This window comes from Chiloscyllium punctatum, chromosome 9 (genome assembly GCF_047496795.1).
Source record: "Chiloscyllium punctatum isolate Juve2018m chromosome 9, sChiPun1.3, whole genome shotgun sequence".
Classification (NCBI taxonomy): Eukaryota; Metazoa; Chordata; class Chondrichthyes; order Orectolobiformes; family Hemiscylliidae; genus Chiloscyllium; species Chiloscyllium punctatum.
The window spans coordinates 38484990-39630775 of NC_092747.1; the positions used below are offsets into that span (position 1 = coordinate 38484990).

Below are 1145786 nucleotides of genomic sequence, written 5' to 3' on the forward strand. Positions count from 1 at the left end.
ATGAATGAAAAGACTCTCTACTGCCGCAGATGGTAATTCCGAACTTAAAAGATGTGACATCAATTAGTGCATAAAACAGTTCATTTCCTTCAGACGCTACATACTTAAACATTAATGTTTTGATGAATTATAAATGATGATTTTGTGTTTCCTCCTGACTCGTTTCCATTTTATTCATTTGCAAATTGAACTGAGTGGTTATTAGAATAGCCAAGCATTAGTTTTCATTCAGATGATTTCCAAAGTTGTCAGAGGCCCAGATTAATGAATCTGAACTTGAACACTCATTTTTCTGGAATCGTTGTTGGTCTGTTCCCTGGGCTGGTAGGTTTGTTGGAGGATGTATCGTCCCTGTCCAGGTGACATTATCCATGCTGTGTTGCCTCCTGTGAAGCGCTGCTGTACTGTTCCACTTTGAATTGATGTAATTCTGTTTGAGCTGTTTCCGGTTGGTGCCGGTTCTAGTTTCTCCACTGCAGCGGTTTGTATATCGGGTCCAGGTCAATGTATTTGTTAATGGAGTCCGAGGATGAGTACCATGCTTCCAAGAATTGCCTTGGTGGCCTTTGTTAGCCTATCCTAGTATCGTTGTGTTGTCCCAATCAAAATTACGGTTCTTGTTGGCTGCGTGTATGGATACCAGGGAGAGAGTTGATCATGTCTCTTAATTGCTAGTTAGTGTTCATGGACGCAGGTCACTAGCTATCTGCCTCTTTGTCCAAGGACAACACAATGATTCTAGGACAGGCTAAACAAAGAACACCAAGGCAATTCCTGGAAGCATGGTACTCATCCTCAGACGCCATCAACAAACACCTTGACCCGATATACAAACGGGGAGGGGTGGGGTGGGGGGGGGGGGGGGGGGGGGGGTGGTGATACATCCACCAACAAGCCTACCAGCCCAGGGAACAGACCAGCAATGAATCCAACCAGCTCTCAAGCTACAGATATTCACAAAAACATTAAACTAATTTTTCTTTTGTTCATTAAAAACAAACTTTTGGATCGAGATTCAGTGGTGCTATGCCTGACCTCCACAGTTGTTTATCATTCCCAGTGGAAATATAGCTGAATGAAACAAGTGCACAGATACTGGAAAGTAAAAATAAAAGTGAAGAAGCAAAAGAAATGCATGACAATTCCAAAAACATTGCAAAAGGGTATTATAGGTTAAGGTTTCAAGAAAACTAAGTGCTGTACTGATTCTTGCAGTGCTCTCCTAGGTAAAATATGCCAACATTTATCCCCACTCCCTGTTTCCTGTCCATTAACTAGCCTTCAATCCATGTTATTGCCTCCAGTCCCATTAATGCTAACTCTGAGATAAGACTATAAAACAGAAGTAGACCATTCAGCCCATCGAGCCAGCTCCATCATTCAATGAGATCATGGCGGACTTTGTGACCATTAGCTCACTTTCCTGTCTTTTCCTCATAACCCGTTATTCCCTTACTGATTAAAACATCTGTCTAATTCAGCATTAAATATATTAATGAACCAACCTCTACAGTGCTTTGCAATAAAGAATTCCACCATCCTCTGAGAGAAAAAATTCCGCCTCATCTCTACCTTAAACGTGTGACCCCTTATTTTGTGATTCTGCCAGATGGTTCTAAACTACCCCACAAAGGGAAAGAACCTTTCCCCATCGACTATGCCAATTTCCCTAAGAATCATGAACGTTTAAAGAAGCTTGCTTCTCTATCATATAAATTTCAACATTTACAGACCCAAATTACCATCTCTCCTCATAAGATAGCTCCTCCATACCTGCTATCAGCCAAGTGGACCTTCACTGGACTGCCTCCAATGCCAATATGTCTTTCCTTAAATAAGAGGCATAAAGCTATTCACAGTATTCAGCTGTGGTCTGACTAGTGCCTTGTATAGTTTTAGCTAAGCCATCCCACATTTATACTTCAATCCCTTTTAAAGAAAATGCCACCATTCCATTTGTTTTCCCTATTACCTGCTGAAGTTGCATTCTTATTTTCTGTAATTCATGGATGAGGACTCCCCAATCCCTCTTATCCAAAGCTTTCTGCAGTCTTTCCCCATTTAAAAACATTCAGCACCCACATTTTTCTTGTCACATTTCCCCACATTGTATTCTGTCTGCCAAGTTTTTTTTACCCACACACTTAGCCTATCTAGATCCCTCTGCAGACTCTTTGAGTCATCTTCACTACTTGCCTTCTTACCTATTTTTGTGTTATCCACAAACTTGGCAATAGTACATTCAGTTTCATCATTCAAGTCATTAATAAATATTGTAAATAATTGTGATCCCAGCACTGATTCTTGTGGCACTTTACTAATTACAGGTAGCCATCCTGAAAATGCACCCCCACTCCCATCCCAACTCTTTGTTTTCTATCAGTTAGCCAATCGTCTATCCATGCTAATATATTACCTCCAATACCATGGACTCTTATTAAATAGCAAAATAAACTCTTGTGTGACACTTCACAGCAGTTGTTTTTGAAAATCCAAATACACTGCATCCAGCTGGTTCCTGACTATATCTCATCAATTTCACGCTCCTAAAATATGGTATGTTAAACATGGCTGGAGTTTTACTGCCATACTGTAGGTCTCAAAGTCGAGACCAAATGCAGATCTCAAGCTCACATGGATAGACAATAAGAACTCAGCAGCAATTTTACTGGAGACTGCTAATTAAGAAGCCACTGCTGAAACAGCCTTCCAATTGAGGACAGTAGCCTTGACTCTGCAATCCGCCAACACAATCAGAAGGTCAGCAGCTCAGCAACCTTAGAACTGTCATCAACAGAGAGAACCACTGGGGAGGCTGCAAAGACAATAAGATAGCACTCCTATTCTGAGGACTCCTACCAAAGTTGGTAAGAGTTCTATAGGTATACTAGAGCCAGTCTGACAGGCCTCCTGCAATTGGAGAGTCGAACACTTTGCCAGTAGCACTGAAGCAACAGGGATGGCCATTGCTGCCCTCCTCAGACCACGGAAGCCCCAGAGGGCAAAATCCCCAGGAAGCTACATTGATGTAGCTGCCAGACTGACCACATGACAAGGGATGTTTTTGAGCCTTAGAAAGTCTTGACAACTGGTAAAATAGCCATCAATAGGCCAATTAATTGTCTTCACTGGTTACCCACTTCCAGTCAGCATGGCAGTTGAGACATTGCTGTTGCTAGGATATCCCTCAGTGGCAGAACAAATCAGACTGCTTTCCTTGTTGCCTTTCACCATATCTTCCAACACTCAACCAACCTCAGAGATTTCCCTTTCATAACATTATGGTTTTCTAAGTGTCCTGTTATCACATCCCGAAAAAATGGATTCTAGCATTTCATCAGTACTTCTGATGTTAGACAAACTGACTTCCAGAGTTCTCAATTTTCTCTCTTCTTCTTTTCTTAAATAGCATTATGGTTACTACCTCTGACATTTGATGAATAAGCAATTCTGGAAAATCAAAACAAATTAAACCACTACCTTTATGGTAACCTCTTTTAAAACCCCAAGTTGCAAACTGTCAGGTTCAGCAGATTTGCTGCCACTTACATTACTGTCAACACCACCGTTTCTTTACTTATACCTATTTAATTTTTTTCTCTCTAGGTACTTGGTTCTCCATTATTCCTAAGGCTTCTACCATGAAGCAATATGTATAAGTACTTGTTTACTGTCTTAACCATATCTCCTAACATATGCTTCCTTCTTTTTCTTAACCATATTGCTAACCTTGTTTCAGGTTGTTAAAGGGAAATTATCTAAGGTTTGTATCATGTATCTTCTCTCTTTCAGTCCAATGATTTGCTGCATTAAATGACCAAAAGGTAATAGATGAGAAGGTATTTGTTTATAGATTAGATTCCCTACAGTGTGGAAACAGGCCCTTCAGCCCTACTTGTCTGCACCGAGCCTCCAAAGAGTAACCCACCCAGACCCATTCCCCCTAACTATATGGGCAATTTAGCATGACCAATTCACCTAACCTGCACACTCTTGGACTGTGGCAGGAAACTAGAACACCCGGAGGAAACCCATGCAGACATGGGCAGAATGTGCAAACTCCACACAGACAGTTGCCTGAGGCTGGAATCGAACCTGGGTCCCTGGTGCTGTGAGGCATCAGTGCTAACCACTGAGCCACCGTGCCACCATATTCGGTTTCTGCAGTGATAAAACTTTACTTATACCAATTACATTTCTAATAATGAAACATTGGGCATGGTAGAACATAATCTAAACTTCAGAATAGTTCAGATCACAAGTTGCTTCAGTGTCAACATACAGACATCTAGTGCAAACCGCACACACACTTTCCTGTCATTGGTAAAACAGGCCTTTCACACTAGCAATCAGTGTACCACTAACATCAGTAACCACCACCACACATAAGTAGATTTTCCCAGTGACATTAATGCTGAACTTTACTATCCAACTGTGTTTTGAAATGCACATTTCATTTGAAGTAAAGCTGAGAATTCAGGATGAACATCTCAGCTCAGGGATGTGCCTAAGTGATCATGTTGCCACGGTGATAGAAACTCGGAAAGGAACACAGCAAAGTGTCAAGTCACAGTTTTTGGCAAATTTTCACCGTGTGTCACAGAAAAAGGATACCTGTCATTGTGAGATGCAGAAACAGAGGAGTTACAGCAGGGGGAGAACAAAGTGAACTATTTTATGTCAACAAACAAACAGGCTTGTGGGAGAGTTTGGTTTCCGTTCAAAAGAAAGGAAACAGAATGAATGGGATTCTTGAAGATTTAAGGGAAGGGGAGCTGTCAAGCTTTGCCTTTCTGATGTTAATCAGATCTGAAAAATTTGAACAAGCAGTGAAATAGGTATTGAAGGACACTAGAAATTTTGATCTTGCATGGCAGGGAGGAATAAACTGATGCTAGAGTCCTGGGAGCCATTTTGCAATGATGCTACTGATCTGACAGAAACATAATATACTGAATAGACATTTGGATGACATAGCTCAGTTGCCTTATTTAGTTAATGCAAATCTTACTTTTTTGGGAGCCTGTTAATTAATGTAGATACATATTGATTTTCGTTTGTTTGCAAGAGGAGAAGTCTTAGAATCTGAGATCTTGTCTTTCCACACTTCATTGGAAAATTCACTACTTTCAAAATGTTATCCATTCTTAAGGGGATCTCAACAAAGGTTTGATGTAGGAATCTTCAATTTAGTTTGAAACCAAATATTACAATAAATCTAAAATTGACTACAGTAATTGGAAAAGAAACAATATCTGTGTGACCATGGAGATCAGGGTAGACTTAGAGTCATAGAGTCATAGAGATACACAGCACCGAAACAGACCCTTCAGTCCATGCCAACCAGATAACCAAACCCAAATCTAGGCCCGCCTGCCAGCACTCAGCCCATATTCCTCCAAATCCTTCCTATTCATATACCCATCAAGATGCCTTTTAAATGTTGCAATCGTACTAGCCTCCACGACTTCCTCTGGCAGCTTATTCCATACACACACCACCCTCTGCATGAAAAAGTTATCACTTAGGTCTCTTTTATATCTATCCCTTCTCACCCTAAACCTATGCTATCTCATTCTGGACACCCCCACCCCAGGGAAAAGACTTTGTCTATTTAGGCAAAAGTGAGGACCATACACAACCTCAGGGGATCTACCACGCACAGCTTCCAACCTCATAGTTCGGGAACCCCGCACCGCCCCATTCTACCTCCTTCCCAAGATCCACAAGCCTTAACTACCCCAGTTGACCCATTGTCTCAGCCTTCTCCTGCCCCACCGAATGCGTCTCCACCTACCTCGATACTGTCCTATCCCCCCAGTCCAGGAACTCCCCACATACATTCTGGACATCACTCATGCCCTCCACCTCATCCAAGACTTCTGTTTCCCCGGCCCCTAACACCTCATCTTCACCATGGACATCCAGTCCCTCTACAGCTCCATCTGCCATGACCAGGGCCTTCCATTTCTTCCTCTCCCAATGTCCCCAACAGTACTCTTCCACTGACACTCTCATTTGTTTGGCTGAACTGGCCCTCACCCTCAACAATTTCTCTGTTGAACCCTTCCACTTCTTCCAGACGAAAGGGGTAGCCATGGGCACCCACATGGACCCCAGCTATGCCAGTCTCTTTGTCGGCTATGTAGAGCAGTCCATCTTCCTTAGTTACACTGGCACCACTCCCCAACTCTTCCTCCGCAACATTGATGACTGCATCGGCGCCAGCTCATGCTCCCACAAGGAGGTTGAGCAGTTCATCAACTTCACCAACACATTCCACTCTGACCTTCTCCATCTCTATCAATGATGACCGACTCAACACTGACATTTTTTACAAACTCACCGACTCCCACAGCTACCTGGATTACAATTTCTCCCGCCCTACCTCCTGCAAAAATGCTATCTCATATTCCCAATTCCTCCGCCTCCCCCGTATCTGCTCCCAGGAGGACCAGTTCCACCACAGAACACACCAGATGGCCTCCTTTTTTAAAGACCGTAATTTCCTCTCCCACATGGTTGAAGATGCCCTCCAATGCATCTGATCCTTGTCCTGCACCTCTGCCTTCAAACTCCACCCCTCCAAACACAACAAGGAAAGAACCCCTCTGGTCCTCACCTTCCACCCCACCAACCTCCACATAAATCGCATCATCTGCTGACATTTTCACCACCTACAAACAGACCTCACCACCAGGGATAGATTTCCCTCCCCACCCCTTTCCGCTTTCCACAAAGATGGTTCCCTCTGTGACTACCTGGTCAGGTCCACATCCCCAACAACCCACCCTCCTGTCCTGGCACCTTCCCCGGCCACCGCAGGAATTGCAAAACCTGCGCCCACACCTCCTCCCTCACCTCCATCCAAGGCCCCAAAGGAGACTTCCACATCCATCAAAGTTTCACCTGCACTTCCACAAATGTCATTTATTTCATCTGTTGCTCTCGTTGTGATCTCTTTTACATTGGGGAGACTGGACGCCTTCTCACAGAGCGCTTCAAGGAACATCTCCATGACACTCGCGCCAATCAATCCCAATGCTCCATGGCCAAACATTTCAATTCCCCCTCCCACTCTGCTGAGGACATGCAGGTCCTGGGCCTCCTCCACTGCCAATCCCTCACCATCCAATGCCTGGAGGAAGAATGCCTCATCTTCCGCCTCGGAATACTTCAACCCCAGGGCATCATTGTGGACTTCACCAGTTTACTCATTTCCCCTCCCCCCACCTTACCCCAGTTCCAAACTTCCAGCTCAGCAGCATCCTCATGACTTGTCCCACCAGGAATCTTCCTTCCCACCTATCAGCTCCACCCTCCTCTCTGACCTATCACCTTTACTCCTTCCTCCATCCACCCATTGCTCTCCCAGCTACCTTCTCCCTAGCCCCAGCCCCTCCCATTTATCTCTCAACCCCTGAGGCTTCCAGCCTCATTCCTGATGAAGGGCTCCTGCCTGAAGCATCAATTTTCATGTTCTTCGGATGCTGCCTGACCTGCTGTGCATTTGCAGCACCACTTTAATCTTCACTTTGTCTATTTACCCTATCAATGCCCCTCAAGATTTTACTAATCTCGATAAGGTCACCCCTCAGCCTCCAATGTTCCAGAGAAAACAACCCCAGCCTATTCAAGCTCTCCAACCTCTCCTTATAGCTCAAATCCTCCAACCCTGGCAACATCCCTGTAAATCTTTTCTGAACCCTTTCAAGTTTCACAACATCTTTTCGATAGGAAGGAGACCAGAATTGCACACAATATTCCAACAGTGGCCTACCAATGAACTGTACAGCTGCAACATGACCTCACAACTCCTGTACTCAATACTCTGACCGATAAAGGAAAGTATACCAAACGCCTTCTTCACCATCCTATCTACCTGCAACTGCACTTTCAAGGTGCTATGAACCTGCACTCCAAGGTCTCTTTGTTCAGCAACACTCCCTAGGACCTTACCATTAAGTGTATAAGTCCTGTTAAGATTTGCTTTCCCAAAATGCAGCACCTCACATTTATCTAAATCAAATTCCATCTGCCACTTCTCAGTCTATTGGCCCATCTGATCAAGATCCTGTTGTAATCTGAGGTGACCTTCTTCGCTGTCCACTACACCTCCAATTTTGGTGTCATCTGTAAACTTACTAACTATACTTCTTATGCTCACATCCAAATCATTCACAGAAATAATGAAAAGTAGTGCACCCAGCACCAATCCTTGTGGCACTCCACTAATCACAGGCTTTCCATCTGAAAAACAGCCCTGCTATTTTTGTCCTCTATCTTCTACCTGTGAGCCAGTTCCATATCCAAATGGCTAGTTCTCCCTGTGTTCCATGAGATCTAACCTTGCTAACCAGTCCCCCATGGAGAAGCTTGTTGAACACCTTACTCAAGTCCACAGAGATCAAGTCCACTGCTCTGCCCTCATCAAACCTCTTTGTTACTTCTTCAAAAAACTCAATCACATTTGTGAGACATGATTTCTCACACACAAAACCATGTTGACTATCCCTACTCAGTCCTTGCCTTTCCAAATACATGTACATCCTGTCCCTCAGAATTCCCTCCAACAACTTGCCCACCACCGACGTCAGACTCACTGGTCTATAGCTCCTTGGCTTTTACTTACCACCCTTCTTAAATAATGGCACCACGTTAGCCAACCTCCAGTCTTCCAGCACCTCACTGGTGACTATCGATGATCCAAATATCTCAGCAAGAGGCCCAGCAATCTCTTCTCTAACTTTCCACAGAGTTCTAGGGTACACCTGGGGATTTATCCACCTTTATGTGCTTCAAGATATTTAGCACTTCCTCCTCTGTAATCTGGACATTTTGCAAGATGTCACCATCTATTTCCCTACTTCTATGTCTTCCATGTCCTTTTCCACAATAAATACTGACACAAAATACTTGTTTAGTATCTCCCCCATTTTCATCAGCTCCACACAAAGGCCGCCTTGCTGATCTTTGATGGGCCCTATTCTCTCCCTAGTTATCCTTTTGTCCTTAATAAATTTGTAAAAACCCTTTGGATTCTCCTTAATTCTATTTGCCAAAACTATCTCTTTTTGCCCTCCTGATTTCCCTCTTAAGTATACTCCGACTGCCTTCATAATCTTCTAAGGATTCACTTGATCTATTCTGTCTGCACCTAACATATGCTTCCTTCTTTTTCTTAACCAAAACCTCAATTTCCTTAGTCATCCAACATTCCCTATACCTACCAGCCTTTCCTTTCACCCTAACAGGAATATACTTTCTCTGGACTCGTGTTACCTCATTTCTGAAGGCTTCCCATTTTCCAGCTGTCCCTTTACCTGCGAACATCTGTCCCCAATAAGCTTTTGAGAGTTCTTGCCTAATACCATCAAAATTAGCCTTCCTCCAATTTAGAACTTCAACTTTTAGATCTGGTCTATCCTTTTCAATCACTATTTTAAGACTAATAGAATTCTGGTCGCTAGTCCCATTGACACCTCAGTCACCTGCCCTGCCTTATTTCCCAAGAGTAGGTCAGGTTTTGCACCTTCTCTAGTAGGTACATCCACATACTGAATCAGAAAATTTTCTTGTACACACTTAACAAATTCCTCTCCATCTAAACCCTTAACACTATGGCAGTCCCAGTCTATGTTTGGAAAGTTAAAATCCCCAACCGTAACCACCCTTTACAAATATGTTTTGAAATATGTTTTAAAAATCTGTAATTTATTTAAAAACCTGACATATTCTGATGTAACAAAGTATGTGTTTTAACATACGTACAGGACAATCCAACTGTGGGACACACCTTGAATAAGAAACCAGGGACCGAAGTGACATGCACATTAGAGATAAAACTGCAGAAGCCATTTCCATTTTATTACTTCATATTTCTAATTTACAGTTATTTTAAACTTGCTAATGAGTCCTCTGTGTCATTGTTCAAGGTAAGCTGCAGGACATTGTGTTTTATAGGGACAATGCCATTATTATAGAGTCCATAAATATTATTTTGTATCTATGTAGCTTTGTTCTTTTAGGCCACATTACCTAATTCTTACTGCCATAGCCCAAGGTCAGCTAAGAGGAACTGGCAGTAATTTACTTTTAGTTCTCCGCCTCCTCTCTGAACCAATAAGACCAACAACAAATTCCTAATTTATTTTATGTACTATTTTGAAGAGATTTGAGTATTTAATACCTTAAGCATGATGATTGTAAGCTAAATGCTAGACTTTGATATAATATTAAAAATCTTATATCCCTTCTGCCCGTTTTTTTAATTTGACTATAGAATGTGGGCATTGTGAGCAAGATTAGTATTTTTTGCTCATCCCTTGATGTACTTGAGGCAGTTCTGTTGTGTTGTTTAGTTGAATAACTGCAGTCAATATAATTTAAAATCAGGACGGTGGATGGCTTAGAGGGGACCTTCCAGGTGTTGTCTTCCCATACCTCTGCTGTTTTTGTCCAGTCAAGTGATAAAAGTCTCTAATTTGGAAGATGCTGTTCAAGGAATCTACATGAGTTGCAGCAATGTATTTTTGCAGATGTTACAGATCATTGCCAGTGTGCATAAGTGATGCAGGGGAAGTGGTAAATTGGGTTTCACTCAGATAGGCTGCTTGGTCCTTGATGGTACTGAGCTTTTTGAGTGTTGTTGAAGTCATATTCATCCAGGAGGTTAAAGTGTATTCCATCAAATTCCTTCTTAGGACTTTGTAGATGCTGAATGGGCTTTGAAGAATCAGTGGATGAATTGTTCACTGCAGAATTCCCCAGCCTCTGACCTGCTCTTATTGTCACAGCATTTATCTGGCTGCTCCAGTTCAGTTTCTGGTCAATGGTAATCCCTCAGAACATTGACAATGCTGGATTCAGTGATGGTATTTCAATGGGAGATGGTCAGATTCTGTCTCATTGGACATGGTCATTGCCTCACACTATGTGACATGAATGTTATTGGCCAATTATCATGCCTTGATGCATATGGACATGGATGGCTTCAATACTTAAAGAATCTAAGTGGTTCTGAATATTGTGCAATCATCAGCAAGCAACCCCACTTCTGACCTTATGAGGTGGGGAAGGTCAGTGATGAAGCAGTTGAAGATTGTAGGTGGTGCAGGGGTAGTGTTTCTACCTGGATTAGTGGTGCTGGAAGAGCACAGCAGTTCAGGCAGCATCCAACGAGCAGCGAAATCAACGTTTCGGGCAAAAGCCCTTCATCAGGAATAAAGGCAGTGAGCCTGAAGCATGGAGAGACAAGCTAGAGGAGGGTGGGGGTGGGGAGAGAGTAGACAATGGGTGAGTGGGGGAGGAGATGAAGGTGATAGGTCAAGGAGGAGAGGGTGGAGTGGATAGGTGGAAAAGAAGATAGGCAGGTCAGACAAGTCAAGGAGACAGTAACTGAGCTGGAAGTTTGAAACTAGGATGAGGTGGGGGAAGGTCCAGTATTTGGTTTTCAGCATCTGCAGTCATTGTTTTTACCTTAATGTTTCTACCTCTCAGCCAGGAGGCCTGGGTTTAAGTCTCACCTGTCCAGAGGTGTATAATAACATGCCTGAGATGCTTGACCCCCCTCCCCACCTCCACAACCACAATTTTCTTCCTTCGTGTCAGAAATGACTCGAACCAGTGGTGTTTTCCCACTTATTCCCATTGATTCCAGTTTTTCTAAGCCTTGTAAATTCTACAGTGAACAAAATGCTGTCTCAATGACAAGGACAGTCATTCTTACCTCAGTTCTGTTGTCTATGTCTGGACCAAAGCAGTAATGAATGGTCCTTGTGGAACCCAAACTAAGTTTTAGTTAAGGAGGTCTCCAGCAGTTTCATGTTCAATATAACTGATACTAGTTTTAGATTCCCAATTTATTAATTAATTACTTTTAAATTTCCTCAGCTGCTCTAGTTGGATTTGAACTTGTGCCTAGATTCCTTTCATTGCATTTTTATACATCAATACTTTCTAACTGTTAAGTTCCTCTGTCTATATTCATAATAGGTCGTACCTAAAGTAAACCGGCCACAATTTTTGCACAATAATTATCTTCATTCATTTTAGGTTTTTAATGCACTTTTGTGCAGGCTTATCAATCCCATTCAATGTGCACTGCCTCTCAACTCACCTCCCAGATCTTCTGCTTTCTTGCAATTCCATCCAGTGAGCAGATTAGATCCTGTTAGAAGCCCATTTTCAGATGCCCTGAGGAGGAAAATATTGATTTATTTAGTATTTTGAAGGCTGGTAGGCTTTTATTGCTGATGCTGACTCCTTTCATCTGGTGATCTTCAGTTGTCTATTTGTGGTGCCATTTCTTGGCCAGCATGATTGTTCTGGTCCTCATAATTCGACATTTTGTTTAATTGAACTCCCTTTGATTGTTGATCTATAGCTTATGTGATAAATATATCTCTAAAGATAAATTTAGCAGATCATTCTCAGCCTCTGCTGCAAACATCACTCCCTCCCTTATCCCCCCATCCTGCCGCCATGTCAGTCTTCAGCCAGCCATACAATTATAGAGTCATACAGCACGGAAACAGACCCTTCAGTCCAACTAGTCCATGCCCACCATAATCCCAAACTAAACCAGTTTTGCCGCCCGGCTTCTAGCCCATATTCCTCCAAAATTTCTTATTCATGAACTTATCCAAATGTCTTTTCAACATTGTAATTGTACCCGCATCCACCAATTCCTCTCCCTTATATTTTGTGATTTTATGAGTGAAGGACAAGAAGAAAGGAAAATAAATATTTACATTGACATAGCTCTTTTCCTGTTCACAGGCCACCACAATGCCAATAGATACTTTTGAAGGCATTGTTGATATGTGGCAAGTACCGTGGCAGTCAATTTGCAAACAGCAACTTACTGTAAAAGTTAATTAATAATGAGAGAGTTAATTGTGATTTTTGTGAACTTAATTGTGAAATAAATGTTAATTGGGTTATCAGGAATGATTCTCCTGCTCTTCTTCAAAGTGAACCATGGAATCTTTTATGAGAGAATAGATGAAACCTAATCTCTCATCCAAGAAAATTAAGCAGCCTCCAACAGCTCAGTATTGTTAGACTTCTTATCAGGAAAAGTAAAAAAAACTTGGTCTTTTCAGCCTTGATAAGTGGCATATGAGAGGTAGTCTATAGAGTTATATTAATACTATATCTAAGATAAACGTTTAACCCTTTATTTCAATAAAAATGTAACAGCATAAATAAAAACAACAATATATTGATTAAATGTGAATGCAGGACATTATTTCACAAAGCATTTTTTCAGAGAAAAAGTAATCAGTGACTGTGGATTCAGAAGAAACAAAAGGTCTGGAATTAGTCAAAGCAATTGGATGCTGTGATTCGATCGTAACAGGTTTCAAAGGAAGAATAAGCTGAGCAATGTCGAGGGGCTACATTGTTTTGGTCACTTGTAATTAGATTTGTGGAACTTGGTTCATGAAACTGTGAGGTTAAATGCTCAAACGTAAACTAGTTTTTCAGTTCAGAGTTGCAAATTTGGGTATTGGGAGGAAAATTGGACAGTATTGGATCTGTTAGATGAGTGGGAAAAACCCCATAGAAATTCAGCAGAACTTTATTGATTTGGGCAACCAGTTATAAAGAGCATTGCTTTTACTAAAATATTCAAACACAACCTTTTACCTTTTGATAAAAATGCTTCCAAAATTAAACTATAAGAATGCCTTCTCACCTTAATCACAGCTTCCCAGTCATCTGAGAACTCACCTAATCTGTCAGGTGTCTTTTTGAATTAAGAGGGACCACCGGCAATGACAGATTATTTTCAACAATTCTTAGTGCACAATAGTTTTCAAGTCAGCTGCAACAAGGGTATTGTAAAACTTCCTGAGTCCCACTTCTGTAAGTCCTTGACAAAAAGATTTAGACTGCATAAAGGCTTAGTTCTTCTTTCTTGACTAAACTAGTGCAATCACTGTTTGTACAATGTAGGAGATGACAATTAGGAACTTAAACAGTTCGATTCAAAGACTTCAGCACTTCTTTGTTAGAAAATGGTTCTATTGGATATGTGACCTTAAGAAGAGGAAGGAATGAAAACAACAGAAACCCTTGGTGCTGGCAAGTGGGTTGAAGGAGGAAAAATGTGAAAAGTTGCAATATAACAGAATGTCCAAGGTTAAGTTGAGTGAGGAGCAATGTGATCTTCTCTCCTTGTAGGTAAACAATCCCAGCTTTTCCAATTCAGATATTTTCTAATCAAATTGTTCAGATATATTATGACATGCTTCTGGAGCAAATGGAACTTGAACTCAGGCTCTTGGACCAAAAGTAGGGACACTACCACTGCACCACAAGAACCTCCTCAGCTTCTTCATTACATCATCATAACTGAGATTCCTCACATCTGGAAACATTCTCATAAATCCAATACCTTCACATCCTTTCAAAGTGTGGTGCCCAGAATTTGACACAAAACTCCAGCTGAGGCCAAGCCAGTGCTTTATAAAGGGTCTCCATGACCTCTCTGCATTTGTACTCTATCTTGCTATAAAACTGAAGATCTCTTCTACCTTGTTAACCACTTTCTCACCCTGCCTTGCAGCTATCAAATGCTTTGCACGTGTTTTCCCAGTTCCTGCATCCATTCGAGAATAATAGCCTGTATTTTGTTTTGCTTATTTTTGTCTTTGTGACAAAAATGTATTACTTTACACCTTTTATGTATTAGATTTTACCTGCTATGAATCTACACTTTTTGCCAGACTGTCAATCTCCTCTTGAAGTCTCTTGCTATTTTTTTCACAATTATTGGAATTGGACCACATACACCCAAGTCTAGGTCATTATTACAGATCGGTGCTCTTCATACCATTTCTTGGGAAACTTCATAACGTATCTTCCTTTGGTAGGAATATAGAGTACTGGGCTAATGGTAAGATTCGTGGTCATGTAGATGAGCAGAGAGATCTCGGTGTTCATGTACATAAATCCGTGAAAGTTGCCATCCACATTGATAGGGTTGTTAAGAAGGCATACGATATGTTAGCTTTTATTGATAGAGGGATTGAGTTTCGGATCCATGAGGTCATGCTGCAGCTGTGCAAAGTTCTGGTGTGGCCGCACTTGGAGTGGTTACCGCACTATAGGAAGGACGTGGAAGCTTTGGAAAGGGTTCAGAGGAGACTTATTGGCATATTGCCTGATATGGAGGGAAGGTCTTACGAGGAAAGGCTGAGGGACTTGATGCTGTTTTCATTAGAGAGAAAAAGGTTGAGAAGTGACTTAATTGAGTCATACAAGATAATCAGGTGAATGGAAAGGGTTGACAGTGAGAGCCTTTTTCCTCAGATAGTGATGGCTTCCACAAGGGGTGATATATATAAGACAGATATCAGAGATAGTTTCTTTACTCAGAGAGTAGTGGAGCATGGAACACCCTGCCTGCTACAGTAGTAGACTTGCCAACTTTAAGGGCATTTAAATTGTCATTGGATAGACATATGGATGAAAATGGAATAGTGTAGTTTAGATGGGCTTCAGATTGGTTTCACAGGTCAGCGCAACATCGAGGGCTGAAGGGCTGTACTGCGCTGTAATGTTCTCTGTTCTATGTTCAAGTCTCCTCTGCCATTCAACTTCATTTTCTTGTCACTTCCTTATAAGCCTTTATTCCATCATTGATTTAAAAACTCAGTCTTGAATATAATTAACAACCCAGCATCAACAGCCCTAAGTGGTAAATAATTCAAATGAGTTTAGGTACGACCCGACTCAATATTTCTTCACCGCACAATCCCTGTATAACTTCCTCCAGTCTGAAAAACAGCCCTTCAACATTTCTCTGTTTTCACTCAGTCAACTTTGTATCCAGGCGAAAGTGGGTACTGCACATGCTGAAGATTCGAGTCAAGATTATCATAGTGCTGGAAAAGCGCAGCAGGTCAGGCAACATCTGAGGAGCAGGAAAGTCGATATTTCAGGCAAAAGCTTTCATCAGAAATGAGTTAATGAAGGGCTTTTGCCCGAAATGTGGATTTTCCTGCTCCTCAGATGCTGCCTGACCTGCTGTGCTTTTCCAGCACTGCTCTATTCTTGACCCCAACTTTGTATCCAGGCTGCCCACCCATGCCTTTTATTCCAGAGGTTTTAATTTTGCTGGCTAGGCCATTATGTGGCACTTTTCAAAATGATTTTTGAAAGTCCATGTACATCACATCAATTGAATTAATCTCATCCATCTTCTCTGCTGCCTTGTGAAAAAAATTCCTTCCAAACAGCTAACGTGATTGGCCAGTATATAAGGCTTTCTTCATACTTTGGTTGAATCTGACCTATATTTATGGGATATTAAATATTTATTATATGTATTATAACATGTTTTTACCAATTATATCTTGGATTATGTGCAAATAAATAATGGAAGGAAAGAATTCGCAAAACACACATCATCATATCTATGTTTATAAATCAATGCTTAAATCTATAACTGAAGTAAGGAACCTAAGTTTGATTCTGCACAAATTATGCAGCCTTCACTCATATCCAAGACATCTATTGATTTAAGACTTTGACAATGAATCTTGGTTTTAGCTGCTGCCCTATAAACTGATTGAGTTGACGCCTGGGTTACTGATCAACTTGAGCTATTGATAAAATAGTCTTTCAGTCATGATTATGTTCATGCCAGAGGTGCATTTAAATCGTGTTTGACTCAGGAGACCTTGACTCCATTCTTTTGCATGTTTACATACAATTCTGAAATGTAATATAGATTCTATTGTAACAGATGTAGTGAGAGATCTCTACAATTAATTAGCAAGAACTGTAATAGCAAAGAAGGCATCTTGTTTCAATTCTGCATCCCACTGGACTCAGAGTAACCATACAAGCATGCAAAATATACAGCACTGTTTAGTAAGCAGTGTTATGCTTTGCTACAACCTAGTTGGACTGAAGCCTATTGGAATGAAAAGTGACTATTCATAATAAACATAGCTTAGGCTGATAGCAAAAAGAGCACTAGCTCAATAATTCTTAAGATATTTGATTGAAAGAATACCTTCAAATGAATTAGCATTCACAACGTACATATCTAATTTATAATATTAAGTTATACGTACAATGTAAAGAGTGTTTAATAATGCTTATAGGAAAAGCAGAGGCAGGATTTTTAGCCCAGGGTTAGACTCCTGGATAACTCCTATGACCCAGTACTGCACTGCGACAGTGTTAGTGAATTAGTTATTTTTTATGTCAAGGCTCTAATTGGCCCAGAGGAGAGTTTAACATCCACTTGCTGACACAGGGCACAGCCTGCACCAAAACGGTCTCTGGAAGATGATTCCCAGACCAGTCATGACTAGACCTGTTGCTGTCTGAGTGAATACAGCAGGTAGGACCAGCAGCTTCAGCATCCAAACAAAACACTCATTACATACTTAATCCATGCTCAAGTGAAGACAACTTCATGTTACAGTTTGACTTTGTAACTCGGTTTGACTATTATTCTTTTCGTTATTTTAAATCAGCAGTTACAGTAACTGATGGTTGCCAGCTGTGTTCCTGACAGCTGTGTACTAACGTGACCCCAGACTATTTGCTTGTCCCATGATTAACTTTGAAAATGTTATTTTCTCCTCCTCTGACTCATTAGCAAGCTCTTTGTTGAGTTTAACAGCCAGTTAATTGGAAGCATGTATGTTGCTGACTACTTCCGAACTTTGTATCCTCCCTTTGTAACCTGCAGACCATTACAGACATGCTGGAAGATTATACACCATCCATGAGTGTTATTTTCAAAGAATTCCACACTTGGCCATTTGGAAAAGGAAGCCCGAGGTAGTGACAGATATCGTTGAGATGCTTGTGCTTGTTTCTGCCTGAGGTCTGTCCATCATTGGTCTGGTGTGGGCTGCAACTAACTCCTGCCTCAAGCTCAGACCAACCCAGCATCATTATTACTTTACATATCATTTTCATGATATCAGCTGAAAAGTGGTGTGTCATAAAGCTCGTCCTTTTTTTCTAAAAGCTGTTCCTTGGCTCAAGGATACTCATGGACAATTGTGCACATGGGACGTCACAAAAACATGATTGCCAATGCATTATCGAGACTCGAATGAGATACGGAGGCATTCGGTGGTGGATGTACCGCAGCCTGAATTTGCATGTGGTTGTGCACGTTTGCATGTTTATAGTTAGTATACTGCATATGTGTGTTTAGACTACTAACCGAGTTTTTGAAGGGTTAAAAATGAAGTCATCTTTTGGTATTGATAGTTCATGTTTTTTTTCCGGGGGAAGGTGTCATAAAGCTAGTCCCCGTTTTTCCTAAAAGCTGTTCCTTGGCTCAAGGAGACTCTGTCCTTCATTTTTTTTCAGAGGGTAATAAACCAGGCCGGGCTCTGATCAGTCTGGTTTGGTATAGAGATGAAAAGGATTCTGAGAGGCCTTTTGTTTACATGTAGACAGATGAGACTTCAGGCCAAAGTGGTCATGTTTTAGAAATGACCTGTATAAAGAAAGGGGAGAGGTCAGCTCTCTAGCTGAGCTAAGCAATTTTAGTTTAGTCATGAGCTGGTTGGAACTTCAACAGTGAGCTGTGTGGAAACTTTCTCTCTCTCGTTCTGCCCTTCAACTTCAACCTGTACGCATGTGTTCCATTTATACTGGTTTTTAAAGGGAATTTGCTTATCGGGACTGTTGTATGTATTCAGAACAGTATAATTAAGTCTAGCTGGATAGGTTGAGTTTTGTAAGGGTTCTTTATTCCGTTCTTTGTGTTTCATTGTGTTATTTTGTGAATAAAGTTTGTCTGTTTAAAAATCTAGTAGTCAACCTAGCTAACTTAATCTGGATAATTGTCACTGTAAACGTACTGAAACAAATTGCAACGTTATATGGTCTGAGCTGCCTGCTTAAGAATGTTTTGAGTGGTCTGGCTTAGTCCATAATAGGTGTCATCAGGGAACGTCACAATTACTTCAAGTGGCTTGCTGTATTAGTATGCAGTACAGCAGACCTACACTTAGTTAAATACTGGTCCTAATATATCCTATGCTGAACAGCACCAGTTTGGTCGAATTACCCCAATAGATATTTACTGTTTACTCTTACTTTTTGTCTTCCACAAGTTGATCTGGAAATTTTCCAGGACTTCAGTTTACTCAATTTAATATACATGTTCCTTTTAGTTCTCATTTTCATTATTCTCTTCACACCATTGATTTTTATTATATGGTTGAGTTCTCACATTTTCTTCTGTGATTCCCCAAGTTTCAGTAATAGCCTCACATAGTGCCTTCAGAGACAAGCTCTGCGATTATCATACAGCTGTTCAGCAAGGTGCTTAGTCTGTTGTTAAAGGGTGTAAACCTGGGTAGACATACTGGATGAGGACAGGGTACTAAGGAAAAGAAGGAAGAGAAGGCAGACAAATTGAAGCACGAGGAAGTCTGGCATTAAAAAAAGGAGAAAAAAAACTAAATTCTACTGAAAAACGTCCATTGCCCAACTTTCATAAAGCATGTTTTATTTTTGTATAGAAATGAGGTAATACGTGAAGGTTTGAAGTTATGCAGTGTGAATACTAATTTACAGGATGCTAAAACTAGTGGAATTAGAAATGATAGTTTTGAACACTAGTACCTTGTATACATATGGAATAATAATAAGCAGAATAAAAGGGTCCAGGTGAGGGACTGATTTTTTTTTAGGTGCAGGAACAAGTGAGTTTGGGAAAGTGAGATTATAGATTGATAGTATACCAGACATCAAATCCACTCCCACCTTCTGCTTCTAATCATGATGTTCTCGACTGCACGGAAGCAAGCCCCTTAAGAGTATGTTGTTAATATATTCATAGCTCATTAAGAGCAATTTTAAAATGATCTCTCAAGGATTTAACTTTTTGTGCATAGATTTGAAAACAAGAACACAGTGGCAATTGAGGAGCTGAAGATATTAGTCAAAGATCCATGCAAAAACTGAAACCTCACAGTCGATTCATGAATCTCTGAAAGCTTTGTACTTGGTTTGAGTGGTGACTTTCACAACTTTGAGATTTGTATATCTGATCTCCTCCATTCAGCTTTGATCAATCATCCCAGTAGGGTGACTTCACTGCTGTAGTAGCTTGTATCTCAGATAAGGAGAAAGATGACCAAAAGGAAAAAACAGCAAACAGCAGCATCAAAGATAGCAGCCTTCAACCTCTCTTGCCGCTTCAAAGGAGAGAAGGAATGAGCAAAGGGGTATAGCTTGCAGGAAGCAAATCAAAGGAAAAAGGAGCAGGAGTAGGCCATTCAACTCTTCTGGTCTGCTCTGTCATTTAAAATAATCATGGCTGATCATCCAGTTAGTACCTTGCTTTTACTTTCTCCCATACCCCTTGGTCCCCTTATCCCGAAGAACAATATCTATCTCCTTCTTAGAAATATTCAATGTTTTGGCTTCAACTGCTTTTGTGGCAGATAATTCCACAGGGCTCACCACTCTCTCGTGAGGGAATTTCTCGTCATCTCAATCCTAATATCCTAACCTATAGCCTTAGATTGGGACTTGTGGTCTGGACACCCCAGTTCTGTAAGATCATCTCTCATTCTTCTAAACTCCAGTGAATATAGTCTTACCTGATCGAGTCTCTCTTCAGCCATCAGTCCTGCTATCCCAGGACTCAGTCTGGTAAATCTTTGTTGCACACCCTCCACAGTCAGAACATCCTTTCTCAGATGAGGAATCCCCAGAATGGCACACAATGTTAGGTGTCATGTCACCGAGGCCCTGTACAGTTGCAACAAGATATCCCTACTCCTGAACTCAAATCCTTTCGCTGTTAAGACCACTGTAACAGTTGCCTGCTTTCCTACCTATTGCACCTGCATGCTTACCGTCATCAACTGGTACACAGGTCATCTGATATACATGGTTATGAAGAAAATAGAAACTCTGGGCTCTTTGATTGCTCTCATAGTGCTTTGGGACTGGTTACCACAGTTGGATGGATGGCTGGTTTGCAATGTAGAGTGATGCCAACAATGTGTGTTCAATCCTCCACCGTTTGAAGTTACTGTGAAGGACTCTTCTTCTCAACCTCTCCCTTTGCCTGAGGAGTTGAGACCACCAACAGGTCTTTAATGACAGAGCAGCCTGATTGGTCACTAGGACCATGGCTAGTTTAGGGAATCTATTTACTCCCTTTGGTTATCTGTGCAGAAACCAACTGTCTTCACCCACGGAGGGTGTGACATGGCAGACTGTGTGGAGCTCGGTGTAACATGAATGTTATATCCTTCAGAACGATTATCTTCTCCAGCAGTCATCACATTAGTTCAACCTAGTTGGGAAACCTGGAAATCAGGTGCAAATCCAATAGTTTAATAACTTTCTGATGAATATGCTAAACTTATTTTTGGATTTCCTGGATGCTGACAGACACACCCTTTACCTCTCACTTCCAGCATAGCTTCAAGTTAAAATCCCGTAATGCTGGTATTCACCACATTATTTTAGATTAGATTAGATACCTTACAGTGTGGAAACAGGCCCTTTGATCCAACAAGTGCACACCGATCCTCCGAAGAGCAACTCACCCAGACCCAATCCCCCAATCCACATTTACCCCTGACTAATGCACCTGACACCACGGGCAATTTAGCATGGCCAATTCACCTGACCTGTACATCTTTGGATTGTGGGAGGAAACAGGAGCACCCGGAGGAAACCCACACAGATAAGGGGAGAATGTGCAAACACCACACAGATAGTCGCCCGAGGCGGGAATCGAACCCGGTCCCTGGAGCTGTTTCCTTTGCCTTTTTTGAAATCCATATGATTTCACGTAAGATGAAACCAAAAGCATTCAATAATTATTACATATTCAAGGGACAAAAGGATGGGAAATAAATATATTAACAATCAATGGAGAAAAAGTGCTAGGGAAACTAATGGGCTTGAAGACTGATAAATCCCCTGGACCTGATGGGATGCATCCTAGGATATTAAATGAAGTAGCTACAAGGACAGTGGATGTGCTGGAAGTAATTTTCTATGATTGCTTAGACTCTGAAAAAGTCTCAGAGGATTTGATAATTTTCAATATAATACCTCTATTTAAAAAGGGAAGGAGACAAAAAAACAAGTTACTGTAGGCCTATTAGCTAAACGTTTGTTATGAGGAAATGTTGGGATCTATTACAAAGAATGTAATAGCTTAGAAATGCTAAAAATGATCAAGCCGAGTTTGCATGGCTTCACGAAGGGGAAATCATTCTGACAAATTTAACAGAATTCTTTGAGGAAGTAACCAGCAGGATAGAAAAAGGGAAGTAGTGGATGTAACATATTTGAATTTTCAGAAGGCATTTGATAAAGTACCACACATAAGGTTGCTTAATAAGACAAGAGGCCTCCATGTGTTGGAGGTGGTATGCTATCTTGGGTAGAGGATTGGCTAACAAATAGAAGACAGAGAGTGAGACAATGGGAACAATTACTCATGATATATGTTAATGACTTGGACGAGGGAAGGAATATGCTATTGCCAAGTTTGCAGATGACGCAAAAATAGATAGGAAGGCAAGTGGTGAGAATGGCAGAGTCCACAGAGGGCTATAAATAGATTAAATGTGTGGGCAAAAACTTGGCAGATGCAATATAATGTGTGGAAATGCAAAGTTGAGGCACTTTGATAGGAAGAATGGAAAAGCTAAATATTATTTAAATGGAGCAAGGTTACAGAAATCTCGCATCCATGTCCAACAACTCAAAGGGAAGGCAAATGGAATGTTGGCCTTTATTTCAAAGACAGTGGAAATGTTTTCTAACTGCAAACATTTGAGGCCCCTTACCTAAGGAAAATATAATGTTATTGGAGGCAGTCCAAAGCAGGTTCAATAGGCTGTTACCAGATTTGAAGGGACAATCTTATGAGGGGAGGTTGAGTATATTGAGCCTGTACCCATTGGAATGTAGAAAAATGAGGGGTAACCTTATTGAAACTTTGAAGAAGCTTAAAGGACTTCACAGGGTAGACTTGGAATGGTTGTTTCCCCTTGTGGTAGAATCTAGGACTAGACACATAAGGGGTCATACATTTAAGGTGAGGAGGAATTTCTTGACATAGAATCATAGAATCCCTACAGTGTGGAAGTAGGCCATTCAGCCCATCGGGTCCATTCTGACCCTGAAAAGAGCATCCCATCCAGACCGACCGCCCCATCCTGCAACCTTGCATTTCCCAAAGCTAATCCACCCAGCCATCACATCCCTGAACACTATATGCAATTTAGCATGGCCAATCCACCTAACCTGCACATCTTTTGACTGTGGGAGGAAACCAGAGTGGACCCACAAGACATGGGGAGAATGTGCAGACTCTACACAGACAGATACCTAAGGCTGGAATCAACTAGGCAGAAATGGATACTGCAGATGCTGGAGATTAGAGTCAAGGTGCTGGAAAAGCACAGCTGGTCTGGCAGCATCTGAGGAGCAGGAAAATTGACGTTTTGGGCAAAAGCCCTTCATCAGGAATTTTGCCCAAAACATCGATTTTCCTGCTCCTCAGATGCTGTCTGAACTGCTTTGCCAAAACCATTCCACTCTTGACACTAAGTCTGGAATCAAAACTGCATCCCTGCTGCTGTGAGACAGCACTGCTAACCATTGTGCCACCCAATCCTCAAAGGGTTGTAAATCTTTGGAATTCTTTATCACAAAAGGCTTTTGAGACTGAGTCATTAGTATATTCAAAGCTGTGATAGACAGATTTTTAATCAACAAGGTTTGCAGGGAAAAGGTAGGAGAGCAGATTTGAGGATTATCAGATCAGCCATGATTTCATTGAATAGTGGAGCAGACTTGATGGGCTGAATGGCCTACTTCTGCTCCTCTGTCATATGATCTTATGGACTTAGACAATATAAATGTTTTAAACTTTAGAATAGTAAATTCTCATGCAGATGATTTAAAATCGTTCTTATGCATCAAAGGAAGTTTCCAGTTCCAGTTGTAGTAGCTTATAATATCAAAGTCCACACTGAGTTTCACGTTTTCCAAACTAATCACATTTTCCAGACCATTAGAATTTCTGTAGTACGGTATTTCAGACCATAATACAGCTGTCAGAATTGTATGAAATGTTATCCTTTTCAATGATTTAGGGATTACCTCATAGCTATAAAGAAATTTGTAGCCCTTATGAAGAAACAGAGTGCAGAGAAATAGTCCCAAAGGAGTTCCATTAAACAGTTGAAATGTGCTGCTTCCTACGTAGTGCTGATCTTAGTGGCAAAATGATTACCCTGGGAGCTCAGTCCATGAAAAGAACCCAGCCAGGCCATCCTTTGAGACTTCATAGATTGAAAACAGGAAACAACTAAATGGCTAGATATGAAGCAGAAGTCTGAAGAGCAGACTGAGACTGTACTGTTTCCAGGAAATGGTCACTGGATTATTTTTATATTGCTCAGAAAGTCATGAATCTGTTCCCATTTAAGGAATAATATCTCATGTTTGGGGGTTCAGACTATCCTCCCACATTTCCAAGAGCCAGTTTCTATTCTTACATTCTTTTAAATGACAGATTGTTGCAGTAGGAAATATGTGAAAATGTTGAAACTATAGATTGATTTCCATTTCCACAGAAACTAATGCATGGACCCCACTGTTGTTATTGTCAAGCAACATCAATTATTTTATTAATTTCTGTTAATGCAAAGTTAAATCAGTTCGTGGATACTTTGGTCCAGATTACATATTAATGATGTGGAACAGACACACTGTCAAATAAATATTTATAGATTTCTTAGCTTTCTTCCGTAGTCTGATAGTAACCTTTAACCTCACTAAAAAAGCTCAACAAACAGAATCCTTTCTAATCAATCACTTGAACTTCATTCTGTATTGCACTCTTAAATAAATGAAGTGGAGCTATAAATCATGAACGAAATTGGAAATTAACACCACACCAGGTCTAGACCTGAACTGCATTGCACAGACAAAAAATACAACTTCAGCTGTGGGTACCTATACCATTCCTTGTTAATCTCCAGAATTTGTAAGTCAACAATTTGTGGGCGGAAATGAAAATTATTCCTTGTAAATCCAAAACTCAACAACTCAATTGTTTTTGTGAACACTAATAAAATGCTTAAAAAGATCTCATTCAGTTCCTCACAGTAAGTTGGAGGATTCGTTTTTTCTGTTTGACGTACTTTCATTGCTGATCCTCATTCTTTTCCTGGCTCACACTTACTTCTCATCTGGTTCCCTATTTGTTCACTTATTTCTCTACTTTTTATACAGTCATAGAGTCATACACCTTGGAAACAGACCCTTTGGTCCAACTCATCCACACCGCCTAGATATCCTAAATTAGTCGAGTCCCATTTGCCAGCACTTGGGCCATATTCCTCTAAACCCTTCTTATTCATGTACCCATCCAGATGCCTTTTAAATATTATAATTGTACCAGCATCCACCACTTTTTCTGACAGTTTGTTCCATACATGCACCATCCTCTGTGTGAGTTGTTTATCCCTCAGGTCCTTCTTAAAATTTTTCCCCTTTCACCTTAAACCTATGCCCTCTAATTTTGGACTCTACCACCCGAGGGAAGAGATCTTGGCTATTCAACCTCTCCATACACCTCATGATTTTATAGACCTCTATAAGGTCACCAATTCTCCAAATAAAAAACCCCAATCTATTCAGCTTTTCCCTAACCCTCCAATCCCAGAAACATCCTTGTAAATCTTTTCTGCACCCTCTCAAGTTTAACAACATCCTTTCTATAGAAGGCCAACTAGAATTGTACACAGTATTCAAAAACTGATCTCACCAATATTGTGTGCAGCTGTAACATGATATCCTAATTCCTATGCTCAATGCACTGACCAATGAAGACAAATATTCCAAATGTCTTCTTCACCACCATGTCTATCTGTGACTCCATATTCAAGGCACCTTGCACCTGCACCCCTAAGTATCTTTGTTTGGCAACACTCACCAGGAATCCACCATTAACTACAACTCCTGCTCTGGTTTGCCTTACAAAATGCAGTACCTCACATTTATCTAAGATTGACTCTTTGGATTAGTTTTTGATATCTAGTAAAAGTTAATTCATTGTCCAGGGTGAGGCCAGAGCTAACTATATTCTGTAATAAAGATATAATGCAAGACTTTCCAGTTTCCCTTGTTTTTGTTTTTATGTACAAATGTCAGAGCTGTTGAACAGTTAATGAGTATATCAGCTCTTCTTAGTCCTATTGCACAATGCTGAAAGCAGCTGATCCCATGGTGTAGCACTGTCTCTACCCCTGGTCCGGGAGGCCCAAGTTTAAGCCCCATCTGCTCCACAGGTGTGTAATAACATCTGCCACTTCTTGACCCTTTAGCCTATCTGATCAAGGTTCCATTGTACTCTGAGATAATCTTCTTCACTGTCAACTACATCAGATATTTTGGTATCACCTGCAAACTTACTAACCACATCTCCAATATTCACATCCAAGTCATTTATATAAAAAACAAAAGATAGTGAACCCAGCACTGATCCTTGTGGCACACCACTGGTCACATGCCTTCAGTCTGAAAAGCAACCATCTATCACCACCACATTCTGTCTCCTACCTTCAAGCCAATTTTTTATCCAATTGGCTAGCTCTCTCTGGATCCCATGTGATCTAACCTTACTAACCACTCTACCACGTGGAAACTTGTTGAATGCCTTGCTGAAGTCCAAATAGACAATGTCTCCAGCTCTGCGTTCATCAATTTTCTTTGTCACCTCTTCAAAAAACTTAGTCAAGTTAATGAGACACGATTTTCCACACAGAAAGCCATGCTGAATATCTTTAATCAGTCCATGCTTCTCCAAATACATGTAAATCCTGTCCCTCAGAATCCCCTCCAACAACTTGCCCACCACTGAGGTCAGGTTCACTGCTTTATAATTCCCTGGCTTTTCCTTATCATCTTTTAAAAATAATGACACCACGTTAGCCAACCTCAGTCTTCTGGCACTTCTGGTTGTTAAAGATACAAATATCTCAGTAAGGGGCCCAGCAATCTTTTCCTAAGCTTTCCACAAAATTCTGGGAAACACTTGATCAAATCCTAGGAATTTATCTATCTTCATATGTTTGAAGACCTCCAGCACCTCCTTTTCTGTAGTTTGAACTCTTTTCAAGACATCAGTGTTTATTTTCCCAAGTACCTTCACTTCTATGTCCTTTTCTACAGTAAATACTGATGTGAAATATTCATTTAGTATCTCACCCATCTCCTGTGGTTCCACAAATGTATGGCCTTGTTGATCTTTATTTTCTCCTTAGTTACTCTTTTGCCCTTAATATATTTAAAGGAAATCTATTTGCCAAAGCTATCTCATGTTCCCTTTTTGCTCTCCTGATTTCTCCTCTTAAGTATACTCTTGTTTCCTTTTCATCTTTCTTGCTTTCCCTATTCCCTTGTTCCTTTGTTATTTTATTGATGAGAGGCATAGGTACCATCCATGGATTTTCAGTTCCATACAAGAATCTGATCAAGTTCACTGTTTGATCTGTATATCAGGAGTTTGGTGGGGTTGGGAGGGTTGTAGGATTTTACAATGGTAATGGTAAGCAACATAGGGATTTGGTTTTCTTGGGTCAGGTATGCAGTTTGTAAAGTCACTGTATTCTTACTAGACTATAGGGCTGTTCCCTCATTAAAGAGGGTCAACTGGTGGTGCTTTAATTGAGGGTCATCACACCTCAGGCAAGGGGAATGATTGAAAAGAGAGTCCTTCATGTGTGTATTCTGGAACACAAAGCATTGCATTTGAGTGGGAGAAGTGGATGGATGACTGGGCTTTTCCCCATCCATCATTGACTTCAGTTCCCTAAATTCAAATGGAGAAGATGACTTATGCATGTCTTCCGGTGTCAAACCTCAATCTCCAGCTCTCCTTTTCTACCAAAACAAAAATTGCACGTATTATGTTCCATTATGTTCGCAGTTGCAAATTACTCAAGTAGCCCAATATACATTGTGACAAGTAAAATTGTAACTCATTAACAGAAGTGTGCTAACTTTAGTCAGTTTCACTTCTGTCAGTTTTTGCACATAATTAGCATACAGAGTCTATAAATAATGCATATCTCCTTGTTTTATAAATATTTATTGGTGTGACTATTCCTCTGGTGTCTGCTCATATCTAGGGTGATGCTCCTTTTCCAGGGAATGTCATTCAAATGGTGAATGCTGTTGCCATGGTAATTGGTGTTACTGATCCATTTCTGTTGCTAGGGAACAGTGGCACTCTGGGACTGATGGTCTTTTTGTCTACATTACTCTATGCAGGTGGTGAGATCACTTCTTCCTGATCCACTTCTCGCAGTTTCTTTAGTCATGCGTAACCAACTGCAGTTGCAACAGTCTATCTAATGGTTAGCATGCACTATCTACAATCAAGGTGACGACTGTTCAACATAGATTATTCATTCCAGAGCATTGCCATATGGGCTGACTCTTGATGAAAGCATGGGACATTTCTACTCTGATTGGCTCTCCCAATGTTCAGCTCTGGCATGACTTGACAGTCTTATCAAGTAAAAGTCTGTTTTCCATAATTTCACCTTGATTTTTGTCACTTCCTCATTTTGTCATTTTCTCACATCTATTATTACCTCTGGCTCTTCTTATGTTTGCCAAGTAGTTTGTATGTTACATGATATTGGTCTTTGAACTGGACTACTTTCCATGTACTCAGTAAGTGTATTTCTCCAGTCAAGAATTGCTGTTTACAAGCCTGCGGTGGATTTCCACAGACTCTTATGGTTCCTTGGCGATTTTTACTGCCACTTGAGCCTTTCCATCCATTTGACTGGAATTATTGTGAAGATGATGTGTAGTGTTGAACTTCTTAACCCTTTATGAAACAGCTGAATTCTTCACCTTCTGAATTATGGGCCATTGTCACTCATCACAATGTCAGGAATGCTGTAAAGACTGAAGTGTGCTTTCAGGTATTCCCTAATCTCACTTGTAAGCATTGACATCAGCTGATTTAACTCCCAGTAGTCAGACTATTAGTTGACGGTGACAAGATAATCAGTTCTTGCAAGACTGAAGAGCTCTACAGCAAGATTCATCCATGCTGTGTCAGGGATGTCATATGTAATAAGCAGCACTTTAGCTTGCTTTGCTTCGTATTTGTTATGAGCCCTGTGCTGGCTGATATGGCCCTTAATCTCATTGCTCACTTTTAGCTGATAGAGCCCTTCACTTGCCTTCCTCAGACTAGACCCAAGACAAAGATGCATTTCTTTTCTCATCTTGTGTGTGATAATCTCTTGATTTCCTTTGTACATCTCGGACTATCAGGTCAGCTCAGTATGCCTGATCCTCTCTTATAGCATTGCATGTATCCTTGATGCTTCCAGTCACTGCCAGTATTACACGTTTAATTCTAATGAAAGCTGTTTCTTCTTCTGTTCCTCAATGCCATTTCATATCTTTAGGAGTGAACTTGAGTAGACGTTCAAATTAAACATGAACTTTGCTAAATAGTTCACACATCAAACAAGTCGACGTACTGTTTTCACATCTCTAACTTTCTCATGTTCTGGTCAAAGTCCTTTTGCTGTCAGTACAGAAGCTCTGTATTTGATACCAGACATCTTAAATGCAACATTTTCTTCTTCCAATTTAAGTTCATCTGGAAGCTGTCTCTAGCAATTACACACAATTCTAATTGTTATCTGCAATGGCTTCTTCCACTGTGTCTCCATATGCATGAAGGAGCAGATCATCCAAAATCATTTCCAGTCTGGGAAGATTGTTGACAATCTTGTGCTGTCTGTATTGTTACTCTTCTGGGACACGGGGAATGCCAAACAGTGTATGAAACTAAAACAGAAACTGCTGGACTCAGAGCTTCACCAGTTCTGAGGGAAGGGTCACTGGACCTGAAACATTAACTCTGATTTCACTCTACAGAAGCTGCCACACCTGCTGAGCTTTTCCAGCAATTTCTGTCCTTGGTTCTGATTTAGAGCATCTGCAGTTCTTTCAGTTTTTATTTAGCATATGAAACTATATGCATCTCCCGACAGAAATGAGAAAGTAATTAAGAAACTCTTAACTTCATCCAGATTCACTTGCTAGTAACGATCTTTGTACCAAGCAGAGTGAGGAACGTTGCCTTGGAGTATTGCAGAAAAGTTTCTTCCATGTTTGGAAAATGGGATCAGTTCAAAGTTTTATTGAAGTGCTTTGGATCTATGCATTTCTAGGTTCTGTTCAGCACCAATGGATTAATGGTTTGTGAAATGCTGCAGATCTCTGCACATTTAGGATTTCTGGTCCAAACTTTAGACTGCTTTGAATTTGATGTGAAAGTGCCAGTGTTGGACTGGGGTGGACAAAATCAGAAATCACATGACATCAGGTTGTAGTCCAACAGGTTTATTTGAGAGCACAGCTCTTGGTGCTCTACTCCTCTGTACAACTGATGAAGGAGCAGCGTTCTGAAAATTTGTGATTTCAAATAAACCTATTGAACTATAACCTGGTGTCATGTGACTTCTGACTTTGCTTTAAACTTGTGATGAGTGAATTTTGCTTAATGTCTGCTAACTGGCAGGAAGAATCAAATTGAATCATACTATCTAAGTGGTGAGAGATTGTAGAACTTTGAGATGCAGAGACAACTGGGTGTCCTCGTGCATGAATTGGTACAGAAAGTAATTAGGAAAGCTAATATAATTATTTATAGGAAGAAGAATTAAATACAAAAGTATGGAGGTTATGCTGCAGTTATATAGACACTGGTGAGAGTGTATTTGGAGTAAAGGTAAAATTCACCATAGACTTAGCAGACCATGGGGCTGCTTGCTCATTGGGCAGATTTGACTGCTGTCCACTTAACTTGAGGGTCACCATGCCTTAGGCATGATTGAGAAAAGGGGTTCTTCATATTTTTGTAATTTCAGCCTGTGTCAGAATTGAACTCATGCTATTGGCATCGCTTTACATTGTAAACTTGTCATTTGGCCAACTGAGTTAACCAATCAGCTGGAGTATCTGGAATACTGTGTACAGCATTATTCTCCTTACTTAAGGAATGATGTAAATATATTGAAGGCAGTTCAGGGAAAGCTAGTAGATTAATGCCTAGAATGGGCACGTTGCCTTGTGAGGAAGGGTTGGACAGGCTGGGTCTGTATCTACTGGAATATAGAAGGGTAAGAGCTGACTTGATTGAAACATCTGAAACATCTTGATGGGAGTAGATGTGGAGAAGATGTTTCTACTTCTAAGAGAATCTACAACTTTCAGTTACTATTTGAAAATCAGGGGGTTAAGTATTTATTCAGAGATTAAGTGGGTCTTTTTCTCTCAGAGGCTTATGAGTCTTTGGAAGTCTTCCTGAAAAGCTGGAGGAAACAGAGTCGCTGAAGTTGATAGTTTCTTATTAAAACAAGGAATTGAAATGTCATCGGGAGAGGTGGGAATGTGGATTCGAAGTTAAAATTATATCATCAATGAATCCTAATCAATGGTGGAGCAGGGTCGAGAGACTGATAGGGCTACTCCTGCTCCTGATCTGTACATTTGTATATTCTTATGTACTCTCTGGAACTCCAGATCCTGCTCTTTCCATTGCATTGGGCTGTCAGCTTCATTCATTCTCTTGATAACAGGATCACTTCATTGTATTTCCTTAACCTCGTAAGGGCTTTAATTATGGTTATCACCTTGAGCCACGTTGTACAGGTCTGTGAAACTCATTTTGTCCTACAGCACTGAAATAGGCCCTTCGGTCCAACCAACCCATGCCGAACATTATCCCAAACTAAACTAGTCCCACCGGCCTGTTCCTGGTCCATATCCCTCTAAACCTTTCCTCTTCACGTAATTATCCAAATGTCTGTTAAACATTGTAGTTGCGCGCACATCCACCATTTACTCAGGAAATTCATTCCACACATACCACCCTCTGTGTAAAAAAATTGCCCCTCGTGTCTTTTTAAAATCTTTCTCCTCTTAGCTTAAAAATGTGCCCCCATTCTTAAACCCCCCCCATCCTAGGGAAAAGCCAATTACCATTAACTCTATCTAAACCACTTCTATAAGGTTGCCTCTCAACCTCCGATGTTCCAATGAAAAAAGTCCCAACCTATCCAGCCTTTCTTTATAACTCAAACCTTCCATACCAGGCAACATCCTGGTAAATCTCTTCTGACCCCTCTCTACCTTAATAATATCCTTCCTAAAATTGGGCAACCAGAACTGGACACAGTATTCCAGAAGAGACCTCACCAATGTCCTGCACAACCTCAACATGACATCCCAACTCATATACTCAAAGGACTGAGCAATGAAGCGACCATCCTGTCTATATCCGATGCAAATTTCAAAGAATTATGTACCTGAACCCTTAAGCTCCTTTGTTCTACAACACTACCCAAGGCCCTACCATTAATTGTATAAGCCCTGTCCTTTTTTGTTGTACCAATACTTCACAATTATCCAGATTGAACTCCATCTGCCATTTTCAGCCCATTGACCCATTTGATCAAGATCCCTTTGTAAATCTGAGAAAACCTTCTTCACTGTCTACGATGCCATCAATTTTGGTGTTGTCTGCAACCTTACTAGGAGAAAGTGAGGACTGCAGATGCTGGAGATCAGAGCTGAAAATGTGTTGCTGGAAAAGCGCAGCAGGTCAGGCAGCATCCAAGGAGCAGCAGAATCAACATTTCGGGCATGAGCCCTTCTTCAGGAATGAGGAAAGTGTGCCAAGCGGGCTAAGGTAAAAGGTAGGGAGGAGGGACTTGGGGGCAAGTCCCTCCTCCCCAAGTCCCTCCTCCCTACCTTTTATCTTAGCTCGCTTGGCACACTTTACTCATTCCTGAAGAAGGGCTCATGCCCAAAACTTCGATTTTGCTGCTCCTTGGATGCTGCCTGACCTGCTGCGCTTTTCCAGCAACACATTTTCAGCTGCAACCTTACTAACCATGCTTTCTATATTCTCATCCAAATCATTCATACAAATGACAAACAAAAGAGGACCCAGAACCAATGCTGGCTTTTCTTCAAATATTTCTTCTCTTCTTTCAATGTGTTGTCCTTGTTCAGCCTGGAATATCTCTGAGCTTAATGCAAAGCCTGACCTATTCTCCCACCAATCTATTCTAGGTAATGATTGACTTTCACAGAGCTTCTGCACATTTTCATGACTTACTTGAGAGTATGTTTCTCCTCCTTCTTCAGATGTGCTTTCATGGCAGGATCTCTTCAGACTAAAGCAATCCTATCTCTGATGAGTTTTTTTTAGTTGTCCAAGCTGCCAGGATTCAACCAGATCTATCAGTGAATTCACTTACTGATCAAGATGCCCTTTCCACCTGAGCTCTGATGTCGAACACATACCATTCAGAAGTAACAAATAAACACAGAAACTGCTCGAGAACTTCAACAGGTCTGGCAGTATCTATGTAGATAAAACAGAGTTAATGTTTTGAGTCATGTGTCCCTACCGCAGAAGGGTTTCTGGATTTGAAATGTTCACTCTGTTTTCTATCCACAGATGCTGCTAGACCTGCTGATTTTCTCTAGCAATTTCTGGTTTTGGGATATTTCACATTTCCAGCATTCACAGTCCTTTGTTGGATTATACCATTCATAAGTAAAATTAATTATGGGGATAAAGTGTATCTTCAAAGCTATCAAAATCTCTGCAGTCTGTGTTTTTTCTGCTTCTGAGCAAGATCTAGGCTGCAATACAGTGGGTAGCACTTTTTACCTAGTACTGATAACATTGTTGCTATTTTAATTTGCTCAGGTTTTAAAACTAATTTTCTAGCTATTTCATAGTCTAGCCACTGAGCAATAAAATTTCTGATTCAGTCTCATATCTCCTTTTATTTTAACAGAAGCAGGAAATGGAAAATGAAAATACAGGCAGTTTGACTCACTCAATAATCAAAAGTGTCAGTTATGAAGAACAGTCAGATCAGATTCATCATATTAACTCTACTTCTCTCTACCACAGATGCTGCCTGCTGAGTTTCTCGAGCACTTTCTGTTTTTAATTTAAAGTTGGAGGCTGCATTTTGTTTTAAACCTCTTCGTTGATGTCACTTTGTGTGGAGGATTCTCTTGCAGCTCAGAAATCCACACATTTTCAGCTGCGTCACTCTGCTACCATCTTTCAAGTGATGTGTTCAATGGCTCCATAGTCTGCACACAAAGGTGCAGCAGAGATGGAGGTCGCATGACTACAGCAAGCCGGCCAAGACACAGAGTCGTAGAGTCATAGAGATGTACAGCATGGAAACAGACCCTTGGGTCCAACCCGTCCATGCCGACCAGATATCCCAATCCAATCTAGTCCCACCTGCCAGCACCATCCCATATCCCTCCCAACGCTTCCTCTTCATATACCCATCCAAATGCCTCTTAAATGTTGCAATTGTACCAGCCTCACCACATCCTCTGGCAGCTCATTCCATACACGTACCACCCTCTGTGTAAAAACTTGCCCCATAGGTCTCTTTTATATTTTCCCCTCTCACCCTAAACCTATGCCCTCTAGTTCTGGACTTCCCGACCCCAGGGAAAAGACTTTGTCTATTTATCCTATCCATGCCCCTCATAATTTTGTAAACCTCTACAAGGTCACCCCTCAGCCTCTGACGCTCCAGGGAAAACAGCCCCAGCCTGTTCAGCCTCTCCCTATAGCTCAGATCCTCCAACCCTGGAAACATCCTTGTAAATCTTTTCTGAACCCTTTCGAGTTTCACAACATCTTTCTGATAGGAAGGAGACCAGAATTGCATGTAGTATTCCAACAGTGGCCTAACCAATGTCCTGTATAGCTGCAACATGACCTCCCAACTCCTGTACTCAATACTCTGACCAATAAAAGAAAGCATACCAAATGCCGCCTTCACTATCCTATCTACCTGCGACTCCAGTTTCAGGGAGCTATGAACCTGCACTCCAAGGTCTCTTTATTCAGCAACACTCGCTAGGACCTTAGCATTAAGTGTATAAGTCCTGCTAAGATTTGCTTTCCCAAAATGCAGCACCTCGCATTTATCTGAATTAAACTCCATCTGAGACTTCTCAGCCCATTGGCCCATCTGATCAAGATCCTGTTGTAATCAGAGGTAACCCTCTTCGCTGTCCACTACACCTCCAATTTTGGTGTCATCTGCAAACTAACTAAACCTCTTATGCTCACATCCAAATCATTTATGTAAATGACAAAAAGTAGGGGACCCAGCACCGATCCTTGAGGCACTCCACTGGTCACAGGCCTCCAGTCTGAAAAACAACCCTCCACCACCACCCTCTGTCTTCTGCCTTTGAGCCAGTTCTGTATCCAAATGGCTTGTTCTCTCTGTATTCCAACCATACTCACAAATATCCCTGCCAAGTCTCTACCCTGTTCATTTCACCCCATTCCTAATGCCTTATATTTTCATTCATTTTCAACATGCTTATAGTGCTTATCAGAGTTTTCACCAATGGAAAATTAGAAGCAGCCTGTCAACAACTACAATTCATTCATAGGACATGGGCTTCACCAACTGAGCCAGCTTTTATTATCCATTCCCATTGAAAAGGTGGTAGTGAGCTGCCTTCTTGAACAGCTACAGTCCATGTGTGGTAGGAAGTTGGACAATGCTCACAGTCTCTCATCAAAGACCGAGAGAGGCAGCTGACAACGACTGGAGACAGAACTTCAGGGACCAACTGAAGCAGGAGCAGCACGCGGATAGCAAGCCCCAGATCAGTGTGTGGATAAACAGCCCCAGAGCAGTACGGGCAGTGAGTCCCAGATCAGTGTGTGGGGAAACAGCCCCAGAGCAGTATGGGCAGTGAGTCCCAGATCAGTGTGTGGATAAACAGCCCCAGAGCATTATGGGCAGTGAGTCCCATGTCAGTGTGTGGATAAACAGCCCCAGAGCAATACAGGCAGTGAGTCCCAGGTCAATGTGTGGACAAACAGCCCCAGAGCAATATGGGCAGGGAGTCCCAGATCAGTGTGTGGGGAAACAGCCCCGGAACAGTACAGGCATCGAGTCCCAGAACAGAGCGAGGGAAAGCAGACCCAGAGCAGTGCGGGCAGTGAGTCCCTGAGCAGCGCGAGCAGTGAGTCCCTGAACAATGTGGGCAGTGAGTCCCTGAGCAGTGCGAGCAGTGAGTCCCTGAGCAATGCGGGCAGTGAGTCCCTGAGCAGTGCGGGCAGTGAGTCCCTGAGCAATGCGGGCAGTGAGTCCCTGAGCAATGGGGACAGTAAGTCTCTGAGCAATGCAGGCAGTGAGTCCCTGAGCAATGCGGGCAGTGAGTCCCTGAGCAATGCAGGCATTGAGTCACTGAGCAGTGCGGGCAGTGAGTCCCTGAGCAATGCGGGCAGTGAGTCCCTGAGCAATGCGGGCAGTGAGTCCCTGAGCAATGGGGACAGTAAGTCTCTGAGCAATGCGGGCAGTGAGTCCCTGAGCAGTGCGGGCAGTGAGTCCCTGGGCAGTGCGGGCAGTGAGTCCCTGAGCAGTCCGGGCAGTGAGTCCCTGAGCAGAGTGGGCAGTGAATCCCTGAGCAATGCGAGCAGTGAGTCCCTGAGCAGTGCGGGCAGTGAGACCCTGAGCAATGCGAGCAGTGAGTCCCTGAGAAATGCGGGCAGTGAGTCCCTGAGCAGTCCGGGCAGTGAGTCCCTGAGCAATGCGAGCAGTGAGTCCCTGAACAGTCCGGGCAGTGAGTCCCTGAGCAGTGCGAGCAGTGAGTCCCTGAGCAATGCGGGCAGTGAGCCCCTGAACAGTCCGGGCAGTGAGTCCCTGAGCAATGCAAGCAGTGAGTCCCTGAGCAGTGCGGGCAGTGAGTCCCTGAGCAATGCGGGCAGTGAGTCCCTGAGCAATGCGGGCAGTGAGTCCCTGAGCAATGCGGGCAGTGAGTCCCTGAGCAATGCGAGCAGTGAGTCCCTGAGCAATGCGGGCAGTGAGTCCCTGAGCAATGCGGGCAGTGAGTCACTGAGCAATGCGAGCAGTGAGTCCCTGAGCAATGCGGGCAGTGAGCCCCTGAACAGTCCGGGCAGTGAGTCCCTGAGCAATGCGGGCAGTGAGTCCTAGAGCAATGCGAGCAGTGAGTCCCTGAGCAATGTGGGCAGTGAGTCCCTGAGCAATGTGGGCAGTGAGTCCCTGAGCAATGCGGGCAGTGAGTCCCTGAGCAATGCGAGCAGTGAGTCCCTGAGCAATGTGGGCAGTGAGTCCCTGAGCAATGCGGGCAGTGAGTCCCTGCGCAATGTGGGCAGTGAGTCCCTGAGCAATGCGGGCAGTGAGTCCCTGAGCAATGTGGGCATGAGTCCCTGGGCAGTGCGGGCAGTGAGTCCCTGAGCAATGCGGGCATGGGTCCCTGGGCAGTACGGGCAGTGAGTCCCTGAGCAGTACGGGCAGTGAGTCCCTGAGCAATGCGGGCAGTGAGTCCCTGAGCAATGCGGGCAGTGAGTCCCTGAGCAATGTGGGCAGTGAGTCCCTGGGCAATGCGGGCAGTGAGTCCCTGGGCAGTGTGGGCAGCGAGTCCCTGAGCAATGCGGGCAGTGAGTCCCTGAGCAATGTGGGCAGTGAGTCCCTGAGCAATGCGGGCAGTGAGTCCCTGAGCAATGTGGGCAGTGAGTCCCTGAGCAATGCGGGCAGTGAGTCCCTGAGCAATGTGGGCATGAGTCCCTGGGCAGTGTGGGCATGAGTCCCTGGGCAGTGCGGGCAGTGAGTCCCTGAGCAATGCGAGCAGTGAGTCCCTGAGCAATGCGAGCAGTGAGTCCCTGAGCAATGCGGGCAGTGAGTCCCTGAGCAATGCAGGCAGTGAGTCCCTGAGCAATGCGGGCAGTGAGTCCCTGAGCAGTGCGGGCAGTGAGTCCCTGAGCAGTGTGGGCAGTGAGTCCCTGAGCAATGTGGGCAGTGAGTCCCTGGGCAATGCGGGCAGTGAGTCCCTGGGCAGTGTGGGCAGTGAGTCCCTGAGCAATGCGGGCAGTGAGTCCCTGAGCAATGTGGGCAGTGAGTCCCTGAGCAATGCGGGCAGTGAGTCCCTGAGCAATGTGGGCAGTGAGTCCCTGAGCAATGCGGGCAGTGAGTCCCTGAGCAATGTGGGCATGAGTCCCTGGGCAGTGTGGGCATGAGTCCCTGGGCAGTGCGGGCAGTGAGTCCCTGAGCAATGCGAGCAGTGAGTCCCTGAGCAGTGCGGGCAGTGAGTCCCTGAGCAATGTGGGCAGTGAGTCCCTGAGCAATGCGGGCAGTGAGTCCCTGAGCAATGCGGGCAGTGAGTCCCTGAGCAATGCGGGCAGTGAATCCCTGAGCAATGTGGGCAGTGAGTCCCTGAGCAGTGCGGGCAGTGAGTCCCTGAGCAATGAGGGCAGTGAGTCCCTGAGCAGTCCGGGCAGTGAGTCCCTGAGCAATGCGGGCAGTGAGTCCCTGAGCAATGTGGGCAGTGAGTCCCTGAGCAGTGCGGGCAGTGAGTCCCTGAGCAGTGCGGGCAGTGAGTCCCTGAACAGTCCGGGCAGTGAGTCCCTGAGCAGTGCGGGCATGAGTCCCTGGGCAGTGCGGGCAGTGAGTCCCTGAGCAGTGCGGGCATGAGTCCCTGGGCAGTGCGGGCAGTGAGTCCCTGAGCAGTGCGGGCATGAGTCCCTGGGCAGTGCGGGCAGTGAGTCCCTGAGCAGTGCGGGCATGAGTCCCTGGGCAGTGCGGGCAGTGAGTCCCTGAGCAATGCGGGCAGTGAGTCCCTGAGCAATGCGGGCAGTGAGTCCCTGAGCAGTGTGGGCAGTGAGTCCCTGAGCAGTGTGGGCAGTGAGTCCCTGAGCAGTGCGGGCAGTGAACCCCTGAGCAATGCGGGCAGTGAGTCCCTGAGCAATGTGGGCATGAGTCCCTGGGCAATGTGGGCAGTGAGTCCCTGAGCAATGGAACAGTAAATCTCTAAGTAATGCAGGCAGTGAGTCCCTGAGCAATGTGGGCAGTGAGTCCCTAAGCAATGCGGGCAGTGAGTCCCTGAGCAATGTGGACAGTGAGTCCCTAAGCAATGCGGGCAGTGAGTCCCTGAGCAATGTGGGCAGTGAGTCCCTGAGCAATTCATGCAGTGAGTCCCTGGGCAATGTGGGCCTTGAGTCCCTGAGCAGTGCGAGCAGTGTCTCCCTGAGCAATGAGGGCAGTGAGTCCCTGAGTAGTGTGAGGGTAACAAGTCTCAGAGCTTTGTGGGCAGTCCAGGCAGCGAGTCCAAGAGCAGAGCGAGGGGAAGCAGACCCGGAGCAGTGTAGGCAGTGAGTACCTGAGTGGTGTGAGGGGAGGCAATCCTGGAGCAGTGCGGGCAGTGAGTCTCAGAGCAGTGAGGGCAGTGAGTCCCTGAGCACTCCAGGCAGTAAGTCCTGGAGCAGAGTGAGGGGAAGCAGACCCGGAGCAGTGCAGGCAATGAGTGCCAAGTGGAGACCGGTGTGGGGAAGGCAGTCCTGGAACTTGCCTTGGAGCAGCTGAGTGCCGGTGTGGAGCGGACCGGTGTGGAGTGGAGCAGGGGTGGCTGTTGGATTAGGGTCTGGCGTGGGCAGTCAGACCATGTGTGAAGGCCCCGCACTGAACTGATACAATGTAATGTTTATTTGAATTTGTTTAGCTTACTAGAATGTCAATCCTTTAACGATATCTTATTTCTAACTTATTTTTTAAACTCTGTAGAGTAATGCAACTACTTCTTATTCCTCTTTTGCATCCAAGATTTGTACCTAGCTACTTGTACCTAAGATGGCACCATAAGATGCAGTCATTGCAACAGCTTTTCACTGTACTTCTACAATGGGGTACACGTGACAATAAAAGACATTCTATTCTACTCTACTCTATTTTTTTGATGCAAGTCCTCTTGACACCATCCCACACACTACCCTTGCCATCTCAGCACACCTCCAACCTTCCGTGAGATTGATAAAACCATCCAGCAGCTGAAAAACAACAGCACATCCAATTCACATGGAATCCCAACTGAAGTACTAACATTTAGCGGATCGCCATATGTATGATGAACTCATGACCTCATTACCCTCGTCTAGAAGGAAAATTGATTAGTTTTTGCTTAGTCAGAGAATCAAAGGTTACAGGGAGAATGGAGGAGAATGGAGTTGTAAAGCATATGAGGCATGATCGTATGACAGAGCAGACTCAATGGGCTGAATGGTCTAGTTCTGCTCCTATATACATGGTCTTAAGAGAGTAAACCAGGAGATCTCAGAGATGCTATAACTGTAGCCATCTTCAAGAGAGGAAACAGGTCCAGTTGTGAAAATTAGAGAGTTTTCCCTACATGAAAGGTCATCCTGAGAATCCTCCTCAACTACCTACTCGCACTGGCTGTAGAGCTCCTCCCCAAGTCTCACTGCAGTTTCTGCCCACAAAGAGGCATAATTTTAGTCCATGACAAATCTAATAAAAGTGCAGGTAACAGCACCACCCAAGGCCATCATACAAATGCCTTGGTTGTGATAACTGTGAGGGATTGTGGAATATTCCCCTCAAATTGAGCTTCCGACTGATGTTTGTCACCATTCTCCACCTGCTTCATGGTGACATGATCTTTACCAACCGATCCACCACAGACACAATACTAGCACAAACTGGGGTCAAGCAGAGCTGCATCATTGCACCAATGCTCTTCTCCATTTCCCCCAATGCAACACTCCACCCTATCTCCATGAAACTTCCTTCCTGAATGGAAATAACCTAAAGGATCAGTGGGAATCTGTTCAACTGTCGATGCCTCCAGGCCACAACCAAGATAACACCAACGTCTGTCATTGTGCCCTGCAGCACGCAGCTGCCACCTGTGAGTGCACACACTCAGAACGCAAGTTACAAACCACCATTAATGCCTGTAATCCGCTCTTACAGCCGGTTTTATTTGTAGCACATGGTAGTCAGCAGGAGGTTTCCTCGACCAATTCTGAGAAGTGGCATTTGTATGGGACCTTGCAGATTGCATCTTATACACTTGACAGACCTACTAACAGATCCTGTACATCTGCCAAGTCAATAAGTATATTTTTGAGGCAAATTTTCTCTTCAGAAAACATTTTACTTCCTCTTTCTTCTTCTGACAGGTACACATCAGATAATCCTTTGTGCACCAGCTCAAATTTCCATCAATTCGTTTTAATTTAAGAAAAATCATTGGCATCACAGATCCACTTTTCCAATCTGAGCTGAATAAAGTTTTGTCACCCATTTCAAGGAAATGGTTAAAATCACTTGCCTCTTATTGTTCCTCCTGCTCTGGAGCTAAGTGCCTCCTCTCTGTTTGGTGGTGTAGGTTGGCATTGAAACCAAGAGGAGAAGCCATGTGTCAATCGTTCTAATCAACTCTAACCCAAATCAAAAGTGTGCTATGTTGTATCATTATATCAATATGCCATGTCATTATACAGCTTTAAATTTTGGTATTCTGATTTAATTTTATCCCATTACATCATGGACAATTTTGTTCATATATAGAAGAATAATTAGAATTAATGCATCATTTACTTTTATAAAGCCCTATTCATTTGCATTGTATCACTATTTCATTCAAATTTCAAACTACTATCACATTTCACCAATGTAAATGTATCCTTAATCCATCTGATCTGCTATATATTTCATGATTTTAATGGGAAACAGCATTCGATTAATTTTATGGTGGCCTAATGGGGTCAGGTATCCAACACAGAAAACAACTTTTTTTATTCCCAAAACTGCTCTCATTGGCATTTTAAATACATCGAGGAATTACCTCAGAGTTTTATGATGAACTGTATGAAACCATTTCCTCTCCAAATTCCAACTTAATTCTGTCATGCCAATAGAAAAGTAGTAATGGATTAACATTAAGGTATTTATAATTCATGCATAGCCTTGAAACAGCACTTCTATCTGATGAATGGAATAACAAAATTATGTCTAAAGTGCTGTGAGTTTATCATAGTCAATGCTCACCTCAACTGTACAGTTCAGTGCATTATACTATATCAGATCAAATTCTGTAATGTAATTCTTAAAACAATTTAGCTATCTTTGGCCAGCGGCCTCTTTTCCAATAATCTCCTTGTTGGGCGGCGGTGGTGGTGAGGATTTTCTTTTCTTATCTTATTTTTCTGAAATGATCATTCATATGAGAGTACAGGGCCAAAGACATGGCCATTCTTCAATTCCTCATTCAAGCAACTGTTTATTGTGTGCACAAACCTCGACAATGAATACTAGTAAATTGTTTGATCTTGAGCAGCATTGTTTCCCAACAGGGGTCACAGATCAGTTTCAGGCTTTTCTCTCTCTAGTCCAGGAACACAAGCTGATTTTTGCAACCACATAGATGGCGCACTAAGGTCAACATGAGTAAGAATTCTTCAATGTATTTCTCATGTTCCTTTCCCTTTTTAAAAAATCTCTCTTGATTATCCCTGGTCTCCCTCTATTTCTCAGCAACCAGATCCAAATGTAGCTTTCACATGAATGCTAATGGCATCCAACTCTCACTGACCACCACCTCTCTCAACTTCTCAACTAATTACCTACCTATTATCCAGAACTGAATGATTAGAACTTCCTCCCATTAGCCATTGGAAAGACCAAAACCAAAGTCTTCACTTCTCAACATAAAGTGTGGCACAATGCAACTTTATGCAACTTTCTAAGGCTGAAGCAGACAGTTCATAACCTTGATGTTATATTTCACCCAAGATGAGTTTTCAACCATATAGACATCACCACCACCTTAATAACATTACCCACACCACTTGTCCCACAGCTCATTTCCTGCCAAAGCCCTCATTCATACCCGTGTTAGCTCCAACTCTATTGTTCCAATGTATTTCTGGCTGGCTCTTACAGTCCACCTTTCCATAATTTTGAGTTCAACCAAAATCATCACCCTTGTGTATTCAGACATATGCTAGTTCCCATTTAAGCAACATCCTGATTTTAAAAGGTTTATCCCTCTTTCAAATCCATCCATGGCCTCAACCCTCCATTTCTCTGGAATTACTTCAGCCCTACAACCTTTTGAGCATCAGTGATTTTAATCTCTCCTTTATCAGAGGCCAAACCTTACGTTGTCAAGGCTTCAAGTTTTGGAATAACTTCCTTAAACCTCTAAACCTCACTCTCCTCCATTATGACACTTCTTAAAGCTTATCTGTTTGGCCAAGCTTCTGAATGTCTCCCTATAAAACTTGTGTCATAATCTATTTTATAATATCTTTGTTACGCTGTTTATAATGTTTATCTTAATTGTATAAGTAAATGCTGTTGTTTATCCTTCAAAGTTGACTTAAATTCCTTTCCATTCTTCAGCCTTTTGTTTTTTATTATTACTGTTTGTTCATGTCTCACTTTTCTCTTTAATTTTCACACTACCATGCTCAATATTTTTATTCATTCTTGGAATGTGGACATTACTGGTTCTGCCAATGCCATTTTGTATTCATTTTTGTGGGACGTGGGTGTTGCTGGCTGGCCAACATCTATTGCCCATCCTTAGTTGCCCCTGTGAAGGCGGTGGCGAGCTGCTTTCATGAACTGCTGCAGTCCACGTGCTGTAAGTTGACCTACACTGCCCTCAGGGAAGGAATTCCAGGATTTTGACCCAGTGACAGTGAAGGAACAGTGGTATATTTTCAAATCAGGATGGTTAGTGGCTTAGAGGTAAACTTGAAAGTGGTGGTGTTCCCATGTATCTGCTGCCCTTTCCTCTGGACAAAAATGTTCGTGGATTTGGAAGGTGCTGCCTGAGGATCTTTGGTGAATTTTTGCAGTGCATCTTGTGCACTGTATACACTGCTGCTACTGAGCATCGGTGGTGGATGGAATGGATGCTTGTGGATGTGGTGCAAATCGAACAGGCTACTTTGACCTGGATGACGTCAAGCTTCGTGAGTGTTGTTCAAGGTGCACCAGGCAAGTGGCATCACACTCTTGACTTGTGCCTTGTAGATGGTGGACAGGCTTTGGGGATTAGGAAGTGACGTACTCATTGAGGTATTACTCACACCTGATCTGCTCCCATTGCCAGCGTGTTTATGTAGTGAGATCAATTGAGTTCCTGGTCAATGGTCATCCCCAAGGTGTTGATAGTGGGGGAATTCAGTGATAGTAAATCCATTGAATGTCAAGGAATGGTGGTTAGATTTTCTCTTATTGGTGATGGTCAGAGCCTGGCATTTGTTTGGCACAAATGTTATTTGTCACTTGTCAACACATTCTTGAATATTGTCCAGATCTTATTGCATTTGAATATAGACTGCTTCAGTATCTGAGAAGTTGCAAATGGTGCTGACCACTGTGCAATCATTGGCAAACATTCCCACTTCTGATCTTGTGATGGAGGGAAGGTTATTGATGAAGCAGCTGAAGATGGTTTGGCCTAGGACACTACCTGAGGAACTCCTGGAGAGATGTCCTGGAGCTGAGATAACTGACCTCCAACAGCCACAACCATCTTCCTATATGCCAGTTTTGCTAGGGCTCCTTGATGCCATACTCAATTGAATGCAGTCTTTTATCTATTATTAATGGCCCAGAGGGCAGTTGACTGTCAAACACATTGCAAGGCAGGGCTTTAGGAACAAAGAAGGGATTCATTGCCAAAAAGGGTGGGGAAGTCAAGGCTGAGTTGGTGAAAGGAGAAGCATTTGTATAAGTGGAGACAGTGTTGATGACGGGGATGTATGTGGGAAGAGGTAAGTGAAACAGCACCGCATGATGTAGTAGGCTGCAGGAGGGTGGAATATTGGCAGTGACCATCACCTGGCTACCACATGGGAGTGTAGAGAAAGGAGCACAGTGGCCACCATGAAAGAGTAATGTTGGGGCTTGGGGGAAGGGAGGCAGTTGGAGGCAAGGTTCAGCAAGGTGAGTCTTCACATGATAGGTGATGGGTAGAAATGGGCTGTCAGGATAATGTAGAGTAAAGTGGGAAATGGAGGGTTAGGACGGGGGTGGGAGTGTACCCAAATGTCATGCAGAGGTCAGTGGTGATGGTGTCCACTGTGAGCTGGATTCCCTTCCATCATTTGCCATTCTTCAAACACTAACAACTTGATATTGTGGGCAGAGGCAGTGTCACTCTAATATCTTAGAGCCTACCAACCAGACTCCATTTCCTGGGAATGAGGAGGGTGCTGTGTTGACCTGAGTTCTCTACATCCTGGGATCATGAAGCTCCCAGGAGCTGAAACTGTGCTGGATGCTAGAGCGAGACCAGAGGGCTGCTGGAGTAGGAGACCATTCCCTTTGTAATTTTATGGTTCTGCTCCCTTCAGGTATGGCACGTCTCAGTCGTGCATCCTCAAGTCCATCAACACAGTAATTGATGCCATCTGTACAAGATCACATGGAGTTATCATGTTCCCTGATGATGAGGTCAGTGCTGTAGCCTGGGCAGTAGGATTTGGAAACCCAGGTGCAGGGTGCCATCGACAGTATGTGTGTGTGGCACTGAGAGGGCCATCTCACAACACAGTGAAATTCATCAGTAGAAAGTATGGCACGGTGGCACACTGGTTAGCACTACTGCCTCACAGTGTCAGAGACCTGGGTTCAATTCCCAACTCAGGCGACTGACTGTGTGGAGTTTGCACATTCTCCCCGTGTCAGCGTGGGTTTCCTCCGGGTGCTCCGGTTTCCTCCCACAATCCAAAAATGTGCAGGTTAGGTCAATTGGCCATGCTAAATTGCCTGTAGTGTTAGGCGAAGGGGTAAATGTAGTGGAATGGGTATGGGTGTGTTGCTCTTCGGAGGGTCAGTGTGGACTTGTTGGGCCAAAGGGCCTGTTTCCACACTGTAGGTAATCTAATCTAAAGAGTCTCCATTTGATTAATATCCAATGATCTGTGATCACCACTACCACCTCCTGGAGGTGTGTGCCCACTATCCTAGCACCTGCCATAACTCCTGAATCCCAGAGCAATCTTGTGTACTTGGCTGCCTCACAAAGCTGGTTACTGGAGAACAAGGGCTACCCACTGCCATCATGGCTCATGACAGCCACTGATACAATGTTGCCCATGCTTTGACCATGGCTGTGGTGGAGCAGACAATAGAGTTAATGAAGATGTATTCAGCTGTGTTGACTGTTCTTGGTCAGAGGATCCCTCCAGTAAACTCCAGACATAGTGTGCCACATCACCCTCAACGAGGTGCTTTGCTCAATACTGAGGAGCTGAGTGAGGGATACAGTCTTTCAAGGAATGCTGAGGAGGGGGAAGCTCACTTTGGGCAGGACGGAGCTGAACTGCATCAGACAATACAAGCCAGACAGAAGCTGATTGACCTGATTCTAGGAGCTGAGCTTTGGGCACAGCAGACCCATCATGGAATGGAAATTTGCCATCGGTCATGATGCCAGCATTAGGTTTCCATTGTGGGTTGTGAATGGTTGCCTCTGTTTATTTTGTTGGTGCTTTCTTTTACTGGTTTTAGACAAAAGTTTATGTTTGGAATTGCCTGATTGCCTCTCTGTATGTGACCTACTGGTCAAAGACAGGATGTGGGTCTCAAGCGAGTAATCAGAATAGAGTCAAGGTGATCCAGAGAGGGCAGGTAGATGGAATGTAGCCAAAGACGGGTAAATTGTGTGGCCCAGTGCCCAGAGACTATCAACCATGCCAACCCCGTGCCATGAGCAGTGGAGTTTTAGTGCTGCTGTTCTATTATGTTACCAGTGAGATGCAAGATTGCTAATGCTTGTCTGTGTGGCCACAGATGGCACAGATGCAAGGGATACTGGTCTTTGAGCTGATGTCTGGTGAGTAGTTGTTCCAGGAACAGCATGTGGTAAGATGGGGATGGACTCAGATGGGGTGGGTTGGGTAGTTTAATGGGATGAGTTTTATAAGATATGGCAAGAAATTACATTTAGGCATTGTGAAAAAAACGTCCAAAAAATCTCAATGCAATTGGCACTTAGCCGAAAGTTCAGTCCACTTTTAAAAATGCTTCATCTTTGCTCAACTAACATCATTTGCAATGATAACATCCTATTATTTTCTTTTAGTCCATTGTTGATGCCTTTGACTTTTTCTTAATTTATAGTATCCACATTTCAGAGCCATTTCCATTACTGTTACACCATTTAACTGGGATGTTTGTTTACTGGTACTCTCCAATGCTGCACACAATTAAGGAAACAATTATGCACAAACAACAGAAAAAGCCACAAAGACCAGCACAGACAATTTTCGATCTGCAGTGAACAAAAGTGACTCAATCTGTTCCAGCTCAGAATGAACCTATCCTGTTTGGAGACATGAAGGTCACAGCAGACTACCTCAGCAATGGAGTTACTCATGGTCCATTTGGCTCAAGGACAATAAACAGCAAACGTTACCATCACAGACAGTTCATTCAGATATTGCAACATCCAGTGGACATGCAAGAGACCCAACAATTATGTGTTGAGTCAGCTGGCTGGAAGTAAATTGTCTGCAAACACAGTATTTTTAAATCATACTGGACTGACAGAGAACATGAAAGTATGAGTTAGCAACACCTCCTCATCACAAACTTCAGTATTTCTTGATTTCAAAATATCTTACTTAACATATGGAGCATAACAGTATTCAACATTTGTCAACAAGTACTCTATCACAGTTCACAACAATTTTGAAAAACTGGCACATTATAAGACAGTACAGAAACATTCAGACAGAATTAAGAGCAGCTATCCAAACTATAGACAGCTTCATGAACCAGAAGGGCCATAAGTGATGCCTATCATTGACACCGCTGTGATTTACATAGCCACTTCATTTACATGTACTGTAAAAATGCATTAGTAGAAACTCGCACAGAGAAATATCCTGGGGTAAGTTGGAAGTTACCAGACTTTAACAAGTCAAAAATGGCTGAATATTGCAGAATCTGAAGCTTCATGTGTAGCATATCTTCAAGTGTAGAATTTGGCACAGAAATATAATGAAATGAGCAAGGTGTTACAAAGATTGATTATCTGAAAAGGAAGGACACGGAATGCTACTGGGAGTTAGTGGAGGAGTGGAATGAGGTGAATTGTTTGTTCAAATACCCACACAGACATGACTAATTGATTGGGCTGCTGCCCTGCTGTAACCACTTTGTGACTCAGTGAAAGAGGCACAGAAGAGGAGCCAAATTTTTTACACCCGCACCCTTAGATGAAATGCAGCCAAAGAGAAACAGATTGCTGCATACCCATGGGAGGAATGAGTTTGAAGACCACATGGAAGGAGGTGGTAGTAGTGCCATGTACTAACCCAGTCCCAAACTGCAGACCATTCAAAGAGTAATTTCCATTCGATGAAAATGACCTCACTGCACACCACAGCATTTCAGAAGCATTTTGAAATATCGTCACTGTTGTAGGAATTGTAGCAGCCAGTCCTCGCACAGGAAAAAGTGATAATGAATAGATTGTTTGCTTTATAGTGATGTTGATTTTGTGATAGACATTGACCAGGACACTACAAACCTTAAGTAGCACTAGACTATTATTAATGACTGTCTGAAAGAGCAGACTATGTTTTGGTTTAACGTCTTGTCCAAAGGAAGTTCATCTAACAGTGCTGCACCTTCACTGCACTGCACTGAAGTTTCAATTCTGATTTTATATTTAGCTCTGTTTGGTAAAACTAGAATCCATGACTTTCAGACTCAGAAGGAAGAGTGAGACTACTGAGACAGGCTAACACTTTGGCAAATGTTTAAAAACATGTCAAGTGCTCACAATGTGTCACAGTGGTCATTAAAAAACATTAAATGATGGAACTACTCAGCAAGTCTAGCAGCTTTTGTGGAGAGAAACTGAGTTAATGAGCCAGATATTCCAGTGACAGAAGTTATTTATAGGATGATGTCAGGCCCCCTCACAGCAACCACATGGTCAGATGGAATATAAACGAAAAAATAGTGGAGAGTCTTTGTAGTACAGTGATAATCATAGGGGATTTTAATCTGCATATAGATTTGAAAAATTAAACAGGCAAATGTGGCCTGAATGAGGAGTTAATTGAATATTTTCAATTGTAGAGCAATTTTGAATAGCACATTGTACAAGTGACCAGCCAGCAGACAATACCAGATTTGGTGTTATGCAACAAAATCAAATTAATTAATGACCTCTTAATGAATACACTACTAGGCAGCTGTTAACATAATATGATTGAATTTTGTGTTTAGTTTGAAGGAGAGAAAAATGGGTACAAGACCAGCATTTTAGACTTAAATAAGGAAAATAATGAAGGCATGATAGCAGAGCTAGCTAAAGAGAATTTTTTCTTTCATTGTCTCACAGCAAGCTGGCCAGGCCAGCATATATTACCTATCAGTTTACCACCGTCTTTAAGAAGATGGTGGTAAACTGCCTTCTTGAAGAGTTGCAGTCCATTGTTGTAGATACACCCATAGTGTCATTTGAGAGTGAGTTCCAGGATTTTGATTGGTCAACATGGAAGGAACAGAGACATAGTTCCAAGTCAGGATGGAAAGTGGCTTGGAGGCGAACTTGCAGGTGCTAGTGTTCCAATACATCAGCTGCTCGGGTCCTTCTAGATGGAAGTGGTCATGGATTTGAAAGGTGCTGTCTAAGAATTTTTGCAGAATTTCTGCAGTACATCTTGTCGACTGATGGGGTGGTAATTAGCCCGGTTGGATACATTCCTGTTTTTTGCGTCCAGGACATACCTGGTCAATTTCTTGCATTGTCTGGTAGATGCCAGTGTTGTAATTGTACTGAACAAACTTGACCAGGGGAGTAACAGGTCCTCGAAAACATGTCTTCGATACTATTGCCAGTATGTTGTCACAGTCCATAGCCTTTATAGTATCCATTTCCTCAGATTGTTTCTTGATTTCACATGGTGTAAATCGAATTGGCTGAAGACTGGTATCTGTAATGCCAGGGACTAGTGGAGGAGGCCAAGATGGATCATACACTTGGCAGTTCTAGCTGAAGATCACTGCAAATGCTTTAGCCTTATATTCAGCACTGATGGTGTTCTATCACTGAGGATGGGGATATTTATGGAGCATCCTCCTCCTTTTGAGTTGTTTAATTGTCCATCACAATTCATGACTGGATGTGACAGAACTGCAGAACTTAGACTTGATTCATTGCTTGTGGGATTGCTTAGCTCTGTCTATCACTTACTGCTTATGCTGTTGTGCATGTAAGAAGTCCTGTTTGGCAGCTTCACCAAGTTGACGCCTCATTTGTTTAGGTGTGACTGGTGCTGCTAGTTGCATGCCCACCTGCACTCTCCAGTGTTGATGATGATGATGGTTGAATGGGAGATATGTCAAGCCATGAGGTTACGATTGTGCTGGAATAATATTCTGCTGCTTTTATTGGCCCACAGCGCCTCATGGATTTCCAGTCTTGAGTTACCCATGGGAAAGGACAATGATGGAGGAATCTGGGAATTAGCTGATGTATTTAGTTTGTGATTATGTTGCTTGTTTCATGGTTTGTCTATAGCATCAAATCTCATAAGCAGGATTTGCACGGTCATGGGTATGCCTTTGTAATGCCCTAGATGACCATAGAATGAACTTTCCAGTTTCATTTTGGTGACTTTTTCCTCGCAGTTCACAGGATAGTTAAGAGTCAACTGTGTACCAGTGGAACTTGAGCCATATGTAGGCCAGGCCTAGTAAGGAGACATGTTTTCTTCTTTAAAAGGAATGAATGAACCAAGTTGGTTCTTGCAGCAACCCAACAGCTTTATGATCACTTACAGAAGCAGTTTTTATTTCCTGATTTGTTTATTTTTCTAAAACTGAAAGAAAATTCTTGAACTACTTTGGTATGATTTGAACTCCTGCTCTCTGGGGTATAAGTAACACTACATTACTGTAGCCATGATGTTTACAGCACATATCATTTTGAGGTTGGAAGGAAAGGAAAACTGCAAGTAGTGCTTGAGCCAAAATAAAACCAGGAAAGATGTGCTACTAGACCAACAGCATTGAAAAAAATGAACAGAGACACAAATGTTTTGAATATCGTTTCTTTGGGCAAGCTGAGTTTGACAAATTGCTGGCATTCAAAATCAAAATGAATATAAAATTGCTATAGCCCTACCAGAACATAGTCTGCTCTTGGGACTAGATAAGGTTGGGATATCTGGTCGACATAGATGAGTTGAACTGAAGGGTCTGTTTCTGTGCTGTACATCTCTATGACTCTATGACTCTTGTTGGAGGGGTGGCATTTAACCTGAGGATTACCACACCTCAGGTGAGGGGAGAGATTGAATAAGAGGGCCCTCCATGATAACTTGAGTTGGTGTGGGAACCAAATCTGTGCTGTTGGCATCACTCTGCATCACAAACTAAATGTCCAGCCAGCAGAAATAACTGGTCACCATCCCAGCCATCCAAAATACACGAGGCTGAATCTAACCAGAAATCAGCTACATGCAATTTTTGGTGAAATTCATGTAAGGTTTCTCTTGAGTTTTCATCCCAAACTCACATTATTACCTATGCACTGTGCATCTTGGCTCTCTGTTCACAGTATGTCCCTTCTCAGTAGAGGCAGAAATAATACCACTAACCAGACCTCCCTGGATTCATGGCACCAGCGCCACATTTGAAGTCCATCCATTCACTGAGTCAAACATTGGACCTATGCTAAATAGCTTACCTGTTCAAAACACATTACATCTTTCAATCCTGTCAGTGCTAGTCTTTTCCCAGTCCTCAAAGTTGCCCAGCATATGACTATTATTCGATGTGGGGTCATCATATAAGGGGAAGCTTTCAAACAGTTCAAAACATTTCGTTTTAATCAGCAAGAGCAGAAGTCAACAATAAATAGACAAACATAATCAAAAACAGAAATTGCTAGAGAGACTCAGTAGGTCTAGCAGTATCTGCGGACAGAAAGCAAAGTTGACATTTCAAGTCCAATGATCCTTCTTCATAACTCAAGGGTGCGATGCTGCAAAACCTACTGTCCATGCCTCAGTACTGACCTTCTCACAGGGAAATGGGATGAAGTGGTTTGATCTGGTACAAATTGTATGGGTAACAGCCTTGATGCTTTTGTGGTTGAGGATTGAGAGATTCAGCTCCCAGGGTATAAAAGTTCTATTATGGTTTTGCACCTTGACATCCAATGGGATAGGATGGCCATTCACTTCTTCAGATCGTAGTCTCGCTCTGGCAGCTGGCATCGTGTCACAACGGTACCCTGGGTATCCTCTGCACACACCAACACTGTGCCATGTTAATCTAAAGGAAATAGCATTGAGGATGATAGTCTCTAGGACTCCTGTACCTCCTGCAAATCCTGAGGGAACATTCAGCTATGACTATTGGCAGCTGTTAGACATTGTTACTGGTCCCAGGTTTCCTGCCACATCTGTTCCTTCCCCTTTGTTCTGTGCCTTTATCACACCACTGCAACAGCGATGATAATCCCTGCTGTGATTGGATCCATCAATCACATTTGAAATAGAACAGGTCTTTATTAATGTGAACAGTCGGCATTTGCATCACTCACAAAGATGGTTTAGCACAGTCCTCCGTATCCATTCTCTCGAACAAGGAGTGCTTTGGAATACTTCCACATGGAACTTAAGCATCGAACTTTATTCCAATTAAAAGCTTCAGCAGTCACTTCACAAAGAAACAGTAAGAGATTGTAAGTGCTACAGGAGTACTAAGACCCTATTCTGCCAGCTCCATTTCATTTCATTCATCAAAGGCATCTTCGCATATTGGCAAACACTCACTGTTCAAGGTGAGAGGTACTCAGGTCTCTGCCCCTTTTCTACCTTTGAGATTTTCAATTGTCTTTGTGAACTGCAGCCTGCAGGTGAACTTTTAATGTTGCTTCTGGTTACTTCTCCAATGAAGAGATGATTAGCTTCAATGTTCAATGACCTGGTCAAGATTAGTTGTGACCAGGATTTCAACTCCACACATACTCTACTCACATACACAATGCTATCATTTACAGGTGGCTTCAAACTGTGCTGTGAATGTGCCCCAGTAATACAATTGTTCCTTGAAGGGTCTCCCTTCGATCACAAGTAGAATTCCCTTGAAAAGGCAGACAAAAAGACTAACTCTGACCACTCTAGGTGTGGGTTGCAGCCATTCACCACTTATAATGGTGACTGGCTGCTGTATTCAATCTTATTTAAAAAAACACTTTGTCAAAACATAGGAAGAATTCTACCTAATGTCGTTATGCTCTACCATTCGTGGAAGCTTGCTACGCATGGTCTATTCCATTGTGCATTAGGCTAGGATAGCTCAAGTGTATTAAGTTGTAGAACAGGGAGACCTCAGGTTCAGATATAAACTTCTTTGAAGTTTGCATCACATGTAGACAGGGTGAATAAGAAGATGTTCAGCATGCTTGCCTTCATTGCTCAGACCTTTGAGCATAGGAGTTGGGACATCATAATGAAGTCGTACAGGCTTTGTGAGGCCTCTTCTAGAGGACTGTGTCCATTTCTGGTTGCCTTTTATAGGAAGGATATTATTAAGCTGAAGAAGGTTCAAAACAGATTAATCAGGGTGTTGCCAGGAATGGAGGGTGTGAATTATAAGGAGGGGCTGGATAGACTGGGACATTTTTCACTGGAGCATATAAGGTTAAGGGGTGACATTATTGCGGTTTATAAAATCAATAAGGGTTTAGATAAATTGAATGGCAGGTTTCTTTTCCCTAGGGTGTGAGGTGTCTGGATTAGGGGGCAAAATTTTGAGGTGAGTAGAGAAAGATTTAAAAAGGCCATGAGGGGCATTTTTTTTTTACACAGAGTGGTTCTTGTATGGAATGAACTTCCCGAGGAAGTGTGGGCACAGTTACAGTGTTTAAAAAAACATTTGGATAAGTACGAATAAGAAATGTTTGGAGGGAATATCGGCCAAACACAGGCTGGTGGGACTAGTTTAGTTTGGGATTAAGGTTGGCATGGACTGTTTGGACCAAAGGGTCTGTTTCCATGCTGTATGACTCTATAACTCTATTCTGCTGTGTATAGACTAGGATAGCTCAAGTCTATTCTGTTGTGCATTGACTAGCAATGCTCAAATCTATCAATATACCTCAAATCAAGACAAGCCTCTTCCTGGAAATTGCACTGGATACCCTTAGCTTATCCCATCACCTCTAACAGGAGAAAAACATAATGATTGACCCCTATGGCTAGGTTATAACTATCGGTCAAGAGTTGATTACCATTAAAATAACAGAGAAAACACAAGCTAACAACTATATTTCTGAAATTAAGGAATATCAGCCAAATAAGTGTAGCCTTGTTCTGGCAGATTTAAAAAAAACTTTGGTAAACAATTGCTGCTTTGAATAAAACAGTTTGAGTCTTTTGCTGACTTTGGAAATCTTACACTTGCACATGCTGATGGAACCTGGGCATGTTTTGCCAAGACTAAAACTTAGAAATCAGACCTGTAATTTTTATCTATGATTCTTCTTTAATTCTAAATTATTATTATGATACAAACAAGCAACAGTGATATTAACATTTTGTGCACTTAAGTGTCAATGATTTGCAATTTCTGGCTTTGCTCATGTACCAACAGCAGAAAAAATTTGTGTGTCAAACTGTACTCATCAACATTTTAATTAGGCCTTTCCAGTTACCAAAATAACACTGTCTTTGATTGTTTCTGAACACTGTCACATTATTAACACACTCGTCATTTCCTGACTATTTCTATTTTTAAAACTTAACAGAGATAATGTTGCCTTTCTTAATTCAGCTATCTTTAAAAAGTATTATAAAATAAAGACTGGAACTTCCTCAGGGTTTGTCCCAAATGGATACTATAACTTCTGTGGAATGCTAGTGGAATTCCAGATAAATTATAAAGAACAGGTCTCCGTGATGGATAATGAAGAGAATTCCCTTCCAAGGATGTTGCCAGCAGAAAATTCTTGCCTTAATTATAAACAATTCCAAAGCTTTTGAGCTCACAGAAAGATTAAAGCAGAATAGGAGAAAGTGGAATAAGTCTTAAATGCTACAAAATTAGAGGCAGAATTAAAGGATAGAAAAGTGATATTGGTGCACAATTTAATGTCAAGGAACAATTCTGGAGAAGAAGTAGAATTTTATAAGAAAGGTCAGGGACAGTATTTGAGTAAAGGCAGAACATGCTACACATTCTGGATTAGTGGTGCTAGAAGAGCACAGCAGTTCAGGCAGCATCCAAGGAGCAGCGAAATCGATGTTTCGGGCAAAAACCCTTCATCAGGAATAAATAATTCCGATTTCGCTGCTCCTTGGATGCTGCCTGAACTGCTGTGCTCTTCCAGCACCACTAATCCAGAATCTGGTTTCCAGCATCTGCAGTCATTGTTTTTACCATGCTACACATTGACAGCATTGAAGCCAAGAAAGGTCATTCAGTGATTAGGAACTTGATGAATAGGAATCAAGGGAGAAAATCATACAGATGAGACAAGCTGTAAAGGGTAGGTGAATGCTGCAGTGATAAAGGATGAAATTTTATCTAAATGGACCTACACATAGTGAGGGATCTGGCAGTGAGCCATGAACTCACTTGTTTGATCAAGATCTTTACCATGCTTCTTCAACAAAGCAATGACTGAATTGTAAATATTGAATGTTGCTGCATGCATTATTATTTGATTATATATTTAATCAAGGAATTATGAATATCCATGCAGAAGCTATTGAATGCTATGATTCTAAAACAGTTTTAAAGCAATAATAATATAAGTCCTTCAAGCTAGGAATGCCATTGAAACATTATTAATATATAAAGCCTCTGACTAATTTATTGCAATCAGAATGGGAGCCGAGTTCCTTTGTGGCTGAAAATTTCAAAATGTTTTAGTATTAAATGATCTGATAAATAAGTTCATCAAAGAGTAATTCCACTGTATGAAAGAAAAATACTATGTAGGAAAGAGTGGGGCTATTATTTTTTAAAACATCCTAATAGGTAATTTTGAAATCACAAATAAATAATATAAACAGATGGTGATCAAAATTATAACATAAGTTAGACAGCACAGTTTGTTACAGATTTTCCTTGCAGGCTTAACACACTGACAGTGAGCTATTTCATTAAATACAAGAGAAAAAGTAGTTTGCAAAAGAGCTCCTTGCAATAAATGTGTTTGCAGTGGTTTAATTAAATAAATTATAGATTTGTACAAATAAAGCAATAATTAGTGTTGGTGCTGACATTTCCCAGAAGCTTGCCAACATGTGGCATAGATGTGTTCAGCTCCTTTATGCACAAAGTCATTGCAATTCATTTCACTTTCCTTATTCCATCATCATGCTCAACCTTTTGTTCCCAAAAATATCCCTGTCCTTCTAAATCTGCACTTGCCTCATTGTCACTTCCAACTACCCTGAGAAAATGGTCCACTTAGTGGATTGTGAATGAATAGTTTAGTACCATAGTGTAATTGATACAATTCAACAAACTGAAAGAAAAAAAACACAGTAAAATAAAAACAAACCACCGGGGATGATGAGAATCTAAACTAAAAACAGAAAGTGTTGGAGAAACTCGGCAAGTTTGGCAACTTTGATGGAGAGAGATGTCAAGTTAACATTTTGAGTGCAATATGATACTTTCTTCAAATGGAAATAGGCTAGAAAATCATTATTTTCTAATTTATGGCATTCAGCAAATACATGAAATAAGCCACTGAACAAAGACTCAAAAAAAGTAGATCAGTTTGATAGAATCCCCACAGTGTGGAAACAGGCCATTCGGCTCAAAAAGTCCACACCACCCTCCAAAGAGCATCCCACGCAATCCCATCCCCTCTACCCTATCTCTGTAACCTTGCATTCCCATAACCTACATATCCCTTATTACTATGGGTAATTTAGCATGGACAATCTTCTTAACTTGCACATTTTTGGATCTTTTGAAATTTTAAGATACTTCAAGACTCAAAATGGTAAACACAATTATAGTTCGTTTATGGATCAAATAATCAAAACTTTCCTAGCCAATTGAAAAAAAGTTAAATTTCATAAAGATTCCATCATCAACTGGGATGATGTTACAACTGGCGTTTCACATGAAAAGCAACTTCATCCAGATCCTGAGTCGAGGTGGTTATGTAGGGATTTCTGACACAGTAGCTGCTACATCTGCATCCTGAAGTTAGATAATTGAATCATTTATCTAAAAGGAACTTGTCTGAACACACTATAAAATTATACTGGAGTGAAACAATTGTACAACAAGTAACCCCATAAGAACAAATTTAGATCACTGCTTCATGTTTCAATTAGAATTATGTGTTCATTCAAAATGTATGGAATAGTATAAAATGCTGACAGAAGGAAAACTGAAGGACAACTCACCCTGTGTTGACCTTATGAAGTTCTTAGCAGTTTGTTCCAGTGCTATTGGTAAAGGCAAATGAAAATGTTGTCTGCTGGGTTCATGAACAGAGGACTGTGTTGATCTAAAAAACTAAGATCAAAAGACACTTTAAAATTGTACAAAGTAACAGACTTTATATTTAGAACTAAACATGAGTAGTATAAATAGAGTATATGAAGGCAACAAAATTAATTTTCTTAGCAAGTTACAAGCTTTAATCATCTATTTCTCACATTGCTAGAGCCTGTCAAATATTTTATATTAGGGACCCGTGTTTGATTCCCTCCTCCGGCGATTGTCAGTGTGACGTTTTCACATTCTCCCCATGTCTGCATGGGTTTCCTCCGGGTGCTCCGGTTTCCTCCCATGATCCAAAGTTGTGAAGGTCAGGTGAGTTGGCTATGCTAAATTGCCCATAGTGTTAGGTGCATTAGTCAGGGGTAAATATAGGGTAGGGGAATGGGTCTGGGTGGGTTACTCTTCGGAGGGTGGTATGGACTTGTTGGGCCTGTTTCTATACTGTGGGGAATCTAATCTAATCTATCATCCTAACTGAAAAATATCTGTATTTAAATAATATATAATTTGAAAAAACCAATAAGAGAAATAGTAAAAACTAAATATGGTTTAATGTTTTGGCCCTTGATGTGTTGATATGAGATATGAGAGAAAGGTTTAGGCAAATTGAAAACTGATCCATGCAAAATTGAGAAAAAAAATATAATTTATCAAGTCCTAACTAACACAAATCACTATCTGGAATGGTAATGACATATAAACATTATAGGAGACACATTTAAGTGTATTAATAATGGCTTTGGATAATATCTGGTCTAAACAATGCAACATTATATGTATACTTCAACATATTGTGCCATGGACAGCAGGATATGGATTCTACTCAGTATTTCCTTCTTGTTAATTTCTTGTTATGAGAGTGAAACTTTGTAAGATGGTTATTTATGGAACTTTTAAAATTCTAGGTAAAATTAGGCAATGGAGTAAGTCATGTGATCTACTATTACACTGCTCAAACATAGGCCAGATTGTCTGGTTACTGTGAGGACTGTGAGTTTGATTTACTGAAAAAGATGCAAGATAGTCGCACTTGGGAGCAAAGACAGGAGCAGCTGCGTTGGTTGTGGGCAGACTTGCAGAATTTTTGGACAGAAAGAGAGAAAGAAAGAGAGTATCACAGTGAGACAGAGGATGAGTATTCACTATGGTCAGCAGAAGAAAATGCTGTTCTCCCTGTTACAGCCAGTAGAATGGTAAAGAGATAGAGTCATACAGCATAGAAGAAGACCGTTTGGTCCACCGTGTCTATGTGGACAAACATCAAACTATATTAATCTCATTTACCTGCACTTGGTCCACATTCTACTATGCCCTGGCATTTGAAGTGATCGTCCAGATCCTTCTTAAATATTGTAAGAGCACTTGCCTGCACCACCTTCTCAGGCAGCATATTTCTACAATCCTTTGGGTGAAAAAGCTTTTCCTCAGATCTCCTCTAAACCACATACTTCTCACCTCTGGTCTTAGACACATCTGGTATCAGGAAAAGATTCTCACAATCTATTGTGTCTGTGCCTCTTGTAATTTTGAATATCTTAGTCAGATCCCTCTTCAGCATCCTCTGCTCCAAGTAAAGCAAACCCAATGTTTCCAGTCTCTCCTTGTATCTGAGACTTTTCATCCCAGACAATATCCTGGTGAATCTCCTCTCCACTCTCTCCAGTGCAATCATCTCCTTCCAATAGTGTGGCAACCAGAACAACAGACACTGCATTCCATCTGTGGCCTAAGCAGTGTTTCGTTAAGCTGTAACAAGACTTCCCTGATCCTATATTCTATGCCCTGGCTAATGAAGGTAAACATTCTGTATACCTTCTTCACCACCCTGTCTACCTGTGCTGACACCTTCAGGGATCGATGCACCAAGGTCCCTTTGGTCCTCAGTACTCCCTTGGGACCTGCCAATCATTGTGTGAATCCTTCTTTTATTAGATCTCCCAAAATGAATCACCTCACACTTATCAGGATTAAACTTCATCTGCCATTGCTCTGCCCAATTTACCAGTTGCTCAAGATCAGACAGTAGCCTGAAACCTTCCTCTTCACTATCTACAACACCACCAATTTTTGTGTCATCTGCAAACTTATTAATTATACTTTCTACATTCACATTCAAGTCAAATGCTGGGGAAAACTTGTTCATTAATTAAAGAAAAGCAACTTAAGAGGTTCAGAAAAGATTTACCAGGGTATTGACAGGAATGGAGGGTTTGAGATATAAAAATAGACTGAAAAGACTGGGACTTTTTTCACCAGAGTGCAGGAGATTCAGGGGTGATTTTATTGAGGTTTATAAAATCATGAGGGGCATAGATAAGGTGAATGACAAGGGTCTTTTTGCAAGGGTGGGGAAGTTCAAAACTAAGGAACATATTTTTAACGCAAGAGGAGAAAGTTTTAAAAAGGAGATGAGGGGCAACTGTTTTACACAGCATGGTTCGTGTGTGGAATGAACTGCCAGAGAAAGTATGGTTGCAGGTACAGTTGCAACATTTAAAGACATTTGGATAAGTCCATGAATAGGAAACGTTTGGAGGAATGTGGGCCAGGTGTAGGTAGATGGGACTAGTTTAGTTTGGGAATATGGTTGGCATGGATTGGTTGGACCAAGAGGTCTGTTTCCACGCTGTATAACTCTTTGACTCTACAAACTAGAAAATTTACCCTGGAGAAGCTGGAAGAAGAAATGACCCAGGAATTGTATAATCACAAATTAAAGGATCACTCATTTAAGAGAGAGATGAGGAGGAATTTCTTCTCTTAGAGGATAGTGAATCTGTGGAATTCTTTACCATGAAGGGCTTTTGAGAATGGATCAATCAGTATTATTCAAGGCTGATTTTTTTAATCAGTAAGGGGATCAAATATGTGATAAAGGCAAGAAAGTGAAATTTGGGGTTTTCAGATCATTGAATACTGGAGCAGACTCAAGGGACTAAATGGCCTACTTCTGCTCCTATATAATATAATTTCATGGTCTTCACATGACGGAGAAATCCAGCTGCGTTTGATTAGGTTCAATACGGTGGCTCAGTGGTTAACACTGCTAATCACAGCACCAGGGACCTGGGTTCAATTCCACCCTCGTCTGTGCAGAGTTTGCACATTCTCCCCGTATCTGCGTGGTTTTACTCTGGGTGTTCCAGTTTCTCCTACAGTCTAAAGATTTACAGGTGTATTGGCCATGCTAAATTGCCCATAGTGTCCAAGGATGTGCAGACTAGCCATGGGAAATGCAGGGTTACAGGAGTGGGTCTGGGTGGGTTGTTCTTTAGAGAGTTGTCATGGACTTAATGGGCCAAATGGCCTGCTTCCACACTGTTGGCATTCTATAATTGTGTTTTTATCTAATATGGATTGGATTTTTGATTTCATTTGGGCCCAAATTACAAAGATGTGGCTTTATAGGAGAGAATTCACCTCCACCCACACCATTTATAGCTATAGTTGGCCACCCTAGTTTGTTCTCACAAATTCCTTTAAATTTTCCAAGTAAACTTGTTAGAGCTCCTCATTGTTTGGCTGTAAATCTAAAAGACTGGTGTCTAACCTCGTTAATAGTTCAGTGCTGGCTAACTGAATGGTAGGTGGTTCACTTTGAAAATTGTCCAGGCCTCCTTCACTCTTACTATCCTTTTCATCCCACCACCTTCCTTACTATCTGCCTTACCTGTATTTGCTTATCATTTTCCCAGGAGAAAGTGAGGACTGCAGATGCTGGAGATCAGAGCTGAAAATGTGTTGCTGGAAAAGCACAGCAGGTCAGGCAGCATCCAAGGAGCAGGAGAATCAACGCTTTGGGCATGAGCCCTTCTTCAGGAATCGCAGGAGAATCGACGTTTCGGGCATGAGCCCTTCTTCAAGAATTCCTGAAGAAGGGCTCATGCCCGAAACGTCGATTCTCCTGCTCCTTGGATGCTGCCTGACCTATCATTTTCCCAGTCATGGAATTTCTTCAGTATATTGAGGTGGCACAGCCCACTCTTTTTCTGATAATCTGTAAGGTCAATCAAATTATTTACACCAAAAACAGAAATTGCTGGCTAAACTCAGCAACATCTGGGGAAGACTTTCGAATTTTGAAACGTTTTGAGTTGCAGTTCCGCTCCATCAGAACTGTTAGCAACCAGAAAAAAGTGGCATTTTCAGTGAAGACAAGATTGAAAGCATCCCATGTACTGCTTTGTGATAATAGGTCCAACTGTGGGTGAGAATGGTTGACTGTGGTAAAAGTAACTCCTACCATAACAGGACCAGGTGTGTGGTGGGTACAAAACATAGAACATAGAACATAGAACATTACAGCGCAGTACAGGCCCTTCGGCCCTCGATGTTGCGCCGATCAAAGCCCACCTAATCTACACTAACCCACTATCCTCCATATACCTATCCAATGCCCGCTTAAATACCCATAAAGAGGGAGAGTCCACTACTGCTACTAGCAGGGCATTCCATGAACTTACGACTCGCTGAGTGAAGAACCTACCCCTAACATCAGTCCGATATCTACCCCCCCTTAATTTAAAGCTATGCCCCCTTGTAATAGCTGACTCCATACATGGAAAAAGGTTCTCACTGTCAACCCTATCTAACCCCCTAATCATCTTGTACACCTCTATCAAGTCACCCCTAAACCTTCTTTTCTCCAATGAAAACAACCCCAAATGCCTCAGCCTTTCCTCATAGGATCTTCCTACCATACCAGGCAACATCCTGGTAAACTTCCTCTGCACCCGTTCCAGTGCCTCCACATCCTTCCTATAGTATGGCGACCAAAACTGCACACAATATTCCAGATGCGGCCGCACCAGAGTCTTATACAACTGCAGCATGACCTCAGGACTCCGGAACTCAATTCCTCTACCAATAAAAGCCAGTACGCCATATGCCTTCTTCACTGCACTATTTACCTGGGTGGCAACTTTCAGAGATCTGTGTACATGGACACCAAGATCCCTCTGCTCTTCCACACTACCAAGTATCCGACCATTAGCCCAGTACCCCATCTTTTTATTACTCTTACCAAAGTGAATCACCTCACACTTAGCTACATTGAACTCCATTTGCCACCTTTCTGCCCAGCTCTGCAGCTTCTCTATATCCCGCTGTAACCTGCCACATCCTTCCTCACTGTCGACAACTCCTCCGACTTTCGTATCATCCGCAAACTTGCTCACCCAACCTTCTAACCCTTCCTCCAGGTCATTTATAAAAATGACAAACAGCAATGGTCCCAAAACAGATCCTTGCGGAACACCGCTAGTGACGGCACTCCAAGATGAGCCTTTGCCATCAACTACTACCCTCTGTCTTCTTCCAGCCAGCCAATTCCTAATCCAAACCTCCAACTCACCCTCAATGCCATATCTCTGTATTTTCTGCAGTAGCCTACCATGGGGGACCTTATCAAACGCCTTACTAAAATCCATATATACCACATCTACCGCTTTCCCCTCATCTACCTCCTTAGCTAAGGTAAGACTGTTTGTTTGTTTTAAAAGTACTTACCGGAAGCGGGCAGCAGTGTTTTTTTTCACTCTCTCTTCACAGAAAGAGCGGGAGCAGCAGGAGGAAGTGACGACGACCAGAGAGGCAGCCGGGAAGGGAAGCATTGAGTATAAATACTCACCCTTCGACGCTAACGGTCATTTTGAGTGCGAGCAGCAGCTAAGGTAAGACTGTTTGTTTGTTTTAAAAGTACTTACCGGAAGCGGGCAGCGGTGTTTTTTTTCACTCTCTCTTCACAGAAAGAGCGGGAGCAGCAGGGGGAAGTGACGACGACCAGAGAGGCAGCCGAGACCCGGAAGCAGGTAGAGCATAAGCTTACCTGGGTAGGTTTGTTTCCCCTTTAAAAGCGCGCGGCTGAAGAACCCCAGGCACTACGGAGGTAGTGCCTCCCACCCGCCCTCCTCCTCTAACCTAATAATAAGATCCGTTGTGGTAAGTAGGTAAGTGCTGAATTTTGCTTGTTGTATTCTTTAGACCCAGTTTTGTTTTAAAATAAAGTTTAGTTTTAGAGGGATGGCAGTGAAGGCAGTGCAATGTTCCTCCTGCAACATGTATGAGGTGAGGGATGCCATGGACGTCCCTGCTGATTACACTTGCAGGAAGTGCACCCATCTCCAGCTCCTCCAAGACCGTGTTAGGGAACTGGAGCTGGAGTTGGATGAACTTCGGATCATTCGGGAGGCAGAGGGGGTCATAGATCGGAGCTATAGGGAAGTAGTAACTCCAAAGATGGCAGATAGATGGGTGACAGTGAGGGGGACTGGGAGGAAGCAGCCAGTGCAGGGACCCCCTGCGGTCGTTCCCCTCAAGAACAAGTATACCGTTTTGGATACTTGTGGGGGGGGGGACTTACCAGGGGTAAGTGACGGGGCTCAGGCCTCTGGCACGGAGCCTGACCCCGTTACTCAGAAGGGAAGGGTGGAGAAGAGCAGAGCAATAATAATTGGGGACTCAATAGTTCGGGGCACAGATAGGCGGTTTTGTGGGAACGAGAGAGACTCACGTTTGGTATGTTGCCTCCCAGGTGCAAGGGTACGTGATGTCTCTGATCGTGTTTTCCGGGTCCTTAAGGGGGAGGGGGAAGCAGCCTGAAGTCGTGGTCCATATTGGCACCAATGACATAGGTAGGAGGAGTGCTGAGGATGTTAGACAGGCTTTTAGGGAGCTAGGTTGGAAGCTCAGAGTTAGAACGAACAGAGTTGTTGTCTCTGGTTTGTTACCCGTGCCACGTGACAGAGAGTCGAGGAATAGGGAGAGAGAAGAGTTAAATGCGTGGCTACAGGGATGGTGCAGGAGGGAGGGATTTCGGTACTTGGATAACTGGGGTTCTTTCTGGGGAAGGTGGGACCTCTATAAACAGGATGGTCTGCACCTGAACCTGAGGGGCACCAGTATCCTTGGGGGGACGTTTGCTAGTGCTCTTGTGGGGGGTTTAAACTAACTCTGCAGGGGCATGGGAACCCAGACTGTAGCTTTAGGGTGCAGGACCTGGAGTGTAGGGAGGTTAGGAATATGGCATCAATCTTAAAGGCGGATGCCTGTAAACAGAAGAGTGGCTTGAAGTGTGTATACTTTAATGCCAGAAGTATACGAAATAAGGTAGGTGAACTTGCAGCGTGGGTTGGTACCTGGGACTTCGATGTTGTGGCTATTACGGAGACATGGCTAGATCAGGGACAGGATTGGCTGTTGCAGGTTCCAGGGTTTAAATGTTGTAGTAGGGTCAGAGGTGGGGGTAAAAGAGGGGGGGGTGTGGCTTTGCTTGTCAAAGATAGTATTACAGCGGTGGAAAGGAAGATGGACGAAGATTTGCCATCTGAGGTAGTTTGGGTTGAGGTTAGGAATAGGAGAGGTATGAACATGGAAGGATAGAATTAGGCTCTAGTTATTGAACTCAATGTTGAGTGCTCGACACTGCAGGATCCCCAGGCTGATGATGAGATGCTTCTTCAAGCTTGTGCTGAGGCTTGCTGGAACAATAGCAAGCCCGGGACAGAAATGTTGTCACAGGAACATGGTGGTGTGTTGATCTGGCAGGCAACTGGAAGCTCAGGGTCATTTTTGCAGACAGAATGTAGGTTTTCTGCCAAAGTGTTCACCCATTCTACCTTTCATCTCACCAGTGTAGAGGAAACGACATTATGAACAGCAAATGCAGTGGACCAGATTGAATGATAAATCACTTCTTCATGTTGTGGGAACATGTCTAAATAACGACCAAAAACAGTCAGTGGCAAAAATAGCCTCTTTTATTCTGCAATCACAGCACAAGTTTGAGACAGCAATATAATCCCAAAATACAGTTCTTACAAGAGACCCTTTATACACAGTTATAGAATCATAAAGAGTGCTGTATAGAATCATACAGCACGGAAACAGACCCTTCGGTCCAACCCATCCATGCCGACCAGATATCCCAACCCAATCTAGTCCCACCTGCTAGCACCTAGCCCATATCCCTACAAACCCTTCCTATACCCATTCAAATGCCTCTCAAAAGTTGCAATTATACCAGCCTCCACCACATCCTCTGGCAGCTCATTCCATACACGTACCACCCTCTGCGTGAAAAAGTTGCCCCTTAGGTCTCTTTTATATCCTTCCCCTCTCACCCTAAACCTATGCCCTCTAGTTCTGGACTCCTCGACCCCAGGGAAAAGACTTTGTCTATTTATCCTATCCATACCCCTCATAATTTTGTAAACCTCTACAAGGTCACCCCTCAGCCTCTGACGCTCCAGGGAAACTAGCCCCAGCCTGTTCAGCCTCTCCCTGTAGCTCAGATCCTTCAACCCTGGCAACATCTTTGTAAATCTTTTCTGAACCCTTTCAAGTTTCACAACATTTTTCCGATAGGAAGGAGGCCAGAATTGCATGCAATATTCCAACAGTGGCCTGACCAATGTCTTGTACAGCCGCAACATTACCTCCCAGCTCCTGTACACAATACTCTGACCAATAAAGGAAAACATACCAAACACCTTCTTCACTATCCTATTGACCTGCGACTCCACTTTCAAGGAGCTATGAACCTGCACTCCAAGTTATCTTTGTTCAGCAACACTCCCTAGGACCTTACCATTAAGTGTATAAGTCCTGCTAAGATTTGCTTTCCCAAATGCATTTATCTGAATTAAACTCCATCTGCCACTTCTCAGTCCATTGGCCCATCTGGTCCAGATCCTGTTGTAATCTGAGGTAACCCACTTCACTTTCCACTACACCGCCAATTTTGGTGTCATCTTCAATCCTACTAACTGTACCTCTTTTATGCTCGCATCCAAATCATTTATGTAAATGACAAAAAATAGAGGGCCCAGCACCGATCCTTGGAGCACTCCACTGGTCACAGGCCTCCAGTCTGAAAAACAATCCTCCACCACCACCCTCTGTCTTTGACCTTTGAGCCAGTTCTGTATCCAAATGGCTAATTCTCCCTGTATTCCATGAGATCTAACCTTGCTAATCAGTCTCCCATGGGGAACCTTGTCAAATGCTTACTAAAGTCCATATAGATCACAACTACTGCTCTGCTCTAATCAATCTTCTTTGTTACTTCTTTAAAAAACTCAATCAAGTTTGTGAGACATGATTTCCCATGCACAAAGCCATGCTCACTAATCCGAATCAGTCCTTGTCTTTCCAAATACATGTACATCCTGTCCCTCAGGATTCCCTCTAGCAACTTGCCTACCACCAAGGTCAGGCTCACCAGTCTATAGTTCCCTGGCTTGTCTTTACTGCCCTTCTTATACAGTGGCACCACGTTTGCCAACCTCCAGTCTTCCAACATCTCACCTGTGACTATTGATGATAAAAATATCTCAGCAAGAGGCCAGCAATCACTTCTCAAGATTCCCACAGAGTTCTCGGGTACACCTGATCAGGTCCTGGGGATTTATCCACCCTTAACCGTTTAAGACATCCAGCGGTGTTGGATGGGGTGGGTTGAACGGGGGTGGGGTTGGATGGGAATGGGGGTGGGGGTGGGAGGGGAGGGGAGGGGAGGGCTGTTGGTGGGGGGGGGGCAGGTCCTCGCATGCTGTGTGCTGCTGCCTAGTCTCCTGAATGGGGAGCAGACTTTAAAAACTCCAAGCCCCAGAGGAAAGGCATTTAATCGATTAACCGAATAATCGATTATCTGAACAAAATAGTGCCCGCCCACCTCATTCAGATAATCAAGGTTCCTCTGTATTAGTAAAAATACTAGGCCTTTGTGCTCTAAATAAGTTTAAAATTGTACCTATACTTCTTAAAAGAATACAGGATATTAAATGGGTATACTGTACTGAAAGCAACCCAGCTGGGTTGAGAAATTTATTTACCATTTGCTGATGTGAATTTCATATGCAATTTCATGGAAGTGCTGTTTTGTCAGTTAGTTTCTTTAGGGGATAATGGCCCAGTTAAAAGGTATTTAACCGGTACTTACTAATTAGGGAATTGATTCAGGTCCAGGAGATGATTGGTAAGGGCTGATTAAAATTATAATATTTCATGGAGACATGATAGCTAGGATGGTATTGTTCTGTATGCTACACTTATTCAGAGATAAAAACTACTTGTAGCAAGGGCTGATAAAATGTGAAAATGCAGTAATAGGTGTGAACGGATTGTTTTGATTAGAAAGGGTTGTTTTAAATTTGAATAGTAAAAAATGCTACAGAACCACGGTTTTATGAATGAATTAATGAATCCATGTTATAATAAATAACGGTTTGGAATGAACAGGAACCTGGTATTAATGAATACAGTGAGCTGGTAACTAAGTTAATAATCTATAACATAATATGTCATAACACAATATTTCACAACCTGGAAGGTGTGTCTGGGGCTTTGGGTGATGAGGTGGGAGGAGGTAAACATGCAGGTGTTACACCTTCTGCAATTGCATGGGAAGGTGTTTGGAGGTATGAGGAGGTGTTGGGAACAGAGGAGGAGTGGACCAAGGTGTCTCAGAGGGAACAGTCCCTGTGCAATACTGACAAAAGAGGGAAAAGTGACTCAGAATCAAATGATATAGTTTGCCAATCCTTTTGATTATTCTGCATGAGACACTGTGTTTTCAATGGTTCATCTTGTAAAGATAGTAAAACAAACATCTCATACTCTCATTGAATTGTTCAAGGTTTGACATACTTATCAGCTCATTTCTTTATGATTTTAAGCTGTTCTTGAGCTAGGTTGTAGCTGCTCTCAGAACATGAATCCACAGTCTAAGAAAGGAGGCAATGTAGAGCTTCAAAGGAACAAAGAGAAGTTGGTGAAGTGGGTAAATAGCAGCAGATAAAGTTCAACGTGAAGAAATGTAAGGTGATCGTTTTTGTAGGAAGAATATGGATAGACAATATAAAATATGGAGTACAATTGTTAAGGGGGTGCAAGAGCAGAGGGACTTGATTATTAAAGGTGGCAGGACAGGTAGAGAGAGCTGTTATTAAAGTACATATTCAGTATCCTGGACTTTATTAACATGGACAGATTACAAGAGCAAGGAGGTGATGTTAAACTTGTCTAAGACACTTAGACCACAGCTGGACTTTGTGTACAATTGTAGCCACACTATAGCAGAGATATGAACACATTGGAGACAATGCAGAAGACGTGAGCAAGAATGGTCTCAGGGGTGAGAAACTTCAACTTTGAGGATAGATTGGAGTGGTCAGGGCTGTTGTCCTTTGAGGTAAGAATACTAGGAGACCAGCTTGAGGTTTTGCAAATCATGACTGACTGATTAGAGTAGATAAGAAGAAACTGTTCCTATTCATAAATGGAACATTCAGCAAATTTAAGCAAAAGAATTACAAGGTCAACACCGTTCTTGAGTGGAATCCCACCGATCTTCTTCAACATGTACTCATTCTGTTTTCGGTGCATAGTGACCATTATGTGTATCCTCAAAATGCACCCCAGCAAATTTTCAATTCTCTTTTGTCTGACCTTCCAATCCTATGACCTCTATGACCCAAATGTAGCAGATTCATGGAACAAAATCGCTAACAGCAGAGTTGGTGTGCCTACACCAAATGATGGCTGTAGTTCAAGAAAGCAGCTCACCACCACCTTCCCAAGGGCAATGGGAGATTGACAATAAATGCTGGCCTAGACAGTAATGCTCACATTCTGAGGACAAAGTTTTAAAAAAGCACCATCAACACAGGAATGTGGTCCATAGTCTGTGAAGTCAGAAAACTAAAATAAAACTGAACAATTCTGATGAAAATAGTTATGTACAAATGGATTTGAAAGCTAAAATATTATTTGATAAAGCTGAAAAATGAATATTCATCTCAGATAAAGTAATTTGACAAAGGTGCAAATTCGATTCATTTTGAAGTAGAAGCATTCTATTTAGGAAACATTGTACTTTGAAATTGCATTTCTTTGCCTAAATCATAAAATATCACACAGCATCACAAAATTCTTCTGTTTAAGGTTTTTGTGAAGCTCTGTAACTCGGCCTGTGGTTGGAGTTGTTGGTTGCTTCACTGAGCCAGTTGACTTTTTGCAAACGTTTTGTCCTCTAAATGGGTGACATCTTGCCAATCAGCAGATATCTAGGGCGGCACAGTGGTTAGCACTGCTGCCTCACAGCGCCAGAGACCCGGGTTCAATTCCTGCCTCGAGCAACTCTCTGTGCTGAGTTTGCATATTCTCCTTGCAAAATGTCCATATTACAGAGGAGGAAGTGCTGGATGTCTTGAAACAGTTAAAGGTAGATAAAGGTGTTTTTTTTCTCTCTCTTCACAAAAAGAGCGGGAGCAGCAGAGGAAGTGACAGCAATTAGAGGGGCAGCCGGGAAGGAGAACTGTGAGTATAAATACTCACCCTTTAATCACCAACGGTCATTTGAGTGGGAGCAGCGGCCGAGGAAAAGTGAACCCGGGAGACTACAGCTAAGGTAAGACAGTTTGTTTCAAAATTACTTACCTGTAGCGGGCAGCGGAAGTGAGGTTGGAGCGCATAGCTGGGCGGGAAGGTAAGTGATTAGTATTTGAGTGGGTGTGTTCTAGACCCCAGGTCCTACTTTCGTAGGGCCTCCCTCCCACCCTCCTCCTCTAACCTAACTTTAAAGTCCACAGGTAAGTGACTCAGTGTTATTGACTCAGTGTTCTTGTTTTTGGAGAGAAAGTGTACAGTCATGGCAGCGCAGGCGGTGGAATGTTCCTCCTGCAGGATGTTTGAGGTAGGGGTGACCACCGATACTCCTGCCGACTTCGTCTGCAGGAAATGCAGTCAGATCCTGATCCTCACCGAACGAGTTAGGGAACTGGAATTGGAGCTGGATGAACTGAGGATTATTCGAGAGGCTGAGAGGGTGATTGATAGAAGCTACAGGGACATAGTTACGCTGGAGAACAGAGGTAGCTGGGTAACAGCTAGAGGTGGGAAGGGGAAGAAGCAGGCAGTGCAGGGTTCCCCTGTGGTCGTTCCCCTAAAAAATAAGTATACAGCTTTGGAAACTGTTGGGGGGGACAGCCTTGCAGGTGTAAGCTGCAGTGAAGGGGTCTGTGGCTCTGAGACTCAGAAGGGAAAGGGAGAGAGGAGGAGAGCGCTAGTTATAGGGGACTCTCTAGTTAGAGGGACAGACAGGCGGTTCTGTGGACATGGGCGAGACTCTCGGATGGTCTGTTGCCTCCCGGGTGCTAGGGTCCAAGACGTCTCGGACCGTGTCTTCAGAATCCTTAAGGGGGAGGGTGTGCAGCCAGAAGTCATGGTACACATTGGCACCAACGACATAGGTAGGAAGAGGGGTGGGGAGGTCATTCAGGAGCTCAAGGAGTTAGGCTGGAAGCTAAAAGCTAGGACAGACAGAGTAGTCATCTCTGGGTTGTTGCCGGTGCCACGTGACAGTGAGGCAAAGAATAGGGAGAGAGTGCAGTTGAACACGTGGCTGCAAGGATGGTGTAGGAGGGAGGGCTTCAGATATTTGGACAATTGGACTGCATTCTGGGGAAGGTGGGACCTGTATAAGCAGGACGGGTTGCACCTGAACCAGAAGGGCACCAATATCTGGGGGGGTAGGTTTGCTAGCACTCTTCGGGGGGGTTTAAACTAATTTGGCAGGGGGATGGGATCCGGACTTGTAGTCCAGCAAGTAAGCTAGCTGTGTGTCAGGATGCCCAAGACTGTAGGGAGGCTGTGGAGAAGGTAGCACTGACAGGGACTACTTGCAGACACAGAGATGGGCTCAAGTGCGTATACTTCAACGCAAGGAGTATCAGAAATAAGGTGGGTGAACTTAAGGCGTGGATCGGTACCTGGGACTACGATGTTGTGGCCATCACGGAAACATGGATAGATGAGGGACAGGAATGGCTGTTGGAGGTTCCTGTTTACAGATGTTTCAGTAAGATTAGGGAGGGTGGTAAAAAAGGAGGGGGGGTGGCATTGCTAATTAGAAATGGTATAACGGCTGCAGAAAGGAAGTTTGAGGGGGATCTGCCTCTGGAGGTAGTATGGGCTGAAGTCAGAAATAGGAAAGGTGCAGTCACCTTGTTGGGTGTTTATTATAGGCCCCCCAATAGCAGCAGAGATGTGGAGAAACAGATTGGGAAACAGATTTTGGAAAGGTGCAGAAGCCACAGGGTCGTAGTCATGGGCGACTTCAACTTCCCAAATATTGATATGAAGCTCTTTAGATCAAGTAGATTGGATGGGGCGGTGTTTGTGCAGTGTGTCCAGGAAGCTTTTCTAACGCAGTATGTAGAGTGTCCAACCAGAGGGGAGGCCATATTGGATTTGGTACTCGGTAATGAACCGGGACAAGTGGTGGGCTTGTTAGTGGGTGAACATTTTGGTGATGGTGACCACAATTCTGTGACTTTCACCTTGGTTATGGAGAGAGATAGGTGCGCACAACAAGGTAGATTTTACAATTGGGGGAAGGGAAATTTGAGGAGCATAAGTTGGGAGCATAGGCTGTCAGGGAAGGATGTGGTGGAAATGTGGAACTTTTTCAAGGAGCAGATACGACGTGTCCTTGATATGTATGTACCTATCAGGCAGGAAAGAAATGGTCGTGTGAGGGAGCCTTGGTTGACGAGGGAGGTTGAATGTCTAGTTAAGAGGAAGAAGGAGGCTTACATAAGGTTGAGGAAACAGGGTTCAGACAGAGCAGTGGAGGGATACAGGATAGCCAGAAGGGACCTGAAGAAAGGGATTAGGAGAGCTAAGAGAGGGCATGAAAAATCTTTGGCGGATAGGATCAAGGATAACCCCAAGGCATTTTATGCGTATGTGAGAAACCTGAGAATGACGAGAACGAGGGTAGGTCCGATCAAGGACAGTAGTGGGAGACTGTGTATTGAGTCGGAAGAGATAGGAGAGGTCTTGAACAAGTACTTCTCTTCAGTATTTACGAACGAGAGGGACCGTATTGTTGAAGAGGAGAGTGTGAAACGGACTGTTAAGCTAGAAGAGATACCTGTTAGGAAGGAAGATGTGTTGGACATTTTGAACAACTTGAGGATAGACAAGTCCCCCGGGCCTGACGGGATATATCCTCGGATTATGTGGGAAGCAAGAGAGGAAATTGCAGTACCGTTGGCAATGATCTTCTCGTCTTCACTGGCAACGGGGGTGGTACCAGGGGACTGGAGAGTAGCGAATGTTGTGCCCCTGTTCAAAAAAGGGAATAGGGATAACCCCGGGAATTACATGCCAGTTAGTCTTACTTCTGTGGTAGGCAAAGTAATGGAAAGGGTACTGAGGGATAGGATTTACGAGTATCTGGAAAGACACTGCTTGATTAGGGACAGCCAGCACGGATTTGTGAAGGGTAGGTCTTGCCTTACAAGTCTTATTGAATTCTTCGAGGAGGTGACCAAGCATGTGGATGAGGGTAGAGCAGTGGATGTGGTGTACATGGATTTTGGTAAGGCATTTGATAAGGTTCCCCATGGTAGGCTTATGCGGAAAGTCAGGAGGCATGGGATAGAGGGAAATTTGGCCAATTGGATAGAAAACTGGCTAACCGGTCAAAGTCAGAGAGTGGTGGTAGATGGTAAATATTCAGCCTGGAGCCCAGTTACAAGTGGAGTTCCGCAGGGTTCAGTTCTGGGTCCTCTGCTGTTTGTAATTTTTGTTAATGACTTGGATGAGGGAGTCGAAGGGTGGGTCAGTAAATTTGCAGATGATACGAAGATAGGTGGAGTTGTGGACAGTGAGGAGGGCTGTTGTCGGCTGCAGAGGGACTTAGATATGATGCAGAGCTGGGCTGAGGAGTGGCAGATGGAGTTCAACCCTGCCAAGTGTGAGGTTGTCCATTTTGGAAGGACAAATAAGAATGCGGAATACAGGGTTAATGGTAGGGTTCTTGGTCAGGTGGAGGAACAGAGGCATCTTGGGGTCTATGTACATAGATCTTTGAAGGTTGCCACTCAGGTGGATAGAGTTTGTAAGAAGGCCTATGGAGTATTATCGTTCATTAGCAGAGGGATTGAATTCAAGAGTTGTGAAGTGATGTTGCAGCTGTACAGGACTTTGGTTAGGCCACAGTTGGAGTACTGTGTGCAGTTCTGGTCGCCTCACTTTAGGAAAGATATGGAAGCTTTGGAGAGGGTGCAGAGAAGATTTACCAGGATGTTGCCTGGAATGGAGAGTAGGTCGTACGAGGATAGGTTGAGAGTTCTCGGCCTTTTCTCGTTGGAACGGCAAAGGATGAGGGGTGACTTGATAGAGGTTTATAAGATGATCAGAGGAATAGATAGAGTAGACAGTCAGAAACTTTTTCCCCGGGTACAACAGAGTGTTACAAGGGGACATAAATTTAAGGTGAAGGGTGGAAGGTATAGGGGAGATGTCAGGGGTGGGTTCTTTACCCAGAGAGTAGTGGGGTCATGGAATGCGCTGCCCATGGGAGTGGTAGAGTCAGAATCATTGGCGACCTTTAAGTGGCATTTGGATAGGTACATGGATGGGTGCTTAATCTAGGTTAGAAGTTCGGCACAACATCGTGGGCCGAAGGGCCTGTTCTGTGCTGTATTGTTCTATGTTCTATGTTCTATGTTCTAAATCCCCAGGGCCTGATCAGGTGTACCAGAGAACTGTGTGGGAAGCAAGAGAAATGATTGTTGGGCCTCTTACTGAGATATTTGGTATCATCGATAGTCACAAGTGAGGTACTGGAAGACTGGAGGTTGGCTAACGTGGTGCCACTCTTTATGAAGGGTAGTAAGGACAAGCCAGGGAACTATAGACCAGTGAGGCTGACATCGGTGGTGGGCAAGTTATTGGAGGGAATCCTGAGGGACAGGATGTACATGCATTTGGAAAGGCAAGGACTGATTCGGAATAGTTAACATGGCTTTGTGTGTGGGAAATCATGTCTCACAAACTTAATTGAGTTTTTTGAAGAAGTAACAAAGAGCATTGATGAGGGCAGAGCAGTAGATGTCATCTATATGGACCTCAGTAAGGTGTACAACAAGGTTCCCCATTGGGGACTGGTTAGCAAGGTTAGATCTTATGGAATAAAGGGAGATCTAGCCATTTGGATACAGAACTGGCTCAAAGATCGAAGACAGAGGGTGGTGGTGGAGGATTGTTTTTCAGACTGGAGGCCTGTGACCAGTGGAGTGCTCCAAGGATCGGTGCTGGGCCCTCTACATTTTGTCATTTACATAAATGATTTGGATGCGAGCATGAGAGGTACAGTTAGTAAGTTTGCAGATGACACCAAAATTGGCGGTGTAGTGGACAGCGAAGTGGGTTACCTCTGATTACAACAGGATCTGGACCAGATGGGCCAATGGACTGAGAAGTGACAAATGGAGTTTAATTCAGATAAATGCGAGGTGCTGCATTTTGGGAAAGCAAATCTTAGCAGGACTTATACACTTAATGCTAAGGTCCTAGGGAGTGTTGCTGAACGAAGAGACCTTGGAGTGCAGGTTCATAGCTCCTTGAAAGTGGAGTCACAGGTAGATAGGATAGTGAAGAAGGTGTTTAGTATGCTTTCCTTTATTGATCAGAGTATTGAGTACAGGAGTTGGGAGGTCATGTTGCGGCTGTACAGGACATTGGTTAGGCCACTTTTGGAATATTGCGTGCAATTCTGGTCTCCTTCCTATCGGAAAGATGTTGTGAAACTTGAAAAGGTTCAGAAAAGATTTACAAGGATGTTGCTCGGGTTTGAATATTTAACCTATAGGGAGAGGCTGAAAAGGATGTGGTGGAGGCCGGTACAACTGCAATATTTAAGTGGCATTTGGATGGGTATATGAATAGGAAGGGTTTGGATATGGGCCGGGTGCTGGCAGGTGGGACTAGATTGGGTTGGGATATCTGGTCGGCGTGGACGGGTTGGACCGAAGGGTCTGTTTCTGTGCTGTACATCTCTGTGACTCTATGACCTGATGCCTGGAGGAAGACTGCCTCATCTTCCGCCTTCAGACCCTCCAACCACATGGGATCAATGAGGATTTCATCAGTTTCCTAATTTCCTCATCCCCACCTTATCCCAGATCAAACTTTCCAACTCGTTACCGCCCTCATGACGTGTCTTACCTGTCCATTGTCCTTTCCACCTATCTGCTCCACCCTCTTCTCTGACCTATCACCATTAGCCCCACCTTCATCTAATTATCTCACTCTCAGCAACCGTCCTCCCCAGCCCAACCCCCACCCCTCCCATTTATCTCTCTACCCCCTTGGCTCACAAGCCTCATTCCTGATGAAGGGCTTTTGCCTGAAACTTCAATTCCCCTGCTCCTCGGATGCTGCCAGATCTGCTGTGCTTTTACAATCTCCATCCTGGAAAGGTGCCTTTCCCTCTTAGATTCCTTGACACATCAGCTGACTAAGTGGTACAAGAATAGGTTGTTGGTTTTACAATAGCGGATTGGTCTACAGGTGGAGAACTAACTGATTCTGTCCATACTAATCTGAAGTAATATGACATTAATGTCTGAGACATGCTTTGAAACAGACAGCTTTTTGAGGAGGCTTCACCAAGCAGACCTTCAGAAGATGTTGCAACTTGTAGGATAATCTCAAACTAAGGGAACAGTTATACAATGAGAGGACATTCATTTACATTTAAAATGGATATGAATTTCTTCTTTCTGAAGGTGCTGAATATCTTGAATTCTCTATCACACATTTGTGGAGGCTAGATCAGTGAAGGTATTTAATGTGAAGGTAGGTAGATTTTTGAACTATCAGAGTTGAAAGGCATGAGGGGTTTGCATGTAATGGGAATTGAGGCCTAGGATAGATGAGCAATGACCTTAAACAATGGCAGAACAGATTTGAAGAGACAAATGCCATAGAGTGGAATGAATTTGGTAACAGTGTTTACAGTAGGGACAGAAAACAATGGCTTCAGTCTTCCCAGTATTTAATTGGAGGAATTTCCTATTCAGCCAGTGATGGATTTTAAATAAGAACCTGCCAATATAGAAAATGTGGAGGACTCAAGAGTGGGCACTGAAGTAGAGCTGAGTGGAGTAACACAATGTCGTTGAAAAGAGAGATTTGAAAGACTTATACTAGAAGGTAAGGTGCTGGGGAGTGTTGCTGAACAAAGAAGTGCAGATTCATAGTTCCTTGGAAGTAGAGTTGCAGATAGATAGGATATTGAAGAAAAAGTTTGGTGTGCTTTCCTTTATTGGTCAGAGTATTGTGTATAGGAGTTGGGAGGTCATGTTATAGCTGTACAGGATATTGGTTAGGTCACTTTTGGAATATTGTGTGCAATTCTTATCTCCTTTCTATTAGAAGGATGTTGTGAAACTTGAGAGTGTTCAGAAAAGATTTATAAGGATGTTGCCAGGGTTGGAGGATTTAAGCTAAAGGGAGAGGTTGACTAGGCTAGGGTTGTTTTCCCTGGAGCGTTGGAAGCTGAGGGGTGTTTTATAAAATCATGAGGTGCATGGATAGGGTAAATAGACAATGTCTTTTCTCTGAGGTGGGAGAGTCCAGAACTAGAGGGCATAGGTTTAGTGTGAGAGGGGAAAAATTTAAAAGGGATCTAAGGGGCAATTTTTTCACACAAGAGGGTGGTATGTGTATAGAATGAGTTGCCAGAGGATGTAGTGGAGGCTGGTACAACATTTAAAAGGCATCTGGATGGGTATGTGATTGGAAGAATTGAGCTGTATGGGCCAAGTGGTGGCAAATGGGAGTAGATTAGGTTAGGATATCTATGACTCCATGTCACAAAGTAACACATTAAACATTTATCTGGGGATAATTACATGCAATAACCTACAAGACATTATGTTGATTTGGTTGCGATTTGCAAGAATCTTAAAGTCAGTTGTAAAGGCGTCAAACTGAAGTTTAATTGGTACCATTAAAATTTACTCTTGGGATGAAGAAAAATTAATTTGCTGACCTAATTTGGCGGGGGGAGTTAACAGAGAGGGTCTGATGCAGACTTTCAAAATCATGACGGGGCTGGATCGGGAGCAACTGTCCCCGCTGGTAAAAGGACCAAGAACCAAAATGTTCCTTTGAAAACCGGACGGGCCGAACAGCCGACCTCCAAACCGTAACACTTTTTGTGATTGGGAAATCCGAGAGACTGCGTGTTCGTGAAATAAACCAGCGAAAACGAACACTCACAGTAGTTACTGCAGTTGGTACAAAATCGACCTAATTAAATTTAAAACGTTTGAAACGATTCCGGTTGCCGTTTGCTGGTCATTTTGACATTTATAACGTCAGCCAGAGATAGTCCAGCTCAACAGTAACATTTCAGTTTCTGCAGTGCTCGCAGATGCGGGTTAACATAACGCTGTACAATCACACAACTACTGCAGACAGTGATTTTGTTTTACAGGTTAAAAAAAGGAGCCAGCAAGTGCAGGTGTAAAGCTGCAGAATAAGAGCAGCGTTCCTCAGCCGCTGGGTTTGTGCAGCAACTTAGCACGGCCTAGGGAACGGTGCTGCAACCAAGTGACAACCTGATCTCTGTTTCTTAGAACTAACACCATCTTAATGAATATCAACCGGCGCAATTCATCTACACAACGGATAAGTATTAAAGCCACACAAAAAAAAATCAGTTCACTATCCTCAATCTTAACTCCTTACTGCCCTCCACCTTTAAATGTCCACGCACATGCGCGAAACACGGCGACGTGAACCTGCCGTACGGAGAGCATCGCCAATGCGTTCCGTATGCGGCATTGCGTTCGCACTGTCTTCTGGGAGTTATAGTCACATCGTCTGCCAACTGCGCTCAACGCAGACGGAATCCGTCGCCGGTTCCGACTTCAACTCCCGGGATGCCCCGCGTGCCCGTTGGACCGGAAACGACGCAAAGCCCCGTCGCTCAGCAATCAGACTTCTCCCTGTACGCCATATTGAGTTTGAGAGGGGAAGATGATAGGACGAGCGGCTGGGTTGGTGTCGTCTTGCAGAGGAACACAATGAGAACTTAGCAAAGCTGTCTTTCCGGAATATGAAAGGGACAACGTAGAGATTCTGATTTTGTCAGTGCTAAAAGTGTTGACTCGATTGTGAGCCGCCTGCTTGACAGGATATTTCTGTTTGGTGTTCTCCCTCCTCCCCCCTCCCCGCTTCTGCCTCTCTTTAACTTGCGGTGGAAGCAAGTTTGTGCCCGGCTCTGCTCCGTTTACAGTTGGGGCAATTCGCACATTTTTACATTTAATGACGAGCCTTCCCGCGGGCATCTCTCGCTTTTTGCTCAGCCTTCCTCGTACTTTTCCTGTGAATCGGGGAGACAGAGCTGGTGGTTGGTTCTGAGTTTCTGTTTGTTTATTTTTCCTTCCTTTTTGGATTGAATTCCGTCCCTTGCGCCGGGGGAGTTTGGAGACTGAACAGATTGATCTGCGAATATTCCAGGCAGTCGTCGTCTCATAAACGGATACTATTAAAAATGTCAAGCTGTATACCGGCGGACATGGTAAGAAGTATTGCACATTTTATTTATTCTTCCGCTGTCAGTTCCAAGTTCGCAGTTTGTTTATGTTAAAGGGTTGTGTTTGCGAAGGTGAGCACTCCTTTCTGTGACTAATCATGTCGAAGTGAAGACTAATTTAACTGTAACCAGGGAGCCGTGGATTGCGGTTATTTCCTGGATGCAAATTTTATTTGGTGATGTGTTTTGAACGGGTTGGGATAATCAGTGGGGCTTTGAAACAATGCGTCCCCTCAAATTCTTCGTGCGTTAATAAATTTTATGTACATATGTAATCGGGTGGTTCCTGCTTTTGGATGTTGGTTAAGCCGGCGAGGGGATAAAATGCAACAAAACCGGTTTATATATGCTTAGCTTTTGATACGTAATTTGACAGACTAATTTTTCGACCATCGAAAGTGTGTTTCATGCACGATTGCATTCTCTCAGATGCCTATACAATAATAATGTACAAGTTAAAATGTGAGGAATTATATGGAGTTTTTATTTATGGTGAAGCAATATTTGGTCGTTGGTTGGTTCCGATTTTTCGATGTTAGGGAAGAAAAATATGACTGGAGTTTTTGAATAATCTAACTATAGATATGAACCAATCTCATTTGTCTTGATGTTTGATTTCAGGGGATTGTAGAAGGTTGTAGAATTCTAAGCTTCCAACTTTCTAAAACAGCAACCACAAATATTATTAAGAAATAGTAATAAATCACCCATATTTTTCATTCAGTATTTTGTTCTACTAATTTTATTAAATAACTAACTCTTCACGTTTTATTTCCTTTTTTTTGTGACTGGCATTTGTAAGTGAAATTGATTGTAGAGATTAACAATTTTGAAATGAATACATAATATCTCTAACTGGATGTAAGATATAGTGCCTTTGTTAAGTACCAGATGATTTTACAGCCAGTTAAATACTCTTTGAAGTGTAGTCATTTTTGTCATGTCGGAAATGCAGCTCTGAGTTTGCATGCAGAAAGGTCTTGCAAACAGAATGCAGTAATCTGTTTCAGCAATGTTGTATGAGCAATCAGATTGGCCAGCACATCAGCAATGATCACTTTGCTCTGCAAAATGCTACTTTGGGAATTTGAGTTCATCTAAGAGATGTAGGACCTCTTTATGTGAAAGTCAGCACCTCCGGTCAATTTCACTCTCAATAGTGAGCCAGGATTATATGTTCTCCAAACTTTTCCATGCATTCAAAGGTGCCATCTATTATTTCTATAGTACTGTGCTGCTCCCATGGACGTGGAAGCTGGCCGCTTCACATTACAGATTAGTTTCTACAGCAGTCAGATGCACATTAAAATCACTGCAGATTTTGCCGAGTTACTCTTTGTAGCTATTTCCCAAGAGACATGCTACAACAAAAAATCAATCTGTTTCAGTGGTGCGGTAAATAACTTCTTAAATCAAGCAGTGAACTGTAAAGACAGTAAAATCCAATGTTTGCTGAAATACAATTTGTTTAATTTTTGAGATTTGAAAATAATTGTTTGCACCAATCTCATTTAGTGTAAAAATATTATCATTGATTATTTAAAACTTTTTAATTTACTTAGATTATGTAATAGGGCTCTTTTCGCAATGGTTGGGAGAGAGAGACAAGTAGTCAAGGCAATAATGTAAGGGTGCTTGATATGAATTAGAACGTTGTTCTGTTAGAGCTGAAGTTAGGCTAGTTTAAGATTTAGACTTTATTGTCATGTGTATTCAAATATAAAAGTGCAGGAATGCAGTGAAAAGTTTTCATTGTCACCACACATGGCACCATCCTAGGTACAAGTATCTAGGTACAAAAACTTAAGGTGGAAAGAAATAAGGAACAAAGTTAAAAGTTAAACATTACTGACATAGCTTTTTTTCGTACGCTATATAAAGAGTAAGTTAAACATTACAGCTTGCAGTTGATTGCAGCTTTTACACAAGGTATGCATACGTCATTCTGACATCCGTGAAGGTCCGTTCATAATTAAGACTGTGGAATTGGAGTTAAGTTTATGATGATCCTAGCTAATACTAATGTTATGTCTCTACAGTAGTCTAATCCTTGGAGTCCCTCCCTTTTAAAGTACTTAGAATTGGGTGACTTGCTGAGACTATATGCAAGTCAGGTGAATCAATTATTACTTGGAGCTAGGAGAGATATTAATAGTAAATAGAAAATATTAACTTCAGTTTTTGATCTTAAGGCAGGTAAGCTTAAAAAGGCAGGTGTGTCCTTAGGGACCTTGCTGTTTCAGGAAAATAGCTTCATAAAATTTTGCAGATTCTCAGTTTTGGACACTACTTCATTTTGATTTTTTTCAGCTTAAAAGGCAAAAATAGGATTAATGGGAATAGGTGGGATTCTGTTTGTTTAATTTTAAGTTTGTTTTGTGCATTTTGTATGCTATGCAGTTGGTAATTGTCTCCTGATTTTCTGTTGATTTTGAGACTTGAAGTGACAGTTTGTAATAATCTTTAGATTTGTTTGTTTTTGAGCAAGTCTGTAATTTGTGAGATGAACATTCCCAAGCTTTATTCCCTGTGACAACTGACAGCATATTCAGAACATGACTTAAAAGGAGAAAGAATTTTTGCCAGTACTGTACTAAGCATGTGAATTGTGATTGTTTAATTGCATCAGGTGATTTGTATTTATTGGGAACTCCTCTGTGCTCAAATAATATCAAGTCCAGAGGGCTGTTGTGGTCATGACTGGATTTGAGTCATCCTTTTGTAAAGGTGTGTCATAGCATATCTGAAAACCTTGTTAAAAATAAAATCTGGATGCCTCTTGTGGTGGAGTGGTAGTGTCCCTAAATTGTTTGCCATTAAATACAGATTCAAGTCCTATCTGTCCCACAGGTGGACCATAAAATGCCCAAACAGGTTGTTATTACTACTGACAGCATGTGGACTTTAGTCCATTGTGATCACTTCTGAGAAATTTTGGGGGGATTGGTCATTCCTAACCTTTGGGCCAGACAGGAAAGGTCATGTCCTACGTGCACCAAAGGTGTGTCATCAAATGCTTGAATATGTTCATTTAAAAATGATTTTTACAGTATATATTCGAGGGGCCCTGTGGCAGTGGTATTATCCCTCCTCTGGGCCAGATGGTCCTTGTTCAAATTCCATCTGCCCAGAGGTGTGTTATGACCTATCTGAATAGGTTGATTAAACAATACTGCACAATTTGCAAGCAGACATAAAGAGGGGTTTAATAAAAGCACAGTATTGCAGATGCTGGAAACACTGGTTTGTTGGTTGTGAATGCATAATGTAAAATTTGTCTGCCAACAAAAGTTTGTAAGCCTTTAAAGACTAGGCTGTAGTTGCCTATTCTTCCTGCCTGGCTACCCAAGTCATGATGATTTCATACGATGATTAGCTAGTTGCTTCTAATCTTAAAGTAGTGTCACTGATTTGTAAAGATTTAAAATGTTTTTTTTGTCCTATTCAAATTTTTGTTGCAGGGGCTAATTGGATGAGAAATGGGTTAAATTTCAGCTTCTTCTATATAATATGCATTTGACAATTGTTCTAGTGTGTAATAAATCCATAACTTAACTGGGTGACATACTTAAGCAACATATCTGATATTGATTTCCTTTTGGGATTTGTTACGTTGAGTCCCATGATGTAATGTTAAAAGATTAAATGGGAATATCTCTCTGGACGTTAAAGTAATAGTAAAGGGTTAAACTGCACTGACTGTTCTGAAAATGGGTGGGGATGACATTCATGCAGGAATGCAAATGACACCTACTCTATTTAGGCAGTCATACTCCCCCCTCCTATTATCAAATTAAACTATCATTTAATCTCTTCCATACTTTCATAACCATCTCCAGCCAATCCGGTTCGCTTGCATGATCATCCCCGATGCTGAGGCCTATCACACCTACGTTGTCTGAGGAAAAAATTGAGCCAGAACTCATTTGCAGTGTTGTCCCATTCCCCCTTTAGTCAAAGCAAAACGCTTGGAGACAGTAGTTTTACCTTCCGTTATTCCAGGCCCTGGAGGGAGAGAGAGAGAGAAAACGATTGCACATGTGTACAGGACATGAGATTACAGTCTTCTCTCGAACAATAGCTTCTCAATGAATTATATAGCCATTTTACAGACAGGGGCATCCAGATAAGGCAGCATATGTATTAATTTGATACTCGTTACAATCAACAAGTATTGATAGCAGAAGCCAAGCACTTTACTGTCATACAATGTGTGTACTTAGTTTTAATTGGACTCATACAGTGGATACTTTTCCCCTTGTTAGCTGACTTTGCATACTGAATGCTTTCAATATTGTTAAATGGCTTTACATAATGACTGCTTTTCCACCTTGTTAACCCATTACTCTTGTCTCCAGCACCTCATTGTTAACTCTAAGCTTTTATCTGATCTGAGTCATGCTCAGCTGAATCTCTTGATTCACAAATCTCAGAACGTAACTCTTTCCCTGTCTGCTTATACCCTATTGACATTCTCATTCCCTCCTTTTATCATTTCATGATAACCAATGGCATAGGAGCTAATGTCAGTCCTGTTGTCATATAAATCCTCAATAGCTGGGTATCGGGTCACCAAAGCCCATCTTGTCAGAAATATTCCCTGTATGGAGTCTATCATTCAATGTAGGATGCATTTCAGAACAGCTATTCGCAGGATGATTCCTATTATAATTACTCCTGCATAAATAGCCATGTTAACTTGCCAGTCCTTCCACTCTCCGAGTCCCCAGTCTCCCCATCCGGCCCATCCCTTACCGTCCTAATTGTTCATCTGTCTTCTGGATATAGCAAGTGACATTAGCGGTGATGTTGTCCAGACCTGTGATACGTTTGTCCTGGCGGGCAAGGAGGTGATCCAATGCATAGTGAATTTGCATGGAGAAAGGTCTGAGTTGGTTCAGGTTGGGTGATGTCCTTGAGTGCCCCTCGGGTAGCATTGCCCAACATTGTAAGTCCGCATGTGAGAGAGTTATGGTTGTGGGCAGAGACGTTAGCCCCAGAAGTCCCAAGGGAGAAAAGGCATGCTGCATTGTAACCAGCTGCCTGTCCTGCAGTAAAGGTGGGAAGGTCTTTATAGGCAGCGCAAAATTCCTCAGCGGTATCACATTTCTGGCGGCCACTGCTGGTTCCTAATACCCAAGGCAGGGTACAGTCCTGGGGAGTAGAGTGCCAATGGCCACTGAGTGGGAGTAAGGGGACTCTAGGAAGTTTGTGACCATACCGCTGAAGAAGGAAAAGCAGCCTGGTTTTGCAAAAAGCGTTTCTAAACAGCCCTTATCGTGCGAGTAACCATGATTAATCCAGGCAAATGTGATGCCAGTGGGACACGAGGCTTCCTTAACCCCTTCTCTGTTTTGAGGAAGGGCACAGACACGGTCATCCACTGTAAGGTGGGTACGATTGATTTTTTCCACATAGCAGCTGTTCCCATCTTTTGAAGGGAATACAATTGGATCTGTTGCAATGGCAATTTACACCTTGCATGTCCTGAATAGGTCTGCACTTGTGAAGGTGGCAGGAGCGGTAAAGACAAGGGTTTTTTCAATGCAGATGAACATTTCTGAACTTCCCATCCCATCTTTCATATCCCAGGTGGTTACTGGGGAGTTTCCCTCTTTGCCATATATCTCCCTTTAGCCAATCCCTGTCCATGTGGTCAGAAGGTTGGAGAAGATAATGCAGTCTGCCACGGGGGCCTGTGCAGGTTCATACTGAAGAGTTATTCTTTGGGACTGTGGCAAACTGTTACTGGCCAGAGCACACTGATATGTAGGCCGCAGTCCCACTGAGGAAAAATCGAGAAGGGAGAGTTCACTCCAGTGGGCTGGGGAAGCAAGCAATGGTGCCATGGCTGTACAGCCATTAATAGACTTGGTAGAAATAATTGCCGTCTGTGTATTCCTGGATAGTCAGTACAGATTGTTCAATATAGAGGAGGGCTCCGCGGGACAGAGTCATGGACATATCGTGGCGGGGGGAGGGTTTTACAGGGAAGGCTTATTTTCCAGGTCCTCCCCATAGCACTTCCCGTCATACAGTAAGTGATGATCTCTCTCTTCCAGGGGTCTCTTCTGCAGGTAAAGTCAAACTTGCAGCCCCAATGCCAACAAGGGAGTTGCCACAGATTTCTTTGGTCCAGGATCAACTTGTGATCTGTCTAGGCAAGCAGTCCATTACAGTAATTGATTTTAGTTATATTCCATATCCTAAACGGGTTCCCTTGCAAATTGTTACAAGTGAGAACGTCTCCCCTGTGTAAATGATGGTCCTGGTTATGTCTACCCTGCTGCAAATCTTGACCCTCCCTTCGGTATCCTGGTTAGAGAGAAGTAGACATATTCCTGCTAAGCTCACTTGACAACCCCATCCTGTCACCTTGTCAGAGGCAAGTGTAGAAGCATGCAATGTATCAATAGCAGGGTCGACAATACAGCGATACAGATTAAAGTTCTTTTTTTTAATCAGACTTTCTTAATCCTTTTCCTCCTCCTTTTGGTCCGTCGTCCACCGTTTACAGTCGTTCAGGTGAATCCAGCAATCCTTTCCTTTAACCTTCACTGCAGTTGGGATTTGGAGCAACACCTGGAATGGTCCTTTGCAATGGGGTCCCAGCTTCGGCCTTTCCCAGTCTCAGATTAAGACCCACTCACCTGTTTCTTCTCCTTCCCAGTCACTGTCGCAATTGGGTGGGGGGGGGGGAGGTGGAGAATGGTGTGGTTTGGTTTGGTGGTTTCCCTCATCTGTGAATGGAGAGACTTTAGAGACATTGTTAGTTGTTCGAAATAGTGCTGCATTTCATTTCCCATTACATGCAGATCAATCTGGGGTGGTGGGGCCTGGTTGCCGTCCCATGGAGCTCGTCCAGGCTGACCATTTTTTATTTCAGCTGCTGTGAGACCTGGGGAGTAATGCTCATGTAGTCATGGTTCTAGAGTAAGTTTAGTAAGTTTGTCCTTCAGAATTCTATTTGCATGGTCCACTATTCCTGCTGCCTTAGAATGATATGTGCAATGGAACTGTTGGTCAGTGTTGAGGATGGTACACAGTACTTGGCTGAACTTTCCAGTAAAATGTGGTCTATTATCAAATGATAGTCATTGAGGCACATCAAAGTGGGGAATTGTTTCTTTCAGGAGAATTTGGGTCACTGTAGATGCTTTGTTATTGGTTGTTGGGAAAGCCTCTATCCATTTGCTGAATGTATCTGTGATAACAAGGCAATATTTATAGCACTGTACTTGTGATAATTGTATGAAGTCCAGTTGTAAAGTGTCGAAAGGGGCCACTTGGAATTGGAGTTCTTCCTTTGGTACATCGAATTGGTTTTCCTAGGTTAACCCTCTGGCATATAAGACAGTGTCTGGTCCCAGCTGCCTTATTTAGGTCTGGGCTCCACCATGTTCATAATAAGAGCATACACATTCCCTCCTTTCCCAAGTGAGTGTCTGTGTGTAGATTGTCAACGAGTAAAGGTAGAAGGTCTCTGGAATGCATGTTTGTCCAGTCGGGGTTTGCCAGAAACCTGTGACGGGATTGTATGCAACAATGTTTCTGCCACATATCCTTTTCTGCGGCAGAGGCGTCCCCCTGAAGTTGTGAAATAGTGGACATGTCTGGACCTCCTTAGCCCTGGAGAACTGGCATAGCATATGCATCCTTGGCTGCCAAATTAGCCCTTGTGTTCCTGTCGGTAACAGCACTACTGTTATGAAGGTGAGCAACACATTTGATGATGGCTAGCTTTTTGGAGAGACGGATGGCTCGTAAGAGATTTTCAGTATACACAGGTGTTGGAGATGGAAGTACTTGAGGAAGTGTAGAACCCTCTCTGAGCCCACAGGGTCCCAAAGTCATGGGCTACACCGAAGGCATGGCAAGAATCAGTGTGGAGATTGACACTTTTGTCCATAGCCAAAATGCAGGCATGCGTAAGGGCAAAAAGTTCCGCTTTCTGTGCGGAGACAGCTGGGCACAATGCTGCTGAGTCAGAGACAACAGCATAACCGGAGAGGCGTCTGTCATCTGTAGAAACTGAAGTAGAGCTGTCAATGTAAAACATGAGATCAGGGGGTGACCAGGGGCACATCAGTTAAATCTTGACGAGAGCTGGTCAAGAAGTGATTTAGTTCTAGACATGAATGAGGTGGTTCGGCGAATTCTTTGGGAGAATGAGTAACAAATGTAACAAGATTAATGGTTGTGTAGTAGGCAAAGGTCAAGAAACTGTTGTGAAGTAGGGCTATCTCATATTTATTAAGGCGTGCCTGTGTCAGAAGCTGTGTTTCATGAGTTGTCAGAAGGGCTGTGATCATATGGGAAGAGTACACCGTGACAGTCTGCTGGAGGGTCAAGTTCGCTGCAGCAATGGCCATAAGGTAAATGGCAGGCAGAATCCGGGGGGTGGGGGGGGAACCAGAGGGCGACCAGGTTGAGTTGGGCCGAAAAAATAAGCTGTGGGTCGCTTGCTGCCGCCATGGGACTGTGCCAGGATGGCAGCTGCGCAGCCATCTACAATGGACACATAGAAGTAAAAGGGTTGGTCATATAAAGGTTGTCCCAGCACTGGTGGGGAAGAAAGGGCAGCCTTTTAAAGACTCAAATGCATTTAACTGAAATGAAAGTGAAACATGAGGCTACATTGGACGAGGCCAGTGGGCTCAGGATTTTCGTAAGGCGAGTGATATTTGGGATCGATTGCCTGCAGAAATTAATTAATCCAAGAAATTTATGCATCTGTTTGGGCTTTCCCAGGGTAGGGGTTAGGGTGATAGGGCACACTCTGTCCTGGGTGAGAGAGCTGTTCTGAGCGCTCAGTAAAATACCCAAAAGGTTGACTTCTGATTGACCGCATTTAAGCTTAGTGCATTAAAAGGAAGTTGGTGGGCGTTATTGGCTTCAATGGAATTACTTGCAAAAAGTAAGTCATCAATATATTTGACCAGGGCAGAACCTGGAGGGATTTCCAAGTCTCCGAGTTGACCACAGTGTTTGAGAGAAAATGATGGGGGAGTGGATAAAACCTTGTGGTAAACGGGTCCAGGTATACTGTCTGTCTTCAACTGTGAAGGCAAAGAAGTACTGTGACTCTTCATGCGGAGGGATAGAGAAAAAGGCATGCTGTAAATCAATTATGGTGAACTGGCTGGCTGCAGTGAGAGCCTGCCCCATGATGGTGGCAGGGTAAGGGACGGTGGCATGGAGGGGCGCAATAATGTTGTTCACGGACCAAAGGTCCTGAACTAGATACCAGTCTGATCTCTCTGGCTTGGGAATGCCGAGGATTGGGTTATTACAAGGTGAAAGACAAGGGCACCTTGTTGCAAGAGGGACTTTATCGGGGGCAGACTCCGTTTGTTGCTTCCTTTTTCAGGGGATACTGCGAGATGTGTGGGGCGTAATATTTTCCAGTAGGCTTATAATGACAGGATCGTCTGAGATCAACTCAACGTCTGTCTTGGATTTAGCCCAGACCTTGAGTTGTGGGGAAGGAGGTGGGGTCAGTGGAAGGCTGATGGTGATGGAGGGTTCCATGCCATGAACTTAACAAGGCGTAGCAGAGAATAGTATCCCACCTGAACCATTGTGGACTACCGCAGAGTGCAGGGTTGGTATTAGCCAGGGCATTAAAAACCATGGGTACAATTTCACGGGCCACATAGCCGTCCAGCACAAGCATTGTATATGTGGGGGCTGACGCCCGGTGACTGGTGCCAATGGAAACTAGGCACTTTAACAGCAAGCACAGACCCAGCATTGCCGTTGACAAGAGCATAGATCATAATGGGAAAGTTCCATCCCAAGGGGCAAACATGGCCTTTAGTACATCAGAATGTCCAGAAGGATTGTATGCAGCAGTAACGTGAGGTTTGAATGTTTCACTGGGTGGGAATACGTCAGGAGGCAGGGAGAAGTCACATATCCAAGGACCACCATTGGGGTGGTCTGTGTACCCAAAGGGCGTGATGGTCAGTAATACTAGGAATACTAGTCTTCCCCCCCATCCGCATAAGTGACTGGTAGATTCCAATTACAGAGAATGTCTCTACCAACAAGGTTAAAGCCTAGAGAGGGAGTGACTGCAAACTGAATAAGGGAACTCTGTTGCCCATAATGAACTGTGAGTTTAGAGATCAAGGGGAATTCCTGGACCTGGGAGGAAAGGTCCAAGAGGAGCAGTTTTTTTATTAGTTAAGGGGAATTGATACTGTGAGCAGACGTCAGCATTTAGCATAGAGGATATAGACTATTATCTAAGAGGAAGGGTAATCAGGCAGACTTAACCCAAAGGTAAGGGATGGGCTCCTCCTCAGAAGAGGAGGTGAGGACGGGAAAATTTCTGTTTTTCTAGACAGGGGTCTTCTCTGCCAAATGCCAGTCAGTAAGAAAATGGGTTGCGGATGGAGAGAGGGACATGGCGGTTGGGGTTCTGCCTGGGCCTGTCGCTGCAGGGGGGATGGGGTCCAATGGGCCTGACAAAGGGCTGTCCATGTGGACAGTCATGCCTCCAGTGGCCAAAGGAACCACAGGTGAAATAATATGTCTAGGGGACACATAGAGGTCTCCGGCCCGGATCTCAAATCCCGTGTGTCTGGGCCAGGAAGTAAATAGGGGGTTATCACAGGACCATTAGGGGATATGGCATAGCTGTGGCTGTATGGATTAGCTCATCCCGGGACACAGGGCAGTGGTTCCATTTGATAGCCTGCAATGTCATATTGTGGGGCCATATTGCAGACAGGTCTCTGAACCACTCCGGGCTTAACAGACACAGGCGGGCCGGACTTATTCAAACTCAAGAAGTGGGTGACCAGTAATTTCATCTGGGACCTACATTTTTCTGACCAATCTAGGGCATGAGTACAGATGGATTTACCGATTTCGTTAGGGAGACAATGAATTGAGAGTGCATTTAACTGGGCGGAGATGTTACCCGCATTAGAGGAGATATTGCCAGCATAGGTGGCATAAGTGGAACAGAACTGTCTTCAATCTTTGAGGTTTACAGTTTAGAATTTTAGTATGATCAATGGGTTTTTGAAGGGTGCAGTGCAGGGCATTTTGGATTGCATCTGTCTGATCATTTACTCGGGACGGCAGCAGCATAGGCTTCCCAAGTCACATGGTTACCCAAAGACTGTTGCCATTTTTCATGCTCGCCAGAGGTGAGCGTTATGCAACAGAGACTTAAAAAGGTCCAGGATGTGGCTTGGTAGATTCGGATAGTACTCTTGAGATGTTCAATAAAATATTCGGGTTGGGTCTTTTTGTCCGGGCCATCATTCTTAATCATCCACATTTCCTGTGGTTTTCATGGGGTACAGACGGGGATTGTGGGCCTTTGATCTATGGCATTGGGGTCCGGATTGGGTACTTGGTGCAGTGGTTCAGGTTCTGGGTGGCGGAACCTCTATCGGGGCGATTAGTCATAACAACAGTATTCATGGGGAAGCCAGCATCGGAGTCCAATTTGGGCCCACTACTCGGGGAATCAAGATCTGGGCACCCAGTCAAATACATATTTTGTCGACGTTTCTCAGAAACACTCTGGCTGGTGGCTGGGAGGGTATTAGGAATAGGTTTCAATTTTGATTTACTGTGATTAGAACGACTGCGAGTCCAGCAACAGATAGGATCAGTGTATGTGACTGGGATAATAGCATTACTGGGTTGAGCCTTTAAGGCTGGGAGGGGGAGTTTGGGGAATAATTAGAGGAGTTGTGATGGAGCTTTGTGGGGGGGGGGGGAGGAATTCTAGGACTGATTGTAGGGTGGAGGTGATTCAGTTCACCATCGGTACTGTAGGATGGTTACGGGGCAAACAATTTTCATTAGAATCTTCCCCACTATCAAGTAAAGCCTGGCATCTAGTGGTTCCTGAGAGACACTTTTCTTACTTTTTGTCTTTAGCAGATTTAGGTTTAAGACTGTACATTTCACATAATGCCTTCAAAACCTCCCAATGACAGGTTTTCCCTTAATCAGTAGGAGGAATATTTTTACATTTAGCAGTGTGTTCCCAAGAAATTTGGTGGGATTTTTCATTTATTCAGGTGGCCACCGTTCTCTAATTAGTAATTAAACCGTTCCATTCTTGTGAAACATTAGACTTCCACACCTTCACCTCTGCTTTTGAACATTTATCTAGATCCCAAATTCCCCCAATGGCCATTATTCATTTCCCAACAATTTGTTTAGTTGGACGCTCAATCTATGATTTAACTCATCATGACGATTATCACGACAGACTTTTCTAACGGGGATAAAAGACCAGATTTATCAAGTGTCTGTCCCATTTGCCGAAAGGTACTTTAACAGTTTCAGATTTGACAATGATGCTCACTAATTGAATCCCACTTAAACACAGATGTTCCAGGCGGCCGCTGACACCATCCGATGTAGGTATCCATTTGAATCCTGCCATCTACGCCAGTACTGTTGTCCCATTCCCCCTTCAGTTGAAGCAAAATGCTTGGGGTGACAGCAGTTTAACCTTCCTTTATTGCAGGCCCTGGAGAGAGAGAACGGTCACCCATGTGCACAGGGACATGAGTTCACGGTCTTGTCTCGAGCAACAGCTTCTCAATGAATTGTGTAGTTATTTTACAGAGAGGAGCATCCAGATAAGGCAACATACATATTAATTGGGTGACTGTTGCAATCAATGAGTGTTGATAGCAGAGGCCCAGCCCTTTACTATCATATAATGGGTGTTCTTAATTTTGTTAACTGGACTCATACAGTGGATACTTTTTCCCTTGTTAGCTGACCTTACATGCCAAATGCTTTCAATATTGTTAAAAGGCTCTACGTAGTGTCTGTTTTGCCACCTTGTTTACCCATTACCCTTGCCTCCAGCTCCCCATTGTTAACTGTAAGATCTTGCCTGATCTGAGTCCTGCTCAGTTGAATCTCTTGTTTCTCAAAACTCAGAAGTTAACTCTTTCCCTGCCTGTTAATACCATATACACATTCTCACTAGGACACCTACATTGTTTTGGGGAATCACTGAGTCAGGAAATTGTCTGCATAACGATTCCCCAGGATTTGGGCATGAGCATTTGCATTATCTCAAAGGATGAGATCATCCTACCATTGTTCTTGGGGTAATGTGTTTTTGTGGGAGGTGGGGGAGAGGGTGGCCAGATTATCTGTAAGCATTGCGAACTGACCTGTATAAAGGGGATGTCTTTTCTTTGTTCAGGGTCACTCTTCTGACTCAACTTTGCATGCCTGCGAAGAGTATCAGAGGGGTCACCTAGCTTGTACAAGCTTTATTAAACTTTAACTGTTTGCAGAAATTGGTGTATGTGAATTGCATATTGGGTGTGAAACCACACAAAAAGAACCTAACAATGATAGGGTGAATTTGTGATCTAGGTGATGTGTTTAGTGCAGCACTGAGAAAGAGGATTGCCAAACTTAGATTAAACATGAAACCAAATTTGTGTCTCCATGTTCAAGTGGATATTAAAGATTTGTTTTGACAAGCAAATACTTGGCCAACTCCTTCCTTGTTCAAAATTATTAAAACTGGTAATAGGATCATATGTGTACAAAGTGAGTGATTTGTTTTCATACACGCATCACTATTTAACAGTTAACACATGTTTAGATCTTTTAAAATATTTTATGGAGATACAAATGCATGTCCTTGATTATACTTTGAAGGCTCTTATGAAGATATAGCACCTTTCTTTGATTTCTGGCTTTTGTTTATCTTTTCTTTACTGTCAGTCAAGATGTTTTGGTCATAACCTTGATGAACCGGGAAAGGTGGTGCCTGATTCTTTTAACTGGCAAACAGGTGGAAGTTAGTGTATTATTTTGTGCTGTGGTGTGATGTGCCTGTATTTCCATGTTGTATGTAGATGGTCAATTATTGCAGCAAGTGCACTTTATGGTTGAGGCTCTTCATAACTTTTGTAAAATTTTTGTTTTATTGCACTTATCAATGTCAAAGCAAGAAACATATCAGTACTGGATTAAATATGCAATGTGGGAATCAATTTGCATAATTCACATTTTTCATTGTAATTGGTTGACTACTCCTCCACTCTCCATGCTCTTGTTTCCTACAATCTCCTGAAGAAACCCATTTGATAAAACACAAGCCATTTTAAATATTTTACCCTTCTGTACAGTTTTCTTTCTCACTGTTTCCTTTTTTTGACAGTTTTCCTTCAGCCTTTGGCATTATGTTTATTAATTCTTCCAAAAGAACAGTTTTCACTTCCTTGGTTTATTCTGATCTAGCAAAACAACTCTAACACAAAGAAAGTAAGACAGGCTGAGCTTGTTCAGGGATATCTTAAATGAGAGTACTGCAGTAAATTAAGGACTTTGATAGTTGTACAATTTGTGGGGTGCACAGTAGGCTAGTGTTGGAGTGGAGATTATAAAATGGGACTTTGGGTTGGAAAATGTTGCATGAATGGGTGAAACATAGCTATGAAAGAACTGGTTTTGAAATTAGTGTATAGCTTTGGTAGGGTTGATAGTGGTGGAGGCCATTGATAGGCGAATGAAGCTTACCAAGAATAACCAAGACTATCCCTGTGATTATTGCTCATCATAGAAAACACTTGCTGTAATTAAGCACCAGCTTCCAATATTTTGATTAAATCAGGATGTCAATATGATGCTGTCAATGTAAGCCTTACTATATTCCCAGGCATCAGTCAGTTTTGCTTAAAATATTTACTGAAACTGCAGCCCAGTCAATTCTGCTGCTCAGTTTATAGCCTCATAATACAGCATAATAATATATAACCAATAAGAATATAACACGTTATTTTGTTACTCAAACTGCTTTGAATAATTTGGTAAATTTTAAAAAAGCAGGTCTATAGTCTATGAGCATTTTGCCGTGCTCCTTTGTGGTCCTCTCAGCTTTTGCTTTTCTGGATGACCATTTAAGGAGCTGATCCAGCCCATCCAAAGTTGGTTTTCTTTGAAAACGAAATCAAATTTGTAGCATTAGTAAATTCAAGTGGGTGTATGAGAAAAAGCAGTGGAGCATTTCTAATTTCATTTTCTTTCTTCTGTTTACCCTGTGCTCCTTCTTACTGGTGAAGTGGAGTCTCCTAAATTTCTGACTATTCTCCTTCGTATCAGGTCACCGAACTTGTGGTTAAAAACACAACTTTTTCTTACTTTACCAAGGATCCAACTGAAACTGAGGCACTATTGGTCAATTTGTATCTTGTATACAAAATACTCTTGATCCATCAATGAAAGTGAAGAATATTACAAGCTTTTGTCTAAAATTTATGATTTCTGTTTGCAAAACAATTCAATAATTTCACAACTTAGTAAATGAGTAAGAAATTAGATTTGGTAATACACAAAATAAAACTAGAACCACTTTGACTGCAATTTATTGATGTATTACATGACTCCACATCATACTCGTCGATGAGTTGCACACTGATGCTATCCATATAATGGCCTTTATGAACTTATTCCTCCAGCAGTCTATTGTGCTTCATATGAAGCAGGTTTATCAGAAAAAATAATTTTAGATTTGAGTTGGAAAGATTAGTGCGGAATATTTTAGTGAATTTATATTGGTGACTAAATGTTAAAAAAATAATAGCACTATCTATTCTTGTGATAAAAGAGCAGAATTCTCTTATAGCTTTTTGTCCCTGAGCTTTCTCTGTCACATGAAGTTGTCATGGATGTTGGTATTAAGGGTTTTGAAATTTGTGAGTAATTTCTAACTGAAAGATTAAAGAATAGGTTATTACAAAATTTTAAATATGTGCTTGGAGGAGTGTTGTTTTTGAATCCTGACAATTGTGTTGTAGAAAATTTAGGTAATGGCTTCAGTTAAAGATGGCTTTGGAATAGCTTCTCTAAGGATCATGAGAATCTGTTGTGTTCCAGCGAAGTATTTATTGGAATTCTGGTGACTCATATCACTTAGGCCAAAGATGAGGAGACCTACAGATTCACATTGTTTCATAGGTTATGCTTGTTAGGTGAGTGTGCCCACGTTATCATTTTCGTGTTGCTGTCATTGTTTTGTAAATGGGAGTAGAATAACAAAATCATTCTAATTTTTAGCCATGATGGTAATCTTCAGCCTGACAGCTGCAGTTGCTGGAAGGGGAAAATCTTCTAACTACAATAGCATAATTTCAGCAATGATGTCACAAACCCTTCAGCCAGGACACTGGTGTCAGTAGAGCGATATAGATAGTTGTCCTTGAATTTGAGTTGTGCACTTGTTCAATATGCTAAATATTACAATGAGTTCCTTGGCTTAATAATGTTTAACCTGTCACTCTGCAACTATTCTAGTTGCTAATTGGATTTTTCCTGCCTCTAATTTGATACAGTACAGCAATTTGAAATTTGCTAGTTAATTGCAGCTTGCTAAATTCATTATTTTTAGAAAAAGTGGTCTATAATGGAATCAATGTGTGATCTTGAACAAGAAATTGTTAAATAACGTTTTGATTGCTATACCATGGGTATATTGCATCAACTGTTGCAGTCGTTCATTAAGTTAAGTTTTTTGTGCATAACTTTATTGAAACTGTTTACTGTCATCTCATAACAATATGAATTTTTTTTCTGACTTCAGAGATTTAAGATAAACTTATTTTAAATTGAATCTGATATTTAAAGATATTCTTATTTTAAAGTAGCTTACTCTTAGATACAGATCCTTTGTTGCCACTATCCAAGTAACTTCTTACGTGCTTTCTTTTTATGTCCTTTGAATGTTAATAGGTTACTTGAACATGGGAGTCCATTATTAAAGATGAGATTGCGGATTGCTTGGAAAATAGGACTGAGTCAGTATGGCTTCATCAAGGAATGGTCACACCTGACAAATCTGTTAGAATTCTTTGAGGAGGTAACGCGCAGGTTAGGCAAAAGAGTGCCAGTAGAGGGTGATCTATTTGGATTTCCAGAAGGTTTTTGGCAAGGTGGTGCACAGGAGGCTGCTAAATAAGACAAGAGCCTATGGTGTTAGGGATAAGGTACTGGCATGGATAGAGTGGCTTACTGGTAGGCAGCAAATGGGAGTAAAGGGCTCTTTTGCAAGATGGTGGCTGGTGACTAGTGATTCCGCAGTGATGAGTGTTGGGACCACAACTATTCACTTTATTCACTAACTATCCGGGCAAAGGAACTGAGGACACTGTTGCTAAGTTTGTTTATGATCAAAGATAGGTGGAGAGACAGGTAGCATTCAGGAAGCAGTGAGGCTGCAGAAGGACTGAGACAGGCTAGGAGAGTGGGCTAAAAATGGCAGATGGAATACAATGTGGGAAAATGTGAGGTTATGCACTTTGGTAGGATGAATAGAGGTGCAGACTATTTTCTTATGGTGAAAGGCTTCAGAAATCTGAAGCATGATGCTGGCGGTGGCCAGAGGAGGTTGAGAAAAATGATTCCAAGGGTAAAGAGATTTTCAAATGAAGAGCAGATTGAGGACTCTGGGTCTGTACTTGGTAGAGAAGTTTGGGGGGGCGGGGTGGTGGAATCTGATTGAAACTTAGAGAAGCCTGATAGAGTGGACTTGGACACGATGTTGCCACTAGTAGGAGAGTCTCGGACCCAAGGGCACAGCATCTAAGTGAAGCAGCTACCCTTTAGAACTGAGATGAGTAGGAGTTTCTTCAGCTAGAGGGTGGTGACTCTGTGGTTATCTAATTGGTTAGTTAGAGGACTTAAAACCTGCTGACCCCTGCCTGACTGGGAAAAGGAACCCTTTCCACCCTGACCCGACTTAAATTTATACAATGTCTTGCACAGCCTTAGAACTGTGAACTTTGAAAGGACAGCTAACTGCATTAATGACCCATAATTTCTTTCTAGAATTGGGCTAACCTTCCTTTAAACCAGCTACACCCTGTGGAACAGGCTATTTGTAACATTTGCCCTCAATGAAGTACATTTTCAGTGTAATTATTGTAATGTCAGAAATTTAGCAGTCAGTTTGTGTGCTGCAAACTCCTAGAAATAAGAGTTTGGCAACGGCCAGGTAATCTGATTTCAGTGATGTTGGTCGAGGGATAAAGGTTGGCCAGAGCATCAAGGAGAAGGGCCTGGTTCTTCATCTACCCGAATGTGTTCATGAGTATAGCAAGAGAGCTATCCCTTGCGGGAACTTATTTTTCTCAAAACATGGATATTGGCTATTTTGTCTGCCGTGATATCGTGGTGTCACTACCTGCAACCACCTATTGACACAGATTGCCATGGATGGTCTGTGTGTGCATGAAATAATGTAGCTGATTTGCAGGAAGACTAGTATCTTTTTAAAAATTCATTCAAGAAATATGGATGTTGAATTTATAACCTGTTTCAGGGAAATTGGGGACTGGTAATGGTGGGCTGTCTTCCAGAGCCCACTGCAGTCATAAGCATTTAAGGCACCTGCAATGCTTTTAGAAATTAAAGCACATGATAATGTAGCAACACTACCTTCAACCTTTCCCCCAGTCTCTCCGCTTCCTGATTTGATCATACACTGTAATTGCTACTTTGTTGGATCCTGCAGTTCCCATCCTGACAACACTGAGTACCTCTGCCCCACAGACTGAAGTGGTAAAGGAAGGCTGCATATCACTCCTTCTGAATTACTGCTGGGGAGATAATAGTAATTTCCTTATCTGGTGAATGAAGGAATAAAGATAGCTAAAACAATGTTTTGGAAAAAAATCTCTAACATACAATTTTATTTATAAATGTTGCCCATAAATGGTCAGACTGCTAGACTGACGTCCTCTACTAGCTTACGTAAGTATCAAAATAAATATTGCAATGGCACATCACTGTACTTGTTCCACCACAAACCACTCAACCTCATTATCGACTCTGTCCCTCTCCCTGGTTACTGCCTAAGGCCGAAACAGACTGTTTGCAATCTTGACTACGAGATGAGCTTAGGACCGCGTGCTATGAATAAGATCCCATATTTCCACACAATTACTTAAGTCTTCCCTTGATGAGAGGATCCTGAATAGGGTACTTCTAACAGCTTATACTTACCATTTGAGAAAACTGCCCTCACAGAGAGACAGTGCAGTTTCAGAGCAATCGAAGCACAGCTGACATGGTACTTGCAAATAAACAAATGCAAGAGAAGTGTCATGAGCAAAGCAAAACCCTCTGTCATATTTGTAGACCATGCCAAGGCATTCGACATTGTGGGCAGAAATCAACTTGAGAAATTCTTGATGCACTTGGATGCCCACCTGGGTAAAAACAATGACTGCAGATGCTGGAAACCAGATTCTGGATTAGTGGTGCTGGAAGAGCACAGCAGTTCAGACAGCATCCAAGGAGCTTCGAAATCGACGTTTCAGGCAAAAGCCCTTCATCAGGAATAAAGGCAGTGAGCCTGAAGCATGGAGAGATAAGCTAGAGGAGGGTGGGGTGGGGAGAAAGTAGCATAGAGTACAATGGGTGAGTGAGGGAGGAGATGAAGGTGATAGGTCAGGGAGGGGAGGGTGGAGTGGATCGGTGGAAGAGGAGATAGGCAGGTAGGACAAGTCCGGGCAAGTCATGGGGACAGTGCTGAGCTGGAAGATTGGAACTAGGGTGAGGTGGGGGAAGGGGAAATGAGGAAACTGTTGGAGTCCACATTGATGCCTTGGGGTTGAAGTGTTCCGAGGCGGAAGATGAGGCGTTCTTCCTCCAGGCGTCTGGTGGTGAGCGAGCGGCAGTGAAGGAGGCCCAGGACCTCCATGTCCTCGGCAGAGTGGGAAGGGGAGTTGAAATGTTGGGCCACGGGGCGGTGTGGTTGATTGGAGCGGGTGTCCCAGAGATGTTCCCTAAAGCGCTCTGCTAGGAGGCGCCCAGTTTCCCCAATGTAGAAGAGACCGCATCGGGAGCAACGGATACAATAAATGATATTAGTGGATGTGCAAGTAAAACTTTAGATGTGGAAGGCTCCTTTAGGGCCTTGGATAGAGGTGAGGGAGGAGATGTGGGCGCAGGTTTTACAGTTCCTGTGGTGGCAGGGGAAAGTGCCAGGATGGGAGGGTGGGTTGTAGGGGGGCGTGGACCTGACCAGGTAGTCACGGAGGGAACGGTCTTTGCGGAGGTGGAAAGGGGTGTGGAGGGAAATATATCCCTGGTAGTGGGGTCTGTTTGGAGGTGACGGAAATGTCGGCGGATGATTTGGTTTATGCAAAGGATGGTAGGGTGGAAGGTGAGCACCAGGGGCGTTCTGCCTTTGTTACGGTTGGAGGGGTGGGGTCTGAGGGCGGAGGTGCGGGATGTGGACGAGATGCGTTAGAGGGTATCTTTAAGCATGTGGGAAGGGAATTTGTGGTCTCTAAAGAAGGAGGCCATCTGGTGTGTTCTGTGGTGGAACCGGTCCTCCTGGGAGCAGATCCGGCGGAGGAATTGGGAATACGGGATGGCATTTTTGCAAGAGGTAGGGTGGGACAAGGTGTAATCCAGGTAGCTGTGGGAGTCGGTGGGTTTGTAAAAAATGTCAGTGTCAAGTCGGTCGTCATTAATGGAGATGGAGAGGTCCAGGAAGGGGAGGGAGGTGACAGAGATGATTTAAGGTAAATTTAAGGTCAGGGTGGAATGTGTTGGTGAAGCTGATGAATTGCTCAACTTCCTCACAGGAGCACAAGGTGGCGCCAATGCAGTGTTCAGTGTAGCGGTGGAAGAGGTGGGGAGTGGTGCTGGTGTAATTACGGAAGAGACAGGCATAGCTGGGGCCCATAAATGTGTCCATGGCTACCCCTTTGGTCTGGAGGAAGTGGGAGGATTCAAAAGAGAAATTGTAAAGGGTGAGGACCAGTTCGGCCAAACGAATGAGAATGTCGGTGGAAGGGTATTGTTGGGGACGTCTAGAGAGAAAAAAACGGAGGGCTTGGAGGCCCTGGTCATGGCGGATGGAGGTGCAGAGTGATTGGATATCCATGGTGAAGATGAGGCGTTGGGGCCCGGGGAAACAGAAGTCTTGGAGGAGATGCAGGGCGTGGGTGGTGTCTCGAACGTATGTGGGGAGTTCCTGGACTGGGGGGATAGGACAGTGTCGAGGTAGGTAGAGATGAGTTCAGTGGGGCAGGTGCATGCTGAGACAATGGGTCGGCCAGGGTAGTCAGGCTTGTGGATCTTTGGAAGGAGGTAGAACCGGGCAGTGCGGGGTTCCCGGACTATGAGGTTGGAAGCTGTGGGTGGGTGATCTCCTGAGGTGATGAGGTTCTGTATGGTCTGGGAGATGATGGTTTGGTGATGGGGGGTGGGGTCATGGTCGAGGGGGCAGTAGGAAGAGGTGTCCTTGAGTTGACGTTTGGCTTCAGCGGTGTAGAGGTCAGTGCGCCAGACTACCACTGTGCCCCCTTTATCTGCTGGCTTAATGGTGAGGTTGGGATTGGAGCAGAGGGATTGGAGGGCTGCGTGTTGTGAGGGTGAGAAGTTGAAGTGTGGGAGGGGGGTAGACAGGTTGAGGCGGTTAATGTCCCGGCGGCAGTTGGAAATGAAGAGGTTGAGGGCAGGTAATAGGCCAGCATGGGGTGTCCAGGCGGATGCAATGTGTTGGAGGTGGGCGAAGGGGTCCTCGGAAGGTGGGCGGGAGTCCTGATTGTGAAAGTAAGCTCGGAGGCGGAAGCGACGGAAGAATTGTTCAACGTCACGGCGTGTATTAAATTCATTGATGCATGGACGGAGGGGGATGAAGCTGAGTCCTTTGCTGAGGACTGATTGTTCGTCCTCAGTGAGGGGGAGGTCTGGGGGGATGGTGAAAACTCGGCAGAGCTGGGATCTGCGTGGGTGTAGAGCTGGGAGTGGGGGCGGAACCTGTAACTGGAGTGGGTGTGATGGTGGGGGACCTGGGTTCCTAGTCATGGTGTACCAGCTTCGTGCAAATCAATATGGAAGTTAAATATGACAGCAACCTATTGAATCACTTCTGAATCTCCAGTGGTGTGATGCAGGAACGTATGCTGACCCCAATCTAATTCGTCATTTTCCATCGGCGCTATTGCTTCAACATTCTCAAAATTCGCTTGCAGTGCTGTATTGCAAACATTGAACTCCTAGAAGGAGCCAACATCAGAATTGTGACCGGCCCACTGCAGAGTCAATTGTACTGGGAGGGTCACATTACCTGGATGAACAATAGCCACCTATGCAAGATGGTGTGAGAGGTGTCCTTTTGTAAACAGAACAGAGGGCCTACAGGCAAACCTTTCAAGGATCCTCTGATGTCCCTCACTGTGTGGCACATCAGGCATTGCTAATGGGAGGCATAGCTTATAGATCACAATCTCTGGAGATGCTCCATAATAGAGAACAAGAAGTTGATGTTTGACCAAGATTGAATCTCCAAGTAATCAAGTATTTAAACACCATATGTTATAGAAACATTGGGGGAAGTTAAGTAGAGATTTTGAAGAATCTGGAAGTAGATCTGTGTTGTGACTCTCAGTAATGATTGACCTCCACTTGGATTGTGTACAAGACCATTGAATTTCTGGGAAATTGATGGCAGAGTGGACTGATATTCCAGAGGCCCTGGCACAATTTACCATGGGCATGTTTTCAAATCCCATTACAGTAGTTGAATTTAAATTGAATTGAAAGTTAGGCTCCATAATGGTGACTATGAAACTATCTACAATTGCTGTAACAACCCATGTGGATCATTATTGCTGAGTAGGGAATGAAATATGACATCCTTGTATGATCTGGCCTCCTTGTGATTCCAGATCCACAGTTATGTGGTTGACTCTTAACAGCCCTCTTAAATGACCTAGCAAGCCACTCACTTAAGGGCAAGTAGAGATGGGCAACAAATGCTGGCCTGAGATGTCTACATCGTATGAGAAAATATATTTAAAAAGCTCTTGCCACCCAGAAGGCCAGGTGTAGTAGCAATGCTATATTCAACTTCCTCTCCAAGCCATGCAATTTCATGATTTGGTCATACACTGTAATTACTATTTTGCCACTGGAAAACAGAACAAAAGAATGGATCTAATTATCCCTGGAAACGACTAAATCTCTAGAAAGAGAGAGAACCTTTTTGAAACATACAAAATTCTTAGGGGGCTTGACAAGGTAAATGTGGAGGGGTTGTTTCCAATTGTGCGAGAGAATTGGAGCAGTGGACAAAATCTCACGAATAAGAAGTCACCCCTTTAAGACAGATGAGGAATTTCTTCAAGGGTAAGTGAATCTGTGGAATTCTTTGCAAACGAGGTTTATTGGGGCAGAGACAGTAAAACAGATTCCTAATCATGAAGGGAATTAAGAGTTGTGGGGAAAAGGTAGAGGAATGGAGTTGAGGATCTCTGATCAGTCTTGATCTCATTGAATGACAGAGTAATCTTGATGGGATGAATGGCCTACTTCTGCTTCCATGTCTTATTGTAGCAGAAATGCAGCAATGATTCTTTTTGGGATTTCCCGTTAGTATAATATTTCTGTCATTAATCCTTCCATAACAAACTTTGTTTGACTAATTGTACCACGTGACATGTCCCCGTAATGTGTCACAAGCATAACTTAAATAGCAATTGTCTTGTTATTTTTCTTTCAGTTTTTAGACATGCATATAATTAAAAACAAAAAGTTTGCAATTATGTAGATTTAACTCAGAACGGAAATAATGTAAGATTTTAATTCTAATGACTCCACGTACGTAAAATTTTACAAAGAGCCCACTATTGCCAAAATATTTTTTAAAAGGTGCAATTGGTTGGGAGAGGGAGGAGTAGATTAGAGTTGGAAGGAAAGTAGAGGAATGAATTTCTGACTTAAATATTTCAAGCCCCAAAGGGTTCTGACTTTCAGGGTATCCACCTATGTGGTGATGTTCTCCCCTTGAATTATCTTCAGGGTATTGATGCTGTGATATGACTTCATTCCGCTTTTACGAGATTAATTTTGAACAAATTTATTACATGATGCTTTAATGAAATAAAGTAGTTACTAGGTAGGTTTGATGGAAAATTGAATTTACAATAGTTAAGTATGTTTTAAGTTGAACTGATTAACTTGAAGCAGGCATTCTATGATAATCAGGTCTTAAATATTATATTTTAATTAAGGACTATTTAACCATGATTAACAGCAAAATTATTATTGCTGATTTTGCACAGCATAAATTGTATAACAAGTATACAATGGCTGTCACTCCAGAAGGTTAATTAAATGTATCTATAAAGAACATGCAATCTGATATTACTGTTTTAAGATATGTTTTGAAATTTGTTTTTAAGAAAATATATAAAAAAATCTTTAAACTAAAGCAAACATAATATATATCATTGTTCCTTCGTTCAGAATGTCTCTAGGTTCTTGGCAATCAATGAATACTATTGACAGCTAGTCACATAATGTAAGAAGTACAGCAACTAATTTGTATGCAACAAGTTGTCAAAAGTAATAATGAATTTTGCACCAATTGTTTTTTTTTCAGGTGATTATTAAATGATGAATTATTGGCCAGTATATTAAGAAAAATGCTCCACTCTGAAAAGGTGCTTTGGGATTTTTTAATATCCACCCAAAGAGGGTTCTATCGTCAAGTTCCTCAAGCTGAACAATCCCAAACTAAATAGCGTAAGATCATAAGAAATAGACATACAAATAGGTATTTTCCTGCCTGCCCCTTGAACCTGTTCTCCCATTCAGTTAGACCATTACTGATGTGATTTTGACATTTGTGCAATTTTCCCACATGTCCACACTAACGTTTGACTCCTAATAAATCAACTTATTTAACTTGGCCTTGAACATATTTGATGGTGTAGCCTCCGCTGGTCCTTGTGAGCTAAATTGTAAAGACTAATGGTCCTCAGAAGGAAGTCCTTCTTGTACATCTGAAACTGGAGGCTCCATATTTTTAAACTGTTCCATAAAGGGAATATCTTCTCAGTATCACTTGTCAGTTTCCCTTAGAATCTTGTACCTCTCAAATTCTCGTTTTGTTGTTCAAAACCAATGTCGTGTACAAAATCCCATGCAAGGACTGCACAAAACACTACATAGGACAAACAGGAAAACAGCTAACGATCCGCATCCATGAACACTAACTAGCCACGAAACAACATGACCAGCTATCCTTAGTAGCCACACACGCAGATGACAAGCAACATGAATTCGACTGGGACAACACTATTATAGGACAAGCCAAACAGAGAACAGCCAAGGAATTCCTAGAGGCATGGCACTCATTCACAGATTCAATCAATAAGCACATCGACCTGGACCCAATATACCGACCACTGCAGCGGACAGCTGGAACTGACAACCGGAAGTGGCAGATTCAAACCACTATAAATGCCGGAGGAAACATCACAGAAGCGCTTCACAGGAGGCTCCCAAGCACTGAGGATGTCACCTAGACACGGGACGAAACGTCTGCAATCCAAATTCCCAGCTCGGCAAACAGAACCACAACAGATAGATTCTTTATTGCGGAGGGTTTAATGGTTATGGGGAGAAAGTGGAAGAATGGGGTTGAGAAACTTATCAGCGCTGAAAAAAGTGTTGCTGGAAAAGCGCAGCAGGTCAGGCAGCATCAGAGGAGCGGGAGAATCGACGTTTCGGGCACACATTTTTCGGCTCTGATCTCCAGCATCTGCAGTCCTCACTTTCTCCTTGAGAAACTTATCAGCAATGATTGAATAGTAGAGCAGACTTGATGAGCTGAGTGGCCTAATTTCTCCTCCTATGTGGTCTTAAAATTGTATGCAATTCTGCAGGTATCATCTAACCAATGCTTTTTACCCTTTCCATGCCCCTCATGATTTTATAAACCTGTATAAGGTCACCCTTCAGCCTCCAGGGAAAATTGCCCTAGCCTATTCAATCTTTCTCTTTAGCTCAAATTCTCCAACCCTGGCAACATCCTTTTAAATCTTTCCTGAACCCTTTCAAGGTTCACAACATCCTTCCGATAGGAAGGAGACCAGAATTGCATGCAGTATTCCCACAGTGGTCTAACCAATGTCCCATACAACTGCAACATGACCTCCCAACTCCTGTTCTCAATATTCTGACCAATAAAGGAAAACATACCAAATGCCTTCACTCTCCTATCTACTTGTGACTCTACTTTCAAGGAGCTATTTGTTATGGTTTGCCAACCTGAAAATAACTGATTTTATTTTAAAACTGTTTCTTGTATATTAGTCAGTTCTCTATTTAAGCAAATGTTCACCTCAGTACGATGAACTCTTTTATTTTGCACCTTATCTCCTAACATGATTTCCTTTTCAGCAAAAGTATTTTGACTCTTTCTGATTGTATTATGATTTTCTGAATGTCCTACTTCTATCACCTTCTTGAATTCTAATGCTTACTCAGTAACTTTTGTTAAACTGACTGACCAAAACCACCTGTTTTCTGTTCTTCATTCTTTCCTAAATAGAGGAAATTTGTTTGCATTTTTCCAAACTGCTGCAACCTTTAACAAAAGCTGAAGAGTTTTGGAAGATTACAGCTAATGTCTCTACTATTCTTGTAGCCTTTTAAGACACAAAAATGCAGCTCATCTGCTTTAGAGGATTTTTTTATTTGGACTTTAGTACTTCTAATTCGTACTTCTAATAATTATATCACTCCAGTAACATATTGTTCTATTTTATGGCAGAATAAATTTAGCAATCACCTATAAACTCGCTTACTGAATGCTTCCAGACTTCAGCTGTCCAGTTTCACTCTTCAGCTTCTGAACATACAAACAAGGAACAAGAGTAGGCTAGTCAGTCCTTGAAATCTGCTTTTCTGTTCAAAAAGATCTTGGCTGATTTAATCTTAACCCCAACTCTACATTCCTGTATCTCTTATCATCTAGCATCCCCTTGATAATCAAGACTTTATCTACCTCCACATTAAAAATATTGAATTTATTGTCCACTGCTTTGAGAGGAAAGGAATTCCAAAGGCACTCAACCCACTGAGAGAAAAAGATGTTTCTTCATCTCTGTTTAAAATCGGTGTCCCCTTATTTTTAAACTATGATATTTAAGTTCTCCCACAACAGGAAACTCAGCCTTTTCTGAATAACATGTGTCATCCTTGTATGTATATGGTGATCATCAGTACTGTACATACAGTACTTCAGATACGGACCCACCAGTGCCCTGTATACTTGAAACATAACACTAGTCTTGCATTCAGTTTCCCTCACAATAAACCATAACATACTGTTGTTTTCCTGATTATTTAATGTACCTACATACTAACCTTCTGTAAGGATACCCAGATCTCTCTGCATCTTAGATCTCTGCAATCTCTCACCATTTATTTAATGTTTTTTCATTCTTTCTGCAAAAATGAACAGTTTCATACTTTCCCACATTGGTACTCCATTTACCAGCTCTTTGCCCACTCTCGCAAACTATCTATATTCCTTTGTGGACTCCTTTTGTCCTCTGCTGTTTGCTCCCTACATTTGTATCAGCAACAAATCTAGCTACCGTACCTTTAATCCCTTCATCCAAATCATGTATAAAAATTGCAAACAGTTGAGGCCCCAGCACTCCCCCCTGGGCATATCACTCATGGCATCCTGCCAGACTGATAAAGACCTACTTATTCCTACAGTCCGCTTCCTATCAGAAGCCAGGTTTCTATCCGTGACCAATATATTACCCCCTTCGCCATGAAGTATTATTTTCTGTAATAACCTTTTGAGGTACCTTATCAAGTGATCGCTGGAAATCTCACTACAATCCATCCACTGGTTCCCCTTTATCTACAGCAAAGGTTATTTCAACAAAGGACTTGATTAAATTAGTTAAACATGATTTTCCTTTGATAAAACCATATTGCCTCTGCCCAGTTACCTTGAACTTATCCAATTGTCCTGTTATAATGTCTATTATAATAGCTTCTACCATTTTCTCTATGACAGAAGTTAAGCTAGCTGGCTTACAGTTCCCTATTTTGTGCCTCCCAGCTCCCTTTTTAAATAACTGATTGATAAAAGCTATTTTTAAAAGCTTATAGAGTCATAGAAATGTACACATGGAAACAGACCCTTCGGTCCAACCCGTCCATGCCAACCAGATATCCCAACCCAATCTAGTCCCATCTGCCATGAGTTTTCTTTTCAGACCCCAGGATGGAATCCATAAGGACCTGGGGGCTTGTCAACTCGCAATTTCAGCAATCTACTCAGTACTCCATTTTGAATCACTGTCACTGTATTTTCTTTTTGTACCATAGAGTCATAAAGATGTACAACACAGAAACAGACCCTTTGGTCTAACTCGTCCATGCCGACCAGATATCCTAAATTAGTCTAGTCCCATTTGCCAGCGTTTGGCCCGTACCCCTCTAAACCCTTCCTATTCATACACCCACCTGGAAGCCTTTTAAATGTTGCAAATGTACCAATCTCCATCACTTCCTCTGGCAGCTCATTCCTTACACATCATCCTCTGCATGAGAAAGTTGCCCCTTAGGTCCCTTTTTAAATCTTTCCCCACTTAGCTTAAACTGATGCCATCTAGTTTTGGACTCCCCTAGCCTGGGTAAAAGACCTAGCCATTCCCCTCACGATTTTATAAGTTTATATAAGGTCACCCATCAGCCTCCAACGCTCCAGGGAAAATAGCCCCAGCCTATTCAGCCTCTCCCTATACCTAAACCTCCAACCCTAGGATTATTGTTGTAAATCTTTTCTGAACCCTGTCAAGTTTCCTATAGCAGGGACGCCAGAATTGAACGCAGTATTCCAAAAGTGGTCTAACCAATGTTCTGTGTACATATGAGTCTGACTGTTTTTGGATTTTTTTGCATCTTGTTACATATGGCTGTGTAGCTGAAGGGTTTCCACATGAATGAGCATGCATAGTTTTCTTCCATGTCAGACCGAAACAGCCACTGTTCCTTCACTGTACTGAGTTTTCTCACCTAACCAATTTGCCAGAGTTAAGCATTCTGTCCTGCTGCACTCAGTCAAACTGTACCTTTGTGCTACTTAATTTCTGCAGCTGCAAAGCCTGTATTTATACTGTAATATTCCAGAGACCAATTCTAAATTATGTTGCATCATTATGCTTTGCTAGACAAGGAACTGTCAGGCATTTAATGCAACTTCTACAGTGTGTCAGTCTTTATGCAGGCTTAATAGTAGGACTTCTGCTTCAGAGTCAGAAGGCTGTAGCTAGCTACTAGTCTCGAAGCAGAGATTTGAGCATATTATCTGGGTCAAAAACATTGCTGATTAAGAGATTGCAGCCTTGTCAATTGGAATGAGATGTTAAATTGAGACATAGCCTACATTCTCCCATAGAAAGAAAGGTTGGTCTTGTGTAGTGCCTTTCACAACAACAAAATGTCCCAAAGCACCTTTGCAAGCAATAAAGTACTTTGATAGTATAACCACTTATATGCAAATTGGCTACTGCACTTCCTCCATAAGATCCCTCAAGCACTAATATGATGATAGTGAGATAAAAGATAAAATCTAATGTAATTGTTGATTGAAGGATAAATGTTCGCCAGGCTGCAGAGAATGATTCTGCTCTACTTTGAAATAGCACCATGAAATCTTTTCCATTCACCACCCTTTCGTTTTTTTGTACTCAAGCACTGGAGTGGAACTTGAGCCCATAATCTTCTCACGCAGTAAGGGTGCTACCCACTGAGCAATAATATAAAAACTCTAAAGGCACTGTTGAAGAGTAGAAGTGTTTTCCTGCTTTTCTGGCCAATATGTGTTCTTCAAACAAAGGCACCAAAAACAGTTTTTTTTGGTCAGTGATGGGGGCTTGGGAGCTTGCTTTGTGCAAATTGGCTGCTATATTTTGCACTATAACAATGACTCCACTTCAATAGTACTTCTGGCTATGAAATGTTTGGAAAGTCCTGAAGTTGTGAAGGTTGTGAGACCATTGCAGATTCCTTCTTGAAATATTATTGCCTTGCTGTCTTCTGAAAGTCAGCTTTGTGGTTGCTCAAAATTGCATTGCACACTTGAATTATTAGAGGCCTGCATCTAAATTACAATATCTTTGTAATACAAATATATAAAGGCAGAGGTAATTACAACTGTGATGTAGAGTGCAATCTGCAAAATAACCGTAATGTAGAGCCAAAAGTTTTCAACTAAACTTATCATTTTGAGATATAACATCAGAATTGTGAAAATATTAATTGTATGAAGAATCTAGCATTTTTAGTAATTTAAGATTAAAATCAGCAAAAAAAAGTTAAAGGTTCATATCAACGTGTACACTTTAATTATTGTCCTATCCAAATGATCAAAGGGGGAAATTAATTTGCCAAATTCTGTATTGATGTAAAATTCTGTATTATTCAGTCCTGATGAAGGGTCCTGACGGAAATGTTGACTTTCCTGCTCCTGAGCTGTGCTTTTTCCAGAGCCACTCTCTATCTACTCAGACTCTCCAGCATCTGCAGTTCTCTCTATCTCCAAAATTCTGTATGAAAGAGTCTGGAAGATGCAATAGACTACTTTATTCCAGCTATTTGTAATTGATGCAGGATAGTCTGCATTTATTGCTTGTCTGACCAACCATATATGCATTTTATTGTCTGCTTCATGACATCAGCAGCTTTCTTGTTGGAGCAATATTTTCAACCATCGATTCATTCTTTTGAGAGGATTTCTAATTAATCTCATTTTGTGCAAAAGTATACTCATTAGTTGCAGATTACTGCGATATCCCAATCTTCAGGTGAATAGTATGGAGTGGGGATTTTAAAAAATCAGTCATGTGCCTCAGTAATTAAGCACAGAGTTTGATATATATCAGAAATTGAGAGATTCAAGTTTGTAATTAAATTCAGGTGTAGTTTAATAGGACATAGTAAATAAATGTCCTTTGGTTAGATTTAAATACTATTTCCAACTTTACTAGGATTTCCAAAGTGAATTCAATTTTGTTGTATTTTTAACTTTTGAATTTGGATAATACATTTGTGTTTTATGGTTCATAATTCACATCGTTTACAAGGGCTGTGAGGAAATAGAGTAGAGGTGAACAGTTGATTAATGCTGTTGGCTGAAAACGTCAAACAAGCAGTATACATTTCTGCTTGTTTATTTACCTAAATGAATGCAGATAATCTGAAAGGAACACATACATTCCAAGGAGCCTAGTGATTCACACTAATCTACCTCAAATCCTTGTATGGATTTCTTAGCTGACTTCAGTTACCTCATTTGGGGAGACAGTGAATGGACAGGAAATAGCTAGTGTTGCACATCAACTAGTCTTTTTGAACCAGGTGGTTTGCGCACAGACACAAAAAAGATATATTTTAGATTACCAACTAAACAGCTTGTGTTTAATGCAGAAAAATATCCCAAGGTGCTTCACAAAGAGATTAAAAGGCAAAGCCATGTAATATTTTCCAACCCTCATTTACTTGACACCCAAAATAATTATGAGTTAAAGCTTGAGGTGTTTTTCATCTTTTTTTTCTTCAAAAAAATCTACAGGTTAAGATGATATACCTAATTTGTTTATTTTCATCATCTTTATTTATTGCATAGACTTCTCATTCAGGTTTTGGTTTGGTTACCTCATTATTACAGTTCTGTATCATTTATGGGGGTGAAATCGCATTGACAGGAAGCTAAAGATTAAGATAATTTGCCATTAAAAAACTTATTGCACTGTAATGGGATTATTCATTGGTAAATCTAATATTTGTGCACTGATCAGAATAGATTATAGAATAGCAAGAGCTTCCTTTGATATATTTTGAATATTCAACTGTAAACATTAGCAATGAACGTTGATTTATTTATTTTGGATGAGGTTCAAGTTTCAAAGACTTAATCTTAAATGCACGTTCAATCATAGGCAATGTTCGCGTTGCCATTCCAGTTATTGTCACTTGTATTTCATCTTCGTGATGTTCAAGCTGCCAAATTGTGATGAAGTCCATAATTTAGTGCATTTTTTATTATTATAGCGTTTTGGTGCAATTTAAATAAAACTGTGAGTGCTTATAACTTTACTGATTTGAGGAAATTGGATGGCATGAGAGGTTGAGTGCATGGAGAAAGGAATGTGATTAGTATTCATCATCCCAGGATGCTTCACTAAGCATGTCAATTCAATTGTATCACTCCATTGCACGGTCTGGCAAGAATTCTGCAGCAGTTTCTGGAATGACATCAAGTGATTTGTACTGCAACACCTGATCGTTTCAACAGAATTCTCTAGCTCCCTTAATTCCCACTGTGAACCTGATGGCTACCTATTTCATTTATCTAATTTTAATTTTATGGTATTTTTAAATGTATTTTACAGCTTTTAAAGGAGAAGTAATCAGTTTATTTTACCAATAATGTATGGCAATCTGAATAGGCTGTACAATGGTGTTTTGTTATATGCCTTACAATGTCTTAATCAGGTATTGGTGACTCATTTTCCTTTGGATCAAAGTCTGAGATATTTAGATAAGTAACCTAGTGCAACTGTCACAAGATGAACTTTACACTGCTGGTAACATAATTTTGTAATATTTTTGGTTTAATTGTGTTCCTAATGTGAAGTATCAACTTGACACTGAGAGCAAATAATCTTGCACCTTGAGTCGAAAGGTTTCTAGTTCAAGCAATATTCTACCTCTATGGCACAGACATGAGTATTTCTGTATTGAAGCAATATTTGGAATAAATTGTTAAGCCAATGACTTGGTATGGACTTGTGAAATAGCATGGCTTTCTTTAAAGAACAGAGGTGTGGGGTGTTCATCTGGTCAACAATTATCCTCAGCAAATAGTACTGCTACAGGTTAAACCTGTGATTGCAGTTTGTTTATTTTTGAAGTCTTTCATCCCTATTTCCTGAATGAATATCATAAAATATAGCGGACATGCTACAGAGACATGTTTTTCTTCGCTGTCCCTCATGTCTCAGGCCAGAATTAATTTGTCTTTGGATGTTACTATTCAAGTGCATTTCCAACTAAAATTAAGGATTGTTCACTAATGAATGAAATTTCAGGGTATAGCTGAACCATTCTAAAGGTAGTATGTGGTGCTGAGATTGAAAGTCTTTGATACCCTGACAGAGGTTAACCTTTTCTCAGTAGCTAGAGAATGCGAGTTCATGGCAGTTTGAAAATTCAAATTTGTTCTATTTAAAAAGCATCTGGAAGATAAAACTGCATCAGTAAACATAAGACTTAAACTGAATTATTATAGTTTAACAGTTTAATAACCTTCATGGAAAGAAAGCTGCAATCCATAAGTTTACTTGCTAACCTACATGAATGCAGTTGACTTATGACTGCCATCCCAAGTTGCCTAACAAGTTGTAACAAAGAATAAGATGCTTTCACATCCTGTGTACCACTGAAGGCCTGTATACCGGAATTAGCTCTGTCCCTAGCTTAACTGCTACAGTATAGTTGTACCGCTGGCACAATGCCAGGTGAAAAATTGCGGAAAAGTACAAGGATCAATCTGAAAAGATCAATTGCTCTTCTATTGTCCCAACTTCCAGTCATCAGAATTATGTTGAATGAAGTAGTCAACAATAACATCAAGAAGCACTTAGCGTGCATGAATCACTATTAACACTAAGTATGAGTTATAATGGGGCACGTAGCTGCAGACCTTGATCCAATCATGGTTCAGAAGTGATCTAATTATGAGTGTTCTTGACATGGAAACAGAATTGAACTGAACCTGGTACTGAGAATCTCTAATAAAACTAATAAAAGGTTCATTGGCTTAAGGGAACATATCTTTGGGAGCTGAGCTGTATTTGGTGTAATGAATGATGGTCGTGTTTGTTGGAAAGTTGTAGTCTTGCCTTTGGACACCACTGCAGGAGTTCACAAGGCAATGGCCAAAGACCACCTACTTTCAGTTGCTTCATAAACCATCTTTCCTTTCTTGTCTTATTGGAAGTGCAACTTCTTGTTAATTGCACAATATTTCCACATCATACAAAACTCATCATCTTCCATCTCTGACATCCAGTCATAAATCTATAAGTCTCATGTGGCACCTGGGAATGACCTACAGCAAAAAAGAACAGGACCACTCCCCATTTTCATTTTGTCATGTAATTATTGTCAAATTGCTGTCAACTTCCTGACATCAGCAATGATTGAAAACTCAGCAGGTCCAGTCTTCTAACTGATATGGTTATTAAAGCTAGAGGTGAGGCTGTATACACTTTGAAAACTAACTCACCTTGAATCCACATAGCTGCTCCATGGATGCAGCTCCTGCAATTCATACAATTTGACACCCATTAGGATAAGGCATTGCATTTTGCTAGCACTTAACCTAAATTTCCACCCTTTCATTGCAACTGCCCCTTGACTTAAGTGTGTCCTATCTTCGGATGTATTGTTACAAGCAATGAGACCTTCTTCAATAGCACTTAGAGTCATAGAGGTGTACAGCATGGAAAGGACCCTTCAGTCCAACTTGTCCATGCCAACTAGATATCCCAACCCAATCTAGTCCTGCCTGCCAGCACCCGGCCCGCTCATATCCCACCACATCCTTCCTATTCATATCCATCCAGATGCCTTTTAAATGTTGCAATTGTACTAGCCTTCACCACTTCCTCTGGCAGCTCATTCCATACACAAACCACCCTCTGTGTGAAAAAGTTGCCCCTTAGGTCTCTTTTTATATCTTTCCCCTCTCACCCTAAACCTATGCCCTCTAGTTTTGGACTTCCCGACCCCAGGGAAAGGACTTTGTTTATTTATCCTATCCATGCCCCTCATAATTTTGTAAACCTCTATAAGGTCACCCCTCAGCCTCCGACGCTCCAGGGAAAACAGCCCCAGCCTATTCAGCCTCTCCTTACAGGTCAAATCCTCCAACCCTGGCAACATCCTTGTAAATCTTTGCTGAACCCTTTCAGATTTCACAACATCTTTCCGATAGGAAGGAGACCAGAATTGCATGCAGTATTCCAACAGTGGCCTAACCAATGTCCTGTACAGCCGCAACATGACCTCCCAACTCCTATACTCAATACTCTGACCAATAAAGAAAAGATACCAAATGCCGCCTTCACTATCCTATCTACTTGCGACTCTACTTTCCAGGAACTATGAATCTGCACTCCCAGATCTCTTTGTTCAGCAACGCTCCCTAGGACCTTACCATTAAGTGTATAAGCCCTGCTAAAATTTGCTTTCCCAAAATGCAGCACCTCACATTTATCTGAATTAAACTCCATCTGCCCCTTCTCAGCCCATTGGCCTATCTAATCAAGATTCTGTTGTAATCTGAGGTAACCTTCGCTGTTTACTATTCCTCCAATTTTGGTGCCATCTGCAAACTTACTAACTATACCTCTTATGCTCACATCCAAATCATTTATATAAATGATGAAAAGTAGCGGACCCAGCACCGATCCTCATGGCACTCCACTGGTCACAGGAGTCCAGTCTGAGAAATAACCCTCCACCACCACCCTCTGTCTTCTATATCCACATTGCTAGTTCTCCCTATATTCCATGGGATCTAACCTTGCTAATCAGTCTCCCATGGGGAAACTTGTCGAACGCCTTACTGAAGTCCATATAGATCACATCTACTGCTCTGCCCTCATCAATCTTCTTACTTCTTCACAAAACTCAATCAAGTTTGTGAGACATGATTTCCCACGCACAAAGCCATGTTGACTATCCCTAATCAGTCCTTGCCTTTCCAAATACGTGTACATCCTGTCCCTCAGGATTCCCTCCAACAACTTGCCGACCACCAATGTCAGGCTCACTGGTCTATGGTTCCTTGGCTTGTCCTTACCACCTTTCTTAAACAATGGCACCATGTTAGCCAACCTCCAGTCTTCCGGTACCTCACCTGTGACTATTGATGCATACAGATATTTCAGTAAGAGGCCCAGCAATCACTTCCCTAGCTTCCCACAGAGTTCTAGGGTACAGCTGAGCAGATCCTGGGGATTTATCCACCTTTATGCGGTTCAAGACATGCAGCACTTCCTCCTCTGAAATATGGACATTTTCCAAGATGTCACCATCCCTATTTCCCTACATTCTATATCTTCCATGTACTTTTCCACAGTAAGTACTGATGCAAAATACTCGTTTAGTATCTCCCCCATTTTCTGCGGCTCCACACAAAGGCCGCATTGCTGATCTTTGAGGAGTCCTATTCTCTCCCTAGTTACCCTTTTGTCCTTAATGTATTTGTAAAAACCCTTTGGATTCTCCTTAATTCTATTTGGCAAAGCTATCTCATTTCCCCCTTTTGCCTTCCTGATTTCCCTCTGAAGTATACTCCTACTGTCTTTATACTCTTCGAAGGATTTATTCAAACTATCCTGTCTATACATGACATGTGCTTTCTTCTTTTTCTTAATGAAACCCTCAATACCTTTTCTTAAACCTATGACTTCCACTACATAGAATGACCACTGTTGGTGTAATAGTATTGCCCTACCACTGGATCAAGAATCCTGGGTCCAAATCCCACCTGCTCCAGAGGTGTGTAATAACGTATATAAGCAGGTTGATTAGAAAAGATCTGATGCATAGATTTTTTTAATGTTCGTTAAGGGATCAACATTGGCCAGTGAACTAGGGACAACACCTAGCTTTGACATGCAGTGGTAGTGTCTCTCCCTCTGACTGAGGATACCTGGGTTCAAAGCCCAATATGTAATCACATCTCTAAATGGATTGATTGGAAAGTTACATCAGGGATATCTCACCTCATGGTCTTTAAGATGTTGCCATCAAATAGAATACGGATGCGTCCTTCAGTGGTGCATTATTCCTTTGTTACTGTGCTGGAGTGACAGCTTTCATGTTTGTACTTGAGCCATGAGTGGAACCTGCACCACTAAATGTAACCGTAGAAGTAGGCCATTCAGCCCTTTGAGGCACCACCGCCACTCAATTGATCATTGATCTGATCATCATCAATCCTGTCTTTTCCCCACCACTCTCAATTCCCTAATGAATTAAAAATCTGTCCATCTCAGCCTTGAACATATTTATTGATCCAGCCTTGACAGCCTTCTATGGTCAAGAATTCCAGATATTGATTATCTTCAGAGAAGAAATTGCTTGTTGTCAGACTGAATTCCATTTTCCTGTCTGTTCTCCATAACCCTTCAATTGCTTACAAATTAAAAATCTATCTCCTCAAATTTGTTCAATGTCTTGACATCCACCACATTGTAGGGTAATGAATTCCATAGATTCTCAAGCCTTAGAGATGAGAAATTACTTCTCCCAGTTTTAAATGTGCCACTCCTAATCCTAAAACTATGACCTCTCATTCTAGGTTGCCCCACATGAAGAAGCATCCTCTTTATGTCTACTTTGTCAATCACCTTTAGCATCCCATAAACTTCAATTAATCCTCTTATTCTTCTAAACTCCAGAGACCATAAGCCTAAACTGCTCAATCTCTCTTCACAAGACCAACTCTTCATCTTTGGAATCAATCCAGTTAACCTCCTCTGAACTTCCTCTGTACAACAACATCCTTCCTCAAATAGGGCGATCAAAATTGAGCGCATTACCCCAGATGTGGTCTCACCATTTCCTTTAAATTAAAAGCTGACAATCCATTAGCCTCCCCACTATCCATTGGATACGCACATATGCTGCAGCTATCTGTCTTTTAATAGTATTCAACTCCTCTATCCATCCTACTGAAGTGCACGATCTCATGTTTTCCTACATTATTCCATCTCCCAAGTTTTTGCCCGCTCACCTTGTCTGTGCCCTTTTGTGTCTCTTTGGACCATTCTCACAACTTGCCTTTCCACTTATTTTTGTGACATCCACAAACTTGGTAACAGTACACTCAACTTCCCTCATCCTTGTAATTAATATATATTGTAAATAATTGTGGCCCCAGCATTGATTCCCATAGCACTCAATTCATTTCAAGTTATTGTGCTGAAAATATTCCCTTTCTCTCAACTCTCCATTCTATCAGTTAACCAATTCTTTATCTATCTACCACCAATGGCATGCGTTTTTATCTTAAGTAGCCTTATTATTGTCAGCAGCAGCAATCATTTGCCAAATAGTATGATTGTCCACCTAAGAAATTCTGCCTGTCCAGTTATGGATCCTTGTTCGACTGATGAGTCGAACACAGTGGCCAGTGTTTCCAGGAGGTGGAATTGGTCCTTGGTATCAAGCACTGATATTCATTCCTAAGGTTCCTTTTCTGTACTCCCTCTTGTAATACAGCCAGAAACAGGGGAATTTATGATGGGGAACAAAGAAGTGGCTGACTTCCTTGATATGCACTTTGGCCCTGTGTTCACAAAGAAAGACCGCATGAGATATAGGAACAAAAGAAGGCTATTCAGCCCATGGAATGTGCTCTACCATTTGATCTTGTTTCTTAACTCCATTTTCCTGCTTTTTACATGTAAACCTTGATCCCTTAACTAATCAAAAACTTATTTATCTCTGTCTTAAAGGCACTAAATGACTTGGCTTCCACAGCCTTCTGTAGCAATGGCTTGCACGGAATCACCACGCTCTCGCTAAAAAAAATTCTTCCTTGTCTCAGTTCTATAGAGTCATTCCTTCACTCTGAGGCTGTGCTTTCAGATCCTAGTCTTTCCTGCTGTTGGAAACAATATCTCCACATCCACTCTATCCAGACCTCAGTATTTTGTGAGTTTCATTGAGATTCCACTCCTCATCCTTCTAGACTCCGAGTACTCAAGCGCTCATGAGACAATCTCTTCATCCCCAAGATCATTCTGTGAACCCTCTCTGGACTCCCTCCAATGCCAGGGTATCCTTCCTGATACAGAGCCTAAAGCTGACTCAATATTTCAAATGCAACCTGGCCAGAGTCTTAAAGAACATAGAACAGTTCAGCACCGTACTGCCCCTTTGGCCCGCAATGTTGTGCCAATCTTTTATCCAACTCCAAGATCAACCTAACCTACATACCCTCTGTTTTGCTATCATCTGTGTGCCTGTAGAAGAGTCGCCTAATTGTCCCTAATATGTCCGACTATGCTACCACTGCTGGAAGTGTATTCCACGCACCCACCACTCTCTGGTTAAAGAAACTATCTCTGACATCTCCCCTAAACCTTTCTCCAGTCACTGTAAAATTATGCCCCCTCGTGATAGCTTTTCCATCCTGCGAAAAAGTCTCTGGCTATCCACTCTACATATGCCTCTCATCATCTTTTACAGCTTTACCAAGTCACCTCTCATCCTCCTTTGCTACAATGAGAGAAGCCCTCAACCTTTCTTCATAAGACATGCCTTCCAGTCCAGTCAACATCCTGGTAAATCTTCACTGCACCCTCTCCACAGCTTACACATCCTTGTGATATATAGTGAGGCAACCAGAACTGAACACAATATTCCAAGTGTGGTCTAAGCAGGGCTTTATAGAGCTGCAGCATGACATCGTAGCTCTTAAACTCAATCCTTCTGCTAATGAAAGCCAGCACACCATATGCCACCTTAACAATCCTATATATCCCTGCATCTTGAATTCTGGCCCTCTTAAAATTAATGCTAATATTACATTTCCTTCCTACCTGCCAACTGAACCTACATGTTAACTTTAAGAGAATCCTGAACTAAGACTCCCCAAGTCCCATAGACCATAGAGTTATACAGCATGGAAACAGACCAACCAGTCCATGCCAATCATGATCCCAAGCTAAACTAGTCTCACCTGCCTGCGCTTGGCCTGTATCCCTCCAGACACTACTTATTTGTGTACTTATCCAAATGTCTTTTAAATGTTCTAACTATACCCGCACCTACCACTTCCTCTGAAAGTTCATTCCATGCACGAACCAATCTCCATGTAAAAAAAAGCTGCCACTCCTCTTTTTTTTCATCTTTCTCTGCTCACCTTAGAAATATGCCCCTAGTTTTGAAATTTTGCACTCAGAGAAAAGGCACCTGCCATTCATGATTTTATAAACCTTTTCAAGCCACCCCTCAACCTCCTGCACTACAGTGAAAAAAGGTCCCAGCCTATCCAGCCTCTCCTATAACTCAGACCTTCCATTTCCAGCATCATCCTGGTAAATCTTCTTTCAGTCCACTCCAGATTAATAATATCCTCCCTTTAACAGTGCGACCAGAACTGGGCACTGTACTTCAGAAGTGCCTCTCCCATGTGCTGTATAACGTCAACATGACCCCAACTCCTGTACGCAAAGAAAAACCAAAAGAATGCGAATGCTGTAATTCAGAAACAAAAATAAAAATTGCTGGAAAGATTCAGCAGGTCTGACAGCATCTGTGAAGAGAAATCTGGGTCAACGTTTCGGGTCCGGTGACCATTCCTCAGATTCTTCTCCTGACGAAAGGGCAGCTTTCCAAAACCTTGTGATTTCACAAACCTGTTGGGACTATAACCTAGTGTTGTGTGACTTTTGACCTTGTCCACCCACACTGGCCCCTCCACACCAATGAAGACAAACATGCTAAACACTTTCTTAACCGCTCTGTTTTCACGTGATGCAAGCTTCAAAGAATTATGCATCTGAATCCCTAGGTGTCTCTGTTCTACAACACTACCCAAGGCTCTAGTTTTGATTGTATTAGACCTGCCTTAGTTTTGTATTACCAAAATGCAATACCTTGCATTTATCCAAATCCACTCCTCAGTCCATTGACTCAATAGATCAAGGTGTCTTTGTAATCTCAGATAACCACCTTCACTGTCCACTATACCACCAATTTTGGTGTCATCTGCAAACTTACTAACCATGCCTTCTATATTCTTATCTAAATCATTTATATAAATGACCATTAAAAGGGGACCCTGTTGAACACTGGTGGAAACAGACCTCCAGTCTGAAAAACAATACTTTACCATCTCTGTCTATTCTGTTAAGCCAATTTTGTGTTCAACTGGCAAGCTCTGCCTAAATCCCATGTGATCTAACTTTACTAATTAGTCTACTTTGCAAAACCTTGTCAAAGGCTTTACTCATGTACAAGTAAGCAACGAGGTAAAAACAATAACTGCAGATGCTGGAAAGCAAATACTGGATTAGTGGTGCTGGAAGAGCACAGCAGTTCAGGCAGCATCCAAGCATCCTTCATGAAGGGCTTTTGCCCAAAAAGTCGATTTCGCTGCTCGTTGGATGCTGCCTGAACTGCTGTGCTCTTCCAGCACCACTAATCCAGTACAAGTAAACAACGCCTACCACTCTGCGCTCATTAATTTGCTTGGTTGCTTCCTCAAAACTCAATCAAGTTTGTGAGACACTATTTCCCATGCACAAAGCCATGCTGACTATTCCTAATCAGTCCTTGCCTCTCCAAATGCATATTCTTTCAGAATCACCCCCAACAAGTTACCAACCACTGAGGTCATACTCATGGGTCTATAGTTCCTTTGTGTTTCAGGTTTCTGAGGCCTTTACCTCTTTAGAAAATGGCCTTTTCCTCTCTTCCTACTAAAGTACAAAACCTAAAGATTCTATCTGCTACTCATTTGCACACCCTCCTAGCCTGTCCGAGTCCTTCCCATTTCCTCGCATAATCTGTCCCTCCAAGTACCTGCAAACCTAGCAACAATTCCTCAGTTCTTTTGTTTGTATGTTAATACATAACATGAATAGTTGTGGTTTCAACATTGACCCCTGCAGAATTCCACTCGTCAATGGCTGCCATCCGGAAAATTATCCCTTGATCAGGATACGACACTTGGTGAGAGGGAGAACTGAAGGAAATCAGCAGGTCTGGCAGCATCTGTAAGGAGAGAAAAGATTAGACTCGAAACATCAGCTCTTTTTTCTCCTTACAGATGCTGCCAGACCTGCTGAGATTTTCCAGCATTTTCTCTTTTGGTTTCAGATTCCAGCATCCGCAGTAATTTGCTTTTATGAAGGAAATCAGTATCAACAAGAAAATAGTGTTGGGGAAATGGAAGGGATTGAAAGCAGCTAAATCCCCAGGGCCTGATAATCTACATCCCAAAGTAGTTAAGCAAGTGGCCATAGAAATAATAGATGCTTTGTTGGTCATCTTCCAAGATTCTATAGACTCTGGAACAGTTCTTTTCGATTGGAAAGAAACTAATGTAACCATGTATTTCAAAATTAGGAGGCAGCCAGAAACCCAGAGATTATAGACCAGTCAGTCTGACATTGGTAGTGGTGACAATGTTGGAATATGTGATAAAATACTTTATAGCTGAGCACTTGGAAAACCAAGGCAAAATTGGACAGAATCAGCATAGATTTATGAAAGGCATATCTTCTGAATTCTCCAAGGATTTAACTAGTAGAGTTGGAAGAAGAGCCAGTGGATGTGGTTTATTTGAACTTCCCGAAGGCTTTTTAAATGGCAGCAGATTAAATTAGGAGCAATTCACTGAACTGAATAGCAGCTAGTTAGCAAACCGGAAACAGTCGGAGTAAATGAGCTTTTTTCCAACTGGCAGCTGGTGACTAATGGGCTACCACAGGACTCAGTGTTAGAACCACAGCCATTCATAATGTGTTAATGGTTTAGATGAGGGAACTAAATGTACTATCTCCAAATTTATAAATGAAACAAAGCTGTGATGAGGGTACACAGAGCTTCAGTATGGTTTGGACAAGCTGGGTGGGCAAATGCATGGCAGATACAGTATCATGAGGATAAATGTGAGGTTATTCACTTTGGGAGCAAAAACAAAAGATGGATTGTTATCCAGCTCTAAATTGAGAGAATGGAATGTACAATGAGACCTGTTCTCCTTCACGAATCACTAAAAGTAAGCATGCTGTGGCAACAGGCGGTCAAGAAGACAAATCACATGATTGCCTTCATAGCAGGCGGTTCTCAGAACAGGAGCAGAGATGTCTTGCTGCAATTATAACGAACTGAAGTGATAAAATGCAAGGCGTTAGTGAGACCACACCAGGAATACTGGGTTCAATTTTGATCACCTTTTCTGAAGGAGGATGTTATTTTTATTGAGGGAGCGCAGCAAAGGTTTGCTACACTGATTCTTGGAATGCAGGCCTGGCATATTAGAACAGGTTAGGATTAACTTACTCGCCAGAATTTACTCTCCAGATGAATGAGGGGAAGATCTTGTGGAAACCTATAAAATTCTAATGTGAGTTGACATTAGAAATGCAGGAAAGATGTTCCTCAAGGTTGGAAATCCAGAAACACAGGTGGTAATCTAAAGAAAGGGATTAAACTGTCTAGGATTGAGATGAGAAATTTCTTCACCCGGAGCATGGTGAGCCTGGGAAATTCACTACCACAGAAAGTAGTCAAGGTCAAAACATTCTTCAAGAAGGATTGGATATGAGTTTTGTTATAAATTATACAAAGAAAACTTGTGGCTGAAGGGCTCAAACAATATGGGGGGGAAGGCAGCAACAGGTTATTGACTTCAATGATCAGCTGTGATCGTAATGATTAGTGGAGCAGGCTCGAAGAGCTGAATGGCCTACTCCTATTATCGATGTTACATTTATGTTAAGATTGACTGTTATACTTACCTGTTTCTCCATACTCCTTTGTTTTATGGACAGCGCTGTTGAAGCACTTATTATCCATCATTAGTTATCCTTTTGCTGTGTGGCTTGCTGGATTATTTCAATGGGCTATTAAGAATCAGCTGCATTGCTTTGGGTCTGATGTCACATGTAAGCAAATCTAGAGAAATGCAACAGATTTCCTTCCCTAAAGGACATTAGTGAATCAGATGAGTTTTTATGACAACAGGTACTAATTTCATGTCATCTTGAGATAAGCCTTCAATTCCAGACTTACTCATTGAATTTAACCTCCACCAGTTGCTTGAGTGAGGTTTCAACTCTTATATCCAGAGGACTAGCTTGGGCCTAAGGACTGTTAATGCTTCGATGTTATTAGCGTTATCATCTCCCTTTTGTATAAGTCATTGTACCCTAAAATTGCTCATTTTTAAAACAAAATCATTGTGATTTTAACATCATGATAAGACAGTTATTGTCCATCTCAATATAATCTGAGAAGGTGTAGGTGAGCATAGTCCTTGGACTGTCCTTATATATGCACACCCACAGTTATAGAGTCATAGAGTCATAGAGATGTACAGTATGGAAACAGACCTTTCAGTCCAACTCGTCCATGCCGACCAGATATCCCAACCCAGTCTAGTCCTACCTGCCAGCACCTGGCCCATATCCCTCCAAACCCATCCTATTCATATATCCATCCAGACATCTTTTAAATGTTGCAGTTGTACCAGCCTCCACCACTTCCTCTGGCAGCTCATTCTATACACGTACCACCTTCTGTGTGAAAAAGTTGCCCCTTAGGTCTCTTTTATATCTTTCCCCTCTCACCCTAAACCTATGCCCTCTAGTTTAGATTAGATTACATTACTTAAAGTGTGGAAACAGACCCTTCGGCCCAACAAGTCCACATTGACCTGCCGAAGCACAACCCACCCAGACCCATTCCCCAACATTTACCCCTTCACCTAACACTACAGGCAATTTAGCATGGCCAATTCGCCTAACCTGCACATTTTTGGACTGTGGGAGGAAACTGGAGCACCCGGAGGAAACCCACACAGACACAGAGAGAATGTGCAAACTCCACACAGACAGTCGCCTGAGGCAGGAATTGAACCCGGGTCTCTGGCACTGTGAGGCAGCAGTACTAACCACTGTGTCACCGTGCCGCCCATGAATCTAGTTCTGGACTCCCCCACCCCAGGGAAAAATACTTTGTCTATTTATCCTTTCCAAGCCCTTCATGATTTAATAAACCTCTATAAGGTCACCTCTCAGCCTCTGACACTCCAGGGAAAACAGCCCTAGCCTATTCAATCTTTCCCTATAGCTCAAATCCTCCAACCCTGGCAACATCCTTGCAAATCTTTTCTGAACCCTTTCAAGTTTCACAACATCTTTCTCATAGGAAGGAGACCAGGATTGCACAAAATACTCCAACAGTGGTAAAATGTCAGTTCATTGGCTTTTAAAAACAGAAAAACAAATTAATAAATGACATCAATCTAGCACTGTTCTGGTAAGGAAGGAGTTCCAGATTTTAACCTATTGGCATTGAAGGAAAGGCAAGATATTTTTGCAGTAACGATATGTGACTTGGAGTGAACCTGCTGCCCTTGTCCTTTTGGGTGGTCAAGTTTCAGATTTAGAAGGTGCTGTCAGAGTGAAGCATTTTTGAGCCATGTCGTGTGCATGTAATCAGAGGCCTTTACAAATGCTTGCATTTTATCACTTCAGTTCATTCTGTTCTTTGTCACTTACCTGTGGGGAAAATAGGCATTTTGTTAGGTAATTTTGTACTAGAAATTAGTTTCAAGTTGCTCGTTTAGAAAGAAAAGCTAATGATAATTTATGGTGGTAGGCCCTGAGTGATACTGTATTGTTCTTGAGTATGTGCCAGGCAATTTATTCGAAGTAGCAGACAGGTCAAAAGAAACAGTGCAGTCATTGTAGGAAAAGGAAAGTGCTGGTGTATTCTCCTGCAGATGCAACACAAACTGGCTTGTATGGTGATTTTCGTGAAATGAATATGTAATGGTCACAAGGATGAAGAAGTGATCGTGTTTTGATGATGCATTTTTAAAAATGTTGGTACATTGTGTAAGAATGACCCTTTTTAAATGTTGCATATTAATACATGGACTTGGAAGTAACAGTTTTTTAGTTGTATTGATATGTCCTCTGTTTGAGGAAATGATGTATTCGGCTGAATTGTTACAACTCCCTTGTTTCAGTTTACAGAAGCTTATATGCCTGTTAGCTAGTACCTCTTATTTTTCACTTCACGATTGTTGGTCAGTCTAAAATTGATGCAAGCAAAATACTGTTGGTGCTAGAAATCTTAAACAAACAGAATGCTGGGAAAACTCACGACTCGCTGAGTAAAGAATCTACCCCTAACATCTGTCCTATACCTACCACCCCTTAATTTAAAGCTATGCCCCCTCGTAATAGCTGACTCCATACGTGGAAAAAGGTTCTCATGGTCAACCCTATATAAGCCCCTAATCATCTTGTACACCCCTATCAAATCACCCCTAAATCATCTTTTCTCCAATGAAAACACCCCAATTGTCTCAGCCTTTCCTCATACAATCTTCCGACCATACCAGGCAACGTCCTAGTAAACGTCTTCTGCACCCGTTCCCGTGCCTCCACATCCTTCCTATAGTATGGCGACCAAAACTGCACACAATACTCCAGATGCGGCCGCACCAGAGTCTTATACAACTGCAACGTGACCTCAGGACTGAGGAACTCATTCCTCTACCAATAAAAACCAGTACACCATATGCCTTCTTCACAGCACTATTTACCTGGGTGGCAACTTTCAGAGATCTGTGTACATGGACACCAAGATCCCTCTGGTCATCCACACTACCAAGTATCTGACCGTTAGCCCAGTAACCCATCTTTTTGTTACTCATACCAAAGTGAATCACCTCACACTTACCCACATTGAACTCCATTTGCCACCTTTCTGCCCAGCTCTGCAGCTTAACTATATCCCGCTGTAACCTGACACATCGTTCCTCACTGTCAACAACTCCACCGACTTTCGTATCATCCGCAAACTTGCTCACCCAACCTTCTAGCCCCTCCTCCAGGTCATTTATAAAAATGACAAACAGCAATGGTCCCAAAACAGATCCTTGCGGAACACCGCTAGTAACTGCACTCCAAGATGAACCTTTACCATCAACTACTACCCTCTGTCTTCTTCCAGCCAGCCAATTCCTAATCCAAACCTCCAACTCACCCTCAATGCCATACCTCCGTGTTTTTTGCAGTAGCCTACCATGTGGAACCTTATCAAACGCCTTACTAAAATCCATATACACCACATCTACCGCTTTACCCTCGTCCACCTCCTTGGTCACCTTCTCAAAGAATTCAATAAGGTTTGTGAGGCATGATCTGCCCTTCACAAAACCATGCTGACTATCCTTGATCACATTATTCTTATCCAGATGTACATAAATCCTATCCCTTACAATTCTCTCTAAGACTTTGCCCACAACAGAAGTGAGACTCACCGGCCTATAGTTACTAGGGTTATCCCTACTCCCCTTCTTGAACAAGGGAACCACATTTGCTATCCTCCAGTCTTCTGGCACTATTCCTGTAGACAACGAGGACATAAAAATCAAGGCCAATGGCTCTGCAATCTCCTCCCTTGCTTCCCAGAGAATCCTAGGATAAATGCCATCAGGCCCGGGGGACTTATCTATTTTCACCCTTTCCAGAATTTCCAACACCTCTTCCCTACATACCTCAAAGCCGTCCATTCTAATTAATTGTGACTCAGTATTCTCATCGGCAACAATGTCCTATTCCTGAGTGAATACTGACGAAAAGTATTCATTCAGTGTCTCCCCAATCTCTTCAGCCTCCACACGCAACTTCCCACTACTATCCTTGACTGGACCTATTCCTACCCTAGACTGGATTAGTGGTGCTGGAAGAGCACAGCAGTTCAGGCAGCATCCAACGAGCAGCGAAATCAACGTTTCGCTGCTCGTTGGATGCTGCCTGAACTGCTGTGCTCTTCCAGCACCACTAATCCAGTATTTGATTTTCAGCATCTGCAGTCATTGTTTTTACCCTATTCCTACCCTAGTCATTCTTTTATTCCTGACATACCTATAGAAAGCCTTTGGGTTTTCCCTAAACCTACCAACTAAGGACTTTTCATGTCCCTTCCTTGCTGCTCTTAGCTCTCTCTGTAGATCCTTACTGGCTCCATTATAACTCTCAATTGCCCCAATTGAACCTTCACGCCTCATCTTTACATAGGCCGTCATCTTCCCTTTAACAAGGGGTTCCAATTCCTTATTAAACCACGGCTCCCTCACACTACCCTTTCCTCCCTGCCTGACAGTACATACTTATCAAGGACACTCAATCCTTGAACAAACTCCACATATCAATTGCACCCTTGCCTTGAAGCCTACTTTTCCAAGGCACCGCATCATAATTTCCCTGCCCCCAGCTATAACTCTTGCCCTGCAGTGCACCCTTATCCCTCTCCATCGCTAGAGTAAAAGTCACCGAATTGTGGTTACTGTCCCCAAAGTGCTCACCTACCTCCAATTCTAACACCTGGCCTGGTTCGTTACCCAGAACCAAATCCAGTATGGCCTCACCTCTTGTTGGCCTGTCTACATATTGTGTCAGGAAACCCTCCTGCACACATTGGACAAACACCAAACCATCTAACGAACTCGAGCTATAGCTTTCCCAGTCAATATCTGGAAAGTTAAAGTCCCCCATAACAACCACCCTATTACTTTCACTCTTCTCCTGAATCATCCTCGCAATCCTTTCTTCTACGTCTCTAGGACTATTAGGAGGCCTGTAGAAAACTCCTAACAGGGTGACCTCACCTTTCCTATTCCTAAACTCAACCCAAACTACCTCAGATGGCGAGTCTTCATCCATCGTCCTTTCCACTGGTATGACTCTTTCTCAAGAGAAAGTTCCCGATGAAGGGCTTATGCTTGAAACGTCAACTCTCCTGCTCCTCAGATGCTGCCTGACTGGCTGTGCTTTCCAAGCTCCACACTCTTCAACTCATGACTGTTTCTCAGAACTGAAGAATTAGACCAGACTCAAAACATGAACTCTATTTCTCTCCTCAAATGCAGCCAGACCTGTTTAGTTTCTCCTGTATTCTCTGTCAGAATGCAGATTTTTAAGATGTTAAGAAATTCCCTCCCTGTGGCACTATAACAGAGTACTGCTGTCAGCATTTGATAAAACTCTGCACTAAATCTATTTCCAGCCTTGATCACTACTAATTGCATCGGATGTATTTTCTTTGTTTTCCCTATGCACCTTACAAAGATCCAAATGATCAAGTTGCTACTTCTACCATAATAATGTAAAATAAAGCAAAGAACTGCAGATGCTGGAAATCTGAAACAAAGACAGAAATTGCTGGAGAAAATCAGCAGATGTGGCAGCATTTGTGGGAAAGAAAACAGTTAACCTTTCTGCATCAAAACTTTTGCCAGTTACTTTTAAGAATTCCTTTTGAATCCTCTTAGTTACATTAGGAGGTTACTAAGGCAGACCCAGAATTATTATCCTTGTCCCAATATTTTATCTCTATTCAGTGAAGGTCTGTTCTCTCTCAGATGGATGATGTTCATGTCCTTCATTTGACACTGCATCATAATTTTCCAAGATTGAAATCACTACCAGTCAGTATTTACTTGCCATGCAATCAGTCATAGAATCCCTACTGTGTGGAAACGGGCCATTTGGCCCAACAAGTCCACACCATGAAACTTGAAAGGGTTCAGAAAATATTTATAAAGATGTTGCCAGAATTGGAGGATTTGAGCTGAAGGGAGAGGTTGAATAGGTTGGGGCTATCTTCCCTGGAACGTCTGAGGCTGAAGGGTGACCTTAAAGAGGTTTATAAAATCATGAGGGGAATGGATGGGATAAATAGACAAGGTCTTTTCCCTGGGGTAGGGGAGTCCAGAATTAGAGGGCATAGGGTTAGGGTGAGAGGGGAAAGCTATAAAAGAGACCTCGGGGGCAATTTTTTCACTGAGGGTGCTACATGTATGGAATGAGCTGCCAGAGGAAGTGATGGAGGCTAGTGCAATTGCAACATTTAAAAGTCATCTGGGGGGGGATATGAATAGGAAGGGTTTGGAGGAATATGGGCTGGGTACTGGCAAGTGGGACTAGATTAGGTTGGAATATCTGGTTGGCATGGATGAGTTGGACGGAAGGGTCTGTTTCCATGCTGTATATCTCTCTAACTCTATGACCTTCCGAAGAATAATCGACCTAGACTCCATTCCCTGACCCTATAACTCTACATTTTCCCCTGACTAATGCACCTAACCTATGCATCCCTGAACACTATGACCAATTCATTTAACTTGCGCATCTTTGGATTGTGGGAGGAAACACATGCAGACATGGGGAGAATATGTAAACTCCACAAAGACAGTCACCTGAGGGCGGAATCGAACCTGAGTCACTGGCAATGTGAGGTAGCAGTGCTGACCACTGAGCCACCATGCCGTAAAAAAGTTGTTCCCTCTTACATTGGTATACTTGCAAATGTCATGAATGCAAGATGAAAAGCTTTGACAAAATGTGCAATTTTTTTCAACAGTACTCAGAGCTACAGAATTATTAGGGGGAGGCGGCGGCTATTTGGCCCATCGTTTCTGTTACAATTCTATTTTTCAGTGCCAATTTCCTGCCTTTTCCCCAAATCCCTGAACACCAGTATTATCTCAAAACAAATCCAATGCCCTCTTGAAGTCATTGGTTGTGCCTCCACCACATTTCCAGGCAGTGCATCCTATACGCGAACACTTGCTGTGTGAAAAATGTTTTTTTCCTCATATCACCCTTTGTTTGCACACCACGTTAAATTAATGCCTTCTCAATCTTGTTTTGTTTACACCTGGAAACAATTTCACCCTTTCTACTCTATCCAACATGTCATGATTTTGAAAGTCTCAATCAGATCTCCTCTCAGCCTCGTTTCCATGGAGAATAGTTCCAGTTACTTCTATCTGTCTGCACAGCTGAAGTTTCTCATGCCTATAACCGTTCTAGAACATTTCTGCACACTGTCCAATACTTTTTCATCTTTCCTATTAGATGGCATCCACAACTGTACACCATCCTTCAGCTGAGGTCTAACAAGTGTCTTGTACAAGTTCAACATAATCACCACCACCACCTTGTTCTTGGAGTCTGTGCCCCTGTTAATAAAGCCAAGAATATTTTTTGCTTTTTTGTTTACTGCTATGGCCACCCGTCCTGTCACCGTGCACATATACACCATGTTCTCTCTGCTGCTGCACCCTATTGAATTGTGTCCTGTACTTTTTATTGTCTTTTGTAGTCTTCTGACCAAAGTGCATCACCTCCTGTATTCTGGATCAGACCTCATCTGCCCCCTGTCCACTCACTCCACCCTTTGGAGTTTCACACTCCCCTTAGCAAGGTTAGATCTCATGGAATATAGGGAGAACTAGCCATTTGGATACAGAACTGGCTCAAAGGTAGAAGACAGAGGGTGGTGGTGGAGGGTTGTTTTTCAGACTGGAGGCCTGTGACCACTGGAGTGCCACAAGGATTGGTGCTGGACCCTCTATTTTTTGTCATTTATATAAATGATTTGAATGTGAACATAAGAGATACAGTTAGTAATTTTGCAGATGACACCAAAATTGGAGGTGTAGTGGACAGCGAAGAGGGTTACCTCAGATTACAACAGGATCTTGACTAGATGGGCCAATGGGCTGAGAAGTGGCAGATGGAGTTTAATTCAGATAAATGTGAGGTGCTGCATTTTGGGAAAGCAAATCTTAGCAGGACTTATACACTTGATGGTAAGGTCCTAGGGAGTGTTGCTGAACAAAGAGACCTTGAAGTGCAGGTTCATAGCTCCTTGAAAGTGGAGTCGCAGGTAGAAAGAATAGTGGAGAAGGCTTTTGGTATGCTTTCCTTTATTGGTCAGAGTATTGAGTACAGGAGTTGGGAGGTCATGTTGCAGCTATACAGGATATTGGTTAGGCCACTGTTGGAATATTGCGTGCAATTCTGGTCTCCTTCCTATTGGAAAGATGTTGTGAAACTTGAAAGAGTTCAGAAAAGATTTACAAGGATGTTTCCAGGGTTGGAGGATCTGAGCTAGAGGGAGAGGCTGAACAGGCTGGGGCTGTTTTCCCTGGAGCGTCGGAGGCTGAGGGTGACCTTCCAGAGGTTTACAAAATTATAAGGGGCATGGATAGGATAAATAAACAAAGTCTTTTCCCTGGGGTCAGGGAGTCCAGAATTAGAGAGGTATAGTTTTAGGGTGAGAGGGGAAAGATATAAAAGAGACCTAAGGGGCAACGTTTTCACGCAGAGGGTGGTACGTGTATGGAATGAGCTGCCAGAGGATGTGGTGGAGGCTGGTACAATTGTAACATTTAAGAGGCATTTGGATGGGTATATGAATAGGGAAGGTTTGTAGGGATATGGGCCGGGTGCTGGCAGGTGGGACTAGATTGGGTTGGGATATCTGGTCAGCATGGACAGGTTGGACCGAAGGGTCTGTTTCCATGCTGTACATCTCTATGATTCTATGGAACCTTCCTATATTTCACTTCCCTCTCACCATTCTTTCTTCTAATCCCATCTCTCGTGGGGTGTTTACTATCCTACTGTTCTATTGCTGTCTGATGTTGAGTGTTCATATTTGGCAAAGGTCTTAGTTTTATTCCTCTATGCTTCCACAATATTGAATTTTGGAATGATGTGACGTTGACCTGTTCTGTCACCTTCGCCTCTGTGTCCATTTCTTTGGATGAATCCCTCCAACTGGGCCTCCCTCTGACCTTTTACCTGCAATTTACCTCTTCATTGAGAACTGTCGATATAATATTAGTTGACTTAATTTATTTGCTCCCCTCACTCATTTCAGCCTATCTCCCTCTGAATTGACTGCACTCTATGCTCTCTGACCCAACCCTGACTTTGTAAGCCTGCCAACAAGAGTGTTGCTGTTTTTATCTGGCATGCTGACCCCTACATTGCAGAGGTTGAGTGCCTGCCCTCAAACAACTCTTTCTATTTCTCCTGGATCATGAAACCCCATAGAAATGTCAGGCTGTTGTATCCACAACAGTCTCAGTTTATCTCGTGATCCCCATCCCTTGAAAAGCCTCAAATTTCATTGTCCCCAAATCTCATACAGCCTGCTGCAACCTTCTTCCCAAAATCCTCAAAAGGGGCTGCCCAGCCTGACCCATTATTTCTGCCTTGCTTCTGAACTCATCTTTTCATAATTTGACTCAGTTTTCCTTCTCCCCTTGTTCAGTTACTTCTCACTTACGTCCACGATTCTTTACATTATTTTCAAACTTCCAGTTGTTAGCACCAGCTGGCTCGTCTTCGTGTGGAAATGCAATCCCTTTACACATTAACCCCCATCAGGGTGGTCTTGGAGTATCCGTTTCCTGGAAAAAATGCCTGAACTATTCCCTCCTCCACTTGGCTGAACACGTCCTCACTTTGAATAACTTGTTCTTTATCCCCGTTCACATTCTTCAGATCAAAGATGTGGCAGTGCGAGCCCACATGGACTCCAGGTATACCTGTCTCTTCGTGAAGTTCCAATCCTCCTCGTGTCCCTCCTCTCAACTCTTTCTCCAGTACATCAATGACACCATTGGTGCTGCTTCCCTCTCTTGTCTGGATATGGAAAAATTTATTCATTTCACTTCCAAATGCCACTCTTTTCTCACCTTCATTAGGTCCATCTCTGACTCCTCCTTTTTCTTCCTGTGTTTAAATTTCTGGGGGGTCGGCATGCCACTAACATCTACTGCAAACCCACTCACTCCCACAGTTGATTGTACATTCTCCCACTTTGCTTCCTGTAAAAACTCCAATCCATTCTCCAAGTTTCTCTGTTTCTGTTGCATGCGTTGTGATGATGACCCCTTTGGTATCTTAAATGTTCACCTTCTTCCTCAACTGAGGATTCATGACCACCATGTTTAACAGGACCCTCGGCCATGTCTGATCCATTTCTTGCACTTCTGCCCTCACCCTTTTTCTTCCGGCCCACGACATTGATAGACACTCCCAGCCCTTGTTTTCCACCCGCCAGCATCCACATCCAAAGGATCATAAGCTGTCATTTCCACCACCTCCAGAGAAACATCCCACCAGAAATACCTTCCTTTGTTACCTTCCACAGGGACCATTCCCTCTGGGGCACCTTGGTCCACTCCTCCTCTACACCTAAGACCTCCCCACACCCCCATGGTAACTTCCCATGTAATATCCATTTATTTCCTCTGTCCTCACTATCCAAGACCCAGGCACATCTTCCAAGTGAAGGAGTGATTTACCTGCACTTCACTCGATCTAGTCTACTGTATTCACTGCTCACAATGTGGTCTGCTGTACATTGGGGCAACGAAATTCAGACTGGGTGATAGAGGTTTATAAAATCATGACGGGCATAGGTAAGGTGAATAGTAAAGGTCTTTTCGCTAGGGTGGAGGATCAAAACTAGAAGGCATATTTTTAAAGTAAAAGGAAGGCGATTTAAAAGGGACCTGAGCGGTAATTTTTTTAACACTATTTGTATGTGGAATAAACTGCCAGAGGAACTGGCAGATGCAGGTACAACATTTAAAAAAACTTTTAGACAATGGAATAGGAAAGGTTTAGAGGGGTATGTGCCAAACACAGGCGAGTGGGATTAGTTTAGTTTGGGAAACTTGGTCGGCATAGACAAGTTAAACTGAAGGGTCTGTTTCCAAGCTATATGACTTCGTACAGGAACAAATTACTGCAGGTGCCGGAATCTGTACTAAAAGCAACAAATGCTACAGTTTGCAGTGGGTCAGGCAGCAGCCATGGAGAGAGAGCAAGCTCTGATGGAGAGTCATCTAGACTTGAAAGGTTAGCTTGCTCTGTCTCCATGGATGCTGCCTGACCTGCTGTGATTTCCAGCATGTGTTTTCTGTGAGACTCTGACTTTATTGAAGCTTCATTCTGTCCGCAAAAATGACTGCAAACTTTCAGATGCCTGCCACTTCAAAATTCCCATCATACTCCCAGGCTAACGTTTGTCTTGGGTCTGCTGCAGTGCTCCAACAGGCATAGTGTCAGCTCGAAGAAGAGCTTCTCATTTTTCACTGGGCGACCCTGTGACCTTCGGAAGTCACTATCGAGTTTAATAGTGCTAGGGCCTGAACACCATCTTCCATGTCCTTTGCCCAGCTCCACATGTGGTCCTGTCATCTAGTGTACTGCTTTCATCACAGCTAACCCATTTTCACCCATTAATGATGGCTACTATCAGTTTTCTTTTTGGTTCACCATTATCCATCCCTTTGGTAAAAACAATGACTGCAGATGCTGGAACCCAGATTCTGGAGTAGTGGTGCTGGAAGAGCACAGCAGTTTAGGCAGCATCCAAGGAGCTTCGAAATCAACGTTTCGGGCAAAAGCCCTTCATCCATTATCCATCCCTTTGTCTGCCCAATTGTTTTATTTTCTTTTGCGCTCTCTCTCGCTCTCTCTCTCGGTTCCATCTCCACATCTCATTTATTCTTTTATCCGCACTCCCTCCCCCTATATCAACCCCTGTCACGTTTTTCTAGTTATGATCACTGGACCTGAAACGTTAGCTCTGCTTTCCTCCATGGATGCTGCCAGGCATGCTGAATTTCTCTGTTTTGCATGAGAAGTGATCTTTCATCTTTCAATTTAGGCACTTTTCAGTATTCCAGACCCAACATTTACTTCTAACTAACGATCATAAGTTTTTTCTCATACTGGTAGTGGTTTTGCTATCTTTAGATCCAGCTTTTATATCTGTCTTATTAATACTCCATTTTGCCTTCAATCACCATTTTTTGTAATTTAGTTGCTTCCACTGTTCACTCTATCACTGGCTTACTCTTCTGTCTATTCCTCACCAGCCTTCCATCTTTAACCCAGCCTCTTTAACATTACTGTGCTGTTATCACTAATAAACTATTAAATCTCTTACTTTCAGTTCTGATGGGACTTCTTACACCTGAGGACTGGAGTATTTTTGGCTCTCCATAGATGTTGCCTGACCTACTGAGTAGTTCTCTGATTTTCTGCTTTTATTTCAGTATTTAGCTCCTGCATAGCATGAGGTGGCAAAAAATTGAATAAGCTTATAACTTAGTTTGATTTATCATTGTTTTGGAAGTCATGTTTGTGAAAATAATCTCCCTGAAACTAATTGAGAGCACACTGATTCTTTTTCCCTTGTCAGAATTCTCAGCAATTTCAGAGATTAAGTTAGAGTAGGCTGCAAATTCTAGTTTAGTGGTGCTGGAAGAGCACAGCAGTTCAGGCAGTATCCAAGTAGCTTCGAAATCGACGTTTCGGGCAAAAGCCCTTCATCAGGAATAGGGCTTTTGCCCGAAACGTCGATTTTGAAGCTACTTGGATGCTGCCTGAACTGCTGTGCTCTTCCAGCACCACTAATCCAGAATCTGGTTTCCAGCATCTGCAGTCATTCTTTTTACCTTGCAAATTCTAGTTGTAATATTAAACTTCCTTTGATATTTCAAACTGTTTGTATTATATTACTTAATAGATGTGCCATTGAATGAAAGCTCAGTTGTTGACAACATGGTGGCTTTAGATGAATGGTCTATTTATTAGCATTGCATTCTGAATCAGTACATAACAAACGTTTGAAGTAAAAATTCAAGATGCTAGAAGAACAATCAAAATACAATGAAGTAATGGATGAACAGTTTTGTATTTATACAGCACCTTTAATGTATTAAAGGTTATTGGTGTTTCACAGGAGCATAGTAGGGCAAAAATTGACTCCACGCCTCTGAACCAGAGGAAAACAACTGGTGTAGGATGGTTACTTAACTCTGGTGGAAGAAACAATCTGCCAAAGCAAAGATACTTTATAACAAGTTTTCAATTCCTATTCTTCGGAAAAGTTATGAATTAAAGCAATTTATTGCATTTTAGAGCTCCATCTAATTTAAAAGCATACCCCACAACATGAATTATAGTCTCTAGGTTCACAAATTGGATAAGAAATTGAAATTTCTGTAGGATATATTGGTATTGTGAATTATGGAAGTCTAATTATAGCAAAGTGAGCAAGAAGTTACATGATTATATGACTACTATATTCTTATTATAGTCTTCTTGAACTTAATCCAAGTGCTTTAAAGTCTCTTTGAAACCATTTCAACAGAATTGAGTCTTCAGTCATTGTGTAATTTACCTTGCTAATATCACCTATTAAATTTTTTTTTGTTCTTTTTAGAATTAGGATTCTTTAAAAATTTCTGATTGTGAGAACTGCATGTGAGACAAATCTGTTAATTGAATTTGCCTTTTTCCAAGAGTATGTTTATGGGATGTGATTGTACTGGAGCAATTAGTTATGTTATAGTTACTGTATCTATGATGCTGTTTTCTAATAGAGTTGTTATTCCAATTTCTGTCTTCCTTTTGTTGAATTTTAACTATAGTGTTTGAATAAATTGTATTTCGCTCAACGTTGAGTAGTTTGACCAATTGAATTTTATCTGGAACACAGCACCTTGGTGTTTTCCTTTGAAATAAGAAAAAGTTAGGATCTAAGCTACCTTCTTAATATATTTTGAGGGGATCTGGTCTGGTCCATAACAAGATGGACAGGCTAGTGTATTGAGAATTTGACTGAACTAGGTTGACTTCCTGCAACATAAAACATAAAAATCATTTGTTATAGAGTCAACTCGAGTCAAACCCTTGGGTCTAACTTGTCTTTGCCAACCAAGTTTCCCAAACTAAATTAGTCCCACTTGCTTGGGACAACCTTCTAAGCTACCTTCTCAGTAACTGTTATGTTACTGAGAAAAACGCTAGAGAGAATCACAAATATACATTCTTGAAATTAATATCTACTCCTATGCATCTTTGGTGCTTATCCTAGGTGACCTTAATTCAACTGGAAAATTAATTCAGTGACCTTTTCCAAGTATCCCTTGGATTTAGGGCCCTACTTCTGGATCCTGAAATCACCTAATTGTTTTCCAGATCTTGACTCCTTCCCTTTATTATACCATGCATGTCAGATCTGTGTGAGAAACCAGACTTGATGGACCATAAATTTTATTTTTTTGCTTACCATTGAGGTCAGTCACTAAACATATTCACAATAGGAAGTAAATGCATTTTTAACAAAAGAATGTCATAAGTTATTACAAAACAAAATATGAAGCATGTTACATAGGTCAAGAAGTATTTGAAAGTTCTCAAGATGCATCTGAAAGAATGATTCATCCCTTTTACCCCAGTAATCCTCTTATAGTCATTCAAATGGTAGTCTCCACACAGACACTTTGGTCAAGGAATTCCAGATTTTGCAAGGCTGTCCAGGACTTTGCTGAGTCAAATGAGATGTGGACTCAGCAAGGCCCTGTAGAGCCCTGTAAAATCTGAAATTCCTTCACAAAAGTGTCTGTGTGGAGACTAGGAAGGAGAATATTGAAGAAGTTCCATCTCTTTGATCAAACTTTGCATCTCCTTGTGGAATTTGGTGTTAAATTAATTTGATACAGCGTTGTCCAAAGTGGGAGCCGATGGCCTAGTGGTATTTATTGCTAGATTGTTAATCCAGACCCAGGTTCGAATCGTGCCTTGAGAGATGGTGGGTAGTAATTAAAAAAAAATTGGCATTAAGAAGCTAATGAAACCATTATCCATCATTGGAAAAACCCCTCTGGTTCACTAACATTGTTTAGGGAAGGAAACTGCCGAACTCATTTGGTCCCTGTGTGTGAGTTCAGAACTACAGTAAATGCTGGCCTCGCCCGCAACACCCTCATCCTGTGAATTAATTTTTTTAAAATGTAAATGCTGGGCCTTGACTTCCTGTAGCATGCCGTGCTGTGCCAGCATTGAACTGGGAAGTGCAGTCACATCGTGTACAAGAACACTACATTCCATTGGACATGAGTCATTGGCGCATCTTTGCCTCTGCTATGAAGGCTACTTGGCTGTGGAGCCTGATGATTAGGCCTGTGGTCAAATTCTCCATCTGTATTCTTCACTGTCTGGCAATGCAGTCTGCTGTTTGCTCTGGCCCCAGGTTGCTTTTAGACCTGCCTTTTTTCTCTTATCCTCCTCCTGTCACCCCTGTGGCCTCTTGTCCTGGGAGAGAGACTTCAGGATTATAAGTAGGATCTGACTCTGCCCCACTGAACACCAGCTCTCTCACATCTCGCTATATCAGTTGACAGTCCACCATAACGTGCCCCAGCAGAGTGGAGCAGGCAACTTCGATTGGATCCTTCTCAATCATTTCAGACGATTGAATTAAAAGTCTCCTTTAAGGTCTCCGATGGAACCTAGAATAGTCATTGGTTAGGGGAAGGGGGTCCCTGTCCCTCTCAATGTCTTGATGTTTCACATTAAAAAGTGCTCCCTGACATGACCCTTTTCAAGTGTCACCCCTAGGGTTAAAAATTATGAAACCTTGTTCTGTGTGCCTCCACCCCCACCCCAAGTCCACAAAGAGGAAATGGGGTTGATATTAGAAACTGTCATTTCCTTTAATTATGTTGAACAGATTCCTCCTGAATCAACCTTATTCTGAATACATGCTGCTCTGTGCACCCTGACCTCGCTTTACCACAGTTAGCCCTCGAGTCGTGTCGATAACCTTTGCACCCTCTGCGCAGTCCATATTCAACGAAGTACCTCTAGCTGCTGTCCAGGAAGAATTCACTCTGGCTGCTCTCCAGAAAGAACTCTGTTAATATTTGCTATCAACTTGAGTGTGTTTACACCAACAGCAACAAGTTGTCTAAGTGTGTTTTCAAAAGATAAGCTCGGTTGAAGAGGTGGTTTACAAAGCCCATCTGTAAAAGAAGTGTCAAAAAGCAAAGAGCCTTTGGGATGGAATTCCATAGCTTGAGGGTCTTGGCGGCTGAAAATGCAGCCACCAACGGTGGAATGATTCTATTCAGGGATTCTACATGTAGTCAAGATTGAGCAGAAGGGCAGCACAGTAGCTCAGTGGTTATTACTGCTGCCTTGCAGCACCAGGGATCAGGTGAGCAGTTTGCATGTTCTCCCCAATGCCACGTGGGTTTCCTCCGGATGCTCCGGTTTCCTTCCACAATCCAAAGATGTGCAGGTTAGGGTGGATTGGCCATGCTAAATTATCCCATAGTGTCCAGGGATGTGCAGGCTAACCTGACTAGCCATGGGAAATGCAGGGTTACAGGAATAGGGTGGGATACTGTTCAGAGGGTGGCTGTGGACCCAATGAGCCAAATGGCTTGCTTCCACACTGTGATTGTAAGATTGGAGGAGGTTGAGGGGAATGGGAGAGTGCAGCTAAAGGGGCTAGACAAATTTGGAGATGGGGTGTGCTGTCAAGACTGTAGCGGTTTCAGAGATAGGGAAGGCTGTCTAGGCTGGGTAATATGACAGGGATAGAGGTTACACAAGGTCCTTGAGATAAGTTAAAAATCACACAACACCAGGTTATAGTCCAACAGGTTTAATTGGAAGCACACTAACTTTCAGAGCGCCGCTCCTTCATCAGGTGATTGTGAAGGAGCGTCGCTCCAAAAGCTAGCGTGCTTCCAATTAAACCTGTTGGACTATAACCTGGTGTTGTGTGATTTTTAACTTTGTACACCCCAGTCCAACGCCGGCATCTCCAAATCCTTGAGATAAGGATGTAAGTTCATCCAAAGTGCTGTTAGTGGGAAGAGTTCCAAGACTTTAACCCAGCACCTGTGAAATAATGGCTTGATGAGTTAATGCAGTGCGTTTTGTTGAGATATCATTGCTGCACTTGTGTGTTGGCATGGCACCCATCACCAGTGTATTGGGCTCCTTTGTACTTTTGGATTTGGTTTAAGTCGTTGGTTGGTTTGCGATGTGGAGTGACACCGACTGGAACCTGGTGTGCAGTGGTGTATCACAGTGAGCAGTGCCTGGTCTGTTACTGTTTGTGATATTCACAAATGATAGAGATGTAACTCTAGATAGTGATAGATTTAGGACAGATATCAGGGGTAGTTTCTCTACTTAGAGTAGTAGAGGTGTGGAATGGCCTGCCTGCATCAGTATGAATTGCCGGTTCGGGCATGAGCCCTTCTTCAGGAATGAGGAAAGTGTGCCAAGCAGGCTAAGATAAAAGGTAGGGAGGAGGGACTTGGGGGAGGGGCGTTGGAAATGCGATAGGTGGAAGGAGGTTAAGGTGAGGGTGATAGGCCGGAGTGGGGGTGGGGCGGAGAGGTCAGGAAGAAGATTGCAGGTTAGGAAGTCGGTGCTGAGTTCGAGGGATTTGACTGAAACAAGGTGGGGGGAGGGGAAATGAGGAAACTGGAGAAATCTGAGTTCATCCCTTGTAGTTGGAGGGTTCCTAGGCAGAAGATGAGGCGCTCTTCCTCCAACTGTCGTGTTGCTATGGTCTGGCGATGGAGGAGTCCAAGGACCTGCATGTCCTTGGTGGAGTGGGCGGGGGAGTTGAAGTGTGGAGCCACAGGGTGGTTGGGTTGGTTGGTCCGGGTGTCCCAGAGGTGTTCTCTGAAATGTTCCGCAAGTAGGCGGCCTGTCTCCCCAATATAGAGGAGGCCACATCGGGTGCAGCGGATGCAATAAATGATGTGTGTGGAGGTGCAGGTGAATTTGTGGCGGATATGGAAGGATCCCTTGGGGCCTTGGAGGGAAGTAAAAGGGGAGGTGTGGGCGCAAGTTTTGCATTTCTTGCGGTTGCAGGGGAAGGTGCTGGGAGTGGAGGTTGGGTTGGTGGGGGGTGTGGACCTCCTCTCCCGGCCCCAACAACCCAACCTCCACTCCCAGCCTCCACCCCCAGCCCCCACCAACCCGACCTCCACTCCCGGCACTCCCTCTTCAGGTCCACACCCCCCACCAACCCAGCCTCCACTCCCGGCACTCCCTCGTCAGGTCCACACACCCCACCAACCCAATCTCCACTCCTGGCACTCCCTCGTCAGGTCCACCTTGACCTCCTTCCACCTATCACATTCCCAACGCCCCTCCCCCAAGTCCCTCCTACCTACCTTTTATCTTAGCCTGCTGGACACACTTTCCTCATTCCTGAGAAGGGCTCATGCCCGAAACGTTGATTCTCCTCCTTGGATGCTGCCTGACCTGACCAGCAACACATTTTCAGCTCTGATCTCCAGCATCTGCAGTCCTCACTTTCTGCCTGCATCAGTAATAGACTCACAGGCGTTAAGGGCATTTAAATGGGCATTGGACATACATGGGGATATCGATGGAATGGTGTAGGTTAGATGGGCATCAGATTAATTTCACAGGTTAGCACAACATCGAGGACCAGTACTGTGCTGTGAGGTTCTATGTCAGTGAAAAATCTCCTTTGCCTGTTGGACAACGTTTTACTCAGCTGGCATAGCTGTAATCAGTTTCTATGTACTCTGTAGATGCTATTTTCTTCATTTAATGTCTCTGTCCGAGACATGAAAGTACTATGTTGGCTCACTGCTAGTAATGTTTGGGTTCCCTAAATTCATGTGTTGAAGCTTTGTTTGTTCTACTCCATGACAATTCCACAGTCTTGGTGCAGTCGTCTCTACATGTTTTTGGTGCATTTATGCAATTTGAATGACAAGATGTTAATATCTCTTTTTTTTTAATATCGTGAAATTGATAAAAACATAATACAGTAAGATGATTCCACTCTCTCAAGCATATTAACTGAAAGACTTCATCTGACCCAATGCTCATGTGACAAGGTATGTTTGTAAGATAATACATGCACAATAGCTTAAATAATCTGATTATTGAAATAATTTAAAATATTGCATTGAACTCTGAAGCTCCAAAACAAAATTGAAGATAAGTCCATGGGAAAGACAGTTACTGTGGCGCAGATGTACCATAAATTGACTTTGTTTTCCTTTTGAAAGTCTGTTTAAAATTCTACAGTGTTTTAAGGGCCACTAGCAATAGAATAGTGCCAAATTTATACTTGCATTACAACTGGAAGTTTCAACCAAAAGTTAATAGCCAATAACTTATAATAATTATTAAAATAACATTTTGTTAATGTGTGGAGTGTCGGTATTGCTGGCCCGGCCAATATTTATTTCCTTTGCGAAAGTGCTGGTGCACTGTTCTCTTGAGCTGCCGCAGTTCTTGGGATGAGTAGCAAGTACAGTGGTATTGGGAAGTGAGTTCCAGGATTTTGACTCAGTGACAGTGAAGGAAAGAAGTTCATATTCAAGATGGAGTGTGACTTGATTAGAAATTGCAAATGTGAAGTTCTCATTTATCTGCTACCCACTATTTTGAAAAGTGGCAGAAGTTGTGGTTTAGGAACATGCTGTTGCAGGAGCCAAGGTGGATTGCTGCAGTGTATCTTGTCAGTGGTGCACATTGCAACCAGTAGGTGTCAGTGATGGAGCAAATATACGTTGAAGGTGTCGGTTGGAATGCCAAGCAAGTGAGCCACTTAGTCCTGGATGGTTTCAAGCTTTTTGAGTGTTTTTAGGGATGCATCATTTGGGCAATTTTATGATATTTCATCACATTCCAGACTGATGACTTGTAGATTAGATTCCCTACAGCCCAACAAGTCTACACCGACCATCCAAAGAGTAACCCACCCAGACCCATTTCCCTCTGACTAATGCATTTAACACTGAGCAGTTTAGCATGGCCAATTCACCTAACCTGCACATCTTTGGATTGTGGAAGGAAACTGGAACATCCGGAGGAAACTCACAGACACAGGGAGAATGTGCAAACTCCACACAGTCAGTCACCCGAGGCTGTTATTAAAAAAAGGTTCCTGGTGCTGTTAGGCAACAGTGCTAACCACTGAGCCACTGTGCTGCCCCGATGGTGGATGGACTTTGTAGTGACAGTTGGTGAGTTAATCTCCAAAGGATTCGAGTGGTTGGAGGAGAGATGAAATGCCATGGTGCAGATCAAGATTTGTCCACCAATAGTTGTTAATTGGTTTATGAACATATGACCAGATATGGATGCTGAAAGTCACCAGCCAGACAACAGCTCCCTTTCTCCTAGGAAGACTAATAACTTAAGTATTTATGATAGAACTACTTAACCCTTCAGACTGCTGACAAAGCAAGTTCTGTCTCTCTGTAGTGAAAGTAACTGAAGCCTGAAGAAAGTCCGTTATTTTCTTCCATCTGTTACTGTGAGCTATTTAACCAGTAACTCAAAAGACTTTATAATTAATGGACCAATCATGCTGTACCTCTTGATAAGGAGTGAAAGAACCCAGAAAGGAGATCGGAGAACAGAAGATCTTGGGAAGCAAGAATCCTGTGAACTGATGGCATTGAATCCATAATACTATTTTTTTTGTAACTAAAACAGAAATTGCTGGTGAAATTCAGCAAGGCTGGTAGCATCTATGGATAGTAAACAAAGTTTTGAGTCCAGTGACTGTTCAGGAGGGTTCTAAAGAAGGATCACTCTTTTGTCTCCACAGATGCTGCTAAACTCAGATTTTCTTCAGCAACTTCTGTTTTTGTTTGTTTCACCCCACCAGCAATGCAGATCTTTGTTTGTCTGTGTCTGTTTGTGTGTGGTGGTTTTGAAAGGGGGATAGTGTTTCAACCAGCAGAGTTATGTTGATAGTTCATAGCTTTGTATAACAGTGGCTTGAATTGATTTATTTACAATAAATAATTCTGGTTAATTAAACTGGGTCAGACTTTTAACAGGTGGATCAGACAGGATTGGGGACTTTGAGTACTTCAATTAAATCACTATTTTTATGATGACCCCAGGAATAGTGGAGTTTGAGTGGCCACACCCTTTCCCAATGGGGCATGACATTTTAAACATGCTGAAAGTCTGAGCGTCCACATCCACCTGGGGCCGAAAAAAACCTTAAGATTCAGAACCCTTTGAGTGAAAGTAATTCTTCCATCGCCTTCTGTTTTTGGACTCTCCAACCATTGTAGATTTTACCTTTCATTCTTCAAAACTCTCTAGAGAACGCAGGCCCAGTTTGCCCAATCTATCTTCATAGGATAGTCTCACCATCCTAGGAACAAGTCTAATGAACTTTCATTGCACTCTCTGTATGGCAGTGATATCCTTTGAGGTAAGGAGACAAGAACTGCACATAGTATTCCAGATGTGGTCTATCAAAGGTTCTACACAAATGAAGCAAGTCTTTACTACTACTACTACTACTACTACTGTACATGTCTTGCAATAAAAGCTGACATTCACTTAACTTCCCTAATAGCTTTCCATATCTGGCAACCTCTCACCACTTAAGAAATGCTGTGTATATCTATTCTTCCGGCCAAAGTGATAGACTCTCATTTTTCAGCGCTACAATCCATATTCCATGTACTTGTCTAAATTCTCCTGAAGCTACTTTACATCTTTGCATGGCACACATTCTGGCTCAAATTTGCATTATTACTCTTGAACATATAACATTTGGACAAATACAAATATACAAATCCATAATACATATGGTGAACAGCTGGGCCCCAGGTACTGATCTTTAAAGTCCCTCACTAGTCAGTGCAAGGATAACCCATTCATTCCAATGGTCTGTTTTCTGCCTGTTAGCCAATTCTTAATCCATGCCATTACATTACCTCCTATCACATGTGCTTTGATGTTGCTAGCCACTTTCTTGTGCAGGACCTTATCAAAAGTCTTTTGAAAGTCAAAGTATACTACATCCATCAGCTCTCCTTTAACTGTATGTTTCCATTTATTAACTAGTTTAGCAGAGATTTTAACATTTTCCCTCATACTTGAAATAAGACTGACAATCTGAAGTTACTTACTTGCTGTCTCTCACTCCCTTTTTAAATAGTGAGTAAACATTTGCTACCTTCCAATCTGCAGGAATAATTCCAGAATTGATAGAAATTTGGAAGATGATGACTAATGCATTGGCTGTTTCTATAACTACTCCTTCAACATTCTGAGATTGTAAATATACCTCCAGTACAAATTTCTCACTAATACTAATTTCATTCTACTCATTCTCCTGGGAGATTTCTTATATCCTCAGTGAAAACAGACAAAGTAATCATTTAATTCCTCAGCCCCTTATTGCCCATTATAAATTCTCCTAATTATGCCCATTTTGGGGCCATGTTCATCTTAGCCAAACGTTTTTGTGTACCTTCAGAAGAATACAGTCTTTTTCTTGCTAGATTGCATTCATATTCTATTGTTTTTTTAAATCGGTTTCTTGGTACCCCTCTGCTATATTCTAAATACCTCCTAATCCTCAGATTTAATACTATTTCTGGCAATTTTATAGGCCAATTAGTCTTGTACAATCCTGAACTTCCTTTGGCCACAGTTGACAGACCTTTTGTTCTTAGTTACCTTGAAGGAACTTTTAATTGCTGTAAGCTGTAAAGGCTATCCATAGTCTGTGTACAGCCATGTTTTCAAGGTAAAGCTAACATTGCTATGTCCTCCCAGACCAAAAGTGTGCTATTTTATTAGAGACAACTGGTATTGGTTTAACAGAAGGGTTACCCCACCTACAGTGAGGGAAGAGGTTAAGAAGCAGAGTCCTTCATGGTAACCTCAGCCACTGTAGGAATTGAACCCATGCTGTTGGCATCACTGTGTCATAAGCCATTCAGTCAGCTGAGCTAACCATATCTTCTTATGATTTTCAGTGTATTTTCCCAATCATACTCAGCCATTTGTATCGCATTTCTTCATAAGTTCCTTTATTCAAATTTAACATCTTTGCTTTATATTTAACCACCTCACTTTCAAACATGTAAAGTTCTGTAGTATTGTGGTCACTCATTTCTACATGTTCTTTTACAATAAGATCATTGATTAAAACTACAGATGCTGGAACTTTTTTAAACCTTTTCTCATGATCTAAAGCAGTAGCTCTTAAATATAGTGTTCTAGAAAGCAATCTCTACAAACTCCAGGAATTTGTTCTCCGCAGCTTTAATATTAAATTGATTTACCCTGTCTATATGCAAATTTGTCACCCTATCTATGTAGCTATAAGCTGCTTTCAACTATGCCTCGTGTCACCATTAATATTTCATGATCTATAAATGTCACGCGTCATTCTGCTTTTTTTTTACTCCACCGAAACTGATTTCATGTATTGTTCTTCCACTCTGAGATTCTCACTTAGTCATACTGATCATATCCCTTATCATCACAGTATGGCTTTATGCATAAGAAATCATGTCTCACAAATTTGATTGAGTTTTTTGAAGAAGTAACAAAGAGGATTGATGAGGGCAGAGCGGTAAATGTCTATATGGCATTCAGTAAGGTGCTTGACAAGGTTCCCAATGGGAGACTGGTTAGCAAGATTAGATCTCATGGAATACAGGGAGAACTCACCATTTGGATACAGAACTGGCTGAAAGGTAGAAGACAGGGTGGTGGGTTTTTTTAGATTAGATTACTTACAGTGTGGAAACAGGCCCTTCAGCCCAATAAGTCCACACCGACCCGCTGAAGCGCAACCCACCCAGACCCATACCCTACATTTTACCCCTTCACCTAAATCCATGCAGACACGGGGAGATTGTGCAAACTCCACACAGTGAGTTGCCTGAGGCGGGAATTGAACCCAGTTCTCTGGCGCTGTGAGGCAACAGTGCTAACCACTGTGCCTTCATGCCACCCAGGGTGTAGGATTGTTTTTCATACTAGAGGCCTGTGATCAGTGGAGTGCCACAAGGATCGGTGCTAGGTACACTACTTTTCATCATTTATATAAATGATTTGGATGTGAGCATAAGAGGTACAAGTTAGTAAGTTTGCAGATGACACCAAAATTGGAGGTGTAGTGGACATCAAAGAAGGTTACATCAGATTACAACAGGATCTTGACCAGATGGGCCAATGGGCTGAGAAGTGGCAGATGGAGTTTAATTTATATAAATGTGAGGCGCTGCACTTTGGGAAAGCAACTCTTAGCAGGACTTATACACTTAATGGTAAGGTCCTAGAGAGTATTGCTGAACAAAGAGACCTTGGAGTGCAGGTTCATAGCTCCTTGAAAGGTAGATAGGATAGTGAAGAAGGCATCTGGTATGCTTTCCTTTATTGGTCAGAGTATTGAGTACAGGAGTTGGGAGGTCATGTTGCGGCTGTACAAGATATTGGTTAGGCCACTGTTGGAATATTGCGGCCAATTCTGGTCTCCTTCCTATTGGAAAGATGTTGTGAAATTTGAAAGGGTTCAGAAAAGATTTACAAGGATGTTGCCAGGGTTGGAGGATTTGAGCTGTAAGGAAAGGCTGAACAGGCTGGGGCTGTTTTCCCTGGAGCGTCGGAGGCTGAAGGGTGACCTTTATAGAGGTTACAAAATTGAGGGGTATGGATAAGATAAATAGACAAAGTCTTTTCCCTGGGATGGGGGAGTCCAGAACTAGAGGGCATAGTTTTAAGGTGAGAGAGGAAAGATATAAAAGAGACCTAAGGGGCAACTTTTTCACACAGAGGGTGGTGCGTGTGTGGAATGAGCTGCCAGAGGATGTGGTGGAGGCTGGTACAATTGCAACATTTAAAAGACATTCAAATGGGTATATGAATAGGAACAGTTTTTGAGGGATATGGGCCAGGTGCTGGCTGGTGGAACTAAATTGGCTTGGGATATCTGGTCAGCATGGACGAGTTGGACCGAAGGGTCTGTTTCCATGCTGTATATCTCTATGACTCTATGACCCAATGAACTCCAGCTCCTTGCTTGTCTGTACTTCCAAGATACTGAATACCCTTGCATAGTCAGTTCCCAGACCTCAAGGGTGGCACGGTGGCTCAGTGGTTAACACTGCTGCCTCAGCACCAGGGACCAGGGTTCAATTCCCACCTCGGGCAACTATCTGTGTGGAGTTTGCACATTCTCCCCGTGGTCTGTGTGGGTTTCCTCCGGTTCTCCGGTTTCCTCCCACAGTCCAAAGATGTGCAGGTCAAGTGAATTGGCCATGCTAACTTGCCCGTAGTGTTAGGTGCATTAGTCAGGGGTAAATGTAGGGGAATGGGTGTGGGTGGGTTGCTCTTCGGAGGATCGGTGTGGACTTGTTGGGCTGAAGGGCCTGTTTCCACACTGTAGGGAATCTAATCTAATCTAATCTAATCCAATGTAGCCATGTTTCTGTAATAGCTATTAGTTTATACTCTGTATTTGTGTTTTGATGTGAACAGTGCATACATTCAGGTAGAGCATCCTAACTTTTTTCTTTTTGACATCGGTTTTTAATCAAAGGTGGTCAGTTTTATTAATCATGTCTTGTCATCTCCCCAGCAGGTTTTCTGTTTCCTGTTGCCAAATTTGCTTTCTTCCAGTTTGTGTTATCCCTCAGGTTGCTATTCTCTCAAGCTAGTTTAAACCCACCAATAGCATTATCATCTCTCTAAGAAGATGTTGACTCTAGTCCTGAGTGTAATCCAAATATGGTAAATAATGAAATAAAGTTTGTTTAATGAATCTGGAATTTAAAAATAGACTAATGGTACCATAAAACCCCAATTGATGTAAGAGTCCATCTGGTTCACTAATGTCCTTTTAGGGCAGAAAAATCTGCTGTCCTTCCTTGCTTGGACCTATATGTGACTCTAGGCCCACAATAATATTAAACTGACTCTTAAATGCTCTCTAAAATGGCTGACCAAGCCAGTCCGTCATATCAAACTATTATGAAATCTAACAGTTAAGTGTGGCAGATGGAAGAGGAGTGGGGTGGTTGGATGCAGTAGATTGGAGAGAGATTATTAAGTTCATTGGTGTGTTTTCACTTGTTGCTAAGGCTTGGTGTTGTATCTAAGGGGATTAGTGCTTTAAAGATGAATTTAATGTAAGTTATTTGAAAGAATGGAATTCGTATTCTCGATGTTACGTGCAAAAATTGCATTAGCAGTTCTTAGAAATCTGGCTACCCAAACCAATTTAATTTTCAAATTTAAAATCATTCTGTACTTCTAAACACAATCTTATGAAAAATAAATCCCCTGACAGTAATATTTATGTTGTAGCCTTCACAACGCAAAGTCAATCTAACAACATTCCTTCCTCAGCACTGTTTTGAATTGAATTAAATTTTATTGTCGCGAGTACCGAGGCACGATGAAAAGCTTTGTCTTGCGAACAATACAGGCAGATCACATAGTTAAATAGCATAGATAAGTAAATGATAGGTAAACAGTGGCAGAACAAAAAAACAGATACAGGCGAATGCTGAGAGTTTGAGAGTCCATTCAGTATTCTAACAACAGTAGTGTAGAAACTGTTTCTAAATCGGCTGGTGTGTGTGTTCAGGCTTCTGTACTTTCTACCCAATGGTAGAGGTTATAGAAAAGCATTGCCAGGGTGGGATGGATCTTTGAAAATGCTGGCGGCCTTTCCTTGACAGCGGGCCTAGTAGGATGGTTTCTATAGATGGGAGGTTGGCCTTTGTCATTGTCCAGGATGAGTTTACCATTCTCTGTAACCATCTCCGATCTTGAATGGTGCAGTTGCCACACCAGGTATTAATACATCCAGACAGAATGCTCTCGATGGCGCACCTGTAAAAGTTGGCAAGGGTATTCGCCATCATGCCAAATTTCTTAGATGCCTGAGGAAGAAGAGACGTTATTGGGCCTTTGTAACCAGTGCGTCCATATGAAGAGTCCAAGAAAGCCTGTTGCTAACTCCCAAGAGCTTGGCACTCTTCACTTGTTCCACTTCTGTGCTGTTAATGTATAGGGGGCAGGAGTAGCATCCCGCTGAAAGTCAATAATGAGTTCCTTGATTTTGCTGGCATTGAGAGCTAGGTTGCTTATGGTTCAACCAAAGGCATCTACTTAAGTTGTTTGTGTAGGTACAATTATTCAAAGGAAAGGAATTCTCTTCATCTGCTTATCTTCAGTTACAACGCTGAGAGATATTATTGAATTGGTTGATATAGCTTTCCTTTCCAGTTTCCTTTTGAATCAGATGTTTGGAATACACCAGTCAAGGCGTGATATGCTGCAGCAAGTGCTCCTTTAAATTTTAACTCTGATTTCTTTCTTTGAGAAAAGGCATTTATGATTTACCACTTTGACAGTATCATTAAGTCAATAGTTACCTTCTTCAGCTTATCGTCAACTAGATCTTTGCCATTTCCAACTTTTTCTTTGTAATTCAGGTCCAAATTGTATATGTTGATAATACTTTTGATAGTTGGCTGTTACATTCTGACCAGTTGATATCAGAATTTACTTTGAAATGTTATAAAATATGCAGAGCAAACATTGTGACGGACATTGTAGATTTATGTCAGATTATCTTTTTCTTCTAGGCAACAAATCGTGTCACTACTTATTTTTATTCTTCAAGTTCTTTGCACCCCAGTCTAAATCCCTATTCCGCTGCCCATCTACTACTAATAACATCGATTCCTATTTCTCTTTTTTTCTGACTTTTCCACCAAGGGGTACCAGCTGAGGACTGACAGCAACTCCTTCATGTCTCATTCACCCCATTTGTGATTTACCACTTGAATAGTAGCATTTCATCAATAATTGTAACCAGATGAGCTGTTCATTCCTGATAAGAAGGTCATGGATGACAAGGATTTTCTGTTTTAATCAAAATCTTGCACTGACATTTTCTTTGTGCTTTAGCAGATGCACAACCAATTTAGTAGTCAATTTAAAAATTGATTTCTTTGAATGAGTTGCTATATAATTGTCATTGTAAAAGAATGGTTTTTCTTTGGCTTGCTATATTTGTTTTTCAAATTTAATTAATTTCCTATTAAAATAGCAGTCCAAAATAAGATATTAAATTGATTCTGAATTTGAAATATCAATAAGACTGTTTCCGTAGCGGAGGATAGAAGTAAGTTCTTTGGTAACCATTATTTCTTATTTACCTCTGACCCTTTCTTATCTGGAAGTGGGAGCACAATGATCATAATTTGCTGGAAGGAAAGAATGTCATGAGGCAACATTGTTAGTGGACTGAGCATGTAGATGCCAGATGAATACATTTTAGAAAGAATAAGTACAAATATATTACAAAGTAGGCGATAATCTTTAGAAGGAATGCAAAATTGTAGTTTTAAATTGGGAAGATAAGTCAATTTTTTGTTTAAAAAAGCGAAGGACAGAAGCATTAAATTCTAATATAATGCCAAACCACACAATGATGTCTAAATTTGGACTCCTTACTATAAAGATAATATTAAGACCTTGGAGAGAGTGCAGGAAAGATTCACTTTGATGATATAGATGAGAGTCTTTTAGTTATGAGAACGAATGAGAGGAAATGTGATTCTTCCATTTGGAGCCCAGAAAAGGTGATCTAATAGAGGTTTCCAAATTGTGAGGCTTTAATTAAGTGAGAAAAAGTAATTTTTATTTGCAAATGATCGAGTGTGAATGCTTTTACACAGTTATCTCATGGAGTGCACTACTAGGAACAGTGATGGAAGCAGAATCTATAATAACTTTTAAATGGGAAGTGGATAAATAATTGAGTAACTTAAACTGGCACAGGGGAAGGCTATGAGACTTGATAATCAATCTTTGGGGGAGCCATTGCAAGTGCACTCTGGCAGTTGGCCTCCCTATGTTTTTTAAAAATGAACTTGTTTGAAAAGACACTTTGACTTGGAGCTACAGTTAGATGTGACTTTTAGGTTCTACTGATAATGAGAGTATTTTTTGAAGCTTTTATTGAGGATGGTTCTAGCTGCCCGAAACGTCGATTCTCCTTCTCCTTCTCCTTTGATGCTGCCTGACCTGCTGCACTTTTCCAGTAACACATTTTTAAGCTCTGATCCCCAGCATCTGCAGTCCTCACTTTCTTCCAGCAACATGATTCCTACACTCTTGAGTAACCAGCATTATTTAAATGCTAGAATTGAATAATATAATGTTTCATGTGTTGATAAAGCAGAATGAAGAAGTGTGCTGTGGTGGAATTGTCAGACCAGAATTGTAACAGACTGAGATGGATCTAATTATCATAATTTTCCCATGGCTACCGTGATGGTGGGAATCCGATGCTGCACTACGAGTTTGGGTTCAAGACAGTTTGGTCAAGGAGGAGGCAAAATCAGGATTGATTTTGAACACAGATTCCTAACACTATTGGCTTATTGGTGAAAAATGAGGCCGTTTGTCAAAGCCATTTGTCTCCTACTCATCAGGATAAAGTTAAAAATCACACAACACCAGGTTACAGTCCAGCAGGTTTATGGTGACTCATCAGGATGGTTTGCAAGAATACCAAATCAAGAGGGAAGCCTGGGGGATCCAAGATGGCAGCGACCCAGCAAGTCTGAGTCTGCAGTGCTCCTCCCAAGACTTGAGCAAAGTGGGTCACCCACCCTCACCACACTCACTAAATCATTTAAAATAGCTGTTTAATTTAATTAGTTGTTTAGTATTGAATTTAAACAATTTAATCTTCAGTAAAAATGACTAAAGGAAAGGGAGCCTGCAGCTCTCAGCAAGCAGGAACCCCTCCCCCACCCTCTCCAGCTGCAGCAGAGGCGTCCGCAGCCGTCCCAGGGGACTTATCTACGGTGGCGAACCTCGTGGAAATCATCTCCAAACTGGACGCGAAGATCGGCACTTTTATTGAAGAATCCCGAAGTCGATGGGGCTCACTCTCTGCCGCACTGCAAAAGCACGACCGAGACATTAAGGAAATTGAGCGCCGAGTCGGAGGGGCGGAGCTAAAGGCCGTGACCTCTGAAACTTCAGCGCAATCGGCCGTGGATCAGGTCCGGACTCTCAAACAGCGAGTCTGGACCTTAGAGAACCACATTGATGAAAAAATATTTGTTTGCTGGGCCTTTCCGAACGGAAAGAGGAAGGCCAGCTTACAAGGTTCCTTGAACAGTGGCTTCCACAGCTTTTAAATCTGGTAGGCTGGATCAGGCCAGGTAAGGGTAGAATGGGCCCACTGGGTTGCAATGCACGGGCCTGGCTCGAACCAGTGCCCCCGCCCGGTCCAGTTCCGGCTACAGAGCTATAAGGAGAGGCAGATCCTCCTAGAAGCCTTTAGAAATCTTGGAAAAGATCACCAAGCCATGATCTATAAAGGATCCAAGATCATGCTATTCCAGGACTTTTCCCCAGCTCTGGTCTGAAAGAGGAAGGCATTCGATGAGGCGAAGGAGTGTTTAAGGGACTTAAATATTCAGTACTCCTTACGCTACCCAGCGACGCTACGCTTTAACCATGAAGGATCCATGCATAACTTCGGATTGCCGGAAAAGGCCAAGGAATTTTGGACTTTCTTATTTAAATTGTAAAAGATAATTGATGTTGGTTTGCCTCCCCCCCCCACCCCCCCACTCCGGTTTATATCCTTCCCCCCCCCCCCTTTTCTTTACCTTACTGTTTAATATTATCTTGGGGGGTGGGGAGAGGGATTTATTTACTTTGTTCTCTACTTAATGATTTTCTCCCCCCCCCTTGGGTTTTAAAAATTTATTATATATATATATATATAGGCCGGGGGGGTCTAGTTAATGTTGGTGGGGGGAGGTGGTTACCTTATTCTATTTTACCTCTGTCTCTAGGAGCAGGGTTGATTTCCCTTGTTATTTTGTATTATTATATTTAATTATTACTTGTTGAGGTTGTAATTTTATAGTTATATATGTTTCTACAGGGTATTAACATTACCAAATATATCCAGGTGTTGATGTGGGTGGGGACGTGGGGGTAGGGTGCTCACTGTTAACTCTAGCTCTGTAGTATATTTGAATTTTTCTCATCCTATTGAGGAGCGCCTGGGTCAAGGATGGGCACTGGTTGGGAGAGGATACGATGGACCTTTGGAAAGGAAGTGATACCCCCTGGGAACAAGGGGGCAAATCTCCATTTAAATAAGTTTTTTTTTATTATTTAGAAATTTTTTTATTATACTGTTGTGAGTGTATTAGAGAGCCTTTATTTTTGTGAATTTTATATGCCCTATGCTCGGGATGTTCTGGATAGGGTTTCCCCTCCCGAGGGGTCTCTGATTTGCCCGGACGATCAGTCGGTTAAGTGGTGCACCTGGAATGTCAAGGGGAGTAATTTGCCAGTCAAAAAGAAGAAAATATTATCCAATCTCAAGAAAGAAAGGGTTGATATAGCTCTCCTACAGGGGAGATACTTGTTGGATAAAGAACACTTGAAATTACGACAGGGTGGATTTGATCAGGCCTTTTTTTCTTCTTTGAGCTCAAAAAGCAGGAGAGTTGTTATTCTTATTCAAAAGAATTTCTCTTTCAAAATCCTAAATCAGATAAAAGACGAATCTGGACGATATATTCTGATTAAAGCCCGTATAAATGGAGAGGAATATGGGATTTTAAATTTGTATTGTCCCCCGACACATCTTTTTAAATTTATAACGGAAGCCTTCTCAAAATTGATGGCTCTTGGTGCCCGTCATATAATTATAGGGAGAGACTTTAATTGTATTATGGAAACCGGAAATAGATAGGATTCCCAAGAGTACTGCAGGAGGATCTCCCAGATCTAGACAATTGGTGGATTTGAACAAAGAATTAGGATTAGTAGGGCAGAGATTTTTCTTTTTACTCCAATCCACATAAATGTCATACCAGAATTGATATGTTTTTTGCCCCCTCGATTTTTTAAAAATTCCATATCATCCTGTAAAATAGGTAGTATAGCAATTTCCGATCACACTGCTGTATATATGGAAATCAAGGCGAGGAATAATGGGACATCCCCTCGGCATTGGTGTATGAACCCCTTCCTGATGAAAGATTGTAAATTTGTAAAGTACTTCTCTCAAGAATTTAAAACTCTTTTAGAAATTAATTTAGTTACGGCTAGCAACCCATCAATGATGTGGGAGACTATCAAAGCTTACGCGCGAGGTTTGATCATCTCATACTCAGCAACCCAGAAAAAATTAAAAGGAGAACAACAGCGTCTGCTTGAAGCTCGCTTAAAAGCGGCTGAAACAGCATATGCTGATAGACCTTCTATTATCAAATTGCAAAGGATTACGGCCCTTAGGACAGCTCTAAATACCACGCTTACCCAAATGGCTAAGGGAGAAATATTATTTGCAAAACAAAGGTTATATGAATTTGGTGACAAACCGAGTAGATACTTGACATTTCTTGCAAAGAAAAAAAAGGCCTGTCAAACTATCATGTCTATCAAGGAAAGTACGGGTATTATGACTCATGATCATAAAAGGATTAAAGCAATCTTTAGAAAATTTTATTCTGATTTATATAAATTGCAGGATTGTGAAGACAGGACGAGGAGGATGCAATCATTTTTTAAAAATTTGACCTTTCCGGACCTAACGCCGGAACAGGTATCTGTCTTAAATGTCTAACAGTCCAAGAAATACTTGATGCAATCAGGCAACTTCAGAGCGGTAAGGCACCTGGCCCAGATGGCTTTCAAGCTGAATTCTATAAAGAATTTACAGGAATATTGGATGGTCCACTTATGGACATGTATAACTACGCATACAGTCAGGGCTGTCTCCCGCCTTCGCTGAAAGAGGCAAATATCTCTCTTATCCTTAAAAAAAGGAAAGGACCCAGAAGATTGCGCGTCATACAGACCAATATCCTTGCTAAATGTAGATTTTAAAATCTTTTCTAAAACGTTAGCATTTAGACTAGAAAGGGTATTGCCACATATCATAAAGGAGGATCAGATGGGGTTTATTAAGGGCCGTAGATCATCCAGTAATATTAGAAGGGTTTTGAATATGATTCAAGCCTGCCATCAGGGAAAAATACCAGGAGTAGTAGTCTCATTAGACGCGGAAAAGGCATTCGATAGGGTTGAATGGTCATATTTGTTTTACACATTGGAAAGGTTTGGCGTGGGAAAGGTGTTTACCAAATGGGTCTCAACATTGTATAGTGATCCCAAAGCAGTTGTGATTACCAATGGATTAGGCTCGGATAGCTTCAGTGTGGATAGGGGCTACTGTCAGGGATGTCTTCTCTCTCACCATTGTTATTTATGCTAATAATTGAACCACTAGCAGAAGCTATACGGGTTGACCCTAATATAACTGCCCCGAGGATTGGTACAGGTAAACATAAAATTACCCTTTATGCAGATGATGTTCTTCTATTCCTCAGTAATCCTCTGATGTCTGTGCCTCGCTTAATCCAAGTTATTAACACATTTAGTGATTCTCAGGCTATAAAATTAATTTCTCAAGATCGGAGGTTATGCCAATGGGTGGCCTTGCTATGATACCCCACTTAGTGGACAGATCACACTTTCCCTTTCAGTGGTCCCTGGAGGGTTTCTTATATTTTGGCATTTTTATTACCCCAGTATTTGGTCAGTTATACAAGGCTAACTTTGTACATTTACTGGAAAGGATAAGGCAGGACCTCCAGCGATGGGGAGACCTTCCAATTTCCTGGTTGGGTAGAATAGCACTAATTAACATGAATGTCCTGCCCCGTGTCCTATACCTTATGAGAATGCTTCTGGTGATGCTGCCAAGGCTGGCACTACGTAAATTATATAGCTGGTTGGGTTCCTTTATCTGGAATCATAGATGGCCCCTCATTAAGCTGAAGAAGCTATAGCTTCCAGAGGCAAGGGGAGGATTGGACTTCCCAGATTTTAGGAAATATCAGTTAAGTTCCCTATTAAGTTACATAGCTGATTGGGTCTTGTCTGATCCGCAATCAGTCTGGCTGGACATCGAGGCTTCTCAAGTAAAATGCCCACTTATTAACCTTTTATTTTCAGACAAGAGGAAAATCATTACGGATCACTGTAAAAACCCTATAATACTAAACACAATTAAAGCTTGGAATATAATGCGGCAAAATGAGGGCAACTCACATAAAACATCCCCCTTTGCTCCGATAGTGGGAGCATGGGGATTTTAACCGGGGGTTACAGATACCACTTTTAAACTCTGGAGATCCAGGGGTATCTCATGTTTAGGGGATCTATTTAAAGAAGGGGTCCTGATGTCTTTTGAACAGCTGTGTCAGAAATTCGGATTACCGAATGGAGACCTCTTTCGATATTTCCAAATTTGAGATTATATACAGAAGAAGACTACATTATTAGATAGTCTTTTAAAATCAGATAGAGAATGTAGAGTGCTACGGCCAATGGGGGTATCTTCCATCAGTACTATTTATCATTTAATACATGATGAAGTATTGGGAGATATGGACAATATGCTTAAAACATGGGATCAGGATTTGGGACGAGAAAATCTCTATAGAAACATGGAATGGCATTTGGGCAAATGCCAGAAGAATCACCATCTGCAACAGAACTCAGGCTATCCAGCTGAAGATACTTCATGGGGCCCATATAGCACCGGATTGATTGGCAAAATTTAAGGCAGGAGCATCTCCAATGTGTCCCAAATGTAAAATAGAGGTGGGCACTCTTGTACATTGCCTATGGACCTGTCATAAGATCCATAGATACTGGACTAAAGTAGCAAGTACCCTGACAGAAATTTTAGGAATGGAAATTAAAGTGGACCCTGTATCTCTCCTTTTGGGCTTTTCAAACTTACCCTCCCTGAACATACACGGGAAGAGATTATTTTCTATTCTCTCTTTCTGTGCAAGGAAAAATATTTTGGTAAACTGGGTGCCTGAGGGCCCCCCGCCGGACTTTCAAATTGGCACAGATTAATTTATGGAATGTATTCCCCTTGACTTCCTTACAAATATGGTGCTCCGAAAGACCGAATTATTTCATAAAATATGGCAGCCTTTCTTGAATTATATAAATACAGATATTTCAGCTATCCTAACAAGGGCTTTTATTTAATTAAGATTGCAAACCGGCTGGTCCGGGGCCCCTTGGGAGAGGAATCCCGCACAAATACGAGTTTTGTTACATTCCAAGCATGTATCTCACTATCCAATTTCTGTGTTATCAGTTGGGTTTTTTTTTTCTTTCTCTTATTTGAATAATGTAAGAGACTTAATTATACACTCTGGTTAGTTGTAGGTTAGATTAGTAGTTAGTTGAGTTTTGTGTTTTTTTCTCTCTCGGTATTTTTCTTTTGTTAAATTTTGGTTATTATTTATTTAAGATTTAATTGTATATCAATGTTTGTACTTGAGAGTTTTTTTATTTTTGTAAACTTGTAAAAATATTAAATTTCCAATAAAAATATCTATTTAAAAAAAGAGAGAGAAGCCTCTCTGGCTGATCATTTTGTTACATTCATCTGATCACAGCTCTGCTCGTTTTCAAGTATTTCCCCAATTTTCCCTTTTGAAAGTTCTGTTCCAATCTCTCAGGCAGCACGTTTCAGATCACAACAACTTGTTGCATCAAAACATCTGTCCCCTCGACTCCTTTTGCTCAATTCTCTTCACCCTCTGGTGAATGGGCGCCTCGCTGTTGGAAATTGGTTCCTCCCAATCATTTGATTGAAACCCCCTCCCCTTCCTGAGTTTCAACGCCTCATTTAATCTCCCCCTTGTTTACTCAGAGTAGTAGACGCATGGAACGCATTGCCTGCAACAGCTGTAGACTTGCTAACTTTAAGAGCATTTACATGGTCGTTGGATAGGCATGTGGATGAGATATGGAATAGTGTAGGTTAGATGGGCTTCAGATTGGTTTCTCAGGGCGGCGCAACATTCAGGGCCGAAGGGCCTGTACTGCGCTGGAATGATCTATGTTCTAAGTTCGAAAGTCTCTGCATCTTTCAGGTTCCTACCAGTGACTGGTAGATTGTTTTAAATTTATAATAAAGTGATATCTTGTGTGTGTTTGCTAAACTTAGGTGCTGTACTCTCTTATCTTAGTAGATATTTTGTGACATTTTAAATGGTGAATGAGAGTTTACGTTCTTTCCATGGGGGTTCATTGTAGAAATGAAGGACTTCGTAAGAAGTCGCAGTGTTTTCCAATTGGTTCATGGGAATTAGTTCCCTTTATACTATCTTTCCTTTTTTTTAATGAAATACCAGCAATACTTCGTATCAGCAAAACATTCTATTTAAGCATAATTGCTTAAATAAATCTTAATTCAAAGTCCTGTGTGTTAGTCGTCATGGTGTCAGTCATGAACAATTTCCAGAAGTTGAAAAGACATGTATATGCATTTAGGTTGAAGTTATAATTTTATAGCTTTTGAACCCTCAGTTAAGTTGGCTGTTTAAGATTAGTGATAGATCTCTCCTCTGAGTCAGTAATTTATAGGTTGAAGCCCATCTCCAATGTTTTTAGTTCGTGATGAAGGCAACACTTATGTACAATACTAAGGGAGTTCTGCACTGGAAAGTTGACATAATTTAGATGAGATTTTAGATCAAGGTTCTGTCTGTCCTCAGGTGGGCATGCAAAGTTTCATGGAACTTTATACAGAATGGGCATTTCTTGGCATTCTGGCCAATAGTTTTTACTGCCTTAATTTACATAACAAAGAACAAATTACCATATCAGTACTTCATTGGGGTTTGTGGGCACTTGTAGGGCCTTGTTTGGCTGTTGTGTTAATGTTACATGGGTGATGGTGTTGGCATGGTGATAATATCACGGGACTAGAAATCCGTAAACCAAGGCTATGCCTGGGAAGGAGGGTTCTGATCCTATCATGGTAAGTGGTGAAATCTTAATTCAATAATAAAAACTTTGGAGTTTGGATAAAGCTGGTCTGGTAGCAGTCATGTGACCACTGTTGGTTATTGTAAAACCCATTCTGGTTCTTTAATATCCTTTTAGGAAAGGAAAGCTGCCATCCATACCTGATTTGGCCTCCCTGTGACACTAAACCCACAACAATATAATTGGTTCTTAAATGTCTTCTGAGCAATTTGGAGTGAGCAATAAATTCTGACTGAGCACCAATGTATACATCACAAGAACAAGTGAAGAAGGTGACTGGAAAGTATTTGGCAGAACAATTTTGGAAATGTTCTAAAGTTATACTTGCCACACAAATGCCAGGCAATGATCATCTCCAATAAGAGATAATCTAACCACCACCCCTTGATATTCAATGGCATTGGCATCACTGAATCCTCCACTACCAACATCTTTAAGGTTACCATTGACCAGAAATGCAACTCAGCTGAACTGTGGCTACAAGAGCAGGTCAGAGACTGGGAATCCTACAGTGAATAACTCACCTGACCTTCCAAAACCTGTCCATCATCTGCAAAGCACTTTTCAGGGCGATGATGGACTACTCCCCTCTTGCCTGGATGAGTGCAGCTCCAACAACACTCCAGAAGCTTGACACCATCCAAGGCAAAACAGCCTGCTTGATTAGCACCATATCCATAAACATTTACTTCCTCCATCACTGAAGCTCAATGCCAGCAGTCTATGCTTCTGCACGATTCTCTGTATAAATTCACTAAACATCATTAGACAGCACCTTCAAAAGCTATGACCACTTCCATCTAAAAGGAAAAGGGCAACGGATAATGGGAACACCACCACCTGCAAGTCCCCTTCCAAGCCATCTCAGAATTCTGACTTGAAAATATGTCACTGTTCCTTCAGTGTTACTGGTTCAAAATCCTGGGACGCTCTTTTTAATAGCTTTGTGAATCTAACTGCAGTACATGGATTGCTGCCGTTCAAGAAGGCAGCTAACCACCACCACCTCAAGGGCAACATGGATGGGGCAATAAATGCCAGCCAGTGATGCCCTCGTCCCACAAGTGAATTTTAAAAAGGCACATTCAAATAGGAGTTGCTATTCTTCCCCTCCCTGCCGTTTCAAGTGTTCCAGTGGCTGGAGAAGCTGAATAATGTTCTTTCATGTACAAGGAGCAGCTTACTGTATATTAATACGTATATTTTCAATTTAGATTATTCATTACATTCATGTTGGTGTGTGAACTAATGACTTATCTGCTGTTACTGACATTTGATGGTTCAGTAACATTAATTTTGAGCACTAATTATAAATACAGTTGCTTGATGCCATATTGAAGTACTGTCTTTTCCTTTTAAACAGATTAACTTACGACTCATTTTGGTGAGTGGAAAAACAAAAGAATTTCTGTTTTCACCCAATGATTCAGCAGCAGACATTGCCAAACATGTGTATGAAAATTGGCCAATGGGTGAGTAGTTGTTTATGGTAGTTGTTGAATCAATCTGGTTCCATTTTATAACTCTAGCTTCATTCCCCCATAGAATGTCTCAGGCTTTTCTGTAAACACAGTTATTTCCATGTTTCCACTGAATCTGTAGTTAAGAGGGTAATATCCCTGCATCTTCCCATCCACACATTTATGTGGGTGGTGAATTTCTCTTTCAGTGTGTTGGGACATGCTTCTGTATGGGAACTGGCTGCAGATGGCAACAAATGGGATTAAATTTTTTTTGTAGCTGTATTTGCATATACCTTTTAGTGATCAGGAAACAAGGATTATAAACACTTGGGGTGTGAGAAATGGAGATGTATTTTACTTAATTTTCATATGGTGAAAAACACTTTTCATTGATATAACCTTTGTGTTTATCTCTAGCATTCCAGACAAGGTTTTATATATTAGAAAATTAAGATATCAAACCTCTTTTTAAGGCTACAGAGATATTTGTATTACCATGGAAATCACTTTCACTGCTGAATACTTTACATCTGTAGGTAATGATAAGATAAGATAGGTTATTTGGAACCTACACATGTTTTCTTTAAGATAATAGAGGTTCTTAAAAGGCCACTGGGTGTTTCTAAAGGTTCAGATTCCATCTCAAACGTAATAAAACATGAAAGTGCATTATGGAAGGCTTGGGGGAGTATTGACCCTATCATAATGTGATAAAATTATAAAAATGCATCAAAACCTCAGCATCAAGGTTTTTTCCTGCAGATCAGAATTAATCTTCAGCTCTTCAGTATGATTTTTGTTTTATATTTGATGTCAGTCTTGTCGAATTCCTCATGGAATAATTGCTCCTGCAGAGTGCATAGAACGAAATGTATGTTTAAGTTGCTATATCAGTTTTTCAAATAAGATGTCGGAATGTTTTTCTCATTGTGTTCCAATCTAGAAAGGTAATGTGGAAACTAAATTGTGAACAAGTAGATTTGGAATAATTTTGCCTTCACTAAATCTTATTGGTGCAAGACAGAAACCATATCATATAAAGTAAAATTCAAAGGGATTGTGACTGTCTCTTTAATGAAATGGGTGAAATGGGCAATAATGCTTGTGCTGTTAAAGTAATTTTAAGAAAACCACATCCAGTCTTGTTTAAAGAGCTGTAAGAAAACTGGTATTAACTGTGAAACCAGTAAAGAAATTGTGAACTCTGCTCTACTTGTCGGGGGTTTTATGACCCATGTCTCCATATTTGTCAGATAAGTTTTTATCTGCTTTATTTAGAGCTGATATTTTCTAGTAGGTCTTGCAGAACGTTCTTTCTATCCCTCCCCATTTGACAAACCTCATATTCTTATGTTTGTACCAAAGCTTTTATTATATCAGTCTCTTTGAGTGTTGAAGAAATCTGGAATTGAACGATCATTTTAAAGATCCAATAAACAAGCAACTAAAATCAGCTAATTGCACACAATAATTTTCCATTTTCACGGTATATCCTGAATAAAAAATAGATTTTAATGAAGAATAGAAGATGCCATTGATTTGCTTTCAGGCCAGTGATTCTTCATCTGAATTGGAAAATGCTATTGATGTGTAACAGGTTTTAAGCAAGCGTAAAGACAGGAAGCAGAGAGCTTGTGATGGAATTGAAAGCAGAAGTGGTAAAGCAGAGCCCATTACCAATACCTGCTGTCTGAAGTGGGGATGTGAGATTGTTAAATTTTGTTGGTGAGTCCTGTGTAATGTTAAAAGATTAAATTGGACCATCTCTCTAGACAATAATATAACATTAAAGGGTTAAATTGTACTCTCTTCCTCCAGAAGCTGAACATTCTGGAAATTGGGGTTGACATTCATGCAGGAATGTGGATGACTCCCACTTCATTTAGGCAGACATTTAATACTACTACTCCTTAGTGAGTTTTGAGGTGATTTATAGCTCAGGTTGAGGTTCTGGATGTAGGTTTGCTCACTGTGTTGAAAGGTTCATTTCTAGACGTTTTGTCACCCTATTATGTAACATCTTCAGTGGGCCTCCAGACGAAGCACTGTTGATAATTCCTGCTTTCTATTTATATGTTTGAGTTTGTGATGCCATTTCCTGTTCTTTTTCTCAGGGGGTGGTAGATGGGGTCTAACTCAATGTGTTTGTGATAGAGTTCCAGTTGGAATGCCATGCTTCTAGGAATTCTCGTGCGTGTCTCTGGCTTGTCCTAGGATGGATTTGTTGTTCCAATCATATTCAAAAAGAACAGGTACCCAATAAACACAGTCTGCAGATTTCTCAGCAACAAACCCAAACAAGCAAACAAACAGCATCCAGAAACCCTAGTCACTCTCCCCTACATCAAAGACATCTTGAAAATGATTGCTAGACTACTCAGACCCCTTGACATCATGGTTGCCCACAAACCAACCAACACAGTAAAACAGCAGCTAATGAACATGAAAAGCCCTATACAGACAACAAGTAAAACTAATGTAATTTACATATTACCAGGTGCAAGGACTGTAACAAACATTGCATTGGACAAACAGGCAGAAAACTAGCCACCAGGATACATGAACACCAACTAGCCACAAAACGACATGATCCTCTCTCACTAGTATCCTTACATACAGATGAGGAAGGACAACACCATTTTGATTGGGACAACACATCCATCATAGGACAAGCTAAACAGAGACATGTATGAGAATTCCTAGAAGCATGGCATTCCAACCGGAACTCTCTCAACAAGCACATTGAGTTCAACCCCATCTACCACACCCTGAGAAAAATAACAGGAAATGATGTCACCAACCCAAAGAAACACAAACCTATAAATAGAAAGCAGGAATTGTCAACAGTACTTTTCCCGGAGGCCCACTGAAGATGTTAACTAGTAGGCTGACGAAACGTCTGGAAATGAACCTTCCAGCTCTGTAAGCAAACCTATATCCAGAGCTACTCCTACTATTATCAAATTCAACTCTCATTCGGCCCCTTCCATTCAGAAATTCTTTCATAGCCATCCCCGAGCTAATCGGGATCGTTTGTGTGATCATCCCCCAATATTGAAGCAGATCACACCCACATTGTCTGGGGAAGTAGTGGATCCAGAACTCATTTGCATGGCTGGTCCAAAGCTAGGACATATCACACCTACATTGTCTTGGGGAATCACGGAGTCAGGAAATTGTTTGCATAACAATTCCCCAGGATTAGGACGTTTACATTTACATTATCTCTGAGGGTGACCTCATCCTACCGTTGTACCTCGGGTAATGTGGTTATGATGGGGGGCGGGGAGAGAGTGGCTGAAGTCCCTATAAGCATTACCAACTGACCTGTATAAAGGGGATGTGTTTTCTTTGTTAGGGGCCTCTTTGACTCGACTTTGCATGCCTGTGAAGAGGGTCAAAGGGGGCCACCTAGCTTGTACCTTAACTGTTTGCAGAAGTTGGTCTGTGCGAATTGCATCTCTGGTGTGAAACCACGGAAAAAGAACTTGACACTTGAAGGTTGCCAAGTGCAAATTGAAAGATGAACTGTTTTTATTCTTCAAGTCTCCATTGAACTTCATTGGAACAGTAAAGGAGGTTGGAGAGGTCACTGCGGGAAAGAGATGCCAGCAACCAGTAGATTAGGTTTGCAGCCTGACCAGAGATGTTCAGCAAAGTGTGCATCCAGTCTACATTTGTTCGCCCTCCTGCCGTTGCAGAGGAGACTGACTGTAAGATATTGGAACGGAAGCAGACCACTCCGTCAGTAGAGTCTACTAACCAGTTAGCTCATGTCTGATTTGATAATTCTCAACTCCACTTTGGTCTTCTACCTATAACCCTTGATTCCCATGTGGGTTAAAATCTGTCTGTCTCCGTGCCTGGTGTACTTAATATTCCAGCCTTTGCAGACCTCTGCAGTAAAGAATTCCACAAGTTTGCAACGCTCTGAGAGAAGAAATTTCTCGTCATCTCCATATTAAATGGTGACCCCTTATTCTGAGATTACGCCCTCTGGTCCTAATCACCCTCATGAGGAAACAACCTTTCCTTGTCTACTCTGTCAAGATCCCTGCAAATTTTGTAAGTTTTGATAAGGTGATCTCTCATTCTTTTAAACTCCATTGAGTACAGGTGCAACCTACTCAACCTCTTGTAAAATTCCTCCATACTTGGTATCAACCGAAGGAACCCTGTCTGGACTGCCTTTGGTGCCAGTATATTTTTCCTTGATTAAGGGACACAAAGCTATTCACAGTATTCCAACTGTGATCTGGTATTGCCTTGTATAGTTTTCTGTTTTAAGACTCCATTCCTTTTGAAATAGAGGCCAACATTCTATTTGCCTTCCCTGTTATCTTTTGAATCTGTCTACTAGCTTTTTATGATTTATTAGTGAGGGCTCCCAAATGCCTCTGTAGCTTTTTGCATTCTGCATTTAAATAATATTTGGTTCCTCTCTTCTTCCTGCCAAAGTACATTACTTTACATTTTCCCACATTGTGTTCTCCTTGCCAAGCTTTTGCTCATTTGCTAAAACTGCTCATGTCCCTCTTCAGACTGTCATCCTCAGCACTTGCCTTCCCACTTAGTTTTGTGTCATCTGCAAACTTGGCTGTAATGTGTTAACTTTCTTCATCCAAGTCATCAATATATATTGTAAATAATTGTGCCTACAACACTGGTCCTATGGCACTTCACTAATTGCTGGTTTTCATCCTGAAATTCCCAACTTTCTCCTATTAGTCAATCCGCTGCACATCCTAATATACTCCAACACCATGCACTTTTATTAAGTAGCCTAACGCGTGGTATCTTATTAAACACCTTCTGAAAATCCAAATATATTAGTGCTTTCTTTTAATTTATCAAGCTTGTTATCTCTTCAAAATATAATAAATTTGTTCGGAAAAATTTTCCCTTTATGAAGCCATGCTGACCCTGTTTGATTATCTTATATATTTCTAAATGCTCCACTTTTCATCCTTTACAATAGACTCTTAATATTTTCCCACTAACAAATGATAAGCTAACTAGTCTATAGTAGTCTTGTTTTGTCTCCTCGCCTTTAAAAGTAAAGATGTTGCATTGGCACTTTTGCTATCCTCTAGGATACTATGAGCAACAAACATTGCACAAAATTGTAAGATACACACATAGATTAGTACTGCACCTGGAGCTAGCTTTTGGGACCCTGGATGTTATGAAGAAAGGAAGTGAGAGTGCAAATCTAGCATCCAGTGCACTGCACAGAATAATGTCACGGAAAGAGGATCTTAGAATTAATTTCAGTTAATTGTTGTGGTCAGTTGGGAAAAAGGCTCCTTGTCTTTGTGAGCTACTACAGCTGGATGCAGAGGGAGAATAATGTCTTTGTTAGGGGCCTCTTTGACTCGACTTTGCATGCCTGTGAAGAGGGTCAAAGGGGGCCACCTAGCTTGTACCTTAACTGTTTGCAGAAGTTGGTCTGTGCGAATTGCATCTCTGGTGTGAAACCACGGAAAAAGAACTTGACACTTGAAGGTTGCCAAGTGCAAATTGAAGGATGAACTGTTTTTATTCTTCAAGTCTCCATTGAACTTCATTGGAACAGTAAAGGAGGTTGGAGAGGTCACTGCGGGAAAGAGATGCAAGCAACCAGTAGATTAGATTTGCAGCCTGACCAGAGATGTTCAGCAAAGTGTGCATCCAGTCTACATTTGTTTCCCCTCCTGCCGTTGCAGAGGAGACTGACTGTAAGATATTGGAACGGAAGCAGACCACTCCGTCAGTAGAGTCTACTAACCAGTTAGCCCATGGCTGATTTGATAATCCTCAACTCCACTTTGGAGTAGCCATGGGCACCCCAGCTATGCCTGCCTCTTCGTAGGATATGTGGAATAGTCCATCTTCCGCAGCTACACTGGCACCACCCCCCACCTTTTCCTCCACTACATCGATGACTGTATCGGTGCTGCCTCGTGCTCCCACGAGGAGGTTGAACAGTTCATCCACTTTCCCAACACCTTCCACCGCGACCTCAAATTCACCTGGACCGTCTCAGACTCCTCCCTCCCTTTCCTAGACCTTTCCATTTCTATCTCGGGCGACTGAATCAACACGGACATTTACTATAAACCGACCGACTCCCACAGCAACCTAGACTACACCTCCTCCCACCCTGCCCCCTGTAAAAACGCCATCCCATATTCCCAATTCCTTCGTCTCTGCCACATCTACTCCCAGGAGGACCAGTTCCAATACCGTACAACCCAGATGGCCTCCTTCTTCAAAGACCGCAATTTCCCCCCAGACGTGATCGACGATGCCCTCCACCGCATCTCCTCCACTTCCCACTCCTCAGCCCTTGAGTCCTCACCTACTACCCCACCAACCTCCATATACATTGTATCATCCGTCGTCATTTCCGCCACCTCCAAACGGACCCCACCACCAAGGATATATTTCCCTCCCCTCCCCTATCAACGTTCCGAAAAGACCACTCCCTCCGTGACTCCCTCGTCAGGTCCACACCCCCTACCAACCCAATCTCCACTCTCGGCACCTTCCCCTGCAACCACAAGAATTGCAAAACCTGCGCCCACACCTCCCCCCTTACTTCCCTCCAAGGCCCCAAGGGATCCTTCCATATCTGCCACAAATTCACTTGCACCTCCACACACATCATTTATTACATCCGCTGCACCCGATGTGGCCTCCTCTATATTGGGGAGACAGGCCACCTACCTGCGGAACATTCCAGAGAACACCTCTGGGACACCCGGACCAACCACCCCATGGCTCAACACTTCAACTCCCACTCCCACTCCCACTCCCACTCCACCAAGGACATGCAGGTCCTCCATCGCCAGACCATAGCAACACGATGGCTGGAGGAAGAGTGCCTCATCTTCCGCCTAGGAACCCTCTAACCACAAGGGATGAACTCAGATTTCTCCAGTTTCCTCATTCCCCCCCCCACCTTGTCTCAGTCAAATCCCTCGAACTCAGCACCGCCTTCCTAACCTGCAATCTTCTTACTGACCTCTCCGCCCCCACCCCCACTCCGGCTTATCACCTTTACCTTGACCTCCTTCCACCTATCGCATTTCCAACGCCCCTCCTCCCTACCTTTTATCTTAGCCTGCTGGACACACTTTCCTCATTCCTGAAGAAGGGCTCATGCCCGAAACATCGATTCTTCTGTTCTTTGGATGCTGCCTGACCTGCTGTGCTTTTCCAGCAACACATTTTCAGCTCTGATCTCCAGCATCTGCAGTCCTCACTTTCTCCCCGAGAATAATGTCTATTCAAAGTGATGCATCCTGCAGCCTTTGGTGAATCTGAGATTTGTCCAACATAGTCAGGAAGAAGAATATCTTTTGGAAAGGCTTTGCTGATGGTAGTAAATTTAAGAAGTTCCCTGAAAAATACTGGAGGTAGTCACTTAAAATTACTATTCCACTAAAAGGGATAGAAATCTAATGCAAGCTGATAGTGACTGTGGACTGTTTGCTGTGAGAACTGTTATTCTGTGGAGTCTGTGCTTATGACAAGTCTAAAGTAGACCTTCCTTTCTATAGTTTAACTGGTATGTTGCCTACAAAAACGTGTGTAGCCTTGTTTTATTTTAGCCATTTCTTTCAATAAAACATTTAAAACATGAAGTATTTTTGTCATTCTTTCAGCCAACAATTAGAAGTTTGAATTTTTTTGTGTATTCGTTCATAGGATGGGTCAGCATTTAGTGCTCATCCCTATTTGCCCAGAAGGCAGTTGAATCAACCACATTTCTCTGTCTAGAGATATATGTATGCCAAACCAGGTATGGACAACCAATTATCTTCCTTAAAGGACATTAGTGAGCCCTACTTCTAATGTCAGGCTAAGTGGTCTATTGCTCCTTATTTTCACTTTCTCTTCTGTTTTGACAGTGAGATATTTGCTACCTTCCCATCTACAGCATCCATTTGAAAATGTAAGGAATCACAGAAGATCAAAGCAAATGCATTTATCTCAATAGTCACCTCTTTTAAAACCATTGGATGTAGGCTCAGGTATAAAGTGTATTTGTTGGCTTTTTGTTCAGTTCATTTTTTATATTTTATGAAATGTGTTCAATGTCTGATATTTCTCTATTGTAATTTCTCCTGTCTCTAAAATTCACTTTCAGTAATTGCTTCATTTTTGCAATTCTGCAATTAGGTGGTTGCATGTTTGCTATCAAGCTAACTTTTTATTGAATTCAAATTTCACCATTTGCCATTGTGGGATTCAGACCATGACCCAGAACATTACCCTGGGATTCTGGGTTACTGGACCACTACACTACTACTACCCTGTTTTAAAAAGACATTGATATCTGCAGGGATTGTTAGGGGATGGGGCTATGAAATAAAAAAGAGGCAAGAACACTGGTGGCAGCAGTTCATAAGTAATTGCACAGTTTCTAGCTTCAGTATAAAAATCCATAAATTAAAGGAGCATACAATCAGTGTAATGTAATAAACTAGACTGGACAAAATGAATTGACAACAGGTGCTCTTGGGATGGTTCAGGGAATGGTTTCAACAGGCATTCATGTGATAAGGAAACAGTGAGGGACGATGCTATTTAAGACTTAATATTTTGTTTAGATATCTTGCTAAAGGATCCTTTTAACTGAGTATAATATCATCACATTTCATAGTAACTGAGTGTAATATGGTTGAGTGTGAGACTAGTATCCAAAATATAAATATGGACAATTGCAGAATTATGTGGGATTGAAAAATAAAATTAAAAGGTACTTTAATATTTAAATATTAAATAGCAAATATTTAAATAGCAAATTCATAATTTTTAACAAATATGCATTCCCCAAGAAATAAAATCCACTGGAAAAGTGATCCATCCATGACTAATGAAAGAGTTTAAGAATCACAATAGAGGCTACTACTGTTGCCAACAAATAGCGACCCATAGAATTAGGAGGATTTTGAGATTTGAGAATTGATAGCCCAGAAACTGACAAAGAAAATAGAACATGAGAGTAAATTACAAAGACAAAAAGAAATTGCAAGAATTTTTAGAACTGTAAAAAGGAAGTGATTAATGAAAGTGAATATGGGTCCCTTAGAGGCAGCAGGAGAAATTACAGTTGGGAAATATCAGACATTGAGCACACACTTCATAAAGTAGTGGAAAAATGAATTGAACTGAAAGCCAATGAATATACCTTATACCTGAGCCTGCATCCAGTGGTTTTCAAGAGGTGGCTATTGAGATATAGACCAGTTAGCCTGACTCTAGAAGTAGGGTAAACGCTAAACTTATTGTTCAGCAGAGGATGACAGGGTACTTGGAATATCACACTCCAATTAAACAGTGTTGACATGGGTTTTATAATAGGGAAAATATGTTTGACAACGCTGGGTTTTTTTGAGAGTATATTTAGGGAAGGTAAAAGATATGTGGAATATTTGAGTTTTTATAGGTTTTCATAAGGTGCCACACAAGCCATTGTTGTGCAAGGTTAGAGTTCTTGGGATTGGGAGTAATGTATTAGCCTGCACTGAGAATTGTTTAAAGGATAACAACAGTAGGAAGAAACGAGTCATTTTTGACTTTTAACCAATAGAGAGCTATAAGGATCAGAGCTTAGGGTTCCAGTGAAGGATCATATTAGACTTAAATGTTTGACTCTGTTCTCTCTGCATAATGCTATTGTACCTCCTGAGTTTCTTTTTATTTCTAATGTCAAGCATCTGCATATTTTACGTGTAGTTTTCGTGTTTGGGTATCAGCTATTTGTAACCTACCTCTAAGTGACTTAGATGAGGGGCTGGTGTATTACATCAAATGTTTGCTCAGTTGAGAAAGTAAACTGAGAATGACAGACTTGCAAAGACTATTCATGCAAGTGGATGTGAAAGTGTCAGATGATGTAAAATATGGGGAAGTATGATATTTTCATTGTTGCTACTGAAATGGGTAAAGGAGAATGGTTTTAAAACGTGAGACCCTAAATATTGGGGGAGTTGTGTCTCTGATGTCCAAATTTTAAATGAAGGCGGTTGCAGAAATATGTGGGATTGAGACAAATTGAGAAATCAGATCAAAAGATATGACGTTATTTCAGCAACAGCAAATATTTAAATAGCTTCATAATTTTGACCAAATATTCCCTTAAATAAGCTTCACTGGAAAAGTTATTCATCTATGGCTAATGAAAGTTTAAAAATAATATTAGAAGTTAATAATGTTGCCAAAAAAAAAAGAAAATTGATGTGCAGGTACAGCAAGCAATTGGAAGAGAGGGATGTGTGGTCTTTGCCAACAGTGCAGATAGTGGGGAGGGGATTTGCAATACTGGAATAAGGAAGTCTTGATGTACTGTTTTTGACCACACCTGGAAGAGTGAGTTTTTAGTTTAGGTCTCCTATCCACAAAATAATGTACTTGTCTGAGAGGAGATGCAGCCACAACTTACCAAATTGATTCCTGTGATGAGAGGGCTCTGATTTGCCAATAAAGTAAAATGGGCTTTTATTCTGTGGAATTTGGAAGAATATAACAAAGAATGTGATAATGGACACTTCGTCATAATGAAGAAACCAAAGGATCACTGGACCTGAAAATTTAATTCTGCTTTCTCTCCATTTGGGTCGTGATGATCTGCTTAGATGTAGTCAGCATAACTTTGTAAATTGGAGGTTTATTTTTGATGAATGTAAGCATAGGGGGTAAGGTACTGTTATAGTTTGAAGACTGACTAAGTGGGCAGAAAATAGTATGAATCAATGGGTCAACCTCACACTGGCAGGCTATCTGCAATACTTGTGGATATTGCAGGAATCAGTACATGGGGTTTCAAATATATATCAATGATTTGGATGTGGAAACCAAATGTAATATTTCCAAATTTGTGAATGACATACAGCTACATGGGAATATATGCTATGAGGAAGGTACAAAGTGGCTTCAAGAAAATTTGGACAGATTTAATGAGAGGGCCAAAATATATTAGATGGATCATAATATGGGAAGAAGGTGAGATTATCCACTTTGATAAGAAGAACAGGTTTGCAGTGCATTGCTTAAATGGTAAAGAGGTTAGAAAGTGTGGACATAACAAAGGATCTGCGTCTCTTCACTAAGTTGATGCAGGTGCAGCAAGCTAGAAGGAAGGAAATAGTGTGATCGCCTTTATCATGAGAATTTGAGTACAAGAATAGTGAGGACTTGCTTTATTTATGTAGAACCTTGGTCTGAACTGTACATGAAATACTGTGTGTGGTTTTGTTCCCTGTACCTACAGGAAGTATTGTATCAAGGGAATGCAGCAAAAATTCACTAGACTCGTTCCTGGGATGACAGGACTATCCTGTGAAGAGAGCTTAGAAAAATCTAACCTGGATTCTGTAGAACTTGGAGGAATATTTTTGGAATAATTTTAAGGAATATATTAAAGCATTGGCTTTAATTTTCCAAAACTCGTTAGATTCGGAAGGTACCTTTTAGACTAGAAAATAGCTATTCAAAAAGTGAGGGAGGCAGAAAACAGGAAGCTACGTACCCTTTTGCTTTATCTGCCATAGGGACAATGTTAGAAGCTATTATTGAATAGGGCACTTGGATAAATTTGGTGTAATCAGGCAGAGCCAGCATGGTTTTGTCAAGGGAAATTTATTGGAGTTCTTTGAAGAAGCAACCGATAAAAGGAACCAGTGACTGGTCGATGTATTGAGAGTTCCAGAAGACATTTACATTTGACAAAGTGCCTAATCAAAGATTATTGCAAAACATAAAAGCTAACAGTGTATCTGGTAAGATACTGGCATTGGAAGAAGTTTGACTTCCTAACAGGAAGCAGAATAATAGTAATAAATGGCTCTTTTTCAGGCTATTAGGATGTCATGAGTGGAGTGCCATAGGGATCAGTGCTGAGGCCTCAATATTTCGAAAGTTATATAAATGAAGGGACCAAAAGTATGGTAGCTAAATTTGTTAATTACACAAAGATAGATTTAAAAATGCATTGTGAAGAGAACATAAAGAGCTACAAGGGGAAATAGAACAAACTTTTTTATTATCCAGCACACATGGGACTGGGAATGTGCTGATTGATCAAATATTCAGGTTGATCAAGAGGTTCACAGTCATTGTAAAAACACACCCTAAGTAATACAAACATAATGCAGTGGGTATACACTTCACTATTGTACTTTATTTACAGCATAAATGACTTCACTGTTATTTGAAGCAAATTTTCATTAATATTTAATGGCAGAGAGCCTTATCACTTGTACCTTTGGACATTGTGAAAATTGTAATATTACAATAAACTTCGCAGTATTTGAGGTAGATGATTTTTACTGATTTATCAAGAGTACTGATTCATAAGGTGCCAGTTAAAACAAAATTTGCTGTAGTTGTTTAAGTGATTTGGGTGAATATCTAGCAAATGAAGTACAATATGGGAAAGTGTGAAGTTTTTTGATTTTCGCAGAAAGATTTTAAGCAGTAGCATATTATCTAAATGATGAGAGGTTGCACAGTTTGAGATGTGGAGAGATTGGGGTACCCTGCGGGTGCATGAATTGCAGAAGGTTAGAATGTAGATACAGCAGGTAATCAGGAACGTTTTTTTTCATTGCAAGTGAAATTGAATGTGAGCGTAAGGAGATTATGCTTCAGTCATACTTGGAACTGGTAAGGCTGCATCTGGAGCAATGTATACAGTGCTGGTCTCTACTTATGTGAGGATGGTGAGATGTTGGAAGTAATTTAGAGAAGGTTTACTGGATTAATAACTGGAATGAGCAAATTGTGTGACTTTTCCTTGTAAGGCATTCTAGGCCTCTATGTATCCTCTAGATTTAGAAGAGTCAGAGGTAACTCAGTTGAAATATACAAATCCTGAGGGGACTTCACTAAGTTATATGTGTTAAGACTCCCCTCTGATGGGAGAATCTAGAACTAGGGGTTCACTGTTTAAAAATAAGGGGTCGCTTTTTTTTAAAAGCAGAGACTAGGAAACACTTTCCTCTGAGAGTTAGGTATCTTTGGAATTCCCTTCCTCGGAAGGGAGTGGATGCAGAATCTTTAAATACACAAGGGATGAAGGATTATCAGGGATATGCAGAGTTGAGGTTGAACTCAGATAACCTGCAATTCTATTGGATGGCAGAGCAGGCTTGAGTTGCTGAATTGCCGCCTCTTGTTCCTTGTTAGTATATCACCGAAACTTATCAAATACAAAGGGATAGACAGGATAGATGCAGGTAGGTTATTCCTGGCTGGGGAGTCTAGAACCAGAGAGAGGAAGAATCATTTGGAGCTAAGATAAGGTTAGTTCTTTTTTCAGTGAGAGGATGGTGAAACTTTGGAACGTCTACTCCAGAAGTCTGTCAAATCTCAGTCATATAGTATATTTTAGTGGACATTGATGGAGAATGCTATAGCAGTTTCAAGGGACAATATGGTCTACTCCTTATTTCTTAGGCTTACTCACAAATATATTGACTGTATGGTTACAAGTAAATTGCAATATAGGTACTATATGTGTGGTAGTCTGTAATCTCAAGTTTTCTTTCCTCAAGCTTACATCATTTTTACATTTGAAGTTATGAAAGTAGAAGACTGTAAAATATTGGTAAGACAGACAGGATCTGTTTCAGTTTCGGACATGAATGCTAAAGTTGTTTGTCTTAAGTGTCTTTTGATGCAGATGTCCCTTCTTCATGTATCAGTGTTTCCTTTTTGATATGCAACAAATAAACTTACTTTTCAATTCTCAGCCAGATGAGATGTCTAGGACTTACCAAGAAGGCAGTAACATTTTAAAATTCAATTTACTGGGACAGAGAACATCAACTCCAGAGGCCTGGTGTTTGGCATTTTATGTATACTTTACTGGCGAGAGTAGGTTTTCAGAATGTAGAATTAATTGCATAATATATTTTTAAAAGTTGTTCCTGTGATGTGGTTATCGCTGACTCTGCCAGCAATTATTATCCAGTCTTGGAGGGGAATTAGAGTCCCCCATATTGCTGTGGGGCTGGAGTCACGTGCAGGCTAGACCAGGGTAGGGATTGCAGATTTCCTCCCCTAAAGCACATCAGTGAACCAGGTGGATTTTTACAACAATCAAAAATGGTTACATGGTTGCCATTAAAACTTCCTCAGCTCCTCTTTTTTTATTATTGTTCTAAATTTTTTAAAAAGTTACTTTTTATTTGTCTTTCAGATTGGGAAGATGAATTGGTCAGCAGTCCAAGCATCCTTAGGCTTATCTACCAAGGAAGATTTCTACATGGAAATGTGACTCTGGGAGGTAAGAAATCTACTGTGTACAGCATGTTGAAATGTTAGAGGTTGATTAAGGTCACTTGGAATTGATTCAATTATTTCCATGCTATAAATACTGACTGTCAGCATCAAGGTGTCCACTCCAAGTTAATCCAATAAAATACTTATAATTTCATGCTTTAATTAACATTCTTTTTATGATATTCTAATGACTGTGATAGGTTTTCATTCTTTCTCCATATCCTTTTGCGGTTTCAATATTGTTGATTCTTCCTCTTCCATCTGTGACTCAGTTCTGTAGCACTACCATTTAATAGTTTCCAACCTTCTTCTCTGACATTCCATCACAACTCCCTCCTATTTCCTATACAAATGTTACCTCTCAAACACCACCTCTAACAATACAAATCCTGGGCAGGGGAGCTTAATTTTAAAACCCTATTTATAAGGTTCCCCTGGGAGACTGGTTAGCATGGTTAGATCTCATGGAATACAGGGAGAACTGGCCATTTGGATACAGAACTGGCTCAAAGGTAGAAGACAGAGGGTGGTGGTGGAGGGTTTTTCAGACTGGAGGCCTGTGACCAGTGGAGTGCCACAAGAATCAGTGCTGGGTCCTCTACTTTTTGTCATTTACGTAAATGATTTGGATGCGAGCATAAGAGGTACAGTTAGTAAGTTTGTAGATGACACCAAAATTGGAGGTGTAGTGGACAGCGAAGAGGATTACCTCAGATTACAACAGGATCTTGACCAGATAGACCAATGGGCTGAGAAGTGGCAGATGGAGTTTAATTCAGATAAATGCGAGGTGCTGCATTTTGGGAAAGCAAATCTTAGCAGAACTTATACAGGATAGTGAAGGAGGTGTTTGGTATGCTTTTTTTTATTGGTCAGAGTATTGAGTACAGGAGTTGGGAGGTCATGTTGCAGCTGTACTGGACTTTGATTAGGCCACTGTTGGAATATTGCATGCAATTCTGATCTCCTTCCTATCGGAAAGATGTTGTGAAACTTGAAAGAGTTCAGAAAAGATTTACAGGGATGTTGCCAGGGTTGGAGGATTTGAGCTATAGGGAGAGGCTGATCAGGCTGGGACTGTTTTCCCAGTCGGAGGTTGAGGGGTGACCTTATAGAGGTTTACAAAATTATGAGGGGCATGGATAAGGTAAATAGGCAAAGTCTTTTCCTGGGGTTGGGGAGTCCAGAATTAGAGACGTATAGTTTTAGGGTGAGAGGGGAAAGATATAAGAGAGACCTCACAGAGGGTAGTAAGTGTATGGAATGAGCTACCAGAGGAAGTGGTGGAGGCTGGTAAAATTGCAACATTTAAGAGGCATTTGGATGGGTTATGAATAGGAAGGGTGTGGAGGGAAATTGGCTGGCAGGTGAGACTAGATTGCATTGGGAAATCTGGTCGGCATGGACGGGTTGGACCGAAGGGTCTGTTTTCATGATGTACATCTCTGACTGTATACCCTTTTGATGATTTCTGCACTGGAGATTCCTGGACCACAATCTCTGGACAATCTAAGAATTCTCTAATACAGCAGCAGAGAGAAATGGTATGGAAAATGCACAGCTTTTTACAGCAATGAGCACCACATTCTGAAGGTTAAATGCCCAGTAGCCATTTGAAAGCGTTGCTAAAAATGCAGGTCAGTAAGGTGAGTAAGGAGGCAAGTTAAGTAGATGATTCAGGTCAGGAAGATTGGATCATGGGGAACTCTGTGGGGATGTCAGCAAGTTAGAGTTAGGATGTTGGGCTGGGGGTAGAGATGATCAGGCCATGAGTAGGAAAGGACAGGGATTAGGTATGGAGCATAGTCAGTGGTAAGTTGGGGGTTCAGTTTATTGGTTGTCCAGGAATTCTAGTGGGTTTATTTTTTTTACTCCTTCTGGCCAGCTGTTAAACTTAATTAAGTTGGAACCCTATGAATTGTCTGATTTTAAAGGGCTTTATCAGATGGCTCAATGTGAAGAAGAATTGACCATCAGGAATCTCAGGGGTATCGTTCAGGTAGAAAACCTTACTGTCTTTAACAGTACTTGGATCTGCACTTGAAGTGTCATAACATTCAAGGCTATGTCCCTAGTGTGGAAAAATAGGACCAGTAGTACTTTCTTGGCAGCACAGACTCAGTGGGCCAAAGGGCCTCTATGTACTGCCTGATTCTGTTCTGGGTTGGATGCAGACGGCAATGAATAAGCTGATGGGACGGAAATTTATCAGGTTGGATTTGTTCTGGGCACATAGCTTGGTAATTTTCCACATTGTTAGGTAATGCTAGTGTTGTAATTCAACAGCTTGGCTAGGGGTTTGCCAAGTTTTGGATCTTGCTTCAGTACTATTGCTAGGATGTTGACCAAGCCTTTACAGCATTCAGTGCTGCTGGCCATTTTCTCATACAATAGACAATAGATGCAGGAGTAGGCCATTCAGCCCTTCGAGCCTGCACCGCCATTCAATATGATCATGGCTGATCATTCCCAATCAGTATCCTGTTCCAGCCTTATCTCCATAACCCTTGACTCCACTATCTTTAAGAGCTCTATCCAATTCTTTCTTAAATGAATCCAGAGACTGGGCCTCCACTGCCCTCTGGGGCAGAGCATTCCACACAGCCACCACTCTCTGGGTGAAGTAGTTTCTCCTCATCTCTGTCCTAAATGGTCTACCCTGTATTTTTAAGTTGTGTCCTCTGGTTCCGCACTCCCCCATCAGCGGAAATATGTTTCCTCCTGCCAGAGTGTCCAATCCTTTCATAATCCTATACGTTTCAATCAGATCCCCTCTCAGTCTTCTAAACTCAAGGGTATACAAGCCCAGTCGCTTCAGTCTTTCCGTGTAAGGCAATCCTGCCATTCCAGGAATTCACCTTGTGAACCTACGCTGCACTCCCTCAATAGCCAGAATGTCTTTCCTCAAATTTGGAGACCAGAACTGTACACAGTACTCCAGGTGTGGTCTCACCAGGGCCCTGTACAGCTGCAGAAGCACCTCTTTGCTTCTATACTCAATTCCTCTTGTTATGAAGGCCAGCATGCTATTAGCCTTCTTCACGGCCTGCTGTACCTGCATGCTTGCCTTCATTGACTGGTGGACAAGAACACCCAGATCTCTCTGAACAGCCCCTTTACCTAATTTGATACCATTGAGGTAGTAATCTGCCTTCCTGTTCTTGCCACCAAAGTGGATCACCAGACATTTATCCACATTAAACTGCATCTGCCATGCATCTGCCCACTCACCTAACTTGTCCAGGTCACCCTGTAATCTCCTAACATCCTCATCACATTTCACCCTACCACCCAGCTTTGTATCATCAGCAAATTTGCTAATGTTATTGCTGATACCATCTTCTATATCATTAACATATATTGTAAAAAGCTGCTGTCCCAGCACGGATCCCTGCGGTACCCCACTGGTCACTGCCTGCCATTCCGAAATGGAGCCGTTAATCGCTACCCTTTGTTTCCTATTAGCCAACCAATTCTCTATCCAATCTAGTACTTTGCCCCCAATACCGTGCGCCCTAATTTTACTCACTAACCTCTTGTGTGGGACTTTATCAGTAGCTTTCTGAAAGTCCAGGTACACTACATCCACTGGATCTCCCTCGTCCATCTTCCGAGTTACATCCTCAAAAATTTCAAGAAGATTAGTCAAGCATGATTTCCCCTTCATAAATCCATGCTGACTCTGTCCTATCCTGTTACTATTATCCAGATGTGCTGTAATTTCATCCTTTATAATAGACTCCAGCATCTTTCCCACCACTGAGGTCAAACTAACTGGTCTATAATTTCCTGCTTTCTCCCGCCCACCCTTCTTAAAAAGTGGCACAACATTAGCTGCCCTCCAATCCTCAGGAACCGACCCCGATTCTATTGAACTCTGGAAAATAATCACCAGCGCGTCCACGATTTCCCGAGCCACCTCCTTCAGTACCCTGGGATGCAGGCCATCAGGTCCCAGAGACTTATCAACCTTCAGACCTAACAGTCTCTCCAACACCAAATCCTGGCAAATATAAATTCCCTTAAGTTCAGGTCCTTCAGCCACTGTTACCTCAGGGAGATTGCTTGTGTCTTCCCCAGTGAACACAGATCTGAAGTACCCATTTAATTCCTCTGCCATTTCTTTGTTCCCAGTAATATATTCCCCTGTTTCTGTCTTCAAGGGCCCAATTTTTGTCCTAACCATTTTTTTGCCTTGGACATACCTAAAAAAGCTTTTACTATCCTCCTTTATATTCTTGGCCAGTTTACCTTCGTACCTCATTTTTTCTCTGCGTATTTCCTTCTTACTAATCCTCTGTTGTTCTTTAAAAGCCTCCCAGTCCTCAGTTTTCCCACTTATCTTCGCTAAGTTATACTTTTTCTCTTTTAACTTTATATGTTTCTTTACTTCCCTCGTCAGCCACGGCCGCCCATGTCTCCTCCTGGGATCTTTCTTCCTTTTAGGAATGAACTGGATCTGCAACTTCTGCATTATACACAGAAATATCCGCCATTGTTCCTCCACGGTCTTCCCTGTTAAGGTATTGCACCATTGAACTTTGGCCAGTTGCTCCCTCATAGCTCCATATTTCCCTTTATTCAACTGAAATATTGTCACTTCCGATTGTACCCACTCCCTCTCAAATTGCAGATTGAAGCTTATTGTACCATGTGGGGTGACTGAAGATTGTTGCAAAATCTTCAGCCTTCTCTTTTGCTCTGATGTGCTCGGCTCCCCGGGTTCTTCTGTTGAAGATGGGGACATTCGTGGACACTTCAGTGAGTTGTTTAACTGTTCACCACCATTCATGACTGGATGTGTCAGGACTGCAGAGCTTAGATTTGATTAATTGGCTGTGGAATCACTCAGCCTGATCTATTGTTTGCTGCCTATGTTGTTTGGTACACATGTACTCCTGCTTGGTATCTTCACCAGGTTGGCACCTCATTGTTATATATGCCTGGTGCTGCTCCTGGCATGTCCTCATTAAACCTCTTCTTTCAACAACAAGAAGGCACACCAAGTAACCAGTGAAAGTGTACTGTTCAAGATCTGAATTTGTGAATCTTTTCTCACTAATTTTCCTGTAAAAGTTTGAATTCGTTCTCTCTGTCATGTTGACTTTGATAGGGCTGTGTTCCACGGCAAAGATCCTGAAATATTTTCAGATGTGGATTCCTCCACATTCAAAACAGGCACCTCAGCTGTGTCTGTCTATTGTCTGTTCTTGTCTCCAAGTCCTTCTAAGAAGCATGATGGCATCCACCACTAATCCTCCAATTAACCAGCTCCATGTTGCATAGATCATTTACCATTTGCATCACCTCCATTATGATGCAATCATCAACACACCTCCCATCCTGTCCTCTCGGAATCCTGAAGGACTGGCCACACAATCTAAGTTGACACTTAGCTACCACACTGTTGGGTCTAGGTTTCAGATGCAAGATTAAAATGAGACTCTTCTCAGGTGGATGTAAAATAATGTTCTTGCTGGTGTTTACCACTGGAACATTACTTGGCCATCATCTCATTCCTATATGTAGCACTTGCTGAGTGCGAATCAGCTACCAAGCTTCCTAAGTTACAGCAGTCACTCAACTTCTAGAAAATGAAATTCCTTTGTTTCTCTCTGATAGCTTGGTCTACTCCTTTTTCATCCATCCCTACTATTTTTCTATAAAACTAAGTCCACAAAAACTCTGCATGACTGATTTGCATGTGCTTACACTGCATTCACTCCAAAAGAGTTTTTTTCTTCATCTAACATACTGTATTAAGTAATCAAACCAGGGTCTCTTGTCTCTTCTATTTCAGGGAAACCAAATGCAAAGTGATTTGGGTTTCAATTGGTGTTCCTTCTCAGATGTCTCCTCGTCTGGCCATACAACGGTTCATCAAATATTGTCTCCTTAATTATTACAGCCTTGCACATTACAGTGGTTAAATGAGGTCAATCTGGCCCACAAGCAAAAAATTGAAGATTACCATGAAATTAACAGATGAGACCCAACCCTGAAATGATCAATCGTTCATATGAGCTATATCAGCGCACCTGTCCTGCAACCCAATCACTGCTCCTCTTATGACCTGCCTCCTTTTATCTTTACATTCCTGCTTTGTTCATCTTCGCGACTTCTCTCTTGTTTGCCACGTGCTTCTCCAGGGCTCACACTTGCATCTTTTTGAAGAAATTAATTGCAATAAATTGTTAAGTATTTCTAAAGTTAGCCTTGAGGCTTTGTATTCCAACTGGTTTTTACTATTTTTTCTAATGACCGTCACTGTTGTAGTTAATGTTCTAGCGTACTTCTGTTTTTACATCTTATGGTCAAAGATAAAAAAGGTGTATTTAAAACTACTACTACTAGTCCTGTCAGAATTCCTCTGTACCAGACCCCACGCTAGTTATGGAATTTGATGTATATACAAGAACTGTATAGGTTCAGCTTGTACCAATACAAACTAATTAGTAAAATAATTATTTGTCACAGCAACTACCACATATAGTTTATTTTATCTTTGCTGGTATGAATGCTTTTGATCTATCGTCAATGCAGTCATGTATTCCAGTCTGGATGAATTCATGCAATTGAACATGTAATGGAAGTCATTTGAAAATTGGTTTTCTTTTATATAAATCTAATCAGTATGTTTACAAAACACAGCCAAAGATAAAACTCTGATTTATAAGGAAGGTGAAAATAAATATTTGAGCACTTGCAACTGCTTCCAACTTAAGACTGGACAGATTTCTGATCATTCGAATTGAATGTTAAAAGTTTGATCAATCGTAGGATTCCACCGTTGAGTCAACTTTGTTAATGTTTTATTTTATCCACAACCTTAGTTTGTATCTTTTAAACACGTTATTCTTCCCTGAACATTTATTGGTCCTAATAAGAGTTGGAAAAGCAGACACTTTTGACGACATTGTGACTGACGCTCCTTGTATTATTTTCCCAGCCTTTTGCAGAATTACTTCTGTTATATGAAGTAATATCAAAATGTATAGTTGTGCATCACCTGTAGAAACAAAAAAAACCTATAATATGTACTTTCATAAACCATTGGTATCGTGGAAGAAGAAAGAATACACTCAGCCACTGACACAGCAACATGTCAGTCTACAGATTACTATATAATTATATTTGAATTTGAATTCATGAACTCTGAAGTTTTAAGTTCAGTACCATGATTATACTTGGATATGTGCAAGAGGCATTTGTTTGTTTTTATACTGTAACTTGTATTTTAGTAATTTGACAGAAGGAAAATTGAAGTTGGTGGTAATGGCTGAAGATAAGACTTAAGATCTTTTGTTTCCAATAGTGAAGCTGAAAATAGAGCAAAGTACTTTGCCCTTTCTATTGATAGAAAATGTGAAAAAGACCATTTTTCCTTTTCAGCTAAGTGTTTTTTGTGTGTGCCAGGAAAACAAGAACTGAGGAAAATAGCTCAGTAAATTCTTCTCATCAATTACAATCAGGCAGCGATAAATTGTCTCTGTGAATTAGGAGATGGGTTGCCTCTTGGGAACTGGAGGGTAAAGATCAAAGCGATAGTATTCCTTTAAATTAAGTGACTATTGAAGGGGGAGCTACAACGGGGAACTGGGAAGACAGCATTATCATGAGAAGAGACTGGAGCAAGAGCAATGTGGGAAGGGGCAGAGGAGCTTGGTAAATATTGTTGGGTCAAATGGTGGACTCAATGCCAATAAAAGGATGAAGATGGATCAGAATTGTCTTGAATCTAGAAAGGCCAAATGAGTTTCATAACTGTTTTTACTTGCCCTCTTTCTAATTTGTGGTGTCTCATTCCTCCTCACTTCACTCTGTGTGTGTCTCTCTCTCTGTTACTCCTTCCTTTATTGTCTGATGAAGTATTACTGAAAATGTTCTAATTTTGTTTGTGCCACCCTATTTATATGGTGTATTTAAAGGACATGAATAAGTTTCTGTACGTCCTGTCATGGAGCTTTTGATCTCAGTTGTCCTCTTATAGAGGCAATAGGAAATTTCAAGCTGTCCTTTAAAGGAACAAAAGCATCTAATTTATGCTTTCCTTGTCTTTTTGCAATACTTCAGAAGGATATTTTCTGGTAATATTTTGGTAGCAAAAAGTTTCAGAAGACAAATTTAAACTAAAACTCCTTGGGGATGTAGACAGGGTTGAAATTGAAGATTTCAAATGAAGAAGTGGTTAACCTGATTGGTTGCAAGAAGTTTTCATCAGAAAAGATAATAATAGCACATCAAATCATTGAAATTGTGGAGCTGTCATGCTAAAGTTGTAAAGTTTTTAGTCAGGCCTAACTTTTAGAACTCTTCAGTTCTGGATGATGAGGTAAAAAAAATCTAAAGAACCAAGAAAACCCACATGGTTTTCTTGACTTTCATGGTTTTCATGGTTTTATCTGGTGTCAGAGACTGATTTATGAAGAAAAAGTTGGACAAACAGACTGAGAGCTGTTATAGCTGTACCCATCCAGGCAAGTGGTCAATATTCTATTATCTTCCTGGTTCAAGTCTTGCAGCTGGTGAAAAGGCTCTGCAGATTCAGGAGGAGAGATACTTCTCACTGCTATGTCTGGTACACTTCAGCTTCTGGCTGCTAACATGCTGGTGATGGAGAGCTTGGCAATGATAAGGTTGAAATTATCACAGGATTCCTGTGTTTGAAATAGTCATTTGCCTGCATTTATGGCACAATTATTAATCTGCCACTTGTCAACTGAAGTACATGTGTTTTTCTAGTCTTGTTATAACTTGGAATGCAACATTGAAGTTAGCATAAAATTAGAATCACGTATGGGGTGGTGAGGCAAAATGAATAATGTTATCAAGATAAAAGAAGTCAATGTTTTTGTGTAGTAAACCTTTCTGGTACCTGATCTGTATTCCTAGAAAGGTTTGAATCTCCTTTGCTTTTTTTTGAAACACCAGTTGTAGGCTTGAAGGCAATTGTAGTGAGTAACTGATTTCAGACTGATGGATTGTCACATGTAATGTTTTCCTTACAGCATTAAAGCTTCCTCTTGGTAAAACTACTGTGATGCATTTGGTCGCAAGAGAGACATTGCCAGAGCCAAATTCCCAGGGTAAGTGGCTATTAAGTTTTAAAGGATCTGTTCATAATTGATTTGTCCATGTATTTAATACATGTATATGCATTGTATCAGGGGGTAGAGAGGGAGAGGAGATTATAAACTTTCTTGGCCATCTCAATTATACATAATAGATCTTACTTTGAAAGATGAGTAGAGAGTTATACCTGAGTTCTAGTCGATATTTATACCTCAGACAGACATCTGGTTATTTTAATTCATTGTGATGAATGCAACCATTTACCTTGCGAATTGGTTGTCACCTTTCAAGATTGACATGAAAAGTACAGTAGTTTTTGCTAAAAATGCATTGATCTAAAATTTTTAATATAAATTAAGGCTCACCATTATTTTAGTTAATATTTCATAGGTGTAATGATGATGATTGTATGTATATGACATGTACCAGATGTGTACACAATATAGTCCTGCGATCTGCATTGCAGAACAGTAAGGGATTCAGACCAGGGTTATCCATTAGGCTTTATCTTGATTGTGACTTGATGGAGAGCAGCTGAGTGGAACCCAGACACATTAATCAGATGAGGAGTAAAGTTGAATGAGAAATTAGAGTCTGTTACTCAAAAGTGTCCGTCTGGTCCCAAAAATGAAAGGTCTGATCCATGTTGACCTACTCTTATCTAGTGGGGATTATGTAAGCCTTTTTTTTGGAATTCAGGGATGAAGAGGGTATTTTCCATGCATTTGTTTCTCATAAAGCTTTTCCTTTAATGTCTATAGGTCAAAGGAACCGTGAAAAGACTGGAGAGAGCAATTGTTGTGTGATTCTGTAAATACTTTGACTAATTGCTAACCGTGATGTAATATAGTTCTTGTCATTCATGCTGCTGGTATAGAAAAGAAGTAACGTTGCTTCAAAGACCTTTTATAAAAACAAATCTGATTGGTCATGAAAACAATATTAAAAACTGGAGCATTACTGTTTAGCTTATTTTAAATCTGTTTTCTGTGGTGTTCATTTTTTAATTTTGTACGGTAGTAATGCCGTCTGTAGTTTCTGTATTTATTTATATAGGTATATACAGATAAAATTACACAGAAGAATTTCCACACCACTGAATCCATTCTGTTCTCACTGTACTTAATAGAAATGGAAGGTATATATCATGGCTTTTTTAAAAGTTCTTTTTTGAAAGTCCAGGCACTTCCTGGAGAAAGTTTATACTGTTGACTGCAGTGTCAATGTTGCTTTGTTTAACCAGATGATGAAGCCAGATTTACTGAAAGATTAAATTACATGAAAGACTTGGTAGATGATTGTGAAGTGATTTTTGTTCTTCTAATCCTCAGTGATTGCTTGCAAGTTCCATACCCATTAAAGTACAAGTATGTCCGCTGCTCAAAGTAAAGTGGACATACCTGTATTTTGATGAGAGCTTGTAGATTTAATTTCAAAGATTCTTTCTCTTTATATACTGTTTTAATGCGGCAATACCTGCATCAGCTTAATTTGTTGTACCAAGTAAATCTTGCAGCATACACCAGTGCATTGAGTGCATTTGTAGCCTTAATGAGAGAGGGAAAAGCTTTTTTGAAGCATCTTTCTCACTGCTGTGTACAGTTACTGTATTTGTAGTAAAGTCTCATTAATCATCTTGCTTTTTTTAAAATCTTATAACCTTACTGTCGACTACTCGCTTATTTTTAACCCATTACAAATTTGAAACCTAATGGGAGACAGTCACTCATTAAGCATTAGCACATGTTCTTTCTCTGTAATACAATAAACTATTTTAGTACTTTTAATATTTTGTTTTTCTGTATTTAGTGCTTGCAATGATACAAAAGATAGGGAAATTAAATTATCAAAGGACCTAATTTGTGAAAGTTGGTCTTCCCTTCCCTTTTGTATAAATTACAAATGATATGCTAATTAAAACCTAGAGAATTTTGCACAGCACTGGAGCATGAGCTACTTTCATCTGAACCTGTAAAAAAAAAAATAAAGTTTTTATATTTTTCAGTGGGAGGAGTTTCTTCCCAGCTGAATTACAGATATGTAGAATATATTTAATAAGAATCTTATACAGTACATGAGTATAGAACTTATTAACAAGTATAGATTTGCTTGTAGTATAATAGAATATACCATGTAAGTAACATTGGCAACTTTAAAAAGTCACAGGTTGACATTATGTTCTGTATCTAATAAAAGCATCTGCTCAGATTGAACTCAATGGTATATGTCATAGTTAGGTAGACATAATGTTTTTTTCATTTACCTGTGTTAATTGCTTTTAAAATGCTATACATGCTATAGTTCTAGAAAATATTGTTCATATTGATCAGGATCAAATTTGTATAGAGCTGAGTTTTGCAATGATTGTAAATATCACTGAACATTTTCTTTCTGCAACCTGTACTGATAGATACTTCTGTAAACTAAATAAAAGAATATTGCAGTTCATGGTGTAACTGTTACTGGCTATTATTTCCACAGATGCATTCCCGGTTTAGTTTGAATTAACCACTTTCCAAATGTTCTAAGAGTTTAATTTGATTCTTGTCAGCTTATAGGCTAGTTTAAAACGTGACCAGTTGATAAATGAAATAATTTATGTATTTTTGTAACTACATACAGATACAAATTCAAGATCCACTTCCTACCCCAGCCATGCCATGCCACCCCCACTATGCTTTGTTCCATTTCTGAATTCCAATAATGGGGCCTTTTAAATTCTTATTAATCAGCTATGATAGGTTGCACTATTACACTCCATTGCAGTAGTGTCTTGCCTATAAAAATATGTGTTACAGATTTATTTCATATTGTTCCAGATTCATTCATTTATGATCACTCTCCCATTAGACTGGCAACATATATCAAAAGTATTTTGAAAATTTTAAGGACACAACATCTACTGATACTCTTAATTCACCTGCAAAATACAACTTCAAAAAGCTAAAATATAATTTCTCAACACAATTTCCTTTAAAAATGTGTGGACTCCACCTAATCATGTGATTTTCCAAGAACCTTGTGAGCACATCTTTCATAATAGATTCAAGCATTTATCTACCATTAGCTTCAGTTGAATTGACTGTTACTGTTTTGTCTCTCAAACCCCTTGTAGTTTTCTTTTGGCTGTACTCCTTGTTGATATCCATCTGGTTCCACATGTACACTGGTAACGTTGTCTATCCACTATCTCTTTCAACTCTCTACTGTCCCAGAATTATTAAACTGTATGTCAAACATCCATTTCAGGATGGACAGAACTAAATCCTTCATCTAAACATCTATTTTGTAATCACAAAGTCAGTCCCTCTGCCAGGTTATTGTCTGAAAGTGAATCAGACTATTCACTGGCTTGGTGTCAAATTTGTTCCCAATAAACGTTCAACCGCATCTCTGTTCCATCTAACTCTCGTGCATTACTTTTACATCTCTGGATTTAACTATTTCAGTGCTGTGTTGGTGGTCTGCTTTCCATCCTTTATCAACTTGGATCTCACTCAAACTTTAGTTACTTGTATTTTAACTCTCACTGTTCCTTTCACCCACCACCTCTGTTTTCAGTTACATATACTAGTTGCTAGTATGGCAAGGCCTCACTTTGACGATATTGTTTACAAAGCTCCTCAAGGCTTTGCTATTTCCTATCCTTAACCACTAACTCTGCAACCCACTCATATATTTTCCTCCAGTTCAGGCTACTGCACATTGCATTTTTAACTGCCTCCAGTTTTGGAGTTGGGCCTTCAGCTATCTGAGCCCCAGATTATGGAATTCTCTCCTCTAAAGTGCTCCTTTTAAAAACTACTTTGTAACCAAGCCTTTGGTCATCTGCCTTAATTTCTCCTTCTATGGCTCACTAACAAAATATTGTTTGACCCTCCAGTGATGCAGTTTCTAATGTTTTATTATGTTACAGATACTATAAAATGTAAGTTATTTAATAAGAAATTCTGAACGTACACTCCACCCATTTAGAGCAGTAACAATCCTATGGTGGTCTTGGCCAATAATTCAGTGGTGCCCAATTCCTTTAAATCAATATGTAAAAAGTGGTTATGTGGTGACAGCCACTAGCTTCTACATTATATTCATAGCCCCTAATTTTGGATACCTCCATAAGTGGAAGCATTGTCTCTATCTTTCTCCAGAGAAAAGATTCTCAACTTTTTTATTTCCTGATGGTACCTTCTGTGTAAATCTGTTTTGCCCAAACTTAGATGCTTCTGTGTCCTTTTTTTCTATTATGGTGACCAGAATTGTGCACAACTGTAGCATAATTATGGATTGATTAGAACCAAATAATGTCATACATCTACTTTAGCTTTGCAGAGTAAACCATCTCACTGATTACTAGCATTAAAGTATTGTGTTAGTATTTACAAACATTTAATTCCATCTGTTCAGTCAGTACAAATTTGAGCAGTGTTCACCCTGGTCTCAGAACAGGGTTTCTGTTTCCCTTTTGGTGTCTGAAATAATTCTAGATTTGCAATTTAATTTTATCTCCTCGTTTTCCTGTAATCTAATTATCTGCCCATAGGTTACTGCTAAATGGAGTTCCAAAATATAATCTTTGGTTCTACAAACTCAATATATGTTAACCAAAAAGGAATACTTTTCTCTGCTTTACTATCATGCCCAAATCTTGTTGCAAATCACTCACTACTTCTTTAGAATTTTTATTGACTACCATACCACCCGCCCTATTCCCCCCAGTATTGTACCCACAAATTGCTGAAACATTGAGCGACTCCTCTTTAGTGATTTTCACTTCCACCTTGCCTTTCATTTTCAATAAATGTCCTGAATTTCTTAATCCTCTCCTTCTGTTAAACTACTGTTCCGTTCCACTTTGATCTTATCTCCTGTGGCCTCTCCAAACTGTGGTCTTGATCACTGATGTGGGTTCTTCCAACCACTATTTTATTGTCCTTATCACAACCACAACCTACCTATTTCAAGCCCATTTCTTTCTGCATCTACATTGAAAAGGCTCTCCAAATATCCCCATCCCTACCCTTCGTTACTCCCCCAGTGGATGACATTGATGATCAGAGACTAGAGTTTGTGTTGGGAATTGAGAAAGTATGGCTTCCTTCCTCCCAGTCCTTAATTGGAATAGATTCTGGCTCATCTAGAATTGGATGTCAGATAAGAAGACTGAAAACACAAAGGCATTGAATATTGTTATTGTGGGAGGTGGTGAAGTTGAACTGTGTCATCAGCATTTCTGTGGTACTTACGCTGGATGATATCTGTGGTAGTTATATATCGATGGAACAAGTCTCTTCGTGTTTCTTAATCTGTCCTCAGCTTTCAATACAAGTGACAGCACTCTTATTCTCCAACACATCTCTACTTTGTTAATGTTTATTGTTATCTAGCCAATGTTAGGCTGAGTATTTACATGAATGGCTTCGGGTCACTATACTGTTACCCTGGAGTGCTACAACGATTCATTGACAGCCCCCTTAGAATCATATAGTACAAAAAAAGGCCCTTGGGCCAATCAAATCTGCCAATGCACACCAGTTAAGGATAAATTTTAAAGAACAGAAATCTAATACAGTGGAACCTTGATTATCCGGTATTCGAATATTGGATTATCTGGCAAGATCGCAAGGTCCCTATGCTTGGCTAAACTCTTACCTGGCATTTGATTAACCACACAAAATATGCCCCACCTGTGTCCTTTCGATAATTGAGGTTCCTCTGTATACCAATTTGATAACTGATTTGATGAATACCAGGTCTTCAGAAATCCTCAGACAATGAGATTTATTACAGGTAGGATGTATAACTTGAATTCTAAAGTCACCAGTCAATACAAACAGCCTCAGCAGACTTTCAGAATTATTCACCTACTTCTTACAGACTAAGATTCTCTTCTCAGAACTTTCAACAAGTCAATAACTGAAGTGAAACTGAGTGAGCGCGAACCAACCGCTGCTCTACTTGGAAGTTTTAAAAACACAAAGCCTAGTCAGAGCCAGTTAACATTTTTCCAATATTTTGTGATTGGCTAGCCAGTACCGTTTCTCCCTTGATTGACCAATTCAACATCCAACTGCCGTCAGTCACTGAGCATAGCAACATTTCTGTGGTGAATTGTTTACAGTGTCCTTAGTGCAGTAATCAACCTGCATTATCCTTCCAGGCCAGTTCCCCACCATAAACATCTTTGTTCTCTCTTTTTTTAAAAACAAGCTGCCATTTTAAGTTCAAAATCAACTTCAGCTTTCAGTTCCAAACCAAAAAAAAATTATCTCAACGTTCAAGGCTCAGACAAGAAGAAGAAATTGCCTGATTTGGGCACCTAGGATTCTATAAAGAGAATACCTGTTCCAATCGATAAACAATTGTCTGATACAGATAGCCAGGACACTACAAAGGAAGTACTTGTTCTAAAAGCTCAGCCATCTTTCACAGTCATTCATAAACAAAAAGTCCCCCATATGATATCGTGGGACAAGAATTAGCAGGGAAGGTTTCACTTGCAAAAGAAGTTCAGGAATTTGTATCCTCGAGAAAAAATAATGAACACGTCCTTGGGTTTAGCAATAAGAACATCTGAGATACACGTGATGCTCCAATGGAGGAATGGTTCATAGATCAATAACTGTCAGGATCTGAAGCAAGGTCAACATTTCTTAACCTAAAGACCTACCAATCTTCCAAGTTAGAAGGGAATTCATTCTGGAGAAATTGTGCAAACTGCACTCTACCTGTTTATGTGAGGTAAAGAGGCTTGGGGGAGATGGGGTAGTGGTAAATGTAAAAACAGATATTTGAAAGTATCATGTTAACTATGGGGAGACAACCTGGTAGGGAGATGTTGTAAAAGAAACTTTTGCTGGAGTCATATGGGTCATCTCCACCTCCTGACGTGTACTTATATCAGTTAATTTTTTTTTGTCATTGTACAATCGACAACAGGTCAATCTCGATTATCCAAACAAAATGGGCAGGGATTATTTTGTTCGGATTGTTCATAGAGTCATAGAGATGTACAAGGAGAAAGTGAGGACTGCGGATGCTGGAGATCAGAGCTGAAAATGTGTTGCTGGAAAAGCACAGCAGGTCAGGCAGCATCCAAGGAACAGGAGAATCGACATTTCGGGCATGACCCCTTCTTCAGGAATCCTTCCTGAAGAAGGGCTCATACCCGAAATGTCGATTCTCCTGTTCCTTAGATGCTGCCTGACCTGCTGTGCTTTTCCAGCAACACATTTTCAGCTCATAGAGATGTACAGCATGGAAACAGACATCTTCGGTCCAACCAGATATCCCAACCCAATCTAGTCCCACCTGCCAGCACCCGGCCCATATCCCTCCAAACCCTTCCTATTCATATACCTATCCAAATGCCTCTTAAATATTGCAATTGTACCAGCCTCCACCACATCCTCTGGCAGCTCATTCCATACACGTACCACCCTCTGCGTGAAAAAGTTGCCTCTTAGGTCTCTTATATCTTTCCCCTCTCACCATAAACCTATGCCCTCTAGTTCTGGACTCCACGACCCCAGGGAAAAGACTTTGCCTATTTGTCCTATCCATGGCCCTCATAATTTTGTAAACCTCTATAAGGTCACCTCTTGGGCTCCAATGCCCCCGCCTGTTCAGCCTATCCCTATAGCTCAGATCCTCCAACCTTGGCAACATCCTTGTAAGTCTTTTCTGAACCCTTTCAAGTTTCACAACATCTTTCCGATAGGAAGGAGACCAGAATTGCACGCAATATTCCAACAGTGGCCTAACCAATGTCCTGTACATCCGCAACATGACCTCCCAACTCCTGTACTCAATACTCTGACCAATAAAAGAAAGCATACCAAACGCCTTCTTCACTATCCTATCTGCCTGCGACTCCAGTTTCAAGGAGCTATGAACCTGCACTCCAAGGTCTCTTTGTTCAGCAATACTCCCTAGGACCTTACCATTAAGTGTATAAGTCCTGCTAAGATTTGCTTTCCCAAAATGCAGCACCCCGCATTAATCTGAATTAAACTCCATCTGCCACTTCTCAGTCCATTGGCCCATCTGTAATCTGAGGTAACCCTCTTCGCTGTCCACTACACCTTCAATTTTGGTGTCACCTACAAACTTTCTAACTGTACCTCTTATACTCACATCCAAATCATTTATGTAAATGACAAAAAGTAGAGGTCCCAGCACCGATCCTTGTGGCACTCCACTGGTCACAGGCCTCCAGTCTGAAAAACAACCCTCCACCACCACCCTCAGTCTTCTACCTTTGAGCCAGTCTGTATCCAAATGGCTAGTTCTCCCTATATTCCATGAGATCTAACCTTGCTAATCAGTCTCCCATGGGGAACCTTGTCGAACGCCTTACTGAAGTCCATATAGATCACATCTACTGCCCTGCCCCCATCAATCTTCTTTGTTACTTCTTCAAAAATCTCAATCAAGTTTGTGAGACATGATTTCCCATGCACAAAGCCATGTTGACTATCCCTAATCAGTCCTTGCCTTTCCAAATACACGTACCTCAGGATTCCCTCCAACAACTTGCCCACCACCAGGTCAGGCTCACTGGTCTATAGTTCCCTGGCTTGTCCTTACCACTCTTCTTAAACAGTGACACCATGTTTGCCAACCTCCAGTCTTCCGGCATCTCGCCTGTGACTATCGATGATAAAAATATCTCAGCAAGAGGCCCAGCAATTACTTCTCTAGCTTCCCATAGAGTTCTCGGGTACACCTGATCAGGTCCTGAGGATTTATCCACCTTTAACTGTTTCAAGACATCCAGCACTTCCTCCTCTGTAGTCTGGACATTTTGCAAGATGTCACCATCTATTGCCCTGTAGTCTATATCTTCCATATTCTTTTCCACAGTAAATACTGATGCAAAATATTCATTTAGTATTGCTCCCATTTTCTGTGGCTCCACACAAAGGCCGCCTTGCTGATCTTTGAGGGGCCCTATTCTCTCCCTAGTTACCCTTTTGTTGAATGTTTGGATAACACAGTTTACTCAAGCATTGGGACCTTGAGATGGTGTTCGGATAATCGATGTTTGGATAATCAAGGTTCTACTATACACCTTGTTATGTAAGACAATTGCCTTTTGTTAAGACCTTATATTGATTTCTGCAACCACAAGCCACCACTGGTTGGCACCCAGAGCCCAATGTGCCAATGAAACCACACTCTTGCTTGATTCCACACTCTCATTCATTAGTTCAAATCTTGACACTATCCATTTCTTAGTGGATGACCCACAGACAGAATCTGCACATGAAGCATTAATGTACATGAAGCATTAACACACATGAACACTACAGCCAGAAAAGAAAGCTAGGATAGGCCAAGTTTCAGCTTTTAAAAACTCACCATTGGCCTGAGGAGTGACAGATGGAGTTAATTTTGATAAATGCGAGGTATTGCATTTTGTTAAAACAAACAAGGGCAGGACTTATATAGCTAATGGTGGGGCCCTCGATAGTGTTGCAGAACAGAGAGACCTCATGGTTCAGGTACATGGTTCCTTGAAATTTGCATCAGGTGTAGATAGGGTGGTTAAGAAAATGTTTTGTAGGCTTGCCTTCATTGCTCATACCTTTGAGTGTAGATGTTGGGACATCATGTGAAGTTGTACAGGACATTAGTGAGACCCCTTCTGGATTGTGTCCAGTTCTGGTCGCCCTGCTATAGGAAGGTAAATTTTAAATTGGTTAGAGTTTAGAATAGATTACTAGGATGTTGCCAAGAATAGAGGGTATGAGTTAAAAGGAGAGGCTGGATAGGCAAGGATATTTTTCACTGGAGCCTTGAAAGTTGAGAGGAGATCTTTATAGATGTTTATAAAATCATGAGGGGCATAGATAAAGTGAATAGCAAGGGTCCTTTCCCTCGGCAGTTCAAAACAAGGGGACATATTTTTAAGGTGAGAGGGGAAGATTTAAAAAGGACATGAGGGCAACTTTTTTTACAGTGTTTAGTGTGTGGAATGAACTGCCAGAGGACCTGGTAGATGCAGGTACAGTTATATTTAAAAGACATTTGGATAAGTACGTGAACAGGAAAGGTATAGAGGGCCAAACGCAAGTAAGTAGGACTAGTTAGGTTTGGGAACATGGTCAGTGTGGACTAATTGGACTTAAAGGTCTTTTTCTGACTCTGAGTCAGAATGAGCACTCAGTGGGAAGAACTGATGATTGTACACACTGAAACGCTTTGTGAATTGGGAAATAGAATCATAGAGATGTACAGCACAGAAACAGACCCTTCGGTCCAACCCGTCCATGCCGACCAGATGTCCCAACTCAATTTAGTCCCACCTGCCAGCACACAGCCCATATCCCTCCAAACCCTTCCTATTCAAATGCCCATCAAATGCCTTTTAAATGTTGCAATAGTACCAGCCTCCACCACTTCCTCTGGCAGCTCATTCCATACACGTACCACCCTCTGTGTGAAAAGGTTACCTCTTGGGTCTCTTTTATAAATTTCCCCTCTCACCATAAACCTATGCCCTCTAGTTCTGGACTCCCCTACCCCAGGGAAAAAAAATTTTATCTATCCTATCCACACCTCTCATGATTTTATAAGTCTCTATAAAGTCATTCCTCAGCCTCTGATGCTCCAGGGAAAACAGCCCCAGCCTGTTCAGCCTCTCCCTATAGCTCAAATCCTCCAACTCTGGCAACATCCTTGTAAATCTTTTCTGAACCCTTTTACATTTCAGAACATCCTTCCGATAGGAAGGAGACCAGAATTGCATGCAATATTCCAACAGTGGCCTAACCAATGTCCTGTACAGCCGCAACATGACCTCCCAACTCCTGTACTCAATACTCTGACCAATAAAGGAAAACATATCAAACGCCTTCTTCACTATCCTATCTACCTGCAACTCCACTTTCAAGGAGCTATGAACCTGCACTCCAAGGTCTCTTTGTTCAGCAACACTCCCTAGGACCTTACCATTAAGTGTATAAGTCCTGCTAAGATTTTCTTTCCCAAGATGCAGCACCTCACATTTATCTAAATTAAACTCCATCTGCCACTTCTCCGCCCATTGGCCCATCTGATCAAGATCCTGTTGTAATCTGAGGTAACCTTCTTCACTGTCCACTACACCTCCAATTTTAGTGCCATCTGCAAACTTAGTATCTACTCCTCTTATGCTCACATTCAAATCATTTATATAAATGATGAAAAGTGGTGGACCCAGCACCGATCCTTGTGGCACTCCACTGGTCACAGGCCTCCAGTCTGAAAATGTCTACAGTCTGTGCCAAAGAATTTGCCAGAATCTGGCACCAATTTGTCATAAGGACTCTGAGCTTGCAGCCCATCCTTGTCAGCACAGAATAGGCATCCGGGTCTATCATTACAATTGGGAGCCTTTAAGGTCAATTTCTTTCTTTCTAAGGCCTAGTAGTGTCCCCAAGTCATGCAGCAACTTGTTGAACAGAAGTCTTGAAGTTAGTAAAATGGCCTTCAGTTCCTGCCACATCACCCTCTGCAGATTTTTCAAATGTAATACAATGATGGGAAGTATTATAAACATGTGGGTTTGAGGCAACTCTCAGAAGACATAAACCAACAACTAACCTGTAACTAGCCAATGATCCTTTCAAACATTAATAGTGTAGAGCAATGAGTATTCCTTCCTATGTTCAACTGTGCAAGGTTAAGGCAATGTCATTAAAGTGTGGTGCTCCAAAAAGCACAGCATCATCCTACTCTCGGATGCTGCCTGATCTACTGTGCTTTCTCCATCACCACGTTTTATCAACTCTGTCTTCTCCAGCATCTGCAGTCCTCACTATCTCCTAAGGTTAACACAATGTCAACTAAGCTCTAAAATATCAATGCTGGCACCAAATAAATGTCATACACTCATTGACAATGAGTCAATCTCATTGCGTTACAATCTACCTGTTCCACATATTTACAGCAAATGTTAATATGTGTCCTATCTGCTTTATGCAAATAGCCCCTGGCACCTTTCCCATCAAAAATAACTGTGCATCCTGCAGTCCAGTTTGGAACTCAAAGAATCCTTATAGTGCCATGTGATCAAGTTCAACTTTCCCCCATACGTCAATGCATTTCATTTACAGGATAGTACAAATGCTTTAATGTCTATATTAAATAGCACCAGGTTGTATTTTATGTATATGTTAAGAGATGTGCTAACAGCAGCACCATAAAGAGAATTAAATTCATTAATTTCATACCCAGTGCTCCTTTGAAAGCCATTGTTGGAACATGGAGATCATGCAAGAGAGATCATAATTACCTCAGTTTTCTTTTCACCTTATAATTTTGTGTTCAATTCATGACCAAATGGCATTCCATTCCATTTCTTATGAGTCTATATTCTGCATACTTCAGTTGATTTAAAATATGTTCTTTGAATGTTGCCTGACTTTGTATGTTATACTTGGTGCAGGATTTTGTGCAGCTACGTTAATTGATCTACGGGGGTGCGGTTGTACACAAAGGGATTAAAAGATGATAATGTAGGCTTCTGTCTGAGCTGTGCTGTCTATTAACTGAGTGTGGGATCAGTGAAGTTACTCTCTAGCATTTAGCCTGAGTCCCAGACCCATAACCCCAGTTTAATGATGAAACCTCCCAACATTCTAATTTAGAAACATAAATCCATTACAGAAATGCAGTGTAGGATATGGTTTGAATTGCATCACCCATCTGCAGCTACTTAGATGGATAGCACTTCTTCATCCATTTGTTAATTTGTTCCTGCATTTCCCACTGTGATACATTGTCAGCTGAAAATAAAGATTTGAAAAGAATTTGCTGCGTATATCAGCGTGTTCCCAGGATGTTAATATTGACAGTGACTTGTTACAAATTGAGTGATCAGTAGCAAGGTGTCAGAAACATGGAGTTTATAATGCCAAGCTAAAGAAAAAATTGAAAATACAAAGGGAGACAAGCTGGGATTATTAACATTAAGAGGATGAAAAATTGGGAATAGAGGCATCACATACCTAGTGAAAGGAAAAGACTTGAAAAAGAGAAAATCACATTTTTAAACATTTACCCTCAACTTAAAATTGCTTTGAATAGAGTGCTAGAGTCGTGGGAGGCCATTCAGCCCACTGAGTCCATGTCAGCTCTCTGTGGACAGTGCCTTCACTCAATTGCCATAGGCCTGCAAAGTTATTTCTGTCAAGTGCCTATCTGATTTCGTTTGCAATCCTTCATCACACCACCTCCACCACCCAGATGCGCAGCAAGTTTGTAAACATTAACATTCATTGTGAGAAAATGTCATTCCTCGTAATCCCCTGCAATTCTTGGCCAAAACCTTAATCCTAATCCTCTGTTTCAGCTAGTAAAGTCCGTGTTTTGATGTTTACCTTGTCTCAACCTGTCAGAAGGGTGTACACTTCTCTCATAGAGTCATAGAGATGTATAGCAAGGGAACAGTCCTTCAGTACAACTCATCCATGCCGACCAGATATCCCAACTTAATCTAGTCTTACTTGCCAGCATGTGGCCCCTATCTCTCCAAACCCTTCCTATTCATATACCTATCCAAATGCCTTTTAACTGTTGCAATTGTACCAGCCTCCACCACTTCCTCTGGCAGCTCATTCCATACATGTACCACCTTCTGAGTGAAAAAAATGACCCTTAGGTCTCTTTTATATCTTTTCCCTCTCACCCTAAACCTATGCCCTCTAGTTCTGGACTCCCTGACCCCAGGGAAAAGACCTTGTCTATTTACCCTATCCATGCCTCTCATAATTTTGTTAATCTCTGTAAGGTTACCCCTCAGGTCCGACGCTGCAGGGAAAACAGCCCCAGCCTGTTCAGCCTCTCCCTATAGCTCAAATACTCCAACCCTGGCAACATCCTTGTAAATCTTTTCTAAACCCTTGCAAAGTTCACAACATCCTTCCAATAGGAAGGAGACCAGAGTTGCACGCAATCTTCCAAAAGTGGCCTAATCAACGCCCTGTACAGCCGCAACGTGACCTCCCAACTCCTGAACTCAGTGCTTTGACCAATAAATGAAAGCATACCAAACGCCTTCTTCGCTATCCTATCTACCTGAAGCTCTCCTTTCAAGGAGCTATGAACCTGCACTCCAAGGTCTCTTTGTACAGCAACACTCCCTAGGACTTTACCATTAAGTGTATAAATCCTGCTAAGATTTGTTTTCCCAAAATGCCACACCTCACATTTATCTGAATTAAACTCCATCTGCCACTCCTCAGGGACCCATTGGCCCATCTGATCAAGATCCTGTTGTAATCTGAGGTAACCTTCTTCGCTGTCCACTGCACCTCCAATTTTGGTGTCACCTACAAACTTACTAACTATATCTTCTTTGTTTGCATCCAAATCATTTATATAAATGCAACGACATTCTTCCTTTCTTTCCTTGACATGGACTTAAGGATCAGTTCGATATTCCCAGCAGAAATGGCAACTTTCATCAGTGGCACTATGGTGGAAGAGAGCTACAACAGTGGGCGTTGCTTTCATTCCTAAGTAAGCTGTGTGTAAAATGCTTGGAGCTTTGCACACTTATCGAGCTTTTCAGTACAGGAGCCCACTTATCCCCAATTATACATGTGTATCAGCTCTCTAAAAGATTAATCACGTAGCCCTTTGTCCATTACTTTTTACATTTTTCTTTGCAATACTTTCACTTTAAAAAACTAATATGACTCTGTTTTCCACAATTGTTTCAAAGTTGAATGCGGTAACAACTGTGTAAAATAAAGTCTAAACTCTGTTCATTCAGTTCATGGATTTGAATTGATGCCTCTAGTTACTGATTTACCAAACAGTGAAAATAATTATATTTTCAATCTGCAAAAATCTGTGCAGATACCTTAAATTGGAGTTCTTCTTTTAACCTCTTCAACATACCTTTTTATTCCTCTGTCTCTTGTGCTGAGGTTCTCGTTAATACAGCAATGTCATGTGGCTCAACCATGACTAATTAACAATTCCATATTCTAACAACCCCTTGGAAAATAAATTTCTTTCAAGCACCTTATTGGATTGATTACTGACTGTCTTGCATTTATAGTCAAAGGTTCCTCTATTAATAGCTAATTAGATAAAATATAGAAAGCTAAAAACAATTGCAGGATGACAATCCCACAAATGTTGAGGAACCAAATTGTAAACAAACACAGGAATCTCCTTGACAGATAGCTCCCTTGCACCTAAGGCTACACAGCAGGCACATTAGGCAACAGAGGAGAATTTTAACCAGGACCAAAATCATTAAGTAGGCCAGCAGAGGAACCCTTTCAGAAACCTCACAACAAAATAATAAAAAGCATACCACAGGATTTTCTCTATGGTGTGCCACCTTGACATCACACACTTGGCCTGTTGGATCCAACAGCACTTCCACATAGAACATGTCGGTGGCTGAGTGGTTAGCACTGCTGCCTCACAGCACCAGCGTCCCAGATTCAATTCCAGCCTCGGGTGACTGTCAGTGTGGAGTTTGCACATTAGCCCCGTGTCTGCGTGGGTTTCCTCTGGGTGCTCCAGTTTCCTCCCACAGTCCAAAGAGGTGCAGGTTAGGTGAATTGGCCATGCTAAATTGCCCGTAGTGTTAGTCAGAGTGAAATGGGTCTGGGTAGGTTACTCTTCGGATGGTCAGTGTGGACTGGTTGGGCCGAAGGGCCTGTTTCCACATCGTAGGGAATCTAATCTAAAAAGTGTCTAATCTAAAAAGAGTAATGTAACACTCAGTACCTGAAGGGCTTAGATGAGAACTTAGATTGTACCAAGAAGTATAATTCATCTTCTCCAGTCTAACCTGATCTGCTTGGCTGACAAACAATGAGGGTGACATGGTATGCAGGAATTTGTTTTTTATTTAAAGTACCAGAACAAGTAATACCGGATCTGTGCTGCATTTCCATTTTAATGAAGCGTAGCTGATTTTTATGTATATAATGATTTCATCTCAGCTTATCTTTGTGGTCTTTATTTCCAATACAAAAAATACATGATGGGATCAAAAAATGTAATGAATGCTCTAAGGGTTTTAAAGACAATAACTGAAATGCAGCTTGAACAATATTGAATGGAAACTCCACGTCAGAACTCAAATGTGAAGATTAGTTGTTCATTTAATTGACTTCCCCCAATCCTTCCTATACATTTTAAAAATGAAGTAACTTCAGTTTAGAATATTTAAATTAACGTACCCTTAAATGAGTTAATTCCTTAAATCAGTTAGTCCTCTTCCTTTTCAATTTGCCAAGGGGTGTATATACAAGATCCATCACTGGGTGGAAACGCCTCAGTAAGCGTTGTTTGTTTTGTTTGTGTGCGATGCAGTACCAGGGCTTTCTTGTTGGTGCATGTTGCAAACGTTTCACTTCACTGACTGACACGGTGTATGTGCTGTTAAATTCCCATAGGATAGAACTCCATCCTGAACTCAAGATTGATCAGCTATTTCCATGAAAGTACTAACTGACTGGATAACTTGCTTCTGACTTTGAAGATGTAGTTATGAATTTCATAATATTGTAAAATACAAGAAGGAAAATGACAACGAGTTCAATTTTCTGGGGTGGGAGTCGATATACCTGCTCCCAGACATCCCAGGTAATAAATCTCATGCCTTCACCACTTGCATCACCTTCATAAACTCTGAAATTTGTACTGCGGGCAGGTTCTGTGCTTCAAGCTTTTTATTTCCGAGATTTGACTATTATCACATTTTAGGTTCTGAACTTACTATCTTCTGTGTAACATGGGTGTGTACTCAGAGCTATATTCAGAGTGTTTCTCAGCTTTTTCTGGGCAGTCACCTCTTGTTTAGTTTTTAGTAAAACATTTAGACAACAAGCCAGACTGGAACTGGCACCTGTTGGTACAGGCAACAGATGCCATTAAATTTGCCATTTCCTCAACCAACACCAGAGTGAAAGGGTAACATTTCTGAAGCTAATGGTGATCGTCCCATCACAGTTGAGGAATTCCCAGACAAAGACAGGAGCCAAAATTCCCATCGTATCCTCAGGATGAATCCAAATCAGTGTCTCTCTCTCCAGGCTTTTGCAGAAGCTACAAAGGAAATCTAATTTCTTTCAGCACTTCTACACCATCTGTTACAAATCAACATGATCTTTTAAGTATTATTGCATGACGGTAGTACAGATTTCCTGCATATTTAGCGAGTTTATGAAATTTATTTGTGAGATATGAGCATCATTGACAATATCAAGGATTATTTTCCATCCCCAATTGCCCGCAAGAAGCTGGCAACGAGCCAGGGTTGTTGAATAACTACATTCCACGTGCGGTGGGTATACCGTAGGTACTGAGAGAGAGTTTCAGAAATCAGTTAAAAATCACACAACACCAGGTTATAGTCCAACAGGTTTATTTGGGCACTAGCATCTCCAAATCTCCACACCGGCATCTCCAATTCAGAATTCAGTGTCAGTGAAGAAACAGCAATTTATATTCAAGATACTTTGTGATTGAGAGGGGATCCTGCCAGTGGTGATGAGCTCTCTGCTGTTACCATTCCAAGCACCAGAGGTTATGAGCTTGAAAGTTGCTGCTGAAATTTTGCAAGGTATTGCAGTGCACCTTGGAGATGATAGACATTGCAGGGGCAGTCCACCAGGAATGGCGTGGGTTGGGAACTTAACTTTGCAATGTATTGGCTTCCCCCTTTATCTCCCAGAAGTGTCCGTGTTGACAAGGATCCTGAAATTCCTTTTGATGAAAAGGAGTTTGTCTTCAATGGTCTATCAATAAGAAAGTTTAATTCTGCAGATTTTGATCAGTGATACAAGAATCTCACTAAACAATGGCAAGAGAACTATGAGCAGCCAATCGCACTTCTAACATGCCATCAATGTTGAATCTTTCCTGAGCCATATGCAGTTCTCTACTCCCTTGCCCACCAGGCAGAATCTGGTTGGTGACAGTTCCTAATAGAAAAGTCAGAGCAGGAACTTGTTGAGTTCAGTTCACCAGTTGGTCATTCATTTTGGACAGCAGCAATCAACATCACAGGTCATATTCCACTGGGCATTGACCACCTGCATTACCCATCTGTGGAGGTTGGCACTGAACACACACCAGCCTCACTGCAATACACTTCTGCACATCACTGCTTCACTTTGCACCAACAGCCTCAATGCAATGTTGCTGCCAGGACGCTTTGCACACAGGGACATTCTCCCAGTTCATGGATTGGACCAGGCTGTATCTCAGGGCCGCTCTCTTCTTCTCTTAACACTCACTCATTTTGCTTCATCTTTACCTTGCCTTTCTGCATCTTCACCTCAGTCAGAGCTCACAGTATTTCTGTCTTGCTTTGTCTTCTAGCACAGACACAAAGCCAGGCAGCTTGTGACAGTTATCAGCAGTGATCAGTCAAGGGGAGTGGACATGTTGCTGCACAGCACTGCGCTACATCAAACTCCCACTCGAACCATGTGACAATCATGTATATAGCAAACACACTGTGTGTGCTTCAACCAAATAGCAATGTTCCAAGTCTAAGGGGGAGGGGGCAGCCCTCATTCAGGTCAAGGGAGCCTGCTGTCAGTCAGGGAATCCCAGCACAGTTAGTCAACAGCAATCTTCAATATCAGTGCAAGGGCTGCGACATGGTCAATTGGCCAGTTGGGGGAGTCAGGGTCAGGGGGGTCCGCAGGCCTGCTTTGGGGAGTGGGCACTGGTCAGTTTCCCAGGTTGAGAATAACCAGCCTAGGGAGCTGCGGCGAGGGAGATGGGGAGATCATCACTGCTGAGTGCCCACCTGGTTTCAGTGGGACAAAGCAGTACAAGTTGGAGCTCAGGTGTAAGGTGGTTTAATAAACTGGCTGGCTCAGAACAAGGGGAGGATTGAAACTGATAGGGTCAGTGGGGAGAGTCTTCAGGGAGAGAATCTGAAGCTTTGGAGAGCAAACTAGAGTGAGAGATTGAAACTGTGACTCAGTCTGAGAAACCTGATGGCTGTTTCCTTCCATCCTCACCCAATGAGCACGTACCTAGGAATTAAAACACACCCAGAGTGGCCGTGGGATGTGTTTCATTCTGTCACAGCGAGGTGAGATCTGTATGGTGTGAAGCCCTTCAAACAGCTTGGAGCAGACACCCATACAGTGCTGGCGGAAGGTATCTGTTATCATACAAAGGCCTCACATATCAACCTGCAATGTCAATGAAGGATCGTGGCCCTCGGCAATCTGGATTATATCAGACAACATCAGGAAGCAATCCCATTCCTGCTGCAATACACAAGCAATGTCTTGTGTCTTAGAAAGATTTACCTCATTACCAAAGCAACAAGCACCTTTTGGGTTCCCATAGCCTGCACATGATGCAGGAGCTGCTCACGCCTGGGACTACCTCATTATCCCATGCACCATGCTGGGTACTGCCCTGATGTGGGTGACAACTTTGTTGTTGTGATCTCCTCTGGCAGTCCTGAGGAGAGAGGATTGTCCCCCTCCCCCCCACCCACCAGAACCACCAGGTCCCTGTTGGCAAAGCGTCAATCTAAATGGCTGTTGACCAGCAGCTGTGGGCCAATTCTTGTAAACAGAAACAGTGCAGGGTAGTTCTGGACTGACAGTGCTTTGGCCTGTATTGTAAATATGGTGCCCTCACCAGGAATCTCAGGAGGTCCCTGTGGGTGTGACGGCAGATAGCATGAGCCAGGAGCCATAGAGGCAAGAGTCACAGCCAAAGAGGTGAGCTTACTATCATGAGAAAACAGAGAGAAATCCTCCATAAAACTCACCAAAAACTGACACTGATTTCTGGTAAAATTCAGCCCAATGTTTCAAGTCTGTGAACTTGCATCAGCACTCAGACTTGTGATGGAAGCTCACAGATGGGAAATATGAATCCAGTTTCTTTCTCCAATGTCACTTCCAGACCTGCAGATGATTATTAATTTCTCAATTCTCTCTTCCTCTCACCAGCAGCAGTTTCTCCAGCTGCAAAGTCTCCAACTTTGGAACTCCTTCCCTCAAGCGCTTTGAAATCTCCCACCCCCTCTTTCCAGATCCTCCCATGGACCAGCCTCTTTAATCATTCTTGCATCCTGCTTGCCCCCGGTATGGTTGTCCAACACCCTGTAAAGGTGTTTGTGTTTGTCCTTTGGAGGAACACTTTTGTGAATTCGGCATCACTGTGCAACTTAGGAGATAGCATCACCTTGTGGCCAGAAGTGAGATAGCTTTGTACGCGTTCTGTTTAAATAACAAACTGTATTGAGCCTGTAAAACGGGCGGTAATAATATCAAATGCAAATTCTATAAACAATTTCTTCCATTTTCTTCTCCCTGTATATTGCCCATCAGTGTAGGCAGGGCAGGCAAGTGCCATAATCTCCCAGAATCACAATCTGAAAGGAGCACTCAGTGAGCAGCAGTAACCTGGTGAAGCAACAGCATAGAGGCTTGGTAGGGAAAAGGTGGGTATAGTGCATGCAGCTGGACGAATGAGCTTAAACCGAGGCTTGAGTTTTTATTCCCAAGTTGGGAATGCATAGTCAGGAAATTTCCCAACTCCAAAAGCTTGATCCAGGAAACAGTGGCCCAAAAGTTGGGATTTCTGTTCCTGGTCTAAAGGTTCTCTGCGATGTGAGCCAGGTAACCCTGGCAGAATTATGGAGGATGCTGGGTATACAGGTGGCTGGGTGGAAAGCCTGTGCTGTATCAAAACGTCAGCCCAGCCGCTACCTCTCAGAGCGCTTTAACTATCTCACCCCATCTCATGCACACTCTCCGTTCCCTGTCCATGTAACTCCGAACCTTCCATGTTGACCAATCTTCTGCACCCAGCTCCATAATCCCTATGATTAGTGTTTACAGACCATGGCCATCCCAAGTAGTCAACTGGTTGTGCTCAAGACCCTCGGCTGATATTAGATGCTGCCCCTTGAATTACTGTGACACTGATGTCCCAAACCATGCTGTATGTGGAGCAGTAATTTGGCATGAAAGTACATTGAGGCTGCTATATGTCGAATGCTAAGGCCCATGGACTTGGGCGTACAGTGGAGCTTGCCCTGGGATATTGGTATCTGGGGTCTAACATGGTGTCCAGGGGAGCAAGTGGCAAGCTGGCGTTGCCAGGCAACAATTCTGACTTTCATATCTGGAATTGTGATTGTGTTGTTTCTGTCTAGTGGGTGGGAGACTACCTATCAGTGAGGTGAGATTAGGTGCCAGAGAGGATGGTAATGAAGGCAGATAGATCTCTCCCTGCTCACTGGTGCGAATCTCGATTTGCCAATGAAACCATGATCAGAAAATGGGACTATTTGTTTTCAAAGTCAAGAAAGTCTTCACTGGACATCTTACCTGATGAAGCAACTCTCTCACCACATCATTTAGGGGCTAGGAAGATTTCACCCTTTGTTCCTAATTGTCCATGTAAGTCCACCTGCTGTTTTATAATCTTACCTTTCCAAATGTTAACCTCTTAAATTAAAAGAGGCACCAATCTTTTGAATGTAACTTATTCCAAACTTGTTTTAATTGCATTAACCCATGTTCTACAGTTAAAAGACTCAAATTCCAAACCAAAAACTATAATGGAAGTCAGTTATAATTTGTATTTTTTAAAGTGAAAGAGAGAGAGAGAAACAAATAGAATATCAGTTGTATCAGCACAAGCTATAACCTTTAACCTTCTTTGTATTTACAGTTTCAGTACTAGAAATTCCTACTAGCTTGTAGGAACCTAAAATTTAATCAGAAAGAAATGTATTCTGTCTTCTGGATTTGCCAGTCTCCAGCTCTACACTCTCAGAGGATGGCACTACTGATTCTCTGAATTCTTTGATGTCCGGGGCTATTATTCATTTGGTTTTCAATTAGGCTTCCAAATATTTACCATTGAGATCTTGGAGCACTTTATAAATGGTCACTGCTGCTAATCATGATCTGTGTCTTGCCTCTAGCAGAGTATCTTTATCTGATGTGTATATTATTTCTCATAACATACGAAACTAGATGTGAGTAACGTGTTTTGAAATGATCCAACAGATGGCATTGCATGTTTACATGTATGCTACATCTTTTTTACAGCTTCAAGTAGATTGTATTTGCAGCACAGACCTTTGGTTGTGTTCCTATAGACTAATTCATCCTACTGACATTGCACCAAATGTTCAACCCTCTCCAATTCTCTGTCTAGCTAAAGACTTCCCTGGCTTCCTCAAGAATCTTGACTATATTAGTGTCCCAAAGTCCATCCCTCCAACTCTCCCAATTGAATACCTTCCCTTGGTTTTCACTGAGTAGTTCGTATGTCCAGACTACGTCTTTGTTTCATGTTTGGATTCTGGACTGAAAATGAAGAAAATGGACATTGCTTTTAAACGGAGAAAAAATGGCAGGTGTTGTTTCCAACTTGGAAAAACAAGTGAAGTGAACTGATGCACGGAAGACAATGTTACTCTTTGGGGACATTGAGTCCAGACAAATTGACATCGTCTGTTGTGAGTTTTGGAGAGCTCAGTATAGGAACAACCCTCCAGAAGCTGTTATCATTCTCAACATCTCTGTCCCCTGTCTCTGTTAGCTGCTGTCTCCAATTCTGTGATGGAGAACAGGAAAGCTACAGACGCTGAAAGGAAAATAAAAACTTCCAAAACCGAAAGGGAAAAGAAAGAGCCAAGATCCAAACAATCAACTGAAGCTCCGTACATTACTGTAGAGATAACAGTGTGTTCTCGTCAAAGACTCAAAAGGATTGAGACAGCCACCAATTCTTCCTAAAGCAGGGGACACAAACTGTTTGCAGTACTCCAAAAGTGGTCTCCTGTACAACCTCAACATGACATCCCAACTGCTACATCCAGTGGTCTGAGCAATAAAGACAAGTGTGCTAAATGTCTTCTTCACCACCCGTCTTTCATGTGATGCAAATTTCAAAGAATTATGTAGCTGAATCCCTAGGTCTGTCTGTTCAACAACACTAGCCAATACTCTACCATTAACTATAAGTTCTACCCTTGTTCATTTTAACAAAATGCAATACCTCACATTTATCCAAAGTAAACTTGATCTGCCACTCATCAGTCCATTGGCCCAATTGATCAAGATCCCTTTGTAATCGTGGATAACCTTCTTCACTATTCCCTATGCCACCAATTCATCTGCAAGCTCACTAACCATGCCTTCTAAATTCTCATCCAAATCATTTATATAAATGACAAACAACAGTGGACCCAGTGCGAATCCTTGAGGAACATCACTGGTCACAGATCTCCAGTTCGAAAAACAACTCTCCACCACCCACCCTCTGTCTTCTACCAACAGGCCACTTTCATATCCAAACGACTAGCTCTCTCTGAGTCGCACGTGATCTAACTTTACTTATCAATCTATCATGTGGAACCTTGTCAAAGGCTTTATTAAAGCCCACTTAGATAGCACTTACTGCTCTGCCCCCATCAATCTTTTTGGTCATGTCCTCAATCAAGTTTGTGAGACACAATTTCCCATGCCATCCAGACTACCCTTAATCGGTCCTTGCCTCTCCAAATGCATGTAAATCCTATCTCTCAGAATCTCCTCCGACAGTTTATCCACCACTGGTGTCAGACTCACAGAACTATAGTTCCCAAGCTTCCCCTTACAGTCTTTCTTAAATAAAGCTACCCTCCAGTCGCCCGACACCTCACCTGAGGCTGTAGAATCCTTAGGTGAAAGTGAGGACTGCAGATGCTGGAGACTAGAGTCAAGATTAGAGTGGTGCTGGAAAAGTACAGCAGGTCAGGCAGCATCTGAGGAGCAGGAAAATTAATGTTTTGGGCAAAAGCCCTTCATCAGGAATGATTCCTGATGAAGGGCTTTTGCCTGAAACATCTATTTTCCTGAGATGCTGCCTGATAGCTGTGCTTTTCCAGCACCACTCTAATCTTGATGCTGTAGAATTCTTGCCCACTGCACCATCTCCTCAGCCAATCATTTATCTGCCCCATCTTCTTATTCATACTCTCACTTGCATGTGGCACTGGGAGGAATCCAAAGATTACTACCTTTGAGATTCTATTTTTTTTAACCTTCTACCTAACTTTCTATATTCAGTCTACAAAGCCTCAACCCCTTCTCCAACTACTTCGTTCTTACCAATCTGCATGACAACATCCAGCTTCTCACTCTCCCCTTTGACAATATACTGCAACCACTTTGAGATATCCTTCACCCTGGCACCAGGGAAATAACATACTTCCTGAATTGTCACTCATGACCACAGAATCTCCTGTCTGTGCCCCTGACAGGAGAGTACCTTATAACAATTACTCTTTTGAATCTTGCCAAATCTCATTTAACATAAGATTTATTGTTAGTGCCCAAGATCTGGCTGCCTCTGCTGTTTTTCTCAAGAGACTATTCTCCTTCAACAGTACCCAAAAACAGTATATCTGTTTGGGTGAGGTATAGCCACAGGAGACTCCTACACTACCTTCCCACCTCTCCTGAAAGTCACCCATTTATCTGACTGAAGGGTTTAGTGTCTCTGTAAGGGAGTGAGACTGAGTTTCATATCTTCGACATGACGTGATTAACTCCATAAAGATATCTGAGTTGACTTGACATGTCTGTTTGATATCATCTCTTGGAAAAGCTAGAACTTAATACAAATGTAGACAAGTTCAATGCTGTTCATGAGCTTCTGCTTAGGAACTCAGTATCCATGCTCCCAATTCACAACACCATCAGCTGCTCACTCAGGGTGAATCTTTGGTGCAAAGGAAGTAGGAGTATACTTAAGAGGGAAATCAGGAGGGCAAAAAGGAGACATGAGATAGCTTTGGCAAATAGACTAAAGGAGAATCCAAAGGGTTTTTACAAATACATTAAGGACAAAAGGATAACAATGGAGGGAATAGGGCCCCTCGAAGATCAGCAAGGCAACCTTTGTGTGGACCCGCAGAAAATGAGGGAGATACTAAACGAGTATTTTGCATCAGTATTTACTGTGTAAAAGAACATGGAAGATATAGAAAGTAGGGAAATAGATGGTGACACCTTGAAGAATGTCCATATTACAGAGGAGGAAGTGCTGGATGTCTTGAAACGGCTAAAGGTGATAAATCCCCAGAACCTGATCAGGTGTACCCTAGAACTCAGTGGGAAGCTAGATAAGTGATTGCTGGGCCTCTTGCTGAGATATTTATATCATCAATAGTCACAGGTGAGGTGCTGGAAGACTAATGTGGCTAATGTGGTGCCACAGTTTAAGAAGGGTGGTAAGGACAAACCAGGGAATACAGACTAGTGAGCCTGATGTTGGTGGTGGACACGTTGTTGGAGGGAATCCTGAGGGACAGGATGTACATGTATTTGGAAAGGCAAGGGCTGATTAGGGATAGTCAACATGGCTTTGTGCATGGGAAATCATGTCTCACAAACTTGATTGAATTTTTTGGAGAAGTAACAAAGGGATTGATAAGGGCAGAGTAGTAGATGTGATCTATGTGGGCTTCAGTAAGGCGTTCGACAAGGTTCCCCATGGGAGACTGGTTAGCAAGGTTAGATCTCATGGAATACAGGGAGAACTAGCCATTTGGATACAGAACTAGCTCAAAGGTAGAAGACAGAGCGTGGTGGTGGAGGATTGTTTTTCAGACTGGAGGCCTGTGACCAATGGAGTGCCACAAGGATCGGTACTGGGTTCTCTATTTGTTGTCATTTACATAAATGATTTGTACCTGAGCATAAGAGGTACAGTTAGTAAGTTTGCAGATGACACCAAAATTGGAGGTGTAATGGACAGTGAAGAAGGTTACCTCAGATGACAACAGGATCTTGACCAAATGGGCCTATGGGCTGAGAACTGGCAGATGGAGTTTAATTCAGATAAATGTGATGTGCTGCATTTTGGGAAAGCAAATCTTAGCAGGACTTATACACTTAATGGTAAGGTCCTTAGGAATGTTACTGAACAAAGAGGCCTTGGAATGCAGGTTCATAGCTCCTTGAAAGTGGAGTCGCAGGTAAATAGGATAGTGAAGAAGGTATTTGGTATGCTTTCCTTTATTGGTCAGAGTATTAAGTACAGAAGTTGGGAGGTCATGTTGCGGCTGTACAGGACATTGGTTAGGCTACTGTTGGAATATTGCGTGCAATTCTGGTCTCCTTCCTATCGGAAAAATGTTGTGAAACCTAAAAGGGTTCAGAAAAGATTTATAAGGATGTTGCCAGGGTTGGAGGATTTGGGCTACAGGGAGAGGCTGAACAGTCTGGGACTGTTTTCCCTGGAGGGTCGGAGGCTGAGGGGCGACCTTCCAGAGGTTTACAAAATTATGAGGGGCATGGATAGGATAAATAGACAAAGTCTTTTCCCTGGAGTCGGGGAATCCAGAACTAGAGGGTATAGGTTTAGGGTGAGAGGGGAAAGATATAAAAGAGACCTAAGGAGCAATTTTTTCACACAGAGAGTGGTAGGTGTATGGAATGAGCTGCCAGAGGAAGTGGTGGAGGCTGGTACAATTACAACATTTAAAAGGCATTTGGATGGGTATATGAATAGGAACAGTTTGAGGGATATGGGCTGGGTGCTGGCAGGTGGGACTGGATTGGGTTGGGATATCTGGTCGGCCTGGATGGGTTGATTCGAAGGGTCTGCTTCCATGCGGTACATCTCTATGACAAGATCAGATATTACAATTGAAATAACTCCACAGAGACCAGTGTCCCGTCATCCTTTATTTACATATGGAAAGTCCTTAACACTAATCCAGCTCCCTTAGAGCCAGCTCTCAGAGTGATATAAAACCTCTGACATTCCTGTTTAATTTTTTTTTCCCCTTTTATTTATTTTTTTGACAGGCCTGTTTTTTTTCCTTTTCCCCACCCTACCGCCTAACTGTGGTAGTGCTTATTTTTTCCCCAGCATTCATGTGTGAGTGCGCAGGTGTGAGACACAGTGAGAGACACAAAGTGCGCGGGTCTTTACTCAATTTCCACCACCAGGAAAATAGGAAAACACCCAAGTGGCCAGTGGCAAGCACTGCCCTTCTCAAAGGGCAATGCTGTGTGATCAAAACAGTGAAGGGGAGGGTAGGGACTAAATCAAAATAGAGTTGGAGGGGGAAATAATGCACTCCACTCCCTGCGGTGCCCACCTCTCCCTAAACAACTCCAGGATGTTGGTGGACACCGCGTGCTCCTTCTCCAAGGACACCCGGGCTCTAACGTAACCCCGGAAGAGGGGCAGGCAGTCGGCCCTAACGACCCCCTCCACGGCCCGCTGCCTGGACCTGTTGATGGCCAGTTTGGCCAGGCCCAGGAGCAGACCCACGAGGAGGTCTTCCGACCTGCCCTCCCTCCTTCGTACCGGGTGCCCGAAGATCAGGAGCGTGGGACTGAAGTGCAGCCAGAAACAGAGGAGAAGGTTTTTGAGAAAATCAAAAAGGGAGTGCAAACGCCCACACCCAATATATACATGGTCCACAGACTCCACAGCACCACAGAACAAGCAGTTGGGCTGGGAGTCCGTGAACCACCACTATCTGCGGTTGCAGGGGACTGCTGCGTGCAGCACCCTCCACCCCAGATCCCCGAGAGAAAGGGGGAGGACTCCCGCGTAGAGAGCCCTCCACTGGGGATCCCCGCCGCCCGGTGGCAAATGGGCACGCCAAGGCGTGTCCGGACGGTGGATGAGGGAGAAGAGGTGGACGGTGTGCAGCAGCAGTCGATACAGGGCCCTCCTTTTTATGTCCCTAAAAGCAACGAAATTAAAATTCCGGAGGCGGCTCAGGTTGTGGGGCACAGGCTCCCGCGGGAAGTACGGGACCTTGGGGCCAATGTGAAATTCCGTCCGGGCCGGGGGGAGCGCGGACGGGATCCCACCGCACACCTGAGCGTCCTCCAACTGGTGCACTACGTCGGGTCCGAGCACCGCCGTTTTAAGGCGTCGGATGGCGGTGGCCACGTACCGGACGTCTACCGCTGCCCTGCTCGCTATGTCCTGCGGCAGCGTCCAGCCCAGGCCCCCGGCACCCAGCACGTCCCCGACCCTGGTCGCCCTTGCCGCCACGGCCCTCCCCTCCGACAGCCACTCGAACCCGCGAGTACGGAGGTGCGGATTCCTGAGGAACGGCTCCCTGACGACAGCCGCTACTCCAGCCGGAGGGTAGGCGCGACGCGATTCGACCATGTTCCAGACAGTGATCAGGTCCTGGTAAAAGACAGGCAGCACCTTGAGGGCGACCTCCAAACCGTCACGGTCGACGAACAGGAGCTGCGTGTCGTAGTTGAGGTTACGCACCTGGCGGAAAAAATACGTCGCCAGGGCGCACCACCTAGGAGGAGGCTCGACGTAAAGGTATCGCCGCAAGGTCTGAAGGCGGAACGTCGCGACCTGGGTGCGGACGCACACCAGCGACTGACCGCCCTCCTCGATAGGGAGACTCAGAACCTGCGCGGCGACCCAGTGCATCTTTTTGTCCCAGAAGAAGTCGACCAACGTTCTCTGGATGTCAGCGACAAAGCCAGGAGGAGGGACCAAAGTGACCAGCCGGTACCACAGCATGGCGGCCACCAGCTGGTTTATGACCAGCACTCGACTCCTGTAAGATAGCACTCGGAGCAGTCCTGTCCAGCGGCCTAGGCGAGCCGAGACTTTGGCCTCCAGCTCCTGCCAGTTGGCCGGCCAGGATTCCTCAGCCGGGCTGAGGTAGACCCCCAGGTAGAGGAGATGGGTGGTACTCCAGCTGAACCCCCGTAACTCCTCCGGCAGAGAGTCCACCCACCACGGGCCGACCAGTAGTCCGGAACACTTGGCCCAGTTGATCCTGGCGGAAGACGCCGCAGAGTACACGGCCTGGCACTCGCGCATCCTCCCCAGGTCAGCCGGGTCGGTGAAAGTGAGGAGCACGTTGTCGGCGTAGGCCGAGAGGACCACCCCCATGCCCGCGCCGCGCAGAACCAGCCCCGACAACCTCCTCCGCAAGAGGCGCAGGAAAGGCTCCACGCACAGGGAATACAGCTGGCCGGACAGGGGGCAGCCTTGACGCACTCCTCTCCCGAAGCGAAGGGGCGCCGTCAGGGACCCGTTAACTTTAACCAGACACTCTGCGGCGGCGTACAAAAGTCGGATCCGGGCGACGAACCGCGTCCCGAACCCGAACGCCCGCAGAGTCCCGAGCAGGTACTCGTGATCGACCCTGTCGAACGCCTTCTCCTGGTCGAGAGACAGGAAGGCGCTCGGCAGACCAGCCCGTCGACAGAAATGGATCAGGTCCCGGACCAGGTGGACGTTGTCGTGTATCCTCCGGCCCGGGACCGTGTAGGACTGGTCCGGGTGAATCATGTGGGCCAGCACGGAAGCCAGGCGAGAAGACAACACCCTGGCGAAAATTTTGTAATCCGTGCTGAGGAGGGAGACCGGACGCCAGTTCTTCAAAGAACGAAGGTCCCCCTTCTTCGGCAGCAGGACGATGACCGCCCTGCGCCAAGAAAGGGGCAGCTGTCCGGCATTTAGACACTCCCCCAGGACCTGTGCGTAGTCGTTCCCCAGGACGTCCCAGAACGCCCTGAAGAACTCCACAGTCAGCCCGTCCAGCCCCGGGGTTTTGCCCCTCGAGAGCCGGTCGAGGGCGCCGGTCAGCTCCTCTAAAGTGACGGGAGCGTCGAGCCTTCCGGCGTCCTCCGGGCCGAGCTGCGGCAGGTCCTCCCACAGAACTCTGCGAGCGTCCTCGCTGGACGGATCCGGAGAGAACAGAGCCGTGTAATAGTTTCGGACGTGGGCCCTGACGCCCTCCGGATCCGAGACGAGGGACCCGTCGTCGGCCAGCAGCACAAGGAGCTGCTGACGGGTGCCGCGCCTTTTTTCCAGCGAGTAGAAGAAGGGGGAGCCGCGGTCCAGGTCCTGAAGGAGCTGGATCCGCGACCTCACGTACGCGCCCCGAGCCCCGACGAGCTGCAGGTCCCGGAGCGCGGCCTTCTTCTCTTCGTACACCCCGCGCAGGGCCGGGTCCGCGTCGGGCTGACCGAGGCGTGACTCCAGGTCGAGCATCTCCCTCTCCAACTCCGCGATCCTGGATTTCCGCCTCTTGGTCGACCCCCTCGCGTACTCCTGACAGAAGACGCGGACGTGAGCCTTGCCCACGTCCCACCATAGCCTCAGGGAGGGGAAGCTTCCCCGCTTCCTTCTCCAGCCGGCCCAGAAACGACGAAACGAGTCCCGGAACCGCTCGTCCTCCAGCAGCAGGTTGTTAAAGTGCCAGTACGCGGAGCCGAGCCTGGCGCCGAACGGAAGGAGTTCCGCCCACACCAGGTGATGGTCCGTGCACGACACCTGCCGCGTGGAGGCCTTCGGAAAACAGGAGGCGTACGCCCGCGAAACGTACAGGCGGTCGATTCTGGACGCTCCGACCCCAGGCCTCACGAAGGTGAAGGCGATGGAGTCGGGATGGAGAGTCCGCCAGACGTCCACCAGGTCGAAGGACTTGACCAAGTCCCCCAACCTCTTCCCCGACGCGCAGCCAGTGCGGGTACCGCCGTGGTCCCTGCCCTCGAGGACGCAGTTGAAATCTCCCCCGAGGACGACGCACTGGTTCTCGTCGATGGAAGCCAGATGAGCGGACAGTTCTTGAAAGAAGCTCGCTTGCCTCGGCCCGGCCAGGGGAGCGTATACGTTCACCAAGTGAAGCACCGCGCCCCCCAGCCGAACCGTCAGGTGAAGCAAACGGCCTGGCACCGGCTCCCTGACCCCCAAGATCTCGGGCTGAAAATGCGGGGCCAACAGGATAGCCACCCCGCCAGATCTGCGGGTGAGGTGACTCATGTAGACCCCCCCTCGCCACTCCAGGAGCCAGGTGGCTTCGTCTCCCGGGGCAGTGTGGGTTTCCTGCAGGAAGCACACCGCATACCTCCCGTCCCGAAGGACCGAGAGGGTCTGGAATCTGCGCTGTGACTCCCTGCTGCCGTTGATGTTGAGGCTGGCTATAGTAGTCTCCATGTCGGAAGCATTGTGCTACCACCACCAGTACAGTTAAAAAACAAGTACAATTACTGGGAGGACGAGGGAGGGGCACAGGAGTCCCTCGCCCTCACCAGGAGTGCCCCCAGGAAGTTCCTGACTCGCTTTCGCTCGTTGACGTCGAGCCCAGGCGCCTGGCGAGCAGCGTGGGCCGACCAATAAACTGTCTCAAAAGAGCTCCAGCGGTCGAGCGCCAGTTGGGCTCTATCCCGGCGACCTCGAGTTTCCTCGACAAATTCCCGGAGTTCCTCGAGGGGGATGAGGGGGAGATCGGCGGGGGGCACCTGGGACTCAAAAACGTCACTGCAGACGGAGTCCGCGTCGTCCCCGGTGTCCGCCACCGATCCCGAACCCTCCTCCGGGAGGTCGCCCTCGGTCGCCGACCCCTCCCCCACCGAGAGGATGGGGGCTGGTCCGGCGCCGCCAACAGGCCTCGAACCCCCGGCGACCCCACCCCCAGGGTCACCGGCGGTACCTTCCTCGGCGCACCCCGTCCCGGAACGCCCCGAGTTCGGGTCGTCGGGCGGCGGAGGCTCGGGGCCCCGCTCTCCTCCCGACACCGGGACGCCTGGCTCCTCGGGGAAAAGGTCATCCCCCAGGAAAAGATCGTCCCCCAGGGCCAAGGCTCCCGGAAAAACAGTCTGGGAGGGAGGAGCGGGGATAACACCTACCTCCCCTCCGCCGCTCGGCGACCCAGTAAAGGGTCCTTTGTCGACGCCCGCACCACGGCCCTCGTCGTCGTTGTTGGGCAGGTCAGGCCGCGGTGCGGGATCGTTGGTGGGTCCGTCCCCCGGAGAGGGGCAGCGCCGCCGGCGCGCTGCAGGGCTGTCTCTCCCCTCCAAGGGCCAGCCCCTCTTCCCCAGAGAGACAGGGGGGGATTTATGGGCCTTTCCCTCCCCGCCCGCCTTGGTGGTCATGGGGCCTGAGGCCCCTCCCCCCAGCCTTTCCCGGAATACGATTGGCTGGGGGAAGGCAGGGGGCGTGGCCAGGGTGGGGAGGGTCAGCCGTGTCACTTCCTGCCCCGCCCCTGGTTTATCAGGTGACGGCGGGCGGGGCAGGGGCCCAGTTCCCTCTCCGGGGCCCGGAGACACGGTGGCTGCAGGAGATTGGGCAGCAGTGGTCCCCCCCAGGTTAGTGCCAGGGCGGGGCTCAGGCTCGGGGTCCCCGGGGCCAGGTGTTGCAGGGCCTGGGGCAGGCGTCGCAGCCCCAGGGGTTTCTCCATCGGGGCAGGGGGTAGACGTGGGGTCCGTGGGGTCAGGGTCGGGTACGGGTCCGGGGGTTTGGGGGTCAGGGTTCCCGCGCCGGGGCGACGCTGGCACGGCCGCAGGGGCATCGTCGTGCCGGGGCGGGGCAGGTCGTGGGCTGGGTGTCGGGGATGGGGATAGGGTGGTCTCCCCGTGGGCGGGCCTGACGCGTCGCGCCTTCCTGAGCGCCTTCCGGCCGGCTGGACGCTCACCCCCCTCCCTGCCGGAGGCTGGAGGATCGGAAGCCTCCGGCTCAGGCTCCGGTGCCGGGGCCTGTGGTGTTGACTTTGGGGGAGGGGGAGTGGGCGCGGCGGCACCACCGTCAGCCGTTGGCGAGGGCTGGGCGGCCTTCTGGGTGGGGCAGTTTCTTCTAATGTGCCCCACCTCGCGGCACAGGTGGCACCGCACGCCGTCCGCCGTCCAGAAGGCGCGGTAGGCCGCGCCCTCGTGGAGGAGGGTAAAGGAGCCCTCCGTGACCTCCTCCCGGGCCAGGCAAATAAACACCTGGCGACGGAAGGAGTAGACGTGACGGAGGGCGGGGTCCTTCAGACCGAGCAGGAGCGGCTGGATCCCTGACCGGATCTCCCCCAAGGTGGTGAGGTGGGGGAGAAGGAGCTCGCTGGCAATAAAGGGCGGGACGTTGGAGATCACGACCCTCTGGGCCGTGACCTCCAGAGGGTCGACGGGCAAATGTGTCCCGCCCACAGCGAGCCCCCTCTCCACGGCCAGGTGGACCGCCTGCTCGGTCTTCAGGAAAAAAACAGCCTTCCCGTACATCCGGGCCGCAGCGACTATGGCCAGTGGGCCGACCACACTAGCCATAGCCTTGCTGCAGGCCTCGATGGTCATATTGGGGTGGGGATAGGCCTTGACCCCCAGGCGTTTGGTCAGGTGCCTGAAGGGGGTGTGGTTTGCAGCCGGGGCTGGGCCAGCCGAGCCTAAGGCAGCGGCTACCCCGGCGTAGGTGCGGCTGGGCCCCGCGACCTTCGGGCTCGCCATCCTCTGCTGCCGGTGGTGGAGTCGGGACTCTGGCAGCGGCAGTGGTGGAGGTCGCAGGGAGGGTCCCAGGCAGCGACGGTGGAGACCTGCCTCAGGCGACAACAGCGGTGGAGGCAGGCCTCAGGCGAGTCCCAGGTAGGCCCTCGGTCGCAGCGGTGTGGGGCAGACCTGTTGGGGAGGGTCCCCAAGGCAAGTCCCAGGCAGCCCCAAAATCGAGTCCCAGGCAGCAGATGTAGAGGCAGGCCTCAGGCAACAGCAGTGGTGGAAAGTAGGCCTCCGGCAAGTCCTGGGCAGTTCCTCGGTTGCAGCTGTGGTGGGGGGCAGGCCTGTTGGGGAAGGCCCCCAAGGCAAGTCCCAGGCAGCCCCCAAAATCGAGTCCCTGGCAGCGGTGGTGAAAGGCAGGCCTCAGACAACAGCAGCAGCGGTGGAGATGGAGGTCTTGGGGAGGGGCCCCAAGGCGAGTCCCAGGCAGCAAAGGCGGAGGCAGGCCCCGGGCAGCAGCAGTAGAGGCAGGCCTCTCCTCAGGCCACAGCAGCAGCGGTGGTGGTGGAGGTCCTGGGGAGGGGCCCCAAGGCGAGTCCCAGGCAGCAAAGGCGGAGGCAGGCCCCGGGCAGCAGCAGTAGAGGCAGGCCTCTCCTCAGGCCACAGCAGCAGCAGTGGTGGTGGTGGAGGTCCTGGGGAGGGGCCCCAAGGCGAGTCCCAGGCAGCAAAGGCGGAGGCAGGCCCCGGGCAGCAGCAGCAGTAGAGGCAGGCCTCTCCTCAGGCCACAGCAGCAGTAGTGGTGGTGGTGGAGGCCCTGGGGAGGGGCCCCAAGGCGAGTCCCAGGCAGCGAAGGCAGAGGCAGGCCTCAGGCAGCAGCAGCAGAGGCAGGCCTCTCCAAAGTCCCAGGCAGCAGCAGGGAGGCAGGCCCCAAGCAGCAACAGGAACAGTCCTCGCACGGTCACAGGAATGGTCCAATCTCTCCAGAAGGGAAGGAAACACTCAAGTGGCCAGTCACAACTCCAGGGTGTCAGTGGACACCCGCGTGCTCCTTCTCCAAGGACACCCGGGCTCGTACGTAACCGTGGAAGAGGGGCAGGCAGTCGGCTCTAACGACCCCCTCCACGGCCTGCTGCCTGGACCTGTTGATGGCCAGTTTGGCCAGGACATTCCTGTTTTTTTTTCTTAAAGAGTGTTCCCTCCCAGTTGGGGAACATTTCAGTGGTCCAGGACATTCGACCTCGGACCTTCGGGTGACCATCCTCCAAGGCAGACTTCGGGACAGGCAGCAGTGAAAAATGGCTGAGCAGAGGCTGAAAGCTAAATTTGGTACCCATGGATTAGATTATTTAGTGTGGAAACAGGCCCTTCGGCCCAACAAGTCCACACCGCCCAGCCGAAGCGCAACCCACCCATTCCCCTACATCTACCCCTTACCTAACACTACGGGCAATTTAGCATGACCAATTCACCTGACCTGCACATCTTTGGACTGTGGGAGGAAACCGGAGCACCCGGAGGAAACCCACGCAGACACGGGGAGAACGTGCAAACTCCACACAGTCAGTCGCCTGAGGTGGGAATTGAACCCGGGTCTCTGGCACTGTGAGGCAGCAGTGCTAACCACTGTGCCACCGTGCTGTCCCATTCCTGTTTTTATTTTTTTTGAAAACTATTTCCTCATTTGAATTCCCGCACCCCTGGAAAAAGGCACTTGTCATTCACCTAACCTGCACATTTTTGCATTGTGGGAGGAAACCAGAGCACCTGGAAGAAACCCACGCAGACACAGGGAGAATGTGCAAACTCCACACAGCGAGTCGCCTGAGGTAGAATTGAACCTGGGACTCTGGCACTATGAGGCAGCAGTGCTAACCACTGTGCCACCGTGCCGTCCCATTCCTGTTTTTATCTGTCAACCAGTGGCTCTTTGATTGGACCAGGTTAACAGTCCCAGTTAGAGAACTCATATTGTATGGGTCCACCTGGCTGACCTCATTACACAGGAGGAACTATTCCTCAAATGGAGGAGAGGGAGGCCTAGACAAGGAGCCAGGAGTTAGGGAGAGGCCTGCACCAGGAACAAGGGATTGGGGTTGAAACCAGAATTGGGCAGGAGGTCTGCATCGGGGGCAGGGATACGGGTGAGGTGACCCGCACCTGGAGTGAGCCTTCGTTTTGCCTCGGAGTGCAGGGAAAACTGGTGGTGGATTGGGAAGCCGGTGGGAGAGAGAGGGAGTGAGAGAGGCTGCTAGGAGGGATGGAGGAACAGAGGGATGCTGTAAAGAAGGGAGATCAACTTCAAACTGAAAGGAACTCTTTCTATCTTATCAAGCAGGTACTTTTGTTCCATTCTGCCACACCTTTGGTCAGACACCTACTTGGTATTGCTTGAGGATGATGATGTTTTACTTTTTGCTCTTTGTGCCAGCTAGAAATGGCATCCACCGGAGGTCTCTGCCATCATTATCAATCGGTTCTGGAACAGCCACAATCAAGTTTGCAGTGTGACCAATGGTATATTCCAATCGTACCGTTACCTCCTAATCGGGACGATAGGCCTGTGGGAAGATTGCTGTACTGCTGACACGGTCATATTTTTCTGGATTAAATAAAACCAGAAGGTGGTGAAGACAGTCAACAGGTCTAGAGAGACAAACTGAGTTAATGTTTCAAGTCTAACATGCCTCTTCTTCAGAACAGCAACAAAGGGTAGGCGATAGTTTAGTGGTATTATCGCTAGACTATTCACTCGGTTCTCATGCCCCCCCCGCCCCGGCCACCCCCAAATACCTGTATCTTTTCCATTATTTTGCTGTCAGTCCAAGTCCCTACTTATTTTTCATTAGAGTCAGCACTGGATCAATTCAAGCCCTGATCGGACCAGAAGGCTGCAAAATGCCTGAATGGGAATTGAGATGCTGTTCCTGCGGCGTGGGCTGGGTTTCACTGCAGTGCAGCAGCAAGCTGAGGACAGAAATGTGAACAGGACAGCACAATGATGTGTGGAAATGGCAAGTCAGGCTCATACATGTGGACTGAGGCCATGTGTTCTGCAACCCAGTGTAGGGGAGACCGCATTGTGAGCGCAATTGTATTAGCTAGCACCTTTAACAGTGCAGCACTGAATTGTCAATCTAGATTTTTCGTTCCAGGTCCTGGAGCAGGCCTTGAACCCACAACATTTTGACTTAGGTGTACAAACTCCCTAGAAAGTAATCTTTACCCAATAACACAATCCGTAAAGCTAACTTAATAATAATTTGGTCAAAACATGAATGATGTGATTGTAATGTTTTGCTACAGTTTAATTTACAGTTTCTTCTTGGTCTTTTTCTCTCTCCTAACTTTGCTCCTTTAACCTTTCTGCTCCCTGCTGTGTTATTAATCCTCCAAACCAACCCATATTTTGCCGAGCTGAAAATGTGTTGCTGGAAAAGCGCAGCAGGTCAGGCAGCATCCAAGGAACAGGAGAATCGACGTTTTGGGCATAAGCCCTTCTTCAGGAATCCCGAAACGTCGATTCTCCTGTTCCTTGGATGCTGCCTGACCTGCTGCGCTTTTCCAGCAACACATTTTCAGCTCTGATCGCCAGCATCTGCAGTCCTCGCTTTCTCCTCATATTTTGCCGAGCCTTGTTCTTCTGGAAGTCTTGACAGGGCACATCATGGTTTAGCCTGCTCCAATACACAAATAAACAAAGCAAGAATTGCTTGACAACAATCAAGAATTGAAAGTCTGGTTAGTTTGTCTGTCCCTAACCCAGGGATACTGAAGCCAATGTACCATTCTTCTCCGCTTCCCCTTTGCAGTTAATAAATTTATCTCAGACAAACTTGGGTTCTTCCTAACTTACCCCATGTCTAAGCTGCTCAGTACTTAGAACTCATCTATGGTCTCAATGTTTTGCCTCACTATCTGAGACGGAAACTGCTGTTCACCGGCTCCAGCCTGATTACTTTAGTGAGATCAGCATGGAAAATAACATGAAAAGAAAAGGCTCAGTCAGTCAGGAATTCTTTGTACATCCTTTCCACCTCTCCTTAAACCCATTCCAACCTCAGTTCCAACCTTCATAAGTAACTGTGCTCATGAAAATATTCAATCTGTACACAATAGTTCTACTGTTAGTGAGGTGAAGAGTGCCCCACAGGATTACATTACTAAGGTCATCGGCAAAGTAGTGTTGTGTGAGTGCCCAGACCCAGACTTCAAGCGACAAATACTGAATAGATTACAACAACAAGTTGATTCACAAAGCACCAACTGGCAGTCTGCTGAATTTTGCCAGACAGGTTAAAATCAACATTGTAAATAAGGATCTTATTTTCAGTTCTCTTTCCCTACATAAGTGATGCCTCTCCGTGCTTGAATTTTCTCCTCTTAATGTGATAATCCTACTCACTTCCCAGTTTTTGTTCCCTGCTGTTTTCAATTCATTCTGTGTTTTGGCCTCGTACACTTGGATTGAACTTTGTGTTCCATGGGTATGTGTAAGGTGTGTTTTGAAGCGATTCTCACCATGAAGTCCACCAAGATCTCTCTCCATATCTTACCCAACCCACCTCATTAACGACATGGCCCATTCCTATGGTGTCTCTAATGTCCGATTCTAGCCCCACCTTATCACACACAGAACAATCCCCAGAACAATTCACCGCCTCACAGATATCCGCCGGAGAAACCACCATCCCTTTCTCGAGTGTCACCATTGGAAGGTTGCTGTGCAGCTGCAGCAATGGTATTCCAAAAGTGTCCAGCTCAGTTAAGAACATTTTCTGAAGATGTGGGACTGGGATTCTCTGACAGGGATCTGGTGGATGGAGTGGTTCAAAAAGGGAGGAGTCCTCTTCCCAGAGAAGTGGCAGGGGAGCCCATGCATCACTCTCTGGCAGCCAAATCCCAGGTGACTGCCTGGGTCAGTGCTGATGCAATCTATCGGCAGTGCCGTAAGAACATCACTGATAGTCTCCACTGTTTCACCTTCTTGCCTCTGTTACCTCACACTCACTCAAGTCCTGCTCCTGCATCCGCATCCCCCCAAGGCTCGTGCTCTGCCACACTCATTAATGGCTGCTACATCTTCCCTCACTTACTATCACCACCTGAACCTCCCACACCCCTAACTCTACTAGCCCTCTACACTGCCTTGTTTGCTAAGCTCACTACCTTTCACCAGCACTGAAAGCTATATCAAAAACTTCCATCTCTGTTGGCCCCACTCTTCCTCTTAGAAAAATCAGTGACAGGGAGAAAAAGCCAGGAGGGGTGCCCAGATTTTGGTTCCTAATTAAGAGTGTGGTGGAATACTTCCTCGATTATTCCCTTGTCTTGTTAATTCTTGCAAGTTCCACTAGTTTGCCCTATATTTCATGATATAACAGCCAGCTCTTGGCAGCACCAGCTGGTGAGTGCCTCTCTGCATCAGCTCTGTCGCTGGCTGAGGAAGAAATGCCCAAGGTCACAGGCACTCGGTGGACACTGGCACATGGAGGACTGTCAGAAGCCAGGCATCTGCTCAAATCCAAGCCAAGGGTGACCCTGTCACACCGGTAACCAAGCATTTTGTCCATAAGCACAGGGAAGAACAAGAATGTGTGGAAGGGGTGATGCACGGATTCCTGCTAACATCCATCTACCTACACCAACAGGTTGGCAGCTGCCAGGGAGAGCCTGACAACGTGAAGGTCTGCTGGTCAGGAGCACACACCTGCACTCCATCACCCCAGGCTGAAGGCATGGTGACAGGAGGGCAGAGAACCTGGAGAGGTCTGGGTGCCCTTTCCTTACTGAGTGCCAACAGGCAGAGTCTAAACTGCTCAGTAATGAGAACTCATTCAGGAGCCTGAATGATGTGGGAGTGAGAAATCTGAGAGACAAATGTGAGAAGTCAGGCAAGGTCTCACTCACCATCGGGTACAATTCGCTGCATTTTCAAATAGAGTTCCGGGGACCAAGGTGAGATCCTCACGAGGCTGTGAGACAATGAAGGGGCGTATTGGCCTCATTGCAAATCTCATAAAGGTGACCAAGGCTATTAGCATCAGGCTTTTCCAGTGAGCTGCTGTATTTATGTGTAACTTTTCACGGCTTTCAGATTATATTTATACTAGGGAGATTACTGGGGAACTATATTCAATGAAATATAATTTCAAAATTACACGTTCTATATTGCAATACTGTTGATTTATTTCTGTCTATGCAATGTATCATATTCCCCAAGTCCACAAAGAGAAATTTCTTGTCACAGAGTAAAGGAACAATATCAGTGCAGGGGGTGGAAGCTGTGAAAGGTCCCCGAAACCTTGTCACAAGAATCCAAGTGCTTGCAATCTGAGGAAATGGGTGTCTGTCCAGGTGGCTAATGATAACATTGCTCTTAATTTCTGACTTGCATTCCTATCAATATGTCAGGACTTTGTCATGGCAGCCAGGAGGAGATGGCTTCATGAAGCATATTAAAACTACAAGCAGTGAGGATATTCTACTTGTCCTGGTGAAGAAATAGGAATGTCTCCTCCCCTAAAGAATAAAGTTCAAATTTTTCTATGTTTCTAATATTCCTGCTAATTATAAGTAGTGATAGACGCCAGACTGATACTGGTTAAATAGAATTGGCCTGCTTATCCTGTAGTTCTGAAGAATTAGTGATCTCATTGAAACCTATCAAATTCTTACAGGACTGGCTAGGATAGGTGCAGTGAGGTGTTTCCCTTGGTAGATCAGTCTTGGCTGCAACATCCCTTGGTGATGGGCGGAGCAGGGAGTATCACATGGTGGGTTGATCTTTCTCATTAGATTACTTGGTTAATCACATCACATCCACTTGCAGAAGGAGCACATGAAATCGCCTGGAAGGCTACGGGTAGGAGGGTGATGCCTTGACATTTCCTGCAGCAGTGGATGGTCTTGGTGTCACAGTCACCCTGCCACCAATACCCAGTCACCCTGCCTCCCTTACCCAGTCACCCTGCCTCCCATACCCAGTCACCCTGCCACCCTTACCCAGTCACCCTGTCTCTCTCACCCAGTCAGATAAGCAGAGAACAGGACATACACAACAAGCCGGGCAGCATCAGGAGGTGCAGAAGTCGACGTTTCGGGTGTAACCCTTCTTCAGGACTGGGGATGGGCATGGGGGCAGCTGCAGATAAAGGGGAGGGTGGTGAAGTGGAGATAGGTGAAAACAGGTAGAGAGTATGACCTGGTTCATTAATTGGAGGAATGAATCCGGTTGATGACAGGGAGCAGTGGCAGTGAGGGGGAGGGGTTAGGAAGGGAGTTGAGGGTAGGGGAGGGAGATTATTTGAAATTGGAGAACTCAATGTTGACCCCTCTGAGTTGTAGGGTGCCCAGGTGGAAGATAAGGTGGTGTTGCTCCAGTAAGAGCAGTGGTTTGTTTTGACAATGGAGGAGGCCAAGGATGGTCATGTTGGAAAGGGAGAGGGAAGGGGAATTAAAATGGGCAGTGACTGGGAGGCCCGGTCGGCCCCTGTGGGCCCAGCTGCCGCACTCAGTGAGCCATTCCCTAAGTTTAAGTTCGATCTCCCTGATGTAGAGAAGACCACATCGGGAGCACCTGATGCAGTAAACTAGGTTGGAGGAGAGGCAGGTGAACCACTGTTTGGGGCCCTGAATGGAGGTGAGGGCATGGTGTCCCGGGGAGGGGGTGAACCAAGGACCGTCGAAGGGAACGGTCCTTGCGGAAGGCAGACAGGGGTGGGGAGGGGAAGATGTTCTTGGTGGTGGGGTCTACTTGGAGTTGGCATCAGGTGCTCCTGATGTGGTCTTCTCTGAATCAGGGAGACCGAACTTTAACTTAGGGAATGGCTCACCGAGCATCGCAGCTGGCCCACAGTGGCCAACTGGACCTCCCAGTCATCACCCATTTCAATTCCCCTTCCCTCTTCCTTTCCAACAGGACGACCCTTGGCCTCTTCCATTGCCAAAACAAACTACAGCTCCTGTTGGAGGAACAACACCTTATTTTCCACCTGGGCACCCTACAGGTCAGAAGACTCAACATTGAGTTCTCCAATTTCAAATAACCTCCCGCCCCATCCCCCCACTCCGTTCCCAGCCCCTCCCCCTCACCGCCACTACTCCCAGCCATCAACTGGATCCATTCCTCCCATTGACCAACCAGGTTGTACCCTCTACCCGTCTTGACCTATCTCCACTTCACCACCCTGACCCCACCACCCCCTTTATCTGCAGCTGCTCCTGCACCCACCCCCAGTCCTGAAGAAGGGTTACACCCGAAATGTCGACTTCTGCACCTCCTGATGCTGCCTGCCTTGCTGTGTTTTTCCAGCCCCTGCCTGTCTACTTTGGATTCCAGCATCTGCAGTATTTTGTCCCTTACCCAGTCACCCTGCCTCCCTTACCCAGTCACCCTGCCTCCCTTACCCAGTCAGCCTGCCTCTCTTGTGCAGCCTTACGTCTGTTATACTCCAGCCTCCTCCACACCCTATGCGACATAGATTACCGTCACCCATTTTCAATTATTGCATGACAGAGATGAAAAGCCCCCACACAGAACAAAGGTACTCTTTTGAAAGTCCAGCAAGTACAATATCTACCCTGCTGCACACATCTTGTGTGCACTCAGAAATCTGCACGCACGTATTGGTCACCTGTGCAGAACTGAAGGGGATATTAATCGCACAAAACACTCGCCACATACAAATGCATGCAAAACGCCAGTGTGGCAGTTGCCATTAGGAAGATCAATTCGCTTTTTAAGTTCCGAGAACTCCGTTGCTAAGAATAATTCCATCATCAGGAAGCTGGTTTTTGCCTGGCCGCCTGGGGAAGTTATCCTGCCTGCCTTATTTCCTACCCTCAGGAGCAATACAGGATTCTGCCTGTCAATTCCAGAGGAGGGACTGAGATGAGAGGAAATGTCCTTCCTCAAGTAATTTACTCTCTTGAATTCTGTATTTGTGTGTGTTGTGGAATCTTTCAGTGCAATCTGGGATGATGGATTTTTAGATATTTTGTATCTGGGGATTGGATGGGAAAATGGATTTGGGGTAAAAGTTCAACTGAATGGCGAAAAGAACTCTGCTCCTATTCCTTGATATCATGATTAATACAGCACACGACATGTGTCCTGTTGAAGCAAGACACTGGTTCAACTCTGGTAAGGTGGCAGTAAGTAGAACACTCCAACTGGAGCTCCTCTGCTCCACCTGGTCTTTTTCTTCCTTTTTCTTTTTTTTCCTCCTTCTCTTCTTCCTTCCCTCAGCCTCGGACATTTGGCCGTGCCCTCCCACGATGGCCGAGACCCCAGCAGCCAGAGCAGGGACACCACTGACTGGCGGTCCAGTGCGGAGCAGGGATAGTGGCATAATGTGGAGCAAGGATAGCAGGCTAGTGTCGGAGCAGGGGTGATGGCCAAAAAAGTAGAGCTGGGATTGTGGCCTCCAATGCGGAGCAGAGATAGTGGCCCAGTGTGGAGCTGGAATAGCGGCCCAGTGCAGATTAGGGATAGCGGCTTAGTCTGGAGCAGGGATAGCAGCCCAGAGTGGATCAGGGATAGTGGCCCAGTACAAAGCGGAGACAGCGGCCCAGTGTGGATCAGGGATAGTGGCCTAGTGCAGTAGCGGAGACAGCTGGCCAGTGCAGGAGTAAGGATAGTGGCCCAGTGCAGGAGCAGGGATACTGGCCCAGTGCAGGAGCAGGGATACTGGCCCAGTGCAGGAGCAGGGATAGCGGCCCAGTGCAGGAGCAGGGATACTGGCCCAGTGCAGGAGCAGGGATAGCGGCCCAGTGCAGATCATGAATAGCGGCCCAGTTCAGGAGCAGGGATAGTGGCCCAGTGCAGTAGGAGAGACAGTGTCCCAGTGCGGATCAGGGATATCGGCCCAGTGCAGTAGCGAAGACAGCTGCCCAGTGCAGGAGTAAGGATAGTGACCCCGTGCAGGAGCAGGGATATCAGCCCAGTGCGGAGAAGGGATAGCGGCCCAGTGCAGGAGCAGGGATAGCGGCCCAGTGCAGGAGCAGAGATAGCGGCCCAGTGCAGGAGCAGGGATAGCGGCCCAGTGCAGGAGCAGGGATAGCGGCCCAGTGCAGGAGCAGGGATAGCGGCCCAGTGCAGGAGCAGAGATAGCGGCCCAGTGCAGGAGCAGGGATAGCGGCCCAGTGCAGGAGCAGGGATAGCGGCCCAGTGCGGAGCAGGGATAGCGGCCCAGTGCGGAGCAGGGATAGCGGCCCAGTGCAGGAGCAGGGATAGCGGCCCAGTGCAGGAGCAGAGATAGCGGCCCAGTGCAGGAGCAGGGATAGCGGCCCAGTGCAGGAGCAGGGATAGCGGCCCAGTGCAGGAGCAGGGATAGCGGCCCAGTGCAGGAGCAGGGATAGCGGCCCAGTGCAGGAGCAGGGATAGCGGCCCAGTGCAGGAGCAGGGATAGCGGCCCAGTGCAGGAGCAGAGATAGCGGCCCAGTGCAGGAGCAGGGATAGCGGCCCAGTGCAGGAGCAGGGATAGCGGTCCAGTGCAGGAGCAGAGATAGCGGCCCAGTGCAGGGACAGGGATAGCGGCCCAGTGCAGGAGCAGGTATAGCGGCCCAGTGCAGGAGCAGGTATAGCGGCCCAGTGCAGGAGCAGGGATAGCGGCCCAGTGCAGGAGCAGGTATAGCGGTCCAGTGCAGGAGCAGGGATAGCGGCCCAGTGCAGGAGCAGGGATACTGGCCCAGTGCAGGAGCAGGGATAGCGGCCCAGTGCAGGAGCAGGGATAGCGGCCCAGTGCAGGAGCAGGGATAGCGGCCCAGTGCAGGAGCAGGGATAGCGGTCCAGTGCAGGAGCAGGGATAGCGGCCCAGTGCAGGAGCAGAGATAGTGGCCCAGTACGGAGCGGAGACAGCGGCCCAGTGTGGATTAGGGATAGTGGCCCAGTGCAGGAGCAGGAATAGTGGCCCAGTGCAGGGATATCGGCCTACTGCAGTAGCGGAGACAGCTGGCCAGTGCAGGAGCAGGGAGAGCGGCCCAGTGCAGTAGCAGGGATAGCGGCCCAGTGCAGATCATGAATAGCGGCCCAGTTCAGGAGCAGGGATAGTGGCCCAGTGCAGTAGGAGAGACAGTGTCCCAGTGCGGATCAGGGATATCGGCCCAGTGCAGTAGCGAAGACAGCTGCCCAGTGCAGGAGTAAGGATAGTGGCCCCGTGCAGGAGCAGGGATATCGGCCCAGTGCGGAGAAGGGATAGCGGGCCAGTGCGGAGAAGGGATATCGGCCCAGTGCAGGAGCAGGGATAGCGGCCCAGTGCAGGAGCAGGGACAACGGCCCAGTGCAGGAGCAGGGACAACGGCCCAGTGCAGGAGCAGGGATAGCGGCCCAGTGCGGAGCAGGGATAGCGGCCCAGTGCAGGAGCAGGGATAGCGGCCCAGTGCAGGAGCAGGGACAACGGCCCAGTGCAGGAGCAGGGACAACGGCCCAGTGCAGGAGCAGGGACAACGGCCCAGTGCAGGAGCAGGGATACTGGCCCAGTGCAGGAGCAGGGATAGCGGCCCAGTGCAGGAGCAGGGATGGCGGCCCAGTGCAGGAGCAGGGATAGCGGCCCAGTGCAGGAGCAGGGATAGCGGCCCAGTGCAGGAGCAGGGATAGCGGCCCAATGCAGGTGCAAGGATAACGGCCCCGTTCAGGAGCAGGGAGAGCGGCCCAGTGCGGATCAGGAATAGCGGCCCAGTGCAGGAGCAGGGATAGCGGCCCAGTGCAGGAGCAGGGATAGCGGCCCAATGCAGGTGCAAGGATAACGGCCCCGTTCAGGAGCAGGGAGAGCGGCCCAGTGCGGATCAGGAATAGCGGCCCAGTGCAGGAGCAGGGATAGCGGCCCAGTGCAGGAGCAGGGATAGCGGCCCAATGCAGGTGCAAGGATAACGGCCCCGTTCAGGAGCAGGGAGAGCGGCCCAGTGCGGAGCAGGGAGAGCGGCTCAGTGCAGGAGCAGGGATAGCGGCCCAGGGAAGGAGTAAGGATACTGGCCCAGTGCAGGAGCAGGGATAGCATCCCAGTTCAGGAGCAGGGAGAGCGGCCCAGTTCAGGAGCAGGGATACAGGCCCTGTGCAGGATCTAGGGTTGCGGCCTAGTCCGGGGCATGGTAGCAGCTAGTAGTCAGATCATGTGGAGACCCCATGCGCATTGGACCATCGGACAGGCACTGTGAAGTTTGTCTTTCTCAGTTTGCTTTTTGTTTTTCTGCCCTATACAACGAATGGCTGAAATGTAGGATTTTTTTTCTTAATTTCTCTATTCTGTAACTAAGGATTATTCCCAGGTACCTTTGTACCTAGGATGGCGCGAAAAGTGGCAACTTATAAACTTTTCTCTGTACTCATTTGAGTACATGACAATAAAGCTAATTCACTTCATTCATTCTTTGTGTCCCTGAAGCACTTGCAGACGGTGGTGTTTCCATGCATTGCTGCCTGTGTGCTTCTAGGCGACAGCAGTTGTGGGTTTGTACAGTGTTATTGAAGGAGCCTTGCCAAGTTACAGCAGTGCATCTTATAAATGGTACACACTGTTGCCACTGTGAGAGTAAATGATGATGGTGCATTGGGTTCCAGTAAAACCAGCTGCTTTGTTTTGTATTGGGTCAGTGTTGTTGGGTCTGCACCCATCCAGTCAAATCTGGTTGGCCACATACAAATATAAAGACCTACATGAAGTAAAGGTTTCCAAACAGTGGCTCAGTGGTTAGCACTGCTACCACACAGCGCCAGGGTCCCAGGTTCGATTCCAGCTTTGGGCAACTGTCTGTGTGGAGTTTGCACATTCTCCCCGTGTCCGCGTGTGTTTCCTCCAGGTGCTCTGGTTTCATTCCACAATCCAAAGATGTGCAGGTCAGGTGAATTGGCCATGCGAAATTGTCCATAGTGTTAGGTGCATTAGTCAGAGGGGGGTGGATTACTCTTCAGAGGGTCAGTGTGGACTTGTTGGGCCGAAGGTAATCTAATCAAAACCAACTTTGTAAATTGAATGAGTGCTAGATCCAAAAGCCTTTAGGATGTTGAGCTGAATGAGAGAATCATTGGGAACCAACATTGAGTTCAACTATTGTAGCTCATAAGCCCAGGCTCATTTTGTTTCATTTTTCTTGATTTTTCTTTATTCCTACACTCTGCACTTTGATGACTGCTATCCAGCAATTCCCACCGCGTCCAAGCACAATATTTATTTCTTTACTCATTGCTACACCCTCTGTACTACAAAACCTTTTGTGAATCAATCTCTCCTCCCTTCCATTTTATCACAGAGTGTTCCCCTTTTATTCTTCCTTCCCCCTCCTTTCTTTCACTTGCTTAAAATCATTGCATTTTGATTTTCCCTCAGCTCTGATGAAGTGTCATTGAACTGAGATGTTGGGCAATATTTCATGGAGACAATGGAGGACTCCCTACCGACTGGAGAGTTGGTGAGACCCATGTGCCTCTTTCTCCGGGCAGTGCCTGCCGGCATGAAGCGCCTCTCCCACTCAGGAGCTCCTCCAGCACCGGTGCCCACCCAGCGATCCAAACAATCAGAGTCAGCAGCTCTCCATTACCAGCAGCCCTTGTGGGTGAGGTGGCGTCTGACTGGCAACTCATCATTGGGTGAGATACCTGCACCCAAGTCCCAAGCTTGTGGAAGATCCAGCAATGACCTGATCAGTAACTTGACAGCCTTCCTCAAATGAGGCAATACCGCTATCCAGGCAGACATGCTGAGACTCCTGTCATTTCCAGGAAATAAAAGGACACCACCTTGAAATGTTAGCTGTGCTTTTCTCTCTGGTGGTTGCCAGACCTGCTGAGTACTTTTGGTTCATTTAGTTTTAAATCCGTAAAGTGCCGGGTTATGTGCTGAGGTAAGTCACTGAGCCAGTGCTGAATTACAGAGGCCGCAAATGACTTTGCTTCTCTGGACCAGAAAGAAAAACATTGGCTGTGTGTTCCAGCATTCCCAAGATAATTACAGATGAGAAAGGCCATTGATGCTACCTTAATTGAACCTTCCCAAGAGAACTGTTTTATAAATCCCTGTTGATTGACATGGGAGTCCAAAAATAATAAAAGTAAAACTTATCAAAGGCACTATTGATGCAGGATTTTCTTCTAATGATAATTATACACACGGACAGATACAATAACTGTTATTTAGAACTTAGCAACAGTGTATATTTTTGTACCTTTAATAGTTTGCACTCTTAATAATACAGAAAGGGAATGTATTGTCCATTGGACCCAGGAATTTTTGTAGCAGAGAGATCAGAGTTAAAATGATATGAGGAATAAAAATATACACAGGCTGGCTGTGAATTTTAACAAACTCAGAACCCTGGACAATGCAAGGGCCTGGTTTAGATGAAGCCAAAGTGAAACACACTGCCCTTACCAAATCACCTTACATTAGTGCAAAGCGAAATTACATTGCTCTATGTGCATCAGAGCCTGTCCTACAATGAAAATAGCAAAGATATATGCAATAAACTGGAAAACAAGAAATTCCTTACTTCACTTAACTTCTTGCTTATCTACAGTCATGGTTATTCATTCTAGTCATTTTCCTTTTCTGTTTACGGTCTCTTTTGATGCTCCATATTCACATCCCACTGTTTCCTCTTGTTTCCCTTTATGTTATAATCTTTAACTATAGCAGTGTTTCTACCATGTGGCATGATGTAGAGACTAAAACACTCGCTACTCCTGTTGTAACAGTAATCTTAGTCCCTTTGCTATGGGAAAGTGTTCTCAGGAAAAGAGAAAAACCAGACTGATCTTTTGAAGTTTGCTCTCTCACACCATCTAGTGGACAATTTAGAGACTGTTAGTTGCTGCAAGAAACCACAGAGGGGTGAAGTATCAGTAATGGAGTCAAAACATGGCACTGGGCTTGGTGGAGGCTGGGACAGGATGACAATGTGCTTTACAGCTCATTCTCCAAAGGAAGGTCAAGGTGCTATGTCTAAAGGCCAATGCGTGAGACCTTTACTGTATACAAGCCTGTTGCATCACTCTGATGGGTTGACACCAGCCCCCGGAGATGTTTTCAATTATACAGAGCTGGTCCCATAGTTCAGCATTGCTTCACTCGAGGTGCTGCTTCAGACAGCCTGGAAAGAAGGGAATCCACTTCCCTAGGGATGTCAGCTGAACCCCCCCACTGCGACACCCACACCCAACCCCACCATTAGAGCCAGGGCTTCTGGGTTGAGGTCCGATATGACACTGAAAACACCGTTCCTAATCAAATCAGACTTAAAACATTAACTCTTTTTCTCTCTCCACAGATGGTGCCAGATCAGCTGAGTTTCTCCAGCACTTTATGCTTTAATTTCAGGTTTCTAGCATCTGCAGTATTTCGCTTTCACTTTATTGGGCCTTGGTTGGCCGGGGTATATTTGAGGAAGTTTTCACCCTCATTGCAACATTTTAAGCTGCTGCTGAGCTCTCCATCTTCAGTTCTACATTCAGACAGCAGCACCTCTCAGGAATTTAAATCTTGCTTTTGCCCGTGCATGTGTGTGTGTGCATGTGCGCGTCTGTGTGTGCATGTGCGCATCTGTGTGTGCGTGTGCGTGTGTGTGTCTGTGTGCGCGTACGTGCATGTGTGTGTCTCTGTGTGCGCATGTGTGTCTGTGTGTGTGGTGTGTCTGTGTGTGTGATGCGTGTATCTGTGTGTATGTGTGTGGTGTGTGTGTCTGTGTGTGTGATGCGTGTATCTGTGTGTATGTGTGTCTGGTGTGTCTGTGTGATGTGTCTGTGTGTATGTGTCGGTGTGTGTGTGATGTGTCTGTGTGTATATGTCGGTGTGTGTATGTGTCTCTGTGTGTGTGTCGGTGTGTGTGTGTGATGTGTCTGTGCGTATGTGTCTCTGTGTGTTTCGGTGTGTGTGTGTGTGTGTGTGTGATGTGTCTGTGTGTTTTTGTATCTGTGTATCTGTGTGTGTGGTCTGTGTGTCTGTATTTGTGGGTGTCTGTACGTGTCTGTGTGTATGTGTCTGTACGTGTGTGTGTGTATGTGTCTGTCTGTCTGACTCTGTGTGTGTGTTTCTATATGTGTTTTTCTCTCTCTCTGTGGCTTCCTTAATTTCTATGTTTACCTCTTTCCCTGAAAGTGTTTATTCTGCTCAGGGTTGGTGTCTGAGTACAGCCCAATCTTGTCAGGGGTGTAGGAGCTTGGGAAAGACTGCATGGGAAAAAACAAAGGAACAACCTCCAACTCGCAGTGCTCCTTCACAATGTGCTCTGACTCCAAGATTTCATTGGATCTTATTGGAATTTGATGCTATGTGTTGTGGAGTAGTGCTGTGTAATTAGGAATGGAACCCTGCTGAATATGATTAATGTGGTGCTCCTTAATTCAACCAGAAAATCTAATCTTTCCCCCCCCCACTTGATGTTCAACGGTATTACCATCACTGAATCCCCCACTATCAACTTCCTGGGGGGTATCATTGACCAGAAACTCAAATGGACTCAGCACGTAAACACAGTGGCAACAAGAGTAGGTTAGATGTTAGTAATATTTTGGCAAATAATTCACTACTTGACTCTCCAAAACCTGTCCAGCATCTACAAGACACAAGTCAGGAATGTGGTGGAATACTCCCCACCTGCCTGGATGGGAGCAGCTCCAAAAACACTCAAGAAGCTTGACACCATCCAGGACAAAGCAGCTGCTTGATTGGCACCAAATCCACAAGCATCCACTCCCTCCACTACCGACGCTCAGTAGCAGCTGTGCGTACTCTCTACAAGATACACTGTAGAATTTCACCAAAGATCCTTAAACAGCACCTTCCAAACCCATGACCATTTCCATCGAGAAGGACCAGGGCAGCAGATACCACCACCTGCCAGTTCCCCTGATGAAGAGCTTCTGTGCGAAACATCGATTCTCCTGCTCCTCGGATGCTGCCTGACAGGCTGGGCTTTTCCAGCAACACACTTTTTGACTCTGATCTCCAACATCTGCAGTCCTCACTTTCTACTGGGGTTAACTAGTACAAATTCAAGTAATTTATGCTCAAAACAGCATCTTATATTGTTCCCAAATTAGTTTTCAGCAAACAAAGGTCTGGGAGTACTGAAATAAAAGGTTTTGAGATTTGTGAACACTGACAGGTGGGTCCTATGTTTTGGAAATGCAAGATTGTCAATGCGGGACACAAGTATTGGGATGTGAAAGCTTCTGTTGACATCTGTTCAACTATTCGTTGGAAGTTTAAAGTTCTTTTTAAAACAAATCAATCAGTTTGCGTGTCATAACATAATGAAATTAAGCTTGCCTCATATCACAACCTTCCATACAATGCAAAGGAATTCATTAAGGGTTGCTGCAGCTCAAAAAGGCAACTCGACCAGCACTCTCTCAAGGTACATCACAGACAAATTCTGACCTAGTGATGACTACATCCCATGAATGAACAATACAAAAGTGGAAAACTTTCCTTTGTGGTAAATTAGTGCACAGTCAAAGGTTGAAGATAAGTGTCTAAACATGTATCATGAAAGCATTTTTAAATAGTTACACAATGAACAGTATTACTCCTGGAGAATTCATTCAGATTACATTTAGGGCATTTAAATATTAGACCCACAAGAAATGATTTGTCACTCTTTGGACATTGTAGCACTAATCCGAATTTTAATTTATGTAAAGTAACAAGACATTATTATTGCAAATTTAGAACATTTGACAAATTATAGAGAAATGGTGAATAGATAAGCAATATCACCATTTTCATCACTTTGCAGCATGCTGGCTCAGCGGTCAGCACTGCTGCCTCACAACGCCAGGGACCCAGGTTTGAATCCAACCTTGCGTTTGCACGTTCTCCCAGTGTCTGCGTGGGTTTCCTCCCACAGTCTCAAGAAGTCCAGGTTAGGTGGTTTGGCCCTGTTAAATTGTCCTTAGTGTCAAGGGATGTTCAGGGTAGGGGAATGCACGGCCTTCGGACAGTCATTGTGGACTTGATGGGCTGAATGGCCTGCTTCCACACTGTTGGGATTCTATAATTCACTTGCTTATTAAGAATCTATCAGCCTCTGTCTTAAAAATATTCAAAAATGCCTTTGTGGAAGACAATTCCAAAAACTCACTATCCTCATGAGAAAAAAATATAATCTCTATCTTAAATGGAAGACCAATTATTTTTAAATAGTGTCTCCCACTTAAAGATTCTCCCATTAGAATAAACATCATTTTCACAATGACCAATAGGTGCACCATAGGAGAGGTTAGGTACTAAATGAGGTGAGGTTCCTAAGATGGGATGAGGAATTGTTCCATGAATCTCAATGAAACTGATTCTTAGCAAAAATAATTTAAGTTTCAGCCCAAGTTAACAAGATCCAACTTAGACAGATTTTATATAAATAAAAGAGAATGTTAATATTGAAAGCAATGATATTTAATGTAAACAAATTTACAGCAGTTGATGACATGTGAGACAGAATTTTCTGGACTTCATAGTTGTCTAGAAATAACACCAATTAATTGAATTATTTAATAAAGGAGGGAGGAGGAGGCCTTATAAATTCAAAGCCAATGCTTTGTCATCAACTATAAACAATTCCAGCAATAGATTATCAGAGACAAAGGGACTTGGAGCTGAAACATATATGAACTTATTAAATCATCAATGTGCATTCGTGACTTGTAAGTTATATCTGACTAATCTAATTGAATTTTTTGAAAAAGTCTCTTGTGTAATGAAATGCTACATATTTAATGTTTTTGTTTCAAAATTTAATCTGGGATGTGGGCATCGCTTGGCCAGCATTTATTGTCCATCCCTAGTTGCCCTTGAGAAGGGGTTGATGAGCTGCCTTCTTGAACTGTCACAATCCACTTGCTGTAGGTAGATTCACAATGCCATTAAGGACAATGTTCCATGATTTTGACCCAGAGTCACGGAACAAACTGTTGATATATTTCCACGTAAATTTGATGAGCGGCTTGGAGGGGAACTTTCAAGAAGTGGCATTCCCATGTATTTGCTGCTCTTGTCCTTTTAAATGGAAGTGGTCGTGGGTGTGGAAGGTGTCGTCTAAGGAGCTTTGGTGATTTTCCACAGCACATCTTGTACAATGTACACTCTGCTGCTCTGGGGTATTGGTGGTGGAGTGAGTGAATGGTTATGAGTATGATACCTGTCAAGCTGGCTGCCTTTTCCTGGATGGTGTGAAGATTCTGAGTGTTGTTCAAGCTGCACTCACCCAGGCCAGTGGGAAGTATTCCACTACACTCCTGATTTTTGCCTTTTCGATGTATTCCTCAAAGTGGTGTTCAAATGGAGGGGGATTGATTCCCCAACTGAGGGGGTGTGGTACATGGTAATCAGCAGGAAGCTTCCTTGTCCATGTTTACCCTGAAGCCATGAGGTTTCATGGGTCCAGATTCAATGTCACAGGCTCCCAGGGGAACATTTTCCTGATTGCATACCATCGTGCTGCCACCTCTGCAAGGTGAGACTGGACACACCCAGGGATAGTGATGGTCTTGTCTGAAACATTGTGTGTAACGTATTATGTTTGACTAGTCTGTGAGACAGCTGTCCCAGATATTACTAAGGAGGACTTTGTAGGGTTGAATGGTTCAGTTTGTCATTGCTGTTTCCAGCGCTTTAGTCAATACAAAGTTGTCTGTCTGTTTCATTCATTTTTTAAGATCATGTAGAGCTTGCTGCAACTCAGTGGCTTTCAGAAGGTAGGCTAGGTAAGGATGGAAAATATTACTGAACTTGATAGGTTTTTACGACAATTGGCAATGGCTTCATGGTCATCATGAAACTTTTAATTTTCATGGTCATTGTGAAACTTCTAATTCTGGATTTTTAAAACTGAATTCAAATTCCATCATCAGCCAGGGTGAAAGTTAAACACAGATCCGCACAACATGACTTGGGTCTCTGGATTGTCAGTCCAGTAACTGTACGCCTGTGCCATTGCCTCCTCTCGGAAGACTTAGATTTTGAAGGACTTTGGAAATTGGACTTACTTCAAGTTTTGTATAAGTTTCAGGAGTGGTGTCTTTAAAATAGGTTGTTGAAAGGATACTGTGGACATTGAAGATTTTTTTTAAGTAAGGTTTCCTTGAATTTGCATGCCTGATCATCTCTGCTTGTTCTGTCACAGATCTCGGTTGAGGCTGTTTGAGCAGTGACTGGATGGAGAATGTTTTTGTATCTTAAATTAACTGGGGGGAAGTTGGGCTGCCCAGCTCATCTCCCATGTTTCTGAAAAGTACCCTTTTATTCAGTTCAGAGTAAAACTTATTTGTTCATGTGGCCTTCCAGAAGTACTTAATAAGGTTCTTAGCTCAGGTTGAGGTTTTGTATATAGGTTTGCTCACTGAGCTGGAACATTCATTTCCAGACGTTTCATCACCCTACTAGGTAACATCTTCAGTGAGCCTCAGATGAAGCACTGCTGATATTTCCTGCTTTCTATTTATGTTTGGGTTTCTTTCGGTTGGTGATGTCATTTCTTGTGGTGAAGTTACTTCCTGTTCTTTTTCTCAGGGGATGGTAGATGTGTTTGTTGATAGAGTTCTGGTTGGAATGCCATGCTTCTAGGAATTCTCATGCGTGTCTTTGTTTGGCTTGTCCTAGGATGGATGTGTTGTCCCAGTTGAAGTGATGTCCTTCCACATCTGTGTGTAAGAGAGGGTCATATCGTTTTATAGCTAGTTGGTGTTCATGTATCCTGGTGGCTAGTTTTCTGCCTGTTTGTCCAATATAGTGTTTGTTGCAGTCCTTGCATGGTATTTTGTAAATGACATTAGTTTTGCTTGGTGTTTGCATAGAGTCTTTCACGTTCATTAGCTGCTGTTTTAGTGTGTTGGTGGGTTTGTGGGCTACCATGATGCCAAGGGGTCTGAGTAGTCTGGCAGTCATTTCTGAGATGTCTTTGATGTAGGGGAGAGTGACTAGTGTTTCTGGACGTGTTTTTTCTGCTTGTTGGTGTTTATTGCTGAGAAGTGGCAGACTGTGTTCATTGGGTACCCATTCTTTTTGAATACACGGTATAGGTAATTTTCCTCTGCTCGGCATATTCCTCTGTGCTGTAGTGTGTGTTGGATTGTTGAAATAATGTTCGGTGGAAACCTTTAAGATTATCAATAATACCCTTACTGGCATAAAATTCACTAAAGAGGAGGAAAACAACAACAAGCAGCCATTCCTAGATGTCACAGTAGAGCGAACAGCCAATAGGGAACTTCAAACCAGCGTCTACAGGAAAACAACACATACAGACCAAATATTGAACTACAGAAGCAATCATCCCAACACCCACAAATGAAGCTGCATCAGAACATTACTTCAATGAGCCAACACACTGCAGCACAGAGGAACCAAGCAGAGCAGAGGAAAATCACCTATACCGTGTATTCAAAAAGAACCGGTACCCAATGAACACAGTCTGCCAATTTCTCAGCAACAAACCCAAACAAGCAGACAAAACCTGTCCAGAAACCCTCGCTGCTCTCCCCTACCTACATCAAAGACATCTCGGAAATTACTGTCAGACTACTCAGACCTCTTGGGGGGGGAAAGTGAGGACTGCAGATGCTGGAGATCAGAGCTGAAAATGTGTTGCTGGAAAGGCGCAGCAGGTCAGGCAGCATCCAAGGAACAGGAGAATCGACGTTTCGGGCATTCCTGAAGAAGGCCTCATGCCCGAAACGTTGATTCTCCTGCTCCGTGGATGCTGCTTGACCTACTCAGACCTCTTGGCATGATGGTAGCCCACAAACCCACCAACACTGTAAAACAGCAGCTCATGAACTTGAAAGACCCTATAAAAAACAACAAGCAAACTAATGTCATTTACAAAATACCATTCAAGGACTGTAACAAACACATTGGAGAAACAGGCAGAAAACTAGCCATCAGGATACATGAACACCAACTAGCTACAAAATGACATGACCCTCTCTCACTAGTATCTTCACATATGGATGAGAAAGGACACCACTTTGACTGCGACAACACATCATCCTAGGATGAGCCATAAAAAGACACGCACGAAAATTCTTCGAAGCATGGCATTCCAACTGGAACTCTATCAATAAACACATTGAGTTAGACCCCATCTACCACCCTCTGAGAAAAAAGAACAGGAAGTGACTTCACCACTGGAAATGATATCACCAACCCAAAGAAACCCAAACATATAAATAGAAAGCAGGAATTATCAGCAGTGCTTTGCCTGAGGCCCAATGAAGATGTTACCGAGTAGGGTGATGAAACATCTGGAAATGAACCTTCCAGCTCAGTGAGCAGACCTACATCCAGAATAAAGTTCTTAATAAGAGACCATTAGCAAATAATACACGGCTTTGAAATGGAGATAGCCTTTTCACATGAGTCGGTAATTATTTGGGAGATAGAAGATGCAGTAGGGATAGAGAGAAGATTCTCCAGTTGGCAGGATATGACCTGCACAGGGCTCTCTGTTGGAGTCATAACCTTTCATTGTAAAGAGGACATTCCAGGTGGAAGGTATGTGGTGATCATTTTAAATTTGAGAAAAACAAAACAGAACATTTTATCAATAGCCAGGCTCCATGGAGGACTGTAACTATTTGGGGTTTCTGTAGACAAATCACTCAAAACAGCCACGGGGAAAATAAGAAAGGCTAATGGTACTTGATATCAAAGAAGGTGGGGCAACAGTGCTAAAATGAGGCTTCTGTTTTAGGGGGTTCACCGGGATTACTGCATTCAATTTTAATCACTGAACCTCAGATAAGATGTAAAATCCAAAAGAACTGCCGATGCTATAAATCAGGAACAAAAATAGAAATTGCTAGAAAAGCACAGCAGGTCTAGCAGCATCTGTGAAGAGAAGTTGTTTCCGGTCTGGTGACACTTCCTCAAAGGCCACTTTTGGAATACTGAGTGTAATTCTGGGTTCCCTGCTATAGGAGAAATGTTGCGAAACATGAAATGGTTCATAAAAAATTTACAAGGCCCTTCCTGGCGTTGGAAGGTTTGAGCTACAGAAAGAGGCTGAATAGGCTGGGGCTATTTCCCCTGGAGTGTCGGAGGCATAGGGGTGACCTTATAGAGGTTTACAAAATCATGAGGGGCATAGAGAGGGTGAATAGTCAAGGTCTTTTCCCTAGTATAGGGGAGTCCAGAACCAGATGGCATAGGTTTAAGGTGAGAGAGGTAAGATTTAAAAGGAAACTAAGGGGCAACTTCTTCACGCAGAGGCTGGAGCGTGTATGGAATGAGCTGCCAGAGGAAGTGGTGAAGGCTGGTACAATTACAACGTTTAAAAGGCATCTGGATGGGTATATGAATAGGAAGGGTTTATGGGCTAAATGCTGGAAAATGGGATGAGATTAATTTAGGATATCTGATCAGCATGGGTGACTGTAGGGTCTGTTTCCATGCTGTACAGCTCTATGACTGTATAAATGTCTCCCAGGCTGCTGTAGGAGGGAAAGGAGGACATTGCAAGTGGCTTGACACTAATTTTCAAATCCTCTCTGGGATACTGGAGAAGTACCAGAATATTAGAAGTCAGCTAATTTGGGACAGTTCTCAGGATGGGTGATAGAGACAAACCAGGGAATTACAGGCCAGTGACCATATCATCAGTGATAGGGAAATAATTGGAAAAAAAACTCTCAGGAATAGAAGTTATGTTCACTTGGAGAGACAAGGATTAACCACGAATAGTCAACATGGATTTGTCAGATGGGAATCAATTTTGGAGAAATTGAATTGAGTTTTTTTTAAAAGATAACCAGGTGTTTGGATGAGGATAGTGTTGTTGATGGGGTCAACATGGACTTCAGTCAAACTTTTGACTAGATACCACATATAAGGTTGGTCAAGAAGGTAAGAGCTGTTGGGATCCTGGGCAAATTGGCAAATTAAATCCAACCTTGACATAGTGATAGGAGACAGAGGGTGCTAATTGAACATCACACCTAGTGAACAGTGATACCCTTGCCTTTATTGGTCAGAGCATTGAGTATAGAATTTGGGAGGTCATGTTGCTGATGTTCAGGATATTTGGTTAGACCACTTTTGGAATACTGCATGCAATTCTAGTCACCCTTCTATAGGAAACATATTGTTAGACATAAAGGGTTTAAAAAAGATTTAAAAGGATGTTGCCAGGGTTTGAGCTATAGGAAGAGGCTGAATAAGCTAGAGCTATTTTCCTGGAACGTTGGGGGCTGAGGGGTGACCTTATAGAGATTTATAAAATCATGAGGGGCGTGGATAGGGTGAATAGTCAATATCTTTTCCACAGGGTAGGGGTCCAAACCAAGAGGGCATAAGGTTAAGGTGAGAGAGGTAAAATTTAAAAGGGACCTGAGGGGCAACTTTTTCTAGCAGAGGATGGTGTGCATGTGCAATAAGCTGCTAGAGGAAGTGGTGGTGTTGGATACAATTAAAACATTTAAAATGCATCTGGATGGGTATATGATTAGGAAAGGTTTAGAGGGATATGGCCAAATGCTGGCAAATAGGACTGGTTTAGTTTGTGATATCTGGTCGACATGGGTGAGAGTTGGACCGAAAGGTCTGTTTCCATGCTGTACAGCTCTATGACTCAATAACTGTATGGAATCTCGGTGCTTGATGATCACATGGACGCAGTGGACTGAGGGGCACTTGTTGTGATGTAATACTCTATAGGTGCTGCCTGAACAGTTAAGTATTTTCAGTGTCTTCAGTTTTTTCTTCCAAATTTTGAGAACATACATTCATCTCAGAAGTAAAATAATATAAGTGAGTTGTGTGCTGAAATGTATTACAGTGAACATCTGCAATGGATATCAAACAGCATTAGACCTAAAACTCAAAAAACAAAACTGTTTCTCTATTGTAATCTCTTCCAGAACTACATCCCTTCTAGACAAGCTAATCAGTCTAAACGTAGTAGTGGGCAAATAAATGGCATTAGTTCTGAGAGACCGGATTAACTGTCGCTTAGAAAGAGTAATCAAGAAATCAGCATCAATTTGTAAAGTAAGATTGTGTCTGACTAACTTGATTAATATTTTTATGGAGCGTTGATAAGGGTATTGTAATTGATGGGATCTAAATAGGTTTTTGCGAGGCTTTTGATGAAGTCCCACATGACAGACTAGTTCAACAAATAAAAGCCATGGAATCAGGATGATGTAGGCTCTGTGGCAAGATACAAAGGGTAATGGTTGATATGCATTTTTGTGGCTCAGAGACTGTTTCCTGTGTGTCTCTGCATGATTCAATATAACGATCCCCACTTTCTGTGGTACACATTAGTAATTTAGATTTAAATATAGGGAGCATGATCAAGAAGTTTGCAGATGACACAAAAACGGCAGTTAATTGATAGTGAGGAGGGATGCTGTAGACTGCAGGAAGATATCAATGAACTGGTCAGATGGGCAGAAAAGCATCAGAACAATGTGGCTCACTTAAGGAGATCAAATATGGCAAAGAAATACACAACAAATGGGTGGATACTGAGGGGTGCAGAGGAAGTAAGAGATGTTGGAGCACACGACAAAAAATCCATGAAGGTAACAGGACAAGTTCCTAGGATGGCTAAGAAAGTATGTTGAATACTTTATTAACTAAAACATACAGAAGAAGAGCAGAAGCACAATTCTGGACCTATACAAAACACTAGTTAGAACACAGCTTAAGTACTTGGTGCAGCTCTGGTCGCCTCATTACAGAAAGGATCTAACTAGAGAGTACAGAGGAGAGTTATGAGAATGTGAACAGGAAGATCATGGCCATGCGGAAAGATGGGATAGATTGGTGCTGTCGGCTTTGGAACAGAGAAGCATCATGGGAGATTTGATTGAGTTGCATGAGGTTTTGAGTGATCTGGATAGAGTGGGCTAGAAGCACACCTACCTCCCTAAGCAGTAGGGTCAGTGACCAAGGAACGCAAATTAAAATGATTGGGAGAAGGATTAGAGATGAGGAAAATTCTTTTTATCCAGAGTATGATTGAAGTCTGGAACTCACTGCCTGAAAGATTGAAAGAGGCAAAATCTGTCAACTCACTTAAACTTTGCAGCTGAAGCTCAATACTCCTCAGGGATATGAACTAAGTGCTGGGAAATGTGATTAGGCTAGGTTTATTTGTTTTTCAGCAGAGATATGAGGGCAGAATGGCCTCCTTAGATGCCACAACTGTTTCTACATTTTCTACGTATTCTAAATATTTATGGGAGGAATATACAGGAAACACATGAACTGCTCCTTAGGATGGCTGGTATGGTCACAATGGGTCGAATAGACTTCTGAGCTAGAATTCTGATTCAATAACTGTACTTCCTTAATTCTGGCCTCTTGAGCATTCCCGATTTTAATCACTCCATCAGTGGTGCTGTGCCTTAGTTGCTGAGCTCTGGAATTCTTCTTTGTCACCTCTCTACCCCACTTTCCTATTTTAAAATACTCATCAAAGTCTACAATGTTGACCAAGATTTTCATCATCTGTCCTAATATCATCCTCTGTGGCTTTTTGTGAAGATTGCTTTGAAGATATTCCTGTGAAATATATTGAGACTTTTTAATACGTTAAAAGTATCATATATATAGATATAGACCTTTGTGATTCAGAGTCCGAGGTGCTGTCTTTTGGATGAGATGTTAAAACGAGGCCTATTTGTTATTGTAAAAGATCATAAGACACGACTTGAACATCAATCCCTCAGCTGACACTAGATTACCTTGTAATAGTGGCTATCTGGATTGTCTAGTTACCTACCTCTATCTATCTATTACTGTTTGTGGGAGTTTTGTGTGTGTTAACTGACTGTAATATATTTAGCCAGAACAGAAGTGCTTGTCAAAATATTGTCTGAGAAAAGTATGTGACATCCTGAGGACCTAAGATCCATATATATCTTTATTAGTTTAAATAGATTCTAAATTTACCAGGGAGCGTTACTACATTCTTGATTAATAAGGGAGGCAAAGGCATAAACAGAAAAGTAAAACTGGGGCTACAATTCATTCAGACATGATTGAAAGAATGAATAACCTATTCCTGCTCCTAACTTGTACATTTGCATGCATTTTTAGATATACATAGTTTCCAGTTACTTTATATATCTCTCTATGTAGTGTGGATATATACTACAACCACAGCTGATAGAGATAGGTTCATACAGTCATAGAGATGTACAGCTACAGAAACAAACCCTTCAGTCCAACTCATCCATGCCGCCCAGACACCCTAAATTAATCTAGTCCCATTTGCCAGCATTTGGCCCATATCCCTCTAAACTCTTCCTATTCATAAACCCATTCAAATGCCTTTTAAATTTTGTAATGTACCAGCCTCCACCACTTCCTCTGGCAGCTCATTCCATACACGCTCCAGCCTCTGCATAAAAAAGTTGTCCCTTTAGTTCCTTTTAAATCTTTCCCCCTCACCCTAAACCTAAGTCCTCTAGTTTTGAACTCCCCTACCCTGTAGAAAAGACCTTGTCTGTTCACTTGATCCATGCCCCCTCATGCTTTTATAAACCTCCATAATGTTACCCTTTTCCCTCCGACACTCCAGGGAAAATAGCCCCAGCCTATTCAGACTCACCCTATAGTTCAAACCCTCCAACCCTGGCAACATCCTTGTAAATCTTTTCTGAACCCCTTCAAGTTTAACATCTTTCCTACAGCAGAGAGACCAGAATTACACACAATATTCCAAAAGTGGCCTAATCAATGTCCTGTACAGCTGTAACATGACCTCCCAACTCCTATAGTCGATGCACTGACCAATAAGGGCAAGCATACCAAACACCTTCTTCACTATCCTATTTACCTGTGACTGCACCTTCAAGGAACTATGCACCCCAAGGTCTCTTTGTTCAGCAGCACTCACCAGGACACTACCTTAAGTGTGTCAATCCTGCCCTGGTTTGCCTAATCAAAAGGCAACACCTCACAGTTATCTAAATTAAATTCCATCTGCCACTCCTTGGCCAATTGGTCCATCTAATCAAGGTCCCTTCATACTCTGAGTTAAGCTTCTTCACTGTCCAGTATACCACCAATTTTGGTGTCTTCTGCAAATGTACTAACCATATTTCCACATTCACATCCAAATCATTTATATAAATGACAAAAAGCAATGGACCCAGTACTGATCCTTGGTCACAGGTCTACAGTCCAAAAGACAACCCTCCCTCACCAGCCTTTCTCCTACCTTCAAGCCATTTTTGTATCCAAGTGGCTAACTCTCCTAGGATTGCATGTGATCTAACCTAGCTAATTAGTCTACCGTGAGGAATGTTGTTCAAGCTTTGGTGAAGTTCATACAGACAACATCCACTGCTCTTCCCTCATCAGTGTTCTTTGTCACTTCTTCAAAGAAAAACAAACCAAGTTAGTGAGACATTATTTCCCATGCACAAAGCCATGTTGACTGTCCCTAATCAGTCCTTGATTTTTCAAATACATGTCAATTCTGTCCCTCAGAATTCTGTTCAACATCTTGCCCATCACTGATGTCAGGCACATCGGTCTATAGTTCCCTTGCTTTTTCTTGCCACCTTCCTTAAATAGTGGCATTATGTTAGCCAACCTCCAGTCTTTTGGCATCTCAACCGTGGCTATTCACAGAAATATCTCAGCAATGGGCCCAGCAATCACTTCCCTAGTTTCCCACAAAGTTCTGGGATATACCTGATCTGGTTCCGGGGATTTATCCACCTTTCAGTCCAGCACATCCTCTTCTATAATATGAACACTTTTCAAGACATCACTATTTATTCCTCCAGGTTTCTAGCTTCCACATCCTTCTCCACGGTAAATACTGATGTGAAATACTCGTTTAGTATGTCACCCATCTCCTGCCGTTCCACACATAGATGGCCTTGTTGATCTTTAAGGGGCCCTTTTCTCTCCCTAGTTACTCTTTTGCCCTTAATGCATTTATAGAATCCACTTGTATTTCCAGAATTTCTTTGGAATCTCCTTAACCCTATTTGCCAAAGATATCTCATGTCTCATTTTTGCCCTCCTGATTTCCCTTCTGAGTATACCGCTACTGCCTTATACTTCTCGAGGGCTTCACTTGGTCCCAGCTGTCCAAACCTGACATGTGTTTCTTTCTTTTTCTTGACCAGAGTCTCAATTTCTCTAGACATTCAGTATTCCCTACCAGCTTTGCCCTTCACCCTAACAGGAACACCATATCTCTGCTCTCTCGTTATCTTACTTTTGAAGGCCTCCCACTTTCCAACCATCCTTTACCTGCAAATAGCTGCTCCCAATCAACTTTCAAAAGTTCTTGCCTAATACCACCAAGGTTGGCCTTACTCCAATTTCGAACTTTAACTTTTAGATCAGGCTTATCCTTTTCCATAATTATTTTAAACTAATAGAATTATGATCACTGGCCTTAAAGTGCTCCCCCACTGACACCTTAGTCACTAGCCCTGCCTTATTTCCCAACAGAAGGTCTGAACAAACTAGATCCCAGAGTGAAACCAGACTTCATAACCCCTTGAGTGTTATTTCTTTTCATTTATCAAGTGTGTCAGACACTTAAACATATTCACAAGAGAATGCCAATACACTTTCAAGAGTAGAAGAGTAAGGACAGATTGTAAATGTGAGCAAGACTTTGAATGAGACAGAGACTGAGTGAGTATATTTGGAAGTTGGTTCGATGTGGGAACTTGGTGCATGGGAGAAAGAGGTACTTTAAGTAAGGTTTACTGCGTGAAGTAAATTGTGTTGAAGGGGGTGTTTGGTGAACGAAAGGAGGAGGTGATCTCTTCTACCACTCTTTTTGCAGCTTCACGCATTTAGTTTCCAATATTGTGCAGCAAAAGTAACATGTAAGCCAGGAACTTGTCTGATTAGATAACATGGAATACTTTATCTACAGATAAAATGTATGTTTTATCTGTATTGTAAAGTTTACTGGCAGTAGTAAAACTTTTAGGAAGGCGTAGGTTGTGTTAATTATGATATCATGATCCACTTGGGAAAGGTCACTGACATTTGAGTCCACTCCCGCAGTCATCACAACAGTTAAAGTTCAATTGAAGTCCTCAATCTTACTGCCTAATGAAGTCAGGTTAATAGAAAACCTGCCCAGGTTTCTGCACTTAATAACAAACTATTATTTATTAAAAACACATCAGTTTAACCACAGGCAAACAAAGTATTAATTATCCATTTATAGCTCTCCAACTTATATTCTCTGCCCCTTCATAAGCTGCTACAGACATGCAGACAGATCCAAAAAGAATGTTATACTCGGAGGAAAAATCTGAGAGGAAGACAGTTCAACAGCACCAACAAACAGGATTCTTCCAACCTCTGCTTTTCTTCATACCAAGTCCTCTCGGTTCTTTACTGAAATCATGAGGCTGCTGCACACACATTGTCCAGTCTTTCAGTCACTGGTTAGCAGCAACAAGTTTTTAAAAAGTGACAAAAATAGAAATTGCTAGAAAAGCTCAGCAGATCTGGCAGCATCTGTGGACAGAAATAGAGTTAACATTTCAGGTCGAGTGACCCGAAAATAAAAGGTAAGTGAGAATAGCTAGCTATCTTCCAATCCTTTGTTACTTCTCTACATCGATAGAAAGGATGTTGCATTTTCAGAGTCTGGAGGCTCTCTGCTGCTGTACTGTATACACATACACACACTATCCCCCCTAACCAAGTGTCAAGCAGGGAGTTGTTGTCAGGCTGTGCACCGCTGACTCACGGTGGTCACTGAAAATCCAGACTGTCTCTGGGCAAAGCTACCTGAACACATGCTGCCAGTGAGTCTCTAGCTTCTCCCCCGACTACCCAAATAAGGCAGCGGTGACAATGCAACTCACAATGGGTTCCAGTAACACGTTTTAAAACAGCAACATTTCTTTCTACTTCTTGGCTGAAAGCAGTGTCCTTTTCCAAGTTTGATCCTCAATCCAAAATAAAGATAAAATGAAAAGGTGTGGTCTTTATCATAAGTGAATTAATTTGTCATGATGAATTAACAAACACATGTTCAAGATGTCATAGCAGGTGAGGTGCCACAGTTACAGAAGGTGTGTACTTCAGGATGCTGCTATGATCCAGCACAAACAGTTGGGTAGATAGTGTTTGCAGCTGCAGGAACTCTGGCTCAGAGTTATTGAGCTAGAGGTTGAGCTGCAGATATTGCAGCACATTGGCGGTGGGGGGGTGGTAAGATACCATGACACTTTATTCCAGGAGGTGACCACACCTATCAGGATAGCGACTTCTGACTTAATCAGTAGCCAGGGACAGGAGGATGTAACTGTAAATGAAGCAGGTAAAGAGACCTAAGGGCAAGCACACAGGAGCCTCAGCCTTTGCAACAGGCGTGACGTTTTCTATATGAGAGTGAGGGCTGCAGGATGGATGAGCTAACTGGCCATGGTACTATGGTACAGGTAGCTGTTCAGGAAGTTCTAGTAACAAAGAATGTACAAAGAAAGATCATCACAGTAATATATTATGAGCCAATATATAGGTTCCAAAGCTTATATAAATCTCCTATTTCTTAGGGCAGTGACTTGGGGATGGCTTGTTTCACTTTTGGCTCAGTGAGTTTCTAGAAGGCTGATAATTTCAGTGTGTGATCTGTAGATGTATAATAGTGCTTGAAGGATTAGGTTAGATGATTTGTTTGGAGGTTTGTGTGCTTCCTCTGATGCCGTGAGATCCAAGAACTGATAAGTCAGAAATGCATGACATTTATGAGTGTAAAATAACAACTGCACGCCGAAGAGAAAAGGCAGGCATTACAGGCCAAGATCCAATAACAAACCCACAATATAAAGGACAGGTTTAGATTAGATTACTTACAGTGTGGAAACAGGCCCTTCGGCCCAACAAGTCCACACCACCCCACCAAAGCGCAACCCACCCATACCCCTACATCTACTCCTTACCTAACACTACGGGCAATTTAACATGACCAATTCACCTGACCTGCACATCTTTGGACTGTGGGAGGAAACCGGAGCACCCGGAGGAAACCCACGCAGACACGGGGAGAACGTGCAAACTCCACACAGTCAGTCGCCTGAGGTGGGAATTGAACCCGGGTCTCTGGCGCTGTGAGGCAGCAGTGCTAACCACCGTGTTGATGGAGAAAGCACTGCATGCCCACTGAATGGCTGGCAATCTTGATATGCAGGGTTTCTTCTGTGCTGTCAAGACCAGTTAAGGACCAAATACCCAAGGCCCCACACTACTGCAGACAAAGGTTATCAAAAAGAAGCCATCAAACAGTACTGGAGGAAGCACCTCAGAGACCTCAATCAAGGCTCTGTCATCGATCTGAACATCCTTGGTAACATTCTAGAGCACAATGCACACCACGAGCTCTGCAACACCCCAGCCCTGAACCAAGTAGGGAAGGCTATCCACCAGGTCAAGAACAACAAGACTGCTGGAGCAGATGGTATCCCTACTAAGGCATTGAAGTACTGAGACAAAGAACTCCTGTTGCAGCTACATGCCCTTGTCTGCCGTATCTGGAAGGAGGAAAGCATCCTGAGAGAGCTCCAAGATACCAGAGTCATGAGTATTTTCGAAAAAGGGAACAGGTACAAGTTTGGTAACTACAGGAAAATCTCCCGCTGTTAACTGTTGGAAAGGTAGTTGCCAAGGTCCTCCACAACCATCTCCTCCCTGTTACTGAAAAACCCCTCCCAGACTTACAGTGTGGCTTTCGGCTACAGAGGGGCAAACATACATAATTTTCACTGCACATAGCTGCAGAAGAAATGTAGAGAAAAGAACCTACCCTTGCACAAGGCCTTCTTCAACCTTAAAAAGGCCTATGACACTGTCAGTCAGGTAGTATTATGGAACATCCTGCTCTGCTTTGGTTGCAACATGAAGTTTGTCACTATCCTTCGCCTGCTCCATGATGACGTGGAAATCGTGGTAATGACAAATGGCTCCATCACCGACCCATTCTCCATTTGGATCAGTGTCGAGCTGGGCTGTGTCATCAACCCAGCACTGTTATAAAGTCATAGAGATGTACAGCATGGAAACAGACCCTTTGGTCCAACTTGTCCATGCCGACCAGATATCTCAACCCAATCAAGTTCCACCTGCCAGCACCCGGCCCATATCCCTCCACACCCTTCATATATCCATCCAGATGCATTTTAAATGTTGCAATTGTACTAGTCTCCACCACTTCCTCTGGCAGCTCATTCCATACACGAGCCAGCCTCTGCATGAAAATGTTGTCCCTTAGTTCTCTTTTATATCTTTCCCCTCTCACCCTAAACCTATGACCTCTAGTTCTGGACACCCCCACCCCAGAGAAAAGACTTTGTCTATTTATCCTATCCATGCCTCTCATGATTTTATAAATCGCTATAAGGTTACCCTTCAGCCTCCAACGCTCCAGGGAAAACAGCCCTAGCCTATTCAACCCCTCCCTGTAGCTCTAATCCTCCAACTCTGGCAACATCCTTGTAAATCTTCTCGATATATTGGCAATGCTTCACCTCATAACTGACAAGCTCCCAGCTAGAGTGAAGCTAACTTACAGAAGTTGCGGGAAATTATTCAATCTTCACCACCTTTAAGCCAAAACCAAAGTCATCCCAAATAACGTCATCAAGCTGCAGTACACAGAATGTGCAATCTCAGAGGATGTACTCCAGACCATTGTCAGCACCTTTACGTAAGCATGTGATAGCACAGGTCTCACCCTGACCGTCTACAAGACGAAAGTCCTCTACCACCCTGGTCCAGCATTGCGAGGTCCACAGGAGGCCTTCGAGAACGTTGGCCACTCCCAGTACCTGTGGAGTGTCCTGTCAACCAAAACAGCTATCAATGAAGAGAGCCAGCACTGTCTCTTATGTACTAGCTCAGCCTTCAGCCATCTGTAGAGAAGGGTCTTTGAGGATAACAGCATCAGATCTGACACCATGCTAATGGTTTATAGAGCGGTGGTGGTTCCCACCCTCATATATGCCTCTGAGACATGGTCTGTCTATAGCAGACACAAGGTGCTGAAGCAGTACCATCGCTGCCTGTGCAAGATCCTGCGAATCCACTGGGAAGAAAGATTCACCAACACCAGTGTCCTTGACCAGGCCAACATCCCATCAACGAAGCACTGACCAACTTTGATCAGCTTGATGGGCTGGGCTCATTGTCTGCATTACTGACATGAGACACCCCAAGCAGATGCTCTACTCCCAGCTTCCAAACGGCAGGTGAACCCAAGCTGGACAGAGGAAGTGTTTCAGTGATACCCAACAAGGCCTCACTGGCGAAGTGCAGTGTTCCCACAGACACCTGGGAGTCACCGGTCAAAGACCGTCCAAAGTGGAGGAGGAGCATCCGGGAAGGCAACGAGCACCTTGAGACTTGTCACCTGGAACTAATGGAAGTCCCAGGGGAAAACAGGATAAGGAGCGTACTGCCATACCAACACCCCACTCTCCATGACCACCACCTGCCCCAGGTATCGTAGACCCTGTGGAAGCTGTACAGCCACTTCCGGACTCACTGTGAGAGTGGAAGAGTCATGGTGATCTGTGAAAGGCCACCAGTGATGAATGATGATTTCCTCTTGTCACATTCTTTCAATGTGTTCAGTTCCTTCTTTGATGAGCCATTTTGGTCAGCCGATGCGCCTATACGTTAAGCGCTGTACGCAGAAGGCGAGGTTACGCTGCCATTGATATGATGCAGAGCCCCTGGGAACCGCCTCTGATTAGCGCGGGCGGGCCGAACTCAGCAATGCAACATTTTAGTTAATATCTTTCCGTGTCTGTATCTGTGTACGTCTGTATGTGTGTTTGTGTTTTGTTTTGGACAGCGTGTGAACATTGCTCGGTACTGCACTGTCGCCGCTTGTATGTAAAGCCCGTGTGCTGGGGGGAGAGCTGCTGTTTCACTAGAGCCAAGCCCTTTTCCGCTTGGGGAAGGTAAGCGCCACGTTTTAATTCGACCTTCTTTTTGTGTGTGTGTACGGGATTCTGAAGAAGCTCGAAAGCCGGCCGATCATCAGCTTTCGAGAGATTTTAGTTAACAGACTCTTCCTTTCCCCTGACTGGGTTTTGTTGGGTCGGGGGGTGGTGGGGGTTTGCCCGTAAATGGATGTTTTCGGAACGCTGCAATGGAGAAGTTGCAGTCGCCACATGGCTGTGAGTCTGAGCAATTCTTGCATCATCCTCCTCACTCAATGTAAACACAACGAGTCAAACTTCCCCACACTTGAAGCAAAGGAGTATGCTTGTTCAGGTGCCTGTGGGGGGGTTACTATTTCACCTCAATCGTCTTTTTGAACAATTACAACCATTATTATTCGAAAGAATCGATTAGATGTTAGTTTATTTGGGGATATATAGCTTACAGTTAATGACTCGCTTTCCAGATGGAGCGAAAGATCTATTCGGTGGGCCAGATAATATGGGGGTTTTTCTGCTTTTTTTATTTATTCATTCATGGGACGTGGGCTTGCAGTTGGATTATGCCAACAAAATAAGTTTGCATTGTGAATATTGACCTGTGTTGAACATGAGGATCTCAGCCACAACTCTTAGTGTTAGACATATAAAACCTAAATGTGCTAAGACTGAAAAAATATTTAAAACTAAATTATTTAGTACAGTTTTTATGTTGTTCTGTTATAAAAGCAATCCAACAAATTAATTTTGTTTGCAATTTGATTTGTATTTTATTAATAAAAAGCAAAATATTGTTATTGGCAGTTGGAAATTAAAAACAACTTGTGCTTTTTTTTCATTTGATTCAGATTACTGGGAATAAAAGTGTGAATTTAAGCCTGCAAATCAAGTCATGGATATTATTGTAATGCCATATTACTAGTGGTTTGCTTTTAATGTTTTTAATTTGGAACTAGATTCAGTGTTGGTTAGAGATCAGATGTCATTTTTCTTTCCAACAAGGTTTGTGTATGTGTATTATTTTAGTTGCATTTTCTAAAACTAATAATGTAGCAGTAACCCAAAAACAGAAAGTTGAGAGTTGCACTGCAAGTGGAGTGCCTTGCTTTGTACGTTTTCTTGTCCTAATGCTGAAAACCACAGCGTACATTTTTTAGTCTGGCTAACTGCTGTCAAATTAAGGCAGTTCCAGTTGAGCACTGTCCAAGTTTCTGAAGGACAGTAGCAGCTGCCTGAGTGAAGCAGCAGTCTATTTACAGAAAACTTAGTACCTGCAGAGATAACCTCAGAGAAATTTAGAATTATGATTACTGTAGGCACGTGCAATCCAAGGCTAATCTTTGAAAATCTGAAATTTGAAGACCCATACTGTATCATCACAGTGGTCCACTTGAGAGTATTCTGTACTTTAATTGCATTTTTTTTAGTTTAGCAACAGGGATGATGCACATTCTAGGCATTGGAAATTTTCTCATTTCAAGCAGTTCTCTGAACTCCAAGGTCACATGCAGTCAAATGCTCACTGTACTCTGTCCAGCAGTCCTGTATATTACCAATGTGGCAACTTTCCCATTTCCCACGCAAAATGTCCAAGTGATAATACAGGAAAAGGGACAATTTTATCTTGTAAATCTGTGCTCTTTTGTAACTACATGAGAACTGTCAAAATTTATTTCCACATAGCTGTAAATCGGGAAAGTTTTCATTTTCTCAAAATACGCTGATTTTAAACTTGTGTTGCAGATGTGGTTGGTAAAATTCCTGACAAAGTTCTACTCAGCATCGGTATTGCATATCAAGAACAATTGCCAGAGAGGTTTGAAAACATTGTAGATATTATTGCAAATTGTTTAAGAGGTGGTACAGTGGCTCAGTGGTTAGCACTGCTGCCTCTCAGCACCCGGAAACCAGGTTTGGTTTCTGTCTCTGGTGACTGTGTGGATTTTGCATGTTCTCCCCGTTTTTGCATGAGTTTCTGCTATGTGCTGTAGTTTCCTCCCACAGTCCAAAGATGTGTCGGTTAGTTGGATTGGCCATGCTAAATTATTTATAGTGCCCAGGGATGTGCAAGGTAGATGGGTTAGCGATGGGAATTACAGGGGTAGGAGGAAGGGCCTGGGTGTGATGCTCTCCGAAGTGGACCTGATGGCCTGAAAGGCCAGATTCCTCTCTGAAGGGTATCTGTGTATGTTATAAATCAACAGTGTTATGATACACCTCTGGAAAGTGAATGCCTGCTGTGTGGAGAGTATCTCTGCTTGGAGTCACTCTGGTGCTGCCAAATTACCTCTAACTAGCATTCAAATTTATTCTGTCAGCAGTGTCATTAAGGAGAGGGACTGGTTTGCAGTTGCACGAGAGACTAAGCTACTTCAGATATTGAGGGTTAACAGAAGATTTAATAGAAGTGTTTAAAATCACAAAATGAAGAGAACCTCTCCAGTAGATGAGGGGACAATAATGTGACGGCACAGCTTTGAGATGATTGGCAACGAATCCAAGTTGGCATAGGGAACCATGTTCTTATACAATCAGTGGTTAGGATTTGGAACGCACTATCTGACGGGCAGGTCGAAACAGATCCCAATGTCCTTTCTCAGAAAGGAGTTGGTTAAATACTTGAAATTTTAAAGTGCAGGAATGTGGGAAAATAGCAGGGTCAAATGGATTGTACTTTGTACTGACTCTTTCAGACATTGATTGGCTTAATAACCGCTGCCTTAGAATTTAGAATTAGGTTTATTGTTATATGTACTCAAGTACAGAAGTATTTAAAGTGAAAAGTTTACAATGTTGCCCTACAAGGCAACATCTTAGGTGCAAGGTATCTAGGTACAAATCTTAGGTACGAAATGGAGAAATAAAGGAAAAGGATACCTTAACCTACAGTTATTCATAGTAAAAGTTAGTAAAATAAGAAATAAAGTTAGTAATAAAACATTGCACTCTGCATAAAATGCCTGCAGTAGATCAATGCAGAGGACTTCCACATGTGGTCTGACTGGGCTTGCAAGCTGCTGACCACTTGCACCAGTCCTCCGTCTGACACTGTGGTGAATTCTTAACATGGAAGAGTACAGTACGGGAACAAGCTGTTTGACCCATCATGTCTGTACTGACCACAAAGCCATTCTAAACTAATCCCGTCTGCCTACACATGATCCATATCCCTCTATTTCCTGCCTGTTCATGTGTCTGTCTAAGTGCCTCTTAAATTTTGCTATTGTAACCGCTTCTATCATCCCCCTTGGCAACGTGTTTCAGGTATCTCCTGCCTCTCGCCCATTTTCTTTCAAACTTGCCACCTCGCACCTTTAATCTATGCCCTCTAGAATTTGATATTTCCACCCTGGAAAAAGACCTAGACATTCCACCTTAACCACACCTTTTCATAATTTTATGTGCTTCCACCTGGTTGCCCTTCAGCCTCCGATGCACTAATGAAAACAATCCAAGTTTGCCCAAACTGTCCTTGAAGCTAATACGCTCCAATCCAAGAAACATAGCGATAAATCTCTTTTTCACCCTCTCCAAAGCCTCCACATGTTTTCAGTAGTGTGGTGACCCAGGACTGTGCACACTACCCAAAATGTGGCCTGCGTAAATTCTGGTACAGCTGCAACATGACTTGCCAAATTTTGTACTCTGTGCTCTGACTGATGAAGGTAGCAAGCATTCACTCCTCCTTTACCACCTTATCCACTTGTCCTCTGATACTCCGATCATATTAATAGGGGTGGGTGTGTGGATCCAGAATTTCTGGTTGGTTTCCTCCAGGATGTAATCAAACTCCAAGGGAAGTCCCACCTTGAGGGAAAGCTGCCGGACTGGGCAACAGTGACTCATTAGTCACCAAAGGGAGATCACAAAGGCGGTTCTGCGATAGTAGACCGATCATGTTTCACCAATGTGACTCAACCGAAAGGGCAAGTTTTGGGAAGATTTGCTTACTGATGAAGTTATTCATGTCTCTACTTGCAACACCAAATGTTTTCGTCAAATTCTTGTGACTCCTAAATCTGATGAATTATGCATTCACTTGACAAAATCCCTTAACACAATTGATCTCTTGGAACTCTCGTTGCATGAGAGCCAGTCTCAATACCAGAAACTTAGCTGTTCGTGCTATGTTCCCCTAAGAATCCATCACTCCCTACGTTTTCCAAAACCGCATACTTGTTTGAAATGGGTATAGCCACAGAAGGCTCCTGCCTTCAGATATGATTATCTGAGACATTCAGCTGGAACACCGCTATGAGGCGGTTCCATCAGGTCCCACCACCCCATGCTGTGTCAGTTTCCACTGCACGGTTAAGGATAAGGGGACAAATTCACACTCCACTATGGTCCACAACCAAAGACAGATGAGCAAGACATTTGTAAAACAATGCGCAAAATTGTTGAGATGCTGTTATGTGTAATGTAGCAGTAGCATCTTCAAAGGTATTTTATTAGATCTCAGACGTATCCCTAAGAGTGTCTAGCTCTCCAGCAACAAATGGTCTCCTCACAGAAAGATCTTGGAGCAAGTGGCCAACAAAAATGTAACTGCTGAACTTTGGGGAAAAACAATGTGAAAACAACAGCAGTTTCAAAAGGGAGAAGAACAGACAAAGGAAGCATGTGGCGAGGACAGTGCAAGAGAGAGAGAGAGAAAGAAACTGACACAGCAGTGAACCTGCAGAGTTACTGCCTTTGCTGTTTGAATTTGTGTATCGCTGGACATCGGAGTGCATCTGGGAAAATTTAACAAACAGTGAAATTCACAACTAATCTTGGAGGAATTGTTTGGGTGAAGTTCACAGCACAGAAGCAGATAAGTTAATTGTTTTTAGGTGGGACGTACAGAAAGTGTGCAGTACAGTGGGTTCTTTCTTAATTATGTTTTTTGAAATATGTCATTTGATTAAACTTAAAATATAAGCCATAACTATTAATTTAACCTGGGGCAGTGTTTTGTAGAGGAATAAGACTGTTATTTTCTGGGTCTGTAGATTGTGAAGGAGCAAAAATGGTCTTTAGTAGAGTGATATGCGTTTCTTGTCAGGTGTGGGAGTTTAAAGAAAGTTTTTAAGGGTTACTGTGGATTATATCTGTTATAAATGCTGTTGGTTGCGAATCTTATCAAATCTAATGGATCAGTTGGAGAGACAGTTAGAAGCAATGAGGTATTTGTAACAGCAACGGTATGTGATGGATGGCAGTTATAGGAAGGGGAGAAAGTCTCAGATACAGTCACATAGATGGGTTAACTCCAGGGAAGGTAAGAGAGGTAGGCAGCTAGTGCAGTAGTCTTTTGTGGATATACCCATTTCAAACAAGTATGCTATTTTGGAAAATGTGGTGCGGTGGGGTGGTGATGGATTCTTAGGGGAACGTAGCATGAACAGCTAAGTTTCTGGTTATTGAGACTGGCTCTCATGCAACGAGGGTTCCAAGAGATCAATTGTGTTAGGGGATTCTGTAGTCTGAGGTACAGACAGACGTTCCTGTGGCCAGCAGCGAAAAATCAGAATGGTGTGTTGCCTCCCTGGTGCCAGGATCAAGGATGTCTGAGAGGATGCAGAATGTTCTCCAGGGGAAGAGGGGCCAGCAAGAGATCATTGTCCACATTGGAACCAATGACATAGGAAGGAAAAAGGTTGAGATTCTGAAGGAAGATTACAGAGAGTGAGGCAGGAATTTAAAAAGGAGGTCCTCGAGAATAATAATATCTGGATTACTCCCAGTGCTACGAGCTAGAGAGAGCAGGAATAGGAGGATAGAGCAGATGAATGCATGGCTGAGGAGCTGGTGTATGGGAGAAGGATTCACATTTTTTGACCATTGGAATCTCTTTTGGGGTAGAAGTCTCCTGTACAAGAAGGACGGTTTGCACCTAAATTGGAAGGGGACTAATATACTGGCAGAGAGATTTGCTAGAGCTGCTCGGAAGGATTTAAACTAGTAAGGTGGGGGGGTGGGACCCAGTGGCTAGTGAGAAAAGAAATCAATCTGAGACTGGTATAGTTGAGAACAGAAGCGAGTCAAACAGTCAGGGCAGGCAGGACTAATAAATTAAACTGCATTTATTTCAATGCAAGGGGCCTAATAGGGAAGGCCGCCGAACTCAGGGCATGATTAGGAACATGGGACTGGGGTATTATGGTAATTATGGAAACATGGCTCAGGGATGGGCAGGACTGGCAGCTTATGTTCCAGGATACAAATGCTACAGAAAGGGAGGCAAGAGAGGAGGGGGAGTGGCATTTTTGATAAGGGATAGCATTACAGCTGTGCTGAGAGAGGATATTCCCAGAAATACATCCAGGCAAGTTATTTCGGTGGAACTGAGAATTAAGAAAGGGATGATTACCTTATTGGGATTGTATTATAGACTCTCTAATAGTCAGAGGGAAATTGAGAAACAAACTTGTAAGGAGAGCTCTGCTATCTGTAAGAACAATAGCGTGGTTATGGTAGGGGATTTTAACTTTCTGAACATAGACTGGGACTGCCCTCGTGTTAAAGGTTTAGATGGAGTATGTGGATGTACCTACGAGAGAAGGTGCAAAACCTGACCTACTCTTGGTAAATAAGGCAGGGCAGGTTACTGAGGTGTCAGTGGGGGAGCACTTTGGGGCCAGCAACCATAATTCTATTAGATTTAAAATAGTGGTGGAAAAGGATAGACCAGATCTAAAAGTTGAAGTTCAGAATTGGAGAAAGGCCGGCACGGTGGCTCAGTGGTTAAGACTGCTGCCTCACAACGCCAGAGACATGGGTTCAATTCCCGCCTCAGGCGACTGACTGTGTGGAGTTTGCACATTCTCCCCATGTCTGCGTGGGTTTCCTCCCACAGTCCAAAAATGTGCAGGTTAGGTGAATTGGCCATGCTAATTGCCTGTAGTGTTAGGTGTAGGAGTAAATGTAGGGGAATGGGTCTGGGTGGGTTATTCTTCGGAGGGTTGGTGCAGACTTGATGGGCTGAAGCGCCTGTTTCCACACTGTAAGTAATCTAATAGTTGAAGTTCTAAATTGGAGAAAGGCCAATTTTGACGGTATTAAGCAAGAACTTTTGAAAGCTGATTGGAGACAGATGTTCGCAGGTAAAGGGACGGCTAGAAAATGGAAAGCCTTCAGAAATGAGATAACGAGAAATCCAGAGAAAATATATTCCTGTCAGGGTGAAAGGAAAGGCTGGTAGGTATAGGGAATGCTGGATGAGTAAAGAAATTGAGGGTTTGGTTAAGAAAAAGCATATGTCAGGTATAGACAGGATAGTTTGAGTGAATCCTTAGAGTATAAAGGCAGTAGGCGTATACTTCAGAGGGAAATCAGGAGGGCAAAACGGGGACATGAGATAGCTTTGGCAAATAGAATTAAGGAGAATCCAAAGGGTTTTTACAAATACATTAAGGACAAAAGGGTAACTAGGGAGAGAATAGGGCCCCTCGAAGATCAGCACTGCAGCCTTTGTGTGGAGCTGCAGGAGATACTAAATGAGTATTTTGCATCAGTATTTACTGTGGAAAAGGATGTAGAAGATATAGAAAGTACCAAAATAGATGGTGACACCTTGCAAAGTGTCCATATTACAGAGGAGGAACTGCTGGATGTCTTGAAATGGGTAAAGGTGAATAAATCCCTAGGACCTGATCAGGTGTACCCTGGAACTCTGTGGGAAGCTAGAGAAGTGATTGCTGGGCCTCTTGCTGAGATCTTTGTATCATCAATAGTCACAGGTAAGGTGCCGGAAGACTGGAGGTTGGCTAACATGGTGCCACTGTTTAAGAAGGGTAGTAAGGACAAGCCAGGGAACTATAGACCAGTGAACCTGACGTCAGTGTTGGGCAAGTTGCTGGAGAGAATCCTGAGGGACAGGATAAAAATGTATTTGGAAAGGCAAGGACAGATCAGGGATAGTCAACATGGCTTTGTTCGTGGGAAATCATGTCTCTCAAAGTTGATTGAGCTTTTTGAAGAAGTAACAAAGAGGATTGATGAGGGCAGAGCAGTAGATGTGATCTATATGGATTTCAGTAAGGCGTTCGACAAGGTTCCCCATGGGAGACTGATTAGCAAGGTTAGATCTCACGGAATTCAGGGAGAACTAGCCATTTGGATACAGAACTGGCTCAAAGGTAGAAGACAGAGGGTGGTGGTGGAGGGTTGTTTTTCAGACTGGAGGCCTGTGACCAGTGGAGTGCCACAAGGATCGGTGCTGGGTCATCTACTTTTTTGTCATTTACATAAATGATTTGGATGCGAGTATAAGAGGTACAGTTAGTAAGTTTGCAAATGACACCAAAATTGGAGGTGTTGTAACAGGATCTTGATCAGATGGACCAGTGGGCCAAGAAGTGTTTAATTTTGATAAATGCGAGGAGCTGCGTTTTTGGGAAAGCAAATCTTTGCAGGACTTATACATTTAATGGTAAGGTCCTAGGGAGTGTTGCTGAACAAAGAGACCTTGGAGTGCAGTTTCCTAGTTCCTTGAAAGTGGAGTCGCAGGTAGATAGGATAGTGAAGAAGGCGTTTGGTCTGCTTTCCTTTATTGGTCAGAGTATTGAGTACAGGAGTTGGGAGGTCATGTTGCAGCTGTACAGGACATTGGTTAGGCCAATGTTGGAATATTGCATGCAATTCTGGTCTTCTTCCTATCGGAAAGATGTTGTGAAACTTGAAAGGGTTCAGAAAAGATTTACAAGGTGCTTGCCAGGGTTGGAGGATTTGAACCATAGGGAGAGGCTGAACAGGCTGGGGCTGTTTTCCCTGCAGCGTCGGAGGGTGAGGGGTATCCTTATAGCGGTTTACAAAATTATGGGGGTCATGGATAGGGTAAATAGGCAAAGTCTTTTCTCTGGGGTCGGGGAGTTCAGAAGTAGAGGGCATAGGTTTAGGGTGAGAGGGGAAAGATATAAAAGGGACCTAAGGGGCAGCTTTTTCACGCAGACGTGGCTCGTGTAGGGAATGAGCTGCCAGAGGAAGTGGTGGAGGCTGGTACAATAGCCATATTTAAAATTCATTTGGATGGGTATATGAATAGAAAGGGTTTGCAGGGATATGGACCGGGTGCTGGCAGGTGGAACTAGATTGGGCTGGGATATCTGGTTGGTATGGATGGGTTGGACCGAAGGGTCTGTTTCTATGCTGTACATCTCTGACTCTAAGGAGTTGGCCTGGATGATTGAGATATCTCCGGGTGATATTATAGCTGTAATAACCAGCCGTCCTATTCAAGTTAACACAGATGTTACCATTCAGCCATCATGTGGCCCGGGACTGTGCCATTATCGGGCTCTTACAGTTCAAGGGGGTGGAGGGGGAGAGACAAAGAGAGAGAGAGAGATGGACAGACAGACGGACGGACGTTGGGTCATGTTCATCCCTTGAGGTAGACAGTAACCTGCAGCAACCGCCCAGCTCAGTTGAGGAAACAAGTTAAAGGAGTACTCCTAACAAAGAAAGTAAGTGTCAGTGAAGTCAGAAGTTAGGAATTCCTTTTAAAAGAAAAGAAGCTCGAGGATGGTAACCTGGATTGGACAGATCAGGAATATGGTTTCATGGATGAAAGACTATGGAAAGATGGGTCACTGGTAGCAGGATTGGGATAGGAAGGAACTGTACTACTGGAGAAAAATAATTCTAAGGAAGGGTTGCTCGAACTGAAACTCTGATTTTTCTCCACACCTGCTGAGATTTTCTCACAATTTCTGTTTTTGTCTCTGACTTACAGTACCTACAGTTATTTTGGTTTTCATATAGTACTGCTTCAACCTGAAACAGAATAGTATTAGTGTCGTGGTCGACAGTATAAGTAGTACTATGGGAAACAATTGAATCGAATAAGACGGAGAGAGAAATCTTGTGAGAAGATTTACACTTCTTCACTTTCCTTTATCTTCGGCTATGCTCAGATGTTTGGTTGGTAACAATGAAGAACAGATACAATTATAGAAAATAAGCATAAAATGACAATTTAAAAATAAAGCTGTCTAACAGCTAGTTAAGTAAATTAACTTGCTTATAAGGAAACCTAAAAGGAACGGTAGAACTGGAAGGATTGTCCTGTATGGAGGAACTAGTTGCAGTAGGATTAACTAAAATAATGGAAAAGTAAAGTCACCACAGTCCTACCAGACAAGAGGGCTGCTTCATCACAGAGAGAAAGATGATTGGTGAGTTTATTCTGAGGGGTAAGGTTGCGAAGGTGAATCTTCATGGTAATGTCAGTTGGTGTAGGAATGGAACCCATGAAGCCCGTTGACATCACTGTGTCACAGACTGAGCATGGATAGTGGGAGAGAACTGAAGGAAGAAATGTGTAATAGAACAAAATACATATAATGATGATAATAATAATAATGATGATAATCATTTATCCCTAAACAAACCTACAAGAGGAGTATGTGAAAGACAAATGAAGTAACCCAGTGCAGAATCTTTGTAACAGGAATGCTGAGCAGCATAATGTGCTTTAGTGCTATGTGAAGTATGTCATAAGGGAAGTGGCCGTTTGATATTCCAAATTGTTTGCTGTTGACCTTCAAGCATGGGTTGTAATTTTGACTCATGATTTTAGTGAAGTAAACAAAAGTGGGCAGTAGCTAGCAACGTGAAATGCTATTGGTCAGGGATGCCATGCCATAAATAAGTATTTTTATTTATGTTTAAAGAACTCCCTGAGAAGTGGCCAAGCTGGGGGGAATTTATTACCTGGGTATTGAATGTTGACCTTGCGTGTGGCTCTGGCATCCCATGCTAAAGGGAGATCAAAGGAGGGAATGAGGGGGAAATGCCATTGCGCTTTATCAAATTAACTAAATTCCTAGAATGAAATGCATGCCATAAGTTTTGTGTCTGTTCCTACTCATTGTTGTCTTGTCGAATGAGCGTGACACTTTTATCTTTCATAAACTCAAGTCTCTGCCCACATCTGGTATCCTGAGTAGGACAAACCAAAATACTACTAGTCAGTTCCAAAATGAACTAAAGTAGGTTCCTTTCTGCTCAATTCATTGCTAAGATTATTTTTTATTTCCAATGTAAATTGACTAAGCAGAATTGTAGGTTGAATACTGTACCCATCCAAAGAAATCAGGTTGGGATTTAGTCATTGTATATGGAAACAGACCCTTTGGTTCAACTTGTCTGTGCTAACCAGATATTCCAATCTGACCTAGTCCCATTTCCCAGCATTTGACCTGTATTCCGTAAATCCATCCTGTTCAAATACCCAGTCAGATGCCTTTTAAATGTTATAAAAGTACGAGCCTCTACTGCTTCCTCTAGTAGCTCATTCTATACACTCATCACCCTCTGTGAAAAATCTGCTCCTTAGGTTCCTTTTAAATCTTCCCACTCTCTCCTTTAGCCTATGTAATCCCCTACCCTAGGAAAAAAAGCCTTGGCTGTTCACCCTATCCATGTCCTCTATGATCTTATGAACTTCTATAAGGTCATTCCTCAGCGTTTGACTCACATGGGATAAAAGCTCCAGTCTATCCAACTCTCCCTGTAGCACAAACCTTCTAGTCTTGGCAGCATCCTTGGAAATATTTTCTGAACCCTCTTGAGTTTAACATCATCCTGCCTTTAAGAACGACTCGGATTGTACTTAATTCTCTGATTTGGCACCTTGATGTGGGGATGGGATTTTGATGGGATGACCAACAATGAACATTCTGAAACAGTATTGAAAAGAGGAAAGCTGGAAGCACTCATTGGGGATGGGATGCATTTTTACAATACCTAATGAGGTAAGGGGATTAAATACGGAGCCTATTAAAGTGCTGACATCTGCACACAATTGTAGTAGTGATGACTGCTGAGCCTATTTCTGATTGGCCTTGATTGCAGATCAGGATCTCTTAGACACATATTTAAACTAGCTGATTCCACAGCTCTACCTCCATGGCCAGTAAGAAGTGGGACCTGGTAATCCTTTTAAAGGAATAACTTTTTTATGTGTGTTATTAAATTATTTGACACTTATTCATCAAACAGATGCCATTGCAAAGTTACAAATCTGCTGAAGAATACAAATTGACTGGACCTTGGCACAAAGTCATTGAATTGAATGTCACGTGTACCGAAGCAGAGTGAAAAGCTTTGTCTTGCGAGCAATACAGGCAAATCACTTAGTTAAATGTTTCAATTATATGTGCTATTTTGGTAATAGGTACAAACAGTGATAAGACTACAATATCTCAACAATATTAGTTTTGTGTACATTTGTATTTCCAAACAGAAATGAATCTTCATTCCTGGTTGCTACTGTAATTTTCTCTGACTTTCCCCACTTCAAGCCTGCAGCAGTCTCTTGGCTCCACATCTGGTAAGTCATGTAAATATAACCTTTCAGCCTCTCTCTTTCTGCAGAACTGAAGTGCATTGCTATTGTGCTATTTTGGAGCTTCTCCAGTCAGTCGACCTGTGTCTCCAAAAAAGTTGGGATTGTGTGGAAGAGATACCCGGCCTTCTGCCTCAGTTTTCCTCTCTTGGGTTACGGATGCCTGATGTCACGATTCTTCCCGAAGCCAAAACTTTTTAGCAAGTGTTAAATTTAACTTTGAATTTCCTTCTGTCAGGGCAATTGAAAGCACTTGGTAGCCTTCTGACTCTTCCTTCCCTGATGGATTGGGATGTGACGCATTCATCTGCACCTCCAGCTTATCATACTCACTTGTCCACAGAAGAAACACTGTCTTAGAAACATTGATTTTTTAAAAAAAATTGTCTCATTATCATTTTAGCCAAGTAACAAATGTTCTAAAGCCCTACAGGACTTTTAATGTAGGGCTTTCCTATAGAAGTTTAATAAGAATTAAAAAACACAAATATGTTGCTGTTTGGCTTCCATATGAGCTATGGTCCCTATCCCTTATTTCTCCTTCCTTTAACCATATATTTAACTTACTCTTAAATGTGGGCACTGTTTCTATCGGTCACTCACTGAGCCCCCTATTCTGAATCTCTTGTGTTTAATGTTTTAGCTATGCCCATTGTTCTCAACCCTAATGGCTTCTTCATCATTCTTTTATCAAATTACTCGAATCTCCCATGTTAATGAAAATAGATCCAATTTTTCAAATCTTTGTATTTATATTTTCTTATGTTTGGCAGCAACCATTGAAATCTGTGTTGTACCCTTTCTATTACTTTGACATCTTTCCAGTACACGGTGCATAGAGCTGTGTACATGACCTAACATCAGCACTACATTTATGGAATGCTTTCTTGTCAATAAAATGTCCCAACATACTTGATCAGCATCTAATTTGGAACACATTAACACTGAGCAAAAGAGGGGAATGTTAGGGTGAAAGACAAGAGCTGGATTTTAATAGGCCCTTGTGGAAAATGAGACCGAGACGTTTGAGGAAATTCTAGAGCATAGAGCTCTGATGGCTGAAGGCATCACCATGAGGGATATACAAGAAACGGTCATTGGAGGATAGAGATTTCACACTATTGGCTGTAGAGACAGTAAGAGGCAGCATCACAAAATTAATTTAAAAAAGGATTAGAAATTTAAATTTGAGACCCCCAGTTGTAGCCATGTGAAAGTTTGTAGATTTGCCATTGCATCTGACTTTTAAAAGTTGTAGTTATTGCCACGGGATCCAATACTCAAAGCATTTGAGTGTTCCTTTGAGTTGCTGCTTTATTCTCCTTGTTTCCCTTCCTTCCTGATGTAAATATCCTCTCTATTTATTATTTACTCCTATTTGACCCAACCACTTTGTCTTCCACAAAAGGAAATGGTTCTAATTACATTTACCATTGTATTCCCATTTACTTTTAAGAAGTTTTTCTTCATCCATTTGGAGAGTCTGTATTGGCACAGTTCTGCCTGAACCACTAATTTATGTTCTAGGTTCCTTTCTATCCTTTTTTTATTCTTGAAATAGAATATTCAATTACTTATTGACCTCTATTCTGTTTGAATTTAAAAAAACACCAAATTTTGAAGTCCTTCATTGTACCTATGTTTCTAATCAACTTGTTCAGAGATGTTATAACGTACCCGTAGAGCAGGTGGGACTTGAACCTAGGACACTATCCCTGTGCTATAAGAAGAATTTTAAGTCCTTCATTTATATTTGCATTTATTTATACAATATTCCAGTGAATCTGCTTTGTACACATTCCAAACATCTCCTGATTGATGGTGTTAAGCATTCTAACATGCCCCTGCGTTATGTTGCATCCTCAGTGAATGCTTTGCAAGTTCTGAGTGTAGTTTTCCCATTTGTAATTATTTGCCATTTACTTAAATAAACAGAAAGTAACTTTACATTAAGGACTTTCTCCTCACCATAGATGACTTGTACTTCTGCCAATTAGTTGATTTCCTTGTTAATAATTAATACAAGTCTTTTCATATTCCTGAGCTTTGCAAGAGTTCTTGCTCAATCAAACCTAAAAATATTATTTTGGCCTTGAAAGTTTCTTCCCTCATCATTTGCATAATCTTAGGATGTTTCCTAGTTCATCCTGGGGTTTTATTTTCTAAATAATGTATCTAAAATATTGATTGTATCCATCTTCATATTCACTTGCCTTGCCCCCTCAACCACTGTAGAGTTCATGCCTGGTCTTATTAGTTTTGAACTTCAGTGTAAGGACATTATAAATAATTGCAATTTTCCATTTCTTTTAGGTTGAAGGTTTTCTCTGAACTTTTGGATTTTTCTTGAATTGCCATACGGTTGAGTCTGTTAATGTTCTCATCAATGCTCTTTACCTTTTCTGATTTTTGCTTTAGTTCAATTTTGTGTCCTAGTCTTTGTGCTTTTTTTCTAGTCTGGTTGTCATCATCAAGCAATTTGCCTAAGATTACCTTATGTTTCTCATCGATTTCATTGTTCATATCTTTTTTTTTTAAAAAAATAGAACTTGGTGAAAAATGTCCATTTGGCTCAAAATCACTTCACTGATAAGTGGGCACCGTGTGTGATGAAATGTAATAAAATAAATTGTTATTTTGTTAACTAACACTGGCATTCACACAGAGGGTGGTACGTATATGGAATGAACTTCCAGAGGAAGTGGTGGAGGCTGGTACAGTTGTAACATTTAAGAAGCATTTGGATGGGTACATGAATAGGAAGAGTTTGGAGGGATATGGGCCGGGTGCTGGCAGGTGGGACTAGATTGGGTTGGGATATCTGGTCAGCATGGGTGGGTTGGACCAAAGGGTCTGTTTCCATGCTGTACATCACTACAACTCTAATTATAAGCAATTGAATTTTTTTCTCTTCATTCCTTTTCTGTCCATGTGTTTCTGTCTTTTTACTTTTTTGCGAGTTGAAGGATTTGGTTGTCTGGTGGTGGTTGTTACATTTTGTTTTAATGTTTATATTATTTTTGGAAATAGCCGAGTAGAGAATCCGAATTAAGGAGTTGCCCATTTTTAAGACAAGTTGCTGAAATTTCTTGTCTGACAGTAGTGAATCTGTGGAATTATTTACTTCAGAGGGCTGTTGATACTGGATTGCTAGGTATGTTCGAGGCGGAGATAGATTTTTAATCAATAAGACAACCTAGATTCACAGGGAAAAGCAAGAAAGTGGAGTTGAGAATTCAGCTCAGCCAATGTCAGAATAGGGCCATGATGATGGGCCAAATGGCCTACTTCTACTGCTGTGTCTTATAGTCTTATCCATGCCTTCATCACTGCCAGAGTTGACTCTTCCAAATCTTTCCTAGCTGGCACATAACAGATTCAGGATGCTATGATTCTCCTCTGGATCCCATACCCCAACATCTGGCCTACGTTGCACACATCTTCCCCTTGTTCAGTTCCCTTCCTGAACTTGCCGTTTCCTATATTGGTTCCTATATCTTCAAGGAGGAGAGAGGGATGGAGAGATTTCAAGACTGGACTTCAGAGCTGAGCACTCAGGTGGATGAAGGTAGAGTTGTCACCAATAGCATGCTGAAATTGAGGTGATGTAAGAGAAAGAGTATGGAGATTATGGTGGGCCCTGTTACTTCAGAAGACTGCAAAATACGGAAGTGAGTGCCCACAAGGGAATTGAAAGGAGCAGGAGAGTCTGAAAATTGAAGGAAACTCTGCAAGCATTGAGGTGAAGGGTATGTGGCACAAGTTAGGTTCCGAGTTGCAAACTTTGGTTCAGTTTAACTAATGAGAGGTTGTGAACACAAGAATAAGGAAAGGCCATTCTGCCAGTTGAGGCACCTCAGCTGTTTAGTATGATCATGGCTGATCAAACGCTTCAATGCCTTTTACCTACACCAACCTTTTTAACCCTTTATGCCATTGATAATCAAAAATGTATCTAGATCTGCTGTAAATATACTCGGACTAAACTTCCACAGATCCGATGGGGTTAAAAAAATATCCATCACACCCCCCGAGCACAAACCATTCTCCCCATCTTGGTCCTCCTTATTTTTAAATAATGATCTATAGTTCGAGATTTCCCCCCACCTACTCGGTCCATCCATTCAGGCATTTTGTTATTCCAATGACATCATCTTCCATTTCTCAATTCTAAGAATACCTGCCAAGTTTGCACAATTTCTCTCCATTGGACAGTCCTGAAGTCCTGGAAACAAATCTGGTGAATCTTTGTTTCATTCTACAGTGATAAAACATTTTCTGAGATAAGGAGACTGCACATAAGTGTGGTCTAACAATCAGTCAATTGAATCTTTTTTTTTTCTTCAGTTAGTACTTTGTAAGGTCAACTTCTTATGAGGCAGTGTAACATTCACACTCATCATTGGAGTAATTCCGTTGGATCATACAACACACAGGAAAGTCTTTAAACATTTGGATAACCTTATGAAAGTAAATAAAGAATGTTTGCAAAGCTTTGGAAAAACGTTTACAATTTTTTTTAAACCAATCCATGCCATTAGTTGTCAGCTTCCAGATTTAGAATTATCTTTCTGGTGATTTTCTTGTTTAAAACTTTTTCCAAACTCTCTTTTTTTTGGCAGTTTTCAGCAGCAGAACATTGGAAACTTTTACACTTTATCTTGTAGTGAGCAATTCTTGGAATATTAATTGTAAGTTTTTTTTATCTGCTGATGTGGAGTGCCAGTGTTGGGCTGGGATGGATAAAGTCAAAAATCATGTGACATTGGGTTATAGTCCAACAAGTTTATTTGAAACCACAAGCTTTCAGGGCCCTGCTCCTTCATGTAGCCAATGAAGAAAGAGCTGGGCTCCGAAAGCTTGTGGTTTCCAATAAACCTGTTGGACTATAACTGTGTCATGTCATTTTTATTTACTGAGATAGGTATGGGCAATTCTCCCATTTACTCGTAGCAATGCTATCAGCAATGTTTCATGTTGTTAATTGTGAACAAATTGTGAAAGAATGATCTTAAGAAAAATATGTTGGATAATTGACTAAGTTATATACCTTCTTGGAATTTAGCCTGCCTATTCAATGTCAGAGAGTGCTATCGAAATTAGAGATGCTTTAAGTCATACAGCATAGAAACAGACCCCTCAGTCCAACCAGTCCACTATACATGAAATGCCTTGGAGCAGACTAGATGTCATCTCACAATAAACTAGACAGAAACCACACATGTCTTTGTGACTTAGAATAGCTCTTGCTTTAAGCCATTCATGAAAGCTGAGTTTATCAGTATTGCAGATGCTGAGCTTGATGACAGCTTCCTTTTGATAGAAGCTTATCCTCGCTGTTATCTTGTTCATTGCCAGAGAGGTTTTTGAATGTGGCCATTGACTTGGTGGAAGTTAAATAATATCATCACTGAGGTGGATGATTAAGACATTAACAAAGACAGGTTTCAAAACTGTTCTCCCACCTGGCCCTACAACATTTCTACAAAGAGAACTTGAAAATTAGTTGATGGAGAGTTAATCCATCGATGAAATGTGCCACTATTTGGATTCCATTTCTGGAATGATCACAAATGACAATTGCTGAAAAGTTTGTCTGTAGGATTTCCATCCTTACCCTAAATGGTCATTAAGCACATAACAACAGTTTAGTTGAATGTCCTTTTGAAATGATTTGAAGGTGCCGGTGTTAGACTGGGGTGTACAAAGTTTTTTTAAAAAAATCTCACAACACCAGGTTAGAGTCCAACAGGTTTATTTGGAAGCACTAGCTTTCGGAGCACTGCTTCTTAATCAGGTGATTAATTAGGTGCTTCTTAATTAGGTTCTTCTTAATTAGGTGACAATCACCTAATGAAGAAGCAGTGCTTCCAAATGAACCTGTTGGACTATAACCTGGTGTTGTGTGATTTTTAACTTTGAATGCAAACTTTTTCAAAAGGACATTCATTTATCAACCCCAGGATATGCCTTTCATAAAGTCTGGACATTACCTAGTGCCTTCAACACAGGTTTGTAGTCAATTCAAAAGATTGTAGAAGAAATAGTGTCTCGTGTCAGTACTGGGAAAATGATCAAACAACCTAAGGGAAACCTTGTTATTAAAACTATAGAGGTCATAATAGTTTGTCAAAGTAGCTTGGAAGCATTAAGTCATGATTCATAAATCTGCTGGAATTCTGTGAGGTCAGGAGTAAATCTGGGGACAAGCTTGCTCCGGTCCTTTGATTTAATTATGATTTTTTTCGAAGCCTTTTGGTGAAGTTCCAGATTTGCATTATTAAATAATGTTGAAGTACGTGTAATTAATAACTAATGAACTGGTTGAATTTGAAAGAAACTTTGAAATAGTAGACAGTGGGAAATTTTACCAATCCTGTCGGAGATGAGTGACTTATGTTTTTCCAGAATTTGTTCCGTGTAAACAATATCACACTTGCTATGGTAACAGGCCATACAGTCAGGGGAGATTAGTAGCCTTCATGGGACTCTGAGTAAAGAGGATTGCGGAACGAATTTTAATGTGGGCAAGTGTAAGACTTCACACGTTGATATGGGTGTTATGAAGTATTTTGACAGATGTTGACTGCCAATGAGAAGAGATCACATTTAATCAAAAAGTAAAATTGACAGCGGTTTGAAATAGATGGCCAGAATTTATCCAGATTTCTGTTTTTAGATTAAAGTTCCGTCATGGGTTTAATTGATCAGTTTGTGAAATTGTTCAGCCAAATTGAATTCATTGCCAACAAAACAAGTATCAAGGATGTGCTTTGCATGTTTAATTTTTGGAATAGTTTACTTAATCCCCAGTGTTTCTTGTTGGTAAGCATATTTTTCAGTATTGCATTCTGTTCTTGGCATTCTTCCTATCCAAAGTACAATAGTCAATTGGAGTGGGTACAAAGAGTTGGACTAAGAATATCCCAGGTCTTAAAGCTGGGTCATGATTAATATTGTCACTAGAAATATTGACAAAACGTAAAGATGTATGCTGTCTACTTATGTATGAAGTTTTAAGAGAAAGTGTAATTCCTTCTGGAAACCATTTGACAACACTGATGCAAGGTTCTATATTGTTGCAGAATAGGCCTAACTTAATGAAAAGCAAGGAGCTTTTGGGTATTGCAGGTGGTTTTGTGGTTATTTTGGGTTCCTGCCTGCTCATAATTGAAGAGTGACAAATGTGCCTCCTGTGAGAGGAGGGATACGGAACGGTAGCTGGGAGTGTGTCCACCACCAACTGTGGTGAGATATGTGAAACATAATCTATTCTAGCAATGTTTCATGAAAAGTTGTACAACTGGAGAATTTGTATCTACATTAGAGGGTAAACAGAATTCAGTTAAACAACTCTTCTGAAAGATAAACTCTCACAATACAGTGTTACTTCTGTTCTCCATGGTGGGAGCGTGGTTTTGGTGGAGAGAGTCGGTGTTCAAGTGATGCAAGCGGAAATGTGCCTCTTGCAAGGCAGTTATCACAGAGCCCAAGCTGATGGCTGAATGAAGAAAGATTCACAAATGAGCTTCTAAAGGAAGTTTTTTTTTGATGTTTTCAAAATCTACCAAATACTTGCTTACTTTCTGATTGCTTGAAACCCATGGAGTTTGATGAAACTCGCTGCATTTATAGTTTCTCTCCTTGAGATGATTAGGTAATTGGTTGACTTTGCAGTTCCAGTAGGGAATTAGATTGAAGACACCTGGAAATTCAGGCATGTGTGTGGGCGAAGTCTCCTCACAGAAGAGAATTTCCCTAAAGGGCAAAAGAATGCTTAACATTTTTTTGCATCTTAAAAATATTATTTGCTGCACAAACCCACCCTCCTGGCAAGTGTTGAAAGGAGTAATTTCTAATACATGGCAAAGGATTCCATTTTAGTTTCTGTAACCTAATCAGTTGTTCATAGAAATTACATAGAATATGCAGTGCAGAAGCAATCCATTTGGCCCAATCAGTTCATACTAGCATTAATTTTGTACTTAAATCACCATCCATACTTCCTCATCTAGCTGTCATCATAACTGTTTGTTTGTCTGGTTCCCTCAGAAATGTATCTATACCATTCACCTCCACCAGTGTCTGTGGTAGCGGGTTGCCGAATCTTTCCATTCTTTGGATTTCTCTGTGACTATCTTCTGTTGGTGCTCTCTTAAGTTGCGCTTTTTCCCACAATGGAGATATTCTGTATCCCCTCCATGAGAAGCTTTCAACGTTCTATACACCTCTCGCCCCATCCTGACCGAAGAGACCTTACTAGTTCATCCTTCCCTGATACCACCAGAAACACGAGGCTGCATGTGTCATTGTAACCATAATGTGGAGGTGCTGGTGTTGCACTGGGGTGGACAAAGTTAAAAATCACACAACACCAAAGTCCACTAGCTACCTGACGAAGGAGCAGTGCTCTGAAATAAACCTGTTGGGCTACAACATGATTTTGAGAGTTTTTTTAACTGTATCGTTGTAAATCTCCTCTGCATTGTCTTACATTCTTATTGGTGAATGACTTGTTTATTGTCACCATCTTGAAGATACAGTGAAAAGTATGATATGATGACCAGAATTACGCACTGTACTCCCTTCTATCTGAGTGGAAGTACAAGTCTAATAACTTCTCCACAAATCCCCCAGAAGTAAATTCTTGTGATTGGTTTGTTTTGTTCTGTGGCCTTTCATTTGCAGATTTGTACTCCCAGATCCTGTTGTTCCTTTAAATTCTTGCTTTCCAAGTAATATTTGATTTCTTTGCTTCTTGCACAAAAAATGCAGTATCTTGCACTTCTGAGCTGAAATCATCATCATATGCTGATTATGCAGGTTTATTGATGTTTTGTAATTTGTGCTGTCCTCCGTAATATGATCTGTCTCCAGATTCGGATGGCTCTCTTTGTATTATACTTGGAATTTAAATATAAGGAGAGAGATTTACTTTTGGATACATTGTCAGTTACAGCAGATACAAAAAGTCAGCAAATTAGCTATTTTGTTTTGCATGAGCAGTACAGTAATCTCCAGATAGACATGTTCATATGCAGTTTTTATGAATCTGTAAAGAAATGACCAAGTTTTTGTGCATGGTAGTAGGTAAAACCTTTCTAGGAATAATATCAGAACACCGCATTCAGCAATTGGAGCTGGATTTACTTAGACTCTTCCACGGAGTCATACAAAGAATGGTACTGGGACTGGAGGGCTTGAGTTGTAAGGAGCTTATAACTGGAGCTTAGGAAGCCGAGGAATGACCTTGTTGATATTTATAAAAATCATGAAGAGCATAGGTAAGATGGATAGCAAAGGTCTTTTCCCTAAATTGGGGAATTCAAAACCAGAAGGTATAGTTTTAAGGAGAGGGGAAAGATCTAAAAGTGACCTGAGGGACAATGTTTTCACATACTGGGTAGTCTGTGTATGGAATGAACTACCAGAGGAAGTGGTAGATGCAACATTTCAAAGACATTGGACAAGTACATGAATAGGAAAGGTTTAGAGGGATATGGGCCAAATGCAGGTAAATGGGATTAGCTTACTCTGGGGAAATTTGGTCAGCATGAACGAGTTGGACCAAAGGGCTTCTTTCCATGCTCCTATGGTTAATGTTTCAAGGTGTTGAACTGAAATATTGTCAAGCACAAGTTGCACAGAACCAAAGAAAAATGGGTGAGGAAAAAACTGGTCAGAAGTGTTTATTTTTAAATTTTTAGGTTTTGTAAAGGACCAGGAGCACATAGTAGTAGAGTTGTAGGGATTTAAGGAGGGAATTCCCTAGTGATGGGCCTAACCAGCTGAAGGTGCAATTGTCACTGGTGCAGCAAGTTCACAGAATTGTCAAGGTGCTGTTCAGCTTGTTGTGTTTGCACCCTGAATAATTATGACTTAATGTACAGACTGTTCTGTTGCGGTGCACATTTCATCAGCATGAATTGGCAGTAACGTTATTGATAAATTGTGAACATGGTTTGGCTAACTAGAAAGTGCCTACTGAATGGGTATAGCAATTTTCTATTCGAGGTCTTCTACAGAGTGATTTTCTATAACCGTTTTCTATAGCAAGATTGCAGAGGAACACAATTGTCGCGTTATAGCAGAATGATCAGTATATGTCTTGCCTTTTCCTCTTAACCTGAGCATTGTTTCAATTTAAATAATTAGCCAATGTCCTTGTGAATGCTTCAATTGAACCTGTCTCCACCATTTTTTCCAGAAAATGCATTCCAGACCCTAATTACTTGCTGGGTGAATAAATTAATGTTTTTTTTTCTTCCAATCTCATTTGTTGCTTTGCACATTTTACCTCTTGTTCTGAATCCTTTTGTGTCAGGGAGTAGTTTCGCCCTCTCTCTGCCTTGTCCAGACCTGTCATGATTTTGGCAGCCTCTTTCGACTGTCTCAACTTCTTTTAAAGTTTCTCACAACTAAACATCCCTGGGGTCATTTCTCATAAACCTTTTGTGCACTCTTTGCTGTGTTCATATCCTTCCTAAAGCATTGTGTGCACAACTTTATGCCATACTCCAGTTGGAGTCTAAAAGTGCACGATTCTATTTCAGCATAATCTCTTTGCTCTTGCGTTCTGCTCCTTGTGCCGTTTAATATAGCATGCGATACTGCAAGCTTTAACTGCTGACTCTACCTGTCCTGCTACCTTCAGTGACTTATGCATGCGCACACCTGTGTGTCTCTGCTCCTGCGCGTCCTTTCTTATTTTAGCAGCAACAACATGTAGATATATTATGTCACCTTATTCCCCTCTACATTCAACTTCATCTGACATCTATCTGCCCAACTGAGCGTGTGAAAGTTAATGTGCTTCACAAGGTGGACACATTGTGACAGAGGTTAAAGTCGAATAAGTTTACTTCTTGACCTGATATTGCTCATAGGTTCTGTTCAGTGGCCTTTTAATTTTCCAGACTTTCTAGGCATCCACAGATCCTCTTGCAGGCAGGCAGGAATCCCTCGTAGGTTGTGTCACTTCATTAGGTTAATATACCACAATAAAGCCCTATTAATTTCCTAATCATCCGAAAAGTTAAAACAGTGGTCAAATGACTTTTATTTTTTTTAAAAATCCTCAATTTCCCTGTCTGTTCAGACCCAAGTAAACAGCGAGCATGCAACTAACAGAAATGGCTGTTTATTCCACATAATTATTTAGCTTTTGCTCAAATCTATTAAATGTCAACATATAACTGAGTTGAAACACTAACCACCTTATTAAATTCCTCCTATGTATACCCACATAGCCAGACAAAAAGCATTGGTGTTGAGTGAAGGGGAAAAAGTATTGCTGTTCTTGGATTCCCTTTCCCACAGGATGAGTTTACTTCTTGGCCTGATGTTGATCACTTTCTGTTCAGTGGCATTTTAATTTTCCAGGCTTTCTAGGCATCCACAGATTCTCTTACAGACAGCCAAGAGAATCTCTCTTTTTTTTTTCACCTTTTTTTTACAGGAGACAGAGTGACGAGTTCACAGATTAGTAAGTCTCTGACTTATTGGATAAAAGCATCACTTACAGAAACTGGTGGGAGAAGATACCTCGTGGCTGGAGGAAACCAGTTATCTTCTACTGCAGAGAGACACGCCACCTCCCCTCCTGGGGTCCAAAGGCTTCTGCCAGTATCATTGACACCCACAAGTTGTTCAGCTAGCTAGGAGCCAGCCATGTTGTAGTTGGTAGGGAGGTGGCTTTTATCATCCACAGCTGACTGCAAGTCAGTTACTTGCTGCCGGCTGAATTTGTGTATGTCCCTTGCTGCCAGTCCATCTGCAGCCAGCATCTTTTACTGCTTGAACAAAGCAACAATGCAAACACCACTAGCAATGAGTTTCTGTAACTTCTTTTTAAACAGTACAGCAATCCTTTCCATGTTCTTTAATTTTAGAAACACCTCTTTCTCAATTCAGTTCGCAATCAAAAATACAAAATCGTAAGGTATTGTCTGTGCGTTTGCAATTCAGAACTTAATATAACCAGATTTTAACTGTTTATATATAAAAAGATTACAATTTCTGTTGAGGTCCAAACTTGTTAAATGAAACCGAGTGAAACTGGTTCCAGAAGTAGGGTTTTGAGGCAAGGACCTGCAAGGCATCCTGATCACTGTCACTAGCGACTTATTAAGATTTGTATTTTTCTGATGTTCCCTTTGGTTACAAGAAAGTGAAGATTTCTGAGCAGCGGTTTCCTCACTGAATCTTGCCCAATAAGAGAAGTTAAAGAACAGCAGCACTTTTAATGTCGGAGTTACTGAAAGTGTCCTCTGCAAGTGAGGAACCAACTCACCAAATTGAGCAAGATTTTTTGGCCAAAGCTGATCTTTTCTCAATATGTCTCAGGAGGTTGCTCTGATATTGTAAGCACTACTTCAGTTCCTGTTTAAAAGAAGGTCTGTGCCATGTCAGTATCTATAAAGGGGGCAACTGTCCAGTTAGGAGGATATAGTTGTCGGTGATCCATTAATTTGGTGACCAATGCAGCATTAGCCAGGCCAAAAGGTTGCTAACCATTGACAACAACCCTCAAAACTAAGAAGCGCTGGGGTCTGCTACAATACCTGCCTTCTGTTAAAGGCTATCTAAACTGCATCTGTTACCATCTGGGTGGATCAGGGTGAGCCAGGATGGTAATCCACTTTAGGGGTTTCACTTTTCTCAATGTGAGCCTTGTTGCATTATTGCTGACTCTTCAAAAATGACACATGTCCTCTTCATCATTGTTCTTAATGCTTAGTTGGAATAACTCTGACCAAATACAGTTTGAGAGACGGGCAAGGGGTTAGTGAAGTGATTTTTGTATCTATCTTACACTGGAGGGGTTGGTTACTCCCCCCACCAAGCTGTAGTCACACTATAGCCAACAAAATGTCAGGGCACTATCATCTTATATTGTGAGAAGTATTCTGTCACCGTCACCATCCACACCTCTGTGTGATGAGGACAACTTTTTATAGAATCCTCTGCAGTGTGGAAGCAGGCCCATTGGGTCCACACCAACTCTTCAAAGAGCATCTCTCCCTATACCCTGACCCTGTAACCGTGCATTTCCCATGGCTAATTCACTTGGCCTGAACACTCTGGGATTTAGAGAGAAAATAGAGCACGTGGAGGAAACCCATGCAGACGTGGGGAGAATGTGCAAACTCCACACAGTCACTCAAGGGTGGAATCAAACCTCAATCCTGTTTGGCAGCATTGCTAACCACTGAGCCACCGTACCACCCGTCGTCCTCTTCTTCCAGCCATGTTCCAAATCCAGCACAATGTGTTGAAATTCTGTCAGTGTAATCTCCTTGTAAGGGATGCATTGATCCTATGAGGATACTCAGGGTAACTGTCGGTGCTTAAGTAGAAGAGGGGTGGGTGACCTTCTGCGAATGGAATCAGCCAGCCACTCCGCCAGTTGAGACAGGTGTTAAAATTGCATCTTCTGAGTGTGCTGCATGTCTTGGATGCCCACCAGTGCAAACTGATCCGGAGGTATGGATAACATGCATTTAGAAAGAGTCCTCTGTTCCCTCTATAGTGGATGCTGAGAATTGAAACAGCATTGCAAATAAATTCATTTGTCTGATCTAAATATTGGCAACAATAATGTAATAACTTCTGTGACTGAGTGGCAGGAGAATTTGAATAATGTGTTTTTCCATACTTCTATCCTTGCTCTGCTATTTGTAATGAGCACTCCGCATACTCTCGTTTTGTTGCTGCCTGGCTGGCTATTGATTGGTTTATAGTTGAAACACCCCTACCTTACCCACTTTTTAAATCTGGTTGATCCTGCGTCACAAGTGAGCAGATAAATCATGCAGCGGTAATCTAGAATCTTCTAGGTATGTAATGTTGTTTAGACGAGATCAGATTAAATTCCTGGCTATTTTAAATCTCTTTGAGGTTGTTGTAATGCCATGAGTAAATCTGTTTGAAATGCAGTGCTTATATATAGATTTTCCACATTTGATTCCAGCAAGTTTCATACGCTGTTGTGTTGTCAATATATCCTTTGCTGTTCAACTTTGTAAATGTATTACTGCAGTATAACTGATTCTAAAGTATCTTTTACCTGTACGTAGACTTGTGGGCGCTTCCTATTCTTGAAACAACACATTTATCAACAAATGGTACTCAATTTGAACTCTTCCAAGGATTAGTGCACTCAATCTGAATTACACTTTTGTAGTACAACTCTTTTTTTGGGTTTGAACAGAAGCTAAAATTGCTGGAGGAATTCAAGTTGAAGAATCCAAAGTGAAGAAGGACTCAAAAGGTTAACTCCACTTCCTGTCCTGAGATACTGCCAGACCTGCTGAGTTTCTCCAGCATCCACTGCTTTTCATTTCAGATTTCCAGCATTTGCAGCTGGTGGTTTTATTTTGGCTTTTAACAAGATTATTCCATCTGCCTTTGTATGTTGTGTACTTTTTCTGCTTGGACACCCTGATTTGTGTCATTAATCTGGTTTGCTGGCATTTCTGTGGTGGTGGTGTTCGTGAAACTTGAGGAAGCATCCAGCAACAAAGTTGTATGCTTGCGAAAACTGAAAGTGAAGAACAACCACCCAATTGAGATTTGTTTATTTGTTTAGTTTTCTTTTCAATTTGTTTTTACCATGTAGCCAGTAAAATTCTCAGCCTTTACATTTAGATAAGAGATCATCCTAAAGTGCACCAGTCTTCGGCTTCAATCATAACTGGCAACTTACTGATTTGGTTTTTTTGCTTGTGAAGTTTTTACCCTGTTGGATTTGAAATTTTGATTTTTATGTGACAGACTTTTGTTTCATTGGGTTTACACACACCCCCTCCACAGAAGAAGGAGGAATGACATCAGTATTAACAAGAACGCCTTATCTGCTGGCAGCTCAATATTGGAAAGGTTTGATATCTTACCAAGTTACTGCCGGTTATATTTTTCTTTTCAAAAAAAAGGTCAAACTTTGCAAGAGAGCAGGTACAACTCAGTGAACACTTCTAACTCTGAGTTGAAAGGTCATTGATTTAACCTCAGTTCTGAGATCTGAACACTAGGTCCAGGCTGGTGCTTCATTATAAAAGAGACTTTTATCGAGGCTGTCTCTTCAGTCCTGGGTGGGTGTAAAACATACTGTGTCACTCTTCAAAGAAGTGCAGAGATGTTGTGACCAATGGTGTGGTGCTGTTTGAGGAGCCTTGGTGTATGCAAATTGCCATGCTTCTAATATTATAACAATTCCAACATTTCCCAAAAAAAATGTTCCTGACTTGTTATAAAGTGTTTTGAGGAATGCTGGCCTTATGAAAAAGATACCATATAAATACAAGCCTATTCTTTTGTCTGAAGCAAGTGTTAGACTCCTGTTACATTGTTCGGTATGTGTAAATTGTGTACCATCAGGAGGACATGCCTAGCTTGCCCTTGAATTACCTTTGCCATGAGCTTAGTGTTCAGTAACTTTGCCAAAACCTGGACATGGGAGCAGCAGTTTCATTGGCTGATAATACTGGTAAGGGAGTTGTTCTCAGAGGGTTGTTCTTTGTTAATGAAGATGGTGAGAATTGTGTGTCTGCAGTGCTTTTGGAATCCACCCTCCCTGTTTGTTGTGGGCGACTCTGTTGTGGAAGTTGGCAATTTTGGAAAAGGATCCCTCCTTTCAAAATGAGCATTAAAGTTGTTTAGATTAAGAGGGCTGAGCATAAATCCTGGCATTCCATCCCTGAATATGCGATAGTTCAGTTTTTTTTTCTCTCCCTAGTCTCCTTTCATATACAATGCTGATAGTTGGACTTTGAACATTTTTCTGCACATTACATCTGTCAAATTTTAAGCTTTTTGCTAGATAGTAGTAAATTAAAGGCAGTCTGGTGGCTCAGCTTTTAGAAAAAAGCTAATAGCCTACATTTTGTTCCTTGGAAAATTGCAGAAACATCAGGAATCTGTATTGATATCAGAGATTCCACACTGATATACAAACCACTCAGATACAGAACTGGAAATACCAGGAGACAGAAACACAAATACCAGGCAAGGCAGACAGCCAATGCTTCACTGGAGGTTCACCTAGCGAGCTGATAAAACACCTGCAGAAAACTACATCAGCTCAACAAACTAATCTAGGACCTCATTTCTCATTGAGTGCACTGTTGCAGTCACCCTTTCGCAGCAGATGAGTGGAAATTGGCTGACAAAAAAAGTTCCCAATTATGCTATAAAGATCCGTTTAAATTTGTACCTTTAATGTGTTACAACGTGGCAGGAAGGAATAGCCTGGACAGTCAAACAAAACCAATAAGGAACGGATCAGCACGTAGAAAAAGACTTGTTTTAATGTGCATAAGGCTGAAGGCAATCATTATGTTGGCAAGACCTGAAATCCAGTCTGGACTCAGTCCCAAGATTACCAGTTTTGATGTGCTGTTCACGCAGCATACTAAGTTTTTATAGTTACTGCAGAAAAAAAGACTTTCTGCTCCTTTTGTAAAATTTTTTTTGTTGCGAGATATCAAATTTTTGCACTATGCTAACATGTCAACGTTATGTCCCAAACATCTTTAAAGTAGAATAGAATCTCTACAGTGTAGAAGCAGGCCATTTGGCCCATCAGGTCCACGCCGACCCTCTGAAGAGCATCCCACCTAGACCCATCTTCCAACCTTAGCCATGGAAAATTCAGGGATAGGATAACACATCTAACTTGCATATCCTTGAACACTAGGTAATTTAGCATTGCCAATCTACCTAACCTGCACATCATTGCACTGTGGGAGGAAACCAGATTACCAGGCAGAAACCATTGCAGATACTGGGGGAATGTGCAAACTCCACACAGGCGGTCACCCGAGAGTGGAATCGAACCGGGATCTATGACACTGTGAGGCAGCAGTATTAACCACTGCACCACTTTGCCATCCTGAATGTTGACAAAATTGGTGTGTTTTTCTTGGTTGTTTCTCTGTGAGACAACGTCATGGTGATTGGCTGTGTGCTCCATTTGGTGAGATCCAAATTGCTGGATACCTGGAGATCACCCTGGCACTGGTTTAAAACTGATGCTGGGAAATGAGAACTCCGCCACAAATTACTGGATCTCTGGTGGCAGCTTCCTCCAGCATTGCTAGTGAGTACATCACCACTGCTTTTTAATCTGCGTTCTGCGGGCAAACTTTCAGATCTAAATTCTGTGCTTTCCTGCCTGATTTGGGATTAGAACAGGGAAACGTGCTGTTTTAATGCCTTTTTACCATATTTCTTCTTGTTTCCCTCCCTTCCAGCCCTAAATAGATTTAGGGTGAGAGGGGAAAGATATAAAAGAGACCTAAGGGGCAACTTTTTCACGCAGAGGGTGGTATGTTTATTGAATGAGCTGCCAGAGGAAGTGGTGGAGACTGGAACAATTGCAACATTTAAGAGGCATTTGGATGCGTATATGAATAGGAAGGGTTTGGAGGGATATGGGCCGGGTGCTGGCAGGTGGGACTAGATTGAGTTGGGATATCTAGTTGGCATGGATGGGTTGGACCGAAGGGTTTGTTTGCATGCTGTACATTTCTATTATTCTGTGACTTTAATTATCCTGCTGACATTCAACGTCAAGGTTTTCAGTATGAATTAAGTATTAAAATGCACAGTAAGTCAGGCAATGTCTGTGAAGGGGAAAATGGTGTGAGCAATAAGATTTAGGGACCTGAGGGACAACGTTTTCACCCACGGGTGGTTCGTATGTGGAATGAACTGCTAGAGAAACTGAGAGATGCAGGTACAGGTACAACATTTTAAAGATGTTTGGACAGTTACACGAATAGGAAAGGTTAAGAGGGACATGGATATGGACCAACTTTAGGCAGATGGGATTGGTTTAGTTTGGGAAACATGGTCGGCATGGCTGAGTTGGACCAAAGGGTCTATTTCTGTGCTGTATGACTCTATGACTGTAACTGAATTGATGTTTTGGTCAATGACCTGTTGTCAGTGGATCCACCTGAATCATGAATTCTTTCTCACTTTACACAGATGCTGCTTGACCTCCTGAGTATTAACTGCATTTGCTGCTTTTATTTTAGACCTCTGCACTATTTTACTTTTGCCGTCTGAACAATAGCTGACTGGGCATGCTCCCAAAGTCATAACTAGCACCCATGAAACCTGGAACAAAAACAAAAAATAGGTAATGCATCTAATCTTTCAACTAATTCACCTAGGAGGCTTCCAGCTTCAGTATTGGGAAATAGAATAATTTTCAGTATATCTTCCCTGTATTGGAGCCATATGTTTCACCACTATTCCCTCTGTTTGCCCAAGAGAGAGAGAGAATGGCCCTCTGATAGTTTAATCTGCTAATCAGACCTCTTCTGGACACTTTTTTTGTTTATTTGCTGAAAATGCGTTGCTGGAAAAACGCAGCAGGTCAGGCAGCATCCAAGGAGCAGGAGAATCGACGTTTCGGGCATAAGTCCTTCTTCAGGATTCCTGAAGAAGGGCCCATGCCCAAAACATCGATTCTTCTCCTGCTCCTTGGATGCTGCCTGACCTGCTGCGCTTTTCCAGCAACGCATTTTCAGCTCTTGATCTCCAGCATCTGCAGTTCTCACTTTCTCCTGTTTGTTTACTTGTCCCATTACCACCCTGTCAGGCCCTGCCCATTCACAATTTAATCTCGCTTCTCTTCCGTCTGACCACCATTGCTCCTTTTTAGTTTGTTTTCCCCATTCCTTTCACGGGGGTAAAACCAATTGCGTTTCTAGTTTTTCCCATTCTGTGAGGTCATCGATCTGAAGTGTTTCTTTTTGTTTCCTGTTTCCAAGGATGCAACCAGGCCTGCCGAATAATTCTGTTATTTTCAGTTTTTATTTCAGTGTCTGAAAGGTTGGCTTATATTTTCATAAGCGGAACCTGACCGTACACGAGTCAGTGCGTTTTACTTATTCTCAGAATTACAAAATCTGTAATAGTTTTTGTTCAGTTTAATTTGGTGTCATATTTCTCAATAATTGGGCAGTGAAGTAAGTGACACTTAACCAGTTGGAACTAGCTGATTCCAGTAATCGTCCCCTGATATTTAACTTGTTTGTATGTGAATCATGTGTACTTATTGTAATGCCAGCCAAGTAGATGGAGATACAGGTATTTATTATATTACTTGTTTGTTGTCAAAACTTGTGCACTGACTTGATGTGTCAACCCATATCAACTCATTCAAAGAATAAAAAATGTCGGTTCAGATTTGCTTCTTTAATGTCCAAGCCTTTTACTTTTGCACTTCTGGCAAGACTTTGGAGCATGTCGGTTTCTAATTTCCATAAGGAACAAAAGCAGGAGAAGTTCAACCTCTGAAAGCTGCCCTGTCAATTAATATGGCTGATCTACCTTTGCACCTCTATTTTAAATGAGTATTTCTTATTCTATAGCTGTGCCCCTAGTTCAATGATTCGGAGATGCCAGTGTTGGACTGGGGTGTACAAAGTTAAAAATCACACAACTCCAGGTTATAGTCCAACCAGTTTAACTGGAAGCACACTAGCTTTCGGAGCGACAATCACCTGATGAAGGAGCGTCACTCCGACAGCTTGTGTGCTTCCAGTTAAACCTGTTGGACTATAACCTGGTGTTGTGTGATTTTTAACTTTGTACCCCCTAGTTCAAGATATTCCCGCTGGTGGAAACACCTAATCATCTACCTTTTTATGACATGAACATTGGGGGATAGTAAATAATAATGAGGAGCAGGTGGATATTGATGGGCTGGTCAGAGGCAAATAGAATTTAGTCTGGATAAGTGTGAAGTGATGCACTTGGAGAAGACTAACAACGCAAGGGAATATATAAACAGTAGGAAGCAACAAGGATTCGAGGGATTGGGTGTGAATGTCCACTGTTCCCTTACAATATCAAGACAGCTGGATAAAGTGATTAAGAAGGTACATGGGATACTTGACTTTTTTTCTCTTTTTTTCTTATTGTTAGCTGAGGTAAGTATTTAAGAGTAGGAAGGTTGTGCTGAAACTGTACAAAAAGTTGATTAGGACACAGAATTGTGCGCATTTCTGGAATCGACATTATAGGAGGAATGTGTGTGCATTGGTGAAGGTCCAGAGGAGATGTGCCTGGGCTGGAGCATTTCAGAAACAAATAGGAATTAGTTAGACTGGGAGTTGTTTTCCTTCAAGCAGAGGAGACAGAAGGGGGACATAACTGAGATGTATAAAATTACAAAGAACATAGAAAGAGTAGTAACTTCACCACTTGGTTGAGGCATCAATGACCATGGGGCATAGGTTTAAGGTAGGGGGAAGGAGGTTTAGCGGGAATGTGAGGAATTATTTTTCATCCAGAGGGTGTGGGGAATCCATAAATCACTGCCTGTAAGGGGGATAGAGGCAGAAACTCTAAGCATTTAAGAAGTATTTAGATGTACACTTGTGATGTTTAGGCATATGAGGCTTGCTTGTGGTTGTTTTTGACTGGCACAGACTCTCTGGCCTAAAGGGCCTCTGACTCTTTGTGATGTCGACCTCAATATCTTGTTTTGACTATGTCAGACCACCTCAGAATTCTAAAAACCAAAAGAACTGCAGATGCTGTAAATTAGAAACCAAAACAGAAATTGCTGGGAAAGCTCAGCAGGTCTGGCAGCATCTGGGGTGAGAATTCAGAATGTTTCTGGTCAAGCGACCCTTCCTCAGAAGACTAGAGAAGCACATTTTTTTAAGGTGAGATGAGAGAGAATTTAAAAAAGACACGAGGGGTAATTCTTTTTACACAGGGTGGTTTGTCTGTTGAATGAACTTCCATTCAAAGTGGTGGATGTGACTACAGTTACAAATTTTAAAAGCTACTTGGATAAGTACATGAAAAGGCATGCTTTGCAGGGATATGGGCCAGGAGTGGGCAGGTGAGACTACTTTAGGTTAGGATTATGGTCGACGAATGCTGGTTGGACCGAAGAGTCTATCTGTGATGTATGACTCCAGGGCTCTGTGACCCTTCCTCAGAACCTTCCGTATTTAGAGCATATCCAAATCGATGGTAAGATAATTGTTCTGAATCTGCTGGAACAAATGCTCTTTTGTAGAGCATGTGCTAAATGGTGCATGCATTTGCTATAAATTCCCTGAAATTGGGTGTAGGTTACCTCCAACAAAAGCTTCCCAAATGACTTTCAACAGGGTAAGATATCTGTGTAAGTATTGTACCTTTTGTGGAAAGAGCTATTTTGCGAGTTGAGAAAGTTAATTTGTGTGACATCTGTTTCTGAAACTTGTTGCTCTGGTCCTTTTTCACTCTGAAGCTGCATCATATACCAGTGGGTGTGGGTTTCTCATTGTTTGCCTGAAGGCTGTATAGGTAAAACCTGCTCATATTATCACAAATACTGTCTGAGAACAGATTAGTGTTACGTTTTCAACATGTTTAATCTCTTCCAAATGATAATCTCACCACTCTCACTGGTCAACCTTTTCATTTACTCACTCCTGAGAGGTACATGTCAGTAACTTGGGTTGATTCACTTGCGGATTTTTGGTTTTGCTATGTCCTGTGGAATAGTTTCACGCCTTTCTCTACTTATTTTCTTCTAAGAACTTTTGTTCTTTTGAAGAGCCATTTTGTTTTGTAGTGTGCTGAGTGAATGTGGTGTACGTTATATCAAATCAGAAGAAGCAGATTGAGAAATTCGGGGAGAGAGAAGAAATGCTGCAGTTTTCTCAAGCAGTTGCTGACAGATTCTAGCTGCTTGTCTTTTGTAATTTAAGTATTGGTTAAATATTGCTAAATTTCTGGTAATGACATGATGATAAATTGGTTTGAACTCTTTCAGACGTTCCCAATTGTATGTATTATGCTCTGCAAAATGAATGTTCTTTTCATGAAAGCCATAACAGTGAGGGTTACATGAAATTATGGAAAGAAGAAGAAAAGTGTAATCTATTCAGAATAGAAAAGCAGAATATTTTTATTCCAATTATGCAGGGCATTTGTGAGACCGTGTCTGAACACTGCAGTTTTATTCCTCATACATAAGGAAACTAAGGGACAGTGAATGATCATTAGGTCAGTCCCAGGGATGAGTGGATGTAAATTGGGTCCATTTTTCTCTCCATTTTTAGAAGAATGAGAGGTGGTTCTCCTAGAAACATATAAGATTTTGAAGAAGCTTGATAGTATTGATGCTGAGGGGTTGCTTTCCCATTCTAGGGAATAGAGAACAAGAAGGCAGAGCCACCGGATAAGGGCATGACTATTTAGGGCTTAGTTGAGGGGAAATTTCTTATCCCAAATTTCTGAGCCTTTGGAATTTCCTAATCAAAGGGTTTCTGGCTGCTCCATGATTTGAAGACATTGAAGGCTGGCAAGGGACAGATTTTTGATCTCTGAGGGAATTGAGGGTTATGGGATCAGACAAAGGAGTGGGGTTGAGACGTCAGCCACAATCATTTGAATCTTCTTGCAGCCTTGTGGGGTGATATGGTCTTTTCCTGCTCCTATTTCTGACTTTCCTGTAAGTCACTTAAGAATCCAGAATTACCTTCTGTGGATACAAGATTCAGCATTGTCAGGGAATAATGTTTCTGCTTTATCTGCAAACTGGTTAGATGACACCAGAATACTGGTTTTCTTAGTAAGTTTAAATTTATTTTCAAAGCTCACCAGTCAGTATCCTGGAGGTGGGGACTTTAAAAAGAAAAGTTAAGTTTTTTTTTAAAAAGATGTTGTATTTGGCAACGAGCATACTGTTTGGAAGTCGGGTAGTGTGTGTCACTCGCAAGTTTGCTTTCTGTTTTCTTCTGTGATACGTAGAAGTTCCATTTTGCAGTTAATTCCTCAAATTTCCAGTAAATGTCAAGCATCTCTTTGGAAGTGAGCAAGTAAGTGTCATTATCCGAGGCCCCTATTGGGGATTAATTCTCCCTGGGGGTGTGGTCAGTCTGCTGAGTAGACCCTGCATCTCTTAGTGTTGCTGAAATTTGTCCAAGAGATTGCAGAGCACAGTTATCCTGAATATAATTTGTGCAAATAACTACATGGTTTTGTTTTTGTGCTGCCATCGCTGCTTTAGAGTCCGTTGTGTTAGAAAAAAATGCCAGAGCTAAGAACTCCAGGCCACAATACTAATGGAGGGCACCTTTTTCTTTTGAAGTAATGCATTGAGAGTGTCAAGCATTCCTTGCAGTGTCGGTGGTTGAGGAAGGAACAGAGTTTGCATGTAAACATCATGAGAATAATGGTTGCTGGGGAAATGGTAACACCGAAATGGGAATATGTGATTTAAAACTGTTGACTCAACTGAAGTCCCAAGGCTGAGATGGACTGATGGTGCCAAATTGCTTCGTCCTTTGTTGCAACTTGTGTGTCTGTGAATTTCTCCTTTCTACTTTGGCTGTCCGGTCAAATAGAATGTAGGCAAGTTGAAGAGTGAAGCTGTGTTCTAGTTTAACACCACTGCTCTCACTTTGCTTTCGCATTAGCTACTATATTTTCAGCTGCCCATGTTGCACACTCAAGAATGTCTCTTTTTAAATTCCTGGAGGTGTTTTTACACTTTTTTTTTTCTCTCTCTCTCCCCTGTGAATTTTCTTTAAATCTCAATGTCCAACCTCAATCTTGCCTATTTTGCTGACATCTCTGAAGAATCTTTGAATGCTTTTCTATGATCAACTTGCATTTATCAATGCCTTATTGACATCACCACCACCACCACCTCATCGGCGGCTCCATTGTCATCGTTGTTGTGGCTAACGCTGCAAGTAACTGAGGGCGTTGATATTCTTCCTTTTCTTGGCCTGCCTTTTAGCCTGATTTGGCGCGGCATCACTCATTTTAAATGATCACCTGGTTAATCGCCAATCGATGAACTGTGCCTCACAACGGGATGGTGGCGTTCATGCTTCTGATTTGCCCAGTGACAAGGTTCTCCTCTGATGTCTCCAGATACAGGACATTCACCCCAGTGGGACAGAATGGATCTGGTTATTGCCTTCTACCCAATGCCCAATAAGAAGCCCAAATCCTTTTTCTCCGACTCACGTTACCTCTTTTTCCTAGCTGTTACAGTTGTCAGGGCCAGTCTACTTTTAAGCAATTGATTCTGCTGGTTGGATCAAACTGCTGCTAGCACAAAGATGATGGAGCAGTGGGCAGCGTACCACACCATCTTGTTGTTTGGAGGGTATAATGTCAATGAGAGTAGGTGCTCCAATATTCCACACCAGAACGTGTTGGTTTTAAGAACTGGTCTGCTAAGGAGTTATTCTGTAAAGCTACTAGTACCATGTCTATTTGATGAAGAGCCACTTGGGGGTCTTTGAAACATAGAATGGTGAAAGGTGAAGTGTAATCAAACACTGTTCTGTACATTCCTTTTGGCTGATATATTACACACCAATTGCTTTCTGGCTCGAAGTTGAGCAGTTAAATATCCATTTGTTGCAATCTGTTGGTCTTCAAAAGACCAGTAAAATGTATCTGTTTTAAATCGAGAATAAATATTTTAAAATGCTCCAATTTAAACATATCAGACGGTAGAATCTTCACAATGTTACTAATGAAGCTAATGGGGTTGATTTATTAATTGGATTGTTTAGTCTGCTTTCTGATAAGTTCAAGGTAACATAATTTTGAAGAAAAAAAATCTTGCAGTCAAAATGATTTAAGGTAAGATTGGGATTGGGTCTTGTCACAGCTCAGTGTGTTTATTGTTGATTTGTTTCTCCAAATGTGCAGTATGTTGTTTCGCCATGCTGCATCTCCATTAATAGCTTAAATGCCCCCTTCAGTCTTGGTTATGAATGAAATATGTAAAGCAACTGTACCTTGAATGACCAAAGGAAGTTTGTTCTCATCGGTGTATTTCTCTCCATTCTAGATTAGGCTCGTGTAGCAAAGTTTTTCAGCAAGATGGATTGTAAACGGCTTATTTATTTTGGGCGTCAGCTGGTTCGCCGTAAATATGTGGACTGCACCTGTGAAGAAACCAGACTCGCTCGATGTTTGTCTACAGTGGACTTGGTTGCCCTTGGCGTTGGCAGTACCCTTGGAGCCGGTGTCTATGTATTGGCTGGAGCTGTAGCCCGAGAGAATGCTGGCCCCGCTATTGTTATCTCTTTCTTGATTGCGGCTTTGGCCTCTGTGCTTGCAGGCCTCTGTTATGCAGAGTTTGGTGCTAGAGTCCCTAAGACCGGCTCTGCTTACCTATACAGTTATGTTACAGTTGGGGAGCTATGGGCCTTCATCACCGGCTGGAATCTAATCCTTTCATATGTAATTGGTAAGTGCTATCTTGCTGTAGAAATTATTGAATGACCAGTGATGATATATTTAGTGTTGGATTAGGGTCTAATGTTTGCACTGTACTGCCTTTGTGACCAAAGAAGTGTAGTGAACCCCTTAGATCGTTTACATGGTACAAAGATCCCAGCGTTGTACTGGATCAGTTCCCTCATCTCCACTGTTGAGGTGATACAGTTTATCATCAGTTCATTTAGACGTAGGATGGGAAATCTGAGGCGAGTCTTGGCTTTTTGTCACAATTCAGTGATTAGTCCTGTAAAGGAGCTGAATATCAGATTGGGACATCGAAGATGTAGCACACTAACCTGCGTGATGTCCAACATTCTGTTTCTTGATGAATTTAGCAAGCTTTTCAGTTTTGGAAAATTTAGCAATCTGCTGTTCCAGCTCTAATTTTTTTTTGTCCTATTTATGTTTTGAGGGATCTTGGTACACTTACCTTGAGACCATCTTAGCAAAGTTCCCATTGCTCTTGAAAGAGTGATTTGTACTGCAGTGCATCTTCATGTACAAAGTTAGGAATCGCATCCAGATTTTCCTGACGAGGGCTAAATCAGTTGGTTGACCCCCGCCCCCCCCCCCCCCCCCAACCCCCAGTGGTTAAATAGAATGCTATAAAGTTTAGTAAGTCGCACAATTAAGTTGAAATTGCCCCGTGAGCCCCACATTAGAATGTGGGGCGAGACTCGAGAGTTTTTAATATAAAATAAATTCAGAATTTTTTTTTATTGAGCCTATTATAACATCTGAACTGTATACACTCCTTTGTCATACTTTGTCAATATTGTTTATGTCTAGTCCTTGATGTTCTTGTTTTCCAAGCATTAATGATTTCTTTCTTTCTGAAATATCATTGTTAATTGTAAGACCATCTGTATAAAATCAGACTCTCCTACTAATTTTTGGTTCTCAAAGATAAGGTTTCTTGGTATCCTTTTTTTTTTAAAAATATAAGTCATGTGGATGTGTTAAAATGTTAAGTATAATGGGAAACTAAAACAATCTGCTTTTGTCTGTTGTGCAACTAGATTGAAGTGGAATGATATGTTGTACTCGTACTGTACAACAATTGCTGGTACTAGTCTTATGTTGCAGAATGTTTTGTTTAAAAATCTTAGAGCACTTAGAAACAACAATTGTCTTGAGAGGAAGTAATATATTTTGGGAGTCAGCTTATTTGAAGTAGAAAAATGCTTACTTTCTCTGAAATATCGTATAAATGATTGCATTTTGGCTGCAGAATGAAGAAAGCAAATAGGTTTAATGAACAGAAATGCTGTGCAAGATGTACAGTTGAGAAATTTAAATCTGTCACTTAGTCCATTTACCTAATGCCCGTTTCTATGAAGACTATCTGTTCATTTGAACTTAATGTGATATTTGGCAGCATTTAATAACTTTCCTGTCTCATTATACAGGAACTTCAAGTGTCGCAAGAGCGTGGAGTGCTACATTTGATGAGCTTATCAAGAAACGCATTGAGGTGTTTTGCCGTCACTATATGGCAATGAATGCTCCTGGTATACTGGCAGAGTATCCAGATATCTTTGCTGTATTTATAATTTTACTACTAACAGGCATGTACACTTTTATTTTACAAATCTGTTATTACATTGTTTTAATTGTACTGACTGAGCTACCATCAACGCATCTCGAATGATGGTTTAATTAGGGGTCTGATTTTTTTGTTTTGCTGTTTTTATTACATTAGTGTTTAATTGACACTTTCTGTGGCTGGTTGGGGTTAGGTGGGTCATAAGGAAGATAACAATCTACATTGTTAGTTGTAACTTTTGCTTGGACTCCCTCCATGTTTTTTTGACAATTTGTAATTTTCCTTTGTTTTGGTCTTGATGCCAATTGTTTGAGTACCTGTTCTGACAAAGTTAACATGCAAGCTACAAAGTTAACAGGCAAATGTAAAGCCGATTTTTTATTTATTTTTTTAAAAAATATATAATTATACTGTTCTTATTTTCAGTGTTTGAGATGGAGGCCAGAGCTCATATCAATGGGCAGTTGATTGAGCCAAACCTCTGACATCAATGATTCTACACTGTGGCCCCCTCAAAAGTCTGTCATTATGATATCAGCAGATGGACCAGGATTGTATCTTTTTAGGGCTGTCCATTGCTGATGTTTGTGGAATATGTGTATACCTCAACTGGGTGTCTGTGCCGTCACAGTCATCTAGGATTCTCACCAACCCCAACTTGCTAAGGGATTCTCAAAGTGCCTTGTTTACAAGGTGGAGATGAAGAGAGTACTCAGTTCCACTAGACCTCAGAAAACCAGTTTCTGCACATTGCAGACAATGACATTGACCAACACTACCTGGATATCTGTAGTCTGGGCTGTTCTACTGAGACCAACATCGGGATCCTGTTGTGCCTTCCTGGCCCATGTCTTTTCACTGGGTCCACCAAATGTACAACCTCAAATTAGACCTCATTATATATGTGGAAGCTACTGTCGGCTATATTAGATTCCCTACAGTGTGGGAACAGGCCCTTCAGCCCAACTAGTCCACACTGACCCTCTGAAGAGTAACCTACCCAGACCCATTTCCCTCTGACTAATGTACCTAACAATATGGGCGATTTAACATGGCCAATTCACCTGACTTGCACATCTTTGGACTGGGGGAGGAATCTGGAGCACCTGGAGGAAACCTACGCAGACACGAGGAGAATATGTAAAATCCACACAGACGGTCACCCGAGACTGGAATCTAACCTGGGACCCTGGTGCTATGAGGCAACAATGCTAACCATGTACCTTTCTTAATCCAAATCCAAAATTAACTAAGAATTATGGTGCCTTTAAAATAACTGAGTATTATCATGTGTTACTTCAAGATTGGTGGCAGTTATGAAAAGTGAGCTGGAATTCTCTTCCACATAGGAGCAATCTAGATTGGCAAGAGTCACCTCTGATCACTTATCAGATCCTTTATTACTGGAGACAGACAACCAAACCAGTTCCCAGCACAAGTGTCTTTAAATGTGTATATGTAATAGATAATAAAACATGCAGTTAGATTTTACAGGCCATTGTTGGGCTGGAGAGTAGGTGGGTGGATCTGTAACATTGGGTGCCATCCCCAGCCCTTTCCCACTACAGTTTTACTCCTGCAAGGGAGGTAGCTGCCTGTGGACTGATTGAGACCTTTAAATGGGCACTTAATGCCCACCTACAGGTCTCGTCACACTGCCATGTTCATTTAACATATGGCGTGAAAGAGCTGTGTCCAACCTGAAGTACAGTAGGTTTGATCCTTGAGTGAAAGGGGATCATGTACCTACTACTGGCACAGTGCCTACTCCAGCGTCCCCTGTTCTGTTGCCTCCATCTGTGTGTCCACCCTGTCTGCAATGTGTCCCCCACCCTCAGTGGCAGCCCCTGTAAACCTCCGATGTCCTGATGGTTTGGGTTATCCTGGTTTCCCTTTGTCCAGGGCTCCTGTAGTACAGTGTGGTGGACCCTATTCCATCCCATTATCCCGCAGCTCAGAGAGGACTTTTCCTTGAGGGACAAAAGCCTCCTCACCCTTTTTATCATTTAAAGGCTTGATACCTAAGAAATGCTGCCTCCAGTACACACATCAGACTTGGTTGTGTATCACATTCCTCAGATACGTTTGATCTTGGGGAGCTATAGGGTCCAGCTTAGAAATTGGATTAAGAGTTGAAGATCAATAATTGTCATGGTGGCTGATTGGGCAGGCTTAATGGCTCACAGTTCCTGTTCCAAACATTTCCATTAATGGCCAAACAAGCCCCAGCTTTCAGTAACTCAAAGTCACAATTATTGTGTACACATGCTGCATTCAGAATTCTTAATTTTAGATAAAACCAGAAACACTTTTTGAACATTTTTACTATGGTGACGGTTCCTATAGACGTTTGCATGTTGTACAGGAGTCTGAGCTGCAGCCTATTGCCATGCTGGTTTATATGTGCTTTCTCACCAGAGCAAGGGGAGAGTGGAACTGAGGATTGAAAGGGTTGGAAGGAATGGTTAGGGAATTATTTTGAACAGGGCAGTAAGGAAATTGATCCATAGGTGAGAAGACATTGAAGCTTGTACAGACTGCATTGAAAGGCGTAATATTATATTTCATTTGTTAGAGTGGGGTTAGAATATTAGGCTGGATTTGCCAAGGAGTGGCAATCACTGAGTTTCCATCTCTGCTGTTGTTTTTCCACAAAAAAAGCTGGGACTTTGACCTGAGATTCCAGTTGATCTCTATCAGAAACATGGTGTAGAGCTACCGTTCTGAGAGGTCCCTCACAGTTGGGGAAGGTGACCAGCGCTGCCTTTCTTGTGGCAGTTAGTTGCTGCATTCTGTTACGACACAGAGGTGAACCCCTCTGTTAATTAAACCAAACACCCAGAAAAGCTCACCACCTCTCGTAATCTGATAAAATATGATTGACAGAGAGAACTCCCAAATTCCATTATTTAAGGAAAATAATATCAATTTATCTTTAACTCTAAAACTGAATATTAAACAATAACTGTTCACCACTCTAAGCTTCCCTTTCCCTTAAGTGCTTATTACCTACCTCCAACTCTACACAGTATGCTGTTCCAATAAGACATTTATTAAAATTACATCAATTTTGTTTCAAAACCACACAACCGCTGTCATCTTCAATATCTGTCTTCTTCCAGCTGAAGATCTCCCTGAGTTGTCATTTATCTTTTTACTGCAAATATGCTTCATATTAAAAGATACCTTTTTTGATTTCCTAATTTCTTAGATCTCTCTTGATGTCAGTTGCTCTCTGCAATTTTCGAAATGTCTGCATTTTTGCATTCCCAATATCGAATTGTCTCATTGGTTTGATGTTGGCAAAACAACAAATTCAAACTCTATTTGGATTTTAGTATCCTGGGGCATAATTTAAACTGGTTAAATTCGAATTGTCAAAATAGCAACCAACTCAGGAATCCATTTCACAGCCAAATGTTACATATTTTCAATTTTCCAGTACAATCTGAAACTGCCATCTAGTCATACACACAGATGCTTGTATGCTGTCAGTTCAGAATAGCATTCAGTCTGTCTTAAAGGTACAGTATACACCTTCAACTTCACAATTCTGACTTTTAGAATTCCAGACTCTGACTGCCGTGTTGACAGGTAAATTTGATGGTTGGCTGCCAAACCATGTTCTTTCTAATTAGATTACATACAGTACAAAAAGATGCTGATATTCACTCAATAAAATCCAGAATAAACTTGTCTGTAATTTTAATCTCTCATAACTATAATAATACTACCATTTAATTAAAATTTATGTAGCCATTTCTTGTTTCCCGTTTCCACTATGCCCTCCTCTTCTGTATTTTGCTGCTTTGTCCCACAGGTGAATATTTTTGTTATTGGTAGCTGCATAACTGGTTTGTTTTTGTTCTATATTCCTGAAGATCAGTGCAACTGAGGGAAAATTGGTGTAGTGTGAACTAGCTGCATGTTTTAGTGTGCCTGTCTAAAGTTTTCCTGTATTGATATAGTTACATTTATACTTAAACGCATTGTTGAAGGGGGATTGTTGGCTTGTCGTGCAGCTATATGATTGAGGTATCTTTCGGGTAGATAGGTTTGTTAATGTAGCAATAGTTATTTATATTCGGCATGATCTTCTCTGCAGCATTGGTGTCCCATCACTGCCTTTTCAGCAGTGCACTTGATCTTTCTGATTAATGATTGCTCCATTCTGCTATACATAGTATCTTGGCAGCTGTTTCTCAGTTCGCTTTCTGCTTGCATCATCCTACGTTGTGTTTTTTTGCTGCTGTTACTTAAGAGTGATGGCATTGAGTCTGTTTTCAAATTGTAGGCTAATTGTTCAGACCAAACCAAGCAGGACGAGGAGAAAAGGTTCTGGGCCTTGGTGTTTTACTTACTTTCCGGCTCCTTATCCCCGGATGCTCCCAGCCTTTCTTCATCAGCTTCAGTTAAGGGCTTTGGCGATGCCATGTAGTACAACACTGAAGGAAGTCAGCCCATTGAAACTCTGCCAGTGCATTCAAAGAGAAATTTGATTAGTTGTCTCTCTCTTCCCTCTCCCCCCCCCCTCTCCCCCCCCCTCTCCCCCCCCCCTCTCCCCCCCCCCTCTCTCCCCCCCTCTCCCCCCCCTCTCTCCCCCCCTCTTCCCCCCCTCTCCCCCCTCTCTTCTCCCCCCCCCCCCCCCCTCTCTTCTCCCCCCCCCCCCCCTCTCTTCTCCCCCTCCCACCCCCTCTCTCCCCCTCCCACCCCCGCATTTGTTCTTTCCTTTTGTTATCTGTCCCAAATGTTTATACTGTTTGCATTTGAATCTGTGTTGGTCACAGAGTAGGGAGGAGTCTGAGTCAAAAGATGGAAGCTGGAAGAGCACAGCAGGTCAGACAGTATCTGAGGAGCAGGAACGTTAATGTTTCAGGCCAAAACCCTTTGTCAGGATCTGCAATCCTTACTGTCTCCGAGGGAGGGCTGTATTCCGAAGCCCAACCATTCTTTGTGTAAAGAGTTTTTTCTTCTTGGTGCTTATGCTAATCAGTTTAATTGTAATTACATCTGGGTCATCTATTTATTCTTCAGCTATTGAACATGATTCTATTTATTCTGTCTAACTTTTCATCATGTTATACATCATCATCAAATCCTCTTGGCTGTAAAGACAACAACCTTCGTTTCCTTGTAATGCTAATCTACAGAACCTCCTTTGGTTTGTCTAGAAAGCTTTCTCACGCTTCTGATAGCCACAGTTGGAAACCATTAGTCACAGTAAGGTCTGATCATATTAAACAGGCTCAGCAAAACTTTCTCACTTTGTGCCTCTACTAAGTAACGTTCTGTCAATAGGCAAGCACAGAAAAACCTTTTACAGATTAATTTCAGCCATGAGTATGGAATGCTTTGTAATAAAATAACCAGAGATTTGAAAAAATTTGAGGTTTGTTTCTGATGACCATCTTTTTATTTATTCAGGTTTATTGTCTTTCGGTGTGAAGGAGTCAGCATTGGTGAACAAAATCTTCACATGCATCAATGTGCTTGTGCTGTGTTTTGTCATGGTCTCTGGCTTTGTGAAAGGGACACTCAAGAACTGGCAGCTCTCCGAAGATGCCCTGATTAACGGGACAAATGGTTCTGACTTGGAAAAGTGAGTCCAGAGATACCGACTTTCACGATGACCCGTTGGGGATGGTGATATCTTTCCTGTCTTTCTTATCAGTAGGAGTGACTGGCAGCATAGAACTTTCCAAGAACCATACAGCACAGGAGCTGACCTTCGGTCGAGTGACTGAGGGGAGGAGTCAAAAAAGAGGGCGTTTAAAAACTGCAAAGGTTGAGCAGGAATATGACAGAACTTAGCGCAGATAAAAATGTAGATAATCAAAATCAGAAAGGCTATAGAAAATTTAGTGGAGAAAAAGATCTATAATCAGTCAGAATACAGAACTATAAGTGACAATAATATAATGAAGGAAATTAGAGAGAAACTATATTAGTAATTTTTTTGTTATTTAAACAGAACAGATAGTAAAGCTGGGTTACGTGAAATAATACTATTAATAACGTTCAGACCTTTTTTTTTGGTCAACTTAGTTAAATGAAAATGTTGATTACATTTGGGATACAATATCCAGAAAATTAAGAGCTGCAGGGTGGCGAGAGCAGGGAAACAGTTGATGGATCAAAAGAATGAAGAAAGTTGTTGTTTTTTCTGATAATCGATTTGCTGAAGTAACAATCCTCACTTGGAAAAGTATTACTCATGGAGTGAAACATGACAGGTATACTCCTCCTGATTCAACTCTGCTCCTTTGTCAGTAAGTGTCACCATAGATCTGTCCATGTATATATCAATCAATAACCTTCACTTAAATGTAGCTTAAGGATGGTCTGTATGGAATTCAGTAAGGCGTTCAACAAGGTTCCTCATGGTAGACTGGTTAATTAGGTTAAATCACATGGAATACAGAGAGAACTGGCTTGAAGACGGAGGGCAGGGAAGGTGGTGGAGGGTTGTTTTTGCAGACTGGAGGCCCGTGAGCAGTGGTGTGTCACAAGGATCGGTGCTGTGTCCACTGCTTTTTTTTTGTCATCTTATACAAATGATTTGGATGTGAACATAGGAAGTGTAGTTAGTAAGTTGCAGATGACACCAAAATTTGACGTGGAGTGGGCAGCGAAGGAGGTTACCTCAGATTATAGTCGCACCTTGATTAGATGGGTCAGTGGGCTGAAGAGTGGTAGATGGAGTTTAAGTTAAATATGTGGAAGGATTTAAAAGGGACCTAAAGGGGCAACTTTTTGATGCAGAGGGTGGTGCGTGTGTGGGATGAGCTGCCAGACGAAGTGATGGATGTTGGTACAATTACAACATTTAAAATGCATCTGTATGGGCATATGAATTAGAGTTTAGAGTGATTGGGACTAAGTGCTTGCAAATGGGATAGATTAATTTAGGATAGTTGGTCAGCATAGATGAGTTAGATGGAAAGGTCTGTTTCTCTGTTGTACAGCTCTGTGACTCAACAGGGTTGGGCGATTCTCTTGGGGGAACTGAGAGTGTGCGCAATCTTGTTGCAAGGGGCATTTGGGATATTAGAATTGGAATCTCTGCAGTGTTGAAACAGGCTGTTTGACCCAACAAGTCCACACTGACTCTCCGAAGAGTGACCCACCCAGACCCATTCCCCTACCTTATACTTGCCCCTGACTAATGCACCTAACCTACACACCCCTGAAAGTATGGGCAATTTGGCATGGGCAGTTCACCTAACGTGCACATCTTTGGATTGTGGGAGGAAACCGGAGCACCTGGAGAAAACCCCGGAGACATTGGGAGAATGTGCAAACTCCACACAGACAGTCGCCCAATGCTGGAATCAAACCAAAGTTCCTGGTTCTGTGAGGCAGCATATTAACCATTGAGCCACCATGCCGCCCATATATGTTGGGCTCAATTTATGCAATGCTGTGTTGCTCAACTTGGCATGAGAAGATTCGGGTGACCGTTTAACCAAGATTCCTGGTTACTTATTCACAATGTCTTTTTTTTTCCCCTGTAGTCACACACAAGTATCTAACTGGAATTATGGCTCTGGGGGATTCATGCCCTATGGTTTCACAGGAGTGCTTTCAGGCGCAGCCACTTGCTTCTATGCCTTTGTAGGATTTGACTGTATTGCCACCACAGGTGAGGAAAATGTTTTGGCTGTGGGATTCCCCACATTGAAAGTCAGCTTAATCATTGCATGTTGTTTTAACCAGTTGCAAATGTCATAATCATGGGAACAGAAACTATTCGCCTGTATTCCCTACAGCTGATTTGATAGAGAAGCGTCTAACGTTTGGTGATGACTGACTACAATGTTGAAAACCATGCACCATGCTGGGTGTTGCCTGGTGAAGCAGCAAGTTATAGCTGGGGGAATGTCTTATTATTTGGCCTAGCAGCACTGGCTTGATTTAAATAGAAGCTCTGTAATCTATTGAATATCTGACAGAGCAACAGAGCTAATGCATGAAATCTCCAGCAATGTGTTTCCAAGCGAACAGTAGTCCGAAAAGGAGCCATCTGGGAGGACGTTGGCCAGTCGTCATTTTGTAATGTCGTGCTAAACCTAAAATGCTTTCCGACTGCAAAATGCCAGTGCCATTTACAATAGTAGGAAACCTTTTTTTGAAAAAAAAAATCAGGTGAAATAATTGAAAATTCCATACACCTCATCCAAAAATTATATTCATGATTTTTAAGAGGACAAGAGAAACTCTATAGAATCTTTGGTTCAGTCGCAATTTGATGGCACATGTTTGTTTAGCTTATTTAAATCAATGGTGTGTTGACTTTGATAGGCTATCTTGCACATATCAAACTTACTTGTTTTGTATGTTGTCTTATTAATACTGATAACCTACAGTACATTCTTCAGACTGGCAAACTATTGTCAAATTTTGGCAGTCCAAATTGAACAAAGTTCAAGCTTCTGAAGGACAGTGGCAGCTGCCGAATGAAACAGCGAACTATTTACAGGAAATTTAGAACCTGCAGGGAGAACCTCAGAAAAGCAGCAGCATGAGAGGAATTCAGAATTATGGTTACTCTAGGAATGTGCAATTAGGAATCTCCTCATTTGAAAATCTGTCCTCTATTGCATCTACTTAGTGGTCCAGTGGTCCATCTGGGTGTATTCTGTACTCTAATTGCATTTTTTGAGCTTACCAACAGGAATGATGCTCATTCTACAACATGGAAGTCTTCTCATTTCAAGCGGTTCTCTGAACTCCAAGGTCAGATGCAGTGAAATGCTCACTGTGTACTCTGTCCAGCAGCCCTGTATATTAACAATGTGGCAACTTTCCCATATCCCACATAAAATGTCCACCAGTGAGAATATAGGAAAAAGACAGTTTTGTCTTGTACGTCTGTGCTCCTTTGTAACCAAATGAGGACTGTCAAAATTGATTTCCTGTATGATCCACATGGGAAAGTTTTCATTTTCTCAATCTGTTCTGATTTTAAACTTAGTCACAGAAATGCTGGATATTTCAACACACAGCACAGAGCTTCAGGGCCATTGGAATGGGGAAAATATTGGCTCATTTGTCTAAAACTCCTTGAAGTGTATAATGTTACATCAGGTCTGAGCTTGTACACGAATAAAAACGCATCCCAGAGAATTCTGCAGCATCTCTGTGAGACAGAAATATTGATTGTTTCGAGTCTGATATAGCTCTATTGACACATGCAGCTGAGTTTCTGCAGAATTGTGTGTGTGTGTGTGTTATTGGGGATGGTCTGAATGGTTGCCTCGGGATTTGACCTTGGGGTGACAACTGTTTCTGATTTACAAGTTTGATCAGGATTGAAAGAAATTTAAATTGTAGAAACACCAGACTAGGATGCAACTCTTGAATTCGGAATTGAATGTGGTTGGGGACAAGCAATGGGAGAACAATGACATAAAATTTAAGCGGGCAGTTTGATCAGGTATTAGCTGATGTTATAGAATTAAGGGCCTCCAAGGTTGAAGGTTTGGAAACATGACATGAGGGATTTGAGGACGAATCTCTATAGGCAGTGAGTGCTGATGATTAGCTGGAACTTGCTGCTGAAGAGAGAATTGGAAGCAGTAATGTGGCAGGCAATTGAATCAGCACTTGAGGGAAATAAACTTGGAGGCCCACAGGGATAGACCAATGGAAATTGGATTGATTTGGGTTGCTTGACAGAGAGCTGGCATGTACTCACTTGGCTGAATGGCTTCTCCTTTTGCCATAATGTCTGAGTGAGTCAACGAGTTGTGTAAATTACAATCTGCTTGATAGGACAAAAGGACATGCTTTGTCAATCAAAATTTCTATGTTCTATGTCAAGTATTCCTCAACACTTTCACGAAAGTTGGTATTCTACAGAATGTTTTCAAATATTGTTAAATAATATCACATTTGTGTTTTAATGTCAAATAATGCCTGCTGGCAAGTCTACATGGACGTCAGGTCAGCGTAGGATCAGGTTTAACTACGATATTCTGCTGCAATTGACTAACTGTCAAGACTTGCAATCATGGACCACTCATGAAGAATGACCACTTGGTAAACCGCAAGAGGCAGCTCAATGTATCCCAGGGTAAGTCAGTAGTGTCAGGAAGCAAGTGGAAACTAGGTAGTGCCACAAAAACTATACTGTTAAGTCAGGTTGCTTGATCTTTTGAATGTGGGTGCTGAGCTGATTTTAATGAGGACCATGTGTAATGTGACATCATGTTATGAATTCTTATGCCTGTATGTTTTTCAGGAGAGGAAGTGAAAAATCCTCAGCGAGCCATTCCAATTGGAATTGTTGCTTCCCTTTTGATCTGTTTCGTTGCCTATTTTGGAGTGTCCGCTGCCCTTACGTTGATGATGCCATATTATTTATTGGACAAGAATAGCCCACTACCAGTTGCCTTTAACTATGTCGGATGGGATGGGGCGAGATACGCCGTGGCTGTTGGATCTCTCTGTGCTCTGTCCACTAGGTATTGCACGGTTCTTCTTCGGAACCAGGCATTAGTATTTTTCTTCAAATGCATGTGCCATTTTTAATGGAAGAATAATTTATACGTTGTACACATGAGCAAGAAGAAGAAATCTCTTTCTTTGGCTGTCTCTCTCCTGTCCTCCTTTTATAGATTCTAGAATCTAAACCAGCTGGTTAAGTTTTATGTTCGATTAACACTGAAGCAGTTAAATTCTGAAATCAGTTGAATTGTTTGTAATGCCACAGGGCCATTACATTAACAGATGCATTTCATTAACATACACAAATGAGCTTTTGTTTTCTGTTTCATTATTTAGAAAGTGCACTTTTGGTTGGTTGATGAATGTTCAGTCATGCTTAATGCTGGATTTGGAGGACGCAGAGCTGAAATCAGCACAAAACAAAGCTAAGCTCTTTCATGGGATTGAGGCGTCCTCTCCTTGTACCTCACCTCCACATTCCAGCATGAAACATGAAGAATAGTCACTTGAGGTGAAGTTTACCAGTGTTTCCAAAGTTCCTGGTGTGTAGCTACACTTGGAGTACGCATCAGTAATCATAGAGCAAAGGTCAGTGTAGTTCACATGCAATTGGGGGCAATTTCAACAGGGGTGTTAATGGATATGATGGGAGTATTTATTTAACTTGTTTCCCCAACTGAGCTGGACAGTCCCTGTTATGTTAGTGTCTCCCTCAAGAATGGATGTCACCCAACATCTCGCTCTTCCTTTCGTTTTCTCTCCCTCTCTTTCGCTTGCACTCTCCTTTCGTTTGTTCACTCGTTCTTTCGCTTGCTCGCTCTCCTTTCTTCCTCTCGTGCTCTCTCTTGTTCTTTTGTTCGTTCTGTCTGTCTGTCTGTCTCTCTCTTTTTTTACACTGGAACTGTAATTGCCCTATAATGGCACAGTCCCATACACATGATGGCTGGAGAGTAACATCTGTGTTAATTTGAATGGGATTGCTGGCTGTAACAGCTATAATATCACCCTGAGACATATTTCAATTATCCAGGCCAATTCCAGGAGTTACATGTTTGTTGGCCACTTGCTCCGAAGATCTTTCTGTGAGGAGGCCATTTGTTGCTGGAGAGCTAGACACCCTCTTAGTGTTACGTCTGAGATCTAATAAAATACCTTTTGAAGATGCTGCTGCTACATTACACGTAATAACAGCATCACATCAATTTTGCGCATTGCTTTACAAATGTCGTGCTCATCTGTCTTTGGTTGTGGACCATAGTGGAGTGTGAATTTGTCCCCTTATTTTTTTTTTTAGATTAGATTAGATTACAGTGTGGAAACAGGCCCTTTGGCCCAACAAGTCCACACTGACCTGCCGAAGCGCAACCCACCCATGCCCCTACATTTACCCCTTACCTAATACTATGGGCAATTTAGCATGGCCAATTCACCTTACCTGCACATCTTTAGACTGTGGGAGGAAACCGGAGCACCCAGAGGAAACCCACGCACACGGGGAGAACGTGCAAACTCCACACAGACAGTCGCCTGTGGCACCTTCTCCTTAATTGTGCAGTGGAAGCTGACATAGTATGGGGTGGTGGGATCTGATGGAACCGCCTCATAGCTGTGTTCCAGCTGAATGTCTCAGATAATCAAATAATAATTAAATTGGCCTGACCTTGTGTCAAGTGCATGCATAATATTGCTACAGATTTGTGTAACAAGAATTTACTTAAACCATTTGGTGTTGCAAGTAGAGACATGAGTAACTTAATCAATGAGCAATCTTCCCAAAACCTGCCCTTTTGGTTAATTGTGGATGTAAAGTGTAATACTGTCCATGAGATGAGCTACAAAGGGCTGTGTACACATCGTTCTCATTCTCCAGTGTTTAGACAAGTATCCTGACTGTCATTTATAAATATAATTGTCCTGGGCAAAGCAGCAGTCGGAGGGGTTGGGTTGAAAACAGGATGCTCAGAAATGTGGTAACAATTTTATAACTGCTATTGCTCCATTCTTGCCCAGCTGACCAAATATTCATATTGAAATAGGTGCCCGTTCACTGACCCAAATGGTGACTTCTTTTTTGGGAGGAGCCATGAGACCTCAATGCTCAAAGTGAATTGATCTGTTTAATATTGGATTTGCACTATGTTCTTTATTAGAGATTGCCCTTTTCCTCGCAAAAGATCAATTTTGTCCCAGCACTGTTTTAAAGCAAAACCATGAATAATGTCCTCCTGCTTCTCTGCTTTTGCCTTCTTACATCTTGTGATAATTCTGGATGTGAGTTTGCTCGCTGAGCTGGAAGGTTTGTTTCCAGATGTTTCGTCACCATGCTAGGGAACGTCATCAGTGAGCCTCTGGTGAAGTGTTGTTGCTTTGTCCCACATTCTATTAGAGCCTTGGTTTCTTAGGGTGTGTGATACAGTTTCCGGTTCTTTCTCTTAGAGGATGGTTGATTGGGTCTTCACCCCATCTCTTTTTTTTAAATTTGAATCAGCTGAACTTGCACTGTAATGTATTATGGTGCACAGTAGGATTGATGGCTTGAACTCCACTCCACTTGTATACCTCCACCCACTACAGCTATGCTTTTGTGTGCACCATTTATCTTCAAATAGTGACTTTTTGAACTGTATAGGGAACACTCAACAAAAAGTACTTGCAATCGTTTGGTAAATTGCAGTTTGAGCAATGAAATTGAGCTCTTCAGATTTCTAGTAGTTTAATTGTTTTACATCTGTAGAATTAGACTCCGAAGGAGCAAGGAACAAACCTACATCTTACTGTTACAGATCTTTTTTCGTGAAGTCGTAGAGATGAGCATGGAAACAGACCCTTCAATCCAACTCTGTCCATGCCAACCAGATATCCAGAACTAATCAAGTCCCATTTGTCAGCACTTGCCCCATATCCCTGTAAACCCTTCCTATTCATATACCCATCCAGATGCCTTTTAAATGTTGTTGTAATTGTCCCAGCCTTGACCACTTCCTCTGGCAGCTCGCTCCATACATGCACCAACCTCTTAAATCTTTCACCCCTCACCCTAAGCTTATGCCCTCTACTTGTAGTCTCCATACAGAATGTAAGTGTGGCTCTGATATTTTTGACAAGGACTGAATTCCTTCACTATTTGCCCAATTCAGTGTGCGTACGCTCGAGTTCCAAACAAGGGCAGGACTTTGAGTTGATGGTGTTATTGAACAGAGAGACCTAGGGGTTCAGATACATAGTTCTTTCAAATGTTGCTTCCCATACAGGGAGGTCAAGAAAGTACTTGGCTCGGTCATCTTCATTGTCCAGAGCATTGAGTATAGGAGTTGGGATGTCCTGTTAAGGCTGTGCAGGATGTTGGTGAGGTCACTTTAGGAGTACAGTATATGGTTATGGTTACTCTGATATAGAAAGTAGGTTATTAAATTGGAGAGGGTTCAGAAACAATTTATAAGGATGTTGCCAGGTATGGAAAGTTTGTGTTATAAAGAGAGGCTGGAGGTTGAGGGGCGACCTTAGAGGGATATAAAATGAATTAGATTAGATTACTTAGTGTGGAAACAGGCCCTTCGGCCCAACAAATCCACACCGACCTGCTGAAACGCAACCCACCCAGACCCATTCCCCTACATTTACCCCTTCACCTAACATTACGGGCAATTTAGCATGGCCAATTCACCTAACCCGCACATTGTTTTTTTTGGACTGTGGGAGGAAACCAGAGCACCTGGAGGAAACCCCACGCAGACACGAGGAGAATGTGCAAACTCCACACAGACAGTCGCCTGAGGTGGGAATTGAACCTGGGTCTCTGGCACTGTGAGGCAGCAGTGCTAACCACTGTGCCACTCTGAAGAGGGGCATAGATAAAGCAATGGTCTTTTTTCTAAGGTTGGGGGAGTTCATATTTTTAAAATGAGGGACTTTTTTTTTTCAGAGGGTATGTGAAATGAACTGCCAGTGGAAGTGGTGGATGCAGGTACAGTTATAGTATTTAAAAGAGGTTTGGGCACTTACACGAATAGGGAATGTTTAGAGGGATATGGGCCAAATGTAGGCAAGTGGGGCTAGTTTAGTCTGGGAATAGTGGTTGGCATGGACGAGTTGGAGTGAATGTTTCCAAGCTGTGTGACTATAAGGCTCTCTGCTTGAAGCACTGCTCATTCACATCACTGTGACTCAGTATTAAGTGACAGCTCTCTGAAACACAGCACAGAAACCCATGTTTTTGAGACATATGAGAAAATTTTGAAGAAAGTGTATAAAAGCCATATGATGGGCACAGACAGAAATTTGCATAAGCTTTGAACTGAAAATCAAATTAAAAGTTCTTCCAGCACAAATGTCATATTTGGAAAAATTGGAGATTTGAGCTAACCGGCAAAATATAGTGGGATATTGAGCCCATGGGGCACCTGAGATGTCCCACAAGTTTGACAGTCTCCATTGCCTATATCAAATTGGGAAACCATCCTCAAATTCTATGCATTGAATTGGAGGTTGCCAAAAAATGATTTGGATTTCAGATTATTGTGTTTGATTTGTAAATGCTTGCTGATTAAGACAAAGGACCCTCCAACACTTCCAGCCATTGTTTTGTCTAATTGCACAGTTATGCAGCAGCCCAGGAGTTTAGATTAGATTAGATTACAGTGTGGAAACAGGCCCTTCGGCCCAACTAGTCCACACCGACCCGCCGAAGCGCAACCCACCCATACCCTACATTTATCCCTTACCTAACACTACGGGCAATTTAGCATGGCCGATTCACCTGACCTGCACATCTTTGGACTGTGGGAGGAAACCCACGCAGACACGGGGAGAACGTGCAAATTCCACACAGTCAGTCGCCTGAGTCGGGAATTGAACCCAGGTCTCTGGCGCTGTGAGGCAACAGTGCTAACCACTGTGCCACCGTGCTGCCCTGCACAGCTCTTTTTATTGCTGAGTTGCACACAGGAAATGTTAAAAATGCAGTGCAAGTGAGCAAAAGAATGTTGCATCCAGTCTCTGAACATCATATTCTATTTCAAGGAAGGATTGTACTTGTTTAAATGTAACAGTTTTATAATTTGCAAACAATTTTTCATCTTTGTTACTTTCTGAAGAGACAAAGGGCAAGTCTTTCTCTGATTTTTGACTAGTGATGATACTTCTCTGCATGTTTGACAATATTGAAGTGATTTTAAAAAGTATTCACATTATTAAAGGCAGTGAGTAAGTTTAATAAGACTTTGGCTGTTTTGTGGCTTTGTTGTTTCAATTAACTGTTTTGTGGCTTTGACTGCCCAATACTAATGTGGGATGGACTTTTTTCTGTTAGTCTTCTGGGTTCCATATTTCCAATGCCACGAGTAATTTATGCTATGGCAGAGGACGGACTGCTGTTTAGAGTGTTGGCCAGAATCAACGAAAAGACTAAAACACCACTTATTGCTACAGTGGTCTCAGGGGTTGTAGCAGGTAAGGAGCAGTCACCTACAAAAAGAAATAGCAGGGGCAGTAAACGTATTCTACCAAATGTGTTGCCATCTGGCCTCTGACTTAAATCAAGATTTTCGAACTTGCTTCTCTAGCTTTTAAGTTTCTATTTGCAAAATGCTTTTCTTTATTTCCTTCAGTCCTTTGAGTGCTACAAATGCAGCTTCTCAGTACTGGCACATGCTCAAGCTTTTGCTTTTCAACTTTTTTCCTTTTTTTAATATAAAGTGGTAAGTTTTGATTTTAAGATATGTAGCCCAGTTATTTGTCTGTCTCTTCTTTTTGTCATTAGCTCGAGCTATTATTCGAATAGAATGAGGAGCATTGTATTCTGACCTCCGCTGATACAGCCTTGGAGCCAATTGGTAGAGTTGTTGCAGCCATCGTTGCCTTTTAAATTTCCTTGTACCCACTCTGCAGAAATACCAGATGCTGTATGACATCTTTCCGTGGCAGAACTGCAATGTTGCAAAACTGTCTTAACTATGTGTGTGAGCTCCTGTTTTCACCACGTGCCCAGCTCTGTGCCAGTCGCAAGGACACTTTCTAACCTGGAGTCCCTTTTGAATGAGCGAGGGTTTAAATTCAAAAGTAGTTTAATGTTGTTGAGAAGAAGCAATCAGATGTGGTTCAATGATGTTTAAGGCCAGTTAATCACATTTTGGTATCAATATGTTTACTTTCTCTGTCTAATCACAACCACATGAATCATGTAATTGGTTTCTCCCTTACAGCCTTTTGGGTTCAATGTTTCCATTGCCAAGAATCGTGTTTGCTATGGCACGGGATGGTCTACTATTCAGATTTCTGTCTGGAGTGAGTGAGAGAAAAGTTCCAATAGTTTCCACTATTACAGCTGGGTGTCTTTCTGGTAAGCTGTCCCATTATAAGCTGTAAGGCCTGGGCTGAAGTGTGCTTCTCAACCTACTGAGCCTCTAACCTTGCACTCTGGTTGCATATCTAACGTTTTTGTGAGCATCAGCTTAACAGACTTTAGAAATACAACTTCTCAAGAGTAGCATACTTCACACATGTATATTTTCCGAGTTCCACCTCCCACAGGAATTTCTTGCCATGAAGTAGCCTCCTTTCGAAAGAGGCAGAACCAGTTGTACTGTGGGCGATTACACAAGTATGGTTAACACCTCTCTAGTTACTAATTGGAACATTGAATTTCTAAGTTGGTCACTCTACTACCAGTAGCTGGTGGTAAAATTGTCCTGATCAGCTAAAGTCTGCACTGAAACTATGACAGGCTCAAGGCTGAATTTAGTTGCCAGTAATTTATTTTGGAGGCCAGTGCATCATGTCCGTCTTAAAGCAGGTTTATAAAAATGCAGCAATCTTTCAGAAAACAACAAATGTTCTCCCTGTATTATATGTATTAGTGCAAGTCGCCTGCCAAAACATGGTGGCATTTTTGAAAATGCTGCTGCTAATGAATTGGTTCAAGTTTTTTGTATTTAATGTTGGAGCAGGCAACTTTTAGATCTCTTAGGGACACGTTGGATATAGGGAGCAAGTGGAAAAGTGGGGCTGACGTCCCAGATCATCTGCAGTCGTATCAAATGGAGAAGGGGTCTTCTCTTGTTTCTTTTTATTCTGACCAGTTAAAAAGTGCTTGTGAATGCACTACAGTTTTTAAAAAAATATTTTTGTTTCAAAATCAGGATTGACTTGTCATTTTGGAAAATTGGGCTGCATTCATCGGACTACTTGAACCAAATTTGCACTGCTCCAGGTGGATGCTAAATAGTTGAGGGCATTGATCACTGAAGAGCAGGGAACTCTCATGGTAGCCTAGTCAATATTCCTCCTTTTAATCAACATCATCAACAAGAGTTATTTCTCACGTCACTGCTTACAGGATGTTGCTAATGCAGAATGGCTGCTTTGGTTGTCTAAAATAATTGTGTGATGCTTTAATGTGTCCAATGAAATACATGTGAGTATGTATTTCTTGTTGCAAACTTTTTGATGCTGTTAAATTCCTCTGGATGTAATTGCTGTGGCATCATTTGACAAAGTAGCTTAGGATAGATGGGCCTAAAACACTGCCTGTGAAACTCTCTAGTTGTGTCCTAGACCCAGCCACCTTTGGTTACTTCATCAGTGACCTCCATTCTATCATCAGGGCAGAACTGGGACTGCTCGCTTGTGATGACATGGTGTTCGACACCATTCGTAACTCCTCAGGTACTGAAGCAGTCCATGTCCAAACGCAAGACCTGCATGACGTCCAGTTTTCAGTGAGATGCGAGTAATGTGCAAGTGTCAGGCAGTGACCATTTCCAAAAAGAGAGAAGCTGTAATTGTTAGTTCCCACCCCCCAACATTCACTGTTACAATCTGCATCCTGGGGGTTTTCTATTGTGGCTACACGAGCAGGTCAAAGGTTCTGAATTCTGTGGTGAGTAACTCTTTCCCCCTTTCCCCCCCCCCCCCCCCCCCCACCATCTTCCCAAATCCTGTCCATCAGGTACAAGACAGTCAGGCAGGTAATGGAATATTCCCCACTTGCCTGGATATGTGCAGCTCCAACCACATACGAAGCTTGACGCCATCCAGAACACAGCAGTCTGCTTTATTGGTACCCAATCCGCCATCTTCAACAACCACTCCCTCCTCCACTGAGGCTCAGTAGCATTAGTGTGTATTTTTTTCAGGATGCATTACAGAAATTGATTTAAGGTTCCTTAGACAGTACCTTCTGAAACCATGACCACTACCATCCAAGTGGCCAAGCGCAGCAGATATATGGGCATGTCACCACCTGCAAGTTCCCCTCCAAACCATCCACCACTCTGACTTGGAAATATATTACTGTTCCTTCAGTGTCTTTGAGTCAAAATCCTGGGTTTACCTCCCTATTAGCATGTGGGTCTCCCTACACTCTAAGGACTGCAGCAGTTCATAGAACATTGAAGAATACAGCGCAGTACGGGCCCTTCGGCCCTCGATGTTGCGCCGATCAAAGCCCACCTAACCTACACTAACCCACTATCCTCCATATACCTATCCATTGCCCGCTTAAATACCCATAAAGAGGGAGAGTCCACTACTGCTACTGGCAGGGCATTCCATGAACTTACGACTCGCTGAGTGAAGAACCTACCCCTAACATCAGTCCTATATCTATGCCCCCTTGTAATAGCTGACTCCATACGTGGAAAAAGGTTCTCACTGTCAACCCTATCTAACCCCCTAATCATCTTGTACACCTCTATCAAATCACCCCTAAACCTTCTTTTCTCCAAAGAAAACAACCCCAAGTGCCTCAGCCTTTCCTCATAGGATCTTCCTACCATATCAGGCAACATCCTGGTAAACTTCCTCTGCACCCGTTCCAGTGCCTCCACATCCTTCCTATAGTATGGCGACCAAAACTGCACACAATATTCCAGATGCGGCTGCACCAGAGTCTTATACAACTGCAGCATGACCTCAGGACTCCGGAACTCAATTCCTCTACCAATAAAAGCCAGTACGCCATATGCCTTCTTCACTGCACTATTTACCTGGGTGGCAACTTTCAGAGATCTGTGTACATGGACACCAAGATCCCTCTGCTCTTCCACACTACCAAGTAGTCTACCATTAGCCCAGTAATCCATCTTTTTATTACTCTTACCAAAGTGAATCACTTCACACTTAGCAACATTGAACTCCATTTGCCACCTTTCTGCCCAGCTCTGCAGCTTCTCTATATCCCGCTGTAACCTGCCGTATCCTTCCTCACTGTCTACAACTCCTCCGACTTTCGTATCATCCGCAAACTTGCTCACCCAACCTTCTAACCCTTCCTCCAGGTCATTTATAAAAATGACAAACAGCAATGGTCCCAAAACAGATCCTTGCGGAACACTGCTAGTGACGGCACTCCAAGATGAACCTTTGCCATCAACTACTACCCTCTGTCTTCTTCCAGAGAGCCAATTCCTAATCCAAACCTCCAACTCACCCTCAATGCCATATCTCTGTATTTTCTGCAGTAGCCTACCATGGGGGACCTTATCAAACGCCTTACTAAAATCCATATATACCACATCTACCGCTTTCCCCTCATCTACCTCCTTCGTCACCTTCTCAAAGAATTCAATAAGGTTTGTGAGGCACGACCTGCCCTTCACAAAACCATGCTGACTATCCTTGATCACATCATTCTTATCCAGATGTGCATAAATCCTATCCCTTACAATTCTCTCTAAGACTTTGCCCACAACAGAAGTGAGACTCACTGGCCTATAGTTACTAGGATTATCCCTACTCCCCTTCTTGAACAAGGGAACCACGTTTGCTAGCCTCCAGTCCTCTGGCACTACTCCTGTCGACAAAGAGGACACAAAAATCAAGGCCAATGGCTCTGCAATCTCCTCCCTTGCTTCCCAGAGAATCCTAGGATAAATGCCATCAGGCCCAGGGGACTTATCTATTTTCACCCTTGCCAGAATTTCCAACACCTCTTCTCTACATATCTCAAAGCCATCCATTCTACTTATTCGTGCCTCAGTATTCATATCGACAACAATGTCCTGTTCCTGAGTGAATACTGATGAAAAGTATTCATTCAGCGCCTCCCCAATCTCTTCAGCCTCCACACGCAACTTCCCATTACTATCCTTGATTGGACCTATTCCTTCCCTAGTCATTCTTTTATTCCTAACATACCTATAGAAAGCCTTAGGGTTTTCCCTAATCCTACCAACTAAGGACCTTTCATGTCCCCTCCTTGCTGCTCTTAGCTCTCTCTTCAGGTCCTTCCGGGCTACCTTATAACTCTCAATCGCTCCTATTGAACCTTCACGCCTCATCTTTACAAAGGCCGCCCTCTTCCATTTAACAAGGGATTCCAACTCCTTATTAAGCCACGGCTCCCTCACACGACCCTTTCCTCCCTGCCTGATAGGTACGTACTTATCAAGGACACTCAATAGTTGCTCCTTGAACAAGTTCCACATATCAATTACGCTCTTGCCTTGGAATCTACTTTTCCAATCCACACATCCTAAGTCATGCCTCAACGCATCATAATTTCCCTGCCCCCAGCTATAACTCTTGCCCTGTAGTACACACTTATCCCTCTCCATCACTAGACTAAAAATCACCGAATTGTGGTCACTGTCCCCAAAGTGCTCACCTACCTCTAGTTCTAATACCTGGCCTGGTTCGTTACCCAGAACCAAATCCAGTATGGCCTCACCTCTTGTTGGCTTATCTACATATTGTGTCAGGAAACTCTCCTGCACACATTGCACAAACACTGACCCATCTAACGAACTTGAGCTATAGCTTTCCCAATCAATATCAGGAAAGTTAGTCTTCCCATAACAATCACCCTATTACTGTCACTCTTCTCCTGAATCATCTTCGCAATCCTTTCTTCAACGATTCTAGGACTATTAGGAGGCTTGTAAAAGACTCCTAACAGGGTGACCTCACCTCTCCTATTCCTAACCTCAACCCAAACTACCTCAGATGGCAAATCTTCATCCATCTTCCTTTCCACCGCTGTAATACTATCTTTGACAAGCAAAGCCACACCCCCCCCCCCCACCCCCCCCTCTTTACCCCCACCTCTGACCCTACTAAAACATTTAAACCCTGGAACCTGCAACAGCCAATCCTGTCCCTGATCTAGCCACGTCTCTGTAATAGCCACAACATCGAAGTCCCAGGTACCAACCCACGCTGCGAGTTCACCTACCTTATTTCGTATACTTCTGGCATTAAAGTATACACACTTCAAGCCACTCTTCTGTTTACAGGCACCCTCCTTTAAGATTGATGCCATATTCCTAACCTCCCTACACTCCAGGTCCTGCACCCTAAAGCTACAGTCTGGGTTCCCATGCCCCTGCAGAGTTAGTTTAAACCCACCCCAAGAGCACTAGCAAACCTCCCCCCAAGGATACTGGTGCCCCTCAGGTTCAGGTGCAGACCATCCTGTCTATAGAGGTCCCACCTTCCCCAGAAAGAACCCCAGTTATCCAAGTACCGAAATCCCTCCCTCCTGCACCATCCCTGTAGCCATGCATTTAACTGTTCTCTCTCTCCCTATTCCTCGACTCTCTATTACGTGGCACGGGTAACAAACCAGAGACAACGACTCTGTTCGTTCTAACTCTGAGCTTCCAACCTAGCTCCCTAAAAGCCTGTCTAACATCCTCAGCACTCCTCCTACCTATGTCATTGGTGCCAATAATGACCACTGCTTACCACTGTTCACCACTGCTTACTCCACAGCAGTTAGTGATTAACTATCAGTACTGACCTAGCCAGCAATGCCCATATCCTATGCGTGAACTAAATTAAGAAGAAGCAATTATAAACAAAAATTGAACAAATACTGAATTGTAGAAGAATTCTTGCTGCAGAAAGGCTTGAAATTGATTTTCTGTTGTTAAAGCAAATTTATTTCTTATACCTCTAAAAATTTTCCCTATGAATTTAATTTTGACAATATAAACATCTTTGAGTCTATAGTCTAAGTCAAAAGCTGGATGTGGCTATATGTCTAAGCTTGAGTCAGCTGCTACTTATCCTACTGGTATTGTTCTAGTTGTATTCCAGTTGAAATGAGCTGGCAGCTGGTTAACTCACCAGCGGGAAAGCTAAGTTGTACTGAAATGTTACACTGATTTTATTGTTAGTACTGATGTGTTTTTAAAACATTTTTGTTGTTCTGTAGAAATTCAAAGTTTCTTTGCTCTGTTACTGCAGCAATCATGGCGTTCTTGTTTGACCTCAAGGACCTTGTGGATCTGATGTCAATTGGAACCCTTCTTGCCTACTCTCTGGTGGCTGCTTGTGTTTTGGTGCTCAGGTAATTTGTGTTTTTTCAGGAGCCAATGATTTTGTCAACTCTCAATTCGTGTTTTTTTTTTTTTGTTTCCTGTATCAACCCTTTAATCTTTTCCCAGCTCCACTGTCCTTGAAGCTGTGATTCCGGTTGGCTTGTGAAGCTGTGGATGATTAAACCCTCAAGTATATCATCATGTTTTTCTTGGATGGGACCAGGCAATGAGCTTTTGCATGATATTCAGTTATCGGGGCTAACTGGAGATGATGATGTTGCAGACTTGATTCTAACCTTCCCTGGTGTTCTAGATTGCGCACTCTGTAGTGGCCTTGCCATATGCCTTTTCAAATCCCCCTTTCTGGCACATCCCAGGAACCCAAATTCATCCTTTTCCTGATTTTAATAACTCAGTGCTATTGGCCAGTGTGTTTCCTCATAAGTTGTTGAAGAAACCAGTTGTAAAGGTTTTCACTTCACACACTGCCATTCCATTTTAAAGTAAAGCAAGACCGTGTTGTATTTAGTTACTGCATTATCAAGATTTCTGGAATGATTAAAATGGCTCCTTCCTTTTTTGCAGATATCAACCTGACCAGTTTTCTAGTGCAACATATCAAATGGCAAACACAACTGATGATGCTGATATGAATGAATCAGTCAGTACTAGTGACTCTCAAGTAGGCGTTTTACCAGGAAGTGAAGAATTTTCATTGAACACCTTGTTATTCCCTGAAAGTAGTCTTCCTACCAAACAATCGGGATTTATTGTTAATACATGTGTGTGTTTAATTGGTAAGTTACCATGTTTTAAATTGTTTCTGATTGATTTAGATTCAAAGCTACTTTTAACCAAAGTTAGCTTTGTTTTAATAAACCAAAGAACTGGGATGTTGGATTTGAAATAGAAATTGCTGGTGTAACTTAGCAAATTTAGCAGCATCTATGGAGAGAAAGCAGAGTTAATGTTTTGAGTGTAGTGACCTTTCTTCAGAACTGGATTCTATTTCACTAATTTTATTGCCTCTATTCAATAGCAGCAATGTTGCTTTTTAAATATAAAGTGTGACTGAGGTACAGTTGTGGATAGGCAGGATTGCTTCAAGTGTCTAGATTAGAGTGGTGCTGGAAAAGCACAGCAGATCAGGCAGCATCCGAGGAGTAGGAAAATCGACGATTTGGGCAAAAGCCCTTCATCAGGAATGCTTCAAGCAGACTGGCTTTATTTTCCCTTTATCCAAAGAATTCTATCTGAGTTGGAGGAAATCTGTTGTCTCTCTATTTAGTTCACAAAAGTGGTAAGGACTGAGTTTGGTCAGCTCTGCAGATAATCTCGACAGTATGGACTGTTCACTTGTAACACTCAATGTTGGCAGTCCTCAATGCCACTGCATACTATTTACCAAATTTGTTTGTCTGCAATTCATCAATGCCTCCAGTAAATGGCGTATGCATAATTTCTGAAAGTAAACTCTCCAGGAGCGTAGACAGCATAACATTTTTCAAGGTTTTGGTTCTCCCTAAAATACAAATAACTAACAATGCTAGATGGCACCCATATGGCCCATTCCTGATCCCAGATATTATGTTGGATAATTAAGATGCATTGGAAACTTGTTCCACTTTCTGCGTAACCTCTAAAATATCTCAAACAGTCATTGTTCAATAAGAAATTGGGGCTGAAATAACAGCTGCTTGCTCTAATGTGACAAGATGGCACGAGTTTGTTAAGGAAAAAATTGTGTTTAACTCACTTGTTGATTGAGTTTTTATGATGAGGTAACTGACAGGGTTGATGTGTACCTGAATTTGCAAAAGTTGAAGACGTGTGATAAACTTGTCAACAAAGTTTGATTCCATGGAGTAAATGGAGCAGTGATAGCAGCATGGATACACGTTTACTGAATAACAGGAAACCAAAGCGCTTTTTTTTCAGGCTAGAGATGTCCCTTTCCCCAGGGATCACTGGTGCAACAACTGCTTTCCTTGACCTGTGGGTTTGGATGTTCAAGGCTTAATTTTAGAACTTTGCAGGTAATATAAAACTTGAAAGAATTGTGAACAGTGACTAGGACAGTGATAGATTCTCAAGAGAGCATAGACAGGTTGATGGAAATGGGCAGACACAACAGAAATGTAGTGTAGAGAAAGATAAATTGTTACATTTTTGGTCAGAAAAACAAGGTGGGGGAGAAGCAGAGGGACTGAAATATATGTGCACAGATCATTAAATGTAGTGGTCCTTTAATTTTATAAGTAGAGGCATAAAGTACAGTAGCAAAGTGGTTCTGAGGAACATTGGTACCTTGGCGTTAAATGAATCAATTAAGGTGATTTAAATTTTGCGTATATAAACTGTTAAAGGCTAGTTTACAGCTATGAATTGAAAAGTTGCTAAACTTCACCAAATGAGAGATCAAACATTAAAACAAGGAAGTTAAGGTCATCCATGAAAATATTTTCCGCATCTGATTTGGAATAGTGCTTGGGTTTCTGACCGGATTTTCCCCCAAAAAACATTTAGGCAGAATTATTGGCTTTGGAAGAACTGGAGTGAGAAATAACCAAGATGAAAAGGTGGAAATAAAAATGATCAAAGAGCAGATGAAATTAGGCTTACAATTATTCAAAATGATGAAACCAAGCAATAATTTGATCAAAGTGTTTGAAATAAGAAAAAAGTTTAAATTTGATTGCTCCCCACTCTTCCTCTTGCTCCTGTTAGGGAAAGGGAACATAATCTTAAAATTAGAATTACATCTGATTGCAGGGAATTGTACACATTGATTTTGCATTTACTACTAAGTATATTTGACATGCTTCAACACAATCAGTTTATTTGCAAGAGGTGATAGTAAGATATTAAGACTTAATGAATATAGCATTAGGATTAAAATGGATAATTGGTGCTGTGACTAATGTAAAAGCAAAGTAACATATTGAAATAGTCACCTGCCTTCGTGTCTGTGAAAGGAAATCAAGGGCCAGCACAAAAGGTTTGAGCAAGCCCCACCTGAGCAATTTCACTGATATGTTCGTGTAATATACTATGCTTTTTTGTTGCAGGTATTCTTATCCTAATTTTTTGTCTGCTGGCTGTCTATGCAAAAGATCCTTTGCTGGAAGGGAAAGCCTGGTGTATAGGCTTAGTTGTTGTTTTGATTCTTCTGTGTGCGACTTCAACTGGAATCATCTGGAGGCAGCCAGAAAGCAAAACAAAACTGTCGTTTAAGGTAATCGCTGCTTTTAATGTCTGCTTAATTATTTTGATTTAAGTTAGGCCTTTTTTTCTGATTTAGGCAGAGTCAACATTGGAGGGTTATACAGAGAGCCTGGATAAGGTGGGACTTTACTTCACTAGAGCGTAGGAGGTTGAGGGGTGACCACCTCAAGGTTTTTAAAATTGAGGGGTACAAAGAAGGTGAATGGAAGATGTTGTTTCCCAAGGGTGAGGGAAATATGTTTGAGGTGAGAGGAGAAAGATTTAAAAAGGACGTGGGAGGCAAATATTTCAGTGGTTTATGTGTGGAATGAACTTCCAGAGGAAGTGGTGGATGTATGCACAGTTAGTGTTTAAAAGATATTTGGATAAGCGCATGAATAAGAGGGGGATTAGGTCAAATGCAAGCAGATGGGACTAGTTTAGTTTGGGATTATGGTCAGCGTGGACTGGTTGGACCAAAGGGTTTGTTTCTGTGCTGTATGACTCTGACACTATAAAATGGATTAATACAAGTGAAATTGTTTTTAATAAACTTCCTTGGGAGTTTTCTTTTGAGGAGATGAGCAGCACGGTAGATGAGGGCCAACCAATGGATGTATCCAATTTGGATTTTCAGGTGGCTTTTGAGGTTACAGAAGAAATTTAGAGCACATTGCATGAAGGACAATGTAAAGGCGTGGATTGAAAATGGCTAACAGAAAGAAAGCAAGTATGTTCAAGACAGAAAAAATAGATTTATGGTTTTTTAGGTTGTCAAGGGATATGGGAATGACACTATAAAATGTTGGGTTGGAGGATCAGCCCCAATCTAGTATGGTTGCACTTGGGTTTTCTGTGTTTCTGTAAGCTACTGTCCTGATTTTTCAGGTACCTCTTCTGCCCTGTTTACCGATTGTCAGCATTCTCGTGAATATGTACCTCATGATGCAACTGGATCGAGGCACTTGGATCCGCTTTTCTATCTGGATGGTGATAGGTGAGAAAGAAACATATTTGCATTTACAAATTGCCTTTCAGATCGCTAAATCCACCTGAAACCTCTTCATAGGCCATTCAGTTTGTGTGAAGTGTGGTTACTGATACTTTGTAACTAAATTAAGTGCACAAACATCTCATAAACTACAGTGAGATCAAGAATTAGTTGATTTTGTTTTGGGGCACTTATTCAAGAGTAAATTTCATCTAGGGCACCCCATCTTCAATTTTATCTTTGTATAATTGTATCATTTGTGTCCCCTGAACCTCCATATGAGCATATAAGTTGGGAGGAGGCCATTCAGTCCATTGAACCTTCTCTGCTATTCGGTAATATCATGACTGATCTGATTGTAATCTCCAAAGCCCCATTCTTGTCTACCCCTAATAACCACACCGCACTCCTCCTCCTCCAGCCCACCAAAAAACCATCTGCCTCTGCCTTAAAAATACAGTGGAAACTTGATTATCTGAATGTGATGGGCGGACAGTATTTCGTTCGGATAGTTGATTATTCGGAAAATCGATTTAATGCCTTTCCTCTGGGGCTCGGAGTTTTTAGTCTGCTCCGTGTTCAGAAGACTACAGCATACAGCGTGCAAGGCCCCGCCCCCAACTGGGTCCAAATGCACCCCGCCCCCCAATGCGGTCCAACCCTGCCTTGAATATTTTGGGGTATTTGTCTGCTGCTTCTGTTGAGGATTTTTTTATTCTTTCACGGGCTGAGGGTATTGCAGGCATGGCAAGCATTTATTGCCCATCCCTAATTGCCCAGAGAGTAGTTGAGTTAACCACAGTGCTGTGGGTCTGGAGTCACATGTAGGCCTGACCAGGTAAGGATGGCAGTGTCCTTAGTGAACCAGATCAGTTTTTCCTGACAATCGGCAATGGTTTTATGGTCATCATTAGACTCAATTCTGTGTTTTTTTTAATTGGATTCAAATTCCACCATCTGCCATGGTTGGATTCGAACCCCCAGTCCCTTGAACATTATTTGGGTCTCTAGGCTAGCAGTCCAGTGATAAAACCACTAGGCAATCACACCCCCCACCCCCATATGATCAGACGTTGCTATCCTCTCCATGTGCTGCCACCTGAGCTCTTTTGTACGTGTTTTTTTCCCCTGTGGTTGCACAATTTTTCTTTTCCTCCTTTTTTTTTTGTTGTATTTCTTCCAGGAGATGTCAGAAGATCATTATTAGTTTGTACTTTTTTGAGGCATTAATCTGTTCCTTGCTTCAGAAAACCTTTGCTAAGTCTTACATTTAAACAGAGGCTTTAAAAGTGCCACAGAGTCGTCTTATTACTACCCAGTAGCCAGTTCTGTGTGTTCCTAATGCTTATTCCTGGTGCTATTTACACAATCTGCCCATTCTTAGCTTTTTAAATATTGTAGTCCGATTTTCTAAGTATTCTGGTTCTTGGCCTGTAGACCGGTCGACAGTGGAGATGATTGCCAGGAAGAAATTTCCGTTGTAGGCCGTAACGCTATATTCTAGATAATTCTGTGACCACAGTACTTCAAACCTCTATTTTGAAAGTGTAATTGCACTTTCATCACAATAACACATCATTAAAATATGGTTCTATTTCCACTATAGTCATAGAATTGCGTAGAATGTACAGTGCAGACACCGGTTTGTCTCCACACTAACCTCTTCCCACTCTGTATCTCTTCATATGAACGTAAGAAATAGAAGCTGGTCAGGCCATGAGGTCCATCGAGTCTATTCTGCCATTCATTACGATCATGCCTGTTCTTGTGCTACAGCTGCACTTCCTCCCCTTCAACCCCTTGAGAGTCTTAAATGTATCATGTGATGGAGCATCTGCCAATCTTCTTGCTTGAGAATTCCAAACATCCTCAATCCTTTGAGTGAAGAAATTGGTCCTCATCTTAGTCGTAAATGATTGTCCCTTTTTCCAAAACTCTAACCCTTTGTTCTAGATTACCTGGACAAGGAAAGAAACTTGGGTGTCCTATCAGACCCCTTCATAAGCTTGTATGTTTCAATGAGATTTTATTCTTCATTTTATTATTATTATCACACTTGTAAATGTCAAATGATATTGGCCTAATTTACTCAGCCTCTCATCATAGAATAATCCTGTCCACTGCAAGGACCTATCCAGTAAGTCTTTGTTCCACTGCCTCCAATGCAAGTACATTCTTCCTTAAATACAGAGATTAAAATTACACTCTGTACCCCAGGTGTAGACATACCAAAGCCCCGGATATTTGTAAGAAAATTTCTTTATTTTTCTACTTTGAACCCTTTGCAATTAAGGCAAGTGTGCAATTTGTTTTCATAATTGGTTTATGTACTTACATGCTAACGTTATATTCCTTGTAGGAGTAAACTGAAATCTCTCAAGTATCAACATTTACAAGTTTCATATCTTTTTTTAAAAAATGTTTTTCTAAAGTGAGCAGCTTAATCTGTTCCCAGGCTATCTGCCACCATGTTGTCCACTCATCTTAATCTATTGGCAATTCTTTGCAACCTCTGTGTCATTCTCATTACTTACTTTTCCACCCACTTTAATATCATTAGCAAACCTGCGTATAATCATTCCTGTTGATCTCAGTTGTTACCATTTGTAAATAACCGATGGCCCTCAGACACTTGCCTAACTTTCCTTTCAAAGTGCAGTTATTCACTGCAAATGTCCTGGCAAGTCCTACATTTAGTAGAATTAAAACTCAAACAGCTGTAGAATGCATAAATTATTTCCAGGAATGCAGTCCGTTGTAACTACCGCAGTAACTACATTCTGAATTCAACTTTTAATAACCAGCTGCAAAATTGCAAATTGCCAAAGTTGGAAAAAATATGCAACAGAATATTACCAGATAAAATTGGATCCAGTTGGCACAGAGCATAAAATTTGAACTTGGTAATTCAAGAAAAATTCCTAATCCATTGGATGTCCTTACAGGCACTGAAGATTTCCAGTTATATCTCCCTGGGGAAATTAATTTCAGATGAGTAGATACCAACATGGATTTTTGGACTAATACCTTCAGTGTAATTAATTGCCTCCGACTGCTGCTTGAGGTAGTATCCCACCTTGAAAGGAAAGTAGAGCAGAATCAATTCATCCAAATAGTTAACTTTGTTGGCATTCTTTAATCTTCTAGCTGCAATTGCTGTTCAGAAATTGACACTTTATTTAAATTAATCATACTGGGAGAGTCTTTTGAGGTCTCATTCTTCATTTTATTATTTTAAAGTAAGAATCTTTTTGTTTTTCTGCCAGGCTGTGTCATTTACTTTAGTTATGGAATGTGGAACAGCTCAGAATCCAGCTCTTCCAGTTTGCCAGCTGACAGAACTGCAGGCGGTTTTAAGGATACGGGTGCATCTAATGGGGAAGCATTACCTCCAGAGAAGGAAGCTTTTCTGCAGAATAACACCGAATATGTTGCGGAAAGTGGCAATGGCGAGGTTAATGTTTAAAGCAAAGGAGGGATCTGTTGCAAATATGCAACCAGTATACATCTTAGAAATTTGAAAAAGGAACGCAGCTGAATGAATGCTGCCTGCATTACACAGGGAGAAGGTCTTTTCTTCCCCCATGTGCACACTGGTGAAGGTTTTAATTAAGTTGTTTTGCTGACCATTGGTGTGCTTTACAGGCCAACACTGCTGCTATGTGATTTCATTTTCTTGTTTTTCTTTCCACCATCCAAAACAATGGTAGCATTGATTCTCCACATACAAGGGCTAACTGATTTAAATAAAGGCTTAATACGGATTCGGAGCTGGTCAGATTTAGGTATTTATTGGGTTTTAACTATGATAATTGCTGAAATGTTAAAAATGCTAATTTCTAGCTGGTGATGTAAACAGAAAATGTGGTTGGATATATATTTTTTGCAAAAATATTTTCCTGGTTGAGTGAGTGCTTATTAGATAGCTTTTTCTAGCAAGAGTAATAGTATCTATTTTTATTTGGGCTTAAGAATCTCCATACATTACATTTCCTTAATTTCGTTGCAGTTTTGACAGTGCAGGACACTGTGTCTGGAAGTGAATACTTTAAATTTCAATCCATTGTAGGTTCAGTTGCAGATTATTTCCTCTATTTTAAGACATATAAAATTTCTGAAACACTGTTTTAGAATCTTTCTTTATATTGTCAAAGAAAGGAATCTATCAATAATTCTTTAAAAAAAAATGTTCAGAAGCAGTTGTTCTGCTGATTAGGTAGCAAATTAGCCCTCTGATTTAATTTATCACCTCAATGTTTAGTCCTATAGTCCATATTAATTTTCCCTTTCAGATAGGGAATGTTACACCTGCTTGACTTTATTTTTGTTTCTGCAGAATACATTTAATGTTGTTGCATTGACCACCTCAATGTTGTCCCGACAGTGGATAATTGTATAGATTACTTGTGGTAGTGAATCCTAATAAGTTGAAAAAGGATGCAGTGTCTTGTCTTTAGATTCCTTTGCCACTTTTAGCTAATCTCAAAGCTACTACAAGCACATATTTCCTCTCCTAATGGATCTATCGAACGGAGTTCAGCCAAAGCAGTCATTGTTAACACCTTTAGAAATAGCTTGATGAACATTGGGTCCAGCCATGAAAGATCAATTATGTGAACTCTCAAATTGGAATAGCGTTTTAATGTGTATTTGTAGAGCAATAAAAACCTGGAAGAGCTTTTCACAGGAATTAACATGAATTGGATAGAGGCTGTTGAATCTGTCCAAGCTTTGTTAAATAAGCGTGGTCTTTTCTTGTTCCATGCTTGCTTTTGCACCTAGCACCCCAAGACTGGCCCTAAATGACCTTGAGCTGTTTAGATACTAAGATTGAAGAATGTAATTGTACAGGCTTCTGAAATTGAAATCAAATAGTTTGAACAGTAGAAGTGGACTTACAACGTATGTATAGTGGATTTAGTGCCTTTTTCAAGCGTTTTTGTGGAAGGAATTACAGAATCATCCACAATATCAAGAAATACCAGTTAAGGTTTTGATTACTCTTAACAAAACCATGTGGGCCATTGTGATAATAAATAGATTTTCTAAAAGATTTCTTAGCATCTATAATTAAAGCAGTGGATACTTCTAATGGTGTGAAGGACAGATGTGTCTCACTTTAAAAAAAATGTTCTTCCCACCATATTTAACGTGACAGAACCTCAGTTACTGGGTTATAATCCACATGGCCATTAACTTGCCCAGGGAAGTTTGGGCTATAGAAGGAATCATCACTAAAGGTAGTGAATGACCGTTTACATTGCTGCATTATATCGATGTGAGTTGCCCATGCAGATCATTCAGTGCATTCAGTTGATTTTTGAGAAGTCAGGTTACACTCCAAATCGTATTTAGAAAGAGAGGGTTTTTGGAGAAAATCTGGAAAGAATTGGAGTGAGGCCACTGGAAATTGCAAAAAGATCAGTTTGCTTTTTGTATCACATTGAACATTTAGATTATAATTAAATACTGTATAATAAATTACCTTTAAACAATACTTTGAACTCCACATGGTATCATGTACATCTCTGACTTTGTCAACAATTATGATGCATTATATTATTGGAAAATGGGAACTCTAGGTAAGTATTAATGACCTGTTAGAAGCCAACCCCATGATCTAGGACAATAAGCTGTCTGGGGAGAGCAGGTCAATGGGAATAGTTTTAGATTGCTGTAGCATTGAACAGTTGGAGACATTATAGTCATAGTTCATTAATTAACTAAATTACTTCTATGGTCCACCAGTGGTAACTAATATTACTATAATATAATCAGGGAATAAGTAATACTGTTCACTTTTTTCAAGTCATAATATTAAATTTTTATCAGAATTAAAGCATAAAGCTGAAGGTGACTGCAGTACTCATAATTCTCTAAGAATCTTGACTGTAAGAGTGAAGGCACATCAGGCAAAAACATGTTTGCACAACTCCTGCTTTTTAGGCTGAATATTCTTAGGGTTTTCATCAGGAAATAGTGCATTGCATCAGCCAGACATAAATTGCAAGCAGAATTTTCACTCTGGGGAGGAAAAAAACCCTCCCAATGTGGAAGTTCTACATGTCAACTTTTGGTTTAAGCTGAATTTTGAGAGGTCAGTTTTCAATCAGCTAATAATTACTGTAATGAAGATACTTGGAATATGACTAACACATATGAAATACAAAGGATGACCATGGCTATCATGTGGTTGTAACTAGGTAATGCATATCATGTAAAGATATGTATCTGTCCTAAAATTATAAAATGTCAGAACAATGCAACAGATGAGATTGCATCTAGGGAGAAAACGTTAGGAGGGCCAAAGATTGATTGATTGTTAACTGTGAGTTTAACTAGCATATTGGAAAATCAAGGAAAGCAATTCTGAGACCTTCTAGCAGGCATGACCTTCAGTCAGTGCGAACATGTAGAATTAGCACAGTGTTTCTATCCTGTCTAATAAATATCAGTTTGTTGAACTGAGTTAATATGCTATTCATATTCTGAAAATGCAGACCCTAGCTGTATTTGAAAATAAATGAATGCAGCTACAGCATTTCTAATTTGTGGACATTTTAATATAAATGCTTGTTTTTTTGGTGGGGAAGCAGCACAGAGATTCTGATCCCTGTGGGATATGGTAGTTTGCAGATTAGTACCACTAAAAAGTAATTATACAATTTAGGGGTACAGGATCAGTGAAGTTTTTCTTGATTGAAAATTATGGTTCTCAAATATATCAGACTATGATTATGATTTCTTATTTTAAATTGGAAAAAGTACATAACTGGGACGTATCAAGTTGGTGTGATGTCTTAGATGATATGCCTTTAATGTTTATGCACAGTTCTGTTATTTTCCGAGAGGCAAATTTCATTGTAGATATTTAGAATTACAATCTTTAATCAATAATTATGTAATTGCATCTCTTTATAAAACAAAAAATGCCTACAAGTGCACACACCATCAAACACAAGTACCACTAGATTCAGGAAAGTTTGAACTCAATAAAATGAATGGCACCAATCTGTTATTTTTGTTTTATTTATTTTTCCTGTTTTAAATAATGGTCATTTTGACATATTGAAAGATATTCAGTTCAATTGGGATTGCAGGAATTACCATAAAGACGAAATAAGGAAGAAAAGATTGCTCTTCCTCTGTTCTGATGATAAAAGAAAACTGAAGATGATACAGAAGTGTGGTTTAATAACATTTTATTTTAATAGCAGTGGTGGAGTGCTTTGCTTGGTGCTTAACTCTGTATGCAGAGTATAACAGATAGATAATGTGCAATCGGCTACTGCTGTGCTATGCCTTCAGCCTTAAAAGAAATTTTGAGTAGCACAAAATATAACATGGTCAGACTTTTATGGTTATTTATTAGGAACCTATTAAAACTAAGGAGACATCTCACTGGGTATAATCTAAAGGAAAGTTAGCCTTAGCATTTCTTGTGTGAATGTCATTGTAGTTGCTAAGAAAGTGGCTGTTGCTTATCAGTGAGAACACTATCTGCCTTATCATAAGGTATGATGGCGTTTTAATAAAATATATAAAAAGAAGTTCTGGAGACTACATTTTTGCTTGCTTGTTACAGGCAGAGCTCTTGGGAAATCCTGCCTTTGCCCACTTGTTAAAAACTCTGCTGAAGTTGCAGACTTTGTGGAACTATGATGTGCTAGGAGGTTGTCTCTAGGGGTGTTCATTCTCCCTAAAATAGTTTAATCCAAATAATTTATTACTTGAAAGAAAAAAGTCTGTCCATTGATAAGACTTCAAGATGCCAACTTACAAGTTGGATATTTGTGTTTAAGATCCTGGGTACAGAGGGGTTAGAAAACATGGAGATTGGTCTCCGTCCCATTTAGATTTCCTGGTTGGTGTGGCATACAGAAAATTGGAGCAGGAGTAGACCTTTTTGGCCTTTCAAGCGTGCTCCACCATTTAAAATGATCATGGCTGAGCATTCTATTTCAGTACCCTGTTTCTGCTTTTGCCCCATATGCTTTGATTCCTATAGTTCTTAGAACTACATCTAACTCATTCTTGAAACCATTCAATGTTTTGGCCTCAACCACCTTCTGTGGCAGAGAATTCCACTGGCTCCCCATTCTCTGGGAGAAAAAAATTCTCCTTCTCTGTCCTAAAGAGCCTACCCCATATCCTTAGAATGTGTCCTCTTGTTCTGGAATCCATGGTCCTTCCTTCATGTACCCAGCCTAGCCCTGTTAGAATTTTATATGTTTCTAAGTGATTCTTCCTCATTCTTCTAAACTCCCAGTGAATATTGTCCTAACTGATCCAGTCTGCCCTTATGTTGGGCCTGCCATCATGGGACTTAATCTGGTAACCTTCATTCCACTTCATCCATAGCTAGAACATCCTACCTCAAATGAGAAGACCAAAGCTGCACACAGTACTCAAGGTGTGGTCTCACCAAGGCCCAGTACAGGTACAATTATATATCTCTGGAGGAAAGGGGTAAGCCCATGCAAGTGGGGTCATGACCTATCTCCCGCATTTACCTGGGCATCCATTTTTAGAAGGTACAAATGGAATAGTATCCACTGACAACGAGCCTTACTTGCATTCAGTTTGCACAAACTTGAAATAGGAGCTTGTCTCCTGTCCTCTTTCCAGATTGAGCCCTTTCTAAATGGTGAATCTACACTAGTGGTGCATTAGGCTTACTTAAGTGATCTGACCTCAATGATGCAGAGTATTCTTGGATTTAAAGGTCTGTGGCATCAGAAGAGATCAAGCAAGTTGGGCTTATCCTCGTCAGAGTTTGGAAGACTGAGGGAGCATGACAGGGCTAATGTTGTTTCCTGTCATGGGATTCCACAACTATGGGGCAAGATTCCAAAATAAGTGGTATCCCATTTAGGCAAAGATAAGGAAACATTTCTTGCCTAAATGCATTTAGTCTTTGGGATTGCCTTTTCCAGCAACCAGAAGAAGCTGGTTGAATATATTCAAGGCGAAGTTAAACCAGTTTTTTTTTATTTAAAGGGTTAAAGTGTTAGGCAAGAGAGTAGATTTAGGACCAGAGTCCGATTAGCCATATCATTTTAAATTACAATACAGTAGCTTTACATTGACCATAAAAGTTTGACTACTATAACTTTAAGATACAGTTTCTTTTTAAATGATTTGTGAATATTTTCAACACCAAGTATGGCTGTTTAATTGAAATCACTGCATAAATGTTTGGAATATTAGTGATGGATGTTGAAGTATTGGTGTATAATAATTCTGGGACAAGATACATAATTCTCACAACATACTAATACTTCACCATTTGAATGAAAATGAAATGTGGTTGAGTTACAATATGTTGCAGTACAATAATTATCTATGATTGCATCACTACATATTGATAGTATATTAAAGTTTTCAACATTATAAGTGAATCAATGTTTTATCAATATGTAAGCATGTCATTTTCTGAGACAAAAATGCCTTTTTTAAAAAAGCTGACTATATACAAAATTGAAGCAAACATGAACTATTATATTTTCAAATTACTTTGAATGTTTAGTGATATCATGTAAATAGCCTTGTTTGTCAATACTAAAAGAAATGGTCTACTGTATATAGTCAGGTGGTTGAGGATCTGTATTTATGTAAAAAAAATCTAAATCATACATTTTGTCTTTTGTTTTCCCTTTATAGCAAGTTATTGAATGGAGCAGTTGGCTTTCAATCAATGGGTGTTACAATATATCAGTTTTGAGTGCATGTTTTTATTGTTTTTAAAGGCAGATATTTGACTTCGTATTATTTTGTTGTTTTGAATGTGCATCTTATTCCTTTTCTGTAACAAAAAGGTTGTTTTGGCATTATTTGCTTTTGCTGACTTATAATGTAAATAATAAAGAGCATTTTTTTAATGGTATTCTAGTTTCTTGAACACTTTATAGTTTAGTAAATGATGTGTGTACATTTTACTCAGTTAATGGCCCTGAGGGCAGACTGATATCAAACAGTTACAGCGCTGTCCACGCATCCTTTAGGAGCATCGTTGAACAAACATTTCATCTTCTGATCATGTCCTCCTGTTGTTTGGACTGCTCAAGAGGAGCACTCCAGTTTTCACTCTACTGGGTCTTCAGAGTGTTCATTTTGGCTTGCACAGCTAAGTGTGCAGTAACGTGAACTTGCAAGAGGGAGAGATGGATGGTTGATGGAGATGTTGGGCAAGCTGACATTGATAATGAGGATGCTAAAGAAGTGAGGGCTGTACTGAGACAAGGAAGACCAAACTGGGAGAAACCGATTGAGACTAGATTTGAGGTTGAACGACTGCATTAACAAATTTGGATGCTTCAAATGATAAGCTAATAATGGCACTGCTTAAATTAATCTTAAACATTAAGTTCATTATTTGCCACTAATCACCCCATTGGCAAATCTAAGGGGTTATGTGAGCGCTATGCTTTTATGAATCAAAACTGTTTGCAAGGAACAAGTTGTCGATCACTTCTACATCTGGACTCTTGAAACCCAAACATCCAGTTCAGAGTTCCTGCATTCTAAAAGCTATGTTCCTCACTTTGGACAGTAGAGAATGACAGCCTTAGCAGTCTCCACAGTGGTCCTCCATATGATGGCACATGTGAATACTCCTTGATCAGTATTCTTCAAGATAGTCTAGATTTAGGTTTCTCTTATAGACACCTGGAGTTGAAAGAGACCAAAGTACTTGTATAGAAAGTTGATGTATGTGTGCCCCCAGAATGACATGGGTTTTGTTAATCTTTGGTGCCACCCTGACTGTTGAAACATGATCACATCTTTGCTTTACTAGTATAACTTTGACATGATTTCCTCTGGTGGTCCAAGACCTAGAGTGCTCTGGTCTACTGAGGATCTCCTGCACAGATGCTGATGCAACTTCCTTTAGGTGTTTGGGCACCTGGCAAACAGGATATGGTCTTGCAGTTTACCTTTGGGCACTAGCAGATCACAGGAGGTGCACCCAGAGAGCACCAGAGTTATTTTCCTCACCCATCAAGTGATGGGGCCCATGGAGGGAGGTTGAAGTTATTTGTTGCTTTTCACATAGCCAGTGAATGAATGCAGCCATGGATTGAGCAATAACATGAGGGCCCCTATCCATTTCCAGCAGATTATGATGGTTCTGCTGAATGTAGCTTTCCCCAACAGTCATTCAGTTCCAGACAGGCAGCCATGTATCTACATGTCGAAACCCCATCAGAAACTGTTCTGGACACAGTCTTCAGTTCTGCACCCCCTTTGGAGCACCTCCTCCCAGTTCAACTCCATGAGCTCATTAATGAACAAGTCCAGAAGCTCAATTGTACTGGGTTCAGCAGGACCCTATTTACCAACCATCCTCTAAATGTCAGAAACTGCTGTCATTTCTTCCTCCTCTAGCTTGCATCAGAATGGGCTCACTACAGAACTGAGACACTCTATAATAGATAATGCATCAAGGTGAATGTCCCTGCAATAGTGGAGAGTCAGGTGTAAGGCCATGATGGTACCTCCTGCTGAGGTGACCCCTCTCGATGTGATTCAGCAGCTAACAGAAATGGGTCTTGGGGCTCAAGCTCTTTCTTTTTCCTCCTCCTGCCTTGGGAGTGGGTTGTCAAGAAAAACAGATTTGAAAACATTGCAACCACACTAGCCCCTTAACTCTGCCCCCCCCCCCAGCCAACCCATTAATTGTGTTGAGTATAAACACTTGAGCATTATGTTTGCATTGATAGCATTTAGCACCCACCCCACTTGTACAACGGAATGATTTACAAGGTGATATCTGAGGCTTGTGGAGTCAATTAGTGAGATTTGCAGCCGGAGGAGGTAAGGACAGCAGATAATGGGAAACTAAATGGGTTTTTACAACAATTGATAGTTTCCTGATCAGTTTCACTAACACTAGATTTAAATTTTTTAAAAATCTGGAATTGAAAATTCCACCAGTTGCCAATTCAAGCCCATGTTCTTTAGAGGATTAGCTCGTGTTCCTAGATTACCAGCGATATTCCTGTTACACCATTTTCTCACAGAAATGAGAGTCCTTCCTGCCAAGTTTCAGTTTTCTGAACCATCCTGATATGACGAAAATCCCAGTTTTATAACCTGAGTACTAACACTTATTGATAAATGCAGTGGCGCTATCAGTATTAATGAGCAATAAACCAATGAAGTAGCAGAACAGGATACTGCAGAACAAGGGCTTAGAGTTCCTATCTGGAAATGCAGATAGGATGCAAGGCATTGTTCCTCTTGACTGGTTCAGGCATTGAAAGTTCCTTAGCATGCAAGGCTCAATGTGCTTCTATTGGCAGCGGAGTTCTCATTCCAGCCCTGCTGTCTGACTGTGCCTGGGTTCCCTCGTTGCTAAGTGGCTGGCCTGTGACTTGAATTGGAGATGCTGGTGTTACAATGGAGTGTACAAAGTTAAAAATCACAGAACACCAGGTTATAGTCCAACAGGTTTGTTAAAACGTTTGCTATAAATTCTGTGTCTTACAATCTCATTCTCCACAACCACCTGATGAAGGAGTAGCACTTCAAAAAAGCTCGTACTTCCAAATATACCTGTTGGACTATAACCAGGTGTTGTGTGATTTTTAACTTAGGCCTGTGACTTGATTGATACATTTATTCCAACTCAGCATGGGCTGGCCATATATTTACTCTGACTGAGCTTACTAATTCGCAGCTTCACAATAAGGTCATCAACTTCCATATATTGAAATCACTTTTAAAAAAATCGATTTTCAAAAGTAATTCAGTTACTTTCCAAATTTAGCTTTAACGAGACAGAATTGTAATGTCATGCAAGATGCAAAAGTCCTTGACTTGTCTTTCATAAGAATATATCAATCATTTCAAGTTATGTCATTTTCCCATTCATCAAGGATTCAGAAATGTAAGCAACACAGGACACTTTGGGAATGGGCTTTGCATGCTTCCATCTTTAATTGTGCAGGAGCATGGCTATACTTACAGAATGCAGTGCAGTATTACACTCAATTCTCAGAATCCAATGCAACCAGCAGAAATAAATACAAATTCTTCACAGCTCATCAAACACTAGAACTAAATGACACTTGTGTTATTCTACGTATCAAACAAACTATGTTCTGTGTGTCCACAGGACACATCCAATCAGTGTGGACTTTAAATACCTGACGTTTGTGTTACATTATACAAATTCTTTCAGATACTTATCAGATCAACATTTGAGTTAAATAGAAAGCAATCAGTACTGAAATTGTCCAGAAATAACAGTATAACTTGTATTTAAATAATAGCTGAATTTCTGATCTACAGTTCAGAAGTACAGAGTACTGCTGCTTCCCTGTTACTGCACCAGTAAAAGCTGTCCCAGAACAGAAACAATTTGCAATAAAAAGTACTTTTATGTTCTCCTAATGACTTGATATCATCCATTATGGTACAGCCTTATACATACCAAGAACAGACACAAATTCAAGCAGTAGGTTGGTTTGAGTTAACTAGTCATCAATGGCATAGCCCTCCAACTGTCCTTAACAATGCTAATAAGGGAGGAAATTCAGGATTGTCACTGCAGACCACCTTTTGGTCCATTCTGCTCGAAGCATGTGCATAGTCATTCAGGTGATGACTCTCCATTTGCCTCAATTTTAATGCCCTCCTGGAAAAATAAACAGCCTTTGCAGACTGTGGTTCATGTTGACCATGTGGAGGAACTACAGGAGGACAGTCAGCATCCAAAGAACTATAATACAGCGAAAGACAACATCTTTCGGAGTGGAGTGGAACATTTTGTTAAACAAAAATAAGAAAAAGTGATCATTTCAGCTGGTATTTTTATATGACAGAAGGTACTGATTGTAAGAAAAGCTAATTATGTGTGCATACCTTACTATTGTAATAGAAGAAGTAGGTACAGGAGTGGACCATTTGACTCTTCCAGACTGACTGGACAATGAAGAGGTCAAGACTTATGAAGGGCTCAGTTGGCTAGGTGGCTGATCTGTGATGCAGAGTGACACCAATAGTAAAGGTTCAATTTCCTCACTGTCTGAGGTTACCATGAAGGACTTTCCTTGTCAACCTCTTCTCTCACCTGAGGCATGGTAACCCTCTGGTCTCTCTCTCTCTCTCTCTCACTAATGAGAGAGAACAGCCCTATGGTCTGGTAAGACTATGGCAAGTTTATCTTCACTTTTAGTTCCAACTGCCCTAATATACCCTTGTATCCAAAAATCTGTTGATCTCAATTTTGAACTTATTCCATAAGTGGATATTCCCAACTCATCAGGGCACAGAATTGCAAAGATTCATAACATTCTGAGTGAACGCGTTTCTCCGCAGCTCAATCCTAAGTAGTCAACCCTTATTCTTCAACTGTCGTCCCTGGTTCAAGATTCCTCAGCCGGGGAAAACATTCTCCCAGCATCTACTCTTTCAAGGTTCTTGAGAATTTTGTTTCAGTTGGATTACCTCATTCTTATAAACTCTACAGTATTTATCTCCACTTGATTTAAACTCCCCTCAAGAGTTAGTTGCACTTTGTTACGATAAGGAGAACAAAACTGCACACCATACTCCATCTAAGGACTCACCAAGGTCCTATATAATTGAAGTAGAATTTCTTATTCTCTTTTTGTAAGCAAGGCAAATATATCATTTACTTTTCTAAATGCTTACTATACCTGCATATTGACTTTCTACAATCGATGAACAAGTTCTCCATGACACTTCTTATTCTCTCATAATTTTAATTTATTTTTCTATTGTCCTAGCAAAGTCAATAAAATCACACTTCTCCATTATATATAATGTTCATTTGTCATGTCCTTTCCCACTTAAATTATCTAAGTTTATGTTTCCAACATACTTTGTATTGTTCACAAGCTTGGAAACATTACTACTGGTTCCCTCCTCCAAATTATTGAGAAAGATTACAAGTGCTGAAGTTATTGGTTGGCATCATTTACAATCTGGAGACCTGAAAATAATCTTATCAGAAGTCAAGTTAGATGAAGTGAAATGAGATTCTAAACTATCAAAAAAAATTCTAAGGGGAGGATCCACCATCCATAGATAACTAAAGATATTAAGAAAAGCATCAAAGGAAAAAAAGTATATAACTACACAAGGACAAATTGATGAATCCCTACAGTGTGGAAACAGGTCATCTGGCTCAACACGTCCACAACCACACTCCAAAGAGTATCCCACCTAGTATCCCTATTTCCCTACCCTATTACTCTACATTTCCATTGACTAATGCACCTAATCTACATATCCCTGAACACTATGGGCAATTTAGCATGGCTAATTCACCTAACCTGCACATCTTTGGACTGTGGGAGGAAACTGGAGCACCTGGAGGAAACCCAGGCAGACACTGGGAGAATGTGCAAATTCCACACAGTCGCCTGAGGCTGGAATCAAACCTGGGTCCCTAGTGCTGTGAGGCAGCACTGCTAACACTGAGCCACCATGCTGACCCAAAGTGGTAAGCCTGATAATTGGACATAATATAAAAGAGCAACAGAGAATGACTGGAAGATGTATCATGAAAGAAATTACAGTATGAGAGGAAGTAATCTAGTAACATAAAAATGGCTGGCAAAAATTTATACAATATTGAAAAAGGAATAGATTAAGTGAATGTTGGTCGTCTAGACAGTCAGAATGGAATAATAAGGAAATGGTGAATGTTATCAACAAATATTTTGCTTCTTATTCCCTGTAAAGGATACAAAAATATTCTAGTGATAACTGTAAATCAGGAGGTGGAAGGAAGAGAGAAACGTGGTTAAATTCCAATCCCTAGGTATTGAACAATGCAACAGAGCTGCAGGTTGACAAGTGCAGGGATCCAGATAGACTTTATCCTAGGGTCTTAAAAGAGAAGGCCAATGAGATAGCAGATGGATTGTTGTTACTTTTTCAAAATTCACTAGATTTTTTAAAGGTGTTCCATCAGATTGGAAAGCAACAAATATAACTTATCTATCATCAATGTCTTTTGTGGAGAAGGAACTGGAATCAATCATTAAGGAGGTTATAACTGGGAACTTATTAAAAAACTGAAGGTAATTGAGAACAATCTAATTTTGTGAAAAGGAAATCATATTTAATCAATTGATTAGCATTCTTTCAAGGAGTAACATGCGTTGTGGATAAAGGGAAGTATGGTGATATACTCTACATGATCTCCAAAAGGCATTTGACAAGGTCATACAAAGGTTATCACGCAAAGTTGCTCATGATATAGGAGGTAACTTATTAGAATGGAAAGATGATTAACCGGCTGTAAAAAAACAGAGAGTATGAATAAATGGGTCTTTATCTGATTGGCAGGATGTGATGAGTAGAGTCCCCTAAGGGCTTCTGCTGCGTCTTCTGTATTTTATAACTTATATCAATGATTTGGAAAAGGGGAGCAAACAGTATGGTACCTAAATTTATGGATAGCACAAAGTTAGGCAGAAAACTTTGTAGTGAAGAGAAAATAAAGTTGCAGAGGGATATAGATAGGGTCAGTGAGTGGATAAAATTCTGGTAGATTGATGATGAAGTAGGAAAAACTGAAGTTTTTCATTGAAATTCAACTGAAATTCATTGGCAGAAAGAATAAAAAAAAGAGTATTACTTAAATGAAAACAACTACAAAATTCCTAGCTGTTGACCTAATGTATAAATCATAAAAAGCTGGTTTGTGGGTACAGCAAGTAATTAAAGCGGCTAACAGGATGCTATGCTTTAATATGAGAGAAAGTTAAAAAAAAAGTTTGAATGTTTCGCCTCAGTCACACAGGACATTGGCAAGGCTACATCTTGAATTCTGTGTTCATTTTTGTTCTTATTTAAGGAAGGACACAAATGCATTGGAGGCAGCTTCGAGAAAGTTTACTAGACTGGCACTTGGAATAAGCAGATCATCCTATGAGGATGAGATAGAAAAACGAGGCTTATTTCCACGAGTTTTTGAGTTGTGTTTTGATTGAAGTATAGTGAATAAGACATCATCCTGCTGAAAAGTTCTGAGAAGCTGGATTTAAGAAGAGTGTTTCCTCTTGTGAGTCAGTCAGGAAACAGGGGCACCATTTAAAAATTAGGTATTGCCCTTTTGGGACAGCGATGATTAGAATTATCTTTTCTCTCAAAGCAAACTGCACCTTTGGAACTCTCTGCCTTATAAGACAGTAGGTGTGGGTGGGGTCCTTGAGTAATTTAAGGCAGAGATAGATATTTGTTGGGCTAGAGAGTCAAGGTTATTGGGGCTAGGTGGATATGTGGAATTGGGAATGCACAAAATTGCTGAGCCATGAATTTACTGAATAGCAAAGCAGTATCGATGGACCAAATGTCCTAATTCTGTTTCTAATTGATAATTATGTATGTAAGAATGCTTTTTGAAAATCTAAATGGAGTGATTCCCTGATCTATCCTGTTTGTCACAACCTCAAGAAACACTAATTGATTTGTCAAACATGATTTTCCTTTCATAAATCCATGTCAATCTCATTCTGTCAAATTATGATCTTTCAATTGTCCAGTTACTACACAGCAATTTTTCTATCAATGTTAGACTAACTAGCCAATAATTCCCCTTTTTCTCTTTCCCTCTGTCTGTGAACAGTGGGATTGTGTTTGCTATCATTCAATCAACAGAGATCATTGTAACATCTAGGGAATTCCAGAAAAATCAAAGGACTTAGAGAAGATAGAGATTGTTTACCAAGATGTAATCAGTAATGAGGGACCTGAATTCTAAGGGGAGGCTGGAGAAGTTAGCCTTGTCTATTCCAATTTGAACAGGTGACCAATAATAATTTTTATGATGATGAGTGGTTTTGAAAGAGAAAATCCAACTGGCCAGTAACAAAGGTCATGGATTCAACATCATCAGCAAAAGATTTAGAAGGGAGATCAAAATTTGTTTCATTCAGAATAGTAGGGAGATGGATGGTTCCACCTGAAAAGCTGATGGAAGGTACTTGAGAATGAGAAATCTACATGATTATACAGTACACAGGTAGGGTTTGGACAAAACAGAACTGGTGTTTTAGGGATCCAGCACATTCCAAATGATTCCAAAGGCCAGGACTACCTACTCAAAAGTAATGAGATTAAGCTGAAAAATCTTTAATATTTATAATATACATGTCCTGATTAAAGTTATGTTTCAGAAAAATTTTTAGGTAAAACATGTCATTGGCATTAATTGGTTAGTTCCATTTCAACGCAAAAACAAATACCCATTATTAGCTCTGGGCCCCAAACCTTAGTATATTAGAGGATTTACCAACAAAAAGGGTAGCTCTACAATTCTGAACGTGATAATGAAAATAAAGTTAATTCAATTTAGTTGTTGAATGCATCAGTAGTGATATGGCATACAATAAAATGTATGGAATGATTGTAAATATTGCACCTTGTCAAAACAGAGTCTTAGAGGATAAAGTGGAGTGCATTATGAGTGTAAAATGGATCCAATTGTTTGGGTTTAAATTTCTATGGCCTGCACCTGAGAGTAATCCCATTTGCATTGTCTTGTTTCTCCCATCATGCAATCTGCATTCACAGTCTCCAAATGTCACAAACTGAGGACTGAGCTTTAATAGCCCCAAGATGGAGGTTGGCTGATGGAACCATAAAATGACGAGAGAAGGTATGGGTGGGTGGGGCAGAGTGTCTATCATCTCCTTGCTGCCATGGCATTCTATCTATTGAGGAACTGAGGACAGTCCTCCCATCCACAGGCCAACTGAACCACTTAATTACCAGCTATGGGTCTTTTGCCTCTGCTGCTGGCATTTTATTGGTATCGACCCAACACTTTACTCAGGAGATGGAGTCTGTGGATAAATTCAGATAAGGTTGCATCCTGTAGAATAAATCAATTTCAAAAGGGAGCCACTTTCTCTTGAAGAATTCCCAGATTTGAGAAAAATAGGAAGACACTGAAGTGGGAATTAATTTAGCATAAGTAAATCTTAGGAAAAAATTGACTTAGTACACGTCTGTAGGCAACCTGTATTGAGACTCCAAATGTAAGTTATTTTAAAAAATAAATATCCATAACTGCCAGAGAAAATACAGCATAGCTATCACTTTACCTATTGCTCTCTCGCTGTCCTTATGTTGTCTCAATTTGCTTCTGAATGTGGCAAAGGGATGCAATATTATACAACAGCTACATAAATTATCAGAATGATAAAGCTGTTAATTTGTCTCAATATTGTAAAAATATCAACCAACTTCAACAATAATTCCTCTTGAAACAAATTTCTGAAAGATATTGATGTGTTTTGGGAATACACTTGATTCGTTATTTTTGATGTCAAATGATGACTGATTTTGTCCTATGGTTTCCTGACATGCAGAATTTGACAGACATGAACAAAACACTGAAAACATGGACTATTTCTTAAACTTCATCAATTCTGCACAACGTAACTATTGCGTACAAAATGCATATTCTCTTCAATCCATAATCTCTTAATTGGTACTGTGACTATATGCTTTAGTTTATGATTTTGGTGAGCAAGCTTGAACCCCAGATGTTTTTTGTTCCTGGCCTAGCCCTCAGACAGTATCACCAATCACTTCTACATCCATAACAGCAACTGTTAACGCCACTAATTAAATTTCTTTTCGAGTTTCCAAGTTTTGTTCCAGCTCTTGTGTTGAATATCGCTGATGCTTTCTGAATATTTAGAAACATTCTGCCGTTCGTTAAAATTTAACCAGCAGATAGGAGACTTCAGTTCACACTGGTATGTGGCTTACCTAGATTCAGACATGCAGTACAACCTGAACAACTGAGCTCAGCAAATGTCAGCACACAGGACTGGTTTGATTTTCTGGCCTTGGTGAGCCTTTGAGGAAGGGCTTCTTGTCGCAATCTGCTTAAGGTTTTTGAATTAAATGCCCTGTAGGTAGGGTGCCTGCATCTCAATACTGAAAAAACTAATACAAGTCTTTATTTCTATATTTCCAAAGTTTGTAACTATTTACATTCACTGCATGAGGTACGTGCTAGAGCTATACAACTGGCAGTGCATTCACCACCTTAACCATCACTTGGGTGGAGAAGGAAAATACCAACAGCAGAAAAAGATTTCAGGTTACTTAATACTGACCTTCTGCTACAGAATAACCTTTCCTGTGACACAATAGAAAAAGTAAAGGCAGCTTTGGAGTGTAGCTTAAAAACTGCTGTTGAGTCAAGGACAGTAGTTTTGTTCCATCTCAAGCTGCTGGTGCACACATCATCAATCTGTAGCACCACCTAGAGATATCCGATTGCATTTGTTTCCCCCTCAATTCAGTGGTTTAGAGATGTGGAGGTTTATTTGTAGAAGTGATCATCACAATCTGTTCAGGACATATTTCAAAAGAGGCACCAGGCTAAGATATTTCAACAAATGTGTAAAAATATATAATTCTGCACTTCTGTCCAATACTAACAGCAAAAAGCAAAATCCTGAACTCTCAGTTACAAGAATTATCTTCAAACTTGTTAGAGAACCCAAAAAAGTTTGGATTCAATTTTTAAAAAAAAAGCCCAACTAGTCAAGGAAAATCTCCATCCTTGATTTCTGCATACCTGATCAATAATAGGTACATCTTGATACAGTTTCCAGCCATCAACTGTACAGGGTTCATCTTAAGAACTAATGCACTGAAAATGCATTCCTCGGATTTCAATAGCAAGGACTACTGGGGATTCAATAGTAAATCCTCTTGCTGGTTGCTGTATGCCAATAAGCATGCTCAAAGCAACTTCTGTAAATCTATCATTTACAAATGCTGACTCTTTGAGCAAAACCAAGCATAATATTCAGCAGTTAAAGCTGAGCTGAGTAACATAAAGATGGCCCATGTGTTTTCATTCTGATGCCTTTTCATCATCTTGGGTTAGCACTCACTGCTGATGGAAAAAGTGTGCCCTGAGAAGACTGGAAATTTGACGATGAGGCGGATATTTTGACTGGACTAACAGGTTCTCCCGTCTGGAGTCTCCAGACCAGCTCCTCGTTTGTTCGGCTGAGCCTTTTCATTTCCTTGCTTTCCTTTTCAACATATTCATGCAGCGTTGCATTTTCCTCAGACAGTTGTCTGTAAGAACAAATAGAAAATAAATATATTTGTTCTGAGTAGTCTATCAGTCAGCTTATTGTGAAGATACAGTTAACATTCCCCTTCCTCCTCACATAGCACATTAGTAGCCCAAAGGAAATTTGAAAAGGGTTTAATTTAAAATTAAAGAGTGTTTTGTCTTATCCTTTGGCTCAATGGCCTCAATCTCAATAAGTCACCCGATGGACCATGTTTCAGTACAAAATAGTAACAGATGCAAGTAAAGTAATAACAAGGATTTCAAAAACTGATGGTCAGCTCCATATTCCTCGCAGAAGCCAGTGCTCAATGGTATCCTTCCAATGACTAGTCTTGACCGGGAGTGTGACATAGCTGTAATGCTACTCATCATCTCAAGGGACCCAATAGTTGCTTGCCATCGGTAGCTATAAAGCCTTTTTTATTATAAGGTGTGTGACTATTCACCTTGTTAAGGCAACATTATTGTCAATTCTGGCTTTCAGGTCTTCATTCTGTTGCTGAAGAACTTGAACTTTTTCTTCTAATACCACGTTCTTCTCAGCCTACATGGATGGGATAATAACACTGTTTTATAAATGAAGACGTATCATGCTATTATGTAACAACATTGATCTAATAGTCTTATGGACTGCCGACATAGCAAGAAGGCCATTGTTCTGGGTTTTAATGTGATATTGTTATTAACAGATGTTCAGAACAATCAAATTAATGGAAAAAAACTGCAGGAGTTGGAAATCTGAAACAATCACAAAAAATGCTGGAGAAACTCAGCAGATATAGCAGCATTTGCAGAAGTTCTGATGCAAAGTTATATTTTACCCAAAACATTAACCCTATTTTTCTTTCTCCAGATCTGTCAGAGTTGCTGAGTTGCGTCAGCATTTTCTGTGTTTGTTCAGAACAATGCCTTGGTAAATAGAGTGAATAAGCAGACTTGGTGGGTAGATTTCTTTTCAAATGAATGTTGAGGTTACATACTCACAAATCATGCGCGTGATCCACACCATTTTCTATTCATTAGAGATTAAAAGGTTCTGTTTACAAAATCCTGAGAGGGGCTCCCAGGAAGTGAGATTCTGCACTGCACATATGTATTCGATGTGTGGGGTCCAAACATACATTGGCATGACAGAAATAAAACAGGACCATACAATGTAAGTGTTCTTTAAGGCACATAAATGTAACTTGTGTATCTCTTATTTGTAGCTGTACCATGTTTAAACAAATGCAACTGCTAACTTTTGTCTCCATTTTTATTTTTGACTTCTTCCTTTTCTCTCTTTTTAAAGTGTGTTTATTTTTCTGTTTCTTAAAACAACTGGAAATAAATATCTAATCTGTGGTCATAAGGAGAACATGGAAAAAAAAATCTAGAACTTCCACAATTTCATGACTCTTAATACGGTTTGTGTACTGGATGGTGGACAAATACATATCCATCAGCTAATTTGCCTAGTGGGAAACTAACCAGACTGGATCAGTAAAATGGAAGGTAAAATGGGGTGGAGTGCAAGAACGGCAGTAAATCCAATCTCATCAGCTCCTTGTCATGTGAGAAAAGTTCAAAGTACTGCTAAATGTCAGCAAGTTATATTACTCAGAGCACCACATATGATCCTGATCCTGTCTGAGCCCTGATCTGCACTCATATTCTCCCAACAGAAATAAACTGTACCAATACAATTTGCCCTTCCTCAACCCAAGGCACAAAGTAGTGATTGAAACTGGGCCTTCCAGATCTATTTAAAACATAGAACAGTACAGCCCTTTGGCCCTCAATGTTGTGCCGGCCTTTTATCCTACTCTAAGATCAAACTAACCCACATAACCTTAAGTATACTAACTTCCATGTGCCTATCTAAGAGTCGCTTAAATGTCCCTAATGTCTCTGTCTATACTACCACCGCTGGCAGTGCATTCCATGCACCCACCATTCTCTGAGTAGAGGACCTACCTCTGACATCTTCCCTAATCCTTCCTCCAATCACCTTAAAATTATGACCCCTCATGATAGCCATTTCGGCTATGGGACGATCTCTCTGGCTATCCATTCTATCTATGCCTCTCAACATCTAGTACACCTCTATCAAGTCACCTCTCATCCTTCTTCTCTCCAAAGAGAAAAGCCCGAGCTCCCTCAACCTTTCTTCATAAGACATGCCCTCTAGTCTAGGCAGCATCCTGGTAAATTTCCTCTGCACCCTCTCTAAAGCTTCCACGCCCTTCCTATAATGAAGGAATTAGCTTGAAGGTGACAAGGCCAATTGTAGTCTAGGCATGTGGCATTGCATTCCAAAACAGCACTCAGGTTTTGGGCACTCAACCCTGTATTCTGTCACATTATGGCCAGAAAATTATGAAGAGGTGGGGCATGTCTGAAAATCTCTTAAGAGGGTTGAAGAGAAAAAGTTATACTGAGTATTTTGTCAAAACCAATGGGCGTTTCCCTTTGTGAAAACAGGAAAAAGAAGGCAACATATTGTATACTTTTGAACATAATTGACTTTAAAGTCACAACCAGCACTATTTCTGCATAGTTGGCAATATTAAACCAGATTGCTCCCATCTTAAAGTAGAAGATTAACATTCAACCAAATCTGAGCAACAGGATGCTGTATATACACAATATGGCGTTGTTCCTGCAATGAGGTACTTCCAAAAAAACTGCACAGATGTGGCAAGCTGAAACATCAGATCTGATGCACTGAAATGTCATGAACACAACTCTTGTTATTCTCCTCACCAGTTTTTCCAATTCGATAATTTTCTTTTCCTGTTGATGGATTTGTTGATTTTTCATTTCAAGAACATGTTTTAGACTGTTCATATCTTCCTCCAGGTGCTGGTATGGTGCCAGGGCAATCTGTAAAATAGAATAAAAATGAATAAAAATCAAAGGACAGGAAAATACTGGAGCAACAACTCTTTAAGAGGATCTTGGGTCTCAGTGAAGCCACACGAGGTTTGTTTTTCTTCTCTAACAGACATTAGTGAACCAGATGGTTTTTTTATGAACTTTGACAATGATTACATGGCCAACATTAGACAAGCTTTTTATTTCATATAATTTATTCAAATGTTGCCATCTACCTTGGCTGGATTTAAACCCAGATCTGCAGAATATTAGCATGGAATTCTGGGTTATTAGCTCTCTGAAGCTTCCTGTCAGTTTCAGTCAATTGAACAATGTTACAATCATACCATTGCATCTGTCGATTTCCACATCATCTGCAGCAGCTCCATGTATGGCAGGATTATAAGAAATGATACTGAGGCTCTATTTATGAATGCAGCCTACCTCATGTATTTTTCACACAGGCAGGTTCAAAATATACACATACCCCTACACACACACATACAAATGGCAGAAACCCATTACAATGAAATAATGGGGTATTAATTGAAAAACAAACCCCTGCTACAACAAGAAGGCAATATAACCATGGCTCTGAAAGTGTGAGCACTGAAATAAATACAGGTTGTCAAAATCATGAGCAGTTGGTCCACGAAGGGATGTGAATACTAGTATGAAAATTTTAAATCTTGACCAGCAGCCAATTCCTAGCCTCTTACCTACTCGGTGGGCAGCACGGTGGCACAGTGGTTAGCACTGCTGCCTCACAGTGCCAGAGACCCGGGTTCAATTCCCGCCTCAGGCGACTGTCTGTGTGGAGTTTGCACATTCTCCCCGTGTCTGCGTGGGTTTCGTCCGAGTGCTCTGGTTTCCTCCCACAGTCCAAAGATGTGCAGGTCAGGTGAATTAACCATGCTAAATTGCCCATAGTGTTAGGTAAAGGGGTAAATGTAAGGGAATGGGGTGGGTTGCACTTCGGCGGGTCGGTGTGGACTTGTTGGGCCGAAGGGCCTGTTTCCACACTGTAAGTAATCTAATCTAATATCATTCTCCTATAGCCATCATATTTATATGGTTGGTCTCATTCGGTTTCTGGTCTGTGGTGACTACCAGGATGTTAATAGTAGCAGATTTGACATGGTAAACATTAAGGGGCGACAATTAAATTATTTATTAGCTTATTGGAGCTGGTCATTTGACTGTGGCACACATATTGCTTACCATTAATGAGCTTTGGCCTGGATATTGTCTAGATTTTACTGCACATTAGCACAACTGTTTCTGCTTCTGAGGTGCCACGGGCAGTGTGAAATATGTACCATCAACAGCAAACATCCCCTCTTCTGACCTTATAATGGAGGGAAACTCATTGATGAAGCAGCTGAAGATGATCAGGCCTGAGGAACTCCTGACGTGATGTCCTGGGGCTGAGATGTTTGACCTCCAAAAACCACCACCACCACCACCATCTTCATTTACACTAGATACACCGTCAACCAGCAGTTTTCCCCGTGATTCCCATTAACTCATGTTTTGCAAGTGCGACTTGCGATGAAACTATGGTTTTAAGACATGCATTTTGTCATGATTCTTTTTTTTGAAGATTGGTTTAAAGACAGTGGTGTGAGGCTGTCCCTTTGAATCCAACAAAATAAACAGCTTGTGAGGCCTTGGGATTTTTAAAAATTGGAACAATACAAGCAGCCTGAATGGGTGAGGTCATAGAATCTGGATTTTTAGTTTGAGTTTTTCAGTAGCAGTTGCTGCGGTCTTGAAACTGATTTGGAAGCTATAGTACATCTTTCCCTGCTACATACTCTCTCTCTTTGAGTTTTAACGTTTTTCCTCCTGGACTGTCATTTGTATGAATGATTTGGATGTGAATATAGGAGTCATGATTAGTAAGCTTGCAGATGACATCAAAGTTGGAGGTGTAGTGAACAGCAAAGAAGGTTACCTCAGAGTACAATGAGATCTTGGTCAGATGGGCTGACAAGTGGCAGATGGAGTTTAAACTAGATAAATATGAAGTGCTACATTTGGAAAGGCAAATCAAGGCACTAAATAGAAAGGTCCTGGGGAGTGTTGCAGAACAGATCTTGGAGTACACCTTCTTAATTCCTTGAAAGTAGAGTCACAGGTAGACAGGGTGGTGAAGGCGGCATTTGGTATGCTTTCCTTTATTTGTCAGTGCATTGAGGACAGGAGTTGGGAGGTCATGTTGCAGCTGTACAGGATATTAGTTAGGTCACTTTTGGAATGCTCTGTTCAATTCTGGTCTCTCTGTTTTCTGAAAGATGTTGTTAAACTTGAAAAAGGTTCAGAAAAGATTTATAAGGATGTTGCCATGGAGGGATGAGCCATAGGGAGAGGCTGAATAGGCTGGGGCTATTTTCCCTGGAGCTTTGGAGGCTGAGGGGTGACCTGATAGAACTTTATAAAATCATGAGGAGCATGAATAGGGTGAATAGCCAAGGTCTTTTTTCCCAGGGTTTCCCAGGTTTAAAGCGAGAGTGGAAGGATTTAAAAGGGACTTAGCGGGCAACATTTTCATGCAGGAGGCAGTACATGTATGGAATGAGCTGCCACAGGGAGTGGTGGAGGCTGGTACAATTACAACATTTAAAAAGCATCTGGATGGGTAAACAAATAGGAAGTGTTTAGAAGGATATGGGTCAATTGCTGGCAAATGGGACTAGATTAATTTAGGATATCTGGTCAGCATGGACAAGTTGGACTGAGGGTCTATTTCCATGTTGTACATCTTTATGATTCTATGACTAGAGAATCGTCTGTGAGGCAATGTATTTTACTGAATTTGCCTTTGCTGATGGTGCGTTTATGGATGCCACCATACTGGAACAGTTACTGTTTAGTAGTTAAATAATCTATTATTCTGTTAAGTTTCCAATAGAGTACTTATTCCAATTTTTTCTTTCTTTTGTTATACTTTAACTAATGTGCATGAATAAAGTGTATATTGCTGAACATCGAGTAGTTTGGCCAATCAAATTGAAACTGGAATGGAATAAGGTTAGGGTCTAGGCTATCTTCTTATTACATTTTGAGGGGGTTCGGCCTGGTCGATCAAGTCGGGGTTCGGCCTGACTTGATGTCACATTCAGTTAAATGTTACCCTGATATCAAAAAGTGTGAATTACACCATGTTACTGAAGTTAGCATTTTTCCCATCTTTGGAAAATGACTAGTGAGACCAAGAGACGTATACGAATTTGAATCTTCAATGATCATGTATAAGTCAATCCTAAATCTTTCATCCACCAATCCTTTTTTTTTACATTTCCTGTGTATATGTCAAACCTTGACTTTGGCTAAAATATCCAAACTCTTTCTACTCACTACTCGCTGAAGTTAAACTGACCTTAGTTGATCCTCTACCCATTTGAAGACATCTGTTGAGCTCCTGAAGTCTGCCTGCATCAACCTGTGTTGTTAAGGTTACCCTCTCACTGTGGCGAAAGTGAAGCCTGCAGATGCTGGAGATTAGAGTCGAGAGTATGGTGCGGAAAAAGCATCCAAGGAACAGGAGCATCAATGTTTCGGGCAATAGTACTGAAGAAGGGCTTTGGTCCGAAACGTCAATTCTCCTGCTTCTCAGATGCTGCTTTTCCAGCACCACACCCTTGACCCTACCTCCTCACTGCTGCATGCCAATTCCACTCCCTAATATGGTCACGTGATATCGAGAAAGAGCAGCAGATACACAGTGCAGTTAAAGCAGCAAGTCATTGAGATTGCAGACTGGACCAACTACAGAATAAAAGGTTCTAGAGAATAACATTACGATTGGGGTAAGCTTATTACACATCTTAGGCAAATTCTAAAGAGTAAATGTGCAGACAGAGGAAAGCCTAGCTTGTGGTTGCAGTTAGAACATTAATTTGAAAAATGTATCAGTGAAAATCACCACAATAGGCTGTCATTTTCTCAAAGATCAATCAGAATCTTCACTTTCAGACAAGCAAGTAAATTAGATATTGAAGATTTCAAAGTCAGCTTTGGATGGTGTATCAGGTTCTTGTGAAGAGAAACAGAAGGTCAGGATTTCATAGAGTCTTCCAGTAAACAACACTGACGAAAGATTGGGTATTGATTAGCCTGAATCAGAATGTGGGTGAGAATCTGATAAACATTGACATGCCTGCCAGTCAGATGGACAGCAAAGTTAGAGATGTGAGGGCTATTCATAAATAGAGTAAGTTCACTCATGCTTTCTGCATTTCTGAAAGGACACAGATTAAGAGAGTTCAGATATTCAAGAGAAAAACCATCCCAAAACAATACTTTTCAAAAGGAGTAGTCATCTATGTTCATGATAAATGATGGATGCATGAAGATGGCTTCAAAATATGCCTGAGGAATGTTTAGACCAGGAGAATTACGTAAAGAAAACAGTCTACTCTTTGGGGACATTGCTTTTTATTCATTCATGGCATGTATAGTCTTGCTGGCTGGGCCAGAATTTATTCTGAGAAGATGCTTGGTCAGCTGATTTTTTACCTGCTGCAGTCATTTGCTATAGATAGACTGACAATACATTTAAGGAGGGAGTTCTCGGATTTTTACTCAGTAACACTGACGGAATGGTGATATATTTCCAAGTCAGGAATGCGAGTGGCTTGGAAAGGAACTTGTGGATGGTGGCATTCCCTGTACCTGCTGCCCTTGTCCTTCTAGATGGAAGTGGTTTGGAATTGGAAGGTGCTGCTTAAGGAGCCTAAATTACTGCAGTGTATCTTGGAGATGATATATACTACTGCTACTGAGTGGTGGAGGGATTGGATGTTGTAGACGTGGTGCTAACCAAGTGGGTTACTTTGTCCTAGATGATGTTAAGCTTCTCGAATGTTGTTGGAAATGCACCATCTAGGCAAGTGGGGAGTATTCCACCATAGTCCTGATTTGTGCCTTGTAGATGGTGGATGGATAGTCAGGAGGTGAATTACACAGTACTCCTAGCCTTTGAACTGCCTTTGCAACTACTTTATTTATATTGCTAGTCCAGTTGAGTTTCTCATCAATGTTAATCCTTAGGATGTTAATAGTTTGTGATTCAGTGATGACAATGCCTCTGAATGCCAAGGGATGATGTTTAAGTTGTCTCTTTTCTGAGATGATCATTGCCTGGTATTCATATGGTGTAAGTATTATTTGCTACTTGTCAGCCCGAATCTGGATATTGTCAAGACCTTGCTGCATTTTAACATGGATTGCTTCAGCATTTTAAGATGTTGGACATTGTTCAGTTATCAGTGACCATAGCTATTTCTGACCTTATGATGGAGGGAAACTCATTGATGAAGCAGCTGAAGATGGTAGGTCCTATCCCAAGGAATCCAGCAGAGACATCCTGGAGCTGAGATGACTGAACTCCGATAACCAATACTCTATTCCTATGTGCCAGGTATGACTCAAATCATCAGAGAGTTTTCTCTCCGATTCCCATTGACTGCAGTTTTGCTAGGGCACACTCAGTCAAGTACAACCTTGATGTCAAGGGCTGTCACTCTCACTCTCACTTCTGGAATTCAGCTCACCTTTCAACAGAATTATACAGTATAGAAGAGGACCTTCAGTCAAAACTACACAACCACCTACAATCGTCCCAAACTAGGCCCTTAGCCTCGAGTATAATGACCCTTCACGAGTTCATCCAAGTACTTTTTAAAAGTTGTGATGTTACCTGCCTCAACTACCCTACCAGGCAATGCATTCCAAACACTCACCAAGCTCTGGGTGAAAACTCCTTTCCTCAAATCCCCCCTAGCCTCCCACCTTACACTTTGAAAGTTTGTTCTTCTTGTTCTTGTCCCTTCAACTCAGGGGCCCGGCTGCATTCCACCCACCCTGTTCATGCCCCTCGTAGTCTTGTACACCTCTATCAGGTTTCCCCACCCCTCAATCTCCTTTGCTCCAAATAAAACAACCTCAGTTTATCCAGCCTCTCTTCACAGCTGACATGTTCCATTCCAGCCAATATCTTGGTGAATCGCCTCGGCACCCCCTCCAATGTAGTCACATCCTTCCTATAGTTTGGTTAGACCATTCCTGGAGTGTAGTTCTGCTCACCAAAGTTCTGTACAGTTCCAACATAATTCTCATGCTCTTTTAACCTATGCCTTAACTGATAAATGCAAGTGTCCTGTATGCCTTCCCAACTATCCTATTAACCTGTTCGGCCACCTTTCGGAATCTGTGGATAAGTGTTCCAAAATCTCGCTGTTCCTCTGAGCCTCCTAGTGTTTTCCCATTCACTAAGTACTCGCTTATCATGTTACTTTTTCCAAAGTGCATTACCTCACACTGTTCAGGGTTAAGTTCTGTTTGCCACTGATCTGCCTATCTGACCAACCCTGCTCTATCCTCGTGTAACCTAAGACCTGTCTCCTCACTGTCAATCACCTAAACAATCATTACGTAATCTGCTTATCAGCATGTGGTCATTCTTATTTACATCATTTAGGCATATCACAAACCATAAGGGATCCAGCACTGATCCCTGTAGAATGTCACTGGACACCAGCATCCAGTCACACAAACAGTCTTCCACAATAATGCTCTGCCTCCTGCCATTAGCCAACTTTGGATCCAACCTGCCAAGTTACAATGGATCCCATTTGCTTTTACCTTCTTTATCAGTTTTCCATATGGAACTTAGTCAAAGGTCTTGCTGAAATCCCTATAAACATCATCTGTCCAACCCTCAATTACACCTCAAAAAAATTCAATCAAATTCATGATCTCTGTCTGACAAAGCCATGCTGAGTATTCCTGATCAACTCTTGCCTGTCTAAATCAAAATTAATTCCCTCCGTCACTATTATCTCTCATTGCTTCCTTATCATTGACAACTCTCTGGTCTAATCCTAACACCTTTCTTGTGAAGAGGAACCTCATTAGCTCTTCTCGCACTTTCTCTGTGGCCAGAGACAATTTAAAATTTCGGGTTATTTCCTCCCTCATCTCCCACAGCAACCAACTCATCAGGACCTAGAGATCGTTTAAACCTGCCAAAACCGCCAATGCCCTCTTCACTTCTTATATCATTTTCCTCTAAAGCTTCACAATCCATCTTCTCAAATTCTGTATCTACATCTTCCTGCTCCTCAGTAAAGACCATTGTGAAGTACTCACTTAACACTCTATCAATATCCACTGACTTCACGCACAGATTGTTCCCTTATTTCCTAATCGGCCTTACTCTTTCCCTGGTTATTCTCTTCCCCTTGATACATTTGTAGAGTATCTCCCTAATCTTGTCCACTGGGGCTTGTGCAAGCCCCTCTTTGTTCTCTTAATTGCTTTCTTGAGTTCTCCCCTGCACTCTTGGCTCCTCTTTATTTTCCTCTGTGTGTACCTGTTATACATCTCTCTACATGCTTTTTGTCTAGTCCTGAATATTTCTCAACATTCAGGGTTCTCTGGGCTTGTTGCCCCTACATTTCACCCTAAAGGGAACATGTCAGGCTAGTAACTCCCAAGTAACTTTTTAAGTGCCTCCCATTGTACTTCTGTAGATTTACCCTCAAATAGGTGTTCCCTATCTGCTTTGGCCAGATCCTGCATTATTTTAATAAAATCTGCTTTCCTGCTATTCAAAACTCTTTTCTGCAGGGATCTTTCTCCTTTTCTGTAACAAACTTAAAACATGCTGTGTGGTGGTCGCTGTCACTAAAATGCTCCCTCACTGTCACCTTGAACATTTGTCCAGTTCTGTTCCCCAGAATTAGAGAAACTGCACCATCCCTTTTAGGATAATCTTCACGTTGATAAAGAAAGATCTTCGGTACATTCCAGGAAATCTGCTCCCTCTAAACTCTTTGTACTATGATTATCCCAATTAATGTAGGGATAGTTTAAATCCCTTAATATAATTACCCTATTCTTATTTTTACATGCATTAATAAATTGACTACATATTTGCTCCGCAATTTCCCACTGACTGCCTTGGGGTCTATAATACACTCCCAGCAATGTGACTGCCTCTTTATATTTTTAAGCTCTACTCACAAATCCTCATTTGACAACCCTTCCAAGATATCATACCTCCTTACTGCAGTAACTGACTAATAATGCAAACCATCTCCATTTCTGCACCCTCCCTGTCCTGCCTGAAGATCCCATACCATCCTAGAGGCCATCCAACCTTGCATTACTCCCTTGAGTAACAGCTGAACTCACTCTGCCTTGGTTCCTTTTCTATCAGGTTGCTATTGAAGAAATGCACTGTGATCTGGGCCCCTGCTGAACTAACTTAAACCTCTCCCAACAGCACTAGCAAACCCTCCTGCAGGAATGTTGGTCCCATTCTGACTCAATGCTAACAAAGTTCTTGTAGAGATCCCATTGTCCCCAGAAATGACCTCTGTGATCCAGAAATCCTTCCTGCACCCCCAACTCTTGAGCCATGCAGTTATCAGCCCTAGTCTCCTGGTTCTGTACTTGCTAGCACATAGCACTTGTGATTGAAACCTTTGAGGGGCTGCTTCTTAATCTGCCATCTAGCTCTGTGAACCCTTGATGCATGTCCATGTTTGGACTAAGGCCAGAATAAGGTCAGAGACAGATTAGTCCTGATGTAAAATAAACAAAATTTCAGAGAGCAAATTATTGTGAAGTAAGTGCTGCTTGACAGTACTATTAGAGTCACAGAGATATATAGCATGGAAACCGACCCTTTGGTCCAACTCTTCCATACCTACCACATATTCTAAACAAATCTAGTCTCATTTGCCAGCATTTGACCCACATCATTGATGACAACTTTACTGACGATTGAGAGTGGATCGATGGGGTCGAAATTGGATAGTTTGGATTTGACCTGTTTTTTGATATTGGACACTATTGTCCACTGGTCTATTTTTCATATAGTTAGGTAAATAATTCTACTGTCACAGCTCTACTGGAACAGCTTGGCTAGGGGCACGGCAAGTTCTGGAGCATATATCTTTGGTACTATTGCTGGAATGTTGTCAAGATCCATAGCCTTTACACTATCCACAGCCTCTAGTGCTTTCTTGGTATCACATGGAGTGAAATGAAATGACTGAAGACTGTGATCTTGGGGATCACTGAAGGAGAAAGAGATGGATCATCTATGTAGCACTTTTGCCTGAAGATTGTTGTGAGTGCTTCATCTTTTGCACTGATGTGCTGGGTTCTTCCATCATTAAGGATGGGGATATTTGTGGTGTCTCCATCTCTAGTGAGTTATTTAACTGTCCACCACCATTCGCGACTGGATGTGGCAGGACGGCAGAGCTTAGATCTGATCTTTTGGTTGTGGGGTTGCTTAGCTCTGTCTATCACTTGCTGCTTATGCAGTTCTGCGCCCTTGCTACCCAAGGTGCTTCATCCAAGTGTTGTTCAACCTTGAGGAGTACTGATTCATCAGCTGAAGGGCGAGGGGGAAATGGTAAGTGATTATCAGCAGGAGGTTGCCTTGCCCATGCTTAACCTAAAGCCATGAGATGTCATAGAGTCTGGAGTCAATGCTGAGGACTCCTAGAGCAACCCCTGCATCCTCCGCGCTCCCCCCCCCACCCCACCCCATTCTCCCCCACCAACTATTAACATTGTGTTGCCACCTCTGCTGAGTCTGTTCTGTCAGTGGGAAGGACATGACCATAATTCGTGTTGCTGTCTGAGACACAGAGGTATGATTCCATGTGTATTACTATGTCAGGCTGTTGCTTGTCTAGTCTGTAAGACAGCTTGCCCAATGTAGGCACTAAACCCCAGGTGTTAGTGAATGGACTTTGCAAGATGGCCATTGGCATTTCCAGTGCCAGGTCAATGAACAGTAATATGTCCTTTTTTTTGAGACTTACCAATCAATAGTTACAAGTGGTTTGCTAGGCCATTTCAGAGGACAGTTAAGAGTCAACCATATTGCTGTGGGGTAGGAGTCACATATAGGTCAAATCAGATAGGACGACAGTTCCTTCCCTAAAATATATTAGTGAAATAGAGTCATAGGGTCATAGAGATGTACAGCATGTAAACAGATCATTCGGTCCAACCCGTCCATGCCGACCAGTTATCCCAACCCAATCTACCCCCACCTGCCAACACCCTGCCCATATCCCTCCAAATCCTTCCTATTCATATACACATCCAAATGCCTCTTAAATGTTACAATTGTACTAGCCTCAACCACATCCTCTGGCAGCTCATTCCATACACGTACCACCCTCTGCGTGAAAAAGTTGCCCCTTAGGTCTCTTTTATATCTTTCCCCTCTCACCATAAACCTATGCCCTCTAGTTCTGGACTCCCCGACCCCAGGGAAAAGACTTTGTCTATTTATCCTATCCATGCCCCTCATAATTTTGTAAACCTCTATAGGTCACCCCTCAGCCTCCGATGCTCCAGGGAAAACAGCCCCAACCTGTTCAGCCTCTCCCTGTAGCTCAGATCCTCCAACCCTGGCAACATCCTTGTAAATCTTTTCTGAACCCTTTCAAGTTTTACAACATCTTTCCAATAGGAAGGAGACCAGAATTGCATGCAGTATTCCAACAGTGGTCTAACCAATGTCCTGTACAGCCGCAACGTGACCTCCCAACTCCTGTGCTCAATACTCTGACCAATAAAGGAAAACATACCAAACGCCTTCTTCACTATCCTATCTACCTGCGACTCCACTTTCAAGGAGCTATGAACCAGCACTACAAGATCTCTTTGTTCAGCAACACTCCCCAGGACCTTACCATTAAGTGTATAAGTCCTGCTAAGATTTGCTTTCCCAAAATACAGCACCTCGCATTTATCTGAATTAAACTCCATCTGCCACTTCCCATTGGCCAGATCCTGTTGTAATCTGAGGTGACCCTCTTCGCTGTCCACTACACCTCCAATTTTGGTGTCATCTGCAAACTTACAAACTGTACCTCTTATGCTCACATCCAAATCATTTATGTAAATGACAAAAAGTAGAGGGTCCAGCACCCGAATCCACTGCTCACAGGCCTCCAGTCTGAAAAACAACCCTCCATCACCACCCTCTGTCTTCTACCTTTGAGCCAGTTCTGTATCCAAATGGCTAGTTCTTCCTGTATTCCATGAGATCTAAACTTGCTAATCAGCCTCTCATGGGGAACCTTGTCAAACGCTTTACTGAAGATTGATTATTTTTCCGACAATCAACAATGGTTTCATGGTGGTCATTAGGCTATTAATTCCAGATTTTGCTGAATTTGAACTCCATTATCTGCCATGGCAGGATGATCAACTTGGCAGCGATGCTATTGCTGAAATCCAATCTCAAAAAAAAGACATTATAATGATTTCTGGTGATCGAACCAGTCTTGTTGAATTATTGGATGTCTTTCTAAACAAGCCCTCCAAGGATAGTATTAGAAAAAAGTAGAACAGCTGGGTGCTTGGCAGAAATAGAACATTCATGAAGGAAGGTAACATATGCACTCTGACTCTGTATGAATTAGTTGTGGATGCCTGGGTTTAAATCAGGATGGAGCTTGCCAGAAAAACATACAAGAAGTATGGAATATCCAGTACACTTGCTGGGACAGAGATGATTAGTTTGGAATGATATTGCTGATGCTGAAGGTGATGTTGGTGCTGTCATTCAAGAAGCCAATTGGAGTTTGTTATTTTGTTCTGGAGATGAGGATGGGAGTGATGTATTTTGAAGCACGTTCAGTGAAATCTCTGTTGCTAAGTAGCATTCCTTTCTGTCCTATGAAATAACTGAGTGAAATTATATTAAATTGTCTGGCTTTTGTCTGTGATGAATTTGATGTATTGATTAACTTAATGTAAAGAAATTAATGGCTGTTGCATGGAGATTATTATTTAACATTCTAAATTCTGAATTCATTTAGAAAACATTTTTGGCTCCTTTTGGCAGGTTGGATTTGGCAGGACCAGTCCCTGAACTAGTGACTTTGCGGTAGTGAGATGCGAATGCAAATTCATCTTTAATATCCACGTAACTCTCTGGTCAAGCCTGAAATCTCTGGCTTCAGTTTAAGGTCTTGATTCAGAAATTAGCACCTTCTGTAATCTAAGAATCTCTCAGTACTGACGTGTCATCTAAGTTAAACATTGAGGTCCTGGAATAGGGAGGAAGCCCACTATCCTCTGACAGAGAACTGAGCATGCTCCGAAACATAATGTAACCATATTTGGGAGCTGTGCTAAACTGCTGTTGCTATTCAGTCTGAAAACATGCTGCAGCATTTGACCTTGAAGAGAAACACTTCTGTTAGCTGATACATATTTACTGTTTGAATAGGAAATTCCTACGGATGACCTGTGACTTGGGAGGAAACAGAGGCTTAAGAGGTGAGGAAGAAGATGACTTTAAATATCCTGGTAAAGGAAGAGATTGTAAGGCGTGCTGTGCACAATACATCACATGGCTATGCAATTAGAGGAAGCTCATTACTGTGATCACTGGGAAGACCATGTTGTAGATCAGCTTGGTAACATTAATAACGCTGATCTAATCTCATCTTCATACCATATCTTATTGTATCTGTTTTATCTTCAACCTTTGGTAACAACATAATGAAAGCAAACTACATGTTAATAAAATGTTGCCTTGGAAAAAGTAGCCATGTATGTTTAGGAGCTCCCCTCCTCACTTAGGGAATGCTGCTGCTAAATTTTAACAATAACTTTGAACGGGAAGATGTAGGGCTGGATTTTCACCGCTGAGGTGAGTAGCTCAAGCTGGGAACTCTCCTGAATCGCCAAACCCCCGGGAGAAAGGCCCCGAAACTGTGTGAGAGATCTAATAGAAACAAGGAACAGAAGAATTCACCCCACTGATCCTGCTCCCCGATATAATACGATCATGGCTGATCCTCTGTCTCATTGCTATTTGCTCCTGATATCCCTTGGTGCCTTTAAACACATAAAATCTATCTTTTTCTTGAACATGTTTAGTGATGTAGCCTTCACAGCATTCTACAGGAGAGAATTCTACAGGTTCGCTACTCCTTCTCAAAGAAATATTTTCTCATCTCAGTCCAAAATAGTCCCCTGTTTCCTGAGGCTGTTTTCACGGATTCTAGACTCCCCAGTCTAGAAAATCATCCTCCCTGCATCCCGTCTGTCCAGCCTGTCAGAATTTTATATGTTTCAATCGTATCCCCTCTCACCCTTTTAATCTCTGATGAATGCAGGACTAGTTGAACCAATCTCTCCTCATAGGACTGTCCTGCCATCTCAAGTATGGGCCCAGTGAACCACAGTTGCAGAATCTTTGTGACCCTTTCTAGGTAGGGACACCAAAACTGCATGCTGTTCTTCAGATGTGGTCTTACCAAGACCTGATATAACTGAAAACATTCCCTACTTCTGATCTCAAATCTCCTTGCAATGAAGGTCAAAGTAATTGCTTATTAAATCTGCTTATCCACTTTCATTGTCTAGTATCCAAATGTAGTTCTCTATTTCCCAATATATTAGATTAGATTAGATACCCTACAGTGTGGAAACAGGCCCTTTGGTCCAACCAGTCCACACTGACCCTCTGAAGAGTAACCCACCCAGTCCCATTTTCCTCTGACTAGTGCACCTAACACTATGGGCAATTTAACATGGCCAATTCACCTACCAAAGTGGACAACTCCATATTTTTCCATATTATATTCTGTCTTATTCTTACCCATCTGTAGCCTTAATAAATCCTCCTGAAAACTTTTCACATCTTCCTCACAATACACAATCCAGCTTAGCTTAGCTTCTGCAAATTTGAACAAAGTATATTTGGTCTCTACATCCAAAGCATTGAAATATATTGTAAACAGCTGGGTCCCAAGTGCTGATCCTTGTACAAAGTACCTCATTCGTCACAGCTTACAATGCTAACTCACAACAATGTACCCAGAATACTCCCTAAGCAGATCTCAGGAGCCATGTGGAGATTAAATAAGGTTTTAAGAATCCAATGCAATGCCTACTTTATAGACTTGATAGTTTAAAAAAACAGCTTTGATTCATGGAAAGATACTATACACCAGACCTGACAAAGCAATACAGCAGAGTCATTTTTATTAGCACTGTAACCTGCAGCCTGTTCATCACATTTTTAAAGTGCTGGGGATTTAAATAATTTCAGATCGTGACAGTTAAAAAAAACGTATCCGCTCATTATTTTCAGCGCAGGTGATAGCCTGCAGAAAGAGAGATCATAATGGGTTCAATTGTGGATGCTAAGCAGTGAGTTACAAATCACCCTCATGGTTACAATTGGTGTCAGACATGGAAAGAGAAATGCAAGAAAAAATTGAAAATTAAATTCGGATAATTGTTCCATTTCTCCATATTCTGTAGTTATTCTCAGAACGCGTATTTCAGTCAATATTTACCTCGACTTGCTCATCCGTACTTCTCCTTAAGGCCTCTTCAAATCGTTTTGCTTTGTCCTTCAGTGAATGATTCTGAAATGTTAACGTGTCAACTTGATCCTTTAATACAGAAAACAAAATCAAAATGATTTCTTTGGAAATTTGATCTGGCAAATTATGGAAATGGTTATATTTTGAAGCAGCAATTGTGATCCCTATGTTATCAATTAGGATATCAGCTGCTATTTTTGGACTGAATAGAATGTGTGCTGCGCAGACTTTGGCAATTATTAGCCTGTGACAAAGTTAAACAGGATCCTGACGTTTTGTTTTTTTTTACCTTCAGTGAACTGCGTAACATAGGATATGTCTATAAAAGCTTGATCAGGAAACATGTGCAAATATCACTGCCTTATCTGTAACTTCATAGCAAATCTCTTTCTAATATAGAGTCATGTATCAAATACAGTAAACTTTTTATTATCTGGCATTGATGGGACCAATTAATCAAATATTGCAGATAATCAAGAGGTCCATGTAATCAATGTAAAAACACACACTAAGTGATAGAAACATATGCAGTGGGTATACACATCACTGTTATACTTTATTTACAGCATGAATCAGTTACATAATAATGCAACACTGCCTTAAATACATTTTATTGGCCGAAGCCTTCTCACATGCAACCTCAACTGACTACATGGTCATCACGGAAATTGACTTGAAATTGAATCGACTGTTGATGTGTCGGATGGCCATTCAATTGAATGACAAGTATATTTACATTGAGGTAAATAAATTTTAAAAATCTATAATAATTGGACAGAATAAAATGGTAAACGCCACAATATTTGAGGTATTTAATTTTTGCCGGTTCACAAGGTGCCAGTTAAAACAAAGTTTGCTGTACCTGCATGACTAGATTAATTTGGTTGGAATTGAATCATTACTTTGAATGGAATATAATGTGGGAACGTGTGAAATTATGCACATTGGTAGAAAGAATGGAAGAGGTGAATATTATTTAAATGGGGTAAGGCTGCGGAAAGCTGCGTCACAGAAGGATTTGGCAATCCTCACACATGAATCACAAAAAACTAGCACCAAAGTTCAGCAGGTAATAGGAAATGCAAAGGGAATGTTGATCTTTACTTTAAGGGGATCATAGTATAAAAGTAGCAAAGTTTGGTTAAAATTATGCACATCACTAATCCAACCTTAGTTATAACATTGTGAACAGTTTTGGTGTCTCATCGAAGGAAAGATACTGTGGCATTGGAGATCCAAGAAGGTTAATTTCTGGGTATGGAGGGGTTTTCTTTTAAGGAAACATTGAGTAGGTTGGGCTTGTACTCATTGAAATTTGGAAGAATGAGAGGAGATCGTATTGGAATATATAAGATTATGAGGATCTTCACAGGATAGAAGCTTGTTTCACCTTGTGGGAGAGTCTAAGACAAGAGGGCACAAACTCAGAGTAACGCGTCACCCATTTAAGATAGAGATAATGAGATTTTGTTTTTAAAAAACGATAGTGAATCTATGGAATTCTTTATCGCAGAGGGCTGTAGGGACTTCATCATTAGGTATATTCAAGGCTGAGAAAGGCATTTTGAAATCAGTCAGAGATTTAAGGGGAAAAGTCAGGAAAGTGCGTTGATGATCTCCCTGAATAGTGGAGCAAATTCAATGGGCTGAATAGCCTCCTTCTGCTCCTATTTCACATGGTCAACCTTTACCTGAAAAAATGTCGATCAATGTCTCAGATCTGTGACCTTTTAGAGAAGTGCTGCAGTGCAGGAGGCGGCTGTTTGGTCAATCACACATGCATTGGTTCTATTACCTAATGACAATCTCCTGCCTTTCCTTTGCATACCATTTGTATCCAAATAATCATTTAATGTGCTCTTGAATGTCTCAATTGAACCTGTTTCCATCACATTCCCAGGCAGTGCATTCCACACCCAAACTACTCGCTGTGTGAAGAAGTTTTTTCTCACATGACCCTTTCTGCTTTTGCACATCACTTTAAAAATAAACCTTTATTTGTACAAGGCCTTTAATAACCTTCAGACATCCCAAAGGGCACCATAGCCAAGAAAAACATTCCAAGCACAGTCATTGCTGTAATTTCCTTTATCACTCGCTTTTGTGCTGCATGCATCATTATTTCCCACGTTTTCTGGTTTTACGTAAAGTTTCCAGCATCTGCAGAAATTAGATTTCAAATTTTATCTTCGATTTTACTAAAGAATAGCATTGAGCCTCACTTAGAGTCATAGAGTCATAGAGATGTACAGCATGGAAACAGACCCTTCGGTCCAACCCATCCACGCCGACCAGATATCCCAACCCAATCCAGTCCCACCTGTCAGCACCGGGCCCATATCCCTCCAAACGTTTCCTATTCATATACCCTTCCTATTCATATAAAACGCCTTTTAAATGTTGCAATTGTACCAGCCTCCACCACTTCCTCTGGCAACTCATTCCATACACGAACCACCATCTGTGTGAAAAAGTTACCCCTTAGGTCTCTTTTATATCTTTCCCCTCTCACCCTAAACCTATGCCCTTTAGTTCTGGACTCCCCAACCCCAGGGAAAAGACTTTATCTATTTATCCTATCTATGGCCTTCATAATTTTGTAAACCTCTATAAGGTCACCCCCTCAGCTCCAGAGAAAACAGCCCCAGCCTGTTCAGCCTCTCCCTATAGCTCAAATTACCTCATTTGCCTGATCCTCTTCAGAAACTCTAACTCTTCAAGATCAAAGGTTTGACTGCATTACTGCAATATCACAGTTTTAAAAATTACTCAGCCTTTATATCATGACTGATAACGAGGACAATAACTGCTTTTATTTATTTACTGCCTTTAACATATTGAAAGCATGATCAAACAAAATTTGACACTGAGCCAGATAAAGCTATACTAAGGGGTGGCACGATGGCACAGTAGGTAGCACTGCTGCCTCACAGCACCAGAGACCCGGGTTCAATTCCCACCTCAGGCGACTCCCTGTATGGAGTTTGCACATTGTCCCAGTGTCTGCGTGGGCTTCCTCCGGGTGCTCCGGTTTCCTCCCACAATTCAAAAATGTGCAGGTTAGGTGAATTGGCCATGCTAAATTGCCCGTAGTGTTAGGTGAAGGGGTAAATGTAGGGGAATGGGTATGGGTGGGTTGCGCTTCGGCGCGTCGGTGTGGACTTGTTGGCCCGAAGGGCCTGTTTCCACACTGTAAGTAATCTAATAAATCTAATCTAAGATGGGTCAAACAGGTAGAATCATTTCCAGTCTTGGGCGACTGTGTGGAGTTTGCACATTCTCCCAGTGTCTGCGTGGGTTCCCTCCCACAGTCCAAAGATGTGCCGGTCAGGTGAATTGGCCATGCTAAATTGCCCGTAGTGTTAGGTACATTAGGCAGGGGTTAATATAGGGTAGGGGAATGGGTCTGGGTGGGTTACTCTTCGGAGGGTTGGTGCGGACTTGTAGGGCCAAATGACCTGTTTCCACACTGTAGGGAATCTAATCTAATCTAATCTCTACAGCATGGAAGCAGGCCATTTGGCCCATTGAGTCCACACCGCCCCTCCAAAGAACATCACACCCAGAGCCAACCCCTACCCTATCCATGTAACCCTGCATTTCCAAGGCTAACTCACTTATCCAGCACATTACTGAACAGTATGGGCAATTTAGCATGGCCAATCCTGCGCACTTTTGGACTGTGGGAAGAAACTGGAGTACCTGGAGGAAATCCACGCAGACACGGGGAGAATGTGCAAACTCCACACAGACAGTCGCCCGAGGGTAGAATTGAACCTGGGTCCCTGATGCTTTGAGGCAGCACTGCTAACCACTGAGCCACCATGCAGCCTTTAGGTCGTTTTAAGGAACTCTTAAAGGAAGAGAGAGATAGGTACAGAGGTTTGCAGTCTCAAAGGATGCATTGTTCAGAGCTCAGGAATCTATTACTCTATTAAAACAGTTCAACCCCTGCTTGGTTGACAGCTCCAGACATTCAATAATTATTGTCAATTTCAGAGCCTTTATTCACAAGAGATTAAGAGGCTTCAAGTCTCAGCGACAGAAACAATTTGGATGTTTGATTTTTGTATTGTCCTGTCATAGAAAGATTTCAATGAAGAACTCTCTTTTAAAGCTGTTTTTATATGTCCTGTTATCTCTGTAGGGTTCATTGCTTATCCACAGTATCTACAGGTGAATGATTCGTCTGTAAGTGCCATAGCTTGGCTTGGGTGCGTAGAGGACATGGGAGCTGCTTTGCCGGGTCATACCATGGCAGAGAGATGAGAAGCCATGGGGCTGTTGGGTCTAGGGTGCATGACAGACATTGGAAGTTGGTTTGGATGGGAGAAACCGAGTGGCATGGGCAGGGTGGTGGGTAGTTTTGGTGTTGAAGGATTGAGGGCCTTCCTGTTTCTTTTCTCACTGGCGTGAAGTCCCTCGGCACGGAGAGGGGCTCTTTAAACTCTGCAGTCAGCTTTGCCTCTGAATCTGGGTCAGTTGCCTGCACATTGCCAACACCCCAGCCAGTACTCAGGATTATGCTTCCAGAACTTAGATATTCCTAAGCGGTCGTGTGAGGCTGAGAAATTTCCCAACTCCCACCACCTATCTTGAGGATGAAGATCCAGCCCATTGATTGAGGTTGTGCCAATGCTTGGTACAAGCACCAGCTCATGTGAAAGTATCACCCAGAATTACCTGGGCTCTAAAGTTTGCTTTCCTGCTTTTCCCTCACCTTTACTGATGCAGTGTTAAGGTAAGGAAATCGCAGTGTGCAGAACATGCACACAAGTCTACAATTAGATAACACAGCACATGGAATATGCTACCTGTACATTCCAAAGGTTTCCACCTTCAAGATTAAAATGTTTCAGGAATGAAAAGCAACTGGGTTCTCCTCGTCATGGAATCACATACAAATTACAAAATGACTTTCGCTATCCAGTTCTTTGTAAACATGCAGATAACACCAAAATTGGAGGTGTAGTGGACAGTGAAGGAGGTTACCTCAGATTACAACAGGATCTTGATCAGATGGGTCAATGGACTGAGAAGTAGCAGATGGAGTTTAATTCAGATAAATGCGAGGAGCCTGCATTTTGGGAAAGCAAATCTTAGCAGGATTTATACACTAAATGGTAAGGTCCTAGGGAGTGTTACTGAACAAAGAGACCTTGGAGTGCAGGTTTATAGCTCCTTGATAGTGGAGTCGTAGGTAGATAGGATAGTGAAGGTGGTGTTCGCTATGCTTTCCTTTATTGGTCAGAGTATTGAGTACAGGAGTTGGGAGGTCATGTTGCGGCTGTACAGGACATTGGTTAGGCCACTGTTGGAATATTACGTGCAGTTCTGGTCTCCTTCCTATCAGAAAGATGTTGTGAAGCTTGAAAGGGTTCAGAAAAGATCTACAAGGATGTTGCCAGGTTGGAGGATTTGAGCTCCAAGGAGAGGCTGAACAGGCTGGGACTGTTCTCCCTGGAGCGTTGGAGGCTGAGGGGTGACCTAATAGAGGTTTACAAAATTATGAGGGCCATGGATAGGATAAATAGACAAAGTCTTTTACTTGGGGTCAGGGGAGTCCAGAACTAGAGGGCATAGGTTTAGAGTGAGAGGGGGAAAGATCTAGAAGAGAACTAAGGGCAACTTTTTCACACAGAGGGTGGTACGGGTATGGAATGAGCTGCCAGAGGACGTGGTGGAGGCTGGTACAATTGCAACATTTAAAAGGCATTTGAATGGGTGTATGAATAGGAAAGGTTTGGAGGGATATGGGCCGGGTGCTGGCACGTGAGACTAGATTGGGTTGGGATACCAACAGAAATCGAAGGGTCTGTTTCCATGCTGTACATCTCTGTGACTCTATGAGATTGTTTTTTTCCCTCAGAAACTCAGACCCTAATTACGAGATAAAACATACACAAACAAACATGGTTTCTATATGTGGTTAGTCTACATATGAAGGAGCAGCGATCTGAAAGCAAGTGCTTCCAAATAAACCTGATGGACCATAACCTGGTGTTGTGTGATTTTAAATTTTGTATACCCCAGTCCAACACCAGCATCTCCAAAACATTTCGATATGTGGCCATTCTTAATACTAACCTGCAGAGAAAGTCTTAGTTTTTCAAAATCTTCTTCTAATGCCGATCTCTCCAATTCATGGATGGCTTTTAGGTCTGAAAGAAAAATGCTGCAAAGTGAAATTTCACTGAACAAATGCTTTTGCAAAGGTCCAATTTCCTTAAGTGAGGATGAGCTTGGAAATATTGAGAAAAAAATGTGATTGCTTGCTCAAAACAAAGGAATTATTTGGTCTCTCTACTGCCGCAGTAATGCTGGAAGGGAGGCATCAGAGATTAGTTTATTTAAAAAGGAAACTTCTGCGAAGTAGCCAGCAGAGGCTCATCCAACAGTGTTGTCAAATGGCCCTTGCAATGGGCAATCTATACTCCACTGCAAAATAAAAGAGAGAACTTTAAAAAGGCTTGCGTCCAGTTCCTATATTGTATTTCAGACTCGGAAGAATCTTTGGCGCTTGACTGCTGAAGCAAGTTCTCTGTATGACCTCCTCCCGAACAACCCCCCACCCCGGGCAAATCTGCAGACCTTAAAAGGAACTGATGATGCACAACATGCCAAGTACAGTCAGTCAGTCAACCTCTTTGTTACATTGGCATATTTTACAAGATTTTCTTTAATGTTGATCATTTACTGGGAGCTGTATTTTCTTTTATTGTCGAGGGTTTTGATTTGTTTTCTGCTGGTCACATATAGGGTCTTATGATTCAAATGGTGCTATTAGGGGTGGCCTCTCCCCATCCCTAACATACTTTTGGCTTTTGACCTCTCCCTCCACCTAACACACACTCACTGCTCACCCTCAGCACGTACCCCCTTGCCCAACCTAACATACCCTCTCACTGCTCACCCTCAGCGGGTACCCCCTTTGCCCCACCTAACACACCCTCTCACTGCTCACCCTCAACACATACCCCTTTCCCCCCACCTAACACACCCTCACTGCACACCCTCAGCATGTACCCCTTTCCCCCACCTCACACACCCTCTCACTGCTCACCCTCAACACGTACCCCTTTCCCCGACCTAACACACCCTCTCACTGCTCACCATCAGCACGTACCCACTTCCCCGACCTAACACACCCTCTCACTGCTCACCCTCAACACATACCCCTTTCCCCGACCTAACACACCCTCTCACTGCTCACCATCAGCACGTACCCACTTCCCCGACCTAACACAGCCTCTCACTGCTCACCATCAGCACGTACCCACTTCCCCGACCTAACACAGCCTCTCACTGCTTACCCTCAGCATATACCCCCCTTGCCCAACCTAACACACCATCAGCAAATACCTCCTTCCCCCACCTAACACACCCTCTCACTGCTCACCCTCAGCACGTACCCCTTTCCCCCACCTAACACACCCTCAGCACATATCCCTTTCCCCCATTTAACACACACTCTCACTGCTCACCCTAAGCAAGTACCCCCTTTCCCCATCTAACGCACCATCTCACAGCTCACCCTTAGCAAGTACCGCCTTCCCCAACCTAACACACCCTCTCACTGCTCACCCACAGCATGTCCACTTTTCCCCACCTAACATACACTCTCACTGCTCACCCTCAGCAAGTACCCCCTTCCCCAACCCAACACACCTTCTCACTGCTCACCCTCAGCAAGTACCCCCTTCCCCCACCTAACAAACCCTCTCACTGCTCACCCTCAACACATACCCCCTTCGCCCACCTAACATACCCTCTCACTGCTCACCCTCAACACGTACCCCTTCGCCCACCTAACACACACTCTCACTGCTCACCCTCAACACGTACCCCTTTCCCCCATCTAACACACACTCTCACTGCTCACCCTCAACACGTACCCCCTTCCTCCACCTAACACACACACTCACCGCTCAGCCTCAGCACGTACCCCTTTGCCCCACCTAACACACCCTCTCACTGCTCACCCTCAGCAAGTACCCCCTTCCACCACCTAACACACCCCCTCACTGCTCGCCCTCAGCATGTAACCCCCCTTCCCTCACCTAACACACCCTCTCACATTATCCTCAATATGTAGCCTCTCCCATCACCTAACATAGCCTCTCACTGCTCACCCTCAGCATGTACCCTCTCCCACGAGCTAACACACCTTCTCATTGCTCACCCTCAGCATATACCCCTGTCCCCCACCTAACACACCCTCTCACTGCTCACCCTCAGCAAGTACCCCCTTCCCCCACCTAACACACCCTCTCACTGCTCACCCTCAGCAAGTACCCCCTTCCCCCACCTAACACACCCCCTCACTGCTCGCCCTCAGCAAGTACCCCTTACCCCACCTAACAAACCCTCTCACTGCTCACCCTCAACACATACCCCCTTCGCCCACCTAACAAACCCTCTCACTGCTCACCCTCAACACATACCCCTTCGCCCACCTAACACACACTCTCACTGCTCACCCTCAACACGTACCCCTTTCCCCCATCTAACACACACTCTCACTGCTCACCCTCAACACGTACCCCCTTCCTCCACCTAACACACACACTCACCGCTCAGCCTCAGCACGTACCCCTTTGCCCCACCTAACACACCCTCTCACTGCTCACCCTCAGCACATACCCCCTTCCCCCACCTAACACACCCTCTCACTGCTCACCCTCAGCAAGTACCCCCTTCCCCCACCTAACACACCCTCTCACTGCTCACCCTCAGCAAGTACCCCTTTCCCCCACCTAACACACCCCCTCACTGCTCGCCCTCAGCATGTACCCCTCTTCCCTCACCTAACACACCCCCACACATTACCCTCAGCACATACCCTCTTCTACCACCTAACATAGCCTCTCACTGCTCACCCTCAGCATGTACCATCTCCCACCAGCTAACTCACCCTTTCATTGCTCATGGTCAGCATGTACCCCTCTCCCACCACCTAACACACACTCTCACTGCTCACCCTCAGCACATACCCACATTCCCCACCTATCACATCATCTCACTGCTCACCCTCAGCATATACTCCTTTCACCCACCTAAAACACCCTCTCACAGCTCACCTTCAACATGTACCCTCTCCCACCAGCTAACACCCTCTCATTGCTCACCCTCAGCATATACCACCGTCCCCCACCTAACACACCCTCTCGCTGCTCACCCTCAGCACGTACCCTCTTCCCCCACCTAACATACCCTCTCAAGAATCGACGTTTCAAGCATAAGCTCTTCATCAGGAATGGGGTCCTGATGAAGAGCTTATGCTTGAAAAGTCAACTCTCCTGGTCCTTCGATGCTGCCTGATCAGGCTGTGCTTTTCCAGCACTACACTCTTCGGTGAAGGTAGTCTGTAAGTCAGCACAGAAGTTAATGAGTGTGTACTAAGAAAGCACTGCAAATTATAAACTGGCACCCTCCAAGTAGTGGAGGGTGAAGGATGGAGAAGGATGGTGGTCATGGGGCAGGCATGGAAATTGGGATGAAGAAGCAGTTACATGGTGGCCGGGACAGGTGAGCTGCAGCTGCCAGGTCCCCATTCTACTCGGAAGTTGTGTCATCTAGCCTGTTGTAGAAGGAGAGGAGTTTTGGATGTAGTGTAGAAATAAGACAAGTCAGAGCTTTTATGAGAATTAAATGCATGGAAAATAGATGGCGAGATTCTGAAGTCACTATTTAAAGCTGAAGTGGAAAAGTCTCCAAAATATTTCTTGACATCAAGGTTTGGATTTTTCCTTTCTCCCCGGAATTTCTCACTTTACTTGATGCTGCTCATTCCACACCAGGTCACTGCCAAATTCTGTCCAAAATATTACTTGCACAATGTTAGACTTCTCTACGACAAGTCTTACTCATGTTTCTTTCAACAACTGCTTAATGAGTACTTCTCAGGTTATTTTCTTTGCCCTTTTATACAAGCAGTATATCACACAGCAAGTTTAAATCAAACATTTGGATTACCTTCAATTTTCTTTTCATGCTCATCTTGCAGAATAGTTATCGTAACAGTTTGATTATTCTCCATTTCTGTGATGGCACTGCTATGGTTAGCCACCAAATCTTCCATCTGATAGAACACAAGAATACAGCAACTGCTGAACAATTTCACTCTGAAGTCCCAATTTGTGACTATTTCATAGCAACACAGTTCCTCCTACACTTGCAACAAAACAGTTTTTAGTAATTTGTGATATACATACAATAACTCATATTGGAACATTAGAGTGTGAATATTTCTGGTATAATGAGCTAAATATCTGAAGCTCAAATGTTTTACTGGCGATGTCCCAATATGATAATTTAATGATACACCAATTGTGACAAAAATGTTATGCTTACGACTGCCACAAATATGCATTGATTTGTTAGAAACATTGAAAATGTGTCAGTGGGCCTATGTGGTGTGGGTTATTAGCAACTGTCACCTTACCTTTAACAGCTGGGTTTCAATAAAACTAAAACTGATGGGACAATAGTCTTCTCTGACTTTTAAGAAAAGGTGGCAAGCTACTGTGCAGAATTAAATGGGAAGCAATGCCAGTCACTTTAAATGGTGTGAGAAATAGAAATTTTCCTGTAAAGCAATGGTGTTATGTGTTTGAAATTAAGCATAAAGTACATTATTGGGGAAGAAGATGAAAGCATTTACTTTGCATCTAATTTGTCTTATTACAGAGTTGGGAATTTTGTTTTACACACTTGGGAATTTTTTTCAACAGACATTCTCTAATCTTGATGAGATAAAAATTGCTTCACAATTTACTTTCTTATTGATAAAGACACATTTAAACCAGGTGAATTTTCAATACTTGTTTAAATTTTGTTTTATTTTATTCAGCTGCCATCTTGGCACTCAACAATGAATGAGCTATTCTAATATTTGGGGCTAAAAAAGCGAAATAAAATTAATCTTCATTTCTGAATGGCGGTTTCGATATAGCAGCTGGTTGTAACAATTGTATAAAATATTATAGATAAATACATTTTTATATTAACCATATCTCTTTATGAAACTGAGTCCATAAAGTAGTAAAATAGATGATTTAACTTATTTCACTTGTAAAGTATATGTTCAGAATTCATCCATGTCTGGGAGCAGTTACAGCTTTGTCATAAAGGATATAAATCTAGTAATACATTTGTTCATATTGTACACCACCTCTTCCTATTTCCTGCAAAATAATGATTTAGTCCCACTCTGAAAAGTGCAGCATTTGCTGTACTGGTTTGATGTTCTTACAATAACTGTATGAGAATAGCCAATTAGTGTCAATTTTTAGATAATAAGTTTGCTACACACTCCTTAGACCAATGTAATCATGCACATAACACTCAACAGGTATGAGGAGAAGGAAAACACAGTATAGGCTGAAATTAAGTGCTTTCTTTTGCCTGTAAGGACAATGCACCTCAAGATGTACCAGCTATCTGTCATAACATGCAAGGATGGGCTCACGTAAAACACTACTGAAGCAGGGGAGGTGAGAGTGTATAACCTAATTTAAATAAACTGGATAGGAAACAGCATTTCCCAGGTGGGGTGGGGGTGCAGGTGGGGTGGTGGGGATGGATGCACTCTGAGAAGCCGATCATTCTTTTCGGTTTGTGCAGTGATTGTAACAATGTCAGCCACATAAACCTCATACAGCATGAGTTCCCTGAATGGGACTGTTAACTTGTCAGGGAGCCCTGGCTGACAGATAAGAACAGGAATGTCAAAAGTTCTGTTCACTTTCAGAGCTGGCTCTGAGGGAGCTGGATCCCTGCTATAGGAAGGATATTGTGAAACCTGACAGGGTTCAGGAAAGATTTACAAGGATGTTGCCAGGGTTGGAAAGTTTGATCTATAGGCAGAGGCAGAAAAATCTGGCGCTATTCTCCCTACAGGATTGGAGGCTGAGGGGTGATCATATAAACCTCTATGAGATCATGAGTGGTATAGATAGGTAAAATAGGCAAGGTCTTTTTCCCAGGGTAGTGGAGACCAAAACTAGAGGGCATAAATTTAAGGTGAGAGGGGGAAAGATTTAAAAGGGATCTAAGGGGCAATGTTTTCATGCAGAGGGTAATGAATGTATGGAATGAACTACCAGAGGAAGTGATGAAGTTTGATACAATTACAACATTTAAAAGGCATCTGATGGGTACATGAATTGGAGGGGTTTAAAAGTATGGGTAAAGTAATGGCAAATGGGACTAGATTAATTTAAGATATCTGGTTGGCATGGACAAGTTGGACCAAAGGACCTGTTTTCATGATGGACACTTCTATGACTCTCCATGTGTAAATAAAGGGTGACCTGGTGACAGGATTCCGGCCTCTGTTGAGTTCAGTGGCAACGAGAACAAAACACGCTTCTGAAGAAATTCACTTGCAACAACAGAGTTTGAGTTGGGGTAAACATTTCTGGCATCATGCCATTATTTGAGAAGCTTAACTCGTTTGATCCTGCCTTCAATAACTGGGTCCAGTATTCAGAAAGAATGTTATTTTCTCTGACCAAATGATATTGGGGCAGATGAATAGATTAGATTACTTACAGTGTGGAAACAGGTCCTTCAGCCCAACAAGTCCACACTGACCCTCCGAAGAGCAACCCACAAATTCCCCTACATTTACCCCTTACCTAACATTATGGGCAATTTAGCATGGCCAATTCACCTAACCTGCACATCTTTGTGACTGTGGGAGGAAACCGGAGCACCCAGAGGAAATCCACGAAGACACGGGGAGAATGTGCAAACTCCTCACAGACAGTTGCCCAAGGCGGGAATTGAACCCGGGTCTCTGGCACTCTGAGCAGTGCTAACCACTGTGCCACCTTGCCGCCACCAAATAATTCTCCTGGCAGCCTGTGGACCTACAGTTTTTTTTGGTTATTTGGAGACTGACTTTTCTTGAGGGACCAAATACTAAAACCTTTCAAGCATAGGCAGATTTAGTTAAGGAATATTATAAACCCAAGCCTCCTCTGAGATGCTATAGGCTTTACTTGTCAATCCAACAACCAGGGAAATCCATATCGGGATTTTTGATTAGGTTAAGACAACTAGCAGAGACATGTGACTTTGGTTTAACCCTTAACGAGATGCTGAGGGACCATTTGATATTTGGGATTAATGATGTAACCATGCAAAAGTGCTTTATAGCTGAAACCCAACTGGACTTCAAACAGGCACCACAACTGGCTTCACCATTGGAAAATGCGGCAAACGGAGCATGAGTTGCAGGGTTTTCAATGGAGGTTGACACCCTTGCCAGTCTGACTGAGCTTGGGGAACACCATTGGAATGAAGGCAACTTCATAGCCTCAGTCAGGATATATCCTGAACAGAGGGACTCTAGGTCAGCCCACAGCAAAACCCCAAAACAAAGCCAAGCCTCAGCCAAACAGTTAAAATTTTCTTCAAGGTCTGGGCCGGCAGGCCATTATAGTTGCTGCTGGTATGCACACTCATGACAGCAGAAGAGTCCCACTAGGCCTGAGTGAGTAACAGAACTCATAGGCCAGTATCCAGGAGGGTGCACACCCTGGAAAGTCCACCTAGTTCTGGTTCGGCACAGTTAAATTGCTTAGCAACATCCAAATCAGAACCAATCAAAATAACTGTCTGGTTAAATGGTCACCCAGATCTAATGGAGGTCAACACCAAGGGGCTGTTTCAGTGGTTGCAGGACCAATCTTTAACAAAATTTGCTCTGGACTCGAACCTTTAAGTTTGCACAAGACCTCTGCTAGACTGAGAACCAAAGCCGGGGAACCTATATTGGTTAAGGGTACAACTTCAGTTCCAGTCTGTTATGAGAAGCAGCTGGTTCAGATCCAACTGATTTTAGTAAAAGGCTCGGGCCCAGGCTTCATGGGGCAAAATTGTTTGAGAAAGATTCACCTCGATGGGCTCAACATTTTTCAGTTAGAAAATGGCTGCCTGAATGACGATCTAATTAAATATCCAGACGTTTTTCAGGAAGGTCTAGGGATTATCAATGGAGACAAGGCCATCTTACATGTTGACCAGGAAGCAATTCCATGATCCAGCAAGGCTGTTCAGTGAGATTTGTCTTACGGGCAAAAGTCGAGGCAGAAATGAGAAGGCTAGAGAACGAAGGGATCATTAAACCAGTCCAGTTTGTGGAATGGGCAGCACCAGTTGTACCAACCAAGAAGCCTGACAGGTTGGTTCAATTTTTTAAGGATTTTAAACAAACAGTAAACCACTTTTCGCAGCTGGATAAATACCCAAGGCCTTACATAGAGGATCTATATGGAAAGCTGGTAGTGGGGCTATCCTTCACAAAGCTGGACATGAGCCATACATACTTGCAATTATGGTTAGATGAGGATTCCCAGGAGTATGCTACAATTAATAAAAATAAGGGTTTGTACCAATATATGAGACTATTATTTGGCGTATTGTCAGTCTGTGCAATTTTTCAGTGAGCGATGGAGAACAAGGTCTACCCCAGGTCACCATTTCCTCGAGATGGGAAAGTGGAGTTGCAGGTAGATAGGATCGAGAAGACGACGTTTGGTATGCTTTCCTTTATTGTTCAGTGGATTGAGTACAGGAGTTGGGAGGTCATGTTGCGACTGTACAGGGCATTGGTTAGGCCACTTTTGGAATATTGCATGCAATTCTGGTCTCTTTCCTATTGTAAGGATGTTGTGAAACTTAAAAGGGTTCAGAAATGATTTACAAGGATGTTGCCAGGTTTAGAGGATTTGAGCTATAGGGAGAAGTAGTGTAGGCTGGGGCTGTTTTCCCCGGAGCATCAGAGGCTGAGGGATGACCTCAGAGATTTATAAAATCATGAGGGGCATGGATAAGATAAATAGACAAAGTCTTTTTCTTGGGCTGGGGGAGTCCAGAACTAGAGGACATAGGTTTGTGTAAGAGGCGCAAGATAATAAATGAGACCTAAGGGGCAACATTTTCACGCAGAGGGTGGTACGTATATGGAATAAGATGCCAGAGGAAATGGTGAAGTCTGTTATATTTGCAACATTTAACAGGCATCTGGATGGGCATATGAATAGGAAGGGTTTGGAGGGATATGGGCTGGGTGCTGGCAGGTGGAACTAGATTGGGTTGGGATATCTGGTCGGCATGGACAAGTTGGACTGAAGGGTCTGTTTCTGTGCTGTACATCTTGATGACTCTATCTGATAATAACAGGGAAGACCAATAAGGAGTACTTAGAGAACTTGGATGTATTACTTAGACATTTCTCCCAAGTTTTGCATGCCTGAGAAAGGAAAAATGTATATCGCAAGCATCCAAAGTGACCTACATGTGCTACAGAGTAGAATAGACCGGGTTGCAACCGTTGGAAGATAAAGTGAGTATGATCAAAGGTGAACTGACCCCCATGTCTATACCACAGCTTAGGTCTTTCCTTGGGCTGTTGAGTTATTACAGAAAGTTCATATATAATCTGGCCTCCATCCTGGCAATTTTGCATGAACTGCTAAAAAGTAGTCAGCCTTGGAAATGGCCATATAGCCAAGTCATAGCTTTCAGGGAAGTGAAGAAACAGCAATCATCTTCTAAGCTGTTGACACACTGTGATCCTAAGTGTGATCTGGTATTGACATACGATGCTTCCCCATACTGCATTGGGGTAGCTCATAGGTGACCCAATGGAGAGGAATGCTCAATAGCGAATGCATTCAGGACTTTGGCTAATGCAGAGCATAAAAAAGGTCCAGCTAGAGAAGGAAGGTTTGGCAGTCATACTTGGAGCCAAGAAATTCCACCAATACCATAACAAGTGTAAATTTGTAATAATAATGGACCACAAATCCCTACTAGGTCTACTTAAAGAGTACAAGACTCTGATAGCTTCAGGCTAAATTCAGTGGTGGGGTCTCATTCTAAGTGTGTATAATCACAAGTTGGAACACCGTCCGGGAGGCCAAGTAGCAAACGCAGAGGCATTCAGCTGCCTCTTCCTGGCAAGTACACCACCAGTGGTACCACTACTGGAACAGTCTACAATGGTTTTAAATTTTCTGGACACACTCCCAGTCACAGCTGACTATATCAAACTTTGGTTGCAGAAAGATCCAGTCTTGGGTGAAACTGAAACAAAGGGCCATCACAAGCAGACAGACATTTTATTATAAGGCAGAAGTGAGGACTGCAGGTGCTGAAGATTAGAGTCAAGATCAGAGTGGTGCTGGAAAAGCACAGCAGGGTCAGGCAGCATCCAAGGAGCAGGAAAATCGATGTTTCATCATTCATGATGAAGGGATTTTGCCCAAAAAGTCAATTTTCCTGCTCCTCAGATGCTGCCTGACCTGTGTTTTATTATGAGGGGAAAGAGTATTTGCCCCAGACGTCGCCATCTGAACTCCACCAGGGTCACCCAGAGGTTTCCAAAATGAAGATGTTGTGAGAGGTTATGCCTGGTATCCAAGATTGGATACAGACTTAGTTGCATTGGTAGAGCAGTGCCCAGAGCACCAAGGACAAAGATTACTGCTAGCCGCTCCCCCACATTTGGCTGGGTAAACCCAAAAATTGGTTACATATCGACTATGCAGGTCCATTCATGGGCTCAATGTTTTTAGTCATTGTGGACGCCCACTTAAAGTGGTTGAAGGTGCATAGAGTTCAAACACTGGGAGGATGATAGAAAACCTGCGTGCATCTACTGTAATACATGGCTCCTGGGGGTTGGGGTTTTGAAATAACATCAGGAAAGCCCATGCCAGACACAAGACTCTGCTAAGCAAGAGAGACAGTTTACTTCAGGGGACAAAGTTTGGTGTAGGAACCATGGGAGTGACCCTGCATGGTTAAGAGGCATGGTCAACTTAAGGCCAGGACCAGTGACGTATAAAGTTTGGGTTGGTTTGATGGTCCTAAACAAGCAAGTAGACCTTATGAAAGCTGCAAATGCTCAAATGGTGCAGAAGCAAAACATGCCTGATTCCTCAACTGCATTTCCAACTGTTCTGGAACCCATGAGTTCTCCCTCTCCATCAAGGGTTGAAGATACCTCAGAATCTGTGGTGGAAACAGCAGGTGCCACTGCCTCACTGCCTTTTCCACCAAGAGAAGGGAACAAATTTCTTTCGAAACCTTCAGGTGCAAAAGGTGAGCTACTATGTCTAACATGCCACCCATATCAGAGACAGAGCTGGAGGAAGCCTACCCAGTGCTAAAACACCCCAGGAGGAGTTACAAAAAAGAACCAGCCCATGTCCTCGGACTCAGAGGGGGAGTGATGTAGTGATTGTAATGAGGTCAGCCAGGTGGACATCATAAAATATGAGTTCCCGATTGGAGCTGTTAATCTGGTCTGGTCCAATCAGGGAGCCTGGGCTGACACATATAGACAGGAATGTCAGACATTTTGTTCACTCTGAGAGCTGACTCTGAGGGAGCTGGATCAGTGTCAAATACCATGTGCGTGTAAATAAAGATTGACTCTATGCCGTTATATCAGTTTGACGTTGTGTGGGGTGGGAAGACAGTGGAGAAAGGGGCACAAAACACGTTCTTAGCCTCTATTAGAAAAATGAATTGAAGTTTCTCTCTGCTGAAAAATAATGAAAACATATCATAAATATTTTAATCTTTGAGATCCAGATTAACGACCCAGCACCAGTACTTATCTTCATATATATGGTACTCAGACTGGCTTCAATCTTCACACTGATCCATTCCACTTTGGAGTTCCCTCCCTTGGTCACACCTGCTCTTTGGTGCAGGAGATACATCAGGTGTGAACAAAGCTGTGCCGGAGAAGGTGGATACAGTACTCAGTGTTACCAGGTCCCAGCCTAACCCAGACACATTGATGAATGCTCAAGTTGGGAGTGCACTGGAGAGACTATGAATTTTCAGGCCCATTACCCCCTACAGTAAACAGGTTATATCATAGGTTATTGCACTGACCTGTTCCTCATGTTGAGACTGAATTTTCTTGAGGTATTCCCGGTGTTCCTGCATGAGACGCTCTTTCTCTGAAGCATAATGAGCCTTCAGTCTTTCTTCAAGGTCTAGGAGCTCCTCTTGTTGTTGCAAATGCAGCCTCTGTAGCTCGTTCTCAAATCTCCTCTCCAGCTCCTCCTTCTCCTTTTGCAGCTTTTCACATCGTGTTGTATTGAGGGCTGAAACAAACAGTACAACAAGCTAAAAGTACTGATTATTATTCAAGATTGGGATCCCAAATAATAACAATAAGAAAATAAAAATAATAAAATCTTTAGATTATTTCAAAACCTTGGTTACATTTGGAGAACATCCTTTAAGCTGCACAACAATTATGATGAAGTACTGATAGTTTATGGTCGGTAACCTTTGGTATCCATTGCACCTGAACATAAAGTATCAAGAAAATGCGTATCAACGTAATGATGAAATTTATCTTTGAAAGTTTCTTACTACGGACTATTGTAATCAATAAGCTGAAAAAGGTGTAGCAATAGTACTCCATGTAACATCCACTGACTGCTAGATCAATATGTTAACTACATCCTTTGTCTTTTGATCTGGGTGTCTTCACTAACTATTCTATTCCTTTTCCTATGTTAACAGTATAACTACCATCTTTTTCCAGCTCCTTTCAGTTCTGAAGAAGGGTCACTCGATTTGAAACATTGTGTTGCTTCGCCCACAGATACTGCCAGAACTTGCTGAGTTTCTCCAGCACTTTCTCTGTTTATTTACATTTGCATGAGTCTTGCATGATGTCTCAATAGAGATTTTCTTGTCATCTCTGGTTCCTGATCAGTTAATGTTAATTGCACTGCTTGTTGTCCAACAATAAACCACACCCGATTTGCAAGACAAGTGGCTCTTCTCTAACGACTTAACCTCTACTATTGATTAGACAGGTCCTTAGTCTTGGTGTAGAAAGGAGGAAAGACCAGGAGGTCTGGGTTCAATTCTCACCTCAACATGTGAGGAATATGGCATCGAGAGAGAATGTATTCAAATAGATTAAGGAAGAAAATATTCCGGCACAGTACAGGTCATCAAAGATTGGTGCTTTCTTCAGGGACTGGAGTACATTGCATCACAAGCAAGACCACACATCCAACCCCAGAAGTGACATTTTAATTTAGGTTTTATAAGTTGCTATCAACTACTTCATTTTTGTTTTTGTTACCGTGCCCCAAATGAGACTGTCTCACTTATTTATGAAAAGATTAGAAAGGAGGATAGGTGGCAGTGAGCGACCCTGGCCACAAACCACCAGCATTAGCAACTGGAGCCCAACACAAGGTTTATGGACTGAATGTTTGCACTCTTGTACCATCTTAGAAGATCAGTGTGCTTGCTACACATCTATGTGAGAACAAGTTTATTCTGATCTTAAACTCAAAATATAAAGTAAACCTGGATGCATTTAAAATACCTGGGTGCATCAGTTTTGGGATACTGAACCTAAAGCTGGAAAGACCAACAGCATCATACCAATGAAGAAACAGAATTCAAACTCCAAAGGCAATATTCCAAATGCATTTTTTAAATTCTATATTCACGCATACTTATTCTACTGCACAAACTGGTCAACGTGCACATTGTCATTTAACATGTCGACAAACTATCCCTTCTCTTCAGATTGTATGAGAAATAGTGAGACATTGTACTCTCCAATACAAAATATCACTGGAGTAAACAAGGGCCTGGAAAATCCACAGGATAGGATTCTGGCAGTTACGCTGGCATTGTGTTGGCACAGAACTCTGGCACAGTAATCCGCCTGAATTTTATAAAGATCGAATGAAGTTAGGCACACTTGTGCTGACTCCACATCGGATCATAAGCACAGAGGATCGGTAATTCTGTGCTGAGGAGATCCAGCTCACTCCTGCTTCCACCTCTTAGATCAAAGGCCATCGGAGTGGGCAGATATATATCTAGCCCCACTTAAGAGTCAATGATTTCAACCAGATGTTATGCAAATATTCTGGACTTCACAGGATTAACTGATGTCTGGAACGTTTTAGGATGGACTCATTTTAAACACTTAAAATACATGTACACTTCTAGAGAAAAACAGACATCATGTTGAAGCATTTATTCCCAAGAGAGTGAGTGGCCTAATTTTTAGCAATCCTCAGGCATCATCTTAGTCACAGATCTCTGACCTATCTGAGACAACACTGTGATGTAAAGACCCTGAAATAAGTTGTCCATCTCGGAAGGAGCATCATGGATTTAGTAAATGTATACAAGGTTAATAAAAGTATTGTAAAATTTTGTGATCTATCCAGCTCCTTAACATACAACTGGTCATCACCAATAATACATTTTGCTATTAAATATTACACCAGATACAATTACAAGCAGTCTTCTCAGCATTTATTTCAACATTCTAATTGTTTAACAAATATATTTTCACAAAACAGGGTAACCATTAACTGGTTACCGAAATTAATTGGAAACAAGCCCAATGTTGTAAAATATGTAGAACACCATGCGAGGAATTTGGGAGATGGCTTTAAAATTCAAATTAGTCCTCCATTACCTAATGTTAGCAAGGTTTTTAACAAGCCTAATTATCTGCCATTATGATGTGGGGAACAAAGCTAGAAAGCTCTACTTCATTCATGACATCAGTAGGACCCCAAAATAACAGCCTGAGATCTTTATTAGATATGGGTTAGAATCATACAGTCATAGAGATATGCAGCACGGAAACAGACCTCTTGGTCCAACTTGTCCATGCCTAACCTAACCTAGTCCCATTTGCCAGTACCTCTAAACCCTTCCTTTTCTGATACCCATCCAAATGTCTTTTAAATGCTGTAATTGTATCAGCCTCCACCACTTCCTCTGGCAGCTCATTCCATAAACGTACCACTCTCTGCGTGAAAAAGTTGCTCTGCAGATGCAGTGGTTCTGGGTCTGATAGACAAATGGAACAGAGTGCACACATAGGGAAAGCTCTATAAAGAGAAAAGCAAAAGAGGAGGATCTTCTCCGAAGACCATGGGTTTTCAAAGAGCACTTCATATACTTCCACCTCACTCAGGAACAATGCCTGATTTAATTTCGAGGAGGTGGTAGTTCTAAAAGCAATCACCTCCTTGCAGAGGACATGCAACCTCACATCAAAGTAAATGTGACAGGGTCCAATGGCTGTAAGAGACAAAAGTGAGGACTGCAGATGCTGGAAACCAAAGTCTAGATTAGAGTGGTGCTGGAAAAGCACAGCAGGTCAGGCAGCATCTGAGGAGCAGGAAAATCAACTTTTCAGCCAAAGGCCCTTCAGCAGGAATGGAGGCAGGAAGCCTCCAAGGTGGTGAGATGGGGGAGGCTGGGTAGAAGGCAGCAAAGAGTACAATAGGTGAATGGGGGATGGGGATGGAGGTGATAGGTCAGAGAGGAGGGTGGGGGAAGGTAGCAAAGAGTACAATAGGCGAATGGGGGATGAGGTTGGAGGTGATAGGTCAGAGGGGAGGGTGGGGGAAGGTAGCAAAGAGTACAATAGGCGAATGGGGTATGGGGATGGAGGTGATAGGTCAGAGGGGAGGGTGGGGGAAGGTAGCAAAGAGTACAATAGGTAAATGGGGGGTGGGGATGGAGGTGATAGGCCAGAGGGGAGGGTGGGAAGGGAGATTGGCAGGTAGGACAGGTCATGAGGACGGTGCTGAGCTGGACGTTTGGAACTGGGGTAAGGTGGGGGGAGGGGAAATGAGGAAACTGGTGAAGTCCAGTGGCTGTAAGAGTCATACTTGCATTAAACTTCTATACTATGAAAAGATAGTTTAAGAGAAACCTAGCTGGCCTGGCAGCGTCTGTGGAGAGAGAAGCAGAGTCAGTCAGTTCCAAAGGAGAGTCATACTGGCCTTGAAAAGCTAACTCCGTTTCTCTCTCCACAGGTGTTGCCAGATGAGTCAAATTACTTCAGTATTTTCTGTTTATTTTTCAGATTTCTGGCACTGCTCTACTTAACTTCGATCATTGCAGATAGGAGCAGACAACACAACAAATACCTTCCACACCTGAAAATGGTTGAAGATGAAATTTTTTTTCTAAATATGGATGTTATATACAGCAGTCCAGTGGTATGAGGGAGAACGAGTACCAAGTTAATGGAAGAAAGCAAAACCTTCTGATAAATATGTTTTCTCTCATGAGGGAATTTCAATGATAAAATTTGATCAAAGTTATAAGAAGTTATTTTATTTCAAAAGGTTACAGTGCTTAGAACAAATGAAACTTGCACCCTGGTAGGTTTGGAGGATGGACATTTAATTCATTCACTATAAGGGTTCACAATTTAGTTGACCATTTCTAGATTAAATGTTGTGGTATTTTTATAGTAAAAGGAAACTAGTAAAGCAACATTTCATAGTAATATAATCTACATTTTCTCGTGTTACACTGTGAAATTTCCGAGGTCTGGGACTATGTCTTAAATGAGGATGAAGTGTTTCATGAGACCTGTTTGCAAGTCTTCCTGACAACAGGCATGGCTGAAGGGCAAATCGGGGACAGGATTGTTTTGCTGGAAAGAAGGCATAAGGGAGTTACATTCAAAGATGATGGCAGCAGCATTTCCAGTGAATTTCAGGAAGATTATGAGGATATCAAATTATAAACAGTTATGCTTTAAATGGTCCACAAAATTCCAAGGTAGAATATAATTGGGATTGAAAGAAGAGCTGATCAGTATTTCTACCAGGATACCAGGCTCATGTGAGTTACCTCACCCCCCAGAATTGAGGGCAAACTGGGGTGGAAGCTCATGGAATTACTGACATGGATAGGAAAATGGTTGAGTAGCAGGAAAGAGTTGGAATAATGGGTAGGTGCTGAAATTGGCAGCATGTGTCCTGCAGGAATCTGTGCTGGGGTCTCAATTATTTACAGTATTTATTAACTAGGTCAGACCTTGGGTTCATGTCGCGTTACACATAACCCCACTATATTGTTCAGTATTTGTAAAATCATCCTTGCTGTCCTGTTTTGGCACCATCACATTGATGATTTGTCATGATCTCGCTACCTTAATTAGTCTGTACAGTTTTGGATTGTTTGTTATTTTGGTTAGACCCTTGGCATGTGGCTCTCATACCCATTGTGTCATTCTAACCATTTGGTTTGTCTTCAGCGCCATCGTCTTTTTCAAATTTTTGTAATTTCTCTCTGCCTCAATTAATCAGATCATAGGTTATTATTTCACTTGCTATTCAGCTGTTGACATTTTACTCACACTTTTGATCAGCTGCAGAGACTTGTTATTCAGAGTATCAACACTCCACCCATACCATTTGTATGATCTTCTGATCTCTCTGCCTGTAAGTTCTATACGCGCTTCACTTCACCCAATGAAGGAGCAGCACTCCAGAAGCTTGTGATTTCAAGTAAACCTGTTCGACTATAACCTGGTGTTATGTGATTTCTGCCCACTCCAGTCCAATATCAACACCTCTACATCAATACTTATGAATGACATAGATAATGGTCCAAGAACTCAAACATCCAAATTTGCTGATGACACAAATTTGGGCAACATTGTAGACAGTGTTGATGACAGCATAAAATTACAAAAGGATATTGATAGATTAAGTGAATGGGCAAAGATGTGGCAGATGGATTTTAATATAATGTGAGGTTATCTATTTTAAACCAGGAAAAGATAGATCAAGGTATTGTTTTAGAAGGCATGAAGTTAAATACAGTGTATGTACAATGAGATTTGGGGTTTTAGGCGCATAACTCTTTAAAATGCCACAAACAGGTACAGAAAATAGTCAGGAAGGCTCATGGAATGCTGGCCTTCCTATCTATAGGACTGGAGTATAGGGATGCAGACATGATGCTGCAGTTATACAAAACCCTAGTTAGACAAGGATTTAACACCACACCTTGCTTTGGTCTTGGAGGGAGTTCAACATAAATACACAAGGAAGACACATGGTGAAGTATCGCGACAGAGGCAATTATCCCATTATCAAGTTGAAATAACTCCCCGAAGGCTGCTATCCTGTCACCAAGTTACGCTTTATTCACACTTGCATAGTACACAACACTTTTCTAGCTCCCTCACAGCCAGCTCTCAGAGTGAACAGAATGCCTGACATTCCTTTTTATATCATCAGCCGGGATTCCCTGACTGGACCAGGTGTCATCATTGAATCTCTACAGTGTGAAAACAGGCCATTTGGCCCAACAAGTCTACACTGACCCTCTGAAGAGTAACCCACCCAGACTCATTCCCCTACTCTCTTACTGTACATTTATCCCCGACTAATGCCTCTAACCTACACATCCCTGAACACTACGGGCAATTCAGCATGGCCAATTCACCTAACCTGCACATCTTTGGACTGTGGGAGGAAACCGGAGCATCTGGAGGAAACCCACGCAGACACGGGGAGCATGTGCAAACTCCACACAGTCACCCGAGGCTGGAATTGACCCTGGGTCCCTGGTGCTGTGAGGTAGCAGCGCTAACCATTGAGCCACCGTGTCACCCACAATTCGGGAACTCATACTATGAGAACTCATACTATGGCTGACCTCATTACAATCACTGCATATGACTTCAGGGGTTGGGTCACGAGGAGAACTTAAGCAAACTTGGCCTTTATTCTCTAGAATTTAGAAGATTAAGGGGTGATCTAATCAAGGACCAGATTTTCAGGATATTGACAGGAAAACAAAGGGTGGTTAAAGGGAAACTATTTAAATTGATTGTGGGTTCTAGAACCAGTGGACATAGTCTATGAATTAGGACCACAGCATTCAGGAGAGCTGTTAGAAAGCACTTCTAGATGCAAAGAGTAGTGGAGGTTTGGAACTCTCTTCCTCAAATGGTGGTCAATGCTAATTCAAGTGTTAAATTTTAAATTGATATAGACAAATTTTTAATTAAGCAAGGGTATCAAGGCTATGGGCTCAAGGCAGACATGTGGAGTTAAGCCACAGATCAGCTTTGGTCTTGATGAACGGCAGGGTGGACTCAAGGGGCTGATTGGCCTACTCCTGTTCCTATGAAACTCACAGATAGAGGAGAGAGAGGAACCTGTTGCAGGCCAAATATCTCCATAGTTCATCATGCAGGGATATGGGTGGGACCACGAGCTTAGTTTAATATAACCAAATTCATGCAGATTAGAAACCAAGGCTGGAAGATTCACCTAGCTTGTACTGCAGGGAGAATCATCGGGAAAAACTCTCTTGAAGGAAAGTCATACTTAACACAAAATATTAGTTATTTTTCTCCCACCATGGATGCTCTCATATCTGCTAAGTATTTCTGCATTTTACATTTTTATTTTGGAATTATCATTTTCAATATCTTGCTTTAATTTTGCACTTTTAAAGTCAAAAATTAGTTGTTAGTTCATCTCCAGACTTGGAGACAGAAAACATGAGAAAGGGACAGGAAGGAGAGGGATTAAGTCAAATTGAAGAATGTTAGACATTGACAGCAAAGTTCAGAACATTTTCAGTTCAGATTGGATAAGAAAATAGCACTGATACAATCAATGTACAGGGAATAAAAATGGGGAACTGCACAGTGGGGCATATCCAATAAAAAGGGAGCCATAGCTAAGGCTTGTACAAGTTGTGTGAGAGTTCTTTGTTATATTTTATGGAGGTATTAACCAGTTTATTTCATGAATTAGCCTCCCTTTGACACCATGGACATAAATGGGCCCCATATGAAATCATAAACAGAAACAAAGGGGATGGATTTCAACTTCAATGGGAGTGGAAAACATCAAACTCATATCTTTCATGTCATCAACCTCCTGAAACTCTTCCTAGGAGTAATTATCAAAATAAAGTAGATAGTGAATCACAAAACTGGTGGCATTGTAGACAGTGAAGAAGGTTTTCTAAGATCACAAAAGGATCTTGATCAAATGGGTCAATGGACTGCAAAATGGCAGAGGAAGTTCAATTTGGATAAATGCAAAGTATGGCATTTTGGTACAACAAATCGGGCAAGATTTATACAATTAATGGCAGAGCCTTGAGTAGTGTTGTAGAACAGAGCGATCTAGCTGTTCAGGTACATAATTCTCTGAAGTTTATGCCACATATAGACAGGGAGATTAAAAAAGCAATGAGCACACTTGTCTTTATGGTTAGTCCTTTGAGTACACAAGTTGGGAAGTCATGTTGCGTTTGTACAGGACATTGGCGAGGCCTTTTCTGGAATACTGTGTCCAGTTCTAGAAAGGATGTTCTTAAGCTGGAGAGGGTTCAGAAGAGATTTACCAGGATGATGCCCAGTACAGAAGGTTTAAGTTTTAAAGAAAGGCTGGATAGATTGGATTTTTCACTGGAGAGTAGGAGGTTGAGAGTCAACTTTATAGAGGTTTATAAAATCAGGAGAGGTATAGATAGAGTTTATGGTTTGTGTATTTTCCCTAGGATGGGGGATTTCAAGATGAGGGGCATATTTTTAAAGTGAAGGGAGAGAGATTAAAAAAAGACATGAGGGAAACTTTTTTATACAGATAGTTGCTTACATGTGGAATGAATTTCCTGATGAAGTGCTGGATGCGGGCACAGTTAAAACATTTAAAAGACACTGATAAGTACATGAATAGAAAAGGTTTGGAGGGATGTGGGCCAGGAGCAGGCAGATGGGACTATTTTAGTTTGGGATTATGTTTGGCTTGGACTGGTTGGACTGAAGGATCTGTTTCCATGCTGTATGATTCTATGACTTTATATCACTGCAGGCCACCAAAGGTTTGAACCAAAGGAGGAAAGCTAGATAAACAGGTAAAGAGTGTTAGGGCAGAATCCAAGGAGCAGAGGTCTCAGCTACTAGCTCGAGAGCCAGCTAGAAACACAAGTTACAGAAGGCCTGCCACATTTTGTTCCACTCAGGCATTTCACTGGAAGTAGGTTTTGCCTCACGATCAAAGAAACCAGGGGTGAAAGTCCCAGCCACTGAGAAATGCCTGGCAATCCAAGGCCAGTTGACCTCCACTACTTGGCAGTGCTACAGGGGAGGTACTGGATTCTTCTGGTACTACATCCACTAGAGCCTCAAGTTGAAGACAGACTCAGACAAAAGTGGGTATTAACAGAAGTGAGTTTGTAGATTCGGGTCATGGGGTGGGGGGTGCTGGAATGAGAGAGGATAGCAGCAATGGTAGAGCTAGCTTTCAGTAGGCACATTCCATCTCCCAAGCTGCATCCTTCAATCAGATAGTGAATGCCTTTGAAAGAAGGACCTCACCATGAAACTGCAAGTAAAAATGTTAGTGTTTGTTTATCATGCTGCTTATGTAGCAATGAGGCTGAAGTCTTTCAGCAAAAATTAATCATCAATTAGAAGGCCTCATTTGGTGGCAGAAGGGAAGGTTATTCCACAGAACTTTCTGCCCTGGACTTGCTTAGGCTAGAGTGGCAAGGTATTTGGGCTACCTCCTACCATCCAACCGCCTAATTAAATATCCCCTCACCACGGGCAAGGGAGCAAGATACTATCCGAAGGGAGGGAATTCCAGATATTAAAGCCCAGGCAGTTGAAGCCTTGATTCCCAATGGTGAAGCACTGGAAGTCTGAGGAACACAAGAGACAAAATCTGAGGAAGGTTGTAGGGCTATGTAAGGTCACACAGATAAGGAGGGGCATGACATAAAGGGATTTGAAATTAAAATAAAGGATAAGGATTTTAAAGTTGGTAATATTGAATATGTTACCACTTACATACGCCACTCACTTTTACTGTTACTGTCAGCTTTCGACCTCTATTGAAAATTCTTTCAACCAAATGCTGAAAATTATCTAGCATAATGTCTAGGCTTATATGCAGTAATGTTTAATTCAAAGCTGCGATAATAAATAATTGAAGCCATGTTGCTAGTCACCATATTTGATGGAAATGGAAGCCAGAAGTGATTTTTTGTGCATTTTGGGGGTAAAAAGGTCTTTCAGGGATTATATTTTGAGTTTGAGAATGTATAATTACAATTTATGATTATATATTATTCGATAAATGAACTTCGGGAGACAATTCTATCTAAGTATCTCATGTCACTTAACTGTCGTTAGAAATAAAGTAATAACCAGAACCATTTCATGGAAGTATTGAAATTTCAATATCGTTACAAAATGAGCCTTGACTGGGAAAAGCTATAACCACTGTAAAATGAATTGAAAACATTTTTTATTAAAATATCACCTCCATTAAAAAAATATGATATGAATACATTATACTGGCTGAGCAGATATGAAGTACATTACATTTAATCAGAATAATTATGAGGCACAGAAGCAAAAGTCTTATTCACAGAATCCATCTTCAAAATTCTGTGGAAAAACCATGCCTGATATCAACATTGGTTTAATGATTTTTGTGCTTTTTTTAAAGCAATTTCAGAGGTGATGCTGACCACAATGTAAGTGGAAGAGTGTCTGAAACAATTTATTTGGGCCAGCAATGTGAAGGAGCTGAATAAACATCAGTACGTGCAATCACTGCCTGAGAATCAACTGTTTAAGCGCTTTCAACACCCTCACAGTGTCAGGCGCAGAACCCGTTCTAATCATGTGACAAACAATGACCATTTAAATAAAAAGTATTCAACACTAGATCGCACTAAGCCTATACTAAGCTTCCACTAAGGGCACTTCAGACAGCCCTGGAGAACAATCATAAGAAGCTCTAGGCCTTTAGCGCCTGGCTGTAGATGTGGGTGTGAGACGTGTGGCCCAGCTGGCTGCGGGGCACCAAAAAGGACATTGGGGAACTGAGTGGTTGGGTAGCACACTTTGAGTCTGAGACACAAGAGGTTCTGCCTACCCCGTTGATCCGAGGTCTCTATCAAAGAACTGGGGTTCATCACTCCAATGATTTCACGCAAGAAAGGAGTTCTGGAGTGTGCAGACATACCAAATACTCCATTCACCTTAGCTTCCAAAGCCATGATAACAGCCATTTGGATCTACATGGGCAGATATCAGAATTGCAGAGCCTCTATCATGGCTGAGTGCATAATGGTGTTGATGAAACGGATCACTCTCCTCGATGGTGAATGACATGGTCCCTATGTTCTGTGTAAAGCCCTGACGCAGGCTGGAATTCCACTCCTCCATGCACCACAATATCTCATTCACTAGCTTCTCAGAGTTTGAAGATGGATGCTGATAACCTTCTTTGGTTGCCTGGGCCCTGAAAGTCAGTGTCTGCATCATCTACATTGGAGCTGTGCAATCCCATCCTCCAGAGAGCTGGCATTTATGATTTCCTCTTGACCTGTTTCCACACTTGGGCCTAACAAATCACCTAGTGCAAACCCTTTCCTCCTCTAGCACAATAGTGCCAGTCTCTGGGTTGGGTGGGGGGTGGGGGTGGGGGGAGGTGTTCAGAATGTGCTTTGCCCTATAAAGTGCCAGAAAAAAATACACATTTTGTGGACTTGAAATCAAAGGGATTCACAAAGTATAGATTTGAGTGTGAAGGGAGAACTTGAGAGCTGAGTGACTGGTGAAAGAAGCTACAGTTTGTGAAGCAGATGGTGTAAGATCCTGAAGCAAAGGAAAAATAAATTACAAGTTGCTTCAATTTCCTGAGGAATGCAATGCAATATCTCCTCTCGTGAAGTTTCCCAGAGTGGCCATGCCTCTTCTGCCTGACCACGGGGACCTGCATGGCTCCTTCCACAGGAGGGTGCTGGCAGACTCAACAGCCTCAGAAAACCATGATTTGGAGGAGCCGGTGTTGGACTGGGTTGGACAAAGTTAAAAATCACACAACACCAGGTTATAGCCCAACAGGTTAATTTGGCAGCACTAGCTTTTGGAGCACTGCTCCTTCATGAAGGAGTGGCGCTCCGAAAGCATTGTGTGATTTTTAATCTATGAAAACCAACTCCTGCCTCATGTTACACACAACCTTCTCCTGCAGAAAGGAGAGCTATATTGATTGTGTCCATCTGCAGTGTTTACAGAATTTAACCTGCCACAATCAAATATTTTGTTAGTACTGTGGAAGCTCGGTGTGTGGGGATATTAGGGCTCCAATTTTAGGGGCAATATAAGGGTGAGTGAGTGATTATGGTGAGGTGAAGACAGTGGCATTCTTTCAGAGATAATTTTGGAGAGCAAAGTTAACTTTATTAACCATTGCAGTCATGAGTTGGGAGCTAAGATCCTGGCATCAACGTCCACTAGAATCTCTTCCCGTTGCCAACAGTTCAGCCTGGAGTGCATTTTGCTCTGTGGTAGAATCAGAATCCCTCCAGCCTGGATCTCCACAGCAGAACTGGAGAAACTAAAAGCTGGTTCTGCATGTTCTGCAGCCATTTTGTTTTTTTTTCAGAAACATTCCCTGCCATCTACAACTGTTTAACCAAAAACAGTTTATTTTAAAAAGGCTGAACTGGTGAGATTCTCTGTTTATGTTTGTCATGGAGGTTCTCTTTCCTTTAAGTCACTTCGGGCTAGGTGTACTTGAGCAGGTGGTGATGAGCTGTCTTCTTGAATCACTGCAATCCATTGGGTGTAGATATGGCCGCAGTACTGATAGAAAGAGAGTTCCAGGATTTTGACCCAGTGACACTGGAGGAATGGTGATGTATTTTCAAGTCATGGTGATGAGTGACTTGGGAGGGGTCTTGCAAGTGGCTGTGTTCATATGTATCTGTGGCCCTTGTCTCCTTTTTCATTAGGTATTGTGAGTATTGCTGAAAAGGACATTTGCACTCAACAAGACAATTCCCAAGAAATGCCAAAATAAAGCAAAAACATTATTTTATATTGCATGAGTGGTTGGAGAGTGGACTCGGATTGGTAGAGGCATTGTCATGGAGTATGTACCATTTTGTGATGAAGAACAGTTAACTGCTATATTTCTTTAAATATTAAATAAGCCTGGTTCCAACTGAACAAGACACTGGCCTGCATAATGAACCACAGAATGGCTGTACCTAGGTACGCATACACATTCTGGCTGTCTGTAAAAATGTATTTCCATTACATTGCTGTTTCATTTTGCTATTATTGCCCATGTTTTACTCAACTGTCTTACACTATCATCATGCTTTTGTGCTGGTTCTACAAGTGCTACCCTCTAGGCTTTATATAAAGATGAAATGACACTTATGATTATGAAAGGGAAAGTATCTGATTATTTTAAGATAATTTTGTCCTCGTGGTTAATAATGAACTACATTTCTGATGATTACTCGGCCGTTTCCATCTTTGGAAAGAGTAGGGTCATTCTGACTGTGGTTCAGTCTGCAATCTGCTAATGCTGTTCTGCAACAGCTGATTAGAAACATATTTACAACCGTACCTTTCAGTCCCTCCGTCCCCAACTGAAAACATGATATCGTGCTATATATAGTGGGTGGACCTCTCTCTTTCAGAGCACATGCAAGCTGCCCTCTCCTTCTGAACAGACACTGGGGGCAAGATTTTAACTCAACCAAAACAACCACAGTGTGTTAAATTCAGGCCCTGATTGTTCAAAGCGAAATAGTTGGAAATGTATTGAATTAAGTGGGTCACATGCTTTACATTATTCTAACTCTTCGCTTGGTTCTCAAATAATATTGAGCTCACAATAATCAGCTTTTATGTTTCTTAAGTGGAGTGTTTACATTATTGTTTACTACCTGTGGGGTGGTTAAATAGCTAGCCTATGATACAGAATAATGCCAACAGCATGGGCTAACATTTCCAGTGCTGCTGAGCTAGATTTGGGATCTGCCTCCTTGCTTTGCCCTTTGTTTGATGTGGGGTGGAGCTCCTTTGGCTAGATAACCATTCTCTCTCTCCAAGAGAGACAACTGTCTGTAAATTACCAACCTTATTACCAATAGACAGATAAATGTGCAAATTAACTAAGCACTATTTATCTCCCATGCCTAATTGATGCACATGAACTTTTAGATGTTTATTTTATTCAATTTATTAAATTCCTGTCTGCATCTCAGCCTAAAGGAATGACACACCATATTTGGAAATGACTCACAAATGATTCAGATAGCAAGTATTACTACATTTAAACAATTACTTCAATTAAGCTGTGTTAACCAAACGAAACCTGAAAACATCCATTCATATGAAGGAAAGTTGTAACAAAATTGTAGATATTCATTAAACATTGAAATTAAGTCCCATGAGTCACATAAGGAGAGTATGCATACATAATTTACACGTTTGGTGAGAAAACCACTTGATGACACTCAGACTAGGACACAAACAAGTCGTGACCTTATCATTATAACAGTAAGATGAATTATTGCTCTGTATTTTCCCACTGGGATTAAAGCAGCCAGCAGACACAAAGAATATTTTGGTGCATTGCTTTTGTAGGAATTATACAGTCAAATAAACACACTCAAAAGGATAGACAGCATTACTTGTATGTTTCTTGTTCATCTTACCTACTTCCTCTCTGATATGAGCAAGCTCAATGGACAGTTCTTTCTCTTTGATAAGGGCACTTTCATTCTGCAAATAAGAATAGAAAAATTTAGAATTCAAAATAGTAGGGAATTGTAGTAAACAGAGCAATTTGTATCCACATGGTGATATCAGTAGGACATAAAGAAGGCAGACTCTAGCAGGTGGGTGACCCAATCCACTTTAATTATTGCTCAAACACTGAAGAGGGAAATTCACCCCTGTATTCTTTATTTCCTGACAAGCGACTGTTTTGAGCTAAGTTCACAACCATAATTATTTACCAGATTTTATTTAATATATTTTCCACAAAGACCTCAATCTACTGGGTTATTGCAATAACTCAGTAAACCTTAATAGCCACCAACTCAGAAGCTATCTTTTCAGTCACTTATCTGAGTTGTGAAACACCAAATAGTTGCAGGAAATTAGTAAGTTACAAACTGTTCCACAGGCTTGACAATAATATTCAAATCATGCCTAGCACCAAAATAAACAAACTTGACTTAACACTGGAAAGCTACAAATTTGAGAATGCAAAAGTAATTTTAAGGGAATTAAATGCAACCACACTGACTCTCCCATTTTTTACAAAGGAAGGAAAACAATGATAGTGCAACATTATTAAAATGTGAGCTACAGTAGTGAACAAAACGAAACCTCTTTGGTGGAGTTGACCTCAAATCATAATGTTGCTTCTTTAAGACAGAAAATGATGAGATTAAGTTATCGCAGTGGATAGAGTTGTAAATTGAATTGCAACTTAGTGTGTGTCCGAGGTCTTCAATATTCACAATATATTAGTGTAAACGTACAAGGCTGCTATAAAATAGGACATTCCTTCTCATTAACACATAGATAATCGTAAAGTCAACCCCTAAATTATTTCAACTTGGGCTGCATCATGACTTCCGTCACCACCCTGTGTCATTGGTACAAAAAGAAACAACAAAGCTATTACCCTCTCGTCCAGACAACCAAAGCAGTAATACAGCTTGCAACAGCAATGGCCCATCCTAGCAGGCTTGCTGATACACAAGCCTGCTTCATTCAGTCGGTCTGCTCAAAAGTCCTTTGCTGCAATGATTTTTATTAAATGCTGCCCACGGGCAACAGCTACCCCTACCTGCATGTGGCACCACAAACTACCTTATTTCTCCTAATATTTCCAGAGACTCAGAAAAGGGAAAGAAAGATACAAGGACATTATCGACATCTTGCTCAGGAGGAGGTTACTTTGCCAGTACAAACAGCATCAGAGTGAGGCTGATCAATAAGAATGTGTCACTGATGCCATGACTCTTAAAGCTGACAGCATAACAGCACCATGGAGATTTTCAAATTTAACACACAAAGGATAAGAAAAAAATATCCATTGCTAAAAGTATATAAATCACTGATCTTATGAAGGAAGTAGTTTATTTTAACATTTGTAGCTGATGTAAATCTACATTCCTGGAACTTTACTGAAGCACCTAGTCATGTCTTTAAAATAGGTCCCTTTAAATAGTCACTGTTTCATTACACAGCCATTAGCTTCATTTTGGTAATGGGTGGGATTACAATAATTCAAAGCTAGACATGTGCAAGATACCTCTCTGTTTAGACTGTGTATAAGAACCAAAGTGGTACTGCATAGTACATCAAACAGTTCAGGTTTGTTCTTTCAATTTAATCTGTTTCATTTAAAACCACAGCAAAAGAAATATACAGCCAACTGTATCAGCATGAGAAACAAAAAGATAGGTTAAGGTTTCACAGAAACATTTCATGTGAACTGATTTCTGGCTCACATTTTAGTTTTTTTTTGCATACAGATTTATTTTCGTTTCTTATTTCAGGTTGGCAATATTCACAGTGTTTTTCTTTTTATCGCCACCTAAGTTGAATGTAGTAACACTCATTTATTATGAAATGTAATGAGAACAATGTAAAGTAAAAAAAAAATTCTGACACATAACAAAAGAATGTGCATTAATAAGAAAAAAGAGCTTACATTCATACACTATCTTCCTATTTAAAGCAGTTTTTCAGACAAGGGAATAATTTCTACATGCAGTAACTCTTATGTAGAAGGGAGTGGATGGCACATTGGACTCACAATCTAAAGACTATGGTAATGTTTTGGGGGCCCAGGCTTAAACCCTAGCACCACCGATGTAAAATTTAAATTAAAAAAACACTTAATGATGACTATGCAACCATTGTCAATTGTCATAAAAACCTATCTGGTTCAGTAATGTCCTTCAGGAAGGAAATCTGCCATCCTTATCTGCTGTTGCTTACATGTGATTCTAGAGAGTCCAAGATGTGATTGACTCCAAACTGCCCTCTGAAATGACTTCGAAACGAAGTTAATTGATACAACTGTTCAAAAGTCTGAAAAAAATGGAGTGAAATTGGACGGAACATGTGGCATTGACCAAGGTACAGTAATGACAAATGCAAACTTAGCCCTGCTGACCCTGCAAAGTCCTTTAAGTAACATCTGGGGACTTGTGCTAAACATGGGAGAGCTATCTCACACACTAGTAAAGAAACAGCTCAACACAGTCGTACTCTTGGATTTATAGCTTGTAATGTCCCAGATGCTACCATCACCTGCCCTGGAGATGTCATTAGTGATGCCAGTCCAGTAGTTGCAATCTTTTTGTCTTTAATCTTTTTATTACAGTGGGCTTTTAGATTCCTCTCAGGGAATAACCGTACATGGTTTCACCTTCTAATACTCTTATCCACCTGTCAAAATTACTTTGAACAACTCTTTCAAACATAATATCGGTTTTTCCAGGTTTATTCCTTACATTCCAAAACCTTTGCGTATGTACCCCAGCACTATTATGTAGGCAGCCAATATAGTCTTCTTCACTGTGTCATCATCCTGAGAAATCTCCCCTGACAACGAAGCATAAATTTCCAGTGCTTTACCTATCAATTTACTTCGCATAAAAAGTGTGAAAGTGAGGACTGCCGATGCTGGAGGTCAGAGACAAAACTAGAGTGGTGCTGGAAAAGCACAGCAGGTCAGGCAGCATCCAAGGAACAGGAAAATTGATGTTTCGGGCAGGAGAAGGACTCCTGCCCGAAAGGTCGATTTTCCTGCTTCTCGGATGCTGCCTGACCTGCTGTGCTTTTCCAGCACCACTCTAGTTTTGTCTTTGCATAAACAGTGCCCAGTCTTCTTTTGCCCAATACATTTGCCTCACCATTTTCATAAACGACATGAGGAAGGCTTCCACCATCCTTTTCCGCAAATTTTGCTCAGGCCTGTGCAAACTTAAACTTTTCCTTACCGGATTTCAAATTATGACTCAGACTCTCCCCAACATAGGCTGCACAAGGATTTGGTGTGTTCTGTTTCAACTGTGCCATTTTAAGTTTATATTAATTATCTACTGCCTTGCTTGAAAATTTCTTTGAAATTCTAATTGTAGTTTCCTCATTCAATTTCATTTCCCTTTCCTTATCTTTTGCTGCCCTTTGAAATTTCATTTGCAGTTATTTTCATTCTCTCCTCGGTCACAGCTGCTTTAACTGTGACCAAATGTCACTTAATTCCAACATTTCCCAACTGTAGTCCTTGGCCCTTTTTTGTATTTCCTCTAAACCCAAGTGTTGTGTTAGTGCCTCAATTATGTTGGCCTTCCTTGGCTCTGTCAGACAATGTTACCTTCAGTTTACCTACCAAGTCAATCAACCTCGGTTTTGAGATTTCCTTTAAGGCTGCCAGGAACAACTCTGCCACCTTCAGGAAATCCTTTGCTGTTTCAATTAAGTGTTTCCAAAATGGTTGTGTTCTTCTTCTTTGTATGGGCTCACCCACCTCTGGGCTCATAGCTGAAGCAGTGATGCAAAGATTGGAACAAACAGCTCTACTACAAATCCAAGCCAAACTCTGGATCAGATACATAGACAACACTTTTGTTATCATTACAAGAACAGAGATTGAGCACACACACCAGATCAGCAACACTTTGCTCAGATCTATGAGACAGAAGGACACCAACAATCAACTCCCATTCCTGGATGTGATGGTACAAAGAACACAGAGTGGTGAATACACCACAAAAATGCCGAGGAAAGTTACACTCAGCAAACCAGCTCCTGAATTACAACAATCCATCCAAACACACACAAAAGGGTTACACCACGCTACAGCACTCCCAAACTATGAAGGGGAGAAGAAGAACACCTCTACAGCATATTTGCCAGGAACAAATATCCCCGCAACTTCATCTGCAGACGCCTAACAGACAAACAACATGACACGACCTAACTCACTCACAACACTACCTTACATAAAAAAAAGTCTCGGAACTGACAGCTAGACTTCTCTGTCCACTGGGATTAATGACAGCCCATAAACCAACAGGTACACTCAGACAACTCACCAGAACAAAAGACCCGATATCCATCATGTGCAAGACAAACATTATTAACAAGATTCCATGCATATCTGCATGAAACACTGTACAGGGCAAACAGGCAGACAACGAGCAATCGGTATCCATGAACTAGCCACTAAATGACCAGCAGCACCCAGTAACCATACACACAGATGACAGGGATCACAAAAGCGACTGGGCTAACACAACAATCATAGGACAAGCTAAACAGAGGACAGCCAGAGAACTCTTTGAAGCATAGCACTCATTTATACACTCCATCAACAATCACATTGACTGAGACCCAATATATCGGCCACTACAATAAACAACCTGAACCAGCAATTGGAAGCAGCAGAAACAGAACCAAATAAATTCCAGAAGACACAGTACAACTGCGCTTCCCAGGAGGCTCCAAAGCACTGAAGATGTCACCTGGCCAGGGGATGCAATCAACCTCCCAGCGTGGTGGACATGCCCACAACCACAGGGAGAAAGTGAGGACTGCAGATGCTGGAGATCAGAGTCAAAAGGCGTGGCACTGGAAAACCACAGCAGGTCAGGCAGCATCGAGAAGCAGGAGAGTCGATGTTTCGAGTATAAGCTGATAAGCATTCCTGATGAAGAGCTTGGGCTCAAAACTTCGACTCTCCTGCTCCTTGAATGCTGACTGACCGGCTGTGCTTTTCCAGCGCCACACTTTTTGACTCATACCCACAACCATGTAAATCTTGAAGTTTTTTAAAAAAGTACACATTTGCCCCAATTTACACGGCCTTCAGACAGAGGTTGAAAGAAAGCAAGGACCAAGTTTCTGTACTGAATAAGTATTACTGTTTATTACAAGTAATTACACAATAACTTATGGTAAACATATATAAATCTTGGCATATAACATTATAGATGAAAATTTGAATATCCTTATAAACCCACCCAACACACACAGACACACAAACAAACAAAAAGCAAAAAGGGCAGAGGTAGAAGAAATGGGAAATCGATTCAGTGCTCTTTGCTTCACAATTCCAATGTCAAGATGATCATTTTACAGCTGGCCCAGCCTTTGGTACTCCATTATCTCTCTCTGAATACTTCTGTTGGTTTATGAGGGATGTACAGTGAGTGGTTCACTTGGAGAATGGGTCTGGGTGGGTTATTCTTCGGTGGGTCGGTGTGGACTTGTTGGGCCGAAGGGCCTGTTTCCATACTGTAGGGAATCTAATCTAATCATAATGCATTCTGAGTGAGGGAGTTCAATGTCCATCACAAAGAGTGGCTCAATAAGACCATTACTAACCAAGGTGGCTAAGTCTTGAAGAACATACCTGCCAGGCACAGGTAGTGAGTTCATTGAACAGTTCTTGTTGAGTCAATGTTTTGTTTCCATCATGTTGCGTGGCACTAGCACAAGCTAAACAGGTTTGATTCAGAACAGATCTGGCACTTGAAAACTTGGCATCCATGAGGTACTGTGGGCAATGAGTGGCAGCAGAGTTGTATTCAACTCCAATCTGTAACCTGTCATATCCCACACTATATTACCATCAAGCCAGGGGATCAAGGCTGATTCAAGACTCCTGTGCCAGGAGGTATGCCATATGTGTCTAAGAATGAGGTGCCCCACCACCATATAGACTGATGTGCCCCAACCCTTCATTTCATTCTGCTGAAATGACTTGAGGGAATATCTCCTGTCAGAGCTCTCATAATCATTTGTCTGTCATTGAAGACTCAAAGGTACTCATTTATTGTCAAATGTGTTGTCTACTTGCAATATTGTTTTAGCACCTGATTGCTTGGGAGATATGCAAGCCTGTCATCTCGGAATATAAGCATATATCTGAACATATCAATTAGGAGAAGGAGTAAACCATTCAGCCCCTCGTGTCTGCTCCGCCACTCAATTAGATCAGGCTGCTCTGATTATAATCTCTGCATTCCAGTCCATCCAGATAACCTTTTATTCTCTTGCTTAACAAGAAGTGATCTACCTTTGCCTTCAAAATATTCAAGGACTGTACTTCCAGGAAATGGAAGAAAGTTCCAAACACACTCAGCTCTCAGACAGAAAAGGCCTAATTGCTAATCTTTTGGTAGTATGGCCTGACCTGAATACGTTCTCCATCTTCCAAATGTGCTGCTCTATTCTTCCTCAATTTGTTCCCTAAGTCTACTAGGGTTTTTGGTCTTGTTGAAGTGTACACTTCTATCTCAGAGATGAGCACCAAGTCTTGCTCGGCAGCCGAGTCAACCATTGTTCTTGCGTTACCCCGTTCACTTTGCACATAAAACCTAGATTTGAGTAGATAGGTTTGCTGGTTCTGCAAGTAGTACAGTGCTGGTGTTAATGTCTTTGTCTTTTTGTGCAAGGATTTTGGTAATCTGGCTCACATTCAGTCAATAGTATTAATTGAGGTCTCTATCAAGACAGATGTGTGCAGCTGATGGCACCTGTACTACAGAGTAGCTCTCTATTCTGGCAGAACCATATATGAATTCTACTTACTTCTCTCTGTCCAGAGAGAACACAATAAAGCCCCTCTCCTCATATAAAGAGCCCCTGCCACCATGATAATGCAGCAATGGACGTCAAATTGGTATGCTGCCTACGATGCCAGTTAGGAAGGATCCTGAAGCTTAGAAATTCAGGGTCACATTACATCCTTCATAACCACTGGGTGCACCAAAAAATGGTGGAGTTCTGTAAGGGCATGCTTTGTGAACCACAGATGATGAATACATTGCCCAGGTTAAGGTAAATGTTGGAGAAATGCTCCTGGAAGATTCTGGATGGTTAAGGCTTTCTGCTGAGAACCTTTCACCTCTCCTCCTCCTCGGTCAGTAAACTGCTTTTCTTATTTGCTGCCTGTGTACTATTTCCCTCTTAGTTTGCAGTCCAAAGGGGAGCTGCTTCTATACGGCGCTGATCATTGAGAAAATCTGATGTGCCCAGATCCATCATAGTAAACATCTTTGGTATATGATATCGTACTTCCCGCAGAGTTCACAGACAGTAACCAACTCCTCACCGCATCCCAGGACTTCAACAAACTCAAACTGAATCCATAGAAAGACAGAGACACTAATCTGCAAGTTGCTAGTAATTTTATAAAATAATGCTAATGGGGAATCTTTATGCTACTGAGGAGATGTTTAGTTGCATGTTGATTAAGAGGTGCCAACTCAAGTTGCAAGGTACAATTAAAATAGTGAGGGTCATTGACTGACATTATCTGCCTGCTCTGCATACATATAAAGCAAACTGGCATTGCCTGCACGAAGACTCTCATTATTACTGCACCAAAACAGAAAGCAGGAGCAGCATTGAAGCTTTTTGAGAGTTTCATGTTGGCACCTGCATTATTGATATTGGCATTATGAAGCTATGGCCTTTTATAAAAAAAAAAGTTGAATATAAAACACTAATTATCTTTATCCTGGTGCTTTACTCCTTTGTGGTAAATTGTAGCAGCAGGCGGCTCATCACTGCCTGATCCTCTGTGGCACGTAACCAAGGAAACCAGGTTCGGGGAGTATGGAGACAGTAATAGGCTGATGAAGTTCCCTATAGCAATTTACTTCTCAGATTTCGCAACATTAGTCATGCTGACTGGATTTCGGCAACAGTGTACTATTCCTGATGTCATAACTGGAATTGCTTCTGCTCTCTCTTTATCCCACCTCACACGTGATTTATAATGGATATTCAAAGCACCAGCAGCATGCACAGAATACACTAGCAATACACACCACAGGAGGGGTAGCTTTTCATTCACAAAACCCTCCCATCAGCTGACAATGGGTACATTGTAATAGTGTATCCTGACCAAATTGAGAGACACAACATCATAGCCAAATTACTCCTGCCTAACTACATTGTCATCAGCATAAGATTTGAGAGCTCAGTGATGGCACAGATATTTTTCAAATTGAAATTTCACCTGGAAAGATTTCAAATTATATCGGTTTCACTTTATTTGTATATGCATCATTATTTGGCGAGACTAACCAGAGTTAGATGAACTAGTAAACCTCAGACTTGGCAAACATTGATGGATACAAGGGACGTTTTCTTAATGGCTGTGTCTCATGACCCCCTAACATGGTCTATGAATGCTAAACACTCTGCAAATAGAAAATGTAGTGCCTCCAAATAAACATAACAAGTATAAGTGACTGGGATAGACTAACGTAATTGCAGTTCTGGCACTGCTACTGTTTGTGTGCATATTGTGCCTGTGTACTGAGAAAGTCTCAAGGATGCCATGAGAAATTCTCTTTCTTTATCATGAAAGAAAGGATGTTTCCTATTGAGTGTTCATTTCAGTGTCAGAGTTGTACTCACTATTCTATTGGACATGGCCGTACTTGCAGGGTCAGCTGGCTCTCCTTCGCATCGTAAAGAAGATTAACAGAGATCACTGTCAACCAACACCATACAACCACCATGACCAGGCTCCTCAATTTCTGCCCTGAATTACTCACCCCAGACTTCCCATCAACCCCTCCACACATTTCCAATTTCTCCTCCAAGCCTCTGAGATCCCTACTTTTTCCCTCTCTGGATTTCATTTCCACTCCTCTATGTCCTGACCCCATTCCACAACTCCCTCAGCACGGACTCTCCCTTGCCAGTCCTGAGCTTCCATGCAAGCTGCCATTTTGCTCCCTTTCTATACCCTGTAGAGTTAAAACAATGGACTGCACAAGGACAACACATTTAAACAGGCGGTGAATTAGGTGTCAAGAGATTCTTGTACATATCCTTTATCCCAAGGGTGGAACATCATTAAAAATGGTTTTACACTGATGAATATTCATAGAATGCAAATGAATGCAATATAAGCATTGACCCCACATGCTGGTTGGAGGTTAGCATGCAGCAAATGTGCCTCTGTCTTTAACCTGTGTCCTAATTTTGAGAAATTGAAATTTCATATCATGTCCAATTAAATTACCCGCCTGCCACATTTTCCACCCAGTGGGCTCCACTAAGCCTTCCATTACTGCTCCAGCGTAATATCATGTCAACCTTGGCTCACTGATAGTGCTCATATCTCAGTCAGAGGGTTGAAGGGTTAAGCTCAATTCCAGAGACTTGAACACAATGTAGGTAGGCCCTCCACAGCATTACTGAAGGAGAGGCAAAACTGTAAAGGGAAACAAAAAAAGTGACAACGATTAACAGAAAGAATCTGTGGGAAAGCTTGTGAGGGATATCAAGGACAACACTGAAGGCTTTTATACATCTATGAGGTAAAAAAGGGGTGACCAAGCCCTTTATTATCAGGTGACATTGTAAATGGAAATGAGAAAAGGGCAGAGTTAATAAACAGCTTTGTCCCAATCCAAAAGGAGCATAAAGTACCAAAGATACAAGAAAGAACATAAATAAATCTAAAGAGGGCTAACTGCATTAAATAGAAGTAAAAATTGGTGATGGAGAAACTAATAAGATGAAAGATAGTGAAATTCCCATGGTGTTCACCTCTGGGTTTCAAACAAAGGTGGTGGTAAAAGAAATGTTGATGCTTAGACACAATATTAATAATTATCAATTCCTAAACTGTCCCCTAGGATTGGAAAGCTGATAATGTCATTCCATTATTTCAGAAAAGGCAGAGATAAATTAAGAAATAGCAGGCCTATCAGAATAACATTAGTTGTGAGGCAGAATTCAGTACTGTTATTAGGGGCAGAATTGCTGAACATGTGAACATACATGAGCTGAGCAGAGATGAGTTCGTGAAGAGTATGTTGTGTCAGGAAAAAAGGACAAAATTAAGAATGAAAGAGTATCAGAATGACACACCTGCTTGTCTCTGAGTCAGGAGGCTATTGGTTCAAGTCTTACCCCCAGCACTTGAGCATGAAAATGAAAACTTGGCAAAGGTGCAGCATGGGTTTCCTAAAAAAGATGCGGGGTTAGAAGGGCTAAATTATGCACAGACTAAGATTGTACTTCCTAGAGTGTAAAAGTTGAAGAGGAGATCTGATTAGGGTGTATATGATGGCTCAAGAATTTGAAAAGAGTTGATAAAGATTAAATCAATCTGGAACAATGAGGCATTAGCTTCGAATTCACACATTCAGAATTGATGTCAGGAAATACTGGTTTACCTGTTTGCCCCCATTACAGCCATGAGTGTAGGGGACCATGGGCTAAAAGTTGCTCTGCCAGCCTGTGTGCCAGTTAGCTGATTCCAACTTGCCTGTGGGCTAACTTTTCAGAGGTTAGATTGGAGCAGGGGTGAGTGGATGCACTGTCAGGAATGCAGTTAGTTAACAGGAACTTACAGCCAATTACTGGGATTTCCCAGTCAGCCTCCAGCTTCCCGTAGGCAACAAGGATTATTGAACTGCCTGGAGGTAGTATCTTGACAGCAGGTATAAGGAGAAAGTGAGGACTGGGCCAGGCCTGGAGGCATTCCTTACCAGTCTGCAGTCGCCATCCACCACCTTGTTGAGAAATTTCTGGAGACAAAGCATGAACTCTGTTTCTCTCTCCACAGATGTTGCTGGACCTGCTGAGTTTCTCCAGCAATTTGTGTGCTTTTGTTTTGTTCAGATCTCTGGCATCTGCAGTTATTGGTTTTATTTACGTTCACTTTCACTCTGGGATCTGACTTGTCCAGTATTAACATCAATTGAGGTCATAAAACCCGCCTTAATTGGACTGCGAGCCCCTTCTCTAACCATTTATAACTGCTACCAGGAAAATGACAGGTGATCACTGGATAGAGTCATACATGGTTTGTGAAGGGCAGATCGTGCCTCACAAACCTTATTGAATTCTTTGGGAAGGTGACTAAGGAGGTGGATGAGGATAAAGCGGTAGATGTGGTGTATATGGATTTTAGTAAGGCATTTGATAAGGTTCCCATGGTAGGCTACTGCATAAAATACAGAGGTATGGCATTGAGGGTGAGTTGGAGGTTTGGATTAGGAATTGGCTGGCTGAAAGAAGACAGAGGGTAGTAGTTGATGGTAAAGTTTCATCTTGGAGTGCAGTTACTAGCGGTGTTCCACAAGGATCTGTTTTGGGACCATTGCTGTTTTTCATTTTTATAAATGACCTGGAGGAGGGGCTAGAAGGTCGGGTGAGCAAGTTTGCGGATGATACGAAAGTCGGTGGAGTTGTTGACAGTGAGGAAGGATGTGTCAGGTTACAGCGGGATATAGATAAGCTGCAGAGCTGGGCAGAAAGGTGGCAAATGGAGTTCAATGTGGGTAAGTGTGAGGTGATTCACTTTGGTATGAGTAACAAAAAGATGGGGTACTGGGCTAATGGTCGGATACTTGGTAGTGTGGATGAGCAGAGGGATCTTGGTGTCCATGTACACAGATCTCTGAAAGTTGCCACCCAGGTAAATAGTGCGGTGAAGGAGGCATATGGCGTATTGGCTTTTATTGGTAGAGGAATTGAGTCCTGAGGTCATGTTGCATTTGTATAAGACTCTGGTGCAGCCGCATCTGGAGTATTGTGTGCAGTTTTGGTCGCCATACTATAGGAAGGATGTGGAGGCACTGGAACGGGTGCAGAAGAGGTTTACCAGGATGTTGCCTGGTACGGTAGGAAGATCATATGAGGAAAGGCTGAGGCACTTGGGGCTGTTTTCATTGGAGAAAAGAAGGTTTAGAGGTGACTTGATAGAGGTGTACAAGATGATTAGGGGTTTAGATAGGGTTGACCATGAGAACCTTTTTCCACATATGGAGTCAGCTATTATGAGGGGGCATAGCTTTAAATTAAGGGGTGGTCGGTATAGGACAGATGTTAGGGGTAGATTCTTTACTCAGTGAGTCGTGAGTTCATGGAATGCCCTGCCGGTAGCAGTGGTGGACTCTCCCTCTTTATGGGCATTTAAATGGGCATTGGATAGGCATATGGAGGATAGTGGGCTAGTGTAGGTTAGGTGGGCTTGGATCGGCGCAACTTCGAGGGCCAAAAGGACTGTACTGCGCTGTATTTTTCTATGTTCTATGTCACAAAGGAATATGGTTGAGATTGTTGGAGATCAACCATTCCAGTTTCAGGGCATCTCTGCAGGAACTCCTCAGGGTAGCATCAAAGTCTCAAATATCTTCAGCTGCTTCATCAATGACTTTCCTTCCATCTTAAGGTCAGAAGTGAGGATGCTTGCTGATGACTACACAACGTTGAGCACCATTCACAACTCCTCAGATACTGAGGCAGCCCATGACCAAATGAGACCTGGACAATAATCAGGTTTGGGCTGATGTAACATTTGTATCACATAAATGCCAGCCATAGACCATCTCCAGCCAGAGAATCTAACCATCATGCCTTGACAATCAACTACGTTACCATTGCTGGATCCCTCATTAAGTACATCGTCGGGGTTACCATTGACTACAAACTAGAGTAACCATATAAACACTGTGGCTATAAGAACACAATACAAGTGAGGAATTCTATAGAGACCAATTCATCTCCTAACCCTCCACATCCTGTCCACCGTATACAAAGCACAAACCAGGAGTGGCGAAAGTGAGGACCACAGATGCTGGAGATCAAAAGTCAAGATTAGACTGGTGCTGGAAAAGCACCGCAGGTCAGGCAGCATCCGAGGAGCAGGCTGGAATATTCCCTATTTCCCTGGATGAGTCCAACTCTAATAGTACTAAAGGTGCTTGGTACCATCCATGACAAAGCAGTCCACTTATAGAATCATGGAATCCCTGTAATGTAGAAGCAGGAATTCAACCCATCGAGTCCACACTGACCATCCAAACAGCATCTCACCCAGACCCACCCCTCTACCCTCTCTCTGTAAGCCTGCATTCCTCATGGCCAATCTATTTAACCTGCACATCCCTGGATTGTGAGAGATTGACACCACATTCACAAACATTTATTCCTTTCAGTACCAGTGCAGCAATGCGTACCACCTGCAAGATGCTCAGCAGAAGTTCACCAAGAATCCTCCGACAGCACCTTCTTAACCTACAATCACCCCTATATAGAATGGTAATGCAGTAGACACATGAGCACACCACCTTCTGCAAGCTCCCCTTTCAAGCTACTCACTGTCTTGACTTGGAAATATATTATCATCACTTTAATGTTGCCTGATCAAGATCCTGGGATTCTCTCCCTAATACCTACACTAAGTGGGTTGCAGCATTTTAAGAAAGCAACTCACCACCACCTTAAAGATAACCAGAGATGGGCAATAAATACTTGCCAATGAAGGCCATATCCCCTGAATGAATAAAACAAAGAGTGACTGCTTCCGACAGTGCTCAGATTCAAACTTCAGCCTGACAATCGGGTTCAGAAATTTATAGGAAACATTGTGTCCCACATTGCTCCCCAAAAGCCCCGCTGAGGCTAGGATTTGATAAGAGTTTCAGAACTGAGGTAACCAGATGGGGATAAGCTACAGATCAGCCATGACCTTACTGAATATCAACACAGGGGTTGAGATGCTACAACAACCTGCTCCTTTTTCTGTAATCACAGAACTGCCAGGATCCTGCTTTTCAGAAGTTAAACCAAGGACACCCCCTCAGATGAATATAAAATCATTTCGTGACACTCATTCAAAGCAGAAAAGGTGCCAATAACAGATATTTATTCCAGAAACAATCTCACTAAAATAAAGATTATCTAGACATTTATGTTATTGCTGGTGATACCTCTCTGTTTGTAAACTGGCTGCCATGTTTTTGTATATTAAACAGAAAGTATAAATGTACATCTGTGCTTACCACTTTGGAAAAGCTAACATTATGAAAGGTGCTATGTAAATATAAGTTTCCTTTTAACCTATCTGTCATGAATCCAAGCTGGCTCTCTGATCAATTAAAATTTTCAAGATGTTCGGTTACCTCATCATTGATTATAGACGCCAACAATTTCCCGACTTCAGACTTTAGGCTAACTGGTCTGTAATTCCCTGGTTTTCCTTTTTAAAAGTGTTCAATGACATATGCAATTTTCCAACCAGAGGGATGACTTCTGTATCTAGGGAACTCTAAACAAATGTAGTTAGGGCATCTCCAATGTGTCCCCCTACTTGCCTTCACGTCTTCGGTTTTAAGGCTTTGGACAGCAGATCCAGGGGGATGTGAGAATTTTCTTTCATGACGATCATTAGGTGGATACATGAGTGAAGTAATCTTGATGGATATGGGGATAGAGTGGAGAACTGGGTCTGATTGTAGAGTAACCACAGAGAACCAGCATGCATTCAATGGGCTGACTGGCCCACGAGTGTCATTGCGACCTTCTCAAACCTCTACAAAGTATTACAGCAATTAGAGCTCCCTAGAATACATTGTACAGAAACAGGCCACACTGTGCTCTTTCTGCCAGTAAAACGTAACTCTACAATGTATTTATAAGGATGCCCCAAAGCCTTGCGGCCTTACACAACAGCAATTTTTTTCAAACTTTTATTACAAGACTTCTTTTAAAATTGATCCTACATAACAGAATAGAATCCCCTGACCTTTCATCAAGAAAATAAAGGGGAAACTCCCTACAGCTACCAAATCAAATACAGTAGACCTCCCTTACCTGTGGGGCATACATTCCAAGACTTACTTTGGAAGCCCGAAACCACGGATAGGAGTGAACCCACTCATGTAAATAGGAAATTTACCTTCCCAGCAGCCTCTGGTCCCTGGCTCTGGAAGGTTCCCTATAAAATGTTTGAGCCGCAGTAAACCGTGGGTAACTGAAACTGCGGAAAACAATTCCATGAATACGGTGCTCACCCTGTACATGGAGCATAAAGACTGGATTTTTTTGAACAAGGGACACCTCTTCTTCATATGAAGACAAATACCTTCTTTCCATATTATTTAATTTATAAACATGACAAACAACTGTCACTAGAAATGTTTAAAATAAAGAGGTTTAAAAGCAAAAGGAAAAACAAAGTGGTCTGATGACCAGAAAACTATATGCTACCAATTTAAACAGATTAATTCAATTGATCCCAAAATCATAATGTACTCCCATGAAGGCAATGATCTTTGACATTTATATTGAGGTAGTGGGCAACATTTTTACACAATACGTCTAATGCTTTGGTCAGCAAACTTTGTGACAAGTTGTAGAAGTGCAGTCTGAAATAACTCCACAAAGGACAGTATCCTTTCACCAAATCACCTTTACTTATAAGTGCTTAGTACATGACACTGACCCAGCGAGCAGAGTAGAATCCTAGAATGAGCAGAACCTATGATATTCCTGTTTTTATCTGTCAGCCAAGACTCCCTGATTGAGGCTGTTAATCTGATCCACTCAGGGAATTCATATTCTATGAGGTCCACCTGGCTGAACCTCATTCCAATCACTACATCCCTCCTTCTCCAAGTCCTGGGATGTAGGCCCGTTCTTTTACCTGTAGTTTCCTCTGGGGTGTATTTGCACCAGGTCAGGTTCCTCCACCTCTGCCTCAGATACTGGTGACACATGCCAGACAGTTTCCTGCCTCTTGTACCTGGAGCATCTCAGTAGAAATTCATCCTCTGCTTCAGGCGGTAATGACATCGAGGCTGTGACATCTGATGCGTCCATCTTGTCCTCAGAGATTTCTTTGATGCTAGGTGGAGGGGGAGAATCAATGGGCTCTGACAGCCTTCAGTGGGGGTGGATACATTTTGCTCCTGTCCAGTTTGTTACACTGCAGTTTTCATGTGGTCTACCTGCTAGTTCATTTTGGAAACCCTTGGAAAACCCTGGAGGAGTTCAGCCAGTAACGGGTGGCAACCATATCTTGGGACGATTATTTCTGCTCCCCATAATATTACACTGTCCTCGATGGTGATCTGGTCTCTCCGGGCCCAGAGAGGTTTCATTTCTGGGTGTGATGACCCTGTTGTTGCCCCCATCACCACCAGCTGGTTCAATTGCGTTGAGGTGGGAATCTTCTTGCATTCAGAGTCTGATATTGTCAGCAGTGATTGGAAGGCTGTCTGGAAAGTTTAAAACCAGAATGGACCCTTCTGGTAGTAGAACCACTGGTGGTGTAGCTGCCAACAGCAGGCAGCTCAATGTATCCACATTTGCCACTTGGCCTCACTGACAGTGTTAGAACATAGAACATAGAACAATACAGCACAGAACAGGCCCTTCGGCCCACGATGTTGTGCCGAACTTCTAACCTAGATTAAGCACCCATCCATGTACCTATCCAAATGCCGCTTAAAGGTCGCCAATGATTCTGACTCTACCACTCCCACGGGCAGCGCATTCCATGCCCCCACCACTCTCTGGGTAAAGAACCCACCCCTGACATCTCCCCTATACCTTCCACCCTTCACCTTAAATTTATGTCCCCTTGTAACACTCTGTTGTACCCGGGGAAAAAGTTTCTGACTGTCTACTCTATCTATTCCTCTGATCATCTTATAAACCTCTATCAAGTCACCCCTCATCCTTCGCCGTTCCAACGAGAAAAGGCCGAGAACTCTCAACCTATCCTCGTACGACCTACTCTCCATTCCAGGCAACATCCTGGTAAATCTTCTCTGCACCCTCTCCAAAGCTTCCACATCTTTCCTAAAGTGAGGCGACCAGAACTGCACACAGTACTCCAACTGTGGCCTAACCAAAGTCCTGTACAGCTGCAACATCACTTCACGACTCTTGAATTCAATCCCTCTGCTAATGAACGATAATATTCCATAGGCCTTCTTACAAACTCTATCCACCTGAGTGGCAACCTTCAAAGATCTATGTACATAGACCCCAAGATCCCTCTGTTCCTCCACCTGACTAAGAACCCTACCATTAACCCTGTATTCCGCATTCTTATTTGTTCTTCCAAAATGGACAACCTCACACTTGGCAGGGTTGAACTCCATCTGCCACTCCTCAGCCCAGCTCTGCATCATATCTAAGTCCCTCTGCAGCCGACAACAGCCCTCCTCACTGTCCACAACTCCACCTATCTTCGTATCATCTGCAAATTTACTGACCCACCCTTCGACTCCCTCATCTAAGTCATTAATAAAAATTACAAACAGCAGAGGACCCAGAACCGATCCCTGCGGAACTCCACTTGTAACTGGGCTCCAGGCTGAATATTTACCTTCTACCACCACTCTCTGCCTTCGACCGGTTAGCCAGTTTTCTATCCATTTGGCCAAATTTCCCTCTATCCCATGCCTCCTGACTTTCTGCATAAGCCTACCATGGGGAACCTTATCAAATGCCTTACTAAAATCCATGTACACTACATCCACTGCTCTACCCTCATCCACATGCTTGGTCACCTCCTCGAAGAATTCAATAAGACTTGTAAGGCAAGACCTACCCTTCACAAATCCGTGCTGGCTGTCCCTAATCAAGCAGTGTCTTTCCAGATACTCGTAAATCCTATCCCTCAGTACCCTTTCCATTACTTTGCCTACCACAGAAGTAAGACTAACTGGCCTGTAATTCCCGGGGTTATCCTTATTCCCTTTTTTGAACAGGGTTCTGACGTGTAATTGAATAAGAGCTGAATTTGACCTCTAGCTACGGGCAGCACTGTCTTGTCCTCTTGAGTAGCCCTAGTAAGGGTTTGTGGTCTGTGAATATTACAAATTTACATTCGTAAAGGTATTGGTAGAACTTTCTCACACCAAAGATGACTGCCAAACCTTCCTTCTCTATCTGGGTATATTTTCATTCAACATCAGCCAAAGTCCAGGAAACATATGCCATCGGGCATTCCTCTGCGCTGGATCATCGGTGAGCCAACACCACCCCAATAGTGCACAGGGAGCTATGGCACCTCAGCATCACACCTTGCTTGGGATCATAGTGGGCTATCACCTTAGATGATGATAGCTGCTTCTTCACTTCCCTAAAGGCTACATCCTGGCTATGAGACCATTTATTTCCAGGGCTGACCCTTTTCAATAGCAGATGTATGGGTGCCAGATCACATGAGGTGGCAGCCCAAGGAAAGACCAAAGCTCTAGTAGAGTCATAGGAGCCAGAGCACATTTGATTGCTCTTACTCTATCCTCCATGAGTGTAACCTGGTCTTGGCGACTCTGTAGCCCAAGTCACATGGGGTGATTGGAACACATATCTTTCCTTCTAAGCACTATGCCAAAGTTCTCTAAATGCTCTATCATGTAAGGTAGCCTTGGCCTCCTTGATAGGCCCTCAACCTTCCTGTAAAACGTCCGGGTATTTAATTCGGACTTCACTCAGGCAGGCGATTTTTCATTAAGAAATGTTATGCCAATCAAGATGAATCTTTCTCAACCAATTTCATCTCATCAAGCTTGGGCCTGAGCCTTTTACTGCAATCAGTGGTAACGGAACCAACTGCTTCTCAGATGAGACAGAAACTGAAGTTGGAACCTTAATCTGTAAGGATTCCCTGTTATTAGCATGTCATCCAGATAAATGGCAACCTGGGGTAGACCTTGTAAATTGTTCTCTATCATCCACTAGAAAATGGTCAAGTTGATGATAACCCCAAATGGCAATCTCGTATATTGGTAAAACGCTTGTTAAAATTAATTGTAGCATACTTCTGGGAATCCTCTCACTATAAGCTTGCATTTCCCATGACCGATTCACCTAACCTGTACATCCTTGGATTGAGAGAGATTGGCACCACATCCACAAACATTCCCTCCCTTCAGTATCAATGCAGCAGTGTGTACCATCTGCAAGGTGCACTGCAGAAATTCATCAAGACTCCTCAGACAGCACCTTCTTAACCTACAACCATCTAGAAGGACCATCTAGAAGGTATATGGGCACACCACCTTCTGCAAGCTTCCCTTCAAGCTACTCACTGTCTTGACTTAGAAATATATTATCACTTCAGTGTTGTCTGATCAAGATCCTGGGGCTCTCTCTTTAGCACCTACACTAAATGGATTGCAGTGTTTCAAGAAAGCAACTCACCACCACCTTAAAGGTAACTAGAGATGGACAATAAATACTTGCTAAACCAATGAAGACCATGTCCCCTGAATGAATAAACCAAAGAGTTACTGCTTCCCACACACCACAGTGTTCAGGCCCTCAACTAATTGCAATTGTAAGTATGCATGGTTCAGGTCCAGCTTCCTGAAGGACTGTCCCCCCTGCCAGCTTTGTGTGTAATTCCCCCTCTGCAAGGGATTGGGAATTTATCCAGCTGTGAAAAGTGGTTCACTGTCTGTTTAAAATTCCCAGAAAGGCTAACAGACCTGTCAGTCTTCACAATCGGTACAACTGGTGTTGTCCACTCTGCAAACTGGACTGCTTTAACCATTCCTTCGCTTTCTGCCTCTACTTTTGCCCGTAAGGCAAAAGGCACTGGGCAGGCCTTGCAGAATCATGGAATTGCTTCCTGATTATCATGTAAGGTGGCCTTGGCCTCCTTGATAGGCCCTCAACCTTCCTGTAAAACGTCCAGGTATTTAATTCGGACTTCACTCAGGCAGGCGATTTTTCATTGAGAAATGTTAAGCCAATCAAGATGAATCTTTCTCAACCAATTTTACCTCATCAAGCTTGGGCCTGAGCCTTTTACTGCAATCAGTGGTAACGGAACCAACTGCTTCTCAGATGAGACAGAAACTGAAGTTGGAACCTTAATCTGTAAGGATTCCCTGCTATGGGTTCTCAGCTTGGTTGTGGTCTTATGCAAACGTAAGTGTTGGAGCCCAAAGTGAATTTTGATAAAGACTAGTCCCACAATCACAGATAGAGTCACACAGGCATCGACCACCATTAGAACTGGGTAACTATTTAACCAGATGCTCATTTTGATTGGTTCTGATTTGGACATTGCTAAGCAATTTAACTGTTCCAAAGCAGCTGTAGGTGGACTTTCTACAGTGTGCACTCTCCTGGATAACAACCTGTGAGTTCTCTTACTCAATCTGGCCCAAGTTTGCTGTCACAAGTCTGCATACCGACAGCAGCTACCGTGCCCTCTTGGCCCAGATCCTCGAGAATATTTTAACCATTTGGCCAGATTGGCTTTGCTTTGGGGTTTTGCTATGGGCTGACAGACCCCCTCTGTTCAAAATCTGTCCTGAGTGAGGCTATGCAATTGCCTTCACTCCAGCGGTGTTTCCCAAGCTCAGCTGGCCTGGTGAGGGTGTCCACTTCTGTCTAAATACACTGTCACTCGTAAGTTCCACTTGCTGCATTTTCCAATGATAAAGTCAGTTGTGGAGCCTGTTTGAAGTCCAGATGGGCTTCAGCTAGTAAGCAGCTTTGTATGGTTACATCATTAATCTCACATACCAAATGGTCTCTCAGCATCTCACTAAGGGTTAAGCCAAAATTACAAGCCTCTGCCAACCATCTTAATCTGATACGGATTGCATTGCATCTTGAACTGCTGAGTAAAGTCAATGACATCTCAGAAGTTGAGGCAACTTGAGGTTGTAATATTCCTTAGCTAAATCCATCAACTCTTGAAAGGTATCTGGTGTATCAGAGAATGTTAGGTTCCTAATAACTGAGAAAGCTCTGAGTCCACAAAGCTGTCTGGAGAATTATTCATTGTTTTACATCTGGCCCAAAGTAGTTTGTCTGGAAAGAAACCTTTCCACATACTGGGCCCAGACGTTGATGGCAGAATTGATTGAGTCAATCTTCCCAAACAGTGGCACGATGCCAGAAATGCCTAACCTAATTCAAAGATGACTGTTGCAAGTGAATCTCTTCAGGTGTGCGTTTTTCTCTTATCACCTCGGAAATAACCCCACAAAGGTCAGTATCTCTTCTATGAGGTCCTCCTAGCTGACCTCGTTCTAATCATCATATCATCATCAGAAACAATGGGTAAAACCTTACAGGGTTCTGAATGACGTGGGCTAAGGTGAGATCTGTGGCAGGAGCAATTTGCTGCATCTTTTATGCCACAAGTTGTCAATTAGGGTGATTGTTGCTTGTTCAGCCTGCTCACCACTGGCTGCAAACAGGGTCCATGTTGCTCAGGAACACTCAGCAATCCACAGGCACCAGCCCAAGCCCCAACCCCTTGACCATGCACATTGACATCTGATATTTATCAGCCCTCAGGGCTATCATGGCATCTCTCCAATCCACTGGAGACTGGAGGCCACTCAGGAACTACCGATCTGCACCAGCTATGAATATTGACAGGCTGCAGCAGGGACACTCTGTGCACAGGGGTAGACAGCCAGCTCATAGACAGTGGGCCAGCTGAACCACAGGATTAGTTGCTTCCCCTCTAGGCATTCACTCACTTTGCATCTACCCGCATTCTTGCATTCTCCATGTCATGCTCTGTCTCTAAGCACATTGGCACCAAAGACAATCAGTACTATCTATTGAAGTATTCTTTAGCACAACCATACAGGCTGCAGCTCATGCTTGTCAGTAGCTGGGGGCACATCTTGCTGTGTGGTGTACCGAAACTTCAATCCAACATTAACAGCCTGTCCCAGCTGCCTATAACACTAACACACTACACATGAATTCATCCAAATGACGATGTCGGACACTGGCTACAGGCTGGTACTGAGCGTAGACAAAGCCAGTGCAGCTGTCTGTCAGGGAATTCCAGTCCCTTCAGTCAGGGGCACAACATGCATACAGTGTAAGGCTTAGCCAACCACTTGAGCCAGTCATGGTCAGTCAGCCAGTATTTTGGAGCCAACTCCAGCAGTCAGGGCAATCAGGTACCATCAGGCAGGGAGCGGCAAGGACAGCCATTAAGGCTGTGGCCAATCATGTCTCAAGGCTGGTCCTCATGGTCACTCATGGAATTAATACAGTCATAGGGTCCATCCATTGATCATTAAGGTGGGTGCAAGTAGGGGTAGGGGTCGTGGAGGATTTCACTGTCAAAAGGGTAGTGGAGTCACAAGGGGAAACAGAGACTTGTGTGGAGGTGGTGACAAGGATGGCAATGGAAGGAAACACAAGGGGAATGGGACTTCTGCAGAACAGCTTTGGAGGGCATAGAGGAACATTATTTCCACGTGATATCAGGGTTCGGGGCAGACAGGGCAATTGGAGGTGAAGTTCAATGTGGTGGGTCTCCACACCTGGGGGATGGGTGGAAGTGAATGGATGGTAAAAAGGGACATGAAGGCTCCAAGCAGGGGCTAGGAGAAAGTGAGGACTGCAGATGCTGGAGATCAGGGTCAAGAGAGTGGTGCTGGAAAAGCACAGCAGGCCAGGCAGCATCTGAGGAGCGGGAGAATCGACGGGAAGGGGGCTGAGAGATAAATATGAGGGTGGGGGGGTACTGGGGGTAAGGTAGCTGGAAAAGCAATTGGTAGGTGAAAGTAGAGGTGATGATGATGATAGGTCGGAGCAGAGGGTGGAGTGGATAGGTGGGAAGGAAGGTGGACAGGTGGGACAGTTCAAGAGGGCGGTGCCAAGTTGGAAGGTTGGATCTGGGAGAAGGGAAGATGAGGAAACCGGTGAAATTGATGTTGATCTGTGAGATTGGAGGGTCCCAAGGTAGAAGATGAGGCATAGAAAAGCTTTAGAGGGATATGGGCCAAATGCTGGCAAACGGAACTACATTAATTTAGGATATCTGGGTTGCATCGATGAGTTGGACCAAAAGGTCTGTTTCTATTCTGTACAGCAATTGTCCCCCCAGCATCCACTCCCACTTATTTATTTCTCAGTCCCCCTCCCCCCAAACCCACATTCCTGATGAAGGGCTTATGCCTGAAACATCGACTCCCCTGCTCCTTGGAAGCACCTGACCTGTTGGGCCTTTCCAGCCCCACACTTTTCAACTCCAAGCAGAGGTTACCTGGTGTTAATAGTCTGTGTTCCCTCCCATCACTCCCCCCATTCTCTAGATGTGACTGGGACAATGTCCAAGGTGGGATGAGTCAGTGTCAATTTGTTGGTTGAGATTGCAGGATCCATGTTTGCTGTGCAATAGGATACTGAAGAGACAAGTATATGAAGAAGCATGGCTTTGCAAAGTCCAGCTTGGATCCAAGCAGGGGGACCCTCTAATGATTTCTGGACAAAACTTGCACACAATCCTGGCATTCTCTGCTCAGTTGGAGCAGGCAGCAAGGTAATGTGATAGAGCCAGGCCAGAGGGAGCAGTCATCGAGGGGAAAGGTGAGGTATTGACCTGGAGAAAGCTCTGCTGGTGTATGTCAGAACTCAGCTACACTGGGTGCTCAAAGCCAGATAGGACCTCATTGACACTTTGTTTCAGTCGATGAGACCTGGGTGCAGTAGGACTGTTAAAGTCATGAATCCAGCACTGGATTTGCAATGTGTGGGCGAAATGCAGCCTCTTTCATTTTCATTCTGCCCCCTTTTAGTGGCTGTAAGTAAACGCCCCTAGTTGGAATTGTCTAATTGCTAGCCTGTATGTGATGGTCTCCTGCTGGACAAAATGCAGATGCCCAGTGAGGAGTGAAGACGGGGCAATGCCATATTGCCAACCCTTGCCCATCAAGTACTTTTAGAGATGGTGTAAATGCAGTGGAGGCTGGTCTTCCAGTAGATTAGATTAGATACCCGACAGTGTGGAAACAGGCCCTTCACCTCAAGTCCTCACCGACCCTCCAAAGAATAACTCACCCAGACCCATCTCGCTCTGACTAATGCATCTAACACTACGGGCAATTTACCATGGCCGATTCACCTGACCTGCACATCTTTGGACTGTGGGAGGAAACCGGAGCACCTGGAGGAAACCCATGCAGACACGGGGAGAATGTGAAAACTCCACACAGACACCCGAGGCTGGAATTGAACCTGGAATCCTGGTGCTGTGAGGCAGCAATGCTAACCACTGAGCCACCGTGCCGCCCTAGATATCTGCTGATTGGCAAGTTGTTCTGGAAACACCCCAAGGAAAGATGGAATTTTTAAAATTCATTTGTGGGACTTGGATGTCACTGGCTGGCCAGCATCGATAGCCCATCTCTATTTTCCCTTGAGGATGTGGTGGTGAGCTGCCTTCTTGGATTGCTGTAGTCCACTTGCTTTGGGTTGACCCAAAATGCCAGTAGGGAGAGAATTCCAGGATATTGACCCAATGACTGTGAAGGAATGGCAGTATATTTCCAAGTCAGGATGATGAGTGGCTTGGAGGGGAAATTCTAGCTGGTGGTGTTCCCAAGCACCTGCTGCCCTTGTCCTTCTAGGTGGAAGTGGTCCTGGATTTGGAAGGTGCTGTCAAAGGATCTTTGATGAATTTCTGCAGTGCATCTTGTTGATAGTACACATTGCTGCTACTGAGTGCTGGTGGTGGATGGATTGAATGTTTGTAGATGTGGTGCCAATCAAGTGGGTTGCTTTGTCCTGGATAGGGTCAAGCTTCTTGAGTGTTGTTGGAGCTGCACCCATCCAGGCAAGTTGGGAGTATTCCATCACCCTCCTGACTTGTGCCTTGTAAATGGTGGATAGACTTTAGGGTGTCAGGAGTTGAGTTACTCACCGCAGTATCCCCACATGGCATGGGTTTCCTCTGGGTGCTCCAGTTTCCTCCCACAATTCAAGGATGTGCAGGTCAGGTGAATTGGCCATGCTTAAATTGTCAATTAGGTGCATTACTCAGAGAGAAAAAGGGTTTGGGTGGGTTAGTCTTCGGAGGGTCGGTGTGGACCTGTTGGGCCAAAGGGCCTGTTTTCACACTGTAGGGAATCTAATCCATTCTCTGACCTGCTCTTGTAGCCACTGTGTTTATGTGGTAAGTTTCTGGTCAATGGTAACCCAAGGATGTTGACAGTGGAGGTTTCAGTGATGGTACTATCGTTGAATGTCAAGGGGCGGTGGTTAGAGTGTCTCTTATTGGTGATGATCATTGCCTGGCATTTGTGGGACACAAATGTTACTTGCCACTTGTTGGCCCAAGCCTGGATACTGTCCAGATCTTGTTGCATTTGAGTACAGACTGCTTCAGTATCTGAAAAGTTGCAAATGGTGCTGAACACTGTGCAATCATTGGCGAACATCCCCAAGGTAAGATGGAGTTAGGATGTGAGGCACAGGGTGGTAGTTAATAAGATGCATTTGGTAGGATACGGTACAAAATCATGCCAGGCCTCATGGCAAGCATGTTTTCAAAAGCCTTGTCATAACTCTGCCTATCTGAACAAAAAACCCCACAAGATTCAGTCTAATCAGTAAGAAGCTGCTGGTTGATGACATTTTAGAAAGCCATTTTTAGATTAACGTGCCTTGTCTGAATGCGTAGCCACAGACAATTTTTATAAAGCAACATCTAATGAGATGCATATCTTTTAGTTGCAGTAGGCTACCAAGATTGCACAAATGTGTATGAAGAGGTCAACAAGGCAATAAATTGAGTCCAATGCCTTTTGAATTACTGACTGATAGTAACATTGACACAAATTATTCTCGAATGTTTTGGACCATTGCTAACAAAACATCAGAACAAAGATTCAGATCAGTAAATACAAAACCTGACCTTTAAATATACATATTTTTCTCTTTCTGTGTTAATGATTAAAACTGTATAATTGAATAACAATGGTGATTTCTACTTCTTCAAATCTGGAATCATAGTTTCATTTCTGAAAAGTTATGGGATTAGGCTAATTTATATCACCGGTTTAGGATATATATTCCAATAGTTATTGTAGCCTTGATTTTCCTGGTGCTGAGGTTTTAAGGCTATCGTTAACCCACTTAAAGTAAGTTAACAATGTTGATGTAAAATCAATTGGGAATCTAGACTAGGGCATAGCCACAGAGTAAGTATGTATTTCAAATTTCCTCTGGACAGTATTTCTAACAAATTGTAAACACATTTTCAAAAGACATGATTACACTGTTAGGAACCATGAATTGAGGTAATTGCTACAAATTAGACACAAGGTGCCCAAAAGAATTTTTCTCCAAAAGATTTATTTTGCCAGTATTAACAACTTTAGGATTCCTTTCAAGGAAAAGTTTTTTTTTACTATATTTAAAGTATAATTCATGAACTAGTAATGTGACTGATGTCATGAATATGCAAAGTGCAGTTCAACATTTGACAGTATGTCCTGCTATTTAAAATCAGATTTGTAAATCTTTCATAAATGTTATAATGTATTTGGAAATAGAGGGCCCGATTCTTTCTTCCAGTTGCCTCGGGAAGACAATGGCCTAGTGATATTATCACTAGACTATTACTCCAGAAAGGCAGAAGTGGGTACTGCAGATGCTGGAGATTTGAGTCAAGATTAGAGTGATGCTGGAAAAGCACAGCAGGTCAGTCAGCATCTGAGGAGCAGGGAAAAAAAAATCGACATTTCAGGCAAACGTCCTTCATCAGAATAAGGCCTCATGAAGGGTTTTTGCCCAAAATGTTGATTTTTCCTGCTCTTTGGATACTGCCTGACCTGCTGTGCTTTTCCAGCACCACTCTAATCTTGACTCTATTACTCTAGAAACAAAACTCGAAATTACAGGAGGAACTCAGCAGGTCTGGCAGTTCTGGATTCAAAACGGTAACTCTGCTTCCTCTCCACAGATACTGCCAGACCTGCTGAGTCTTTCCAGCAATTTCTGCTTTTGGCTCAGATTTCCGCATCCGCAACTTTTTTTGTTTAATTAATCCAGAGTCTCAAATACTGATGTTTGGACCTGTGTTTAAATCCTGGTAAATGGCAGATGGTAAAATTTGAATTCAATATAAAAACAAAATCTGGAATTGAGAGTCTAATTATGACCATGAAACAATTGTCAAATGTTGGAGAGTGGGGGAAGAAAAACCTATCCAGTTCAATAATTCCCTTTAGGGAGTACCCTGTTGTCCTTACATAGTCTAGCCTACATACAACTGCAGACCCAAAGAAATGCGGTTGAATCTTAACTGCCCTTTGGGCAATAAATACTGCTCTAGGCAGTAATGTCCATGAATGATTTTTAAAAAATCAAATTGGTTCACCAGTTCTTTGATAATTCCCCTTATATTCTTGCAACAAAACTACTCTAACCAGCCTTGCAACCTTATTAAAAGCAAATAATTTTTAAAAATCGACTGAGTTTTATGGCACAGGTCTCTGTAGTTCTTACAGCCACATGAACACTTAGCAACTGAAATATACTATTTTATATGGGGAAGCATCTACTAGAAAATCCTCAATAAAATCCTGTTGTCATGGTAAGCTTCAATAAAATATTAGCATAAACATGCTGCTCATTTTTGATGCTCTGTCCCAATTGGTAATTTAATCAGATATATATAACCTACCCTCAGTGCACATTTGTAGACTGCAACCAAAAAATGTCCTTTTCATAAGATTTCTTTAAACCCTTAATTGAAGGGTTAGTAGGTGAACATTTGACCATACCTTAAACACAAAGGTCTTTACTAAATTAACTAATTCCCAATCACACAAAGTACTCTTTAGCTTCCTTATGAAACACTTAATTGTTTTGATTAGTTGACCACAGGATAATATGTAATGGCAACATTACCTAGGATACATTAAAAATACTAACAGGTTAAAATAACAACAGCATAATTCCTTATAATTGGTAATGAGACACGCTGATTTATGCTTAATTTTGAGCAATTTTTAAAAATTGCCAGGAGCTAAGCAAAAACTTTCAAATAAGAAGAATTTTGCTGACACAAACTAAATAAGATCTTGTCCACAACAATAATCAAATTAACAATATCAACAACTAGATTAATGGAACTTTCCTGTATAATCTGGGCAACAGTAATATTTTGGGAAATACAGAGTTGAATTTACTTAAGTCTTCCAGAAGGTGTCAGCAATGCAAAGCTTATACCTAAGTTTAATCAGTGTTTCACCAGCATAATATAACAATTTGATTTATAAATAACAAACATAGCTCATGTTTTGATATGTAGCAAAGCCTCCAGAAAACATTAGGCAGTGAAGTAATTTAATATTTACAGAATAATTTGCACGGGCTAACCACTTGGGCTCACAACTGAGACAGGTCATGTTTTATTCATAAACTTCAACTGGTTATGAATTAGCCATGCAACTTTTTGTTGTTGAATGTTTATTGGTTAAAAAATTATTTATGGTTTAATTACAATCCGTGCTGCACAGTGGCAGATGAAACTAAAACATGTTGGTAGGCAAGTAATTCACTTTTATAATCAAACATTGTTACTTGGAGAGGTCTAAACTAGTCTGGGTGATTTTTGTTTAAATGTATATTCATCTGGTGATGTTGATGTGTAGCCTGGCCAATTCAGATTATTGTCCCTCAGCTGTGTGCACCAGACAAGTTAACAGTGTTAACCGCACTGCTTGTTAAAACTGCCCACCATTTGGGAGGGTTAAGAAAATGCAAGGGGTCTCCAATTGAAGGGAAGTGAGGAGGATTAATGGGGCAACATTGCACAGGCTGGGAATGTTTTTCATTGCATCAGAAGGAAGAAAATTGAATAATGGAGTACTTCACAACTTTAAACAAATAGGTTTATTTGGATGCTAGTGCATCCAAATAAGCCTGTTGGACTATAACCTGGCGTTGTTTGATTTTTAACTTGAACAAGGACATTTGAAAAAATAATGAATATAGATATATTCCCAATTTCTCCTAGCTGTGACAAAAAAGACAACTGGGGTTTGTGCAAAATTTCTGTATAAACACCTCAAGGTGCTTCACAGTAACACGGCTAAGCAAAAGGCGACACCAAGTCCAACGAAGAGATAATTGCTGACCAAAGAGGTTGTTTTTACAAAGAATATTAAAGAATGAAGGAAAGGCAGAGAGGTTTAGTGTGTAAATTGCAAGCCTTAGTGCCTGAAATTGCAAGCCTTTGTGGAGCTATGAAAATTGCTAGTAAAATCAGGCATATACAAGCAGCCAGAACTGAAACGTAGACTATTGGAGGATCGAAGAGTCAGGTGAAGTTACATAGATAAAGAGGGGCAAGAACATTAAATGATTGGAAATTAAGGCTGAAAGTTCTAACATTGTTGTTGTTAAATTAGGAGTCAATGTAATTCTGTGAGTGAAGGGGTGAGGAATAAATGGAACCTGATGTGACTTAGGGCTTGTGCAGCAGAGTTTTGGCAATCTCAAATTTAAGACGGTGGATGTGAGAGATCAGCACTGTTTATTGGAAGGTTCACATCCAAAGATGACAAAGGCATGAATGAGATTTTAGCAGCAAATGTGTTGAGAGTCACATTAATTCTGCTGGAAATTGCTATCTCCCAACTTGAGGTCTCTAAGCAGGGTTGACAATTACTGATAATGAGATGGACTGAGGTGAAATGTACATTGTACATACTAGATTAGATTCCCTACAGTGTGGAAACAGGCCCTTTGGCCCAACAAGTCCACATCGACCCTCTGAAGAGCAACCCACCCAGATCCACTGACTAAGGTACCTAACACTATGGGCAATTTAGCACGACCAATTCACCTAACCTGCACATCTTTGGACTGTGGGAAGAAACCGGAGCACCCGGAGGAAACCCATGCAGTCATGGGGAGAATGTGCAAACTCCACACAGATGGTCACCCAAGGTGGGAATCGAACCCAGGTCCCTGGTGCTGTGAGGCAGCAGTGCTAACCACTGAGTCACTGTGCCACACCGTTCCACACTCCTTCCAGCCAGCCAGAAAGCTGCTCCAAGAACCAATTGGAACCTATCCCCATTCCAGCCTTGGACACAAGAGCTGAATTTTGGGGAAGAGATGGGATATCTCTCCTTAACATCAAGGAAACCTTACAAGAACTTAAGGCAATTGGAGTCATTTGGAAACCTCTCCACTGTTCGGTGTCACAAAGGAAGGTGGGTGTGGTCACTGGAGGTCAGTCATCTCAGTCACAGGACATCACTACAGAACCTCCTAAGTGTAGGGTTTTTTAATCAGCCTGTAGAGAGATGTTATTACACAGCTCCGGTGGGACTTGAACATGCCTCTCCTGGGTCAGAGGTACAGACATCATCACTATGATGCAAGAGCACCTAATTCTTCACGGTAGTCCAAGTTTCAATAACCTCACCTGTCTCCCTGCATAATAAGGGCACTTGGATATGTTTGGACTTGAATTAATGTGAAATGAGTACCACTTATACCAATGCAAGTCATACGCAATAACCATCTCCAAAACGAGAGGATCCAACTATCTCCCCTTGGCAGTCTTCAGTATCACCACTGGCGATTCCTCCAAGAATATCATCTTGGCAGTCATCACTGACTATATATTTAACTGGACCATACTGTGAGTGCAAGAGCAGATCAGAGGGTGATTATTCTACAGCAAGTGCTTCACCTCTTAACTCCATGAACATTTTTCAACGTCCTAAGGTCAGGAACATGATGGAATACCCCTTACTTACATGGGTGAGTGCAGCTGTACAACACTGAAGAATATCAACACCATCTGAGTCAAATCTCCCCATTCACTAATTTAAATGTCAGCAGTGTGTGACATCTACAAGATATATTGCAGCAACACACCAAAGTCACGGGCTTGGGAAGTGGGTTGAGTTTTTTGGAAGTATTCTTACCATGAAGCCCTGCTAGATCTCTCACTGTAGCCTTATTAACTACCTACCCCACCCCTATCACTTTCCTCATATCTGATTCTATCCCCAGCTTACCAGAACAATTTGCCACCCCGCAGATATCCACTGAAATCCTGGTGCCCACGCTTCTTTGAGAAGCCCATTCAGACAAGTATTGGCAATGCACTGTTGCCCAACATGACAACTTAATGGCACAGCAGCAATGAAGCCGCGCTGCCCACAGGCACACAGCTGGCATGTGGCTGATACTCCCTTGCATGTACAAGCCCAATTTCTCATTTTAGTTACCACTGGACCAGACACCTTGGCTGTCCTTGGATACACACAGACTAAACACCTTCTCAAAGTCATTGTTACTCTGGCGCCAATGCCCAGTGGACACCCGCATCTGGTCTTTGCCCGGCAGGGGATACAGGCAAGCAACTGGACAATTCCAAACAGAAACTATTACTGTCAACCAGAAAACGGGAACACAAAAGAAACAAATTCAGGCTGGAGTTCACCACCACAATGTCCTTAATGGTCTTCTGCACCCAGGTCACAACTACTAGAACAAGGTGTCAATCAATCAGCTTGTATCTACCTTGTGTTACCTAATGCAGCTGAGCTCTGCCATGTACAAGGAGAGCTGTCACCTCTGCAATGTCCTCATACTTCTCAGACAACTGCTCCCATTCCACCAGTTTCACAGCGTTACCATATCATGTTGTTGCCTTTTTGAATAGTGCAGAGCACAGCATGTCAGTGCGGTGCAGCACAATCTGCCTGGATTATACTGGAGGACCACCCTCCCCCACCCCAACCTTTCCCAATGCTGTGCAGCACAATCTGCCTGGATTATACTGGAGGACCACCCTCCCCCACCCCAACCTTTCCCAATGCACTCCAAACTGCAAAAATGCATTTTCAGCAGCCCTGTCCTTTGTTCCAGCATGGCCCTCCTCACTGCATGTCCACCAACTTCGTGATGTCCTGCCTGGCTGAGAGAGCAACACATTCCACCAAAAACAATGTACCTGCTGTGTTCCAACCACCTTCTCAGTCTAGACTCAATCAAACATTTCTCTTACCACTGTATTCATTACAGTCCATTTTCATTCTGCAGATACATGACGTAGCAGTCAGATTCACCTTTTCAGTTATTGCTGTTAACGTCATCATCCCTGAAACAACAATGTTAAATTAGCTAACACTAATGGCATGTTGTAATCTATTTTTGATGAACGTTTAATGCTTAAGCACATTCAGTGTGCATTGGTTGCGTGTGTACAAAAGAATGATTACAAACAAAACGCGGATGGAGTTTGCAAATGTGTGTTTTGTGTGTTTGCGTCTTCAATGCCCTTATGACCAGCAGATCTGGACCCAGTGCTTTCACCCAAAGTGACACTTTTTTACCCAGTCTGGGTGTTGTCTCAGCCACCTTCCATTTAGAGAATACCAAGTGAAGGCAGTGAACACAGCTCGTGGTGTACACCATCAACATCAAGTCCTATTTGTTCACCAGGTCCCTCCAAGACCTTCCATGTCTGCTTTGCTTTGCTCTTATCTGCCAAACCATTTCCACACATTTCTCAGATAGTGAGAATTATCTCCAACAATCCTCCCTTCCTCCTGAACCTGGAATTACACATTGATGATACCCACCTTACTCTTCTGTGCTCTTCCAGTGGAGGCCGTGGTGATGGTCACTGCCAACAACTCCTTCTCCTACAGCTTACCATGCCCTCTAACAATGTTCTTCAAACTTCTTCCAAATAACTTGTAAACCCCCTATCACTGTCTTTGTTCCTGCTTTGCCATACGTGCCATCCAGCACTTTTCTCTCTCATCCTTTGTGGTAGTGACCTCCACACGGACCCTGTTGCACCCCCTTCATCAGTCAATGATGGACCCCTAAGACCATATGTCCCCTCGACCACTGACCAACTTTGATGAGCAGCCCTTAGACATAACTGAGCAGACCCCTGACCACTACTGGCATTGTAGCTCCCCAACTGATGATGTGCGATTCCCCTGACTGATAGTGCTGGGCCTGATGGACTGACCGCTGCCCACTCCTGAACTGCAGGCAGGCAAATCCCTTGACTGTGAGCAGACCAAATGGACTACGGCCAAGCCTCTGGACTTTGCCTTTTTCCTACAATGCCAGAATTTCCTGACTGACAGCATCAACTAGACAGAGGACTAGCATCCAGCCAGTTTCTGACTTGGCCATTTGGCTGAATAAAGGTGCAGTGTATTTGCCTTGCAGGCAGCTGGCGCATCCTTTAAATATGTTAGCTTGACATCTCCGTGTGCCGTACAATAAGTACTTGTACTTGCTGAACCATTAATGTTCTATGCATGGTAAGGTCAAGCACAGTGCATATTTCCATGCTTGCACTAAGTGAGCAAGAGCTAAGATACTCGCTAGGAAACAGAACCTTGATCCAATTAATGAGCTTGGTGCTTTGTCCTTGCACGCAACATGACCCTATCACTGCCTTTCAATGTGAGTGGCTGGTGTGTCCTGCAGTATAGTCTATACCTTCTGACTGTATTAGAGCAGTGCCTTGATGGTCCTGAGAGGATGCCAATTTGTAGACAAGGGGATGCATGCGGCTGGTGCACATGGGTCATGTCCTCAGACACGGTTTGGTGTTGAGGAATGTGGAGGCTCCTGGCACTCAGTGGTGAGCTGAAGTTGCCAAGTGGCTGCGACATATTTTCTATCATGAAGCTACACAAACATACAAATTAGGAGCAGCAGTGGCTGTTTTTTCCCTTCATCCTGCTCCATCACTCCATACAATCAAGACTGATCTGTTTGTGTCTCAAATTTTCATATTCCCATCTATTCCGAATAATCTTTGATTGTCTTGCTGAACAAAAATCCATTTCTACCTTACAAATATTCAATGAACCTGCCTCCACCACCTCCTAAGGTAGAATTTCAAAGTCATACAACACTCCAAGAGAGAAAAAAAAATCCCTAACTGTATCCTAAAAGATTGACACCTCATTTTAAAACAGTGTCCCTCATTCTGGACACCCACAACATTAAACCTCTCTTCTACTGTCCATCTTGTGACATCCTTCAGGACCTGTAGACATCAATCAAGTCAACCCTCACTCTTTGAAATGCCAGTGAAAACAAGACAAACTCTTCATGCCATCAGGTAAACCTCTACTGAACTGTCTGCTATGCATTCACATCTTTGCTTAAGAGGCGAACCCTGTACAGTGTTTAAGATGTGATCTTGATAATGCCCTGTATAATCCAAGTCCTTACTTTTATAAAACCAAAGTACTGCAGATTCTGGAGATCTGAAATGAAAACACAAAGTACTGGAGAAACTCAGCAGATCAAGTAGCATCTGTGGAGAGAGAGTCATAACTAATGTTTAGACTCCAATATGCTCTTCTTCAGAAATGAAGAGAATGGAAAAATATATTTTTTTTGCTATAACTTGAGAGGGAGGAGGAGCATGTGGGACAGTTGGTGAAGGTGCCCCGAGGAAAAGGAGAGTGCAGTGCTAATAGTAATAGAGGAGAGGTACAAATGAAGGATGTTTGATGCTTACTTCTATGTTCAATTCCTATCACAATAAAAGATATCATTCCATTAACTTTCTTAACCACTTGTTAAATTGCATACAAATGTGTTGTGATTGGTGTACTAGATCCCTCTGTATCTCAGAATCCTGTTGTCATTCTCTGTTTAGATAATACAGTTCTTTCATTTCTCCTGCCAAAGTGGACAACTTCCCATTTTCCCACGATATACTCCAACTGCCCGATTTTTGTCCAATCGCTCAACCTATCTACAGTCAGTTCCTCTTTAACATGATGGTTACATTCTTGTGCAACCCTGCATTCTAGGAAACAACGTGCTTTAGAAACAGTGCCTGAAGTGTTGGCGACGTAATATTGTTACAGCCAACACATTTAAAATAACATCCACAATTCATCAATTGTGTTACAGTGAATTCGTGTTGGCAAAACGCATGTTATAACAGAACAAACTGTATGTTGGTCCTTCATGTTCTCTGCACATCATACCTGTCTATTTATCTTTGGGTCATCTACAAATTTTGTTACCATACCATATTGGCAAGTGGGGCGAGGTCAGATTGGAATGTCTGGTTGGCTCAAATGAGTTGGACTGAATGGTCTGTTCCTGTGCTGTATGACTCTGCTCCCCTCATCTAAATTATTAATACAAATTGTAAAATGCTGAGGCTCCAGCACAGACTCCTGTGAGATCCCATTGTTGCATCCTGCCAACCCAAAGAAGACCCATTTATGATTACTCTGTTTTCTGCCAGCTAGCAAATCTGCAACCCGTGTTAATATGTTCCATTCATCAGCATGTCTGTCCACTTTGAACAGTGACTTTCTATCCAGTACCTTGACAAATGTTTTCTGGGAACCCCATATAGAGTATGATCTCGCTCACTTGACAAATCCAAGAGAAATGTACAGAACAAGACCAAGAGCTCTACAGGAGCTGAAAATGTGTTGCTGGAAAAGCGCAGCAGGTCACCTGCCAATAACACCTCGGAGTGCTGGAAAATTTCCAGCAACAGTATGCCACAGGATACTCAAAGTCTAACGGGAAATCAGCCCAACAAAGTACAGCAACCATGATCACTGGTCTGGGCATTTTGAAGACCTTATTAAAAAGAAGGCAATTTGATTTTGTGACAGAAGAATTTGCAACCAACTGTACCATGTGGCAGCACCTCATCCAACAAGCTGCAGCACAGTCAGAGTCTAAACACTGAAACTCTCCTGTGGGGAAGGAGAGACAATAGAACCCTGGGTGAGAACATCCCCTACCCCATTTTTCTCAGTTTTCTCAGAGAGGCAATTTTTATCCTCTCTGCTCTAAGGCCTATAACTCCAGGATTGGCCTGCTGAGTGATCTGAGCATACACAGGTTATGAAGCCTAGCATATATCATTCTGAGGGACTGACGATGGTAACCAGGTAAAAACAATGACTGCAGATGCTGAAAACCAAATACTGGATTAGTGGTGCTGGAAGAGCACAGCAGTTCAGGCAGCATCCAACGAGCAACGAAATTGACGTTTTGGGCAAAAGCCCTTCATCAGGAATAAAGGCAGTGGACCTGGGAGTTGCAGTGGGAGAGGGACTCCCTGAAATTCTTGTAGAGAGAGGAGGAAAACTTCTTCAAGGCAGGCATCCTTGCAAGAGGATTCGCAGTAGGGTTAAAATCAACAAGGTAAAAACAATGACTGCAGATGCTGAAAACCAAATACTGGATTAGTGGTGCTGGAAGAGCACAGCAGTTCAGGCAGCATCCAACGAGCAGCGAAATCGACGTTTCGGGCAAAAGCCCTTCATCAGGCAGCAAAACAAAATGGACTGTGATGCTTTACATAACTGTCCCCTATCACCTTCTTAAGGGCAATTAAAGCTGGGCAATAAATGCTGGCCTTTCTGCTCACAATCATGTGTCAATGAACAAGAAAGAGGTCCACCTGCTTCCATCATTTAGACTACTCACTCCGACATTGTTCCGACTGCCAATGCTTTCAGGTGGAAACAAATCAATAAAAAGATGAAACTCAGTTTCAAATTTATGGGTAAAATGTCATTCATGTAAACCAGAAGTCTTTCTCTGTCAGAACTACAGACTTCTTTAAGAAAGTATTAGCTTTAAAATTTATTCCTAAGCAAGCAGATATTTTAATCAAAGAGTCAGCTTATTTTGATAATTTATTTTTGTTTTGCTTATCCAAGACTTCAACTGTGTTAATTGTACTAATTGAGATGACTTTAGTGACACGAAGCCTGAGATAAATGATTGAGTTGGCTATATTTTACAGGCAGTAAGCAAATGAATGATGTAAAACTTGTGATCCTTCCCTCGGATCATAATTCTCTGCGTCCTTATGATTACTCATTTCAGTTCAAACAAAAATCCATTACTCCAATGCCCTTCCTTTCTCTTATACTGTCTTTCGGCTTTTTCTTCTGTCTTTGTTTCCTGTCTCTCCACTGTGCATTTTTATCCCTCTCACCCCAACTCATGCCCATGACAATCCACTATTACTTCTCTGTCTCTTGATCACCTTGCCCCTATCCTAAGTTTGAACTTCCACTTGAATTAGCTCACAGCTCTCACCTCTTGGCATTTTGTAAAGTGCACATTAAGGCAACTGTGCTTCAAATCTTTCTGTGTTACTTCCTCATCTTTCTTCTTTGCCAACCTGCCTGCCTAGTATGCCAATGCATGACAAGGACATTTTTTTCGAGTTACTGGACTCTTGAGGTGATGTAAGTTGTTGAAAGTTTGTGAGAAGATTTGTAGCTCGGGTGGTCGTTGTTGCGGTTCTGTTCGCTGAGCTGGGAATTTGTGTTGCAGACATTTCGTCCCCTGTCTAGGTGACATCCTCAGTGCTTGGGAGCCTCCTGTGAAGCGCTTCTGTGATGTTTCCTCCAGCATTTGTAGTGGTTTGAATCTCCCGCTTCCGGTTGTCAGTTCCAGCTGTCCGCTGCAGTGGTCAGTATATTGGGTCCAGGCCGATGTGCTTATTGATTGAATCTGTGGATGAGTGCCATGCCGCTAGGAATTCTCTGGCTATTCTCTGTTTGGCTTGTCCTATAATAAGGACAAGCCAAACAGTCTAAGTTGTTGATTTGTATATATTTTAATTACTTTGGACTTGCACTTCTGAATTTGAACAAGTGGCATATGGATTTTCTGTGTGCCTCAAGGGGTTTAAAGTTGAACTTGCACATATTTCTGCAAGTAACTGCACTCCAAGATGAACCTTTACCATCAACTACTACCCTCTGTCTTCTTCCAGCCAGCCAATTCCTAATCCAAACCTCCAACTCACCCTCAATGCCATACCTCCGTATTTTTTGCACTAGCCTACCATGGGGAACCTTATCAAACGCCTTACTAAAATCCATATACACCACATCTACCGCTTTACCCTCGTCCACCTCCTTAGTCACCTTCTCAAAGAATTCAATAAGGTTTGTGAGGCATGATCTGCCCTTCACAAAACCATGCTGACTTTCCTTGACCACATTATTCCTATCCAGATGTTCATAAATCCAATCCCTTCGAATTCTCTCTAAGACTTTGCCCACAACAGAAGTGAGACTCACCGGCCTATAGTTACTAGGGTTATCCCTACTCCCCTTCTTGAACAAGGGAACCACATTTGCTATCCTCTAGTCTTCTGGCACTATTGCTGTAGACAACGAGGACATAAAAATCAAGGCCAATGGCTCTGCAATCTCCTCCCTTGCTTCCCAGAGAATTCTAGGATAAATGCCATCAGGCCCAGGGGACTTATCTATTTTCACCCTTTCCAGAATTTCCAACACCTCTTCCCTACATACCTCAAAGCCGTCCATTCTAATTAATTGTGACTCAGTATTCACATTGGCAACAATGTCCTGTTCTTGAGTAAATACTGGCGAAAAGTATTCATTCAGTGTCTCCCCAATCTCTTCAGCCTCCACACGCAACTTCCCACTACTATCCTTGACTGGACCTATTCCTACCCTAGTCATTCTTTTATTCCTGAAATACCTATAGAAAGCCTTTGGGTTTTCCCTAATCCTACCAACTAAGGACTTTTCATGTCCCCTCCTTGCTGCTCTTAGCTCTCTCTTTAGATCTTTCCTGGCTACCTTATAACTCTCAATCGCCCCAATTGAACCTTCACGCCTCATCTTTACATAGGCCGCCCTCTTCCCTTTAACAAGGGATTCCAATTCCTTATTAAACCACGGCTCCCTCACACGACCCTTTCCTCCTTGCCTGACAGGTACATACTTATCAAGGACACTCAGTAGTTGCTCCTTGAACAAGTTCCACATATCGATTGCGCCCTTCCCTTGAAGCCTACTTTTCCAAGGCACGTATCCTAAGTCATGCCTCACCGCATCATAATTTCCCTGCCCCCAGCTATAACGCTTGCCCTGCAATGCACATTTATCCCTCTCCATCACTAGAGTAAAAGTCACTGAATTGTGGTCACTGTCCCTAAAGTGCTCACCTACCTCCAATTCTAACACCTGGCCTGGTTCATTACCAGAACCAAATGCAGTATGGCCTCACCTCTTGTTGGCCTGTCTACATATTGTGTCAGGAAACCCTCCTGCACACATTGGACAAACACCGACCCATCTAACGAACTCGAGCTATAGCTTTCCCAGTCAATATCTGGAAAGTTAAAGTCCCCCATAACAACCACCCTATTTCTTTCACTCTTCTCCTGAATCATCCTTGCAATCCTTTCTTCTACATCTCTAGGACTATTAGGAGGCCTGTAGAAAACTCCTAACAGGGTGACCTCACCTTTCCTATTTCTAACCTCAGCCCAAACTACCTCAGATGGCGAGTCTTCATCCATCGTCTTTTCCACCGCTGTAATACTATCTTTGACAAGCAATGCCACACCTCCCCCTCTTTTACCCCCACCTCTGACCCTACGAAAACATTTAAACCCTGGAACCTGCAACAGCCAATCCTGTCCCTGTTCTACCCATGTCTCCGTAATAGCCACAACATCGAAATCCCAGGTACCAACCCACGCTGCAAGTTCACCTACCTTATTTCGTATACTTCTTGCATTGAAGTATACACACTTCAAGCCACTTTCCTGTTTACAGGCACCCTCCTTCGAGATTGATGCCATGTTCCTAACCTCCCTACACTCCAGGTCCTGCACCCTAAAGCGACAGTCTAGGTTCCCATGCCCCTGCAGAGTTAGTTTAAACCCCCCCCAAGAGCCCTAGCAAACCTCCCCCCAAGGATACAGGTGCCCCTCAGTAATTGTTAAAGTAGATTACCTCAGTTTGTGGAGGTTATTGGTAGCTCCAGATTAGAAGTGTTTGGTTAACACCCTGTAGGGTTACTTGAAGCTGAGAAAATTTAAATTCAGTTGGCTGTAGGATTCGAGAAAAAGGCTATCAGATTCTCCAGAATGAGAGTTGAAGCCAGATTATCAATACCATATTCACAGGGATCAAATTTACGAGAGAGAAGGAAAGTACCAACCAACTCGCACTCCCACATGTGATGGTAGAAAGAGCACAAAATGGAGAATGCACAACAAAAGGTGCACAGAAAAGCCACAAATGCGGACAAGATCCTGAATTGTAACACCAACCACCCAAACACACACAACAAAAGCTGCATTTGGACCCTATTCAAAAGGGCTACAACATACTGCAGACTTCCAATCTGTGAAGAGAAGAAGAACACCTCTACAAAATCTTTGCCAAGAATGGATATCCCCGCAATTTCATCCACAGATACTTAGCAGACAAACAACACGAGGACATGCTATGACCCAACACACTGACGACTCCACCTTATGTAAAACGTTTTGGAAATAATAGCCAGACTTCTCCACCCACTGGGATTCATGACGGCCCAAAAACAGTTAGGCACGCTCAGACAACAACTCACCAGAACAAAGGACCCAATACCCATCGTGTGCAGGACAAACGTGATCTACAAGATTCCATGCAGAGATAGCACGATACACTATATAGGACAAACAGGCAGTCAACTAGTGATGCACATCCATAAACAGCAACTAGCCACTAAACGCCACGACCAACTGTACTTCATATCTAGAGACACAGTTGACAAGGACCTCAAATTTGACTGGGACAGCACAACGATAATACGTCAAGACAAACAGAGGACCATCAGAGAACTTCTAGAAGCATGGCACTCATCCACAGATTCCATCAATAAACACATTGACCTAGACCCAATATACCGACAACTGCGATGAACAACCATAACTGACAATTGGACGCAGTGGGCATAAACCCAAATAAATTCTAACTGACACAGAACAGCAGCGCTTCACAAGTGGCTCCACAGCACTGAGGACATCACTGAGAAAGGGAAGAAATGTCTGCAAATCAACTTTCCAGCTTGGCGAACATACCCACAGCAACTGCAGTTGAAGCCAAAGTTAAGCTAAGTCTATGGTAGTATTGGAGAAGGAAACTCTTTCTGATGTGAGTATTGCAAGGGGGTGCTTTTGGGATTATATTCTTATCGTGTGTTTCAAAATCATTAAATTTGTTTCTAAATATAAATAGTTTGACTTACTCTATTTTATTTCAGCTTAAATGTCAGTTTTATTCTAAACCTGCAATATTGTGTGCTTACAGTTCAGCGAGAGACCACTTTGATAAAACCAAAAATAAAACAAAACTGACCTATCAAACCAGATTTCAATCTAGGATTTGACTTGTCTGGTAATAACATCGCTACGATCATAACAATGGAAAGAGAGAGGGGCTTATTAATTAAAGATTTGCTGGACGAGTCCAAGGAGGCAACAATAGATGAACAAAGCAAGGATTATTGTTAAATGCTGTCTAAGACTTCTATTTCATTCATATGGAAATCAAAGATGGCGGCAGCAATTGATTTGTACCTGGTTTCAGTAAATATTTGGCAGAAGCAAAGATAGAAATGATAGCTGCAAGTATAATTGCTGCAGTATTCCCAGTGGGGATGGAGATGGATGGAAAAGCTGTAGAGGCACAATGAGGGAGCAGGGGTCAGAGTGGAGAAGACATAATGATTATTGACTGTAAGAGAGGAAAACAAGGTTAAGCAGTAGAAGGGGGAAATGGGGCAGTTTACACCAGAAAAGATAGTCGGACATCTACAGGTTGCAGACAATTTGTACACCAGAGTCTTTTCTGCAGGGGTGGGGAGGTGGAGGGTTCAATCTTTTGCCTAATTGGGAATGAACTTGTTTCTACACAGCTGGTTTGCATTTGTTATAAGAGTCTCAAGGGAAAAATGGACAGAATGCTGTCAAAAACTAATATATCCCATAGTTATGTCTGGAAGCATTTCACTTAAAGGCTGTGAGTCATTTTGAAAATTCAAAATATAGCTTTTTTTTAAAAATGCGCAATTTTCACACAAATTATTGAAATTAATAATAATAACACAGAGTTCTACATTCTTGTAACTTGCAAGTACAGGCAATGCTGATGTTGTGAAAGTGTGATTGAATGTTTCTGCAAGAACAGGAAATGTTCTATCACAAAAAAAGGTGAAGGCGTTGAATGTGATGTTTGGTCAGCTTTCTGCTTGAGCTCAAAGCATTTTCATTGTATATGGGGCAGTCAATCATCGTGGCACATGGATCTGGAATCCCTTTGCAAAGGCTAAGAAATCTGTGTGTCTTGAGGCTTTGTTCCAATGATGGCGGGGTGGGGTGTAGAATAGGGACAGGTTTTAAATTATCACCTTTCCAACAGCTCTGAGCAGAGACTTGGAATGGACATTACTGTCGAGTTTCTTGGGTCATTACTTTTACAGGAAGCCTGAAGTAGGTTATTATAGGTTGCAGAAGTGGGACACCATGTACACTTAAATCAGTTCTCCTCTATTGTGATAGTGTCAGAAAGGAGGAAGGAGAATCTCATGGGAAGAGGGAAAAGAGAGACGATGAATTCCTCAACCCAATGAGAAAAATAGGCTTAATTTCATCTAAATACTTCCTTGTTTAACATTAATTTCCCTTCATGTTTGTAAATAAGCTAATACCAGCAGAATAAAGAAACCCTGTTTCATGAACTTTGGACTGTCCATGTTCTCAAATCTCATGTTATAGGAAATTACTTTGAAACTGAAAAGGAGGGTGCTGGAAGGAGATAGTGCTTACATGTAACTTGATTTTGAAGCCAGCTTCCACAGGTTTAAGCAAGTGACAGGTGCAACTTCTCGAGTCCATAACTCCCATTTGTAATAATGAAATGTCAGGAAAGATTTTTCATCATCAAGGTAGCAACGGAGACTGTGGAAATCACTGAAACTTACAGCAGATCCCTGCCCTATGAAGAATTCTGCATTTTGAGATTTCTGGATTTCAAGGTCCTGGTGATGAGAGTGCATTTGGCTATCACCTGCAGCTTGCAGCATCCCCTGCTGACTAGTGAGGCACACAGCCAGGACTCCATGTTTCCCAGGAATGGCAATACAGTACTTGGGAACTGTACACCAGTCAAAACCTCTAATATCTTCTGCCATGCTATAACTGCTGGCTGTCTTGCATCTCCATTCTATTTGCCTGCCTTTGTTCCATATTCCTGGATTGACTTGCCGAGCAAAAATCTATTAATCTATCTTTGAACATTCCCATACCTTTTTGGGGGCAGGGAGTTCTGGATTTCCCTTCCCTTTTCTATGAAGTCCTCTGGTCTTTTCCCTCAGAGCCCAATATGAATGGAATTTAAGACACAAAATCAGGTCAACAAGCACTTGAGATCATACCAGAAGCAAACTGATCTAACAGGAGGATCACCTCAGTCCCAGAAGCTTTTCTCATTGCAAGCGTAAGCAACACCTCCCATGTTACGGACGTGAATGCTGTGCCCATGAGAAGTAAGAGACATTTCAAAGGTATGTGTAGTCTCAAAGGGAGGCACGTGTGAGGAAAGGATATCTTCATGTGTTGGTCTTCACTTTTATTCATAGAAACATGCAGTACAGAAGAGGCCTTTTGGCCAATCGAGTCTGTACTGACAGAAAACTACTCTAAATCTATGCCAGTCCCATTTTCCAAAACTTGGCCCTTGGCCATGAATTTTATGACATTTCAAACCAAATACTGTTTTTTAAAAGCTTGTGAGGTTTCCCACTTCAATTATTCCCCAAGGCAGTGCATGACAATTCCAACCCTGGATTTTTATTTTTCCTCAAATCCCCACTAAACCTCTTGTCTTTCACCTTAAAATTATGTTCCCTGTTATTGACTCTTCAGGGGAACGGTTGCTTTCTGTCCACCTTGTCCAGCCCTTCATAACCTTCTAAGAGATTCCGCTCCCCGCCCCAGTCCTTTCTACTCTAAAGAAAACAACCAGAGCTTATCCAGCTTCTGTTCAGAGCTGGACTGCTCCATCCCAGGCAACATTGCAATGAATCTCCTCTGCACCCCCTCTAGTGAAATCACTTGGAACATGCAGGAAGATCATAAGTAGAGCCAAATAGCAAATGGATTTTTGAGCAGAAAATAAATATCTAGGATGCACACCTTGTACTTCTGCTGCAAAATATTACTGGCCTTAACAGTGTTTGTGGAAAACATGCTGCAGATGAGATAGAAATTGTCCCCAACAAAGTGTACAATGACAGACTCAGAATAGAATGGAAACAGCAAGTGCTTATTATTTAAGTCAGGATTATCTGTGATTGAGGGAAGGAATTCAAAGAGGGACATCAAACTTGGAAATGCCAGCTGCAACAAAGAGAAATGAATAGAGATTTATCTTTGAACAATGCAACAATATAACCATCTGTAAAATGTTAGTAAATACTCCCACGATCCAAAACTAGTTTCTTCTACACCCACAGAATTAATCTGTCCACTGCAATCAATTTTGCTGATTAGTTAGATAGTGCTATAATTACAAAGCAATATACAAATAGATTGCCACTTAGTAAAATAAAACAAAAGACAAGTTGCTGGTAATTACTTTAAAAGGCAGTAGATGGCACATTAGTCACACAAAAATTATCAAACTGATGTATGGAACTGTTAGAATCTAAAACAGATTATTCAATGTTTATGTGGGAAATGCCATATTGTGTTATGTTTTCATTGTGTACCAGCCTTGATTGTGATTACACCCATGCCTCTGAAAAAAGATTTGTGGATTCAAGTTCCACTCCAAAGAGTTGAGTAGAAAATCAAGGCTGACATTCTCTGAGGGAGAGTTGGTCTTGTCAGATGCACTGTGCTGTGCATGAAAAGTTACACCAAGACTCAATCTACTCTCAGTTGAATGTAAAATATCTCATGACACTACTTTGAAGAGGCACAAGAGCACCATGTACATTCAGAATGCTGATTGAGATACTGTCTCCTATTAAATGCGTTTGAAAACTGAAGTCAATGTTGTTCAGTTCACTTAAATAACCAGATGCTATGATTACTGAATCTGACTTAACCCTTGTTTTAAATGACAAGCTATTTGGATAATATTATGAGAGCATTTTCTCATAAGCAACATGACCCTTAAATAATGCACTACTACTGGATCTCCTGTGGCATTGCTCATGGTGAACTAGAAATACAGAGATGACTTTGACAAGGAGGCAGAGAGGCAGAGAGAGAGAAAGAGAGAAGGCACAGGCTTGTACATCCCTCTGGCTCCCATCAGTACAACAAACTATGCATCATCACAGTGTTATCTGCAAACTTGGACATAGAATTCTCTATTTCTTTATTCAAATCATTAACCTAAGATGGTGAAAAAAGTGAGGTCCTGGAACAGATACTGGCAAATGTTCCCCTCATCCAAAAAACCCTCCCTCCAACTTCCTAATAAGTTACCAGCTATGTTTCAAGATTAACTCCAACTTTAAGTGATTTCAACATCTGTCATGAAGAATCTTATCAACATCAAAAAAACTGCCACATGCGCTATAGTATCCCCTAAAAATGGAAAGTATCTACACTTCACAAATCCATGCTGACTTTCTTCAATCAATGTGAGCAAGTCTCAGTTATTCTGTCTCTGATGTTAGATCTCAGCATCTTTCTCACCAAAGATGGTAAACTAACAAATTCTTTAAGCTCCTGAGTTTATTCCTCCCTCACTTAAAAATGTAGATCAGTACAGCACAGAAGCGAATCCTTTAGCTCATGATGTTGTGCCGAACATGGCGCCAAATGAAACAAATCCCTTCTGCCTGTCCTTAATCCATATCCCACCATTCCTTACATATATGCCCTTATTGTATCTTCCTCAATTACCACCGGTGTCAGTGTGCTCCAGACTTCTACCACACTCTGTGTAAAAAAAACTTGGCCTTCACACCTCCTTTGAACTTTCCCCCTCTCACCTTGAATGCATGCCCCTTCCTTCTTCAGGAATGGATCAGTGTTTACAATTCTCCACTCCAGAACAAAAAGGTTAAATGGAACAGGAGATTTTAGTGGCGGGGAAATTTCATAAGCTTCTGTAACTGCAAGAAGATTTACTTTAAAGCTTCAAAACTCTCAAGATACTGCAAGAAAATGAGTGTCAGACCCACTTGCAGCTTTTCCAAACTGCAGTTAATGACACTGTAATGGGCTGCTCCCAATATTCCGACCTAGAGTTTATTGCTGGCTTCAGGAAATAGCAGCAGCAGTATTGATTGACCTGAAAGTAGTTCAGGCATCCTGATATCATTAGTTGACCACCAATAGCATACAGTAAGGAGATCTGTTGTTTTCCAAGGGGTGAATTGGCTTTTAAATTGACCTCTCTCTGAAAATGATCATGTACATACCAGAAGCAGTAAGCAGGTTATTTATTGCAATTTTTCATTGCATAATCCATGCATTCTCAGGCATAAACAGGAAGTAGTCGGGTGAAAATTGGCGACCACCACCTTCTCACATACTCCTGAGCTCACTCCACCCAACACAGTTAAACAATAATTCATGGTCAATTGATTCCGATAATAGTTTTCCAATACCAGTGTACAATTGTTATTTTCAGGTGTGTGAAAATTGGGCAGCCAGTTCTTTTTTTAAATAAGCTTTTAAAAAAGGTGGGAAGGCATAACTTCAGGGAGATGAGTGCTCTTTGCACACGTAATACTTCCTCTTTCTCCCAACCCACCCACAGTCCAAACTCCTCCCACTCCCCCTCTTTCCCCAGGTGACCGAAGCCTTGCTGCCTAAACTACCTCAATCCAAGATCCATTGGACCTACTTCGTGTTCCATCTTACAATCTGGCAGCAGCCATCACTGAGCTATTGACACTGCCAGGATGGGTAGAACAACAGACGAATTAGATTGGCACCATCACAGCCCCTTAGTCGTTGGTAGCTTATTACAAAGTACTAAAGATATCATTCAATCGTAAGGATTAATCCATGTCGGCTGTGTCTGGTTCTAATGCACGACCTGTTGAGTTTAATCTGAAGGTCACATCAGGGGAGTGGTTGAGAAGGAGAGTCCTTTATGGTAACCTCAGTCAGTGTAGGAAAGGAACCTGCGCTGTTGGTGTCACTGAGCATCACAAACCAGCTGTCCAGGCAACTGAGCTAACCGACCCATGACCAGCAATGTAAACGCAATGGCTAGAACAGTAGGTCAGCTCCGGAGAATGCTGTCATGAGTAACTCACCTCTAGACTCCCAAAGTCTATCCACTATCTAAGTGCACTATTTATTAGGTACAATTCAGGAGAGAAACAGAAGATGTTCCACTTTCCTGAATGATTGCAACAACAACTAAAATGTTCAAACTATCCAGAGCAAAGCAGCCTACATGAATGGTACCTCAGCCACCACTTCGAACACCCTTCAGCAGCAATGTACAGTGGCAGCAAGGATGTACCACATTCACGATGCATTGAAGCAACTCAACAAGTTCTCCTTTCACAACATCTTTCAAACTCACCGAATCAAAGTGCAAGAGAAGCATTTGCATGAAAATGACCTTCCACAAGTTTTGTTTCAGGCCACATATCATCATCACTTGGAAACTATGATTATCACTGCTTTTCTGTTACTGGATCAAAAGTCTGGTTCTTCCTTCTGAAAAAAATACTGTAGTCACTATCTGGACTGTAGCAGTTCACAAAGGCAATTCTCAACCAACTTCTCAAGGGCAATTAGAAATGACAAATAAATGCTGGTCTTGCCACATCCCGCAAAAGAATAAAAATCGTACCCTTTAAAGAGCAAACAAAGTTGTTACCTGAAACATAAGCTTCTATTTACTTATCATGGAGTCAGAAGGAACAAGCTTCTGTGTTCTGACATTCACCTTTCTCCCTCCTGATTGCTTCTCTCCCCTTCCACTCATCCCCACACTCTCACTATCATCTTTACTGGTGTATCAAACTGATTGATATCCCTTTGACCCAAGGACCTTTCTGTTATTCCTGGGGTGTTTACTTTCACCAATTTTGAACAGACAGGCTGGTAGACTAACCAATTGTGCATGGCTCTGCCTGTGGCCAGATTCGGTTACATGCATCATCTGCTGTACCAACATCATGCTCCAACTTGGGTGCAACCTAATTTGAAATGACCTTTTGGCAATCAGGAACAAAACAATTTAATCCAAGCCATAGAAAGTTGAATGCAGATTTTTAAGGATGTGGACCTGAATTTAACGATGTGAATTCATAGTCACTTTGAAATGGTGCAAACAATTTTTGCACTGGCAATTTTATTGCAAATCAAATATAAATAAACAACAAATCTAGTGCTAAAGTCATTATCCTCGTGCAACTTTGTAAAATGGAGGTCATATTGAATTCAATGGAGGAAAATAATCTCCACATCTAATTCACAACAAATTAATTACAATTATTGCAGATTGAGACCAAATAGGCAGAGGTTTTGGTATAACGTTGTTCATAAAGTAATAAATATGTGCATAAACTGTTAAAAATAGTTGTTTAAGTTAGGATTCTCTTAATCAACAAAATTAATAATGTTTTACAATTTTCTATGGGGTGAAATGATGTACTTACTTTCTGATGGAAATGCTGTGTTGTGACAGCAAGAACCTCAATGCTAAGGCTTGCTCTTTGTAATTGGTCATGAAGAGATTGTAACTGCTTGGCCTGTTTCTTACATTTGTCCTTGAGACGCTGGACAGTCTGCCGTTCAGTCTCTCGAGACTGGAGGTCAGTCTTTGCTGAACATCCATTTCTTGTAATACCTGCAGCACTCCTTAGCTTGCTTATCCCTTGGGGACAGGTAAAGCAAATATTAGAGATTTTAGACAAAGGTTTTCATCAAGTTTAAAACTCAAACCCACAACAAATGCTTTAAAGCGTAATTACTTTTCTTTATTCTGCTTTCTCCAGTATTGGATAGACAAGGTTTCATTAATAATTACATCCAATTAAGTAAGATTAAATGTCAGTGGTCATTAAAACTGAAGTCATTTCTACAGAGAATATAATTGATTTTATTGGTCATGGTCTGTTAAAGACTATACAGCACTCAAGTTTCCAGCTGAGCAAGATATAGCAAATAAATAGGCTGAGGTGAAAATGTGATTTAATTGAAGTACCCACATGATTAGTTATTTAAGGAAGAGTGAACTCATGAATAGACAAACTCATCATCCAAAGCAAATAATACAAAGTGGAACAAAGAGTCAATGACTTCAAAGCCCTCAGCTTCTCAGATGTCTGACAACATATACTGTATCCTCTGTGAAGTCTTCTTATTCAGAACCTACTTGCATCCAACAACATCATATTCCTTATGTTACAGTCTAATACTTCTCATTCTTTGAACGAGGATAAGACTAGGTTGAAATTGATAACACTCATCAGATTCCACTTACAGCCAACTGTTTTGCACCTGTAAAATGGGTGATATAGGACTGAGTTATTTTTCAATAGTTTTGATTTGTTTAAACAAGAGGAAATAAAATTATAAATTCATGACTTTTTTTTTGATGTGGGCCATATGGCTACTCTTATTAGAAAGCAGTTTACAACTAACCACGATTAAACAAATTATAACTTAAGGCTCAAGCTGATGTACTCTTAGCCTAACAGATGTGCAAATACTTTGAGAAAAATAGCTTTGACCAAAAGAAACAGCCAGATTTTAAAATGGCTTAATTGTACAACTATTAGTTTTACACGGTTATTTTAAGCTTTATATGTTGTGCTGTATCTTGCAATGGTGTTTTGTAACCTGTGTTAACACAACAGTCATTGTGGAGTCACACATGGCTTTTTTAATTAAAAGGATGTTAGTAGACCTTGTAATTTTCCTGAATGTTGGGATATTTGGGATGATAGTTAATCACTAGGGTGTACCACTGAATACTCTTACACTGATGCATAAATTACTCTGTTGGTATTATATTTTCTTGGTAGAGATCTATGACATTAGTAAGCTAAGAGGGAATTCAATCATAAAAGGGACATTTCAAAGATCTAATCAGGAAAAAGTAGGAAGTGATATCCATAAAATGACCATCACTTTGGAAAAGAAATTAGGTATTGGGTATACATCACCTTGCCAGGCAGAGATTGATTGTATATTCTTTATGCGTTGACAAACAAAGTTGATCATGTACAGGCATAGTGGCTAACAAGGATTAATACGCAGAGATTCTGAGTAGTTTGATGCACAGAAAAGACCAAAGGCAACAAGACAGCTACAGTCAACAAAAGTAAACAAATCAACATGTGTTCAGTCAGCCAGAAAATGCGAGCTGGTATCCTGAACTGGATCCACAAAAAATCATTATTTTTTCTTGAAGTATCGCTTCTTTTGTACTTGTTTTGATCAACTTAATAAATCCTTCGAAACTTGTACACACATACTTGTACCTGGAATGATCCTTGCACCTAATCGAGACATCCATACTGGCGAAGTGATGGCTCAGAAGTATTATTGCTGGGCTGTTAATCCAGAGACCCAGATAATGTTCTCAAGACACTGATTCAAATCTCACATGGCCTATGGTGGGATTTGAACTTGACAGAAGTCTGGAATTAAAAATCCAATGATGGCCATGAAACTGTTGTTGACCATTGGGAAAACCCGTCTAGCTCTTTAATATCCTACAAAGGTCATTATTGCCTGGTCTGGCCTAAACGTGATTCCACATGTGGTTGATTCTTAATTGCTCTCCAGGCAATTAGGAATGGGCAATAAATGCTGATCTAGCCAGCATTTCGGAAATGAATCTCAAAAAAAAGTAAACCTTTTGGATCATCTCTCTCTAAATTAAAGTTAAAATGAACCATAATTCTCACAATGAGGCTCTGAAATTTGTACGGTTTTCTGTTATGCCTGTCCTCAGTCAGACCTGAACCAGATGCCACATTGGTATATTTTTTGAATGGGCCTGAGACAATGAGCACCTTGTCAGTTATAGCACTCTAAATGAGAAATAGCTACAACTTTTCTGAAGCATGCATTACCCAGCTGCCTTGTTATCTCAGTACACCTCATTTGTATAAAGCTTACATAACAATCCCACTTTGAACAGCTGCAGGTTAATATGTCTAATAATTTTTATACTTTGATTTGTTCAATTTAAATTTCCTCATTCTATTCATAATTGATCCCTTGTTCTGGTTTTATACAAAGAATATAATTTTTTTTTATTACTTCCACATTATTTATCAATACCAAGTGGTTCCTTTAATTTGTATGCTGAACTAGTTAGATATTATTTTATATTGCACTCACTGCCTTGGGATTGAGGCTGGTTTGCTTTTGCTCGAGTGTGAAGAATTTGGAGATGACTAGCAAATCTACAACATGATCTGCAGAATCTACCATATTGGAGTTGCTCATGCTTTAAGGGTTGGGCAGATGAGTTGCTTGCAGGTTTGCGTGTTCCATTTTGGTATCTCATGTTCACCTCTCTATAATCCCAGTGAAATTTCTTCATGGTGCTTTTTGGAGGAGACCTTTCTATTTTGGTCTGTTGCAAGCCAGGGACCCCCATGACTTGGTAGGAATGTATGACCTTTTCAGAGATGCATTGAAGATATCTATTAAGCATTTCCACTCCACCCTGGGCATTTCCTGTCATGACAGAGTTCCAAAGCTTCAGAGGTCTAGGGTCCAGTAGCCAAAATGCTCAACAGAGCTGATTTTGAGTGGTTAGCTCCCCAGTGCTGGACATGTATGCTTGGCAGAGGATGGTACTGTTTGTCCACCTTTCTTACTGTTGGATTTGGAGGATCTTGTGAGGGTGCCATTGGCGGTATTTCTTCAGGGCTGTGAGGTGCATACAGAAGTTCGTTGGATTTGCTAAGCACATAGAGGAATGGGAATTTGAATTGCTGTATAGTAAACTATGATGTTAGTCTTGGGTTTGATATCCTGGTCCTCAAATATCTTTCCTTCAGAGTCAACAGGCATATTCAAGCTGATGATGAATTTCTTGCCTTCATCAAGAATAGGCTCCTAAGAGCCAAAAATATGAAATATTTTCCAGGATCTCGTCACTCAGGCAATTAAGGTTCCCTTCTCACCAGCTTCCCTGGTACAACACCTTGCCCCACCGATTAGATCAAGCACTGAAATCCTACAAAAATGAAAACAAACTGGTTCCAGTTTGGTTTCTTGTGATGCAACGTCACAAAATCAGCCCAATCAAAAATAAAATCAGGTTTCCTGTTTAAATGGTATCTGTTTCTTTAGAAAGGGAAGTTGAATAAGCACATAGTTCTAATTAAAAATACTTGTGTCTGGGAAATGTCCTTGGCGTTTTGTTTTTTAATACATCACCTATCTGAGGAGGATTTGTGCATAGAAATTTGTTCCTTCCACTTAGTGTACAAGGGGTACCAGCGGTGATAAACAGCATTGTTAGTTCATAAGTAATGCTTTTGTTTTGGAACAAAATGGTAATCCAACAAACATTTGAGTGGTGAATAGTCACCATCATGACTTTGTAAAAAAATCATTCATGGGGTGTGGGTGTCATCGGCAGGGCTAATGGTGATTTATTACCCAGCCCTAATTGTCCAGAGGGCAGTTAAGAGTCAGCCACATTGTCATGGGTCTAGAGTCATGTGTAGGCCAGACAAGGGCAGTTGATTTCCAGACAGGTTTTATACGATGTTTGACAGTTTGAAAATTCAGATTTCACCATCTGCGATGTTGGAATTTGAAAGCATGCCCCCAGAAGGGTAGCCTGGCGTTTTGGATTACCACATTATCACCACACCACCATTTTGTTTAGGTTGGTCAGAAATAATAGAATTATCAGTGCTTTCAAAGTTAAATTGCAAAATGGGTTTCTCAGATTTTTACTCATATCCAATAAATGCACCCTTTCTCTCATACATGCCCAGTGACTAGTGTGGTAAAATGTTTCTAGACATACATATCAATTTCTTTCTTACTTTTAGCTTGCAATTAAATAATATGGTGCTAAAATGTAGAAACGAGATGAGAATACATGGATGCTTGATGACTAGCATGGATGCAATTGGCTGAAAGGCCTCTTTCCACCTTGTAAAAACTCTATGATACTAAAATACCAAACTTTATTAGGGAGGAAACCTTTCCAACAACAATTGGTGTCCATAACAACAACTGCATACAATTCTGAACAGATATTGTGGTTGAAGGTTTTCTATGAAAATGAATAAGCCACAGAAAGAATTATTCTCAATAGAAATTTCCAGTAGTAATGAAATCATGTCACGCTGACTGGTCTATAATTCTTTGTTTGCTCTCTACTTTCCTTCTGAAATAGAGGGGTTAATTAGCTATTGCCCAATCTGTAGGAACTGGTCGAGAGTCTATAGAACCTTGCAAGATTACCACTAATGCATCTGCTATTTCTACAGCCACTTCCTTAAATACCTTGTGATAGAGTTATCAGGGTTTGGGGATTTAATCATCTTCGATCCCATCCATTTCGAGTCATAAAGTCATAGAGCTGTACAGCATGGAAACAGACCCTTCAGTCCAATTCATCCGAGCCATTAATCTAGTCCATTTGCCTGTACATGGCCCATATCCCTCCAAACCCTTTCCTATTCATATACCCATCCAGGTGCCCTTTTAAATGTTGTACCAGCCTCCACCACTTCCTCTGGCCACTCGTTCCATACATATCCCACCCTCTGCATGCAGAAGTTGCTCCTTAGGTCCCTTTTAAATCTTTCCCCTCTCACAATAAATCTATGCCCTCTAGTTTTGATCTCCCCTACTCCAGGGAAAAGACCTTGATTATTCACCCTATCCATGCCCCTCATGATTTTCTTAACCTCTATAAAAGGTCACTCCTCAGCCTCCGGTGCTCCAGGGAAAACAGCCCCAGCCTATTCAGCCTCTGCTGATAGCTCAAACACTCCATCCCTGGCAACATCCTTGTAAACCTTTTCTGAACCTTTTCACAACATCTTTCCTATAGCAAGGAGACTGGAATTGCACGCAGTATTCCAAAAATGGCCTAACCAATGCCCAGTACAGCTGCAGCATGACCTCTCAACCTCTATACTCAATGTACTAACCAATAAAGGCAAGCATACCAAACATCCTCTTCACTACCCTGTCTACCTGTGATTCCACTTTCATAGAATTATGAACCTATACTCGAAGGTTTCTTTGTTCGGCAACACTGCCCAAGACCTTACCATTAAGTGTATGAGTCCTGCTCTGATTTGCATTTCCAAAAATGCAGCATCTCACATTTGTCTAAATTAAACTTGACCCATTGGCCCACCTGATCAAGGTCCCATTGTACTTTGAGGTAATGTTCTTCGCTGTCCACTATACCACCAATAATGGTGTCATCTGCAAACTTACTAACCATGCCTCCTCTGTTCACATCCAAATCATTTATATAAATGATAAAAAGCAATGGACCCAGCACCAATCCTTGTGGCACACCACTGGTCATAGGCCTCCAGTCTGAAAAGTAACCCTCTACTACCATGCTCTGTCTCCTACCTTCGAGCCAATTTTGTATCCAAATGGATATCTATCCCTGGATTCCATGTGATCTAACCTTGTTAACCGGTCTGCCATGAGGAGCCTTGTCAAATTAACCACTGAAGTCCATATAGACAACACCTACCGCTCTGCCTTCATCACATATTCTTCGTCACTTCTTCAAAAACATTGAATAAAGTTAGTGAGACCCAATTTCCCACGCACAAAGCCATTTTAATGATCCCTAATCGGTCCTTGCCTTTCCAAATACATGTAAATCCTGTCCTTCAGAATTCCCTCCAACAAGTTACCCACCACTGATGTCAGGCTCGCCATTCTCTCGTTCTGACCACCTTTCTTAAATAATGGCACCACGTTAGCCAACCTCCACTCTTCCAGCATCTCACCTGTGGCCATCGATGACATAAATATCTCTGCAAAGGGACTAGCAATCACTGCCTTAGCTTCCCACAGAGTTTTAGGGTGCACCAGATCAGGTCCCTGGGATTTATCCAGCTTTACGCATCTTAAGATATCCAGGTGCAATATGGACACTTTTCCAGATCTCACTTTGTATTTCCTTAAGTTCTCTAGCTTCCATGTCCTTCTTGACAATAGACACTGAGGCAAAATACTTATTTAGTATTTCACCCATCTCTTGCCAATCCACACAATATTTCCCCAACATTTTCTCCCTACTAATACTGATTTCCTCCAGTACCTCCCTGTTACTAAACCCAGTGTTTCCCAATTCTGGTATGTCATTTGCATCCTCATAATAATTAGAACTGACTATGCATAATTAGGCATGAGCGATTAATGATTCTAATTATAAAATGATTTGAACAGCCAAGCCACAACTAATTACTCCTTACGTTACCTTGTCCCATTTCCTGCTATAAAAACAAAATGAGCAAAAAATAACTGTCCAGTCTTCAATATGATAATCATTTCCTGCTATTCAATTGATTCCAGTTCTCCCTTTCATTTTGTTGAAACTTGACCTTGCCTTTTTGCCAGGAGCTCTAAGATTGAACTGCAGACATTAACTGTTCGTATTATTACTGTTCAGAGAATCAGTAACCAAGATGATTATGTTTCCCATCGGGCTTCTGATTCAAAATGTTATATGAAACTGCAAAGTTTACCGTAAAACCAAACTGAGAACTCATCATTCTTCCTTTCACATTTTCTTTGTAGAATGTATTAGATTTGGCAAGCCTTAAATTTGATTTTTATAATAATTTAAGCATGCCTCCCCTGTCTTGAATTATACCAAACCACATTTAGATCGGTTTGCGGTTTCTCTTCTCATTTAATATTGGGACGTTTGCAGATGTAGTTTTATTAAACAAGTATTTGCGGGTAGTTTACTTGATGCCTTAAATTACGCCAAAAGTCTTTCCAAATCCTGCATTATCTGAGAGTGCACATGAACTGAGTTATAGAGTCATAGAGATGTACAGAATGGAAACAGAGCCTTCAGTCCAACTTGTTCATGTCAACCAGATATCCTAAATTTGCCAGCATTTGGCCCACATCTTTCTAAACCCTTCCTATTCATGTACCCATCCAGATGCCTTATAAATGTTGTAACTGTATCAGCCTTCGCCACCTCCTCTGGCAGCTCAATCCATAGACGCACCACCCTCTGTGTGAAAAGGTTACCCTCAGGTCCCTTTTATCTTTCCCCTTTACCTTAAACCTATGCCATCTGACTTTGGGCTAGCCTGGGAGAAAGACCTTCTCTGCTCACCCGATCGAGTACCCTCATGATTTTATAAACGTCTACAAGGTCAACCCTCAGCCTCTGGCACTCTAGGGGAAATAACCCCAGTCTGTTCAGCGTCTCCCTGTAGCTTAGAGTTACAAGTAAAAAAGTTACATTTTTGCTACTTGCTTCTACTTTATCAGCATTACATTGAATTGTACACCAAGTCAGATCAGTGAGACTCAAAGCTGTTTGGATCACCATGTTTCTGGCAAACTTGAATCTAGAAACCACATCAATTTAACACTTAGTGGATTTCATTTCCTGCTTCCCTTCGCCACAATCTCTCTGGTTTCATGGTTAGAGTACTTCGGAGCCATGCTAGACAGGGATGTCATTCAGACAGACAATGGCCAAAACAAAATGAACAAGCAGGAACTTGCCCAGGAATGCTGGCTTTTGGCACATATTTATTCATCTGCATTGGGAAGTCGGGTTATTGAGAATGAGGTGCGCATTATTACAAACACGGGTAAATAAAATGATTAATTCTTAATTGAATCCACATTAATTAAGGATTACATGTACAGAAAAAGCAGGACAAATAGGAACCTGTCACTTATCATCCATCCATCCACTTTTGATCATCAGTAAAGTGATGGAAAGAGTGAAGAACATTGCTCTCATGCAGCACTTGCTCAGAAAAACCTGCACACTGACATCCAGTTCAGGTTCCGCCAGGTCACTCAACCCTAACCTCATTACTGGGGCCTCCTATGGCACAGTGGCAGTGTCCATACTCATGGACCAAGAGACCCAGGTTCAAGTTCCACCCATTCCAGATGTATTAGATCTCTGAACAGGTTGATTCAGTAAAGAAAAGGGTAAAACATGGAGAAAAGAGCTGAATTCTAGAGGAGAGGTGAGTGTAACTGTCCCTGAAATTAAGGCTGCATTTGACCGAGAACATCATCAAGAAGCCTGAGCAAAATTGGCATTAATGGGAACCAGGAGGAAATTCTTTACAGGTTGGAGTCATGGCTGGTGCATAAATAGATGTCTGTGGTTTTTGGAGGTCAGTCATCATAGATCCAGGGCATCTCTGCAGGAGTTTGTTAGAGTAGTCCCCAAACATCTTCAGTTGCTGAATCAATGATCTTGCCTCCATCATAAAGTCAGAAGTAGGGATGTTTGCTGATGATTACACAATGTTAAGAATCGGTCCTCAGATACTGAAGTAGTGGGTGTCCAAATGCAGCAAGACCTGGAAACATCCAGGCTTGGGCTCAAGTAACAAGCAATAGTTGCACTAAACTGCTATCAGGCAATCACATCTCCAAATAAGACAGACTCTAACAATTGCCCAGTGACATTCAATGGCATTACGATCACTGAATTCCCGACTACCACATTTTAAGGATTATTGTTGAGCAGAAACTGAACTGGACTAGCCATATCAATACTTTGACTACAACAGCAGGTCAGACACCAGAGTTTTGCAGCAAGTGACTCACATCCTGATTTCCCAAGGCTTGCCTACCAACACCAAGGCACAAGTTAAGAATGTTATGGAACACTCCACACTTGCTTGAATAAGTGCAGTTCCAATAACACATAAGAAGCTTGATACCATTTAGAACAAAGCAACTCACTTGATAGGCACCACATCCATAAACATTCAGTCCTCCATCACCAACAGTATAAAACTATCTACAAGATATACTGCAGAAATTCACAAACGCTCCTTAGGCACCATCTTCCAAACCTACAATCACTAACTAGCATCTGCTAGTTCCCTTCCAAGCCACTCAGATCTTGATTTGCAAAAGCAACACCATTCCTTCAATGTTACTGGGTCAAAATCCTGGAACTCTCTCCCTAACATTTTGTGGGCATACTTACATCAAATAAACTGCAGCAGTTCGGAAGACAGTTCATCACCACTTTCTCAATGACAATTAGGAATGGACAATAGATTCTGCTTCAGTTAGTAATGCCCACATCCATGAATGTATATTAAAAAATGCAAAAAAACATGATTTTTGACATTGTAAAGAAGTTGTTGTATATTTTGAGTAAGCTTATATATGTGATTTCCACTACTTCTAAAACACAGTTATTTACTAAGCTTTCTAAGCCAAAGGACAGCATTTCCATTTTCATACTCAATCAGAACAATTAATGAGGGAAGTCACCACTTCAAATGTCAAATTTCATGTTCTTCCATTCCAAAGATGGATATGTCAGCTTTCTGTGATCATAGAATCCCTACAGTGTAGAAGCAGGCCAGTCTGTCCATTGAGTTCATACCCATCCTGCAAAGAGCATCCCACCCAGATTCACCCCCCCCCCCCCCCCCAACCCCACCTCCCCCCAACCCCCTACCCTGTAAGCCTGGCTAATCCAGTTTGCCTGCACATCCCTGAATACCACAGGCAATTTAGCACAGCCAATTCACCTAACCTGCACATCTTTGAACTGTGGGAGGAAACCAGAGCTCTCTGAGGAAACCCACGCAGATGCTGGGATAATGTGAAAACTCCACACAGACAGTTGCTCAAACAGTGGAATCAAACCTGGGTTCCTGGTGCTGTGACACAGCAGTGTTAACCACACAGCCACTGTGCCATGACAACTCAGTACAATTAACTGGGAATAATTTAGTGTAAATAGATTTGCTAATTTAAAGTTATTCCAGACCTACAGCACTGAATATTCAATAAATATATTTAAAAGAAGCCTTACTTCCAATCAGCAAAATCTCTTTAATTCAAATAATTAAACATTTCCTAAACTCTGCATTATCACCCCATAAGAAATTAATATACACCATGAAGATACCTGGAAATAAAACCTTACAGGATTTGCTTTGAGTTGAACACGGTTGAAAATAGATTTCATTAAAAAAAAATTGCATGGTTTTCCTTCTACATCAATTGCCTCTTTAGGTAGCTTCAGAAACAAATCTTTCTGAAAGTTTTTACATCAATCTACTTCCAAGAATATGTAGAAAAAAAAGCTAAACAGATTGCCAGGATTACTTTTCCAGTATTGGGAGAACCCAATTAAACATCTGTATCATCAAAACACTGAGTAACTAGCCTCACCAACCTTATAAATCCCATCTGCATGGATTTGTTTTGCATCCGTCCATCTGTAACAAGATTAGCTGTCCCATATCTGATACTTCAGAACTCCAATTCCTTCCAATCACTACTTCCTTTGTTTTACCTCTCCTGCATAATTAGGAGGTGTTAGTCCTTTTGTCTTTTAAGTTAGTAACTGTTAGTAAAAATACTAGGCCTATATGCTCTACATAAGTTAAAAACTGTACCTATACTTAATTTAAAAAATGAAGGATATTAAACTGATCACACCTGTACTGCAGCTGGGTTGTGAGATTTATTTACTATTTGCTGGAATGAGTTTCATTCATTCATGCAATTTCATGTAAGTGCTATTTTATCAGTTAGTTTAACTGGGGAATCTATTAAGGTCCAGGAGATGAGGTTGGCAAGGGCTGATTAATATTATAACGTTTTGTGGATGGGGATGGTATTGTTCTTATGCAACACTTATTCAGAAGTAAACACTGCTTGTAGCAAGGGCTGATAAAGTGTGAATATGTAGTAACGGGTTTGAAAGGGTTTTGATTACAAAGGGGTGTTTTAAATTTGGATAGTAAAATATAGTGCAGAACAATGATTTTTATGAATGAATAAATGAAACCGGGTTATTGTAAAAGACGGGTTAGTAAAGGGTTATGAATGAATGAATGGGAACCCAGTATTAATGAATATAGCAAGCTGGTGAGTGAGTTAATAAAGACAACCTATAACACAATATCTATTAACACAATATCTCACACTTGCATGTAAAGCATTCAAATATGCCAATAAAGTGGATTGGATTCTGACAGCTCAGAAAGCAATTTGGTATTCTCCCCATAGACCGACTGATAGGGATTAGAGCCCTCAACCAAAATAAACTAATTATGACTTGAACTGTCAATGTCAAATCAGTTATCAACTTGCAGTTTGGTTGATCTAATAAGATTTTATGAATCATTTCATCTCTTACTGTGGTAAAAACAATGACTGCCGATGCTGGAAACCAGATTCTGGATTAGTGGTGCTGGAAGAGCACAGCAGTTCAGGCAGCATCCAAGTAGCTTCGAAATCGACGTTTCGGGCAAAAGCCCTGGCTTTTCGATTTCGAAGCTACTTGGATGCTGCCTGAACTGCTGTGCTCTTCCAGCACCACTAATCCAGAATCATCTCTTACTGTGCAATTCCTTTCACGGAGTCTGTTGTAGAAAGGACCCTTTTCAGTAATGGTGTTGATGATCATAGTATTTGTGGTTTGACACAGGTCTCTAAACTCTTCATTTGCAAATTCCTCTCAATTATAGTCAGAAATCATACCTGTAGAAAGACTAGCTCTGACTGCCATGTCAATAAAATGCTGAATGAAATTATGTTTGTCTTTTCTTCTATGCCCTTCGATCCATGGCAAATACCTTGACAGGAACGTCCTCCATGAAAGTTTCATATTTAATATTATTGTGAACTTTACTTTGAAAGATTGCGGACACCTGCATTGTTTATTAAGTTGTCAGTGAAAGAACATCAGAACTTTTATTTTGTAAGGCATGGAAGTCTTACAAGTCAAATGTCCTGTACGAATTGTTTGTTTACAGCCTGCTTGGGTTTATGCCTATCAGCTTTCAGTTTTGTTTTGGATCTTGTGTGGAGTGGTTGAAGGAAACGAGCTTCCCAGCTTCACTCTCCTGTTTCTAAATAAAATTCTTGTCATGACTCCAGTGTAAAGCCAGATTGTCCTCTCGAAATGAATCCTGAAAAATCCTCATTAAAATTCTCTAGGTTTCCAGGGACAGCTGCATTTACAAAGATTCCAGGGATAACTGTCTAAGTTTGGAGATACTGGTCGACATATGTCAGAATAGTAGAAAAATAGCCATTGAAACATTTCTTCATCTTCGAGAATTAACATTGGCCACCATTATCAGCGTCTAGATTAGAGTGGTGCTGGAAAAGCACAGCAGATCAGGCAGCATCCAAGGAGCAGGAAAATCGACAAAGGCCCTTCATCAGGAATGAAGGCCTCCCATATTTTCTATTTTTTTCCTGAACGTGAATCTTTGCATTGTTGGTGTGAATGGATATGTAGGCTTGTGTGCGGTTTGGGGTATTTAGAAGTGTAGACATTTGTACTTCTACATTTCAATCAGTATATTAAGTAACTCTACATCTTTTCAAAGGATGTCTTGGTTTTCTAAAACGTCAATAATTTTGTTGTTTTGAAAAGAAACCTGCTTGATGGATCTTATTTTAAACTTAATATAGACAAAATTAAAAAATAAACTACTTGGACATATTTATAACTGGGTAACACATTTACATTCATATTGTGGATGGTGCAACAGGGAACTAATCAGAAATATGGTGCACTCCTCCAGCCTTGGTCATAGCAATGAAGTTTGAACACACTTCATTAATCACATATTTTGGCAGCATTTGTAACCTTTGTCAAGCAGGGTAATCTCTAATACAACTTGCTTTTTCTCTTTCTGATCCTTAACATCTGATGCCAGTACCAAGTCTCTAGCACTTCGATTAAAACATTAAAGGGATACGGGGAGAGTGCAGGTAGGTGGCGTTGAAATGCCCATCAGCCATGATTGAATGACGGAGTGGACTTGATAGGCCAAATGGCTTTACTTCCACTCCTATGTCTTAGTGTCTGATAAGACCATATGAGATGAATGTAATTATGCCCTGTTTGAGTAAACCACAAAGTCACCAATTTTCCAAAAACAACTACCTTGTATTCAATCAACTATTTCATGTCCAGTTTGATTTGTACTTCTTTTCATGGAAGGCTTGCTCAACAGCAAAGCTTTTCTCACTGGAGACCACATTAGTATCGACCAACTGGTGTCCCTCCGACTATTTTGCATGAATCACCATTCTTTTTAACGATTTCAATGCTTTGTCATTGTCAAACCTAATTCAAGTACAACTTTTGTAGCCCTTAACCTTGTAATGTTCCTCACTACCAAACAAATCCAGGTAATATTTTAACCAATTGTTACACATACTGTTGAGATGCAACCAAAATCTAATACAGCACAGTTGAATGAGTCCGTGGTTTGCCCCATTCATCAACTGAATAAAGCTCTTTGTGACTAGTACAATTCCTTTTGATCAATCATTATCATTTTCTTCAGCCTCAGAATTCTCATGTCATGCATCATTTCAAAGATTTCCCCTTCCACTTTGGGCAGATATTTGCATAATGATATTTTGAAATATATCTTAGCACCTGCAAGCAGTTCATTCATATATTATTACTGTTCTAATTCTGTCTGCTGCTGTGATACCCAGCTCTACTAAAAATCATTTACAGCATTGTTCTTCCCATCTATAGCTCTTTCACTGTGCTGCACTGAAGCCTGCATCTGACCAATCCTGAAACGCAGCAGTCACTAAGTTTTCTATTCTTGTGACACCATGGAATGTGCTATTTGTTGTACCAAGACTGCCAGAAATGACTTCCTGCCCAGGAATCTTTTTATAGGGCAGTATACATCTGATCCTAACAGTGAGTTTCTCTCAGAGAACAGATTTTAAGTTAGAACCAGGAACCCATCCAAATGTGACTATCCAGCAATTAAAATGCTGACATTGAAACAGCAATTTCTAAACTGAATTTGTTCATTCTGTTACATTCTGCAAAATTGCAAGATATATTCTTCCAGGGAATGCTTTTCCAAATCTACTAAAGTCTGACTGTGTTTCATAAATTGTTTTACTTATAAAATTCAGCTATGCAACTTAATAGAACATTTAAACTTCCACTAGTATCCAACTAATCCACAAAAAACACTTCCTGATTTCACTTTGTTAGGAAGTGACATTGCCAAGACCGTGCCTTGTTTTTCCTGGGTATGAGCCTAACTCATGCCTACTGTAACTATACGATGGCTTTAAAAGATATATTTTGTCCTGGGTTTTTTTTTAAAATGAAGAAACATTATGACAGAAGTGCCAGGTAGACTGCTCAAAGTCAATAAATTAAACAGTTTAGGAAGCCCTGTTTTCTTTCAAGTTAGAACAATAAAAGCTGCCTGAATGATTGACATTAAGCTCCCACAGAACCTGAATTTTTAGTTTTAGTTGCTGAGGTCTTGAAGCTGGATGTGGAAACTTGTATTCCCCTCTGTTCCAGCTAAAAGCCAGGATTCTCTTGCTGCTGCTAGAATTGCATATGAGACAATCTATTTTACTAAATTTACTTTTGCACAGGGTGGGTTTATGGTATATTACTATATTGAGACTGTTAATTTGTAGTATTATATAATTTTGTTAAGCATTTCAATACAGTTACAGTTCATCCAATTCTTTACTTTCCTTTTTATTTTGTCTGTGCTTGAACAGTCGTGTAAAAATAAAGTGTGTTTTGCTTAAAGTGGAGTAGTAAAATACAGCACTTTACACTTACCATGAAAATAAGAAAACATTAGGGTCTAGGCTATCTTCTTAGTATATTCTGAGGGAGTTTGGTCTGGTCCATAACACTACACCTCCATTTCATTTTCCCCTGGTCATACAGTTCAAATTATGAAAATATTAGAAAGGTACTCATACTCTAACAATATTTAACAGGTGCAGTGGAGACAGTAGATAGCCTTCCCACCCTTGGGCCCATTGAGGCCCTTACATGGCCAAATAATATCTATTTAAGTACCTCACTCTCCCAACTGCACTATTTTACCTGTGACCGGGGGCAGGCCTGCAGAGTTGACGGACTGGCAGGTACTGTGGGAAGGGATATTTCTCATTTGAGGAGGGTCCAGTACTCATACAGCAACGTCCCCATCTCCCTGCAATAACCATCCCTCTTGGACTTGCCAACATGGAAAATCTCCCTCACTGGTGTCTGCCAGCCAGGCCCTGTCAACCCAGACTTAATCTTGAAGCCTGGCTCTTCTTTTTCAGGACTCCCTGCAGACCCAGCAGTGGCTACCACTTGAACTGGCACTGCTGGGATCCAGAGTTGCTGACCACTCTGATTAGTGGGATGTCTCTGCAGATGAGGTCTCCTGTTGAGCCAATTCATGTTATAAAGTAGTTGCAGGGTAGGTATTTTTATAGTGGGCAGACTTCTGACAATACTAGTTTAATTGGTGAGGATCTGTGCAGGTATCCTGTAAAATCCAGTGTCTATTCTTTATGCCAGGTCCAGAAACAAAGTATTTGATTAATAAGAATTAAAGTTGCTACACTATGCATATTTAACTTTGCTTTTTGTCAAACATTGGAATTTAATGAAAATAAAGTGCAACAGTCGCCCTTGTGGGGCCAAACCGTACATCTGTGATACGGTGCTGAACTGCAGAATGACAGCTGATGGTTTTCTGATTAGCACATAATGAACTCTATTATAGATCAAAATGATTGATCTACAGAGTTGCCATTACCATCTCAGGAAACCAAATTTGACAAAAATATAGTTAACAAGGAGGAGAAAGATAGCTCCCAAAACACTCCTGGTATCTACAGCTCAAAAATCTTGGTTCCTTACTGATTTGTTTGCTTATTATTATTCTTGAAGCCATTTCAGGCTGAAATGAAATCAGACCCTATCCCATGCAGACTCTCCAATGACAGCTTCATTCTGAACTCTAATGAGGTGCACTAACCCAAACCATGGAACTTGTTTCAGTTTCAACTTATCTAGCCTCGAAATATGATTCTTCATCTCTCTATGTACCCTGTGTAATTTGCACTGACATTATGGGACACACCTGTTCAGATGACTGTGGCCAATTTTAACCTTCCTTATCGCACATAGAGACCAGAAGATGATTGTGCTTTGCAGCAGTGGTAATTGAGTTTCGTACCATTGCTGTACTTGCTCTAATATGCAACTAAGTCGGGGTTATCTAAATAGTTGACTCATTTACAACAAAACCGTTATATTTATTCACAATTTTTAATACTTAATGATTATGAATTCAAGTTTTTTTATACACATTTCTGAGAAAGGTCATGTTGAAATGCCTCCCACATAGTTTCCTCAATAAGTAACAGTCTAACTCCAGATACAATGTAGTACGAATTTTGTAAAGCATCATGACTTCATCCTTGGCAAGACAACAATAGATAATGGTTTTAATTTCTATGCAACATAGTCATGCAACACAAAATTTCCATTGTTACTCACGAATGTGCCAACTCTTTGAAATAGCAACCTTTTGTTTTTACAGAACTACGTGGGAAGACTGGCATGCTCATTCATCAAACTCTTGGGAGGAAACATAACTTGCCAATTTAAAGGAACTTTTAGATCAAACATTGAATGTAATTGTCTGATAGAGTTATCGTATTTAACAATATGTACATTAAACAATAAAAAGCACTTATTATTATTCAAACATAGGCTTTGAAGCTGTTGATTCAAATCTGAGTCCTTCAATGTATGTCACAGCAGCTAAGTTACATTGAAAGCTCTACCAAGATGGAAAACGCACCCATACAGTGAACAAGGAGACAGTCATAGAGGTGTACAGCATGGAAACAGACCCTTCAGTCCAACCCGTCCATGCTGACCAGGTATCCCAACCCAATCTAGTCCCACATGCCAGCACCCGGCCCATATCCCTCCAAACCCTTCCTATTCATATACCCATCCAAAATGCCTCTTAAATGTTGCAATTGTACCAGCCTCCACCACTTCCTCTGGCAGCTCATTCCATACATGTACCACCTTCCGCGTGAAAAAGTTGCCCCTTAGGTCTCTATTATATCTTTCCCATTTCACCCTAAATCTATGCCCCCTAGTTCTGGACTCCCCCACCCTGGGGAAAAGACTTTGACTTTTTATCCTATCCATGCCCCTCATAATTTTGTAAACCTCTATAAGGTCACCCCTAAGCCTCCGACGCTCCAGGGAAAACAGCCCCAGTCTGTTCAGCCTCTCCCTTTAGCTCACATCCTTGTAAATCTTTTCTGAACCCTTTCAAGTTTCACAACATCCTTCCGATAGGAAGGAGACCAGAATTGCATGCAATATTCCAACAGTAGCCTAACCAATGTCCTGTACAGTCACAACATGACGTCCCAACTCCTGTACTTAATACTCTGACCAATAAAAGAAAGCACACCAAACGCCTTCTTCACTGTCCTATCTAGGTAGTGTTGAGAAAGGTATTGTAAGAATGAGGGGTGCTGCATTTTTGGAAAGCAAATCTTAGCAGGACTTATTCTTAATTGTGAGGTCCTAGGGAGTGTTGCTGAACAAAGAGACCTTGGAGTGTAGGTTCATAGCTCCTTGAAAGTGGAGTCGCAGGTAGATAGGATAGTGAGGAAGGTGTTTGGTATGCTTTCCTTTATTGGTCAGAGTATTGAGTACAGGAGTTGGGAGGTCATGTTGCTGCTGTACAGGACATTGGTTAGGCCACTGTTGGAATATTGCGTGCAATTCTGGTCTCCTTCCTAATGGAAGAATGGTGTGAAATTTGAAATGGTTCAGAAAAGATTTACAAGGATGTTGCCAGTCATGGAGGATTTGAGCTATAGGGAGAGGCTGAATAGTCTGGGGTTGTTTTCTCTGGAGTGTCGAAGGCTCAGGGATGACCTCAGAGTTTATAAAATGATGAAGGGCATGGATAGGGTAAATAGACAAAGTCTTTTCCCTGGGGTGGGGGAGTCCTGAACTAGAAGGCATAGGTTTAGGGTAAGAGGAGAAAGATATAAAAGGAACCTAAGGGGCAATTTTTTCACGCAGAAGCTGGTGCGTGTATGAAATGAGCTGAGCTGCCAGTAGAAGTGGTGGAGACTGTTACAACTGCATTATTTAAAAGGCATCTAGATGGGTAAGTGAATAGGAAGGGTTTAGGGGGATATAAATCAATTGCTGGGGACTAGATTAGGTTAAGATATCTGGTCAGCATGAATGAGTTGGACGAAAGCGTTTATTTCCGTGCTATACATTTCTATGACTCTATGACTCCAAGAGTTGACATGTGGATTTAGAACTTATTTTTAAAAGTGTTTACAGTGTTCATTGCTTTCTATAGTTCCATTCTAGGTCATACATAGGCCATTTGGCCCAAGAGACTAATGCTGTGGTTTTGCTACACAACCCTCCTTCATCTGATTCCATCAGTGCTCCTTCTTTCTCCCATGTGTGTATATATCAGTTTGCCCAAAGCGTATCCATGTTTTTTTACCTTAACTAAGCACTCAATTTTCTTGCTTTTCTCTTGCTGCTGTCAAAAGGTTGAAGAGGTGACCAGCTTCCAGCTCTCTACCAATGTCATTCTTGAGTTGGTTCACAGATGTTTTTTAGCAAACTACGTCTACATATTCTTCCTGTTTTCTGTTGGGTGATCATAGGAGCAGTACATAGGTGCTCCCCAACTCGGTTGAAATTGATGAACCTGCTGTCAACATGCTTTGAAAAGATGACATGGTCAAATTTGCTCTGACAAAATGGTCCTACAGTAGTTTTTCAAACCTCTCAGTGGAAAACAAGATCAAGTTTGTGATTTGTTGAGGACTATTGCACAGCCAATGAGATGGTCTTACAATGTCTTATTATGAAGTGAAACTACGTACACAGCAATGATTTTAATGCATATAGAGTGACAGGTTTTAATCGCATTTATGCCTTTAAATCCCGAGGTTCAAATCCCAGTCCAGAAATCGAAGCTGATGTCAGTGCTGAGGGTGTGCTGTACTGTTGGAATGTTATCTTTTGGATGAGATATTAAACCAAATCCCTATCTGCCTGTTTGACAGGATATAAAAAATTTCATGAGCCAATTTTAAGGGGGGAGTTCTCATGCTATCCTGGCAAATGTTATTCCATGAGTTCACATCACACAAAAACAATACAGGTTATCCAATCATTATCACATTGCTTAATGTAGGAGGTTGTGGTGCACATAGTAGCTACTGCGTTACCTATATTACATGGGTGATTATATTTCAAAGGTATTTCAACGGGTATTTGAGATGCCTTGCACCAAATAAATGCAAGTCTTTCTTTTCACGGGTAAAGCTTCAGTGGTTATTTGGCTAGATTTAATGACCCACTTGTTTCAAGTTTCCAGATCATGAATTCCTAACCCTGAAAAATATGCAAAATGCTGGTGCACTAACACACCACTTGAGTCTTGGAAACTATTTCTAATGATGAGAATGAGCTCTTTTTCCCAAATGAGTTCTAATTTCATACAGAGGCAACCCAAGCAATTGACAGAATACTCAGTGGCTGTTGTAACTTGAAACCTCTCTACAGAATGTCACTGCCTCTCCAGTAGTGAGCAGCTACAAGTTAGAAAAGTGTAATTAGATGATCAGTTGGGAGAGATTCAAGCTTTTGAAATTGGTTGTATTTTAATGAGATGTGGGACCTGTTAAGAATCAGAAAACATCATAACGTCAATGATAATTGGACAGTTGCAGGTCTGGAAAAATGTTAATCTGATGAAGAAACAAATGCAAACTTATTTTTACCATGAGAAACATTTAGTGATTGCTTATAATTCACCTATGGACGAAGAGTAATTTGCTCTGCAATAAAACGCAAGGAAAGTAAATGACTGTACCTTTTAGGCATGTGCCATTTTAATAGAATATTTCTGTGTTTACAGTTAAATATCTTGTACCCTGCATTGATGGAATGAGCTACCGGAAGAAATAGTGGAGGCTGGCACAATTACAATATTAAAAAGGCACCTGGATGGGTACATGAATATTGTCGAAAAGTGTGGTGCTGGAAAAGCACAACACGTCAGGCAGCACCTGAAGAACAGGAGAGTCGCTGTTTCGGACATAAGCCTTTCGGGGGCAGCATGGTGGCTCAGTGGTTAGCACCAGGGTCCCAGGTTCGATTCCAGCCTTGGGTGACTGTCTGTGTGGAGTTTGCACATTCTCCCCGTGTTTGCGTGGGTTTCCTCCAGCTGCTCCGGTTTCCTCCCACAATCCAAAGATGTGCAGGTTAGGTGAATTGGCCATGCTAAATTGCCCACTAGTGTTAGTGTTAGGAGGGAAATGGTTCTGGGTAGGTTACTGTTCGGAGGGTCAGTGTGGACTGGTTGGGCCGAAGGGCCTGTTTCCACACTGTAAGGAATCGTGTCTAATCTAAAAGAATTAGGAATTGGAGGGGGGGGGGGGGGGTTCATGCGAGATGAATAGGAGGGTAAGGATAGGTAGAAGCGGAGGGGGGGGAGCGGAATGATGGTAATAGGTCGCAAGGGAGGGTGGAGTGGATAGGTGGCAAGGAAGATGGACAGATAGGACAGTTTAAGAGGGCAGTGCCGAATTTGAAGGTTGGATCTGAGACATGGTGGGGGGGGAGGAGAGATGAGGAAACTGGTGAAATTGATATTGATGCTGTGTGGTTGAAAGGTCCCAAGATGGAAGAAGAGGCGTTGGAAGGCTTTAAAGGGATTGGGTCAAATGCTGGCAAACGAGACTAGATTAATTTAGGATATCTAATCAGTATGGGTGAGTCGAACCGAAGGGTCTGTTTCCATTCTGTACAGCTCTATGACTTTATGACCTGGAAAAGAGGTTACATTTGCCACAAGTCTTGGACATTTACCACACTTGCTACATTTCTTGTTATCCTTTCTTTTCTAAGAATACGTTACTCCACTTCAGTGGTACACAAACATTCCTTACCTGCTGGGTGAAGCTTGCTTGCAGGTGTAACATGCCTTTTGGGTGAAGAATTCACAGGTTTTGGAACATCATGATCTTTATGAACTTCTTTCTTCATGGCTGTTTTGAGAGTTTAAAAATTAATTTGTTAGACCGTGTCTCTGTCTCATTAAAACTCTTATGAGCTAATGTCACTTCTTTTTCTCAAAGGATGTTTGGCAATATTTTTAAAGGTGACAAAAATTCATGCTCAATAAACATTTATGAAGCTAGAAGATGATAAACCTATGGACACATCTTTAAAGCTCACACCAACGTTTTCAACAGTTTCAGAGATCTAATTTGCACTGAAGTTATCGAAAATAATACATTATCAAGAACATTGTGATACACTTGTTTTTAGACAAAAATATCATATCTCAAGCTTGCACATTGATTGTTCTCCAGCTAAAATTAAGGTTTTTAGCATTATTTTTGGTTTGCAAAAAGAATGATCTAATCCATCAGCTTTGCTGTATTTTTGGCCACTGTTGCTCGATTACAGGCAATCAAATAGATACTGTTTTCATCACAGTATTTACATTCCCAAAATAGAGCAGTTTGGTAATGGCATAGAAATTGAATCTTATTAACAGACCACCATAGGATGCACATATTACATTTCGGTTTGTACGAAAAGCATCTTAGCACACTCACAGGACAATGCTAAAAAAAGGGTAGAAAATGTCAAATATAAAATATAAATATATACTGTATAATAAATAATATGTAAATATATCCTGATCTTAAAAATTCCATATTACGTTACATAGAATTAACAAAAGAAAATCCAGTTTCTTTTCGCTCTTAAGACACAGGTTTAAGAAACAAACATGATCAAGTTGACGGTGATAGAAATGGATTAAATAAATGTACAGTATTTTGAAGAAAATTAATTGTTGCAATAGATTTCAGGCTTTGCTGTTTTCCTCTATAATCCCATGGTAAATTACAGAAAATTAAATTAGTCTGAAACAAGTTCAGACAGATTCTGATCCAAACAATTTGTATCTCAGCCCCATATGTGAAGAACCTGTTTAACTTTGAAGGAGCAAGACTATAAGATATAAGTGCTTTTTGCAAGGTTTGTGAAGGTTTGTAGCTCAGGTTGAGGTTTAGGGTGTAGCTTTGCTCGTTGAGCTGTAGGTTTGATATCCAGACGTTTCATTACCTGGCTAGGTAACATCATCAGTGGCAACCTCCAAGTGAAGCGAAGCTGTTGTCTTCTGTTTTCTATTTATATGTTTGTCCTGGATGGGGTTCCTGGGGTTTGTGGTGATGTCATTTCCTGTTCGTTTTCTGAGGGGTTGATAGATGGTATCTAGATCTACGTGTTTGTTTATGGCGCTGTGATTGGAGTGCCAGGCCTCTAGGAATTCTCTGGCATGTCTTTGCTTAGTCTGTCCCAGGATAGATGTGTTGTCCCAGTTGAATTGGTGGTTCCTTTCATCCGTGTGTAGGGCTATGAGCGAGAGAGGGTCGTGTCTTTTTGTGGCTAGCTGGTGTACGTGTATCCTGGTGGCTAACTTTCTTCCTGTTTGTCCTACGTAGTGTTTGTGCCAGTCCTTGCATGGAATTTTGTAGACGACGTTGGTTTTGTCCATGGGTTGTACTGGGCCTTTTAAGTTTGTTAGTTTTTGCTTGAGAGTGTTGGTGGGTTTGTGTGCTACTCGGATTCCGAGGGGTCTTAGTAGTCTGGGTGTCATTTCTGAAACTTCTTTGATGTATGGTAAGGTGGTGAGGGTTTCTGGCTGTGTTTGGTCTGCTTGTCGTGGTTTGTTCTTGAGGAATTTGTGGACTGTATTTTTTGAATATCCGTTCTTTTCAAATACGTTGTATAGGTGGTTCTCCTCTGTTTTCCGAAGTTCGTCTGTGCTGTTGTGTGTGGTGGCTCGTTGGTGCAGACATACTGACCATTTGGCCCATCAGGTCTGCTCCACCATTCAATGCGGGTGTCTGATAATTCTCGATTCCTTTACCAATTAAAAGTCTGTCTACATCAGCCTTGAACATCCCAAAGTTAAACATGATAGCCCTCTCTGGTTGGTCCCAGGACAAACAGATAGATGCAAGGATGGATGGATACTATCTCTCAGCATCCACTCTGTCATGCCTCCAAGAATCTTATATGGTTCAGTAAGCTTACTTCTCATTCTTCAAAATTGCAATGAGTACAGTCCCAACTCACTCAGCCCTCCTCATAAAGCTACTCCTCTCTGTCTAAGATGAACCCAGTGAATATTTTCTGGATTGTATATCTTTTACTGAGTAAGGGGACCAAAACTGTTCACAATATTCCAGCTGTAGTCTAACGAGTGCCTTGCAGAGTTTTAGCAAGACTTTCCTTTTTATATTCTATTCCCTTTGAAATAAAAGCCAACTTTCCACTTGCCTTCCCTATTACCCACTTGTGATTTATGCAGGAGGATAGCCAAGTCCTTCTGTGCTGCTGCTTTTTGCAGTCTTAGTACATTTCAATGATATTCAGCTCCTCTATTCCTCCTGTAAATGTGCTTAATTTCATTTTTTTACCCCAATATATTTCACCTCCAATTATTTTGTAAACTTGTGATTATACACGTACTTTCCATATCCAAGAACATTCTTATATATCATGAATAATTATGGCTTCAGCAATGACCCAAGAAAGAATAACAGGACATGTAGCAGACTTGTGGTAAATTCAGCATTCCTTTATCCAGACTCTGTCTTTCATTAGTTAGCCAATTTTCTAACCATGCTAATAAACTATAGCTAACACAATGGGGCTACTTAATAAGATAAGTCCATACATGCTGGCCCATCCAGTGCCTCCTAGAAATCCAGATATATTATATCTGCTACTTCTCCTTTATCTATTCTGCCTGTTACCTCATCTTAGAATTCCAATAAATTTGTCAGGCATGATTTCCCCTTCTGAAGCAATTATTATATCGTGGGATTCTAAATGCTCTGCTATTGCATCCTTTACAATAGAATTGAACATTTTCTCAGTAACAATTGTTCAACTAACCAGCATATAGTTATTGGTTTCTCATCATCTTCCTTTTTTAAATAACGGTGTTACATTGGTACTTTTCCAATCCTCTGGGACCTTTTTTTAGTATCAAAGGATGCTAGAAAGATGCACTAAGAGTAGTGCATCTACTATGTCTGCAGTTACTTCCTTTAATATCCTAGGATGCATCCCATCAGATCCAGGGGACTGTACTTTAGCCCCATTGGTTTCCCTAGCACTTTTTCTCCCATGATAATTATTATCTATATGACAAGCTACCTTCTGCTTCTTGGTCATTTAATATTTTTGAACTGTTATTTGTGTTGTCTACTATGAAAATTGATACAAAGTATTTAGTCAACACTTCTACCATTTCCTACTTCCACCTTATTTCCCCAGCACCACGCTCCGTAATGGGCTTATGTTCACTTGGCCTCTCTCTCCCATTTTATATGTGTTAAGAAACTCTTACAATCCTTTTTTTAAAATATAAATGGCCAACATGTGAAATTCTCTTGTGGACAAAGCATGGAATGCTTTTAAGAGGGAGTTAAATATAATTCTTAGGTGTACAGGTATCAAAAGGAATGTGGAGAAAATGGGAACAGGATACTGAGTTGGATGATCAGCCATGATCATACTGAATGTAAAGCAGGCTCAAAGGAACAAAGGGGCTACTCCTGCTCCTATTCTCTATGTTTATTTGTTCCCACTTCTTTTCAGTTTTTAAAAGTTTCCCATTCTCTGGTCAACACCAATCTTTGCAACATTGTATTTTTTTTCAATTTGTTGCTATCCTGAACTTTCTTGGTTCACCATAGTTGGGTTATTCCCTAGAATTCTCCTTTCTCACTTTGGTATGCTTTCTTGTAGGCCATGAACCATTTTCTTAAACATTTGCCACTGTGCATTGTTATGGACTAGGGCCAGACCACTCCAAACATTCTTAAGCAGGCAGCCCTAGACCTAACTTTGCAATTTGTTTCAGGAAGTGTACAGTCAAAATTACCCGGAGCAAGATAGCTAGGTTGACTAATAGATTTTAAAGCAGACAAAAAAAATTGTATTCACAAAATTACACAATGAAACACAAAGAACAGAATAAAAACCCCTGCAGAACTCTATCCAGCTAGACTTAATTATACTGTTCCGAAAACATACAACAGTCCTAATAAACAAACTCCCTTTAATAACCAGTATAAATGGAACACATGCGTATAGGTTGAAGTTGAAGGGCAGAAAAGAGAGAGAGTTTCCTCACAGTTCCCTATTGAACCTCCCAGTTCAAGACTGAACTAAAAACAGCTCATCTCAGCTAAAGAGCTGACCACTCCCCCCTCTTTATACAGGTCACTTCAAAAACATGACCACTTTGGCCTGAAGTCTCATCTGTTTACATTTAAACAAAAAGCTTCTCAAAATCCTTTTCAGCTCTGTCCCAAACCAGACTGATCGGAGCCTGGAGTTGAAAAATGTGGTGCTGGAAAAACACAGCAGGCCAGGCAGCATCCGAGGAGCAAGAGAAGCGACGTTTCAGGCATAAGCCTTTGTTTTCCTGCTCCTCGGATGCTGTCTGGCCTGCTGTGTTTTTCCACATTTTTCAACTCTGGTCTCCAGCATCTGCAGTGCTCACTTTCTCCCATTTGAACGGAGCCTGGCCTGGTTTCTTGCCCCTCTGAAAAAAATCAAGGGCAGTCTCCTTGAGCCAAGGAACAGCATTTAGCAAAAAGGGACTAGCTTTGTGACAGCTCCCCCCTTAAAAAAATGAACCATCAATACCAAAAGGTGGCTTCATTCTTAACCCTTCAAAACCCGGTTAGTAGTCTAAACATACATATACACTATACTAACTATAAACATGCAAACATGCACAACCACATGCAAATTCAGGCTGTGGCACACCCACCATCAAACGCCTCCGTATCTCATTCAAGTCTTGATAATGCATCGACAATCACATTTTCGCGACCTGCCACATGCACGATTGTCAAATTGAATGTCTGCAGCAAAAAGCTCCATCTAAACAGGCTGACATTTTGTCCTTAAATGTTTCCACAAATGTCAATGGGTTGTGGTCACTGTATACTATTGTCTCAGCTGCATTGCTGGTAATCTAAACACTGAAATGTAAGGGTAACACCAAGCTTCAAGTCTCTTTCTCCACTGCTGAATATTTCTGTTGATGAATGTGCAACTTCCTGGAAAAATACCCAATGGGTTTCGATACGCTCGTCATCCTCTTGCAGGAGCACCGCACTGACACCCACATCACTGGCATCGATAGCCACCTTGAAAAGCTTCATGTAATCCAGTGTGGTTAATACTGGGGCAGTGGTTAACACAGCTTTTAGGCTGTCAAATGCCTTTTGACAGTGTACTATCCACTGAAACTTCTTGCCCTTTTTTAACAACCCGGGGAGTGCTAAAGTTTGACACAAACATTCGATAAAATTGACTCAATCCCAGGAACCGTAGCACTACTTTCTTTGTTGACAGTGTGGGAAATTCTCCAATTACTTTCATTTTTGCATCTCATGGGGCCATTTGTCCAGATCCAATAACATGTGACTTGGGCTTTAGCAAATTTACCTTCAGCTAGGTTTACCACCAAGCCTGCCTTCTGAAGTCGATTGAACAAGTCCGATAAATGCTGTAAATGTTCCTTCCATGAGTGACTAAAAATCACCAGGTCATCAATATACACCACACAGTTGGATAATCTGGCAATGACCTTATTAGTCAGTCTCTGAAATGTGGCTGGAGCATTTTTTTATTCCAAATGGCATGACTTTGAACTGATACAGTCCATCTGGCGTTCCGAAAGCCAAAATTGCCTTTGCTCTCTCTGATAGAGGTACTTGCCAGTAGCATCTGAGCAAGTCCAACTTAGAAATGCAAGTTGCTTATCCCACTTTTTCAAAATAGTCCTTCAACTGTGGAATTGGATATGCATCAGTCTTTGTAATGGCGTTGACTTTGTGATAGTCCACACATAACTGTTGGGTACCATCTGGCTTTGGCATCATGACTATGGGTGAGCTCCAGTCACTGTAACTCAATTCGATTTTTGGGGCATGCACTCTATCTCCTTCTGAACCTGTGCCAACTTTAGAGTGTTATGCCTATAAGGATGTTGCTTAATTGGAACAGCATCTCCTATATCTACATCATGCACAATTAGGTTAGTACTTCCCAGTTTATTTCCACATATCTCCCCATGTGATAGTAATAACTCTTTCAGGTCATTTTGATTTTCTTGTGGAAGGTAACTCAGTTATTTATCCCCCTTTTTGACAACTTCCTCATTGTCCAATGTGATTTGAGGAATGTTCAATTCAGAATGCTCTGATCTTGGTTCTTCCTTCTGTGCTGTAATCATTAACACCTTCTCCTCTTGCTTTCCTTCCCTATCAAAATACCTTTTCACATATTCACTTGACACACTGTGAGATTTCTTCCTGTCTGGAGTGCTTATGAAGTAGTTCACATCACTCAATTTCTTCTCAATTTGATATGGCCCACTAAATCTTGCTTTTAAAGGTTCACCTGTCACTGGAAGTAACACCAATACCTTAGCCCTAATTTCAAAATTGTGAAATTGTGATTTCTTATCCACTTCCTGTTTGATTGTATGCCGTGATACTTGTAAATGCTGTGTAGCCAACTTTCCAGCTCTATTTAATCGTTCTCTAAAATTTGACACATAGTCCAAACGGGTGATCTCTGAATTCTGACTTATTAATTTCTCCTTAATCAATTTTAATTGTCCTCTTGCTTCATGCCCAAAAATTAATTCAAATGGACTGAATTTGGTTGATTCAGTTGGTGTATCTCTGATCACAAAAAGTACACACAGAACTGCCATATTCCAATCATCTGGATAATCCTGACCATAAGCCCTCAACATGGTCTTTAGTGTTTGATGCCATCTCTCCAGTGCTCCCTGCGGTTCCGGATGGTGCGCAGTAGATTTGAATTGCTTTATTCCCAAGTTATCCATGACTTCCTTAAATAGTTTGGATGTGAGGTTTGATCCTTGACCTGCCTGGATCTTTATTGGTAGTCCGTATCTAGTAAAAACTTTAAGTAATTCTTCTACAACACTTTTAGCTGTGTTGTTGCATAATGGGATTGCCTCTGGAAATCTAGTTGACACATCCATTATTGTTAATAAATGCTTATTCCCACTTTTTGTTTGAGGTGGGGACCTACACAATCCATCAAGACTCTTGTGAAAAGTTTCTCAAATGCTGGAATAGGTATCAAAGGTGCAGGTCTTATTACTGCCTGTGGTCTTCCGATTAGCTGACATGTATGACATGTCTGACAAGATTCAACTACATCTTTGTGTAGTCCAGGCCAGTAAAAACGTCTTTGTATTTTAGCCTGTGTTTTCCTTGCCCCTAAATGACAGCCAAGTGATAGCTCATGCGCCACTTGCAGTATCTCCTTTCTATAGCCTCCTGGCACTTCTTCCTTAATCAACCTCTGATCATCTTGTACACTCTGAGGTAGTTGTCTAACTTCCCTTGTTACTTGTCCAGCAAAACTTCCAGGCTTGTCTGGTTTCCCTACATCTGGCTTTCTCCTAGCCCATCAACACTGTGATTTTGTGTGGCCCACTTCATTATAATAAAAACACTGGAGCCTTTTAAATTCTTTGTCCCCCTCAATAGCTTCTTCTTTTACCCTGTGGCAAGTTATCCTTATGATCTTCACTGAGATCTACCTTTCCCTTTCCACGTGAGGATTTCTTTTTGCCCCAATTTCTATCCCTCATGGATTGAAATTGATTCTGGAAGCCAAACTAAGTTTTATGGACCAGCTCATAATTATCAACCACTTCAGCTGCTAACCTTGCTGTTTTAACTCTCTGCTCTTCCACATGAGTTTGTACTACTTCAAGCACTGAATTTTTGTATTCCTCCAAAATAATTACCTCTCTAAGGGCATCATAGATTTGCTTGATTTTTAAAATTCTTACCCATCTATCGAAATTACTCTGTTTGATCTTTTCAAACTCCACATAGGTTTGATCAGGGTCCCTGCTCAGATTCCTGAAACGTTGTCTAGTGGCTTCTGGTCCAAGTTCATATGCACTTAGAATGGCTTTTTTCAACTCTTCATACTTCCCAGATACCTCCTCTAATAGTGATGCAAATACCTCACCAGCCCTACCTACAAGCTTTGTTTGGATCAACAAAACTCACATTGCCACTGGCCACTGCATTTGTTTAGCCACCTTTCCAAATGAGATGAAAAAGGCTTCCACATCCTTCTCATCATATTTAGGCAATGCTTGAACATATTTAAACAGTTTCTCCCCTAGGCTCCTGACTACCAGGGGCTTGCTCATCCTCACTCTCTTCCTCACTAAGTATACTCTCAGCCTTTATCTCCAGCTTTTTAACATGACTTTCCTTTTTAAGTGTCAGTTTTTGAGGTTCAAAAGTTCTTTTTCTTTGCTCTCTCTTTTTCCCTCTTGTCTGCTTTTAATTGTAACTCAAACTGTTTCATTTCTGCTGCCCTCTCCTTATCTCTCAACTCAAGCTGCTTCGTTTACAATTGAATTCTTGCCATCTCAATAGATTTTGATGGTTCCTCCGGCATGTTTAAATGCTGAGCTACTGCTGTAATTATCTCTTCTTTCCTCACAGAAGCAAGCAGTTCCAATTCCAGCTTCTCTGCTAATTATTGCAACTTGGTCTTACTCACATTTTACAAACCTTCCACGTCCAGAAAACTTCTGGCAACTGAAAAAGCCATTCCTGCCCCAAGCTTTGTCTACCCAACCAAACCAACACCCGAAATAAAGACACTAACACCTACCACTCACTGTTTAAAATCCCGCAAAGAGCCCCCAAATCTGTTATGGACTAGGCCGGACCACTCAAAACATTCTGAAGCAGGCAGCCCTAGACCATAACTTTGCAATTTGTTTCGATAAGTGTACAGTGAAAATTACCCAGTTTAAGTTAGCGAGGTGGACTACTAGGTTTTAAAACAGGTTATTCACAAAATTACACAATGAAACACAAAGAACACCTACAGAACTCAACCTATCCAGCTAGACTTAATTATGCTGTTTCGAATACACACAACAATCCCAATAAGCAAACTCCCTTTAAAACCCAGTATAAATGGAACACATGTGTACAGGCTGAAGTTAAAGGGCAGAAAAGAGAGTTTCCACACAACTCCCTGTTGAACATCCCAGTTCAAGACCGAACTAAAAACAGCCCAGCTCAGCTAGCTAAAGAGCTGACCACTCCCCTCTGTTTATATAGGTCACTTCTAAAGCATGACCACTTTGGCCTGAAGTCTCATCTGTTTACATATAAACAGAAGGACTCTCAAATCCTTTTCATCCCTGTACCAAACCAGACTGATCGGAGTCCGGCCTGGATTATTGCCCCTCTGAAAAACAATCAAGGACAAAGTCTCCTTGAGCCAAGGAACAGCTTTTAGAAAAAAAAGACTAGTGACAGCATCAACCATCTTTTCTGCTAACCTCCTTTCCCAGTCCACTCCAGCCAATTCTATGCTCTTTTGCCTGTAATCACCCTTTTATAACTGTAGCACAGTTGTTTCTGACACAATTTTCTCTCTGTCAAACTGAAAGTGAAACTTTATCATGTTATGATCACAGTTTCCTCCAAGATCTTTTACTGACATATTTTACTAAACTAGCCTACACAGTACCAGATCCAAAACAGCCTGATCCCTGGTTGGATCCATCACTTATTGGAAGCTTAGAAGTTTACAGGGTAGAAGGAGGCCATTTGATCCATTATGTCTGTACTGGCTCCCAAAACAGCTACCCAGCCAGTCCCATTCTCCAGCCCTATCTCCTTAGCCCTCTAACTTCACTTTCAAATATGTATCCAGTTCTTTTTTCATACCTCCTATGGAATCCACTTTCACCACTCTCCCAGGCAGTGCATTCCAAATCCTAACAACTCTCCGAGTGAAGACATTTCTACTCATCTCACTCTTGCTGATAATCTTGAAACTGGGACTCCTAGCTACTGACATACCAACCAGTGGGTTTACCCTGTCAAAAGTGTTCATATTTTGAACAATTCAATGAGGTTACCACTTAATCTTCTCTGCTCCAAGGAGAATAAATCCAATTTTTCTAATCTCTGCTTGAATCAAAAATTCCTAATTCCTGGTTTCATTCTAGTAAATCTTCTTTGCACTCTTCCAAGGCTTGAACATCCTTCCTCAAATAAGGTGCCCAGAACTGAATACAATACTCCAAATATGGTCTGACCAATGATTTGTAACAAGGTAGCATCACTTCCTTGTTTTTTTGACTCTATGCCTCTTTTAATAAACCCTAAAGAATCCTATAAGCTTTCTAAATGACTGTTTCAACTTGCCTGGCCACCTTCAGAGAATTATGTGTGTGAACCCCGAGGTCCCTTTGCTTGGGTACTTCTCTCAAAGTTGCCCCATTGAGCCTGTATTGTCTCTCTGAGTTTCTTCTGCCAAAGTGTCTGTTTTTGAGGTTCAAAAGTTCTTTTTCTTTGTTTTCTCTTTTTCCCTCTCGTCTGCTTTTAATTGCAATGCAATTTCTCTGCATTGAAATTCATCTGGAAAAGCACATCAGGTCAGGTCAGGAGCATCCAAGGAGCAGGAGAGTCAATAATTTGCGCATGGGTGGAGGATGGGGTGGGAGGAGGTGAGATGATGTGGGCTGAGATATAAATAGGAGGGTGGGGGGGGGGGGGGGTTGGAAGGTAGCTGGGAAGGCAATAAGTTGATGCAGGTGGGGGTTAATTGTGTTACATTGGTGGGGCAGGTGGAGAGGATAGGTGGGAAGGAAGATGGACAGGTCAAGAGGACGGTGCTGAGTTGGAGGGTCAGATCTGGGATGAGGTGGCAGGAGGGAAGATATAGAAACTAGGTTGAAGGGTACCAATGCGGAAGATGAAACTTTCTTCCTCCAGTTGTCAGGTGGCTTGCATTTGGTGGTGGAGGAGGCTCAGAACTTGTATGTCCTTGATAGAGTGGTCAGCCAGCTACAGGGTGGTGGGGTTGTTGGGTGTATGTGTCCCAGAGATGTTCCCTGAAATGCTCCACAAGTTGGCGTTCTATCTCCTTGACGTAGAGGAGACCACGTCGAGAGCAACAGACACAGGACATGAGGTGTGTGGATGTGCAGGAAAATCTCTGCCAGCTGGGAAAAGACTCTTTGGGGTCTTGGACGGAGTGAGGGAGGAGGTCTGGGCGTAGGTTTTACACCTCATGCGGTGGCAAGGGAAGGTGCCAAGAGTGAAGGATGGGTTGGTGGGGGCGTAGACCTAATGAGGGAGTGACAGAGGAAATGGTCTCTGCAGAACGCAGAAGAGGTGGGGAGGGAAGTCTATATCTCACGGTGAGGTCGGATTGTAGGTGGCAGAAATGGCGGAGGGTAATGTGCTGTATCCGGATATTAGTGGGGTGGAAGGTGAGGATCAAGAGTCTGTCCATTTGGCCAACATGTCAATGTCCCTCTGAAGTTGCTCAGCATTGTTCTCACAATGCACTATTTACTAGCTTATTACCATTTGCAAATTTAGATATTTTGCCCTCAACACCATTTTCGAACTGTTTATATAAATTCTGATTCCTAATCCATGCTGCCAAGGACCCATCAAGCCTAACCATTTCTAATTTGCTAACCAACCTGCCATGTGGCACTATGTCAAATGCTCCAGAAAGATCAAATACACAGCATCCACAGCACTACCCTCACTTACTGCCTGTGCCAACTTGTCAAAGAATTCAATCAAATTCGACAGACATGACCTGCCCTTGGCAAAGTCATGCTGATTGCCTAGTCATTACTTACTTTTCTCTAAATGTATATTTAGCTTATCCCATAATATGGCCTCAACCAATTTGCCCATTACTGACATCAAAATTGACAGGTCTGTAATTTCCTGTGTTTTTCTTTGCCCCTTTCTTAAACACCGGCATTACATCCGCAATCCTCCAGTCCTTCGGGACTAATCCTATGTTTAGGGAAGCCTGGAAAATTTCTGTCAATGTTTCTGTGATTTGCTTCCTTACCTCTCTCAGTAATCTAGGATACATCCTACCTGGGCCTGGTGACTTCTCTACCTGGAGTGCTGCTAGCCTTTTCAGCAATTCTTCTGTATCTATCATTATATCACTCAGTTGCTCAACACCCACGTTTTAACTCGGCCATTGACACCATCTTGTAATTTGGTAAGGACAGATACAAAGTTCCCTTTTAGTATCTCTTCCACGCCATTTGCTTCAGTGAGTGGCTTGCCCAGCTTGTTCCTTATGGGCCCCATTCTATCCTTCACTTTCGCTATTAATATGTTTGAACAACATTTCACTATTTCTTTTTGTACAACCTGCCATCCTTTCCTCATTCTTCCTCTTGGTCTTCCTGATTCCAGGCTTAGCCTCTCTCCTGCATTGGAGATATTCTTCCTGATTTCTATTGCTATTATTATTCCAGAATGGATCACATACCTACATTTTCTTCCTTTTTTTCTTGTCAATATCCTCAGTCATCCAGAGTACTCTAGGAAACTCTCCTAAATACATTTTATAAATTCTTCCTTTAGCTACCTCTGTCAATTTAATTTTCCCCATCTGCATGAAGATTAAAGTTACCCATGATTAAGGTAATGTCTTCATTACTATAAGACCATCAGGCACAGGAGCAGAATTGGGTTTTGCAGCCTATCGAGTCTGACTGATATGTTTCTCAACTCCATTTACCTGCCTTCTCCCTGTAACCCTTGATCCCCTTACTAATCAAGACCCTATCTACCTCTGTCTTAAAGACACTCAATGACTTGGCCTGCTTAGGCTTCCACATATTCACCACCATCTGGCTGAAGACGTTCCTTCTCACCTCATTTGTAAAGGGTCATCCCTTCACCTTGAGGTTGTGCCCTCAAGTTCTAGCCTCCTCCTACTAGTGGAAACATCATCTCCACATCTACTCTATTCAAGCCCGTTGAGTACAGACCCAGAGCCGTTCCTTACATGACAAGCCCTTCATTTCCCAGATTATTCTTGTGAACTTCCTCTCAAACCCTCCACATCCTTCTATAGCAATGGGACCCAAAACTGCACACAATACTCCAAATGTGGTCTGACCAGCACCTTATATAGCCTCAGCAGTACATTTCCACTCCTGTGTTCTAACCCTCATGAAATGATTGCTAACGTTGCATTTGCCTTCATAACCACCAACTGAACCTGCATGTCAACTTTAAGAGAATTTGGAACTCGGACTTCTAAGTTTTTTTGAGCTTCAGATTTCTGAAGCTTTTTCCCATTTAGAAAACAGTCTATACCTCTCTTCTTACAAAAGTGCATAACCTCACATTTTTCCATTTTTTTTTCCATCTGCCACTTCTTTACCCAATCTCTAGCTTCCTTATTTATTCTCAATCCTATTGTAGCTATTGTTAGGGGCCTATAGACAATACCCAACAGTTTCTTCTTCCTCTTGTTTTTTCTTATTCTGACCCATATGATTCTAGGTCCTTCAACCCAAGGTCATTTCTTCCTATCATATTTTATCTATTTTGTAGACAAGGCTGTAAGTTCCTAATAAATAAATGGGTTTGGAGCCGTGGTCTCAGAAGAGCTGATCTCTTCCTGTCAGATCAGAAAGACTAACTCTCACTAATACCTTCAAATGATCCTGGATGGCTGTATTGGAAACATTGGAGGGTATTTTAATTCTATAAAAGGTGAAGATTTGGTTCAAATATTGATCACTAATGTGTTAAATACTGAGTCCCAATCCCATGGCCAGTGCACCCCACCCAGTTTTGCTTTGAAAGGAGGCAGAGTGAATGGGGAACAGATATCCACACCCAACCCATTCCCATAAGGTGGACTGACACTTTAACTATTGTAAACAGGTCAACAGCCTCACTCCTACTAACCACTTAATACTTAACCCTGCGCGAGCAGATTTCCTTGGCTTTGGGAAACAAATCTGCTGAGCTAAGGCAAAAGATTCCTATGTCAAGCTTTAGATGCCTTTCCAATTACCAGCTGAATCCAGTATCCTCACATTCAGATCCCCAGTTTCCTGTCCACTTTCTCTTACTGATTAGCCCCACGTGATATGTATGCTCATACCTCAAACTTCCAAACTCCCTGGGTTTCTGACCTCTTCCAATAGTCTCTAACCACCCCTTGCACATCTCCTCCTCGGTCGTTTGGACACTTTCCCCAAACCTTACGTCTTCAAACACTACCCACTACCCTTCAAACCACTTCACCAACTTCATCCCCTTACCTTTAATTTCCTCCCAAGGCCTTCAATTCTTCCTGACCCTGACTCTGAACTCTCAGGCCTCCAGTCTCTCAACCACTATTCTCTACCAGCCTCACCAGTCAGCTGTGAACTGACTTGGCCCTGCTTCTGGTCTGATTGGAGCGAAGCCTGTCAATCACCAATGCCAAGAGCCAATTGGTGATATCATCCACAGGTTGTGCAGTTAAAATGACTTCCAGGATTCCTGCCTTGTATCTGGGCCAGTTCTCACCTCCACCTCCATTTCTACTCAGAACACACCAGGAAAGGTAAACGTCTTAAATTCCAGCAAAGAAAGTAAGGGGCTGGTACACTCACTTTTGCAAACAGCAGCAGAAACTTAAGGAATAATAGGAAAATAGTAACTTAATTCATAATAATGGTCACTGACATTTTTAATCAGGACACCAACAAACACAATGTTGGGAAGATTGGAACCCCAATTTTGTTCCCAGAGTACAACTGGGCTGAATTCAAAAACCGATTCAGACTCACAAACACAAAGCACCGAGTGTTGTTCTGATTTGAAGCCAATGGTATGATACCATGTGAAAATGGTTGTGATTCTAAGAGAGGCTATTTGGAGAATAAAGTGCAGTTAATTCAACAATCTCACATACAGGCACTTTTCTAATATCAGATGCACTATTCCAGAATTTACTGCATAGATGCTTCGCCACTATTAGGAGAAATGCAAATGGAAGTAAGGGTTAACTGTGGGTTATTCATGTACACCTCACACCAGTCAGCTTGTGGTGACCTGGGATCAGATCACACTGTCACCTGCTGGTCAGAAAATGCTAAAGAAAACAGGGAAGTCAAGACAGTGTAACGATAAACCTGAATTACAGTGAATGTGAGATAATCAGCTAACACCCAAATAGGCATGTTCCATTAAATTTCTTTGCCACAAATTTAGCAGAGACATTAGGAAATTCAAGATAATTATGTTACTTTCTTCAATAAAACAGTGAAGGTATTCATTGTTGTGTAGTGTAATTTCCCCATTTTAATTATATATGACCAGAAGCACTGATTTCCATTAATCTATTTGATGTGCTCCACTGCTTCTTATAGGTTTGATTATACAGGATTATTGCTCCAACATGTACTTTAAACACAAAGTAATTTTCCTAAAAGAGGATTCGCATTCATTTGCATTGTAATTGAATGAACACACAGTATCTTTTCCCTATAAAATCAAAGTTCACTTTAAACGAGGCTCCTAATACTTTGCAATTACATGGCCATGGAATTTAGTGCCCGCTGGAGAATTTCTGCACTGCAATTGTCTCCCTGTATTTTCCTTTTGTGCTTCTATCCATTATCACGATGTTGCAAACATGGATGAATCCACCAATTCTAATGCCTGATATTCTGGATGCAAATATTGTGAATCCAATAGCATTTATAATCTTCAGAGTAACTCTCTAAATCACATGCATTCATTCCTTAGGTATTTGAACTTTTATCTTACTATGGAAGTGGATGCTACTGGAAAGACAAAGATAGGGAACTCTATTAAGGGAAGAGTACACACAATGAATAACAGATCCTCAGGGTGTACTGAAGAACAAAGGGACCTTGGTTTACAAACTCATAGATCCCTGAAAATATTAGCACAAGTACACAGAGTGCTGAAGGAGGCGGCATAAGGAAGGCTTGTCTTCATTAGCTAACGTAAAGAATATAAGAGCAAGGAAGTCTTTTTACAACTTTATAAAACATTGGTTAGGCAACAGATGTAATACTGTGTGCAGGTCTGATCACCACACGATCAGGAGGATGTCACTGCATGGGAGAGGGTTGCAAAGGAGATTCACCAGGATGTTAAAAACCGAAAGAACTGCGGATGCTGCAAATCAGAAATAAAAACAGAAGTGGCTGGAAAAGCTCAGCAGGTGTGGCAGCATCTGTGAAGAGAAATCACGAGTTAATATTTCAGGGCTGGTTCTGAGGAAGAATCACCCCACACTTGAAACATTAACTTTGATTTCTCTTCACAGATGCTGCCAGACTTGCTGAGCTTTTCCAGAATTTCTGTTTTTGTTTCACCACAATGTTGCCTGGTTGATAAGTCTCAGTTATTAGGAGAGACTAAATAGTCTGGGTTCGCATCCTTTGAGCAGAGGAGGCTGAAGGGGGAGCTGATTAAGGTATACAAAATTATGAGAGGTATCGATAAGGTAGATCATGAGAATCTTTTCCTCATCGAAGATGTATCTAAGTACAGACAGCACAAGTTTAAGGTGATGAGTAAGTGGTTTAGTGGGGATATCATGAACGATTTTCCACCCAGAGGGTGGTAGAAATATGGAACACAGTGCCGCAGAGAGTGATGGAGGCAGGTACTCTCACAACATTTAAGAAGCATCTAGATGAACACTTAAAATGCCAGGACTTAGTAGGCCCATGTACAAGTAAATGGAATTGGTATAGTTTAGGTGTTTGTTGGTCATCACAGACATGGTGGGCCAAAGGGCCTGTTTTTATGCTGTATGACTCGATAATTTTCCATCCTCGGGTCATAGAGAAGACAATTTGTCATCTCCTGAAAGAATTGCAGTTCATTTGATGAAGGTATTTCTATCATGCTGGAAGGTAAACAACATCAGGATTTCAACTCACTGGTGATTAAAGAGTGCCATTTATTTCTAAGTCAGGAAGCCATGTTGCTTTATATTAGTGAAACTTTAAATGCCTGTAGTATTTGTGAGCAGGAAGACACTGCCATGATTTCTCTTTCCTTGACTCTATGTAAAGGTCTGTTTAGTTGTTCAGTGGAACTGTTCAGTTCCTATTGCATATGCTTGAACAGAATCGATAACAAAGGAGCTTGAGTCTCACCTCATCACTGCAGGTACGAAAGGGAGGAAACCCTTTCTGCTTCAGATTAAGTGACTGAGTGAGGGAAGATACTGCAGGAAATAATGAGAATGGTAGAGCATGAAGCTTGGTGGGATACGGGTACAATTGTAGAGATAGAGTGAGTGTGAGGTATCAGAGAAAGATGGTGGGCAGTGTGAAGAAGGACGCTGACATTCTCCCTGCAGGGCTGTGCATTTTTCCATGAGGCTGAGACAGCACTGACTTGGGTAGAAACCTCAAAACAGGCTGACATGGCCTGGAGCCACTCCTGGCCCCTGGGGGAAGAAGACGTCCTGCCCATGCATCACCCTTTCCACCAGGACCTCCACATCACTGCCCATAAATGAGGTGCAGATTTCCCCTAATCTGCCTTGCCCAGGGCAAATGTCACTGCAGGAAATAGTGAGAGTGGTAGAGCATGAGGCTTGGTTGAATACGGATACAATTGTAGAGACAGAGTGAGTGTGAGGTATCAGAGAAAGATGTGGGTGATTCAAGACAGCACTTTTCTGGGCACAAGACAGTTTTTTAAGGATGGCACTCGAGCCAGGTCTGTCAGTCGATTTCAGGATATCTTGGCAATAGAGAGTTGTGCCGGGTTCAGCAACAGATAGAACGGGGCTAGAATTAGAGAGTGGTGCCATAAGGGCAGGGTAGGTAATAAATGAGATAAGTTTGGTAAAATGTGGCAAGAAATCTTACTCAGCCTTGAGGTGTATAACTGTCCATGTGTCTCAATGATATTAACATTTAGCCAAAGAAGGTAAGATTTGGCCCTACGTGTTTCACTCTTTCCTTTTAGCCCCGCCTACACTGTGCTATTTATGCCCAGTGAAGAGCACAGTCATGACTAATCACATATTTGCTGAAGGTTACTGCAGATCTTCCACAACAATTGGCAAACCTCCCAGAATGCCTGAAATTCTGCCCGGTTTGTTATCAATCTGTGGCAAGTTTTTAAAAGCAACCTGGAGATTTTAAAAGACAAAGAGTTCACTCAGTGCTTGGAAAATCTGATCGATAAATGTGACAAAGACTGTAGAATGCACAACGGTAGCAAGCAAGCTCACCAAAGGGACCGATCTTAAGCTGAGGCCGGTTTACTGAACACTAATGTCGACTTTTCAAATATAGTTTAAATAGATCTGTCCGACCTGAGGCAGAGTTTGTCTCCTTGCTGAATTGATTTCGGAGGGCTGTCCAAGGATTTTATAAGGCTTTGGATTACATCAATTGTAATTGTTGCTTAATTTTATGAACAGTGAATGTAGTATGAGTGTTGTTTAATTTGTTTTCTTCAAGTGTTGGGATGTTAAACTTTGGAAGCCAGAATTAAAAATTCAAGAGACCCTGGGTAACATCAATTCCACCAATATCGGAATATGTCCAGCCTAAGTTAGATAGTTGATTTGTAATGTAGTGTTAAGGTTTAATAAGTCTTACCTTTGAAGTAACCTGCAGAATGATGATGCTATCAGCACTAAAAGTACAAGTGAACCATTTACTTTAACGATTGAGATATCCCTTGGTACTGTTGGTATCAAAAGATAATGCTTGTGGCGCTATCTCTCCAAATGCAAACAGATGTAAAAGCAATAGAGTAAATAATAAAGCAGCTAATTACATTCCCTTGTCATGGACCACTGATTTAGCACTTCAAACAGGAATGATTTTAACAATTGCTCTGGAAGTGTTTGTTTTAATTTGTTTCAAGATAGCGTATTGGGATGAAGAGATATATTTCACAGCAGACTTGGTAACAGGAGACAAACACGGGATATTTATTTCAAACATGTAAGGGCAAATTATAATTGTAAATCAATATGGATTTCATAAAATTGTTTTACCTCAGCCGCTTAAAATCATAGATTTCCCAAAGATCACACCATTTCTTATTTGTGTCAACATAATTTACCCAATTTTATTTCATAATAATTCTGTGCTTAAAAGCTTTTTTTAAGTCCCACAGCAAACCAGCCGACAAGAAACAGGCAGACTGAACAAAACATAGAGAGCCAGAGGAGGAACATAATGAAGTTTCAGTTCACTCACTCTACAAATTGTGACCGTGAGTTTGTGTCCAGACCCAAAGCTCCTGTGAAGCAGTTTGAGGTATCTTCCAACATTAAGAGAGCTAGTCAAATAAAGGTTTTTCTCGTTTATCGGTGATGGGTGAGAGAATAAATCTATAACATAGAACATTACAGTGCAGTACAGGCCCTTCAGCCCTCGATGTTATGCCAACCTGTGGAACCAAACTGAAGCCCATCTAACCTACACTATTACATTCTCCTCCATATGCCTATCCAATGACCATTTAAATGCCCTTAAAGTTGGCGAGTCTACTATTGTTACAGGCAGTGCGTTCCATGCCCCTACTACTCTCTGAGTAAAGAAACTATCTCTGACATCTATCCTATATCTATCATTCCTCAATTTAAAGCTATGTTGCCTTGTGCTAGCCATCACCATCCAAGGAAAACACTTATCTAAACTTCTGATTATCTTATATGTCTCAATTAAGTCACCTTTCAAACTTCTTCTCTCTAATGAAAACAGCCTCAAGTCCCTCTGCCTTTCCTTGTAAGACCTTCCCTCCATATCAGAGTGGTGCTGGAAAAGCACAGCAGTTCAGGCAACATCTGAGGAGCAGGAAAATCGACGTTTCGGGTAAAAGCCCTTCATCAGGAATGAGATGAAGGGCTTTTGCCCGAACGTCGATTTTCCTGCTCCCTGGATGCTGCTTGAACTGCTGCGCTTTTCCAGCACCACTCTAATCTAGACTCTGGTTTCCAGCATCTGCAGTCCTCATTTTTACCCTTCCCTCCATACCAGGCAACATCCCAGTAAATCTCCTCTGAACCCTTTCCACAGCTTCCACATCCATCCTATAATGCGATGACCAGAATTGTATGCAATACTCCAAATGTGGCCGCACCAGAGTTTTGTACAGCTGCAGCACGATCTCATGGTTCTGAAATTCGATCCCTCTACCAATAAAAGCTAACAAACCATATGCCTTCTTAATAACAATATCAACCTGGGTGGCAACTTCCAAGGATCTATGTACCTGGACACCGAGATATCTCTCTGCTCATTCACACTACCAAGAATCTTACCATTAGCCCAGTACTCTGCATTCCTGTTACTCCTTCCAAAGTGAATCATCTCACACTTTTCCACATTAAACTCCATTTGCCACCTCTCAAGCCAGCTCTGCAGCTTATCTATGGCCCTCTGTAACCTACATCATCCTTCGTCACTATCCACAACTCCACCGACCTTAATGTCATCTGCAAATTTACTGACCTATCCTTCTATATCCTCATCCAGGTCATTTATATAAATGACAAACAACAGTGGACCCAAAACTGATTCTTGTGGTACCCCACTAGCAACTGAACTCCAGGATGAATATTTCCCATCAACCACCAACCTCTGTCTTCTTTCAGCTAGCCAATTTCTTATCTAAACTGCTAAATCACCCTCGATCCCATGCTACTGTATTTTGTGCAACAGCCTACCATGGGGAACCTTATCAAACGCCTAATGAAATCCATATACACCACATCAACCACTTTTCCCTCATCCACCTGTTTGGTCACACTTCTCAAAGAACTCAACAAGGTTTGTGAGGCATGACTCTTCACAAAACCATGTTGACTACCCCAATCAACTTATTCATCCCCAGATGATTATAAATCCTATCTCTTATAACCCTTGCCAACACTTTACCCACAACCGAAGTAAGGCTCACTGGTTTATAATTACCAGGACTATCTCTGCTCCCCTTCTTGAACAAGGGAACATTTGCTATCCTCCAGTCTTCTGGCACAATGATGACACAAAGATCAAAGCCAAAGGCTCAGCAATCTCTTCCCTGGCTTCCCAGAGAATCCTCGGATAAATCCTATCTGGCCCAGGGAATTTATCTATTTTTACAGTTTCTAGAATTGCTAACACCTCCTCCTTATGCACCTCAATCCCAGTATTCTCCTCGACCACATTGTCTTTTTCTATTGTGAATACTGATGAAAATTATTCATTTAGCACTTCCCCTATCTCTTCTAACTTCACTCACAACTTCCCACTACTATGCTTGATTGGCCCTAATGTTACTCTAGTCATTCTTTTATTCCCAATATAGCTATAGAAAGCCTAGGGCTTTCCTTGATCCTCTCCACCAATGACTTCTCATGTCCCCTCCTAACTCTTCTTCGCTCTCTTTTTAGGTCTTTCCTGGCTAACTTGTAACTCTCAAGTGCCCTATCTGAGCCATCACATCTCATCTAACATAAGCCTTCTCCTTCCTCTTGACAAGAGATTCAACTTCCTTAATAAACAACAGCTCCTGCGCTTGACAATTTCTTCCCTGCCTGACAGGTACATACTTATTAAGGACCCGCAGTAGCTGATCCTTGAATAAATTTGACATTTCAATTGCGCCCATTTGCTGCAGTTTCCTTCCCCATCCTATGCATTCTAAATCTTGCATAATCGCATCTTAATTGCCTTTTCCCCAGCTATAACTCTTGCCCTGCGATATATACCTATCCCTTTCGATCACATAAGTAAACATAACCGAATTGTGGTTACTATTACCAAAGTGCTCACCTGTTTCCAAATCCAACACCTGGTCAGGTTCATTACCCAGTACCAAATCTAATATGGCTTCAACCCTTATTGGTTTATCTGCAAATTGTGTCAGGAATCCTTCCTGCACACATTGGATAAAAACTGATCCATCTAAAGGCTGGGTAATCCAAAATAGAGGATGGAAAAAATTTCTGGCTGTAACAGCTGTTCCTTTTTTGAGGTATTTTAGGTGCTGGAGGTGATTTCCTTGAATTCCAGGAGTAGCAATTACTGTTTTATATGTTGTTGCATTGTTTTGGAACTTTGGGGAAAAAAATGTCAAAACAACAGCAGTTTTAAAAGGGAGAAAAACAGACAAAGGCAGCATATGGTGAAATCAGTGCAGGAGAGAAAGAGAGAGAAAGAATCTGACACTACAGTGTACCTGCACAGTTACTGCCTTAGCTGTTTGAATTCATGCATCACTGGACATCGGAGTACGTCTGGGCAAAATTAACAAACAGTAAAATTCACAACTGATCTTGGAGGAAATGTTTGGGCAAACTTCACAGAACAGAATCAGATAAGTGAATTGTTTTAAGTGTGGCCTACAGAAAGTCTGCAGTAGTGAGTAGAGTGGGATTTGTTTGAGATATGTCTCTTGATTAAACTTAAATATAAGTCATAACTATTAATTTAACCTGGGGCAGTGTTTTGTAGAGGAATAAGACGGTTTTATTTTCTGGGTCAGTTGAAGGAGCAAAAATGGCCTTTAGTAGTGTGATATGCGCTTCTTGTCAGATGTGGGAGTTTAAAGAGAGTTTAAGGATTACTGCGGATTATATCTGCAATAAATGCTCTTGGTTGCGAATCCTATCGGATCAAATGGATTGGTTGGAGACACAGTTAGAGGCAAAGAAGAATTTGCGACAGCAACAGTATGTCAACGGGGGTGGTACCAGGGGACTGGAGAGTGGCGAATGTTGTGCCCCTGTTCAAAAAAGGGAATAGGGATAACTCCAGGAATTACAGGCCAGTTAGTCTTACTTTGGTGGTAGGCAAAGTAATGGAAAGGGTACTGAGGGATAGGATTTATGAGTATCTGGAAAGACACTGCTTGATTAGGGACAGCCAGCACGGATTTGAGAGGGGTAGGTCTTGCCTTACAAGTCTTATTGAATTCTTTGAGGAGGTGACCAAGCATGTGGATGAGGGTAGAGCAGTGGATGTAGTGTACATAGATTTTAGTAAGACATTTGATAAGGTTCCCCATGGTAGGCTTATGCGGAAAGTCAGGAGGCATGGGATAGTGGGAAATTTGGCCAGTTGGATAGAAAACTGGCTAACCAGTCAAAGTCAGAGTGGTGGTAGATGGTAAATATTCAGCCTAGAGCCCAGTTACAAGTGGAGTTCCGCAGGGATCAGTTCAGGGTCCTCTGCTGTTTGTAATTTTTATTAATGACTTGGAAGAGGGAGTCGAAGGGTGGGTCAGTAAATTTGCAGATGATACGAAGATTTGTGGAGTTGTGGATAGCGAGGAGGGCAGTTATCAGCTGCAAAGGGACTTAGATATGATGCAGAGCTGGGCTGAGGAGTGGCAGATGGAGTTCAACCCTGTCAAGTGTGAGGTTGTCCATTTTGGAAGGACAAATAAGAATGCGGAATACAGGGTTAACGGTAGGGTTCTTAGTAAGGTGGAGGAGCAGAGGGATCTTGGGGTCTATGTTCATAGATCTTTGAAAGTTGCCACTCAGGTGGATAGAGCTTGTAAGAAGGCCTATGGTGTATCAGCGTTCATTAGCAGAGGGATTGAATTCAAGAGTCATGAAGTGATGTTGCAGCTGTACAAGACCTTGGTTAGGCCACATTTGGAGTACTGTGTGCAGTTCTGGTCGCCTCACTTTAGGAAAGATGTGGAAGCTTTGGAAAGGGTGCAGAGAAGATTTAACAGGATGTTGCCTGGAATGGAGAATAGGTCGTTCGAGGATAGGTTGAGAGTGCTAGGCCTTTTCTCATTGGAACGGCGAAGGATGAGGGATGACTTGATAGAGGTTTATAAGATGATCAGAGGAATAGATAGAGTAGACAGTTAGAAACTTTTCCCCTGGGTACAACAGTGTGTTACAAGGGGACATAAATTTAAGGTGAAGGGTGGAAGGTATAGGGGGATGTCAGGGGTAGGTTCTTTACCCAGAGAGTGGTGGGGGCATGGAATGTGCTGCCTGTGGGAGTGGCAGAGTCAGAATCATGGGTGACCTTTAAGTGGCAATTGGATACGTACATGGATAGGTGCTTAAGCTAGGACAAATGTTCAGCACAACATCATGGGCCGAAGGGCCTGTTCTGTGCTGTATTGTTCTATGTTCTGTGTTCTATGTGATGGATGGCAGTTATAGGAAGAGGGGACGGTCTCAGATACAGTCACATAGATGGGTTAACTCCAGGAAAGGTAAGAGACATAGGCAGCTAGTGCAGGAGCTTTCTGTGGCTATCCCCATTTCAAACAAGTATGCTGTTTTGGAAAATGTAGGGGGTGATTGATTCACAGGGGAACGTAGCACGAACAGCCAAGTTTCTTGTATTGAGACTGGCTCTTATGCAATCAGGGGTACGTCAGGTTCCAGAGATCAATCGTGTTAGGGGATTCTCTGGTCAGAGGTACAGACAGATGTTTCTGTGGCCAGCAGCAAAAAAATCAGAATGGTGTGTCGCTTCCTGGTGCCAGGATCAAGGATGTCTCAGAGGTTGAAGAATGTTCTTACAGGGGAGAGGGGCCAGCAAGAGGTCATTGTCCATATTAGAACCAATGACATAGGAAGGGAAAAGGTTGAGATTCATTGGAAGGGGATAAATATACTGGCAGGGAGATTTGTGAGAGCTGCTCGGAAGAATTTAAACTAGTAAGGGGGGGGGGGGCGGGGGAAACCCAGTGAGATAGTGAGGAAAGAGATCAATCTGAGACTGGTACAGTTGAGAACAGAAGCAAGTCAAACAGTCAGGGCAGGCAGGGACAAGGTAGGACTAAGAAATTAAACTGCATTTATTTCAATGCAAAGGGCCTAACAGGAAAGACAGATGAACTCAGGGCATGGTTAGGAGCATGGGACTGGGATATCATAGCAATTACAGAAACATGGCTCAGGGATGGGCAGGACTGGCAGCTGAATGTTCCAGGATACAAATGCTACAGAAAGGACAGAAAGGGAGGCAAAAGAGGAGGGGGAGTGGCATTTTTGATAAGGGATAGCATTACAGCTGTATTGAAGGAGGATATTCCTGGAAATACATCCAGGAAAGTTATTTGGTTGGAACTGAGAAATAAGAAAGGAATGACCACCTTTTTGGGATTGTATTATAGACCCCCTAATAGTCAGAGGAAAATTGAGAAACAAACCTGTAAGGAGATATCAGCTATCTGTAAGAATAACAGGGTGGTTATGTTAGGGGATTTTAACTTTCCAAACATTGACTGGGACTGCCATAGTGTTAAGTGTTTAGATGAAGAGGAATTTAAGTGTGTACAAGAAAATTTTCTGATTCAGCATGTGGATGTACCTACTAGAGAAGATGCAAAACTTGACCTACTCTTGGGAAATAAGGCAGGGCAGGTGACCGAGGTGTCAGTGGGGGAGCACTTTGGGGACAGCGACCGTAATTCTATTAGATTTAAAATAGTGATGGAAAAGGTGAGACCAGATTGAAAAGTTGAAGTTCTAAACTGGAGAAAGGCCAATTTTGATGGTATTAGGCAAGAACTTTCAAAAGCTGATTGGGTGCAGATGTTCGCAGGTAAAGGGACGGCTGGAAAATGGGAAGCCTTCAGAAATGAGATTACGAGAATCCAGAGAAAATATATTCCTGTCAGGGTGAAAGGGAAGGCTGGTAGGTGTAGGGAATGCTGGATGACTAAAGAAATTGAGGGTTTGGTTAAGAAAAGGAAAGAAGCATATGTCAGGTATAGACAGGATAGATGGAGTGAATCCTTAGAGTATAAAGGCAGTAGGAGTATACTTAAGAGGGAAATCCAGGGGGCAAAAAGGGGACATGAAATAGCTTTGGCAAATAGAATTAAGGATAATCCAAACGGTTTTTACAAGTACATTAAGACAAAAAGGGTAACTAGGGAGAGAATAGGGCCCCTCAAAGATCAGCAAGGTGGCCTTTGTGTGGAGCTGGAGAAAATGGGGGAGATACTAAACGAATATTTTGTATCAGTATTTACTGCAGAAAATGACAAGCGAAGATGGTTACCTCAGATTACAACAGGATCTTGATCAGATGGTCCAATGGGCCGAGAGGTAGCAGATGGAGTTTAATTCAGATAAATGAGAGGTGCTGCATTTTGGGAAAGCAAATCTTAGCAGGGCATATACATTAAATGGTAAGGTTCAGCAACACTCCAACGGGAGTGTTGCTGAACAAAGAGACCTTGGAGTGCAGATTCATAGCTCCTTGAAAGTGGAGTCGCAGGTAGATGGGATAGTGAAGAATACGTTTGGTATGCTTTCCTTTATTGGTCAGAGTATTGAGTACAGGAGTTGGGAGGTCATGTTGCAACTGTACAGGACATTGGTTAGGCCACTTTTGGAATATTGCATGCAATTCTGGTCTCCTTCCTATCGGAAAGATGTTGTGAAACTTGAAAGGGTTCAGAAAAGATTCGCAAGGATGTTGCCAGGGTTGGAGGATTTGAGGTATAGGGAGAGGCTGAACAGGCTGGGGCTGTTTTCCCTGAAGCATCGGAGGCTGAGGGGTAACCTTATAGAGGTTTATAAAATCATGAGGGGCATGGATAGGGTAAATAGACAAAGTGTTTTCCCTGGGGTGGGGGAGTCAGAACTAGAGGGCATAGGTTTAGGGTGAGAGGGGAAAGATATGAGAGACCTAAGGGCAACTTTTTCACGCAGAGGGTGGTACGTGTATGGAATGAGCTGCCTGAGGAAGTGGTGGAGGCTGGTAAAATTGCAACATTTAAAAGGCATTTGGATGGGTATATGAATAGGAAGGATTTGGAGAGACATGGGCCGGGTGCTGGCAGGTGGAACTAGATTGGGTTGGACCGAAGGGTCTATTTCTAAGCTATAGATCTCTTTGACTTGATAACTCTAAATACAATACTTAGTACAGGACCAGCTAAGTGTTGCTGTGTATTGAGAAACGGATAGGAATTGAAAATGAAATGCCAGAAAGGACAAGAATAATGAAAGTTGGAAGTCAGAAATCACAGAATTCAGCAACAAAGGTAATAAAGATGTAGGCAATGATGTACTCATGGAAATCCTAGTGGGTTTTTATTCGCTCCAGGGGTATGAGCATCACGGCAAGATAAGAATCTACCGTTCATCAGTAGATGCCTTTGAGAAGGTGGTAGTTAGCGGTCTTCTAGAATTGCTGTAGTTTTTGGGGTGCAAGTATGTGCATGGATCTCATAGAAACAGAATTCAAGGAATATGATCCAGCAACAGTAAAGGAATGGCAATATTGTTCCAAATCAGGACGCAGATGGTTGTTAGGGAAACCTTTCAGTGTACAAGACATACTGGGCAATTTTCCACATTGTTGGGTAAATGCCAGTGTTACAGCTCTACTGGCAAATTAAGGAAATGAAATTCTCGAGTTAAAAGTTGTGTAATCCAAATCATCTCAGCATCTGACATCAGACTAAAATCAGTTAAGTTGTTATATTTGTCCATCAAGCTGTGTTGCACTCAGATGAAAATGCACCTAAGCGAAGATGAAGAATTGAGCTCAGCTGGGGTCGATTGTTCTTCAGTTGATTGGTTGCTCCTGTTTGCAGTGAACCTCACTGATGGAGTCAGACAGCTCAGAGACAGACCCTTCTGTACAACTCATCCACACCAACCAAGTTTCCCAAACTAAAGTAGTCCCACTTGCCTGAGTTTGGCCCATGTTCCTTTAAATCTGTTCATGTACCTGTCCAGATGCCTTTTAAATACTGTAACTGTACTAGCATCTGACACTTCCTCTGGCAGTTCATTCCACATACAAACCACCTGGTGTGTGAAAGAGTTGCCTCTCAGGTCCCTTTTAAGATCTTTCCCTTTTCACTGTAAAAATATGCTGCCTAGTTTTGAACTCCACAACCCAAGGGAAAAGACCTTCACATTCACCTTATCAATACTCCTCATGATCTTATAAACCTCTATATGGTCACCCTTCAACCTCCTATGCTCCAGTGAAAAAATTTTCAGCCTATCAAATCTAACATTATAACTCAAACCCTTCAGTCCCAGCAGTATCCTGGTAAATATTTCTGAACCTTCTCCAATTTAATAAGATTCTTCCTATAGCAGGCTGACGAGAACTGCACACAGTATTCCAAAAGTGGCCTCATTAACGTCTTGTATAACCTCAACATGACATCCCAGCTCCTACACTCAATGGTTTGAGCAATGAAGGAAAGTGTGCCAAAAGCCTTCTTTAACTACCTGTGATTCAACTTTCAGAGAGCTATGTATCTGAATCCCTTGGTCTTTCTGTTCAACAACACTACCTAGGGCCCTACCTGTATAAACTGTATAAGCCCTGCCCTCGTTGATCTTACTGAAATGCAATACCACACATTTATCCAAATTAAACTCATCTATCAATCCTCAGCCCATTGGCCAAACTGGGCAAGATCCCTGATCCTTGCAATCTGAACTCTCTTCAGTGTTGAAAGCAGCGGAAAACATTTTGACCAATCCAGTAAAATTGCAAGGTTCCCTCTAGAATGAAGCAAATTTCTTTTCAATATAACTAATCTCATTGGTTTCTGATTTATGTTTGGTCTCACCATGAGTGTAGGGAGCCTGATGAAATAGTCTCTTCTGAAGGAGGGTCACCAGACACAAAATGTTAACTCTTTCTCTCAATAGACACTATCAGAGCTGCTGAGCCAGTAAAGCAAGTTCTGTTTTCGTTTATGCCGTCACTGGGTGTTTCTGGACAGTTATTTGTTAACTTTAAACAATTTGATTCATTCCACCACTTGAAGTCATTGTGGTCAAGAGTATGAGTACTTTATTGCTAAGTGTGTATATGTTATCTACTATTCGTCAACCCCTAAGTTGCAGAGTTGTTTGTAGAATACTCTTAATCTTATGTGATATGCTTACTAGAACATGTTGTCAGTGGAAGACAGTGTTTCAACAACTATGGTACATAATCTGATATAATATAATGACACCACTATATCAAATTTAAAATTAATAAAATGCCCATTGACTTGCTGAAAATCAATGCCTGGATCACCTAATTTCCATGAGTACTGTCGGCCTTTATTCTACTGTAGACCCTGCTACCTCATTAGCTATGTAACTTCTTGCCTTTCTGTGACTGAATGCTAATGTGGCACATTTTCTGAAGGTGACCTGTTGTACTAAGGTAGCTAGGCACTGTGTGTGCTTGTGAGGTTTCCATGCTCCATAGCACTGCTAAGGGTATCTGTTACCTTTTGTCTTTTTCACTTGTTGTCCTGGTTTCTCAAATGTCTCTATTGTGGTTTCGACCTTAACATCTGAATGGATTCTGATCATCTGTGATAATGTTGGTTTTCTCCTCTTAGCAATGATCTATGCAATTTCTGAACTTCGATTTCAGTCACTACCTGTATATCTTTCTCTAGAGTCAAGCTTCTCTTGGTTATAGTAAATTGGACAAAGAATCGTTGTTGAAATTGCTGATCAGTTGATCTCTGATAAATTCCATTAACCCACAGAGATCTTTAATGACATTATCTTTCAAATCCTTTGGTTTCTGAATTCATCTGCCAAATCTTGTTCTTTCAAGAATGTTATTTGCTCTATTCTGGAGCATTTTCCAACATTTATTTGAATAAAATCATGAATTTCTGCCTTCTATGGCCAAAGGAGAGAGTTTTGAACTTTTGCAGGTTAAATGGAGGATTCCAGCCTATTTTCGGGCTCTCTGGGGATGTGAATTTCCTAATTACAGCCTTTTTCTCAATGGCTTTATTGAATAACAATCACTGCCTGCAGCTTTAATATCAATGCCTTCTTTAATTGTGGCTTTACCTGGCCAACTCCCACTGTCTGCAGATCTAATAATAATCCACATTTCTTTCTCAGTTTCCTGGAATGGTTCCAGCTGACTGCAGTAACAATAAATGCTTCCTGCCTTTACTGTAGTTTCAATAATGGGACTTCTAGCTTTTCTGGGACTTTTATAACATCTCCCAACTTTCTCCTCCTGTCAATCCCTGTCTGCTAAGGCTTCAAATATGCCCTTTTACTGCTTCAGTGCTGCCTCTGCAAAGCCATGGGTCTTTAACATTGGTTTGAATTGCTTATGTGGCTTTTGATTTCCATTACTGTCGCTGTGTTTCCTGTTACCTACTTATTATGGTGAGCTGCACGCTCCCTCACTTTTTGCTTTTCCATTCTCTAAGTCTGGACCATTTTCTTGAAAGTTGTATCTGCTGCTCTTTAGCTGAACCATGGGTCTGCTCCTACCAGCACCCAATGGAATACACAACTGCCTTGAGTGATTTGTACTCTGGCTTCATATAGTCCTGAACACTCTCCACCTGCTAACCTCTTACTGAGTCTGAAATGCTATTATTATTGCTTGTAGATTTTGCCTTGATGAAGTTCTCTTCTGTAGGGGTCTCAAATGTTCAGATCTTCCTGGTGCTGACTGTCTGCTTCAGTAGAATTTTTACAGCTGTGTTTGAATAAATCTTCAGACTTCTACCACTTTGTGTGGTGTGAGGTAGTGAAATTGAATCTGAACTAACTAGCATTGCAGCTCACTGTAAGGTTTGCTTGCTGCCACCTTTCTCTTTCGAGGTAGGGATCTACACAGCATGCTTGGTTTAGCTTGGGAGTGGAAAATCACTTGGTAGCCTGTTGCAAGGAAGCTCTTACTTTCAACAAGACGTAGTTTATTGCGCGAAAGCAACGTTTACAAGTTGAATGCATCTGATCAACATTGTTGTAGAGACTGTGAGGAAGATCCAAACATAGTCTCACGCCTTCAGGATCAGCTGTGCTCCTGCCAGGTCTGTATGACATCACTTAAGGCATTCCTTAGTATTGACCCTTTTAGACTTTTTATATAACACACTCATATAAGGATTGTCCACGTTAGGTACTGGGTGAATTGGCATGGTCAGTATAAAGGGAAAGTTTGTGAGAACGGAGGTCATGGTTTGACATGAGTTGGCACTAAAGGAGCCATTACAGGTGATGGGATGGGTGAAGGGGCATGGGTTGGCATTGAGTGTATGAGAAGTCATGGGGGATTGATGAGGAAATGAGTGGCCATGGATGGGGCTGGACAGTGTGCCAGAAGAGGGAAAGAGTATGTGAGGAGTGACAGCTTGAAGGCTTATCAAGGTTTATGAAAACTGGCATTTTAAACCCCTGCCTCACGTTTCTAATCTGGGTGGTAGGCATGACTCCAGCTCACATGAATGGACCTTGGAATTAAAATCCAGCCAGACAGCTTGTTTTGCCCCCAGAGGCATGTACACTAAGCTGGACTGTTTCCTGACACTGCACACCTAGAATCATAGATTGAAGAATTCCTACAGTCTGGAAGCAGACCATTCAGTCCATCAAATGTACACCAACCCTCCAAACAGCATCTCACCCTACTACCCTATAGGCAATGGGCTAATGGTATTATTGCTAGACTATCAGAGATCCAGGTAATGTTCTGAAAATTTGGATTCGCATCCCGAATTCAATAATAACTTGGAATTAAGAGCCTAATGGTGACCATGAAACCATTGCTGATTGTTAGGAAAAACCCATCTGGTTAACTAATGTCCCTTGAGGGAAGACTGCTGCCATCCTTACCTGGTCTGGCCGACATGTTACTCCAGACCCACAGCAATGCAGTGACAGGAATGGGTAATAAATGCTGGTCAAGCCAATGATGCCCACATCCGTTGCGTGAATAAAACAAAGATTCCTGTGGCTAATCCACCTAGCCTGCACATCCCTGAACACTATGAGCAATTTAGCATGGCCAGTCCACCTAACTTGCACACCTTTGACTGTGGGAGGAAACCAGAGCACCCGGAGGAAACCCACATATACACAAGGAGAACGTGCAAACTCCACACAAATAGTTAGTCAAGGCTGGTGTTGAACCTAGGTCCCTGGCGCTGTGAGGCAGCATTGCTAACCACTGAGCCATTGTGCTGACACATCTGCACTGGGAATGAAAATCTGGGCCAGTCCAAAAATCTGAATTAGCATGAAAACCAATCAATTGGTTAATACAGGTTGTACCTCTGCAATCCAGTAGCCATGGGATCGGATCTTTGCTGGACCAGAGAATTTGTCAGGCAGAAAGTCATGTGACAGGGTCAGCACTGAGGTGTTTGAATTTCTCCCTTTGTGAGAAACAGTTCCCATACCCAATTGCGAGCAAACTAAATCTTTCTTACTGAAGGATGCAACGAGTACAGTATGAATTATTCCATAAAAGAATTATACTTCAAAATAAATGCTAGTGCAGATTGGCTATGTATATATCATGACATTGTGACCCAAATAGTGACTTTACATGGACCAAAGCTGAAACTGAAACAGTCTCTATGGAAGCTGGAACATTGGTACAATTGTATAAGACAGCTATGTGTTTAAAACGAGGACTTTGTCTTCCTCCAGGGTATGGGCCACACAGTGGAGGTCACATGACTATGACAGACTAGAGCAGACCTTTGTACATAATTGCATTTCGATTCAAACATGCAGAGGCAGCAAGACCAGTAGGTGCTAGTTAAGGGAGGTAGAACCTGTAACCAGATAAACTCAACACCATTGGAACCATGAGCTTTATCACCAGCTTCTGAATCACATATTTGGAAAAGTAAGGCATAAACTCCAAGTCATTAACTCCAGCCTCAAATTACAATGACTCACATTTCTACTGAGGCTCGGGGAAGACTTTCAGACAATTAAACTTTCCAGTGCTAGAAGAAATGTTAAAGTCTTTCTTGACATTTGTGCTCTTGAACATTAGTGACAGTGAAGGTTTACTCTCAACATGCAGTACTGCACAGAACCTCAATTTAGATCAGATATTCTAAGACCAATTATTGACTTGTAAATTTTTTAAAAAATTACTGCATATGAAATAACATTTGGGAAATACAATTTTGGTGAAATATTTACAGTGTATATTTATTAAATATATCTCAACTAAGATACAGATATATTCCAGCCACTTAAATTTCATTCATTGAATTAAAGTATCAGTGCTCAAAGTAGACTCTGGAGGATTATAATTCCCCTCGGGTTATTTCTAGACCTGATACATTTTATAACACAAGCTGCATGCAGACAGTTCTAGCCATTTTACAAGAAGTAAACAAACACTCACTGCCCACTGGCTTGGATTTTGATGCAGGAAGTAGACTCCAGCACGTTGTTGAACTGCTTGAAGGCTGCCGTCCAATCTTACCAGTCCTTTTGGAAACATCACTGACTGAGACTCCGGTCTTTAAAGTGACTTTCTCTTCACTTCCACTATTGGAACCTGCAAAAAGTTCACAGTTACTATAACAATAATTACTTCAGAATTTCACAACAACTTTGAGTCTCAATCACACAATCAAAACTATACAGTTTTTAAAAGATAAATTAACAAAAAGATGAAACTATAGAGTTGTGATTGGCTTCCTTTTTCTCTTTGTGTTGTAACACCTCCAGTTACATTTGCTAATAAGCTATTGGGAGCCTGTCAGTTTTTCTGGCTATACAGTATTATCTATCCAACTGTACAACATTCTTTAATACAACCTGCAAAGTATTTATCTTGCAAGTCTTTCATAATATGGGACAGAATCATAGAGGGGCCTAAACAATATGGTTTCAGATGAGAAATGTGGCAGAATTGGCAGTGAGGCCTATCTCAATCACATCTTTTAACTAAAATGAGGTAAAATAGCTTTAACGAGCAATATTGCTCATTAACAACTGCAAATCTTCCCTCATTAATATGCAGCTTCCTGTCATATTGCTCGCTATGAACAAACTAAATACTGCGAATTCTCAACATGGGAGCAGCTATTTGCTGACTTCAGCTCACTGCCTGATGTGAAGAACTCCATATTGGTCTCCACATGACAACATTTCAACACACGATATATGGGCACCAGCCACTTGCACTCCACATCCACAGATATTGGCATCCAATAGAACAATCATGGCACATCTCCGATCCACTTACAGTACACTTGTGCACTTCACTGGCTATTATCATTGGAATACAGCAGCAAGGACACTTTGTGCTCAGGGACATACATCCAGCTCATGGACAGAGCCATCAGCATCTCCAGCCTGTTTGCTTGATCTCTTCGTGCTCACTCACTGAGCTTACCCGAATGATCACATTTTCCTTGACTTGCCTCTATGATTTGCTCTTCAGCCAGCGATAACAGACTTGTATTACTTCTGTCTTGTCTTCCTGTTTAATGCAGACCCAAAGCCAGGAAGCTTCTCATGGTTGTCAGTCGGCCTGAATCAAGTGAAGGGAGATAGTCTCTGGTCAGTGGGTCCTAAGGCAGGGCTAAGTCAAGAGCAGTCTCTGAAATCAGTCCAGGGGCTCGAACACAGTCAGTCAGCCCCTCAGAGCAGGCAGAGTCAAGTTCCGTTCCTCAAAGAGTGAGGAGCTGGATGTTGTCAGCACATCAATAGCTTTGACTCACTCTGCCCTATAATGGGCTGATTCCTCAGGGAATAAGAACGAGGTAGGTAAGGGAAATGGAAGTGGGAATTGCAATTGTTAGTGTTATTGCAGATGGAGAGGTGTCTTGAATGAATAGCCACACAGATTTTGGGATACTGGAACTTAATGTGGGTGACGGTGAGAGAGGGAAGGAAACAGTGAGAGTGGTAGAGTATGAATCTTGATGGGAAGTGTGTGCACTAGCAGGAACAGAGTGAGTGTGAGGTATCAGAGAGAAAATGGTGGTACCAATGCTGGTAGAGTGGAGAAAGTCATTGACTTTCTTCCTGCAGTGCTGAGCAGTCCTCCAGACAGCTGAGACTGCCCTGATCTGGTTGGCAATCTTGAACCAAGCTGACATGGTCTGGTTTTGTGGCTTCTACGGCCAGCCCTGGGGCAAAGGACATCCAGTGTATGCACATCTCAATCAACCAGAACCTCCAGGTCCCTGCCCATAGACTGAGGTACCAAATTCCCCTTGTGTGCCATGTTCACCTGGCAGAGCAGCTCTGGAGAAACAGTGCTTGCCTGGATGCATAGTGACCTTTTAAAGATAATGTGGTGCCAGGGAAACTGGCAGGGAAACCCACATTTGTGGGCGGCACGGTGGCACAGTGGTTAGCACTGCTGCCTCACAGCGCTGGAGACCCGGGTTCAATTCCCGCCTCAGGCAACTGTCTGTGTGGAGTTTGCACATTCTCCCCGTGTCTGTGTGGGTTTCCTCCGGGTGCTCCGGTTTCCTCCCACAGTCACAAAGATATGCAGGTCAAGTGAATTGGCCATGCTAAATTGCCCGTAGTGTTAGGTGAGGGATAAATGTAGGGGTATGGGTGGGTTGCGCTTCAGCGGGTCGGTGTGGACTTGTTGGGCTGAAGGGCCTGTTTCCACACTGTAATGTAATCTAATCTAATCTAAACTATTCGTTTCCAGGATATCTGCTGATTGGCATTGTTCTGGGTCTGGCAAGCGGTAGGATAGGGCTAGAATTGGTCGAGAGGGATGTCAAAGGGTAGGTAGGTAGTTAATGAGGCAGGTTTGGTAAGGTAAGGGCAACGAAAAACCTCACTGGACCTCATAGAGAGAAACCCTCCATTAAACTGAGATTTAGCCAATAAAAAGTAAGATTTCGCCCATAGATGAGGTGCATTGATTTAGCAATTCTGTTTCCTTTGTGTAAAAATCTTTACTGTAGAAAAGGGCCTAACTTTAACTCCCAAAGAAAGTGAATCACTTTCTGAAACAGATCAATGATATAAAGGGTGCATGGAGCCATTCATTCTGCAGTGCTCCTCTCTACAATAAGGCACATTATGTGGATGATGTGTGGGCCCACAGAAGTTGAATTAAGAAATGCAAATTTGCATGGCATGTTCTGAGATTTCAGTACGTGTCAAACAGAATAACCCTTTCATTATTAAAGACTCAAAATTGCAGGGCACTTGCTCCACTGTCAGACACATGGCAGAGAGAACTCTTGATGGGTGCAGCCACACGCCTTTTACAAGGTGAATGTAAAACAAAGACTTTACTTCTGCTGGGAATCAAACAGATAACCTTCGGATTCAGTGTGTCTGAACTCTGTGCTGCTCCCAATTGAACAAGTTCCTGTTCTCAGTACAAGTGGCTTCTGCGCCATTAAGGAGGGTCTGAACAGTAAGCCTGAAAAGGTGCCCAGAATTGCCCCCAACGATTTGTGCAAAGTAGGAGGGGGTAGGTGGCTGAATCCTAGTTCAAGAAGGAACCTCACAGCCATCCCAAATTCCTGAGCATTCCTGAAATGCATCAGTTAAGCTCTCTCTCCTCTCTCAAGAATGTCAGTCCCTCTCAATTTTAATTATCCCTGAAATACTGCATTCCAATATACACCTACAGAAGTTCTAGGGCAACAGGCAGAGTTTCCCCATCATAATTACAGATGACCAGAAGTCACTCTGCACCATTACAAGGTTTATTTATCAATAAGTCTGCTCAAATATAGGAACATTTATTACAACACTGTGTAAATTGCAGAAACAACCTGTTACTTTTATCCTAGCAACATCACCTTCTGGAAGCATTTGTTCCTTCTTTGCATTCAGGTAAGGAAAGCAATGTGATGTTTCAAAAATTAATATTCTGCCTGAGCCTGTGACATTTCCATGATGGACAGCATAGACAAAAAGTACCTTTGAGAAAATAATGAAACCTTGTTGGCCAGCATATAAGATGTTGACTGTACAAGATTGGGTTTTTTTTTTCTCTAAGCCTTGCTGTAGCCAATTTACCTCACTATCCTCCACTTGCCTTTCTGAAAGAAAGGAAACGCCGAGTGGAAAATATCGAAATAATTTCAAGTGAGCCAGATCCTGGGGAAAAAGAAATAGTTGGGATCAGGACCAGTGGAACTCATGTCTCGACCAAGATGTGATGGTATTTGGCCAATTTGTACGGAGCTCTATTCGAAGATTTTAACTAAGAATAGTGAACTAATTGGTCACAGTTAGGACAGCAGCACTGATACTGCAATTATCTCAGTGCCTTAGGCTTGTGAAGGAAAGGTCTTCCAGGGTTTCTGGTACTGCTCAATATCCAGTGAAGTTGGTGGAATATCAGCTATGATTGCCATCATGGTGAGATAATTAGCCAGTATGTACTATCTAGACCTGAGCATAAAAAAGTAGACATTTTAGATGAGCTACTTTTGAGGAGCGTACTGCCAGTGTTGGAATCTGACTCAAGCACTTTTTCAGAAAAAAGGTAACAAATAGGGGAAACACAAAGTTTACTCAATCTGATGTTTGCAGAAAATGCTAATTCAAACTGCTTTTTGCTGATGAGCGCCCTGCAACCCACACCATAAGAGTCCTCCTGTTGCCAATAACCTGTGCATATTCATTAATTTTTATATCTAGCAGTACCAAGTGGAATACATCTGCCAGCTGCCAGACTTTGTAAGGGGACTTTCTGACCCCTTGGAACGATAGTTTTTTTATAACGATTGCCTCAGCAGGTGTTCTGGAAGTATGTACACATGGATCATTTCTTCAAAGGCACTGTGCTGCATTTTCATGTTATCACAAATGAACACAGTCCACCGATTTCTCAAACAAGCAGACAAAACACATCCAGAAACCCTAGCCACTCTCCCCTACATTAAAGACATATCAGAAATGACTGCCACACTACTCAGACCCCTTAGCATCATGGTAACCCATAAACCCACCAACACACTAAAACAGCAGCTAATGAACTTGAAAGACCCTATACAGACAACAAGCAAAACTAATGTCATTTACAAAATACCGTGCAAGACTAACAAACACTACACTGGACAAACAGGCAGAAAACTAGCCACCAGGATACATGAACACCAACTAGCCACAAAAGACATGACCTCCTCTCACTAGTATCCTCACATACGGATGAGGAAGGACACCACTTCGACTGGGGCAATACATCCATCCTAGGACAAGCCAAACAAAGACACACACGAAAATTCCTAGAAGCATGGCATTCCAACTGGACTTAATCAACAAACATATCGAGTTAGCCCCCATCTACACCCCTGAGAAAAGGAACAGGAAATAACATCACCACAGGAAATGACATCACCAACCCAAACATATAATACAAAGCAGGAATTATCAGCAGTGCTTCACCTGAGTCCCACTGAAGATGTTACCTAGTAGCGTGACGAAATGTCTAGAAATGAACCTTCTAGCTCAGCGAGCAAACCTACATCCAAAACCTCAACATAAGCTACAAATCTTCTCAAAACTCATTATCACAAATCTCTCACCTTGTTGCAGTGGCATTATGACAAAAATAGTTGCAATTTTTGGATGTGTTTGTTGAATGGCACTCATCCACAGACTCTATCAAAACACATCGACCTGGACCCAATATACCGGCCACTGCAGCGGACAGCTGGAACTGACAACCGGAAGCGGCAGAGACAGGCCACTATAAATGCCGGAGGAAACATCACAGAAGCACTTCACAGGAGGCTCCCAAGCACTGAGGATGTCACCTAGACAGGGGACGAAACGTTTGCAAGACAAATTCCCAGCTCGGCGAACAGAACCACAACAACGAGCACCCGAGCTACAAATCTTCTCCCAAACCTTCAATTTCTTGTCCATTGTAACTCCCAGGATGTTGATAGTGGGGATTCAGGGATTGTAATGCCATTGAATGTTAAGAGCCGAGGGTTAGATTCTCTTAGTGGAAATGGCTAGTGCTTGAATTGAATTAGCTTTATTGTCACATGTATTCAATTGAATACAATGAAAATTTTACAGTCGCCATATTACAGGGCCATCTTAGGTACAGACATTTGAAATCAAATTCATGGGAAACAAAAAAGAATTAGAAAAGTAAAGAAACGAAAAGTCCAGCGGTATAGATCACAGGAATAAATTAGAAAAATAAAGCAAGTTTCCGATAAGTAGTGCACATTTTGTGAGATTGAGTTGATAACGAGGAAGCTATAAATGATGTGCAATGTATGACTTTGTGACAAGGAGGCAGCAATTGGCAATGAGCAGAAAAGAGAACCGCATAGGTTTTTGAAATTATCAAGGATGAAAGCAAAGGAGAGAAAAACTGTTGCAATTCCATGGAAGAAAATCTCTGAGAAATATCTTGTATTCCACACAGGAACTGGCAGTGCGCCACCTTTTCTACCCCTACGATGGAATATTTGATAGGGTCAGAAAAAAACTCAATGACTTGTCAAAGGCATGCAAGGTAACACAAAGGCCCAGTCTGTCTTCTTCTGTGTCAGCTGTCAACCGTGGCTCATTTGGCAGCACTTTCACCTCCAAGACAAAATGTTGCTGATTCAAGTCCTATTCCAAGGCTTGAGCCCAACAGTCCAGGCTGATATATTAAAGCAGTAAAAACACTCCTTTAAGACATTAGGAATGCTCTCACTGATCATTCTGGTAGAGTGACACGTGCCTTTCTCATTGACATGAACTAATCTTTGCATCTGACCACATGCAGTCTGTACTCTTAACAAGCAGTAGGGATGTTGAAAGGGTTGATAGGTAGTCAGAGCTTGCAGAGAGATACAAATCTCACTTATTGCATCCTTCACTTTAGGGATCCTGGCTAAGTGATAAAGTCATCTGGGTAATATTGCTGTTATACCAAATTTAATGACTTCTTCAACTTTCCTAAAACATTGTCAGTTCCCTGAGATGGTTTGCATGAAATATGTTTAAATTCAGGTATAATTATATGTAGGATTTTACATGCTTTATGTCATTGTGTATCCACCAGAGACCCTTTAATTATCAGAATGTGGAGGCAATATCCAGGAATGCTCCAAGGTAAAGAGTGATTTTATTATTTCATTTTCATTAGCATTTTTTCTGCTCCATACAGATTATCCAAACAAAACAATTAACTATGGGATCAATAGCAAATAGACTTTAGCAGGAGAGGAACCGAATTTAAAAGCCAAGCATTAATTCCCACACGTGTACATAAGACTATAAACCATTCCACGTTGACAAACATTGCATTCTTTTGACAATCAGATACTGATAAAATATGCAAACAAGAAGCAACTAGTCTTAGACTTCATGCAGATACTTTTGTGGAAAATGAAGTTGTAGATTTGCTGTACTGTCGGTGTTGTGGAAAGCAGCGTATTTACTGACTCAGCAGCTATGGTACACTTTGCAGCTTCTGCTGTCTAATTGAAAGACATTATTGATTACAAATCTAAGTGTAAATACTGTATAATGAAATAGGGTTCAGGAGCAAATTGTACAGATTGCAAGCTTCACTGCTTTGACTGATTTAAAGACCTTAAGAGAAACATTTTTTTGTCATTAATTTTTCACTTGTGTTACCATTCTGTGTGAAATTACCTGAGTGGACAGATTTTGTTAAATTGCTAAACTCAGATTTTATTCCATTGGATCCAATGGCTGGAGAGATATCACATTCATGAGGCAACCAGCCTCTTTGTGTATTTGCAGGCTAATGTAACATGGAACATACATGAACTACAATGGAGTTAATTGCTGTGAATAATACACAGGATGGACAGGGGTCTGAGCAACGTGGGTAATGGTGGAATGGGTCATAGAATCGGATGACACGTCCAATGTGGCCGCTTTCATTGTCGATAGTATCTTGCTCCGTCTTTTATAATTTTGGCAAGTGGTGTGGTGAGTTCCTCAATAGGCAGCAGTGATTTGCCAGTTAAGGAAGATTATAGCTTGTTAAATATCTTGTTATTGGCACCATAACAAGATATCAGATCTGGTACCTGGTGACTTCAGTTCACCACTTGCTCCAAAGGATATCCATATTGGACACCAGGACCTCTGGCCACACTTCATAGCCATTGGCGACATGCATCCATGATCATTGGACATTAGCATCAGGCATGTGCCTGCCTCTATGAACCCTTATGACACATCTCTGATCCACTAACAGGAAGCTTCTGCACTTCTCTGTTGCGGGTTGGGCTTCAATGTTGTATGTTGGGCTGCACTAGCAACTATCACCACAATGCTGCAGCAAAGACATGATGTGCTCAAGGGACTAGACCAGGTGGCATCTCCAAGCCCTTTGTTTGTTGTCACAGCATTCACTCTGATAGCAGCATCCCTGCTTTCCATTTCCTTGCCTTGCCTTGCCTTTTTGCGCTTTACTCTTCAGTCAGACTCATTTATTTCTGTCTTATTGTACCCTTCCTGCACAAAGGCAGGAAGGGTGTCGGTTGACATAAAGCCTTAATGATGTCAAGGATGAGAGCCTTCGGTCAGTGGATCCTGCCACAGTCTCTGATAACTGTCCAGGGACTTGGACACTCAGAGCAGTCAGAATCAAGATGTTTTCCACATTAGGGGTGAGGAGCTGAATGTCGGGCATCCTGACTCTTTCTTCCATTTGTGGATTGTTTTCCTCCTGGACTGAGAGACAGACAGATATTAAGAAAGATGAAAGCGGTTGGCAGAGCTGTTACTGTCAGTGCAGGTGGGTGAGTGAGTATGCACTGTTAAGGGCATGCAGGATTAGTGCTGTTGCAGATTGGGGTGGATGAGGGAAGATGTTGTAGGTGATAGTGAGAGCAGTAGAGAATGAGCCTTGATGAGGTATGTACAGTAGCAAAGACATAGTAAGAGAAGATGGAGGCACCTCCATTGTTGGAATGGTGAAGGACATTGACATTGGTCACCAAGTGCTGGGTGTTCCTCCAGTCATCAGAGATTGAAGTAGGTTGGATGGCAACCTGGGACTAGACTGGCATTCCATTGTTAGTCCTGAGGGAAGGGGGCATCCTGCTTCTGCATCACCCCATTTGCAAGGATACCAGGTCCCTGCTCAAAAAGTAAGGTGACAATTTCCACCTTCTTCCATGCCCAGGGCAGATATCAGGAAATGAGCAGGGCAGCTCTGTGTGAGTGTGCTTGTCCAGATGCACAGCGGGCTTTTAAAGATGGTGCAAGGGATATCAATCACTACGGTGGATATTCAGTGAGTACTGAGTTGTTCTTGGATTTGCGCATTGTTAAGGGAGAATTGGACACAGATAGCATGAGGCCAGACAGGTTGTTAATGATGGGCATTTGGTAAGATATGCTGAAAATTCTTGACGGGCCTCACGGCTGGAATTCTTTTAAACAACTCTTTGAACTTGCATTTAACTTAAAGAAAAATTAAGCCCAAAGTATTTCAAACGATGAAATGTATTTATTAATGCTAGAATATACATCAATTATATTCCTTTACATTCATCAGCCGTCTGCTAAATAGTTACTCAAGTTAAAACAGTACAAACGCCATTATTTTATAATAAATAAAGTTTGTCAGAACTAGAGCATGCCAGTTTCTACTGATCAATGCTATTTTCTGACAGCCACTTACTTTTATCAAATTCCAGGAAAGAAAATTCTCATTACATGAATTCAATTCATCTGAAAGATTGAAAAGCTGTTTGAACTTATGGTGTCGGCATTTATATTTCATAGAAGCACTGGTTGAATGCCTTACTAGTTCAGTCTTTGCATTTTTAAAAGGAAGAAACTTATATCCAGAGCAGGTCAAATCAATAATGCATCATAGCTGTTAATTTGTAGGGTAGCAACAGCTAGTAGCAAATTCACTGCATACATTTTGAATGTCCGAAAGTGTAATTTTGGAGACTGGTAACATTAATATTGCTCAAAACAGAATGATACCATGAGTACAAAACAATTTCCACTGTCAAGATTCTCACGGAATAAAACAATGACTTCAAAAAGCAGAAACATTCTTGTAAAAAGGATAGTTTGGTATCATTTTATTTCAGCAGAAAATTTCTTCCCACAGCCCTACCATTTGCACATATTTAGTCATAGACTCAGTCATAGAGATGTACAGCATGGAAACAGACCCTTCAGTTGGCACATACCCCTCTAAACCCTTCATATTCATATACCCATCCAGATGCCTTTTAAATGTTGTCATTGTACCAGCCTCCATCACTTCCTCTGGCAGCTCATTCCATACATACACCACTCTCTGCGTGAAACAGTTGCTCCTTAGGTCCCTTTTGTATCTTTCCCCTCTCACCATAAACCTATGCCCTCTAGTTTTGGAGTTCCCGACCCCAGGGAAAAGACTTTGTTGATTTATCCTATCCAAGCTCCTCATGATTTTATAACCCTCCATAAGGTCACCCTTCAGCCTCCAACGCACCAGGGAAAATAGCCTCAATCTATTCAGCCACTCCCTACAGCCCAAAACCTCCAATCCTGGCAACAGCCTTGTAAATCTTTTCTGAACCCTTTCAAGTTTCACAACATTCTTCTGATAGGAAGGAGATCAGAATTGAACATCATATTCCAGATTAGGCCTAAACAATATCCTGTACAACTGCAACATGACCTCCCAACTCCTATACTCAATGCACTAACTAATAAAGGAAAGCATACCAAATGTCTTCTTCACTATCCTATCAACCTGCTACTCCACTTTCAAGGAACAATGTACCTGCACTCCAAGGTCTCTTTTTTCAGCAACATTCCCCAGGACCTTACCATTAAGTGTATAGGTCCTGCCTTGATTTCCAAAATGCAGCGCCTTGCATTTATCTTAATTAAACTCCATCTGCCATTCTTTGGTCTATTGACCATTCCCTAAGGATGGTCCTTAAACTAATGATACAATCAATTTTGATTTAACATCTAAAATAGCACCCATACGTCATTCAGTAAAAGTCACTGTTTTTTTTAATTCTGATGATATTCTGACTTGATGTATTGAATTACTTCTCAATAAACTTTTTGCACTTGAACCTTCCATTACAATTTTTTTTCACAAATCTCTAAAATTATCCTTATTATTTTTCCATGACTTTTTCCCTGTATAGCCTGGTTGGTAGATTCATCACTCTTGTCCATGCCTCCATTTGTGAAGTGTATCTCCCCAACCTGGAAAGCACAAAGATGGCCTGAGTCCCAAAGATGTTGCTGCCGCGCTTTGGAAGCCATCAGGGGCACTGTGATTGTGCACGCCTATATGCAACATCATGCCATTTCACCAACAGCACGGGTCCATCGAGAGGCCAACTGTACCATTTAAGTGCAGAGCCAACTAAGTGGTTACTTCCTGCTGGGAAGACCATTAGGTGAATACCTGTTGAAACCTGTTAGCGCGAGTGTGTGTGTGCACATGTCTGTGTCTGTGTTTCTGTGTGTGTTGGGGAGCGGTGCAGGGGGGGCCGTGGAGGATAGGAAGATGTCTTCATCAGGCACTCCATGGCAGTGGCCCATAGTGGGAGCCCCTGCTTACAATGCCTTCCCTTTGCAACGACACCTCCTTGCCGTTATCAATCCCTCCTTTGCCAGGAGCCACCTGGCAGGCCACAATGATCCCTGACCATGCTTGTTCATGATAGTAACATCCAATAATACTTTGCTCAGCTGGCTCCTGTCCCACTGGGCCAGCACCTTGGTGGCATTGCTGGGATTGACAATGGTCAAGTACATTCAGGGCGGAGATTAATAGATTATCAATCAGTATGGGAATGAAGAGTTATAGGAAATAAAGCAGAAAAGTGGAATTGAGGATTGTCAGATCAGCCACGATTTTATTGAATGGCAGAACAAACTCCATGGACCAAAATACCTACTTCTGTTCCTACAGATTATGGTCTTATCGTTGCCAGCCCTCTGATTAACCAGCAGCTCTTGAGTTTTAAAGGGTGAATGACTCAAGGAGTGCTCATTACCTTCACAATGAGCCTAAAATGTGGCAGTGGTACGCCAAACACCTGAGGTGGGGGTCATCCCTGGCTTTCTATTGGGCCGTCTGCTATCCCAATAAAATCAATGCAGTAAATCACTTTCCTCACTTAATGATGTGCACTCCTTCTGCATGTCATCTGTCTTGGGAAAGCAAAATGAAATTATAATTAAAAAAAACTTTATCCATTCAATCTATAGTGTTATGCTTTAAAAGAATTTCACATTACAACCACAGGGACGCTACAGTGAATTTGTTGATGTTAGTAATTCATGTTCTGGGATTGGTACAGGAAACTATTTGAGGCCAATTAAATGTCTTAACTTTCCATTTAAATAACAGAATTTTCCTGTTATTTAACAGTTCTTACAATACTCCAGCAGACAGCACAATATTTGCGATTTTAATACTGAATATTAACACGCTCCTATGGAATTCTTTCTTCCACTACTTTCACAAAACAATTGACCAAAGCCAGTATCTTCCTTAAAAGGGTAGAGAAGAAACTTACACAAATGCATTAAGCATTCATCGGTTAATATTTCAAACAGTAATTTTTAATAGTGAGTACTGCAGTGTCTCTTTCTCCATAGTTTTCCCGGACCTCAGCAGATTATGGTGCTTTCAAATCTGTCATATGCACATTGTAATTTGACAGGAAGGAGGCTGGAAGAACACAGCAAGCCGGACAGCATCTAGCGGTGTGGGTAAAGTCGATGAACTGCTCTTGTTCTGCCCACAACTTCCTCAAATTGACTTGGTCCAGCACAGACACCTCCCTCCCCTTTCACAGTCTGCTCCATTGCCAAAATAAACCACAGCACCTATTGGAGGAACAACCCCTTATCTTCTGCCTGGATATCCTACAGCCCGGACAACTCAACAATGAGTTCTCCAATTTAAAATAACCTCCCTCCCATCCCCCAACCCCCTTCCTAGCCCCTCCCCCTCACTGCCACTGCTCCCTGCCACCAACCGGATTCATTCCTCCCATTGACCAACCAGGTCATACCCTCTACCTGTCTTCATCTATCCCCACATCACCACCCTGCACCTGCCTCCCCCTTTATCTGCAGTTCCCCCCAAACCTACTCCCAGCTCTGAGGAAGCGTTACACCGAAACATTGACTTCTCCACCTCCTGATCTGCCTGCCTTGCTGTGTTTTTCTAGCCTCCTGTCTGTCTACTTTGGATTCCAGCATCTGCAGTTTTTTTGTCTATATGCACATTGTAAAACAGATATCAGAACACTGAGCACGAGAAAGAAAACGTCAACTATATCAGGTAACATATTTCGAATTGCTGAAAATTCACATCCATGATGTTACTGCTTTGGTTACAGAGTTTTGTACTGATGCGAGGTGAAGTTTGGCACCAGATATTCAGTATGTTGGTCTACATGGGATCTAAGGTTATAAATTGCCCAATATAAATTGCTGATTAATGCTGCTGTTGCAAAGGAAATAGCAATTCTCGAGGTGTCTGTTGGAACAATGTAATAAATGCAATGTGAGTGAGCTGATCCAGTGCGTCAAGCCTACTCAGAGTTCTCTAAAAGGATAATGTTCCTTTAACAGTACCAAATTCCTCATAACATTGGCAGACCTAAGAAATGCAATCTTTTGAATGCTCACAGTAGACCTGATTTTTGATTTCTTCCAGCAGTGATTATTATCACACTTGTGACCTATAAAACCATAAGATGCTGTGGCGTAGGAGCAGAAGTAGGCTATTCAGCCTATCGAGTCTGCCCTGCCGTTCAATGAGATAATGGACGATCTGATAATCCACAACTTCACTTTCCTGCCTTTTCCTCATAATCCTAGATTCCCTTGCTGATTAAAAATTGGTTTAACTCAGCCTTGAATTTACTTAATGACCCAGCCTTAACAACGGTTTATGGTAATGAATTCGATATTTTCACAACCCTCTGAGAGAAGAAATTCATCTTCATCTCGGTCTTAAATATGTAACATCTTATTCTGAAGTTATGCCCTCTGATCTTATTCTCTCCCAGAAGATAAAGCAACTCTGTCATGTTCTCTAAGAATCTTGTATGGTCCAACAAGATCACGCATCATGCTTCTATATTCCACTGAATACCAGCCCAATGTACATAAGTCTCCTCAGAAGACAGTCCCTTCAGACCTGGTATCAGCCTCGTCACCTTCTCTGTACTGTCGCCTGTGCTGGTATATCTTCTGAAGATCAGTACCTTGTACAGTTTTAGCAAAACCTCTCTACTTTTATGTTCCATTGTCTTTGAAATAAAGGCCAACATTCCATTTGCCTTCCTGATTATCTGCTTAACTTGGATGCTAGCTTTTTGAGGATCATTGTTGATTACTCCGAAATCCCTCTGTTCTGTATATTTCTGTAGCCCTTCTCCATTTAAATAATATTTGGGTTGTCAGTTTTTCCTGCCAAAATTTATAATCTCTGATGTTCTTATACTTCTCTGTGTCCACTCACTTAACCTTTCCATATCGGTCTGAAATTCTGTACCATTCTCTTCTCTTGCCTTCTCACCTATCTTTGCATCATCCATAAACATAACTATAGTACATGCACTGATCCCTGTGGCACTCTACAAGTTACAAGTTGCCTACCTGAAAATGCCCCACTTATCCCAACACTCTATCTTCTATTAGTTAGCTAGCACTCTGTCCATGCTAATGAACCACCTCCAGCACCCTGGGCTCTTATTAAGTAGCCTAATTTGTAGCACCTTATCAAACACTTCCTTAAAATCTAAATATATTATATCAACTTCAACCTCTTTATCTATTCTGTTTGTTACCTCCTCAAAAGAATCCTTGTAACTTAATCCGACGTGACTTTCTCCTCATGAAGCCGTGCTGACTCTGCTTGATTATATTATATGTTTCTAAATGCTCTGTTTAAAACATCCTTTATAGAAAACTCTACCATTGTATAGGGCTCTTGTAGCACAGTGATAGTGTCCCTACTTCCTGAGATAGGAGACCTGAGTTCAAATCCCACTTGCTCCAGCGGTGTGCAATGACATCACTGAACAGAATAACTGAAAACAAAATAACTACTTTTCCCAATAACAGGCAGAAGCTAACTGGTCTGCAACAAGTCATTGTTTGTTCAATTCGGGAGTTACATCTCTTTTTTAGCCCAACTGAGCTGCGTCTATCAACTTGGCTGTGACTGGATTCTGTTATTCCTCAATTAGTAGAAAGATCTCAAGCCTGAATGTGGAATGTTTTAGGTTTCTGCTGCTAGAGTAACAAATGCTGAATAAAGAAATGGCCAGTAAACGGTAAACAGAAATTTATTACTGTCTGCTATCATAATTTTTAAATTTTGTAATTCAGGCACAGTAAAATGCTGGAAGATTTGTTATAAGACTGCATTCTGTTTGTAATGAGAAGTCCATAACTTATCCAAATGACTGGTTCAAAATCAGGAGCAACAGAAACACAGCCAATTTTTGGACTCCGCTTTCCATAACTCTTGCACTGTGACTTATACATTGGCATGTGCATCCCACAAGTGAGATAGCTAAATCAATAGATGCACAAATGTTTGACTAAATTTTGTCGATACGAGGTTAAATCCCATAATCATTTTGTGCTCACAAGCTTCTGCTATCAGCAATTGTGTGAGTTAAACTCTCACTGATGACAGCTGAGTGAGGACTGCTGATTACAAAAGTGGGAAAACTACTCCCTTTAAATTTTCTTCAATTATAGTTCAACGTAGATAAATTTAAACTTGTGCAATTTTGGGAAGTTAAAAAAAATGAAAATACACCACAAAACTAAAAAACAAAATCACTGGAGCTCTCAGGAATGTACACAGATCTCAAAATGTCACATAAAGGGAATTCTGCAGTCAATACATGGAACATTGAATATAAAGGTCAGGAACCGATGATATATCTGGACAAGACAAGGATACTGAAGTGACGGGAAAGTTATAGCATAATTTCATGAGAATAAGACAAGGATGAGAAGATGTAATTACCAGGAGAAACAAACCATTGTCAAAATGTACAAGTGCACAGTCAACACAAGGAAGTTTCAATCAACGTGCTCAGAATTATTACAGAGCCTGAGCTAGGAAATGATGAAAAGGTTATATCTATTCTTTGGTCAATCATTAACAAGGATGCAGAAGCTCAAAATTGGTACAAGAAACACAAAAAGAATGTGCAAACATACAGATTAAGTGCTGGGTTAGTCCATTTGGTCCCTCAAACCATACTTCCCCATTCAGAAAGATCATGGCTGATCGAATTGCAATCTCAACTACCCAATCACTTCTACAGTTAGAGACTGGATACTACCTAATCAGTGATAGTACTTGCATCTCTGAGTCAGAAGATCATGGGGTTTCAACCCTGATCTAAAGTCCTGAGTGCACTTTCCTGGTTTGAACTTTAATGAAATACTGATGGTGGTGCTATATTTCATATGTAATGTCAAACCAAAATTCTAGCCAAAATTTTCATTGGAGTTGAAAACCTCTAAACTCACCAAAATGACTCTTCAAATGAGTTTTCACCCATCTTTCTTCATCTAAATCTACTATTATAATTAACTATTCCCTTCTCATTCAGATGCATATTTAACATCCCCCTTTAAATGCACCTCTTCTATAAACATTAACCACTCATTGTGGTAGTGAATTCCACATTCTCACCGTTCTAAGTAAAAAAAAAATCTCTATTGGACTTCTTGAGATGAATATTTTGTATTGATCTTTGAGTTATTCTTTTTTTTCCCCACAAGAGGAAACATTCACTCTGCAACCATTCTACCCAAATCGTTCATAATTTTCAAGACCACTTCTAGATCACCTTTTACTATTCCTTCACTGGCACTGTTTCAAACTTCTGAAATTTTATGTGTCTTCTCTTCGGATTTAACACTGTACGTAATTTATAGTTGAGCCACCTTTCCACTTATTTTTGTACCAGACAGGAATGAATGATTGTTGTAATTCATGCAAACATTCTCTAAGTATGATCATTACCTAACTACTGTCAATTGCTCCTCCCCAACGGAACGTGCACAACAAGAGCATTACTTAATCCTTTCCCACTGCACTGCTCGCATCCCAGAATAACCAGTTACGACCTGTTTTCCAGTTGGCCCCTTAATGTATTAGTCTTAAAAAAATCATCAATGTACACACTCCAGTAAATTCTCCTCCACAAAACTATGCCTAATTTGTCCAATCTATATGTCAATTAAAGTTATCCATGATTATAGATGGACCCTTAATGCATGCATCTCTGGTTTAATGTCTTCTCATGAAATGTCCACTATTGTTTAGGGGCCCATAGATAACTCCCAACATCTCTTACTCATTGCTACTCCATTTTCGTGCTAATCAAACCATCCCCATAACCCACCCAGCAATGGCCCCAAATACTTCAAATTCAAGCCTTTAACATTCACATGCTGCACCTCACCCTAACACTTATTAAAATGTTCTCTAACTCACACTCACTGCCTCTGATTCAGCTTAAACAGGGTGTATTACAACAATTGAGAATCTGCCATTGCTCTCTTGCAGGACAAAGTCAGACCAAATAGAAGAGAGCAGCAGATAACCCATTGGAGCTAAGCACACATTCATTCACAGATCTAACAAAAGAGATGCACCCACAAACCATGAAGTAACAGAGTCCATAACCAGCAGTGTTGCCAAAATTACCTGTGATGATGGTATATCACTGCCTTAATGCCTTCTCAACACCAAGCTCACCCTCATCCTCCTATAAAGCATCATATGTAAGCTGCTGATGGTCTGGCCACGGATCTCCTGCTTCATATCCCAATCTTCCCCTTTTGATTTTATGCTTTCAGATACATGGGAGCTGCTACCTGGTCAGTCACAGTAGAAAGAGTGGGAGTAACCCCATGCCTGTGGTTAAGAAACATTCTCACAGCTACCAACTCAAATATTGGTGCAGGACATACTTTAGAGGTTAGTGTAGAGTGAGGATTAGCTCATGATGAGTCACTGAACTGAGGTGGAAGAGGTTCACATGTGCCAGCTCCTAAAGGGTGAAGTCACACTTTGACGATTGAACAATGTTGATGAGCATGCACATTGAGGTCTTTGCAGTATTAGCCAGATAGTCTCCTGTCACTGTCAAGGATATTGAAAAAGTCAATTTCAATATGGCAGAGGGTATTCTCCAGATTCTGGTGACTATTCTTTCCACAGTGAACATGGTAGCCAGTTCCAAGGTAGCACCGGCAGATACAGTCAAGATGCTGGATCTGGTTTTGCTACCTCAGTTTCCATTGACATACCGGTCAAAAGCATTCAACATCTCAGTACTCCAGAGGGAAGCTCAGACAGAGATCTGGATATCCATGTGGCCTCAGACTGCTGTCATCCTGGCTGTAGATTTCAGCGTTTTAAAATGTCTGCAAAGTTTCACAACAGTCCAGCAATCCATGCTCAAGTATAGAATTGCTGAGCTACTGTGGATCGGGTGTAGTCATAGCTCGAAGAGGCATTAACCTGCTACCTTCCCTCAGGATGACAGGATTCCTCCTCCCATAGTGCAATTCCACTAATGTCCTTGCTCTCCATCAGCCATTCTAGACTGTTTGTCCTCCCCATTCCCTCAGGGTGGTGCAGTCTTTGATTGGGCTCCCAAGGCCCAGAGCTGCTCAAGACTATCTTGAAAGGCCATCTGCCATCTCCCCCCACAATGAAAATGAACATACTTCCACCAGCTCTGTTGTAGTCACTGGACTAACACATTCTAGAGCAATGGGAAAGCCAAAGACAACCAGAAGACAAGCAGTAAAGGTCAATAGTTCATTTATGTTTAGGTAATCAGCTATGTTGTTGATTGAGTACATTTATCCCAATATATTTATGGATTTTTAAAAGAAATTCACTTATGGGATGGGGGCATTGCTGGGTGGCCAGCATTTATTGCCCATCACTAGTTGCCCTTGAGAAGGTGGTGGTGAGCTGCCTTCTTGAACTGCTACAGTCCAAGCGCTGCAGGCTGACCACAATGCCATTAGGGATGGAATTGTTGGATATTTGCAAAGGTATCAGGGGTCTCTCAGATGGATGGAATGCTGAGACAAGATCCATGGAGGGGAAGCAAAGTTACAGAAAGCTGAATCTTCCAGCCCACCCAGGGTACGGCCACAAGCTGGTAGGTGATAAAGCCCTGTATCATACGTAGAACAAAGCAGCTCAGTACTCCACTATCTCAAACATTCACTCCCTCCCTCACTGTCATATCATAGCACAAGTGTCTATCGCATACACAATGAACTACAGCAATTATTCAAGCATCTTCTGGCTACACTTTTCAAACTTACAGTCTCTACTACCTCGAAGGACTAGGGCAACAGATAAATGGAAACAACACCCACTAAAAATTCCCTATTAAGACACACACCATTGTGATGGAACCATATCATTGCTCCTTCATGTTTGCTGGATCAAACCTATAAGAGCATAAGAAACAGAAGTAGAAGTAGACCATTAACTCATCAAGGTCAGACCCCTTATTGAGGATTTAATGCTACCTTCCTGCCTATCCACAATTGCTTGACTCCCTTGTCCGATTTGGATAAATTCAACGAACAAGCCTTCATAACTTTCTAGATATTGCATTCCAAAAACTGTGCCCTCCGAAACAAGAAATACTTTCCCATCTTCATCTTATTTGTAGAGCATTTATCTTCAAACTGTAAATCCAGGAACTCCCTTTCTAACATTATTGTTGTCTAAACAAGATTTAGCATTTGTCCCCTATTTTTCAATTCTATTGTTTAAGAAATAAAATACCACAACTGTGTCTGCTTTTTTTTTCAATGATAAACACAAAGACCTGGAGAGGCTGAAAATCAAACAAAAACAAAGAGTGACCACAGCAGATCTAGCAACATCTGTCGAGACAAAAACAGAGGTCACGTTGAGTCCAATGACCCTTCATCAGAACTGAAAATAGCTAGGGAAGGTTAAATTTATGCTGATGATGGGGTGTGGGAGGGAGTCCATAAAGTACATGGAGATAGAGCCCAGAGACAGACAGGGAAAGAAAGAGAGAGGGTAGAAAGAGAGAGAAGGGATAGACAAATAAAGAAATAGTTGATGATAAGTTGAGAGAGATATAAATGCTGGGTAGGGTGGTCATGAGAAGTGTGAATAGTTGAAAATGGGTTGAATATGTGCGGAGCAACCAATACAATGCAGACCCTAGAGGCGTGGGAGTGGGTAACAGACATAGAGAGGGTTCACATTCTGAAATTGTTAAATTCATTGTTAGGTCCTGAAGACTGTAAGGTACCTAGGTGGACGATGAGGTAATGTTCCTCCAGCTTGTGTTGAGCCTTGGTGGAAAACTGCAGCAGGTCTGAGACAGAAATGTTCAAACAGGAACACTGTGTTTCATTGAAGTGGCAGGCAACTAGAAACTTAGAGTCATTTTTATAGATAAAGACAAAGTTTTCTACAAAGCAGTTGCCCAATTTGTGTTTCCTTTCTCCAAATTGTGAGCTGCGAATAAAATAAATTCGATTGAGTGAAGTGCAGACAATTGCTGCTTCATCTGTCTGGAGCTGTAGATAGTGAGGAGGGAGGAGGTAAACGAGCAGGTGTTACACCTTCTGCAATTGCATGGGAAGGTGCTGTGGGACAGTGGCGAGATGTTGGGAATGGAGGAGGAGTAGATCAAGATGTTCCAGAGGGAATGGTCCCTGTGGAATGTTGATGTTTCAGGGAGGAATGTTTGTCTGGTGGTGGCATCCCGCTGGATATAGTACAAATGGTGGCTTATGATCCTTTGAACACATAGGCCGGTGGATGGTAAGTGAGGGTGAGAGGGACTCTGTCATTGTTGTGGGAAGGGAGGGAAGGGGTGAGGGTATAAGTGTGGGAAATGGGTCAGATACGGCTGAGAGTTCTGAGAATTTACTACCTTATTGTTCAACATTTTTATGTATTTGTAATCAGAAATCCCATACTCCACCCAGACATGCAACTTTCAAGTAATAAATGATCTCCCTGTTTTTCTTACCAAAATGTAAACTTTATCAGTAATTGTTTGTGACTTTTTAAAACTTAGCCCAGTTTATTAATGTCTTCCTATAATTTCTTGAAATCCTCCCCAGTACTGAGTAAGCAAAAAGCATCTTAACTACAAGTTATTGCCTGACCCTTTAATTATCACTGTTGGGGATCCCTTGTGCTTCTCAACACCTGTTTAATAGGGAGTGATCAACACAGATCATCATTATCCACAAACATGCACACAGACAACATTAAATCATCCAGAACATGACAGCACCATTCCAAACCAGTGCAGTAACTGCACACCCACATTAGTTATTGTCCTCTCCTTCATGGGGCACTACACCATTTCAGGAGTGACTAGGAAACTGGGAGGTGCCATCTTCTTGCATTAGATTTCCGTAGCGCCAGCACCAAAGGTGTTACAGAGCTAAATTTCACAGTAAGCCTTTTCTGTTGCTATAACGTGAAGTATAACTCACAGCAATGAAATGAGCTCAGGCGCCATTATAATTAACACTACAGACAATTCCCATTATGACTAATGTGAACAAAGGGATCCCACATAATTAGGTGACAGCTGCTGTACCACTCATTAAAAAATATGCATGGATAGAACATGTCAGCAGAAGCAAAGAAGCTGTTACAGCAACTCTAATATCTTTAGACTCCATTTTAATTTTTTTTAAGACAGCAGGTTCTCATCTCTTTATTTAGCCACGGTTTATTATGAAGGGAAAGTGAAGGTTGCTACAAAGGCACTCCCTTACACTGAGCGACAATAAGAGTTGATTCAAATGCTGGGCCCATGCAATGTTGTGCAAAGTGTTGCACAGTATAAAAACTAATCTCAGTTTTGCTGAGATTACAAGGAGGCAGGTGCAAAAATCGCAGGGACAATCACTTCCGGACACCTTCCTGTAAATCCCAGGGGTCCTTAATTGACAAGCACCAACAGAGAAGCAGGATGAGTTCCATCCTGAGGAGAAACTTAAAGATATGGGGCGGGGGGGGGGGGGGGGGGAGGTGGAGGTGGAGGTGGGTGGCGGGAAGAAAATACAAAATAACTTGTACTAAAACTAAAGGTTCTGCTCCGCCATCAATTTTCTGAGTGCTTAAATTCTTCTTAAAAAACATGAGGAAGGGCCCCGATGAAGGGCTTTTGCCCAAAACATCAATTTTCCTGCTCCACCGATGCTGCCTGACCTGCTGTGCTTTTCCAGCATCACTTTAATCTCGACTCTAATCTCCATTATCTGCAGTACCCACCTCCGTCCTGCTTAACTGATGTTCCCAGGCACTGAACCATTATCTGGGGTATTAGAGGATGCAGTTAGGAATTAACAAACCTTCAGAGAGACTAGAAACTTCTGGGGAGATTCTCTTTTGTCACTGCTCTTGGAAGCACACAGTCAGTTTCCCTGCAGAGTGAAGAGGAACTGGGGCTGCAGACCAGAATTGGTTCCTACATACCCAGCAAGAGCATTGAAATGTGCTGAGATTAGATATTCCTTTGTAACTACCTTCACTTTCCCTTCATAATAATTCCAGTATCGTTTGCCTGTTTATTGTTCATGGGGAGCACCAGAAGCGTGCATCAAAGGAAATTGGAAATGGGGATTACACTGGGATCTGTCACAGGCTAATTAGTCTGCAAAGTACCAAGAACATCACAAAGCTGGCTCAAAAGATACTGGAAATTTGGATTTTTGTAGGATGCACAACAATTGTAATTCCTCCTCTGAACTGCTGGATGTACTGGAACATTTTCGCTCCATGCCAGAAGTCACCAGTGTCAGTGGTCAACCATTGCAAGCCTCAGGGATTAGCTATCCCTGAGAGAGCAAATTAATGCTGAGTGTCAGCCCAGACCATGCAAATAACCCAAGCTGGGAAAATAGTGAGCACCTTCCTCCTCAGTGCACAGAATCCATCTGGAGCCTCAGATCAGGCCTCAAGAAGAAAATCAAGGCCCGGAAAAAAACTTTTCCTTAGAGCAGCGAACATGTTCTAAAAATATTAGTAATGCTGTTCTGATTGGCTAAAAGAGTCACGTCAACAATGTTTTTACTGATTGGAATTGGATTGAAAGTCATCAGAATGATTTTAGACATAAAACAAGTGTGGGCCAATGGTGAGCAGTGCTCAACATTTACCCAAGCATTTGTATCAAGTGAATTTCTTTCTCTGCTGCTGTTATTCAACATGAAGGTTTGCTAGAGGCCAGAGAATGATATGATAGATGAATAAATTGAAGGAAACTCCATACGTTTCGCTAAAAATCAAAATCTGACAGATTTTGAAATTCTGTGTGGTCACAACGGTGGGACAATGGGATTTCCCTTCTTTATAGTAGAGAATGACATTGACAGTGTACGTATAGCATTTTGGGACAACCAGGAGAAGAGTGACAGTAATAGGGTGGTTGTTATGGGGGACTTTAACTTTCCTGATATTGATTGGGAAAGCTATAGCTCAAGTTCGTTAGATGGGTCAGTGTTTGTCCAATGTGTGCAGGAGAGTTTCCTGACACAATATGTAGATAAGCCAACAAGAGGTGAGGCCATACTGGATTTGGTTCTGGGTAACGAACCAGGCCAGGTATTAGAACTAGAGGTAGGTGAGCACTTTGGGGACAGTGACCACAATTCGGTGATTTTTACTCTAGTGATGGAGAGGGATAAGTGTGTACTACAGGGCAAGAGTTATAGCTGGGGGCAGGGAAATTATGATGCGGTGAGGCATGACTTAGGATGTGTGGGTTGGAAAAATAGATTCCAAGGCAAGAGCGTAATTGATATGTGGAACTTGTTCAAGGAGCAACTATTGAGTGTCCTTGATAAGTACGTACCTATCAGGCAGGGAGGAAAGGGTCGTGTGAGAGAGCCGTGGTTTAATAAGGAATTGGAATCCCTTGTTAAATGGAAGAGGGCGGCCTTTGTCAAGATGAGGCGTGAAGGTTCAATAGGGGCGATTGAGAGTTATAAGGTATCCCGGAAGGACCTCAAGAGAGAGCTAAGAGCAGCAAGGAGGGGACATGAAAGGTCCTTAGTTGGTAGGATTAGGGAAAACCCTAAGGCTTTCTATAGGTATGTTAGGAATAAAAGAATGACTAGGGTAGGAATAGGTCCAATCAAGGATAGTAATGGGAAGTTGCGTGTGGAGGCTGAAGAGATTGGGGAGGCACTGAATGAATACTTTTCGTCAGTATTCACTCAGGAACAGGACATTGTTGTCGATATGAATACTGAGGCACGAATAAGTAGAATGGATGGCTTTGAGATATGTAGAGAAGAGGTGTTGGAAATTCTGGCAAGGGTGAAAATAGATAAGTCCCCTGGGCCTGATGGCATTTATCCTAGGATTCTCTGGGAAGCAAGGGAGGAGATTGCAGAGCCATTGGCCTTGATTTTTGTGTCCTCTTTGTCTACAGGAGTAGTGCCAGAGGACTGGAGGCTAGCAAACGTGGTTCCCTTGTTCAAGAAGGGGAGTAGGGATAATCCTAGTAACTATAGGCCAGTGAGTCTCACTTCTGTTGTGGGCAAAGTCTTAGAGAGAATTGTAAGGGATAGGATTTATGTACATCTGGATAAGAATAATGTGATCAAGGATAGTCAGCATGGTTTTGTGAAGGGCAGGTCGTGCCTCACAAACCTTATTGAATTCTTTGAGAAGGTGACTAAGGAGGTAGATGAGGGGAAAGCGGTAGATGTGGTATATATGGATTTTAGTAAGGCGTTTGATAAGGTCCCCCATGGTAGGCTACTGCAGAAAATACAGAGATATGGCATTGAGGGTGAGTTGGAGGTTTGGATTAGGAATTGGCTGGCTGGAAGAAGACAGAGGGTAGTAGTTGATGGCAAAGGTTCATCTTGGAGTGCCCTCACTTGCGGTGTTCCGCAAGGATCTGTTTTGGGACCATTGCTGTTTGTCATTTTTATAAATGACCTGGAGGAAGGGTTAGAAGGTTGGGTGAGCAAGTTTGCGGATGATACGAAAGTCGGAGGAGTTGTAGACAGTGAGGAAGGATGTGGCAGGTTACAGCAGGATATAGAGAAGCTGCAGAGCTGGGCAGAAAGGTGGCAAATGGAGTTCAATGTAGCTAAGTGTGAGGTGATTCACTTTGGTAAGAGTAATAAAAAGATGGGGTACTGGGCTAATGGTCGGATACTTGGTAGTGTGGAAGAGCAGAGGGATCTTGGTGTCCATGTACACAGATCTCTGAAAGTTGCCACCCACGTAAATAGTGCAGTGAAGAAGGCATATGGTGTACTGGCTTTTATTGGTAGAGGAATTGAGTTCCGGAGTCCTGAGGTCATGCTGCAGTTGTATAAGACTCTGGTGCGGCCGCATCTGGAATATTGTGTGCAGTTTTGGTCGCCATACTATAGGAAGGATTTGGAGGCACTGGAACGGGTGCAGAGGAAGTTTACCAGGATGTTGCCTGGTATGGTAGGAAGATCCTATGAGGAAAGGCTGAGGCACTTGGGGTTGTTTTCATTGGAGAAAAGAAGGTTTAGGGGTGACTTGATAGAGGTGTACAAGATGATTAGGGGGTTAGATAGGGTTGACAGTAAGAACCTTTTTCCACGTATGGAGTCAGCTATTACAAGGGGGCATAGCTTTAAATTAAGGGGGGGTAGATATAGGACTGATGTTAGGGGTAGGTTCTTCACTCAGCGAGTCGTAAGTTCATGGAATGTCCTGCCAGTAGCAGTGGTGGACTCTCTCTCTTTATGGGTATTTAAGCAGGCATTGGATAGGTATATGGAGGATAGTGGGTTAGTGTAGGTTAGGTGGGCTTTGATCGGCGCAACATCGAGGGCCGAAGGGCCTGTACTGCGCTGTATTCTTCTATGTTCTATGTTCTATGTTCTAACTCCCATTCCTAGACGTGATGGTACAGAGAACACCGAACAGAGAATTCACCACAAAGGTATACAGGAAAGCCACACACACAGACCAAGTCCTAAACTATGAAAGCAACCACCCCAACACACACAAACGAAGTTGCATCAGGACACTATTCAAAAGGGTCACAACACACTGCAGCACACCAGAACTGCAAAAAGAGGAAGAGGAACACCCATACAAGGTATTCGCCAAAAACGGATACCCGCACAATTTCATCAACAGGTATGTACGGGAGAGACAACGGAACGAGGACATGCCGCAACCCAAAGGACTAGCCACACTACCATACATCAGGAGCATTTCTGAACTGACAGCCAGACTACTGCGACCACTAGGACTCATAACAGCACACAAACCAACAGCCACGCTCAGACAACAACTCACCAGAACGAAGGACCCGATACCCAACATGAGCAAAACTAATGTAGTGTACAAAATCCCATGCAAGGACTGCACAAAAACACTACATCGGACAAACAGGAAGACAGTTAACGATCCGTATACACGAACACCAACTAGCCACGAAATGACACGACCAGCTATCCTTAGTAGCCACACACACAGACGACAAGCAACATGAATTCGACTGGGACAAGACTACCATTATAGGGCAAGCCAAACAGAGAACAGCCAGGGAATTCCTAGAGGCATGGCACTCATCCACAGACTCTATCAACAAAAACATCGACCTGGACCCAATATACCGGCCATTACAGCGGACAGCTCGAACTGACAACCGGAAGCGGCAGAGACAGGCCACTATAAATGCCGGAGGAAACATCACAGAAGCGCTTCACAGGAGGCTCCCAAGCACTGAGGATGTCACCTAGACAGGGGACGAAACGTTTGCAAGACAAATTCCCAGCTCGGCGAATAGAACCACAACAACGAGCACCCGAGCTACAAATCTTCTCCCAAACTTTGAATAGCATTTTGGACACAGGTTTTCTTCAATGCATTCCTTCAATGTAAGACTGCATGCAGAAGACTAAGTATTTTTGTGGATCCAAAGTGCTGATGTAGCCATGGAAATACCACTGGTGCAGTGCTGGTAGCTAGAACTTTAAAGTTTGTGATAATTGTACATTATTTTCATGATTAGATTGCTTGTTTAGGGAGAGTTTTCACAATTCATCTTTCTTCACCAATGGTTATTCAACTCCCTTACAAGAAACATAGATAATCTTTGGGACCACAACATTTGGACAAAATGAGGGTACTGAACAATGTGTTCAACGATGTGTAGGCCTGAATTTTCAGATATGAATGTGCACCTTTGTGATACACCTTGACAATAAAAAATATTAATATATTTTCTGAAGTACCCCTGCGTCCTACAGCACAGAGATAGGTCCATGCCGACCAAAATGTCCATCAACGCTAACCCAATTTCCTTGCACTTGGCCCATATCCTTCTAAACCTTTCCTATTCCTGGAGTTGTCCAAGTGCCTCTTAAGCATCGTTAATGTACCAACCTCAACCACTTCCAATGACAGCTCAGACCAGATGTGTACTATCCTGTGTAAAAAAATGTTGCCCCTCAGGTTCCCTTTTGTTCATTCCCCTCTATCTTTAAACTGATGACCTCTAGTCCTTACTAAACCCTGAGAAAAAGACTGAATGCATTCACCCTATCCACGCCTCTCATGATTTTATACATTTCTAGCTTGTTCAAGTAGAGCCCTGGCAACATCCTTGTAAATTTCTTCTGCACTCTTTCCAGTTTAATAACATCCTTTCTATCGCAAGGTGACCAAAACTGAACACAATACTCCAAGTGCGGGCTCAACAATGTGCTATACAACTGTAACACAACTTCCCAACTTCTATACTCAATGCCCTAACTGATAAAGGCCAGAGTGCCATGCTAATTTGCCCGTATTGTTAGGTGTAGGGGAATGGGTCTGGGTGGGTTGCGCTTCGGTGGTCATGTGGACTTGTTGGGCCGAAGGGTCTGTTTCCATACTGTAAGTAATCTAAAACATTCGCTACCCTCCTGTACTCAGGACCTCACCCACAGCCAGGGCACCCACAATTTGTTCTCCAGCCTCTTGCAGTGTTTTTGGATATATCTGGTCAGGATCAGGAGATTTAGCCACCTTCATGTACTATCCACCTAATACATCCAACACCTCCTCTATTGTGATAATGGACTGTCCCACAAGATGTGACCACTGACTTCCCCAAGTTCCCAAGTCTTCATGTCTTTCTCCAAGGTAAACACAGAGGAGAAATATTCCTTGAGGACCTTGCCTATCACTTGCGGTTCTACACATACATGTCCACTTTGGTTCTCAAGAGGTCCTATTCTCCCTCTAGTTATTCTTTTTCCTTAAATATACTTAAACAGCCTCTTTGGATTCACCCAAATGTTCACAGCTAAGGCTATCTCGTACCCCCTTTTTTGCCCTCTTGATTTCCTTCTTCAGTAAACTCCTGTATACCTCCAGGGATTCCCTTCAACCCAGCTGCTTGAACCTGAGTCATACCTCCATCTTTTTTCTGGTCAAAGCCTCAATATCTCATATCACCAAGGGTTCTCTTTTCCTGCCAACCTTGCCCTTCACCCTTACAGGAACATATAGGCCTTGAACTCTAGCTATCTTACTTTTAAAGGCCTCCCACTTGCCAGAGATCCCTTCGCCTGCAAACAAACTACTCCAAACAATCCCTGCAAGCTCCTGTCTAAATCCATCAAAATTCGCCTTGCCCAGTTTAGAACTTGAACCTCTGGACAGTTTTGTCCCTCTTCATAGCTATTTTAAAATTAATAGAACTATGGTCACTGGTCCCAAAGTGCTCCCCCACTGTCACTTCAGTCACCTGTCCTGCCCTATTTCCCACAGTAGGTCAAGTTTTGACCCTTCCTGAGTATGACCCTCTATATACTGCTTGAGGAAACTTTCATGAATGCACTTAAATTTCACTCCATCTAAGCCCTTAACATTCTGGCAGTCCAAGTCTATGTTAGGAAAATTAATATCCTCTACCATGACAGCCCAATTGCTCCTGCCTGTCTCCCTGCATAATTGTTGCTCTCGTTCCCATTGACTGTTTGGGGGCCTATAATATAATCCCAATAATGTCGCTATCCCGTTCTTATTTCTTAGCTCTACCCACAAAACCTCACTGGATGATCCTTCAGTTATTTCATCTCTGACTGTGATACTCGTCTTGATAGAAAATACAACTCCCCCTCCTTTCTTTTCACCACCTCTATCCTGCCTAAAGCACCTGTACCCTGGCACATTAAGCTGGTAGCCCTCTCCTTGCCTTAGCCATGTTTCTGTAATGGCTTTAATATGCCAGTTCCACACACCTATCCATGCTCTGAGTTCATCGGCCTTATCTGTCAGCCCTCTTGCATTGAAATAGATGCAATTTAATCCAATAGGCATTTCTTGTTCCCTGTCGTGTTCTAGCCTGACCTGCCTCTTCACTTTACTATTTCTGATTACTGTACCTCCTTCCAGCCTTCCACTTGCCTCTATGCTGTTGATGATCCCAACCCCCACCCCCCGCTAATCAGGTTTAAACCCTCCCTTGCTGCACGAGCAAACCTGGCTGCCAAGGGATTGGTCTCCCTTTAGTTCAGGTGTAACCCGTCCCTCAGATGCACTTGACCTGTTCATTGGGAACTGTCAACGTCACATCGGTTGCTTTAATTTCTCAGTTCCCCTCAGCCATTCTACCTTCCTCCCTCTGAATTGAATGTACTCCATGCTCTCAGTTCCAACCTGACTTTGTAATCAGGCCTGCCGAGAGGGCTGGTACTGTGCTTGTGTGGTGGACTGACCTCTACACTGAGGTGCCCCACAAGAATAAGAGCCCATTATCAGACATCAAGCGATGGTTTCCACAACAGTCACTAACCTCATTTCATGTGGGAGTCTCCCCTTATCATCCCCCAGCCCCACACAGTGCACTTCTACCTGTGTCCCAAACTCTACAAACAGGACTACTTGAGTCGACCAGCTGTTTCTGCCTGTTCTTGCCCCACAGAACGTATTGCTTCCTACCTCGACTCACCTTTTCCCCCTTCTTCTCAGTTTCTTGCCACTTACATCCATGATTCCTCTCATGCTTTATGTCAGCTTCAGAATTTCCAGTTCGTGGGCTCCAGCCACTTTCTCTTTACCATGGATGTGCAAACCCTGTACACATCTGTCCCCCATCAGGATGGTCTCAGGGCTCTTCACTTCTTCCTGGAAAGGAGGCCTGAATGGTGCCATCAATCACCACCCACCTATGTCTGGCCAAGCTCACCCTCACCCTGAACAACTTCTCCTTTTATTTCTCTCATTTACTTCAAGTCAAAGGTGTGGCCATGGGTACCTGCATGGGCTCCAATTATACCTGTCTCATTGTGGGGTAGGTGGAACATTCCTTGTTCCACTCCTATTCTGGCCCCCACCCACAACTCTTCTTCATAGAAATATTGAAACATAGAAAATAGAAGCAGGAATAGACCATTTGGCTCTTTGAGCGTACTCCCCCATTCATTATGACCATGGCTGATCATCAATAGTTCCTGCTTTCCCCCCCATGTCCTTTGATGACTTTAGCCCCAAGTGCTATATCCAAACTTTGTTGAAATTATACAATGTTTTGGTCTTAACTACTTTCTGTGGGAGTGAATCCACAGGGTCACCATGGGAGAAGATATTTCTCCTCATCTCAACCCTAAATAGTTTATCCTGTATCTTTAGACTGTGACCCCTGTTTCTACATTCTCCCATTATTGAGAATATCCTTCCTGCCTTTATCTAGCCCTGTTTGAATTTTACAGGGTTCCACCAGCTTTCCCCTTATTTTTTAGAACTCCAGGGAATACAATCCTAACCAGTTTCACCTCATACATCAGTTCTGCCATATGGGAATATACCGCTGCACTCCCTCTACAGCAGGAACATCATTCCCTGGATAAGATGACCCAAAGTTCACACAATGTACATCAATAACATTATCGTTGCTGCTTCCCCCTCATCCAGTATTGGAAAATTTTGTCGATTTCACTTCCACCCTTATCTTACCTTCATCTGGTTCATCTCTCACGCCTCCCTTCCTCAACATCTGTTTCCATATCTGGGGATAGGCTGACCACCAATATCCACCATAAACTCACCAACTCTAACAGTTACCTTGACTATACATCCTCATAGTCTACTTCCTGTAAAGACTCTACTCTGTTCTCCCAGTTCTTCCATTCTCCATCGCCTCGGTTTTGATGATGCCACCTTTCTTTGGGGGGTTCTCACACATGTCCATCTTATTCCTCAAACGACGATTCCCCACTACCATGGTTCATCAGGCACTTAGCTGTGACTGACCCATTTCCTGCACTTCAGCCCTCAGCCTTTCCCTCCCTTCCCACACATCAATACCAGGACCCATATCCTCACTTTCCACAAGCATCCACATCAATAGGAGCATACACTGCCACTTCTGCTGCCTCCAGGAGGATGCCATCTTCAGACACATATTCCCCTCCCCTCCCTTGTCAACATTCTGCAGGGGCCATTCACCTTGGTCCACTTCTCCTCCACTCCTTAGACCCCCCCCCCCACAACCCCAATGCACCTTTCCATGTAATGACAGAAGCTGCAAGACCTGTCTGTTTACTTCCTCCCTCTTCACTATCCAAGCCCCAGACACACCATCCAGGGGAAGCAGCAATTTACCTGCACTTCACTCAATCTAGTCCACTGTATTCACTATTCATCATGTGGTCTGCTCTACACTGGAGAAGCAAAACGCAGACTGGGTGACCACTTTGCAGAACACCTATGTTCTGTCCACAAAAATGACCCTCGGCTTCCTGATGCTTACCATGCCAACACACCATGTTCCCACGCCAGCATTTCTGTCTCAGGCCTACTGCACCGTTCCAGCAAGGCTCAACATAAGCTGGAAGAATGTTACCTCATTTTCCACAACCTAGATAACTTACAGTCTTCAGGACTCAACATTGAGGATATCAATTTAAAAACGTGAACACTCCTTCATGTTTTCATCTGCCCTCACATGCCTACGGCCTCTTCTGTATGATTATTCCCCAGCACAGCCAACCCATTTTCAACTACTCACACATTTTGTTCACTCCCATTCAGCATTTATCTCCCTCCTGCCTTATCATCAGCAATCCCTTTGTGTTTCTCTCTGTCTCTGTCCAGTCTCCGTATTCTAGTCACTCCTTCCCCCCCCCCCCCCCCGCCCCTACTAATCCTATCCACTCCCTTTATCAGCATAAATACCCAGCGGATTTCTCAGTTATTTCTAGTTCTGACGAGGAGCCACTGGACTCAAAATATTAACTCTGCTTTTCTCTCTATAGATGCTGCCAGACCTGCTGAGTTTCTGCAGTAATTTCTGTTTACGTTTCAAAACTCCAGCTTCCCACTGTCCTTTGCTGTATATTAGTATTATGTGATTATATGGATAGTGCCACTCTTCTTCCTGGCAGCTGCCCTCACATTGCTTGGTAGTAATGTGGCACTGCAAGCTTGTGTTTCCGTGAGTCAGTAGCCAATGTGCTACCCATTTGGGCCATCAAGTCCACTCCACCATTCAATCACGGCTGATGGGCATTAAAATGCCACTTACCCACACACTCCCTGTATCCCTAAATTTCTTGCGTGATTAAGAATTATCAATCTCTGCCTTGAAGACATTTAACATCCCGGTCTCCTCTGCGCTCCGTGGCAATGAATTCCACAGGTCCACCACTCTCTGGCTGAAGAAATGTCTTCTCATTTCTGTTCTAAATTGACCCCCTCTAATTCTAAGGCTGTGCCCATGAGTCCTAGTATCCCCACCTGACAGATACAATTTCCCAGCGTACACCCTTTCTAAACCATGCATTATCTTGTAAGTTTCTATTAGATCTCCCCTCAAACTTAAATTCCAAAGAATACAATCCAAGAATCCTCAGCCGTTCATCATATGTTAGGCCTACCATTCCAGGGATCAGCCGTGTGAACCTCTGCTGGACACGCTCCAGTGCCAGTATATCCTTCCTGAGATGCGGGGCCCAAAACTGGACACAGTATTCTAAGTGAGGCCTAACCAGAGCTTTATAAAGGCTCAGTAGCACATCACTGCTTTTACATTCCAACCCTCTTGAGATAAATGACAACTTTACATTTGCTTTTTTAACCACGGCCTCAACCTGTAAGTCACCAGCAGTGGCCTGACAACAGACACAGCCTGAAAAACAAGTGGCCTCCCAAAGAAGATAATAATGAAGTGAAACTTCTCTCAGAAGATCATTATTCTTTCGAATTATCTTCCAGAGGGCAGTGGAGGCGTAATCATTGAATATGTGATTATGAAGATGAATAACCCAGTGAAAACCTTCCATTTCCCTCGGTTTTTCCACTTCTCAAGGTCAACTCATCACTCAGATTGAGCCTATAATAACTCACTTGAGCATTAAAAACTCTACATAAATATAACTCTATTATTTTTCTGATGCTATTTTCCAGCAAATTTTCACTTTTCTCTTTTCACTCCTATTCGTGATGATGCAGATGGTTCATAGAAAATATGAACAGGAGTAGCCTTTCTGAGTCTGCATTGCCATTTAACATGATCAAGGCCAATCATACAACTTGATACCCTACTCCTAATTTTTCCTACAATCCCGTTAGCCCTAAGAACTATGTCTAACTGCTTCTTGAAAACATTCACTATTTTAGCCTCAGCTGCTCTCTGTGACAGGCTCACAGCTCCCTGAGTGAAGAAATTTCTCCTCATCTCAGTCTTAAATGCTGTTGCATTTATTATTCTTTAAACTGTGAGCCTGGATCTGGACTCCCTGGTCATCAGGAACTTCCCTCCTGTATTTATCTGGAGGAAACCCACGCAGACACGGGGAGAATGTGCAAACTCCACACAGACAGTTGCCCGAGGCAGAAGTGCTATCCACTGAGCCACCTTACTGCCTGTTTTTATCCCATCTAGTCCTTTTAGAATTTTTATGTTTCTACGAGACTCCCTTCTTCTTCCAAACTTCAGTGAATATAATCTTAACAAATCCAGTCTCTCTTCATACGTCAATCCCTCCATCACAGGGTTTAGTCTGGTAAATCTTAGTCACATTCCTTCCATAGCCAGTATATCTTCCCTCAGATTAAGAGACCAAAACTGCACACAGTACTCTAGGCGTGGTCCCTCTCAAGGCCCTATACAATTACAAAAAGATATCCCTGCTCCTGTATCTACATGCTTACTTTCACCAACTGGTGTACAAGGACACCCAGGGTCTTATGGCATCTCCCAATTTCCTAGTCTATCGTCATTCATATAATAATTATTTGCCTTCTTGTTTTTGCTACCAAAGTGGATAACCTCACATTTATTCACATTACACTTCATCTGCCATGCATTCGCCCACTCACTCAACTTGTTTAAGATCATTCTCAAGCAACTCTGTTGTCAACACAGCTCACCCTCCCACCCAGCTTTGTCATTCCGTTGGCACCTTTTGATATTGTGTGAAAGAGAATACTGAATTTGAGTGTAGATATAGTGTCACTCAGTTACAACCAGCAGAAATTGCCAGGAATAAGTGGCATCGCTCTCTATGAAGAAAATAAACAGTGACTGTCTCAACATACACCTGTAACTCTAAAGGATACTCATTCACCCAAGACTCATAAGAAACCTCAGTGAGTCTTTATAATCATGTTACCACTCACATTCCCCCACCTCCCACCCAAAAGAAAGTAGAATTCCCAAGTCATACCTCAAGCAATGAGGACACTTGCCTACTTTATATTATATAAACAAATTGATTCCCAATAGCTTCATGGACGCTGATGAGGTCAGAGTTGGAGGGCTGGGGTGACAAGCCCAACGCTTCCTCGGCCTTTAGGAGATCTATTATAGCCCTGTCATCACTGAGCTAATTCACACTAAATAATTCTGGGGCACAGTATTTATTTTTTTCAGTGCATTACACTAAGGGAGAAGGATGTATCGCCCAGTGTCATTCACCATCCACAACATATACAGAAACGTATGTGCATCAAGAATGCACTCAAAGGAATGTGTGTAAACTTGGTGTCACCTCAGATAACATTCAGAAGAAATTATAAGTAAATCCAAGGAGTTCTAACTATTTAAAGAACTAATGACAGAGCTTGATTAATAGCTCCACCAGCAACTGCCAAATAACCTTACCAGCTAATCATACTGTTCCAATAAACAAAATACAGATTTTCGTTTGCTGGAACAGTTGCAGAGTAAACAAACCTCAGCTGGCAATTATTGCTCATGCTACATAATAAACTAAAGGACTGATGGCCTGCACTCAATGTCTGGATATGCACTATAATACTGCAAGGGTTGCATAGTGGACTAACCCTATTCCATTCCTTCAGAGTCAGTTTATTAAAGCATTTTGTTTAAATCCATAAACATTTTTTAATGTGACGCAAGACTTGAAAATGTTAGGAATCCTGAGTGCAGGAGCTGCTAATGTGTCTCTGTATTCAAAGTGATTTGTGAGAGAGGTTAAGTGTGGTCACTAAAAATGATTGGAGCTATACCAAGAGCTATACCTAAAAAGGTCAGAGGATTTGCTGTAGTTAATGGCTGTTTTTGTGGCTGGGAGAACCTTTAGAATTCAGATGATATTCAACAATGCCTGCTACACATGATAAATGAACAGAATGTCTGTAGTCCAAAGCACATTTGTCCATGTGAACAAATGTGCAAATACTGCTCAAAATTGAGGAAATCAGACTTCATTAACATTGCTCAGCACAACAAAAAGTGTCAGCACAACATTTGCAGCAGACACTTTTAAAAACAGCATGGTATTTTTAGCTTAGTTGATAGAATTCCTATCTCTTGAGTCTGAAAGTTGTGGGTTTAAGCCACAATCCAAGACATAAATGCCGAAACAAATCAAGGTTGATGCCCCAATGTGGGGCAGGCTGTTGAAGGGCTTCAGGCCTTCTCAGAGAGGTGTCCATGTTTCCGTTACTTTGAAAGAGGCCAGGGAGGTTATCTTAGGGCACTTATCTATCAATGTCACAAACACAAAGTCTCCAAACATTATCACAACAATTCGAGCAACTCAAAACTGGGCATCCATGAGGCACCGTGGGTCAGCAGATAAACACAATCTGCAATCGCATGACCCCTAATATTCCCCACTCAACCATTAGGGATGCAGCATACCACCACTTTGAGGGCAACTGAGAATGGGCAATAGAACACTGGCTCAGCCAGTGACATCCACACACCAGGAATAAACTCTTCAAAAATTAACAATTAAACCAAGGATCAATCCTGGTTGAATGAAGAGAGCAGGAGTGCATGCTAGGAACATCATCAGACTGACCAAAAAAAAAATGAGCTGTCAATCTGAACTACTCACATGCCAAATATTGTAAGCAGCAAATGATAGAAACATAGAATTCAGGAACAGGAGTAGGCTCTTCAGCCCTTCAAGTGTGCTCCGTCATTCATTATGATCATGCTGATCATCTAATTGAATAGCCCATTGTTGCTTTTCCCTCAAATCCTTTCAACCCTTTAACTCCAAGCGCCATATAACTCCTTCTTGAAACCATACAATGTTTTGGCCTCAACTGCTTTCTCTGGTAGTGAATTCTACAGCCTCACCACTCTCTGGGTGAAGAAATTTCATCTCACCTCAATAGACAAGGCTAAGTGATTCCATAAACAACAGATCAGATTTATGCCCTACAGTCCTGCTACATCTAGTTGTGAATGGTGGTGGACAATTAAACAACTCACTAGAGAAGGAGTTTCCACAAATATCCCCATCCTCAATATTGGGGAGCCTGGTACATCAGTGCAAAAGATAAGGCTGAAGAGCTCGCAACACTCTTCAGTCAGAAATGCTGAGTAGATGATCCATCTCAGCCTCCTCCAGTGGTCCCCAACATCATCAGCCTTTAGCTAATTCAATTACCTTCACGTCATATCAAGAAATAGCCAAAGGTACTGAATACTGCAAAGGCTATGGGCCCTGAGTATACTCCAACAGCAGTACTAAACTTGCGTTCCAGAATTTGTCACACAACTCAACAAGATATTCCAATACAGCTACAACACTGGCATTTACCCGGCAATCTGGAAAATTGCCCATGTATATCCTCTACACAAAAAAAGGGACAAATCAAACCCAGCCAATTACGTCAATCTACTCTTGATCAAGTAATGGAATGTGTCATCACCAGCACTATCAAGTAGCACCTTCTCACCAGTAACTTGCTCAGTGACACCCAAGAGAGTTCCTCATTATGGCCTCAGTCAAAACATGGACAAATGAGCTCAATTCCAGAGGTGAGGGAAGAATAACTGCCATTGATATCAAGGATGCATTCAACCAAGTGCACCATCAAGGAGCTCCAACAATCATAATGTTTGAAGTCAGAGCCAGACAGAAATAAAAATGGTTGTTGTTTGATGTCAGTCATCTCACCTCCATCTATGTGCCAGACTGTGCCATCTCCAACAAAAATTAATCAAACTACCGTCCCTTGGCATTCAATAGCATTACTATTGTTGAATTCCTCCATTATCCATATTCTGGGGGTTAATTTTGATCAGAAAATGAACTGCACTAGCTATAATAACTACAAAAGCAGTTCAAAGGCTGGAATCTTGCAACTTGCAATTCCCTTCCTGGTTCACCAAAGCCTGTTCACCATCACGAAGGCACTAGTCGGGAGTGTGATGGGTGCAGGCCTAACAACACCCAAGAACTCAACACCATCTAGAACAAAACAGTCCATTTGACTAGCATTACATCTGCAAATATTCACTCCTTCCAACACTGATGCGCAGGAGCAGCAGTGTGTACATCTAAAAGATGCACAGCAGGAATTCACCAAAACCCTTTAGACAGCATCTTCCAAACCCACAATCACCAAGGAAGATCAGGGTAGCAGATGTATGGGAATACCACCACTCTGCAGTGAGTGAGCAGCTCAAGGTGTAATCCTCAGCAATGATTTACTTACTCCTGCTCAGATGGTCATTGTTGAAATAGATTTTTAAACCTAATCTCCACCACAAAACAGTGCAATCCAAAGTAGCATACAACACAAGGGTTAGGAGGCAACCAAATTCTCAGTGACTCCCTTTGTGATGCTCCTGACAGCTATTACTAATGTTGGCTTATACTTAGCAATACTTTTGACTAAAGCACATGCACCTTAAATGTTAATCCTTATTAATAGTTCGCTACATATAAAGCTAAATTTCATGAGTTAAGGCTTGCCAAACAATCATAATCATCAAGAGTGCCATTAATAAACAGATAAAATCTTTCATATTTGCAAATAATAGCTGAGATTTTCCTAGTTTTGCCAAGAAATTGTGCATAATGTGGACAAAACCATCTGAAATTAGGATGGAGAAATATCTTCGCCTATGTAGTAACTGATATAAATTTTTGATTACATTTATTTCTGGCATTAACTGCTGAAGATGGTTTGTAAATGAGCCCTAATTAATGCCATTAATGCAACCACTAGCAATCCAAGTGTTTGAACAATATACTCATGTGAAATGGTACTCAGGGTTTCAAAGATCTAAGCTACTGACAAAGATAATGAGGGAAGTATCAGACAAAAACTGGCACTTCCTTTGGGAGGCAATAACAGAGAAGCTCTGATGAAGAGTCATCTATGCTTGAAACATTAGCTTGCTCTCTCTCTCTCCATGGATGCTGCCTGACCCGCTGTGATCGCCAGTATTTGGTGTTTTCAGAACACAGCAGTTTTGTTTGTTTTACTGTTTAAATGTGAGTGGCAGACAGCTTCCAACACAGGTTTCAGATTAGATTAGATTAAATTACTTACAGCGTGGAAACAGGCCGTTCAGCCCAACAAGTCCACACCGACCCTCCGAAGAGCAACACACCCAGACCCATTCCCCTACGTTTACCCCTTCAGCATGGCCAATTCATCTAACCTGCACATTTTTGGACTCTGGGAGGAAACCGGAGCACCCGGAGGATACCCACGCAGACACTGGGAGAATGTGCAAACTCCACACAGACAGTTGCCTGAGGCGGGAATTGAACCTGGGTCACCCGGCTAACCACTGTGCCACCATGTCGCTCATAGTTTCAGTCAAAGTTACCACAACTTTGTACAGCTACACCAAGGTTCAATACAAGCTCTTGCAAAACTGGTCAACAACATTAATTCACAGCAGTCGGAAACATCAAACAAACAATTGATTCGTTGTTTCTAAGACCAGTAGCTTTCTACCTACGAACTTGGTGGCAAAATGAGGAAGTCCTACATTTCTTGTAAAGGTAACTCCACTGTTTAAAAAGGAAGAAGGGCCAAAACATGGATTATGTATCAGCTAGCTTAACATTGGGAAACTGCTGGATTTTATGATAAAGCATATGAAAAAGGATGCTTAGAAAATAGCAATAGCATGGATTTATGAAAGGGAAATAGCCTACTGGAGATTATTGAGGACACAGATAGTATATTAGATAAGAGAGAACTAGTGGATGTGTTGTATTTGCATTTTCAAAAAGCTTTTGATAGCATCTCCACTTTAAGAGGTAAATGTACAAAATCAAAGCATATGGGATTGGGGGTAATATATTAGTATGGATTAAAAATTGGTTAGCAGACACAAAACAGCAAACATAAATAAGTGGATCTTTTTCAGTGTGGAAGGTGGTATCAAGTGGGTTACTGCAAGGATAAGAGCTCGTGCTATTCACAACATATATCAACAGCTTGAACGAGGAAATCAAATGTGATATTTCCAAGTTCGCTGATGACATAAAAGTGGACGGAATTGGACGTCGTGAGGAGGGTGGAAAAATGATTTAGACAAGTGGAATGAGTAGGAAAAACATGGCAGATACAGTTGATAAGTTAATGTTGTCCACTCTGGTAGGAAAAAAAAATCCCAGAATGGTGATGGGGAAGCATTGATGTTCAAGGGCTCTGGTTGTCCTTCCACAGTGGTCACTGAAAGCAAGCATGCAGGTGCAGTTAACAGGAAGGTAAATGGAAGTTTGGACTTCTTGACAAGAGGGTTCGAATACAGGAGCAAGGAGGTCTTACTGCAGCTGTACAGGGATTTGGTGAGACCATACAGGACTCTCAGAAAACAAAAATGCATTTTTTTTTGTTTTCAGTACAGATTCCAGCATCTGCAATAAATTGCCCCAATCTCTCAGTTAAGTTCCACAGTAAGGTTGAGCAAATCAGTAGCTGCAAAAATGTTGTGATTAAACGAGGGCAAAGGTTACATTTTTGAGATTTCGAAAGTTGCAATTTGAATTGATTTGAGGGCATTTCTTCAGAGACAGGCAAAGAAATCTTCCACATACAACTTTCAGACATCAGCCAGCTTGAAGAAAAAGGAATGCAGATTCATGGGAACACCATCATCTGCAAGTTCTCCTTCCATCCAGACACTACTCTGATTTGGAACTGCATCAATAGTTTGTCATTGTCACTGGTCAGATTCCTGGAATACTCTTCCAACTGGCACTGTTGGTGGGTGTACCTACATTGCAAGGTCTAACCAGGATTGCCCATATCCCATGAGATTTTGGGAAGCTCTAATCCTGTTGTGTTCTAGTCCCAGCTGCAAGGACTAAATGGTGCACAAAAAATAATTACAGTTGAGCTTCTTGGAAACAAGATCTCAATTACTGAGCCCTACTATAATATCAAACTCAAGAATTTTATAATAGGCTTGGATAACTTTCTCTTTCTAGCTGATGTTTATATCCATGTTCTGCAAGCATCATGTTAAAAACTTCTATCATGAAAGTAATGGCTTTGCTTTTTAAATTTGGCTTATTAATAAGGTACAGTTGGTTAGACAAGACAAAAATTAGAATTCCACACATTGGTGCATTTCACCACACGACTTTTCTAAATGGTTTATGTTAATGTATGCTGAACCATGCTGTTTTCCCTGACATACAACACTGCAATCTACAAAACAGGCAAGATTGTCATCCTGCAGGACAAAATGAAACTGCACACTGTGAAAAATAAGTGGCCCGTTTTCAATTTGCAATTGAATTCACAAAGAAAAATTGCAAACTCTTTTCTCAACAAGTAAATCATGGACTTATTTCTCTTTGCATACAAAATAATGAATGCACTGTGTTTCTCCGTATCATTAAAGATTGTATTTTTTATCTCTTCTTGCTTAAATGGAAAATTCTAACTCCTTATATTCAATAGTTGGTGTTCTGGGGTTTGATAAATGGCCTCTGTGCATTTCTATCTACCACCCACCTGGTTCTTAAGCATTGAGGCAGGATATCAGATTCAAAAGCAATCTTCTAGTTGGAGATAAAAGCCACGATAAAAGCCATCAGCTGAATGTCACTGTCAGTACGAGAAAAGTGTAAGTGATATCAGTGAAAACATTGGAAGACTATTGGGCTCCTTTGATGAAGATTAGCCCAAAGCTCCTCTGTACACATGCTGGATGGAGGGTATTATGAGATATTATCATGTCCAGATTAAAGCAAAATCATTATTTCTATTCAAGAACAGTTATTCTTTTAAATAGAATATCCTCCCAAATGAAGTCAATTCCTTGAGTCATCTACCTCATCCAACAGGTCAGTATCACAGCATGCCAAATATCAAAATGAAAATACATAACATGTACATTAGCGTGAAGTATCAGTGAAGGCAGAAGGGATGCAAATACAGCCAATCTCTCAGTCCCAGCCACCTGCTGGGGATAGACAATGCCAGCCTAACTTTTCAGATTAAAAAAAAACTGGTTTGTTTAAACTGAAGAAACAAAGAACACAAACAATATTCAAAAACATTTCTTTTTGAACAACCTAACTAATGTATGCCCCCACGTATTTATCAAGATGGCAGAAAATGTGGACTCCAATGATGAATAAATAAAAAACACCAGAGATTTTAAACTATCATGCTCATTAAGTCCCTTTATTTACTCAATAGCTTTCCTGGACACCTGCTGTAACTCTATCAGGCTGAGGGATGGGCCGCATAATTCAGAAGAAGGAAGTCAGGGCCCCCATCAACTTTGGGAGATTTTCAACAGCCCCGCAACAGGAATGAACAATAGCTAAGAGAACTCAACTAGGAACATGGAAGCCCCTTTTCCCAAAGATTCCTCTGAAGGGACCCAATGTATATTGGAGATGCAGTTGATGTAGGACAAATCAACCCCAAATGGGGATGCTCCACCAGTTGGAAAGTCCATGTAATAAAATCAGCATGGAACCTGCATAAACATTCAAACAAAAAATGCCAAAATCATCCCTTGCATAGATGAACTAAGACAACCCCGGTATTGTTTCACCAGGTTGTCCTTCACATCCACATTCCTCATTGATAGACAGACAGTCAGACAAACACAGAATAGACCTGTAGAATGGTTAAGTGCTCACTGATCCCATAAAAGGGAGGATCCCACAGCATCATGTTGGCAGGTATTGCCATCGATTATGGTATAATTGCTTGGATGCCACCCTGGAGATTTTCAGGGTTTGAATTTTTTTTAATAAAAGAGCCAGAAGGGAAATCCAGAAGCATTTAATTCCTCCATCACTGATGCACAGTGGCAACAGTGTTACCACCAACAAGATGCACGATAAGACCATAAGAACTAGGAACAGGAGTAGGGTGTTCGGCCCCTCAAACCTGCTCCACCATTCAATAGGACATTGGCTGATCCAACATTCCTCACAGCCGCTTTCCAGCCCTTTTGCTCCATCCTTCATTCTCCCACTTATCAAGAAAATAACTAACACTTGACAAAGACTCTTAGACAGCACCTTCCAAACTAGTGGCCACTACCATCTAGAAGAATCTGCAAGTTCCCCTCCAAGCCACTCATCATCCTAACTTGGAAATATATTGCCATCCCTTCAGCATCTCTGGATCAAAATCCAGGAATTTATTCCTTAACAACATCATGGTCTTATCGACGCACAAGGACTGCTGCAGTTCAAGAAGGCGGCTCACGACCACCTATTAATAGATAACTAGTAATGTCCAATAAATGATGACTTAACTGGCAAAGCTTAACTGGCAATGACTGCACAACAACAAAGAAAAAACCTCTGGAAAACTTAGGCTGCTGATAGGAAAAGGGAAATAGGGTGGACACCAACATTTTGGGCTGCATGAAGGTATAGTGGTTAGCACTACTGTCTCACAGTGCTAGAGACCCGTGTTTGATTCCAGCCCTCGGACTACTGTCTATGTCGAATTTGCACATTCTCCCTGTGTTCATGCAGATTTCTGCTGGGTGCTTTAGTTTCCTCCCACAGTCCAAAAATGTGCAGGTTAGGTGGATTAGCCATGCTAAATACTGGATTATGGGATTAGTGGGGGTGGTGGTGGTCTGGGTGGGATGCTCTTCAGTGGGCTGGTGCAGACCCAATAGGCTGAATGGCCTCTATCTGCACTGTAGCGACTCTGTATTGCTGAATTTATATATACATTGATAAAGCAGCCTTAATTTCAATGTTGGGAGAAGGTGTTGTAAATGCCCAAGTTATTTCTGATGCAATTCATTTTGGCGACATCTTCAAACGTGTAAAGTACCATGCAAAGTTTGGGTAGGTAATGTAGAACATTTCAGAGATTCCAAATATTGAGAAACCATAATCTATACCAATCAAGCATCAAGAACTGCTGAAATATCAGGGAGATAAAACTAATCCAAATCTATCCTTTACATGGATTTAAATTTGTCCTGTAAATGAGTAGTCCAAATGATTTTTCTTTGTTTGAAATATTCTTCGAACAGTCTTTATTTCAAAATTCTGGCAGGCACATTTCCAACACCCTTCCCCAAGTCCCTCCTCCCTACCTTTTATCTTCGCCTGCTTGGCACACTTTCCTCATTCCTGAAGAAGTGCTCATGCCCGAAATGTCGATTCTCCTGTTCCTTGGATGCTGCCTGACCTGCTGTGCTTTTCCAGCAACACATTTTCAGCTCTGATCTCCAGCATCTGCAGTCCTCACTTTCTCCTAGGCACAGGATTATGTTTCACAAAGCAATGGTGGCAGATGTGTTTATGCCAATATGCCCACATACTAGGGCTCACTAACTTTAGCAGAGTCGCTATGGAGATACACCGAGCAGTCACTTTTCCTTAGGTACTGAAATTTTACCCAAAATTGCTCTGAAAACCTTTTCATTGGTGACTGTAAAAAGATATTAGCAAAGGCCTCCAACAAGTCCCCCACCTGCTGACAGTAGGGCAGGAATATCTAAATTTGAAAAAATCTTGTTTTCAAAAATAAAGTATGCAATAGAGGTTTTGGAAATCTGACTAGGTAATTAAGTCAATTTTATACTTGCATAACTGAAATGTTATGAACTCCGACAAAGTATAAGTGCCAAAGTCCTCCTCCGTCTTTATTTTCAGGCACAGGTTTTAACTATTTTTCCCACAGTAAAGGTCTTGTTAGAAAAGGAGGTTTTCCAGCAACACTTAATGCATTTAAAAGCTGAAGGCTGCATCATAAAAATCATGAGAGGGAAAGTATTACAGGAGTCTACAAATTATTCACCAGTCATTATTCAACCAAATATGGTTTCATGTTTGTTAGATGATCTTTGAAAAAGTAGGTAGGAGAGCAAGAGATCAACCTAAGCAATAAATACAGATTGGCTGTGTTTGACATGACTACATAGCAGCACAGTGAGGTAAGGTAGATGTTTTCCCATTGCACGCACAATATTTGGTAATGTTATTTATAGGTTCAACAGATACAGTATTTAATTTAACTGGTTCTGGTCATGTACTCTCTTCTGATATTTAAGACGTTGAATAAATGTTGGTGGTAGTGGTGTTACAGAAGTTGCTTATTACTTTTTAATACATTTTTGCCTCATTCGCATTTTCTCCTGAAAAAATAATAAAAGACTCAGAACTTCATTCAAAATACTGGACTCTATAGTGGTGTCCTTTCTGTGACAACTTACATGTATGTATTTTTAAAGACTAACAGGTCTTCAAGTATAATATGGGAAAGTAAGTGTAACATTGTGAATTTTTGCAGGACGAAAAGACCGGTAATTTAAATGGTGAGAGCCTGCAGAAATATCTGTAGTAGGAGAAATCTATGTGTCTTTGTATTCATTCACAGGGCATGGGTGTCACTGACAAGGCCAGCATTATTGCCGTCTCTAATTGCCCTTGAGAACTGCCACTGGAGGCAAATGTGGTGCAGACACACCAACAATGGATCAAGGTTCAGCAAATAATTGGGGAAGCAAACGCAATGGTGGCCATTATTGCAAGGGGGATGGGAGGATGAATTCTTGAAAAAGCCATACAAGGCATGGGTGAGACTGTGTCTGGAATACTCTATACACAGTTCTGGTCCACTTACTTAAGCTGCAATAAACTTGCATTGGAGGCAGTTCAGGGCTCAAAAGGCTGATTGCTGGGATAAAAAGGTTGTCACCAAAACTGATTAGCCTTCATCTGCGCTGTAAGATATCTGTGACTCTGAGCCTTGTAAGCCGGTTGGGTCTCTACTCATTGAGGTTTAGAAGAATAAGAAACAATCTTATTGAAATACATACGACTTGGTGGGAGCTTAACAGAGGCTGATTCTTCTCATAAGGGAGTCTACAATGAAGGGTAAAGTTTAAAACTAAGGGTCTCTCATGTACAATGGAGCTGTGGAATTTCTCAGAAGGAGGGTCTTTACTCTTTGGAATTCCCTTCCACAGTCAGCAATGGAGGCTGAATCATTGAATATATTCAAGGCTGGGTTAGATAGATTTTTGATTGACAAAGGATTAGACAGAAAAGCAGAGTTAAGTGACAAAATCCTGGGAATTCCCTCCCTAGCAACAGTCTAGGGCTAATTGCAGCACGTGGACTGCAGCATTTCAAGAAGGCAGTGCACCTACACTTTCTCAAGATTGGCACAGTGGTTAACACTGCTGCCCCACAGCATCAGGGACCAGGCTCAACTCCAGCCTTGGGTTTGTGTGTAGCTTTCACATTATCCCTGCATCTGCACGAGTTTCTGGCGGATGCTCCAGTTTCCTCCCCCAGTACAAAGTTGTGCAGTTTAAATTGGATTGGCCACGCTAAATTGCCCATAGCACCCAGGGATGTGCAGACTAGATGGATTAGCCATAGGAAATACGGGGATGGGGGAGTGGGTTCTGAGTGGGATGGGGGTAGTGCAGACTCAAAAGGGCTGAATGGCCTTTTCTGCACTGTAGGGATTCTCCCATTCTATGAATTAGGGATGGGGAATGAATCCTGGCCCAGCTGGAGTCCATATCTCTTGAATGAATATAAGCCCGTCATTAGCACATCAGAAGGTCAAATGCTTGCATTGGACAGCTGTCTGTGTTTGCCTGTATATTGCCCAAACCAACAGAAGTAGTTCCAAACTCCTTTGGGAAATGAGAAGTAATACAGGAAATTGGAATATTCATCCATATTCCTTGACAGAAAATACAGGGGAACCAATTTCTCAATGGTGGTTTCCAAGCTTTCTGTGTAGGTTACCACTGGAGAGTTGTCACTCCTGGAATATCCCAAACAACCAAAACACAATGTCAAACACTCAAAAGAACAGACACTCTAACTGCCTAATGGAACTGGGCTTACTGTATAGCCATGTAATTAACAAGCCATTAAATTAACAAAATAGGTAAAATCTAATTGACCTTACAGATTCATTTGTCCTGGACTGCAGTTTTACCTTGGTCTAAACCCTTAGATGATGACAGTTGAGAAAGTTGTAACATGTTAAAAGGTATTTTGGTTGGGAAAATAATTTGACACCTCCATTCCTCAGGGATGCAGATTGAAGGACATTTCAAAGTCCTGGAAAAGTTTTTACATATACTCTTAATCATTAACTGATTTTCTACACTAAAACATATCACAAAATCAAGAATTCAAGTCAGCAGTCAGTATTACAATCAAGCTGTACTTGTTCAAACCTGTTCATCACCATTTATGTAAACTAACTTCAAAAATAGCCAAAAGTCACAAAAATGAAATTAATATCTTATGGACAATAATAGAAAGGGATCAAAACTTTAGTCTAAAACAAACAACTACAAAAGTCACTTACTGGCAACAGTAAAACAATCAGCACTTACATTTTTGGCTCAGAAGCTTTATGCTTCCAGGAAAATCTCTTCTGCAGGCCATTGAAAGCAAGGATACACCATAACAAAATATCAGATAAATCAGAATTCCTAATACTTCATACAAAAAGGAATTGGAGGCAACATTACTGACAAGCATCATAGTCCAATCTTTCTGACAGGACTCCTTTGGAAGCTGTTAACTCTGAAGGCACTGCTTGGTACTTGGCCTATTTAATAGTCACATTCTTATGTACACAGTATGAAGCCAGGAAGTGTTGAGCATGACAAAAAGTTCATTTTGACCAATGAAAATAACAGGCCTCTAAACAAATTCCTCAGGAGGACACTGATCGTCTAGTAACCTAGTATGTTCACTGTACTTTCCATGTCTAGAAGTTATAAACAGGAAAATGCAGAGCGTTAATGACAAGGTGAATCCATTGAAACTTTTAAGGCAGCTGTTGTACAACCTAACTGTGGCAGGTTAGGAATATTGTCCCGCAGGTCAGGCTTTGTGATGAAGATCCCTGGGAATTAGCTAGATTTGAGCAGAGTACAAAGGTCATATCAGAAAAGGCCATATATCAACCGTCTGTGAATCATATTTCCAGATGTAAAAACACAGAATCGAGTTAAAAATTTAAAATCAAACAGAGATTCAGCTATGGATAATATCAGCATGCATCAAAAATTCAATAGCTTTTAATTAAAGCTTTGAATAAAAACCCTTTTTTATTGCATTGTAATCTTAAAAGTATCAATTTTCCACTTCACATTTTCACACTCATTTCATGAGCAGACACAGAGTATCTCATGACCAAGGTTCATTTTGCAGAAGCAATTTTTACCGAATACTAGGCGGATATAATCCGAAAAATGTTGTTTTTTTCATGTACATATTATCAAAACATCTAAGATCCCACTAATTGCTACATTGTCATTTCACTTCTTTACCTGAAAGTGTGTTGTGGGAATAAGTGTTGTGGTAAAATCACATTTGGGATTTGTCACAGTACCCACATACTAATTTCTTTTTTGGTTTCTGCTATTCTGGTTTGGGGGATACTTTTGGGACCTGTATTCTCACCCTGCTCCAAGAAGGGAAGGTAGTGGCAAAACACAACTGACCAAAGCACCACCAGACAAAGAGTCAAGGACCTGACTTTGTGCAGGTCATAAATGATTGAATGTTTGCTGTTATACTTAACTAGCCTCAAGAGCTATTGTACAGATATGCCTTTAACAGATATCAAGAAACAAACAATTAGTATTTTTGTGTGAAATCCTTCTTTTTGAAATTTTAACTTGAGAGTTAATCCATTTACAAAATGGGTTATTTAAAATAGGTTAATACCTTCTGTAAAATTTGATGCAAACATCTTGGCAGAAGTTTTCAACTTTGGTCCCATAACAGTGCAGTCTTATGTAGTTTTGTTAACAAGTTAACTACAAAACAACAACAAAACACAGAAATATTTGCAGTGACTTAGACATCACATTATAACAAATCTCAGGGTGTTCCAGTCCGAGAATTCCTGCACAGCTTTCCTCATTTATAGCTGGAATCTGGCACCCAATTGACAGAGTTGGCCTACATATGAGTCAAGTAGCAACATGGAGTGCATGTTAAGTTATATATTTGAGTTATATCTTTTATCTACCATCATCACAGATCTGTCGTGTTCCACTGCCAGTCACAAGAATGCAATGATATAACATTTGAGTGAACAAAACCATTCCAGTAGCTGCAATTAGATCTGAACATACAGAATGATTATCTTGGTTCTCAGTGGCTGAACAGCACACTGTTGCAAGCAATTTTATCTGTTTTATCATTGACCTTTCATGTTTTAAGGTTAGGCATACTGATGATGCTATAATATTCAGTTCCATTCACAACACTTCAGACAATGAAGCAGCCTACATGTTCAGTAGCTGACATGGAGATCTGCCAGTGTCACAAAGAGAGAGTTTCAGAAATAGATCTATTTTCATCCTGCCGCCAAGTAAAATGCCTCTGAGAAAAGTCACACTCTGGAGGAAGACCTTCTGCACCAAGAATCAATTTGATTCAATTTGTCCTTACATATGTTAGTGAGAAACTAGCTGTAATAATTGTCAGGACAGCATTCCTAAAACTGATGTCTAATGTCATTAAAACCAGTTGGAGAAGATTATTGATACGGGGTTCTTCATTTACTATAAAACTAAGCTGAGCAGTGCCTGGTAAACAGAATTATATACAGTTAATCTTCTATATGATACAAAATGTCTGTTATGATATCATAATACTTTTTTTGAAGGAATTTCATGTTTACTGCTGAGGCCTTAATAACATTAACTTATCTTTTGTTCAATAATCTATACGTTCACATTTCTTAAATACAAAAGGTTCAATCTGACAGATTTTAACAGGGTAACTACTTCACGCTCTTTAGATGATCTCACATGCAAAACTATTTCAGGCATTTTAATTGTTCCATGGTCATATCACAGATGCATGAAAAATAGCCCATTTATCACTACTCAGCCACTAAACGATGCCAGATTGTTTAGCAGAATCAAGTGAACACATATGAAGATGAAGAAAAATTACAAGGATTTTGAAATAAAGTCAAACTTAAAAAAAGGATACAAGACAAGAGGGCAATTAGGACCATAACTTCAGGAGTTAAATCTGGAGGTATGTTTAACAGCATGAAAGAGTAAATGGGGGAGAAAAAAAAAATCACAGGAATCTCAATGGACAATTGCAACAAACTTTATAAAAATAAATCAGATGATGTAACAAATTGGACTTGGTACAAATGTTTCTAGTAAAACATCTCTTTCCTATTATGTAGTCATGTAGAAGGCATTGCAACAATCTATAGTTGTACAAGAATCCATCTGGCCATGTACCACAAATAAACAACAAAAATTAGACATCTGTTTATATAGTTTCCTGTCTTCCTGGATCAAAACCCAGGCATATTTCTACTAACATGTGGACTACAGGAATGAACTGGAGTCGCTCCGAGTAACTGACATTGTTAAAGTGGAGGAAAGGAATGTTGCATAACCATAGAGAGAAAAAGAGAATGTTCTATCCTTGGAAGTTTATTTTAAGTTACATCATAGGTGGGTTGAGTACTTAATTGTACACAACAGTGTTCACGTAAGCATCCTTCAAATGCCATCTTTTATAATAAATATTGTTCAGAGAAAAAAAATGGGAAAGTTTATTGTTGCCGCACTTTAATAATATACAGAACCTTGTACAATTACATGTGGTGGAGCAAACACATGGAGCAGTTTCACCTGGAATAAAGCCTGCCATGCACTTACTTGGATGGGGTAATTTCCCATGGGTACAATCCATTCAATCTCATTGATATCTGTTCATTTCAAGCACTTTAATTTTGTTAACGGAGAGAGCTACTTACATTGCTGTTTAAATTATTTTAAAGCCTTTTCAAATGCAACACCTGCAGGTTTTCTTTTTGGCAGCACAAGGGATTAAACTAAAGCTGTTTACTCAGTCGAGTGCAAACTTAAATGGCAAATATTTTTATTTCTACGCCAGTTTAAATTTAAGTAAATGAGAATGCAGTTGATAAATACAGGTCAGCTCAGGCTCACATTTGATGCCTGATCCCTTTGCAAATATTAATTTAAATCTTAATGGAGCACATTTTGCAGAACGTCTATGTTCTGTCCACAAAAATTGTCTGGTTGCCTACCATATCAACACAGCATCTTGTTCCCTGGCCAACATCTCGGTCTCAGGCTTGCTGCAGTGCTCCAAAGCTCAGTGCAAACTGGAACAGCACCACCTCATTTTCTGCTTGGGAACCCTGCAACCTTCTGGACTCAATATCATTGAGTTCAACAATTTCAGTGCTTGAGCATCTTTTCCCATAATGGTCCCCATTAGCAGCTATTCTTTCTCCCAGACTGACCTTTACCCATGCCGTTGCCTCCCCAACTATCTTCCTTTGTTCATCGCCACCTATCGCTTCCTCCTCCCCCTGCCCCACCTTTAGCATATATATCTACTTTTTCAGAGCTATAATCAGTTTTGAAGAAGGGTCGCTGGACCTGAAATATTAACTCTGCATTGTCTACTGAGTTTTTCCAGCAATTTCCATTTTTGTTTCTGGTTTCCAGCATCTGCAGTTTTTTTGGGGGTTTTCTTTTCAATTATGGTATTAGTGGTGGTGTTGCTATTGACCTCAGAACGCCACATATGAGTACGTGTTTATTTCCTAAATGCTATCCTGTGATTCTACCCATAACTACATACGCATTGATATCAGGGACTGCACTTTTATCACAAAGATGGGAAACAGCTGGTGGGTCAGGAACCCACTTCAGTTGGAAACTGACTAAAGCTCAGGTTTCTATGAGGGAAGCCCTTAATTGACATGGAGACTGGCTTCCTGCCTACTTTGAACCAAGGGAGATGAGAATGGAAATGGATCAGATGAAGTATAGAACTCTATCACTTTTGCCGCTGGTTACTCTGAGGGAGAGATATAGGATTTGTATTAAAGTCTCCAGAGAAAACAGTGAGATATCACAAGGGAGTTGGAGATTGAACATTCAGGACACCAGAGACTCTTGCTTCTACAGTGCTGGGCTGGATTTAATGCTAGACACTAAAGAGTGAGAAAGAAACATGACACGTGGAAGCCAACACGGGCACCTCTACATCCAGCATAATCTCCCTCAGACTCCAATTCCTCCTTCTCGATCACTTGCTGTTCTTGTTCCCTGTAATAGGCTATCCTTAATATTCACCTTTGAGGGCCATACTGTACCAAGTGCATTCAACTACAGTGATGATATTCGTGACTGAATCTTTTTTTGAGAAAAAAATAAGCTCTCAATATATAGACCCAGATTGCACATGGTGACTCTGTGGACTCCTGATGTGACAGAATCAAAAACATTGCCTGGGAAATTGATGATATAGTGATTTCTCAAGGAACCAGCATTCTCCCATCTACCACTAGACCTGACACTCTCCCCTAAGCCCAGGATCCAATACACTGCCCATGAACCTGAGACCCAACAACAACTCCCATGCTTGCTGCAGAAGTGACTATCCAGCAATTGGAAACCATTTCTCAAGAAGCTTTTATTGTATACCATTATACCTTCCTAACATGCCGCATAATTATTCTCCACAGTTACTGAAATCATCTTTGCCTCAATAATCTAACTGGTCATACTTTCACCATAATGCTAATAATCCCTGACATCTATTATACCATTGTTGTGAAAATCAGAGTAACACTCACTAAAGCATTAGAAAATGGGCAGTTCGGTGGTTCAGTGGTTAGTACTGCTGCCTCACCACGCCAGGGACCCAGGTTCGATTCCACCCTCAAGGGACTGTCTGTATGCAGTTTGCACATCCTTCCTCCCTGTCTGCGTGGGTTTCCTCTGGGTGCTCTTGTTTCCTCCCACAATCCAAAGATGTGCAGGCCAGGTGAATTGGCCATGCTAAATTGCCCGTAGTGTTAGGTGCATTAGTCAGAGGGAAATGGGTCTGGGTGGATTACATTTCGGAAGGTCAGTGTAGACTTATTGGGCTGAAGGCCCTGTTTCCACACTGTAGGGAATCTAATCTAAAATGCTGCAAATATACTGCCTACATTCAGTAACATTTATGTCGGTTTCTGCTATGGAAAGTGCAGAGTACACAAAGAATTAAGCTATAAAAGGCTTGCATTTTTAAATTGGGATCACACAATTTATATCCACATTGAAAAATATACTCTGATGTCTACATGAAAGTAGAAAAGAAAGCAGAGGAACAGATGCTATTTTTAAACTGTGAAACGATCCATGTACCTAGTGTTGCCAGGAAGAATGGTTCTCTCTAAAGTGAGTATATGAAGTATATATATTCATAGCTTAAGGCCAAGTTATGAGACTGGAAAGTAGACAAATTGTGTGCTATGTTTTTCTAATGTGCAAAATTTTAACTTTTAATAAATATTTATAATAGTTCCATTTAAATGCTATTAGTGGCAGAAGTCCTACATTACTAATTCCATTTGATCCTCATGTGTTAGCAATTTTCATTTACTTATTGACATGGGTTTGAAGGCTACTCAGTTCTAAAAAAGCCATCACCAACAACTGAACCAAATTATTACTGAGTGCTGTTGCACTCAGTACCTTTTACAAGGCAATATTATAAAACACTGGATAGCCAAACAAGGTTTACTGGAGAACTGTCATGTTCCATAATAAAAATGCTTTCCCAGATTGGGAAAGATTTTTGGCTTTTGAGGGAGATTGTAATTCTCCATGACATAGTTTTCTTTTAATATCAGACACTAACATGTATTATTAGTCACATAAGGGAAAAAGGTAACAATTATTTTTCTAAAGTAACAAGAATAATGGGGCCAATTTTAACCAGGAAATTGTTTACTTGCTTCCACCAATTAAATATTAAACTGTGAATGGGGCACCAACCTGAAGCAGACAAGAACATGAGGTTTTACGTAAACCAGGGTAAATTATATCCATGGCATTTTCGTCTAGGCTAAGTAGATGACCTGCTGGTTTTTCAGAAGGATGATCTGATCCTCCTGAAGAAACATAGGCTTTTTTTTGTGAGTATGACAGAAGCAGAGCAAGAGCGTTTTTCTTAGATCAACAATTTAAGTCCTCAGCTTCGTCGGCCTTGGACAAATGCACTGTTCCTCCAAGACCCCACACTACTACTTACCTGCAAATTGAGCAGACAGTTCAGGGCTGCCTTACGAGTAATTGTTTTGTACCTTTCCCTATTGTTCTGGGTGGAAAGTGAACTGGCGATATTTAAATGAAGTCATCATATGCTGGGTCTGGAACTTAGTTAGCATATTTTCCACTTGCTTTGCTCCCACCCATCTAACCCCTGCTGCTGGGATAAACAAATATCTATAAAAGATTCGATACATGTAAGTTTTAAGGATCCATTTTCATCTTATATAATCCTAGTGTAAGCCAGTTTATTCTATCCAAATGGACTTTAAATATTTAGTATGTACATTTGCTACATAAAGAAGACAGCAATAGTCATCTGAAGTCATCCCCATAGATGTGTTTTCACATAATAGGTGGAATTTTGTTGGGTTCTGAGTGATGTGGGCAATGTTGAGATTTGGGGCAGCATCAGTCAAGACACCCATCCTGACCCTGACAGCACCTTGCTGCGTGCTTATGCAGAGTTGCATGGCAAGTTTCTTGGTGGGCAGCAGCGAATTGCCAATTGAAGGAGGTTATTATTTGTGAAATGCCTTATTAACCTACAACTCAACTCATTAATATTCAGCCTCTCATTTCAACAAACAAGTTTGACATGGCAAGGAAAGTAGAGATGGTACCTGGCAGAACCAAATCGCTGCTTGCTCTGCATGATCTTCCTGCTGGATGTGAAGCACCAACATCTCTGGGCATGTTCTATAGGCACCAGACCCGCATACCCACCTTCAACAGACATCTGACGTGCTAGCCTCTAAGAATCCTGAAGAAGGGCTTGGGCCTGAAACGTCGATTTTCCTGCTCCTCGGATGCTGACTGACGTGCTGTGCTTTTCCAGCACCACTCTAATCTTAACTCTGATCTCCAGCATCTGCAGTCATCACTTTCGCCTTCTAAGAATCCACATGCCCCATCTCCAATCCACAAACAGGATACTTCTGTGCTTCAAAGCTGTTCTGGCAAGGTCACTGTGCACTCAGGGACACACGCCCAGCTGATGGGCTGAACTAGGCTGCACTGGGACAGCATAGTGGCCCGGTGGTTAACACCGCTGCTTCATAGCACCAGGGACTTGGCTTCAATTCCACCCTCGGGCGACTGTCTGTGTGGAGGTTGCACATTCTCCCAGTGTTTGTGTGGATTTCCTCTGGATCTTCCAGTTTCCTCCCTCAGTCCAAAGATGTGCAGGTTAGGTGGATTGGTCATGCCAACTTGCCTATAGTGTTCAGCGAATTGCAGGCTAGGTGGGTGAGCCATGGGAATTTCAGGGTTATAGGGATAGGATAGAGGGCTGGATTAGGGTGGGCTGCTTTTTGGAGGGTCAGTGTGGACTCGATGAGCTGAATGGCTTGTTTCTGCACTGTAGGGATTCTATGATCTCTAGTCAGTTCACTTGCTGTCATAGCACTCACTCACTAAGAGTCTATCTGAATGCTCACAGCACCCTTGTCTTGCATTGTCATACCTTGCCTTGCACATTGTCCCTCAGCCAGAGAGACACCAGGCCGACATTACTACTGTCTTGCCTTACCGTTTTGCGCAGACACATACATTTTCCAAACCCTTACTATTTGCAGAACTTTTATTGAATTTATTCCTCCAACAAAAGTGGACAACTTCATTTTTTTGCATATTATAGCCATCTGTCCTGCTCTTGCCCACTCACTAAGCTTGAACAAAGCAGGTTGAAACAATTTTACGTCTTTCTCACAACTTGGATTGAAAATTGGTTGGCTGACAGGAAACAAAGGGTAGTGATAAACGGCTCGGAAGTGATTTCGGAATGGCAGGCGGTGACCAGTGGTGTGCCGTAGGGATCAGTGCTTGGCCCGCAGCTTTTTACAATGTACATTAATGATATAGATGAAGGTATTAAAAGTAATATTAGCAAATTTGCTGATGACACAAAGCTGGGTGGCAGGGTGAAATGTGAGGAGGATGTTAGGAGAAGACAGGGTGACCTGGACAGGTTAGGTGAGTGGACGGATGCATGGCAGATGCAGTTTAATGTGGATAAATGTATGGTTATCCACTTTGGTGACAAGAATAGGAAGGCAGATTACTACCTAAATGGAGTCAAGTTAGGTAAAGGAGCAGTACAACGGGATCTAGGTGTTCTTGTACATCAGTCAACGAAGGTAAGCATGCAGGTACAGCAGGCAGTGAAGAAAGCTAATAGCGTGCTAACCTTCTTAACAAGAGGAATCCTTTATTCCTGATGAAAGACTTTTACCCGAAACATCGATTTTACTGCTCCTCGGATGCTGCCTGAACAGCTGTGCTCTTCCAGCACCACTAATCCAGATTCATAACAAGACGAATTGAGTATAGAAGCAAAGAGTTGAAAATGTGTTGCTGGAAAAGCGCAGCAGGTCAGGCAGCATCCAAGGAGCAGGAGAATCGACGTTTTGGGCATTAGCCCTTCTTCAGGAATGACAAAAGTGTGTCCAGCAGGCTAAGATAAAAGGTAGGGAGGAGGGACTTGGGGGAGGGGCGTTGGAAATGTGATAGGTGGAAGGAGGTCAAGGTGAGGGTGATAGGCTGGAGTGGGGGTGGGGGCGGAGAGGTCAGGAAGAAGATTGCAGGTTAGGAAGGCGGTGCTGAGTTCAAGGGATTTGACTGAGACAAGGTGGGGGGGAGGGGAAATGAGGAAACTGGAGAAATCTGAGTTCGTCCCTTGTGGTTGGAGGATAGCTAGGCGGAAAATGAGGCGCTCTTCCTCCAACCGTCGTGTTGCTATGGTCTGGCGATGGACGAGTCCAAGGACCTGCATGTCCTTGGTGGAGTGGGAGGGGGAGTTGAAGTGTTGAGCCACAGGGTGGTTGGGTTGGTTGGTCCGGGTGTCCCAGAAGTGTTCTCTGAAATGTTCCGCAAGTAGGCGGCCTGTCTCCCCAATATAGAGGAGGCCACATCGGGTGCAGCGGATGCAGTAAATGATATGTGTGGAGGTGCAGGTGAATTTGTGGTGGATATGGAAGAATCCCTTGGGGCCTTGGAGGGAAGTAAGGGGGGAGGTGTGGGCACAAGTTTTGCATTTCTTGCAGTTGCAGGGGAAGGTGCCGGGAGCGGAGGTTGGGTTGGTGGGGGGTGTGGACCTGACGAGGGAGTCACAGAGGGAGTGGTCTTTTCGGAACGCTGACAATCCCTCCTCCCTACCTTTTATCTTAGCCTGCTGGAGACACTTTCCTCATTCCTGAAGAAGGGCTCATGCCCGAAACGTCGATTCTCCTGCTCCTTGGATGCTGCCTGACCTGCTGCGCTTTTCCAGCAACACATTTTCAGCTCCAATCTCCAGCATCTGCAGTCCTCACTTTCTCCTATAGAAGCAAAGAGGTCCATCTGCGGCTGTACAAGGCCCTGGTGAGACCGCACCTGGAATATTGTGCGCAGTTTTGGTCTCCAAATTTGAGGAAAGACATTCTGGCTATTGAGGGAGTGCAGCGTAGGTTCACAAGGTCAATTCCCGGAATGGTGGGACTATCTTATGCTGAAAGATTGGAGTGACTGGGCTTGTATACCCTTGAGTCTAGAAGGCTGAGAGGGGATCTGATTGAGATGTATAAGATTATTAAAGGATTGGATACTCTGGAGGCAGGACACATGTTTCAACTGATGGGTGAGTCCCGAACCAGAGGACACAGTTTAAAAATAAGGGGTAGGCCACTTAGAACAGAGTTGAGGAGAAACTTCTTCACTCAGAGAATGGTGGGTGTATGGAATGCTCTGCCCCAGAAGGCTGTGGAGGTCAAGTCTCTGGATACTTTCAAGAAAGAGTTGGATAGAGCTCTTAAGGATAGTGGAATCAAGGGCTATGGGGATAAGGCAGGAACAGGATACTGATTGAGGATGATCAGCCATGATCATAATGAATGGTGGTGCTGGCTCAAAGGGCACACTGGCCTACTCCTGCACCTATTGTCTATTATCTATACATTCTCACTTAGCATCATTGGCAAACCTAGAAATATTACATTTGGTCCCCACATCCAAATAATTGATACATATTGAACACAGCTGGGGTTCAAATACAGATCCTTGCAGTACTCCATTACCCTGCCAGTGTGAGAATGACCCATTTATTACCATTCTCTGTCGGTTAGCCAATCCTTAATCCATCCCAACACAATACTGCCTATCCCATATGCTTAATTTTGCTAACCAACCTCCTGTGAGGGACTCCATCCAAACGCCTTCTGAGAATTGAAGTATCCTACATCCGTCAGCTCTCTTTTATCAATTTTGTTACTAACATCTTCAAAAAAACTCCAACAAGATCAAATGTGATTTTCCATTCAAAAACAAATGCTGACTGTACCCAACCAGATCATTATCATCCAACTGTCTTTTTACAACATCCTTCAGAAAACATTCTGGTATTTTTCTTTCTATAAATGGAAGACAGACAGGACTAGGGTTCCCTGATTTATCTCTTGCTCTATTCTTAAATTGTGAGGTGACACTTAAAAGCTTCCAATCTGCAGGGATCATTTCAGAATCAATAGAATTTTGTAAGATGGTCATCACTGGATCAACTATCTCAAGCCACTTCTCTGAACACTCTGGGAAGTTTATTTTTATCTCCCAGCAAATGGAAGGTATGATGGCTCAGTGGCTAGTGCTGCTGCCTCACAGCACCAGGGATGTGGATTTGATTCCATCCTTGGGTAACAGTCTGTGTGAAGTTTGCACATTCTTCCCCCATCTGTGTGCTTCTGCTGGATGCTACAGTCCAAAGATGTGCAGGCTAGATGGAATGACCATATTAAATTGCTCTGTAGTGTCCATGGATGTGTAGATTAGGTGGGCTAGCAATTGAAAATGTGGGGATAAAGTGATGGAGGCTGGATGTTGGTGCGATGCTCTTCAGAGGATTGGTACAGACTTGATGGGCCAATTTGCTTCACCCCACTCAAAGGGATTCTATGACGTATCAACTTTCAGTTCCATCAGGAATATGACCAGAAAATAGGAGTAGAATTAAGTTATTTGACTCATTAGCTCTGGTCTGCCATTCAACGATGGCTGAAATGTTTCTCAATCCCATTCTCCTGTTTCCTCCCTATTACATTTGATCCCCTTACAGGCCTTCTATTTGCCATACCACCTCCCAGCCCACCATGAAATGGATTTTCTTTGCCTGATGTGATGAGTATTTGCAGTATATCCTATTATTCTGTACTTTGTAGAGATCATGTTAGTTTACATGCATTGATGTCACTGTGCAAGATATAACGAAGATTACTCTGATGGCAGCACAATGCTCACAAATTTTGAGTGACTTATTTCTTGACACCAAAAGTACAGCTGAGCAATTTGTCAGTAAGCTGACAATACCACTTTGTTTGACAAATCATTATCTTAAATCATATAAATTAAACCGAAATTAAAGTGTCAAATTGCAGACAGGGAATTTAAATTTCCTTTGTCACTGCGCAGTTACTGACAAAGTAATTTTTCACTCATCCTTCAGTTGGATAACATCAGCACAGTAAGCTTGAAGAATTATCACAAATATTTAAAAAGATGCAATCTATGGCATCAGATCAAACAGCAAGCAAGTTCTGAAACGTTTAGAAATTTAACTGTATTAAGTTCAAACCACATAACTATATCATAGTGGGATTGCTCGCTGTTCAATTTTCAAAATGAATGATGAAAGGATCTCTCATCACTTTTTTTTTGTTCCCTAATGAAAACAATGGGAGTACATACCAGTCAATACAGCAGCACAGTATCTTCCAAACAACAATTCTAATCAATCTGAATTAATCCTAATTTTAGGCAGAAATTTGTTCTTGGCAATATTTTGTCATTGTATTTATCAATTTGAAAGTAAGTGCAAAATACATCTGTGACCATTACCAAGCTTTTATTTTTGGATCACTTTGACACCTGACAAACGCTATCCCTGTAAAATATTTGAAGTCAAAAGTTTGGAGAATCCGTTTAATTGGCCAAAACGGAGTGTCCCTCAATTACCCAAACTTTTAGGTAACTTAGGTAACTTTTCTTTGGTGATGTTGATCGAGATATAAATATTGGCCAAAACATCAGAGATAACTTGGCCTATTCTTCTTCAAAATAGTGTCATGGAATCACATTTGGATATGGTTGACAGGGTACATCGGCTTCTATCGAATTTAAAAGATAGCATCCCTAACAATGCAATTCTCCTTCAGGATGGAAATAGCTATCAACTCAAGTTTCTGTGGGCAAGTCACTGCAATGGGATTTGAACCTGTGCACGACTGATTTAGAAGCAAAAATGCTACCCACTAAGCTGCAGGATACTTAAAAGCTCTGCTGCGATTTAAGCAGTCTTAATCACAAAGCTTAAAAATAAAACACAGGGTGACAATAAGTTTACCCCTGTATTTGGACCAGCTGCCTATCTGAACATTAGCTCATTAGATTATCAAAAGTAGCGTTAAAAGAATCCCAGGCTGCAGTGACAGGTCTATATTTCCACATGTGATCACAGAGTCAGGATGGTCAGTTATCAACAACTTCCAAAGCCATGGATTGATTTATCATTCAAAATTATGTATACTAGTCCAGAACATCCAACTTTGCAGAATTGAGGTAGGACATCTGCCTGGCATAAAACGTAGACACTTAACGATGGCACAGTGGTTAGCACTGCTGTATCACAGCACCAGGATCCCAGGTTCAATTCGAGCCTCGGGTGACTGTCTGTGTGGAGTTTGCACATTCTCCTCATGTCTGCGTAGGTTTCTTCTGGGTGCTCCGGTTTCCTCCCACAGTCCAAAGATGTGCAGGTCAGGTGAATTGGTCATGTTAAATTGTTTGTAGTGTTAGGTACATTAGTCAGAGGGAAATGGGTCTGGGTGGGTTACTCTTCGGAGGGTTGGTGTGGACTGGTTGGGCTGAAGGGCCTGTTTCCACACTGTAGGAAATCTAATCTAAATCAAACCTTATCCAATTTGGTAGTTGCACGATGATTTAAATCTTTTTGGCACACCACCCAGCCTTAGCTAAGGAACCCAATGGGAGTGATGGCAGAAGTTTATTGTACAAGCTATGTCCTATCACCTGCAGCCTCCCCAACAAACATTCCTTTCTGCTCCGCACCCTGGAGATACTCAGTGGCTAATGGTAACTAAAAAAACCTATGTTATTAGTTTTGTTTCCCTGTTTTACTCCATGACAGATGACCTACAGAAGTTTAATTTTAACTGCTGGCATTGGCAGAGGAATATACACATGAATTCATTGGTTTCTATTCTTTCATCTGCTTCAGATCAGAAAATGTACTTTATAAACTGAAAGGAAATGTTGCTGGATGATAGTGGCAGGTAGAACTGAACTGAGTGCAGCTTGAGCTTTGCAGGAGTTCAAAAGCTTTCAGGATGAATATTCAAGCTTAATATTCTTTCTGTCACACTAATGATGTACATGTCAAATACCACGAAGAAACAGCATATCTGTGATCAAATGATTTTTTTTATGCACAGTTCATCAAGTGAGTGGATTGCATTACACAGGCAAACAATCAAAACAAAGGAAGCGTCAACTCTGATTGATATGTGAGATCATCAGAAGCATGTACTGGGGATTGACAGACAAGTTAAAGCTGGTTGATAAAGTTTGTGAGACAGCTGTGAGTGACAAGGAACTAGATCAACAGACTCAGCTCATTGCAGAAACTATCATTGAAGGAAAAACATTACACATTCATGGAGAAGGATAACAGTCCAGAGGAAATACATAGTCAGAGGCTTCACTGTAAGGAATTTTCTGCGCATGATGATATAATGCCCCAAAGCAGGTTCAGAATATATTCTTGTCTGTGCCTCTCACTCAAACATTGGGTCAATTAACTGCATAAGTATCTGTGCTCCAATGTTACTCCACCACTGAGGTAAAAGATCAATTCTTTGAGGAGCTTGACAATGCTATCAGCTAAATGCCCAAATCCCCAGAATCCTCTACATAGAACTTCCATGCCTTTTTGGCACAATAAAGTTTTAATTCTGTTTCTGATTTTCAAGTCCTTTATACTGTCCTTGTTTCAAATGATTCCATGTTATCAGCTGAATGTGCAAATCTCCAGAATATTTTTACCTACAAGAAGGACCTCAGTATAAGGGTGGACACAAGCTCTTCTGCCACAAACATCAGCCTGGGAAAGATAAATGACAATGAACAGAGACTACTTGAGCTTTTCTGTTACCATGAGACTTGTGTAATGAACAACTTATTTTCGAACAAACCATGCCACAAGGTGTTCTCAAAAACATCTGAGGATAGGTCATTGGCACCGGCTGGATTCCCATCATATATGACTGAACATCATTCCTAACATATGAAGCAATCACTGCTCTGAGTGAGATAACATATCACTTCCAAGCATGTACTACAGTTCAAATACAACCTTTGAAGTTTTGAAATTCAAAGCACAAATACAGTCCTCATATCAATACTCTCCATACTGCCTGCCCAGATAAAAGCCTATTGTCACTCAACTCAATTGAGCAGACAATTCAGCATTTCAGCACAGAGTGCAGAAGCAAAATGGAACATACCTCCACCTACAATTCGGCACTCTCAACATACGGAAAGCAAAGTGAGAATGTTGACTGGTTCAGGGCTAACGTCACTCTGATGAAAGCTGTCATTGAAGCCAAGGGATCCAATCTCATGAATTCCAAGAGCTAGCCATTGAAGTACTTTGTATTGTGAATACTTTGTGAGATCCACTGCAAGTAAAATGCATCAGACAACTAGGCAGCTGTGTCTATCACAGATGGTTATAACTTTGCCAGAATATGAAAATATTCTTCCACTCAGTAAACTCCAGGGGCATGCATGATGGATTCAGAAAAGCTTCTGGCCCATCAAGAAGAAAATAGTTTCCTTGAAAACAAAGACAGGGAAGGTTATAACTGACTGCAAAACAAAAACATTGCAGAGGTGGCTGGACTCTGTTCCCTGGAGTCGTATTGCAGGGAGAATATGATCATCCAGAAAGTTATAAACACCCTAGAAAGCATGGCTGACACTGCAGAGCTGGACATCAAACTTCTAATGGTGGAGCTTAGCAAAACTATTGACTCACTTGACATGAGCAAAGCTTCTGGTGCTGAACCTGAACTCATTGAGCACAGAAAACCAGCACTTCCGCCAAATTTCCACAAACTTTAAGTCTCTGTTGGATGTAAGGGACAATGTATCACAATGTTTTTAATACAAAGACTGTGACCACTGAGCAAGAACAAGGAGGATCACAGCAGTTCAACAAACATTGAGGTATCTCCTTGCTGAGCACCATGGGTAATATAAAGCAAAGAATTGTAGTTGCTAGCGATCTGAAACAAGCAAAAACAGAAATTGCTAGAGAAACTCAGCAGGTCTGGCAGCAACTATGGACAGAAAGTAGAGTCAATGCTTTGAGTCCAATGATCCTTCTTCAGTACAAAAAGAAAACATAATTGCCCATGTTTCCTTTATCCCACTGCAAAGCTAGCTGAAGATATCCACCTCAAATCCCAGTGTGTTTTCACAATAAGAAGTTCTACAATTGATATCATCCTCTCATTTTGGCAACTGCAATAGAAATGCTGTGAACCACATATATCCTCTTCACCAGTCTGGCATTTGACCACACAAGCAGAGGTACTCTATTTAGGATAGAGAAAATTGGCAGTCCACCACAGTTACACAATAATTCTTCTTCCAATGGCAACATAACAGGTAAGATCAGCAAATGGGGCAACATGAGAACACAGATTCACTATGGAATCAAACAGGATTGCAGTCATCACACTCTTAGGTGTATTATAGAGTCATGGAGATGTACAGCACGGAAACAGACTCTTCGGTCCAACTCGCCCATTCAGACCAAAAATCCTAACCCAATCTAGTCCCACCTGCCAGCACCTGGCCCATATGCCTCCAAATCCTTCCTATTCATACACCCATCCAAATTCCTTTTAAATGTTGCAATTGTGCCAGCCTCCATCACTTCCTCTGGCAGCTCATTCCATACACATACCACCCTCTGAGTGAAAAAGTTGCCTCTTAAATCTCTTTTATATCTTTCCCCTCTCACCCTAAACCTATGCCCTCTAGCTCTGGACTCCCACACCCTAGTGAAAAGACTTTGTCTATTTATCCTATCCATGCCCCTCATGATTTTGTAAACTTCTATAAGGTCACCTCTCAGCTTCCTATGCTCCAGGGAAAAAAGCCTTAGTCTATTCAACCTCTCCCTATAGCTTGAATTCTCCAACCCAATCTTTTCTGAACCCTTTCAAGTTTCACAACATCCTTCCAATAGGAAGGAGACCAGAATTGCACACAATATTCCAACAGTGGCCTTACCCATGTCCTGTACAGCCGCAACATGACCTCCCAACCCCTATACTCAATACTCTGACCAATAAAGGAAAGCATACCAAACACCTTCTTCACTATCCTATCTACCTGCGACTCCACTTTCAAGGAGCTATGAACCTGCACTCCAAGGTCTCTTTGCTCAGCAACATTTTATAGGACCTTACCATTAAGTGCATAAGTCTTGCTAAGATTTGCTTTCCCAAAATACAGCAACTCACATTTATCTAGATTAAGCTTTGCTTCCAGGTCATTGACAGAATGTTTCCTCAGTAAAGTGACGCTAAGCTGGTCAACCATGCTAATCAGAGATCTGTAGGTAGGTGAACTCACACCTCACCTCTGATACTCCCCTGTCTAAGATTCCACCGCAACCCATCGGGTGGAAAAAATGGTCACAACTCTTCTTCTTAATAGTTTTGTTATAGTGCAGCTAAACTTACAACCAGCAGTAACGTATTCCTCTTTTAAGTTATAATGAACTTACACTATTTCTCCCAATCAGTCTGTTGAGAGATGTTAATACATACATCTGGAGCAGGTAAGGCTTGAACCTTGGTCACTTGGTCCAAAGGTACAGACACTACCATTGCACAACAAGGGAGCTGTCCCTTCACGTAACTTAATAAGGAGCACACTCAGAAGCCCAAGACAGCTCCACATTATGCAGTGTGACAAATGATGCTGGCTATTGATTTCCTCATGCGGCTTTTATTGCTACAACTCTACGATATTTCTTTAAAAAGCCACAATTCTCAAAATGTGACAAAAAAACCTTCCTCAAATCTGTGTCTTTTTACCGATATTAACAATTTAATGTGTACCGTAGTAACATATGAATGTGATTTCGATAGGGGAGCTCCTTGTTATCAGGTTCAGTTTTATTTTCATCAAAACGTTCTCAGGGATAAGCATTTGTTAGGAATGTGGAGCATATTCAGGTGCATTGGGGCACATTCAAATGCGCCAAACCTGGAGGTTTACTGACAGTTCATCAATTAAATTCTCAGTCAGAAGGTTGATTCGGGACTTTGCCAACCTACTTCCCATTAAATGCCTTAACTGGCTGCTCAAAGGCCTTACCTTACCACCTCCCTGATGAGCTGCCTTCCTGGTGGACAAGATTGGCAGCCATTTTTCAACCTGCTGGGGATGATCTCCAAATGGTCCGATCTGGAGAGCCACTGAAAGCCATCCTTCTATCTGTGCCTCCAATTTCCCTTTCCCCATTATGCCTACCCTGCAACATGGAAAAAAAACCTTCCCACCATTGGATCCCGGCAGTAATAGGCCTTGACCGATGATCTTTAGAACCCTGAAGGAGCTAGCCTCTGAATGGCTGGTGACTTCTGGTGACCTGGGATACCTGTGTCAAGGCCTTTGTAGATTAATGCTTGCCACTTTTATTTCTTAAAAAGCTAACTGGTGAGCGATAGATCAAACAGTGGGTGTCGGTTAACATCTAATCTCGCTCAGCCTCATTCTTAGTCCGGAAAATTGTGCTAGTAGTCTCATATCCATGGCCCTTCTTTCATCAATTTGAAACAAACAATCTGTTTCAGTCTACACAGCCCCATGCTTGCATAACTTTTAACATGGCAATTAAGCCGCCTCGTAACCACATCCATGATAGTGAAAACAGCCAACTGATTTATTAGTACCCTTTATGGAAGACACCTGCCTTCATTATCCAGTATGGCTCATGTGTGACTCCTGTTCCTAAGCAATACAACTGGCTTTTAAGAGTCCTCTGAACTAGTCTACCAAGCTACTTGGTTGCATTGAATTTCAGAGCAACTGGAGAGGACAATAAATAATCGGCCAAACCACTGACACACAGATCCCAAGAATGAATATCAATTAAAGCTTCCAGGTCTTCCTATAGGATATTTCTCTTACTACCCAATTTGTGAAATACTCTCACTACTGTTTCAATTTCCTTTATATGGCATTGAACCTTAATGAAAGTGAGATGAAAAACTGTGTCACAAAAGGGTTTAGAGGAATTTTTACAAGAAGCACGGAATAGTGTAATATATAACAGTAGCACAATCTGAAATGCCTACAAGAGTCCCTCATACCCAATCCAAATAAACACAATATTAGTTTGTCCTAAGCAGATAATAAATTGTGTTATATTTAAATCAAACAGATTGGTAATTAGATTAAATACATGCCCATATGTTTGTGACAGCTCTATAAACCTGACTGGAAGATCACATTTACTGTGAAAGTGGCATTGATCTGTGTGCATGTGCATGTTTGTCTGGGTGTGAGTTTGTGCACCTGATTTTTAAGGATCAATTTCCCTCCTTCCAGTTTTGTCCCCTTATCAAAAGTTGGACTCTTATATCTTTTTCGTGTCAATTCTCATTTCAGACGCTGCCTCACAGACTTTGCTTTTTGTAGTCCTCCCAGTTTCCGGTCATGGAGTGAAATCTTGTTGTGGGTGCAGTAGGCAGGGGTCTCTTCAACCAGCTGGAGAACTAGCAAGCGTCTTGAGCCATCTCATCCAGGCAAGGTCTGCTGAACCTCGTATCAATCAGACATAGTGAAGCCAGCTGGGGGAGAGAGTGTGTCTGTGCAAGTGAGATCATGCATGTGTAAGTATGTGAGTGTGAGAACATGCACGAGTGTGTGAGCGCGCATGTAAATGTGTAACAGTGCACGCGTGAATGTGCACATAAGTGCATGTGTGTTTGAGAGTGTGCGTGTGTGTGTGTGAGAAGGTGCATAGGCATGTGAGTGTGTGTGTGTGTGTGTGTGTGTGTGTGTGTGTGTGTGTGTGTGTGACAGAATGGGTGTGAGGTGTGTGGTGTGTGTGCAAGAGATGGTGGTGAAGGTTCATTCTGGGAACAGGGTAACAGGGAGAATTTGGTAGGAAGTGGCTATCAATCACAATGTCCCACATCCCACAGTCAGGCACTGAAAGCCTTTGGTTGAGGGGCCTCCCTTAAACTTGAGCAGAGAGAATGCCTACATGGGGTTTTACCCCTCAGGCACACTGCCTGGTGACAGGCCCATTTGACTGGCTAGCTTAGGCCCTTAAGTGGTTTTGAATTGCCATTTAAAGGGCCTCAATTAGTGATGGGATAGGAAGGTTGACCCTGGACTTTGTTGCCCTAGATTTCATTCCAGTGGAGGTGAGAAGCCAGCAAAGTTTTGATACATCAAAGTCATAGTTTCCCTACTTTGGAATTTGCCACCCCCAGGAGCACAAGGCACCCCACCCCCCTCCCCCAATTACTACTAAATCCATCATTTTAAATGACAACAAGAGTTGATTAATGGTTCCAAACTAACCAAATGTTGTTAACCTATCGTTCCACAGTATCTCACCAGTAAACATTAATTCACTTTATCTTTTGCTGTTATTTTCAGTTTATTTTTCAGAAACACTTGATCTTAAATACATATAGTTGTCTTTTTTTTCAGTTCTGTAAAGAAGTTCAACAAAGTTTAGAGGAATGAGAAGCAGTCTGACAGAAGTGTACAAAATCTTTGGAAGGATACATAGAGTAGATACTGAAATGGATGCTTTCCCCTGGCATGCGATCTCGAACCTGAGAATACTGTCTCAGAATAGAAGGCAGGCCATCTTGAACTGAGAGGAGGAGGAAAGTCTTCACCCAGAATTCTCTATCCCAGAGGGCAATGGAAGCTTAGTCGTTAAGAAAGGTCAAGACAGAGGTTGACAGATTGACTGATAATATTGCGGGGTTAGCATTGAATATGGCATTGAGATAGATGATCAGCCATGATCCAGAATGGCAATGCAGGCTTGAGGACTGAATGGCGTACTGCTGATCAATGTGACAAAGATGATGATAGGTCACTCCCCTTCCCTTGGTTAATTAATGACATTATTTTACAAATTTCATATAGTGCATTACTTTAGTCTTCCCTTGGACAAGAGATCCAGCAGCAACTTACATTAAAATAAAACTCAATCTTAATTTTATAAGAATCATCAGAATTCAGTTTAAGGCACTAGTACACTCTTATCTCCTAGACTCATATAGTGTGCCAGCAGTACTAAAAGAGTAATTGAGAGAGCTTGTTTGTCAAAACAATTTGGAACATGGAATGCCACATTGGTTTGAAACACACTATTTTTATTTATCATGTATGGTCATGTGCAGTGTCTGTAGGTGGTTCTATCCTTTTTGTTATCCATCTTTTTTAAACAGCAGTGATCTTAAATTTTATTATAGTCCAAGAGGGATTTAACAGAATTCACAGATTTCTGTTGGGCAACATTAAAGTGGAAGGTTTCTCTCCACTATATTAAACAGAATTTGTCATTTGTTGTGATTCTTCAGTTCAGATAGAATCTGCATGGCTCTCACCTTGACATTACCAAAATTACCAGACATTAATTTCTAGCTATTCCCTGATAAGAAAGGAAACTGATTAAATTAAATAAGTGTAATATGAGTTAAAGGAATAAGTCCATATAGGAGTTCAAATGATGTTCACTTCAGTTGATTTTGTGTGGTTCACAGCATCCCGCAAGCCAGTCTATTAGATTACTGCTTTACAAGTCTGTACATTCAATCAGTTACTCCACATTACAACAAATGAGTACTTTTCAGATGTGGGGAGGACTCAGCACAGTGCTGCACGTTTATTGCATTTTACAATGTTATTAGATTCCCCCCTTCAGTTATCGCTAACAATCTAATATTGAATAGCAACATATTACCCATGATTTGTACCTACGGCCATAGATAATTTGTTCCATATTATGTAATAGTCTAGATGGAATGTAAATAGGGAAATTATACGAATCTCAAAATGTCTTACATTCTATAGCTGCCACAATGTATTAACAGAACTTGATGGATGGAGGCTGGAGACTCGCGTTTCAGAATGTCTATTGATTCCAAATGTAGCTTTTCTTTTTAACATCAGAGGAACATGAAAACTAATAATTCTTGTCAATTTTAAGAAATTAAAAGGATTTACTTAATTGATCTTGTTGAATTTTATAAAATGGAAGGAAAATATGACTAATTGTGCGTTATGTTCTGACATTTCTGGCAGTGGTGCATCCGAGTGGTCCGCAGTACAGCTGGGAACATAACTAGAATCAAATAATAACCTTTGTTTTTAGTGCATTGCTTTGTTACATGATCTCTGCTGGTTTACTGTTAGCATTATCACCTCTCAGTCAGGGGTTTGTTCCACTTCAGACATTTAAACTGATAATCTAGGCTGATTATTCCTGTGTTGGAAGTGTTCCACTAATGAAGGTATTATCTTTTGAATGAGCTGCTCACTCAGGTGAATTAAAAGATCCTCCTACCTTTCACCTAGTAACTTTGCACTTGCTTCATTTTTAGATAATAATCCCATTTTCTCTTGAATGCATCAATTGATCTTGACTTTACCATAGTCTCAGGCAGTACATCCCAGATCCTAAACAGTCATTGCCTGAAAAAGATTTTTATTTGACCATTGCAGCTTTACCTTGTATTTCTTCCCTCTAATTCTTCATCCTTCCACCATAGTGTATCCCAATATTCTCTTTCTAGATTATGATTTTTAATTCATTTATTAAATCTCATCACAATCTTCTCTTGCCCATGGAAAACAATACCAACTTCTTTAATCATTTTCCATGAGCAAAGGTGCTCTTTCCCTGGAAGCATGCACACAAATCTTTTTCATATTCCCCCACATCCTTCCTAAAATGTGGTGTCCAGAAGTGGATGCAATATTGCAGCTGAGCCAAAGCAGTGCTTTCTACAGATTTGGGAGTGGATATGATTTTAATGATACATTGGATGTTTTGACTTCCACTTAGCTTCTCTTTGTTAAAATTATGACTCAAGAAGGAACATTAACAGGCTGAAAGTTGGAAACGTAGAATGTATACTAAATAAAATTTTATGTCCATTCAGAATAATTTATCATTAGAAAATATCAATTTTAACCCAAGTCATTGTAGATTATTTACAATATCTCACTTCATCCAAATTCAAATCCTGAAAAGCCAAGGCTAAGGCTTTTTCCCACTCTAACCTCTCTGTACGAAACTCGTAACATTTTAATTTCACTATTCATAATGAGATTGGGTATTATTTTATGATGCTCATCACACTTGAATAGAAGCATGTAGTTTGCAATATCACACAGTGGTTTTACCACAAACGTGAGGACATAAAGTATGGATATGTTTGTCATTTTATAGCATGTATTCAGCTGTGGGGAGTAGTTTTATTTTGTAGATCCCATAGCCCCCAAGCTTGCATATTCATAGCCATCTTGCATTATTTGACACAAAACTAATTTAAATGTCTAACTTTGGAGCTCTGCCTATCTTAGAATAATGGTATCAAAATGTCCAATTTGGACCTGAAATGAAACACACAGATACATTTTGAATATTGTTACCTGTGTACTAACATCGGGCAGGTGGGATTAGGTCAGATAGCTCTTTCTTTGATATGCCCAGATGCATTAGGCCAAATTTTGTGATATAATTATTGTGTATATGCTTTATTATTTACATTTTAAATGCCCATAAGTCCATAGTTTTAATACAGTTCAGGCTCAAATTATTCTGAAGATATAAATAAAGGGCAGCAAAATCTGTGCTGGACTTGAAGCAAATGGCGGTAACTACAATATTTCCACATATTTCGTGAATAAGTCCTCTTAATGCATTCAATCAAATTGGGAATATGATACTCTTGGTTTAACCTGAAAATTGATTTGAAGCCAAAGATCTGTTGAGAGTTTGAAAAATTCTGACCAAATGCAGACTTCTTCGATAGGAACTCCATGAAGTCTTTGAACCAAAAAAGGACCAGATGGCAAGATATCAGATCAGGCAACTTCAAAGAATACATTCAAGAGAGAGATAGATTTTAAAGGCACTAATACATACGAGGAATAAGTAGAAAAATGGCCTTGAGGTAGAGGATTAGTCACAGTCATACTGAATGGTGAAGCAGGCTTGAAGGCCTGAAGGTCTACTCCCGCCCCTAGTTTCTATGTTCTAAAATTTATTGAACTCCTCAGCATGTGATTACACTGTGCAAAGTAATTCCATTATAAGTACATTGCTGAGTTCCAAATACCATTAATGGATTGAACTCAGCAAGATTTGCTGACACAGCTATGAAGCAGGTTTAGATTAGATTAGATTAGATTAGATTACTTACAGTGTGGAAACAGGCCCTTCGGCCCAACAAGTCCACACCGCCCCGCCGAAGCGTAACCCACCCATACCCCTACATCTACCCCGCACCTAACACTATGGGCAATTTAGCATGGCCAATTCACCTGGCCTGCACATCTTTGGAGTGTGGGAGGAAACCGGAGCACCCGGAGGAAACCCACGCAGACACGGGGAGAACGTGCAAACTCCACACAGTCAGTCGCCTGAGGCGGGAATTGAACCCGGGTCTCAGGCGCTGTGAGGCAGCAGTGCTAACCACTGTGCCACCGTGCCGCCCACCGTGCCGCCCACTGTGCCACCGTGCCGTGTTTTATTTGATTGGCATTTATTTGAAATTATAATAGGATCAAATATTTTGAAAAATATTTTGAGTAGTTATTTATTTGTTGACAGATTAACAAGCATGAGATTAAAGAATGTTATTTTAAGAACGTTGCAATATGCAGTGTGACAGATTATTTTATGACCTGCTCAGACAGCCACATTTTTCAACTACAATTTTAGTGGCTGATTTTCTTTCATTTCTCTAATTTCAAAGGTTCCCTAAATAATGACATAGGTTTTGAGTTCTATACATAATTGATACTGGGTCAGTTTGTAGCAAATATACATAGGTCATGACAGTCATGGAGGGTGTGAATGGGATGTTGGAAATATGAAAAGGGCATGGAGATACGATGGGATATGGAGGGGTAGAGGGACATGGAGGAGCCGCAAGAGTACTGAGGAGGGGATGAGGAATGAATAATAAGAACTCCAGTTAGGGTCGAGAGAACTGCACAAATCTCCCAGTATACAGAGGTAGGCATTCTAAACTGCTGGTCTCAGCATATCCTGATTCAGCTCCCAGCTTGAGGGCAATATCAGGAAACTGTGGCTCTGACTCCAGCCCAACACCAACTCCAGAAGAAGTAAATGTGAGGACATGAGTAGACATTCAGAATCAGGAATGTGACCTCTTCCTCAAAAGGAGAATTTACCTCCCAAGAGATTAAAAGCTCGCTCACGAGTAGGAAAAGAGATCAATGGATTATCAGTTTGCTAAGAAATATTTGTCTTGCTATAAATTTAACTGAAAACCATGGAACCCTCCCCTGAGATTCTAGGACTATTGAATATTAAAATACATTGCAATAATGTTAAAAACTGACATTATTTAAACTGTTGTTTTCTACCCTAGGTCACTATGTTAGGACTTTGCACTGGTCTTGGGAAAATTTGCATTACATTTCTCATACACTTGTTAAGCAGTGAGCTGATCAAACCATTTAAAAGCTTGATGACAGTTGGCAAATAAATTAAGAGAATTTATTGGATAGACAACTATTCCATCTTTTAGAGTATGAGCTAAATCGATTGAAATCTATGGCACATTCTCCTGTGGATACCAATCAAAACTATTGGATGCAGAATCAACTGAGTGCTAAAACTAGAGCTATAATTAAGGATATTAAAGGTGCTAGAGAAAAGGCAAAAAATTAAGATTAGAAAGATCAAGCTGTCACAACTAACAAAATGATGCAGCATGTTAGATGGACAAATGGACTGTTACTGCTTTTAGGTCAATATGAGAGATGGTGCCAATGCACTTTTTAGCTGGCTGATTGATAACATTGAAAGCAGCCAAATAGCCCTATCCTCTCCCCACAAACCCCCTAATCAGGCTTCACAAAATCCCTTGCTAATATTTCCCATGTGGAATCTCACTTAATCACATAGCTCTGCCCCTGAGCTATTAATATTTAATAAGACACCAATGCAAGTCCATTCTCTTTGCTGTGATTTTGTTTTCAATTCTTGTGCTGACACTAGATGTCATTCCACATATACAGAGTCAATTTTATTCTGCCCATGCCCCTGATGAAAGAGAATAGTCAGAAATAATTCAGCTAGGCATTTTAAAAAAGAACTTATATTGCCTTTCTGCCTTTTGTAATCTCATGACTGTCCAAAATGCTTCATAGCTAATTCACCAATTTTACCAAGTTATCCAGTCCACCACCTTCCTGCCTACCACTAAGCTCATCCCAATCTTACGGAGGCTCATTGGCCATTGAAATCAACAGCCCCCAAATGTACATAATACATATTTAAAAGGTCAACTGACCTTGTTTAAAAACTCAACGGACCCCAATATTATCCTGCCCATATCATAATGTGATTGGAATGGGCAGGTTGGCAGGAAGAAAGGAGGATTACTGTCTTTGAAGGATGCTGTTCACCCAGCAGAGGCACCACTTGAGAATATAGTACCATTCTTTCTTCCTGCTCACCGACACACTTCAAAACAAGCCCCACCCTAAGGCTGACAAACACTCACTGCCCAATACAGCTGACTTACCTCACACTGGGATGCAGTGGATGTCCTGGGTGAGCCTGCCTACGGTTTCAGCAGTGCCCACTACTGAGTGCTGGCATTACTGGCACTGCTGGCCATTCAGATTGGCAGCTCCAACCTCTTCCCCAGTGAGAGGTGGCAGTCTGGTGGTCCAAACTATGGCCATCATTTGAGCTTCTTTCTGTTCTGTCATCTTGCCACTGACTGTCCTTCTGGGGTACAAGCAGTCCACCCCTGTCCTGGAAATTTCTGTCCACAGTCACTATACATTTCAAGGCAAATGTGAAAATTCATTTATGCAGTGTGTAGATACAGGTAGAGTTCCTCAAATCCAGCTGGCTGAAACCTAAAGTGTCTGTAAATTTTATAATCAGCCATACACTAATTTTAATTTCAGTAAAGGCTTTTTTAAAAAAAAAATTATCCTGATGAGTTGGCAAGGCCCTGTATGGGTGCAGTGTGACTCCAGATTAGTTATGAGCATCACCACTTCATGGATCACTCTATCGTTCTCTAGATGCATCACTAGATTTAAATGGGACAAATTGAGAACTTCAGATGCAGTCAGAGTCAAAATGTGTGGTGCTGGAAAAGCACAGCCTTTTTCCAGCAACACACTTTTTGACACTATATCGAAATGCCTACTTACATTAACTTCTACAAAATTACTCACTTGTAAGATGTCTTTGTTGCAAAGAAAAGAGTGATTAATGCACATAACAAATACTTTTAATAAAGCTTCAAAAGAAAACATTTTCATCCAATTGGCAGCACCTCTTCCTTTGAGAGAAACAGTTATAGATTCATGTCGCCCATTATGGCATAATTTCTTTTTCTAGCTCTCTCATGAGACATTGACGTCGCTGACTGGCCAACATTTATTCCCTATCCCCAGATGTTCTGGAGAAGGTGGTGATGAGCTGCCTCTTGAACACTGCTGCAGGTGCACCCACAATGCCCTTAGAGAGGGAATTCCACGATTTTGTCCTAGCGACAGTGAAGGAATGGTGATATGTTTCCAAGTCAGGATGGTGAGTGACTTCAAGGAGATCTTATATGGTGGTCTTCCCATGAATCTGTTGCCCTTAGCCCTCTAGATAGAAATGGCTGTGGGTTTGGAAGGCATTGTATGAGGATCTTTGGTGAATTGCTCCAGTGCATATTGTAGGTAGTACATACTGCTGCTACTCAGTGTCAGTGATGGAAGGAGTGGATGCTCTGGATGTGCTGCCAATCGAGCGTGCTGCTTTGTCCTGGATGGCATCAAGCTTCTTGAGCGTTGTTACAGCTGAATTCATCCAGGCAAGTGGGAAGTACTGCACCATAGTCTTGACTTGCGCCTTGTAGATCGGAGACAGCTGTGGGGAGTCAGGAAGTGAGTCACTCACTGTCATATTTCTAGCCTCTGACCTCCACTTCTTGCCATGGTGTTTATATGGCGAGCCCAGCTGTGTTTCCCATTAATGGTAACTCCAAGGATGTTAGTGGGCTATGCAGTAGCACTATTCAGTGTCAAGGGGCAGTGCTTAGATTGTCTCTTATTGGAGATTGAGACAGTGAGGTCTGCAGATGCTGTAGCTCAGAGTTGAGTGTGTGTTGCTCGAAAAGCACAGCAGGTCAGGCAGCATCCAAGGACCAGGAAAACTGACGTTTTGGACCGGAGCCCTTTATCAGGAATGACTAATTCCTGATGAAGGACTCTGACCCGAAACATTGATTTTCCTGCCCTTCGGATGCTGCCTGACCTGCTGTGCTTTTCCAGCAACACACACTCAACTCTGATTGGAGATGGTAATGCTTGACATTTGTGTGGTGCAAATGTTATTTGCCACTTGTCAGCCCAAATCTGGATATTGCCCAGAGTTTTTGTATTTGAACACAGACTGCTCCAGTATCTGAGGAGTCACGAATGATACTAAACTTTGTGCAATCATCAGCAAAAATCCCCACTAGACCACTTTTGTAATATTAGGTGCAATCCTGCTCTCTCTCCTATAGGAAGGATGTTGCGAAACTTGAAAGGGTTCAGAAAAGATTTACAAGGATGTTGCCAGGGTTGGAAGGTCTGAGCTGTAATGGAGAATCTGACTAGGCTGGAGCTGTTTTCCCTGGAGTGTTGAGGGCTGAGGGGTGACATTATAGAGGTTTATAAAATCAGAGGCATGGATAAATTAAACAAAGTCTTTTCCCTGGGGGGGTAGGGGAGTCCACAATTAGAGGGCATAGGTTTAGGGTGTGAGCAGAAAGATTTAAAAGGGACCTAAGTGGCAACATTTTCATGCAAAGGGTGGTGCGTGTATGGAATGAGCTGCTAGAGGAAGTGGTGGAGGCTGGTACAACTGCAACATTTAAAAGGCATCTGGATGGCTTTATGAATAGGAAGGGTTTGGAGGGAATGGGCCAAGTGCTGGCAAATGGGACTAGATTAATTTAGGATATCTGGTCAGTCTGCATAAGTTGGACCAAAGAGTTAAATTCCATGCTGTACATCTCTATGATTCCATGGCTTCTGATGGAAGGAAGGTCATTGACGAAACAGCTAAACATGATTGGACTTAGGACACTATTCTGAGAAAATCCCACAGAGATGTCCTGAAACTGAGGTGACTGATCTCCACTCAGAAAGTGAGGACTGCAGATTCTGGAGATCAGCATCGAGAGTGTGGTGCTGGAAATGCACAGGTGGTCAGACAGCATCCAAGGAGCAGGAGAATCAACGTTTTGAGCACAAGCTCTTCATCAGGAATCAACTCTGAACTCCACGAACCACAATCATTTTCTTATGTGCCATGTTTGACTCCAATTAGTGGAAAGTTTGCCCCGATTCCCATTGTTTTCCACTTTTATCAGGGCTACTTGATACCACAATTGATCAAGTGCAGCGTTGATGTGAAGGGCTGTCACTCTCACCTCACCTCTGGCATTCAGCTTTTTTGTCCATGTTAGAACTAAGGCTGTAATGAGATCAAGAGCTGCATGGCTGTGGAGGAGCCAAACTAGGCATCAGTGTGCAGCCTGTGGCTGAGCAAGTGCTGCTTGATAGCACTGTTGATGACATTTTTTGTCACTTTATTGATGAGAATAGACTGACGAGGCAGTAATTGGCTGAGTTGGATCTGTCCTTACACTTTGGTACAATACTGACATCCAGCTAGATTGCTGAAAGTGTTGGTGTGCAGATGAAAAGTTAAACACTGCTGTCTATCCATTCTGGTGGAGATGGAAGATACAACTTCAATACTCACAAAAAGGAGATCCTGCTCACACTGTAGTCAAACTTTCACCATCAACCAGCACAAGAACAAATTCATTGCTTATCATATTATCCCATATTATAATATATTATAATAATGTCGGACCATTATATTTGAAAAACTGGCTTCTGTGTAATAATGGTAGTTCAAAGGCAATTCATTGCCTGTAAAGCAGTTTCACGTTATCCTTAAGATACTGAATTCATGCCTTTCTTTCTTGCAGAATGCATCAGTGATTTAGACTGGAACAAGAAAGGAACGATTAAGAAGTTTGCAGATGACATCTGCACAGTTGGGGAAAAATGTGGTGATTCAAATTCAATCCAGAGAAGTGTGAGGCATTGCATTTAGGAAGAAAAGACAGAGTAATGTAATAAAAAACTGCTAGGATATTGACAAGTGGACAGGAACAGACAGACCTTGGATTACATGTTCACAAATCCCTGAAGGTAGAAAAACAAATACAAGAAATGTTTAATATGACATGGAGGATACTTTTATTTTTAGCTAAGGACTAGCAATAAGCAGGAGGTCATGCTAGAACAACTCTAAAAAAATGCTATGAGACCACAGCCAGAGTCCTGAGTACAGCTTTACAGAATGGTGTAATTGCACTCAAAGGGATAGAGGAGATTTACGAGGATGTTGCCAGACTAAAGAATTTCAGTTATGATGAAAGGCTGGAGAAGCTGGAGTTGTTTTCTTGAAACAGAAGATTAAAGAAGATTTAATTCTGCAGTGCAAAATTAAGGGGGAGGGGGGCTGATATAACGGAAATTGTCATAACAGCTCACTTAAATTCCTTAATTTTCCTCCTAAAATTCAGAACAATTAATTTCATCCTACATATCTGCACTTATTTTCCCAAACTTCAAAATCACTCATTACCAAATACTAATCAACACTTCCGAAATAACATGTGCATTAACTGCATATCATGCTGCAGAAGAAAATGTTTCTGATCCCAATCTTAAAGCTTAATTATATACTCATATCCTCTTCATTAGAGTTTACAGATAAACCTGAGAAACAATGTATTCATTATCAATTCCCTTCACTCTCCTAAAAATGTGGATCACATCTTTTCCAACTTTCTTTTGTTCAATAAAAACAGCCGAGTTTTTGAGAGTCAATTGTGTGAACAATTCTCTCACAAAGGGTTGAGAGCAAGGTTGATGGCATTGTGACAGAGACATACTGATTAACAATGGTAATTCTGGATCTTCAAGCATTACATTTCTCTATAACAAATGAGAGATTAAAGATAATTTACATCTGGAGTTCACAGTCAGCAGTTTTTGATTTAGGCTATGTGGAAATTGACAAAATTACTTTCCTCATTTTATTCTCCTGCTTACATCATTTACTATGCTTCCATTTAAATATAGACATTTAAATTGCCACTCTTGTATCAATAGAAAGTGGTTCAGATGGAGAATTGATACAAGATGAGAGTCTACCTTGTGAGGCTATATCAACTGGTTAACATTCACAGCAGTGAAGCATGATTTCTGACATTCTGATAAAGAGTTACCAGACTCAAAACATTAACTCTGCTTTCACCCCCACATATGCTACCAGATCTGCTGAATTTTGCCAGCATTTTGCTTCTTTTTCCTGTATAATTCAGCCTAATGTAATGTTTTTAACCTCTAAAATTTGATTTCATTCCAAATGTATTTATCTGGCAGAACTCTATCATCATTGAAAATTAATCAGCTGGTGAGCAGAGTTTGGCATTTGCATGCCTGGACGTATGCACACAGTTGCTCTATAACTAACCATGGCATGCTCTTCAGTAATACATAATCAACAATATCATTTAACACAGATGGCTGTACCATACATTTCATGGATATTGGGCTGCGAGTGGAGATGTAATTTAAGTGCAGCTCAAGACATTTAGTTTTAAGTGTCTATTATAGAATTGGTGAAAAATGTCCCTGACAGCTTACATGTTTTATCATGTTTAGTATAACCTGGGCTCTTATTTAAAGTGTTTCCAAATGTCTTCGTTATATTTGGAGTAGGGCATTTTTTTAAAAAATGCATTGCAACAAAGTGTTCAATGGTCATATACCAAGCGGTTATTCAATTTAACTGCATCATCTCCATGTGCAACCTTTCCCCTCTAATATTCAAACTGGCTACTCTGAGTTCTTGCGTTTTAAAATGAAAGATGATGAAAGATATTGGGGACAATTGCCTACATCCAAAAGAGAAACTATTAAATTATAGCTTACGATTTGCAGCTTTGCTGTGGTCACTATGAGCGCTGTCATTTGATTGGTTGCTGGAGACGGATGACACACTTGAACTCCGAACAAATCCGAAAGCCACGAGTTTAGCGGCTGGCAGTCGCGAGTAACCAGGAGGACGGAGTCCAGAATGCCCAGGATACTTTGGGAGACTTGATCTTTGGACAATTGGGATAGTATTTTTCTTCTGTTCCACTAAAATATTGGGAGAAAGAAAAAAATAACATTTTTGAGCTATAACAGGAATCTATACATTAGATATCTCTAGAATGTGACTGCTTGTTGTAATGATATGAAGTTTGTCAGTCCTTTTATTCATAATTCTCATTGTCTGAGTACTCAATTAAATAAATAAATCATGACAGGAAAACATGACAAAGTGAAACAGTTCTGTGATTACTGTTCCATGTTAGTAATTATATGTCAACAATTCAAAGTGAATAGAGCACTAACCCTCTGTTGCTCTCCTGCTGCATTGAATTCTGGAGTATTGGGTTAATTTTTTTACCAGATATTGGCAATGTGTTAATTTTGTTGAGTTTAGTGCAGCATTTTTCTCCATGAGTTTTAGCAAATAATCACAGGTCGTTCCCTTATTATCTATGCCTCCATGGCAACCATTCATCCAATCTTCTCTCAGAGTTGCAAGTAGCCACCTATGCCAGGACCTCCGGGAATTCCCCATATTGATGCCTTTTTAAAGCCTAGATCAAGCATTGCCAGCTGGGAGTTGCCCTACACCATCCAAGTAATGAGAGCAGAACCAAAAACAAATGGGCACAGCTGACACTTCATCGCTATTACAAGTGCACCTTCAAAAATATATCGCTGTTTAAGGCCAAGCTATGAACGTTACCCATGCCCTGTTAGAACCATGTCTTAGGGAGCTTTTTTGGAAAAATCAGAACTAGGGGTCACAGTGGTAGGCCAGGTATGATGGAGATGAGGAGATATTTCTTCAACCAGAGAGTGGTGGGCCTGTGGAATTCTCTGCCAGAGAAAATCATTGTGACCAAAACATTGAATGTTTTCAAGAAGGAGTTAGATATAGTTCTTATGATTAAAGCGATCAAAGGATATCAGGAGAAAGCGAGGACTGGGTACTGAGTCGGATGATCAGCCATGATCATAGTGAATGGTAGAGCAGGCTTGAAGAGATGAATGGCCTACTCCTGTTCCAAGTTTCTGTGTTGCTATGGTTTCCCTATTCAGTGAAGTCTAACATTCTGTCATGGTCCCACAGTAAACAATCACATACTGGAAAGCCTTCAAATAATTGGAAATATTCACTTTTATTCAGTAACAGCAAAAGCAAAGAAAAAAACAAACATACAAAAGCTACATTTGCTCTTGGGAACTGACAGGCACATTTCAGCTTTTGAGCAGGGATAAATTTACAGTCAATGAGTGATTACTGCACTCAGCTTCCATCTAACTGGAACCAGGTGTCAATGAAGTCCTGTCTGGCTTGTCATCCCTGATGCTGCACCAGTCTATCATGGTGAAGGTGGTGTTTCTCCTGGTCAATGTCCCGATCTTCCTCCTCAGAAGACTGCTGTTTCTCTCCCAGCTCTTCAACCTCCATCATATTCCCTCTTTGTTTGCTCCAACTGTGGAGAGCACTGTATGCCTGGATTGCACAATACACCCTGACTAGGGTGTACTGCAAGACCTCCCACCTAGACTGATCCAAACATCAGAACCTGACCTTCGGAAATCCATCGTCTGCCCCACAATGACCCTGGTGGATAACGGGCTACTTTGTATTTACCCTTCACCTTAGTTCAAGGAACTGTGTAATGGGGTCATCAACCATGGTTACAGAGAGTAGCCCAAGTTTCCCAGTAACCATTGCTGTAAGGGATCCAGCCCTTCAACTGAAACAGTAACTTGAGTGCTGTCAAGAATATAGGCATTTTGGCAGCCTGTAGGTACCAGGTACCTGAGATGCTGATGACCACAGATGACCTGTACATGGATGGAATAGAAATCGTCTCTGTTTTTGATCATCCTGTTATGATATAGTGCTCTCAATGTGTCCAGTCTCTGCACCTGAGGACATTAGTTTGGCAAAACCTACATGCAAACAGCCAGCCAGGTTCTGCAGTACTGTCTTTGTCTCGAGGGAATGAGTTGGAGCAGTGTGATCCTGCACAAATTACATCAGTAGCAGTCTTGATACTTTCCTGGGTCAAGGATTGAGAGATCCCTTACAGGTCCCCAGTGGATCCTTGGAAGCAAATCAGTTACATCATTAAAGGTGAAGGCAGCTGTTACCTTGATGGCCATTGTTATAAATGGCCACCCACTTGTTCAGATCCCAGGTCTTGCTCCGGTAGCTGGCTTATTTCGGTAATGATGCCCTGGGATATCCTCAGTCTGCAGCAACACCATGCCTTAATCAGTGCAAAAATTAGCAACAAGGGCAATAGATTGTTTGTTGGCTGTGCACCTGAGGGGCAAAGACAGTACTGCAGAACCTGGCTGGCTGTTTGCATGTAGGTTTTGCCAAACTAATGTCCTCAGGTGCAGAGACTGTGACCTCTTCATGTGGAGATTGATTGGCAGTAACCCTCTGTTCTGCAGTGTTATTGTTCCACAGACACAGTGACAATAACCCCTGATGTGGCCGGAGCCATTGGTCAAGCTTCCAATGAACCAATGTGGGGAATATCAAATACAGAACAGGTTCTTCGAAAAGTGAGGAGTCAACATCGTGTAACACACAATGGCAGCGTAGCATAAATGGGATAAGGAACACTCTAACAAGTGGGGCCATGGAATATCGCGACATGGACCTTTGATAGAGGGACCATATCCAAGAAGGCAGCACAACCCGTGCCATTTAGTGGGTTCTTTAGCTAGACTAGGATCAAGAGCACCTGTTGGTGAATGCAACACTGCTGCAACTCCGCAATTGGCTGAGGAAAAAAAGTCCAGGTTGTGGGCACTGGGAGCACTGCCAGAGACCTGGCAGCTGTTCAGTGTCAAGCAGGAGGACTCTGTGGTGTCACCAGTCAGAGACTTTATGTGAATTGACAAGTAAATACAGCACCACTAGGCAGGAGAGGACTGGAGGAATGTTGGTGGGGGAGGGTTGCAGTGGCCATTGTAGCCCAGAGACTATGTCATTACAGCTACAGGGACTCAGCTGTCATAAACACACGATCCTCTGGCTACCTCCATGGAGACACTGGTGGCTACCATGGTGAGTCACGTCCAGTACTTGCCCCATTGGTCCTTAGCAGCTACAGCAAGGCTGGGTGGGTACTGGGGCCACTTTGTGCCATATCTTCACACGGAGTCAGGGTCACAGTAAAGTCACCCTCAGAAGCTTCCTCTCAGGGGTCTCCAGATATGGTAGAGCCTTCCATCTCCACTCTGCCTCACACGTGTGGGAAGTCAAACTAAGTGGGCACTTGTGCTTCTGGCAAGGACACACTCAGCACATCAAAACAAAAAGTGGACAGCTTTGAGGCAAGTGGAGTTCAAATTTATGATTTGAACCACCATTCTTGGTGGTTAAACAAATATCAGAGACACCAAACCATCTATGCTCATTGCACTTTTAAAATAAAACAGGCAGGATTCAGGGTAGCACAGCAAATGTAATCAAAGGTTTAAGTACAATGGCTCTGCGCAGTTAACACATTGCCAGTGGAAAAGTGAATTGTTAACAGCAGGATGAAATCCATATTTTAAAACAACAAACATCATCAATAAACTGGATTTCCAGGAATATTCTGTACAAAGCCATTAGGAGTATTACAGGGTACAATCAAAACTAAAGAAATCACAAAGAAAAACTCGTTTAAGGAATTATGTTTCCATTTCTAGCTTAACAAATTGGCTGCCATCTGGTGAAGGAAACAACAACTCAAATCAACAATAAATATAACAACCATAAAAATCGATTCATGACTTCACAATGATGGAATTGAAGTTATGGGATGCAGTAGGGAAACGGTAATAAACTGGTCAGCTGGCTGCTTCTCAGAAAACACAGAAATCGAAAAGGCAACTATATTTTGACAAGATTAGATGCCGGGAACTGGGTGATGCATCACAGGGGAAAACAAACTGCAGCAAGATACCTTAGCCATCAAAGGGTTTGCCGTGTAATATAATCTATCGCTTTCTCCAAGGTCAAGAGTTCTACATAAGATGTAACAGCTGGAGTCTTCTCCATCCTGGGCAAACCAGATAACTTAAACAAATACTTTATATTGCATTTTCAGTTTCAATTCAATTAAATTTCACTTTACATTCATAAGATCGGCCTTCTGACTGAAAGCTCTGGTTGCAGGTGACAGAATTTTCATCCTTACAGCTCATGAATGTTTCTTGGGCACTCTCCCTGTGCAACTCTGAGCCTTGAGAGGGTTTCTGCTCTTAAAGAATCGCTGCTCAAAATTAAAGGGCCAAACAGTACTGCGATAAAAAGGAAGAAAGTGCAAAGTTTGATTGAAATGCTGCAGGAGATCTGCTGTTCGATATAAAAGAAATTATGGCAACGCCACAATTTGGAAATAAGCAACCTGGAGGCATAAAGGGTTTATAATAGGATCATGCTCATGAAATGGAGTCTCTGCAGTGTAAGATTGGGATGAGAACAATGCTCCATTTGACAAGTCAAAAGATGAAGTGCATCAAACTGAGCATGGGATGGCATTCAGAACTACCCGGATTAACAATGGTGACAGTACCTGTACAACATGGGAAGGAATGCTTGGGGTAATCTAGCAAAATCAGAATGCCTAACAATACCATATAATCAAGTAACTTGTCCAGAATTTCACATATGTGGTTGTTATCAATCTCAGATTTTTTTCCTGCTTGAATATAGCAAGACTTTACACAGCATGTTATCTGCTTCATTGCGACTACACATATTGCAGCAAGGCACACAGAGAATTTACAACATGTAATTTAAAGCCCTACAATACCAGCATCTTACAAAGACTTCACACATTGTAGACAATACGGTTTGCACCTGTCAGGAACACAGCAGCAGTAAGAAACCATGCTACTTTTAGAATAACGCAGAAAAGACTTTAGGTCAATTGAATAGCAGTTGAAGGACTGAACCTTCGATAAGTACACATTTTTGAAAATAAGCAACTTGTTTATGGTTACGTCTTTGACTAAGTGCTCGCCTGGCTCCTACATGGTCTGATGCAAACCTTAGGCCATTATTCAGAATAACTCACAAATTAGTCCCAGGCACCACAATTTACTTGCATTGAATAGAACTAAATCGAAGAATGAAATTGCCTAAAATTGTGCATTCATGTCTCTGGACTGGGATTAAAACCAATTTGCTGATTTAGACTGAGAAGGCTGTTACTGAATGAAGGCTGATAGTTAATTTACCAAAAATCAGATATATTATAAATCTGATAGCTTTCCATTCATTGCAGTAGTGGCATTTAATGAATGAGCTTCAATATTTGTTTTTATTATATAGACCACCTTCTTCCATTTAAGTAATTGTCATAAAGATATTTAGGACACACAGTAACTGGGTACCACTGCTGTGTCTCTCTAATCAACAATCAGGTAGAATTTTCATTTCAGCAGTGAATAACAGAAGTTGGGAAATCACATGGTTGGTGCACTTGGCTTGGAAAAGCTTCTGGGAAATATCTGCTTTTCACTCCATTTGAGCAGAGGGTGGGTGCGGTGAATACGAAAAATTGTAAAAATTTGTCAGCTCTTTGTCTTGTGCGAACATACATTGAGTCACTGAAAAAGTGTCAATCAAGCAATGTGATCCCTTCCATGCATTGTGTTCTATAAACTCGAAGTCTGGACTCTCAGCCATGTTTTGTGTTTGGTTCAATAATGTCTCTCAGAGAAGGAAATCTGCCTTCCTCAACTGGCCTGTCAAATGTGACACTCAATTTGCAGTCATATGGCTGACTCCTAACCACCCTTTGAAATAGTCGAGCAGTAATTTCAGGATCAGCAATAAATGTTGGCCTTGTCAGCAATGTTCACATACCATGAAAGAATAAATGTGTTGAAGTTAAAGCACTGTGAAATGGTTATAGTTTCTGCTGTCAAAAATATCTGCTTCTATTCCACTTTTATCAGATTATGGTAACAGCAGCTTTTCAACTAAACTCATGAATAGCTGTTTTAAGCTTTTTCACACTGTTACTGTAATGTTCACTGGTATTGTACAGAGTGTATAGGCAGGGAAGTATTATGGTTCCACAGGGAAGATATGAGGGCCCACTGTTCAGCGGTTGAAGGGGTATGGATTTGCATAGACAGCATGAAGGATCAGTGAAGGAACATGACAGGGAATAGATTAGAGTTGTGGGGGTTGCAAGGTTATGGCTTGATTGCAGGATATGAGGGACCATTGGGAGGAGGTGGATGTGCATGAGTGGCCACGAATCCCAAGTCATCCAGAAGCTGGTTTGACTCTATTAAAACTGTAGGAGAGCTAAGAGATGCCTACCCTTGCAATAGAGCAGGCCAAGTTTAAATAATTGGGTGTGGACTACTACCCTTCATCATCCTTTGCACCAAGCAGAATTTGGAGAGTCTGAATGGGGACAGGAATTGGGACACATCCATTTTCAAAAGACTGCAAAATCTCCCCAACTCTACAAAATTTCAGAGCATTATATATTGATTGTGACAGAAAGTATTAATGAAATGGTTCATATAAGTAGATAGCTTGGGCCACATTTTTTCTGTGTAAGTTTTTTTATCACGTATTAGGCAATGTTTGCAATTAAAAGGACAGATTGTGTAGGTTCACTATATTTTGGGTTATTTACCGCACAGTTTGCGTTGATGGTTGCAAAAACTAAGATCAAAATAATATTCTTTAAATAGAATTCTCATAATGTAGATACTACTTAAGTGTCCCACTGAGATCAAACATTCTAAATATCAGTTTTCATTCTGGTATGTTCAAGTGTGTATCAAGGCTCCAATCTATTTATAAATTATAGATAATTTATAATTTCATTGGAGTTGTTTTTATACAAACTATAGTCCATTGGGTAATGTGATGTGTTGCATGAGTTCGACATAGTATAATATGCTTTGGTAATGCATTTTTTATTAAAACAAATCACACTGGCCCTTCACATGTTTGTTTGCAATAGAAGGAAATAATTGATTGCCTGCAAACATATACAAAGTACAGGGAGAAGTCATTTAAATGTGCAGGGCTTCACTGTAAAGGCTGATGTCAAAACACAGCTTTGAAGGTAGATGCCCTTGTGATGCAATGGTAGTGTTCTGACTTCAGGAGGTCGAAGTTCAAGTCCCAACTGCCCTAGGCATGAGTCATTACGTGTCTGAATTGTTTGATTAAAAATACCTGCCGCTTTGAAGATGGCTTTGTGTGTGAACTTTCTTACCACTTAAAAGGAAAAGCAATTGGTCATTCAACTAATTTCCATGCAGAGGTACTTCAAAAGTCGAATGTGCACTGCTTTCCTGCAAAATCCTTCAATACCAAGTCTGAGATGCATTAGATTATGATGTTTTAGGATAGTCCCTTTAATTTAGGGTAAAAATAGAGGAATAAAGAAGGTCATATGACCTGTTTTAAATTCTGCCCGACAACAAGTTTGGATGGTTTAGATGATAAAGATTAAATGTGGGGCCTAGTTGCTTTACTGGGAAGAAGGTACAAGATATTAATAATATAAACAATGACCACAGCAGAAGTGCTGATGACTTAAAGACTATTAGTCTTGTTACGATCAGACCTCAGTAGGATTCTCCAAACATGCTACTATTGGAGATAGATATCCCAAATGTGAAGCTCCCTGTGAAGATACAATGAACTGGCTTCACTCCTTTATTCACCCACTCCCCAAATGGTGGTTGCAGGAAGGTTAATTCAACAAGGATCCCTTCCCTCAGGCATATCTTTCTACTAGACATAAATGATTTAAAAAGGAGCCAAATTAACCAGACTTTCTTGAGAGGTTACCAATAGAGGTGATGTTGGTTTCACAATACTTAGCTTTGTAGATTGGATGAGATTCTGTATTTCTAATTCCTTTCAACCTATGATTAAATTACAGCATTCTGGGTGAGAGAGTATCCATTGCTGTCCTGTTCCTTTTTTAACTAGTTTGCAGCATTAGGAGTGAGCGTCTTTGCCTGCAACATGGGGAAACTTGGGGCAGTATTTCATGTGTGACCTTCAGAGCATATATTTGCTTGAACCCAGATTGACACACAGGGCAACATTCAATACTATTAATGAAATCCAGCAGTGTTGATATTTATAGCCTTTTTGGCTGTCAAGCGCTCTTTTAAAAAAAACACATTTTGGGGCATACAAGTTCAAAATATCCTTAATATTTTGGCATTCTCACCAAGGTCATAGCAATCTCCAAGTCCCACGGTAAGATGTGAAGAAGGCTGGGTTTGTACACAATTATATTTCAACCTGTCCACCTAATTTCAAGATTGAATGGAATGTGTATCTAGAGAATAGTTAATTAGCATTGTTACACGGATACAAGGACTAGGTGATTCATGTTGTAATGGAAGTGGCTTCCAGAAGGGAAGAGTCTATATCGAGCGTTTGTGTGATCACCTTACAAGTTTCTTCATATATGTGAATGTGGGTGACTTGCGCTCAGATTGTAGAGGCCAGGTTTGTGAGGATTTAAATGAGGTTGGTAGGTTTGGCTAAAAGGAGGAATCTCAAAAGGAACCTTCATCATTAAAAGGTGAATGCAGTGATTATAGGTTATACAGCTGAAAAAAGAAAAAGGATTTGAGAATCGCTTTGGACTGGCTGCCAGAGAATGAAGGGTCCAGTTCAGGGACAGAGTACAATTTAACCATGAAGACAGATGTGTAGTCCTTTTAAAAGTTAAATGGGGATATTTTTCAGTAGTTTAAAAAGAAGTTACCTGCTAAAAAAGCATTTTGTTAACATTAAAAACAATGTAGTTTGTGACAATAAAATGGCTAAAATTTAAAATTTAAAACCTTGTCAATTGATACTTTTTGTCAGTCACAAATTTCAAATACATTTCCAAGACTGTCACTCTTCATGGGATCAGAAAACAAGAGTCCAAAATTTTGGAGGGCTGAAATATGGCTGGACAGAATTTTAATCAGCCAGTTTGACCGATCATATTCAGTAGACGTGCCTGCATTTATAGGTATCCAACTGAGGGTACTTGACCCATGATGCTGATAAAGAAAATGGACCACACTATATCACTCTGAAAAATGAAGCCAGAGATCATTGTCAGGGCAACAAGAGTTTCCCCAAATATGATGAAGCTTCCACCAAATACCCCATTCAGCATTCACTCACTCTATCACCGAAGCACAACAGCAGCAATGTATACCATCTTCAAGATTCACTGCAGCAGCTCACTAAGAGATCCTTCAATAACACCTTCCAAATCTGCAACCTCTACCATCTCGAAGGAGAATGGCAGCAGATGCATAGGTACATCAATATTTGCAAGTTCCCTCAAAGCCACACTATACTGCCATTCCTTCATTGTCACTGGGCCCGTCCTGACAGCACTATGAGTGCACCTACATTAGAAAAACCACAGCAGTTCAAGAAAGTTGCTCACCACCACTTTAAGGGCAGTTAGGAATTGGCTTAACCAATAATACAAAAACTGTAAATGATTTAAGTTTTAAAAATGATGTCTTGGAAGAAGCAACCTTAGGATTAAACATTCTGGAAGAAAATTTACCCCACCCACCATCACCACCCCTGACTAAGGCCCACAGTACCTTCACCCTCAACAGGCCTGGGATATACTTAACCTAACAGGGAGAACAGTGTGGAATCTCATTAGCCCAGGAAAAACATGGCTCTGAAATCGAAAACTCTCTTCCATGCATTTGTTACACTAGACTCAATTAGTCCAACGTTCTCCTGACTTTGGACAACATGAACCTATTCAAAACATCATTGCCCATAATTAAGTACTATTTGCCCATCACCACTAAGCATGCTGACCTACATTGGCTTCAAGTTTATTTGCTCATTGGGACGACATGAAATCGTGAGGCCTACCTGCCATCCCACAGTAGTTTGACCTGCAGGACTGACTTTAGCCAAATTGCTGGACTCTAAGGACACTCATCCCCAAACTCTGGTGAGGACTAATTGCCTAAAGGACTATGAGCAAAGCCTTGGACTGGAATCAGACTGAACCTGGTGGTACCCACCCACAGGCCACAGTCCTCCTTGATCCCACTGATGAATGATCTCCATTCATTTTTGCACATCTTCTTTTGCTTGAAGCACATGCATTTGCATTTGCATCTGCCATATAAGTTGCTGGCAAATGATGGTGTGTCATTGTTGTAGCTCAGTGCTGTCCAGCGATATATCCACCCACCCTTGAGTGTTCAGTACTCCCAATCACAACAAGCTGCCTGACTCACTTAGTGTTAAAAAGCAATGCACGGCAGAGGCAGGCAGCCAGGAACCAAGGATTGAAGAACCTGTGCACTAAAATACAATGCAAGAGCTGGAAGCCTCTAGGTAAGTGCTAAGTGAACGAGTGCTATGCTTCCAAACCAAGAGCCATGAGGTACACAGGCATTGATGCAAGAAACTTGTGTACATCCCTGCATGCTAAACGACCTGGTAGAAGCATACTAGTTATAAATCTCCCAGTGTTCCAAAATGAAGTACTGAACAATTGAAGCGGGGTGAGAGTTGGATCAAGATGATTATAGTGAGGTTGGTGGGTTTTTTTGCTGCTGACTGGTGTGGAAAATATGTGGAGAAGGATGGTGACCATGGAGAATGCAGGGATCTCTCTCAATGTTGGGCAAAACAACAGAATTGAACCTTGACTTCAGAAAGAAAGGAGGTGAACACACCCCCAACCTACATCAAGGTGCAAGGGTTGGGAGGGTTGACAGTGCCAATTTTCTAGGAGTGACAATAATGGACAACCTGCCCTGGTGTGATGGTCAAGAAGGCACAACACTAATTCTTCCTCAGGTGGTTTAGGAAATTTGGCATGTCCATAAGGGCCCTCACCAACTTTTACAGATGCAATACAGAAAGCATACCGTCTCTGGGTGTATAAGGGTCTGATTCAGCAACTGCTTTGCCCAGGACCAGAAGAAACTACAGAAGGTTGTGTGCACATCACGGAAGACAGTCTTCCATCAATGGACTCCATTTAGACTTGTTGTCGCTGCAGAAAAACTGCCAACATCAAACACCCCTCCCATTCAGGTAATGCTCTCCTACAACCTGTTCTGTCAAGCAGAAGATACATACGCCTGAACACATATACCAAAAGGTTCAAGAACACCCTCTTCCCTGCTGTTATTAGACTGATGAATGGACTGTCTAACTTCCAATAATGTGGATCTTGCTTCATGCACCTCCTGCGCAGTGTAACCTGTACGCCTCACTTTAAGCACTGTAATTGGTATGTCCTTACTTATTATGATCTACCTGTACTGTTTGCAAACAAAGCTCTTCCCTGTACGTAGGTACACATGACTACAATAAATCAATAAATATTTGATTGTGTACAGATACATCAGATAATGGCCAGGTCAAGCAGTAAGCTGCACACTGATTTGCTGAGGGAAGTTTGTGCCTTCTACTTTCTCTGGGAGGAGGAGGCAAATTGGAAATGATGTAGAAACACAGTGAATCAGGTTCATAATGAGATGCAAATACATGGAAATTAAGTAGTTGCGACTCAACAGTGAGATTCTGAAGTTTAAGGGAAAAATTAGAAAACCTTTTTGATGTCAAGATTTTGACTTTGTTTCATTCTTGCTGTACTTTGTTACTTTTCTCACCATTGCCCACACCACATCGGGGATGAAATAATAGCATCCTCATAGGTTCTGCCCAGCTACCTCCTCCTGCTGGAACAAATAGAGAGAATGCTCAGCAGAGGTGGAGACAGAAAAGGCAGTTAACATGTCAGTTTGACGAGATCACATTGGAATGCTGACAATGTCTTTCAGCCTTTCTGATACTTTTCCAGTCAATCAGAAACCAGATTTGCATTACTAAATGTAATGATCCATCAAAGGGGAATCAACAACTTCTGCTGTAATTTTATTTAGCTGTTCAAGGGGAAAATTCTTTGTTGCAATAATCCTTTGCTGAGTTTTTAATGGGATTTAGTTGCTGTGCAAACATAAACCAAAAAGTAGACACCACTCAAGACAAAGCAGCCACTTGACTGGCACCACATCCACAAACATTCACTCCTTCTGTCACCAACACTGAGCAGCCGCACTGTGTACCATCTGCAAGATGCACAGTCAAAATTCACTAAAACTCTTCAGATAGCACCTTCCAAACCCACAAACACTACAATCTCGAAGGACAAGGACAGCAGTTTATGGCAACATCACTACCTGCAAGTTTCTCTCCAAACCATTCACCATCCTGACATGAAAATAGAGCAGCAATCTTTCAGTGTCACTGGGTCAAAATCCTGGAACTCCCTCACCAACTGTATTGTGAGTCTACTCATAGTAAATGGATTCCAACAGTTCAATAGCATAGGTCACCATTACTTTCTCAACAACAACAAGGGATGGACACTATGTGGTGGCCCAGCCAGTGACATCCACACTCCACAAATGAATGAATTAAAAAAATGTTAAATTCCCTTATCCTTGCAGTAATTTGCAACCATCTGTATCCCTTATTGAGGCAGTACCAAATGCAAGAGTGTACGGTCCAATCTGGGGCCCATCAACATCTTGCAAATAGCCACAGAAATGGAGCAAGAGTCATTGGAGTTCAAACTTTACTTGTGCAAGCTGCAGACTGCTCAACTCACACATGCACAACTGAGGACCTGGAGCAGCAACCATAAATACTTCAAACATAAAGAGGATCAATCAAATAGAAGCTCGACATGCATATGTTCAAGACTTTCAACCCGGAAATGCACATGGAAAATGCTATTGAGACATAAAAGTAAGAAAGAGATGCCTATTTTTCCAGCAACTGGTTGGGACCAATTTGGAACAGCATATGTAGTTCTAGGCACCTTCTGATTTGGGAAGTATTGAAGTATCTGGAGAACTATTCTGTGATGAGATATTATAGTTTTTGTGGAAGGTTCAAACATTGTATATTTTCATTCATACAGAGAAAGGAACAAGCTAATATTACCCAAATCAAATATTACGTGACAACATATTTAGTGTTGCTACAAGTAAAATATGAGTGAAAAATAATTATCTAAGAGACATAAATTCAGGAAAGACTAAAAGCATTGCAGAGCTACAGTGAGAATTAGTTCATTAATTGGTTCTCCAAATGAAATGAAACAGACTAGCACTACATTTATATTATTGCCTATTGTATACTCTTGTTTTCAAGATCAACATAACTTTTAAACTAAATCCCAACAATCATTTGCTCAAAGACTTCAGTGATCCACAGGTTCACTTTGAGCCCTAAATGCATTATACCTTCAGCTGTGCTGTCAAAAAAATTACCCGGGCACTTCGGAATGTTAATTGGCCACACATGAAAGGATATCTGAAATGCAGCACGCTCTGGCCTGAAGCAGGCCCAAATAAAGTGCAAGTCACAGCAACATTTTTACTTGCCACTCATTACAGCTTTTCTGATTATTTGATGTTTCTGCAATGCTCTTCAAATTTAGTTTAAAAAATCAATTACAGCATTTCTTAAATGCCTGAAACAATTCCTGTTTCCTTGATCACTTTTAATCAAAATTTACAAAATGTAAAATGACGGGGCATTGTTTGTTTTCTATATCAGTCCAAATAAATCACTGAATAGTAACTCAAAATTAACAAAGGTTATATGATCATTAAAAGAATACAAAGAATTCTCCGCATAAGGGAGAACTCAAATGTAGCATTCTACTGTATTAACAAAATTGGAAACTCACAAAGTATCTACTCAATTTCAGCAAACTGCTACTGCCTATAAGTAAATACCATTACATCCTGAAACAATGTAATTTAACATCTTTTTAAATTAGATTAGATTCCCATAACCCAGACCCATTTCCCTCTGACTAATGCACCTAACACTATGGGCAATTTAGCATGGCCAATTCACCTGACCTGCACATCTTTGGACTGTGGGAGGAAACCTACGCAGACACGGGGAGAACGTGCAAACTCCACACAGACAGTCACCATAAATTTTCTATCACACTACGCACATCTCCAGGGGAAAGAAAACTGGAGACTACATGTCTCAGCTATGTCAGCTTGTTCCAGTTGATGGCATTTTGCTTCAGAGTTAAGTATGTGTGTGATCACGTTTCACATCAAGGACCTTTGCATGTAATCATACCTGGCTCACTGGAACAATTCATAAAAATCCTTCAGTGTTGGAGGTGCAAACTATTTGGTACAATCTGAGAGAGTGGGTGACATTTAGTGTAGAGGATGGGGATCTCATGCCTGACTGGAGATCTTGTGGAAGTCGCTCGTTGCATCCTTTTGGAAGCCCCACAAAGTTAAACCCACAACTCAGGTACTTAACTGGGTAGTGGCAGGCCTTGCCCAGGAGAGGAAATCCTACCCTCAGAGTTGCCAAACCAGAGGATAACAACTAGACATTGCTTGGCAACACCACTGAGGAAGTGGTGGCTGCAGCCAATAATGTACTAATCCAAGCCCAACAATGAACCTAGGCTGGGTAACAGTGGGATTGCGGTTGTACTGTAGGGGTTAGTTCAGCTGCAAGGTCATGGTCCAGACACTTAATGAGCTCAGCCTTCCTCATGCTGAATTTCTCAAATCAGGCATGCAGTGCCTTTCAACAAGGAACTGCCAATTCCCACTCACTTCTCAGGAGCCTGCAAGCAACCCCATTGGGGTCCATTCATCAGACTCCCCATATGGTGACTGCTCCACATATGGCTGGATTAATTGTCCAATTAGGGGCCTCAATTGTTGCAGGGTGAGAAGGGATTGAATTGGGTAGGCAATGGGGTTCTTACCCATCACCCTCCTACTCAATTAAATACCCGTCTTATCACCAAACCCACTTCGGGAAGACATTGGCATCCATCACATGAGGGGAGAGGGTGGTAGAAACAATGGCTAGGGAGCAGGGTGGATATTGTTGGAGTGGCTTTGCTTTTCCTAATGTTGATCTGGCATATGCTATGACCCATTATGATTAAATCTCAGCCAATCTTTCCAATAGTATGAAAGCTGCTGAGGAACGGTGGGTGCTGGTGCAGAGAACAAACAAGGTACCATTACTTAACATCAGAAAGATGGCACAGGGCCTGGGAATGATGTCATTCAAGGGCTAGAATTTTAATGAGGATGCAAAGGGAGTCAACCACAGTTGCTAGAGGGTTTGCAAGATAACAGTGTGGAGAAGCCATTTCTGGGAATTAGAAGCTCAGCAATGATTATAAAGCAAAGTGCTGTTGCTAATTGTGCCAAGTTTCAAAGAGAAGTCAAAAAGAAACAGGAAGGGATGACACAGCATGATCATAATCACAAGGATGCTGTAATTATGAATTTGCTTTTGATATTAACTTGAACACATGGTAAGACATGAACTAATAGGTTCTCTTCATCATCAGTTCCTAATGGAACCAGCAAAGCATCTTTTAAAGTATTCAATCCCCTCCAGGATTAATTATCTTTAGCAGCAACGGATGTGTGTGTGTTTCAAAAAGCCTCATCAGTAATAATATCAGCTCTCAGTTGCCCTAATGATTACTGAGGCCAGAATGGATAGGACAGCCAGGAAATCCAGCCTTCGGTTGGAAGCAGAAATACCACTTATTCTGAAAACAACAAATGCTTCAGCTCTGATGAAAAGTCACCTAGACTCGAAATGTTAGCTTGCTGTCGCTTCATGGATGCTGCCTGGCCCGTTGTGATGTCCAGCATTTGTTGTCTTTAGGACAGATTCCAGCATCTGTAGTCATTTGCTCCTTCCACTTATTCTGCCCTTACCACTCAGTTTAAAGGGGCAGTATGAATGGGGTGGAACCTCAGAAAAACTGGATTTGGTCCTGAATTCTTTACCTCCCAAATGGGATTGTTTTTACTATCTCGGAATTCAGGCAGTTCAGGGTTTATCTATTCCCATCTTTCACTGATCCATCCTTAATTTGACACCTCTAATCCCCTCCACTGCTTTATAAAATTATTTTTAACGGCTTCTATCACATTGCAAATAGAAGCCATGATATCAATATCCCTATAAAGTATCCAGCCATTGTCAGTGCTGTTAGCCATTGAAATCACCAGAATGAGCAGGGAGCACAAAGTTAGCATGATGCCTGTGTTATAATTAATAGCGTGGATTAATGGTGTGTCACAATCTCTTTGTATGTTTTTTGACCATTGTCAAATTTACACCACAAACCTACTGCTTTGACAAAGGAAACTTGATTCAAGTTCCCGTTGTTGCCAATAGTTTTTAAAAGGCTTTCTCTTACAAACAGAATATTTAAATACGTTATCAAAGAATTTCATTTCTCAAAGCATTACACACTTCTAAAGTCATGTACCAGAGTGAACAGTAAAGATATAAATATCAGGGTTCTTCAAAAAAGTCAGATCTTCTTATGGGAGAATAAGATCCTGGGGATAAGTTTCAATGGACCAAGTATGATTTTCTCATCCTGTTTTGTTCTTTTTCATATACACAGCAATATTCTCCACTTTGTTAGATTACAGTTCACACCCAAGATCGCAATAAACACATAATCAGAGCATAAGAAATAGGAATTGGGTAGCCATCAGTGCATCAAACCTGTTTTGCCATTCAGTCAGTTCACTGATCTGATCTGAATGTGGGTTTAACTTTACTGCTTGCCCCTCCCTCCGATAAACCACGAGTCTCTTGTATGGCAAAATGTAGTCTAACTCAGTTTTACGTATATTCATTGATCTACTCTCGACTCACTCTGGGGTAGAGAATTTCAAAGATTAGCAACACAATATGTAGTAATTCCTTCTCAACTCCATCATTTCCACGGGAAACTCCTTACTTTAAAATTTTCAAATAACTCCATGCTATCTTGGGATTTCTTTCCTACCACAATGATTATATCATGTATGATTGTGATCACAGATTTCTTTGCATAAAACCTTATGACAATCAAAAGACAAAGAGGTAATCTTTTGGGTGTGTATAAAATTAACGTGTGGGGGCAGCACATTAGGACATCTGATAGAATTTCAGTACGCTCGAATTTCCTATCTAATGGGGGGCGGGGGCATGGTTGGCCGTAGCATACCAAGACTTCTTATTGGTTGGGCACAGTCATGTGAAACACAGTGCTGTGGAGTCCTTAAAGGCTCCCAGGGACTTGTGCAGCTTGGGTTTGGGAATTACTGAAGAGGAATCAGTTAAACGTGAGTTAAAAATACATACATCTTTTGCTTGCTGTCAAATATCCTCAAATGTGTTTTATAAATTATTTACGGCAGTCGTTAAAACCCATTGTAATCCATTAGTTGGCCAGCAAACAGGCTGGTCATACCGTCACCCTGACTTAACAACAAGGTTATTGAGCTGATGTTAAACAGAAGAGGAATGTTCCATTTCCGATCCATGAAAGCAGTGTCATGTTAGGCTTGGCAAGAAATGCACTGGCCAGCACTTGTACCATGCCAAGAACCTGGATGAGATGTTATAAAGTATTTAGGGATCCCACAGGGAAGAGGCAAGTATGTATGAACATTTACACAGAAACTAAACTGCTCATGAGCCATGTGGTCACAGCATAATACACCCAGTCACTCATTCCATTGTGAATTTGAAGTACACAGCAATATCGTCTACCATTTCCTCTGCAGTGAGACTGGCTAAAACTGGAATCAAACTATTAGTAGAAGGGCAAGCAGAAAGAATAAGGTTAGATGATAGGATGTGAATATTGCAGAGGGCACTGCACAATAAGAAAAGAAAATCTGTCCAGTGTGGGGAAAGCAGTGGTCCAATTGGAGAAGTTGAATTTTTTTATGTGCAGGTATCTGGCTAGAAAGAAGCAAAACAAGCTAATAAAGATGGCTGCTGGAGAGATGATGCTGACAAATCATTCTACATCATACAAGAGAGTGTTGGCCAGGGCTGGAAAGGGTTAAAAGGGACTGAGAGTTGCTCAAGCTGAATGAGTGAATGTTCTACAGTTACGTACACAATGGGCACTGCGCAGGCCAATCAAGCAGAAGGGAAGCAGTTTTGGTACGCGTTTGAAAGGATTGCTGCTTTGAAAACGCAATGTGGACATCTCTGATTGGATGGAAACTGATAAGAGATCAGGGATAGAACCCTCTAGTATAACTCCCAGAGAGAGCCCTCTAGTATAACTCCCGGATAGAAGCAGTGCATGAGCAACCCTGTGGTGTAGTGTGGTGAACAAAGGATCTGTGAAGCCTGGCCAGCTACACATTCCTGGATAATGTGCTTTGATTAAGCCAAGTATTGAGTTAGCAGAAGGGTGACTTGTGTGGTTTCCTTTGACTGTTTACAATTTGGGAATAATGTGATATTTGGATATTTTTGATACTTGATACTTTTGAGAATTAGAGTGAATTAAGTTAAAGGATACTCTGTGTCTTCTAAGCTCACTTTCATTGAGGTGAACTGTTGTCTGAGACCAGGACAGTCAACAAGAGGTTGGCATCTGATTAGAATAGATTCCCTACAGTGTGGAAACAGGCCCTTCAGCCCAACAAGTCCACATTGACCGTCCAAAGAGTAACCCATACAGACCCATTTCCCTCTGACTAACGCACCTAAACTATGGGCAACTTAGCATGGTCAATTCACCTAACCTGCACATCTTTGGACTGTAGGACGAAACCAGAGCACTTGGAGGAAACCCACACAGACACGGAGATTGTGCAAACTCCACACAGTCACGCAAGGCTGGAATCGAACCTGGGACCCTGGTGCTGTGAGGCAGCAGTGCTAACCACTGAGCCACCGTGAAGTCCTCTTGCCTGAAACGTTGATTCTCCTGCTCCTCGGATGCTGCCTGATCTGCTGTGCTTTTCCAGCACCACACTCTCGATGAAGAGGTTGGCATTGTCAGGTCTAAATGTGGTAAATGGTCTGAGACAGAATGATGACTGCAGAAGGAGATTCATCAAGCGAACGTGAAATTCCAGATAAACATTTGGACTAGGTACAACATCATGAATTTCATTAGCCTGTGTGAAGTGGCTCAAGATAATGAACCAAAAATGAAGACCTCAAATGTAAGGTTGAAGCCAAATGATGGAATGAACGTCTTTTTCCTCTTGGGATCAGTAAGTGGAAAGCCCAATGCAATGGGAAGAAAGATAATCTGAAGTTCCACATTAAATAAAATCTACTTATCTCAGCTAACAAAAAAAGTCTAAAGCTTGGAGCAGTAACTCTACATGTGCCAAAAGAGATTTGCAGCTTTTCACAGGCTTCTAAGACAGTGACTGCTGAACAGTTCCTAAAAGATTAGAGGAATTATTTTACAGATCTTGAACGTCTTCCTGGTAAACATAACCTAAATGTAGATGAGCTTGTGAGACCAACTCAAGATTTGTTGAGGAGGATTCCAGTTCCCTTAAAGTCCGCTTGAAAGCCAAGACAGAACTGGAAAAGAAGTGACAGCTCCTGCATACTAGTAACCATGGAGAAAATCTTGAAAATGTGAGAGAGTGCACAGAACTCCAGGATCTCAATAAAGTTTTGAAGTGATCTCAATATCCCAAGAAAAACACTGAAGAGATTTTGCCATGCCTCTCTCAGATAAAGGTCTTTACTCCCCTCAATGAGGACAGTTATTGGCAAGTGAAGTTGGATAAGAATAGTTTTCCAAATCCACTTTGCATAACATTCAGGAGATACAGTTGGTTGCACATGCTTTTTGGCATTTCCACTGCTCCAGAACAGTATTAACACAGACAGTATGAGATAATCAATGATTTTCCTAGAGTGGAAGCTATTGTGGATAAATGTGAAAGGCAACAGAGATCTCACATAATGGCTCGACAGAGTCTGCCAGGAACCTGAAGCTGAACAAGAAAATCATGCAACTGAAGATGCTGGAGGTCAGGTATATAGGTCATGTACTGATGGCAACAGGACATCTCCCGGATCCTAACAAGGAGAGATTTGTTTCAGTGATACAGTGACTAGAAAGCTCGGAAAGCAGTGTAGCAATTTGTGGGAGTAGTGAACTATCTAGCTGAGTTTTTGTCTAATATAATATTAGAGACAAATACACTGCTGGAGGCAAAGACCTGTTACAATGACAGATCAGAACCCAAAGTATTATGAGCATATACAGCCCTTAATTCCAAATGTGATTTTTTTCAACAGGACTGCGACAGAGACAAGATAACTGTCGGTGGAAAATAAAGACTGTGCAACACCTAAAGGTATCAAAGCAACTTCAAACAGACTGGACTGTGATCGTTTGTGAGCACAAAGATAAGAAAGAGCTTGACAGACCCGTGCTTAACTGTAAACTACACCCTATGGATTATGTCCCAAACTACAGACACATTTTGTGTTTTTTCCATTTGAAGAATTCAAGGACAGAGGTTAAAAAGCCTATTTCAATTCTTCTGGACTGAAAGCTCTTCCGTGTACCTGCCTGAGTTATTGTGCTATGAAGAATGATAAATGGTACGATTAAAGAACGGTACCCTGTTGCCCCTCTCTTCAAGGTAAAGACCCTTTCTCACTCTGACTGCTCCAAATCAGTTTAAAAAATAGAATTAGGACAACAGAAGTTCAATCAGCTTACCAAACCAAGAATCTGAGAAGTCATCTGTTTACCCATGGCAACACCTCCACTGCGACAGACAGAACATTCAACTACCTACTCTTCACAGAGACCCATCAGTACACTTTTAGATTTTATTGTCACATGTACTCAAGTACAAGAGTGCAGTGAAAAGTGTATAATTTTGCCACACATGGCACCATCTTAGCCACCAAAGTACCTAGGTACAAAAAAAGGCATAGGTATAAAGCAGAGAAACAAGAGTTAAGCGTGGTTTCACAAAGGAATAGGTTACAGTTTACATTAAAGTCTTTTGTAGTTTTAACAAAGAAAATAAAGGAATAAGCTAAAAGTTTAACAGTTTTTTTTAAAGAGAGTCCACTGCTTCTCTCAGTCTCTGGGAGACCTCAGCTGTCTGTTCTTGAAGCAGCTGCTGCAGACACCTATGCTGCTGCTGAAGCTGCTGCCTCTCCATCTGTCCCAGTGCCTTGAGAACACGCCCAGGCAGGATTCACACACATGCTGAGCCGAGACACTGCCATGAGCCACCAACAAACCGGCCGATATACTGCCCGGAGACCAGGCTGAGAGTCACCGACAGACTAGGCCCGGGACCTGCAGCAAGCTGTCAGCAGACCAGGCCCTGACCCACCGAGAAACCAAAATGGGGAAAGAGAAAGCAAACATAAGGAGGGGAGGTGCTCCTACTTGGCTGCCATCTTCAACAGAAGTATCTGTGTCTTTTTAAACTTTTATTGTTTTGAAACCACCCCTTACTTCTAAGCTGTGTGTTCTAGTGTGTTCTATTACTAATTTTTCTCAAGTTTAGTGATTGGTGAATTCACTTCTTGTAAATTCAAAGAAGTCTGGTTGAATTGACTTTTTCTTAAAAAAAACCTGACTTCAATCAGGAGAAAGGTTTGCAAAACTGAAGGTGTTCTTTTTAAATTAACCTTGTTGGAACCAAGTGAGGAGGATGAGTGAATAAAGAAATCCCTTCACATCTGGGGGCTGAAGAGTTTGGAGTATCCTGTCTGGAATAATAACAAATTTGGGATTGATCATGAAGAGCCCATCTGACAGTGGCAGATCAAAATAACTCAAAGTTTTCTTCTCTCGATTGTGAAATTGCCCATGTTGACTGTGAAATAAGTAATAACTCCAAAGAGGAGTGATTGTATTTTTGTGCGTGCTCCAAGGATTATGGCAGTCATTTATAATGATGGTGATGTATTGCCTCCATTGGGAACACATACTCCATTTCTGTACTGACATAACTGACAAGCAATTAAATGACACTACAGTTTACTGGCATCGTGTGAATGTAGATTAGATCTCAAAGTGGCCCAAGCCACTCTCAACACTGTAAAATTAGAACATGCGCTAAATTGTGTACATTCACCAAATAGTGACCAAAACTGTATCCAGAAACAGCAAACATGCAATAGCCTTCATACCTACTTTACACAAGCATAACATTGAGGTTATGAAGGTAGATGTTTGGTTGTGCTCCAGACATTCACGAGTGTGCAGCTAGAGGGATCTTGTGATTTTGAAAAGCAGACTCTCCTACTCCAAACCCTTGCACTAAAATTCAGGAACATCAGGACATGTACCAAGAATAGATTTGAAATCCAATGTTCTTTTTAACAGCACCAAAGATAACCCAGAGTTGCCAAAGGCGCAGAGAAGTGAAAAAACTGGCATGGTTCTGAAGACTATTTCAATGACTGATACAGAGTTTTCAGCAGGTGTTCCTACACTCATACATGCTAATTTCTTACCAATCCATTGTGAAATGGCTTACAGTATGAAACCAATTACTTACATGCAGTAGGCCATTTGTTATGGCCTTCAATATCTTTAAACTTCAAACTAATCAGAACTTGCATGATGACTTATCATTACAGTCAGAATATCACAATATATGGAGAAGCATCTACTTTCATACTGACACGTTCACTTCAGTCAATTCTCACTCTCAACAACACTAAGTGGGAAATAATAGTCATGTAAAGTGAGAGATGGAAATGTTACAGTAAACAAGATGCAACATGCAGATCTTTTAACATAAGCATCTGGAGAATCTCTTTCTCAAATGGTCCTATGACCAATGCGCTGAGGAGACAAACACAGCTTAAAGTTTACATAGTGCAAGCCACAAATGCATACTTGCAAATTCCTGATTTAAGCTGTCAGTCAACAGGAGGCATGAAATGGAGCCTCGGAACTTTCTCAGGCAAAATAATACAGCCAACTTAAAACTGGAACCTAGTAAACTTATAGCAGTTACCTAGAACGTACCCCTAGATGGGGCGACCGTGCATGATCCAGAGAGCCATGAGCAGAGAAAATTAAAAAGGTATGTCTTCAAAAGATAGAACAGATTAAAAAGGGAACATTAGGCGAGAGTTATAATGATAATCTCATGGTTATTTGACCTTTTAATCTGTTCAAGCTGTGCTCTTAAACTTTCTGTCATTATGGCATCTGGAGTTCCTGTCAAAGCAGCTTGTAGCTCTCTTATTTTGATCCTGCATGTTATCAGTTAATATTCTAAAAATGTTTTTTTTTCATTTGAAAGGAGCCACGCTATTTCAGTGAGACCAAAATCAAATGTCTGTTTAAGTATCTCATAATGTTGCTTACTTGAACACTAACAACCGACCCCTTGAATGGATATTGAATGTAATTTGGCAATTTTTAAGGACTATTCTATAGCTAAGCCATTAAATGTCCATGTTTTCAACATTATAAAGTTCACCTATAATTGAGTGGCGCACGGACGCTCATTAAACTCACCTGGGCTCTTCCTTAAAAAAAACTCAACCAACCTGTTCAGACAGGTTTTCAAACACCTTTGAAGCAGGTGGGGCATGAACCTGGGCCTCCTGGCTCAGAGGTAGGGACATCAGCATTGCACCACAGGATCTCCCTTAAATTCCACAGGGGTTCTGAATTTCCAAGTTAGGAATTGAGGTTCAGTGGTTCTTAAACTACTGCTATATTTTTAAGAGGGGTAAGATTTGTTTTGGAAGCTGACTAATCAAACAAAATGGTTAGAATACTTTACAGAATGGTCCTTGTGGCAAAAGAGATTTCAATGGAGAAAACAGCCCTGAGGAATGTATCAAAGAAAATTACCCTAATAGAGCCAACGTACAGAAATCAAGCAGAAGGCAGCCAACCAGCTGAATGCTGTCTCAACACATAGTTGCATATGAGAAAGAAGTCCCTTAGATGAAGGAAGCCTACTCAGGTAAGGGACAATGATAGATGCCTATTAAAATAAAGGGTTGACCCTATAATGCACGCAAGAGACTCTCAACATACAATATGCTTGACATCTGTAAAGTAATTTGCAAATCTCTGACTGCTTCAATCTCTTACTTGGTGGCTGCCACAGAAACTCAGTTGCTTTCTTTAACCAATGCAGCATACAGCTTCTAGATCTTAATGCATTCTGTTTGCTCATCCTTCCACATCAGGTGTATAATGTGTGGCCCACAATGTGTACCTTATGTGTTATGTCTTAACGCTCAAATGGTTTTGTAACTCACCTTTCACAGGAGAAAGCTTCTGATAACCCATCTGCAAACACACAGCAAAAGAAGAAAAGGAGAGTTATGTCACATGAAGTCCATGGAACTAGCTAACCAAGTGGACTCAGTAGAAACTCTTTGACCAGTCATCTAGAATCAGAGCTTCCAGAATGAAAAACCGGAACAATACAACAATACTGATCCAACATAGATAATCATGAACCCTCTGAGCACCATGGAGCACGTGGAAATTCAAGGCATCCACAGCAGGAACTTGCAAAGTCAGAAGATACAAATGCTAAAGTACTTTTGAACAAGAGCAATACTTTTCTCACTAAGTTCCATCTTACAAAATGTTCCTATATGTTGTCCAAGGGCATCAATGGTCAATTCAGAAATGCCTCAATTTTGAGCTTTATGCTATTTAGTTCCACCCAAGGAGTCATCCCTACATAAACCCTGGTTGCTTGACAGAGGTAGCCAGTAACTGCAGCGTGGTAGGAACAGAAACAGAAGTAGGCCTCACCTAACAGGATATGGATTCATTTACCTCTTTAAAACCTATTGTAGAAGAGAAGGATATGAGACAATAGTAATCAGTACAAACAGCATCTCAACCTCCCGCACAATCTGGGCATCTAGCACAGCCAATTCTTGGTAGTCTCATTGAAGGATTGATGTGTGACTCCCACTTGGAGGTGAGAGTATACATGTGGGCAGATCAATTTTGCAGAGGAGGTCTTAAAACAGGCCGTAGCCCCTTACCTGCAAGTGCACAAGTGCTAATGCAAGTTACGGGTGCTTCCCATAGAGCATAAGGAATACAGACAGGAGTAGGCCATTCGGTCCCTCAAGCCTGCTTCTTCAGTCAATATTATCACGGCTGTTCCGACATTCCTCATGTCCACTTTCCCGCCCTTTCTCCATAATCCTTGATTCCATTACTGAGCCCACCATTACTTTTTCTCTGCATTTAGCAAAAATGCAGTCAGTTCATTTTCACACTGGAATGTATATGCTGCCAACTAATTTGGAAGATCTGGCATCTGCTGGCCATCTGCAAAATGGACAGAAGAGAAATCCAAACCTTAAAGCTGAACTGTAGTGTAAGAAAGGTAAATTACAGGTAATCTGCAAAACAACAGGACTTGTGAGTGAGGGAGATAACAGCCTACAGATACTACAGAATTCGACTTGGTTTGGTTTCAGTGGTGGGGTGGTGCCTATAAAAATACTCATCCCCACATTATAGTGAAGAGTGAACACTAAAATCAGCAGCCAATTGACCACAAATAAATAAATGATCAAGGGTCAATTGAGCTTGATAGAAGTTCCTGACCCCAATGTCACACCACCCACACCATAATGTGATTCACATGGACAGTTGGGTGGCAATTGGATTCACCATTTTATTTTAAGAAGTGTTTAAAAGAACAGGAAAGAAGTGGAGCCTGAGTGCCCCATGCCCATCAGGGGCATCCCCAAGGAACACCCCTGCTTAATTTTCCACCCCATATCTCTTGATGTTTTATTTGCAATGATTATATTTCGTTCAAGATAGAACCTATAATATACAACTAGCTGAGTGCTAGTCAGAATTGTCTCCACTCTGCCCCATGTCTTGAAAAATGCTCCAGGGTTCAACACAATACTTGACATGAAATGTAATGAGAAAGAAAGGGAAGTTACAGAGCAATGTGTCCATGTTTCTTTCATTTATGTTTCCAATTTACATAAGACTTTAAATCATGTATTACAGTATTAGTGCCTTCAAAGCCTGAATCCCCATAGTTCTCAAATATTCTGTACTTGCCTTTAGCAATGTTCTTTCCACTGATCTTCTGCTTTGCATTATTGTATGGTTATGTCTTTACCATGTATTCAGGAGTTTTAAAAGCAGTCAGACTGTTACAAATCTTGTTGAAAGGAGTCAAAATTCGGAATGTCCAGCCAGTTCGCAATACAGGTTATTTTCCTATAACATGCGTTTCGTCAATGCAATTTGGCTGTAACGCGATTGATGAATTGGTGAACAATTTTCTTAAAAGGCAAACTCCTGTTACTTATTACTCAATTCCATTCCCAGTTACCTTAAGCCCACTCTAGTTATTTACTTCAGGTCAAGCAAAAAAATGGTTGGATAACGGGAGCAATTTTTCTTCTGACCTTATTGTTGATGTTTTCCAGGATGTTTTTAGAAATTATTGCAGGAGAAGAGATTTGGTTTTCAAGATTCACCTCATTCTGGACAATGCACCAAGCCAACCTTCCACCTTGAGCTTTCTGAAAACATCCAAGTGCTATTCTCTTTCATTCAACCCATGGACCAGGGTACAATAGCAGCATTTAAAGTTTATTATTTAAGGTGGACATTCAGGAAACTGATTGCAGCTTCTGAAGGGGATAATGACGACAGTGTGTTCTTCAATTTTGAAAGTTTTAACATTAGGAATGCTATTGACATTATTGTGGAGGCCTGGGGTGATATCGGTACGGACTGCTAACATGCAGATTGGTGGAAGCTTCTCCCAGATTTTCTTCATGATTTTAAAGATGTTGTACTGTCAGAGGAGCTTCCAGCAATCAGGGATCATTGTGTTGCTCTTGCAAAGCAAGTTGGATTTGAAATGGAGACTGAGGATGTCGCGGGACTGCACAAGTCCCATTGTGAAGACCTCTCCACAGCTGATCTCCAACAGCTTGTGGCTGCGGGGGAAACTGAACCTCTAGATGAAGACAACAAAGTCCAGGTTGTACCACCACGAGAACTTTCTACTTCTCTTTTGTCTTCTATCCTGAGGGAAGTTGAGAACCAGTTGCAACTCTTAGAAGACAATGACTACAATGTAGAACGCAACAGGATAGCAGTTTGAGGGATAGCATTATCTGCCATCCTATGAACAGCTTCTTCATGAAAGAAAGACAAAAGATGGAAAAGCAGCAAAAACTAGAAGCCTTTTTTAAGCCAACTTCCAAGAAACACTCTGAGGACAATGAACCACAGCTAACCACTTTTGGACTAAAAATATTTTTTCGTCATAACCCTGCACCCAGAACTGCACCTGAAAGTAATGATGATGCTGATGATGACCCTCAGCCCCGTCTTCATTCAGTACTGTTACTCAGCAAACTCAGAAACTCCTTAAAGTGTTAAATTTAGTGTATTATTTCATTAAAATATATGATTTTAACATTTACTTAGATTGTACTATCATTTGTGTTAGACTATATATTATTTTTGTTTTGATTTTTACTGATATTTCTGGTGGTTTGCCCCTAACCCTCCCACAGGCCCAGTTATTTCCATGACACGAGGTCGAACGAGAATGTAACTACCATGTTATAGCAGAACAGACTGTATAGCAACGTGCAGCATTTTCCAAATGCCAATGATGATCATTTGTGCCAAATATTGCAAAATGACAATCTATATCAAAGTGGACTATGATCATATTTAGTGCATAAATAAACCTGTCAACAATGTAACTGAAGATACTTTTGGAGGAATATTTCTGATGTTCATTATTTATAATAAATCATTTACAGCAGTGATCTGAGAAACAAGTCATTTATGAGCAAAATAAAAATGTTGACCAGTAACCCCACCAATTTAGTTTACACAGCCCACAATGTCATTATCTACTGATTAGATGCTTATGTCTCCACACACCAGAAGGAAACCTAATTCAATCAGATGAGAACTTAACATGATTATAGTCATAGAGTCATGGAGATGTACAGCATGGAAACAGACCCTTTGGTCCAACCTGTCCACGTCGGCCACATATCCCAACCCAATCTAGTCCCACCTGCCAGCACCTGACCCATATTCCTCCAAACCCTCCCTATTCATATACCCATCCAAATGCTGAAGAGATGGGCTAATTTTGTAAGGCTGAATTTGAACATTTTATCTATTGACTAATAAATAAAAGCTAAACCTATTATTTATATTAACATTGGGCCTCAGCTTAGTGGATCCCAAACTAATTATACAATAAATATTACCATCAAATATACAATATAAATAAATGGTCTTAAATAAAATATGAATGTGCTGCATCTGAGTAAATGAATCCTCAGCCATCACCATGTGCTTTAATTACCTCAGTCTTAATTTACACACAGAAGCTGCTGAAAGTGGCACTAAATCCATTTCCTGACATCACTTAGCCAGCACATACTCCTTTACACTATTCAACCGAAACTATCAGATTGTGCTGATCAATGGGCTTAAGGTATTGTCAGAGCTCTTACAGTCTCCGAAATTATACCTAGTCAATGTTAGAGGAAGAGTGAGGATTTATATTATTATTTCCTATTCTCAGGATGTTTTGAAGTATGTCACAGTAATTTATGAAGGGCAGTCACTGCTTTTATGCAAGCAAACAGTTTGTAAATAATGATTCAAATGAGGACACTACATGTCTTAGCTGTGAGTTTTCAGGTGACACAAAGCTACTTGGGAGGGTAAACTGCAAGGAGGATGTAGAGAAGCATCAGTGTGAATTAGACAAGTTAAATAAATGGGCAAATGCATGGCAGATGCAACTTAATGCTGGATAAATGTGAGAATATCCACTTTGGGAACAAAAATAATCAGGCAGATTATTACCTGAATGTCAATGGATTGGACAAGGGGGAGGTGCAACGAGACCTAGGAGTTCTTGTACATCAGTCTATGAAAGTAAGCAGGCAATGAAGAAGGCAAGCAGTATGTTGGCCTTCGTAGTGAGAGGATTCAAGTACAGGAGCAGGGATGTCTTGCTGCAATTGTACAGCACCTTGGGTGATACCACACGGAGTACTGTGTGCAGTTTTGGTCTCCTTATCGGAGGGAGGATGATCTGACTGAGGGAGTGCTGTGAAGTAAACTGAATTCTACAATGGTGGGACTGATGTTCAGGGAGAGACTAAATTGGTTAGGAGTATATTCACTAGAGTTTAGAAGAATTAGGGGGGGAATCTCAGAGACATATAAAATTAGAATAGGATTGGACAGGATAGATGTAGGAAGAATGTTCTCAATATCCACGGAGGCCAGGATCAGGGGTGACAGTCAAAGGATAAGGCCTGGAGAAGGAAGATGAGGAGTAATTTCTTCATTCAGAGAGTGTAAGCATGTGGGATTCTCTAGAACAGGAGATTGTTGAGGCCAAAACGTTAAGGACTTTCAAGAAAAATGTAGATGCAGTTTTTAGGGCTAAAGGGATCAAAGGATATTGGGAGAAAGAGGGAACAGGGTACTGAGTTGGATAGGAGATCAGGTGATAAGTTTGCAGATGACACCAAAATTGGAGGTGTAGTAGACAGCGTAGAAGGTTACCTCAGAGCACAACAGGACTTTGATAAGATGGGCCAATGGGTCAAGGAGTGGCAGATGGAGTTTTAGATAAATGTGAGGTGCTGTCTTTTGGTAAGACAAATCAGGGCAAGTATTACACACTTAATGGTAGGATCCTGAAGAATATTGCCAAACAAAGAGACCTTGGAAAGCAGGTTCATAGTTCCTTGAAAGTGGAGTCACAGGTAGCTAGGATAGTGAAGAAGGCATTTGGGATACTTGCCTTTATTGGTCAGAGCACTGAGTATAGGGGTTGGCAGGTCATGTTGTGGCTGTATAGGACATTGGTTAGGCCAGTTTTGGAATACTGTGTTCAATTCTGGACTCCCTGCTATAGGAAGGATATTGTGAAACTCGAAAAGGTTCTGACAAAACGTACAAGGATGTTGGAGGGTTTGAGCTATAGGGAGAGGCTGAATAGTCTGGGACTATTTTCTCTGGACTATTGGAGACTGAAAAGTGACCTTATAGAGGTTTATAAAATCACAAGGGGCATGGATAGAGTGAACTGCCATGGCGATTTCCCTGGGAAGGGAAAGTCCAAAACAAGAGGGCACAGGTTCAAGGTGAGAAGGGAAAGATTTAAAAGGGACCTAAGGGGCAACTATTTTATGCAGAGTGTGATGCGTGTATGGAATGAACTGCCAGACGAAGTGATGGAGGCTGGTACAATTACAACATTTAAAAGGCATCTGGATGGGTACATGAATAGGAAGGGGTTATAGGGATATGGACCACATGCTGGCAAATGGGACTAAATTAATTTAGGTTATCTGGTTGGCATGGCTGAATTGGACCGAAGAGCCTGTTTCCATGCTGTACATCTCCCTGACTCTAAGTGAAGAGCCAAATAGCCTATTCCTGCTCCTAGATTCCATGTTTCAATGCAAGATGCCAGTAACTCATCAGGCTGCATGTACAACATCCAATAACGAGCAGAAATATCCTCCCATTAAGAAACACCTTCTATCCCAATCCCAAACACTTGAGGTCATCCAAAATTTAGATGCCTAATCCTAATATGCAACAAGTTCAATTCATCCATTATCCTTGATCTACACTTGCTTGGGGTCAAGCAATCTCTTGAGTTTGCACTTTGCATCCTTGTTTTCAAATCCCTCCATGACATTGCCCCTCCCATCTCTGTAATTTCCTCCAGTTTCATATTCTCCATAAAATCTGTGCTCCTTTAATTCTGGCTTTTTAAGCCTTCCTTCCCAATTTGAAGTGTATTTTTCATTTAATTTCAATTAGATTGAGATGCAAAAAAAAAATCAGAAGAAGATAAAGTGAAGAATAAACAGCAGTTAGACCTCTTTAACCATCTGCCTAAATATTGTCTTACTTAATTTGGAGTCAAATACCACTTCAGAATGCTCTTGTGAAGGACTTTGAGAAGGTTTATTACGTTATCCTTCCTTTCACTTGTCAAATACCCAGTAGCCAAGACTGTGGAGTTAGAAAGCCAGGGAGCAGGAGGGACTGTACATCAGTGAATGAGGCTCACATACAAATTAGATCAAATCATAATGCAAAGATGCAATCAGAAACAATGTTATTATAGAAGCACTTTAAAAGTTTTGATGCAAAGAGATAAAATAACAGCTTTCAAAATATTGCACAATGTGCACATAGTTCAGAATCCTGAAACAGAAGGGAGAGGGAGTAGTGACCTTGAACTAGAATGAAGGTATTATTGTATGTCATTGGTCACTCTTTACTATTCAGAAGAAATTAGCAATGCCAAGCAGCCCTGGTAGTTCACACAAACCAGCACAATAGTCTTGCCAAACAGCTTTAGCAACAAAAACATTAGATCCCTACAAGAGCATTGAGGACACTGAAGATAAAATAAAATGTGAATGCTGAAAGTCCTGTCAAGTTTTGGCTGTATCTGTGGAGAGACAAACAGAATTATTGTTTCATGTTGGTGACCTTCATCAGAACAGGGAGTGTTCAGATGTCTCATGGCAATTAGGAAGGTCTGTGATGGAGTTCAAAAGCTGGAAAGGATAAATGACAGCAGTGAGGATGTGTAAACGGACATGGAGAGTCACCACCAGTAGCTGCCATCCAAAACACATGGTTGCAGTTATGAACTCAATTTTGAACCCAGAAGGTTGTAAAATGCCTATCAAAAAGGTGAAGGTCCTATTGTTTGAGTTTATATTGAGCTTCACCTGACACTGTAGGAGATCGAGAACAGAGAGGTCAGATTGGATGTGGAGCAAAGAATTGAATGGAAATGCTGGAAGCTGGATTTGTACAGGAATTGCTACTCCTGTTGTTTTACCTCCCATCTTCTTATCAGCCAAAATATCCAAACACACCTTCCAAGTTGGACATCAATTTAGCTGTGCTTCTTTCAATTAACATCCTGTATCCATTGCTCGTGATGCAATCTATTCTTTACAGAGAACACCAAATGCAGACTGGGTAATTGGTTTGCAGTGAACGGTCATTCAGTTTAGAGGATGATCCTGAGCTTCCAGTAACCACTCATTTTAGTTCTCCCCTCTGAAATAACTCTCAGAAGGCCAGTGTCCCATCACCAAGTCACCCCTTATTTACACGTGCATAGTACATGACATTGACCAAGCTAGCTCAGAGCTGGTTCCTAGCACAGAATCTCTGGCACTCCAATTTATATCTGTCAGCCAGGACTCCCTGATTGGGCCAAGTTATCAGCCCCACTCAGGGAACTCAATTTAAGTTGTCTACCTGGCTGACCTCACTGCAATCACTACACCCTCCACTCGCCCTCTGACCCCTCTGGCCTTGGACTCCTCCATTGTTCTAATGAGGCTCATCATAAGCCCAGGAGCAGAACCTCATCATTCAATAAAGCAGCTTAAAGCCCAGCCTCAACAATGAGGTCCATCAGTTCAGATTGCAATCTCCATCATTTTTTTTGGATGGCAGTTGTTGGTCATGTTCTGTTAGTTTCCACTTACAACTTCTCTAGACATATCTCTGGTTCCTTTACTTGTTGCCCACCCATTCTATCACAGACATTTTTACTTGTCCAGTCTTTCCTTCCTTCTTCCCTCTTGTTGGCTGCAACTTACAAATTGTTAGATCTCTGAACATTCCCTATTCTGGTGAAGGGTTGCCACTTAAAACATCTGAATCCCCCGGGCCCAAAGAGGTGAGTCTCAGTTATATTTCACACTCTGAAAAATATTGACAAAGGTGGGTCATTAACACCCAGAAATGAAGGATAGTCAATGCAGCCTGTTAAAGGACAAACTTAAGGTAAATTCCCAAGCTCAGATAGATCTCCAAGTGAGCACAGAGCCCGGTAAGCACGTAGGTAGAGCCGCCTAGTGGTAGGACAAGGAATCATCAACACTACCCCTTACTCTATCCTCATCCCAAAACCATAAGGATGAGAAAACTGAATCCACAACTATAAGCCATCATGTGCAGGAGACCCCCCCATAATGATGGCCTACGTGCTACAGTCATTCTTCCTTTCTTTCTTACTTTATAAATTGCTTCAGTGACTGCCTACACGCTGAGGCACCCTCACCTTCCTTTACTGCATCAGCTGTGCTCACCATTCCCAGTGGGGTTACCAGGCATTCAGGGCTTTCTGATTGGGATTCTGACCTTGGAAATCCACTCACTGTGTTTAATTAGAAAGTTACAGAGGAAGCAGCCTGTTAAATGGGCTGCCTTCAGTATGATTGCTCTGCTATGTGACCCCAGAGAAACACTGACACCACACTTCAGCATCAGTACTTGATTCTGAAGGCAGAAACATTTTATAAATAGTCAGGTTCCACTTGTTATCTGTCTTTCTCTCAGCAGATACTGTCAGACCTGCTGAGTGCTTGCAGTATTTAATGTTTTTATTGATAGGAGATCCCTGTTAATTTGCAAAGTTAATCCTGTAAGCTTTTCAGCCAAACCCAAGTCACAAACCTCTTGGTTCAAGCATCATGTTATGCTGATAAATTTAGATCAGGAAATAAGTTAAAGCTATCAATACAACAGTACAGCAGGTGTACATTCAGCTCACTGTGTTGTGTTAGCTCTTTAACTAAAGCAATTTAGTCCAATTAAACATGTGTGTATGTGTATGTGTGTGTAGCTCTATTTGTATAAGTGTGTGAATATCTGTGTTTGTGGTGTGTTTGTTTGTGGGTGTATCCACGTGTGCATATATCTGTGTACATGTGCATCCCAGTCCATTTGTCTTTATCTGTGTCTGTATGTGTGTATTTACAAACAGATATCGGTCTAAGTGTCTGTGTCATCTGTGTCTATGTGTATCTGCATGGGTATACCTATCTGCATGTGAGTTTCTATGTATGTTTGTAAACTATCATGGATGTATATGCATATTTATCTGTTTGAATCTCATTTGTGTCTGCTCCCAGTGTGTTCATAATTTGTGTATACCCTGTATGTCTCATGATATCATGCAAATCCAGATGGTTGACGCTAATGCTCTGATAAAAAAAACAGCCTACTAATAATATGTTAAGCCATACACACCAAGCATGAAAACTTGGTAATGGTGATTACACCTAGAAATTAGAGGGTGCTGATGCCATAGAACCTTACCCCAGTAAAGAGCCAAATCCTTTAGGAGAGAAGGCACAGTGACAACTGGGAAAAGAAAGGAAAACAAAATAAAAAGTATTGAGGCATTAAGAAACAAAAAGAAAAAGTGAGATGTAAGAAATGAAAATATTAAAGCACAGAGAAGGAATTGAAGTATTCTAGAAGTACAGAATTATCAAAAAGAGAATTCACAGATATAAAACTACTAAAAGATGAACAAGATCAACACTTGATACTGAAATAGCAGTGATACAGAATAAACACTTTGCCCGAATCTTTATTCCCAAGTAAGAATGTAATGAAGAAAGTATACTGTCCATCCCAACTAACAACAGGCAGGTTCATCTAATTTTAAACAGTCACGGCCTCATGCTGATCAAACTGGGGCCGAGAAGTCAATGAGAAGCAGTGTTACATTGGTAATCACCCAAGAAAACCATCAGGATCGATGCTGCCCTGATTTCCTTCCTCACAATTTCTTGTTAAAGTCATAGATCAGGCCCCAATCGTGCCTTTGGAGACCTTTGCCTTCGCTCTCACTGACAAAACTAAACGCAGAAAACATCAATGCGGAAGAGATATTTCAACAGTTAAAACAACAAGAACAGCGACAGAACCATAGAATGGTTACACCATGCAAGGAGGCCAGATATTAGTCAAACTAGTCAAAATGAAGGATGACAAAATCCAGGTCCAGATAAATTATGGACTACATCAATGAATTAAGGACGTAATGTTAAATTGAAATTAAAACTTGGTCACACCCCAACAGGGAAGCATTGCGTAATTCTGGTTTCCATACTACAACATGGAAGCACTGGTACAGAAAATATTTATCAGGATATTATCAGAATTGAGGGATGCAATAATCAGGAATAATTAAACAAGCCTTTTGCTCCCTTGGAAAAGAGAGAGCAAAGTAAAATAAAATACCATGTATGCTGAGGGCTTTGATATGGTGAGAAATTGGGCTTGTTTATGACTGTATGCTGAGTGTTATGAGTACTATTAAGGCTCTGTGTGATGTGCACAGGCACTTCTGGAAGTGGATCATGCCGGATGCCATCCAGTAACACATTATTCAAATCATTGTTACGGTCCTGAAAATCACAACTTTAAGTGATGTGTGGCTTCCCATTGGAATCAATGTTAAAGTCAGAGTTAAGTTCTTCCATGCAGTGTTTGCTCAGAAGAAATTCCCAAATGGAATAAATAATAAGTTTTAAAATAAGTACATTTAAGGCTATGTAGGTACATGCACAAATACTATAAACAATTATTTTTAATCAACTTGCGCAGACATATTACAGTTTCCTGCTGAAGGGCTCCTGCCCGAAACATCGATCTTCCAGTTCCTTGGATGCTGCCTGACCTGCTGTGCTTTTCCTGCGCCACTCTAATCTTGACTCTGATCTCCAGCATCTGCAGTCCTCACTTTCGCCTATATTACTACACACCCCTGGAGTAGATGGGACTTGAACCACGTCCTCTTGGTCCAGAGGTAGGGACAGTACCACTGCAACATACAGGTCTCTCCTAATACTGTAAATGTTAAAAATACACTCACCTATAGCAGAACACTGCCATCAATAGCAGAGGATGCTCGGTTCTGCCCACAGACATTAATTGCAAGTTCAGAAAGACAGCAGGATAGAAATGGACGTTAAAGGTAAGAACAGAGGGCAGGGTGGCATTGAATGTGGGAGTGAAGAGGGATTTAAAGCAAGGGTAGTTACAGAAGGAAAGCTTGGAGGACTGAATCAGAGACCTGAAGCTTGGGGAGAATGTTTTGAAAGCAGGCAGGCCATAGAACAGGAAGTCTGACAAATAACGATAAACTGAGACTCACAATGTTACACAAATACACTCACTATTATTCATGATATTAAAGCAATACAACGTCAGCTGAGTCAACTGTAAATGGGTATGGTGATGCCATTAAGTTGAAGGCACATTGGGATGTGTACAGAGAGGCAGATCTTAACCTCATTGTGATTTGACATCTATGCATTATTACATTTCTGCAGCAGGAAGGACATCTACACAAGCAATATTTACAGGGATTATCAACTATCCTTAGGTCAGTTGCTGGTTGATGTTTATTCTCTGTCTGTTTGCTTTAGTTCTAGAAATGTTTGGTACTTTGTATAATTGTTTGATATCACAAGTGGTGTGGCAAGGTGCTGAGAGATTTTGAAGTATTCAAGGCTGCTTTCTGATCAAGTTAGTTGCTCTCATCATTGGTAGGCAATCTCCATGTCATAGAGTCATAGAGATGTACCGCACGGAAACAGACCCTTCGGTCATGTCTTAGACAATGAATACAGGCCAAAATGATCAGAGAGTAAAAGGGAGTAAGAGGACAGTAAAAATGACTCTCAGCAGAAGGCCCTATTAGTAGACACTAACAAGTCTTTTTAACATAAAAAGAAACAAAATTATTGGTTATTTACCTGCAATTTCCTGGTCAACTTGCCCTTGAATTTGAAGTGCACTGGAATTTAGCGATGTTCTCTGGCTCTGCAATGCAAGCCTGCTTTTTGCTGCAGGAAGTCTCGAGATTGCACCTAGACCTAATGGTGGCCTAAGAGTTTTGGGTAGCCTAGAAACAGCTGCATGAGTTGCAGGATTGAAGCACTCTTCCGGAACTGAAGCCACATTCTGTCCAGAAGTAAATTGACCAAGAGAGGGGGTATCCGTCTGAAAAATAAGCAAGATAAATATTTCATCACATAATTTTGAAGTAAATATGCTTATTAGTGCAGTTTGTACTGAGTGACATGTACATTGGACTATATCACTAAACAAAATGAACAGACTAACAAAATAACACCCCTGAAACAAACACACACACACACACAATAAACAAAACTATTCTTTAAAATAACATTTATGACAGAATATATTTTTACGTGAGGTGGCTTGATTTCATTGAATTTTACATTCATTTCAGTTTTACATCAACCAGTGTCTACTTTCACTTTTGAGTCGAGTGTCAGTTACGACTCAGTTGATACCACTTTGCTTCAGAGTCATAGGATTCTATGATAAAGTTCAACATCAGAAAGGAAAAAAAACAGCAAAACTTGGAAATAACGTAAATTGTTCCAAATTGTAAACCTGAAAATGGAACTCAGTTCAGACCTGACATGTTCATTTCTGAGTTGTTTTTTTAAACTATCCTGTCAGAGGTGTTGTCCTTGACAAAAGCGTAAAACTGAGGCCCCATCTGGCTCCTTCGGTGCACAGAAAAGGACAGTGCAAGTCACCAGAGTCCTCTGACTCACTAAAGAGAGAGAGGATTGGTGGTGAGTTTAACCTCAGGTGAGAAATAGGTTTGAGAAGGTGAATCATCATGGTGACTTCAGCTGGTACAGGACTGAACCTGTATTTTCAGCATCACTGTTCTTGCATCCGGCCAACTGAGCTAACCAACACCTAAAGAAGATGAGCATAGTCATCTCTTCTGTCATGGCCAATATTGATCTCTCAACAACATCAGAAACAAACAGAATTTCTGATCATTATCACATTGCTGTCTGTGGAAGTTTTGTATGGTTAAATTGGCTGTTGCGTATCCTACAATACAATAGTTCTTACATTTTAATTGTACTTCAGTGCATTTTCAGACATCCAGTGGTCATGAAGCACCTCATTGACGGTGGTCTTTTCTTTCTGATATTTAATCTTATAAATCTTACAGATTTCAGGTGGTGGGAAGCTAAAAATGCTCACGTACTAAGCCACCCTGGAGCTGACCAAATGTAAACCTGCTCAATGGAGCAGGCAGTAAGCGTCCTAAAGACCATCCCAAGTCTGATGTCTTCTCTTCTACACAAACATCAGGTCCAGAAGTAGCTTTGGTATTGGACTGAAATTTAACACAGCAGCATAAGCAGGGTGCCAGAGATACTGTCCTGGCAGACCTAAGGTGTGAAGGCATTTGAGATCAGTAGGTAAGCTTCTTACTGATTTTCTTTTCCTGCCCTTATGGGATCAGTTGCAGTAGGAATTCTCCTCTTGAACTCGCAAAAAAAAACCTGAAAACTTTCTCCTATTCCCGCAAAACCACCCCTCCAGATGGTATTCATCATCAATTCCACACTGCATGTTCCTGCTATAGAGGGAGTACAGTGAAGGTTTACTAAATCGATTCCTGGAATGGCAGAACTGATAGTATGAGGAGAAACTGAGTCAGTTAGGATTGTACTCACTGGTGTTTAGTAGAATGAAGGGGAAATCTCAGAGAAAACTATAAAATTCTAACAGGTTACATGCAGGAAAGAAGTGGTGGGGGAATCCAGAACCAGGGGGTCATTACTTGAGGATAAGGGGTAAACCTTTATGGGAGAAATTATGTCACCCAGTGAATGGTGAGACTTTGGAATTCACTACCACAAAAGGTGTTTAAGGCCAAGGTATTGTGTTCTCAAGAAAGAGGAAGCTATAGTTCTTGTACTTAAAGGGATAAGGGGTTAAGGATAAGGGGATAAGTGGTGGGGGGGGGGGGGGGGAAGGGAAGGATGGGATTTGGTATTGAGCTCAATGATCAGCCATGATCGTATTGAATGGTGAAGTAGGCTTGAGGGGCCAAAGGACCTACTCCTGCCCCTATGTTTCTATGCAGAACCATTCCTGTAACCACTCCTGTCATTTATCAGTTGTTACTGAGCAGCCTCCACATCATATGAATTTCCACCATGTTTCCCTCCACTTTCAGAAATTAACTGATGGAATTTAAAGGCGCTATAGTGTTAGCCTACCAGTTAAGATTCAGGCCATTCTTTCTGTTCAACAAGCAGGGTATCCAGACAAGAACTCTGCACCAACAACTCTGGCAGCTTTTCCCAAATATCATAGTTTAAACTTGGTCTTCTGCAGTTGATAACCATTCTGATGACTCAGTGATTTATGACTTATTGATTAGAAGCCATCACTATTTGGGTAATGAGTTAATTGATGTTTGGTCCTGACACTCCACATAAATCAGTATCATTCCTAGGGTACTTTGTAGTGTATTTTGCTGGTTACAGCAAGTGTTCTGATATTGATAAAACATTTCTCAGTCAGAGCAGACAACACTACATTTATCCATCAATATCAAAAGTAATGGCTGACAGCATTGGGAAAATAAACTGCAAATTTAAAAAGAAAAATTATGTATTGAAGCTTTTAGTAGTAGCAGAGCAGTGTTGTTCATGTTTTAACTACTCAAAATGTTTGGAAAGCCCTCACATAACGGCAAAGAACATTCTGCAAGTAACAGCCCCAGTTAGACAGAACATACATTGAACATACATTGTGTGAGCCTGTTGTCATGCTGGCCCATTTTTTGAGACAGATTTTCCATAATAAACTTACTTCTCCTCATTGGATCAATGATGTACACTCTAATTGTGCAATTAAGCTCTACAGTCTGGTCGTAAATACTCTCAACTCAATGAAGTGTTTCCTGAAATCTTTTGCTATCTGTCACTCTTTCCTCAGTAATCAAAACTTGCATATCCCAAATAATGGTGCAACAAAACTTAAAATAAAAAATATTTCTCAGTATGTGATTAATTTGGTAATTTGTTTTGTTTTAATATCCGCATTGCAGTTTTTTAACTTGAACGCTCCATCCCTCCTTCAAAATATGGAAATGGAATTGTTACTTCTGTTCAGAGCTGTGATACACCGAGTTGAATTTGGACCATCTGAACAGAAGTAGTACTCGTTTTAGGTAACACAACTGTTTAATGTATGAAAGCAATATGCATAATTCTTCAGGACTTTTAGGCGCCATGCAGATTATAGTAGCTGGTGCCTTTTCAAATTTGCTCTCCAACATCACAAGCTACTGAGTCACTGGGTCCTTTTAAATCTTAATTTCTTCTGACTTTTCTTCTTCTGCTCGAATTTGTTCCTCAAATTTCTCCAAATTTTGCTCTTTTGATTTTGAAATAAATTTCAAGGCATTCTGAATACTGGAGCTCTGATCAAAATTACTTTACCGGCTGTTTCACTGTCCCTTGCAGCTGTTCTTTGTGGAGTGCACTCATGACTGGCATCTTATTTCTGAGAATCGAGAACTACTTTGTTACTTTCTTGTCTTTCCTTTCTGCTCTTTCAACCATTTTCATAAAGATTTCCCCCCTTTTTTTTAAAAAAAACTTTACTTCTGGAGGTTTCTTCATTCCCAAAGGAGCTTGCACTAATCACACTCTGTCCACAATTTCTTTTCTCCTTCCCCCAGCTTGTTTAGTTCTTCTTACATCTCTTCCCAGCTGCTTAGTAAAGACATGTCTTTGGCATGCTGAACTCGCACACTGGTGATCCTCTGACAGATGCTATTGTCAACTTACAAGTTTCAAATTCTGAGTATCTATATATTTCTCAAAATGGCAATGCTCTTGAAGAGGTAAATTCAATATTCTTCAAAATTATTTTTTTCTTTTTTCCTCAGAGTCATATTAGTTCTGTCTACCTACCACTGATTGCCATGTCCTAGTTTCAGACACTAGTGCTACATACAAGTCATATTCTAGCTTGGGTAGATCGCTTTCATTAATTTTCTATTTTCTATGCTGAGGCAAGGGCCTGATTGTCAGTGGTAGAGGATGGACCACTCGAGTCAATACAGAAGAGATAATTGTCTTAAATAATGAGTGTTTATTACATAAAAACATGGAGCACAAGTATGCCATTTAGCCCTCAAGCCTGCTCTTGTATTTAATTAGATCATGGCAAAAATGAGGTTACAATCAGGTCAGTCCAGAGCAACATTTTACCCCCTTGTTTATCAAGAATCAATCTATTTCTGCCTCAAAAGTATTCAAACTCCCTGCTTCCATCACCTTTGAGGAAGAGAAATTGAAAGACTCACCTTTTTTTTAAAACACATTTGGCTCCAGTTCTAGCTCTAGGTTATCCCATAAAGGGAAACATGACACCTCAGGATCTTACACATTTCAATCAAATCACCTCGGACTCTTCAAAACTCCAGTGACTAACCTGTCCAACCTTCCCTCATAAGACAATTTAACGATTTAAGCTAGTTATCTGATAAAATATTTCTGAACTGTTCACTATGAATTTTCATCCTTTCTTAAATAAGGTGAAGAATCTTCAAAGAATCCTTAGATTATAGGAAAAGTCCCAGAGGCCTGGAAAACTGCCAGCATAACACACTTATCCAAAAGTGGAAGTGGACAAGAAAAAAGTTAACCATATACCAGTTAGCTTAATATCAGTTGTTGGGAAAATAGAGTCTATTATAAAGGATGCAATAGCAGAACTTTAAATAACATAAAACATGGCTTCATAAGGGAAAAACCAAGCCTGACAAAGTTATTACAGTTCTTTGTGGAGGTAACAAGCAAAGTAGATAAAGAGGAATCTGTAGATATAATGTATTTGGATTTCCAAAAGACATTCAATTAGGTACCATATAAAAAGCTACTTCATAAGACAAGAGCCCATGGTGCTGTGGATTGGCTAACTAATAGAAGGCAGAGAGTTGAGAAAATGGGGCATTTTCAAGATGTTGACCAGAAACTAGCAACTCAACACAGGGATAAATGCTGGGGGAACAATCATTTAAAATATATCTTAATGATTTGGATGAATAACATAAGAAATACTATTGCCAAGTTTGCAGATAACACAAAAATAAAGATGCAAAAGCAACTGGGAAGGATAACACAAAGAGTCTGCAGAGAAATACAGACGGATTAAGAAAGTGGGCAAAAATTTGGAAAGATTGAATCTAATGTGGGAGAATCTGAGGTTATTGGCAGGAAGAATAGAGGAGCTGAATAGGATTTAAATGGAGAATGGTGCAGAAAGCTACTGAACAGAGGGATCTGGGAGTCCTCATGCATAATTCACAATAAGCTAGTATCCGAATAATAGGGAAGGCAAATGTAATGCTGACCTTTATTTCAGAGGGAATGGTACCAAAGTTGGGGAATCTTGCTAAAACTATACACCACAGCTGGAATACCGTGAATGGTTTTGGTCACCTAATATAAGGAACGATATACTGCCATTGGCATTACTGTCTTATGAGGAAAGGTTGAGGGCTGTTCTCACTGAAGCATAGAAAAATGCTATGTTTTCAATATTGAAATATTCAAGGTTTTTAGAAAGTTTGACAAGGTAGACGCTGAGCATCTTGGACCAGAGGGCATGATTTTGAAATAAGGGTTCATCCAGTAAGAAAAGAGATGAGGAAGAATTTCTTCTCTCTGAGCATACTGAAAGTGTAGAACTCTTAACCTCAAAAAGCTCTAAAGGCTGGGATCGAGATTTTAAAATCAGTAAGGGAATCAGGATTTAAATAAAAACAAACAAGTTTAATTTAAAGTTAACTCAGAACTTTAGCTGTATTTTGTTAACCATTAGGAAAGAATCAAAACTGTCAGGCATTTTGTTTCATTTCTAATACATATACGGCAGACAGAAAAGAAAGCAAGAAAGACACAAATAGATAGAAGTTTCTTTCTTCATTTTAATTTGGTTTCTAATTTTTAAATAAAGTGATTATTGGCAGGAAATAATGCTTTGTTTAGAAATATAAATAGAAGGTGTTTTCAGGAAGAGGTAGGAAGAAGTGAAAGTGATGATTTAATGAGTTTCTGTCTGGTCTGCTGGCTATTTAGAGCAAAGCCAGATGAGAGGCCTCTTGTGCGGGATGTGAGAAAGATCAAACTGATGCAGTAAAGAGTGGTTCTCAGAATTTTGGAATAAGGAATTTTGATAGAAGCCTCTATAGCGTGTTAGACTTCAAAATTAAGCTCCCAACATTATGCCACAAATACAATTTCAGAGGAGTAGCCATTACTGTCTCAACCCAAATTCCTCCCCATCCTACAATAACTGTCTGTGACCTTTCTTACGTTGCCATTAAACCTGTCTGGCTGGCCCAGTAATGGCAAATACTAAATAAACCAATCAATTTGCACATGCTTTTGCTATACATCAGGGCTCCATTTTCCTTCTGTAAAGCGGTTACCAACGCTAACAGCAGATACTCAAAACACATGCACTCAAAATTGCAACTCAAATACTAATTTTATGCTGGAAATATAATTTGGTTATTAATGCTTTATATCTTAACAGTCATCCAGCCCAAGGGGTTGGACTTATGTGGACAAGAACTGCATTTCAATACGTGGCGCTACTTTACACAGCAATATCCGGGATCTTGTGTCAATTCAAGCTGTTATATCGGAAGCAAAGCAACTGATGTACTGGTAATGCCAGACTAACAACTGAGATGGATGCCAGTGAAAGAAATGCAGCCAAATCAAAGTGAGAAATCACAACTTCATACAGTACTTTGATTTTTGCATCCAATTTATACTCAGCTATCATAGATATTCTGAATTTTTACGAAGAGTGAGAAATGTTGCACTGTGCATCTGGGTCCTCTAGGATTTATTTTGAGATTCACAGATTGTGCCTGGTATTTTGACACAAAAGACGCTTTTATTCCATTAACCTGGGTTGAATTTAGCTCAAACCCACAATTGAAACACCATCATATCACCCAACTGTAGAGTTTTGAAAAGAAAAAAACCTGTACATCTGTAAGTCTGGAGAATGGACAGCAAATATTTGAATTATACAAATAGCATCTGAAAAAAAAAGTTTCGCTGTTTACTTTCCACATTTTCTGCCTTTATTTATGTTACTGTACTGTTAACACACTTTCCTTCAGTATTCATTTTAGACCATTTACAACATTAAGTGGCATATGAACTAATTTAAAGAGTGCTCAGAGAAAATTACAACAGCAGAATACTGTGGTACAAAAGAGCAACATCCCAAAGTATAATCCTTTGATGTATCAAATTGTTTGTCTGAGTTTTGATAAAAATTGAGGTTCAATTGGATAGCCCCTGAAGATTGGGTATAGATATTGGGGTGCATTATTACAGGTAAACCACATCTGTTCAATGTATCATATATGAAAAATGTTATCTGACATCATGAGATAAGCTCTACCCATCAGGACATAAAAGACTGTTTCTGGGAACAGATAACTGATTTTATATTTTCATTCGTGCATTACCAGAATGTTTCAATCTCAGGAATATACAATTGCTCATCTATAGTGCAGGGGCCAGAGGTACATTTCCTGTATCTACAGATCTACATCTTACACGCACAGGGTCAAAAGGCAGTAGGAGCCGATAACCATGGAGATCAGTGTCATTAGTCAAGCCCCAAGAATGCACTGTTGCAAGAAATTTAAGGACTGGTCAAGCTCAGTGAATTAAGTAAATTGTTATATTATTCCAACTGTACCAGCAGCCTCAGACACTGTCCAAATTATAACCATATCTCTCTGCACCATAACTCATCCCAACCCCCTTGAAAACTTACCTACCAGCAATCTTTAACATCTAGGACCCATGACTTGTATTTGTTGCTTATGGGTCTGAAAGGGTTAATCCTGAACTGCTATAATTACTATGATGATATCATACAAACTAGCACAACCTCAAACCCTGTTCATTACAAACAGTTTCAACAGCCAAACACTCTTCCCTCTTTATCACAAAAAGGTGATTCACAAATAAAAGCAGCAGGAGATAACCAGAGTTGGTCTGGCACACTTGAATATCTGACCTCTCCCATGAAGGTGTTGGCTGTATTTAAATGCCCAATGCCAACACACAGTGAGACCAACTGAACTAAAACCAAAGACGTTAAATCCTCACATCTACCTCTCCTCCTTACCCTGCACTCCACATTCTCTTCTGATTTTTTTTTTGTGCTTATTACTTACTAACATCTTCACCTCTGCAAAACCTTACCCTTTGAGGTTTTCTTTGTTCAGATAATCAAGAGGTGCATCACCAAGAGAACAAGGTAATGAAGACACAATTAATCATTTATAATCAGTACAAACACTAGAGTTCAACAAGTAGCTCAGATACTAATACTGACACCTATCTTAGCCAACAGATTAGAAGTAAGATCTGCTCATGGTGAGACTTTGGGCACTATAGACTGCAGCCAGGGCAGGGGACAGGATAGTGCAGCTGCCAGTAGCTGTCAATGGACAGGTGCTGTAGAGCCTGGGAGAACACTGGGTAGGAGCATTGGGACAGGCAAAAGCACACAGAAGACACATACTGACGGAACGTACACGATTGCCCATTGACTTCTCTAAGCAATATGGCATGATTTCATTTAAAACTAGAGTCTGGAATATTGATTTTATGCTTTTTTTTTATTCTTGTATTATGGCTCAGCCGACTAGTGACTGTCAGTGACAGAACAAAGAATGGGACTGATGGTGAATTGAGAATTGGGATTACAGGTACTGGCATCATAGTCAGATGAGTTCCTCACAGATAATGTGGGAATTAAGGGAGCATCTACATTGCCGCCTCCTCTTCCTCCCACTTCTCACATTCCTCCTCTCCATAATCCTGCTCCTCCATACCCATGGCATATCTGATTGAAAGAGCTAATGTCTCAGAATGGTAAAGTTATTTCCGGTTCAGGCCTGGAGGGAGCCAGACATCATTCATTACTCCAGTCTCCTTGACAACCAGCAGCAACATAATCCCTTCACCATCCGGAGATTGGAGCTGTCCTAGCTGCATGTGGTAGTTTTCATTGAGGATATCCTCACTAAAGCACAGGCATGTTCTTCACTGATGCACTGACATTGTTCCTCACTGAGGATTAGGAAGGAAAATTACTTCCTGACCATCTGGCAGACACCTGGTCCCCTACTGACAGCCTTTCCCCACTACTCCTCCTCTTGCACCAGCTCGTACTACTCTCTATGACCTCTATTTATTCTTCAAGTCATACTGCTTTCATGTGGAATGCCTGCTCAGTGCACTAATGTCTAGAAGTAACTAGTTTGTATAAAAGCCTCAAGATCAGCAACGAATTTAGCCTTGCATTGAGTTTGTCATTATTCTCTGTGTTAGCATCCACCAAGATATTATTCATTGAGTTAGCATTCAAGATTCCATTCTCTGTTACCGAGACGCCAGTAGTTATTCATCGACAAGGTCACATGGCACTAGGTCTCCCTCATCTTAATGCTGCCTCAAGCTTTCTAAGTGCTTGTGCCAGGCATTAAACTAGTATCACTCAGCCACCATTCACTAAGTCAGAACCTACTCTGTCAGTGTTCACTGTATGTATTTGCTGATTGATAACTGATTCAGCAGATAACCAATGAACTCATGAAGTCAGCTGAGTCAGCATTCAGAAATACTAATTCAGACTCACTGTTTCATGAGTCAGCATTCACTAATGTGAGCAGCCTTGGAGTCAAGATGCACAAACCAATCAATCATCGAGTTGTCATTCACCCAACCAACAATAATTCAATCTTTGTTGTAGTGAACCTGACCCAACCATCTTCAACCACTTCTTCAATGACCCTCTTCCAGAAGACCAGAGAAAGGGACCCTTTACTGATGATTGCACAATGTTCAATTAGAAGATGGACATCATAACTTGGGACTCCTCATGTACTGAAACAATCCATTGGGAATTCTGTGGTGAGTAACTCATCTGCTGACCCCTCAAATCCTGTTCACTATGTACAACACACCAGGAGTGTGATGGCAAACTTTCCACTTGCCTAGATGAGTGCAGCTTTAACAAGACTTAAGAATGTTGACAGCACAGAGCCATTCATAAGCATTCACTCCTCCCAGTCCCACCAGACAGTAACAACTTCTACCACCTAGGAGAACAGAGTGCAGTTGATTGGGAACACCACCACCTGCAAGTTCCCTTCAAAACCACGCACTTCCTGACTGTAGCTATAACGTTGTTGCTGTATTGTTAGCTGTCAAATCCTGGAACTTCCTTCATAAACACTGTGGATATGTCTACACTGCAGACTGCAGAGCTTCAAGAATACAGCTCAGCATCACCTTCTCAAGGGCAATAGGAATAAGAAACAAATGCTGGACTCGCCACAGATGCCCACATTCTATAAATAAATAAAATTCACTGACACATTAATTACTGCCCATTACAATGTGAATCAGCACCTGCCCAGTCAGCACTCACTGAATCAGCACTTGCTAGAGTCAAGAAATAATTGCACATTTCTTACCTAAAACTTTAACGTTAAGCTTCAGGACTTTGTGTTACTTTCCAAAGGGCTCAAGAAATAAAGAAGAGATATTCATAGAACATTGAAAACTAAGGGCTAAATCATATTCTTTTGGCTCAATCCTAGTTGCATCAAGTGTTTTGGAGAAGTGAGTTTTCTTGCTATCTCTTATCAAACTCACCATATTAATTATCTCTCACATCTCATTGCCGCCCAATCTTATCATCCACTGTACTCAGGATGACATGTCTGTCAGCAACATCACGGACCAGAAAACCTTACACCACGTCATCTTTAACAGCCTATTGTCTACCTGGACAAGTGCTATCGGTCCGGAACAGCCCTGCATGGTCCCTGACATTTCCCCCAGCATATTACAGGCAAGAGTCTGGGAGGAGATACTGCTGGACAGAATGGTGCACAGGCAGGACTAACAGTGGAGGACAATGATACCAGACCATGCCTGCCTAGTCTGAGGTAGCTCTTGGGTTAAAGCAGTCTCTGCCATCTGGAGGAACGTCCACACTGTAGGAAGAGGTCCTTCTCCATTTCACCAGTGTAACTGCCAACATCTTCTCTCAAATACCTCACACTCACTCTATCTCTGCCACCATCTACCCATGCTGTACAACAATGATATTGCCTGTAATGTTGTTCCCATTCACCCTAACCTTCTACATGCCACTAATGCTGCATGTCCTCTGCACTGTCTACTCACTCACTCAGGATGCCTCTCTACCTGCACCAACAGTACCAGCCATGCCACCCACTTTCATTCCCCTTAATTCCTGCCTCTCTCTCATGCCAGGAAGAAAATAGCCCCTAATAGAGAAGAAATATAGGTGCCCATCATTTGGCTCCTCTCTCCTCTCCCCTCATCAAGGTGGTATCCTAACTCTGACTAACCCAAGCAAAGCCTGGACAAATAAGGGAGGTGTGCCCTTCATTTCAAGGGCAGGCATTCCCGAGTGAGGGCTATTCCCCTTGACATGACTGAGGCCTGCTGGCAACAATGATAAGCTACAACAATGGCTTTGTATCTGTGCTAATAAATATTGAAAGATCTCTGAATGTTGGAAATCAGAAACAAAACCAGAAATTGCTGGAAAAACTAAGCAAATCTGGCAGCCTCTGTGGAGAGAAATCAGAGTTCATGTTTTGGGTTCAGTGACCCTTCCTCAGAACAGTTCTGTGCAAAAAAGCAAGGCAAACAAAAAAGGCTGGGATGCTGAGCCTCAACATAGCACTCACAGTTAGTGCTATGAAAACAAGTAACAAGCCCATAGATGGATTCCTGAAGAAGAGTTTATGCCCGAAACGTCGATTCTCCTGCTCCTCGGATGCTGCCTGGCCCGCTGCGCTTTTCCAGCACCACACTTTTCAGCTCACAGATGGAGCCCGGTCCAGTCCATGAGCTGTGTGCATGTCATAGAACATAGAACATAGAACATAGAAAAGCACAGCACACAACAGGCCCTTCGGTTACAATGTTGTGCCGAGGATTAATCCCTAATCTAAAATAAAATAACCTTACCTATGCACCCTCCAATTCACTGCTGTCCATGTGCATGTCCAGCAGGTGCTTAAATGTCCCTAATGTCCCTGCTTCCACAGCCACCGCTGGCAACGCATTCCATGTCCCACAGTACTTAGTGTCCTTGCTACATCATTGTAATGCTAGCAGCTCTGAAGTGGTTTATATCCTTCAGCACTGTCAGCACTATTCCCCGCAAATTTAACGTCTCCAGGCAGAGTGATAAACTGAGAAATTAACAAAGACAGAGAGAGAGAATATAAAACATGTATAAAAAGAGAAAAAAAATGAATGAAATACCCGAGTAGTTCTGCTGTCTGTGCATAATCTTTTGAAATTAACATGGTCAGGTCAGGCTGTTCAGATCCAAAGCCACTGAAATTACTGTTTCCAGTTTAAAAATGTCATTTTAGGGCAAAGAAGATTTGGCACAATCTTCACCTACATTCTCCCTGCCCACTGGATTTCACAAAGATGATTTATTTTCTCACCTTGCTGGGACCCTCCCCATGACAATGGTACTAACTGCCCTTTTGCACAGCAAGTTCAGATCTGGAAATCCACCCAGACCTCATACTGATTCGTCAACAGCAACCAGTACTGTTCAATAATTGGCTAGTTCACATGTCTCTGTCCACATATAACACTACCTCCACTAGGGGGGCAGTGATGGTGAGGAATAGCAGCTGGAGCAATCAAACAGCTCTCACTGAGGAAGACAACAAAAGGTCTATGGTGGAGGGCACTGACTGGGAGGCAGGGAGACAAAGCAAACCCACAGTCCAATGTAGCTCATATGGTCTTTCTCTGCACATAATGCATTTACTGTGGACCTTTGCCTTTCGTTCATGTTTGTCATAACCCAATGATAGTGGAGTAATGGATCCCTGCTTCATGATCTCTGGGCTGTATGTGTCTTTAAATTAGATGAGATTACTTACAGTGTGGAAACAGGCCCTTCGGCCCAACAAGTCCACACCGCCCCGCCGAAGCGGAACCCACCCATACCCCTACATCTACCCCTTACCTACACTACGGGCAATTTAGGATAGCCAATTCACCTGACCTGCACATCTTTGGACTGTGGGAGGAAACCGGAGCACCCGGAGGAAACCCACGCAGACACGGGGAGAATGTGCAAACTCCACACAGTCAGTCGCCTGAGGCAGGAATTGAACCCGGGTCTCTGGCGCTGTGAGGCAGCAGTGCTAACCACTGTGCCACCGTGCCGCCCAAATCTCATAGGATTTATAAGTCTGGCTGTCAGGTCACTGCTCCATAGCCTTGGCTGCAACTGTGAACTCAGTGATCATGTAAACCTTTGGGGGAAAGGGAACATTATAAACCTGGGGTTTAAATAGTTTTAATTGGAACAGCCAATCAGCTGTGGTGAAGCAACCTTATATTTTCATTTTTAAAAGATATAATGATTGCACTTAAAAGCTGGGTAATTGTGTCCCAAAAATTCAAACTACTGTCCCATGATCATAGCAGGTTGTTTGGTTCAAAGGATCCAAGTAGATGTTGTCAAGTTGGAGGACTACAATTTTATGGTATTTATCGATTATCAATTTATAGAAACCCTTGCAATCTTCAAAAGCACAGCCAAGCCTGCATTCAACATAGCAACCTGTACCAATCATGAGACCATCAAATAAAACTTCTGTGCATCCCATTGCCAAATGTAGGCCTCCTACAAGATAAGGTCGGAAAGGCTAAGTACAGGTTGCTGCTGTGTTCCAGTTAGGGTAGCTATGGGTGGAGTTGGACAGTGTTGATGATCATCAGTGTTGGACCTGAATCATACAGGTGAAGAGCGCATTGAAGTGCAGTTGGCTCATGGTCTACGTTACTGTACACCTCAACTCAGTGCCTAAAATATAATCTTAAATTTCCCTTTGTCAATGGAAGGGCAAGAATAGCTGGAGAGACAGCACCTAAATGAAATAATTGCAGAGCCCGAAGAACAGTTTCACAGTTGGGATGACCAGCTTCAGGGACCAAGAGTAGTTGGCAGATACAACGGAAACTTCCTCTTTATCGGGGGTGGGGTTGTACATGAATGAAATGCTCCCTCCACCAAGGGTGGTTGAACCGGAATATTCACAGAGATCAAGGAAGGCCCCATTCAGAGGCGATGGCTCTGAATTGCATAATATGATTTCTAATTTCAGATCAGAGTGCAGCTTAAGAGAACAAAGAACTTTTTCTGTGTTTTGTTGCAGCACGGACCATGGATCACATGAGCTTACCATCCATTTCACTGCAGTTGTCTGAGGGCTCAGCATTGCCATCAAATGGCATAGACAGACAGCCCAGTGCCCTTGCAGACAACCTCTTGTGTGCCCACACTGCTGCCAGAGTTGGAACCAGAGGCTAAAGCAGTGCAACCATTATTGCTGCCTCTTATTTGGTGCACTGTTTACCCCCTCCTTCTCTACAGTTCATGGCCCTGCTGCCCGTCATTCAGTTTTCCAGTCTCCGAGCCACCCCATTCTCCAATCCCCTCATTCCCATTCTACACTCCTCACTCCTTTGACTGGTTTGTTTACTGGTGATGTGTACAAGGTACATCCCAGATTCTGCAGCTATACCTTGTGCAGTAATGTGCTCCTGACAGTTGCATTGGCAGCAACCTTTTTTTTAAGAGAGATCCTTTTGGGTTGTGAACTAAGGGAGATTTAAAAAAAAGGAGCAGTTGGTCAGTTTTTTAAAACACAAATTGAGAGGGTGGATTTTCACCTGGTTCAGGAGATTTAAAGGCATTAAAGATAACTGGAGATTATTTTATGTCACGAATGATCTGGGAAATATTGCTATTTTATTAAAGAAAATCAAGTTTTTAGGTTGTTCCTAGTGAGGTGACAGTATACACGAACTGAGCAGATAGTTCGGAATGATGTATGTTCTCTTGCAGTAAAATAAAGCAGCTGAAGTAATTTGTATCTCATCCATTAAACACTTTCTTGACAAAACGTTCAAAAAGATTACAGAGACGTCCTTTGTTTTGCAATGATGCCGAAAAATAATCGAAGTCACTGTACCTCACATAAGGCAAAGTATTTCAGAAAGCATCATTTGGCTAAATGGAATTAAACGGCTTTGCAATGATTTGAGAAGAGTTTTTTGAACATTTCTAGTTCTGCACATTTTTTATACAGCTAAAGATGAAGACTCATTAACTGTTTACTAAATTCCTATGACACACATTAAGTACTTTGTGAAAAACATTATATATATGTAGCTGCATGGAAATGAGTTAGCTCATGAAGGATTTCTATGTAGGTGGAATCTTTCTCATATACTATTTGAGTTTTTCAAGGAGAAAGGAAATGTTGATATCTTATTAAGGTGTAGAAGGAAGACCAGTAAGAATGATGACTACATTTACATTTAAAAGCAGCAATGCTCATTCTCAGAGAATGTTGTCTTCTAGTTAGGGTTTAAATATTTCTTCCAATATCTGTGTGAATTTAATAATTGTATCACTGAAGAAAATATTACATTCAAGGAGTACTGTGAGGCAATTGTCTAAGAGGTACATCTGAACATAAGCCTCCAGTTGTTTTATGTAGTTCTCAGCAGCAGGATTGTCCTGGCATATCTTGAACAGCAATGGGAAGGAAGAGGTGGTGTAGTGGTAGTATCAGTCAACTAGTACTCTAGAATCTCAGGCTAATAATCTGGGGACATGGGTTAAAATCACATGGTGATATCTAATTTTAATATTTGTAGTAATTGCTGCCTTAGGCTGGGATACCTACAGCCCATGAGCAAATGAAGAAATACTATATCCTGGAGAATTAAATTAACATTTATCCCGAATAAAGTTCTCTCATTTTAACTTCATTATAACATAAAAGGCCTGGATTAATATTCTGTTCATGAAACAGAACAGGAGTGAGTCCTGGCATCTTAATCCAATATTACAGGACATGCTGGATTAATACCCTAAATGTACTATAAATTGAGCTTATGTCAACTACTTTTATCTGAGAGACAGTATGATTATTTTAGGAGCTTTATGAAAAATCAGGTTGACCTAAGTGCTGGTCTTATTCCATTTAGAAAGTTGGGACATGGTGGGAGCCCAGTCAGTGCCTACCCTCACAAAGTTAAGAAAAAGCACACTTCTTTGAAAAATTGTGAAAGCCCTGGAGGGACACATGCACCCAACAATTCCACAGCACTGTGGTGAACTGTTTCAATTCCTCTTCCCACTCCCCCAAGGACATGCAAGTCCTGGGCCTCCTCCACCATCAAATCCAAGCCATTTGACGACTGGAGGAAGCACACCTCATCTTCTGCCTTGGGACCATCCAGAATAAATGTTGATTTCACTAGTTTCCAAATCTCCCCTTACCCCACCTCATCCTAGATCCAACTCAATACCACCATCTTGACTTGTCCCACCTGTCCCTCTTCCTTCCCATCTATTCGCTCCACCCTCCCCACCAACCTACCAGAAGCATCCTCCACCTGCATCCACCTATTGCCTTCCCAGCCACCTTCCCCCAGCCCCACCTTCCTATTAATCCCCCAGCTCCCTTAACCTCCCCACCCCACACCCCCTCCCTAACATTCCTGATGAGGGGCTTATGCCAACTCTCCTACTCCTTGGATGCTACCTGACTTGCTGTGCTTTTCCAGTGCCACACTTTCTGACCAGCACCTGCATTCCTCACTTTCTCCCACTTTATTTTGACAGGTTACACTCTATTACTACTGTGCAGAACGTTTTACATATCCCACAAAATAGTAAACCTATTTCTGACAGCAGCCTGACAACCCAAACTTTAAGTTTTTATTTCAGATTTCCAGCATCTGTAATTTGCATTTTTGGTAGACATCAATAAATCCAATAGGCGCAGGATCAGGGTTTAATTCTTCCAAATATTAGAACATTCTCTTAAAAACCATTCCACAAAGATCTGGCAAAAAGTGGATTAATAATTTACTGTATCCAATAAATATTTAGCAAGACATACTTCAAAATTAAAATTAATTTTTTAAAATTTAAGTCATTCCATTTGGTATTTTAAAAAATAGAATATGTTGAAAGTGCTCAGCACATCAGGAAAGGTCTGGAAAGAAAGGAAGATGTGAAATTTCAGGCATAGTCCTTCATGAGACTGGATTGGATTTTAATGAGCTTAATGTGAAATGTTAGTCCAGATCTTTGAGATGTCAGATAGTCAGAAACTGGACATACCCTTAAAAATGTGCATTGGGACTCCTCTTGGAGGTCCTGATGCACGGACTACATGGGAATTTCCCAGGAAGTTTCAACTTCCATTGGACAATTACTTGACATGTGGCACCCTGCAAAAACGTTTCCCAATGCCGAGTTACAGTTAGAGTCAGAGACTTTTCAGAGGATTCCAAATTACTTACATTAAAGATTAGACAGGGAATATGAGAGGAATTCAATGGAGTTAGCTTCACACGGTCAAGAAGAAGAGATCAGACTGAGAGTGAGATACTGCCCAAGTGTGTATATAGTTCAGGGAATTTGGTACAGAGGGGAAGAAGTGCTTATTGCTTAGCTCTTGTTTGTAAGTTTTTTTTTTAAACAGGATAAATTGAAGCACAGGATGAGGGACCCAGCACAAAAGAGTGATATGAAAGGTAAACTATAATTTCACTGTTTGGCGATAGCTTTTGTTTCTAGGTTATTTCCAGACTGAAGGTAAGTAGGTGTTATTTTAAAGATTACAAACTAAAAACATCAGTATGAGTTTTTTTTAAAAACCAAACTAAAAACTAAGTAGTTAAAATAAAGGTGTGAGGCTAGGGGATGTGTTGTGCCTGATGTGGGAGCTGGTGGACTCCACTGTGGTTCAGAGTGACAACAGCTGTAGCAAGCATTGGTTACTTGAGGAACCTCAGAGTTGACGATCTGGAATCTGAACTTCAAACACTGCAACACGTCTGGGAGGGGGAGAGTTACTTGAATGCCATGTTTCAGGAGGCAGTCACACCCAATCGATTAACTATCTCAAATTCAGTCAGTGATCAGGGCCCGGAGGGTGTGATTACCAGTGAGGCAGGGAGGGCGATCCAGTCGGTAGTGCTGAAGGAGCTTTAGTCCTTGAGCTTTGAGTCACAAGAGTCATAGAGCTGTACAGTACGGAAACAGACTCTTGGACCAACTCATCCATGCTGAACAGATATCCTAAACTGATCTAGTCCCATTTGCCAACATTTGGCCTATATTCCTCTAAACCCTTCCTATTCTTAAACCCATCCAGATGCCTTTTAAATGTTGTAATTTAAATACCAGACTCTACCACTTCCTCTGGCAGCTCATTCCAATCACCCTCTGCATAATAAAGTTAGTCCTTAGGTTCTTTTTAAATCGTTTCCCTCTCACCTTAACCCTATGCCCTCTAGTTTTGGGACTCCCCCACCCTGGGGAAAACACCCTGTCTATTCTCCCTATCCATGCTCTCTATCAAGTCACCCTTCAGCCTCCAATGCTCCAGGGAAAATAGCCCCAGCCTATTCAGCCTCTCCCTATAGCTCAAATCCTCCATCCCTGATAACATCCTTGTAAATCTTTTCTGAAGCTTTTCAAGTTTCACAGTATCCTTCCCATAGCAGGGAGACCAGAACTGCACACAGTATTCCAAAAGTGGCCGAACCAATGTCTTGTACAGACACAACATGACCTTCAAACTCCTGTACTCAGTGCACTGACCAATAAAGGAAAGCATACCAAACACCTTCTTCACTATCACTATCCTGCCTACATGCGACTCCACTTTCAAGGAGCTATGAAACTGCACTCCAAGGTCTCTTTATTCAGCAACACTCCCCAGGACCTTACCATTAAGTGTATTCATCCTGCCCTGATTTGCCTTTCTAAAATGTAGCACCTCATATTTATCTAAATTAAATTCCATCTGCCTCTCCTCAGCCCATTGGTCTATCTGATCAAGATCCCGTTGTACTTAGAGGTAACTTCTTCGCTGTCCACTACACCTCCAATTTTGGTGTCATCTGCAAACTTACTAGTCATATCTCTGATGTATATTTCCAAATTGTTTATCCCTAATCGGTCCTTGCCTTTCCAAATACATGTAAATCCTGTCCTTCAGGATTTCCTTGTCTAACAGGTTTTGAGGTTTTTGCTCCCTGTCTGGACAAGATTGGGGGCTGTAGGGAGGATGAACAAACTGACCATAGCACTGTGGTACAGGGAGGTGATTCAAGATCGGTGGGAAAAGAGAAATGTCGTTGTATTCTACAATAATTCAGTCAGTGGAACTGACATTGTTCACTGTGGTCAGGATCTAGAGTCCCAAAGGCTGTGTTGCCTGCCTGGTCCATGGCTATAGGATCTCTCTTCTGGGCTACAGAGGATCTTGGGGTGGGAGGGGGAAAGAACTAGTTGTCATCATCCACGTACATAGCAATGATGGTGGAGCAGCAATAGCAGAGGTTTCTGGGGTTAATTCAGGAGGCAAAGCAGAAAATCATTCCAAGGAAGACGAAGAGTGTCAATGGGAGGATGAGGCAACCGTGGCTGACAAGGGAAGTTGGGGACAGTTCAAAAGCAAAACAAAAAGCATACAATGTGCTGAAGATCAGTGGGAAGCCATAGGATTGGGAAGCCTTTAAAAACCAGCAGAGGATGACCAAGAAAGGCAGAAAGGGGGAGTAGACAAAATATGGGAGTAAACTAGCTAGTAATATAAATGAAGATTGCAAGAGCTTTTTTAGATAGCAAAAAGATAAGAGAGAGGCAAGATTGGACAATGATAATCAGGCTTAAAAATGAGGCTGGAGAAGTAACATGAGGAATAAAAAAATGGCAGAGGAACTAAATGGATACTTTGCACAGTGGAAGGTATCAGCAGCATGCCAGAACTTCAAGAGAGTCAGGAGACAGAGATGAGTGTAGTGCCATCAATAAGGAGAAGGAGCTGGGGGAGCTGAAAAGGTCTGAAGGTGGCTAAGTCACCCAGATCAGATGGACTGCACTCAAGAGTTCTGAAGGAGATAGCTGAGAAGATTGTAGAGGCACTGGTGCTGATCTTTCAGGAATCACTGGCGTCAGGGAGGGTCCCAAAGGATACCCTTGTTTAAGAAGGGAGGGATGCAGAAGACAGGAAACTATAAGTCAGGTATAGCCTGACCTTGGTTCTCAGTAAGATTTTAAGAGTCCATTATTAAGGATAAGACTGCAAAGTACTTGGAAGTGCATTGTAAGGTAAGGCATAGCTTCATCAAGGGGACATCATGCCTGACAAATCTGTTAGAATTCTTTGAGCAGTTAATGAGAAGGTTAGACAATGGAGAGCCAGTAGACATGATCTATTTGGATTTCCAGAGGCTTTTGACAAGATGCTGCACAAGAGGCTGTGACTTAAGAGCCCATAGTGGTAAGGGAAAGGTTCCAGCATGGACTTGCTGACTGGCAGAAGACAGAGAGTGGCAATAAAAGGTTCTTTCTCAAGATGGCAGCTGGTGACTATTGGAGTTTTGCAAGGGCTTTGTGTTGGGACCACACCTATTCACATTTAAATTATAAATTAATGATTGGGTTGAAGGAACAGAGGACATTGTTGCTAAATTTGCTGATAACACAAAGTTAGTTGGAGAGACAGGAAAGTGTTGAGAAAATGGGGAGGCTGCAGAAAGATTTGGAAAGATGAGGAGTGTGGACAAAGGAGTGGCAGATGTAATACAACGTGGGAAAGTGAGGTATGAACTTTGATGGGAAGTATAGAGGCATAACTATTTTCTAAGCTGGGAAAGGCTTCAGAAATCTGAAACACAGCTGACCTGGGAGTCCCAGTTCAGGATTCTCTTAAGGTTAACAGGCAGGTTCAGTTGCCAGTGAGAAGTGCAAATGCAATGTCAGCATTCATTTCAAGAGGGCAACAATACAAGAGCAGAGATCCATTACTGAGGCCGTATAAAGCTCTGGTCAGTCTGCATTTGGAGTGAGCAGTTTCGGGCTCCATTTGTAAAGAAGAATGTGCTGGCATTGGAGGGGTCCAGAAGAGGTTTATAAGAGTGATCAGAGGGATGAAGAGGAGGAGCGGTTGAGACCTCTGGGTTTGTACTCAATGTAGTTTTGAAGGATGAGGAGGGATCTGATTGAAACTTACAGAATACGGAGAGGCCTGGATTGATTGTGTGTGGAGAAGATGTTTCCATTAGTCAAAGAGATTAGGACCCAAGGGCACAGCCTCAAAGTGAAGGGATGACCCTTTTGAACAGAGATGTTGAAGAATTTCTTCAGCCAAACGGTTGTGAATCTATGGAAGTAGTTGCTGTAGAAGCCAAGTCATTGAGTGTATTTAAGACAGAGATAGATAAGTTTTTGACTGATAAGGGGCTCAAGGGTTATGGAGAGAAGGTAGGAGATTGGGACTGAGAAACATCAGCCATGAACAAATGTCAGAGAAAATACGATGGACTGAATGGCCTAATTCTGCTCCTGTGTCTTATCGTCTTATGAACTTATGATTTTAACCTGAATTCTGGCTCACTATAAAACTCAGCTTCCGGTAACACACTGAACCACTCCTCAACCCACTGTAGACTCCTAACACACAATCCTTCACTCAATCTCATCCTGAATATACTACCAGCAGCTCACCCTGACCTCAGCCCCTGGTAGCTGACCCGTCCTACCTTTTAACCCACTGTCATTTGTACCCCTCAACCATCTGCCATTATAACCTCCCATCAATCCATCTACCACCTTGTTTCTTTACCCATCTGCCATCCTATCTTCTCATCAAATGTGCTATTCTACCTACCTGACACTGTTATTCCCTCCCATCATACTTTCTATTGGACTGACCCCGGTGTACTCTGGTTTCCCCAAACGAAAGCCAATGTGTCAGCTGGCTGATCGGTGAATGCAGAACCTTCGAGTGTAGCTTACAGGGAACACTGCCTGCCACCAATCCACTCACTCACTTACCTTACACACGTACCTTCTCTCAGTAGCTGTCAAAAAGGCTTTGGGTCATTGAACCATTTACTTACCAGTTTACAGCAGCTATAAATGGGCACAATGGCTGGGTTGGGACACTCCAATGCTGCTTGCATGGTTTACTGGACTCCATCTGTTGTGATGGATTCTGCATCACAAGTTTGGCCAGAAATAATCTGGGCATGCAAATGGACAGGAATTTATCTGAACTGGGTTCGAAGTAGGGATGCCCAAACAGATCAGAAAAATCAAGCCATCATATCTTCTACCTGATGTTACTTGACTGTTTCCAGATTGCAATGCCTGTTCTATTTTATTATTTTGTATTGCTTTCTCAGGGATTACCTTTTTTTACATAATGTAATTGAATTGTTTACAACACAAAACTTAGGGGGGGTTTAGTTGCCTCTATAACAGAATTTCAACAAGGTTTGTTTTCAGACAACTTTTATAAAAAGATTAACAACATATGTAAAAATCTATGTTTGGCATGGATGTAATATTTTATGATACAATGATGATGTTTAGAGTAGTTGAATCTCTTTCATTCACCAGCATTCAAGTTCATCTAAGGGAAAATAAAATACAAAAAGAAAAGCTGTAACAAACAATTCAGGAGGAAATTTACCATCATTCACGTTGGGGGAGGGGTGCCTGTACAGAAAATGCCTCTTCCAGGTATGTTGCATGCATAGGAACTGATCAATAGCAATAAATCCTGGTGCTGAAACTGGTTTCAAACCTTTATATTTGACAAATATTTTTTCAAGAAATTGGCTATTTGTAAGTTCTGGTTTATTAATAACTAGTTTTTAAAAAAAATCCTCCAGCCCAATGTCCTTTTGTTTATTCTTTTCTGTGAAACAAAATTTGACTTTTTTTTCCCTGAAAGATATTGGAATTTTCATTATTTTTGCTCACATTATATTTTGTTCCTCTGACCTAGGAAGCTTGGGATTCTTTTAAGTATTATTTAATAACTGAGATTTCAGGCTTGCTGTTTTTTTGATTGATTTTTATTGTTTGATCAAATCAATGAAATTAGTTGTTTTTAAACCTACCCTCTGGATGAGCCCTGTGAGAGACCGAAAGAGACAGTGGGCAAAATCTTCCCAGACTTTGACAACAAGGGCATTGGTGAGTCAATTAAAACAAAAACAGGGTAGATCGGCAGAAATGAGATTCTCTATGTCCATTTCTTCAAATAGGTTTTGAGCAGTAGGACATGAACCTTGCTAGTGAGTAGCAAGAGAACTATGTGCATCCATTTACTCATTAACATGTTAAAAAGTTTGATTTCGATAATAAAACACAATGTGGCTTATCTTTAATTGGAAGGCTGAGTCCACGAACTGTGAGTAACCTGATTTTAAGAACCCTTTGATAAGCATTTACCTATGAATTTGCCAATGAGCAGTTCTACACATGCCAACCACACACATAAGCCATATGGAATCTTATTGTTTTTTTTATATCAATTTAAATATTCTGACAATTACTTTGAATTCTAACAGTGTATTTGCCTTATTTTATTCCATAGAAACACTGGGCTCCGGTTAACTAGTGCATCAATATTCCCAAGGCTTCTCTCCCATTCTAACACATTGTCAGTAAAGTACCTACCTGTAAACCACCATTTCTTGCCATTTTAGAACTATCTGTAATTTACTTTCTCTGCCATTTGTTGCAAATAAACTGACTATCTCCAAATTCTCCTGAATGTGGTTCTCATTATTTGGCATTTCTCCCGTCTTGCCTGCAAAGCTGGACATTTTGAATTGACCCCAGTCTAACCAAGTCACTTTAATATAGTACCAATGACTTCAGAAAATGCTGAGAATGCTCAGCACATCAAGCAGTATCTGGGGAGACAGTGACAAAGTTAATGTTTTGTTCTGAAGCTGTTTCAGACTTCCAACATTTGCATTAATTTGCTTTTCAATACTTTCCCATCTAGCTACCTAATGCAGCTGATGCTTTTTGTATGGCAGGCTGAATAATCCTTAAAACCCAGCTAACACTTATTGTCTTAACAAGATGATAATGTGAAAAGAGAAATGTCAAGTTAACCAATTGAAATTTGTCTTTGATAACTCAAACACCCATAATTTAACATGTTCACGACTGAGCTTACCTCAGAAATGCGTTCCTGAGTAAATGTTTCAGGAGCTTTCTGTGGTGCAACATCACTGCAAGGAGGAAATGGTTTTCCCATCATTCTGGGAAATGTCTGTTGAGTAGGAGGTTTGATTCCAGACACCATTAATCCAGTTGTATATATCTTAGTTCTTTGCAACTCTGGTCTGTATCTGTCATGAGCAGACCCAGGAACACTGAGCACAGAGAGAGGTTTATTTTCACACACAGAGGTCTTGTGTTCTTTAGAAATGCAAGGTTTAGAAACTGATTCAGTCCACGTAGAAAGTTTTGGAGGTAGTCCCAGAGCATCATGGATAGCATCAAGTGGTTTTACCTGAAGTGGCTTTCGAATGTATGTTATAATTTTAGGTCTTACATATTTGGGTTTAGGAATGGGTTTAGCTTCAGTCTTTCCTTCAGGCATGGGTTGGTAATTTGTTTCTATCTCTCCTTTATCTGTTAGAACAGTCCTGGGATGCTGTAGTATTGGTTTTGGGATTCCACTGCTGCAAACAACTTTATCAGAAGCTTTAGAGAATGAATTCATTGTCTGCATGTCCCCTATTGGGTGTGGTGGCGAAGATTCTGACGATGTCCCAGCATTAAGCAGCGAGGTTTCCTTAAAACCAGAATCGGAGGACTGACTGGTAGCTTTCATATTTACCAGCTGCTGAACCTCTGCACAAGTAGCAATTGCAGGGTTTACAGTCTGAGAGACTACTGGGTTCTCAGAGTGCTGGAGCTCTTCAGAAATCTTTGTGAGCTGCTTTTCTCCAATTACTATAACATTGCTATTTATTTCATTTTTTTTCCTTTGCGAAAAGCTGTCTGTCTTTTTCACAGAACAATCACCATCATTCTGATCAAGACTAACTCCTTGTCTTGGCAATGCACCCATGCCTGTATCTCTACTTAACACAGAAGGATGGTGCTTTGACAGTTCTGATTGTGCAATGTTAAGGGTTTCAGAATTGTCCTTTTCTGTCACACTAGAAATGCTTTTCATGTCAACTGCTTTGTGTTCTGATGAAATGTTGCCACTCCCAAAAGATTGCCTTCTGTCTTCTTTCCTGCCATCAATAATTTCAAATGCTTCATGAAGGCTGATAAATTCTTGCTTTGAAAGGTCATTAGTTCCTGTCACTGGCAGTTTATCCCTTTCAATGTCATTATCTGCCTGGTGGGTAGTGCTTGGAGGTTTGGAAACAGTAGATTTCATGCTGGCCACATTACTAGTAGCACTGGAAATGGAACTTCCAAGACGTTCAGCTGCTTCTGTGAAATCGTGAATACTATATAATTCATTTTGTAATGGACTGACAATTCTGTTTTTATAACCCGGTCTCATTAATACTGAAGAATTGTTTCCAGGTACTGGATTATCACCAGTATAACATTCCACCTGTTGGACTAAGGGCTGGTCTTCTTCAACACTGGGACTTATAAGACATTGTTCTTTTGAGCTCTCTATTTTGGCTGTCTCTGCAGGAAGCAGAGTGAGTGACTGCTGGCTAACATCACAAGGATCAATTCTCTCCTTTACTTCAGAAATACTTCTCCTGCTCTGAACTGTTATTTCAGGCAAAAATTCACCACTCTCCTGCGGGTTAACTGTAGCGCTGTGTGCATCAATTGTGTTACATTGATCAGATAATACTTTCAGGTTTGTCTGGGTTTCTGGTTTATTTATAGCCACCAATAGATCATTACTTGAAGCTGTGGTAGATACTATATTTTCACAATGTGATGGACTTACACTGAGAAGGTTAAGTGGCCTTGCTACATTTGCTTGCAGTTTTGGGGCTGACATTCTATTTTCTGAGGTAACTGAGTTGATATGAAATCCAGTTGTTTCAACTGAGGTCAAGTCAGATGGATCAGATGGAGAAATAGTTTTGAATAGATCTTCTGATTCCCTTTGTGAATCATGAGTGCTACTATTGATATCTATGTAGAATTCCTGAAAGTTCAATGAATCAGTACAACGGTCAGTCACTGTGACACCATCTGGCAAACACCCAATACCATTATCTTTGGATGCACTGGTGTCTACTGATCCATCCATCTTAGTAGCTTTCTGTAGTGAACTGCAAGATGAAGATTCCTCATGTGGCAATTGCATACTGTGCATTTTTTCATCATCATCTGATACACTTTTCTTTAGCCATTGATGCTCTGCAGCAGATCCAGCAGCATAAGGCTGCCTTCGCAGGGTATACCATTCCTTTTGAATTTGAGAAACACTAATTATTTTACTTGTACCAGATTTCTGATCTTCTTTTGCGGGGAACTGCAAGCTGCAAACTTTTTCATGGTGCTGGGCATATTCTGTATTATCCAATTCAACAGTTTCAATTTGATCACACATACGAAGCTCTGAAAACTCCAGATTTCTGCTTCTGTTTGAGTGATTCCCGACCTCAGCTGATTGAGACTCCCTACCTTGGCTCACAGGGTCTGCCAGAAATTCTTCTGGTATGGTTGTGTTCCGTGTGATGTGGAGATGCTCATTCACAATACCAGCTGTTAGGTTAGGGCTCTCTTGTCTTTCTTCCGTTAGAAGAGTCTGTGATGCTATTTCATTTGCATTGGTGTCTCCATCTGTTCCTACTGGTTGTTGATTGTTATTCTCTACTTCCTTTGTGTTGCCTTCTTTGTCAGTGCAGAATGTGCTATTCTGAACTGAAGAAGTCATTTTCAGTCTTCCTTCCCTTTTCAGTTTTATATTCTTGGATTACTTGTGAATTGTTAGTGATGAAAAAGTCTCCAATGTCTCGGTTTCCCTAAAATGGAAAGTAATATATACTTCGCCTTGACAATGATAACTTGTTAATAAAAGTAGCTCATGAGACAGAATGTACTGATAAAATGTTCTTTCCTCAGCCAATGTGGAGCTTTACAAGAGTTTCAAACTTTTTCTCACTGTGGATTTTTTCACTCATGTATCTTTTCTTTCATATTCATTTGTTCACTTTGCCATCCCTTAAATGCTAATTTTGCACTCCACAACAAACCAGTTTATTTATCCTTTTCGCTCCACTTCCTCTTGTAAGATTTTCTCAGATTCTTTCAAAACGTGACCAGTTGGTTTGTGGAACCTGTAAAAAACATATACAGAAACAGACCATCAATCTCTCCGTTCAGAGCGTTAGCCAAGTGTACAAACTATTTTTACCCACCATCTTGCAAGAAAATACCTGATGAACCCAGCGGAATTTAAAACTACAGGTACAGAGTCAGCTTTAATTTCATGCTCTAACACCCAACCTAAAAGACCAACAGCCAGGAAAATAAGCCTCTATTGTAAAGTCTAGTACAGGAACAGAAACCATCCCTTGGTTATTCATGCATCACTAACTCACCTCTGATCATGGCAAGATCAAATAATTTTCAATTTTGATGCAATATCAGTAAAATTTTACTGTGATTTACCTTGTACTAGAATTCAAATTCCACCAGTTACAGTTTAAATCGTTGTTGTTGTGGCTTTTGGTTATCTCTCTTAGTTTCCTTTTCTTTTTAATGCAGTACCTTTCTGAACACAGCAAAGACATCTCTAGAATGTCAAAGAGCAGCTGTGCTGACAACAATATACGGTAGGTGCCACAATGAATAAATAATTAAATGCAACTACAACGCTCGAGCTTTTGCAGTGTAACCCCGAAAATGTCACTGCCTCAGATCAAACTAACAAAGTATTTATTCAGCACTTAAAAATCCATAGCTGCCCTCTCCCAAATGAAGGGCAGAACATGGCCATAATACGGATTATGCTGGGGAGGGGGGTGTCACTAAAAACCTGCTGAGCATTTTTGGCTAGAGTTAAAGTTTTGCCAGTGACAAAAGAAACTACCCCTGTCAACATTTAGTTTGAATTCTTATTTAAAACCATTCATTGGGCAGAAAACGTTGGTTCCGCGGTTTACTGAATCTCAGTGTTTCTTAATCTCAGCACAGAAAGTTAACACAAAGGTGCAGCAGGTAATCAGGTTGGCTAATGGAATGTTGATCCTTATTTCAAGGGGGTTGATGTATTAGAACAGGGAAGTTTTACTGCAATTGTGCAAGGTGCTAGTGACACCATATCTGTCGTACTGAGAGCAGTTCTGGTCCCCTTACTGAGGGAAAGAAGTCTTTACCTTGGAGGCAGTTGAGAGGAGGTTCAACAGGAAGACCTTTGATATGGAAGGATTGTCTCACGAGTAAAAGTTAAACAAGTTGGTTTTGTACTCACTGGAGTTTAGAAGAACGAGAGGTGATCTCATTGAAACATGCAGGATTTTTAAGGGGCTTGACAGGCTGAGAGGATGTTTTCCCTCATAGATAACAGTGGGCATAGCCTCAGAATAAAGGGGCACCACTTTAGGATTGAGATAAGGAGGAATTTCTTCTCAGAGCGTTGAGAGTCTTTGGAGCTCCTTGCCACAGAGATAAGGTTGAAGTAGATAGATTTTTGATTAGTAGGGAAATCAGGGGTTATGGGGAAGGCAAGAAAGTGAGGCTGAAGAACATCGGGTCAGCCATGATCCTATTGAAGGGTGGTGCAGGCTTGAAAGGCTGTCCAGTCTTCTCCTGTTCCTATTTCTGACGGTTAATTGCTTTGGGAGTGTTGCAATTTCACAAGAGCATGAAATAAGCAAGTTTCCACCTAATTTGCATGCTCCAAACCATGTGGGGAGTAAAGGAGTAGGCACCCGGCTGCAATTTGGGGAAAGCTCTGAAAGATTTCAGAGTTACCATAGGATTTCTGATAGAAACACTGGATAAACTCACTGGTCCCTATGCCTGCTCAGTCCAGCACAAGCCTCACTGCTGGGTCTAACGAACCAGTCTCAGGAGTCTAAGGAATTGATTACTAATATAAGTCGTTCAGTCTTTCCAAAGTGATAGCACAGGATGCTATCTAAATTATTGTGATACTCTGTGTTTCATGCTTCCATTTTGCAAAAGGCATAGTGTTAATCCAAGTTTTCGGCAGCAAAAACAGGGACATAAGGTCAGGTCAGGTCAGATGTGATGATGGAAGCTGATTCAAACCCTTGTCAGTGGTTTTGTTTAATAATAAATATTAACTCACTATATTCACAGGATATGGTAAAAAAAAGGACATCTCTGGAGCTTTCCAGACTCAGGCCCTTGTTCCATGTGATTTAATGTCCTTGTGACGTAACTCCTTATGCACATGCTCAGTGGTAATTATTAGATTAAAGGTGTTTACCGGCACAGCATATTCTCTCCAGGTTTATAAATTATTCCAAACCTGGTATCGGTGTCAAGATCATCACCAGACAGAAATTCGTTCCTGTCACATGTCTGGCCCCTTGGCAATTCCTTCAAAGCTGCTTCTCCCCTTATCTGGACAGCTTTGAACATTAGGATCCACCATGGAGAGTTTCTTATGTGTGTATTTTTGTTATTTATAGCTAATAATAGTCACAAAGCTACTCCCAACATTGCAATAACTTTATGAAAGGCAATTCACTGGGAACGGGCTGATTGGTTCACAAGATTAGTCCAGGGTTGGAAAGCTTGTCCTAGGATGAGTGGCTGAGTAAATTGGGTAACATTCTTAAAGGTTCAAAAGACCGAGAGTTAATCGGTAATTGAAACCTTCAAGATTATGAAGAGGCTGAACAGAATAGAGACTGAAAGGTTGTTTTTCTTGACAGGGGAATCTGGAATAAAGAAGCACAGTTTCAGGGTAAGAGGCTTAGGAATGTGATTGGGGGAATTTTTTTTTTCAAAGAGTCATGAATCTACCCTTAAAGGTTATGGATGCTCCTTCGCTGAGTATACTCAAGACTGAGAAAAATAGATTTTCTTAACTTTTCTCAGAGAATCAAGGGATACAAGGGGGAAAGATTGAGTAAGGCTGAGGTAGAGGATGAAACATAATTATATTGAGTGGGAGGGCAGCCTTGAGAGGCCAAATCATCTATTCAAGCTATTATTTCTGTGCCCACCCTATTCAACATCAGTTTTCATCAGAGCATACACCTTTGATGACCGTTGAATGGACAAAATAAATATACTTTGTGCCCAGGATTCCTGTTAATGCCCTCTCTGTCAATATCACTGTCCAGGAAAGGCCCAGTTCAGAAACCTGGATTCAAAATGTTCACTATGGAGCCACATACACAATGTTGGAAAGATTCCAGACATGGAACACCTTCCTCGAAAGAAACAATTTCAAATGACCAGATTTTCATTCCAAGAAAAACACACATCATGTATATAGCCCCACATTAAAGAAAATCAATCCCTTAACAAACTCTTGGAGCTATCAGTTAAACTATAAATAATCAGGTCCCCACTGTGATACTGGAGGATTATAGAAACGGTCAAGCAACGACAATATTGTAATGACAGCCGAAGGCTTATATCAACAAATAGCTATTGAAATTGCCAATGCTGTGTTTTTCCTTCAAATTTAAATTACAGCTGGCTTTTATTTTCTAAATTTAAAGAATAGAGGTTTTAAATTAGTTTACAGCTTGATTGCTGCACATTCATGCCTGATCTTACAAATCGTAATTTACACACTGTAGGAAGCAGACCTCTCTCCAACAAATATAGCTTCTATTTAAACTCTGCGCGGAAATCAAATCCCCCTGCTGGATTAGATCTGTGCATCACTTCCTATCCCTTTCCCTCGCCCATTCAGCAAAAATAGAATCTATCAAAAATAAGAACAGATCCAGAGTCCTGGTTTCTTTTTGCTAGGCCTCGGTCTTAAAATATTCTCTGGGATGATCACTTGAGATCATATTATAGCCTGGGACTTAAACTTGACTTGAGAAAGCCTCATCACATTTGATCTATTCTTTTGTAAATCTTCACCCTCATAATGTAAGGGGTATCCCTCCCTTTGAATATGTATCTATATGGCCAAAGTATCTGATTTAATAATTTTCCTAGGAAATATATTGAAAATGATTTTTATTTGAAACTGCACTGAATAGAAAAAAAACTTTTAATTTGTGCTTGAGGTACCAATCATGTTCAAATGATACAGTTGGTATAGGATCAAGGCAGCCTCATTGTCTCAGCCATGTGAAGAAATTATCATTTTCTTTTTGCTAGAATAATGGACTATGGCAAAACGCTTTATTTTCCAGTTCAAACAAAAAGGAATTTTGCTTCAACAAATCAGGTAATTAATTTATCCTTCAACATGGATAGAAAATTCTAAATATTTTCAAAAATAGATTTTCATAAAATCATATTTCACAGTGAATATATTTAATTTCCTTTGTGTCGTATGTAGCCCCACGCATATGCAACATAAGTGCAAAAGACAGATTGCATCCATGGTGATTACCTAATCACTAAATACATTTACACTGTGATATATATCTTCTCTACCTGCTCCAAAATTTCAAACACATTTCATAGTAAGAATGCAACTCAGAATAGACACTTCCAAGAGAGCTGATTAGATTTGAATCATTTTCATTTTAAAAACAACACATTCTTCCTCAATACAGCAAAGATATTTTTGTTTTGAAATTTACGTCACTTCCTTACTCTAAGAATAAATCTCCTGTGATTTCAACAGAGAAGGCAATTCAGCGTGAGGAAAAAGAAGAGGTCAGCTCTGCCCTCTTCCCTTCCTGGGAACTTCTAATTGAATGCTGAGCAATCCCTTGGGAGGATGCTTCAAGGTAACAAAAAGATGCAGGGTGCCTATGTGCATGAGTAGATGTATACATGTATGTGTGGCTGTGGGGGGTGTGGGCGACATCTGCTGTTGGGGTGGGGGTGGGGTAAGTGTTGGGGCTGCTGGAAGGGAATCGTCAGCTACCGCAGTGGAGTACGATGTATTTATAGAAGGCAAGCCTTACAAATATTTCATTAAAATTCTACAACTAGACAAAACAGCAGAAGACAATGTTCTTTTTCTATATCTTGTTTGCTTATCACTCATCAGTTGCTGTCTCTGCAAATTGGACGTTTCTTTCACTACCTGTTATTCTGGCCCCCTCATTTATTCCATAACTTTGGCCGTCAGCCAGGTGTCTAAAATAAATTTGAATATTTCTTAATCTGCACAATTTTAACATTTGCTATTCCACAGGAAAGACACATTGAAGAGTGGGCACAAATTATAGACTGTACTACATCCAGGAATACTGTTTGCTTGCTGCCATACATTGTACATTTGTAGCACAGCCAGAAGCAGTAAGCAGTTGGTCTTGATGCTTGAAGTTTGAAATCAACTGCAGCTGCAATGTTTATGTTAACGATCAAACTGTTAAAAAGATTAACATCGGGTAGATTTTTTTTTGACTGATCTCTTCAATTTAAAACAATTGTTTGAATGTCTAGTCCCGATGATGCCCATTAAAATATTGCCTGAGAAAACTGAATGACCCCAACACAGATTTATCAAACGGCGTAATCAATATTTTAGCTAGTTTTATAATATGACTTCCAGACGGGCTGTGATGGAGCAAGTTGAATCAAGATACTCCCAGCTACAACAAACAGCTCTACAGCCAACTTTGCAACAGTTTGGACGTCAATTTGCTCGAGCCACAGGTTGGTTAAGTTCCAGATTTATCTATAAAGATAAGTGACACTGGTTTGGACAATTCATCCATCAATCAGGAAGATGTACAGTGGTCTCGATTTCAATGAATTGTACAGGTAATGATCTCAAAACTGGCAATGCAACCACTCCAGTTTAAAACAGATCTATTGTCATGTATCTAAAGCGATTACCTGTTTTAGGTATTATACAAATCTTTTAAATTAGTAAAATTTTGATGATAGGTTGCATATGTTTAGCTTCACTCTAGAGGACTGGGAGTCGATCTGATCAAGGAACTTAAAAGGTAGATGAAGAGAAAGGATATCAGCAAGCACAGGAGTCATGAACAAGGGTTTATGGGATCATATTGTACAGAAAAGGCCCTTCAGCCCATCAAGTTTGCACTGTCAATATATATTACTACCTACACTAGTCGAATTTTCCCACACTTGGCCCATAGCCTTGAATGTTATGACACTACAAGTTCTCATCCAAGTACATTTTAAAGGTTTCCCACCACAGCTACCCTCACAGATTCCAGATCCCATCACCCTTTGGATCAAAATGGGTTTTTCCTCAAATTCCCTCTAATCCTCTTGTTTTGCACTTCTGACCCTTCAACTAAGGGGAATGACTGCTTTCTACTCACCCTGCTCATGCCTCACATAACCTTTTCTGCACTAAAGAAAAAATCTGAAATCATTCAGCCTCTCCTCATAGCTGAATACTGTGGCAATACTCTCCTTTGCACCCCCTCCAGTTATAACCGCAAAATAGATCTCGATAACTCAGAAGGAAGATCAGGAAACATTAATTCTTTTACAAAAAGGTGGTAAAAATCTTCCCAAAAGATTATGGATGCAAGAATAATTGGAGCTCTCAAGACTGAGCTAGGTACAAATCTATTCACTTGATGTATCATGGAATGTTGGTGAACGGAATTGAGATACAGGTCAGCCAAGATGTAACTGAATAGCAATCTGTGCTTATCAAAAACACTCCAATGTTTTGTAGATTTTGATTCTATCTATCAAAAGCACAAAAGTAACAATTCTGCATTGTACAATACCTGCAAACATCACTTGCATTATGTACGTTTTCCAAACTGTAGACTACAAGGCAATAACTTTTTTAAAAAATGGTACTAATTTTTCAGCATGAAAGCACACAATAAATCAACTGGTGAAGCATCAATGATAAATTACCTCACTCAGTGGGAACCGTTCAAACTGCACACACTCAGTATAAACCAGAGCAATGGCACTAATCTGTTTCATGTCACCATAGCAACGTACATGAATAGCAAGCACATTTTAACTGCAGCCCAGCACAACAACCATGCATCAGCCCGTGTCCATGAGCTCTGTCAATAGTCAGAGGTACACCGTCCTTGGCATGCTCAAGGGAAAACCTTTGCAGGTTCCACTGTACTAGAGAGGCAAAGAAAGTAATGCTGTCTTGTGGAATCTGACCTCCAGCTCCCTTCACCACTTCTTGTCAAGGCTATCAGAGTAGTGAGCTTTGACACGAATGGCTCATCCCAAGGTGCTGTAGAAAATCAATTAATCTCCAGTTTACAGATATATTAAGCAAATGACTAGACACAATTCACCAAGGCAAACACTTTCATTTCTTTCTTCACCGAAATAAGATTTGGCAGTTTGTTCCCCAAAATCACTTGAGCCTTATACAATCTTATTCTCCTCGTGAACAAAACTCCTTTTAACTTGCTATTAGCTTATTCTAGCCCCATATCCAGCACAGTTAACCATAGAATCCCTACAGTGTAGAAGCAGGCCATTCAGCCCATCAAATTTACAACAACCCTCCAAATATCATCCCACCCAGACTCAACCCACATTTCCCATGGTTAACCCATCCAAGACTGCACATCCCTTGATGCTACAGGGCAATTTGGCATGGCGAATCCACCTAGCCTGCACATCTTTGGAGTGTGCAAGGAAACCAGAGCACCTGGAGAAAATCCACACAAACATGGAGAGAACGTGCAAACTCCACACAGACAGTCGCCCGAGGCTAGAATCAAACCTGGGTCCCAGGCGCTATGAGACAGCAGTGCTAACCACTGAGCCACAATGCCACTGCAAGTTAATTATGTCATAATTTAATGTGTGTATACTTGTTGCTTCAAGTCTTTGTCTTTGCCACAGCAAACCTTACAGAGTCCCAGACACCACCATCACCATCCCTGGGTATATTCTGTCCTACCGGAAGGACAGACCCAGCAGAGGTGGCAGGACAGTGGTATACAGTCAGGAGGGAATTGCCCTAGGAGTCTTCAACATTGACTCTGGACCTCATGAAGTCTTGTGGCTTCAGGTTAAACATGAACAAGGAAACCTCCTGTTGATAACCATGTGACATTATCCCTCAGCTGATGAATCAATCCTCCATGCTAAACCACAATTGGAGGAAGCACTGAAGTTCGCAAGGGCGTCCACGTGGGGGATTTCAATGTCCATCACCGAGTGTGGCTCGGCAGCAGCACTTTGATTGATCTGGTCAGGTCCTAAAGGACACAGCTGCTAGACTATGTCTGTGGCAGGTCCAATTAGAGAGAAAATATAGAAGAAGAATCTCTACAGCAAAGAAACAGGCCCTTTAGCCCAACAAGTCCACACCAAATCCCCGAAGAGTATCCCACGCAGACCCATTCCCCTACATTTACCCCTGACTTATGCACCTAACCTATACATCCCTGAACACTATGGGCAATTTAGCATGGCCAATCCACCTGACCTGCACACCTTTGGATTGAGAGAGGAAACTGGAGCACCCGGAGGAAACCCATGCAGACACGGGGAGAATGTGCAAACTTCACACAGTCTCCCAATGCTGGAATTGAACATAGGTCTCTGGTGCTGTGAGGCAACAGTGCTAACCACTGAGTCACTGTGCTGCCATCATACTTGACCTCATCCTTACCAATCTGCTGGTTGCAAATGTATCAATCTGTGACAGTATCGGTAATAGCAACCACCACACAGTCCTTGTGGAGATGAAGGCCGGTCTTTACATTGAGAATAATGCCAATCATGTTGTGTGGTGCCACCACAATGCTGAATGGGCCAGACTTCAAACAGAGCTAACAACTCAAGACTGGGCATCCATGAGGCACTGTGGGCCATCAACAGCAGCAGAATTGTATTTCAGCACAATTTGTAATCTCATGCTATATGCCCCACTCAACCATTACCATCAAGCCAAGGAATCAACCCTGGTTCAATACAGAGTGCAGGAAAGGCATGCCAAGGGCAGAACAATGCATACCTGAAGATGAGGTGTCAACCTGGTGAAGACACCAAACAGGACTACTTGAATGCCAAACAGCATAAGCAGCAAGTGATAGACAGAGCTAATTGATCCCACAACCAACAGATCAGATCCAAGCTCTTCAGTCCTGGCCCATCCTGTCAGGAATGGCGATGGCCAATTAAATAACTTACTGCAACAATCTTCAGGCTGAAGTGCCGAGTGAATGATCTATCTTGACCTTCTCCAGTGGTCTCCAGCATCACGGATGCCAGTAGTAGCCAATTTAATTTGCTCCATGTGATATCATGAAACAGTTGGAGACATTGGATACCGCTAGGGTTATGGGCCTTGTCAACATTCCAGCAATAGTAGCAAAGATTTGTCCTTCAGAACTTCTGGCTCCCCTAGCCAAGCTCGCCAGTACAGGTATAATACTGACAGTTACCCAACAATGTGGAAAACTGCTCAGGTATGTCCTGTACATAAAAAGTAGGACAAATCCAACTTGGCCAATCCCAGCCCCATCAGTCTATTCTGATCAGTAAAATGATGGAAGGTGTCATCAGCAAAGCTCAGCACCTGCTCAGCAATGACCTGATCCACTTCACATAGCAATTATTCTATGATCTGGGTAAACAACATGATAATTACAAGTTTCATGCCACATGGCCTGAGATCTGATCTCAGACTCTGTAAATTCAATGCATCTTTATTGCCAGTAGTCTTTGCCTGTTAATCTGTAAATTGCATTTATAATCAGATTGTATTTCTCCGAACCGCAAAGCATTCATTTCCCACTAAAGGTTCTAAATTGTTTATTGGGTATTATAGATTCAGATGTACACATGGCAACTAAAAGAAGTGCAAGAATTGTTTTATTTACATTTACTGCAGTCTCTTTCATAAATTAAATGATTTTAAAAATTGCTATGTAAAATCCTGGAACAAATAAATGATATACTCCAAAACATAACCAGGCAACAGAGTAGTAAAACTTCTCTGCATTGTTTGATGGTCTGAAATGAAGGAAATATTGATGAAGGTGAATGTGTGAATGATTTACTGCATACATAAATGAGTACTGTTTCTCAGCTCTACTATTGGACAATAGTAAATATTTCATGTCCACAGCATAAGAAGGAACGGACTTTTTAAAAAATAAATACCGTATATACTAGAGTAATAATCAAAATGTTTACTACTTTTTAAGGTTAAATTTATGGGGTCAACAATTATATGGATGCTACTTTTGAGGGGTTGAAATTCATGCCTGTCAAAATCATACTGTATCATTAGCAGAAGCTTAACTGATCTCTGAACGAATAAAGAGAAATAAACAATGAATTATGGTAATTCTGAAAACCTGGAGGGGATCACAACAGCCAGCGGACTGGAAGACCCGGGAGCAGAGCGGAACAACCGGCAGACTGGAATTCTGGAGCGGGACGTGACAGCCAGCACACTGACTCATAAACCAGTGATGATCTATTATCTGTGAAGAACTAAGGTCAACTTTTACATGAGATATGTGGAAAATTCCAGGTTGTTTGGCCAAAAGTAGGGGTCTGCATTTCCATGAGATTGACTATGACTCGAGTATATACTGTAATAAGTGGATTTATTTGTTGTTAGTCAGTTCATGAATATCACTGTAATAATAGTGTTTAATACATGGCATTTCTGCTGCTACATAAAGCACTGTGATCCGTTCCAATCTTCTTCTACTAAGGACAACATGGAGTCTCATCAACCCAAATGCCATGCAATTACCATCAGCTTTCTTAAAAAACCTAAATATATCAATACTTACTAGTCACTGTAGATGAATAATAAAATCATTCTCTTCTATTGGCCTCAATGCTAGGTGAAAACTATTATGAATATGATAAAAGTTGGACCATTGATTTTCAATATTAACTATTGATAAGATTTTAATATCTTGAACTATCATGGACAGAAGTGGTTTCAAAAATGAGAAAACTCTGGTGTAAAACTGTCCGTAGTTAACACAGGCTGAGGCAAGCTTCATGAAACCATGAATTCATAATCACAGAATCGTTCTGGTGTAGAAACAGACCACCCAGCCCATCGTGCCTGCTCTTCAAAGAGGAATCATTATTTAGCACCAATCCCCTGCTTTGTCATCATACCTTGCAAACCATTTCTATCTAAATAATCATCCAACGCCCTCTTCAATGTCTCAATTGAACCGACCTCCACCACACTTACAGGTTTTGCATTCCATACCCTAACTACTCGCTGTGTGAAAAAGCTTTGCTCCTTTTGCACATCACTATAAATCTATGCTGTCTCATTCTTGTTTTTTTTAAATGAGTGGGAACAGCTTCTCCCTATCTACTCTACCCAGCCCATTCATAATTTAGAAAACATTTATCCACTCTTGGCTCAGCCTAATTCTATCTAAGAACACCAACTTATTTAATCTATTCTCATAACTGAAGTTTCTCAGCCCTTGAATCATTGTTGTAGATCACTTCTGCCCTTTCTCCAATGTATTCCCAACTTTCCTATAATGTGGCACTTATGACTGTATACATTACTTCAACCATGATCTAACATTTCTTGTATCTGTACATGTTCAGCATCACATTCTTGCTCTTGTATTCTGTGCCCCTATTAATAGTCAAGCACATTGTATGGTTTATTAATTGCTCTGCTCAACTGTCATGTCACCTTCAATGATCTGTGAGCATATACACCCAGGTACCTCTGCTCCTGTACCCTTTAGAATTGTACTCCCTATTTCATACTATCTTTTGATCTTCTTCCTACTAAAGTACACCACCTCACACTTCTCTGCCTTGGACCTTATCTGCTACCACTACATAAACTTGTCTATGTCCTTTTGGAGTGCCATACTATTGTCCTCACAGTTTACAATTCTTCCAAGTTTCATATCAACTTCGAACTTTTAAAATGTCTCTTACACATTAAGATCCAGATCTATCAGGAAAAGTAAGGGTCCCAATACCACCCCCTATGGAACTCCACTATACTATGAAAAATATTCATTGTCCATTGCTCTCTATTTTCTCAGTCAATTTTATACCAATGTTGCTACTGCCTCTTTTATATTATGACCTATAACATTATTCATCAAAACAAAATGGAAACCAGTCTGTACTGAAATTAATATTTTTTTCATAATAGATGGAAAGCATTTGGGCATAAGGAAACCTGTAGTTCATGTCTGATTTACACCTTCAGGGGAGGTACATCTGTTTTAAAACAAGTCAACAACAATTATCCAGCCTTGGGACAATAAATCTAGTCACAGGCATACATGCATGAAACTATTTCGAACAACTGCTTTAGAGAGCTAAGGAAATAGATCGATGACAGGAAGTAGAGAAAGCTTTCTCTCTCTTCTCTATCAAGAAGGATAAAGCAACCAATTACAAAACAAATTGGAGAAACATCTGAACACAAAAGAATTCTAGGAGATCTAGAATATTCACTGCAACCATTGATCCAAAATGTCCCGAACTGACCATATTCTCAGGTTCAAACCTAATACTTCAAGAACACAATAAATTATGCTGCATATTCTTTTGTCTTCCTCTTTGTAATGAACTTTCTCCCCTTTTTAACTTTTACTTGCATATGTATGTATGTATTTGATGTTACATCATTATTGTTTTTTTCAGGGCTAGCAAATAATAATATTGCTTTCCCTTTCAATCAAGAACATCTTGCAGTTGGCTTCTTATTGTTTCTGTTTAACTGGATTGAGGTATATCAGCATACTCTTCTTCTGATGATGAGTGACCAGACTCAAAACATTAGCTTTGCTTTCACTGCCAGATCTGCAGCATTTCTCCAGCAATTTCTGCTTTTGTTCCAACACGCGTGTTACTGAAAGCAACATGTCCAGGAGTATATCTGAGTTTGTTTTCCCATGCTGATTTGGCTCCAAGTCAGTATTCCCTTCAGTTTTTATTTGAGCAAGTAAGTCACTTTCCAAACAAGTTAACTGCCATAAGAAGCACTGTCCTCAATCATCAGGTTGATCAGGTTGTTTCAAAAAGCAGGAACAATGTATGTTGGTCGTGATACAGCTCAGTTGGCGAGATGGCCAGTTTGTAGTGCAGAATAAATGTCAACTATGCCGGTTTAATCCCTGCACTGGCTGAAGTTACTGTGAAGGGCTCTCCTCAACTTCTCCCCTTGCCTGAAGTGTGTGAACATCAGGTTAAATCATCACCAGTTCCCTCTCCTTAATGATGAAACAGCCCTACAGTCTGCCAGGGCTATGGTGACTTTACATTTGACCTGTTGCAGCATCTAACTATTTCTTCAATGATTCCAAGATTTTTGTCAATTGTTCTGTGCCCAGACAGCAATTTGTAGTGTTGGCAACTCACCGTTTAGAGACATCAGTCCCACAGGCAAAGTTTACTGGTTTGAACCTTTGTTCTGATGTCCAATTCCTACCATTTGTTTAAAAGTAATATACTGGATTAATCCTTTCTACACCAATTAATATTTTAAATGATTTTTAAGATCACTTCAGATTACTTCTGTATATTTGAAATCTTTCCAGTCTTTCGGAGCAACTCAGTCAATAGTACTAGGGGACATCGATTATTTCAGAGAAATCTTTCTGATATGTAATCTAGGATTCCTGATGGTATTACGGATTGGCACATAAGAGCCTTCCTAGCAGTGCACATTAAGGTACTGGATAATGTATTAGTATCACACACTAGCCATGCACCAATAAAAATAAATCCTTTCCTCTTAATATAATTGAGCAGAGTGGGGGAGAGGAGGTCACTGTTGGAGCCACATGTGTGCTATTAGTTGGTCCTTGGAGCTGGGGTCCTTGCTGAACTATAACATTGCGTTACTTGTTCTTTGTTTCTCGTAGAAACAAATGAATCAAGAGCCCTGCACAAACGCAGCATAAATGACTTTTTCTCACAACACCATGCTGCAGCCTGACTATTGTCACAACAATCATCTGCAGTTAGCAGGAACAATCCAGTGTCGAAATAATTCAAGGCATTTTGACTGCTGCACATTATGCTGGGAGTGGGCTCTGGGTCATCAGTGAACAGATGGTGCACCTCCCTATAAATCTACAGAGAAAAGAGCAAACCTCTGCATAATTGACAGACTGAGAAATCTATACAAGACCTCAGTGGTCTGAAAATCCTGTGGAGTGGGTATCAACGTGTTGGAAATATTTTCAGTGAGAATTCACTTTAAGCTGCTCCAATATGGCTCTTTGATGTCTTCATTATCTTTTCAAAACACGAGAAGAGAGAGAAACCCATGGGGAGCTCGGTCTTCTTGGTCCAATTTGTAAGTACTCCCAAAGGGTAAAACTTATCAGTGAATCTCCTTGGGGTAGAAGTGAGAAAGCTGGCATGTTTTATGCAGATAGAGGTAGGAAGGATGCAAATCTGATAGGGTCAAGTGAGCAATCCTTTGTTGCTGTCTGTAGTTTCAATCTGCTTAAAGCTCCTGTGCTCAGCAGGAGTGCCAGAAATATTGTCTGCAGGCCCTGTGAAACAGTGACACAAAAATGTTACTGCACTACAGAAATTATTGCCAAATGAACATCAGGGCAGTGAGAGGCTAGCATAGAGTTGGGAGCGACACGTGGTGACACATTTGGACATGTCTAAGATGCAATCATGCCAAGAATAAGGGCGAGTTTACTTTTAACTCATTGAAATGGGTCACAGATACTTTTTTATTAGCTCATGGGATTTGGACATCGCTTGTTATGCAGCATTTATTGCCCATTCTTAATTGTTCTGGAGAAGGTGGTGGTAAGCTGCTTTCTTGAACTGCTGCAACTGTTGGAGTACAGTGGAGTTTGGAAGCGTGTTCCAGAATTATGATTCAGTGAGAATGAAGAAACAAGGATATAATTGTAAGTCAGGATGGTGTTTGACTTGGAAGAAAACGTGCAGATAGGTTGCATTCCCACATATCTGCTACCCTTGTACTTCAAGATGGGAGTAGTCACGGGTTTGAAAGGTACTGTCATGGGAGTGTTGGGAGTTATTTCTGTGTATTTTGTAGGTAGTACACACTGTTGCCACTGTGGTGAAGGGAGTGAATGTTGAAGGTAGTGGAAGTTATGCCAATCCAGCAGGCTGCTTTCTCCAGGATTGCATCAAGCTTCTTGTGTTGTTGGAGTTAGATTAGATTAGATTACTTACAGTGTGGAAACAGGCCCTTCGGCCCAACAAGTCCACACCGACCCCCCGAAGTGCAACCCACCCAGACCCATTCCCCTACTTTTACCCCTTCACCTAACACTATGTGCAATTTAGCATGGCCAATTCACCTAACCTGCACATTTTTGTACTGTGGGAGGAAACTGGATCACCTGGAGGAAACCCACACAGACATGGGGAGAATGTGAATTCCACATAGAGAATCGCCCGAGGTGGGAATTGAACCCAGGTCTCTGGCACTGTGAGGCAGCAGTGCTAACCATTGTGCCACCGTGCTGCCCACCGTATACACAATTTTCAGTGTGACATGATGACCATCTGTGAACAATTGTGGTCCACACATAATCAGGGACAGGGCAGAAAGACAGAATGAAGGGCTTTCCTGATGAAGGGCTTTTGCCCGAAACATCAATTTTCCTGCTCCTTGGATGCTGCCTGACCTGCTGTGCTTTTCCAGCACCACTCTAGTCTTGACAGAAAGACAGAATGGCCCAACTGATTAAATGTTTCCATCAGCAAACCCTCCACAGGGAAAGGCATAAAAATCTAACATAAAAATAATTTCTGTTTGAACCATATAGAATTATTCCTACTAACACATAGAACATGGACAGCATTCCTTCCATTTTACGTGTTCTCTGAATCTTTTGCTGGAATGCCATTCATAAGCTTGTGATCGGCATCCTATATTGAGAACTGCTGAGTTCTGAATAATTACTTATTTTATCCAGAGAGTACTTTGAATGCATATTGCGGTTTGCAAAACAAAATTCAACACTTTTTTTTGCAGTATCTCAAAGTCACAAGAGTTGGCTACCTGCAGCATTAAAAAACAAGCATTCCAAACATAAAATTTACACTGCTTTTAACTGCAAGTTTGGAAGGGAATGCAAGGAAAGGATTTGTGGTCCATTAACCTTGAACAGATGATTGCCTGCCAAATTTAAAATCAAGATCTTTTAAAAATTCCTTAACATTTATCTCAGTTACAACTTTCACAGTGGGAAGGCAGCTGAGGAGTGGAGCAAAGGCCTAACATTGGAACCTGAATTAGTCCCATCAAAAGGAAGGAGGGGATTGCATTGTGGGAGTTTCCATTGCAGAGGAGTGAAGCATTGTGGGGGGGCCAAGCTTGAATTTACAAACTAAAATAAATAAGCTTTTTACATCATTAATCATTAGAAATGAACTTCTCTCTTAGCGTACACTTTGCTGTCTTGCCTCCTCTTTCTTATTCTATTCTTTAAGCAAGTCAACAGGAGGTGTCTTCACATTTTCTGTTAACCCATTTATGATGTCTTTTCAGGGGTGCATGAGGACGTCTCAGGATCACTCCACCTCAAGAACTTGTCTCTTCCCAATGTGCAATGCTAATCATGTGCTCATCATTTTTCATCAGCAACATGTGGGGAAATGGCAAATGAGTGACAATTTTGAACCAAAGTAAGTTGGAGCAGTTACATGCCACAAAATCCACCTTTATGGGATCCTTGTCTAATAACCGGAACCATCAGTGTTTTTCTGTTTTGTTTTGTTCTGGTGCACATGTATCATTGCACCCCTTAAAATCATTCAGACATCTTTTGGTTTTCTCTTGGCAAAGGTGGTGAGTAAATTGTAACGCAAAGTCCCATCTAGTTGTTTAATTTTATAGAAAAATATAAAACACATTTGTAAAGATGGCATCCTAACTCTCACAGTGACCAAAATCAACTCAAAATCAAAGTTATGTTTAGACATTGGAAATCTGCGTAAGTCTTTACAGCATTAAAATGCAACTTGTTGAATAGCAATCCTTTAAGATTAATATTGACTCTTTAAATTTAATATTGACCTTTTGGCTCATTCCATAACCCATCAATGTGATTACCTCACTTGTAAGAATCAACATGTAGTGCAGTATGACAGATCAATATTTGCTTTCCTTCCAAGTCATAAGCATGTGCTTACCACCATAAAATACAAAATGGATTGATTTGGAATCTGATACTATAAAATTGTTTACAACACTATCAAATTTTCATGTAAATTCAGTACAAGTTGGAAGATATTCCACAGTTTCTCAGAGTTCTGCATTCACACCAAGGTGTGATTTATATTTCACTCCGAATCATTTTCTGTGTTAGAGAGATGGATATTATTGAAATAACAGGATGTAGCGGAAAGCATGTGACCTTTTCTCCAACAAACTAATGATAGGACTAGTAACTACATGAAAGTTGAGTGTTGTTGTCCATAACTTCTAAGTGTGTGGATTGCTTAGAGTATTATATGGTCCAGAGTGTGCAAGAATAAAGAGAAGAATCTTGTCAAGTTGGATTGTAAGAATTAACTCTACATTACGAGAAAGACAGTCAAGAGGACTTAGTCTTCTTCTTCAGAAGGGACGGAGCTTGAATATTCTCCTTGAACTTGTCCTTCTAGTTATCTCAGCAACTAAAGTGTGATTTGAATTTGTCCTAACCACTTGCTCATTGTGCTATCCTGCAATTTGACTCAATTCAGCTGCCGATGTTTCAAGTGTCTTAGGTAGTAGTGTTCAGTTCTTGCCTCTTTGTTTGCCTTTCTTCCCAAAGTTTCCTGCACTTGGAATGGGAAATCTACTAAGTGTTAATAGCCATGGAAAATATTTCCATCAAACCAGTGGAGTCACAGTTTTCAATCTCTTTGAGGGTCTGCAACAAATTTCTTACTCCAATGTAATTAACCTCAAGAGATTCTACATTTTTGTTGACGTTCTGCCATGAGATTATGGAACCCTGTAAAATCTTCTAGAAGCAGCTATTTCTCAATCAGCTATGTTTCAACTAACTATTCCTTGACTGGTTGCATGTTGACCTTTTGTTATTTAACCACTGTCAGCTATTGAAAAAGATTGAGATCATTGCATGCCTTTCTACTTAGGAGTTAGAATTTCTGGTTGTGAAGAAAATATAGATTCCCTAATACCTTTAATGTCTCCTATGATGGGAGGCTGCCTGCAGCATATTTTTAACATAATGTGCAATGCCCCTGGATTTTGTAGTTGAATTCCTGTCAGCTGTGAGCAGTGTTTTGTCAACCAAGACTCACTTGCCAAAGTATTTGGTCTAGGTCAATAACTTCCACTGGAAATCTTTGAGTTTGGCTTCTACTATTTTATCTCATTTACCTCTTTATGTGGGTACTTTACTCCTCTGTAGTTGTGTGCTGCTTCTACACATTTTCTGAAAATGGCTTATTGTTTTACAACAAAGCAGTTTTAATAACTGGGCACTGTTCACATCTGAGAGGTTTTTTTGCTTGGAGTATTGAAAAGGATATCTAATATCTGATGTCTGGCCTATAACAGAGGAGTATGGGGAGAAGGGCATTGATAGATGTGTAAGGAGGTAGGAGGAAGCTGCAAAAGGTTGCAAGGTTGGCAGGGAAGTTGCTTGTTTCAGGGAAAGGGGAGGTTATAAAGGAGACAGGAAAATTTGAAACCGGTCAACAAATGAATACTTGGCTAATTAGGAGTCAAGAAAACTTCAAATCACTATGATAATGAATTCCTTGCAAATAAATGTCATTCAACTGATTCTGCCTTACAATATCAAAAATAAAGCAGCACACATTAGCAGAGAGGTTGGTCCCAATATTTTCATGGGCCATGCTCCAGGCAGTTATGACAGAATTGTACCTGCTGAAAGCTAGAATGGTGACTCTGTCAGAAATGCAGGGATCTAAGAACAGGCAGTTCTAAGAATAGACAGATCTAAGAACTACCTGCAGGCAACCCACCCACCTACCTTCAGAAAGCCCCTTCTAACACAGAAGTCCTCAAGATTCTCCAGAGAAGCAAGCCAAATTCCATATCTGGATCCTTCATATGTCAGCCATGTGTAGTCTTTAGGAGGCTAATATACTTTCTCTCATTTGGCAAAATTTTGCCAGGTTCCTAAAAGAGTGAGAACTTTTAACCTGCAAGTTGGTGGAAGAGTCCATGCCCTGAGCCCTATCTCTGCAAGTTCCCTTCTAACCAGAAACGTCCATGTAATTTCACAACTTAGTAAACCTGGATCTCAGCATAGTCCCCCTTATTTCCATCATAGTTAAAGCAGACGTCTGCTGAATTAGCTGAGTAATTTCAGTACTACTTTGTGTCTGAAAAATAGGTTAGCAACAAAGAGGCAATTGATTAAATATGCTTAAGTGTTTAATACAGGGAGAGCACTTGGGCCCACTGACTGAGAAGCAACACTTATAAATACAGGGCAAGATGGAATCAGTACCACCATAAAATAATATGGAACGTCAGAAATGATTAGTCTAAAATGTAAATAAATAAAAGATTTAATCATTGAAAATTGTGATGGGGCTGAATGCACTCTTCCTTTTTGTTAAAGATAAGAATGTACCACACAAAAAAACACTGCAGACCATCCGGCCAGCATCCAAACAATTTAACTCCCCTGCACAGTGTATTATGTTCATAGCAATATATTCTGATTATTCTAAATGGAAGTAATTGTATGCTTCTATACAGCAGTTTAAGAACAAATGAAAATTGAATATTATATTGAATTTTACATCATATATTATTGAAGTCTAGGTACATCTACAAGTTATAATAAGCAGTTAAAAATTGTTGCTTTGGATTCATTTATGGATGTGGGTGTCACTGGCTAGGTCAGCATTCACTGCCTATTCCATTGAACTGAGCAGCTTGTTTGGCCAGTTCAGAGTCACATGTAGACCAGATCAGGTAAGGATGGCAGATTTTCTCTGTGAAAGGACATTAGTGGATCTTTGCAATAACTAATTACACAGCCATTAAGCTAGTTCTTAATTCCAGATTGTTTGATTTTATTCACATTTTACCATCTGCTCTGGTGGGATTCAAACCCATGTCCCATAACTGGGATCATTACCAGTTCAATGATATCATTGTTATGCCACTGTCTCCCACTGGAGATACCTTTAGCTCAAGGGCACTGGAATACAAAAGAGAGAGCAAGATAAAACCTTGTATGGAACCTTGGTCAGACCCCATCAGCGGATATTTAGTTTTGGGTACTTCAGCTCAAGCAGTAAATATTAGCTTTGGGCAGGGGACAGCATACTATACAGGCTACAAGAACATTGTTTCTATTTGTTGAAGTATAGAAGATTGAGGGTTGATCTAATTGAGCTGTTAGATATGTAGTTAAAGAGAAGGTACTACTTTTACTGGGGCGATCCAGAACAAGGACGAAGAAATGAAATGGAGTGAGGTCATTTAGAATTAAACCCAAATAGCATTCTTTCACTTAGACAGCAGCAGAACTCATCCCTCATGTGGAAATGCTGGAATAATTGGAGCTTCCAGGACTAACGATTGAATTTTTGTCAGATCAGGATACTAAGAGAAGCAGACCAAAAGCTGTATATAGAGATATAGATCGATCATGATCTAAATAAATCTTGGAGCAGCAAATTTGATAGCAAACTTTATGTTCTAATGTTCCTAAAACTGTAGCATGCATTGAATTTTGTCAGTTGTTCATAACTTTAATAGTCTTTGTGAATTTAAAGTCCAGTGTAATTTAATCATTAATCTGTTTAGCACCGGTACTGTTCTACACTATGAACTTTGGTCATTCTTCTTAGTTCATCAATTTTAACAAAAATATCTGAGGTACCAATTTCTAGCCTTTATAACAATATCATTTTAAATCATTGTATTTGTCTCAACATTTTCAATTTAGCACATATTCCATCCAGTCTCAATGAAACATATACTGGGCAATATTAACTAACAATAAACAGAGAATGGCATAAATCTTACCAAACAGCTATGTAGATGTCCAGTAAATTAATAAAGATGTTACCCTCTTTTCTATTTCATTATTACAAATTTTCTCATTCATTCACCACAAGTGAGCAAATTTAAGAATTTTAAAAATCACAATACCAGGTTATAGTCCAACAGGTTTAATTGGAAGCACATTAGCTTTGCTTCCAATTAAACCTGTTGGACTATAACCTGGTGTTGTGTGATTTTTAACTTTGTACATCCCAGTCCAACACCGGCATCTCCGAAATTTAAAGAATCAAAGTCAACAATCTGCAACAGTGATTCTGTAAAGAAACTGCTAATTAGAAATGGTATAACGGCTGCAGAAAGGAAGTTTGAGGGAGATCTGCCTCTGGAGGTAGTATGGGCTGAAGTCAGAAATAGGAAAGGTGCAGTCACCTTGTTGGGTGTTTATTATAGGCCCCCCAATAGCAGCAGAGATGTGGAGAAACAGATTGGGAAACAGATTTTGGAAAGGTGCAGAAGCCACAGGGTCGTAGTCATGGGCGACTTCAACTTCCCAAATATTGATTGGAAGCTCTTTAGATCAAGTAGATTGGATGGGGCGGTGTTTGTGCAGTGTGTCCAGGAAGCTTTTCTAACGCAGTATGTAGATTGTCCAACCAGAGGGGAGGCCATATTGGATTTGGTACTCAGTAACGAACCGGGACAAGTGGTGGGCTTGTTAGTGGGTGAACATTTTGGTGATGGCGACCACAATTCTGTCACTTTCACCTTGGTTATGGAGAGGGATAGGTGCACACAACAAGGAAGTTTTTACAATTGGGGGAAGGGAAATTACGATGCTGTAAGACAGGATTTGAGGAGCATACGTTGGGAGCATAGGCTGTCAGGGAAGGATGTGGTGGAAATGTGGGACTTTTTCAAGGAGCAGATACGACGTGTCCTTGATATGTATGTACCGATCAGGCAGGAAAGAAATGGTCGTGTGAGGGAGCCTTGGTTGACGAGGGAGGTTGAATGTCTAGTAAAGAGGAAGAAGGAGGCTTACATAAGGTTGAGGAAACAAGGTTCAGACAGAGCAGTGGAGGGATACAGGATAGCCAGAAGGGACCTGAAGAAAGGGATTAGGAGAGCTAAGAGAGGGCATGAAAAATCCCTGGCGGATAGGATCAAGGATAACCCCAAGGCATTCTATGCGTATGTGAGAAACCTGAGAATGACGAGAACGAGGGTAGGTCCGATCAAGGACAGTGGTGGGAGACTGTGTATTGAGTCGGAAGAGATAGGAGAGGTCTTGAACAAGTACTTCTCTTCAGTATTTACGAACGAGAGGGACTGTATTGTTGAAGAGGAGAGTGTGAAACGGACTGATAAGCTAGAAGAGATATCTGTTAGGAAGGAAGATGTGTTGGACATTTTGAACAACTTGAGGATAGACAAGTCCCCCGGGCCTGACGGGATATATCCTAGGATTATGTGGGAAGCAAGAGAGGAAATTGCAGTACCGTTGGCAATGATCTTCTCGTCTTCACTGGCAACGGGGGTGGTACCAGGGGACTGGAGAGTAGCGAATGTTGTGCCCCTGTTCAAAAAAGGGAATAGGGATAACCCCGGGAATTACAGGCCAGTTAGTCTTTCTTCTGTGGTAGGCAAAGTAATGGAAAGGGTACTGAGGGATAGGATTTACGAGTATCTGGAACGGCACTGCTTGATTAGGGACAGCCAGCACGGATTTGTGAAGGGTAGGTCTTGCCTTACAAGTCTTATTGAATTCTTCGAGGAGGTGACCAAGCATGTGGATGAGGGTAGAGCAGTGGATGTAGTGTACATGGATTTTAGTAAGGCATTTGATAAGGTTCCCCATGGTAGGCTTATGCGGAAAGTCAGGAGGCATGGGATAGAGGGAAATTTGGCCAATTGGATAGAAAACTGGCTAACCGGTCGAAGTCAGAGAGTGGTAGTAGATGGTAAATATTCAGCATGGAGTCCAGTTACAAGTGGAGTTCCGCAGGGATCAGTTCTGGGTCCTCTGCTGTTTGTAATTTTTATTAATGACTTAGATGAGGGAGTCGAAGGGTGGGTCAGTAAATTTGCAGATGATACAAAGATAGGTGGAGTTGTGGACAGTGAGGAGGGCTGTTGTCGGCTGCAGAGGGACTTAGATATGATGCAGAGCTGGGCTGAGGAGTGGCAGATGGAGTTCAACCCTGCCAAGTGTGAAGTTGTCCATTTTGGAAGAACAAATAAGAATGCGGAATACAGGGTTAATGGTAGGGTTCTTGGTCAGGTGGAGGAACAGAGGGATCTTGGGGTCTATGTACATAGATCTTTGAAGGTTGCCACTCAGGTGGATAGAGTTTGTAAGAAGGCCTATGGAGTATTATCGTTCATTAGCAGAGGGATTGAATTCAAGAGTCGTGAGGTGATGTTGCAGCTGTACAGGACTTTGGTTAGGCCACATTTGGAGTACTGTGTGCAGTTCTGGTCGCCTCACTTTAGGAAAGATGTGGAAGCTTTGGAGAGGGTGCAGAGAAGATTTACCAGGATGTTGCCTGGAATGGAGAGTAGGTCATACGAGGATAGGTTGAGAGTTCTCGGCCTTTTCTCGTTGGAACGGCGAAGGATGAGGGGTGACTTGATAGAGGTTTATAAGATGATCAGAGGAATAGATAGAGTAGACAGTCAGAAACTTTTTCCCCGGGTACAACAGAGTGTTACAAGGGGACATAAATTTAAGGTGAAGGGTGGAAGGTATAGGGGAGATGTCAGGGGTGGGTTCTTCACCCAGAGAGTGGTGGGGGCATGGAATGCGCTGCCCGTGGGAGTGGTAGAGTCAGATTCATTGGCGACCTTTAAGCGGCATTTGGATAGGTACATGGATGGGTGCTTAATCTAGGATAGAAGTTCGGCACAACATCGTGGGCCGAAGGGCCTGTTCTGTGCTGTATTGTTCTATGTTCTATGTTCTAAATTGTACTGAGGCTTAAAAATGTTACCATTTTTCACTTTTACCATTTTGCACAGCCAATAAAAACCCTTTGCTGCTGGTTCATTGGAATTTACATTCAATTGAAGTTAACAGATGTTTGTCAAGGTTTCTTGAGCACTTAATCAACATAGTGAACAATAGTCTGCAGAGATCAAGCCCAACCTGAACAAAATGCCTGCTGCTTCAACTGGAAAGTGCTGTTAGTTCTAAAGGGCTTCCTTTTATTTAATATTCAAGAACAATTTGCCTCACCTGAGAAAGAAATTCTGTCTGCTGATTAAAGCAGATTGCCAATAGGAAGAGTATTAGATCAGTGAATACTATAATTCATTTTTACACGATATGAACCCTATTTGAGCATCACAAAGAACATACAATTTTTTTTAAAAAAACCTTCTAAAAAGAGAAGTCCATGTTTTAAAATAAAGTATCAGAAAAAGAAAACATAATCTAATAAGACTACATTGTAAGACAATCATCGAGAGTCAACAGAACCAGCATGAAGAAAATAGCAGCCAATTATGTAATTAAAATAGTAGATGTCTGAGCACTTTGGATAATTATCTGATCCTATTCTTTAATAGCAATAGTTTGTGTAATGGACAACAGATCATTCAATTGTGAAGTCCAAATATCTTTTAATGTAACCTGTTCCCTGAGAGCCAGACGACCTCATTATTAGGTTTAAGCTTATCAGGGACTAATTGGAGTATAACAACTTATGGTGTCAACAGTTGAAGGTTTTAAGAAATCAGCAGAAATTTATCATTTTTAAAAAATATATTTAAGTACAGCACAGAAATTTTCATGGAGCACATAACACTTAAAATATGATGGAACTAATTTACAACTTATACCTAACTACCAATATAAGCATACATTGATGGACTGGCAACCTAGAAGGAGTATCATCAGTAAGAAAGTTGAGACAGACCATAAGACCACAAAACATAGGAGCAGAAATTAGGCCGTTCAGCCCATCGAGTCTGCTCCACCATTCGATCATGGTTGATAAGTTTCTCATCCCCATTCTCCCAATTTCTCCCCATAACTATCGATTCCCTTGATACTCTGGAACCTATCTATCTCAGTCTTAAATGTACTCAATGACCTAACCTCCACAGTCTTCTGTGGCAATGAATTCCACAGATTCACTACTGTCTGGCTGAAGAAGTTCCTCCTTATCTCCCTTCTAGAAGGTTTTCCCTTTACTCTAAAGCTATGCCCTTGGGTCCTAGTCTCTCATGCTAATGGAAACATCTTTCAAACATCCATTCTATCCAAGCTGTTCAGGATTCTGTAAGCTTCAATTAGATCCCCCCATAGACCTAGAGTCCTCAAACATTCCTCATATGTGCCATTCATTCCTGGCATCATTCTTGTGAACCCCTTCTGGACCCACTTCATGGAGTGTTGATCCTTCCTGAGATATGGGACCCAAAACTGCTTACAATACTCCAAATGTGATCTGAACAGAACCTTTTAAAGCCCCAGAAGTACATCCCTGCCTTTACATTCAAGTCCTCTCAAAACAAATACCATCATTGCATTTGCCTTCCTAACTACTGACTCAACCTGCAAGTTTACCTTGAGAGAGTACTGGACTAGAACTCCCAAGTCTCCTTGCACTTCAGACTTCTGAATTTTCTCCCCATTTAGAAAATAGTCCATGCCTCTATTCTTCCTGCCAAAGTGCATAACCTCACACTTTCCCACATTGTACTCCATCTGCCACTTCTTTGCCCGCTCTCCTAATCTGCAGCCTCCCCACCTCCTCAATGCTACTGTCCTTCTTTGTATCATCTGCAAACTTAGTCATAAAATCCTCAATTCCTTCATCTAGATTGTTAATGCATAAAGTGAAAAGTTGTGGTCCCAACACTGAGCCTTGCAAAACACCACTTGTCAACAATTACCTTCTTGAGAAGGACCCTTTTATCCTCACTCTCTGCTTTCTGCCAGACAGCCAAGACTCTATTCATGCTAGCACCTTGCCTCTAACACCACGGGCCCTTATCTTACTCATTAGCCTCCTGTCCGGCACCTTGTCAAAGGCATTCTTGAAGTCCAGATAGATAACATCCATTGGCTCTCCTTGGTCTAACCTGCTTGTTACTTTCTCATCGAATTTTAGCAGATTTGGTAGGCATGCAGAAAGATGTTGTGAAACTTGAAAGGGTTCAGAAAATATTTACAAGGATGTTGCCAGGGTTGGAGGATTTGAGCTATAGGGAGAGACTGAACAGGCTGGGGCTGTTTTCCCTGGAGTGTCGGAGGCTGAGGGGTGACCTTATAGAGGTTTACAAAATTATGAGGGGCATGGATAAGATAAATAAGCAAAGTCTTTTCCCGAGGGTTGTGGAGTCCAGAACGAGAGGGCATAGGTTTAGGGTGAGAGGGGAAAGATATAAAAGAGACCTAAGGGGCAACTTTTCATGCTGAGGGTGGTATGTGTATGGAATGAGCTGCCAGAGGAAGTGGTGGAAGTTGGTACAATTGCAACATTTAAAAGGCATTTGGATGGGTATATGAATAGGAAGGGTTTGGAGGGATATGGGCCGGGTGCTGGCAGGTGGGACTAGATTGGGTTGAGATATCTGGTCGGCATGGACAGGTTGGACCAAAGTATGGACGGGTATGACTCTATGATCTCGCCTTGATGAAGCCAAGCTGACTTTGCCCTATTTTACCATACACTTTCAAGTATTCAGAAATCTCATCCTTTACAATGGATTCCAGGATCTTACCCACGAATACGGTTAGGCTAATTAGTCTGTAATTTTCCATATTTTGCCTGACTCCCTTTTTAAACAGGGATATCATGTTAACGATTTTCCAGTCCTCTGGTATACTCCCTAATTCTAGCGATTCCAGAAAAATCACCAATAATGCTTGCACTATCTCTTCAGCTATCTCCCTTAGAGCTCAGAGGTGTAGTCCATCTGGTCCAGGTGATTTATCCACCTTCAGGCCATTCAGTTTTTCTAGCTCCTCCTCCTTGGTGATGGCCACATACTCAGCTCTGCCCCCTCACTCTCAAATTTTTGGGATATTACTCGTGTCTTCTTCAGTTCCTAAGCCATTTCTTTGTTACCCACTACTATCTCTCCAGTGTCATTTTCCAGCAGTCCAATGTCCACTTTTGCCTCTGTCCTGCCCTAAAGATATCTAAAGAAACTCTCACAGTCTTCCTTTATATTACTGGCTAGCTTATCCTCATATTTAATCTTCTCCTTCCTTATTTCTTTTTTTATTGCCCTCTGCTAGTCTCTGTAAGCTTCCCAATCCTCTAGTTTCCCATTACCCTTTGCCACAATATTTGTTTTTTTTTGCTTTTATTCTATCCCTGACTTCCCTACTCAGCAATAGTTACCTCATCTTCCCTGGACCATGCTTCTTTTTACTTGGGATGAATTTTTGCTGTGTATCCTGAATTAATCCCAGATACTCCTGCCATTGTTGTTCCACTGTCTTTCCTGCTAGGCTGCTAGATACAAAGAATAGCTGCTGACAAAGGGGAGCTGCAGCACAGAGGAGAACAGAGAATTCAAATGTACAAGGAGTTGTACATGTGTTATATAGTTAAACATACCAGAAAGCTGAAGACAGGAGCAGAAATTGCAAACTGGACTATTTTAATGCTGCTCCTTCAGATTTGCCAGAGCGCACCACGGTTTAATAGGGTTTAGTAATGTTCTCAAATAATGGAATACCATCAAAATTATCATGCACCAAGTTCTGCAGGGTTGTGCCATTCAGATAACAACTGTCTCTGGAGATGAACTGCATCTATCAAATGCTTAAACTGATTGAGTGGGAAAGTGCACCATCCAACTAACAAATGGCCATGTTGGAGAACTTTGAAACTACATGTGGTGTTACTCTGTGGAGATCAATGTCAGTGCTTGTGATTGTGCAATATGCATTTTTATTGTATCAGCTATTTACAAGCAGACGTAACCTTTTACTTTAAATATTATTTGCCAATAAATACAAACTAAATTTTCACTAGTTTTGATTTGTGTTAAAATGACAGTTATGAAAAAAAATCATCGTTTTGGTAATTTCTTAATTTGGGTGCTGTTTGGTATTATTATTTGGGTTGATTAGTTTCTCATCGGAATTGTAATACCAGACAGATAAAAATTAGTGTGGCTGCGGTAATTTCCATCTTTTTCTTCCCAATACTTCACAGGAATCATCTGCCCAAGGACCAACATAATGTAAATTAACTGGTATAAGCTAGAGAATTCATATTGTATACAAAAAGTTGCATTCCATCCACCACTGTCACACACCATTTCCAGAGATCAGTCAGTTAGTCTGCTGCAGACCTTTGTTTAAGCTACTAGGAAAAATGTGCAGGTAGTTTTTGCACTGAGTTTTCCCCTCATGCTGAAATATCTTCCCTCAGATATAGCCTCCCTATGGCCTGTCTGAGATCGGTGGGGAATGTCAAACTCAAACTATGACAGGAAGGCCTCATAACTGAAATGTAGTAAAAGTCTGACAGTTATATATGGAACAATATCTGAGAATGACTGCAAAACTCTAACTTGATTGAACCTCATATGAGTTTACAAATCTAAGGAGTTATCTGTTAAAAATTGTCACCCGAACCTTGGGATTATATTGCAGCCTTGTCAAAACTAATAGTACACAATATATATGGTTTCAATTGTCATGTGTGCAGTCTGCCTCAGTCAATTCTAATGCCATCAGTATTTGATAGCTCAGGGGTTGTGTGCTTCCCATACATTTGATGTACGGGCCTCCAAAACAAATAAATGTACCGTTTATCAATAAATAATCTGCAATTAATTAGCTGTGAAATTCTACATCTGATAGACGAAGATTTTTCTCTCAACCAAAACAAATTGAGTTTTCCATCATTCTTGTTAAGCATTCAGTTTCTACAGAAATAGGAACAGAAACATTTTGTCAAAGGTTCTCATCTTGCACTCATCAGGACTTTTCACAAGAACAAGTTCAAGGCAAACACCAACATTCATACAATACTGTGTGAGAGGAGAATGCTGATTGGTTGGCAGGTAGTCTGTGATTAGATGAGCTGCATTTCTTCAATGACTTGGTTGAGAAGTTGATCAGATGTTCAATAGAAACCTACCTTCACTGGTCAATACACAAGTTGAGTTTCCAAAAGTTCTTCGTGCTCTAAGATTGGTCTTATCAGAAACCTCAAAAATTGGGCTTGAGCCGTTTGTTCACTGTTCAAACTTGATGCTGCAATTGGTTGCATTAAAGCCACCCTGCAACGTAATGCTGTCCTAATCAGGTCATTTCTCACTGTTTAACACCCAAACTCATGCAAGGTCCTAAGACAGCCTCTCTTAGTCTGAGAACTGCCCAGTCTACCCCAGATTACCCTGGAAGGGTAGGTATTTCAAAGGTTGGAGCAACAGATGAAGCTAACTGTTTCACACTGCTACCATGCAGGAGCACCACAAGCGATTGTTGCCACTAACAGAATGCGACCATTAAGCCAAAGAGATGTTCTGCCTATTGTACAAATGAGTTATGCAGTACTGTATATGAATTCCAGTGCCAGTGTGATACCAGATAATAGGCCATATGTCTCAAAGACTGGTGGATCATATTAATCAGCATATCCCTTCAGTTATTCACAACAAACAAGGTACTGACTGTCCCTCACCAGTCCATACTTGCAAAACTCACAGCACAGTGTCCAACATTAGATGTGATTCTACAATTGGTCAACATTTGTGAAATAATTCTGGATGTGAGAGAAATTATGCTGATAATCCATTTAGCATTGTCAGTCCGGCTTGTAGTGTGGCACATTTTTGTGCACTAGAAGCTCCACATGTTAATACACAGGGCCCTTCCTTTGCAGACATGCACTACACCTGCTTCAACTCAACAAATAGATGACAGCCATTGACAGGCTCATTTCTCAGGGCAATGCCCTTGACCAATCAAAGTGAACCTTCCAGGAATAAAATTGAACAAACTAGTATCACAGTACAGAAAGGAACCAGTCAGCCCACCATATCAGTACCAGCTCCTGAAAGAGCTACCCAGTGAGTCCCATTCTCAAACCCTATCTCTGTTGCCCCCTACCTTTATAATTTTCAAATATATATCAGCTCTCTTTTGAAACCTCCTAGTAATCCACCTCCACCAATTTTCCAGGCAGCACATTCCAAATTCTAACAGTACTCTGAGTAAAGAAGTTTTTCCTCATTCTCACTCCTAAATCTCTCGCTGATAATCTTGTAGTTGTGGCCCCTAGTTATAGAGCCATAGAGGTCTACAACATGAAAACACGCCCTTCAGCCCAACTTGCCAATGCTGCCCAGTTTTCATGATTTAAACTAATTCCATTTGCCTCCGTTTGGTCCATATCCCTCCATACCTATCCTGTCTATGTTCCTTACATGATGACATTGTACTCGCTTCCACCACCACCTCTGACAGCACATTCCAGACACTCACCACCCTCTGTGTGAAAATATTGCCTCTCTGTACCCTTTTGTATCCCTCTCCTCTCACCTTAAACTTATGTCTTCTAGTTTTAGACTCCCCTACCATGGAGAAAAGCTGTGCGCTATCTACATTATCTAGGCTTCTCATGATTTTATACGCCTCTCTAAGATCACCCCGTAGTCTCCTACGCGCCCAGATTAAGAGTGCCAGCCTATCCAACCTCTCCTTATAACACAAATCTTCCAGTCCAGGTAGCATCCTAGTAAATCTTTTCTGAACTCTTTCTAGTTTAATAATATCCTTTCTATAGTAGGGCGATCAGGACTGCATGCAGTTCTCCAAATGTGGCCTCTCCAACATCTTGTATAGCTACAACAAGACATCCCAACTCCTGTACTCACTGCTCTGACCATTGAAAGCAAGTATACTGAAAGTCTTCTTCACCACCCAGTCTACCTGGGACTCCACTTTCAAGGTGCTATAAACCTGTACCCCCTCGATTATTTGGTTTGATAACACTCCACAGGGCCCAACCATTGGCTGTGTAAGTCCTATCCTGGTTTGCTTTGCCAAAATACAACACCTTCCATTTGTCTAAATTAAGCTCCATCTGCTAGTCCTCAACCCACTGGTCCAGTTGATCAAGGCTTCGCAGCTTTCCCAGATAACCTTCTTCACTGCCACTATACCACCAATCTTGGTGTCATCCGCAAAGTCACTGACCATACCACCTATGTTCACATCCAAATCATTTATATAAATCACGACTAACACTGCACTCGGCACACCACTGGTCACAGGCCTCTAGTCTGAAAAACAACTCTCTACCACCACCCTCTGTCTTCTACTGTCAAGCCAACTTTGTATCCAATTGGTTAGCTCTCCCTGGATCCTATGAGATCTAACCTTACTCAACAATCTACCATGTGGTACCTTGTCAAAGGCCTTGGTAAAGTCCATGCAGACAACATCGACCAGACTGCCCTCATATACTTTCTTGGTCACCCCTTTAAAAAACTCAATTAAATTTGTTAGACACGATTTCCCAGGCAGAAAGCCATGCTGACTATCCCAAGTGAGTCCTTACCTCTCCAAATGCTTGTATATCTTTCAGTATCCCGTCTTACCCACCACGGATGTAAGGCTTACCAGTCCGTAGTTCCCAGGCATTTCCTGCAGCCTTTCTTAAATAATGACATAATATTAGCCACCCTCCAATCTTCTGGCACTTCACCTGTGGCTTTCAATGATACAAATACCTCAGCTAGGGGCCCTGCAATTTTGTCCCTAGCTTCCAACAAAGTCCTGGGGATTTATCTATCTCAATTAGGGATAGTCAACAATGTGGGAAATCACATCTCACTAAATTGATTGAGTTTTTTGAAGAAGTAACAAAGAGGATTGATGAGGGCAGAGCAGTGGACATGATCAATATGTACATCAGGAAGGTTCCTCATGGGAGGCTGGTTAGCAAGGTTAGGTTATATGGAATACAGTGAGTACTTGCCATTTGGATACAAAACTGGTTCAAAGGTCGAAGTCAGAGGGTTGTGGTGGACGGTTTCTTTTCAGACTGGAGGCCTGTGACCAGTGATGTGCCACAAGGATTGGTGCTGGGTCCACTAGTTTTTGTCATTTATATAAATGATTCAGATATGAATATAGGAGGTATAGTTAGTAAGTTTGCAGGTGACACCAAAATTGGAGGTGTAGTGGACAGCGAAGAAGGTTACCTCAGAGTACAATGGGATCTTGATCTAATGGGCCAATGGGCCGAGGAGTGGCAGATGGAACTTAATTTAGACAAATGGTAGCTGCTGCATTGTGTAAAAACAAATCAAGTCAGGACTCATACACTTAATGGTAGGGTCCTGGGGAGTGTTGCTGAACAAAAAGACAGACTCATCGGGAGTGCAGATTCATAGCTCCTTGAAAGTGGAATCGCAGATAGATAGGATAGTGAAGACGACATTTGGTACACTTTCCTTTATCGGTCAGTGCATTGAGTATAGGAGTTGGGAGGTCATGTTGTGGCTGTAAAGGATATTAGTCACGCTCTTGGAATACTGCGTGCAATTCTCGTCTCCCTGCTATAGGAAGGATGTTGTGAAACTTGAAAGAGTTCTAAAAAGATTTATAAGAATGTTACCAGGGTTGGAGAGTTTGAATAGGCGGGGCTCTTTATCCTGGAGTGTCGGATGATAAGGGGTGACCTTATAGAGGTTTATAAAATCATGAGGGGCAGGATAGGGTAAATAGAGAAGGTCTTTTCTGCAGAGTGAGGGAGTCAAGAATTAGAGGGCATTGGTTTGTGAGAGGGGAAAGATTTAAAAGAGACCTAAGGGGCAACTTTTCCACACAGAGGGTGGTGAGTGTATGGAATGAGCTGTCAGAGGAAGTGATGGAGACTGATACAAGTACAACATTGAAAAGGCATCTGGATGGATACATGAATTGGAAAGGTTTAACAGGACACAGGCCAAATGCTGGTAAATGGGGCGAGACTAGATTAGAATATCTGGTCGGTATGGATGAATTGGACCGAAGAGTCTGTTTCTATTCTGTACAACTCTATGACTCTAGGACTCGATATGTTTTAAGATTTCGAACACCTCCTCTTCTGTAAAGTAGACACTCTTCAAGACATCACTAATTATTTTCCCAAGTTCCTTAGCATCCAGAATTTTCTCGACCCTAAATACCGAAGAGAAAGATTCATTTAGAATCTCACCCACCTCTTGTGGCTCCACATTAGATGAACTCGCTGATCTTTAGGAGGCCCTACTTTCTTCCTAGTTACTCTTTTGACCTTCATATACTTGTAGAATCGCTTTAGATTCACCTTTACCCTATGTGTCAATGCCATTTCCCCTTTTAGCCCTCATGATCTCTTTTAAGTGTACTCCAACACACTCCATGCTCTTCAAGGAACTCACTTGATCCCAGCTGTCTGTACATGCCAAATGTCTCCTTCATATTCAAGACCAGAGCCTCAGTAACTCTTGTCATCCAGGGTTCTCTCCTCCTAACAGCCTTACCCTTCATTCTAATAGGAACATACTGGCCTTGAGCTCTCATTAATTCACTTTTGACAGCCGGTAAACAGTCTCTCCCAATCAACTTTTCAAAGGTTCTTGTGTAAGACCATCAAAATAGTTACTGACATACTAAATGGCGGAAACAAAATATCCTCTTTATTCTGTCAAAATTGTTCAGAATTTGGAACACCTCAATAGGTTAGCTCTTAATCTTCTCTGCTGTAAGGAGAATAAGCCCAATTTCCTTAATCTTTCCTTGTATCTAAAATCCCTCATTCCTCGTATAGTTCTATGAATCTCTTTTGCATTTTCTCCAGGACTTTAGCATCCTTCATTAAGTAAGGTGCCCAGAATGGAGCACAATACTCCAAAAGTCTAGCTGTTACCTATCAGTCAGCGTGAATGTATACAATATTATTGCACTTCTGCCAGTCTACTTATCAACCAATCAGCACTTTCTTCTCATGCAATGTAAATGTTGATTTTGTCCTAAATTTGTATTCTTGTGAAATGTCGAGTGTAATATGATAAGCTTTGGCAAATGTGTCTTTTTCAATATTACTAAAATTCTGTGGTACTAAACAACTAGAAATGGATATGTAGAATGCATTTAAGATTCATTAATTTTTAGTTGTTAAAGATTATCGTGAAAAGTATCAAAGATAACTCACTTCTTGAGATGGCAATCCAAAATATTATCATTAACTGTCATATGTCTATATATATATTTAACGTTTTGGAAAGATTACTTGACAAAACAGAAGTCTCTGGCTTCAACAGCAACAATATTTCATTTTACAAAGAACAGGCTGCTTGGGTGAAGACATCAAGTCTGTAACATTATCACAGACAGGAGACATGACCAGCTTGTGGTTGAAGAAAGATGCTGATTTTGAACACAAGAAGTCAAAGAGACAACTCATCTGAAACAAATGTCTTTACTTCTCTCTCTTTCCTGAAACCCCTGTCATCAAATTTTCTAAGTTGTAAACCCGAAGAAAGATCCTATTATCATAAGTGGACAGCTTAAAGGAAAAATTTAAAGTATCTCAGCCTATCTCCAGAAAAATGTAAATTCAGCCAGCCGTAGCTGATCCTGGAGCTCACTTCCTTACAGCACTGTGAGTATATGGATACCTGCAGCAGAATAGACTACAGCAGTTCAAGAAAACTGTTCACTCCTGCCTACTCAAGATCAATTAGGGATGGGCAATAAATGTTAGTCTAGCAGTACTGATATCCAAGTCTCAGAAAAGACAATTTTTTAAAAAACTGGGTTTGGACAATTAATGTTGTCTTTTCCAGTAGCACCAACTTCCCAGAATGAGCCTAAAAAGAGGACAGGTTAGTATTTTTTGAACATTGATAAATTGGAATGGTACTGTGGAACATGTTTTACATTCAACAGAGTCTATTATATTTTCTTGCAGCAAAACAAAATCACAAAATTGTTCTAGTGCAGCTGGAGGCTATTCAGCCTGTCATATCTATACTAGCTCCCTAACGGAGCAATTTATCAAGTCCCACTGCCCTGTCTTCTGCCTGTAGTTCTCCTTTTCAGATAATAATGCAGTGTCTCTTAAATGCCTCAACTGAACTTTGGTCCCTTGGAATTGTTGAGGGTAGTGTGTTCCAAATCCTAAACTCTACATCAACGTTTCTCCTCATGTCTCCACAGCTTCCTTTGATGATTATCTTAAATTTGTGTCCTCTTGTGCTTGATGCTTCCATCATTGGCAACAGTTTCTCTCTATCTACTCTGTCCAACTGCTTCATTATTTTAAATATCTCCATTAAACCTCCTTGCAATCGTTTCTTCTTCATGGAAAACAGACCAAATGTTCTCGATCTAACATTGTGGCTAAGATTTCCGATCCCTCAAACCAATCTTGTGATTTGTTTCCTGCAGGTCTTCCACTCTTCAGTCTTTCTTAAAGTGACACCCTGAACTAGATGAAATACTTCAGCTGAGGCTGAATCAGTGTTCTAGTTGAGAGTGTGGTGCTGGAAAAGCACAGCAGGTCAGGCAGCATCTGAGGAGAAGGAGAATCGATGTTTCGGGCATAAACCCTTCACCAGGAGTCCCGATGAAGGGCTTATGCCCAAAGCATTGATTCTCCTGCTCCTTGGATGCTGCCTGATCTACTGTGCTTTTCCAGAACCACACTCAGGATTCTGATCTTCAGCATCTGCAGTCCTCACTTTTTCCTGAATCAGTGTTCTATGCTTTTTTGTTTTTGTACACTACACTCTAATTAATTAAGCCTAAGAACTGTGCATTTGATTGAACATTCTCTCAATCTGTCTTGTCGCATTTAATGACTTACGCAGATATACGTTCAGCTTCCTCTGCTCCTGCATCGCCTTAAGAATTGTGAACTTAATTTTATATTGACTGCATACCTTGGTATACATGACAATAAATCAATCAAATCAAATCAAATCAAATCATTCTCCTACCAAAATAAATCGCTTCACACATTATAATTTCTTAAATTTCCTTTGCCACGTGGTCACCCATTCTACCAACCTGTTTATGTCCTGTGAGGCATACTGGGGTCTCTTTTCATTCATTGGATGCTCTCTGATTAATACAATCGATGAGTATACATATCTTTTCTGTTCTATCTCCAGTCTTTCATTCACTTGGACAGCCTTAATCTGTTGCAAAGTGTGTATGTGGGTAAACCCTCCTAAACCTCTGTTAATCTCATTATGTGCTAGCTGCAAGGAAGAATTGGAGAACAGTATTTATTCCTTGCCAGAGTGCATTATGTCACATTTCGCGGCATCAGTATCGTTGACAACAGCATGCCTGTGTGATGGAATAGGACTGCAAACTGCAAATAGAACTGCATTTATGCCTCAAGTTTTTGTTTCCACATCCTTCCACAGAAGTCTCTTTCTGTAAGATCTCAACCCAACTTTAATTCCTGGTGAATTTGGAGGGTCAATTTTAATAGAATTGAAACTCAGGAGGAACAGATTCTGGTTATTATTTTAACTCCTCGCTCTGATCATAATCTCATTAGTGTATTTCCCACTGAGTTACCTATTAATATCTCAACCTTCATCACCAGGTTAGAATTTAGCATTTTCCCTAATTTTAACTGTTCATCCACTCCATTTCCATCATAAGGAGAGGGATAAATCCAGTGCAACATTATGCTAAAAATCCAGCATTTGAAGTAAATTTCGTAGCCAATAACCTCACCGAATAAGCAAGGTGCACTAAATTTGTCATTATCTTTCTCAGTGAAACTCCTTTGACAGGTAGAGAGGATACATGACTTTGTGTTAGAATAACTTCTAGTCAATGTTTAGCTCTGTCCATTTGATGTTTAGCTCTCTCTCACTGTCTCACCCTCAATCTGTATCTTTCCATTGGTTTGTGGCACTCTTGTTCCATCCAAATCCCCTCTGTCATCATTTAGTTGTCTCTTGCTCAGTAAAACTTCATCTCTCTCTCAGTTAGTATAAAACTCTTGGTCAGTGCATAGCTCTCTCTCATGGATTCTGGTGCTCTAACCCCGTTAGAATGGTAAGTAAACTCCACATGTTAGAATTCAGATAGGAGACAGTGATGTCTACAGATGCTGGAGATCAAAGTTGAGAGTGTGTTGCTGGAAAAGCACAACGGGTCAGGCAGCATCCAAAAAGCAGGAAAATCGACATTCTGGGCCAGAGCCCTTCATCATTCCAGTCGATTTTCCTGCTCCTCGGATGCTACCCGACCTGCTATGCTTTTCCAGCAACACACTCTCAACATGTTAGAAATCAGAGTCTATTTGATTCTACCACTTCACTGTGTACTGGAAAATAACCTAACAACAACCTGGAGAGGAAGTGTTCCATCCAGAAAACCCCAGCATGACATCTCAAAGATCCCATTCTTCCTAATTCACATCCAGAATGATTGTCAGAGGACAACGTGATGTGAAATTCTTATCTGAATAAATAATGAGTTGACAAAAACACCTAAAATGTAAAGAGCATGTTTGGAACAATTTCTAATTCTTTTGCGGATTCTCAATGTAAAAGTGCAATAGAAAGCAAAGACAAGACTTGAAATAATAGCTCATTACTCCACCTCACTTTTACAGTCATGAGATCCCACATCAATTAGCTCTCTGAGCATGTATGCGATGAGTTGTATGATCATAGTCATTTTTTTTGGGAAGACTGTTGCTAAACAGAAAACACCACTTTAGTAGTTGAAGGACAAAAATGTTCTGTCCTTCTAGTTATCTAGAAGTTGAGAACACTCCATGCTAGTAGACCAAGAATCTGCACAGTCAGCATTCTCACTGGACATCTGCAGTCATATGATGTTATATGGCAGAGTGCTGGCATCACAGCTGATGCCATCTGATTGTTTTTCTGCCAGCTAAAAGCATACAGGAAAATACCCAGTATCACCTAATGATGCTTTGCAGTGGTTATGTAACTGGAAATTGTGAGGGGCATGGATAGGATAAATAGACAAAGTCTTTTCCCTGGGGTGGGGGAGTCCAGAACTAAAGGGCATAGGTTTAGGTTGAGGGGAGAAAGATATAAAAGGGACCTAAGGGGCAACTTTTCCATGCAGAGGGTGGTGCGTGTATGGAATGAGCTGTCAGAGGCAATGGTGAAGGCTGGTATAATTACAACATTTAAAAGGTATCTGGATGGGTTTACAAATTGGAAGGGTTTAACAGAAATATGGGCCAAGTGCTGGCAAATGGGACTAGATTAGGTTGGGATATCTGGTTGGCATGGACGAGTTGGACCGAAGGGTCTGTTTCCGTGCTGTACATCTCTATGACACTATGACTCCATGAATAATCCAGAATTCTGGACAAATAACTGAGAAAACACAATGTGACATGGCTCAGTGAGAATATGAATTGTGTCAAAATGGTTAGAATCAGTGACAGTGACTGTAAAACAGTTGGAAAAGTTGTAAATAAAAAATGGATTCACTGATCTCTTTTAGGGAAGGAATCTTGTCACCATTACCCAGTCTAGCTTTTATGTAAGTCAAGTTTGACACAAATATGGTTTATTTTTAAACTGTTGCCTACAGTGGCCTAGTTAGATAGTGCCTAATGTCAAACCTCTACAATGGAGCGATTCAAATACATAGACCACTGTCGCTTCCTCTGGGCAATAAATATTGGCCTTGTTCCATGGAAGAATAAAAAAGGAATGCATCTTTGTGTGCTAGCATTACACTTCATCCATACATCAGTGATGTATCTTACCTAAATGGATGTCAAAAATTCCAGAAATTGACATATTCTACTTGATTGATTGATGAGCATAATTTATATTTATAATCACATTAAATCCCAGAAGGGTATTCTGAGGATTGGGGGAAAGCCAAAAGAATTCTGATTTTAACCCACGTTTTGGGGTCTGATTGTTAATTACTATTATTTAAATATACGTTTTGCACTCAAGTACCAGTTAGAAGCAATTTTCTTACAGCCTACACCAAAAATGCAGAATGGGCTGGCTGACATAAAGCTCCAATCAGCATTCTTCAAGGACCAAGGGAAGATTCGGAGAGGCAGGTAGAGGAAAGAAGGCCAGTAAGCACAGAGATGAAGGAGGCTGCAGCGGCAAATAACATGTCAGATCACCAAGAATGCTTGTACCATGGGCCCTGATTCCAGGACATGGATCTACTACCACAAAGAATTAGCCATTTGTCTCAAGTAATCACGAGTCTATTTCACAAACACATTTTTTAACTGCATCCCCACCAGCATCTCAACTTTAACGCACTTCTTCTGACTATACATTAACATTCACAGAGTCGACATTGTTGTGGCCTTCACAGGCAGTACTGAACCCTCAGGCATATTTCACCATTCTTCAATTGTATAAGGCATCACATAGTCACAAACATACCTGCTTATTCACTCAGTTACAATCACAATCTTTCTCTTTCAGTACACGTTACTACTAACTGCGAAGAGAAAGGCACAATTCTATGAGGTTTCACCATTGGAGGAGACAGTGCTAGAGGCAATCAGAAGGGGAATGACAACACCATGGTCACAAGGAGGTAAGTGGATATTCCAGCCTCCTTACTTTGTTATGACTCTGATGGGAAGAGAGTATTGGAAATCAAGAGTCAATAGTATAAAAACACACAAACCACAGGCCACAATCAGTGAAGACTGGGGACAATATTTCATTCACTAACACTCAACACTGGAGGCCCCCAGGGGTGCGTACTCAGTCCCCTACTATACTTACTGTATACCTATGACTGCGTCACCAAATATCAGACTAATGCCATTTACAAGTTCGCTGATGACATCACCATAGTCGGTCCAATCTCAGATGGCAACGGGAGACTACAACAGACTACCGATGGGAGGTGGAAGACCTGGAAAAATGGTGTACTGAGAACAACCTAGCTCTCAATGCCAGTAAAACCAAGGAACTCTTTATTGATTTTCGGCGGGATGTTACTCATGCTCCCTACACATTAATAGCATTGAGGTGGAATGAGTGGAGAGAGTCAAGGTCCTGGGAGTGGTCATCCACAGCAAGCTTTCTTGGACTCTCCATGTGGATGCATTGATTACAAAGGCCCAACAACATCTCTTCTTCCTCAGGCAGCTGAGGAAATTTGGCATGACAGCGAATACCCTTGCCAACTTTTATAAGTATGCCATCAAGAGCATTCTGTCTGGATGTACCACTACTTGGTATGGCAACTGTACCATTCAATATTGGATACGGTTATGGAGAGTGGTGAACCAGCCCAGACAATCACAAAGGCCAACCTCCCATCTACTGAATCCATCTACCAGGCTCGCTGTCAAGGAAAGGCCGCTAGCATTCTCAAAGTTCTATCCCACCCTGGCAATGTTTATTTTACAACCTCTACCATCGGGGAGAAGGTACAGAAGCCTGAACACATGCACCAGCTGGTTTTGAAACAGTTTCTACCTTGCTGTTGTTAGAATACTGAATGGACTCACAAATTCTTAACATTTGCCTGTACCTGTGTTTTTGCTTTTGCCACTGTTTATCTATTACTTACTTATCTATGCTACTTAACTCTGTGATCTGCCTGTATTGCTCGCAAGACAAAGCTTTTCACAGTGCCTCAGTGCACATGACAATAAATTCAATTCAATTCAATTCAAAATTAAACAGGATTCTGCAATTTGCTGGATAATCCTGAATATGAGAGAAGTGATGACCATTGTGGAAATGTCAGTTGGGATCGCAGTGTGGTGCACTTGGGTGTACTGAAAGCTGCATATGTGAATACACTGGCCCTGCTCCTTTCAGACAGAAGGAACATGTTGGTGCACTGCATCTGTTTTGAATCAACAAAATAGGTGCCTGACATTCGCTGACTCATTCCTCTGAGTAATACTTGGAGTAATCAGAGTCAAATGACCAGGATGAAATTATAACAAAGCCAAGCTGCTAACCTTCAATCACTATTAATGGTTATTTTCACCATGGTAACACCTCAACCAGAGTCCACTTTTAGTTTGCTGTCGATGATGCGTCTCGTTTTATTTTCTAACAGTTTTCTCGTTTTGTTGAGCAGAAGAAGAGCAATTCTTTTTGGGGGTGACTGATGGGTGGAATGGTGTAGCTGCTTTTTGGGTTGCTATAAGATAGTAAATCAAGTTCCAGCACTTCCGATTGTTGTGAAATTGAGCACTGTTATCATTTCTTCCCACCTGGCATGCTGTGCAACATTGAACAACTCAATCAGCCTGTGTTATGGAGCAGGATGACCAGGTCATTCATAATCCTTCACTAGTGCTGCACTCTCTCCATCAAGGCATCAAATGTAGATGAGTCAATGATTATAAACAATGTCAGTGAAAGCAGCTTTGTGGATGACACCACATAGTATAAGTTACAAAGTTGTGGTCAAACCTCTTACTGTATTATAAAAGCTCAGTTTCATGTTCTTTGTGCTGTTGATGAGTGAAAGGCAAATGATAATGTGAATAGGTACGCATTCACTGTATGGGACATCATCCAGGACCACGTATTATGATGCATCCAAGGAGCTTCGCAATCAACGTTTCGAGCAAAAGCCCTTCATCGTGAAGGGCTTTTGCCCGAAATGTCGATTTTGAAGCTCCTTGGATGCTGCCTGAACTGCTGTGCTCTTCCAGCACCACTAATCCAGAATCTGGTTTCCAGCATCTGCAGTCATTGTTTTTACCACGTATCATAATGGTTGAGGGTGACCATCAAGGAAACTAACACAGCATAGGTCAGGTCAGTATTTCCAACCCAATCTGGCTGAATGAAATGTTCCTCGTTGCTTAGGGTCATGTATCAGGGAATGGGGGAATCTAATTGAAGCTTACAGAATACTGAACAGCTTGGACAGAATGGATGTTTGAAAGAGGTTTCTATTAGCACGGGAGACTAGGTCCCGAGGGCATAGCTTTAGAGTAAAGGGAAGATCTTTTAGAACAGAGATAAGGAAAAACTTCTTTAGCCAGAGAGTGCTGAATCTATAGTTGCCACAGAAGCAGGGGAGGCCACGTCATTGAGTATATTCAAGACAGTAAGTTCTTGATTGCCGAGGGAATCGAAGGTTACAGGAAGAAAGGGGGAGAATGGGGTTGAGAAACCTATCAGCTATGATTGAATGGTGGAGCACTCTCGATGCTTAATTTCTACACCTATGTCTTATGATTTTATGGTCCAATTGCCATAGAGGTAGTGCAATGGATGTTCAGATTAACTCCTGGGGTGGTAGGATAGTTTTCTGAAAACAGATTAAAGAAAGTGGGACTGTATTCCATAGAGTTTCAAAGGATGAAAGATGATTTCATTGAAGCTTATTAAATCCTTATAGGGTGTAACAGGATGGAAGTAGACAGGATGTTTTCCCTGTTTGGTGACTCAAGAACCAGGGGAAATAATCTCAGCAGACAGGGTTTGAGATGGAAATGAAAAGGGATTTTTTTTTTACCCAGTGGGTGGTAATCTTTGGTATTTACTGCAGAGGGCTGTGGAAGCATAATCATTGAGTGTATTCAAGACAGAAATTGATAGGTTTCTGGAGACTAATGACATTAAGTGGCAAGGATATAATGTGGGAAGGTGGCATTGAGGTCGCAGGTCAGCCATGATCTGAGGGCTGGAGCAGGTTTGATGACCCGTATGGTCTTTTCCTGTCCCTATGCAGAATTTTGCCACTTCCCAATCACTCGCCACACAACTAGTAAGTGTTCTGAAGAAGAGTCATACTGGACTCAAAATGTCAACTCTGTTTCTCTCTCCATCAATGCTGCCATACCTTTTGGGTTTCTCTAGCAATCTCTGTGATTGTTTCAGATTTCTGCTGTTAGTTTCAACAGTAGTTCGATTGCTGAAGAAGGAAGAGAAAGTCCAAACTGATCAACAAATTTAAATAATAAGGCTGTCTTCTTCAGCGCAATCTACAAGCAAATTGAGAAAACATTTCACTGTCAAAGACTAAAGATATGATGCACACAACACCATCAGAAGAAGAGATCAATAACGTCCAAAGATTTTACTACAAAAAAACTGGCAAGGATGATGTGCTCTGTGAAAAGAATCCAAGAGATTAAGCTCTTCTAGATCAAAGAAATCTGAAGGCCTTAGGCTATAAGAAAGAGAGTTAAAAACAATTATTTTCTGCCCAACAAGTTACCAGTCTTCCAAGTATAAAGTGAACTTATTCAGGGAGAATATTAAAACATTCAGGTCATCTACATTTGTAAAGTCAGACTTGGCAAGGAGATAGGATCGTGGTAAATATAATTATATAAACAAATGTATCACAATAATGTGACAAGCAGTAAAGCTTGGGGATAAATATTGTATGTGGTTCTAAAAGGATCTGAAAGGGCACATACTGATTGAGTGCCATAAGCACCACCCACTGGTTTGATGTCATAAGGACTGTTGTGGAAATATAGGAACATCGAAAATAAGAGCATGAGGAGGCCATTTGGCCCACTGAACCTTTTCTTCCCTTCAATACGGTCATGTCTGATCGTCCTCATCTCAACATCATACTACTCCTTTCTACCCCGACCCCTTGATGCCTTCAGTATCTAGAAAAATCTTTCTTAAATATATTTACTTTCCTGATCTACCACAGCCTTAATGTGGTAGAGAATTTCACAGTCTCACCACTCTCAATGAGTGAAGAAAGTTTTCTTTATCTCAGTCCTATATGTTTGATCAATAAGTTTCACGTGGTCAGGAAGGGGAGATCACATTCGGAGTCAGACACAGCCCAAAATAAATTGGATCATGGGCCAATACAAATCAAAGAGGCACCTCACAGGAAAACTGCAAGTTTGTTGGTTGGTAATAGCGGCTAATTTGACTATTGTTCATCGGGTATTTTCAAATGGAAGGTAAATAGGAGAAATATTTACAGAATAAAAGACCAATAGGAAATTTTTAAAAAAGTTAAATTATTATGACCTGGTTAGTAACTGAAATTTTTTGGATAATACAGCAACTTTGACAGTTTTGAGAAAAAGAAATAGACCATGGACTGTATTCCAATGCTTTCCTCATAAGGTAGCATTGTTGTTGTCATCAAGCTGAGACCCAAACATACTGAGAAATGTGTCAGCAGTCCCACAGCAACAAATGGTTCTTCTGCTTTAATTTCATCAGTGCTGGAATCATCTATTGCTTCATACGATACTGCCAGACAAGAGTGATGACTTAAAATTCCTTCTCTCATCTGAACATCTTTGAAAGGCATTTCCATTCTTCATCCTGTCAGTCACTTCTTCTAACAATTTTATGTGCTTGCCGTGGTCTAGAAACCATATCTGCACACTAGCATTATGCACATTTTATTATTAGGTGGTATATTACATGCGCTTTCTGTTTATTTTTTAGCTCAGTTTCCACACAGAGTCATCTCTTTAAAATAAGCTGCTGTGATATTGTGTGGATGCTGTATAGCGATACAGCAAAGACTCTTCATTCTGTCCCTCTTGCAATCAAACCATTCCTACTCTCTTATTCACCATATGTCATCAGGAAATATTCAAATCATGTACAAAGAGTTTTCCCAGAAGCAGAAAGAAAACATCAAAGTAATAAACTAAGCTTGTCAAATCAACTGCTTACTCTCCTGGTAGCCAGCTAGTGAACTAATTTGTTCTTTTATTCAAAAAGAGCATTGATAAAAGCCCCCTAGAGCTTATTAGTAGCTTGTCCTCTGAGGCAGAAAGTGCTACATGCTGGTGAGGTCCTGAACAAAAACAGAATTAATTCAGCTGTGTTAGTCATTCTTAACACAAATTTCACAACATTTTGTCAATATAGAATAACTTGATTGTCAGGAGGTAAAAATGCCAGTATTTTTCATTAAGCACATCTTCATTCTGATTGAGCTCTTTAATCAGCTGATGTTTGGAAATACAATTCAAAGTGCATCAAAGTTAGCCTCAATTTGTATTGTGATGTGATTTTTAACTTTTTAACTCAACCAATTTTATTGAAATTTATTTCCTATTACTTTGTCAAAGTCTCTTTGTTGCCTGTCTGCTTTCAGGCCTCTGTTAATGTTCTGTTTTAGTTGTTCACAAGCCAACTGAATGACCTTTGGGGTTTTCCTCATCCCTGTATAAGTTTAAGATCAAGAACTTGCCATCTGGAAAATCACAGGTTTAAATATGTGACTTATTACTGCATGGGACAGAACATTCTTAATAAAATCCACACCTAGCAGCAATAATCTTCATTAAATGTAATTGTACATGTATAATACTTATGCTGAAAACAACAAATGCTGGAGATCACAGCAGCTCAGACAGCATCCACGGAGAGACAGCAAGCTAACGATTCAAGTGTAGATGACTCTTCATATTAGCTGAAGTTGTGATCTCCAGAATTTGTTGTTTTTCAGCACAGATTCCAGCATCTGCAGTAATTGCTTCTAATACTCATGCAGATTCACTTTCATTACAATGTGAGAAATTATTTAAATTGTTCTTAATTAAAATTCCTTTGTAAAAGTTTTGTGGTTTCTTTGATATATTTGAGCAACTAAATACAATTATTGAAATTTACAATTTTGAAACACAAAAAAAAAGTAAATTCAGCAGAACAGAATTCAAATATGGGTGGTTAGGAAAAATATTTCAAAGCAAAAGTAATAATTAGTGCTATTAGTATAGAGACAATTATCTACAATAGTAAATGCTCCTGGCTACAAATAAATCAAGACTGTAACATATTGGGTTTCATATCAAAAGTGTTGGTTAGTATTGACTCTCCAAAGATTAGTTATAAGTTTATGTTTTTATTACAAATAGCTCTGTTAGACCATCGTTCCCCAATTTCCTCCAGTTCAACATCTCAGCTTGCTCTCTTAGTCTTCTCCATCTGGCTCACTAAGCAGCCTCTTGCCTCTGTTTCACCATGTGATAGAAACCTTCCACTATCAGAGCACTGCACTGCCACTTAAGCCTATACGGCTTAATCCGTATCGCCAGATTATGAAAAATATCTCCAAAATCTGCTTCTTCACTGACAAGTTTCATCACTTCTCTGACTGACTTGCTTGATTCAAGTTCAGGATCTGCACACCTCTGCACTGAGGTCAGGGATGGAAGTAGATAAAAGATACCACAGAAAGGGAGGCTGCAAAACAAAAGGGAGATGCTTCAGGATAGAGAGAGTGTGAGGATGATAGGGTGGATAAGGGGTGGATGTGAGAGCTGTGGGGTGGGATAGTGGAGGATATAGATTTGCAGATTGCAAATCAGGGACAAATGTGAACCCTATAAAGTGGAAGAGATGGACGCAGCAAAGAAAAGAGTGTATCTGTAAGGGGGAAGGAGATGAGGTTGCAAGAATGGAAGAGGAAGAGGCCGCAACAGCATTGAGGAGAGGGGAGAATGCGAAGGAGATAAGGATGAGGCTGTGAAAGGGCTAAAGTGTTCTAGATTGCAAGGAGGGAAAAGTGGGAGAGGCTGAAAAGTGGAAGGGAGAACTACAAGTGGGGGAGGAGAGGTAGCGACAAAAAGAGAGAGGTGGCGGCAAGAGAGAAGTGGCAGCAAGAAAAGAGTGAAGCTGCAAGATTGTGAGAGGGAGGCTACAAAGGAGAGAAACAGTTTTAACCATGGCCATAAATGAATACTCAACTAATGAGGTGTGAGGAATACTTGAAATCACTACAGTAATGAATTCCTTGCAAAAGAATGTGAAACTTCCTGATTAATTCATATGCTCAGGACCTGCCATGTGAAGCAAAAAGGTAGTGGATGCTATTATAATGAACACTGTGTTAATTGAAATCTTTCAGCTTTGTGTATATGAGAAAGAAACACTTTAGCTATGACCTCACCAGTCTGTGGGAGAAGTGTCAGGTTGATGGCTTTTTGTATTTCATTTATTTAAAAAAAACTTTCGTGGCTAATGCATCTCTGTTAACTTATGCCAAGGAATACACTACCTGGAAATGTACTGGAGGCCACTTCAATTGCAGCATTCAAGATGGAATTGGACAGTAACAGTGTGAAGAGATTGGCACTAGGTAATGGCGCCACACTAAACAATAAAGTTGGCGCAGGCACACAATGGGCCAAATGGCCTCCTTCTGTACTGTAATAAATCTGTGATTCATAACTCATTGGTGGCACTAGATTGGGTTGGGATATCTGGTCGGCACGGACGAGTTGGACCAAAGGGTCTGTTTCCGTGCTGTACATCTCTATGACTCTAAATACTGTGGGGTCAAATAAATTCATGCTTGTGTCTTATTGTTTTATGTTTATTGGGGAGGGTTGATAATTATTTAGGATAATTATTAATTATTCTAATTCTGCTTCTGTGTGAGTCCAAATATACTGTTACATTCCAGGAAGGAGCAGGAGCTTTATTATGGAGCAATTCACTCTAAAGGCAGCAACTTTAGACTAAGCCATTTCCCACCCAAAATAGCTAATGATGCAACATGATCAGACTTTTAAAGCTACAGTCCACCATTCTTACACAAAACACATCCTATATGTCAACAGAAATGCGGAAGACATTGTCACTGTGGAACTGCATCATTTAATAAGTGAATGATCAAGAATAAAAAAGAAGTCCTCAAACATCAAAATGTAGCCTCTGAGAAATTTTTTTAGAAGGCCCTCAAAAAAAACCATTTTGTGCCCTTCTCCACACCTAATTAGAAAATGGAAGCAATTGGTGCCGGTGAATGCTGACAATTCTGCCATTGGTCAGTTTACAACATCCCTCCAGAGATGGCAGAAATGCTGGGAGGCCTCCACTGAACACATATTCCTCTCCCTTGTCAGGTATCCACGAGGGATCATTGGTCTACACCTCCTCCATTACCAACACCTTCCTATACCGCACGGCATCTTCCCATGCAATCACAGAAGGTACAACACTTGCCCATTTACTTTCTCCCTCCTCACCATCCAAGGCCCCAGACACACTTTCCAGGGATTTACCTGCACTTCACGTAATCTAGGCCGCTGCTACACTGTATTTGCTGCTACACTGGGGTGACAAAGTGCAGACTGGGTGACTACTTTGTGGAACCCTTATGCTCTGTCCCCAACAATGACCCTGAGCATCTTGTTACCTGCCACTTCAATACACCCCATGTTGTCTGGCCAACATTGCTGGCTCAGGTTTGCTCCGGTGCTCCAGTGAGGCTTAGCACAAGTTGGAAGAACAGCATCCATTTTCCACTTGGGAACCCTGCAGCCTTCACAATGGAGTTCAATAATTTTAGGGTCTGAATACTTTCTTCTACGCCCTTTGCCCACTCTCACAGCCCTGGCCTTGCCATCACATGGGCTGCTTTTAGCACTGCCAACTCATTTTCACCCACTCATAGTCCCTCATTATCCCCTTCCCTGGCTTACCATTAGCCATCCCTTTGTCTGCCTAACTGTCCTCTGTCCCTCTGGGCTCTGTTTCCACCTATCACTCACTCCTTTACATCCACTCTCAACCCCTGCCTTCAGCATCTTTCCCTGCTATTGTCAGTTCTGAAGAAGGGTTACTGGACCCAAAATGTTAACTCTGCTTTCTTTCCACAGATGCTGCCAGGCCTGTTGAGCTTTTTGAGCAATTCCTGTTTTTGTCTCAGATGTCCAGCATCTGCAGTTCTTCGTTTTATTTTGCTATATTTCTATTGTATGTTTTAAAGTCTTTAAAGGTGTATTATATATAAACAATTTGGATTATTCTACTGTAGCTTTATTTTTTCTGCATAATAAACTTCAGTTTTATTACTTGGTTGAAACCAACTCAGGAACATTGCATATGTTCAGCGAGAGACCACCTTATTATGATCTAACAAGCCAGATTTCAGTTTGCCATCTGACTTGTCCAGCAATAACATCAGCTGGAATCAGAGCACTGAGCAAACCAGAGAACTCTGTGTGCTTCAAATGGTATAATTCACAGTTTGCTAGCTTTCCCAGTACAAATAAAAATCTTGCAAAAAGAAAAATTCATCATAAATGTCTGCTTGCAGGATCAGACAGAATCATGTTATGAATTTATGGGAGATATTTAGGATAGTGCTTATACCAGAAAATAAAGATAGCAGTGAAGAGGTGATGTTTTTAGAAGTGGCCTCACTTTACACTCTGGTTTATGACATCAACCCATGTGCTCCATGATATAATTCAGACTGTTTATCTTACATTATGCATAAGCATTTCACTACTGCATTTTAATTGCTTTTTATTAAATCCATCCACATGGGGAAATTCTTTAATAACTATAGATTGCCCAGGTACTATATTTTCAAAGTTGTCACTAAATGCTAAGCACAGATATTGCTACATATAGTTTCCAGTGTTCAGTTTTCCCCATCAGCATTTCACTTTTCTCCTGTTGTGATACTCAGCAAAAAACAACTAGCAAAGATGCAGTCAGTAAATCACATGTTTAGAACTGAAAATTGTAATTAGTAAGTTCACAACTCCTTTATGATAGCTATAAACTGAAGCTCTTTGAAGAATGTAGTCAATGAGAAGTGCAGATGATATTTCTCTAATCTTTCAAGGAATGGTGGTTTTCCTGTTGAAAATACAGTTTACATTTTTATCTACACTGGGGATTCAGCCAAGCTACTGGTGGTACAGATGGTACTACCAGAATTTCAAGGTTTGAGCCGAATGATGAAATCAAGTTGAGTTTTTACCCACCACAATGAGCTGCCTGTCTGGGCAGTCAGAAAATTGTCAGGAATTTTTAAAGGGCTGCATTTTTCACAGACCAACGATCTCAGGTGACTGAAGGTGAATGACTGCAATGAAATGATGAGTTCTGAATAGCATCCTTTCATATTGACGGAAGAAGCACTTCAGTTCATGTCCTGAGAATTAAGGTAAAATGGGGTGGTGCTGCGTGTCACTTTCAGAGAACCTTCCCATAAAGTAGTGGGTAGGGAGGAGAATAATAAAGGAGATGGCAGTCTTGAGGAAATCTGCTTAACATTACCATACCAAGTAACGGCCTTAAGCATTCCCTATTTTACAGTTGATATCCTTCAAAGGCATCCCCTTGGTGCCGAAATAGCTTGAGCATCCTGAAATTTTTGAAAGACACTATGAGTTCTGCTGTCTTTTTCTTCAAACACAGATGTTAGTGAATGGTTAATCTGCTGGGGAAAATATTGGAGAAGACCAGAAATCCAGTGCAGGAATTGTGATGCCTGATGGCATGGTGGTTTAGTGGTTAGCACTGCTGCCTCACAGCTTAAGGGACCCAGGTTCAATACCAGCCTTGGGTGACTGTCTGTGTGGAGTTTGCACAATCTCCCCGCATCTGTGAGAGTTTCCTCCAGGTGTTCTGATTTCCTTCTGCAGTCCAAAGATGCACAGGTTAGGAGAATTGGCCATGCTAAATTGCCCATAGAGTTCAGGGATGTGTAGGTGAGGTGCATTAGTCAGGGGGAAACGTACAGTAATAGGGGAGGGGAATGGGTCTGGGTGGGTTACTCTCTGGAGGGTTGGTGTGGACTGTTGGGCGAAATGGCCTATTTTCACACTGTAGGGATTCTATGATTAACTTATGGCTCATTCTTGTTAACCAGACAGAGTTCACACTATTTGCTAAACTAAATGGTAGTAATGTGCAGCCCAGTGTTACATGTACTCCTGAGTGGTAGCGTGCCTCAGCAGGGTCTAGAACCAGGTCAGTATTATAAAACTAGCCTATACCATGTACAACCCAGCTATACCTCTGCTAAAGCCTTCAGGCTGTAGCAGGAACTAAGTGAGCTCATAATCAAATGAGGAGATCAAAGAAATCTGAATGGAAAGAGAGGTGCTGGCCCCTTCCATTCATTCTGCTCTTCCTTTACATTCTCCTGCTCTGAAATGCTCATCATATTCCTAATAGTTCGTGTTTGTCTTGTTACACAATGGTAGTGTACATACCTCTGGCCCGAATTCAAGTCCCACCTGCTGTTGTGTATAGTAACATCCATTAAACACACTGTTTGGCAAAAAAGGAAAATTTAGAAAACAAGTTTTGTTTCACATGCACTCAGCTGCCTAGAATGAGAATCACCAGCTTTTGTCTGTAATCAAGAAAGGGAAGGATAGCTTCCACTTCTTCAAGCCCACAACAGCAACTGCTGAACGCCAATGAAAACTCCTGGATTTGTGAGAGCTTGACCACACCCAGTCAGGCTGCTACTATTGTTCCAACTTTAAAAAAACCCCTAGGCCTCACAAGTTTTTTTTATGTTCTCATAGACCACTCATCACTTCTCCCTCTCAATCTCTCTCTAAAAGAAACCAGGATAGGAACAGCTCTTAGAACCACAACATCATCACAGCCCACACTATCTCTAAGAGTCTGCTGTGCACCTGGATGAGCATTGGCATTCCAAAATTGCCCTGTTTGGTCAGGAACACTTTCCAAATATGTCTGAGAAGGAAAAAATGGCAACGCGATTAGATTAGATTCCCTACAATGTGGAAACAGGCCCTTCAGCCCAACGAGTCCAGCCCGACCCTCTGAAGAGTAACCCACCCAGACCCATTTCCCTCTGACTAATGCACCTAACACTACGGGCAATTTAGAATGGCCAATTCACCTGACCTACACATCTTTGAACTGTGGGAGGAAACCGGAGCACCCGGATGAAACTCACGCAGACACAGGGATAATGTACAAACTCCCCACAGACAGTCGCCCAAGGCTGGAGTCAAACCTGGGTCCCTGGCGCTGTGAGGCAGCAGTGCTAACCACTGAGCCACCATGCCACCCATTCTCTGACTGAGTCCTGGAGGTCCTGATCAACAAGGTGGAGCAGGGGAGAGGCATTGTCTTCCCAGTGGTCTGGCAGTGGAGGTCATGCCACTAGATGCTGGCAACTTGGGCCCAGGTGGATCAATGCTGTCTCCTTGGTCTGGAGAAACAGTAGCATTGGCTTAGGAAAGTCATTGGCTATCCCCTCTGTGCCACGGCAAGTGACACACTCTTCTCTCTGCAACCTCACATTCGCTCTCTGTTCATGCACACACCTCCTTGAAAGGTTCATTCTCTGCCACTTTCACTGTTCCCTCCAACATTTTCCCTCACTTGTTCTTCCCATTCCCAACCTCCCACAGCACTAGCCCTGTGTGGCCTCTGCAATACCTCCTCAATACCTCAGAACACCTCTTCACCTCACCCTCCCTGCACCAGCACTAACAGCTTCACTTCACTCAATCCCTGCCTTTCTCTCATTCCAGGAGAAGACAGGCCACACCAAGGCAGAAAAGGCCTGGAGGTGGAGGAGTGCCTGACTTTAGACTCCTCACCCCTACAAGCAGAGAATCCTTGCCCTTGCAGGAGAAAACTAGGACCACTCCTGCTGGGATGCTGAGATATCCATGTTCTAGTAAATAAGCACCTTCTTTATTACATCGAACATCACACATCAACCCCTCTGCCAGTCATTTACTGCACATCACTTCTGACCATTCTCTCTCTTTTTGCATGTACAGTCAGTATCTCCACTACTCCCATGGAGATGGCCAGCTCCCCAAAAGTCATCCCCTTGGAGCCTCAGAGGAAGCATTGGCAAGGTTGGCTCCTGCACACCTACCATTCAGTCCAGATACTGACACCTCAATAGAAAGTATGGGAAGACAATCTGGTGAGAATCTTTCTACAGTAGCTGGATGAGAAAGAAGCATTCAGAGGGCCTGGGGGAGCACTAAGTCCCATGTTAGCAACACTGCAGCGAGAAAGACCTCTCGAACCCTACCCGTAAAGCAAGTTGCCAAATTCCCCTGTTCGGGTCAATGTAGTTAACTGTGCAGGGCAGCTCTGGGCTGACAGTGCTTGATTGGCTTCAAGTGAGCTTTTAAAGATGGTGTAGGCACACAGGATGCTGGTGAATTCCGGGATATCCGCTGAGTGGCGAGTTGTTCTGGGCACAGTGTATGGAAATCAGATGTGAGACACACCATGGGCTGCGATGAGGTGAGTTTGGTTAGATTCATTGAGAGAACTTGCTAGGTTTCGCAGAGACAATCATTCAAGATAGCCCCAACACAACTCGGACAGAGCCCAAAAGAGTCAGGTTCAGAGCTCTCTTTGTATATTGCCTCCATTCTTTGATTAGCACACCTTCTAAAATTAGATCCCTCATTGCCTTCCCTATTTGGTTTGTTATTCTCCCTAATTCCCTAGTTATGTGGCTCACAAGAACAGCGACCTGAATATGGTTCAGATGGAGACCCTCCCAACAGTTCCAATCCCTAGGCCAGTGCCCCATGAACTGTAACCTACTCCTTCCCCACCAGGCTTTGAGCCACACATTCACCTCGCTATTCTGATTTGACTATGTTAAATTGTGCATGGCCCGGCATCCAGAAGATTTGTTCTTTAAGGTTCTACTCCGTAATTTGGTGCCTAGTCTCTCACTTTTTCTTAGGCCTGTCTTTGTCTTTGGCACTAGATAGTGATCCTTCCCAGCCAATACATGTTCCTTTCTAACCCTGAGCAGATGTCTGAACCCTAACACTTACCAGGCAACAAAGTAATCTGTACTCCCACTCTTTACTCAGGAGAACTGAGTCAATTCCTGATGATACTGTCCCCCACAACTACTACATTTATTTTTGTTTCCCTACTTGAATGGCTTCCTGTACCAGGGTTCCATGGTTAGTTCCCACCCTAGTTCCCATCTCATCCAAATAGGTAGAAAGAACTGCAAAACTATTGGATGGAAACAAAGGAAGAAGTTCTTGCACTTTTGACCTCAGGGTCCCCTTAACTGCCTCATTTGCAATCACACTCCCCTATTTCTAAATACTGACCAAATCAGATGATGCTATACTAAGACGTGTGACTCTCTCCTGTTCTGAAGAACCCATGAAACATTCCCCCTTCCTAATGTATTGTAGTGTCTGTAATTCAGCCTCCAGCTCATAAACTCTGATCAAAGCTATTCAAACTTTAAACATTTACTGCAGATGTATTTGCCCTACACCACACTGGGATCCAGGAATTCCCATATCCTGCAGCTGTGACACATCGCCCTCTTGCCATCCTTAATGTGTTTTAATTAACTACTTAATTATTATTTTCAAGGATGTATTTACTTTTGGTTTTATACATTGTATTAATCTTACTACCAGTTGCTAGACTATTTTGAACTTGGGAACAGAAGAAACCTTAGTCAATTCATAAATATTTACCAAATGAATAGCACCTTCACTTACAGCAGAGTAAGAACCAATACCTGGAGGCTGTAAACCTTTGAAAAAGCAAAACAAAACTAAAGGAATGTCTCTTTCCCTGCTTCCCCAAATGTCCTTAATTACCAATTCTCAGCATGCTTTGTAAGTCACACAAAGTTGGCTAGTTTTATATGTAACTAACACTTAAGCCCAAGCTGACCCAATTACAGAGGAATCATTTAAAGGCCTGTCTTTAATTAACTAAGCTCACTGGCGACTTTACTAAATCCTGCTTAAGGCTGGAAACTTTAGAATTTAAGCAGTGGATTTCACTTAAATGAATCATCAACTAACCTGACAGTATTTAAAAATTCCCTGAAAACTGTTCTGATTAGAGTGTGGGTTCCTTTCTTCTGCCAAACACATTTTCAATTGTAAACTCAGTACATGCTCGAGAAACTCAGCATGTCTGGCAGCATCTGTGGAACAAGAAACAGAGTTAACATTTCAAGTTCAGTATGAATCTTATAATCATTTTGAGTTGAGCATGTCTAAGAAAGGATGTTAGCTGTATATAGTTGAGGATATAGTCTAGGTTGCCATGCCAATGCAGTAATGTGGAAGTGCTGCACTATCAGAGGATAGTATAATTTCAAAAACACTAAAGAAAGTTGACGCCATCCAGGAGGACTAGGTGGCTTTGATTGATTGGCCATCTGCTGTCTTTAACAGTCATTCCCTCTATCACTGGAATACACTCTATAGTATTTCCAAATTACACCGCAGCAACGTAACCATGCTCCTTCTATAGCCCATGCAAGGATAAAGGCAACAAATAGATGGGAAGTACACCAGCTCCCAAGTTCCCTTTTAAGCTACACACCATCATTACTTGGAAATAGTGTTGAAAATAACAGCACTGGCATCAATGTTTTGTTGCATGCTGATATTACAATTTGGCCTATGCTTCCACACCTCCTCAAAATGGTATCTATCACGAGCATACCAATGCTAAGCTCAAAAGGAAAAGAAAATTCAGCACGTCCACAATGAGTCTTACCAATGTTTAGAGATGCACCATAGAAAATATCCTATCTGGATGCATTACAGCTTGGAATGGCAAATGCTTTGCTCACAACAGCAAAATAATTACAGAGTTGTGAACACATTCCAATCCATCTCAAAAACCAGTCTTCCTTCCATTGACTCTGTCTACACTTCCCGCTGCCTCAGGAAAACAGCCAACATAACCAAAGACCCCTCCCATCCCAGTTATACTCTCTTCATTTGGGTAGAAGCTATAAACGTTTGAAAACATGTACCATCAGATTTAAGAACAGCTTCTTCCGTGCTGTTATGAGACGAATACATGGACCTCTCATCTATTAGAGTTGATCTTTCTGTGCAGCTTTTCTGTAGTTGTAACACGATACTCTGCATTCCGTTCTATTACCCTGATGTACTTATGTAAGGTATGATTTGTCTCAATAGTACAAAGAAGAATACTTTTCACAATATCTTGGTAGATGTGACAATAATAAAACAAACTGAAATGCTGACATGAACATATACATGCCAAGGGGACCCAATTTGAAGCAAACATTGCACCAAAACTAGTTTCACTACAGTGCTGATTTTGCGGCCTACTTCCCTTAATGTAACTGTACAGCAGCATGGTTAAATAAGACAGCCCTATCACGCTAGCATTGATGTTCACAGAGAATGAATATGCCAGTTTTGAGTAATTTTCTGTCAGATGTTTGATATATCATTGGACAACAAATTGGCTGATATTTCAAACTCCCCTTATGGCAGAGGTATAATGTGTAAGTGCCACAATCAGTTATTACAGGCAGTATTGGCCTTCAGATAGAGTTTGGCTGCAGGACTCCGCACAACAGATGGCAATACGTCCCTACTGAACCAGAGCCTGTGGAGTGAGTTCTTTCCCATCACTGCCAATAGGTATGCCTTGGTCTGATGCAGCCAAGTCTGCTTCTGCTGCTATCTTACTTCCCTTCTTGCTTTTTCATTTTCTGTGAAAGAGGGCACTACTGGTGGTTTGCAAAGTGTGAAACCTCTTGCGAATTGACAAAAGTGCCATTTTCTAGCCATCAGTTTCTTTCTACCACCAGAGAATACAAAGGTGTATTTCATGAAAAGGCCATACTGGTACAAATTCTCAGAACTAGGCACATACATGCGACTGGTAACAATAATGCATCTATTTTGATGTTGTCATATCCTATTACACATTGCAGCATGTCAGCTGAAGTCAGTTATAATACAACAAAGCTGTATCCAGTTCAATTTGAAAGTGAAAAACAGCCTTAGCCCTCAGAACAGATGTAGAGCTGTTTCACACAACGAATGCACACTCCTTCCTACTATCCATTAAGGCATCTAACAATCTATTCATTCTTTCCTGCCATCTGTAAACATAGACGCTGAGTTAAACAAACAATTCGTGAGGTCCACTTTCCTAGATTTTAAAGAAATAGAAACGTTCTGTAGGTAAACCTGCAGTCAATTTTAGACAGAAAAATCCTACATAACAACAAATAAAATAAATTTCCAGTTAATTATTATGTACTGCCATCACTCTTGTCAATTTGGGCCTTGGAGTTATTTCCTTTCACTGGCACAGGTAGGTGAGATCACCACTTAACATCTCGTTCAAAAGGTGCGCTCCTCTGATAGCGCAGCACTTCCACATTACTGCATTGGCATGGCAACCTAGACTATATCCTCAAAACCTGACATAAGCTTCTGACTCAGGGGCAAGAATGTTGCCAAAAAAGTTAGGGGACACCTTATTTCATTTGTACCAGAAACCAATCTTAACCTCAAAAACACTGTTTACATTTTTACTTAAATTGAAGCTCTACATCTATAGAGTTCATTAATTAGATTAGCTTACATTACCCAGCTAAGGAAGAGATGACAGTAACGGGATGGTTCTGAAACAACAATATCACATAGTCAAATAAAGCAGACATTATAAATTCCATTCTTAATTATTTTAATGGGATGTAAATGTCAATGTCAATGGCAAGACTAATATTTGGTGACCATCCTTAATTTGTCCTTCAGGTGGGGGTGGTGAGCCACCTTCTTGAATTATTGTAGTTTATCTGCTGCAGGTATATCAGGAAATTATAGAACATTGACTCAGGTGATAGTCAAGGATATAGCTCCAAGTAATGATAGTGTGTAGCTTAAAAGGGAACTTGGGAGCTGGTGTTCTTCCCATCCATTTGTTGCCTTTATCCTTGCATGGGCTATAGAAGGAGCATGGTTACGTTGCTGCGGTGTAATTTGGAAATACTATAGAGTGTATTCCAGTGATAGAGGGAATGACTGTTAAAGATAGCAGATGGCCAATCAATCAAAGCCACCTAGTCCTCCTGGATGGCGTCAACTTTCTTTAGTGTTTTTGAAATTACACTCATTCACCCAGTGGAGAGCATTCCGTCATGCTCATGAACTATTGCATATAGTAGACAGCTTTGGGGGATCATGTCCTGAATTACTCACTGCAAAACTCCCCAACCTCTGACCTGTTCTTCTAGCCACATCTCTCCTTGCACTGCTGATCCAGTTTAGCTTCTGGTCACTGGGATGACCTGTAGTAAATGGTGAGGAGTAATTCAGCAATTGTAATATTATTGAGCATCACAAAAAAGTTGCACAGGCTCTGTTTTTGTTGGAGATGGTCATTTCCTGTCATACATCTGGACAAATGTTTCTTTCCACTTGTCCACATCAAACATGTGCAGTAGCCGAGGTGTGTGAATATTGACCTGTCATCAGTGAACATCCTCCACCCGAGGAAGTCCTGCAGTGAGGTCCTGAGGATAAGATATTTGGCCTCTAAAAAACACAATAATGACTATGATTTTGGCTCGTTTTTCCATGCGCATTGACTTCATTTCTGCCGCAGTTTTTTGATGCCATACTCAACTAGGGGTAGTCAATTTCACCTCAACTCTTGAACATAGCTTTAACTGCATGATTAACACAAAGCTGTAGTGAGGTCTGAGGCTACATGGCCCTGAGAAAAAGAAGTTGCTCTTATGCAAGAATGCACTTTGAAGGCAACTATTTCATCTGTAAAATCATCCAAGATTCCAGTGTTGGAGTCTGTCCCAACAATCCCGGCTTGCCCTGTGGCTTTTGCAGCCCTGTCATTTTTTGTAATTGTTCAAGGGTCGTGGGCATTGCTGGCTAGGGAAGCATTTATTGCTCATCCCTAATTGTCTTGACAGATTGGATCAAGCTACCTAGTTGAACTGCTGCAATCCAGATGGTTTCGGTACACCCACGGTGCTGTTAGAAAGGGTGATACAGGATTTTGACCCAATGGCAATGCATTACCAAATCAGGACTGGGTATGGTTTGGAGTGGAACTGACAGGTGGTGGTACAAGCATTCAACAGTACATGGATATAACTACCTAGATGCAGCATTCCATATTCAGCTGCAAAACATGATTGATACATTGCAGTTTATAGATTTCCAATTCCATGGGTCAGATATTTACAAAAATAAACTTTTATGATACGGATATTGTGGAACAACATGTACATAGATAAAAGTTTCTGGGTGTACAAAGAGTTAATGTCACCACACTTCCTAAAAGTGTAACACATCAGTTAATTCAGTCACTGATTCTCTAAAATAGTGGAATTGCTTTATTGTAAAGTTTATCTATTAAATAAAACAACACAAAGCATTCATAGATAGAAACCAGTGCAGTGGTTAGCAATCAGTAATCATCAAGTTAATGTTAAGCACAGTGGCCAGAGCTCTGCTTCAGTTACACTGCTCCTAAAATGATTTTATACCATGACATATGGAGCTTAGGTTGTTTAACAGCATATAAACAGAGACTGGCCCCTCCTCCCATGAAAGGTGAGATAGATTTTCTGTAACGCATTGAAATATTCAGCAGGGTAGATGCTTTCCCTTTGATGCAGCTTGCCAAATGCTACCAACAGGATTATATGTTTGACTTCCCATAGCCAACTGATCTGTTATACCTTTTGGGTCACCTTGGATGTGATGGAACAGTACCCTTTCCATGTTTAGCCAACTACAAATAAGGTGCATTAAGAAAGCTGATCCCAGAGATATGCACGCAATCACTAGGCAGCACAAGCAAATCACTTTGAACATGGGTGACATTGAAATTTTACACTGATACCTCCCTGATACCCAAATGTAACAGCAGCAGTGAAATGTGGACAAACACTAAACCGGTATGATATTAAGATTAAGACAGCTACTAATAATAGGAACATAATTCATCAGATAATGCTGTAAACATTTTTGAGTTCATTTGGTATAAGGTGCAAATGCAAATTAATTGCAATCAATATATTTAAACAACATAAGCCCTCCTTCACTTTGACTGCAGGAGAACATTTAAACAAGCCTTTCATTTCAATGAACATATACTGAAAAGAAAATCATAAATACGGAACCTATTTTGTCACAACTACCAACCTACTTTGGAGAAAAAAAATCAGTTTTTGCATGCCATTTAAATTGCTAATTAAATTTAACTGTCCTCAGGGTAGGTTAACATCCTGGGATACCTCAGGAATGAAGGATAACAATGCAAATTGGAGGAATTATGGAAGGAATTTTTCTTTCTAAAATTTTTTTCCACTATCTACAAATCTCTAGTGGTAATTAGGAAATTAATGAGTCAGGAAACCAAATGTAAATTGGACAACATCAAATTACAATATAAGGAATGTACTGGTTAATGTCACAGTCATCTGTGGAGAAATACCAGAATTGAAATCAGACTGCTTACACTGAGGGTAAGCACTGAATCAAAGTAAGTACCTGATGTGATCTAAAGTTAGATATGACTCCCTCACCCCAAAATTCATTTAGGCAAGTATAATTATCCCTCTATTTATCACCATTATATTTTGCATTCACCACAGCATGTTTCCCAAATTTCATGAAGGACATTGAGTGAGTAGTTTAAGCTTGTGGCTGAAACCACAACTGTCCTAGTTTAAGAAGCAACGTGGCTGTGCACAGAATGAGAACTATTTATTAGTTGCTGGCCATTGATCCTCAGAAAAAAGGAAACTAAGAAGTCCTTGGTAACTGAGCTCAGGCCTGGGTTTGAGGTACAGAAGGGAAATACTTGGGCAAAATATTTAAAAGAACTTTGGGTAAAGTTTAATCTTTAGTGCTCCCAACACAGAGCTGGAAGTGCACATTCAAGTTATTAAATGTAAAACCGTAAACCACAAATCAGATATATAGCAGAATTTGAAAGGAAAATTGCTCTTGACCAGAAATCTTTGTACTTTCCTTCTGAATAAAGTGAGAACAATAATCAGAATCTGTAGTCCAGGATCATAAAACTGGGATTGGTTCTGAGGAAGGGTCACTTGATTTCTCTCCACAGGTGCTGCCAGAGCTGCTGAGCTTTTCCAGCAACTTCTATTTTTGTTTGTGACCATAAAACCGGGTGTAGTTTTGGCATTTCAGATGTCAATTTAATACAAAAATTGTTGTTTGCACTACTCACACATACTTCCAACACAATACACATCAAATTCTATCCAGCTAATGGCATTGCCATGGGAATTAGGAGCGTGTACCAGAAGTATGCAGGGAAGGTGGACTGTGACATCTGTCAACGTACAAGTACTGCCATTTTTAACTATTTAACACTTTTTCTTAAACATACATAGCTAAACTTTTGTTCAACAACATGCAGAATTCCCCCAACCCTCACCATTTATAGAAAACTCTCTCAACTGAGGTGGGAGGGGGAGTGGTCACCCCATTTACGGGGATCAGCAATCACTCTCAGGTTAGTTGTTTACTAATATCTATTGGTTAGATTTCTACTCTTCCACTGTTTCTATTGTTTTGTTTTACCGGTTGACTTTCTACTATTCTTCAGAAGGTGAGTTTTGGACTCGAAACATAAACTCTGGCACTGCCAGACCTGCTGAGTTTCCCCAGCATTTTCCCTTTTTACAGCAGATTTCCAGCTTCTGCAATATTGTATTTTTATTTCAGTGTCTTCAGAGAGAATTCCTCTTAAGTAACTAGAAGCTCTGTGTGCAATGACTGCATCTTACAAAAAAGATTCTCAGCTCTGACCTACAATCTCAGAACATTATGCCCCTAACATTTTCCAGCCCCATCCAAATCTCCACCAAGTTTATTAAAGGCATCTTTAATAGAGTAGAGCCATTCCATTAATTGTTTAAATCCACATTCAATAGATCAACATTGGCATATCAACAATTAAATCATGCTTTGGACAGTGAACAAATAACAAACTGAAACCAGTTTTCAGATCAAAAGCACAGGCCCTAAATATTACCTGTTCAATCCACAGACACTGATGGACTTGCCACATGTTTTGCTTTTATTTCAGATTTTTAGCCTTTGCCGTATTTTATCTAAAAGTATTGGGAAGGCTGGTTGTTTATCTCAAAGCACATTAAGTTGACCAGTGTTCAAATCATTTCTGTAGTTTCACCAGGTTCTATAAATCTGTGCTTTCAGAAATATGGAGCAAGATGGAACAATCAGGCTAATCTAATCTTTACCTGATAATAATCATCACACAAGTATGTTTGATATGATCGGAGATTGGATGCTCCAGAAGCTAACGCCCAGCTACCAACCTCAAAAAGACAAAATTCAAGAAATTGAGTAAACAAACTGAATAGGGTGGTGTTTGGGACAATATTTAACATTTCAACTATTGTAGAAAAATTCAATAGCTTTAACAGCATTAATGCTCAGCATGCACCAGGTAGCTATATAAGCAACAATTATACAAGCAGAATAAACAAACTGGACTTCAAATGTTTCAAAGGTGATGGGAAGTGAAATAATAAAGGGAAATACAAGATTATCATAAAGAAAGGTGAGGAGAGAAAACTAGAATGAATAGACAAGTGGGTTAGAAGTAGTCAGGCCATCAGAGAGAAAAAATCAACATATAAAAGGAAGAATACTAATAATAGTTTAATAGGTTGATAATAGTAATAGTTTTGTTGTATACTCCAGTATAACAGTGAAAAAATTCCTTTAGTATTATGACTGTATGTTTTCTTTCAGGGAAGAGATAAGAAGATTGACTCTTACTATTCTTGGAACAACTAGAGATGAGAAAAACTAGCTTGCCTGTGTCTCCGACCTCACAATAATATTGGTTTTAGAAGTGCATTAAACGTGGCATACAAGGTGAAAGGGTCACTACTTCAAAGTCAATGTAGGACAATGAGCACATTCATAAAAAGACAAGTTCTGAATTAATTTCAGAAAGCTTTCTTTTAAAGGAACTTTAAATGGAATTCTTCAGGGATTGTCAAGGAGAATTGTGCAGTTCCTTAACGGACCAACAATTTACCTTAAAAACATAATACTCCTAACAGAGGAGTAAACCTTGGCTCAGTCATATAGCGTCCCACCTCTAAGTCAGAATCATGGTTTAAGACCACGTGGTGGGGTATTAGATCTCAGATATCTAGGCAGTGAAGAGTAGATCTGGAACTGAGTATTTATACGCTTACAAGATTTCATTTGCAAATGCACACATATTGTGCACCTCAAACCCAACAACTGCAGTTATAGCCTGTTCTTACATACATGAGTACAAATGAGATCCAAGTTCAGTTCAGTTCCCAAGTACTACCAATTCACAGCTAATGGGCGTTTAACATTGGCAGCTTGGTTAAATAGAGACAAAAGGTTTGGTCTTTGCATATTGGGATCATATATTGTGGGGCTGTTGTGTTTGATGGAGAATGGTAGCCAATGCCCCCACCATTATACCTTGTTAAATCCCTTTGTTAAGTTCATGAGATAGCCACATAAAAAGAAACAACTCACAGCATGAACTACTGATTGTAAAATTGCTGATTGCAACAGGAAAGAAGAAGCTAACCTTCATTATTTGAACTTTTTGAAATCAATTAGTGCAATTAAAATGACAACTTTAAGAAATAAAGTACAGAAAATTACTTCAAACCAAGAATTAATAGTCTGGAACTTAAAGGAATGCTGAGTTGAGCACTGTAGAAGGAGAAACACTGAAACATTTAAGAAGAATGTCTTGGAGAATGTAGCCAAAGGAGATGAAAGTCTTAATGCCAATCATAATGAGAAGTGAAGGTGAATGTCCAAAACGTTGGAGTCAGAGATACTGCAGTATTCAGAATCCCATGATACAAAGTTCCAAACCTCTTCTGGGTGGTTGAAATGGAAGGATTCACAATGATCTGGTTGAATCCAGTGACACGTCATCTTAGGTCTCTCTAAGCAGATGAACTAAGATGGTCTAAATGGCTACTCATCTGTCCTAATGTTATGATCATGTCTGTTAGCAGTGTTTGGCCCTTGAAATGAGCAAATAGCATAAGGTTTATATACCACCTTCCCATGGCTATCCAGTTATTTCAAGTTCACTTAATAAAGTCATAAGGGATAGAACCAGGCCCTTCAATTCACCTATCTGACATCCCTATCTGACCAAGTCCCATCTGCCAGCATTTGGCCCATATCCCTCTAAAGGTTTCCTATACATATACCCATCCCAATGCCTTTTAAATGTTCTAATACTACCCACCTCCACGATTTCCTCTGGCAGCTCATCCATACATGCACCACTCTCTGCATGAAAATGTTATGCCCTTAGTTGATATTTTGTTTGTGTTGACCACACAAAAAAAATCCTAATCCATTTTCTCTTTGCCTTTGCAATTTGTCCCTCACTTTGTCAGTGCTGACATATAGGAATAACCCGTTGAGTAGATAAGCAGTCTTTGTTCCTATCGTAATATCCTCTATTTGAAATAACACATACAGGTCAACAGAGTTAATGTTTCAAATAAAAATTAATAACAATTTAAAGAATAAAAAGGCACACTAATCCTCTGAAGACTGAAGCACATGCTGCAGTTAAAAAGGCACATGTTTTAGTTATTTCCAGTTCCAGTTTTTCCAGTTAACTGGCAAAAAAAATTAACTCTCAGGAACTTGAAACCAAGCATCAAGGGCCCTCGATGGAGGAATAACACACAAAGAAATTCATGCTGAATTCAATGTCAAACATAATACACTGAATGATTGAACAAAGGCAATGAAAAAAAATCAAAGACGATAACGTAAAATGGAATATTAACACTAAAAAGATGCAACTTGTAAAATAAAATCCATGATTGGAAGGGGGTGCTCTTCACTTGGTATAACAATACAGTTAAAGGTGACCCAAGCATTGCATTGACAAAAGAAGATTTTATGGAGAAAACTGAAAGCTTTGGAATGTAAATGGATAGAGATGACTTTACCCTTAGCAATGGCTGGGGGTTTCGCAGTTTAAGTCATGGCACAACCACATTTACAACTCGCTTTGTGGGCAAGGTTCACCTGTAGATACTTCACATTTGGATGGCTGACATCGGCATAATCAAGAACCTATTCAAGAATGTAATGCCACAATTATCTTTAATGCAGACAAAACTGCCCACTTTTACAAATGCACACCGGATAAAACCTACTGTGCCAAGGGCTAAGCTGTAGTTGGTGTTAAAGCAACTAAATGATGGGCTGTCACTTATGGTTGCCACAAACATATCCAGACCTATAAAACATGGTGGTTACTCATTAGCAAGTTCAAAGAGCCAAGGTACTTGAACCACATCAGCAGTGTGCCAGTCAGCTACGAAGCAAACCAAAAGGCCTAGAGCTGACAACAACAATTTTTGTTGACAACAACACTACTATTATAGGACAAGCCAAACAGAGAATAGCCAGGGAATTCCTAGAGGCATGGCACTCATCCACAGATTCAATCAGTAAGCACATCGACCTGGACCCAATATACCGACCACTGCAGCGGACAGCTGGAACTGACAACCGGAAGTGGCAGATTCAAACCACAATAAATGCTGGAGGAAAGATCACAAAAGCGCTTCATAGGAGGCTCCCAAGCACTGAGGATGTCACCTAGACAGGGGACGAAACGTCTGCAACACAAATTCCCAGCTCGGCGAACAGAACCACAACAACAAGCATCCAAGCCACAAATCTTCTCACAAACTTTGAACAATAATTTTTACTTTGCGGGTTCAACAACTTGAATGTTGTATGCACTTTCAAAAACACAGAATGCCATTACTTAAAGATAACTCTGTTACCCATCCTAGTGTCAAAGGACTAAAAGCTTTCTCTCCCACTCAATTCAACTTTAATTACTCAGTGATGGTCCAATGTATCATTAGAAATTGCAAATGCTTTTGCTGCATGATGCTTGTCCATATAAAAATCATCTGTGAAAATGAAAAATTGGTAAAAACTTAATTGTAGATTTGATTCAAGTAATAAATATCCTGAAGAAAGTCTGGGATATGGTAAAGCAGCAAGCAGCGAACAATCCAGAATGGTTTGCTGCATGCAATCTTATTTGAAGCTAATGCTAACAGCTTCAATGGATTTTCACCATGTGACATCATTACTCTCTTCTCAAAATTAGGATCAGAAAAGGAAGAATTTTTGACAGCCGCATTTTTTATTAGATTAGATTACATTACATTACAGTGTGGAAACAGGCCCTTCGGCCCAACAAGTCCACTCCGACCCGCTGAAGTGCAATCCATCCATACCCCTACATTTACCCCTTACCTAACACTATGGGCAATTTAGCATGGCCAATTCACCTGACCTGTACATCTTTGGACTGTGGGAGGAAACCGGAGCACCCGGAGGAAACCCACGCAGACACGGGGAGAACATGCAAACTCCACAGAGTCAGTCGCCTGAGGCGGGAATTGAACCCAGGTCTCTGGCGCTGTGAGGCAACAGTGCTAACCACTGTGCCACCGTTGGCAATTTCCCATATACCAACAGACCACCGCCTTCTTGGATTGGTAAGCAACAACCTGTTTATGTCAACAAAGTTTACGTAGGCCCTGAGATGTTTGTATAAATGGATAATATTGTAGTACTTGCAACTAGTGTTGGCAATTTCACATTGTACATGATGAACTATTAATAAATGATAGCCTTACCAGAGATGCCATAACCCAAGCAAAAATAACTTTAGAAAACTTCTGATCCCTGCATCAGTGATTGGGAATTAGTGAATTTTGAATGAGAAAGGGATTTGCCACTAGCTACTCTGGCCATAAACTGTCAAATAGACAGCACCCACTGTCTGTTTAGGATAATTATTATACCATAGTGTTATTGTGGTTTATATTACCATTTCAAATTCTCATTATTAGGTTTGCATCATGCTAGGATTTTTTTGCAGAAAATGCACAGCAATGAAGTAATGTCAATTCCAGCATTGCATTGAAACAGAAATCTCTAGAGTTACTGAACATTTTGCACAGATTGTTTTCTGTATACTCACCAAACCATTGCCTCTTCTCTGTCTCTCTTCTTCTTTTAGACTAACATTAAAGAGCTCATCTAAGATGCTTATCACCTGGATAAAGTAAGGCAACTCCAGTGGCATGCAAAATTCACAGCAATACTGTATACAAAAGAAAAGACTTTCACATGACACCTCTGGGAGCCAACATTGTAATGAGCTTGCTTAAACACGGTGGCATTGATTATTTCTTTTCTAATGCACCATATCCACAACTGCAAGAATAGTAAAGAAACTGATGACAATCATAGTCAACAGATGGTAAAAATTATCACTATTTCTGTGTGGGGGTATTTTGTTAATATTAGATTACAATCCACCCTTTACCTAATGATCTATCCACATTCAAATGTACTTCTGACAGCAGTGATGGATAAGATTTGCCTTCAATAATAGATGTGAAGAATCTCAGATGAATGAGTCTCGATGGACAAAGTGCAACTGCACTGCAGAATATCATTCTATAGTTTCTCAGGCCTGAATGTGAATCCAGTTCACTGGATACAGCCTTCATGCTCTGATGTCTGACCAGCTAAATTAAAATCAGTCCAGGCAGATTCAATTCGGTTCCCAGCAGACACAAGTCCGCAACATAAAACAGCCTACAATTCAGCTCTGATTAATTAAGCTCACTCAAAAAGGCCAAAAATCTGTTGTTGCCGGGAACAGAAAATAGATAAATGTCACAGTTTTGAAACAGGTGATGGGTACTCCTGAAGTCAGGGATAACCCTCGCAATACCAACGATTGAAGATATCTGCCCTACATTACATGCCCTAGAGTCTCATACATTTATACAACGAATTGAAAATAATCAATATTGTGACAATACAGGAAGACCTTTATCTAAGTCACGTCGCCACCTCCCCCATAATTCCCTGGATTGAAAACATTTGACATAATGCAAGAACCACTTGACAGAATGCAAAATCTTACATTGCTCTAGCAACTTTGACAAAGAAGAATAAATCTCTTTAAATCTGAGGACTTTGCAAAGTACAACTGAGTCACTATGTATAACGAAGCCTGTTATAAATAGGAAGGTTCCAATCCCATCACATAAAATGAGGAACCAGTTATTCTTCTTTTAACGCTACTGTTAAAAACAGATGCATTGGTTAGATAAACACCCTGTCCTGAACTAAGTATCCTTTCCACCCACGAGATTAGGTTTTAACATGTCACCCAAATAGCAGCATTTCTGGCACTGTACCAATGCCTTACTATCACACTGAAATATTATTACAGTCGGTTCTGATAATGCGATAGTTCTGTTCTTGTGCAATCTTGCGTTATAAGAAAATCATGCAATAGCCACGTCATTTAAACTAATGGGGCCGGAATCGCATTATAGCCAATACAGATAAGGAAAGCTCATGTTCTACAAATAATGGTCTAAATTCTTCAACCACATTAAAGCCAATTTGCATTGAACAAACACGTGTTACAGCAGAACCAACTGTAGTCATTTGGTAGAATCTGAGCATCCTTGAAAAAAAAAACATTTTTTGAGGTTTTACATCTTGCACTCAGCCAGCGAATTCACACCATAAGAATGGCCGCGATAAAGGAGAAACTAGCTAAATAAGGTCAGGTCAATTGTACAATGTATGAGTTGATGCTGAAAGAGGGTGCATTAAACCATTCTGAGAAAAATGACATTTGCACTGCTATTGTGCAAACTCCTGGGAAGCCCCAAGACCTTCTTGTTCCTGAGTGCCCAGTCTCAGATCATCCTGGAAGGATAAGGTATCTCACAAGTTTGAACAACATCTGAAGCTCACTGTAACACACACTGTTATTATGCTGTCGCAACACATTACTAAAGGATGCTGCTGTGAAGAAGACATCACAATACCTAACACACGTAACCTTCAGCATATGATAAATGGATTTCAGTGCCAGAGTGATGCCAGGGCTGCACATGCTAATGACTAGAGGATCATCCCTTTAGCTGTTCACAATGACAAAGTACTTGTTACAACCAGCCCATACTTGTAAAAAGCAATGCAGTGTCGAAATTAAATGTGATTCTGCAACTAGGCAACATTTGCTGGATAATCCTGAGTTTGCAAGGAATTACACAGATAACGAATTTAGGATTATCAGTTGAGCCCACAGTATGGTGGTGCACTTGTATATACTAGAAGTTATTGATACCCAGGGATCTGCTCCTTGCAGACATCAAGAACATGTACACACACTGTGCAATCTGGACTCAACTAAAAAGTCATAGCCAATCAAGGGTTTATTCCTCAGGATAGTGCCCTAATGAATCAATATCAACCTGTCTGATCTTAAAATTTAAACAAAGTTTGACTATTAACTGTCAATCAGCATTATTGGGTGCATTCTCAAAGGAACAGGTCCCTATGTATCAATAACTTCTAGTATATACAAGTTTACCATACTGTGGGCTCAACTGATAAGCCTAAATTCGCTGTCTGTGTAATTCCTTGCAAACTCAAAATTATCCAGCAAATGTTGCCCAGTTGCAGAATCACATTTAATGTTTGACACTGCGTTGCTCTTTGCAAGTATGGGCTGGTTGTAACAAATACTTTGGCATTGTGAACAGATAAAGGGATGATCCTCCAGTCATCAGAGTCCACTTGCCAAATAATCCTTTCATGAAATATGAATGTTGTTTTCTGTTAAATTCGTACTCTTTTGAATCATTCTAATAAGTGCAAGATGTAAAGCTTTGACAAAATATATTCTTTTCAGCAATACTCAAGAAATATCAATTATTAATTGCATATCTCAATTGAGTGTGAATTATATTCAGATAATTCAGATTAATTGGGACTCATCTGCATTCAATATAATATATTGTCTATAACGTGACAATTGTATTCCTCTGCAACTTCATGCTATGGAAAACCACTAAAGAAAAATACGCTGTAGAAGATCGCTAACAGAAAATCACTATACCTATTCAGTAGAAACTTTGTGTTATCCATACAATGTCCACAATTGGTCAATCGTGTTATAGCCAATCTGTGCTGATGAAACATGCTTTTATAGCAGAATGACCTGTATATAAATACAGTTAGAAACAAAATATGCGTCTATGTAAAAAAAAAGTTTACTAATGTATAACAACTAGCCTCCAGTGGTCTATTACTAACTGTATGAGATCTAATGTTAATGTGCCTAATAATCAATTTGGGCTTGAACCCATGACTCTCGGACTCAGAAAAAAAGTTCAGACCTACAAATAGGCTGAGCTGAAACAAATAAACACTGAGACTTGCTTTCTGATAGGACATCTGAGAGGGAATTAACTACATGGTGATGCACAAATTGAACCACCTTCCACAGCCTAAAGAGAACATTGCTCTGTTAAAAGACAAAAACAGATATTACTGGGAAAACTCAGCAGGTCTGGCAGTGTCTGTCAATAGAAAACAGACTTAATGTTTTGGACTTATGACCCTCTTTCACAACCTGTTAATGTCCTGTCCAATTTCAATCTTCTTTGGAATCTCTTTGCTGATTTTTCAATTCCTCTGTTCCTTTATTCCCACTTAGAAGGCTTAATGTTCTGCTCCAGGACTTAGTGAGGTAAAATGCTGAAAAGGTGTTTAATTAGTCTGGGTAGTATCCATATTTATCACGACACAAGAGCAAGGGCATTGGATAGGGGCATACTTGGGGAGGTGGGGGTGGGGAAGCTTGGCTTTATTTCTAAGCCCAAACATCCCCTCTCTCTGGGACTCCTAGTTTGATCTTCTGTGGCACTGCCAAGCATAGGAATTGCCTCATTGGCAAAAGATATTCCTCAGGAGAGGAAGCATGATACCAACAGCAACTCCAACACTGTTTCTCTCCTCACAGATAATGCAAGACCTGCTGAGATTTTCCAGCACTTTCTGTTTTTATTAAAGAGCAGATCCATCTGGTTTGCCTTTTTACCAATTTAGTAGTCATATTTCTGACAATTTAATTTGCAACAGAATACATTCAGAATAAAAATAAACTTGGAGTACAGTACCAAAGAAAAATAAATATAATGTATCCACATCTATGTCTGTGGAATCACACGTAGATGTAGGCAACATTTCTGAAAAATGTACTAACAATAAAAATAATAAACTTTCATTTATCCCCTCAAAGCACCTACATTCAAGAGATGCAAGGGTATAAAACACATCTGACTTGCATCTATTTAAAAGCATGCAATTCTTTTGATGGGTACAGAGTAAATAACAGTCCTTTTCATTGAATCCCTACAGTGTGGAAGCAGACCATTCAGTCCACACTAACCCACTGAAGAGTATCCCAATCCTATCCCTGTAATCCCACATCTCCCATAGATAAACCACTTCGCCTGCACACCCCTGGATACTGCAGGCAATTTAGAATGGCCAATCCACCTAACCTGCACAACTTTGTACTGTGGGAGGAAACTGGAGGAGTCAGAGGAAACCGGAGCAGCAAGGGGAAACCCACACAGACACAGGGAGAATGTATAAATTCCACACAGATAGTCACCCAAGGCTGGAATTGAACTAGTGCTGAGAGTGAGGAGTGCTAACCACTATGCCGCACCATTTTGAAATAACGTTATTCGTGGGTGGTTTTCACTTTTGTCAACTGTCCAGAACTTTTATCAGTTGCTAAAGAATGCCTGGAGCACGTAAAACTGATGCGTTCTTTCAGCTATAGACTGGAATGATTTTGTCCTACTCCAATTATTTTTCTTCCTCCATATCCAAAACCTGAGTTCAATGAGACTAATCAGTTCAACTAATGAAATTAAAACCAAGAACAAGTGGAATAAGTGGTAGTCTAATTGATGTCCTGAAATAAATTCACATAAACATAAGCAATTATAAAATATGCTATTCAAGCAAATATTCTGCATCATCAGAGAAGCTGACATTTATTAATAGGTTAAACTATGAACTTTCAGGTGAATTTTTGCCAAGTAAGAGATGTTCACATTGGATCAGACATTTCTGCTGAATATACGATTTGTTATTGTTCCAACAATCAATGCAACAAAATTCACAAAACAAAATTTACATTTTCCTTTCAGCAGAAATAGAGGGTTGTCACGGTTCAGAGAAAAGTATTAGAGAAACTAGGAGAAAACTAGAAGCTATGAAAAGGGATGGTAGATTTTTCTGGATGGAATAGCTAGAAGGTAAAAAATAACCATTTACTTTGGGTTAAATGCACCTGCAACTGAAAGATCTTGCACTTACAAGCAATCAATATGATTAATAGGCAGCACAAAACCAGAACATTGCTGAACTAAAAAAAAAGCCAAGCAATCAAACCTTGAACTCACCAGGACAGAATGACAAGAAAACTAAATCTCAAAAGGAATAATCACTTATACCAGAGGGAATGCACCACGCAATGGTTGTCTTTGAAAGTTTTGTTTGGTTGAAAAAGGCACAATACACAGACATGTTCTTTCTGTCTGCATAAAAATGTTATATTTACATGACTTCTAGCGTGCACGGGTGAGACACACTGAAAGTCTGACAGATAATCTTCAATTAATTGTCAATGTAATTCTTAGTGCAATCAATATTGATTAGCATATGTTGCTAGTCACAGAGTCACAGCTAATATTGGCAACTACGTTCGGATGTTTTTTGCAAGCCTGGTCAGATTGAATCAGGTCAGTACTGTGCCTGTTGCAAACAGTTGAACCGACATGTTAATTGATGCACTCATTTACAAACATTAGAAGGTATGTGTTATCAGACAGAGAGCCCTGTCATTTGCAAACAGCAAGTACATAGTGATTCATAGCGATGTTTCAAATGAAGTGGTGGTAGGATGTATTTGTTTGGAAACTAACATGGCATTTGCAGTGAACAGGAAAAGGGACAGAGAAATGTATGGGTCAGGGCAGGGCATAACTTCTACCAGCCTTTTACCAACTTTCACACCTTTTACCAGTCCAGGAATTTCTGATAGAACATAGAACATAAAAAAGCCCAGCACAGAACAGGCCCTAAGGCCCACAATGTTGTGCCGAGACTTAATCCTAATATTAAATATAGTAACTTAACCCCTCAACTCACTGCTATCCATGTGCATGTCCAGCAGTCGCTTAAATATCCCCAATGACTTCGCTTCCACCACCACAGCTGGCAACGCATTCCATGCATTCACAACTCTCTGCGGAAAGAACCCACCTCTGACATCTCTTTTATACCTTCCTCCTAATATCTTCAAACTATGACTTCTCATACCAGTCAATCCTGCACTGGGGAAAAGTCACTGGATATTGGCTCTATCTATTCTTCTCATTATTTTGTACACCTCAATCAGGTCTCCTCTCTTCCTCCTTCTCTCCAGAGAGAAAAGTCCGAGCTTATTCAATCTTTCTTCACAAGGCAGGCCCTCAAGTCCAGGCAGCATCCTAGTAAACCTTCTTTGCACCCTCTCCAAAGCCTCTGTAGCTTTCCTATAGGAGGGCAACCAGAACTGGACACAATATTCCAAGTGTGGTCTCACCATGGACTTGTAGAGCTGCAGCAAAACCTCGCGGCTCTTAAACTCGATCCCCCTGTTAATGAAAGCCAAAACACCATATGCCTTCTTAACAACCCTATCCACTTGGGTGGCAACTTTGAGGGATCTATGTACTTGCACACCCAGATCCCTCTGTTCCTCCACACTGCCAAGAATCCTGTCTTTAATCCTAAAGTCACCATTCGAGTTCAACCTTCCAAAATTCATCACTTCGCATTTATCCAGGTTGAACTCCATCTGTCATTTCTCAGCCCAACTCTGCATCCTGTCTATGACATGCAGCAGCCCGCAATAGCCCTCTGTACTATCGATGGCACCTCCAATCTTTGTTTCATCTGCAAATTTACTAACCCACACCTTAACCTCCTCAACCACATCATTTATAAAAACTACAAAGAGCAGAGGCCCAAAAACAGAGTCCTGCGGGACCCCACTCAACACTGTCCTCCAGGCAGAATACTTTCCATCTACAACTACTCTCTGCCTTCTGTCAGCCAGCCAATTCTGGATCCAGATAGCCAAATCTCCCTGTATCCCATAGCTCCTGACTTTATGAATGAGCCTACCATGGGGAACCCTATCAAATACCTTGCTGAAATCCATATACACCACATCCACTGCTTGACTGTCGTTGACCTGTCTTGACACCTCCTCATAGAACTTAATAAGATTTGTGAGGCATGACCTGTCCCTCACAAAGCCATGCTGACTGCCTTTAATCACAGTATGCTTTGCCAAATAGTCATAAATCCTATCCCTCTGAATTCTTTCCACAACTTTGCTGACCACAGACGTGAGACTGACTGGTCTGTAATTGCCAGGGATTTCCCTATTACCCTTCTTGAAAAGAGGAACAACATTTGCCTCCTTTCAATCCTCCGGTACAACTCCTGTGGAGAGTGAGGAGGCAAATATCCTCACCAGCGGCTTAGCAACCTCCTTTCTCGCTTCCCGGAGCAGCCTAGGATAAATCTGGTCTGGCCCTGGGGACTTATCAATCTTAATGTTTTCCAAAATTTCTAGCACATCAACTTCATCAATATTGATCTGGTCAAGACTGTATCCCAGCTCCTCTAAGTTTTCATTTACAACAAGTTCCCTTTCCTTGGTGAAAACCAAAGCAAAAAACTCATTTAGGGCTTCCTCTATCTGCTCAGACTCTATGCACAAGTTCCCTCCACTATCCCTGACCGGTCCTACCTTCTCCCTGAGCATTCTCTTATTCCTCACGTATGAATAAAACACTTTGGGTTCTCCCTACTTCATCTTGCCAAGCCTTTTTCGTGCCCCCTCTTGGCTCTCCTCAGTCCATATCTGAGCTCCTTTCTAGCAAGCCTGTAATCCTGTAAAGCTGTGCTAGATACTTGCTTCCTCCACCCTATGTAAGCTGCCTTCTTCCTTTTGATGAGTAGTTCCTCTGTTCTCGTCATCCAAGGTTCCTTAACCTTACCCCTTCTTACCTGTCTCAGAGGAACAAATTTGTGCATCACTCACAACAACTGCTCCTTAAATAATTTCCACATGTCTGCTGTGTCCTTTCTGTGGAACAATTGCTCCCAGTCTGTACTTCCCAACTCCTGTCTGATAGCATCATAATTTCCTTTTCCCCAATTAAGTATCTTCCCTCAGTAACTGCTCCTTTCACTCTCCAAGGCTATGCTAAATGTGAGGCAGTTGTGATCACTTTCACCAAAGTGCTCTCCCACAGCGAGATCTGACACCTGCCCTGGCTCGTTGCCGAGCAACAAATCCAAAATGGCCTCTCCCCTTGTCGGTCTGTCTACATACTGAGTAAGGAAACCCTCCTGAACACACCTGACAAAAATGGCTCCATCCAAACCATCTGCACTTAGGAAGTTCCAGTCGATATTGGCAAAGTTGAAAGCACCCATAACCACAACGTGCTACTTTTGCAATTTTCCAGAATCTTCCTGTCTATGAGATCTTCAATCTCTCTATTGCTATTGGGTGGTCTGTAGAAAATCCCCACCCAGGACCGATAGGCCAGGTGTCTCTGGGAGCCAGCATGACAAAATTCTATTCAACTTCAGGGTGAGTTGAAAAAGCACCAGCCCTCCCAGACAATGGAAACAGCTGCAACAGACTCAAGAGGCAGACTCATCTGACATGCTTTAACAGAGAGTACTAATATCAGGCCACCAAAGGTCTCCTTTCTCTCACTAAACTATGAGAAACAAAGCATTATTCCTCAGAGATAGACATCACATCCAAACATTAAGTGTCAACATCAGCATATTACGTATTATCCATTGTCATAGCAGGGAACGAAGCAAGATTAATAATGACAAATTACTTTGGTTCTGTTAATATAGCAAACCTTTACGTGGATGCGATTTTTCTTTTCTCACCAAATTGTGCCATTTTGTCTGCATATTATCAAAATGGCTAGGGCCTGAGATATAAATTGATATTACAAACTATGAGTTTGTTGAGATGGAGATAGCATTTCCCTCCATGCTTCCAAATCCAGGAACGATTGACTCATCGTCATGGGGCCATTAGCAGCTGAACCCGGGAAAGATTGAAGGCTTCTGTAACAGCTGATACACGATATCACTGTGCTATCTTCTCTGGACAAACAACCTCTAGGACATAAAAATCAGTCCCTGGGAAAGAACTCTGGTTACTAGCAATGCATAGATGAACAGAGTCAGAAAAATCTTAAAGAGTAAATAAAGTATTCTTTAGTTCGATGAGACATAATATGCAAGAAGCATATTTTGGAGAAACAGGGTACTTTTGAGCCAATAATTTCCAAAGCTTTCCACCACTGGGGGTTTGCCCATCTCCTGCCTGGATCTGCTATAAACTAAATAATCAATACCATTGTTAATTAGTATCACAATTATCACTATGACATGTTTCTGCCAAGATGACTGGTACTCAAACAAAATGGACCACCTGGCTCTTTCATTGTCGAGCAATTCTTACATTTTTATACTGCTCTGCATACTTAACAATTCTGTTGACAATCATTCCACATGATCTCCCTCTCCCCACAACTCCTACTAAACCTGATGACTAACCTTCTTAGATCTCTCGTGAAATTGAGGCATGTTTACAGATGTTGCTGCAGCTCCCTCCTCCTCCAGCTTCCCTGCAACATGTAGAATGTCTCTCAGGTCATCATAGGGCTCTGTGTTCCATCCCCTTTCAACTCGTCCTCTACACATCTCTCCCATTTGATGACGTGACTCGGATCTTCTTGCAAGAGTGAAGATGAATGAAGACATGAATGAGCGGTCATCAGTGTTGTCAGCAGTAGAGTAGACAATAGTCATGATTTTCAGTGGTGTTCTGCAGTATATCTTAGAGGATTAAGGAGCATTGACTCACAGCCACAGCACACACTTCCTTCCACCTGTTTCAGGCTCTCGCAAGTACCAGCCTCTTCTCCACTCTCAGTTTTGGGTCAGCACCCTTTGAACATCTTGGACAAATTAGATGATCACATTCTCTACTCTTGCTCCAGTAATTCTAGTTCCTCTGCCAAAAACCTCCTTTGGCATCATATTTGCAGGTAGACCTTTAAATCGATAATTTTTATTTTTGCTCAACTCACAACACACATGTTCCAAAATCTCTTGGCAGATCTGGTCCTATGCTGATTGCATCCTGCATTTATCCTGACGACATTATTAATTTGTTTTTCTGATGGGCTCATCCATCTCTGATTTCTGTAGACTTCAGTTCTGTTCTGTATGCTTATACCATTAGAACAGTGACCCAGGAATTTCCAGATTGTTACACCAGACTTAACAGACTCCACTGGAATCCCCCAGGTTTCCTGAGATTTAGCTACATAGTAACTTCGAAAAAGAAGCTCCTAGACTACTGTCAGCTTTGGTTTGCTTGTAGCATTCTTGCCTTTGAATTTAAAAGTCATAGGCTCAAGACCCACTGCAGAAATAAGAGTATAATTTAGACTGACATTTCTTTGGACTACTAATGCTTTACTGCTTTGTCCAAAGAGCTGCCACTTAGATGAGGTAGTTAACCATACGTCAAGGGTGATGTGTCGGTCAATATTTTTCACTCCGCTCACACCACTGAAAAAGATTATCTGGTGAATTGTGTATTTGGAGTTATGAAAAAACACCACAAAATTCTATTTTTTTACCTCATTTTCTGTCTGAAGAATCTCTGGTTACTAATAATTAACTTTCTTTGAATGCATGGTCTCACTGGCTGTCAGTTTGTTTTTGCCCTGGGAGTGTTGCTATTTTTAGGTTTCCATCTTTTGGACATAGATTGTTTAGGTCCAGGTTTTGCTTCAATGTGTGAGCACAGCTTGAAATTGGGTGTTGATTTTTGTTTGAATGCTCCTTCAGGTTGGCATGTTCTTATCAATGCCTAAATTTGGGAAGCCTTGACAAGATTTATGTCTGAGTTGTGGGGTGAGAGGTATTAAGCTCCCATAGAGAATAGGGACAATGTTAACTGCTTTGTTTAATCTGCATTTGACTCTTGAGTTCCAGCCTATCTTTTAACCTTCTCTTTCCTGTACTGAAGCATTTCAGTCCATGTGTATTTGTACTTTGCTTTTAATCTTTTACCTGTTCTGTTTGCAATTAGTGGTTCTTGTCTTACAAGTTGGTGTGAGAAAGATTAACGTTATCATTTCAGCAAATTCTTTCATACTTCTGGCAGCCAGAATACACTGTCCGGTTTCAGTACAAGCCAAACAAACATTGAGCCTTCCAAGTCCTTACAACTTGAGTCTGTAAAACAGTTTCTCCTGCTCCTTAAACTGTTGACTTATAAATATATATTCAAAATCTCTTCTTCCAAACTCCCTGATCACTGCAAACTGTCTGGTTCTACTTAGTCTGCCCCACCCTTTGACATGTTAAGCAGTTTTATTAAATCAAGTTTTCCTGTGTATTTACATTTCCTCATAGCAATGAGTTGTATTTGTAATCTCTTCATTCCATTAACAACATTACTACACTATAGACCCTCAAATTGTCGTATTTTAATATCACGTACAAATTATATTAAATTATGATTTAAGGTTCTACATAGACTCACCAATAGATCTCTTTTTTCATACTCAAGACCTCTTGACAGAAAATTCAGTATTCCAAGAAGGTTTAAATAGCTTTGGTCACTCAAGGTCCTCCTTTAATGTGGTTTTCTCCCATTCATAGGATAATAGTTACATCAATTCTATTTAACTGCAATATATTGTATTATTTCACTGTTGCTGGGTCAAAATCTTTGAATTTCCTTCCTAGCCGCATTGTGGGTCTACCTACAGCATGTGCACTGCAGCAAGTCAAGTAGACAGCTCACCACGACCTTCTCAAGGGTAACGAGGGGTAGGCAATAAAGGCTGGCCCAGACAGCAATGTCCACATTCTACAAGTGAATAAAAGAAATCCTTACACTGACTGACATCAAGTTCAACTGCCAATTTTGTTTTTGCCCGATTCACCATCTTGCCACTATGCCTTTGCAACTTCTTTTGCCCCCTAAAACTATTCACTGTCTCTCTTATTTTAATATCAACAAATTTGGACACCAGTCCCTAGCCTTAAATCCACATTATGTACATAAACAATGTGCAAAAGCAATCTCAGATCAGAACCATTTGGGATGCTACTATTCCCTAAGTATTATGAATACATTTCCTCAAATCATACTCTCTGCCTTCTCCCTTCTGACAAGTTTTTAATCCAATTTCCCATTCACTTTGCTCCTCTGATGCCACAGCCTTTACAGTCTTCAACAGATTTCTATGAAATATCTTGACAAAGGCTTTCTGCACATCTAGAGATACAACAGCCACCCACATATGTAACATTCATTGTGTTTCTCCTATCCATCATAGTAAATACTTTTTCCTTTAGGTAACCCTGTCATATAACCTTATGATATGTAACAGTACTCCTAGCACTACTTATGAGTGCAATGCCTTTGGGAAAAGGGCTGAATACGCTGCATATAAAAACCTTAAAGTTATGAAATTCATCTGAACCACAATCTCATTTGAGGTCATGAACAGCAAAGTAGCGTGTTCTAAATGAGCAGAATTTGCTAAAAGCTCATCATATTTCATTGTGCATTGCTGGTTTAGTGTCAGTTTCCGGTTATGATGTGAAAAGCTATGCTGCCACTGGGCCTTGTAAAGACATATAAAAATAGCTCAGATCCATCAGGAAAAAGATTCTTTCTTTTCCTTTCTTGCTGGCATTTTTAAGCAACCATCCTTTATCACTGAAAACTGAATAAGTAAATGTGAAGAAAATTGGTAAAATTCGTAACATTTAGCCAGAAAATCAAAAATACTAACATTAAATATATGACTACGTAAGAGTTAAAACATTTAACCATATTCAGACAAAAATATCATCAGGTTTCCTTATATAAAGAGTTAAAATGATAATTAGTCCTAAGTTCATTAAAATCTATTGAAGCTTACTGGAATCTAGTGACAGACACTTTGCAATTTATTGATTAACTTGTTACGGAAAGCCACGGGAGCTCACCAGGGTAATGTAAAAACTTGATTAGAAATCCTCTATATGAAATCAAACCAGAAGCTGCTAAACTAATAATTTTTTTGTTTGGAGAGCGTTTTGGTCACTACCAAGATGGAATTTATTAAGCACCACTAAATGTCAGGTAGAAGGAAAGAACAGAATAGCATTAAAACTGTCATTTTGATCCGGCTGCTGATAATAAACTTGCAGTGAAAGACATTTCGTCTAAAATATGTGACTCCCTTGGTTTTATTTCTGAAGTGTGAAGCCATGTATGGTGGGTAGAGTCATCACAACATTCAGCTAATCTATTTCCCTCTATCTGTGCTATGACACAAGCTAATTAACTTTCACTCTAGGATACTGTCAGAATAAATGCTAGTACTCAGTATGGATTGTTACCTTCTGCCTCAACCTACAGCAGGAATACCGTAGGTTAAAACATGAACAACGTACGAGCACAAGCCCACACCCATGAATCCTATATACAAGAAAACCAGGCTGGGGTAGGGGTTAAGGGTGGGAGAGAGAAGCCAGCTGCAAAGTAAATAAAGAGTGCAAATGAGTAGCTATGAACCTCAGGCATAAAGGAGTAGCAGGGAGAAATTTATAATCAGAGAATCTATGCTGATTTAAATTTCATTGCTGAAGAGATTTCATTTAGCCAACGGATGCTGAAATACATCGAAACAAGCAATCGTTATCGTACAGTGAAAAGTATAGCATTGCATACAGTCACAAAATAAGGAGGTATAATCATGATCAAGGACTTTGGTACAAAAAGATAATTTAAAACTGTTACAGTAATTTCAAAAGAGAGCTGAATTGAATCTGAAATTTTGTTGCCGGTGGTGGTGATGTTGGGGGATTTTAAAAGGAGGTAAGCCGTCTCTCGATAGAAACTATTTACAATGCAGCTCGTGTAGAGTGAAGTAATTAAAGTTGAGTGATCTTCAGTTTCATAGGAATTGGAATGGGAGTAAAATGGAGAAGGGTGCCCCATGGACAAGATGAACTCAGAGACAGTATACATGAATCTGGGGGGGGAGAAACATAAGAACCAGCAGCCAGACTAGGCATCCAGCCCCTCAAGCCTGCTCTGCCATTTAATACAATCATAGCTGATCTCATCATCCCCAACTCCACTTTCCCACCCACTCTCCATGACTCATCAACCATTTACTAATAAAAGATCTATCTCCTCTACAAATTTAGTCAATGTCCCAGCATCCACCACAGATGCACAATCCTTTGAGAGAAGTCATTTCTCCTCATGTCTGTCTTAAATCTAATACCTTTTACCTTAAAACTATGACTTCTCACTTTAGATTGCTCCACATGAGGAAACATCCCCACTGTGTCACTGTGGCAATCCCCTTTTGCATCTTCTATACCTCAATTTGATCTCCTCTAATTCTTCTAAACTCCAGACACTCTAGACCTAAACTACTCAATCTCTCTTCATTAGACAAGCCGCTCATCCCTAGAATCAATCTGGGGAAATTTCTGTGAACTGGCTCCAATACAACCATATCTCTCCACAAGTCACTGGACCAAAATTGTACACAATACTTGAGGTGCGGTCTCACCAATGCCTTGACCTGTTGTAGCTTTGCCTCCCTAATTATATATTCCATTTCTTTCACAATAAATGCCAAATCATATCTCCCTTTTCCATTAACCGTTGTACCTGTACCTGCAAAAGAGACCACTAACTCAATCTTAGGGACAAAGGAATCTAAGCTGATGGCATCTGTTCGAGATAGGGTTGTAGGAGCGTTAAGGAGGGAGATTCTTGGCAGTGGAGAAAAGTAACAGTGGATGACCTGAGCTCTCCGTGATTCTGGAGTGACTGGTTTTGACAATAAAGAGTGTTTATGCGATAGTGTTTGATTTGATCCAACCAATTCAAAAGAGAGAGGGAAAGGAAGAAATAGGCAATGGAGAAAGATCAAGGAGGAGGGGAAGCAAAACATTTGGAAAACAGAAGAAGAAAAATTTGAGATATAATTTATAACTTTGTATACTAGTTGATAGGATGTTTAAAATGCTTTTTTTTTCCTTGCAAAGTGGAAATATACATACAACCTCTTGATAAACATTGAAGAGAAAATGGAAAATGAAGAAGTTGGTGAAAAGCTGCATTGTAAATAGTTTCTATCAAGAGACAGCTTACCTCCTTTTAAAATCCCCCAACATCACCACCACCTGCAACAAAATTTCAGATTCAATTCAGCTCTCTTTTGAAATTACTGTCAGTTCATGGGTTGGATTGTTTACAGGACTCTCAGATTTTGTCCTCAACATTCTTGCTCCTGTTATTGCTTTGTTATATTTTCTGACATAATACAGGATGCACGCTGCAAACAGGGGTATCTTCTGTGCCCAGCCCAATTGTTGATAAAAAGGAAAGTCGCCACAGTCCTTACCTGATCATAGGGCTGCTCTTAAATTAGACAGAGACAGAGAGGACTGGTAGTGGTTTAACCTGAGGGTCACCATGTCTCAGGTGAGGGGAGAATCCTTCATTGTAACCTCAGCCAGTATGGGAAATGAGTCATCAATCCATTGGGCACGTCTGCTTTCTCCATCTCATCAAACAATTCCATTATTATATTTTACTCATTCCAAGCACATCCTTGGAGAAACGTCACCTTCTTGCAACACATTACTAACCCTTTGAACCATCTTTTTTCTCATTGTTGGCTGGCAGACAATTTTGGGCTTGGATTGATCACTGGATTTTTGAAAAATCATCTCCTGGTGCCACGCTTTGTCTCTTGCCTGTACTGTAGCAATAAATCAGTCTGTATGTTGTAAACATGTAAAAGAGCTCACCTCCGATGTTACATCATTGCTTGAAATGATCATTGCATACTGCCATGGACCACTGGCTGCTGGGAAACCTGGTTGGACTAGGCACATTAAATAAAGGTTCTTGGGACTGAAAAAGGCATCAAAGCCACTAGGTCTGACTAAAAGTCTGATGAAGTTTGACTGGAACCTTATCTGATCAGGATCGCCTCAGCAATGGAACCTAGTATATTTAAGAAAGCATTGAGCTGGAGCTGTTGCCACTTCAAAGGCTGTTCTATACATGTGCAACAGGGTTTCCACCACTTCCATCTTAATGCTTATATTACTACTTCAACAACATCAAAAGGCTTATGAAAGGAAGGTACTTCTGGGCCCACTAAACCAAGTTGTCTTTTTAATGTTATGTCTTAGTTTATGTCACTTGGCTAAGTCTTCAACTACTTCACCATACTCTGGGCAAATCCTCAAGTCACTGAGCTCCAGAATGTTTCCCTCTCGGTTCTTTATCCTTGCCTTGGGTTGATCAATCTTGCCCCATGGTCATTCAACCTTGCCCTGCAGCTCTTCAGATTCCTCTGAGAAAAACCACTGTGAACCTTAAACTGGTTTCTCCACTACTGCTACCATGGTACAGAATGGGTTCTTTGAATCTGCGTATAACTTCCAGACAGAATTTACAGCCACATGATGGGAGTAGCACAGGAGAAGGTGAGGACTGCAGATGCTGGAAATCAGAGTCATGAGTCAGGTGCTGGAAAAGTGCAGCAGGTCAGGCAACGTCCAAGGAGCAGGAGGGGTCGACATTTCAAGCAAGAGCCCTTCATCAGGAATCAGGCTCATGCACAGTACCATGATTTGTGCTGTGGAGGATCGAGCCTTCCAGCAGGGTACAACATACTATTACTGAGGTTACATTATAGCCTACCTCAAGTGTATCATCTACAAGCAAGTGCTGTCTCAGGTATGCAGCAATGGTTATTTTCATATATTTTCAAGAAAGAACATAACTGACAGCTTTTGAGATTTAATTTTACCCATTGAGGTGTTCTTTAGGATACTATTAACTCAAGTGAGACTTTGCTCGGCACCTATAGCAGCATGGAATGGTCACAGAATGATCACAGCACCACTCTAATCTAGACTCTGGCTTCCAGCATCTGTAATCCTTGTTTTTACCTGGTCACAGATAACACTGATTCTTATGGTAGCAACAATATGGCTTATCAAAGGTCCCTTAAAAGTAGACTTTGCAGGTGAGTGATTACAAAGCGAAAAACCCAGTTGCGTAGTACGGCTTAAGGAATGTTAAGTAGCCTTATGAAAAACGGCTTCACATGGATTATCACACTATGCTGGAAGTCACCGCTACTGTATAAATATGATAAGATTTGATAGTCGCTAAACAATAACAACTGTTGGGCTTTCAACACAAGTGTATCCATAACCCCATTTTTCATTCATGTCGTGTGCAAAAAAAAACAAGTACAAGCTACATGGAAATACTTCAACATTCAATTGAAACTAAAATCGTAAAACAAGAATTCTAGCAACATGACAAAGCAGAAAAAAATGCCTTGCACATTCGGACATCCTTGGATATTTGTCACCCCTGCTGACTTGGAAGCTGATCACAACCTTCAAAGAATTAATCTGACCACAGTTCAATAAATGTTGGAGTTGATTCAGCGTTACAACTGACTTACAAACTACAACCCTGCCCAGAAACTACACTCCGCTATTAACAACTGAAAATACTCAGCTACGGACTCTTGTTGTTTTAAATGTGTTCCAACAGTCACATTCCCATGTGAATGAGCTTCAAAACGCCAATATGACTGTGTGACACTAAACATAAATGTTCTGCATTTTCCTGAACCAGTTATTTTCCAAACAGCTATATCACCAGTTTAACCTGCTTTAAATAACTGCATTAAACATTGTTTCAATCAGCATCTCATGTGAGATAAGACAGTTATAAATAGTATTGTTGTTCCTTAGGTTACAAAATTAGTTACAAGAAACTGGCCTATCAAGCCATGTACAACATGGAATATTACCAAACTATTTAGTCTCATGATGAATTGTTCTGAAAATTTCCTATATCCCCCCCCCCCCCCCCCTCAAAGTGAAGGAAACAAAATCGCAAATCATCCGTACTTGTCTAAAATAACTGCTGTTAGATTTTGCTCAGATTTACTTAGTCTACCATTGGCATCATTTTAAATGATGCGAGAATAGAAGGCTGCAGAGCTTGCCAAATCCAAAGGCCCTTAAAAATAGCAGGACTCTGAGGTTCAGCTTCATTTCCAGCAGATCCCAGTTTTGCCAGCCCAGGAAGAAAACAGTCGTAAATTACAGAGGCGTGAAACACGAACTTAGCAGAGCCATTTGAATCGTGTGCTAAATTAAAACAGACTGCATTTTCACCTTTGCAAGGACATCAAATTGTAGAAATTTATGTAAGAGTAAGAGTGAATAAGATTGATTTAAACATCATGCTCTGAAGTTAGTTTAAACCGTAAGCCCGACTAAAAGTTAAAATAAAAACATGCAGCAGCTTTCACTTGGAGTAAAAATTGCACTTGCTTCTGGAGTGTACTGACAGACAGGCCATTTGTCAATCAGTAGAAAAGGCCAACAGGCATCTGTTCCTGTAGTTTGAAAAGTTGTCTTCACTGACATTTCCCTAGAGTCATTCTTAAAACTGAGCACATTATGAATGCTTGGTTAGTTTTCAAAAGGAGAAAGTGAGGACTGCAGATGCTGGAGATCAGGGCTGAAAATGTGTTACTGGAAAAGTGCAGCAGGTCAGGCAACATCCAAGGAGCAGGAGAATCGACATTTCAGGCATGAGCCCTTCTTCAGGAATGAAGAAGGGCTCATGCCCAAAACATCGATTCTCCTGCTCCTTGGATGCTGCCTGACTTGCTGCGCTTTTCCAGCAATACATTTTCAGTAGTTTTCAAAAGCTCCAATATCACTTCTCTCTGTAGGGGGGGAAGGGGGCTGAGTTCACATGTTGTTGACAGAGGCTATCAAAGAATTACTTGCTATTGCTATGTTTGCTGAATGGAGGTTTGTGAGTGTTTAGGATATGGGACAGAATGAAATCACTGTAAGTTTGGTGAGGAAGGGACAGGCCTTTAGCATGTTCAATTTGTATCTTTGTTAGCCTCCTGAAAAAGGATGTTGAAAAGCTGCTCAAGAAGGTTGAGTTTAAAAAGGAATCAAAAGAGTGCATTCATAGGAGAACTGTAAGTTCATCAGACTTTATTCTTCCGTTTATGTTAACAGTACAAAAGTGAACCTACTCATATGGCAGGGCAGCTCAGTCATGCCAAATGCCCATCCTGAGGCATGTGGAGAACTGTAGACACATCACATGACCTTTGTGAACACATCTGTAGGGAATGTCACCAAAAATAGAAACCTGAGCTCTGGGTTTCAAAACCTGAGGGGCAATTGGACAGACTGTGATGCATCCACAAAATGGAAATTTACATGGGCAGCATGTTCTGAAAGATGTTCAAATCACTGGGTTTGCAGGCAGAAAGCTCCTGCTCAAGAATTGGTTTTCCACTTTAGATACTGGTGAGGCCAATGGCTCCTCGGGGAGTGCAGCAAGCATCAGCTCCATGGCTTCACTCGTGAATCAGGAGGAAAGGAGTAAAAGTGGAGGAGCAGTAGTAATTTCTCCTCATAACTTAACCCTCAAAGACCAGATATCATGATGTAATCCCTCCAAGACCAATATATCCTTCTTAAGGTGTGGTGCCTAAATATAGTCAGAGTTATAAGTGTCATCAGTATAGAAACAAAACCCTTTTAAGCAACTCTTCTATGGCTGACCAAGCTTCCCAAACCAAATTAGTCCCATTTGCCTGCACTTGGCCCATATCCTTCTAAATCTTTCATGTTCATTCACCTATCCAAATGTCTCAAATGTTGTAACTGTGTCTCCAACTACCACTACCTCTGGCAGTTCATTCCACATATGAACCATCCTCTATATTAAAAGATTGCCCATCAGGTCCCTTTAAGATCTTTCTCCTCTCACCTTAAAATTACACCATCTAGTTTTGAACTCCCTAGTCCTAGTGAAAAAACCTTTGCTATTCACCTTATCTATGCCCCTCAGTTTACAAACCTTTGTAAGGTCACCCCTCAGCCCCTATGCTCTTGTTCAGAGTAGGACCTAACCAGGGTCTTTGTAGTTATATATCCTCACACCTTACTTCTTTTAAAGACTCTATTCCATTCTCCCAGTTTCTCCATGTCCGTCAAACCAGTTCTGATGATGCCAGTTTCAACAAGAGGCCCTCTGAAATCTCCCACTTCTTGCTCAACCGAGGATTCCTGACCACTGTGGTTAACAGAGCCTTCAACCATGTCTGATCCATCTCCCGCACTTCTACCCTCACCCTTTCTCTTCCCTCCAATAAAAGGGATAGTGTCCCACCTGGTCCCCATATCATCCCATCAACATCCACATCTAGGAAGCATTAATTGCCATTTCTGCTACTCCCAGTAGGATGCGACCACCAGACACATATTCCCATTCCCTCCCTTGTCAGCCTTCCATAGGTACCATTCCCCCGGGACAACTTAGTCCATTCCTCTTCCACTCCCAAAGTCTCCCCACACCCCCACAGCACCATCCCATTTACTTCCACCTTCCTCAGTATTCAGACACACCTTGCAGGTGAAGTAACAACTTACCTGCACTTCATTTGTTCTAATCTGCAGTATTCACTATACTACCCTGTGGAGACAAAATGTAGACTGGATGACCATTTTGTAAAAAACCTACATTCTGTCCGCAAGAAAGACCCTGAGCTTCCAATTGCCTACCACATCAACACACCACCATGTTCCTATGCCGACAATGTTATCTGAGGCCTGCTACAGTGTTCCACTGAGCCTCAGCACAAGCCTGAAGAATAGTATCTCATTTCAACTTGGAGATCCACAGCCTCTGGACTCAACATCAAGTTCAGCAACTTTAGAACCTGATTCCATCTTTTCATGTTTTTTACCCACCCCACACCTGGTCCTGTTATGGCATGTGTTTTTCCACCAACCACCTAGCTTTTTTATGGCATTATATGAGCTGCTTTCAGTACAGCTCACCCATTTTCCCCTACTCTTAGCTCTTATTATCACTTATTCAGCTTTTTATCTGTCCTGGCCCGCAATCCATAATCTCCTTGTTTACCTACCCCTTTCATATCTCTCTCTCTCTCTCTCTCTCTCTCTGTCATCCTGGGCTCCATCTCCACCTATCTATTCACCTTGCCCCTTCTGCCCACCCCACAACTTCATCTTCAGCATAAATACTACATTTTCCTAGCTATGATCACTTCTGATGAAGAGTCACTGGGCTCGAAATGTTAACTCTGTTTTCTTCCCACAGATGATGTCAGATGTGCTGATTTTCACCAGAGATTTCTGTTCTTTAACTCCATGTTGAGACCTGAAGGGTATAAATACTTAGGTAGAAAATGAGTGTTTGTCCCCCAGTTTGTGTTGGGCATCACTAAAACAGCACGACAACTGACAGCAAAATGATGTATTGAACTGATAAGTGACCAGAGGATTGGGATCATTCCTGCAGTCAGAGCAGAGGTGTTCTGCAAAGCAGTGACCTAGTCTGCAAGTGGTCTCCCCAATGCAGGGAAGACTTCATTGTGAGCCGGGAATATAGTAGACTAGGTTGAGTGAAGTACAAGTGAATTACCGCACCATCTTCAGCCTAACCTGTATAAGACATGTGGTAGATCTTTCATGGTGTATTGTGTACAGCATTGGAGATAATGCAGGAGTTCCTGAGAATGGATCCAGGGAGGAGAAACCTCAGCCATGCAGTTAGACTGGAGAAGTTGGGACTGGTTGCTTTGCAGATCAGAAGGCTAAGAGGAGATAGGAGTGATATTTTTAAAATCATGAGAGGTCTGGACAGGTTAACAGTGAGAAATTGTTCCTCCTCATAAAAGAATAATTAGGCTCTGATAATTATTTTGCATTGCTATCGGGATAGTCAACATGGCTTTGTGTGTGGGAAATCATGTCTCACAAACTTGATTGAGTTTTTTGAAGAAGTAACAAAGAAGATTGATGAGGGCAGAGCAGTAGATGTGATCTATATGGACTTCAGTAAGGCATTCGACAAGGTTCCCCATGGGAGACTGATTAGCAAGGTTAGATCTCATGGAATACAGGGAGAACTAGCCATTTGGATACAGAACTGGCTCAAAGGTAGAAGACAGAGGGTGGTGGTGGAGGGTTGCTTTTCAGACTGGAGGCCTGTGACCAGTGGAGTGCCACAAGGATCGGTGCTGGACCCTCTACTTTTTGTCATTTATATAAATGATTTGGATGCAAGCATAAGAGGTACAGTCAGTAAGTTTGCAGATGACACCAAAATTGGAGGTGTAGTGGACGGCGAAGAGGGTTACCTTAGATTACAAAAGGATCTGGACCAAATGGGCCAACGGGCTGAGAAGTGGCAGATGGAGTTTAATTCAGATAAATGTGAGGTGCTGCATTTTGGGAAAGCAAATCTTAGCAGGATTTATACACTTAATGGTAAGGTCCTAGGGAGTGTTGCTGAACAAAGAGACCTTGGAGTGCAGGTTCATAGCTCCTTGAAAGTGGAGTCGCAGGTAGATAGGATAGTGAAGAATGTGTTTGGTATGCTTTCCTTTATTGGTCAGAGTATTGAGTACAGGAGTTGGGAGGTCATGTTGCGGCTGTACAGGACATTGGTTAGGCCACTGTTGGAATATTGCGTGCAATTCTGGTCTCCTTCCTATTGGAAAGATGTTGTGAAACTTGAAAGGGTTCAGAAAAGATTTACAAGGATGTTGCCAGGGTTGGAGGATCTGAGCTGCAGGGAGAGGCTGAACAAGCTGGGGCTGTTTTCCCTGGAGCGTTGGAGGCTGAGGGGTGACCTTAAAAAGGTTTACAAAATTATGAGGGATATGGATAGGATAAATAGACAAAGTCTTTTCCCTGAGGCCGGGAGTCCAGAACTAGAGGGCATAGGTTTAGGGTGAGAGGGGAAAGATATAAAAGAGACCGAAGGGGCAACTTTTTCACGCAGAGGGTGGTACGTGTATGGAATGAGCTGCCAGAAGAAGTGGTGGAGGCTGGTACAATTGCAACATTTAAGAGGCATTTGGATGGGTATATGAATAGGAAGGGTTTGGAGGGAAATGGGCCGGGCGCTGGCAGGTGGGACTAGATTGGGTTGGGATATCTGGTCTGCATGGATGGTTGGACCGAAGGGTCTGTTTCCATGCTGTACATCTCTATGACTCTATAACTCTATCAGTATTCAGCATTTTTGAATCAAAATATTTCCATTGCACTTACACTGACAATTTTGGGATGTTATGAAAATCACCCATGTGCTATTATTCAGTTATGAGTGTCAGAGGTTGATTAATTTTATTTTAAGTGACCCTTCCCCACATATTTGCAGGCAAGATGACTTTGGGTCTGATTTGTGCTACTGAGGCAGGTAGCTTGAAAGGGGGAAGATATTTTTAAAAGAAGCAAATGCAGTGTGAGAAAAATCTTTTTCACACGGTGAGTGTATCGGGTATGGAATGCAGTGTCTGGAAATGTGGTGGAGACGGTTTCAATCGAGGCATTCAAGAGGGTGTTAGATGATTTTTAATCAGAAATAATGTGAAAGGTTATAGGGAAAGAAGGGGAGAGTGGCTGAAAAATCACACTTTATCATTCAGGAGGGCCAGAGCAGACCCTGTGGGCTGAACAGCATTCTTCTACACCCAAACAATGCCCTGATCTATAATTCTGTAACCAGGTGTGTATGGGTGAGAGCTCTCCCAACTTGTTATATATTCAAGCATTTGTCATCTCCTCATGGCTCCTGGGACCTAACCATAGTGGATGCTGGGAGAAAGGCTATAGAAAGGGTTTGGGGATTATGAGGAAGAATGGAGCTGGCACAGTGCATGTGAGGGCATTCAGGGTTATTAGCAGGATAAGTACAATTGCAACATTTAAGAGGCATTTGGATGGGTATATGAATAGGAAGGGTTTGGAGGGAAATGGCATGGGAGACTGAGAAGCCATAGAGAAGGGCATGAGGGCACATGGGTCACGGAGGGGAGGGTGAAGGGTAAAAGCTGGAGGACCCTAAAGCCTTTTATTCATCTTGGTTGGAGTTTCAGAGAGCTGAGACAGGCTATCTTACCACTTGCCCAACAGTGTGGTCGCTTCTGATTTGCTTCCAGTGTCAGTGAGTCCATTTCAATATGGCAACCCCCCCCCCCCCACCTCTCAAATTAATATTGCACATAACGCGGTCTTCAATTTCATACCAGGTCAATGAACTAGGAAACTTCCAAAGCTATTGGCCTCAGGAGCAAAAATCGGACTCAACTTCTCCTTATCTCTGGATATGCAGGCAAGGGTCATTTAAAATAAAGTGAATTAATCTTTAATGTACATATCAAATAATAGCACAGAGGCTATTTTCATAACACTGCAAAGTTGTCAGTGTAAGTGTTATGGAAATATTTTGATTGGAGTGTGTTGCATACTGAATACTGTACAAATCTCATTGTCAGAGTCTAATTATTCAGAAGACTGAGAAGTCAATGGAAAGTGTTGATTATGATAATCAATGTTGTATTTATCTCCAAATACTATAGCAGGAATAAAGAATTTCTCATGTGGTAGGACTATTATAAAAGCAATCTGGTATCTGCACTTCACATTCTACATTTTCTTCTAACAGTACAACATTCTTTGCACTTCATATAAATAAGCAATGCCATTGCATCCATCTGGAAGGTGCGGGCAAAGACTGTAGTTTTGATGAGTTGTTGCAATGTGGCTTGTAGATGGTACATCTGCTGCACTGGGCACCAGTGGGGAACAGCGTGAACGATGGATGTGGTACCAATCAAGTAGGCTGTTATGTCTGAATGGTGTCAAGTCTCTTTAGTGTTGATGGAGTTGCAATCTTCCAGACAACTAGAGAGTGTTTCAGCAAACTCCTGACTTGTAACTTGTAGTAGATGCACTGAAAGAACAACAGTCAAGCAGATGGAGGCCATCCATGAAGGGAGTTCCAGAATCTCAATTCAGCGACAGCAAAAGAATTGTACCAAAACAAGATGGTGAGTGGAATCAGACGGCTTATGGCCTGATGTAACAGAGCTCATGGGTACAGAAGGTGTTTTTAGTGGAGCCTTGGCAATTGGTGAGGACCTAGCTCTCATTTTCCATTACATACTTTTGAATTCCTCTGTATGGCAATTGCATAAACATTGGGACAAATTATGATATTACTCCTGGCCCCATTTCACTGTTGAAACTTCTCATCTTCTTTGCCCAGAGTGAGTCACCCTGACAGAGAGGCCAAGACATCAACTTGGCAGGTTGGACACAGAGGCTCCAGAGGATGATTGGGAGGAAGGGGAGCATGTCAATTGAAATGGAGAGAATGGGAATGATTCTGAAAATATGGGTTAACATTTGAATATCTTTATTTATAGCATAAAATGTAGGAATTTGTCTTTGTTGTCTATATGCCTGCATACATAAATGATCACATTCAAACTGGTCTCCTGATTCATGATCACTTAGTCTTCAGTCGAGACTTTCTCCACGTTACATATTCTGATTTAAAATGATATCCTGCCATAGTTACAAAGCCATAAAGTTCAGTAATCAGTGTCAAAATTTTCTACTAGGCCAGACCAAAAGTGGTATGTTTTTTTAAAAAAGCCATTCCACCACTGATTGGGGAAGTTAGCAGCCAGAACAACTGCACCTTTGGAGGCCTCTGAATGTGCAATGCTTTCTGTAAGTGCAAGTGATATGAACTTTGCCCTGTAGAATAAATGGGACTGATTCCAGAGCACTGACAACCTCAGCACAAGATGGAAACTCTTCAACAGATGCATTAAATAGATAATTCTTTGATACGATCATACATTGGCAGGAGTATAGCTGGGATCAGCTGTCCCTTATACACTTGTTGGCAGATGGTGGGCTTATTGCGTTGCAGATCCCACTAGAAAAGCAGTAAGCATGAATGTTTCATTTATAGAATTCTTTCCGCCTGTAGCCTTGGCTGTAAAGCAAAATTTTTCTTTAATTTAGTAAGTTGCCAAACCAATCATTTGAATCATGGCTTTTTTTTTGTCACAGCTCAAACAGGAATGGTTTAAATATTGTGCAATTCCCTTCAATGTTATTATTATGGATTCTTAAAATTAATCATTTCCATATTCATATCACTTTGAAGGTCAACACAAGGGTGCAGCAAAATCACATCCTTTTCATAAAAGCACAAGAGGAGAAGAATAATAAATGATCACAAGTCATATTTGAATCACATGTAAACAACTAACTTGGACAAACAAAGCAAAGCAATTAGTGTAACATACCAGCATGCTATTAAAGTACAATGTTTTTGTAAAGCATCCTAAAGCAATCAACAAACAGGTGTACAAGTATATAATTTTTAACAGATATAAATATCCAGTTAAAGCACAATACGTTAAAGTATATAGGTCCCACATACATTCACATTTTCCTGTAAAAGACATTTGCTTCCCACATTAAATCCCTAGAGTGTGGAAGCAGGCCTTTTGGATCCATATCAACCCTCCAAAGTTCATCCCACTCAGACTCACCCCACTAATCTATAATCCTGCATTTCCTATAGCTAATCCACCGAGCCTGCACATCTCTGGACTCTATGGGCAATTTAGCATGGCCAATCCACCTAACCTCCACATTGTTGGAGTGTGGGAGGAAACCAGAGCACCCAGAGGAAACCCAAAGTTGGAATCGAACGAGAGCACCTAACACCATGAGGCAGCAGCGCTAACTGTTAAGCCTCCTTGCCACCCACATATGAAACCATGGAGAACAATGACAGCAAAAATGATCAAAGAAGGAAAAGTTGAGCAAAAACAACTTTGAATGGCAGAAAGTAGCATACCAAAAGAAATTCCTGTATATATATTTTAAAATTACTTGTGACTGAAGGTGTTTCAACTGTCTATGTCATATGTAAAAGCTAATAATTCAGATTCATGGTTTTCATCAGGTCTCATACTTGGATAGGAGTTTCAGCAGTTGAAAGGCTGAGGCAGAAGTAGAAGCAGGCAAACAATAGAGGTGAAAATAGGCAATATTTGTGACAGAGAAGATGGGGATTGAAAGCTCAGCTCTCAGTCAGATAGACCACCGCGGCCGTGCAACGTTCAGTTCACCCGGAGACGGGAGAGGAATTAATGACAAGAGTATAAAGTTTGTGGTAATTGCTGAAGCCAAAGATTTCATATGTGCCAGTTTTCAGTTGTAGGATGATTGGCTCTTTCCACAAGTCAGCAGTGATGCAGTGAGGAGAAATATAGGTAAGATGAGAGTGTCATCAATATAAATTTGGAAGCTGACTCAATGTCTGCAGCTAATGCCACCAAGGTACAGTACCAATGAGAAAGACACAAAATTAGGTGCTTGATTGAAACCTGAGGTAATAACCCCAAAGTTACTTTAGCAACAATTGAATAGATAAGAATGGAACCAAATTAAGGCAGTTTCAATGAGCAGAACAACAGAGAGGAGGCATTAAAGGGAGATGTGTAACTGACGATTTAAACCGCACAGGTCCAGAAGCATGAGAATGGATAAAGCACTGCAGTGATTGTATTAGAGGATATTATGTGAAACTCTTCCCCCACTGTATGGTTTCTATTCTTCCATAGTCCTCGCCTCTTCTTCAGCTGGTCTCTGGTTCCCATTGGTGACAGCACCAAAAGAATTTGCTTCACTTGTATTCAGATAATACTGAGTTCTAAAACTCTCACCTGCCCCGACTCCATTGCATTTGTTGGTATTATATCCAATCTTGATCATTTCATAAATGCTTTGAACTATATACTGGGATAACTGAAGATCTGGAGTTTGCTGACTTGTATGCTGACAGGAATGAGAAAAAAATGGCTACTAGGCGCAGTGGCTGGAGATCCCACTTCGTAGCCCTCCTATATCAATTTTCCTGAGGACGGGAAAGGGAGAATGCTCAGGGACTCATTCACTCTAATGAAAGAGGCATAGTTGTGCTCATTTAGAACTCACACCAACTACGCTTGTTAATTTTCATAGAGGTGGCCAAATTTCAGCAGCTTTTGGATTTATCCCAGAGATATGAGGCATAAACCAGGGATAAGAGATAGGCAGTGTTTAAAAGGCGAGTAAAATTATTTTGTTTCCTTTATAATTCATCATGAAATGATGTAACATGAGTTGTGTCAGTTATGATAGTGCTGTAAGATTGGTAGATTGAATATTGTGTTGGCCAGATTGTTCTTTTTGTGAATTAGCAAATCAGGTAAGTGAAAAATCAATATTGTAAGTACAGAAAAGTCTTCAGGTGAATCTAATGGATAAAAAAGTAGAGTATATTTCACATTATTAAAAAGGTAGCCTAGTATAGTAACCAAATGCAAATGCTTCATCTTCTCCCATTCTGTTTATGTATTCAATTCAGACATCTCTTGAGATAGGAGTTCTGAAGTCTGTTTACTCTGGGGGTTTTACTGGCTCTTGACTGCATACTTAAACATTTTACACATGCTTGACATTGTTTACATGAATGCTCTGAAAATGCTTTGAAGAGGGGGTCTGAAATAAATAGAACAGAAATGGATGGAGAAAATCAGCAAGTCTTGTAGCATGTGTGAGAGTAAACAGAGTTAATATTTCAAGACCAGTGACCCTTCTGACATGACATGCAGATTTGCTCCAGCAAATGTCAGTTTTGTTTCAGATCTCCAGCATCCACCTTGTTTCATTGTATTGAAGAGGCTTTCGTTTAGTCAAGAAGTCTTATAGACTATTCAAAGGCCTCAACTTGGTAATATATGGCTTGTGAGCTCTGCTTAGAAAGTTGATGATGATTGAGGGCAATGAAGGTAAGAGGATAAGAGAGTGAGAGTGACAGGGCTGTGGGGATAGGGTGAGGGACAGTTTTAAAATGGTCAGTAGGTCTTATGTACAGATGAATCACTGACTGGCACAAGGCCAAGGCTTTTCGGTATCAGAGATACACTTTTTAACATTCTCACTCTGGACTCTGTCCACCGCACACCTGCATCCAGACCATACAGGGTTGGACTCTCAGAAAAACCAAGAAGCTGACCATCTTGAGTTAGAGGTGGTATTGTGAGATTAATTGCACCTCTCAATTTATTTTGTACTCTTGTCCCAAATGCAACTCTTTTCCTTGTCAATAGTCCCCAACTGAACCAGACTATTTGCTTCCTGTTCAATCCCATATGAGTCTAAGACCCCACCTCCTCTAAAGATCATCAAACATCATCTTAATAACATTGCCTGTCTCTGCCCCTAACGTCTGTCAATCTTCCAATGAAACCTGGTATTATCACTTGTAAATTCGTTCTCTTAGCTGGCCACCTATTCTCCACCCTCTATAAACATTACACAACCTTCTGCTCCCAATATTTTATTCCAAGTCTGGGGTTCATTCAAGAAGACCCTCTTCAATAACCTACATGGGTTTCCAACCCAGCTACTCCCTCTCCCACCCTCAGCCCTAACAACATGCAAATTTTAAATAATTTATTGGTATTGATGTTTATTAATTCACTCAATACTACATCTGAAACATCTGCCAGTTCTGCAATGACTCCAACAGACTCTCCATTCATCTTCATCATGCTTGTTGCTCATTCCTACCTAGCTTCACCATTCAATCGACTGCTATGTTTTCATTATATGAAATGTAATGCATCCATCTCAGTTTTTAGCTTAAGCTATGGAAGGTCAGCTCAGCCATTTACAGTGCCCATCTGTGGCATGTGGGGACTCATGAACACTTCATGTGACCAAAATCAGTACATGTGTAGGAAGCTTCAAAGGCTGCAGAACTTTGAGCTTCATGGTTTGGAGTCACTGTGGTGAATCTGCACTTGGTGTAGTTCTATCAATACATCTGAACCTGGTTTCATCACCAAAAATAAACAAACGTGTTCACTAGCAATGGAATAAATACTTAAAATAACTTAAAAGTCTATACAGAACCAGTTACTAGTTCATTTTTTGGCTGGGTTAGCATTCAATGCCCATCATTAATTGCCCTGGAGAAGCTGCTGGTGAGCTGCCTTCTTGAAACACTGCAGTCCATTTGATGTAGGTAGTCCCACAGTGTTGCAAGGGAGGGAGATCCAGAATTTTGGCCCAGCAACACTGAAGGACTAGAGATATGTATCCAGGTCAGGATGGTTTGAAGGGAAACTTTCAGGTGATGGTATGTCAATGTCTCTGCTGCCTTTGTCCTTCTAGATGGTAGCAGTCATGGGTTTGGAAGGTGCTATCTGAAAAGCCTTAGTGTATTTTTTTCAGTGCATCATGTAGATGATACACAATGTTGCTACTGTGCATCAATTGTGAAAGGAATGAATGTTTGGAGTACTAAATGTAGTTTCGGTCTCCTTGTTTCAGGAAGGATATCATTGCTAAAGAGGGAGTGCAGCAGAGGTTCACTAGACATGTTTGTAGGATGTCAGAACTGTCCTATGAAGAGAGGTTAGGTAAACAGGCCCTGTATTCTCTAGAGTTTAAAAGAGTGAGAGGTGATCGCATTGAACCTTACTCAATACCTAAAGGGATAGACAAGGTAGATGTAGACACAGTATTGTTTCCTTTGATTGGGGAATCTTGGATCAGAAGGTATAATTTAAAAATAAGGGATGATGCCACTTAGGTCTGAGATGAGGAGAAATTACTTTACTTAGAGGGTTGTGAAATTTGGAATTCTTTAGTACAGAGGGCTGTGGAAGCTTAGTTTTTAGTTTCAAGTATGTTTAAGGAAGAGATTAATAGATTTCTGATTGCTAATGGTGTACATGGTCATGGAATTGTGTGGGTAAAAGGCAGTGAAATATTTGATCAGCCATGATACTGAATACAGGGAGGTTCAATAGGCTGAACAGCTTGCTTCTGTTCCTGTGGTCCGATGTTTGTGGATGTGGTACCAATCAAGTGGACTGTTTTGTTCTGGATGGTGGGAGGCTTCTTGAGTGTTGGTGGAGCTTCACCAATCCAAGCAAGAATGGAGTATTCCATCGCACTCCTTACTTGCACCGTGGAGATGGTAGACAGGATTTGGCATGTCAGGAGGTGAGGTACTCACTAAAGTATTCCTAGCTTTCGACCTGTTCTTGTCACCATAGTATTTATAAGGCTAGTTCAATAACTCCTAAGGTGTTAATAGTGGGAGTTTCTGTGATGGTAATGCCATTGAACATCAAAGGGTGATCTTTAGATTCTGTTGCAAATAGTCATTGCCTGGTACTTGTATGGTATAAATGTTACCTCCTACTTGTCAGCCTAAGCCTGAATATTGTCCAAATCTTGTTGCATTTGGTCATGGACTGCTTCAGTATCTGAGGATTTGCGAATGGTGCTGAACATTGTACAATCACCAGTGTACATGCCCACTTCTTATCTTATGATGGAGGGAAGGTCATTGATGAAGCAGCTGAAGGTGGTTGGGTTTAGGGACACCACTCCTGCAGAGATGTCCTAGAGCTGAGATGACCGAATTCCAGAAAGCACAACTGTCTCTTTTTGTGCCAGGTACGACTCTCCTACCTCACCTCTGGAACTCAGGTACTTTAAAAAAATTAGATATTGCTGGGAAATGAATGATTCTTTTCCAAACTCAGTTCCAAATTGGTGAAACTTTTGGCATAGACTCCTGCACTTTCATTGATTGAACCAGGATGATCTCCTGGATTGATGGTAATAGTAGAGTGGGGGCTAAACTGGGCCATGTTTGAGTATAATTCTGCAGCTGCTGAAGATTCACAGAACCTCAAGGATGCCCAGTCTTAGCTGCTAGATCTACTTGAAATCTATCCCATTTAGCACAGTGATGGTGCAACAGAACACAATGGACAGAACCCTCAGTGTATAGTTGGGTCTTCATCTCCTTTTCCTGTTTCTTGGTCCCCTCACCAGACACAGACCAACATCTACATCCTTTATTTTAATATGTTGAGCTCAGTTGATGCACAATCTTGAATTCCTCCAAGGTATTCCTCAGCTCTTGAAGCGCTAGTTTGGGCCTCTCCTTGTTTCATGAAAAAGTTCTCAAGTATTTCCTGGCTTGTTGATTAGTCTCAAATTCACATTTCAGCTGTCATTTATGCAGGTTGCCAACTTGGGAACAGTCAATTCCCAGTTGGATGAAGCATTCCATTTTGTTGGGATGGCTTATCATTAGCTGCGTGCAGTTGTTGAATAACCTCTTGATAGGCTATTTCTAAGGTTGCAAGTGTTTCACAAAAATGCATCATATTCACCTTGGCCTTCTTTGCACATTCTTATAAGGATTTGTTGCATGTTGCTCATAGGATACTATCCATAGAGAATGCTGGAGAAACTCAGCAGGTCTGATGGCATCTGTGCAGAAAGAAACAGAGCTAATGTTCAATACGGCCAGTTCAGTGCCTTTCTGTGTTGAGAGAGAAAATTAAGATCTGGGATGTCTCTTTAGGCTGATTACCCTCATCTTTGGCACCTTTCTTTCCCATAATTTGCAACCTCTTTTCTGAGACAGATGAAGAGAGTGAGTCCTGACACACTGAGCTAACTTCAGCGTCATCTGTGGATGCTAAACAAAAAATATTCAAAGCCGTTCCAGCATTTCCACTTAATGAAGGTGAACAAAGGTTAGGGATTTCAATGACTTCTGTCTCATTGTCGCAAAATGCAGCATGTATCTGCCCTCTCCTTCTGATTCTAATGCCTAAGTTGAATGGAAAACAGTCTGAGAACTTTGGGTCCCCAACCATGGTGTGTTATCCTGAAGAATCAATTCTTCTCTCCCAGTATCCAATTTAAAATTAATTTTCTTACCATTACCAATGATATCTGCACACCAGAATTCATTTTGTGGAGTTGCAAACAGGACCAAAAGCCGACAGTGGGCCTGTTACACCCCTCGCAAAGAATTCATCCTGTTCATCAGACTTTTTAAATGTTTGGACACTTGACGTCCCATCTACTGTAATGTTTTGCTCTTGTTTTCATTGTAATAGAAAAGAGCAAAGGGTAGTTTGACTGACATTTACAAGGATCCTGATTCATCTTAATCAAGTGGATGCTGAAAGGATGTTTCACCTTGTGAGTGAGTCCATAACTAAGGGGCACAGTTTTAAAATTAGGGGTCACCCTTTCAGAGTAGCTGGGGATGACCTTTTGTCTGAGATAGCTGTGAGGCTGAGGAACTCTCTCTCAGAAGACAATGAAGGCAGGATCATTGAATATTTTTAGGGCAGAGGTAGATGGTTTTGTGTTAGGCAAAGGAATCAAAGGTTACCCAGGATGGATGAGAATGTGCACTTTAGAAAGCAAACAGATCAGAGGAGCAGGATTTGTCAGCTTTGTGTAGGCTTTGCGCTTCCATGATTCGATGCCAAAATGGGCATTGAATTCCAGCACCCACATCATTGTACTGCTGCTGGGCCACTGTTTCGATTTGTCCATCACTTTCTTTGGTCAGATAGCCTTGGTCCTTCACCATAATGTTGTAATGCCACTGGCACTCCTTGTCATTTGTCTCTGGTTCTGTGGCTCTCACCGCCACTGTTACTATATAGCAAGATAAGATCTGTACTTACATTAGTGATAAGGTTCCCCATGGTAGGCTATTGCATAAAATATGGAGGCATGGGATTGAAGGTGATTTAGCACTTTGGATCAGTAATTGGCTAGCTGAAAGAAGACAGAGGGCGGTGGTTGATGGGAAATGTTCATCCTGGAGTTCAGTTACTAGTGGTATACCATAAGGATGTGTTTTGGGGCCACTGCTGTTTGTCAGTTTTATAAATGACCTGGATGAAGGTATAGAAGGATGGGTTAGTAAATTTGCAGATGACACTAAGGTCAGTGGAATTGTGAATAGTGCTGAAGGAGGTTGCAGTTTACGGAGGGACATAGATAAGATGCAGAGTTGGGATGAGAGATGGCAAATTAAATTTAATGCAGAAAAGAGTGAGGTGATTCATTTTAGAAGGAGCAACAGGAATAAAGAGTACTGCACTAACGGTAAAATTCTTGGGAGTGTAGATGAGCAAAGAGATCTCAGTGTCCATGTACATAGATCCCTAAAGTCACCACCCAGGTTGATAGGGTTGTTAAGAAGGCATTAGCTTTTACTGGCAGAGGGATTGAGTTTCAGAGCCATGAGGTCATGTTGTACCTATACAAAACTCTGGTGTGGTTGCACATGGTGTATTGTGTCCAATTCTGGTCATTGCATTTTGGAAGGACATGAAAGCTTTAGGAAGAGTTCAGAGGAGATTTAATAGGATGTTGCCTGGTATGGAGGAAAGGCCTTATGAGGAAAGGCAAAGGGACTTGAGGCTGTTTTCGTTAGAGCGAAGAAGGTTGAGAGGTGACTTCATTGTGGCATATAAGATAATCAGAGGGTTAGATAAGGTGGATAGTGAGAACCTTTCCCTCAGATGGTGATGGCATTACTCCACATCATTGCTTTTGCTTTGAAATACAGTCTCCTTATGTCACTTACTCATAAACTGTGGATCAAGCCACTGCTTGATAACTTCATTATCATCTTATTTCACACTGTTTTCTTATACAAGTACAAATATCATATTGTAGTGGTATTTTATGTTGTAATTATAACTGCATATCCAAATGCAATTTAATGCTTAGAGTTGTACCACTTTGAATGGAAGTATCTGTACTGCAACCCAGACTCTTTGGCTCCTACTCCTGTGCTTATTAAATCAATCATATTTTAAAGATTGGATTACTATTCCTGCTCAACCAGCACTGGAATTATTTTTGAAAAGAACCTTTGAGCATGCTATTAGGGATTTTTCACAATGTATTATTGGGATTACCAGTATTATTTTCACATTATTTATTTCAACATTTACCCTACTTATAAAACTATTGAAGCAATGAACAGTTTCAACATACAAGAGTAGAAGGGTTCATCATCACGAACATTTTGAAAAGTGTACAACTGTATAACAGATCATGATACATACAAACCTATACATTAGAAGCAGGGGAAGGCTAATCAGCTCTGCATGTCTGCTCCATGGTTCATTGCACTACGGGGTGAGCTGACTGTGGCCTCAACTCCACATTCAAGCCAACCAACAGCTCCATTGTTAGTCAATAATCCATTTACCTCTGCCTTAAAACTATTAAGTGGCTCTGCCCCAATCGTTCTCTGGGGAAGAGGATTCCAAAGGCCCTCTAGGAAAAAAAGATTTCTCTTCATCTTAAAGAACTTAAACAAGGAGATAGAAGGGCTAACAGAGGCCATGAAATATCCTTGCAAGCAGAACTAAGGAAAATCCCAAGGTATTTTTATAGGTATAAAAGGAGCAAGATGGTAGCTAGTGAAAGGGTAGGTCCACTCAAGGACAAAGGAGGGAATTTATGCATGGAGCCAGAGTAAGTGGGCGAGGTCCTTAATGAATGCTTCCCATCAGTATTCACAAAGGTGAAGGATATTGTTGACGGTGAGTCTCGGGAAGGGTAAATTAATATTCTAGGGCATGTTGATATAAAAACAGAGGTGATGTTGGGTGTTTTAAAAGCATTAAGGTAGGCAGGTTCCCAGGTCCTGATGGGATATATCCCAAAAGGCTGAGAGAGGCAAGGGAGGAAATTGCAGGTGCCTTATACAAAATCTTTTCATCCTCTTTTGTGACAGGAGAGATCCCAGAGGACTGGAGAACAGCCAACATTCTTCCTTTGTCTAAGAAGGGCAACAGGGATAATCCAGTAAATTACATGCTGGTGAGCCTTAGGTCAGTGTTAAGGAAATTATTGGAGAAAGTTTTTAGGGACAGGATTTATTTATATTTGGAAAAATATTGACTTATTAATGATAGACAGCACAGCTTTGCGTGGGGAAGATGGTATCTCACAAAGTTATTGCGTTTTTTTTGAGGAGGAGGTGAGAAATCTGATTGATGAGGGCAGGTGGTGAATGTTATCTACGTGGACTTTAGCAAGGCCTTTGTTAAGGTTGCTCATGGCAAGCTAATATAGAAGGTGAGGCTACATGGGATCTGTGGCGAACTGGTAAGATGCACGCAGAACTGGCTTGGTCATAGAAGACAGAGAGTAACAGTAGGAAGGTGCTTTTCTGACTGGAGTCTGTGACCAGTGGTGTTCCACAGGGATCGGTGCTGGGACCTCTGTTGTTTGTAATACACATACAGTAAATCCTCTGTATCCACGAGATCATGACTCACAAATTCGCCTATCCATGCCAAAAGATAAGTAACAACATAATCCAACATCCGCAGGCAAATTTCGGGTATCTGTGATTTTTAAACGAGCTTGTGGGGGTTCTCAGGAAGGGAACCTTGATGAATATGGAGGAATGATTGTAAATGATTTGGAGGAGAATGTAGGTGGCCTGATTGGTAAGTTTGCAGATGACACAAAGACTGGGGAAGTTACAGATAGTGAGGAAGATTGCCAGAGGATGCAGAAGGATATAGATAGGCTGGAGACTTGGCAAAGAAATGGCAGATAGAATTTAATCTGGACAAAAGTGAGTTGCTGCATTTTGGAACATCTAATGCAAGAGACAAGTATACAGAAAATGGCAGAACCCTCAGTAGCATCAACATAGAGGGATGCAGGCATACAGGTCGCAGTTCCTGAAAATAGCAACACAAGTGGATAAGGCAATCAAGAAGGCATATAGCATGCATGCCTTCAGGGCAGACAATATCAAAATTGGCAAGTCATTTTGCAGCTGTACAGAACTTTACTGAGGTCACAACTGGAATACTGTGTACAGTTCTGGTTGCCAGGCTACCAGAAGGACATGGAGGCTTTAGAAAGAGGACAGAAATGGTTTACCAGGATATTGTTTGGATTGGAGGGTTTTGGCTATGGAGAGAGATTGGACAAACTTTGTTTGTTTTCATTTGAATATCCAAGGCTGAGAAGCAACCAGAAAAAAGGTTTACAAAATTACGAGGGGTATGGATAGGTTAGGCAGTCAGAGAATCTTTTTCCCAGGTTAGAAATGTCAATTACGAGGGGACATTGGTTTAAAGTATAAGGGGAAAGTTTAAAATGAAATGCGAGAGGCAAGTTTTTCTTTTACACAGAGGTTAGTAAATACCTGGAATGTGTTGCCAGAGGAGGTGGTAGAAGCAGATACAACAGCAACCTTTAAGAGGCATCTTGAAAGAAACATGAATCAGCAGGCAATAGAGGAATATGGATTGCGAGGCCGTGAGGACTTTCCCAATCTGTTAGTGTCAACACTTCATCCCTCAGTCCCAGCATATTGGGTCACCATATCAGACAGAGCATAGCACTATCCCCCTACCAAAGCCAAGGTGGTGCTGACTGTTGATGACCCTCTTCACACATTGCTCCTTTCCTTCCCTTCCCTTGCTCTATTGTCTCCCCTCCTTCTATGTTGAGTTGCACCACCACTATCAACCTTTTCAAACGTTATCCCCACTGCATTTCAGCACGCTGTCCCAGTGTCCCACATTCCGTCCTGTCACAGTGGCTCCTGATAAATCCCCCTTACCACTCTGACTTTCACATCGAAATTGTCACTGTCTTCCTGGGATGATGAGTCCAAAACTAGAAGACGTAAGTTTAGAGTGAGAGGGGAAAGATTTAAAAGGGACCTAAGGGGCAACTTTTTCACACAGAGGGTGGTAAGTGTATGGAATGAGCTGCCAGAGAAAGTCGTGGAGGTTAGTACAATTACAACAGTTAAAAGACATATGGATGGGTATATAAATAGGAAGGGTTTAGAGGGATATGGGCAAAGTGCTGGCAAATGGGGCTTAATTAATTTTTAATATCTGGTCAGCATGGGCGAGTTGAACGAAAGGTTCTGTTTCTGTGCTATACACCTCTATATGACTCTATCTGGCAAGTGGGAAAATGCAAATATGGATTTGAATAAGACAAGATTAACTAATAATGAGATGATAGTACATGTTAATGTATGCAAATAGCCTGTCATCTTCACTAGCAAGAAGCTTTTCTCACTGTTCAACACTTGGTCAGGCCTTTTGCTCTCAATGTCAAAAAGTGCCTCACTGCTGCTCTCACGCGATTTTTCCAACTTTCTCACGAAAGGCAAAAGTTAATCAATGCTTGGGAAAATTGCATATCTTACATCTTCTTCACGACATACCTTTTTCCCTGTTTTCACATCATCAGCAAATCTAGCAACTATATATTTGGTCCCTTCACCTTATACAACTTATAAATAGATGAGGCCACAGCACTGAACCCTGGGATGTTTAGAGCTTGAGAACCTGAAAATAACTCATTTAATACCTACTGTCTACTCTTAAGACATTCAGTATTTATTAACTTGAGCTATTCCATCAAACTTCTCCTGATGTCTTGATGTATAGTGAAGTATTTGCAGATATAAATGCATAATCAGTAAGATTTCATTATTGCTGGAAACGTTCACATGGAAGATCATTTCTGTACAGTGCTGTGCTATCAATGCATCGGAAATGAAAGCACAATGTGCATTTTATTGTTCATTGCATTGGGAAATTACAGTCTGGTTTGAAATGTTCTTTCACATATTTGATGTAAGATTTCCTCATCCTACCTATTCACACATCATTGTTAATGAAAAGGATTCCAAAGAAGATGTGCATTTTATTGCGATTTTTCTCACAGTGGTTTGCTGCAGTGTCCAGCTGATTAATTTTTAATTCCTGGAGACTCCCAGATCATCATCAAAGAGTTTACATTCTAAATTTGATGCGAAAGCCTCAGAAGAACCAAAGACAAACACAGCTACATTTAATGTTAGCAGTAAAAACGGCCATTCGTTCAGGACCTCGCCTCCAGATTAAGTTGTAACAAATATACTTTTAAATGTTTTGCGGAGGATGCAATATAAAGCTACTCTAAAGCTTTTCCCACTAAGGATCCTTTTACTACTCAACTTTTTATAAGCCAGTAACATAAGAAAATTGACACATCATTACAGAGGACATAATCATGACTGATGCCTGTGAGCTGCTGAAGAAACAAAATAACATTGGCACTGTGAGCCAAGTCATATTAATGACCACTTGCCAGTGCATACGGCCATATAAGCACAATGAATATGAGCTGCCTTACTGAACAAAATTTAATCCTGGATCAAATGTCCAGCAGCAAATAGTAAAGTACATTTCTCCCATTATTATTTTTCTCTTTCAGTATCATCACTGTTCACCTCAATGCCTAACGCAATCCATTATAAATATCAAACAGTGAGATAAAACGTTATGAATCAGTGCAGGTTCTGACCTCAGCACACAAAGCACAATCAGATTAGGAATTTCAATGTGACAGTGATGACCCTGACCTCTAGTTATTTATTATTGTGCAGAATAACATGAAGATCCCAATGACCTAAAGGAAAATGAGATACAGATGGCAGAAGCCCTTACCAGAAATTGGCTAAGTGTCAATTTCATCAGGTTTCATGGAGGGTTTCACTCCATCAGGCCGAGCACTTTTCACACATTACCATCCCCGACTCACCTCATTAACCAGGTACCGTGTTCCTGTGGAACCTCTCTCGTTATGGTAACCTAATTCTTCCACTCACCATACACACAAGTACTCACCACTACTAGGATATCCCAAGATTCCTGGTTCCAATACCATAGAAACATGGAAATTAGGAACAAAAGAAGGTCATTTGGCTCTTCAATCCTGCTCTGCCATTCAAAATGATCATGGCTGATCATCCAATTCAGCACCCGCTTCCTGCTTTCTCCCCTTAGGATTTGTTTCTTTTCATCCTAGGAATTATATCTAACTTCTTCAAAACATTCAATGCTTTGGCTTCAACTACGTTTTGTGGCAGAGTATTCCACAGGCTCACCATTCTCTGGGTGAAGAAATTTCTTTTCATCTTGGTCCTAAATGGCTTACTCTGTATCTTTGGACTGTAAGTTCAGGACTCCCCAGTCATCAGGATCACCCTTACTACATTTATCCTGTATAATCCTGTCAGATTGTTAGAGGGTTCTATGAGATCACCTGCCTCCCAGTCTTCTAAACTCTTTACCTTTTATGTTTATCTTAAAAGGCCAAATAGTGTTAGGTCAAGCTCTACAGTTCAGAGCCTACCTTGCATGGTTGGTGAGACTTGCCCTGGACTTGGCAGGTAAAAGGGAAATTCATGCACCACTTACAGGTTATGACCTGGAGTTCCTGGTGAATGAGGGGCTTCAAAAGAGGGCTGTCCTCTTCCTGCTGGCAGAGGACACCATGACACCAGACCCCATCATCTTACCACCTGAGTCAGTGCAGTGCCCATGATCTTGAGGAATCCACAGCAATCCTGCCAGGACATCATTAATCATCTCCACTCCACCAGGATAAGTGGCACCATCTCTCACACTCACTCTATCTCTGCTTCTGCATACACTTCCCACCAAGGTTCATGCTCTACCATTCTCAGTATTGCATATATCTTTCCTCACTTTCTCCCACCCATCAATTTCGCCTGCATTCACTAAACCCCACATGGACTCTACATTAATTACCTCACTACCTTTCTCCACACTGTACCAGAACTAACGTTCACTTCCATTTCAATCAATCAATCTCTCCCTTTGCCAACTGACCATGCCCAAGGCCTAGCCATATCTCCATACTGACCATGTCCACACCCTTGCTCTGATGTCGGGTGAAGTACTTGAATGACTGTCCCAGGATCTCCTGACAGCAGTAGTCCCCTTGGCCTTGACTAATGGCTACTTCCCTTACACCTTCAATCATTGCCATTTGCTTCAAGTACTTTGTGGGTTTGCCATGTAAGCTGCTGCCACATTAGGTACATGTGAAATCAATGTAGCACAGTGCCATATAGCAACATGTCTGACCCCTTGACTGAAAGTTGCTGATAACCATGGCAAGCTGCCTGGCTTTCTGTCTGTGCTGAACAGCAAGGTAAGATAGAAGCATGGTAAGGCAAGGCTATCCAAGGGGAGCATCCCAGTAAATGCAAAGTGAGTGTGCATAAAGAGAGCAAATGAGCAATCTTGAGATGCTTGCAGACCCAGTCTGTGAGCTGAGTCCCTGTCCCATTGACTGAGTGTCCTGGCAGTAGCAATGTAATAAAAGGTGCTGGTACACTCCATAGTGTTGTATTGAATCGCAGAGGTGTACTGTAGTGGATTGAGATAAACCATGTGGGTGTGTTGAGGCTGGTACTAGCGCCTGTGGATGTGGACTATGTGCAGTTGCTGCCAACGGGGCGTGCTCTGCAATCTTAGTGCTGGTTGTCAAAGACAGAGATCCAGAGAGCAAGCAGCGAGCTTGATCACCATTTGGACCTTCATGTTGGGATTCTCAGCATCTACTTTCTATCTTTCTTTTCTTTTGTTTTTTTCAGTGCTCTAAACTGAGGAGACTCTAAATCTCCTGGTTATATATTTTCTTTCTTTCTTTCTTCTTCCTGGTCTTCCCCGACACTGCCGCCTAACTGCGGTAGTGCTTATTTTTTCCCCAGCACCCATGGTGTGTGTGTGCAGGTGTGAGACACAGTGAAAGACACAAGATGCACAAATCTTTATTCCGTTTCCACCACCAGGAAGAAAGGAAACACCCGAGTGGCCTGTGACAAGCACTGCCCTTCACACAAAGAGCAATGCTGTGAGATCAAACAGTGAAGGGGAGGGCAAGGATTAAATCAAAATAGAGTTGGAGGGGAAATAATGCACTCCACTCCCTGCAGTGCCCACCTTTCCCTGAAAATCTCGAGGGTGTTGGTGTCCACCACGTGCTCCTTCTCCAGGGACACCCGGGCTCTAACGTAACCGCGGAAGAGGGGCAGGCAGTCGGCCCTAACGACCCCCTCCATGGCCCGCTGCCTGGACCTGTTAATGGACAGTTTGGCCAGGCCCAGGATCAGACCCACAAGGAGGTCCTCTGACCTACTCACTCTCCTCCACACCGGGTGCCCGAAGATCAGGAGCATGGGACTGAAGTGCAACCAAAATCAGAGGAGAAGGTTTTTAAAGGAAATCAAAAAGGGAGTGCAAATACCCACACCCAAGCAGCTACTTTCTATCCAGTGGGTGGAAGAATAGGAAGCTGCATATCAATGAGGTGTAATTAATTATTAATAAGGCTGATAATGAGCAATAATCCCTGTTGGTAGGCTTTCCACTGCTCACTAGTGAGAATCTCATCTCAATGTCCAAGACTTGTTTGGGAAATATGATGTTTTGGTCCTATCACCAAGAAGGGACTCGCTCAATGTTTCATTCAATTTTCCCCAAGTTTCTCACGGTAGCCCATACTAGCCAGGGCCTGGGAGGATTCTACCCTGTACACTGTACTGAGCCAGGCAGACATGAAATTGGCTGCAATAAGAGGAGACTGGAAAATTGATCAGGGATCTATTTCACTGACTACTCATGGGTTTCACCATGTCTATAAAAGTTTCTATCAAAGGTCAGGGGAAGTAATAACAGGACTATCCTAATGTGAGCAATCAAAATACTCAGACATTGAGAAAATATTATAGCTCTTTAGCATTGGCAACATTGTAATTTGGAGTATTGCTTTATGCCCAGCATCATGGGCTGTTAAGGGGAATGTCGTAGAATGGGTTACAGGGTATAAAATGAGTCAAACAGTCTGACATATTGTCAAGATAACCTTTTCCTCGCATAAAAGGAAAATAATTTTGGTAAACAGCAGGAGGCACTAGCCAGGTGTTGTAGTAGCAAAGGCCTGAAGTCTGCTCACTGTGTCTTTTCATTCTCTGCAGAGGTAGTCTTCAGTGTGGTGGTGAGAATTTAAACTGCCTTGACCAGAAACTAGAGTATGAGGCAGGAGCAAAGCTGACCCTGCCAAGTTACACTCAGATTTCACTGAAGCAAAAAATCCTAAATCAGACACAAGTTTAATTTCTGGTCTGTCCTGCAGAAATTACTGATGGAAGGGCAGCGAGTTTGTGCGCTAGAGCAGGAAGAATAAAAGCCACCAGAATTCTCTGGCCTGTTTGATACCCAGTGAGTCCTTCCAACACTGAACAATGAGGGAGGACAGGTAGTATTTCTTTTCTCTATTCAGCAGCATTCAGAATAGGTTCCCCAAGTACAGCTGTAAGCAACCAGAAGAAACTCAGGCTGGAAAGCAGACAAATTTTGATGTTCAGGCCTCCAGCCCAACAGTTAACCTCCTCCACTCCCTCACCTTTACTTTGAGTCACTTCCACCTATCCTTCCTCTTGGTGCTCCACTCTCCAGACAAAAATCTCTGTTCCTATTACATTGGTTTACAACCCACAGCATTACCCCACTGCCTAAGGAACTTCGCAATTTATTGGGTTAAGGCTCGACCAAAATCACTACAATCAATTGAATCCCTACAGTGTGGAAGCAGGCCATTTGGCCCATTAGGTTTATACAACCCATCCAAAGAGCATCATACCCATCTCACTACCCCTGTCACTCTATTTCTTGCGGCTAACCTACCTAGCCTAAATATTCATGGTCGCTACAGGGAAGTTAGCATGGTCAATCCACCTAACCTGCTCATTTTTGGACGGTGGAAGGAAACCGGAGCACCTGGAAGAAACCTACACAGACACGGGGAGAAAGTGCAAAGATAGTCCACACAGACAATCACCCAACGTTGGAATTGGAGCCTGGGTCCGTAGCATTGTGAGGCAGCAGTGCTCACCATTAGCTGACATGCTTTTCAGATTCTGACAGGTTAGTTGTGGTAGATCCAGCATTTTCTATTTTCATCAGTAGAAAACATAATTAAAACTTTCCCAGTATCCCTTTGGTGTGCTATTGATCACCAATTAAATTAGATCAAGAGGATGCAAGTTTAACCTACAGCATTAGAGGATCTCAGCTAGGTGAGCAACAGAACTGATACAAGTCTCAGCATTGCGGGAGTTTGGAGAAGGTAAAAATCACTCAGGATCTCCTGCCCTGATCATTCGCCAGTGACGCCAACTCAAAAGTGCATGGCACATGAGACCAGGATCAACCTCCACTCTAAAGAATCCTCACTAACTGTGTGTGGCAGACACTGTCAACAATCTCTGCTTAGGACAGCATGTTAACAGTGAATTATCCGACCGAGTTAAAGCAGTGATCTCATCAAGCGGAGAGGAGGAAAATTAAACAATACACATGCTTTCACCCTTGGCAAATACAGTCACCAATATCGCTTTATATAAGAGTTTTTTTTCTAGTTCTATTAGTTATTATACAAAAAAAACTGAATAGATTTATGAGGCATTCAGTAGAGTTGTTAAATTTACTAAAATCTAATAAAGCATAATCTGCACTTCTAAAATGGCTTCTGGGCAGAAAAAATAAATGCATTAAAACACTGTAGCATATCAGGTCCTCTTATAAATGCCTCAGATTTTATTGATTATCCACACACATGACAAATGTTAACAAACGACAGAATGGATGGTTCCGTCATTGTCATCTTTTAACTTCTCATCGCAAAATCAGTTTATACTTGTTTTCAGCTTCTATTCCAAAGTAAATACACTTTACACAATAAAGGAGATACAGAGTATGAACTTTCCTCAAATGTAAAGCCAATCGCACAGTTTTGCAGCTGGAAACTTCAGCAGCAGGATGTTGCTGCCACAGATTTATTTTATTCAGTAGTGGCAGGTGTAGTTGATCATTTTTTATCTGATGGACTGCCACTTTCTGTGACATGAGATCGAAGCTGGAGGGGTGTGTCACAATAAATGCTTACTGATTAAAGCTACAACATTACCATTCAATCCTCCAGTCCATCTGCACATGCATATACAATGAAGAAAACACAATCTTGAACAGTGAGACAATTGAAAGATCGAAACTATCTACAGAAACATCAAATGTGATAGTGGCTTTTAAGTTAGTTAAAGATGCTTTTAAAACCAAAATATTTTTCTCTTGAGAAAAGCTGCACGTATTCTCTTGCAGTCAATAAATTTAACTTTGCAGGCTCTTTGGTCATAATTAAGACTGAAAGTCTACGCTTCAGTGAGAGGTGATGTTCCAACTGTGTAATGCAAAAGATTTAACCAAAGACAATAAAAATGATAGTGAAGCAAGGATAAATGTCACACCTAGTACATCATTGTCAATATAGTCTAAAAGTTGCTGAGCAGCAAACAGCACTTATCTTAACAGGTAATTAAATACATACATCTGTACGTCTTGTTGTTAAACAAAGATAAATCTCACCACAATCTAGTTTCAATTCATAAAAAATGTGGGCTTCCATAGTGCCCATTTACACACAGTGGTGAAATTAAGTGTAGATTGCAACCTCACAATTCCCGATAGCCTGATAACAGAGATCATTTTGTGAGAAGCTTTCTTCTGATAGTGGGCCACCACCCTTCCAAGGCTGATTAAGCCTCTGATAGGGGCTGTAGCCTCAGAATAGATATTAAGGGCAAAGTTTTATTCAGAAATAGACAGGAGGGTCACAGCCATCCTTTCAATTTGCCACATCAGGGAAATGTTTCCAGGTTGATGCCTTGACAAACAGAGAAGGGTCAGGCTCCAGAGATGGTCCCATGGCTCAATAACTTTTAAAAGGACAATATTCCACATTAAAAGCTTGCAGAAGTGCTTAGTGTTTGCAGAACTCCTTGCAAATCTACAAGGAGATAAATGCAAGTGCAGAAAGCATTGGGTTCTCATTTCAAGATTTCTGCCGAGATCACTTGTTTCTTAGTCATGGGGGCTATGGTTAGCCCCTCTTTGATTTACAGCATGACAAGAGAGCAGGGAGAGCCAGCATTGAACAGGCAATGTTGCTTGCAGAGAGAACAGGAGGAGGTTGATTTAAATTCAAGGAAACTGGGCTATCTACAGGGGCTGTTACCTATCCAGCGTTATCCAGGAGCATTTGGCTTATCTCAGTCTGAGCTAGGAACAGTGTGTACATTGACTCTAATTTACCAAAGATATTCATGTATGTCTGCTGTCTCCTTCGTGCAGACCTACAGTTATACAGCCAGGCAAGGATGGTGCTATTACTGACTATGAACAGTGGCCCTGAGTTGTTTTATATTGGGATCATTGAGATCTATATGGACTTCATTCAGGTATTTGACAAGGTAAACTGGTTAGCAAGGTTAGATCACAAGGAATACAGGGAGAACTAACCACTTGGATTAGATTAGATTACTGATTAGATTACATTAGAGTGTGGAAACAGGCCCTTCGGCCCAACAAGTCCACACCGACCCGCCCAAGCGCAACCCACCCATACCCCTACATTTATCCCTAACCTAACACTATGGGCAATTTAGCATGGCCAATTCACCTGACCTGCCCATCTTTGGACTGTGGGAGGAAACCGGAGCACCCGGAGGAAACCCACGCAGACACGGAGAGAACGTGCAAACTCCACACAGTCAGTCTGCCTGAGGCAGGAATTGAACCCGGGTCTCAGGCGCTGTGAGGCAGCAGTGCTAGCCACTGTGCCACCACGCCGCCCATCAGATACAGATACTTGGATACAGAACTGGCTTGGAGGTAGAAATCAAAGGGTGGCAGTGGAGGGTTCCTTTTCAGACTAGAGGCCTGGAGAGCAGAAGTGTGCCACAAGGATCGGTGCTGGGTCTACTGCTTATTGTCATTTATATAAAATCATTTGGATGTGAACATAGGAGATATAGTTAGTAAGTTTGCAGATGACACCAAAATTGGTGGTGTAGTGGACAATGAAGGTTACCTCAGAGTACAATGAGACCTTGAACAGATGGCGAAAATGAGGACTGCAGATGCTGGAGATTAGAGTTGAGAGTGTGTTGCTGGAAAAGCACAACAGGTCAGGCAGCATCCGAGGAGCAGGAAAATCTTCCAGCACCACACTCTCAACCTTGATCAGATGGGCCAATGAGCTGAGGATTGGCAGATAGAATTTAATTTAGATAAATGTGCGGTGCTGCATTTTAGAAAGGCAAATCGGGGCAGAATTACACACTGAACAGTAAGGTCCTGGGAAGTGTTGCTAAACAAAGAGACCCTGGAATGCAGGTTCATAGTTCCTTGGAAGTGGAGTCCCAGATAGACAGGAAAGTGAAGAAGGCATTCGGTATGCTTGGCTTTATTGGTCAGTGCGTTGAGTATTAGAGTTGGGAGTAAGCCATTTTTGGAATACTTGTGCAGTTCTGGTCTCCATACTCTGGGAAGGATGTTGTGAAACTTGATAGAGTTCAGAAAGGATTTACAAGGAAGTTGCCAGGATTGGAGGGTTTGAGTTATAGTGAGGCGCTGAATAGGCTGGGGTTATTTTCCCTGGAGTGTTGGAGGTTGAGGGGTGACTTTAGAAATCTTTATAAAATCATGAAGGACATGGATAAGGTAAAAAGACAAGATCTTTTCCTCTGGGGTGGGGGGGAAACCCAAAACTAAAGGGTATAGGTTTAAAGGTGAGAGAAAAAAAGAGGTTTAAAAAGTGACCTAAGGAGTTTATTTTTTCACACAGAGGCTGGTGCGTGTATGGAATGAGCTTCTGGAGGAAGTGGTGGAGACTGGTACACTTATAACATTTAAAAGACATCTGGATGGGTTCATGAATAGAAAGGGTTTAGAGGGATATGAGCCAAATGCTGACAAATGGGACTGATCAGCATGGACCACTTGGACCAAAGGGTCTGTTTCTATGCTGTACAACTCTATGACTCTATTTCTGGCTGAACCCAGCAATATGGTGTCATAGAGCTTTACAGCATGCAAAATTGTCCTTTGGACCATCACATCCACACTGGTTATCAAGCACCAATCTACTCTAATCCCATGTCCCAGCTCTTCAACTGTTGTCTTGTATTCTAGGGCATTTTATGTGATCATCTAAAGGCTTCTTAAATGTTGTGATGGTTCCCACTTCTACCACCCTTGAGAAAGCGAGTTCTAGATACCTACCATCATCTGGATGAAAAATTCTTTCATAAATCTCCACTAAGACTCCTGCCTTTCACCTTAAATCTATATCTCACGGTTATTGAGCTCTCTACTGAAATATTTCTCTCTATCTACTCTATCTGTGCCCCTCCTAATTTTGTTCATCTCAATCAGATTCCACCACCTCAGTCTTCTTTGTTGTAGGGGAAACAATCTCAGTCTATCTAGTGTATCTTCATAGCTGAGTCTTTCCAGCCCCAGCAACATCCTGGTGAAACAAGATTGCTGGAGAAATTCAGCAGGTCAGGCAGTATCTGTTGAGAGAAAATCAGAATTAACCGTTTCAAGTCAAGTGACCCTCCGTCAGACCCTTCATTACTGGACTTGAAACATTACATTTGTTGCTATCTCTATAAATGCTGCCAGACCTGCTGCATTTAATTGAGCGTTCAGTGCTTTTATTTCAGATTTCCAACATCTGCGGTTCTTTGTAATGTCCATTACCTTTGCACACTTGAGTACAAGTACATTCTCCCTATAGTGGCAACTATAACTGCACTGAGTAATCCAATTGTGGCCTAATGTGTTATTCAGCTCCATCATATCCTCCTTGCTTTTGTAATGAATTCCTCAATTAATAAATATGCCTTCTTAACCACCTCACCCACCTGTCCTCTTGCCTTTGAATATGTACATCAAATCTGATGTTTGTAACACCTTCAAGCTGACCAATGCTCTTTATGCCAAGAGAAGGGAGTCTCTTATCTTTCCTCGGATCAAAAAGGAGAAAGTGGAGTTCCTCAGGGTAGTGTCCTAGGCTCAACCATCTCCAGCTGCTCCATCAAATAACATCCCCACTTGATGGTGGGGAAAGTCACTGACGATTGCACAATGTTCAACATTTGCAGCTCGTCAGGTACTGAAGCAGTCCATATTCAAATACAACAAGATCTGGACAATATCCAGGCTTCGGCTAACAACTGGCAAATAACATACATGTCACACAAATGTCAGACAATGATTATCTTCAATCAGGGACTATCTAACCATTGGCCCTGGATTTAATGGTGTTACCATTACGGAATCCCTCACTATCATTGTTCCAGGAATTACCATTGACCAGAAACTCAATTGGACTTGCCACATAAAACAATGGTTAAAAAAGCAGGTCAGAGGCTAGGAATACTGTAGTAAGTAATTCATTTCCTGATTGTCCAAAGCCTGTCCATCATCTGCAAGGCATAAGTCAGGAGTATGATGGAATACTCTTCACTTGCCTGGATGGGTGCAGCTGCACCAACATTCAAAAAGCTTGACATCATCCAGGACAATGTCGCCCACTTGATTGTTGCTACACCCACAACCATCCATCCCTTCCACCACTGACACTTAGTGCACACTGCTGCTACTATCTACAAGATGCACTGCAGAAATTCAAAGATCCTTAAAAAACACCTTCCAAACCCACAACCACTTCCATCTTGAAACACAATGGGAACACCGTCACCTGCAATTTCCCCTCCAAACCACTCACCATCCCAACTTGAAAATATATCACCATTCTTTTACTGTCACTGGGTCAAAATCCTGGAATTCCCTCCCTAAAGGCATTGTTGGCACACATGTGCAGCAGTTGAAGAAAGCAGCTCACCACCACCTTAAGGGCATCGAGGAATGGGGAATAAATGCTGGCTAACCATGTCCCATGAGAGAACAAAAACAATCTAGTTACTCGTTGGGTGACTTCTGCTTGATCTGCAATGGAAGCTGAGGCATTGGCCTTCTGACACTGTATAACAGTTGGGTGCACAAAGATGATGATGGATAACTGATGTGTATGGGTAGTTGTTATGTTGTTGGTGATGATAGATTCACTGAAGACATGACCACTCCTGTAAGGTAAGTAAACATCTCTCACTAAGATCTTCAGGGCTAGACTGCTTACATTAGCAATGATGGTGATCTACTCCAACAGCCTTCTCAGTGTCTAAAGCCCTCTCCTCTTGTACTACATTGCATGAAGGTCATCAGTGTTGTGTCAGAGAACCCTGGAGCAAAATCTTGGGCCAGATGTGCCATTTCCACCTTGTTGGTAAAAGCATCTCCTGGAGCCACATTCAGAATACCTGCAACCAGGCCGCATTCTCTCTAAGTAGTGCAGGCTGGTTCTAACTGGTGCTCATCCTACACAAACGTGGGTAAGGCATGCAGCCTCTCAGCAGTGTTTCATGCTATTCTACACAGCAGTGTCAGCTAAATTACCAGGCAGAGCACATTTTCTGTGCTGCCTATGTAATAACAAAAAGACAGAGATTAATTCCACATTGTGAACCTTACATCTTTTTTTAATGGACTTGCAAGTTGGTCGAGGCACTAGAAATGTTTAAACACGAAGTGACTGGCTGCCGTAATTACAAATGCTTTTAGAGACTAGAGGCAAATTGAAATATACATTGGCTTTTGTAACTATATTGTTATAAAATGTGACTGATGTCTCTGTCACAAGAAGCAATGTATAAAGAGCTATCTTAAATACCTTGGTGAGGTTTAAAGCTGGATGAAGTAGCTCACACCTATGGTTTCTTCAAGCTCTGCTGCTCCATACAGAAAATGATTTCAAGTGGGTCAGTTCTGGAGAGGGTGTTGTTTTTTTCTTCTTCTGTTATATCACAGGCATCCAAACAAAAAGATAGACATCACTAGGCTGGTGTTGCACATTCAAGCAGTTTCTTACTTCCCCCTGCTTCAATGCAAATTAACACATCAAAGACCTCTGCGAGGCTCATTTATTTAATCACTGATTCCTGTCCAAAGTTCCTGAATAGAACTGATCGCACTTCAGAACCGTGGAACAGATGGGATTCAGGCTTATAGTTGTTCAGTCACTGACAGTTACTTACAGGTTTGGGCTGACAAATGGCAAGTAACATTCATGCCATAAATGTGCCAGGCAATAACCATCCCCAAGAAGGCAGAATATAACCATTGTCCCTTAACTTCCAATGGCATTACCATGGCTGAATCTCCCACTATCAGTACTGTCCAGAAAAAGAGCTGCACTAGCCATCTAGGTATTGTAGCTACAACAGCAAGTCAAAGACTAGGATTCTTGCAACAAGTAGTTCAAATCTTGACTCCCCAGAACCTGTCCACCACCTACAAGGCACGAGTCAGGGCTGTGATGGAATACTCTTCACTTGCCTGGATGAGTGCATTCAAAAAGCTTGACACCATAATCCAGGAAAATGTGTCCCACGTAATTGGCACCACATCCACTAACATTCACTCCCTCCATCACTGGATGCACAGTAAATTCTCTAAGGCTCTTCAGACAGCATCTTTGAAATCCATGAAGATACAGCAGTAGATATACGGGAATACTCATGGGCAAGCTCCCCTCCGAGAAATACACTATCCTGACTTGGAAATATATCACGCTCACAGTAGATCTCTTTATACTCATAGGAATTTATACTCTTGTCACTGTTGACCACAGTACTGACAACTGGGATTTAGAGCAACTGATGTCAATAACTATGAGTGAGATTGTAGAATGCCTGAAATCACACCCCAGTTGGTATTGCAAACATTGTGATGAGTGGCAACAGCTCTCAATCAATGAGTGAAGAATTCAGCCACTTCATAAAGGATTTGGAAATTCAACACCAGACATAATTTCCCCATTATCCCTAGTCAAATAGAAAGGCTGAAGTGGCACTGAGAATCAGTAAAGGGATCATAATGGAATTGAATATGTCTAGTGCATACCTATACAGGCAATCCTTAGGCTGAGAAATACACCTACACACAGCATTGAAAGTCATATAGCACAAAGGTGAAGGTCATGGCACACCTAAACTACTCTTCTAATGTCAAGAAAAGCTACTGAAGCAGGAAGTAGCAACAGACATGTGTGATAAATCAAGCAAGATGACAGAAAGCCAAATTTTACTTTAAGTATGCTAGAGCTGTGCACTGGAGAGTTCAGCGAGACTCAGCCCAAATGATGACTTGGAACCTGTGTTGATCAGTTGTCACTCCTGTTATATATGGTGACTATGAATGACCAGACATATTGTCTTAATTAAACCAAGTGAAGATGGTGTATCACTTGGAAGGGAGCTTGCCCCTGTGTTTTCCCAAGTGCTGCCTGTGTTCTCACGAGTTTCAAAGGCACTGACTGAAGAGCCTGAGAGAATTTATTGTGCATCAATAAATCAATTCACAATGGGCAGCAGATCTGAAAAAAAAGCGATCTCACCACCTGTATAGGATATGGACTGACCATCCATCCTAGAGGTCTGCTGTCCTCCTGAACAGAAATGGATTAAAAACAACAGTTATCGAGTCATATAGGTTTACAGCATGGAAGCAGGCCATTTGGCCCAAGTTAGCATGACAACAGCACACCTACTATGCAAACAACACATGCCAAATAAGGAACATCAGCCGAGGGATGGTCAGATATCAAACAAATGGCAAATGACAATGCACACACATACTCCTAGTAAATTTGCACAATTTAAACGTTATGTATGCAATCCACATGCAGAGACTGACTGAAATGAGACTGACTAATGATTCAGTTAATTGATCAAGTATATTGGATAATTTGACTAATTATAGCTGCCAAATTGCAGTGCATTTTGTTATGTGAAAGGGGAATATTTGGAGAAATAGAATTGTATTTAAGTGTTTTTGTCTTGCAGTAGTCTTGTGACCTTTACCTCTGCTGTAAGTGTCTTTGTGCAGTGTCTGTGTGGAGTTTGCACCTTCTCCCAGTGTCTGCATGGGTTTCCTCCGGGTGTTCTGATTTCCTGCCCCAGTCCAAAGATGTGCAGGTCAGGTGAATTGGCCACGCTAAATTGCCCATAGTGTTCAGGGATGTGTAGGTTAAGTCGGGGTAAATATAGGATAACAGGGTAGGGAAATAGGTCTGGATGGGTTACTGTTCAGAGGGCTGGTGTGGACTTATTGGGTCGAAGGGCCTGATTCAATGTATGCAGTCTGTAGCAACTATTAAAAGATAGCACTTGAAACATATACCACTTGATCAGGTCATTTAAGTTCTTAATACCTAGAAGGATATGACAATACTAGCATAACAACAGAGAAACAAACTTAATGCATTTAGCTAAAGCATCAAAGAAATACGGAATCCATATGAATCACTCTTCACTCAGTGAGTCATTGCAACACTGCATCCAGTGACCGCACTTATTTTGTTAAGAAGTGGAATCACCACCAAAAAAACGGTATCTCTTCTGTATGCATCAAATTAAGAAACTCAAAAATGAACAAAGGTGCTTGAATTTCCTGGATGGAAAATGACCGTAATGCAAAAATTCAGTACATAATCCTCTGATTCGATGTAACCGTATTAAAATGCAGTGAATAAATCTAAAATGGCTTCACCTATAGAAATTGATTTTGAAAGTCAAGCCTGGGGTACACATACATCCCACTTCAGATATAATCACATGATCCAAGCAAAGAGCACTTAATTTCCCTTAATGGCTGGAGATTAGAAATTGTCAAGTGGCGGAGAGAGTTATACTTCCAGATACAAATCTCTAGATCCCAGTGAAGGAAAAGAAACTACAATTAAAGAGGCAAGCAGGAGTAGAAACTGGCTGTACTTTAGTCCTACAATCGAAAAGAAATTGAATGCAAAGACAAATCATCATAAAACTGGTTATGATTGAATGATGAACAAATAAGATGATAATGTGGTGAATGATCCAACTCTGAGGGAGAACAAGGCTCTGGAGATCCTCTGAGTTAATGAGAAAAGTGCGATGATTTATGTCATCAAAAACAGCAATTTGGAGGAAACCAGCTTGCTTTAAACATTGCTTCAAATAAGGACGATATGATGGTAACTTAATTCAGAAGGATACTTAGCCAGGACCTAACAAAGCTTTTGGATGGCCAAATTATGCCAAATAAAACAAGTATACATGAAATGAATATTGACAAGTATAATACTGTATACAATATCCAGCACCTATTATTTTAGTAAACTGTTCATTGTGTGAAAATCAGATAAATTCTAAATCTTCGCAGCTTTCACTATTTTTGAAATATATTTGTAATGTAATGCCCTCCTTAGCAATAATGTTTTGTATACATTTAACATATTTGCTTTAGAGATTCCCAAATAATTCCAACTTAGAACTGGCACCAGCAAGGAACAAAGATATTCATTGTAGTTGTGACCTGTGACTACTGGAGAAGCTAGCACAATCGCATATGGTAAAATCATTCCGCAGTCACTGGCTGGTCAGTGAGAACTCATTAGCTAAATTAAAATCTCCTTAAATCTACAACTGTAACCACAAGATAATTGATACTTTGCTTATTTGCACATCCTCTGCCTAGTTATTCTGTTACTTTAACAACTTTTGCTTTGTAACATTAGTAAAGTGAACATTTATTCAATAATAAACATTATTTAAATGTCTCTTAACTGTCAGCTATTGCGAGAGTCATAGAGACCAACTCATCCGTGCTGACCAGACCAAGTCCCATTTGCCAGCATTTGGCCCATATCCCTCTAACCCCTTCTATTCAAATACTCATTCAGATGCCTTTCAAATGTTGCAATTGTACCCGCCTCTACCACATCCTCTGGCAGCTCATTCCACACACACACCACCCTTTGCCTGAAAAAGTTACTCTTCAGGTCTTTTTTCTTTTTCCTCTCACCTTAAACCTATGCATTCTAGATTTGGACTCCCCCACTCTAGGAAAAAGAACTTGGCTATCCACCCTTTTCATACCCCTCATGAGTTTATAAACTTCTGTAACTTCACCCCTCAGCCTTCAACGCTCCACAGTAAAAGCCCCAGCCTCTGCCCATAACACAAACCCTCCGGTCCCAGCAACATCCTTATACGCAGTATTCTAAAAGTCTCAATTCCTATACTCAAATGTTCTGACCAATAAAGGCAAGCATGCCAATCACTTTCTTCACCACCCTGTCCATCTGCGACTCCACTTTCAAGGGACTACACACCTATATCTCAAGGTCTCATTGTGTGTCAACACTCCCCAGGGCCCCACCACTAAGTATAAAAGACCTGCCCCGGTTTGCCTGAACAAAATGCAACATCCCACATTTATCCAAATTAAAAACCATCTTCCACTTCTCAGCCCATTGGCCCATCTGATCAAGCTTCCATTTTACTCCATGATAATCTTTTTCACTATCGACTACACCACCTACTTTGGTGTCATCTGCAAACTTACTAACCATACCTCCTCTATTGACATTCAAATCATTAATATAGCTGATGAAAAGCAGTGGATCCATCACCGAACCTTGCGGCTTACCACTGGTCACTAAGGATAATTCAATTTGAATTTAAGTTGCTATTAAAGGTAAAAAAAAAAGGAATGTTTTTAATCATAGTTCAATCCAAATTATTCACCCTTTCATTCTGTAAAAATAAGAATGTGGAAGCAACTTTAATTTTGTAAACATTTCATTCTCTATTGTTCTACCTTTTCAGATTTTATGTCTAAAGTCATATCAATGGGAGTGTCTGGTGCCTTATTGTTCACTTATAAGATCAGTTTCTTGGACTGGGTGAATGTGATTCTAAAGCTCGGTCATAAAACCAATGACATGACTTAGCCTGGCAATACAGCATCACGCAGCTTCCTTCCAACAGTATCAGCTCTGTGCATTAAGCATTGTATTCTTGTAAATGCAGTAAAAGTATTGCAAGACAAACCTTCCAGTAATTATCATGATCCCAAATTTTCAAAATGTATTGGTTAAAATGTTAAACACTGACATATCAAAACAGAGTTCAACCAGAGGCATAGTTTGGAAAATTAACCTCTTCCGTCATAGATTACTTTCCACATTGTGAGAGTCTCTGGCCTTTGATTATGAAGGTGTTAAATATAGAATGGACAGTTGTGAACCTGCTGGGCTATGAATGGAGCAAAAGATGAATGGCAATGTATCTTAAGACAAATCAAAACTGGGCTACTGCTTTGAAAGCAATTTTTATAGGGCATAAAAAAAATACATTGTCTGATGAAAAAAAATCAGGCAGTAAAGTGGTGAATGTCCTGTACACAGACATCTTAAACTATATGATGAAACACAGCTGCAACAGGATCCCAACATCATCCAAAATAATATTAAAATTTTAGTTGACTATTATTTGACAGGAATATATCATGCTTTGTATATGTAACAATTTTATGAGCAGTTTTATTGTGGCAGCCTTTTTTTTCCATATTTTTCACTGAATACTTCTACACCACATCGAAAAACATGCGGAACCACAAATATTACTGTTATTGCATGGACTTATTTCTGAATATACTGGCATAAAAGATTAATCTGCAACTGTAGATTCAATCTATTTACCATATTTTGTTATACCTGCTGGTTGATGGAGCTGACATTGTACAAGCTGGCAGCTTGTTGGCTAAACCAACAATAATCTGCATTAATCATCATGCAGTTATGCAATGATGATGCACATCACATATAACATATAAAAAATGCCAAATATTTAATACAGCAGTTTTGGCAAAGACAAATCTATTTGAAACATAAACTACCTAACAATTTTGTTAGTTTGTCTATACGGCAGCATATAAATGATCAGAATCACCTAGAAGTCAAAACAATATAAAAACACAAAATATATATTCCAAAACTTGTGTGTGGTAGTTACTCACAATGATGCTTGCTCATGGTTATGACCTATATATGAAATCTTTTGTTACAGATCGGCTGTTGTACAGCAGTTACCGTGTAGTTCTGGTTGACCAGGAATTTCTCCCGTTCTTACCTTCTGTGTGGCTTATCTAAAGGATTTACAGATTGATTTTAAACTTATTGGGTTGTGCTATGACACACCTTCCATCACAATTAAGTCTTGAAGTGGGATTTTAATCTTGCCTCTGGGAGAGACATTTGGGGACACTGCCGCTGAACTTACTGTTGTGATACTCACATTATGCAAAAACAAATTATGCCTCTGGAGCAGTTTATGGTGGATCTTCTGCTCTAGCTGGTGATGAGCTTGGAAATGGGAAGAGAATTTTATTCAGCGGGATGATAGGTACCTGAAACATGACATCTACTCACCTCCACCAGCATTAAGTTCTGTGTGGGGAGGGTAAGGGGTGACCTTATAAAGATTGATAAAAGAGGGGCATGGATAGGATAAATAGACAAAGTCTTTTCCCTGGGGTAGGGGAGTCCAGAACTAGAGGGCATAGGTTTAGGGTGAGGGGAAAGATATAAAAAGAGACCTATGGGGCAACTTTTTCATGCAGAGGGTGATGCATATGTGGAATGGGCTGCCAGAGGAAGTGATGGAGACTGGTACAATTACAACATTTAAAAGGCATCTGGATGGGTATATGAATAGGAAGGATTTGGAGGTATATGGGCCGGGTGCCGGCAAGTGGGACCAAATTAGCTTGGGATATTTAATCTGCATGGATGAGTTGGACTGAAGGTTCTGTTTCCATGCTGTACATCTCTATGACTCTATCTCTCTATCAATAAGTAGCCAATGAATGATCACTTAACTGCCTCATCCTGCGCTACTGTAATTAGCACAGCTGCATTCAGGCCTGTCACCATGTGGCAAGCACAGCTAGTTTATTACACATTGGCGTGGTGAGAGTGGAGCTTTCCTCGATCGATGGCTGCCCCTTTGTGGTCCTGGATTCACAAACGTCCACCTCCTCCTTCTAACATCACTTGTATGGGGCTCGGTTGACAGTCCTGTGGCTTCATAGAGATGTACAGCATGGAAACAGACCCTTCGGTCCAACCCGTCCATGCTGACCAGATATCCCAACCCAATCTAGTCCCACCTGCCAGCATCTGGCCCATATCTCTCTAAACCCTTCCTATTCATATACCCATCCAAATGCCTCTTAAATGTTGCAATTGTACCAGCCTCCACCACTTCCTCTGGCAACTCATTCCATACACAGTGGGTGTGTTTCTGATAGCAACTTCAGTCTCACCTGTGGCACCGTACAGCACTCGATTTGCCAGACTCTGATTGGCCAGCAGCTCTTGTCAGGTGCAACTTTTGCCACCGAGCCCTTGATTCCAGGGGAATGCCCGCTGGAGAGCTCATCAGTATCTGACTGGCCTGTGGTTCGGTTGGCATTCCAGATAAGGGGCAGTGCCAGTCTTTCCAGCAGGCAGGCAGGACCTCTAAGATTTCAGAAAGATTTCGCTCTGAATTTGGAAGTGATTCCGTCGAACTGACTGTTACATGATTTTTCAAATATCCCCATATGTTTCTTACCTCTTTAAAAATGTATTAGCAATAAACATCAACTCAGCAAGTTCATAGAATACAGAGTCATACAGTCACACAGCATGGAAACAAACCCTTCGATCCAACTCGTCTGCACCAACCAGAAATCCCAATTTGACCTAGACCCATTTGCCAGTATTTGGCTCATACTATTTATAGTCCAGATGCCTTCACCACTTCCTCTGGCAGCTTATTCCATAGAAGCAGCACCCTCTGTATGAAAAAAAGTTATCTCTCAGGTCCTTTTTAAATATTTCCCCTCTCACCTTAAACCTATGCCCTCTAGTTTTGGACTCCCCCATCCTAGGAATATGATCTTGGCTATTCACCATATCCATGTCCCTCATGATTTTACAAACCTGTATAAGGTCACACCGCAGCCTCCGACGCTCTGGTAAAAAGAAGTCCCAGCCTATTCAGGTTCTCCATATATCTCAAACCCTCTAGTCCCAGCAACATCCTTGTAAATCTACACCCTCTCAAGTTTAACAACATCCTTATGATAGAAGGCCTTGGCAAATGAAAGAAAGGTGTTCATAGCAGGGAAATTCTAACATACGTTTTAAGATGTATGACGCATCTGTATCACTCATTTAACAATTCCCAACAGTGAATCATTTATATAAATAAATAAACATTTAAAACAATACAAGGAGCATTATACCCACCTACACATCAACAATCATCCACAGAGCATGAAAAATCATGCATTGACCACAATTATCTAAAGAATCAACACGATGTGGCAGCAAGTCATTGTGTTATACTTCATTTTCAATTCCACTCTCCTGATATATGAACAAAAAGAAAGAACACCAAAGTAATTCCTCTAACATTGTTTAACATTGAGTTCATATTGTTGCATGAACTTCAAAAATATTTTTGAAGAAAACTCCTTTAACAAAGCATGCCAATATAGCAATAAACAGCAAACAATAAATATTGTCAATCAAGAGCTCCCAAGTTTTCAATTCACTAGTTTACGTGAAACTGCTTATATATAAAGATATAATATATACGACTTTAAGATCAGCATAAGCATCCAGCACTCAAAGTAAGCATTAATTTACAGTACTATGCTTGTCCTAATATGTTAATGATTCTATCTTTGCATATTACTTCAAAACAGATTGCAACCCCCAGACAACAATAATTATGCTAGCTTCCATCGTTTGTAAAATTGGGGAGTGGTGATTACATGTCCCTTGTGATATAACCACCAAACATTTCCCTTTCTAATTAGCATCCTGGCCACCAAAAAGCAGGTACTAAATAGGACTGTTCATTAAAAATTGAACTGCTCAAAACAGAATAGAAATGATCCCTGGCTAGCATAATCTTTACAGCATTTTAACAGAAAATAGATGCAATTAAATATGTCAATGCTGCATATTTCAAAATTAAAACTAATCCATCTGAGTTAAATTAAAATAATAATTTAGAAGGTCATTTTAATGGACAATGTGGACTAGTCCTTTAACCAAGAAAATATTTTAACTTAAGGTGATAGAATTACTAATCTTGTCCCTTTGTGTCATAATATCATGCATATACAGTACTAAGCTTTCTGCTATCTCTGCAATAATTTTCCTACTATTGGGAAAATATGCAATTCAACATCAAAGACAAGTGATATTTGAATTCCTTGTTTAGACTATTTGATGTTACGTATTACATTAACTATTTGCTACAGTGGAATTAGGTAGTGACAGATATTGCATAGGAGAACATAAATGTTAAAAGCAACTATTGTTTCATTAAACGTAGGAGGCATATTGTTCAGTTGTTAATCCTTCAACAGCTAATATGTTTCTACTTCCTCAAACCTAGCATCTAATCTGCATAATCAAGCTAAATAAATTCTCATTAACTGAGCCTTTAAATGAAATTATTAAGCGAAGCTGCATGACTATCGACGAGCTACAGATGACAACCTATATTTCCTATTAAATTTAAATCTTTCCTAAGGGCTAGTATAATCTAATTTAAATGATAGGGTGGAAGAAACTGAAAGCTTGGAGGGTTAGTGAAAAAGATCAAATTTCATGCATTATATTTCAATCTTTTCTCAGGGGCAGTCCTTTCACAGAACTGCATTAGTAGGAACGATTTGAGGAGTGGGAAGGAGACTTTCATGGACTGCAGAACCCAAATAGTTGAAAGTATAGGGTTATCCAACAAAACCAACCAGCTACAGATGACAATATATATTTCTTATTAAACTGGAATCTGTCCTAAAGGCTAGTATAATCGAATTGAAATGACAGGATGGAAGAAGCTGAAAGCATGGGCCATAACAGAGTTATCAGTGCAAAAATACAAAAAAAGAAAAAGCAGGACCCTTTTAAAAAAGCTCCAAAATATGCCACCCATGAGTGGTCTCTCCCCCAGCCGCTCCAACACCACCCCACCACAAACCCCTCCATCAAGGTGACTACACTTCTCCCCATCTCTCTCAGGCTTCACCTCCCTCCCCAGCATCTATAAGAGCCTGGACTCCAAGGCCTAGAGTATGGCTGCTGAGTGTAGTCCCAGTCCTTGCCAAAGTTATTGCCAGTGCTGCTGGGACCACAGAATCACTGGCCAATCAGAACCTTGGACTTTGGCTCAAGTTACATTTGGGAACTCTGTCACATTCCAATTAACAATCCTTGGAGCATTAAGTGGCCACGATGCTGATTTGATCTGTGCCAATCCTTTGAATGGGGTGGGGGGGGCGGAAAAAAGAGTGGGGAGCAGGAAACCATGCCATGCAAAATATCCTACCCAAACAAAATTTCATTTGGGGAAATCAGGAGTGAACAGAGGTCGGTATGGGCAGAAGTGTAGAGGTTTGATCAAAGATAGGATGCAGGCTCCAACATTTTGGTCAAGTTGATGTTTATTTTGATTGGAGGACAGCAGACCAGCTGGGAGAACATTGGAATAGTTACATCCGGAGCTGGAAAAGTTATGAATGATAGTTTCAGCAGCAGCTGGGCTGAGGTATAGATGGAATGTTACAGAGACATAAGAAGGCAGTCTTTGTGATGGAAAGGATATGAAGTTTGAAGATCGTCTTGCACCTCAAGCTGCACATCAGAGAAGTGCTATATTGATAGTGACAGCATCTTAGGCAGTGGCTTGGATAGAATCAGATACCAGGGCTATGGAGATGATGGCAGAAAGCCAAGCAAAACAGCTTCAACTTTCCTGATGCTTTATTGGACAGATATGTTGCTGTTGTCAGAATTTGCAGCCTCATACAACTCATCTCCAGCTTGTGTTATTTCACTGAGCCCTGGATCTGTGCTCCCACTGATCTCAAGTTTGGAATATCCAATGACAACTTTCAAATCTTGAGAGTCTTAAGAGATAGGAGTTTGCAAACCAGTTCCCTAGGTGGGAAAACTAGCCTCATTTAGCAGCCTGCATTTCTGTGGTACAGGAAGCACAGACTGATTCCAGGATTATTTTTAGAAAGCAGACAGTTGCAGATTTCAGTGGAGCTGTCATATGGTCCACTGACGCCTACAAAGGGACAAACCTTCCATTGATGTTGCTCCAACTATGAACAGTAAGTTTCATAGTCACATTTGCTACATATCCTCAATGACTAAGCTCAGAGCTGAACATAAATATATTTCTCAAATATTCATTTCAGTCAATTTACAGATTCCACAGCTCTGAAGCCTTAGGCATCCTGTTGTGTTTAGTGATTCGTCCATGCCCCATCCTCACCAGCACTAAATGATTGTATCCAACCCACGTGAGTATTAGAGCAGATGTATGAAGAAGCCAAAGATTGCTTTAGCTTGTCTGCTACTGAGATGACCATCCATATCTCAGTTATCTCAAGACCTGAATATTCCAATGCTCTCCTAGTCTCCCACTTCAATCCTCTACAAACTTGAGCTCACAAAAATTGTACTGCCCATATCCAGAACATTTACTTTTCAGCCCTGGGGTAATTCCCAATAAGCAACCTTTCATATTGAAATGTTCATCTTTTTGGCCAAGTAACTCCCTATGCCTATATCTGCAGTTTTCTCCAATCCTCCAACCTTTCCCAATCTTGGAACTCTTTTTAATCTGCTCTGTATCTCCAATTTTTATCACTCTAACAGAGGCAGCCATACTTTAGTTACCCAAGCTGTAAGCTCTAGAATTCCATCCTTAAACTTTTCTGCCTCTTTACCTCTTTCTTCTCTGTTAAGACACTTTAAACTTCTCCGTTTGGTCCCCAATCTCTTTGTGGATTTTCTGACTGTGTTGAAAGCAGTATATAAATGTGAGTTTGTTTTAATGCTGACAGAGAAATGTAGAGGCTGAATCTTATCCAAGGCCTAAGTGAGCCAGTCTTTATTCACTCCCTCAATTACACCATCTCACTTTGTGCAAAATCTTGACCATGATCCATGAAGAAAATTGCCTACCTTCAGTTTTTTTTATTATTTAGGTGAGCATCACTAGCTAGGTCAACATTTATTGCCCACCCCTGATTGTCCAGAGACCAATTAAGGATCAACCAAGCTGCTCTGAATCAGGAGTCACATATCCTTCCCTAAAGGATTCTATGAACCAATTTTTTTTTCCTAACAATGACTTCATAATTAGACACTTAAATTCAAAATTTTAAATGGAATTCAATTAGCATGCCAGGGCTGGATTTAAACCCCATTCCTTAGAACATGATCTGGGTGCTGGCTTGGAGGGAGTCGGCAGATGGTGTCTAAGAATGATCCTGGGGATGAAGAGATTGTCATACAAGGTGTGGTTAAGGACTGTGGGTCGGTACTCAATCAGGTTTAGAAGGATAGGGCTGGGGAACCTGCTTGAAACTTACAAAAATACTGAGAGACCTGGACAGAGTGGACGTGGAAAAAATGTTTCCACGAGTAGGCGAGACTAGGACCTAAAGGGCACAACATCAGAGTTCAGGGAAGATTTTTTAGGACTGAAATGAGGAGGATATCCTTCAGTCAAAGGGAGGTGAATCTGTGAAACTCAATGCCGCTGAGGGCTGTGGAGGCCAAGTCATTGAATGAGTTTGAGACAGAGATTTAAATAGGTCTTTGATTGGTAAGGCGATCAAAGGTGAATGCAGGAGAATGGGGTGGAGAAACATACCAGCCTTGATCAAAAACCAGAGCAAACTCAATGAGCTAATTGGCCTAATTCTGCTCCTATACCTCATGACCTTACAGTTTTATTGTGTAAGGGCAATTTATGATGATCTTTCCCAGCAATGCCCACATCCTGTGAACGAATTAAAAAGACCTCTTATTTCTGCCCCAGTCTAGTGCTGTAATGTTTAAACAGTGTCGACTTTTTAAATGGATGTACATTCATCTGCAAGAGTAAATCAGAATTGTGCTACAGAATTCTTTTTTTGGATTTTCACTAGAAAATCATTAGTTAATTCTCATCATGTTTAACTTGCAAATTATGACAATGGAGCTCAGCAAAGCAAAATCAGACCTAATCCACTGATCCTAATGTGGTGCAACTGAGCATGTCAAATTCCTGGGCCAAGATGCTTCTTTCTGTAATCATCGAGTGTACAAGACAGAAATGGATAGATTTCTGGATAATAAAGCATCAAAGGATATGAGGATATTGCAGAAGAATGTTGCTGAGTTTGATGATCAGCCATGCTTTATTGGAATGGCAGAGCAGGCTCAATGGCACAAATGGTCGACTCCTGCTCCTAATCCTGTATTACTCAGTATTTCTTAGGTCACAGTTTCACCGTCTTCACAAACACTGCTTACAGCCCATAAGTAGAAATATAAAGCGACTCAGAAGAATTGACACCATCAGCTAAAGAGGGTGAAGTACAATCGTTCACAGCACAGATAGCAGAAACAAGATCAGAATAATGTGCATACAGATGGTGGGAGACATTCCTCAAAAACGGATGTTATTTTCCAATAATAGGATGTTTGCCAGAATGTTGAGTGATCCAAATGAGGCATTACACTCCAAAAATGTCTCAGTCAAATCCATTATAAATGGTAATTCATGCAACATTATAACCTCTGGAGAGGTCCTGTCATCATCGTGTGGGTGACTTGGCATCAGCTCTGGAGAAGGGATTGCTTGCAGTCAGCAATGAGGAAAGGTTTGTCAGAAATTAAAGACACCAATCAGACTAAGTGGAAATATGGAACAAATAGTTGGATTTTTCAGGTAGAATGATGATATTTACATGAACCATTTGTCACCAATGATGGTTAGCTCACACTTCATAATCATGGAAGCATAAAGATCAAACACTGAAGCCTCCATACAGATGCTTGAAGATATAGCTATTAATCTAATGCATTAACCTCAACGCAAAGCAGCCATCATATCCATTATGCATAGCCCATAAACTAATCTTCACCTGTTGACAGAATTAATCCTTCAGGTAGCAATGATCTGACAGGGCTTAAGCAGAATCACATCTTTTATTGAACATTTGTTAACAAAAAAAGGCAAGAGATTATTAGATTTCTTACTAATTAATTTTATATATTTGTAACTGTGATTTCTCACTTAATTTCTCATATGCTGTTTATCACTTGTTCTTTAAAAGCTCGATATGTACATAATATGTATACTATATGAAATGAATGAAACATTGCTTTGTCATAATGGTTGTCAGACATTTCATTCTTGTTGATATGTGTTAGGTGGCTATTCCATATAATTCAAAATAAAGGAGTAAGAAATACTTATACAATATCATTGTATCCCAATAACAATCCATACCAGTATGGAATAGCTTATTTCTTTCATTGAGGAAATAACCACTACAGTAGTTTTCTCAAATTTTGTTACGTATTTCCATACTATTATTGTGAGATTATCTTCTGGAGTAGTTGCTGAGGTTCTATGACTTGAAATGTACTACATGCACATATCTCTTATAAATGATTGCAGCTGCAAATTCACATGTTGTATAATTATGCAACATTTATTAAACTACAAAAATGTTTCATATTGGATCATAAAATTAACAGCAGGGAAAATGATCAAGAGCTCCATTTCTGTTTCAGTATTTTAAAAGTAGGTACAACAGCCTGCTTTATGATTTTCTATTCATGTTTCTAATTACGCTCAGTATTCTGAAGTAGTTTTCTTGGTCTCCCAACAGTCATTCTAACAGTTGGATATCTTCCCTATCACTGTGCTCACTGATCTATATTGGCATCTGGACCAGCAAAACTCAGTTTTAAAACTTTTGTATTCAAATTGCTCCATGCTTTGCCTCTGTCCATAACTGTAATCTCCTCCCAATTCTTCCATGCTTGGAAGTTGCTGCCCTGTTCCAATTCTGGCCTATTGTGCTTTCTTGGTTTTCATAGCTTCATCACTGGTGACTGTGCTTTTCTTGCCTAGGCCTCAGGCTCTAGAATTTCTTCCCATTGTCTCATTTCTCTTTCAGTCAACCTTAAATCCCACCTCTTTGACCAAGCTTTTGGTCACCTGTCCCAACTAATAGAACATTTAGGTTGAGTGGGTGCAACAACTTTCTATAGAATAGAGAATGCTGAGATGGGGGTCTAATTGAGGTTTACAAGATTATGACGGGCATAGATAGAGTAAATAGGTAAACAAAATCTTCCTCTTATTAGAGGACTCGAAGAGCAAGGACCATGAGGATCAGACTGGATTTAAGGAAATAATATCTCAATCAGAGAGTGCTTGGTATCTGAACTTTCTGCCCATAAGTGTGATAGAGGCAGGAACCCCCAAAACCTTAGAAGTGTTTATATAAAAACATGAAACCTAAATCTTGAAACATCCTTATACAAAGCTAGAAGTCAAGTACTGGAAAATGGGATTAGAGTAGATAGATGCTTGATGCCCAGGAAATCAATAACTCCGTGGTTAAATTCCAAAATGGTTATTAATAGTGCAGGAATTGAACATAGGAACATAAGAACATGACTATTGACAGAGTAAAACTGACAAGCTGCGCCTTGAGTGGAGGTTGTTCACACACAGTCTAACCCGCTGCAGTTAGTTTTTTGGAAAATAGCAGGTTGGAGCCAAATTCCTGAAGTGCTGTCAAATCCTGCAATTTAAATTCACCCAAATATCTCACTATAACTCTCCTGGCATCAAACTGCATTTGATACCTCTCCTGGGAAGGCCCTTGGAGCATTTTTACGATATTAAAAGGTGCTACACAAATGCAAGTGGTTTTTAATTCGTGCACGAATACATGATTAATAAATAATTAAACAACCATATATGGAATAATAGAACTGAGCTATAACCATTAACACGATACGTATCAAAGATCTCCAGGCTGATAAAAAGGAGAAGAAGTACTTATCACATCCTCAAACCACAGGATTATAGAAGTGAATTGCATTGTAGTACGAGTATAGTTGACAATGCTACCGGGAATTTTCTTATAGTGTGCAGCCTTGACAAATGTTTCTGTTTCTCCAGAAAGACAAACAAAGCAAAATGAATGTACCATCAGAGCTTTGATGACCTCCTGACATTGTGCTGTGTGTGTGTAACGCCAGCATCAACTCCACACAAGCTTAAGGGAACTCCATGACAAAAATAAGAAAAAAGCTGCTGTGAATGTTCAGGCTGCAAGGTGAATGGTGAGCTTTGCAAAGACATTGTCCATTTCCCGAGTAACTACATCACAAACCCTTTAATGTTCTGTGCCTCAAAAAGCAAAGCAATTCAAATTTTTACTGAAAATCATTTATACTTCCAAATTACAGAACAATTCTGATGTTTACTAAAGTTGAAATAAAATGACAAGGGATTTCATGATTGACGTTTAAAACCTTAACTCAACACCTTGTAAAGGCCTACAGTCACATAAAAAATGTTGGACTGAGTTTTATGAGAAATTAGCTTTGTGTAAGTTTTGAAAAGTTTCAGAGGATTTCTCTCTGTAAGACATAGCGAGTTATCTCACATGACCTTCCCAGACTCACTTTATTACCTGTGCACTATATTCCCGATAGTACCCCACTCATTCTCTCACGCACTATCGGGTAGAGGTATTCATCACTGTCCGCACCTCTTTATAGTCCAGAACTGCTCTGTACCATGTGTACCATTTCCCTGCACGTGCCAAAAAGAGCACTGACTCTCCGCTTTGCGGATGAGACTCAGGAGGTTGTGATGAACATGGTGTTGCAGGAGACACCTCTCCACTTTCCTCAGGAGCACAAAAAGAGACAATACCAGACACTGCCAGCCCAGTATGAGGTTGTCAACCAGATCCACATTCTGAACAAATGCCCAGCAATGCCAGGAAAAATCAATTACCTTCCCTGCTCCACCATCTTCCTACTACTACTTCACACTTAACCAATTACTTGTACTGCTCCCAGCTCCTCCCAAGGTTCATGCTCTTCCACTCTCACGGTCACATGCATCATCCATTCTTGCTTACTCTCAACCTCCCACACTTCTAATCCTGTATAGCATCTGCACTGCCAACTCACTTAATCAGGACGCCTCATTACCTTTCCTGCACCTTCTCCAGTGCTAACACCCTTGCTACTATCACCTTATATTATCACTCCCTTTGTCTTATTCCAGGCCTACAGTAGGGCCAAGGGAGTCAAGATTAGCAGTGAGGTACTCATCATTTAGCTTATCACTCAGTATAAGGAGAGGACCTTGAACCTGACTGCCCTGAGTGGCCACACATCGTACACAAGTCCTTGGATTCATATTGTAGGCTGCCCTTGACTTACTCCTAACTGCAGGTGTCTCCCTTGTCCTGACTAAGGACTATTCCACATAAACTTCAGGACATGGTCATTTGGTTGAAGCACACACACACTGTTTGTTGTGTAAGTTGCTGGCATATGGTGAAATTGACATAACATGGTGCTATAACACAACGTTCTCCACTTGACAATTGACAGCTGACAACTAGGACATGCTACCTGACTTTGTGCTCGCAGTAGAAGGCAAATCAAGTGTGAAGAACTGTCAGCCCTTAAGCTCTGGCTGAGAGGGCGAAGTGTAAAAAGGCAAGGGTAAGGCAAAATTGGCAGAGAGGCAGCAAACATCCAAGTAGACAAAAGGTTACTGACTGCTAAGAGAGCAAGACAGAAGCACTGAGAGCCTGCCAGATACAATCAATAAACTGGGTGCCTAGTGTCCTGGCAGCAGCATTACAAAGTCAGCTACTGGTGCTCTCCAAAGTGCAGCACTAAGGTGCAGAATGGCCTTGCAGGTAGAGTGGAGATGTACCTTGAGGGCGCAATGAGGTGGATGTGTGTCAAATAGCAATGTCTGTGGACAGGAGGTCCATGCTAGGAATACCTAGGGTGCATGCTTGAGATATCAGTGACTGGTTTCCAAGATGGAGGTCCAGAGAAACAAGCAACGAGCAGGAATCACCAGATTACCATTCTGGCTTCCATATCAGGTATTGGTGTCATTTTGTTTTTATCCAGTGGGTTTGATAAGCAATTCCCTGTTGTCTATGAGAGGAGATAAACTAATAATGAGGTGTTAATACATGCAAACAAGCCTTTCACTGATCACTAATGGGAATCTTGTCTCATTGTTCAACACTCAGTTGGAAAATGGGGCTTTTTGCACACAACATTAAAAACTTTTTGCTAGACTTCTCATGCGGCTTTTCCAACTTTCTCGTTGATTCCACGTTGTTAAGTGTCTAGTTAGTTTCTGCCCAGTATTTCTACCTGGAGTTGAATATACTGCAAAATGATAGGAAACTATTGTTTCAAATACAGTGGAAAAAATATTTTGCACAAAGTTATGTAAAATGATGATGATATTCATAGACTCATAGCACAAAGATCATGTAGCCCAAGAGAGCTGTGGTAGCTCTTTGAAAAATCTATCCAATTAGTCCAACTCCCTGGTCCATATCCTTCTCTGAAGCCATGCCATTTTTTGGTCCTTTTCAAGTTCTACTCGTTTTGAAAATTACAAATACATCTCCACCAAGCATCCTTGAAATTACTGCTTTCCTTATTATTAGAAACCCACAATACGCAGGTATGCTCTTCAGCTCTTTTGTTTATGTTTGCATAGGATATGGACATCACTTGTTAGACCGACATTTTTTGCCCATCCTAACTCACAATAAGAAATCAATAAATATTGGCCCAGACAGTAGATCCACATTACATCTCAGAACAAGAGAAAGGTGAGGTGTATAATTTGCATGTTGAGTTGTTTTACATTTACCAAATATCATAAACCTGTTGACTGTCCCTGTACCAAAGAAATGGCTACTCCACATTTTGCTCTTCAAAATCTCTCATAATTTTAAGCATGTTTATTACCTCTTCCAAGATGCCTTCTGCACTGGGAGAAAAACACCAGCTTTACTCTCTCTATATAATGTGGAATTTTCTTATCTCTGATATCATTCTGATAAGACTTCTGCACTCTAACTAAAACAATATCATTCTTCTTAAAGCACATTGTCCTGAACTGGACACAATAGCTTCGACCTAACCAGTGATGTTTAAAGGTTAAGAAAAGCTTGCTTAGACCGATGAAATATCATTTGTATTTTCTGCCAAGTCTCCAATAGTTCAACTGAAGGGATATTTTTATCAAAAGTTATAAATTCAGGAAACATATTTACCAATTTTGGAATGTGGAGGAACCAGGCATTTCATCAGATAAAGAGGTTGTTCAACACCAGGAAAATAGTCTCATCTGATTTAGTGTACAGTAATACAAATTATTTGCCCACTTTGTGGCACATCAGTAATAAAATTTTCAAATGTTATAATATCCTGAAGTTGTACATTTTTTAAAAAATCAACATTTTCAAACTCAGGAGCAGGTGAGACTTGGATTTGGGCCTTCTGGCTCAAAGATAGGGACACTGCCACTGAGCCTCAAGAGTCCTTATCCCCAATTTGTACACAGTCATTTTTCTGTTGTTAAGCAATTCATGTAATTACCTCTACATTCAATACCTAAAGCAAAAAGTATTTCCCCAGCCATTATCTCCAACTTCAACTTTTTCCACACAGATTTCAACCGAAATTCCACACTTCATGATGTGATGATAACCATCTCTAAGACATCCAGAACTCCAGGATTTGCTGTTCTCGCTGCATTCTAAAATGCATTCTCAAATGCTAGGTACCACCTTGTTCGTATTCTTGATCCCTCCCTTAAGCAACACCAACTTGCCCTATCTTAAAGGTATCCTGCTCCACAGTTTCATCTCTTCTTTTACCACATTCATTGCTTTAACAAAAACCTTTGGACTTCCTTGAAGTGTGAAGGATCCCAAGTTTCACCAACTCCATACCAATATCCTTTCAGATCTTTCCGCCTCTACTCTTCCTCCCCCTCCAACCTTATGTCTTTCTGGAATCTTGCCTCATGGCATGTCTTCATGATACCTTCTGACAACATATGTCCATCACATTCTGCACGATGATGCCACCAAAGAAGCACACTCCACTTTCAGAATTAGAAGGGGGTCATACCTCAATAGAGCACACCTTAATCATCCATACCACTCCCTCTCTCTCCGACAGAAACAGAAGGGATATAGCACCTGTTCTTTTACCTCTTGCCTTCCCAATATACGAGGCCAAAGCACACTTGTGATAGAATCCCTACAGTGTGGAAACAGGCCCTTCGGCCCAAGAAGAAGTCCACACCAACTCTCTGAAGGAGGTCAGACTCATTCCCCTCCCCTATTTTTGTCCCTGATCAAGGGTCCATTTAGCATAGCCAATTTACCTAACCTGCACATCTTTGGACTATGGGAGGAAACCAGAGCACCCGGAGGAAACCCAAGCAGGCACCGGGAGAATGTGCAAAATCCACACAGACAGCCACCCGACGCTGGAATTGAACCTGGGTCCCTGGCACTGTGAGGCAGCTGTGCTAACCACTGAGTCATCGTGCCGTCTTCTTCCAATTTAAACAACGATTGACTTATATTTATTTCAATTTACTATGCTGTAGTATTCACTGACCACAGTGTGATCCTCTCTACTTTGGGGACCGACCATCCTCTTTGTGGAACACCTCCACTCTACTGCAAACACGACCTGGAATGTCTTATTGTTTGTCATTACAATTCCCCAGCTTGCTCCCACTCTGAACTTTACATCCTCGACTTGACACAGTGTTCCAACAAAGCTGAGAGCAAGCTTGAGAAACAGCACCTCCCTTTCCTTCTACAGCCTTTCGGATTCAGCACTGACTTCACAATTTCAGGTCATAAACCCTGCCCCCATCTCATTCTTTTTTTTGTGTGCTAGTTCAGCTTTAAGTTCCTTCCTTATTTCTTCACTTTATTTTCAGACACTATCCATTCACATCTCATCCAAACACATCTTTTGTTACTTTATAATACTCATTAGCACTCTTGTTGGCTTTTATACCAAGAGACCTTTCGTCATTTAACCTCCCCTGCCAACCATGCAAATTACAGATCATTTGTTCTTCCAACACCCTCTCCTCTTACTCTGTCTTAAAACCTCCATTTTTCTTATTCCTTTAGTTCTGAATACTTCTGTTTCTCTCCACAAAAGCTAATAGACTTGCTGAATAGTTACAGCACTTACTGCTTTATCTCAGTATTCAAAACAGGCTAAATTCAACTTACATGGGATTTTATTTTTAACTACAGGAGTGAACTAGGATGATCAGACTTATTTGCAAACCTGTTATCAAAATAGCCAGGTAAGCATTTAAACAGAGAAATAGAAAGCACTTGACTAGCAGCAACTACAGAAGAACACCTGGTAAATTGATGTCACCATATGTTGCCCTTCCCTTCTACGTTAAGAAATCAGAAGTACACAGCTGCCTCACAGTGCCAGGGACCCAGGTTCAATTCCAGCCTCGGGTGTCTGTGTGGAGTTTGCACTTTCTCCCTGTGTCTGTGTGGGTTTCCTCCGGGTGCTCTGGTTTCCTCCCACAGTCCAAAGATGTGCAGGTTAGGTGAATTGGCCATGCTAAATGGACCCTTGATCAGGGACAAAAGTCAGGGACAAATACATTGAACAATCAAATTAAACCAGATTAAATTGACTCTCAAAATGTTGTGAATTTACAATAATTCAGATTCTGCAGTAAAGGTAACAACAAGGCTACCTGCAGTCACCATTATTAAAGAGTAAATCACACAGCAACTTCTCATTCACAGCTGAAGACAGAAATCAGGAAGGTGCCACCTAAGTTAAAGTTCTCCTCCAAAGAAGGACTCTCTTACAGAGTCCTGACATTGAAACACATGCAAAGGCATGAAGTTGTAATAATCACATGCTAAACATCCACTAAACATGTCAGACGTAGTTATGGCCTGTCAATTAAGTAAATTTGTAATTGTGTGATAAGTTCCAATTTCTATCAAATAACTCCTCTATCATTGAAAATTAACTTTTACAATGATGGAGTCTCATTCCTTCACATTTTAATCATTCCTGGAGATTTAAAAAAAATCTTTTTAACTTTTCTTTCTGTCCCCTTTATATTTCTCTCTTAATTCTATTTTCTTTTTCTCTTTCCATAGATTAGTTGGCATTGAAATAAATATTCTTACTTGTACCTTATGGTTTAGACTCTGCAAGTGAGAAGTTAGGCTTGTGTGTTCACTTTCTGGATGGTATACGTGCACTTTAGCTTCAAAATTATGCTTTGTAATGTGCATCTAACCTTTCAAGAAAGCAAGAAATGTTTCAGCAAGCGTCAGGCCATCTTTTGAGTCGATTTATACAACAAATGAATAAATGATAGCATGTACATTTTGAAGTGCAAGTTCCAGGGTTAAAGTAGTGTTCAGTGTATGAGAGTCAGGTAATGGTTTTGAGTAATAGGTATGAGTCCTGATTGATAGAGATTGTTAATACAGGCGTGGATGGTGTGGTGATTTGAGCAGTCTTTGAGGCCAAACGTAAAGTTGATAGGATATGTGACAATTAAAAAGCCATTCACTGACCTTGACTCACATATTGTATCACTGCATTTTTTGTGACACTGCATTCATGTCATTGTGCCTCACTTGACTTCTACTGTTATCTACACTCATAGCCTTTAAGTGCATGTCTGAAAGGATTCCTGGCAACATGCAACTACAGAATCTCTCTTCTATTTCCCATCTCCTTCACCAATGTCTTCACTGCTGCATCAAAATCCACTCCCTCACACATTGTCCAATACCTCACTGTTTTCCAAGTCAGTGTCACTTCTTGTAAGACTGCCACTGGCCACTCCGATCACAATATACCTCCACTTTAAAAAGTTCCGGTTAGTTTTAAACAGTAGTAGGGAGTTACAATTTTGGGACCATTTCATGCGGGTAATGAATACAGTGGTTCACACTAGCTGCATGCATTAGTTAGTTAAATAAGCAGACAGCACAAAATGGGCACGTGCCCTGCACTGTGATTCCTGTGCTTGGGAGCTATCAAATATCCTGTTGTGGTTCTGTTTGCCGAGCTGGGAATTTGTGTTGCAAACGTTTCGTCCCCTGTCTAGGTGACACCCTCAGTGCTTGGGAGCCTCCTGTGAAGCGCTTCTGTGATGTTTCCTCCAGCATTTATAGTGGTTTGTCTCTGTCGCTTCCGGTTGTCAGTTCCAGCTGTCCGCTGTAGTGGCCGGTATATTGGGTCCAGGTCGATGTGTTTGTTGATGGCACTCATCCACCGATTCTATGCCTCGAGGAATTCCCTGGCTGTTCTCTGTTTGGCTTGCCGTATAATAGTAATGCTGTCCCAGTCGAATTCATGTTGCTTGTCATCTGCATGTGTGGCTACTAAGGATAGCTAGTCGTGTCGTTTCGTGGCTAGTTGGTGTTCATGGATACGGATCGTTAGCTGTCTTCCTGTTTGTCCTATGTAGCGTTTTGTGCAGTCCTTGCATGGGATTTTGTACACTACACTGGTTTTGCTCCTGCTAGGTATCGGGCCCTTCGTTCTGGTGTCATCCACATATCTGACCCAGAGTTTGGATTCAATTTGCGGTAAGACTGTTTGTTCTAACCTTTGCATTACTGCTTCTGCTATGAGTCCAGAGATCGGTGAGCCCATGGGTGTGTCGTTGATTTGTTCGTATATCTGGTTGTTGAATGTGAAGTGTGTTGTGAGGCACAGGTCCAGTAGTTTAAGTATGCCGTCTTTGTTGATAGGTTCAACGTCCTGTTGTCTGTTCTGTATGTCCAGCAGGTTGGCTATTGTTTCTCTGGCTAGGGTTTTGTCGATAGAGGTGAACAATGCCGTTACATCGAATGAGACCATAGTTTCTTCCTTGTCTATCTGTATATTTCTGATGATGTCCAAGAATTCCTGTGTTGATTGTATAGATTGTCTGGATCCGCTGATCAGGTGTTTCAGTTTCTGCTGTAGTTCTTTAGCCAGTTTGTGTGATGGTGTCCCTGGTAGTGATACTATTCACTATTCAACCCAAACTCTGGGTCAGATATGTGGATGACACTTTTGTAATCATTAAAAACACAGAAATAGAGAACACACACCGGATCATCAACGGCACACTCACGGGAATCCGATTCACGAGAGAGGAAGAAAAGGATAACCAACTCCCATTCCTAGACGTGATGGTACAGAGAACACCGAACGGAGAATTCACCACAAAGGTTTACAGGAAAGCCACACACACAGACCAAGTCCTGAACTATGAAAGCAACCACCCCAACACACACAAACGAAGTTGCATCAAGACACTATTCAAAAGGGCCACAACACACTGCAGTACACCAGAACTTCAAAAAAAGAGGAAGAAGAACACCTATACAATGTATTCGCCAAAAACGGATACCCGCACAATTTCATCAACAGATGCCTAAGGGAAACACAACGGAACGAGGACATGCCGCAACCCAAAGGACTAGCCACACTACCATACATCAAAAACATTTCTGAACTGACAGCCAGACTATTGCGACCACTAGGACTCATAACAGCACACAAACCAACAACCACTCTCAGACAACAACTGACCAGAACGAAGGACCCGATACCCAGCATGAGCAAAACCAATGTAGTGTACAAAATCCCATGCAAGGACTGCACAAAAACACTACATAGGACAAACAGGAAGACAGCTAACGATCCACATCCATGAACACCAACTAGCCACGAAATGACTGCCCAGCTGGTTCAGTGTGCTACGTGCTTGATGTGGGAGGTCAACGACTCTGGTGTGTCTGGCTCGTTTATGTGTGAAAAGTGTGTGCACATTCAGCTATTGACCGAGTATATTGCAGCGCTGATGAAAGAACTCGAGGACCTTAGGCTCATCCGAGAGAACGAGATCTTTCTGGACAAGACCTTCAGCCAGGTTATTACACCAATCATGCCAGAAGAGAGCAGACGATGAGGAAGGCAGAGAGGAGACAGGTGCAAGAGACCCCGGGAGAAGTACCTGTCAGGAACAAGTTGAATCTTTTGGAAACAGTAGAGACTGATGACACTGTCAGTTCGCAAGGCGGCCAGGTCTGTCAATCAAAAGTTGGTGCAGAGGCAGAGCAGAAGAGTCATCGCACACAGCCGTGGTAATAGGGGACTCCATCGTGAGGGGAACTGACCGGGGGTTTTGTGGCAGCAGACGGGATTTAAGGATGGTGTGTTGCCTTCCTGGTGCCAGGGTGAAAGACATCGCGGACAGAGTGCAGGAAATCCTCAAGGACGAGAGTGAAGAGCCAGAGGTGGTGGTACATGTCGGCACAAATGATGTCGGGAAGAAGAGGAGGAACATACTACAGCGGGACTTTGGAGAATTAGGAAGAAGGCTGAAAAGCAGCACGTCCAAGGTGGTTATCTCCGGTTTGCTTCCAGTTCCTCGGGCAGGTGTGGCCAGAAACAGGGAAATAATAGACTTGAACGTGTGGTTGGGGAACTGGTGCAGGAAGCAAGGATTTAAGTTCTTGGATCACTGGGGTATATTTTGTGGAAAGCATAAATTCTACAAGAGAGGCGGTTTGCACCTTAATAGGTTAGGGACCAGCATTCTGGCAGGCAGGTTTTCTACTGCAACACCGCTACATTTAAACTAAGTAGCGGTGGGGAGGGGACAAACTGGATGTTTAAAAAGGAAATTGAAGGGAAAGTTAGAACAAGAGAAGTCAAGAAAGGCAACTGTATCAATGAGGCAGAAAACTCAGAAAGGGATCATGCTGTAAGGTTGAGTGAAATAGGGGTTGATGGGAAGGGTGAGAGCAGTAACAAATTAAAAATACTATACATGAATGCACGAAGCATTAGACATAAGATGGATGAGCTTGAGGCTCTTTTGGAAATTGGCCGATACGATATTGTGGGGATAACTGAGACATGGCTTCAAGTGGACAGGGCCTGGGAAATGAATATTCAAGGCTACACGTACTATCATAAGGACAGACTGACGGGCAGAGGGGGTGGGGTGGCCTTGTTGGTAAGGGAGGATATTCAGTCCCTTGCGCGGGGGGACCTAGAGTCAGGGGTTGTAGAGTCAGTGTGGATAGAGCTGTGAAATACTAAGGGTAAAAAGACCCTCTTGGGAGTCATCTACAGGCCCCCCAAACAGTAGTCTGGATGTCAGATGCAAGTTGAATCAGGAGCTGAAATTGGCCTGTCACAAAGATGTTACTACAGTTGTTATGGGGGATTTTAACATGCAGATAGACTGGGAGAATCAGGATGGTATCGGACCTCAAGAAAGAGACTTTGTGGAGTGCCTCGGAGATGGATTCTTAGAGCAGCTGGTGCTGGAGCCGACAAGGGAGAAGGCAATTCTGGATCTGGTATAACTTAGCGAAGATAAGTGGGAAAACTGAGGACTGGGAAGCTTTTAAAGAACAACAGAGGATTAGTAAGAAGGAAATACGCAGAGAAAAAATGAGGTACGAAGGTAAACTGGCCAATAATATAAAGGAGGATAGTAAAAGCTTTTTTAGGTATGTGCAAGGCAAAAAAATGGTTAGGACAAAAATTGGGCCCTTGAAGACAGAAACAGGGGAATATATTACGAGGAACAAAGAAATGGCAGAAGAATTAAATGGGTTCTTCAGATCTGTGTTCACTGGGGAAGACACAAGCAATCTCCCTGAGGCAACAGTGGCTGAAGGACCTGAACTTACGGGAATTTATATTTGCCAGGATTTGGTGTTGGAGAGACTGTTAGGTCTGAAGGTTGATAAGTCCCCGGGGCCTGATGGTCTACATCCCAGGGTACTGAAGGAGGTGGCTCGGGAAATCGTGGATGCATTGGTGATTATTTTCCAGAGTTCGATAGATTCGGGGTCGGTTCCTGAGGATTGGAGGGTGGCTAATGTTATACCACTTTTTAAGAAAGGTGGGAGAGAAAAAGCAGGAAATTACAGACCAGTTAGTCTGACCTCAGTGGTGGGAAAGATGCTGGAGTCTATTATAAAGGATGAAGTTACAGCACATCTGAATAGTAGCAACAGGATAGGACAGAGTCAGCATGAATTTATGAAGGGGAAATCATGCTTGACTAATCTTCTTGAATTTTTTGAGGATGTAACTCTGAAGATGGACAAGGGAGATCCTGTAGATGTAGTATACCTGGACTTTCAGAAAGCTTTTGATAAAGTCCCACACAGGAGGTTAGTGAGTAAAATTAGGGCGCATGGTATTAGGGGCAAAGTACTAGATTGGATTGAAAATTGGTTGCTGATAGAAAACAAAGAGTAGTGATAAACGGCTCCATTTCGGAATGGCAGGCAGTGACCAGTGGGGTACCGCAGGGATCAGTGCTGGGACCGCAGCTTTTTACAATATATGTTAATGATATAGAAGATGGTATCAGCAACGACATTAGCAAATTTGCTGATGATACAAAGCTGGGTGGTAGGGTGAAATGTGATGAGGATGTTAGGAGATTACAGGGTGACCTGGACAAGTTAGGTGAGTGGGCAGATGCATGACAGATGCAGTTTAATGTGGATAAATGTATGATTATCCACTTTGGTGGCAAGAACAGGAAGGCAGATTACTACCCAAATGGAATCGATTTAGGTAAAGGGGCAGTACAGAGAGATCTAGGTGTTCTTGTACACCAGTCAATGAAGGCAAGCATGCAGGTACAGCAGGTAGTGAAGAAGGCTAATAGAATGCTGGCCTTCATAACAAGAGGGATTGAGTATAGAAGCAAAGAGGTGCTTCTGCAGCTGTACAGGGCCCTGGTGAGACCACACCTGGAGTACTGTGTGCAGTTCTGGTCTCCAAATTTGAGAAAAGACATTCTGGCTTTTGAGGGAGTGCAGCGTAGGTTCACGAGGTTAATTCCTGGAATGGCGGGATTACCTTACACTGAAAGACTGAAGCAATTGGGCTTGTATACCCTTGAGTTTAGAAGACTGAGAGGGGATCTGATTTGAGACATATAAAGATTATGAAAGGATTGGACACTCTGGCAGCAGGAAACATGTTTCCGCTGATGGGTGAGTACCGAACCAGAGGACACAGCTTAAAAATAAGGGGTAGACCATTTAGGACAGAGCTGAGGAGAAACTACTTCACCCAGAGAGTGGTGGCTGTGTGGAATGCTCTGCCCCAGAGGGCAGTGGAGGCCCAGTCTCTGGATTCATTTAAGAAAGAGTTGGATAGAGCTCTCAAAGATAGTGGAATCAAGGGGTTATGGAGATAAGGCAGGAAGAGGATACTGATTAGGAATGATCAGCCATGATCATATTGAATGGCGGTGCAGGCTCGAAGGGCTGAATGGCCTACTCCTGCACCTATTGTCTATTGTCTATTGACACGACCAGCTATCCTTAGTAGCCACACACGCAGATGACAAGCAACATGAATTCGACTGGGACAACATTACTCTTATAGGGCAAGCCAAACAGAGAACAGCCAGGGAATTCCTAGAGGCATGGCATTCATCCACAGATTCTATCAACAAACACATCGACCTGGACCCAGTATACCGGCCACTGCAGCGGACAGCTCGAACTGACAACCAGAAGTGGCAGAGACAAACCTGGAGCTGGAGGAAAGATCACAGAAGCACTTCACAGGAGGCTCCCAAGCACTGAGGATGTCACCTAGACAGGGGACGAAACATCTGCAACACAAATTCCCAGCTCGGCGAACAGAACCACAACAATGAGCACCCAAGCTACAAATCTTCTTCCAAACTTTGAGCTATCAAATGTGGATCACAAATTGACAATAGTCATTCTAAACCAATTTGGAGCCATTTTACTCAAAACATGGCATGACATTTGTGCTGAATCTGCGTGAAGACAGGAATTCAGTCCATTTTGATGCTGATGCTTCATCCTAAGCTGCTTTTCTCAGCAATTTTGTCAGCTGGCTCAAGCAGAAGTTTCCAAAAGACTAAAGCTTATATAAATATATACAGCATGGGTGATGGACAATTTATCACATGGCTGTTTATATACAAGGGAGAGTTCCAAATTACAGCAAGAATGTACCTCGATATTCAAGATACATAAACATGAGCTGACTTGTTATTAGAGATAGCCGCTCTTATCAGAGACTAAGATCCAAGTCGAACAGGGTTCAAGAGCCAACTTTCTTCATTGCATTTAAACTTGTGACAGATTAATCTACAAACCTAAGAAGATTGTAAGAGAACCTAAAATTGTGTTTCATTTTATATTCCTCACAAAAACACATCTGCAAGATATTTTGACTTGCTGGCCAATCTGGCTGCTTAGTTAATTTATGCCTGGTGAAAGGTGATATTCAAAGGTGCTTCTGGGTTTTGGATGTTTACATTGCATTTGCTTAATTTAAGGTTAAATTGAATTCAAATGGTTGCTGACTCTGATTCCCATTTGGTAATTGAGTGCAGTTGGATACTGATTGAACAGAAGATTTTCTTTTAAAGGGGCCTTTAGTGAAAGAATGTTAACAAGTCCTTTCTCCATTGCATCTGGTTAGCTAAAATATGATAAACAATGTTGTTAAAAAACAGGATGGTTAATACAGCAAGAATTGAATTAAGCTGTGGTTCACAATGAGTTTTTAACATCCTTCAAACTTACTTAAAATAACCAAAAAAAAGCAACAGAAACACTTTTAGCACTCGAATAAATCAAATTTTTCATATTTTTACAAAATGCCTTGAGACAGTATCATAATGTGCATCATTTATGAAAGATGCAGGTTCCTTTCATTTGAAATGTCTGTATCTGTTGGATACACATTCCCTGACTAATGGGAGATACCAGAATAATTCATAAAATGGCAACTTTTATAATTGTTTATCAGTAAAATCTGTTTCATAACTAGAGGATGTTATCCAATTCACAGACACTAGGGATCCATAGGAGGGAAAAATAAGTTTGCGGAGAGTCAAACCAAATTATGGATAGTATGGATGTGGCTCTTGGAGGCAACAACGATTAAAGATTTTTGGAGAGAACGTAGAGGTTTTATTTGGGGTGATAGTTTGCAAAGATAGAGGAAGTGAGGATGGATTTTTTTTAAAAGCAGACTGATAATGGCAGCATTGAATGATACCAAAACAGTACTCAAGAAAAGCAGCCCATTTATAATGTCAGCTACCATGGGGACTTCAACAGGAAACTGGGTTTAGTAAGCAATATAATATGAATGGATTCATGGATGAGATAAGCTTGATGAAGGCAAGTATGGATATAGGAGTTAAACGAGAGAAAATGGGTTTTTGGCTATAATGAAAGACAACATGGGAGCTTTGGCTTAATGGGAAGAGGAAGTGGGGAACAGCAGATGAACAAATGCTTCTTTTATGACAAAGCTTTTTATGCTGAGTAGAGGTCATACTGATGAAGACAGAAGAGGAAAATCTCTACTTACACACAAATCTGATTATTGGCATACCTCAAAAGAATTTGCTTCCGAGAGTGGAGATTCTGTATTATTTAAAAAGCATCTTGTTCTTTTCAAACATTTTCTGAATGTAGTCTGTTCAACATGTCCTGAAGCCAAGTGAGTGGAGAGGTCAACTACTTCTGATCTTTGTTGAGAGTGTGGTTCTGGAAAAGCGCAGCAGGTCAGGCGGCATCCAAGGAGCAGGAGAGTCGACGTTTTGGGCAAAAGCCCTTCATCAGGCTCTCCTGCTCCTTGGATGCTGCCTGACCTGCTGTGCTATTTCAGCACCACACTCTCGACTCTAACCTCCAGCATCTGCAGTCCTCACTTTCACCTACTTCTGATCTTTGTCAACTTTTGCCCTGGGTACTGAAGTATGGATGAGAGTGCCCCACAGTGACTCATCACTAGTTTTCCATCTTCTCGGTGGGAAAAAGACAGGCACAAGTACATTGTGTAACTCTGTACCATGCACCATCACAGTTTCAAAATTTTGAACCATTGTGCCCACAGATTTAAATAAACCTGAAATATTTTCAAAAGAGAAGCTTTTGAAAGTACTCTGGCAAGTTCCTATCAGAAAAGTGTATGTTGAAATAAATTATTTTTCATTCATAGTTCCCTTAATTCATGTGCTGTGTTGGTGGACAGAATCTCTATAAAAGTTTAAAAAAAAGATGTGACATTTATCACATCTTCCACAACTGTCACAAGACTTGTAAACAAATACCTGTGAGTATTGTCACTGACATTTCAACAGCTTTAATTAAATCTTCTATCAACATTGATATTGAACTAAAGAGTTTAGCAAGTTAGAAAAACATATATTTGTGTTCTTTATTGGATAATAATTGGACATTTCGTGCAGCTGGGAAATGATCTCACTTGAGGATTTTATTTCAACGTTTCATTACTTCACTACAGCTACACAGTTAACACTTCTATATTTAACATCCCTACACTAAAATTAAACATGTTGACACTTACCCTTTAAAATTGCTACACTTGTGCTGTGCCAAACTAATTCTCTTATTTTGAAGCTACAGTATACATCAAACAGACCATGACCTACACCTACCAGAATAAAAACAATTCCCTACCAAACCAAATCAGAGTTGCTGATCTAAGTGTTAGATAATTTGAGCCTTTTACATCTCAAGTACAGTACTGGACTAGTTTCATGAGAATTACAAAATGCAGTTAGAGTCCAGACAAATCCCTACTTAAGTGACAAGAAACAACTTACCATTAATGGTACAAAGGATGTTTAACGGTGAGGAACAGTCTCATGATCCTTAAACAAGGTATTGTTCCTGTAACAAAAGTGAATATGTTATTGGTGTTGAAGTTGATGGTCAAAACTCCAAAAAGTTGTGCAATAGGACATAATGAATGTATCTAATAACCAGAAGAGTATTTTTAAAGTGCTTGTCCTTTCTATTTTCCCTCCAATGTCAGGAAAATACAAATTATTCTCACAAGTAACTGTTTCTTCAGGCTTTCCTCTGTGCTTTTGTTTGCCTTTCTCGAAAACCATTATAACTTTTCAATATTTGAAGAAAATCAACTGCGGTTTTAAAACTGCGGTTCTCTCCTAGAAATCCGAGATGCAAAAAAAAATCAGCCACATTTCACCTCTACGTACTGCAAACACGACTGGAAGACAAAATTACTGCTTCCCTGCGATAAATGACACAGGGAACGGGAGTGAGTTATTGCTCCACTTACTGCACATCTGCCCACAAAGCATCTCAGCTGACAGCTGTGGTGTTTGTGCAGATGTTGCCCCCGCCCGGACTGCCACCTTCGATTCCTTTTACACACATCAGTGCTTGCTTCCCGGCTCCGGCTTCCTTTCGTATTTCAACACAACAGGGTGGACATACCTTGCACCGTGGACGAGCTGAGATCTGTAAGAAGTGCAGCGACCTGGCTGCGCTCCGGTGCCGAGCTTTCACATGCACACCCCGGTAACCGGTGCTGCGAAGACCGGTAAGCAAAGACCGGACCGGATTCAATCGGATCGGCAGCAGTTTGTACCTTCTCGGTCCGCGCTCTCTCCTACAGCCAACAAACGCCGCAAAGTAAGTTGCGAACAACAGCGTCTCCTAGCGACTTACTCAGGGCTTCAATTAAGTCACGGATAAATAATGCATTTAGTATCAGGATATATATTTTTGCAGGTTGAGTTACTATTAAATAAGGATACGTGTGCAAAGTTGATGAAACTTTTACTTGGCGAGAGATTAGAATTTGTTTAGTTGCTTCAACTACATAGATGGGAAAAAAAATCTATATCATTAAATTAGCGCCTACAAATACTTACAAGTTTATTCAAAATGTTTAAGGTGTTCCCTACCGTATCAACTTGAGCAACTCACTGAATAAAGATGATCCTAAATGGATTGACAAACAAGGCGAAGGGATTCACTGAGATGAGAGATAGAGAGACACCCATTAAATGGATGTCTAAGAGCGAGAATTCAGCCAAGATTGAAGCAAAAGAAGATGCAACTTAGTCTTGACTCTGAGGCTGAATACAACGTAGTAAATGTCCTGAATGATTATTTCCTGCAAGTATTCAAAACGGAAAACAGGAGCTGCATGCCTTTTCTCTAAAGATATCCCAAGTAAAATCAAGCTCTTCAATATAAGCCATTATAATTATAAGGAGTTGGAAGTCCTCAAAAGCTCAAAATGAATGAAGCCTAGAGTTCTGAGGGAAATCTGTGTAATATTGACAACCATTGTGAGGGACTCAGTGGATAACTGGTGTGATAGTTCTCGTGAAACCGACTGTGATACAACAGGTACAGACAACTACAAACGAATTTATCCTAATTCCCCTCCATAAAGCTTGAAATTCATTATCAGGATTATGATTGAAGATTACTTGTACAATAACTTGGAAATAGTTGATATGGATTCAGAAAAAAAAAGATTCTATCTGGCCAACTGTATCAGCTGCGTTGCCAAGATAAGTGGACTGGAAAGCCTTGTGATGAAGTGTACCTGATTTACAGAAGCACATTAGTTGAGAAAAATAATTTTGATGGGGCAAGGTATCTCTAGTGAAAGGTCAATAACTAAATGGGCATAGAGCAATGCTATTTGTAGAAGGATTAGGAGGGAGTTGAAGAATGTCTTCATCTACAGGGTGATGAGGTGCTGGAACTCACTGCTGAAGGGACGATAGAAGCAAAAAGTCCCATGGCATTTAAAAAGTGCCAAGGTACATACTTGAAATACTACAGCCTAAAAGCTATGTTCAAAGAGCTAGGAAGTGGGATGATGTTGGATTGCTCTTTGTCAGCTAGCTCACCCAAATGGCCTCAGTCAGTGCCATAAATTTCCTTGATTCTAGCATTCATATGTAAATTGCATACAAAAGGTTATTAATTAATATATGTATAATTGAACTTTGAACAGTTAATTAAAAAAATAACTCAGAGGGTGAAAACAGTAACCTGAGAGAGGCACTATATTTGAATAAGGATCATTTTATTCCTGAACCACTACTATTTCTAATTTGCATAAACAAACTGGAGTCAAAAAGTATAACGCTGGAAAAGCACAGCAGGTCAGGCAGCATTCGAGGAGCAGGATAATCAATGTTTTGGGCATAAGCTCTTCATCAGGAATGTGGATTCAGACAGGGATAAATTTGTCCTCAGTGGCAAAATTGAATGGGGACCAATTTTAGGGACCAAAGACTAAGGCTGCTCTTGGGTTAGAGAAAGTTTCAGCCATAAGGAGCACTGGTCTTGAAAATGCATCAAACCCTTAAGGAAAATTGGAATGTGGTTTCTCTAGGTTTGGATGTGGTTGAGAAAGCAGCTGCCACACAAAAAAAACTGACATTTGTACCTTAGGTTTGATCTGAAGCCAAGGAGAGCATGCAATATCTCTCCTGACTTGCAGCGATTGCCACTTGATGCCAGTTACCTTTGGCCCTCACATAAACGTCCACTGGTGAATCTCACAACCCTGAGAAGACATTCACCTCAAAGCAAGGCACATGTCATAAAGCAAGTTGCCCAACCTTTTCAGAATGTATCAGCTATCTGTTGCAAAGTGAAAGGTTGTGTAAATAATGCGAATGAGATTCAAACCCCACGCTTGGGCTGGTTTCCTAATTGATGTTTGCATCATGGAGTGAGTTCTCAAGATGGGTGACTTTCCCTCATCTCTCTCAATCTGCATTATCCTGACCCTTTCTCTTTGGCCACGCTTCACTATTTACAGCCCATCCCACCAGCAGAACCTCCTCACACCAAGTTCAAAGGAGAACGTAGACAGAACCACCATGGGACTTTAAAAATGGAAGAAATGTCCCAAAGTTCAAAATATACTAATACTGATGTTCTCAATATAGACCCTGGGAACTTAGTGAGTAAACAATAGGAATCAGAGTGAAAGAGAGGACACTATTGTATGTAACTATCTACCTCCGATATGCTGGCGTTTTTAGGAACTGATCACTACCTTCCCAGAGTGGGCCATTTAATGCAATAATTTTACTGAATGATTAGATCTCATTTTATAACTTACGAGATGAAAGTTAATGTGTACAATCTTTTAGTGTGGTTTGATGCCACACTGGTAAAGACTAGGTTAGGTTCACGACAAACTGGTCAAGGAGAAGGCAAAGTCAAGAAATAACATGTGGTTTGCACTTCAAAGTGACACTATTTGTTACATATGAATACTAATCACAGAATCCCTACAGTGTGTGGAAACAGGCCATAAAGTCCACACTAATCCTCTGCAGAGTGTCCCACCCAGACCCATTTCCCTACATTTACTCCTGACTAATGCACCTAACCTACACATACCTGAACACGATGGGCAATTTAGCATGACCAATTCACCTAATCTGCACATCTTGGACTGTGGGAGGAAACCAATGCAGACACGGGGAGAATGTGCAAACTCCACACAGACAGTCACCCGAGGCTGGAATCGAACTCAAGTCGCTGGTGCTGTGAGGCAGCAGTGCTAATCACTGAGCCACCATGCCACCCCGAATACTGCCATATATGGTAAACGCTGAGGGGAAGCAGTGGTTTAGGGGTGATGCCACTGGGCTGTTAATTCAGAGGCCTAAACTAATAGTCATGACTTCAAATCACATCAGGGCAGATGATGAAATTTGAATTCAATAAAAAATATCTTAAGCTAGTCAAATGGTGACCATGTAGTCATTATTTAAAAATCCATCTGATTCACTAATGTCCTGTGACTCCAGACCCACAACAATGAGATTGACTCTTAACTGGCACCTGGGGTGGCCTAGCTAGCCAGATGGCTGATAAATGCTGGTCCAATCAGTGATGCTCTCATCCCCATGAATGAATTTTCAAAAAAAAATCAGTTAGCTTCTGATTACAGAGTTACATTCAGTAAGGATGAATTCATCTTCTTTGTTTGTTTATGACCATGTACTCATCAGACACTCCAAAGTTCTAGTCTCGGACAATGTAGGTGGCATAGTAGTAATATCACATGACTAGTAATTCAGAGATTCAGGCTAATGTTCTGGGAATATGAGTTTGAAACCCACCATTGCACATAATGGCATTTGAATTTGATAATCTCTGGAATTAAAAGCTAGCCTAATAGTGATTGTGTAAACGTGTAACAATGTTTGTCATAAAAACCCAAATGGTTCACTAATGTCTTTACCTGGTCTGGTCTCGAGTGATTCCTGGACCTGTGTGAATATAACTGACCATTAATTGGCCCCTGAAATAGCTAGGGAAGTCAATTATTTCATGGGAATCTAGGGATGAGCAATAAATACTAACTTTGCTAATAATCAATATTGTTAAGATTATTTCTTTCAGAGATGTGCAATGTGTAGTTTTCAGTTGTTATGTATTTGATTATGTGAGTCATTTATGTACACAATACTTTATCAGTTAAGCCTGTGTGTGGACTCAGAGAAAAATCAATAATCTGAAAAAAGAGTTGGTCGCTAGAACTGTCAGCACAGAGAAGACATTTTAAAGCATTGTGAATAAATCCTGTTACACACATAGGGCTGAATCTCAATCATTTTCAAAAAAGGTCAGTTTGGTTGAGTTTCACGGAGGCTTTGTCTTTCTGTAAGGCCAAGGGAGTTTTCTCATTGTGACTTATCAAATATGCCAAATTACCTGCCTGCCCAGCTCTCGAGTTGTCCTCTCATCGATTCTGGCCACATTATACCACCTACTGGACCCAGAACTGCATTCCCACTGCCAGATGTCATAGAACGAATATCCTGGATCTAACACCATCTTTAAAATACTGTGGCAGTCCTTGACAAACACCATTTGTACAGGGTTTCCCTACACATATATAGACATTTGACCCAGACAAGTAAAAAAAATTGGCACCCTGTTTTCTGGGCAGGGACTTGAAAATCCTGGTGGTGCAGAGGCAGGCCATGCCCTTTGCCCAGAACTGGCCGCGCAGGCCACAACACCAGACCAGCCACCCAGTCAGTGCAGTCTCACCATCTGGAATAGTGCACAGCACTGTAGGAAGAAGGTCAATGGCCTCCTCTCCACCAGCTTTAGCAGAAAATAAGATTGTAGTGGATAAAGTCATTAAGACGGCTTATGGGATACTTGCCTTTATTAGCCAAGGCATTGTGTTGAAGAGCAGGGAGGTTATGCTGTATAAAACATTAGTTGGGCCACAGTTAAAGTATTGTTTGCAGTTCTGGAATCCACATTATGAGAGGTATATAATTGCGCTGGAGAGAGTGCAGGGGAGATTGACTAAGCTGTTGCCTGTGCTGGACAGTTTGAGTTATAAAGAAAGATTGGTTTTAGGAGCAGAGGAGATTGAGGGGGGCATATTTGAGATGCATAAAATTAAGGGGGGCATAGACAGGGTAGATAGAGAGGAACTTTTTCCCTTAGTGGAGGGATTATTGGCCAAGGGGGCATAAATTTATGGTAAGGGATAGAAGGGTTAGAGTGAATGTGAGAAAAAATATTTTCACCCAGCAGGTGATCAGAATCTAGAACTCAGTACCTGTAAGGGTGGTAGAGGCAGAAGTCCTCATAACATCGAAGAAGCTTGTGATGCCAAGCCATATTATACTATGGCTCAAGCATATAAAATGAGATTAGAAACATTAGGTGGGTGTTTTTGACTGGCACTGACTCATTGGGCTGTAGACCTCTCTGACTGTATCACTCTTAGTACCACTGTCTTCTCTCCAATAACTCACACTTGTTCTATCTCTGGTACTACAGCCATACGCTACCAAAGCTCATGCTCAATCACTCTCACATGCAACATCTTCCCTCATTCATTATCACCCAGTCAAATCTAAACCTACAGACCCTCTGCATTCCCCAATTCAGGAGCCCTCTCCATCTGCACCAACAGGAATAACTGTGCCATCACTTTCAACTCCCACAAGCTCTCTTATATCTACCTGTTTCTCATTCCAGGAGGAAAACAGCCCACAAGAGGGCAGGAAGAATCAGGACTTGTGGTGTGCTGCCAGCATTCAACTCTTCCCTCCTAAAGAGTAGAGCATCCTGACTCTGACACCCCGAGCAGCTGACTGACTGTTTCTAAGCCACTAGACTGATGTTGGAAGTTGCTCTTAATTTACTGCGCTGGGACACCCTGACAGAAAATACTCTCCTTTGATTTGACTGAGGACTGATGACAATGATGACAAGCCTCCTGGCTTTGTGTCTGTGCTAAATGGCACAGCGATACTGCAATATTGTGAACCTGGTATCTCCAATTGAGGGGCAAGGCACATCAAGACAAGGCAAGGCTGGGATTCTGCGAGCATCCAGGTAGGCTCAGAGTGAGTGAGTGCTATGGCAGTGAATGAAAAGCCCAGTGATGCAGCCTGGTTCAGTCCACGAGCTGGGTGTGTGTGACTAAGCACACAGTGTCCTCGCTGCAGCATTACAATGAGAGTTGCCAGTGCAGCCCAAGGTGCAGCACTGAAGTGCAGAAGTATACTCAGAATCAGAAATGTGCATGAGGATTGTTGGGGGCTAGCTCATGTCGGATACCAATGTCAAAGGATACGGGGCACATGTGGCCAGTCCATGGTGCATGCCCTGTGATGTTGGTGTTCAACACAGTAGTCCTTTGGAACAACAGCGAGCCGAAGTTGTAGGTGCACATTCTGACTTCTATGTCAAGAAATCATGGTGTCAAGTTTGTTTGCGGCAAGTGATACGATTGAAAGCTGTATATTAATAAAGCGAGATCTGCAGTTAATAAGCAATAATCCCCCCTCGATAAGCAACTCCCCACTGCCTAGGGAAAATCTTGTCTTGATGCCCAGAACTTAGTTAGAAGATGCAGCAAGTTATGACTTACATCAAGAGCTGCCTTATTGAACTTGTCACATAACTCTCCCACATCTCTAGCCACAACAAACATTGTTGAGGCCTTCCACAGAAACTAGTATTATCTCCCCATAGATCCAAGATTATAAACTACACAACCCTCTGCATTATTATGGGAAGTTTGGTGATTGTGTGAGAAAGGCTAAAGTGTTCCCAAATGATGGATCTGCATTCAAAGTCGAGTTGTCAGTGATTATGGAGTGTGTTGTAGTCACTTTGCACTACACTTGACAAAACTACATTCAGGATTCACAAATTGTCTCCATACTTGTGTCAGTGACCTTCGCTTGAGAAACTGCATTCACCTGACCAGCCCTTTCATGGCCCAAAGATGGCAACTCTTATTTGTTAATCTTCCATCAGCGTCATTTCCAAGGTAAATGTGTCAGTTCATTCTAGTTTCTTGCTGGAATTCTTACAGTTAGGCTTCCCCATTTGAGTTAGATCAGCAGCTCTTCAAATCTATTGCTTCCCCAGATATCCTGACTTCCTGACTCAGACACACCAAGTGCATGGCTCAATACACAGTGGGAGTCTATGATCATTATTTATATTTGCAAGGAGGAGAAAGTGAGGACTGCAGATGCTGGAGATCAGAGTCGAGAGTGTGGTACTGGAAAAGCACAACCCGTTAGACAGCATCCAAGGAACAAGAGAATCGACGTTTCGAGCATAAGCCCTTTATCAGTCATGAGGCTTGTGGGCCAAGAGGGCTGAGAGATATTAGCAAGACTTGCTAAAGCTCACCATTCGGATCTAGCACAAAATGTATCCACACAGTTATGTGTTGGCTATTACTGCTCCTGAACTAAAAATCAATCTTTACATTTCTCTGATAATAACACATATACAACTAATATACAACAACATCAATTTGGGATGAATCGTACATTTTTTGGTGTTTCGAGTCACATTGAGTTTGTTTGTGATTTTCACCACAAGGTGGAGTGGGTTTTCTCATTCTATGCTCGCAAACTCACCATATTAGTTGGTATAGGTAAAAACAATGACTGCAGATGCTGGAAACTAGATTCTGGATTAGTGGTGTTGGAACAGCACAGCAGTTCAGGCAGCATCCGAAGCTCCTTGGATGCTGCCTGAACTGCTGTGCTCTTCCAGCACCACTAATCCAGATATTAGTTGGTATTCCCACCCCAATGGTCAGTTTCAAGACTGTTTTCTGCCCATCTTACCACACACCATTCCGAGCAACTCTGCAATCCCAGAGATCCTGGAATTGATCAAATCCATTGCGGTGGCCCCATCTTTAAAAGGGACAAGCACTATCAGCCCAGACCTGCACTCAGTATGGATCTGGAGATTTGCCCCGGACATGGCAGGCAGGGGATATGAGTGCTCTGCTTTATGGACACTACCATGGAGATCCTGCTGGGATGGTACACAGGCAGGATTTCCTCTTCCCTCAGGACCACCTGTGAAAAGCCACAATACCAGACCAATGCCAGTCTAAACCAAGGGTTGCCATCTCAATGAATATCCAGCACCATAGGAGGAAGGTCACTTCCTTTCTCCAACCCACCAGTGTAAGTGCCACCATCTTCTCTCCAATACCACACACTCGCGGTGCTGCTAAATACACCTCCCACTAAGATTTAGACTCTACCATTCTCACTACTCTCTGCACTCACTCAATCCTGCCACATCACACACCTACTGCCTACTCATTCATTCAGATGGCCTCCTCATCTGCACCAATAGTAATAGCTGTATCACCTGTAATACCTGTGTCTGTCTCATTCTTAGTGGTATTATCACTGGATGATAGAGGCCCAAGTAATGTTCTGGGGATCTAGGTTTGGAATCTCACCATGGCAGATGGTAGAATTTGAATTCAATAAAAATCCGAAATTAAGAATCTATTGATGACCAGGAATCCCTTGCCGATTTTTGGAATAACCAATCTGGTTCATCAATGTCCTGTAGGGAAGGAAACTGCCACAAGGTGAAATGGGTTTTCTCATTCAATCCTTACCATGTTTGGTCTACATGTGACTTCAGATCCATAGCAATGTGGTTGACACAGTCACAACTGCCTTCTGGGCAATTAGGAATGGGCAACAAATGATGCTGTAGCCAGTGACACTCTCATCTCTCGAATTAATTTTTAAAATTTCAGGAGCAAAACAGAACAGAAACTATCAAGGCAGGTGATGTGCTGCCCATCATTTGACCTCTCACCCTTTTCAAGAGATCTGCCTCTGACCATCCAGAGCGGGTCCTGGACTCCCATCGGAGGCTCTGCCTGAATCGCTGTGTGAAGGTTAACCCCCTTGTTGGGACTGAGACCTGCTGACCATTGTGGCAAGCTTTCTGGCTTTGAAAGGTTCAAAAGTGTGAAGCAGGGATGCTGTGAGCATCAGAACGAGTGAGCGCTAAGACAATGAGTGAAGGACCCACTGATGTAGCCTGGTCCAGTCCCTGAGCTGGGTGTGTGACCTGGAGAGCAAAATGTCCTGACTTGCAGCACTATAATGATAGTTGGCTGAGCTGTAGCGTTGAAGTGCAGAACTAGATCAGAGAGGTGTCATGAGAGTTTTCAGAGGGTGGCAAATGGTGGAGGCCAATGTCTGTGGATGTCGGGTGTGTGTGACCAGTGCCCAGGGAGCATGCCTTAAGATGTTGTTGCCTAGTGTCCAACATGGACGTCTTTTGGAAATAAACAGCGAGTTGAAGCTGCCAAGAACCCATTCCAGTTTCCATATGAAGCTTCCCAGCAGCTAGCTTGTAGGGTGGGATTGGAAAGATCAAACCAGTGGCAAATTGGGCTATTAACAAGGTGTTTAACAAGTAATAATAAGTGTCAACTGAGAATCCTTTGCTGCCAGTAGGAATCTTGCTAGGCTTGAGAAAAGTGTAAAAGATGCAGTGGGATGGCGTCAAGGTTGAGATAACCCTTACTGAGCACTTTGTCCAATTCTGCCACACCAAAGCCTATATTGCTCAGACTCTGTTAAGATCTATCTGCTGTGTTTGGAAAACCTCAGGAGAATATGTCTATGATTTTGTGATAAGTATCTATGGCTGATGATACTTCACACCAGGAATAACATTCAAATGATACAAGGGAAATTAGAAAAGTGTTGAAAATACTCAACATGTCAGGCAGCATCTGTGGGTCAAAAGAAAAACAGAGTTCACGTTTCAGGTCAGGAAATATTTCCAGCATCTGTGATATATTGCTTTTGTATTCTGACTGTACGGTTGGCTGACATGTGTTCATACATCTCCATGAGTATTTTAATTTGGAGTTCTGCCTGTCTTAGCAGAGTGGCACTTTGATTTGCTAAATTCCCAGGTGCCTCAATGAAAAATTCAATCAACACTCTCTGTAAATCTCAAAGTGATTTATTCACGAAATGTTATTACCAGAATTGACTAGTGTCCATATGCTTATCAATCTGTCAATATCTGGCAATATTCCAACAGTGGCCTAACCAATGTCCTGTACAACTGCAACATGATCCTGTACAACTGCAACATGATCTCAACTCCTATACTGAATACATTGACCTAAAAAGGAAGGTGCACCAAATGCCATCTTCATTACCATGTCTACGTGCGGCTCCACCTGCAAAGAACTACGAACCTACACACCAAAGTCTCTTTGTTTGGCAACACTCCCACTGAATGAATGAACAAAAGATCAATTTTGTTCTGTGAGTTAGGAATTGTTATAATGACTTTTTATCAGGATAAAGTTGCTTTTGTGTAATCACATTTTGGTTCATGCTACATGGAACATTTCGTAAAATTGCTCATTGTTATATTTTTTTAAAAATAGCCTGGCAAATCTGTTTTACATTTTCTACTCACCTGATATGGCTCAGGGATGGGCAGGACTGGCAGCTTAATGTTTCAGGATACAAATGCTACAGGAAGGATAGAAAGAGAGGAGGGGGAGTGGCATTTTTGATAGGGACAGCATTACAGCTGTGCTGAGGGAGGATATTCCCAGAAATACATCCAGGGAAGTTATTTGGGTGGAACTGAGAAATAAGAAAGGGATGATCACCTTATTGGGATTGTTTTATAGACCCCCCCCAATAGTCAGAGGGAAATTGAGAAACAAACTTGCAAGGAGATATCAGCTATCTGTAAGAATAATAGGGTAGTTATGATAGGGGATTTTAAGTTTCCAAACATAGACTGGGACTGCCATAGTGTTATGGGTTTAGATGGAGAGGAATTTCTTAAGTGTGTACAAGACAACTTTCTGATTCAGTATGTGGATTTACCTACTAGAGAAGGTGCAAAACTAGATCTACTCTTGGGAAGTAAGGCAGGGCAGGTGACTGAGGTGTCAGTGGGGGAGCACTTTGGGGCCAGCGACCATAATTCTATTTGTTTTAAAATAGTAATGGAAAAGGATATACCAGATCTAAAAGTTGAAGTTCTAAATTGGAGAATGGCCAATTTTGACGGTATTAGACAAAAACTTTTGAAAGCTGATTGGATGCAGATGTTCGCAGGTAAAGGGACGGCTGGAAAATGGGAAGCCTTCAGAAATGAGATAACAAGAATCCAGAGAAAGTATATTCCTGTCAGGGTGAAAGGAAAAGCTGGTAGGTATAGGGAATGCTGGATGACTAAAGAAATTGAGGGTTTGGTTAAGAAAAAGAAGGAAGTATATGTCAGGATAGATCAAGTGAATCCTTAGAAGAGTATAAAGAAAGTAGGAGTATACTTAAGAGAGAAATCAGGAGAGCAAAACGGGGACATGAGATAGCTTTGGCAAATAGAATTAAGGAGAATCCAAAGGGTTTTTACAAATATATTAAGAACAAAAGGGTAACGAGGGAGAGTATAGGGCCCCTCAAAGATCAGTAAGGTGGCCTTTGTGTGGAGCCACAGAAAATGGGGGAGATACTAAATGAATATTTTGCATCAGTATTTACTGTGGAAAAGGATATGGAAGATATAGACGGTAGGGAAATAGATGGTGACATCTTGCAAAATGTCCAGATTACAGAGGAGGAAGTGCTGGAATGTCTTGAAACAGTTAAAAGTGGATAAATCCCCAGGACCTGATAAGGTGTACCCGAGAACTCTGTGGGAAGCTAGAGAAGTGATTGCTGGGCCTCTTGCTGAGATATTTGTATCATTGATAGTCACAGGTGAGGTGCCGGAAGACTGGAGGTTGGCAAACGTGATGTCACTGTTTAAGAAGGGCTGTAAAGACAAGCCAGGGAACTATAGACCGGTGAGCCTGACCTTGGTGGTGGGCAAGTTGTTGGAGGGAATCCTGAGGGACAGGATGTACATGTATTTGGAAAGGCAAGGATTGATTCGGAATAGTCAACATGGCTTTGTGCGTGGGAAATCATGTCTCACAAACTTGATTGAGTTTTTTGAAGAAGTAACAAAGAAGATTGATGAGGGCAGAACAGTAAATGTGATCTATATGGACTTCATTAAGGTGTTCGACAAGGGTCCCCATGGGAGACTGATTAGCAAGGTTAGATTAGATTAGATTACTTACAGTGTGGAAACAGGCCCTTCGGCCCAACAAGTCCACACCGACCCGCCGAAGCGCAACCCACCGTACATCTACCCCTTACCTAACACCACGGGCAATTTAGCATGGCCAATTCACCTGACCTGCACATCTTTGGAGTGTGGGAGGAAACCGGAGCACCCGGAGGAAACCCACGCAGACACGGGGAGAACATGCAAACTCCACACAGAGAGTCACCTGAGGCGGGAATTGAACCCAGATCTCTGGCGCTGTGAGGCAGCAGTGCTAACCACTGTGCCACCGTGCATGGAATACAGGGAGAACTAGCCATTTTATTACAAACTGGCTCAAAAGTAGAAGACAGAGGGTGGTGGTGGAGGGTTGTTTTTCAGACTGGAGACCTGTGACCAGTGGAGTGCCACAAGGATCGGTGCTGGGCCCTCTACTTTTTGTCATTTACATAAACGATTTGGATGCGAGCATAAGAGAGCAAATGTCACTCAAAGATCACTCAGTCTGGCTTTGTAAGCGGGAAATCATGTTAACAAAGCTGAATTTTTCAAGGTGGTAACTAAGTGTGCAGATGAGGATAGTGTAGTTGATGTAGTCCACATGGACTTCAATAATGCTCTTGACAAGGTCTCACAGGCAGGAGGCCAGGAGCTCATGGGATCCAGGACAATTTTCAATTTAGAAGCAAACTTGGCTTAGTGGCAAGAGTAGTATTTGAATAGATGGATGTCTAATGGTCAGCACAGACATGATGGGCTGAAGGCCATCATTCTATGCTGGAAAACTCTATACCTCTTTATGACTCTATTTGGCGTGTTGTTTTGTGGGGGTGACAGCATGTCAGGTTATGCTTGTGTTTTATTTAATGTTAAAATTGGAATTTTGCAAAAGATACAGTTTTCCTTCTGCTTCCCGTCCTCCATGTTTCACATGAATTCACATTATTTATCGACTAAGTATGCTCGTTAAATAAATTAACAAACTATGTGATCTATTATTTTTTTCAACATTTCATTTAGTTTGCTTATATCAGGACCATTACAATAGGAAGAGTAAAATTGGTTAATGTGTGCTAAATAATAATCTTAGGTCTCTCAATAAAATGACTGGATTTTTTTAAGGCTCACTTATGAGTTCTATGTGTTAATGTTGCTGTTGACTACAGATAAAGCAATTAATTGCATGAAGTGGGATTACATCTTTATGAAGTCAAATGTTTAGGCATTAGTAAAATTTCAGTGGATGGATTATTCAGATTATGTGAAATTTTCTTGATATATTTATTGAACAGCCCAGCTTCTATTTTGAGATTTAATGTGTGCTTAGTAGAATTCCCACTGTCTCCATGAATAATTCTTGTAAAGCTGTTATCGTGAGGACTTTCACATGTAAATGCAAATCCACAAAGGGATATTCCCACTAAGAAATTGTGTTCAGGAGCATTGCCAACTTCCTTTAAGAACATGTAGAAGCAATCATTGATGCAGCTTTCACATGCATACTTAAAATACCTGGGTCAGAGTCCACTCTATTTTTAGAAATCACTATTGAGAAGACTTGCAAAATATTATCTTTCATATTAATACTTTAATAACAATTAAGACAATTAAACACAGACATAATGGAGTGGATTTGCTTAGAGGCTTCTTGCAGTTCAGTGGCTGTGACTAACTCTGATCCAGTTTAGTTTCAAATTTCACAAGCTTCAAAGGTGTGTAATAACATATCATAGAGTCATAGAGTCATAGAGATGTACAGTATGGAATCAAACCCTTTGGTCCAACCTGTCCATGCCGACCAGATATCCCAACCCAATCTAGTCCCACCTGCCAGCACCCGGCCCATATCCCTCCAAACCCTTCCTATTCATATACACATCCAAATGCCTCTTAAATGTTGCAATTGTACCAGCCTCCACCACTTCCTCAGGCAGCTCATTCCATACACGTACCACCCTCTGCGTGAAAAAGTTGCCCCTTAGGTCTCTTTTATATCTTTCCCCTCTCACCATAAACCTATGCCCTCTAGTTCTGGACTCCACGACCCCAGGGAAAAGACTTTGTCTATTTATCCTATCTATGCCCCTCATAATTTTGTAAACCTCTATAAGGTCGCCCTTAAGCCTCCGACACTCCAGGGAAAACAGCCCCAGCCTGTTCAGCCTCTCCCTGTAGCTCAGATCCTCCAACCCTGGCAACATCCTTGTAAATCTTTTCTGAACCCTTTCAAATTTCACAACATCTTTCCGATAGGAAGGAGACCAGAATTGCACACAATATTCCAACAGTGGCCTAACCAATGTCCTGTACAGCCTCAACATGACCTCCCAACTCCTGTACTCAATACTCTGACTAATAAAGGAAAGCATACCAACCGCCTTCTTCACTATCCTATATACCTGCGACTCCAAGGTCTCATTGTTCAGCAACACTCCCGAGGACCTTACCATTAAGTGTATAAGTCCTGCTAAGATTTATTGTCCCAAAATGCAGCACCTCGCATTTATCTGAAATAAACTCCATCTGCCACTTCTCAGCCCATTGGCCCATCTGGTCCAGATCCTGTTGTAATCTGAGGTAACCCTCTTTGCTGTCCACTACACCTCCAATTTTGGTGTCATCTGCAAACTTACTAACTATACCTCTTATGCACGCATCCAAATCATTTATGTAACTGACAAAAAGTAGAGGGTCCAGCACCAATCCTTGTGGCACTCCACTGGTCACAGGCCTCCAGTCTGAAAAACAACCCTCCACCACCACCCTCTGTCTTCTATCTTTGAGCCAGTTCTGTATCAAAATGGCTAGTTCCCCCTGTATTCCATGAGATCTAACCTTGCTAATCAGTCTCCCATGGGGAACCTTGTTGAATACCTTAATGAAGTCCATATAGATCACATCTACTGCTCTACCCTCATCAATCTTCTTTGTTACTTCTTCAAAAAACTCAATCAAGTTTGTGAGACATGATTTCCCACGCACAAAGCCATGTTGACTATCCCTAATCAGTCCTTGCCTTTCCAAATACATGTACACCCTGTCCCTCAGGATTCCCTCCAACAACTTGCCCACCACCGAGGTCAGTGTTGAAGATTTTGGAATTCCCCTTTATGTTTAGCCGCCAGTCTTTTTTTCATCATTCCTCTTTGTTTCCCTTATTTGCTTTATCGTCTTCCCTTCTGAAACCTTCAGTAATCCTCTTGACCCTTAATTGAAGTTTCTACCTTACACCTGTCATAAGCACAATCTTCTTTCTAATGTTCATTTCTATCTCCTTTGTCTTCCAGTGACTTTGAATATGTTTATCCAAACTTTTCCATTTGAGGAATATACCTCAGCTATCGTTGAACCGTCTGCCCTTTGAAGGTGGTGTTCAGTGACTGTTTTTCCCACCAATCTCAGTCAATCCTGCCCAACTTGGCTCATGTCCCAGTGATAGAAGCCCTACAGTGTGGAACCAGGCTATTCAGCCCAAGTTCACACTGACTCTCTGAAAAGCATTCCACCCAGACTCACCCTCCTACCCCATCCCTGTAACCCTGCATTTCCCATGGCCTATCCACCTAACCTACATTTCCCTGGACACTATGGGCAATTTAGCATGGCTAATCCACCTAACATATACAACTTTGGACTGAGGGAAGAAACTGGAGCATTTGGCCTTTCTTACACTGGATTGCTGCATGTCATTCTCCAACACCATCCCAAACCTTATAACACAAGGTCACAATCTCCTAAATGTTCCCCCACTGACACTTGATCCACATGGTGCACTCAATTCCAAGGACCATGTCTAACAATTCTTCCTTTCTTACAATAAAACCAGGGCGGCATGTGTGGAGTTTGCACGTTCTCCCTGTGTCTGCGTGGGTTTCCTCCGGGTGCTCCAGTTTCCTCCCACAGTCCAAAGATGTGCAGGTCAGGTGAATTGGCCGTGCTAAATTGCCCGTAGTGTTAGGTACATAAGTAGGGAGTAGGGGAATGGGTCTGGGTGGGTTACTCTTCGGAGAGTTGAAGAGCCTGTTTCCACACTGTAGCAAATCTAATCAAAACACTGCAGATGCTGGAAATCAAGTCTGATTCAGAATGTGTTCTGAAGAAGAAACATCATACTGACCTTGAAACAACATCTTTCACTCTCACAAATGCTGCCAGACCAGCTGAGTTACTCCAGCATTCTCTGTGTTTGTTTCATGAGTCCCTTCTATTAAAAGTACAACATAATGCTATTGGAAACTCTTCTGAGGATAATCCAGGGACAGGTAAGGCTGCCTGTTATGCTACCAGCATGCCAGTCTATATTTGGGTGAATGTAGTCCCCCATGATAACTACACTGTAAAATTGTTATTTCTCTGTAATCTCCCTGAAGACTTGTTCCTCTACATCCTTTCTGCTCATTGGTATCTTTTCTATTCCTTAGCTCAAGCCAAACTCACTCTGTCCTTGAACCCTCTGAATCATCCTCTTTTATTGGTCCTTAACCAATACTGCTGCCCCTCCTCCTTTCTTTTCTTTTCTATCTTTCCTGAAAAACTTACACCCAGGAAATATTTAACACCTAGTTTAGCTCTTCCTTGAGCCAAGTGTCTGTTATCACCACAAAATCATAATTCCACATAGCAAGCTGTGTCTGTAACTCCCTGATTTCATTTAGTACACATTGTGCATTCTCATACACACTGTTAACTCTGCTTTGGACTTCATGGCTGTCTCTTTTACATCAACATCATCTATTAATTTGCTGAACTGTATCACCATGTTTCAGGTGATGGGAGAGGTTAAGGAGGAGAGTCCATCATGGTAATCTTCAACCAGTGTCAGAATTGAACCCATGCTGTAGTTGTTAAACTGGAGAAACTCAGCAGGTCGGGCAGCATCTGTGAAGAGAGAAAGCAGAGTATATGTTTTAATTCCAATGACCCTTCATCAAAACTGATGGTAGTTAGAAAAAGGTGGTATTTATGCTGATGATAGGAATTCGGGCAAGAAGGAGTGAGTGGATTGGTAGGTTTGGAGGCCAGAGAGACAACTGTTCCAGTTTGCTCCTCCAATCAGAGATTCCATCTCACCTTCACTTACTGTACCTTAAGAGACAAAATCTATGATTGGAGAGGCAGTAAGAGATGGGAAAAGGAAAGCTGTGATAGTAGCAGAGTGTCCAGTCTGATCGAAGTGGCCGGTGAATGACCTGGGGGAACCATGTGGTCAGTGAGTGACCAGGGGAGCAGTGTGGTCACTGAGTGACCTGGGGGAAACCATGTGGTCAGTGAGTGACCAGGTGGGAGCAGTATGGTCAGTGAGTGACGGGGGAGCAGTGAGGTCAGTGAGTGACCAGGTGGGAGCAGTGTGGTCAGTGAGTGACGGGGGAGCAGTGAGGTCAGTGAGTGACCAGGTGGGAGCAGTGTAGTCAGTGAGTGACTGTGGGAGCAATGTGACCAATTAGTGACCGGGGGGAACAGTGTGGTCAGTGAGTGACCAGGAGGGAGCAGTGTGATCCCTGAGTGACTGGGGGAAGCAGTGTGGTCAGTGAGTGGCTGGGTGTGGTGGGGGGGGGGGGGGGTGGTGGTGGTGGGAAGAGTGGTCAGTGAGTGACTGGGAAGGATCAGTGTGGCCAGTGAGTGACCATGGGGAAGCAGTGCGGTCAGTGTGTGACCCGAGGGGGGGAGCAGTGTTGTCAGTGAGTGATCCAGAGAAGAGCAGTATGGTCAGTGAGTGACCCAGGGAGGCAGTGTGGTCAGTGAGTGACCGGGGAAGCAATGAGATCAGTGAGTGACAGGGGGAGCAATGTCGTCAGTGAGTGACAGGGGGAGCAGTGTGGTCTGTGAGTGACCCAGGGGGCAGTGTGGTTATTGAGTGACAGCGGGAGCAGTGTGGTCAGTGAGTGACCAGGGGAGCAGTGTGGTCAGTGAGTACGGGATGAGCAGTGTGGCCAGTGAGTGACCCAGGGGGGCAGTGTGGACAGTGAGTGACCCAGAGAAGAGCAGTGTGGTCAGTGAGTGACCCAGGGGGGCAGTGTGGTCAGTGAGTGACCCAGGGAGGAGCAGTGTGGTCAATGAGTGACCCAGAGAAGAGCAGTGTGGTCAACGAGTGACCCAGGGGGACAGTCTGGTCAGTGAATGGCAGGGGGAGCAGTGTGGTCAGTGAGTGACAAGGGGAGCAGTGTGGTCAGTGGGTGACCCAAGGGAGCAGTATGGTCAGTGAGCAGTGAGTGACTAGGGGGAGCAGTGAGGTCAGTGAGTGACCCAGGGAGGAGCAGTGTGGTCAGTGAGTGACCCAGAGAAGAGCAGTGTGGTCAACGAGTGACCCAGGGGGACAGTCTGGTCAGTGAATGGCAGGGGGAGCAGTGTGGTCAGTGAGTGACCCAGGGGGAGCAGTGTGGTCAGTGAGTGACAAGGGGAGCAGTGTGGTCAGTGAGTGGCCAGGGGAGCAATGTGGTCAGTGAGTGACCGGGGGAGCAGTATGGTCAGTGAGTGACCAGGGGAGCAATGTGGTCAGTGAGTGACCGGGAGGAACTGTGTTGTTAGTGAGTGGCTGCGTGTGGTGGGGGGGAGGGTGGGAAGTGTGGTCAGTGAGTGACTGGGAAGGACCAGTGTGGCCAGTGAGTGACCACAGGGGAGCGGTGTTGTCAGTGAGTGACCCAGAGAAGAGCAGTGTGGTCAGTGAGTGACCTGGGGGACAGTGTGATCAGTGAGTGACAGGGGGAGCAATGTGGTCAGTGATTGACAGGGGGGAGCAGTGTGGTCAGTGACTGACAGGGGTGCACTGTGGTCAGTGAGTGACAGGGGGAGCAGTGTGGTCAGTGCGTGACAGGGGGAGCAGTATGGTCAATGAGTGAACCAGGGAGGAGCAGTGTGGTCAGTAACTGACCCAGGGGACAGTGTGATCAGTGAGTCACAGGGAGAGCAGCGTGGTCAGTGAGTGACCCAGGGAGGAGCAGTGTGGTCACTGAGTGACCCAGGGGGGCAGTGTGGACAGTGAGTGACCCAGAGAAGAGCAGTGTGGGCAGTGTGACCCGGGGGGCAGTGTGGTCAGTGAGTGATGGGGGTAGCAATGAGGTCAGTGAGTGACAGGGGAGTAGTATAGTCAGTGAGTGACTGGGGGAGCAATGTGGTCAATGAGTGACACGGGAGCGGTGTGGTCAGTGAGTGACCCAGGGAGGAGCAGTGTCGTCAGTGAGTGACCGGGGAAGCAGTGTAGTCAGTGAAGGATGGGGGAGCAGTGTGGTCAGTGAATGACCGGGAGGAGCAGTGTGGTTGGTGAGTGACCCAGGGAGGAGCAGTGTGGTCAGTGAGTGACCCAGGGAGGAGCAGTGTGGTCAGTGAGTGACCGGGGGAGCAGTGTGGTTGGTGAGTGACCCAGGACCCAGGGAGGAGCAGTGTGGTCAGTGAGTGACGGGGGGTAGTAGTGTGGTCAGTGAATGACTGGGGGGAGCAGTGAGGTTGGTGAGTGACCCAGGGAGGAGCAGTGTGGTCAGTGAGTGACCAGGGGAGCAGTGTGGTCAGTGAATGACAGGGGAGAGCAGTAAGGTCAGTGAGTGACCCAGGGAAGAGCAGTGTGGTCAGTGAGTGACCGGGGGAGCAGTGTGGTCAGTGAATGATGGGGGGGGGTGCAGTGTGGTCAGTGAGTGACTGGGAAGGACCAGTGTGGTCAGTGAGTGACCACGGGGGAGCGGTTTTGTCAATGAGTGACCCAGAGAAAAGCAGTGTGGTCAGTGAGTGACCGGGGGAGCAGTGTGGTCAGTGAAGGACGGGGGAGCAGTGTGGTCAGTGAATGTGCAGGTGGGAGCAGTGTGTTCAGTGAATGACCAGGTGGGAGCAGTGTGTTCAGTGAGTGACCGGGAGGAACTGTGTTGTTAGTGAGTGGCTGCGTGTGGTGGGGGGGAGGGTGGGAAGTGTGGTCAGTGCGTGACTGGGAAGGACCAGTGTGGCCAGTGAGTGACCACAGGGGAGCGGTGTTGTCAGTGAGTGACCCAGAGAAGAGCAGTGTGGTCAGTGAGTGAACTGGGGGGCAGTGTGATCAGTGAGTGACAGGGGGAGCAATGTGGTCAGTGATTGACAGGGGGGAGCAGTGTGGTCAGTGAGTGACAGGGGTGCACTGTGGTCAGTGAGTGACAAGGGAGCAGTGTGGTCAGTGAGTGACAGGGGGAGCAGTATGGTCAATGAGTGAACCAGGGAGGAGCAGTGTGGTCAGTAACTGACCCAGGGGACAGTGTGATCAGTGAGTCACAGGGAGAGCAGCGTGGTCAGTGAGTGACCCAGGGAGGAGCAGTGTGGTCACTGAGTGACCCAGGGGGGCAGTGTGGACAGTGAGTGACCCAGAGAAGAGCAGTGTGGGCAGTGTGACCCGGGGGGCAGTGTGGTCAGTGAGTGATGGGGGTAGCAGTGAGGTCAGTGAGTGACGGGGGAGTAGTATAGTCAGTGAGTGACTGGGGGAGCAATGTGGTCAATGAGTGACACGGGGAGCAGTGTGGTCAGTGAGTGACCCAGGGAGGAGCAGTGTCGTCAGTGAGTGACCGGGGAAGCAGTGTAGTCAGTGAAGGATGGGGGAGCAGTGTGGTCAGTGAATGACCGGGAGGAGCAGTGTGGTCAGTGAGTGACCCGGGGGGCAGTGTGGACAATGAGTGACCCAGAGAAGAGCAGTGTGGTCAGTGAGTGACCCGGGGGGGTAGTGTGGTCAGTGAGAGATGGGGGTAGCAGTGAGGTCAGTGAGTGACGGGGGAGTAGTATAGTCAGTGAGTGACTGGGGGAGCAATGTGGTCAATGAGTGACACGGGAGCGGTGTGGTCAGTGAGTGACCCAGGGAGGAGCAGTGTCGTCAGTGAGTGACCGGGGAAGCAGTGTAGTCAGTGAAGGATGGGGGAGCAGTGTGGTCAGTGAATGACCGGGAGGAGCAGTGTGGTCAGTGAGTGACCGGGGGAGCAGTGTGGTCGGTGAGTGACCCAGGACCCAGGGAGGAGCAGTGTGGTCAGTGAGTGACAGGGGGTAGCAGTGTGGTCAGTGAATGACCGGGGGGAGCAGTGAGGTCAGTGAGTGATCCAGGGAGGAGCAGTGTGGTCAGTGAGTGACCGGGGGAGCAGTGTGGTCGGTGAGTGACCCAGGACCCAGGGAGGAGCAGTGTGGTCAGTGAGTGACGGGGGTAGCAGTGTGGTCAGTGAATGACTGGGAGGAGCAGTGAGGTTGGTGAGTGACCCAGGGAGGAGCAGTGTGGTCAGTGAGTGACCAGGGGAGCAGTGTGGTCAGTGAATGACAGGGGAGAGCAGTAAGGTCAGTGAGTGACAGGGGTGCACTGTGGTCAGTGAGTGACAGGGGGAGCAGTGTGGTCAGTGAGTGACAGGGGGAGCAGTATGGTCAATGAGTGAACCAGGGAGGAGCAGTGTGGTCAGTAACTGACCCAGAGGACAGTGTGATCAGTGAGTCACAGGGAGAGCAGCGTGGTCAGTGAATGACCCAGGGAGGAGCAGTGTGGTCACTGAGTGACCCAGGGGGGCAGTGTGGACAGTGAGTGACCCAGAGAAGAGCAGTGTGGGCAGTGTGACCCGGGGGGCAGTGTGGTCAGTGAGTGATGGGGGTAGCAATGAGGTCAGTGAGTGACAGGGGAGTAGTATAGTCAGTGAGTGACTGGGGGAGCAATGTGGTCAATGAGTGACACGGGAGCGGTGTGGTCAGTGAGTGACCCAGGGAGGAGCAGTGTCGTCAGTGAGTGACCGGGGAAGCAGTGTAGTCAGTGAAGGATGGGGGAGCAGTGTGGTCAGTGAATGACCGGGGGGAGCAGTGAGGTCAGTGAGTGACCCAGGGAGGAGCAGTGTGGTCAGTGAGTGACCGGGGGAGCAGTGTGGTCGGTGAGTGACCCAGGACCCAGGGAGGAACAGTGTGGTCAGTGAGTGACACAGGGGACAGTGTGGTCAGTGAGTGACCGGGGGAGCAGTGTGGTCAGTGAATGTGCAGGTGGGAGCAGTGTGTTCAGTGAATGACCAGGTGGGAGCAGTGTGTTCAGTGAATGACCAGGGGGGAGCAGTGTGGTCAGTGAGTGACCCAGGGAGGAGCAGTGTGGTCAGTGAGTGACTGGGGGAGCAGTATGGTCAGTGAGTGACGGGGTGAGCAGTGTGGCCAGTGAGTGGCCCAGGGGGACAGTAAGGACAGTGAGTGACCCAGAGAAGAGCAGTATGGTCAGTGAGTGACCGGGGGAGCAGTGTGGTCAGTGAAGGACGGGGGAGCAGTGTGGTCAGTGAATGTGCAGGTGGGAGCAGTGTGTTCAGTGAGTGACCCAGGGAGGAGCAGTGTGGTCAGTGAGTGACCGGGGGAGGAGTGTGGTCAGTGAATGACAGGGGGTGCAGTGTGGTCAGTGAGTGACTGGGAAGGACCAGTGTGGTCAGTGAGTGACCACGGGGGAGCGGTGTTGTCAATGAGTGACCCAGACAAGAGCAGTGTGGTCATTGAGTGACCCGGGGGGCAGTGTGGTCTGTGAGTGTCAGGGGGAGAAGTGTGGTCAGTGAGTAAAAGGGGTGCAGTTTGGTCAGTGAGTGACAGGGGGAGCAGTATAGTCAGTGAGTAACAGGGGGAGCAATGTGGTCAGTGAGTGACAGGGGGAGCAGTGTGGTCAGTGAGTGACAGGGGGAGCAGTATGGTCAATGAGTGAACCAGGGAGGAGCAGTGTGGTCAGTAAGTGACCCAGGGGACAGTGTGATCAGTGAGTCACAGGGAGAGCAGCGTGGTCAGTGAGTGACCCAGGGAGGAGCAGTGTGGTCACTGAGTGACCCAGGGGGGCAGTGTGGACAGTGAGTGACCCAGAGAAGAGCAGTGTGGTCAGTGAGTAACCTGGGGGGCAGTGTGATCAGTGAGTGACAGGGGGAGCAATGTGGTCAGTGATTGACAGGGGGGAGCAGTGTGGACAGTGAGTGACAGGGGTGCACTGTGGTCAGTGAGTGACAGGGGGAGCAGTGTGGTCAGTGAGTGACAGGGGGAGCAGTATGGTCAATGAGTGAACCAGGGAGGAGCAGTGTGGTCAGTAACTGACCCAGGGGACAGTGTGATCAGTGAGTCACAGGGAGAGCAGCGTGGTCAGTGAGTGACCCAGGGGGGCAGTGTGGACAGTGAGTGATGGGGGTAGCAATGAGGTCAGTGAGTGACAGGGGAGTAGTATAGTCAGTGAGTGACTGGGGGAGCAATGTGGTCAATGAGTGACACGGGAGCGGTGTGGTCAGTGAGTGACCCAGGGAGGAGCAGTGTCGTCAGTGAGTGACCGGGGAAGCAGTGTAGTCAGTGAAGGATGGGGGAGCAGTGTGGTCAGTGAATGACCGGGGGGAGCAGTGAGGTCAGTGAGTGACCCAGGGAGGAGCAGTGTGGTCAGTGAGTGACCGGGGGAGCAGTGTGGTTGGTGAGTGCCCCAGGACCCAGGGAGGAGCAGTGTGGTCAGTGAGTGACGGGGGGTAGTAGTGTGGTCAGTGAATGACTGGGGGGAGCAGTGAGGTTGGTGAGTGACCCAGGGAGGAGCAGTGTGGTCAGTGAGTGACCAGGGGAGCAGTGTGGTCAGTGAATGACAGGGGAGAGCAGTAAGGTCAGTGAGTGACCCAGGGAAGAGCAGTGTGGTCAGTGAGTGACCGGGGGAGCAGTGTGGTCAGTGAATGATGGGGGGGGGGTGCAGTGTGGTCAGTGAGTGACTGGGAAGGACCAGTGTGGTCAGTGAGTGACCACGGGGGAGCGGTTTTGTCAATGAGTGACCCAGAGAAAAGCAGTGTGGTCAGTGAGTGACCGGGGGAGCAGTGTGGTCAGTGAAGGACGGGGGAGCAGTGTGGTCAGTGAATGTGCAGGTGGGAGCAGTGTGTTCAGTGAATGACCAGGTGGGAGCAGTGTGTTCAGTGAGTGACCCAGGGAGGAGCAGTGTGGTCAGTGAGTGACCGGGGGAGGAGTGTGGTCAGTGAATGACAGGGGGTGCAGTGTGGTCAGTGAGTGACTGGGAAGGACCAGTGTGGTCAGTGAGTGACCACGGGGGAGCGGTGTTGTCAATGAGTGACCCAGACAAGAGCAGTGTGGTCATTGAGTGACCCGGGGGGCAGTGTGGTCTGTGAGTGTCAGGGGGAGAAGTGTGGTCTGTGAGTAAAAGGGGTGCAGTTTGGTCAGTGAGTGACAGGGGGAGCAGTATAGTCAGTGAGTAACAGGGGGAGCAATGTGGTCAGTGAGTGACAGGGGTGCACTGTGGTCAGTGAGTGACAGGGGGAGCAGTGTGGTCAGTGAGTGACAGGGGGAGCAGTATGGTCAATGAGTGAACCAGGGAGGAGCAGTGTGGTCAGTAAGTGACCCAGGGGACAGTGTGATCAGTGAGTCACAGGGAGAGCAGCGTGGTCAGTGAGTGACCCAGGGAGGAGCAGTGTGGTCAGTGAGTGACCCAGGGGGGCAGTGTGGACAATGAGTGACCCAGAGAAGAGCAGTGTGGTCAGTGAGTGACCCGGGGGGGCAGTGTGGTCAGTGAGAGATGGGGGTAGCAGTGAGGTCAGTGAGTGACGGGGGAGTAGTATAGTCAGTGAGTGACTGGGGGAGCAATGTGGTCAATGAGTGACACGGGAGCGGTGTGGTCAGTGAGTGACCCAGGGAGGAGCAGTGTCATCAGTGAGTGACCGGGGAAGCAGTGTAGTCAGTGAAGGATGGGGGAGCAGTGTGGTCAGTGAATGCCCGGGGGGAGCAGTGAGGTCAGTGAGTGACCCAGGGAGGAGCAGTGTGGTCAGTGAGTGACCCAGGGAGGAGCAGTGTGGTCAGTGAGTGACCCAGGAGGAGCAGTGTGGTCAGTGAGTGACAGGGGGAGCAATGTCGTCAGTGAGTGACAGGGGGAGCAGTGTGGTCTGAGAGTGACCCAGGGGGCAGTGTGGTTATTGAGTGACAGCGGGAGCAGTGTGGTCAGTGAGTGACCAGGGGAGCAGTGTGGTCAGTGAGTGACCCAGGGGGGCAGTGTGGACAGTGAGTGACCCAGAGAAGAGCAGTGTGGTCAGTGAGTGACCCAGGGGGGCAGTGTGGTCAGTGAGTGACCCAGGGAGAAGCAGTGTGGTCAATGAGTGACCCAGAGAAGAGCAGTGTGGTCAACGAGTGACCCAGGGGGACAGTCTGGTCAGTGAATGGCAGGGGAAGCAGTGTGGTCAGTGAGTGACAAGGGGAGCAGTGTGGTCAGTGAGTGACCCAAGGGAGCAGTGTGGTCAGTGAGCAGTGAGTGACTAGGGGGAGCAGTGAGGTCAGTGAGTGACCCAGGGAGGAGCAGTGTGGTCAGTGAGTGACCCAGAGAAGAGCAGTGTGGTCAACGAGTGACCCAGGGCGACAGTCTGGTCAGTGAATGGCAGGGGGAGCAGTGTGGTCAGTGAGTGACAAGGGGAGCAGTGTGGTCAGTGAGTGGCCAGGGGAGCAATGTGGTCAGTGAGTGACCGGGGGAGCAGTATGGTCAGTGAGTGACCAGGGGAGCAATGTGGTCAGTGAGTGACCGGGAGGAACTGTGTTGTTAGTGAGTGGCTGCGTGTGGTGGGGGGGAGGGTGGGAAGTGTGGTCAGTGAGTGACTGGGAAGGACCAGTGTGGCCAGTGAGTGACCACAGGGGAGCGGTGTTGTCAGTGAGTGACCCAGAGAAGAGCAGTGTGGTCAGTGAGTGACCTGGGGGGCAGTGTGATCAGTGAGTGACAGGGGGAGCAATGTGGTCAGTGATTGACAGGGGGGAGCAGTGTGGTCAGTGAGTGACAGGGGTGCACTGTGGTCAGTGAGTGACAGGGGGAGCAGTGTGGTCAGTGAGTGACAGGGGGAGCAGTATGGTCAATGAGTGAACCAGGGAGGAGCAGTGTGGTCAGTAACTGACCCAGGGGACAGTGTGATCAGTGAGTCACAGGGAGAGCAGCGTGGTCAGTGAGTGACCCAGGGAGGAGCAGTGTGGTCACTGAGTGACCCAGGGGGGCAGTGTGGACAGTGAGTGACCCAGAGAAGAGCAGTGTGGGCAGTGTGACCCGGGGGGCAGTGTGGTCAGTGAGTGATGGGGGTAGCAGTGAGGTCAGTGAGTGACGGGGGAGTAGTATAGTCAGTGAGTGACTGGGGGAGCAATGTGGTCAATGAGTGACACGGGGAGCAGTAAGGTCAGTGAGTGACCCAGGGAGGAGCAGTGTCGTCAGTGAGTGACCGGGGGAGCATTGTGGTCAGTGAATGATGGGGGGGTGCAGTGTGGTCAGTGAGTGACTGGGAAGGACCAGTGTGGTCAGTGAGTGACCACGGGGGAGTGGTGTTGTCAATGAGTGACCCAGAGAAAAGCAGTGTGGTCAGTGAAGGACGGGGGAGCAGTGTGGTCAGTGAATGTGTAGGTGGGAGCAGTGTGTTCAGAAATGACCAGGGGGGAGCAGTGTGGTCAGCGAGTGACCCAGAGAGGAGCAGTGTGGTCAGTGAGTGACTGGAGGAGCAGTATGGTCAGTGAGTGACGGGGTGAGCAGTGTGGCCAGTGAGTGACCCAGAGAAGAGCAGTATGGTCAGTGATTGACCCAGGGGGGCAGTGTGGTCAGTGAGTGACCCAGGGAGGAGCAGTGTGGTCCTTAAGTGACTGGGGGAGCAGTATGGTCAGTGAGTGATGGGACGGGATGGGGGGGGGGGGGGGCTGCAGTGTGGTCAGTAAGTGACCCAGGGAGGAACAGTGTGGTCAGTGAGTGACACAGGGGACAGTGTGGTCAGTGAGTGACCGGGGGAGCAGTGTGGTCAGTGAGTGACCTGAGGGGCAGTGTGATCAGTGAGTGACAGGGGGAGCAATGTGGTCAGTGATTGACAGGGGGGAGCAGTGTGGTCAGTGAGTGACAGGGGTGCACTGTGGTCAGTGAGTGACAGGGGGAGCAGTGTGGTCAGTGAGTGACAGGGGGAGCAGTATGGTCAATGAGTGAACCAGGGAGGAGCAGTGTGGTCAGTAAGTGACCCAGGGGACAGTGTGATCAGTGAGTCACAGGGAGAGCAGCATGGTCAGTGAGTGACCCAGAGAAGAGCAGTGTGGGCAGTGTGACCCGGGGGGCAGTGTGGTCAGTGAGTGATGGGGGTAGCAATGAGGTCAGTGAGTGACGGGGGAGTAGTATAGTCAGTGAGTGACTGGGGGAGCAATGTGGTCAATGAGTGACACGGGGAGCAGTGTGGTCAGTGAGTGACCCAGGGAGGAGCAGTGTGGTCACTGAGTGACCCAGGGGGGCAGTGTGGACAGTGAGTGACCCAGAGAAGAGCAGTGTGGGCAGTGTGACCCGGGGGGCAGTGTGGTCAGTGAGTGATGGGGGTAGCAGTGAGGTCAGTTAGTGACGGGGGAGTAGTATAGTCAGTGAGTGACTGGGGGAGCAATGTGGTCAATGAGTGACACGGGGAGCAGTGTGGTCAGTGAGTGACCCAGGGAGGAGCATTGTCGTCAGTGAGTGACCGGGGAAGCAGTGTAGTCAGTGAAGGATGGGGGAGCAGTGTGGTCAGTGAATGACCGGGGGGAGCAGTGAGGTCAGTGAGTGACCCAGGGAGGAGCAGTGTGGTCAGTGAGTGACCGGGGGAGCAGTGTGGTCGGTGAGTGACCCAGGACCCAGGGAGGAGCAGTGTGGTCAGTGAGTGACGGGGGGTAGCAGTGTGGTCAGTGAATGACTAGGGGGAGCAGTGAGGTTGGTGAGTGACCCAGGGAGGAGCAGTGTGGTCAGTGAGTGACCAGGGGAGCAGTGTGGTCAGTGAATGACAGGGGAGAGCAGTAAGGTCAGTGAGTGACCCAGGGAGGAGCAGTGTGGTCAGTGAGTGACCGGGGGAGCAGTGTGGTCAGTGAGGGATGGGGGGGAGCAGTGTGGTCAGTGAGTGACCGGGGGAGCAGTGAGGTCAGTGAGTGACCCAGGGAGGAGCAGTGTGGTCAGTGAGTGACCGGGGGAGCAGTGTGGTCAGTGAGGGATGGGGGGGAGCAGTGTGGACAGTGACTGATCCAGAGTAGAGATGTATGGTCAATGAATGACCTGGGGGAGCAGTGAGGTCAGTGAGTGACCCAGGGAGGAGCAGTGTGGTCAGTGAGTGATGGGGGAGCAGTGTGGTCAGTGAGAGATGAGGGGAGCAGTGTAGTCAGTGAGTGACTGGGGGAGCAGTGTGGTCAGTGAGTGACCGGGAGGGACTGTGTGGTCAGTGAGTGACTGGGTGTGGTGGAGAGGAGGGTGGGAAGTGTGGTCAGTGATTGACTGGGAAGGACCAGTGTGGCCAGTGAGTGACCACAGGGGAGCAGTGTTATCAGTGAGTGATCCCGAAAAGAGCAATGTGGTCAGTGAGTGACCTGGGGGGGCAGTGTTGTCAGTGAGTGACAGGGGGAGCAATGTGGCCAGTGAGTGACAGGGGGAGCAGTGTGGTCAGTGAATGAGCCAGAGAAGAGCAGTGTGGTCAGTGAGTGACCCAGGGGACAGTGTGGTCAGTGAGTGACAGGGGGAGCAGTGTGGTCAGTGAGTGACAGGGAGAGCGGTGTGGTCAGTGAGTGTCCCAGGGAGGAGCAGTGTGGTCAGTGAGTGACCCAGGGGGGCAGTGTGGACAGTGACTGACCCAGAGTAGAGCTGTATGGTCAATGAATGACCTGGGGGAGCAGTGAGGTCAGTGAGTGACCCAGGGAGGAGCAGTGTGGTCAGTGAGTGATGGGGGAGCAATGTGGTCAGTGAGAGATGAGGGGAGCAGTGTGGTCAGTGAGTGACTGGGGGAGCAATGTGGTCAGTGATTGACCCAGGGGGCAGTGTGGTCAGTGAGTGACCCAGAGAAGAGCAGTGTGGTCAGTGAGTGGCCCGGGGTGGGGGCAGTGTAGTCAGTGAGTGACCCAGGGACAGTGTGGTCAGTGAGAGATTAGGGGAGCAGTGTGGTCAGTGAGTGACTGGGGGAGCAATGTGGTCAGTGATTAACCCAGGGGGCAGTGTGGTCAGTGAGTGACCCAGAGAAGAGCAGTGTGGTCAGTGAGTGACCCAGGGGGGGTGTGGTCAGTGGGTGACCAGGGGAGCAATGTGATCAGTGAGTGACAGCGGGAGCAGTGTGGTCAGTGAGTGACCAGGGGGAGCAGTGAGGTCAGTATGTGACGCAGGGAGGAGCAGTGTGGTCAGTAAGTGACCAGGGGGAGTAGTGTGGTCAGTGAGTGACCCAGGGAGGAGCAGTGTGGCCAGTGAGTGAGCCAGGGAGGAGCAGTGTGGTCAGTGAGTGACAGGGGGAGCAGTGTGGTCAATGAGTGACCCAGGGAGGAGCAGTGTGATCAGTGAGCAACCAGTGGGGAGCAGTGTGGTCAGTGTATGACCAGGGGGAGCAGTGTGGTCAGTGATTGATGGGGGAGCAGTGTGGTCAGTGAGTTGTCTGGTGGGAACTGTGTGGTCAGTGAGTGACAGCAGGACAGTGTGGTCAGTGAGAGACGGGGGTATAGTGTGGTCAGTGAGTGACCGGGGGGAGCTGTGTGGTCAGTGAGTGGCAGCAGGAGCAGTGTGGTCAGTGAGTGACCGGAGGAGAAATATGGTCAGTGAGTGATGGGAGGAGCAGTGTGGTCAGTGAGTTGTCTGGTGGGAACTGTGTGGTCAGTGAGTGACAGCAGGACAGTGTGGTCAGTGAGAGACGGGGGTATAGTGTGGTCAGTGAGTGACCGGGGGGAGCTGTGTGGTCAGTGAGTGGCAGCAGGAGCAGTGTGGTCAGTGAGTGACCGGAGGAGAAATATGGTCAGTGAGTGATGGGAGGAGCAGTGTGGTCAGTGAATGACCCAGAGAAGAACAGTGTGGTCAGCGAGTCATTCAGGGGAGCGGTGTGGTCAGTGAGTGACGGGGGTGCGGGGCATTGTGATCAGTGAGTGCCGGGGTGAGGGGGTGGGGGTGCAGTGTGATCAGTGAGTGAACCAGCGAAGAGCAGTGTCAACACTGAGTGACCCAGGGGAGCAGTGTGGTCAGTGAGTAACCCAGAGAAGAGCAGTGTGGTCAGTGAGTGACCCAGGGGGCAGTGTGGTCAGTGAGTGACCGGGGTAGCAATGTGGTCAGTGAGTGACCCAGGGGGCAGTGTGGTCAGTGAGTAACCCAGGGAAGAGCAGTGTGGTCAGTGAGTGACCCAGGAGGGCTGTGTGGTCAGTGAGTGACCAGGGGAGCAATGTGATCAGTGAGTGACAGCGGGAACAGTGTGGTTAGTGAATGACCGGGGGGAGTGGTGTGGTCAGTGAGTGACAGGGGTAGTAGTGTGGTCAGTGAGTGACCGGGGGAGCAGTGTCGTCAGTGAGTGACAGGGTGAGCAGTGTGGTCAGTGAGTGACCCAGGGAGGAGCAGTGTGGTCAGTGAGTGACCGGGGGGAGCAGTGTGGTCAGTGAGTGACCCAGCGAGAAGCAGTGTGCTCAGTGAGTGACCGGGGGGAGCAGTGTGGTCAGTGAGTGACCCAGGGAGAAGCAGTATGGTCAGTGAGTGACTGGGGGGAGCAGTGTCATTAGTGAGTGACAGGGTGAGCAGTGTGGTCAGTGAGTAACCCAGGGAGGAGCAGTGTGGTCAGTGAGTGACCAGGAGGGAGCAGTGTGGTCAGTGAGTGACCGGGGGGGGAGGGAGCAGTGTGGTCAATGAGTGACAGGGGGGACCTGTGTGGTCAGTGATTGGCTGGCGGTTGCGGTGCAGGTGGGGGGTGGTGGAAGTGTGGTCAGTGAGTGACTTGGAAGGACCAGAGGGCCAGTGAGTGACCACGGGGGAGCAGTGTGGTCAGTGTGTGACCCAGAGAAGAGCAGTGTGGTCAGCGAGTGACCCAGGGAGGGCAGTGTGGTGAGTGAGTGACCAGAGGAGAAATATGGTCAGTGAGTGACCGGCGGGAGCAGTGTGGTCAACGAGTGACCCAGGGAGGAGCAGTGTGGTCAGTGGGTGATGGGGGGAGCAGTGGTGAGTGGGTGACTGGGGGAGCAATGTAGTCAGTGAGTGACACGGGGGGAGCAGTGTGGTCAGTGAGTAACGGGGGTAGTAGTGTGGTCAGTGAGTGACCGGGGGAGCAGTGTTGTTAGTGAGTGACCGGGGGAGCAGTGTCGTTAGTGAGTGACAGGGGGAGCAGTGTGGTCAGTGAGTGACCCAGGGAGGAGCAAGGTCAGTGAGTGACCGAGGGGGGAGCAGTGCGGTCAGTGTGTGATGGGGGAGCAGTGTGGTCAGTGAGAGATGGGGGGGAGCAGTGTGGTCAGTGAGTGACCCAGGGAGGAGCAGTGTGGCCTGTGAGTGACTGGGGGGAGCAGTGTGGTCAGTGTGTGTGGCGGGGAGCAGTGTGATCAGTGAGTGACCGGAGGGGAACATTGTAGTCAGTGAGTGACCGGTGGGAGCAGTGTGGTCAGTGAGTGACTGGGGAGAGCATTGTACTCAGTGAGTGATCAGGGGAGCTGTGTAGTCCGTGAGTGACCATGGGGAACAGTGTGGTCAGTGAGGGATGGGGGAGAAGTGTGGTCAGTGAGTGACAGGGAAAGCAATGTGGTCAGTGAGTGACTGAGGGGATCAGTGTGGTCAATGAGTGATGGGGGTAGCAGTGTCGTCAGTGAGTGATGGGGGGAGCAGTGTCGTCAGTGAGTGATTGGGGGGGGAGCAGTGTGATCAGTGAGTGACCAGAGGGGAACATTGTAGTCAGTGAGTGACCGGGGGGCGGATTGTACTCAGTGAGTGATCGGGGGGGAGCAGTGTGGTCAGTGAGTGATGGGGAGAACAGCGTGGTCAGTGAGTGACTGGGGGGAGCAGTGTGGTCAGTGAGTGACTGGGGGGAGCAGTGTGGTCAGTGAGAGATAGGGGGGAGCAGTGTGGTCAGTGAGTGACCCAGGGAGGAGCAGTGTGGTCTATGAGTGACTGGGGGGAGCAGTGTGTTCAGTGGGTGTGGCGGGGAGCAGTTTGATCAGTGAGTGACCAGAGGGGAACATTGTAGTCAGTGAGTGACCGGTGGGAGCAGTGTGGTCAGTGAGTGACTGGGGAGAGCATTGTACTCAGTGAGTGATCAGGGGGAGCTGTGTGGTCCGTGAGTGACCGGGGGTAACAGTGTGGTCAGTGAGGGATGGGGGAGAAGTGTGGTCAGTGAGTGACAGGGGAAGCAATGTGGTCAGTGAGTGACTGAGGGGAGCAGTGTGGTCAGTGATTGATGGGGGGAACAGTGTGGTCAATGAGTGACTGGGGGGAGCAGTGTGGTCAATGAGTGATGGGAGGGAGCAGTGTTGTCAGTGAGTGATGGGGGAGAGCAGTGTGATCAGTGAGTGACCAGAGGGGAACATTGTAGTCAGTGAGTGACCGGTGGGAGCAGTGTAGTCAGTGAGTGACCGGGGGGCGGATTGTATTCAGTGAGTGATCGAGGGGGAGCAGTGTGGTCAGTGAGTGATGGGGAGAACAGCGTGGTCAGTGAGTGACTGGGGGGAGCAGTGTGGTCAGTGAGTGAGGGGTGCAGCAGTGTGGTCATTGAGTGAGGGGGGGAGCAGTGCGGTCAGTGAGTGACCTGGGGTAGCAGCACGATCAGTGGGTGACCGGGGAGAAGCAGTGTGGTCAGTGAGTGACTGGGGAGAGCAGTGTGGTCAGTGAGTGACTGGGGGGAGCAGTGTGGTCAGTGAGTGATGAGGTGAGCAGACTGGTCAGTGGGTGAGGGGGGAGCAGTATGGTCAGTGTGTGACTGGTGGGAACAGTGTGCGCAGTGAGTGACTGGGGGGAGCAGTGTGGTCACTAAGTGATGGAGGGAGCAGTGTGGTCAGTGGGTGAAGGGGGGAGCAGTGTGGTACATGAGTGACCAGGGGGGAGCATTGTAGTCAGTGAGTGACTAGGGAGCAGTGTGGTCCGTGAGTTACTGTGGGGAGCAGTGTGATCAGTGAGTGACCGGAGGGCAACATTGTAGTCAGTGAGTGACTGGTGGGAGCAGTGTGGTCAGTGAGTGACTGGGGGGAGCAGTGTGGTCAGTGAGTGGCCAGGGGTGAGCAGTGTGGTCAGTGAGTGACCGGGTGGAGCGCTGTGGTCAGTGAGTGACCGGGGGGAGTAATGTGCTCAGTGAGTGACTGGGGGGAGTAATGTGCTCAGTGAGTGACCAGGGGGAGCGCTGTGGTCAGTGAGTGACCGGGAGGAGCACTGTGGTCAGTGAGTGACTGGGGGAACAGTATGGTCAGTGAGTGACTGGGAAGGAGCGGCAGTGGTCAGTTAGTGACCAGGGGTGAGCAGTGTGGTCAGTGAGTGACTGGGGGGAGTAAGGTGGTCAGTGAGTGACCATGGAGGAGAAGTGCGATCAGTGAGTGACCAGGGTGAGCAGTGTGGTCAGTGAGTGACCGGGGGGAGTCATGTGGTCAGTGAATGACCGGGATGAGCAATGAGGTCAGTGAATGACCGGGACGAGCAATGAGGTCAGTGAGTGACCAGGGGAGCAATGTGATCAGTGAGTGACCAGGGATGAGCAGTGTGGTCAGTGAGTAACTGGGGAGGAGTGGCAGTAGACATTGAGTTACCCAAAGAGGAGCAGTGTGGTCAGTAAGATGAAACATGACCCACAGCAGCAATGGGAAGTCCAAATTGTACTGAGGTTACAAAATATTATATATAAAACAAATAGTTCACTACGAGCCAGTTAAAGGTCTTCTCTGTTCAATCAAGTGTCATCCTGATACAGAAAATGTTTGAGAAAATACCTTTATTTGTGGAAGATCAGAAATATTTCAATTTCAAATCCAGTTGAAATCTAATATTTTTGAGACTTTCCCCTTATTGATTTATAATCATAATTATGCGTTGAGGCATAGCAAGAGTGGTGAATCTAATGATCATAAGAAAAACAAAGAGCCTTTCTTAACACTGGAATGTTGGAGACAACTTTGGATTTGCTGTATTATGCTGCTGATTATAGTGAGAGAGTTATGTAGTGGCATATCACAAGGCTAGCAATCCAGGATCCTCAGCTTTTGTTCTGGGGACATGGATTTGAATCTCACCGGAGCAGTTGGTGAAATCTGATTTCAATTGTTAAATCTAAAGTTAAAATGGGAATTTTCAAAGTATCAGGTCAAACACTGGCACAGAAATCTCCTGTTGATTCGTACCTAAGACCATGACTCACCTTGGCTGACGAATCAGTACTTGTGTGTTGAAGCATTAAGGGCACAGAATGTTACTCTGAGTGAAAAACTGCAAAATTCATCGTGAAGAGTGGTTCCTGGAAACATTACTGACCAAGCTATAGTCAAGTCCTAGCTGCTAGACTGGGTGAGGGAACCAACAAAATGAAAAAATCTACCTGACCTCATCCTCACCAATCTACCTGTCAGGTGGATAAGTGGAAAGAGAAAGATAAAGTAGTTAAGAAAGCGTATGTTTAAGAGTAGGGAGGTCATGCTGGAACTGTGGAAAACATTGGTGAGGCCATATTGTATGCAGTTCTGAAATCTGCATTCTAAGAGGGATGTGATAGCACTAAAGAGGGGTGTAAAGGAGATTTACCAGGATGTTGCCTGGGCTAGAGAGTTTCAGTTATGAAGAGGGATTAGACAGAATGTGGTTCTTTTTCCTATAGCAGAGGAGACTATATTATCGAGATATATAAAATTGTGAGGGGCACAGACAGGAAGAAACATGTTCCTTTTGTTGGAGGGATCAATGACCAGGGGCAGAAATTTAAAGTCAGCAGCAGGAAGTTTAGAAGTGATGTGAGGAAATGTTTTTTCATCCAAAGGGTGAACGGTAGTAGAAGCAGAAACCCTCAAAACATTTAAGATTAATTTAGAGATACACCTGTGATGTCAAGGCTTACCAGACTGTGGACAAATACAAGAAAATGAGATTGTTTTTATCCACTTGTGGGATGTGGGTGTGACTGGCCAGCATATATTGCCCACATCTAGCTGCCCTTGAGAGGGTGATTGGGAAATGACTTCTTGAACCACTTCAGTCCATGTGCTGTAGATAGACCCACAATGCTCTTAAGGAGGGAATTCCAGGATTTTGACCTGGCGACAGTGAAGGAATGGTGATATATTTCCAAGTCAGGATGGTGAGTGGCTCAGAGGACAACTTGCAGGTGGTGTTGTTCCCATGTATCCGCTGTTCTTGTCCTTCACGATGGAAGTGGTTGTGTGTTTGTAAAGTGAGTCTAAAGATCTTTGGGAACTTTTTGCAGTGCATCTTGTATATAGTACACACTGCTGCTACTAAGCATCAATGGTGGAGGGAGTGGATGCTTGTGAATGAGGTGCATTCAAGTGGGCTGCTTTGGCCTAAATGGTGTCAAGCTTCTTGAGCGTTGTTGGAGCTGCACTCATCCACGCAGGTGGGATATATTCTATCACACTCCTGACTTGTGACTTGTCGATGATTGACAGGTTTTGAAGAGTCAGGAGGTGAGTTACTTGTTGCAGTATTCTCAGTGTCTTACCTGCTCTTGTAATCACAGTATTTACATGGTGAGTCCAATTGATTTTCTGGTTGATAGTAACCTCCAGCATGTTATAATGAGGGGTTCAGTGATGGTAACACTATTGAATGTCAAGGGATGGTGGATAGATTGTCTCTTATTGGAGATGGTCATTGTCTGGCGTTTGTATGGTGTGAAAGTTACTTGCCACTTGTCTGCACAAACCTGCATATTGTTCAGCTCTTATTGCATTTGAACACGCACTGCTTCAGTATCTGTGGATTTGCAAATAGTGCTGAACATTGCGCAATCATCAGCAAACATCAGCACTTTTGATCTTCTAATGGAGGGAAGGCTGTTGATGAAGCAGCTGAAGATGGTTGGGCCTAGGACACTATCCTGAGGAACTCCTGAAGATGCCCAGAGATGTCCTGGACCTGAACAATCACAATGCCAGGAATGAGTCTAACCAGCAGAAGTTTCCCCCTGTCCCCATAGATTCCAGTTTTGCAAGCAGATTGATATGAATGGTCAAGTATGGTTTTTCCTCTTGTTGGTTCCTTCACCACCTGCCTCAGACCCAGTCTGACAGCTATGTCCTTTAGGACCCAACCAGTACAATCAGTAGAGCTGCTGTCAAGCCACTTTTAATGGTGAACATTGAAATTCGCCACCCATAGTGCATTCTACTTGCTTGCCAGACTCATTGTTTCCTCGGAGTTTTGTTCAACACTGATTCACCAGTGGAGGGAAGGCAGTATATGGTAATCAACAGGAAGATTCCTTTCCCATGTTTAAGCTGATGCCATGAGACTTCACAGGTCTGGAGTCAATGTTGAGGACTCCAGGTAATTCCTTCCTTACTGTATACCACTTGTGCCACCATCGCTGCTGAGCCTGTCCAGTGAGTGTGACAAGATATATCCAGGAATAGTGATGGTGGTGTCTGAGACACTGTCTGTAAGGTATGATCCCATGAGATGACTGCATCAGGCTGTTGCTTGATTAGTCTGTGAGGTAGCTCTTCAATTTTGGCACGAGCTCCCAGATGCTAATGAGGAAGGCTTTGTAGGATACGAGAGGTCTGATTTTGCTGTTGTCAGTATCTAGTTTGATGCCCAGTGGTCCATCCAGTTTCCTTATTGAACAGTAAGGTGGTTGTTTTTGACTGATACAGATTTGACGGACTGAATGGCCTTTTTCTGTGCTGTAGATGTCTCTGACCCTATAACCTCATGGTCTGGTATATTGCCCATTCTGCCATTACTGTCAAACGGGGACATCAATTCCAGTTTTGCAGAGAAGGTAGAAGAGCATGCCAGGACAACACCTAGCATACCTAACAATGAGATTTTGACGAGATTAAACTTAACACAGAATTGCCTTCATGCCAAACAGCAGGAGTAGCATGCAGTAAACAAGGCTGAGTGATCCCACGAACAACAAATCAGATCTAAGTTCAGTAGGGCTTCCACAACAATTCAGAAATGGTGGTATATAATTATTTAACTAGCAGGGAGTGGAGAATCCACAAGCCCAGATCATCAGTAAAAAAGACAAGGTTGAAGCATTTGCATACATTTTTACCCAAAAGTACCAAGCTGATGATCCATCTGAATATCCACATCATCACAGATGCAAATCTTCAAGAAATTTGATTCTGTCCATGTGGTATCAAGGAAAGACTGAAGCCATTGCATATTGCAATGGCTCTGGCCTCTGATATCATTCCAGCAATAATATTGAAGGCATGTGCTCCATAACTAGCAGCTCCTTGAGCTAAACTGTTTCAGTATTGCTACTGACAATATGGAAAATTGTCTATGTTATGTCTATTCACAAAACGCAGGACAAATTCAGCCTGGCCAATTACGACCCTACCAGTCATCAGCAAAGTGATGGAAGGGGTCGTCTACAGTGCTGACAAGTGGCACTTGCAATGGAATAAACTGCTTACTACAATACTCTCATTGGATTCCACCAGAGCCACTCAGCTCCTGACACATTGCAGCCTTTATCCAGACATGGACAAAAGAGTTGAAATGCAATGGTGAGGTGAAGGTGATTGCTCTTGACATCCCAGCTGCACTTGACTGAGTATGACATTAAGGAACAGTAGCACAATTTAAGTCAATAGGAATCCTTAAACTGGGCATATCACACCTAGCACACAGGAAGATGACTGTGGTTTTTAGCAATCATCTCGATCCCACAACATCACAGCAGGTGTTATTCAGGCTAGTGTCTTGGGCCTAACCATCTACAACTTTTCATCAATGACCTTCCTTTCTTCACAATGTCAGAAGCGGGGAACCTCTGATAATTTCAAACTGTTCATCATCATTCACAACTCCTCAGATGCTGAAGCAGCTTGTGTTCCAATGGAACAAAACCTAGTCAACAGTCAGGTTTGCGTTGATAAGTGGCATGTGCCATTTGCACTGTTCAAGTGCCAGGTGACAACTATTTCAAACAAGAGAACCTAACCATCTACCCTTCATGTTTAATGGCATTACCGTTGGTTAATTCCTCACTTGCAATATCCTGGGAGTTACCATTGATCAGAAACTAAACTGGACTTGATGGTGACATCTTGCAAAATGTCCAGATTACAGAGGAAGAAGTGCTGGATGTCTTCAAATGGTAAAGGTGGATAAATCCCCAGGACCTGATCAGATGTACCCGAGAACTCTGTGGGAAGCTAGAGAAGTGATTGCTGGGCCTATTGCTGAGATATTTGTATCATTGATAGTCACAGGGGAGGTGCCGGAAGACTGGAGGTTGGCTAACGTGGTGCCACTGTTTAAGAAGGGTGGTTAGGACAAGCCAGGGAACTATAGACCGGTGAGCCTGACCTTGGTGGTGGGCAAGTTGTTGGAGGGAATCCTGAGGGACAGGATGTACATGTATTTGGAAAGGCAAGGACTGATTAGGGATAGTCAACATGGCTTTGTGCGTGGGAAATCATGCCTCACAAACTTGATTGAGTTTTTTGAAGAAGTAACAAAGAGGATTGATGAGGGCAGAGCAGTAGATATGATCTATATGGACTTCAGTAAGGCGTTCGACAAGTTTCCCCATGGGAGACTGATTAGCAAGGTTAGATCTCATGGAATACAGGGGGAACTAGCCATTTGGATACAGAACTGGCTCAAAGGTAGAAGACAGAGGGTTGTGGTGGAGGATTATTTTTCAGACTGGAGACCTGTGTCCAGTGGAGTGCCACAAGGATTGGTGCTGGGTCCTCCAGTTTTTGTCATTTGCATAAATGATTTGGATGTGAGCATAAGAGGTACAGTTAGTAAGTTTGCAGATGACACCAAAAATGGGGGTGTAGTGGACAGCGAAGAGGGTAACCTCAGATTACAACAGATGGGCCAATGGGCTGAGAAGTGGCAGATGGAGTTTAATTCAGATAAATGCGAGGTGCTACATTTTGGGACAGCAAATCTTAGCAGGACTTATACACTTAATGGTAAGGTCCTAAGGGATGTTGCTGAACAAAGAAACCTTGGAGTGCAGGTTCATAGCTCCTTGAAAGTGGAGTCGCAGGTAGATAGGATAGTGAAGAAGGTGTTTGGTATGCTTTCCTTTATTGGTCAGAGTATTGAGTACAGGAGTTGTGAGGTCATATTGCAGCTGTACAGGACATTGGTTAGGCCACTGTTGGAATATTGCATACAATTCTGGTCTCCTTCCTATCGGAAAGATGTTGTGAAACTTGAAAGGGTTCAGAAAAGATTTACAAGGATGTTGCCAGGGTTGGAGGATCTGAGCTACAGGGAGAGGCTGAACAGGCTAGGGCTGTTTTCCCTGGAGCGTTGGAGGCTGAGGGGTGACCTTATAGAGGTTTACAAAATTATGAGGGGCATGGATAGGATAAATAGGCAACGTCTTTTCCCTGGGGTCAGGGAGTCCAGAACTAGAAGGCATAGGATTAGGTTGAGAAGGGAAAGATTTAAATGAGACCTAAGGGACAACTTTTTCACGCAGAGGGTTATACGTTTATGGAATGAGCTGCCAGAGGATGTGGTGGAGGCTGGTACAATTGCAACATTTAAGAGGTATTTGGATGGGTATATGAATAGGAAGGGTTTGGAGGGATATGGGCTGGGTACTGGCAGGTGGGACTAGATTGGGTTGGGATATCTAGATGGGTTGGACCGAAGGGTGTGTATCCATGCTGTACATCTCTATGACTCTATGCAAATACTCTGCTTGCAAGAGCAGCTCAGAGGCTAAGATTTCTGCAGTGCATAACTCACCTCCAGTATTCCCAAAGCCTGCCTACTATCTACAAGGCACAGGTCAGGAATGAGATAGAATAATTTCTACTTAGCTGGATGTGTACAGCCTCAACAGCTCAAAAGAAGCTTATCAAGGACAAAGCAGCTGCTTAATTAGCACCACATCCACTGGCATGCACTCTCACTACCAGTGACACAGTAGAATGTACCATCTACAAAACGTACTGCATTAACTCAACAAGAATTCTTCAAGAGTACCTTCCTAACCCACTATCTCTACCAACCAGAAGGACAAGGAAAGCATGTACATGGGAACACCATCTGCAATTTCCTTCTAGGCCACTCATCATCCAGATTTGGAAATACATCAATGTTCCTTCACTGTGAGTAGGTCAAAAACTTGGAACTCCATCCCTAACATCACTTTGGGTGTCTCTACACCCTGAGGACTGTAAACATCAAGAACGCAGCTCATCACTACCTTCTCCAGAGCAAGCAATACTTGCCTGGACAGTGAAGCTGACATTCCAAGAAAAAAAACAAAATGCAACCAGTAGAGGGTTAAATGCTAACGGGGAGAAAGTGGAGCTGAGGCTGAGATGAGATCAGCCAAAATCGTATTAAATGGCGAACAAGCTTAGGAGCTGAATTGCCTAATGTTGATCCTAGTGCTTTTGTTCATTGCCAAATGCGCTAGGATTTAATTTCCAGAGCTGTCGTCACATGATTTCCTTCTGTGAACCACTCCACCTATTTTTTCCCTATATCCGCATACAATTTTATAACAAATAAAAATCATCGTGTTCCATAAATGAAATACAAGGTTTTGAATACTCCTAAGGTTTTTCTCCTGTACTGTGTTCGATAGGTGTTGTTGGATTGACCAGGCTAATCAGTGAGGTTTGTCAGGTTATGAAATTCTCTCTTTCACATTGGCCTGGATTGCTGCTGCAGGTCAGCCCAATGAAAGGCCATATGCACTCACTCTGAGTAAACAAACAGTAACGCAGTGACAGGGACAGGCAACAGCCAAGATCAAGCCGTCACTGCCCAGAACCCCGGCTACCTGACCGCGCCCCTCCACGGCTGACGGACAGCCGCAATCACCAATTGTAGCCGCCAGCGAGCGGAAGAGGGTGGGTCGGAGCCATGACTTCACAAAGGGCGATGTGAAGGTGCTGCTTGTGGATGTCCCGGGCTTTACACCGTCAGCGCTGCTTCGCAACTGCAGGTGAGGCTCTGACTCTGTGTGCTCTTCGCGATAGGGGGGTCCCTTCTCACATTGCGCTCTGCGCTCCACGCGAAGGGCCTCGCTTCTCAAGTTAGACATTGCTCTGTCTGCGAAGGCGACCACTTTTCAAATTGCGTACGCTATTGCGTTTTGAGCTTTCGGCGAACACGGATAACCAGACTTCCCTACATTAAGCTGCATCCACCGTAACTATCCGGCTTTTAAAAAAATCCACATGTATCCCCCTTAAGCTGTCAGGTCAATGACAGACTGTGAACCTTGAACTGAAGACAAAGTCGCTAATGCCTAAAGAACTAATCGTGGCCGCAACCTTTCCCTTATCGTTTTTGAATATACGTGCGGTTTAATTATTCAATTAATACAAAAATAGAAGTTAATAACGACTGTTTGATTTCTAAAAGTAAACAATGACAATGTAGATTGACAAGGGACTGCTGTCCCATCATATGCACTTTGACAAGATACTCATGATGGGAGGGCTGTCCCTTGTCAAAGTGCATGGTCACCGATTTCTAAAAGTAAACAAACAAGGAACGAAGAGCAGTCGTTACTAACTTCCATTTTTGTAGTAATTGAATAATTAAACCGCACGTATATTCAAAAACGATAAGGGAAAAGTTGCGGGCACGATTAGTTCTGTAGGCATTAGCGACTTTGTCTTCTGTTCGCACAATATTTCACTGTCTGCAGTTGACAGGACAGCATTGAGGTGTAAGGGGGGCGCATGTGAAAATTTTATAAAGGTTGATAGATAAGGTGGATGGAACTTTAATGTAGAGAAGTCTGGCTATCAGTGTTTGTGATTTTGCAGAGCAGGTCTAGAGAAAGATGCAATAGATTTTATCAAGGTGCACGCCTAGCGGTTCCATACTCTTGTATTCTATGGGTCTCTCCTAAACACTCTGATATATATGAATTGCAGTTGAAGGACCATCGACTCTGAAAAGAGAATCTGCAAAAGAGCTACAAGAAATATGATAGTTGAGGTTGGATAAAACTATTAGAAGAACAGAAAATGATCTTAAGAAAACTCAAGATTCTGACAGAGCTTGGTGGGATAGATGCTGAGAGGATTTTTTCCTGTCCTGGAGGAGTTAAAAACTCTTACAGCACAGTTTAAAAATAAGGGGTTCCCATTAAAGAGAAAGATCTGGAAGAATTCAATCTCTCACAGAATCATTAGTCTTTAAGATTCACTTCCCACAGATAACACTAAAGCATGAGTCCTTGAATATATTTAAGTAGGAAGGGAGTTCAGGGTTATGGGGGCAGTTCTTTGGTCTGCCCCAAAACTTGATGTCTTCCAGTCTATGACTTTGACCAAGCTGCAGACTGCCATTTTCCAAGATCTCAGACTACCTGCTGAGTGACTGACTAAAGCTTGGAGCAGAGTTTAGATCAGAGTGGTGCTGGAAAAGCACAGCAGGTCAGGCAGCAACCGAGGAGCACGAAAGTTGATGTTTCGGGCAAAAGCTCTTCATCAGAAATAGAGGCAGGAAGCCTCCAGGGTGGAGAGATAAATGGGGGAGTGGGGCTGGGGAGCAAAGAGTACAATAGGTGAACGGGGGTGGGGATGGAGGTGATAGGTCAGAGAGGAGGGTGGAGCGGATAGGTGGGAAGGGAGATTGGCAGGTAGGACAGGTCATGGGGACAGTGCTGAGCTGTAAAGTTGGAACTGGGATAAGGTGGGGGGAGGGGAAATGAGGAAACTGGTGAAGTCCACATTTGATGCCCTGGGGTTGAAGTGTTCCGAGGCGGAAGATGAGGCGTTCTTCCTCCAGGCGTTGGGTGGTGAGGGAGCGGTGGTGGAGGAGGCCCAGGACCTGCATGTCTTCAGCAGAGTGGGAGGGGGAGTTGAAGTATTGGGCCATGAGGTGGTGGGGTGTCCTGGAGATGTTCCCTGAAGTGCTCTGCGAGGAGGCGTCAAGTCTCCCCAGTGTAGAGGAGACTGCATCAGGAGCAACGGATAGCTTGGAGCAGTTTTATCAAATGCAAAATGGGGGAATGTCAGAGCCTAAGGTCCTCTCACTGTAATGCATAGACGGAAAACTGTAAAACCTCTCAGGCACTATGTTTGAGGAATGTTATAAATGCTAACTGGAAAGGTAATGAATAATATGCAATGCTGAAAGAAGCTGATAGTTGCTGCACTTTAGGTAAAATCTGAACAGCTATGTAATATGTTTTATAAATAAAATATTAAATAATTTTGGGGTAAAAATTCTTAACTGACCTGTGAGTAATTAGGGCTGAATGGTAAAATCTGGCCTAGCGAGCAGCCCCCACATGGGGACAATGAAACAATTCTAAAGGGAGTACAGGAGCAGACAGAATAAGCAGGCTAGTGGAGGGGGTTTCACAAGGTGGATGACTGCTGAAGGCATGGGCTACAGAGAGAATATCCTGTCACTTTGAGAACCACAAACAGACTAAGCAAAAAGTAAAATGTGCCAAATAAAAATGGAGGAGGTGGGAGGAAGCGGTTGTATGCCCATTGTACTTTCGGTTTTGATGCATGAGAATATATAGTTACACTGTGTGTGTGTGCGTGACTATGTAAGCCACTCCACACACAGGCTGCAGTTGGGAAGGAGCATACAGAAAGTGTGGAATGCCTTGTAGTTCCCTACCAATTGATAAAGTTACTCAATGCTAAACATATAAACACACACATTGCTTATTATCTAGCTGTGGACGGTGTGTTTGTGTAGAAATTATGATTGAAGAGATTGTTAGGTTTTGCCTTAACGCAGTGTTTTTTTTATATTTTCTAAGTCAGGAAGCCCTTGGTTCAAGCAACCTCTTTCGTGCTGAGGAAAGGCAAATTAGCAGAGGTGCTAACTTTCAGGTGGAAATTAAACAAAAACAGATCTCTCATCTCTGACAACTGCAGCAGATGCCTTCATATTATCTGAAGAAGTGCAGTAAATCACAGAATTGTTACTATGTAGAAGGGGGTTATTTGGTCCATTGTGCCTTCTCTAATCCTTTTACCTAGCGCTAATCTCCTATGGTGGCTCAGTGGTTAGCACTGAAGCCAATGCTGCCACAGCACCAGGGACCCGGGTTCAATTCCAGCCTCGGGCGACTGTCTGTGTGGAGTTTGCACATTCTCCCCACGTCTGCTTGGGTTTCCTCCAGGTGCTCCAGTTTCCTCCCACAATCCAAAGATGTGCAGATTTGGTGAATTGGCCATGCTAAATTGCTCATAGTATCCAGGGATGTGTAGGTTAGACGCATTAGTTAAGGGTAAATAAAGGGTCAGGGGAATGGGTCTGGGTGGGTTACTCTCTGGAGGTCCAGTGCGGACTTGTTGGGCAGAAGGGCCTTTTTCTACACTGTAGGGATTCTATGACAGATCTTTCCCCATGTCCCTGCACATTATCTCTATTAAATAATCATCTAGTGCTCCCTTTTGAATGCTTCAATTGAACCTGCCTCCACCATATTTCTGGGCAGTGCATTCCATATCCAAACTTGTTACTGTGTGAAAAATATTTTCCTTACATCACACTTGTTTCATTTGCACATCACTTTAAATCTATGCTCTCTTCTTTTTTTTTGTTTACTATTATGAGCAGGAACCTATCTACTTTGTCCAACAAGCTCGTGAATTTGCAAACCTCTCTAAAGTGTAGTGTGCGAATCAATGTTTTTCCCTCGGCTAATGGCACTAAAGATTATTTGGTCAGTCATCTTTTTGCTATTTGTGGAAAGTAATTTCAAATAGGAGAAAAAATGTTTGCGCTTGGAGAAAGTGCGACTCTCGTGAGCTCTCACCAGCTTCAGATTGTTCCTGAAGAAGGAGACAGTTCATTTTTGGTGACAGCACTCCTTTTAAAAGGGTTAGTTTGACATATTACTTTTGTGGATTCCACCACTAGTTTTGGAAAAAGTGACTGGACTGCATCAATCCTTGAATCTTCAACTGAAAGTTTGGGAATAGGATCCTAAGAAGATGTAGTAGGAATAGAACATTCAACCCATCAAACGTGCTTGGTCAATAAATAAAAGCATAGCTGGTCTGAATTTGGCCTGACTCCATTTTCCTGTCCTCTCCCCATAAACCTGTACTCGCTTCCAAATTAAAAATATTCTTAATGACCCATGCTTTGCTGCTATCTGTGGAAGTGAATCTTAAAGACTAATGATTCTCAGAGAAGGAATTCTTCCAGATCTCTGTCCTAAATGAGAGCTCCTTGTTTTTAAACTGTGCTGTGAATTTTTCAACTTTTCTCTCTGACAGGAAAAATCCTCTCTGCATGTATCCCACCATGCTCTATCAGAATTATGTATTTTCATAGATCATTTTTTGTTCTTCTGATAGTTTCATCCAACCTCAATTATGATATTTCTTGTAGAATGGGGATGCCCATGCCATGTGACAAGATTAGTAGCGTTAGCTGCACAGACTGTTTACAGGCAACTGTGATTAACTCTTTTGCAGATTCCCTTGGCCTGCCAGCATCAGCGCTATCCTTCAAGGTCATCCCCTGACCTCGTAAAACTAGCTCTCCAACTCCTCACTGAAACCCATGACCGTGGACATATTTGGCCTCTCTGGTATAGTGGGACTATCTGCAGACCCAGCAGTGTTCACCTTTCCTGGCTGGCATTGACAGGACTAGAGTTGCTAGCCATTATCCCTCCTATAGTATAAATTTTAGCCCTTTTGTGTTTGTCTTGATAAGTGCATGATGAAATTATTTGGTAATATATCTCTCTTTTCAGCAGTAATAAAATATGGTAAACTATAATAATAACAGTAATAAACTATTATAATGTTGGGTAACTATTCTTAATTTACCACTGAAAAACTGTCATTATTCTGAAAAATGTAGGGATGATTATCTGATTGACTGTAAGACACAGGAGCAGGAGTACGCTATTTGCAATCAATAAAATCTGATTATCCTCATCTTCACTTTCAGCTTATTCCTTCTTAACCCTTGATTAAAAATCTATCCATCTCAGCATTGAATATACATAATGACTCAGCCTGTACATCTATTCGTGGAAGAAAAATCCCTGGATTCACTGCTGTGTGACAGAAGAAATTCCTCCTCACCTTTGGCCAAACTGGGAAACTTCTTATTCTGAGATGATGCCCTCTGGTCCTAGCCTCTCCCATAAGTGACAGCATCCCATGTATCCTCCCTGTAGTCCCTACCTTCGTCTGCACTAGTTTCAAGCACTTTGTAACTGTTGAGCAACTGCAGAGGCCGTAGCTCCTCAAATGCAGTGCCTGGGTCCACATACCTAGCTTCCCTGCAATCATACCCTCCTGTCCCTGATCACTAACTAAAGTTTTAATTGAGGGCCAAGACTGGCTCCTGGAGCAAAGTGTTCAGGTAACTTTCTCCTTTCCCGATATGGTGCAATGTCTACAATTCAGACCCGAACTCCTCAACATGGAACGAAAGTTCCTTGAGCTGTAAACAAAATTCTACATCTTCCAATCCAAAATCATTTATTGCTGTTATACTAATTCCATCCCATATGAACAACATGCAAGATGGATGTTGTCTTATTGTCAGTCGTAATTATTTAGTTGTGCGTACAATAAACAAAAGCTTCTCAAGTTTTCATTTGTGTTCCACTTCATTAGGTTTAATTTGGGTTTACTTTACCATTTACGTCTGCATTATTTCAGTATCAATGGTTTTCTTTGATTTCCACACAGGGATTTGTTTTCTGAGAACAATGAAGAGGCTGTTTCTTGTTGAACCTGTGGTTGCCCTATACACTCTGCCTAATTTGGCAGATGAACTCTTAATGCAGCAATATATTTATCGTAGGATATGGACAAGGGAAACTAACAGCAGCTATGTTCAGAATGAAAATAATTCTTACTGCTACCAGAACCACAGTGACCCAGTGTACTTCAAACAGGAGGTCAGTGTTACTAACGGATCCCCTAATAACTTACAAAATGCAATTGTAAATCACTTTCCAGAATAAAAGCTATATTTGTCATTGCAAGATGTGGCACCTTCTTATTAGTAATCATTTTGAAATGAAATTGTTTTAATTAAACAATCCATCTTTGGTTAGAAAATGGGTTATATGTAAAATGAAAACAAATTGAAGTTTACAATACAAAAACAGAAGAAGAATATGCACTGGAGTCAGTATAGCCTTTGGGTGCAGACCACATGACAACCAAAGTGGAGAAGATTCACCCTTCAGAACTAACCACATCCCTAAACAAGCTATTATCATTTGGCCATGACATTGGTATCCACCCAACAAAGTGGCAAATTGCCAGGTACCCAATTACTTGGGTCATCAGCAAGTAACCTAACCTATTAGTGTCCAATCAGTTTGCCTTAATTTATCAATAAAATGATCGAAAGTTTCACTGACAGTACTATCAAGCAGCAAGCACTCGCTGATAATCTGTCCATTAATGTTTAGTTTTGGTTCTGCTGGAACCACTTGGCTCTGAAGCTCATTACGGCTTTGGTCTGAACATGAACAAAAGACATGAACTCAAGAATGAGATGTAAGTGTCTGCCTTTGACATCAAAGGGGTCTGAATACGAATTATAGGAACAAATAACTTTGTTCTGCATAGAGACACATTTAGCTCAAAGGAAAAGGGTTGTGGTTGTTGGAGGCTTATCATCTCAGTGTTGTGATAGTAAATAATGTGTACTGAATTAATTGGAGTTCTTTGGAGAAATAACATATGCTGTGGATAAAGGGGAACCAGTAGATGTATTTTACTTGGATTTCCAGAACGCCTCTGATAAGGTGTCACATCATGGGTTATTGCAGAAAACAAAGTTTCATGGTATTGGTGGTAACTGAGTGGATAGATGGATTGGATGGATTGGATGTCTATCAGCAAACAGAGTAGACCTAAATGTGTTTGTTTTTTTTGTTGGCAAGATGTAACAAGTGCTGTGCCATGATGAATCAGTGCTTGGCTGTCAATTCCTTACATTTTGTCTGAATTGATTTGGATGAAGGGACCAAAGATATGCTTGTTAAACTTGCTGATGACACAATGATAGGTTGGAAACTAAGTTATAAAGTGGACATAAGGAGGCTACACAGTGATAAGTAGGTATATTTGAGTAGTCAAATATCTGGCAAATGGAATACACTGTGGGGAAATGTGAAAGTATCCACTTTGGCAGAAAGAATAAAAGTATACATTATCTCATTGATGAGAGATTGAGGAACTCTGAGATGCAAAGGGATCTGACTCTCAAAGTGCATGAGTTGCAATTTGTTGGTTATATACAGTGTTACAGTGAAAGTGAGGACTGCAGATGCATATACAAAGTTACAGAAACTTCAACAAATAACCAGGAAAGGGAATAGAATTTTAATGTTGCGTGAGGGGATTGTAATCAAAGATGAGGAAATTATGCTTCAGATATACAAGTGAGACCTTAGTTGCAGTACTGTTTACAGTTCCACCACCTGATTTAAGGTCAGATGTAAAAGCATTGGAAGCAATTGTGATATATTTTATTAGACTAGCATCTGTAACGAGTGGGGTGTCTTATGTGAAAAGGTTGAAGAGTTAGGCTCATCCGGTGGAGTTTAGAGGAGTAAGAGGTGACCTGATTGAAACACACAAAATCCTGAAGGGTTATGATAGCGGATGTGCAAAGGATGTTTCCTTTTGTGGAAGAGAGGGTCAGAGATGCAGATAGTTTGCTTCTCACCTGAGGGTCATGAGTATTTGGAATGCCCTTCCTCAGTAGGTAGTGAAATGAGAGTCTTTGAATATTTTTCAAAAACCAGGGGAGATAAATTCTAGATAAACAAAGGTTATCAAGGTTCAAGAGACCCTGTGGCTTGCTGATTCTCCTAGTTTGTAAGTTTGTATGCCCTTGTCTCTATCATGAGAAGTGAGAATGTGTAATTATCAGCAAACAATGTTTAGCTTCATTTGCGATGCATTGGATACTGCAGGGCTCCATAACAGCAAGACCTGGACAATACTTATGTTTGGACTGATAAGTGACAAGTAACATTCATGCTGCTCAAGTGCCAGGCAATGACGATAAAGCGATTATAGATTGGTGTTTCTCTTGCCTGAGGCTTCTTTTGCGTATGGATGGGCCTGGTATTGTGAACTGTAATGCTTAAAAGGCTTTGGTGAAGTCTATGGTGAAGATACTTTCATAATACAATTAAGTAGTTCTAGGATCTTGATTAAGAAATGATGAAGGAATGGTGTGATATATCCAAGTTCTGGGTAATGTGTGACTGAGAGGGGAACTTGGTAGTGGGAAAGTGTTGAGAGTCTGCGAGGTGCCTTGTGGACTTGTTGTGTTGCAACCTGTTGAAAGCATGGATTGTAGCCACAGTGGGAGAGAGTGTGAATGTTTAAACAATGAATGAAATACCAGTCATATTGTTCTGTATGGATTGGTTTTCTTAAGTATTAGTTATATCTATTCGGGGAAGATGGAGAGTATAATCTCACACTTGTGACTCTTAGTAATGTTGGAGATTGGGTGAATCAGAAAATGAGCTTTGCCCAACCTCCTGGCCTGCTCCAATAACGTCAGGGTATTTTTCTGATAGCTCGTATTCATATTCTGATCAGTGATGATCACCCCACCACCCTTCTCAGTATTTTGTTGGTGAGGATATTAATGATCATCCCTGTTATTCAATATCAATTGGGGAGTGAACAGTACTTGTCACGAATCAAAACGTGTGGCTCTTGGAAAAGCACAGCCGATCAGGTAGCTTCCGAGGAGCAGGAGAGTCAATGTTTCGGGCATAAGCTCTTCATCAGGAATGCGGGGGGCCAAAAGGACTGAGAGATAAATGGGAGGGGGTGAGGCTGCAGGGAAGGTAGCTGGGAATGTGATAGGTAAATGAAGGTGGGGTGAAGGTGATAGGTCAGTGGAGCGGATAGGGCGGAAGGAAGATGGACAGGTAGGACAGTTCAAGAGGTACCAAGTTGGAGGGTTGGATGCGGGATAGGTGGAGGGAGGGGAGATGAGGAAACAGGTGAAATCGGCATTGAATCCTTGTGATTGGAGGAGGAAGATAAGGTGTTCTTCCTCCAGTTGTCCAGTGGCTAGAATTTGATGGTGGAGGAGGCCCAGGACTTGCTTCTTGGCAGAGTGGGAGGGGGGAGTTGAAGTGATCGGCCACAGGGCAGTGGGGTTGCTCAGTGCATGTATCCTGGAGATGCTCTCTGAAACGTTCCACAAGTTTGTGTCCTGTCTCTCCAATGTTGAGGAGACCACATTGACAGCAACAGATACAATAGATGAGATTTCTGGATTTGCAGGAAAATCTGTGCCGGATGTGAAACGATCTTTTGGGGCCTTGGATGGAGTTGAGGGGTGAGGGGTGGGTGCAGGTTTTACAACTCTTGCGATGGCAAGGGAAGGTGCTGGCATGTTTTGGCTCTGATCCCAGCATCTGCTGTCTTCACTTTCTCCCATTTCTTGTCATGAATCAACCCAAGTCATTGCTGTCCAGCCAATGACTAAAATCTGACCTTATGCGTAAAGTTGTCTTGGATTTAGAAGATCACAGTGTGAAAAAACGTCCAGGTTTCAATGATGTACTCACTATAAAAAATATAGTTTCCTACTGATCACTTATTTTTTTATTTATTTGTGGGATCTGGGCATTGTTGGCTAGCCAGCATTGATAGCTAATCCCTATTTGCCTTTGAGAAGGTGGCGGTGAGCTGCCTTTTTGAATCGCTGCAGTCCACTTGTTGTGGGTTGACCCACAATGCTGATAGGGAGGGAATTCCAGGATTTTAACCCAATGACTGTGAAGGAACAGCGATTATATTTCCAAGTCAAGGTGGTGAGTGGCTTGGAGGGGAACTTGCAGGTGGTGGTTCCCAAGTACCTGTTGCTATTGTCCTTCTAGGTTGAAGTGGTTGTCGGTTTGGAAGGTGCTGTCTAAGGATCTTTGGTGAATTTCTGCAGTGTATCTAGTAGATAATACACACTGCTGGATAACATGGTGATGAACCAGATATTTCAGACTACAATCACATATCAACCTTGTGAAGAAGTAAATTAAACTGAACCAAAAGCAAACAAATATGATAAAATATATCATGTTATTGTATAAATAAACATATTGCACTTATATGGCACCCTCCCTCATTTGCTACATGATACGACAGTATATTTATGGACATTCAAAGTAAAACAAATCTCTGCCTTAATTTTAATGTGATAATCAATGATTTCTTCCTAATATTTTTATTAAAGATCTTCTGGCCTATAGGTGTTGGAGACCAGACATAGCCGGAAAGATATGTCAGAGCACCTCTCAGAAATCCTGATGCACTGACTCCATGGAAATTACCCAGAAGTTTGAAATTCTGATGAGCAATTACCCTGCCCCCCAGGACCCTGTGAAAATGTCTCTGACTCTAAGCTAGTGTGGAAGAATTCAGACAGTTCCATCTTCCTTACCTGGATAGTTACACCCAAAAGCATTAGGTAGAAAAATTCTTATGTAACACCTGGGTAGCTATACAGCTGACATCCCAATTACTCGTTCTGAACCGCTTAACTTCTCAACTCTCTTCCCCCAGCAACACAATCGGGCTCCCCTCCCAACCCAACTCAACTACCACCTCCCACCATCCTAACTATTCCAGCTCCTATCCCACCTCCTTCCCAACTTGCCTTACCCTCTCTCTATATATAGTAAGCTTTGGTATATTCAAACTCCTTTGCTTACCAAAATACGACAGCGATTATCCCTGGAAACAAAGTGGGCATGGTTTCTCTGTGCTCCTCCCTCTGATATTTGCTACACCGAGTTCAGTCTGAAGGACTTGCCAGTGGAAGATCTTTGAAAAAATTAGGGAAAAGATAGAAGTGTGATTTTCTTTGAGAATCGGAAATAGGATTCCAAATTGTGATTGGAAGCTGTACGCTTTGAGCTATTTTAAAAATTACTAAAGTTTGGTGTCACTGATTAAGAATACATAAATAGCATAAATAGTGATGGAAGATAGTTGCTGAATTTAATTGACATGTTTAAATATTGTTTAAAAAGGTTCAATTTGTGATTTTCTTTGATACGTTATTCACTTTCTTTTCTTTAGGTGGTCCAGGAATTATCATCTCACTTCTTTATGTACGTGACTTTGATTAAGTTCCTACCCAACTTCATCGTTACCTTCGTATTGGGCTCATACAGTGATCACTATGGACGCAGATTATCTCTCCTCCTCCCTACTATTGGGGCTCTGATTAGCAGCCTGGCTTTTCTAGCAATGACCTACTTTTCTTGGCCTATTCACTTTCTTTTTATACCCGTTGCACTAAGTGCATGTTTTGGTGGCTTCACAACTGTGTTTGGAGGAGCTTTTGCCTATGTAGCAGATGTGAGCTCTAGTGAGCACAAAAATATGCGCATGGCATTGCTGGACATGATCGTTGGCCTAATGGGTGGCATCGGGACAATAACATCTGGATACTTGTTAAACACATTAGGCTTTAATTGGTTATTCTTGATTGCCTCATTAATTAATTTTGCCAATGTTGTGTATATCATCTTTTTCCTTGATGAGAGTGTCCAAGTGTCAAGAGATGAGCAAAATGAAGGATCAGGCAATGGAAAATTCCGAGAAATATTTGCTGGAATTTTAAATCTGTGGACTGGTTCTAATTTTAGAAAACGTGTTCAAATTAGTCTCATGCTTCTTACTTTTTCAGTCTATGCACTTGCTTCATTTGGTTCTGGTGGACTTTTTACTCTTTATGAATTGAATGCACCTCTTTGTTGGAATGCGGTACTTATTGGATATGGCTCTGCAGCTGGACTAATTACATTTCTTACGAGTTTCCTGGGAGTGGCTCTATTTTCCCGCTATCTTGAAGACCATTTTATAGTTCTTATTGGGACATTATCCTTGGCTGGAGGAATGATCGTGGCTGTCTTTGCCACTATTACACTGGTCATGTTTCTGGGTATGTTAAACTTTAATATTCTTAAAATTAAGTGTGACTGGAATTAAGTATTTACATAAGTAAATCAATCAGATGGCTAATCATAAAGGAGTCAAATTTCAAAATTTCATTAAAATAGTCCCAGTTCTATTATGAATCCAATTATTATGTAACTGCTTGTAAATTATAAGTTGGGCGGTTTAAACAAAGCCGTGATGTTATAAGTATTATCGCAAAACTTCAAACTGCAAATTGAATGTTAAATAAATGCTTATTCATATGGTATCCACATAACTCCAATCAAATTGTTTTGGAATGGGCAGTGGTTGCAAGTTGAAACTTTGTTAAATGACACAGAGAACAGAGATTGCAATAAATCTCAGAAGAAAAGACCAGATTGGATTATATTTTCTCTCTGTTATTAGTTCATTTTTTTGAACAAAAACTGACTGATGATATACTAGTTAATCTCACTACTTAACTGTAATTGGGTAAGTATTTATAAAAAGTAAAGAATTTGACAGAAGGCAGGAGAAACAATTTAGAGGAAATAACTTTAGTCAAGCAATAACAGAGCTATATAAAGCACACAGTAAACTAATGATTATCATTGACTAAAATTGAGCTCTATTCATTTATTGCAGCAGTGAGCTTCATTGGACTGATAGATGACATGCTACTACTTGAGAATATCTGGAGTAATGTCAGATTCTAACAAAAGTAAACTCTAAGAACAACAACTCTTCTTCCAATTCTTCTTGTAGTTTTCTGGGTTCAAATTTGAGTTAAAATTTTCAGATCAAATCCTCTACCCTCTTTTTGTTTTATATTGCTGGTTTTGCTTGTGGTCATGATTCTGGTGTTTCATTTACACTTCCTGTATACATGCATTTCATTTTTTGTTACCTTCTATCTCTTTTATGTTCCTCCATTTTGTTATCAATTATTTTCTCGTATTTCCACCCAATAGTATACCTTCTCATTTGTTCTAACTTTCTCTAGCTTCTCCCTGTGCTTCTGTTCCAGCATCTTTCCATCTACAAAGAATAGCTGTGAAAGTATCTATTTCTGATGGGTTGTCTTCATGTGGTGAATATATGCTGTTGGTTGAAGAGGTCCATTTTAGTGGCCAATCACAAGTGCACATAAAACTATCAGGTGCCATTTTGGATTGTTGTTTTTGATATTGGCATTCACTGCCCTTTTAATCATTTTAAATGTATCATATCTCAAACTTCTTCCAATTTTCGGTCATCAACCAGAACGCTAATTGTGTTCACCTCTCAGTAAGTGTTTCCAGATTCATCAACCATGCTGGTAGAAATTTTTTCTTTTTTTGTTTGCTTTTCATCTTTTCTGTCTGTTTCCCTTTTTGTCTCATCACTCCTTCATTTTTGTCTTCTCATACTCAGATTTTCCCTTTCACTCATCCCAGAAGGCTCTTAGGTCAGTAGGGTTTAGATGGGCCAAATGCATTTCACTATCAATGATATTATGAGCTTCCTGAATGCTAACTCAGATATGCTCAATTATAGCCTGAATCAAAGATAAAAGAGGAATATGAATGCAGTGAGTGGAAAGAGTGAATCACACCAGGTATTTGAAGGAAAAAAGGTGAGCTATTTTGGATTGAGATGAGAAATTGCTTCACCCCAATAGTGGTGAACCTTTGGAATTCTCCATCACAGAAAGTAATAGAAGCCATAACATTAAATGTTTTCAAAAAGTAGTTTGATATATTCCTTAGGATTAAGGGGATCAGAGGGTACAAGGAGAAAGCAGGAACAGGGTACTGTGTTGGAAGATCAGCCATGTTCCGATTGAATGATGAAGCAGGCTTGAAGGGTCAAATAGCCTACTGCTGCTCCTATTTTCTATATTCCTGTGTACGATGCAAGATGTCCATATGTCAGTTTTATGTTTTAATAGATGCAAAGCAGATACACACACACAAATTTAATTTAAAGGGATGATTGTTAAAATTTGTAGTAAGCATTGTGACCAAAGTGAAGCGTTTTAACATAGGCACTTAAGTAATTCGAGTGAAATCTGTTGGGTAGCTTCTCCAGACCATATATAAGCTTCCTTAATTTAGTCAGCATGTCCTCTCTAATGGATTCACCCATCACTTTGATGGATGAGTTTTCAACAAGTGAGGAAAAAAATGATCAATTTAAGCCTAAGTTCATGAGGCTTTAGGCCAATTCTTGATTTGCGTAACTGATTGCAATTGCTGACTCTGAAGTCAGTGTTTTTGCAATGGTTGTCATTGGCTTTGTGCTTTGCTTGCTTAACTTGAAGATATTTGGCTCTGCTCTTCTCAAATATTGAATTTGTTTGATGACCGAATTTTCCATTTGGTTCTGTTCAAAGATAGTTTTTTTTTCCCCCAAAATATATTAGAATCTAGCTTTCAGGCTCTGAGAGTGCCTTTCAGATTGTCTTTACTTCCAATCATGAAGACTTCAGTTGTGTGGGTTCTTGTGCTCAACTGCCTTTGAAATGCGGAAATCCCTTATGAGAGCTCAAAATCCCAGCTAAGACAATATTAATCAGTACCACAAGAATAACTTGTACTTCTATTGCACCTCAAACGTAATAAAATGTAACAATGTGATTCACAGAAGCTTTATTTAAAAATAATTTATAAGTCTGCTTTGTTGTTTAGATACATTGTCATCTAAACATTTGCACCACGTGTCCCAAGCAAGGGGTCAATTATATAAAGAGATATTAAAGCAAAGCACCAAGAGCTTGGTCAAAACATAAATTTAATCAAACATCTTAAAGGAAAAAGATATGCAGAGAAGCAGGAGGTGTACTGCCTTGGTAATTGAAGGCACAGTTGCTAGTGTTGGAATGACTTGAAATCAGGAATGTTCCAGAGTTCAGAATGAAACAAATGCAGACAGCTCACAGAGCTATAAGGCTGGACGAGACTATGGGGTTAGCAACTTTGAGCCACAGATTGATTTGAAAATGAGTATGAGTATTTTCAAGTCAGATGTTGTGTAACTATGAGTCGGTACAGGTCAGCAAACAATATAATAGTGAAAGGCCAGGATTTACTTCAGGTTGGACAGGAGCAGTAGAGTTTTAGATGACCTTTGCAATGCACAGAAATTGAGAAACCAGCAGTGTATGTGTAGAGTCAAGTTCAGAATAGTGGAATAAATCCCAAAATTTTCACAAAATAAGTAGTATAAGATATTTTAATGAGGTTACAATGTATGTATATAATTGAACAGAAGTAAGATTATGATTTTTGAAACTGCACAATGAGTATCATCTGGTGTCTGATCATTGTTGACTTTTTTTTTACAGTGAGACTGGTTTGTCTTTTTGCTGTCATGCCACTCCCTGTCCTACGATCAATGATGTCCAAGATAGTCTCACCTAAGGATCAAGGTCAATTATTTAACATACTTCACATGTTTTGTGTAGTTTGTATCAATAAATGCATGGGACATGTTGGTTTCCATTCAGAGGCGCGTGGATATTGTGGTAATAATAATTCTGAAACTATCTTTGAAAGTGATCGTGCCTAGTAGAGTCTACATATGTGCCATTAAACAGGGGAATCTATAAGATGTCATTTACGCTTGTCTGGAAGATGCACTTCTGACATTGCTCCCCAAAAGCTGCAAATGAAGGGAAATTCATTGAACCAACAAAAGTTTCCTCTCTTAAAATTATTAGTCTCACTGTAAGGGAAATTAAAAATGTATATATTCTGGTCGATGTGTAATTATGTTCGTAACAAAGCACTGAGTTCATAATTATTACGAAACAGCTTCAAGGAACCTGGAAGGTGAATGGCATATTTGTTAAATATCATAGAGTCATACAGCATAGAAACAGGCCCTTTGGCCCGCCATGTCTTTGCTGACCAACAATCACTGAATTACACTAACTTACATTTGTCTACATTTGGTCCATAGCCTGCTATACCCTGGCATTTTAAGATGCTTTTTAATGTTATGAGAGTGCCTCCATCTCCCCCTCAGGCAGCACAATCCATTTTTCGACTACTTGCTGGGTAAGGCTTTTTTCTCAAATTTTCTCTAAACCACCTTAAACTGATGCCCTCTGGTCTTAAAAAGTCTGCTATAGGGAAAAAATTCTCACAATCTACTCTGCCTGTCACAGTTAATATCTCAAGTCAGGTTTCCCCTCAGCCACCTCTGCTCCAAGGAAAACAAGCCCAGTCTATCCAATCTGTCTTCATAACTGAGACTTTTCATTGCAGGCAACATCCTGATGAGTCTCTTCTGCACTTTCTCCACTGCAATCATGTCCTTCCAGTAGCATGGTAATTATAACTGCATATACTGCATTCCATCTGTGGTATGACCAGTGCCTTATAAAGTTTTAACAAGATTTCCTTGTTCCTGTATTCTACATTCTGGCTAATGAAGACAAGCACCCACCTGGCTTCTTCACCATCTTGTCTACCTGTGCTGACACCTTCAGGGAACTATGGACTTGTACACCAAGGCCCCACCATCACCCTTTGCCTCATATTTGCAAGCCTGTCTTGATTCAGCTTGCTAACTTGTTGTGGATCCCATGAGCTCTTAGCTTTTGGACCACCCTTCCATGTGGAACCTTGTCAAAGGCCTTACTGAAGTCCATGTAACCACATCAATTGCATTACCCTCATAATTTTGTTTAGTCACCTTTTCAAACAACTCATTACAATTAGTCAGGCAGGATCTCCCTCTAAGAAATTTGTATTGACTATCCCAGATAAATCCCTACCTTTCCAACTGTTGACCAATCCTGCCCCTCAGAATGTTTTCTAATAATTTCTGATGCCAGACTAACTGGTCTGTAATTTCCTGGCCTATCCTGCTGCCCTTCCTGAACAAAGGAACCAGATTAGTTATCCTCCAGTCATCTGGTATTTCACCTGTGGCCAGCGAGGTATTAACTCCTTGCTCACTGGACTTGTTTTCTGGTCCTATTTTCAGAATGCTATAATTGTCTGCACCATGTGAGTAAATGTAAATTTTCAGTGTTAACAGTAAACAGCTGCTTTTACTCACTCAAGTCATACACACTCTGCCAATAAGTTTTGGATCAAGCACATACGTCACATATGAATCATGTAAAATACAGAGTCCTCCCAGGTCAGAGAAAGTACCAAGCATAAATTACTTTTCTTGTCAAGCTGCATAGAATATCACCGATAAAGTTTCAGAAGCGTGATTAAACAGTTTTACATAGATTGATGCCAAGTGCAGAGTAGGAACACAGCATTATCTCCGTCCAGGCCACTGAAAAACATACTTTAACCTTCTAAAATCTGTAGAAGAGTACACTGACCTCAGTATGTGTGTGCAACCTATTTTTGCTGTCTAAGCAGTAAGGAGTGTGCTATGTTTAACTGTGCCATCTGCCTATCCTTTTATACGTTTTATCATAAGAAAATGTGCTGCATAATTAAAATATATCTATAGCTTGACTTTTTAGTTTTAAATATTTAATTTTGTTTGACAGTATGGTGATTAGCTTCATTAAATAAAAAAAATCACTGACATATAGCTTTAGATTCTGGAACATATATTAGAGGTTTGGCTATGTGCTGCATATGACTTTTTTTCATTTCTTGATGATAGCAAATACACTTGTTATTTATTTATGCCTCCTGGCTTGAGGAAACTCTATGCGAGGAGCACAGTTTTGTAAAATTACTGCCTTTAGGTAAGAGGTAGCACTATCTTGATGGCTACTGTTGAAGCCATCGTGAGCCCTTTAGATTAGATTAGATGAGAATCCCTACAGTGTGGAAACAGGCCCTTCGGCCCAACAAGTCCTCACCGACCATCCGAATAGAAACCCACCCAGACCCATTCCCCTACTCGTGTACCTATCACTATGGGCAATTTAGCATGGCCAATTCGCCTAACCTGCACATGTTTGGACTGTGGGAGGAAACCGAAGCACCTGGAGGAAACTCACACAGACACGGGGAAAATGTACAAACTCCACGCAGACAGTCGCCAGAGGCTGAAATTGAACCTGGGTCCCTGGTGCTGCGAGGCAGCAGTGCTAACCACTGAGCCACCATGCTGCCTCAATGACACCATGATCCAATGCAGAAACTTCGAGTGTTTTTTTTTATCCACAAGGCAAACGGGCCAGTCAGCCTAACTGGATTATGCCAGTCTTATATTCTGAGTACCTTCTCCCTTGTTCTATTTTTCACAAAAGAAAGTTGTTTTCTGTTGAAGAAGTAATTAGTGAATTAGAGCATGATTTTTTTCAAGAGATTCTTTCTTTGTGCTATCATTAACATGGTTTTATTGTTCATTTGCAGGTGTTCTGTTTGCCTGTGTTGCTTGTCTTGAAAATTTAAGCGCTACCATTTCCTCCGTAGTTTTCAATAATGTTTATGCTGCCACCATCCACGGATTTACAGGCTTCAGCTTTATGCTGGCAGCTTGTTTATGCCTCATTCCAATTTGTATTATGTGGTAAGTTCTAGTGTGATGTATCTGAATCAGAGAGTCCTAGAGCACAGAAGGAGGCCAGATGACCCATTGGCTCTTTGAGAGAGTTATATAATTAGTGCCACTCAGAGTCATAGAGATGTACAGCATGGAAACAGACCCTTCGGTCCAACCATCCATGCAGACCAGATATCCCAACCCAATCTAGTCCCACCTGCCAGCACCCGGCCCATATCCCTCCAAACCCTTCCTATTCATATACCCATCCAAATGCCTCTTAAATGTTGCAATTGTACCAGCCTCTATCACTTCCTCTGGCAGCTCCCTTATTCTTTTTTCATTTTCATGCAAATATTTCCCTTTAAACTTGGTATTGTGCCCGCCTCCATCACTCTTCCAAGTTGTGTATTCCCAATGAAACAACTGTTTTTTTTTCTTAACTCCTTTTTGTACTTTTTATAAATTATCTTGAATCTGTGCACTATGGCTATTTACCTGCCTGTCAATCCAAACATCCCCAATAGAAATTGCATCCACTTTACATTTTACATTCATGTATCAACATTTATAATAAAAGTTATTTATTTATGTTCGAGGATGGGAGGCATGGCTGACTTTCTTAGCATTTATTGCTGATCCCTAATTGCCTTTGAGAATATAGTAGTGAGCTGCCTTGTTGTGGTGGAGGTAGCTCCTGTTCAGAAGGGAGTTCCAGAATTTTGACCTGGGGACAATATAATTCCAATATAAATAATGCTGTGTAACTTAGAAGGGATGTTGCAGGTGATCAGGCAGCATCCGAGGAGCAAAGAGAGTCAACGTTTCGAGCATAAGCTCTGCCTGATGAAGGGATCTTGCAGATGACATTCATATGCATTACTTTCCTTGTCATTCTAGGTGCATCAGATTGTTAGTTTGGAATATACTGTCAAGTGACCCTTTATGAGTTCTGCTCCCCCACCCTCCCCAAATAATCCCATGTCTAATTTTTTTTCTTTACCTCATGTGGAGCTTTATCAAAGCTTTCTGAATCTCTGGATAGACCACATCCAAATTTCTCTTTATTTATTCTGTGCTTAAAAAATTCTAGATTTATTAAATATGATTTTCCTTTCTTAATCCATATTCACTCTGTACTGTCCTACCAGTATTTTCTAAGTGTCCTGTCATTAGATTCTTTTCCTATAGATTCTTACACTTCCCCTATGACTAATGCTCAACCAATAGTTCTATAACTCCTTGTTTCCTTTCTCCCTCTTTATTTAAGTAATGCGCTTACATTTTCAGGCTTGCAAGCAGCAGAAACCATTCGAGAGTCTAGAGCATATTGAAAGATGGCCACATGCATCAAAATTTCCACAGCCACCTCAACCAACAGTCCCAGATATAGGTCATCAGGTCCAACAAATTTATCTATTTTAAGTCCCTTTAGCTTCTCCAGTATTTAGTTTTAAAACTAATATTAATATCTTGAAGTTGCTCAAAGGCAATGCTTAATCATTTACCAATTTGCCATTCTTGTTTAGATCAAGGATTTGTTTTTCTGATTTACTTTAGCACGTGACACAACTTGGTTCAGGGCAAGTTTTGCATTGGTAACATCCAAATGAAATTGACTGGAAACTTGGAAGAGTGAAAAATGCTTCTCTAAATAGTGGTGATTTGCGCTGGAATTGTTGATTAGCAGAAGCTCTACCCCAGCTATTTTTAATATTTGAACTTGAGGTATTGTGAAATTGCTTTATCACTAACAATATGTTATATTATCTGCTCTTTCAGTTTCTTATTCTGGTGGAGGCCTCAAGAGGAAGGTTATGCTGGACTGTCAAGCAATGAAGACAGCAGTTAGTTCTCATGCAAGCTTTGGTTATCTTGACTGACTATTTTCAAAGCCTCTCCATGTGCCAATCTATTTGCTTGTTCATATTACACAAAAATAAGATGTTTATACAGTTTTGCATACAATTCAAAACTGAGATTTCGCGCAATACCATTATTACCGCTAGGTAGTAGGTACTCAGAGTATCCAATACATATTCAAATCAATCTAGTCTGATGCATTTAGCACTACCCCTTTCAAAGAGTCTATGAAATTGCTGAGACAGAATAATTAGAGTGTGACCAAAAGCCGAATGCTAAATGTTGGAAATCTCAAACCAAAACTGCAATAAGGAGAGAAGATATCTTAGAAAGGTCCTCAGACAAGGCTTTGTGGGTAGAACTTAGGAAGGTTAAGGGGGTAGCTATTTGACTGGGAGTATACTATAGGCTCACAAAGAGTCAGTGGGAAATAGAGGAACAATTAGGTAGACAGTTCTCAAAGGTGTGCAAGAGTAATAATCGGGTATTTATACTCCGGGATTTTATCCTGTCCAACACAAATCAGATAGTCATGGTGTTAAGAGTTTAGAAGTGGCAGATTTCTTGAAATGTATCTGGGGGACTTTTTTAATCAAATGTAGAAGGCCCAATGAGGCACAGTACAGTGTTGGATCTGGTTCTGGGGAAAGAAGCCAGACAAGTATTTGATGCGACAGTGGGGGAATATTTAGGTGATAGGGACTACAACACAGTATGGTTCAAATTTGTACTGGACAAGGAAAAACATGGTGCGCAAAAGCACTAGATTGGGAGAAGGCAGTATTTATTAAAATAAAGCAGGATCTGACCACCAGGTTTTGGGAACAGCTCCTTCCTGGGGGTAGGGGGGTAGCCTTCAAAAGGGAGCTGGGAAGATTACAGGTCCAATAAGTACCCTTTACGTGGATACATGTACCCTTTTACATAGGAGCAATATGTTCAGTGAACCCTGGACGTCTAGGACATTTCAGCTCTGGATAAAGAAGAAGAGTATTGCTTTTAGCAAGTCCAAAGGAAGCAATTCAGCTGCAGCCATAGAGAAATACAGGAAGTGCAGGAGGGGACTCGAAGCAGTTAGAAAAGCAAAAAGGGGGCATAAGGAAGGACTTGCAAACAGGTTTAGAGAGGATACTAAGATATTTTATAAGTACTTAAAGGGAAGAAGTTAACCCGGGAATGAGTATGGCCCATTAGGGACCAAGGGGCGAATCTGTGTGTGAAGCCACGGGATGTTGGAAGGGTGTTGAATGAGTCCTTCTCTTCAGTCTTCGCTCTCGAGAAGGAGAATGTAGATACGCAATTCAAGGAAAGAGACTGTGAGGAACTTGCACAGTTTGACATTGGAAATGGGGAAGTATTAGAGGCTTTGTCAGCCTTAAAAAAAACAGATAAATCCCCTGGCCCAGATGAATTACATCTCAGGCTGCTGTGGGAGGCAAAGCAGGAAATTGCAGGAGCTTTGACATAAATGTTTAATTCCTCCCTGGCCAGGGAGTAGGTGCCAGAGGACGGCTAATGTGGTTCCACTTTTTAAGAGGATGGTAGAAATTAACCAGGAAATTACAGACCAGTGAGTCTCACATCAGTGGTAGGAAAACCACTGGAGAAAATTCTGAAGGAGTGAATTTACACCCACTTAATTAGGAATAGTCAGCGTGACTTTGTCAGAGGGAGATCATACCTAACAAATTTGTTAGAATTTTTGAAAATGTGATCAAGTGTGTGGATGAGGGAAGTTCACTTGATGTAGTTAACATAGACTTTTGCAAAGCTTTTGACAAGGTCCCACATGGGAAACTGATTGGAGAAAGTTGAAATTGAGAGAAACTTCGCAAGATGGATCAGAAACTGACTTAATAATAGGACAAAGGGTAGTGGTAGAAGGCTGTTTGAGTGTCTGGAGACCATTGTCCAGTGGTCTACCACAAGGATGGGTACTGGGACCCTTATTGTCTGTTATATACATAAATGATATATTTGAAAATGTGGGGGGAATATTAAGGATATTTGCAGACAACATCAAGACTGGTAGAGTGGTTAATAGCAAAGAAGATGATTGTAGGTTACAGAAAGATATAAATAGGTTAGTCAGATGGGCAAACAATTTTTTTATTCATTCATGGGATGAGTGTTCACTGACAAGAACAGCATTTGTTGCCCATCCCTAATTGCCCAGAGGACAGTTAAGAGTCAACCACATTATGTGGATCTGGAGTCGCATGAGGTCAGACCACATAAGGATGGCAGTTTCCTTTCCTAAAGGACATTAGTAAACTAGATGGGTTTTTCCAACAGTTGACAATGGATTCACAGTCACCATTAGACTCTTAATTCCAAATTTTTGCTGAATTCAAATTCTACCATATGTCACAGTGGGATTCAAACTCTGCTTCCCAGAACATTACCTTGGTCTCTGGATTAACAGTACAGCAGTCATACCACTTGGCCATCACCTCCCTGATAAATGCAAGGTAATGCACTTTGGAAGAAGAAACAAGATGAGGGAGTATTTAGTGAATGGCAGGACGTTGGGTAGCTTAGAGAAAGAGAGGGATCTTGGGGTAATTATTCACTGATCCCTGAAGTCGGCACAGCACACGAATAAGATAGTTAAGGCATATGGGACACTTGCTTACTTGTATGCAAGTGTATGCAATTCTGGTCATCTCACTCCAAGAAGGGTGCGATTGCACTTGAGGGGCTACAGAAGGGGTTCACCAGGATGTTGCCTAGGATAGAGAAATTGATCTATAAGGACTGACTAGACAGGTTTGGTTAGTTTTCTTTAAATCAGAGAAGACTAAGGGGGGGACGGAGGTATATAAGATCATGAGAGGTATGGACAGGGTTAATAGATAGCAGTTGTTCCTCTTGGTTGAGGGTTTGATCACAAGAGGACACAGTTGTAGGGTAAAGGGCAGAAAAATCAGAGAATTTGGGCAAAAAAGTGTTTTTACTCAAAAGGCGGTGGGAATCTGGAATGCACTGCCTGGGAAAGTAGTGGATATTGGAATCCTTACAACCTTTGAAAAAAAATATTTGGATGAGTACTTCAAATATAATATTCAAGGATATGGGACACGTGCAGGAAATTGGGATTCACGCACTTTTAGTTTTAGTCATGTTGGTACAGACTCGGTGGGCCGAAGATATGAATCTATGGAAAAACAAGCTAGTCTATTTTATACAGATGTGAGGAAATTTTCTATGTTACATTCTTGTTAGAAAATGGTTTTCAATTAATTGTCAGAAGGATTGGATAGTGAGGGAAGGATGTTTTAGCACTTTGTTTCACTATACTGACTGGGATAAAAAATCTCTATTTTTAATGGGTTTTATGCACTTTCAACCCAGTTTCAGGGGATTAACAACATCTATATTAATTGAAACAAAGGAGCAGAAGTTTTCAATTTTTTGCATAGAATTTTAAATGAAAAAGCTGCTAACAAATTTATCAAAGTCACATTTATGCAAATGTGATTTGGTGAACATTAAATTGATTCAATCATCAATAGGATCAATACCCTGAAAAATATATCCATCATAAACTGGTTGGAATGACCTTTTTCATTTGCTCTGCCTCCTATTGATATACTTCCAAATATATTTCCATACTGAAAAAATTGCATATTATACCATTGTTAATTTATTAATAAATCTTTAATTGCCAAAAATATACATGTAAACAATTATTTAAAAATTCCAACTTGAATATTAGAGTTTATAATAGTCTTCAACTTGTCCCATTACAATATGTTCCATTTAATGTGATTTTAACAAATATAATATTTAAGGGGAGGCAGTAGCATAGTGGTAATGTCACTGGACTAGTAATCCTGTCCTCAGGTTAATGTTTGGGGGAATAATATGAACTCAATAAAAAATCTGAAATGAAAAGCTAGCCTAATAGTGGCCACTGTTGTTTGTCATAGAAACCGTCTGGATAACTAATGCCCCTTGGTCCATATGTACCACCAGACCATTGCAATGTGGTTGACTCTTAACTGTCCTCTGAGCAATTCAGGATGGATAATAAATGCTGATCTTGCCAGTGACATCCCTATCCACTGAACAAATAAAAACAAAATTCCAAAATGCACTTAGGTGTACAGTCTGAGGGTGAAAACAATTTAAACTCAAAATTACAGGAAGTACAAAAGATTTTGCTCAGTGCACAATAATGTGCCTTAAGTTATTAATGAATATTTTTAAATAGCTACAGTCTCAGCATGGACTTAACTTGTAACCTTTTTCGAGTTCAGAGTTCACAATTAGCCAATATTGTACTCATTGCCACAGCTTACTGTCAATCATGTTACTCTTTAACTCAGCCATCACCAGTGTGCATCCTTGACATAAATATTTACGAAAAGTCAAGAATATAAATGTGTTTCTTTGTCCATCATGTTAGTAAAGGGACAAATTCCAATTTCAGGCATCCAGTGTTAATGTGAACAATTTTCTAGCCAAGTGTAGAAATAGCATTGCTCAATTCCTTCTCCTTTAAGTATTTATTCAGTTTTGTTTTCAAATCCACTATTGAATCTGCTTTCACCAACCTATCAGCCAGTGTATTCCACATCCTAACCACTTATTGTGTAACAATGATTTTCCTCATGTTAAATTGTTTTACTGTTTTGATAATGTTTGGGTTCACAAAATAACACAATATTTACTGTGGTATAATGCCATGTTGTTCAAACGTAAAACATTTATTCTTTTTACATTGTTCGTCATTTCTAAATGCGAACAAGTTATGAATAGTTTTAGACAAGTAAATAGCTAAATGTTCTTCAGAATGTAAAACATTTATTTTCAAGTTTTCAGTATATTACATCTCAGCAAGTAATTTTAACAGTGACATCAAAAATACTTTTGTTTCACAATTGAGGAGTAAATAACTAAGCTTTAGAGGTCAACTGTATGGTTATTATGTATGATCAATGTTTGTTAACTACAGAATTAATATAACTTAAATGTAATATTAAATGCTTCCTGAGAATATAAATGTGTGCTGTTTCTATCTTAAACTTGAACTTTTTAATTAACTCCATATCAGTTTGGGGGCAGCCTGTTCTGGGTTCTGTGTCCACTGGGTATCAACTCTCCAGTTATTTGAAACAGTTTTTTTATATTCATTCTATTTATACCTCCCGCAATATTAAATTCCACCATCAAATCTTCTTCCAGACTTGTCTGCTGTAGGTAGTACAGCTCCAGCAACTCCAGGCTATCAAAGTAACTCTAATCTTTCATCCCCAGAACCATTTTAAATAATCAATACTACACTCTCTGCAAAACTATCACCTTCCTATTGTGTAATGCCCAGCAGATATGTTATTCCAACTAGGAACAAACAATCGCTTGATGAAGGTTAAATTATTGTGTTTATTGTTGAGTGTACATGTGCTGCAGGATAAATGCAGGTCTATTCCTTTAATATTTTAATTTTTTTTCATGTAAGTGTTGCTAGCATTGCCCTTAAGAGGATGTGCAACATGTAAAATCAGCAAATAATTGTTTTGAGATGTAAGAGCATTTATCATTAATTTGAAATAAAGTACTGCTTGAGAGAATCCTGAAGTAATCTCTTGTTAGTTCCACGAAACTTGCTGAATGCTTTTTTTCCATTTCCTCCAATTGACCAACTCGTGTTAAATTTCATTATTGTTTTGCTCATATTTTAGGTTCACAAAATTAAACCATATATACTGTGTTCCAATGTCACTGTCATCAAATATAAAACACTGTTTTTCATGTTATTTCTTGATTCTAAATATGGCAACACATCATAAATAGTTTCAGACTTAAATAGATAAACATTCTTATAACATAAAGCATTTATTTTCAAGTTTACAATATATTACGACTCAGTTAATAATTATTTTCACAGTGACTCCAGAAATACTACTTCTTGATTATGTATTAAAAGTAAACAAACTTTGAGAAGTTAACTGTATGATTAATGTATGATCAATAATTGTGAATTACAAAATTAACAAGTTCTTATAGCTTTATAAAGCCATGTACGAAACATTTACATGCTGTAACAAAATACATTTTGTATTCTTTCTCATACTTGTGGATGGCACAGTGGTTAGCAGAGACCCGGGTTCAATTCCCGCCTTAAGCAACTGACTGTGTGGAGTTTGCACATTCTCCCCGTGTCTGCGTGGGTTTCCTTCCACAGTCCAAAGATGTGCAGGTTAGCTGAATTAGCCATGCTAAATTGCCCATAGTGTTAGGTGAAGGGGTAAATGTAGGTGAAAGGGTCTGGATGGGTTGCACTTCGGCGGGACGGTGTGGACTTGTTGGGCCGGAGGGCCTGTTTCCACACTAAGTAATCTAATCTAATCTTGTCACAATAATTTCAATGTTTGGGGTGAGGTAGGGAAATCTTTTATCATGGCCATTGTTTGATTACAGTTTATTTAAACAATGTTCATGGTAAGTTTATTTGCCTTGTGTTAGATGCCAGCAATTATATATGAGCACACTTTTTTTACTGGCATCCTAAGAGCAGTTTGTTTCAGGTGATGTTTCTTGGAGGGATTGCAGTGCTCCATTATTGGGCTTGCAAATTAATGTTGAATCTCAATTCATTTCAGTGGGGAAGCAGCTTTCAGCAGTGTTGTTTAGAGTAGTTCTTTTATCCACTACTTTCTGGTGCAAGGTTCACTCACGTTTTTTGGTCTGTTTTCTGACTGGAGGAACTTAATTCAGACTGACCTTACTGGTACTGCACAGTTTTTCTAACAGTTTGCAGCTGCATGTGGTCCAGTAGATCTGCCTTTAGAGTTGGAGGATTAGGTAGCAGCAAGAAAGTTAGGAGAGAGCAGGAACAGCAGCAAAATGACACCAGGAAAGAAGGCAAACTATTTTTCACTATAATACTAATTGAAATCTATTGTATTGTACCTATTTCACTGTACTAAATATCATTGCCATCATCAACTCTCTTACTTCTTCAGAGATCTCCAAAGTTGGGGAGATAATGCCATAGTGATATTGTCATTGGGCAAGTAATCTAGATATCCAAGTCATCTTTGGGGACCTGCATTTGAATCCTAACATGACAGTATTCCTTGCCCTGGCCTGATCTTGGCCATACTATTTATGCAGCTAATCAAGTTCATGTTCTAGTTATTGATAACCTCCAGGATGCTGGTAATGGAGGATTCCACAAGGGTAATGCCATTGAATGCAAGAGGGTGATGGTTAGTTTCTCTTTATTTGCAACACAAGGCTGAGCCATGTAGGGAGATATTAGACTGTATAAAAATCGAAATAACTGCAGACTCTGTAAATCAGAAACAAAACCAGAAAAGCTCAGCAGGTCTGTGGCGAGAAATCAAAGTTAACATTTTGAGTCCAGGGACAGTTCCTCAGAACCTTCCTCCATATATTAGACCATGTCTTGGTTGAAGAATTAGATCCTCAGAAGCCTCTTGATAGATTTCCAGAGCTTAAAACCAAAATTCCTTCAGGCACATTACACAGAAAAGAGGTGAAAATTGCATATTTGCAAGGATCAGAACAAGAATGGTCAGAATTAGAGCGGTTCAAATCTTGTGAAGTTTATAGAACTGAAAGAGTCTATGGAGGTTGGAAAAGGAGCACAGCTGCAGCAAAAAGGCCATATGGTTTAGACTTATTTTTGTAGCTTGAGGTTTATTCTGTTAACAGTTACTTTCCTGTTTGCCATACCCGTAACAAATCTGGTACAATTCTATCTTGTTTGATCCACTAAGTTCCCCTTTTCAATGAAGCATGCTGAATTAATATTTTGAAAGATATGTACACTGCCTTTGTCCATATCCCCCCTCAGGCTCTAATGTTTAATCAAATGATATAACAATACCTTTTATATAAAAAAAACAGAATGAACAGTTACTTAGATGCATCAGACTCTTCAGTCTTGAAAGGACCCTCACAACATCATTAACTCATTCACAGCTTGGCTGAAGGGAACACTGAGTCTAACCATGACTTTTTAGTGTTATTGTCTTACTAAGTTCCAGATTTGACTTTCTGCCTGTGTGCAGACTTGGAGATTTTCTGATATTCGACAGTTGGTGCCTGTTTCAACAAAGTTTTTAAAAACTTTCATCTGCAACATGGAGTCTTGAACATAAGTTTTTATTTAGTTTTTCATCTTATTTTCTCTAAAATTCCTAATAGGCTGAATTAGTTTTCCAGATCTGTAATTATCTTACTTAATTGTTTGCTACCTTTCTGACTGTCACACATTATCACATTTTTAACGGGCTATCCATTAATATTCCCAATTACTTATTTTGCTCCCTAGCATACCAGCTTGTACTTGGTCACATTATTTTTCAGATTTTCCCACCCCCTCACCCTCCCCCTCCCTCCACTGTGAAGCTTATATATCTCTCCTATATTTGATCTTCTTGCTGTTATAGTTCCCATTATTACATCATACTTGGCAGTAGAAGCTCATTACTAACAAGTTCAACTTAAAGAGCTTGTATCTGGCTGATCTTGCACTTTATGTTCAGAATGGCACAAGCTGCTTGCAACAATGCATGCATTGAACTGTTACTAACCACTGTGGGATTGGTTTGTGCAACTTGGCTAATTAAGTAGTTTTATTGCATTATCCAATAGTTGAGTATACTTGTGGAGGTCAAACCTCAAGCAAATACATTTAAGCTGAGAAATGTGATAATTTGAAAAGACAGAGTATAAGATTTTATAAAACATTTCATCCGCTCCCTTGATGAATATTTTAGCTTAATTTTACAGAACTGCATTTATTTAAAATGACCAAAAGGCCTTGTGATGTTATTCATAAATTGACCTCAGTGAGTTTACTTAGTTGACTTGCTACATAGACCTGTAGCAGTATCTGTAGAAGATCCAGTAACTGATGCAATGTGGTTTTCTGCGTGTTAGCCTAAGTAACATACACCAAAAAGGTTGGGTTCTTACTTAGACGGTATTTTGAAGTTGAATAGAGTCATAGAGATGTACAGCATGGAAACAGATCCTTCGGTCCAACCCGTCCATGCCGACCAGATATCTCAATCCAATCTAGTCCCACCTGCCAGCACCTGGCCCATATCTCTCCAAACCCTTCCTATTCATATACCCATCCAAATGCCTCTTAAATGTTGCAATTGTACCAGCCTCCACCACTTCCTCTGGCAGCTTATTCCATACATGTACCACCCTCTGTGTGAAAAAGTTGCCCCTTAGGTCTCTTTTACATCTTTCCCCTCTCACCTTAAACCTATGCCCTCTAGTTCTGGACTCCCCAACCACAGGGAAAAGACTTTGCCTATATACCCTATCCATGCCCCTCATAATTTTGTAAACCTCTATAAGGTCACCCCTCAGCCTCCGATGCTCCAGGGAATACAGCCCTAGCCTGTTCAGCCTCTCCCGATAGCTCAAATCCTCCAACCCTGGAACATCCTTGCAGATCTGTTCTGAACCCTTTCAAGTTTCACAACATCTTTCCGATAGGAAGTAGACCAGAAGTGCACGCAATATTCCAACAGTGGCTGATTGCTTAATATTTTAATATTAATTACTACATCAGGAATCTAGAGGGGGAGGGTGTTGAGGGCTTATGCTCAAAACATCAACTCTCCTGCTCCTCGAATGCTGCCTGATCTGCTGTACTTTTTCAGCACCACACTTTTCAATCCTGCTGGAAGCTTGCATGTGTAAAAATAGGTTTTACAAAACAGTGGTCAGGTTCAACTGTGATAAGTTTAAAATAAAATAGTCGGCTGTTAAGGTTAGCTCTCATTTTACCTACATGGTAGCGACAATTTATGATAGCAACATATTCTGCGGTATTAGATTCATAGTCTATTTGTGGTCCTGACATTACTCACACAGCAGAACATTTCCATAGTTCGTCAGTTAAATGGAATTGCTTTATTGCCAGTATTACATAAAATGACAGAGGGGAGTTTTAACACCAAAATGCAGATGTATTCAGAGCCAGTTGAAGGAGCTAAAATTTGAAACCTAAGCCCAGTCTGTCTCCAACTCCCCTATTTCCAGTTTTGATAGAGACAGAACTTGGAGGACTGTTAATCCTCTTGCAACAGGCAGGAAGCAAATCAAATTTCAAATAAATTAAATACAATTATGATTAATAGTGTAATATTATGTTGTGAAAATTACATATTTAAGGTAATTGGTGGATGAACAATATTGGGAAATATTATTTTCTGCAGCAGGTCTTGAGCTGGAATGGACTGATTGAAAGCATGAGGAGGGATTTAGATTCAGTAATAATTTTCCAAAAGGGAAATGTTTCTAGACCTATGAGAAAGAATTGGAGGGTGGATCTTGTTGAATTCCATCTTGTATTTATGATCTGAAAACAACAAATGTTGGACATCACAGAGGGTCAGGGATCATCTAATGAGAGAGAGCAAGCCAACATTTCAAATCTAGATGACTCTTCATCAAAGCTGACTTGAAGTTTGGAGGGATCAACATTTTTGCAATAGTTGGGGGGGGGGAGGTGAGTGGGGATGGAGTGTAGAGTGCTGGGGGAGAAAGGATATTGATAGTTCAGTTTAAGTGATTGGAATGTCAGAATGGCAAAACGATGGTGTGTCTAACTGCCAGACTTGAAAGAACAGACAGTCCCACTGGAGTGGAGGGAGGGGAGACAGGACATGACACAAGTAAAAGAAGGGGAAAGATTGCGAATTGGTTCACAATTTGAAGGTGTTGAACTCAATATTAAGTCCATAAGGCTGTAAAGTGCCTAGTCTGTGATTCAGTGGAGCATTGCAGCACGCTGAGGACAGACAAGTGGGCAAGCGAACAGGACACTGTTAGAATGACTGGCTACGGTAAGGTCAGGGTCCTGCTTGCACACAGATTAGAGATGTTCCACAAATTGGTCACCCAGTCTGTATTTGGTTTCTCTAGTGCAGAAAAGATCACACTGGATGCAGTGAATACAATACACAAGATTGGAGGAGGTACAGGTGAAATGCTGCTTCACCTGGAAAGATTGTTTAGGCCCTTGGATAGTGAGCAAGGAGGAGGTGAAGGGGCAGGTGGTGTAACTTCTGCAGTTATATGGGAAGGTGCCGTGAGGGGAGGGCGGGGTGCGGCTGATGAATGGACTGGGGTGTCCTGGAGAGAACAATCCCTGCAAAATGTAGATAGGGGGAGTGAGGGGAAGTTGTGTTTGGGGTGGCGTTCTGCTGGAGTTATCTGAAATGGCAGAGAATGATCCTTTGAATGCAGAGGCTGTTGGGATGAAAAGTGAGGACAAGGGGAACCCGATCCCACTGTTATTGGGAAGGGGCAAGAATGGAAGCACAGGTGATAGGTTGGATGCAGTTGAGGGCCCTGTCAACCACAAGGGGTGGGAAACCACAATCATGGAAGAAATAAGCCACGTCAGCAGCGCTGTTTGGAAGGTGGCATCAGCTGAACAGAAATGATATTGGTGAAGGAACTGGGAGAATGGGATGGAGTCTGTACAGGAAGTGGGGTGTGACGAGCTGTAGTTGTGGGAATCAGTGGCTTTGTCGTGGATGGCAGTGGACAGTTTATTCCCCGAAATGGCGACAGAGAGGTCAAGGAAAGGAAAGGAAAGGAAATGTTGGAAATGGATTGGAATGTAGGAAGGAGGAAAATATAGAGGGGTGGAAATTGGAGGCAAAATGAACAAACTCTTCAAGGTCCTGGTGGGAGGATGAAGCAGCACTGAAGCAGTTGTTGATGTACTGAGAAAAGAGTTGTGGGAGGGGCCCAGTGTAAGATTGGAACAAGGATTGTTCCACATACCCCATAATGAGCCAGGCATAACTGGGATCAAGGCAGGTGCCCAAAGCCACTCCTTTGACCTTGCAGAAGTGAGATGAATTAAAGGAGAAATTGTTCAGTGAGAGAACAAATTCAGACAAGCAAAGGAGAGTGGTGGTGGATGGGAATTGTTCAGATCTCTGGTTGAGGAAGAAGCCAGGAATTCTCAGACCATCCTGGTGGGGAATGGAGGTAAAGAGGGATTGGACATCCATTATGAACAGGAGGCCACTGGGGCCAGGGGACTGGAAATTGTCAATATGGTGGAGGACATCAGAACAATCGCGAATGTAAGTGGGCAGGGTCCAGACAAGTGGAGAGAGGATGAGGTCAGGTAGGAGGAATTGAGCTCACTGGGGCAGGAACAGGCTGATAGAATGGGCCTACTAGGGCCGTCCAGTTTGTGGATTTTGGGAAGGAGGTAGAAGCAGCTGTCTGGGATTAGGAGACTATAAACTTGGTGGCAGTGGTTTGGGGTGGGCGGGGTAAGATCTCCAGAGCTAATGAGGTCAGTGACAGTCCTGACAACAACAGCTTGATGTTTGGCTATGGGGTCATGATCCAAGGAGCTGTAGGAAGAAGTGTCCAAGAGTTGGCATTGAGCCTCCACAAGGTAAAGGTCAGTGGGCCAGACTACAACAGCACCATCTTTATTGGCAGGTTGGACCTAAGAGAGCAAAGTATGGCAATTTCAGAAAGGGATAGGTCAGAGTGGGTGACAGGAATAGGGAATTTATGTATTTACGATCACTGATTCTGAAAAAAGAATCATTGGGCTTGAAACATTAACTCTGTTTCTCTCTCCACAGACATTGCTAGACCTGTTGAGTTGTTCAGCACTTTCTGATTTTATTTTCCCAGAGATTTACCATGACACCTATTTGAGTGAACTGTAAACATGCGCAAATGTCCTAGATAGGCAGAAATCTGAAGTTCACTTCAATAAAGACCTGGAGCTGATTTTTACCAAACACTGATTAAGTGTCATTGTCAGTGAATTTCACAGAAGCTTTCTCTCCATAAGTCCTAGCAGGTTTTCTCACATCATTTTACTCAGCTCACATTCATTATGTATGTACTTGGTCTCTGTGGCGCCATGCTCACTCTATAGTGTTCTGATCACTGGCATAAGTCTGGCCCACTGTCAGGAGTCATCAGGATTCCTGCTACTGGTGCCATATTTATATCCCAGCTGTTTCCAGGTAAAGTGCTATCAGTCAGGAACTGCCCTTTGTAGGTACAGTGTGGGAAGAGTTGCTCCCAGAATGGTGCACAGAGGCAGGTTGGCACCCAGCAGGAGGTCCTGCTGGATGGGATGGTGGAAAAAAGGGCTAACCTCTCTCCTTCGGACCAGCAGATGAGATGACAACATGAGATCCTGCCAGTATGGTGTGGGATTATTGTAGACACATAATGCCTTTCCTATTTTTAGTAATGCATTTTTAATTACATTTTAATTTTATTTTACTTTTTAAAAAGTCTATTATATTCATTTGGTTTGTTGGTACAAATTCAATTGACCATTGGGACTCTCCTGTACTGTATGATTCTGTATCTCTGGGACTCTATGAGGGTATCCACACTCCATGGGAGCAGGTGCTGCCATCTATTCCTTTCTATTTCATGCGTGCTCTAAATCATCTACAGAATCTATCTCCCAACAAGGATCATGGTCTAACACACTCACTATTGTTTACATCATCTTCCCTCAGTTTGCCATAACCCACTAAAGCCCCCAGAATCCTAAGCCTGCACGCCCTCTGTGCTGCATACTCACTCGGGACTATTCACCCACTGCTTTCCCCCCACTGCACCAACACATGTACCGACCACATTCATGTCACTCAATCCCACAATAGGCTAGAGAAAGCCATGATGTGTGGTGGTATGCCCTACCTCTGACTCCTCACCCCCTGCAAGAACCAAATCCTTGCCCTATTAGGTTAGGGTGTGACCTTTTACATGGTGATGCCAAGACCTCCATATCTCAGCAGTCAAGTGAGATTCACTGCAAGTTGTTGCACTGCTGTCCTGTTACCACTACTTTAAATGTATTCTTAACACATCCAAACTTCTCCTCCTGCTTCATTACTGATTTAATCTCTTGTCTCCTGCAGGCACCTGTAGCATCTGTATGGCTGCTGCCCTGAAAAGACCAACTCCTCTGTACATCACCTCTTCCTGAGAAAGAATTAACAGAGGTCTAACAGCTGCTCCCTACACCAGCTCAGACACTGACACAGCTCAGATAGGAAGCAGAGGAAAGAAAACTAACAAGGAATCCTTGGGTAAGTATGTTACTTCGAGTGCAACACTTTAGGTAAGCACATTTCTGCCAGGTCTCTGAAGTTGGCAGAGGAAGAAACTGCCCACATCACTGGCATTCAGAAGACACAGCACCGGGCAGGAGAAGGACCTGTAATGTCAGTCATTACGGATTACATTAAAGTGCATAAGCCAAGAAGACCCAGGCCCAGGGCATTCAACAGAGGAGGGGCAAACATGCACAGGACACATTCAACACATCAGGGTCCTCAAGCCAGAAATGCGCTCATGGGTCACCAGAGGAGATGCAAGACCAACAGGCTCCTGTATAAAGCACAGTCCTTCCATCCAAGATGCAGACACTGGACTGCACCAAACCCATAGTGAGAGAGATTTCACTGGGCACAGAGTGAGAAGGATTACACTGAGCCCATAGTGAGAAGGATTACAGCGGGCCCATAGTGAGAGGAATTACACCAAGACCATAGTGAGATAGACTGCACCGAGCCCATAATGAGAGAGATTACACCGATCAAATGTGAGAGGGACTGCACCGAGCCCATAGTGAGAGAGATTACACTGACCCCATAGTGAGCGGGACAGCACTGAGCCCATAGTGAGAGAGATTACACCGAGCCCATAGTGAGAGGGACTGCACTGAGCCCGTAGTGAGAGCGACTGCACCGATCCCAGTGAGAGTGACTGCACCGAACCCATAGTGAGAGAGGTTGCACCTAGCCCATAGTGGGAGGGATTACACTGAGCCCATAGTGAAAGAGACTGCACCGAACCCATAGTGAGACGAATATGCACCGCGTCTATAGTGAGAGGGATTACACCGAGGCCATAGTGAGAGAGACTGCACCAAGCCCATAGTGAGAGGGATTACACTGAACCCATAGTGAGAGAGATTACACTGAGCCCATAGTGAGAGGGACTGTACCGAGCCCATAGTGAGAGGGATTACACCGAGCCCATAGTGAGAGGGACTGCACCGAGCCTATAGTGAGAGGGATTACACCGGGCCCATAGTGAGAGTGACTGCACCGAGCCCATAGTGAGAGTGACTGCACCGAGCCCATAGTGATAGGGATTACACCGGGCCCATAGTGAGAGGGACTGCACCGGGCCCATAGTGAGAGGGACTGCTCCGGGCCCATAGTGAGAGGGATTACACCGAGCCCATAGTGAGAGGGATTACACGGGGCACATAGTGAGAGGGATTACACCGAGCCCATAGTGAGAGAGATTACACCGAGCCCATAGTGAGAGGGATTACACCGAGCCCATAGTGAGAGAGATTACACCGAGCCCATAGTGAGAGGGATTACACCGAGCCCATAGTGAGAGAGATTACACCGAGCCCATAGTGAGACGGACTGCACTGAGCCCATAGTGAGAGAGATTGCACTAAACCCATAGTGAGAGAGATTACACCAGGCCCATAGTGAGAGAGATTACACCGAGCCCATAGTGAGAGAGATTACACCGGGTCCATAGTGAGAGCAATTGCACTAAGCCCATAGTGAGAGGGACTGCACCGAGCTCCTAGTGATAGCGACTGCACCGAACCTATAGTAAGAGAGATTGCACCAAGCCCATAGTGAGAGGGATTACGCCGAGCCCATAGTGAGAGAGACTGCACCAAGACCATAGTGAGAGGGATTACACAGAGCCCATAGTGAGAGGGACTGCACCAAGACCATAGTGAGAGAGATTACTCCGAGCCCAGAGTGAGAGGGACTGCACAGAGCCCATAGTGAGAGAGATTATTCCGAGCCCATAGTGAGAGAGACTGCACCAAGCCCATAGTGAGAGGGATTACACAGAGCCCATAGTGAGAGAGATTACTCCGAGCCCATAGTAAGAGGGACTGCACCGAGCCCATAGTGAGAGAGATTGCACCAAGCCCATAGTGAGAGGGATTATACCGAGCCCATTGTGAGAGTGAATACACAAGTCCATAGTGAGAGAGATTACACCGATCCCATAGTGAGAGGGACTACACCGAGGCCATAGTGAGAGAGCTTACACAGAGCGCATAATGAGAGGGACTGTACCAAGCCTTTGGTGAGAAAGATTACACTGAGCCCATAGTGAGAGAGAATACACCGAGACCAGAGTGAGAGGGACTACAGCGAGCGCTTAGTGAGACAGACTACACTGAGCCCATAGTGAGAGGGACTGCACTGAGCCCATAGTGAGACAGACTGCATTGAGCCCATAGTGAGAGAGATTGCACTTAGCCCAATGTGAGAGGGATTGCACTTAGCCCATAGTGAGAGGGATATGCACTGAGCCCGTAGTGAGAGGGATTACACTGAATCCATAGTGAGAGAGATTACACTAAGCCCATAGTGAGATGGACTGCACCGAGCCCATAGTGAGAGAGATTACATCGAGCCCATAGTGAGAGAGATTACACCGAGCCCACAGTTTGAGGGACTGCACTGGGCCCGTAGTAAAAGGGACTGTACCAATCCTATACTGAGACGAACTGCACTGAGCCCATAATGAGAAGGACTGCACCGGGCCCATAGTGAGAGCGATTGCACTGAGCCCATAGTGAGAGGGATATGCACCAAGCCCATAGTGAGAGGAAATGCACTGAGCCCATAGTGGGAGAGATGACACCAAGCCCATAGTGAGAATGATTACATCGAGCCCATAGTGAGAGAGATTACACTGACCCCATAGTGAGAGGGACTGCACCGAGCCCATAGTGAGAGAGATTACACTGACCCCATAGTGAGCGGGACTGCACTGAGCCCATTGTGAGAGAGATTACACCGAGCCCATAGTGAGAGGGACTGCACCGAGCCCATAGTCAGAGGGATTACAACGGGCCCATCGTGAGAGGGACTGCACCGGACCCATAGTGAGAAAGATTACACCGGGCCCATAGTGAGAGGGATTACACTGAGCCCATAGTGAGAGCGATTACACCGAGCCCATAGTGAGAGGGATGCACCAGGCCCATAGTGAGAGAGATTACACCGAGCCCATAGTGAGAGAGACTGCACCAGCTCCATAGTGAGAAGGACTGCAATGAGCCCATAGTGAGAGAGATTACACCGAGCCCAGAGTGAGACGGACTGCACCGAGCCCATAGTGAGACAGATTACACCCAGCCCATAGTGAGAGGGATTACACTGAGCCCATAGTGAGAGCGATTGCACCAAGCCCATAGTGAGAGAGATTGCACCGAGCCCATAGTGAGAGGGGCTGCACTGAGCCCATAGTGTGACGGACTGCACTGAGCCCGTAGTGAGAGAGACTACACCGAGCCCATAGTGAGAGGGACTGCACCGAGCCCCTAGTGAGACAGACTGCACTGACCCCATAATGAGAGGGACTGCACTGAGTCCACAGTAAGGGAGCTTGCACCGAACCCATAGAGAGAGGGTTTACACTGGGCCCATAGTGAGAGAGATTGCACTGAGCCCAGAGTGAGAGAGATTGCACTGAGCCCAGAGTGAGAGAGATTGCACTAAACCCATAGTGAGACGTATATGCACCGAGCCCATAGTGAGAGGGACTGCACTGGACCCATAGTGAGAGAGATTACACCGAGTCCATAATGAGAGGGTCTGCACCGAGCCCATAATGAGATGGACTACACCGGGCCCATAGTGAGACGGACTGCACCGAGCCCATAGTGAGACAGATAGCAGTAAGCCCATGGTGAGAGGTATATGCACCGAGCCCATAGTGGGAGGGATTACACTGAGCCCATAATGAGATGGACTGCACCGAGCCCATAGTGAGAGAGATTACACCGAGCCCATAGTGAGAGATATTACACCGAGACCATAGTGAGAGAGATTACAACGAGCCCATAGTGAGAGGGACTGCATCAAGCCCATAGTGAGACGGACTGCACTGAGCCCATAGTGAGAGAGATAACACCAAGGCCATAGTGAAAGGGATCACACCGAGATCATAGTGAGAGAGATTACACCGAGATCATAGTGAGGGAGATTACACCGAGCCCATAGTGAGAGGGATTACACCGGGCCCATAGTGAGATGGACTGCACCAAGCCCATAGTGAGAGAGATTACACCGGGCCCATAGTGAGAGGGACTGCACCGAGCCCATAGTCAGAGGGATTACACCGGGCACATCGTGAGAGGGCCTGCACTGAGCCCATAGTGAGAGGGATTACACCAAGCACAAAGTGAGAGCAATTACACCGAGCCCATAGTGAGAGGGATGCACCAGGCCCATAGTGAGAGAGATTACACCGAGTCCATAGTGAGAGAGACTGCACCAGCTCCATAGTGAGAAGGACTGCACCGAGCCCATAGTGAGAGAGATTACACCGAGCCCAGAGTGAGACGGACTGCACCGAGCCCATAGTAAGACAGATTACACCCAGCCCATAGTGAGAGGGATTACACCGAGCCCATAGTGAGATGGACTGCACCAAGCCCATAGTGAGAGAGATTACACCGGGCCCATAGTGAGAGGGACTGCACCAAACCCATAGTCTGAGGGATTACACCGGGCCCATCGTGAGAGGGACTGCACTGGGCCCATCGTGAGGAAGATTACACCGGGCCCATAGTGAGAGTGACTGCACCGAGCCCATAGTGATAGGGATTACACCGGGCCCATAGTGAGAGGGACTGCACCGGGCCCATAGTGAGAGGGACTGCACCGGGCCCATAGTGAGAGGGATTACACGGGGCACGTAGTAAAAGGGATTACACCGAGCCCATAGTGAGAAAGATTACACCGAGCCCATAGTGAGAGGGATTACACCGAGCCCATAGTGAGAGAGATTACACCGAGCCCATAGTGAGACGGACTGCACTGAGCCCATAGTGAGAGAGATTCACTAAACCCATAGTGAGAGAGATTACACCATCCCATAGTGAGAGAGATTACACCGAGCCCATAGTGAGAGAGATTACACCGGGCCCATAGTGAGAGCGACTGCACTGAGCCCATAGTGAGAGGGACTGCACCGAGCCCCTAGTGATAGCGACTGCACCGAACCTATAGTAAGAGAGATTGCACCAAGCCCATAGTGAGAGGGATTATGCCGAGCCCATAGTGAAGAGACTGCACCAAGACCAGAGTGAGAGGGACTGCACAGAATCCATAGTGAGAGAGATTATTCCGAGCCCATAGTGAGAGAGATTGCACCAAGCCCATAGTGAGAGGGATTATACCGAGCCCATTGTGAGAGTGAATACACAAGTCCATAGTGAGAGAGATTACACCGATCCCATAGCGAGAGGGACTACACTGAGGCCATACTGAGAGAGCTTACACAGAGCCCATAATGAGAGGGACTGTACCAAGCCTTTGGTGAGAAAGATTACACTGAGCCCATAGTAAGAGAGAATACACCGAGCCCAGAGTGAGAGGGACTACAACGAGCGCTTAGTGAGACAGACTACACTGAGCCCATAGTGAGAGGGACTGCACTGAGCCCATAGTGAGACAGACTGCATTGAGCCCATAGTGAGAGCGATTGCACTTAGCCCATAGTGAGAGGGATATGCACTGAGCCCGTAGTGAGAGGGATTACACTGAGTCCATAGTGAGAGAGATTACACTAAGCCCATAGTGAGAGAGATTACACCGAGCCCATAGTGAGAGAGATTACACCGAGCCCATAGTGAGAGAGATTACACCGAGCCCACAGTTTGAGGGACTGCACCGGGCCCGTAGTAAAAGGGATTGTACCAATCCTATACTGAGACGAACTGCATTGAGCCCATAATGAGAAGGACTGCACCGGGTCCATAGTGAGAGCGATTGCACTGAGCCCATAGTGAGAGGAAATGCACTGAGCCCATAGTGGGAGAGATGACACCAAGCCCATAGTGAGAATGATAACACCGAGCCCATAGTGAGAGAGATTACACTGACCCCATAGTGAGAGGGACTGCACCGAGCCCATTGTGAGAATGATTACACCAAGCCCATAGTGAGAGGAACTGCACCGAGCCCATAGTCAGAGGGATTACAAAGGGCCCATCGTGAGAGGGACTGCACCGGACCCATAGTGAGAGGCATTACACTGAGCCCATAGTGAGAGCGATTACACCGAGCCCATAGTGAGAGGGATTACACCGAGCCCATAGTGAGAGAGACTGCACCAGCTCCATAGTGAGAAGGACTGCAACGAGCCCATAGTGAGAGCGATTACACCGAGCCCAGAGTGAGACGGACTGCACCGAGCCCATAGTGAGACAGATTACACCCAGCCCATAGTGAGAGGGATTACACCGAGCCCATAGTGAGAGCGATTGCACCAAGCCCATAGTGAGAGAGATTGCACTGAGCCCATTGTGAGAGGGACAGCACTGAGCCCATAGTGTGACGGACTGCACTGAGCCCGTAGTGAGAGAGACTACACCGAGCCCATAGTGAGAGGGTCTGCACTAAGCCCATAGTGATAGGGACTGCACTGAGCCAGTAGTGAGAGAGATTGCACTGAGCCTGTAGTGAGAGGGAGTGCACCGAGCCCATAGTGAGACAGACTGCACTGACCCCATAATGAGAGGGACTGCACTGAGTCCATAGTAAGGGAGCTTGCACCGAACCCATAGAGAGAGGGATTACACTGGGCCCATAGTGAGAGAGATTGCACTGAACCCATAGTGAGAGGTATATGCACCGAGCCCATAGTGAGAGGGACTGCACTGACCCCATAATGAGAGGGACTGCACTGAGTCCATAGTGAGAGCGATTACACCAAGCACAAAGTGAGAGCGATTACACCGAGCCCATAGTGAGAGAGACTGCACTAGCTCCATAGTGAGAAGGACTGCAACGAGCCCATAGTGAGAGAGATTACACCGAGCCCAGAGTGAGACGGACTGCACCGAGCCCATAGTGAGACAGATTACACCCAGCCCATAGTGAGAGGGATTACACCGAGCCCATAGTGAGACAGATTACACCGAGCCCATAGTGAGAGGGACTGCACCGAGCCCATCGTGAGAGGGATTACACCGAGCCCATAGTGAGAGGGACTGCACCGAGCCCATAGTGAGAGAAATTAGATGAAGCCCAGAGTGAGAGGGACTACACCGAGTCCATAGTGAGAGAGATTACACCGAGTCCATAATGAGATGGACTACACCGGGCCCATAGTGAGACGGACTGCACCGAGCCCATAGTGAGACAGATAGCGGTAAGCCCATGGTGAGAGGTATATGCATTGAGCCCATAGTGAGAGGGACTGCACTGAGCCTGTAGTGGGAGCGACTGCACTGAGCCCATAGTGAGAGATATTACACCGAGCCCATAGTGAGAGGGACTGCATCGAGCCCATAGTAAGATAGACTGCACCGATCCCATGGTGATAGGGACTGCACCGAGCCCATAGTGAGAGAGATAACATGGAGGCCAGAGTGAAAGGGATTACACCGAGATCATAGTGAGAGAGATTTCACCGAGATCGTAGTGAGAGAGATTACACCGAGCCCATAGTTAGAGGGATTGCACCGAGCCCATAGTGAGAGAGATTACACCGGGCTCATAGTGAGAGAGATTACACCGAGCCCATAGTCAGAGGGATTACACCGGGCTCATCATGAGAGTGACTGCATCGGGCCCATCGTGAGAAAGATTACACCGGGCCCATAGTGAGAGGGATTACACTGAGCCCATAGTGAGAGCGATTACACCAAGCACAAAGTGAGAGCGATTACACCGAGCCCATAGTGAGAGGGATGCACCGGGCCCATAGTGAGAGAGATTACACCGAGCCCATCGTGAGAGAGATTACAACGAGCCCATAGTGAGAGTGATTACACCGACACCATAGTGAGAGAGATTACACCGGGCCCATAGTGAGAGGGATGCACCGGGCCCATAGTGAGAGGGATTACATTGAGCCCATAGTGAGAGGGATTACACCGATACCATAGTGAGAGAGATTACACTGAGCCCATAGTGAGAGGAATTACACCGACCCTAATGTGAGAGAGACTGCAGCAGCTCCATAGTGAGAAGGACTGCAACGAGCCCATAGTGAGAGAGATTACACCGAGCCCAGAGTGAGACGGACTGCACTGAGTCCATAGTGAGGGTGATTATACCGAGCCCATAGTGAGAGGGATTACACCGAGCCCATAGTGAGAGAGACTGCACTGAGTCCATACTGGGACAGATTAACCGAGGCTTTAGTGAGAGAGATTGCACCGAGCCTCGAGTGAGAGGGATTGCACTGAGCCCATAGTGAGAGGAATATTCACCGAACCCGTAGTGAGAGAGATTACACTGAGCCTACAGTGAGAGGGACTGCACTGAGCCCGTAGTGTGAGAGATTGCACCGAGCCCGTAGTGAGAGGTATTACACCGAGCCTATAGTGAGAGGGACTGCACCGAGCCCGTAGTGAGAGAGATTGCACCGAGCCCGTAGTGAGAGGGATTACACCGAGCCCGTAGTGAAAGGGACTGCACCGAGCCTGTAGTGAGAGAGATTGCACCGAGCCCGTAGTGAGAGGTATTACACCGAGCCCATAGTGAGAGGGACTGCACCGAGCCCGTAGTGAGAGAGATTGCACCGAGCCCGTAGTGAGAGGGATTACACCGAGCCCGTAGTGAAAGGGACTGCACCGAGCCTGTAGTGAGAGAGATTGCACCGAGCCCGTAATGAATGGATTGCATTGAGGCCCGTAGTGAGAGGGACTGCACCAAGCCCATAGTGAGAGGGATATGCACCGTGCCCGTAGTGAGAGGGGCTGCACTGAGCCCATAGTGAGAGAGATTACACTGAGCCTATAGTGAGAGGGAATGCATTGACTCCATAGTGAGAGGGTTTGCCAATCCCTTCTCAAATCTATGTAGAAATAAGTTCACCCTTCATCATCTGATGTGTGATTGAATGTGAGTTTAGCTGCAACTACAGGGGGGAGTTACAGAGGCTAGCCAACCTACATACCACACCATGCTCTAATCCTGTGTGATTGAAATCTCTCCTTTCAATAGTGCTTGTACTGGCATGAAGGCTTCCCTCCATTTGTAACTTTATCTATATTCAAAAGTATGAACTGCAGAGAAAGACCACAGCATTCAGTTGTATTTGCGGTTGTGATTACACGGGGAATGCTGCTCTCAGCAGCATCAAAGTATTTGATGTCGGTGAAAGCTGACTTCCTGCAATCAATTACATGGAATGAGGTTCACAAGGAAATCCTGCCTGCTTAGACCTGGCTGATGCTGCTGTGCTGTAGGATGCTGTTCCTTTTGAAAAGTGATCTCATGTCCTTCACTGCCATAATATGGTGGCTCTTACAGACCCCATCATCCATCCCATCACCTCGGTGCGTCGGCTCCAGGTGTCTGGAGCAGAGATTCTGTGGATTATGCAGTGTCCTCTGTCTGTATCAGTACAAAGACCCGGACTTGACCAGTATGGAAATGACCTGATATGGAAGGGTCAACCTATGGCCCACATGGCCCCAGTGGTAGAAAGTGATGCATTGCAGATACACTAAACAGTGTAACATCGTGTTCTAATCAGCAATTCTGGGTAGGATATGCACCACTGCCACTCTCACATCTGACCAGCATTCTGTGAAAGATGGGCACTAGTGGCTGTCCTGCATCTTGACTGCATCATGAGGGCACATATGGCTGGTAGAACTGGAATAGGGGATAGCTCCACCTCTGCTGGAGATTGGTACGGGTCCTGAGTTCTAAATGTACATGTTCCTCAGTCATTGGTGTAGCTCACTGGATCAGCACTCCATCTTCATCTTCAACATTCCCCCTCTCCCCATTGATATACTGTGGTAGTTATCTGGACCATCTCCAAGATGCACTGGAGCAACCCACCATGGTTTCTTCAATACTTCCTTTCAAATCCATAATCTCTACAAACTTGAAGGACTAAGACATAAGATGCTTGGGGACACCACTACCTGGAAGTTGTGTTCCAGGTCTCACATTATCTTGACTTGAACCTATATCATCAGTTCTTCATCGTTACCAGGTTGAAATCCTGGAATTGACTTCCTAATACCACTGGGGGTGTCACTACATTCCAAGGATTCCTAGCCTCTGATGTGTCCTGTAACCACAACCTGATGGCAGCCCACATCAGTTGTACTCTCACGCTGATGCGTTGCCTGGCAACAACAGATTGGCCTCCTTGTTCTCCAGCAATCTGAAGGGTTCATTATCAGCAATGGCAAGCACCTTGACATCTGGCATCCCTCTGCCCATCTTCACACTTTGTTTCTGGTGACTGGTTTGCCTTTCCTGTGAGAGAAAGTGGGGATTTAGTGACTTGATAAATGTCAACTGACCCTCTTGTCTGCTTGCAGTTCCAACTCACATACCAGCCTGTCAATGTATTAGGTTACATGCAATTTTTCGCTCATGCCGAACTGTCACGTGCTTTATCATGAACTGCCACATGGTTCTGAAGTTGTGCACACATTGTAGATCAGCTACACACTTGCACAAGTGCAAAGCCTTTCATCCAAATAAGAAAATCCCATGAGAGACAAAAACCAAAAGAACTGCGGAATCTGTAATCAGAAACAAAACCAGGAAATGCTGGAAAAACTCAGCAGGTCTGGCAGCAACTGTGGAGAAAAATCAGAGTTAACATTTCGGATCAAGTGACTTTTCTCAGGACTGAACATCAATTCTGGTTTCTCTCCACAGATGCTGCCAAATCTGCTGAGCTTTTCCAGCAATTTCTATTTTAGTTGCCCATGAGAGTCAACTCAACATTTACCTGGGTAGATTGGAGGAAACCATTATCTTTTTTTCTTCAAATGCACCCGTGATCTTTGTCCCACCTACCTTTGTCATGTTGAAAATTCTCCTTTTTCCTTGCTCAGGAAGAGTACATGAGCTTGGCTTTGATTTATTATTGTCGCATGTACCAAGAGACAGTGAAAAGTGTTGTTTTGCAAGCTACACAGGCAGATTGTACCATACAAAATGCTTCAGAGTAGCAGAACAGAGTGAAGAATAGTGTTACCTGCTGGCAGATTTCAGAGGGTTAACACTGAGAGGAATGAGAAAGAAAGGAGATTAGTATAGTTTGCCAACAGGTTTGCTAAGTGGAGAATTCAGGAAGTCAAAAAATTGGGTTTGTCAGAATTATTAATCATAAAGAGGTAGGAATTATGGCCTTCACAAGTCTCTAAGAGGATACTTACACAGGCAGATTATACCATACAAAGTGTTTCAAGGTAGCAGAATACAGTATTACAGCCAGAGAGAAGGTACAGAAACAAAGAGAGAAAGACCAGAATCAACATTTGAGAGGCCTATTCAAAAGTCTGATAACAGCAGAAAGAAGCTGTCCTTGAATCTGTTCAAACTTTTGTACCTTCTGCCTGACAGAAGAGGGTGGAAGAGATTATAACTGGTTTGGGAGGGGTCTTTGATTATGTTGGCTGCTTTTCTGAGACAGAGGGAAGTATAGATGGAGTCAATGGATGGAAGGCTGATTGGCATAATGAACTGGGCTGTATGCACGACTCTCTGTAGTTTCTTGCAGACTTGGGAAGGCCAGTTACCAAACCACATTGCAATGCATCCAGGTAGGATGCTTTCTATGGTACATCTATAAAAATTGATAAGAGTCATTGTGGGCACACTGGATTTTCTTACCCTTCTGAGGAAGTAGAGACATTGTCATGCTTTCTTGATCGTCGGGTCGATGCGGGTGGACCAGGACAGATTGTTGATATCATCACACCCAGGAATTGAATCTCTTGATCATCTCCACCTCAGTGCCATTGATGCAGATTTTTTTTGGGGGGGGTGGGGAGGGGGTGGGGGAGTGGTGCCTCAACTCTGCTTCCTGAAGTCAATGACCAGCTCCTTCATTTTGGCGAAAGTGTGTGCTGCAGATGCTGGAGATTAGAGTCAAGAGGGTGGTGCTGGAAAAGCACAGCAGGTCAGGCAACATCCGAGGAGCAGGAAAATCGACGTTTCTGTCAAAAGCCCCCACCTCTATCCACCTATTGTACTCTCAGCTACCTACTCCCCAACCCCACCCTCTCCCATTTATCTCTCCACCCCGAGGCTCCCAGTTTTATTCCTAATGAAGGACTTTTGCCCAAAACGTCAATTTTCCTGCTCCTTGGATGCTGCCTGACGTGCTGTGCTTTTCCAGCACCTTCATTTTGCTGATGTTGATGGAAAGATTATTTTCTTTACACCATGCCACTAAGCACTCAATCTCTTTCCTGTGTTCTGTCTCATTGTTGTTTGACATCCAACCTACAATGGTGGTGTCATCAGCAAACTTGCAAATGGGGCGGAATTTGGCCACACAGTCGAGTGAGTGTATAAGAAGTATAGAAGGGGGCTGAATACGTAGCCTTGCGGGGCATCACTGTTGAGGACTTTAGTGGAGGAGGTGTTAACACCTATCCTTACTGATTATGGTCTATGGATCAGGAAATCAAGGATCCACTTATGAGGGGAGACTGAGACCTAAGTCTTGTAGTTTAGAGATGAGTTTGTTTGGAATTATGGTGTTGAAAGCAGAGCTGTAGTCAATAAGTAGGAGCCAGACATAGGTATCCTTGTTATCCAGATGTTCGAGGAATGAGAGTAGGGCTGGTGAGGCCACTGTTGTGCTGCGAGGTGAATTACAATGTTAAAAGCAATTTGGTAGAGTGGAGATGTGGTGAGCCATGATGTTCAGAAGGAGAATCTGCAGGGAATTGCCGCTCTACAGAACAAATGGCCTCCACCTTGGTTGTGACATCTCCATAGTGACATGAAAGGGTTTGAATGTAATAGTGGCAATGGGTGGGAGTGATGACTTGGGGAAATGTTTGAATACAAAGGAATTTGAAGGGATGAATGAACAATTGTCTCAGAACTCTAACAAAATGAAAGTTGAGACTTTGATGCAGGACACCTAACATGTCCACATGGTCAGACCTGTTGTCACTCAACATTAGGATTCTTAAACTAAGCACTGCTACACAATTTCTTATCTTTTATGTGCCTGCCAGCATCCCTATAAATTGTTGTGTGAATCACTTAGACACCCAATATTCATTCAGTTTGGCCAAAAGGAATAGCATGCCTTGGATTAAATTCCACACTCTCAGTTTGTTGAATACAATTACCCTGCTGTTGTTCCTACATTACAACAATGACTACTATTCTAAGGTATTTAATTTGCTATAAACCATTTTAAGATGTCCAGTGATTATGAGAAACGTAATGCAGATCTTTTGTGTTACAGATGTTTGGAGATGGTCTGGAGACACAGGGGTCAATGGTAGGTTTTTGCAAAATGGCTGGTGACAGCATATTGGAAAGGAAAGGAAAATGTCCCCCTTTCTGTAATTAAAGACATTTTACTGTAAAATAAACTTCAAGCATGTAAATTGTTGCTGGTTCAGTTTGAAGCCCAAGGCTAAACAAAGACTTGATATTCTAGATTTCACTCTACCCTATAATTTGGGAACTACTATGAATAAAAGATTTGCATTTAGGTAGCAGTTTTTTGAAGCACTTTTCAGCCAATATAGTACTTTTGGAACTGTAGTCCACACCATAATTTAAGAAGCCTAGCAGTTAATTTGTACACAGCAAGTTCCACAACTGTTTCTGTGATATTGAGAAATATTGATCAGGATACTAAGGAAAATGCCCCTGTTCTTCAAAATAATGCCACAGAATCTTTTAAAAGCAACTATGAAGACAGACTGGACTTAATTTTAACATCTCATTTGTAAAGAGCACCACACAATGTTCCACAATAAGGCCAAGGACGCCAAGAATCTTATCCACCAGTGAACAATGAGAGAGAAGGGTGGAGATAACCAACCTGCTGGCAGATTTTGGAGGGCTAACATTGAGAGGAATGAGAAAAAAAGGAGATTGGCGTAGTTCACCAGCAGGTTTGCTAAGTGGAGAATTCAGGAAGTCAACAAGTTGGGACATGTCAGGTTTACTACTCATAAAGAGGTAGGAATTATAGCATTCATGAGCCTCTGAGAGGATTCCTAGAGAGGTACTGGGAGAGGCAACAAACTTCCAAGGAGGAGCCAACTGCAGGAGTAGGCAGTTAAGTAGTGAGAAATTTTGAAGTAGAGAATTTGAATAGTAGGGAGCGGGAGGGATATACCCAAGATGGGAGGAAATGCAACCAGGTATGACACTAGGAGAGTCGAGCCTAAGACAGGTTAAAAAAAAGAAAATGAAGGGAATAGCCTAGATATAACTGGAGTCGCAGCCAAAGAGCGTATGGAAATAGACCAAGGGAAGCTCAAGTAGTTACAGTCCAAGATTTGAATTTGATTCTATCCTGCAAATAGAGATTATCAGTAGGATATGCCAGTCAGTCCGAGCCAGAATGCATACTATTTGACTGAGCTTTTTTATTCATGCAAATTGCATGCCTTGAGCATGCAAATGTCAATGGAACTGATTCCCAACTTCCTTCTTAAGTGTCCAAGCAAGCCACTAAATTTTATCAAACTACTACAAAGTCTAACCAAAGGAATAAAACCAAATGGCTCAAACTTGGCATCAAACGAGACACTGGAAATGACAATGGCAAACCCAGCTTGTCAACCTTACAGTCTTCCTGACCAATATCTGGAACCTAGTATCAAAATTGGGAGAGCTGTCCCATAGACTTGACAAACATGTTTATGGAATCATACATTACAGACAATATTCCAGATGCCACCAATGTCATCCTTGGGAATGTCCTTCCACAGCTTGACAGATCCGCCAGAAGTGACAGAACAATGGTAGACAGTTGGGAAGGACCCCATGGTCAGATGGCATCAGATCAAACATGGACAAGGCAACCTTTATTCTGATTACCACCTAATACAATATCAACAGCCTGGTATTTACCATTGACAAGAAACTAAACTGGACCAACTATGTAAAAACTTAGACTAGGCTAGGCGTTCTGCAGCAAGTAACTCACCTCGTGATTCCCCAAAGCCTATCTACAATTGACTAGGCACAAGTTAGGGCTGTGATGGAATACTACCCATTTGTTTGGATGAATTCAGCTCCAACAAAACTCAAGAGGCTTGACACCAAACAGGACATAGGAGTCAATTTGGTTGGGACCACAACCACCATCTTCAAAGTTCATTCTCATCATTGCTGACACACAGTGGCAGCAATGTGCATCAGCTTCAGGTTGCACTGCAGGAACAAACCAAGGTTCCTCTAACAGCACCATCCAAAACTTACATGGATAAGGGAAGCAGGTACACGGGAACAGCACCAACTGCAAGTTCCCCTCCAAGCCACTCTCTACTTAGGCGTGGAAATATATTGCTCTTCCTTCGGGGTCTTTGGGTCAGAATCCTGGAAATCTCATCCCAAAAACACGCTGTATCCTCAAAGACTGCAAGAAAGCAGCTCACCCCCACCTTGTTCAGGGCTATTAGGGATGGGTAATCAATGCTGGATAGGGATGCCCATGTTCCATTGATGAAAACAAGAAAAGCCCAAACAAGAAAAAGCTCAGTATCTCAGCCCAGGTAGTCACCAGAGAACCACATCATATTTATAATTAGAACCTCTTATTTCTTAAATATTCATTTTGATTATTTATATTAATTGAATAATCATTTTTTCAGTCTGTGGCTGCATTCACCAACAGAAAATTCTTGGTCTTGTGTCCAGTTGTAACCTTAACAGCTGTTGTACTTACATAACCACAATAACAGTGTAGAATAAAAACTATTCTGTTTCTACCTAACATTACTTGGCCTATTCAAATTAGATATGGAAAATACAGGAACACAAAAAACAATATATTGTACTTAACAGGGTCATTTTCTTCTTTTCCAGACCAACAACAAATGATGGCTAACATTATTTTGTTCTATCCCTCATGCATTGTTCAGTCCAGGTAATGATGAAGGAGGTATGGTCGTAATGATCCAACAATTCACGGGTTTCTTCAAACCAGTAGGTTTGGAGCTGAATCCCTTCTAATTGTAACAGCACCTTCTTGTGGCCACTTGTATGTATGCATATACCAGAATACATACAGGTCCGGAGGGAAGATGATATCCCATGTCTGCACTACTCTGTTCAATATGAACTCCAGGTCTCTACTCAGAAAGCAGAGCACCCATCTCCCTCTACTTGCCATGTCCAGCAACCATGCAGGGCAGCTCCGGACTAACAGTAATATTTGGATTCACAGTGTGCGTTTAAAGCTTGTGCAGTTGCAAGGGATTCTGATCTTTCAGTGAATAACCGGATAACTGGCATGTGCCAAGTTGTTCCAGGAACAGCATGTGCCCTAAGGCAGGGATAGAATCAGATGTGAGGGATACCATAGGAGTGGGGTATGTAGTAGCTGAAGTTTATTTGTTAAGGTGTGGTGAGAGACCTCACTGAGCCTCACGGTGAGAATCTCTCCAAAAAACTCAAATTACTCGAGATCATGTCTGACTAACTTGATTGAACTATTGAAGAGATAATCAGGTAATAGATGAGGGCAATTCATTCAATGTACATTACAGGAAGATATAGCAGACTGATCTGATGTGCTGATGAGTTTCTTTCAGAAATTAAAGATTTTAAACAGGAGTGAAAATTCATTTGCATTGAGTGTGCAAAGTGAATGTAGAAGGTGTAATGAGTAAGATTGCAGATGGCAGAGCAGCATGGTGGCTCAGTGGTTAGCACTATTGCCTCAAAGCATCAGGAACCTGGGTTTGATTCCACCCTCAGACGACTGTCTGTGTAGAGTTTGCACATTCTCCCTCTATCTGTGTGGGTTTCCTCCCACAATCCAAAAGTGTGCAGGTCAGGTGAATTTGCTGTGCTAAATTGCCCAATGTGTTCAGGAATGTGTAGGTTAGGTGTATGAGTCATGGAATGGGTCTGAAAAGGTAACCAAATGACCTGTTTCCACACTTGTATGGGTTCCATTCTTCTATAAAGACATGAAAATTGGTAGTGGTATTGACAATGAGGAGAGTGGTCTCAGGCTACAGTCTGATACTGATCAGCTGGTAAAGTGGGCAGAGCAATGGCAGATGGAATTTGATGCTGATAAGTGTGAGGTGATGCATTTTGAGAGGTCTAATAAGGGAAGGATTTACACAATGAATGGTAGGTCTCTCCCGCACCCTTAATAGCTCTACAGGTAGTTCTTCTATAATGCAATGGTTGTGTTCTTATATAGAACATAGAACATTACTGCACAGTACAGGCTTTTTGGCCCTCGATGTTGCGCCAACCTGTGAAACCAAAGTGAAGCCCGTCTAACCAGCTTTATTCCATTGTCATCCATAGGTTTATCCAATGATCATTTAAATGCCCTTAAAGTTGGCTGGTCTATTACCTTTGCAGGTAGGGAGTTCCACGACTTTATGTCTGAGTAAAGAACCTACCTCTGACATCTGTCTTACACCTATCACCCCTCAATTTAAAGCTATGTCCCCTCATGCTAGCCATCACCATCTGAGGAAAAAGGCTCTCACTGTCCACCTTATCTAATCCTCTGATCATCTTGCATGTCTGTATTTAGTCACTTCTCAGCCTTCATCTCTCTAACGAAAACAGCCTCAAGTCCCTCAGACTTTCAACATAAGACCTTCCCTTGATACCAGGCAACATCCTGGGAAAGCTCCTCTGCACCCGTTCCAATGGTTTCACATTCTTCCTATAATACAGCGACTAGAACTGTTCGCAATACTCCAAGTGTGGCCACACTAGAATTTTGTACAGCTGCAACATGACCTCATGACTCCGAAACTCAATCCCTTTACCAATAAAAGCTAACACACCATATGCCTTCTTAACCACTCTATCAACCTGGGTGGCAATGTTCAGGGATCTATGCACATGGACACCAAGATCTCTTTGCTCATCCACACTACCAAGAATCTCACCATTAGCCAAGTACTCTGTATTCCTGTTACTCCTTCCAAACTGAATTACTTTACACTGTTCCACATTAAACTCCTTTTGCCACCTCTCAGTCCAGCTCTGCAGCTTATCTATGTCCCTCTGTAACCTGCAACATTCTTCTGCACTGTCCACAACTCCACCGACCTTAGTGTGATCTGCAAATTTAATAAACCATCCTTCTACGCCCTCATCCAGGTCATTTATAAAAATGACAAACAGCAGTAGCCCCGAAACAATTGCAGTACATCATTAGCAACAGAACTCCAGGCTGAACATTTCCCATCAACCACCACCCTCTGTCTTCTTTCAGCTAGCCAATTTCTGATCCAAACCCCTAAATCACCCTCAATCCCATGCCTCTGTATTTTGTGCAATAGCCTACCGTGGGAACCTTATCAAATGCTTTACTGAAATCCAGTTACACAACATCAAGCGCTTTACTCTCGTCCACCTGTTTGGTCACCTTCTCAAAGAACTCAGTAGGGTTCGTGAGGCACAGCATACCCTTCACAAAACTGTGTTGACTATCCCTAATCAACTTTCCTTTCTGGATGGTTATAAATCCTATCTCTTATAATCCTTTGCAACACTTTACCCATAACCGAAGTACAATTACCAGGGTTGTCTCTACTCTGAACAAGGGGACAACATTTGCTATCCTCCAGTATTCTAGCACTGTTCCTGTAGATAAAGATGACATAAAGATCAAAGCCCATGGTTCTGCAATCTCCTCCTTAGTTTCCCAGAGAATCCTAGAATAAATCTCATCTGTCCCAGGGGACTTATCTATTTTCACACTTTCCAGAATTGCTAACACATCCTCCTTATGAACCTCAATCCCGTCCAGTCTAATAGCCTGTATCTCAGTATTCTCCTTGACAACATTGTCTTTTTCCAGTGTGAATACTGATAAAAAAAATATTCATTTAGCACCTCTCCTATCTCCTCAAATTCCACACACAACATCCCACTACTGTTACTAATCTTACTCCAGGTATTCTTTTATTCCTGACATACCTATAGAAAAGTTTACAGTTTTCCTTGAGCCTACCTGCCAAATACTTCTCATATCCCCTCCTGGCTCTTCTTAGCTCTCTCTTTAGGTCCTTCCTGGCTAACTTGTAACTCTCAAGCACCTTAACTTCACGTCTCATCTGTACATAAGCCTCCTTCTTCTATAGAAAACTCCCAACAGGGTGACCTCTTCTTTCCTGTTTCTAACCTGAGCCCATACTACCTCAGTAGATGAGTCCTTATCAAACGTCCTTTCTGCCACCATAATACTGTCCTTGACTAACAATGCCACAGCTTCCCCTCTTTTACCACTTTCCTTGTTCTTACTGAAACATTTAAACTCAGGAACCTGCAAAAACCATTCCTGTCCCTGCTCTATCCATGTCTCTGAAATGGCCACAACATCTAAGTCTCAGGTTCTAGCCCATACTACAAGTTCACCCACCTTATTCTGGATGCTCCTGGGATGGAAGTTTCGAACCACCTTCCTGCCTGCCAGTACACTCTTGCAATCTTGAAACCTTATTTATGACCTCACTACTCACAACCTCCTGTACATTAGAACTACAATTCAGTTTCCCATCCCCTGCTGAATTAGTTTAAACCCTCCCGAAGAGCATTAGCAAATTATCCCCCAGGAAATTGGTACCCCTATTGTTCAAGTGTAGACCATCCCATTTGTAGAGGTCCCATCTCTACAATTATCCAGTAATCCAAATCCCTCCATCCTGCACCACCCCTATAGCCAAGTGTTCAACTGCACTCTCTCCCTATTCCTCACCTAGCTAGCAGGTGGCACGGGTAAGAAACTAGAAGTAACAACTCTGTTTGTTCTAGCTCCTGGCTTCCACCCTGAATTTCTGCCTTACATCCCCAATCCTTTTCCTACCAATGTCATTTGGTGCCTAAGTGGACCTATGCTGCTCCCCCTCCCCCTTAAGGACCCGAAAACACGATCCAAGACTTCATGAACCCTGGCAACACACCAACCATGAGTCTCTCTTGTTCCCACAGAATCTCCTATCTGTCCCCCTAACTATGGAGTCCCCAATGACTAATACTGTACTCCTCTCCCCCTTCCCTTCTGAGACCTGTACCCCATGGCTTACCCCTGGTATGTTCCCAACCCCAACAATATCTAAAAAGATATATTTGTTATTAAGGGGAGCAGTCACAGGGGATTCCTGCACTGTCTCCTTGTTCACTTCCCCATCTCCTTTTTCCTGTACCTGAGGTGTGACTACCTCCCTGTAACTCCTCTTAATTACCCCCTCAACCTCCTGAATTATCCAAAGTCCATCCAGCTCTAGCTCCAACTCCCTCACGTGGTATCCAAGGAGCTGGAGTTGTGTGCACTTCCTACAGATGACGTCAGTGGTGACACTAGTAGTGACCCTTACCTCCCACATTCTACAGGAGGAACATTCAACTGTCCTAACATCCATTCCCATTGTTTTGAATTCCCAAAGAGACTGTTGAAAAAAACTAGTAACCTTGCCAATCCAGTGCACAGAATCTTTTTTTTTGGTTAGAGGAGGAAGATGGGTGAGAGACACTGCCTAAGTAGTATTTCGGGTAAAGCATCCGCCCAAGTATACTATCTCACTTACTCAGCGGTCTCGTGGATGCTTCTGCTCCTTTTAAGAGGGTAATTCACCTTCCCAGCAGCCCCTTGGTCTTCGCTCTTGCTGCTCCCACTGCTGCTGAAAATGGAGGCAGCTGAGGTTCAAGGTGAGTCCTTTTAAGAAGGAAATCTACCTTCCTGGCAGCCCCATGGGCCTGATTTTTGCTGTTCCCGCTGCAGCCAAAAATGGAGGCTGCTGACCTTTGAGATAAGTCCTTTTCTTGTGCAACCTCGCATTATAGAAATATCGCACTTTAAAAACAGCGCTTAAAGTGTTGGCAATGTAATCGCATCACAGCCAACACACATTTTAAAAGTTCCCCCTTTAGAAACAGTGTCCCCAGTTCAATCATGTTTAAGTTATTTAATTTAAGTTAACAAAACACACTTTATCGCAGAATAATCTGTATAGAGTTGAGTCGATCACTGTCCTGTCTATGAACATGTGCATGTTTGGGAATAACGGGATATAGTTTAATCCATATAGCAACTTATTTGCTAACCAGTTTGCCATTTGTTTCAAGAATAAGTTTGTCTGCATTAAATGTGTTACTTTTGAGTTTATTGAAAAGCCTAGTGAAAATCTGATTTCTAACGAAAAGTAATAAAGACCAACAAATTGACCTTGTTTGCTGATTCAAAAAGATATTTAGACTTTTGATATGATTTGTTGAGTAATATAGCTTGAGTTACAGTGCATGTTTCCTTCACAGGCATACATTGCTGCCCCAAATTAAACACAGATTAATAACACTGATGGTTTGTCAGTGCAAACTTTTGACGTGATTTGTTCTGCATTAACAACCAGCAGAAATTAGTCAAAAACCAGAGAAAACATAAGGAAAAGCTTTTCTTATGTGGTAGGTTATTAAGAATCCAAATGCACTATTTGAAAGGATGATGGATGCAGATTCAAAGATTAATTCCTTTCAAAGGGGAATCGGATAAATATCTGAAGAAAGGAACGGGGTGGGGGAGTGCGCGAATGTGATTAACTTAATTGCTCTCTGAAAAAGCAAACACAGGCTCAATAAGCCACAATGCCTTCTGTAGTCAGGGTTTTAATAAGTTCTGTTGGCTGACAGCTGGTTTGCAATACATAACGATAACAACAGTGTGGGCTCAATCTCCACATCAGCCAGTTAAGGGTCTTCCATCTCAACGTCTCTCCTCAGCTACTGTGTGATGACTTCCAGGTTAAATAACCACCAATTACCTTTCTCAATTTTACAGTAGGACTTTGGTAACTTTATCTTAATATCTAAACTACTGCATGTGCAGATTCAAGAAGTTAACGTTGGCCATGATTTCCCTGGAACAGTTTCATTGCCAATTACCATCAATATTTTAGCCATTCCTGATGAAGGTCTTATGCCCGAAAGGTCAACTCTGCTGGTCTTTGGATGCTGCCTGACCTGCTGTGCTTTTCCAGTGCCACATTTTTTGACAATATTCCAGCCATTGTTTCGAGATGTTTGTGCTGAACGAAGGCACCTAAATAGCTTGACACAATTTTCTTTTCTTAAAAGTAACTCAGATGTAGAGAAAATGTTGAAAAGTGCAAATATTTCCTTTGGAATATTGAGTGGAATAAAGCCACAAATGAAGTACTCTGTGTAGTTCAGACACCACATAATAGATGTTGTGGTATTTGAGAAAGTACAGCACAGATTCACTGGAATGTTGGCCAGTTTGTTAGAAAGTAGAAAGGAAGATATGAAAAATTGGGAGTGTTCACTGAATAGTATTTGGTACAGGTTTTTAAAAATTTTAAAGAGAATATATTTGTGTTCAAGTAATTGAAATGCTTAAAACAAAGGGACATGAAAACAGATTTTAAAAAGAAAAAACTTTTTAAACAATAGAAAAAGCCACTGAATTATTATGCTTTTCAAAATCAAAATGCTGGAGAAACTCAACAGATCTGGCAGCATCTATGGACAGGGAAAGAGAGTGAGCATTGAGTATAATATGACTCTACTTTGGAGCTGTTTCTCTCTTCACAGATGATACTAGGCCTGCTAAGTTTCTCCAGCACTTTGTTCTTATTTCCAATTTATAGCATCTGCAGCACTTCACCCGATTGAGACTATAGTTTACACCAAAACCTTGTATTCACACAACACAATTAACAAAGTAAAACATGGCAAAGCTCTTTCTAAGAAAGAAAATTCAAATACGTTATTGGGAAAGAAGGTCAACAGCTTATTCAAGGAGATTGGTTTTAAGGAATGTTGTTTTAGGAAAAAGAAAGAAATCCAGAGAGGAAATTCAGAATTTGGGTTCATTGCAGTTTATGGTATAGCCACCAATGGCATAACAGTTAAAGTTGATAATGCACAAAGTGCCAGAACGAGTGGAGCACAAATATTTTAAAGGGCTTTGGGATAGGAAATGAAAGATAAGAAGGGCTAAGTGCATAGCAGGTTTAGGTTTGCTCACTGAGCTGTAGGTATCCAGATGTTTCATTACCTGGCTAGGTAACATCATCAGTGGCGACGTCCAAGTGAAGCAAAGCTATTGTCTCCTGCTTCCTATTTATGTGTTTGCCCTGGATGGGGTTTCTGGTGATGTCATTTCCTGTTCGTTTTCGGAGGGATTGATAGATGGTATCTTGATCTATGTGTTTGTTTGTAGCGTTGTGATTGGAGTGCCAGGCCTCTAGGAATTCTCTGGCATGTCTTTGCTTAGCCTGTCCCAGTATAGATGTGTTGTCCCAGTCGAAATGGTGTGTTTCTTTCCTCCGTGTGTAGGGCTGCGACAGAGAGAGGGTTGTGTCTTTTTGTGGCTAGTTGGTGTTCGTGTATCCGGGTGGCTAACTTTCTTGCTGTTTGTCCTATGTAGTGTTTGTGGCAGTCCTTGCATGGAATTTTGTAGACAACATTGGTTTTGTTCATGGGTTATACTGGGTCTTTTAGGTTTGTTAGTTTTTGTTTGAAAGTGTTGGTGGGTTTGTGTGCTACTAGGATTCCGAGGGGTCTTAGCAGTCTGGCTGTCATTTCTGCATAGAAGGTATTAAAAAGGATGAAAATTTTACAATTGAAGCATGAGGTCAACAAGCACAGATGGTGGTGAACAGGACTGGGTAGATTTAATGAGTTTTGAATGCCCTCAAGCTTATATGAGGGAGCAACATTGGAAGCCAGTAGAAATAAATTGGAATAGTTCAGCCTAAACATTCAAGGCTGAGTCAGTGGTCATGCCAGGCAATATTACAGAATTAGAACTGGCAGTTTTAGTGAGGGCATTATGTCATCAGAATTCATCTCAGGTTCAATTGTGACTCCAAGGCTGAAAACTAGGCTGAAGACTAGTTGCCAGGGAGAGAGAGATAGGGTTTGGTGAGGACCAAGTACAATTATGTAGAGAGACTAAAGAAACTAGGCTAGCTCTTAGTACAAGAAAGGTGAAGGGCATAATACAAACAAGAGAACTACAAACAAGATTTTCTGTTGTGGTTGAAACAACACATTAATATGAAAAGGATTGTGGATTAAGCAATGCATTTTCAAAGGGAATTGGATAAGTACTTGAAAGGAAAGGAAACTGAAAGACACTGTGGATACAGGAGGGAAATTGATTTATCGGTCTTTCAGAAAGTTAGCACAGACATCTGTGCTGAAAAGGGGCTACTGCCATGTTGCCAATTCCACCCCAGGCCAACATCGGCAACTTCACATCAACTCCAAGCAATTAGAACAGTATTCACATTTTCACCTCAAAATCCATGACCCATCTCAACAATACAGTCAACAGTTTGTAATCATGACTGAATGCTTTTAATGAGGTTTGGAGTACAAATACTAAGCCAATTTTGTAGGGCGCATTTTCACTGTTGTTTAAGCCTTTTAGCCTCTTCTACTTTCTCTGTGTCATGATCACTTCCTTCAGGTGAAAAATTCAGACAGATCCAGAGGGGGTACATGCTCTTTAAAATGCTTTTTCAAGCAAAATTAAATAAAGTAGATATGGCCACCATAATGGCTGTTAGTAGACAGAAGAACTGTAGGTTGTTCTGGAGAGCACCCTACGTTGTAAGTTATCTACATTTACACTTATAAGTATAATATAATTTATAATAAACTTATATAACATTGACATTCTCTCACACCCAACCTTCACGGGAAATATGTGGACCAACTTACTGCTTCATACCATAACTCCTTGTAACAATTAACTACTTAAACTGAAATTAGCAAATAGTCAAATTCAAACATTTTATATCCATTTTTATTATATGAATTTTAAAAAGTACAGATTAACTGCATTTCTGCTCATAGTGACAATATTGCAAACCAAACAAACATTATCATTTGTGAAATAAACTTAAAGTGTTTGTTTATCCTCTGGCTGATGCATTTTTATATGTTTAACAAAATTAGAGATCAAAGTACATGAGTGTGAAAGTGAAGGAAGCAAAACATCTTGCAAAATCAGTAATGCTATTTTAAGTACTCCTTGACTTCCCTTTCTGACAGAATCTTTGTCAGCCTACCAATTTTCTTGTTTTTATGGAACTTTAAAGATTCATGCCAGGTTAGTTTTTTTTTAAATTGTGGATTCTTGAGCTTTGTTTATCAAAATCTATATGTCTAATTGTAGCAGGTGAGTTTTCAATAGAGATACATGTTAAGAAGACAACACTCCCTAAATACGACAGTCTTGTTTACTTGGTATTCCTACCTTTAAGTCACATTGAGTGAGTGTTATCTCCCTCGATATGACTTAAAGATTGAAATACCAAGTAATTAAGTCATGAAATAGCCATAAATCTGGATAAATTGAGCTACTTAATGATACAACCTTTTGTTGTTCAATAGGAAATAATGTTGCTGTTAAACAAAATGCATAACCAATGCAGTTTTCAACAAATAGCTGCATTGTATTTCCAGACCATAGCATTTCAGAGTCTTTGTTCTGGTATAAAATCTTTGATCTTCTGCAAATATGACTGAATGATAACAATTAAGCCCTACTGGATACTGAATGTTTTAATGACAAAAAGGTATATCTGAAATAACTGATAGCCTTAGTTCTACATTTTTCACATCTTAGGCATACCACAAATGACAAGGCATTTTAGAGTGTGCAACAAAATCGGGTTGCTATGTTCTCACACTTATGCAAATAGATTTTAAGTTACCTTTCCAGAATAATTATTTCTTAAAGACTTTGCTGATAGTTCATTTTTGTTTAATTACCAACTTAACGTTTGCCAATTTTTTTCTGATGTTGAAATCCGCAGGTGTTAAATGACTCTTCATTTGGATCAGTCACTTGCTAGAAGGGTTTGTGTTTTCGATGTTCCTGAAATATTCAGAATAGCCTATTCACAGCAACAGGAAGCAATACTTGTCTCTTTAAAATATTCATTGATGTCAGTGAATTACAGTAAACCAAGTTTGTATTCCATCATAAGATGTGGTTCACCCATAACTTCACTCTGGGCTGGGTCTAAAAAGAAAAGCAAATTAAGTGACAGTTCTCACAATATCTACAATATTTCATATTAAGATTAAGGCAACAGGGATACTTCAACATGAACTAATTATTGAATAATTTTACTGTAATTGAAATGATGAAATTATTGATATTCAGGCATTCGATATGCTTTTCTGCTTAATGAATATCTTAATATATTTACACTAATTATTCTTTACTTTTACATAAAGCTTTAGATTTTATTTTTATTTGTTGTACAACTATGAATTTTAGATAGTAATTAAAACAAAAATCATACTAAGCCTTAATAAAATTATTTACCATTCAATATGTCTTCAAAGCCAATGTATTCATCATTCCCTTGAAGAGTTTCCAGTGCAATGTTTGAACTAATGAGGAAAGGCAAGCGCTGTGCCTAATTGAAAGTAGAGTTACATATGGTTGACTACTGGAAAAGTATTTTGAGATAATCGTTATCCATCCAAAATGAGGGTAAGAAAACAAGCATTTTTTTTAAACCATACTGCTCAAAATACTTTTGATATTTTTAATGCAATTGCATTCAAGTCCAAGCAATTCTTTAAGCATTATAAGCCATTTTGTGCAAGATATTGTCCTCTAATTGGAAATGAAATGAATAACTAGTTTATTTTGATGTTAACATCTTGGCCAAGATTAAGAAAACTCTCTTTCATAGAATCCGTACAGTGTGGAAAGAGGCCATTTGGTCCATCAACTCTGCACGTACCCTCTGAAAAGCATCCACTCAGATCCAGCCCCTCACCCTATCCCCATAAACCTGCATTTTTCCATGGCTAACCTACACAGTCATGGACACGACAGAGTAATTTAGTGCGGTCAATAGACCTAACCTACACATCTTTGGAATGAGAGAGAAAACTGGAGCACTCAGAAACCCACGCAGATATGGGGAGTACTTGAAAACTGCATAGTCACCCAAGGCTGGAATCGAACCCAGTGCTGTGAGGCAGCTGTGCTAACCACTGAGCCACCATGCTGCTTTCTCCTTGCAAACAGTACTATTGGATCTTTAGAACATGTCTGAACAATATGAAGGGTTTTTGTATAATGTTTCACCAAAAGAATAATATTTATAAGGCACAGCATGTTCAGGGTAACTCAATGTACTCAAGTAATGACTCTTGTATCCGCAAGTTATGATTAACAGCTTAGTCTACCACAAGGAGTTGGAAGGTTCTTTCTGATTATTTACTCAATGAATAATCTTCTTTTGACATCATCACATAATGCACAACTACTGACATATTGTTTGGAAAGTCTTCTCTGTTGGATGATTCAAAATTAGGTTTCATATTTAATTTATATCTCTTACATCATTGGCCTAGCAAGCCTACTTCTGAGAGGTAATGATACAGAACAAAAAGTAAACAGGTCACAAATTAAATTCAGAAAATTTGTCAATGTGCAGAAGAGCACCAAAAATCTCAACTAGTCATTGAAGGGATCCTTCGTAAGTCTGATGTAATATAAACCTAGCTCCACACTAAATGGTTGATTCAATGGTCAGAAGGCACCTCAGATGTGCATATTTTGTGTGAATCATTTAATTTTTAACTAGCAGTGGAAACCTGAACTAAAGTCAATAGAGTAATGACCTATTCAAACATCCACAGTGTCAAAAAGAAAATAGGAACACCTGATATCGGTAGACAGAAATAACTTGAAACACTTGCTGCACTCTCTGCTGAAAAACTGCTTAGAGAGCCAGATGAGGATGCAACTAATGTATCAAATGCACACTATTCTTAAACAGACAAACATCCGTACACTTCTACAGAATAATACAGATGACTATTCAAGTCAGTTTTTGGTGACTTTCTGTCTTGTGATTGTCTTTCATTTCTCTCATGCTTTAAGATTGTTAATATTACTTCAATCACGTAATCACATTCTATTTTCCTTGCAAAGAAACATAAGCTAGTAAAGAAAACTAATCTATAGGTGACATCATTAGTGATGTACATGCAAATTCTGAATTCAACTGCAGGTGAATTTGAACATATATAGTAAGCCTTCAGTGTTCCTGTTTTCAGAAAGAGTATCAGGGCTAGCCTATCCATGCACTATTCCTGTAAACTAATAAAAACCCATAATGCAATTATTTTTAATAGAGAAAGTGATCAAACAGACTAGCTTACCTGTTTTACTGCTTTGCATTCCATTTGCAACTTTAGTGGAGCATGCAGTCCTTGAATATTTCTCAATGTAGCAAAATTCATTTTGTCTTGATTGAGCCGAAACTGAATACAAAAAATACATTAATATTTCTCAAACGGTGAAATCAAAATTTTCTGAATTTAAATTCATGCTTTCAATAAGCTACTCCTGTTCAACTAGACTTTTTAAGTTATAAAACATACATACATATATTCAAGGTTTGTGCAAAGATGTGTAGCTCAGGTGACAGTTGTCATGGCTGTGGGTATGTTTGCTGAGCAGGGAAGTTGATTTGCAGACGTTTCGTCCCCCGTCTAGGGGACATATTCAGTGCTTTTGGAGCCTCCTGTGAAGCGCAGCTATACTTTGTCTTCTGGAACTTATTTGTGTAGTTTTTGCTGCTCCCGGTTACCGGTTCCAGTTGTTTGCTCCAGTCTTTGCATGGAATCTTGCAAATTACCATCATAGGACAAGCTAAACAGCGGACAGCCAGAGAATTCCTAGAAGTATGCCATTCATCCATGGACTCTATCAACAAGCACAATGACCTAGACCCAATATACTGGCTACAACAACAAAACCAGAACCAGCAAATGGAAGCATCAGAAACGACCTTTTTGAGTTCGGACAGCGGGAGCAGAAAACGGAAGAAGTGGCGCCTGCTGGGAAAGTAAGCGATTGTTTTTTTTTTAAAGTGGGTGCGATCTAAACCCAAAACCCTACACCAGAGGGGCTTCCTCCCACCCATCTCCTCTAACCTTAATAAGAGTCTGTAGACTTGCTAAGTTTTTCAGCTTTTCTCTTCCTTGTTTAGTCCTGTGTGGGTTTTCAGAGTAGCAGTGTACAAATGATAGGGCAGTTGCACGTTTCTCCCCCAGAACATGGCAGGTGAAAGACATGACTCATGTCTCTGCTGGCCACATCTGCAGCAAGTGCACCCAACTCCAGCTCCTTGAAAAGAGAGTTCGGGAACTGGAGTTGGATGAACTGCAGATCATCTGGGAGGCTGAGGGGGAAATTGAGAGGATGCACAGGGAGGTGGTCACTCCTCAGATACTGGATAAGGACAGCTGGCTTACAGTCAGGGGGCAGAAGGAGAACTGACAGACAGAACAGGGATCCCCTGTGGCTGTTCCCCTCAGCAAAAGTATACCGCTTTGGATACTGCTGGTGGGGACAGCCTATCAGGGGAAAGCCATAGTTGTCAGGTCTCTGGCACTGAGCCTAGCACTGTGGCTCAGAAGGGAAATGGGGGAGAATAGAAAAGGGCTAGTGCTAGGGGACTCAATAGTTAGACGGATTTTGTGGTCAAGAACTGGACTCCCGGAAAGTATGTTGCCTTCCAGATGCCAGGGTCCAGGATGTCGCCGATCGAGTTTACAAGATTCTGAAGCAGGAGTGAGCAGCCAGAAATCGTGGTACATATTGGCACCAATGACATAGCCTGGAAAGGGATTGAGCATCTGAAAAGTGACTACAGAGAGCTAGGATGAAAGCTGAAGAGCAGGATAAGTAGAGTAGTATTCTCAGGTCTGCTACCAGTGCCACAAGACAGTGAGGTGAGGAATAGTCAGCAAGTGCAGCTTAACACATGGCTGCGCGGCTAGTGCAGGAGGGAGGGCTTCAGATACTTAGACCATTAAGATGCCTTAGGGGAAGGTGAGACCTATACATGAAAGATGGGTTGCACCTGAACTGGAGGGGTACAAATGTCCTGGGTGGGAGACTTGCTCGAATGGTTTGGAAGGGTTTAAACTAGTTTGGCAGGGGGGGTGGGAACCAGAGTTACACATCTGAGCAGGGGGTAGTTGTAGATGAGGCAGTGACAGGATGTAATGAATCTATCTGGATTGTTTTATATGTGATGGAACAAAAGGATCGGTTAAAGTGTGTCAGCTTTAATGTAAGGAGTGTCAGAAATAAGAGTGATGAACTTAAGAGCATGGATCAGTACTTGGGACTAAGATGTTGTAGCCATAATGGAGACTTGGGTTTCACAGGGACAGGAACGGTTGCTAGAAGTTCCAGGGTTTAGAACATTTTAAAAAAACAGGGAGGGGAAAAAAAAAATAGGAGGGGGGGTGCAGCATTGCTAATCATAGAGTGCATCACAGCTACAGAAATGAAGGATGTCGAGGAAGGCTTGTCTACTGAATCATTATGGGTGGAAGTTAGGAACAGCAAGGGAGTAGCTAACTCATTGGGAGGTCTTCTACAGACCCCCAAATAGCAGTAGGGAGATCAAATAATTCATAGGCCAGCAGATTTTGGAAAAATACAGAGGTAACAGGGTTGTTGTTATGGGTGACTTCAACTTTCCCAAATATTGACTGGAATCTCCGTACTGCAGATGGTTTGGATGGAGCCACTTTTGTCAGGTGTTCAGGAGGGTTTCCTTAATCAGTATGTGGACAGGCCGATGAATGGACAGGTCATTTTGGATTTGGTGCTCAGCAATGAGCCAGGACAGATGTCAGATCTTGCAGTAGGAGAACACTTTGTTGGCAGTGACCACAACTGCCTCACATTTACCATAGCAATGGAGAGGGAAAGGCGCAGTTACCACGGGAAAATACTTAATTGGGGAAAAGGAAATTATGACGCTATGAGACAGGAGTTGGGAAGTACAGACAGGAAGCAATTGTTCCACAGAAAGGACACAACAGACATGTGGAGACCATTTAAGAAGCAGTTGTTGCGAGTGATGCATAAATTTATTCCTCTGAGACAGGCAAAACAGGAAGGTTAAGGAGGCTTGGGTGACGAGAACAGAGGAGCTTCTCATCAAAAAGGCGGCGGCAGCTTACATAGAGTGGAGGAAGTAAGGGTCTAGCACACACCTTTAGAGGATTACAGGCTTTAGATTACATTACAGTGTGGAAACAGGCCCTTCGGCCCAACAAGTCCACACTGACCCGCCGAAGCGCAACCCACCCATACCCCTACATTTACCCCTTACCTAACACTACGGGCAATTTAGCATGGCCAATTCACCTTACCTGCACATCTTTGGACTGTGGGAGGAAACCGGAGCACCCAGAGGAAACCCACGCAGACACAGGGAGAATGTGCAAACTCCACACAGTCAGTCGCCTGAGGCTTGTGAGGAAGGAGCTCAAAAATGGACTGAGGAGAGCCAGGAGGGGGCACGAAAAAGGCTTGGCAGGATGGATTGGGAGAAGCCAAAGGTATTTTACTCATACGTGAGGAATAAGAGAATAATCAGGGAGAAGGTAGGCAGGGATAGCATAGGGAACTTGTGTGTGGAGTCTGAGCAGAAAGGGAAGCCCTAAATGAGTTTTTTGCTTTGGTTTTCACTAAGGAAAGGGACCTTTTGTGAATGAGAACTTTGTGGAACAAGCTTGAACAGATCAAACTTGAGGAAGTTGATGTGCAGAAAATGTTGGCAAACATTAAGATTGATAAGTCCCCAGGGCCAGTCCAGATTTATCACAGGTTCCTCCGGGAAGTGAGAAAGAAGGTTGCTAAGCTGCTGGTGAAGATCTTTGCTTCCTCACTCTCACAGGGATCGTACTGGAGGATCGGAGGGAGGCAAATGTTGCTCCCCTTTTCAAAAAGGGCAATAGGGAAATCCCTGGCAATTACAGACCAGTCAGTGATACATCTGTGGTCAGCAAAGTTTTGCAAAGAATTCTGAGGGATAGGATTTATGACTATTTGGAAAAGTATAGCGTGATTAAAGGCAGTCAGCCTGGCTTTGTGAGGGGCAGGTCATGCCTCACAAATCTTATTGAGTTCTTTGAGGAGGTGACAATACACATTGAGCAGTGGACATGGTGTGCAGCAAGGCATTTGATAAGGCTCCCCACGGTAGGCTCATAAGGTCAGGAGGTATGCGGTACAACAACATTTGGCTCTTTGGATTCAGAATTGGTTGGCTGACAGAAAGCAGAGAGTGGTTGTTGATGAAAAGTATTCTGCCTGGAGGTCAGTAGTGAGTGGCGCCCCAAACGGCTCTGTTCTTGGGCCTCTGCTCTTTGTAGTTTTTATAAATGACTTGGATGAGGAGGTTGTGGGATAGGTAAGTTTGCTGATGACACAAAGATTGGATGTGCCATTGATAGTATCGAGAGCATTTGCAGGCTGCAGCTTGACATTGACAGGATGCAGAGCTGGGCTGAGAAATGGTAGATGGAGTTCAACCTAGATAAAAGGGAAGTGATGCATTTTGGAAGGTTGAACTTGAATGCTGAATATAGGATTAAAGACAGGATTCTTGGCAGCGTGGAGGAACAGGTGCACAGATCCCTCAAAGTTGCCACCCAAGTGGATAGGGTTGTTAAGAAAGAATATGGTGTTTTGGCTTTCATTAACAGGAGGGTTGAGTTTAAGAACTGTGAGGTTTTGCTGCAGCTCTACAAAACCCTGGAGAGACCACACTTGGAATATTGTGTCCAGTTCTGGTCGCCCTATTATAGGAAAAATGGTGCAAAGGAAGTTTACCAGGATGCTGCCATGACTGGAGGGCTTGTCTTGAGGACAGGTTGACTGTTCTCTCTGGAGAGGAAGAGAGGTGACCTAATTGAGGTGTACAAGGTAATGAGAGGCATGGATAGAGTCGATAGCCAGAGATTTTTGCCCAGGGCAGGACTGACTGCCACGAGGGGTCATAGTTTTGGTGTCAGAAGGAAAGTATAGAGGAGACGTCGGAGGTAGGTTCTTGATGCAAAGAATTGAGTGTGCATGGAATGCGTTGCCAACGGTGGTGGTGGAAGCAGAGTCATTAGGGACTTTTAAGTGACTTTAGTCTTTAGTACAAGAGGGTTGGAATACAAGAGCAACAATCTTGCTACAATTGTTCAAAGTTTTACTGAAATCACATGGAGCACTGTGTACAACTTTGTGCATTGTATTGCAGAATATACCTGCCTTAGAGGGAGTAGTACTGAAGTTTTACCAGAATGAACCTTTTGATCTGTTTGAACAGATATTTTTGAGAGGCGGTTTCCCTTAGATGCACAACTAGAGCCGGTATGCAGTGCTTCAAGATATCCGCAGGGTTCGGTTCTGGGTCCTCTTTTGTTTGCCATTTATATAAATTATTTGGATGAGAATATAGAAAGCATTTTAGTAAGGTTGCAGACAACAAAATTAGTGGCAAATTAGACAGTGAGGAAGGTTTTCTAAGACTATAAAGGGATCTTGATCAAATGGGTCAATGGGCTAAAAAATGGCAAATGCAGTTCAATTTGGATAAATGCAAGGGTAGGGCTTATACAACCAATGGTAGGACTTTGGGTAGTGTTGTAGCACAGAGTGACCTAGGGATTTAGGTACATAATTCTTTAAAGTTTGCATTACATATAGACAGGGTGGTTAAAAAGGCGTTTCACCTGCTTGTCTTCATTACTCAGTCCATTGAGTATAGGAGTTGGGAAGTCATGTTGAGGTTGTACAGGACATTGGTGAGGCCTCTTCTGGAATATTGTGTCCAGTTCTGATCACCCAGTTATAGGAAGGATATTATTAAGCTGGAGAGGGTTCAGAAGAGACTTACCAGGATGTTGCTGGGTGTGGAAAGTTTGAATTATAAAGGAAGGCTAAATAGGCTGCAACTTTTTTCACTGGAACATAGGAGGTTGAGAGGTGACTTGATCGAAGCTTTTAACATAATGAGGAGTATGGATAGAGTAAATAGTAGTTGCCTTTTTCCTAGGAAATGGGATTGCAAGACTAAGCGGCACATTTCAAGGTGATAGGAGAAAGAGTAAAAAAAAATGAAGGGCAACTGTTTTAAGCAGAGGGTAGTTCATGTGTGGAATGAACTTCCTGAGGAAGTGGTGGATGTGGATACAATTATAATGTTTACAAGACATTTACAAACGTGCATAGTAAATGTTTGGAGTGATATGGGCCAGAAGCAGGCAGGTGAGCCTAGTATAGTTTAGGATAATATTTGGCATGGATTGGTTGGACTGAAGGGTCTGTTTTTGTGCAGCATGACTCTAAAGGAAGCCTTTTGGATTAGGATAAAGAGAAACTGCTTCACTCAAAGCGTGGTGAATATTCAGAATTTTGTGTCTAAGAAAGCTGATAATGTTCAGAGAACAGTGGAGGTAGGGTCAAAGTACAGAAGGAAGATGTTTAGCCAATCAAGATACCAACTCTCTGTCGAACAATCCAATCTGTCCCATTTCCCTGAACTATTCTTGTAGCCCTGGAAGTATATGTCCCTTTAGTGCCTAAATAATCATTCATCTCCCGTGCTATCATCAGCGTAGATAACATATTCCTTATCGCTACCATTTGTTGCATAAAAACACTGCACTTCATTAACTCCCAGTACTCTGGCTCAAAATCTTTATTTCATCCTTGCGCTGTAACTTGTAATATATTATTCTAAGTTTAGGTTTATGGATTTTGAATTAGCAACTGGTAGGATTTCGATGTTACTGAAGTTAATAATTAATTTGACTAAAGAATTTCTGTCATACTGGTGATTTGTTAAAAAGGTTTTTGAGGACTGACTTTAGAATGAATGGGTATCGTGAACCACTAATGTACCTTTAGTTTATGTTAAACTATTTTGTGAGCCAAGAATGTCAATAATGGTTAATTATTAAAGCTTATTAAAGGTTTATCAGACTAGCCTTTTTAAGGTCAGGGGAATGCCCAAAGCTTCGACTGGGAAACTTTCAGGTTCCAATTTTTACTTTGAGTAAAGCAGGTGCGTGAAGTCCTTGGAATAAAATGACTGTGTGGAATCATGTTCCTGAGGGGAAGGATATATGGTGAACTAGGTTATACTAGTGAGGTATTATAGTTAGTCCCAGACAAGCAGTGTTGGGATAAAACCCTGAAGAGGTTACTTAAAAAGCTCAGCACAATTAAGCAAATATGTGATAACTCCAGGAAGGTTGAAATCACATGTGACTTAAACCTACTGACATTTTAGTTAAAGGATTCTGGCTAGAGTATGATAAAAGTGGTTGGGTAGCATACCAGGGATGTATTTTGAGTACTATTTAAATACTATCATTTTTTCTTTTAATTTATAAAGGAATGTTTTAGTATTAATAGGATTATACTTTCATCGTGTGTTTAAAAATCTTTTGAATTTGTATTATTTGTATGTGGTTTAGTTTATTCTATTTTACCTTAATTACTTTTACTAATTAACTTGTCTTTTATCAGTATAAAAATAACTGGAGCATTGCATGCTACTTTTCAGCAAACAAATCAAACCATGATCTATCAAGCCAGGTGTCTGGTCTTAACATCAGCAGTAATCATAATACTTTTACCATCAGCTAGCAGAAAGAGTTTTCTTTTGACTATTTTATCTTTAGAAGATCATTTTTTTTTAAATTCTGGGAATGAAAATATATAGATATCAAGAAAGAAAGTAGAGTTGATGTCCAAGATCGGCTATGGTTATATTAAATTTTGCAGCTGCCTTGAGGGGTTCTGTGTTTGACAACTGTTTCTATTTATTAAGCTCTTATGACACAGGCTTGTTTCAGGCAAATGTTGTGAGACTGAGGTAGAAGTTTGTTGCATTGCTTCTGCAATATTCTGCATTGGACTGTCTTCAATGCCAGAGAGAGCAAAAGAACAGTGCATCTATCATGTATTAAGTTTTAACATTTCCATAACAAATCCTCAACTCTACTCTCTGTTTGTTAATCCTTGCACACGTTCCATCATCAGTCTTTGATCAGAGAAATAAAGAATATGGGAATTGTGCAAAAAACTGGAGGTGAACACCACCCAAAATCTTGTTGAGTGTCTGAGAAGCCATGAAGGGCCAAATGGCCTATACCTGTTCCTTTAATTTTTTTTCAATGGCCTGCAAGACTTCAAGCAGACATCACAGCATTACAAAGCATCAAAGGAATTGATGTATACGTGAACATAGAAAGCATTTCTAAGAGGCAGAAGGTCAGGGAGATTTTTAATACATTTCTAAGTAAAAGTGTTTCCACCCACTGTGTACATATAATCATCCCCTTTTCAAGACAGTTAACACAACTCCTCTGTTGCTTGTAATTTTCTACTACAGCAGGCAGCATTTGCACTTCTACAAAGTAATTTTTTTAAAAAAGTTCAACAACAACCCAGGGTAGGAGTCACAGATTACCAAAAAGGGCTCTACAGCCAATTCTAGCAAATCCAGTTCTTAATCTCAGAATTTATTGAAAGTGAAACAATGACCTAGTGGTATAATCGCTGGACCCTTAATCCAAAGACACAGCTGATGCTCTGGGGACCTAAATTCAAATCCTGCCAAGGCAGAAGGTGGAATTTAAGTTCAATAAGAATCTGGAATTAAGAGTCCATTGTCAATTGTTGAAAAAACCCATCTGGTTCACTCATGTCCTTTAGGGAAGGAAACTGCCATCCTTATCTGGTCTGGCCTACATGTCACTCCAGACCACAGCAATGTGGTTGACTCTTAACTGCCCTCTTGGATGGGCAATAAATGCTGGCCCAGCCAACGATGCCCTCATCCCATGAATACAGCATTCAGCACAGGCAGTGATTATTTGACCATTCTTGTTCCAGTCCACAACCTTCTCCCCCTAGCACTGCAATTTTTCTTTCAGATAATAATGCAATTCTTCAATGCCTCAACTGAACCTGCCTCCACCAAGTTATAAGATAACATATTGCAAATCCCAATGACTCACTACATGGAAGTTTCTCATATCTCTACTTCCTCTTTTGTCAAATATTTTAAACCTATGCCCACTGATTTCAATCTTTCCACCAATGAGAACAATTTTCTTCTACCTGCTCTGTCAAGACCCCAATAATTCTAATCAGGGATTAAGTATAGGAATTTCCCACTGTCTGTCTGAGATATTGTCTTTATTTCTCATCCACTGGGACATGATCATCATCAACACCAAAGTCCATCATTGGAAATGCAAATATACAGCTTCAACTTGATGAGGAAAACTAAATAATTGATTTCAAGCCAACATTTTTAAATTGGTAATTTTCCAAATTTACTGTCTCTTACTTAATTGTATAACCACAACGCTAATTTGTATTAGATAAAAACTTTTTCTCCATACATTAACTGAATAACCACTGAGGTAATGATCAGAGGTTTAGGACTGAATGCCAAATATCAGTGGGCATGGGCCATGCCAAAAAGTTTAGTAATTAAAGTTTGAAATGGGCTATAATTTTATTTTTCAATTGCAAATTCTTAACTAGATGGCTGTTTTACACGTGAACTTTGGCCTTGAAGGGTTTTTTTTGACTATGAGGAAGTATGACACTAATATTTAAATACCTTGCATGTCTAAACAAAAAGTTGAAATAAACTGTTCACATTTCTTCTCACTGAACTGTTGACCCAGACCTCATGAGGCTCTCACCCATGCACATTTGAGCATGCACCACAGCAATAAAAAGCAAGAACAGGAATCACAACCATTTTCCTCTCAAGCCCAAATGCATTCAAACTAAGCAAAATACCCCAACTGCTGTCTTCACAGATCAGTAAACTGAATAAGCATCAATGAAGTCTGGGAGCCAATGATCTCTGTGACACGGCATCACACTGTACCATGCTTATACAGTACTTACTATACCATTAAGGAAAATAAATATATACCGCATTAAAATGATTTTAAGTAAAACACAGAAGTGTCTGGACTTACATTGTTTTCCAAAATTTCCAGGGGATGACTTGGCAAAAGCTCAGACTTAATATTGGAGAATCTTAAAGACAAGAAAACATTGAACTTATTTTAAGGACTGTCATCACAATTACATATTATTTGATGCTTGATGGATTCTGACTTAGGAGCAGGTTGTGTTCCTAATTGTTAAGTCTTTAATCCTCGCTAACTTTTATGCTTCCTCACCTATTCTCCCATTTGAAGGTAAAATGGCACTGTAGTCTTACCAAACCATAGGGCTGCTCTCTCATTAGTGATAAACAACTAGTGGTGGTTTAACTTGAGGCTCACCACGCCTCAGGCGAGGGGAGAGGTTGAAAAGGAGAATGTTTGATGGTATGGAAACTGAACTCATGCTCTGCATTGCAAATGATCTGTCTAGCCAACTGACCACTGACCACACCCCCCCCCCCACCATGTTTGTAGGTTTAGCAACATTCAAAAGAACCAGAGGTTTCTTCAAATCTATTGCTAAAAAAAAAGATTCACTATTTAATAATGTTCTGCTGAATCTATGTGCTAATGTTTGGACATAATCACAGGAGTGATATTCTGATTCTGAAGAGGATCTGATGTACATTCGCTGGATTATGGAACTAAATTCGAATGTTTCTAAACTTTTCCCACTATGACCCCCATTTTAAGGCTTGAAAAATGTTGCAATCCCTTGACAGCAATGAGGAAGCAGGAGAATACCTATTAGAGCAGGCAGAAGGGGAATTGGCCATTGCTGCCTTGGAGTTTGACGGCCTAAAATTTTACCTCCACTTTGGGAAGCCCTGGCATTAAGTGTTTTTATTTCCTTCAGTATAGAAGTCATTGAGATTTAGTTACATGCTCTAAGAATATGGTGGGACAAGCTCAAAGGACTAAATAGTCCACTCTTTTTTAACCTTACTAAAACATGAACGAGTCACCCAGAACATTAAAAAATGATTAAGATATCAAATGAATAATTGAAAATGTAGGTTTTTAATCTTATCTACAAATCAGTAACACAAATGTGCAACTATAAATACTGATTTGCCTATCCCATTTCCAGGAACCACTAATTAATTTTCCAGAGTAAGCATTCATTGTTTATTTCTGCAGAACTAATGTTTTTGGCTCCACAACCAGGAAAGACAAAGTACTAAAATTTGATTCTTTGAATAACAAAATAGTTTCACGTACAATTAACATCCTCTGTTCCAGTTAACTGTTTTACAAAATTACAATCCATCCAACGAAGGTATACTTTTCCGAAATGAGGATACCAAAATATTAAGGCATTAGTATATTAAAAGAAATTCTGATCTGCTGCTTTTTTCTGATCTCATTTCTGTTACAAAGGGCCACATTTCAATTTTTCCCCTGATCACATTTCTGCTGTCTTGCTTTGATCTGGTAACTGGGGGCTGTAGCATTGAATGATGAGTCTTCGCCATCCCAGCTTTTCTATTTTTCATGGAGTTGGCCATTTTCATGATCACTCGAATCCCCGCTCAATTCCCCACTGGTTCCTGTTCCCTAACTTGGTCATTAGCTGGCACCAATAGCACATATTTGGCCCCTGTTCTCAGTACTTCTAAGTACTGGCATTGGAAAAAACTGGAAGGAAAATTCCTGAATAATCACAGAAATTCAGAATTTAAGGCAATGGCACGATACAACACATTTTTTGATGCAGTCTTTGGTAGGCTGGACTGCAGCTCCCAAGCCATTTGAAGGACAATCCTGTTTGATTGCATTACATGTCAAGCCTCTCTGTAGAATTACAAGTGCATTTCTTTACAGCAGAAAATGTTTTGTAGGCCCCTGATGTTAAAACATCAGAAATAAAACCAGTCAGGAATGGACTAGAGTACTTGACTGGATCATTACCACTGCAACACTCAAAAGCTTGAAACCATCTAGGCTAAGGCAATCTGCATATCAGACGCTTGATCCATCTGCCTAAACCCTCACCCCTCTGCCACCAATAAACCAGCATTTTAGTGTGTACTATTTACAAAATGTTGTGAATCAACTTGCCAAGACTTCCTTGACAACATGTCCCAAACCCGAGAGTCCAAAATTCAGAAGGAAAAGGATGCTGTGAAAGGAACACTGCTGCCTTCAAAGACCCATACTCAATGTCTGTTAAGTTCCCCACAATCTCAATCAGTAAACATCCTTTCATCATCATTGGGTCAAAATCCTGGAACTTCCTACCATACAGCATTCTGAGAAGTGGCTCACTAGCATTTTCTCAGCAACTAAGAATAAGCAGTTTTAAAAATTGCCTTTTCAGTAGCATATGCTTCAAGGACTATTTCAAAACTTTATTCTGGGAGAAACGGAGGGAAGAACACCTGGAGAATATAACTTTGTGATAAGATAAAAACAAAATGTTTGTGACATAGTCAGTTGAGGATATGACTGAGACTTCACGGAGATTAAATGTCTGTAAAGGATATTGATGGGAAAAAGGGTTGAATCTTTCTTTGCACTGTTTGCCACAGTTTTGCATTTTTCTATTTCTTGGCAGTCTCATGAGAATATATTCAGTGACTGACTACAAAAGTAACCAAATTACAAAAATAAAAAACTTAGGCCTATCATGACAGGTTTCACACATATCTGATTGGTCCAGTATTAGTATCATTTGGATTATCACAGAGTAAATCACAAAACACCCATTATAAGGACAATACTGTCATAAATGTTACACTGAACACATCACTTTTTTTCTCATGCTTTTAAGACAATACTGTTTCAAAGTCTGACACTTATTGTTGGGAAGCAAGACATCAAAACAATATAAATCCAAAAGGATAAATAAGTTGTTTTGGACTCTAATTGGAGCAGACTGGTTTGGGACTGCAGAGTAAAGGAAGTTTGCCAGCTCCAACAGCAATCACTGATACAGAAAGCACACTCATCAATTCAGACATTTCCTAACAGCAGTACAGTATAAAGGAAAGCATGAATTGGTTCTGATTAATAAACTCTATGTTCACCCTACAGAGTAACGGTTTGTCCCCATATCATAAAAACAGAATACAGTGGCAAAGAACAAGAACATGTAGTAATGGGATCAACCTGAAAATAACTATCTAAATAGTTAATGAACAGGCTATCTTACCACACAGTTAATTGCTTCCAACACATGACTACCTCATACTGTAACTGAGCAACTTCAACATTATTCAGCAATAACTTTGGCAATCAATAGCTACTCAAGATATACAGCACTTACCCCCGACGCAATGTATCATGCACACCATAAGGTCCTGCATTAGGAGCTAGTTCACCAACAGGAACACTGTCCTTCAACTGAGATTTAAGTCCTCTGGAATACTGTAAGAAACAATATTGCAAATGCTTAAAATGCAACATAGCTTATAATCAGAAGAGTGAAATGTTATGTGGTACTGTTCAATCTTCAGGTGGGGCTCTCCTTTCTTTATATGTTATATGCACAAGATGCAAGATTATTGGCTAGATCAGCATTCATTACATATTCCAAATTGTGATGACAAAGGTGAGTTGTCTTCTTGAACCACTGCAGTCCATGTGCTGTAGGTAGACCCACAGCACTATTTGGAAGGGACTTTCAAGATTTTGACCCAGTGAAGGAATAGTGATAAAGATCCAAAAGTTGCTAATGTACAGATTCTGAACCTTAAACAACTAGAATATGGCACCTGACATGCTAAGTAGAGCCTGCTGCTCTCATTACTCGTCACAAAGTTCTATCTATTCATGCCCCAAATCTTAGGATGTCATACACAACAGATCATGAAAGATTTTGAACAGGTTGACAGTGACTACCTTAACTCATAGAATACCTATTGTGGAAGCAGACCAGTCCATTGAGTCCACCCTCACCCTCCAAAGAGCATCGCACCCAGACTCACCCCCTACCCTATGCCGACAACCCTGCATTTCCCATAGGCTAAAGTGAGGATTGTAGATGCTGGAGATTAGAGTCAAGATTAGAGTGGTGCTGGAAAAGCACAACAGGTCAGGTTCGGATGCTGCCTAACCTGCTGTGCTTTTCCAGCACCACTCTAACCTTGACTCTGCATTTCCCATAGCTAGCCAGTCTATCTCAGATCATTGTGGGCAATGGCCATTCTAACTAAGCTGGGTATCTTTGGCCTGTGGGAGGAAACCCACGCAGAGTCTCAAAAGTACCAAATTGGCTGCACAGTATCTCGACAGACTGAAAGGTGTTGTGTACATGAGATCTCCCCGATGCTACACACAAGAGCACGGGAGAGAGCGGATCTGCTGAACCCGACAGGAAGTGAAACAAAAACGATGAAGCTGTGCCCACGACACTTTAACACGGCGCTGGATGAAGGGGAGGGCTCTCGGGGCACCTCTGGAAGAGGAGCGGTGAGGTGAATGATAGCGTTTGACGGGAATTCCTGGCGGCTCCTTCTCCCGGGCCTGGCCCTGTGCGAGCAGGCCTCGGGCCTGCAGTCGGCCCGGAGCCGGTGACTCATCAGAATGTAAACCGGCATCAGTCAGTCCCGACAGGCCGTTGTCGCAGCGCCCGAGCAGGAGCAGGAGCAGGCCCAGGCCCAGGCCCAGGCCCAGTAAAGCGTGTCTATGTCTAACACAGCCCCTCACCATCTCCGCTCACAGCCCGACTTTTCACCCTCCGTCTCGGCTCAGCGACAACTTCCACCCTCGTGACCCGCTCAGAATGTCGTCACTTCCTGCGGCTGCGCTGAGTGCAGGGTCAGTCAGAGCCGTTGTGGTAGTGTCCCTCCCTCTGACCCCGGACACCCGGGTACATGTCCCATCTCTTCAAGAGGTGTGTGATCTCTGAACTAAACTCAAACAAAAGAACTGCGGATGCTGGATTTGAAACAGAAATTGCTGGTGAAACTCAGCAGGCTCGGCAGCATCCTCAGTCAGAAAGCACAGTGAACCTCTTCATTGATTCTTCTTCAATGTATCTCAAGATTAGTTAAAGTCTTGATTTTATTTTGAGAGAAAATATCTCAAGAGGCGCACAGCCTTTAGTCTCAAATTCAAATACCAGACATCAACACACCATTCCCACCAAGGGGAAAATCGCCAAGTATTTCTCTTCCACTGCTAATCAAAGAAAAAAATAAGTGCTATAAAGAAAAGGAGAACCCAATGGTTTCATTCAAACAGTACGACCAATTTAGATCACTTACTCAATGAATTGTATTTCTGTAGCACTGTTAACTTCATTAAAGCTGTGCCAAGGTGCTTCACAGAGAGTAAATCAGACCAGAAAATTACACTGAACCAACAATGAGACAGTCGGAAGGTAAGAGGTGGGTTTTTTTTTAAAGGAGGAGAGATGCAGATGTGGAGAATTCCAAAGAGGGAACTGCTCCTGAATATTATGAGAGGCAAAAGATTTATTTTCAGAACAACAATTTCCAAACTGCAAACAGTTAAAGACGTCTCCAGGTGATACCGGGGAAAATCATCTAACACATTTTATTATTTATTGCATTTTTATAATAAGCTACCCAAAATAAGCATGAAAACTCTGGACGGATGGTTAAGGACAGGTAATGATAAGAAAATGCAAAAGAAAAATATTCATTGATATGCCACTTTATTGACTACTGGACAATTTTGTGGCAAATTAAATACTTTTGAACTTTGCTCAATGTTGTTGGGAATATATCAGCACTGAGAAACAGAAAAGTAAAATTTGTTTTCTCCGAGCTAGTGCACTTGCTGAAATTTCAAAGAAAACAACATCCGTAGATTTAGCATACAAATATCAATAAGTAGAAGTGACATGATGACTCAAGGCGCAAACTGAATTTATGTCAAAAAGGCATAAATATGACAAGAATATTGAAATTATGTTTATTTGGATTGTTACTGGTGAGTATTATGTGGTGCAAACCTGACAACTATTAGGGAGATTGCAACTTAGTGATAATGTTATCTAAAAAGTAATCCATTGATAAAGTAGGATATCAATTTTAAACTCATCCTCTTTTCTAATCTCACTATGGCCTTGCCACTCCATATCTCTGTAACATCTCTAACATGGGAGATAGATGATGGCCTAGTGATATAACCACTAGACTGTTAATTCAGAGACCCAGATAATGTTTGAATCCCCCACCATGGCAGAGGGTAGAATTTGAATTCAATAAAAGACTACTATTGATAATGACAAAACTGTTGTCACTTGTCAGGGGGAAAATCCCATTTGATTCATGAATGGAAAACTGAAATCCTCCAAGACATCTGCCCACCTTTAATTCTGACCTCTTAAGCATTGCTGATTTAAATTGATCCACCAGTGATTCCCTTTCCTTGACTGCCAAAGTGTCTTGATCTGAGACTGCTCCTCCCCAAAAAAGCTGTCTTTCTTTGACCATGAAGATAATCCTTAAAACCTGCCTCTTTATTAAGCTTTTAGTCAACTGCTGTAATACCTCCTCACGTTTGATGTCAAATGTTGTTTAATTAATTTAAATATCTTTATTAGATTGGTGAATTATCTTAATAATCTTGAAAATATCAGGGAAATCACTCTGTTTTCAACCAAAAAATATAACAATTTTTCCTTAAATTCCTGGTAACCAGGAATTTTTGTGTGTCTGGTACTGTACCCTGTCGAAGACAATAATTTCCTTCCTATAATGGAGTGACAAATAACACGTCCGTTAGAATCAGACTTTCTGAAGTTCACCAGGAAGAAAAAAGATAACATTCATTTCCTAAAAAGCACACAGAACCGTTCCTTTGAGGATTCAGAAGGGACTACCAGTTCTATGTGAGGAGGAAAAGAACAAAGATGAAGTTTCCTTGTTTAAAATAAACATTCAAATCCACTGCTATTGTGTTAGGAAAGAGTCTGGGAGGTTTGATGTCTCTAGGTAGTTCCCATTATGTTCTTTAATTGATTCCTGGCATTTGAACATCTCTAATTACCCCTTGCAAGGACCATTTCTGAGGTCGGTTAAGAGACAGCCATAATGCTATAGGTCTGGAATTCACATAGGCCAGACAAGACAAGGACATCCAATTTCCTTTCCTGAATGAGTGAACTAGATGGTTTTTTTTAAATGAAAATTGACCGTGGTTACGTGGTTGTTATTAGGTTGGCTTTTAATTTCAGACATTTTAAAAATTGAACTCAAATTTCACATTTGCAATGGTTGATTTGAACTCATGTGCCCAGAGCATTAGCCTGGGGTTACAGATTACTAGTGTAGTGATATTGCTATTACACCACTGCCTCCTCGTGGTGTTGCAGAAAAGCCACCCAATTTTGGAAGATTTTTCCCTGCTGAAGATACAGATTGTGGATTTTTTTTTCACATCTTGTCCAATCCGTGTCTCCTACCATATTGAGTTGCTTATCCCGCCCAACACCACTTGTACCATAATCTAGTCTAATGTCCACTAATTGTTTTGATCTTTTGTAGGATTTTGGTGGCCAATCTTTTGTTGCCCAGCACTAATTGCCTTTGAGAAAGGTGGTGTTGAGCTATCGTGTGAACTGCTGCAGTCCATTTAGAATACGTACACCTACAACTTTGTTAGGAAAAGAGTTCCAGCATTTTAATCCAACAACAGTGAATGGACAATGACATGGTTCCAAGTAAGGATGACGTGTAGCTTTGAAGTGAACTTATATGTGGCAGTATTCCCTTGTATATATTGCTTTTATCCTTTTAGATTGCCGAGGTTATGAGTTTGTGAGGTGTTTTTGAAGGTGGTTTGGCAAATTGCTGCACTCAACATCAATGGTGGAGGACATGAATGATTAAGGTGACGAATGGGGTACTAATCAAGTGAGCTGTCTTGTGTTAGACAGTTTAGCTTCTTGAGTGGCATTGGAACTGCAGTTGTCCATGCAAGTGGAGAGTATACATTGCACTCCTGGTCTGTGCTTTGACTATAGGGAGAAAAGAGGTAAAATACTGACTGCAGAGTTCCCTGTCCCTTACATGGGAGCCATAGAAAGCTGTTCCAGTCAGTTGCACTCACTCAGTGGTAACGTTAAGAATAGCAGACTGGTAAGATTGAATCACAGCAAGAAGGGGCTATTGTTGTAGATAATGTCAGAAAAACTGGGTTTTGGGGTCAGTGGAATCTGTAAAAAAATCAGCCAGAATTGGACCTGTATCCTTACTGGAAGATTTGCTATTACTGTTGGGGAGAATTTGAACTAACTTGGTCAGGAGTGGGATCCAGAGAGGAGGTTCAATGGGGGAGATGCGCAGTTAAAGTTAGAAGAGACAACAAGGGAGTGAAGAAGACGTAGAAATTCTGGACATTTAAGGCACAAGGGAGTTGGCAAAGTTTTAATGCAAGGAGTCTGACATTCAAGGCAGATAAGTCAAGGACATAAATTAAAAGATGGAGTGTGATGTAATAGCTATCACTGAGACATAGTTGAAAGACAGGGGCAGGATTGACAGCTGAACATTCCAGGATATGTAGGTTTTCATGCAAGATAAGGAAGGAGTTAGAGAGAAAGGGGTGTCACAATATTGATCAGACAATCAGTTATAGCAGTAAGGAGGGATGACATATTCAAAGGCTTCTCAAATGAAGCCATATGAACAGAACTTAAAAATGAAAGAGGAGCAATCACATTGCTAGAGGTGTATTATTGGCCCCTGAACAGTCCATGTAAAGGAACAGATTAGATTACTTACAGTATGGAAACAGGCCCTTCGGCCCAACAAGTCCACACTGACCCGTCGAAACCTAACCCACCCAGGCCCATTCCCCTACATTTACCCCTTCACCTAACACTATGGGCAATTTAGCATGGCCAATTCACCTAACTTGCACATTTTTGGACTGTGGGAGTAAACCGGAGCACCCAGAGGAAACCCACGCAGACGCGGGGAGAATGTGCAAACTCCACACAGAGAGTCACCTGAGGGGGGAATTGAGCCCGGGTCTCTGGCGCTGTAAGGCAGCAGTGCTAACTACTGTGCCACCGTAGGGGATTTCAACTTATATAATATTAACTGGAGTTCTTACAGTGTGAAAAGTTTAGAGGGAGCAGAATTCTTAAAGTGCATACATTTTTAAGCCAGTATGTAGAAGGGCCTACAAGAGAGGAGGTGGTCCTACATTTAAATTTAGGTAATGAAGCTAGGCAAGTGATTGAAGTGTCAGTGGGGAGCATTTTGAAGACAGTGGTTGTAACTCCATTAGATTCAAAATGATTATGGAAACATTACTCGGGATGGACATGAAATCAAAGTTTTAATAAGGTCAGGTATGATTTGGCTAGGGTGGACTTGGAACAGACACTTCTGGGTAAATCTGTGTCAGAACAATAGGACATAAGTAAATGGGGAGAGTACAGAGCCAAAATATTCCCAAAAAATCCTGTGAAGCGTAGATATCGAGGGAGTAACAGGAATTGATAAAGAGAGAAAATGTTTATGGTAGATACCAAGGGCTCAAAACAGCAGACGCCCAAGAGGAGTATAGAAGGTGCACAGAGAAAGGTAGAAAGAAAATAAGGAGAACACGAAGAACAATGGCAAGGAAAAGCCTAAAGTATTTTACATGTACATCAAGGATAAAAGGATAACTAGCAAAAAGGTTGGCCCTATTAAGGACCCCAGTATGTAGGTAAGATTCCAAATGAATAGTTGTGTCAGTGTCATTAGTGAGAGGGATGATATGGGTAGAGAGTTAGGGAGAAGGACTGTGATATACCTAAATAAATTAGCATAGGTAGAGAGGAGGTTTTGTGTGGTTTGGCAGGCTCAGAAGTAGATACATCTCCAGGGCCAAATGAAATGTAGAGCGAGATGAGAGGAAATAGCAGGGTCCTGGCAACAATTTTCAATTTTTCTCTGCCCACAGGAGAGGTGCCAGCAAATTGGAGGATAGCCAATGTAGTGTCATTATTCAAGAAGGGAACATGAAATCAACTGGGAAATCACAATCTAACCTCAATGATGGGGAAACTATTGCACGCAATTCAGAGTGACAGAATTAATCTGCACTTGTAGAGGCAGGGTTTATCCAGGAAGAGTAAACATGATTTTATTAAATGGGGGTCAGTCTGCTCAACTTGATTATATTGTTTGAAAAGTTAAGAAGGTTTTAAATGAGGGGAATGTATTCAATATAGTCTACTTGGACTTGAGCAAGACTTTTGATAAGGTCCCGTATAGGAGATTGAGAGTGAAGATAAGAGCCCATAGAATGCAATGAAATGTGGCTGATTGGATCCAGAATTGGCAAGTGGCAAGAAGCTGAGAGTGATAATCAAGCTGTGTTGAGTCTTTTGTGACTGGAAGCCTGTGTCCAATGAGGTTCCACAGGGATCAGATGCTGAGGCCTTTGCTGTTTGTGGTATATGTAAATGATTTAGACTTGAATGTATGAGGCCAAAAGAGAAAATGCTGGAAAATCTCAGCAGGTCTGGCAGCATCCGTAAGGAGAGAAAATAGCTGATGTTTTGAGTCTAACAGACATTTTGTCAAAGCTGGGTATAAGGGTTGATCATTACGTTGACTGGATAATATGAACATTTTTGGGGTGGTAAATAGGGGGAATAACCTTAGATTTACAGGACAATATATGTGGTCTGGCCAAATGGGCTGATCAATGGCAAATGGAATTCAATGCAGATAATGGGCAGCAAGGTGGCACAGTGGTTAGCTCTGCTGCTTCACAGCGCTAGAGACCCGGGTTCAATTCCCGCCTTGGGCAATTGTCTGTATGGAGTTTGCACATTCTCCCAGTGTCTGCGTGGGTTTCCTCTGGGAGCTCCGGTTTCCTCCCACAGTCCAAAGATGTGCAGGTTAAGTGAATTGGCCATGCTAAATTGCCCATAGTGTTAGGTGAAGGGGTAAATGTAGGAGAATGGGTCTGGATGAGTTGCTGTTCGGCGGGTCGGTGTGGACTTGTTGGGCCGAAGGGCCCTTTTCCAAACTGTAAGTAATCTAATCTAAATGTGAAGTGATGCAGTTGGGTCAGATAAACAAGGCAGGGGAATATATGACGAATGGTGGGACTCTAGGAAGCACCGAGGATCAAAGAAACCTTGGTGTGCATGTCCAAAGTCCCTTAAGGCAACTGGACAGGTACTTAAAATGGTTAAAAAGGCATTTGGATTATTTGCCTCTATGAGCCGAGGCATAGAGTTTTATAGCAGGGGGTTATGCTGGAACTGCGAAAAAATTGGTTACATCATAGCTAGAATATTGTGTGCAGTTCTGAAATCTATATTATAGGAGTGATGTAGTTGTACTGGAAAGGGTGCAGAGGAGATTTATCAGAATGTTGCCTGAGCTGGAGAGTTTTAGTTATGAAGAGAGATTGAATGCAGTAGGATTGTTTTCCTTGGAGTAGAGGAATCGGGGGGAGTGAGTGGAACATGATTGAGATGCATAAAATTATGAGAGGCATTTTTGGGGTAGACAGAAATAAACTGTTTCACTTGGTGGAGGGATTGATGACTGGGGTCATACATTTAAGGGAAAGGGCAGAAGGTCAAGAGGGGATATAAGGAAACACATTTTTCACCCAAAGGGTGGTGGGAATCTGCAACTCAGTTCCTGTAAGGGTGATGTAGGCAGAATCCCTCAGAACGTTGAAGAAATATTTAGGTCTGCACTTGCGATACCAAGGCATACTAGGCTATGGGTCAAGTCCCAGAAAGTGGGGTTAGAATGGTTAGGTGGTAATTTTTGGCCAGTGCAGACTCAGGCCAAAGGCCCTTTTTCTGTACTCTAGACCTCTATGACTCTATGCTATGTACATGAATTCTACCCAATCACAGTTCATTCAGCGTGCATCATATGGTGAAAAGTCCAGTACTTCCAAATCCTAGTTAATCTTGTTGATACCGTTTTCTAATATGTTTTGCTGAAGTTATACTTTGTTTAGTATGATGTAACTTCTACATTACATCAACATTATCATGCCTTAAGCACTTCAGCACATAATGTAGTTATCAGTGAGTTCAACTTGAATTGTGCCAGTCATGGAACAACTGTGGACAGTGGTTTACTCTCATCAATGTCCCCTTTTTTCTGTGAATCATAGATTCTGTTTTTAAAAATACATTAATTGTTTGTGCATTCACTTCATGTATAATCTATTCTCATATTATTGTCTTTCCTTACTACAGCACTTTTTTCACACACATGGAACTAGGCAATTATTAATCACAGCTTACCGAATGAAGGGATTTTGCTAATTGTTTATGTCTTCCTTGCCCATGATTAAAGGTCTCAAATAACTATATTTTATTTGTCACTCTCCTAATGTGATCCAGTCACTTAGATAAAGAGAAAAGACAGCTTTACATTTTGGATGTTAACCCTTGAATTGGAAACTGGAAGACAAGCGAGCCTTTTCCCAGCCAGTCTAAACAAAGGGGTATGTTGAAGATGATGAGACATGAAGAGAAAGTGCGTAGCTGTATATGGACCTATATACTTCATAAATTGAGACATTGATAAGTATGTGAAAGGAAGTTATAATGAGCCTAACTGATGTATTGGGTCCAGTTCTAGGAAGAAAAGATGATAGTCTTAGAGAAGTAGTGAAAATAAATGGTTCAAGCATTAAGAATTTCAGGTACATTGACAGATTGGAGAAGCAAATGTTTTTCTCTTTTAAAATAAAAGTTGAGAGGAGGTTTGATAGGTGTTCAAAATGACTTGGGAGCAGATTAGGCAATAGATCGAGAGAAACTAATTAATTGGCAGAAGCTTGAGAGTCAGAGGACACTAAGCTGATAGACAAAAGAGCAACAGTAATATGAGGAAACTCTTTTTTACACAGGAATAATTAATATCTAGACTCAAAAGTCCAGGAGTGCGATCAAAAAAGATTCACTTATGTCTTTCAGAAGGGGCATTAAATCAAGGGTCCTGCCTGCCCTCTCAGATGGACACAAAAGATTCCAAGGCACTACTTTGAAGAAGAATACTGTTGTATTTGCCAATATTTTTCTCTCAACTAACATCGTGAAAACTGTTTTGGAGACCTTAGTTTTACAGACTCATTATTTTTTGACAATGTAAGTAGTAGGGGAAGCAGTTCATGTAGTATACTTGAATTTCAAAAGGCATTCAGTAAGATGCCCCATAAAAAGTGTATGTGCAAGATAAGAGCTCATGGAGTTGGATTTTATACATTAGCATGTCTTGCTGCAATTGCACAGGGATTTGGTGAGACCACATATTTCCAAATCAGAATAGTGAGTGGCTTAGAGCAAAACATGTACCTATGTATCTGCTAACCTTGTCCTTTGAGACAGAATGATCTTGGGTTTGAAAGGAATGTTTGACAATGTAGAGACTGAATGGTTGTTTCTCCTGGCTGGGGAATCTAGAACAAGGGTGGACAGTTTCAGAGGAAAGAGTGGATCATTTTAGATTGTGATTAAGACATGTCTTCATTCAAAAGATTATGAATCTTTGGAATCCTCAACCCCAGAGGGTTGTAAATGTCCCATTATTGAATATATTTAAGGCTCAGATGGATTTTAATTTGTTTCACAGAGAATCAAGAAACATGGGGTGAAGCTCTAAGATCAGCCATGAACATATTGAGGGGCAGAACAGCCACTCTTTTTTTCATTCTTTGACGATTTGTGGGCATCATTCATTTATTTTCCATTTCAAATGCCCTTAAAGAAGGTACTGGTGAACCACCTTCTTGAACAGTATATGAGATGTAGGGACATCTAAAGTGCTACAAGAAAGGGTGTTTTAAGATGCTGGCCGAGTGAAAGTGAAGGGATGGTGATGTAATTCCAAGCAAGGATGTGGTGTGACTTGAATGAGAACATTCAGATGATGGTTTTCCCATGCATCTTCTGCCCTTGTCTTTGGGAACAATTACCACAATTCTGTAAGTTTTAGAATACTCGTAGACAAAGATCCTAAGGGAAGGGTACTAAACTGGGCCAAGGCCAATTATATCAAAGTTAGGCAGGAGCTGGGAAATGTAGATTGGACACAGCTATTTGAAGAGAAGTCCACATTTGATATGTAGGAGGCTTTCAAAAATAGTTTAAAGATAGTGCAGGATAGGCATGTCCCTTTGAAGGCAAGATTCGTGAACCGTGGACGACAGGAGAAATCGTACGACTAGCCAAGAGGAAAAGGGAAGCATCCTTAAGGCTCAGGCAGCGAAGAACAGAATTGGCCCTGGATGAATATCGGAAGAGTAGGACCAGTCTTAAAGGAGGAATCAAGAGGGCTAAAAGGGGTCATGAAATAGCTTCAGCAAGCAGAATTAAGGAGAATCCCAAAGCATTTTATTTTAATATAAGAAGCAAGCGGATAACTAGAGAAATGATTGGTCCAATAAAAGATAATGAAGGAAGGCTGTGTGTCGAACCTGAGAGAATGGGTGAGCTTCTGAATGATTACTTTGCATCAGTGTTCACTGAGGAGAGGAACATGATGAATGTTGAGACTAGAGATAGAAGTTTGATTAGTCTGGATCACATTGACATAAGTAGGGAAGATGTGTTGGGTAGGCTAGAGGTTATTAAGGTGGACAAATTCCCAGGACCGGATGGGATCTATCCCAGGTTGCTAAGGGAGGCGAGAGAGGGAATAGCTGGGGCCCTGACAGATATCTTTGTGGCATCCTTAAACACAAGTGAGGTGCCGGAGGACTGGAAGGTTGCTCATGTTGTTCCCCTGTATAAGAAGGGTAGTAGGGATATTCCAGGTAACTACAGACCAGTGACCCTGTTGTCAGTGGTGGGAAAGTTGCTGGAGAAGGTACTGAGGGATAGGATCTATTTATATTTATAAAAGAATGGGCTAATCAGTGATAGGCAACATGGTTTTATGCGGGGGAGATTGTGCCATACCAACTTAATAGAGTTCTTCGAGGAAATGACCAAGTTGAAAGATGAAGGAAGGGCTGTAGATGTCATATACATGGACTTTATTAAGGCATTTGATAAGGTTCCCCATGGTAAATTAATAGAGAAAGTGAAGTCACATGGTGTGCAGAGTGTTCTAGCTAGGTGGATAAAGAACTGGTTGAGCAACAAGAGACAGAGAGTAGTAATTGAAGGGAGTTTCTTGAAACGAAGAAAGGTGACCAGTGGTGTTCCGCAGTGGTTGGTGTTTGGGCCACTGTTGTTTGTGATATACATAAATGATCTGGAAGAGGGCATGTTGGTATGATCAGCAAATTTGCAGATGACATGAAGATTTGTGGAGTAGCAGAAAGCACAAGGGACTGTCAAAGACTACAGGAGAATATAGATAGACTGGAGAGTTGGGCGGAAAAGTGGCAGATGGAGTTCAATCCAGACAAATATCAGGTGATGCATTTAGGCAAGTCTAATTCTAGAGCAAATTATACAATGAATGGAAGAGCCTTGGGAAAAGTTGATGGGCAGAGAGATCTGGGAGTGCAGGTCCATTGAATCCTGAAGGTTCCTGCACAAGTGGCTAGAGTGGTCAAGAAGACATACGGTTTGCTTGCCTTCATTGGACAGGGTATTGAGTGTAAGAGCTGGCAGGTCATGTTAAAATTGTACAGGACATTAGTTCAGCCACATTTAGAATACTGTGTACAGTTCTGGTCGCCACATTACCAGAAGGATGTGGACGCTTTGGAGAGGGTGCAGAGAAGGTTTACGAGGATGTTACCTGGTATGGAAGGTGCCAGCTATGAAGAAAGGTTGGGAGGTTAGGTTTGTTTTCATTAGAAAAAAGGAGATTGAGAGGGGACTTGATTGAGGTTTACAAAATCATGAAGAGTGTAAACGGGGTAGATAGAAATAAGCTTTTTCCCAGGTTGAAGGATTCAATAACGAGAAGTCACACTTTCAAGGTGAGAGGTGAAAAGTTTAAGGGGGATACACATGGCAAGTACTTTACACAGAGGGTGGTGGGTGTCTGGAATGTGTTGCCAGCACAGGTGGTAGAGGCAGGCACAGTAGATTCATTTAAGATGCGTCTGGACAGATGCATGAGTAGGTGGGGAGCAGAGGGATAGAGATGCTTAGGAATTGGGTGACAGGTTTGGACAAAAGATTTGGATTAGCTCAGGCTTTGTTTTTTGTTCTTGTCCTTGTAGCTGCTAGAGGTGCTAGATTGGAATGTGCAGTTACTGAAGAAAGCTTGGTGAGTTACTGAAGTGCATCATGTAGATGGTACACATTGCTACAATTGGACGTATTGTCCAAATCACACTGAATCTCAGCACTCTTCTCACAGCTCACTGTCCCACTCAGCTATGTGTAGTCTACAAACTTGGAGATATTACATTTAGTTTCCTCATCTAAATCATGAATACATAATGTTAATAGCTCAGGCCCAATCACTGATTCCTGTGATATCTGGCTTGGCAGTGTCTACTATTTGGAAAAAGATCCTTTTATTCCCAACCCTTTCTTACCTGTCAGCCTTCCAGTTCTCTATATATGCCAGTACACTATCCCAATCCCAAATGCTTTATTTGTACATATTAATCTCTTATGTGGGACCTTATCAAAAACATTCTGAAAGTCCAAGTAAACCACATCCACTGGATCCTCTTATCAATTTTACTAGTTATATCTTTGAAGCGTTTTCACTTTCATAGATCCATGCTGAGTCTGTCTGCTCCTGTCACAGTTTTACAAGTGCTCCGCTACTAAGTCTTTTGGAATAGTCTGTAACATTCTCCCCATTATCGATGTCCGGCTGACTGGTCTTCAATTCCCTATTTTCTCTCTACCTCCTTTTCTAAATAGTGTGGTTACATTAGCTGTTCCCAATACACTGAAACTGTGTCAGAGTCAAAATGATCACCAAAGCATCAACTATTTCCAAGATCATTCCTTAAATACACTGGTACTTATCAAGGTCTGGGAATTTATTAGCCTTTGATCCTATACATTTCCCCAACACCAATTCCCTACTAACAGTGGCTTCCTTCAGCTTCTCCTTCTGACTGGAGCCTGCATTGCCTGACGTGTTGGGATATGATTTGTCTTACTTTGTGAAGGCAGAACCAATTGTTCCCCATGATAACTTGCCCTGACTCTGATTAATTGCCAGAATTAATCACAGAGTTCCCTGCCTCTGGCCTGCAGTTGTAGCCACAGTATTTATATGGCTAGTCCAGTGTAGTTCAGTTTCTGGTTAATGGTATCTCCTGGGATGTCAGTGTGGGTGGGATTCAGTGGTGATGCCATGGAACGTCAAGATAAAATCTCTTCTGTTGAAGAGAGTCATTGAGTGTTAGGAATGTAACTTGCTACATATCTGCCCAAGCCTGAAAGTGGTCCAGATCTTCCTGCATGTGGACATCCACACTGCTTCCTTCTTGGCTGCTAAACATTGTGCAGTCATAGATCCCTTCTTTTGATTTTATGATCTTGTATTTAATGTTCTTAAGTTCTTAACGGTGAGCCCCAGTAGAATCTTGACCCTATTTAAAGCAAACAAGAGATAGGCCCAGCGTTCAGCGTCCCTTATTGTGTATTTGCAGCGCAGTATTATAAGCTCAATGTGATGACCAGCTGGAAACCCGTCAGCGCCCGAAAGGCAAGCGCGCGGGACAGAAAATACATTCTGGGGAAAGCAGCGCAGTCTCAACTTCTCGTGGCAAAATCCTTAAAGGCATCTTTTCTACTTTGGTTTGCATCAACTCAAAGCCAGTCCAATGGGTTAAAGGCTTATTCTGAGTAGAAAACGTGGTGTAAAAATATGTGTCACATCGGGTTCAACTTGTGATTACTTGAGCGTTAGATATCTGATATGTGTAGCAGCTTCCTCAAGACCTCCCATCCCCATTTGTGTAATGTTTAAATGCTTCTCAACACGCAAATAAGGTTGTTTCCTTCCTGCCAACCGTGAGAATGGCAAAAGTTCCGACAGGAAAATCAAGCACATGAGGAAACACACAACAAAACGTGTCCATTACCTCTAAATCGAAATTACACTCTGCTCCCAGCGTGACATCTATCACGACATCAAGCCAGAAACAAAGTGACTCATCGTACAGGGCTTTAGCCAAATGTGTGTCCAACTGTTCATGTGTTGGGCATAAAAATGGATATTTATAACAAACTCGGTGAATTAATTCATAATCTTGAATGCTGGGCAATGGCAGGATTGCAGCGAATATCTGCTGGAAATCGGTTATTGCTGGAATTGGAGGTGCTTCAATGTTTTAAGTGTGGGTGACAAACTGATCAGATGTTGGTGGTCAGTTTTGGAAACAGGAATAAGCGACTATGGGGGTGTGTGGATGTGGGTAGCTTTATAAGACACAAAAGCTCATTTTTATCCACATGAACCACTACTGTTAGACCCACTCTGGTGGTCCTGTTTTACAAAATCATGGTGGCGGAGGGGTTGCAAATCAAAATAATATCATTGGTGTTCCCCCCACTTCTGAAACTTCTATTTTGACTGATTCAGCGAGAAAACTGTAAAGTTTTTCTATAATTGTCCGATGTTAGTTTTCTATCAATTGAGAATATAGATGACAGGCGATGCCGTTTTTTTTCAGAACAGTTAAGCGAATTCCGCAGTTTGTAACGTTACCAAACTGGCTGACTAATTTGAAATTAATTCGTACAGAGAGAAAGAAACTGGTAGTGGACAGGACCAGATTCTGGAAGGCAGTCTGTCTGCCAAGATTCCTGCAACGTCACTGGGGTGTAACATTTCCGAGGGGAGTTCACCGGAGTGGTATAAAAACACCGGACACTGAATACACAGTAGAAATGACCGGAGTGTAGTCTTATCTGAATTGTATTGGATACATTATTCATGGGCTGAGATTTATTATTAACATCCAGTGATTTGTGAAACTTGCGCTGGTTTGCCTGAAGGGCACGGCTTTACTGAAGTCGGGCAGTGTTGGTACTGAACATGTAGAGGGCTTCACATTGGAGCTGTCTGTGTGACAACATTGGGCTGACATAGAGAACCGATACGTTCATAGCATCTGGAGAAAAGCCGTCTTCATTCACGAAAGCGTCCATCATTCCGCGCTGAACAAGAACACGGCACTTGCTTCACTTCAAGATGTCTTACATTTTAATAGCATTTATACTGTATAGCCAGATTGAAAATATAACTGCAGCGCGTAAGTAATATTCGATTTTACACATTCTACAAATTCTAAAAACCATGGCAACCGTAAAGAGAAAGAAGATTTGTAGTTTCTTCTGGCATATTGCAAATCGATTGTCTTGTCTTTAGGCGCTTTAGCCAAATGTTTAACCAACTATTCATTTATTGAAAGGATTCATTCTGATTCACACTGGTTACAGAGAACTGATTGCTTCATCTTCAGCGGGATGTCCCCACGGTTTCCGGCGAACCATCACTTGCTGGAAGTGAAAGCTGTGAGTGTTGGAGGTGTTGGAGGTGTGAGTATCCTCCTGAAAAAGGGAATGAGTTAGCTAAACCAGTTTTGAATTTACGAAGAAGCTGTTCTGGGAAAGCAATCCATCTCGCGACAGTAGCCTGTTTTAAGAAAAAGATCTTCCCGAATTGTATCCAACAAGGTAAAGGTTAATTATAACAATGAAATAAACAAGGAGCGCAGTAGGTGCCCTTCATTCCCCTGTGACCCGTTCTGAATTCGAGATTACATTTCCTCAGTGGCAGTGTGCGAAAAGAGACAAATGCCACGCTTGCGCATTGTTTGATTTCCTGTTAGAGTACCTGAGATAGAGCAGGCCACTCCGGGTTGCTGCGGAGCAACAAGAGGACAGTGGGTGTGATTTTGGAAATAATGTCAGTGCAGTGATCCAGGACTGTCGTTCTCAAATTCCCTTCTGGGGAGCTCAATGCTGTTCCCCACTCGCGTCACCTCCAGGTTCGCTGTCTGCGTTTCTAAAGGTCGTACGTTGATTTGCGATTCCAGCAGAGGCAGCAGTTTTCTTTCGGGCTTTCTCTTGACTCTTTTAATCATTCACATGCGCTGGATTGTGGCATAGCGAATCTCGCTCCATTTTCGGAGATGATGGACAGCTCCATCAGTTTGCAAACGTAGCTCCCACTTTCTGAAAACGGGATTGCAGATAAAGCGGAGCATAGAATCTTTGGTATTTGTCCTGACACCCTTGTAATTCGACAATGTGGGAAATAAATTAATGATTCCTAATCTCTCACATGAGCAATAGTGCACATGTAACTGTGGGATTGGGGTGGCTCAATGGTTAGCACTGCTGCCTCACAGCGCCTGGGACTCGGGTTCCATGCCAGTCACGGGCAAACTTGCACATTTTCCCCGTGTGTGCGCGGGTTTCCTCCGGTTGCTCCGGTTTCTTCCCACAGTCCGAAGATGTTACAGGCTAGGTGGATTGACCTTGCTAAATTGCCCTGTAATGTCTAGGGATGGGCAAGGTGGGTTGGCCGTGGGAAATGCAGGGTAACCGGGATGGGGTGGATTTGGGTGGAGTGCTCTTCGGAGGGTCGATGTGGATCGAGGGGCCGAATGGCCTGTAGGGATTCTGTGTATTTTCGTTATTTGCGTCAGTGATTTCACTTAAGAGTTCACAATTCGAAACTTCTAACGAAAAGCTGTCTGAAATGAAGACACATAATGCCTGACCTGTTGTGTATTTTCTGCATGTTCTGTTTTTTTTTAACTTTTCGGTAACGTAACTGACCTCACAGACTGTGGAATCGATGTAATTAGGCAGGTTCACAGAACCTCCCGCCTGGACTACTGAGAGAAAGCACAAACCTTTCTGGAGCAGTGTGATGGGGGGTAGGGGTGGCGCTGGGGGCGGGTTGAAGAAGCGGCGCGGTTCTGCCCCGCACGAAGGCAGGAGGTGCTCAGTAGCTCGTCCTCACGCCCTCTTCATGGTCGTTTCAAAGCCAACCTACCGCAGCTCCTTTTGTAGCTGTTGAATGCTCGGGCACAGCTCAGGTGGTCCACATTGAGAGAACTGCCTGTGCATGACCTTAGGCACGAAGTAGGCAGGAAATAGAATGAATGGAAGATGGACAGTTGGCCCAGGTCATATTCGCACCAAATTAATGTAAAGTCTAAAAAAAAACCAATCATGATTCCGGCAGCTATGTGACATCAATAAAAATGCTTTACTAAGTACAGCTTGAGTTGTAATACCGTGATAGAATAAAATGTGAGTTATGTACAGGGTTCACCAGTAATATGTAACGCTTACATCCCTCATAAAGAAAATAAAGTATATTAATACAGCGATCAACTTAAAATAAGAAATCAGTAAATGTCTTTCTTCAGCGCTTCTTCCTGAATGATTTTATTTGGTTCAGACATGGCAAGGAAGGAAATGGGAATCTATGTTTTGATGTTAATACCACTGGACTAGCAATTCCAGACCCGCTGCCAATGTTTGATTTCAGTTATGAGGATAAATCCAAGACGTTAGGACGTTTCTCTTTGAAGAGAAAGGCTGAGAGAAGATTTGACAGAGCGTTTCAAAATCATTTACACGAATAAGAAATGTTTGGAGGAATATAGGCCAAGCATAGACAGGTGGGACTAGTTTATTTTGGGACTATGGTCAGAATGGACTGGTTGGACCGAATGGTCTGTTTCCGCGCTCTATGACTCCTCTATGAGCGTGTTTGATAGAATAGATCGGAAGAAACTGTACTTGTTAGTAAAAGGTTCAAGAACTGGAGGGCGTAGGTTTAAGGATTTAATGTGAGGAAAAACATTTTCACCCAGAGAGTGGTTGAAATTTGGAACTCAGTGCTTGTAAGGGTGGAAGAGGCAGAAACCTTCATAACATTGAAGAAGTATTTAGATCTGCACGGAAGATACCAAGGCATCCAAGGGCATGGGCCAAGTGCTGGAATGTGGAATTAGAATAGTTAGGTGGGTTGTTTTGACAGGCTTAGATTCGATGGGTCGAAGAGCATTTTTCCGTTTTGACCTCTATAACTCCGATTTAAAGTGCTTTGCAAAAATCAGCCTGGATGTATGGGGCAATTAGGTCCAACTGAAGCATTCAAGACGGCATTGCACAATCGTTTGGATAGAAATAATTTGCAAGGGTACGGAGAAAAAGCAAGAGATTGGAGGTTGGCAAAAAAAAATCCAGCGGATGCTGGAAATCTGAAGCAAAAACATAATCGATGGAAAATATCAGCAGGTCTTGCAGCATCTGTGGACAGAAATCAGAATTAGTGGTCACTGGACCCGAAACGTTCACAGATGCTGCCAGACCTGTTTATGTTTCAAATTGCAGCTCGGTACTGCTCCTCGTTTGAATAGCTTTTGCGGGCACGATGTGCGGAACAGCGTCTTTCTCCACCCGAACAATCCCCTGATTCTTCTATAAAATGCGTTAATTCCAATTGAATCCACTTTGTATTATTTTGTATTGGAGTAAAGTGGAACTAAACTAAATACACGAATGAACAAACTCATAACTTGAATAAATAGAATGTTGGCATTTTGTGATAATTTATACAGGGAGTATAGTAATGTTACTGTAATGTATTTTCTGTATGTTGGTTAAGTTTCTTAGCGCAGGGGTCTGGGAACAATATGAACGTTCATAAAATGTAATTTCATGCGCATAACATATTTATGCTTCAGTAATGAAAATGGAAAATAAAGCACTAAGTTCAGTAAGTTTCGGCGTGTCTATAAAATTAGCCACAGTGCAGAATCTATCCCTGACTGTCGGAATCTAATTTGTGCTGCTTTGGTTGCGAATTGATCTTTCAGGACCACTAGAACGTTCTAATAATTCTGCATCAAATTTTCTAAAATGTCGCTAAAACCTAAATGTGCTTTGAACCAGGTATGACGCTATGAGTTTATACTTACAAACTCAGGCAATGTGCAAGGGTTTCCTCAAGGGGGCCTGTGAGAACCGTTTTCCTCCAATAACTTGGGCTACAAATGCAAAAGTGATTGTATTAACTGCATCGAGGAATGAAGGCAGGTCGGATACTGAGCGGCGAAACATATAATTAAATAACGATTGTTCAAAGATAGTAACTGCCCTACATTAAAGAAGGTATTTTCATTTCGCAATGCCATTGTGATCGCATAATTCGCTATCACAACCGAAGACAAGTGCTGATTATGAAAGAAGAAACTACATTTTTTTCGATAAATTTGACATTTTTGGCTGTAGGATTGTCCTTCACAACCGAACATCTTAAATCACTTCTTGGGATCATCAATTAGATGAAAGCAAATCTCTAGCTGACCAGTAATGATCTGAAAGCTCCTTTTTTGATAAGTCAACGTTCAGCTTTTACATTTTAGTATTACAAATTCAATATTCAAATAATAGCTCCAACATTTTATTTGCTGCAACACTTTTTGCTATAGTGGCACTTCCACCATTCATCTTAAAATGCATAGTGTCATAATGAACTTTAACAAAAGGAAGAAGAGAAACTTTACTTTGGAACCAGGAAACGCGGAGCCACAGTCTCCATTCTGAAGCACAGTCACAGCGGGAGCATTGTTTAGTTGTCTGAGAGCAAAATCTTGGTAAATTAATGAGTGATTGATCAGCATAGTCACGACAGTAATAAAACACACTTTTACTCTTCCTCAGTTCCATTGTAGTAATCAAGTGGACCCAGGCAAAACGGATTAAGGCAAACAATTGGTTCCATGCTGATTATACAACAAATAAGTTAATTTAAAATGGACATTCTTAATATTTACTCAGAGTTTAGTGTGTTTTCCTTTCAGCATTTCCCTGCATGCGAGATACTGCACTTAACTAGTGTGAGTGACAATCGCCAAAATTTGTATGTCCTTTTTTTGGCTTTATTATACATAGAGCTGCAGCATGTTGTTCAAACTTATCAACATTTACCCTAAATTGGAGGTCACTGCATCTAAAAACTTCACACTATGTAAAAGGGCCTTTTTAGTAAGTCAATGTATATCATTGCTTTTCACTTCTGATTGTTCTGTTCTAAGACCTTAGGTCTTTCTTTTATATCTCTTGAGTGGTTCAGAAGGATTCATCTTACTCCATTGCAAAGCTTTGAGCCAAAGCTACAGGGGTGCTAGCTACCATAATGCGTATAAATACTTATTTGCCTATTTTTGGTAGCATTGTGTCAATGAACATATACCTGTTGGCCTTTTAGGTTTATGGAGGCTAAGATGTAAATGGAGACACCTTTTTTAAATCAGTTATATAACTTTGATAGCTTTTCATCTTTATCATTTCTGAAGGATTTATATTTGACAATACATGGGACAATGCATGAGTAAATGGCTAATGAGGCTTGAAATATATGCAGAAGGACTATGCAAAACCATTGCGGCATGATTGATAACTTTATTGCAAGCTGAAGGCTATTTAGATCTTAAAGGTCAGGGGCTCTGTACACATCATGATTTGTTAAAGTGAATTAGATTTGTCTTCTTTAGTACTACGTTAATGTGATTCAAAGTACATTGATTGACAAAAGCATCAGTATCTTACAGAGATTGCACATATTGTAAAATTATATGAACGTTGTAATTTAAGCCAGTTATTTTTACTTAATGAATTTGTTAGCAAGGCAGTAATAAATAGTGTATTTTGAATGATGGCAAATTGTCTCATCAGTCACTTACATTCTTTCTTCCATACAAACTTTCACCCTTTATCAGTGTGATTCACTAAATCATAGTTTTTAATAAAATTGAGGCTGTTCTGAAGATTTGATCATATCTGCAATAATTCACCATATAATCAAATAATTACATGCCAACCTGATTTGGAAGTGAATATCTTCTCAGAAGTGCATCGCTTACTGCAGTTAATTCAAAGTTTGACAGAAAAGGTAATAATGTGCATTGATACCATATTTATGAGAATTTTGGCAGGGAAATTTCTGATTGTGTGGTTATCTTTCTATAGTTTGGGATTACATTGTAGTGTATTTTAAACCAATAGCTATACAGAGAATTAAGATGGTTTTATCACTTGCCCCATGATACCTTTAAAAACAGTATATTTCTAGAAGAATAAGTGTTTACTTATATAATTGCCTCCCTCTGAACCTATTTGCAATTGAATAATATTACCTATAATTCTAAGGATAACTGCCTAACTTTACAATTTGCCACCCTCTCAAATGATGTGGCACTTGTAGGGAATCCCTGCACAAATCTTTCCTACCATTTTCGTTTTGAGAAGATTTGTATTTTTGCATATATGCTGAAGGGCTTGCACGAGTAGTAAAGAGTTAATATGCCCATGAAGTTTTCTTTTAAAAAGCATATGATATGGGAATCTATTTGTCTTCAAAATTTTTGTGTTTTTCTCAGCCTTTTTTTAATGTCACAGTCACAAAAAGTAGTCCCAGTTGGGTGTAGGTCATTGCAGTGTAGGCTCCTGAAGGTCTCTTAGTGACAGACAAGTTGATAAATTACAATGTATTTTCAAGCAGTGACCCTTTAAAGACACTTGTTAAAGAATAAGGAGGGTAGAATTTATCCCGTTGGAGATATTGACAGTAGAAATGTCATCTTAAAGCTACTAATTATAGAGCTAAGCTGATTTCTAACTTTGACCATCACTGTACTGGTGTAAAAAAAATAGTTGCACACGCGAATATATGTAGTATATGGATTCTATTTACAAAAAACACACTTTTAGAATCCATTCATCACAGTTAACATGCTTCTGCTGACATATTACATAAGAAATACATTGATATGCATCAACATTTTCTAAGGTGTAACAGAATATAAATTGTATTAAATAATTGCTAGGATAGCTACAAATTGTTGAACAAAGGATAATTAATTAAGTAATCAATGACTGTACTCAATTGTTTAAAAGGCTTTTCAAAGTTCTGATTGATTTCTTGCCTCGCTATTAAAACAATAATTAAACCACGTTGAAAGAAGTATAGCATTTCATGTCATTTTGTGGCATAGATGAATAACTTAATAGTAGACCGAAGCTTATTTGTTGGAATAAGTTTGAACTTAATTTAAATTGTACTATTAGGAATGCTACTTAAAATGATGATTATATACTAAATACACAAATAGTCTCTACAAAATTTCAGCACACATTAAATGAGTGAAAACAATTGACACTACATATTGTAGACAGTCCAAAAGTATGCATCTTACATTTTTAAAGGATTTGCAAGAGATTTGGACATTTTGGAAGTAGATAGTGGTAACATGAAAGCAGTTACCAGAAACTGCACATTTTGGAAATTTTTCAAGAATTATTCTCGGGCAATACTGATTATCAAGGTAAAGATCAGGAGATCACTGCTAGGAAATTGAGTTCTTTTTCATTTCAAGCTTTCATTGTAAGAGTTCTGCAGGTGAGAGAAAGCATAATTCATAATACTGGCTGTGAAATTTGGCTCCTTAACTTCAACACTGCAAGTGTTCTTTGCCTTCAAAATGGTCTTGTGTGGCACCTGCTGATTTTCATTGGTTGCTGTCTAATATAAGAAGTATTTACTGATTTCCAGTGTTGTTTAAAGTTGCTGAAGACTGCAGGGTATGATGTTGTATGTGCTAAAAGAAAAATCAGGTTTGCCTTTAAGGATACTATATTACTCTTTTACACAGCATGATAGTGAGAATGGGCAAAGGCAAGACGAAGCAGTACAAGCTATTGGAAGAGGGAGGAGGAGGCCATATTTGAAGGTATCAGGGTGCAATTCACCAATCTGAACCTCAGTTAGAAACAGTGGTCAGAATTTCATTAGTGGTACATAATCAAAAGTAAAGAGTGAGGTTCTCAAGTTCTTCACCCTTACTGAGGAAGAACCTCCATACAGCTGGGGAACAAGGAGGCCAATTCATTGTTGACAGCATTGTTGGCAGCTCTGTTGCGTAGAACTGCAATCTTGACAAGGTATATTGGGGAATGTTCAATTTTGTTATATAAGACCGTAAGAAATAGGAACCGGAGAAAGCTGTTTGTCCGCTCGTGCCTACTCCACAATTCAGTAGGATCGTGGCTATCCTACATTCCTTATGTTCATTTTCCACTCTGTTCCCAGTAATGTTTGATTCACCTATTGATTAAGAATCTAAATATCCCAGCCTTAAGTGTGCACAAGGACTCTGCCCCCACATCAAACTGTGGAAAGAACTTCCAAAGACTCTCAGTCCTCTGAGATGGGACATTCTCCTCATCTCAGTCTTAAATTGGTGCCCCTTTCTGAGACAATGCCATCTGGTCTGAGACTCTACCATGAGGGGAAACATCCTCTCAGCATTTATCCTGTCAAGTCTCTTAAGAATCTATGTTTCAATGAGATCACCTCTCATTCTGTTAAATTCCAATTAGTACAGTCCCAATCTGTTCAGCTTTGGCTCATAAGACAACAACTCTTTACCAGGGATCATTCTAGGCAATCTTCTCTGAACTGTCTCCAATTAAATAATATCTTTCTTAACCAAGGGGACGAAAACTGCTCACAGTACTCCAGATATGGTCTCACCAGCAATTTGTACAGTTGCAATAAGACTTCCCTATTCTGATACTCCAACCCCCTTGAAGTGAGGGCCAACATTCCATTAGCCTTTCTGATTACTAGCTGCACGAGTGTGCTAGTTTCTGTGTTTTATGCACAAGTCCCTTTGTGTTGCAGCTTTCTTCACTTTTTCTCAATTTGAATAATACTCTGTTCTTTTATCCTTCCTTCCAAAATGGACAACTTCACATTTTCCTACATTGTACTCCATTTGACAACTTTTTACCCACTTCCTTAACCTATCAATATCTCTCTGTAAACTGTATACCACTTGCAATTTGCCTATCCACCTATTTTCATGTTGTTTGCAAATTTGGTTTGCAAACCTCTTCCCTCCAAGTCATTAATATACATTGTTGGCATTGGAAAGAGTTGCAATCCCAACACTGACCCCTGTGGAACCCCACTGGTTACAGATCATCAACAGGAAAAGAACCCATTATCCCTACCCATTAGCCAATCCTGTAAACATGTCAATTTATTTTGTCCAATACCATGCCTCTTATGACTTTTACTGCTATGATATGTTCCTAACCATGCCCTGAGTTCATCTGCCTTCCCTGTTAGGCCCCTTACATTGAAATAAATGCAGTTTAGTTTATTAGTCGTACCTTGTCCCTGCCTGCCCTAACTGTTTGAGTTGCTTCTGTTCTCAACTGTACCAGTCTCAGATTGATCTCTTTCCTCACAATCTCCCTAGGTCCCACCTTCCCCATCTTGCTAGTTTAAATCATCCCGAGCAGCTCTAGCAAATCTCCCTGCCAGTAAATTAATCCCCTTCCAATTTAGGTGCCATCTGTCCTTCTTGTACAGGTCACTTCTACCCCAAAAGAGATTCCAATGATCCAAAAATGTGAATCCTTCTCCCATGCACCAGCTCCTCAGCCGTGCATTCATCTGCTCTATCCTCCTATTCCTGCCCTGACTAGCTCGTAGTACCAGGAGTAATCCAGATATTACTATTCTCGAGGACCTCCTTTTTAACTTCCTGCCTAACTCTCTGTATTCTCCCTTCAGATTCTCAACCTTTTCCCTTCCTATGTCTTTGGTTCCAATGTGGACAATGACCTCTTGCTGGCCCCTCTTCCCCCCATCCTGCACCCTCTCTGAGACATCCTTTATCCTGGCACCAGGGAAACAACACACCATTCTGATTTTTTGCTGCTTGCCACAGAAACGTCTGCCTGTACCTCAGACTAGAGAGTCCTCTAACACAATTGATCTCTTGGAACCCGACGTATCCCTCATTGCGTCAGATCCAGTCTCAATACCAGAAACTTGGCTGTTCGTGCTACATTCCCTTGTGAATCAAAACAGTGTACTTGTTTGAAATGGGGATAGCCACAGAAGATTCCTGCACTAACTACCTACCTCTCTTATCTTTCCTGGAGTTAACCCATCTATGTGGCTGTATTGGTGACTTTTCCCCTCCCTTATAACTGCCATCCATCACATACCATTGCCGTTGCAAATTCCTCATTGCTTCTAATTTGTTTCTCCAACTGATCCATTCAATTTGATAGGATTCGCAACCAACAGCATTTCTTTAACTGGCTGAATTTTTGCTGAATATATGTTCTTTTTAGTAAGCAAAGCATGTAATAATATTTTGGTGCAGTGTCTAATTTAAAGAATGAATAATTAAATTATTAGAAGAAAACCTTTAGTCTGTATTTTACAAACGTTGTTTTCCACTGACCACACCTGTCTTATTACCTGGTACAGGAGTAATGTCTTCAGATTTGTCCAAAGGTGAGGTAGAGTCCTGAAGTCTAAATAATCAGATTGTTCAAATGTAAACAGTAAAGTCAATATCTGTAAGGCCAAATATAAAATTACAAAATGTTTATCTCGTGCTGATTACACATCTTATCAATTATGGTTTATGGTGAAAAGGGAATCAGATAGAGATTAATCCATCTCAGCTTCTATCATGATTAAAGTTTTGATGCAATAAATAGTTCTAGAATAAACTTCTCTTTATATAAAAAAAACTCTTTTGATCTCCTGTGCCATTCCTGTCATGGTCTTTTAAACCCATATTTGCCTGTGTTTTTGTTTTGGAAGAGGAAATAGTTCCTCATGAAACCTTTTCTGACCTGATGCCAGGATCCACCCGACTACGTAGCTCTCCTAAGGTTGTGTGTGTGTCTGTGTGTGTCTGTGTCTGTGTGTGGTGGGGAGAGGTAGTGGTGGGTAATAGCACAACATATCTCCATTCAATATTGCTGCCTTTATGGCCACCATTTTTCTACAATCAGATTGATTTTTAACATTGGAAAATTGTGGTTTTGTTGTACATTTGTTTACAATTTCAGACAGGCATTAAATAATGATTCTTGTGTTCCTTTGCACACAAAATGCTCAAGAAGTGGGATAGGTGCAAGGACTAGGGTCTGATGCCAGAATACAACTAGTTACCGTGTTGGGAAGAGGGAGGATTATTATTTTGGAAATATTGACGCTCCAAATATTTAGGCAAATAAGCAAATCAGACAGATGAAATCAAAAGATGCATTCTTTGAAAAGTAATGTATGAGAGATTTCCTACTGCACAGTATCTTCCTGTGGAAGCTATTTCACTGTAAAGGTAATGTAATTTCATACGCCAGCCCATCCCACATTGGTGGTGTTGAAATACAAATGGATTTACATTAAATATTTTCATTATATTTTAGTGGCATTGCTTTGGAGGTTTTGTTGAATAGAATATAAAATATTTTGGGTCACATTTTCAACTTTATTGTCTTGTGGGTCAGCTCCCTAGTATAGAATACAGCTTATTTCTGCTCTATGTATTTCAATAGAACAAAAATCTAGCAGGTTCTATAATAGTTAATCTATTCTATCAGTTTATCACCCAGGTGTTGGTGAAATTTCCATGTTTATCAGTTACTTAGAGGAATAAATTGATAGGACCATGCAGCCCTGAATGAATTTGACTCTTATCCTACTGGTGATGCTTAACAGGTGCTTTGATTCACCATTGGAAGCTATAACGGGAAGAGATAAGCAACAGCCTACAGCTAATTTGTGCTATAACTGTATGAAATGATTAATATACTTTAGCAAGGATTGTTCTGAGAATTACAGATCAAACATCTAGAAATCTGGAGGTTAAAAGTTTGTTGTCCTAAATCAGCAGCTGTGGCTATCTGATTAATGATGACTTGAATATTGTGGAATTGTCCTGCTTCCATAAAATGTTCTGTGTGCCTGACTGCAGTGATTTTCAGCTTGAAAAAACACCTTCTGTTAAAGTCAGTACACAATTAAAATACACTACAAAATATGAACAGGAAGATATTATAATTACTTGAATTTTGGAAACGTTTGGTATTTTCAGTGTGTGTTGTGATCTTAATTTGGTAATTAAATTTCCACTTTGGAAAAGAAAGTATCAGTCAATGTCATTATACCATTTAAATTAAACCTATATGTAATACCATTTACTTTGCTTGTATCACAGTGTTTCTTGGTAGACAAGGACATTCTGTGTTCTGATAAGTTGATGATGTGAGTAGTATTCAATGTAGATTATTGCAACGTATATCATTAAAATGCTTTTTATTTAAATCCCTTTGAGAGTTAATGTGGATCTGCTGAGCAACAAGACAGGAGAAAAAAGATGCTCAAACAAAGTCAGTTAATGCGCTATTTTAAGTAGTGTCCCCTTATTCCAAATGATACATGTTTAACAGTTGTCATAGACCACACGAAGGTACCTACAGAAGTGGTAGAGTTCACATGACAGTGAACAGGCCAGTACATGTTGGCATTTCTCCAACATACCTCTTTTCACATTTTTGTAAAACAAATTTCCATGCACTATCAATTACAAGTTTAAATTATGCAAATTACCCAATATACATGGTTACAAATAAAAGTATAATTCATTAGCAAAATTGTGTGTTAACTTTAATCAATTTCATTTTTGTCAATCTCTGCACATGCATTGCATTAGTCTTTAAATTGTATTGGTTTCGTAATAGTACATGTGTATGTTGTCATTGGCCATTCATCTAGTATCTATATGTTTGTAGGGTGGATGTTCCTTCTCTGGAAAGTTTTATTCCCTTGGCAAATTGCTACGGTAACATTTACCAATCCATTTCCATTGCTGGGAAACAGTGGATCTCTGGGATAGACGGTTGGTCTGTGCTCTGTATAGATAATGAGAGCCCACCTTCCTGACCAGCTGCCTGAAGTGGAAGTACATCTACACTGTTTATGATCAAGGTGACAACTGCTCCACAGGTCCCAAGTTACTTTGTGTGCTGATTCTTGTTAAGAGCACCATTCATTTGTGCATCTGAGTGGCTCTTCAATGTTTATCACTGGTAATAATGTGATAGTTTTATCAAAGAAGTGTTTGGCTTCCTTTCATTTCACTTTGGTTTTGTCAAGAAGCCTATTATATCTTCTAATTTCAGTAGCTTCTTTTGCTGTTGGACATGTAGCTTGGCTGGGCCATGATTTTAGTCTTTGTACTAGATTATTTTCCACATCTAAACAAGATATATTTTCCCATTCAAGGATTGTCTGAGCTAGCTTCACTAAATTTTTTAAAGATTCCTTTGGTAATTTTCAGTGCTGCCTCAGCTATTTCAATTTAATGGGGTTAGCATGGAGAAGATGTTTGGTGTTGAATTTCCCAACCTTTTATCAAGGGGCTGAGTTCTTCACTTATGAATTGAGGGCCATTTACACTCATCACGATGTCTGTAACATCATCACAATTGAAGAATGTTTTCAGGCATCTGTGCAAGTGAAGTAACATTCTTTGCGACACTTTAGAAAAGATGAAAGTAGTTTGGAGAAGATCCTTTGAAGTAGTTTGGGGTCAGACTCCACTGTCACTTCATTTCTCCCAAGTAAATATTGATTAAAATGCTCACAAGCAAAGACATTGGTCTGGCACGCCTTTTCTATCTGGGAATAGCTTCATTCTGCTTGCATTAACACCCTGGATGCAAATATAATTGCTTGTCCATGCAGGCGAAGGATTGCTCCTGTTGTGGTAGGTTACAAAGTAATCTCAGGAGTCTTAAGGTACAGGTAGTTACCCCAGAAAAGATTCTGAGGTAGCACTCTAACTCAACGAGGAATCATAAATGTTTATACATCATAAGTCATGTGGAACAGTACATTCCTTGGATTCTGAAACTGTCTGTTTTAGACAAAAACCTTGCTTTTCACACATTCCAAAGTGGCAAGGCCCCAGTTACCTCTCGTCTCACCACTCCCTATCATCCCAAGTGCTATCCTATCTTCTCTCCAAATCCTGTGCTTCATTTCCTTCCTTGACTAAACTTCATTGGTTTGCCTTTCTTGGCAGCGTGTGGCATTATCCTTATATTTCATTTCCAAATAAGGCCTTAAGGTTAATGCTGGTTCAGTCATGTTGTATCTTCACAAAATCTTTGCTGCATCTGAGCATGTTTACTCAGTTTAACTGACTTTTAAATGAAAATGAATCTTCAATTACTTATTTAATTATTGCTTACGAAGTTAACTAAAACTCTCTACCTCATTGTAATCCCAACTAGAGCTTCATATGGATTTATAAGTTGACTCATGTCATACTCAAATCTCGCCCCAAACACTCCAAGTCTGTCTCAGTAACATCATACTGCAAGGTGAATTTATAATTGACATCATAATGCATCAGCACTGGTATCATTGTCACTCATTGTTTCATTCTAATGAAAATGTTTCTTGTTCTGTGTCCCAGGACTGCACATCCTTAGTGGTTAGCTTTGTGTAGAGGTTCACACTGTATGACAAATTAGACAAGAACTCAGAAACAGACCCTTCGGTCCAACCAGTCCACGCCAACCATAATCCCAAACTAAACTTGTTCCACCTACCTACACTTGGTCTGTATCCCTCCAAAGATTTCTCATTCATGTACTTATCTAAATGTTTTTGAAACATTGTAACTGTAGCCACATCCATCACTTCCTCTGGAAGTTCATTCCACACAAACCACTCTCTTTGTAAAGGTATTGCCCCTCATGACTTTTTAAAATCTTTTTCCTCTCACCATAAAAATATGCATCTTAGTGTTGAAACTTTCCACCCTAGGGAAAAGATGTCTGCCGTTCACCTTATCTATACTCCTTGTGATTTTATAAACCTCTATAAGGTCACCCCTCAACCTCCTACATTCCAGTGAAAAAGTCCCAGCCTATCCAGCATCTCTCCATAACTCAAATCTTCCATTCCTGGCACCATTCTGGTAAATCTCTTCTGAATCCTCTCCAGCTTAATAATATCCTTCCTATAACAGGGCAACCAGAACTGGATACTGTACTCTAGAAGATGTCTCACGAATGTTTTTAGGGGTATGGATGGGTTGCGCTTCGGCGGGGAGGTGTGGACTTGTTGGGCCAAAGGGCCTGTTTCCACACTGTAATTTAATCTAATTAGATTAGATTACTTACAGTGTGGAAACAGGCCCTTTGGCCCAACAAGTCCACACCGCGCCCGCCGAAGCGTAACCCACCCATACCCCTACATCTACATCTACCCCTGATCTAACACTACGGGCAATTTAGCATGGCCAATTCACCTGACCTGCACATCTTTGGACTGTGGGAGGAAACCGGAGCACCCGGAGGAAACCCACGCAGACACGGGGAGAACGTGCAAACTCCACACAGCCAGTCGCCTGAGGCGGGAATTGAACCCGGATCTCCGGCGCTGCGAGGCAGCAGTGCTAACCACTGTGCCACCGTGCCGCCCACAACCTCAACAGAAAGTCCCAACTCTTATACTCAAAGGTCTGAGCAATCCAATAAATCAATGCACTGCTATATCATCTGTTGATAATAGTATTTTTGCTTTAGCTCTTGCCTTCTCAGGTTCTCGATGAAGTCCTTTTGCTATCAGCACCTGATCTAATCTATTTGACTTCAGGCAATTTAGTTGCATCTTTTTCTTGTTCAATTTCTGGTTCATGTGGTGAACTGTTTTCAACAGTTGTACCAAACTCTGACTGTGATCCATGATGGCTTCTTCCACCATTTCTCCACATCCATGGACAAGCAGGCCATCCATAATAGTTTTCACGGTGGAAAGATCACAGAAAATCTCATGTAATCTGCATTGATACTCTCCTTGAACAGTGGAAATGTCAAACAGCATATGGAACTGCTAGTATCCCCTGAATGGCATTCAGAGTATTGTTAGAAAACTGCTTTCATCCAGCTTCACCTGTCAGTAACCATCCTTTGCATCTGGGGTGCTAAAGACCTCTGCTTTGGTAAGCTGTGACAACATTCCTTCAATGGTTGGTATGGGGTATTGAGAACTGTCGAATGTTTTATTGAGATCATTTGAATCTATGCATACTCTTAGATTTCTGTTTTGTGATAGTACTATGCTACTAATCCAGTCTGTAGGCACTGTCACTTTTTGATTACTTCCTTCTTTTCCAGCTTTACTTGAGGGTAGCTGGAATGCTCTTCGATAGCTGCTGTGCTGGTTTCACATTATCATCCATTTTGTGGTGACATGAGGAATGAGCACAAACCCTAGAAAAACATCTCTCTAATCTTTTAGGATCAGTTCATCAGTTATTGTTTTACTGGCTTGTAAAACACTGAAAATCTCTTTTGGCATGTATAGAATTGAGTTCAGGTTTTAGACTTGCTTCAGCTGAAGTAATTGCATTTTGCTGAACACTCAATATCTGGAACTTCACACCTTTAATCTTCCCATTGCAATGGGTTCTTGACTTAATTTAGCCTCTTGGGATGAGTTTCACTCCATCATATAGCCTCAATATTACCTTTCATTGTTGAGTCACCACCTTGAGTGACTTTGTACAGATATGTAAAGTTCATGATATTGCACACAGCTCGAGTGACTAACTGACATTTCATGTTCACTTTATTCTCCCGTTCTGCAGTCTTTATTCTAACAAAAAGAAACCGGTATCACCTTTAGATCTGAACATGCCAACTTGTATGACTCCTCAGACATTGGCTGGCATCTTTCCAACAGCTATATTTATACACTTATTCTGTTTCTTTCCAGCTAGGCACTTGCATGAAAAGTGATTGAACTTCTTGTAGTCAGACAACTACTGTCTTCATGCTGGATATGCTTCCTTTTGATTTACGGGATATCCTCTCCAATATTTATGTCCTGTCCTTTGGCCTTGATCTTTGTACTGGCTTTAGTGCAAACTTTCCTTTTTCTGTTATTTTCACCCAGCGCGGATTGTTTCTAGACATAATACTTTACTAATGTCTACTTGTATTATAGGCTTCTGTTCCAGTGTAACTGTCAAAGCTTTCATTTGTGAAGACCAGTGTGAACAATTCATCTAAAACATTTTGGCATTTCATGATCTACAAATTACTACCACAAATACCCTTCCTCTTTATTTTCTCATTTTCTTGATGTGTACATAGCTTTTATTTGAAATAAGTTTGACCACTCTTACCACTGTCTGTAGTTTGGCTTTCTACTGCCCTCATTGTTTCTAGTTGAATTTTAATTACTTAAGAGAGTTTGAACAGGTTGGTGCTTTTCTGTCAGTAAAATGGAGTTAAATTGTGACTTGACCGTAATCTGTCCACAACCATAGAGACGCCTATAAAAATGACTTCCTGACAGCATTAGAATCCATTCTATAAAACAATGGACTCATAGAAGAAGTCAACACACCATCAGGCAGATGGTAACCCTAATGCTGAGCAGAAAGAGGGAATGGAGACCCTCAACACACTAGAGAGGAAAGCCCTAGCAGGACTCAGGAGAGACAAGAACATTGTAATCCTACCAGTGGACAAAGGGCACATGACCGTCATACTGGACAGAGCGCAATACATTGAGAAAGTGAACACACTACTAGCACATTCCGACATTTACCAACAGATGGCGAAAGACCCGACATCAGAACTAGAAACCCACATCACAGTTTCCCTGAAAAATTGACACAAGACGGGTGAAATTAACAAGACTGATTACCAAAAAATAAAGCCAGAGGGATCCAACACACCCTGCTTCTATGGGCTGCCCAAGGTTCAGGGGTGCTGTCCTTGCTAATGGTGTTGGTGTTGTAGGGTGTCGGCATCCCTGGTCTGTCTAGTTGCGAGGCTAATGTTTCCTTGGCTAGGGTTGGGGAAGGGTGGGGAGGGTGTGGTCTATGGAGGTAAATAGTAGTGTCACAATGAAGAAGAACATAATCTTGTCTTATTTTGGTGTCCTTGATGATGTTGAGGAATTCTTGGGTGGAGTGGATTGAGCTATCAGGGTAAATATAGGGTAGGGGGAATGTGTCTGGGTGGGTTACTCTTCGGACGGTTAGTGTGGACTTGTTGGACCGAAGGGCCTATTTCCACACTGTAGGGATTGTATGATTCTTGTATGATTCACTAGCAAAACAACTACAACAAAGACTGAAACACCTAGTAGAAACACTAGCCTCGCAACTAGACGGGCGAGGGATGCAGACACCCTACAACACCAACACCATTAACAAGGACAGCACCCCTAAACTACTGGATCTGTGCCTCACAACCCACTTCATCTTCAATGGCTAGGTATACAAGCAAATAAAAGAAACAGCCATGGGATCACTGCTATCAGGACTAATAGCAGAAACTGTAAAGCAAAGACTGGTCGGATAGCTTTTCCTACCACTCAGCCTAAACTTTGGATTGAATATGTAGATGTCACTTTTGTCATTACCAAACTTGCACAACGTAGGAAATCCATCAACTCATAAACAACATCCTCACCAGCATAAAATTCAGCAAGGAAGAGAACAACAACCGATTTCACTCCCTGGATGTAATGGACGAATGCAAGGCCAGTGTTGAGCTCCAGACTAGTGTAGGCCACCCATACAGAACAAGTACTCAACTACAACAGCAACTATCCTAACACCCATAAACAGAACATTGCTCAAATGAGCCATAACACACTGCAGCACTATGGAGCTGTGCAAATCTGAAGAACAACTCCTATACTGCATCTTCAGAAACAACAGGTACCCAAAAAGAATAGTCCATCAGTACTTATACGCCAGACTACAACAGGGAGATACAACACGAACAGACACACTGACCACACTGTCATACATCAAGGACATAATAGAGATGACCAGACTACGCTGAGCCCTGGGTATCATGGTCGGCCACTACAACAGCTCCTGATGAGTATAAAGGATGCCATACGCACAACCAGCAGAACCAACCTTATATACAAAATACTATGTAAAGACTGCCACAAACATTACATAGTGCAAATAGGAAGGAAATTAACCATCAAGGTACACGAACCGCTAGCCACCAAAAGACATGATCAGCTATCACTTGTATCCATACACAGAGACAAAGAAACACAAACCCGGCAGGGACAACTTATCCATCCTAGGACAAGCCAAACAGATACATGTACAGGAATTCCTGGAAGCATGGCACTCAACCTGAACTCCTTTAACAAACATGTAGAGTTAGACCTCAAATACCAACCACTGAGAAACAAAGCCAGAAATGACACCACCCACGCCAGCAAACTGGGACACAGAATAGCAAGCGGGACAGAATACCAATGGTCCATCGGAGATGCACGGATGGTGTGACTTAGTATAGTGATGAAACATCTGCAAACAAATCCTACAAGCTCAGCGAGCAAGTCAACAAACTTGATAGAAATCTTTAAGATTATGGAATGCTTTAATAAATAGACAGAGGGAAGCTACTTCCAAATGGGGCATGATCAAAACTGGGGACCAGATATAATAATTACATGCAAACAAGGTAAGGAAGTTAAGAATGTCAAACTTCTTAGCATGGAATAGTTAAGGTGAATTAGATTAATATATGAGGGAGAAAGTAACAATTGATGAAATTATGAAGAATAGTGAGAAAAGACCTTTGCTGAACATAAACACCAACATAGACTAATTGGGCTGATTGCTCTGTTCATGTAGGTTACACCTGCTCCCATTTCTTATGTGCTGAATTAAGTCTATGTACTTAATACTTTGTATGACCTTCACTTTCTATTTCTTGCTATCTCTGAATATTTCTACTTACCATTTGGATCATGTTGACACCACAAAGCAGCACTACACTCTTGATTTTGCTATATTTCTTCTTCTTTTCATAGGAATTATACCTTGAATTCTTACAGAGGGTTATAGATGTTGCTGGCAAGGTTAACATTATTGTGCCCATTTCTAATTGCCCTTGAGAATCATTTGTGATTCTAGTTATCGACCAGTTCTGGTGTACTGAAAATGTTGTACCTAATGTAATCACTCTCTTTATTCTTGGTTTCATTGTCTTATTAAGCAGGTGTTGATCTTAATTTCTATGAAATTGTTAGTGCTACCTTTATTTTATCAGATGTCCTCAACGTATCCATTTAGTTTTTAATATTATTACCTCTCACTTTTAATATTGCATTTTCTTGCATTCCTGTCATAACACGTGTTTGTCTATTCATTTATATTGAGCTGTTGGTTGAAAGCTACTTCCAGTTTTTCCTTGAGCACTTTTAATTCCAATTTATATAATTTTCACTTTTATTGTCGTGACTGTGCGTAATAACACTGCATTTGTAAGAAGTCTAATATTGATATGCTATTTCCAATGGACGATTCAAAATTGAGTACTTTTCTTTATTTTGCACTCAGTCATGTTTCATCACTAAATATGCAAACATAAAAGTGCTGTCTCCATTTTACTAATAAACATTTTGAACTCCAGGTAAGCCACAGCAAATGGGATGCTGCCTGAACTGCTGTGCTCTTCCAGCACCACTCATCCAGAATTTGGTTTCCAGCATCTGCAGTTATTGTTTTTACCACAGCAAATTCCAGTAGAACTTTGTCAATTAATAAATTCAATTGACTGGCACCTCTTACACAAAAAGTTAATTTCTTTCACACAGACATTCAAGTAGTTTCACATGTGAAGGTCTTTAGTGTCTAAAACAATATCTGTATTTTAAATAATATTGAAATAATATAAAACAATATTATTTTTGCAAATTACTGTGCTGTTGGTGCCATCCGAAAAAGTCAGAAACACAATGAGGAAGATCTTCAATAATTTATGATGACGACTGTGCACAGGCACAACTTTAATTTGCTGCGCCATGAAGTAAAAAAAAACAGATCTGGACTCATACCTTCACCATGTGCTAAAATTCTAATTTCAGACTTGACTCAGAGATGCTTAGCTGATGACAGGTGCTTCCCTTCAGGGGGTAAAGGAAAACTGGAAAGAAAATAATTGTTTTTGCAACTCATGAGTTATGTTCAAAAAAACATTGATCAGGTAGCTGAGTGGCTTCCCTTGCAGGCTACCTTCGGCAAAAGAGATTAAAGATGATGGAGTAAGAAATATATTGGAAGAACGGCATTTTTAGATTAATAAAGAGTAAGAGCTAATATAAAAATATTCTGGCTTTAAGCTTTAAATTTGAGTCATTTTAAGTAACGCATATATAAGTTGAAAGAAGAACAATATTTTATTTGTAAAATCTATAGATAGCTAAACTTTGCACTTTGGAGGGATCCCTTGTGTCCATCTGAGTGACTGCCTGCAGGTCATTCCTTCTTTAATCCCCACTCTCTGACTTTTCACACCTGACTCCCACCTCCCTCAAATCTTTCACTGGGACCTAACAGACAGGCTCCACCCTGCCACTACAGGAATTGCAAAACCTGCGGCCACACCTCCCCCCTCACTTCCATCCAAGGCCCCAAAGGAGTCTTCCATATCCATCACCTGCAAATCCACCAATGTCATTTATTGTATCCGTCACTCCCGATGCGGTCTCCTCTACATTGGTGAGTCTGGACGCCTTCCCACAGAGCACTTCAGGGAACATCTCCAGGACACCCGGACCAATCAACCCCACCGCCCCGTGATCCAACATTTCAATTCCCCCTCCCACTCTGCTGAGGACATGCAGGTCCTGAGCCTCCTCCACTGCCACTCCCTCACCAGCCGATGCCTGGAGGAAGAATGCCTCATTTTCCGTCTTGGAATACTTCAACCCCAGGGCATCAATGTGGACTTCACCAGTTTCCTCCTTTCCCCTCCCCCCACCTTACCCTAGTTCCAACCTTCTAGCTCAGCATCACCCTCATGACCTGCCAGTCTTCTTTCCCACCTACCCGCTCTATCCTCCTCTCTGACCTATCACTTTCATCCCCACCCCATCCACCCACTGCACTCTTAGCTACCTTCAACACAGCCCTACCCACCTCCCATTTATCTCTCCCCACTGGAGGCTCCCAGCCTTATTCCTGATGAAGGGCTTTTGCCCGAAACATCGATTTTCCTGCTTCTTGGATGCTGCTTGATCTGCTGTGCTTTTCCAGCACCACTCTAATCTAGTCTCTGATTTCCAGCATCTGCTGTCCCCACTTTTGCCTGGATTTAACTTCAGCCTAGCTTCTATAATTTTCCCCTCTTTGGGTTCTTCCTGTGGATGTAATAGTGGTCACCATTTGAAACTGGTGCTGCTGGCATCATATAGCTGGCGGTCAGTTGGATTGGCTGAAGTTGGGACTTTCTTACCAAATGTGACCAGAAGTCTTACCCTGAGCAATTAATGCTTCACCTAAAATAGCTGCAGGGAATTTGAATTTTCTGTGCATTATCTTTCAACATTTTAAAGTTACGGGTGCAAGGGGATGGTGGGAACATAGTGTCTGATAAAAATCCTTCCTGTAGAGATGAAAGTGAGGACTGCAGATGCTGGAGATCAGAGTCGAGAGTGTAAGGCAAAGCAGGTCAGGCAGCATCCAAGGAGCAGAAGAATCAACATTTCACACATAAGCCCTTCATGATGAAGGACTTACGCCTGAAATGTCAATTCTCCTGCTCCTCAGATGCTGCCTGACCTGCTGTGCTTTTCCAGCACCACACTCTTGATTCTGTCGAGATAGTCAGACACTGCCACAATGGTGAGTGATTGTCAAAGCACATTAACATCTTAAAGTGTACAGTAATGGAAATCAATTAAACTGGTGATAGAATGATGCTATGTCACTGATTTATGACAAATGCTGCATTTCTGATATTGAAATGAAAGGAAACCCTCCAAAGAAATCTTTGAAAGTGATTTTTGCACACATCGCACTAACATGTTTTGCCAACAATCATCAAATGATGTTTCTCTGACTTGTGATTTAAAAATCAATGACAAGCCAATGATAACACATGAATATCAAAATCAATTGAAGCCAATATTTAAGTTAGGAAGCAAAATTTTATTAAAGGATCTAATTTAAATTTAATGAACACACATAGATTTTGAAGAACAAGGTTATTATGAAGGTTACTTCATATTTAAAAGGTAATAAGTATATTTTTAATGCATGATACAATTCTTTTCAAGTGAGTAGAGAACATTTGTTATATTAGGTGTTGATTTTTCATTTAAAAGTATTATGATAAAACATTTAACAATATATTAAAAACTTTATTTTAATGCATTTGACAATTGTATCTCTAGCTATAGAACAAACAGCTTAAATTCTTGAATTCTTTAGTACAAAGTCAAAGCAGTTGTAAGGAGAACAATAGCTTGATTAAGGACCTTGAATATAATTACACTGAAAATGAAACAATATTTCATCTTTGTTACAGCAAACGTATTAAATTGAACACCCTGTATTGAATTTAGATTTGTATCTTTTGCCAACTCTTTGGGATGCAAGGAAGTACAGTATTTTAAGACTTCCTGGAATGAATCTTTTGTGAACATTGTGAATCATGGTTTCATAATTGATCTAGATCGTAGAACCTAGATATCACAACTTGTTGGTATTGTTTACATTCATTTGCTATAATTGTGCAACCAATTTAAAAATATTCAACCTGTGATTAATTGTATTTTTTATGGAACTGTAAAACAATCCTTAATTAAAGATGCATATTGGCTCTGTATTCAATACTTAAACATTTCTAAAGTTGGAGCTGTGTCCAATCTCAGTAGGAACTGGATTTTTAGAACTGGAATAAAAACCTGGTTCGAAACCTGTACCTGCCCCCGCAGCGGGTTTGGTGGATCATTTAATCAGGCAAAAGAGTTGTGTGAGAGAGCTCCACCACCTTTCAATCTCAATTTGAGTCCAGGGTAGAAGGGCCTGTGGCTGGTCTTCCGGGTCATTGACAATTGAGACCCTTAAGTAGGGAATAAATGCATTCTTTGGGCTCTATTCTGTACCACTGTTATTAACCCAGTGGGGGCTCACCATGTGGGGAACAAGGCACCCAAATCTGTGCAGAGTTGTTTGCAGACTCCAAGGTGGAAGGAAGACACTCATGTAAAGACACTCTGTGCTTGATTGAAGAGCACAGCTTAGGAAGGGGTTGGCTGAAAAATTACACCTCTAACGCCCAAGTGCCCACATGAGCTCCCTCTCACCATTACTCACCTTTGCTGCTGTTTGGCCAGCAGCACCAGTGGATGGAACATCTATTCCTGGGATCCTTTATCTGGGGCAAATACTTATTTCTGGCCTCTTAAGTGCCTGAGTAGCACATGAGGTCACAGGTTTTCCTTTAAAAGAGGGGATGTGCAGCTCTCCCAACTCTTAAATTGGTGGCCTAAATTCTCAATGTCTCCATCATAGTCTGTCTCTAGAATTGTTTCATTAGCTTGGACCAATGAAGAAAATAATTCTGTTTTTTTTCTGTTTTACAGGCTCACCTGACCTCCTAAGTCCTATACTTAGCATAAGAGCTAAGCAATATGTCATTAGCATTAACCAGACACTACATGTGACATGCAGGTAATTAAAGAAATGTAAATATATTAAGCATTTTAATTGGAATTATTTTACATTAGGCTATCCTAGTACTGAATATTAAAAGCATTAAGAAAGAAATTAGATTGTGACATATAATGAAACTATATATGTGAAAAACAGCATATTAAAAATTCCTTTATTTCATATACATAAGCTACTTGCTCTATTTATGGGTCTTTAAATATTTATATCAAGGGCACTGTTGAGGTGAATTTCATAAAGGGATAGAGATCTACTTCACTATTTTGTGCAGTATTAGTATATAAATACTGTAATAAATTTTGGGAAAAGGAAATTTGGGTGGCAATTGGTTTCATAATTTCTTGTTTTAGAAGGCTATCCATAGTTTTCTTGTATTTTTGTACCTTTTTTAGAACCCACCTATTAAACTACAGTTGTATTTGCATGTGTTACAGAGGGAGCCAGAGACATACTTGCTAGTTTCATGGTTTTACATTGCTTGTGCTGTCTGGTAACATCATTAGCTTCTTTCCATTCAGTAAAGATGATGGACATGCAGCAATAACCCATTTTCAGATGGGGTGTTTTCATATGGCACTTCTTTGTTGATGTCTAAAGATGCTAATTCTTGAGAAGCAGTGTCTTCCATATGCTGAACATGAAGCTTTCAATGTCATTGTTGGTTGTTCTGTTCAATACTGTTACATTGCCATCCCACTGTAATAATGCTCAGTAATGTGGTGCATGGCAGGTCCACATGAGAGTTTACCATATTCCTCTATTGTCAGCTTATGGCTCCCATGTCTGATCATCAATATCTAGAGCCTTCATGTCAGGCCAGCCAGCATCCTGGAAGTGGATCTTTGGCATCCTATTGGTTGCTTGGGTCCAGCAATTTTGCCAATGCGGAAATCCTTGTCCCTGTGACTATCTTCCATCCTCCAAAATTGACCAAGGCAAAAAAACCACCCGTTTGAATACTAGAAAAAAATGGGAGCTCTGCTTTTGAGAGGATCACAGTGTCCTGATTTTGTCCTTCAAATCGCACAGGCTTTTCACATATTAGTGACATGGGAAAAGATTTGGTTAGGGTCATACTTAAAAGACTGTATACTTGCAGTCTGAGTGCACACAGAAACATATTGAAGTTTTCTTTCCGGGAGTTCTACTGTGGAAGTGATCTTCTCTGTACTCTCAAGGCCATACTCCTTGCTTTACTTACTTTCATACATCTCACTAAGGCACTCACTGCCATCAGCAGGATTTTGGGAAAGACGATTGTCCACCAAAGCTGCGCAGTCTCATTCATGATGACATGCACTTCTCTGTATAGTTAGATACCTTTACCCTTTCATAGAACATTTCATGAGGAGATGAAGAAATTTCTCCCAATAAGATTGCAATTCTGTGTTGTTGCCTAGAGGTATAATTGACCCATATTAATTTGAAAATTGTTAATTGTAAACATTGTCTTGCAAGCTATATGGGTTACCATTGTGCACCTTAACATGCATTATGTTTTCTAGCATGCAGTCTATTTTAAGTCTGTTTATTTTAGTCTGCAAGGTAGTAAAAGATATATGTTGACAGCATGATTGAACGCTTCACAGATGGTGTTATCATTTCATTTTGAAATTCAAAGAGGTAGGGAGATAGTATTTTGTAGGACAGGGAATTCATTCACAATTTTAATATTTCCAAGAATAACTGACAGTCTGCAATATCAATTGATTCCATTACTTAATTCCATTTGTAAAGGACTGCCAGCAACCATCCATGTCATCACACTACCTTTTAATCACAAAACATTAATCTGAATTGTATGAATGGTTTTTAGTCAAAAGAAAAATTATCGCAAATATTTATGAAATGCAGGAACTCAATTTGAAGTTATAGTCCTTGATTACTGTAGTTTAAAGCAATCGCAACAACATCCTTGCAAGTGAAAAGTAACTCAAAATAGAAGTTGCAAGGAATACACAATAGACTCAATTTTTACCAAATGAAAAGAGTCAAACTGGTCCATTTAAACTTCAGGTCCTCCTTTCCTAATTAAAAGAATAATTCTTATTTAAAAAGGCATGAAAAGTGAGGCAATGCTGTAAAAACTGAGGGAAATGACCCTTGTAATTACATGCCGGTTGCAATCATGATTGGGGTAAGAGAGGCCCAATATTTATTTGTATGTTTTGGAAGCTCTCTCCTGATTCTGCTGCTGGTCCCTGCACATTAACATTTAATCTGGGTTATGTCATTAGACCTCAAGCTTGGGTTTCAGTAAAGCTCTTAGCTGACTTAAACTCCAATGCTGCTTCTAGCACACTTGTTAAAATTGCACATGATGTGAACATGTCTTGGACACAGTGGGGTTGAATATTGTCCTTCTGTTGTAGCATTGGTTGGCAGGCCTAGAGGTTGTTAGAAATCTGGTGTGGGAACATGGCAGTTGGCTGAAGCTGATTGTGTGGCAGCACATTTGTAAACATAGGTGAGGTGGGCTTACTGCCAAACTCTGTGGCAGGGAACAGCTCAAACGTTAGGATGCCTGCATCTCATGGCCATGTAGGAGCTGCAATCACTTTAAATGGCAGCCAGGTTTGCGTGAGGGAGTGGAAATCATTTTGCAACCTTTGTAATCCATTTCTGCAGTTTAAATCTCAATTATTGAATTTTTGTTGCTTTAATTAAGAAATTCCAAAGTTCAGACTTAAGATTCTTCCACTACCATACAAAATCATTCAGTGGCATCAATAGGTTTCCCTAAGGTCTGAGAATCACTGTCCAGCCATGTAACTCCTCCAGTACTTGAGGAAAAAGGATAAGGAGGATAATTTACATAATGCCACATTGTGGGATGCCTTTTTGGTCTCTCAGTTGTATGTTGGCCCTTTAAAACTTCTGAGCTCGATGCTTCTGGGTTCGGTATTTTACACTGAGTTTCTGTCCTTTGTATATAGAATGTGGACCTTGCTGGTGAAGCCAGAATTTATTGCCTATCTGTAATTGCTTCAGGAAAGATAATGATTAGTTTGCCTTTTTAAACTGCATCAGTTTGCGAGGTGTAGGGATTTCCGTAGCTTTGTTAGAAAGACAGATCCAGGATTTTTAAGGAATGGAAGTATAGTTCCAAGTCACGATGGTGTGTAATTTGGAGGGGATCTTTCCATTCATCTACTGCCCTTGTCTTTCTTGGGAGAAGAAGTTGTGAGTTTGGAAGTTACTGTTGGAGAAGTCTGGGTTAGCTCCTGCAGTACATTTTGCAGATGGTACACACAGTGTCAATGTACTTTGAGGGTGAAGGTATTGAATTATAGAGGTGATGATGGGGTACTGATGAAGTGGCCCACTTTGTCCTGTATACTGTCAAGCTTCTTCCATTGTTGGAGCTGCACTAATCCAGCAAGTGGGTAGTATTACATCATACTCGTCACTTGTACTTGTAGATGATAGACAGACATTGGGACTCAGCAGGTGAGTTATGCATTGCATGACTCCTAGCCTCTGTAACCACAGTGTTTATATTAGCTGGTCCAGTTCAATTTGGTCAGTGGTAATCTGAAGGATTTTGATAATGGGGTTTCGGTGTTGTATATCAAGGGGTGATAGACAGATGGATAGATTCTCTATTATTGGAAATGGTCATTGCTCAGCACTTGTGTGACATGAATGCTGCTTAGCCCTTATCACCCTAACCTGATTGTTGACTGAGTCTTATGCATATGGACAGGAACTTCTTCTGTATCTGAGGAATTGTGAATGGTGCTGAACATTGTGCGTTCATCATGAACAGCCTATTCTGACCTTGTAATAGATGGAAGTTTACTAATGAAGTATCTAAACGTATTTGAGCCTAGGACAGTACCTTAAGGAACTCCTGCAGAGGTGTCCTGGAGTTGAGATGATTAACTGTTAACCACAACCATCATCGTTTATGCTAGATATGATTCAAATAAACAAGAGTGCTTTGTCCCTAATTCTATTGAGTTTAGTTAATGCTAGAGATCATCAAGGCCACAGTCAGTCAAATTTGTCTCACACTACAATCTTTTATTGTCTACTTTTGAACTATTGCTGTAGTGAGTTCAGGAGCTTACCTAACATGGTAGGATCCAAACTGAGCATCAGTGACCAAGAAGGACCATGAAATTATAGATTGTGGTTCATTTGAGATTCTGCTGCTATTAATGGCCTACAGCATTTCGTGGATACTCGTTCTTACTTGCTAGATCTTTTGAAGTCTGTCCCATTTAGCATAATCATGTCACACAACACAGTGGAGGGTATCCCCAATGTGACGACCGCACTTTGCCTTCACAAGGACTGTACAGTGATTAATTCTACAAATACTGCCATGGAAAGATGAAGGTTAGGGTTAGGGTTTACTACAGGTAGATTGGTAAGGATGATATTAAGTAGATTTTTCCCTTTTATTGGTTCCCTTACCATTTGCTGCAGGCTCAGTCTGGTTGCTTTGTCCTTGAGAACTTGACCACCTCGGTCAGCAGTGGTATGACTGGGCCACCTTTTGTGATGGACCTGAAGTTGCCCATCTAGAGAAACCTGCAATTCTTCCACCAAGTGCTGTTCAACATGGAGGAGTGATGACTCATCAGCCAAGATGGGGACAGTAGGTGGTAATGAGCAGAAGGTTTCCTTGCCCATGTTTGATCACATGCCATGAAACTTCATGGAATCTAGACCCCGTGTTGAGGACTCCCAGGGCAATTTCTTCCTAACTGTGTACAATTATGCTTCCACCTCTGGTCAATCTGTCCTGGCAATAGAACGGGACAAACCCAGAGATGGTGATGGTAGTGTCCAGGATGCTGTCTGTTAGGTATGATTTCATGAGTATGACTATATAAGTGGTACTAATCTGTGGTACAGCTTTCCCAATTTTGGCACAATATTTCAGATGTTGATGAGGAGAGGTTTGCAGTTTTGATACAGCTTTGCTTGTCATTTTCATTGCTGGTATCTAGATTGATGCCAGATGGTCTGTCCAGTTGTTCATTTTCTTCAAATTTTATAGTGGTTTGTAGGGCCATTTCAGAGGTACTTAAGAGTCAACCTCATTGCTGTGATTCTAGAGTTGGGTCTGGGCCAATCAAGGTAAGATCAGCAGATTTCATTCCTTGAAGGACATTAGTGAACCAAGTGGGTTTTATGACAATTGACAGTCACCATTAAACTAGCCTACAATTGCAATTTTTAAATTGAATCTTTATGAATAACACAACATTTGTTTTTAGTTCTAGTGTAGATTACTAGTCTAGCGACATTATCATTATACCACCAATTCCCCCTAATCATTTACAGTTTTCTCACTGCTGTAGATCTGATTCTTACCCTCCTATGCACTCCTCCATGCCAACTTCCTTTCATTAATTGCAGGGGATTAAAACTAGCTAAGAGATTTCTAAATTAGCATTTTCAGTTTACAATTTTTGACTAATCTGACGTTTATTTTAAACGTTCTCGGGTTTTGTTTCAACATTTCCATTCTTTTGGTTTAAGATGACACAAGCCAATAAAGTAGTAACATTGAAGCTTACATACAGATGATATTTCTAAATAACCTGATTTTACTTCGATGAAAAGATAAACTGGATTGTGTAATGTTTTACCTTTTTTATTTTCGCAGGGGATCATCACATGTGTCATGGTCCTGGCCAAATCATGTAATTAATGGAAATGAAAGACTGAGTATAATTAATTTTAACAGTGGGGTCAGAAATAGACCTTTCTGGAGTAACCTGACATTAAGCAAAACTCAGGCTAAAGACACAGGATACTATTACTGCAATAGCTCATCATCAAATGCTCGACAAAGAAAGACTGCACTCTATATATTTGTTAAAGGTAAGATAAACATCATAGTTGTTACTGGCTTAAAGGTCCCTTTTGTTTCTGTTAAGTTTACAATACCTTACATTCAATGTATACTTATTCTGTTAGAAATAAAATGTTTAAAAAATGACTAGGAGAAACAAGGAAACAAGTAAGTATGACACCGAATTTTAACATTTGACAAATTAACAGCATAGGGTATTGAGGTATTGGGCAAAATTTTCCACTTGAGGCAGGAAACAGGAAGTGGACATGTTTTAGGGGGTCAGAAACATCTCCACCAGAAATTTTACCTACTTCTGCAATTTTCCCAGGACTGAGCCCTCACATGGAGGTGGGTTTTCTAGCCAATTAAAGTCATGGGGGTACCATCACTTATGGAGATTATCACTGGCTGCTACTTGTAATGAGGGATAGAGTTTGTGCCAGGGCCTACCACTGCACAACATGGAGCCCAGATGGCACAGGGGAATTGGAGGTACAGCAGCAAGAGAGAAAGGAAGGTGGTCATCTTCTGGAGTGTGCCAGCCACCTTATTGAGCAGCAGAGATGTTGCTGTCTTGGGGCTGAAGGGATTTGCAGGGCACCAGCTGACTTACCTTGGTACTGAACTCTGCTATCTCTGAGCTGCGATGCCCAGTCATTTGTGATCATGCTGAATTCAAAGAATCACAAACTTGTGCCAATCTCCTGTCTCTGACTCATAACTTCCCACATTATTTAAATAGAAACAATCTAATGCCCTCTTGAATGTCTTAATTGAAACTGCCTTTATGATGCTTCCAAGCAGTGCACTCCATACACTTACTGCTTGCTATCTGAAAGTTTCCCTTCCTCACTTCACATTTGCTTCTTTTCTGAAAACATTTTAAAGCAATACCCTCTAGTCCTTGATCTGCATGAGTGTCTCCCCCTCCATTTTGTCCAAATTTCTCATGATTTTGAGTTGCATGGTATCCATGAGCAAATATCCATTTCTTGGGCGAGGTGATGCAAAAGATCCCTTAATTTCATAATTTCTTAAGGCTCCTCTAATGAGTCATGAACCCCCGCCCACAAGCAATCCTAACCAGATTTGCCATTCACATTTCCTGAATGTCTGGAAAAATGTAGTACCGTGAACTCTTAACTACAAACAAATAAGCCATTTAAATTTTAAAACTTATGTTTAGCTGCATTTGAACTCTTCCAGCCACTAGTCTATTGTCAACATCTCCACCAGAAATTTTATCTACTTCTGTAATTTTGAGAAGCATTTCACGCAGCCAGTTTGAGGTCAGGCAGTTGCTAAACTGTGACTGCCTAGCTGAAAATTTCAACACTTATCTTATTGGAATGGCAGCCAGTAATGGAATGACACCTTTAAATGAGCCTTAGTTGGTGATCTTACAGAAATGTTTTTCATAAGTCTTCTAATTCCGCACTTAATTGGGGCTGATATCAGAATGCTGTAGGGTCCCTACTATCTGATCAAATGCTCCCCCGCCACTTACTGACAAAGGGAGGGGCACTCTATTTTTCCAGGCGTTCAGGAAGTGTAAATAGCAAATCCAATTAGGATTGCTTGTTGACTTCTGGTGGGGGTAAACCCATGCAAAGGCACTTAGTGCATCAAGAAGAAGATGCACCGCATCCTTTACAAGGACATACCAGTTTGTGGCCAGTGACTACCTATGTTGAAAGTGGATAATGAAAAGAAAACACACTTGAGTATCTCTGACAAGGATTTTGTGAGACACCTAATTCATGAATATTATAACGTTACCAGCAGATCTTAAGCTTGAAAAATAGCTATGAATTCAATATTGATTTTGATTAAAAATAATCCCTCCAGGGTTTTCAATAGTGCTTGGGAAACAGAAGTTGGTTGAATTAGATTCATTAGTAGTTCTCTATTGTTTCCTGTGGCAGGACATTGTTTATTCAACTTCCCAAATTAGCTCCGTGAGGGCCACCGATCTGCTATTTTCCCAGATATAAAGTGCAAATTTTGAGTTTGTATTGTTTCTAAGCTCATAAATGACACCAAAGGTACCTTCAGTTTGGTGAGAAAGTGTCATGCATGTCTTAAACATTACTGTTCTTATCAATATGTATTTTTATTTTAATATTATGCAGTTACTGGCATTAAGGTAATGAAAACTTCTGTCCTTCTGGATAATTTGCAATCACTTTTATGTTTATTTATATTTATTAAATGCTGGACTTGTTTCGACTGCATTAAAATATGGTTTCACTGAATCAACAATGTGGTTAACAAATTTCCTCCTTTGTACTGAATCTGATCTAAATTGTCTATGGGACTTGCATAGGGTTTTTATCTTTAAATAAAAAGAAAATGATGTTCTGTCCTTTATTCCTCTTCTTTTCTGAATGCTCCTTGCTGGCCTATGGTTCCATATGTGTTCAATCATCTACTATAAATGTCTAAACCTTGCTAATGAAGAATGGTATCCCATTGATTGTAGTAAACACTCCAGCTATTTCTGATACTACCATCACCACATGTCCATGTATTTGTAATGGAAAGTGACAATGAGCTGAAATCTTTACCAATACTCCTTTCCTTAACTCCATAACAATAAAAAGTCAATTGCAACACACGAATAAGTACCTTGGTGGAAATCAATTACTTTAATGCAGACTGATGTTCTAATCCAGGATTTTCATGGTCTTCATGTATCAACTAATGACTGATTAAAAATTTGCGGCAATTGGGGGCTGTTTATTTTGTTTTAAATAAAGCTGTTTTCGAAAGTAAAGTAATGACCAATAGTGAATATTCTCATCTACTATTTAAATTTTCCCAAGGCCTAGCCCCTCCTCTATCTCTGTAATCTTCCACTCCCACAGCCCTCCAAGAATTCAGTTACCCCAGCTCAGCTCTGTTCTACATCCCAAACATTGTGGCAATGTCTTTAGCCATTTAAACTAAACTCTAATTTCCCTTTCTTAAACCTCTCTGTCTCTCCACCTCTTTCTCCTCCTTCAAAATCATCTTTAAAATATCCCTCTTTGAGCAAGCTTGTGCCAGTTTTTGTCTGATTAAGCCCATGTGAAGCATCTATCCATGTTAAAAGTGCTATACAAATGCAAGTTGATGTTACTTATTTGAATCATTATCCTCTAGGATGTAGGAACTTTCCCAGAGCAATACAGTGAGTTGTATTGTGTTAATAATTTTAACCACAGGAAACAGTACAGTTAAACCCAGCCCTATTTTCATCCATTGTTCCACATATGTATTTCTAACAGACATCATTGGATAACAATGATGAAGGAAACACTGATTGATTTTACCATAGTTTAAGAATATTGAAGACAATTACAATGTCTCCATTGCTGCCCTATTTGAGATCCGTAATCCAGGGATTAAAAACATCACTCAGTTGTAAATTATTTCAATTTAAACCAGCCTTAATAAAGTTTCAAAATAAATTAAAACAAAGTAACTTCTTCCATTTACACAAAAATAAGAATGATATCTACCTGCATTAATTATTTTCAGTTTCATTTTACTTTGTATACTTTGAATAGTACACTGAACTAATGGCTATGTATGGTGATCTGTTCCAGTTCTCAGCACTGATGGCTTTGAACTTAATGTAAGTAGCAGTCCCATAGCTTTGGTTGCTGGTGACACTATGTCTGTGTGCAGCAATATTCAGCAACTTTTCCTAATATTTCTCATGATCGCCACAATGAGATGGTGAGTTTCAGGAAACCACATGGCAATAATCTTTTGCGTGGAAGTAGCTCTTTTCTTCATCCCATACCATTTCTGAATGGTCCACAAGGGAGCAATTATTTTTGCTCCTTGCTAGTAGTCATTGAGGGTGTGTGTTATGTCACAAACATTTTTTAAAAAAAATTCAAGAATACAACATTCCTCAAACAAAAGGAAAACTCCAGCCCTCCTTCTAATTAAGAGGTTCTCAGAGCATCTTTTTCCTTTTGATTTTCTTCTTTGTGTGGGATCACGTCAATAGAAACATCTTACTCAAAATACACTAAAACGTTGTGAGACAACATCTGTCAGACAAATTTGGGAATTATCTGATTAGAACATGAACAGCATATTCCACAGCGAGAAAGATTAGACAGATGTGTAGCTTTGAATATTATTGGCATTCCATAGTTTAAGTTGCCACAATTGTGGTACCATGTGTTCCTAGTTTGGTTGAGAATTATGAAATTAACCAATTAAGCTGCAGTTTTTTTGCCTTGCTAAAGAGTGATTCAGGCTTTACACGATTGTATATCTTGTAAATAAAGCAATCATATGAAACAGTTTATTAGCAGCTTCTACTGTTGGAGAAGTTAAGATAAAGAAACCTCTTAGACAATTTCCCAAGACTGTGGTTGCAAATGGACAGTCTGCTCAAGATAAGGCATAAAGGGGAAAAAGCTGTACCAAACAAAAACACTTAAAAGCATTTTCTGTTTGTGGAGGGGAACAGAATAACAGCAGAGATGCTGAGTGTTTGGTTGGAAGCCTACGGGTGATTCTTAAACTTTAACCGGTGCATGTATGACAATGAGCAAACATCTGCACAAATTAGCAAATACTATTACCGAGAGCTTGTTTTTCTTGCTTGGCAGCAATTTTGACCCAACAACATAATTGAGGGCTAATATTTTCAGATTTCCATTAGCTATCTTTGTAGAATCACTGTATTCAAAGATACAAGGCATATATTGGGTGCTAAATTTCAGAATGTCCACCTCAGAACAAGCATATCATAGAACTGCGTATGCTTTTGCTCACATTTCATAACCTAATAATATTCCAGTATATTAGGCAAAGCAGTTATAAGATTACTCCTGTTATGAAGAAATAAATAGGTCATCAAAATTGCTTCATGTATATACCCCATTGTGCCAGTCGATGTACAACAGTATTATGTTCTATTCCTGGCACATGTTCTTATTGAAACTATAATGGAAATCAAATCTGATACCTACTTAGTATTTTCAGTAACAGGGAATTATTGAAATCATTGATAGAAGAAGTGTCTGTGTCAATGAGATTCACAAACATGGCAAGAGTAATGTCCATGAGAATTCACAATACATGTAAATGGTATGTTGAAAAACTACTTTAAAGATGTTCTTCACTCAACAGTAGTCATCTGCAAAATGAATATGTTGCAGATGTGGATTGTTTTAAAAACAAATGTCATATTTAGTGAAAAACATTGACACAAAAGCAAGCTTCAGCTTTTATTCTGATAGATCTTTGGAAGAAAGTCTTTTTAATTCTGTAAGTCAAGTTGTATACGCTTCCATGTGGACTTAAGTGAACTCTTAACTAGTTTGTGTTTGGGCTGGTAATTTTATGCATTGCAAAACCATTTCCTTAAGTTTCAGTTGAATAAAAATGTTGATTTCATTTCAGACAAACACAGTCCCTTTGTTGAGCAACACACAGATGTTCCCAAAGTCGTGTACATGACAGAAGGAAAGACACTAATTATACCATGCAGGGTCACAGCCCCAGATCTCACCGTCACTTTGAAAACAGTAGGTTGGATGCAGTATTTACATAGCATAGCTAACAACCAGAAGTACATCACTACCTCAAGCACTTATTCCATGAATTGTTTTCAAAATATATATTGGTGCTTATTAAAATTTATTTATTAAGCTGTTTAAGTGGTTTGGCGCGTGAAGAGCTCAGGACAAATGGCACAATTGGCTGAAAGACAAATTATGAAGCGTCAAAGTAATGCTAAAACAAAACTGAAAATTGTAACAAATTTCAATCATTTGGTTTGGTTACTTTCAGCTTTGTACACCAATTATACCGCCTACCGATTTCTATTTGATTTGGAAATCAGTTCTTAATTTTGAATGATCATTTAATTGTTTGAGTACTGATTTGTCTTTGCAACTTTTAAAATGTATATTCAACTGTTTACTGTTTAAGGAATGTTTTAAAAATAAGTTATGTTGTAAATTGTAAATTACTTATTATTAGTAGTCTTTGATTAGTTGAAAATGTTTTAATTTTTTGTCCTTAAATGTATTCTCTTCAAGATTGAACAAGTGTATTTTAGTTAAGGGATGTGTGAGTGTGCATGTGTACACATTGGTCATTACACCTCCTCATAAAAGCATTTTGTAGCTTTAATCCATTTTGAGCAAATGCAGTGCATGTATTTTTGAGACAAATGGGCCAATGTATTGAAAGATTCTAGCATTTAACTGTGACACCAAGTATGCCATTGGGTTGAATGTAAGGTCACTTGGGACAATTGTAGCTCTAAAGTTTCTCCTCAGTCATTTTGAAATGGCTCTCCCATCTCCATTCTTTTCAACCACAAATTTCTTCTGCTGTCTTTCCAATCTTCTCTTAGTTGTCCACTCACCTTGACTTGTGATTCTTCTTCCAGGTTAGTTAAGTCAATGATTTGAATATTATACTGGTGCCAAAAGATCTTCAGTTCAAATTCTGGCAAAGTTCTGTCATTCATTCTTCTGTGTCAGCTACAAGTAGCATCAGATCTTAGAAGATTCAGAGAACACAGAGACTTTGCAGCGTTTGTGATGAAGTGCTGCATTTGTGGCACAGTGCAGCATTTTAAATAGGGATCAGACCTGCATCGATATGAACATTCCATGAATGTTCCTCCTTTTTCTGATTCTTTCTGTTGTTTTCCCACCATCCACCACCTTTAACACCTAATTCAATTGTTTCACTGCCATCAAGAAGTTAAAGTAACAAAAGAAATCTTAAAAAAAGTAAGAAATCAGATGAAGAAATTTGAAGAAGAATTTGAATTCACATTGTATTTTAACACATCCTTGCAGTGCTTCTCATGCAGTAAATTGTTTTGTGATGCTATGACTGTCATCTAGCCAAACATTTTTACAATGAGGAAGGTAGGAAATGTAAGATTACCAGAGAAACAGTGGGAATAGAAGAAAAGAAAAACGCATAACTAAGTAGAAAGCAAGAGTGAAATTAATATAAATTTGAAATTAAAAAAAATCACCAATCAATAAAAATGAAGTGATATTTTTGATGCAGTTATTTATTCCTGGCCATATTAAGTAAATTTGAGTGAAAAACGTTTTGTACCTTTTAGTAATCTTAAACAATTAGTTTAATTAATCTCCATACAATTATTACTTAAACCAAATTTAAATTGCAGAGTTTGCCAGGCATACGGTTATAAAGTAAATTTATAACATACGCTGCAATGAACATCACTTTTTTGCAAATAATTTGAACATCAACAATCTTAAAGTGCATTTAAATCATCACCTTTTTTGCATATGTAAGTGTATTTATATGTTTTAAAAGGATATGTTAAAATCTTGGGTAATAGGTTGAAAGTATTTCCTATTAAGGAGCATAATCCACAAGGAGGAGTTTCCATATAATGCCCAAGTTGGCAGCAAAAAGTAGAGACAGTAGGTCTGTATCCTGTGTTGACAGGAAGTGAGTGAGATAGGACCATAGTCACAATTATTATATCCTACTCGAAGCATCCCTCCTGTCCCATCCTGTAGAACTCTTTACATGAGACAAGTCTATGCAATAACATTTGTTTCATATTGTTCTTTCCTTTTGCATCAAAGCACTTAGTTGGCAAAGACAACTTTATGGGACTTTATTTTTTTTTTGCCCCTCTTCCCATGAGAGCTACTTACCACAATGAAACTGCTTTCCGCTGAGAGGGTGGAATTCTCTGTTACGTAAACTTTTCTTTAACTGTCTTTTATGCCAGTCCCTGCTAAGTTAATAGAACCAGGATTATTACTTTAGGGAGGGGAAAATATAATGCTTGTTGCTGAAGTATCTGACCAAGCATTAAAAATCCTCAAGAGAGCGTTTTTTTTGTGGGTAGTGCATCTTGTTTGGTGGGAGAACATATGGGTGTGCTGAATGAGTATGGTCAGTATAGGCTCATGTTGTGTTATACAGCTTACCAGGTCCTTTAGCTGTTTATCACCCAAATTAAATATGTTAGATGAGGCCAGGTAAGTGTTCTTGAAATGTATCTTCCTATCAGTCTGATTCATTTGACAAACTGGTTCATTTTAGAATTAATTAAGAAAGTGTTTAATGCTTATTGTGCAAAGGAGAAAGTTGTTTTGCAGAATTTTGCCATGGAATTTATAACTTAAAAAAGCTTTCATTTAAATATAGGTTATCTAAAATAAAAGTTTGAATGCACTCACTGTTAAAATAATTAACTTAGAATTTTAGACAGACTTCTTATGTGTTATAAATCATGTTAAAGAACACCAGAATATTTTAATACATTCTGAGGTGACTTAAACAAAATATAAACTGCCAAATTGCTATCTTAAGCTTTGATTTCTGTCAACTGGAATCAAATGTGGAGGAATGGTCAAGATCACCTTGGCTACATAGAGCATTGCTTGTGTTTCAGTAAAGAAAGGTTAAAGACAAGGAACATTTCTCATTATATTCAAAGAGTGAGAAATACCTGTTTCATTACAGTTGAGAAAAAAAATGAGTGCATGAGCATCAACCTTTCTGCCTTTATTAGGGTGAAACCAAGGGGACTGAAAATGTAGCTGGATAAGGAAAATAGTGGATGACACATGGAAGATAAAAATGAAAGTATAGATAAGAATGGATAACATTGAATCATATGGGACATATAATTAGACGGCAATGTTTTATAACTGAAAACTTAAACAGGAAAATTAGATTCAAAAGAAATGGCTTGAAATAATTCAAATTAATCAAAAAGGCATATTTGTGCTATTTACAAAACAAAAGTTCAGGAATTTTGATCCACTTGTAGAATTAACTGGTTCTGTTGCAAACATTCAAAGACAAACAACAATCTTTCAGGAAATAAAATTGCATTTCCAGTGCATTTGAAATATGCCATACTCAATAAAATGATCATTTTGTATTTTCCTGCTAATTTTTCCTCAAAATATTATTGTACTTTAATATACCTCAAAAGATTTACACCATAGTAAAGAAATCTTCCATAAAATAAACAATTGTAAGTTGTATTTTGAAGTACAACCTAAAATTGAAGAGATCGGGAAAAGGACACACAGAAATTCTCTTCAGATAGATATTTGCCCAATGTGTGATTGCTGAACACTGGTAGTTTTCTTTTTATAGAGTAACTATACCCCTTTTGGATAACTTCCACAATGTATTAGTAGGCATCCGTAAAGGAGTGAAAATTTATTTAAATCGGCTTCCTAGGGTTTGATTATATAGTTAGCTGGTTTACAATGCAGACAGTGTTGGTTCAATTCCTTTCCTGGCTGAGGGAACCATGAAGGTCTTCTCAATCTTGTCTGAAGAGTGGCGACCCTCTGGTTAAACTCACTACCTTATTATCTCTCTCTCTAATGAGAGAACAGGTTTTGACCTACAGGGACAATGTTGATTTTCATTTTCATGCTATCAAACTGCTATACTGTTCAAAAATTATTGCTTTTGTCTACACAGAAATTAATGAAATTTGAGGCAATATTTTAGTCGCTTTTCCTTTTATCACAGAAATGTGCACGTCGATTTCTTCCTGCCCTGAGATAATTCACTGTATAATATAACTTCTGTCTTTTACTTTTAGAATTCTGAGCCCTTTACTGTTGATGGAAAGGAACTTATATGGGACAACAAACAAGGCTTTGTTATTCCCAAACCCATGTTCAAACATATTGGTCTGCTGACATGTGAAACCAGTGTGAATGGCAAGATATTTCGTTCTATTTATTTAACACATAGACAGGGTTAGTAGCTGCACTTCCCTTTTCTTATTAGCTAATATTATAAGAAGTCTATGTATATTCATTGTATTGTACTTTAATATCCACAAGACATACCTTTGCTGATGACTTAGCCACAAACGCTAATGTGCTAGACAATTAGCAGTGACATTGTAGAGTAACATATAGCACATAAAGAGACATTCTGCCTGTCAAACGTATGCCAGCTTTCCAATGGAGGATTCCAGTCAGTCTCATTCCCCTGGTTTATTCCTGTAACCCTAAACATTTCTTTCATTAAAGTGCCTATCCAATTTTCTGCTGAAATCATGGATTTGCTCTGCTTCCAGAAACTCTATGGGTAAAAAGTTCAAATTCATTATTGTTGTGTATGTAAAAAGATTTCTTCTTCACATTCCACTACATCTCTTTCCCAAAGCCTTGAATCCAGTTCTGAAAAAGTGTCAGTGGACCCGAAACATTAAATTTGCTTTTTCTCCACAGATGCTCAGATCTGCTGAGTTTCTCCAGTAATTTCTGTTTCTGTTTCAGATTTCCAGTATCTGCAGTTCTTTGTTTAATTTTACCTTCAATCTATGTCCCCCTATCCTGTGCCATCAGACATTGGAATATTTCTTCTTTATTTATCTTTTTCCAAACCTGTACTAATCTTGTACATCTCTATTAAATCTTCCCAATCTCTTTTGTTTCAAGACGAACAGTCTTAGCTTCTCAAACCTAACTTTGCAGTTAGCATCTCTCACCGCTGAAATCATTCTGGGAAATCTCTGTAAACTGTTGAGAACCTTTGCATCCATTCTAAAGTTGTTGACCAGAAATGGATGCAATATTTTAGTTGTAGTCTAATAAGACATTTATGAAGATTCACTGAAACTTCTCTGCTTTTTTTACTTAATGCCTATATATATGAAGCCCAAGATCTAAAGTGCTTTGCTGCCCACTCTGTCAATATATCCTTCAAAGATCAATTCATACACACCCTCATGCCCATCAGTTTCTGTATATTCTTTGGAACTATGTAATTAAGCCAATATTGCCCTACCCTATCCCTTATGCCAAAATACATAATCTCACATTTCTGTGTTAAAGTTCATTTTCCATTTGCCTATCCATTCTGATAGCGCACTTTTTCATTGCTGCAGTGGATTAATATGATCCTTATTATTTGCCTCTCTTCCAAATTTGATATCACAAACAAATTTTGAAGCTTTGCCATATCTACTCATATTGATACATCAAAGACTTTCAGAATATTAACACATCTCTCCTCTTTTATGATGTTTCCTCTGTTCCTTTTTCCCCTTCACCTATGTAACTTAATAGCTGATAAGTTTTTTTTATTCGTCATTTCTGCGGTACTGCTCATGAATTGTGCATCTGTGGGTAGAATTGGACTACAAGTCATGAGAAGCAGTAATAGGGATAGGCAGTTTGGCCCCTTGATGTACACTGACATCCAATTTAACTTGAAAGGTTGCCTCACATTGCATTCCAAGTGCTAAAATTAGAAGCAATTGTCTGCTGGACAGGACAACACTAAAGAAGATATTTTTAAACATTTCAGTAGTGTACTTTTTGAAATTATGATTGCAAAATTCATAAATTTCATTACCTATAGTGCACCTGACTTGTTAATCAGGTTATATGTTTGTCAAATATGTTACAAAGATATTCGTTTTCACAGACAGATGGTAGTGCTCTCACCCTAAGTTTTAATGACTCACATGAATTGTAAACATTCCTGAATAATTTCACAACTTTCTGAATATTATCATCGATACTGTTGTGACGTCTTTAGGGAGATTGGGTTTACAGCAAGATTACAGTGTTAAAGAAATGGAAATTCAGACTAAGTCGAGATTTTTAAAGATCTATGTCTGTGGGATTTGAAATATATATTCTTCAGAACAGCAAGGAATCAATGATAGCAGTTTCTTGATTTTGACACTTACTTGCTGGTAGGACACTGAAGGTTTCTGTCAATTTTAAAGTCAGAGAGTCACAGAGTCATACAGCATGGAAACAGACCAGTCCATGCCGACCATAATCCCAAACTAAACTAGTCTCACCTGTCTGCTCTTGGCCCATATCCCTCCAAACATTTATTATTCATGTACTTTTCCAAATGAATTTTAAATGTTGTAATTGTACCCACATCCATCACTTTCTCTGGAAGTTCATTCTGTGTGAAATAATTGCCCCTCATGCCTTTTTAAAATCTTTCTCCTCTCACCTTAAAAACAAGCCCCAGTCTTGAAATCTCCCACTCTGCAAAAAAAGACATTTGCCATTCACCTTATCTATGCCCCTCATGATTTTATAAACTTCTATATGGTAACCACTCAACCTCCTATCCTCCTGTGAAAAAAGTACCAGTCTATACAGCCTCTCCTTATAACTCAAACCTTCCATTGCTGGCAACATCCTGGTAAGTCTTTCCTGAACCCTCTCCAACTTAATAATGTCCTCCCTATAAAAGGGCGACCAGAACTGGACACAATGCTCCAGGGGACGTCTCACCAACATCCTGCACAATCTCAACATAATATCCGAAGTCCTATACTTAAAGGTCTGAGCAATTAAGGCAAACATACTAAATATCTTCTTAACCACCCTGTCCATCTGTGATTGTAATGACAACAACTGCTGATTGCTTTACCATCTCTGTTATGCACAACATTTTGGAATAAATTAGTAGTAGAAATGAAACCACTAATCATTCTGAGAAATTGGATTTAGATTTTGGGGAATGCCCCTAAACAACCCATGATTCAATCAGTAATCCTCCTTTTATGGTGAATAAAACTAGGGATGTAGGTGAAGAAAAAGAGATCTTTCTGACACAAATGAGGAGAATTTATTTTTCTCAAAGAGTCACAAGAGTATGAAATTCTCTTCAACAGAAGAAAATAAAGGATAGTTTCTTAAATTTATTCAAGCCTTATTTTGATAGATTTTGACAGTCAAAAGTGTAGGAGGTTATGAGGTGCAGTCTGAAAAATGGAGATGAGACTAGAACCAGATTAGCAATGATTTTATTGAACTGTGGATTGTGCTGGAATGGCTAAATAGCCTACTCCTGCTCTTATTTTCCTAAGTTCCTATAATTTATTAAGTAATACATTTTGAAAAAATCTTATTTTGTTGTAATATGCAGAGCAGAAGAGCTATTCTGTTGTTTTCCTCCAATCAACACTTTTCTCCTGTAGAAGCTGATGAGGCACTGTACAATGTTCAGTTATGGAGAGAAAGTCCATTCTATATACATTATAATGGAGGTGAACCCCTCTGTTAATTAAAACAAACACTCAAAAAAGCTCAATTCCGCTTGTAATCTGTTAAAATAGAACTCCCAAATTCCACTAGTTAAAGAAAAAACATCAATTTTTTTAAACTCTAAAAGTGAACATTAAACAACTATTCACAACTCTAAGCCCCCCCCCCACTTTCTCTTAACTGTTTATTACCTGCTTCCAACTCTATAACAATATGCTGTTCCAATAAAGCACTTATTACAATTACATCAACTTAATTTTAAAACCACACAGCTGCTGTTTTCTTCTGTCTCCCCTCCTGCAGCTGAGGATCTCCCTGGGTTGTCATCTTTCTTTTTACAGCAAGTATGTTTCATATGAAACGGTATCTTTGGTAGAGAGTCATTCCTAATTTCTTGGTAAGCAAGATGTTAGATCTCCAGGTATTTCTGTCTCGATGGCAGTTGCTCTGTCTGATCAATTTTCAAAAGATCCACATTTTATACCCCCATCAACATCAGATCGTCTCATTGGTTGGATGTTGGCAAAATAATAAATTCAAATTTGATTAGTCTTAGTATTCTGGGACTTAGTTTGAACTGATTGGTTAAATTTGAATTTTTGTCAAAACAGCAACCAAAACTTAGGTATCCATTTCACAGCTAAATGTTACATATTTTCAATTTTCCAATACACTCTGAACCTGCCTTCTAGTCATATACACAGGTGCTTGTAAGCTCTCAGTTCAGAGCAGCATTCATGCTCTCGTAAAGGTACAGTACACATCTTCATCTTCATAACAGTGCACAGAGATTGTTATGATTTGACAACACAAGTTATGCTATCAATAAGTAGACAAATCTGCAGTTTAGTAGAAAGTGAAAACTGTTGCATATCACAATGGGAAGTGATGCGGTACTTACCAGTTACTGATGTAGTATTCAGTTAACTTATAGAATGATAGAACAAAATTGTTTGTATACAGAGGAATATGAAGTAATACATGAACTATGTATGATATCCAATGCCAAAGCTTGTTTTACAATGTTACAATATTAATTATATTTTATCATTGTTTAAAATACAGTCAATAGCATCAAGAATGTACAGCTCAACGTGACCAATCCAGTCAAGATGCTGAGTGGAAAAACACTTGTAATCAAGTGCACAGTGACAGCAAAACTGAATTCAAGAGTTGAAATTGTTTGGGATTTCCCTGGCAAAGTAAGTTTCTTAAGCAGGATATATACTTCAAAGGCATTGAAAGACACAGTCTAGTTGATAATTCAGCCTTTGTTTCTGGATGTGTCTTTTGCCCTTCAGAATTACCAGGAAATGTTGAAAGATGTTGTACTTAAAGATCAAAAGTATGATTGTATAATTTAGATCGGCAGAGAGCCAGGAAACTGAAAAGATATTGCAATCCCTTTAATTTTACTTTTAAAATCTTTTACACAGTGACATTTCTCCATAGCTTTAAAAGCAAAACAAAACTCAGCCATATATATATATATATATATAAAATAACTTTTTAGATAAGTTTAAATAAAGAGAAATTTAAATACTGATCATTGTTTGCACATCTCTATTGTTATGGAGCAGACCTCAAAACAACAAGGAAACAGCCTAGATCCTAACTTTTATCTTATTTAGAGGCAAGTGTGAGGCACTGTATTCCAGATGTGATTTGGTTTGTCAAATCATTATGAGTTAAACAAAATACACTTTTTTTTCTTACATGCCAGGTAAAATACAAACCAGAGAATAGGAATTGGCATGACTTTAACTCTACCAAAATACTTAACAAAATAATATATTATTTAACAACTACTCAACAATTGTTCCAATATAGCAGCAACCCAATAACCTTGGCAAAGGCAAAATCAGTAAAATAGATTTCCGTCACTTGCTATCTTCTCCAGTCCAGGAAAAGGAATGCCAATGGAATGAATCTAGCAGCATAGACAGAACTCAAGCTTTTGCAGCAGCAGAGAGAGAGCAGGTTCAACACCAAAACCCCAACTTCTACAACTGAAAACAAAACTAAAACCATTGATCTGTCTGAGCCTGACTCCACCCACTCATGTCATTTTCTCTACTTTTCAAAAAAATCTAAAGCTAGTTCCTCTGCTTTTCATGGAGCAAACACCTTGGCATTAGATTTACAATACCTCACTTCAAAAGAACCAGGAGAGACATATCCATCTTAAAGGCACAAACCATTGCATTATTATTAACAGTGTAAGCTGAAATGTTTTGTTCTTATCCTTTTCAATAGGAAACTATTCTTGAAAATAAAATTATTTAAAGTGCAGACTTTTTAAACTGAGTTCAACTTCCAGACACATAATAAGAACATATGTATATATTTAGAGATTTTAAATTCTGTTTTATAGCCCTTGCTTTACTGTAAAGACCTCCTCAATTGTTAGAAATCTACCTTGTACTAGACATTGAGTACATTATTTTGTAATGATCCATAGCACAATATTTTCTTTCAACTCATTCATCAAAGAGACTCAGGTAAACACACTGCAACACCGGATGCATTTTGGGAAAGTTACTAAGATGTTATTAATCACCTTCTCATTGATAAAATATCAAGAAAGTACATATTATTGCTGTAAAAATTAGGGAAGCATTATTCACACATTTTATTACTCAAATGGGAAGCTACATAATGAATAGTCAACATCACAAATAAGTTATTTGGTTAATTCTGTGTAAAACATGCTACAAGAATTTTTTTAAAGTTTTGTTTTCATTTTAGGAACTAGGTTGTATGCAAATCATTGCAAGTTGCCTGATTCAATCATGAAATTCATATTTTCTCCTCTCCCTGTTGAAATGGACGTGCAGAGCATTATTAAATATCCCACAGGAAAAAAAGTCTTATGTTCTGTACCCCATTGAGTGTAGCAAATTGCAGTCTTTGTGCTCTGGAAAAATCTACCACCTCATGAAATGTATATTTAATTAAACAAAATCCATACTAGGTCAAAAGTACTATACTACATTACCCTGTATTACAAAGGAAATGTAATTTTTTTTCAGGAACAGTGTTACATTCCTTTAGTTTGTTACTTGATCCTTTGAATAAATAATCTATTGTTGTCTTTAATGCTGCTGGATAACAATTGTTTCTGATTTGTATTTATAATGACTTTTCTTGGAAATAGTATTAGTTCCATCTTGTCTTATAATTAACATTTTGTTACAATGAGAATTGATGGTTATAATACAGATTCAACACCATCTGTTCTATAAATGGTTACAATTATTCTCTTTAAAGTCCAGAATTACTCATTGATTTTTCTTTTCATTATGGGATCTAAACATTCCACCTTAGGCTGACAAGTAGCAAATAACATTTCCATCACATAAGTGCCGAACAATGACCAGCTTCAACAAGAAAGAATCCAACATCTTCACTTGATGTTTAATTACATTATCACAACTGAATTCACCACCATCAACATCCTCTTGATTATCTTTATCCATAAAACCCATCTAGATCAGCCACATAAATGTTGTAGCAACAAAAGCATGCTAGTGATTAGAAATTCTGCAATGAATACCTCTTCTTCTGACTCCCCGAACTCTCTCCATCGTCTACAAGGCACACGTTATCAGTGTGATGGAATACTTCCATTTGCTTTGATGCATGCAGCTCCAGTAATACTCATGAAGCTTGATTCCATCTCAAATAAAGCTGTTCACTTTATCAGCATTCCATCAAAACCCTTTTAACAGGAACAGGAGCACATGCAGGTCACTCAGAACCTTTCCCACCATTCAGCAAGGTCACGAGTGATCTGAATCCTTCCCCTTCCCATCTACTCGCAATAATCTTTCACACCCCTGCTAACCAAGAACCTAGCTACCTCTATCATAAAAATACCCAAATGCTTGCTACCACTACCTTCTAAAGAAGAAAGTTCCAAAGACTCTCCAAGAAAACTTCTATTTATCTCTGTCTAAAGTGGGCTAACCCTTCCAATGACCTCTGGTATCAGATTCTCCCAGAACAGAAAATGTCCTCTCTACATTTGTCCTATCAAGACCCTTCAGGATGTTTCAATTAGGTGGCTTCTTACTCTTTCATAGTCCAAAGGATATAAACCTCTTCTCTCCAACCTTTCCTGATCAAACAACCGGTCTATTTGAGGTATTAGTCTGGTTAACTTTCCTAAACTGTTTCCAACACATTTATATACTTTCTTAAATAAGGTGACCAATACTAGATTAGATTAGATATTAGATTAGATTAGATATTAGAGATTAGATTAGATTCGATTCGATTCCCTACAGTGTGGAAACTGGCCCTTTGGCCCAACCAGTCCACACCCACCCTCCGAAGAGTAACTCACTCAGACCCATTTCCCTCTGACTCATGCACCTAACACTATGGGCAATTTAGCATGGCTAATTCACCTAACCTGCACACCTTTGGACTGTGGGAGGAAACCGGAGCACCCGGAGGAAACCCACGGGGAGAATGTGCAAACTTCCACAAGTGGCTTCTTGCCTTTGTTGTTTCACATCTCTACTCCAACTACTTATCCGTCCTGGTTTCCTGAACTTGGATCATCCCATGTTATTGTACTAATGCAATAATTTAATAAATGTAGCCACTTCTCCATGTTTTCCTCATTTCCGGATCTTCCTAAATGTGAGGTACCTTTTTAATATTCAGCACCCAATCTTGTGTAATCCTGCAAATCACAAGTTTCTAAACCTGCAACCTCTACCCCTTTGCATGGGATTGTCCTTGCAAATACCCCTTCACTTCACCCACACTCCTAACTTGGAATGCTGTTTCAGTTCTCTGATTCTCACTAAGTCAAAATCTTTGAAATTCTTCACAAATAGCTCCATACTGTATATACAACACACTGCAACAATCAAAGCAAGTTTACTGGAATGACTTTCAAGTGCAATTCAGTATGAATAGTCAGAACTGACCTTGTCAGTGACATCCATGTTCCATTACTGAAAATAATACAAAATTTGCATAGTCTTACTTGATGACTCAGTTCAGAAACATGTGGCAAACTATGACACTGAACTGTGTATTGGATCAATGGAAAATGCTCAGTTATCTGTCCTCAGATGAGTATTAATGAAAATATTGGAATTATCTTCAACCCAAACTAAAACAGTGAAAAGTCAAATTTACTACTTCTGAACCCTAACCAGTCAGCATTTGCAATTAGCATTAACAAGTTTGATTGAGGAACTGGGCCAGCACTTATGCCCCATTGACAATTATTGTAAAAGTTAAATGAAATGACATCACTGGTTGAAATTACAATTTTAATTATTTCTGTTTCTTCCAGGAAAGTAGAAATGCATCTATAACCACTAGAATTGACCAGACAGACCCTAGAATAAATACTTTTTACAGCACATTTGTTATAGACAATGTTCTTACATTTGATAAGGGGAACTACATATGTCAAGTGAAAAGTGGGGACACTATGAAAAAAAGGAAAGCAACAGTCAATGTTTATGGTAAGAAATCGTCAGATAAAATCAGTATTCTAAGTAAAAGTATTCATTTATCCATTAGTCCTCGAATACCTTCCTTCTTGTGCTTTAAATGCTACACACATGTAATCGTGTTATGTAAGTCAGCAAACATGATGTCTGCAAGGGTGCTGGGTATATTTACTTGCTGATGTTTGACGTACTCAAGACAGTGTAAACTGCAATTCCAAGAGCATTTTGAAAGAAACCTTTCCATTTTCTGTGTTTAAATTAATTTTAGAGAGTATTTAGATTAGATTTAGCCTGATTGTCAAATATGCAAATTACTTTCCTCATTATTATAGGGCAATTTTTAATGTTATAGGAAACAAGCAAATCTTCCTTCAGAATAAATGCATGTGAAATTCTACTCCCTGATGACATAAATTTCTAAAACTTATAAGAAACTAGAATGAAAAGATAATAATTTACAATTAAATGCTAACAACATTTGTACATTAGTTTGATATGAATAGGTCTTTTTGCTTTTCTTTAATAATGTGACTTATGGTATTAAAAAACCACACTGATCTTTGCAGCCTATATAATTACTACTGCTTTATACAGCAGCCAATTTGCAGACCACAAGGTTCCACAAATGCCATGCATACAAATGACCAGTTAATCTATTTTGGCTTGTGCTTGTTGAAGGATAGAAGCTCTCCAAGATGCTAAGAGAAATACCCACCTCTTATTTGGACAGCATCATGTGATTGTATTGTTGCCTGAACAAACAGACAGCTTTTCCAATTAATGTTAGAGTTTTTATGGCACATCCAAAAGTTGACATATCAGACCGTGGCTTAGTGTTTTGCACTGTTGCCTCACAGGTCCTGGATTCAATTCCAGCCCTGGGTGACTGTCTGTGTGGAGTTTACACGTTCTCCCTGTGTCTGTGTTAATTTCCTCTGAGTGCTCAGGTTTCCTCCCACAGTGCAAAGATGTGCTGGTTAGGTGAATTGGTCATGCTAAATTGCCCATAGTGCCCAGGGATGTATAGGCTAAGTGGATTAGCCATGGGAAAAATCAGGGTTACAGGGATAGGATACGGGTCTGGGTGGGATGTTTTCGCAGGGGCAGTGTGGACTTGATGGGCTGAATGGCCTGCTTCTATACTGGAGAGATCCTATAAAAGTGGGGCTCCCATTCAATAATAAAGTTGTCTATTAGGCATTCTATAGTCCAGAAAAGAAATTTAAATAATAGGAGGAGCTATAGTAATATTTTTTGACAATATACCAGACATATGATGTGAAACAATGAGTGTTAATGCAATATCGCATCTGGTAAATATTTTTAATGTATTTAAAAGTGTAGACTTTGCATTTTTGGTACAGGTAATGATCCCTATTTAATTAACAAACCCTTTATTTAATCATTATTTTATGAAGTCTGTTACCGCTACAAAATCGTTTGGTTCTAGTTTCTGTTTTGAAGAAACACAAGTAAATTCTCAGGTATACGTCAAGGTTTACAGATATTCTGCAATGTAACTTCTATTAACACATAAAACCAACACTTCTTTTCTTTGTACTTTTGTCTTAAACTGATTACAGCAGAATTTGAAATCCATGTTACCAGCATTTGGTAATACATGAATATAGGATAGTCATCATTACACATCATAAATCATGTAAATTACTTCTTAAAGGAACTGTTACTATTTGCATTCCTTGTTTATTCTTCTCCAAATAGCAAAACCATTTATTAATGCCAGATGTCGGAAATCATGCATTGCGGATGTTCTTGCTGGGCAGGGAGCCTATCGTTTTCCAGTAAAAGTCAAAGCATTTCCACCACCAGAGGTTTTATGGTAAGATTAAAATTAACAAACTAATTTGGAAACTGACCACAAGAAATATTGCCTAAAGGGAGCTAATTGTCTTTACATGACTATGCCACTGAATCAGACATGGGGACTGGAGGCAAAACAGTTTGTAGAATTGAAAGTCTGTAATTCACAATGCAATGTTGCAATGCAAAATCTTAAACTTACTCATGCCAGGCGTGGGTGGGAAATTTCCGACAGCTAAATACAGGGTCTGTGCTTTGCATTCTTGCTTTGGTATTGGTGTGTTACTGTGCAGTTGCAGCTGGAGATGCTCTGACAACATACATTGTGTGTTTATTTTGTTCTCTGAAGCTCCAGATAATGATAATGGAGGCTCCATCATACAAATGCCCAGGCCATGTTTTGAATGTTCCCAGGCTGGGACTCAAAACCAGCACATCTGGCTTAGAGGAAAGACTGTTACCCTCTGCCTCTTTGTATTACTGCCTACTATTTTACTATTTTGAATCACTTTGAGAAGACACAAGAAAAGTGTTTGAGGGAAGTGGTAAAAAATGATGAGTACTTAAATATAAACAAAATGTGCTTTATTGTTGTTAGAATCTGATTGGTATTTAATATCTGCCAAAACTAAACTTAAATTGGGATTCCCGATCAAAGATAAGGAAAGATGTACTGAAAGAGCACAGTGTATTGCATTCATTGTGTTGGAGCTGAGGAAAATATGCTATAAGACCCTTGAAATGTTTTAACTTCAATCTTTTGCAACAATGTCTATGTGGGTTTCCTCCAGGTGTTCCAGATTCCTCCCACAGTCTAAAGATGTACAGGTTAGGTGAATTGGCCATGCTAAAAGTTGCCCTGTAATCTCCAGGGATATCCAAGTTCACACTGGGTTATGGGGATGGGATGGGGTGATGGATCTGGGTAGGACACTCTTTGGAGAATTGGTGTGGACTTAATGGGATGAATGGCCTTTTTTTGCACTCTAGAGATACTATATGTTGTCTAACATACTAATTAACGTACTATTGAATATATACACAGTTTGTTATATATTATCAGAAACAATGTATGTTAGAATGTGATGTAATAGTTAGAGAGGTGTTGATCTAGAGTTAACACATATATGAAGAATTGCCCTACAATCTTGTTATTATTCAATAAAGAACCATTTATTTAGTTTATCAATCATTCTTGGTATGTTTATTTGTGTTAAGAACAAATAATACAACAATCCCCATATCCTTTGATTCCACTAGCACCCAAAACCTATTGCTCTCGCTTGAATATACTCAACAATTGAGCATCTGCAACTCCCCAGCATAGGTAATTCCAAAGATTGTTTATCTTCATCTCAGTCTCAAATGGTCAACCCCTTGTTCAGAGTCTGTGATCCCCAGTTCATGATGTCCCAGATAGAAGAACCAACTCCTGCCAAACCATTAAGAATTTTATACAGCTTAATAAAATTAGCTCTTATTTGGGTTTGGCATTTATTTTTATTCTTTAATGTGATATGGATATTTTGGGCAAGGCCAGTATTTGTTACCCATTGCTAATTGCCCTTGTGCTCATTTGGTTTACTGGGCTATTTCAGAGGACAGTTATGAGCCAATCACATTGCTGTGGACCTGGCCAGACCAGGGAAGGATGACAGATTTCCTTCTGTGAAAAACATTAGTGAGGCAAGTGGGGTTTACAGCATTCAGTATTTCTGACATTAGCTTTTGATTTCAGATTTATTAATTGAATCTAAAATCCACAAGCTCCCATGTGGGACTTGAACCAATATCCTTTGAGAACTTGCCAGGGCCTCTGGATTACTAGTTCAGTTTTGTACCACGATGTCACTATCTCCCTATGATAAGGTTTCACCTGGAATTCTACAAATTAAACTATACAAATTTGTGCGAAATGCTGGGGAGTGGGTTTAAAATTGGGAACGTTCAGTCAGAAGTTTGGATTGAAGTTTTAATATCAGATTGTGGGAAAGTATTGAGCAGGATGCCTGAAGGCTTTGTGTTAAGATCAATACTGTTTGCAATTTATAAAAGTGAAGTAAGGTTTAAAGATAATGCAAACTAGTTGAATTTGCTTATGATTCCAATCTCTGAAATGCTTCAGAGATATCTAGAAACTACTTAATAACAATGATTTTGCAAGCAAATCTCAAGATTTGGTAATTGTCTTACCCTGTTGCTTTACTTGTAAACTGAAGGGTCTGTTTCCATGCTGTACATCTCTATGACTCTACTCAATCTAAATATGTTAGCGAATCAAACTATTGGTGACAAAACTTATTGCAGAAGCTATGATGTTTTACAAAAAGGAGGAAAAATTAGATGACTTTGTTTTGTAACTGACATCTGAATAGTTAATTAAGAAGCTAGTTAATGAAAACGTTAGCTTGCTTTCTCTCCATGGATGCAGCCTGATCCACTGTGATTCCCAGCATACTTTTTTCAGTATAGTTACCAATATCTGCAGTAATTTGCTCCAAGTTAGTTAATGAAGTCCATGTGCTGTGGTATTATGGGTCTATCATTACCTTCCCAGGGTAATTAAGGATGGGCGGTAATTAAGGATGGGCATTAATTGTTGGCCCAGTGAATGACATCCACATACTGTGAATGAATTTTTAAAAAAAATTTGAAAGAGGCCTCTGAGTCCTACTGGTTTGAAATTACCTAACTAGTGTGCATCTGTAAGAGAAAAGGCAGTGGGAATTTTAACTATTTTATCAAAGCCGTAGACTACAAATTAGAGGAAGCAGTGAACAAAGTTTATAAGGTTCTGCTCCGACTGCAAGTTGAACAATGTATCCTGTTTTTACTGTCAAGAAAGTGACATCCTTGCAGTAGAGATAATGCAGAGAAGAATGCAGTGTTAAGGAACAGACTTCAGAGAGAAGACTGGAGAAAGTAGGGCTTTACAGTCTAGAAACAATAGTCTAAAATTTGGTCTTAGAAAGTAATGCGTGTTAAGAAAAATGATTGGCCTGGATGGCATGGTGGCACAGTGGGGTTAGCACTGCAGTCCCACAGCATCAAGGACTGAGTTCAATTCCACCCTCAGGCTGTGTGGAATTTGCACATTCTCCCCATGTCTGCATGGGTTTCCTCCAGGTGCTCTGGTTTCCTCCCACATTCCAAAGATTTGCAGGCTAGGTGAGTGGGCCATGAAAAATGCAGAGCCACAGGGGTAAATGGGAGGGTTGGTGTGACTTGTTGAGCTGAATGGCCTGCTTCCGCACTGCAGAGATTCTGTGGAATAATTTAAATTTACCTATATAAATGAAACTATATTAAATTAATAATTTAGAATTGGGATCAAACGTTCAGACAATTGCTGTTAAAATAAGGAAAAATGTATTCACAGAGAATGATCAAGTTGTAGAATCAACTTCAAATAGCCTAGAAGCATTTAAGCAACAATTTGATGATTCAACGGGCATGAGTTAGGATCTCTCTATACAATTGAACTAAGCAAAACTGAATAGCCCTCATGACCTGTATTAACTTTGTACCTGTTAACAATCTACCAAAGTGAATGAAAAACAGCAGATTATGCTCGTAGCCTCACTATAGAGTAAGGAATAACAAATGCACAGAACTCCAGATGCAAAAGATTAGGGCTGTGATTCAGAGTCTGAAGTTTCAGAACAGGATAACATGAAGCAGGAGAGTAAATCCGGAAAAAGAGCAAAGATTGTGAACTTAATATGTTGTGTTCATCTAGATTAGTGAGGCTAGGTTGATAGGAACATGGGGCAGAAGTAAATCATTCTATCCCTCTCAACTTCTCCATCATTCTAGATCGTGCATTGCTATCTATTCCTGTGCTATCCCCATATCCCTTGACGTCTAGAAATACTAACAACTTAATGCCTGAACTTTCATAATTCTTTTGAGTAGGGTATTTTACAGATTTGAGTGCAGAGGTGCCTCTTCATCTCAATCCTAAATGGCTTGCCTTTTATTCTGAGACTGTGTGCCCTATTCTAGACCCCCTTAGAGCTATAGAGTCATAGAGATGTACAGCGTGGAAACAGACCCTTCGGTTCAACCCGTACATGCCGCCCAGATATCCCAACACAATCTAGTCCTACCTGCAAACACCCAGCCCATATCCCTCCAAACCCTTCCTATTCATATACCCATTCAAATGCCTCTTGAATGTTGCAATTCTACCAGCCTCCACCACTTCCTCTGGCAGCTCATTCCAAACACATACCACCCTCTGTGAAAAAGTTGCCCCGTAGGTCTCTTTTACATCTTTCCTCTCTCACCCTAAACCTATGCCCTCTAGTTCTGGACTCCCCAACCCCAGGGAAAAGACTTTGCCTATTTATCCTGTCCATGCCCCTCATTATTTTGTAAATCTCTATAAGGTCACCCCTCAGCCTCCAATGCTCCAGGGAGAACAGTCCCAGCCTGTTCAGCCTCTCCCTATAGCTCAAATCATCCAAACCTGGCAACATCCTTGTAAATATTTTCTGAACCCTTTCAAGTTTCACAACATCCTTCCGATAGGAAGGTGACCAGAATTGCACGCAATATTCCAACAGTGGCCTAACTAATGTCCTGTACAGCAGCAACATGACCTCCCAACTCCTGTACTCAATACTCTGACCAATAAAGGAAAGCATACCAAACGCCTTCTTCACTATCCTATCTACATGCGACTCCACTTTCAAGGAGCTATGAACCTGCACTCTAAGGTCCCTTGTCCAAGGGAAGCATGTATTCTGTCTGTCCTTTTTCAGAATTCTATTCATTTCCATCTGATCCCCATGCATTCTACTGAACTTCAGAAAACACAGGCCCAATCTTCAAATCTCCTCATGAAACAGTTCTACCATTGCAGAAATCAGTTTGGTGATCCTCGTCTGCACACCCTCTGTGGTATGTACATCCTTATTTAGGCAAGGAGTGAACAACTGCTAACAGTACTCTAGGTGCAGTCTAACCAAAGTTCCATGCAATTGATGCAAGACCTCTTTGGTCCCGTACTCAAATTATGTTACAGTAATGGCTAACATACCATTTATATTCTGAACTGGTCACTGTTTCTTTGTATGAGCTTCCAATGACTTTTGAACAAGGACACCTGGGTCTCCTTGGATATTAACACTTTTCAATCTCTCACCATTTAAGAAACACTCTGCTGTTCTATTGCCCCTGCCAAATTGGATAAAAATGGCACAGCAGGCTTGATTGACAGAATAAGCACTTCTGCTCCTATTTTCTATATTCCTCTGACCTCACACTTATCTTCAATACATTCCACCTGCTCAGTCACTCAGTCTGTCTAGATTTTTTTGAAGCTTATTTTGCATTCTCCTCACAACTCAATTTCTCACCAAGGTTTGTATCACCTGTAAACTTGGAAAGATTACAACTGGCCTGCACATCTAAATTATTGATACAGATTGTGAACAGCAGGGAACCAAGCACACTGGTTTGCTTGTACACATCTCACCTTAGCCAAAAATCAAAAGTCCTTCTTCTCCCATACTTTTCTCAGTTTTGTGGTCATTTGCTCAATTTTTCACTTTCAATACACACACGGTACGGGAGCAATCCTGAGATTACTGAGGTCTTGCCTTGCATCCAAAAGTCTATTTTCAAGATCACAACCTCTCTCTCTACACATTATCGGTGCCAATATGGACCATGGTTATTGGGGCTTTACTCTCTCCTAAAAGAATACTTTGCAGCCATTCTGTGAGATCCTTGACCCTGACATCAGAGAGAGGCAGCATGCCATTATGGAGGCATGACCACAAAAACTCCTGTCTGTTCCCGAAACTATCAAAACACCTACTACTTTTGCCCTTTCACTCTTCTTCTTTCCACCCACCCTAGCTCTACAATTGAGCCACTTGCAATGCCAGATGCTTGGCTGTCAATACATTATTCTGAAGAACAACCACCCGCACCAGTCTCCAAAATGGACGAGTGAGAGAGACTCTGGGAACTCTGCACTGTCTCTCTCTCTCTCTAGCCTGCCTAGTTGTTACCCACTCCTTCTTTCCCTGCAGGCTTTTAATCTGTGGTGTGATTGCTTTGTTAAATGTGATATCCATGTAGTTCTCAACTTTTATGATGCTCAAATTCTAAAACTTGAAGCTTATGCTTTTGCAGCTAGAAAACATCATCTAGGCCATAGAAAGCATCCACAGAATTGGTATTTCATGCTGCACAGCTGTCCTGCTATGCTTTAAACCTACTTTCAGACTATTTAATTTAAATTGGAGTTGAGAAAGCAGAAAGTGCAATTCCTCACCAACTGGCTTTAATGAATTGTCTGCCTTAAATTCTTTTTTTTATTATTTGGTACTCCAGATGATAATAACTGCCTGACCTGGGGCCCTGATTTCAATCATGTGTTCATGCAAAGTGGTCAGCTGGATATACTGTGAGAATACACATGGGGAATAAATTCCTAGATCATCTGGAGATTGCATGGTGTGGAGCCTTGCATGTGGCAAAGACACTGTAGGGAAAAGAAGCCTCTTTGTGTTCTGACACGCTGAACCAAATTCAATGTAGTTGTCAAGGAAGTGTGGCAGCTGCATCCAGTTAATTAGAGATGAACAGCATCAGTTTCCTGGCAACAATCAACTCCCCCAGCCTGGCCTGCCTTGACTAGGTGGAGGACAGGGGGGCAAGGAGAGGCTGATCCAGGATTCCTGATTACCAGTTCCTGAATGTTAATTTGGTTACTTAACTAACTAATTGATGCCCATTGCCTATGAGCACGCTGCAAATTTGTGGTAGCTCGATAATTAAGTAGGAGGAGAACAATTTTGTCATACCATTGGAATGCCACCCTGGGGAGGGTGTTCGAGAATGGGAGGAACTGTTCAAATTGGTGGAAGAGTCCGAAAACAGCAGGCATTGATTTCAGGTTAGTGGCAAAAGATCCAATAGCAGTAAGAGGACAATTTTTCTTTGTGTAATGAGTGGTTAAGATAAGATGATATTTTCTGAGAATGTGGTGGAAACAGATTCCATCTTTGCTTTCCAAGAGGATTTTGATAATTATCTGAACAGAAGAAAAAAATTGTAGGGCTATTGAGAAAAGTTGGTCGAATGGGAATGGCTTAGTGGCTCTTTCAGGAAACCAGCATAAACATGGTGGAGCAAATGGCTTCCTTCTGTGTAGTCGCCATAATCTCTTAGCATTTTAGCATTATCTTAGCATTTCCTTAATTCCATCTTTTATCCTTTAGTGCGATGTGAGCATCACGAACACAGCCTGTATTTTTGTTCAACGCTGATTGCCTTGAAATGGTGGTGAACCCAATCTTTATTTTGCTGTCTGTAAAATGATATTATTGTGTGAAGAAAAGTCTGTGATTCTATGCTTCCTGATTTACATTGATGACATCATTGTTGGTAGACATCTGGAACTTTGACTTGGCAACAGATTCAAATTCACATCAGTAAAGGGAGTCCATGCCACAGCCATTGCTAGATCTTTTCAGATCTTCCTTTGAGATCGGTGGAAAGTGTAGTTGCTTTACCACTGACCACGTAATCCAAGCTTACATAGTTGTCTCAATGCTACTTAGTGTAATGTAATGAAATCTTTCTGTCAACAGGTTAAAGAATGGGCAACCTATTGCTGAAAGATCTACTCGCTATAAGATCACTGGCTATGTTCTGACTATAAGAGACATTTCAGAAGAGGATACTGGGAGTTATAGTATTATACTAGAGCTCAAACAGTGGAACCTTTACAAGAATATCACATTCTCTCTTAATGTAAATGGTAAGTAAATGAAGACTATAAATTTCTGCATTCTCGTTCTGAACAAAGAGCTCCAGAATCCACCTCAGTAAAAATTCTACACTTTTGGATCACATTGGTTTCAGAAATGCAAGAAGTTAAAGCATCAATTTAAACAAGACAATCGAAAGTGTGTTGTATTGATTTGGCTTCACAGCAACTCAAAATATCTGCAGCTGTTGCAAAATTGTTTAATGTCAAAATTTATACAGTCACCTGTACCTGTATATTAATTGAAAACATCGGCCCATTATTTCCTTTGGGTCAATTGAAAATTCACTGGCAGTGCTGGAGGCTGGTACATTGTATCATTATACCTTATATAGAGCTGCCAATTGTTGTGTTTTGCTCCCTTTCACATTTAAGACCCTATAACTAGATACTTGCTGCCCTTTCAGTAGATGGTGTCACTAATGTAAAAGCAAAATACCAATAAAGAAATTGATACAAATATTCTGCATTCACAAGCTAACTTAGAGGTGAGAAGGAATGCCTTCTTGCAAAAGAGTCTGTTCAATTCTCCATCTAAAGATTGATATTGACATAAAATATATGGACTCTTTATGAAAGCAGCCATTTTCCTGATCCAATATTCCTCCAATTATTGTGGTTAAAGAATCTAATTTGCCCACATGCAAGAGATCACCATTAATTTTATAGGAAAGAATATTTCCAACAATCCAAACTCTTAGATTGGGTTCTGTCAGTTATAGAAATAAGGCAAAGCCAACATTGGATGGAACACATAAAAACACTAAGCATTATAAATTCACAAGGAAAGTAAATGGTGAGGTTAGTCTGATGGATGATCTGTACATGCAAGGAGGCTTGAGGTGAAGTTTCACTGTTTTTGCCAAGTGAACATTTTACAGGTGAATATAAACACTGCATTGCAGAAAAACGTTTAGTCATCTCAATAATTATGAACTTATTTAAAATAGCTAGTTAAATTAACCCAGGTATCGCTTGGCCTTTGTGAAGTTGGTGGTTAGCCACCACTGGAAGCATGAACTTCTGGTGCCAGGCTAGGACTGCAGACTTTGAACATCTCCAGCCCAGAAGTAGGGATATTCCTTTTAGTTTAAGCCAGGCAAGCTCAGGGACAGTGCAAAGGATTTCAAGGTTGGAATTGGATTGTGCAGAAGTCCTGCCTTTGGAGCACCAGTACTGAGTCCAAAATACGTGTCCAAACTATTGAGAAAAGTTTATACAAGTAATTTCAGTCTTCCTCATATGGAGTACTGGTCGGCTTTTGCTAGTTGTATACTTAGAACCATCATATTAACTAGTGCTGAAACGGGTAGAGATGTTGAGGTTCAGTACTGAAGTACAATAGCCACTGAACTCCAGATATACACACACAATCTTTTGTGCTAGATGCAAGTACCATCTTCCAGATTATGTCTATCCAAGTGTCAATGCTAGATGAAGGGCATTTTCTTTTGGAAAAGCCTATATAGGGAACATGCAATGTGCCAGCCACCATAACGATCAATTTGCCCAATACTAGGCTAATCACCATCTGGTCAATTAGAGCAATTTTGCAAATTGCTTTGGAATTGATCATTTGATGGAGTCCATTTCCTGGGTCCTTCTTAACAGGCATTGACTTTTTTATAAGTCTGATTCCATGGTACCATGACTCTTTGAATATCGCACCAAAATGTGACCATTGGAATCTTTATTTAATTCATACTCTCTCATTTACTAGAGACAGAATTTAAATTGTGTGGTGATGCTCCAGTTATTTCACTGCTAATTAGTAATTAGGTGAATTATATTTATTTCATTATAGTTTAGTATAATAAATTTTGTAAGCATCTATTTCTGGCAATAATTCTCAATTAATGAGACAAAGCAGAAATAGGTGTGCTGACTTTCACTCTTTGTAGAGCTCCTGAATTTCCGGTGAATAAGTCTAATCACTGGAAATTTTGGGATCTTCTGAATTGGGGCATGATTCTCCAGTCTACACTTGCATTGGATGTGATTCTGAGTGTGGAATGGAATTTCACAATACCCGTCATATCATAAATAAACAGCAAGTACGCAGGGGGTTTTGGAAAAAGGAAGTTAAATTTAAGAATGCTATTTTGTAAAAATTGGCAGAACATGTGGTTAGTTCCTTTAGATGATATACAGGATATTGAAATTTTTAAAAGAAACTTAGTTTTAGCATGTTGATACTAGCACATTTGAAACTTACTGCATGTAAAAGTGTAGACTAGCTGATAGCATTTCTTCATACAGTGAAATCAGCATTAGCAACCATCTTTGAGTAACGACTGCTTGTCAATAAAATGATTACAAAACTTTGGGAACAGTAAAATGCCCATTTACTAACATTGTTGAAAAACGTCTTTGTAGTGACGGCATGAGATGTAATTGTCGCATGTATTTGGAGTTTTATCACTGGATTTTAAACCAGTGAACACCATGGAATCTAACTTGGCAGATAGTACTGACTGTACATCCTTTCAAAAAATGTGCACTCAAATTCCTGATGGCACAAGACGTCTCTTGATGTTGAATGATAGAATAAAAGTAACTGAACCACATGGAAAAAGAAAGATCAGAGAAGAAGTATGAACCTTCCTGTCATAATACCCATTTATTGGTAAAGGGCCAGGTAATGGTGGAGTATATTGTGCTAGACGAGCAGTTTCTTAACTGTATAAGAAGACAAGCTGTGAACATAGAGTTGTTTAGGGAAGCATGGATGGTTGCTGTTGACAGATTTCACTGCATAAGATTAATGATACATTCAGGCAAATATAGCAACAGAAACACAAATAAGCAGAATTCTTAGAGATCAGGATCACAAGTTCTTAAATCTTTTCAGATATTAGCAAAGTTCTTGGTAAATACCAGTTTACCATAGTTGTGTATTAAAAGCAATATTTTGAATTTAAATATAAGTATAATATATAAATTTAAGTATAATATTGCATGTTTAATTGTAATGTTATATACTGCCCTACAAAATGTATTTGGACAATCCCTTTATAGTTAGCCAGTGACATAATACCATGTTAGGGAATGTTCTAGAGCAACTGTGGACGCTAAAAAAAAACGCATTCTTGCATCCTAGGTGCCTCAGCTTTACCCAGAATGGAAAAACTGAAGCAACTCTCAGAGTTTCAAAAAGCTATCATTATTGACTATCACTTGTGTAAAAAGTCTGCCCACGAAATATCCAGAAGGACTGGGATACCAAAGTCGTCTGTGAACTTCATTATCAACAAGTACAGGAAGAGAAGCAATGTAGACAATAAATCCTGCCCAGAGAAAGCAAAGAAGATCCATGGCAAAGCCCATCATTCCTTGAGGAAAAAGGTCAAACAAAACAGAAAAATCAACCGTAAAAGTTTATTAAGGTTCAGCAGGGACATGTGAGTGCAGTTTACTGTACAGACACCTGCAACGTAGCAGCAGGACCTTGCTAATTGTAACTTTGCTAAAACTGTGAGATTCTGCTTTGAAACAGAAAAAATGTTCAGCTGCTCAAGTGGGTACCACAGAAATGCAGAACTGAATCCAGGGACCACTGTGGCCAGAGACTGAACACAATCTAAAAGTATGAATCCCATACTTTTGCTTTCCTATCCAGCAATTTAACAATCTTGACAAACTTGTGACAATGCTAAAATCGGAAGATGAACATTTTTAATACGTATGGAGAACTTGCAAAATCGTTAATAGAAGAGATCCAATCTTCACCAAGAGTGGACATTTGACAGCAAAAAGCTGAACTAATTGGGACATAGATCACGTATTTGTTATTCATTCAACCATTCATTTGTTTTAATGCTGTAATATCTCTTCTGAGGATTGTTCAAACACTTTTTGTAGGGCAGCATGTTTTTTTCTTGAGATTGCATCTTCACAGATAACTGTGAAAAATTTGATTTTACTCTCATACATAAAAATGAATTGTGATGAGACAAACAGGAGAAGCATGAATATATCACACTGCAAGGATGGTACTGTCTTCACTTAGCTTTTGAATATGTGAATAAGGCCTTAGTATATAATGAGATGAGTTGTGTCTTTTTTTTTAAATTCCTTTTTTTTATTTGGCTTTTGGTTTTCTCATTAATTTGTTTTTGCAGTAAAACCACATATATGTGAAAAGGCAGTGTCCAATCAGAACTTTGATCTCTTCCAATTGGGCAGCAAACAGACTCTATCATGCACTGCCTATGGCATCCCTATTCCTAGATTTCTATGGGGATGGCAACCTTGTGCCCAAAGTAGTTCAAAAGCACAGTAAGTAGATTTGTTTGTTTGACCTTTCACTTATTTACATTGTTAAATACTATTAACAATATGGGTTAAGTGCAGGCTTTGGGTTTACTTACATTTATTTAATAAAAATGTCAACATGTTTAATATATATTTCATTATAGTAATTTCTCATGCCTTATAATTGTGGCTAGCTACAAATTGAAATGAATATTTTTATAAATGCATATATACCAAACACAAAATAAAAAGAAATAGAACAGTGTTAACTATAAATAAAATCCTCAGGGCAGTCAGCATTTTAAAAACTTAGATGTTTTGTTTACCTAAAATAGGCTTTTTCATTGCAGTAAATTATCAGAAATGGAATGACATCGAGTATCATTTTATTCAGACACCTCTATTAAGCATTCTTTTAAAGATTCTATAGTACAAAGTGTATTTAAATCTGTTTAGAGGCTGGTTCTTCTTTTCTCAAAGCTGCTCCCCACCTTTGACTTTTGAATTCATTTTTGCCCACTAGTTGGAAAAGTCTATACAGCCAATTAATGGTAAGAATTGCACACAATAGTGTTTGACTGGGATTTTTAAATGGACAATGTTTCACATTTAGAAGCTGTTGGCAAACTGCCTATGATAAGCACTTTCTGTTTGCACTTACGGTATTTTCAGGAGGCATGTATTTAAATAGTCAAAGATTAATGTGAATCTCTTTATGTAGAATTAATCATGGTTAAACATTTATGAAGGTTTGATTTTTGTGTATCTTATCATTTTCTATGATGGTGTTTTATTGTTGATGCAAGAAATATATAGTGCCTTGTTTAGAAATTTGTTAGTGTGGCCCAGACTAATGCGGAGATGGAAGAACTCCGAAGCGTTTTAAAAAGATGTCTGGAACCCAATTCTAGGATTCCTGCCCTCATTCTCATTGCCCCACTTTTCATTGATGTGGGTCATGAAGCCCCACACTGTAATCTTGACCTGGCTGACTCTTTGTAAGGGTTGATATTGCCTAGTCCTCTACAAATTTTAATGGAATTGTGCAGTTTCCTTATGCCTTGTGGTTCCTGGTCCCTCAGAAGAGCCAGGAGCCATAGTCTGGAAGGTAAATTCAAAAGGTCTTACTCATGCCCTTCAATGCCATTTCCATTTCAACTTAGTGCCCACACTTGCCCTCTAGACAGTCGCATGGCTCCCAATAGCATCCTTTCTAGCTCAAAATAAACTTGTACCCCTTCCATGCTTATTTGAATGGTATCTGCAATATTTACGTAGTCATGTAGTCATATAAGTGTGGAACTGCTAAGACAAAAAAAATGTGTTTGCAAATCTCTTAACTTTAAAAACAACCCTGTACACGTGACAATCAAACAGATCATTAAAGCGCCAATACTAGAGGCTTGAAGACATGTATTGGCATTGAGTTGGCATGGAGAGCGTAAGAGCTGAAGGTTGGGTAGAAGTTGGAATAGAAATAGAAGGGGTCATGGGGAGTGGATAGGATCATGAGGGATCGACAGCCTAAAATTTTGTAGTACAACTGGGAGTGCTCCCAGAGACCAAGGTGAACGTTCAAACCAGGCCGTCGATGCTCTGCAGTCGGCAGGCCCGACTCCACACCATGCCTGGCCCCACTTGGGCAAAATTTGTGTATATCAGGGCCTGGCAGGTCTGGTGAGCCAGGAAATGTCCTGACTTCAACTACCCACCCCGGTAGTAAAAATTCTGCCCTATATACTTAACAGTTTAAGTATGGACATATGCTTATCTATAAACGCTGAAAATTTAATCTACATTATTTCTGCTAATTCTCTGACCTTTCAGTTGACTTAGAGCAAAAAAGTGCAACATACAAAAGTAATGACACATCTGTACAAAGTCAATTTTAATGATACTCCCTGAATGAACAATGAGAAAAACAGAAGGTAACCCTTTGAGCATTATGACAAAATATTTTGGACTAAATTATAGAGACATTTGTTGTGAGAAATTGCTAGTTTACTCCGGAACCATTGCTTGAAAAGCAGAGGAAAGCTGTTTCTCTAGTTCTGCTTCATAATATCATTAAAATCCCAAACAAATAATCTTTTGCAGATGTAGTGTGTCTATTTTCAAGACTACAAAGGAATTAAGTCTACTAATTATTAAAACATTTTGGAGGTGGATTTATGGCACATTTGAAGAAAATATCAAAAATGAATTTTGCTGGCTTTCTGTTTTTTTTTGATGCGCTTCATCTCCCCATTGTGTTTGTATAAAGATTTGGCAGAATTATTGTTTAATGATAAAGAGAGCTTTGATGTATATCTGCTGTTTTTTGCCACTTTATTAAGCTGTTTATTACTTAACTTAAATAAAGTCGTGTAATCCATTTGAATTCAATGTGTTATGCTAATTTCAGTGTTGGCACTCCTGACAAATTGGAACATGTCCCAATGTGCACCTGACACTGAACAGTGCAGCTTTCGGTCGCTTTTGTGTTGAACAAGGCTTTATGCTACATCTGATTTTGCATAAACTGAGGTTTACTAGTTCATGTGGTGTAAGGAGGCATGGCAGCATTAATTATACTTTCATCTGTATGATCTGGAGTTGAATCACAGTGAAAGTGATCTCACAGCAATCGATGGCTCAGAGATCATCAGTATTTGGGGCCTCATGTAGGGAAGGAATAAGTTAATTTTTTTTCAAGAGCTGGGATCAAGGGCAGGGCCTTGCAGGGCACAGATCACTTCCCAGAAGATCATGCATGACACAAAGATCTTTCCAGATATTCACCCACTGCATGTGAGGGCTGACTGGTGGTGTGGTTTCTCAGAAAAATTCTGCCTGGTCCTCATACTAGAAAGACACAGCAGTCACTTTCAAGAGAAAATTGATCATTGTTTGGCATTGAGGTCCAGTTTAAGACACATTGAGCGGTGGGGAGCGAAGCACTAAGGCTGACTTTGGGTATTTTCTTCACTCGCACATTGCTAAGTGCAAACTCCACTCATACAGGTATTTAAAATCTTCTGCTAAATTAATTTCAATTAAAAGTTGAGGCAGTGATTTTTGTTTTTTTGATTTTCAGTCAGATCTTCAGCATGAGTGCTGGCTTTGAGAGATTTTTCTGGCTGTTCTATTTTTTTACCCCATCCAAAACAGAGAATGTCTCCAGCTTTCCTTGTTTAGGCCTGTCCATATTTAATTCTGATATGATTTCATGTATTTTTATTGCTACTGGAACAAGACAGAGTTTTTACTATCTCAGTTACAAAATTTTTAAAGTTACTCTATGGAAAATAAATATGTGTGCAAATATAGGTGCTGTTAGGTTAAAACTCAGAAAAAAATTATTATTCAACAATTGGTTGCATGCATTTTTAGGAATAATCATTGCCTGGCCGCAATACATAGATTTTACCTTGTAATAATCACTCTTGAACTCTTTTGGTATAGAACAATATAAGTCCTACACATAAAACACATACAAGACTTTGCTCTTAAGGGCAAAATGGAGTTCCAAATCTTCTGAACAGAAATTGAACATGAAGGCATTTACTTCATACTTCTAACCAACTCAAAAAGTTGTTAGAGTTGCAATTACAGAGCTTCTTTCTTTCACATGATGCCGGCATTACTGTCTATTTGTAATTACTGTTAAGGCATCATTGAACTGCAGCCAGATGTGGGGTGGAGAGGATGGAAGGTGAACAGGCAGAGGCCATAGTCCACATGGACAACAATGACATCGATAGAAAAGGGGGTGAGATCCCTGGAAGCATATTTTGGGGCATTAGGAAAAAAATTAAAAACCAGGACCTTTTTAGAGTAGTAATATCTGCCCAGTGTCACCTCTCAGTTAGCATAGGAATAGGAGGATTGAGTGACTGAACATTAGGGTAGCTTGTGGCTTAGTGGTTAGCACTACTGCCTCACAGTGCCAGGAACCTGAGTTTTCCATCAGGTTCTGTGGTTTCCTCCCACAATCCAAAGATGTGCAGGTTAGGTGGATTGGTCATGCTAAATTGTCCCATAGTGTTTGAGTCTAGGTGGGATGCTTTTCTAGGTTGGTAGAGACTTGATAGGCCTCTTTCCACACTGTAGGGATGCTATGCGGCTGGACAATTAATCCAAGAGAAATGGTATCAGATTTCTGAGGCTTTCAGGCCAGTTCTGAGGCATTCCAATCCGGGGTCTCATACAAGCCAAATGAGATGGATCTTAACAGGACCAGGACTAATGCCCTCACAGCAAGATGTGCTATTGCTGTTCAGGAGAGTTTAAACTAGGCTAGGGTTGGTAACCTGAGAGAGAGCTCAGTTAGGAAGAAAGCAAAAGTAGTTGTACAAAAGTAGAAGTGAAATAGGAAGACATAAAATGAAGTTCAGCATCAAATATGTGTACAATGTGGAATAAAGTTTAAACAGTCAAAGTTAAGAACACTTTATCAGAATACACGCCAACATTCACAATGATATAAATGTTTTGAAAGTCCAAGTAGAAGTAAATGGGCATGATTAATTGCCATTTTGGATTATAATGTGACTACAAATGGGAATTCAATATTCGAGATGTCTATCATTTCGGAAGGATAGGCAAAAGGAATAAGTGGTTGGCTAGGACTGTTTAATAAAGAAAAAAATTGGTAAGTTAGTAAGAGAATTTTAGATTGGACATCTTGATCCATCAATCAGTTTCATTGGTGTTAACAAACAGGAAAGAATAATAAAAATTTACATGAGTTATTTATAGGCCATGAACTTGTAATGGTAATCTTGAGTATACATAAGTAAGGAATTAAAGCTGCATGAAACATAGGGAATACAGTAGTTCCATTCTTGTGCAATCCCGTGTGATAAGAAAATTGTATAGTCACAGTACCATTTAAAGCAATGGGGCAAGAATCGCTTTATAATCAATACACGCATTAAAAATTTGCAGTGTACAAACATTGTTCCCAATTTAACAATCGCATTACAGCAAATTTATAACAAATAAGAAAATGGCAGAGAAATGAAACAATTTCTTTGTGTCTATCATCACAGAATAGGCATAGACACCCCCCCACCCCCCAAAGCAAAGATGTTATGAAATGAAGAGCTAAAATAAATCAGTATTAATAAAGCAGTAGAGAACTCAAAAATAATTGGATAGAAAGTTGATAATTCCCCTGGACCAGATGAATCACATAATACCATAAGATATAGGAGCAGAAATAGGCCATTCAGCCCATCAAGTCTGCTTTCCCATTCACTGAGGTCATGGCTGATCTGATAGAACATAGAACAATACAGCACAGAACAGGCCCTTCGGCCTGCGATGTTGTGCTGAACATTTGTCCTAGCTTAAGCACCCATCCATGTACCTAAACAATTGCCGCTTTAAGGTCACCAATGATTCTGACTCTGCCACTCCCACAGGCAGCGCATTCCATGCCCCACCACTCTCTGGGTAAAGAACCTACCCCTGACATCCCCTCTATACCTTCCATCCTTCACCTTAAATTTATGTCCCCTTGTAACACTCTGTTGTACCCGGGGAAAAAATTTCTTACTGTCTACTCTATCTATTCCTCTGATCATCTTATAAACCTCTATCAAGTCATCCCTCATCCTTCACCGTTCCAATGAGAAAAGGCCTAGCACTCTCAACCTATCCTCGTACGACCTATTCTCCATTCCAGGCAACATCCTGGTAAATCTTCTCTGCACCCTCTCCAAAACTTCCACATCTTTCCTAAAGTGAGGCGACCAGAACTGCACACAGTACTCCAAATGTGGCCTAACCAAGGTCCTGTACACTGCAACATCACTTCATGACTCTTGAATTCAATCCCTCTGCTAATGAACGCTGATACACCATAGGCCTTCTTACAAGCTCTATCCACCTGAGTGGCAACTTTCAAAGATCTATGAACATAGACCCCCAAGATCCCTCTGCTCCTCCACCTTACTAAGAACCCTACCGTTAACCCTGTATTCCCATTCTTATTTGTCCTTCCAAAATGGACGACCTCACACTTGACAGGGTTGAACTCCATCTGCCACTCCTCAGCTCAGCTCTGCATCATATCTAAGTCTCTTTGCAGCCGACAACAGCCCTCCTCACTATCCACAACTCCACCAATCTTCATATCATCTGCAAATTTACTGACCCACCCTTCGACTCCCTCTTCCAAGTCATTAATAAAAATTACAAACAGCAGAGGACCCAGAACTGATCCCTGCGGAACTCCACTTGTAACTGGGCTCCAGGCTGAATATTTCCCATCTATCACCAATCTCTGACCTTGACCGGTTAGCCAGTTTTCTATCCAACTGGCCAAATTTCCCTCTATCCCATGCCTCCTGACTTTCCGCATAAGCCTACCATGGGGAACCTTATTAAATGCCTTACTAAAATCCATGTACACTACATCCACTGCTCTACCCTCATCCACATGCTTGATCACCTCCTCAAAGAATTCAATAAGACTTGTAAGGCAAGACCTACCCTTCACAAATCCGTGCTGGCTGTCCCTAATCAAGCAGTGTCTTTCCAGATACTCATAAATCCTATCCCCCAGTACCCTTTCCATTACTTTGCCTACCACCGAAGTAAGACTAACTGGCTGTAATTCCCGGGGTTATCCCTATTCCCTTTTTTGAACAGGGGCACAACGTTCGCCACTCTCCAGTCCCCTGGTACCACCCCCATTGACAGTGAAGACGAAAAGATCATTGCCAACGGCTCTGCAATTTCCTCTCTTGCTTCCCACATAATCCTAGGATATATCCCGTCAGGCCCAGGGGACTTATCTATCCTCAAGTTGTTCAAAATGCCCAACACATCCTCCTTCTTAACAAGTATCTCTTCTAGCTTACCAGTCCGTTTCACACTCTTCTCTTCAACAATACAGTCCCTCTCATTTGTAAATACTGAAGAAAAGTACTCATTCAAGACCTCTCCTGTCTCTTCTGAGTCAATACACAGTCTCTCACTACAGTCCTTGATCGGACCTACCCTCGTTCTCTTCTTTCTCATGTTTCTCACATACGCATAAAATGCCTTGGGGTTATCCTTGATCCTATCCGCCAAAGATTTTTCATGCCCTCTCTTAGCTCTCCTAATCCCTTTCTTCAGCTCCCTTCTGGCTATCCTGTATCCCTGCAATGCTCTGTCTGAACCCTGTTTCCTCAAGCTTATGTAAGCCTCCTTCTTCCTCTTTACAAGACATTCAACCTCCCTCGTCAACCAAGGTTCCCTCACATGACCATCTCTTTCCTGCCTGATAGGTACGTACATATCAAGGACACGTCGTATCTGTTCCTTGAAAAAGTTCCACATTTCCACGACATGCTTCCCTGACAGCCTATGCTCCCAACTTATGCTCCTCAGATCCTGTCTTACAGCATCGTATTTACCCTTCCCCCAATTGTAAGACCTACCTTGTTGCACGCACCTATCTCTCTCCATAATCAAGGTGAAAGTCACAGAATTGTGGTCACCATCACCAAAATGTTCACCCACTAACAAGCCCACCACTTGTCCCGGTTCGTTACCAAGTACCAAATCCAATATGGCCTCCCCTCTGGTTGGACAATCTACATAATGAGTTAGAAAAGCTTCCTGGACACACTGCACAAACACCACCCCATCCAATCTACTTGATCTAAAGAGCTTCCAATCAATATTTGGGAAGTTGAAATCGCCCATGACTACTACCCTGTGGCTTCTGCACCTTTCCAAAATCTGTTTCCCAATCTGTTTCTCCACATCTCTGCTGCTATGGGGGAGCCTATAATAAACACCCAACAAGGTGACTGCTCCTTTCCTATTTCTGACTTCAGCCCATACTACCTCCAAAGGCAGATCCCCCTCGAACTGCCTTTTTGCAGCCGTTATACCATTCCAAATTAGCAACGCCACCCCCCCTCCTTTTTTACCACGCTCCCTAATCTTACTGAAACATCTGTAATCAGGAACCTCCAACAACCATTCCTGTCCCTCTTCTATTCACGTTTCTGTGATGGCCACAACATCATAGTCCCAGGTACCGATCTACGCCTTAAGTTCACCCACTTTATTTCTGATACTCCTTGCGTTGAAGTATACACACTTGAACCCATCTCTGTGTCAGCAAGTATTCCCTGTCAGTGCTACCTTCTCCACAGCCTCCCTACGTTCTTGGACATCCTGACAAACAGCTAGTCTACTTGCTGGACTACAAGTCCGGATCCCATCCCCCTGCCAAATTAGTTTAACCCCCCCCGAAGAGTGCTAGCAAACCTACCTCCCAGGATATTGGTGCCCTTCTGGTTCAGGTGCAACCGTCCTGCTTGTACAGGTCCCATCTTCCCCAGAATGCAGTCCAATTGTCAACTGATAATCCTCAACTCCACTTTCTTGCCTTTTTCCCGATCATTCTCAATTCACTTGCTGATTACAAATGTATCTATGTCAGCCTTGAATATACTGAATAACCCAACCTCTACAGCCCTGTGTGGTAAGGAATTTCACAAATTCACAACCCTCTAAGAGAAAAATTTCCGCTGCGTCTCGAAGTAAAATGTGTAGCCCCTTTTTCTGAGATTATGCCCTCTGGTCCTATACACACCCACAAACAACCTTTCCACATCTAACCTGTCCAGTTCCCTAAGAATCTTGTAAGTTTTAATACGATCACCTCTCAGTCTTCTATTTTCTAAATTATACAGGCCCAATCTACTCAGTCTATCCTCATAAGACAATCCCTCCATACCTGTTTTCAGCCTCGTGAACCTTCTCTGAACTTCTTCATTGCCAGTATGTTTTCCCTGAAATAAAGGCACAAAACTGTTCACAGTATTCTAGCTGTAGTCTGACTTGTGCCTTACAGTTTTTACAAAACCTCTCTATACTCCACTCTCTTTGAAATACAGTCCAACAGTCCATTTGTGTTCCCGATTAACTTGGCATCACTAAGAGGGAAAATATTACAGTGTCTTCTAAATATGTGTTTATTGGACACTTTGAAAATATTAATATCCTTCAGAATGGGCAGAACCAACACAAGGGAGATCATAGTTAAAAATCACACAACACCAGGTTAAGGTCCAACAGGTTTAGTTGGAAGCACCAGCTTTCAGAGTGCTGCTCTTTCATCTGGTGGTTGTGGAGTACACAATTGTAAGACACAGAATTTATAGCAAAAGTTTACAGTGTGATGTAACTGAAATTATACATTGAAAAATACCTGGATTGTTTGTTAAGTCTCTCATCTGTTAGAATGACCATGTTAGTTTCACTTCTTTCATACGTAAATCACAAATTTTTTTTAAAAGTTACATTCTCAGGTTAACTTTAACAATTGGTAAAAATTGTTCCGCCTTGGAACACTTCAACCCCAGGGCATCAATGTGGACTTCAACAGTTTCCTCGTTTCCCCTTCCCCCACCTCATCCTAGTTCCAAACTTCCAGCTCAGCACTGTCTCCATGACTTGTCCTACCTGTCTATCTCCTTTTCCACCTATCTACTCCACCCTCTCCTCCCTGACCTATCACCTTCATCCCCTCCCACACTCACCCACTGCTACTTTCTCCCCACCCCCACCCTCCTCTAGCTTGTCTCTCCATGCTTCAGGCTCACTGCTTTTATTCCTGATGAAGGGCTTTTGCCCGAAGCGTCGATTTCAAAGCTCCTTGGATGCTGCCTGAACTGCTGTGCTCTTCCAGCACCACTAATCCATTCAACAATTGGTGTCAGCCCAGATAATGTGTTGAAGGTATTCACTAAAAAAACGTTTTGTGATTTACATATGAAACAAGTGAAACTAACATGGACATTCTAACAGATGAGAGACTTAACAAACAATCCAGGAATTTTTCAATGTATAATTTCAGTTACATCACACTGCAAGCTTCTGTTATAAATTCTGTGTCCTACTATCTTGTACTCCACAACCACCTGATGAAGGCGCAGTGCTCCGAAAGCCAGTGCTTCCAATTAAACCTGTTGAACTATAATCTGGTGTTGTGTGATTTTTAACTTTGTATACTCCAGTCCAACACCAGCATCACCAAATCAAGGGAGATCATGATATGGAGGAACCGGTGTTGGACTGAGGTGGACAAAGTTAAAAATCACACAACACCAGATTATAGTCCAATAGGTTTATTTCAAAGTACTAGCTTTCAGACCGTTGCTCCTTCATCAGATGGTTGTGGAGTTTCAGATCATAAAATACAGAATTTATAGCAAAAGATTGCAGTATCATGAACTGAAATGATATATTGAACAAACCTGGATTGTTAAGTCTTTCATCTTTTAGAATGGGTTGCAGTTTCGGTTCATTAATATATAAATCCCAAAACTTCTTTTAAGTCACCTTCTCAAGATAACTTGAAGTTTCATAACAAAAGATGACATCTCCGCTCAGACAATGTATTAAAGATCAGAGTCTGTCTGTATCCTAATTTTGACTCAGACTGGTTCTATTTCCAAAGTGGAATTTACAAAATGTTACATGTATTGACTGCCTGCAGATTGTACAGTTTTTGAGTAAAATAGAGTGTATCTGCAAATATAATTCTGCAAATAAAAATTCACCCTATAGACTTATGTGTGTGTGCATGCATGAGAGAGAGTGCATGTGAGTAGTGAATGTGAGTGTACATGATTGTGTATGTGTTTGCGTGTGTGAAAGCTTGTTAAAGTGTGGGTGTGATGGAGATTTGAAGAGAGATTTGACTTATTGGTATTTGCATTTTACGGTGAATAATAAATGCAAAATACAGTGAAAGGTTTCAACCACCACCACAATCTGGTGCCATTTTGAATAGTTTAAGAATAAAAAGAATAAAAAGATATGACTGAAAGAGAGTGTATTGTCATTCCACTGCCCTCACCATGAGTCCTGAACCAGCTCACCAATGACACCTGCAGTGCAACATCTCTTCCACTGCCTTGCAGTCGTCTGCACTGCCACCCCCCTCCCACCCCACGTAGGAGTTGCCACTGTTTAGGTGCCATCTCTTTGCCATTGGGCCCATCTCGCAGACGCTGAGTCCCATGCTGAACCTATTGGAATTTTTTGAGGATGTTACTGATATCATAATGGACTACAGTTGGTGTGGTGTATTTCACTGCTTATTTTTCAGTACTATATGATTCTATGACTCTATGAAGGGTGAAAGCAGAGAAACCAGAGAAAGACATGAGTACAACGCAAAAGCAATGGGGACTTTTAGAAAATATTTAGCTTTTTGTAAGGTCCCACATAGAAAGTTAGTAAACAAAATTAGATCACATTGGAGCAATACACTGGTATAGATTGGAAATTGGCTAACAGAGAATAGGAACTAAAGGTTTAATATCATTGCAAATGCTTAGTGATTGAACGACAACTCCTACAATTTATATAAATGATTTGAACATAGGAACCAAATGTAATTGTTTCCAAAATTGCTAATAAACTACAACTACTTGTAAATGTGAGTTATGAGGAGGTATAAGAAGGCATTTAGGGGATATGGACATTAAAGACAAGAACATCACTGTTGGAATATATTGTAAGTGTACTTATCCACCTTCCACAGGCAGAACATTTGTTAAATGATGAGAGGTTCAGACAAGTTGATGTCCAAAGTGTCCTCGGTGTCTCTGTTCATTAGTTCATCCACTAAATGCTAGCTTGCAGATGCAGCAAGTGATTAAAGCAGCAAATAATATGTTGGTCATCATTGCAAGAGATTTCTGTTACACAAGAAATGATGTAATTGTATACAGCTCTGATGACACCACCCTTTGTTAGATTGTGAACATATTTAGTCTCCTTATCAAAGGAAGGATGCACTTGCGAGTGCAACATAAATTCACTGGCATAATTAGGCTAGGCACCATTATTTTATGAGAGGAGTTTAAAGAAATGGAGACTGTTTCTTCAATAATTCAAACAACAAGACATTATTGGATCATAGGTCATCCTTTCACTTGCTATTCCATAGAATCCCTACAGTATGGGAATCAGCCCAAAAAGGGGTGCTGGAAAAGTACAGCAGGTCAGGTAAGATCCGAGGAGCAGGAAAATCAACGTTTCAGGCAAAAGCCCTTCATCAGGAATGGAGGCAGGGTGCCTACAGAGTGGAGAGCTTGTAGAGGGAGGAGGAAAACTTCTTCAAGGCAGGCATCCTTGCAAGAGGATTCGCAGTAGGGTTAAAATCAACGAGGTAAAAACAAGGACTGCAGATGCTGGAAACCTCAGCCCAAAAAGTCCATTCAGATTCTCCAAACAGCATCCCACTCAGACTCACTCCCTACCTATCAACCTGCATTTCCCATGACTAATCCACCTAACCTATACATCCCTGAATACTATGGGTAATTTAGCAAGGCCAATTCACGTAACCTGCAAATCTTTGGACTGTAGGAGGAAACCGGAGCACCTGGTGGAAACCCACGCAGAAGTGGAGAGAATGTGTAAACTCCACACAAACAGTTGCCCAAGGCTGGAATTGAACCTGGGTCCCTGACATTGTGAGGCAGCTGTGCTGACCACTGTGCAGCCCCTAAGATATTAGTGAAATTTACAGAAGTTATTTGTGGAATAGAATTTCTATTGGCTGGCAATTCTACAACTGGGGATGCAGTCTCAGAATAAGTAGGCAGTCCTTTGAGATGAAGAGGAACTTCTTCACTTCAAGATTGGTGAATTTTAGGAATTTTCTACCCCACAAGACTATGGAAGCTCAATTATTAAGCATGTTCTTGGCAATTGTGGACATGGAGAAACTGGGGCAGAATGTTGTAAAAGCAAATGATAAAGTTCAAAACGCCATTGGATTACTCCTGCTCCTATTTCTATGCCCTAAGTTCCAATGTGCGGCAACAATACTCCTACAGTGCTGTTAGTACAGAAGTTCCAGGATTTTGACCTTGTAATCTTACAGATACTGATGTTCCTCTGTAAACAAAGAGGTAGGCTATTCAACCCCTCAGATCTGATCTGCCACTCAACATAACTAAGTATGATCTATAAACAAATGCGTAAGTATTATTTTGCCACATATCTTTTAATATTTTTGGAATGGTGCTTTATTTTCATACATTTTGTAGTAAAAGATTCTAAAAATCTGAAATTAAACACAAAATGCTGCAATAGGGTGATGTTGGTAGATGTAAGGAAGAGAGTGACAATAATGGAAGAGACAGAGCCATTAACAACTGACATGGGTTCCTGGATGGGCAATTAGAGTCATAGAATCATAGAGATGAACAGCATGGAAGCAGATCCTTCAGCCCAACTCGTCCATGCCAAACATCATAAATGGTTATAAATTAATCTAGTTCCATTTGCCAGCATTTGGCCCTTAACCCTTTAAACCCTTCTGATTCATACACCCATCCAGATGCCTTTAAGTGTTGTTATTGTACCAGCTTCCACCACTTCCTCTGCAGCTCATTCCATACTTACACCACCCTCTGCATGAAAAGGTTGTCACTTTAGGTTCCTTTTAAATCTTTGCCTTCTCACCTTAAACCTATGCCATCTAGTTTTGGACTCCCCCACCTCAGGGAAAATACCTTGTCTATTTACCCTATCATTGCCTCTCATGATTTATTAAGCCTCTATAAGGTCACCCCTCAGCCACTGACACTCCAGGGAAATTCGCCCCAGTCTGTCCCAGGAGCTCAAACCCTCCAATCCTGGCAACATCCTTGGAAAAGTTTTCCAAACCCTTTCAAGTTCTTCCTATTGGAGGATTTTGTTACAATTTACAAAATAGAATTGAGGGAACTGAAAGTGGTTCTCTTAGGTAAGGTGAGCTTGAAGAGGACATAAGTTGAATATATAGAATGAACTGCCAGAGGAAGTGGTAGATGCAGGTACAGTTACAATGTTTGAAAGACATTAGGATAGGTACATTAATGGGAAACGTTAAGAGAGTTATAGGCTCAATGGTGGCAGATGGGACCATTTTAGATTGTGAAACTTGGCAGTATGGACGAGTTAGACTCTAGGGTATTTTTCAGTGCTAGATGATTCTATGACTCTATGAAGGGTGAAAGCAGAGAAACCAGAGAAAGACATGAGTACAGGGTTATAGCAATGGGGACATAGAGTCATAGAGATGTATGGTGGGCGAGTAGAATAGACCTGGTGATAAATCTGTTTTCACAAAGTAGGAAGAAATTGAATACAATACATTGATCTCGTAATTTATGGTAAAACGTTGATCCATGAAATTGTGGTAATCTTATAATTGCTGATGTTACCAATACTTATAGCCAGCAATGTGAGTTAGGAAATCAAGCATTAAATCATCTTTTTCTATGCTTCCTTAACAGAAGCTAGACAGCATTTTAGTCAGTTTTCCTAATTATGTAGCAATTTATGTTAAAACTGTCTGGTTATGATTAACCAGTTTTCTACTATTGTTTTCTTTTATTATTTGTTCATAGGATGTGCGTGTTGCTGGTTTGGTCAATATTTGTTAGATATCCAATTGCCCTTGAGAAGGTGATGTCACTTTGAATTGCTACAGACCATGGATGTAGGTACACCCAGTGCTGTTCCCATGCATCAGCTGCCCTCGTCTTTATAGGTGGTGGACATTGTGGGTTTGGAAGGAGCTGTCCTAGGAGTCTTGGTGTTTTACTGCAGTTCATCTTACAGATGGTAAACATTACTCCTGCTGTGTGTCGGTGGTGGAGCGAGTGAATGTTAATGGTGGTGCCAAATTGGGATTCTCACAACTGATAGAAGGAGAACAACTACCAGCTGCAACTTTTCTTGATTGGTAATAATAGGAAAATATATCCTAATTCTTCCAAAGATCAATCAGAAAAAAGTCCTCTCCTAGGATGTCAAAAGGAATTTGGATTAAGAAAAGCTGATTGGCATACCTTGAATATATTCAGAAACAAAGTAAGCAAGCTTGTTTTTCTGGCAGATGTTAATTTAGTTTTAATTAAACTTAACTGCTGACTTGAAAAACAAAAACAACATGCATACTGTGTGATCCAAGCTTATTTCAACACAACAGCCAGGCTGAAGTGCAAATTGAAAGACAATGCACTCTGTTTGGCTCAGGGTAAACAGACAATCTAATAACTCGAGAAAAGTCACAATACATTACACTTGAAATATGGGTGGTAATCTATGGTGCACACTTTGCAAATATTCACTATCCAATAGTTCTCTTTTAAGGGGAAAGTATTATTATACTTTTGTGGCATTGCTTTCTGTTCAAACAGTGGGAAGAATCAAAGTGCAGAGGTACAAATGAATAATTTTCACAAGTCCAAATTCCAAACTTGAAACTCAGAAGATCTTAGAGGTATAGATATAATTTAACAGGCTATGATATAATTCCAGTCTTTTTATTTTATCTTTCAATTCGTTGAAAGTTATTGTATATATTTAATTTTAGAATTTGTCATTTGCTGCAGGGAGTTGAAACACAAAATTCTTACCAACTTGGCTATCAGATTTTTTTTATGTAGGTATGCTATTTTAAAGTTAAAATGCACTCCCCAGCAAATCCAATTCTGCTTGAGAGGAAAAGAATTAGTCTCCTCCCTTATCTGATCTTTTCTGAAGGCAATGGTCCACATTGCCTCTGTTGGTCTTAGTCACATTTTATTGGTTGGCTCAAATGCTTAATTTGTAAGCCTAGGTGACAGGCTGTTAAACTCTAGGAAGCATCATAGCTAAAGCCACACTGATGTTTTTCAGGTTAATAATCATTGTATAGCAATCAAAAGAACTGGAGTCCCAGGTAAATTTTATTCCCTTCATTTCTAGCTAATAAGTATTGGAATGAAGACATTTTTTGAATTCCTACCACCATGTGTTTGTGTTAAAATAGAAGGAGATAGGGAGCTGAATATGTTTTTAAATTGGTCATGCTCAAAAGATACAATAGGCCTACTTGACTCCATGTGTAAACTACTTGAAGTGGATGCCCTATGCACTGACTGAAGCAAGCAGGAGCATTCATAAATATTTTCATTGGGGCCCAGGCATGAATGGATTCAAGGCTCTTGCTGTTGCACTGAGTGGGTGGCGCAACTGTTCCAACTACTGCTGTGCTCTATAATTGAAAATCTGCCACATGATGTCTGAGTGTGTGTGAACAGAAAGCTTTTGAAGATAAAAGTTAAAAATGGATTAAAGGAAGTTTGTGTTAACTGAATGGCACTTAGTCTTTTAGTCAGAAATCAAACAAAAGTTTGGAGGTAAGCTTTCTAAAATATCATCATCTGTATGTACGTCTCTTTATGCTATTTCTTTTATTCTCAAGAAGGTTTTTTGGCTCAAGAAAAATGTTGAGAAAATTATTGAATTCTCTGGTACATTGAATCACTGAGTTAGATGACGCAATCTGAATTCATGTTTGAGACAATTTGGAGAGAATTTCTCTACTATCAGGATGAATTTTGAATCCAGATAAAGACCTTTTACTGTTCAGAAATTCAGAATCATGTCCTACTTTGGAGTTCATTTGAATTGACAGCCTTTGTGCAAGTTCCATTGCTAAGAGGTGGTTCTTAAACACATTGGCAGGCAGATAGCAGTGGCCTTCTCCTGCTTGGGCCATGGGAGTTTTCTTATCTCACTCTAGCAGAAGGTGCTGCTGGTTTCCTGTGCAAAATCACAGTATATGCTGCTTTCCTCTTGTTGTTTTAGTTTCCTACCCCCGCTACAACATCATTCCCAGCAGCACAATTGTCTCTCCCTCTTCAAATGTGGTGCAATGTACTTCCCTTGAATGCCTGATTAGTGCTTGAGACCCAATCAATCCTAAACATTCCATCACAACTACAATGGTGACAAATATTTTTTCAAGGTTTAAATTACTATGACAGCCATGCCCTTTAACAGTACCATGAGAAACTGGTATTGGAACAAAATTAGATTGTGTTATATATTTAACAGCACGTTCTTGGCTATGCTTTTATTAACATGTTTTTACAATCTATTTAAAATATCACAATTATCCTTTGTCCATTTTTTTTCATTGTCGATAAAAATATTATAAATCTTTCAGATGTTTCCTCCAGAAGGGAGTGCTACAATTTTTAGGCTGCATGAGAAAAACTGTAGTTTGAAAAGTCCTAGACAAACTCCAATGGCAAGAATAGAACTTCTAATCTTTTTTAAAATGCCTATTAATGTTCCATGTGCCACTTGTAAAATTCCCATATGGTGGTGACAGGTTTTTGAAATTGAATTATATATAGGCTTGAAATCTAATATCAATGTTCAATGGCCTACATATCCGCTCAATCTAAAATCTAAAATTAGATTTTCCTTCCAACTGGTTTCTCTCATATTGATTTTCCTCATTGCTTCAGGTCACTCTCAACCAAAACAAAATCTATAATAGTGGTGTAAAAATGGAACAGATATCCAATGATTTGCATCAGTATTACTGGAGTAAAATACATGTAGTGACAAATGTAGTAATATGGCTGTGTCCAAGCTGAATATTTGTCTGACAGATTGCTTAATTCATCAGGTCTTTTACAGATTGGCCTCCAATATAACATCAAGAAGTCCAATGGCTATTTAAGTGCCCATTGGAGTCCTTATTTAGTGCTTACAAGGTAGGCAATAAAAAACGAGAATGCACGAGAAACACAACAGTGTGACAAATCTGTGTGGAGAGACAAACAGAGTTAATATTTCAAATCCAATATAATCTTCTTTTGAACAGTTCTGAAGAAAAATCACTCAAATAAAAGCAAAATATTGCAGATGCTGAAAATAAATATCACCTGGAATAGAAACGGGATGCTCTGGGGAAACTCAACAGGTGTGCCAACATCTGTGAAGAGAGAAAGAGAGTTAATGTTTTAAATCCAATATCACCTACAGTTCAGAAGAAGTCATGTTGGACTCTTAACGTTCACTCTATTTCACTCTCCACACATGCTGCCAGATCTGCTGAGTTTCTCCAGTATTTCCTATTTTTATTTCAGATTTCCAGCATCCACAGTACTTTGCCTTTCTGTTATAAGGTGGGTGCATGGCTTGCTCCATTCCACATTATCATGGGAGCTTATTACTATGTAATCTTCAGCTGTCACCACACCAAACAAGTTATTTCTTCAAGTCTCAAGTGCACCAAGTGGAACAGAACAGCTTGTTCAAGCTCTAAAATGCTACTGTAGATTGTTTGCAACCAGTATTTTCACTACCTCCTCCACCACCACAACATCCCACTCTGTATACACCTTCACTACAAGGCAAAGTATATGTTCCATCCACATGCATGGGCAAGATGTCTGTCTCTGGAGGTATGATTTAACCTGACAGGTAATCACCCCACATAATCACCACCACTGCAAGATTACTTTTGAGCTGGAAAAGCTGGAAGGAATATGTAACAAGGACTTGACATGATTAATACCATGAAGCCCAGAGCTCAATTGTGTCTCAGGTCTGCTGGTGTAAATGCACACTGGGGGTATACAAAAACAGGACATTAACAAATGTAGACCTTATTACTTCTGTTAGCACTCTTGTCTTGGTTTGCAATGATGATTTTTCCATGGTTTTCACAAGAATGAAAATTTTGTTTGCATCACGTCCACACCACCACCCTGCCACCTTTTCAGCGTAATTCTGTTTTACAAGAAAGCATTTTTAACTGGCATGAGTTGGCCCTAGGCTGTGTTGAAAGGCCAATTCTACTTCTCAAATTGCACTTTCCTGAAGTCTGTTACTTAACACTGATGACTTGCTATAAATTTTGGAAAACTTGTTATTTGGCGGTCGATGCATATCCAGTTTGATGGCTACTAATTATTACAATTTGGCTGCCTCCCAAGTCTATTTGTGTTCACAGCACAGGATCTGTGACCTGAACATTCTAATCTTGTGAATGCTGTAAGATGTATGGCAAAAAGCAGCACCAACAGTTGCCATTTTACCACAGTGTTAAGCAATTAAGACCAACTTGGATCACCTACCACTTGGTTCTTCTCATTCCAACATTATAGGAAATAGCCTCTTGCATAATTCAAGTAATCGCATCACTCTACTATAAACTGCAACCAGAACCCAGAATTATCCGTATTTAATCATTGGATAAAATATCAGCATCCCTGAAGCCTTTGCCACTGCTGCAATGTAGAAACCAGGAACTAACCAGTTAACTATTATGTAACAAAATCTAGATCCATTACAGAATTTTATGGGATTCTAAAGAATATTATAACAAATAAAATCAAGGGAATTATTTCCTACTGAACTGGCAATAATGCTATTCATCAATGCATTCAAGGAGCTGGCCTTTAAACCGCAGGATTCTGGCCATATGTTTTGGCCTCGGAGTTTCCTATTGGCTACAAGAACAATCACTATCACTGGGTTTTGCATCCATTTAGTATGTTATAGACATGAAGGGATATCTATTACAATTAAATTGAAATTGCACTCAGATAACTCTATAGAGAGACAGCTCAAATTCCTAGAAAATTAAATATACTTGATTCGTATTTATTTTGCAAACCTACTCGGGCAATAGAGAGAGAATTGTAGAAAGTTTTTTTTTAATGACAGTGCTTTTAAACTCTTTCATCCAAAATTGATTAACTTATATGTGTCACAAAGTTGTTATAATAAGCAGTGCATTTAATGGAATAGTTCAAATATGGAATTTGCTGGTCCATTTATTCACCATATAATTAGAATATCAGATAATTAAATAGCTAGAATAAGTAACGTGTGTGATCAAATTCAGTGCATAGACAGGCTTGACAGTTTTGAGGAATGTGAAGTTATAAAGGTAAAAACTACAGGGGAAAATAATTGACTACCAAGATCTTATAAAGAAATCAAAAACATTGTGAGAGCTTTCTACTAAGTTTAAGTATACACTAATTTCAAAGATTTTGCTCATAAGAAACAGCAGACAGCTCACTAATAATGATAGGAAACCACAGAATGAATACTTTTTAACAAGGAGAATTATTAAGATCAAAATTCAATGTGAAAATTTTTCTGTTTGCATATTTTCTTTTAAAACAGACTTTCAGCATACATCTAGCCTCTAAATATTGTGATAACATCATTGCAAAGAATATACAGAATAGAAATGGCCCATTTGATCTCTCCATGCTGGCTTTTATTCTTCACTCAAGAACCCTTACTTCTTTTGTCATCTCAATTTATCATCATTCCCTTTCCCTTCTTGTGTTGGTTTCGTTTCTCCTTAAAAACGCATGTATTCACCCACTACCTGTTAGAGCAAGACCAATATTCTCACTCTCATTGAGTAAAGAACTTTCTTTCAAATTGTCTTATTTAACTGTTTAGTGGGCTGCCTTTGCTAAGATAAGAGAAAGGTAAATGGAGACATTAGCAAGATCACATTATTGGATGAACACAGGAGAATTGAATTGGTACAGCCTTGAATCATGCTGTTATGTAGCTAAATGATGGGCAGTAAAGATAAACTTTGATCCTTAAGGAGCATAATTTGTTTATTAGATAGATTAATAATGCTGAATTTGAGAAAAAAATGTCAATCAAAATTTTACTAGCACTCAATTGGTTCAGATTGTATAATAATTCATGCAAAATTATTCAGCTTCAACCAGGAAAGGGCAATATTAATATTCTGTGTATTAATACCTCAATTCTGAATATCATCATTCCAATAATGATAAGTTTCTAGATATGTCAAAAATCCTCAGGTGATATTTTTGCACCTTACGGTCCATTTTTATTCAATACAAATGCTGTGGATAATAATCATCTTGAAGTTTTTTTTTAATTCCAGTGAATGTGAGATGTTTCATAATGTGTAGGGCATGTTCTAATAAATTTTTAAAAATTTGTTATAGTTTTCATATAATATTCTTTCACCAATACCGTCTTTACACTTTATAAAATTTGCCCAGTGTTTGTGCCGATTTCAATATAAGGAAAATTGAACAGTTTCTGTAAAGGCAGGCAATCTGCTCCGCTAGATTACTTCTGATCTGGGAAAAGCTAGAAGGAGACACCAAGTACTGCCTGACTTCCATCATTTCCATTTGTTTGGTTCACATTGGGTTAAGGGTAATTTATTAATCTGGATACAGCATTACCTAATCAACAGAAAGCAGAGAGTTGGGATAAATTGATCTTTTCTGGTTGGCAATTGTAACTTGCAGGATGCCACAGAGTTCAGTCCTCAGAGCTCAATTATTTATAGTTATTATTAATGACTTGATTGCAAGGACAGAACATACCACAGCCACATTTCCAGATGATAATGAAATAGGTGGGAACGTAAGTTGCAATGAAGAAATAAGAAATTTAAAAATGGATATGGACAGGTCAGGTGAGTGGGCCAGAATTTGGCAGATGAAGTTTAACATGGACATTATGGGTAGCACGGTGGCTCAGTGGTTAGCACTGCTACCTCACAGCACCAGGGTCTCCAGGTTTGATTCCAGCCTCGGGTGAAGGTCAGTGTGGAGTTTGCACATTCTCCCGTGTCTGTGTGGGTTTCCTCTGGGTGCTCCAGTTTCCTCCCACAGTCCAAAGATGTGCAGTTCAGGTGAATTGGCCATGTTAAATTGCCCATAGTGTTCGGTGCATTAGTCAGAGGGAAATGGGTCTGGGTGGGTTACCCTTTGGAGGGTCGGTGTGGACTGGTTGGGCTGAAGGGCCTGTTTCCACACTGTAGGGAATCTAATTATCCATTTTGGTCAGAGAACTATAAAAGCAACTTATTTTCTAAATGTAGAGAAACTTTAGAGTGCTTTGGTGCAGAGAGATCTACGTTTGCTCATGCATGCATTGTAGGAAACTAGAATGCAGGTACAGCAAGTAATCAGGAAGGCAAACGTAATTTTGGCATTTATTACAAAAGGAATAGAGTATAAAAGTGGGAAGTATTGTGGCAACCTTTCAAGGCATTTGTGAGATAGCAGCTTGAGTATTGTATATAGTCTTGGTCCCCTTACTGAGGAGGAATGTAGTTGCAGTGAAGGCAATTCAGATGACGGTCACTAGATTGATTCCAGAGATGAGGGATTTGTCTTATGAAGAGAGATAGAGCAGTTCAAGCATATTCTGTTTGGAGTTTAGAAGAATAAGAGGAGATCTAATTAAAGGGGATTGACAAGGTAGACAGAGAGAGATTGTTTCCTCCTGTGGGCCAATCTACAAAAAGAGATCATAATTTTAGAATGAGGGTCACCAGATTTAAAACAAATATGAGGAGAAATTACTCTCTCAAACTGTTATGAATTTATGGAATTCACTGCCTAGAGTTTGGTGGGTCCTGGGACATTGAGTAAGTTTAAGGAGGAGATAGACGGATTTTTTATTAGTAACAGATTGGAGAGCAGGCAGGAAAGTGGAGTTGAGGCTGAGATGAGATGAGATCAACCATGGTTGTATTAAATGGCAGAGCAGGCTGAAGGGGTTAAACTATCTACTCTGCTCCTAGTTGTTAAGTTCTTATCTTTTCGTGGTCTAATCCATTTACACTGTAAGTTTAGTGCTTGCGAGAAACAATTTCAGCTTTACACCAATGCTAAACTTGTTGAGTACAAATTGGGGTCTCCTGAGCTAAATTGATCTATTCAGTTGTCAGCTTGGAATCTGACTATAGATTCAGGATGAGTTTGCGCAATAGATGCAGCATCAATTTGAAGCAAAATCTTTATGCACACAACCACACAGTTTGAATTCACCTTTGCTTATTCAAATGTGGTTAGTGCATCATTTATTTTGATTAGGTAGAATAGAAATAGAATCATGAGCCAAAAGATCACTTGTAACTTTAAATGAAAAAATTTAAGAACATTGCCTGATCAAATGCCCTATCAGCATGTATAAGAAGTTATTTAAATTAAACTGTGCTGCTGGTGATACTTCCCAAATATAAAATTTCAGGTGTTTACAACTGACTTTGCGTTAAACCCATATTATAAATCTGTGGTACAATAAAGATAATAATACCTGCCCAAATACAATGAATAAGTAGGCTTTTATGGGTTTTTTTTTCCAACATCAACCTCATCACATTTAGTTTACAGAATATTAAAGTTCTAGATTTTGTGTAACAGAAAGAAACTGCAATTGACAATCAGAGTCACAGAAGTATTCATAGATGTATTAACCTTGTCCCTTATGACCCCAAGTGGGCAGACACAGCATATATTGGAACAAATGAGTGTAGATCAGTCGTGCCAAGTCTCTTCCCTTTTTGTGCTTGACTTGTATTTCCGGTCAGGATATCATCAGGCGCCAGAAGCTCCTGCCAGAACTAGGTGGAGACTTCATTATAATATTAATACATGCTTTCAATTTCACTGAAATGTATTGGAAGTGCAGGATAGACTACTTTCAAAAAAGGTGTCTTAAAGTTACTAGCAGCCCTCTCAGGTGCAATTTAAAATTGTCATTTTGTATTACTTTCGCAATTTGTTTTATGGACAATACTGCCTGAAAAAGATTTTGAAACACTTTCAGTGCACACATTTTCAAGCAACTTAGCCAGTGACACAGGACTTTATGGGAATTCCTCAGTATTTATGTTATTTTGATAAATTGAATGAAGAGGGGAGGAACATATTAGATCATGTTTTATTCAATCACACGATGGCTGGTCCAGCAATTATTGCCCATCCCTACCTGCTCACAAAAGGTAGTGTCGAGCTGTCTTCTTGAACTGCTGCAGCCCATTTTTTGTACATAAGCACATAATGGAAGAGAGTTTGAGGATATTGATCCAGTGACAATGAAGAAACAGCAATGTATTTTTAAGTCAGGATGGTGAATGGCTTGGAGGGGAATTTGAAGGTAAATATTTCCCCATGTATTTGCTATCCTCGCCCTTCAAGATGGAAGCAGTTATGGATTTAGAAGGTGCTGTACAAGGAGCCTCGGTGAAGTTCTGCAGTGCATCTTATAGCTAGTACATACTACTGCTATTGAGCATCGGTGGTGGAAGGAATGGATGTTTGTGGATGTACTGCCAATCAAGTGCTTTATCCTGAATGGTGAAAAGTTTCTAGAGTGTCGTTTAAGCTTGCTCTCATCCAGGCATCCGGTATTCTGTCACACTCCTGACTTGTGCCTTAGAGATGATGGACAGGCTTTGGGGAGTCAGGAGATGAGTTATTCACTGCAGGAGTCCTAGCCTCTGACTTACTGCCTTTATTATATGTTGTGTCTCCATATTCTTCCTACCAAACTGAATAACGTCATATGTCTTCACATGTAGCTTCATCTTCCACTTGGCAGCCCAGACCACCAACCTTTCAATCTCCTTTTGACACTACCCTCTTCACAGACTGCAATACTTCCAAGTTGTGTGTGCGTAGAATTTTGAAGTTGTGCTCTGAACATTAAAGTCCAAGTCATTCTTACATATCAGGAAAAGTGCAGGCCCTAACACTGATCCTTGTAGAATTCCCTTCTAAACATGCCACCAGTCTACACGATTCACCACTAATGTCTGTTTCCGATCACGCAGTTAATTTTGTATATATTTTGCTACTGTCATTTGTATTCCATGAGTTCCAACTTATTTTAAGTCAAACCTGCTACAAAGAACTTTGACAAATACCTTTCAGAAGTTCAGGAGCACCACGTCAAACTCATTATTCTCATCAATCTGCTCTGTTCTTATCAAAAAACTCAAATATGTCAATTGAACACAATTTACCTCTTAACAAACCTATACTGACTTTCCCTTATTAACATGCATTTCTCCAAGTCACTTAATTTTGACTCAAATCATTGCTTCTAAAAGCTTGCCCACCACTGAGGTTAAATAGATGAATGTGTCATTACTGAGCTACCCTTAAATCCTTTTCTGGCTTGGCTTCAAAAAGAGGAAATCATGTCTGATAAATTTATTAGATTCTTTGAGGAGGTAACGAGCTTAATAGATGAAAGAGAAGTAGTAGATGTAATTTATTTGGATTTTCAGAAGGCATTTGATAAGGTGAAATTTGTAGTTTTCTAGGCCATCAATAAATATGCTAAATATTTAAGGTCTCAAGAAGGGTTTTGTTATAACTGAGATCTGATGGTGGTTCATGATATTATTGTTGAAAGTTTGGATTCTTGCTTATGAGGAAACCAATTCTGATGCTGCCACCAGGTTCAGGAGCTAAAGTCTTAACCTGGTGGTCCTTCTCTGGAGTTTGTGTTGTTGTGGAGGTAAAAGGGTTGGATTTTTCTTGTATTTGTAGCAGTACTGTTTCAAGCAATTCTCAGGTAGTGCATCATAGTTTGTTCTTTTTTGTGTAATACAATTTGTTTCTTTTTTAAATGGTAGCTTTAAATGGATATATTTGGTGCTTGACAAACTGCATCAATAAAACTCATTTATCAAGTTGGATTTTGTTCTTGAATCGGCCTCATGCACGGTAAAAACAATGACTGCAGATGCTGGAAACCAGATTCTGGATTAGTGGTGCTGGAAGAGCACAGTAGTTCAGGCAGCATCCAAGTAGCTTCGAAATCGACGTTTCGGGCAAAAGCCCTGATGAAGGGCTTTTGCCTGAAACGTTGATTTCGAAGCTACTTGGATGCTGCCTGAACTGCTGTGCTCTTCCAGCACCATTAATCCAGAATCTGCCTCATGCAGTCAGCTAGGATCATCATAACAGAGATCTTGACTCAATCGGTTCTCTTAAGAACAGGAATGACCTTGTAACTTCCTATGTGAGGAATAATTGTTGCAAAGAAAGTACAGTGAAAATCACTGCTGAATTCGGCGCTAAAGGTGCATTACTTAATTCAGAAAAACAGGGAGTCCCGGCCTCTTCTCAGTATCTATCCCTTGAGTAGTGTCGCTAAAATTGAGCATCAGGAATTTATCTCATTGTGATTGTTGTTTGTCAAAGCAAGGTTAACAATGATTTAGGTTTTTAGAAGATGATGTGAAAAGCACTGTCTTATCATATTGCTTAAATGGTCGAAAAATTTGTCTTATTCTTCTCCTGTGAAATATGGTGATTTGTCTTGTCATAAATAATGAGCAGGTTCCATTATTATTAGATATAGGACAGATGTCAGAGGTAGTGTCTTTACTCAGAGTAGTAGGAACATTTTAAATAGCCATTGGATAGACATATGGATGAGAGTGGAATAGTATAGGTTAAATGGGCTTCAGATTGGTTTCACAGGTTGGCGCAGCTTTGAGGGCCAAAGGGCCTGTACTATGCTGTAATGTTCTGTGTTCTATGTTCTTATACAGATAGAGTCATAGAGATGTACAGCATGGGAACAGACCCTTCGGTCCAACCCGTCCATGCCGACCAGATATCCCAACCCAACCTAGTCTCGCCTGCCAGCACCCAGCCCATATCCCTCCAAACCCTTCCTATTCATATACCCATCGAAATGCCTCTTAAATGTTGCAATTCTACCAGCCTCCACCACTTCCTCTGGCAGCTCATTCCGTACATGTACCACCCTCTACGTGAAAATGTTGCCCCTTAGGTCTCTTTTACATCTTTCCTCTCTTACCTTAAACCTATGCCCTCTAGTTCTGGACTCCCTGATCCCAGGGAAAAGGCTTTGTCTATTTATCCTATCCATGCCCCTCATTATTTTGTAAACGTCTATAAGGTCACCCTCAGCCTCCGATGCTCCAGAGAAAACAGCCCTAGCCTGTTCAGCCTCTCCCTATAGCTCAAATCATCCAACCCTGGCAACATCCTTGGAAATCTTTTCTGAACCTTTTCAAGTTTCACAAAATCTTTCTGATAGGAAGGAGACCAGAATTGCACGCAATATTCCAACAGTGGCCTAACCAATGTCCTGTACAGCCGCAACATGACCTCCCAACTCCTGTACTCAATACTCTGACCAATAAAGGAAGGCATACCAAATGCCTTCTTCACTATCCTATCTCCCTGCGACTCCACTTTCAAGGAGCTATTAACCGACACTTCAAGGTCTCTTTGTTCAGCAACACTCCCTAGGACCTTACTATTAAGTGTATAAATCCTGCTAAGATTTGCTTTACCAAAATGCAGCACCTCACATTTATCTGAATTAAACTCGATCTGCCACTTCTCAGCCCATTGGCCCATCTGATCAAGATCCTGTTGTAATCTGAGGTAACCCTCATAGCTGTCCAATACACCTCCAATTTTGGTGTCATCTGCAAACTCACTAACTGTACCTCTTATGCTCGCATCCAAATCATTTATGTAAATGATGAAAAGTAGAGGATCCAGCACCAATCCTTGTGGCACTCCACTGGTCACTTTGCAAGATATGATTGCTATGTCTTGCCAGTGACGATTCCTGTTCATTTTCCCCATCCTTTGCCTTCTTTCGCTCAGCCAATTTTGTAACTAGGTCAATAGTGTACCTTCATATCAATTTCATGAGCTTCCAACAGTGTCTTATGAAGGATTTTATCAATTGCTATCTGAACCTCACCCTATGCATTACTTTAGGCACCCTTTCACAAAATTCAATTAGGAAAATTAAAGTGAAAGAGGACCTTCATTCTTTGATCTACTTGTTTAAATGATAGTTTCTGTGTTCTTTGAGATAAGTGGAGTATCTACTTTGAATTCCCTTTCACTGGACAAAACAAAAATGCACAAATGGGTTGAGGGATGTTTCATCAAAAGTTCAGCCACAACGTGTAGGTAGAACAAATATGGGAAGAAGGAATATCAGATTTCTGGAATTTTTAACTGTTGGAAACCATTTGTTCATGTCTGAGTGCAGAAACTCTTTCTCTAGAGTTTTCAGCATTCTTGGTAACTTTCATAGATTAGTTATCTTAAAATTAGCTTCTTTTTAAATGAGACAGCAGTTTCCACTCACTGCAAAGTGACCTACTCTTAAGTGAAATCATGTAAACATTGAATCAAGGCTGTAATGAATTTTAAATGTTGTTTCCAGATGTAAAATACCACGGGCTGAAAGCAGCATTGTTTTTCTGGATGCATTTGGCAGCAACGTGACTGGAAATAAGATTCATGGTATCAGTGAAAGAACAGAATTACTGGATGGAAAATATAAGGTATTTGAAGAATTAATGTGTACCTACAAATGTACCAATCCTGTTAAGGTTGTGTTCATTACTTTTACAAATATTGTACTTTCTCTGCAAGTGGAATTGTTCAGAGCATCACAATGGCTTTTAACTTCTCGCATGCTTGTCTTACTGAGAAAGCAGTGAAACTATTGAAGACCCATGCTTAAGCCCTTCAAAACCAACCATTACCAGATACAAAAAGCAATTACATCGTTATCACAGAAAAGCTTCCTGTTGTATTTGTGTATAAACGTACAACATTTTTGATGAATGGGTCTGAGTGTTTTTGGAACCTTTTGAGTTTTTTTGTGTTACTACTTGTCTATTTTCTCTTGGGATGGGATTTAATCCAATTTTTATAAATGGAGATAAATATTTCACTTAACACTGACTATAAAGGCATGTATATGAAATGAAGTTCACTCATCTCAACTAAATTCCAAATGAGTTTGAAGATACAGCAGAGAAACAGAGGCTACCTATCTTGAATAGTACTTGGCTCTGAGAAGTTAAGGACATTATCAAATTGAAACAAAAAAACATACAACATGGCAAATGTTACCAGGAAATTACAGAATTCAAAAGGTTTTAAACCCCAACAAAAGAGAACCAAAGGAAAGGGGAAAATAAACTATGAGGGCAAACAAGCGAGTAACATAAAAATAGACAGTGGGAGCTTCTTTAAATGCTTAAAAAGGAAGAGAGAGGCAACAATGAACATAAGGCCTTTGGAGAATGAACCTGGGGAAATGATGGGGAGCCAGGAAGTGCCAGAAGAGTTGACCATATACTTAGCAGCAGTCTTCCTGGTAGAGGATAATACCTTAGTTTAACAAAAATACTGAATAATCAAGGGGCTTACAAATGCAGGAAAGTGGAAATAAACACAACAACTATCACTAGAAGAAACATGCTTAGGAAACTAATGGAACTAAAAGCTGATAATTCCCCTAGACCTAAAGGGTTGCATTCTTGAATTTTAAAGGAAGTAGCTACAGACATTGGTAGTAATCTTTTGAAAATGCTGAGATTCCAAAAGGGCGCAGAGGAATGGAAAATTGCTAATGTAACATCCTTATTTTAAAAAGGAAGAATACAAAAACAAACAGTTAACTAAGGGTCAGTTATCTTAAGATTTGTCATTCAGAAAACATTAGCCTATTATAAGGAATGTAAAGGTGGAGTATTTAGAAACACTGAATATAATCAAGTAGAATCAGCAGAGCTTCACGAAGGGGATATCATTCTGGCAAATGTAAGACAGTTCTTTGAGGAGGTGATAAGAAGGGTACATAAAGGGGAACCAGCAGATGTGGTATATTTGAATTTGCAAAAAGCATTTGATAAGGTAGCACACATAAAGCTACTTCAAATGCAGATTCTGGAAATCTGAAACAAACATAGAGAATGCTGAAGAAATTCAGCAGGTCTAGCAGAACAGTGGGGAGAGAAATAGAGTTAACATTTGGAGTCTGCCATGAGGTTTCTTCAGAACCCATGATATTGACATTACTGTATTAGCATGAATAGACAAAAGGCTAAATAATAGCAGGCAGGGATTTTGGATAAAGTGAGCATTTTCAGGATGCAACCTATAGAGTGCCAGAGTGGTGGAGCTACAATTATTTAAGTATGTATTGATGACTTAGATGATGGAAATGCATGTACCATCACCATATTTCCAAATGACACAATAATAGGTGGAATGGCAAGTTATGAGGATGATACAAGGAATATACAGAGAGGGGTTTTGACTAGTTATGTGGCAAAGACTTGACAATGGAATATACTATTAGAAACCATGAAGTTATGAACTTTGACAGGAAGAATAAATGACTGCAGAAAGCTGCATCAGAGTGGAATTGGTATGAATCACAAAAAGCTAGCATCTAAGTTTAACAGGTAATAGGGAAAGCAAACGGAATGTTGCCTTTTATTTCAAAAGGAATAAAACTGGAGAGGTCTTGCTAAAACTATACAAGGAACAGATCGGACCACAGCTGGAATACTGCATACAGTTTTGGTCCCCTTACCTAAGGAAAGATATATTGGCATTGAAGGCAGTCCAGGGAAGGTTCACTATGTTGATCCCAGATATCAAGAGACTTTTTTATGAGGAGAGGTTTAGTAAGTTGGGCTTGTCCTCATTGGAGCTCAGGTGAAAGAGAGGAGACCTTATTAAAACATACAAGAAGAGGACTTGAGAGGGTAGATGAAGAAAGGTTGCTTTGCCAGGTGGGAGAGTCTAGGATGACAGGGCATAATGTCAGAGTAAGGAGTCACAAACTTAAGACCCAGATGAGGAGGAACCACTTCTTTCAGATGTTGATGAATCTATGAAATTCTTTACCACAGAGTGCTATCAGAGCTGGATCATTGAGCATACTCAAGGCTGAGATAAATAGGTTTCAAATTTGTAAGGGAATCAAGCAGTATAGGGAGAAGGCAAGAAAGTGGAGTTGAGTTTATCAGATTAACAATGATCTCATTGAAAGTTGAATTGATGAGCCAAATTGCCTATTTCTGCTCCTATATCTTATTGTCTTAAGACAAAAGCCTTGTGTTGGATGCCAAGATGACACGCCGATAAGCTCTCCTGGTCCATTGAGCTTGTTACATTATGCCTTTGATTTAATTATACGCTACCCTACTTTTAGTGAGTAGCTGTGCTCATTGGAGAGGCTAAATCAAACCAATCCAGAGAGAAAAATAACTAAAAAATTCTCACGCAATCCAAACTAATCCAGGAGACTCTCTTGGCCTTGATTTATTTAATATACCTTTTTATAGATTGGTTCAGTTCTTGGTTGAGGAATTACAGTCTTCTTTGGAAGGTATGTCCCAAATTCTCACCGACTACGCAAGCTGTAATTAATTTCCTTTTTCATTATAATTGTACTGAAACATAATTACAAAAATTACTTTGTTAAAAATCACACAACACCAGGTTATAGTCCAACAGGTTTAATTGGAAGCACTAGCTTTCGGAGCGCCACTCCTTCATCAGGTGGTTGTGCAAATCATAAAAATTACTTTGTGTTAGTAGAAAGAAGCAAGATAATCAAAAAAAATACTTCCACAGGGTTTTATAACTACACCAGACAATTGAACTCAACAGTCATGTTAACACGTAAGTGTAGTAATGAAGGAATGCTGCACTGTTGGAGAGATCTTCTTTCATATGAAACATTAAACTAAGATTATGAAACATTAAGCTAAGATTCTATCTGGTGTCTCTGGTTCCCACAAGTGATTCCATGAACTCTTTGAAAATGATCTGGGGAGTGCTCCCCCAGTGTCCTGAACAACACACATTCCTCGAGTAACATCGCCAATGCGGATTATCTGGGCATAGTTGTTTATGGGACTATGCTGAGCACAGATTCTGATATTACAATAATGACAACACTTCAAATAGGACCGCAAGATAAAGGAAAATACTGCTAATGCTTCCGATCTGAAAAAAAAACAAAAAAACTCAGCAGGTCAGGCAGCATCTATAGAGAGGGAACAGAGTTAATATTTCAAGTCTGAAATGATTCTCTTTAGAGTCAATATTGGCTTTATCTCCACATTTACAGTGAGGATATTATCTAATGTAATGTGCAGCAATCCCACTAAGCTAAATACATAAGAATCCCTAAAAAAATTAGAATCAATTTATAAAAGGAGGCAAACTCTCCACTCGTGGCAGTCATACCTGACACATAGGAAGGTGGTTGTGGTTTTTGGCTGACAGTCATCTCAGCTACAGGTTACCTCTGCAGACATTCCTCAGAGTACTGTCCTAGGCCCAACCATTTTCAGTTGCTTCATCAATGACCTTCTCTCCATTATAAAGCCAGAACTGGGAATGTTTGCCAAAGATTGCACAATGTTCAGCACCATTTGCAACTCTGCACATACTGAAACAGTCCATGTTCAAATGCAACAAGATCCAGACAATATCCAGGTTTGGACTGACAAGTGGCAAGTAACATTCGCACCACACAATGCCAGACTATGACCATCTACAATAAGAGATAACTTGCAACAAGTTAGATGTGATGGAAGACTCCCCATTTTCCTTGAGGACTCCAGTTCTAACAATATACAAGAAACTTGACACCATCCAGGACAAAGCAGCTTGCTTGATTGGCACCACATCTGCAAGCATCTAATCTCTCCACCACCGACACAGCAACAGCAGTGTGTACTATTTACAAGATGCGCTGCAGAAATTCACCAAAGATCCTTTGATAGCAACTTCCAGGCACATGACCAGTTCCATCTAGAAGGACAGGCGCAACAGATGCAAATTCCCCTCCAAGCCACTTACCGTCCTAACTTGGAAACATATCACTGTTCCTTCATTGTCACTGGTTTAATTCCTGGAATTCCAGCAATGTAGGTCTACCTACAGCAATGAACTGCAGCAGTTCAAGAAGGCAGCTCACTGCCATCTTCTCAAGAGCCGCTAGGAATGGGCTATAAATGCTGGCAATGCCCACACTCCATGAGTGAATAAAAAAAGGCAATACCTTTGAGAATGCATCACCCTCTCATTAATGTACTGAAAACTCAGTCTAGATAATATGCTTACGTATTTAATGAAACTTGGAGCCATGATGTCTGACTACTCAATTAATCAAATGGTGCCTTTATTTTCTTATTTCATCACTTGAGTCCCAGACATAATGCTCATTGAGATAAATAACATTTTATTTTCTAAATGACTGACGGAGTTATATTAGAGGGGTATCAAATAAATAACATGACTTTCTAAGAATCTTAAATAATCTTTTTATTGAATGTTTAAACATTTAATTTTCTTAGAAATTTGTGATTTTTTTAAAGCAGAAATCCTTTGAAGAAATAAAATCTTGTTGACAGTAACATAGCATTTTTAAAAAAAAATTCTTCTGTCTTTCACATTGGAAATTGGAGATCAATTTGACTTTAGTTATCTCTGTAATGCATGATTATTGCAGTAAGCTATATATTGTTCTAACAACATTTATGTTACAGTATGAAATTAACTTTACTTTGTATATACAAGTTTAAGAGGGTTCAGACTTACTCAAAATCGCAAACAATTTGTTATCACCCATTGTAAAATGCTGTATGAAGCAGAGTCCCTGAAATCAAGGAATTGTAGGTCAAAGGATGTATCAAAATAGATAACATAATAATGGTAATGTAATTAATGTTCTCCTTAGTATGATCCCCTATTAATTAAAGATTGTACATATCGGGGTTGAAGGGAAGTACAGGAAATAAGCAAAAATTAATTCTCATTAAAACTGAATGATGACTGTAATGTTTTAGCAACATTTCCGTATAAACTACTTTATAAATTAGAGTCGAACAAAGTAATTGTAGGATGGCAAAGATAGTGCCCTTAAATTATTAAACTTTATTTAAAAAGTTCTATCACTGTTTTCCTGAGAGATAAGGTTTCCATACCCCACACCCCAAAGGTCATGCCATTCTGCTAGAGATACAGAATGTATGATTAAAGCATTTTAATGTTGTGGATCATTCAGTTACCAAAACAGCCAGTCCATTATCATTGTAAATTATAATTAAATGCTTTCAGGTTCAAGGTCCAGCGCTGCTGGTCACTAAAATCTATCTCCCACCCATTAGATGAATTTCAATCAGTCCTGGACAGATAGCTTGTGGATTGGGGGTTTCAAACAAATGTCATCCAGACAGCTTCATCAGAACTGTCTTTTAATGATTGATTGTGAAGTAGTTTCAGCACTGGTTGAGCAACGGTCCATGTACTGAATAGTTGCAACCAAACTCTTTAAGACATTAAGAGCTTTAAAAGTACTTTTATTCATTCTCAAGTGAATGTCTGAGTTTATGAGTAGCATTTTTCAGATGTTTGTTTCTTTTAATTTCATTTTATTTATTTTTAGTCAATCCGGCAATTTTTTTTGGTTAATTCCTACAGGGGTTAATGGTTAAAAAAAAGAGGGACATTGATGAAAACAAGTTTCCAATAAAGTAACCACAGTATTCCCTAAAACATAAGTTTTTTTACAGACTAAACATTCAACTTTGTATTCTATTGTAGTGAGTATACAAAACTCTTGTTGGGAGTTTTCTATAGGCCTCCAAATAGTTCCAGAGGTGAAAAAGAAAGGCTTGCAAAGATGATTCTTGATAGGAGTGAGAGTGACAGAGCAGTTGTTATGGGGGACTTTAACTTTTCAAATATTGACTGGGAACAAGTTCAAGTACTTCAGATGGGTCAGATTTTGTCCAATGTGTACAGGAGGGTTTATTGGCACAATATGTAGACAGGCCAACAAGGGGAAAGGCCACTTTGGATTTGGTACTAGGTAATGAACCCGGCCAGGTGTTAGATTTGGAGGTAGGTGAGCACTTTGGTGTTAGTGACCACAATTCGATTATGTTTACTTGAGCGATAGAAAAGGATAGGTATATACCGCAGGGGAATCGACATTTGACTTTCCTGCACCTCGGATGCTGCCTGACCTGCTGTGTTTTTCCAGCACCACTCTAATCTTGACTCTAATCTCCAGCATCTACAGTACCCACTTTTGCCTATATACCACAGGGCAAGAGTTATAGTGGGGGGGAAGGGCAATTACAATGTGATTAGGCAAGATTTAGGATGCATAGGATGGGGAAGGAAAATGCAGGGGATGGGCACAATTGAAATGTGGAGTTTATTCAAGGAACAGCTACTGCATGTTATTGATAAGTATGTACCTGTCTGGCAGGGAGGAAATTGTCAAGTGAGGGAGCTGTGGTTTACTAAAGAAGTTGGAGCTCTTGTCAAGAGGAAGAAGAAGGATTATGGTAGGAAGAGACATGAAGGCTCAGTTAGGGCACTTGAGAGTTACAAGTTAGCCAGGAAAGATATAAAGAGAGAGCTCAGAAGAGCCAGGAGGAGACATGAGATCTCATTGGCGGATAGGATCAAGGAAAACCCTAAGGCATTCTATAGGTATATCAGGAATAAAAGAATGACTAGAGTAAGATTTGAGCCAATCAAGGATAGTAGTGGGAAGTTATGTGTGGAGTCAGATAGAAGAGGCACTAAATGAATATTTTTCATCAGTATTCACACTGGAAACTGACAATGTGATCAAGGAGAATGCTGAGATACAGGCAACTAGACTACATGGGATTTAGGCTCATAAGGAGGAGGCAATAGCAATTCTGGGAAGTGTGAAAATAGATAAGTCCAGTGGGCTGGATGGGATTTATCCTAGGATTGTTTGGGAAGCTAGGGAGGAGATAGCAGAGACTTTGTCTTTGATCTTTATGTTGTCACTGTCGATAGGAATAGTGCCAGAAAACTGGAGGATAGCAAATGTTGTTCCCTTGTTCAAGAAGGGCAGTAGGCACAACCGTGGTAACTATAGACCAGTGAGCCTTACTTCGGTTTTGGGTGAAGGGTTGGAAAAGGTTATAAGAGATAGGATTTATAATCATCAAGAAAGGAATAAGTTGATTAGGAATAGTCAACACGGTTTTGTGAAGAGTAGGTTGTGCCTCACAAACCTTATTGAATTCTTTGAGAAGGTGACCAAACAGGTGGATGAGAGTAAAGCAGTCAATGTGATGTATCTGGATTTCAGTAAGGTGTTTGATAAGGTTTATCCATCTTAAGCTATTGCACAAAATACGGAGGCATGGGATTGAGGGTGATTTAGCGTTTTGGATAAGAAATTGATTAACTGAATGGTTGATGAGAAATATTCATCCTGGAGTTCACTTGCTCGTGGTGTACTGCAAGGATCTGTTTTGGGGCCACTGCTGTTTGTCATTTTTAGCTATGACATGGTTGAGAGCAGAGAAGGATGGGTTAGTAAATTTGTGGATGACACTAAGGTTGGTAGAGTTGGTGATAGTGCCGAAGAATGTTATAGGTTACAGAGGGCCATAGTTAAGCTGCAGAGCTGGCTGAGAGGTGGCAAATGGAGTTTAATGTGGAAAAGCGTGAGGTGATTCACTTTGGAAGGAGTAACAGGAATGCAGAGTGCTGGTAGGATTTGTGGTAATGTAGATGAACAGAGAGATTTCTGTGTCCATGTACATAGATCCCTGAAAATTGCCACCCAGGTTGATAGGTTGTTTAGAAGGCATACAGTATGTTTGCTTTTATGAGAAGAGGGATTGAGTTTTGGAGCTACGAGGCCTTGCTGCAACTGTACAAAACTCTGGTGCAGCTGCACTTGGAATATTGCGTACAGTTCTGGTCACAGCATTATAGGAAGGACGTGGAAGCTTTGGAAAGGGTTCAGAGGACATTTACTAGGATGTTGCCTGGTATGAAGGGAAGGTCTTATGAGGAAAGGCTGAGGGACTTGTTTTCGTTATAAAGAGAAGAAGGTTGAAGGGTGACTTAGAGTCATGGAGTCATAGAAACGTACAGCATGGAAACAGACCCTTTGGTCCAACCCGTCCATGCCGACCAGATATCCCAACCCAATCTAGTCCCATTAGCCAGCACCAGCCCATATCCCTCCAAACCCTTCATATTCATATAGCCATCCAGATGCCTTTTAAATGTCATAGTTGTACCAGCTTCTACCACTTCCTCTGGCAGATCATCCCATACATGTACCACCCTCTGCGTTAAAAGGTTGCCCCTTAGGTCCCTTTTATATCTGTTCCCTCTCATCCTAAACCTACGCTTTCTAGTTCTGGACTTCCCGCCCCCAGGGAAAAGACCTTGTCTATTTATCCTATCCATGCCCCTCATTTTATAAATCTCTATGAGGTCACCCCTCAGCCTCCCTCGCTCCAGGGAAAACAACCCCAGCCTATTCAGCCTCTCTCTATAGCTCAAATTGTCCAACACTGGCAACATCCTTGTAAGCCTTTTCTGAACCCTTTCAAGTTTCACAACATATTTCCAATAGGAAGGAGACTAGAATTGCACGGAATATTCCAAAAGTGGCCTAACCAACATCCTGTACAGCCGCAGCATGACCTCCCAACTCCAATACTCAATGCACTGACTAAGCAAGGAAAGTATACCAAATGCTGCCTTCAGTATCCTATCTAACTGCAACTCTACTTTTAAGGAGCTATGGACCTGCACTCCAAAGTCTCTTTGTTCAGCAACACTCCCTAGGACCTTACCATTCAGTGTACAAGTCCTGCTAAGATTTGCTTTCACAAAGTGCAGCACTTCGCACTTATCTGAATTAAACTCCTTCTGGCACTTCTCAGCCATTGGCCCATCTGATCAAGATCCTGTTGTATTCTGAAATAACCTTCTTCCCTGTCCACTACACCTCCAATTTTGGTGTCATCTGCAAACTTGCTAACCACACCTCCTATGTTCATATCCAAACCATATATAAATGACTAAAGTAGTGGAGACAGCACTGATCCTTGTGGCACTCCACTGGTCACAGGCCTGCAGTCTGAAAAACAACTCTCCACCACCACCTTCTGTCTTCTACCTTCAAGCCAGTTCTGCATCCAAATGGCAAGTTCTCCCTGAGATCTAACCTTGCTAGCTAGTCTCCCATGGGGAACCTTGTCGAACGCCTTACTGAAGTCCATATAGATCATGCCCACTGCTCTGACTTCATCAATTCTCTTTGTTACTTCTTTCAAAAAAACTCAATCAAGTTTGTGAGACATGACTTCCCCCACACAAAGCCATATTGACTCTCCCTGATCAATCCTTGCCTTTCCAAATACACGTACATCCTGTCCCACAGAATTCCCTCCAACAACTTGTCTGCCATCGACATCAAGCTCACCAGTCTATAGTTCCCTGGCTGTTTTAACCACCTTTCTTAAATAGTGGCACCTCGTTAGCCAATCTCCAGTCTTCCAGCACCTCATCTGTGACTATCGATGAAATAAATATCCCAGCAAGGGACCAAGCAATCACTTCCATAGCTTTCCAAAGAATTCTAGGGTACACCTGATCAGGTCCTATGGATCTATCCACGTTTATGTGTTTCAAGACATCCAGCACTTCCTCCTCTTTAATATGGTCATTTTTCAAGATGTCACCATCTATTTCCCTACATTCTGTATCTTCCATGTTCTTTTCCACAGTAAACTCTGATGCAAAATACTTGTTTAGTTCTCCCCCATCTCTTGCGACTCCACACAAAGGCTGTCTTGCTGATATTTGAGGGGGTGTATTTGCTCTCCAGTTACCCTTTTATCCTTAATTTATAAAATATATTTGTAAAAACCGTTTGGATTCTCCTTAACCCTATTTGCCAAACTTATCCCATGTCCCCTTTTTGCCCTCCTGATTTTCCTCTTAAGTATACTCCTACTGCTTTTATACCCTTTAAGGAATGATGTGATCTCTACTGTCCATATCGCATTCCCTACACCTACCAGCCTTTCATTTCACTGTCCCTGGACTCTCATTACCTCATTTCTGAAGGCTTCCCACTTTCCAGCCGTCCATTTACCTGCGAACATCTGCCCCCAATCAGCTTTTGAAAGTTCTTGCCTAATACTGTCAAAATTAGCCTTCCTCCAATTTAGAACTTCAGCTGTTAGATCTGGTCTATCCTTTTACATCATTACTTTAAAACTAATAGAATTATGGTCACTGGCCCCAAAGTACTCCCCCACTGACACCTCAGTCACCTGCCCTGCCTTATTTCCCAACAGTAGGTCAAGTTTTGCACCTTCTCCAGTAGGTACATCCACATACTGACTCAAAAAAAATTCTTGTACACTCTTAACAAATTCCTTTCCATCTAAACCCTTAACACTATGGCAGTACCAGTCTATGTTTGGAAAGTTAAAATCCCCTACCATAACCACCCTATTATTCTTCCAGATAACTGGAATTTCCTTACAAATTTGTTTCTCAGTTTTCTGCTAACTATTAGGGGGTCTATAATAAATCCCATTCAGGTTATCATCCCTTTCCTATTTCTCAGTTCCACACAAATAATCTTCCTGGATGTATTTCTGGGAATATCCTCCCTCAGTACAGCTGTAGTGCTATCCCTTATCAAAGACACCACTTCCCCTCCTCTCTTGCCTCCCTTTCTATCCTTCCTATATTTGTATTCCTGAATATTAAGCTGCCAGACCTGTCCATCCCTGAGCTATGTCTCTGTAATTGCTCTGATATCCTGGTCCCATGTTCCTAATCATGCCCTGAAATTATCTATCTTCCCTGTTAGGTCTCTTGCATTGAAATAAATGCAGTTTCATTTATCAGTCCTACTTTGATCTCTGCTTTGTTCCTGCCTGCCCTGACATTTGACTCGCTTCTTTTCTCAACTGTACCAGTCTCAGATTGATCTTTTTCCTCACTATCTCCCTGGGTCCCACCCCCCCACCTTACCAGCTTAAATCCTCCTGAGCAACTCTAGCAAATTTCCCTGCCAGTATATTAGCCCCCTTCCAATTAAGGTGCAATCCATCCTTCTTGTACAGGTCACTTCTACTCCAGAAGGGATTCCAATGAACCAAAAAGATGAATCCTTCTCCCATACACCAGCTCCTCAGCCATGCATTCATCTGTTCAATCCTCCTATTCCTACCCTCACTAGCTTGTAGCATCGGGAGTAATCCAGAAATTACTACTCTCGAGGACCTCCTTTTTAAATTCCTGCCCAACTTTCTATATTCTCCCTTTAGAATCTAAGCATTTTCCCTTCCTATGTCTTTCTTACCAATGTGTACAATGACCTCCTGTTGGTCCGTCTCCCCCTTGAAAACATTCTGCATCCTCTTTGAGATATCCTTGATCCTAGCACCAGGGAGGCAACAGACCATTCTGATTTTACCCTGCTAACCGCAGAAATGTCTATCTATGCTTTTGACTAGAGAGTCCCCTAACACAGTCGATTGCTTCAAACTCGACCTACCCCTCATTACATTAGAGCCTGTCTTGATACCAGAAACCTGGCTGTTCGTCCTACATTCCCCTGATAATTCATCACCCCCTACATTTTCCAAAACAGCATACTTGTTTGAAATGGGATAGCCACAGAAAACTCCTATACTACCTACCTACCTCTTCTAACTTGGAGTTAGCCCACCCATCTGACTGTTTCTCCTTTCCTATAACTGCCATTCATCACACCCTCTAGCTTTTGTAAATTCCTCATTGCCTCTAACTGTTGCTCCAATCGATCCATTCGATCCAGCAGGATTCATAACCAATGACATTTATTGCAGATATAATCCTCAGTAGCCCAAACTCTCTCGAAACAGTCACATTCGACAAGAAGAGCATATCACTCTTCTAAAGGCCATTTTGCTCCTTCCACTGTCTTATTGCTCTACAAAACACTGCTCCAGGCTAATTTAATACTTATGGCTTATATTTTTAAATTTTACTCAAGAGACAGATCCTATAAAAACATATAATCAAGAAAGAACCAACTCTACTCACAATTGTACATTTACAGTGAGGCTACACTTAAAACTATTCATTTATCCATTTCTGTGCTGTGACCTCTCCCAGACAGGTTCCTCCAAGATCAGTTGTAAATTTCACTGTTTATTAAGTTTTCCTAGACACACTCCAGTGTCCAGCAATACATGAATTCAAACAGCAAAGGCTGTAACTGCGAAGATCCACTGTTGTGTCACTTAGCAGTGTAGGTTTCATCCCTGTCTCCGTTAACAGACTATGTGCTCGCTGCCTTTGTCTGTCTTTCTCCCTTTAAAAGTGCTGTTGTTTTGACTTTTTTTTCTCCAATGTTCCAAAACAATTGCAACAGCATATAACACAGTAATTGCTACTGCTGGAATTAGAGGAAAACACCTCCAACATGTAAAATACCTCAAAAAGGAGCAGCTGTTACAGCTATAAATTTTTCCCGTCCTCCATCTTGGATAATCAGAAGGTTAGACAGAGTGGTCAGTGAGAGCCATTTTCCTCGGATGGTGATGGCTAGCATGAGGGGACATAGCTTTAAATTGAGGGGTGATAGATATAGGACAAATATCAGAGGTAATTTCTTTACTCAGAGAGTAGTAGGGGCGTGGAAAGCCCAGCCTGTAGACTTGCCAATTTTAAGGGCATTTAAATGGTCATTGGAAAAGACATACGGATGAAAATGTAATTGTGTTGGATGGGTTTCAGATTGGTTTCACAGGTCAGTGTGACATTGAGGGCCAAAGGGCCTGTACTGCGCTGTAATGTTCTATGTTCTATGTAACAAAGTCAGCCACATGAACGTCACAGAATATGACTTCCCTGATTGGGACATGTTAATCTGGTCCAATCAGGGTGCCATGGCTGACAGGTAAAAAGCAGGAGTGTCAGGGGTTCTGCTCACTCTGAGAGCTGTCTTTTGAGGAAGGAGGATGATGACATTACAGTATAATTATAGAACTGCATGAAGGATAATTTCCGAGGATAGCAGTCTGAAACCCTTTGGATGAGGTTGTCTCACATCATCTGTGTTTCAAACTGCGGGGACGTATAGTCTTAAACTCTTTTCAACCTAACCAGAGTTGGTAACAAGGTTTGGAGTGGAGTCATTCCTGCCTGGATCCACATCTCAAGTAAGCAGCACTCTCTTCTGAGGAGAAAGACTCAAAATCAATATAAATAAAGCACTACCTGGCTGGAACTGAACTACAAAACCAGCCTGCACATCTGCCTGCACATTCAAAGGCAGGAATAGTACAATAAAGACGTAAATGGTTCCACAGGGAGAGCTTTCCTGTTATTCTACCAATACCATTGTTTTGGAATAAAGTATTTTCAAAGAGTTGAAATGTAGCAGTTATATTATTATGCCAATGAATAACTGGGACCATTGAATAATTGTACCTGTCATACCATTACAAAAGGAAATTTTCCATTTGAATAGATGCATAGGATGTACATAATTGTGTTTTTCCTCTTTTTCAGACTGTTAGCACTCTGGTGGTGGCTGAAGCTAATATTTCTGGAATTTATCGCTGCTTAGCTGAAAACAAAGTAGGAAAAGATGAAAGAAATATTAACTTTTTTATTACAGGTAAGAGACTGAAACAGGAATTAAATTGCATCTTTTCAAAAGAATGGCAAGTCGTATTTGTATGTTAACTTCAAAGATAAAACATCCCATGGCATTTTAAAGGGTGGCTGGAGGAGGGAGTGTGTGAAAGGAAAATCTAAAATAGCAAGAGGAAAAACACAAGGGGAGGTGAGCTAAAATAGTGAGCAAAAGCATGTTGTTTAAAAGCATGTTTAAATGTGGAGAAAGAAATTAAGGAATTTAGGGAGGAAAACCAAGAAATAAATCATGACAGATGTAGACTGGGAGGTTTGAGGGCAAGAGAAGTGGATACACAAATAGGAAAGTCATTAAAGTCAGAAAATTAAGGCAGTTTGATGGGCTATAAAATTGAAGGGGTTGTTGAGATCATGGATGGATCTTGGGAAGGTAGATCTTATGGGTTTGGTGACATTTTACTTCACTCTTAATGGGAAAGTAGATTTGTGTATAGTGCAGGTAAAAATATTTGAGTTGGAGTAAGTTGGAATTGATAGATGGTGGTTGTTGGCAGACTACAATGGATTTGATTTATTATTGTCACATGTACTGAGATACAGTGAAACCAGGCAAATCATACTTCACATCAGTACATTAAAGTAATGGAACAGAATGTAGAATATAATGTTTCAGCTACAGGGAAGGTGCAGAGAAAGGTCAACTCTAATATATGAGAGGTCTGTTCATAAGTCTATTAACAGTGGGGAATAAGCTGTTCTTAAATCTCTTGGTGTGTGTTTTCAAACTTTTGTATCTTCTGCCCAATGGAAGAGCGTGGAGGAGGGTATAACTGAGGTGGGAGGGGTCTTTAATTGCATTGGCTGCTTTCCCAGCAGTGCAAAATGTAGGCGGCATCAGTGGAAGAAGGGTTGGTTTTCGTGATGGACTGGGCTGCATTCACAACTCTCTGCAATCCCTAGCAGCCTTGGGCAGAGCAGTTGCCATACCAAGCCATGATGAATCAAGTTAGGATGCTTCCTATGGTGCAACTATAAAAATTGGTAATAGTCATTGTGGGCATGCTGAATTTCCTTAGCCTTCTGAGGAAGTAGAAGCATTGGTGTGTTTTCTTGACTGTACCCTTGATGTAGTTAGGCCAGGACAGATCATTGGTGACATTTATTCCTAGGAACTTGAAGCTTTCAACCAACTCCACATCATCACCATTGATACATTCAGGAGTGTATCCTTCACTCAGCTTCCTGAAGTCAATGACTAGCTTCCTCCTTTTGTTGATATTGAGGGAGAGATTGTTGTCTTTACACCATGCCACTAAGCTGTCTATCTTTTCTGTGCTCTGTCTTGTCATTGTTTGAGATCCATTATGGTGGTGTCATCAGCAAATTTATAAATAGGGTTAGAACTGAATTTGGCCACACGGTTGTGAGTTTACAAGGATTTTGGATTAGTGGTGCTGGAAGAGCACAGCAGTTCAGGCAGTATCCGAGGAGCAGCAAAATCAACATTTCGGGCAAAAGCCCTTCATCAGGAATAAAGCTTACAAAGAGTAGAGTAAGGGACTGAGTATGCAGTCTTGTGGGGCACTGCTGTTGAGGATTATTGTCGAGTAAGTGTTGTCACTTATCCTTACTGATTGCAGCCTGATGGTCAAAGTCAAAGATCCAGCTGTAGAGGCAAGAGCAGAGGCCTCAATCTCAGAGTTTGGAAATGAGTTTTGTTGGAATTATGGCATTGGAGATGGAGCTAAGGTCAATAAATAGAAATCTGATGTAGGTGTCTTTGTTATCCAGTTGTTTCATGAATGTGTGTGGGACCAGGAAGATGTTGTCTGTCATGGATTTATTGTGACTGTCAGTGAATTGTAGTGTATCAAGACAATCTGGGAGGCTGGAATGGACGTGTGCCATTAATACCCTCTTGAATCTCTTGGGAATGATTGTAAACTGTGATAGTTGGTCAGAACCGAATGGACTGAAATATCTGCCTCATGTACATTCTCTATCAATTTCCATTCCATTTAAGTCATTGATTCATCATTGGTTGTATAAAGGTTATGCAGTAATTCCCAATTTATATACTAGAATAGTCTCTCATTTTTAAAATGAATCAGGTTTTTGCATTGGCTAAATGTGGTAATTGTATTTGATAAATCATGGACCTGCAATACAATATCAATCTGAAAATTATACTGTAATTCAAATATTTTTAATTTAAGAATGAGTTACCTCCTCTAAATTCAAACAATTCAGAGGCTCAAAGTGTCAATTTTTACCGAACAGAAGACAACTACTTTAATGGAATTTCTATTCAGACCAGTGTCCCCTGGTTTGGTTTTAAAAAAAGTGATAAAACCCTTATTAGCTAAATTAAGGAAAAACATTTGAGCTCAATCCACAGTGGAAATAAAACATTATTAATTTAAATCTAATAAGATCTTGTTAATTTTGTTTCAATTTGTTTTCCCTTACCCAATGAATTTCCTTCATGCACATTATCAGAATACCTGAGTAGTTGCAGCCACTAGTCTGATCATCACTACTCCTTGATCAACTGCCCAATAGGCATGCTAAAGTGATGTCGGAAGGAACTCCACCCCATCACTTTTTCCTTTCCTCTCATGGATGATCTAGTCAAATCTTGAAACTGGTCCCAGTAGGAAGCCCAAGTGCAAATGTCAATTGTGAATATGAAATCAAGATTGCTACAGCTACCAGAATCTCTTTAAAAATAAGGAATGCTGTCCTCGAAACCTGACATGCAATGCTCGGGAGAACTTGGCACATGGATTTTTTTTCTGTTGAAAATAAGGGCAGGATTATCCTTCTGGGAATGGAACATGGACTTGGGGTCTTTCAGGTCCTGACTGTACCCCCACCCTCCCTGCCCCCAGAGAGAATCAGACCCTGATTTTTATAGAATCAGGCTATCATAGGAGAAACAAAGACAGGATTGAAGAAATACAGCTGTCTCAGAAGAATCAGAGGCTTGGAACTTGGGGCAGGGCAGCGCAGGGCAGCCCCCCCACCCCCGCCACCATTGTGCAAATGGTGACCTGGAGGTCCTCACTGAAGCAGGAAAATACCACGCTTATAAAGCAAGCTGTCCTGGCTAAAGGTCGCTGATACTGTGAGCAAAAGAGGCGTGATGAGCAGGAATGGGATCCAGTATTGAAAGAAATTTGATAGTTTTACATGAGCTGGCAAGGTGAGTGTAATGCCAAACCCACAGGACAAGCTTCCAGAAGCTTTTTGTAACCCCAGTAGACACTCTAGCTGAGAAACCTGAGGACATGTGTTGCTCCTCAACATGGGAGGAGTGTATACACAGGATGTGTACTGACTCCTCAGTGAGGTTCACAGGATAATGCTGTTTAAAATTTGCTAGCACTAAGACATTCAGCTTCAGACAAATAGAGCAGTTGGTATTGAGGCCAACAGTGTGGTTCATGCAGACTCCTTTATCCTACAGGAGAAAAACGAACATAATGGCCAAGAGAGGACAAATACTAGAAGAGAGGTTCCATACCTTTCTTTTTAGGAACAGAAGTACAGGAGGCCATTCAGCCAGTTAAACCTGCTCTGTCATTTAATATGATCAAGGCTGATCAAACACTACAATGCCTTTAACCAACTGCAATCCCATATCCCTTTACACCACAGGTAACCAGACATCTTTCAATCTTCACTTTAAAAATACCCAAGTTTCAGTTTTCACAGCGTAGAGCATTCCAAAGATTTGCAACCCTCTGAGTGAAAGAATTTCTCTTTATCTTGGTCTTAAGTGGCATCCCTGTAATTTAGAAATTGGGCCCCTAGTTTTCGCCTCTCTAACAAGGGGAAATATCTTTCCTGCATCTACCCTGTCTATCCCTTTAAATCATGATTTGGAGATGCTGGTGTTGGACTGGGGTGTACAAAGTTAAAAATCACATAACACCAGGTTATAGTCCAACAGGTTTAATTGGAAGCACAGCTAGTGTGTTTCCAATTAAACCTGTTGGACTATAACCTGGTGTTGTGTGATTTTTAACTTTATCCCTTTAAGGATTTTGTAGGCTTCATTGAGATGACCTCTGATTCTTCAAACCTTGAGAGAATACAGGCCTGGTTTGCCCAAACTCTCTTCATTGGACAGTCCCGCCATCTTGGAAAACAATGTGGTGAACCTTTGTTTCCCTAAAAGTGCAACAATATCCTTCCTGAGATAAGGAGTCTAAAACTGTACATAGGTGTGGCCTAACTCAGCTCCTCTACAATTGAAACAACACTTCCTTACTCCTGTACTCAAATTTACTTGTGATAAAGGGTAACATTCCATTAACCTTCCTCATACCTTGCTGCACCCACCTTCATCGGTTCATTGACAAGGACATCTAGGTGCCTTTGTACATCTGCACTTTCCAAACTCTTACCATTTAAGGAATATTCTGCCATCTGTTCCTTCTAGTAAAGTGGATGACTTCACATTTTATCACATTACATTCCATCTGCCATGCTCTTGCCTATCTAACAGCTAGTGGTTGGCAAGCTGGTGTGGAGTCGGACAGTCAGCGAACCAGGGCCAAGTGGGAAGGCCAGCAGTTGGTAGGCCTGAACTGAGCAGGATGGCCAGTGGTCACAGGACTGGAGTGGGATGGCCAAGTTTGAATCCTTGTTCCTAGTACAGAACGCTGGACTATTACTTCGGTAACATTGCACTACCATATCCCCTGTGCTCTGCAGGGAGTAGGAAGATATGAACTTCACCAAGGTCACAGAGGATGAGAAGATTGACCAAAATGAGATAGATATCCATTTTGGGGATGGTGATGAGAATGCAGTGCATCACCTCTCGTCTTCCACATCCTGCTCCATCTCTTGCTCTGATAAGCTGCATCTTTCCAGGGCCTAGTCATCCTCAACATCCACAGCTCTCTGAAGAGCCATGTAGAGAGCAGTAGACCAGTTTTACCATGTGTGAGGCCTCTTCAGGAATGTACTGCAAAGCAATACCTAGCCAGGCTAGGCTTTGGAACTCATAATGGAACGAAGAGCTGAAGCAGTTCACACTGAAGGAAATTGAAGACATGCTGGCAGCTATTGGTGATGCCTGTACCTGAGGGACTGCAGCAGTGGAGGTGAAACCCACTACACTTTCTGCCTGCAGGCCTTATCCTTCAAGAATTGTAATTTGCAAAATTGGAATCAATGACCAGCATCTTTTATCAGATCAAGTAGCTTCTCATGGATTCCCTTTGGTCCCAGGGCAAGAAGCAGGTGATAGGAAATGAGCATGCAGGCCTTTTCTACATCTCCTGCCCACCTCCATTCTTGCCCCGAAGTGTTAACTAGTAAGAGCAAGTGGCTCAAATTGAAAGAAAAGTCAATGCCTGCAAAGAGTTTGCTGACCAATAGATTCCAGATTAAATTTCATACGTGAACATTTGGACGTCTTTAAAAAAAACACTTATTCAACACTAACTGCACTAGTAGTATTGCTCAATTTATCATATCAGTTGGAGAGTCCAGATGATATACAAATTCACCTCAACTATGTCAAATGGCACTTAAGATAACGGGAAGGAAGGAGGTTAAAAAATTGCAGTTTCCTCAAAGGCCACAATGAATAGGAGGAAAGGTATGCTTTAAATACAAGGACAAATCATCGAAAGCTACTGGTTGAAATGGAGTGATAAACAACCAACATTGTTTGCCTAGACATCAGCAATAAATTGCTGATTGATATCTGAGAGAAATGCATGTGTTTGAACAGCATTTTATGCCATTCCCTCGGGCAATTTTGGAAACACGTAAAATGTATTAAATTTTTGAAATGTTAAAATACTTTGAAATGTAACTACCCCATGAAACAGAGATTTTTTTATACAGTTAAATCCCAAGAGCTGAATGATCAATTAATTGTGAATTTTGATGGCTGAAACAAGAGTGATCAGAATATGTGGAGAACTCTTTTTTTTCTTTATTGTTCATCCAATGTTCTGGAGCCTCTTGTACAGGTGAATCACTTTTTGTGCGGTCTCAAGATGCCTTCAAAATGTAGCCATCAAGTCACTGATTTCAATCTCTTTCTTTCTGAAGAAAATTATCACTAACAATTTATTCAAATTCTTTCATGGAATGTGAGCATGATTGACAATATCAAAATGCATTGACCATCCCTAATTGCACATGGTGGTGTCATAGAATCATAGAAAAGCACAGCATGGAAACAGACCCTTCAGTCCTACTCATCCTTGCCAACCAGATAATCTAAATTAATCAAGTCCCATTTGCCAGCAATTGGCCCATATCCCTCTCAATCCTTCCTAGTCATATATCAATCCAGATGCCTTTTAAATGTTGTAATTGTACCAGCCTCCACCACTTCCTCTGGCAGGTCATGCCATACACACATCACCCTCTGCGTGAAAAAGTTCCCCCTTAGGTCCCTTTTAAGTCTTGGCTTTCTCATTATAAATCTGTGCCCTCTAGTTTTGAACTCCCCTAGTCTGGGGAAAAATCCTTGACTATTCACCCTATCCATGCCCTTCATGATTTTATAAACGTCTTATAAATTTCATACGTGAACATTTGGACGTCAGGTTACCCATCAGCCTCCGACACTCCAGGGAAAACAGCCCCGGCCTATTCAGCCTCTCCCTGTAGCTCAAACCCTCCAGCTAGTGTTAGTACACCTACAACGCTGTTGGGAAGCATGTGTCATTTGGAAAGGAACTTACAGGTAGTGGTACACCCATGGGTCTGCTATCCTTCTCAGTGATAGAGCTCCTGGGTTTGAGAGGTACTATCAAAAGAGGCTTGACAAATTGCAGGAGTGCACTTGTACGTGGTACACACTGCTGCCACTATGTGTGCCAGTGATTAAGCAAGCGACTGTTTAAGGTAGTGCACGTCATGAATCGCCCAAGGTGACCATCCTTGGTCCTGCAAAATTCCCAATCTACCCGAGAAGGCATTTCCGAAGTTTAAGCAACAGTGAAGCCAGCTGTCTCTCAATGCTGCTATGCAGTGGCATCAAGAGTGGTGTTTGTCACTAACAGGATGTGACAATCAAGTCAAAGATCTGCTCTTCCTCTCACACAAATGAGTAAGATGGTATATGAATTTCAATGCCAACTATAATGGAATACTCCCTATGTGCCTGGATGAGTGCAGCTCCAACAATACTCAAGAAGCTTGACACCATCCAGGACAAAATAATTCCCTTGATTGACCATATCACTCCCTGTACCATCAACGCTCAGACGAACAATGTGTATCATCTAGAAAATTAATCACTGAAAGTCACCTAGACTCCTTAGACAGTATCTTCTAAACCCATGACCACTACTATTTAGAAGAAAAAGGCAACAGATACATGGTAACAAAACTACCCACACATCTCTCCTCCAAGCCACTCATTATCCTGACTTGGAAATAAATTGTATTGTATTTCACTGTTGCCTTGTGAAAAGCCTGGAACTTCCTCCCTAACAGATTTAAGAGTCTACCTACAGCAAATAGACTGCAACAGATGAAGAAGTGGAGATGCTGGTGTTGGACTGAGGTGGACAAAGTCAGATGTCACATGACACCAAGTTGTAGTCCAACAGATTTATTTAAAATCACAAGCTTTCAGAGCGCTGCTCCTTCATCAGGTGAAGTCTGACTACTGACACAGTTCCAGAAGGCAGCTCACCACCAATTTCTTGACGGCAATTAGGAGTGAGCAATAAATGTGAGCCCAGCCAGTGAATATCACATTCCCCTGAATGAATTAAAAAAGGTCAAAGGTGATCAATCCTGAATGGGGTCAAGCAGGATTATGTTTAGTCACAGACAGTCAAAAGGCCTCTCCATTTCCAAGCTAGGGTGCTGGCCATGGTCATTCAGAAGCTTGATCATAGCAAAGTCTGGGATTGGGCCATGGTTGGTCCTGTAGGTGAAGTGCAACCTGTTGGGGATTACAAGTACATCACTTGGTGATATGGAAACATCAGTCCAGGATGAGCTCTCAGAGCTCCATATTGAGGCATGACCTTTGTGTGAATCATCCATGTCACACTATATTAGGATATTATATGGCTTCATTGTGATTGACATGAGGACTCAAGAGAACCATTAGTGAAATGGTGTTCTCTTTCTGACATTCTCCACGGATTATCAGCTCATTAATTTGACATGGACATCACTGTGGCTGGAGTCCTTGTGGTGTTGCTTCAAATTCAAAAACAACATCTGAAGAAAGAGCAATTTCCATGTCATCAGTCCAATTTCAATGACTTCAGCAGCTGCCACACAACTTTGAGAGAGAAGATCCCTTGAGGTGGGTAGAAGAGAATGATGTGACCATGCATCTACAGAACTAGCTATCAGTTTCCACAGCTCTTGGGAAGACAAAGCAAGCATAGACTAAAGACATTTATCAGCCAGGCTTTAGCACAATCCCTGCATATTGCTGTTAGCCTGAATTTTGCCACACTAGGGTGCATTGCCTTGGCCACCACCATTAATGTCACAGTTCATGTCTGAGGCTGTCTGCAGTCTGGAAGTTTTTACTTGTGAGAGATGCACAATGCTTGATGATTATGGTACCTTTTACTCCTTGGGATGTTTGAGGAAACTGCTTATCTCTTATGTGGTCATAGCTTAAACAGTGGGAGAAAGTGAGGACTGCAGATGCTGGAGACCAGAGTTGCTTAAACAGTGACAAAGACACTGGAACAGACATTTTGTGAATGCAAGTGCATTTATATTTACAGAAGTGTAAGATACTTGACCTAGTGATGGGCTGGATTTTCTAAGGAGTAGCAATCTCTCACATACTGCCATAGACTCTTTTATTACACGATGAAAGAGCTCCTCATGTTTGACGGGAAATTCTGATCAGAGATCTTGCAGAAACGTGGAGCTTTACTTCCATTCCGATGGAGATCCCTTGTAGTATAGAATAGTTGGGGGAAACCAAACCATACCCTCTGTTTTAGAGCAATCAACTATACCATTTTGGAATTAGGCCCAGTATCACAGACAGCCACTTTGTCAGGTCCTGGGCAATGTTAGCTACATAAAGTAGGTGTAAAGTTAGTCAGGAGGGTTAAGTGCCAGATGTATAAGGGGGTAGGCTGCTAGTTAAGTAAGGTGCCAGATTGGTAAGGTGCCAGGTAAGAAGGGTGGAACAGTGCAAGTTAGCAAGTGGGACTAGGTGGGTGATGAAGTGTTTGGGATGGGTCAGGGTGTGTGGGAAATATCAGTTCTGATGGGGATGTAGGGGGCTATGTGGTGTGGGTTTCAGTCTGCTTTGGAGGAGGGGAAGGAGTGTTGAGCTCAAGCAGGACCTGGGCAGGCCTGGTTCAGAGTGGGAGGAGAGTGGTCAGTTCTAGAACGGAGAATGAGGGATTTCTGCAGGCTTCAACATCACAGACAACAGGGTGGTGGGACCAAGCACCTCTGGGCTGTCCAAAATAGAATCTTTACAAATGGTGTTTATGGTTTCTCCCTGTGAGTATTTGCTGGCACTGTCTTGTCCTCCTGAGAGTTAGGCGCACTTGGAGGGAAGTCAAAGTCCCTCATCTCCCATTCACTTTGCTATTGATGCTGGGAAACCAGTCTGTACAGCATGGAATGCAGGTCTGTCCATGTAACTGGCAGGCACTGAGTGCCCTAGACTTGGCTCTCTCTGACAGTTGCCACGCTGTCCATAGAGGCAGCCTGTTACACATGAATGTAGGGCCAGCACAGTACTGATAACATTAGACTCTAACATCCTTCCATCCAGTTTACTGACTGCTTCTGATGAACTAGCCTGCTATTATAGACAATAGACAATAGGTGCAGGAGTAGGCCATTCTGCCCTTCGAGCCTGCACCACCATTCATTATGATCATGGCTGATCATCCTCAATCAGTATCCTGTTCCTGCCTTATCTCCATAACCCTTGATTAAACTATCCTTGAGAGCTCTATCCAACTCTTTCTTAAACGAATCCAGAGACTGGACCTCCACTGCCTTCTGGGCCAGAGCATTCCACACACCCACCACTCTCTGGGTGAAGGAGTTTCTCCTCATCTCTGTCCTAAATGGCCTACCCCTTATTTTTAAGCTGTGTCCTCTGGTTTGGGACTCACCCAGCAGCGGAAACATGTTTCCTGCCTCCAGAGTGTCCAATCCTTTAATAATCTTATACGTCTCAATCAGATCCCCTCTCAGTCTTCTAAACACAAGGGTATACAAGCCCAGTCACTCCAATCTTTCAACATAAGATAGTCCCACCATTCCAGGAATTGACCTCGTGAACTTACACTGCACTCCCTCAGTAGCCAGAATGTCTTTCCTCAAATTTGGAGACCAGAACTGCACACAATATTCCAGATGCAGTCTCACCAGGGCCCTGTACAGCTGCAGAAGAACCTCTTTGCTTCTATACTCAATCCCTCTTGTTATGAAGGCCAGCATGCTACTAGCTTTCTTCACTACCTGCTGGACCTGCATTGACTGGTGTACAAGAACACCCAGATCTCTTTGTACTGCCCCTTTTCCTAATTCGACTCCATTTAGGTAGCAATCTGCCTTCCTGTTCTTGCCACCAAAGTGGATGACCATACATTTATCCACATTAAACTGCATCTGCCATGCATCTGTCCACTCACCTAACCTGTCCAGGTCACCCTGTAATCTCCGAACATCCTCCTCACATTTTACCTTGCCACCCAACTTTGTATCATCAGCAAATTTGCTAATGTCACTATTAATACCATCTTCTATATCATTAACATATATTGTAAAAAGCTGCGGTCCCAGCACAGATCCCTGCGGTACCCCACTGGTCACTGCCTGCCATTCCGAAATTGAGCCATTTATCACTACTCTTTGTTTCCTGTCAGCCAACCAATTTTCAATCCAAGTCAGTACTTTTCCCCCAATACCATGTGCCCTAATTTTACTCACTAACCTCCTGTGTGGGACTTTATCAAAGGCTTTCTGAAAGTCCAGGAATACTACATCCACTGGATTTCCCTTGTCCATCTTCAGAGTTACATCCTCAAAAAATTCCAGAAGATTAGTCAAGCATGATTTACCCTTCATAAATCCATGCTGACTCTGACCTATCCTATTACTGCTATCCAGATGTGTCGTAATTTCATCCTTTATAATTGACTCCAGCATCTTTCCCACCACTGAGGTCAGACTAACTGGTCTATAATTTCCTGCTTTCTCTCTCGCTCCTTCCTTAAAGAGTGGTACAACATTAGCCACCCTCCAATCCACAGGAACTGATCCTGAATCTATCGAACTCTGGAAAATAATCATCAACGCATCCACGATTTCCCGAGCCACCTCCTTCAGTACGCTGGGATGTAGACCATCAGGCCCCAGGGACTTATCAACCTTAGACCTAACAGTCTCTCCAACACCAATTCCTGGCAAATATAAATTCCCTTCAGTTCAGGTCCTTCAACCACTGTTACCTCTGGGAGATTGCTTGTGTCTTCCCCAGTGAACACAGATCTGAAGTACCAATTCAACTCTTCTGCCATTTCATTGTTCCCTGTAATATATTCCCCTGTTTCTGTCTTCAAGGGCCCAATTTTAGTCTTAACCATTTTTTTCCCTTTCACATATCTAAAAAAGCTTTTACAATCTTCCTTTATATTTTTGGCCAGTTTACCTTCGTACCTCATTTTTTCTCTGCGTATTTCCTTCTTAGTAATCCTCTGTTGTTCTTTAAAAGCTTCCCAGTCCTGCGTTTTCCCACTCATCTTTGCTATGTTATACTTTTTCTCTTTTGACTTTATATGTTCCTTAACTTCCCTCGTCAGTCACGGCCATCCCCGCCTCCTCCTAGGATCTTTCTTCCTTTTTGGAATGAACTGACCCTGCATTTTCTGCATTATACCCAGAAATATCTGCCATTGTTCCTCCACTGTCACCCTTGCTAAGGTATTGCACCCTTGAACTTTGGCCTGCTCCTCCCTCATAACTCCATAGTTCCCTTTATTCAACTGAAATATTGTCACTATCGATTGTACCCTCTCCCTTTCAAATTGCAGATTGAAGGTTATTGTATTATGGTCACTACCTCCTAATGGCTCCTTCACTTCGAGGTCCCTGATCAATTCTGGTTCGTTGCACAATACCAGATCCAGAATTGCCTTCTCCCTTGTCGGCTCCAGCACCAGCTGTTCTAAGAATCCATCTCTGAGGCACTCCACAAAGTCTTTTTCTTGAGGTCCAATAGCATCTTGATTCTCCCAGTCTACCTGCATGTTGAAATCCCCCATAACAACTGTAGTAACACCTTTGCGACAGGCCAATTTCAGTTCCTTATTCAAGTTTTCCTGCATTTATCTGTGTGTTTTCACAATAAGACCATCAGATGTAGGATCTATTCCAGCATTCAATGAGATCATGGCTGATCTAATAATCCTCAACTCCACTTTACTGCTTGTTCCCTATAACCTTAATTCCCTTTGATTCCCTTAATAATTAAAACTCTGCCCATTGCAGCCTTGAATGTCCTGAATGACTCAGCCTCAACAGCTGACTGTGCAAGAGGGATATGAATGTATTCAGATAAAGAATGAGTTAACATTGGTGTTAATGGGACAGCAGCGCAACCAAGCACAATGAAGCTTATAGGACCCATGGAGATCTCTCTGGATGAGCAATTATATTTTTGTCCCAGTAAAATCCATGATATTTACCTCAAGGCATCAGGAGTGTTATGTCCATTCTCTGCTATTTTACTTCTCACTGTGGCTGTGTGTCAATTTTCTCTATGTCGAGATAAAAAGTGTGATTGAGTACAATGATGGCAGATGGAAGAACAGTTAGAGGTGATGCACAGGCAACAGATGTCAGAGTATGAGCAGGAGGCAGGAGGATGTAATAATGATGGTCAGCCACCTTCTGGAATCTTTGTGGTAAGGGAATTTCAAAGTACTATTCAGGAGGGAATTCCAGGATTTCGATGCATTGTCAGGGAATGAATATATATATCCAAGTAAGCATGATGTGCAACATGAAAAGGAAGATGGTAGTGCTAGTATTTCAGTGCATCTGCTGTTCTTGTTCAAATGGGTAATAAAAGTCATGGATTTGGCTGTCTTAAGAATTGCTGCAGGGCATCATATATTGCCGTTGGTTCAGACTGCGGCCATAGTGCAATTTGTTTGAGGGGATAAACGTTTCTGCTGCTGAATGATATGCCAATTAAATGGGCTATTTTATCCCAGATGGTATTGAGTTTTGTGAATTTTATTGGAGCTGCACTCATCCAAGCAAGTTGGAATATTCCCAGTAACACTTCTAACTTGTGCCTTTGAGGTGGTGGACAATTTTAGGGAATCAGGAGGTGAGTTACCTCCTGTAGAATTTCCTGCTTCCACCTGCTGTTTGAACCGCAATACTTATGTAACTGATCTAACTCAGTTTGTGGTCAATGATAATACCCAGGTTTGGTTATAATACCACTAACATCTTGACAGACTCTTTCATTTTGGAAATGGAATTGCCTGTCACTTCTTTACTTGTCACTTTTCAGCACAATTCTGGGTAATGGACAGGTATTAGTCAAAAGGACACACATTGCTTCATTGTTTGAGGAATGGTCAGCAGAATTGAACAGGAAACAATCATCAGCCAATCTCTCTGCTTTAGACCTTATAAGGAATCAGGGCAGGAGTAGACCATAATGGAGGCAAGATCATTGATAAAAACAGCTGAAAATTGTTAGGCCTAGGACACTGACAAAGAACTTGTGCAGTGATATTCTGGTGATGACATTGAAATGATTGGCTTTCAACAAGCATAGCGAATATCTTGTCTGCAGACATGGCTCCAGCCACTGGAGAATTTTCCCCTGATTCCTAATTCCTTCAGTTTTGCATGGGTTCCTTGATCAAATTAATATCAAGGCAGTAAGAACCCGTCTCTTCTAAAATTCACTTCTAATGTTTGGGTTTGGAACAGGCTGCAATGGTGTCTGGAGGCATGGCCCTGGCAGAACCCAAACTGAACATAAGCAAGGAAGTTGTTGCAAACTCCTTCCATCACTTTGCTAGTGTTTAAGAGTAAGCTGTTGGGATGGTAACTGGCCGAATTGGATTAGATTAAGTTTGACGTTCTTTATGTGGACAGGACAAACTTAAGCAAATTTCCACTCTGTTGGTAAAATTCCAGTATTGTGACTGTACTGGAAGAGCTTGGCTAGTACAGGAACTCAAATCTTCAACATCAGAGTTGGGATGTTGTAGGTGTCCATAACATCGATGAATCTTTGCATAGTTTACTGATATCATTTGGAATAAATCAAACCAACTGACTTCTACAATGGTGGTAACTGGGCAGGATGCTGAGATGGATCATTTACCTGCCATTTTTTCTTTAAGATGTTTGCAAAACAATTTAGCGGTATTGTTTGCACAAATGTGCTGGATATATTCTGAGTGAGGACTAACTTGCACTTGGCTATGGCTGTGAACACTCAGGTAGGATGTTCTGCTTCTGGTTCAGGCTGGGATTGCGTTGCAGGAAATAACACATGGGAGGTTTCCATCCACTAAAATTTACGGGTGGAAAATCACGAACTCAGCTTGTGCAATTTCCCAAAATGTTTTCCCAGTGTGTACCAAGAGTGAGGAAGTGGAAGTTCCCCCACCCAATCCACTCTGTAGGTTCCAAAAGAATGTTCATTTCTTTGGGATGCCAAGATCTCTTGATCCCTAAGAAACCATACCTCAAAGGAATCCAGCACTTTTAGAAAAGGACAAGAAAAATAAGAATTTTATGTGTCACCTTTGTGCATTGGCTTTAACCTGAAGATCAGGTATGGACCCAAAGTTACAGGACAGATGAAATAGTGTGACATGTAGGACAGATTTCAAATCCGGTCACTTGGTCTTCAGTGTTTGTTGTACTGTTGATCTTATGTTTTCATACAGAACAAGTTCTCAGCTTCCAGTTCATAGCCCTCCTTCTCTGCTGGCACTCAGCATGGCTGTGGGTGTGTTAGTAATTATTATGGGTGAGACAGGAACAGGACTGCCTTATCTCAGAGATTTTCCAGTGTCACTAAATGCATTTTGTTTTGAGATTCTTGATGGCGCTTGGCAAAGATAAACAATATCTTCCATCAGGAAACCTGTGAGCTATTTCCAGAGGAAGTTTCAAATCACTTAAGTAAATAAATTCCCTTTAAATTATTTCAAAGTGTGTTGGTTAGTTTGCAGGAAGATTGTCAAAAGCAATAGGGCTGTTGTTTTTTCCTTCAGTGAAGCCTGTTTCATAGTTAACCTAAAATCTGTGAATGGTCCAAACATACCAGCTTCTTTCTAAGTGTTGAACAAATTGATTCATACTATTCTTGGGTATAAGTCATGGGTTAAAATTCCAAAGGGTTGAGTTGCACTTCTGAATCCCTCAAAAGTATTTAAATTCTGTTTTTTAGCTTATGTTTAAAACAGGCCATTAATTTCAGCTTGTAGATTACTTTGTTTACATCAACATCGTGATTTTCATTTGTTGATGCTTTGTTTTCAGGATTGTTTAAAGCCCCTTTTTTGTCACAATGGTCATATAGTTGCTTTTTATTGATTCTCTTTTACATTTTTAATTGCATGAGGAGTGGATTAATTCAAAGTAAGTTGAATCACAAAGACATGTAAAACATAATTAACTCAATACAGATTTTTCACATATCGTTATTATGAATAAATTAACCTAAAAAAAAATGGTATAAATGAATGATAAACAATGGAAAAGAATATTGGAGTTACACCTAAGAGGCAATATTGAAAATGAAGCAACTGTACACTTGTACCCTGATTCCTGTTAGTTTTTGTATGATATTTGCAATATTTTCCATTTATATTTGCATGTACAGTCCATTCCAAATGAATGTGCACCTAATCTAAGCATATTTCTGTTCCATGCTGAAAACTCCAGCCCACCACCAGTTTTGTACAAACCTCCTGATCCAAGTCCATAAATTGCAAAATTCTGATCCTGGCATAAAATTATATAGTTTTATATGCTTCACTTTATCATGTAAACACAGGTCAAACACTGCCAAATTCTATCCACAGCAAGTTACAAATTTCAGACATTTAATCACTTCTGTATCAGTTTATTTATTTTTGTTGTGAGTTTTCTGTTGTGTTTATGCTGAATTGCTGAATGAACAATTAAATGGCAGCAGTGGTGCAAAGGCTAGCCACTTGCCTATTTTTATCTGTAGGTTACAGGACTTCTTATCTGAGCACAATCCTGATCCAAGCACAACATTTCTTGGCAAACTAGTCAAAACTTTATCAAGATACAACAGTATTATTGTATTATTCTTGTGTGTATTTAGAACTTGTCTCCTCTGCACACAAGCGTGCACCACACAAAGTATAATTATAGCATCTTCCAATGTGACCACATTTTTCATGAGTCATTATTAAGGACTGCTATCACAGATACTGTATTAAAAACTGTTAGATTCTTTTTGAACAAAATATCGGGTCCATCATGATCTCTCCTTGCAATGATCTTATCTCTGGTTCTTGCTGATGTACAGGTATATTTTTGTAGGAAGCTCTGTTGAATCTGTTAAAGTGCCTTTCAAATTTAGAAGCTATTGCAGCCAAGTCTATTTCTTGTCCTCAATTGACATTCACATGTGTCTTTTGTAATAGGAATCTTTGGAAATACTTTTTGGTGGGAATGTGGTGAAGATTCAGTGGGGAAGACCTTGGCTGACTTTTGTCTTAGAAGTCCTAGGCACTGTAGCTAACTACTGCAATCATTGAAATTAGCTAACTTAGATTTAGTTTGAGGATTAATATTAATAATACTCTAGGGCTTAGAGACTTGACTACCAGGTGAATTGACCAACTAGACCATTATAGCAGCTTTATTGTAATTTTAATTGTACTCCATAATGCTGATATTGAAAATGTCTATTTTATTGACCATGTGTTTTTGTTTGGCCTATTAGATATACCCAATGAATTTGGATTTGAGATTGGAGTGGAATATGATGCAATGCCTACTGAAGGTGATGACCTGATTCTATTCTGCCGAGCCAACAAGTTTTTATACTCTAACATTACCTGCCGTCTTCTGAGCAGGGACAATCATACAGTGCATCACCTCAGCATGAATGAGATAAACACCAAAGAATATTCAATAGCTTTGAACTTTACAATCAAAAGTGTGTCTCTGGATCAATCTGGAACTTATGAATGCACAGCCGAAAACATTATCACACAGGAAGAAACAATTCAGAGGCAGACGATTTATATTAGAGGTAAGTATAAGATCATGTATGCAGTTCTTTTGGTGTGAATAGGACATAAACAATGCCAGTAGCTAAATAAAAAGGTATTGTGACTGACTATCTGTTGAAAAGGTTATATGTTTGTCACTAAAATCTATTCTTAAAATATACAACTTTACACTGGATTACTTTGGCATTGTAATTATTATGATGTTTATCAGTTATATACTGTTAAATTCACTGTCACCAAAACTCAGGGGATAATTGGTTGAACAGTACTATTGTTGTTAATTCACTTAAACTCAGTTCTCCACAGAGATAGTTTGCAAAATACAAATAGAAATAGGAGGCTATATAAAAGATGATTCCTGACGTTCATGGCATGCAATCCTGTACACCTGTAACTATCTCAGGGTGAAGTATCTATTTGTTAAAAGTGTTGAAACCTGTGATGAACCACAGTCATGTTTTAAAACCAAAATGCTGCAAATGCTGGTAATTTTGAACTAAAGATTGAAAATGCTAGAAAACCCAAGCAGTCTGGCAGTAACAATAGAGAGAAACAGTTTGTTTCAAGTTCAACATGACTCTTCTTCAATCATCAAGTTACAAAGAATAGTCTTTCACTTATTCATTCATGGGATTTGGAGATCACTGGCTGGACTAACATTTATTGCCTATCCACAATTGTCCTTGAGAAGGTGGTGGTGAGCTGCCTCTTGAACTACTGCAGTCCATTTTGTAAAGGTAGACCAACAATGCTGTTAGGAAGGGATTTCCAGGATGTTGACCCAACAACACTGAAGGAAGGGTGATATAGTTTCAAATCAGGAAAATGTGTGTCTCAGAGGACAACATGCAGAAGGTGCCATTGTCATGCATCTGCTGCCCTTGGTCCTTCTAAGTTTTAGAAGTCACGAATTTGGAAGGTTGGAGGAGCTTTGGTGAGTTACTGTAGTGCCTTGTGGATGATACACATTGCTGTCAATGTGCACTGGTAGTGGAGATTCTCATTGTTCGAAGATATGGTACCAAGTGAGGGACTGCTTTATCCTGGATGGAGTTGAGCTCTTTGAGTGTTGTTGGAACTGCACTCACCCAGGCAAGATAGTGGACAGGCTTTGAGAGGCAATTGGTGAGTTAGTCATGGGCTTTTTTAATTTCAAAAATATACTTAGATATAAATGTTATCTGTAAGTACATACAAAAGGTTCTAATCAGTTCTTTGTAGAGAATAAACTAACACTACATTGCAATTTGACATTCCTCAGAGCTTCCAGAAGGAGATGCATGATAATCTCTTCACCAACACAGTGTATGGTAGCGTACAGCAAACATGTGTGCATGAAGGATCTGTCAAACAGTATTTCCTTACTACCAGCCAAGCTATGTCTTCTGCTTGTTGAAAAGTTCTGATGTTGAGAGATTCTGCCAAAAGACTTTGACAGCCTACTCAGGGAACTCCTGACAGTATCAGCCCTCTTCTTTTTTCCATAGAGTCATACAGCACGGAAACAGATCCCTTCAGTCCAACTCGTCCATACTGACCAGACAACTCAATCTCACCTAGTCCCATTCACCAGCATATGGCCCAAATGCTTCTAAATCCTTCCTATTCATTTACCCGTCCAAATGCTTTTTAAATGTTATGATTGTACCCACCTCAACTGCTGCTTCTATATAATATCTTGAGAATAATATAATAATAATAATAATGATGCATTTGTGGTCGCTGTTATTCATTGTTCATGGTAGCCCCCAGGATATTGACAATGGATGATTCAGACATGATAATGCCATTGATTGTCAGAAGACAATGGTAAGATCTTTCATTTTCGAAATGGTTATTGCCTGTTATTTGTGTTGAGTGAATATTAATTACCATTGGTCAGCCCAAGACCTTAATTTGATCATGTACTTGGACATAGACTGTTTCAGTATCTGGTGAATGGTGCTGAACATTATGCAGCAATCAACGAAAATCCCCACTTTTGTCTTAATGATGGAGGGAAGATCATTGATGGAGCAGATGAAGATGGACATGATTGGCTTTGGACATTACCCTGAGGAACTCTTGCAGCGATGACCTGAGCTGAGATGACTGACCTCCAAGAACCATAATCATGTTTCTTTATGCCAGGCATGACAATGAGTGGAGAGCTTTCCTTGACTCTAACTGACTCCAGTTTTGCTAGGGATCTTTGATAACACATTCAGTGCTGCCTTCAAGTAGAGTTCAACCTGGAGGAGCATTGACCCATCAGCTGAGGAAGGATGGTAAATGGTAATCTGCAGGAAGTGTTCTTGCCCATGTTGAACCTGATGCCATGAGACTTCATGGTGTCTGGAATCAATGTTAAGGACTCCCAGGGCAATTCCACCCTGACTTAGTCATACAGCACGGAAACAGACCCTTTGGTCTAACCAGTCCATGCTGAACATAATCTCAAACTAAACTAGTCTCACCTGTCTGCTCCTATTCCATATCCCTCCAAATCTTTCCTATTTGTGTATCTATCCAAATGTCTTTTAAACATTGCAATTGAGCCCACATCCATCACTTCCTCAGGAAGTTCATTCCACACACGAACCACCCTTCATGTAAAAGATTTACCTCTTATGTCTTTTTTAAATCTCTCTGCTCTCATCTTAAAAATGTGCCCCTGTGTCTTGCAATCCCCCATCCTCAGGAAAATAAACAACCATTAACTCTATCTCTACCTCTCATTATTGTATAAATGTATCAGGTTGCCTCTCAGCCCATCCAGCCTTTCTTTATAATCAAACCTTCCATACCTGGCACCATCCTGGTAAATCTTTTCTGAACCCTCTCCAGCTTAATAATATCCTTCCTATAACTGGGCAACCAGAACTGGACACAGTAGTCCAGAAGAGGCCTCATCCAGATCCCATAGAACCTCAATATGACCTCCCAACTGCTGTATTCAAAGGAGCAATGAAGGCAAGTGTGCCAAATACCTTTTTAACCACCCTGTCTGTATGTGACGCAAATTTGAAAGAATTATGTACCTGCACCTCGATGGACCTCTGTCCTATCACTTTCTGTTGAATCTGTCCTGCTGGTGGGAATGTTATGACATTCTTTGGGACATTGTTTGTAAGGTATAATTTCATGAATAAGACTACGTCAGGCTGTTGCTTGACTAGTCTGTGAGATAGCTCTCCAGTATTGAGCACAAGCTCCCAGATGTTGATAAGGAAGACTTTGCAGGGTATGAATTTGCAGTTGTTGTTTCTGGTATATAGGTTGAATCCAGATGATCTATCATTTCCTTTTGTAACTTTTTTGTGACTTTTAGCAGTTTGGTACAACTGATTGACTTGTTAGGCCATTTCAAATGCAGTTAAGAGTTAATCTCATTGCTATGCATCTGGAGTTACATATCAGCCAGGCCAGCTAAGGAGGACAGATTTCCTTGCTTAAAGGAGGTCCATGTATCAGAGGGTTTCATCATTAGTCTTTTAATTCCATATTCTTTATTGCATTCAGACTCCACCATGTACTTTGGTGAGATTTGAAACTAGTTTGGTTTACTAATCCAGGGCCTGATTTTGCATAAGTCAAAAGGGAAACATTTTCTGCTTAAAACTGGTACTTAACTTCAAATACATCATCACAGAATGGTAAAAAAGCATAACTTATGAAAAAGACAACAGTTATCTTTAAGAATCCGTCATACTATAAAGCGAAAAATAACATAACTTTGGGAAACTGTTTATGAAGTACTGCCCAGAAATTCCAAGAACCAAGAAGGAACTAAGGTGGACATGTGCAGTATATGCTTCAGAAATCTCCTTGTAAATGAAAAATTATTTTTATCAATATGTTCATAAGATGACATATTAAATGTGTACTTAATTTATTAATTAAGTGGTAAATATTATCAGAAAAAGCCTTTTTTCTCTTTCTAATGATTATCTGAATATTGAGTCACTGGTACTGGCAGTGTGGTGGAGATGAAATCTAGTGAGGGTTGATAGCATTACTTCAACCTTTGTTAACTTGGCTCCTTTTCTGAACAGAATTCCTCCAATCCAGAAGCTGCTGATGAAAGGTGACTAAAAACAGCAAAAAGAACATGTGACAGGGATTATTGTCATTTTATTTTAAACTGATTTTTAAAGAGTGTGGGTAAAGATACAGTAGTTGTTCTTTCAGAAGTGTTTATTACAACACAGACTGCCCTTGTCACACTGCAAGACTCCACAAATTGTCTGTTTTTGTTTCCTCCTGTGTGCTTGTGAATCTTTATTATTTTACTAACAAATGTACACATTGTATCCGCTGTTAGGATTGCTGCTCAGAAAGGGCTGAAACATTATATTTTAGACCATGTTTGTTTTATTAATGAAACAATAGCAGCAGTCTTCTGCAGTGAGGGTTTGTACAGTTGTCTCAGAAATGTGTGGTACTGCACTATGCCAGCTGGCTTTGTGACAAGCTGATTAATATGTTATTCCATTTTGCATCAGTTTAAAAAAAAGCAAGATTAATTGGCAGATTGGCAATTAGTTGCTCTGGCTTCATTTCTACGTGAATGTTATTACATGCTGGAAATCACGTCCCTCTTATCATCTTTTTGTTAAATGTATCTGAACTCTAGTGCTTAAAACGTGGTAGATAAAAACAAACTTTATAGTTCTGAACATTGTTGTGAATGAAAGCCTTCAGTAGCACGTAGTAAGGCATATCCCATAAAAACATAGCTACTCATTTGAGAGAAGTGGAACTAGACTGACGAAATCCAAACAGTTTCTCGTGCTTGTGAACTTCTGAGCGGACTTCCTCCTTTAAAAAGTGGCACAATGCCCTGAAACTGAACTTATCTTTCACATGGGAATAGCTTTTGTGGAGGGTAGAAAGTAAACAATAGAATTTCCCCCCTTGATACCAGGTTCACAGGGAATATATTCTTGAAGGGGAAAACTGTAGGCAATAATTGTGAAAGTTTCTGTGCAAAAAATTGGCATGTTTTTTATTATGTTCCAGGCATGTCAGTTTTACTTAAACCAAGCAAATGTACAAGTCTCATACTTACAAGGAACATATTGATTCCCTTGCCCCTCAGTCTGCATAATTTTACAGGTGGCATCAACCTTTTTGGTATTATGCTTAAGTGGATACATAGTCCTTTCACTGTCACCACCTTCTCTTCAGCTTCAGAAAATGTCTATTTTCAAACTGGTCACTCTCTTTGTTTTGGTTTTGTCCAGGGAGTAATACAAAATAGAACATTAACTGTTTTTAAACTGAGCATATCTGTACTGAAATACACACATTTTTTGAACCATAAATTTTTAAACCTCTTCTTTAATTTAAATATTGCCTTTTAAAGATTTATTTACATTTACCTAAATGAAGGACTTGCATTATATTCTTATTTTAACTTGGACACTGAAAATCTAGCATTCTATGTGATATAACTTACCATATATAATCTGAAAGGCAAGGCGCAATAACTTTCTATCAGAGGTATCATGTAAAATATTTGGCATTCTTCATAGAAAATATATTTTGTAGTGTTATCCAATACTACCTTTTTAACTTATGGCTATGAATTCTTCAATTTCAGCTCAGGAAATCCCATATCTGTTGCGCAACCTAAGTAACCAAGAGGTGAATGTCAGTAGTTCAATTACTTTGGAGTGCCACGTAGAGGGAAGACCAATGCCACAAATTATATGGTACAAAAACAACCGGAGGTTACTTGTGGAATCAGGTGTGCTTTCTACAAAGATTACAACTTTATAATATGGATCTGGGAATTAGTATTGTCGAGACCAGCGTGTGAATGCTCAATACATTTATAATACTCTTTTGATGCCTTAATCAGTCAAAACTAATATAGCCTTTCAAGTATATTTTTAAACTTTCCAGCAATTATTTTCACAAAGTTGAGCAATATTATTAAAGCAATATTATTAAAGTGATGAGTTTAGCTTTTGTGACTGTCATTTAAAAATTAAATATATAGAATACTGGCACTTTAGGGCAATGCTGGAAACTCAACTGCTTCAGAATTATGAAATTATGTTAAAGATGGTTTTCACAATAATTATTTTGCTTCTTGTCTTTTTCATACTATGTGTATTATTGCTTAATGTTTAGGATTAAATGTAATTTTTTTTCTAAGGTGAAATTTAGATTGGGGAAATGATACAATGTATGAGTAGCTCAAAATGCTGCGCCATTTAGGAAATGGATTTATGGCTACTGTTCCCATGCTGCGTGTTCATGGTATTGTCTATGAGTTAGCGTTTGATACTTTTCCCACAAGCTGGAGGAAATTGATCACTGAGTCACACCAGCGTACCTCCAACCCCTGGTGTACAACTGAAGTGATATGCCACTTAAGCCCCATTCTCACATGTAAAAGGAATGGGAATAGGAAAGAGCAATGAATTGGGAAAAAAAAAATTACAGTAGGCATTTTCAAAAGATACAGAAACCTGAGGTTTTTGCGTAACATGATGTATTCTGGTTGAGCTGATAAAATAGCATGGTAATTTCTGAAATTCATCCACTAGCATGATTAACTTTTTTCTTGTTTTTGTTTCTGCTGACATCTTTTATGTCTATATAAAGCAAACAGCCAAAATTTGATTGACTTTGAACTTAATTAATGCACCAACATACGGGCAAAACAACCCAAATCCGATACTATCTTTAACTCCTGAATGATTCGGACAATATCATTAAGAATAGACTAAATAGGAAGTTGTCTTTTTTTTCCCATAAAGACAGTGTTTTTATAGCAGTGTATCTGTATCATGCAGGATGTCATAGTATTAGATTGCTGTCTGGCTGTTCAGCGTACATCGAAGTAAATGGAACCTAACTATAAACAAGATAAGGCTGTGTGAAATACTTAAGTCTAATTTCTGTCACATATACTTCATACAAAGGTATTACCCTGGGACCAGGAAGCAAAACCTTAATTATTGAAAGAGTCAAAGAAGAGGATGAAGGTTTATATCAGTGCCATGCCACAAACAGGAAGGGGTTTGTGGAGACTTCTGCTTACATCACTGTTCGAGGTAATGTGCAGAAGATATGAGACATGTTAACTTCATTTTAAATGTGTTTTAATGAAACTACAAGTTATAACCCTTGCACCTAAATTTTATATCGTTTAGAAGAAACATTTTGGGAAGAATGCTGCTTCAATATCCATCTCAGTAGCTTCACCTTATTTACTTGAGCTTCTGTACTGTGACTGATTTTTCATTGTTGATGCTTTAACAACTATTTCTTTCAGATATTGAAGTATTGGTAGCATGTTCTTATACTGGCAGCATTTTGGAGAGGAGGTAGAAAACAGAGAGTGAGGATAATTGGCATTCTCGCAGAGCACTCTAGGGAACATCTCAGGGACACCCGCACCAATCAACCTCACCGCCCCATGGCCGAACATTTCAACTCCCCCTCCCACTCTGCCAAGGACATACAGGTCCTGGGTCTCCTCCACCGCCACTCCCTCACCACCCGATGCCTGGAGGAAGAATACCTCATCTTCCGCTTCGGAACACTTCAACCCCAGGGCATCAATGTGGGACTTCACCAGTTTCCTCATTTCCCCTCCCCCCCCCCCCCCTTACCCCAGTTCCAACCTGCCAGCTCAGCACCATCCTCATAACCTGTCCTACCTGCCAATCTTCCTTCCCACCTATCCGCTCCACCCTCCTCTTTGACCTATCACCTCCATCCCCACTTCTATCCACCTATTGCACTCTTAGCTATCTTCTCCCCAGCCCCACCCCCTTCCATTTACCTCTCCACCCCAGAGGCTCCCTGCCTCATTCCTGATGAAGGGCTTTTGCCCGAAATGTTGATTTTCCTGCTCCTCAGATGCTGCCTGACCTGTTGTGCTTTTCCAGCACCACTCTAATCTTGACTCTGATCTCCAGCATCTGCAGTCCTCACTTTTGCCTAATTGGTATTCTTGTCAATTGACATTGATGTGATCTAGTGGTGTCTGTGAGGAATCTGTACAGGAGCCTTTAGGTTTCACTTTATCAATAACTTATATTGAATAAACAGAAGAAAGTACAATTTTCCACTTCGCTGAAAGTACTGAGCTGAGGTTTGTAGATGGAAGCTAAAAGTTACGAAAGGAATTTGATGGCAGATGGAACACAATGCAGAGAAGAACAATGTCATCACTAGAAAGATAGATTTAGCAGAGAAGCACTAATGGGCAAGCAGAAAAAACATAATTAAAATATTAGCCTTCATCTTCTCAAGAACCCTGATAGACTTTCATCAAATCAAGGAATGAATACAGAGTAGAAATACTCCATTTCGCCCACCTCCAAGTTGGCTTATCAATGCAAGAGGAGAAAGTGAGGACTGCAGATGCTGGAGATCAGAGCTGAAAATGTGTTGTTGGAAAAGCGCAGCAGGTCAGGCAGCATCCAAGGAGCAGGAGAATCGACGTTTCGGGCATGAGCCCTTCCTGAAGAAGGGCACGAGCCTTCTGGATTTTCACACTCAGTTCAATGTCTCATCTCCTGAAGATGTAGTCCCCTTTAGAAGAGTAATGACAGTGATTGTTGACTGTTCACTGCCAAATTCCCTTATCGCCAGCTCCCAACCATCCTGAAAGTTAGGATGCTCACGGGGTTCCAGGCCAGAGTGAGTAATGGCAGAGTGGGTTAGTAGTGAGGGTAATGAGTGGTTTGTAGTCAGACCCCTCTGCCCTTCTCAGTGCTGAGTCCCTAATTCAGGCACTGAAACATTTAAGTAAAGCATCCTCCCAGATGCCAGCAAGTAACCCTTGCTCGTCAAGAGCCACTCAACAAGTTTCATTCCTCTGTCATTTCCCTCTCACCTCATTGTTTTTCTCTCTGTTCAGATGGTTATCATTTGCCCATATGAAACAATTGAATCTCCCTCCACCATCACCTTAGGCAGTACATTCCAGATCCTAACCACTCACTGTATAAAAAGGTTTTCCCTTGTGTTATCAGGTTTTTTTCTTATTGCTGCAAATCATTGCCCTTTTAAAGAGATGACAGACAGCAATGTTGTTGGAGCAGAAAGTGAACCTGTGCAGTGAAGTTGAAATTCTCACTGACTTCTGTAACTACCCACCCTAGTGGTTGGAGGACCACAAGGCAATTTTACAACAGAGTTCTGAGTGACAGACTGCAATGTCTGGATTTTCACACTCAGTTCAATGTCTCATCTCCTGAAGATGTAGTCCCCTTTAGAAGAGTAATGACAGTGATTGTTGACTGTTCACTGCCAAATTCCATTATCGCCAGCTCCCAACCATCCTGAAAGTTAGGATGCTCACGGGGTTCCAGGCCAGAGTGAGTAATGGCAGAGTGGGTTAGTAGTGAGGGTAATGAGTGGTTTGTAGTCAGACCCCTCTGCCCTTCTCAGTGCTGAGTCCCTAATTCAGGCATGGAAACATTTAAGTAAAGCACCCTCCCAGATGCCAGCAAGTAACCCTTGCTTGTCATGGTCCGGCATGGCAAATTCCACCTCCTTCACCATCTGGCACTGGATTAATACCAGTGGTAACAAGATGAGACCTTCATTTGGGAATTATTTGCCTATTTGGGAGGTCAATTAACTGTGGCTTTGATTTCCTATTCCTGCCCAAGACTTAAATTGAGTGGAGGCAAAAAAGGTGGGATCCTCACCAGCTTCATTCCTCATAACTCAGAGTTCCCCACCACCAGACCTACCATGACCAAGGTCACAAGATTATGCCTCACAAGTTTACCGCTGGATAATTGAACTTGTAAAGTCAAAATTCCAGCGTATACTTTATCAAAAATAAACCATAGAAAACTTAGAGTAAAGGGAAAATTGTTTAGAATGGAGATAAGGAGAAACTTCTTCAGCCAGAGAGTGGTGAATCTATGGAATTCGTTGCTACAGAAGGCTGTGGAGGCCAGGCCATTGAGTACGTTTAAGACTGAGATAGATAGGTTCTTGAGTATCAAGGGGATTAAGGGTTATGGGGAGAAAGTGGGAGAATGGGGTTGAGAAATGCATCAGCCAGGATCGAATGATGGAGCAGGCTCAAAGAGCAGAATGGCCTGATTTCTGCCCCTATGTCTAAGGGTCTTATGGAAAATAAAATTATAGAACTTATATTTTCTAACATAATCAGAGATGCAAAACTCCAGAAGCTTCCAAAGGTTTTAGAGGAAAGAGGTTCCCAGTGTTTACTGTATATTTCCAGGACCGACAGAGAATTCGAACCTGGAGCTGATCACACTGACATGTACCTGTGTAGCTGCTGCGCTCTTCTGGCTGCTTCTAACTCTCTTCATTCGTAAACTCAAAAAGGTAAGTCCCAATCACTGTTCTAATGGAGAGTCATAAAATCTGAAACCTTAATGTTTGCTCCGTTTCCAGCACATTCAGTTTCTGTTTCAAGACCTTGCTTGTTAGAAGTAAACCGTAGGTTACAGTGTAAGGGCCAGTTTGTGGAAGAAAATGACCAGCCAGACGATGGTACATTTTTACTCATCTCCTTTATTACACACAGTGTAAAGAGGTTCAACTGGGGTTAGGGTCAGTGATCCTCTTTGCCCAGACAGTCTGCCTTTTGGCAAATACAATTATATTTTTATTCTCAAATCCACATCAATCTTATATCGGTTTCTTCTCGTTGACCAATTACATATTGATTTTCAATCCTTTGCAAAATAATATACCAGTCAGAATCCGCTTTGGGTGTGTGGTACTTAGCATTAGATCATGTTAAACATCTATACCATAGGCTGAATGTGGTTTATAGCTTCCTCTTGTCTCATTTGACCGGCACAAGTTGTGGTTGGGACAAGTTTCAGTTACCTAACGTAGATCGCGTACGTGCTTGGTGACATGTTTCTTTGCTTAAGTGGAGCCAGGTCTGATTAACCCTACCTTGTCTATGTATTTAGCTGCACATTTACTGTCCCTCTTCTCGAATAGCTTAGGTGACCTATTTTTATGTTCTGGCAGCCTTTTTGAATCCTACCACAAGTTTATATCTTGAAAGTACTTCAAGTGTGTTGGAGATTTCTGGTCTTTGAAATCAGCCAAACTGTGAGGCAGTGTCACAATTTTAATTGCACCATTTACTCCTCCTTGCTATGGGGGGTCCACAATGTTACGAGAAAGCCATGTGCAGGCAACGAAGCAACATGACTGAGTTGGGTAGTGGATGACACGAGGGAAAACCACAGCACCATGGTGCCAGAGGCTATTCTGGGAAAAGAGTAAAAGGCTGGTCGGCAGATTAGTAAGGTAGTAATGGACGACTCAATAGTTCAGGGCATTAAAAAAGTCTAGTTTACAGCCAAAGTCATGAGTCACATATGGTCTGTTACCTCCCAGGTCCAAAGGTTCAGGACATAATGAAACTGTTGGGTAAACTTCCGAAAAGCAAGTTGTGGCTCATGTGAGAACCAACATGAATTGCAAGATCAGTCTCAGAAATTATTGAGTGACTTGCAGTCTCGAGGTGATACCAGAGTGAACTCCCAGCCTAGTGAGCCCTGAGGTGAAGTCAGACGCAGTCTGGTACAAGACACAGTGCGGACTGGAGGTTAGGTGTCAACATGGACTCAGTTGGAAGACCATTTCTCCATACTTCTTTTACCCATTTTATAATTTATTCCTAAATCTGCAATGCTGAACTCCTTGTACTTCTTTTTCCAAGAACTGCAACTGGAAGAGCTGTACTGAGTGACTTTGTACCTGAAATGGTGCCATAAGTAGCAACTTGCACACTTTTCATTGTACTCGTTTGAGTACATGTGACTATAAAACCTAATTCAACTCAGCAAATTCAACAAACAGGACGTCTTGGGTAGTAGTACTCTCAGAAATACTACCTGTGCAACAAACGTCACCATTTGGACATGGCAGATCAGGGTGGTAAATGTGAGGGTTGGGTAATAGTGTAAAAGGGAGGGTTTTGATTTTTGGGACATTGAGATCACATTTGAGAAAGGAGAAAGCTGTTCAGAAGAAATGGTTTCACCTGACCAGAAAAGGAACTAACTTTCTGGCTGAAAGTAAATAGTGTATTGGGGGTGGATTTAGACTTAGAAGGCAAGGGTGGTAGGTTGACCAATGGACCTAGTTTTGGAAGTACCAAAGAGGGCAAAAGAAAGAAGATTGTAGTATGGAGTGTACTGCAAGCTCCTCCAGACCGATCCAGAATTTCACCTTCAGGAGGATTATCGTCTGCTCCACGATGGCCCAGGATGAAGAATGGGAGCATTATATTTACACTCAGCCTTTTTCAGGGGCTTGTGTCACAGATCATCAGCCATGGTTGCAGAGGGTAGACCTTGTCTCCCAGTAACCGTCATTGTAAGACATCAGAACAAACATGAGAGTTCTTAAGGATCATGGCTGCTCCCAGAATACCTGACCTGGATATCTAGAATGTGGCATGGTTGATCACTGATGACTTGTACAATGATGGAATGGAACTCTTTTCTGGTGATGAAGCCAGCCATGTTGTGATGATGCTTTCACCGTGATGGGTGTACAATCTATAGTGCCCTGTATCTGGGAGGGGTGCCAGTTCCATTGGCCATGCCAACAGCTTGGACTGCAGCACTGACCTCATCACAGGGAAATGAAGTGGGGTAATCTGTCACAATTTACACCGGTAACAACCTCAGTACATTGATGGGTGGAGGATTGAGAGATCCCACACAGGTCCCCTGGGAGGGGATGGCCACCCCCTCCTTCAGGTCACAGATCCCACTTCAGCAGATGACATAGCTCTGTGACAGTGTCCCGGGACAAATTCAGTCTGCAGCAGCACAATTCACAAAGTCTTGGACAGTCTTTGTGAATTGTGATCCAACAGGAGGACACTTTTAAGGTAAACTGTGATTATTTCTGCTTCATAGAGATGACTGTGATCAATTTGTAGTGACAGGATCAAAATTGCTTATGACTAGGATTTGTCCACCATGCATTTCACATGCTGGATTCTATGATTACAGATGTCTTTAACCTTTACAATGTAAGTGCCTGATGAAAGCAATTGCCTCTTGAAGGGTCTCACATGTAGAGTTCCCAACCTTAGACAGACAAGAGCACCTAATCTGTACACAGCAGGTGTAATGGCAGCCATTGTTTTCATTTCCATTATTTATTTGCAATTCAGATGAAGATGGAAGACAACAGCGGTCACAGTTCACTGAGGTGAGTCTGGTAATCTAGGTGACCCCTCTCCCCACCCAAACCTTCATGTCTCTTTTATCTCTGACACTCCCTGTCAACCACATTTGTCCAAGCTTTCACACGTTCTCACCCAACTCTTCCATTTAAGCCATCAACTCCCAACATTACCATCTGAGCCCAGGTCTCTATTTTAGCCATGCTATTGTGATCTACAGTCTCTGCTAAAACAAAAGGGTAGTTGTGACAAATAACTAACACTACCTTACACTAGGTGATACATTAATCAGTGAAAGGCCTACAGAGCCCAATGCAGCAGTCACAAACTCTACATGCTTCTAGGAGAACTGGAGGGGAAGTGGACCCTAACCTGAGTCCTGATTCAGACCCTGGACCAGTACAATCCAAATTCCCACTCCCAATCCAGGATCAGCCCCAGTTATTGGTCCAGGCCAGTTTTGCACCAGTCCTGGACACTGACTCTGCTAAGGCCTCAACCTCAGGAATTGAACTACAGCTAGTCCCACCAACTCCAGCCAGAGGAGACAGGCCTGACCAGGAAGTGATGAATAGAGCCATGCAGCCCAAGAAAGTGTCTGAGGCACCATTCTAGCCCAGACTGAATCCCTTTATGAAGGCAGCCATTCCCACACTAGTTCCTTGAAAGTGGAGTCACTGGTAGATAGGGATAGTGAAGAAGGCATTTGGTATGATTTCCTTTATTGGTCAGAACATTGACTATAGGAATTGGGAAGTCAGGTTAGACCACTTTTCGAATTCTGAACTCCCTGCTGTAGGAAGGATGTTGTGAAACTTGAAAGACTTCAGAAAAGATTTACAAGGATGTTACCAGGGTTGCAGGGTTGAGCTATAGGGAGAGGTTGAATGGGCTAGGGATATTTTCCTTGGAGCATCGAAGGCTGAGGGGTGGCCTCATAGAGGTTTATAAAATCATGAGGGGCATGGATAGGATAAAGAGACAAAGTCTTTTCCCTGAGGTGGGGGAGTCCCAAACTAGAGGGTCTAGGTTTAGGGTGAGAGGGTAAAGATATAAAAGAGACCTAGTGGGCAATTTTTTTCAGGCAGAGGGTGGTGTGTGTATGTAATGAGCTGCCAAAGGAAATGGAAGAGACTGGTACAATTACAACATTTAAAAGAAGAATATTTCATTCTCACATATTCATTTAAGGTGCATTTGGACAGATACATGAGTAGGTGGGGAGCAGAGGGATACAGATGCTTAGGAATTGGGCGATAGGTTTAGACAGTGGATTTGGATCAGCTCAGGCTTGGAGGGCCAAATGGCTTGTTCCTGGGCTGTAAACTTTCTTTGTTCTTTGTTCTAAAAGGCATCTGGATGGGTATATGAATAGGAAGGGTTTAGAGGGATATGAGCCAAGTGCTGGCAAATGGGACTAGATTAATTAGGATATCTAGTCAGCATGGACAAGCTGTACTGAAGGGTCTGTATCCATGCTGTTCAGCTCTGTGACTCTAAGATGTTTTAGAGGAGCATATCCCTGTCAGCCGGAGCTCTGCCAGCTCGTCTGGGGACCTGCTTCACTCACATACAAGAACATCATCATAAATCTCTGTGCAACCACTGTAGCCTGAGTCTGCCAATCCGCCCTGTTTATACAGGGTTACAGCACCATACAGTATGATACATAGCCATCATCATCATTTTCATGTTTTGGCCATTTTTCATCTTATCACAGAATGAAGGAAGGCTCGTAGGTCCCACTCTGGCTAAATGTCAGCGTACAAAAGAAGTAATTGTGTGCCCCTACCCTTGCTTTGTGTCTTATGTGTTTTTTGGACAAACACCTTTCCAAGTTGTAGTGTAGAGATCCAAAGCCTGAACAAAGACATTACCAGGGTAGTATATAGGGATAAAGGAGAACACTGCATCACAATTTCCCTGAAACACTACCAGTACGGGACCTTAACATATAGCATCCAAAACTACACCTTTTGTATTATGCCACACATACCAGCCAGGGTCAGCCTAATCAAGCTCACAGACATCAAAAGGAGCAGTGATATTTTTGTCAATGTCAGTGATGAGCTCTGACAAACTTTAAGGGATTATTGGGAGATGTGTGACACTGGCATTGAACTCCTACCAGAAAAATTACACTTGCTGGCAAATGCACATAAGGACTTTGCTGCTGTTAATCAGCAGTTAGAGCAAATTCAAAACAGTATCAGGGACATAAAAGTGATTAATTACTGGGATAATTTCTGTGAGTGAGGCTCAAACATTCAGAAACACCTTTGGGTATGTCTCCTGTCACGCCTGGCTGTGTTATTCATTCCGTAACTTGGATCAATCGCACCATCCTGTTGGTTAAATTCATCTGCTGGAAGAAGGAACTCATCCAGAACTAACTATGGGCTCTATGCTCCGACAGTGGGAACCAAGAAATTAATGAATCTGGACTGCATCACAAAAGCACTAAAGTTGTTGACCAGTATGAATTTTTACTGCTTCAAGTGGTGATAATCGCCACAGAGGTTTGATGGTGAGCCAGTGTTTCTAAATAGTAGCTAATTCTCAATTTATGTATTAATTCATCTGTATATAGTACTGTTAAGCTTGTTGATGTGCGTAAGCAAAATCATTAATATCTTGGATATTACAATCTATTTACAATGGGGAATCCAGATACTTAGGGAGTTAGGCAAAGGCACACCAGAAAAAAACAGCCCAAGGGTTGTGACATTCTGATTGCCTGCAGATATGCACTTTACTCCTACCAGCATGGCAACAGTGACCCCATTGGATGATTTGAACACAGCTCATGACCCCATTGGCCAAAGGCACAGAACATTCTGGAAGGTCAGGGATGAGGGATGAGGGAATAAAAGAACACAGACGGAAACCAGCCCCTCAGCAAAGACTCAATCTAACCCAGCAATAGAGAGAGAGAGAGAGAGAGGGGGAGGTTGGGGGGGTGGGGGGGCAGGAAGTTTGAGGGGTTGGGGGGCGGGGGGGGGGGGGCGCGGTGGAGAGAGAGACAGACAGACAGACAGACAGAAGATTTGCCCTGACCCCTGTGAGACCCAACTTCATGGAAGAGTGCCAGCCCTATGTCAGAGAGGAAAGAGATTCAAATGGCCCAGCTCAGGCACGTGGATTGTTTAGGTAATATCCTTTCTTAGATGCATTGTGCTAGATAGACAGTAAATATTATGGGAATTTGAGAAATGTTGATCTGATTTTTTAAATATGGAATACTTTGTTAATAAAATTGATTTGAGCATCAAAAAGAATTATGTGTCCCTTTGTGCTCCTCACTGACAAGAGTGCTTGGATAAAGCGTTGTTAATATATAAACTGGTCAAAGTGCTCAAAGCACAGACAACAATATACAAACATATCATTTAAAATCAATTGAAACTTACTAGCAGGTGGGTTGAGTGAGGACTCGGTCATGACCGCTACAGACTCTTGGCTCTATTGATGAGTCAAGCCGAAATGGGGTCTGGGTAATTAACAAGGGGTTGAAAAATAAAAAGAAGACAGGTAGAATGGGAGGTGGGCAGAGGAACAGGGGTCAAGACTTTCAAAAACAATTAGGCAGCCATCTGCCTAGAAGGAAGGCTGCAGTTGGCAATAGGAGCGAATGATCTAATTCTGGGTCCCTGATCATGAGCAGCAAAAGGATGAACAGAGTGGCCTTGGGAGGGCATGCAGAGGAAAGGAGAACAGAAGGACATCAAACACCCAATCTTCAATGTAAACTTGTTGTTGAAGATGGAACTACCTGGAGATGATCATGAGCCAGTGCTGGATGAAGCTAGGTGTGCAGGTATTTGTTCCTCAACACTGAACACCTCATACCATGTTAAGGAACACTCTCCATATGCTCACTGTGGCCTTGGACTTCAGTCCTGGATCCTTCCAAGGATGAGCTGCTGACCTTCATATCATGTCAGAAGCAACTGCAGATTACTGCATCTTGCTGGTCAATTAAACTGTCCTTATTAAATGTGGGTTTTGCCTCCATCTGGCTTGATTCCACCAGGTTCAGGGCATCAGGAAAGAAACTCCATTGATTAGCAATGAGAACCGTCAACAAGAAGGGCTTTCATTCCCTGGAAGTCAATCCCAACTGTGACCATAATAAGTACTTCTTCCACATGAATGCACACTTTTCTGGCAGCTACCATGGCTATTTCATCCTCTACCAATCCAGTCTGCCTCACATTGTCCCTAATTTGTGTATATGGATCCTCATGGACAATGGAATTTTTTTGTCGAAATGATTATTGATCCATCTAAAAGAGCCAAAGGCAGAAGTGATACAATTAGTTCTATCTGGTCAGAAGGGTGCAATTGGGATTTAGAAGATACGATTCTTGTTTAGACCTGTCGGGAAGCTGTACACGTTCATACACAAGGCCATGTTCCCTACAGACAGAATGAACATATACACACTGCACCTGTTTCATTTCAACAAAATTGGTGATGCCCATTCTCTGGTGCATTTCCCAGAGTAATACCTGACCAATCAGTCAATCTGCTTGATTAAAATTCAAACAAAGCTTGTCAGTCAACTGCTACTTGTCATCTACCAAGTGCATTATCCATAACAATGTCTTTACCAATCTGAGTGTGTTTGCCAACCCATTAGCATTCTCCAACCAAACATTATAAATGTTTCCCTTAACATTGGTATTCCTACAAATTATCCTGATGAGTTCAAGACAAAAAGGTTGGACAAAATGTCTCTTTTATCTGCAATACTCAAGATCTTTATTAGGCAGATATTTTCAGTATGTATCTATTAGGTAAAGCTTCTGAAATTAACTTGAATTGAAATAAATATTAAAATGTTACCTAAAAATTATCATGTGCTAATTTTTAATAGATATAATTCTAAAGCAAACATTTACAGTATTCTGCAGAAGGTTAACTTCCTTAATGAAAACACTTTCAATTTTGTTTCCAGAAAAAGATATAACTCTATAATTGTTCTTGTTAAATAAGCCCTAACACTGCATGATTATTTTGTCAATGCCTGCTGTTTAATCAAGACACTCTTGACAGGCTACATAACTTACTGCTAATTAGTCCAGTGAAAGATGCCATTTAGTTTTGAATGAATCACACTGGTGGTTTTGTTGTAGTCTGTTGAACCCTGAAGGTTACTTCAGACATAATGCTTAATGATACAATGTTTTTCTTTCCAACTACTAACCATTAAGATGATGAGTATTGGCATGGAGACTGTAAAAATCTGCAGGACAAATGTCCACCTTGCATGAACGTGATTTCTCATGTTTTGATTTTTCAGCCGCGATCAGCAGAAATAAAAACAGATTACCTGTCAATCATAATGGATCCAGATGAAGTACCACTCGATGAGCAATGTGAACACCTTCCTTATGATGATAATAAATGGGAGTTTCCTCGAGACAGGCTGAAACTAGGTATGTGCACAAAATTGTAACACTGTTTGGAAAAGGTACGATGATATGTTTCAAAATTTGTGACAGTCATCTATATTTCTTTTTCGCAACAAATCAGTCAAAATGTCACTATATTTTATTCATATATCTGCACATTAAAAGGCCACATACGAATAAATGGAGGCCATTCAACTTCATGTTCAATTCCAGCCTCAATCTCAAAGTGTCAACTGATACTATGTTCAGATCCAACATAAAAGTATGCAAAAACAGTGAACACATGCTTACTCTTCTGTAATATCACCCAATTCTGTTGCTGCCTCGAGCCTTTTGCTGGTACAAATCCTCAACAATGCTCTTGTCATTGCCAAACTCAACTATTTCAGTGCTGTCCTGGCTGGTCTCCCACCTAGGGAGCTTTGAATGAACAGTAAAAATTAAACAGGATAGAACTATTTTCTCTGTGTCATCTAGTTCCTTATAATTATAAAGGGTTTTGAATTGATGAGCATGGAAAACTGCCTTCACTTTTGGCTGAGTTTGAAACAAGGGTGCATCAATAAAAACTTAGCTCCAGTAGATCAAATAAAGAATTGAAGAGGAATTTCTTTTACACACAAAAGCACTAAACACATGGAACTTGCTGTCCCTTGGAATTGTTAAAAGCGTTTCTACATTTTAAGGAATGGGCACAAAAATAAGAAAAAGGAAATTAGATATCAGGCAAGTTGAAAAGATATAATTGGAATGAAAGGAGGTTTGTGCACAGAATAAATGTGGGCTTAGACCAATTGAATAGAATCGTCTGATTCTGTGCTGAAGACTGTATGCAATTCAATGCATCTGAAGATACTCTTTTAAAGGATGAAGTTGATAATATCTTATCTGATGGTACGTGCCGCTGATAGGTTATTATAACTTCTGAGGATTGAGATTATTTGTTATGAACATGGAACTGTGGCTCAAGAATGCTCCCCTCCTTCACATTCTGTTCTTAGAAGTGCCATCATCAAGCAAGGCACTACAATTGTCACAAGCTTGGTGGTTTTAACTGTAGAGATCTGACTGACCTGTCCAGGCACTACATATGCAACTTGGACATTCTTATGGTCTGTTCCACAATATTCCTGGTGGTACTCAATGCTGAATTGATTTTCAGCCTCTGTTATTGGAATCCAGTGTTGCGCCTGCTACACAATGTGTTTGAACACTCTTTATCCAGCAAAAGAACTGTGAGTTGACTTTTCATAATAGTAAAACAATAATATTACTATTAATAATAAGTTTTGGAGGTGTCTTCTCTTTCAGTGGTTATTCCAAGGGGCAGCACAGTGGTTCAGTGATTATCACTACTACCTCACAGTGACAGGGACCCAGGTTTGATTCCCACTTTGGGTGACTGGCTGTGTAGAGTTTGCACCTTCTCCCAGTGTCTGCGTGGGCTTCCTCCAGGTGCTCCGGTTTTCTCCCACAATCCAAAGTTGTCCAGGTCAAGTGAATTGGCCATGCTAAATTGCCCTTAGTGTTAGGTGCATTAGTCAGGGGTAAATATGGGGTTGGGGAATGGGTCTGAGTGGGTTACTCTTCGGAGGGTCGGAGTGGACTTGTTGGCCCAAAGCGCCTGTTTCCACACTGTTGGGAATCTAATCTAATCTATTCTCATTACCACATTGAGTGTGGTTTTGCAGTGATTCTTGTACTCCAAAGTCATCGCGCCTTTTTAGGAGGGTTTTGAGTATCTTTTAACAGATCGATCAGGTTCAACCACCTTGATTGACCAGACCCAAGCAGGTTGGGCATTGTTGGCAGGGTGTCCTTAAGTGACCATTACTGGAGATGCTGGGTGCATATAGCCTCCTCTAAATAAGGGTGTGTGGCATATCCATGTCTGATGCACACCTCGATTGCCGTGAGGATGATGTCCATTGCCTCCATTCAAACCCAAATCCAGGTGTGTATTCTAGGGTTTCCAGCTCCCAGTTTAGTTGCAAACTGTCTGTTGGCAGCAGCAGCCTATCTGGATTCTGTAGCATGTTTATTTGAACAGTCACTTTGGTCAAGACTGAGTTTCATTTCCCAGTATGCTTAAATCAATGTCCATTTTTTGTAACTCCATGATAAGTTCACCATTTTCCACCATAAGTTCATTATTTTGAGTGACCCATCCAGCCACCCCAATAACAATATCACCTATCAAAAATTACAAGGCCACTACAGATCTGAGTCTGCAGTGAAACTGCATCACAACAAAAATGTGCCCAACCAGGGCAACCATGAGATGTGAGAGAAAGTGAAGACTGCAGGTGCTGGAGAGTCAGAGTCCAAAAGTGTGGCGCTGGTAAAGCACAGCAGGTCAGGCAGCATCCAAGGAGCAGGAGAGTGGATGTTTCGGACATAAGCCCTTCATCAGGAATATAGTGGAGTAAGGGGGTTGAGAGATAAGCAGGAGGGTGGGGGTTGTGTTATGGAGAAATGAGCTGCTGACTGACTGTCATGACCGATTATAATCAGATGCTTTGTGGAACTGTGATACACATAAAGTTGTGTGTTGGTAACACTTTCGTAGTTATCAGAAAGACAATGCCCCAGTAGAAAAAAAGGCAGCGTGTCAAATTGCAGCAACTCAAAGCAGTATTTCAGAATCTAGCCAGTGTCTGTTGTAGGAACACAACAGGAAAAGGCCATTCAGCCCTTTGAACATACTCCGCCATGCTCAATTGTGGCTAATCATCTACATCAATGCCCCATATTCCCATACCGCTTCATATCCCTTGATGTTAGCAGTGAGTAGAAATCTAAAAACCTCTCACTTAAACTATTTAATGCCTGAGCTTTGATGGTCCTAAGGGATAAAGTAATCCAAAGATGTCCCACTCTGAGTAAAAGGTTCTTCCCATAGGGAGAGATAAGGTGGGGGTTGGGGGGGGAGGGTGTCTGGAGAGAAGGTAGCAAAAGAGTACAATAGGTGAATAGGGGTGGGGATGGAGGTGATAGGTCAAAGGAGAGGGTGGAGAAGATAGGTGTGGAGGAAGATTGACAGGTGGGACAAGTCATGAGGACAGTGCTGAGCTGGAAGGTTGGAACTGGAGTAAGGTGGGGGGAGGGGAAATGAGGAAACTGGTGAAGTCCACATTGATGCCCTGGGGTTGAAGTCTTCCAAGGCGGAAGATGAGGCGTTCTTCCTTCAGGCATCAGGTGGTGAGGGAGCGGCGGTGGACGAGGCCCAGGACCTGCATGTCCTTGGCAGAGTGAGAGGGGGTGTTGAAATGTTGGGCCACAGAGTGGTGGAGTTGATTGGTGTGGATATCCCAGAGATGTTCCCTAAAATGCTCTGCGAGGAGGTGTCCAGTCTCCCCAATGTAGGGGAGACTGCATCGGGAGCAACGGATACAATAAATGATATTGGTGGATGTGCAGGTGAAACTTTGATGGATGTGGAAGGCTCCTTTGGGGACTTGGATGGAGGTGAGGGAGGAGGTGGGGGCGCAGGTTTTGCAATTCCTGCGGTGGTAGGGGAAGGTGCTAGGACAGGAGAGTGGGTTGTTGGGGGGCGTGGACCTGACCAGGTAGTCACAGAGGGAATGATCTTTGCGGAAAGCGGAAAGGGATGGGGTGGGAAATATATCCCTGGTGGTGGGGTCCGTTTGGAGTGGCGGAAATATCAGCGGATGATGCTGTTAATATGAAGGTTGGTAGGGTGGAAAGTGCTCCTGCGAGGAGGTTGAGCAGTTCATCAACTTCACCAACACATTCCACCCCGACCTTAAATTCATCTGGACCATCTCTGACACCTCCCTCCCCTTCCTGAAGGGCTTTTGCCTGAAACATCGATTTTCCTGCTCCTCGGATGATGCCTGACCTGCTGTGCTTTTCCAGCACCACTCTAATCTAAACCCTGGTTTCCAGCGTCTGCAGTCCTCACTTTTATCTAGTTCTCCCACATCTCAGGCCTAAATAGGTTGTCTTTTTTTTCTGATACTGTGTTCCCTGATTCTAGCCCCTGTTACCAGGTATAGCCAGGGGACATGTTCTCTGCATCTACTATGTCTATTCCTGTTAAAAGAAAAATTAAGTTTCTATGCAGTCACTTTCTTTCTTCTGAACTCCACAGAATACAGGTTCAGTTTCCACAATCTCTCCATATAGGATAACCCCTCCAACTCAGATGAAAGCAAAGTACTGTGGATGAATGAGATCTGAAATAAAGGGAGAAAATGCTGGAGAAACTCAGCATGTCTGGCAGCATCAGTGGAGGGAGGAACAGAGTTAACATTTCAATATAACTCTTCTCCATCCCTCTCAGTCTGGTGAACCTCCACTGCATTCCTTAATGAAAAGTATATCCTTCCTTAGTCAAGGGGACCACATTGGACGTAATATTTCAGGCATAGTCACACTAATGTTCTATTTAATTGAAAGATTACTTCTTTACTCCTGTACTTAAAACCACTTGTGATAAAGACCAACATACTGTTTACCTTCCAAATTTCTTGCTACACCTGCATGCTGATTTTCAATGATTTATGAACAATGATGTCAACACTTTCCAATCTTTCACTATTTCAGAAATAGCTTCAAAGATATCCACACTATTTTCCATCTGCTATGCTCCTGTTCCCACATTTAACTTATTTAAATCCTCTTGAAGCATCTTAGCAAACTCCTCAGAACTAACATTTTCACCAAGTTTTATATCATCTGCAAATTTGGAAATATTACAAATTGACCTCCAAATCCAAATCATTAATATAGATTGTTGTCTGCTGTTAACCAATCCTCAGTCTATGCTAATTTTGCCTCTCCTAGTTTAATCCCCTTGCTGCCATGCACTTCCATTTTCTCTATTAACCTATGTGGGACTTTATCAAAAGTCTTTCAAAAACCAAAGTCACCACAACATCCTCAAAAATCTTAAACGTGATATCGTTTTCATATTTCCATGTTGATTCTGTCCAAACAGAAAATTATTTTCTAAATATCCAGTACTCACCATCCTTTATAATAGATTTTAGAAATTTTCCCTACTACAGATCTCTTCCCAAATGTAGACCACCATGTGTATTCCCAGCAGTCCCATAGTTATGGTAATTTGCATGTCTTCTGGGCAGGGCAGGGCAGGTTTGGATCAAAGTGAGTCACGGGGGCAAAATTGTGATGGCTACTTTTAGTGGTAGACTTGCAATATAGCAACTATGTAAAAAATCCAGAAAGATCCACACTGTACAGCAGTCCATGGATTCTGCAGTACATTCACACCCAGGCCTGATGATGCAAGATGTAATTTCAGTAGATCTTGTTTTGAATAATCATAGTGAGTGGGAGTCATTGCTGACTTTTCCCTTGTTAATCCAAGAGCACTCTAGGCAGTTGTTTCCTTGGTTAGAACCAGTTAACACAGTAAAAAGATAATTGAACCTAGGACCTGCATTGCATATCTCAATCAGATATAGGTTTAATTGAAGTCAGCAGTACTTTGAACTGTTTTCCTTGTCAAAACAAAGTTAGTTCCTTCATGTATTTTAAGACAGGAAGCTTAAGTTATAGGTTAAATTGATAACAGAACCATATTCTGTTTGTTTGGGTGAGAATCATGGTTGTTCCCTGTATTTTATTAATTCCTGTGACTACGTGTTACAGAAACAAAGCAGAATGTGCAGAAGATGAATCAGTTGGAGTCAATAAAACCACATTGGCTTTGACTTAAATTTTCACTGTCATCAAGAGCTGACAGTTTGTTGAATTCAGAATGAAATTTCAATTCTTAGCTCCAAGGATTTTTTAAAAAGTACTCAGCATGCTTGTGCTACTGATTCCCTGCTCCTTAAGAGGTTTGTGGGCAGCAAGTAAGGTATTGCATGATTAGCTAGTTCAGCCAGAGCAGAAGTCGGTACACTTCAAAACATGCTCTGTCCTGGCCTCTGAAAATGTTCCCAGCTTTCCGTAGTATTGAGATCATTGGAATTCACATTGTGAGCAGTTCAACTTGGTTCCCTGTCCCCTCATTTTTGTGACCTTAAAAAGAATTGATAAAAGATCTCCTGAATCTGTATCTCAAATAATTTCTCTGTCTTTCCATTACCCCAAAGTTACAGTGGAGGTGCACTGACAAATTTTAGCCCTCTGATAATTATTTCCTCTTAATTCAATAAATTAATATTCTGCTGTCTTTCAAAGAGAAGGCATTATCCATTTATTAGACTAGAACTGCTGCCAAATAAGGTAGTTGCAAATACATTCCTAACATCACTGTTTGTTGAGATTCACTCAAGGTAGAGTGCAATAGCACTGACTTAGTAACTTGCTTGAAACCTTGTTATGTTCAATGTTTGCTAATGAATGAACCTATAGCTAAAGTGTGTTTTGATTTTCTTGATATTAAATATTTCTAGCTTACAGGTTGGAGGTATTGTCACTCATGGTCAAAGTATAACAGAACCATTCAAAAATGTTCTCTTTTTTTCACACTTTAGAATCTGAGACCATTGGTCTTTACGAAGCTGACTGATAGACCTTGCTTTGGCATTGTCCTCCTTCTTAATTGGAACTGAAGCTGATCAGTGTTACTCTACAGGAGCCAATAAAAATTAAGAATCAACAATATGGATACTTAAATATTTTCATTCATTTCTCGTCCAAAAATGAAATTATATACATGTAGTTGCCTTTACTGTTATGTTAATTTCATTATAACTAACCACTTTTAGTACAATTACTGCCACCACTTTCTCCATTTCCACTTATTTAAAGAAGATGATAGGAAAATCTTTTTTGGAGATCTGATGAAAGCATTGCTTCATAGATAATATGTTAAGATTTCTGTTACAGTATCTATATTTCAAGAAGAGGACCATGCAAATATCACTCTGTCAATGGAATGCCAGTGTTTAGCTGAACTATTATGCAAATGTTCTAAGCCTGATTATTGATTTGTAAATTCTAGAAAGGATAGGAATAACTTTATTTGAATATTTATTTTATTACCTGTTTGTCTTTGATTGTCTTGATCAACAGGTAAAACTCTTGGTCGTGGGGCTTTTGGGAAGGTTGTGGAAGCTTCTGCTTTTGGTATTCATAAATCATCCACATGCAAGACTGTTGCTATTAAAATGCTGAAAGGTAATGTGATTCTGATCATGTTGGATAGTGATAATGATTGCGATAATAAAAAAGAATTGACAAATATTGAACCAGTTTGCTTTTTTGCCATTTAAGGAATAAATTCCTTCTTAGTTAAGTGTCTGAAAGTGTTTGAGATTCTGCTGCAAAAATATGTTGGCCTCAAGTCTTTCAGCTTGCAATTTACAACAGTTAAACCTGGAGAGCCTCCAGCAACGCTATTGCTAAGTGCCCTTTGCTTTGCTTCCCGACCATCATCTACCTTGCAGTGGATGGATGGAAGTTGTGCCTTTACAAGAAAACCAGGATCCACTCAGTAACAACAAATATCTAGAGTACAAATGCTTTTCTGGGGATTACCAGCAGAATCTCTGTGCAATTTAGGGCCCTGTGTGTTCCTAAATGAAGTTTGTCCATTAATGGACAGGAAATTAAAGAATGGGAATATAGCAAATGTTAAATGCCATTACTATTGATGATAGTTACAGTATTTTTCCAGTTCTTTATGTGTATGTTTCATATTTGCATTAGTATTTGCATATCTATAGAGGACAATTAAAACCGTCACTGCTTTACTTTTATCAGCAGGATTTTGAAAATGACCAAACTAAATATTCTTATTCTGGTGTTTTAAATGATTTAAGATTATTTTCTTCCCAGAGGGGGCAACAGCCAGTGAATACAAAGCTTTAATGTCAGAACTAAAGATTTTGATCCATATCGGACATCATTTGAATGTGGTGAATTTGTTGGGAGCATGCACCAGACATGGAGGTTCGTAATTTTATAATTGTAATGGAATTTATTAATAGCACAAAGCAAAACATTCAATAAAGTTTGAGTTCAAAACTGGTTTGTTTTATTAGGAGAACCTCTAGTGAACAAAATCAGTGTGGATGGTTTGCTCTATTTGGTGTGAAAGTGGAAATTTTGGGAAGAACATTTTATAAAAATCAAAAGAACTGCAGATGCTAGAAATACGAAACAAAAACAGAAATTGCTGGAAAGTTCTAAAGAAAGGTCATTGGACCCGAAATGTTAACTCTGATTTCCTCTCCAAAAAGACTGCCAGACTTGCTGAGACTTTCCAGCAACTTCTGTTTTTCTTTTAGTTATTTACTTCATTATAACACTCAGACTTTTGATTTATTAAACCAATTTTAGGTAATGGTGACCCCCTCCTCCCCACCCCACCACCAACACCCCACCCCCACCCCCATTCCTGATGAAGGGCTTTTGCCCAAAACGTCTACTCTCCTGCTCCTCGGATGCTTCCTGACCTGCTGTGCTTTTCCAGCACCACGCTCTCAAAACTTAGAGAATTAGTCCATGTCTTATTCTAGGGAATTGCTTTAAAGAGTTACATTTGATTTACATAATGTCTAATTTTTCCATTTATAGGTCCTTTGATGGTAATTGTTGAATACTGTAAATATGGCAATCTCTCCAACTACCTGAAGAGCAAGAGAAATAACTTTGTCCTGCATAAGGTGATTGCAACTTTACGATTTTTATTTTAAATACTGAACTACTGAGATCCCATGTTATTACTGGAAATAGATGTCCACAGGTGGTATGTTTTGTGCACAGCAGGGGAATTCTCCATGATGCATTTGTTTCTAGTTTGCCACACACAAGAGGTTTTAAACTTAAAATATAATATAAGTGATGACAGAAAGGTAATATTTGCTTTACATGTTCAACATTTGCTAAACGTATGAGCAGGAATTCACCACCATTTCATGTAGAAGAGTGTGCCAGAACATGTGTCACACCACTTTAGAAACAGAACTGAATTTGTTTAGGCTTCTTTCTGGCATCAAATTGTTACCCGTACAATCCCTGCACCTATTGGCATAGGCGTAAAGATTGGGAAAAAAAAAGCTATGATCAGGCCTCATCCAATTAACTAGGCGACTAGTTTCTCCTTGTCCTTCTGGCTCCATATTAATTTAAAACAAAAATTATACTTATCATCCGTATGGAGGATGCTGCAAGTGCCACATCTACAGCTGAAAAAATGTAGCAGTACAAGCCTTACACCCGCTGTACTCAAGGCATCACAAATTCACAAGCACATCATGAGAATGTATAAAGATTCAGAGACGTCTACAGCACAGAAGGACACATTCCAACCCATTGTTCCACACCAGTCATCAAAATCTGACTACACTAATACTTTAGCTCTTAGCCCATACATGGCAATCCATGTAAATATATAAATGCTGCTCAAATGTTGCGAGAGTTTCTGACTTGCTCACTGCCTGTAAGGATGGTTAAGGCAGACTCCCACCAACCTCTGGGTGAAAAAAGATTTTTGACAGCTCTCTTATTAGCCTCTGCCTTTTGCCTTAAATCGATGCTTCCCGATATTGACTCCTCTTCTAATGGAAAAAGTTCCTTCCTATCCACCATAACTAGCCTCTATGGGCTGGCTACTCTTTCTCCGCACATCCAAAAACTGAAGTGACTCACCAAGTCAACAGGCTGTCAGTGATGACAATATGCTGGAGAAAACCCCCATGTTGATGATATCTCCTCATTGGGCCTGTCAACTATACACTGTAATGTTATCCTTCTCAAATTACACATTGCACACTTGCAAACATCTGAAAGTTTTGAGAAAACCTGTGCTTCAATATACTTTAACATGTACTATTTCTATCGAAAAACTAAATGAGATCAAACTCTGATGGCAACTGCTGTCACGGGAAAAGGTGTTAACTTTAATTCAGTGCAATAGATGATCTTGATTACCAGCCATTTTGATTAGTGCTAACCTCCATGTTTGAATCTAAAGCAGGGGGTGTGTCCATATAGCTAGTGGACCTGAATAGACACACTGGGTTCAGGCTCTTTGGAAAAAACAAAACATTGCTTTTAGGCCATTCAGGTGTGTTCAAGCCAAGCAAAGCCTTTTTTCCCAAATGATCCTATATGGTAAGTTTATCCGAAAACCAAAAAATATCTTATCTGAAAAACAAGGTTTTCAGACAAAGGATTCCCAATCTGTAAACTTCTATCAGGTGTCCCCCCAACATTCCCTGCTCCAAGGAAAACAAACCCAATCTATCTGATCCTCCCTTATATTGCAGCTCCCCCCGCTCAGGCAGCATCCCTTTCGAGGAGTCTAACTTGGGCATCTCAAGTAGGATTCAACCAATTTCCTGATGGGACATTTTTTCTGGCCTTCTGAGGGGTGTGCAACATTAGACTTGCAATTGGGTTTCATTTGCACAATCTTTTGTGCCATCCACAACTAAAACTCCTTCAGTGATGCTGAAAAAAATTAACTCTATAAAGCTGGGTTAGGATTAGGGCTAAAGTTGTTTATCTTGTGAAATTATACAATCATTTATATCAAGTATTCACTGGGTTCACACTAAATTTGCCTTTCTAACATTAGTTCCTTTCAGTGATTTAGAACTGATGCTACTAAAGGAATTGTAGAGTGAACTGAGAGGTAATGGGGAGAGGGTAAAACACAAGAAAATGCAAGACTTTCTCTTTCGTAAAGACTTGCTATTTATTTTCAAAACATATTGTTTTACCAAGCTTTCTTCATGTGCTCCATCTGCATAGGAAACTAAACTGCAGGCTGACCCCGTTCAAGAAAGGACTGCCTTGGAGGGTAAAAAAAAAAGGCTGGCTAGTGTCACAAGCTCTGAGAGCTCCACCAGCTCTGGGTTTGATGAAGACAAAACCCTAAGTGATGTTGAAGAGGAAGAGGAGGGTATGAACGGATTCCTTCCTGATTTACAGCCTTCAAAGTTATTTTTACACCGGATTGAGTATCTTTGATGTCCTTGCTGATTATCTATGTAATAAACATCCGTGGGATATTCTTAATAGGAGGAGGCACACCTTTCAGTTTTGGGAAGGAATAAAAATACATGGTGTGCTCTGAATGACAATTATAGTTCTTATCAGATTATCTTGAGGTTTTCAGAACAGTAGGGAGGAAACCTCACCTTCTTATTTTGCCACTAATTGACTCTGCGAGGTGAAAAGGAGTTAACAAACATCAACAGTACTGCAACTTGCTGTTGCCAATTTTGCTGGAGCTTCACCACATGATCTGAGGTTTTACTGCAGTAACTCACCAACTCAACAGACTGTCAATGATGACAATATTTGGGAGAAAATTTCCTTGTTGATATTTCCTCATTGAGGCTGCCAAATATACATTGTAGTGTTAGCCTGCTCAAATTACACATTTGCAAATATCTGAAAGTTCTGAGAAATATTATGCTTCTCATGTGTACTATTTCTATCAAAAAACTAAATAGGTTCAAACTCTGATGGCAAATGGTGTTTCAGAAAAGGGTATTATATTGTATCTCAGTGAAATAGATGATTTTGATTACCAGCCATTTTAGTTAATGCTAACCTTCATGTTTGAGTCTAAAGCAGTAGGTGTCACAAGTTCAGTTGATTTGAACATGGCACTCACTGCTTTAAGCTAATCAATAAAAAATTGTTTGCAAGTATGACCCGAAGCTTCAGTTCACTTGCTATTTTGATGGTGATGAAAATATTGTCAGAACTGCCAAAAGAAATGCCATTGCAAAACAGCATGGTAAGAATCAATTCTTTCTGTTCAATTCTAATTTACAGCTTCCAGGAATACTGGAGAGGATAAAAAGAAATAATGCTTGGCATAACAAACCACTAACACTTGACATGATAAACCACTAATGCTTGTAAATCACATTGACTTGCTAAGAAGGATTTAGTTGTTGCTGTTGTGAACCACCAAGTTAAATACGCTTATAGGAGCATATATATGAATTCTTTGAATTGGTAATGCTGACCCCATGTTTCCAGTTAAATCAACCAGACCAATATTATTGTTGGTCATGACATAACAAACTACAAAGGCTTGAATTCTGAAACAAAACCCAGAAATGGTGGTACCACCCAGCAGGCCAAACTGCATCACTGGAAAAAAGGCAAAAAAAAGCCTGAATATTGCATCAGAATTATTTTTGCTCACATCCTGGTTCAGAGGGACAATAGTGTACAATGGAATTGGTGAGGTTTCCCTGCTGGCCTACTGCCTGTTAATATACAGATAACCACTAATGTATTCTCTTCAGAATAGTAACTTAAAGTTTACAGATACACTATTCAGTTAAATCTTACAGCTTGTAATTTGTATGTTAACTGTTTTATTACTGCACCACTGATTGTAGCAACAAGTCAAAGTTAACATTAAAACTTTCTTTTAAAAATATAATTTGTAGATGCTGATGAGTTGTACATAGGGCCAATTACCATGGAGGACCTGATCAGTTACAGTTTCCAAGTGGCCCGAGGCATGGAATTCCTGGCATCGAGAAAGGTTTGAACACAATACTGAGTGAAATTCTGAAACTCTGGTTGATTGAAATTAGGAATCATTCTTTTTCACTTTTGAAATTTGTCACCATAACTGGTCCAATATAGCAAAAGCCCGAATGTTATAATGAACTAAATAACTAAACGAAAAACAGAAATTGCTGGAAAGTCTCAGCCGGTCTGGCAGCCTTTATGGAGAGGAAATCAGAGTTAACATTTAGAGTCCAATGACTCTTGTTTAGAATGTTCCAGCAATTTCTGTTTTTGTTTCAGATTTCCAGCATCTGCAGTTCTTTTGATTTTTATAAAAACAGTTCTGGAGTAAGTCAATGAGACTCAAAATGCTCACTCTCTTTCTCTCGCCACCGATGCTGCCAGATTTGTTGAGTTTCTTCAGCACTTTCTGCTTTTATTTCAGATCTACAGCAACCACAGAATTTTGCTTTTATTTCAATGATATAATGAATTTTTGATTAATATATATTAATTAATATTAATATTAATATAATAAAAAATTCATGATTGTATTTTAAATAAACAGATTATTTTTCAACTTGCCCATTGCAATGTTATAGTTTGTCATGCTAATTCGATATTACCATTTGCTGATAATATTGAGTTTAGATTATTATGTTATGAACAAACACCATATGGCACATGCTATATCAATGGAATGGGAAAAGTTTGAACTCATTCATGTAATAGATTCTTAAACATATTATCTTTAAAATGTTTACAAAATCTGAATGTTTCAATTTAAAATGAAATGATCAAATGCAGTAGCTATTGAAGCAAAACAGACAAACAAGAAGTCCTAAAAATTCCAGAACACATTTTTAAATCACTTGTTCATTGGTTGTGAATGTGGCAAGACCATTTGTTTTCTTTCCATAATAAGAAAGTGATGTCAGTCACGCCATTGAACCTCTGCAGTCCAGATGGTGTAGATACACTCATAGTACTGTTAGGGAGGGAATTCTAAGCTTTTCCCCAAGAATAGTGAAGGGATAGCCATATATTTCCAAGTTACAACAGATTGTGGTTTGGAAATAGTGGTGCTTCTCATGTATCTGCTGCCCTTATTTTTATAATTGGCAGTGATCATGGGTTTGTGAAATTCCATCGAAGGAGACTTGCTGGGTTGCTGCAGTGCATCTTGTAGAAGGCACACACTGCAGCTTGTGTGTTTTGAAGTTGGATGGGATGCTGATCAAGGAGGTTTCTTTGTTCTGGTGTTGAACTTCTTGATGTTTTTGGAGGGCACTCATCCAAGCATGTGGAAAGCATTTCATTACATTCTAGACACTCTAGACTTGTGTCTTCTAGATAGTGGATGGGACTGCAAAGGTTAGTACATTGTGCAGAATTCCCACCTGGTTCAATCAGGTGTCTGGTAAATTATAAGTTTCAGGATGTTGATAGTGAGAAATCCAGTAATAGTAATGCAATTGAATGTCAAAGAGGGTGATGGTTAAATTCTTTTTGTGTATGCTCATTCCCCAGAACTTGTAGCTTTTGTGGTACCAATACCACTTACAACCCCATGTCTGAATGTTGGCCAGATCTTGCTGCATATGAGCACAAACTGACCAGTCATAAATGGTAATTAACCCTGTGTGATGCTGACATCTACATTGAGCAAATGTGATAAAGTTTAGTACCAAAGGTTCAGGAATTCTATTCACCCAACTAATATGGCTTATATTTAATTAATTAATTAGTTGACAAAAATACATTTTAACTTAAAAACTCCGTGTTGAAAATCTACTTATTAAAAGGCCATAAGACTTTAAGAATACCAACATTAGTCCTGTTATATATTAATCACTTGAATAGAACTTATGAATTTTTTATTGATTAACCAATATAGTAACCTTTTAATAAAATTATAAAATTAAAAACAGAAATGCCACAAACAAATATGAATGAATATCTGAAGTGAAACATAGTATATTGATCTATTATGTATTCAGCATTTATAACTTTCACTTTAGAAATCTTAGCTAAAAGATCATTTATTATCATGGACCTACAGATCTCAGTAGTTTGGAGCAAATCTGAAGATGTAGCACTCTCTTTAATTTAGTTAGTATAGTTGAGTTAATAGTCAGTACAATGAATGTCACACCCTGCTCAGTATGTGCTCTATTATCAATTATCATTGCTTTTTATCATGTGTAGGAGATCCTGTGCTTTGTTGTGAACCACTACGAAAGCGTCATGGAAAGATCAGAGTGCAAATATTTTCATTTGTTTTCTTACCTGTTGTCCACTTGCCAATTTAGAACATTTATGTAAACCAAGCTGTCACACTTAAAGGCACATTGTGAGACCCGACACGTGACGCCAGCTCTTCCTAACATCCCGACCTACATTGAATGATTATTACATTTAATGACTTGATTTCAAGCTGCAATTTCTGAAAACAAGTACATTTCTTACGTATGTTCTAAGGAACTCGAACAGACTTCCTACTTATTTCCCCAGGAAAATTGTTAAATTATTATTTTTTTGAATCATTAAGGAAAAGGTTTTACTAAAAAAACTTTAGTATAAATAATGATGTCAGGAAATTCATGGGAAAGATTCAGGAAATGAGTTTTGAGAGTGCAACTCTTTTATTACAGTGCATCCATCGAGATCTGGCAGCAAGAAACGTCCTTTTATCTGAGAACAATGTAGTTAAGATTTGTGACTTCGGACTTGCACGAGATATTTACAAAGATCCCGATTATGTACGAAAAGGAGATGTAAGTTCATTTAATGACATTGCATGTTAATGTGACAGCTAAAAGTGAACTTAGCTAAGAAGCTAGTCATGTCAATAACTTATTCATCATTATTTACAGGCAAGGCTCCCTCTGAAATGGATGGCCCCTGAATCCATATTTGACAAAATCTACAATACTCAAAGTGATGTCTGGTCTTATGGAGTTTTGCTATGGGAAATATTTTCCTTAGGTATGTCATAATATCTACATATATCACTGTCAATTGAACACAGGATACTTTAGGACAACATATTGACATACAAGGATATTCATTTTAAAGGAAGATAAGTTTATTTGTACAAATAGTTTTTTGACTCTTATGTCAGAGTCACCATGTTGTGATGACTCCCAGTGTGTAACCATGAACTGATGGAGAAACATACACACGTTGCAAGTTTCATATGCAAAATCCTTAACTGACCAAGAACTGCATTTACCGCCTGTTTGGCAGTAGCGGATGTGGGAAGGAGACAGGAATGAGGCAGAAGCTTCATAAACATCCTCAAAGGGAAAAGATATGTTAACATCTCAAATGCAAATCTAGCAGTAAACAAAGTTTCTATTTATATGCCACCTTTACTGTGGAGAAACTTTCAAAACCGATACGTGGAGAGAAATAAACACTAAGCCAAGGAAGGAGAGGTAAGGATGCATGGGCATAAAAGTATTCTGGATTTTAAATGTTAGCCAATGTTTTCATTTTACAAATGCTACTAGTGTGTTGCTACACTTTATTGTTTTTATTTTGGTCTGTATTGCATTCTATCACTTTAATGAATTTAGCAAGTTCATCATGAAATCCATCCATTTAAAATTTGGGGTGAGTCAGAATTGATGATATGAAGGATGAAAGATGATAAAGGAACTTTGATGAACAAGATCTGAGAACTAAGTACAGTTCACACCTGAGAACCATTCCTGTCATTTCAAACTTTTGTTAGTTCAAAAAATTATGGAAACCATTGAATTCCACCAAACAGTATTTTCATAGCTTACAGCCATTATATCAAGTCCACATTTTGCATTTTCTATTGAACATAAACTTTTTGTTACTTTTTGTTCAGCAATTAGCACAGAAGTTGAATATGCCATTCTATAGCGACTGACCATCTTAAATGTTGCCTGCATAAAGTTAAGGGACTGTGAAATGCTAATTCCTCTAATATGTCGGGTTATGAACCTAAAGGGTATGGCCTCCTGTCAAAATTATTGAAATGAGGAGTCAACATTGGAAGAAGTAACTGATGAGCTGATCCCAGGACATAGAGAGATGAAAAGCATTTTAATTTTAAGGCCCCTTCCAACAAAATATAAAGAATACTTCAATAGCTAGACTGAATATAAAGAGTAAATAATTTAAAATCTAAGTTTAATACATTGTACAGAGTAATGGATTATGACATGTTGACCATTTATTACTTCTGACAGTCTGTTCTGTATTGCAATGCATTATTGATAGCTGTTTGCATTTTAAGCAGAAAATCAGCTCCTATATAACGTCTAGAATATAGAGTCATACAGATGTGCAGCACGAAAACAGACCCTTCCGTCCAACTTGTCCATGCCAACCAGATATCCTAACCTAATCTAATCCCATTTGCCAGCACTTGGCCCATACCCCTCTAAACCCATCCAATTCATATACCCATCTAGGTGCCTTTTAAATGCTGTAATTGTACCAGTCTCCACCACTTGCTCTGGCAACTCAAAAATATAGTTTTTCTGCCTCGTGGAAACAGCAATTTATGGCAAATGGGGTATTTTGTGTGACATAAGTCTCTTATTCCCAATTCTAAAATGACCATTTTTTGGGGCAGCATGGTGGCTCACTGCTGCCCTACAGTGCCAGTGACCCAGGTTCGATTCCCACCTTGGGCAACTGTGTGGAGTTTGCACATTCTCTCCGTATCTGCGAGTGTTTCCTCTGAGTGCCCTGGTTTCCTCCCACAATCCAAAAATGTGCAGATTAACTGAACTGGCCATGCTAAATTGCCCATGGTATTCAGGGATGTGTAGGTTAGATGCATTACTCAGGGGTAAATATAGGATATTAGGTTAGATTACTTAGAGTGTGGAAACAGGCCCTTCGGCCCAACAAGTCCACACCGACCCGCCGAAGCGTAACCCACCCAGACCCATTCCCTTACATTTACCCCTTCACCTAACACTACGGGCAATTTAGCATAGCCAATTCACCTAACCTGCACATTTTTTGGATTGTGGGAGGAAACCGGAGCACCCAGAGGAAACCCACGCAGACACAGGGAGAATGTGCAAACTCCACACAGTCAGTCACCTGAGGCGGGAATTGAACCCGGGTCTCTGGCACTGTGAGGTAACAGTGCTAACCACTGTGCCACCATGCCGCCCACCAGGTCTGGGTAGGTTACTCTTCGGAAGATCAGTGTGGACTTGTTGGGCCAAAGGGGCCTGTTTCTGCACTATAGGGATTCTGTGATTCTATGCAGTGACTGTAGCTTGAATCATCCAGTGCTATGACTTGGGTTGGCTATTTGACCTAGGCCATCGATGTTCATAACTTATCAATGGAGGATAGATATGGAAGTAGATTTGGGACGATGGTAGAAATTATAGAGATGTATTTGTGGAATGACTAAATAAACTAAGCCTTGGGACAGAATTAGAGGTCAGAGAGTTTTTGATTCTATCATTTTTTCATTGTATCCGGGTATGCACTACTCTAGGTTTACTCAATCCATTCTAGAAGCTTCCCAGATGCCCTTATTTGCACTGCTCTTTCCTGGAATTCATTTCCTATTGGTCTGCAGTACAGGATCATTATTCAAACCTGATTGGGATTGGATGATAGAAGCTGCCAGTCAAAGTTTGTCATTTTAAGATGAAGGATAATGATGCTTCATTCTTAAACACCATCTCTATGACAGAAACCAATCTATTGTTCAAAGTAACTCAGAGTCATAGTCATAGAGATGTACAGCATGGAAACAGACCCTTTGGTCCAACCTGTCCATGCCAACCAGATATCCCAACCCAATCTAGTCCCACCTGCCAGCACCCAGTCCACATTGCTCCAAACCCTACCTATTCATATACCCATCCAAATGCCTTTTAAATGTTCCAATTGTACCAGCCTCCACCACTAGCAGCTCATTACATACACAACCACCCTCCCTGTGAAAATGTTGCCCCATAGGTCTCTTTTATATCTTTTCCCTCTCACCCTAAACATATGCCCTCTAGTTCTAGACTCCCCGACCCCAGGGAAAATACTTTGTCTATTTATCCTATCCATGCCCCTCATAATTTTGTAAACCTCTATAAGGTCACCCTTCAGCCTCCGATGCTCCAGGGAAAACAGCCCCAGCCAATTCAGCCTCTTCCTATAGCTGAATGCCTCCAACCCTGGCAACATCCTTTTAAATCCTTTCTGAACCCTTTCAAGCTTCACAACATCTTTCCGATAGGAAGGAGAGCAAAATTTCATGCAATATTCCAACAGTGACCTAACCAATGTCCTGTACAGCCACAACATAACCTCCCAATTCCTGTACTCAATACTCTGACCAATGAAAGAAAACATACTAAACGCCTTCTTCACTATCCTATCTACCTGCGACTCCACTTTCAAGGAGCTATGAACCTGCACTCCAAGGTCTCTTTCTTCAGCAACACTCCCTAGGACCTTACCATTAAGTGTATAAGTCCTGCTAAGATTTGCTTTCCCAAAATGCAGCACCTTGCATTTATCTGAGTTAAATTCCATCTGCCACATCTCAGCCCATTGGCCCATCTGGTCAAGATCCTGTTGTAATCTGAAGTAACCTTCTTCGCTGTCCACTGCACCTCCAATTTTGGTGTCATCTGCAAACTTACTAACTATACCTCTTATGCTCACATCCAAATCATTTATGTAAAAAACTTTAGTAAATACCTCAAGATAGGTCCAAATGAAGATGAGAGCTGTGACAAAAGCAGCTGGTTAATAGCTGTATGTATTACTGCACACGAGTATAACTGGTGGAATATTGAGTATATTTGTAATATAAGCCATGAGAAGTTTAAGAAATAGCAATATCATATATTGCTGCTGCTTTGCATGTCATAAATAAGGTGTCACAGAAAACATTTCTGCCCCATGCTGCCAAAACATGACTAAGATTCAGGATTTCAATATGTTATGTAGGATTTTAAATTATTTAGTTGTCTCGATGCAGTGGACTTGATCTTATACATTAATTTAGGACTGCTCGTATTTTGTGTGTTATAATTTAAGTTGTCTTCTATTTTACGGTCATTTCTCAACTCTTGTGAGCTTTATAAGTGGTCTGTACTGGTCACAATGATAGGACTTTGAGTGGTACATATCTGTATTAAGCTGTGAGAATGCATTGTTTCTTGACATTTTATATATTGGATTCTTGAAATAACAATTCCCTGCACCAAACATCTGCACATTTTCTTGATGTTTAAAGTTGACATTTCTGTCACCTTCCCACAAATTTTACTGACATCCATTTCCTTGTCAGATCTGACACTGAAAAAATCATTCAGTTCAAAGATAATAGTCACAAACAGCTCTCACTCAGCACAGTATTATAAGCTGTATTCATGGTAGAAATGACAGAATTACATGTGATTATTGTAGTTATCTTTCAAATATGGATATATCTGCATGTTGAATTCAGGAGCATCACCATACCCAGGAGTTCAGATTGATGAGGACTTTTGCAGACGACTAAGGGAGGGCACAAGGATGCGAGCTCCTGAATATTCAACTCCAGAAATGTAAGTTGACTGACAGAAATATAGGAGTTTCTAAACTGCAAAAGACAAGGTCACAACTCACATCCTGATAGTTGCAAGACACAACGGTTTATTCACAACTGTCCTCTGAACAAAAATTCAACCTTTGTACTCACTAAAATCTAGGGGAAAGTGAGAACTGCAGATGCTGGAGATCAGAGTACAGAGTGTGGTGCTGGAAAAGCACAGCAGGTCAGGCAGCATCCGAGGAGCAGGAGAATTAACTTTTCGGGCATGAGCCCTCTGAATTTTCCTGCTTCTCGGATACTGCCTGACCTGCTGTGCTTTTCCATCACCATATTCTTGACTCACTAATTATCTGATTATGTAATAGGACCTTATTACTGAATGTTCCAATGAATTAATAACTGGCCAAGGTAGAAATTAAATCATTAATTTACAGTTGGACACACCTGGATGTGAAAGTGTTGGAAAACCAATAAAAATAATCCTGATTATTATGCACATAATATGGTTTCATAGTACCACTGAAGAAATTATTGGGAACTACCTGCTAAATGAGTTAACAGAAGGTTTAAAAAACTGAAAAACTGCAGATGCTGGAGATTAGAAATAAAAAGAGAAATTGCTAAAAAATTCAGAGGTGTGGCAGAGAAAGTAGAACGTGTTCTGAAGAAGGGTCACTGGATCTGTAATGTTAATTCTACTTTCTTGCCATAGAAGCTGCCAGACTTGCTGAGATTTTCCAGCAATTTCTGTTTTTGTAGCAGAAAGTTAAGTTTCTTCTGCAACACCAGAGATTTGTGTTATTTTCATTAAAATGCAGTGGTTATGTGGAGTGATTTAATAGTTACATCTATAATAATGAATGGTTGCAACAGGTTAGAAAGAGGGAAACAAGCTTCAGTCCTACAATGCCTTATTTAGTAATAGTTCACCTCTGAATAAGGAGATTATGGATTTAATGTCAGAACAGAACTTGGGCACAACAGTTTAAGCTGTCATTCCAGTGCAGTGCTGAGAAAGTTGATATGACTATACTTCAGTTGAGGCATTAAACTAAGACCCCATCAGGTCTCAAAGGTGGACGTAAATGATTACTTGTCCAATACTTTGAAAGAGAAGAGGGGAATTATCCATGTTTTCTTGTGTAAAAAATTTGCCTCTCATGTCTTTATTAAATCTCTGTCCCCTCACCTTAGAAATGTGCCCCCAGTCTTCATCTCAAAATATTATAAGATGTGGCTAATGAGATTTGTAGATGTGTCATCAATTTTCAAACAGTTGTTAGTTGTGGAAAGATTCCATCAGACTGGAATAAGGCAAACATAACCCCTCTTTTCCAGCAGGAATAGGGGGCAGAAAGCAGGAATCTATAGGTTAGTTAGCTTTGCTGACTGTATGTGGGTAAGGTTTCAAATCCATCATTAAGGAGTTAATATCTGGGTACTTGAGAAAAACACAAGGTAATCAGGAAGAGTGAGTATGGCTTTGTCAAAGGGAAATCATGTTTTGCCAACTTACTGGAGTTCTTTGAAGGGATAACATGTGATCTGGATAAAGGAGAGCCTGTGGACATACTGTACCTGAAATTCCAAAATGCATTTGACAAGTTGACACATAAAAGGTCTTTGCACAGATTTAGAGCTCATGGTGTAGGGAGTAACACAATTAATATGGATAGAAGATTAGTTAGCTGGTCTTCTGAAAATAGAAGTACTGTATGCATAAATCGATTTTTTTCTGCTTGGGAGGATGTAATGAGTGGAGTCCTGTAGAGGTCTGTGCTTTGGCTTCAACTTTGTATAATTTATATCAATGATTCAGATGAGGAAAGCAAAGACGTGGTAGCTAAAGGGCAGCACAGCCACACAATAGTTAGTACTGCTGTTTCACAGTGCCAGGGACCCATGTTTGATTCCAGCTTTGGGCGACCATGTGGAATTTGAATGTTCTCCCTTAGTCTGTGTGGGTTTCTGCCACGTGCTCCGATTTCCTCCCATAGTCCAAAAATGTATAGAATAGGTGAATTGGCCATGTTAAATTGCCCATAGTGTCCAGGCATGTGCAGGCTCTGAGGACTAGCCATGGTAAATGTATGATTATGGGATCTGCTGGAATGCTCTTCAGTGGGTCGATGTGACTTGATGGACCAAATGACTTCTATCTGCACTATGGAGAGCCTAGGATTCTAGATTTGTAGGCGACACAGATAGGTAAGAAGGTGTGTTGTGAAAAGGACATTTGAAGATGCAGATGGATAGAGGAAGCTTGACTGTGTGGTCAGAATAGGGAGAGAGAGAGAGAGAGAGAGAGAGACTGTAGAATTCTAAGCTGTAGAGGATTTCTAGTGCATGAATTGCAAAATTTAGTAGAGCTTGTAATCAAGAAGACTAATGGGATGCTATCCCTTTATTACAAGAGGAATTCCACTTAAAAGTAAGAGATAATGCTTCAGTGACACAAGTTATTGGTTTGACCACATCTTGAATATTGAGTTCTGTTTTGGTTTCTTTATTTAAGGAATGTCAAGAGAAACAGTTCAGAGGAGGTTTATTAGATTGATACCTGGACCTGCAGGTTAATTTATGATGCTAGGTTAGACAGACTGAGCCTGTTTCCATTGGAGTTTAGAGGACTAAGGGATCTCTTAATTGATCTTGACATGAAAAGGATGTTTCCTCTTCCAGAACCAGTTGTTAAACCATGTCTCCTAGGTCTGGAAGAGGAAACATGTTAGAAGTGACACCTATATTTGATCGTAATTTTTATTTTCACCTGCATGTGGTTCCCAAGTTCTGCCAATGCTGGATGTTGGCGAGTGACTTTGAAGGCAACATGGGTGATATTAGGGGCCATGGGCATTAGTTGGCATGTAGGGCGGTTGTGAGGGTGAGGGATAGAGGGTTTAACTGCTTCTAAGAACTGAGGCAGGCATTCTAACCAGTTTATCACAGCATTTGACTATCCCAATGGTCTCCTACCCTCTGCCTCTATGGTAACTAGGCCTGTGCACCCATTCACCCAAGCAAAAGAGAAGTGATTTATGATACTGCTTTCTGAAAACAGCTCAGTGAGTTAGGAAATTTTCCAATATAAACTACCTACTTCATTGGCTGAATTTTGGCCCCAGGTCAACTGAACATCTCTAAACTGAGGTATTAAGTATAGGTGAGTAAAGGAAATTGAGGTGTCGATCAGCTAGGATCGAATTGAATGGCAGAACAGACTGAATGACTGACTCATGTTCCTATGTTGTGCTATGTAGCAGATTTTCTCCAATATTTTAGTGTTATCCAAGTCAATTAATACTAAACCCAACTTAAATTAGACAAAAAGTAAAATACCAGTGACACTGGAAATCTGAAACAAACACAGAGAATGATGGAGAAATCATTCTTAGGAGAGAATCTTAGGAGAGAGAAAAACAGAGTTAATTTGCATCTGGCATAATTCTTCCTCAGAATTAATGTAGACTCCTCATTGGACAAATCAACTGTAAAAATGAGATTCAATTCAAGATACATAGCCTTTTAGATGCCTCTTAATATTTATTTCACAATGTCACTAAAAACATAACTGACATCATTATTTATTTTAAAGTCGAACAATTAATTGTTTGTTGGATCTGTTCTAGTTATCAAACATTACTTGACTGCTGGCATGTTAATCCCAAAGAACGCCCGACTTTCACAGAGCTTGTGCAAAGGCTTGGAGATTTGTTACAAGCAAATGCCCAACAGGTACTGTGTTTGTTTTCTCTGCCCATGCACTGGATTTCTGTTATTGTTAATAACAAATATTTGAGTTGGAATGTTTTAAGATTCAAGATTGAACTGTTATAAAGATAAAAGATTCCATTTGGTCCGTCGAGTCCGCACTGACCCTCTGTAGAGCAAGGCATCCAGAACCACCCCTCCCCCCACCATCCTATCCCTCTAACCCTGCCTATCTCATGATTGATCTACCTATCCAGCACATCCTGGGACACAATGGACAATTTAGCATAGGCAATTCACCTAACATGCATATCTTTAGACTGTGGGAGGAAGCCTGAACACCCCGGAGACAACCAACACAGACATGGCGGGAATACACAAACTCCACACAGACTGTCACCTGAGGGTGGAATCGAACCCAGGTCCCTGGCGCTGTGAGGCAGCAGTGCTGACCACTAAGCTGCCATGCTTCTCTCTGTCACTTCTATGTCACTAATTTTTTGTGGTGATTTAAATTCTGATAATAATGCTGAAAAGGCAAATATTGTCAAAGCTTTTTGTCATTTATTCATCAGGACATTTCAAATGAATATCAATTCAAAGGGTAGACCAAAACCTTCAACAAAATATGTCTTTTCTCCGTAATACTCAAGTTCTGTATTACCAAAGGACTATTTACAATAATTTTCTTGTAACTTAGGTTTATTCAGACAAGTGGATGTTCTATATTTTATGCAACATATAGTGCTTGTACCAGATACATATAACCAGGAACAGAATCAGTTAACTTCAACTAAGGTCACAAGCTTTTTTCTTTGTTTACTTGTGGGCCTTGGGCAGCATTTATTGCCCATCCCTAGTTGCCCTTGAGAAGGTGATGGTGAGCCATCTTCTTCAACTTTTGCTAACAAGGAAACACTCCCTTAACACTCAGTAGTATCAGTGTGTACTATCTACCAGATACACAACAGAAATTTACCAAGTCTATTTAGATAGCACCTTGCACATCCATGATCACTTCCACCCAGAAGGGCAAGGGCAACTTTACATAAGAATACTGCCACCTGCCTTGGAAATGTATCACCATTACCTCAATATCGCTAGGTCAAAATTCTGGAATTCCTTCCCTAAAGACATTGTGGGTCAACCTACAGTATATGGACTGCAGCAGTTCAAGGGCAACTAGAGACGGGCAATAATTGCTGCTCAACCAGCAATGTCCACAGCTCATGAGTCAATTTAAGAAAGTACATGTGCTGTGTATAGACCCACAATGCCTTTAGGGAGGGAATTCCAGGGTTTTGACCCAGTGTCACTGAAGGAGCAGTGATATATTTCCAGGTCAGAATGGTGAGTGGCTTAGAAAGAAATTTGCAGGTGGTGGTGTTCCCATATAACTGCTGTCCTTGTCCTTCTAGATGGAAGTGGTCATGAGTTTGGAAGGTGCCATTTAATGTTCTTTGTGAATTTCTGCAGTGCATCTTGTAGACAGAACACACAACTGAAAATCAGTGAGAGTGACTAAATATTTATGGATGTGGTGCCAATCACGAATGCTTTATCTTGGATGGTGTCAAGCTGCTTGGGTGGTATAGGAGCTGCATCCATCCAGGCAAGTGAAGCATATTCCATCACACTCCTGACTTGTGCATTGTAAGTGACAAGCTCTGGGGAATCAGGAGGTTAGTTACTTACCACAGTATTCCGAGCTTCCGACTTGCTTTTGTAGCCCCTGTATTTATATGGCAAGTCCAATTTAGCTTCTGGTCATTGGTAACCCCCAGGGTGTTAGTAATGGGGGAATTGAGTGATGGTATTGCCTTTGAATGTCAAGGGATTATGGTTAGATTGTCTCTTATTGGAGATGGTCATTATTAGACATTTGTGTGGCACAAATGTTGCTTGCCACTTTTAAGCCCAAGCCTAGATATTGTCCAGATCATGTCACATTTGAACATGGACTGCTTCAGTAAGCTATTATTGTCATTATTAGCTGCAAAGAGCAACTCTTCCACCACTTCTGAATATAAGGGTTTTTTACGTATAAAACAAATGATATGTTCTCTTTTGCAGGATGGAAAAGACTACATCCCACTGAGTACCAAACTGGTAACAAATAGCTTTCACTTTTTGATCCCAACATCACCAGATTCCTGCTTGGGAGATGAAATCGAGAATTCAAAATTTAATTATGAACATACAGGAAGCTTTGGGTAAAATATATTGTTCTTTATCTGAAAAATGAAAATACTTACTGAAAAGGGGCTAAATTTAATGTAGCCCCCTGGAGCACGTGTGATGTTAGGCAGCGTGGGAGAATTGGGTCAGAATACATACCTGATTTTCAGCTTTTCCCAGTTTAGCAGATCTCAGGGCTAGTACCTAAGACAGGCAGACTGTAGTAGTGGTATCTGTTTTGGGAGAATTAATTCTGTCCAAGCTCAAGGATTAACAATGAAACTACAATTATTGTAAGTATAAAGGCAATATACAAAGGATACTCTAAGATTTCCCAGCATGCATGCAGGTTTAGTTCTATCACATTTATCATCATTTCTCAAGTTAATTCTTAAGTCAGTAAATGTAAATGGAAAAGGAAATTAAGTTTAGATATGACAATTAAGATTGATTTCATCCTCAAAACTGTGATAAGATGAGACAAGTTTTGATCCAATTTTAACACCATTTACAATTATTTCACTTGAGACAGAAATGAGATTTAAAAATTGCCTAATTTTGCACAGTCAAAATGTTTAATACTGGCTACCCTAAAATACTAATGCAGGAAACAGCAGTTATTAAATCACTTAGACTAGAAAGATTGAGCTTAAATCAACCCATATATTTTTTCTTAAAAGTGAATGATTAGGTAGAGAACCCAGTGTGAATCATATCCTCAGCTGAATTCTTGGTAGTAGCTGTGTTACTAACTTTAGTTAAGAGCTGGACTGAAAAAAATGACATAAAGTTGTAATGTCCATTCCTGTGTATCATGCAACAACATTGTCAGGGTCATCGCTGGCAGGTGGCTGTGTCTGCATTTGGGAAAAAAGCTAGTTAAGTGCCTCTTAGATAGTTATGGAGAGAAAACATATGCCTGTATTTCTGAAATCCAGGTTGAATCTGGAATCTGTTACTCTCATGTCTGAACTTTGAAAATATACAATGCTATTTGTCTGTTTATCCCTTAGATTTAATCAAAGTGCAAAACCATTCCTAAGCTTGCCTTTAACCTTTGGTTTTGGCAACTTCCAGTTATGTCATTCAGTTTTTGTTTCTGTATTGTTAAATATGATACATAATTTGTAAAACATAATGTATATACCCCTTTATAATACATTGATTTATGAACTAAGTCACTCTCATTGGCTGGCTTCCCAATTACTTCATATTTTTCAGAAGTAAAACATCCCAAATGACTCAGCATAACAAGTGAGGGGAAGCTTTTAAAGGGATGGTAACAGTAGTACATGGGAGACTTGAAAAGATAGCAGAGCTCGACATTCTGAAGGAGACAAACTTTTAGCTGACTAGCCTCATGTTAATATTTGAAATCTGTCTCCCACCAAAAGCTAGCAAGTGTGCTAGAAAGGCTGTACCAAATACATCCAAGTGTGGAAAGTGAAAGAAAGAGGCAATGTACTATTATTTCTACTGAAGAGCAGAAAATATTGCTTACCTAGTTTTCTAGCATCTTAGGTGCTTTCTGCCAGGACCTTTTCTAGCAGATTGGAGTGCAGGTGGGCCTCTTTCAGAGTTGTAAAAATTATTTTTGTCATCAATGATGTCACAAATCTATTTTAGATGCTCAACTGCTGGCAGCAGAAGCCATGACTGACCCTTGAAATCAGTCATGATAAGATGTTGCTGGGTAGAAAGATTCAGCCCACAGTCAATAAGGTCAATAGTCAAGATCAATTTTAATCCCTCCCAATCACTATTCCCACTAAATGAAGGGCATTAGATGCATTTAATATCGACTTCATATAAGGCTAGGGAAATAATAATGAGGAATCAAGAAATGGCAGAGGAGTTCAACAAATACTTTGTATCAGTCTTCACAGTAGAATATATAAATAGCATTCTAAAATTTCTAACTAATCAAGAGGTAAAGGAGGAAAGAAAACAAATACAATAACTACCACTAGTGAAAAAGAGCTCGGGAAAGTAATGTTATTAAAGTAATGTTAATGACTTGGGTGAGTGAAGTGAACATACTATAGCCAAGTTTGCAAATCACCACAAAAATACGTGAAGGCAAATGGTGAGGATGATACAAATAGTCTGCAAAGGAATAGAAACAGGTTAAGTGAGTGGACAAAAACTTGGCAGATGGGATATAATATGGGAAGATGTGAGCTTATGCACTTTAGCGTGAAGAACAGGTGGGCTTAATATTATTTAAATGGAGAAAAGTTACAGAACAGAGGGACGTGGGGAATTCTCATCATTGAATCACAAAAAGGTAGCATCAGATTCAGGTCCCCTGAATCTGATGGGATGGAGTATAGAGTATTAAAGGAAGCAGCTCCAGAGATAATGGTTGTACTGGTTGAAATCTTCCAGAAGTCCTTATTTCTGGAAAAGTTCCAGAGGATTGGAAAACTGCCAATGTAAGAACTTTTCTTAAAAAAGGAAGGAAATGAAAAACATGTTACTATAGGCCAATGAACTTAACACCTGTTATTGAAGATCTATTAGAGCCTATTATAAAGGAGTTAATAGCAAAGCCTTTAGAAATACATAATATGACGGAGCAGAGTCAGCATGGTTTCAAGGATTGGATATGACGTCTGACAAATTTACGATAAGCAACAAGTAGAATAGATAAAGGATAAGCAGTGGATGGAATATATTTGACTTTTCTGAAAGTCTTTGAGAAGGTACCATGTGTTGAACTACATGGTAAGATAACAGCCCATGATGTTGGAGGTAAGATATTAGCATGGATAGAGGATTGGCTAACTAATAGACAGAGAGAGTTGAGATAAGTATGATACTTTCAGGATGGCAACCCATAACTAGTGGAGTACCATAGGATTCCTTGCTGGGTCCACAATTATTTACTATATTTGTTAATGACTTGGGTGAGTGAAGTGAACATACTATAGCCAAGTTTGCAAATCACCACAAAAATACGTGAAGGCAAATGGTGAGGATGATACAAATAGTCTGCAAAGGAATAGAAACAGGTTAAGTGGGTGGACAAAAATTTGGCAGATGGGATATAATATGGGAAGATGTGAGCTTATGCACTTTAGCGTGAAGAACAAGTGGGCTTAATATTATTTAAATGGAGAAAAGTTACAGAACAGAGGGACGTGGGGAATTCTCATCATTGAATCACAAAAAGGTAGCATCCAAGCTCAGAGGGTAATAGGGAAGACAAGTGGAATGTTGGCATTTATTTCAAGAGGGAATGAAGTTTAAAAGTAGGGATATTTTGTTAATACTTTACAAGGTACATGTCGATCACAGCTGGAATACAGTGAACAGTTTTGGGCCCCTTATCAAAGGTAAGGAATACTGGCATTGAAGACAGTCCAGAGAAGGTACAAGTTGGATGCTACTGGGTATGGAAAGACTGTCATAGGAGGAGATTGGGCCTGTACTTATTGGAATTTAGAAGCATAAGAGGCAATCTCATTGAAACATTCACAATTCTTAAGGCCCTTAACAGAGTAGACACAGAAATGTTGTTTCCCCTTGTGGGAGAGACTTGGACCAGAGTACATAAACTCAGAATATGAGGTTGCATATTTAAGACAGAGATAAGGAGGACTTTTTTCTGTCAAAGGGTAGTGAATTTGTAGACTTCCTTATGACAAAGGGCTTTCAAGGCTGGGTCATTAAGTATGTTCAAGGTTGTGATAAACAGGTTATTAATCAGTAAGGGAATCAAGGGTTATTAGAGAATAGGCAAGAAAGCAGAGGTATTGGATTAGATATAATCTCATTAAATGGTGGAGCACAGTCAATGGATTGAATGGTCTGCTTTTATACCTTTGTCTTATGGTCTACCATATGCTTGCTGTTCTTTTAACCTATTATCTAGTTAGATCTATAGATTTACTTGTAAATTCTGATTTGATAATTACTCGAACTATTTCAGTCGTTAAAGATAATCCTTACATCAAATTTCAATGTTAACTCCCATTTTCCATTTTGTTTGTACATTGTAAATTTGTTTCCAATCAAACTCAAATGTCCAGTGTCCACATGAACCCACATCAGTTTGTGCCATGTGCAATTTTAAACGTTCTTCTTACATATTGATGTAATTACTGTATATTATGCATCAGACATTGAAGATCATTAAACAAAATTTAATGATTAGATTCTGCTCATATTTAAATGCTTTCATGTTCCCATATATCAAACAGAGTTATGAAGAAATCCTTTTATCTTTGCTTAACTCTGTTTTGTAGACTAATTTAAATATGTAATGTTGCTGTCACTGTAGATATATTAACACTGGTATGAAGAAACAACTACAGAATGTAAAGATCTTTGAAGACTTACCACTTCAGTTTACAACATTAACAGATGTAAGTTTTCTTATGAATGTATACTGTTATGCACTGTTTGATAGCTTTGGCTCTGTTTCAAAACTTAAGAGTTACAATACAGCTTTGCAAGCATCCTTCCCCACAATACAATGGATAGATGTTATCAACCATGTTATGATAAACTTCGCAAAATACATTTGGTTTCCTTCTGAATCTTTGCCTCTTCCCTTTTGAATTTATGAACACCTCAAGCATGATAAATTAATGAAATATAACTTAAAGTGACAACCTGTACTCTAATATTATTTCACATTTAAGGATTTGTAAGTTAGTTTTAATCAAATAGAAGAAATGGACTGATTGAGCTTATGTCTGGCTTAAACTCTGAAAGTTCTTCTAAAATAAGCTATGCTTTTCTTTGTTCACTACTTGAGTCAAATGTGAGTAATCTCTTTATAATAAATTGATTTCCATCTTTATTGACAATATTATTACAACAATTGAAAATGATTCATTCTCAGCAGTAATGTGTTAGTTTTCCTTTCAAAATTTAATCCACTTCAATTGAAATTGAACCAAATGGAGTCTGTAGCCAAAATTATCATTAGGTACAAAAGAGTTGAAAGATTTAAAATGACAGAGCGAAGGAACTGAACCAGACATAACAACATCTCAAGATGGCAGGTTAATGAGAAGAAATGTTAATCAATGAATTACACAGTGGAATGGAACAGACAGGACAGAGAATGAAGGACAAGCAGCAACATATCATCAGGCTTTTTTTTATTTTGGTGATCACTTGCTCCCTCCTTTTCATTTACATTGTCCAGTTGAATGGGATTGTTTGAAGAGTAAGATAAGAAGAAAATATAAGAAGGTATTACACAATATTTTGGAAAAAGTGTTTCTCACTACTGTGCCTATTGATATTAAATATAGTTTCCTTGATGGATCAGTTCTGTAACTATCTGATTAAAAACCTAGTCTTTTACAGTACGCACTTATTTGGGAAAGCTTGAAGAATTATTACAAATAGAAGTCTATCTTAATTCACTTTTCCTGCACTAACAACTAGATAATTGATTTAAATATTTATCCAAATTGATTGCATTTACAGACAATAAAAACACTAAAAAGTCCAAGAAAATTGAAAATGAAGCATTGAAAATATTAAATAAATTGAGCAAAATATGAATAGCGGCAACAATGGTGAAAGAAAGCTCATACAGAAAAAATTAGCAATGGAAATAGTATCACTTGATCCACATCTGTTGCATTTGTTTGGGTGATGCCACAACTTGTGTTAGTAGATTTGGGGTGCCTTCCTTTCTCCTCAACCATGGATTCCCTGCTAGCATTGTTAACAGGGGTTTTATTATGTCTTTTTTATTTTTTATACACGTCTGGGACATGGGCATCGCTGAGTGGCAGCATTTATTGCCCATCCCTACTTGCCCTTAAGAACATGGTGACGAGCTGCTTTCTTGAGCCGCCGCAGTCCATGTGCTATGGATAGACCCACAATGCCCTTAGGGAGGGAATTCCAATGTTTGGACCAGTGTCACTGAAGTAGAAATGATATATTTCCAAGTCAGGATGGTCAGTGGCTTGGACGGGAACTTGCATGTGGTGGTGTTCCAATGTATCTACTGCTCTTGGCCCTCTCAATGAAAGTAGTCGTGAGTTTGGAAGGTGTTGTCTAAGGAGCCTTGGTGAATTTCTGCAGTGCATCTTGTAGATAGTACCCACTGCTGTTATTGAGTGTCAGCAGTGAAAGGAATGGATGCTTGTCAATGTGGTGCCAACCAAGTGGGCAACTTTTGTCCTGAATGGTGTTAAGCTTCTGAGTGATATTAGCACTGCACTCTTCCAGCAAATGAGTGTACTCCATCCCACTCCTGACAGTCTGAGGTCATAGAGTCATACTGCATGGAAACACCTTTCGGTCCAACTAGTCCACGCTGGCTCTGTTCCTAAACTAAATTAGTCCCACTTGCCTATGTTTGGCCACATTCCTCCAAACCTTTCCTATTCATCAACTTATCCAAATGTCTTCTCAGTGTAGTAACTGTACCTTCATTCACCACATTCTTGAGGTTGTTCCACATATGAACCAGTCTCTGTATAAGAATATTGCCCCTCATGTCATAGAGTCATAGAGATGTACAGCACGGAAACAGACCTTTCGTTCCAACCCGTCGATGCCAACCAGATATCCCAACCCAATCTAGTCCCACCTGCCAGCACCCGGCCCATATCCCTCCAAACCCTTCCTATTCATATATTCATCCAAATACCTTCCAATTGTACCAGTCTTAACCACTTCCTCTGCCAGCTCATTCTATACACGTACCTCCCTCTGTGTCAAAACATTGTCCGGTAGGTCTCTTTTATATATTTCACCTCTCACCCTAAACCTATGCCCTCTAGTTCTGGACTCCCCCATCCCAGGGAAAAGATTTTGTCTATTTACCCTTTCCATGCCCCTCATAATTTTGTAAACCTTTATAAGGTCACCCTCAGCCTCCGATGCTCCAGGGAAAATAGCCCCAGCCTATTCAGCCTCTCCCAATAGCTGAAAGCCTCCAACCTTGGCAATATCCTTGTAAATCTTTTCTGAACCCTTTCAAGTTTCACAACATCTTTCCGATAGGAAGGAGACCAGAATTGGATGCAATATTCCAACTGTGGTCTAACCAATGTCCTGTACAGCCGCAACATGACCTCCCAACTCCTGTACTCAATACTCTGACCAATAAAGGAAAGCATACAAAACACCTTCTTCGTTATCCTATCTACCTGTGACTCCACTTTCAAAGAGCTATGAACCTACACTCCAAGGTCTCTTTGTTCAGCAACACTTCCTAGGACCTTACTATTAAGTGTATAAATCCTGCTAAAATTTGCTTTCCCAAAATGCAGCACCTCGCATTTAACTGAATTAAAGTCTATCTACCACTTCTCAGTCCATTGGCCCATCTGATCAAGATCCTGTTGTAATCTGAGGCAACTTTCTTTGCTGTCCATTACACCTCCAATTTTGGTGTCATCTGCAAACTTACTAACTGTATCTCTTATGCTCACATCAAAATCATTTATAAAAGTGACGAAAAGCAGTGGACCTAGTACTGATCTTTGTGGCACTCCACTGGTCACAGGCCTCCAGTCTGGAAAACAACCCTCCACCAACACTCTCTATCTTCTACCTTTGAGCCAGTTCTGTATCCAAATGGCTGGTTCTCCCCGTATTCCGTGAGATTGAACCTTGCTAACCAGTCTCCCATGGGGAACCTTGCCGAACGCCTTACTGAAGTCCATACAGATCACACCTACTGCTCTGCCCTCATCAATCCTCTTTGTTACTTTTTCAAAAAACTCAATCAAGTTTGTGAGACACGATTTCCCACGCACAAAGCCATGTTGACTAAACCTAATCAGTCCATGCCTTTCCAAATACATGTACATCCTGTCCCTCAGGATTCCCTCCAACAACTTGCCCACCACCAACATCAGGCTCACTGGTCTATAATTCCCTGGCTTGTCCTTACCACCCTTCTTAAACAGTGGCACCATATTAGCCAACCTCCAGTCCTCCAGCACCTCACCTGTGACTATCGATGATACAAGTGTATCAGCAAGAGGCCCAGCAATCAATTCCCTAGCTTCCCACAGAGTTCTAGGGTACACCTGATCAAGTCCTGGGGGTTTATCAACATTTATACATTTCAAGACATCCAACACTTCCTTCTCTGTAATATGGGCATTTTTCAAGATGTCACCATCTATTTCTCTCCATCCTATATCTTCCATATCCTTTTCTGCAGTAACTACTGATGTAAAATACTCATTTAGTATCTCCCCCATTTTCTGTGGCTCCACACAAAGGCCTCCTTGCTGATCTTTGAGGGGCCTTATTCTCTCCCCAGTTACCCTTTTGTCCTTAATGTGTTTGTAAAAACCGTTTTTATTCTCCTTAATTCTATTTACCAAAGCTACCTCATGTCCCCTTTTTGCCCTCCCGATTTCCCTCTTAAGTATACTCCTACTTCTTTTATACTCTAAGGATTCACTCAGTCTATACCTGACATAAGCTTCCTTTTTTTTCTTAACCAAACCCTCAATTTCTTTAGTCATTCAGCATTTCCTAAACCAAATGTTCCATCTCTCACCTTAAAAATATGCTCCCTTGTTTTGAACTCACCTTTGGGAAAAGACCCTTGCTATTTGTCTTATCTATGCCTGTTATGATTTTGTAAACCTCATAAGGTCACCCCTCAATTTCCTATGCTGCAGTGCATAAAGCTCCAACCTTTCCAGCCAAACATTATAACTCAAACCTTCCATTCTTGGCAACATCTGGAAAATATTTTCTGAACCCTCTCCAATTTAATAATATCCTTTGAATAGCAACATGATCAGAAGTGTGCACAGTACTCCAGAATAGGCCTCACCAATGTCCTGTACAAACTCAACATGATGTCCCAACTCCTATTCTCCAAGGTTTGAGCAATCAAGGCAAGTATGCTAAATGCCATCATACTTATCCTGTATACCTGTGACACAGATTTCAAAGAACTATGTACCTGAACACTTAGGTCTCTCTGTTCTACAACACTATTCATACCCCTGCTATTAATTGTATAAGTCCTGCCCTTGTTTGTTTTAACAAAATGCAATATCATGCATTTATCCAAATTAAATTCCATCTGCTGCTCCTCAGCCCATTGACCCAATTGATCAAGATCCCTTTGTAATCTTAGTAACCTTCTTCAGTTTTGGGACCATTCCACAAACTTAGTAATCATGCCTCCTAAATCATCATCCAAATTTTTATATAAAATGGTAAATAAAAGTGAATCCAGCACTAATCCCTGTGGAATACCACTAGTCTCCAGCCTCCAGTCTGAGAAACAACCCTCCACCACCACCCTCTATCTCCTACCATCAAGCCAATTTTTTATTCAGTTGACAAGCCCTCCCTGAATCCCACGTGATCTAACTTGATCAAATGTCTACCATGTGGAACCTTGTCAAAAGCTTTACTAAAGTTCACGTAAACAATGTCTACCACTCTGCCTTCATCAATATTTTTAATTTTTCAAAAAACTCAATCAAATGTGTGAGACATAAATTCCTTCGCACAACACCATGCTGACTATTCCTAATCATTCCTTGCTTCTCCAAATGCATATAAATTCTATCTTCCAGAATTATCTCCAACAATTTACCTACCACCAATGTCAGACTCATAGGTTTGTACTTCCCAGGCTTCTCCTTACAGCCTTTCTTAAATAAAGGCACAACATTAGCCACCCTCTAGTCCTCTGGCTCCTCATCCATGGTCATAGATGATACAAATATCTCTGCTCAGGGCTCTGTAATTTCTTCCCTAACTTCCCTGTGATACATTTGACCAAGTCCCAGAGATTTATCAATGTTTATGTTTTCTAAGATTTCCACACCCCCAACCCACCAACCCCACCCCACCCCCCACCCCCAACCTTAGCATTTCCTCCTCTGTAATGTACACTGTTCTCAAAACATCAATATTAATTTCCCAGGGCTCCAGCCACCACTTGCTGCAGTATTCCTAGTCTTTGACCTGCTCTTATAGCACAATGTTGTGCTTGTACGATGAGTCCAGTTGAGTTTCTGGTCAAAGGTAACCCCCAGAAAGATGACAGTAGTGATTCAGTAATAGTAACATCACTGAATAATGAGGACAGTGATTAGATTGTCTCTTATTGGAGATAGTGATTGTCTGCCATTTGTGTGGTACAAATTTTACTTGCCACTTGTGAGTCCAAGTGGATATATAATGCATAATGAAGAATGTGATAAAGATTCACAGATGACAATGTATAGACAGTTTGGCCATCTTCACACAGACTCACAGTCTCCTCTGTCACTCATCCAGATATCTGCAGGTGCTTCTGCCTCTCACTTTAGATCTTGTAGTCAGGGTGGCATCCCATTCATCCTCATGTTCCTTAACCCTCTCCTTTCGCCTTTTATTGCCTGGTGCTATGCACATCCTGTATAGCATCCTGCCCCTTGCACCAATTTCTAAGTGTACCTTTCCTGGTCCTGATTCTGGAGTCCAAAAAGATTACATTACATTACATTACAGTGTGGAAACAGGCCCTTCGGCCCAACAAGTCCACACCGACCCGCCGAAGCGTAACCCACCCATACCCCTACATTTACCCCTTACCTAACACTACAGGCAATTTAGCATGGCCAATTCACCTAACCTGCACATCTTTGGACTGTGGGAGGAAACCGGAGCACCCGGAGAAAACCCACGCAGACACGGGGAGAACGTGCAAACTCCACACAGTCAGTCACCTGAGGCGGGAATTGAACCTGGGAAACAGCTAAGAACACTGCTATAATACTCGTGTGATACCAGATAAAACCTGAACCACTGAGATTTTTAATTCTAGATCCTTCCCTAACCTGTAATTGACCTTTAACTACTATCCCTTAAACTGTTTTTAAAAAACATTCTTACATTGAAACAATGCCCTTGTCTTGATCAGAAAGCTGCTGAATTCTTATCACTAGGACTAGCCCTTGTCCCATTCAGCTTCTCTTTATCCTTTCTTTGACCATGGACATCACCAGCATTTGTTATTTATCCCTAACTGCATTGATCTGAGTGATTTTCTATGCTGTTTCATAGAATAATAGAATCCCTGCAGTGTGGAAGCTGGCCATTTGGTCCATTGAACCCACACCAACCCTCCAAAGAGCAATCCATCCAGACCACTCTCCTACCATATCCCCGTAACCCCACATTTTCCCTGGCTAATCCACCTACCCTGCACATCTTTGGACTTTCAGAGGGCACTTTTAAGTAACCACATTACTATAGCTCTGGAGTTACATGTAGGCCAGACCAGGTAAGGATGGCAGCACGGTGGCACAGTGGTTAGCACTGCTGCCTCACAGCGCCAGAGACCTGGGTTCAATTCCTGCCTCAGGCGACTGACTGTGTGGAGTTTTGCACGTTCTCCCCGTGTCTGCGTGGGTTTCCTCCGGGTGCTCCGGTTTCCTCCCACAGTCCAAAGATGTACAGGTTAGGTAAATTGGCCAGGTTAAATTGCCTGTAGTGTTAGGTAAGGGGTAGATGTAGGGGTATGGGTGGGTTGCGCTTCGGCGGGTCGGTGTGGACTTGTTGGGCCGAAGGGCCTGTTTCCACACTGTAAGTAATCTAATCTAATCTAATCTAATTTCCTTCCCTACGTTAGCACTCCACAATGCTGTCATTGTTGCCAATACTACAACTTTTTTTAAAATTTAGATTTATTAGTTAAATGTAAATACTGACCACTGGCATGGTGAGATTTGAACCTGCATCCTCAAGACGTCATTCTGAGACTCTGGACTATTCATCCGGTGACATTACCACAATGCCACCAACAACTGCTAAACTCCACACAGTAAATTTAAAAATCTTACCCAGAATGAGCACACAAGAATCAGTATGATTTATGAAAAAAGATCAGTGATTTGCCTTTTGACTCTAGGAGGGAAGAGGAAATTCCATTTAGAACTAGAAGGACAACACTGGAATCATTGAGAAGCAATTATACAAGCAGAGGAGAGGTTGATCGGTCATTTAAGATGGGTTGAATGGTCTTCATTTGTATATTGAGATCTTTGTAAACTAAGCAGCTATTTTAAGTAAGTAAGCAATGTATTCCATGCACTATGTGCAAGCCCAACATAATTTATTGTGTGCCTTCCCATTTGGCATCATAGATTTGAAGCAGGCCTTTTAGTCCCTTGAGCGGTTCATTGTTTAGTCATAAATGTCCTATGACCTATTGCCATCTCTTTGTGCCATTGACATTTTCCCCACTGAATGAGACAAATCCATTAATCTGAAATCTAAAATTTGTTGCAGATCTAGCCTCAGTTGCCATTTGCAAATGAGAGTTCCAAATGTCTATTAACCTTTGTATGTAGAAGTGTGTTCCAATATCACTCTTGAAAGGACTAGCTGTCCCTCTTCGTCCTAAACTTCCTAGGCAGAAGAGATTGAATACATATGAATATTGTAAAATTGTATTATTTTCAGTGATTATATCATATAGGACAGTGGTCAAAAGGATAACAATGCATAATGAATGCCACTCTCACTTCTACTATTTAAAAGAGAAGTGGTATTCAGAATGATTTAATCATATTTCAGAATATTAGAAGGGTCCACTTGATTGTACAGCCAATAACCAAGTTAAATAGCAAAGCTGCATGAGCCAACTGTTATTTATTTTTCAGGATTATCAGACTGATAGTGGAATGGTGTTGACATCGGAAGAATTGGATCGTCCAATGTGGGCAGATATCAAACCAAGACATTTGTATTCTTTTGGGTAAATCAACACAATATTAAATATGAAAAATATTTGTTAAAAGCTGTAATTGTAACAGTTGAGACCAGGAAAAAATAAGATATGTTTCAGAAACTTAAATGACCAGAGCAGGGAATGCTTGCAGTGTAGCACTTTGTGTTCGATTGCACCGAATTTACAGGCAAGTAATTAAGTAGGAAGTGATTTTTGTGATGAAATGTTGTTTTGAGTATAGCTACATTATGCAGTATAAACATCATTTCAAATAGTGATGGTGAAGCAAACTTGCAGTAGCAGCTGAATTCCTCAGTAAACTTCTGCTATTTATGAGTATCCCATTAGTTATGTGGTGTCTCTGACATTCATTCTAACTTAATTAGGTTGCAAAATTTAGAATAAAAGTACTGGCACATTTTTCACATGAAATACTTCCTGCACTTTCCTGTTTCCGAAAGCTTTCTTTCTCTGTAAAACAGAAATAGATTCAGTTTGTAGAGTTTTTAAACAGCTGTGTTACTATAGAATGACATGATTGGGTTTTTTAAAAAAAATGATATGCTTAAAGCAGAACTGAAAAGACTAAAGCAGTCAAAATGTTGAGGAAAGATTGACGTAAAGTGGTGATACTTTGGTAAAGCAAAGTAATAATTGTTTTTACAAATGTAAGAAATAATGTGAAATATTTCAGAAGTAACAAACAATAGTAGGAGAGTGAGTACGATAGTTGGTGAAAGCATGCATTTTGGTACATAGTTCTGCCCACTGGTCCCTGGTGTAATGTAAAAGAATTAGCCTTGTGTACATTGCACAACATTCACAAACAATTTAAACAATTTTACTTTTATATTTTGGCAAGAGTTGAAATAGAGGATATCCTAACAGGTTGTTCTCCCAAGTGATTTTTTTTCTAAACTAACTCACACAAAAAAGCAAAGCACAGCACGTAACAGGAGTAAGATAATTTTTAAAAAATCTATAATTCTTAGATGTTAAGCAAACCAATTCTTCATTAAAAAAGGAAACTACTTGCTTTTGAAATGTACTGAAAGGCCTAAGTTTTCACAACATCAGGGGTTGGCAGTGAATGGAATGGGGTACAATTCCAAGTTGCACATCTGTGGTTCACACAGGCAACTGCAATTATAAAGTAGTGGCTGCATCCAGTCATATCTGATCTTCATCAGCTAGAAGTGGAAAACAGGTTGTGTGCAGTTTGGACCTGTTAAGAGGACCTGTTAAGAGGACCTGTTAAGTTGCTTGGGTAGATAGGGTATATGTTTGAATGGATTAGCTACTATTTTGGATATAGTCCCTGGCCACATTTTGGGGTGGCCAGGTGCTCTCTCAGGGGCCTTTTGAGAAAAAGTAAGTTGTTTTATTGGGTTTGCTAAAGGTAGACAGGATTGTGTGTAAAAAATGCATAAACGGTTTTGGAACGGTTGAGGGAACTATCAGAAACAACTGTAAAAGGGATCCATAAAGTCATTTAAAGAAGCTGCCTTTTATATATTTCAAAATGTTATCTGCCATTTTTTTAAAAATGTCACCTTTGGACATTTAGGAATTGCATTAAATCTTGGCATGGGCCCTGAGAACGGGCCAAAATGGATACTGGTTAGGTTGACATCTGGGTTATTATGAGCTTTAGGGGTGCATGGTGGGGTGGGGAGTGGATAGGTTGACATGGAGAGAATAAAGGGCCACGAAGGGTGGGTGTGGTCATGGTTTAATATGGTTGGGCAAGAAAGTTGAGTGAGGGTGTGAGGGTGAACACTGTAATGCTATATTTTGATGTATTGATTTCCTAAAAATGTTTCATTTAAAGTGCCTCTGCATGCTGCAACTTCACACTGTTGACAGGATCTTTTCTTTGCCAAGAAAATCCAAAGTTCAAAATGAAAATCTGTAGTTCCAGACACTTCCTCCTGGGTTGTGTTTGCAAAGCTGCTCAATGGAATATTGCGTGCAATTCTGGTCTCCTTCCTATCGGAAAGATGTTGTGAAATTTGAAAGGGTTCAGAAAAGATTTACAAGGATGTTGCCAGGATTGGAGGAGTTGAGCTATAGGGAGAGGCTGAACAGGCTGGGGCTGTTTTCCTTGGAGCATCGGAGACTGAGGAGTTTACAAAATTATGAGGGGCATGGATAGGATAAATAAACAACGTCTTTTCCCTGGGGTGAGAGAGTCCAGAACTAGAGGGCATAGGTTTAGGGTGAGAGGGGAAAGATATAAAAGCGGCCTAAGGGGCAACTGTTTTCATGCAGAAGGTGGTACGTGTATGGAATGAGCTGCCAGGAGAAGTGGTGGAGGCTGGTACAATTGCAACATTTAAAAGGCATTTGGATGGGTATATGAATAGGAAGGGTTTGGAGGGATATGGGCCAGGTGCTGCCAGGTGGGACTAGACTGGGTTGGGATATCTGGTCGGCATGGATGGGTTGGACCAAAGAGTCTGTTTCCATTCTGTACATCTCTATGACTATAACTCTATTATGTCCCAGACAAAGTACTTCATTGCTTCGCAAGTGCAATAACTTCTGGTTTTCAGAATGAGATTGCAAGAAGCAGGAACAGAAGAAGGCCATTCAACCCATCAAGTCTGCTCCAGCAATCAATGAGATTATGGCAGCTGTGATAATCCTCAGCTCCACCTTCCTGCTTTTTCCCCATGAGACATGATTTCCTTTCTCATTAAAATCTATCTTGATTATACCTTAATGACCCAGCCCTTTGTCATAAAGAATTCCACAGATTTACTATCTTCTGAGAGAAGAAATTCCTCCTCATCTTCGCCTTATATGTGTGTCTCCATTACTCTGACTTTATGTCTTCTGTCCTAGACTCTCCCAGAAGGGAAAGCAACTTCTGCCCATCTAGTCTGTCAAGCCCCTTAAACATCTTGCATGTTTCAATTAGATTGCCTTACATTCTTCTAAATTCCAACGTGTATAGGCCCAATCTACCCAATCTCTCTTCATAAGATAGTCCCGCCATATCTGGGAACAACCTAGTAAACCTTCTCTGGACTGTCTCCAATGCCAGTCTATCTTTGTAAAGTGCTATCCAATTTCTGCACAGCAAGGCTCCAAAAACAGCAAAAGAAAAGAATGACCAAATGGGCTGTCTTGGTGGTGTTGATTGAGGAATATTGTCCATAACACCATTACTGAAAAAGGAGTTCATCTGAAGGTTCATACCAGTTTGAAAAGTTAAACCTGTTCCTCTCTCTATGGATGCTCCCAAGCCTACAGAGTTTCTCTGTTTTTACAGGAGAACACTCCACACTTCCTCTAATTATGTCACAAGCTCTTTTATATACTCTTGATTGGACAGGTACAGTCTTTGTTTACCAGTATTATCAGTCGGGGAACATAATCTACAATCCTTCCTCAGTATTTCATTGACATGTCAGCCTAGATTATGTGTTTTGTTTATGTCAAATTTGGCCTAACTGCTGCCAAACTGGTTCTTCAAATTTAGACAGTTAAACTGGCGATACATTATATCAAAAAGGATGGTATTTGTACATTTATGATTCCAGTAGGATCATATAAAGTAGGGTGACACACAAATGCAGAGGTTCCACATTTCTATTTTTTAATTCTCCCCTAACAACATCCTGGGGGTTACTATTGGCTAAAAACATGTACTGGGCAAGCCATACAACTAATGTGGCTACAAAAGTAGGTCAGAGGTTAGCGAGTAACTCACTGCCTGTCTCCTCAATGCATGTCCACCACCAACAAGACACAAGTCAGGAGTGTGTTAGAATACCCCCACTTGCCTGGATAAGGGCAACTTCAACTGCACTGAGGAAGCTTGAAATCTTCCAGGACAAAGTAACGCATTTGGTTGGCACCAACATCAATATTCACTCCCCGCATCATAGACACACAGTATTTACTATCTACAAGATGAATTGCAGTAACACATCAAGGCTCCTTAGAGAATATCTTCCAAACCTATACCATTTTTAAGGATCAGGGATACATAATCAAGGGAACATCATGACTTGCAAGTTCCCCTCCAAGCCATGCATTATTCTGCCTCAGAAATATATCACCATTACTTCAGTGTTGCTGGGTCAAAATTCTGGAAATTTCTTTCCCTGAGACTCTCCCACAAAGGTAAAACTTGCAATAGTCCAAGAAGGCTGCTAACTACTACCATTTCCAAGGTAATTAGTGATTAGTAATAAATCTTGGCCTTGCAGCAACACCTATATCCCACGAATGGAGAAAAAAGCCTAAGGTGTACTAGAGAAAATTTACTGGAGTACTCAGGTCTTGTCAGATAGAGGTAGCCAACTGACTAGCACATGAATGTTTAAGGACTGGAAAATGTCCTTGATCAAATACAGACTTTTAACCCCCAATATTCATGTTCTGATCATATCCTGCAAACTGTTCTCTGTTGAAAAGCTTCTCATTACTAAATTTACATTATTCACTATAATGGCATTTCCAGATAACTTATGCAAAAGTCTGTTAACTTGATGTATATAAAAAAAGTTCAGCTAATTTCCCTTCTTATCCCTGATTTCCTGATTCTTAGGAAATAAATGTAATTTTCATTGCAACTGTGTTTTACTCAAAGGGACTCTGGGCCAGAGATTGCCTCACCCCCTAAAATTAGCAATGCAGTAATACACTATAGAAGGTCATTGACTTAGAAGACTTCCATGAAGTATCAAAGAGTCTGTGACAGGAAAGTTAGGTTCAACCTCTATATTAATGATAAACATGACAACCTTAAGAAATAAATGCCAGTACAGGCAAACCAAGTACAGCAGCAAAATATATGGAAGGATCACTAGATATGCTGAAATCCTGTCACCACCACCATTGTAGATTAGAGCGGTGCTGGAAAAGCACAGCAGTTCAGGCAGCATCCGAGGAGTAGGAAAATTGATGTTTCAGGCAAAAACCCTTCATCAGGAATAGAGGCAGGAAAATCAACATTTCGGGCAATGAAGGGCTTTTGCCCGAAACGTCGATTTTCCTGCCTCTATTCCTGATGAAGGGATTTTGTCCGAAATGTCAATTTTCCTGCTCCTCGGATGCTGCCTGAACTGCTGTGCTTTTCCAGCACCGCTCTAATCTAGAATCTGGTTTCCAGCATCTGCAGTCCTTGTTTTTACCACCATTATTGTAATGATACACTACATTTATTGTTATAAAAGATCTCTAATTTAAAACAATCAAGAAAATATGGAAGGTCCAAAAGAAACCAATTGTAATTCATCCAGTGATAGTGAGATAGTTATCTGTAAGCTGATTTACATGCAGTAGACTCTGTCCAGACAGGTTCACATGACCATATCATCAATTGATGATATCCTAAAAACCGAATTAGGAATAAGAGATATGAATCATTAAAGATTCATACTTCTTCAGCATTCAAGAGTATACAGGGTTCAGACTCAGTTAAAAGACCATAGACATGAAGCACACCAGGCTATTCTGCCAAGTGAGTCTGCTCTGCAACTCAGTGAGAGCGTGGATGATCTGCTAATTCTCAACTCCACTTTCCTACCTTTTTCTCATAGCCCTTGATTCTCTGACTGATTAAAAACATCTCTATCTCAGCCATGATTATACTTTAATGACCCAGCTTTTTTAGTTTAAAGACTCACCAATCAACTGCCTTCCCTGCAATTGAATTAAAATTAGAATCCGTATAGTGTGGAAACTGGCCCTTCGGCCCAACAAGTCCACACTGACCCTCTGAAAAGTAACCCAGACCCCTATATTTACCCTTGACTAATGCACCTAACACTATGGACAACTTAGCATAGCCAATTCATCTGACCTGCACATCTTTGGATTGTGGGAGGAAACTGGTGCACCCGAAGGAAACCCACGCAGACACGGGGAGAATGTGCAAACTCCACACAAGGGAACCTGGGTCCTTTGCACTGTGAGGCAGCAGTGCTAACCACTGAGCCTCCCTGCCACCCGCAGATTGAGTCATGTTGAAGTTTGGAATGGCTCTCTGGTGCTGATCTCACTAAAGTTAGGTGTTTTGATACTAGCCATTTATCCTCTCCCAACACTATCTTTAGTATATTACTGTATTGCTAATTTTAGGCTGTGAGGCAATCTCTGGCCCAGAGTCCCTTTGAGTAAACCACAGTTGCAAAGAAAAGTACTTTTTTTTCCTAAGAAAAAGAGAGATCGCTATTACAGTAAACTTTAATTAAAGCACCTCTATGACCCTCTGCACAGAATTGCCACTTTGAACCAATTCCCAGATATACTTAATGGACTGCTGTCTCACTCGCTTAGCAAAGGCTCCCTCACACTGACCCTGCTCTTTACAGTTGGTCAGTGACAACTTCTATAGTTCTGTGGATACAAAGGTTTAAAAGCAGTACTGTTTAAATTGAATTTTTTGAATTGCTTAGTTTTTCAATAATATTAGTTATCAAGTTTGGTTCAATGCTCCTACTCATGTTTTTGAGTCAGGTTCTGTAGATTCAAGTCTCATTACAGAGACCTAAGCATGTAACATACTCTCTACTTAGACCAGTACTGAGGGAGGGCTGCTCTGTCAAAGGTCTCATCCTTCAAAATGGACCATTAAGCTGAGTCCTATATGCCCTCTGAAGTAAATATTAAAGGTATAAAAGCACCGTCTGCAAAAGAAAGGGAGAATTCACTCAGTATTCTGGTCAGGTCGGTACTTATTGCTCAAGCAAAACTGAAATCAGATTGTCTTCATATCATTGTTATTTGTGGGAACTTTCTGCATGAAAACAAAAGTTCTTCATTGGCCATGAAAAGCAATCATACTGTTGGAATATTGCATGCAATTCTGGTCTCCTTCCTATCGGAAAGATGTTGTGAAACTTGAAAGGGTTCAGTGAAGATTTACAAGGATGTTGCCAGGGTTGAAGGATTTGAGCTGTAAGGAGAGGCTGAACAGGCTGGAGCTGTTTTCCCTGGAGTGTCGGAGGCTGAGGGGTGACCTTATAAAGGTTTATAAAATCATGAGGTGCTTGGATAGGATAAATAGACAATGTCTTTTCCCTGGGGTGGGAGTGTCCAGAACTAGAGGGCATAGTTTTAGGGTGAGAGGGGCAATATATAAAAGAGACCTAAGGGGCAACTTTTTTCACTCAGAGGGTGGTACGTGTATTGAATGAGCTGCCAGAGGAAGTGGTGGAGGCTAGTACAATTGCAACATTTAAAAGGATCTGGGTGGGTATATGGGTAGGTAGGGTTTGGAGGGATATGTGCCAGGTGTTGGCAGGTGGAACTAGATTGGGTTGGGATATCTGGTCTGCATGGACAAGTTGGACCGAAGGGTCTGTTTCCATGCTGTATGTCTCTATGACTCTATACATTCTTAAATTATGTTGGCATTAAAAAAAAATAATCCTTTCTTTGTATTCTGATTTCAAGTTTTGACTAGAACAATTGATGGAGCTATTATTTCAATTTGAATAGGAATCTGCTTTTTCAAAACAATCCACAGACTTTAGAATTTGCTTCTCAAAAGCCTAAAATGTATAGAATTTCAATACCCAGCAGAAGTGAGGAATTGGACAGTATTCAGGTACGGCTTGAAATAGCAAATTAGCTTAGAATAAATCAGATCATCAAAGTCACTGAGAATCTGCTAATCTATGTTTACTTCATTCCAATATAGTCAAAAAAGAAAAAATGATGCTATCCTGATCAGAATATTAAATGTCAGGGTGCTCTGGTACCCTGTGCTGAAGAAAGACCATAAACTGGCAAAATTCTGCAAGCTTAAGTGGCGAGTTATAAAGTTCAGGAATAAATGTTGATCTGTTAAATACAAAAAGGATCATACTAAAAATCAGTGATACCAATGACCCTGAAGTTAAATGTTTTTTTGAAAATTAATTGTGAATGTATGTTTCACCTCTGTAATGATTAATCTAAAAATAATACTTTCTTTAACATAAAAGCTAAAATCTAGGGCAAATGATATGGAGAAGCTGAATCACATCTGAAGCTTCAGTTTAAGCTATCATGTAGTTGCCATAAAATATGCTCAACATTTGAAATTAATCAGCATTAAAAGCTAGACAGTGGGATCCAACTTGGATGCTCTGGAAAGAAGCTTACAACTTAGCGATAAGGATTCTAATTAAACAAGCCTGGTAAATTGACATATATTTACAACACAAACAAAATGCATACTTGATAACATCAAGAATCAAACTTGCTGATACCTTATGAGCAGGATTTTTAGCAGTCTGTTCTACCTTCCTACTAACAATTTGTTCTTTTGTGGGATGCAGGTATCACTGGTCAAGCTGGCATTTGTTGCCCAGGCTGATTGCCTGTGAATTGAGTGGTTTTTCAGATCATTTCATTGAGTGGTTAAGAGTCAAGCACATTGTTGTCAGTGTGGAGTCACACTTAAGCCAGACCAGATAAAGATAAGATTTTTAAATAACACTTGTCAATGTATTGGTTTTGATGATGGTCTCATGATCACCATGACTGAAGACTAGCTTGAAATCCCAGGTTTTGTTAGTTGAATCACCTGCCATTGTGGAATTTGATCCCATATCTTTAAACCATCAGCCTGGGTCTCTGAAGTAATCTACCAGTAATATCACTACACCACCATCTCCTCCTTCACCCTTCTCTAGTCTTTTTCAAGATTTGAAAGTTGGGAGTATCTGAGCTCAAAAAAAATGTTTGCGTTATTATGAAAAATACGTGACTAAGATGACTGTAAACTTGAACAAAATCTTATAAATGAGAAACTATGAATTATACCCCTGTAGAATAGCTGTAAAGCGTTGATACTTGTAATGATGAGAAAGCTTAAATCTTATATGTTCTGTTTATCCCGACAGGCTTCTCCTCATACTGTTAATAATTTCTCTTATCTAATGATAATTTTTTAATAACTTTGTTTCAGTAATTTGTCCTCATGTTGATATCAGAAATTTGCTATCTTGCAGGTTTGTTACATCATGGTTTGTTTGACTGATTGTATTCTCAACTATGCATGCATTCTCCGAGTGTATCTGTCATTGAGCATGCTTTTGTTTCCTTTTCATAGCTTGAAAGCAGCAAGGAAGAGTGAAGAGTCAGTTTTTACTGAAACTATCAATCAGACAAGCACTAACAGTACTGATTACCAACTGGGAGATGACAGCAATCAAATGCCTGACCATGAGTGTTTGAGCTTGCTTGATTCCTTTGAGACAAAAATGAGCCGCTGTACACCTCCACCAGACTACAATTCACTAACTTTTTATACTTCACCACCAGTTTAAAGAATGGTCATTTCATCAATGTGGCTGCATAGAAAATCTGCTCATTCATGCCCACTGTAACACACCTTGAAGGAACCATTCTACTTATTCTGCTTATTGCCTTGATCAATATTAGAACATAATGTGCTACTCACTCACAGACATCAGATGTTAAACATACCCAAATGCTGATGTTCAGACAGCAATGGCCACTTTTCATGGTCAGTGGTGAAAGAACAGAACTTTTAAATTACCTCAAGGAAAGCTTGCCCTAAAGATGTAGCAATCTCTGCACCATGTGTTTTCCATTTCCTGAAGCCAGTTTAAATCTGACATCATATCAAGCAGACCTTTAGGCATCCAATGACAGAGATGGCATCACATGAGATAAATTTGCATCTATAATCCTTCACCATTGCCACATCTTGTAGAGATCAATGCAAATGATTACATTATATCCCATATTATATATATGTGGAATATTGGGGTATGGTAGCATGGTGGGTACATTCCTGGGCTAGTAATCCAGAGGCCTAAACTGATGTACGAAGATGGGGTCAAATCCTGGATTCTTAAGATCAAATAAAAAGCTAGTGTTAATATTGGTGACCATGTGACTACCAGATGTAAAAACAACTAACTACAAATCACTACAACTAATTACTGTAATTCAATTCACTCTGTGTGATATCAAGAAACAGCTGGAGACAGTGGATACTTTCAACGCTATGGGGCCTGACAACATTCCAGCAATAATAATGAAGAATGCTCCAGAACTTGTTGCCCCTCTAGCCAAGCTGTTCCAGTGCAGTTACAGTACTGGCATCTGCTCAGCAATGTGAAAAATGGCCCTAGGTATGTACTATACACCAAAAAAATGACAAAACAAAACATGCCAATTATCATCCCGCAGTCTACTGTCAATCATCAGTAAAATGATGGCTGATGTCAGTGCCCAGTGTGGATTCCACCAGGCCACTCAGCTCCTGACCTTATTGATTCAAACAAGGACAAAAGTGCTGAATTACAGAGATGGTGAGAGTTACCACCTTTAACATCAAGGCTGCATTTGGAGAGCAATCATCCTCTTCCCAGGACATCTCTGCAGGAGTTCCTCAGGTAATGTCCTAGACATCACCATTTCAGCCATTACATCAGTGACCTTCCCTCTGATGATTGTACAGTGTTCAGCACCGTTCACGACTCCTCAGAAACTGAAGCAGTCCATGTGTAAATTCAGCAAAACCCAGACAATATGAAGGGTCGGGCTGAAAAGTGACAAATATCATTGTCCTACAAGGTGCACTGCACTGATTCACAAAGGCTCCTTAGACATCATCTTCATAAACAACCATATCTATTTAGAAGGGCAAGAGCAGCAAATACATGGGAACCCCTACCTGCAAGTTCCCCTCCAAGCTACTCACTATGCTGCCTTGGAAATATATCACTGCTCATTCAGTGTCATTGGGTCAAAATCCTAGAACTCTTTCCCTAACGTCATTGTGGGTCCATACACAGGCATCGCCTATAGCAGTTCAAGAATGCAGCTTATCATCACCTTCTCAAGGGCAGCTAAGGATGGGCAATAAATACTGACTCAGCCAGTGATACTCACATCTCATGAATGATGAAATAAGAGTGCATATTATCACTTATAAAATCTGCTGCCCTTACCTAGTCTGCTTTATATGCGACTCCAGACCCCTAGAAATAAGCTGACTGTCTTCTGAAATAGCCCAATAAGTCATTCTGTTGCATGTGAGATAAGGACTCACCATCACCTTCTCAAACATAATTATTGATTGACAATATAGTACAGCCTCAATTAAAAATGTATAAGGTGAAATATCATTGATATATTTTTTGAAATGTGAAGACATTTTTATCATAACAAAATTTCCATAAACATGAAAATTAATTTCCAGTGTCATTTTTTTCAGAAGTGAACTTATTACATCATTAATGATCATTGTGACATTTCAATGTTTTTTATGATGAAGCTAATTGCAAAAAAGGCCACGGCCTCATAATTTCCATGACATTTATGTGATTGAAGTGACGTTGACATTCAGGGGGAACACAACAGTGTTTGAATCACTAAGCACAACTTCTAAACTTCTGCATTTAACTGGAGGTGTGCAGACTCCAGTAGCTGCTGTCAATTTCAGATGAGTAATGGCAACAATTACTTATACTTTTGCTGCCCTTGCAAACTCCAGGCTAATTTGGGGAAATATTGAGATTGTTAAATTGGGTACAACACAATGGAATTTTACTCTTTCCATGTTGTAGCGTGAACATGTCATGGCTATCTATTGTACAGCTTTTACAACTACAATCACAAATTGTTGGGGCTTCAGCTTTCCTAGCACTGTCAAAAAATCATATCCATAAAAGCACCAAAACCTCATACAAAACTCAATTTCCTGTTACTTAATATCTAGATTTTCTGTAGTAGGCACTTCTGAAATAATATGAGGCATCAGTGGTATGTCAAGGTTAGTTTGGATCTGAGTACCCTAACAATTATATTTCACCTGCCCTGTCTAATTTCAATATTGTATCATCTTCACTACTATTCCAGATGTATGATTAAATGTAAATGCAGGTTCATTTTAGTGCACACAATAGATATTAGTAAAGCTGCTGTCAATATAAAGCTAAATTACTGCTTCCATGAATTGTGACTGTTTCAAAAATCTGTTAGAGTGCTACCTACCAGATTTATTGCAGGACTATTGCTTATTTGATTAGATTAGATTCCCTACAGTGTGGAAACAGGCCCTTTGGCCCAACAAGCCCACACTGACCCTCCGAAGAGTAACCCACCCAGACCCATTTCCCTGGACACTATGGGCAATTTAGCATGGCCAATCCATCTGACCTGCACGTCTTTGGACTGTGGGAAGAAACTGGAGCACCTGGAGGAAACCCATGCAGACATGGGGAGAATGTGCAAACTCCACACAGACAGTCTGCCCGAGGTTGGAATCGAATCTGGGACCTTGGTGTTGTGAGGCAGCAGTGCTAACCATTGAGCCACCATGCCACCCAGGGCTTTACAGCATTTCAAGTCAGCAGCCTGAAATGCTAAATGAATTGAAAGAAAGAATTTGAACTTACCTTGTGTAATGCATTGCGCCAGAACATTCCAAAACATTTCACAGCCAATGATTTACCTTTAAAGTATGGTCATTGTTGTAATGTAGCCAAGTAGCTAAATGACCAGTTAATCTGGTATTTAGTTGTGGTGCTGCTTGAGGAAGAACAGTTGGCCAGAACACTAGATAAACTCTCCACATCTTGAAATAGACCAATTGGGTCATTTACATGCAGCTGAGGAGATCAGTGGCGCCTCTGTTTGATATTTCATCTGAAAAAAATGCCTGTGATGATTCATGCAGAACTCTGAGTACTGTTCTGAATCAGTCTGACTAAGGGTCCAAGACTTCAGGATGAATACACAGTCTCCAAATTCTAAGAGTGCTATCACTGAATCAAGTCTAACACTGTATGTCCTTTTTTTTTAACACAGAAACTTTCTTTTTACATGTTTTGCACCTTCTACCTGAAGTTTACATAGGTAATATAGTATCGAGATTTTAAAAACTTATACGCTATTCCTTATCACAATATTACACCTCACGAGTAGTCTAAAATCAGGAATGGGCAGTTTTATATTTTGATAAAAGCTATGTAAACTCTCCAATAAGAAGTTATGTCTTAAGATGTATGAATATGCAAACATTAAGCTTAGTGTTACATAATTCCCCATGTACAGCACTATTGTGCTAGAATATCATAGACAGGAAATTAATGTAAACTTATTAATTTGTATGCTGTCATTAACACTGAAGAACTTAAATCCATTGAATAGCAGATTTACTTGGTATGATTTAATATTTTATGTATTTCTTATTTGTAACAATGGAATTCTGTCTGCAATGCCTTGGATAGCATATTATTTAATTCTATTATCTTTTAAAACAAAATGAACTTCTTTTGGAATTAATATAAATTTGGATAACATCAATGCAAGTTGATAAAATATTTCAATTATGTTAGCTTCGTTAATCCATTTGTCGAAATTTGAGTGACATATATTATTTTTTTTGACTCTGATGTAGTGGTTTTTGTATAAATAAGTTAAAAATACACGATGACTCGCCCTACCCAGACCCATATCTAGTCCTGAAGAAGGGTTATACCCAAAACGTTGACTTCTCCACCTCCTGATGCTGCCTGGCTTGCTGTATTCTTCCAGCCTCCTGTTTGTCTACTTTGGATTCTGGCATCTAAAGTTTTTTTTTGTCTCTGATGAAATTACAGTCTGCCAACTATCGAATCATTAGTTCTGCGATTACACAGACAACTGTAGTAGAACTTGATGTTAAAAAAATTACAAGGTGACAGTGTCATTGTAACAAAACAAAGAACTGCAGATGCTGGGGATTGGAAACAAAAACAGAAATTGCTACAGAAACTCAGCAGTTCTGGCAGCACCTATGCAGGGAGAGCAGAGTTAATATTTCTCTTAACCACTGGACTTGAAGTGATAACTCTGCTCTTTTACCACAGATGCGACAAGACCTGCTGAGTTTCTCTAGCAATTTCTGTTTTATGCTATTGTACTAGCTTTACTTTACAAATAGAAATGTTAGTATTTTTCGGAATACTAAGATTTGCAAAGCCTTTCATAACTGTTGAATGATACCAGATGTTAGAAGTGGTGATATAGTCTAGTAAAAGGGCCACATCAGTATTACTGGACCTCAAAACCTTTAAGAATCAAATGTACTAAGAATTGGTAAAGCATTCAAAACAATGCTATTTGCTGAGTTTAGGTGCCAACTGAAAGTTAGGAAGAGAGAAATTTAAGATATTGTTAAATGCATTAAAACTGTTACATCCTTCCAGCAAATATGAAGATATATTTCCAAAGAAACTGCAATAAATTCTTTTATATAATATCAGAAGTATATTTGTAGTTTAATAAAATTTATTATTCACTGTCTTTTATTTTAATATGTAGTCTTGCTAAAAGTAGAATCTCAAAAGACTTCTCCAAAAATGTGCTTTGATGAGCTGGAAAATCTAACAAAGCAGCTAAAATAAATGAATAGTATAAAGAATTTCCACCTTATCCTGTATTCCGAATAACATTTTTGGTGGAGGATAAAGGAACATATAGAAATATTTAGTTACATTTTTAATAGAACCATTCTACATAACAAAGTCATAAAATATTTTCTTCATAATCCAAACTTTTAAGTGATCCTTCACAAACTTGTTACCACTGCAACTCCAGTTGAAAGCTTAAGAATTGCTATGACCCTGCAATGAGAATTAGGCTTGAAGGATAAATGAGGTAAGCCATGGACATCATTTTAAAAAAAAGGTCAAACATTTAGGAAGCCATACATCTGTTAACAACTTAGTCAGAACTCCATGACAATGATCACTACCTTGAATTGTGCAACCCTGGAATACCATCTCACATGAGCCCACAATTTAGAAAGCCTTGCTCTTAATTGTAGGCATTATATTAGGTGTGCTGAGAATACTCCAGGGCTGTTTGTTATTTCTTGAGGCTTCCATGTAGCTGCGTGATATCTTATCCAATATTCACCATGGACAGACTTCAGAAGCCAATGTCTGTGAAATGGACGTTTTTTGATAAAAAACCTAATAACCTAACACACATGATACTGAAACGTTCATTCATATACCCTCAATTGTTAAAACAAACACATTGACATATCATGTCAAAGACTGATAAACCTTTAAGAAGCTCTTAAAACTGAATAAAGGTATGAACACAGTACCTCCTGCTGAAACACTTCATTCTGGAGCTTTTGAGATTCAAACAAAGTACTGGAGTGTGGCAGCGGCTGGGGCTGGCAGGATTTTGACAGTCGGCTAGTAAGCCTAGATGGTGATAGGCCACAAAATGATTGGTGAGTCTAGATGGCAGTCAGCAATGAGGAGACTGGCAAACCCCGATGTCATTCCCCAACAAAGCAGATGGCAAGCTCGAATGGCAATCGGCAGTGAGGGACTCAGCTCAGCATGGGGGAGAGTTATCCTTCATGGGGATTGTGGGCCCAGGAGGGAGTAAGCACTTGTCGGGCTACTGCAGGCCCATGGCTATAGAAGGATTGTAATGTTGAACCATTAACTGTATTTCTTTACAGTTCTACTTAGTATCAAGTAAAAAAGTAATGTTGAACTTTTAATTTTTTTCTTTAGTTTTCTATTTTGTGCCCAAGGTTTTATATTGAGATCTCTTTTTATGAAAGAAGGCGCTAGGAATGGCGACTTTGTACACCTTTTGCTCTACTCCTGCTTTTCTGTACTTGAGAACACGTGACAAAAAACCTAATTCTAATTCTAACAGCCTCAGCTATCAAAACAGCTTTGAAAATGTAAATAATAGAATTGTTGAAACAGATAGCTTTCCTTCTTAGCAATGCTAGCTATATGACAATTATAGTTGTCTAGTCAGAAGAGTAAGTTTTATTTCTTTTCCTAAAGACAAACATGGTAAATTTTTTATTTCAATTTAAAAGGTTTACCAACACTTTATACCATTACTGTAGAAATCTTTAACAGCATTTTCTTCAGCTTGATTACATAAGAGCACTTTTCCCAATGGGGAAAATACTCCAATGCATTTCAAAGGTTTATCTACGTAGATTAATACAATAGTCAAATTACTTTTAAGAACTAAGCTTTATAATGAAAAATTACAGTTAAAAGAAATCTACATTACAATTCATCATATAATAATGACATTAAAAATTGTTAAAATATTTAACATTTACCTGCCAGCATGTACCTAACCCCTTAGCAGACTCTCCCAACTGATTGAGAACCTACCCAGCATAATCAAGGTGCATGTGGAATTGTAAAGTATAGTGTTCCCAACATAGACAAAGACAACACTAAAAAAAGCACTGCAAATTTGAAATTACTTTGGCAATTTGTAGTTTTTATCATTCCTGACAAATGCAAGGATTCTGGGTTATCTGAAATGGAGGTTGTGAAAAATTTCTGGCTGTAACAGGCTGCTTGTTTTTTGAGGTATTTTAGGCGTTGAAGGTGATTTCCTTGAATTCTAGGAGCAGCAATTACTGTTTTATATGCTGTTGCATTGTTTTGGAACTTTGGAGAAAACAAGAGTCAAAGCAACAGCACTTTTAAAAGGGAGATGCACAGACAAAGGAAGCACATGGCAACGTCAGTGCAGGAGAGAGAGAGAGAGAGAGAAAATGAAAAAGGAAAAGAAAAGGAAACCCACACTGCTCCCTGACTCAGCAGTGAACCTGCACAGTTACTGCTTTTGCTGTTTGAATTCATGTATCACTGGACATCAGAATATCTGGGAAAATTAACCAACAGTGAAATTCACAACTGATCTTGGAGGAACCTGTTTGGGAGAGGTAAAAGCACAGAAACAGAAAAGTGAATATTTTAGGCGTGGTCTTACAATAAGTCTGCAGTCGTGAGTAGAGTGGGTTTTTTCTTGAATATATATTATATTGAGATTTGTCTCTTGATTAAACTTAAAAATATAAGCCATAAGTATTAAGCGAGCCTGGAGCAGTGTTTTGTAGAGGAATAAGACAGTGCTATTTTCTGGGTCTGTAGATTGAAAGAAGCAAAAATGGCCTTTAGTAGAGTGATATGCTCTTCTTGTCGGATGTGGGAGTTTAGTGAGAGTTTACTTGTTACTGAGGATTATATCTGCAATAAATGCCATTAGTTGCGAATCCTATCAGATCGAATGGATCGGTTGGAGAGACAGTTAGAGGCAATGAGGAATTTACAAGAGCAAGGGGGTATGATGGATTGCAGTTATAGGAAGGGAGAAAAGTCACAGATACAGCCACATAAATGGGTTGACTCCAGGAAAGGTAAGACAGATAGGCAGGTAGTGAAGGAGTCTTCAGTGGCTATCCATTTCAAACAAGTATACTGTTTTGGAAAATGTAGGGGTGATGGATTCTCAGGGGAATGTAGCATGAACAGCCAAGTTTCTGGTACTGAGACTGGGTCTAACGCAATGAGAGGTACGTCAGGTTCCAAGAGATCAATTGTGTTAAGGACTCTCTAGTCCAAGGCACAGACAGACATTTCTGTGGCCAGCAGCGAAAAATCAGATAGGTTTGTTGCCCCCCTGGTGCCAGGATCAAGGATATCTCAGAGAGGGTGCGGAATGTTCTCAAGGGGGTGAGGGGCCAGCAGGAAGTCATTGTACACATTGGAACCAATGACATAGGAAGGGAAAAGGATGAGATTCTGAAGGGGGAATATAGAGAGTTAGGCCAGAATGTAAAAAGGAAGTCATTGAGAGTAGTAATACCTGGATTACTCCCAGTGCTGCGAGTGAGTGAGGGTAGAAATAGGATGTTAGACCAGATGAATGCATGGCTGAAGAGCTGGTGTACGGGAGAAGGATTCATTTTTTTGGATAATTGGAATCTCTTCTCGGGTAGAAGTGACCTGTACAATAAGGACAGATTGCACTTGAATTGGAAGGGGACTAATATACTGACAGGGAGATTTGCTCGAGCTCCTCAGGAGGATTTAAACTAGTAAGATGGGGGGGGGAGGTGGCACCCATGGAGATAGTGAGGAAAGAGATCAATCTGAGACTGGTATGGTTGAAAACAGAAGAAAGTCAAACAGTCAGACCAGGTAGGGAAAAAGCAGAGAACAAGGTAGGACTGATAAATTAAACTGCATTTATTTCAATGCAAGAGGCAGAACAGAGAAGATGGATGAACTCAGGACATGGTTAGGAACATGGGATATCATAGCAATTACTGAAATATGGCTCAGGGATGGACATGTTCCAGGATACAAATGTTATGGGAAGGACAGAAAGGGAGGTAAGAGAGGAGGTGGAGTGGCGTTTTTGATAAGGAATAGCATTATAGCTGTACTGGGTAAGGATATTTCTGGAAATACATCCAGGCAAGTTATTTGGGTTGAACTGAGAAATAAGAAAGGGATGATCATCGTATTGGGATTGTATTATAGACCTGAAAATGTATTGCTGGAAAAGTGCAGTAGGTCAGGCAGCATCCAAGGAACAGGAGAATCAACGTTTCAGGCATGAGCCCTTCTTCAGGAATGAGGAAAGTGTGCCAAGCAGGCTAAGATAAAAGGTAGGGAGGAGGGACTTGGGAGAGAGGTATTGAAAATTCGATAGATGGAAGGAGGTTAAGGTGAGGGTGATAGGCCGGAGTGGGGGTGGGGGCGGAGAGGTCAGGAAGAAGATTGCAGGTTAGGAAGGTGGTGCTGAGTTCGAGGATTGGGACTGAGACAAGGTGGGAGGAGGGGAAATGAGGAAACTAGAGAAGTCTGAGTTCATCCCTTGTGGTTGGAGGGTTCCTAGGCGGAAGATGAGGCGCTCTTCCTCCAGCCGTCGTGTTGCTATGGTCTGGCGATGGAGGAGTCCAAGGACCTGCATGTCCTTGGTGGAGTGGGAGGGGGAGTTGAAGTGTTGAGCCACGGGGTGGTTGGGTTGGTTGGTCCGGGTGTCCCAGAGGTGTTCTCTGAAACGTTCCGCAAGTAGGTGGCCTGTCTCCCCAATATAAAGGAGGCCACATCGGGTGCAGCGGATGCAGTAAATGATGTGTGTGGAGGTGCAGGTGAATTTGTGGCAGATATGGAAGGATCCCTTGGGGCCTTGGAGGGAAGTGAGGAGGGACGTGTGGGCGCAAGTTTTGCATTTCTTGCAGTTGCAGGGGAAGGTGTCGGGAGTGGAGGTTGGGTTGGTGGGGGGGGTGTGGACCTGACGAGGGAATCACGGAAGGAGTGGTCTTTTTGGAACCCTGATAGGGGAGGGGAGGGAAATATATCCCTAGTGGTGGGGTCCGTTTGGAGGTGGCGGAAATGACGATGGATGATACGATGTATAAGGAGGTTGGTGGGGTGGTAGGTGAGGAGCAGTGGGGTCCTGTCCTGGTGGCGATTGGAGGGGCAGGGCTCAAAGGCGGAGGAGCGGGAAGTGGAGGAGATGCGGTGGAGAGCATCATCGATCACGTCTGGGGGAAATTGCGGTCTTTGAAGGAGGAGGCCATCTGGGTTGTACGGTATTGGAACTGGTCGTCCTGGGAGCAGATGCGGCGGAGACGAAGGAATTGGGAATATGGGATGGCGTTTTTACAGGGGGCAGGGTGGGAGGAGGTGGAGTCTAGGTAGCTGTGGGAGTCGGTTGGTTTATAGTAAATGTCCGTGTTGATTCGGTCGCCAGAGATAGAAATGGAGAGGTCTAGGAAGGGGAGGGAGGAGTCTGAGATGGTCCAGGTAAATTTGAGGTCGGGGTGGAAGGTGTTGGTAAAGTGGATGAACTGTTCAATCTCCTTGTGGGAGCACGAGGCAGCACTGATACAGTCATCGATGTAGCGGAGGAAAAGGTGGGGGGTGGGGCCAGTGTAGCTGCGGAAGATGGACTGTTCCACATATCCTACGAAGAGGCAGGCATAGCTGGGGCCCATGCGGGTGCCCATGGCTACTCCTTTGGTTTGGAGGAAGTGGGAGGATTGGAAAGAGAAGTTGTTGAGGGTGAGGACCAGTTCAGTCAGTCGAAGGAGGGTGTCAGTGGAAGGGTACTGGTTGGTACGGCGGGAAAGGAAGAAGCGGAGGGCTTTGAGTCCTTCGTGATGGGGGACGGAGATGTACAGGGACTGGATGTCCATGGTGAAGATAAGGTGTTGGGGACCGGGGAAGCGAAAATCATGGAGGAGGTAGAGGGTGTGGGTGGTGTCCCGAATGTAAGTGGGGAGTTCTTGGACTAAGGGGGACAGGACTGTGTCGAGGTATGCAGAAAGGGGCAGGAGCAGGCTGAGACAATGGGTCGGCCGGGGCAGTCAGGTTTGTGGATTTTGGGCAGGAGGTAGAAACGGGCGGTGCAGGGTTTTGGGACGATGAGGTTGGAGGCGGTGGATGGGAGATCCCCTGAGGTGATGAGGTTATGGATGGTCTGGGAGATTATGGTTTGGTGGTGGGAGGTGGGGTCATGGTCAAGGGGGCAGTAGGAGGAGGTGTCTGCGAGCTGGCGTTTAGCCTCAGCGGTGTAAAGGTCGGTGCGCCAGACTACTACCGCGCCTCCCTTGTCTGCCGGTTTGATAGTGAGGTTGGGGTTGGAACGGAGGGAGTGGAGCGCTGCACGTTCCGAGGGTGAGAGGTTGGAGTGGGTGAGAGGGTGGAGAAGTTGACGTGGTTAATGTCGCAGCGGCAATTGGCTATGAAGAGATCGAGCTGAAAATGTGTTGCTGGAAAAGCACAGCAGGTCAGGCAGCATCCAAGGAACAGGAGAATCGACGTTTCGGGCATAAGCCCTTCTTCAGGCTTATGCCCGAAACGTCGATTCTCCTAATCCTTGGACGCTGCCTGACCTGCTGCGCTTTTCCAGCAACACATTTTCAGCTCTGATCTCCAGCATCTGCAGTCCTCACTTTCTCCTCCTATGAAGAGATCGAGGGCAGGTAAGAGGCGAGCATGGGGTGTCCAGGTGGATGGGGTATGTTGGAGGCGGGAGAAGGGTTTGTCAGAGGGTGGGCGATAATCCTGGTTGAAGAAGTAGGCGCGGAGGCGAAGGTGGTGGAAGAATTGTTCAATGTCTCGCCGCATGTTGAACTCGTTAATCCGAGAGCGTAGGGGAATGAGGGTGAGGCCTCTGCTGAGGACTTATCTTTCATCCTCAGAGAGGGGTAGTTCTGGAGGGATGGTGAAAACACGGCAGGGCTGGGAGCTAGGACCTGGTGTGGGGCTGGAGCTGGGAGTCTGGGTGGGGTGGGGTGTGGGGGCGGGGATAGAGATCGGCGTGGGGGCGGGGTTAGGCATGGTGACGGAGATCGGCATGGGGCGGAGTTAGGCGAGGTGATGGAGATCGGCGTGGGGTGGAGACGAATGCGGTGTGGTGGTTGTGCAGGTTAGTGATGTCACTGGGGGCAGAAGTGGCTGCGGCGACGGCAACCCAGGGGACGGAAGTGGCTGTGGCGATGATAGAAACAGTGTTATTCCCGATAGCTGTGGACCCCGCGGAGGCCGCAAATCTGTCGGCGATGCTATTCCTGGCGATCGTGGAGGCGGTTATCTGGGCGGCGAACGCAGAGGCTGCGAGGTCGGTGGGGGCGGAAGTGACATCATGGCTCACAGTGGCAGTTGCTACCTATCGCATGAAAGTACCTATCGCATTTCCAACGCCCCTCCTCCAAGTCACTCCTCCATACCTTTTATCTTAGCCTGCTGGACAAACTTTCCTCATTCCTGAAGAAGGGCTCATGCCCGAAACGTTGATTCTCCTGCTCCTTGGATGCTGCCTGACCTGCTGCGCTTTTTCAGCAACACATTTCCAGCTCTGATCTCCAGCATCTGCAGTCCTCAGTTTCTCCTCGAACATTGTATTATAGACCCCCTAACAGTCAGACAGAAATTGAGAAACAAATTTGTAAGGAGATCTCAGCTATCTGTAAGAATAATAGGGTGGTTATGGTAGGGATTTTTAACTTTCCAGACATAGACTGGGTCTGCAGTAATGTTAAGGGTTTAGATGGAGAAGAATTTGGTAAGTGTGTACAAGAAAATTTTCTGATTCAGTATGTGGATGTACCTACTAGAGAAGGTGCAAAACTTGACCTACTCTTGGGAAATAAGTTAAAAATCACAAAACACCAGGTTATAGTCCAACAGGTTTATTTGGAAGCACTAGTTTTCAGAGTGCTGCTCCTTCATCAGATGGTTGTGGAGAATAAGATTGTAAGACACAGAATTTATAGCAAAAGTCTACAGTGTGATGTAACTGAAATTATATATTGAAAAAGACCTGGATTGTTTGTTAAGTCTCTCATCTTTTAGAATGACCATGTTGATTTCAGTACTTTCATATGTAAATGGTTGCTGGAACAACTCTGGATCAGATTTGATGATCTGGAATCTGAGCTTCAAACTCTGCGGCACATTCGGGAGGGGGAGATTTGTTTCAGGACGCTTTGTTTCAGGAGGCAGTCACACCCGGTAGATTAAGTTACTCAAATTCAGTCAGTGATCAGGAATAACAGGGTATGGCTGTAAGTGAGGCAGGTAGGGGGATTCCGAGTTCAGGAGTGGAGGAGCCTCAGCCCTCGACCTTGTCCAACAGGTATGAGATTCTTGCTCCCTGTACGGACGACGAAAAGGGCTGTGGACAGGATGAGCCAGCTGACCACGGCACCATGGTCAGGAGGCCAGTCAAGAGGGGAGAGCAAAAAGACAAGTAGTTGTTACAGGGAATTCTATAATTAGGGGGACAGATAGTATCCTTTGTGAGGCGGATAGAGAGTCCCACATGGTGTGTTGCTGCCTGCCCAGTGCCAGGTGCAGGACATCACCAAACAGATTGAAAGGATACTGGAGCGAGAGGGGGAGGATCCAGTTGTTGTGGTTCCCGTTGGCACTAACAACATAGGCAAGGCTAGGAAGGAGGACCTGTTTGGGGATTGTCAAACACTAGGAAGGAAATTAAAGAACAGGTCCTCGAGGGTCATAATCTCTGGATTACTGACTGAGCCACGTGCTAATTGGCATAGGGATAAGAAAATTAGGGAAGTAAACACATGGATAAGAGATTGGTGTGGGAAAGCGGGATTCCATTTCATGGAACATTGGCATCAGTTTTGGAACCAGGGGATAATCTCCACCTGAATCGATCTGGAACCAGTGTTCTGGCGAAAATAATAAATAGGGTGGTCACTGGGACTTTAAATTCGTGAGTCGGGGGACAAGGGAAAGGTAAAGCAACTGGGAGTATAGAGTCAAGTAGAAAGATAAGCAGCAGGTTAGCATGTGTGTAGGGTTTAAGTTCAAGGCAGACTAGGAATGAAGCAAAAAGGAAGGATAACTTAGGACATATTACTAAAAGTGATGGAAGTCATGAGGAGAAGAAAATTAGCATCAAGGTGCTTTACCTGAACGCTTGTGGTATTCGAAACAAAGTAGATGAATTAACAGCACAAATCATCATGAATGATTATGATGTGGTAGGCATCACAGAGACGTGGTTGCAAGGGGTTCAGGAATGGCAGTTAAACATCCAAGGATTTACAACATATCAAAAAGACAGGCAAGTGGGCAGAGGGGGTGGGGTTGCCCTGTTGGTTAAGAATGAAATTAAATCTATGGCACTGAATGACATAGGGTCAGATGATGTGGAGTCTGTGTGGGTGGAATTGAGGAAGCACAATGGCAAAAAAAACTATAATGGGAGTTATATACAGACCTCCCAGCAGTGGTCAGGACCAGGGGCGCAAGATGTACCAGAAAATAGATAGGGCATGTCAGAAAGGTAAGGTCACAGTGATCATGAGGACTTCAATATACAAATGGACTGCGTGAATTACGTTGCCGGTGGATCAAAGAAAGGGACTTCATGGAATGCTTAACAGGATGGCTTTTTGGAACACCTTGTGATGGAGCCAACAAGGAAACAGGGTATTGTGGACCCAGTGCTATGTAATGAGTCAGACTTTATAAAAGATCTTAAAGTAATGGAACACTTAGGAGGCAGTGATCATAATATGGTAGAGTTCAATCTGCAGTTCGAAAGAGAGAAGGCAAAATCGGATGTAATGGTGTTACAGTTAAATAAAGGTAATTATGGAGCATGAGAGAGGAACTGACGAAAATTGACTGGAAGCAGACCCTATTGGAGAAGACAATAGAGCAACAATGGCAGGAGTTTCTGGGTGTAATTGAGGACACAGTACAATGGTACATCCCCAAGAAAAGTAAGATTCCCCAGTGGGGGGGATTAGACAACCATGGCTGACGAAGGAACTCAGGAAATGTATCACAGAAAAAGAGAGAGTCTATAAAGTGGCCAAGAGCACTGGGAAATCAGAAGATTGGGAAGACTACGAAAACAAACAGAGGATAACAAAGAGAGAAATAAGGAAAGAGAGGATCCAAGATCAGTAATATTAGAAATGATAGTAAAAGTTTCTTTCAATACATAAGAAACAAATGAGAGGCAAAACTAGAGATTAGGCCACTACAAATTGATGCAGGAAGGCTAGTGATGGGAGGTAAGGAAATAGCTGAAGAACTTAATAGACACTTTGTGTCAGTCTTCACAGTGGAAGACATGAGTAATATCCTAACAATTAAGGAGAGTCAAGGGGCAGAGTTGTGTATGGTGGCCATTACAAAGGAGAAAGTACTTGATAAGCTAAAAGGGCTAAAAATTGATAAACCTCCTGGCCTGGATGGATTGCATCCCAGAGTTCTGAGGAAGGTGGCTGAAGAAATAGTAGAGGCATTGGTTGTAATCTTTCAAAAATAACTGGAGTCATGGAAAGTCCCAAACGATTAGAAAATCACTGTTGTAACCCCCTTTTCAAGAAAGGATCAAGATAAAAAATGGAAAATTATGGGCCGATCAGCCAAACCGCGGTTGTAGGTAAAATTCTAGAATTCATCGTTAAGGATGAGATTTCTAAATTCTTGGAAGTGCAGGGTCAGATTAGAACAAGTCAGCATGGATTTAGTAAGGGGAGGTTGTGCCTGACAAACCTGTTAGAATTCTTTGAAGAGGTAACAAGTAGGTTAGACCAGGGAAACCCCGTGGATGTTATCTACCTAGACTTCCAAAAGGCCTTTGATAAGGTGTCTCACGGGAGGCTGCTGGGTAAGGTGAGGACCCATGGTGTTTGAGGTGAGCTACTGGTATGGATTGAGGATTGGCTGTCTGACAGAAGGCAGAGAATTGGGATAAAAGGTTCTTTTTTGGAATGGCAGCTGGTGACAAGTGGTGTCCCGCAGGGTTCAGTGTTGGGATCACAGCTGTTCACTTTATATGTAAATGATCTGGATGAAGAGACTGGGAGCATTCTGATGAGGTTCGTCAATGATACGAAGTTAGGTGGACAGGCAGGTAGTTCTGAGGAGGTGGGGAGGCTACAGAAAGATTTAGACAGTTTAGGAGAATGGTCCAAGAAATGGCTGATGAAATTCAATGTGAGCAAATGTGAGGTTTTGCACTTTGGAAAAGAAGAACACAGGCATGGACTATTTTATAAACGGTGACAAAATTCATAAAGCCAAAGTACAAAGGGATCTGGGAGTGCTAGTCCAGGATTCTCTAAAGGTTGACTTGCAGGTTGAGTCTGTGGTTAAGAAAGCAAATGTAATGTTGTCATTTATTTCAAAAGGGTTGGAATGTAAAAGCAGTGAAGTGCTACTAAGACTTTATAAAGCTCTGGTTAGGCCCGACTTAGAATACAGTGTCCAGTTTTGGACCCCACACCTCAGGAAGGATGTACTGGTACTGGAGCATGTCCAGCGGACACTAACACGGATGATCCCTGGAACGGTAGGCCTAACATCTGAGGATCCTGGGATTGTATTCATTAGAGTTCAGAAGGTTATGGGGAGATCTCGTAGAAACATACAAGAGAATGCTTGGCTTAGAAAGGGTGGCCGCTGGGAAGTTGTTTCCTTGGACACAGCCTTAGTATTAGAGGGGGTTAATTTAGAATGGAAATGAGGAGACAATTCTTCAGCCAGAGAGTGGTGGGCCTTGGAATTCACTGCCACGGAATGCAGTGGAGGCCGGAGTGTTGCATGTCTTCAAAGCAGAGATTGATAAATTCTTAATCTTGCAAGGAATTAAGGGATACGGGGAGAGTGCGGGTAAGTGGTGTTGAAATGCCCATCAGCATGATTGAATGGCGGAGTGAACTCGATGGGCCAAATAGCCTTACTTCCATTCCTATTTCTTATGGTGTTAAATCACAAAACCTTTTTTTAAAAAAGTTACATTCTCAAGTGAACTTTAACAATTGGTGTCATTTTGGCCCAGATAATGTATTGAAGCTTCCCTATGAGGTTGTCTGTGCTACAATGATTAGATTGATTCTAACCTAAAAAACTGATTTACAGAATCTTACATGGATTCATGCAGTTTTTGAGCAAAGTAAAACGTAATTCTGCATGTACAGATTTACCCCACAAGCTTATATGTGTATGTGTGCATATGGGTGTGTGTGTTTGGGGCGGGTGGGAGGTGTTATGAGTGTTTGTGAGTGAATGTGTGTATGTGAGTGTAAAGGGGTATAAGTCTGTGAGAGGGTGTGAGTGGGGATATATGTGTGAGCATATGAAAGAGGGTCTGCGTGAGTGTGTGTGTGCACGCGCGTGTGTCGGAGTGTCTGTGTGTCTGTATAGTGCAATGGGGTCACCTGTAGTGTGACATGAACCCAAGGTTCCAATTGAGGCCCTCCTCATGGGTACTGAACTTGGCTATCAGCCTTTGCTTGATCACTTTTCGTTGTTGCCTGTCATGACACCAATTATTAAAGTTCGCTTGAGAATGTAACTTTTAAAAAAAGTTTTGCAATTTATATATGAAAGAACTGAAACCAACATGGTCATTCTAAAAGATGAGAGACTTAACAAACAATCCAGGTTTTTTTCAATATATAATTTCAGTTATATCACAATATAAACTTTTGCCATAAATTCAGTGTCTTACAATCTTATTCTCCACAATCATCTGATGAAGGAGCAGCACTCTGAAAGCTAGTGCTTCCAAATAAACCCGTTGGCCTATAACCTGGTGTTGTGTGATTGTTAACTTTTACACCCCAGTCCAACACCAGCGTCTGCAAATCTTGGGAAGTAAGGCAGGGCAGGTGACTGAGGTGTCAGTGGGGGACCACTTTGGGGCTAGCAGCCATAATTCTGTTAGCTTTTAAATAGTGATTAGATTAGATTCCCTACAGTGTGGAAACAGGCCCTTCGGCCCAACCAATTCACACCGACCCTCTGAAGAGTAACCCACTCAGACCCATTTCCCTTTGACTAATGCACCTAACACTGTGGGCAGTTTAGCATGGCCAATCCACCTGACCTGCACTTCTTTGGATTGTGGGAGGAAACCCATGCAGACATGGGGAGAAAACCCATGCAGACATGGGGAGAACGTGCAAACTCCACACAGATGGTCACCTGAAGTTGTAATCAAACCTGGGACCCTGGTGCTGTGAGGCAGCAGTGCTAACCACTGAGCCACCTTGCCACCCTGTGATGGAAAAGGATAGATCTAAAAGTTAAAGTTCTAAATTGGAGGAAGGCTAATTTTGATGGTATTAGGCAAGAACTTTCAAAAGCTGTTTGAGGGCTGATGTTCGCAGGTAGAGGAACGGCTGGAAAATGGGAAGCCTTCAGAAATGAGACAATGAGAGTCCAGACACAGTATATTCCTGTTAGGGTGAAAGGAAAGGCTGGTAGGTATAGGGAATGCTGGATGACTAAAGAAATTGAGGGTTTGGTTAGGAAAAAGAAGGAAGCATATGTCAGGTATAGACAAGATAGATCGAATTAATCCTCAGAAGAATATAAAGGCAGTAGGAGTATACTCAAGAGGGAAATCAGAAGGGCAAAAAGGGGACATGAGATAGCTTTGGCAAATAGAATTAAGGAGAATCCAAGGAGTTTTTACAAATACATCAAGGACAAAAGGGTAACTAAGGAGAGAATAAAGGTGGTAAAAACAATAACTGCAGATGCTGGAAAGCAAATACTGGATTAGTGGTGCTGGAAGAGCACAGCAGTTCAGGCAGCATCCAATGAGCAGCGAAATCGACATTTCGGGCAAAAGCCCTTCATCAGGAATAAAGGCAGTGAGCCTGAAGCATGGAGAGATAAGCTGGAGGAGGGTGGGGGTGGGGAGAGAGTAGCATAGAGTACAATGGGTGAGTGGGGGAGGAGATGAAGGTGATAGGTCAAGGAGGAGAGGATGGAGTGGATAGGTGGAAAAGGAGATAGGCAGGTCGGACAAGTCTGGACAAGTCAAGGAGACAGTGCTGAGCTGCAAGTTTGAAACTAGGATGAGGTGGGGGAAGGGGAAATGAGGAAGCTGTTGAAGTCCACATTGATGCCCTGGGGTTGAAGTGTTCCGAGGCAGAAGATGAGGCGTTCTTCCTCCAGGCGTCTGGTGGTGAGGGAGCGGCGGTGAAGGAGGCCCAGGACCTCCATCGGAGGGGGAATTGAAATGTTGGGCCACGGGGTGGTTTGGTTGATTGGTGCGGGTGTCTCGGAGATGTTCCCTAAAGCACTCTGCTAGGAGGCGCCCAGTCTCCCCAATGTAGAGGAGACCACATCGGGAGCAACGGATACAATAAATGATATTAGTGGATGTGCAGGTAAAACTTTGATGGATGTGGAAGGCTCCTTTAGGGCCTTGGATAGAGGTGAGGGAGGAGGTGTGGGCACAGGTTTTACAGTTCCTGCGGTGGCAGGGGAAAGTGCCAGGATTGGAGGGTGGGCTGTAGGGGGACGTGGATCTGACCAGGTAGTCACGGAGGGAACGGTCTTTGCGGAAGGCGGAAAGGGGTGGGGAGGGAAATATATCCCTGGTGGTGGGGTCTTTCTGGAGGTGGCGGAAATGTCGGCAGATGATTTGGTTTATGCGAAGGTTTGTAGGGTAGAAGGTGAGCACCAGGGGCGTTCTGTCCTTGTTACGATTGGAGGGGTGGGGTCTGAGGGCGGAGGTGCGGGATGTGGACGAGATGCGCTGGAGGGCATCTTTAACCACGTGGGAAGGGAAATTGCGGTCTCTAAAAAAGGAGGCCATCTGGTGTGTTCTATGATGGAACTGGTCCTCCTGGGAGCAGATACGGCGGAGGCGGAGAAATTGGGAATACGGGATGGCATTTTTGCAAGAGATAGGGTGGGAAGAGGTGTAATCCAGGTAGCTGTGGGAGTCGGTGGGTTTGTCAGTGTCAAGTCGGTCGTCACTAATGGAGATGGAGAGGTCCAGGAAGGGGAGCGAGGTGTCAGAGATGGTCCAGGTAAATTTAAGATCAGGGTGGAATGTGTTGGTGAACTTGATGAATTGCTCAACCTCCTCGTGGGAGCAGGAGGTGGCGCCAATGCAGTCATCAATGTAGCGGAGGAAGAGGTGCCGGTGTAATTACGGAAGATCAACTGTTCTACATAGCCAACAAAGAGACAGGCATAGCTGGGGCCCATACGTGTGCCCATGGCTACGCCTTTGGTCTGGAGGAAGTGGGAGGATTCAAAGGAGAAATTGTTAAGGGTGAGGACCAGTTCGGCCAAACGAATGAGAGTGTCAGTGGAAGGGTACTATTGGGGACGTCTGGAGAGGAAAAAACGGAGGGCTTGGAGGCCCTGGTCATGGCGGATGGAGGTGTAGAGGGATTGGATATCCATGGTGAATATGAGGCGTTGGGGGCCGGGGAAACGGAAGTCTTGGAGGAGGTGGAGGGCGTGGGTGGTGTCTCAAACGTATGTGGGGAGTTTCTGGACTAGGGGGGATAGGACAGTGTTGAGGTAGGTAGAGATGAGTTCAGTGGGGCAGGAGCATGCTGAGACAATGGGTCGGCCAGGGTGGTCAGGCTTGTGGATCTTGGGAAGGAGGTAGAACCGGGCAGTGCGGGGTTCTCGGACTATGAGGTTGGAAGCGGTGGGTGGGAGATCTCTTGAGGTGATGAGGTTCTGTATGGTCTGGGAGATGATGGTTTGGTGATGGGGTGTGGGGTCATGGTCGAGGGGGCAGTAGGAAGAGGTGTCCTCGAGTTGGTGTTTGGCTTCAGCGGTGTAGAGGTCAGTGCGCCAGACTACCACTGCGCCCCCTTTATCCGCTGGCTTAATGGTGAGGTTGGGATTAGAGCAGAGGGATTGGAGGGCTGTGCGTTGTGAGGGTGAGAGGTTGAGGCGGTTAATGTCCCGGTGGCAGTTGGAAATGAAGAGGTCGAGAGCAGGTAATAGGCCAGCGCGGGGTGTCCAGGTGGATGCAGTGTGTTGGAGGTGGGCGAAGGGGTCCTCGGAAGGTGGGCGGGAGTCCTGATTGTGAAAGTAAGCTCGGAGGCGGAGGCAACGGAAGAATTGTTCGATGTCATGGCGTGTATTAAATTCATTGATGCGTGGATGGAGGGGGATGAAGGTGAGTCCTTTGCTGAGGACTGATTCGTTCGTCCTCAGTGAGTGGGAGGTCTGGAGGGATGGTGAAAACTCGGCAGGGCCGGGAGCTGGGATCTGGTGTGGGTGTAGAGCTGGGAGTGGGGTCGGAGCCAGTACCTGGAGTGGGTGTGATGGTGGGGGGAATGGGGGTGGAGTCATGAGCAGGGGCAATGTTCCCCTCGGGGCTCTGGGGGGTGGGGATAGTGATAGTGGGGTCTGTGGTGGGCGTGTCAGCAGAATGCAGGTGAGTGGCACTGGTGGGGGCGGAAGTGGTGGTGATCATGGCAGTAGGGGTGGTGGAAGTCACTGAGCGTGTGGCATCAGCGATGATGTGAGGGCCGGAAGTGGCTGTGGGAGTGGCCATGATGGGGGCCGAAGTGAATAGGCCCCCTCAAAGAACAGCAAGGCAGCCTTTGTGCGGAGCCACAGAAAATGGGGGAGATATTAAACGAGTATTCTTCATCAGTGTTTACTGTGGAAAAGGACATGGAAGATATAGAATATAGAGAAATAGATGGTGAAATCTTGAAAAATGCCCGTATTACAGAGGAGGAAGTGCTGGATGTCTTGAAACACATAAAAGTGGATAAATCCCCAGGGCCTGATCACCTGTACCTTAGAATTCTGTGGGAAGCTAGGGAAGTGATTGCTGGGCCCTTTGCTGAGATATTTGTATCATCGATATTCACAGGTGAGGTGCTGGAAGACTGGAGGTTGATTAATGTGGTGCCACTGTTTAACAAGGGTGGTGAGGACAAACTAGGGAACTATTGACCAGTGAGCCTGATGTGTGTGGTGGGTAAGAGGGAATCTTGAGGGACAGGATGTACGTGTATATGGAAAGACAAGAACTGATTAGGGATAGTCAACATGGCTTTGTGCATGGGAAATCATGTCTCATAAACTTGATTGAGTTTTTCAAAGAAGTAACAAAGTGGATTGATGAGGGCAGAGCGGTAGATGTAATCTATATGGACTTCAGTAAGGCGTTCGACAAGGTTCCCCATGAGACACTGGTTAGCAGTTCTGTCTCCAAACGACTGACTAGCCATTTGGATACAGAACTGGCTCAAAGATAGAAGACAGAGGGTGGTGGTGGAGGGTGGAGGGTTGTTTGTCAGACTGAAGCCCTTGACCAGTGGTGTTCCACAGGGATCGGTGCTTGGTCCACTACTTTTCATCATTTATATAAATGATTTGGATGTGAGCATAAGAGGTATAGTTGAGGGAAGGTCGAGGTCGGTGAGGGAGACCGACGCCCTCTTATCGATCAAAATCTTGCATCAGCGGCCCTCTAGCGATGCGGAAACCCAGATACAGGGGTCAGCTCCCGGGATGGGGGCCGACGCTACTCAGTCTTTGCGTCGGGCGAGCAGCTGTAAAAGCTCGAGCAGCTGGTCCCAACTGAGTTGACCCCAGTCGGGGGCAGTGGGTTTTGGGCTTGGGCTGCAGGGTTTGTGGGGGCTGGGGTCGCTGTTGACCCCTTGTCTGGGGCGTTCCTGGTCGTGGGGGCGCGAGGAGTGCGGCTGTGAAGGTGGCTGGCCCCCTTTGGACCCGGACCCCAGGGGCGTCGGAAAGAGAGCGGGCATTGGGCTTTGCGGTGCCCCGTCCGTTTGCAGCGGAAGCAAACGTCCGTCGAAACTGCCGCAATGGCAGGTGGCGCTCGGTTGTCAAGGGACATGGCCCAGTTCTCAAGCTCCACAAAGGTGACATAGGGCACCAGGCCCATCCGTAGGACTGCCTGGTGCGCGGGGCTCAGGCCGTCTTTGTATAATTGGACGAATGTGGGGTTCTGCCTTTCATTGTCAGGAACCCCGCTGTGGCTCAGAATGCCTCAAACCTGCGGACCCCATATTCCTGGGCGCCCTCCCCAGCATTATTGTGCCGAGGCTTAAGGGCGGGGAGCCTGTCCAGAAGTTTCATGGTGTCGCCCGGGGTCAGGGAGACGTAGGTCATCTTAAGGCGGGGGTTATGGGCAAGGGTCGTGGCCCGTCCCTTCTCCCCTCCCCCGGGTGTTTATTTAACTTTCACCGGGGCTGTACGGGCATAGCCCATACGCGATTCCCGGGTGTCCGGATTGTCCGTGAGCCCCTCCCAGTCCCAGGTGGGGGACGGCAAGGCGCTGGGCGCATCGGATAAGGTCAGTAAAACCGTACGGACAGCAAGCGCCTGGGCTTCTAGGTGGTCTGTGGCCTGCTTTTTCTTGTCTTGGACATAAAGCTGAACCTTGCCAACAAGCCTAACGTGTGCCTGTAGCACCTGGACACAAGCTTTCTCGTACCTATCTTTCTTCTGGCGGGCCCACCACTCGCACTGTACATCCAGCGGGTCAGTGGGTCGCCAGCCTGAGTGAAGCATAGCCTTAATAACTTTTTTATTCTCGTCGGCTATAAAACGGGTAAGGGAACCCTCCGGCCCTCAATCTAGGTCTTCAGCCGCGCTTCCACCTGTGGTAGGGGCGCAGCGGGTGTAACTTGACAGAAGCTAAACTACAGTAAAGCTAGCAGGCGTGCTACGGGATGTTGCTGGCACTAGCTAATTAATCTCCCAGTCGGGGAACCCACTCCCTGTTAGTCGAACCCTAGCCCCACGGCTCAACCTGGGCAGGGGTGGGGATAGTTACAGACGGGGCGCGTGTCGATTCCTGAGCGTGCGACCCCGGGTTTCCGTAAGTCTCTCTCACACCGCCTGACGTTCAGCGGCCGTGTGTACCCCGCGAACTCTGGGCGTGAACTAGGGGCCCGAGTGCAAGGGGGGGGCGTGAACTCAGACCTAACCGCGCCTGATCCTGCAGAGGCCAACACCTCGGGACCGCAAAGTCAATGGGCAGAGCGCGTAACTGTCACTTGGCCCAGAGGCTCTGCGTCTCGGGCTGGTTTGGAGGACTTCCCTTCTTGTAGCGCGTAGACCTCCCAGCCTCTACCGCGTGCGCAAGGAAGGCGCTAAAACCGGGCTCAACGTACAATGGGGTCCCCTATCGCCCACTGCAGAGGTCTACCAGGAAGGCTTGTTTGGTCGGTTTTTAAACGGGGGAGAGGGGGGGTCAATCTGTCGGGGTCTCGTACCTAAAGTCGTCGGTCCAAGGATAGTCCGTCAGTCACAGTAGCACATTAGCAATAAACGACAATAATAATAATCACGCACACATTTACTAGTGTTCCGCGACCCCAATCGCCCACCCGCAAAGGATCACTCACACATACTTTTAAAGCGTACTCTACCGTTACATGACTGCCGGACTCACTCTGTTCACAGGTTCAGATAACAGCCGGCAGTGAAGTCCCTCGCGGGGCACTGGGAGACTTTTATGCGAGAAGTAAAAGAGTAAAGATACTCACCGAGTGCCGTCGCAGTGATCTAGCAGCCGTCGTTAACCAGGATGAAGCCCCCAATTGTTAGCGCCATTAAATGATATCAGTCCGGGCCCAGAGTGCGGTTCAACAATCGGTAACGTTTATTGATACAGTAACACCGGCGGAAACCAACCGAGGTCCGAATCTCGGCTGTTCTGCTGTTCCCGCGCGCTGCTACACATTATATACCTTTCTTTGTCAGGATGTGAGGATTTTGAGTATGAATGGGATGATAGTTCCCCATCATCGCTGGAGTAGGTGCAAATGGTGGGTTTCCTGCCATCCCAGGGGAGTTGCAGTGTACACACAATAGGGTGCTAATTGGACTATGTAAATGGGTCAGGGTACTATCTGCTTGTCTCTCTCTGTGAGGGCTGGAGGCGAGCACCCCACTTTGTTCCCTTGGGGTGCTGGTGTGTATTAGTCTGTTCGTTCCTGTCTGGTGGATGCCTGTCCTTTGTGTCAGGATGGTTCTGTATTGATGAATATGGGTGTGTTTCAGTCAGTCTCTTGATTTGATTAGGAGATGGGTTTCCATATTAATTAGCTCTGGAGTTTCGGTCTATGAGTCATGGTTAGTGTCTGGACTAGTGTGGATTTGATCTGTCCTCTGGCTCCCATCTCCCGGTCACGTAGGTGGACAGGCAGCTGCTGAGTTCTGTGGGTTTAAGCTGCGGCTGCCGTTTAAAACACAAAATGAATTCCTATAGTTTTACCGATGTAGGCATAGTCCCTTGGCAAATGCGGGGCGGCTCTGATGCCCGCTTGCATAGGATAGTGAAGAAGGTGTTTGGTATGCTTTCCTTTATTGGTCAGAGTATTGAGTACACGAGTTGGGAGGCCATGTTGTGGCTGTACAGGACATTGGTTAGGCCATTTTTGGAATATTGCATGCAATTCTGTTCTCCCTCCTATTGAAGGATGCTGTGAAACTTGAAAGGGTTCAGAAAAGATTCACAAGGATGTTGCCAGGGTTGGAGGGTTTGAGCTACAGGGAGAGTTGAATAGGCTGGGGCTGTTTTCCCTGGAGCATCAGAGGCTGAGGAGTGACTTTCTAAAACCATGAAGGTCTTGGATAAGATAAATAGACAAAGTCTCTTCCCTGGGATAGGGGAGTCCAGAACTAGAGGACATAGGTTTAGGGTGAGAGGAGAAGATATAAAAGAGACCTAAAGGGCAACTTTTTCATGCAGAAGGTGGTACATGTATGGAATGAGCTGCCAGAGGAAGTGGTGGAAGCTAGTAGAATTGCAACATTGAAGAGGCATCTGAATGGGCTTATAAATAGGAAGGGTTTGGAGGAATATGGGCCAAGTACTGGTAGGTGGGACTAGATTGGATCGGCATGGACAATTTGGACCGAAGGGTCTGTTTCCATGCTGTACATCTCTATGACTCTGTATCTCTATGTTCCTGACCTTTCTGCCTCCATCACCAGACAAAGACCAATCCCTCATGTAGCCAAGCAACCTATATCCTCACTTAACTGAGAGCCCCACTTAAAATTCAACTGGAGGTTTGTGGTAATTTATTTTTGATTTTGGTTTTCATTGTGTCTGGCATCCACCTGGGAGTGTTCTATTGTGATATAGCCAAAGTTAGGAATTTCACATTTTGGGAATAGTGCAAACAAAGCCTGCATTTTCCCCTCAATTTTCCATAATATTGTACTCTTTTTCAAATGTAGAAATCCCATCAAAGGAACATTCCAGCTACATTCTCTTTTTATTTGGAATTTGCTGTAAAGTAAATATGGGCATGATTTCATTATGTACACTATTACATTGTAGTGAAAATAGGATCGGACAGAAATGAGAGTATATGTTATGTTAGCTCCGTTCTTCATGATTTTTTTTTAGATTACATTACATTACAGTGTGGAAACAGGCCCTTCGGCCCAACAAGTCCACACCGACCCGCCGAAGCACAACCCACCCATACCCCTACATTTACCCCTTACCTAACACTGCGGGCAATTTAGCGTGGCCAATTCACCTGACCTGCACATCTTTGGACTGTGGGAGGAAACCGGAGCACCCGGAGGAAACCCACGCAGACACGGGGAGAATGTGCAAACTCCACACAGTCAGTCGACTGAGGCGGGAATTGAACCCAGGTCTCTGGCGCTGTGAGGCAGCAGTGCTAACCACTGTGCCACCGTGCTGCTATTTTGTTACACCGAGAGTTAAATAATTATATTTTAAAGAGACAACACTTATTCTGAATTTAGACTCCAATTGCAAAGGTCAAAAGATGGCCAGTAACATTTGTAATCTATAATGACCATCTCCAGTAATAAACAATCGAACCATCACCCCTTGATATTTAATGGCATCCCTGAATCCCCCACTGTCAACACCCTGGGTGTTGCCACTGATCAGAAACTGAAGTGGTCTACCTGTATAAATATTGTAGCCATAAGAGCAGACCAGAGGTTATGAATCCTGCAGTGAGTAGCTCATGTCTTGATTTCCCGAAGTCTGTCCACCATCTACAAGGCACAAGTCAGAAGTGCAAAGGAATATTCCCCATTTGCCTGGATAATTGCAGCTTCAACAATAGTCAAGAAGCTTTACACCATCCAGGACAAAGCAGCTGGATTGGCATGGCATCTACAAATATCCACTCCCTCCAGCACTGAAGCTTAGTAGGAGCAGTGTGTACCACCCTCAAGATGCACAACAGAAATTCACCATGGCTCCTTAGAAGCACCTTCCAAATCCACAACTACTTCATCTAGCAGGACAAGGCAGCAGATGCATAAGTAACACCGCCACCTGCAAATTTCCCTCCAAGCCATCCTGACTTGAAAATATATCACCATTCCTTCACTATCACTGGGTCAAGATCCTTGAATTTCCCTCCTAACAGCATTGTGGGTCTACTTACAGCATGCAGACTGCAGCAGTTCAAGAAGTTAGCTCACCACCACCTTCTAAAAGGCAACTATGGACAGACAATAAATGCTGGCCCAGCCAGCGGTACCCATATCGCATGAAAATATGGACTGCCAGTTCTCAAAAATGTAGTCAGACCATTTCTTCAAGTAAATATAGAAATATGGTTAGAGATCCAGTGACTAGAATCAACAAAGATGGTCCTGATGTTTCTTCTTTGGCCGCATTCTGAATGTTAGACTTAAAAATCTACATAATCTTTTCCTAATTTTGCCAATGTCAATTTACAACAAGCCATCCACCCAATCTCAATAGAGAATGCCTAAACCTAAAATGGGTGGAAGCTAGAAATAACACAAGCAGAATAAACAATTGGGACTTAAGGACAATTACTATGTATTATTTTTCCATTAAGTCTTATCATTTAAATTTTGAATCATAAGGCACAAGTTTAAGAGCCTCAATTGAGGAAGCTTTTCAAATTTTGACTTGACATATTTATAAAACAAAACTTGAAAATGTGTCTATTATATTGAGATTTCTCTAAAGTACAACGGGAAGAAACCAATAGCTTAGAGTGGATGCAGACAAAGATTTATTTTTTCAGTCTGTTTGATGAACCATGTAAAAGATCAAGGAGGCTTATGTGTATTGTATTTACGAGAAATACCTCACTAATGTCTAAGATTTCTCATTCTTTTAAATGATTTAGCCAGATTAGGGGCACACCTGAGTGCAAAGCAAAGAATATATGCAACCATAGACTAGATCTGGTTATTGAAGTGAGATTTCCAATTCACCTTCTTAAGTTTTGAAGCATTGAGGCAACTTCTATTGGTATACACGGTAAAGAATTATTTATTAATGTATTAAATGCACTGTTGAAATTCTGTGCAAAAATATATAAGCAGTGTAGCCTTATTTTTGCAATCTTATTATCTTTAATCTTCAATGCATGTCTAAATTCATGCACAAGAATATTTCAATGAAAATGAACACTCAATATTTATGTCTTTGCACATCACAAATGTACATTAGATATTCTGGGCCCCCTGGTTGCACTAATGAATTGGATATTTTAACAGACAACATGAGAGGTTTTAGAATTGATCATGTGGTTCTTTTCTAAATACCAATTAAGCAACAATGTTCATCTACAGCATTGTTTTTGCTTGCCTAGTACTTAAACAAAACACCACTTGAGTTTTGTGCATTATTGTCAGGTCAGTACATCAAATAGAATGTTCAGATCTTTATATATCGTAGTTATCAACTTACTGTTCAACCACACAGCTGACTCAAATCTCTCTGTTTTGACACAATTTGTCCTGAATTAAGATGAAGTGAATTCTGTACCTGCCTTTTTTCTAAGTCATACAATTGTGAATATTATATTACAATATAAAATAATGAAAAAGCTTTTTATTTTAATTTAATTGCATTTTCTTACTCTTTCCACTGTGAATTTTGCTTTTCTTAATTGTGAAAAATCTCATTTGTCCTATGTGCAGTACAAGAATATTACAAAGTTAAAAATCACACAACACCAGGTTATAGTCCTACAGGTTTATTTGGAAGCACTAGTTTTCAGAGCATTGACAACCACCTGATGAAGGAGTAGCACTCCGAAAGCTAGTGCTTCCAAATAAACCTGTTGGACTGGTGTTGTGTGATGTTTAACTTTGTACATCCCAGTCCAACACCAGCATCTCCAAATCAAGAATATTACAAATAGTAAACAGTATCTTGTACTCTCAAAATTGTAAGCATGAGAATGATCTGTCTAACAGTGGGAGAAATTTATTCATTTTGCACTGTCACTGACTGTGCCTTCTTGAGTACCTACTGAAGAAACCTGTGAAGTGCTAATCACAGACAGGAAGATGGAATTAAATTTGCAATGCTAGATTTGAGTGAGATAAAACCAAAAAGGACTGGAAATATCGGTAGATCTAAAGGAGAGTTGACATTATGAAGATATAATGTCTCCTCACATTTCATTTTATTTCTCCTATGTTTCTGTGGAAAGTACATATCTAGGCAGTCTGCCAAATTGTTAATACTAAGAAGCTAGTTATGGTGCACTGATCTTAAGTGCTAAGCCCCTGAGTCATTTTATCAGCTGCTTCTGAATTTCGAGTAGAATGAACCAAAGTGGCTGGACACTTTTGGATGGTGTCTAAGTAAGATAATCTGTTCAGCATTTTAGAAATGGTCTGCAGGAAGTGCTCTGTAATGTTAGTCAAAGATATGTCATTGCTGATTCATGCAGATACTTCTACACTTTTCATTGCACCAGTAATGTTCTTATGGCTTCATGGTGATCAGGTAATTAGAGACATTTCAGGATATGAAGTCACAGCTTGTAACTCTTTCCACGTTTGCAATTATTAATGGCCCTCAGCATCATGTCTAACTTAGTTTCGTCGTGCTTATTCAGTCCTACATAGAATCACACAACAGAAGATAGTGTTCTTGTGGTCCAGATTTTGCCTGCAAAGGGTGGCACGGTGGCTCAGTGGTTAGCACTGCTGCCTCACAACGCCAAGGTCCTAGGTTCGATTCCAGCCATGGGCAATTGTCTGTGTGGAGTTTGCACATTCTCCCCGTGTCTGCATGGGTTTCCTCCGGGTACTCCAGTTTCCTCCTACATTCCAAAGATGTGCAGGTCAGGTGAATTGGCCATGCTAAATTGTCCGTAGTTGCTAGGTGCCTTAGTCAGAGAGGGGGTGGGTTACTCTTCGGAGGGTTGGTGTGGACTTGTTGGGCCGAAGGGCCTGTTTCCACACTGTAGGAAATCTAATCTAAAAAACTTGACTGTGTAGTGCAGATTGTTTCAGTGTGATGGGAACCAGTTGAGGTTGAAAATAAGGGTGGGGCAGAGTTAGGAGCCACTCCTGATCATTTCTGACATTGATCTCCACGTTGTAAAAAATAATAATATGGGTGTTCCAGGCATGCATTGGAATTATGCAGAGAGCAGATAGTATTCAGCCTCATCCAACATCATCCAACTCCAAGCATTTTTAGTAGATTGTAGAAGGATAAGGATATTGGAGGAGATATGAAATGTTGGTTAAATCAATAAGAAAATGATGCTGAATGCTTGAAAAGAATTGTTTGCTTCAGGTAGGGTCTTTGAATATACTACTTGCTCCCTTTTACAGGCGCTTCAGTGGCAGAGTAGGAGCAGAGGCAGCAGTGAAAACCAGCTGTACACAGAGAGAAGAGAATGAGGGATCTATGAGTTGATGGTTTTCAGAGAGCATTTCTCTTACCTGTACCCAAGCACTGAGCAGTGCACTTGGCAATTATGCTTCAACAAGGAGACAGTCAAAGCATGGAGGAAAAGAGAGGTTAGCCCAGTGGAAGGCAACAGTAACTGTGGCTGCCAAGGTGACTGTGGCTCTGAAGGTTTAGCTTAATGGATGCTGCTATCAACTGCTGGAACAGGTGACAGCATCAAAAGTTATTTTTTGAAGAAGAGTGTTAGCGGACTCAAAATGTGGCCTTATAAACCTTTCGAAGTACATCCCTACTTTTATTTTCTAATCCTCTTGAGCTGAATGACAACATTGTGTTTGTCTTCCTAATTACTGACTCAATTTGCAAGCTTACTTTAAAGGGATCCTGGACTCGAATTCCCAAGTCCCTTTGTACTCCAGATTTCTGAATTTAGAAAATAGTCCATGCATTTATTATTCCTGCCAAAGTGTATGACCTCACACTTTTCCAGATTGTATTTCATCTGCTAGTTCTTAGCCCATTCTTCTAACCTGTCAAAAATGTTCTCCAGCCTGATATCCAAAAGGTAAGAGAGAGGCAAGGATGGACATTGGACCACTGGAAAATGAGAGAAGTAGTAGTGCAGAACAAAGAAATGGTGGAGAAACTGAATAAGTATTTTGCATCAATGGATGACACCAGCAGCATACCAGAATTTCAAGAGAGTCAGGGGCAGAGATGAGTGTAGTAGCCATCACTAAGGAAAAGGTGCTGGGGAAGCTGAAAGGTCTGTAGGTGGATAAGTAAGCTAGATCAGATGCACTACATTGCAGATTTCTGATGGAGATAGCTGAAGAGACTTAGAGACATTGGCATCTTTCAGTAATTACTGGAGTCAGGGAAGGTCCCAAAGGGTAGGAAAATGGTAATGTAACACCCCTGTTTAAGAAGGGGTAACTATAGGCCAGTTGTCCTGACCTCAGTTGTTGGTATGATTATAGTGTCCATCATTAAGGATGAGATTGTGGGATACTTGGAAGTGCATGGTAAAATAGAGTGGAGTCACCATGGCTTCATTAGACAGGAGAGGGGGTGGGAAGAAGATTGCAGGTCAAGAAGGCGGAGAGTAAAGATGATTGCACCTTCTTGACCTGCAATCTTCTTCCCGACCTCTCTGCCCCACCCCCTCTCCGGCCTATCACCCTCACCTTAACCTCCTTCCACCTATCACATTCCCAACGCCCCTCCCCCAAGTCCCTCCTCCCTACCTTTTATCTTAGCCTGCTTGGCACACCCTCCTCATTCCTGAAGAAGGGCTTATGCCCGAAACGTCGATTCTCCTGCTCCTTGGATGCTGCCTGACCTGCTGCGCTTTTTCAGCAACACATTTTTCAGCCCTGATCTCCAGCATCTGCAGTCCTCACTTTCTCTCAGTATTGGCACCACAACTATTTACATTAAATAGTAACAATCTGCACAAAAGAACTAAGGGCATTGTGGCTAAATTTGCAGATGACACAAAGTTAGGTGGAGGGACAGTAGTATTGAGGTGGCGGGGAGGCTACAGAAGGATTTAGACAGGTTAGGAGAGTGGGCAAAGAAGTGGTAGATGGAATACAATGTGGTAAAGTGTGAGGTTATGTATTTTGTTCAGAAGAATAAATGGGGAAAGGCTTCAGAAATCTGAAGTGCAAAGGGACTTGACAGTCCAAGTTCATGATTCTCTTTAGGTTAACATGTGGGTTCAGTTCATAGTTAGGAAGGCAAACGTAATGTTGTCACTAATTTCAAGTAGACCAAAATACAAGAGCAGAGATGTATTGCTGAGGCTGTATAGGGCTCTGGTCAGACTACATTTGGAATATTGTGAGCAGTTTTGGGGTCTCATTTCTAAGGAAAGTTGTGCTGGTATTGGATGAGCCCAGGGAAGGTTTATAAGAATGATTGTCAGATGTGGAATGGTTGAGGACTCTGGGTCTGTACTTGATGGAATTTGGAAGGATGAAGGGAGGATCTGACTGAAACTCACAGAATACTGAGAGGCATGGATAGAGTAGAGATGGAGGATATGTTTCCACGAGTAAGTGAGACTAGGAATCGGGGGCACAGCCTCAGGGTGAAGGGATGATTCTTTAGAACTGAGATAAGGAGGAATTTCGTCAGTCAAATCATGGTTAATCTGTGGAACTCATTGCCACAGAGAGCTATGGAGGCCAAATCATTGAGTGCATTTAAGACAAAGATAGATAGGTTCTTAATTGGTAAGAGGATCATGGGTTATGGGAAGAAGGCAGAAAAATGGGGTTGAGAAATTTAACAGTCATAATCAAATGGCAGATGGATCGAACGGCCAAGTTCTGCTCCACACCTTATGATCTTATGGTCTTTGTTGCATCCATGGCCACAGTGACAATAATCCTTACTGTTGCTGGGTCCAGTGGTCACTGTTTCAGCGATCCTGTGTGGGGAGTATCAGGATCAGACAAGGTTCTTAGTAATGTGAGCAGTTAGCATTTTGTATCACACACAAATGGCGATTTAGCACAGCCCTCCAGACAATTGGATATCGAGCATTTTGACAAGGAGGGCATGGAACATCTTTCTATAGACCTTATACATAGGGACATTGATGGGATGAATGCAGCACACAGCCTGCCACACAAATACAACAGGAGACTGCATGTTACTGTTACCATGTCTCCTCAGCCTCACTCCCCACATCACCCAAGAAAGACAGCATTGCGTATAAGAATACATTGGCAAAAATTACAGTTCAAAGAGAGAGGAAATTAGTTCCTTGCTCTTGTGCAGCCAATGAGATTTTGGATTGTCTTTGTGAATTGTGGCCTGCAGGTGACACCCTAAAGTTACTGCTTCTGATTATGAAGTGATTATCTTCAACCTGTAATGATCAAGATTGCTTCGGACCAGGAATTGTGTCCCACACGGTTTGACACTGCATGCAATTCACATTCAGGATACTGAGATTACAGATGGCTTGAATCTGGACGATATGCCTGATTAATGCAGTTGCTCCTTGGTGGGCCTCACATCACTCACAGTTAGAGTCCCCACATTCAGACAGAAAAAAAATCATTAGTCCGCCATTCGCAGGTGGCTCACAGCCATCTTCCATTTCCATGATCACCTTTGATGTTCTACATTTTAAATCAGTCACTAACTATTGAAAAACCTTAAGCAAATATATTTGATCAAGTGCTACCTGTGTTGTTGGTTCCCCCTAGACCTGGACAACTGGATCAAACCCCTCCAATACCATCTCTAGCTGCAGGAGATGTCCTTAACACTGGCAGGACATTGTAATACAACCTTTAGAGCTCCCAAACATAGTGGTAAAGAACAATACCCAGTCCCCTGACTCTATTTTCCCCGATCACCTCCTTTGAGCTCCACTCACTAAAATGGCATTCTATGCTGTGGAGTTGTGGTCAGTTTGTTCATTCTCCCTGCAATCCCTCTTCTCATCTCCTAAGATAGCAAGCACTGTGATCAAAGTCAAAGGCTGAGGCTTTTCCATCACACGAGCCCCATACTTGCCACATTCACAGTCACATCCTGTGATCCCTGATCATTGACATATCAAAAGATCTACTGGAACAAAACATCCAGATACCTCTGCCTTTCTCCAACTCAGACTCCAGTGTGGGAACTCTGAGCCGAAGTTTTTCAGACTACAGTTGCTTACTGCAAAGATTGCTCTGATCTTGCCTGACTTGCAGTATGAGATTTTGAGGTCCATACTCAATATTGAAGACTCTACAGGGTCACTCTCATGGCTTATTGTAGATCAACCTCAGATGGGTCTGCCTTGCTAGCAAGAACAAACATACCTAGGGTGATAATGCAACGTGATTCTGTAGTTCATGGGACAACGTTTTTAACCTGGGTTTAAATCTACAGGGAAGAGAAAGTTACAATGTTCATTGGGTCACAATTATTGTAAAATTATTGATAAAACCTCTTTCTTATGAAATTTGTTGTAACTGTCTATAAACTAGGTTGCTTGGCACCTCAGAGTGGTATTAGGTCATTTGCAGTTCAGACCACATGGAAGCACTGAGATATTGGTGAACCAATGAAGGTGTGGCAACAATCTCACAGCTTACATTATTACTTTCCCCAACTGTCTAAGGTGATATTAGATTAAGATTAATTACAGTGTGGAAACAGGCCCTTTGGCCCAACAAATCCACACCAACCCTCTGAAGAGCAACCCACTCATACCCATACACCTAACACTAAAGGCAATTCAGCACAGCCAATTAACCTGACCTGCACATCTTTGGACTGTGGGAGGAAACCAGAGCACCCGGAGGAAACCCAGGCAGACATGGGGAGAATGTGCAAACTCTACACAGTCAGTCGCCTGAGGCGGGAATTGAACCCAGGTCTTTGGCGCTGTGAGGCAGCAGTGCTAACCACTGTGCCACCTATGAACTTACAGGCTCTAGTTGGCTAGTCTGGTGTCATAATCACTAGGCTACTGCATTCCTACAATTTAACTCCAGGGTTGTACCAAATTAAGGTCACAGATGTGATGCAGATTGCAACAGTCAGGGTGGAAATCAATCAGCAAAGTCAACAGGGAGCAGTTGGTTATTGTTGTGAGATTTCTATAGAGCTAGCAAATAGGAGCATAGGTTGTACTTCAGCAATCCTGTGGAGTTTTAGAGAGAGAGGTCTTGTGGATGCCTTGAAGGTTTTCTGGAGCTTATTTTTGGAATGTAGAATGGATAGCTTGCAAACAAAATTTGTTTTGTGCTCTATCATGCTGTTATCTTGCCGTGGACTGGTATTCAGTTCTGTGAATAAGTTCTCGGTCAGGCTATAAATCAGGAATTCCTGCCTGCAATGGAGACTGATGCCAGAACAAAGTGATAACATCAAACAAGATTTGCAGACAGAAATGGCCATAAGGAGCTTGTCATCTGGGCTGAGTGAATGGGGGTGGTGGTGAAGGGGAAGAAATGCAGAATGCATTTGTGAGTTATCAATTGAAACAGAGAAGGAGAGTCCCTGTGAACTTGGTGCAGAATGGGAGATAACAGATAGAGTCATGGAGATGTACAGCACGGAATCAGACCATTCAGTTGAGCTCGTCCATGCCGACCAGATATCCCAACATTAGACCCACCTACCAGCAGCTGCCCCAGATCCCTCCAAACCCTTCCTATTCATATACCCATACAGATGCCTTTTAAATGTTGCAATTGTACTCACCTCCACTACTTCCTCTGGCAGCTCATTCCATACATGTACCACCCTCTGCATGAAAAAGTTGCCCCTTAGCTCTCCTTTATATCTTTTCCCTCTCAACCATGCACTCTAGTTCTGGATTCCCCCACCTCAGGGGGAAGAGATTTTGCCTATTTATCCTATCCATGCCCCTCATGATTTTATAAAACTCTACAAGGTCACCCCTCAGCCTCCGAAGCTCCAGGGAAAATAGCCCCAGCTTATTCAACCTCACCCTATAGCTCAAATCCTTCAACCCTGGCAACATCCTTGTAAATCTTTTCTGAACCCTTTCAAGTTTCACAACATCCTTCCGATAGGAAGGAGACCAGAATTGCACGCAATATTCCAAAAGTGGCCTAACCCAATGTCCTGTACAGCTGCAACATGACCTCCCAACTTGTGTACTCTACTCTCTGACTGATACAGGAATGCATACCAAATGTCTTCTTCACTATCCTATCTACCTGCATCTCTACTTTCAAGGAGCTATGAACCTGCGCTCTAAGGTCTCTTTGTTCAGCAACACTCCCGAGGACCTTACCATTAAGGGTATAAGTGCTGCTAAGATTTCCTTTCTCAAAATGCAGCACCTTGCATTTATCTAAATTAAACTCCATCTGCCACTTCTCAGCTCATTGGCCCATCTGATCATCCACCACCACCCTCTATCTTCTACGTTTGAGCCAGTTCTGTATCCAAATGGCTAGTTCTCCCTGTATTCCGTGAGATCTAACCTTGCTAATCAGTCTCCCATGAATGAAGCATGTTTTGTACAATGGACAGGGAAACAGGATATAATGTGAATGAGCTTCCAAATAATTACAAATCTGGGTTTGGAAGTTGAATATAGACTAAATTTAATTGTTACTGAATTTTGTAATAAAGTTTTTAAAAATAAAAACATTTGTCAACTGTTAAGCAAAGAAGTGAGTCAAAAACCCAATCAAATGTGAAGCAAAAAACAGTTAAAATGTTTCATTTTACTATAAGAATTCAATGTTTTTTGGGGCATTCTCCAGGCATATCATAAGTTGAATAACTATGTATTGGCAGAGAGCATGGTAACATTTCAACTGATTGTGCAATGCTCTCATGTTCCTGGCTACATTTTTTGTGTGGGATCATTCTGGCTTTTAAAGGAAGATCAAATAGTGACTCAAATTTCTAAGTAAATTTATTTACACAAAAGCTGTTCAGTTCAGAAACATATTACGAGACCCATGAAAATTGTCCTTTTTATGAAACATCCTGAATTTACATTTTTAAAAATTTGTTATTACTTAGTATCGATAGGGGAAGGTGGTAGTAGAGACACAGTTAAATTGCTCAGCTCTCTGCTTTTCTATATGCGAGGTAATGCAATTTGGAAGATCAAATGCAGGTGTAGATTATACAATAAATGGCAGAAGCCTTAGGAGCATTGACATACAGAGGGATCTGGGAGTACGGGCTCACAAATCCCTGAAAGTGGCAACACAGATGGATAAGGAGGTCAAGAAGGTACACAGCATGTTTGCCTTCATCAGTCAGGGCATCGAATATAAAAGTTGGCAAATTATGCTACAGCTATATAAAACTTCAGTTAGGCTACATTTGGAATATTGCATGCAATTCTGTTCTCAGGACATGGTCGCTTTGGGGTGGTTGCAGAGTAGGTTTCTGGCATTTAGCCTAGCTTGATATAATTTCTCTTACCACTATTCCTGTTTGTTTCAAAATACTGAGTTACTTGGTATTACTTGGTTTGGTTCCTATCGTCCTTTAGTTTTAAAACATTTAAACCTCATTTTCCTAAGTTTTCACTGGGGGCAGTGAACAAGGCTCACAGCTCAAAGATTTGTGATCAACCTTCTTGTCCTCCACTTCAAAATCTCACCATCTTTTATTATATAAACAGCTACAGTACTCAGAATGCTGAAGTATATTATTTTTTATTTATTATTCAAAGTCCCCAACAACACAATATAAAACTCAACATGCTTTTCTTATATTAGTCTCAGTCATTAGAACATCTTTATTAAGTGATAATTTCACATCCTTACATCTCCTTTCTGATCACTTCCCTTTAAGAGATACTGTTGCACAACACAGACATGCTCATTTCCTAAATGTATTTTACTTCACTGGCCTATATTTTATTAGCACTTTTAGCTACTGAAAGAAGTGGTCAATACCTTGAAGACTCTTAATTGTTCAACCTTCAAAAAATTAATCGCAAATTAGTGAGTCTGCAAATACCACAAATTCAACAGAATTTTCCAATAATGAAAAATGATTAAGTATTTTTTAAAAACTCATAGCATTTGAATGTTACTTTCAAGGCCACCATTTGTTGCCTCTCCTTAATTGTCCTTCAACTGAATGGCTTGTTGGGTGATTTCAGAGTCAGCTGAATCAACCACATTGTTGTGTCTGGAGTCACACATTGACCAGGGAAGGCTGGCAGATTGCCTTCTCTGAAGAACATTAGTGAAATGGATTGGATTTTACAATAAGTAATGGTCATTGGCAGGGTCAAATTTTCTCTGGTTTTATACTTGTAATCTTGTCATTGATGACTAGGTTGACTAAAGTAAAAGTGAAATGTTTCTCTATATAGCTTTCAAAATGTCAGTCAATACTCAAAAAACCCTTTTTTTCCATAAGAATTTGCTATCATGAAGTGTAAGATAATTACTGCTGTCAACCATGGCTCAGTTTGTGGCACGCTTGCCTCCAAGCATGAACAGCATGGTAGCAAGTTCTTCTCCAGGATTTGAGCACACAAATCAAGGTTGACGCTCCTGTGCATTACTGTTGAAGATGTCTTCTATTTAAGGTGTTAAACCAAAGCACAATTGATTTTCTTAGATATAGAATAGCCCATGGCAATATTTACAATAAAAGAAAGGGAATTATCCCCAGTGTCCTGCCCAATATTTAGTTGGCAGTCAAAAATCATAAGGCAGATGACCTGGTCGTTACCACATTGCAGGCTTTGGATGCTTCCAAATTGCCTGTGGCTTTTTCAATATTGTAATAGTGACTACAGTTCAAAAGTGCTTCTTTAACTGTAAGGTAATTTAGGATGCCTTATGTTGGGACAATTGCTATAGGAATGCAAATTTTTCTTTCCTCACCACCGGAAATTCTTATCCTCAGAAACCAATTACCGGCTCCTAGACAACATCCATAGAAATACAGGATCTGGACAATGACCTAATTGAGTGACATAGTTCTATTTATTCAAATTTACCAACTCCTTGGTGTTCTCAGACTGTGTGTTTGATGGATGAATCCTTGCTCCTTCCCTCACTGCCACACTTTCATTAACTCACTTCCAAATTATAATCCATTGATTTAAATTTTAAGTATTATCAGCAAAGAAAGTGACTTGGGCATTTTCAATTTCAACAAACAAAAAAAATCATCTGAGCATGCAAACATGATTATTTTTGTTCATTGTTCATTCTAGCAAGAGCTACTAAAACTACATGCCTTTTGTGACACAAGTTCCACTCATTGACTAAGAATACTCCTTTGACTTTGTTTCATAACTGTACATATGTTAACATTCAACAATAAAACATAATTTTAATTATGTTTAATATTTTGCTGTTTGTTACTTTGCAGTTTTTGAATTGGGAATGTTTTGGGAGAAACAGATGCAATGCAGAATGAAATGCTGGACTTGGGCAAACAATGAATTATTTTAGAAGACATGGTGAATTTGACTGAACAAATCTGTACTAGTCTATTTCTTTTCTAAAGTACTACATTCAGTCATTTACTTTTTGTCCAGGATAGGTGCATGGTATGCATATCAAATATCCTAAAGGCCAACATGCCATTAACTGGTTCTCAATCACTATTTAATTTTCACTTCATTTAAAAAGGAACGTGAAAGACAGGAGAACAACAGATACATTGATCTAAACTACAAGGAAACCATTTTAAAATAGTTAATGTAAAGTTTTTTTAAGTCACCACATTCCTTCTATAGTGTACACTCCAGCATTCCAAAGCAAGTTTGTGATAAAATAATAGCGGTACTAGACATAATTTGCAAACAGATTTTGGTGTATTCAGGATTCCTTATAGTTGGCAAATTTTGCACAATTGTTCAAGACATGGAAGAAGGATAATTCAGGAAAAGTATTTAGTTTTCAATCAGTCAGAAAGCTGTTAGAAACCATAATAGCAGAATTAGTTAAAAAGGGTCTCAAAAATCTGAAGGTGTATCAGTTATAGCAGAAAATGAAGAATTTAATAAAAATGTTTTAAATTTTGAAGGGGTAAATAGTGACAGATTATTTCTGTTGCTTGTTGTGAGCATGCCAAGTGAAAAGCATGCCAATTTAAGAATACTAGAAATATAAAGAGGAAGTTAAAAGCTTTCCCATGCAACGTATTTAGAATATGAATGCATTACAGAAAATAGCTATTGAAGTCCAGACAATCAGTGTAAGGGAGAAAAACACAAAGTAAAACATTAAAAGGTGCAGGGGAAGAGCAGGATAAAAGGATTAGAAATAGGTACTTTGATGTGAAGCTCATAACAGCCCATTCACTATGAACCAGACAGTCTCATTCTGTCATAAAAATTTATGATTCATAGAGAATTTCCCATGATGAGCAACAATATAGAAACTTTTCTATAGATCAAATTATTATACAGAATCAAGACAAATATTTGTTACTGCTTAACTCAATTTGTTATTTGTTTTACTTGAATAGTCAGAGCTAACACAACTAAAGTTACAGACATTAGCTGTTAAGACGGCAACTCATTACTAATAGGGATTAACCCAGGATTATTCAGCACCAACTGAGTCTAACAATTTGAAGGAGTTAACCACACATCCTCCACTAAAATGATGGGCAAAATAACATTTCCAGACCAATTCCCAGTGTTGCTATTAGCACAATACTCCCCTTGTCAATATTTTCAGTTAATTAAAACTAAAAGATCAAAAGAGTGTTAATAATTAATTAATGTGATTTAAATTTGCATATGGAAGCTCAAAACCAAATGCAGTATTCAGGTCTGGGTGAGTTACGGGGAAAGAGAAAATTGTACCTACAAAGGAGGTTAGAATTCTTATCGGAAAGTGAAGAACACAATGGAGAGGCAGACGGAGGAAATGCAGAAAGCAAGAATGGACGTGAAATCATGAGTGGCAAACTATTTCATTTGGAAGGCTGGGTGGGAAATGTATGACCCACTGTTGCTGGGAAAGGGTGTTGTGAGTAATGATGTGGTTAGTGTTTACCATTACAGAGCAAGTTGGATAGCAACTCCGCACATAGCCAGTTAACTGTAGAAATTCAGAGGTTTAATTATATGTTATCCAGCTCTTTCACAGGTTGCCCTTTGATAGTACCTTGCCAACAGACTTAGTCTTGAAATTTAACTTTTGTGTCCATTTCTTGTCTCATTTAAAAATCTAAGTTGTACTTTGCGATTTATTCTGTGTTTCAGCAAAAATCCTTCACTCTATTTGTTACTGGAGACAGAACCCTTTGGAGAAATTGGGAAAGTAACAGGCTTGTTAAAGTTTCTCCTGGAAAATGTAATTATTACTGCCATTGAACTTCTGGTGTCAATTTTATCCACAGGGGAAAAAAAATGTTTCACGAAGGACTGTTGGAATTGTGAGTTTTGAACCAATCTCACATATAGACTTGATCAATTATCTGTAAGGCAAAACTTCTTTTTCTCTCATTGTCTTATTAGAAATAATAAACTTTAGTTGCTAACTCAGAAAAATGAGATTAAGATTTTTTAAATCTATTTTATTGAGATCTCTCTGTTCTGAAGAGTCGCTGGATTCAGAACGTTAACTCTGCTTTCTCTCCACATATTTTGCCAAAACTGCAGTTTCTCCAGTAATTTATGTTTTTTTTTCAATTTTAAACTCATTTTATAGATCACATTTTAACACTTTGCTCCAAATAAACAGTCCTAAGTTTTTAATCTCTCCTCTGAACAAAAACTGCTCAATCACTATGTTAGCCAAATTAATTTCAGCTTCACTCCACTGTAACATTTAGTTTTTAACAAGAAGCACAAGACCAGACATTGCATCCAAACTGGACTTCAAACGTTGGGCTGAATTTTACCAAACATCAGTTCAGTGTTGATTTTGAGGAGCTTCACGAACATTTTTTTCTCTGTCAGCTCCAGCAAGTTTTATCATGCAATTTAATGTTACTCACTTTATTATGGCATGTACCATGCCTTAGTAATGCAACCCCTATGCTCACCAACGACAAACATATGCACCACTGCTGAAACCTTCCAGGATCTCCACCGGCAGTGTCGTACTAAAGCCAAGCACCACGCTAGACCAAAAGCTGACAGCCAGGAACAGCCCTTCACAGTACACTTTTCTTTCGTATTCCTTAACAGGATGGGTGGGCATCACTGTCTTGTGCAAGCATTTATTACCCACCCTAAGGGGAGGGGAGCTGACAGTCAACACCTTAGAAAGATCTGAAGTTACATATAGGCCAGACCAGGTTAGGATGACAGATTTCCCCCCCTAAAGGATATTAGTGAACCATGTGGGTTTTTCAGACAATTGACAACAGTTTCACGGTCATCATTAGACTCTTAATTCCAGTTTTTTAAATTGAATTCAAATTCCACATCTTTATAGCAGGATTTGACACTAGGTCCCTAGAACACTACTTAGTTGCTTGGATTAATAGTCTAGTGATAATATCACTCAACCATCACTTCCCCATAGTGAGGGTGATATAAAAAAAGGAAAACCTCATACAATGTTCTGCCATCTGATCTTTGAGAGCAGAGCAGATCTTTGAAAACCACTTTAATGTTTAATTACCTGGATGGGCATGAGTGACATGGTAACACATTATTGGAAAAGGATACTCACTTTTGTAGATGTGTTGCAACTTTACATCATCAATTGTCAGATTGATTGTCACTGTAATTGTAGCTACAGAATCCAAGTTACAGAGGCTACCCATCCTTAGTACCAAACCAGAGTAGAACTGGGTTTAAGGGAATGTTGCCCTTGCTCTAATGCCCAGAATAGTATGCTATGTCATCCTTGTTCAGGACTGACTATGCCCCTGCACCAACTGATATCTGTGCAGCTCTCAGCTGACTTACTACTAATCCCCTGTCTGGTTGCACTGGATCTGCAGGTCTGACTGCAGACCAATCTGCAGAATGCAATAATACAGAACACCTATCCTTGACCACCCAGAGGACTC

At 41.6% G+C, this 1145786-nt stretch overlaps 6 protein-coding genes and 2 long non-coding RNA genes across 19 annotated transcripts; 6 read left to right on the top strand and 2 right to left on the bottom strand.

Moving 5' to 3' along the window:
• The first annotated feature begins 78241 nt into the window (after positions 1–78241).
• On the top strand, positions 78242–186094 carry ubl3a (ubiquitin-like 3a). Its single transcript, XM_072577276.1, has 5 exons — positions 78242–78828; positions 160201–160309; positions 174492–174578; positions 183583–183660; positions 184408–186094. The coding sequence occupies exons 1-5, from the start codon at positions 78802–78804 to the stop codon at positions 184458–184460; spliced, it is 354 nt and encodes a 117-aa protein (XP_072433377.1). The 5' UTR covers positions 78242–78801; the 3' UTR covers positions 184461–186094.
• Positions 186095–251162: 65068 nt separating this feature from the next.
• LOC140481307 (high affinity cationic amino acid transporter 1-like) lies at positions 251163–327661 on the top strand. Of its 3 annotated transcripts, none has more exons than XM_072577279.1 (13): positions 251163–251737; positions 263952–264038; positions 288892–289293; positions 290735–290893; positions 296296–296470; positions 298386–298513; positions 301115–301337; positions 307521–307657; positions 313507–313609; positions 314166–314377; positions 316649–316815; positions 317673–317781; positions 321042–327661. In XM_072577279.1, the coding sequence occupies exons 3-13, from the start codon at positions 288924–288926 to the stop codon at positions 321239–321241; spliced, it is 1983 nt and encodes a 660-aa protein (XP_072433380.1). In that variant the 5' UTR covers positions 251163–251737; positions 263952–264038; positions 288892–288923; the 3' UTR covers positions 321242–327661. The 3 variants fall into 3 exon arrangements, with proteins under 3 accessions (XP_072433380.1, XP_072433379.1, XP_072433378.1); XM_072577277.1 differs by lacking the exon at positions 307521–307657 and adding an exon at positions 306629–306768 and having other exon boundaries at positions 251167–251737; XM_072577278.1 differs by lacking the exons at positions 263952–264038; positions 307521–307657 and adding an exon at positions 306629–306768 and having other exon boundaries at positions 251166–251737.
• Positions 327662–330700: 3039 nt separating this feature from the next.
• On the bottom strand, positions 330701–783212 carry LOC140481308 (microtubule-associated tumor suppressor candidate 2-like). Of its 6 annotated transcripts, XM_072577283.1 has the most exons (18): positions 782669–782814; positions 782436–782502; positions 759092–759211; positions 750644–750766; positions 630933–634035; positions 606676–606922; positions 570042–570251; positions 491276–491431; positions 458151–458249; positions 436814–437031; positions 388471–388537; positions 374041–374255; positions 366094–366199; positions 362206–362279; positions 356089–356187; positions 341615–341734; positions 339316–339413; positions 330701–338868 (listed from the first exon to the last, which is right to left on the bottom strand). In XM_072577283.1, exons 5-18 carry the CDS (start codon positions 633630–633632, stop codon positions 338658–338660), a joined length of 4620 nt encoding a protein of 1539 aa, XP_072433384.1. In that variant the 5' UTR covers positions 633633–634035; positions 750644–750766; positions 759092–759211; positions 782436–782502; positions 782669–782814; the 3' UTR covers positions 330701–338657. The 6 variants fall into 6 exon arrangements, with proteins under 6 accessions (XP_072433384.1, XP_072433381.1, XP_072433383.1 ...); XM_072577280.1 differs by lacking the exons at positions 750644–750766; positions 759092–759211; positions 782669–782814 and adding an exon at positions 783076–783212; XM_072577282.1 differs by lacking the exons at positions 750644–750766; positions 759092–759211; positions 782669–782814 and adding an exon at positions 782825–782923.
• On the top strand, positions 638515–643888 carry LOC140480998 (uncharacterized). The gene is made up of 3 exons (XR_011961446.1): positions 638515–638601; positions 639375–639478; positions 641642–643888. It is a non-coding gene; the product is annotated as an uncharacterized lncRNA (long non-coding RNA).
• On the top strand, positions 650274–680736 carry LOC140480999 (uncharacterized). Its single transcript, XR_011961447.1, has 3 exons — positions 650274–650404; positions 673155–673269; positions 680651–680736. It is a non-coding gene; the product is annotated as an uncharacterized lncRNA (long non-coding RNA).
• LOC140481311 (lysosomal proton-coupled steroid conjugate and bile acid symporter SLC46A3) lies at positions 782855–849651 on the top strand. Of its 3 annotated transcripts, XM_072577290.1 has the most exons (7): positions 782855–783273; positions 788641–789000; positions 829537–829748; positions 834922–835789; positions 839093–839176; positions 842091–842247; positions 844003–849651. In XM_072577290.1, the coding sequence occupies exons 3-7, from the start codon at positions 829557–829559 to the stop codon at positions 844070–844072; spliced, it is 1371 nt and encodes a 456-aa protein (XP_072433391.1). In that variant the 5' UTR covers positions 782855–783273; positions 788641–789000; positions 829537–829556; the 3' UTR covers positions 844073–849651. The 3 variants fall into 3 exon arrangements, with proteins under 3 accessions (XP_072433391.1, XP_072433389.1, XP_072433392.1); XM_072577288.1 differs by lacking the exons at positions 782855–783273; positions 788641–789000 and adding an exon at positions 823727–823832; XM_072577291.1 differs by lacking the exons at positions 782855–783273; positions 788641–789000; positions 842091–842247; positions 844003–849651 and adding exons at positions 823727–823832; positions 839710–840090.
• Positions 849652–882876: 33225 nt separating this feature from the next.
• pomp (proteasome maturation protein) lies at positions 882877–900690 on the bottom strand. 2 transcript variants are annotated; one of them, XM_072577293.1, is made up of 6 exons: positions 900564–900690; positions 899182–899282; positions 895941–896001; positions 886287–886388; positions 884428–884521; positions 882877–884118 (listed from the first exon to the last, which is right to left on the bottom strand). In XM_072577293.1, the coding sequence occupies exons 1-6, from the start codon at positions 900564–900566 to the stop codon at positions 884051–884053; spliced, it is 429 nt and encodes a 142-aa protein (XP_072433394.1). In that variant the 5' UTR covers positions 900567–900690; the 3' UTR covers positions 882877–884050. The 2 variants fall into 2 exon arrangements, with proteins under 2 accessions (XP_072433394.1, XP_072433393.1); XM_072577292.1 differs by lacking the exon at positions 900564–900690 and adding an exon at positions 900311–900484.
• flt1 (fms related receptor tyrosine kinase 1) lies at positions 900520–1107798 on the top strand. Of its 2 annotated transcripts, none has more exons than XM_072577287.1 (30): positions 900520–901239; positions 939035–939122; positions 944746–944963; positions 950350–950474; positions 954533–954692; positions 959031–959167; positions 963283–963457; positions 965168–965285; positions 972877–973046; positions 977177–977333; positions 1005150–1005270; positions 1019126–1019234; positions 1036173–1036484; positions 1042049–1042195; positions 1043382–1043513; positions 1046675–1046781; positions 1054929–1055064; positions 1062055–1062159; positions 1062820–1062933; positions 1063561–1063649; positions 1065742–1065892; positions 1067406–1067503; positions 1070127–1070249; positions 1070349–1070460; positions 1074938–1075037; positions 1078654–1078759; positions 1080809–1080948; positions 1085199–1085283; positions 1093531–1093625; positions 1102657–1107798. In XM_072577287.1, the coding sequence occupies exons 1-30, from the start codon at positions 901224–901226 to the stop codon at positions 1102871–1102873; spliced, it is 3963 nt and encodes a 1320-aa protein (XP_072433388.1). In that variant the 5' UTR covers positions 900520–901223; the 3' UTR covers positions 1102874–1107798. The 2 variants fall into 2 exon arrangements, with proteins under 2 accessions (XP_072433388.1, XP_072433387.1); XM_072577286.1 differs by lacking the exon at positions 900520–901239 and adding an exon at positions 914651–915002.
• The last annotated feature ends 37988 nt before the right edge of the window (positions 1107799–1145786 follow it).

Excerpts from the sequence above, each read along its gene's own strand:
- ubl3a (XM_072577276.1), top strand. The coding sequence starts at position 78,802 with ATGTCAAGCTGTATACCGGCGGACATG. Across the intron at positions 78,829-160,200 it reads GCTGTATACCGGCGGACATG|ATTAACTTACGACTCATTTT; the intron begins GTAAGAAGTATT and ends CCTTTTAAACAG. Across the intron at positions 183,661-184,407 it reads GCCAGAGCCAAATTCCCAGG|GTCAAAGGAACCGTGAAAAG; the intron begins GTAAGTGGCTAT and ends TAATGTCTATAG.
- LOC140481307 (XM_072577278.1), top strand. The coding sequence starts at position 288,924 with ATGGATTGTAAACGGCTTATTTATTTTGGGCGTCAGCTGGTTCGCCGT. Across the intron at positions 306,769-313,506 it reads GGTCTCAGGGGTTGTAGCAG|CAATCATGGCGTTCTTGTTT; the intron begins GTAAGGAGCAGT and ends CTGTTACTGCAG. Across the intron at positions 313,610-314,165 it reads GCTTGTGTTTTGGTGCTCAG|ATATCAACCTGACCAGTTTT; the intron begins GTAATTTGTGTT and ends CCTTTTTTGCAG.
- LOC140481308 (XM_072577280.1), bottom strand. The coding sequence starts at position 633,632 with ATGACTTCTTCAGTTCAGAATAGCACATTCTGCACTGACAAAGAAGGC. Across the intron at positions 606,923-630,932 it reads CTCAGGAACGCATTTCTGAG|ACGGATACCCCCTCTCTTGG; the intron begins GTAAGCTCAGTC and ends CTTATTTTTCAG. Across the intron at positions 437,032-458,150 it reads AAGCAAGCTTCACCCAGCAG|GGATAAGCAAGCTAAGGAGT; the intron begins GTAAGGAATGTT and ends CCTGTCCCCAAG.
- LOC140481311 (XM_072577288.1), top strand. The coding sequence starts at position 823,790 with ATGTCCCGGGCTTTACACCGTCAGCGCTGCTTCGCAACTGCAG. Across the intron at positions 835,790-839,092 it reads TACACTGGTCATGTTTCTGG|TGAGACTGGTTTGTCTTTTT; the intron begins GTATGTTAAACT and ends TTTTTTTTACAG. Across the intron at positions 842,248-844,002 it reads ATTCCAATTTGTATTATGTG|TTTCTTATTCTGGTGGAGGC; the intron begins GTAAGTTCTAGT and ends CTGCTCTTTCAG.
- pomp (XM_072577292.1), bottom strand. The coding sequence starts at position 900,454 with ATGCCGGTTTACATTCTGATGAGTCACCGGCTCCGGGCCGACTGCAGG. Across the intron at positions 884,522-886,286 it reads AATGCAAAGCAGTAAAACAG|GCACAGCGCTTGCCTTTCCT; the intron begins GTAAGCTAGTCT and ends ACTTTCAATTAG. Across the intron at positions 884,119-884,427 it reads CTTTGAAGACATATTGAATG|ACCCAGCCCAGAGTGAAGTT; the intron begins GTAAATAATTTT and ends TTTTCTTTTTAG.
- flt1 (XM_072577286.1), top strand. The coding sequence starts at position 914,942 with ATGTCTTACATTTTAATAGCATTTATACTGTATAGCCAGATTGAAAAT. Across the intron at positions 965,286-972,876 it reads CCACCACCAGAGGTTTTATG|GTTAAAGAATGGGCAACCTA; the intron begins GTAAGATTAAAA and ends TTCTGTCAACAG. Across the intron at positions 1,080,949-1,085,198 it reads GAACATACAGGAAGCTTTGG|ATATATTAACACTGGTATGA; the intron begins GTAAAATATATT and ends CTGTCACTGTAG.